Below are 1,153,433 nucleotides of genomic sequence, written 5' to 3'. Positions count from 1 at the left end.
GTAATGCAAGTTGAGAAATTATTTATGGAAATTAAATTTGCAGAACAATATTAAAAGTCATTTTTTTCCCACTGACCTGTTGACCACCCATTCACCGGTGTTGGTGTGGTACAGAGTGGTGACAGGAATGCATCCAAACTCAGTGACAGTGGTGAAGTATTTGGCTGCAGAAACAGAAGTGGATCACATGGGAGCTGAGGCTTAACAACCGGAAGAGCAGGTTTGTGTGCATTCAGTACAAGCGTAGACAAAGGGAATGTCATGTGTTACCATCTACCACATGACTGTGCAGTTTTTCTGTTTTACTTGCTCTTATTGTACCTGATCTGTTCTTCATCTGCAGCTCCCCATACCAGCTGTTTACCAGGATTCCCTGTCCAGGACCAGAGGAGCTGCCTAACACGACCTGGCCCAGCAGGGTGGCATTTCTTGGAACTGCCAGTGGGTGGAAGTCAGTGCTCAGACGCTTCTTGGTGCATGTCTGGTTCCTGCTGTTTATCTGATACATAACACCCTAGAGGACAGCGCGTCATTACAGTAATTTGTATTTTACATGACAGAATTTGAATGTAAACATTACTGCTGTGTTGCCATTACTTTTCTGTAGAGTAGAAGCACATCAAGCTGGTAGGTCTTATTGTCATAAAGTCCAAACTGTCTGAAGCGGATACGCTCTCCCAGTCCGTCATAAATGTACTTGGAGAATGCCAGCAGCTTCTGATTTGCAGTGGACTTCAAAACAGAATAAGATGTCTGTTACTGCAAATTATTGTAACACGTTGTTCCAGATTTCGGAATAAAAACAATCGCATAAATGATCAGTTGTGATTGCAACCCTGAAATGTAATAGTCAAAGGGAGATGAGTGAAGACTTACCACAGAAAGGCTTCCACTCATCAGTGGTGGGTATCCTGTCAAAATTAAAGAAGGAATGTGGCGCAATTACTCTAATGTCTCCCTACTTGGAGACATTTAAAGGGAGATTACTTTAAAATCTGTGTACTTACTGCAGTGTCGCGGTATCTGAGCGAGGCAGCCCACTGACAGGCACACAAGCAGGATGAGGACCCTCATGCTGTCTGATAGCAGGTCTGATGCTTTTCCTTTGCTACAGTGACAAATATGCTACTGCTTCACAGATCTCACTTCCTTAAAAAACAAACTGGTGAGACTCCCATTCTGCATCTGCTGCCAAGTTTTTTTATTTTTCATTTCTCGGTATACCAGAAATAAAGGTCAGAGAGAAGTAACAACATGAACTGGAGTGCATCCTGGTGACTGAGCTGGTATATATTTTATGTCTATTGAACTGATATTTGGAATTAGGGTGAAGCAGGTTAAGTCATAGTCTATTTTTTCTTATTTCAATTCAAGAAGACTTTATTGTCTTGAAATTTGCGTTATTATCATGAAAGGGAAAAGAGTAAAAGTTTGGATACAGATTGTGTGAATGAGGAAAGTGTTAGAGTGCTCATGTGGATTTGAAAAGTGCAATATAAGAAGTTAGCATTAAACAAGAAGCAAGTAAACAGCATGTATTCTTATATTTTTATTGATAATCACTGCATTGGGTCACACATCATTTGAGTGTTAGAAAATGGGACAAAAAACAAAAATGAGGCAATAACCTGTTACAGTCATGCCACTGAATGAAAACAAACAAACAAAAACAAAAACACTTGTTGGATGAGAGCTAAAAACTTCATCATTTCTGTGCCAGAAAGAAGGTGGAACTCATCCTGGTTGGGTAAGTACAAAAAAAAAAAAAAAAAAAAAATCAGCTTACCATGTGTATGTTTGGAAATACATGGTTTGAAACAGCTTTAAATGTGAGACACCATATTATATCTAAGGTTTGAATGCTTGCTCAACTCAATTACATGCAGTTCATTTTGATTTATTTATTCCTATAGTGTGGAACTGAAACAGGAGTGGCCTTCCAATCTCACTGTACATTTGCTATAATGACAAACAAAGGCATCCTGTTCTATTCTCTTCTTTTTCTATTTATGTAGTGCCAGTTCACAACACAAGTCATCTCAGTGTAAGGTAAAACTTGATGAAGCCCTCAGTGCAGGTTAAAGAACAAGCTGGCAAAATCTCCTGGCTGCTCTCCGCTCATCTCTGTTGGGCAGTAGTCGGGGGGGTTGAGTCGATTGGGGTCAGGAATCCCAATGACGTTGTTGAAGAAGCTAGTGAACAGAAAGAAAGTGACATAAGAATTATACATTCTACTTTTTACACTATAGAGATTAAAGGAAACTAACCTTGTCAGCATCCATCCAAAGTCTTTAGTCTGGTATGCGGTGCTGACTGGGATGCATCCAAATTCAGTGAAGGTGGTGATGTACTTTCCTGGAGGGATAGAGATTAAATAAATGTGGATAAACAGCCCAGGCAATAGTTCCGACCATTAGATGCGGTCTCACCTGTATTCCCAGGCAGATCTCCAGTCCAGGTGTTGACCAGGAGTCCTTCACCGGGTCTAGATGAGCTGCCTACAACAGCCTGGCCCAGCAGAGAAGCATTTTTTGGGATTTCCATAGGATGGAAGGCTGCCTTCAGAGGGCTTTTCTTGCATGTACGAGCTTTTTCATTGATCTCATACATGGCACCCTGATGCACAAGTTGCGGGGTGAGAATGAGAATTGCTTTAGTTGCAAATGCTGATGAGTTTCCACTGCATTCCATTAAAATATTAAAGAAAGAGAAAATGGAAAACAATTTAACCCTAAAATAAATACTGTTTGTGTGATTGCTTTGATCACCTCTCTGAAGAGCAGCAGGGCGTCATAGGTGAAGGATTTATTCTGATAGTTTCCCATCTCCATGAGCCGCACCCTTTGCCCCATTGCATCATACAGGAATTTGGCAAAAACCCACAGCTTTTCATTCTGTGTGGACTGGAGAAACAATTCAAGCTCGTTTAGATCTTTGTTGTTTACATAGATTTAATTTGGTATACGTTTGGCTCGCTTGCTTTGAGACAAAGAGGCCCCACACAGTCATGAAGCCCCCACACTCTCACTCTCCAGGACCATCAAGTGAGGTGTGCGCTTAAGATGGTGTATGCAAGAAAAGCTGCTGGGCCCATGGTGTCCTTGGTAAGCTGCTAAAATTCATAGAAGATTTTAACCAAGACTTTGAGTCTTTCCCTGACACAAGCTTCTATTCTCCCTCGTCTCAAGTCAACCACAGTAACTACCGTTCCAGAGAGACCAGCCATCAACACTCTAAATGACTACAGGCCAATAGCACTAAAATCAGCAGCCATGAAATGTTGTATTCCTCCTAACTTTGAAATGAAAAGATTGTATTCCTCCTAACTTTGACCAATATCAGTTTGCTTATAAAGCAAACATATCGAAAGATCTCCACCGCCCTCCACCCAGTCATTTGGAATACCCAGAGAACTATGTCAAAATGCTCTCTGTTTACACTTCTGCCTTCAACACAATTATCACAATTATCACTGCTTGACACGCTATCTGACGCTTTTATTCCTTTTGATTTTACATACTGTTTTATTCCAAACAGAACAGTTCTCGGTGTGTATTTCCAGTGTACAGTGACAATAAAGGCTTGTTATTATTATTATCATCATCATCATCATCATCATCATAAACTCACCACAGTGAGGTCTCCAGTCAGAAGAGGAGGGCTCGCTGTGTAAAATAACAGAAAATAATATATAACAAAATTATTTACTAATATTTTCAAGTCAGCAACGGAAAACGAGGACAGTGCAGCTATTCACGAGTTCTGAGAAACACATAACTATTAAATCAATTTCTGCAAGCACAACAGATCTATTTTCCTTATTTTACTCACTGCATGGGCGGGGCTTCTCTGCCATGCAGGCTGCCAGCAGGCACGCTAACACCACCGAGAGTCTCATCTTCTTGGATTCCACAAACTTGTTCACAGGTTGTCACGAACGCTCTGGTGCTCCACAGGAGCCTCACTACCTTATATATGCCGACAAATCACGAGACAGACCTGGATGCTTCCGGGTTTTTATTTTGAGTCAACATCCCAGAAGTGAAGTCCAGGTTCATTTGTTATCAGGCTGAGGCTGCCATGCAAGCCCATAAAAGCCACTATCTCTATGTATATATTACAAGCTGGTTAATGGTTTTCAAGGGGGAAGAGATTGTGTATATATTTGCTTAAAGTCGTACAAAGGATGCAACCAAAGTGAGAACATATTTATACAGAACACATCAGCGAGGACAAACCTCAAAAATACATCTTTTCTTAACCAATTATGTTCAGAGCGGAACTTGGAAAATAGAGCGGCTGTGATTACAGCGCACAGTGGGTCAAGGTTGAAGAAGGATGTGTTCACAGAAGGAGACGGTCAATAAACCGGATTTTGGCTGAACGGAGACGGGGTTCTTACGTGCTCACCAATGACATCACTGTCATATGACTGTAGAGGTGTGTGACCGCAGTCATTAGTTAAACACATGACAATACTGTCGATCGTCCTCTTTGCTAACTCAGAAATGCACCTTGTGAGATGTTTGATGTGTGAGTGTTTTCGGGGTTGCTGTACCTTAAGAGAGCAGGTCATCTACTAATCGGAAGGTTGGCGGTTCGATTCTTGGCTGCTCTCGGGTTGCATGCCAAAGTATCCTTTACAAGATACTGGACCCAAGCGAGCTTTGGAGTATGAGCTTAGTTTCAAATGGAAGTGCTTATATGAATGGGTGAATGCAAACGTGTTGTATGAATGCTCAATTAGAGTAGAAAAGCGCTAGTCCATTTATCATTTTGTGTAGTTTTATTTGGAAGTTGAACAAATATTAACATTCTCAAGGATGTCTGACCCATATCTGACTCACTACACTGATGTCAGTCAGGTCTTTCTCATTTACTGTATTCACCTTGAGCAAGTTACACTCTCTTTAATCAAGATAAAGGGACTATAGTTATATAATGCCCTTTACCCTTGGCAGCTTGCAAAGCACTTTGCAATGCCTTTCATATATTGACACACACACACACACACACACACACACACACACACACACACACACACACACACACACACACACACACACACACACACACACACACACACACACAATGTGGTGATTGCAAGCTAAGCTGCATACACAAGGTAGCTGCCATACAAGGTATGGTGTCAGTTTGGGTTCAGTGTCTGACCTGAGAACACTACAACTCTGTTTCCTGGGCCATAAAGAAGGCTGATAATCACCATCATCACGTAACCTGTTTACACAGATTTTACAGTTCACTTTACACTGTTAGCATATCATCAGTGTTAATTATTTTTTATACCTTGGAAGAAAAGAACAAACCCAGGGCAGTATGATGGCATAGTGGTTAGCAATGTTTGCCTCGCAGCTAGAAGGTCCTGGGTTCAGATCCACTGGGCGGGGGCCTTTCTTTGTGGAGTCTGCATGGGTTCTCTCTTAGTACTTTGGCTTCCTCCCACAGTCCAAAGGAATGCAGTTAGTGGGGTTAGGTTAACTGGTGATTCGCGATTGGCTGTGAGTGTAAATATCTGTCTCGGTGTGAGCCCTGTGTCAGGTTGGCAACTTGTCCAATCACAGCTGGAATTGGATAAGTGGAAGAAAATGGATAGAAAAAAAATCTAATTGAATTCATGTTTATTTGTATATAACACCAAATTACAAGAGTGAGTGAACAGTGATCTCAAGTGGCTTTATTTAGTGAGGCAAAGAGCCTACAAAAAAAGAGAGAATCCCAGTAATTAACCAACCTGCTACAAGCACTTGGTGGTAGTGGGAAGGAAGAACTCCCTTTAATCAGGAAGAGAACTCAGGTAAGGGCAGCCATATTCAATGACTAGTTGGGACATAAATGGAGAAAATAAAAAGACAGAAAAGAGTTACATAGAAAGACCACAAACAAACGAGACAAAGCACAGGAGCAGGAAGGCACAATATGAAATTGTGACATATAAATGCATCAGGGAGTCCCCCCAGCAGCCTGAGATTATAGCAGCACAACTAAGGGATGGTTCAGTCATCTCATCCAGCCCCAACTATATCATGAAGGAAAATTTGAAGCCTAATCTTAAAAGCAGATGAGGTGTGCATCTCCTCAGCCCAAACTGGGAGTTATAATTCTTTTTACGGTAACGTCTATCCATTTTCTTCTGCAGAGGCAGAGGCAGGATACACCCCGGACAGGTCACCAATCTGTCACAGGGCTCACACAGAAAGACAGACAACCATTCACACTCATAATTTCACCTACGATCAGTTTAGAATCACCAGTAAACCTAAAACCAAACAAGCATAAAAGCTAAAATGACTTGTATCAACAGGGCAATAAAAGGCCAGACTCAGCATCGCTAAAATGTTCTATAAAAACACTCGTAATGGCATCTAACAGGTGATTCACTGGAATCTCCCTTTCTAGTTAGGCAGCAATCCAGTCAGTGAAGGAAAACATATTATCAAAGAGACTTTTAAATAAGTATTTTATTATGTATTGCAGTCACATGCTTTATTGTGACTGCACAGCTGACTTACAGTTATTTTATAAAATTGAAGACAAATGATCCTGTCAAGTGTGTGAGACATTTGACCATCTGACAAAATTTGCACAGTAGTGTTTACATAAAATATGTCTATAAGCCCCTGGTGTCTGAACATTAGGATGGTAGGTACACAGAACTTTAATCAGTACAATTAAAAAAAAAAAAACAGTATGAAAAATACAGTACTTTGATTATCTGTTGTCATTTAATCTAAATTAGACCCATCAGTTCCAAAAACTTGCAAGGCCATATTGCTCATAAAATAAACTCCTTAATTAAGTTTTAATGCATTGTTTTTGTTTTTGTGACTGACAGGTTAAGTTTGAGGAGAAACTTTTGAGTTCATGGCCAGTGGAGGCCGTCTGAGCAGTTGGCAAATCCCATTGCACTCTGGTCCATGTTGCTCTTCCACAAAGTACCTGAGCCCCCTGTCAGCAAAGTTAGAGGGACCTTTAGGGGTCTTGATGGAATGAATCTGTGGATCAGTCAGGTAGGTCAGTCCTTTGCCGTTGGCTGTCACCCATCCTGTGGCAAAATAAATGGATCATTACCAATCTTTGTCATGTGACAACAGTAAGTTCATTGATAAGCAAGAGATAAGTGACATACCTTGTAAGTCTACGACGACTTCCTGACCACCAGAGAACAAGTAGGTGAAGTGTCCAAATGCAAGGCCATATTCTGTAGCCTGGAATCTCTCATCTTTCTTTCTAGTGTTGTTGGTCAATTTGACAAACTCTCCAAGCATGTAGGGCTCTACAGTTACACAGCCCACAATCTCATCTCCATTCAAAATCTAATCACCAGAAAACAAGAGAAATATTCTGTAACATTGGAAGCCTGTTTGGATTGGTGTGATGCTCATTAATATTGCAGAAAAATTCTGTGTATTTGGGTATCATTACCCAAATACACAGGGTTGTTTGGGTTTGTGAATACTTCTCAGCACACACATTGCTGCATTATTATATTGTGTTTATATCGATACTCTAAGCGGCAGTGTATAGTCTGGTTTGCATTCAGTGATTGATGATAAAGAGTCTCTGTTTTTGGTCCACATGAATAAATACTTTCCAAACCATAATTTATAACTTAAGGCGACTGTTTGTTGTGATTTGGCGCTATATAAATAAAATTGAATTGAATTGAACTTTTCATGTTTACAGATTACATTACAAAGCACTCTGGACTAATAGCCAACAAAATGATGGTTTGGCTACAGTCACAAAACACGTTTCTAGTTGTGAAAGAGTCTGTGAAAAACTAAGCACTTCGAATGCAATATTAGTTTTCCCTACTTCCTTTAAATAAATGTTGCACTTCCTCACCAACAGGGCTTGTGAGGGAATAAAGAAGATCTGAGCCAAAACATCTTTGTCGTAGAGACTCTTGTTGAACTCGGTCACATAGTACTGGGCTGTCATCTGTCTCTCCACATCTTTCAGGTGAAACTGGATCTCCTTTGGGTTCTTGTAATCTTTCCCCACATAACTAAGGACAAATACACAAATGCAATGAGACTTTAAGTCGCCATATTTAGGTTGTGCCAAGTTTGTGTAGCTACCGTACTGGCTTAGCCGCTCCTCCTGGTGTAAAAATTGCACCCATATTGTTGTCCTCTGCGCGCCCTCCATCCCCATCGGCTCTCCAATGTAAACGCATGTTTCCGTGGCTGTCCACAGTCCAGTGGCCTTGGAGAACTTTAAATGAAGAGCACCTAGCACGCAAAGCTATTCAATTAGATTTCAAGAATAAATCAAAAGAGGAGCTGGAAACGACAGCATGAAGTCACAGGGAATCATTAAAGCAATGAAAAGACATTACCCATTCATATGGGTAATGCTGACAGGTGGCTCAGGTACTTCATGGAAGAGCAACATGGACCATGGCTTTTGACTGGTACTGTATAACTAGTGCTGAACAAATATGAGCTAAATTCTATGTCAATCCATCCAATTAGTGTTGATTAGACATCTCACTCCAAACAACAAATATGAACCTCATGGTGTCACTACAGGGAAAGTGACAACAGAATTTATCCTTTCGGGTTGTGGAATGTAAATATTAAAAATTTCATGGATTATGATTTTTGTGACAATCTATAATAATACTTGATTATAAATGATATATTTTACATTCTAGATCTTTCTGTATCTAGACCGACAGAATGATGCTGACACCTTGGAGTGCTACTGTGGCTAAAAGAAAGTACTGATGATGACACAGTTCTGCAAAAACAGGAATGTAAACTTACTGTGGGCACTTCTGAGGTTCTTGAGTTTGAATTTGATTTTATCACTGTACAACCTCTTCAGCAGACATCCATGGCAAACTCCAGCCAGAAAGGCTTGGTAATCCTGCTGTGACAACAAAAACTGCTTCACTGGGACTGCATCAGCTACAGCGTTCTGGTCTTGGCAGCTGTAGCACATGGAGTTCTTCTTCTGAGGCACATTCTGCACTGTATTTTGTTGGTGCTCACATTGATTCACCTCCAGCATCTCAAATGAACTCGTTGTGGAAGTTTCAGTGACAGGACACTGTTCTGGGATAGCCTGTGATGGATTATTTGGGATTGCAAAAGTGTTGTCGGTTGCAGGCTGTACAGAGTCAACTTCAGTTACCATGTTTTGGTAAACATTAATGCTCTTGAAAGGTTGTGGACTGGACAAAGCACGTACATTTTGGTTTTTGGACATGTGACCAGAAGGAGAATCGCTGGTTTCAGAATCGAGTGTTTCCAAAATGAAAAAGCTCCCATCTGAATCTGGTGACTTGCTGTTTTAGCAAGTTCCTGCTTTGGAAATACTACTTGGCTGTTGTTTTCTATATGTGGAAGAGTTCAGATCAGCTGAAAGTTTCTCCCATGATGACTGGGAACCAAAACTGTTCCCAAGAGAGTTAGAGGATGTTATAAATAGCTCGGATAAGGACTGCACTGCTCCTTCAGCTAATGCTACCTTCTGTGCCTCACCAAGAACATCAGCCATCCAGTCCTCTTCAGTGGCCAGTGTCTCTATGCCAGCTTGTATCACCCCAAACTTTTCTGAATCACTACTTATGTTGGAGGAGGGAGAGAGAGGTACTGCAGACTTTGAATCTGTATGGGAACTGATACCAAAGTTACAACCTTGTAAGTTTTGCTTCTTGTTTTTCTCAGGAGATTGTAACGTGTGGTCTGACCTGTCATCATCAACTTCTGTGGTTGGACAGCTCTGATTTCTCACTCTCTCTTTATGTCCAGTAGCACTGCTTCTGGGCTCTTCTTCTTTGGGTACATCTTTTAACCCTTTGCAGGCCTCAGTGGTACAATCTGTGTTGAGTGTACCAATGGTTGTCCCCAGCGCTGTTATGCAGAGCCTTACTCCATCTATCTCATCGTTAGTTTGCCTACAGTGTGTGTTGGTGGTCTCGCACAGTGACACATGATACTTTTGAAATCTCTTCATTATCTTAGAGAAGCCTGTCAGAGTAAAATTTACAGAAGCATTGTTGACATTTCTGTAGCTATCAGGGATAAAAGACCCCTTGTCTGAATTCAGGAAAGGCTCCACTCGCAGCAGCAGCTTGACTTGGGCGACCAGATGCACGATCTCAGTGCAGAGGCTGTCTTTCTCTTGGGTATTAGCATGGCAGTAGCTGTAAAAATTAGCTAAACCATTTTGACAAGCTTGAACTGCCTGTGCCACAACCCCCAAAGGAGTTCCAAGCCACTTGTGAGTGACAGCGAGGGAATAGGCAGCTTTGATGAAGGTATGAAGATCCTGCTTGCTGGTTACCATATCACCCTCTGCTTTGGTGAGAAGGCCGATTGCAAATGCTTCTTGAGCCTGCTGGAGGAATGACTGCCTTTGAGAGGCTGGACACTCCATTGAGAAACTGTAGGATAACAAGCAGGCACCTTGTGTTGTCTAAAGAAAAACACAAACAGAGGAACACAAGTCCCAAACCGTCCCTCATTTCTTTATATTTGGTTTCAAAGGAGCCAGATTTTTTCTTTGGACATTGGCTGCTTTTTCACTCATTTTCAGTCCAGCCCTTGTACCTGACTGTTTTCAGAGGATTTTTTTGTGCCAAGCCACTTAACATTCACGTATGAATTATTCAGGCATAAAAAGTCACCTAACTTTAGGGATGAACCAGTGTTGTGGTTACAGCCAATTTTGTATCTTTAAGCACTTTGTTGCAACCTGCAGGCTGTTCCAAAAAAAGAAAAGAAAAGAAAAGAAAAGAAAAAAAAAACAGATGTTTTTTTCCTCATTTATTTAGATGAATCTGCAAAAAAGGCTAAAGATAGTATTTCTGAACCAGCAAGCTGATTCTCAAAAAGCTGAATCTCAGCATTGTGTGCAGTATGTCATGAAAAACAAAACTGAGGAAAGCTGACAATTGGAGGACATCAGAAGAAGTGGATTGGGCTCCCCAAAGCACAAACCTCAACATTATTGAAACAGTGTAGGTTCAGTGGAATAAAAGGCAGCCAGCATCCAAAGAAGAGCTCTGTCCAGAGCGGGGTTTATCAGAGAATACCTCCAGAATTTGCAAGTAGGGTTAGGGGATGGAGCTCCCTACAGTCCTGACCTCAACCCCACTGAACACTTGTGGGATCAGCTTGAGCGTGCTGTTTGTGCCAACACAACCACACTGGCTGACTTGCGACAAATGCTGGTTGAAGAATGGGATACTATCCCACCGCACTGTGTGACCAACTCTGTGACCAGCATGAGGAAGAGGTGCCAGGTTGTTGTGTCTGTGTGTGGCTCTTCCACATGCTACTTAGGCCCCTGTTTGTTAAATAAATAAATTGTTAAATTGTCTTGTTTCTTCAGACTTCAATTATCCAATCCAATAAATGAATCCCAACAAGAGTCAATAGCAGAATAAGCTGTTTGGCATTGGCAGAAAAGATTTGCAAAGTGACATTTGTAGCATATGTATGTATGTTTGGATGTTCTCTATCTCTCTGCTAGTATAAAGAAATGGGGGTGGCTTAAGACTTTTGCACTGTACTGTATATCCAAAAAAAGGTGGGACACTGTATGTAAATATAAACAAAACACAAATGCAACAATTTGCAAATCATTTAAACCCTCTATTTAAAAAAAAAAAATCACAAATACATCATAATGAAATTGTGACATTAAAAAAAAATTTCATTTTGAATTAAATACAGTATTATGGTTAAAATAAAATTAAGACAGGACAACAAAAAGAAGGAAAACAAATAATTAATCATTTGTAAACTCTGATCTTTGGACTCAGACACATTAAAAACGGGCAAAGTGTTGCAGCAGAGACCACTGTCTGGCTGAGGAACACGTGAAAAGCACCACCTCTCTGGGACTGAGGCAGAGGTGAAAACTTTCCTATGATCTGACTGACCAATCAAAATTTGTATTTCTTCCTGTAAAAATCACTGACTCTGCATCCTGTGGGCTAAAGAGAAGAGGAACCATCCTGCCTGTCATCTGCGCACTATTCAAAGCAATGATATGACTGCACATGTAGGTAACTTGCATATCTGTGAAGACCTCATTGATGCTGAACTCAAGATGCCAAGACACCAGATTTTTACTCAGTTATTATCATTGCTAAAAAACACAATTATGATATTATCAATATAGAGTATTACATAAGAATGAGTCAAATTTATTTTTAACTGTACATGATGTTTTTCCACTCTATTTGAGTACTTTATACAACATGCCTCATTCACCCATTCACACACATTCATACAAGCACTTTTTCCTGCACCTTAGTGCTTTCTAGCTAACATTTACACACATTCACACCCTGATAACACACTGGAAGGCAACTTGGGGCCCAAGGACGCACCACTTTGGCATGCAGACTGGAGCAGCCAAGGACTGAAATCTACCTCGTGAGCCACAGCCACCCCAAACTGTGTTTACTGAATGGTTTTTGTGGAAATAATTACAATGTGTAATTTATTTGTGTTGGAAAGTGGAGAATCTGTAACTATACAAAACCACACAAACTTATATTATCATAAGTGAATGATGATGCTAACATTTAGTCCTTTAAACATGATTATTATCAATAACAGAACACTGAAACATCCATATACTGAAAATTGTACTTGGTTTTGGTGCAACATTTGTTGCCATTCACATGATGTCTCTCTCAGGGAAGGCTTTGCTTATTTCAGAAGGAAAATGCCAAACCACATTCTGCACGTATTTCAGCAGCATAGTGAAAGACTGCGAATGCTTCACTGGCCTGCTGGCAGTCCTAATCTGTCACTAATGGAATCACCTGACACATTATCAAACAAAACAAATATGGCAAAGGTGGCTCCAGCTTGTTGAGCAACTGAAACGCTTTATTGAGCAACAAAAATATTTCTCTTTATCTTTTAACACTATTTGGTCAAGTTCACATTAACTGCTAAACATTGAGTGTCCAGCCAGAACTTCACAGATTTGAAACAGAAATTCCTCCACAAAGCGGTGTAGTTGCTGCAGGATGGTGGTTTAACTGCAAAATAACGTAGGTGCTCTGCAACCTTGCCTTTGTACAGGAATATAACCAGGATGCAAGCAGCTGGCAATGAGTTGAGTCGAGTCCCCTATTGCAAAGAGACGTGTCACAGATGAGGTACGCTCATCCGCGCACACTGACTCAGATTGTAAAGTTTTAGTGAGCTGTTTGTGTTTATAATATGGACAGCAATTACCTGCAAACCTTTGCCAAGGTGTCTAAGAGTGAGTGCAGTCAGTGTGAGTCTGACCACAACCGTTTGGAGACAGGTGGTCATCGCCTTATGATCGAAAGTGGTTGCCCAGAGGTTGAGGGTGCTGAGCACTCAACCTCTGGGCGACTGGATGGTCACCACAGTTAATTTGCAGTCGTCTCCAATACCAAAAAAATTACAAGAAGTTTGCCATTGTATTTTTACTCTAGTGTGACTGAACCATAGCAAGACACAAACTTGAATTATGTATAAGAATCATGATTTTGCTCATGAAACTGATCTTAAACTGTATTTGATGCACATTCTTTTTGTGAAGCTCTTTTTTTTGGGTTTGGTCAATGGTATCATTTTCAAAAACAGCAGCGTTCTGTGTAGGACTACTTGCTGTGACACAAAAACTTTTGTGCAGCATCAAGGAGCACAAATAAAACTTAGTTCAAATTAAGTATGCTTAATTAATTAAGTAGGTTCCAATACCCTATAAAAATAAACAGATTTGGTAAATCAGCGTGTAAACTGGACCAACTAACATTAAAACCTCATAACATGATACCTGTGTTGATAACATTTGTGTCTGAATTACCTTTTTGTCAGGTTGAGGAAGTGAATAGTATCCAACCAAAGAAGCCCAGATGAGCTCTGCAGCCTCCAACCACAGGCCTGAATCATTGCACAAAGACAGTTAAAAAAAAAAAAAAATCACAAAATAATGGTGATATTCTTCCACTTCGTGAAAATGATCTTACCCAGCTTTTGCAAAATCATTCCACGAACCTGAACACTAACAGCCTGGACAAGAGCACGGTCGCTTTTAGAGTGGTATATCCAACAACCTGCATATCAAATGATTAATGTACATTATTTGTCTACTTTGTGGATTCAGTTTAATCCATCAATAAATAACCTTAAAAAGGAAGAGACAGGAAACTACCTGTGGTCCCACTGTTGTTAATCAGGCTGCTCAGGATGTACTCTGCCTTCTGCAGTTTTCCTGTGGGGCAGATTATATTTACACAAAAAAACGACTAAATAATGAAAGCTGTTTACATGTAATTTCCAGGGTTTGAGTTTACATCAATCACTATAATTTCTCCAAACAATAATTAGGAGAAATAAGCACTGCTCATGTAACATGTATTAAAGCAGACTTAATATACTCATTTCCAACTCCAAATTCAAACTCTACAAGTTCAAAAAAAATTGTATCTATATTTTGTTTTAGTGCATGCACTGTCTCAAAGAAGCTTTTTTAGCCTCCCCACAAGCCAGACTGATTTTCTGCCCCCTGCAGACAAGTGGTTTGAACAGCAGGTGGGTGGAGTTTGTGTGCTCACAGCTGAGATTACCATATTAGGTATATCCCCTCTCACTAAGCTCACATAGCATAATAGAAAAAAAAAAGCAATCAATCTCTCCCCTTCATTTTACTATACCAGAGTTAAAATAGACCCTGGCCTGCCGTATGACCAGCTGGGGGGCTATGGGGGTGTCAGGGTAGCGTCTGTGGAGCAGCTTGGCAATCTTTAGAAGGCGGTTTGACTGATCAGTCCAGTAGAGGTAACGGTCCACTAAAAAGACAACTGCCAGTGCAGTGCGTGCCTCCTGAGCCCCGATGGAGGCCTTCAGGACAGCCTGGAAGACACAGTAAACACAACATTTGGGAATATGTTTTATTTATAATGACACCACAGGGGTCTGAGTTTGATATGCAGTTATTTAATTATTACCAGTAGTTGAGACAGGTGTTTGCTGATAAGGTCACTCAGGTTGGTTTTGTCAGTGGCACTGACAGACTGCTTATACTGCCACTTCTCAGGGACAAAAGGCCATTTCATGTCCACGGCTTCCTGAAGCAGGGAGGCTAATTCAGCACACAGCGAGTCTACAGGAAATAAAATCCAGTTAAACTGTGAGCAAAGATTAATGGACTTAAGATATATATATATATATATATATATATATATATATATATATATATATATATATATATATATATATATTTTGAAGTAAGGAACGTAAATATGCTGCACACGAGACATACCATAAATATAACAATTTAAATAGAAATATAGCTTCAAGTAGCATATTGCAGCATTAATCTTCACAACAAGGTGACAGAAATAAGGCTGCATAGTAGAGAAACAACAAAATCACATGCTGATGATTTACTGGAAAAGAATGTGTGTTTTGGTCTGATGTTTTGTGTCTACAGGACCCAGATGAGGCCGTTAACAGGCGACAGTGAAGGACACAGAAGAAGGAACTGATAAGCATGCTACATGTGCAAGGCAACATCTTGCATATTTCAATAACTGTGTAACTGTGTCTAACTCTGTGTATAAAAGTTGAACTAAAATAGAGAGCGGTGTCAGACTTGTGTGAAGCTGCACTGACTGACTGCATTAGGCAGCTCCAACAATTCTGAACCAGAGTACTCTGTAAAACTGTTCGAAATGGCTTTATTAAATTTAATAATTGGACTCCTTATTCCGTTGTTTGGTGTCAAACACGTAGAAACCTAAAGGCTTAAGCAACAACAGTAAAGCATGTATACCACAGAAAGTAAAAAAAAACAACAACAAAAAAACAAACAAAAAACATGAGAAGTTCACATTAAAGTAACACAAGTAACAACTGGACAATTTTATGTCTTTTTTGTACTAAAATCATGTTTCTTATTTCTCTTATTTGAGCATTAGCAGCAATAATTCATGACAAAATAAAGCAACACTGTGCACATTTCTGTGCCTTGTTTGGTAGAAACTTGTAACAGCATTTGTGTGATGACTACAAGACTGCGCAAGACTCAAATTCACGGAAAACCTGTGTTTTTTTTGTGACATAAGCCACATATGCAGCGCTGATGCCAGCATAAATCCACCCCAAATCTCACTCTGAGTTTCTCCCATGTTAAAAACATTAAATAGCACCATCTGGTGTCTGACCTCTGCAGCTGCAGTAGTTTAGCCTCTGTGCCTCAGTCGGCCGGGGGGACTGCTGAGCAGCTCTGAAGCACTCGTCCAGTAAACCTCCCACCTCCTGGCTGTCCATCCTGGTAAACAGACGCTGTAGCTGTTGTACGAAAGCAAAGAATTTCCTCCTTTTGTGGCCTCTTCACCTCTGTTCCTGTAAGGGAGTGATCCAAGAAGGGGAATCCCATGAAATAACTGTGCTGTTGAAATGCTGTTGAGAAAGAGCTGCTTCACATCCGATCCCTTTGTAAATTTCAGAAATTATAATAAAAATATAAAAAATAACAAAGAAAGTAATGAGAGAACTCTCATTAACTTGTTTAAATGACTTTTTTTTTTTAAAGAGACAAATATGGAGTCTGAGCTTTTCATAGTCTCACATAATGGGATTCGGTCTAGTCATTTTGTATAATTTGTCTATAACACAAAACAATGAATGTGTTCTGACCTCATTTTAGTTTAATTTAGTTATTAACATTTCAGATTACGTGATTACGTGACAGGTCAGCTGGAATGACCACAGAGCATACAATATTCTCTTAATTGCAATTATACATTTGTACTTTGTATATTTAAACCCATAATACCAAACACTGCAGTTCTGCCATCTGAATAAAACAAACCACAGAAAGTAACTTTGCAGCATCTGTGTATGCTGGTGAGAATACATTCATAACTGGACACCTCGGTTAAGTGTGGTTAACCTCAGTATTCTTCTCTTTTTGTTTTAATGTACAATTTATATATAAATTACAGGGGCGGTGTGCAAAATGAGGCATGGATCTGACTGACTTTTTTGATCAGGGTGATATACAGAATGTGTAAACCAAATTCCATAATTGTAGGAGTAACTAAAATTTCTGAGCTCCATGTAAATTTTTGTTTGATTATATAGGGGGCGCTATTGCGAGAATTGCCATTGTTTCTCCATTTATGGACACAGGGTGGGACTCTCCAGAAGTTATTAAAGTTTGGGACAAATCGGGCAAAACATGCACGAGTGATGACAGAAAAGGTGAGGGTGAAAAAGGCCAAAATGAAGGCCAAGTTCAGCGCCCCCTTGTGAAAAGACCATTTAATATTTTATAAAACTAAGAATAACTTTTGATGCCCTACTTGTGTAGATTATGCTGAGCGATTTTAGTGCCTGTAGGTATAACGCCCTAGGAGGAGATGTTTCCAATGTTGCAAACTCCTCAGCAAGGAAAGTAGCTATTGGCTTTCCTAAAAGTCGCTCTATGACGTCATCATCTAATTTGCATAATTGGTTATTTGCATGTAGTTGCAATTAAGGATGTAGGAGAGAGGATTAACATCTTTAGAGAGATCTCATTACTTGACATTTTAGATGCTATTAAACAGCTCAAGCTTAACAAATCTCCAGGGGTTGATGGCTTAAGCTCTGAGTTTTACAAATTATTTTCCAAACAGCTGGCTCCTTTTCTTCTACAAGTGTATTTGGAAAGCTTTAACAAAGGAACACTCCCTGCTACTCCTACTCAAGGCCTTACCACTCTAATTCCTAAGCCAAAAAAAGATGCTCTTCTTTTAGATAACTGGCACCCCATTTGCCTACTAAATAATGACTATAAAATACTTGCACTGGTGTTAGCCAAACGTTTGAAAAATGTATTAGATAATATTGATGAAACTCAGTCAGGATTTATGAAAGGACGTCATATTTCTAACAATATTAGGTTGGTTTTAGATATAATAGACTATTCTGACTTAATTGAAGATGGTAGTTTTATCTTATTTCTTGATTTTAAAAAAGCTTTTGATTCTATCAAACACAACTTCTTATATTTAGCCTTAGAAAAATTTGGTTTTGGTCCCTTCTTCATTAAGGCCATTCAAACTCTTTATGCTAATGGAAACAGTGCTATCAAATTAAAATCAGGAGCTTCCCCTAGATTTCAGTTACATCGTGGCATCAGACAAGGGTGTCCCATTTCTCCATATCTCTTCCTCTTAGCTGGCCAACATCTTTCCACCCATCTCAGGGAGAGCCCTATACAACGTATAAATATAGCAAACAGGAACATTCTAATAAGTCAACTAGCAGATGATACGACACTATTTTTACGTAACTCAGATCAAATCCCTCTAGCTCTTGATATCATCCAGACCTTTTCTAGAGCCTCTGGCTTATACTTAAATGTCAATAAATGTGAACTTTTTGCTATAAAGGATTGTACTTTATCATCTATAAATAACATACCTATTAAACAAAACGTTGTGTACTTAGGAATCACAATCACCAAAAATGATAAAAGAAGATACATCGAAAACCTTTCTCCTGCTATCAATAAAACCAGGAAAAAATTAAACCACTGGCTGCACAGAGATTTAACTCTGAGGGGCAGGACACTCCTCTCTAAAGCAGAAGGCCTCTCTAGGTTGATCTATTTGGCCTCTCCTCTGTTTGTAGACAACAGCACCTGTAAAAGTATCGACCAGATGTTATTCAATTTTCTTTGGAAGAACAAAATTCATTATATTAGAAAGTCTGTTGTCATGAATCCAAACGATAATGGGGGCTAAATTTTCTGGACTTTTCCACCATAAATAATACAATAAAAATCAAATGGATACAACACCACCTGTCCCGTCCCACTTCATTATGGTACTTCATTCCTAATTATGTATTTTCTCAGCTGGGTGGTCTTGATTTTCTCTTACTCTGTAACTTTAATCCTGAAAAAATCCCAGTCAAACTGTCTGCGTTCCACAAACAATGTTTGCTATCCTGGCTTTTGATCTATAAGCACAACTATTCTCCTCACAAATATATAATTTGGCATAATAGAGATATATTGTATAAGAACAAGTCCCTCTACAACTGGAAAAAAAAATATATTATATGTGAAACAGCTATTGAATATTCAAGGGTTGTTGTTTAGTTACACTGAATTTCTGTCCCATTTTAAATTTCCAGTGACTGCTAAAGAATTTGCAATTGTTTTTGATGCCATTCCCTCAGGCCTCATTATGATCATGAAAGGCCTCACTAGTCAAAAACCTGATCCCATCTCACACAACTTAATGGATACGTCTGTCGGATTTGTCTCTTGTCAACCTCCAAAAACAAGAATATCCGCTCTCTTTTTCAACAGCAAATAGTCTCTCAGCCCTGTGCCGTTGCTTATTGGAATAGGTATATGCATAGAATTAACTGGAAGAAGGTTTGGTCTCTACCTCACAAATTCTTTGTCACAAACAAAGTTAAAGAGGTGACTTATAAACTTATTCACAGATGCTGCCCTACCAAACAGTATATGTGTAGATTTAAAAAAGATATTGATACAATGTGCTCTTTCTGTGCCACACAGGCTGAAGAAGTGACTCACTTGTTTTGGAGCTGTGACTATACCAAAACACTCTGGAATGATATTTTGAGCCTTATATCTGTCATCTCCCCACAAACTCTTCTCAGTTATGAAATGGCTATCCTTGGCTTTAATGCTTATGAAAAAAAGAACTGTGACTCCTTTTTTGTTATAACCTCATTATACTTCTTGCTAAGTACTATATACATAAATGCAAGTTCAGTAACAACAGACCTTTATTTTCTATCTTTATGAAAGAACTGAAGTGGTACTATTGTCTTATTGCCTCATCCATCAATCCAAAAACTGTAAAAACTGTAAATTTGTTACACAGATTTAATATCCTGTAACTTGTTTAATTTCTCATCACTGTATGCATAAAATCTAGCGACAAAGTCTCTGGAGCTTGAAAAAAGGTGACTGGACTTCTTTTTGTTCCTTGAAGACGTTTCACCTCTCATCCGAAAGGCTTCTTCAGTTCTCAACCAAATGGTGGAGAGACCCAGGTATTTAAACCCCTGTGGGCGTAGTCTCCTGGAGGTGGTTATGACCCTCTATTGTTCATGTGCATAAACACATGTGCCGAGGTGTGAAGGGAGGCGTGGGTCATTTCAATCAGTGGTTTCAGTTGAAACCAATTTAGGACTTCGCTCTATTGTTTCATGTGGCCTATTGAGGTCACTGGAACAAAGGTGTGAATGGGGGTTGAGATGTCTGGGAAGGGAGCTCAGGACAGCACTGTAAGTGGGGGAAAGTTGGTGACGTAATCCACCTCCTCTGTTCAATGGTGGTTGTTCACAGTGGACATAGATGGCTTCTGTCACTCCTCTTTCAAACCATCTGTCTTCCCTGTCCAAAATGTGAACATTGGCATCCTCAAAGGAGTGCCCTTTCTCCTTCAGATGCAGATGTACAGCTGAGTCTTGTCCTGTCAAGGTGGCTCTTCTATGTTGTGCCATTCGTTTGTGAAGAGGCCCAGGGAGAGATAAGCCCCTCAAGGCTGAAGCCAATCGGAGGGAATTTAGGGGGATGCACCCCAAGCCAGTAAAAGTGCTGGATGGTCACGTGTGTGGACCATGCCGGTTGAATGTTTCGTCCCGACTGAAGTTCTACACACAGTGGGATTTAAGAGGAGGAAAGGTAGACTGCAGAGAGTGTACATGCCAGTGGGATGGTGAACGAGTACACCCATGTAGCAGCTGCAGGCTGCAGCAGGAGAGTTGCCGCCTGCTGCAGGTCGCCACCGCTGAGGGATGGCAGGTCAGAAAGTTCCTGGATCCCCTGCAGTCCTTCACAACAGGAGCATTGGAAGAAGAAGAACGAGGGGAGAGCAGGAGTGACCTGCTCAGTTCCCCTGACTCCGGCTCACCAAAAACCGAGGGCCCTTCTGCACAGCCCCTGCCGCCGGAGCTCTCATCAGCGAAAGGGCGGGCGAAAGGAGCAGTGAGGCATCCCGAGCAAGACCGGATGTGGAAGGAGGCGATCAGGAGAGGATGGCCTCATAGTCCGGCCTGGACAGAGGTCCACGATCCACCGCCATCCACGGAACAGGTAAACATGGTGTTTCGAGTTCAAAGGAACCCCGAGGACCCAGGATACTCCCCTATCTCGAAGGATCTGAGAGAAGATCAACGGGAGATGGCGGAGAACCAGGGCTGGATTGGACCATGGGAGCTTACTACCTGGGGTCGTCTCATAGAGGAGGTTTACTCTGATCCCTCCCTACTAGTCGAAGACCTAGAGCCAGTCCCAAGAGAGGCTGGGGCGAGGAGCACCAACCTGTTCTACAGTACCACAGGCCTGGACGCATGGGCCACCAGGTGGCGCGGGCCAAGGAAAAGAGTAAGGAGTATGTTGTGACGCCAGAGGCGTGGCGAAGAGATGGCGTGATCCAACAGCCTGGGACATGGGCAGGGCGTGCGGCCACGCCCACCTACTCTGAGCAGCTCACCAGGATATGGCTGGCAGTCCAGATGGTGATCATTCCCTTTCGAGGAGTCTACTCGGTCGGAGCAATGGTGACGTGCCTGGGAGAGCCACCCAAGCCTGAGGAGACAGCAGACAAGGGGAAAGGGAAGTGAAACCCTTTCCAACGATTTAAGTGGAAGAAATGGAGCCACAAGTCCCAGCAGTAGCTGGGACCAGGGCACAGGTTCAGGCACAGAAGTGGAGGAACGGGAAAAGTCATCATCACCTGTTATTGTTGGATGTGGAAGGGCTTCGACCCATACATCAAAGAAAACTCCAAGGTGCACAACTGCAATGTGACCATCCTTGGCCATTGAGGAGACCGCTTATGATAGCACGGGTGTGGCGGGACATGTTGGGACACCTGCATTCACCACGGCCTCAGGTAACCGTAGTTCCTGTGTCACCTGGAGACAAGGGGAGGAGCTATTGGCTGTGATTAAGAGATTGAGCACCGTGAGGCCTAGACCCATTCACCTTCTGAGGCCTGGAGGTGAGAAGTGTTGAGATGGCTGGTGAAACTCTATTCTGTCCTACGAAGTGGATTGTTTTTAAAATTAGTGTCGGCTGTCTGGGACTAGTTGCCATTTTAAGATTTTTGTATATTCATGGAAATGGACTTTGGGAAGATGAACATGTAAGAATCGCTTTTGTTTCAACTAGGAGGTATAACCAAACTTGTTGGAGCGTCACAAAGGAAGTAGTCACAATAAGGAATTTTTCCCTGTTTTGTGATGAAGATGAAGTGAACAACTGCACTGAGGCATTGTCCGCTTTCAATGTTTCAGTGCTATTGCAGTTTTTTGACTCCAAAAGAGGCAAGGAAGGGGGAGTGATTGAGGCAATCGACTTTCAGGGTGAGACACTGCTTTTGCATGGCATTCTCCCCCAGCAAAATGAGACTCGCATGGTGCAAGCTAATTGGATCCAGGTGGACGGACAGAACCCATACTGGTACTACACGCAGGCATGTGTCAAAGGAAGAATAATAACCTACTGGGCCGAGGAGGTGACATTACCAGCCCATGACCTTCGGCAGTGATGTCATGCAGCCATCCCCAAGCCAGAGGTGTTTTGGGGAGAGTTGAATTTAACTTGTGATGCGCAGAGCCAAGCCAAGGGGCATGGGGGTAACGGCACCAGGGGCCGCCATACAGCTCGTAGGCACAAACCCACAACGGCTGGCAACCCTACCCCGATGCCTGAAGTAAAGGGAAGGCTGCAACCGGCCAAGAAAGAACCTCCCCAAGTTCCAGGGTTCTACCCAGAAAGAATGAGAAGATACATGGAGGAGAAGGCCTTCAAACTTGATCCCTGCTACTGGAACATGGGACCTATAGTGTGCAAAAAAGCACCCTATTTGGTCTTGAGCCAGGCTGAGGAAAGAGCGTGGAGAGTCTGGGGCAATGACTGGTTCGGGAGAGGAGTGAGCAGAAGGGGAGATCCACCCGACTCTGGGGGGATCTGGATTGACAACTGGCTGAACCAAAGTTTGCCATGGGTTTGGAGGAGAGAAGTAACCCATCTGAGGGCAACCACTGTTGCTGTGGGGTAGCCGAGCCAAATTAGAGGCCCGGAGGGGTCAGAGATGTATGTCCAAAGAATCCCAACACCTGATGAATTATGGTCCGCGCCGTCAGGAGACTTTGATAAAATCACAAGTGTGTTCTCCAGAAAATGGCGCAGGACCTAGATGGTAAAGACTACTCGAAAGGTGAGGGGACCGTGTCCTATGGTTGGGCAACACCCAGATGTGATATTATACAAGTAGGAGCCTGGGACGAAGGATATTGGAGATACAACTGTTCCCGTGTGAGGAGCCATAACACCATGAAGGGGGTGCTGGAGCAGTGGCCACTGTTCTGGGACTGGCCGGATAAAACTCGAACATGGTGGGGCCTGCAGGAAGAAGAGACTAAAGCCTGGGTTTTGCCATGCCTGTCGCAGACAAAGAATTATTGGATTAAGTATCAGTACGTGGCTACAGTCTATTCCAAAGGGGAAGGACTCTACGAATGGTACAGATGGACTGGCATCCGACCAAGTGTGACCTTAACCCCAAGACCCTGGAAAATGAGGTGTAACCAAACGAATGACACCTGCACCATAGAGCTGGCGCTGAGACCTTGCAGTGAGTCACGGGGAAAATTATACCTGCAGTGAATAAAGCAGAACTGGAGGAAAACGCATTTCGCAAGAGCCTGTGTGAAGGAAAAGAAGTGGAGGGGTTCGAATGGATCGGACCCAACAAGATGTACAACAATGGAACTTGTGAAATGCCACAAGAACATTGGTTGCAGTGCAACGGGCACGATTGTACCGTGGCAGAATTGTACGGAAGAACCGTGTTCGAGGGTATTGAGGAAGTACCCAAGGAGATAGTGGAAAAGATTGAAGATGGAGCCCTAGCTCTGGGCTCAGAGCTTTGGGCGATTATTAAGTCGCTTCTGCCCTATGCCTTGGTCGGAATAGGAGTCGTGCTGTTGGTGCCACTTCTGGGAGGTCTGATCAAGTCGGGAGTCAAGGGACTCTGCAGAAGGGGGCGGAGAAAAGGGACTACGCCCAGGGATAAGGAGGAGTTGGAGCTCCTCCTATGCGAGAAAGGGCGACCTCGCAAGTAAAAGGTTCTTAATGTCAACCAGAACCCACAATGGGACCTGCCTGCATGACAAGGGAAGCCACAACTAACATCAAAGCCTTCGAAATGACCACAGAAATGGGAAATTGGACTGGATCAACCACAGCACCTCCCTGGCAGATTAAGGAGTTTAAAGAAGTAACAGAATTCGTCACCTTGGAAGTCATATGGTTTGTCTACTGCTGCACAGGACTATGGACCAGAAGTCAAGGATTCAGGGTCCTCTGCCTTGTTGAAGGGATGGTACAGGTACTGATAGTGAACTTGTGGAGAGGTGAGGTCACATACACCACGTCCTGGTTCGTTGCCTTCCTTTTAGGAAGACTCAAGATAGACACATCAAAGAGAGGAATTATGAGGATGATCATGTTGGTCATCTGGCTGGTGCTGGACTAGGCCTCAATGTGGTACCCAGTAGCATATTGGGCTAGGCTGGTACTAGAAGGACTGGTAGTTGTGGGCTTACTGAGCTACATGTACTCACAAGTCAGCAAGTTCAAGGGCAGCCATGCTTCAAGGTGGGCACTCAAGTTGCTTCGTCTATGCCTGTGGGGATTCGGCTGGGGAATTCTGAGTGTCATGAGCATACTGGAAGTCACCACCAACCTACCCCTGATCGTCTGGTTCGTGTTGTATGACATCTGTTCCCACAATCAGTTTGGAAGGAGCCAGTCAGTGGTTCACCCCAGGAAGAAAGAGCCAGACCAACCGATTCCCGACGATGGACAAGAGGAGTAGAGCACATGTATGCAGAAGTCCCACTCTGACAAGGCCCTGGAGGGTGCTAACCTTGTTTTGAAGGCAGGCCAAAGCATTTTGCAAGCTACAGCTAAGTTAATCATAATCATCCAATCAAGAATTATGTTACCATGTATGGATAATAAAGCAAGCAGGAAGTAAAGGGACCCGCCCATAAGAGGCGGGGCAGGCTGTGGATATAATCAACGAAGCATAGGAGGAAGTTGATCAGTTCGGGATTGAGCAACACGGACAGAAGAATGGCGAGCACCACCAGCGACGCAAGTACCATGCCTGCAGCAACTGCCTCAACCACTATGTTCATAGGAGTAAGTACAATTCCAACTTATCTCCAGAATTGCTCTGAATCCCAGAGGCCAGAGATCATTTTTACTGGAATTGATTTCTGGGTTTTTGAGTGCATACGGTTGGCATTCTGCTGCAGCGGAGATTGGTCTACAAAGCAACCCCTGAGGATTATAGCCCCGTTTATCGGCTTCTTCAAAGCATTAATGGAAATCGTCATTCTGGGAAGAATGAGGATCACCCTGTCCTGGTTTGTAATCTACCCGCTGGGATGCACCGACATTGAAACCAACCGTAGTGGGGTAATCAAAACGGTGGCGCTTCTGATTTGGTTGCTGCTCGACATCGCAGTGGACGTCATTGGAGGCGGCTGGAACATCGGATATCTGCTAGAGGGAGCATCGATGGCTGTCTTCTTGGCGTATTTGCTGATCAGATATGGGAGACCAGGATGGTGTCAGCTTGACCCGGTCATTATTGGAACCATATGGGCCCTGGGCTGGGTAGTCCTGGTGTCCGCCTGTTGTGCTGGGGCTGAGGCATCGGTCTCCATGGCAGGGTGGTTCATGCTGTATCCCATCTTCTACCCCCAAGCCCAGGCCAGAGTGGCAGGAAGAACCCCACCTTCACAACGGAGGAGTGGCTGGCTGGATCTGACGAACCACAGGGGCCATGGGGAAGGAACTCTGATTTGAGCCAAAGAAGAATGGATCAACGCTCCGCTTGCAAGAAAATTGAAATATAGTTAGAAAATGTTTAATTAATGATTAATTTCTTTGCTTTGATTATAGGAGGACGCTGGATGCAGCGGGTGCGGAGCTACACTGAAAGAAGCCGGCTGTTTGTGGAAACTTGGAATAAGAATGCAATGTTCCAGGTGCTACATGGAGGATCCTCACCCGCATGCAAGTCCATGGCGTCCTCCAAGGAACAATGACCACACAAGTGCCAGTATAAACGGCTATGGAACTTGAGGAGCAAGCCAGGATCATCTGGAGCTCGTTCTGGAACAGAGGAACAACCTGGATACCACGCGTTGTCGTGGGAGGATTCTACATACCAACCTACACCCGGATCTGGGAGTTCCGTGACAGATCTCGCATTTGCACTACCCATTCCTTGGATGGGCGAATCCTGATAGTATGAGCTCGGCAGCTGCCTACATCATACCAGGCAGAGCCCTGCACACCCCTGTCGCCAGTACCACAGTCGTCAGCGGAACCTGGGACGGAACATCGGGACATGGAGACGCAGACGACCCTCGCCGAAGCCGGAACGGAAGAAGGAGATGAGGGTGATGAGGCACACTTGGAAGAGATGGCTGAGGCTGTGGAACAACAGCTGAAAGAGCCTACTCCCTCATCAGAGCCATTGGATGTTCCAGTGGAATACACACCCACATTGGCAGCAATGCTGGAGCAGCTCGATGCGTCGGAGTGGCCGAGGGAGGCCTCTCTTGTGCAGCAATCGGAGAACCAGCTCGAGGGTATGGATACACCAAGGAGGGGGTGTCAAGTGAAGTTGAGATCTCGATTACCTGAAGAGCCTAAGCCTGGTACCAAGTGGATAATCATATTTTAAAATGTACAAGATTGTTAGAGAATGAATTAAATTATTTAGAATCAAATGATGAAGAGTGTGTGTAACACAGAAATGATTTACATACATTGTACTAAGGAAATTGTGAAATCACTGAGCTAATGGTAAACTGAGGAACTTGAAACAGTTGCTTAGAAACGAGCAAGGCAGAGTTAAAAACATGTCGAGGCATGCTGAGACATGTCCTAGAGTGGAAAAGTACCTAAAAACTCTTACGGTAGTAGGGATGAAGTAATGGTTAAAGTTAAGCACCCCAATTGGATGAAACCGGTGGAGTGATAATTTGTCATGATGATGTTTTAAAACTAGGATGTGTCTTAGATTTAAACTATAAAAGGTGATGCACAGAAGCATCAAACGAGAATTTCAGGAGCTTTCTCCCAGGACAAGAATCTGCTCTACGGAGAGGACAGCCCCAACCCCCTGTGGATACTAATTCGACTTTAAACAGTTCTGCTGGTATTCTCCCTGCTTCTTTCTTCTCTTTTCTTTTGTTGAAATATTTAATGCACTGCATCAGTTGGTCTTTCTAGTTCAACAAATGCACTTTTGCAAATACATCTAAAATGTTATAGAAGACTTTACTGTTGCAAAAAGTTGTTATTATTACATTTTTTTTAATTAAACGTGTGGTGAATAGATGCCTTGTTAAAAATATTCTGGTCAAGGTTTGGACCAAATGTTAAAATTTGCAATGCACTTGAATTATTTTGCTCATCAATAAATGATGCCGTTTAAAGCCTTTATTGTGAATTCCTTTATTTATTTTTATAACTTAGTTCAGGTGTTAGCATATTTAGAGTTAAATCTCAAGAAATAATATAAGTAGGGGTCTTCGGCCCAGTGGCATCTCAAAATTTTCAAATCTGGCCCAGAAGAAAAAGTAATTGAATAGGCCTGGTCTACACCAATGCAGAAGCTTTCTGGAGAAAGCTGTAACAGAAAGAATCAAGTTTATTCAGTCAGCAAGGTTGTGCTTTGGTTGTCTTAAATCAGGTCACTATTCAAAGAACTGTATCAACCGCAACATTTGTGAGATGTGCAGCAAAAGATATCCTACTTGTCTTCACAAAGATAGAGTCAAAATAAAAGAAGGAAATAAACATCAAGATAAGTCAAACACAAATACTGAACCAAGTCAGAAAAATGAAGCTCAAGAACAAGTTACAGCCTCAGCTACAACAAACAGAGTTGTAAACAAGGAAAACAATACACAAACAGCTGCTATCATTCCTGTGTGGCTGTCATCTTCAGCCAACCCCAAGGAAGTCCTTGTATATGCCTTACTGGACTTACAAAGTGACACTACCTTTGTGCTCAGTGAAGTTGCAGACTCACTTGATACAACCCAAGAACCTGTCAGACTAGAGCTGTCTACTATGTCCTCTCAGACCACACTTCTAGAGGTTTAACAGCAGAACAACTAAAGTCCTCTGATTGTTTCACAGGACCAGCTTTTCTCTGGGAAAGGAACCTACCCAATAGAGATGTCAAGGTGGGAGAGACTAAGGGAAATGACCTGGAACTTTGCAAAGCCTTTGTGTGTGTACAACCAATGCCAAGGAAGACCTAACTATTCTTGACAGATTCGGGAAGTTCTCAGAATGGTCCAGACTAATCAGAGCACTTGCAATCTTGAGGAAAAAAGGTCAAGGAATTTAAGGCTGATATACAAAAGAGTAAGGAAAGTACGAGTTTAGAAGAGAGAAGAGAAACAGAACTGTTTGTCATTAAACGTCTGAAGTCTAAGTCTGAAGTCAAAGGAAACTGTTTCCAAGACCAAGGAGCGTAAACTGTACAAGTTAAATCCATTCCTGGATGAGGAAGGCATACTCAGAGTCGGCGGACGTTTGAGTCAAGCAGTGTTACATCCACAGTGAAACATCCAGCAATACTGCCTAAGGACAGTCATATTTCAACTTTATTGATAAGACATTTTCACTCTAAGGTTCAGCATCAAGGTCGTGGAATGACTATGAATGAACTGCGAGCTAACGGTTGGTGGATCCTTGGAAACAGCCGTGCAGTTTCATCATACATCTTCAAATGTGTCCAGTGTCGCAAGTACAGACGAAAAACAGTCTCAAACCATGGGAGATTTACCAATAGACCAGAGAGAAACTACACCACCCTTTACCTATATAGGTATGGATTGTTTGATTGAAGATGGACGGAAGGAGCTTAAGAGGTATGGAATCATACTTACATGTCTATGTTCACGAGCCATACATATAGAAGTAGTAGACGACTTAAGCACAGACGCATTCCTCAATGCTTTGCGAGCGTTTATTGCAATCAGAGGTAATGTTCGGCAGCTAAGATGTGACAGAGGAACCAATTTTGTTGGTGCCCAGAGAGAGTTTGCTAATCTCTTAAAGGATATGGATCAGGAAAAGGTGAAAGCACTTGGATGTGAATTTCTCATGAATACTCCATCAGCAAGCCACATGGGCAGAGTGTGGGAGGGGTAGATAAGGACCATCCATAGTGTTCTTTCAGCTGTTTTTGACCATTCCATGAAAAGACTCGACAGTACATCTTTGAAAACTTTGTTGTATGAAGTCATGGCGATTATCAATAGTAGGGCACTCTTTGTGGAACATTTGAATGATCCAACTGGCCCTGAACTGTTGACACCAAATCACATTCTAACTATGAAGTCAACCATTGTTCAGCCTCTGCCAGGAGAGTTCACAAAGGAAGATTTGTATCTTCAAAAAAGATGGAGAAGAGTACAATATTTGGCCAATGAGTTTTGGATCCGTTGGTTAAAGAATATTTGCTCAACCTGCAACCAAGACAAAAGTGGAATGCGCACAGAAGAGATCTGCAGATGAATGATATTGTGCTTCTACAAGAAGATCTTGCACCACGAAATGAATGGAGGCTAGCTAAAGTCACAGCTGTTTATCCTGGAGCAGATAAGAAAGTGAGAAAAGTCAGGCTTTTACTCATGTGGATTTGAAAAGTGCAATATAAGAAGTTAGCATTAAACAAGAAGCAAGTAAACAGCATGTATTCTTATATTTTTATTGATAATCACTGCATTGGGTCACACATCATTTGAGTGTTAGAAAATGGGACAAAAAACAAAAATGAGGCAATAACCTGTTACAGTCATGCCACTGAATGAAAACAAACAAACAAACAAACAAAAACAAAAACACTTGTTGGATGAGAGCTAAAAACTTCATCATTTCTGTGCCAGAAAGAAGGTGGAACTCATCCTGGTTGGGGAAGTACAAAAAAAAAAAAAAAAAAAAAAATCAGCTTACCATGTGTATGTTTGGAAATACATGGTTTGAAACAGCTTTAAATGTGAGACACCATATTATATCTAAAGTTTGAATGCTTGCTCTACTCAATTACATGCAGTTCATTTTGATTTATTTATTCCTATAGTGTGGAACTGAAACAGTAGTGGCCTTCCAATCTCACTGTACATTTGCTATAATGACAAACAAAGGCATCCTATTCTATTCTCTTCTTTTTCTATTTATGTAGTGCCAGTTCACAACACAAGTCATCTCAGTGTAAGGTAAAACTTGATGAAGCCCTCAGTGCAGGTTAAAGAACAAGCTGGCGAAAACTCCTGGCTGCTCTTCACTCATCTCTGTTGGGCAGTAGTCGGGGGGGTTGAGCTGATTGGGGTCAGAAATCCCAATGACGTTGTTGAAGAAGCTAGTGAACAGAAAGAAAGTGACATAAGAATTATACATTCTACTTTTTACACTATAGAGATTAAAGGAAACTAACTTTGTCAGCATCCATCCAAAGTCTTTAGTCTGGTATGCGGTGCTGACTGGGATGCATTCAGATTTAGTGAAGGTGGTGATGTACTTTGCTGGAGGGATAGAGATGAAATGAGTGTGGATAAAAAGCCAAGATCACACTTCCGACCATTAGATGCGGTCTCACCTGTATTCCCAGGCAGATCTCCAATCCAGGTGTTGACCAGGAGTCCTTCACCGGGTATAGATGAGCTGCCTACAACAGCCTGGCCCAGCAGAGATGCATTTTTTGGGATTTCCATAGGATGGAAGGCTGCCGTCAGAGGGCTTTTCTTGCATGTACGAGCTTTTTCATTGATCTCATACACGGCACCCTGATGCATAAGTTGCGGGGTGAGAATGAGAATTGCTTTAGTTGCAAATGCTGATGAGTTTCCACTGCATTCCATTAAAATATTAAAGAAAGAAAGAAAATGGAAAACAATTTAACCCTAAAATAAATACTGTTTGTGTGATTGTTTTGATCACCTCTCTGAAGAGCAGCAGGGCGTCATAGGTGAAGGATTTATTCTGATAGTTTCCAGTCTCCGTGAGCCGCACCCTTTGCCCCATTTCATCATACAGGTATTTGACAAAAGCCCACAGCTTTTCATTCTGTGTGGACTGGAGAAACAATGCAAGCTTGTTTAGACCTTTGTTGTTTACATAGATTAAATTTGGTATACGTTTCGCTTGCTTGCTTTGAGACAAAGAGGCCCCTCACAGTCATGAAGCCCCCACTAATATCTAGCCCCCACACTCTCACTCTCCAGGACCACCAAGTGAGGTGTTTGTTTAAGATGGTGAATGCAAAAAAAGCTGCTGAGCCCATGGTGTACGTGGTAAGGGGCTAAAATTCACAGAGGATATTATCCAAGACTTTCAGTCTTTCCCTGACGCAAGCTTCTTGTAACTGTCACACTTCTGTTTCTACATTTGTGTATTTCTATGTTAATTTGGTGTAGCGCCACTAGGGGGTGCTGTGATGTTAGAAGTATAGAAAAGTAGAAGAAGAGATCCCGGAAGGGAAAAAGGGAAAGGCGATTTCAGAAAGCAGCAAGAAGAAGCAATTTCAGCAAGCAGAAAGAAAGGCCATAGACGCAGAAGTTTAAGGAAAGAAGAAGCAAACCAAGAAGAAAGCTTAATTCCTCATGTGGTACTCAGCCAACAAAGTATTTTGTTCGTTTTATGTTTTGGAAGTAGTTTATTTATGTAGTGTCAGTTCACAACATAAGTCATCTCAGTATAAGGTAAAAACTTGATGAAGCCCTCAGTGCAGGTTAAAGAACAAGCTGGCGAAAACTCCTGGCTGCTCTTCACTCATCTCTGTTGGGCAGTAGTCGGGGGGGTTGAGCTGATTGGGGTCAGAAATCCCAATGACGTTGTTGAATAAGCTAGTGAACAGAAAGAAAGTGACATAAGAATTATACATTCTACTTTTTACACTATAGAGATTAAAGGAAACTAACTTTGTCAGCATCCATCCAAAGTCTTTTGTCTGGAGTGTAGTGCTGACTGGGATGCATTCAGATCTAGTGAAGGTGGTGAAGTACTTTCCTGGAGGGATAGAGATGAAATGAGTGTGGATAAAAAGCCAAGATCACACTTCCGACCATTAGATGCGGTCTCACCTGTATTCCCAGGCAGATCTCCAGTCCAGGTGTTGACCAGGAGTCCTTCACCGGGTATAGATGAGCTGCCTACAACAGCCTGGCCCAGCAGAGATGCATTTTTTGGGATTTCCATAGGATGGAAGGCTGCCGTCAGAAGGCTTTTCTTGCATGTACGAGCTTTTTCATCGATCTCATACACGGCACCCTGATGCATAAGTTGCGGGGTGAGAATGAGAATTGCTTTAGTTGCAAAAGCTGATGAGTTTCCACTGCATTCCATTAAAATATTAAAGAAAGAAAGAAAATGGAAAACAATTTAACCCTAAAATAAATACTGTTTGTGTGATTGTTTTGATCACCTCTCTGAAGAGCAGCAGGGCGTCATAGGTGAAGGATTTATTCTGATAGTTTCCAGTCTCCGTGAGCCGCACCCTTTGCCCCATTTCATCATACAGGTATTTGACAAAAGCCCACAGCTTTTCATTCTGTGTGGACTGGAGAAACAATGCAAGCTTGTTTAGATCTTTGTTGTTTACATAGATTAAATTTGGTATACGTTTGGCTCGCTTGCTTTGAGACAAAGAGGCCCCACACAGTCATGAAGCCCCACTAATATCTAGCCCCCACACTCTCACTCTCCAGGACCACCAAGTGAGGTGTTTGTTTAAGATGGTGAATGCAAAAAAAGCTGCTGGGTCCATGGTGTACGTGGTAAGGGGCTAAAATTCACAGAGGATTTTATCCAAGACTTTCAGTCTTTCCCTGACGCAAGCTTCTTGTAACTGTCACACTTCTGTTTCTACATTTGTGTATTTCTATGTTAATTTGGTGTAGCGCCACTAGGGGGTGCTGTGATGTTAGAAGTATAGATAAGTAGAAGAAGAGATCCCGGAAGGGAAAAAGGGAAAGGCGATTTCAGAAAGCAGCAAGAAGAAGCAATTTCAAAAAGCAGAAAGAAAGGCCATAGACGCAGAAGTTTAAGGAAAGAAGAAGCAAACCAAGAAGAAAGCTTAATTCCTCATGTGGTACTCAGCCAACAAAGTATTTTGTTTGTTTTATGTTTTGGAAGTAGTTTATTCGCCAAATGTCTTTATTTTAACCAAGCTAATCGTTGTCTTGTCTGTGTTTTTAGTTTTCGCGGTGTGTTTATGAATCCTGATCAAACCGATTCATTGAACTGCATCAGTAGAGAGAGCCACTTGTGTCTGTCGGTACCTGGAGGAATTACACTTCTATTCCCCCTCGTCTCAAGTCAACCACAGTAACTACCGTTCCAGAGAGACCGGCCATCAACACGCTAAATGACTACAGGCCAATAGCACTAAAATCAGGTTGTCTCTCAAGACAACAAAGATTGTATTCCTCCTAACTTTGACCAATATCAGTTTGCTTATAGAGCAGATCGAAGGATCTCCACCGCCATCCACCAATCCATTCGCTTATCCTGTTCAGGGTCGCGGGGGGCTGGAGCCTATCTCAGCTGTCATAGGGCGAGAGGCAGGGTACACCCTGAACAGGTCGCCAGCCTGTCACAGGGCTAACACAGAGAGACGAACAACCTTTCACACTCACATTCATACCTATGGACAATTTAGATTAGCCAATTAACCTAACCCCAGTAAGTGCATGTCTTTGGAATGTGGGAGGTACCCGGAGGAAACCCACGCAAGCACGGGGAGAACATGCAAACTCCACACAGAGAGCCAAGGTGGAATTGAACCCAGGCCTTCCAGATGGTATTCTAACTGTAAGGTGGTGGTGCAGTGCTAACCACTGCACCACCGTGCTGCCCTCCACCCAGTCATTTAGAATAGCCAGAGACCTATGTCAAAATGCTCTCTGATTACACTTCTGCCTTGAGCACAGTTATCACAGATACACTGCTTGACATGCTATCTGATGCTTTTATTCTTTTTAATTTTACCTACTCTTTTGTACCAAACAGAACAGTTCTCACTGTGTATTTCCAGTGTACAATGACAATAAAGGCTTATTATTATTATCATTATTATGCACACAAAACATAAACTCACCACAGTGTACTCTCCAGTCAGAAGAGGAGGGCTTGCTGTGTAAAATAACAGAAAATAATATAGAACAAAATTATTTACTAATATTTTCAAGTCAGCAACTGAAAAAGAGGACAGTGCAGTTATTCATGAGTTCTGAGAAACACATAATGAACTATAAAATCAATCTTTGCAACCGCAACAGATCGTCTCTATTTTCCTTATTTTACTCACTGCATGGGCGGGGCTCCTGTGCCATGCAGGCTGCCAGCAGGCATGCTAACACCACCGAGAGTCTCATCTTCTTGGATTCCACAAACTTGTTCACAGGTTGTCATGAACGCTCTGGTGCTCCACAGGAGCCTCGCTACCTTATATATGCCAACAAATGCCGTCTGTCACGAGACAGACCTGGATGCTTCTGGGTTTTTTAAAATTTTGAACTGAGTCAACATCCCAGGAGTGAAGTCCAGGCTCATTTGTTATCAAGCTGAGGCTGTCTTGGTAAATAGAGCGGCTGAGATTACAGCGCACAGTGGGAATGTTGTGTTCACAGAAGGAAGCAGCCATTAAACCGGATTTTGGCTGAATGGAGACGGGGTTCATGTGCGCTCACGAATGACATCGCTGTCATATGACTGTAGAGATGAGTGACCCCAGTCATTAGTTAAATAATATTTTTGATGATCATCTTTGCTGACTCAGAAATGCATCTTGTGAGATGTTTGATGTGTGATTGCAGAACAATACTAATGTTATAATTTTGCTCACTAAACTGATGTCAGTCACGACTTTCTACTTTACTGTATTCACCTTTAGCAAGTTACACTCTCCTTAGTCAAGATAAATGGACTATAGTTATAAAACGCCCTTTTCCCTAGGCAGCTTGCGAGAGGGGGGGTTGGGCTACTGTGTGGCTGACTCAAACTCCCTCCTCAGCTAACAGTTCTGATAAGATGTAGAGTTCATCAGCGGCTAGGTCAGGGAGATCAGTCCAACACAGGTCAGAAGAAGACAGGACAGCGGGGGCGTAGAGCATCTATTTACAAAAACATCCCCATTTTCCCCATTTATTTAGTTGAATCTGCAAAAAAGGCTAAAGATAGTATTTCTGAACCAGCAAGCTGATTCTCAAAAAGCTGAATCTCAGCATTGTGTGCAGTATGTCATGAAAAACAAAACTGAGGAAAGCTGACAATTGGAGGACATCGGAAGAAGTGGATTGGGCTCCCCAAAGCACAAACCTCAACATTATTGAAACAGTGTAGGTTCAGTGGAATAAAAGGCAGCCAGCATCCAAAGAAGAGCTCTGTCACTGTCATATGACTGTAGAGGTGAGTGACCGCAGTCATTAGTTAACATGACAATATTTTTGTTCATCATCTTTGCTGACTCAGAAATGCACCTTGTGAGATGTTTGATGTGTGATTGCAGAACAATACTAATGTTATAATTTTGCTCACTAAACTGATGTCAGTCACGACTTTCTACTTTACTGTATTCACCTTGAGCAAGTTACACTCTCCTTAGTCAAGATAAATGGACTATAGTTATAAAATGCCCTTTCCCCTTGGCAGCTTGCAAAGCACTTTGCAAAGACTTTCATATATTGATCTGTTAATACACACACACACACACACACACACACACAATGTGGTGAATGCAAGATAAGCTGCGCACACAACTAACGGTGGAGCTGCCATACAAGGTTCAGGGTTCAGTGTCTGGCCTGAGAACACTACAACTCTGTTTCCTGGGCCATCAAGAAGGCTGATAATCACCATCTTCATGTAACCTGTTTACACAGATTTTACAGTTCACTTCACACTGTTGGCATATCATCAGTGTTAATTATTTTTATACCTGCTTGGAAGAAAAAACAAACAAAACATCGGCAACATTTCCAGGGTTGATCCCACCTCTTGTCCAATCACAGCTGGGATAGGGTCCAGCCTCCCTTCAACCCTGAATTGGTTAAGTGGGAGAAAATGGATAGCCCCAGCTATATCAAAAAGGAAAAGTTGAGGCCTAATCTTAAAAGCAGAGGAGGTGTGTGTAGCTGATGCTATGTGGTCTGTGTGGGTTGCCGTAGTGACAGGAAGTGGGAATATGCTATGAGATTTATTTGCTAATTTTGGTTTAATAATGGAACAATTATTTTATAACAATAAGTTACATGGCATTTCAGTAAATGTTTGTCTGTAAAATTACCGGTGCTTAAAAGAAAACTGTATTTGTATTAAGTCATGGAATTGCATGACCCGGAAGTGTACGTTGTCAGTAGCGGGAGAGAACGGACACAAGAGACGTCAGAGAATAACGAAATCGTCGATCAAAGACTCAAATCTGCTAACGATATTCTACTACTGGTCAACAGGAGCACACGTTTTCACGGTGTTCCATTGATGATCCATGCATCTTTTATCATCTGTAAAAGAAATAAATGTCTATGGACATCAGTACGATGTGTGAAGTCCTTTTGAGCAGACCAGAGTAGGTACAGTGTGTGTCTCCTGAATCCAAACTGGGAGTTATAATTCTTTTTACTGTAGCGTCTATCCATTTTCTTCCGCTTATCCAAGTTGCGATGGGGGTGAAGCCTATTCTAGTTGTCATAGGCGAGAGGCGGGGTACACCCTGGAGAGGTCACCAACATGTCACATCTACGGTCAATTTAGAATCACCAGTGAACATAATCCCATGCATGTCTATGGACTGTGGGAGAACGCCAGAGTACCCAGACAGAGTCCGTGCAGATGCAGGGAGAACACAGAACCCACACAGAAAGGCCCCAGAGCTGAATCAAACCCAGGACCTTCTTGCTGTGAGACGACAGTGTTAACCACTACACCATCAAGCGGCCCTATTACTGTAACAATTGAATGTAAAATGTTTGCAAACGAGTTTAAAAGCTAAAATGACTTGTATCAATAGGGCAGTAAAAGGCCAGACTCACCATCGCTAAAATGTTCTATAAAAACACTTGAAATGGCATCTAACAACATCAGGAGATTCACTGGAAACTCCCTTTCCAGTTAGGCAGCAATCCAGTCAGTGAAGGAAAAAATCTCATCAAAGAGACTTTCAAAAGAAGTATTTTATTATGTATTGCAGTCACATGTTTTATTGTGACTGCACAGCTGACTTTATGGGGTAACTTACAATTATTTTAGAAAATTAAGGCCTAATGATCCTGTCAAGTGTGTGAGACTTTTGACCATCTGACAAAAACAACAACAAAAAAAAAAAAACATGATGTTAACGGTTTAAATACAAAGTTAAGTGTTTAACATTATAGTAAAACTAATTAAATTACATAGATAATTTTGTTGCGCTGATTCTCTTATCCTATAACTATCATTCCAAACCTCTTTGTAAACTTGCTACACTTCTAGTATTCCAAGAAAAGGCAATAAACAATTAACCAGTTTGTGCTATTCGATTAAATAAAATTTTCAATTCAATTTTATTTATATAGCTGTCATGGCCGGTGAGGAAATGGACGAGGAATGGCTGACAGGAAGGACTCCAGAAGTCAGCGTAACTTAAAAGGGATTTATTTCAACGGAAAAAACAAATACAAAAACCTTGGATGACAGATAAGAGGAGACGAAGAGGAGACGAGGGGAAGCCACAGGGAGCACAGGAACATACGGGCACAAAAACATCAACGACGCGACAAAGAACACATGGAAACTGAGGGCTTAAATACACAATGGGTAATCAGGGGAAGAGGAAACAGCAGGGCACAGCAGGTGAGGCAAATAATACTAATAACACAGAGGAAGCAAAACTAAACACAAAGCACAGAGGAACCAGTCTGTCAAAATAAACAGGAAGTGACTAACCAAGGAACATGCAGACTTAACACGGGGAACAGACACACAGACTTAGGACAGAGACGCAGACTAGTCACAACACTAGGAGACACGAGGAACCAGAAATAGCTGAGGCCAAAAATACAAAAGACAACAAAACATGACTTGAGACACAGAAACAATACCAAGAAAACATAAAACACTGGGCCACCGGCCCAGGATATGACAATGGCGCCAAATCACAACAAACAGTCACCTCAAGGCGCTTTGTATTGTGGGTAAAGAGCCTACAATAATACAGAGAAAACCCAACAGTCAAAACCACCCCTTATGAGCAAGCACTTGGTGACAGTGGGAAGAAAAATCTCCCTTTTAACAGGAAGAAACCTCCAGCAGAACCAGGCTCAGGGAGGGGCAGTCATCTGCTGCAACCAGTTGGGCTGAGGGGAGAGAAAGACATGCTGTGGAAGAGAGCCAGAGATTAATAATAATTAATGATTAAATGCCGAGTGGAGTATAAACAAAGTAAATAAGGTGAATGAAAAGAAACAGCCTAGGCCTATAGCAGCATAACTAAGGGATGATTCAGGGTCAGCTGATCCAGCCCTAACTATAAGCTTGATCAAAAAGGAAAGTTTTAAGCCTAATCTTAAAAATAGAGAGGGTGTCTGTCTCCCGAATCCAAGCTGGAAGCTGGTTCCACAGAAGAGGCGCCTGAAAGCTGAAGGCTCTGCTTCCCATTCTACTCTTAAGTATCCTAGGAACCACAAGTAAGCCAGCAGTCTGAGAGCGAAGTGCTCTGTTGGGGTGATATGGGACTATAAGGTCTTTGAGATAAAATGGTGCCTGATTATTCAAGACCTTGTAGGTGAGGAGAAGAATTTTAAATTCTATTCTAGATTTAACAGGGAGCCAATGAAGAGAAGCCAATATGGGAGAAATCTGCTCTCTCTTTCTAGTCCCTGTCAGCACTCTAGCTGCAGCATTTTGGATCAGCTGAAGGCTTTTCAGGGAGCTTTTAGGACAGCCTGATATTAACGAATTACAATAGTCCACCCTAGAAGTAATAAATGCATGAATTAGCTTTTCAGCATCAGTCTGAGAAAGGATGTTTCTAATTTTAGAAATATTGCACAAATGCAAAAAAGCGGTCCTACATATTTGTTTAATATGTGCATTGAAGGACAAATCCTGGTCAAAAATGACTCCAAGATTTCTCACAGTGTTACTGGAGGCAAAAGTAATGCCATCCAGAGTAAGTATCTGGTTCGACACCACCAGAGATGAGTCCACTGTAAGAGGCTGTAAGATCATTTGTAACCTTCACTAATGCTGTTTCTGTACTGTGATGAATTCTGAAACCTGACTGAAACTCTTCAAATAAACCGTTCCTCTACAGATGATCAGTTAGCTGTTTTACAACTACTCTTTCAAGAATCTTTGAGAGAAATGGAAGGTTGGAGATTGGCCTATAATTAGCTAAGACAGCTGGGTCAGTGATGGCTTTTTAAGTAGCGGTTTAATTACAGCCACCTTGAAGGCCTGTGGTACATAGCCAACTAATAAAGACAGACTGATCATTTTTAGGATTGAAGCATCAATAATTGGAAAGACTTCTTTGAACAGTCTAGTAGGAATGGGATCTAACAAACATATTGCTGGTTTGGAGGAAGTAACTATTGAGGTTAACTCTGAAAGATCAACTGGAGCGAAAGAGACTTAACAAATACCAGCAGTGCTGAAAGCAGCTGAACATGAAGAAAAACTATTCACAGTTACCATCTTATTTCCAAGAATATTAAAACTACATTTGCACAGTAGTGTTTACATAAAACATGTCTACAAGCCGCTGGTGTCTGAACATTAGGATGGTAGGTACACAGAACTTTAATCAGTACAATTAAAAAGAAAAAAAAAAAAAAACAGTATGAAAAATACAGTACTTTGATTATCTGTTGTCATTTAATCTACATCAGACCCGTCAGTTCCAAAAACTTGCAAGGCCATATTGCTCATAATATAAACTCCTTAATTAAGTTTTAATGCATCGTTTTTGTTTTTGTGACTGACAGTAAAGTTTGAGGAGAAGCTTTTGAGTTCATGGCCAGTGGAGGCAGTCTGAGCAGTTGACAAATCCCATTGCACTCTGGTCCATGTTGCTCTTCCACAAAGTACCTGAGCCCCCTGTCAGCAAAGTTAGAGGGACCTTTAGGGGTCTTGATGGAGTGAATCTGTGGATCAGTCAGGTAGGTCAGTCCTTTGCCGTTGGCTGTCACCCATCCTGTGGCAAAATAAATGGATGATTACCAATCTTTGTCATGTGACAACAGTAAGTTCATTGATAAGCAAGAGATAAGTGACATACCTTGTAAGTCTACGACGACTTCCTGACCACCAGAGAACAAGTAGGTGAAGTGTCCAAATGCAAGGCCATATTCTGTAGCCTGGAATCTCTCATCTTTCTTTCTAGTGTTGTTGGTCAATTTGACAAACTCTCCAAGCATGTAGGGCTCTACAGTTACACAGCCCACAATCTCATCTCCATTCAAAATCTAATCACCAGAAAACAAGAGAAATATTCTGTAACATTGGAAGCCTGTTTGGATTGGTGTGATGCTCATTAATATTGCAGAAAAATTCTGTGTATTTGGGTATCATTACCCAAATACACAGGGTTGTATGGGTTTGTGAATACTTCTCAGCACACACATTGCTGCATTATTATATTGTGTTTATATCGATACTCTGAGCGGCAGTGTATAGTCTGGTTTGCATTCAGTGATTGATGATAAAGAGTCTCTGTTTTTGGTCCACATGAATAAATACTTTCCAAACCATAATTTATAACTTTTCATGTTTACAGATTACATTACAAAGCACTCTGGACTAATAGCCAACAAAATGATGGTTTGGCTACAGTCACAAAACACGTTGCTAGTTGTGAAAGAGTGTGTGAAAAACTAAGCACTTCGAATGCAATATTAGTTTTCCCTACTTCCTTTAAATAAATGTTGCACTTCCTCACCAACAGGGCTTGTGAGGGAATAAAGAAGATCTGAGCCAAAACATCTTTTTCGTAGAGACTCTTGTTGAACTCAGTTACATAGTACTGGGCTGTCATCTGTCTCTCCACATCTTTCAGGTGAAACTGGATCTCCTTTGGGTTCTTGTAATCTTTCCCCACATAACTAAGGACAAATACACAAATGCAATGAGACTTTAAGTCGCCATATTTAGGTTGTGCCAAGTTTGTGTAGCTACCGTACTGGCTTAGCCGCTCCTCCTGGTGTAAAAATTGCACCCATATTGTTGTCCTCTGCGCGCCCTCCATCCCCATCGGCTCTCCAATGTAAACGCATGTTTCCGTGGCTGTCCACAGTCCAGTGGCCTTGGAGAACTTTAAATGAAGAGCACCTAGCACGCAAAGCTATTCAATTAGATTTCAAGAATAAATCAAAAGAGGAGCTGGAAATGACAGCATGAAGTCACAGGGAATCATTAAAGCAATGAAAAGACATTACCCATTCATATGGGTAATGCTGACAGGTGGCTCAGGTACTTCGTGGAAGAGCAACATGGACCATGGCTTTTGACTGGTACTGTATAACTAGTGCTGAACAAATATGAGCTAAATTCTATGTCAATCCATCCAATTAGTGTTGATTAGACATCTCACTCCAAACAACAAATATGAACCTCATGGTGTCACTACAGGGAAAGTGACAACAGAATTTATCCTTTCGGGTTGTGGAATGTAAATATTAAAAATTTCATGGATTATGATTTTTGTGACAATCTATAATAATACTTGATTATAAATGATATATTTTACATTCTAGATCTTTCTGTATCTAGACCGACAGAATGATGCTGACACCTTGGAGCCATAGTGCTACTGTGGCTGAAAGAAAGTACTGATGATGACACAGTTCTGCAAAAACAGGAATGTAAACTTACTGTGGGCACTTCTGAGGTTCTTGAGTTTGAATTTGATTTTATCACTGTACAACCTCTTCAGCAGACATCCATGGCAAACTCCAGCCAGAAAGGCTTGGTAATCCTGCTGTGACAACAAAAACTGCTTCACTGGGACTGCATCAGCTACAGCGTTCTGGTCTTGGCAGCTGTAGCACATGGAGTTCTTCTTCTGAGGCACATTCTGCACTGTATTTTGTTGGTGCTCACATTGATTCACCTCCAGCATCTCAAATGAACTCGTTGTGGAAGTTTCAGTGACAGGACACTGTTCTGGGATAGCCTGTGATGGATTATTTGGGATTGCAAAAGTGTTGTCGGTTGCAGGTTGTACAGAGTCAACTTCAGTTACCATGTTTTGGTAAACATTAATGCTCTTGAAAGGTTGTGGACTGGACAAAGCACGTACATTTTGGTTTTTGGACATGTGACCAGAAGGAGAATCGCTGGTTTCAGAATCGAGTGTTTCCAAAATGAAAAAGCTCCCATCTGAATCTGGTGACTTGCTGTTTTGGCAAGTTCCTGCTTTGGAAATACTACTTGGCTGTTGTTTTCTATATGTAGAAGAATTCAGATCAGCTGAAAGTTTCTCCCATGATGACTGGGAACCAAAACTGTTCCCAAGAGAGTTAGAGGATGTTATAAATAGCTCGGATAAGGACTGCACTGCTCCTTCAGCTAATGCTACCTTCTGTGCCTCACCAAGAACATCAGCCATCCAGTCCTCTTCAGTGGCCAGTGTCTCTATTCCAGCTTGCATCACCTCAAACTTTTCTGAATCACTACTTATGTTGGAGGAGGGAGAGAGAGGTACTGCAGACTCTGAATCTGTATGGGAACTGATACCAAAGTTACAACCTTGTAAGTTTTGCTTCTTGTTTTTCTCAGGAGATTCTAACTTGTGGTCTGACCTGTCATCATCAACTTCTGTGGTTGGACAGTTCTGATTGCTCGCTCTCTCTTTATGTCCAGTAGCACTGCTTCTGGGCTCTTCTTCTTTGGGTACATCTTTTAACCCTTTGCAGGCGTCAGTGGTACAATCTGTGTTGAGTGTACCAATGGTTGTTCCCAGCGCTGTTATGCAGAGCCTTACTCCATCTATCTTATCGTTAGTTTCCCTACAGTGTGTGTTGGTGGTCTCGCACAGTGATGCATGATACTTTTGAAATTTCTTCATTATCTTAGAGAAGCCTGCCAGAGTAAAATTTACAGAAGCATCTTTGACATTTCTGTAGCTATCAGGGATAAAAGACCCCTTGTCTGAATTCAGGAAAGGCTCCACTCGCAGCAGCAGCTTGACTTGGGCGACCAAATGCATGATCTCAGTGCAGAGGCTGTCTTTCTCTTGGGTATTGGCATGGCAGTAGCTGTAAAAATTAGCTAAACCATTTTGACAAGCTTGAACTGCCTGTGCCACAACCCCCAAAGGAGTTCCAAGCCACTTGTGAGTGACAGCGAGGGAATAGGCAGCTTTGAGGAAGGTATGAAGCTCCTGCTTGCTGGTTACCATATCACCCTCTGCTTTGGTGAGAAGGCCGATTGCAAATGCTTCTTGAGCCTGCTGGAGGAATGACTGCCTTTGAGAGGCTGGACACTCCATTGAGAAACTGTAGGATAACAAGCAGGCACCTTGTGTTGTCTAAAGAAAAACACAAACAGAGGAACAATTAAAGCACCACAGCAGAGATTTTATTTACAATGCTGCATTTCTGTGCAAAAGTCTCAAACCGCCCCTCATTTCTTTATATTTGGCTTCGAAGCAGCCAGATTTTTTCTTTGGACATGGGTTGCTCTTTCACTCATTTACAGTCCAGTCCTTGTACCTGACTGTTTTCAGAGGATTTTTTTGTGCCAAGCCACTTTATGATGATGATGATACTTTATTGATCCCACAATGGGGAAATTACAGTTAACAGAACACCCATCAAGAAGACAAACAAACAAACATGGGGAGATAGGTGAACTGTGGCCATGCTGCCCCCCTTCTGGAGGTGCTGCCATTAAAAAGACAGAAACAATAGTGAAAACATACAGGGATGAGTGAGGGAAAAAATCATCTCATACTTTGTATACATTCACACATACACAGTATAAGGTTACAAAAACTCTGCGATAGAGCAGAAACATATAGCATGGGAGCACTAGGGTGGGGAGGGATGGACAGGGGAGCCAGTGGAGGCGAGGGGGGTTGGGCTACTGTGGGGCTGACTCAAACTCCCTCGTCAGCTAACAGTTCTGATAAGATGTAGAGTTCATCAGCGGCTAGGTCAGGGAGATCAGTCCAACACAGGTCAGAAAAAGACAGGACAGCGGGGGTGTAGAGCATCTATTTACAAAAACATCCCGGAGACAATTTGATAAGCGGCAGTCCAAGGCCTCCAGGGAGCCAAATTCCTGATTCTACGACTTGTTTTGGTACAGACTGTACTGATTAATTTGTTGACAGCCTTCAGTCTTTCTTAACACTCACGTATGAATTATTCAGGCATAAAAAGTCACCTAACTTTAGGGATGAACCAGTGTTGTATCTTTAAGCACTTTGTTGCAACCTGCAGGCTGTTCCAAAAAAAAAAATAAACGAAAAAAAAAAAACAGATGGTTTTTTCCTCATTTATTTAGATGAATCTGCAAAAAAGGCTAAAGATAGTATTTTTGAACCAGCAAGCTGATTCTTAAAAAGCTGAATCTCAGCATTGTGTGCAGTATGTCATGAAAAACAAAACTGAGGAAAGCTGACAATTGGAGGACATCAGAAGAAGTGGATTGGGCTCCCCAAAGCACAAACCTCAACATTATTGAAACAGTGTAGGTTCAGTGGAATAAAAGGCAGCCAGCATCCAAAGAAGAGCTCTGTCCAGAGCGGGCTTTATCAGAGAATACCTCCAGAATTTGCAAGTAGGGTTAGGGGATGGAGCTCCCTACAGTCCTGACCTCAACCCCACTGAACACTTGTGGGATCAGCTTGGGCGTGCTGTTTGTGCCAACACAACCACACTGGCTGACTTGCGACAAATGCTGGTTGAAGAATGGGATACTATCCCACCGCACTGTGTGACCAACTCTGTGACCAGCATGAGGAAGAGGTGCCAGGTTGTTGTGTCTGTGTGTGGCTCTTCCACATGCTACTTAGGCCCCTGTTTGTTAAATAAATAAATTGTTAAATTGTCTTGTTTCTTCAGACTTCAATTATCCAATCCAATAAATGAATCCCAACAAGAGTCAATAGCAGAATAAGCTGTTTGGCATTGGCAGAAAAGATTTGCAAAGTGACATTTGTAGCATATGTATGTATGTTTGGATGTTCTCTATCTCTCTGCTAGTATAAAGAAATGGGGGTGGCTTAAGACTTTTGCACTGTACTGTATATCCAAAAAAAGGTGGGACACTGTATGTAAATATAAACAAAACACAAATGCAACAATTTGCAAATCATTTAAACCCTCTATTTAAAAAAAAAAAATCACAAATACATCATAATGAAATTGTGACATTAAAAAAAAATTTCATTTTGAATTAAATACAGTATTATGGTTAAAATAAAATTAAGACAGGACAACAAAAAGAAGGAAAACAAATAATTAATCATTTGTAAACTCTGATCTTTGGACTCAGACACATTAAAAACGGGCAAAGTGTTGCAGCAGAGACCACTGTCTGGCTGAGGAACACGTGAAAAGCACCACCTCTCTGGGACTGAGGCAGAGGTGAAAACTTTCCTATGATCTGACTGACCAATCAAAATTTGTATTTCTTCCTGTAAAAATCACTGACTCTGCATCCTGTGGGCTAAAGAGAAGAGGAACCATCCTGCCTGTCATCTGCGCACTATTCAAAGCAATGATATGACTGCACATGTAGGTAACTTGCATATCTGTGAAGACCTCATTGATGCTGAACTCAAGATGCCAAGACACCAGATTTTTACTCAGTTATTATCATTGCTAAAAAACACAATTATGATATTATCAATATAGAGTATTACATAAGAATGAGTCAAAATCATTTTTAACTGTACATGATGTTTTTCCACTCTATTTGAGTACTTTATACAACATGCCTCATTCACCCATTCACACACATTCATACAAGCACTTTTTCCTGCACCTTAGTGCTTTCTAGCTAACATTTACACACATTCACACCCTGATAACACACTGGAAGGCAACTTGAGGCCCAAGGACGCACCACTTTGGCATGCAGACTGGAGCAGCCAAGGACTGAAATCTACCTCGTGAGCCACAGCCACCCCAAACTGTGTTTACTGAATGGTTTTTGTGGAAATAATTACAATGTGTAATTTATTTGTGTTGGAAAGTGGAGAATCTGTAACTATACAAAACCACACAAACTTATATTATCATAAGTGAATGATGATGCTAACATTTAGTCCTTTAAACATCATGATTATTATCAATAACAGAACACTGAAACATCCATATACTGAAAATTGTACTTGGTTTTGGTGCAACATTTGTTGCCATTCACATGATGTCTCTCTCAGGGAAGGCTTTGCTTATTTCAGAAGGAAAATGCCAAACCACATTCTGCACGTATTTCAGCAGCATAGTGAAAGACTGCGAATGCTTCACTGGCCTGCTGGCAGTCCTAATCTGTCACTAATGGAATCACCTGACACATTATCAAACAAAACAAATATGGCAAAGGTGGCTCCAGCTTGTTGAGCAACTGAAACGCTTTATTGAGCAACAAAAATATTTCTCTTTATCTTTTAACACTATTTGGTCAAGTTCACATTAACTGCTAAACATTGAGTGTCCAGCCAGAACTTCACAGATTTGAAACAGAAATTCCTCCACAAAGCGGTGTAGTTGCTGCAGGATGGTGGTTTAACTGCAAAATAATGTAGGTGCTCTGCAACCTTGCCTTTGTACAGGAATATAACCAGGATGCAAGCAGCTGGCAATGAGTTGAGTCGAGTCCCCTATTGCAAAGAGACGTGTCACAGATGAGTTTCGCTCACTGACTCAGATTGTAAAGTTTTGGCGAGCTGTTTGTGTTTATAATATGGACAGCAATTACCTGCAAACCTTTGCCAAGGTGTCTAAGAGTGAGTGCAGTCAGTGTGAGTCTGACCACAACCGTTTGGAGACAGGTGGTCATCGCCTTATGATCGAAAGTGGTTGCCCAGAGGTTGAGGGTGCTGAGCACTCAACCTCTGGGCGACTGGATGGTCACCACAGTTAATTTGCAGTCGTCTCCAATACCAAAAAAATTACAAGAAGTTTGCCATCGTATTTTTACTCTAGTGTGACTGAACCATAGCAAGACACAAACTTGAATTTTGTATAAGAATCATGATTTTGCTCATGAAACTAATCTTAAACTGTATTTGATGCACATTCTTTTTGTGAAGCTCTTTTTTTTGGGTTTGGTCAATGGTATCATTTTCAAAAACAGCAGCGTTCTGTGTAGGACTACTTGCTGTGACACAAAAACTTTTGTGCAGCATCAAGGAGCACAAATAAAACTTAGTTCAAATTAAGTATGCTGGGGAAGTTTCAGTTATTTGTGCCATTTACCTGCACTGAGAAACATTCTTAAGGTCAAGTGCAGGCAAGCAGACAGAGATAATTCAATAGTAGCAACTTACCACATTGGTCAAAACATACAGTGAAGTATACTGACTGTATACCACCGCCATCTTAGCTGCTTGGGCTGCTGAGAGAAGACGATGATTCCCATCCCCAAGCAAACTCTGAAATAATGGACAGAATAAACACTGCTGTGGAAGAGAAACTACAAGAATGAAATAATTAATGCAGAAATGTCAAGTGGGCTTACAAAATCAATATCTGGATTAGTCCTAAAAGCATGGAAGTCCTCATTATTCATAGAAACCAATATATTTGCCAGTATGCCAAGAGAGGTTCCAATACCCTATAAAAATAAACAGATTTGGTAAATCAGCGTGTAAACTGGACCGACTAACATTAAAACCTCATAACATGATACCTGTGTTGATAACATTTGTGTCTGAATTACCTTTTTGTCAGGTTGAGGAAGTGAATAGTATCCAACCAAAGAAGCCCAGATGAGCTCTGCAGCCTCCAACCACAGGCCTGAATCATTGCACAAAGACAGTTAAAAAAAAGAAAAATCACAAAATAATGGTGATATTCTTCCACTTCGTGAAAATGATCTTACCCAGCTTTTGCAAAATCATTCCACGAACCTGAACACTAACAGCCTGGACAAGAGCACGGTCGCTTTTAGAGTGGTATATCCAACAACCTGCATATCAAATGATTAATGTACATTATTTGTCTACTTTGTGGATTCAGTTTAATCCATCAATAAATAACCTTAAAAAGGAAGAGACAGGAAACTACCTGTGGTTCCACTGTTGTTAATCAGGCTGCTCAGGATGTACTCTGCCTTCTGCAGTTTTCCTGTGGGGCAGATTATGTTTACACAAAAAATAATGAAAGATGTTCACATGTAATTTCCAGGGTTTGAGTTTACATCAATCACTATAATTTCTCCAAACAATAATTAGGAGAAATAAGCACTGCTCATGTAACATGTATTAAAGCAGACTTAATATACTCATTTCCAACTCCAAATTCAAACTCTACAAGTTAAAAAAAAATTGTATCTATATTTTGTTTTAGTGCATGCACTGTCTCAAAGAAGCTTTTTTAGCCTCCCCACAAGCCAGACTGATTTTCTGCCCCCTGCAGACAAGTGGTTTGAACAGCAGGTGGGTGGAGTTTGTGTGCTCACAGCTGAGATTACCATATTAGGTATATCCCCTCTCACTAAGCTCACATAGCAGAATAGAAAAAAAAAAAGCAATCAATCTCTCCCCTTCATTTTACTATACCAGAGTTAAAATAGACCCTGGCCTGCCGTATGACCAGCTGGGGGGCTATGGGGGTGTCAGGGTAGCGTCTGTGGAGAAGCTTGGCAATCTTTAGAAGGCGGTTTGACTCATCAGTCCAGTAGAGGTAACGGTCCACTAAAAAGACAACTGCCAGTGCAGTGCGTGCCTCCTGAGCCCCGATGGAGGCCTTCAGGACAGCCTGGCAGACACAGTAAACACAACATTTGGGAATATGTTTTATTTATAATGACACCACAGGGGTCTGAGTTTGATATGCAGTTATTTAATTATTACCAGTAGTTGAGACAGGTGTTTGCTGATAAGGTCACTCAGGTTGGTTTTGTCAGTGGCACTGACAGACTGCTTATACTGCCACTTCTCAGGGACAAAAGGCCATTTCATGTCCACGGCTTCCTGAAGCAGGGAGGCTAATTCAGCACACAGCGAGTCTACAGGAAATAAAATCCAGTTAAACTGTGAGCAAAGATTAATGGACTTAAGATATATATATATATATATATATATATATATATATATATATATTCTTCTGCCCTCAGTTAACTGTTATGTAATTAACCTAGACAGCGAGCTAAACATTAATGGATTCAGCAATGATGAGACTCTGTGATGTTGTCTTCTGTTCTTTACTGAGACCCATCTTTTACTGTAAAACTGTAACAAAGGGAGAATCGAGGATGTTCACAAGTGGTTTGTCATAAAACAAATTCACATCCCTAAACATACTGTCACAAGTCATTACACAAATAAACTACAAAGTAAACATTCATATGCCCTTTAGCCAAAACTAGGGTAGACAGAACTGAAGGACAGTAGCATTAGCTTGTTCTTACTTAAACTGGGAAACTGATCTATAAGCAGAATGATAAAAGAAACTACAATCAAACAGACAAAATGCTACCTAACATACGATAAACTATTGTGCAGTTCTACACTTACAGATTATGAATTGCCAAGGCTCACAGATGATATGAGGACCCTTTTGTCCTTGAAAGCATGAGCATGACATGGCTGCTTCCCTGACCTCCTTGCTGCCTACGGCCATTAGCCATTAGATGGTACTATTAATGGAATCAAAAGTCGAAAAACACAACAAATGTAGCAAGGCTGACCTCTTGTGACATAAAAGAGAATATATATATATATATATATATATATGTGTGTGTGTGTGTGTGTGTGTGTGTGTTCATATTTTTTTTTTTAAGGAGGGAAGAATTTTACACATACATAAAATTCCAGCTAGATATGTTTATTCTTGGACTCTAATAGAGTAAATCTACATTCTGTATATATAAATAGTCTTATACAGGGCCAAACCTGTGTTCTTGACATGACAGTATTTTAGGGATATCTCCTCTCTTTGACATTAAACAGATTCAAGAGTAGAACAAAGTAATAAAGTAATCATTCGCCATCAGTATGTAAAGCATGTATACCACAGAAAGTAAAAAAAAACAAAACAAAAAAAACATCAAAAGTTCACATTAAAGCAACACAAGGAACAGCTGGATAGTTTTAGGTCTTTTTTGTACTAAAATCATGTCTCTTCTTTCTCTTATCTGAGCATTAGCAGCAATAATTCATGACAAAATAAAGCAACACTGAGCACATTTCTGTTCCTTGTTTGGTCGAAACTTGTAACAGCATGTGTGTGATGACTACAAGACTGCACCAGCCTGCATTAGTCAAAGACATAAGCTTAACATTAAAAAAAAAGTCAAATTCACGGAAAGAAAGCCCGTGTTTTTCATTGTGATATAAGCCACATGTGCAGCGATGACACCAGCATAAATCCACCCCATCTTTGATCCTGACCCAAATCTCACTCTGAGTTTCTCCCATGATAAAAACATTAAATAGCACCATCTTGTGTCTGACCTCTGCAGCTGCAGTAGTTTAGCCTCTGTGCCTCAGTCGGCCGGGTGGACTGCTGAGCAGCTCTGAAGCACTCGTCCAGTAAACCTCCCACCTCCTGGCTGTCCATCCTGGTAAACAGACGCTGTAGCTGTTGTACGAAAGCAAAGAATTTCCTCCTTTCGTGGCCTCTTCACCTCTGTTCCTGTAAGGGAGTGATCCAAGAAGGGGAATCCCATGAAATAACCGTGCTGGTGAAATGCTGTTGAGAAAGAGCTGCTTCACATCCGGTCCTTTTGTAAATTTCAGAAATTATAATAAAAATATAAAAAACTAACAAACAAAGTAATGAGAGAACTCTCATTAACTTGTATAAATGATTTTTTTGTTTTTGTTTTAAAGAGACAAATATGGAGTCTGAGCTTTTCAGAGTCTCACATAATGGGATTCGGTCTAGTCATTTTATGTAATTTGTCTATAACACAAAACAATGAATGTGTTCTGACCTCATTTTAGTTTAATTTAGTTATTAACATTTCAGATTACATGACAGGTCAGCTGGAATGACCACAGAGCATACAGTATTCTCTTAAGTGCAAATATACATTTGTACTTTGTATATTTAAACCCATAATAATACCAAACGCTGCAGTTTCATAAAACCCACCTATGAAGACTTCTGTTTCTCTGCGTCTTCCTGGTAGGGCAGGATCTTAGATGCTGCTTTCAAAGTTGTCGGAAATATCGCTTGTACACTCGGGAGCGTACAGTACGTGTGGCATTAAATACAGCCTGGTCTGTGTAGGTGCAAACCCCATCATGGCGACAAAAACAGGTCAGACTTAACATTAAAATCTCAGCAAAATCTTTGTGATGTCAGAAGCTTAGTGATGAATTTCTAAATCGTTTTGCTGGTCTGTCTATGTCATAGCATTGCAAATAAGGAAGTTCAGGACAGTAGCTACTTTGACTTCACCTGGTACGATTTATTCAACCTGGTGATTTATTTTTGTGCTTGTAAAAAAAAAAAAAAAAAAAAAAAAAAAAAAAAAATACCGCAACAGCAATGTTACATTCAAGCTACCATTATAGAGAAAAAAATAACCACGGCAAATGGGGAATGCATTAAAACAGCAATGTAGAAAAAAAAATTCAACAATCAAAGCTTTAAGTGTTAGTCACTTAAACTTAGCAATGCCGTGTGTGATTATTTGATTATAAACGAGACGGCGTTAAATCATCAGAAAGAAAAAGCAAATCAGATCAAATGAACTGTTTTGTGATCGCTGTGCTTAAATGACTTCAAAATACGCTGTATTTTTGGTGCTTCATGTCGTTGTTGTTGTTGTTGTTGTTGTTGTTTTTTCTCATTCATTTCTTCGTGACATGAAGGCAACACGTGACGTAACGAAGGGGCAGAACCATCTATAGCAACAGGTAGCTGGGCTGTAGGAATGCAGGATAGAAAAAAAAACCTCTCCGATGTAGGATCTTTTGGACGACTGACTTTTGACGCATAAACAGAAGTGCCGCATATATATATATTTTAATATAGTGAAACAAATATATTTATTAGGTATAACAATAATAATAATAATACTTATAATAACAACAAAAAATAATAATAATAAAGATGGAATTTCGCATTATATCACCTCAGCAGGTTTTTGCCTCTTATTTACGAAGAAAAACAAACAAACAAAAAAACACATGCACCATATATTGTCTGCCTAAAAGCCTCAAAATATTTACATTTTTGAACTTCTTGAGATTTATTTCAAGGTTGCCCACATCCACATGCTAATGTAGACAAGCGATAAATGATTCTGACTGACAGGAACCCACCGATCTCGCAGAAAAGCGAACGAATGGTAGAAAGGTTTTGCGGACAGGCTGTAGTGTTGCAGTAATACTACCAATAGGCGGGACTGTGGCTCTGCAGTGTGGTAGTGAGCCGCACAGCTGGAACACTATAAGGCTGGCAACGCGTTCCAGCTGCGACCAGATAACTGCGCTCAGCTGCACCAACAGTCATCACATCCATAACTTACTTCTGATTGCGCCAGGAGAGAACTTAGAAAGAGGCCCAGTTCAAACCAGACGGATCCGAGTTTTTATCATCTGATGAGTTCTTGCGGGTTCCCGTCATTGCCGACTCAAGCGCTTGGTCGCCGAACAGACTTTGTGAGTTCGACAGTGCTGGTGATGTAACGCTTCCCATCTCAGAGCTCACTCCACCACTGTTGTCATTCCAGCCTCTCCTGTCAGAGCATGGGACCCTTCAAGCTCTAAAGGTAAGAACTTGAGCATGTTTGGGCATTTTTTCTTTCTTTTTTTTTTTTTTTATGAAAGATGGATCTCATTTAGGGCACCTAGTTCCTGAAGAAATCTGCCACCGTGAAACGTTACACGCCTGTTTTTGGTTCCGTGTGAACCTTTCACAATCTTGATAGATTGGTGAGCCTGTGAGTAAATGTAAGTTGTGTTGCAAAAGTTCGCGCATGGACTTGCCTGATTGCACCATCATCCGCTGCAGTGTCTGCCTTATAATTTCACGTCGATTCATTAGGGAACCACAAGTGCTCTTTCTGTGCATCTGCTAAAAAAAAAAAAAAAAAAAAAAAAAGAACTTGCCGGGTGTTGGGCTCAGACTTGCAGCTTCCAGATAAATCGACCTGTTGAACAGTGTTCAGTCAGTGATGGTGCCATTTATAGGGCTCAGTGTGTGTGTGTGCATGCGTGCATACTCAGCTTGCAAACACAGTCTTGGTGGTTGTGTGAAGAATGAATGAAGAAATAAATTATCTTCATGACTATTAATAGACTCACAGTAACCACAACATAGTGCTCAGCTGCTCAGAGATGCAGCTACGCTGATGGTGGGCTCATGGTGATCTAAACGGGCAGGGGGAGCGCCACAGAGCAGGGTAGAGGAGGATAGAGGGACGTCTATTTCTAAAATCCGATTGAGGGATTGGTCTTGATCTTGCTTCTGCTGGCTTGAGAATGATGGTTAACAGAGGTCTGTTGGCATGCCAAGTTACAGCTCAAGATGCAAAAGCTCCATTTGATTCTTGTTCTTCAATCTTAATGCATCTTTCACAGCTGGGGACACAATGAGGCATCCTTTAAATTACACTCAGGCTGAGTCTCAGGACTACTGGCAGCTCTGCTACTAATCAGTGAACATAATAATAACTGCACTGAAAGGAATTCACTTTGACTGTAACACAACACTCTAGGCCACATCCTACTTTATTGTGATTCAGCCTTGGCTGGTGAGTTAAACTAGTGACAGGTAAGATGTACTTTGCTCACTCTCCAGTCAGCCCCTTCATTACTTATTTCCTTATTGAGACTGCAGCTGTCTTAACTGTAGTCATTCAAGGTGATTTTCTGCCAATTCCTGCAGAGCAGCAGGGATTAGGAGACATCTCTGAGTGTGGGGATGCTTACTTACATGACAGCGTCTCCGCCAAGTTCACCACAGCTTTACCCACCCATGTTTTGGTGTCAGAGCTGTGGGATTTCACTTGTAAGCCAGAACTGCTGCTGCTGTATATGAGAGGCAAAAAAGTCACATCAGTGTTTTCAGTGTGGCTCATTTGGCCCGGAGCTACATGTTGCTGATTAGCTCTCGCTGCTGTTTTGAATATTGGACAAGCTTGCTTTTGTGCACTTGCTCATCCAGATTAGGACCTGTTTCAGAGCATGCAAATGAGGCAGACATCAACATCAACCATCATGTGTGCAGCTCCCACTTACACACTTTTGTCAGTGAAGAACAAATCAATAAAAAAAAAAAAAAAATAGTCCAAAGTCCATTTTATCACATGCTGGCTCATTTGATCATCAGTCACCTCAAAGTCATCCATGGCCTCTGTGATCTCATGTACCCAACCACTGAAGTGGTGCTTGACTTGAAAGGCAGAGCGCTTTTAAAAGACAGGATTTCAAAGATTAAACTGCCTCCAAAATAGTGGAAAAACCGAGTGGAAGAGATTAAAAGAGAAAATCTCAGCATCTCTCTCTTTCTTCCTTTCTCTCCTCTGCTGCTGCAGTGCAATTACTTCTGGTCTCTGGAGCAGCCACCCTTGATATTTAGCATCACTTCCAGCTGCCTCCTCCACCTCAACCTGCAGCAGTGTTACACTTATCAGGAAAGCCAACTGTAATTGGTTGCGTTGTAAAAAGCGGCTGTGTTATGCCAGAGGACCCACAGCAACAAATTAGGGAGGAGGGATGAGCTGAGGAAGGACTAAACTAAGAGGGAGCAGAGGGAAATGGCAAGAATAAAGGAAACAAAAATCAGTCTACACAAGAGGAAAATCAAGCAGAGAAGAAAATAATTACAGAGAGAAGACAAAGAGCAGCAGCTCTGACACATACTCCACATATTTGTCATCATTGGGATGGATGGTCCCAGTGCTGTCCTCTACCTTGTCTGGATTGCTTTTTATTATCTAGCCCAATTTGTTCCTCCTTAATTACCAGCACTGAGGCCACCTGAATGTTGAAGTCTTTTTTTGAGCTATTTGTTTGGTGTTGTTGTAACTGATTTAAACACCAGAGAAGAGACTTTAAAGGCACGCAGCGTAGGCAGAGCTGGAATCAGACTTGGTGTGACTCCTACTCCTACTTGGCAGAACCACAGCAATCCTAAAATTGTGACAACCAGGGATCTAATTGTGAATAGATGTGACATCTCCATATGTGAACAGGTTTGCTTCTACTGACGTATCAGCCTTTAAAAACTGTTTTACAAATGGCTTGGAAACAGTTAAATGGTCATCTTGGATCTTTCGGTTCCTCCGCCCCTTCTTCAACTCACTATAAAGGCCACATACTCTGCAATGTCTCAGTTTGTCAAAGTGCTCTGCTTCTCACCTTTAAAGGTATGGCAGGAACACAGAAAGGAGAGGCAGCAGCAGAGGAGTGTGAGACATTGTGCAGGAGAGGGAGATAGCGAGGGAGGGAAAGTGTCAGACCTGGGGCTGATTGAATTCAAAGCCGAGGCTTTGAATTCAATCAGATATGGTGAAAGGGATTTGTGGGCATATCAAAAGCTTGTAATCACGAAACGAATTAGCAGTGATGGTGATAACAAGATCAGGAATATTTAAGGTTTGGGCTCACTGGCATCACTCTGTGCTGAACAGGTGTTAGGCGTGCCTCGGTTTCACAAAGGGAATCGAAAGTGCCTGTTATCCTGCATGTGCAATCAAATAGTCTCTGCCTTTGTTTTCCTGCTCATTCTGTTTACAGTCAGTAATCTGTCAAGCAGTTTATCTGCATAATAATTGGTGTGTTATGACTACAGGAAATTGAGGGGTTTGTGGTCTGCTCATGGATGTGAGCTGTTTTAGGGAGGAATACATAAACAGGAACTAGCCAGAGCTGTTAAAAAGCCTGCAGGGGTAAAGAAGAAGGGCGGCTGTTTGAATGCGAAACTCCCAGCATTCACAACTAGCTCAGAATGACTGTTGTAGAAAACCACTGTACAGCTCAGTGAGCACATCTCTGACAGGCAGGAGGAAATGAAGCAGATAAACACTGCGAACAGAACAAATTGGCCTCCAAATCTACGGTTTGTGCCTCATTCTGCAAACCACAAACATTTCTTCGAAAACCAGAGTTTGTGTTTGTGAGAATTAAAACATGCAGCATCACTTGGTATGTGGCCCTAACCAGAAGCAGGTTTTCCCTGCAGCTACACAGCTATGCCTGCTTGCTTCTGCACGAAGGGTAGAAAACAGTACCTTTGGGCAATCCAGGTAGCTGAAACTGAGAATTCAAAGGTGAAGCTGCTTAAAAATAAAAATTTGGATTTTCAGCTTTCTTTCTTTCAGTCGATTTATTTTTTATGACTTTTAACTTAAGAGAATTTGTTGCAGAAAGTTACATCAGTATCAGTTACTATTGACTGTTGGTCAAAGTTTGCATTCAAGGCTTTGTAGTAGACAGGGTTTATGAGGAAAAGCTAAGTGTGGGACAGCTTCGCTTCTTTTCAACAAGACTTCTGGTGTTGGAAAACCATCTTTGCCCTGTGACCACCAAAGTTTGATGGACTCAGTCACTACCTCCAAGTAATAATTCATAAAGTTCATGAACTACATTTTGCAAAGTATGCTTATTATTAAGGTCAGAAAGGGTGGTTATCCAAGGTGTGCTCACTGGCTATTGATGTTTTACAGTCAGTTCCACCCCTGGCTCGTCACACCCGGCTGGGTGACAGCAAAAACACTCAGGTCGAGGCTTTACAGGGGTTAGTCAAGAGCCAGTGGGTGATACCATGGTGTGAATACATCTATCTTTTATATACAGTCCATGAGTTGGGTGAAAATATACTCTTTTATAACAACTTTAACCACATCTAGACAAGGGTAGAAAGCCTTACAGACAAACATATTTTTCTGCTCCGTATGGTAAATACTGTATGAATCAGCTCACAGCTACATAGCTTTGAATAAAGACAGGCAGTCTTGGCAGACAAACAGTGGATAACATGGTTGTGTTTAACACAAAGGGAAAACACAACAACACAACTAATTGGCTTTAAAGGTTCTGGTTAGCTAAAGGATAGGTCTTTGGCTTTGTGTCAGTCTTTATGCTAAGCTAAGCTAAGTAGTTCTTGGGCTAGCTTCATAAACACGACAGTGATATTCTTCTCACATAATGTGTGACAAGAATGCAAATATGATAATTTCAGTCAACTTCTTTAATCATGAAAAAAAATGGCTAACTTTGGCTAGCTGCATTGAAGATCAGAAAATCTGCTAAGTTAAAGTATTATAAGCTGTCAGCAGTAATGTCTTGATATTTACTGTGCAGACTTCTTCTTGACAAATTTGTGAATGATGTATTTCCCTTTAAATTTGAAATTTGGCCACTCAAGGTGAAACAATGCAACAACAGGAAATAAGATTCCTGACTTCAGCAAAACTCGAGAACACGAACCCTGACCGAGGCGTGATCTGAAGTTAATAGACAGTTGGCAGGAATCTCCTGGGTGTTCCCTGTGAGAGACAAACCCTATTGCAACATTGCAAAGTGTGATGTATCACACTTGCTTTTTTACACAATACACCATGTGGCCTCATCTTTCACTCATCACACAGCAAGGGTTCGAGGAGGAAGTTGTGTAGTGTGTGACAGAGAGATAACTGACAGAGGGAGGAAAAAAAAATTGCTATAAAAAATATTAATTACACTCTCTCAGGCCCACTCTGTAAGAGAATGATTGTAATAAGGTTAAAAAAAGTGTGGACACACACACACACACACACAAGAAGTTGCCACATTTCACATGCACATAGCAGCACACCCTTCCGGTATTTGTTGTGAAGCAAACTTTCACATCTGGTAAAAGGACCAAAGTTTGAGCAGGAAGCTTCAGAACAAAGCAGTGAACAGAATCTGACACAATGATGCATTGTCGCATTTTTTTTGAAGGGGGGTGCAGGAGGCAGGAGGCATGTATTATAACAGCACATGGAATCAGGACCAATGCCCTCTGTCTCCTTCATTATACTTTTCATTTGAAGTCAGAAATTGGAGATATGAGATTGTGCCAGATGTGGAACAGGATGTGTGACTTTATACAATAAACATTACACTTTTGCAGCTGCCGCCCCCCCAGCAAAATGTTTGAAACATTTACATATTTTTCTCCTTTTCTCTCTGTTATTTCAGGATTAAGAGAAAGTGCTGCTTTCCTCAATCTTTTGCATATTCAGCATTAGTAGGACTGCTTCCATTTGCCTACAGAAGTATCCTAGTTGCATTTTAATTTGATCCATCTTATTGTGCTTTCTGTCAGTACTAACCCTCTATATTTAATCTCCTTCCTTCTTTAGCCAACAGTATCTTTTTGTGTTTTACTGAGCTGAAGCACACTCTTCCTGCCTCCCAGTCGCTCTCTTTATCTCCCATTCAAACATTCCTCCTGTCCCCCCTCCACTTCAACCCCTTCCCTCCCTAAGGAGCAACTGTAGCTGCTAATCTCAGTTTGCAGCCGGTGCCCCCCCACTGATGTGGCATTCTGCTTGTCCAAGTAAAGGGAAATGTTTCCCTTCCTGCTCTCGGTACCCTACAGTCTGTAAATAGAAGCCTGCCACAAGCCACTCTGTTGGCCACCCTGGAGAACTATATCTGTCCCATCATGCAACACACTTACTACAACTATTGGGTGTAGGGCATGAAATAAGGGTGGAGTGCGTGAATAAGGGGTTTTGTGTGCGTATTACAGTCTGTCAAAGACAGAAAAATTAGATCTCAACTTATGATTGCATTCAAAAAAAATTCATGCATTAATTTGTTTTTTTGAGCTAATATCACAGACAAAGGTTCACTGTCTGTGCCTGCTGCTACGCTACATTTTACATGTGCCTTCAGGTTGGGTTTGCTAGTGGAAATTTAAAGCTAAAGATCTTACATTTTCTAGCTATAGCATATGATGAACGGAAAGCTGTCTAAGCATCATTACCCACCAGCAAGTGATCCACAGAAAAATGGGAAATGGAGCAACAACAGTAAAAAGGAGACAGATAAGAGGAGAAGCCCTAAACCACATGACCAGAGCAGCGATGCTGTATTTTCATTTAGCCTTTTTTAAAATTATAAAGATGATAAAGAAACATCAGTATGAAGTTAATACACAGTATCACCAAATTCAGAGATCGTACAACTACAACTTCAGCATGCAAATATATAAATATTTGCATGCTGAAGTTTCAGTTGTACAATTTATAGAACTTATTTGACCACAGTACTCTGAGACTGAGGCTCGAAATGATTAGCATCAGCACAATAATGCGCTCCAAATGACAATGTGCCTACCCTGTTGAATATGTTTGTTTAATATGTCAACATGCTTATTTTTGAAAATTCTCACCAAACACAAAGTACAGCTGAGGTGTGCGTCTGCACCAAGAAACGTCTGATTAAAGTCATAAAGAAACTGTCTGGGAGCCCAAAATATAATTTTTTTTGTTAATCCATTCAAAAGAATTGGAAAACCTGGAGACTGTCCAGTTGAGACTGAACTCTGCATTCAGAACATTACCACCAGTGTAACTGAAAATACCGTTTTTTGAGATCATTCATCTAGATCTCCTTTTCTTATAATCATTATCCATGAAAACATCAGTTAAACTTATTTTTCCCAAATGCCAAGGAGAGAGGATAAAACTTAATTAGTGGCACTTTGGCAAGTGTGAATTAGCATGTAGTATTTATGAGCACGAAAGTGAGTCCATTACGAAAATATCAATAAGAGGATGGACATCATTATTGTGTGTTTGTCAGCACCTTATCAGCAGTCAGTGATCCAGGATCCAGATCCAAGTGATCCAAGATCCAGAAGTCAACAATGATTAAAACTCTTAGTTTCCTTCTAATATGTGTTTAATATGATCTGAGTTCATTTAGAAAGGGAAAAAAAAAACACCTAAACGGAGCCATAGTTTTATAGACATAAATCAACTGAAAACATTATTATCATGCAAGCAAGAAGCAAGAACCAAAGGATCTTTGAGCCTCTCAAATAAAAAACGACCTACTTTTCCCTCATTTTGATTTTTATACAGTTTTTATTGATGAATAAGACAACACAAACAAATTCAAGATGGTACATTTGGCTCCAGAGATTGTTAAAGAAATTGCCAATTATTTTTTTTAGTTTAGTTGACTAAATATTGAATAACAAAAAGTAATAGAACAAATTAAAAAATAAAGCACATTTCCAACTGCATATTTCATTCTCACATGCTAGAGCTACTAGAGCAGCTTTGCATTATTTACAATTCAAAGTCGTCCATATTTATCTTCTTTGAAACAAAGTTTAGCTCCCTTTAAGAGTTTAAGCCAGCTTTATTCTGATTGGCTGCCCATCATAAACAGCAGAACTGTGGCAGAAATGCCCGTATTTGGAATATCAGTTTTCACTGACATACAAAACCAATATTTAAACTTATGATGACCTCATTATTTTAGTGAGGTCATCATAAGTTCAAATATTGGTCCCTTTTAAATGTGTCCAACAGAAGAGTGATACGTTTACTTTTAATCACTGTTATGGGTGAAACATTGATTTCTACATTTTTAGGTTGAGAACTAGCTGAAGAGCTGCTTGACTGTTATTTTGTGACCATAATATTGGAAATAAGAGGGGCAGTAGTCTGAAGGGCGGCCTGAGGGGGGGGGGCGGGGGGTGTCTGACTGTGTCTAGCCAGAGGATGTGACCTTTTCCACTGCCCAGTAAACCAGCAGCACACTGCAGATTCTGCATGGCCAGGATTGACCAGGCACCCGTCAACTTCCCTTTATCCCCGCTGAGCCCCATCCACCCCATAATCTGCCTGATCGATGGCCCTAGGTCCTTGTCACCAGGCAACCAAGGATGACACTAAAGCTCTCACAGTGTGTGCTTCTTTACAATCAATCCACCGCTTTGCAGATATCGGGACTTTATTAGAAAGACACTGTTGGAAAAACACTTAAAGAATTGCTAGGAAAGAAAGAAGGAGGGAATCTGTTTAAGAGGAATCAGTTTTATTTCATGCAAAAACTCAGAGGAAATTGTCCTCTGGCTTGCGGCAAAGTGCTCCTGTCAGCAGGATGATGAATGATGTATTTGCGTTGAATGGGAGCATAATATCATCAAGATGGGTACAGGATGTGCAGCAGTGCCAGACTAGACACCGTTAAAGCATTGGTGGCACTTGAAAACACCTCCTGCTTCTTCTTCTTTTTTTTTTTTTTGTTTAGTGTCACACCCTCTGAGGGATGGGTACAATGGGCCCAACACAGGAGAAGAAGGTAGTTTTAGGTCCTCATTCAGTTTAGGGTAATGACAGTTTTGTAATGAACACAGAAAATGCAGAAATGTAACCAGTGCCCATTTTGTTACAGACAAGATCATTTCAGCTCACATTTAGCTGATCCTCATCCTTAATTAGTATAGTGTATGAATATTTGCATTCATGACATGTGAGCAATGGTAATTGTTCTGGCAGAGCCTGTATAGTATAGTCTTATTTTTCTGAGCAAGGTGTCCCAGTTGTTGTTGTTTGTTTTTTTTTTCGGCTGAGGTCTTAATGCTCACATACAACAGTGCTTTACTTCCTGTGGTGACCTTAGCAACCCAACTCGAAACTTTCATATCTATTTATAGCAACACAAAATCCTTTTTCAGTTGTTGTCCGTCATTTATCTTCCCATTATCTCACCATAACAATACATATCGAAAGTTTACCATTTTAATCTTGCCTGCTGATCAGCGCCGTGGCTGATCACAACAACAATGTGGCCATTAAAATGGTGGCTGAAGCCAGAGGATTATACTTCTATCTCCTTCTCGTTGTTTTCTTCCACCCGCCATCCCTGCAGAAGTGAACGCGGCTGAGACGGCTTGTGAAGCCTGTAATTGAGTGTGTCCACCCACCGCGTTGCAGCAGAGACAGTGCAGTGAAAGGCTTCATTGTGTCAGGCACAATGGATACATACACATACACATCACACCCTTCTCACAGGGCCACCACGTTGAAAAGCCATTAAAATAAATGCGATATGGCAGTGCAGTGTGTTGTAGGGGATTTTGTGACCTAACTTTGTTACTCATGATAACCCCAGTGTCACCTTCATACTTATCAGCAATGTATCAAAAGATTTTTTTTATTTCCAGTTTGACCAATTAATCAGGTCATAGCATAGAAGATGGGATATTTTACTGGTCAAGGCACAACTAAAGCATGTAGGATTACTACAAAAAAGTTTTTCTCTACTCTTCAACTGACTATATTTTGTGCATGTGTGTTGTATGCTGAAGTGTGTGTGCGTGTGTGTGTGTATGTTGTGAATGTGTGACTGAACATTAAGCTGTGGTTGCCATGGTTCCCTACTGCCAGGCCTTACCAAGCCCAGAAAAATACAAATACACATTTTGAACTTATTCTCTAATGAATGTGTGATAGAATGAAATGCTTGTCACAATATTTGCTAATGTGTCATAAAGACTCATCACGCTTTTTCATAACCTACTACAGACGGCACTGAAGTATGTCAAGAAAAGAAATGGTGGTTTCCTGCTGATTATGCTTGTGGCTTCATGTCTGTCTGTTAAACAAGCCGCACACATCAGTAAACAATGTTTATTATGCCTGACTCCAAAGGGCAGTCAAAAAGCATGGAATAGATGTTTAAATGTAAAAATAGATTTGAGTTTGAGGAAACAGGCTGCCAGCGTTATCGATCTGATTCTTTACTTATGGGAAATGAGTGTTACCACAATACGAAAACAATTTATTAGTTTGTGTAGCTGGTTGAGATGGAAGGTAAATATTTATATAAACTTCTGGGTACCAAAGTTTTGCAAGGGTCATATTTTAGCGATCACATGTAAAAATATACACTCTGCATAAATATCTAATAAGCCAACTTGGTCAAGTTGACCTGCTGTGCAAAAGATCATCTCTGAAGGCACAACCTTGAAGGAGATGGGCTACAGCAGCAGGAGCCACATTTGTCAGCTAAGAACAGAAAACTGAGGTTACAGTTCACACAGGCTCACCAGAATTGGAAAAAGATTGGAAGACTGGAAAAACGTTGCCTGGTTTGATGAGTCTTGATTTCTGCTGTGACGTTGAGATGGTAGGGTCAACATTTGGCGTAAGCAACATGAAAGCATGGATCCATCCTTACAGTATGTAAAACCTTAATCTGCAAAGTTGGTAAAAATGGAAATTTTCTTCCAAACTCTAAAGAACTCAGAGTGAAGTAGAAATTACCTCAAATCCTCAAAGTTTGAGTAATGTCAAGCATGTTTGTGTGGTATTACATTAAAACAGCTTTAAATGCCTTGTAAATATCTTCCTTAGTGGGTCCAAGCCACTATCGTTTCTGCATTGATATTTAGGCATAATTTTGGCACCAGTATATCAAAAATTGTTATATTTTCCACGAGGTTGTAGTCAGCCAAAGACAATCTTGGTCAGCTGCAGTCTCTGTGAGAGTTTTGACCCAAAACCCAAGGTTCAAAGGTAGTAGTGTGCTTTCCTCTGCAAAAAATAATGGATTCATCTGAAAAGCCATTTAATGACGGGAATTGTCTGGCCAATGAGAAGTTAATGACTAACCACTTGACCACTTGCAGCAATAAGTAATGAGTTGACATTTGAAATTTGATGTAATAGTCTGGGAAGTTATTCTATTTAGGTTCAAATGTGTGTTATAACTTCAGTGTCTGTGAATATGCAAGGGTCTGCTTGAGTCTGAGTTATGCAAATTTTTACCATCAGACAGGGAGCTCGGGGCAACATGTGGAAGTTTGTGTTCTTGCCAACTTCTTGCAACTGCACAGACTTGTTGATGAGAATCTACAGTACAATGTACCAGCTACACATGCACCCTTCATGAGGACTTCAAACGAAGTATACCAAGTATAATGACTACTCATCATGGTGTCTGCAGCTGAGGATAATCCCTGCCCTTCTTCCTTTTTGGCTTAATCTTTCATTGTTGCCACAAATCTGAATGTACAAATTAGCAACACACTTGCTGTCAGGCGACAATGGTAGTCATGTGGCCCTTCACATAAATGCACAGGGCTATGACCAGGATCATGTTCATTTGGTGCAGCTGGCATCTTTCTAAAGTCTGGTCCTAGCAAACACTAACTTAGCATTTAGAGTCAGGCTTGGTAAAGATTAACTGGTATAACTGGTAAAGAGATAAAGACTACTAAAGCTTTGTAGCATTTTAGAGCCTAACAAGATATGCAAATCTTCTCACTGAAAGCTGGGCCAATTAAAAGGTGCTTCTTCAAGTAGAGGGAGCTTCATTGCAGATTTTGCACTTTGACACCATGAATGAGTTTTGGCCATTCCTAATGATCATCTCAGATGATACTGACAGGTGCATATCCCAATTAAATTTACTGACAACACCATCATACTAGTCCTAAATATAGTGCATACAGTCAGTGATTATCTCATTCTGCAGCATTGAATAGGATAGAGAAGAATTGATCACACAATTATTTTGTGTGTAGCAGTAGCCACAGTAAGTTCAGTTCCACCTGTGTTTGCTTCATAATTACTCTTCTCTCTTTTCATCTCCTTTTGTGTTCAGCGAGAGCCAATAGAGTCCAACCACAGAGAGGTAAACGAGGGGGAAAACGAAGAGGAAGGAAACGATGGAGTCCATATTATCAGAACAGTCTGCCACTGTGGACGAGCTGGTGGAAGCATGCATCAAAGCCTTTGGTTGGTTATTTAAGTTTTATTTCTTTTATATGAATAATTAATCTGCTTGTAATGTGAGTAAGTAAGTTGGTGCCAAAAGCACAAATCGAAAACACTGTGATATCATCTTAATGATGAGTGACTCCTTTTGCTTTTTCTCATAGATAAGAAGGGCACTTTGAAGGATGTGTCCTTGGTCCGCATGTTCCTCATGATGCACCCTTGGTATATCCCTTCAACTGACTTGGCTAAGAAGCTTGTGCTCAAGTATCCTTCACCTCTGTGTCCTCCACTGCATCAGTGATGAATGTTATGGGTTTTTTTTTTTGTGTTTTTCTAAAAATATTGTCAGACTTTTTGTTGTTGTAGCTCTGAGAAGATAAGAATTTGCAGCTTGGTTGCACCTTAACTTCGGTATCAGATCTCAAGAGGAAGACTCCACTGCTGAGCGCCAAACACAAATATGCCACCTGGTCAAGTAATAAACTATAATTTCTGACTTCTAACTCCACCGGCTTTATAAACGATCTTTGATCTTTCCAAGTGTCATTTAGATTTCTCTTTTTTATCCTTGCAAGTTCTTCTCTTCTATGCTCTTTTTCATGTCTTTGAATTTTGCGCTTTGTTTCAGTTAGTATTGAAACTATAACTAATGTCATTTTATTGTCCTATTAAATTATGGAAAGATCTTACACTTAGTGTTGGCAACAGCCTATGTCATCATCATTGCTCTCTCTCTCTCCCTTTATTCCTTCTTCCAGGTACTGGATTTCTGAATTTCCCGCAGAGTTCACTCTGAACCCGGAGCTGGCAGACCAGATCAAAGACTATAAAGACCTCTTGACCACCGAGGGCAACGAGAGCCAGAGTCAGCTCATTGACTTGGACAGCGTGTGAGTGAATTGGCTGCTGAATGCTGCATGTGCTGTTGACAGTTTAAATAAGTGTCCACATCTGCTGATGTTTATGTCAGCATGGCCTTTTATTGCCTGTTGTTTGAAATTGCTGAGCTGTGCTATGCAGGGTCAGCAACCTGCCCTTTTCTAAGAAATGTCATTTCTACGTGGCTCAGCTTTCTTTTATTGCTCCAAGAAAATGAATTTGTGGAGCTGATTTGTGAATTTCTATGTCTGAATATTTTTGCATGAGGGAATAGTCTTCTAAAAATAAACTCTTCAGAAATAGCGGGGAAATAGTAGTTTTCTTATATAAATTCCTCAGGGCTTTTATTATTCTGTACAGAATGTAATGCCATTGGGTATTTTTTTCTTTTTTTATATCCAACAGCTCTTAAAGGGCAGCTCTAACTTTTGCAGCGGCTATAAAGCCGATCCTTATATAAGCTTTTATGGTGTTGTTCCAAAAGACCTAAGAAGAGAAAATTGTGCTTTCTCTTCTCTCTCAGGCCATCATATAAATGGAAGCGGCAGGTGACTCAGCGTGTCCCATCTGTGTCCAAAAAGAGGAAAATGTCCCTGCTGTTCGATCACCTCGATTCTTGTGAACTGGCTGAACACCTGACCTACCTGGAATATAAATCCTTCTGCAAGATCCTGGTCAGTGTGACCACGGCCGTGCCCTTACTATGATGTTTACGGCTCTTAAATGCTCAAGTAATTCTGTGTTTACACGATTCAAGGCTCACTGCAGTTGCTAAGCGATAGTTGTTAAAATCAACTTTTAACTGGGGAGTAATTACATTTGTTGACTGGAAATAGTGTACTCTTTGAGTGTTATTTCAGGAGGAAAAACAATGACTGTGTCTGTGCAGAATTAAATGCTAGAGGATTTTTTTTTTTTTTTTGTTTGATAATTTATTCCAGTGGGCTGGTGCACAATGGGAACAGTGGTAATGGCCTTTCTCTCTTTGTCTTTGTGTCTCTCCTCAAATAGAATTTAACCCAGAAGGAAACAGACCAATTATTGAGCATCTAACTATGGGTACAGTTCTAATTACACAATACTACCAAACCCCCGCGCTACGTGCAGGTCTTTGCTTTGGTGTTGGCTCAATTAACAATAACTGTGAAGAAAATCACTTGTTCTTATTGTGATTACATAAACAATATAGCAAATTTGTTAGATGTTATATTTTGAACACTATAAATATGTAAAATTAAGACTATATTAAAATAATAATTATAGATATGGAAGATTTAATACCCAATGGGTTTCTTCATACTCACCCAAGCTTCTTCTTCTCTTCCCGACGGTGTTGTCATCTTGACTTCAAGAGATTTAATAATGGTTTATTTTGATAACTTGATTGATAATCAGCACCTGCTCAGCTGCACCGGGAAGATAAAATCTGCGCTAAAATAAAAAACAAATGTCAAACGTGCACAAACTGAATGAACACTAAACCTCAACAAATGTGCGCGGGGTGAACGCAGCTGTAAAGTCACATTTCAGTACTCAGTCAAACTGTCAAATGTACAAATATATATGATTGTGGGATTTATATAAAATATTTGTATACGCCACATAGATTTTGGCACTCACACTGCCCGAGGCAGCGTTTATGCAAATTTTTTACAAGATTGGCCCACTCATCGAAGAGGAGACGGGGAGCATACATACGTGCATGCATACATATGCTACAATCATTATAGTGTGATTATTTGTCTGCATTTTCTTCATTACAGGCAGTTAACTGTATATAATATATGTATGCTTCAGACTGGACTAAACCAGGCTTACTGTTTCCCATAGACTGTATTAGATAGATGTAACGAACATGGACATATTGCTATATGAAACACTCGAAAGTAGCAAACAACCATAAACTAATCAGGAAAGTATCTACCGAGGTCATGAATCAGATGAGAAATGGAACAGTGTTCTCAAAGTCTGTACTTGATAATATTTTTTTTGAAACCAGATGAGTTGGCATCTTCTGGAAATTATGCATTTCGTAATTTCATATGTGTGGTTCAACAGTGTAGTGGTTTACACGTTCACTCTGCAAGTGAAATGTTGCTGGAGATGTAAAACCCTTTTGGGGTTGCATCTTGTGTAAAACTGCCAAATCCAACATGCAGTGTGACCTGATGTGGTGACCCTTTGCAGCAAGGAAGAATCTTAAAGTAGCTTTTTAAAATCACATCTTTAAAGGGGCCCCACTACTGAACTTCCATAAAGGGCATAATAAGACACATAAAAAAAAAAAAATACTCAAAATAGTTAATGGTTGTGTACATGAGGTTGTTGTAAGACATTTTCTAATATCTAGAATTATTGTGGGATGTGAGTATGTTTTACTGTAAAACTGTATAAATGAAAGTTTTCAATGTCCCACTTCTCCTTCTAGTTTCAGGACTACCACAGCTTTGTGATGCATGGCTGCACGGTGGATAACCCCATCCTGGAGCGCTTCATCACGCTCTTTAACAGCGTCTCACAGTGGATCCAGCTTATGGTGCTGAGCAAGCCCACCGCCCCACAGAGAGCCACCGTTATCTCCCATTTCATCCGAGTGGCACAGGTCTGTCTGCCGTGCCTGTTACAGTTGGGAAAGCTTGGTGGTTAGGGGAGTGATAGTGGGCGATTGCTTGGGGGCAGAGAGCTAAAGGAGGAGAAAAAGGTGAATCAGAAATAACTGTGAAAACCAAGCAAGAGAGGGACCGAGGATCTCTTATGACTTGCATACAAATGCTAAATATGCCATGATTTCCCATGAGGTGGCACAACTGTAAGAAAAAAAGAACATTAATTCCTTCAAAAATAAAGGGATTATTCTCTCTCTCCTCACCTCCATGAACATGTATTTTGAGCTTATTTAATTTGCCAAAAAACAACAACAGACACAAAAAAAAGCGTAGATGAATCTGACTGATAGCATTATTATTATCACAGCCCTAACTCACACATGCTATACATACATATTATTTAAACTTTGGCCATGTAGAATATGAGCATCAACCACTGCGACAGTGCACATGAGAAAAAAAATTAAAACATAATATGTTGGCTTTCAGAAAAAAAAAAAATTTCTTGGTGATGATGTATGTAAAACTTGCTGCAAATATATACAGAAAAAAAAAAAAAAACATAGTGTGACTCTTATTCTTCAGAGTAGAGCCAGAAAGAACTCAGTAAAAGCACAGGAATCACTGGGGACTTAGTGCAGGTAGCATGACTCACAGCTGCATAAGAAATATCAGGTACAGAGATGGATGAAAGACGTGAGGGGAAACACAAACTGTGGTGGATTTTGGGCAGCGTCAACAACATATTTCCACCCTATTTTCTCCTAAAAATGTTTGATTAAAATTCATAGTCTGTGAAAAAAAAAAGCAACCACATGTTTATTTCAGAAGAGAAAAAATTCAGAAGAACGGCTATTTTCTGAAGAATTTTCAGGAAGCTGCCATTAGATGTTTTCAACAGTAGCCAAAAACATGTTGAGTCATGCTGAAACTTCAGTGTTTTTCCAACTAAGGAAATATGACTGAAAGACCTTTTAGACTGGCTTGTATCCACCTCTTCATTCTATACTCTATACTATTTCTATACTTAATACACACAAATTCCTGGAAGAAACTACCAGCTAGCTGACGTATATGGTTTTCCGACCATATGTCTGGAGATTGCCATCCTTTCACTACAGACACATCCCTTTAAATGGCACCCTGGGCTTCACTGTAATTGATTTCAGTTCAGTCTGATGATATCACTTGGTTTGGTCTGCCAGATGGGCTGAGTTTTCCCACTATGTGACTACTCGCTCATCTAAACTGTTAAGCGGGAGCTTCAGTCAGGCATAGACAGCACGGAAGAATAATTTTCATCTTAATAGCCTGCAGTTCTCTGTGAATGCATCCTCATTACTTACTGCAAGTCTACTGTGGGATTGTTTTCATCTTCATGAGTCGCTTAGGTCTACTCTCATTCTCCATTTATTTCATCTTCAGCAGAACAGATGCCAGTCACACATAATGTGCTCTGTCAGGGTACGCCAGCAATCTAACACCCCTGCAGGGTTCTAGTCAGAGGAAGCCCAGCAGAGCTCACCCAAGTGTTTCAAACTGAACACTTAAGCTTGCCTGAGTGTTTCATGGAGTTAGATACTTTAGAGGTGAGGACAGATGCTGACAGGATGAACAACTAACGTTCAGTTCTATGGAAGGTAGATGAATTAGCTCTTTCCATTCTGATCTATTCAGGATCTCTGTTTTAGTCATCTTTCTTTCCAAAGATCACCATCAAACAGCAATATCTATTGGCCAGTCAACCTGCCATTGTGGACTTTCTCGCAAACCACTCTGCAGAACATTGGTGTCACTAAGACCTGTGCACCTGTAAAATCTGTTATATTTGTCAGTGGGTTAATTTCAATTGATGCTAATCAAAAAGGAAAAGTTTTTTTTTTCTTCTTTCTAATCCACAGTGTTAAACAGTGCAGTTTAGCTCAGATACTAGCTGAGGTGTAGACCCTTATGTGTAGATGCACAGTAGTGTGCTAGCTGGATGAATTGTGATGAGCTATGGTGACATTTTCTTTGGCGAAAACACAATGACCTTTGAGGTTCTGAGTGAAATAGCTTTTCATCTGTTAGATGGATATTCCTGTTCCCCTCAGGATATTCTGTAATAACTCTGGTGATTCCCAGACTGCTCATTCACTGCCATCAACTGAGAACCCTTTCTAATACTCATTTTAAAAGACTGGCTTCCCATTAGGTGTCACTTTATTTTTGTTTGTTGCTAATTAATTATGCTAAAGCAAGATAATACACATACTTATCATGCTCAGATATTACAGATATTAGCACTGTTATGATAAGCATGTGAACATTCTGGGTGTAGACTTTTTACAAAGCTAGATTAAGCAAAGTGATGCCACCCAGAGGTCAAGTTACGGGAGGTGAAACACAGCAGAAAGTGATACAGCCACCAGTGCTGGCACAATCGTTAAACAAAGTGGGCACCACCCCTAGCTGTCAGTGTTAACAAAATCCCACTGCTGATTTTTAATAAAAATTCACCTTCCAGTTTTTATGAAGGGGGAAATTATCCACAGAGGACTAAACAGTTCTCTTTACCACGTTGTAAACATGCCTTTTAATGCTGTAAAGTCAGGCATTTTAACATGGAAGTCTATGGGGATTGGATGACTTTTTAGAGCCAGCCTCAAGTGGCCATTATAGGAACTGCAGTTCTTCACACCTTCATTTTTTTTTTTTTTATCCTTGGTGATTTCTGCTTCATTTTGATTTACCTCCAAAGCATTGCTGTGCCTGAAAGCATCCTCACATACAAAGCTGGCTCAGTTTTAAACAGAGTACATAACCATGGTAACACGAGCTGCACAGCTAACCCTCTATGGTGAAGGTTAATTTGCGGTTCTATTCAGTAGAAAGAGTACACGAATACAAAACTCGATCTGTGCAGACATTTTAATGAAGCCAGTTCTCAGAGTAACTTCACACACATGAAGTACTTTTATCCAGTCTCTGGAGCCAGTCTGCAAACCTGTGTCCATTTGCACCGGCAAACTTTAACACAATCTAATCCGTCACCTGAATGTACAATGCTGTGATAAAGTATTTGCCTCCTTCCTGATTTTTGTTTTTTTAGTTTTTTACATATTTGTCACACTTAAATGTTTAGATCATCAAACAAATGTTAATATAACCCAAGTGTTTTTTAAATGATTTCGTTAAGAGAAAAAGCTTTACAAACCTACTCGGCCCTGTGTGAAAAAGTAATTGCCCTCCTTGTTAATTCATGAATTAACTGTGATTATCCACAGTTTTTGGAAAGTTGATTGAAAGGAATTTCACTTGCCACACCCAGGCCTAATTACTGCCAGACCTGTTGAATAAAAAAAATAAATCACTGACAAAGTAAAGTAGACTAAAAGATATCAAAAAGCAACACATCATGCCACGATCTAAAGAAACTCAAGAACGTATGAGAAACAAAGTCACTGACATCTACCAGTCAGGAAAGGGTTAAAAAGCTGTTTCTAAGGCTTTGGGATTGTAGTGAACCACAGTGAGAGGCAGGTGTGACTTGCCTACCAAAATTACTCCAAGACTCCATCAACAACTGATCCAGGAGGTCACAAAAGAAGCCAGAACATCTGAAGAACTGCAGGCCTCACTTGCCTCAGTTGAGGTGTTTATGAGTCTGAGTTTCAGGTGAAAACAACTGCTGACCAAAAAGAACACAAAGGCTTGCCCCCCCATAAAAAAAACAAACAAAACAAAGTCCTGATGATCCCCAGGACTGAAAGACTAAGTCCGACTGAGATGAGTCGGCATGACCTTAAATTAATGCTCTGAATCTTTCCAATATGGCTGAATTAAAACAATCAACAACAAAATTCCTCCACAGCGATGTGAAAGGCTCACTGCCAGTTATTGCAAACGCTTAATTACAGTTCTGCACAACCGCAACCGGTTATTACGTATTATTAGGACAATTACTTTTCCACATAGGTCTAAGTAGGTTTGGATAGCTTTTTACCCCTTAATAAATGAAATCATCATTTAAAAACTGCATACTGTATTTACTTGGTTATTTTTGTCTTATATTGAAATCCGAAACAGTTAAATGTGACAAATGTGCAAAAAATCAATCAAACAAACAAACAAAAACCTAAGAAATCAGGAAGTGGGCAAATACTTTTTTTTACAGCACTGTGACTCAAAATAAATTCTGGACTCACCTCAACCTTTTAATCTAAGACCTGATCAATTACTAAAAATTGTCCTGGAATATAAAAGAATATAAAAGCCCAAAGGACACAAATGCAAGATGTAATAAAAAATGATAAAAGAAATAAAAATATCATGGTTTACCTTTTCTGTATTTCAGTCAGTATCCTGTGTTTTTTTTTTTTTTTTTCCTCCACCTGCTGCTGCTGCTAAAGCGGATCAGAGGAGCTAATGTATTTAGTTATTGAAACTCAGCAATCACACTCCACCTGTTTATCCTGAATTCTTTCTATTAAGTTGTGTGTTTGGTCCCTAAAACTGCACACATTTTCCAGTTAAGCCCATTTGTTTTGTGTTTGCATTTCCAGCGTTTGCATGTATTCATTTTGGATTGTGCCATCTGTGCAGAGTGGTTGCACACGAAGGGTAGATACATCTGAGAAGATCAAACCCTGCTCAAAATGTCCTCGTTAATTCTTTTCCTGTTTAAAATGCCTCAGTCTTTAATATTCTCTGATGTTTCCCAGTGCAAACACATACATGAACAAAGATGATGCTCAAGTTGCTTTCAGATGTATTCAGAGGCAGCACAGGAGGTAGTCTTTATGTACTTGACATTTCCTTGCCTCAGTTTGCACTGGGTGTGTCTCATTTCGACATCCTACTGAGAGCCCATTACAAATGACTCATGTTGATTATTTTTTTTCTTAACTGTTGACTTGCATTATAATTTAAATTGCAAATGTGGCTGCCTTCAGTTTATTACGCAGTGTTCTTTGCAAATGTCTCCCCTGCGTTTGATAAGAATACCAAATCACCAATCCACTGTGTGGTAACTGTTAGGTGACATGGAAAGATTTAGCAGCGGCAGTTGACAGTGAAACTTTTCCCAGGCATCACTGACAACCACATGCATGTGTGGTGTAGCTACACTCTGCAGATGGTGGCCTGCTTTCCATACTGCTTTGCACATTGATTCCAAAGGTTGTTTGAGCTGAATCAAATGATCCCCTCTGACAGCCCTCCCACGCAGCTACGACCTCATTGATTTTCACTGAGATGCCAGCAGTCTGAAGGGCAGCGAGCAGCCCCCACAGAGTGCCATTCACAAAGAGTTAGCCTAACTATAACACAGACAGGTTAGAGCATTCACTAAACTGTTGGTATTCAGATTATGTGTGGATGTGTATTTGGGCATATTTAACCTGGAAGTCTCCTGTGTACCATTTATTTTCCATAGCTGCATCTTTCTGACTGCCTGTAAATACCACCCTGTCTTTCTCTTTCTCTCTAAAATGTCTTTGGCCAAATTGCTTCTGATATTGACTTGCACATTCATAAAATACATCTTCTTTCCCCTAATATTTCTTCCTCCTCCATTTACAGAAACTGCTGCAGCTGCAGAACTTCAATACACTGATGGCAGTAGTGGGCGGCCTCAGCAACAGCTCCATCTCTCGTCTCAAAGACACGCAGACCCACATCAGTGCAGAGACCAACAAGGTGCAGTACTCGCAACCATCAGTCACCTATTTCTGGAATTCACAACCAGACTCTACCAGACAAATTCAGTGTTCGCTGCATGTCAGTGCACTGAGCTTACAAGTGATAATAAATCCTGACTGAGTATTCAACATCTTCTCTGTGAGAGCTGCCAAGCTCCCTATCTGTGCCCATTACTCCTACACAGTGTCTTTTTAGAACTATGAATTTGAACCACATGACTAGAAAGTTGAGTGCAACAGTTGGATGAGTTACAGTTATGTAAGTCCATCTGGAGCAAAGTTTTAAAGAATGTTTGCGATGCTTTTAACTCAATCTTTCCCGAAACAGGAAAGCTTGTCCATGTCAGTCCTCAAACTTATATCCCCCCCCCTCTATCCATTCGCCCTACGGCAGGTTTTTAACAACTTAATTGAACTGGTGACATCATGTGGCAACTACAGTCAATACCGCAAGCGCTTTTCTGAGTGCTCCGGCTTCCGATTCCCCATTCTTGGTGTGCACCTGAAAGACCTGATAGCTGTGCATGTGGCGCTGCCCGACTGGGCCGACAAAGAGAAGACACGAGTCAACCTGGCAAAAACCCAGCAGCTCTACGCCATCCTTCAAGAGCTGGCGCTCATCCAGGCCACACCGCCTAACGTCGATGCCAACACCGACCTGCTCAACTTACTTACAGTAGGTATAAAGTTTGTTCACACCCCAAGAGAAATGTTTGGCTTGAATTACCTCCCTCTGCATGCACAGTTAAAATGATTATAGGAGAAAAATCAGGTCCTGAAACAAGTAAGTCATGATGGAATGGAACAGAAGTTGAAAGCATTCGTTGATCACCCAGACGGCTGTGAGGAGGTCGTAGGAGGAAACATTTTGAGAAGGACAAACATTTTGTTTCCAGCCAGTGAAGCAGGCAGCCTGTCTGATACTCACGGTCAGACAGACTGTTGTAGCCAGCTGGGACAAAATCTGTGTACAGACAAAAGCCAGAGAGCATGTGTAGCGATAAGCATTCAAAGCATGAACCTTCAGTCACAAAGCAAATGTGATTTACAGATGTGCTCCAGAGTAGTTTAACACATAACTGCTGGAATTAGTTACTGAGTGTCTGACTGAAACTGATTACGATGGAAATGAAAAGCAAGATAAAGTAGACGTGCAACATATTGAGTTACTTAAATTAATTTGAACAAGAAGCAGCATTATGTTATTAAGATATCCTGACTTTTTAACACCCACGCTGGTAAATAAATCTCCCTTCTGAGCCATACAGGAGGAAAATGTATGCTTCCATAAATGTGTCACAGACTGAGTAAACCCACAAAACAAAATGGTTAGAGTCCCCCTTTAAATAAAAGAGATATCATACATTAGCTTTAATGCTAACATTCAGATACAGAGTATTAAAGAGTGCATTTAAATCTGCATTTTTGTTTTCATCATTGTAATGCTGTTAGTCCAGGCCCACTGTTTAAAATGAATCAGTGTTCTTTATCCGGGACAGAGTTATGGCCCCTGCAGCATCGTCTTCACTGAACTTTAAATTGTTAACCTGCTCTGAAACCTCATGTCTACTCCTTTAGACTAAAAAGCTTTGCCTGTCAGGTTGCTTTAGCTTCGAAAGTACCCAAGGGGATCTCAGGAGTAGCAGCATCTTCTTTGAAATCCGAACATTATTGCATGAAAGCCTTTTACCTAAGAGATCACTATACTAATAGCTTAGCTGTACTTATTCCTTTACCAAGGCAAGGACTGAGGAGGACGTATGTGTTCAGCGCTGTTTGTCGTCATGTGTATTGTTATATTTGTCAGCAAGATTATGCAAAAACTAGCAAGCTAAATTAAATAAAACTTGGCGGAGAGATGAAGCATAACATACCACAATGGATCTCCAAGTACCCCTTTCATTTGCTCTTTGTCTTCAAACTTTTAAGTTCTGCTTCTGTTCCTTCAATTTTAATTTTTAAATTAAATTATAGTGTCAATATAAAGGAAATGTATTTTCATGGTTTTAGTGAGCATTTGAGCAAATATTTTAGTCCACCTCCAGTTTAGAATAAACTGGATAATCTGTAATATCCTGTAATAGTGAATGAGAATGACACCTTAATTGTTGTTGCCTGCTCTTTAGCCTGAAAGCTGAGGTGCTGTTTTAGCATGTTACAACTTCACAACCCAGAATGTGTGTGTGTGTTTGTGTGTTCATGTCAGTATTTTTGGCAGATGCAAATAAGAATTTCCTGAATTTAAGAGCTTTCTGAGTTTAAACAATCCTAAGAGATCAATTACTGGTAGCAGGTGTTGCTGTGAGATTGCAGAAAATAACTTGACAGCTTCTGGGGCTGAGAGGCAAGAGAAAAAGTTTGCTGGACAGAGTCGATATCCAATTATCTTAGGCCAGTGTTTATTGGAGTTGATCTAGCATGAGTCCTGCTTGGCTTGCAGGAGAGGAAAGAAAGATGGAAAGAAAGTCAATAAATCCTTCACAATAATGAAGAGGGGGAAAGCACGCCTTATTTTTGAGCGCTAAAATAAGGAAACCACACAGGTCACTTTTCTGTTTAGCTTTTCCGATAAACTACCTGCAACTTCATAAGCGTAAGCTCCTCGAAAATCAGATGGCTAACTGAAAAGAAAATCATTTTGTCCTTTTGGTTTCAGCTCACTGAAACACAGGAAACAGAAATGCAGTGAGCGAAGCACTGGGGGATTTTTTTGGGGGTGGCTCTATGAGGCTGAGAGTGCATGCAGTATATGATTATGTCACAGTGGGCTCAAATGTGTTAACCGTGGTCTGTATATACTGCATGCCTATGATGTTAACTAGTGCCAAAAATAGATACTTCTCTCTTGCCTGTTGCCAGATTGGCTGTGTCAGATATGACTCTGCTTCACAGGTTTTATAAGGAACATGTTTTTGTGTGAAAGGGTCTTTGTGTTAAATAGCAGACAAATGTGTTCAGAAAATATATTTGGATAAATCTGGATACAACACATTTGTTGTCATTAGATGCCTGGATTCAGATGACTAGATTGTTAAGAGTTTTAGATTCTTGCAATATACCCCCTTCGGCCACCACATACACAGCTGTGTATATCACTTTCTGTAGATCCATATTGTACTGTAGTATTCATTTTCTGACATGCATCTTTTGACAAGCTGAATTTTTTTCCATCTAAATTCCCGCATCATTACTGAAGTGGTTATATTAAGTGAGCTTTTGTATTTTTTTAAACTTACAAACTAACTGATGGATATAGACCCATGTTTACTATATTTACTTTCTTCCTCAGCTTTCAACTACTACTACTAGCTTTGACAGTAAGTCAGTTAATGGATCTGTTTCAGCTGACTTCATGTCACTTTACAGTTCACACATAAGTCAAGTGATGACAGAAACTGTAAGCCTGCCTCATTCAAGAATTCAATATGATATTATTGTACAAGAAACTGGACCATTAAATACAACTTTTGTCACGAACCAGGCCGAACAGCCATGACAAATGAGATGCACACAAATGCTAAATAAAGTTATTTATTTTAAATGAAGGAACAGAAGCAGAACTTCAATTAACCATGATGTGTGTAGTCAGTAGTGTCTGTTTCTTCGTGAGTGAAGAAATAGTATATGCCATGTTTTCAAGTGCAAGAAGCCAAACCAAAAGCCAAAGTAGTGTGTCAAGGAGGAGAGCCCGACATCAACTGATCTGTGAGAACTTATATAGAGCACTGGCACACATTGGGCCCAGGTGTTGCCAGTGCCACTGACTGGCAAACGAGCCATTCCAGCCCTCTAATGCTTGCAGGAGACCTGCTACACAAGCAGGTCAAAATGAGGGCAGGGCAGAGTGGATCGTCACACTTTGCACTGTGAACATGTGGGCCATAATTAGCCCAGATTTCCAGAGGTCAGTTAAAGACAAACATAGAAGAATGTAATAATAATGATGTGTGCTTAGACAAACAACTTGACATATTTTTCAGAACAAAAGCATGCAGTAGCTACAGTTCACTGTATATATACTATATATATTGTATACAGTGACGTGCGGTGAGGGTCGTGACTGGTGAGGCACTGACGTCATCACATCAGATTTACAAACATATAGCTTATTCACCATTTGATTGGCAACAGTTGTTTTGTTTAACATTAACATAGTCTGAAGCAAACCTTTTAGCTCCGGTGTTGGTCTTCCTTTAATTATTATCTTCTGCTTCGATTGAAAGTCCAGTTTAGAAAATTCTTTCAGTTGAGTTATGTAATCTTCCATGTTGAACATAAGGCCAAGCAACAGGAAAAACTAACTGGCCTTGCTAACTGTTTATGGTAGCTTGCCACCGAGGAGTCGTAGAGTCCCTGGGATCACCAGCGCCCCCTACCATGAGGCACAAGAACTGCGTGCCTCACCTAGTGTCTCTTCGCAGCAGTTTCATGATCGCTCAACACAAGAATGCATTACACACACATACAGTTGTTAATGAAAAAACAAAAAAAAAAAACTGTGCATTATATACACCAGCTAAAATATAGAAATTTAGTTCATATAGTAAAAGTGTTAGAACATTTTAATAGCCACATGCAAAGGGAAAGTAATCCGGTCTCACTGCATAGCATGCCAGCACAGTTAGTAGTCATTGGCAATGACTATACTGAGCCGCACCACGGATTGCGCAATCCGTGGTGCGGCTCGCCGGGCTGGTGCCTCACCGTTCGTCTCTTAGTATTTGACCGGCAAATGCGAAAATTCAACGATTTTGAAAAAAACTAATCTAAAAATGGTGTAGTTAAATGGAAAAGAACTTTAAAATACAAATCACTGAATGAATATAACCATTTAATTTATTTTTTAATTTTATATTTCCACGATGACAGGTGAGGCCGTGCCTCACCTGCCTCCCCTGACTGCACGTCACTGATTGTATATATACTGTATATATTGTTAAAGGCAGCATAACATGCTGGCTAGGCACCAGCACCCTGACTGCTATAAGGTATTGGGATGAAATCCATGGACTCATTGTCAGACCCTATGCTGGTGCAGTGGGTCCTGGGTTCCTTCTGTTGCAAGGCAATGAGAGAATGCAAGCAGTTCTTGGGAGATTTGATACCATTCACTGGCCCCCTGACCTAAATCCAGTAGATCCCCTCTGGGACATTATGTTTCCGTCAGGTCAACGCCGCTAGGTTGCACCTCAGCCTGTCCTGGAGTGCGGTGATAACCTGGTCCAGATATGGGAGGAGTACCTCAGGACACCTCATTACAAGCATGCCCCAACTTTGCCTTTAATTTTGTTGAGCAGTGTAATAGGTGTGTAAGAGCTCTGAATCTTTATGTTGCGTTAAGGTGCCCTCCTTGTCAGTTCTGTCAGATAGCAAGACATTGAAGAAAACATCTGGCTGCAGGCTGCTGAGTGGTGACAAGGACTGCTAACAGGCCAAAGAACCAAGAACTACATTTTTATAAGCTGCTAAATTGCTCCTGACACTCAGCTGTGTGAATTTGACACATATACTGAACTTTCAGTTTTAGGCTATGCTATTTCTGTAAGTGCTAAAGCCTTTTGAGTATTGTACTTTCATCACACTTAAATGCATGTAGTGCTTTAGCTAACTGCAGTAGTTTGCTAGCACAGATCACATTAGGTTTTTAACATTAACTAGACGTATAGGGTGCTCACATAATCCACTGACATCTCAAGGTATCATTTTTTCAGCAAGCAAACAGCATTTTAGCGTTCAGCTTAAGTTTTCTAGGACAGATTTGACAGGTACACCTTTACTTTTCAAGCCTAAAGTTCATAGAGTAGATATTTTACATTTAAAAATGAAAGTATTGTTATGTGAAAGAAACACTTGGGTTAATACATGATTTTATATTATGGTGATTCTGATGAATGGAACTGGCTTAAGTTCTTTTTATAGGCCTTACTTACATTGGCTGTTTGTGCAGGTGTCTCTGGACCAGTATCACACAGAAGAGGAGATCTATCAGATGTCTCTACAGAGGGAACCACGCAAGCCAGTGGTAAGCAGCATGGCGATGTACACATCCAGTGTGTTCCCAATCCTTGGCTTCCCATACAGATGTATTCCACTTTACTCTAGCCTTGATGTTATAGATATTGATATTGATGATAGATATAGGTGATTTTTTTTAAGTGTACCCTGTGAACCTTAGCCCCAAATTGGCTGCATTATTGACAGATATACTGTAGAGAACATTTATCTTAAGATGTTAAAATATCATATATTGTTAATCCTCCTTTTCACTCTGATCTACCGAGGTTATTCTTGACTTCTGCTTTGTGCAGCAGCAGCTTTCTTTGCATGAGTTCTCTGGTTTAATATTGATCTCACAGTCTTTGATTTCTCATCCACTGTAGCCGAACTCCAGCCCCGCCCCCGCACCTGAACCCAAGCCCACCATGATTGACGAGTGGGCCGTTTCAGTGAAGCCCAGCGCTGACCCAACGATCATCAAGAAACACATAGAGAAGATGGTGGAGGTGAGTTTCTCTGCTCCTTCATATCTGTATCTCTCAGGGCCTGAGGAGTATGGCAAGGATAAGGATAAAAATGAGCTATAGTTGTAGTTACCGCCATTAAAGACATGTTGCAGTTTTTGATCAATTTGGGTCACTTACTTTGAAAACTCAAAGTAAGTGACCAGCAAATACAGCAATCAGTTTGCCTGCAAAATCAAAACTGTTCTCCTAAGCCTGATTATTTGAGAACTTTCTTGTTTTCAGTCCGTCTTCAAAAACTTTGACACGGATGGTGATGGAAACATCTCCAGGGATGAATTTGAAGCAATCAGGAACAACTTTCCATACCTCAGCAAGTTCGGAGAACTGGACAAGAACCAGTGAGACTCTGCAGATTTATTCATAAGCAGTTTATAGACTGAGCCAAGGCGTAATCTGCTTTGTATGGAGTTCATGTTTTTCTGCTTCCTCTTATAGAGACGGGAAGATCAGCAGAGAAGAGATGATAGACTACTTTATGAAAGCCAGCTCTCTGCTGAACTGCAAGATGGGTTTCATCCACACGTTTACCGAGACCACCTATGTCAAGCCCACATTCTGTGAACACTGTGCTGGCTTTGTGAGTAAACATCTGCACCTAAAACATGAACAGTAGTCATCTTTTGAGCTTGTGTATGATTCTACTTTTGACCACAGCCGATGCTAAAAATTACATAAATCACAGTCCTTGAAATGCTTGATTTTAGGCACTGACTCAGCTGTATGATTTATGAACCCCCCCAAGTGTCACGCACTTCATTATTTGTCTTGGCTGTCACTGTCATCCTGTGGTAGTGCATCTCTTTATAAGGTTCCTCCTGTCAGGTCAGGGTACTGCCATCATTTTGAGCTGCAGCCACACACTGCTGAAGCTGCATTCTGGGTAATATGAGAGGAGGATAACTGGGCGAGATGATAACACTCGTCTGTGGCAGTGTTGTGGGTGTGTGAGTGTGCATCCTCTGGCCCTTAACGTTCCCTAAAGTCCCTCAAGGAGCTCTGTGTTATTGAGACACAGACAGTGACTCAGTTGTAATGAGAACAGGGATTTTATATTCAAGTGGAGATGCTGAGATGACATCATATTAATTTCTTTATGTTGCATATAAGCTGGACGATTCTCAAGAGAGAGGTAGGGCTCACCGTATATATGTTTTCATTAAAATGAAACACACTCATGTGCACAGAAGCATGCTAACAAGGGGAAACTTATTTTCAAATCATCATGGGGGAAATAGAGAGTACAGAGCAGGGAAAGATAAGCACTCTGGCAGTCTTCTTCCTTTGAATTTGTGTGTGTGTGTGTGTGTGTGTGTGTGTGTGTGTGTGTGTGTGTGTGTGTGTGTGTGTGTGTGTGTGTGTGTGGCAGAGGTAGAGACAGCAACCACTTCCTCATCTGCCTGCTTTCCTCTTGGCTCCTGTGCAAAAACAATGTTTTCCTGCAGCCCATTTTTCAGCACTCACCTCAAACATGCTGTACAATCCTGTAAACACCAGAGTCCACTCACCCGTGTTTCACAAGGACCTTCAGTCTTCTTTTGCCTTACCTTTTAATTAGTAGCTTTAGTGGCTGAATTTTATCAAAGCAGGGAGCCATCGCACTCTGTATGTGCTTCTCCATGTCAGGAGGATGCAGCGAGCTTTAAGAAAAAATTCAAAGCAGTTTTAGGAGAGATTGCACAGAGCGATGCATAGTGTGAGTCTTTTCGGCACATACTGGATCTCTTATTCGGTCTTGAGTTCCTTGAGTGTTCATACCTTGTGACAAAGATAAAAATATCTCATTACAGTCACTGATATTTTTCCCAGGCTGCGTGTCTCAGGCACTGTTTCCTTGATTTTTCAAGGTACAGACTGCGGAAGGCTCCTTTTGATGCTTCTCCTCTAGTCAAAATCACAGAACCACCAGAAACAAAACAAATAAAAAATGCTCAAAAATGTACGGTAGAGGGTTAGCAAAAAAAGTGTAAATTCCCGAGAATGATGAGTCTCTGTTGGTATATATTTGAAAATGGTTTCATAGCCTTGAACTTAAATGACAGGCGCTGAAACAGCTGTGTCCTCCACCTTTGATTAAAGTGGTGTTAACATTTTTTTTTTTTTTTTTAAATATACAAATTTACAATATAAATAATAGAAATTTCATATTGATTTTAAAATAGCGGAAAATCTGTTGGCCTATTTCAACCTGTGACATGTTATATTTATAACTTTGGTAGAAATCTCAGCATCACAGTACAGTTTGATCCTTTTGCTTGCATGTCAGCATGCACAAGCTGAAGGATCAAACTATCGCCTACACATTTTGATATGTAAGCTAAATATGTAAGCTCAAAAAAATATGTCTAAGTTTTCACTTCAAACAAAATGCGCTTATCACAAGCAGAGAAAATGTGTTTTTGTAAGATAGGCGTCCTGATTAAGTCGACTTCAAGGATTTATGGCTGAGTTTGCCGCGCTCATACGGCACCTTTTAACCTTAGCACTTCCATAAAGTGCATTACAGTGTTTCTCATGCTTAATGGACGACCTGCTCTTTCACTTCAGCTGCTGTTTAGATATGTGCACCAGATTTAAGTTAAAGCAGCTTTTTCAAATGGTGGTCATCTAAATTAAAGTCACTCGTGAATCATAATCAGCTTTTTGAAAGTTGCGTAAATTAAAATGCTGCGTCAAATCCAGCACGTCAAACTAAAGCAGGTTATTCTCAGCGATAACAAGTGAGAGTGAGAGAGCCCTCATGATCGCCAATGCAAATGAGACGGTGCTGTCTTTGGAATTATAAACACATTTATGTCGTAGACGGTTCCTTTACTGGTGTAAAGAGCCCCTCTGAGTGGAGATCTGTTAGAATATAAAATAGATTTATGTAATTTTGCCCAGGCAGTAGAAATTATTGATGGTAAAACTATTAGCTATTTGATTAGTTATTTGATTATTTTAGTTATTTGCAAATGCATGTTTTGATATTAACACAACATCAATAATACAGTTTGATTTAACTAATCATTAGAAATCTTTTAGCAGTTAATACTGGACACCAAGTGGCTGCAAAACAGTGCTTTAAAAAAAGATAAATACTAACAGGATAAAATCTTGATCTTACACAATCTGGTCTTGCGTTGCATATTTTTCTCACAAGTTCAAAAAGACTGTATGGTTTGATATATGACTAGCATTTTTTTGGTAAGATAAGGAGATTTTGCTATGAGCTAAAACTGAAAAGTTCTGCAAATTCTCTTAGTTCTGTTTTTTTTTTTTTTTTTTTTTTGCTTTGGTTGAATATGCAAATGTTACTGTTTGCAAAATTGTTACTGTTTAAATCTATCTCACTGTTAGTTGGAATATTTTATTAGGACAGAATTAAATATACATTTTTAAAGGAGATTACTCTTCTAATACGAGGCCTGTCTCAAACTTTTAGTTTTTATTTTTGCAGTGATAGGACTGTTCTCATTCTCCTTTTCCTTTGCTGTTTCCTCCTTTGATGTTCAAACCACTTGAAGCTGCAAACTGTATAAGACTTGATTAACTATCTGAAATCACTTCTGCAAGCTAAGCAGTTCATCAGGTTGATATTTTTCTATCATGCTTAGTCTCCATGCTGGATCTGTTCAGGACAGATTTAAAGTAGAGAGGAGACTTTACATTTCACCGGCTCATTGCTTTTGATTTTTATATGCAAAGCTACAACCAGGAGGTAGATACTCAGCATAAAAACGACTGCCTTTATCCCTACAGGTCACCAACTATGTATCTGCTACAAAAACTTGCAGTTGTACCAGGGGTTATGAACTATTTCATGGAAACACAGCTGATTCTCCAATGTGATGACAAGACTTTAACAAACTGTGTTTATTAGTGTGGTTCAGAAAGACTCTTAAGTCACTTTAATTGGCTAACATGACTCCTGTGTTTATGTTAAACCAAGCTATTTGGCTGCTGGCTGTAGTTTCATAGTTAATAGCTGGATAGATCAGTAAACTCTAGCATTTATGTATACATTTACTACATTTATAAGCTTAAAAGGAAGCATTTTTTGAAGATAACATATCATTAAATGGATATATGGCACGCAGAGCTACTGCAGTCAGGGCAAACATGACCTGAAGGAAAAGAAACTGGAACTTGAGTTGATTGCAAGTGATTCATGAACAGTAATTGAACAAAAGGGTGGTAATGGTTTCAGGGTTGTTAAGATTCAGGCTGGCAAAATGTATTCAAATCTGAAATAAGATTAAAAGTAGAAGATTAACAGACTCCTGATAAGAAAGAAACCGTGCCTTGTGTTAGTTCAGCTCTGCCACAAAATCAAGCTCAGCCGCAATCCAGGCAGATCAGCTGATCTTAGTGTCAGCCCACGCCGGCTGATTGCTCAGCTGATACCTTTTTCCAATAGATAAATCTCACAGAGGGCATGCAGCTAAATCCATTTTAGCCTGCGCACAATTGCTGCAATGCTGCAAGCTGCTTTGGAACCCATCTTCACCCCCCACCCCCCCACACTGTGTCTGACTTAAATAGTGTCATATCTATTGACAATCCTGCCTGTTGTCTTCTATGCTGGGTCATACAGCTGCTCTCCTTGTCTCTGTTTTTCCATGTTTGCACAATTCTGCCTAATTCACGTGTGCACATGGACGTCCCAGAACAAAGCAAACCCGCCACATATGAATGACTGCAGATGCAATTGTTTTGTGTTCTTAAAACCAACCTCATCTGAAATTACTTAAAAAAAAAAAAAAAAAAAAAAGGTAATAACAAAGAAAGGTTCATGTGATTTCTGTAAAATGACTAATGGAAGCTTTTCTCATTGTGCAAAAGCATAATTTTACCTTCTTTCATTTTTTTCTTATTGTATCGAGCAATTTAGCACAACCAGAATATAACATAATTTTTTTATTACCTTCTAGGAATAAAAGACAGAGCAGAGTTCAACACATTTTGTGCCTATAACAGCATATGAAAGCTTCACTTTATTTGAACTTGCCTACTCGATTAAAGATAACATACCTGAGAAATTAAATTAAATCTGCTTTCCATTTCAAGTGCAGTACCCTTTAACATGGCAGCCCATCATTCATTTACACGAGTGCTGATTCAAAAGCCAGCAAGGAGGCATTTGAAAGGAAGAGGAAATAGAAACATAAATGTCTCTGAGTCTTTTATCTCAAATGTGTAACTACTGGCAGTAAAAGCAGCAAAGCTTAAATTAAATCGTCAAGTCAGTGTGTTTCCATTTCCATCAGTGTGTTTGTAGTGTGTTGTGTTTTGCAGTCTACAGAGGCTTTAAAGGTCAGTCAGTGTAGGCAGGGCTGTGATGATTGTTGTGTTTGGATGTTCTGCTCAGAACTAACTTGTCTTTGTTTTAAAGCCTCTGGCTGTGTGTGTGTGTGTGTGTGTGTGTGTGTATGTGTGTGCGCGTGTTTGTGTGTGTGTGTGTGTGTGAGAGAGTGTGCGTGAGAGTGAGAGCGAGAGAGACTGACTTCCTTTGTGTCAATGTGCATCCACAGGTGTATGCGGATTTGCTGTCATGCATGTAGGTTTGTGTGTGCATCTGTATGTGTGTTTGTGAAGAGGTCAGGATATTTTGTGCCTTTAGATGTGCCAGTGCAGTGTGTGATCTCCAGCTCAGCTCTTTCATGTCATTGTTCCCCCACCGCCTGTCCGCTCCCCGCATCCCGCTTGATCTCGGTCCCCCTCCACCCCCTCTGTCCCACCAACCTCCCCTCTTTCTTTCCCTCTATCTCGTACTCCCACCTTACATGTCTCTTTGCTTCATTGTGCATCTTTCTTGGTTTGTGTTTGTCTGGCCTTCATTCAGTACCTCAGCATCAATGGGGGGGATAATGAGATGTGAACTGTAAAGGTGTTTGAATACGTTTTAGCCCGTTAACCAGCACAATTATGTGTACTTTTCTCTTTATAGCTAACCATTTTCCGGTGTGTAAGTTTTTAGAGTAATTCCCTACTTCACAGGAAGTTATTGGTTTTCATTCATTTCAGTCCACCTTTCCATACAGGTTAGAGACAGATAACATAAATAATATAACAGCATCAAAATGATTGGAGGGGAGGGGAGGGGGGGGGGGGCTGTAGCTCGGGCAGTAGAGCAGGTTATACTGAACCCAGAGTTTCTTCCGATGCGTTCATTGGAGTGTGATTGTGAGTGTGAATGTTCTATAGAAAGCAGTTAGACGTAGAAAGAGGGTGTATGAATGGGTGAATGAGTCATGCTATAGAAAGCACCTTGAGTTTAGAGTAGAAAACTGCTATACAAGAACCAGGCAGGCACTGCTGTACATATACTGGTCCCATTTAGTATTTTATAGCATGCTCAAAGGAGACATATGTTGTTTTTCTATATTTTTTGGTGATAATGGGGGATTCTTATAGACATAGCCAAGGTTGCAGATTGCTTTATAACTGTTACTATAATAGCTGTATCAACCTGAGGATCTGAAAGTGCTTCTTGTATTCAATAAAAAAAAAAAAAATCTGTCATAATTAACATCCAACCCCACTCCCACCCCCAGTTTCATTGTTTTTTTTTCTTTTTTCCAGATATGGGGCTTTTACAAGCAAGGCTACAAATGTAAAGGTAAGAGAGGAATTCATTTAGCTTTTGTTCCCCGTGTTCTACACAAATATACCTGTTCTACCCAGAGGGGTACAGGCTTCAAGGAATTAAGATTCTTTTTGAAGCCATTGGTTCCCATCTATTGCACATTCCACATACAGTATTTTGAGTGCTAGGTAAATGCCACACTATTTTATTCTATGCCCACATTCAAAGCCCTCTTCACAAACAGCTGGATAAGCGCCATCGACCGAGAATGCGCTACACACAATGGACAATTACTTGCCCTTTCAGGCCTCAAAGTGGACCTGTGTTTGAAGAAGCTGGTTCATTTCACAAATGTACACACACGGAGGCCAGCTACCTCCACCCTGTCACACTGCCTGTCATTAGCTTCATAAATACATTTGAAGCCCCCCCCCTGTGGACATACTGCTGGTGGTCTGTGCTGATGTCATAAAGCAGAGTGATGATCTGCAGATGTTAAATTCTCTAAATATCTTGCACTAAATATGCTGCCACTCAGATGTCAAGCAAAAGTCTGGAAGTGATGCCAGATCTAAAATGCATATGAACCGAGTTTCCATCTGCTTTAGCCTTTCAAAGAAGTGATTGAATCACACTTTACATCTGAATGGGAAAAGTTAGACAGATAGTTTACAGATGGCATTCCTCTGCTTTCACTGTCTTAAACAAAGTAAAGTTCATTTCACTTTTTTTTGGTAAACATTTCTCAGTCAGTGTAGCCTGTGCACTTATTAATATATAAGTAATTATATATTAGTTACTTATAACTATATTAATGTAGTTATGAATATGCAAACACAAGCACACGATTGCTACTTTTACAATAAGGGACCATTCCAGGGCAGCAGAAGCGGAGCCACACAAAGAGACTGATGTTTGATGATGCACACACGCACACATGCACCACTCACCCTCACACTGTCCCGTGTCCTCTCCACTCTACAGGAGTGCATTCTGCGAGTCTGGGACTGGGAGTTTTAGTTCTGGTTTGTTCCATTAATGAGACCAGGGGAAGTCAATGAGAGAGCCCCACAGCCATTCATCCCCATTACCATTGTTAGCCCAAACTCAGGGAGGTAGACAGACCGGCAGGCACATAATTGAAATGAATCACCCACTGCAGTGCAGTGCAGGAGTGCTCTTGATCTGTGTGTGGTGTCTGGTGTGTGTAATGGGGTAGTTGATGTCAGCTACTGAGGTTTCAGAGACCTCTCACTGTCTGAAATGGTATAGGACTGTGGTCATACTAACCTTCATATCAGTAAATATCACAGAAACATCTTTACCCCTTTCTATCAGTTTGTCATTTAAGGAAGTTGACTTTTTTTTGCATAGACGAAGACCTGTCTAATATCTGTCTGTTAAACATGAATTGTCATCTAACAGCTGCTTAGCTAAGCTTAAAGACTGGGGGAAAGGAGCAACAGTTATATCTTCATATTTATTGGATAGACCTGAGAGTGCTTTCAGTTTTAAAACTGATATGTGTGTCTCAATATTTGGGTACTGACAATATCTGTGATATTTAAGAGTGAAAGATTCATATAGTGTTAAAAATATGTATGGTAAACATGTGAGCATTGGCAAAATTAGAGTTAGAGAGCCACTTTCTAGTTTATTACTGCTCTCTTCTCTTTATACTACTGTATACTGCAGCCTCAGCTCATCTACACAGTTTATGATTAACTACGAGCGAGGACAGATTTCTGCTGATGTGAATTCAGGTGACTCACGTGTTTTCCTGCTGCCTTGCTGGGTGACCCATCACTCCTCTCCTTGTAGACTACCCCAAGTTGACAGAATTGTTGTCGGGCACAGTCGGCCTTACTGTGTGCATGTGCCAATGTTTGTGTGCCTGTACAGCATGTCGAAGCACTTTACTGTCACCGCTAGCTCTCCCATTTGCCCCACTGCATCAGTTTGCACCCGCCCTTTTGTCTGACCCTCCTTCTCCACTCCTTTCTCCATCTTCCCTTCACCCCTGGAATTCCCATCCTTTCTTCCTGTCTCGTCTTCTGTCTCGCCGATTGTCCCTCCCTCCCTTCCAATCCCCCCGTCCTCGCCTCCTCTCCCGAAACCTGTCCCTGCCTCCATCTTTCTCCCGTCACGTGAAAATTCCGACTGCAGCCTGCGGGGTGAATTGCCACAAGGCCTGCCGAAGCCGACTGGCTGTCGAGTGCCGGAAGAGGACCAAGAGCATCAGCCATGAAGCACCGCCAGCCCTCCAGGCTAGATCCTACAGCTTCCCTCCTCCTGCTAACACCCCGCCCAGCCTGCAGAATACTGGTGAGGCGCGTCAACCCACAGCTAGACTTCCTCCTTTTTCCAAGTTTTTAAAAAGTTCCAACAACTGCTGGAATAGTGGTGTAATGATTGCTGAAATGCATCCCTATGTCTACATATTTGTTGCATTAAAAATTATAAATGACTTGTGATTCCACCAATAACTGTCATTTACAACATTTCTGATCAGTTTAAACATGTTTGGATAGAGCCAGACCAGCTCTATCCCCCATTTCTAGTCCCTACAGTGCTTATGCAACTGCCCGCCGGCTGTGCTCTACAGACATGTGCAAAACACAAAATAAGTGTTTATGAGCATCAAGAAACTTTTTTTTTTTTTTTTTATATATACTATTTGTTTCCAGCAGGACTGAATGCAGTCTCAACTCTCCTGATATGTGTGCAGACCTTAAAGTTTGGCCCCTCATGCTGATAAAATAGAATCTTCTATTGCAAGCATCCTCAAATAAATATTGTAGCCTAGAGGAATTTTGACTTCATGTCATCACTGCAACACCTCCACTTTTTGAAGAGTGCTTTTGTCTTCCTCTGAGCATATGGAGAGCTGACATTTGGAGGATTTTCTCCAACAATAGAGTGTAATTTGCAATGGAAATGTAAATGGCCCACCGCAGTGAGGCTAGTGACTCATAAAGGCGGTGTTTTCATCAGACATTAGCAAAAGTGGCGCCCTGCCTGGCTCAATTTTGTATCAGTGCAAACCTGCTCCATCAGTGGGCAGGACAATACAGCCAGACAAATGAGAATTGAGAATGGTAAATAGACAAAGGCCACACATTTCTAGGCTTTAGGCAATGTTTTGCATTTCCAGTTGATTGACCAATCTGCTACTCATTTCTTTACCCTCCCCTTCTCTGTTCCCTCTAGTGATTGCTGAGGAGGATATAGAGACAGTGGAGGAAGGAGTATTTGATGTCCATCTATAACCAGGTGAGAGAGATGCACTTTGGTCACTTATTTGCTTTTTACTGGATGATTGTTATAGACATATGTTTTCATGTTCCTAATTGATTTTCACTTGAGTTCATAGTTTCCATATTTGGCCAGGAGAATTCTTGTTGTCAGTAAGGTCAGCAAGACCCGACACTTGACTCAGGCAAAGTTCACTGCCTCAAGTCGCATGAGGAAGTTGAAACTTTGAGTAGCTCCCAAAGGCTCACTAAAACATTTTTTCATGTGTAAAATCTACATAGCTCACATTTAATATCCATAATATGGGAGTTTGTAGCAAAAGGCTCTCATTTCTCTTTTTTAGAGTAGAACACTGATTCCACGTTCATGTCTGTCCATCAAACACAATGACAGGCCCCTCTAAAACTCACAATTTAAAATGATATCTGGTGTTAAAGTGTCAAACTAACAGTCAGTCTTATGAGACGTTATGTGACAGGCTGGCCACACTAACCCGTGGAAGCCTGGCTATCATGGAACCAGTAGCCTTTTCACGACTTAATATGGCCTGGCATTAATTATTTAGCTACAGTGGTGCTGGTTACTTTCAAACATACTTACATATTTCCCAGTTTGACAGAATTCTTTTCTTATCCAGTTAAAGACATGTATGTAGCCCATGTAAGTGCAGGGGAAACACCCTAATGCGCTGTCATTCTGCAACCTTTTGCCTGTTAGAAACCTCAAATGGCTGATCAGTCATAGTGCAAGTCTCTGTGGGAATACGTTTCTCAGCTTATTCCCACAGAAGTGAAACAAGTTCATGTTTTGCAAGAAAAAAGTGCACCAAACAGGAAAATATGAACCAAATATGGTACTGTGGAAGGATGTCTAACACTCTCTGAGATTTATCTGACACTTCAGTTGGACCACAGTTTTGCCAAGTAAACAACTAGATAACAGCAAAGGCATCACAACATGAACAGATCAACCTGCAAGTGGGCCGTGGGACAAACAGCAATTTGTTTGGAGTTGTTTGATTAAATAAACTGTGTGAATGATAGTAAGACTGAATAAGGGTGGTTTTAATTTAATATGTCTTTGATATTATACATATAGTGTAATAAAATGGTGCACATTTCCATGCAAATACAGTATATCACACCAACTGACATAGAGAACATCTTGATTTGCCTGATTTGTGATCGTCCCTCGCAAAGGGACGGTGCAGTTATTCACAGTTGTGACTGTTTCCCACAGCATTCACAGTAGCATCATCTGTCTGTCAGCGTATGGCAGTCTTTGCAGGAGTCTTGAACTGAAGAGTGACAGACCTCAGCTCTTTATTTCAGAATCCCTCCTACGGTCGGTGTTCAAGAAGCCAAATCAGCCACTTTCAAGAGCGAGACAGAGAATGTGCTACAGCGTGCCAGATTCCCAACTCTCTACACTGATGAGAAATTGCACTGAACACAATCCAGGATACCTACATGCTGCCACACAGTGGACACATTCTGCAACAGCACTCCTCTCCGCCTAACGCACATGAATGTGACGACCAGTGTGAATGGAATGTCTTTGTATGATTTCTATGAAAAAGATGTGCATTTTGATTCTGTGTCAGCCATGAGTGTTACTGTAAAATCTTATTATATATATATATATATATATATATATATATATATATATATATATATATATATATATATATATATATATATATATATATATATATATATATATATATATATATATATATATATATATATATATATATATATTTAAAAGAAAATCCACAAAAATTGTATTTTATTGTTGGAATGTCCAAGTCAGCGGAGTTTGTAAATTTGAGCACACTTTGCTGCAGATTTGAATTGTTGTCTGTTCTTTGAAACATAAAAGCGGTGCTGTTATTGCCAAGAATGTAAAGTTGCCACCCAGGCTAAGCTACAGTCTCCTTTATCTGAGAAGCTCATTGTTTATCATCTTGTCCTGAAATATATTTCAGTGGGCCAATAATAGGACCAATTTTTGATGTCAGATAAAATATTGCTGATTGGCAGCGCCCACCTGAAGTGTGGTGACAAAAGCAACCGTTTAGCCAACAAAAGAAACAGCTGGAGGAACTGTGTAAACAGCTGTAATTAGGATGGACTTTGAATGATGTTATATTCTGTGTCATGTTTACCTGAATATCAGTAACTATAGTTATTGCTGTTGGTGTTATTTTCGGTGTAGTGTACTGTCTCGTACCAGTGCAGTGACAGATGACCCATCCTCGTGCAGTACTGTGAATGTAGCAGAGACAGCGGAACGCCGCTGCCAGACGAAGAACCCATTTTTTCTCTCCCAGCAAATGCGTTGAGAGCAGAGACCGGGGAGACTCATCCCTCTGTTGGCTATTGTTTTTAAATGAAATAATCAAAGGAACGAGGCCTGAACTGGAGTAATTTTCACTTGACAGCAGCTCCAAAAAAACATTTGCCTGAGAAGTTTGAATGCCAGTTGTATTTTGTTGTTTATAATCTGCATGCTTCTTTTCTTCTTGGCCGTATTCCTCAGCCAGATATTTCTGTTGCTTGGATTTCGTAATTTTACATTTTTAAAAATTTTTTTATTTTAATGCACTTTTCATTTCATTTAGGAAACACAAAATCTTGAAATTCCAGTCAGAGGAAATGTTTCTGTCTCTTTGTGCCTGTGGAGAGATGACTTCAGACTTTGAGTGGCATATTGTTAATTGCCAGTTTGTCACTGAATGAGACTCCTCAGTTTGCTGGTATTTATTTTTCCTGTATACATAGCTTAAAAGAAGATGCCTGTCCTTCTGTGCCACCCCTTACCTAAGGATGGATGTTTGTTGTTATTTAGAATAATGTCGTGTTATTGCTTGTGGTCTATTTCTAAATGACTCCTCAGTATTAAATGCACCAGGTATCTTTCGAATGTGTTAAGAAATTCTGTGACTAATAAGAATAATAGTAAAATGTGTCTTGCTTTGACCCTTTTTTCACTTTGTATTTTGAATCAAAAGAGCTTTCACGTCGATATTTCTCTACTTTTACTTGAGCACAGAATACTTTAAATTTATGCTTTGATCTTAAAGATGGTCGGTTTTACTTAAATTGTATGCATTACCAAAAGTACTGATAATAGCAAGTGAAAGCTGGCAATTTTGGTAGAGAGAAAAAAAATCTTTTTAAAATGAACCTGCCCCCCCAAAAAATTCAGCTGCCAAGTAAAACATCAAAGATGTTTTGAAAATTCATTAAAAAGCGGAGTGATTGTTTGCCTGTCAGTGTCTATGCAAGATGAAGTGAAAATAAAGCAGCTCAGCTCACTAAGAAATTAGGCAACAAGGTGCAGATGTGACATACACCAGCTGCAAACACGCTTACTATCAGAACATTTTCCCACATTTAATACAAAGTCCAGTTTAATACAGCACATATGGCCCCTGCAGCACATTCAGATATTGATGCAACTTTTTTCTTCATTTCCAAATTGAACTTGTTTACAACACAGATTTTCACAGCAATTTAGAAAAAAGTAAGTGAGATATGAGGCCTATTATGTTCCTTGTTTTTTCATGTACTGCGTGTACTGTTAGGGTATGTACAAGCAATCCCTGTGACTCAAAAGCTCATGCTTCGGACTGCTTAACAAGCTCAATTTCAGATCTTTTTTTTTTACTGCTTTTGGCTCTGTATGATGTCAATGAAAGCAGATAACCTTAATATGGTAATTTTAGCCACACAGCTTTGACTGTGACTAAATCCCACTGACTTATTGTTCAAACATTTTGTTCTCAGTGGCCAGTCAATCAAAAGAAAGTTGGCTTAAGGGAAGTGTTGGGAGCTCCAGTCACTCATTTCATACTGATGGGCTGCACAAAGGCCCAGCATGAGGTAAATAAGGATTATTTTGAACCATTGGATAATTTGCTACCCTAGTAAAGTTTACAAATGAAAATATGGGCCTGAGAAAGAGCATGGTAAGTCCCTTTTAACAAAACACCCACCCCCAAAATAAGCTACCACTAAACACTTCATTCACCCTTCATGTGACAATGATCCAGTGCCCTCTGTCGCCTGTCTATTATAGATATTAATAAATGGCCCTGAATAAGTCTTGGAGTCAGTGCCACATCTAATTATTCTCTGATATGAATTTGGTTTTGGCCTCTGATTGCACAGTCCTCACTCTGTTTTCTGTAGACATTGACTATCATTGAGTTGGCTCATATCTCATTTCACTAAATGCTCTCATGTGGCTAACAATGAACTGAGAGGTGATATGTTCATAACATGGCCTATTGACCTTGGCCTATCACACATACATACAGGGCTGTGAAAAAGTATTTGCCCCTTTCGTGATTTCTTAGTTGTTTTTTTTTTTTGGTTTTTTTGGGGGGTATTTGTCACACTTAAATGTTTCAGATCATCAAACAAAATTTAATATTTGACAGAGATAACCTGAGTAAATACAAAATGCAGTTTTTAAATGATGTTTTAAGCTATCCAAACCCACCAAACCCTATGAATAAGTAATTGCCCCAAACCTAATAACTGGTTTTGGCACCCTTCGCAGTAAGAACTGCAATCATGCATGAATTGATTTCTGATAAAGAGCAGAATTTATGGTTCCATCAGTTATGACATCAAGTTGTCCAGATCCTGAAGCAGAAAAGCAGCCCCAGACCATGACACTACCACCAACATTTTTGACTATTAGTATGATGTTCTATTTTTAAAATGCTGTATTAGTTTCATGCCACATATAACAGGATGCAAACCTTCCAAAAAGCTCAGCTTTTGTCTCATCAGGCACAGAATATTTTCCCAAAAGTCTTGGGGATCATCAAGATGTTTTTGGCCAATGTGAGACGAGCCTTTGTGTTAATCTGTTAATTCATGATTTTAAACCTGCATTTTGCATTTACTCAGGTTACATTTGTCTAATATTAAAATTCATTTGATTATTCGAAACATGACAAATATGCAAAAAAACCCCTAAGAAATCAGGAACACATGCTTTTTCACAGCACTGTAGATGCAAAGTTAACCACATTCCCATAGTATAGTACTGTGGTACATTCAGCTTCTGGAGCTGCTTGTTCCACCAACAAGAAGCTCCATTAGTGATGTTCAGACAGAAGCAGTGTTTGCACCCATTTTCTGTGCCTTTGAGCCAAAGCAATGAATGAAATCCACAAAGCAAAGGAGGCGCAAAGCAAAATTCAACAGACTCCACACAAGCAAATAAATGACCTTGATAATGATGATAGTGAAAGCATTGTTCAAACCTGACATTAACACAATATCCTCTTTGAAATCACCCACTCCCCACGTCTCTCCAAGACCGTTCTTCCGAGGTGTCTACAATTGCTCATCAAAGCGTGTGTGGCCATCACCGACTACAGCTGCTGAACATCTCTTTTAGCTCAGTGACTGATACCTCCCATTCAGCTATTGAAAAGCTCTACCAGCAGCACAGCTATTTAGCCAGCAGCCTGAGGAATATCGATCTACAAAGTCTGAAACGAGGGGAAATTGAATAGCGCCACAGCTAATTGTATAGTAATAGTACTAGTACATTGTTCACACTCTCACACTGTGACCTTGATTGTAAAGAAAGAAAAGAGTTTGGGCCTCATAGCTGAAACAGATTCTAACTAAGATGCCCCCCCCCCCCCACCTCCCAACAGATGTTCAGTTAGATAAAGGTTCGATCCATAGCCCCTTGATAGGCTATAGAGAGATATTTGTTCCTAGTTATTGGCAGGTATTCATTTCACTTGCTAGAGATAAAAGGTTATCATGTATGGAGAGGAGGATTTGGCACAAAGAGTATCTACATGCAGTATTGATTTTTTTTTTGAGCAGCAGATCACTCTCAGATTTGCTCATGTAAGACTAATGAACAGATCATTGATTCCATGTCTGCTCATCAAAAACCGGGAATGCAGCCAAGCTTTGTGATTATTTGACACCTGCTCATCTTTTTGAACCCACAATGACACCTGCATCTGCAGTGCCGTCCCCTTGTGGTGCACTGACTGCAAGCATCTGGAGCTGTTAACCTTATGCCAACCTGGGATCATGGCTGTTATGCACCACTTGGTGGCAATGTCGAGCTGTTAAATAGGGTGTGCGCAGCGATGAAGGACTCCTAGCAGTGAGGTGGGAACCGTGCCAGTGATGTGGCAAAAACAGAGCCACTGTGAGGGGTTCATGGTGAATCACAATGCAGCATCACAATGCAGATAACAGCACTAGATTGCTCTGTCATTTATATGTTTCTTTCCATAAAAAGCAAAACACACACAAAAAAATAAAAATCCAACCTGTGTATGTTTACAAGAAGATACATACTGTGAATCAAATAAAATGTTACTTCAGGATACTTCTTCATAAGCTGACAGTTATCCTTTTGTTTCATATTCACCCACACACAAACAAACAGGGGAAAAAAAACAGTACCCCAGTTCCATTTCAGCTGAAATATACTAGCTATGTTTAATGTTTTCACTTTTATAGTATGCAGGTGTCTGTGCAGAAGAAAATAAATAATACATGCGTTTTATTTAAAGAAACCACACGTTTTAAAATTGCATCCACAGACAGCTCTTGTTCAAAGTAATCTTTAAAGTCAGACAGCGTAAATGAAGTTGATGGCAAGTAAAGCAAGTCAAATAGGTTCCAGTGAAAGTGCCTCGGGCGCCTGAGCGCTGCTTATCTGGCTTTGTCGACATTTAAAAAGCAGCTGGGCAAACAGTCTCTTGCAAAGTTGAAGCAGCTCAGTTAGGCTGCAGCCTTAATTGCATTAGGATCATTGCTGACTCTGGTGAAGCACTTGGCACTGTAGGGGGAATGGAATCCTCATTAGAGTAGAATCAGTTATGATGAATATTGCTTTAAGAAAATTCAACTTTCTCCAAAGAGATCCAGTGGGATGTGACCAGGACCTGGTGTAACTTTAAAAGAATTAGAGAAACACTTCTAATGTCAGGTTCAATTCCGCAGTCTCAATGCTCTTAAGGCTTTTTAATGGCTCGCTGAATTAAAGGGAACAAGACACAGTAACCAAGGTTATGCATGTACTTTTTCAAATGCCGTGTAAAATCAGCCTCAGATATCTTAAGGAAAAAACACAAAATGAGACAAACAGAATCTTTAACCAGCGGCCGGGTTATTGACAAATATTAAGCTACCTGTAAATAAGAAGTAATTCAGAATGAGAAACCTGGCAGTCCTTCACCTTCTTCTTCCATTCTCTCCGCTCTTGCTGGGAGAAGTCTCATTTAGCCATTACTGATACCAAATCAAGTTACTGCGGCTTGGAGAATTGACACAAAATCAATTGCATCTGCAGTGGGGACTCCTCACATATTTAATATTCCTGAAGCAGCAGGACAGTGGGAGGAAGAGAAACGAGGAGGCACGCCTCAGCAGCAAGCGTGTTTTTTGACTGATGGACCTGCAGATTGTATCTCCTGAACTTGGTATCACAGACAGCAGAGCACCTCAGACTTATCTGTGTATAACCTGCACAGCCAAGTCACCATTGTTGTTAAAGGGATCCCTAAAAAAAAGGAAAGACAACAAGCTTATCCCAGGATGTACTTTACAGTCCCCCTTGCCTTTCATTCACATTGTGTATTTGAAGATTAAAACCAGCACTTTGGTGCATCTAACATTCCTGCTTTGAGGTATTCATGAAAGCACAGATATGATAGGCTATAAAAGTATGCATGCATAAATGGCTGCAATAAAGAGCTCCCTCTAAATGCAGGCTATCATCGCTCTCTGAAAGGTGAGTTATATTTCATCAGTGAAAGCATGAAATAGTCTGCTTTCAGCCCAGAGCACCTCAGCAATCCTGTGATTTCTACCCTTTGTAGCTCTTTGTCCTTCTGTCATTTATTCATGTGTGTGGTGTTGCTTATCTGTGTGGCGGAGGCTACTCAGTTGATTTATACCTGGAGGACATGAATTTAGTATTTATTATCCTTTGTTATCTTTTGAATACAAGTGTTTGCTTTTTTAAAATTTACCCAAACCCTAAAAATAATGTCATGAAGATCTCAGAGTACCGGTAATATTTAAATTAAATATTTATTCATACATTATATCCAAAGACACACTGCAGAGTTTTGCTGTCCAAGTAGGACTCCATATATAAGATATGAGTAAAGACTTAAGCTCTGATTATCCTTTTCGTGCTCATTAAGCATAAATTTGTGGATTATGGATTATTAATATCCAGAATTAACTGATTCATTGTGGACCTTCACTACTCATGCTCCATAGTGTGAGATCTCAAATCTAATATTTTAGATATGTTCATTTTACTCTGGACAGTCAGCTCCAAAAACTATAAACCCAATGGAAAAAGAATCCTGTGTTATTTAATAGGAAAATTAGTTGCCAAATATATATTTTTTTACAGTAAATCTCAATCATAAGGTGTGAAATCCAAACAACATTCAGCTTTCTCTTGCTTTTAAAATCACCTGGAAAATGCCCACTTTAAGCATAGTTCTTACTGTGATGCTGCCTGGCTATAAACACTCAAAACTATAGCCAGAAGATCATTTTTCTAACAGGAGGAATATCCTCCAAAAACTGCTCTATGGACAAAACCATCAATCTGAAAAAGTTGTCAGTTTGGGCATGGCAATCCGAGGGAGATCCCCAGGTATCCTGAGGACAGATAGACTGCAGTGTATGTGGTCTTGAAAGGAAAAACTTGAGCCTTGGTAAAGTTTCTGGGTGTTATGGAGACAGACTGCTTTGTGCAACCCACCAGATGACTCAGGAAAAGGAGGTAGAGCCTTGCCAAGGCTGTTCTCAGCAGGAGACAAGAACTGCTGAACCCAGCTGAGGATATAGTCAGGCAGAGGGAAGAGAAAATTCTGTGGACTTCCTAACACAACTCCCACACACCGCTGAAGAGGCATCATTAGAGATCTTGGTGGATACGCTCTCCATCTCTTTTTCAGAGGCCACTGAGGCAGTGGCAGTAGCAGTAGGTCATGGCAAATTGATAGTTTCTAACAACAAGACTGTTTAATAAAGAGAACAAAATGATTTTTTGTAGCAGGGTATCTGGACTGGCCCTGAGGGATATCTCAGAATAGGACAGTCAGCAGTTGAGGAGGTTTGGGAAAATTATTGGCTTTCTCTTTAATACTTTCTTGCTGAAGTATGGTCAGACCCTTGAGCAGACCTAAAGCGCACTGGATGGATTACATATCTGGGGTAGCTTGGAAACCCCTTGGGATGCCCCATGAAGAGTTGGAGGATGTGGAGAAGGATTTCTTAGCTACCTTTCTCAGCCTTTTGTCGCTGAGACCACGAATCTAAATAGTCAGGAAATGGATAAAAGGATGAATGCCCCCCCCCCCCCCCCCCCCCCCCCCCCCACACACACACACACACACACACTACTTTTACTTCTAATAACTGTAATTGTCTTCACCATTATATGGAAACCTATTCCCCTTCTACATATTGTTCCTCTTTACTTTTTGTGGAAGCAAGACATCTTCTCCTTTATGGCTCTGAGGCAAACACATGCATTCTGCCCAAAATAGTTTCTTTGTCTCAGTCTGTTCAGTTGCATAACCCACCTTGACAGTGGGCACAGAATGGGAAAACAGTGGAACTAATATACGTATCATAATGCCTCAATTTTGAACAGGGAGCACTCATAAGTTATTCACAAAACCTTTCTTTCTCCTATTTTTCTTCTCTGATCAAATCAAGCTCATGACAAATATACTCCTAGACGTGCAGTAACAAAGAGGAAAAAACATGGAGGGGCAACAGGTCATTCTAGGACAGAGCATCATCCTAGGGCAATTATCCAAGGATTACGAAGCTCTTGAAGGTGTGGAAAGTCTTCTAAAGACATTATTGTCATTGTGGTCAGAGGAGGATGCTAAGGATTTACAAGCCCATAAGAGACAACGATTCACCAAAAACCTATCAGATTTTTTTTTTTTTTTATGAGAAAATGCCCAAGAGGCATGTAAAGCCTACCATTATTAAAGACCACTTAAGCTGCCTTTATGATGCCTAACAGCATTTGCTGATAGGTATGGGCTTAACCTTGCTTCATGGGGGTTTATGAGGTTTATGGTTCATGAGTAGAAATGCTTTGGATGCAGTGAGGAAACCATACCATTCTTGCATTTAACAGTGATGCTTTTAAACATGCTGAGTAGTTCATAGCTATTGGCCGCCTTTAGGCAAATTTGGCCAACATGGTGGCAGATTTTTATTTGTTTTTGTCAGACCAGTCATTTCTGTTCAGATTCTGTTGAGAGCTGGAGCATATCCCAGCATGTGGCTGTGGGCAGGTAAACACCCTGCAGGGGCTGCCAGTATATAATGCCAACATACAGTAGAAAACAGAATACATAATCCTTAAACCTCACATTTAGACATGGCAATTTAGCATTTCCCAACCACATGATAGAAAAATCTTTCCAAAGTCTGAAGGCTTTTTTGGCAGATAGTCAGACCATTAGGAAGACTTTCTTTCTTTCTTAGGTCTTTATTTCTGAAACTTCTTAAAATGACTCAGAAGGATAGAAGAAGAATCACCACATTCTCTTATTATGGTTGCATAATTCCCCAGAGAGGATTTTGTCTGTCCCCAGGCTCATTGGGGTTTTAAACCCTGACAAGGGATCCCTGACCTGGGGAGGTGATTCTGCTCAGGGCCCCTGCTCTTCCAGGCATGAAAGCTGAATCTACAGTATGTGACTGTGCAGTCAGCCAAGCCCAGTGGCCTTGTGGCTAGCCGGGCCTTTCTCACTTTCTTTCTCCTGCTCTATTCATTTTTCCTCTGCTCTCATTCCACTCTCATAGCTTCGGTTTTAATTGCTTTGAAGCTGAGTGCTCACCTCAGGGAGCTCAACAGGATGTTTTACAGAGCTTTGGGGAGACTGACTATTAATAAATAATACCTCCCCTCTGTCCTCTTTCTTCACCTCGGAGTCGACACTGCACATTGCACACTGCAGTGAGATGGAGAGGAGCATGGCAGAGGTGTAACAACAGGTTGTGGTAACCTGCAGTATTCTCTTGCTCAGATGCAGGGGCCTGAGCAAAACAGGTTAAAGGGAAAATGAAATAATTTCTTGTTATTGGTTCTTCATTCAGCCAAAAACCTTGGTATTCAATTCACAAAAATTTGTAGATTCATTTGATGCACCCTTATCGGGTGTCATATTTCAACTGACTGCACCGTGTGTAATGAATATCTTAAAGTGTTGTTTTTTAACCTTGTGCTGCCACTTAATAGATTCTGCACTGTAAGGGAGAAAGTCATAATCATGTCATCTTGATTGAGCCATAATCAAAACAGTATGCGCAATTATCATTCCAAATGAAACTGGCATCCTCGCTACAAAACACACACACGCACGCACGCACGCACGCACGCACGCACGCATCCAGTGTATTCAAGTCTCACTTACTTCTTACATACTGTAGCTGTCTTGCTACATTGAGCTTTGGGGTTTTGCTTTCTTGTGGCACTGACTGTACACCTTGGCTTTTTAACTGTGTTGTGCTTTGATAGCTGTATTGACCTTATAACTGAGATGAACAGCAAAGAAACAATGCCAATTCCCAAATGCCTTCACTAAATGCTTGCCCATCCAAGCTTTCATTCACTTCTACCCAAAGGGTAAGTCTTGAGCCTCCCCTTAAAGGAAACATCAAGAACTGTAATAATGTCATTGAAACCGCTTTTGTTCATAAGCCTGCACATTTTGACTGCCTTTTTTTTTTGCTACCAGTGAGATAAGATGATTTACTTTATTTTCAGAACAGAATAGTGTTGACATATTAGAAGCAAGTTCATTTTATACTGGAAACAGGTAAAATAATCTAATCTGAGTAATCAGAGTTTCACACTTAAGAGGTCAACTCAAACTGAAGATTGAATATTTTTCCAGCACAGAAACAGCTGACCTAAGCAACATACTATAGGTCAATAAAGTGCAGTGCATATGTCATATAAAAGCATTGATCTGTGGGACTAAGAGAAAGGAGGAGCAAAAGAGTAAACAATGTAATGTAATACACTGACTGTCACAAACTATCCACATACTGAGATGTTCCTTATCTTCCATTTACAAAGTGTGGGTATATGGGATTTGGTTTAATGAAGACTTATCTATACCACTGGAGCCCACCTTGAATGTACGGACCTGTTCCCCTGCTCCAGTTTCACTCCCTGGGCTGTGTGACTAATTAGATGCTCTAATGCATCATGATGGAAAGGAGCGATATTGGAGTTTAAAAAGGGAGGGGTGATGTGAGATTGATCTGGTCCTAAATGATAGAGGAATTGATCATGCCTGCACGTGGTGGAGGGAGCATAACATTCCCTAATGAGGAAGAATAGCCATTAGTGACAGAGTTAACAGATATGTGGGCAATCTCTCACGCTGATTAAAAAGGCTTATGAGCGCCTTGATGCGTTTGTCCTCCATATTCAGTGGGAACAAGGGGGGAAGGGAAAGACATGAAAAAGATGAGTGACTGATGAAGCCTGCAGTTAACTCCAGATTATTTTCTAACCTTTGGGATTTTAAAAGCACATATTACATATTAGTTCCCTGATTTAAAACAACAGCTAATGATGACTGTGTAAAAAAGCATATCGATGGCCTTGTTTGCTAATAATGAATACAAGGAGCCCAAGGATTCATTGGTCTGATATGTAACATAGGTAAACTGTTCAAATCAAAAGAGGGCCCACAACACTGAAACCACTGTCAAGTGAAATGAATAAGATTGATTGTCTCATCCCAATGCAGTGTTCTGCTTGGAAATTTTGGACTGTGGTATTCATTGGGATTGCACACCTAAACATTGTTGCAAATCAAATACACTCCCCCATGGCAATGGCAATTCCCAGTGGCAGCTGTGTCAAGGTGGGCTGTGTTGCAGGCAGAGTTTGGACACAAATGCAGGACTCAGAAGGCAGACATGAACTTAAAGCAGCTTTAATGCTGAGTTTATCTTCAAAATACAAAAAAACACTCAGAGAAGCTGAACAGGGGCTACACAACCCAAAACCCCAAAATCTCCAGGCAAACACAAAACAGATGAACACACAACCAGGGCTGAGGATGCAACAAAGGACAAGGGAAGACTGAGGCAATATAAACATTTCCAGGAAAGTCCAAAACACAAGATGGCAAAAGATGAAGCTGGGGAAACAGTCTGAGGAAGCTGAGGTGAAGCAGAGCAGGGTGGCAGTTCAGATGGCTGACCAGGGAACCAGCAGAGAAGGAAAAACAGTTCAAGAGTTTGACCAGAGAACCAGAAGTGGAGACCAGCAGGGAGGCCAGTGGCAGAGACAAAACATTTCCTGGGTCCAGCGGCAGTAAAGGTGATCCCTGAAGGCAGGGGTGGCAAACTCCAGGCCCCGAAGGCCGGTGTCCTGCAGGTTTTAGATGTGTCCTTGATCCAACACACCTGAATCAAATTGGTGAATTACCTACTCAGTATGCAGGCGAGTTCTCCAGAGTCATGCTAATGACTTCTATATTTGACTCAGGTGTGTTGGATCAGGGACACATCTAAAACCTGCAGGACACCAGCCCTCGAAGCCTGGAGTTTGCCACCCCTGCCCTAAGGTCAAATGAGGGAGATGGAACTCCCCTGCTGGACGGCGACAGAGATGACCCTCAGGAGGCCAGCAGAGGTGACGAAGGAGATGGGATTCCTTGGGAGGCCGACAATGATGGAGGTGATGGGACACATCTACATCTACATTTACATCTGCAGGCTTGGCTAGAGGTTGATGAAGGTGACAAGGAGCCTTGGGTGACATGGTTGGTGACCAATGTCAGCAAGGAAGATTTTCTAAGGGCCAGTGATGAAAAAGACCCTTAAGAAGCTGGCATTTGCAGAGGAGTAGATGGTGCTCATCTGGAGGCCAGAGAAGATGCCAGCAAAGGTGAAAACAGAGCACATCAGGAGGCTGGACAGGACAGGACACCAGAAGCAGTAAGACAGAGCCTATCAGGACGTTGAACTGGACACCAGTGGCTGTCTCGAAGGAGGAGACCCTCTGGATGCCAGACAGGGCACCGGAGGTGAAGAAAAGCCGCTCATGGCCTGGCAGGTGGCCAAAGGAGAGACAGGGCCCACAGGCTCTGGTAGTGCTGAGACTGCAGACTTGGGACCCTCACGCTCAGGTTCAGTAAGGCTTTCAGTCTCACAATCTCCAGCTAAGGTAGCTCCAGCTAAAGCTCAGGATTCTCAGGTTGCACAGGATGCTCGGGTTGCACAAGAAGCTCAGGTTGCACCAGATGCTTTGGTTGCATAGGATGCTCAGGTTGCACAGGATGCTCAGATTGCACAGGATGCTCAAATTGCACAGGATGCTCAAGTTGCACAGGGCTCACAGCCAACTCTGCTGGCACCTGAGGCTACACAGGGCTCACAGCAGATTCAGGAAGCTGAAGCTGAGGCTGGGGCTGCACGGAGCTCACCCTGGGAGCAGAAACAGGTGCAGGAACGGACTGGGCCCTGGCCAACACCACCCTGGAAGCAAGGATGGGTGCCCCGGGTGGAGCTACAGTTTCTGGCGGGACGGGCACCATATGCAGTCTCTGGGGGTGCAGGCTTCCAAACATAAACAGTCCCCACCGGAGGTGGCCCAAGGTGGAACACAAAAAATAGTTTCTGGCTGTTTTACATAACAGTCTCAAAATAAACAGTCTCTGGAGGTGCCCACTTAGCCACACAACTAGCAGTCTCTGATTTTTCAGGCTGGCTAATACAGAATACAGTCCTGGAAAGAGCTGGCCGAGTGGAAAAAAAACAGTTTCAGAGACGGTCGGCTCAGCAACACTATAAATAGTCTTTGAGTGAGCTGTGGAACGCAAAACTCAGCTTTGGGAAGCTGGGAAACACACAGTTCAGTTTTACTGAGGACTGGCACATGAACTGAAATCATTGTCTTTTTTACTGCCGGCTCAGAGAAACCAAACACAACTTTTCAATATTGGCTGGCTGGGAAACAAAATGACAATACAGCTTATTACTGATCATCACAGAACCACAAGACAGTTCTTTGTTTTTGGTTGTCCCAGAAACACCAAACACTGTTTCATTTACTGTCTGAGATACACAGAACTTTACCTTTTTATAAGTGACATGTTTAGAAACCCTAGGCTCAATCTTGTTATTGTCTTCCTCAGAAACAACTCTCGGTCCACAATGGGCCAACTCAGGAACAAAGTCCATAGTCTCAGAATTCAAGGAGCCAGGAACAAAAGTCATTTTTCTTATTTGTTCCTCGCCAGAGTGAACACTAAGGAAAAAGACAATTTCATTCACCATTGGGAGTTGATCTGGAGACCCAGCGTCAGTAGACGTAGGCTGATAGGTAGTCTCTGACAGTGGTGAGGAGCACTGACAACAGAATCTCTGCTTCTTCCCTGAAGTGGGAGTGGAGGCAGGCTTCTCTTCTTCAAAGGAGGCTGGAGAGAAGCTGACTGTTTGCAAAGGCTATGACGATGATCCAGTTTGCTGCTGCAGTGACGTGGAATAAGAACTCACGGGCCTGTATTTGCCTGTATTTCCTCAGATCAGTTAGGGTACTCTTCTTCTCACATACAAGGCCTTGAATAATTAGGCCGCATCTTATCTTAAAGACCTCATAGTACCATATCACTCCAATAGAGCACTTTGTTCTCAGACTGCTGGCTTACTTGTGGTTCCTAAGATATGCAGAAGTAGACTGGGAGGCAGAGTCTTCAGCTTTCAGGGCTCTCTTCTGTGGAACCAGCATATTGGCTGGATTTGGGAGACAAACATGTTTTCTAGTTTTAAGATTGGGCTTAAAACTTTCCTTTTTGATCAAGCTTCAAGGACTTTGATCAAGGGTTGGATCAGGTGACCCTGAACGCTCCCTTAGTTATGCTGCAATAGTCCTAGGGTACTGGGGGTTTCCATAATGCACTTTTTAACTTTTTCACTCACTTTTCACTCTCTGTGTTTATACACCACTCTGTGTTTAATCATTAATTATTAATCTGGCTTTCTTCATGCCTTTTGTCCAGTCTTCCACCCCTCACCCCCAACTGGTTTGCAGCAGATGATTACCCCTCCCTGAGTCTGGTTCTCTGGAGGTTTCTTCCTGTTAAAAGGGAGTTTTTCCTTCCCACTGTTGCCAAATGTTTGCTCATAGGAGGTCGTTTTGATTGTTGGTATTTTCTGTAATTATTGTAGGGTCTTTACTTTACAATATAAAGTGCTTTGAGGTGACTTTTTTTTTTAACAATTTGGCGCTATATAAATTAATAAAATTGAATTGAAATTGAACTGAATCCCAAGAACAGAAGTCTCAGAAAACTGAAGCAGCAGCTGACTCTTCTATATCAAAGCATCTGTAGCACTCAGCCAGACTGATACAGTCTTTAAGTCAATGGAACTGAAGATGTGGTCTAGGATCTTACACAGTCTACCCAGTTCCTCACTGTACTCCAGCAACATTTAATCCACTGGGTCCACAGTGGTCATGCCCTTCTGTCAAGACAAGCTGTGTGACAGGCAGAGTGTGGACTCAAATTCAGAACTCGGAAGGCAGACATAAATGTAAAGCAGCTTTAATGCTGAGTTTATCTTCAAAATGCTAAAAACACTCAGAGAAGCTGAACAGGGGAACATAATCCAAAAATAAAAATAAAAAAATCTCCAAGCACACACACAGAACAGATGAACACACAACCATGAGGGGAGGACGCAGCAAAGAACAAGGGAAGACAAAGGCAATATAAATACATGACAAGGGGAGATGGGAGCACAGCTGGAACAAATCACAGAGGGTGAGACAAGGGGTGTAGAGCTAAACACAGAGCACGAGAGACAAGAGACTGTCAAAACAAAACAGGAAATAACCAACACTGAGAAAAAGGCTCAGACATTAGAACTTGACATAGTGAGGCAAAAGATAGACACAGAGATAAGATTAACTTGACATAAAACACAAATGATAAATGCAGAGGAGGACTAAGCCAAACTGAAACCAAGAAGAGAAGTAGATAAGAACTAAAACCTGAGAATGTGAATAATATAGAATACAGAATATAAAAGCATAATCAAAAGATAAACCAAACTAGAAAAAAACCGAACATATCAGAAACTCAAAACACTGGGTTCAAGATTCAGGGACAATGACAAGCTGCCTCCAACAGCAGGATAATGTGCCCCAACACACTGCAAAATCAGAGCCTCAGGCACTGACGCAGCACTCAAACTGCCTGCATAAACAGAACATGCTGGAACAAGCCAGATACTCAGAGACCCTATATTGCACCCTATCTGACATACAAAGAACATGCTGCCAGCGTCTCGGTGCCAAACACCACCAGAAGTCCTTGGGCACTGTGTTCAGGGCTAAGTTTGGTTGACCATTCATTGGGCTTCAAAAAGACACCTCTTTATGTTTAAATTTGGTGACATAGTGAAAGGTAAAAAAATTTCCGGGCGAGTAAAACTTGAGTTTAAAATGCTTATCATAAGTATAAAATTCAATATAAAAAGGTGTTTGTGTCATTTGTATATCTACACGTAATGATATTTCTCACGGGATTACGTGCAACACACACAGTCCCATGAGAAATGCACTCAGCAGGTTCTGGGTTTGAATCTTTTTACTTTTCAGCCTAATTTAGATGTAAATGAATGTCTTTTAGGACATCTTTTCTAGAAATGTTTTCAATGACTTGAGAAGACTACTCCAGCAACCATATGGCTACAGTGTGGGACCCACATATGACCCATGTTACATTACCACTACCAATTGGTATGAAGGACTCAAATCCTATTAAACAAGTTAGTCTGACTTAGGAAATGAAATATGGTGTGATATCTTTCACTTCTTGAGTTCTTTTGCAGTATAACAATAAGATCCAGCTTAACTTCCATTTTACTGAGGTTTTGAATCAGTTGTCTTCTCTCAGCCTCACATTTCTGACAGTGTATTAAAACATGCTCTACTGTTTCATCTTCTGCACAACAGTCACATTTCTTTATTATGAATAATGTGCCAGCAAACATGGCTGTGTGGGGCCACAGTAAGTAGGTATGGGTGAGCTGTGGGGCTGTGTGAGTGGGGCAAACCCACACTTATCCCATACTGGCCCCAAGGTGGTGTGCCTACACAGGGGCAGCAGCAGTTTTGCCATTTGGGGTCCCTATGTGGGTTTTCTGTGGTCATACCCACTATGGACTGCTGACAGAAAACCCTCACAGGCACCCAAAAGGACAAAGCTGCTACAGGCAGCCTACATGGGGCTCACATAGGTTTTCCATGAAGAGCCGATGGTGGGCTACCCACAGAATTCCCTAAGAATTCTATGAGATCTATTAAAAATTTAATCCTCTGATTAAATTTTATTCCAACTGTGTTTTTAAAAATATGTTGGGAATCTTTTCCCACAAACTGAATGGTTATGACCTCTTATCTAACCTCCCTTTGTTGTGATATGTATCTTGCCTGACAACCCACCAGAGTCACATACTCTGGGCTCAGTAATGTGTGAAAGGGTTGTTGTCAGGACACTGTTTTCACATAACCCTCCACAATAGACACAAATGAATACTTGCACTGATCCCTGCGATCCCCGTGCCCTTTCTCTCTAATGTCAGCATACCATGGTTGCAACATTCAGTTTTTTTTTTAAACAAGCAGACACTTCTCAGCATTCCATGTTTTTTTTTTTTTTAGTATGAAGTTTTTGCAGAGATAAACTTACTTCCATCTTCAACATTCCCGTCCCCTCTCTTCTCTGTTTACTGCTTTTTAGCTTTACTGCTTTAACAGGTTTGAATAATTGGTGTGGCTGGTGTTCAGTAAATGCATTACATTTTACAGGAAGCAGTTGAAATTTACATCTAATATTGTCTCAAGCTGAGACCTCCACCCTAAGTCCCCCATGTAAACAAGATTGATGCTTTAGACACAACTGCAGACATACACACACATGCACGCCCAAGAAAATCAATGGAATGTTGTTAGCATTTATATGGCTTTTGCTTGAATATCACTAAGAGGGAGCCTGCAAGCAATAGAAACAAAATAAAAAAGGATTGTTTAGCAATGTTGTCCACTTAAACGCAGTCCATAAAACATCACTCCAGACTAAATGGTTTGTGTTTTAACACACAGATTCATGGCATTCATAAATGTTTAGTGTCACTTTTAACCTAGCACAAGCCAGGGGTAATTTTATCATTTATCCACAGTTTTATTTATAGGCAAATCCTCTCTGTCACAACTAAGATGTTGATTGGGAATATAATATAAAATGTTGAATCTGGATTTACTAGGCTAATATTTCATTTTCTAATATGAACCCTGCTTAAAGAGGCTGCTTGCATGAGAAACTGCCTATGGATTGTACCTGATATCAGTATTACGGGCCAAATTTAGATCACAGGTATCCATTCCTTTTCTCCTCCACCCCTCTGTGGAAAAGTTAGATATCCTGACTGAAATCTGCATGAGGAAGGAGAAGAAACAGAATAAAAAAGGAGAGAGGAAAGAGGAGGTGGAAACCTAATCTATAACTATTGGGGGTAATCTTTTGATTTCCCTCTGCAGCTAAATCAAAAGGTCTATTTGCATGTTTTAAACAGATGAGGTTTTAATTTCCACAGTTCTGTGGATTACCTCAATCAAAGCACCCTGTCAGAAATGGAAAGATCTCTATCTTCGCCCCCCCCCCCTTCTTCACTCTCCTCCCTTCCTCTCCTGTTGTTGTATGTACATGTGGATGAGAAAAGTCAGACAAAAACATATATATATATATATATATATATATATATATATATATATATATATATATATATATATATATATGCAAGAGGAAACTTTTAATCATAAAGGCATCAGTTTGATGTGATGCAGTAAAAACAAAAAACCTTATTCCCAGGAGTATTTTTCCTCTCTTTAACAACAGCTCTGGTTTTAGGGACAGTGTGAGTTCCAAACTGTTTGGTGCTGAGGGACAGGTGGAGGCAGGGGAGGGCGACGACGGCAGCCGAAAAGCAATTAACATTCACAAATAGCGTTAGGGAAGCTATCTGCAGAGGTTACACTGGTGCTGAATGTCACCTACTGCCTGGGCCCAATTCCTTCATTCAACCCTCTCATAGGGCAGACACTCTTAATACATATTTGCATACAATGCAGTGATTAACCCTCTAAGTGCATTAGCTCTGGCTGCTTCTCGGAGTCACAGTAGTAATATCTCACTCACTATTTGTCTATGTGTGCTTGAAACGAGGTGGAATAATGATCGTTTATTGACTTTGTTGAACTGACTTCCATTGGTCTCCTCTGGGTGTTTTGTTTCTGGATTTCTGAAATACATTATTCCCTTTCCTTGCCAATAAATCACAGCTTTAGTTTGCAGCGAGACATTATGACAGTGTGCTGTGTTTGATTTAGAAATGTATCTCCTTATTGTGTCCTATAAAGCAAAAAAGCACTGAAGCACAAAAGTTAAATGATCCCAGCTGGGGGAACTGTGTCATTACAAAGCAATACTAATAGGATACAGTATGTAAAGTATATATAAAGAGAGAATAAAGACATGCATTCATCAAGTCATTGTAGCATTATAATTGAAAAAAAAAGAAGAATAGCAGAAGAGCTTCCTTGAAACAAAGCGAGAGGGCAAAGCATTTCTTACTGCTTTGCAAGCTTTGTTCTTTTTGCAGCAGATGAACACTGACATACTGGGGAAAGCCACTAAATATGCCAAAGGGCTGCAATGTTCCTACACTGCTGCTGAGGTTAGTGTGTACCCTACACCCAGACAAGTCAGCCTGGGTGTAGCAAGGCAAAGAGCAAGAACAAACACAGAGGAAGAGGACAGAATGAAAGTAGTCAGTAGTGAGAGGCCTGATACTTTTATTTTATTTTATTTATTTAATTTCTTGAGTCATACAACTTTAAAAGATGCACTTCCTGACCTTATAGTCTCACCTTGAGGCTGCAAAAGAGAACTGCTGGAGTCAACAACAACAAGGAAAAGAGAAATATTGCAAAAGCCGGAGAAGTTAGCCACCATCTCGCTCTTCCATTCCTCCTCCACCTTCATTCCACACTAAGTAGCATACTGTGGCATTAAGATGGGGGGGGGGGAGTATTAAATAAGAAATATTTTTCATTTTTCACGTCTGCATCTGGCCTTGACTATCTCTTTCCTCCTCCCTCATCTGTCCATTGGCAGCACACACAGCCGTGAGCAGAGCTAATTAAAATGCTTCTAAGTGAGTCGCCCTCGCCTGCCATTCCAGCCTCAGCAAAAGGTCATCCTACTCACAGGCATGAGGCAGACATTTCTCATGACTGTTTTCCTTTGAGAAATTTAGCAGATTGTTAATTATCAGATTACAAGTTTGCCTTTTTAAAGGCCAGGACGCCGCCCCGAGTTGCATGACTGGAACAGAGAGAGAGAGAGAGATGAGAATAGAGAAGACCGGGTAAAAGCAGTGAAGATAGCTGAGGGGCTCTGGCTTTTCTCCTCTTTGCTCGAGTTAAGTCAGGGCTATGATTTGTGATCAGAAAGAGAGAATTTGAGATAAGCAGAGGAGAGAGGATCTCTGTTTGACAATAACCCCTGTGCTCTCTGTCTGCTCCCACCAGCCCCGTCTACCTCTCCTTCACTCCACCTAAATTCAAATAGAGACTGTAAAAGGAACCAAAGCTGAGAGAGAAACACAGGCTTGCCTTCTAGAGACGGTCAAAAATCGCTGTTTCACAGAAAAACACCAAGAACACTTGCTCACTTCTACTTCACCTTTCATCGCTCATCACAAACCCCCGCTCCCCCTGTGCTGAAAGAAACTCAAGGCGAGAGTGATGTCAGCTAGGCGACATTTTGCATTCTCCTAGTAAGGGCAAACCCTATGGGAGTTGTCGTTGTTGTCATTGTAATGATCAAGGTGGTGGGGGTTAAAGATGTTGTTGTTGGATACCCATGAATAACTGCTGGGAGGCTGTTAGTGTGTTTGATGCATTTTCTGCAATTGAAACATGCAAAAGTTTCTTCTGGTGACTTTCCTACACATAAACCACATACTAAACATCTATCTTTGTGGTGGAAATGTCTTCGGGATTGTTACCATCTGTTTCGCTATATAGTTGCAGCTGAGCCACGAGGGATCTTAAACCTCCATTTACAAGAAATGCTCCACTATCTTCTAAATTGCTCATGTTTAACAGTGATTCTTAAGCCGGATCCCTCAGCACCCCTGGGTTAATGCTTTTCCATGGCCATCAATCTATAAATTGATATGGTGAGTTTAATGAGCCAATAATCAGCTGTGGAAATGGGCAATAGGAAGTCATCGATGAAATATCTGTGCTTTATCCCTCTTAGCTGAAACAAAGGGTGCAACTCTGGCCTGTATGTGCAGGTTGTGAGCAGAAGAAGGGCAAACTTCGGTGTTCATAATTAAATAATAACAGTTAAAGATCTCAGTCATTTTACACGATGATCATTTTGGCTTATTGCTTATCTTATGGGGGTAACTTCTATCTAGTGGTTAAGAATAACCGCAGACGTTTCCTCAAGTTAAATAGCATTTTGAGCTTCTTTATTTACTCCACTCTGTTGCAATTCAAAAGGGAATATTGCACCTTTTATAACATATCTGACAGCTCCTACGGTTACTTTGTAGAATAATATTTTACCTAAAAACCATGTAATGAGCTTATAAAATATGTACTGTCACAGGGATTAAATTACTCAAAGGCATAAACTACTTAAGGACTGGTGCTTTGCTTACTCCTTAGAGCACAGAAACACTTCATGATAGCCATCGCTAAAGAACTGTGAACTGACAATTAATTAACTGGAGTAAATGCTACTTTAGCCGCTAACAACAACCAAATAATTAATTATAGTCATTAATTATAGTAATGTTATGATTTAAAGTGATATCATTAATGTGCATAATACAAATAGAATTGTATTGTACTGTATCATAGATGATAGATACATTTACATTCTGGAGAGGCTCATAGCTCATAACATTTTGTATACTATTTTTTTTTTTTTTGTTACTTACTGCCAATGTTGTTGTGTCTTTTAAATAAGGTTCCTTATTGATCAGCGAGCCTGTCCTCATATCCAGGGTTTCAAATGTTGCCACTCTCCGTTAAAGATGTCGAAGAGAAACACACAACGCGTCCTTTAGTGTGACACACGTGTTATGGTAACAGTAAGACTAGTTGTTGTATTTTATGCAAGTACTTGCAGGTACCTTTGGTGCCTAACCCTACCAGTGACAGTGAAAGCATGCAAAAAAACCGGAAATAAAAACCAAACAGCAGCAGCCTCCAGAGTCACAGTCATGCTACCCAACCTGCTCACCTGCTTTTTATCTTCTTTTAAACAAGTAATATAAGCATCCGTTGCAACATAGCATACAATTACATATATAAGAGCTGTATAATTACAAACCAATTATTAACAGTTAGTAAACATTATTAATATTCATTTAATTTTTGGTTAAAAGTAAAAAGCTATTAATTTGAGTTAAATAAATCAAACTCAGCATTTTGACACTCATTAATATACATCTTACCACATGCATCAGGGCAAATATCTAATAATCTAATATTACAGTGTGACGGTGGCTATTCCACCATCTAATGCAAACTCATTTATTTAAATCCCCTTTTAAATGTTTAAACTATGAATTTTCTTTTTCAGTTTATCAAACTATTTATTCATTTGTTTATTCATTATTAATAAGTTTCATGCAACATTGCTAGTTCACATGACTTCCATTCACTACAGGGTGCTGTGTTTTTTTGCACACACACACACACACACAACACCACACACAACACACACACAACACACAACACACACACACACACACACACACACACACACACACAAATCTCACACTGATGTGTGACACTGACAAAAAGTGACTGTGACAGATTTTCATAATGAAGTATAATGAATCTAAATCAATAGCTGGGGAACTGAGAAGGTCTAAAAGTCATGTGTCAAACGTTTGTGCAGATGGAGTAGAAATGCACGTTCTTCAGCAAATGCATTCCAGTTCCTCTCGTGCTTTTCTAGCCTCAACCTATTTCCCATTTTCTGACCTTCACCCCCAAAATGGTGATTTGTTAACTAATGTGCTAAGATGATATTTGTGTCCCTGCCCGGGGCGACCATGCTCTCTGTCCAAACAGCCCCTGCCTAGCCAACTAAGTAAATAAATGGGGACAAGAAGAACAAATGAATAAGGAGATGGATGTTCCCTTCTTGCAGACACTGAAGCCTAATTTGAGCTAATAAAGGACCACATCAAGCATGACCCCTTACCGAGAATGGAGGGTCGATGCAGTGTCTAAGAAGCCCAGGCAATTCCAAGTCAATTGCTCACAGGAGCAATTGACTTGAATCTCATCAGCTTCTTTTCACTTTACAGAAAAAAAATTTTGGAACAGGGAATGAGGAAGAGGGAAACGGAAAGGAGAAGAAAGGTAACTGACAGCTATGTTTTAAAAACAACACTGGTCGCCTTTTCAGTGCTCCTACATCATCAGCTCAGCGCTAATCTGAAAAGGAACCACTTAAGAAGAAGCTGTTGTTTCTGATACCCTCAATCGATGGATGGTAAAATGGCAGGGGAGCTGATGAGACGACAAAAACACAGTAACAAAATTAGTCTCTAACCCTTTCACTCCTGCCTATCTCCAAGTCTCTTTGGAGTTAGCCACTGATCTGTGGGGTGGGGGTTATGGGTAATCGCCAGAGCACTCCCAGCACCAACTGTGATCTGATTTGTGGCAGAGGGCAGCCAATTACAACCATCGTGTCACTTTGTGCAAGACTGTTACTGCCTGTAGCCTGTAGGGCTGGAGAGGGAGGGAACGAGAGCGGAAGAAGGAAAGGAGGGAAACAAATTGTGAGGAAGGAGAAGATGAATAAGGAACAGAAGAAGAAGGAGGAGCTGACAGAGTTTAGAGAAAGAAGGAAAGGGGTGCAGAAAGGAATGGTAATCAGCATAAAGAAATGGCAGGAACGAGGGAGAGAGAGAGAAATTAGATGTTATTATGTACAGGATAAATAATTCTATTTTTACAACTCGGGCTTTACTTTTGTAGCTTTCCTGTGTGTCTTGTTTATCTATAACTTTTCTTATGGAGATGCATGATTGAAAAAAATATCTGCAATAAATACCTACACAGAGTGGCACACAGGAGAGTCAAACCCATGCTGGCTGAAACATTATATTAAATATTATAAGGTCATTTAATACCCTAAGTATTTTAGTAGTGTACATGCATTTTCTTTCACTTCTTATGATAATGTTTTGGTCAGAAATCACTACAGTGGCTCTTGTTGATTCATAAATCTGATGTTTGGTCAGGCCCTGCTGCGCTGTGGAAACTGACATGACAATCTGCGCACATCTGTGCATAAATAAAATGAATACTTCATTTTCCTTATATTTGCTTAATAGTCTCTATGTAATTTTCAGCATCTTGAGTACTATTATTGTAGGATCTTTACCTTACAATATACTAAGTGCCTTGAGGTGACTGTTGCTGTGATTTGGTGCTATGTGAATAAAATTGAATAAAATTGAAATTGAATTAAATTGAACTGAGCCATTGTGAAGAGAGTTGCATGCATCTGATGGACTTTCAATTTTAGGCTATTTATATGTAATTTCTGTCATAACAGTAATGTGATTTCTTTGATTTTATTTATTCAAATAACTCTTAACAATGATCATATGGCAAAAACCTTCTTCATGACCACATCAAAAACCTGAGAGCACTGCAAAATGTGGCGTGCCAGACTCCTCTTTCCTATCATTAAGTTCATTTCTTTCCATAGTCCTTCATTAGCACCCATGTTAAGCTCTGCAGAATTGCTAATAAGTTAATTGAGGGCTTCTTAAGACTGTGTAGGTGACATTGAGAGGAGGTTGGCCTCACTCTGTGCGAGAATGAGCTTTGCATATATTTAAATGGCCACTTATTCTCCACGTAGAGAAGCTGTAGAGACTCCTGCGCTCGTATTGTCTTACATGCACACGCGCGCAACACAGGCGCACACACACACAATTACAGAAAAAAACATGCCCGCTTTCCTGCTAGGAGTGTGATGTCAGTATTAATTAAACACATTGTGTATGTGTGTGATGAGTAACCTTCTGTATGATGGGCTGAGATGAGGGTTTAAAGCATGAAATCGACTGCATTAGCGTTGTGATTGCTATTCCTCTATCACATACACAGTTCATCACTGCAGTGCAAAGGTAATAGTCTGTTTTCATCTTTTGGTGTATTTGTGCCGGTGTCTGTGTGTGCATGTGCACGTGTGTGTGAGTGTGTGTTTGTGGCCAGACAGGTTGACAGTGCATGCAGCGAGTCAGAGAGAAGGAGTCAGGCAGCAGGCAGCAGCTGTATTGGGACTATCCCTTTGGGGGCAAAGGTTTCCTGCCTCTCTCTCTCCGTCTCTTTGCTTCTCTCGTGTCTTCCCCCAGAGGCTTTGTGTAGACAGGAGATACTGCCATCCACACACTCACACTTCCTTCAGCGCAGACCAATTCTAACACCCACCAACAGGCCATAGATGGTTGTCTAAGTGTCAGAAGAAATATAGAGTAAAGTGAAATATTCAAAGGGAAGTCTAGTATGGTAATTCAGTCTCTTGAGTTTCTGTTTTGCTCCAGTTATGCGAGTGTGTGCTTGTGTGCATGCTTTTTGGATATCAGCACGACAGCTTGATTGGCTAGCTGTCCAATGTCAGAATCCCCACAACAGATCAACCTTGAACAACCTTTCTATCCACTGGATAAGGTCCACTTACCTCCGAAAGCTCTTATCTCATTCACTCATTCACTGCAGTCAAGAAAGTGGGGAGAGATACTGCAGAGTGGCTTCCTTTTGATAGCTTTGTACTTTGAAACCAGCACAGGATACTGTTGTATATTAGGAATTTTGCATTGTACTCCTATTCTACTACTACTAGCACTTAATGTAGTAGTTTGATTTCATTTAAAGTGACTAACTGAAGAACACCAGGTACCAGGAACCTGGTATCAAATGATTATCCCATGTTATAATACAGGGACTATAACTAAATGAATCTGTTGTTTGCTGTTTGAGGGGAGAGAGGGGGTGTGGCTCACCCAGATATTGTATTGCTAACAATTTACCATCAGTCAGTTTTACAATTTCATAACTTACAATCATGGAAGATTTTTATATAGCGATTCCCCACTCTTTCCAAGCACTCAAAGAGCTTATGCATTAAAAGCCATTCATACATACATTCATACAGCACTTTATTATATCCCTTTATGCACTTTTTATCTGTCACACAAAACATGCTCAATATCAGTAACTTGTTCAAGGGCACTTTGACAGAAGGTGCTAGAGACCGAAACATAAATGTTCAGCCTGTGGATGATCAGCTCTACCCTGTGAGCCACAGTTACCCCCAAGTCTTCCCAAGAGTTACCTTGGGTAATTTGCCCCTGGTAGGGCTTCCAAATGGGCAAACTGATCTTTGGTAAAGGCCAAAACAAAATATAATTCTAATGAGACCTATGATCAATATAAAAAGGAACCATGTTACCTGAGAATAAGCTTTCTCCAAGGGGCGGTCTTCTTACAAGATATGGTGAAGAGCTCACTCATTTGGAAGGAGCTCAAGCAGAATTTATGGTTCAGCAGGGGCAGGGTGTTTGCAGTCCACTGGTGGCCCGTCTACCTGCAGAGAGCTCTGTTGTTGATGTAGGCGGTGCACAGAGTATGTGGTGCAACTGGTCTGTGGGTCACTCTTGCTTGTGCTGATGTTGGCTCATCAGCCAGCCATGGGGCAGAGTGAAGTTATAACATACAACAAGCTGAACTAAAACTAAATATCAAAAACAATGAAAGTGTCCACTGCAGCTTGTGCTTTTCATACATGTATTTTTTCATCTTTGAAGTTTTTTCACGGTTTTCCCATTCCCATTGAACTCCGCTGTCACTCCCTTGCCTATTCCAGGCTACTTTTCAAGCATTCACTGGACACATGTCATCTGCGTCCAGTAATGTGCAGTTAGGATTTTGGAGAAGTGCACGGGCACGTCTGAGGTGGGTGAACCCCACCCCACCCCCACCCACCCCTCCGCTTGCTGTCTAGATGGATACATTTGCAGGACCATAAATTTCATTTCAGAATGGAGCCGCTAGATACCCCTCTTCACTGAAAGGAACTAGTCATGTGGTCTAGGCGCCTGATCAGGATGCCTCCTGGATTCCTTCCAGGTGTGGTGTTTCAGGCTCAGGAACACACTGAGGCAGGCTGAGGACATGCTGGAGAGGCTTTGTCTCATGGTTGGCTTGTGAGGAATATACTCCTGGCGAGCTGTGGAATGGCTGGGAAGAGGGAGGTGTGGGTATTTCTGCTTATACTGCTGGCCCCACAACCTGGACCCGATAGAAAATGGGCAGACGCATGGATAAATCAGCCACTTTTGCTTTTCTGTTACACTTCAAAGGCTATGTTATGATAAAAATACAAATTGTGTTTGATTCAAAACTGTGAAGTCCATCTTTCCAACAGACTGAGTAAGGTAGGTTAGCGTTTAAGCAGAATATTTGGACTACATGTCAGATACACAGATCTGTTGTTGGAGAGGAGGTATCGTGGGGATCATTGTCTGTCACTTTCCGAAATCTGACATTTGCACTCAATTGAATGGCTGCCTGGAGACTGCTGAAAAATGTGGACAGTTCTCCCACTCTCATAAGAGCTCATCTCTTCACTCCCTTCATCACGGTTGGCTGTTCACTCTGCCCTCCAGTAGAATGACTATAAACACATTTTAAGTACTAATTCAGAGACCATAAGCCAACCATTGCCCACCCCATTATTTTACTGGCAGTGATGTAGCCTGACAATGCTGTAGCTGATCTGTGCCTTCTGAGCAATGTAATTACACATCAGACTCTAGCAGCTGTGGATCTACCTGGTGAAGACAGCAAGAGCTGTAATTAGCTGGCTTGTGTTTTCCTCTGATGCTGGAGGAGACTAACTACTGGAGTTTTTCACATTCAAGTGAAATAGAAGTTGTTTAGTTTGACACTCTATATCACAATGCAAGTAAAAAAAATTAAAGCAACATAGGTAATATGTTACCTTTGATATGTAACTACATTTAGATCAGACTACCTCAAACTCTTCAGTGAACTAATATCTCAGAGTGTGGGGTCTCCATTTTTCATTTACAGAATTTGCAGTTTTATATATAAATATATAAAAGGAACACATAGTTTGTTTGTTTTTTACCAAGGTGAAATTCAAGGATATTTCTTAACATTTTTACCCTATGACATTACTTAAATGAAATATCCTGATACTTCCTACACAAATGGTCTGGCATATTAAAAACAATTCTATTATTGCTATCAGGCAGGCATCTCTGGCACAGAAATCAGAGCAGTAATTTGAAGCGATAACACCCAATTTGTATGAATTTGTTCAACTTGGAAATGAAGCTCATTACGCTTGAGGTCTTGTTAAACCCCAAGTGAGAGAAGGAACATGAATTTGAAATGCTTTTGAAATACAGATGGGCTGCTCCATGTTGCTAAATGAAAATGTGAAAGCCTTACAAATCAAATCATGACCAGTCTGGAGAAATCACTTCAGTGCTGTGTTGCATTCTTCTCTCCAGGAAATATCACCCGAGTGTAACGGTTCATTTTATCCTAAAGAGCCATATATTGCCAATAAGAGTACTGTACATGCACGTGAGTTGAGAGTCATGTGCAGGGAGCTCAATCAGTGAGCTCTGTAATGAAGAAAGAGCACACAATGCGGGATTACCAATTCCACGCACAGCTGGAGTGCCTGCTGTGAGTGATACCTGCTGCATGTATAGCGATTTTGTTAAGTGAATCTCTGCTTTCTCCTGCAACCCCAATCTCAGCTGTTCTGTCATGCTGGACAAGTAGTTATTGAGCAAAAGATTGAAAGTAAGAAAGAAGAGATTGGGTGAGAAGACTGGAGAAAGAGAGGGAGGACTGCAAGGGCAAGAGACATGGCTGGAAAAAAAAAAAGTGAAACCACGAGGGCATGGGATGAATGTGGGTAAAGTGAGAAGATGACAGAAAGCAGATGAGCGAGAGAACGAAGTGTTGGGATAATGGGCAGAAAAGAGAGTAAGGGAGGGATGGATTTGACTGAATAAATAAGAAACACATCCTGACAGAGACAGTATAGGCAAAGTGAAAGACTGCCCCGGGAAGCAGAAGATGTGGTGGAAGGAGAGGAGAGGACAGCTCGCTTCGCTGTTTGCTATTCCAGGTGTCTCTTTTCCAGGTCGCTGCCGATTAGTGCCTGAACATATCTCCTGGGGAGAAAATTAAATATTGATCTATTTTTCTCTCTTCATTCTAGCCCCCATCCTCTTTTTTTATTCTGCTTCTTTTTGTATAGAAAAGACCACAACCGATGGAATTTCAAATGTGACTGACTGCTCGGGGTGAGCTTTTCACAATTACAGAAGAAAAAAAAAAAAAAACAACAAAACAAACAAAAAAAAAACCCCAACCACCCTAAAAATAATCATAAAAACTCATCCCTAGTGCTTTAAATTTGCTCACCCAGTGGTTTGTTCTTTTTTGGCACTTGATCAGTACAGTGAAAGCTGCTGCCTATTACATACTTGCCAAAACTTGCGGCCATACTCCCACTTGCAAACTCCAACTCTTTGGCTCTCCACCTGATCTTAAGGGAAATTAGCCAATAAAAGTTCTACTATTTTCACCACCTAGCTGCTGCTATAGATGGATGAATGGGCACCGGAAATGCTTAATAAGGAAACAAGTGGAAGAGAGGGGGATCATGATGGAGTCAGGCACCAGTGTCATAAATCCCTGAGTGTTGTCTGTGGTTGGGCAATTGCCTTGCCATTGATTACTTCTGAAAGTACACAGAAGTACACAAGGACATGAGGATACCATATGACCAGAAGGTGAATCATATATAAAAGGCAAATAATAAACGATTAATATCCTTCACACCCAGTGCAGCCTCCTATCCTCTCAGGTGCTATCATAAATCCACCTGCTCCATCTGAGTCCTCTGGGTGGCATAAAAAGAACAGCCAAGCATTTAAATCCTCTCCTTTATTGACCCTTGTACCTCGTCCTCTCCCCGGTGTCCTGCTCTTCTCCGCGGAGCACTGGCTTTCATTGTGACGCCTCAGCCGTGAGGGCCCAGAGTGGTTGTGACAGGCCAGGATAGCAGCCGTTCCCTGCTGTCTGGCAGGATTAGGTCTACTTTTTCAGGATAACTCGGGGAAGCCTTCTGGCACCCTTACCTGGCTTCTATAGGGTTTCCTCCACATGATGGGGCAGACTAGGCCACTATAGATTTGTACATGAAGTGCAACTGAGATAATTATAAGTTAATTAAAATTATTGGTCTTGGATTCTATGTAAAAATCCATGTCATTAATTGCAATGAAATATTAACGTGCATTTTTGCTACTTTGCCCAAGGGCTTCTTGAGGTGCTGCAGCACACCTACTTGTTTTGAATGAAATAAAAACACAAATGTAATCACTGTACACAAACAAGACTTCCATATGGCCAGAAGGACGAGAAGCCTCCTCCACACTACAAAGTGTATTATGTTGTACATTATGGACTGTTTAATGAAGCACAACAGTAAGCGATCCCGCTTGTGTCGTCCCTGTAAATACCTTTAGGCTGAATGGATGCGACGCCACTGTCTGAATTAAAAATGAATGTTGTTAATTTTTGTTTTCTGTGCAAGGTTTATTTTTCTATGTGAAAAACAACAAGCAGAGATGGGGACAATTTAGCTTATTTTGCCAGACCCATTTCGAAACAGGTATGATAATGTGGTTTATTTGGGACAAAATCTGTCTGAAATTATATCTCTGCCCAAAACAGATGATACACATGCTCTCTTCCTGTCTATTATGTTGTAAATAGCAACCTATATCCTATCCATGAAAAACACTGTTTTATTTTTACTCCAGTCTGAGAAACAAAAGCTCTGATAGTGTCTGGAGGAAGTGCCTACAGGTTGAACATACATAAGAAGGCAACAGCTGGCTGAATGCCAAAGTAGGTGGATGATTGCTTCTGAAAGAGGTTCACAAAGACATGATACATGTAACCAAAAGGTGAACTGAAGTTGTTGGCTAGCATTTTTTGTTCTCTTTTTGGTCATAATCCAAACCAGCCCATTTCAGCAACAAGGATATCGCTGCTAGTATATCCAATCTATTGCTGGCTTCTAAGATAATATTGTAAACTGTGTTAAGGTGGCTGTTTTTTTTTTGAATGTAAATCAGCTGTTCGTGGCTATTGATAACTAGTATTGTGTTACTAAAATATTTACGTAAGATTAAGTTATCACTTTGGATTGTAATATTGGTGGTGTTTTTGAGGGGAAAATTATAACTGATGTGTTCCAGTACCCTTCCCCCGACCTGATGCCCAGCAGAATCTAACACACCACAGTCCTGCAATTACCTCTTAAGGCCCACATAGGCCCCCTACTGCCACTGAAAAAAAACTGTACATAGTTGCTTCAGTAGAATTTATATGAATTCTTATGTAACACATTTTGTGTCCTCAACTAATTAACTTTGAAGTTGTGTGTGTAATTATAGTGTGTGATAATATGTAAATGAAAAGCAAATATGTAATGGTTGGTTTTTTTATGCTCGTGGAAAAATGATTACATTTAGGAAAGCTCATTAAGCTGGAAGCTCAGGCTGTGAAAAATATCTGAATTTGAAAGTAAAAGTAAAAATGATTTTTTAAAACAAACATTCAGTTAGGTAAACAATCTGACTGTGATGAGAGTTTGCACATTTTTGAAACCCAGCTATCCACAGAAATACAGCCATCATTAAATAGTGGAAGTGGCATATTCTTTTGTCTGTTGTCAATAATTGTCCTCAAGAGATGCCAGGAAGTTGCCATTGGCCTCATTCACAGGCACAGGCAGAGCATCAGCTGGCCATGTCTGCTGTATGTAAAACAGTAGTGTGAAATTATGAAATTATCAAGTCATCATAGACTGTGGACCAATTGTTCACTGTGAAATGGATTAAATCGTGCCAGTTGCCTCAGTGTGGAGTCTAGTGTCTGCTATACAGCAAATGCATTCATAATGACAAAGGCAACTGTCACAGTCATTGTTAATTCAGGGCGCTGCAACACCTCTGCAGTCCTGTTGAAACCAAATGCAACCACCAGCTGATGTTCTAAAATGAGGAAGTTCCTCACTGGAACTTGCTGTGCACACATCCACAAAAACCACATATTTCAATGTGATTGAACCAGTTGATTTTTCTTCTTATTGAATGGATTTATGTTTGATGTCACGATACAAATGATTCAGCTTTTTGTTCTATAGCTAAGCTGTTTGGAAAAGTTTATTTGGCAGGCACGACTCATTTCTGCACATAGCACCTGAATGTTTGTCTGCTGTCTGATTTTGGTTTTCTCATCATCTGTCAAGGCCTTTTTTTAATAACAATGTTGACTGCAACATGCATTTGTTATGGTTATATTTGGAAAGAAAGAAAGAAAGAAAGAAAGAAAGAAAAAGAAAGAAAGAAAAGAGAAAGAAAGAAAGGAAAGAAAAGAAAAAGAAAAGAAAGAAGAAAGAAGAAAGAAAAGAAGAAAGAAAGAAAGAAAGAAAAGAAAGAAAGAAAGAAAAGAAAAGAAAGAAAGAAAAGAAAGAAAGAAGAAAAGAATGAAAAGAAAGAAAGAAAGAAAGAAAAGAAAAAAGAAAGAAAAGAAGAAAGAAAGAAAGAAGAAAACTGCTTGCCAAGCAGGGGTCGTTTAAGGGTGGCCAATCATCCCAATTATCTGGATAAAAACAGGGGTGGCACCTCATTGGGAAAGCTCATTTAAAATGGCGTTCAGTCTCAGTTCTTGGCTGCCTCTGGAAATGAAAGCACATTTTCCTGTTTGGCCTGTTCAGATTTTTTCAAATAAACTCAACCTCAGTACAGGAGAGCTTTCCCTGACATGAATTAATTGGATTTTGGATCTCAGGCAAGTCAAGATTTACTTTCGTGGAATCTACAGCGGACTGGTCATCACGATGGAGTCTGGTGCTAGGCCCTGGGCTTTTTTCAGCAGAGTGAAGCATCCCATCTGTTCTGGAGTCAGCCTTGTAACGCAAGAGCTATTTTGTTGTTTTTTTTTCCCCTCTCAGTCTATGATTTACACATATCTGCTTAATGGCTCTTTATGGTGCATGAAAGTTCAAACTGAATATGTGGCTCAAAGTAGCAGTGCCTACACACATGCATAACACAATACACACATATATTCTAAGGCCTTTTCTGCTCAGAGCTTCTGTGGGCTGCTGGCTTTTTCTCCTGTACCAGAGGTAGTAAGAAGAATCACACTCTGGCGTTTTTCTCTGTATCGCAAATGGTCCATAAAACAAAGGTCAGGCATTTTTCCATAGCGATTGTTCACCAATGTGGAACGAGAGGTCGATTGGGGAAAAAGTGAGAATTGGTTTGCAAGCGCCTGCTTTACAGTTACCATGTCAGGGACAATAAGTCTTAATGGCTATAAGGGGAAAAAAGCATATAGTGTTCATGCAGCTTCAAACATTTTAATGCTGGCTGTTCCGTCATTATTTGTTCTTCTTCTTATTGGTTTGTATTTAACAGTTCAATGTGACTCATTCATTAACTGTGATAATACCATATTATTTCCTTAAATACCCTTAAAAACCATCAATCACATGCTTCTCCGAGTGAGCACCTGAGCTTAGTAAACACCGGAAACATCAGCAGCACAACCTCGGTTTTCTTCATCTCATTAGTACCACCAAATATTAGTGTGTTACTTTTACAGGTATTATCTTTAAACTTGTGACACTTTTAATGTCAGTGATTCAGAGAAGATCTCATTATAAGTAATCTCATTATAGTACTCAAATGTGTTTAAAACAGCCTCAAAGGAACAGACACCATAACAACAATAAAGTAATTTGGAATTTGTACTGCAGTGAGGAACTCATCTTGAGGCCACAGCCTGTAAGGCTACAAACTATACCGGTCAGCCCTTATAAGCAGATGTAGTTTACTGTGAGTTTAAATCACCCTGACTTATACAAACTCCTATATGTGAAACAGTTTCAATCCCAGGTTATTTTTTTTTGTAGCTGCAATTTACAGCTGTCCCATAAACATGTCATATGCAGGTAATATAAAGTCAGTGTTCTGAAAAGAGGACAGCTCTGCGCTCACTGAATGCTTACACGTGTGCTGCTGTGCCTGTTCCACACCTTACTTTTCAAAACATTCAGATTATGGGTTGAAGCTTTTTAGCAAACCACTCATCCAAGCAATGGAAATGAATGTCAGAAGTAATTTGTCAAAGGAAGCCAAGGACAGTAAAGTAAAATTAAAAAAGCACACAAACATGTATCTTTTCCTTTTTTCCAGGCATCTTTGTGAGATCTTTGTAACTCGCTACTGTACTTGAGTAGCTCCGAAGGGTGCAATAAACAAGGACCACCACTTCTTCGTGACTAGAGACCTGACCTTTCTACAGTAGCTGCCCCTCAATTTGCCAACCCACACATCCATACAGGTAGATAATAGGCATTCTCAGGAGTCACTATTGCATCTATGTGTCTATATAGCGTGGCGTGGACACACAGAGAGTACCTTAGTGTGTGCATTCAAATGTCAGGCATATTTGTTGGTAAAAGGCCACTGACAGGGACGGTATCTGCTTGGTAGTGGAAGTTTGGAACAGGTGTTATTAAAAGTAAATTCGTAAAGGACAGAGGAGCAGGAGTTGTGGAGAGAGAAATGCAGTGATCGATAAAAGAATGAAAACATGTATTTTATATATTGTTATCTACATCAAAAAAAAAGGGTTCAGGGTAGGAGATGTTGATAAATTCGCCTCCGGCGCCGCAATCATCACTCAATTCTAAGATGGTGTTTACCACAAATTGCGACTGTACCCCTGCAGGTCTGCATAGTTCTCGAGAGCCTCACTGCAACTTTCATGCAGTTATTTTAGTTTTACAAAATTTTTTTTTTTTTTTACCAAAACACTAAAACAGTCAGCAGTACGTCCAACCTGTCTAACACCTACAGTAACAGAGGTAGAAGAAGTTAGCAACTTGCTGTTGAACACAGTCAAACATTAGTAATTTAATCATGGAGACCATAAACAGAAATAAAAGGCAGACTAAATATTAGATTACATTTGTGAATGGATGAGAATGATAATTATAAAACTCAATATACTTGAGGAATAAAGACGATCCTGACAAATGTAACTTTCTCACTATCCTTCAGCATAACATGGCCCCTCCCCTAAGCTCTGCTATGGTGAGTATCCTAGACATTATCCCAAGGCTCACATGAGACTAACCCATTTAAGGAATTCTTGAGTCTGCAACAGCTAGAAAGAGCTTTAAGTGTTTATTCAGAGATTTTCCTGAATCCCTGCTATCAGAGAAACAGGGAAATATTTGATATCGCCAAGATGAGGCAAAGGGACTCATAAGTTGGGAAATCATGTTTGTAGATTCTGTCTTAATTTATATTTTAGATAAGCAGCATGTATCAGCTCTGTTAGTCTACTCTGAAGGGTAACACAGCTGGAATAAAAAATCTGTTATGCTGTTTAGTAGCATTAATTGCAAAATTTCTCCTTAAAGGTGTGTTTATAACAATAAAAAATCAGAATTTGTCTGAACGTGGATGTTGAACTATAACCTTCCTCACTGTGCTGATAAGTCAGTCCATGTTCTTAACTGCTTATCCAGTTCAGGGTTGCGGGGGGATGTAGCTTATCTCAGCTGTCAAAGGGCAAGAGGGCTATCACAGATATGTTAAGCCTCAGTGCTAGTTACCGTTAAGAACGTCAAGCTAATGCACTCTACAACACCTTCCAAGCTGATGCCATAGGTGGCTGTGCCAAAGGGCATCTTTCTGACACAACCATAACTCTGGTAGCCGAGCCAGAAGTGAACAAGTGTTTTCTTTGAACCTCCTGGTCAGCTGGAGTTTGCACGTTCTCTTTGCCTCGGTCGGTTTCCTCCCACAGTGTAAAACACATGCATGCCCATCACTGAAAACTGTGTGTCTTCTTTAAGGTTAAATTAATTGAATCTGGACTACATATTAATAGACAGACTTGTTGTTTTCAATATTTCCACACTGTTGTTATGACAACATTTTATTGACCAGTTTAAAAAAAAAAGTCCTCCAAACTTCTCACTTCCTGTCTACTGAAGTGAGAATGGAGTCATCTGGAATCTAAGAAGCATGTCTGTGTGTGTGTGTGTGTGTGTGTGTGTGTGTGTGTGTGTGTGTGTGTGTGTGCGTGTGTGTCTTTACATACTCACAACTGTTCCAACCTGAGAGTTGGGTGGGTGTGTGTATGGGTGGTGCTGGTAGGGAGAGGGGTTGGGCAGACTTAGCTGAGTAATTGAGTGTTTAATCCCATCAAAGACTGCTTCATGCTGTCCGCTTCTTCCATAATCTGCCCATAATTATACACTCACAGCATCTCACACACACGTGCACAATACAAAGCTGTTCCTGCGCACATAGGCTCTGTTCAGCCTCAAAAACAGTTCATCTTAAGGCTACTGATTATCCTGATAGCGATGTTATACCGATGGTAAATTAAGCCATTAACATGTGTACACAGTTTCATAACACTAATGATCTTTATGTCTAAGGAGGGCGGGGCTCTCTGTCTGTCACATTTGCTGCATAAAGGTGGATGCTCACTTAACATGGTCAAAGTTTCAAATAACATTTCAAATCCGTGGGAGCCGAAAGCTCTAAATGCTGTTTCAAATAGTTTTTCTACTCTTGGCTCTGCATGATGTCACTGAGAGATGATTACCCTAATATGGGCACACGGCTCTGGCACTAAGCGCAGAAGCCCCACCCACTTTTTTTTTTTTTCAAAAGCGGTATCCAATCAGAAGAGAGCTGGTTTAAAGGAGCAAAAGCAGCTTATTTCAGACAGTGGATTAACCGAGGGGCTAAGCAAAGGCCACGTATAAGATAAAAAGGATTATTTTGAACTGTGAATCATGCAAAGCTGTTCCAGTAGAGTCTAGGTATGAAAATATACATAAAATGAGCATATTAGGTCCCATTTAATGCAGCCTTTTATGGGCATAGCTCATTCCTTAAGCTAAATACATGCTCTAATTAGAACTTGTCTTTCTGTCACCATGAGTAATGTTGTATAAGAAAATTGGTATTAGAAGTCTGAGCTCTGGAATTATAGTCTTGTGAATTAATGAAAAGCTGTGTTTTCCCATTATTATGCAACTTCTGTGCATAAAGGCATTTAAAAATGGCATCGCATTATCTCTTACATAAGAGCAACTGTGTGCAAGTTTCTATCTTTTTAAGGACACAGTGTCTACTGTTTTCATCCAGTAGTGTTTGCTGTACATTCTATATAAACCCCAGATTAATATCTTCCTCCATTCTTTATAATATCATTCCTGTCACTCACTTTATATAACTTTTTCCCGTCGCAGAGAAAAATCCATTAGTGTCCGTATTTGGTTTAAGGTTGTCCACAGAGATACAAAACCATTCATCTGTCACAGTATGATATATATGCTACACAGTGAATGAAACCCGCTCTTAACCTGTGGGTCAGTGCAGTGAATCGCTGCACTGACACATCTTTGATCAAGGTACTAAATGGCTGCAACAGGATAGTTGTCCCACATAAATCCTAAATGATCTAGGAAAGCCAAAGAAAAGGAAGAGAAGGAGGAGGTGTTTTTTTCTTAGCCTGGCATGGCCAAAGGGGGTAGCACTGATGGTAGTAAATAATATGGTAAATACTGACGCTTTTATTCCTGAACACTCCCATCTGTCTAGCCCAGGGAGAGAAAATAAATACTGGTGGAGTGGAAGAGGCAGAGGGAGTGCGATGAACCAGCAGGACCTGCAGCAGATTAGAAATGCAGACTTTTGACTAGAGGCGCCCTGAAACCCAAATCAGCCTGGAAAAAATTTGGTGTGGAAAAATGAGTGTGTAAAACCTTCGCTGCACCATCAACCATCATCAATGTGACCATGAGCAAAGCACTTCATCCCCGAGATTGCTTCTGTAGAGCTGCTGGTGGATAGCAGATGACTGCATTTATCTGCAAAATCTACATGTGAATGTTGTTTAGAATGTGAAGGAAGATGAGGCTATTAAATGCAATTAGAAAATACATAATTTAAAGCTTCTTAATACAAAATAATTAATGTAATAATTATGTCTTAATTAAAAAAAAAATTTACCAACAGAGTGAGTCACTGGATGGCAATGTTGGTGTGCCTGTCAGTCTTCTGATTTAGTGTAGCTTTAATGTTTTTTCAAGGAATTTCAAGAAAGGTAAAGGCTCAATGCTAATTAAAATAACCAACAAACAAAAAAACAGGTAAATTCCACTGGAATAGAAAGTCTTGCAATTTTGTTTAAATATTCATGACCTTTTTATGACTTGCACTTTGCCCCATCATCAGTTAAAAAAAAATGTTAATTTAGCCACATTTCCACCCCAAATACCCACAACTTCAGTCCCAGGGGATTAATTCTAGGAACTAAAAGCTTCCACAGACATGTGACTATTTACATTTGCATTGCAGTGTAAAGTCCAAAATGTTTAGGGAAATCAGACTTGTAACATAAGAAAAAGCAATGGCTGTTCCTGCAAATTGCTCCACTTGTTTTCTAGCAACTGGCTGTAGTGCAGAGGATTATATAACAGTAATAGCATATAGAGCAAGGGACAGGTCACACTGGAGCTACAGAAAGCACTGAAGGAGAGTGAAATTGCGCTGCTGTAGATGTGATTTATTGCTTTACAAATTGGGTCATTCAGTCAGTGGTAGAAAAGAGATGAGTGGTACTACCAGGCTGGATTAAAAAACATCTGAAGTTAAAGCAAATAACCAGGTTTTACAAGCTACTGTGGAGATCGACCTTGAATCACAGTAGATGTTTGTAAAAAGTCTGGGAGTTCTCAACCAACACTCAGAAATGTTCAGGGACGCACGCCCCCCCTTCAGAAAAGTACTCTCTGTACGTCTAAATGAGGTTTGTGCATATTAACAACATGACAATGGTCCGATAATTAAATACATTTGAGGAAACATTATACCTGATAAACAAAATTATCATAGTTACTGTGAGCTTGGCTGCACACAAAATATGAGCATCACTCTAAATGTTGAGAGAAGTGAATGAATCAGCCGGTGCCACTGCTGTGCAGTTTTATATTTTTTTAAAGCCGTTATTAAAGGCTAATTTAACTGCTCTAAATATTTGAATGGACTTATTTATGTCAACAAAGTTTTAAGAAAAGTATAAATGAGTCCATGGTGAAATTCGGTTAAAGTTCGACAACACAGATGTTTGCCTGGAGGTTTAACTAACTGGCTGCTGGTTGTATTCTGGTCCAGTGTTCAGTGCTCTTACATTCTAACAGTAAGAAGGTGAGATTCTGCCTGGTGGCTCAAGTCCTTTTTTGTGTAATTGCATGTCTCTGTGTGCCTGCGTGGGTTGCTCTCTGTGCCCTCCAAAGTCCAAAGGTATCTATATTTGATTCATTATTTATTCTAAACTGACCTCAGTGTGAAAGTTTCTATATGCGTCAGCCTTGTGCAGGACTGGTGACATGTTCTGGGTGTAGACTGCTTTCTGCAAATGTTAGCTGAGATAGGCCACTATATCTCCACACCTTCTTTTTATCATAAATTGTAATGCACTTTTACCTCCCCACTGGTGGGAAAGTAAAAATGGTGTAGAAATATAAAATATTCTAGTGTACAAATATATAACATTTTCAACAAAGGTGTGGTTTTCTCTCTTATCTGTCACAGTGTCAGGAGATTAAAAATTAATAATAAAGTCCCTGCTGTTGCACACAGCATTTCAGATATATTATTTCTGCTGATGAGGAATGATTAGATATGTTGTAGGGTGCGCCCCATCCTCCTCATCAATACAACATCATTACCAACATTTCTTGAAGTTGTAAGACACATAATTACAATGTGGATCATATTATGCGTAGTTAAGCAATTACATTAAATGTTATGTTTAGTAAAAATATATAAATCTACAAATATAAATATAAAAAGTATGAAGCAGAATAACCAAAAACACATTCTGTTTGTGCTTCTGCAAGTTAGACCCATAAAAAACTCTCTGCATTTATTATAAGAGGCAGTTTTCTCATGTTTTAATGCAAATGCAGCTTTGCACCAGTGTTTCCACCAAAATTCTAATGTGACAGCAAATCAGCATATCCACAGTGTCCTCTCACCTCAGTGCAAATGTGTTTGGTGCCAAGAAATTGCCAATGAGTGCAGGTGCAAGAAAACAGACTTCAACAGCAGCATAATAAATATGTTTAGTGCCGGACATTTCAACACCTTCCATATGCATTTATCAACCCTTTCTGCCAGAAAGTTTCTGATGTAGAATCTCATCATTGAAGGGGGTCCTACACAGAAAAAATATTAATGATAAAACACATGCAAGCAAAATAAGATTACACAACATGACAAGACTAAATGGAGGAACAATAACACAAAAAACAATCATATTGGTGTATCCATCACTGGGATTATTGCATACAAAGAGATGACAAAGGCCAAAACTATATACTTTATGCATATTTATAATGCTGTACTCAGGGGTTACAGTGGGCTGGCCCGAGTACAGATGGCCGTAAGTTGTGGCCGCCGTACTTCAGCATCTGGCTAGTGCTACAGAAGAGGAGTGAGCATAAGGGAGTAACGTGTTGTGGCAGGTAATTTCAAATGCATTGATTCTATCAGCTCAACAAATATCAGCAAACACACAAACTGTTTTGGGCAGTGGTCACACATTGTGTCTGCTAGTTAAAGGTCCAGCTGCTGTATTTTCCAGAATGAGAGAGAAGTTCACTCAGAGGTGGGGAAAGATGTAAGAAAGAGGACAGGAGAGGAAGAAGACAGGTTAGATTAAAGGGAAGGACTGCTCAGTGACATCTGATAAACTGGAAATTTAAAGCTTACATGCAATGTCCTCATTTTTAAATCAGATATTGGATCTGTATATTATATGAAGTTATGTTTTTCCATATTGTGAAACATCCGGCAAAACAAACTAAAGTATACTAACTTAGTGTTCTTCAAATGTTGCATGAAAATACCACAATTTAGTGCAGGATAAACAGGTTAGTTTGCTGTACTGTTGTGAATTTACAGTGAAGCTCTGTTTTGGAATGGTGCACAGAACTATGGTGTTTGTGGTCATAGTTAAGTTAACATCAAGTGTAGCAGAGATGAGTCTGAATTTGAACTGATAATGAACTGAACTGAATTTGAACTGATAATGCTTAGATTAATTCACCTAATTCCACCTTTAACCTGTATACTGTGGCATATATATAGATGTGTATGTATATATATGTATAAAGACAGTATAAACAGTAACAGTGTAAGGGTGGAAATCAGCTATGATAGCTCGTGAAATACTGGATTACATCTTGCTGAATTCAGTTCATCCACCAAGAGCAGTAAACTTCAGAGCAGCAGCAGCAGCAGCAGCACATGTCAGATGATCACAGCCTGGACACAAAGAAAATTTACTGGTGCTCACAATAGAAAGTTGGGATTCTTTCCCCCCACGCAGAGTGACTACAACCAATCTTAGAGTTCCCCCACCTGCTGAATCCCACTTAACTGCTGATTATACTAATTTTATATTTAAGTGTGGAGGCAGAGTCCCCCTCTACAATGTAAGCAACAGCAAATAGAGCTTTTTTTTTTTTTAATTCCCTCTCACTGCTTGTATCCTACATAACAGATTCAAGCTGAGTACATTCATTAAAATTAGAGATTAGGATAACATTTGTATTCTTATGTAACAATATTTTATTATTATGTGAATATAGCACAGGGTTCAGTTAACTTTGCACAAAAAAGTCCACCAAAGAGCTACTTTTACTTTCTTACTTAGAGTACGTTTCAGAACATGTACTTTTTCACTTTTGAGTAAAGAACTTGATTCAGTACTTCAAGTTTTACTAAAGTATTTTTTTAAATGAGTATCAGTACTTCTACTTAGATAAAGAATGTCTGTACTTTTGCCACCTCTGCCACTCACAGCTACAGTGTTTCCTTTCTGATTTTTTAGTTTCATCACACTTACATGTTTTCAACAAATGTTAATATTAGACAAATATAACAAAATGCTATTTTTAAATGATGATTTCATTTATTAAGGGAAAAAAAGGATATTTAAACCTGCCTGGCCCTGTATGAAAAAGTAATTGCCCCTAAACTAATGAACTTGCAATTAAGTGTTTGCAGTAACTGGCAATGAGTCTTTCACATCACTACTGTATGAAGGAGTTTTGGACCACTCTTCTTGCAGAATTGTTTTGTTTTAATGCCACACTGGAGGGTTTTTGAACATCAATGGCCTTGCCTAAGGTCATGCCAAACTATCTCAATCGGATTTAAGTCCAAACTTTGCCTAGACCATTCCCAAAATCTTCTTTTTTCCCCGAGCCATTCAGAGGCGGACTTGCATAACCCAGTGAGCTTGAGCTTCAGGGCACAAACTGACATATCCTTCAGGATTTTCTGGTAGAGAGCAGAATTCATGGTTCATCATTTACGGCAAGTCATCCAGGTTCTGAAGCAGCAAAGCAGCCCAAGACCATCACCACCACGTCTGACTGTTGGTATGGTGTTTTTTCATGAAATATTGTGTTCGTTTATGCCAGATGTAACAGGACACACCCCTTCCGAAAAATTCAACTTTTGTTTTGTCACTCCACAGAATATTTTCCCAAAGGTCTTGGGAATTATCAAGATGCTTTTTGGCAAATGTAAATTGAGCCTTTGTGTTCTTTTGGTCAGCAGTGGTTTTTTACCTTGGAGCTCTCCGATAGATGCAATTTTTGCCCAGTCTCCTTCTTATTGTTGAATCAAAACTCTGAGCTTAAACTGAGGCAAATGAGGCCTGCAGGTCTTTAGATTTTGTTTTTGGTTCTTTTGTGACCTCCTGGATGACTCGTCGATGCACTCTTGGAGTAATTTTGGTGGACAAGTCACTCTTGGGAAGGATTACCACTGTTCCAAGTTTTCCCCATTTGTGGATATTGGCTCATTTCATTCTATACCTTTAAAAAGAAACCTTTCTATTTCCCAGTTCCACCACATATGTTGCATATGTTTGACGGTGGCTGTATCTCAGGAGGTAGAGCAGGTCATCTGCTAATCGGAAGGTTGGTAGTTTGATCTCTGGCTGCTCCAATCTGCATGCAAATTATCCTTAGGCACAATACTGAACTCCTAGTTGCTCACTGGAGTGTGATTATACGAATGGGTGTGAATGGGTCAATGAAGACATACCTAAAGCACTTTGAGTGCTCTGGTAGAGTAGAAAAGCCCTTTTATCATTCAACATTCACCTCTGGCTAAAGATATGGCCCCTCTTATTCACAAATATTAACCCCCTACTCTTAAGGATCATTTGACCCATCCATTACAGATTGCATTTAAAAGATCCCCTAATCTTAGAAGCAAAAGCAAAACAGCAAAGCAAAGAATTATCAAAGGATCTGCTGGAGAAGATAGCTGAACCAACCAAAATGTCAACCACAACTGCCAGGAAAATTGTTTGCAAGAAAAACCCACAAATAACTTTAACTGTCAAATAGGACAAAAAAATTGGTGTGGCTGTTTCAAGATGCACAATGAGGTGGCACTTAAGAAAAATGGGCTACATGGTCGAGTCGCCAGGAAGAAAAAACCGTTACTGCGACAATGCCCACTTTACAATATGCCAAACAGCACAGAGAAAAGCATCAAAACTTCTGGAACAAAGTTATTTGGATTGATGAGACCAAAATTGAAGTTTTTGGCCACAACTATAATATTCCTCATTCCTCAAGGACTTCAGTATTTTGCCCACAGATACTTTGGCATGCCGACTGGAACAGCCTGGGATTGAACCACCAACCTGCTGATGTGACCTCCTCTAACTCCCGAGGTACAGCAACATTACACAGGGACATGAACGATGTGACATGTGAAGCCACTGATAGGAGCATTTTTTCAGAAATGCTCATATAGGTCGTTTTGGAAAAAATTACTGATATTGTTATTCAGAGTAGAGGACATGTTGAGCTACATGGGCAAAGGGAACTGGTCAAAATTGATCGATGAATGCAGCATCAGGGCTCTAGCCAGCTGTTGATCGCCCGGTGCTGCGCCATGCTGAGGTCGTCTTGCGCTGGGCTGAGAATTTCACTGGTTAGCTCTCAGAACTCTGCAATTAGCAAGTGGGCATGTACCCTCCACGCTCTGCCCCACTGCAGATACCAGTCAGATTCTCTGACTAGCTGGCTGTACTATGGAATTACCCCCCCCCCCCCCACAAAAAAAATAAAAATAAAATTACAAATACAAAAAAATAAAATAAATAATTCACAAATTCTGCCCAAGTATGTAAATTTGTAACTGAGCACAGCTGTGTATTGAAAAACTTCTAGATCTCTTAAAAATGGAATTTCTGGACATAGAAGTGCTATCAGAAATCATGACCAGGAAGGCCCTGTTGCCAATCACTTTAAGCATATGAATCACAACGTGTCTTGTCTGAGCTATGCTGGCACTGAGCATATGCAATTCTGAAAAGAGGGGGAGACATTAACACTCAACTCTCGCAGCATGACCCTTTTTTTAGATTTACACGCTTGACACTTGGGTCCTAAAGGTCACAGTGAAGAAATGGACATTTGTCCAATGGACAGTGTGGTTTATTAGGTGACTAAGTTTGATATCTCCCTGACTCATTGCATTAAGTATTTATTGTTACACATTGCGTGAGACATTATGGATATTTTCCCTTCTATTTGCTGTTTAGTATTTAAAATTATACATTTTTTTGTTTACTTCCTTGTTTTGTAAGTTTCTATTTTTGTCTTTGTAGGCACTAACTTTTCAGACACATTCCAGAGACAAATGTATTACTCATAGATAATTTATTTACTAACTGTTTGACTTAAGTAAGATGTGGTTCTGATTGGATAGTATTGCCATAGATTGTGGTCATGTGGCCAATCACAGACGATTTAAGATGGTGCGGGCATGTGTTTCATTGTCTGATGGAGCGTCCCACACTGCTAAAGGTGCAATAAATAAGGAAAACTGGATTTCTGTGGTGCTGGAGATGTTAATCAATTTTTGTGATTATATATAAGCCCAGCAACCACCCCACATTGTGGTGAGGCTGTGTATGGATTTCTTCCTGGATAATGGCTCTTATCATGGTTCACTAGAGTCCCAAAGCCTCAAAATGGTTTTGTAACCTTTCCAGATGGATAGATGTCCATGACTTTGTTTCGCCTCTGTTGTTGAGTTTCTTTAGACCTTGGCATGATGTATTGCTTTTTGAGATCTTTAGCCTACTTCAGTTTGTCAGACAGGTTCTGTTTTAACTGATTTCTTGATTCAACAGGTCTGGCGGTAATCAAGCCTGGATGTTGCTAGTGAAATTAAACTCAGCTGTCCACAAAATGTGGTTAATCACAGTTAATTCATGATTTAACAAGAGGAGACAATTAATTTTTCACAGTTAGGTTTGCATAGGTCTTTCCCCTTAATAAACAAATCATAATTTAAAAACTGCATTTTGTATTTACTCGGGTTATCTTTGTCAAATATTAAAATGTATTTGATGATCTGAAACGTTTAGTTTAATTACAAAGACCCAATAATACATCAACAGCACCAGCTTAGAGAGCAGTGAAAGCATTTGTCTTCCTTTTTTATTTTCAGACTGAAAAAAACAAACAGGTTGTTTTAAGATGGAAATGATGCAAAGCAACGAAAAATCTCAGAAAAGCAGGGACTTTATTCCATTCAAAATTAGTTTATATTGGAATAAACTGTATTATAATACTTGCAAAGAAATGGGGACATTGTGTCTTGTATATCTGCATGGTTAGAAAAACTTGCAGAACCAAACAGTGTTTCATAAAAGAAGGACAAATTAAGATAATCAAATTTCAAAATGAACCTAATCCAGTGTCTTCTCAATATGGGCTGCAACTATTTCAGATTTCATCTCTTTGGCATCCCAAATTGTTTGCATGGACCCCTCAGTCATATCCATAGTGAGATGGAGACAGTTATTGCACAACAATTGATATTCCACTGAAATTGCTGTAGTCTGCCTACAGTTTCTGCACATTTGTAAGACACTTTGCAAACCACCTTCAGCTCCTCTTTAATGCTGTATCTGACTTAATCAGTGTCCATCTGTTGTCACAGATCCTGCCCTTTTCTCTACAGCAGTTGTGTTGTTGCACTCCCCGGCTTTCCGTGTATGCACATTAAAGGCATATAAAGTCCAAATTTAAACTGTGTCTGAAAACAAAACTAACAAAACTTACCTCCTGTAAATGAACGGGACAGAAGCAGCAGGAAGGGTCAAAATTTCAGCGCCAAAATTAAAGAGGACAGAAAGAAAAAGAGACATGCCAAATATGTACACTCTTTTATTACATCAAACACTCACACACACACATTTACTCATGCGCCGTGAAAAGGTGGAAGTGGACAAACATGCTTGGTGGCCAGGCTGACCCCTTGTCTTGCTCCAGTGTCTATCAGCTTAGACAGAGAGGGAGCAGGGGAGGTGGTGAGGGGGGACGGAAGGGGAGGAGAACCATGATAGGACGAAATGAAGGAGGCAACAGACTGCCAGATCACTGTGTGGCAGAGTAGTGTGGCCTCTGGCACTATCACAACTGCTGCCACTGCTACTTCTGTGGCTGCTGCTGTCAGATGACGACAGGACAGAGAAAAACAGAGAAAAACAAGTGAGGGTCAGGTTAGGGAGGACAGTGCTGCTGATTGGAAAGACTGCCGGAATATCTTACTTAAGTAGAAGTGCTGTCACCTTGTTTTTCTTAATTAGATGTGAACTTAAAAACTTCAAATGCTGCAGGGCATACTTCTTGACTTTCTTATAGCATTTGGTCTCATAAATCCCTCATAAATCCCATATTAGCTTCTCAGCTCAGTGCTAAACTGAACAGTTCAATAAAGATTTGATGACTGAAGTATTTTAGATTTTATAGTGTCCTGTGATCTTGACAGTATATCAGTTTTTCCATCGAAGTCTAGCCCTGGCTTGTCTGTAAACTGACTTTTCCGGTCCAAGTAATTATATATCTAAGCACACCTGCAATCACAGTAAATATACAAGCCCCTGCAATTCTAATTTGGATATATTTTGGAGTATAATATGCTGGGGTGCTTCTTACTCCTCTAATCTTTAATTCAAAACATAGGCTGACTCTGTCTCTCACTGCCTTCAAGGTTTCAGGTGTAATACAAACTTGCAAACACAGAAAAGGTGTATGAAACAGATACTGTACAGCGCACACCGTTTTTACAATAACATCTGAGTAATAAAATGTTGACTAATTTAGTGAACAGATTTAGCTCATGTTAAAAAAAAACATATGAAACGACTGTATAGTGTAGGTATGACATCCCTCTGGAGGAACATATGCAGCTGAAGTAGTAATTCTGTTGATTGCTCTTGATGTCAAGCCTGTTGCTAATGTAATCACAGCTAGAAAATCATTTCACTTGAGAGCAGTTCCCCTGCTCTGGGAAAAAAAATGTAAAGAGGACTTTATAGATTTGGTGCATCACTAATTAGATTGGAAAACTGATTTTTTCCAGTAAGAAAGAAGAAAGATGCAATAAACTGTCAGTGTTCATTAAGTAGTTACTAAGGAATGAGTGAGGAAATAATCAATCAGGCACTGCATTAACACATTAGGTCATGATTTGTCTTAAATAACTATAAATTGATATACTGTAAATTTTCTTCATTAGTATATCCTGATTAATGAGATCAGCCACTCAGCACAGAAGTAGTAAGGACCTTTTAATTAATCATTAACTAACTTAGTTACACTGTGTGTGCACTCTCTTGAAGGAGTTATGGACCTCTTAGGAACTATTAATGCGCCACTTAACTTGAAAATTTTAAAAAATAGTATGTAATATTAAGTAACCATTAAATAATGACTAAAATTCAGTAAAATGTTTTATTGTCCTTGAAGTTTAAAACCTTAATAACATAGTACATATGTTACATGCACTTCAAATAAAGTAGCTAGATAAATACTATAGTTCTGCACTGAAATACTGTAGAACAGGACATAAGGAAGGGAATTAATATTTTCTTTCACTGTATGTTGTGTGTAAAACTTTCTTTTGCAGTAAAAGTAAAATTCTATAACTGTTGAAAATATAAATGTATGAAATAATGCAGAAATAATTCTATTTATGGCTCAGTCAGACTAGTGTAATGATAGGTTGACAACTAGGAAAAATTGATGGTTGTCTGGTGATTGAAATGAATTTTCTTTTTTTTTTTTTTTTGCTGTTGGAGAGCAATTGCAAGTAGTTTCAACAACCAACTGATTGCCCAGAGTTTCAGCACACAACACCCTCAACCTCTGGGTGATCACTTTTCAATCGCACCGCGATCGCACATGTCTCCTGGTGGGAGGTAACCTGTCTCCAAACCATTGCGGTCTCACTCAGATTCACTGCAATCATTCTCAGACAGATTGGCAAAGGTTTGCAAATGATTGCCATCTAATTTGTAAAAACTGACAGATTGCCAACAGGTTGCAGTCAGTCTGAGTCAGTATGCGGCAATGACCACAACTCGTCTACAACACATTCCTTTGCAATAGGAACCTTAACTTTTTATCTCTCTAAAGTGTCCTTGGGTGTTTTGAAAAGTGCTTATGTATTATCAGCTCACCTGCTTGTCAGCTGGTTGTATTCCAGTTATTCCAGTTGTATTCAAATATAAAGGCAAGGTTGCAGAGCACCTATGCCATTTTGCAGTCAGACTCCTTTGCAGTCAAATCCTGTAGCGACCGCATCACTATTTGTGGAGGGATTTCTGAATTTCTGTTCAGATTTGCACTGGACTGCAACAGACTTGCAGATTTCACCAATTTATCACAGTTAAATGCTATATTATCACAAACAAATTGAATGTAGTAGCCAACTTGGCTTTGTTTAACTGATAGCAGACTGACTTTGTACTGTTGATGTTTCAGTTGCTGTCTTTAAAGAGACTGTCAACAATGTTGCTTTAAAAATGGCAACTTACTAGAATTGTTTGCAGATCTGGTTACCTTCTAGCAACCATTTGAAAGGGAATGAGATCACAAATACATGCACATGTCACAATAATTTGCTGTGGTCTCTAACCACCGTTTTCCCTAGTGTGACTCTAGCATATAGTATTTTGCACCATTATAATTAATTGTTGCTACATAAATGGTTACATTGAACTAAATGTGGCAGTGTGGTCAGGGAAAATGTGGAATAATTTTGTTGTGACAGTGCCACTGGGGGAATTCCACCCCCAGGAAATCTAAGAGTTGAACACTGAGAGTTATAGTAAGTAAGAGTGATAGTAATAAAAGAAAGGCTTCACAGGTATAAAAACACACCCTGGCAAGATCAAATATAAGTATAACTTTATTAAAAATTCTCAATATTAAAATAATGCGGAAAAGAAAACTGTTTAACTTAAGCCTGGAACAAATTAGATCACAGCGGCACAAATTTTATAAGTCTAAATGCTGCCCTGAAAAAAATAGCAATACAAAGACTATAAAGGAACTACGATGGGACTTACTAGTAATGGAGGGACTGCAGAAAGAGGGGAATAAGTACACACACATACACACACCCTGCACACCAAATTTAACATCCAAGGTGCTGTACAATAAATGGTAAATGGACTGAATCTTATATAGTGCTTTTCTACTCTACTTGAGCACTCAAAGGGATTTATACATGTCTCATTCACCCATTCACACAAGCACTTTCTACAACTAAGTGCTTTCTAGCTAACTCTCCCACACACAATCACACTCTGATGACCATATCAGGAGCAACTCAGCGTTCAGTAACTTGCCCAAGGATACTTTGGCATGCAGACTGGAGCAGCCAGGGATCAAACCACCAATCTTCCAATTAGCAGATGACCTGCTCCACCTCCTGAGCCACAGCCACCCGAGGGATTGTGAAGGGAGATTGTGAAGGAGAACCACCACTGAGGAGGTTACACGGCTATTGGTTTGCCACCCTCTGTCCTATCCAGCGACAGGGAAAAGACACAATTAGGAATCACCAATATGCTGGATTCAGAGGATATAATGGCAGCTTGGCCTACGATTCTAGGTGCTTAACAGTAAAGGTTGCACATTACGGATAATACAGTCATAATAAATAAACAAATAACCTTCAGAACACTGTGGTAAGGAAAGGAGGGTACATATACGCACAGTATGTAAAAATAAAAGAGAACCTCACAGACTAAACAATGATAGCATAAAATGTTAGAATTTGGGCTGCTACCTAATCCAAAGCTAAAGATGACGCCAGCTAAAACACTTACATATTAGAACAAACTAACCAACCTGAGGAATGGCTGAACAGTGCTATCAGTGGATAGGTGAAACAATAAGCCAGCTCACACGCAAAACACTACAAGGTCAGACAGTACCAGGCAAGACAGCATCAGGTAAGACAATAACAAGTAAGACAGCAGCTCTTTCGGGACGAAAGGCCACAAATGTAATGGGCACTGTTAAGTGCAACCACAAGGCAGAAGGCACAGAAACACTGGCCACCAACTGAGGTGTAGCCGTGACAGCAAACAGAGACCTAGAAATGAAATTTAGGTGTTAGCTCAAATTGTAGCAGGCTGTACAACATACATAGGCAAAGTGCCTCCAAAATCAGCTTATCTCAGAATGAAGGGACACATGCACTGAAGGGACACTGCAACCAGGAGTGTGGGTAAGTGACTACAATACTACTGTCAGTCTTTAAAGGTAAGATATGAGGAGGACAGGATGTAATGTACCTTGTAGTTGCTTCAAAACCTGATTAAAACCAGCTTAGATTGCACTGAAATTTGCAGACAGCCAATATGCCAAGCCCTGGGGTACACAAGGAGTCATTGAGCGATAGAGAAACCTGTCTGACTACTGTATATCCTGGGGAAACGCCACCCAGTAATTAACTTACAGGTGCACACCCGACTCCAGCGCAACACAGACAGGAAGAGACTGAGCAAACACGATGGCCTGACTGGCTACATAAAGATGCATCTACAATTTTTGATGTGCATGTGTGTTATTCTATTTATTTTATTGTGGCAAAGAGAGATAAAGATCCTTTGTAGTACAATGGTATAACAATGTATTACAACTCACTGTAAATGCAAAATAGAGGAGGTAAACATTATATGCTATCATGATTGGTTTTTTAAACAATGGTTTACAGTAGGAATTTAATGGGAATGAAATCACATTTTTATTGTGCTTTTCTAGCCTTACTGACCACTGAAGCTATATTCACAAACACACAGATTTATTTTATAAATACAGCACTTGAACTATCATATACACATGCATATCAGTGTATTCATCAGGGGCAATTTGATGTTCAGTACCTTGCCGTAGGATGACATGTTGACACGTTGATGTTGGAACTGGGGATCAAATCACTGGCCTTCCCTTTAGTGGATGGCCACCCCTTGTAAACAGAGTGAACTGGAAACGGTGACCTTCAAAAGTCTACCTATTATGTGTTTTGTGTTTTGATAAGTGTTACAGTGTGTTTATTACAAGTGATTATTTGTTGTTATTTTATTATATAATAAAAAAGGAAAAGTTTGTAGTCAAAGCTGAGACGGATTGCTAAAGCTCTGTTCACACAGATCCATGACTAGTTGGAGGTTGGAGCTGTAGGTTGCTGGCAATTGCTAGTGTAAACTGGTCACAAAGGGAGTATAAAGAGCACTGAAAACGTCCTTGTGATTGCTTTGGTAGCTAGCAGGTTGCTGCAGTCAATAGTAGTTTGCATGTGTTGCACTTTTCACAGTTTCAGTACCGCTTGGTGAAGTTTGCAAGCATCCTCCATACAGACTATACATGACCATGGCAACCTACTAAAAGCAGCCATCAGGTTTTTGGTGCACAACCTTCTTTGTGACCAGCTTTACTTGGCAAGAGCCAGCAACCTTCAGCAAGCCCTTGCCAGCTGGTTAGGGAATATACATTTTTACCGAGCAACCTGAGGTTGCCAGAGGGCTGCTGACCAGTTTGTAGGTCTGTTTGACTGAGGCCTTAATGAAAAATGATATTGAATTTACACAGTAAAGTTTATAGATAGCTAGTTTATAGATGTAGATTTTGCATCTGTACACAGAAATCTTATTTCTCTTTTATTTTTTAATAGAAATGACAACAGATCTACAAAGATTTACAATGCCAATGCCCAGTAATATCAATATTAACTCAATGTGTACAAAATACCCCAATGAAAAAAAATGTGGAATTTTCTGACACACGTAAACTCAAATAGTAAAGAAATCATATATATATATATATATATATATATATATATATATAAACATAGTATACAGCTCACCATGCTCGGATACGGTGTGCAAAGCAGGTGCCTCTTCCTCCAGCAGAGTTCGGGGAAGCGGGTCTGGGGCCGGGAGAGTGAGCAGGCCACTTCCCTGGGTCCCATTTCCCAGTAGAAATGCCCTCATTGTGGCTCTGGAGGAGCACTGGGCTCCAGGGCAGGCTGCTGAAAATTACAGCTGAACAGGGCTCACCACCCTTCGGATACGATGGCTGTTCTTCAGGGAGGGTCCCCGAAGAACGGGACACTCATCTGTACTCCGCAGTGGGGTTAGCTGACTGGTAGTGAGTAGATGACCACTAGGATACTAGGGGCACGAAGGCAGCTTAGCATACCAGGGGCACAAAACTTCATTGGGATACCAGGGGCACAAAGCTTGTGTTGCTGTGGATTTGCTAAGTCAGTGGTGAGGGTTTAAGTGTGGATTCCCCGGGCCTACTGGAGGTCAAGGTTCTAGGGTGGGATATATATATATATATATATATATATATATATATATATATATATATATATATATATATATATATATATATATATATATAAAATTGTTTTTTATTTGACAGGACCATCATCTATATGCTCCATGCAGAGCTACTTTGTGTAATATTAAGTCTTTGCAAAATCTGACTGTACATGTGATGTTGACTGAAAATAATAAGGGACATACAGTACAAGGTTCTGGCTAAAATAAACACATCACACCTTTGCTGACAGTCAAAACAAGAAATCCAACATTAAATCCTCCACTCATGCCTACCAAACCCATAAATGCACAAATACACCCACGCATATGTGGTGGGGACGTTTACATCACTGCTATTCTAATTAGCTATATTCACACTTGGCTAGTTAGCAGTGTAAGCCTGTAAAAAGGTCCATCTGTTTATGTATCACAGCTATGTGTTTCTCATACCAGCTTTCACAGGTCATTTAGTTTGCCAGAAGGGAGTCAGGCTTTTACAAATTCCACAAACAACTATGCTGTCATTGTATTATTGTTAAAAAAAAAAATCTTTGACAGAGGTTATGTGGTTATAAAGGTGGATGATGCAGCTGTTCTAAGTGATGGCACTGACATTTACCATGGTGGCTTCTGTGTGAGTTGTAGCTGCTGTAGAAGATGTGAATTTTTCCATGGCTTGACATGAGGTGACTATTTTTAGCTTGGGGACATTTGATGATTTGATGAGGATTTCAGTGTCAACAGAGTTTTTCTTTTCCGAGAGTGATGACATGGAGCTAATCCTGCAGTAAGACAGACAGACATTCAGAGAGATTCAAGTCTTGGTCTTAGAGGAATGGCATGATCCAATACTCTTCACACATCACCACAAACACAAATGTAGAAACACACACTAATGATCATCACAGAAGTGCAAATCATCAAGCTTAATTAAATGCTATAATCACAATTAGACTGACAGATAAAGACAATCCTACACACTCATGAATACTCGCATGACAGTACATACACACACATTTCATCCCACCTGCATGTAACATACTGACAAATTATTTTGTAACATAGGTATTAAAAATATTATTTCACAAACTGATTGGACAGTCAGATTTAGCAGCTATGGTGAGATTACAGCTGGGAATGTAAACACTGACTCTTTAAATGTCTATCTTACAGCAATTTTTTAGCAATCTGGGTTGTTATACACAGGAATGTGTCAAGAAAGCTAGTTATTGATCAAGCAATTATGGTGTTAAATTTTTTTTCCCCTTTCATTTTTAGTTGTTAGAATGTTGCTATTTTATTATTCAAATATATTTTACAATGAAAGTTTGCTGAAGTAAATATATAAAAAAAAGAGTATGTTTTATACAAAAGTCCTTGAAGCTTTATGTTTAGCATTGGTAATACACAATTTTTATAGAGAACATAGGCCACATTGGATGTTTGTACGTATAATGACATAAAACAATTTATATCAAACTTTTGCTGTTTCTTCACATTTTTATTAGTTACTGATAACAGCAATGTTTGAAAGTACACATCATAAGATCACAACTTAATGGAAAGAATAATGTAATCAATACAATGCAAGGCTTTTTAGAAGCTCCCGGCTCATTGTTTGGTCCATCATTTTTACTGTTTTAGTTAACTCCATCCCTTTCCTAGCTTTGTTTTGGCCACAGCAAGTGTAAAAGCCCTAAAACCCCACTACCCACTACGTGATCAGCAAAATTAGCTACTTGCAGGTAAACATGGTTAAGTATTTAAAGAGCCAGATGTTTCGCTCAGAAGACAGAGGCCAAACCAGATCAGCTACAAGCCATAAAAAGATGAGTGATGGGCTTACATCTATCAGGTGGCCAGAAATATGACTCCAAATGAATACCAGTGTGACCCCCTATCTGCTCTATGTCTGCGCTGTGTTTACAGCGTATGGACAAAAAAAATCACTAATTAAAAGCTTCACTACAGGACCATTATAGGGAGTTTTATTCCCTGATCATTGTAAAAGTCAAATTTAGCACTGTTTCAGCCAGTAGCTGTATGTTTGCAGGCAGCACTCTCACAAGCCCTAATCATAACCCCAAACATAACAGTCAGTGGTGTGTGCATCTGTGTACGCAGCTGACTGGAAAGGCTGAGACAGGTTTGGGGGTGAGCCTGCAGCTATAACTGAAGTACTGTTGCAGTCATTGGAAATGTAAAACATTTACGTGTGCCAGAGGAACGTTTCCTAGAGCTACTGTAAATGCTTTTATGAACTAGTTTGAATCACTATCATGTTCCACACAGAAAGAGTAAGAATGAGAAAATGGCCAATTATTTGAAAAAGCTGCAGATCAGACTATTACTTTAAGAATGCAAAAAGATAGAGGAGCTGCATGTTAGCAGCTGGGCTTCAGGCAGTGGAGTGTGTGGGTTAGACACTTCATTACTTGGACTGATCAAACGTTTTTTTAATTACCACATCCACGGGTATGCTGGGACTCTTCAATCAGCCATTTTGTTACAGCAGACTGTGACACTGAGCTTTGATGGTGTTGACCACTGTGCTCATGTCATTTTGCATCCATCTTTTCTTTGATTGCACACAGTGATATCATATCTGTCCATTTGTGAATGTTTTTTATGAGGTCTAGTTGAGCCATCAGTGCAGATTTTGTCAGTGTTACATGGGGCTATAAAGGTTCTGAAACCGATGGTCCATATTTATGATTCTCTCTTCCCATTTTGCATCACCTCCCAGCTGACCTGGCCATTACTACTAAGCTCTCATTACATTACTAATAGAGGCACGATAGGATTTTGAGCAGAAGAGACACTGTAAAAGTGTAGCAGCTTAGTGTATGAAGGAGGATTAGGTGACAGTCATGGTGAGGAAACGGAAGCATTTCTCTGTAAGCTACCTACTGGTATACACTCACCAGTCACTTTTTTAGGTACACCATGCTAGTACTGGGTTAGACTATTTTTGCCTTCAGAACTACCTTAATTCTTTATGGCATAGATTCAACAAGGTGGTGGTAACATTTCCAGCACTATATTACTCTATATTGACATAATAGCATAGATTCCATGATGTGTATATCCTGTTCCAACACATCACTTTATTGGACTGAGATCTGGTGACTGTGGAAATGATTTGAGTACAGTGAACTTGATTTTATATTCATAAAAAAAACAGTTTGAGATGAGTAGAGCTTTGTCATATGGCATGTTATCCTGCTGAATCAGCCATCAGTAGATGGGTAAACTGCTACAGTCATAGTAGTGCCATACTGTAATTGCTGCTATGACCTGAGCAGTAATTGTGCTCAGGTGATAGTTACTGACCTGAGCATAGTTATGGTAGGCTGTGGCATTTAAACAATGCCCAATTTGTACTAAGAGGCTCAAATTGGGCTAAGAAAATATCCTCCACACTAGTACACCACCACTACTAGCTTGAACCACTGATACAAGGCAGTATGGGTACATGTTTATACAAAATTCTGACCCTACCATCTGAATGTCAGAGCAGATATTGGAGTTCAATGGATCAAGCAAGGTTTTTCGTTCTGTTGTCCAATTTTACAGAGCCCATGCAAATTATGCTCTCAGTATCCTGCTCTTAGGTGACAGCAGTGGCACCCAACACGGTCTTCTGCTGCTTGGTTTCAGTGTGTTGTGCATTAAGAGATGCTCTTCTGCATACCCTTTTTGTAACAAGTGGTTATTAGAGTAAACTGTTGCCTTCCTACCAGCTTGAAGCAGCCATTCGCATCTGACCTCTGGCATTTTCATCCAGAGAAGTACTGCAAATTGAGTGTTGTCTCTTTAAAGATAGTTGTGTGGGAAAATGCCATGAGATAAACAGTATCTGATATACTCAGACCAGCCTATCGGGCACCAACAACCATGCCACTTTCAAAGCCACTTAAACCAGCTTTCATCCCAATTGTGATGCTTGCTTTGATGTTCAAGAGGTCATCTCGGCAGTGTCTACATACCTAAATGCCTTGAGTTCCTGCCATGTAATTGACTGACTAGATATTTGGGTCAACAAGTAGTTGAACAGGTGTACCTAATAAAGTGTCTGGTGAGTGCACCTTTAGTGTGTACATAAAATCATACCATTTAATTCAAATCAACTCAGTTTTGTTTATACAGTGCAAAATCAAATCATCAGTTGCCTTAAGTCGCTTTATATTAGACCCTACAATAATACACTTGAAACCCCAAAAATCTGAAGACCCCTGATAAGCAAGTACTGGGCAACAGCGAGAAGGAAGAAGTCAGTTTTAACAGGAAGAAACCTTCAGCCGAACCAGGGTCAGGGCGGGGCATCTGCACTGACTGGTTGGGGGTGAGGGGAGGGAGAGAGGACAAACGGTGGAAGAGAGCCAGAGATTAATAATTAATGACTAAATGCAGAGTTGTGTATAAACAAAGAGAGTGAAATGAGGTGAGTGAAGAAGAAACAGCCCCCAGCAGCCTAGGCCTTTTGCAGCATAACTAAAGGAGGGTTCAGGGTCACCTAATCCAGCCCCAACTGTAAGCTATATCAAAAAGGAAAGTTTTAAGCCTAATCCTAAAAGTAGAGAGAGTTTCTGTCTCCCGAATCCAACCTGGTAGCTGGTTCCATAGAAGAAGGGCGTGAAGGCTGAAGGCTCTGCCTTCTCTTCTACTTTTAAATATCTTAGGAACCACAAGTAAGCCAGCAGTCTGAGCGCAAAGTGCTCTGTTGGGGTGATATGGTACTATGAGATAAGATAAGATGGGGCCTGATTATTGAAGACCTTGTAAATGAGAGGAAGGATTTTAAATTCAATTTTGCATTTAACATGGAGCCAATGAAGAGAAGCCAATATGGGAGAAATATGCTCTCTCTTTCAAGTTCCTATCAGTACTCTTGTTGAAACATTTTCAACCAACTGAAGGCTTTTCAGGGAGTTTTTAGAACAACCTGATAGTAATGAATTACAGTAGTCCAGCCTAGAAATAATAAATATATGAACTAGTTTTTGAGCATCACTCTGACTGATGTTTCTAATTTTAGTGAATTTTAGTGAATTTTCTTACATATCAGGTTAATATCTGCAGTGAAGGACATATCCTGGTCAAATATTGAAGGTAATGCCATCCAGAGTAAGTATCTGGTTTGTAGATCTGAGTACAATAACCTTCGTTTTATCTGAATTCAGAAGCATGCAGTTAGAAGTCATCTAGGTCTTTGTGTCTTTAAGACATTCCTGCAGTTTAACTAATTGGTGTGTGTCACCTGGCATCATGGATAGATAAAGCTGGGCATCATCTGCATAGCAATGAAATGTATATGTTATGCCTTCTAATACTGCCCAAAGGGAAGCATTTGTAATGTAAATAGAATTGGTTCTAGCACAGAACCCTGTTAAACATAATAGTTAACCTTAGTGAAGAAGACTCCCCATTTACACAAACAAACTGGAGTCCATTAGATTAATGTGATTCAAACCACTGCAGCACGGTACCTTTAATCCTTAATTTACCATGGGCCCACCAGGTCAGCCTGTCTACAGTGTTGAAAAGAAACCTGAGGATGGTCTTGTTTTCTTCAATCAGTGATGAATAGTAAGATGTCCTAGGTTTATGGATGGCTTTGTTAGAGAGCAACAAACTCTTTTTCCATTCTAAATGAGGATCTTCTACATTAGTGAGATGCCACAAAATCTGCATTTCCCACTTCCAACAGAACTTCGGCATTATTCCTATGGAGGCTAGAGACATTGAGTCCAAAGGGACCATGTTCCACACCGCCATTGTTGAGGTGGTTGCACTGAGTTGCAGCTGCAAGGCGGTTGGTACCTGTCATGGTGGTAATCCCTAACTCAGATGGTGGACACCAAAGGTTAAGAGAACCATCAAGCTGAAGAAGGAGTCCTATCTGGCTTGGTTAGCCTGTGGGACTCCGAAGGTAGCTGACAGGTACCGGCAATGGGTGAAGCAAAAACTTGGGTATGGGAGAAGTTCAGTGAGGCCACAGAATACAAGACTTTTGGTCTGCCTCAAATTTAACTCAGGAGGAGAGTGGGATTGGGGTGCTGCTGACTTCAACTGAGGATACTGTATAGTGGTGGAAGGAATACTTCAAGGATCTCCTCAATCCCACTGACACATCTTCCATAGAGGATGCAGAGTCTGGGGACAGGAGGATGACTCACCCATCACTATGGGTGAGGTCATTGAGGTAGTGAAACAACTCCATGCTGGCAGGGCTCCTGAGGTGGATGAGAGTTGCCCCGAGTTCATTAAGGCCCTGGTTGTTGTGGGGTTGGCTTTGTCTTTGTTGACATACCTCTGCAACATTGCTTGGAGATCTGGGGCGGTGCCTCTGAATTAGCAGACTGTTGTGGTGGTTCCTATCATTAAGAAGGGGGAACTGAGGGTGTGCTCTAACTGTAGGGAAATCACACTACTCAGCCTCCAGTGTACAGAAGATGAGAGTCTGTCCATTAGTTCAACTTTGAATTATGGAGGGTGGGAGGTACTTTGGGAGTATGGGTCTCTGGTCCATTGCTGTGAGCCGCCTGGTTCCTGTACTCCCAGTGGGTGTTGAACTTCATGAGTGCTGCCCTTTGTCACCATTTCTATTCATAATTTTTATGGACAGATTTTCTAGGCACAGCCAGGTGGTGGAAGGCTTCCATTAGGGGTCTGGTGGCTTCATCGGGTGGTGACCTCCAGTTCTCACTGGAGTGGTTCCCAGAACAATATCAGAATAATGTTCCCAAATGAACTGTGAAGACTTTGAATTTCTCATCATCTACATCTATCATCAAAAGGTTCTGACAAACTGGAGAAATCTTTTTGCACTCAGGATAAGGCTGAAAATCAGTATTGAATGCCTGTGATTGCAGGCCTAAGGCCGCACTGCATTAAAACAGGCATGATTCTGTCATGAAAATCACTAACACTTCCAGAAATCATTGTCTGTGAACACAGTTCGCAAAGTGTAAATGCAGATTAAAGCGCTATCATGCAAAAAAAAAAAATATGTAAACATGATCCAGAAATGCTGCCATCTTCTTCGGGCCAAAGCTTATTTAAAATGGACTGAGGCAAAGTGTAAAACCCTTCTGTGGTCATATGAATTGAAATATGAAATTCTTTTTGGAAAAAATGGACAACATGTCCCCTGGACTAAAGAGGAGAGGGATGAGATGACTTGTTATCAGTGCTCAGTTCAAATGCCTGCAATTCTGGTGGTATGGGGGTGCATTAATGCCTATGGAATTGGCAGCTTTCACATCTGGAAATGCACCATCAACATTAAAATATATAGCATATACTGGGTTTAGAGCAAGATATGCTCCCATCCAGACAACATTTCTTTCAGGGAAGGCCTTGTATATTGCAGCAAGACAATGATGAAGTGCATACTACATTGACAGCAATAGCATGGCTTTGTAGTAGAAGAGTCCAAGGGCTGTAGTCCAGACCTTTCACTAATTGAAAACATTTGGCACATCTTGAAATGAAAAATACAACAAGGAGGATCCAGGATTGCAGCTAGAATCCTCTATCAGACAAGGATGGGATAACATCCCTCTCCCTCAAGTCCAGTAACTGCTCTCCTTAGTCCCCAGATGTTTATGGACTACTGTTAAAAAAGAGGGGATAGTATACAGCAGTAAACATGGGTCTGTCCCAACCTTTTGCAGACATGTTGCTAACATCAAATTCAAAATGAGGTTTTCTTTTCTTTAAATGGTACATTTTCTCAGTTTAAATGTTTGATAGGATTTTATGTTCTACTGTGAATAAAATATGAGTTTATGTGATGTGTAAAGCATTGCATTCTGTTTGTATTTACATTTTACCCAGTGTCCTCACTTTTTTGTAACTGGGGTTGTAAATCTGCCAGCAAAAATAAAATAAAACAGTGGATAATGAAAATGGCTATATTTGTTGTGTCAGAATGACATTTTTTGGTTTTCACTCATGTGGAAGATCAGCTATTTAAGGTAATATTAGGACACTATTTAGCAATTATATTTTAAAATATGTACTGCATTTGCCAAAGCAGCAAAAAAATTTTGTTTTCTTTTTTATAAACTGATCTTCTACAACAAAGGGAGCTAATTACTTAGAGAGGTCATGATAACTGTACTAGATTTCAGCAAACCTTAGCTTCTGTCATTGGCTCTGACATCATTTTCTATTCATTAGAGAAATTAACTGAGGAAGCTAAATCACAAATTGCCTTTCTCCCAATAATCTTAAGCTGTAGTTCCAGTGACTGTACACTTATATCCTGACTGTTAGCTTGAGTCAAAGCTGCATTTGAAAAAAAAAAAAAGAAAAAGAAAAGAAACACCAGACACGATTCCAGTGGATGTATTTGTGTCCTGTCTGCCCTGGCTGCGCACATGCCACACAGTGTTTGCACACATGCATGTGTTTGTCCACCTGTCTGTCCCTGTGTACAGCGTGTTAGCAGGGCTACCTCCGCTACACTGTGACTGTTCATCAAAGCCCTGCTCCCAGGCAACCTTGTCGCTTGGCAACACGAGTGAGGTTCACCAAGGGGAGACTTAAACCAGGCGCGAAGGGAGAGAAAACAGAAGGAAAAAAGAAAGGGCAAGACACTCTAGTTCCACCTCAAGCTCTTTACCTTTCGGTTTCTTCTCTGTGTGGCTCTACATTTAGTCCCGGAAAATTTGTCAAGTCCATTTAAAATCTGCAGTTTGGCAGCATCCTGAAAAACAGCTTGTTATAATACAAGCCGAGCAGGTTTAGTGAGTCAAAGTGTCATTTTGTTTGTGGCTTGCAGCTCGGTATCACTGTGCAAATTATGTCACCCAACTCCATATAGATATAGGACCACGCTCACACTCTAAGCCTCTATCGCCTATCAGCAAGTGTACATGCATCGATACTGGAGGCAAAGTGATTGAATGTGAAATGTGTCTTCATTTTAGAACTGTTACACCGTAGAGCTGCAATTACCCACTGATGCCTGCTTACCGCCAGGCAATCAACACTCCATTAGCCCCTCCACACTCAGCCCTAAGACACACATATGCACTGTCAACCCACAGGCACACACTTGGGCAGCCAGACGCAAGTACGCACAAATGCACACTACCCTCCCAGCAACTGTGATTCTGAAGGGGACACAAATCATTGCTGACTGCTAAGGCTGTTTTTTTTTTTTTTTTTTTTCTTTTTTGGGTTGATCTGTCTCTTCTAGCATTTTTTTTTATCCTTAAAATTGTGCTGCTTCCTTAGCTTCTGCTTCCTTAAAGAACACAGAATATTTCGATTTTTAGCATATCCTAGTGGAGGAAACGGATCATGTAATTCTTCGCCTTAGGTACAGTTGATAGTAAATGTGTTATTCACGGCCAAAGGCATTTCTATCATGTTAAGTGGAAAATCAGCCACAGAGAGGTGACTGGGATTCAGGTGGTTCTGAAATAGACACAAGTGCACACTTTCTGTCTCTCTCACTTGCACACACACACACACACACACACACACACACACTGAAGCATGCTTATGAATCACAGATGAATACAGTACAAACAGACACAGTCAAAAATAGGAAAGTAAATGCTTAAATCTTCTTTCCTGGTTAAAATAGTAGCTAAGCTTCCACACGGAGTTGTGCATTCAGGTTTGCAGCTTTAGACTGATATGTATTCCTGTTTGCTTGTGTTTTCGTTCTCTTAACTTTCTTTTCCCAATGAGCATACAGGCACCCTCCAAGTGCATTTTCCACCCACAGCACATATTACTTTTCTGATCAGACTTGCACTCTCAGCATGTATGCATTGTCGCTGCTGCCCTTCAAACACTCAAGGCGAGAAGCAGGCTGTCCTTCATGTCGCCTTCTTTAGATTGCAGCTCTTTTGGGGATCTGTGAACAAACATTCAGCCCAAAGTATCATTATTCATACTGATGACTCACAGACAAGGAGATGTTTTCCTGTTGGAACACTGACTGAGAGAAAATAGTCAACACCCCATATGGTGGTATACCAGTGTGGTAAATCATACCATGCATAAAACACACATACATGAACAGTCAAGTGTAACACAGCATTATAATCACAGCACAAATAACTTTTCTTTTGTTGTACACTGGTTGTAAGGGCAGAGATGTAAGGCAAAGATTTTATGTAAGGAAAACCTCTGAATCAATGTGTCATTGAAACATTAGGGAAGCACAATGCTTGAACGTGTCACACGTTTGGGTTTTTGTCATTGATTTATTGTGTTTTCATGATCTGCGCTCTCACCCCTTCAGACCGGCCGCTTTTCCGCATGCTGCATCACCTGATCCAATCTCCCATCCACTTACCTGTTTCCACTCGCCTAATTAGCCCATCAGTGTATACACTCCCAGATTTCCACTACTCAGTTGCCAGATGTCTCTTTTTTCCCTTGTGCCTCAACTTTTCAGGGTACAGTTTCAGTTTACAATAGTCTTTGCTTGCTTTGTCTTTGGATTTTTGCCTCAGTGGGCTCCCTGTTCTTTGATTGCTTGCCTGTTTGGCTGTAACCTTGAACCTGCGTTTTACTAAAGTGTGAGTAAAGCTGGCTTCTTTGTTGCTTTGAACTATGATTCCGATAGCCATTACTGTGTGCATCAAAAGAATTAGGTAATTACGAGTGCAGCGCTGTCAGGTTTGTAAGCATCAGAAAAGGTATGGCATAGTCATACTCTGTGGTTAAACTCTGACGCCTTTGATCTGTGAATACTGACTGTTCAATATTTGCTTAGAGGTTTATTTATAAACCATTTTATCTGAATGGTGACATAATTATGAGACTACAAAGGAATGTTACATCATCTGTGAAGCCATAAATCGAGCATAAGAACCTACAGTAAACTTACTTTGTGAAAACTTTTTTTTCTCCAATATTAACTGAAATCCTTCTATACCAGAATAACCTTTGTGGTACAGTAAAGTAAAACGGTTCACACGTTTGCTTTTGAAAATAACCTGCTGAAACTGAACTATGGCATCCAGTTTGAACTTGCACATTTAAGTCTCTTTTCAGCAATACAAAGTGAAACCAGGCAAGCAGAAAAATAACCTCTGAAATGGAACATTTATGAAAAGTCTCTTTAAAGCCCCATTGATTGTTCAGACCTGTCAGCCTTACAGTAGGAGACTGCTTAAAATGGGCTTGGAAATGCAACTGCAATTTAATGATTTCTATATAGTGACAGAATACAAATACATTTATTTCATGGGGTAGACACACATTTATGCATTTCAATGATTTATTTAGATATTCAGTAAACACTCACAGCAGTGGTGGACAGAAAATCCCTGTGATGTCTCCACAGTCAATGAATGCAAATATCTGAAATGTGGCCTTCAGCCTGCAGTGCAGTAATTCAGTTAGGCTAGACTGTGGATGGAGTAGGTAGTTCATGAAGAAAAGTACACAGGTTAATATGGATTAATGCTGGAACGGTGCTCCGTGATAAATGCAGGTCAAAAGGATTCAGCCAGAGAGCAAACAGATTAACGGTGGTATTTAGAGCTGGTGTTATGCATGTTACCATGTATAACACAAACTCACACATCAAACACATTAGTGATACTTTCACAAAAAAAACCAAAAAAAAAAATCACTTCTTAGACTCCACACAGGTGCTTTATCTTTTGCTTGAAGAAAGTCAATTTCAGCACCTCAGACAGAGTCAGAGCAAATCAAAGCTGGGAGGGGTAACATTTTATTCTCTTCCTCTTTGATTGCATCATGGGACCCTCATTTATCCTGGATATTTTGCCCCTTTTAGTGAAAAACGGGACATTTCATTTGCAATCTATGCATATCCCTTAGGACAAAAAAGACTATCTTATGAAGCATTCACTTGGATGACAACTACAGGCACATGGTTGCTGGTTGCTGTGATATACAATTTAATTCCCACTAAACAGTGTACTGGGCATAAACACTTTTATGCCTCTATACTGGGGCCATACTTGCTGTGACTCAGTGTATGGGGATTACAAATAGCTGCCTTTTATTCTGGTCTTTTACTTGGGATTGCACAGAGAGATAATGCTGTGGCAGTATTGCTCTCCTTGCAATGTTTATTTTCTTGAAATAAAATGACATTCAGAAGAAGTGCAGTCCTTGTGCGCAGTACACAATTCAGAGTAAGGCCCACTGTAAACACAACTAAAGCAACTGGAGAATTTTGCTTTTCACCAGGAGAGCAACAAAAATGTTATTTCTCATTTTTAGTTTTAAATATGATGCTATCTTGGGCTTTTTATTCTGTTTAAAGTACCAAGCTCTTCAGCAACTGAAGTTGGAGGGTTTTAGTTCCACTATATGCTTTGTATAATCTTAGGCTTTTTTCCATTGGAGAAACTAGGGGATAGTTTTACAATGGCAAATTTGTGCAGGTTTTGACTACTGTGCATGGTCCAACAGGGGAGAAAAAAGCACTTATTGTTCTCCAGCTTTTTTCTGCATTGAGCTGAGTTGCAGTCACTCTTTAAAAGTTTCTTTATTGAGGCAGGTATTGTCAGGCGTGCATCAGTTTGCCTGTCTGTTGTGCTATGCACTGAATTTATGGTTGCAACTGTGTACAATACTGTTATGCCTTTACTTCGATGAATGTGGCTCATTTAAGGAGTAGGTGTCCCTGTGATGGTCCTAGGGAATGGTTATGCATTCTCATTGCTATGCAGATGATACCCAGCTTTATCTATCCAGATAACACACAACCAATTAGTTAAATTGCAGGAATATCTTCAAGACCTGGCCTGGATGACCTCTAATTTCCTGCTTCTAAATTCTGATAAAACTGAAGTTATTGTACAAATCTTAGAAACATGGTGTCTAACCAGATACTTACACTGGATGGCATTACCCTGGCCTCCAATAACACCGTGAGGAATCTTGGAGTCATTTTTGATCAGGATATGTCCTTCAATGTGCATATTAGACATATATGTACAAGTGCTTTCTTGCACTGTAAACCCAGATAAGTTGAATCTACTTAGAAAAACCAAGGTAACTCGTTGCCTTAAATTTTTTAAGTAATGAAACAGTTCATTTAACTCAGCCTATTAAGTAAGCACTACTCCATATCCAATTGAACTAAATTGTATGTTCTAATTGACCAAACTTATCTTTTATAGTTCATGAAAAAATAAAATGTCTTTTGATCAATCAATTCCCCCTATCCTTTTCATGGTTGTGTGGGGGTGTTGGGGGCTGGAGCCTATCCCAGCTGACAAGGCAGTAAGATGCAGGGTACACCCCATACAGGTCACCAGCCTGTTGCAGGGCTGACACAGACAACCATTCACACCTGTGGGCAATTTAGAGAGCCCAATTAACCTAACCCCAGTAACTGCATGTCTTCAGATTGTGGGAGGAAACCCACACAGACACAGTGAGAACTCCACACAGTTCCAGGCTAAGGTGGAATTGAACCCAGTCTATCAGATAACTATTCTAGCTGTGAGGCAGCAGTGCTAACCGCCATGCCACCATGCTGCCCAGTAACACAGATATTTTTTACAGTGTTGAACTGTGTCTGTTTAAATTTGGTAACTAAACATGATAAAACTCAGCCCTGCTGAATGCTGGTACATTAACATTTACAAATAACATTTGTTCATGGAACAATAAAAAACTATACGAGAGAGCGCTGTGAACAAAAACACCAAATGTCTACTATTCCAAACAGCAAGAGGCCTGGGCCAAGCCGGAATTGAACCTAGACCTTCCAGATGGCATTCTACCTGTGAGGCAGCACTGCTGACCATTGTGCCACCACGCAGCTGCACATTAATGCCCTCTGTTAAAACTGGTATAAACTAGATTTTTAGCAGGTGCAAAAGTTGATGATATTAAGTTGTTTGAACTCAAACACATGATTACAATAAGATAGACCATCAAAAAGTACAGTCTACTCAGCATTAACAAGTAATGTTCACATTCTAGGTAATTTTAAGTAATATGAACTCAGTATTTTTAAGTGGAATCAAAATCTGGGTTTACAGTGTGCATTTGTGCAATATCTCTCAAATTAGAAGCATCCGGTGTCAGAGTAATGCTGAAAAACTATTTCAAGCATTGAATTAATTGCTATCAGTCTGTCCTAAAACCTCCCAGAAAAGGCTTCAGTTGATCCAAAATGCTGCAGCAAGAGTACTGACAGGGACTAGAAAGAGAGAGCATATTTCTCCCATATTGGCCACTCTTCATTGGCTCCCTTTAAAATTCTTTAAAAGAATCAAATTTAAAATCCTTCTCTTTGCATACAAGGTCTTCAATAATCAGACCACATCTTCTCTTAAATACCTTATAGTACCATATCACCCCAGTAGAGCACTTTGCACTTGGACTGCAGGCTTACTTGTGGTTCCTAGGGTATTTAAAAGTAGAAAGGCAGAACCTTCAGTTCTCTATGTCTTGGTTCTCTGTTTGTTCCTTTGTCCACCTACTCCCTTGTTTCTGACATTTTCTTTAGTGTTCATGTCTGCTAATTTTCATGGCATAGTTAGCTTACCCATGCCTTTACCCAGCCACAGAGCTCATAGTAGTCAAACAAATGGGATTTTGTGGATCAAACACGTGACCCCCTCCCTCCTAAATCCCCCCTCTTCTGTCCCATTTTCAGTGACACCACCAATGTTTGTAATTACCCATATAACTGAGAAAGGAAAACAAAAACAGGCAAAAAAAAGAGGGGAAAAAATCTCAAATACAAACATCTTATAAACCACCACCCTGTCAAAAATGAGCCACATTCCAGATTGCAGTTTTCGATCTGTATGTCAGTGTATTGCTGAAAGTAGTAATTAGGTTGTCAAGGAGAGAGCATGCAAGAGAAACATAATAACCACCACACACATGCACGCACACATGCACAGAGAGACACACAGAGAGTCTCTGTGGAAGGGACAGCTGGGGGACAGAAGAACCATTATAAGTAAGGTGATGGCACTGACAATGATGTGCTGTATGCCTTTACTTTACTGCTTTACTTCCAAAAACATATTGACTATATATTGATGTACTTCATCTTGTAAATCCAAACATACACATTTGTGACAAGTGATTTAGATCTAAATATACATCCATTGTAGTAGCACTGTTTTCTGAAAGACTTGCCACACTGACGTATACAAACAATCAAAGAGGAACTTTGTCATTTCACCCAACTCCTTGACTTTATTGCAATGCATTATATGACTCAAACACGGCATATTATAGTGAGGAGGAGTACTTAGACCAGTGGTTCTCCAACTTTTTCTGTAATGCCCCACTTTGTCGGATGAAATTTTTTCACGCACCACGTGAAGCGGTCCTCGGTGTTGAAGCGCGGTCCAGGTGGGGCAAGCAGCAGCACAATGGCTCTATGTACACAGCAGACTGTGACGGTCGCTAGTTGCTGTGCTAACACACCTGCTAACATTTCCTTGTATCCGCTGTGAGAATTAATCTGATGTTCAACCTTTGTTCTGCATGAGTTTTCTCCCAGGTTGTTTGTGCACCACCTGTCATGACCCTGCGGTCCCACCTGTGGGGAGTGTCCCACAGTTTGAGAAACAATAACCTAGACTAAAATTTACTCCCAAAAAATTAAGAGTATTAAAGTTTTGCTAGCCCTACATATGCATTTAAGTAGACTTTGTAAGAAACACTTGGGTTACCCAAATGACTGGGCGACCTGAGGTCAAGCTTGTGTTTATGGAGCTTTATCGAGGTTGAAACTCCATAAATGAATGACTCAGATGGAACAGGGCTAAATGGGAAAAGATAAAAATCATGACTTTGGAGGAGGAAAAGGATCAAGGATCGGGGAATGACTTAAAGAAATACAGAAAAGATAAAGAACAGATCCAGACCCTAATAAGCAAAGAAATGCAGAGACAACCTGTCATCCTACCAGCAGTTAGTGGAGGTACCTGAAAGCAGGAACACAAGAAAAAGAATCTGAATCTCCATCTTATCCATCTTGATCACCTGCGGCTCTTGTTAGGGCCTGGCCATCAGCCACATGCAGAGTGGGTAACTAGCATCCCACTGTTCCACTGCCAATATGAGAGTGCCCTTAAGAGCAGCTCCATGGTGTGACAGGGAGTAACAAGTCTCACATGCAAGAAAAATGCAGGCAGGAGCATTCTGATAACTGTTGTTGACCTGTGTTGCATGTCCTACAACCTCCATTTTCCCTTGTTTGCTTCTTAACTATCCAATTTTTAATAAAGATAAATGATAAAAAGAACCGGAATTTAAAAGGGTTCACACACAAACCAGTAACTGTGTGGCCTGATGTGCCAGTAACCCAGTTTATGCAATGAGATCTATCCACCAAAACTAAATCTTATCTGTTGTATTTCTAGCAACTGAATCCCTGGAATCATGTTAGAGAAACAGTTCTCTCGTAACAATAAAACAATCATGATTCAATATGAACACACATAACCTATTTTAGTGCCTTGCTCTTCAATCACAGCCATGACTCAAATACTGTATATCATGTAGTCCTGTAGAACTTTTTATTGCCTTTATTCTTTCATTCATCAGCTGCTGCCTCTCAACAGGTTGTAGAGATCCGAGTACAGATAGCGTGGCTGTAAGTTAAAATACATTTCTAAGTCCCAAAGCAATTTTCTCAAGCCAAGCCATGTATGGCTACAAATTGTACCCATGTACCCCACTGTGCACAATACTTATTCTTTACATTCTTTATGTCACCAAACTCAGCTGCTCCTAATGTAAGTTGTATCAGTGTGGAGTTTTCAAAGGTGTTTTGATTATATATTTTATAAGTCCAGCAATTGCAGCAAGAACCCACAGACATGTCTGACTGTACAGGGCAGTTAGAAAAAAATTAACTGATCATTATTTGAAATGTTTCACTCAAGCGATTCCCTCGGTCGGTTACATTTGATGATATTTGGTGACCATTATGTAAAAAGGGAGGAAGCAGGGAAAACTCGAAACATAGATAGATAGCAAGAAAAATGGTACAATCTACAATAAATAAACAACAAAGTGAGAGTGGAAATGCCACAGGCACAGTGCAACACTATACATATACAACAGTGATGAAATACAAAATGCAGGTAAAGAAGAGTAATAGTAAGACTGACATTGTGCAAGAGAGTAGAAACATGAGTTTAGCGTGAGTTATATTTGATTAAAATATCTAATCTACACTCACAGGAGGTGGCATCTTTTGTAAAGTATTGAAACCAATATTCTGACACTGGCATCCGCTTCACATTGTGTTTTGGCTGGGTGTGCAAATGTGGACGATTTAAAGTGGTTTGGACTTCTCTCTTCAGCTCTTTTTCCATTCTTAACACACTACGAATGTCTTTGAGGAGAGGCTGTCTGAAAGAGTGCACATATTTTGGTAATTATCACATCCTTTGGCTTTTCACCCCAGCAAGTTGACAAAAGATTAAAAGTTTCTTTTTTGTTTTTTTGTCCACTTCAGACGGATTTACACTACTGAAAATTAGGATCTGCTTAAAAAGAATGCAAAAGAGGCACCACATAAGACACCCACTCACGAGTGGTGGATCCACCAGAATATTACCTGCTCTATTTCCACATAAGTGCAAGCCAGCATCACACAGACTTGGTATTAGCAAGCTGGCTGGTTAAAGACGAGGTAATGCCAAATCCAAAGGATATTTCAGTTCTCATACGCACTTTTTTTTTCTTTTTTTTAAGAAAGTTTCAGGGTTGCATGAGTAAAAACAGCACAAGATGTATAGAGTTGTCTTTGTTGCAGGACTCAGGTTTGATAACACACGCTTTGAGATATTTGTATATTTTCAGTCTGACCTCTTCCTTTTCATTTCCTTTTCCCATTGGAAAATGCCCAGCCACCACAAGCTGAAGCTCCATCCTCAGCCTCTCTCTCTTGATTAGGATCACAGCAGAAAGAGGTGGGAGGAAAAGCGGCGAACGAGAAACGAGGAGGAGGTGGAGGAAGGAGAGCTCTCGAGGAACACACACCAGTTGACTCTGCTGCAACCCTTCACAGTGGAAGCTGTCAATCCAATTATGCCGACAGTCTGGCCCATGGACACACACAAATACACGAGTATTTCCACTCTCCACCGCTGCACCCCACTGCCATACACCACCCACAGGAGCTGCTCACGCACACATGCTAATGTGTAACCCCTCTAACACTGCAGACGTTTATGTGCACATCTACACACTCTCTAACAACACACACACTTATGAAGACAGCTCCAGCTGAGTCTCTGACTATCACCACATCCCCTGCTTGGTGAGGGTATCACAGCAACAACATGTGCAGCAGGGGGTGTGAAACTCTCTCCAGCTAATCAAGGCATGTAAGCACCGGCATCTCCACACATAGCCAGACACTTCAAAGCCCTGCTGCTGTGTGTTGTTTGCCTGCCTGTTGTAAATTCTCCTTTCAAATGCAAGAACAAACCCTTTGAACACCCTTCCTGCCCCTTCTTCCTCTTCCTCTCTCTATCTCTCCATCTCTTCTGTCTTTCATTACAGCTTGTTTACTGTGGACTTAACCACTTTTCTTCTAGATGTGAACACTGGCTTTCCTTTGTCTGCATGTTGCATTCTATTGCATCGCTGTAATCGTTTCCTACAGAAAATATCGCGTTATCTATTTTGTCGAAACCAACACAAAACATGGCGAATTGCCCTGCTTTCTGTGCCACAAACAAGTGGAATAAATACAAGTAATCTTGTTCCAAAAAATTTTAATCAAAATGTGGCATACAGAACTGAGAATGAATGTAGTGTTGAGAATTAATTTTTTGACATTAATGAGTAGTTGCAGCAAAAGCCAAAGCCTGACAGAAGCAGCAGTGTTCTATTTCTGATGTTAAAGAACATTTACACTAATTATTTGGTATGTTCTCTGCAGCTTACAGTTATAAAGTAATGTTTTCCTTCACATGTGCACTGGTCGGTAGTTAACAGCAGCATCTTGTAATTTAACCATTTTCAAATGTAAACATCGGAGTATTTCAGGAGAATAACATTGGGATGTTTTCCACAGGAATACCACCTACACTGTTCACACACCGGTGCAATTCTGGAGACTGTACTAAAGACTTGGCAGGTGAAAGACTGAATAATGTCCAATCCAGGTATTTGCATTCAAGCGTGAGGATTCGATTGATTTCATTAAAAGTTCAGGGTTGCAGTGCCATGGTGTAACATGTAAGCACAGATTTTAAGCATGGAAGTCCAGCTGACAGAAATAGATATTTTTGATGTAAAGGTGAACTCTTCGATTAGGAATTGCTACGGATGTGTGTGGATAAATGAGTGTTATCTATAAATGGATACATTTGGCAATTTAGGTAGAGAGCAGGATTCATCCAGAGGAGGGCTGCAGTATTACAAACTGTTCCAAAGTATTAACCTGAATTCTGTGTGTAATGGCTGATGAGGAGGAGTCAGATAATAACTGCAGGATCGAGCCAGCGCTTTGGCGCCACAGTCACAGTTCTGAGTCGTCCATTCATGCTAGTTATAAGCTCCTTCTGATAACATCTGCACATGGTATTCAAAACCAATTAATAATCCTAGCGGTAACTACAACAGCGGCAAAATAAGGGCTACTTTTTTTTCAACATTAAATTTAGTGCAATTTGCACTAAATTTGCACTTGTTTTATATTTTTAGAGCCATGTGGTTTGGGACAAACAGTACACACGTATCAGCCAGGTTTTTGACACTGTTATATTTTTAAAAAGTAGGACAGATCCACAAAAACCTGAGTCTAATGATAGAAAATCCCCAACATGAGAAAAAAGGGTGGTACTAGTGTAAGAAAGAAATGTAACATATGCTGACTGATTTTGTGCCTTATTTGACTGTTTTTTTTTTTTTTTTTTTTTTTAATTTAAAGCGTGGATTCAGTAATCCATGAAAAAAGTTTTTTTTTGTGACACTAAGTAGAAGAACATGGATGGATCGCTTCTTTAGCTCTATTTGTTGTTCTCATCCACCACTAAGCCTTTCGTTTTAACTTTGTTTCTCTCCCATGAGGTCTGTGCAGCTGTGGACGACAGCTGTCTAAAAGCTTACACATGGTGGTGGTGGTGGTGGTGATAAAGGATCAGTGATGTAGATTATATGCACATTACGTAGCATTTTATATAAGAATTAATTTTTAGTCCTCTGCAGCTGTTAAATAAGTTTCCCATGTCATTTAATTCAAATTTTGCTTCGACCTGGACAAAGCACATGACAGCCCTTGTCATGTTGTGTAATGTGTGTGTGCAGTATCCACATGTTAACAACTTAATAACATCAGCTGGTTAACTAATGACTGCATTTCATTCCAGCAAAATCATCATTATGTACAGTCATTTGTAAAAGAAAGTACACCTTCTTTTAATTCTGAGGTTTAAAAGACCACAAAGTTTTGGTCCTTTGGACAAATGAAACAAAAGTGGAGATGTTTGGCCATGATGTGCCATGCCAAACACGGCATATCAGAACATAGACTTCATTTCAATTGTCAAGCACAGTGGTGGAGGCACCTCACAGTCATTGAGTTGACCACAAATTCCTCTGTATACCAAAGTATTCTAGAGCCAAATGTGAGGTCATCTGTCTGACAAATAAAGCTTGGCCCAAATTGGATCAGGACAATGATTCCAAGCACAATACCTGAAGAAATTTAAAAAAATATGAGTTGCTGCTTGAGCCTTTTAGGTTTCTGCGTGTTCGTTTATCAAACAGGAATGACACCACATATGGAATAAGGAGTCCAATTATTAAATTTAATAAAGCCATTTCACACAGTTTTACAGATTAATCTGGGTCAGCACTGCATCTCATTCCCGTGTGGGATGGCATGAAGTCCCAACCACTTCTAGTTCAACTTACAGTTTCATATAGTGACAGCTTATCAATCTTGGTTACATCATATACAAAACAAATGTGGAAAACAGAGAATTCCAACAGCAGGGTGACCTCGAAGTCTCCATTTCTGTCATTGTGTAGTCTCCATCAGTGTGGTCCATTGCCCAGTGAGAACACAAAGTTCCTGATGACACTAAACTATTATAAGCTTCTGTATTTTTAATCACTTATGTTTACAAATTTCTCAGCCAAGTAAATGTACATAAAAATTCCTCCATAATCATGTGAAAGACTAATAAAGTCCTAAAAAAAAATGAATACTGGTGTTTCAAGTTATGCTAAAGCGTGAGCTATTGAATTATGGGATATACTTATAATATTGACATGGTGTTATTATTCATCTGAGGTTGTATTTAAATAATTTTAGGACCTGACGATTTTTTCATTTGGTCTTTAAACATAAAACCTTAGAAGCAAAAGAGGATGTGCTTTGTTTTTGACATAACTGTACATAATGATGTCACTGTTTGCACTGTAAATTATTTTTGCAGTTTCATCTTTGCTTTTTCTCTCTAAAAGTTCTCTCTGGATGATATTTGCCACACCTACAGTTGGGGTTTCAAGCTCTTTGCTCCAAGTTTTAAATTTAGCAGTGCATTTACCAGCACTCCTGGACTAATGAAGGGGCCAGCCACACATACTCTGACTTGCACTCTGAATTGTCACTTCCTTTTGAATGATGTTGTTGTATAGAAAGCAAAGATACAACTCAACTTAGAATATTGGTTGAGGAGGAAAAGGAAGGGAATGTTTGAGAAAGTAGTTACTCTGCAGTATTAAATCAGGTGCAGTACTATATATATATATATATATATATATATATATATATATATATAAAAACATAAAAAATTGTCTTAAATTGTTAGTGTTGATTTCAGCGTTGCGCCCATTTGTTGTTAAAGTCTTAATGCTGCCATTTTTTTGGCTACAGTAAATAAAGTGGAAAAATGACATAGAGAGCAGAGGGAGGTGGAACCTAAGTGGCAGCTGGATTCTTCTTCCACTACTACACAGAAATATAAAGTGGAGGTGATGGGATGATGTGAGATTAGAGAGAAAAGTGAGAAAAGGTGGGCAAGTGCAAAGCATTTAGCTGAAAATGGTGGCATAAAAGTGGGGAATTGAGTGAAGGGAGAGGGGAAAGATATAGAGTTTATGGTACAAAAGATAAATATGATGTCTTTTTTGAGGGTGAAGCTAATGGAATACTCTTGTTCCGCACTGATCCTCTCTGAAACACATTCCCGTCCACCACAGCTTATTGTGAAAGCTCCTGACCCTCGTCACAGCTCGCTGCCTTAAAGTAAGGGCGGTTTGCTTTTAATATGAAATGTCTGTTGATATAAGTGCTTTTGTTGTTAGGATTTCCCATTTCTCTATAATTTCAATTGGCTCTGACATGACATAAGGGCTTGCAGTTCGCAAGCAGTGGTCTGCATTCTCTGACATTTGAAACGCTGTGTGTTTGCGATCCTGCTGTGATATTTTTCATTAGATTAAAACTGAGCACTCCATGGCTGATGTGACATATGATAATGGTATTTATGTGCACCAGTCCCATGCATGACATACATCTCTGTCAGATAATGATAAATGCAGGACCTCTCTTAGATAGATAGATTTTTCTTTTTTTTTCAATTCAGCAATTTTTCAGTTGGAAAAAATTGCTGTAAATATCTGTTGTTGTGCAGCCACTTTACTAGAAGGTACATGCCCTTGTCAGCAATTAAATGTTTTGTGAATAAACATGGCATTGACTAGGAAGCACCACTTGTCCACCAACAATGTAGCAGTTCATTTTTAACCATTAACATTTAAATGCCTGCCACGATTGATTGGCCAAGTTTGAATGGCAATTTTAACACACAAGTGATTCCTCTCATCCCCTATCAGCGGTGATGTTGTCACAACATCGCATCACGGGTTCTTTAGCAATTATCCTTTCACTGTGCACAGAACTACTGCCAGACTTTCAAATAGCTCCATTTGTAATAGCCTTAACTACAGTGTGGCACATGGGGAAGCAGAGTGATGGCTTCTTAAAAACGTAGCTGTTGGTGCATATATGTTAAAATAAATTCAGTCAAGACCCGAGTGTTTGATCGAGAATCACGAGACGAGTCATTCACCAGTGTTCAGACCTCACAGATCGCACTTCTCTCTGATTTTACCAACATTTCCAGCCAACAGAATGTCACACGGTTCTAAAAAGCAGTCAATAAATTATGTGTATAAAACAGTGTTTTCTATGCTGAGGATCATTTAGAAATGGGATTGTGTTTAATGCACCATATATAATATGACTGCCTCCCTCAGCAGTTGGGTTGCATTGAGGTTCTGTGTGTTCAGCTTACAGAATGATCCATCCATCCAGTCATCCATCATTACTGTACATCTATTTTTCAAATTGTAATCTAATGAAATTTCAAATTGTGTCACATCTGGTCAGCATTGGAGGTGAGAAGTTCATCATCTTAGCTCCAAACAAAGAGCAGTTATATATATTTCAACAAACTACACCACAGCCTGAAGTACAACCTAAGTATAACTTCTAATACAGCCAAAGTATAATATTTATGTGTATTGACTGGAACTAACAATCACTATGACTTAATGTCTTTGAATTGCTTCGGGTAATCCTCAAATGTCAGTTGTGATCTAAGTCTGACTGACTGACCAACTAGTCCAATATGCCAGTAAATGCTGAGTTGTGCAGACATCATTTCTCAATGACAGTTTTAGAAAACTGCAGTAGTCTTGCTTAGTGCAAGCTGTAGTAAAGACAACATTTACTTATCGTATGAGGCAGGTAAGCAGTCAAAAGTGTCATGTTAAAGATGGAAAAAGCCAGATATTTGGACAAGGGGCCAGCAACAATGCATGCTGTGCTGTGGGTTATGTTCATGATAGCCAAATTAATCTAAAGGATCAAAATGTTTCCTGCTTTATATTGGTCAGGCACTATTGACAGTATTGGACTTCATAGGAACGTAAATCCCAGGGAATACAGAAATATTCATCCAGAAAGGGCAGATGAATAGCAGTATAGCAGGCATGGTCTTCATATACTCATTGTATGTCTTGTATGCAGAGGTGGGAAGTAACGAAGTACAAATACTTCGTTACTGTACTTAAGTAGATTTTTCAGGTATCTGTACTTTACTTAAGTATCTATTTTTCTGACTACTTTTTACTTTTACTCCCTACATTTTTACACAAGTATCTGTACTTTCTACTTCTTACATTTTCAAACAGACTTGTTACTTTTTAACACGTCAGAGAGAAGTTTGCATTTCCGGTCAGTGCGCCGTCAAACATCAAACGATCTGAGCCTAAACGGAGGAATAATAACACACAAGAGACAATCGTACTGGTGTATCCTTCATCATCGGGGCTGATCTCGTACAAAGGGATTAAATACGCAAACCCATATAATTAATGTATCATTTATAGCGCTATAATCGGGCCGGACCGAGTCCGTAAGTTGCGCTGCGGCACATAAACAGCTTAGCTAGCGCTACTGAAGAGGAGCGAGCATGAAGGGAGTAACGTGTGGCAGGTAAATGCAACGTTTCTAAATGCTCAACAAATATCAGCAAACACACAAAGTGTGTGCAGTTTGTTACACAGCTAGCTAAAAGAAGAGCTGCTGTATTTCAGGGAGAGCAAAGAGAGAGAAGTTCACTCAGAGATGGAGAAAGAGGACAGGAGAGGAAGAAGAGAGGTTAGAATTAAAGGAAAGGACTGGAAAATAAACTGAAGTATGCTGACTTTGTGTAATTCAAAGATTCTATGAAAATACTGCAGTTTAGTGTGTAATAAATAGGTTAGCTTGTTGTACTGTATTTACAGTAAAGCTCTGTGTTGGACTTTAGCACAGTGTTTGTGTTCATGGTCAGAGTTACAGGTTACATCAGTGCAGCAGAGATGAGTTTGAATCAAAGCTGCTGATGCTGAGATTCATTCACTGAATCCAACATTTCTACAGCCTGTATGCTGTCAGTGTAGGGGATGGAGATCAGCTCAGATAGCTGTGAAATACTGGGTTACATCTTTGTGACTTCAGTTCATCCACACAGAGCAGTAAACCTCAGAGCAGCAGCAGCAGGTCAGCTGATCACAGCCTGCACACCAACATCATTCACTGGAGCTCACAATAGAAAGTTGTGATTCTTCTCCCCATGCAGAGCCACTACAGCTGATCTTAGGGTTCCTCCACCTTCTGAATCCCACTGTAACCCCTGAGTATCCTCATGTTTGTGTTTAGGTGGAGGCACAGTCACCCTCTACTATGGAGGACACAGAGAACAGAGCTGTGTTTAAATTCCCTTTAACAGTTTGTGTCCTACATAACAGTTTCAAGCTGAGTGCACTCATTAGGATTAAAATTTAGATTGGAATAACATTTGTATTCTCATGTAATATTATTTTATGTTATTACAATAATATATAATGAGGTTCGGTTTGTTTTACACAAAAATAGCTTGTAGAAACATCCTCCAAAGAACTACTTTTACTTTCTTACTTTGAGTACATTTCAGAGCCTGTACGTTTTTACTTTTACTTAAGTAGAGAAGTTGAACCAGTACTTCGACTTTTACTAAAGTATTTTTTAACATAAGTACTTGTACTTCTACTTAAGTACAGAATGTCAGTACTTTTGCCACCTCTGCTTCTATGTCTACTCCCGAGATGTCTGCTCTCGAGATGCAGAATCACATCTGGCATGTCTCAGCACTATTAGCAAGCAACTAGGCAGCCCTTGTGGTCCAGTGTAGCGCCAGCCAAACATAAGGCAGGTTATTGTGATCCAAAGGATTGCATTGACTTTATCAGGCCTCCCCAAAATAGTGAAACCTCTATCATATATAGGGCTTACGCCATATCATTCATAGCGTATGCGAGTGTGTCACAAAAATTCAAACCGCTCTGCCATGAAATATTATAAACAATGCATGAATTAATTTTGGCAGACTATAGACCACATAACTGATACTTCATGTCTGCCAGCATTTCTATTTTTTCATCGTGTGGAAAGATTTTGAGACTTAAAAGTTGCCTGGTTAAGTTAGTTCCAATAACCAACTATGAAAGAATTCAGTGTGTGAATTTCAAGTGTGAAGTTATTTCTGATTCATTTGTGCCTGCTCCACTGAGCAAAGCATTTCGGCACCAGCTGCTTAAATCAGCTTGCTCAGAGTTTTAAAGAAAGAGAATAAGGCTGCGCTATGCCGGTTTGTTGCACATGTGGAGGATAGTTTAGAGCACAGTGAGTATGTGGTAGTAAAACAGCAAAGTTTAAAATGCATCAGCTCTATAAAATAATTTCCTCATAGTTACACAAAGAATGATTGTTTCCATTCCAGATATTTGTTTTTGCAGTTTAAACATGAACCTATTGCATGAATACATCTAGCTTATGATAACAGAAAAAATGGAAGGAAAAATAAAATAAACATAAGAGCTGATTTTGATATCTTCCTGAGATCTTACAGGTATATCCTCTGTAGTGACACACCCCCCCCCCCCACCCCCCCCCCCCCCCCCCCCCCCCACGGTTCCCATGAGGATATCATGACATTTGTTTGCAACTCTTGAGGCTGCCTTGGATTCCACAAAAATTGCTAAGCAGTGAAGCTTTTAGACTGAATAATACAGTAGGGAGATTTTTACAAGATACTGGGAAGAGGAAAATGAGCTGAATGAGTGAAAATGGACCAGATGCGGCTTTCTTTTCTATCTCTGCTGAAAGAGATACAGTCATGCTTTTGAAGATGCCCAGCATTCCAGCAATGAAGAAACCCTGATAGAGGTACATCAAATGAATCACTCCCTAGTGTTTGCCTGAGGGGTTCATCAGTGACAAATGGCCTCCAACCAACTCATGTGAGACATAGGTGAGGAAAGAATATATCTGCACTCTTATGTTTCCTGCAATAGTGCTTATATCTGTGTATTTTGTAGGAAGTAGATGTAAAGAGACTCATAAAAGGCATGTGCTGTTGGATCTCTGTGGCTGATATGTTTGTCTACTTGCCCAGTTCCTGAGTGCTGGTGTTGCTGTGGTAGCACTCAGACATGAAGGTACATTAAATCGATTGATGTTGCGCATATGCAGAGGTATACGGTGCTATGGGAAAGAGGCTGTTGGGACTGTACTGTATGTTTTGTATATGTGCACAATTGTTGACATTTTGCATACATGCAAAATGTCAGATTGTATTTCCATTGCCTTCCTTTAAAATAACATCTGTTGGAGAACTGCGCTCAGTTTTCCCACATGTACACAAATCCACAATTTCTCAGTTGTCTCAAAGTTTAAAACGCCACCTATCAGTAACCTGATAATGTTTGCTTTCTTCTTCTTTAGGAGGGGTTTTGGTTTTAAAAACTAGTCACTTTTTTGTAGTTAACATAGGGATTGTAAGTTTTTTAGTGAATTTTAAGTGTACTACTCAAGTTAAATTAACCAAATAAAAACTACAGTATATGGAATACTTAATATTTTAGGTCAGACTTACTCTTGTCTTAGTAAAGACTTCTCAGAGTTACTATTTTAAACAACTAATGTGACAGTTGCTGCAACATGTGATTTCTTAGCTGTATTTACTTGAACTGGAGTCTCATTTACTTAAAATCATGCCAACCAGTTGCCTTAAAGTGTTTCTTGTGTTATTCACAGAACAGCTTTAGTCTACACAAGCTGGTGTTGTTTCCATATAAAGCATCAAAAAACATAATTTCATTTCACCTGTGATGGTTTAAAACCACTTCAGGAGACTGTGCGCCGACATTTATTTGGTTCACATTCAAACTCAAAAAACTAAAACTTTGCGGTTTTGCTCGAATTCTCTCCTTTTCTGTCTCAAGTCAAGCATCAGTCTTTGAATAAATGAGAATGTGTTTCACAGCTTTAGGCTAGTCCAAGTTTAAAGCATTAACAGCCCAAACACGAGGCAAAGTACTTGAGGTAGGGCCTTGAGAACATCCATTAAAATACCTTCCACACAAGTAGACTCTAAATCAGGGAGACGATTTGGAGATATGGACACAGCTTCTTTTAGGACAGTCAGCACCCCCCCTGCCCCAACAGACCCCAGGCTTCCTCACTCTCAGACACCTGTTAAAAAGCAAAGAAAGGGGGCGCTAATGAGCAGGCAATGGAGTAAGTCGTGTGTAAAGAGAGCTCTGTTGACAATCTGATTTAACCTTTTCTTTTCTGCACCCTGCATCATCACTGACATACAAAATAGCTAAGCTAAGGACTATTGATATTTTTAGTCCCTATCGCTCATCCTAAATGGCAAGCAACCTCCGAAAATACAAGTATACCGGTAAGACTTCTGCTAGCAAGATGGAGGCTGCGCTACCCAGCACTAGCAACATGTCCGACCAGCATGAAGAAGCCACCATAATGGACATGAAAGCAGAGTTACTGTCCTCACTCAAAATGGAAATAATCGGTCTTCTACGGACAGAGGTAAAGAACGCATTGGCCGAGGAATTTGGTGAGATTAAATCGGAACTACAAGGCGTCAAGATGGAAATGGCCAACAACACCGCAGTGCTATGTTCTGACTTGGACAAAATTAAAGCATCGGTGTCCGATATGGAACGGGGCCTCTCGGCATGCTCGGACGATATAACAGCTCTTCAAAGCACCGTACAAAAGCTGGAAAAAAACATGGAGAGCCTGCAGGAGAAGTGTTTGGACCTGGAGGGGAGAATGAGGAGGTCAAACATTCGTATTTTGAACGTAGCAGAAGAATCTGGATCAAGCTCGCCAGAATTCATCTCAAAGATAATCAAAGAGACACTGAAAATGGACAAGGATGTCCCGATCGATCGATCCCACCGGACCTTACAACCCAAGAGAGCGGATGGTAAACCCCGGGCCATTATCGCAAAGCTACACTACCATCAGGACTGTGTAGAAGTACTCCGCCGAGCCAGAGAGGCAGGCTCGCTGCAGTTCAGAGGCTCCACCATTCTCATCTTCCCGGACTACCCACCGAGTGTTGCACGTGCAAGATCGGCGTTTAACGACGTCAGAAAGCTGCTGAGAGGACGGGACGGAGTCTGTTACGGGATTCTCCACTCTGCCCGTTTTCGTATCACATACAACGGAACTGAGAGACAGTTTCAGGATGCGACTGAGGCTATGGCATATGTGAAGGCAAACATCATGTAAGACGAGGACCCCACCTCGTCCCAAAGTGGACTTAAAGGCTCCTGTAAGCATTTTGCGGGTCCTGACCCCTGCTCGTCTTCCCTTTTTTTTCCTTCCACTTCTGTAATCACTATTTGGTGAGTAACTGAAAATGGTTATATTAACACAGTTACTGTTAACGGTGGTATAGCAGAAGGTATTTCTATTCGCAGGGGTTAAAGCATTTATATTTAATGGCAGAAGTCCTACATTCTCTTTTGATAAAGCTATACAACTGCCAAATATATGTACCCACTTGATAGTAACATTATGTGGAAGCTATGAGTCCTAATTTGCTGTACAAAGGGTGCACCGTTTTTCGTTTCGTTTTGTTTTTGAATATATTTTAATTATTACAATTTTTAAATGATTTTTTTGAGTTAAAAAGGTTAAAATTAAGACAATTAGTTGAATCCTAAGAATAGAGCGGTCTCTGAGTTTGGTATGTCCCCCTATAAGCACATATTGTGTGGATGTTTTTGCAAAGGGGTTTTTTGTCACCGTGTTTTGGTTGGTGACTGGGGGTGGGGAATTATTACACCAAGCTGTAATCTTGTGCTTATTCTTTCTGTTTTTTTTACTGTTCTGTTTTATCTACCTGGGAAGGTTCCTCTTCTGACCCGGGCTGAACCCACTGGGGGGTGCTTTGTCTCTACGATCTTTAATACGGACCATGGCAAGGCAACATCTAAGTACAAATAGCAAAATAGGTGGTTGCCAGATCACGTTTGTGAGCTGGAATGTCAAATCCCTGAACCATGTGGTGAAGTGTAAAAAGGTACTCTCGCATCTGAACCAACTCCATGCAGACATTGCTTTTCTCCAAGAGACCCACTTAAATACATTTGGGCATTCTAAACTTCAGGGGAGATGGCCGGGGCAGTGTTATCACTCAAACTTTCATTCTAAATCTAGGGGAGTTGCAATTCTCATCAAGAAGCACATTCCATTTATAATGACAAGGGTAGAGGCAGATCTAGCTGGTCGATACATCATAGTAGTGGATAGGTTGAACAACACCCCTGTTATTCTGGCAAATGCATATGCACCGAATTGGGATGACAGTACATTTTTCACGAATCTCTTTACTCATATACCTAATGTAGATACACACCATCTTATATTAGCAGGAGATATGAATTTTGTACTCTCACCAACTATGGACCGCAGTTCATGCCAAAAAATGACACTATCAAAAGCAGCAAAGACATTTAAAACGCTCCTCGAAACTTATGGGATGACCGATACCTGGCGTTTTCGAAATCCTAGCAGCAGAAACTATTTATTCTACTCCCCAGTTCACAAAACATACTCACGTATAGATTACTTTTTCCTAGACAGTGAGATGCTGCCACTGGTCACAGAGTGTGATTATGGAGCCATAGTCATCTCCGATCATGCCCCATTAGTGACCACTTTGTGTTTACCAACTACACAAGCCAGCTACCGCCCTTGGCGTTTTAATACACTGCTACTCTCAGATATAAAATTTGTAAAGTTTTTGTCATCTGAAATAACTGAGTACTTAGCACGTAATCAAACTGCGGGGATGTCCTCCTCCATAGTCTGGGAGTCTATGAAAGCATACCTAAGGGGTCAGATTATATCATATAATGCACAGATTAAAAAAACCCAAAATGAATGCCTCAAAAAATTGACCCAAGATATTTTACAGCTTGATAAAATGCTAGCTCATGCATCATCACCTGATCTACTTAAGCGACGTCTACTCCTTCAAACCGAATTTAATCTCCTGGCCACTAAACATGTTGAAAACCTTCTCAATAAATCAAGACATAAGATATATGAGTATGGCGAGAAGACAGGGAAAATCCTGGCTCACCAGTTGCGCCAAAGGATTGCAGACCAGTCTATTTCAGGAATAATAAATGAGAAGGGAATAAAGGTAACTGATCCCTTGGAGATCAATCAATGTTTTCAAGCATATTACTCCGTTATATACCTCTGAATCCAGTCACACAGTGAAGTGAATATCTAATTAGCTCTTTTTTAAATAATCTTAACATTCCCGCTGTAGATCAGGATATCGCTGCAGAGTTAGAAAAACCATTCTCCAAAGAGGAATTTATTAATGCAACCAGATCCATGCAAAATGGGAAGTCACCCGGTCCAGATGGGTTTCCAAGTGAATTTTTTAAAACTTTTGCTTCTGAACTTGCCCCTATTTTACTTTCAGTGTACGAGGCATCTTTGGTGTCTGGATCACTACCTGAAACCATGAGACAAGCAGTCCTCTCACTGATCCCTAAAAAGGATAAAAACCCCTTAGAGTGCAGCTCATACCGTCCCATCTCTTTATTAAATGTTGACTATAAATTGCTTGCAAAAATGTTAGCTTGTCGCTTGGAAGTGGTCCTGCCTTCTATAGTTTTGGATAATCAGACGGGTTTTATTAAAAATCGGCACACCTTTTTTAATATACGTAGATTAATGAACATCCTTTATGATCCCACCCCACTCGACACTCCCGAAATTATTTTATCATTAGATGCTGAGAAAGCATTTGATCAGGTGGAGTGGGATTATCTTTTCCTTACCCTGAAAAGATTTGGATTTGGTGCAAAGTTTATATCACAAATTCGTATTCTTTACTCTTCTCCCCTAGCAGCAATCCGTACAAATAACAGCCTGTCAGCCTTTTTTCTGCTTGGTCGAGGGACAAGGCAGGGCTGCCCTCTATCCCCCCTCTTGTTTGCCCTGGCAATTGAACCACTGGCAATTGCTCTGCGCACAGATACTTTAGTTAAAGGTGTCTTAAGAAAAAACGTAGAGCATAAAGTATCTCTCTATGCGGACGATATGCTTTTATATCTGTCCGAACCATTAAGCAGCCTGCCACAAGTACTAAGATTATTAAATAAATTCGGTAAAATATCAGGTTATAAAATTAATGCACAAAAAAGTGAACTCATGCCTATCAATCCAGCAGCTAATCAGATCACATTGAATCTATTCCCCTTTAAAGTCATAAAGGATAAATTTAAATATCTGGGAGTGCTGATCACACATGACATTAAACACCAAGCTAATTTCCCCCCATTAATAGGGTCTGTGAAACAAGACTTTGAGCGCTGGAGCGTGCTACCCTTGTCTTTAGGAGGTAGGATCAATACGATTAAAATGAATATATTACCTAAATTTTTATATTTATTCCAGTGTATACCTATTTTTTTGACAAAATCATTTTTCAAAAATATTGACAAATTAATAGCCTCATTCATTTGGAACAAAAAGAATCCACGAGTCAGTAAGAATATATTACAGAGACATCGTAAACATGGAGGTCTATCACTACCAAATTTCCAATACTATTACTGGGCAGCCAACATACGGACTATGTTATACTGGGTAATGAAGCCAAATGATAATATTCCAAAATGGTTGCAATTAGAAATGTCATCGTGTGAACCTGTTTCATTGCATGCCCTACTTAGCTCTGTATTTCCACCACCTGAACCTTTAACCAAACAAATTACAAACCCTGTGGTTAAACATGCCCTCAAAGTGTGGTCACAATACAGAAGAACCTTTTCATTAAACGATCTATCATTGACTGCCCCCATAGCAAAAAATAACAGGTTTAAGCCCTCCCTTGTAGATGCCTCTTTTAACTCCTGGGCCAAGACTGGGTTAATCTTGATAAACATCTGTATATCAATGAAAAATTTGCATCTTTTGAACAGTTGAGATTAAAATACAAAATCCCTAATTCACACTTTTTTAAGTATCTGCAACTTCGTAGTTTTGTTTTGTCTCATTCAGCTCACTTCCCGTCCTTACCACCTAGCTCGCACCTGGACACTGTTTTAGAGCTTAACCCCCTTTGTAAAGGATCAGTTGGCAAACTCTATACTTTGCTTATTTCCTATAATGACAAACCCCTGCTGCAGTTAAAAAAACAATGGGAAGAGGACTTAAATATAAAACTTCCTGAGAACATATGGGACTCCGCAATAGAAAAAATACACTCTTCTTCAATTTGTTTAAAACACAAAGTTATACAATTTAAGATTACCCACAGGTTACACTGGTCCAAAGCAAGATTGGCTAAATTTGCACCAAATATAAACCCCAACTGTGATCGTTGTGGATCATCACCAGCAACTCTATCTCATATGTTTTGGCTTTGTCCAAGACTAAGAAACTTCTGGCTATCAATCTTCAATTTCTTTTCAGATGCATTAGGAATAACTATAGAACCTCTTGCTGTTATTGGAATATTTGGAGTGGTACCATTAGAACTTAATCTTAGTTTGCACAGAAAAAAAAAATGATAGCATTTGCCACCTTATTAGCAAGGAGACTCTACTATTTAAATGGAAAGATAAATTTCCTCCAACTTTTGCCTCATGGGTTAGAGATCTTATGCATCATTTAACTCTGGAAAAAATTCGCTATACTGTAAGAGGTTGTGCACACAACTTTTACATCACCTGGCAACCAATTTTGAACCGAGTCAAAGAAATGGCACCTCTAGACATCTCCGATTCATAGAACCCTTCCCCCCTTTTTTTTTTTTACCTCTCTCTCTCTCTCCCTTTTTTTTCTTTTTTTTTTTCCTTTCTCCCTTTTTTTAACCTCATGTATTTGTTTTTCATAAATAACATATGCAAATGCATCATTTTTCTGTTGTTGTTGCTTTGTTTCTCTTTAAAGGAAAGCTTGTGCACATAATGTAATCTTCTCTCTCTGATTGAGTATTGTATGTTTATTATAATCTTGGTGTAAGAGGGCAGGGCTATGTTTGGGGTGGGATTTGGGAAAGTTACACTTTGTATCTCAAAGTAATTTCATGTGCGTTTAAAAAAACAAAAACAAACAAAGAAACTTTGAACAAAAAAAAACAAGCAAAGGAAAGCAACATTAGAACAGTTGATCAATTATTAGCCAACTGGTCACAGTAACCTTGTTTATACATACAGTATAAAAACATCTTGAAAAAAGTTTCAAAAAAATAAGCGCACCAGATAAATGTTATGATGTTATACTGCATTACCTCTTCGGTTGTTATCCATCTACTTGAGTCCAGGAACTGAGGCAGGCATCATGGTTGTGTATAAATGAAGCCAACTGTAATCTGGCAATTCCTCTTTGGTGAAAATCCTCCGCGATGTCTCTCCTGGTGGAAACCCTAAAGAGCTTTATAAAAAAATAAATGAATAAAAAAATAAAAGGGGTGTAAAAGGAGCTTTCGCTACAGCTCTGTGTGCTCTTTTAAGATACAGCTGCAAAACCTCACCAGTGCTGTTGATGTTATGAAGGTCATCACCACATAGAACAGGGAGGCTTTGCAGTACAACGATGCATATTGCCATCATATCTAGTTTGTAGAGTGGAACAGTGAACAAATAGAGTGCAAGATTATGAAACACTCAAAAGCTATAGCACAAATAAACTTGCAAAGACAATAAAAACACCACCATGTTTTACAGCACAGCTAACAGCTACTGGCTGGAGAAGGGAAAATCCACAGCTTTATTGTCATGAACCACACTGCATCGCCTGATAAAATACTGTAAATTCCCATCACTTTAAAATAGAAATTTAAGTTTTACAGATGTTATATGTGTCACAGTGCATGGGAGCAGACCATGTGGCGTGTGTGGAGGTGAGAGAGCATCCAAATGCAGCACGCATAGGCACAAAAGAGAGCCTTTATTGTGATTGAAACAAGCCAAGCAAACAAGGCAGGTTACAACACTAAGGAAAACTAAACTGGGAAAACTAACTAGGAGCACTGGAATGCAGGAACAAGACACAGCCACGACGACAACAAGACACTGACGAGAGACGAAGGGAAGACAGAGACAATATATACTGTACACAGAGGGATAATCAGGGAACAGACAGCAGGTGAGGAGCACAGGTGAACGTAATCACGGCAGACGAGACAGGGAAGTAAAACTAAACACGAGAGACAAAGAGAGACAAAGAGACAAAGACTGATCAAGTAAAACAGGAAACTTCTGAACATAGAGCCAGAAATGCAGACTTGACACAGGAAGGCAGACGGACAACATAAAGAACCAAGACACACAGAGGGAGAAACTAAACTAAGAACCAGAAACCGAAAACACAATTGAGTATACTTAAATGGAAATGGGACAAAAACCAAAACCAGGGATCACAAATGAAAACAGTTACTTTTCAAAAGTCCATTAAACTCAAGACACTAAACTTCAGACCTATGACCATGACAATATGCTGCTCAAAAATAAATAAATAAATAAATGAAACACTTTGAAAACACATCAGATCTCAATGGGAAAAAAACAAAAAAAAACTCATGCTGGATATTTATAACGATATGGACTGGATAATGTGTTAGGAACAAAAGATTGCCACATCATTTAATGGAAAGGCAAAAGGCAATGGAAAGGCAACCTACAGAGGGCTGAATTCAAAGACACCCCAAAAATCAAATTGAAAAAATGATGCAAAACCCTGGTCCATTTAGCTGAAAATTAACTGCAACTCAAAATGTTACTCAGTAGTTTGTATGGCCCCTACAGGCTTGTATGCATGCCTGACAATGTCGGGGCATTCTCCCAACGAGACGACAGATGGTGTCCTATGGGATCTCATCCCTGATCTGGACCAGGGCATCACTGAGCTCTCGAGCAGTCTAATGTGCAACCTGGCTTGGATGGAGCGAAACATAATGTTCCAGAGGTGTTGATTTGGATTTAGGTCAGGTGAGCGTGGGGGGTCAGTCAATGGTATCAATTCCTTCATCCTCCAGGAACCACCAGTGTAGGGTCCATGGATCCAAGGATTTCATCCTGATACCAAAGGCAGCATATTGTTTTCCATGGCTTCTCCAGACTCTTTCACACCTGTTACATGTGCTCAGGGTGAACCTGCTCTCATCTGTGAACAGCACAGGGCACCTGCCAATTCTGGTAATCGATGGCAAATACTAGTCAGGCTCCACAGTGTCAAACAGTGAACACAGCACCCACTAGAGGATATCAGGCCCTAAGGCCACCCTCATAAAATCTGTTTTTGACTGGTTGGTCAAAGACATTTGCACCAGTGGCCTACTGGAGGTCATTTTGTAGGGCTCTGGCAGTGCTCATCCTGAGCAGATACCAGTCCTGCTGGTGGGTTAAGGACCTTCTACAGCTCTCCTAGAGTAACTGCGTGTCTCCTGGAATCTCCTTCATACTCTTATGACTGTTGTGGGAGACACAGTAAACCTTGTGGCAATGGCATATATTGATGTGCTATCCTGGAGGAGTTGGACTACAGGTGCAACCTGTGTAGAGTCCAGGTATGACCTCATGCTACCAGCAATAACATTGAACCTATTTAAATGTAAAACTAGTGAAAAAATAGTCAGAAAAGATGAGGAAGGGAAAAATGTCAGTGTCCTCCACCTGCAAACCCATTCCTGTTTTGGAGGCTGTGTCACTGTCGCCCCTCTAGTGCACCTACATTAAAGCAGCTGAAACTGATTAACAACCCCCTCTGCTACTTAACTCACCAGATCAATATCCCAGCCATTTAATGACTTGACGCTATACTGTGATTAAAAAAAAAAACGTTCCTTTAATTTTTTTTCGAGCAGTATAGTTTCCATTAAATGATAAAGAAGTAGGTCCATCACAAAGAAAATGGTAGGAGCAATTACAAGGGTTTGGTATTATGGAAAACAATTGGAACATTTCCCTGTCATATCACTAGAAAGATGGTGTTTTCATGTTCTGTTCATTTCAAAAATGTCCTTATCTCTTCTTCTATTCCCTCAAGCTAGAAGAATGCAGTGAGGTAGGATCAAAATTAACCTGTGTTGTCTGTCAGCTCTGAGTGCACAGATTGAGCATTATCGCAACCGGTTTTTAGTGACTCACACCACATGCTGCTGCCTTCAATAGGACAAAGGCAGTATGACTGAAATAGCAGTCATTTATGTATTCCCACTTTTGGCTCTCCTTTTAATTGGGTTTTTTCCACATTCAAATGCTCACACTCTATGCTTTCAGATGAACATACACAGACAGCGCGCAGTTTCACTGACATGGCCAATGAGGAATGAACAGAGTAAGTCCTTTCCCATTGATTTCTGCTTTTCATTATGCTGGTGCAGGCATTGGGGGGTATTTCACAAAGCACTCTTTATCGCCCGTGTTCTTTTATGAAATGGAAATTATAACCGTGGGAGAAAAAAACCTTCCATCTGTCATTGTCGAAGCCAATCCAACTATATCTTGGGATACATTCACTGCATTAGCATCAGCTGGAAAGCACATCAGCATTCATGGACAGCTGCCTATCTGAGGTTATTCACCTGTAAACAGTTTCCAAACAATACGTGGAGTGCTTGACTTCCATCCTAAAGACTTACTTAGTTAAAGACACCTAATCAAAATGTTTCTCTGCATGGCCTAACTTTGTAGCTCTCACTTGCCTCCCTTTATATTGCTCTGAGTGACGACTCATGATAGCAATGACTAAAAGCTTTTAGTTTTAAAAATAATAAAAGAAAAAGGGTGTGAAATTCTCTCACTCCTCTGAGTGCACTGGTGCATTTCTCAACATCACTTTACTTCCACCTGTTGCTCATGTTAGTGCTTTTTTTCTTACCGTCACTGGATCTAGAAAACAAACTCAAAGCCTTTCTCCTTCCTCATCACAGACCCACTCCCCCCACCACCCCCATGTATTTTCCTGACAGTATTGTATTGTATTGCTCCTCCACATCTTTATACCAGTTGCTTCATCTCTGCTTCATACACACCATCCCCAGATTCATACTCCAGAGGAAAGTATTTTGACCAACAAAAAAAGACAACTCACCATTCCATATGTCATTTTTACACTCCACTGTGCCCCAACTTATTCTTGTAATTGGATCATTTCTCTTGCAGCAAACCTAACATCTGTTGTTTCAAGGATTTCGCCACTTGGCAGAAACTCTTCACGTCTTCTTGATTTTTTATTTGCTGTTTACAGAAATAATTATTCTGATCTTAAACTATACCTATGTCTCTGGCAAGTTCAAAGGATCTTGGCTTTTTTTTAATTGTATTTATTTATTTGTGGACAGTAATTTTGGTTGGCAATTTTAGTTTCAGATCTCATTTTTCTTAGCCACTACAGTAGAGATAAAAACAAGTTCAGTTGTTCACTATAAATGACTGATAGAGGACAGCTGTAGCCCACTTGATGCTGCCTACAGTCCGACAGATATAGGATTTATTTATTCTTTTAGATCAATACAATACCAATATTTGCTGATTTAAAACTCTGTTCTCATATATTGGCCAGTATTTTATTTTATTTTTTGCTTTTATTATGTGTAGTTATTTATTTACCCATTTATGCTTTGCCTGACTCTGATATGATCAGCTGGTTGTTTTGTTTGTGGTGTTCAAAAGTGTGCTGCCAACAGGGATGTTTCAGAGTGCCCTCTGGTGGCTAAATCATGCCACTGGCAGGCAATCAAAGCATAGTTGAAGGGTGTTTCTCCTGTCTCTTCTTTAATTTTTTTTTTATTTGCCGATAGCAACTCAGCAGATACCTTGGCAGACACCAGATCAGCAAATAACATCTATCAACTGATAATATCAGCCCGCCAATAAATTGGTTGGCCTCTAATATTGCCCACTAGTGGATACGTGTTTAGTATTCCAGCTGTTGCCATTTTTTTGAATAACAAAAATATATTTTTGGTCATGTTCTATTTCTATACATTAAGTCTTTGACACTAAGTAGCCCAAATATAAACTGTGTGAAATGTCTGCTGCTGTATTTGTTGTACAACGTCAGGCAGTTCAATTATACCTTGTTTGAAAGCACAAAGCTACATGATTTAAATGTTGTAAACCATTTCAAGATATCAATTCTGCAAGCAGCAGCAGCTGACATTAGCTCCTTGTGTTGTGATAGGAGAGGGCACACTTTCCTTTCTCCATAGGAACTCATACTAGAATATCTATGCACTACAGAAAGTTTTCACTGAAAGAGTCAAACAACCAAAATGATTCCAAGCTGTTAATAACAAGTGTGCATTTCCTTCCTCAAACATCAATTTGGTGAGTATTCTAGTAGTACCTGAATATAAAGACACAAAAAAATTGAAACAGTTTTGTTATTAAAACAGTAATTTAAGAAGCTTAAATGGATTTTGTGCCTCTTTTAGCCAGCCTCCCCTATTTAACAGATATATTGTTTGGTACTTTGCCATACTGATCAAAAAGACAGTCAGATCCTAGTCTATAATAGGAGGGTGGTTGGGTTAAAAATAAATCCTATATCTTTGAAAAACACAGTGATCTGAACATCAAACGGTTACCATATAAGGAATATAAAGAAGAGTTTTGAGCTCAATTCATTACATAGCAAATAAAATCCAAATATAGGAGCTGTTTGGTGTGCCAAAAATCTTTTTTTTAATTTTCAAATATTCATGTAATTGCCTTGAATATTTCAGGTAAGTCACCAGCATTCTTGGTATATCCAATATGCTGACTTGTCTAAGATGTTTATAATGATGGCTGACTTAAAAAGGTAGCTAATGAAAGCACAGTATGTGGTTTGTGAGTGCCTGTGCAGCTTAGGTAAGGTGGCGCTGTGGCCCGAAGGGATACATAATTTGCCTCTTCTTGTCTTCATGTCTGTGGGTGGAGACACATAATTTGCATGTATGTGATTTTCTGTATGAGCACATGAATATGTGTGTGGTCTAAATGTATGCTCACGTCTGACGCAAATGAAAACTGTGTTTTTTGTTGGTCTGTCCCCACAGGCTGTTATGTTTTCTCTTTCTCTTACTGTTTCGCACACACACTCATACTCACACACATACACTTTAGAGCAGTCTCCCTGTCCATCCTTCCCCCTCCATCACACTTCTCTCCACGGAGCTGCCAGAAAAATGGCTGTCTTTTAAATGGCCCACTCAGCACGGCAAGATGACTCGCTTATCATCAAGGTCTGCTCTCTGCATAGACATCACACTTGCGCACAAAAACACAAGAACACAGCTGTGGATATATGCAAGACTATAAATTTACATACTCTCATACACACATACACATTCAGAAACTTTTGGCCCTGCATGCATTATTTTTTTTTTTTTTTGCACACAGACAAATGCATGTACACTCTGCACACCTGCCTGTTCTGAGACTCATTCCTCATGTTCATTTCTAGCTTCTTCAGCAACCACTACATCCTTCCCTTCTCTCGCACCCTCCCCGTTTTAGCTTGTCTGCCCCATAGGGGAGATTTCACACAGAGTGAAATACAACGTTGCCAACATATGTCTCTAGCAATCAATTTATGCCATGGGGCTACCCCCACTTGGCTCCCTGTGCTCAATACACTGCCATAGATGGCTGCATGCAGACTGGCTTGGCTCTGCTCACATCATGTAGGCAGGCATGCAGGCAGGCAGAGGTAGTGTAAAAATAAGTATTTCATTACATTGTGTGAGTTTGAGTTTGTTTTTTCTACGGGTGTACTTGCAAATGACAATAAGCAAGGAGGTTCAACAGTTGTCACTTATATGGTGAGGAGTTATTGAAGCAGATGTTTGTGTATTGTGAGGAAAAGTAAAGACTTTGTTTTTCACATATGAAAATGGCAGTGACAGACAGACAGACAAAAAGTAATAAAGGATCAATCCAGTGTAATATTGTTATAGTTCTCACTGTAAAACTATATTTCCCTGCAGCATACCTGTAACTCCAGTGTTTCAGGACCAATGGAGTGAACAGTTCCTTGTGAGGCTTTCCTCTCCTTTGCCTTTTTTTCTGCAGCAGTGCTTTGAGAACACATGATCAAGGGAGAGAAGGACAACAGATAAGATTTTAGTGAAAAAGTGAGTAGACAGTCTAAAGCAGGTGGCTTTTTTCTGTCTTTTTTCCAGTTTTTAGGAGGAAATACGTCTCAGCTCTTATCTGAGTGGTGATGTGGGATCATTAATTTGCTTGCTTCTTCTGTTCCTGCTCCTCCTGAAGCCTGTCGTTTCAGTCGATTGCTCGTGGCCATTAAGACAAGAGGCAAGATGGAGGGAGGGAAAGCGGCAAGGAGGAGAGATGAAACGCAGATTTATGTAGACAGGCATGAATACATACAAAGCGGAACATACAAGAGGTTGCGGGCACACACAAATACAACTACACACCAACACAATAACAAAGAAATTGATCCCTTCCATTCGCTCATGTGTATATACTTTACATGCACCCATAGGAGCCTTATCGCAGCTACTGTGGGAAATGGAGAGCTTAAAAAGCTGAATGGACTGATGGACTGTCTTCATTACATTCCAGTTCTTCCTTTAAAACCACTGGGAGGAGACATGTAGGTAGGAGAGGTCTAAATCATCATAATCATTTCCCAGTGTCGTTTCACTCCTGCTTTTTAAGCTCACCCTGTTTTTATTTTTATCTCTTCCTATTTGTCCATGTCAAACTACCCATATGAGGAAAATAGGTGCCCTTCATCATGTAATAACACCAAGCATTATTTAAAAAAAAAGAAAAGAAAATGGATGAAGTGGGGTGTGCGGTGGAGATCTATGGTCCTGCAGGGCTTCCAAACTCCGAATCAGAATATTCTACTTCATACATTCATTTATAATTGGCATGGACCCCCAGTGATAGCTCCCCTCCATCAGATTACATTCTCAGCTTTCAACGCTCCTATCAATTAGTGGCGGCCTAAACATTGCTTAGGGCAGCAGAACTCCACCTTAGCGATCCAACCTGTCATATTTTATAGATGTTGGTGGGTCTAAGGCACATCTGCCCTCAGGGAGCAGCGTGCTGAGTGGTCAGCTGTGGAATCCATTTTCCAGAAGTGTTCCAATAAAATAGGGGAATAATGAGCAATGGAGTATGAAAATATGAGGCTTGGCTAAATAACAAGGTCAGTATTATTGCACGTGCTTCGTTTATATTGATTATGAAACTGCTTTTTCTGAGTACGCAAACACACTGTGGAGTTTTTACCAGGACCAGTTACACAAACTGACATTGATTCTATTTTGCTCAGAATTGAAAAGCAGCCAGTGCAGCATTTAATGAGCCTCGGTGCTATTAAAACCTGAACTTTTCATTATAACTCTGGTATTAAAACACTCCAAATTAGCCCAGCCTTTTCAGTGGAGCAAAAGCTTTGTGTTAACTGTGGATTCTACAGTTCTGCTCACTAATTACAGGTGGAATAATCACAAAGAAACTGTAATTTAAAGAATTGTGAGATCAGCTAAAGGAGGAACAGGAAAATTGTACCTCTGATAATTATTGATTTTCCAAATGAGAACAAATAAATAGGACTAAATGAAGAACAATTATTCACAACATAGTTGAAACAAAAAGTCATGGGGCTCAAAGCAGAGAACAGAGCTTTTGTCCCATTTCAGTGCAGACTGGCAGCGCAAATGACATTCAAGAGGTGTGATCTTGAGGAAAATAATGATGAATAAAATGAATAGGATAAAACTGGTCATGATTCCAACCTGGGAGGTTTATCAACAGGGCATTTATCTGACCAACCCACTGGGTATTGTTCTTCATGCCCAGCTTGACATCTCCACAGAAGCCATTGTCATGAAGGTCATTTCAGAGAAAAGAAATGAAAAGGGTTTCACTGGAGAAAGTTCAGGGTGATCACCTCTACTTCATTCAGCCACTGCTGCATTATGCTCCCATGGATGACTTACACTATTCACTTAGTACAATACAGTGTGGCCTCTTCAGCCCCTACCTAGACAGCATGAATGAGGAGACCTGGAGCCAGGCCATCGGCACTTTGTCAAAAGTTGGATGACAGTCTCCTGGGAGGATATATACTTAGAGGAAGGTCAGTTTCAAGCGTGGATGAGGTATGAGATGTGTGCATGCAGTGGTGTTACTGAATCTTTTTTCCAAAATAACAGGAAACTGTTTATGTCACCTGCACTAAATTATTTGTAGCACTCAAAACGCTTACTTGCGTTCTGAAACAAGTGCTTTTGTCCCTCTGCATTCAGCCAAGCCCCAATGACAAGCAGAATAAAAATATATACCATATAAACCATTTACACCATTATATGATTGTTCTATATCTATATCTGCTTTACTGCATAACTGTATGCACTTTAGCTGTAGTAACAAGCTTATGGCTTACAATCATTATCAGCAATTTTCAAGTTCCACACATACTCATGGGATGCTAATGAGGACACTTCTTCATCCCTCGAACTGTGTGATGCAGAGTAATAACTGTGTGAAAGAGTGTATATGTGTTTGTGCATTGCAGAAATCCTTGCTCGCGTATCATAAAAGTTGTGCAATGGTCAAGGGATTCAACTCTGACTTCCTGCTTTCAATTAAGCTGGTAATGAGCTGACATTAAGGTCAAGCATGGACAGTGGTGCAGGAGAGCTATGCACATTAATCAAAAGAAACTTCTCCAAGTGGCCAATGAAAATAATTAAATACCGTATTAAGGTTTCTCTCTGTCTTGTATCTGTCAGTACAGCCCTGTCATAAGATCCCTCCTCACAAGCTTTTGGATGTGTGTGCCCGTACACCAGATCAGCTGAGGTCAGCCCAAATATTTCATATGTGTGTCAGTTAAACTAAAATAATATAAATAGCATCTTTCTGTATACAAAGGTCTTCACAATAAATAATAAGCTAGTGGATAAAAGGCTAGATTATAGAGAATAAGTCTTCCATTCAACTAAGAATTAGTTAAATTATGAATAATTTGTAAGCAGAAAATGCAACAAAAATACTCATTTAAATTACTAATGTGGAGCAGTAGTGGCATTCACCTTCTTCTATGCAATTAATATTTACTAGCATTCTTGTCTCTCTTTGCTATTAAGACTTCAGACACTGAACTCCAACTTTAATTACCATTCTTCTGAAGCAGTAAAGTAAGCACATTTTATTATATGTGACACAGTGTTACCCAATGCAAGTGTGTTAAACATACAAGTTTATCATGTTAAAAGGCTATTTGATCATTAGAAGAATTTTGCTAGATGATTATTTGGAAGATCAACCATTGCACATTCTGTTGTATAGAAAATGGAAGTTGCCAACACCCCCCCCCCCCCCCCCCTTTTTTTTTTTAAATAATAATACAACAGTGCATACTATTCCCCTCACAGAACAGTGCAATCTGGCTCTAACCAGACAAAAAAGATAAGTGGGAGGCCCTTGTACACAGCTGAGTGAGAGGATAAGTACATCAGAGTCTCTAGTTTGAGAAACAGATGCCTCACAGGTCCTTAAATGGCAGCTTCATGAAATAATACTCACAAATAAACAGCCTCAACATCAACATTCAGGGTGGAACTTCAGGATGCTGGCCATGTAGACAGAGTTGCAAAAAAGACTGACCTGTAAAAAGAAGACTAAGATGAAAAAACACAAACAAGACTGATGCAATGTAACAGCCAGCAAATTATGATTTCAATCTGACTGCATTATTGTGGAAACAGGTTGACCATATGGTACATAGGAAGTGCCCATCAAATCAAAAATTTCAAATCCATCCATTGATTCTTTTCCGCTTATCCTGTGGAGCCTATCCCAGCTGTCATAGGGCAAGAGGCAGGGTGCACCCTGTACAGGTCACCAGCCTGTTGCAGGGCTAACACAGAGAAACAGACAACCATTCACATATATGGGCAAATTAGAATCACCAATTAACCCCACTAACTGTATGTCTTTGGACTGTGGGAAGAGTACCAGGAGAGAACCACACAGACACAGGGAGAACATGCGAACTCCACAGGCCTGGGCCAAGGTGGATTAGAACCCAGACCTTCCAGCTGTGAGGCAACAGTGCTAGCTACTACGCCACCGTGCCGACCTCAGGGAATATGAGGTGAAATGTTTCTTACCTAACAGATAAAATAGCAAAGCTCAAGGCTGTGTGTGTTACAAAAAAAATTATTTCATGTTCATATACTTCTGGTGCTCAAGTTGTACCTCTCAGAACTCAGTGCAGAGCATCTCAATCATCTGAGAGGAACCAGTTCACAGAATCTGCATACAGTAAATGCACTATAAACTAATACGTCATCCCAATTATCATTTGCTACTGCTAAGTAGCTTAGCTCAAAAAAAGAGAATTTTCTTCACTAAATTCAAATGTGTCTTTTGGCTGACATAAAGAATCAGAGGATTTTTGGCTTATTTCAGTACTCTACCACACACGCATCTCTCTACCCATAGTCACTCATACACGTATGGCGTAGATCAACCATAACTGTTCTGTCATGCATTGTACCAGCAGTGGGGTAAAGAGAAGGCTGTGGAGGAGTAGTTGGCAGTAGTGCCAGCCACCCAGGCACACTGACAAGATTACCTCTACACCCAATTCAATTAGAAGCCCACTTTAGTCACCGTTTACCCCTTCAGGGTCTCCATAATCATAACAGATGGCTCTCTGTGAGACACCCACCATCTTTCACCTCCAAGAGGCCTGAAGAGGTGTAGAGCTAGAGAACCCATCATGGCACAGCAGAGAATCATGCTGACTCTTTTTCAGTGTATGTCAGGGTAATACTTCTTTTGTAGCTGATGTGTTGTGCATAGAAATACTATTTTAATACGAGTAAAGGTATTGTCAGTATTATGGAAATAGCCAAAATGGGAGTAATTTTAAATTAATCTGAGCAAGGTTCCGTCATACAGCTGCCTTGACTGAATGGCACTCCATAAAATTTTCCATTTTGTAGCAACTGGTTTGCATTCAGACTGTTGAAAGATAACTTCTATTCTTTTAGCTGTCAAAATAATAACACAGAGCTATCTGTTTGTGAAACAGCTGAGAACAGATGAGTTTCAATACCTTAAGTCCATTGAGTCTTAGTAGTATCAGGGTTTTGCCTTGAGGGAACAAGTGTACTTTCCCTGCCTCCTCAAAATTCATAGCAAGTCCTTCGACGTTGTTGTAAATTATAGCCTGTGCTAAATGCACATTGCATCAGAGTTTATTTTATATGTAATTTTATTTTCTTAATTTTATGTATTAATTACATTTTTTTATTTTACTAGGTATTTTTTTTTCCAAATACCAATACAGAATGGGGCTTTCTTTATGGTTGTTTTTGTTTAGGGTTTTGTGTTGCTTTGGGGTTCTGAATTTTTTGGTAAAATATTCAAAGTTGGGTTTCTGTGTTCTTGTTTTTGGTGGTTCCAGTATTGGACATTTTAATTTTACAATCAGCTTTAGGGATGACGTCTTTTTTAAATTTAGGTGGGGTAATTTGAGTGGGGTTCAGTTCCTAATTTGAGTTTATTTTTTAGGTGTTTAGTTCCCTCACTGTTTCCCTATCTGTGCATCCCTCTGTCTCATTTTTCTGTTAATGTCTTTGCCCTCATATACTTCCTTTTATCTGGCATATTTAGTGTTAGTCCATGTGTTTTTTTATTTCCTGTCTTGTCAATAATCATTGTGACATAATTATGACATGATATTTTTGTCTGTTTATACCCCACTCTGCATTTAATCATTAGTTATTATTAATCTGGCTCTCTTCCATAGCATGACATTTGTCCTGTGTCTCTCCCCTCAGCCCCAACCGGTCACGACAGATGACTGCCCCTCCCTGAGCCTGGTTCTACTGGAGGTTTTCTTCCTTTTAAAGGGGATATTTTCCTTCCCACTGTCACTAAGTGCTTGCTCATAGGGGGTCATGTTGACTGTTGGGCTTCCTCTGTAATTATTGTAGGGTTGTTACCTTACAATATAATGTGCCTTGATGTGACTGTTTGTTGTGATTTGGCGCTATATAAATAAAATTGAATTGAATTGAATTAAAGTGCTAATGCAAATATGTGACCTACTTACCACTGGGACACAAACTTCAATACAAGAGCAGTAAATTAATGTCAGAGTAATGAACAATAACTAACCACCTCCTATTACCAGTATTTATATAAATATGTGACTCTATATACTTGTGAGGAATTTCAAACTCAATTTCTATTACTGCAACCCACCTTCGCGGTCCACCAAGGGGCCCAGGCCCACACTTTGGGAATCACCGCTCTAAATCTGATCTAATTCTTGCTGCATACAGTCTGTGTTCTTTTCTTTTCTTTTCTTTCTTTTCTTTTCTTTTCTTTTCTTTTCTTTTCTTTTCTTTTCTTTTCTTTTCTTTTCTTTTCTTTTCTTTTCTTTTCTTTTCTTCTCTTTTCTTTTCTTTTCTTTTCTTTTCTTTTCTTCATGGCAGATGGCTGCCTTTCCCTGGGCCTTGTTCTGCCAGAGGTTTCTTCCTGTTAAAAGGGAGTTTTTCCTTCCCACTGTTGCTTGATTGCTGGGGTTTTCTCCAGAATATTGTTGGGTCTTTATCCTATAGAATAAAGCAAATTGAGGCCACTGTTGTGATTTGGTGCTATATAAATAAACCTGGACTGAATTGAAATTGAGCCTCTGTGGTGCCTCAGGCCAAGGCACATACCATGTCCTTATGTCATTATGAGTTTGAGTTGATTTCTGAACCCCTGTCTAATCCCATCACTTATTTCTTTCTCATCTTCTCTCTTTATTTCTTCTGGATAACATGACAAGCACCAGAAATGACTTGTAACTTTATAAGAAAAGACTCTTCTGCTCATTGGGTGTGTAACTTATGAACACATGTTGTGACTTTTCCTGCATAAGATAGGAGTCGAGTTTCCCCCACTGTGAGGGAACCTGGCACCAAAGTGCTTTTCAGTGTACACAAAACAGTGGATCAAAGACAAAAACAATTGTTTTTGTTTTGGAAGGATGAGAATGTTCAGAGAATAGAAAGCAAACATCTAAACAAAAAGCAATACAGTGGTGTCGCTTTAGCTTTTGTTCTTCTTTAGTATCTCGCTTCTTTATTTTGCTTGAAAGTGGATATGCTATTGTTCCCACGTCAGAGCTGTTAAATTGCAATCCAAAATAACACATAAATCACAAATGTTTCTCAACATGGGTTTCTTAACTTGTTTTCAAGACATGGCATGAACATTCAACTGAACAACTGTTGAGAGTTTTTTCCCTCAACAGTTTATATGTGCGTGGATCAGTGTGTGTGTGTGCGTGGATCAGTGTTCATGTGTACGATCAAAGCAGCTGTACCTCACCATGTGCTGATCTAGCCTGGGCCTGTTATAGCTATTTAGTCCCCATAATGTCCTGGGTTCCCTTCTCATTGCTGCCTTTGAATCCTGTCACAGATAACACTGCAGATTATATGCTTCTCCTGAGTCACTTTCAAGTTGACTGTACTCCAAAATCGCAAATCTCTCAATCTGACTGCTTACACATTTTCAGTAGAGAGTGATGCTATCAAGTCTCCCATCTGACTTTGTTGTTTCTGTTGGTGAACAGCTGAAGGGAGCCTTTGTACATAATGTTGTTAAGGATAGACAGACAGCATACAACACCATCACACTAGTCCAGGTTTCTCAAATTCAGGTTACACTGACCTGAAGTACTCAGGCAAGAATTTCTTATCTGACAAAAAGTGCAAGACATAAAAATGTGCTTTACTTTACTTTAACTTAGCAAAGGTGCTGCAACAGTGATTTTTGTCTTTTTCTTTTTTTTTTTTTTTTGAGAGGCCTCATTGACATAAGGAGGATGGTGTATGAAATCAATTTTGAACAGCCCTTATCTGACACCCAAACTTTTAAGCAGTATTTTTAGGGTACCTTTTTTGTTTGTTTGTTTTTCCCTGAACCCTTCAGAATTTATAGTATTTACTATGTTACCAAACTTTTGTGGTGAGAGTTTTCCTGCTCAAAAAGTAATTAGAGATATAACTACACAAGTTTGATGATATTTGCCAAAAGCAATTCTGTAAACTGTACTCAAATAGTGTAGCGCTCCCTCTCCTCAAATGTTTTGTTCTATTGTATTCAATCCAATACGTTAGAGCTGAATCTCATGAGTCAGCGCTGCTGTGATAATACTGAGTCTCCTAATGTGTATGTCTCTAGGGCTTGCCAGAAATCTATATTTTCTTTAAAACATGCTGGTGCTCTAAATTGATTTCCATACCAATTCGACTTAACAGAATCTATCTACAGAATCTTAACAGTTTCTATGACTACTCAGAAGAAAAAACTCATTGGGTGAAAGCAAATTAGAGAGCTAATTAAACAAATGGACACATTATCTATGTAAAGATTCATTTTTTGGGCAATTCTGCTATTAATAGATAGTGGCAGTTGAAGAGATGACAGGAAGGCAGACAGAGAGTGAGGGGGTATCAAACCCAGTCAAAGTGATACATTATTAAAACTGAATGATAGTGAGACTATGCTCAGACATGCTAACACCACAATGTAGCAGTTAAGTACATCATTTGTGTGCCTTACCTGAATATGAATAACTTAATAACTTAAGTGTGTCTAATGGCAACACCTGAATAAAGATTGTGCCCTTAGCTATTTACTGTTAATACATCTGACCATGAAATCAAGTTTAATGATTTAATGGGCGTGACTTTGTTGTTGGTATGGCCCAGAACTGCATCAGTGCCGTTTCTTTGTTCAGGACAGTGAGACAACCAGCTACATAGTCCCTGATCTGTTACTAAACATGCTTCATAATACCAGCGGAGGTGCAAAGCAAAATACCAACATAACTGTTTTTCTTTCGCTACAGTTTTCTAAAGTTGTCATTGCTTTATTTGTTTTCACGGTCATAGGCACCTTATTAGTTTTTCAGTTCCAGTTGTTATTTGTTTTGCAGTGCTAACTCATGCTACTAGAGATGAATTTAAAATGTAAAAAAATCTGGGGTGTCTCAGAAACTTTAGAAGGTGTACTGGGTATTTGTGTATTAGGTATTCTTATTCCATATGCTATTAGTAAGCAAATTACACCCTTGACAATACACATCACAAAGATAAGGATATAACTATATGTCAGGTCACCACCCCTTGCCAAACTAAAATCACCCTCTTCTCACTATAGCTCATCTGTCTAATGGAGACGAGTAGCACTCAATGCAATGTTTCCCTATGCTAATGGTCTTGCTGTCTGGCCTGGGAGGGACCAAGGATAAACTCTGTCAAGTTTAATCTTTTAATATGGTTTAACACTAAAGACAGACCCACTGCTTCCACTGCTCCACCCTTTACCAGTTTCTCATCTGGTCCTGGCTGATGCTCCTTCATGCACATATGCTGCGGCAGAGCACTTAGCTTTACCCAAGACATGTCAGCCCTCAGTGGATGTGACGACTGAGAGGAAAGGAAGATGAGGAGGAGGGGACTGGAGGTTGGGGTGGGGTGTGTGTGTGGTGGTGGTGGTGGTTGTGGGTGTACACAGGCCTTGTTAATGGGTACACAATGTGCCGAGAGACAAGAAGCAGCACACTCCAGCAGACAGCACTGTCATCACAGAGGGGCTGAGACAAAGTGGGAGGGTGAGAGAGAGAGGAAGAGAGAGAGGAAGGGTCATTATTCTCCCACTTTGTTTATCCTTTATCCTCAGCAAGCACATAGACACACAATGACAAAACCATTAAACACACACAGGTACTGACTGACACACATGGAAGAACACACTCAGTGGTATGCAAGCAGACAAAGATGCATGTAGAAAGAAGAAAGTGAGCAAGACACAGACTCACACACGCAGCATGGTTAAGTGAATCTCCTGAATCACAAGCCAGTATTCAATTCATTAGGGAGTGCTAAGCAGCTGTTCTTGTCTAACCACATCAGGCCGAAGATTTAACACATGAATCTAACACTTAGATAAGTCTGCTTTTCTAAGAGATGGTGGGAGTTTCTAAATAATAGTCTGCCCTGAAATTGGTTTTAAACCTTAAGTCATAAGTACCATTAAGCCAGCATTATACTACAAATGAAATGAAAATCAGTGTATTCTCATAGGCAATAAAATGAATATGCATCCCCAAATATGGCTTGCGTTTGGCTCCAATTGTTGCAGTGTCCACAAGCTGCTAATACACAGCAAAAGCCTAATTTTCTAAGTTAGACAATGTTAACCAAATATAATATGACATTTATTTTAATTTCTTAATTTTCAGCATAAGTCTGCTTATATCCAAGCTCTCCAAGTGCATCACATAAAGTCCTCAACTTAATATTTACATATCTGTCATGTCTGTGTCCTCTTGGAATCATAACTATTTCCAGATTATTTTTGTCTCTATCATCTAGTTGCTGTTGACATATTTCACTAGACAAGTAAAGTTTTTGGCCAGCTGGTGGCACTAGGCAGTAAGTCAGGGGACTGCCACAGTCATTTGGACTCATGTAAGACATGAATATCTATTCCAAATTTCATGGCAAATTAACATATAGTTGTAACTCAAACCCTCTTAAATCGCTTGAAAGTGCCAGGGGAATAGGCATCTAAGCTATAAATAGAAGGATTATATAGGGATCATAAATATCTGTAAGACATTTCACATTCAAAATTGGATATTTTTAGATTGATAAATATAGATATTTCAGCTTGAACAGTGCAAGTAGTTAGTTGACTGACTTAAAGTTCAAAGCTGGGAAAAATCAAAGCTCTGTAGAGGTAATTCTTGCGTGAAGTCTTGTTATCTACTGGAAAGCATAGCTTGCTTAAGTGAAAAACAGTGGAAATACTGAATTTAGAAAAACTATCTGGAAATTCTCAAGCTAAAACATGGGATACAGTCTTTAGTTTGAAAGATACACATGCTCAATTCCATTCAGTTTTATTTATACCAAGAAAACACCAGCAATCAGACAACCTTGGTGACAGTGGGAATGAAAAACTCCCTTTTAACAGGAAGAAACCTCCAGCAGAACCAGGCTCAGGGAGAGGCAGCCATCTGCCGTGACCAGTTGGGGGTCAGGGGAGAGAGACAGGACAAAAGACACATTGTGGAAGAAAGCCAGAGATTAATAGTAACTAATGATTAAATGCGGAGTTGTCTATAAACACAGACTGTGAAAAGAGACGAGTGAAGAAGAAACACTCAGTGCATCATGCGAAGCCCCCAGCAGCCCAAGCTTTATTGAAAAAAAAAAAGTCTTTGTCAAAAAGAAAAAAAAAACAAAACATAAAAAACGCCTAATCTTAAAAGTAGGGAGGGTGTCTGTCTCTCAAATCCAAACTGGGTATCACACTCCTCAGCCGCCATGTTAGTGGCTGATGATGTGGTCCTGTTGGCTTCATTGGGTGGTGGCCTCTGGCTTGCACTGGATTGGCTCACAGCGTGGTAGGCATGAGAATTAACACCTCTAAGACTGAGGCCATGCTCCTCAGCTGGAAAAGGGTGGAGTGTCCAGGCAGGGACAAGCTGCTGCCCCAAGTAGAGGAGTTTAAGTACCTCAGGGGCTTGTTCACGAGCGATGGGAGATGGAAGCAGGTGCGGCTGCTGCATTGTTCAGCTGTGGTAAGGAGGGAGCTGAGCATAAAAGCACAACTTTCAATTTACTGGTTGATCTACGTCCTTCACCTATGGTCACAAGCTTTGGCTAGTGAATGTAAGAATGAGATTGCAGGTACAAGTGGTGGATATGAGCTTCCTCTGAAGGGTGTCTGGAACCAATTACATGGCATCTCTTGATCGCTGTGAAAAAATTAATGATGCTATTGATAAAGGTGAATGTAGCATAGAATACATGGCAGAGGAATCTTCCTCGATCTATTGAAAGCATTTGATACTATTGGTTTTAAAATATTTCAGGCAAGTTACATAATTATGGTGTTAAGGCCACAGCAGCTGGTTTAGAAGTTATATGTATGAAAGGGAGCAATAGGTATATATAAATGCTACAAAATCTCAAAGTAAAATTATTAAATGTGGGGTCCCACAAGGATTAATATTAGGACCACTTTTCTGCCTTTTATATGTCAGTGATTTTGCTGATTCCTCTAGTATTTTTTATAAAGTCATGTTTGCAGCATATTTTGTGTATATCATCTGATGTTTGGACCCCCATTTTTAAGCTCTGGATAGCTTTTCACAAATAACTATATATGTCGTTATGTTTGAATATGTATTTTAATTGATTTGCGAACAAACTGAAACTAAACTTGGGGAAAAGTGACATTACCAATTAACTTCCACTGTGAAGCCACAAGCTGAGCAGTTTTACTGTCACCACATTAGTTTTGTGAAATCATCTATCCATACATATCCAGGCACAATGCGTGGCCATCAAACTGAATCTATGCTACCCACAATGAACACACAACATGGTAGTTTTGACCGTTTATTAACACAATTTTTAAACAAACGAAATGACATTCAATATTTGGTGTGACCAGCTTTTACTTTGATGGTTGCATGTAGCCATCTTGGTATCCCCTCCACAACTCTGGTGATCAAGTCACTCGGTATTGTCCTCCAGGTGTCTTGGAGTGTGGCCCACAATGCCTCTCGCGATGTCGGCCTCCTCTTCTCCTTCTTGCATTTCATGTTGTCCCAGATCGATTCAATGATGTTCAGGACCGGGCTCTGGGGGGGCCATGGCATCAGCTTCAGGGTGCCATCTTCTTCTATCCTCTGGAGAAACCTTTGGACCGTGGTTGCTGTGTGCTTTGGGTCATTGTCCTGCTGCAGAACGAATACGTCTCCGGATGGCATTGCATGGTGAATCAGGATCTGGTGGTACTTCTTGGCATTCAAAACCATGTCAATCCTCACAAGGTCCCCAGGGCCATGTGCGGAGATGCACCCCCAGACCAGAATAGAACCACTCCCACGCTTAACAGTTGGGTGCAGGCACTGGTCACAGTAACGCTCGCCGACCCTCCTGCACACAAATTGTCGTCTCCGTGTGCCGAAAATCTCAAACTGGGACTCATCCGTATGCACAACCCGTTGCCACTGTTCTGGGCTCCATTTGCTGTGCCTTTCCGAGAACTGACACCTCTTGGTCTGGTTCAGGGGCCTGAGGAACGGCTTTTGGGCAGCCACTCGCCCATGAAGCTTGTTTCTGGCCAGGGACCTCCGCTCAGTGGACGGGTGTGCCTGCAGGTCGTGGGTTTGGTGCAGAATCCCTGCAATGGCGCTGCTGGTTAGCTTTCTGTCCTGGAGGGACATTATCTTGATGTGTTCGCCGTTGGAAGCATTTAGCTTCCATGCCCGGTGTGGTCGCGGTCCTCCACGGAGCCCCTCTCCTGGTGCTTCTTTATCAGAGCCTGGATTGCACGCCCCGGTCTGATGAGAAATGTGCCTTTGGGACAGGCCGAGTTGATGGAGAACAATTATCTCGTGTCGAAGCGTGCTGAGTCACGCCATGATGTACAGTGAGGCTGTATTGTCCCTGTGTCCCTGTACTTAGCTTAAATAGGCTCCACCCAGCACATGGAGCAATTAATCCCTAATTGGTTTTATTGGCAGGAGAGGAAACAGCCTAGTTTTTTTGCACAGTACTGTGTGTGTGTGTATACATATATATATATATATATATATATACTCAGAAAGTGCTCACAAATTGTGAGATTCTAGACCAAAACTCATGTTTTAATGAGCAGTTTGGCTAGAGTTGTCATGCTGCAGAGTGAATTTGGGACAAACTAATACTTTTACACTGCATTGTACAATGTATTTAATTTCTCTGCAGCAGCTTAATCATTTTGTTTTGTTGATTTATTTCAAGTGACAGGTTGCTTTTATACATAATTTTTTTAGTGAATTCTGGGGAACATTTAAATAAGCTGCATATGTTTATCTCATACCCTTTTTATCTAATGCTTGAAAACACTGATCCCTCAATTCCACATCCTTGTTTGATTCAGGGAACAAACACACATTTATTTTACTGTTTTATTATTATTATTAAAAACTGTAAGGGCAGTTTAGCAACAGTGGATTTTTCCTGCCTAACAAAAGACCTTCATTTCTTTTTGACACTTTTATTCCACTGGTATCGCCTCCTGAGAGACAAGCTCAAATTATCCAAACACCAGTTTGAAATCATTTTCAGGTGGGTGTATTATTTATATGGCTGTAACTTTTAGCACAGCCAGAGCATTTGGTGTCATTTTTTGCTTCTCTATTGGGGTTTATTTACTGAATCATCAAACTCCACCCTCCATAGGAAACACACAGACCTGAAATATCCAACAGCTGTTAAGAGACCTTGCTAATTAAATGCATTAAAGTGAGTAAGTGGCATAACTCAGGTGAGGTATATTTTTGCAATTCTTTATCATAACCACAGAAAGGAATCCTATCAAGAATCAAGGAATCCTAATAGTATATACTAACTATATCTATAATTCCAAGTGGCTAATGAAAAGGGACACATACTAAGGTGTACTCCCCATAACCAAGACTAGAAAAGCAGGAACTCGGATTCATGTCACGCAGAGGACTCTATTTCAAAATAAAGACTTTCAACTGCAGTCCTTGCACAGTATGCACTGAATTACTTAAGCAAAGCTTCTGTGTTTATACTTGCTGTCAGAAACAATAAGCTCATGGACAACATGGTGGGCAGTCATGGTGGCAGTGACGATGGTGTAGAGGTCACAGAGACATAAACAGAGTAAGGCAGGCAGGGGAAGGAAATGCAATGGAGGATACGGGAGGGATAACCAAAGAATAGAAAAAAAAATTATCTGTGGCTTTTGTGGGTGTGTATGAGAGTGCATGATTGTGCATGAGCAAACCAGTGAGTAAGCAAATCTGTATGTTAGTGTGAGAGACAGAGTGAGAGACATGTCTCTACCAGTGCTGAGGGCAGCAGGTTTTTGGCAGAAGCAGCGCTTTCGTGGGCGGAGGTAATGAGGAGGGGAACGAAGAGTAGGAGGAGAAAGAGAGAATTTGGCTGTGGTACCGATGCCCACCCGTGTGGTGGTGGAAGGGTCACGTCAAGCCTGATTGGCTTTAGTTTTCTGATGGAGGTTGACCTTGAGATGTGGCTGCCTTTGACTGACTCTGACTGCTCGGTGAGCACCAGGCGGACACATTCCCGTACCCTGTCCCTAAGGCCACAGTTAGTAGGAGACAACTATACATGAGAATGCACACATGTGAACTTTACATTCTAACACATACTTCTTAATCTGTTTTCTCATTTACCTCTTGTATTTTCTAACTGGAGTCCTCTTAAATTGTTTGTACATGCAATTTAAGAGCAAACAAGTTGTGATAAGTGGATTTTGCAGCCTAATATTCTTTCTTGCTACTTTAGATAATCAGGAAACCACGTTTCAGTTTAATCAAAACATTGTACCTGACCTGTATTTGAATGCTATCTATGATGTTAAATTACACTGTTTTAAGACAAAGGTGTATGAGGATTTTCCATGTTGCATTTATTCTGTGCTGAATACTGCAATAGTACACAGACACATATGTCATCCTCCCTAGCAGTGAATGAATCTGAAAGGTTAGCCGGCACCCAAGGCACCTATGGTGGTGAAGGTCACACGTCTGAGTGGTTCGTGAAGGACATGGGAAAGTGATCCTGCCTTTAAAAACCCTGATGACAACACATTAGCTGGCATCCAGGGAGCAGCAGTTAAGACACACATATATACACACACATGCACACACGGCTCCACACGGAGGCACACAGGGGATCCTGTTTCACCATTAAACATGCAATGTGATTTGTGGGAAATCCTATCAAATTGCATACATGATCCGTGTACCCCCTCTGGGGAATAAATATAGAATCAACACTTTCAGCAGGTAAAGCTTGCACTCAGAAGATCAAGAATCTTTTGGATCTTTTTAACACTTTGAGGTCTTAGTCATCATTGGTGATGACCCTAATCCTTGCTTAACTTGTAAATAGTTTTATGCATATCAGAATGACTTTCCTTTGATTGCCAAGACTTGGGAGAAAAAATAATAACACAAATGACATATTCTGTCAGCATAGGGTCATGGTCATCACTGATGATGGCTCGGGGGGTTAAGACATTTACATCATAGGGGTACTATGTTATATATCAATAACATATTCTTGTACAATTTGATCAAAATTCAAATTGTACTTCCTTCATCTCCTTCTTTCAGAACTTGGTTCTTCTAGAAAATAAGACAACAAAATGTGTCTTTGATAGATTGTAAAAGTCAATTATTCAAATGAATGTGGGTGTGTATCACAAACAACATTGCCAATGCATTTTCCTATTCAGCTTTATAAAAGCCAGACTGTTTGATGACTGCTGCTTGTTTTTAAAGCCCACACTTTGAGATAAGTGCTGAGCAATTTTGTGAATGGCTTGCATGGTTCCTGTATTCAAAGATAACGGAAGACTATGGAGACACACATACACAGTTAGACTCTTCCTTGCCAGAGGGTCTTATCTCTGACAAGGAAAAAAATAGTTATAACGGCGAATGATTTGACTGGACTAGTTGATCAGCTTGGTAGGGGCCATTGTCGCAAGGCTACATTTGTATTACAGAAAATGCTATTCTGAAAGGGCAATGGTGTAAGTTTGCACATATTATCATATAGGTTAGAATAGGATAAATACATCAGAATGCTCCTGTGCACTGTCCAACGCAGTTGTTAAGGTTAATTTTAACATAGTTTTCGCATAACAGTTTAACATAGCCTTTATTGGAATTTAAAACTGCTATCGAATGCCACTAAGCAGTTACTACTTGTTCTATGTGTAATAATTCAACACAAAAATTCTTACGCTTTTTATGAGAATTTACGTAAGGAACACTTTTAAAAATATTTGCCTACCGTCACAGTTTTTGTGAGTACCTTTATATAGCACATTTCAATCAATTTGAACTTTCAGTTAATTCACTTAGCAGCATAGTCCAACATATGTTCAGTTTAAGCAGTTCTTGAAAGTTAAAGACTGTTCTACTTTTAAAAACATTTAACATATCAGCTTATGATCTCCAAATATATGGAAATAAGTGAGTCCCCATTATTAAAAATGTTGTTTAAATCACACTAACAAGGCATCCTAGAAACTCACTGAAATGTAAATCTGTAGATTGTACCCCCAGCCTTTCTATAAGGATACCCAAATAACACATGCTTTTAAACTTGAAATGCATTGTTGAGTCTATAGAAAATAGAAAATTGATGCTACATAAAGTTTTGTTTGAGTAACTTTTTTTCTTTTTTTTTGCGGTACTCAGTGCACCAAACTGAGAAAATAAAACCCAATGGTGAACAGAGGGATGCCTTACTCTTCTCAAATTTTCCTCGGTAAGAAATATTATGTGAATTCTCCAGTAAACCTGGGTGTAAACCACCAAGCTCATTGGTTCTGCTTTTATTCTCCCATTCTCCCACTGTGGCTACCAGTCTCAATACTGAAAAATGTACTTGTTACAACCAGCAAAAACAGAGTATTCAATAAAGGACAGACTTTATAATATATAAAGATTAAAAATATACAAAAGTGATCACACATTTTGAATGTGGCGCATGTGTATAATCTTAATTGGGTGCACAAATGACCACTTTTTCTATGAGAACTGCCCAAATTTGGACTCTGCAGCACTTTTCAACAGCTCAGCATGCTGCCCAGTTGTTTTTTCATTAAGACCAAACCAACAAGATCCATCACCGATGGGTATATCCTCCTGCCATTAATGAAAACATAAAATAAATTTAGAAGTCTGGATAAAATTACAACCCCAGCAGACATCCTATTACCTTCTGCAAAACTATTTTGGAGGCCTTGCCCTAAACTTTTATCTAAATACTTTTAGTAACCCCTGGGTCAGTATAGATATAATACAGATTCCAGCAAAAATATGTTTTCAATATTAACAATTCTCATTCTCAAAAACACATCAAAAAAACATTTTTAAGCATGCTGTAAGAGATTGATATTCTATTATTATCTTTAACATTTCTACAAATAATTTTTGGAATCCGCATCCTAGAGCAGACAAAAAATGTCCATGGTACACAAATTAGAGAAAGCATATACTGCACTCTTATACAAGGGTGTATACTACATAATGTCTTTCTCTTTATATAATCTGTAACAGTAAGCCAGATATAATGTATACTTGCTAGGTATTCACACACATATTATACTTATGTGTATATAGGAATATTACTACATACAATATTACTACATGGGAATCCCCACGTTCTCCATTGCAGTCAATAATGGTCAAGTAGGTATAGCCAGTCACACAGCAAAGTATGATCACGTGATTAGGCTAAGCCAATCAGGCATGAGAGCGAAGGACTGCATTTCATTAGCATATACTATCATAGTATAAGCAGCCTGAAATTGTCCATGCTGTTTACACTGCACTTCAGATAAATATTGCTAAAGTGGATAAATGGTACTAAACATCCAGGAATATGAATATAGTGTTTCACATCTTTGAAGAGTAAAGAGCACACATGCCAAATTTCATGGCTCAACTCCTTGTAGTTTTGGAGTCTACAGACTGGAAAGGTAAAACCTCCCACAGACACCCGGATGGACTGATTGGCAGATGGATGGTATGACAGTTTCCTCCCACTTTATATCAGACAGGAGGATAGTAATAAAAACATATTAAATGTGCACAATGAATTTCAAAGAGGAAGGCATTCCACTGGATTCTCTGAAACTAAAACTGTTGCCTGGTCAGTTAAGTTATGCTCTTGTACTCTTGGTTAAAACACACATACACCATGAATGATCAAAATGTCCCTCATCTTATCTCTTTCATTCTTTATAGTGGCATAACTTACACCTTTATAATTATTTTCATATTGAGTTTAGTGATCCTGAGGTGCTCCCAGGATGCAGTTGCTTTCAACTAACTGCTGCTGTGTGTGCAGGGCTTTGAGTGTCTCCCACATCTACTAGATAATACAAATATAATGTATGTAGAGAAAATACCATAAAACACTATTCTGGTTTTGTTTCCATAGGTTGTGTGCTGTAAAAATAATCTCCACTTACTCCTTTCACAACAGAAAAATACAACAACACTTGATGTTGATAGACAGACTTTACCATGAACTGTATGGCTTGAAAGTTTGTGCAGGTTTCAAGCTCTCATGCACTATTCATGCTATGTATTTTTTTCGTCACATAATCTCTGTTGGATCAGACAGCAGCTTGGATGTTCACAGTATGTGCTACACTACGTGCACATAGCAAAAATGGCTTGCAATTTGCAGACAAAGCCCTTAAAGGGCCCCTATGGTAACAGGAAGGATTGAAGTGGGAAAAAAAAGACATAAAAATGTTTCTCTTGCTGTGTATATTCAGCCAAGCTGAGAGTTCCCTGTTATTTCAACTATATTTCTAGCAAACAAGTTTCCAACTGCAAATCTTTTCCTGTTCATCTCCTGGGTCTAAATATAGGGATAGAGGAAAAGAGTAAGTGAGAAAGAGAAACATCTCACACTGGCATTTTGTCAGATCATCCTTTTTGTGCTGATTTTTCCAATTATGGCTGAGTGACATGTAGTGTAGCAAATGGTGAGGTTGTTGGCACCCGTTTTCACTGCAGACAGCAGTTAATGAGCTTTTTATCATCTATTTATGTGAGTTCTGTGAGAGAGCAGATGAAAGTGAAGATATCTCTGAGAAAGTGCTTCCCAGACACCTCTAATTGTGATGAAATAAAATACAATTTTTCAAAGAACTGCTCAGCTTTTATCACATTGTCTTTCTACTTTTTGGTAATTTTTAGAAACACTAAATGTCTGCATTCTGTCACTTTAAAATCTCCCTTGTTAAATCTGATAGTTTGTGCTGCCATAATTGTATAAATGATATGCTGCATCTACTACTTTCAATTGAATCAAAACAGTAGTGACCCATTAATCACATTTCTAACAAGAAATTCTAAACCATTCTGTGACCTGAGTACACATACTTAAGATCCATACTAATTAAAGAAATAAGCAGCGCTGACCCGCTCATATTGGTTTTATGGAGATTACATATCAACGGTCCTTTAATGACATTTTCATTATTCTTTAACATCATATTTGATCCCTACAGGTTCTATACTGCATATTTAAATGTCATTGAATTAAAGTCATAGTCATACTGACATCTAGGGGGATTATTGATTATGTTTGTATTGATCTACCTGATGGTCATTTTACCTGATAATATTCCCACTGAAAAAATGCTGATTAAAAAAAAAACAAAAAAAAAAACTACACCACATAATTTTTTTTTTTTTTAGTGGATTATGGAAATGAACTTAAAGCAAATTATTCACTTCCAAACTTGGGCAGCTAATTGCCTTGTAGCACCTGTTTTTAAGTGCAAGCACAGACATCAGCCAATTAAATCACCTTATGAAGAAATCCTGAGAGAGTGATGTAGTTGCTTATGCAGTCTGGCATCCAATTGAAGAAAAAGTTTATCAGTGCAGGAATAATCCCCCTAAATGATAGTTAAGTGCTCGAAGCTCATTAGCCAGCCTTGTGAGTAATTGGTTATTGTCGTTATGACAATTGTACCAGCGAAGATGCACCCCGAAATGTTAGGCACGCCCACCTTCAAGCACTGAAGCAACATCTACTTGTGAATCCTGTCTTAATGCATGTGCTTTGTTTCTGTCTTTACCTGTTTGAATGCAACTTTTCATTAAGGCCAAAACTTTTAAAAGAACAGAGAAATCCTTCTAGAAGCAAGTCTGGAAACCTGCCAGCCTGTTTGAAACATCTCTAGATACTCATTTAGGCAGTAATCTCAAAGTGAACTTAACTTCAATTTCATTGGTCACCAGGATATAAAAACTTATATACAATGATGAGTCATTTTTACCCCTCTGGAAGTTAAGTTATAGTTCCAAAACCATGTTTGCTGTTTTTGAATTGTCCCGTAGATTTCAGTTCAGGATTTTTTTGAGTACCATGTCTCTCCTTTATAATATCCATGACAAAACTGACAATACTTTCTTTTTAAAGGCTGGAATCGCATTGTCTTTGGTGTCAAAATGGCGTTTCAATTCAAGGTAATCGTGTTTACACATGTGGAATCTGGTTAAACAATTATTTGAGCATATTTTAGGATCAGTATGTATCAAAATGATTTTTTGCTTTATCTGAGGAAGCAATATGCTATTCATAAATCCTTAATCCCAACACTTCCTGTTGTTAGGCAGCGTCACCCACTGCATTAGTGTACCCCACAAAGCTGTTATAGGTATCATTCCTCAGAAGGATAGTCTGGTGTGTCCTCTACCCTCCGTCCACCTCCGTTTTCCATCCTCATCCCCTGAGGATGTGGAGGAAGTGCTGTAGGGGTTGAAGTGGGAGGGGTGAGACAGACACATCAGGCCTCAATGATTAAGAGTCCGGGTCCAATGACCATGAGTGTCCTCTTCTACTACACAAACACCTTACAGCGGCTCTGGTCTGGTAGAGTGTGAACCCTCCCCACCTGGCTTGGTCAGAGGCAGGGATGGTGTGTATGTGTGTGTGCGTGTATGCGAGTTTGGGGGGGGGGCATACAGCCCGTCATCCACTACTGATGGATGGGGGACATTACGGCTCTTGGGGACAGGTGCCACTGACGATTAAAGGCCCCAGCCAGTGGCTTGGAAAGAATGGAAGTGGAAAGAGGAGAGAGGAAGGAAAGGGAAACTGTTGCTGCAGAACGAGTAAACACAAACACTGCAGGGAAAGCAGATGTGAAACGAGTAGCTAGGTGGAGGGGAAGGAGGGGGCACTGCAGGTATAGAAGAAACAGATGGCAAGGGCAGTTTTTTCCCTCAGTCTTTGGATTTTAAGTGTGATACAATATGACTGCCTGTGTATCAAAACAGTGATCACATGAGCTAACATACCTGCAAACAGGTGCACAAACACTTTGCTCTGTCTCTTTAACCACCCCTTTTATTGACACAGCTTGCCAGTGTCCAACAGCTGTCTGACTGCTCTGTGCCATAATGATATTTGTTTCCTAACCCAGTCAGTGAGCTGTGGGGACAAGTATTACCCACCCCCAGGTTCAGGAATAATTCACCCATCTGTAGCTGGTAATAGGCCTCCACCCTGTCTTGTCACATCATGTTGTTATACCTCATAATTGGTCTTCCAAACTCACCTCCACTGCCTCAACTCTACATCCAAAAGAATTTGCAAGCTGATAGAGTCCACGTAAATGTTTAATTTCGATCTCCCTCATCAGTGCAAATGCTAGAACCTGTGTTTTATCTGATATGAAGCAAGTGAGTGTCAAATTAAGCAGTCGTTGTCATGTTGCGTCGCCCATAGGACCTTCCATTCCTAGATAATGATCGCAGCTCTAAAATTGAACCCCCTGTGGAGGTAAAATGTGACAAAAATAATCAGTGTGCTGCAGCTCATTTCCATTATCGCGTCTGATCGTGGAGAGAAGGAAAGAGGCTCTGTTGAGAGGAAAGCCATGAATGAAAGACAGAAGATAGGTAGGAGAAAGCAGCAGTCCACTGGGATTGGGCCGCTCTTTGTTGATGCCAAGTTCAGGAGACTGATGGTGGAATTGAATCTCTACAAAACCGAGGCACGGAATAATAGGCCCCAGCTGAGAGAATGGAGCTATACTTTGAGTTTCAACTGGAGAGTGAAATGTACTGCCATCAGCAGAAAAAAAAAAAAAAGGACAGGAGTGGAGACCAGTGTCTATCTCTGCAATACCAGTGATTATCTGGAAATTGCCTTGACATTCAGCTATAATTTGCTTTGTAATGACTGGAAATAGCTGGGGATGAGTCCTACCAGATTGCTGTGGTATCAAAAATTGTAGCTGTGAAAAACAATGTTTTCACATTTGCAAACAGCAAGGGGAACCACTTTATCAAACCAATCTCCTCCTTTTTTTCCCCAAGTTTCAGATGAAGCTCCTATTTTGTTCCCTTAGTTATTCTTCTTCTTATTATTATTTTTAAACTCCACCTTTTTTTTCCATGAACAAGCAAAACCTCACTGTTTACTGTTATAATGTTTAATGTTTGCTCTGTTTAATGTTTGCTCATCTACTTACCCATAATCCCTCAACACACATTCCCTCTCCTCCTTGGCCTCTATATTAGGGCTTTGCCATCATTGATGGATTAATTCCTCTGAACTTCTCAGGGATGATGCAGAGCTAAAACATACTGTGAGCTATGCCTCACTGTCGTATCCACTATAATGTCTCTCTGGAGTGTTTGTGTGTTTTTCTGTGTGTCTGTGTTTTTGTGCATGCATGCTTTCAAACGTAGATGAAGTAGAAGCTTTGAGTGGGAATTTAAAACACATTTAAGTAACAACAGCAACAAAAGCGCATTGCTTCAGATTGACTTTTTGACCTATTCAACCCAGTACGTCAGTGTGTTGAGCTAAAACGTATGTTCTCCTTCACGTGCTGTGACAACCAAAACTAATTAGAAGTTTGAGTCCACCAACTGTTTATGGTCTTTTAAAGTACTTCTAAACAAATAGTGCATAAACCAAAACTTTTTTAGTGCTGCTCTCTTAAAATCTATGCATTCCAACTAATTATAATGAAAGTAGTGTTCCTTCTCAGTTAGTCCATGTCTGATAGGTTGTCATGTGGGTTTCTGCTTCCTCTTGAAAGTGTCCCTTTATCAGTGAATCCACACAGATACTGTTCTGAGCCTCTTGCCAGCTTATCTCTGTTAGACTGTTAATTAGTAGCAAGTGCAGCAATTACACTGAAATATCCTGAGCAACAAAGACACAAAAGATGCCCCCCACCCCATCCCACCCCCACCTACTTCCACCCCCGCCTTAGTGTGGCCTTAAAACTAGACCATCTCCCACAAATGACAGAAAGGAGAAAGGGGTGAAGAGAAGGAAATGAGGCAGGGAGATTTTTGAGCAACACAAAGACAAAAATCGGATAAGACTCTGCTGTCGTTTTTAATTGGTTTGTCTCTCCTGAGAGGAGCCCCAAATCTGGAAGGTTTTAGATGTTGAGCCTTTTTCAGTATATGCCTGTAAGTTTCCAAGTCTGCACATATACATGAAGGCAATTTTGCACATACAGTATATAACACCACAGTGGGCACATATAATGCTCGTTTCCAGCTCAGTGTTTTTATGCTTGGACCCTTAAATAATCCTTATTTATCTTATACCTAGTTTTGGTGCAGCCCCACAGTCTCAAACAAAGTGTTTAAGTTGACTTCCTTCTGTTTAAGACAACTTTCTTCTGATTGGCTGCCTCTTGATTGTGATGACCATATTAGGGACATCCACTCTACTTGATATCATAGAGTTGAAAAAAACATTTAAACCAGTCTGTAAACCTGAGCTTTGGCTCACAGGGATTACTTTGGCATACGCCTCATATTTAGACATGTGTAAGATGAGCATCAAGCTATACATATACACCAAATATACACCACACAGGAATTTAAAATAAATATTCGAGATATGACTGCAATACAACCTTTCAGTCTCTGAAAACGGGGGGTGTTATGATATAAGGACTCTACTGTTTCGCAAGTAGAGTCCTTTTATCCCTAGTGCCCCTTTTTCAGAGGCTCAGAGGTGACTGCACATTCACTGACAAGCAGTTTCATGGCCAGTTGATGCCGGTTCCCTCATCCTAAATGTCTATATATAGCCACACTAATCACTTTTTTAGGTATAGTTTGCGATTAGTTATCAACACAAATATCTATTCAGCCAGTCACATGGCAGCAAATCAATGTATTTAGCCAAGTAGGCACAGTCAAGTGTTTAAGCCTAACATCAGAAAGATGATGTAAGTGACTTTAAACATGGAATGGTTGATCATGCTAAATCGGGCTGGTCTGAGTATTTCAGGGATTTTCCCACACAGCCATCTGAGAGAATGGGAGAGTGAGAGAGATTGGTCTGAAAAACAGAAAATATCTAGTAAATGGAAGTTCTCTGGGTGAAAATGCTTGCTTGGGTAATTTCTTGCCACACTTTAGACCCCTTAGTACCAACTGAGCATTGTCTTAATGATTGGTGTCATGGATGTGGACCCAACAAAATCTGCAGCAACTTTGTGATGCCATCGTGTCAATATGGACCAATCTATGCCACAAACAAGGCAGTTATCAAGGCAAAAGGAGGTCCAATCCAATACTTAGAACATGTACCTAATAAAGTCTCTAGTGAGTGCATATATGCACATCCCAGAAAATTAGAAAAAGCACAATAGGTTCCCTTCAAAGATTCCTCAGCATACCAAGAACTCACAAAGTTCTCTTTTGCTGCAGGACCTTGTTTATATATAAAAACAAAGGACCAACATAACACAATTTAACTCAGATCTATTAGTTTGCAGTGTCCACTTGCTGCAGAAAGCTGGTCTAATGCCTTTAATTACTTGCACTGCTTCTAAATATGAACTGGAGATGCTTTACTTGCAGAGGAGGTTGCACCATTATCATAAGACTGGAAAAAAAATATTCAGCTCATATTAGAATAACATTTTAAGAAGCTAAATAAAAATATGAGGATAACTTGGTATCGCTATGATGATTAAAGGGCCCCCAACTCGGGGATTCAGGCAACCAATTTCCAAAATACACTAAGACATCCTCAGTTGCTCTAGTGTATTTATTTATTTCAGGAGATAATAGTTAGGCATATCAAACAAAGAGTCATTGATGACATGCACTTGTATGGACTGTGCTCAACTGGATGTGTCAGTATTTGAAAGGCCTCAGGTATTAGCTCATTCTCCAAACAGGTGTGATTGGCTGCTCTGTGAAAAGCTGACTAGACAGCAACCAGGAAAATGGCAACCATCTGGCAACACTGGGGATCCAGGTATCTCCCTATAGCATTCATTATGGGCAGTGGAACTCCAAGGAAAAGTTGAAGCACAAATTAGGATATAGCACATAATCTTAAAGGTTTGAGAATGTTCTGAGAATTAGGTTTAATTCTAGAGGGAGTCGGTGAGCTACTTCAGATCGCATCTGGAACAGCAGGGTGTGTGGTATATCAGCTACTGAGACATTAAACAGACAACCATGAACTCATAACTTCATATCATAAGTGCTGTACTATGTGTAAACATCTGGCGCCTCATCGCAGCACTCAAAATCTCAGAATTTTAAGAGTGCTATAGTGTCCTTTGCAATTAAATGTATACGATTTGCCTGTGGGAATTTGTTGTCATTTTATCACTGCTGCTCTGGCTAACATCACTAGTGAAGCCATCACTGTCAGTGTTTTGTTTTCCCAGCATGGACTCTCCCCCACACTTCTCTCTCTCACACACACACACACACACACACACACACACACACACACACACACACACACACACACACACACACACACATTGCGGTATGATGGCAACTATTAAAGAGCCTTGAGTTGAACAGGGCTGTGGTAAACTTATAAAGGTAATTCAAGGTCACTGCTATCTGATGGCAATGATGTGGTAATGCTTACTGTGGGTGACTGAAGGCTCACAGTCACATTTCATCAGTTTTTTGATTGAGAAGATTTACTGAAGAATTCCTTGAAATAACCTAGACAAGACTCATCTTCACCATTATTAATATTTTGTATATTTTATTTGTTTATGCCACAATGTTTTTACAAAGAAGCACCTGGCTGTCTCACAAGATTTCTACATCACCACTGACAAATGTTAAATACGCTGCTGCCATTCAGTAATTCAACAACAGTAATTGTTGCCTTTCCACCAATGTATGGATGGTTTAAAAATGTTTTCAAAACTAAAAGCATATACTCTCAGTAATAATATTAAAGATTACGTCATTCTTTGGTCATTCTGTAATTTTATTGCCACAGATTACATAATTAATCTTGTTTCGCAAGGCCAAATTCCAGGGAGCACGGTGGAGATTGCATGTTCTCTTTGTGCTGTGGGTTCTCCCGAAGACATGCATGTCAGGTTAATTGGTTATTCTAGGTGTGATTGTCAGCATCAGTGGTTCTCTTTCTCAATGTGTTACCCCTGTGATGGACTGGCGACCTGGCCAAGGTGTACCTTCCTTCTTGACCTATATGCCAGCTGAGATAAGCTCCATTCCCCATGCCACCATGAACTGGATAAACGGTTAAGTAAATAGTTAGATGGATAAGTCATTGCTCCCCACTATACCTAAAACCCCAACCAAGGAGCCAAAACAATGTTTTGTTTGTCTGTCTCCCAGCAAAAATTACCGGCCAAGGTTTGATGATACTTAGTGTAAATGTAGATCATGGGCAAAGAAAGAATCAGGTGAATTTTCCAAAAACAGCCTTGCTGGAGGATGTGCTCTCCTATTACCAGCTTCAGGTTTTCCCTGTTTGATTTCTGCAGGGTGTCATGTGCTACACTTCTGTGCCAAGTGCAGAGATATGATTATATTGTTTATATGGTTAGATAAGGAAATAAGAAAATCCATATTTGGGATGAGTAAACCACAGGACTTCTCTTTGGGAGTTTGTGACTGTCATTTTTGACTTTTTGTTTTTAGTGGCTGTTTGGTCAGATTTAGGAATCAAAACTGCTCTCTTAGGTTTTGAAAATAATCGTGGTTTTGGTTAAAATGCACCCGGGCCCAGTGTTAATCATTCTTCCTATCCAGGCTTCTGCTTGATTTGCTTCATTTTAAAGGGTGAGTTCTAGAGAACCTTTGGTTGTGGTCTTGTGGCCTGTTTTCCAGAGACGGATTACTGTTAAAGTCTCTTTGACTACCTTGCACGTGGAAAAATGGGCGCTAAGTCCTTACCAAACATCATTATCTGACCAATTATGAAACCTTTAATACCAGAGCTACACTTACAATGTTACAACATCTTCATGCATCTTCCTCTCTAAAAGGAAACAGGAAACCTTCCCTATACTAACACCATAATCACTGCTGTCAACCCAACAACACCCCCCAATAAATAAACAAAAAAACAGATAATGTGATATAACAATACAAAAACCAGCATTAACAACAGCAGTGTGACCTGTTTATTTCCTCTTAGAAACATATTTGACAGCAGTAAGCCAGTAAATCTATTTCTTCTTTGTTTTCTTAATGACTGTAATCACGACCTTCTTTTGGATTCTGCAGCTCTGCTTCTTTCCACAAAGTTCTCTCTCCCATCCTCATTTCTACATATTAATTTGCTCTTATGAGAATCAAACCTTATTATACCTGAAGGTCACACCATTATCCCACGAATACAGATTCCAAATTTTCAGCACTGTAATAGCCAGGGAGAGAGTGATGTCATCTTTGCTGATGATAAAACCACAAATGCTGGGAACCCGGCAGATACCCAGGACAAAGGTAAAACCTCAAATCTCTAAAATGCTCTAGGTTAAAGATTGAAAATAGATGTTCACAGCAGTGGCTGTGAGAAATACCCACTGTATTTCAGAGAAAGCTGTGGCTAGGAATGCATGCAAGCAAAGAGAGAGGGCTGTAAGAAAAGGAACAAGAGTGTCACATCTATTTGTAACTCCTGCTGTGATGTCAGGATGCTGGCGGGGGCTCGCCAACTGTGAACGGTGACATTGATGGATGCAGGTGAGCACACCGACTTTCTCTCAAAATACTCATCTGTGAAGACATGTTGTTGTTTCTTTATAAACCCATAGCTGAAGTTGGAGACAGCATAAGATGGGAAATCAGGAGAGCAGGGTGAGTGAGGATGATGAAAAGAAGAATTAAGGTGAGAGTGGAGTGAGGAATAAAAGTCTCGCAGACAAATGGTAAAAGGAGAGGAGATGGAGTAGCGTGACATGTCCTGAGAAAGTCAGACAGATAAAGAGTGTGCATTAAAAAGTTTGTGTTTCCTTCTGCCTGGACTTGAACTTTTTCCCTCAATTCTGTTTAAAAATTAAAGGGTTGTAATTAAAAGGTGACGAGTGGGATGCCACAGGGCTTCTAGTTTTATTGACTAAGCAGTGGCAAGCATCAGTTGCTACGACTTGCTTCCTGCATCAAATGGGGGCTGGGGAGGGATATGGGATCTTGAGGCAAGCGCATCTGGATGTCTAGATGTTTTCATCTGTTTACGTTCCAGTCGCCTCCCGGGGAGCACTGACAAATTTGAGCCCACCGTGACAGATATGTGTTCCTGAGCATTTATGTATTGCTTAATGTGTTTCTGTCCTCTGCATGGAATTGAACTCTTACTGAGAGATGACTGGCAGACAAGAAGGAAGCAGGAAAAAAAAAGGCAGTTTTCAGCACTTTACATGTAGTGCAGTGGCAATCCCCCTGCTAGCAGAGACACTTCTGCTTTGGATACATGCAGGGAAATCAATCACTGTATTTGGTGCTCTGGATGTTGTCTGAATGCTGAAGCTGTTTATTGTTAACTCTCAGGCGTGTCAGCATTGAATGTACAGGTGAAAAAGAGCATGTGATTGTAGTTGCAGCCAAATGCGCAACACATCTCCCTTGTTGACAGCCACAGAGCCAGGTGGAAGTGTATCATGGGTCTGCATATTTACCCACCTGAAAACAAGAAGCATAATTATTGATACAGTAATAACGTTCTGGTATTGAAAGTTCCAGTGACACCGCCGAACAAAGGCAGTAACTGTACCTTGAAATGCTTTTGGGAAAAAGAGAGAAGTGTCGGTTCGCCCTTACACATTTCTCCCTACCATAACAAAGTTGTGAAACAGACTCCAATATTGTATTGAATCCTTACCTTCATTAATCATACATGCCTTTGAGTAAATTCACAGCTCAACAGATTTAATAAGAGATGTGCTGGTATGCCCAGGCAGTCTTTGTGCTTCATATATACCAGTGTAAGAGAGATCATTATGGAAATTCTCAGAGGGAGGTGAACTTTAATAACTGCTCAAAATAAATCAAGAGGCGATATGAAAATTGACAGGCGTTTCTTCCCCTGCAGACTTCAGGTAGAGTGAGGAATTGAAACAACACTAAGCGTCAGAACCTCTCAAGTAATATTGCTTCTTGGGAGAGATTCTGATTATGCAGGTTAGAATATTATATGCCACTGCTTTGGGTAATCATGTAGTGGTGCAGTCGTGCTACTACTGCAATAAATCACAGTTTATGATAATGGCTCAGGAAGAAATCATTGACACCTAGGCATCCGGAACACGATGTGTGATCTTCATGCATATTCAGCACAAACACCTTAGTGTGTTCTACATTTTTGCTTGTAAGAAAATTCCAGTGCGACATATGTGATAATATGAGAAGATGTAAATCGGAGGCAAACGACAAAGCACAGATGACCTTTCCCAAGAAATGTGAGATGACCTTAGTGCATGAATGCAAATGTGAACAGTGACTGATAGTTTCAAAGGGCACTTTTAGCTGCAGATAGAGTATGTTAGCTCAACAAGCTTTCATTGATGCATGTTCCTGTGCATTTCTAGGGTCTATTAGCATATATTAAGAAGGGAATGACTCTTGAATGAAATGGGCAAAATACTATTATATTTTTTACACCACATAGACTACACTAATGATACCAAAAGAAGCAGCTCGTTAAATATTAAATACTGTGATGAATACACATCTGCTTTCAACAGCAGCAGCTGAATTCAAATACAAGCAAAAATGTTTCTTTCTTTCCTCATTCTGAGTGGGTGCCCCCAAGCGGCAACCCCCAGGACCCAAAATTTAGCCACTGCCATTACCAAAAAGTAGTTCTCCTCCTCGAGTGGCTACTTGAGGCTGACTCCAAAAGTGAGCCGCCATGTGAAATGTCCAGTTTTATTGCAGAAAAAAAGCATGTCCTGTGTCTCTGTAGATAACTTGCCACTGCATAACTATATCAAGGCTTAAAATTATGGGTGTGAGTTGTAAGCATTATCTGATAATTTAGCATATGCAACATAGCAGCAGCTAGGAAAACTGGCACTTCACAAACTAATGTCTGTTTAAACAAACCTGTAATACGTACAACATACATTTACTGAACAGGTATGTATCACTAACACATACATAACAAAAATACTGCAAAAAAATAAAGAGCTATATTATTCACCTAATTTAGCTGAACCTGAAAGTTTCTTGTGTTTTGCTGTTATTTATAGTTGTGGTAAATCATGTGCATCTCTTCAAACATGGAGTGAAGCAGACAAGACACAGGTAAAGTGACAATAACGCTAATCAAGTAAAAAAAAAAAAAACTCATTATTTTGCTGTAAGTGCAATCACAGCATCCCAGCAAGTGGTTAACCTAAATAAATCTAATAACAAAATGACTGACAGAGAGAGCGAGAGAGAGAGAGCAAAAAATGTTCTTAGCAGAGTATATCAGCTATCATCAACTGAGTTGACCAATACAGTACTTAACACTTAACAAGTCACAGACAGGCCTGGAAAAATCTGCTATAAATCTATGTTGCATAACTTAAAAAACCTGTAACTGTAAATAAACGCAATCTTAGAATTTTTTCACATAAAAAGATTGTAAAAGCACAGTGAAAAATTTAATGTAATTTCACAAATATACAATGTTTATTTAAAAGATAACTGTTAAGTCCCATTTTGTAAACATATTTCTAAAATTTGATGCATTGAATGAAAACGGCACAAAAATAACAGTAAAAGTACAGTTTCTGTAATTTTGTCATTTCTAATTTTTGTTTGTTGATTAACTGATATGTTGTGTAATTATGGAACTTTTCACCACAAAAATCATGAAAAAAAAATTGTATAAATATTTCTATGGGTATATAACATCTGCGAGTAAAGTAAAGTAGTACAAAGGTGTTAAAAGGTATATTTATGGTAAATATACAGATGGTGTATTTTATATTAAATCTCCATCCCTCCCTGTAGGATTTTCCATGCTACAGGGAGGGGATGCTTCCAAAAGGAAAATGCTACAGGTCACTCATGTCGAAAACAAGCACTCAATGAAAGCTTCTATCCACAGGCTGTCAAAGGTGTCTTCCCTTTACCTTCTGAGTGAAGAACTGATGATCAATTTCCCCACTTTTAACTGCATTACCACTGACATCATTTTTTAATATACATTGTTATTGTTTTATATACTTTGTATTTATGCTGCCAAATGATGAAGAGCAGCTAAACAATCTTTTCAGCTTCCGTGGGACTCACATTCACACCAACAGGCAATTTAGAATCACATATATTAACCTGACCACCACTAACTGCATGTCTTTGGACTGTGGGGGGAAGCTGAAGTACCAAGTGAGAACCCACACAGACAAGAAGAGTACATGTAAAATCTGCACAGAATGCCTTCAGCCAGATGGTGGATTTGAACCCAGAACCTTTGCTGCTGTGAGGCAGCGGTGCTAACCAACAAACCACCCTTTAGTATTTTTTGTAATGCAAAAAAGGGTTAAATCAGGAACCATTCTGCAACCAACCAGATTTCACATTTTGATTTTGAAAAGAAACAAGGGCAGTGTAACCTCAACAGCAGTTAACTTCTATCCTTCCATCCATCCATCTTCTGTGGGGCATCTTTCAAGTGTTTTGTCAGCTTTCATCTTTTGTGTCACAGTGTGAGACTTTGCGGCGACCCTTTATAGAGCCAAAGGGAAAGTGCAAAGTTAATGGAGTTGTGATTATAGAGTTTAAGTTGAGTGTTCCCTCTTTGTGATCTTTTAGTCTTATTCATTCTGTAAAATTCTTCGTCTCTACATCTCCGTTTCAAATGATTGTTTCTGACTTCCTGTTTTATTTTGGTAGTCATTTGTCACCTGTGTCTTGGAATTAGGTTTGCTTCTTTTGTGTCATTGTATAGTTTCAGCTGTGCGTTGTTCCCTAGTTATGTACACTTCCCCTAATTCCCCTTTGTGTGTATTTGTAGCACATATCCTTTGTTCTTTTTCAGATTGTTTGTTACCCTCCAATCATGTGCTCCCTTTTCTTGGATATCACCATTTATTTTTCCCCTCTGTGGACTTCTGCATAAAGGTTTTCCGTTTAACCCCCTGGTTTCAGAATACTTTGCATTCCTCTCATTCCACACTTCACAACAGATCGCAAATGCATAAGCAAAAGTTGTTACACAATAAAATGCACAATCAATACATAAATTGTTAATTTTTAATTCTTAAAAATATAATAGTTTAGAGTTACTACTCAACCTAACCTCTTTGGACATACACACTATTCTGGTGCAGGAATAACATGTAGACTCCCACCACAAGCATGCTTGTGGCAAATTCTTATGCCTTTAATGGGTATATATGATATACTAATTGTTTGTTTTTTTTAATTCATCAGATGCCTCTTCAAGATAAATCCCAGCTAAAGCACACTATATCCAGCAAAGGACTGGTGGACAGTCTTCTCCTGGTAACAAAAATTGTGTGAACCTGCTCTTATCTGTGAAGAGAACGGGGTGCCAGCGGCAGACTAGCCAATTGTGGTATTCTCTGTGGAATGCCAATCGATCTGCATGGTGCTCAGCAGTAAGCACAAGTCCTGCTAAATGACTGGCAGTCTTTATTCTGGACAAAGAAGCAGACACTGTGGCTTCTACAGCCCTGTCCTGCTCTCCTCTTCTAAGCAGGCAATGTCCTGGTATTTCTACTACACATTTGAGACTGTGCATGGAGACACAGCAAACCTTCTTGATGTGTCTCCAAGCACATCAAGGATGTGCTGTCCTGGTTGAATTGGACAGCCTGTGCAACCATGCAAATCTGAAGGAGCTGGTCTCATTAAATGCTTTTAAGACCATTTTAAATGACTTTGAGGTACAAATGTCTGGTTGCCAGTGTCATAACTGATAGGTATGACATTTCTGGTGAATTACAGATGCGTTTTAATTTTCAAATTTAACAATTTTAATTTACTTCTATGTTAGCTGTTGTTGTATACGTCTGTTTTTATCTTTTTGTTTTATGCAACTCTGTATATTGCCCCCAGTCTTTGCCAGGACTTCTTTGTTGGCACAGGTGTGGTCTTCTGCCCACCTGCTTCAAGATTTAACATGTTGTGAGTGCATACCTCGTTTGTAAGTGTTTATATTTAAGCTACTGTTGACTTCCTATCATCTTATAACAAGCTGGCCAGTCTCCTTTGACCTCTGGCATCAGCGAGGCATTTTTGCCCAGAGAACTGCTGCTCACTGGATATTTTCTCTTTGTCAGACCATTCTCTGTAAACCAAGAGATGATTGTGTGGGAAAATCCTAATAGATCAACAGTTTCTGAAATCCTCAGACAGCCCATCTGCCACTAACAACCATACCACTTTCAAGGTCACTTAAATCATCTCTCCCCATTCTGATTGTATGGTCTTTACCCACAATACAAAGCGCCTTGAGGCGACAGTTTGTTGTGATTTGGCGCTATATAAATAAAATTGAATTGAATTGAATTGAATTGAATTGATGCTTGGTTTAAAGTTCAGCAGATTGTGTTGACCAGCGTTGAGGTCATTACCCCCAAAAAGTTCTGTATTAGACATTACCTGTTTTTCTCATAAAATTAATGCAGTATGTTACTTAATTACTAGCTGGAAAAAGTAACTTGTTACACTACCTATTGTATTACTCCATAAGGACAGTTTTGACCTGAAAGGCATTAATTATTACCAGTTAATAATATAAGCCTTAGGCTGCAGTTCAGCACAGAAACACAAATCCTTATCCTAATGACAACACACATATTTTATTTTTTTTAGTTTTTACATATGAACATAAAACCAACAACACAAAGCAAAGATGAAAACCAGCCTAAAGAGACTTTAAAGCCACAGTGATTCTACTGTAGAAACATGTACAGGTGGAGGCTACAATGCTGCAAGCCTCCCTTTGTTATCGGTTGAAGTTCAGGGTCTGGCTGCTGGGCTCAGCTTGGCATGCTCTGGGGTTGGCGTGCTCTCAGTTTTAACATCATCCTGGGTTCTTGGCTAGCTTTGTGTTCGCATGCTGTCTGTGCAGATGCTTGCCCAGAGCTGAAGTTGGGTTAGCGGTATTACGCAGTTGTTTCTGTCCTGGACACAGTTTGCATTTCACCATCACACTCTTGTCTTTTTGTGCATTAAAAGTAAGAATAATGTCCATATCTCCCTCCATTCCTCAAAGCTGTGGATCACCATTTTCCTCCTCCCAGCGCACAAACTGAAATCAGATAGTAGTGCAAGCATGCAGGTTTGTTTGATCTTTAGTTCTTTCTATTCACAGTGGATAAAATCCAGATAACCAAAGAACCCTTGTAATGCAAGTATATAATTGTAACTATAACATAATTACATTCCCGCATTGTGAGTACATGTTAAATGGACTGGTTCTTTTATAATGCTTTTCTACTCTACACGAGCACTCAGAGCACTTTATACAGCACACACATTTATACACGCACTTTCTACATCAACCTTTGACTGGTACTGTATATCACACGTCTTGTGGCATATTTTAAAATTTGTGCTGACACATGTGCCAGCGGGATATTTGTCATTAATTTACACCGGCTTACCACCTGTGGAGGCTGAAAAACACTCGAGGAATTGAGGAAACAGCTTCAGTGAGATTGGTAAATCAAGCTGCATAAACAAACCATTCAAATGAAGGCCAGATTAATTTTTTTCCACTGAACTGCATTTCATCCTTAATCATGGATAGAATGTAATGCAGGTAATAGGGCCCCTGTGACTGTGTTTGTTTTCTTTTTTTTTCTGTCCACTACCCTAACCTTTCTTACACCATTAGAAACTTGCAAAATGGGCGGCAAGGAGAAAATATTATAAGGGTCACAGTGAAAACTTAAAACAGCTCAGTCTATATCTGTCACCTTTACTTTTATCATACACTCGTTACAAACTATTGATACTTTTCTGGCATGGCACACACAGAAAAAAAATGTTTGTTTTAATTCCATCAATCACAAAGTGTCATTGGATCATCACTTCTAAAATAAATCTATATTCCTCCCTCTTCAACAAGAAAGTACAGTTGATAAAAAAGCGTCCTGACCTGTCATGCTCTCTTATCATCACAGACTTACAATAGGGTTTAAAAAGGAAAAGAAATATAGTTTTAGTTTTGTGACTGTGGAGCCCTCTGGGGATTTGATGGAAGAGCTGACAAGCAGTGACAAACGTCCTGAACTGTCCCTGTAGGTGCTAGGGTGAGTATTAAGCAGGCAGAGTGATGGCCCCTATTTTAGTCTCTAGGAGCTGATAAGGCTGAGGGTCTGAATCACACATTTACACACAGTTATTAAAAAGCAGAGTCACTTGACTCAGACAAGCTCCTCAGATTAAGATTGGGAGCTTAAGAAAAGAAATGAATTAACAATGGTCACCTTTGTCTCTGCCGGACTGGAATTTCAAGGACTTTTACAGCTAAACCTATTTGAGAAATGCATTCTCAATAAAATCTGTCATGCAGTTTTGAACTTACAATGCTTATTTAACATCTGAAGGAGTCTGAATGTCTTTATTTACGGTAGCAATTCTGCTCATTTTTTTTCTTTCAGCTCTGTAAAATATGCTTGTTGTAAAGTAACAGTTTTCAATATAATTTCCACAAGGATAGGAAGCTTGCGCTGGTACATAACTGCAAAAGTCAAACAGCAATGTAAAAGAAAAATGGTTGGTGTGCTGTCCTTCTCTGTTTTATTTTTTAATGCCTAATTTGGAAGAATTACATATTCTGATCCCAAAACACTCGAGTCCATTTGTTTCTGTTTCCTCCAACTCTTGACATTCTAAATAATAACTGAGCTCATTTTAACAAGAAATGTTCCACACTAATTAATGCTTTTTTCTCTCTCTACAAAGACCACTTAGAGTCTCTGCATCTAAATTATTCTGATGCAGGAAATCTGGACTTTTGTGCACCCCAGCATGATATGGTAATAATTTCTGACTGGAAACAGAAATTAAATTTATTTAAATCAATAGGTCATTGTCTCATATGATATTTTGTGGCTTTATCGTTTCTCAGAAAAAGCCTGCGAGAAAGAGCTCAGAGAGTTGACTTAATCTCCTGTGGATTGCACTGGCTCATTCACTCCAAGCACAGACTGTTTATAAGATGGACACAGCTTCCAGCTCTGTAAGTAGAATGGGAAGTTGCCTTAAACCTGCATTCTTTCTGTGGCTCAGAAGGTGATGACTCCTCTGGTCCAAGAACAGCCAGTTCATTATGCACACCTGTGCAACTGCATGCATGCCAGGAATCTAAGGCATTTGGCATGTAGACATGATCAAAACGATCTGCTGAACTTGAAACCGAGCCTCAGAAAAAAGAAGTGATTTAAGCGTCTTTGAACGTGGCCAGAAAGGCTGGTCTAAGTATTTCAGAAACTGATAGTCTATTGGGCTTTTCCCACACAATCATCTCTAGGATTTACAGAGAATGGTCTGAAAAAGAGAAAATATCCAGTGTGCGGCAGTTCTCTGGGCAAAATGCCTCGAGGTCAGAGGAGAGTGGCCAGATTGCAAATCAAATAAACACTCGTTGAACACAAGGTGCAGAAGAGCATTTCTGAACTCACAGCGTGTTGAACCTTGATTCAGATGGACAACAGCAGCAGAAGATGTCACTGAGTGCCACTCCTGACAGCGACAAACAGGAACCTGAGGTTTCAATTTGCACAGGCTCACCAAAACTGGACAATAGAAGATTGGAAAAGAAGAAAAGCAGATTGCTAGGTCTGTTGAACCTCAATTTTTGCTCCAACATTCAGTAGGGACAAAATTATGTGTAAACAACATGAAAGTACAGATCCATCCTGCAGATCAGGGTCCTGGCGATGGTGTTCTGGTTTGGGGGATTTTCTTGGCACACTTTAGACCACTTAGTTCCAACTGAGCATTGTTTAAAAGCCACAGCCTACCTGAGTATGTCTGTTGATCATGCCCATCCCTTAGTGACCACAGTGTACCCACTGATGGCTGCACTGTGATGGCTACTTGCCACATGACACAAAGCTCATATCATCAAAGTGGTTTCTTGAACAAAACAATGAGTTCGCTGTACCCAAACGGTCTCCACATTAACCAGATCTCAATCCAATAGAACACCTTTGGGATGTGGTGGAACAGGGGATTTAGAATAAAAAAAATTATAAAGAATTTTGGCAAAGGTAAAAAAGGGGTCCAGCAAGTGTACTACCAAGGCGTAACTAATGAAGTGGCCAGTGTGTGTCCCATTTTATTGATACAATTACTCACAGCTTACTTGATCTATGACATCAGCGCTTAGATGATGAGTTCAGGGTCTCAGTCACTAGTTTAAAGTTTTCTCTAATTATTGGCGCAGAGTTCTTCAGCTTTGAATGCCTTCTGGTGAACAAGGAAATGACGTACCTTCACAGAGCTCCCTGTTTGGCAGATCTAACTCGAAATTGTGACATTTTAACTCAAAATTTTGAGATATCTAACTCGAAATTTCAAGTTATGGATATCAGGAAACAAGCTTCCATAGGTATCAGCCCCTCTGTTGTAACTGACAAGTTTTGACTACATGAGCCAGCCTTTGCTCATCATGTTAGGACCAAAACTAGGACCAAATGTTCAGCACAGTGTATGGCGATGGGGCTAACATCTCAGCATTAACACAGGTGCAGTTGCACATTTTTGGGTCAGAGGGCCATACTTAAATTGTGGCAATAGCAAAGAAAGTGAAAACAAGCAAAAAGTATGTTTGTGGAGAAATTTTTTTATTTTTTTTTTCTGTCCTCTGACTGTCAAAACTTTGGAGAACATTTCTGTTTTGTTTGTTTGTAGAAGAAAAAACAGTAAAGTATAATAATAAATAATAATAAATAATAAATAATGACACAGACCTCAGAGGGTTAAAATATATATTCATATCTGATTGTCAGTGTAGAAGCAAACCCACTGAATTACGTATTTCTACAGTAGTTCAACCTGTTAGTATCTTGCTAGTTTATTCCATGTATCTGTGCCTCTGCTAGGACCGCTTGAGTATTCATTCATTCAATTATTTAATATTTTAAAGTTTTAAAATGAAACTTTTATTTATTTTTCTTTAGGTCATGTTGATGCTGTATACTGTTAGACCACGCCAAGAAGTAATAATAAATTGTCCTGTGGTCATATGTGGCTGTTAATATTATTCTTAAGGTGTGAAGCCATCTATGTAGAGCTGAATAGTGGCTACCACATCTTTCACAGGCCCAGAGAGAACATAATCATTTTCTCCATTTGAGCCATGAACTCAACCAACTAGCTACAAGATGAATCACAAGTTTATGAGATTCAAGAAAAAACATACAAGGAAAAACCAATATGTGTTTTACTGATGTTACTGCCTACAATTTAATACAGTACAACTTACTCATCACATACAGCAGTGTGCCATTGTCAGTTCTCTTTGGCTAATTAAAGATTTAATATAAACCTTTAAATTTAAAATCCCATTCTCTACTTTATTTCGAGGAGTCAAACCATGATCATGATCCCCCCCCCCCCCCCCCCCCCCCCCCCCCCCTTTCTTTTATATAGGGAATCAATGTTGGTGGTGGCACCAAACCTGACTGCCATTCCTCATTCGCCTGAATCAAATAGTTCCCCTTACACTCTATATTTATTTGTGCCAAGGTCAAAGAAGGTATCTTTTTGCTGATGCAAGAAATCCCCCTTCTGATAATAGCAAATACCAAAGCTGGAGAGGCCACAAGCATTAACCACAACTACAGAGAGAGAGAAACCTTAGTGAACTTTCCCCACACTGAACCAGCCAGTGATTGATTTTCTACACAGATCTCTAAATGGGTGTTACTCTCCTATCTGTAACAGTAATGAATTTCATTATAAGGCCCGGGAACACCAAGAGGGAGATGGAGATTCTGCGCAATGTCAGGGGAGAGAGAGAGAGAGAGAGAGAGGAGGGAGAAGAGAAAGACACAGAGAGAGGAAGGCAGAGCTGTCACTCAGGGTCTGCCTGTCAATACTGACAATGCATCTCCCTGTTGGCCAGATACTGAAATAACAGCCAACCACAGAGCAATTATAAATGCTGCCAACTGCTTTTAGGCACCCTACATAACCTACATATTTCTTACTATGTCTGAGAGTCAAGGTTTTCTGGATGTTTTTATCGTAAAAATACATGTAAATATAGACATATGAGTTTCCACCCTACTTCCTCCTCCAGCATGTAGTAACCCGTGTGCCCTGTAACCACGGTGACCAAAGATGTCCTGAGGCTTGGGTTGTATCCAGGCCACACTGAGTCAGGATGCATGATTGGATGACTCATTGCCTTCTTGGGGCTAAAAGAGCCCTCTCATCATTATCTTCCACTCTCTCTAATTCTCTGTCTTTCTCCTCACCCACCCTCTCCTTCTCATTTTGCACTTATCTGCACTTCGGCATTTCCAAGGTAAATAAAAGCCAGTTGGTTTCCTCCCAGACCCTGGGGGAAAGTGTTGTCGTCTGACACCACAGAGAGGTGTTGGGGCATTTTGTTGACTTGCCAGTTGCCTTATTTTCATATCTACTCTACCCTTCTGTTTGGTTGCTAAGAAAGTGAATTGCTGCACTATTATTTTGTGGTCATTAGTATTCATGGAGGGCCAGGTCAGGTAACCCAGGAGTGATTGGTGCTTATGAATAAGTTAAATGCCACAAGAGACTTGGCATAAAAATTGTCACTCCATTTTTTTATTCTTAAGATTTCAATCTCAAGTGAACCTTCCCTGTGGCGTATGGCTTGTAATACTCAGAAGTTATTTAAAAGGTTACACAGATTATTTATTGATTCTATATTGTTTTATATAATCAATTGGCAGATTTTCACTGCAGGACCAAACATTACTAGTGAGAGCTTTGTCATTATTTATACACATTCATTTCCTCCCGACCAAAATTGATTTGACTCCATTTTCATCATGTTGCCCCCCAGAAATAATTTCCCAGTTGGAGCATAATGTCATCCAAAAATATTAGATTAACACTTAACATACACCAAAAGATTTCTATTTTGAAATGCTTGCTTGATAAATTGGCTCGCAAATATTGTCCTGGTAGATGAGAGCTGGACAAAAGGAGGGAATCATTTTTTATGATTTGGTCTTTATGACTGCTTCATCATGCTGTCACGAGGCAAGTTTTCTTATATAAATAAGATAATAAAGCAAGTCAGTGTGAATAGTTTTCACTTGCATTTTTATGCATGCAGTGAAGAAATTCCAGAATGTATTTTGTCTAATATCTTTTCTGTCTAATATCTACACTTCCCTCTAAAAGTATTAGAACAGTGAGACAAAGCCCTTTATTTTTGCTGTTGACTGAAAACGTTTGGGTTTGAAATTAAAAAAAAAAAAAATCAATATGAGACAAACGTCAACATCTCAGCAGTTATTTCCAGCTATTTACACCTGGATCTGATACACAGTTTACAAGATAGCATTTTTTGTCTGAACCCACTCAAAATAATTTTTTTCAGTCAACAGCAAAAATAAAGGGACTGGCCTCGGTATTCCAATACTTTTGGAGGGGAGAGTGTTTTTTCATTATTCATTATTCTGGATATATAAGAAAAAAAGAAAAGAAAAAAGAAACATAAAACACAAACAGCCAATTGGTCTTGACCTCAACATCCTGAAGTCAGTCTAGGATCCATCTGTCCATCCATCCATCCATCCATCCATCCATTCATCTATCCATCCATTTTCCTATTGGTTATCTGCCTCTAAAAAGAGTTCCTCTGGGGGAAAATTGAAGCATTCCTAAGCCATCTGAGAGGCAGAAACTCTGCAGCCTGTCCTACAGCAGGTCTCACCAAGAGTTTCCTATTGGCTGAACTTTCTCTACAGCCGGAATCACTTCAGCTGGTTTTGTTTACATGGAGGAGCAATAGCTCTCCTCTGGTGCTTTCCAAATGGCGCTTCTTACCCTGTCTCTAAGGGTTGGCCCAGGCACTCTTCACTGGAAGCTTATTTCAACAATATACCTCAGTGAAATGTCAATAAGATATGAAAGTGTGGAAAAATGTCTCCTCAGCAATCACTGTATTTGAAAACTGCCTGTATGTTGGAAATAAGTATAGAATTACAGTAGATCATATTTTATTAGAACCCACAACTGGGTAGCTATAGTAAGCTATAGTAATAGCTAAATAAACTGATGACCCAGGAAACAGCAGTGATAGTAAAACACAGGAAGAACATGTGTCTGTTATCTATCATGTGTGAATGGTAATATTTACAGGCTTGGTAAGCAAGCTACTTCAAATTCTGCTGCTGGTCACTTGTTCATGTTTGTTCTTCAAGCATAACAAATCCCATCCCTTTGTCCTCTCTTTTTTTTTTTTTTTTTTTAATCCAACTACCTCACCGACATCCCTATCTCCTATACTCACTTAGTCTCAAATCCCTTCACCCTGCCTGTTCCTTTAGCTGTACACTAGTTGTACACTCCATTTTTCTCTCTTTTTATTCAGTTCTTGGTGTTTAGTCTTTTGACCTCATGTGTACTGTATTTCTTTCTTTCTATTACTTCTTTCTTACCCTCATTCTTTCTTTCAGTTGTGCTTTTTAAAAATGCAATTTGTTTAATCTCCTTATCACTCTTTTACCTTGTTAAATTATGTATTACTCCTACACTGCTGCCACGTACAACCAGACACTTTTCCTCCCTTTATCCAACACCTCTTTAGCTTGTTTCACTCCAGGATTTTACTCTTATCATCCTTTATATGCATACTGTGTATACTGTGCATACTGTACATAGCACTTCTTCTCATCTTTGCCCTAACGTTTAATCTCACCCTGACCTGTTTTTTTGTTTGTTTGTTTTTAAAATCCTGACACCACAAACACTAACTCATCCTCTCCAATGTAGCAATACAAACAAACGCCCACACACTCCATCAAACTTTATTTCTCTCTCTCTTTCATGCTTCAACCATGCACATGTTGACGGCTTGTCGCCTCTGTGACATGACTGCACAGAGGTGACACTGCGTCTGTCACTCTGACAGCTGGCATTTCACAAGGATCCACTACCTAGGGTACGCAGAGTACAGACAGGAGATAGATAGAAAGTGAAAGGGGCACACAGAGAGGAGCGCTTATATAAAGCAAAGATCAGCAAAACAATACAATAAAACATGATGACAGATGGACAGTTTTGCTTAATCTTTCTGCCCTTATCTTACCCTTGTCTATGGAGATAAAGGTAAATCTAAGGCTGGTGCTTCAAACGTATTACTCACATGCAATTTTGGAGGGCACACTGAAGGATGAGTTTTAAAGCAAGTGCTAATTGGCCAGCTTTGTTGTTAAAACCATATGGCCAGTTCCAAGTCCTATCTGTAATTTCAACTGAATTGTAATAGAACAGTCATATGTTTAATGTACGTCATATGTTTAAAGGGTAGACTCTGTGACAATAAAAATGAGATACTTGCGAGACAAAAATGAAGCTCCTGTGAAAATGACGTTCCCATGAATGTGATAGTTGTGAACATTCTGTTGACAACCAGCCAATGTACAGTATTTGACAGAAAGACACTTCAGACCTGGTGGAGGAAACCTTGTGGATTGTTATTGCTTTGAGGAAACCCGTGTGAGAGAGGCTTGCTGTAAAAGGATGTTACAGAACTAAAGAGCTGTCTGTGAAGTATTAGCTATTTGTATATTGTGACATAGATCTGTTTTTGTTGTTGTTGTTGTTGCTGTTGTGGTCGGGGCTTCCTCTTTCACTATTTGTACCAGGAGGCTGGCAGGCTGGTTCTTTTTCCCTGCAGGGCGGAGTCACTGTGGGCCTGCACACCTGCTGCTTGTTTCGCGGCAATCACTCCTGCATTCAAGGACTTACTCAAGTCAGCTAACCTTTGCGGTAACGACCACCAGCCTGCTCGGGTTCTGTAAAACCAGACCTTATTACTGACTTGTGTTTAGAGTCCTGTTTGGGAGACCAATCTTCTGTCCACTTACCTGCACCTCTGGAACTAGCAATTGTTTCTCTCACCACGGACATCCATATTCCTCCCCAACCTGCCTGCCCTCCTGGGAAGCTTCAGAGCCACTGCAATGAGGTCACCTGAAGAAAGATGTTAGTGGGGGTTGAGGCCCCTGGGAAGGGAGCTCAGGCCTGCATTGCAGATTGGAGAGTCAACTCCTCTTTCAAACCATCTGCCTTCCCAATTAGAACATTGGCATCCTAATAAGACTGCCCTTTATCCTTTAAGTACAGCTGAGTCTCACTGTGTCGAGGTGGCTCTTCTATGTTGTGCCATGCGTTTGTGAAGTGGCTGTTTGGTTTCTCCAAAGTAGAGGTCCAAGCACTCCTCACTGCACTGCACAGCATACACTATGTTGCTCAGCTTTTGTTCGGGAGTTTTGTCCTAAGGATGAACCAGTTTTTGTCTTAGAGTGTGACTAGGTCTGAAATATACTGGGACGTCATGCTTGGAGAAAATTCTCCTGAGTTTGTCTGACAAGGCTGTGACATGAAGTTTTAGAACTGAAGAAGCCTTCTGGATGAGAGGTGAACCATCGTCAAGAAATTTAAAGAAGTCCAGAGATGCACAAAAAATGAGGAATGAGGAATACAGCTTAGTAACATAGCACTGGTATAGTACTGGTACTGGTACTCAGTATCAGAGAGCACTCAAAGCTGAAATGACAGCTGCCGTTCCAAAGAAATTTAGAATGGTGCATTCCTCATAAATCTTTGCAGTAACAGTCCCATCACACTTGACTTTGTGTGTAGTGACAAAAAACCAAACAACATAAACAAAACAAATGCTAGCATGCTGTACACTAGCTTAAGATGGTGGACAAGTTTCGGTAAAAATGCTCAACATAGTTTGCCTTCAGATTTGCTGGGGTGGCTGTGGCTTAGGAGGTAGAGCAGATCACCTACTAATCGGAAGGTTGGTGGTTCAATTCCAGGCTGTATGCCAAAGTATCCTTGGGCGAGATACTGAACCCCAAGTTGCTCTCCAAGGCAAGCGTTGGAGTATGAATGTGTGTGAATATTAGACAGTAAAAGCACTTAGCTTAGTTTCACATGGAAGTGCTTGTATGAATGGGTGAATGCAGACAATAAGTGCTATATAAGAACTAGTCCATTTACCATTGCTACTTATTCCTCTTCCGCCTTTGAGAAAAAGTTGTGAATACTTAAGAGAGAGAAAAACAAACTATTGTAAAGAAAGGGGTTGTAGTCTATTAAGAAAGTGAGCAATCTGAGATGGGGGAGGTCTAGTCATAACAGACACAGAGAGAGCCCTTGTGCACTAGAGAATGAAATTCAAAAAGTAATAGAAAATATCATCAGAAGATGAGAAAATGCTCTATATGCTCTGAAAATCCCTGAAGGAGATGAGAAAGAGAGTGAGCTGTGAAAGAGCCCAGCAAGGATCCTGCTAAATTTGTCAAAAAATTTGTGTTTATTTAAGAACAACTTTGGAGAATATAAAAATCACTTCATGAAACAGTCCCACTTAAGTCATTAAAAGTCTGGGCATTTTTGGATGGTTCAATACATAAAAAGGATTTCAGCATACCAAGATGTAACAAAAGGTGCAAATGCAGTAAATGTTTTACGTACATTAATGTCTGCTTATGGTGTTTATGAAATTTGTGAAGTTCATGAAAAATGTAGAAAGTATTTGGCAACTGCTAATCTATTGAGTCAGCTATGTTATACCATTGTAGGTGTAAGTGCCCAAAATGTGAAGTGAAAAATCATTTTAACTGGAAAACACATCTTCTTGACACATCAAAACAAAACTACATTTTTAGGGTATTTGGCTTATCCAGTTAAAATACCACGCTGTGAAATAGACCTGGAAACCATGCGGTTCAGCACCTTACAGTCTTTTGAGAGTAGATTTTTTATTTCATTTATGTACCAAATGCCACCAAAAACATGTTAAAGCCAGTTGTCAAGAGAAAATGTGCAAAATTTAATGTGCCTCACAACAGTGGATTGGTACTTACCAAAGCATGACAGTGCCTGACAATTGCTATCTTGGCAGGGTGCACAGTCTCCCATGTAGCATTCACAATGACAATGGAGGTAATCATTATGGCATCAAAGTGGTTTGTTGATAGGGAAAGGCAGCTAAAGCAGTTTTTTTTCTACACTGGCTTTATTAAAATGTACTGGAGAGACCAATTATAAAGTGACAAAAGTGTGATAGATAATTAAACTAACTTGTGATTTAATTTTAACATCACTGATTGTTTGGCATTGTGTTCATTGTCACAGGTTCCTTTTAAGAGGGCTGGACTTTGCCCTGATACTGTACATCACCAGGGCACTTTAGAGGATGTTCATACTGGTTGTATCACAATATTTCCAAACATTGAAATTCATGAACCTACTCACAGAGCATCTACTCAGCTGTTTTTATTTTATTTTATTTTATTTTAAACCACGTTAACAACTGTCATTGTGGATTAGATTCAAGTTTATCTATACCTGTCAGAATGCTTGCTGCTTGCTGGGAATGCAGTGTTCAAGCAGGAAACTAAAGCTATCCTAAAGGATGACAAGAAAGACATCCTTAGGGCTTTAATAAAATGTCAGCTCCAAGAGTCTTGCAGAGCAGCAACAGGGGTTTATGACTTATGCTATCATTAAAACTGCTACACATGTAAGAAAGCCCTAAATGTAAAATAAATAAAAATTATGTAGCCAAAAGTATTCACGCAGCCATCCAAATCATTGAATTCAGGTGTTCCAATCACTTCCATGGCCACAGGTGTATAAAATCAAGCACCTAGGCATGCAGACTGCTGCTACAAACATTTGCGAAAAAATGGGTTGCTCTCAGGAGTTCGGTGAATTCCAGCGTGGTACCGTGATAGGATGCCACCTGTGCAAGACGTCCAGTAGTGAAAATTCTCACAACTAAATTTTCCACAGTCAACTGTTATTCTAAACTGGTATTATAAAAAAAGGTGCTAAGCCACGTAATATCAGAGTGTGGTGGGCAGATGCTGAGGTGTATAGTGTGCAGAGGTCACCAGCTTCCTGCAGGGTCAATTATCACAGACCTATAAACTTCATGTGGCCTTCAGATTAGCTCAAGAACAGTGTGTAGAGAGCTTCATGAAATTGGTTTCCATGGCCGAGCAGCTGCATCCAGACCTTCCATTACCAAGCGCAAGGAAAAGTGTTGGATGTGTGCGCTGACACTGGATTCTTGGGTGTTTTCTTGGGTGACGAATCACATTTCTCTGTCTGACAATCGAATGGACAACTCTGGGTTTGGAGGTTGCCAGAGTACTTATCTGACTGCATTGTGCCAAGTGTAAAGTTTTATGGAAGGGGGAATACAGTATGGTGTGGTGTTGTTTTTCAGGAGTTGGGCTTGACCTGTTAGGTCCATTGAAAGGAAATCTTAAAGTGGACATGAAACACTATGTATAAAGCCTAATTTACACCATGGAGCCCCGCTCCAAAAAAAGTCAGATTTAACACTGTTGAAGCATGTGCAGCGCCATCTTGTGCCAGTACAGAACGTGATGTCACTTGATTGGTTGATTGCCGCTAGTAGTTTATGTTAGCTAACTCATCAGAAAACTGATAATTCTGCAGAAAGCAAAGAAACTAAAACTAAAAAGCAGTCCAAGAGGGTCACTTTTGTACTGCCTTTCCAGAAGAGCTGAAGCTGTTATAGCTGCAAAGGGAGGGCTGATATCATACTAAACCCTGTGGATCAAGAATGGGATGTTTTTTGGCAATGTGTGTGTATGTGTGTGTATGTGTGTGAGTGTGTCGAAGTTTTCCCCACCCAAGACAAGCTACTACTAAGCCACTTGTGTAATTGACAAAAAACAGAAAGTTAGCATTTGCAGCACCTGTTCTGTAAGCAGTGGGCAGCTTGAGGACTGAATAAATCAGCTAACCTGCTATACAGTTGAGGCTCACTGCACAACTATTTTTACATTGTTTTCTTCTAGCTTGTCCCACTTCCTCATTGGGTCGCTGTGGTAGCCACAACTCTATCATGGACTTAATTTTCGTAGCTTCAGCTGCTTCCAGGTCTGCTTTCACACAGTCTGTTCATCTAAGTTTAGGTCTTCCTGGCAGGGCCATCTCTAAGGTTCTTCTTCCAACTTAACTCTCTTCTCTCCTCTTAACATGGCCATACCACCTTAGTTTTGCTTGTCAGCCTCTATTAGTGGTGTTCTCTACCTCCACTCTCTCTCTAATGACTTTGTTTCTTCTAGTGTGTGTCCACATGCACATCTAGACATCTTCATTATTGTGACTTCCAATCTCTTTGTATTCTGGTTTGACAGTGGTGGGGTTTCCATTGCGTATAATGTGGCATTTTGCACAACCGTGTTGTGGATTTTCAGTGTACAGCTGGTGGTATTTTCCTGTCACAGAGTACTCCGGATAGCTTTCTCCAGTTGCTCCACCTGCACTGAATCCTTCTGTTCACTTCTCCGTCATTACCCTACGTCCGCAGGGGGGGGAACGAGGCATTGTTTGTTGTATATTTCTGTTTGTTTTTTTGCTAAAAATAGTACAGCAAAACTATCAGTCTGATTTATATCAAATTTGCACGAAAGATGGCCAGTGACCCCTACATCACATGATTAAAGTTTTTCCATAATTGGGCCATGGTCAAGGTAAAAAAAAATAAAAAATCTATCTTATAATTAGTACACAGTTGTTGAGGGCAAATAACCAGAGCCAAACTGAACGGCATCTGGATCTGATCGAGATTGTGGATCTGCAGGTTACTTGAATTTAACAGTTGGAAACTCCATTTAACACATATTTTTGGCCATATCTCAGCTGGAAAAAAGAATCATCCTCATCTGTTGCAGTAAGAAGCATATCAATATTGTCCATGGACATGTAACTTTTGACCAGGATGTGACTTGAATACAACTTTTGACTCCTTATCAATCTGCTCACTCAATTCCCGTATTAATGCCTAGTCGTCAAATCGTGTATTTTCCCACTATGAGAGATAAAGCTTTTACAAAAAAAAATTGAAAATGACTTGCCTGTCATGCTCCCAGCATTCATTGCGCCAAGTCTAAGGGTCTTTGCCTCCCTCTTCTCTCTCCTCTTCCTTCTCTGAGCTGGTTTCTTTAGCCGTATTTGCTTGTGATGCATTAGCCGTTCATTTTTTTTTTTACAAGTGTACGGTGATGTACTCGTGTGTCCCCCGAGGAGTACGCCCTAGCCATGCTGGGATGTGTGTCAACTATGCTCACATTTTATGCCGGATGCCCTTCCTGTCACAACCCTCCCCATTTGTCCAGGCTTGGGACCAGCTCCAGGTGCTACATCATGGAGGCTGGCTTCCTGCACAACTAATGGCGTTAAAATAATTAGCTCTAAAAGAGGTTCAAAGATGTCATCCAATTTCCTTTGGAGAATTCACTGCACAATAATGCTGAAATCTGATGGATAAAAGAAATAAAAGGAACTGAGGATGCAAATGCCACACAGCTGCTATTCTTGCATAGGCTACAGTTTATATTATTTGTGTTAATTTAGTACAATATGTCAATAAGGACATGGTTACTTGGGGTATATAAACCATGAAAGATAATTAAAAAGATCATTTTCGTTTTAAAACTTAGATTGGCAATAACACACTGAAAAGATTTAACAGTGAGACTCAATCTTAATAGATCCTCTTTTTGTGACTGTGAAGTGAAGTTTTCTTTGTTAAGCCACAGCAGCTTTATATGGGCTTAAAGAAATAGCTGCTGCTACCAAAGACACAGTTTTTTTCACTTAGCGTGCAGCAGAGTATTCCTATGTGGGAAAAGGAGTACGATCTTTCTGTTAAATAAAAGTTCTGACTTGCTCTCGTGACAAATCAAGAATCTTTGCGGTTGCTCATATGTTCTTCAGACATCTGTTAGACATTGTGGATGTTTGATAAAAGACGTCTGAAACATCATGTTAAACAGGAATATAAGAGAGAAGCTGTATTATCATTTGTTTCCATTAGCAACAGGTTGGATAAACTTTATGCCTAACACGCAAGAAGCTTTTTTTTTTTTTCTCTGCAAAAAACAGACATAAATAATCTCCAGACTTTTAACAAGTAAGATAACATGCAAGTAGGCGAGGCAAGCTGAGGCAAATTGATTGCAGATGGACAGGCTCACCTGATGTGTAGAGGAACATGAGACGATATTGTTATCTGTGCTGATGCTCTATGCAGCTAGAGAACGCCAACAGGCAACAGGCCTGTGCTGTGTTGTGAGAGATGGCAGCCTTATCAGAACTTCAAGAGATGACTGATGTTTTTTGTAATTTATTTTCACCAGATTGCCAGATCAAGACTGGCATTTCCATCAGGGAGTGCTGGTAGGAGCATGCATGTACTGTGTGTGTGTGTGTGTGTGTGTGTGTGTGTGTGTAAATGCTCATTTTATGGTAATCTAGGTGAATGTGAAGGTGTCAGTTTGGGTGTTGTAATGTTATTTTTTTAAATGCCATTTGACTCCTCATTAATAATTTTACACAGCGTGCTGGCATTTGCTTTGCAGAAGAACATCTGTCTGGGACTCAACCCTGGAGATGCGTGTGTGTGTGTGTGTGTGTGTGTGTGTGTGGGTGGGTGGGTGGGTGCATTTGTCTCTTTTTAAAATGCCTCAGTCTTTCTACTTTTCTAATGTTCCCCCTTCTCTCCTCCTTACCTAATTACCTCTTCTTTACCATCACTTCCATGTTTAGCATATGAGTTGGGCCCACAGAATCCGAGTGTAGTTCACTTATTATGTTTGTATGTGTATGGATGAAAGATTATAGCTCCTGTAATAAAATACATTATATTTAGAATCAGAATCAGAATCAGAATCAGAAGGTTTTTATTGCCATATGGGTGAACAGGTTCACAGCATTAGGAAATTGCTGCGGTACTTCGTGCTTACAGAAAGAAACAAATAAGTATAAAAACTATAAGACAATATACAAGTATACAAATTGCAAATATACAGAGATATTAGAGCTATAACTATAGCACAATATTACAAAATTACAAAATATACAGTGCAGAGACTAATTAAAAGATAGAAGAATGTAGACTATATTCCACTAATATGTACATCAGTGCAGTCAGACAGGTGCATAGACATAGGGTCATCAGCGTTTGTGGAGGGTGGTGGTAACAGTCTTAGGGTAATTGTTCATGAGTCCAACAGCAGAGGGGAAGAAACTGTTCTTATGGCGGGAGGTTCTGGTCCGTATGGACCGTAGCCTCCTGCCTGAGGGGAGAGGGTCAAAAAGTCTGTGCCCAGGGTGAGAGTGGTCGGCTGTGATCCGACCTGCAAACCCCAGTGTCCTGGAGGTGTACAGGTCCTGGAGAGATGGGAGGTTACAGCCAATCACCTTCTCAGCAGAGTGCACAACGCGCTGTAGTCTCTGTTTGTCCCTAGTGGTGGCTCCAGCGTACCACACAGTGATTAATTACAGCTGTGACTGTTACACGTGTCCAGAGTTGGTAAATATGTCTTTTGTTGTTGCAATATATACAGCATGACCTTAAATCATAATTAGATAACACACAAATATGTTTGCTGAAATCAAATGTAGCTGGAATACTGCAGCCTCTTTATGTCTGCATTTCCCGTCTTCATTCCCTCTTCACGGTTGATGACCTTTAAGCAAAAATGGAGGGAAAAACTGTTTGTTCATTTTCTTTTGAATTATATATTAATCTTGCACACCACCGGCTCATAAAAAATGACAATCATAACTGGAACAAGTTTATGGAAACCGGTTCTTCCCAAGTGAAATTACTAGAAGTCTTAGACTATCACCGAATCCGTGTGAAAAGATGGACGTGAATAACAATAATTTAGATAGATCGTGCCAGGATGACAGCTCTAAAATGTGATAAATAACAACTAAGCGCATTCTTAGAATATTGCTCAAAGGAGCTAAAGAAATATGCTGCTTCAGGGAGGCAGGCTTCAACACAACTCAGACTAATGATTTGATATGTTGGAGCTGGTGGCTGTTTCACATTGCTTTTAAAAGTCACAAATTAAAAGAAAATCAGACTGACAGGCTAACTGGCATTTGACCAATCAGCAGTATGAAGCTCCTTTACCTCATTTTTATCAAGTCTTTGTATTACATAGTTCGCCCACTGTAGGATGCAGCTGTTTAGGGAAATTGAATAGGCCTCTGCTGTTAAATTACAAAAATGTTAAAGGATATCTAAATGACTCCCTTTTAGGGGTGTTGTGCATCTGTGTTGTGACAGAAACCTCCATCATCCCAGATGAAAAGAATATTGTACATGCTTGAAGTAATCTAATGGATTTATATGACACAGGTTTATGTGGACTGACAGGATCAAGCCGGAGAGAGGGAGAGGGAGGCTTTGGAGCTCAGATACCACGCTGTATACTCGCTCAGATTACTCTCTTCTCACATAGCATTTCTCACTCATTTCCTAATGAGCTTAATGGACTGCGAGCAGAGTCTCACCTCTTTAAACCTGATGAGGTCGGGCAGAAAATTGATCTGCCTGGAGGGCTGATATGTGCTCATGCAAAATTAGATAGCTGCTTTGAACATGTTTTTTTTTTTTTTTTTTTTAACCCCACATCGTTTTATTGGGTTACTGTGTTGTTGACACTGTGAAAGGAATTTTGTGTTCAACACATTCATATACAACATGATAGAGAAAAATCACATTCATTTGCCAAGATGTATAACACAGAGATTCTTTAATCTACAAAATAAAATCCTGCTTCATCGCATATAAATCCGCACTTATAAATAGTCTCATGCTGCAGATTAAGTGAGGGAATAAGTGTCCTTTCAATGACGAATGAAGATGCATGCCTCTGCCAGTGCCTTCATCATCTTATAGCTCCACTGATGATCAATATTGTTTCTCCAAAAGGTAGCCTCATATGACAAGAGCTTAGATTTTTCTGATTACACTCACTCATCTTGAGGCTTTCCCAGCTTTTGGGTTGCCACACAATAATGTCTGCGCTGATCCATTAGTTTAAGGACTACTTGGATATTATGTTTGATATAACAAGATGTTTGAATGTGAAAGAAACAGTGGCTATCAATCAATAACATAAGCAGTGAGTGACACGGGTGTGATCATCGGCGAACTACATGCAGCAATAAATGGCCTAAATCTGAATACTTAACGCGAGCTTTTTGAGGTGCTCTCAAATTGAGCATCTTTTTTTTTTTTTTTTTTTTTTTTTTATCATTAACAGTATCTTTGAATATCATAGGTATAAACACATCATCTCACTACAGGGGATCACAGCAATTACACACACAGAAAAAGAGTGAAGTAGATCAGAGATGTGAAGCACACTGCTCAGACACGCTGGGGTTCCAGGATGATCACAGCTTCCACCAGGTCTCTGAGGGTCTGACTAAAAGGAGATATCAGAGAGAGTCCATATCAGACTAAAATGTAGGCTTAACTCCAAACTTCAAGTGGATAGACACCATCAATCAACAAACACTGCAACTGCCACTTCCTTTTGATATATATTTTTAAAGCTTTGACAACGTTCACTCAGCAAACCAGGCTCGTAGTACCTCAGTACCCAAGATGAAAAAGAATGTACAGACAGAAAAGGGTGCCAAATATACATCTCTCATTAAATATACATCTCTCATTAAATGTTGCATGTCAGGGAACTGCACAGAAACCTGCTTTCTCCTGCCCCCTTGTTGCATCCTTTAGACTGTGACACCTTTCAGACTGTCAGTGAGAGAGGTGAGCAGTGTGTTCACGTGACACAATCTGTCCATCACATTTTTCCACACTTGGATGTTATCGAGATGGCAGCCATCTTGCAGGCATCCGTGTAATTCAGCCCTGGGAGGCAAGCCTACGCCGCGGACATAAACAAGCATGCTTGTTTGCTCAATAACTATTTCAAGCTCTTTCCAAATCCGCCCCGTTCCAACATATTGGAGGAGCACTGATTAAAGCTTTTGGCTCTGCAAGGAATGATCCATAAGGGTTTGTACATGAGCTATCAAAACCCTCAAAGCCGGTGCTTACTCGCTGCTTTGTCTTCCAATGCCAAGCAAGGCAGCACATCAAATGGCTGACAAAACCTGGATAAAAAAAGGAATACGTTATTCACGCTGTAGCTGTCACCAGAAGGTAAGGGTGAGATATTAAGGACAGGAGGAACCTTGCGTAATTTAGATTCTGAACCCTGAACTCAGCGTCTTTTCCATCCAAACATTAGAAAAACCTGATCAGCAAAGAGGCGACATCTGATGCCTGCCAGGACAGAAACCAAGGCATGCTGAAAGAGATCTCGGCTCATCCTCTTTCTCTTTAACTTAACATTAACCCTTTTAGATCTACACATTCTAATCATGTTTCTGGATTTGACTGTTTTACAACACTCTAAACCTGTAAACCTTAAATTGCTTGAATTGCTTTTGTTCTGCACTTTATTATTGTCGTGAAGCCTTTTTTTTCATAAAGCATTTGTGAGCCTGCTTAATTTACTACTGATCTGAATCTTTTACAAAAGTGTTTTAAGGTTACTGAGAGCTGTTTATGAAATGCAAAGAATTTAGCAACGCGTTATTTCTGGCAGGCCACAAAGTCATGCAGCGATCAGGGAGATAAGGTGATCTCATTTCCAGCCTACATTAGCTGATACCCTCCTGTGCATCATAGGCTGAATACAGTTGATACTGCCTCTCAAACCCACCTCCACCACGGTCCCTCCATTTCATTCCTTTTATGCTATTTCTGACTTAGTTGATGTCACGTCATGCATTGCCATGCCTTCCATTGTCTTTATTCTGCTGCTAGCCCTGCCTTTTCGTGTTCCAGGTATTTGACTCAATTCATTGCAATTCAGTTTAATTTAAATAGAGCCAATTCACATCAACAGCTGCCCCAGGTGCTTGTCAAGGTATGCCCATGGAAGGGCAGTGATGTGTGCTCTCTCTACCTTTGGCTTTTCACATTCGTGCGTAGAGAGCAAGGACGTCATAGGCAAACTGACAAGAAGAAATTGTTACAGTTGAAATAACAAACCTATCTTTAATAAAGTGTCTAAGGCAGAAACTATATTACATTCCCTTCTAGTTTTCTAGAAAATTATAATTGTTAAGTTTAAGTTGTTATATTAAATTTAATAAGATCTGTTTTCTCTTGTTCAGACTCCATTCTCTTTAGTTATATGGGCTGTTCTTGCTATTCTTTTTTCTTTGTCACTTCCATTTACCATTCTTAATTCAAATTTTTCACATCACCTCTCTTGTCCAGTGATCTAACACCCTCCACTACCTGTTTTTTTTTTTTTTTAATTTACTGTGATCTGTCACAGATTTTGAAGCTGTCTATCATGCATCACTCCTCCTCCTCCTTCCCATTCCAATCTTATCCAGGTTATCCTGGCAGTCTCATCCAAAATCTATATCAGCCATCTACCAACCACCACCGGGGTCAAGACTCTGGGTGTGCCAGTCACTTTCTCCTACCTTTACTTGGGATTCTACTCTCCAATGTTACTTCTCATCAGCATTTAACTGCCAAAACTGCTTACATGTTGCATGTTATATCAAATGTTGCTCTTTGCTCCTTATTAACCTGTCTCACCTGTATTAGCAGGGTTTGTACTAACCTATATAAACTATCCCTAACTACTTCAGTCAGTCAGCTAGGTTTTGCTTAATCTCTGCAGAGTGTTTTATACAACTCACTGCATATAAAGGGAGAATGAAGTGTACAGATACTGCTGACTACTACGAGTTTAACTCTCAACCCCACTTAAACTGAATTCACACTGTTCACACTGTGTAACAAACTGTTCGACACTCACATTGTGGCAAACAATAGTGATTGACTCTCAGTTCGCTACAATATATCATTAATGAGCTTCTGCGGCTTGAATAAAGAAAATATATGCATGAAAACAAACCATTCAACTTAGTGCTCATGCTGTGGCAACATCAGAACATGCCCCAATCGTTAGTGGAGCCAAGTACGTAAAAACATTTATGGCTTAAACATGAGCAGCCTGAGATCAGTTTTGCTTTATTTCCACAATTACAGACTCTGGCTCACACAAGTGCAACTTTAGTGATCCAGACAGAAATCTCTACATTGACATCAGAAACCATTGAGCCTTTACAGGAAGCAATAATCATTTAAATTCAAGTCTGCCTCCCTTTAGGATCAAACCTGTTACTTCAGCTGTGCCAGTATTAGGTTTGCTTCTGCTTTTACATATCTTCTTCCTGCCCTTCTTCTCCTCCTGCTTCATGCTATTGCTACTCTTCCTGTTAGACAGTGCTGCTGCGAAAAAGGGAAAACATTTGGGCAGCAAGCTGCCGGGAGATGAAAGGTACTTTTAACGGTCATTAGCTGAAGAGCAGGCACAGCTTCAATCAAGCAGCACTCACAACCGAGCCATGTATTATTTCAAAAGAAGAACATCCAGATGTGGGATTGACTGCATGCAGGCATGCCTAAAATATTTGTGTCCAATGGCCTGACTCTGTGATCGCTAATGTGATGTCTGGATTTCAAAGCCAGCCGTAAACATGGGAGATGAGTACATACATGTCTGAGCGTGTGCACGCACGCACGCGTGTGTGTGTGTGTGTGTGTGTGTGTGTGTGTGTGTGTGTGTGTGTGTGTGTGTGTGTGTCTGTCCATTTTTAGGTCTGTCCAAGGCATCAAGTATCTACAGTCTCATCTCAGTTCTGTTCATTTTAAGAGCTGTGATTGACAGTCAGGTGGGGAAACAAAGAGACAAGGGGTTGTTGGTGAGCCAAAGGTGATTTTTGCTTGTGTGTGTGTGTGTGTGTGTGTGTGTGTGTGTGTGTGTGAGATTAAGTGCACACATGTGTAAGAGGGAGTTATGAGTCAGGGACAAATGCGAGCACGCCACACTGACAGTCTCCATCACAGAAGCCTGATGTGAGGGGACAGGCCGTGTCAGAACACAGGAGAAGCAGTTTCATCATATAAAGGCCAAATGGGAGTGAAAAGTCCACAAAGACACACAGTCACACTCAGGCTGCCACTGTTTCACACCAACTGGTAAATGAATGGACACTGCTAATGTTGCGCTTTATGAGACACAGAAAATTGAACAGATGAGTTCAGATTTACAAATAGTACTGTGTAAAAGTCTTGAGCCACCTGTCATTTCTTTACTGTATATTTTGCTAGGAAACTGGGAAATAGGTTTGGCGATTGAGTGAAATGTGCGAACATACATGGACATGCAGTATATAAGGCAGAAACAGTTTGCAGAATTTTAATGAGCTTGAAAGTCAATATTTGGTTTAAAATCCTTTATTCTTCAAAATAGCCTGAACTCTCTCAAGCAAGCTTTCTTGTAATTTTTTTAAAAGTAGTCTTCAGGAATAGTTCTCCAGGCTTCCAGGACATTCAAAGCTCTTCATTGAATGTTGGCTACTTTTTTCTTCAAATGTTGTCTACTTTTCCGTTCTCTGCCAAGATGATCCCACATTGTTTCAATAAAGCTGAGTTTCGGGGTCTTGGAAGACCAGTCCACGACTGATAGTGTTCTACTGTGTATTTTTCTATTCAGGTATGCTTTTACTGCATTGGCGGTGTGATTGAGTCCATGCTTTTCTGTGTTTATAATTCCACCACTGGCTGAAATCTACAAACTGGATTCCAAAAAAGCTGAACAAATTGTGAATAAAAACTGAATGGAGGTGCCAACACCTAATATTTTATTCAGAATAGAACACAAATCACAGATCAAAAGTTTAAACTGAGAGAATGTATCATTTTAAGGGAAAAATATGTTGTTTCAAAATTACATGGCATCAACAAATCCCCAAAAAGTTGGGACAAGGCCATTTTTACCACTGTGTGGCATCCCCTCTTCTTCTTACAACACTCAACAGACGTCTGGGGACAGACGAGACCAGTTTCTCAAGTTTAGAAATAGGAATGCTCTCCCATTCATGTCTAATACAGGCCTCTAACTGTTCAGTCGTCTTGGGCCTTCTTTGTCGCACCTTCCTCTTTATGATGCGCCAAATGTTCTCTATAGGTGAAAGATCTGGACTGCAGGCTGGCCATTTCAGTACCCGGATCATTGCATTCAGTTTTTATTCACAATTTGTTTAGTGTCCCAACTGTTTTGGAATCCGGTTTGTAGTCCTAAACCATGACACTCACTGTTGTACCTCTCTCCTGACCTCCTCCGTACGTATTAACAATGATTTGAACCAAAACCAACCAAAACAAGCGAGTCTGGCTCCTTGTAAATAAAATTTAAAGAAATGAAGGGTGGCTCAAGACTTTTGCACAGCACTGTAAGCCAGTCAAAGGCAGCATTCTTAAGAGAAGTCACCGGCAGAAAAGGCAGCCTTACAGCAATGTCACTCCTGTCATCACAACAAGAGGATTTCTCCCTCCTCCACAGACAAACACATCCACATGATGCACTTGGCTGAGCAGAGCGGTTTAGTTTCCTGGTGCATATTTTCAATAAATGCCATCAGGCCAGTGGCTGACAGTGTCATCATAATAAATGCAAGGCATCTTTGTTTTCTCAGAATATGGTGTTAAAAGATCAGTTACCAGTAACTAGAGGTATTGAAAGAAACATATTTGTAATAATCCTAATGTGGGAAATTTGCCTTTAAAGATACACTTCATATGTAGGTGCAAGTCTCAGATGAAGAGATTCATCACAGAGTTTAAACTTCTCCTCCAATTTTAAATTTTATATTTGAATTTGAGCCCACAAAGCACGGAACAAACCAAGTTTCAGGTAAGTAGAACATCCATCATACTTGTTACCTGCCCAAATATCTGATCTAACAACTTCCTGACCTATTTTCTGTCCCTCAAGCTTGTTGATCCTGAGTATCTGAATTTTTAATGCCAATTCTCAGTTGAGTAAGAGGAAAAAAAAAATAGCAAAAGAAGAAAGGCAGGGTAGAATTTACTGGCGTGATTTGTGGTAGTGCATGCCAATTAATTTGCCATAAAAAAAAAAAAAAACCTTATAAATTAATTTTTTTTTAAATGTGTGATTCAATATTTACGGAAATACAGGCCAGCAGGAATTTGGAGACAATTAAAATTCATGCAATTTAAATTACCCACATTTTGTATTACAAAATAAAAGTACTTCTGTATCTGAGATTTGGAAAGCAATGCTAACCATTTGGTTATTAAAATCTCCTCGCTGTTCTTGCTTTCTTCTTGTTAGCAGTGGCAGCTCTATAAGGCCAGCTTATTAATCACACTACCAGAAATAATTCACATTGCAAATGAGCCTGTCTAGGTCTCTGTCTCAGGAAAATAGTTCCCACTGAGATCTGAAATATATGTGGGGCCTCTTTCATGAGGAGTGATAGTAATAAACATGCTGATAGTAATAAACATGCAGTAATGTTTTACCTATTGTTTTGTAGGACACCGGTAATTGATTGCTAAGACTATGAAGGGAAACTTGTTCATGCCACTGTGTGAAGTGCTGTACAGTTAATTGAGTCGTTAAAGTTGATATGCCAGGAAAATCTGACATTCTCACAGGGTCTTTTTCTCTTCTTTGTTAAACTTGAAAGGACAACAAAAGCACTTAGTTTTATTGCACAGTAGGGGCAGCTCACTAAGTACGCAGCCAATGTAATTCTATTGGGTGACAGAGACCAAACTCCCCCCTTTCTTCAGAGAGTAGTGGTTAGTGGTAAAATACATTGTACAGGACAAATGTTTTAAGGCAACCTATTTACCCTGCGGCTCCCAATGCAATCAGCACATTCAGTGTAAGAGGAAAAGGACTGTGATCTGCTAATTATGATTTGCTCATGTCTAATCACATAAATGGTTGCTTATGTGTGATAGGATCGGTTATTGGACAGTGGGTGAGCCAATGAATCAATACTGTCCTGCTTATAAAAAAAGTGTTTTCAGAGCAAGGAGTTCCCGTGGGGATTCCCTGAGGCTAATAACCACTGAGGTATAGGGTGGCAAACCAGCTCCACCCTTAGAAATATTAATATGATGTATTTGCCTGCCTACATTGTACTTCCTTCATAGATATATTGTTTTTTCCAGTTGTCTGTATTTTGTTTCAGTTTTTAAAAACAAAATACTATTCACACTGTTAATGGTGTGCTTGTTTTTTATGGCTGTGTGGGACCAGTTAACATGGAGATTACCTCTCCTAAAGTAAGCTAAAAAACAAAAAACAAAATAGGGCTTTAAGAACTTTGATAGTTCACAGATCCTGGAATGTGAATACACAAAGAGGGGCTGCATTCAATTATTAGAAATGGGGTGTGGAGCTTGGAGGGGCTCAGAGTAGAACCGAGTCAGTGGAGGTAGTTTGGATATCTTACTAGGATCCTTGTCAAAGTTTTTTTTGGATATGTCCTACCAGGAGGAGGCCCAGGTAGACCCAAGATGAGCTTACATCTCTCAGCTTGTTTGGGAGTGTTTTGGTGTCCCCAGAGGTGCTGCTTGCCACCAGGCAAGGAGGGCTTGGGGCCCTAGGCCAGTAGTAGCAATGGCAATATAGTAACAGTTGGAGCGACCTATCTCCCAGGGGTGGCTTCACCTGACTCTACTCATTCACACTGCAAGTGGTGTTTATAATTCTGTTTAAACAAACCTAATGACTCATGCCAATGAAAAATGAAGAGAAATCAGCCTTCTGGGAGTGAAACAAGAAAGAAGAAAACAGGGTAGATAGCAGAGAAAAATAGTAAGAAAATGGTGAATGGAGCAGATAATAATGATTAAATATAATGTTTTACTTGTAATGGAGTGATTTGGAGGGTGAAATCTGCTATCTTGGACAAAGTCTTTTTTAAAAAAATATTTTTAACTGATGAAAGCTGTGTCTGACAGTTTACTGTCAAGTTGTGAATACCAAGTTCTGAAATTTAGATGCAATGAACTTTGGACAAGCATACTCTAAGTTACTAAGCTAATGTGTATTGGTGTAAACTATTGTGCTATGTCTGCAGAGTGTTGTGCGTGTATTTCGTTGTATTTACCATATCTGCCAGTGCATGATCCTGCACATCAGTTTAATTCTCTGCACTGGAACTATTACATTGCCTCTATCAAATGAAAAGCAAATAGTAAACACTATAAAGTGGACACTCTGCTCAAGAAGAACATTCAGAAGTTCAATTTAAGGATTTCTATAATGTGAAAACCTTTTCATTTAAAGTTGTTAATATGTTACTGTTATAAGTATCTTATACTATATCCCTTTATTATCTTTTCTCAGAATCATTACTTAAGTTTCTGGCACCAGCAGCAAAGAGAATAAGACGCCCCCTCCAAATGCTGATAATGCTAATCATAAGTTCAGAATTCCACGTTTAATTGATTATACCGTACATGCTTTGCACTCTTGTTATATGATATGCTGTGTTCCTTTTTTGTCATTTCAGTTCAGCCAACAGAAAAAAATTCAATTCAATTGAATTACTTATTTTATTATTTCTAACATGATGGTGATTAACTCTGGTTGGAGGGAAGGAGGTCTGGGCACCCAGGATGCATGGGCAACAGAAACCGAATGGATGGATGGATGGATGGATGGACATTAATAATTATGAAACATTTCCTCTGGTCTGAAAGTGCCTAATGTTGTAGTAAGAACCAACTCTAAAAAGTATGACTGGCAACAGATACTTGTGTGTAATGCTAATCAGTAATATTGAGTATTCTATTAACATCAAGCAACATATTCATTACAATTATATTGTCTAGCTAAAAGAAGGTAGGGAGGCCACTAGTTATCCCTCTATTCTAGATTTAATGTCAAAATAATACATTCATTCCCATTTTATGTCTCCTCTAAACTGAACTACTTTTATTTTGAAACTGGCATTACTGCATGCTTTGTCTGTGAGGTGCTGAGAGTGAACTTCTATGTAAATACACTGAATTGTTTTTCTTAGAATCAGTCCAACTTCATCTACTGGGGCTTTTGCTATATAGTAAAGTGCCTACTTCCTCTCTTTGTATCAGTGAGACGAGAGCATTCCTACCCTTTGCCACCATCATTTCTAATTTCCATCAGCTTCTTCCCCAAACTGTAAACACTCCCTCACCTCCTGTCTGCATCTGTGATCTCTAACCCTGTTGGCCTATGGGAGCTACAGTTCTACTGATCTGTCCATGCCCTCGTCACCTCCCTTGTGCTTTCTGGCTGAGTGGAGGCAGTCTCAGATGGCTTCCTTGGGTGACTGAGCCTGACCAGGCCTAGGTCATTTGCTTGGGGATGGCTCATTCACCAACACTCTGGTGGGAAATCTGAGCTGAGTGTGGCAGTTGAAGCGGCATTTATTCATCACATTTATCAGCTGATTGTGGGAAGTGGGCAGCTTATTGTCAAGAAATGCTATTGATCAAGAATAAGTCTAACTTCAAGCATGAGCCAACTATGTCACAGTGTCAAACAAATATAATGTATATACATGCTTGATTTAAAAAAAAAAAAAAATGACAAACCTTTTTATATTCCAAATGGAAGACTTCAGACTAGTGCTGTTGTCTTGAGCTAGTTATGTAGCCTGAAGCTGATCTCAGCTATGAATAACACCCACATTATGAGACAGTAAACAATGACCCTTTCCAGAAACTATAGTTTGGAAAAAGTGACTTGAAATTCAGATGCTGTTCCCAAGGGGGAAATGATGTGTTTTAAAAAATAATGCATTGGATGTTTTTTCTGTTGCTTCTGTTCTGTTTCTGTTGTTTTCCTTTATTTTCAAAATACCATCATTTTAATTCTCAGAAGAAATAAAAGTTGACGATTTAGTTATTTATGGCTGTCGATTCTGACCTGCACTGAGATTACGTGAAATTCAGCTGAAAATTTCATAAGTACTGACAGGACCATTTTAAATCATAAAAAATAAAGGGCTTGTTTGCAAGTATGTTTTTTTTCTTTTCTTTCTTTCTTTCTCTTTCTTTTTTTTTTTTTAAAGAAGATTCAAGGCTTTGTTTTAATTTATTTTAAATCTCATCCTGCTGTCAAGTAAACAATACCTCTGTGTGCTTTTCTTTAGCTTTAGTTCCTGGCAGATTTCACCCTATTTCACTCACTGCATCAGTGCAATTACACTGCAGCCACAGGCTGAGGTTAGAGAGAGTTCAGTACTCTCTAGCTTGGCCTCTGGGTCCCTAAAGGACATTGATTCCCCTAACCTATGTGTGGCTGCCCTTCCTCTGACCAAGGTTCATGAGGCTACTTGCGGCATGCTTCAATGAGCAGCTAATTTCCCAAGGCTCGCTACAAAGGGTTATTAGCGCTAAGGCTAAAAACTAGATGCCACAAGCTTCTGCATTGGTGAACTGAGCTGGTGGGAGACCATTAGAGGTCTGATATGCTGAAAGTGGCATTTCCAGTGGCAGTGACTGCATGTTTTTTTTTTTTAGAAACTTGTGTTTTCATCTAAAGGGACAATTTCATGTGCAAGCTGTAGCCACCAGCAAAAGAAAAGAAAAGAAAACTCAAACCCAACTTTTCTAGCTCAATTCAAGTGGTTTTAGTGCCTAAAATTATATTTCCAGTGAAAGTAGCAGTATAAGAAATTAAAGCATAAGAGCTAAAAATGGTCCAACACAAAGTTGAAACTCCAAAGTTCGAAAAAAAAAAAAAACACGACTCGGAACCTTAATTGATGAATCAATCAAATGAACCTAATTAATCTAATTTCTGCATATGGCTGCTTCTCTTAATAATAATACATTTCACTGTGCATTGTACTGTGTATAACTGTGCATGTGACAAATAAACACTATCTTAATCTTAATCTTAATAAACACTAAAACACAATGATTACATTCTGGCTTAGGACTACTTTCAATTCAATTCAATACAATTCAATCCATTTTTATTTATATAGTACCAAATCACAACAAACAGCCCCTGATTTTATATTGTAAGGTAAAGATGCTAAAATTGCACAAACTCCAGCAGTTATGATTTGAAATACTGAACCTCTGAAGTCTGTCATTATTATTGAACAGTTTCACTTTCTAGACGACTGATTGCTCAGTAGTGACTCATCCGAGGAATCACAGATGTTTTTGTGCAAAGCCATAAAGAAATCAGCAGCATCCTGCTGCATATCTTGATGTGAAGCTGTCTCCAGATGTAATGCATAGTCAAGCTGGGTTTACCTCCAGCCCATCTGCTGAGTGCTGGGAGTTGTTCACATGAGAATTTTGTTAGAAATTTTCTATAATTGGAGACTGAAAGTACTACACCAAAAAATGATCTCATTCAAAAGGTTTTCTTCTGAAAACAAAATTAGACATTTTCCACTACATGTAAAGTTTTTGAGCTGCATCAGTGAAATGGGTGGTGTTTTGTGCATTTGGAATTATTCTATTAAACTGGCAATAAATGAATCAATCAAACTTAATTAATTATATTCAACTATTCTGAGACACATTTATTTAGTTATTTTTTGCTTGTTTTGTTTTGATGGAAGCTTATTTATGGCAAATACATTTTAATAATTGGATACTAGACATCAGTTACACATACTCTAATGCTAACTTAGTATAGACAAAATGTGTGTTAACAACTATTACAGTGTTTACTCTGAGTTAACCGTATGCTCTGTTGCACCTCTCAATGATCGAGCAGGCATGAGACACTTAAGCCCCCCCCCATTCTGACAAAATCACCCAAATATGTCACACATGCTACATGTAGTTAACACAAGTTATGCTAATGCCATCATAATTAAGCTCATTATTGCTTTATTTAGCATAATACTTGTGTTCACAGTATGATTCAGGTAATTGTTCCCCCACACAAGCGGTAGCTACAGTTATTTTTTTTTTCCAACAGTAATCCCTCCGTTTTGACTTTTCAAAAAAGGTAAGCAAAATGGGACAGCAAAAATGGGTATATGGGATATGATTTAATACAATCTGCTGTTTACATGCACTGAGACATTTAATCAGAAAAATATGACACGTGTAAAAGAGATTAATAAGTGATGCAGAACTGCTATCTTGTTCGATCGGCAACCTGAGCACAGATATTTATCTGCACAGCATTGACATTACTGTCTTGCTCTTAATTCTTTAAGAATTTGTTTTAATACAAGCTCTACACCTTGGACCAGTTCAGCTTGGAAGCTTTATCTCCCTGTGATTGAGTTTATATGGAGAATTTTTATTTTGTTTGAGTTTTTAAACCAATTATACATGGATTAGTAGACTCCATGCAAAATGTGGCAGTGTTCCTCTCTGCATATTATCTTACATGTCAAGCCCACTGCATTTGTTCCAGCTACCCAATTCAGTCTCCTCCGTATGTATAGACTACATCCAGCTCTTACCTTTAATTTAACAGTGTGCACGTATGTGTTGCTTTGTGATATGCCAGCATGTTATTTCTCTGCTTGAGCCTGAGTTTTCTGAAACTGTGCCTGCATGTTTCTCGGCCATGCCAGTGTCCTCACTATTGGTATCATACAGACATGCACAGACCGGTTTTATCTTTCACAAACCTCTTACTTTTCAAAGGAAGATACACAATACTTTGATTGACTTTGTTTTGATCCCTTTCATATTTACTTCCTCCTACTTTTACTCACCTGTTAGGCTTGAGCACCAGAATTGTATTTATTTATATTATTTGATTAGGTTTTTGGTGGGGGTGGGGTGGGGGGTGGGGGGGTGGGGGGGTTGAGTTAAAATATGTCACTTACATGTATCAACCAGTGATGCTTCCTTTACCTGGTGATGTGATGCCATTGGTTATAGTGGTTATAGATGACTGACAGGTGCACTCTAGCCTCCAACAACCCTCCAGAAGCTGAGCTGTAGCCTGAAAAATAAATATCTTGCGTGAGCTATCTACTCCTAAAAAAAAAAAGTTCAAATAAATACTATGAAAATAAAAGCTTCTTTTGGCTGCTCTCTTATTTGCAGTTGGCAGTGGATCCATATATTTGATTTCACACAGATTTTTACACCGGATGCCCTTCCTGAGGCGGCCCTCCCAGGAATTTGTGTCTCCTCCTGGTCTTGAAGCGAGGATTTTTCACATGTTAAGCTACTCAGGAGACCCAGAGCTTGTGTTTCATGAGTAAACCTGAGAGAGAAAAGTCCTGGTGAGAGATCAGGTGGAGGATCAACCCTTATTGAAACTGTTAATGACTGTTTGTCTGGAATCTGTGGACTAGTCTACATTGGAGCATCCCTAACTACACTGCAAAATCCTACAGAGAATACTTGTTCTGTTTATCACTGTAAATAAACACACTAAACTTCATTCTGTGAGTCCGTACTTTGAGTCCAACTTGACAATCAGTTAGGACAGTGAATATGGTGCCTTAAGTGCCTTAAACCTCTATATCTTCTTTTGTCCAGCAAAGTGTTACTCCTCTGGTTGTAAAATGTCGTTGTATGGTAAAATGACTTCCTAATCACTTATCTGTTACCACAGTAAAAACTGACAACATTGTGATCTCAATTGCTAGTTTAAAGTCTTTATTAAATAACATTTCATTTTGTAAATTATTGTCCCCATTGGATTTCACAAGAGGCCAATAAATCAGGGTATTCTTTAGGGTGGGCCCAGCTTGTCAATCACAAGCTACTTTTTGAGAGTGCAGTATTCCTCTCAACCTCTCAGTCAGATCACCGATTAGCTGATTAAGTCTGGTTTAAGAATGCCAAGAACTGTCAAAATGCTTAGCTCGAGGCTTTCAGATGAGACTTTACATGGGGAAAAGAGTTCAGCAAACAAATGAAAGTGTTTTAATCAAATCACAACTAAAGTAAAAAAAAAAAAGGAGCTACTGTTCACAGCATTATCATATCCTTATGGATAACCAGTGCATTTAAATGCACTATGGCCATGGGGAGTGTTTCCATACCCCACTACTGCCATAAACTGATATGTCCCTCCACTCATGCCAAAGGACACCTTAGGCATATATTGTAGATACCAGTGCATTTGACAAAACTGTCATTATTGACGCAGTGTGAATGACTGGACTTTTTCTCTTTTCTTTTCTTTTGTTCTTTTTGTTATTACACCAGACTTCTCTTTTTAACTGTCTGAAAAACTATAGATCATTAGAACAACTACCTATACCGTATATTGTGATTATTCTTATTTGTAACTTTCTTGTGAGCCTCTGAGAGTAAGGCATATTTAGGTTTCCAGAGATGGATCAGTGCTAGACACCTCCAAGATGAAATAAACAAACAAACAAGCAAACAAGAGGTAATTAAATGTGGTGCAGGGATGTGAAACATTCAGCGCTTCAACTGTATTCAATGGTAAATTCTGTTTTTTTCAAGTTTAACTTTAAATAGCAGCCCCAGAGCCATAGCTTCATACCTTTTTCAAAAAATACACCATTATGTACAGTTAAGTGTGAAAAAAATGAAGGAACACTTTGAAAACACATCAGATCTCAAAGGGGAAAAAATAATCATACTGGATATCTAAACTGACATGGACTGGGTAATGTGTTAGAAACAAAAGGATGCCATATGGTTTGATGAAAATGAAAATTATCCACCTACAGAGCCCTGAACTCAAAGACACCATTAAAATCAAAGTGAAAAAAATGATGTGGAAAGCCAATCCATTTTGCCAAAAAAACCCTCGTCCTGAAGATGGAAACCACCACACCACACATCATCCCCAGACTCTGTTTCCACTACAGAAGGTGTGCCAGTGGGAGATCCTCAAAGTATTCCTTCCACCACCTGACTATAGCCTCAGTTGAAGTCACCAGTAACCTCACCCCCAGTGATGGGCTAGTCATCTCCAGACACTTCTTCCTCTACAGAAGGCACGTTGGTGGGATTGAGGAAATCCTTGAAGTATTTCGTCCACCGCCCAAGTACATCTTCATTTGAAGTCAGCATTGCCCCACTAGCACTATACCCCATGTAAATAGAGCATCGCTTTCCCCTTCTGAGTCACCTGAAGGTTTGCTACAATGACTGTTGAAGTTCTGTTGGAGGTGGAAGTTGAAGAGCCCACTGACTGCTGCTTCTGCTATGCATTCCCAGTGATCCTGCACTATGTATTTAGGTATATCCAGTCTGTCCAGCACCCCCACACACCCCCACACCCCCTATCCAACTTACCACCAGGTGGTAATTAGTTGACAGCTCAGCTCCTCTCTTCAACTGAGTGTTCAGAACATACACCAGCAGATCTGATAATACGATTACAAATTCAATCGTTGAACTGTGTCCTAGGATGTCCTGGTGCCATATGCACTTGTGGACATCCTTACATTGGCACATGGTTTTTGTTATGGACAAAGTGTGGTTTGCACAGAAGTCCAATAAAAGAACACCACTGGGTTGAGATCAGGCAGGCCGTCCCTCCCTATCATGCCTCTCCTGGTCTCACTGTTGCTGCCCACCTGGGTGTCTCCCAATAGGATGGATAGTCACTGGATAGAGCACCCACGAGAATCCCATGCAGCAACTCTAAGAAGGCTGGGTACTCTGAACTATCCTTTGGTGCAAACAACAGTCAGGACATGTTTCCTGGCCTGAAAGTGCAGGGAAGCAACCCTCTCATCCAGGGGTGGTAACTCCAATGTACAAGCAATAAGCTGAGTGGATACAAGGATAACCACCCCAGCCTGCCACCTCCTACCAAGGGCAACTCCAGGTTGGAATAGAGTCCAGCCCCTCTTCAGGACACTGGTTCCAGAACCAGGTTGTGCGTTTAGATGAGCCCGACTATATCTAGCTCAGGGGTCAGCAACCTTTAATACGGAAAGAGCCATTTGAACCCAGTTTCCACGGAAAAGAAAACACTGAAAGCCGCAAATACTAGCAGAAGCCGCTAGCCGCTACCATGAGTCACGCATATATTGAGAAACAAAAATAAATAAATAAATAAAATGATTTTATTTTAATATTTTAAGATCACAATAATGTTCCAATTTAAAACTACAGCAAAAACCGAACTGACAAAAATAAAATGCACTTCAATTGGATGCTTATAATTTACTTCCGCAAGCTTAAGCCTGAAAAAGCCGCATGCGTTTCCGGAGCCGCGGGTTGCCGACCCCTGATCTAGCTGGTGTCTCTCAACCTTACGCACTAGATCAGGCTCCTTACTCACCAGAGAGAGAGATGAGGTTCTATATCCCAATAGTCAGCACCTATAGCTGGGGAACAATCCCCTGAGGCTCTTGGCCAGCGTATGACACACATTGTAAATGACCCCTACAATACCTCCTGCAGGTGGTGGGCCTACAGGAGGGTGGACCCATGTCTCCTCTTTGAGTTGGGCCGGACCACATGGGCTAAGGCCCAGCCAGTAGGCACTCGCCCTCAAGCACCCTACCCAGGCCTGGCTCCAGGGGGGGGCACTGGTAACCCTATCCTAGACAGGGTAAACTGTACCCTTGCGCCTTCTCTCATAGGGGTTGTTGCAATTGCTCTTTGTCTGGCCCCTCACCCATGACCAATTTGCCTTGGGAATCCCTACCAGGGGGCAAAAGCCCCCAGACAACAAAGCCCTTGGGATCAGTGGGACACACAAGGTGTAGTACAATAGTTAAATTAAAGAATTGGTGTAAAAGCTGGTTAATGGTCATAGTAGTGACACTGTCATCAGAAGTCAGATATTTTCATATTTCAAACATAAATAACTTGTTTTTTTTTGCCACCATTTTGTCAAATGGCTCAAGCCCCAACAATCTCAACATGAGAACAATAACTAAAGTGTGCTTTGTGACACAACAGCTATTTATCTAATCAAAGTATCACAATACAAAAAGGTTATCTCTATCAAATTACCTTTTAGTGGATTTTGTCTGTAACTGAATCCTCTGTGATATTCATCAAGCCCATGAAGGTCTGCAGCTACTGTCTTTCCCTCAGTAATGTGACACAGAAAGGACTAGCACTGGTTTCACAAAATAACCTACATACAAATAACCCTAGAAACACTGACCATGACCAGACGCCCACTTCAAGTTGGGATGGGTGTCTGGTTAGGGTGTGACTGTATGATGAGTAGCAACTTCAGCTCTAGTCTGGCTTCTGTGCCTCTCCCAGCCCATACAGTTATGAGGCCAGAGGCCAACATACAGTAAATCTCATATACAGCAGCAGCTAACAGTTAGTCCATAGGGGTGGCTTGTGCTCAGTTAGGGTAGAAGTGGTCGGGACTGCGACCTTATTTTGCCGTTGCTCTCTGCCACATCGTGTGGCAGAATAATCACGGCAATAATACTCACTGGCTCTTTTTCAGCACAGGAGCTCAGAGGAAGAAAATTAAAGAAACAAAAAGGAATGAGGCTCCGGATCTCAGATCTTTTTTTTTTTAAACCCCACATGCTGCTGAGAGAGGACATCCAAGGCAATAAGGCTCCCAGCTTGCTGAGGGAATTGTTTTGCCAAAAATATTTGTTGTTTTCAATAATGTGGTTGTTTGTATTGCACATAGGACAGAGCAGCGGAGAGGAGGAGGGGAGAGATTGTGGTTCACATATAATCCCTTTGTAGTGACCTAAATTCACCAAAGACGTCTTATTCTCTTACCCAGGGGAAATAATGAGGAAAGAGTATGATTAGCATGATTAGTCTGCCTGTGTAATCCTGCTATTTGCATGTTAGCATGCAGTATGCATGTCCTTTTTCTCTCTGTCCTGCTTCTGTGGCTGATACTAGAGTCTCTGCCTGTATTTAATCCTTGGCATGTTGGCTGAGAGCACTGCAGTCTTGGGGTTACCACTGGACCCACTTAAGGGAAGCAGATCCCATGTGACTTAATTGTCTCCACAGGCTCTCCTTCATTCTGGTTCTGACAAGCTAACTTGCACCTTTGCTAATCCCCTGGAAAGGTGCCTGGCCCTGGGAACAGCAGCCAAAAGCACAGTCCCTGTCCCTGGTGCTTTGAACAGGTGCCCTGAGGGTCTTTACTGGCCTCAGCAACACAACCTCCAATCCTCAATCATCCTCAGGATGAGCCAGGAAAATGCCATTCCAAAGAGAGCTTCCATCCTGGTGAGCCAATGGTATCTATTCATGAAGACAACAGCTGAGCATCAGCAGTTTCACAAAGACAGAGAAGGGAACTGGACTAACACCACTGGTCAAAATAAAATGATCACATATACAGAGGCACGCATAAAACTGCCTCCCTTCTATTGCTCTAACTTTCACTTATTTAAGGCCAGCATTTGGCATGGGGATATTGCGTTTTGCTGCAAGTGGTGTTTCTTGGAGACTGAAGTGTGTGCCTGTATGTGTACCTTATTGTGAGAGAGTGAAGAATCCCTTTCATCTCGCCTCTGCAACCAATCTTGGAGTCCCACCACCACCATCACCCACCCACTCTGTAGTCTCCTCTCTTCCACTTACAGTGGCTGCCTTGAAAGCCCCATCAGTCTTCAGGTGATTTTTCATTCTAATGTGAAGATGGAGCAAGTGGCATGGTCATGCTTCTTTATTTGGAGGCACCACAATGAGGGTGAGTGGCAGAGTGTAGCTATACACAGTAAACAGAGCAGTAGGAAAGTGGCAATTACAAGCAACAAAGTACAAGCTGACAATTAATAATACAATAATGTCAGATTTCATTGTTTTGTTTTTCTTTTTCTTTGACATTTTCTTTTCATGCAGCAAGGTTACATGGAAGAAAACTGTGTAGAAAGTTAATTCTTCTTAATAAAAGCATACATAAACATTAAATCTTGGTTAAGCCAATAGCACCATGTGCAGTGTAGGAAGTGGGGGTGTTAGAAGGTGCAGCGATGGCACAAATGTTGTAGTGAGCGTAACAGATGCGTAACAAGTTATAACAGCTATACACCTGAATGAACATGGATAAATGCAACTAGCATTTCAGGAGTGAATAAGTCAGTCATTGTAAGCATACTGCAAAGAGTTGGTTTCAATCAGTCAGTAAGACTTTGGTAACAGTATAGTTCAAAACTGTTTTTGACTAGTATTTATTGTTGATACAGGAGATAAACAAGCCAAATAGGGCCATAAATACCACTTTTCTTGACCTTGAGATAACAGTTTTTTTTTTCTCCTTTCTACAGGACTTATGACTTCTTCATTCTTTAAAATAGAATCTTGCACTGAAGTCACTGCAGGAGGCTATTCTGAGGTACCAAGTTTATTTATTTATTTTTTAAGCCTGTCTTGTCTGGCATTTTTCGCAATCAGAATGATGATCCGAATGCACTGATGAACCAAACATATTTGCTTTTACAAGAACAGCTCTATAAGTTTTCTATCGGCTATTCTTGTTAACATTTGTATTTTTATTTATTTATCTTTTTCTTTAGTTATTTATGCCAGGTCTGACAGGCAACAAGGAAGGGGCAAGAACAAGGGGGTGGGGGGATAAATTTAAAAAAAACATCAAATAAAAGTAGATATACACACACACTCACACATCCACACACACACACATGCACATACATATGCACACATACACACAATTCTATTGTTTGCAGTAATGTGTCTGTATGCACCTCTGTCATGCAATGTACTCAATAATGAAGAAACTGCAACCATGCCCCCCCGCAATCCAGAGGCAAATAGGGAAGGACCCAGGGGACCTAGGCCATCCACAGCCTATGAGCTCAGAAGACCTGAGGCCACACATCCTGATGGCAACCGTGCGCACACCCCAGAGGAGGAAGGAGGGAGACCACAGACAGAGCCCCCACGGCCAAAGGGCAAGAGTCCAGAGAGCCAGAGGCGATGAGCAGCGACGCACCCCAGGACCCATGGGCACCCACACCCCAGGGGATGTGGTACCAAGTTAAAGCAAATGATTCCTCATCTAACACCGTGTCCAACCAGGAAACGTTGCACGAGCAGCACCAGCAGCTGCTTCAGTACTCCACGTGCCTCTACGAATTACAAGCGCCTCTTTTCTTTGTGAGCTGGATACAGATGCAAAGTGTAGCATTTTCTGTAAAAGTGACAAACAAATGGACCATGGGGGTGGTTTTGGATAACACATACAGCATAATATGATGGAGGAAAGTGTACTTTACTGCATCATTATCATTTCTAATTAGCATAATAAGTAGTTATGCAAAGCTGTTATGGGAAACCTGCTGAAGAAAGGTTAGTTCTTTCACTACTGAGAGGGAGTCAGACATCAGGAGAAGATACACGCAAACATACACACATGCATGTACTTCATTGGCTCAAGTACGGTGGTTAGCTCAGTCAACAATCAACTCATACAGCACACTCACTGTCACAACTCTAATAGTACATAATTAAGGTAAGGCTCAGGAGGCTTTTACTCATATTTGTGACATCTCTTGGACTGTGTTACATGTGTAGTAGATTTTATATAAGTTGTTTTCACAAATGCCTGCAACTCTGAACTTTTCTAGGGAAATCTAAGATTGCAAACATCACAGTCAGCTCATACACTGGCTGTTATTAGTAAAATGTTTGTGTGATGTTGGATTGATGTAATGAATACCGCTGCTAATAATGTGATGCATTCAACACTAGTGAATGCGTGCCATGTGAGATCCCTCTCCTAAAACACATAGAGTATTTGCAGTAGTGTGAAAGTATTTGAAACAACCGATTTCCTGCCAGTTGAAAAGGGACAGCTGTGGGAAAAAAAAATACTAACTTCATTCTCCCCAAATTGTCCAGCATTAAAATGTGAAAACTATAGCTGATATTGCTGTTATCACTATGACAGATCCCTGCAAACAAATGCTTAAATGTCAATTAGTGATTGACATTTAAAGTGCAATAGCAGCAACATATCTTCCACCAAAGTGCATTTTGGCAGCTGTGGCTCAGGTGGTAGAGAGAGTTGTCTACCAATCAGAAGGTTGGTGGATCAATCCCCGGCCCCTCCAGTCCATGTGTCAAAGCATCTTTGGACAAGATACTGAACCCTGAGTTGCTCCCAGCGCATCCGTCGGAGTGTGACTGTGTGTGAATGTTAGATTAAAAAGTGCTTATCTCTATATGGATGTGATTGGGTGAATGAGTAGAAAGCACTTTAAGTGCTCAAATTGAGTAGAAAGATGCTATATAAATACCAGTCCATTTACTTTTTAGAAATCAGGCATGAATCTATATAATCCCCTGTGGAGGGTAGGACTTTCTACTGCTGCTGATCTAATTTATAACTTTGCCTGATAAGACAGCTATATTTTTCCATAAGCTTTGACTAATGCATCTTGAAAACATCATGTCCAGAATTTAAAGTATTGCTCACAATTATATCTCCATTATCACACATCCTCACACTGCCTCTAGAAATATAAACAGAAACTCAGACCTCCCAGCTGACTGTGGGATTGTCTTATGGCAGGGTCAAAGTTACAGCCACACAAGGAGAAAGCAATGCACAAATTCACTCCACTAACCTGTTTATTCCTGTTCATTCCACAGCCACAGAGCATGAAATGCACCCTGTTCCCTCATGCCTCTACAGTGAAACCACTGTCTTCATGGGACTTATTAAAAAGCCTCCAAACTGTTTTAAAGCAGGAGGGAGAAAAGGGAAAGAAGGAGCGCAGGGGAAGCAATGTTGTGATCCAAGTCAAAAGGCATTTTGATCTTTGTTTCAACACCAGGAGAGAGGGGAAATAGTTATTGAACACAAGCTTTGGAGAAATGAAAAAGGCTACATAAAAGTCTTACAACTCTTAGGGTTAAGGCAGGTTTATATTTTTCAGTTTTCATATTATTTCCCTACATCGACTAATACTGAACCACTACATGCTGGTATTAATGTATACCACTACATGATTATCACATTTTTTTTAATGCAAAATGTCTTTTTTTTTTTTTATGTTTTTACATGGTGCTCAAACTACAAAGGTTAAATAGTAACCCGGGACCCCCCACCCACCCCACAATAAATAAATAAATAAGCCTTAAAAATGGCAAGTTACCTAGTGGATTCTTTTGCCAGACCAAGAAGTCTTGTTGATAAGTGGAAAATGAAAAAGAAAAACTTTTAGGGCAGCATGGTCATGTGGTAGTCAGCACTACTGCCTCACAGCTAGAATGACATCAAGAAGGCCTGGGTTTGAGTCCACCTTGGCCCGGGCCTCTCTGTGTGGAGTTTGCATGTTCTCCCCATGTCTGCGTGTGTTTACTGTGGTTTCCTTCCGCAGTCCAAAGACATGCAGTTACTCAGGTTAGGATAAATGGTCACTCTAAATTGCCCATAGGTGTGAATGGTTGTCTCTCTGTGTTGACCCTGCGAAAGGCTGGCGACCTGTGCAGGATAAGAGCATGGATGGATGGATGGATGGATGAAAAACTTTTATGAATGCTCAGTTCAAGAATGTTGTCCAGGATGTAGGCTTGCATGTTTCCCTGTCAACAATCAAGGGAAGACGTCATGATCAGAACTTCACAAAGTTGTAAATTGTTCCCTCAAATACAGAAACACCAGGTTAAAGGTCACACGACAAAAACACACACAAGAAGTAAAGTTGCAGAACAAAGCGATGAAACAAAAATGAGCCACTATCAAAATGTTGTAAAGAGGAAAAGTGTGGAGGACAAACACAGCTCATGAGCCAACGCAACACCTTATCTGTCAAACATGGCAGTGCTTCTGTTACAGCTTGGGTATGTGTGGCTGCCAATGGAACTGGCACACTGCCATTTATTGATGATTTCACTGCTGACAGAAGAAACAGGATGAATGCAGAGGTGTCCCAGAACGGTCTGTGTGCTCACATTCAGATGAATGCATCAATAGTCATTGGATGACAAAACCTAAAAAAAAAATGGTCATAACAGCCAAAGAGCTTTTTTGGGGGCAGGCTGGCGCAAGTCAATCACCTAATCTCAGGAGAAGTGAGTGCTTGCTGAAAACCAGACTTTTCTTAATGGGTGCCAGGGAGAGAAGATGAAAAGCATCTGCTTACATCCATTGGTCCAAGAATTTACTGAAGATTTAGACTCATAATCTTATTGAAGATAATGCATATGTTAGATTCTTTGTGTACTGATGTATATGCACTTAAATAAAAGGTAAGAGTGATGTGTCCATTACTGAGGAAACATGCATTAAATAAGCAATTATTGTTTTTATCCTCTGTATGAAATTGAAAACTCAGCAGGGCTACTAATATAAACCGAAGGGGTACGGCTTGTTGAACTCTGCTAATATGAGTGCAAATTAGATCTTGGATTTTCTGTAAAAGGGGGGAAAAAGCTGTCTGAAAATATGTACAGTCTACATTGTACTTAAGACTGTGGTCTACTTCCTTTGAGAGGCTTTTTCTCTGCCTGCCAATCATCATTTGTTCTTTAATATTCTCAGTGTTGGATGCATTGGACATCACAGGTTTGAAAGTTCTGGTTGAAAAGACATTTCAAACTGGATGAAAGTTAGTCATTTTTCCAACAGAAGCTCAGATAAAGGAAGAGAGCTGAACCTCCCTCAAGGTCACATAAACTCAAATAGGCTATGAGTGTGAAGAGGTTTTGCCTCTAGAAGCAAGAATGCTCTGAGGTACAGACACTGACCTTGTGACTTGTTGGCTAAGCAAACCCAATATAACTACAGAAACAGAGAACAGCTCTGACTGTTCTCCTATATGCACCGGCTCTACATATATTTTTCTGTCTACTTCTACTTAAAAGAAGAGGGCCATTACACTTAATAGGGCTCATCTACCACCTGCTGTTCGCCACAGCTCTTTTCTTTTCTTTTCTTTTCTTGAGGACTGGCACGGAAAAGAAGAGTGTGTATTTGCATTGGCTAAAGGTTGTTTTCAAGCTTGTAGTTTTCCTCACCTTGCGCAAAATGAAACATTATACTTCCAAAAGTAGACAAATGCTTATTGGGAGTCTTGCTGTTAGGTTTTTCAGATTTGTTTAAAAAAAAATATTGAGGTGTACACTGAATCTTCCTTAAAATGCACAAATACAGACCTGTGGCACTACCTCGGCTGCTCTATGAATCATTATTTATGTTCTGCACAACAAAAATGGCTGGATAAAAAGAGAAGAAACGGAATTAAACACAATTGTAGGGAGAGACTAATAGTAAGCTTGGGAAAGTGGATGTAGAAGTTTCCCAGGATTTTGTGTGAGCAGTTTTTGACTGAGTATGTGAGTGTCAGACATTCTGTACCTGTAAGCACATTGACTGCTCTCTAACTTTCTGAATTCCATTTCCTGACACAATGACAGATGAAAACTTAACAACATCGCCTCCCCATATCTCCCTCCTCTGGCGCCGTCTCTCCATTTCTTGCTTCGCCTCAAACCAGCTGCAATAAAACTCAAAAACCCACTTGGCTCAGTTCCCTTACCTCCATCTACGCCTTTCCGAAATGCTCACTAGTACTTAACAGACAATTACAGCACATTTAACAGGTGTATGGGAAAGGCAACTGCCAGAAACTGTCTCATGGGACGTGTGAGGCTGAAATTTCACTCACAAGGTAACACATAAGAAGCCTTAAACAGATGTGCAGGTCATTGGTACAGTTTGCAGGTACTTAGTTCAAAGAAGTAAACAGCAAGTGGATTTAAGATGCATGTGTGTTTGTGTATTTGTATTAAAAAAAACAAGCTTTAGAACTGCTGTCTGCAGGTCTTTAAGATAGCTCGGTGTAGGTTCAGTGCAGCTGTAGTTGATGTGCTATTCACGCATGGACATCTTTTATTAACACGATTGCAGACAGCCGTCGAATGTATAAGAAATTTCATTTTAATTTTACTGGACAAATGAACTGACATTGGGAAATACAGAAGCACTGCATGGTTTATTACATCAACCATTTCATTGTTGCAGTAATTGGAGCACTGTACACAGAGGTTTTATGATTTCCTGCAAAAGAAAAACGGGGAGAAAAACAGTGAAAACTTTGCATTATTTTTCTAATCTGATTATAAGATTATTTTATATCTAATTTTCAGAAAATGTCAAGATGCTAACAGTCAAGAGCTGCACTGAATTCCGGTTCAAGAGGCCACTATTCCCGGAGAAATGTAGCATATTCTGAGCTGTGTCTACATTGTGGTTGTTAAATGTCACTATGAAATTGTGCTTTTACAAAAAAAAAAAAAGAAAGCTTTTGCTATTTGGCACCAGAACCTACCATTAAGTTGAAGTTTTGAACAAAAGCTGTTATCAGACTCTGTCACATCAGCCCAGGAGATATCTCAGCCTCATATTCAAATCATCTGCATCTCTCTGGTTATCTAAGGGAATAAGAAAAAAATATGCAACTGAGCTCAAAAAGGCCTGGAAATATATTACATAAATGTTTTCTAATATTTCAAGGTGAATTTTCATTTTGTGATTAGACCATGTGTAATTAAGTCATAGCCTATTTGGGGATGAAATGAGCCCGGATTATTAAGATCCTATCTTTGCTTAATTTCTGCTTTTCAATATTAAAAGGTATATTAAGTACAGACAGCTGGAGATGAAATGACTCTAATTAGATCCTCTCTTTAATTTCGTGATCACAAGGTATGTTAGCATAAAAGTAAATATTTTTGATATTCATGAAATCCTTAAGAAAGGATTAAGAAACATTCTTATTATTACTAAAGATTTTTTTCCCCCCATCAGAATCTTAAATCTATATACAACAAGGTGTTGGTCTCTTCTTTCATAATCAGTTGTTTTAGGATATGAAGAAATGTGCAATCCAAATTGCAGCTTATTTAGCATTCTTTTTAAAATACCTTTAATCCATTTTAATCAAACTGTGAGAAAATCATATTATCAAAATAATGTGTATACGCTTATGTCAGAGTAAGTGCAGTATTACCTAGATGTAATAGATCACACATACATGCACACTACACAGGAGGGCTAGATATGAATGGCATGCTCAGTGTCAGGTCTACAAGAAGAGCCACAGAGGTGGGTAAAAGAAATAAGATGATGTCATCATCATTCACTTCATATTTCATATTTCAGTAAATGAGACCATTATGCAATTCATTATTACTCATGATGATATGATAATAAACAAACATATCAATAACTAACACTGATATGTTTCTACATCTGAATTTTTTTTTGTGTAAATCATGGAAGAAAGACTTTAGAGTATTGGAGGGTCAATGAATGTTATGATGAGTATGAATAAAATGTGAATCACATGCTGTGGCCTCTGTATTCATCACACCCTGTTAATGTTATTTAGCACCTGGGGAAGGTTTTGAATCAGGGTGTTACAACACTCTCCTCTAAAAAAAACAAAATTTCTCCTCACCTGTACATCCTCCACTAGCAAATGATGGTGTCAGGAAGTTGTATTTAATCCTGCTTGACGATATTTAGCAGGAAATGATGGCTACAACCAGATGCTGTAACCATAACTTAGGTGATGCATATGAAATATTTGGTTGTATTAACTCTCAAAAAGTGCATCCATGCATCCCTTTTTCCTGAGTCAAAATGGAGTTACACTTAATCCATCAGTTGCAGTCATGCATGTAGTATATCCACACTCTCACACTCATCCTCCATCATGAATGGGTTTTCATAGGATACAACTGCACAAATTAGAAGTTACTTCATCACTTTGATTTAGGCCAGCCCTGCTGCAGATAGAGGAGTCATTTGGAGGAAAAAGACACTCATTTCTGTCCTAGAAAGTCACACGGAGCATTGAGCCTTCCCTTATTTAATGGTTCAATAGCGATACCTACTCCCTCCTGTTTGAGAGCATTGTTTCCCTATGGTTATTGCACCATCATTTACCCCTGCAGATGCCTGGCTGACATAAATGCATACTTCCCATGCCAGCCAAGCAAATTAAACTAAATTGAAGGTGGAGAGAGAAAGAATGGGAGATTAAGTGAGAGATGGCCTGGAGAAAAAAAAGAAAGAAACTGAGACGGGGAGAAAAAGATTGACCGAGAGATTGAAAGAATGACTTGCAATCAGGCACAAAGGAGGCCATCTCAGTTTCTCTTTAAAACCAGACTTAGGCATGCAAGTCTGCCTTACTATACTTTAAAGGCCCATTTGCCATTTATCTTCTATATATAGTTGCCACTTGCCATTTATCTCTTATATATAAAGCCCTAATTTCACTGCGTGAGTACTCACTCTAATCCATACCTAATAGCAGTCAACATAAATCATGGCATCGCTAAGTCAGGGGCAAATAATTGCTTGCTGCATTTTGACTGCGCTTTGCTTGATCATACGCACTAACATCTCCTACTGATTATAGTGGGAAGTTGGTGTGACATTATGCTAGACCTGTATCGATGCACAGACACCAAAGAGTTTAACTAACCCGTGGCAAAAATCTTGAGAAATGAGCAAATTTGCCAGACGCGTTGCAGTAATTATTTAAGAAGTTGTAATCTTAACAGAACATATTCTAAAATGAACCCTTCAGGATATTGTAAACATTAAAGTAAATTGTTACATAGGCTTGCAGTTGACATAGATGTAGAAACTGCAGCCCCATCAGTCTCATTAGACAGTATGGTAACAAACAGAACTGGTGAATTGGCTTGTTCAGTTTTACCACAAAGTTTGGGGCTTGTGTTTGGATATCCAATGTTGGCATGTTTCCAGCTCCACACTTTTGTTTTTGGATTGTACATGAGTACCTTTGCATGACTTAGAATTCAAAATAAATAAATCATCCTTATATTGGGCCTTGGTGGAGCCCCTTAATTCAACCTCTGTCTAAACAAAGTTATTTTAGCTCCACTCTGTTTGTTTGCTGAGCAGGTGGGTGGGTGGGGCTTCTGTGCTTACAGTTGGAGCTGTGTGTCCTTATCAAATATTTACTTCTTTTATTTAATACAACACTTCTCTCTGTTCTTTCAGATAATTACAGTAAGCTGTAGCTAAAGCTGGATTGACAACCTATAAGGAAAGTTTATGGTACCTTGAAACCAACTGTATTGCTGTTGATGATGTTTTTTTATTGCTATGTTGTTCTTAAATTTGTTTCCTGTTCTAAAACCCACATACACACCAAGTGTAAATATGCTCAACCTTCTGGTAGAATGTCAGAAATCAGGCAGGTGTATTCTACTGAATAAACCAAAGTGATTACAAACTCCATAAGCAGTGACATTTTGCAGAAGGTCTGAAACCTCACCACCCTCAGAAGTAACAATATGGCATAACCTTGAAGATATAAGGCTCTAAAGTTAATAGAGTTAGACAAATACAGCTTGCAAGCATACAAATACCAACACAGGTACATCTGCTGCCTGACAGGAGGAACGGTGGGGAAGCTCAGCACTGATTTTCTCAGTCTTGATAGTCCAGCACAAAAGCAACATTGTTCAGCAGTGGCCAGCAGTCTCCATCTCAGGGGGAAAAAAAAAAGAGAGAGGGAATAATTGCCAACCAACACGCTATGTGTAAAGTGCATCCCCTGTCAGCAGCCAGGCATGATGATAGCAATAGAGGTGCTCCCCCCACCCTACCTTTCTCAAACACAAATCACCGCTGTCCATGCTCAGTGCAGCAACAGCAATCACTGGATGGGCCCCTTGGAAAATAGCACCCCCTGATGTAGATCTGCGCACAAGCTGTGGTAAGAAGCTTACTCAGAGACTGGAGAGGCTCATAAATACGCCACACAGAGATACATACATAGGTCTCAGTCCTGATTGTAATCTTTACAGCAATAAGTTTTTCTTTTCCTACACTGTTATAAAAACAAAACAAAACAAAACAAAAAAAAAACAAAGTAAAAATACTGGCACACATTTCACGTGCAAAGAGACCGTTTAGCAGCAGCATGTTTCAGCTGTATATCTTTGTTCCGTTCTCTTCTGTAAAAGCTGTTATCTGCAATATGCTGATGTTGCCACTCTTGCATTACACACACATGCACACATGCATACCATATCCAAGGGGCTCTGTAGGGTAAATATATTTAGAGCCATCACGCCTGATCATCTAATCATAACTAGACCTTTGGGGAGAAAGCATGCTTTGCTTTTTGCCTCATCATACATGCTGATCACGCAGTTCTCCCACAACGCCCTTCAACACTACAGATTTATATCTGAGGGGTGGTTTGCTACAGTGGCCAGACGAATGAAGTGCTGCTTTGACATTTTTTTTTTTTGAAGATAATTGATGTGTCTCGACTTTTTTCCATCACAGGTATTATCTCTTGCTTCTATTTCAGACACATCTAACAACTCCATTAATGTTTGCTTACATGTACAATTGCAGTAACTTAGTGCTTTTTTCAAAGTCTGAAAACAAATTTCCATGAATACCTTGATGAGAGAAAGGCCTGTGTGTTTACTGCTACTCCACTTTAAGTAATGAGAGTGATAAAGAGCCACAAAGTTCTTGGTCAGGAGAATTACAGTGCATGTGCCAAAACCAGTCTTGCTTAAGTACAATCTTCAGTCTTCTTTCCTTGAGGCTAATGTGTTCTTGTCTTTGTGCTCTTGTCTTTCATAAACCAACATTTAAAGTAATACATTCGCATTACTGATTACATAAAAATTCCTCCTTTATACAGTACCAGTGTGTCCAAGCTTTTGACTGTTACTGTATCTCCTCCCTCCATCTATCTGTTTTCTTCAGCTTATCGAATAGCATCTAATTGTATCACGACCATTTCCTTGTCTCACATTGAGATTACTGTGATTAAATTTGCTTAGGTTAGAGAAACAATCATGGGCATAATGCCACTAAATTCAGAGATTTATGAACCTAAAAGAGAGTGTACAGCCAATATCTGACATTTTGTTGACCAGACAACTATGTGTGTGGACTTATGGCTCTATAATGGCATCAAAGACTATTTTCTCATTTGCTCAAGAGGCTTTTTACTGAGACAACAAATACTGCACTATTTTTCAGGAAATCCTTCTCCAAATGTATCTCAAAGGGCAGCAACTCAGATTTGTTGCAGTAATATTAAACTCTCAATGATTTCAGCATGCCAACCTCTTCCCTGCTGTTTCTCTGTCATTTGCTGACCATTAATCAACATCCTTCCTATACAGTGGAGACATATTAATTTTTTGGACCAGTGCTGTGTCTCTGCACTGGCCTTTACTTGTTAGTTAATGATCTGGAAGGAAACTTTAGGTTACTCACCACAACTGCAGCACTTTCAATTTACAGTAAGTACACATTGATCTGTAAACATTCCTTTAATGAGTCCTGCCCTGTTTACCATTTCTGTATCCTGTAGGAGCTCATTTATTGAAGTAATAATCTAAAGTTCTAACCTGCTGACACAACACATATACAGCAGGTCAAACTTCTTAGTGTTTGTTTTGTTTTTTTTGTTTTTTTTTTAGAGCACAGGCAAATCTAAAGAAACCAAATTTACTTGTGTTCAAACAACAACCTCCTCTGCGCTCTACGCCAAGTTATTATTTGTGAATTTGATGGAAATGTGATAATGTGCTAACAACAAACAAGGGAGATAACTTCTTTGGCGTGTTGACTTTTTTTTCATGTCTGATTACACGGCACACTTGATTTGTCTCATTTCAGGGATGAGCAGGACTGAGATGGTAGCACTGCAATTCAGGGGCTTGGTACCATCAATTCAATTCAATTAGTTTTAATTAGCGCAATGGAGAGAAAGAGGAAAAAACAACAACCTCACTGGGTCCTCCAATGAAATTAATTACTCATGAGTGAAAGCTTATCAAATCAGCCAGCTTTATATGTAGAGAATATTAAATCAAGGCGCTGGAAGACATATGACTGGAATGAGTTATACTGATATTTAAAAGGCATGAAATCTCTATTGGATTCAAATCAGATCATGATAACAAGCTGGTGGTTATTTGATGCTATTTGGTGTGTTATACACTCAGTTGACATCTGTCTGCTGTGAGATATTTTCATTTATTTTTAGATGTTGCTTGTGATAGAAAACTCTCGTTGCACTAAACAACACTGACTCACATTTGATTGATGGTTACATCTAACAATGACCGCAGAGACCAGCAGTTTGTGAAAGACAGGACTGTGACAAATGTCATATACTGTTCATAAAAACACTCTCTGATGATAGCTTAGATTTTTATGTATCAGAAGACATTGTGGATTTGCGAGAAAGGGCATTTTTTGCAAACCAACAATTCAGTATATAAAGGAATTTTTACCTTTTTTACTGTAACCCCTTTTGCCAGGTCTATTTGTGACCTCAAATCACAGTTCAAATAAATGTTGGTGAACAGATTTACCAAAACACTATTTCCCCATTTTACCTTAGATTCTTCATTTGAGGAAGGTATGGTGATTAGCACTGTCCTCTCACAGCAAGAAGGTGTGGGTTTGAAAATGCTGGGGCCTTTCTGTGTGGCGTTTGCATGTCCTCTCTGTGCCTGTACTCCAGCTTACTCACACAGTTCAAACACAAGCATACAAAGACATGCAAAGAAGTGTGAGGTTAATCACTGATTATAAATATGCTTCATGTGTGAAGGTGAGTGTAAATGACTGTCTGTCTCTCTGTGTTAGCCCTGTGTTAGACTGGCAATATTTCCAGGGTGTAGCCCATCTCTTGCAAAGTGTCTGATGCAGACCTCAGCCCCATGACCCAGTACTGGATGATCAGTTAGTAATAATTGGCAGAGACATAGCATTTGCTTTTCTGATAAAGAACCAAGAGGTATTCAGTTTTACAGCAATCATCATACAGATTAATCAAAAAGTCCCACCAACAGCTGGACAAAACTGGACTGAAAGACAGTACAGAGCCACTAATCATGGCAGCACAAGAACAAGCACTAAACACAAGATTGATAGAGGCTGGGGTCTACCACACCAGGCAAGAGCCCAAGTGCAGGCTGTGCAGAGATGCCTTTGAGACAATCCAGTGCATAACAGCAGGGTGCAACATGCTAGCGGGCAGGACATACCATGGAACACCATAACCAAGTGGCTGGCATATTACACAGGAACATCTGTACCGAGTATGGCCTGGAAGTTCCAAGGTCAAGATGGGATACACCCCCACTGCTGGTTGAGAATGACCAAGATCCTGTGGGACTTCCAGATACAGATAGATGACCTGGTGATGGCTAATCAACCAGACATAGTAGTGGTGGACGAGCACAGTAAGAAGGCCATAGTGATAGATGTAGCAGTACCAAGCGATAGTAAAATCATGAAGAAGGAACACAAGAAGCTCGAGAAATACCAAGGGCTGAGAGAAGCACCGGCTACTGGAAGATAGAGCAGTCACTTGAGACTGTAAGACCAAACTGACCAACCTGTGCACCGTCTGGATTGATTAAGAGAAAGCTCATGACTGGAATGCCTAGAACTGTACAAGATCAACAGGATCCTAAGTGCCTTCATCAGGAACTCAAAGAGGACGTGGAGAACAACACTAGAGGCCAACTTCAAGCCAATTGCACAAGTCACCATCAAGCACAGGATTTACCAAGGAGATGTTCTGTCCCCACTGCTGTTCTTTATAGGCTTGGACCCCCTCAACCAGATCATTAACATAACTGGCTATGGATACAGACTAGGGAATGGAGCAAACATCAGCCACCAACTCTCCATGGGTGTCATCAAACTGTATGGCAGGAGTGAATGAGACATCGATGCACTGATCTACACCACTAGGATCTACAGCAATGACTTTGGAATGTCATTTGGACTGGAGGAGTATAGTATAGTTGGTAACAAAGAGAGGGAAGTGTAGTTAGACTGAGCAGATTGTACCACCAGAAGGCAAACTTGTAGGCATTGAGGACAGTTTCAAGTACCTTGGAATCCCACAGGCAAATGAGAATAGTAAAGAGGACAGCTAAGTGGAAGGAATGAGGAGGAGGAAACACTATCCTAGATGAAACAACAAAGATCCATGAGTACATCAGGAAGATGGCCACAACTGATTGTGTGCCTACTGAATACCTCAGGCTGCAGAAACCCTGAAAAAAGAGGAGCAAGAACAGGAACCATCATGGAAGGAAAGACCCCTGCATAGCATATACCATAGATAAAAGAAGTGGCTGAGAATAACCAAGCTAAGATCCTGTGGGACTTCCAGATACAAACAAACAAACTGGTGATGGCTAACCAACCGGACATAGGTGTGGTGGACAAGCAGACTAAGAAGGCCATAGAGCAATACCAAGTGATAGTAACATGAGGAAGAACACAACAAGCTTGAGAAATACCAAGGGCTTAGAAAAGAGATGGAGAGGATGTGGAAGGTGAAGGCAACAGTTGTCCCCCATAGTAATCATAACACTTGCGTCAGTGCCCCCCCAAACTGGGAGAATGGCTCCAGCAGATTCCAGGAACAAGATCTGAGATTTCTGTCCAGAAGAGTGCAGTCCTAGGAACAGCTAAGATACTGCGCAGAACCCTCAAGCTCCCAGGCCTGTGGTAGAAGACCTGAGCTTGGAGGACAAAGACCACCCACAGGGCGAGTGGAGAATTTATACATTATTCATGTGTGTGTGCTATTTGTAATTTTGTTTGTGACTAATGAAGGATAGGTTATGCTGAAGTGTCAGATTGCGACAAATAATTAATGTGACATAAGCATTTCTGTCTGTCTTCTATACACATGCTGGTGTAATGTTAAAAAAACTTTAAATGATAATAAGACAACTCTGTAATGTCTCTTCAAGTAACACTGTTTTAAATCTGACATTTTGACCAGAGAAATCAATTCTGAGAGGTGCCGGTACTCTTTTGAAAGGCTTCTTACACACCATGCTGTTCAATAAGCTGGTGATTGATGCCCCACACCCAACCCCCACCCCCTTCCAGGTTCATTGACTAGGGCTGTGATTTCTCTCTGTCGACACTCTGCTTTTCCCTATTGTTGACAGACCTTCAAGGCAGAACATACTGATAGGTAGATTGATCGGACAGACTGTAAAAGCCCCCCCCGCCCCAAAAAAACAAAAAAAACCATACCATTGACTTATGTGTCAATTGTGTACGTGTGTTCCTAATGGTAGGACATAAACTAGAGACTGAGCCATTCCACACATAAATGATATATATATATTTAAATAGGGTACTATAATAAGTAGTTCATATACTGATATGTTTTACAATAAAAGCCCAGTGTTCTGGCCAAGGAAAAACTATGTCCTGTGAAAGAGTAACACAGGTTGAAATGAAAACGTTTTTTTTCCTGCAACAATTTGCTCACAAGATGTAGGACATGACAAGCATAGCCAGTTGTTCTTCCATTGAGGCAAGACAGTCAATGGACCACATGAAAGCCATGGAGGCTACTAATGAGGAACTTTGTCAGCCCAGAGTCTGACATGATTAACAGAGGAAATGAAAAGAAAGTAAGAGCAGAGAGAAATGCAGTTCATTCACCCTCAAATGGTCTTCCTGATTCGAATGACCCTCGTCTGTGCTCAGATCAAATGCACCCACTTGTGCAGGTGACACTTAGGTTTTTGTCAGGAACAATGGCAGTGGGCCAGTCTTTAAGCTAATACATGATGGCGCATCAGAAAAAGAGTGGCTTGGCTATCTAAAGCTCATTTTGCATGTTGTCTAAAAAAAAGACATAAAAAAAGCAACAACAGTGGGTTTTAAGTCCAGCATGGCTCAGAGCCCTACTGGTTTTAATTTAAGCTGTTGATTGGGGGCTGATTTGCACTTACGATGTAAACTAAATGCAATTAAACTAACTGGTAGGATTAAAAATAATCGGTGCTCTGTTGACAAGATAAAATACAAAGATCTGAATCCTGGTGCTGCACAAAAGGAACTTGTAAAGCTGTGGATATTCACAATATCTCAGCAAATTATTCAAGTTCCAATTAAGCAAACAACTCTGCCTCTAAACACTACAATACCTTTGAATGCAGCTGATATTTGACCAGCTGGAGTTTACTATAAATTTGAAAATGATATATTTATCACAGTAAAGCTATAATAACTGAACAATTACTCTTTAGTAGACTCAAACACTATGAAATATCTTTACTATTAACACAATCTTTAATAGCAGAGACACTTATTGTCTGCCCTGATTTGACATCGGTAAATGCATGCTTGACTGTAGCAAAAAAATAAATGTATTCAGCATTAATAGAATGGATTCACAATACTAAAGACAGAATTCACACAAAATCGACCAAAGATTTAGACAAAAACATAATAATTAAGGAGGCCTAACTCTGAGGAATAGATTATTTAATTCAGATTGACTTTACATATTGATTATATATGTCTGCATGTACACCCAAAATTTAATTTGATTGTGAAAAAAAACAACTTTTCATTTTGTTAATTTGCTACAATTTTTTAATTCAGCTCCTTTTGTACCATAAACAAAAAGGTTTGTGTCCATACACCCACATGTAAGATTTCAATATTCTCTTTATTTATTTTTATACATATGTATAATATTTTTTACTTATCTCTTTGGGATAACATAAATTGTTATGGGGTATTTTTCTGTTTGCATCCAAATAAATAAACTATCTGTGGAAGAAAAGAAAGCAATCTCTTTTTATGTTGTTTTTCCCTTTAATAATGAAGTTCAAAAGGAGCTTGTGGACCCACTCTTTTGTTTACATAATTGCCTGCAGAAATGTTTCAGTTTGAGAGCAGTCATTAGAAAAATAATAGCAGCAGTGCTCTCCATTGTTGTATCTTAAATAAGTCTGGGACTCATTATTGCTCCATTTTGACTCAGACAATGTAATATATACAATTACATTCATAAAGAGCTTATGATAGACTAAGCTCTCCTCTTTGCATTATTAGATGAATTTGCGAACATGTTTTACCTACATAATTTGTGGTCTATTTTGGGGGTAGGTTTTGTTGTTTGATAACTCTTATCTATAAATTTCAAAAAACCTTCACTTCCTATGCGGGGCGACTTCCCAGGGGGAGAAGTATCTTGAACGCTATATTCTGCACGATATATCTGCCTCCTTCGCCCAGGGTGAAGTAGCCTTGTCCAGCCGGCGTGGGGCGTGTCTCCGTAGGCGGCCTCTTCAGTGCGGTGCCACTGCCACTGCTGCTGATGCCGCTGTCTTCTATTCCAGTAGATGCAGGTGGAGGTACGTCAAATGGCCCGTAAGCATCCACACGAAACAGGGTGTCAGAACCTTCACAATAAAAGTCAGAGCAGAGCATGCCCGAATATATGCTTTAATTTGAAAAGAAGAATCTAGAGTGGAATTTCCTGCCTTCTGGCTGGCTTGACAGCAGGGATGCAGGTGGAGCGACTCGGCCAGGACCGTTCACATCTGTCTTGAAGGAGAGAGGGGGGGAAGAAAACCTGCGTTCTGATCTTCTCAACGCTCTGGATAAAAATAAAAGACAAGCATAGAAGCCCAAACTACATACAGGCTATACCCAGGGATATTTACAAACCTCCCCAAGTCTGGAGAATAATATCGAAGGGATTGTAGCAAAATACAAGTAAGGACTTTTTTTCTTCTTTGCTTTGGCGACTGTATGCTTCTCTGTGCGTGTGTGTCACTCTGTGTCCGCGTGTGCGTTCTTTTTTTTTTTCTTTTCTTTTGGCTGTAAGGATTTGTCCCTGTGTGGAAAGGCTCTCCAGTTGGTGACAGGTGATGTCAGGAAAAAAATAAAAGCTACACTAAAACACTCCTCGCTTTGTGCTGTTGAGCAGCAAATGATGCGTAATGGGTCAATATTTGGAGGAGATTTGGGAAGCGAGTGGATTTAAGGTCTGCTGTTTGTTTTCTGCGGGTCTTGGACAGACAGACTGAATTTGGCGTGCGGGGTTAATGATGGACATATATGTTTTGAAGCCACGCGTGAGATCAATGTCAGAGTGTGGGAATTCAGTAAAAAAAAAAAAAAAAAAAAAATCTCCGTGTGCTCGGTGAAGAAAGTCAGTTTTTGTGCTTAAGCGAGCTGTGGCTGTATTTACGCAATGTGCAGACGACTTGAGAGGTTATTCGTACAGGTTCCGACCTTCGTTAAATGCGAGGTCTCCTTTCAATTCAGCTTCAGAATGGAGTATTTGGCTGATTTATAGCGGGTGAGAAAGGCTGTGTAATCATTTGATAATACTTCTTGCCTATTTCGTTACACACACACACACAGCCTGCTTAATTGTAGCCACTTCTTCAGTCCAAAAACCTGAAATTTGCTGAAATTCCACTCACTGAGTGGCCGGTTTCTTATTTTGGCTTTATGCACTGGGATTAGCCAACAATATTTACTTCAAATTTAATTTTTAGAAATGCCGCGATAAAAGGAAAACATGACCCGGAAAATTGTGCCACCGGAGGGTATACTCTCTTGAACGAACAGATGCGTTATTTTTTTTATCTGCTAAACGACAGGAACCCTATAATCGGAAACTCTCCTGCCTAAAGCAACCTCAAAAGTGTTTTCCCAAGTAAATCTGATCCTCACAACGAGTTGGAAATGCACGCTCGCAAGTACGTAGGTATTTTGGACTCTATATTGCGCCGAGTAGTGTACTGCGACTGTACGTATGAGACTCCTGCGCCACCGTGTCGCCAGACGCCCACTGGGGTGCTTAACGGTGTCTCTGCACAAAATCCCCGCACCAAATGGTAATTAATAAGTACTATAAAACGGTAAATAAATAAATAAATAAATAAATCCCTGGTTATCAGATATGAGGCTTGGTTGTGGTTCGTTGTACTGGCAGTATTTGAAATGAGCTCACGCTGAGTAGTTCAGAGGCAGACGCGGATGAGAAGGACCAGAGAGAGGAAAGCAGACGACACACGATGAACGTCTGCGTGAAGGCCAGTGGGAAGCTGACCTGATCGGTGCTTCTAAAATGAAGCAGAATGAACTTTTAATACATATGAAACCACTCGTTTGCCATTATTTGTATCGCGTGCATGCTCATTAGTAATAAAAAAAAAAATCACTTTTTTTTTTTTTTTTTTTTTGGTGGGACAAATTATATTACATTTTTATAACCTTGCAAAATAACAGTGTCAAAGAAGATGTTCGCATTTTGCTCACTGTTATCAAAGTTGGATGAACACAGACTGACCTGGATTCATTAGTTGAAGAAGTAAATGAAACCCTGTAAGGGTGACCGCACAGGAAGTGGTATTTCTTATTGAGCCACCCATGTTCTTAATGCAAATGAAGCCCTGCAGGAGAGATTTACTAAGGTGATATGACTCACTTCCTGGTTACTTTGTCAAGCTAGAAATGTGCAGGCTCATAAATCTGGGACACAAGGCCACGCTAAAGAAGTACACCAGCACTTAACTCACAGTCCAGATCTTTTCTGCTCCATCATTTTTGTTATTATTTAACCATAATTGACAGCACATGTATATCTTTTCCCCAGAAAACAATTTGGCAGTTTCTTGTTAAACCCTACTTGATAAAAAGAAACACCATCAACACAGTCTAATGACTCTAGCTTTGACAGTGGCTTTAGAAATACTTAAATAGCTTCTCCATTTTATAACAATACACACTGATCAGACACCTTCGACAGAAAATGGGCCTGTATACAGTTCCACTTTTGTTCTCAGAGCTTTCAGTGCACTTCATGAAGGGTGCTTAACATTGCCTTTGTGGGTTGAGATGACTTATAATAATTGCAAATTCCTCTGCAATTTGAATAATTTTTCCAGACCTTTTCACTGTTTGTTATTCAGTGAGTGCAAAAAGTGGATTTGAGGTCCTGTGCTTCTCTTTGTTTTCGCTCATCCCTCTGTCATGAGGTTTCCACCAACTTTCCTGAATACAAATCTCCAGCTTTTCAACTCAAATGCCATCATTCTGGGTCAACACGCAGTCATCATGCAGTTTTTATGCTGAAAAATAACCTTTGCAAATGTACAATGTGACTTATTGAGAAGAGTCCACTGTGTGTATTTATGTAGGGGAAATCGGTAGATAAAGATTGCTAGAGCCATTATTAGGATATAGATTTAATAAAGGAGCTGGACAATGTGACTAATGAGAGAGTCAGTCTTATGCTGGGTATATTTAGCCCAAAATGCAGCCCTCGAAGCAACTGGCAGAGGCATCAGTCAGAAATTCTATAGACTCATAGGTCAGTTTTTGAGCAGCTGAAATTTTTCCCCTGACAAAGACAGACAGAGTCAAGGCACTGTCTTCTGTTTCACCTCCATCAAAACATCAGTACTCCTGCACTCCCCTTGCCCCTCTCTGCCCTTCCAGTTTATTGCCAAAGAGACTGAGAGAGTAAAATTGAGAGCAAAGAGAATCAGAATGGGTAATCTGTCTGTAATCCCAAAAAAGAGAGCAATCTGCCTCATTAACTTACTATTCTGCAGTTTGCTGCATGGCCCTCATCCATCTTTCTGTCCATTTGCCCACTATCCGCTCCCAGTGCAGAAGAGATGCTAGAGGTGCATAGGGGAGTTCGAAAGAAGGTACTTCTGTTAGAACAGAGGGAGAAAATGTGACAGAAATATGAACAAAACAAATCCTTCTCTTTCTCATGCCCTCCATTTTAGCTGTGGGGACCATGATAAGGATGCTTGCTATGTGTTCTGCCCATAATCTTAGCTCCTTTGATAAAGCTTGTAGAAGAAGAGGCTATGTGGCAAAGATGGAGTGAAGCACCTTTTTATTGTCTCGTAGTGATTGCATGAATGGATTTGTGAGTGAAAGAGATGGAGCAGTACGCAGAGAGAAGAGTGAAGAGAGGATACAGTATGGCCTATCGATCCTATCAATTTACGCCCTTTCCTCCTGTGTGGCCTTGCCGGTAGGATATCCGTGCCTAGATTGAGACTAATCTTAGTCAGTCTGGCAGGACATTTATTATTGAGCATATCAAAGCTAATACATCTCTTATCGTACTGTCAGATGCAGAGAAAAAGGACCAAAGTTGTCATGTGATGGAGCCATTTGAGTTCAAAGCTCTGTGTGGTTTTTAACAAGTTGCTTTTGGTCTTTCTAAATGAGAATGTGTTTTATGTTGAAAAAATGCTGGAACTGTGCCACATACCCTCCTGCAGTCCACAAAGATTGGGTCATGAATTCACTGAGCAGTGCTTGCAAGTGCATCTGAATCTTAGATGAGGGTTTTCTGCCCCTCCCCTCCCCCCGAATTGTTGAAAGTAATGTAATCCCAGCACCCTTTTTTTTTTCATATCTGAGTAACCCCAGAAAAGCAGGCTCTTCCAGTGAATTAATGAAGATGTTCTCTGTAGCCTCCAGTGAGAGCTTGATGTGAAATATTTGCATTATCATATTGCTCGTCTTTTAACGGGCTCAAGCAGGATCCTTGATGCTACAGTTTAGCTGGAATTCATTAAAGAGAATAAATGAGCTTTCTGTAATAGACAAATAAAACGTCTTGTCTCATCTTTTCTTTGGGCTCATCTGTCCCAGGCTACCCAGTCTAGACTTGAAAGAACTTGGCCTGAGAGTTTGTGTTTCAGGTGTGGGACACGTCTCTTTAGCACCTGCAGGCGAGCTATTTAACCTAAATGACTCCAGCACAAAGGTAGCTGCTGTTTCTCAGGTTTAAAAATATCACACCAGCTTCCTCATTTGGAAGGGCATGTTTTGTGAAAAACATGCTGATGTAACCTCACTGATGATGATGATGACGTATCAACAGCGTAAAGACAGTCCTTCCTCTCTGAGTCAGTGATCAACGACTGATGGTCTTTGACACTGCTGAACCTATAAGATCAAAACCAGTGCTGAGCCTTGTTTGGCATGAATTATTATATTTAAACAGCACGGCTGTTTTCATCTCTCAACCATACCCATCTATTCCAGGGTATGCTAACATGTAGTTAGCTGTGGAAGGATCCTATTTCAAAGTGGAGCAGGTTGCATAACAGGGATATGGGACACAAAAAAACCCCACATAAGAGTTTTATGCTCATAATTGAAGAGTGGGTGTAAGTAACTAATCCTTATGCTGTGGGATATCAGTCATCCACACTATTGCTAGTTCTGCATAATCGTGCAATTTGTTTGCATAACGCTTGCATCTCTAACCACACAATAGCATTTACTTTCAAAGACAAGTGCTGGTCATTAGTCATTTACTCACAATTTAGACATCAAAGCATTCTGACACTCCCTGCTGACAATACTATGAGACTGTTTTACTTGAACATCAATGTATAACCATTTTTTAAAATGCAGGCAGTGTACAGAGCTCAGTCATCACTTATCAATACAAACGTGTCTGCACCCAAACACAGATCTATATTTCCATTCATTCATGAGTCGTCCACTGACTTACAGTGAGACAAGTTCCCTCAGACCATTTTTTTTAACAGAGCTTGTAGTGTCTCTGTGTATGTCTTTTTTTTTTAACACTTCCTCCCACCTTCTTTTGTGAATCTCAGCAGAGCAACTTGAAAAACTATAAGTACTGCTCTCAGTCAAGCGCCCTTAAGAGAACTGTTGTTCTCCCCCACAGTTTATTCCTCTCCTAGAAATCCATAAAGCTTTTTGTCCATTCTGTCATAAATGAACATATTTTCATTGGAGCCATCCCCGCAGCCAAATCAATACGAGATATTCAAAACTGAGTTATTCATGCAGAAAGCTCCTTAGCTTACAAGTCCAGCTCTAGCCTCATTCTGAAATGTAACTATTTTCCAGTCCCAGAATTCAGCTGTTCCTTATGTTTTATTCACCATCTGAAATTAGGTTTGGATTGTTCCTACGTGCAGAATGAATGAACTGAGCAACAGGGGGCACTCAGGGGCTGATGGGTGTCATGATATTGAGATACTGTCTACTGCTGCAACCATGACCACACTCAACCCCAGCACGACGGCATTTTTCCCACCAGGCAATGGAGAGGAGTGACTATTCTGCAAGCCACAATGGCCACTTCACTACAGAGAGGGAAAGGCTTTGGCAGGGCACAATGGGTCTTTTTAGAGAGGTGGTTCTGCTGTTGCTGGGGCTTGCTTTGGGTTTGTGCAGCCAGCGTACCTTCATCAGGCTTCTCTTGTCACTGATACGATGGCACTCTTTTTGCAGGCGGCCACAGGGCAGAATGTGGGAATAGCCACCATTTATCCCATAGAACTCTCATGTCGAGCGCTCTCAGGAGCCAAGGACACAGGTTGAGCAGGCAGGGTCAAACAATTACCCAGCACTATTCTCTCAGTTGTAATAAGCCAGGAATAGAGAAGCACCATTAAGCAATGACTGCTGACACAATTTTGAGATTCAAAGCAAAAACACAGACATAAAATGGGCATTAAGTTCAGTCACATTTAGCTTTATTGTATTTTTATAGTTGTAATCTATCAGACTTTCGAGCACTAACTGTGTTTTTTTAACATTCTGGATTTTTGTGGTAAAAATTTGAATATCAGATAGCTGAGGTGTTAATTTTTCTTTCCACAATATGTGCTCTTTCAAATTTAAGTTTTAGTGGCTTTTAGATGCAGATTGTTCTCCCCAATTTCCTATTTGTCAAAAGCAAGCGAGACCTGTGTCACATTTGTGCCAATCTGCCACTTTGGCTGTCGCTTTCCTAGGCTGAAGGAGAAAAGCAAAGATGTAAAGGCTAAATGTGTCAGAATGATGGTAAGAGGAAAAGAGGCAGAAAAGGGAGAATGAGCAGGGAGTGTAGAGAGGGAGAGCAAAGTCACCGGCCATCTATCCTTCCCTCCATCTTAGTCCAGCTGTTTTAAGTCCAGCCATCCATCCAAATAGCTTTAGTGAGACTTGCTGACTAACTGCTGAGATGCAGTGCGCACTGTTATTTAGTTTTTTTGGACTGTATACTTCTCCAAGAAAATGTACAATGTACCAAGAAAATGTACAGTATACTGTACATTTTTTCTCCTATGCTTCTATTTAGTTGTGAATCAGACAGTCAAAATATACAGTCCTCATTCCCTACTAGGTAGATTTGAATATGCCTTAAATATGGCATTTTCCCACTTTATAAACTCAATTTACAGAAATAATACAGCAACAATGCAGCTTGTTTTTGATATTTTTGCAGAGTCCCAGGAAAAATCTTCTGCTGCATAAATAATAATAATAATAATAATAATAATAATAATAATAATAATAATAATAATAATAATAATAATAATAAGATGATTGTACATTTCCAGCTGGTATTTTTTATTTTTTTTTAACTAGAGTAACAACTGATTTTGGGTGAGATGAGATGAGAGTTGGATCTCTCAGAAAACCTGAAACCTCATCAATAGTGTATACTTTTATGACAAGTGTACAACCTAATATATCACTATTCCAAACATTATTTTCACTGTTGATTGAATTTTAAAACACGCTTCCTTTGGTTTCAGCAGCCCAGATAGAAAGTAAAGATGTCCAAAGCTGCAACCTCTCATATCATGACCTGGATAATAAATAAGCCCAGACTTGTCTGTTTTGGGATCACAGCCACTCTTCCTAGCAATGGTGCTAATTGTGGGGGTTTAGCACTTACCAGGTTTCCAAGTCTGTCTCTGTCTCTCTACCATTCCAAATGGAGCAGTCCAGGATTCATCAGTGTTTTCCCTATCTTCCAAGCTGGTGTGACACACCATTTGGCCTGGGTGTTCTGGGACTGGCATATATGGTGACATGTGCCTCCCACTCCCCAGCGAGTCCTTGGAATAACTATGTGATTTGACATGGCCCCTGGTGTACAACAAGCTGTAGAGTGTGGGAGACAGGAAGTGTGCATGTGTGTCACAGATGGTATTAGCAGCAGAAATGCTTGGACTTGTTCTGACAAAGCAGATCCCTGGGAACGTATTGGGGACTTCCACTTCTCTTGTGGCACATGGGTCTGTCACCTTTTTCAATTTTTTGAAATGAAGGATATAATGGATGGTTTCTTGGCAATTCTTGAGCAAACTTAGCAGTTACCAAAACCCGGATTTCCACAATAGGATATCACTTTATAAAATTCACTGGTATTTATTAGCTGACATATTTTAATTGTAAGCATTCCAATGTTTGTTGTATGGACTGAAAGACATACAACAAACATTGGCTTATAGAAATAAACACTAGCTTATTTGATATAACCCTTACAATATTACACTAGAGATACAGTTGAGTAATAACACCTACGTTACAGTAAGAAGAAAAGGCCATATCATCACAGGGAATCGCTTCCAGGCTGAAAGAGTCAGATAGTAACAGAGAAAAAAAAATGCCAAAAATGGAGAACAGAGGCAAACAGGCAGATCATAGGAACCCAGCGGACCTCTTAGGTTTTCCAAAACACAGATGCTGTGTTGAAAAGTCAGCCATTCCAAAGACCTATCAAACTTCTTCAGAGCATTATCGATTGAAAGCTAACTCTCTTGCCAAGCCATTTTCTCCAAGGATGCCGCTATCTGCAAGCCGTGCACTTTGCTCTAGTTACCCACTATTCACGGGCTAACCCTGCTCAACTCTCAATCTCTAAGACTTAGTCACACCTGTGTGGCCTGGAGCAAGTCATTGAAGAGAGTGAGAGAGTGTGTTTTTCTCTCCAACAACATTAACATCTCCAGCTTCTTCCTGCTTTATTCTTTTTAGGTTTTTAGGGGGAAAAGAAGCAGGGATACTCACAGTACTGTCAGGTCCTGACAGTTTCTAGGCACTTTCAGAGATGCACAAAGTGATCACACCAACACTTTGTAATCAAGATTATAAATGACAGAAGATGATGTTCTTTTTTTTTTTTGGCGATGCCTGAATACAGAATGTGAGATTCGAAAGTCCTGTTGGGATGTATTATCTTCATCCCAACAGGATGAAAATAATACATATGTCACTAGTTAGGCTACATAAATAAATTTTCTTAAGAAACTCTGGTGGCATTAGTGGCTGGTAGAAAGCTGACACTGAGATGCATTGCTTAATGGACGGATGGGAAGGTTTAACTTGCACTGCTTTTAAAGCTGGAAGCTGTACCATAATATTTTATGTATATGAGAGAGCTGAACAGCTTTGCTTTATAATTGGCATGGCACCAAAATGCATTTCTGGCTTCATTTTGTAATTCTGGACCAACTGAATGCAAGCATTGGAATACTAAAAATGCAACCAATAAAAGATGCTCAGACAAATGTGTTATAGTGTATACACTTTATTTAACAGAGATTGAGATGTGAGGTGGTACTCCATAATAGTCCCTCGCCTGGTTCTCACACTATTCTCATGATTACACAGTTAAAGGATGTAAATATCTGTTGCAGACACTGTCTCTGTACTTTAAATTTAGTCAGAAATAAAGTTTGTGAGCAGTGGAAAATAGAGGGGAAAAAAAGCATTTCATAACAGCTGTTATATTTCTGCCAGTAGAAATTTTGGAAACTAAAACCAGTTGTAGTCCAGTATGTGGTGTTCATCCAGTCAGCAAAAGAAATTATTTTCACAGATCTTCATGTGAGCAAACAAGCAAAAAAAACCCTGCAAATCCGGAAAATAACCAGCACAAGTCTCAATCCTTACCATCTCCTAACAGTTAAAGTGGAAGCAAAATGGAGATTCTTAATTTGCTGCATCTATAAGTACAACCCTAACACTTTACCAAAAATTGTCTAGAATAATTTTGGTTTTACTTTATATTATTTTTTTAGCCATATAGTTTAGTCAGTTCAGATATTCTCCAACCACTGCCTACAGTCAAATGTGAGGTGTTAGCTCTGAGTATTTCAGTGACCTTGCTTGATGTCATTAAGTGTTTGTGGCACATTCCACAGTGCATTGCCACCTTCTGCCTCTCCACTTTAGCAGTGCAGCTGAACCAGAAACAATGGGTGCAAGATGCACCGTGGAATAGGTCACAAGGACTCCATGACTATCAAGGAAGGACATGCTTTGTGCACACGGTCCATTGGCACACTTCAGCACCACATATTTCACAGACAGCTCTTAGTGCTGCCACTGTAGTGGAAGCTGCTGTCGATTCAGCACCATGGACAGATCTCTCCCCGCATGCTTTGTTTCCTCTCTCCCACACTGCTGCCTGTCTCACAGTGCTAGACTATTATGTTAGTCAGCTAACCTTGGGTTTAACACTGACTTTCTTGTTGCATAGAGATGCCTTAATTTTAACTGCAGCTTATCACCCTGTAACCTGTGCTGAACATTATTGCTCACATGCTCTATAAATGGTTCAGTTCAGGATTAAAACATAATTTCTGCTGAAAGACCAAGTCAATGCATCTCACAGTTTCTAGCTGTAAAATGTAGTGTCTAATATAGTAGGAGGCTGATGTTGGTAGAGCATAAATATCAATAATGAAATAAAATTAGACTATTAATTGGACTACAAAGCGCCCAACATCGATTGGTCCAGTGCAAACTGTTGCACTCATATTTCATCATTGCAGCTCTGGAGAACATGAGACCAACTTTTTAAATAGAAATCTTTTAACAGAATCAATACAGAGCACAGTAATAATGGAAGGCAAACTCTGTCTGCAGTGTTCTAGTAATGCTTTTGCTTCTAACATTTTTTTTTAATTTTTGCTCATTCACCATTCACATATCTCTTCCAGCAATACTTAGCTTATATGGAATAGACAAATTTTTTTTCTAATCTATTTGTGTCAATACAGATATTCTGTGTTAACAACCAAAGCAGTATGCACCATTTGTGTTCTTAGAACTCGTACTTAAATTTCTGTTGTTATTGATTCTATTTAATGTACTTAGAATATCATTCCAGTAGCTCATTAGGTGGCCCATTTTCTCCATGAACATGAGTGCTCAGTCAACAGCTATATAGCTTCTACAGCTGCACAGGTGGCTGTAGCTCAGGAGGTAGAGGTTGTCACCTACTATTCGGAAGGCTGGTGGTTCGATCCCTGGCTGTTGAAGTTGGGCAAGATATCGAACCCCAAGTTGCTCTCCAAAGCAACCATCAGAGTTTGAATGGGTGTGAATGTTAGATAGAAGGCACTTAAACTTAGAAAAAAGTGCTTGCATGAATGTGTGTGAAAGGGTGAATGAGGCATGTTGTGTAAAGCACTTTGAGTGTAACATAGAGTAGAAGAGCGCTATATAAGAACCTGTCGATTTACTATGAAAACTCAGTTGGATAGTATCAAAGGTATAAGGAAACCGTCTGATAGAGGCTTACTCTATACATGGAAACATATCCGGTGCAGAAAGGAAAGCTATGCTGTCTATTCTGTACCTTGGACAGCTCCTCTCTTCAGCCCACTCTGCCTTCACTCTCTTCAAAACCAGCCAATTGTGTCTGAGGGAGTAAGAGGGTTTCAACACCTTGGACAGCTCCAGCTTTGGGACTGCCGCTCACTGTCCCTCTGCCATTTTTTTCTAACACAGAGGAGCTGTTTATTCAGCACCTCGTTCCCCCAAATTTTCAGCACAATTCTCGCTGTCTGTGTGAATGAATGCAAGTGCGTGTGTAGCAGAGATTGTGTGTACTCTGAGTTTGCTATTGGTAGAGTTCCCTGTACAATTCTATACATAAGCAGTGCTGCTCAGGATTTTATATGATGGGTTAGGTGTGCATATGTGTGTATGTTAAACTGCACACATTTTAACTACAATCCAGGCTTTTTTTTTTTTAATGCCAACTTTCTATCTTTTTCTCTCTCAGATTCTGTCTGCCTGGGTCTGGGTTGCTTTGTTGTTATTTACCTTCCTGACGGTGCTAATCCTTTAACTCACCACTGTTGCAGAAATGAAAGAAAGGTCTTGGGAAGTAAACAACCATGAAACAACCTAGTCAAGATGATTTATAAATACAATACAAAGATTGTTTGTGTGTTTGTGTGATTGTATGTGTAGGGCTTGTTGTTCTTAAATTAATTATTGACTTATGCGACATCAATGGGAAGGACTTGCAGCTCTTGTGGGATAAAATTACTATGATTATGTGTGATTTACAGTCCTCAGACCTCTTAGTGTTGACTGTGTAAGGAACTACCCCCCCGCCACCCACCCACCCACACACACACACACACACACACACACGCACACACACACACCCTCAAATTCTTTGCACCAATTTATTTTCTTCCTTACCCCAGTCTTGTATTGCATCTGGCATTGCTTTTTATTTATTTATTTATTTAGTTTTTATATCAAGCTAGACTTGAGCCAGGCATAATCGAGGCTCAGGGCAAGAACTGCTGACTGGAGCCCTTTGATGTTTGGGCTGCTCGTTTTTCGGCAGGTCATGGTGTAAATGTAGTGATGAGGTCATGGAATGTTAAGCCCAAGCCTCTTAGCGCACTTAAGGTAGCTGCAGAATATCTATGTAAGCTCTTTTGAAGTGCATAAATTTTGTCTGATGGCATGTGCAACGTCAGAACTTTTTCACTGAAGGAAATACTGTAGAGATTTATGGAATATCATAGCTAAGCATTTGTGCTCAGTGTGCAATAAGAGTCCAGTAACGTAGTATGTGCTTGTGTAAGTCTGTTAGAATGCATCTCTGTGAACACAGCAAATAAGAAAATTCTGTATAAAGTTTTCATTATGTAGTCTTAAATATATATTTGCACAAAACACAACATGTAATCCCCATTTCAAACAAGAATAAGAAGATAAAATTATAGAATGCTCAGATGTGTTTTTAGATAAGGTTTCACATGCATATTTATTTTCATATTCAAACTCTGTTTATGTCCCTGGGCACCACCTGTGACCTCGGGTTAAGTAAAGTCAGCTGATTCTGATGTGGCTGTGCCTTTCTCATCCCTACAGATGGTCCTGATAGGCCATGGCATGGCCCAGGAACAGCTGCTGAGTGTCACAGCAACAGAGAGAGATAGTGGTGAGAGGGTGTGAGAGAGGCAAAGGCAAGGGACCGTTTAAGGTGGCTATGTTGGTGGAGTGTGCAGTCTGATTTTTTTCCTGCTGTTTCTTCTCTTTATCTTACCACTTCACACACGTTAGCAATCTGTGAACATTAACATCCCAAATAGAAAAAGTCCAGCTAAACTGATCGTTACACTTTACACCTTTTGAATTATGGAAAGTAAACTCTGTTATAAGGCACCAGTTTTTCTGTTCCACTGACACTGCAAAATATCTTCTTCTTTAAGAGTGATTATCCCTTCCAAGATTTTCTGTTCACTTTCAGTGTTCACTATATAGTCTGCTGCATTGACCTTATCTCTGTGTGTTGTGTAAAGTTTGGATATACCACCACTGTACACATAATACAAGGGGCAAAGTTCAGTCAGACAGGTGCTCAGGCTCTCAGCCAATGTTAGCTTGAGCTTGGATGTAAAGTCAGATGGGATGAGAGAGGAAACTGAGAGAGTGTAGGAAGTACTGTAGGTAAAGGTGAAAGAGAAATGGTACCAATAAAAAATGAATGAGGGGGGGAATTGGATAAGGTAACAGAAATGACTTTTGGAGAAGGATGATAAAGAGAAATTATTTGTTAAGAAAGAGGGTGAAATAGTTGAGGAGGAAGGGGAGAAAAATAATGTTGCCTTTTTTTAATCTAACCCAATAAGAGAAAGAGATGGGCAGAGACAGAGAGGAGATGAGGTTTGGTGCTGAGTGCAACCTGTGGTTTGACATTGGCTAACCTTGGCTGTCTGACAGTTGGAAGGAAGGGTTATCTGTCTCCCCTTGGTCCACTCCCTGCTGTTTTAATGAATTTACTGAGGCATTGGGAATGGCTAATGCACTTGTTTATGTAGGTTAAAAAAAAAAAGGTGGCTGCAAAATTCCCCACAGCTGTTGTTGCCTAGTGGGAACCAAATAGTCCTGCAGGCCAGGGTTCATGTTCAATTTGGTTACCATTTTGTAGGTTTGAATTCAAATTGTGACCTTTGCTATGTCTCCCAGAGTTTTATTTTAGGGCTCCTGGCCCGTATAGTGTCTTAATCAGAAAATAAGGGATCCACCTGCATTTTTCCCCAATTTTCTTTGAGATTTTGGAAATCAAATCCAGGATTGAAAACCAAAAGTTCCCAAAATAATACTAATTCTCTTCCTGTTCTGCTTGCTTGTGTCCTTGGTTGGACTATCACAACCAAATCATCACATTGACTGTGTTTTATCAAACAGACAACAAGTGGACTTAGGGATCACTATCTATAGTGAGATGGAATTGCCATCTCCAGGTGCAGAAGCAGTGGAACTGTTGTGGAAAGCAATGTGAAGGAGGAAAGAAAATGTACCCATTCCTATTAAGAAAGAAATAAGGGGTCAGAGGACTGCTAGTGAGAGACACAGAGCGAGACAATAAGTCACTATGAGGGGGACAGAAAATGGCATCCTAGGAAGGAACATATCAGTCATAGTGACACTGCCTCACATACAAAGATGAGAAGCAGTGAAAACAAGAACAGAATGAGAAAGAAAGAAAAGATGGGCTAAATTGTGAGACACAGATCTTTGCCTCTTGTGCAGTGTTAAATGCTAAACATGTTACTGCTTACTGCAGAGCATGGTTTTCTCAACCCTTTGGGTGTATTCCTTGCCTCTGACTCCTGAGATGCTGAGAGTGAGGAGGCAGAGCACTGGGTTCAAAGCAAGCTGCTTGCCTGCCTGACATTGCTAGGGGATGCATCTCCCTTGCTGTCTTTTCCAGGTTAACATAGCTCAGTTGCCATGTAACCACTTTCGGATTTCATCTTTTTACTTCCAGATTTTTTTTTTTAATAAATCATGTAATAAACATTGGTTCCAGGTGTGGAAATCAACAGAGTGCATAATTATTGACAGATTTCACTCAGCGTTGGATTACTGGATTATAATATAAATTGTGTTGCTTTCTTGCTCCTGCGGCCAAGAATGTCCACTGTGGCTTTTCCTCATATAATGGTGCAACTGTAATGGTACACCTGACATCCTGACATAGTAGTTACCTTGGTTTAATTTGACAGAGACGTATCAATAGATAAACTTCAGAATAAACTTCAGAACTTCCCAGATTGCTCATTTAATTGTCTTGAAGCTAGCAACATGTGAAAACAGAGCTCAAGAATATAAACAAAACTGCAACATTAACTTCTTTTATTCACTAATTTTACACATACAGTATGTTGATTAAAATATATATATTTTTAATAAATGTAAAGTAAAGATAAATGTTAAGTACTAGCTTGACTCATATCCATGTTTCCGTGTCATAACTCACAATCTGATGCGTTCCCTGTGACACCACCAGTCAGCTCAAGGAGACTTGAGGTTACCTGCATACATCTTGTTCACTCTGTTAGCTGTTGAACACCTGCTGCTGATTAAGGAAACATGTTAATATGGGCAGTAAACTGCTGCCCATGTTAACTGGTGATTGTCAGTTTAACATGGGCAGCTGCCTGCTCAACGCAACATCAAGGCATTACTTTGTATAAAGTAAGCAAAAGTGCCTTAGCTTTCATCAGCTCAGACAGTCAGGCTGTCGGAGGCTTGTGTTTACCCTAAGAGTAACTTATTTGATTTTAATTTGATACATTTTTAAAGGAGGGAGAAGCATATCAGTCAAGACAGAAACAGGCTGATAATTTATTAAGGAACTAGGTTGGTATAATTTATTTCTGGCATGCTGTAAGTAAGTGCTGTTTATTTCAGGAAATAATCCACACTATGCTGAGACAGATCAGCTTATGATCTGTCTCAACATTAAATGTGTGTAATTGTAAGAAAACTTGGAGGTAATCACTGTCTTAAAATGGAGCCTACCAGTGTGTCTCAAATTTGATGCGATTACAGACTTCTTCTGAATACAGCAAAAGGAATTCCTGTCATAATCACCATTTCATTCTAAATGCATGTCCATATCAGTATAATCTACAGAAAAATAAACATATCTAATGAAGCGTGCACAGTTGGCCAAACTCCAGGTGTGCGCCTTCCTTACACCACCGAGCCACTTCATCAGTTCAGCTCAGCTGCTGGATTTGTTCAGCTTACATAGATCCTGACAGTAACTTGTTTGATTTAAAATTGATAGATGTGATTTAAAGGAAGACGCAGAGGATATTGTTTTGATAGCGTATCAGTATGCGAATGCAAACACGTCAAAAGATTACCCAGGAGCCAGAATGGTGTCATCATTTCCCAACAAGCTGTAAGAAGTGCTTTTTATTCCAGGAAACAACATGATGATCGAATCAACAGATGATCTGCCTCACTTTGTCAGATTTGTCAGCATATAAGCACATATGCAGTAGGAAGTTTACAGCACTTGCAGTTGATCGGTGTCTTAAAATGACGCTGCAGTACAAGTGTAGTGGACCTTATGGGAAAAAATGAATCATAATTGGAATTTTGGTGCAGACTAGCCACCATAAACACGATTGCTTGCCTATCAAAAGTAATGCTAGCCTTCCTTTGGTTACGGTTTGGTTTGTGTCATTGATTCTGTCAATCATAGTCTGCTGTGTGTCTCTGCAAAGAGCTCCTAACAAACAGCACATGCAGTTTTCTCAACCTGTTTTCTTTCCTCTTAGTTATCAGCTTTCTTTTAACTGCTCTTTATTGTCCTGTATGTGCTCAGCATTTGAAGAAAGACTCCGCAACTAGTCTGCTTAAATTTATTCAGTGACTGTCTGTAGTAAATGACAATGAATACCTTTTTGAGTTGTGCTTGTGGCTCACCATGTGCGGGAGGTTGCAGGCTAAGATGGTAGCTATTTTGACCAACAGTTCAAATCCTGTTTTGGTGCCTTAGGTTTAAAAAAAAAGTTGGAAAAAAAAAAATCTTCCTGATGATTTATATAAAGTTAATGAAACTCACAACTAAGCCCACGTTTTGCTAGACTTCATTTTTTTGATTCTAAGATATTCTTAAATGTGACGAATCTTTGTCCTGAAACATCTGCAGGTTCTTAGAAGGTGTTGAAGTTTTGACAGACATCACCGCACAACATGACAACCAGCTAATCTGGAACACGACTGTTATCAGCTTAAAAGCTTAGGAGGCAGTTAGGCAAAGTAACATGCAGAACCAGTGATAATGATTTCAGTTGTAGTTTCAGTCTCTTTTAAGACATGCTGACTTGCATAAGCAGCATTTTATAAGTGGTAAAAAAAAAAAAAAACCTTCAGCTTCATGCACCATGAAATATGGTCAATTAGTTTACCTTCTGGCAGGTTTAAGCACACAGTTGTTTTCACTTTGGGCTAATTGGTGTTTTACTAGCTGAAGGAAGATGAGATGGACATATTGCTAATTGCATGACTTATAAATTAGGCCGACATTTCAGTTAACAGTAGTTGCCTACAAGGGCTTCACTTTTATGCCGGCAGCAGTAATCTTGTGCCAGTGTCTGTCTGGATATCTCATTTATAATGAACGCTCTATGGTTTTCTTGCAGCATTACAATAACTTCAGCAGTATCACTGTAGGTTTTGGGGGTTGTAAATGCCCATCAGCACTGAAATGTAAATGCTTCTGGTAATTTACCACCCAGTGTGATTTTTATGATAAATCAGTTGATTTTTTTTTTTCTCATTTACACATTTACTCATTTTACTGATTTACCTTTCCATGAAAAATCATCAGCACCTCTCACCTGACCATCTCAGATTTGTCTCAACAAATTCAATGAAAAAAAAACTCTACCAAATTTGTACATAGTCACGCTTTAATATCTGTGAATTATTCCCCTGATTTGGACAGTTTCAAACAATATTATGGGCCTTGCTTATGAGACCCTGTAAATAAAATATGAGTCCCCAATGCCCACAAAACTGTAGTTTCTACAGGCCTCCAAGTCTGCAGTCAGAGATCAGACATGCACATAATTTTGGGACTTCTAACATCCATCATTCCATGAACTTGAGCTACACTCCTGAGAGTCCATATTCATAGAGCCATATTAGCAGACATTTAACCTAAAAAAACATCTAAGAAAACTACCTTCATCCTTTAAAGTAATTAAGGACCTGAAATTCTGCATAATTGCTTTTAAGAATTGTATCTTTCTAGAGTTTTTTTTTTTTCCATTTTTTTCCTTTTTGACAAAATGACCTATTTGCACAAGCTTGCACAAGACTTCTTTAAAAGGTCATATTAGAATAAAAGCATAACTGAGCTTTCATCAGCTGACCAAAATAAGTTGTGGTTGGATCATGGCCAAACAATATCCTGCTTTTGGTTTTGATATCTAAAGAGTATCTGAAATGTCCTTTTCACAAGCTCTTGGTCTTGGGATTTTGCCATGAATACTCATTAAGCTTGATGAATGCTCATTAAAATGATCATAAAAAAACAGCATCCTGTTTGTAGGGGGTTATGGAAAGTCCTGAGAAAAAACAAAACAACACAATCAATTAATTTTTAATGTGAGTTGAGAATGTCTTTGAAATGAACTTAAAAGATGCAGCAACATTTTCAGCACCTTGAACCCCATGACTTAGCTGTGGTGGCTCAGCAATAATGTCATGACTAGACAAGCAGTACCTTGAATAAAACATGCCCGACGGTGCCAAATTAAAAGGTCAATCATCCCCTTTCTGAACTCAGAAACGTCTTACTCAGGTGTGTGTTTGTGTTGCTGTATGCCTGTGCCTTAGTCTGAATGACTTTAAGGTTCCCGGGAGATTCTGTGTGTCACTGTGTCCATTAGCAGATATGCTCATATTATTGTCTGTGTGTGAGTAAAGGTGTAGCATTCCTAGACCCTAACCAGTTAGTAGGACACAATATTGTTTAGAGTGAGAGGATGTCTTAGCGTGGAGGTATCTTTTGCAGAACTGCTACCTATTGGCGTGTGAAGGCTTTTTGTAATTACATTAGAGCTCAAGAAGAACCGCATGCCAAAGTGCATGGAGTTTTTTTTTTTAAGATAGAAAGACATGAGAGGTTTGTGTTGTTGTGGAAAAATGTCTAGAATTTCTTTGGTCCACTTTCTTAATCACCAGCAAGGCTCACCCTGCCTTTCCACCACATCCATTATGGGTGTGAATGTTATGACCGGCGTGTCCTACTGGGAGGAAGCCCCGGGGCAGACCCAGGACATGCTGGAGAGACTATATCTCTCCGCCTTGGGGTCCCCACAGATGAGCTGGTTGAAGTGGCTGGGGAGAGGGAGGTTTGGGCTTCACTGCTTAGGTTGCTGCCCCCACGACCCGGCCCCAAATGAGCAGAAGAAAATGAATGGATGAATGGATGGATGGATGGATAGGTATTATGACTGGCTACTGGATTTACTCCAGTGCTCTGTGATGCTTGTTTAATAATCAGGTCCTGTATAAATCTGTAAATGTGTAATGGCTGATGGTCATCTCCATCAGTCAGAACAGCTGGGGGACTCTACATGTCTGAAACCTGGTGTGAGAGATGACCCCAGACATAATCTTTGTATTTTAACAATGTGCTCTGCAGAGCTGAAGAAAAAAGTATTTTCTTAATATGAAACTGCACTATGCAGTTATTTGAACTGTGAACTGGCCTTCTTGAAAGGTGGGCCTGGCTACACTTCACCTGGACTCCAACATGGTATGCATGCAGTGTGACCACTAATCGCACCCAAGCATGGAACTCCAATGCTCCCTCACCTATCACTTTTTTAAAGAATTAACAAATATGTCTGAGGACAGTGTGTCACCACTTCCCCAGTCAAACTTCAAAATGTCTCTCTTTTCACGTATCCATGTGCATGAAAGAGAGAGAGCGAGAGATTGGCTCTGTTGGGTGCAGAACGAACACAAACCCTGGAGCAGTGGTGATGGGGAACAATGGTCATGGTCCGGCATAGTACGAGGTAGCCATGCCTAGTGTGAGTACACCCTTGAGTATGTTTATATCTGTTGTTGAATATGAAGGCATCATAAAGAATGTGGTAAAAGAGATGTGGTTGTATATGCATACATTACCAGTCAAAAGTTTGGACACACTTTTGACGGGTACTGTACGTTTATATGGATGGTAGATTTGGAGATTTGATCTCAATAGGAATTCCTGGTAAAATAAATAAGGACCCTAACTTCAGACCACCTCCAATCTTAACCATTAAACAAAGTCTTTACCCTGAAACAGTCTAATGTGTTAAAACATGCTTAACTGTCCTCACAAGGAATCAAGCAAGACTATTTAACTAGACATTTAAACATTGCTGCTCTTGTTAGTTTGCACCAAAAATACTTGCCAGGTAATCAAATTATTTATATTTTTTTAACAATGCATAACTACAGTTACCTGTTGGTTCAAAGAAGTTACAATGGTACCCGCCACTAACTGGAGCTGGAGCCCTGACAGACGGCTGTGCCCCTCTCTCTTTCTGTGAGAGGAAGTTGTAAATGAGTGAGGTGGAAAGTAAATGGCTGTATGAACCAGCGTGCTTCCGTAGACGTAAAAAATGAACAGTTAAATGTGGGCTGTGTTGGAGTAAACTGACATATAATAATTACTAAAGCATTTTGTTACCTTATTCTACACATGTATGTGGCTGCCAGAAGGAAAGAAACGAGGGCTACTGCTGCTAATTGCGTGTGTTTGTGATATTATACACCACACAATGTACACACTTCAGCAACATTTAAAACATGCTTTGATTATTGAACAGTGTGATTCTAGTCTGACTTTTTTTTCTTCTCTTGTTTAAGTGACTAGTGAATTACCTGCTGGGAATATCTCTAGCTCCCTCTCTTTCTAAATGCTCTCACTTTCAAGGTCTAACAGTCAAGCTGGTCCACATAGGCCCATACACAAACACACAGAGCACAGCGATTGCCCACAGGTGCTGGCTACAGCTGAAAATACTGGGGCACAATCATTTATTTCAATCGGCCTTCTGTCAGTTTAGCATATTTTAGCATAGCCACCTGAGGATTGAAGAAAAATGTATGCAGATTTGCCATTTTTCAGAGATATCAGCTAAACAGCATTTTGCCTCCCTTGATCAACTGTGTCTTCTGCATTACATCATTCTGAGATAATGTACCACAGCTCATCCATCTAATTCCCTCATGTTTCTTTTCAGCATTTTTAGTTCTTATAGACATCGCTGCTTTGCTGCTGGATCTGTCAGTAAATCGGTGCATTTGCATGTCTCTGTTTTCGCCGGATGTCTTTTTTTGCATAACAACATAGCGTCAGATCACACCAAATATGCTTAAGATATATTTCTCCTTCACACAATGTGGCCGCTGTAATACGTTCACTTGTAATGGCCTACAATCGGTTTGGTAGACTGTGGTTTGAAAAGGCGTTACTGTGGAGGATGTCAGCATGTATAATGAGGATTAAATCATAGATGGGTCGGGAGCCTTTCTTAGTACAGTGTCGAGGCACTGCTGTGGTTTGGATTTTAGTGCACACACTTGCACAATGAGGAGGCCAAGCATTTCAGGCCCCACGGCACAGCAGATAATGCATGTGTAAGATGTCATTGTGCATAATTTAGCATGAGCAAATCATTTTGTTGGTCATGTGCTTAGCTGTGTGGATTGGATGGATGGGATTGTTATCAAGTGAGGGTTCACTCATTTAGAATGGATCTGCATGAGTGGGCTAATCAAACCTGTACTTAAGATAAAAAAATACTTTCCATATCTGAGAATTAATTTTTTACAGCAGTTAAAAAACATATTATTATTATTATTATTATTATTATTATTATTATTATTATTATTATTATTATATATGGCACACTTTATTTCCAAATGGTAAAATGAAATCATTTAAAACAGGTATGACTAAATAAAAAAGTTCAGGAATTTTACAGTAGATTCAGTAACATCTGTACAAGCTGCTGAGGAGGTAAAACAATTTCTTAACTGACTGATTAATTGATGGAACAATCAATAGAATACTCAATTACTAAAATAACTGACAGCTGCACCCCGAGTATGCAGCTATCTCATTCATATGAATGGGTAAGCGTGTCCAAACTTTTGACTGGTGTTATACATGATAGGGAAGAATGAGTCGCAAGAAATTTATGCCTTTTTTTTCTTTTTTGTTTAAAGCTGTTATTCCACATAGGCTATGAGCTCTCTACAACATTAGTAATGACAAAAAGATTTATCTAGCTCTGCAAAAAGACAACAAATTTAGTCCTTTAGCTGGTCCAGGCAGAAGGAAGAAGCAAAAGAGGGCAGAAAGTGGACAGGTAGGTAGAAAAACTGGTGTGACAGGAGATTGGAACTTACTGTCAGAGGTGCCATCTAATGTAAAGCCTAAATTTACTGTGGTGAGTGTGATTTCCACAAATGTAGTCTGTGTTCACAAGTCCTGCTAGAGAGACGGGCATAGAAAATTGCTATCATTTGACATTCAAATAATATTCAAATAAAAAAAAAAAAGCTTGTGCTTTCCAGTCCCTCTGGCGTTTTCTCAGATACTGGCCTCTCTATTTTTCCTGTCCCCTTCGTCTGGTTTTTCTGACTGCTGTGTCTATCCTCTCCCACTGAGCAAGACTTTAACGCTGCCTTATGTGAGGGCTGATGAGCTAAAGCGGTACTTTGAGTCTTTGGGACAATGGTTGTGTTTTGCAGTGATGAATTCAGCAGTATCCACTACTGGATACACAGCAGTGTCTTTGTAGTCAGTTATTTTCATCTTTTGTGTTCAGTTCGATTCAGGTCACTCTGTATAACTCCCAAGAATGTTGGATGATCATTGCCAATCCATCTAAATACAAATGAAAAATAAACTACTCATAACAATAAACGTCTGTTTCATTTGTATTGGAGTGTTAATGAAGAACCTCAACTGTGGTGTAGTCCATTTACAGTGACTCTGTATATTGTGTGTGCCTTAGTTTTTTTTCTTTTCAACATGAAATAAAATTCACAGCAGTATGTATATACTGCTGTGAATTTTATATATATATATATATATATATATATATATATATATATATATATATATATATATTTTTTATTTATTATTTTTTTTTTTTGGTTTGGTTTTTTTTTATGGGCAAAAATAAACCATGGAAGCAGTGAGTCTAGGCTGTCACCCATCATTTGGTACTGTTTGGTTTGGCTACTGACTGATCTGTTTATATGATCTGCAGCAAGTCATTATGGCTGCCTGCCACTTGGGCAACATGTTCCTTCCTGTGTGACATTGCTGAAGACCTTCATCAAATCACTAATGGCTAAAAACAGGGGCCAGTCCCCACTCTCCTCAAGAGTTGTTGTTTTGGCAAATGCATTTCTGCCTCCAGATGGAAGGAAGATGGAAGGCGCATTAGAATCCAATAAGTCCTATTTATGTCCTTGGCATGCACCCTTCACCAGCTAATTTGGATGTGACTTGAGCGTTTTAACAGTCACAATAATGGATTGTTGACGGTGATTGAAGAAAAAAAAACTTTCCACCACCATCAGTGGTACTGGAGGAGGAATCTGAAGTTTTAGGAAACTTAAGTCCTGATTCTCCAAGTCAAGACACTTGTCAGATCAGTGCCAAGGAAGCTGATCTGGAATTACATGGTGACCCAACAACTAAAACACTGCGCCACTGGCGCTCTGTTCTTTCCACAGATGAGAGCAGGTTCACATTAAGCACATGTGACAGATGCCATGGGTTCTCTAGACTCTTTCACTTCTGTCGCAGTGGCAGAGCTGCCAGTTCTGGTGTTCTCTGGCAAATGCTAACTAGGCTGCACGGTGCTGGTCTGTGAGCACAGGTCCCACTAAAGGACATGAGGTCCTCATGCCACCCTCACTGAAACGGTTTCTGACAGTTTGGTCAGAAACATGCACACGAATAGCCCACTGAAGGTCATTTTATAGGGATTTTGCAGTGTGCCTCCTGTTCCTTCTCACAGAAACGTAATGGCCCATCTCCTGGTGTCTTCTTCAGACTCTGCTAGGAGACAGTAATGTAATGGCATATATGGATGTGCCATCCTGGAGGAACTGGACTACCCATGCAACCTGAATCAGCTGCAGGTACAGTCTCATGCTACCCGCAGTGACAAATACACTTTCAAAAAAGGAAAAATAGAGAAAAATCAGTCAGAAGGGATAAGGAGAGAGAGCAATGGGCTGTGGCCACCACCTGCAAAACGATTCAATTTTGGAGGGTTGTCTTGTTGTTGCCTCTCCAGTGCACCTGTTGTCACTTTCATTTGCACCAAAATAGGTAAAAAGGATTCACAATGGTGTGTTTCAAAACCGGATGGATTGATCTCCCTGAAATTGAGCTGACTTTGTGTTCACTTGAGTGTTCACTTAATCTTTTTGAGCAGTGCAATTACAGAGGTTTTTTTACAACAAGCTGAAAAGGCCATATTAGACTTTGTCAGAAAACATCTCGAAGAGACTGCAGTTCAGGGGGGAATAAAAAAAAAAGTCTGGGAATGATGAAATCAAATATCAGAATATTGAGAAAGTATGTAGAAGGAAAGGAACAGGTCATGATTCAAAGCATACCACACAATATGTCATGGTGAAGGCAATGTTGTGGCATGGGCATGAATGTCTGCCAGTGGAAGTGGATCACTAGAGTTTTTGACGTTGATAGAAATATCTTGATGAATTCTGAAGCGTAGAGAGCTAGTAAACTGCTGAAGAACTGATTTACGGTGCTTCACAGTGCAACTTGATAATGAATCAAAGCACTGCAAAATTTTTCAAGACAAAGAAATTAGATATTCTTCAATAGCCACGTCAGTCACCGGATTTCAAACCAGTAGAGCATGCTTTTCAGTTAAAGAAGACAAAAGTGAAGGCAGAGAAACCCACAAGCCAGCAACTGAAGGCAACCACTGTGATGGTGCACACAGGCTTATTGATTTAACTGTAGTAGAACATTGCATAGCTTCACTGTTGCCACCGCACTGATTGGGGATCAGAACCTTGTGAAGCCCCACTTCAAAATACCTGAACTATCCCTAAATGAGTTAAACAGTAATTACTTTGAACATCAGAATAAAGCATGTAAAATGCTTTTAGACAATTTTCTGAAAATTGCAATGGTTCCTGATTGAAAAAGTAACTACTTTTAAATACTATTTACAGTACCAGTCAAAGCACACAGCACTACTCTCTTACCATCCTCATACATGTCCTGCACCAGCTGCACATACTGTACTCCTGACCTCCTCATACAGTACCACAATTCCTTGCTTTGCACTCTATCATATGCTTTCTCTTGATCCACAAAGACACAACTCCTTCTGACCTTCTCTATAATTCTCCATCGACACTCTCAAAGCTAAGGTTTCATCTGTAGTGCTCTTTCTCAGCATGAAGCCATATTGCTGCTCACTGATTGTCACCTTTCTTCTTAACCTAGCTTCAGCAACTCATTCCCATAGCTTCCCATAGCTTGTATGTATATAAATTCTGCACTCACCATGAGGGCAGTCTTTGCTTGTCCTTTAATCTCAGGTCCTCTACCAGAGGCCTGGGAAGTTGAGGGTCCTGCGGAGTATCTTCGCTGTTCCCAGTACTGCGGTCTTCTGGACAGAGATCTCGGATGTTGTTCCTGCAATCTGCTGGGGCTGCTCTCCCAGTTTGGGGGTCACTGCGACGAGTGTTCCGATTACCTCGGGGACCACTATTGTCTTCACTTTCCACATTTTCTCTAGTTCTTCTCTGAGCCCTCTGGATCTCTCAATCTTTTCATGTTCCCTTTTCCTGATGTTGCTATCACTCAGTATTGCTACATCTATCATGATGGCCTTCTTACTCTGCTTGTCCAGCACTACTGTGTCTGGTTGGTTAGCCATCACCAGTTTGTCTGGTTGTATCTGGAAGGCCCACAGGATCTTAGCTCAGTCATTCTCAACCACCCTTCGGGGTGTATCCCATTTTGACCCTGGGACTTCCAGGCCATATGCTGCACAGATGTTCCTGTATACTGTGCCAGCCACTTGGTTATGGTGTTCCATGAATGCCCTGCCTGCTAGCATCTTGCACCCTGCTGTTATGTGCTGAATTGCCTCAGAGGCTTCTCTGCACAGTCTGCACCTGGGGTCTTGCCTGGTGTGGTAGACCTCAGCCTCCATCGAGCTTGTGCTCAGTTTGCTCCTGTGCTGCCATGATTAGTGCCTCTGTGCTGTCTTTCAGTCCAGCTTTATATATATGCAGTACCAGTCAAAAGTTTGGACACATGGGTGAGAGTGTGGTGAAACTTCTGGCTGGTACTATATATATATATATATATATATATATATATATATATATATATATATATATATATATATATATGAATTAAGCATTTAATTTTTTATTTGGAATTTATTTATTTGGAAATTCATTGATGATAGTACTGAATGGCATATTTCTATCTTGTGTCATCCTTTGCTGGACAACAGATGCCAGCATGTATATAGTGTACAAAGTGTTCAGGATTCACCATATACTTCTGAATGAAACTGCAGTACTATCTCTTAAATCAGTTATTTGTTTGTTCACTCACCCTTTTCTTGGAAGATACAAGTAGAGGAGCGTTTTACAAACTGCAGTCATGGTAAAGGGAGTAACAAAATGGCTGAGATCACCAGATCTGCACAATGCTTGACACCAAGCCTGAATTTGAGTGGCAGTTCAGTTTTAATCACCCCTCATCAGCATGATCATCTAGGTAAACAGTGCACAGGGAGTGGATAATTAATCATCACTCCCTCATTCTCAATTAGCCAACTATTGGAGAAGTGGTAGGGAATATTCCAATCACCAAGCTGCTATAAAACAGGCATGTTGATGACACATCATAGTTAAAGACTTCCACCATCCTAGGATCTAATAGGCAACATCTTGTTAGCAGTCCCTCTGTGAATAGTTTAGATTGGCTGTGAGCTAAAATGCAAGCAAAGAGAAGAGAAAGACAAGAAGAGGTACTAGGAGAGATAGAATACTTGTCTCGTATCAATTAATGTTTTTCTCTGCATAAATGAAACTGGTCTTTTTGAAAATAGATTGTGTGAGTGGATGTGCATTCAGTTTTCTTTTCATTTAAAGGCACAGAAGGATAAATCAACACAGTTTGAAGTCAGTGAGTTAGAGGGTGAAGTGCATCAGCATTTTCAGAGTGGGAACAGTGGCACCACTCATGAAAATCAATTAGTCAATGGATCAATCGGTCAGTCGTGCTGTACCCAAGCCATTTCCCTTAGGTAACCTTTCAATCAGTTTAATGAAGTGTTTGTGTCACTGCAGCGACTGAGTTTATGTATGGCTAGTCAGAATGGTTCATGGTGATGTCATTTGATTTACCAGTTTGGCATGCTCAGAAAGTTTGGTCCAATCAGTCGAGGTCGAACATAAAGTCACAAGAAAAGCTGGACTTGAATGAGAAACAATATTTCAATGTAAACATAAAGACTCAGAGAGAGCATTAAAAAGAAAGAGGCTTCTGAGGTAGGCTGGCATACATCAGCTGTCAGATTAGTGGAGGAAGAGTGATAGTGAGCCAAGATGAGAAGGCTGAACTTTTCACTGCCTATCCTCTAGTTCCCTTTGGTGGCACCACGGCCACTTTTTCAAAAGGCACTAGCTGTCACTCTGCTTGAACTTGGACATCACCGCTCTCCCACTGTCTGCTCTCAGTGCCATTCCCCTGTGATGCTGGTTAGCAGTTAGCTGGCAACAGCACAACAAAAGATGACGGCAAGGTCTCCACAACTCAATTACCTCAGAAACCTTTCTGCTGCATGTTTGATCTTCCTATGGGATTCCTCAAGTAACAGTGTAGCAGCCAATGGAGGAAGCATTCTTTCTATAGAGGCAATGTATCATCATATCCTTGCAGCACCACAACTGGTATTAGTTAGTCTTACTTTACATTCTTTGATTTGCATTTGCTTTATTTTAATTTAGGTGCAAACAGCAATGTAAAAGATTATTATATCCCTGTGTATTTAAAGCTCGTAAGAACCAAAAAATTTTAAAAAATCATTTAAAACAATAATTAATCCTGTTGGCAACATCCGTTTCAGATGCAAAAAACACACCAACCAGCTGACCTGAGCAGAGTCAGAGTATAAATGAGCAATGCACGACTTGTTGTCGCAATAAAACAGGATTATTTTTTAACTGCATTGTCATATTATCTTAATGAGTATTTATAAATAGGTACACATAACAAATGTCAGGTAAATGTGTTTATGTTTTGTGTGTCTGTAAGAAAAAAAAAAAAATCAGCCAATGTGTCAGATTTTTAAATCACAAAATATCTGTATCACTCTTAAAAATCCTAAATGGTTGTCCACTTATGAAAAACATTCTTTCAGTCCACCTGTGTTCACTGTCAGTTTCAATTCTTCCTCTTTGCTTTGTTGAGAAAAACAGAGGCTGCTTAGGCTGAATCTCAAAATGCTTATTTTGCACGCATCTCCTAAATACATGTCACTGTCCATTTGCATCTATTTTTAGCCGCAAATGCTAATGAGACACTCACAGGCTAGCCCTGCACCACAAGTGTTGCCTTCTTACAGCATTTTAAATTCCACAAAGAATAGCCTTTTTCTTTCTGTAACCACATGTCCTTCATATAATAAGAGAATACTGGATGCAAGAAAGGAAAAAAAAAAAGCATTTAATAGTGTGGGTTTGGCTCAGCCCATTTATAGCACAGATAAACTCATAATTTTGATTGTTGGAAACACTGTCATGAGCCGAAACAAGCCAGCAGCTGACTAATCAAACCTGCCTGACATGTTTTTCTTTTTTTTACTTTTTTCCCTTAACGAAGTATATTTTACTGTATTTTAGTAGTAATTGTAGTATAAATCCAATTCCAAGAAAAGTTAGAACACTGTAAAATGTGACTAAAAGCAGAATGCAATGATTTGCATAAACCCATATTTTATTCCCTATAGAACACAGAAAACATACCAACTGTTTAAACTGAGACGTTTTACTGTTTTATGATGGAGACAACAAAAAGCTGGGACAGCAAGTGGGACTAAAAAGAAACAGCTGGAGGAACATTTTCCAACTAATTAGAATCGCTGACAACAGGTCATATGATTGGGTATAAAAAGAGTGTTTTAGAGAGCCAGAGTTCCTCAGAAGTAAAGATGGGCAGAGGTTCACCAATCTGCAAAAGCTACATCTACAGATTTGGAACAATTTCAGACTAATGTTCCTCAATGTAAATCTGTGTAAAATACTATGTACTGTAGATTTCATGATCTACAGTTCATACTATCATTATAAGATTCCCAGAAACTGTAGAAATCTCTGTGTGCAGGGGACAAGGCCAAGAATCAGTCAGGCAGCAGTTGGACAGCAATTGGTAATTAATTGATGGATGTATGTTACAAGGGACAAAAGTTGCTATGTTATCAAAATTGTCAGCCAAGTTGAAAATGCAAAAATCCTATCTTTTTTTCTGATTTTCTGGTTGACGACTTTAACTTGTTGTGTAAGATCCGTAGTTATCAGAGATTTTTTTTTTCTTAAAATTGTACATAAAAAATATGATTTTGCATTACACCTACAACTTGGGAAGCTCAGTGGATGCATTACTGCATTTCCTTTAGAATGCAGCGAATGAATATAGGTGGGATAAGAACTCTCAAGATCTGATTAATAATTTGTCATTTTTGGTCTAAGGGCTAAAAATGTATTGTTCAGCCACAAGGCATTTATCATGGCCTTCATTAATTTGAGTACTATAAGAGGATAACCCCCCAAGCAAAAAAAGTAGCAAAATCCAATGCTGAACACAGTATTAAACGGTACTGTCAAACAGTCATTTATTTATTATACAGCTGGTCTATGGCGGTTTTAAAATGTTTCAGCTACAATGGAAACGGTTCATTTGCTTGAAGAAGCAAAAGGGTTACAGAGAGGAACTGATTCATAAGCCCCCTATTTAATGATTGTGATCTACAAAATGATGATTGCATTCTGATTTTGATGGATTTAAGCCTAACTGTAGGCATGTTAAAAACAAAATTGATGGATGAAAAGAAAATCATTTTCTTTTATTAATTGCTTGAATGATGATTTAAAAGATTGTGATTTTACCTACCTCAGATAGAGCCACCAACCCTTTAGTAACCTATCTTTTGCATGTACATGCCATTATCTGTAATCTGGCAACTCATTCACAACTTTTACAAACTTGAATGACTGGAAGAGGGATAAAAACTGAAATGAAATGAAAAGAGCCTTATCTCCCAATACCTTGCACATCATCACTGCATTGATGCCAGTGATGAGTGATTGTATTTCATATGCCTATGGAATCCTTGAAAAGACATTTTAGATTAATCATTCATGCTTTGAAAATGTGTGTGCGTGGATGTGTGTATATTCAAGGTAATTGGTATTTTGGTAAATTTGTAACAGACTTACAATCCAAAATATTATGCATGTCTTTTGTGAAAAGAGGCCACCAGTTGCTTTTCAGTGTTTCAGCAGTTGACACCATACTGAAAGCACAGATTAGTCTTCTGGAGAGCAACCGCTGTAGTTGATATTAAACCCTCAAAAGACTGTAGTGTATTTATATGAGCTGCCTGCCTTTTCACCTCCCAGCTAATAGTAATAACATTCATTCAAACAGAATCATCCTATTTTTTTTTTTTGCCCTCTTCCTTTTAACCTTGAAGCTTTGTGTTAGGGCTTTTTGTCTGTTTGGAAGGCTGACAGCCTGAGCTGTTGTTGTCAGAGACTTTGCTCTCAAATACCAGTCTAAGGTTTCATTCAATCAGTCATTCTCCTTGTGTCTCAGCATGCTCTGTATCGATGTTGGTTTGGAGCCCTTCTCCTACAGTGAGCTGTTGAAGTTGATGTAACCTAAGGGCAGAATAAGCAGTTGTCCTGCTGTGGATTGATGGCAGAGAAAGACACACATGCACATAACACACAAACACACAAACAATCTGCAGGCCTGCTATTGATCCTATCATCTTATTGCTGTCAATGTAGTACAAAAAGGTTGTGGAACAACTCTTGGCTAGATGGGTCAATCAAACTGCCCACCTTGGTTAAGGAACACTGTTCAAAACTGCTTGCGTAATACTCCAGGTATACTTTGTTGGTAAGACAATATTCACATCACCAGCATCATGTCCACCTTTCCTTTGTTGGAAGGTTGAGTCATTTTCCCTTTTACACCAACTTTTTTGTAGCTTTAAGGGTTTTTGTTTTTCATTTCTTTTGTGCTTAGTTTGTGAGGTAAGCGACCTTGAGATTTGTTTAAATTACACGGTGCCCTAAATAAATAGACCAACATGTCTTCCTAGTCACAGTGTGTCACAAGTTTCAAGTAATCGGCTTTGTGGTACTCAGAATTTTCAGTCACAACATTTCTTCTCCAATAGAAAGGCTTGATATCACAAGGCAGCGGCAAAAAAAAAAAAAAAAGTTTTTTTTTATTACATGCTACACCTTGAAGGATACACTGTGTGAAAATATAAATTATTCTGTTTCTTTTGTTAAGGTAAAGCTTTCAATTCAGCAACAACAAACAACGTTCCCTCTGCATATGGAAAGAACACTTGGTGAGACACACAGATAGGGAAGCAAGCACCGCTGTGGGAAGTCATAAAAGGGCCAGTGGTTCATTACCAGGCTAATGGACAAAGAGGAAAACCCTTTAACCTAGTTAGAGAAGGACTTTGTCTTATGAGCTTTGCTCTCTCCACTAACCAATCCTCCTCTAGACATGTGGGCAGCACTATGAAAATTTCTCTGGCCAGTTTCTACCAGCACACTTTTTTTCTTAGTTTATTGCTACTGTGGCTTTCGCTTGGATGTGTCCATGTAAAGTGTTTCCACTTGTAGATGTGTTTTTACCTCCAACATAAGCATTATTCTAATAAACAGAAAAAGTCTATTAGAAAGTGCTGGTCAAACACAATTCTGCAGTGCAGAATAAAAACAATTCATAATTGGTTTTTAAATAATGACTTCTGTCTAAACTGGCTATAATTCTTCCTGTAGCAAAAAAAAAAAAAACAACAACTCTCAAATACAATAATAAGACAAATATTGCTACACCTCTAGCACTCACTGCACGAACATAGTTGAGCTTAGGCTTGCATAAACTTAATTTGGCATCAGTGACTGTGCGTGTAATGGATCCTTCTCAGGTTCCCCCAAGTGTACACATGTACATGAGCAGGGACAGTGCTGAGGGCAGAAGGGGTATGAGACAGAAAGCGAGAGTGAAAGCTACAGATGGAGAGAAAGATAAGAACTTGTAAGTACACCTCTTTCTGTTATCCAGCTAAAGGAGTCATTGTTGTCACTTTTTCACATGCTCAATTGGGCCGAGCCAGTGTTATATTTCAACCTGCAGTGTGTGTGTGTGTGTGTGTGTGTGTGTGTGTGTGTGTGTGTGTGTGTGCGTGTGTGTGTGTGTGTGTGTGTCTGTTTGTGCTGGGATTTTAAATGTACATAATTATTTGGGAGGCCCAGTGGCATTTTTGTTGTATCACTTTGATGATGTACCCACAGCAGGGAGGTGATTAGAATAGCATTGTGTTTCTTCTGAGGCAGAAGAGGCTGTAATAACTTTGATCATTAGATCTGGATGTTTATTTTAGGAGGGATGTTTCAGTAATCAGTATAAGAATGGCTTAATTTGGCTTTCCTCTTATAGACAACAGTACTGAAACTGAACTACTTTACTTGCTGTCCTTTTCAGTATTCTTCCCCCCAACCTCTTAATTCCTCTCCGCTCTTTTGTCATTTGATTTTCATCCAGAGACTGCTAGTAGGGATCATCTCAGGACATTACCTATGCAGACAGAGTAATAGGACTCCTGGATTGATCCCTGCTTCCCTCCACTAGGGGATCTTTGGCCAGAAGCTCACATTACAAAACTGACATCATCTTTAGTTCCCCCCCACCTCATACAGTTATGCTCCATCCACCCATTAATTCTTCTCCTCCAGCAAAGAGAGATTTGACTGAACATGTGAGAAGCTTTAGAAGCAGCCTGACTGGATTTTTTAAGGTGAATGTCAAAAAATACAATAAAAGTAAATTTGTTGCATTGCAGATGAATTTGCTTGCAATTTATACAAATTCTTCATATTGTATGCATGACGTTAGCCAGTAAATTATTGAAACATGTACTCAGATGTCTTTTTAACTTGTTTACAGTTTAAATAATGGAGAGTGGAGTGTAAATTGGGAAAATATTGTCAACAAGGTTAGCAAATATAATTGTTCCATCAGGAATGGATATGTACTGTAGAGTAAACCAGTTTTCTTTGTTATAATTTGGAATCATCATTTAATGAGACTACAGATGTAATCAAACATCAGCAGTTTATTAACAGTCAAGGTTTGTCAATAGGGACTTTAAAGAAACCTATTTAAAATCTTTATCTATTTTTTAAATTTTGTTCATATTGAGACGTGTGTAATGAGTTTGGATGAGAACAGATGTGAACAGTAAAGCAAACTTTACTGTATCACAAACTGCTACATGTCTATGTTGGTAATGAGAAGAATTTAGAGTGCAGTGCTGGAAATGATCACTCGGTGACTTAATATATATCGCCTTGTTGCAAGCATTCATTCATTCACATGTGCTTGATAACTGACTATTCTGCTGACTTTCAGCTTCTCCCATTTTCTCTGTTGCTCAGAGACCATGGCATGACCAAAATTATTTTAACTGTGTACAATGAACTTGCCATCTCTTTGCCTTTGGCACGATTGCTTTGAAGACAGGAAGCAGGTCTGTGAGCACTCGCAGTCAGTTGCTGTCTTCAAAGTGACTTTGTTGCATCCAGTCAGCGGTAATATGGCAGTAAGACAGAGTTGGTCTGCTATCAGTTTGTGATTGAATGGGGTCAAGTTGGCAATTACATACAACATGTTTGTGATAATATGGTGATTAGCTGTGATAAACTACCAGAAATCACATATCTATTGCCATCTACATACATGGAAATTCACATTAACTACTTACATTAAGAGTCCAGCCAGAGCTTCATAGATTTAAAACAGAATTTCATAAATTCCTCTACAGATAGTATTGTAGCTGCTGCAAGATGGTGATTTAACTGCAAAATGATGTTGGTGCTCAGCAGCCTTGCTTTTATATGGGAATAGAACCAAAATACAACTATTTGGCAACCTACTGTGAAGAGATGCACTAAAGATGAGTTGCTCTCATCAGCGCAGACTGACTTAGCATGACTGGAATGTGTTTAACTGTGTTCATAAATTAAACTGCAATAATTTGCAGTCCTTCAGCAGTCTGTCTGAGAGCGATTGCAGGCAGTCCGAGTCAAACCGTGATTGGAAGCAGGCTGCCTTCCAGCAGGTGGCCGGTGCAGTCACAGAGCAGTCAAACATTCAGCAGAAATGGTTTCCTTTTTTGATGCATGATTAAGATACTGACACCTAAAATTCAAGGTTTATATTAATTTTCTCAATTTAAATATATTAAAAAAAAATATTAGTTGCATGTTAAATGTAAGTACACTCATATTTTCACAAAAATTTCAGACTGCTAAAATTAAAATCAGTGGTCTAGGTATAGATATGTACCAATGAAAAGCATCCTTTAAGACCTAAGTGACATGTTGTACTTGTCTCATTAAAAACTTTGTCATCTAGGGTCATGATGATGTCATGATCAAGAGATGAAAATTTTCTAGAACAAATAATTCCACTGCAAAGAAAACTGACAAGTGATGTACGTTCCTAATGACTGACACTCACTCCAAGAGCAAACTGAGCAAAAAGAAATCTCCACCACCTAAACGAATGCTTGCATATGTCTGTGTCAAAGTGCATGCACACTCAAAAAGAGATGGCACAAATTTGACCTGGATGGGAGGAATGCCAGGATGCAAACCTGCTGATGGAGGATGTAGTAAACATAAAATAGCATAGTTTTTTATTTAATAGATTATCCCTAAGAGACTGGCCTGTTGTCACAGATACTCAATCCAGATATTTCAATTACTGGCTCAGGTGCACCTCTAGATTAGACATTGTTGTGTTATTAAATTAATGTGATGCCTCTGTATAACTGTCATTTTCAGTTATCAGTTATGAGAAAAGGCAATGAGTTGTGGTTTTTATATCGAGCTTTTCTACTCTACCTCAAAGCACTTTATACAGCATGTCTCATTAACACACTTTCACACAAGGACTTTTTTCTGTGGCTATGCGCTTTCTATCTAACATTCACACTTCGATGGATGCATTTGGAGCAACTTGGGGTTCAGTATCTTGCCCAAGGATGCAGGCCAGAGCAAGCGGGGATCGAGCCATCGACCTTCCGATCTAGCACCTGAGCCACAGCCACCCTGAGGTTATAACAGTACAGGAATTAAAGACAGCTATGAATTCAGTAAGAACGTATGCTCACAGATTACAAAAAAGAAAAAAACTTGAATTATTTATAGTTCTTCAGCAGCATCATATTTTACCTTCCCACTATCATATTCAGTGGAGTGTGACAAAATGATTTAGGTTTTCTGTGTAGTTGATGCTGGTCTCATTGTGCTTTTGTTTTTTTGTTTTTTTGTTTTTTTTGCATATTTACTGAGTTGAAAGATCTTTTACACAGGGAGGAACAGATTATGGTAATGCATTTGTTTTATATTGTCTCCAGGAAGCTTTAAAGTCAAAAATGCAGCTTAAACTGCAACTGACATTAACAGTGACAGGGTCAGGGCTCTGTTCACGTTAACAAAAAAAACCTATTACGTGACAGTCATATACTCTCACTGAGGTCCTTCTTTTGTTTTACAGAAAAGTAAAATTGTACATCAAAGAGCAATAGTATGCCTGCACTACAGTGTTGTGTGAAGTGAATGTAAGAAGGGCTGTGTATGGTTTTGTGTGCTGTTGATACTGAGCGTGTGTCTCTCTCCGAAAGACCCTTATGACCTTGTCTCCATAGTAACACTGTGTAGATGATCTGAAGTGAGCACTGGATTGCAACAGACTGTGGCCATCCATGCTGTCATACCTCATACTTACAGTTCGATCCCTCTTTTTTACACTGGGACATTTTTTGCTATTTTAGGCATTTACCGAAACAGATTGATGCTACAGTTAGTTTAGGAATATTCTGGTTCTGATGGATCATATGCTGAGATCAGATGACTGACTCAGCCAGTCTCCTGGATTAGTTTCATTGTGTTTTGGGTGACTTTTCAGTGAAATGCTGTCCAGTCAACATTGCTGTCTGAATGATCAGAAAGTATGAACTTGAAATTGAAATTATCTGACTGTTTCTGTTTCCTGTCACAGCATCAATAAATAGTACCAATAGCATTATCTACCATGAAACGATACCCGTGTGTGTGTGCGTGTGTTTTCAACATTACTTTATAAATTTCACACAGATGCATATAACTTATGGTCTTACACCTTTACACGTAAAGGCCAAAAAAGATATTACTCTTACACACAATCAGTAGCCCTTACTGCAATGTGAAAGAGATGAAGGGATGAGAGAGATAAGAAGAAAGGAAATTGTCAAGACCCTTAAATAACTGATTTTCATCTGCCAAAATAAAAGGTCTTCATTCCACTTGAAATAATACATGAAACGTCTCTAAGAAAGACACCTGTGTCAATTTTTAATGGCTGCCCCCTTTTCCAGCGACTGTACCAAATCAATCAACGTCTCAAAGTCAAAAGTTCACTTTTATTTTTATTACTGTTGTCTGTTTTAACCAGTTGAAATGATCCAGATGCCAGGCTTAGATGGGATGTTTGAAATGGTTTTCAAGAACTGCTTTAAAGGGGTGTACAGGGACAAATCCTTTACAGCAGGATGGGGTTCCTTACCTCAAAGATGACCAGAGGTGGCAAAATACATTCTTTACTTAAGGAGAAGTACCAATATTTTTTTTTTTTTAAATACTCTGTAAAAGTTAAAGTACTGATTCAACTCTGAAATGTACTCAAAGTAAAGTAAATAGTAGCTCTTTGAAGGACACCTTTACCAGCTATTTTTATGCAAAGCTAACTGAACCTTGTGCTATATTAAATGAATAATGAAATTGTAGTACATAGTAATACAAACTTTTTTTGGCTTGTGAGCTCCAGTAGATTTTCTTTGTATCCAGGCTGTGATCAGCTGACCTGAGCTGCTGCTGCTGCTCTGAGGGTTACTGCTTTGTGGTTTTACACAACTGAATTTAACAAAATGTAAGCAGATGTTTCACGTGCTTCACAGGCTGATTTCCATTACCTACACTAACAATATACTGTTTATACTGTCTTTATACTAGACAGCATACAGTTAGAATAGAATAGAATAGAATAGAATGTCTTTATTTGTGATTATGCAGAATGTACAGTGAGATTGGAGGTTGGCATAAAGGTGGAATTCAGTGAATGAATCTAAGCATCATCAGCTTAAATTCAGATTCCTCTCTGCTGCACTTGATGTAACCTGACACTGACTATGAATATCACAGCCACTGTGCACCAGGCCAACACTGTTCTTTACTGTAAATTCACCACAGTACAGTGAGCTAACCTGTTTGCCCTGCACTAAACTGCAGTTTTTTCATGCAACCTTTGAACAACACAAAGTTAGTATACCTCTGTTTGTTTTGCAGGATATTTCACAATATGAAAAGAAAAGAAAAACATCACTTCGTATGTACAGTAGTTTCACGATCTGATTTGAAAAATGAAGACAGTACGTGTAAGCTTTAAATTTCTGGTTTATCAAATGTCACATGAGCACTCCTTACCTTTTAAACACAACCTCTCTTCTTCCTCTCCTGTCCTGTCTCTCTTACATGTTTCTCCATCTCTGAGTGAAGTTATCTCTCATACTTTTCTCTGCCTTGGAACTACAGCAGGTGCACCTTTACCTAGCAGACATATTGTGTGACAGCGGCACACAATTTGTGTTTCCCGATATTTGATGAGCTGACAAAAATGTTGCATTTGAAATGACCTGCCACTTAAAAAAATGTTACTCCATTTATGCTCGCTCCTCTTCTGCAGCACTAGCTAGACCCTGAAGTACGGCGACCACCACTTATGGCACCAAAAAAATCTGTTCCGGATCATTTTGGATCACTCCAGCCCACTTTGACCCCTGTGTAGAGAACCATAAATGATGCATTAAAAGGATATAAAAAGACGTCTATTTGCGATAAGGATTCTATTTTACATTTTACTGTTCCCTCTGGTGACGTGAAGTAAAAGCTTCCCTCAGATGCGCTAAACCTGAACTAACGAGCCTGTTTTGAAAATGTAAGGAGTAGAATCTGCTCACATCTCTTCATACTATTGCACAATACACACATAAGCACACTCAGTGTGTACTGTACAACTGGCGTGACAAAGATGGATTTATTTATTTTTTGTCAGTATAGAATGCTTTCACTGCTAGAGCTCAGGTTAGCTCAATAGATTCAAAATGCTGTGGTGACCAATCCCCCCCCCCCCCCCCCCCCCCCCTCCAATCTCAATGTGACAAAGAAACATTTATTATGAAGTGGGAGCCTCCCACTCTTTCATTGTTGGCATTTGTTTTCATTGGTTCAGGTCATTAGCAAGTGTGCGTGTGTTTAAATTACATTACAAATACAGAATCATCAATACCAGATCCCATCATCATATTGTAAGACCATAGTATATAGATACTACCCAAAGATGTAGCTGGATATTTGTGAGAGTTGCAAGATGTGGCCAGGATTTAAGTTTGATTTGTTAGTTTGGGTCTCAGTTGTTCCAGCTGAGTGAAGAATTAGATTGACTCCTTTTTGGAGATGGGGATGGGGGGTAGCCCACAGCGTTTTGTTCAGAAGAACATTGGATGGTGTGTTCTCTGTCTTTGAAATGAAGTGAGAGTTGAAGCCTGTTCTGTGCTTTTTGGGTGGTTCAGTTGGAGGGCTTCTAGTACCATATCCAGGACTTGTTTCCCTGCCATCAGACTGACAGGCTTTGAGGGCTTTTCTTTTACATTAATTACAACGTGTTAGAAATATAATTTGCTGCATAGATCACTGCCAAATATAGTAAAGATTCTCACCCTGTGCTGAAATGAAACAAGGTCACAAATTAGCTAAGTTATGTAAACAAAATTATTTAAAATGTTCATTTTTTTCACTCATCTAATAAACCTAGACTGACACTGTGTGGGAGAGAGTTTACTGACTGTTGCATAACTTCTTGTTCTTGTTCTCACTGAAGATAGTTCTTTATGACTTTGCTTCTATGCTTAAAATTATTTCATGCTTCAGAGGAAATTTGGGGCTGTTTTGACGCTTCTAAATTGGCTGATGGATAAAAAACCGAAGTGCCTAAAACGACTGCATAGTAATGTACATCTTTAAATTCCTATAGGTCAGAATAATGAGCCCCTGTCGACACAAAGCTGTGTAAAAAAACAAAAAACAAAATCAAAACTACCGTGCAGCAATTAATCAGTCTTTCTGAGCACGTTTTAGGACTAGTTTCCACGCTATAGCTGTAGCCTGATTTTTATTATTTTAGTCATTCTTATGGTGAAATGAGAAAATAGAAGTGTGAATTTGACCCTTACAGGGCACTGCAATAATTAAAATTGAAACTCCTTTAGGTTTTAAAAAGCATAGACTTTGCTGCTCAACATAGGCATCGGTTTCAGATAAGAAGTCTGGAAGCGACCGCCTGTGTGTGAGGTCTTCGACTTACATATTTGGGGTTCTAAAGACGTTACTACTTAAACCTCAATACCTCAGGCCAACCTGATTAGGCCACCTCTGGCTTGTTTCCTTCGACTTCCTCTTATTAGCTAATAGGCTTAGCTCTCTCAGGGGGCCTCAGACATATTAGATCAGCACACCAACCTGTGCTCTGTCTATCTTGGCCTCATTTTCTATCCTCACCCTTTTCTTTCTCTCTTTCTTTCACTGTCTGGTGTGCATTGTTACGCCCCAGCCTAGGGGAAACCAGAGCGCAACACAAATGTGATTCCCATACTCCCAAGGAAGGACCAGTGCTAATGTGAGATTTTGAAGCCCAAACAGATTTGTTTATTTGTCTTTTAAAGTAGAACATCAGGGTTGGCGAAGCCAAAACAACAAACAAAATGTTCTAGAAAAATAAACACAAAAACAAAACAGTTAACTTACCTACCATCATGAAAACCCCAAACCTGCCTCCCTAACCTAAACAGGAGAAAAGGTATTAAAAGAAAAAGATGTCCCACCCCTACAGCTATGAGGACTGCTTCTTATAATTACAGTATTTTCAATATATACAAAATTACTAATCATTCCTAGACAGAAAACACTTAGTCACACAACACTACACTAGTGATGTTACATCCGATACTAAAGCCCTGAGGCCTGTGTTGAGCAAAGGGGGCATTTCCAAATGAATCCTGTGTAAAACCTCGTATCATTTTTCAGATTGTCACGTGATAAAAGCCAAACAACGCCCCGCTTTCTGAAATCATGTGGCTGCCTCTTTATGTGATTTGAGTTGCTGAAAAAGCTGTGGGAAATGGAGGAAGTGTTCTGTGTGATCTGAGGGGAGTCTGATATACTATAATATTGGTATAATCAGAAACATCTGCATCCTCACCTGTACAAATTAGCACTTCAGGTTCTGCTTCTTCGGTCCTCTGTGAAAGAGTGTTTTCTAAGGCTAGGGAAGTTATACCAAAAAGAAGGAATCGCCTGATTCCCAATACTGTCAAAAAAAAAATCCTGAATAACAAATAATAAAGCACCCCCACCCCCACCCAAGCACTTCCTGTAACGCTTTATTGATGTACCACAACTGATCTATTGATACTTAGATATACCACGATCAGGTTACATTTATTTCATCTCAAATGGAGACAAATTTGGCAAACCCTACTCTATCCACACAGTCACCCTGCTGGACTAAACTCCTGTGTAGTTTTACGAATAGCAAACAACAACAAAGGCAGACCCTCATCTTACTCTTTATTAGACTCTATACAATATTTTCTCAGCTTAAATTTCAAAGTCTGGTGGAATCTCCTCAGGGCCCCCTCACTCTCTGGCTGATAGGCACTGGACACCCTGTGCTTATTTGCCAGTTCGGACATGACCTGCTCAAAAATGTTGGGCATGAAAGTAGATTCTTGTCAGATTGAACTTACGGAGAAAAACTTGTGGAGAAAAACTTAACCAACACTTTCACCACTGTTTTTGCCTTTCATGAGTGCAGCGAGATGGCCTCAGGAAAACCTGTGGCAGTCCACATTATGGTTAGTAGATACTGATGACCAGCTTTGGTTTTCAGCAGGGGGCAATCACAGTCTAAGATGACATGTTCAAAGATCTCACCTATTACACGGATGGGATGTAAAGGAGCCAGTGGAATGACCTGGTTTGGTTTACCAGCCATCGGACAGATATGACACGACTGGCAGAATTTGGCAACATAAGATTTCAGCTCTGACAAAAAAAATATAAGTCTTCCTAATTCTGAAATGGCAAGACAAATTGTGATCATAGACCAAACTTAATACCTGGAGATAGTACTCTTTTGGCACAATATGAATAACCATATTGCACCCCATTCCAGAAACTGGGGGCAGTTTACACAGTGAAACACTGTCTTCAAACAGATAAGACACAGGCAGTGTTACATGTGTATGTGTGTGAGCAGAGCATAAACAAGCAGTCAAAGTGATGTCAGAATGCTGAGCTTTTATGAACTCTTCTGTCCCTATAGCCAAATGCAAATCATCATCTGGTAGTACTTTATATGACACAAAATCATGCTTTAGTTCAGAGGAGGGGCTGACATGAGACTTAGACTCATTCAAGAAGATGTCTGGAATGTCTACCAAATCACCAAGCTTACAAGCTTAAACATGCGTAACAATGCGTGCTGGAAGAACTGAAAAAATATCAAGCTCAGAGGGGGCATGAACACACGCATCAGGATTTTCGGTTACTTCTGGAATAGCAGGAAACACTTTTCCTCCAGCCAAATCATTACTGAGAATCAAATCAACGCCAGTAACAGGCAGTTGATCCCGCACACCTACTCACACTGTGCCAGTCACCAAGGGCAAAAAGTGTAACTGTGTAAGGCAACACTAGCAAAACATTAATTTTTATTCCCCACACCAACCAATCTTTTTGTGGGGGGAATATATATACTGTGCATATATAGTGCTCTTGCTGGCACTCTAACTGAAATATTGTATGACTCCTGTATGACCAATTGTATGACCAACCCAGAGTAGGTGACATATAAGGATCATTGAAACTGCTGGCTAAGGTTAAATGTAGATTTGGTAAAATAATTGAAGTTGGAAGTAATGATGTCCGGTTGCATCAATTGGAGGTCACTAAAGTTAATACTGAATTAGTGTCTAAATTTGCCAAAACAATTTCGGACTTTATACTTTTCTCTGGTTCCCTGCCCCAGTCAGACCAAGAGTGTCATGTTTAGCCGCATGTTCTCCTTAAATTGCTGGCTGTCTTAGTGGTGTCCAAAAAACCAATGTGGGCTGTGTAGATAATGGAGAAACCTTCTGGAGATAACCGTGGGAAAACCAGCATCCATCCTACTTTGAATGGAGCAGCTTTCAGAAATCTATCCTCATTTTTTAAACCCCCAAAAGGTGACTATCCAGGGTTGAGCCCAAGAAGTGCAGTCTTACATGTCTCACTGCAGCTTCTCTCCTCCTGTCATCCTCCTAAAACCCCAGTTTCATAGACCGTGTCTACTCCCAGACCACCAAAAGCACAAACCAAGAATCAGCAATAAATGATTTTGGCATAAATATTCACAAAGAAAAACTATAGCATCCTCAACTGCACGAAAGAGTAGAACAGCTACATGTGAACTATTAAACATTTGGTCTCCCTCTTCCTGTGAGTAAACGATTCAGTAATTGATCAATGTATTGATATAGTCTGCCTTACGGAACCTAGTAACAGCGGGATAAATATTAAATGAATCACCACCCCTTAGTCATACTAGCTATCAGAATCCTCATGGCACAGGGTGAGGAGGAGGAGTAGCAGCAATTTTCCACTCCACCTTACTAATCAACCAAAGACCCAGACAGTTTTAATTCATTTGAAAAAATGACTCTTTGCCTTGTCCACCTTAACTGGAAAACACACACAAAAAAACAGTTTTGTTGTTACTGATCATCCACCTGGCTCTTACTCAAAGTTTTTATCTGATTTCTCAACTGGCTCATCTGGCTTCTCTCAAAATGTAAATGAGCAACTTTTTTGAGCTACTTAAAAAAACAAAAACAAAAAAAAGTTGTAGCTCCTTTAAAAAAGAAAGTGAAAAGAAACCTGAAAAATGAGAAGCTTGAACACACCATCAATCTCTGCTTTTGACCATTCTTCAGATGATGGCTCATGCAGTGCCACAGTAGATTGACACTGAACTGGCCCTACATCAGAAGGATTTATATTCCACCACCCCGCTCCAGATAAGTGGAAGAAAATGGATGCAAGGATGGGCCTTTCTTTCTTTTTCAACACAGAGCAAACTGCAAAGATGTGACCAGGATCATGACAATAAAAATAATTGCGACACGCTGCATTGGGATTGAATTTTGATGACTGTGTTATAGTTCTGTTGAGAGATACTGCTGGTTCACGATGCACAGGGGATGAAAAACACTCTTATGAGTAAGGGCAAACTCATTAGCCAGGACAGCAGCTTTAGAGAGAGACTCAACATTCTGTTCATTGAAATACACCACAAAGTGCTCTGGCAAACACTTGATGAAATCTTCCAGAAGCAGCAGTTCGCTTAGCCGCACAAAGTCTCTGACTTTACGGGTATGACTATTCAAAAAGCCCTTTCTCATGCGCAAATTTGACATATGTCTGGTTGACCTTCTTTTCACAATTTATGATTTTTTTTTCTATAAGCTTCAGGGATCAATTCATAGGAATGCAACACTGTAGCCTTAACCACATTATAATCCAAGTTCTGTTCCACTGGGAGGCTGAGACACACATCCTGAGCTTTTCCAACAAGTTTACATTGCAGCAACGAAGTACAAATTTCCTTTGGCCAGTTCAAAGCCTTTGCAATGTTTGTGTGTGCATCAAGCCTCGAGAACTGAACCTTTTTTTTTTTTAACCAATTGGATGGAAAGCTTCAAGGCTTCACAAGGCTTCATCTGGCCATCACTACCTACTGCACTTACTCAAACAAACATGAAGAAGACTGGCAGGGGCAAGCCCCCAATTATGTTGCGCCTTGACTTAGGGGAAACCAACACAAATGTGACTCCCCTGCTCCCTGCTTCCAAGGAAGAACAAGGGCTGCTATGAGCTTTTGCCATCCAAACAGATTAGTTTATTTATCTTTTGAGGTAGAACAACATCAGGGTGGACACAGCCAAAACAACAAACAAACCATCCTAGGAAAAAACAAAAAAGGAGCACAACTCACCTACCACTATAAAACCCCAAAATGAAGTACAGACCATTTACCTACCTCCCTAATCTAAACTGGAGAAATGGTATTAGAAGAAAAAGGCTGCCCAACCCTACAGTGAGAAGGACTCCTTTTTTAAATAAGATATTTACAATATATGTAAATTCACTAATCTAGCTATTTCTAGCTAATTCTAGACACAAACCACTTTTTGTGTCTAAAAAACACTACATCCTCTGGTACATACACACATACAAAGCACAGTCTGGTTAGAATCAGAGGCAGAGTCAAGTCAAGCCAGTTTTCTCATTTCCCAATTTAAAGTCGATGCCTCCAGTTGCTGCCAACCAATAGCCATCTACTACCTAGAGCTTACATAATTGAAAACACAGAAGAAAATGAACAGCAACACCCTCAGGCAGGGAAGAGATAACAGTACACAAAATTATGACCTGAGTCATAACACACCACAACTCAAGAGCAAGCGTTTCTTACCCCCAAGAGAAGCAACCACACATGCACAGTTTTTAAGAGAACCCACAGTAATAGCTAATATCCTTATGACCTGGGTCATAAAAGCGTGTGTGTGTGTGTGTGTGTGTGTGTGTGTGTGTGTGTGTGTGTGTGTGTGTGAGATAAATAAAAAAAAAACAAAAAACTTTAGTTTAAGAATATGACCATTTTCAGGGAAATACAGCTTTTAAATTATTTGCAAATCATTGCATTCTCCTTTTGTTCACAGTTTACAAAACGTCCCAAATTTTTTGGAAATTGTGTTATATTCAAAGAACTTGTAGCAGATTAATTATTCATGTTGTTTCTTTACTCCGTTTATGGACTTAGTTTGTGTGTTTTCCCGTGGGGTAGCAATGCACATGCACACTTAAAATGAAGGGTAAATTTTACTACTGCTTTGCTGATGCTTGTTGTGGACTCATAAAAACAGACATCATCCTTGGCTTATCACTTGCAGTATAAACATATTTTCTACCGGGACTGTCATCTGTAAAATGAAGCATATCATTTTAATTTTCACGTGTGGCAAGTCTTAGGCTGACAAATCAAATTGTGAGGACTACTTGGACAATGTCAGAGTGCATCTACTGTATGTTGAAGTTAAAAAAAAATTAAGGGGATAAAAATAGCACATTCTGAACCCTGAACCTCTTGGTAGAGATACATAGTGGAAAATTCTATCTAGTTGAAAAATCTCACACAACCCTAATTCCCATCCCTTATTACTTAAACAATAAAAAAAAAACGAATATGGACAGGTTAATATTCAGGTCCAGCTCTTCCTGTTTGGTTTTATTCATGTCAGACTGTCGAGTCAGTTATTATTTAAAAAGTGGACAAAGGAGAAAGGTACTTAGAAATTCTCATTATGTCTATGTTCAGATAAAGATCTCAGGACCAAATGTTGATAGACACTATGATAGTCTGTGATAAAATAAATCAATTTACAAAACTAAATAAAAATTGATTGAATTTGGATTGGAAAACACAACGTGGTGATAATACAAGCTGTCTCTTTTTACCATTTTTCTTGAGACACTGAGTACTCTCTCTTTGATTCACCTCACATCAGCCTTCTTTTGTGTGAGTTTTGTTAAATTTTGTTTGTTTTTTATCAATATTACACCAAAACTACCAGTCTGATTCATACCAAATTTGCAAGGAAGACAGCCAGTGATTCCTAGATCACCTGATAAAATTTTTGCCATAATTGGGTCATGGTCAAGATAAAAAATTAAAAAAAGAAAATACAGAAAAATTGAAAAAATAGGGCAAAATTAAAAAAAAAACAAAAAAACATTATCACACCATGTGGATCTGATCCAGGTTCTGGATTTGCAGTCTGCTTGAATTTAACAATTTGGATATTGTCCATTAAATTTTAATTATGTTTATGTAGAAAATTATATATTTAAATCTGTCTCTTATTTTTTAAGACCTTGCACTCAATTTTATGTTTGCCACACTGTGTATGCCACCCTGAAGAGCCCATTGAACAGTTGGCAGGATATTACTACAAAACATTTAATATTTTATTAATTAAATACAAAAAAGAATCAATTATTTCAAAAAGTTAAGTGTAAGCTAAAAAAGGTCAGTATCATTTTTTTTTTAATTGGGAACCACACACATTGTAATTGCTCTCGTTACACATACAGGCTCCTTTATGCTGCTGAAACAGAGAAATATAAGAGAACAACTAAGTTTTAATAAAGCTCAGATTAACAGTGCCATGTAGTCTTGTGGTCACAATTAAACCTCGACACACTGAGATGCTGGGGTATCTTGTGGTATTACATGTGCATTTGCAAAATTGAACAGAGCACCATAGAGGGGTTTGAAGAAGTGAGATAGATTTTTTTTTAACTTTTTGAGTTTAAGAAGCTTTTTAAAATTTTACATATACATATTTTATATATATATATATATAAACTTTTGACTGGTACTGTATACATACTTTTTTTTTTTTTTTTGCACTGGATGAATGTTGTAAAATGGCAGCATATGATTGCACACTCAGCCGTAAGCTGTTTGTTATTGTTTGGCAACATTTTTATTTCAGCAGCACACTCCATCAAGTTTGCAGCTGGGGCTGGGGTTGGGGTCATGACTGACCCCCCCCTGGCTATGAGCTAACATGTAAATGAAGAAAAATTAAACAAAGGGTGATAGGCTGCTAGTATGCTATCATCCTCATACCATCAGGCAGAAATACTGGCCAACTATGCAGCTACTGTATGCCTACACCCCATTTTCAGCCAACTGAAGTGTTTCAACACTTCCTCCCCTAGGGGTTATGTGTGTGTGTGCTGTTTTCTCCACAGAGTCAGACCTGCATTTGCACCAAGCTTTTTTATCAGTAGGCTTTTTGTGATGATGATATATAGAATGTATTCTGTGTGTATTTCAGGGAACTTACATAAACAGTACCAATTTAAAGTTTGGACACACTTAACTTTTGACTGGTATTGTACATGTTGTAGACATTATGTTCATGTATTCATCAGTAGGTTTGTAGTAGCTACATCCTTTTGTTTATTTGAAGCTTTTATTTATTTATTTTTAATGAGGCCCTCTTCTCTGCCACATAAATAGTAGCCAGTGCTTACAGTTGAAATCCACATTGACAATGAGTAAATCAAATAGGTTAAACTTATGTAAAAACAAAACAAAACAAAACAAAAGAAAAAACAGCTGCAATCTCTCTATTTCAGTGCACACACAAAGCAAACGTCAGCAAAGGATAAAAATCAGACCGTGCCTTACTAAATATTACATGGGTTTCAATAGGGAACTTTATTAGACAGTCATACATTTATCATAGTTGTAGATTCTGAATAATGACAGATACTCATCCACTGAAATCTTTTCCAGCTTTCTAGCAGATGATAAAAATATACTGGCACTCCAAGTCAATGTATAGCTTCAGATATAACTATTGCATCTTGACTCAAAATATTCTTGAGATAAAGTCTGTCCCGGTGAATACTTTTTTTGACAATGAATAAAGAATATGTTGAGGACATGAGTATAAGAGATGTCAATGGAGAACCGAGTGTGCGTGAAAAAGAGGACAACTGCAAATAGTGATATAGACCTATGAGTGTTGAGGACCAATGAAATAAGCCTTTTTCTTGTCAGGTTAGAAAAGTACCTTAATAAATGTAAGAGTATTGTTTAACATTAGCAAGAGGCAGTGTTAGACTGTCACTAGTATTGAGCATGGCATCCACATAGACCCAAAATTAAGCACTCAGAAACACACTTCTAAACTAATGTGCATAGCACAGAGCTAGAGTTAATTAAAAGGGAGCAGAGATCGCTTAGTGTGTCTATGCTGCACTCTAGTATTTTGTTGCATCAGGGTTCTACACACAGATATATAGAGTTCAGAGTTCAGATAAAGAGTGATATGGATTGATAGAAAGAGATGAGACTAGGAGAGAAAGGGCTCATTGGGAGAAAATGTCAAGAGAGCTCTGGCTTCCCTCCTTCTGAGAGACGTTGATCATAGAGTGTGTGGCTGTTGTGGGATCAAAGGCTTTGTCAGTCAAAGCCCCTTGACTCTGTCTCTGCAGAGCCGACTACAGGTACTCAGTGAGACGTAGACATGGAATAATTCATGACCGGAGAAGCTAACTCTCAGATGCTCTCCCTGCCCGGAATGAGAGAGCGCGTTCGGGGTCACGGGTCTCAGAGCCTCCCGTTATCAGCCCCTAGGCATTCAGTTGAGAACAGCTGCTATGTTTGGCTTCTGTTCCTCTTCTGTATTGTCAGTTATAACACACATAACAGTGCAGTTTGGCACAGACACAGTTGTGCTGTGAAGAGTTTGTGTGGCTCAAATAGCATGTTTTGCATGCATATGGGTGGGCAGGTGGGTGGATACTTGGCATGAGATGTTTGTTTTTCCCAGTGTGTGTTTAAAAACATAATTTTTGTTTTCTTCCCCATGGCTGAAGTAATTCTTTAGTCAAAAAAAAAAAAAAAAAAAAAAAGTTAACACCTGCACGTTTTGTAACACAAGGCTGACACTGAATCAGCTACATTTTTGGCTAAATATATTCAATAGATTCAGATTTTTAATTAATCAGTGTTATATTTTCACATAAATGTAACCTGCTCTTCAAACACCCTTGTATGTAAGTTTAGCTGATGTGTTTAGACACAGGATGGAGTCATAGGTGATACGTATTTTGGCATTTCTCACAAATTTCACGCAAATTTTGTCGTTACGCAGACAAAAACTAATGAAAAAACAGACTGGTCACATTTACTTGCCTAAGTGAAACATGAGTTGTTTCACTGCCTCTGTATAAAGCACTATTGATTAAAATAGAGGGGTGTCCATTCTGTTACGCTTATGAGAAGGATGACTGAGAAATGCATCTAAAGGAAATCTAATATGTAGTTATTATCAGTGGCAAGACCTGCTGCAGCGTGAACGGTGCCAAAATCAGATCAAATCATTCATTTCTGTGGGGTCTCAGATGAGACAAAAATTGAGCTTTTTGGGCATTATGTCAGGTATATTGAGGGGTTAAAGTTGGATTTGACAAACTGGGGAACCCTAAGTTCTGTTGGAACAGGGCAGCGGGGGGAAATGACTCACTTACAAATAAGTCATGTAATAATTTCTGTACTTAGCTCCAGCAGATTTTCTTTCTGGTTCACTGCTTTTTTTTTGCAGTTATCCACCTATATTCTACAATATATTTGCAGATCTTACGTGAATTTTTCCAAACCCAAACCACTATAAATCTAGTAGATAAATGAACATTACTAAAATCAAGGTGTTTGTGATCCTCAAATATTCTGTCTATAAAGGGCGCCTATGTGTCAAAAAGAGACATAAGTTTGATGGTCGTGTGGCCATGTTGTAGTGCAAATCTGAATTTTGTCCATCTATATCTATATCTATATATATATATATATATATATATATATATAGTGTTAAATTTCCAGTCTATCAAATGTCCTTTGCTGAACACTCCTTACCTTTGCAGTCTCATCTTTCTGTCCTCTGTGCAGCTTTCTGTCGATCGTTCTCTCCTGTCCTCTCCTTTTCCTTCATCTCAGAGTGAAGTTATCACACATTGAAAAATTTCTTTTTCTCACTGGAAAACACAGCTTCTGTGCCTTTAGCCAGTGGAGACTCTATCAAACTGCACAGAGAAAGTTTGCATTTGGTGGTATTTGGGGAGCTGTTAGAAACACTGCAAAAACAACAAAAAAAAGAAAAACAAAACAAAAACAAACTTACTCCACTTATGCTTGCTAGCCTTGTGCGAGCTGAAGTACCACAATTCCAACTGATATTTGCATGCATGAACACAAGACAGACAAAAAAACAAAGATGTGGTGGGCAAGCAGGAACACATGGTGAATTAACTGTGTAATTGGCGTCAGCTGAAAGCACTACCAATTCAGTGCAGCACATGAAAAATTCAATCACTTGATATTATGTTGTGTTATTGTTGGATCTTTACCTTACAATATAAACATGCCTTTAGGTGACTGTTGCTGTGAATTAAGGCTAAATAAATAAAATGAAATTTAATTGTACTGTATATCAAATTGAATTACTCATGCACTGAATGCGCCGGAACTCTGTTCCAATTGGTTGCAGCCTATTTTAAATGCTGAGTTGCACCAAAAATTTAAATTGGGTAATAATGACATTAAACTGGTTGGAGCAAATTGCAGTTTGGGAATTAAATACCAGAATTCCCTAATGGTGATGGGCATATGGTTTTAGAACATTGCAAGAACATAAAATGACAACCTGATTTTATTTGGTAGCCCAAAGAAAGAAAATAATGACTTTGTGAATGGGAAGGCCTCCCTTTCGCCAAACCTCGTCAGCTTCTGGTGAGGGATTATAGGATTATGGAGTGATTTGTATCACACCATGGGGACACTTACCACCTTTTTGTATTTTCTTTCATCTTAGTCTTGACAGGGAAGTTCCATGTTAACCCATTGCAATATTTCTTTATCACTATACTATTGTTTTATGTAATAAATTGGAGAGTATGGGGATTCGAAGTGGGTCAGGGTAAATGTCTAATGTAGACAACAGGTGAGGAAAACAGAGCAAGGTGAAAGACTAGGAACGATAGGGGGAACTATAGCAATAATTAAGTGGTCTCAAGGGTACATTTGAATCAGCACTTTACATTTTGATGCAGTGTGAGACAATGTGGAAGCCACTATATTAATGAGTTTAGTTATGTGTGGATGGACGCCATTTGCCCTGACTCTGCGACACGCTTGGCTGGAATTCCCCTCATACTTGCAAATTGATAGCAGGGCAAGCAAAGGTGAACCAGGGTCGCATCTACTCAGTGTACTACACGCTGTGGAGACCAGCAACGTAATGATCAACTTATTTACATAATGTGTCCTCAATGAACATAATCATATGGATTAATATGGGTTCATTAAACAGTTCAGTTTTTGAAGCCGATACTAAAATTTAGGGGAATTTGACCTACTGAGATACCGGACTTGTTGATGTCATATTTAAATACTGTTTCACATGCTTGGTGAGTTTTTGAACAACTATACTCATTAACTGAATATCAGGAGGAGAAATTGTTAGTGCAATGTCCATCTTGAAATGTTGCATTAGGATGAATTTGGGTGAAAGGCTCGCTTTAGGCAATCAGTGTCATATTCAGCTTGAATTGTAGCTTTTGCTGCACATACGTACTTTAAAAGTGTGTTGGACAGCAATGATACCAGCTCTGTCTTTAAAAAGGTGGTTCATTGTCATAATTGTGCCCTCCAAAAGCTATTGAAAAACTCATTTAATGAAAACTGAGGTCCCGGGTTTATAAGGATGCTACTCTACTTTCTCCTTATTCTTTTAAGCTCATGCATTTGGATGCCTTGCAATAAAAGCTGTGTGTGAGGCATCCCTGGTCTCCCCAGAGAACAGAATTTGTGGAGACGTTTATGAGGACGCCAGTCATAAAGATTTAAGGTGGAGCTTTTAAGGCTTTTTGCAACATAAGCACATGTATTGAATTGAATGGGGGGGATTATTGAGTGCTGTATCAATATGGGTTGTACTTGATGGCCTTCCTCACTTCCTGTCTAGCTTGCTCTCTTGCCTTTTGTCTTCCTGTCTAGCATGCCACATTGATAATCTCTGTTTTTTCATTCACTCAACAGGATGGTCATGAGTTACTGCCTGGCAGGGCTTGCTAGGAATAGCTGGTGCTATAGTTTTGCTCTCATTCTAATACACACAAATACACATTAGCCCATCTGTCCTTGTGAATGATGTGAAAATTTTATGACTAACACCGTGAGAGAATACTCACAAGAGATTTAGCATTTGATTGGCCTGCAGCTCAGTCGAGGTAACAAAATGAATATTCCTGAGCTTTTCTGACAGTGATCACAATTTGCCAACTTGTTGAATGTTGGTTGAATGTCTGAGGTCATTATTTCTGAATTGGGTTCTATGGCATGACTTCAAAGACAAAGACATGCTAAAACATTGTTCTCCCGAGAGTTCACTTTGGAGATCTGTTACTGTGTGCTAAGTGTTTGATGTTCTTCCAGGTTGTCAATATCATGCCTTGCAGGACTGAAGAGTCTAGTCTTCCGATCAGGGGAGAGAACATGAATTAGCAGGTTGGTGCTCAGTTATTTGCAATCTGGCTTTATCCATAGATTTGATCCCCATCTGGCTTGGGGACTCAGATTTAAGCTTGTGTTCCAGGAGCTTGAGGTGTTGGTAAGCTCCCGCTCCTGCACCCACTATCGTTGAAACAGCCTTACTACACGTTCTCATAAAACCACAGCATGACTAATTCTTAGAGCTTTTATTCTGTCCTTCACAACATTCCCAAGTGATGCTTATCGCAGAGGGGGTTGTTAATCAGTGTTGCTTGCTTTGGTGTTAATGAAATTAACAACAGGTGCATTAGAGAGTCAACAACAAGACAACCGCATAAACAGGAATGGTTGTGCAGGTGGAGGCCACTGACATTTTTTCCCACTGATTTTGTACTTGGTTATAGTCAGTGTCACTACTGGTAGCGTGAGGCAATACCTGGACCCTACAGAGGTTGCACAGGTAGTCCAATTCCTCCAGGATGGCACATCAATACATGCCATTACCAGAAGTTTTGCTGTGTCTCCCAACAGAGTCTCAAGAGCATGGAGAAGATTCCAGGAGACAAACAGTTACTGTAGGAGAGCTGGACACGGCTGGCACAGTGGTACCAGAGTTTAAGGAGACCTTGACATTGTCACAAGAACTCTCTGTGTTCCCACTACATTGACTCAGGTTCCTGGATAGATGGGCACCTTCTGGTCTTTAAACAGTAACTGAGGAATGTTGGAACAAAGAAGTAGAAAAACAGCGTAGGAGTGATCAGCTATGGTGCCCATAAAGAGCACAGGTTATATAGGGGTCAGAAGGTGTTTTGAGACGTGAACTCTGAAATAGGATGGCATGGTGGTGGAGTGGTTAGCACTGTTTTCTGACAGCAAGAGGAGTCCTTGGTCACATCTTCGCTGGGGCCTTTCTGTGCACAGTTTGCATGCTCTCTCTATGCCTATGTGGGTTTAGTCTGGGCATTCTGATTTGCTCTCACAGTCCAAAGACATGCACGCTGGTTCATTTGTATCTCTAAATTGGCTGTGGATGCGAGATAGATAAAACTTCTTGAAGTGTATCAAATAAAGAATGTATTGTTAAAATGTGTCTTGTAGTTAAAAGTGCTTTCAGTGATTAATAAGACTAGAAAAGTGCAATATAAATGTACTTTTTGTTTGCACAGGCAATGTAATAATTTCATCTAAAAGAACAACTTGGAATCCATTTATTCTGAACTAAATGAGATTAAACTCAGTAATAAACGACATTAAAAAAGAGATGCAAAGAGGCAGTCTCCCCTGTCTCTTTAACATTCATTAATGGATTGATCAGCCAATTCTTAATGTCAGATGGGCTATTTACACATTCTAAATTTGTGCATTACAAAATTTGGTATAAACATTTATTACAAGGCAGTTATTTAGCCTGGGTCAAAACTGGCCTGAACCATACTGTGAAGATATGAAATATAAACAGTATGTCGGGGTTCAAATACCTAAAATTTTAGAACTAAACAGTCGTTGGCATGGAACAGGATTTTTTTTTTCTTATTTTCCCAGATAATATCATAGCAGTTAAAGGCTTTGTAGCATATCTTTTTTTTCTTTGTCGTGTTTTAACAACTACTTTATTTTGAAATGCAGCCTGGAATGTGTATCTTCTACTGTGAATCTGTGTGCTAATTGGCTATAATGATGATGTGACTGTTGATGCATTTATTTTAAAGGTGAATTACCTCATTGGTCTTTCAAGATCCTGTGCTAAAGAGATAATATTTTTAGGGTTGGTTATAAAGAAAGGGCTTCCATTATACTCAATAACTTATCATCAGCTTAACTTGCAGCATAACCGAGTTGTTTTTAACATGAGTTTAGATCTTGTATATACATCGTTCGAAGCAACCCTATTTTCATCACTTCTGTCCAAAGTAGTGATTATATTTACTTCATGTTTGTCCACCAGAAAGATAACATTTACCTTTATTGGTCAGTTGCTTCACTGCCTCTTTGGTCAATTTAATTAATACTGTAAGTGTGCAAACTGATCATTTTCTCATCAAATCTAATCTTTCTTTCAACCTGCTCTCTGTCCCCAGCATTTGCATTGTCATGGTGATTAGCTTTTTAAAAGGAGTATTGTAAGATAGAGGACTGGTCAAGGGGATAAAATAATATTTAAGACACACTTAGGTCTGAACAAATAGGTGTGTCTTTGTGTGAATTGGTGTTGCATGTTTATATAAAGGTGAACGCTAGAAACTTTTATTGTAGTTGTAATAACTTTTGGAAGAAGGCCCCCTTTTTGTGAGTCTTTCTGTGGGAACATCAAAGTAGCCTGTTTTTAGCACGTATATCGAGATACAAACACTTAAGAGGTGCCTTTAAGTGTACAGTGACTGGTCTAGATACAAGTGCTCTTTTTATTGGTGCAGCATTAACTGAACCAAATCCCAGCCTTTGCTGTAACCATTAGTAGAAGAGAATTACACCATTCTCCACAAATCTTTTGTGCAGTCAGATATTATGCCAGTCTGCTGCAATTAAGCATTGAAAACGAGGTGAAAAAGACTTTATTATGATCCTTACACAACCCAGCATTATTAAAACCAAACACATTGTTGTTGGTCAATTTCAAGGTTTTGTCACCATTTTCTGGAATTTCCATTCATATGTTTTTAGATATGACCAGAAAACAGAAAGTTTAGATGGGAACAAGACTTGCTGAAGTAAGGGAGAGCAGCTCAGTGAAAATGGTTAGGCCGAGCAATAGAGAATGTGTTTATTGATTATTGCAGAATTGTTGGTCAAGGACATCCGAGTGTATTGTGTGCATAATCCAGTTGTGCAAAGAGGGTACATACAGAGTCTCACCAACTGTAGTTGATGACAGTCCTGTGGATTAAGGCTGCACTTAATTCTGACTATTGCCCACTAACCACTCCTTATGAAACAGTCTTGTAAGGCAGTGCTTAAACTGCTTATTAATGCTCTACCCTTTGGCCATGAATCCAAATGTAAAATATTAAAGTCATGACATCCAATGTAAAACAATTACATATACAGATGTATATTGGTGATTATACGGTAGCCTGTTGCTGACATACGTATTGTTCTTAAAATAGATTTAAGATTAGAAATGTCCTTGGCTAGTGAAACTGAATTATAACTGTCAGGCACTGATATCAAAGGTTAATGAAACATTTGCACATGCACTGACCCTGATGTCTATGGGTGCTGTTCTATGAACTCAAAAATGCATATTGTTAGTTTTCATACGCATCATTTTTCTGAGCAGACAAGCTATACATATCTTTATGGCGCTTTATAGCCTCTAGTCAAGGCACTTTACCTTGTTAAAAGATCCTCTTTAATAATTGATCAAGTCCTTCAGCTTCAAAGGCAGCAATCAGTCGACTGAGCAACTCCCTCACCCCAATTCCTGAGGAAGTTGCAGCTTCCATGAAATCGTGTTTCCCTCCTTCCCTAATGATTTCTTCTCACTGCTTCTTAACAAACATTTCAAGACTAAGAAGTCAAATGGTAATTATGGTGAAATGGGATGTCTCCCCCTCGTATTATCCTTGATCATCTGATTTCAAAGGAATGATGGTTACATTTTTTTTTTTTTTTTTTTAATGAAAGCTGATTTGCACACAGCCTTCAAAGACAAATTGAGGTAAGTTAGTGATGACTGTCTGCTATTCTTGAAAAGCTCATCTGTGAGTTACTTGCAGTAAGGAGAAGGAAAATAATAGTGATGGTGGTTAAGGAGGAGGTGTTGAAGGATTGTTGTTTAGCGTCAGCTCTTGCTCTTGCCCTGGGGTCAACATCAGCTACCTATATCTCTGCCTCTGGGTCTCCTTGACAATGCAAACTGGACAGTGCCCATATTTTTTCATCCAGTTGGAGCTGGCATCGTTAATCATCCACATCATCTTTTCTTGCCCTAGTTCCTCTTGATGCCCTAGGCTTTTCTTTTCCCTTTTTATTCTCTCGCAGTCTCTTCCCTTGCCTGCCCTTCATGTCTTCATCTTCTAAGTATAGACTGACTTTTATTTTACAGTACTCAGAATATGTCACAGTGAAAGGTGTAGTCAGCGTGAACTAAGCAGGCCAAATGAAGGACTGAAATACTAAAAGCTTAATTTGGCCTGCTGACTAGTCTTTTTTTTTTTTTTTTTTTTTTTAGAAGACATATGGGTAAAATAATGAGCAGTCACCACTACGGCTCAACTCTTCCACTTTGGGATTAACCCATCCAATCACTCAACTTGAGCAAACTTGTGAGATTATTATTTTTTTTCTCTAGTTAGTTCATTATTTTACTGGCCCACAAAAATAAGTGGTAAAGATGGCAAATAAGCCAAACAAGCAGTTTGCATACAGGTAGCTTTAGTTTTATCTTGTCCTTAATTCAGCTGTTCTGTGCAAAGTAAACTGACAAACACAGTAGTTGAGAGCAGGTTAAAAGATTGCTTATCTACGTGCTTAAACATAGATTATTCATCGGTATTTTGATGTGAAATACTGACTGTAAAAAAATCAAATTAATCAAATTTGATAGCGATTTATTTAAGGCACAGTCACTGGCTCAAATAGGCCAACTGGTCAGTGAACTTGCCTAGCACATTTATTTATTTATTTAACTGGCTTGGATCATCAGGCTCCACTGAACCCTGGTATTACATTTCTAAAGCTGACATTGCCATTCTGATAAGTCACTCTTCCTATAGAAACTGTTTGTGGTTGCATGGTGGAGTTACTTGACTTATAGCTTCTTATTGTATAAAGTTTATTAGGTAGGCCAACAGCATATAATTTGGTAAAGATTAAGGCAGGGACCATTTAGCATTTTCACTGAATTATGCATAAAGGATGAAAACGTGGAGTTACATCTAAGTGACTGAAAAGCACAAGGGGCTTTATTCCTGGATAAAATTTATGTAATTTTGATGCATTTAGTGTCATACTAGGAACTTTAATGAGTAAAGCTCATTGTGTCATTTAGCTTTCTCTAGGCACTTGCCTTAAGACTGCCCAAGAAGGATTTGTGACAAGCTTTTACTTCTGTTTATCCATGAAATTTTAAACTTGTGTTCATGAAAGGAATTTTCTGTGCAGTGGCCAAAGTAGTTCCCCTCATGGATTTGAAGAGAAGCAAATATTTTCCTTGCCATCAGCTTTGGAAAGTTTTTAAAATGACTTTCCCTAAATCACTGAACTTCATATGATCATCTTGTTTCAGATGTATTAGCATTACTGTTAGAATTCTCTTTCTTGTAAAACTCAGCATTACAAACTTCCACTACTCAATAAGCAGCAGATATAGCTTTCATAAATATTTTTTATTAAACCCACAGTAAGTCAAAAAGATTTAACAGTGTAATTTGCATTTTGTGGAGAATATAAAGTTTTCCACAATGAATCCTGTATGCATAACATGAGTCAAAATACAGAAAAGTAATGACTTTGTCAAAAGAAATAGCATTGCATGCTGATATTTTATAATTTATCAAAGATTATTTCTCTGTAGATAATACTGTATTTTAATTTGCACAATGAGTCAACAATGAATTAATTAATAAGAATATAATAAAGCAGTCTGAAACTGTAAATCTTAAAACCTAAATGTATTCATTGTAAGGAGGGACAATGAACTATTTATTTGTTTCTATAGTCATGTTTTTATTTTATGGCACTTCTTTATGTGAAATTTCTGCACTTTAACACTCCCAAGGCTGAGAACCCTCGTTGAGCAATAGGGATAATAAATATCAGTACATCCGCTCAGAATGTGAGAAGTTATTACGTGTAACACAAAGGAACAATAATGAAAAAGCCCAGAGTTTGAGAATTCTAAGCTTCTCAAAGGCAGAACTCTTCTTCAGCCGTGTCTAGACTAGCATAGTCTGCAAAGGCAACCTTTGCAGTACAGTGCAAGTTATCAGCTTTGGTCTTCCCCCTGCATATGTCTATATTTCCGTAGTAGGGCATCCCTAGCCTAAAACAAAAAATTTGATGACCAGAGACTGCAAACACATGCTTTGGCCAGTTATCATATAGGATTACTGTCCCCAAAGAAATGAGCTAGAATAACAGCCAATGTGTTTGACCTGCTAGCCTGCTAGAAAGACCAACCTGCAGAGACCTTCAGTAGTGTGAGTGTGGGCCTCTGACTCACTGGTTTATTGTGGGAGTTGTGGCTTGTTTCCAGCTCCTAAAATGTATGCCTTTAGGGTGGTTTGAAGTACTACTAAAACACCTTTTCTGAGTTTGACCTTATTTGGTTATCAAAGCGGCATCACATTTCTATCATATTTGTTTGCAATATTCAGCCTTCTTTTGGCCCAAAGCCCACTGTAAAATAATTCAGACAAGACGTAATGTGCTCTTGCACTTCCATGGACAGCTCAGATACTGAATATCAATACTTATTTTTACTTATTTTTTGACAGTTAACCTTTTTACCCATACTGTAGATTAGATCTCAACAGGGTTATGTTTATGCCATGTTTGCTTGCTGCTCAGTAGGATATTTTTATGTAAGGTTTCTAATTAACTTCACTGCCTGTAAATGAAAGAAAATATCTTAATGTTTGCCTTATAGACTATATTGCCAAAAGTATTCACTCACCCATCCAAATCAATTAATTCAGGTGTTCGAATCACATCCATGGCCACAGGTGAATAAAACCAAGCACCTACGCATGCAGACTGCTTCTACAAACATTTGTGAAAGAATGGGTCGCTCTCAGGTGCTCAGTGAATTCCAGTGTGTACTGTGATAGGATGCCACCTGTGCAGCAAATCCAGTCCAGCAATTTCCTTGCAACTAAATATTCCACAGTCAACTGTTAGTGTTATTATAACAAAGTACAGTAGAAGCAACTGGGAAAAACAGCAAGTCAGCCACAAAGTGGTCTGCCACGTAAAAATCCCAGTGTGGGGTCAGCAGATGTTGAGCTGCGTAGTGCACAGAGGTCGCCAACTTTCTGCAGAGTCAGACGCTACAGACCTCCAAACTTCATGTGGCCTTCAGATTAGCTCAAGAACAGTGCATAGAGAGCTTCATGGAATGGTTTTCCATGACCAAAGCAGCTGCATCAAAGCCTTCCATCGCCAAGCTCAATGCAAAGCATCGGATGCAGTGGTGTAGAGACATGATCTCTGGAGTGAAAAATCATGATTGTCTGTCTGGCAACGAACAAGTCTGGGTTTGGCGAGTACCAGGAGAATGATACTTGTCTGATTGCATTGTGCCAAGTGTAAAGCTTGGTGGTGTTGTTTTTAGGAGTTAGCTTAGCTCCAGTGATAGGAACTCTTAACGTTTCAGCAAGACATTTTGAAAAATTTTATGCTTTGTGAGAACAGTACGGAGATGGCCCCTTCCTGTTCCAACATGACTGCACACCAGTGCAGAAAGCAGGTCCATAAAGACATGAATGAGCGTGGTGTCGAAGAACTTTACTCGTGGCCTGCACAGAGTCCTGAGCTCAACCCGATAGAACACCTTTGGGATGAATTAGAGTCGAGACTATGAGCCAGGCCTTCTCATCCAACTCACAAATGTGCTTCTGGAAGAATGGTCAAAAAGTCCCATCAGCACTCCTAAACTTTGTGGAAAGCCTTCCCACAAGAGTTGAACTGTTATATGTTCATATGAAGCTGATGGCAGATGAGTGAATACTTTTAGCAATATAATGTACTTTTAATTAATATACAACTGATGATATGGAGACACAGACCTATATAAAATTGATGGTTTTATGAGATGGAAAACCATCTGCACTATATTTGTCTGTGCATTGTTAGATTATTTAAGGTTTTCTTTCACAAAGCATTTTAACTTGAAGGTTTCAGATGGTGAAGCTGGAGGCTATCACTTATTAAAAGAACATAGATTTGAGTCTAGAATATAGATTTTTTGAGGGCAAATTGACTCACAGGAAACTTTTACTCAGCACTGACACATATTGTGAGTGCTTGTCAGCATCCCAAATTGTCATGTGTGAGCGGTGTGGCGAGCAGGGTGGACCCAAATGCAGAACTCCAAAACAGCACTGAATGTACAGAAATGATAAACTTAACAAAATTGAAGTAATGGTCAGACAGCAGAACTGGAACAAAACCACACCTTCATGAGGGAGGACGCAACAAGGAACAGAGGGAAATGCAGACAATAAATACACTGGGAAAGACGAGGGAAAACAGGAAACAGCTGGGGAGAACAGGTGGACAACATAAATTTTTATGTTCACAGCTATAGTATTGACTGGTGATTGCTGAAAATAGTCTAAGCATGAACCTAAACAGATCACTTTGTAATAGGGCTTCTTGAATATACTGAAAATCTTAGTCAAGAAAGACTTGGGTCCAATCACTAGGGGATTCTTTTGACTAGAAAGCCCCAGGTGGCAGCAGACTTGGGTGACCTGAATGGCAGCCACAGAAGAAAGTGATGAGAGGCAACAATGATGCTGACACTACTGTCAAACACCAGCAAAAGTGGGCTGGGTGGGAGACACGTGACAATCCTAAAACAGGTACCCCTGCTTGCAGCAATACATAATCTTTCCATGGGTCACCTATGTCTTCTAGGTGCACTGCTATAAAGACAAGACAAAATAAGAGTGTTGTGGACAACACTCTTATTTTGTCTTGTCTTTATAGCAGTGCACCTAGAAGACATAGGTAAAATAAGAGTGTTGTGGACAAAGTGGCTGCAAAAAGAGTACCAATATTATCCTGATTTAGCTTGTTTTCATAACTCCCAGAAGCCCATATTATCAGAGCATGCAGACTCGTGTGGAGTGTGAAGTTATTGGAACCAGGCCATGAAGAAAGTAACATGAAACGAGGAGCAGCAAGAGCAACACTAGGAAACACAAACACAGAAGGGCAATAAGGGGAAGTGGATACAGCTGAAGGAAAACAGGACACTGCTGAAAAAGCTCAGATGATGTGACAAGGGGAAGTAAAACCAAAAGCAGGACACGAGGGACAAATAACTATCAAAATAAAGCAGGAAGTGCAATGTGATAACTAAATGTGGACACACTTCAACTTAATATTGGAGAATTCACAGAGGATGGAACAAGAAACAGTGAGAAAAGAACTAAAACTCTGATAAAACCGGGAGCTAAGAACTTAAGACTAAATGCATTAAACAAAAAAAAAATACATACAGGAAATATAAACAAAACTATAACCAGGAACTCTGGAATAAATACACTAAGGGAAAAAAAACATGAAACCATTAAAAACATAGCAAACTAAGAATACAACCTAAAATATTTAAAGTCCATACATTCAGAAACACTAACCGTATTTTTGGTATTTTACCTTGAAGCATACCTAAATATATTTTAAAATCAAAATATATAGTAAAAATTGTTGTCTTCAATTGTAAGAATTGATATTCTTGAGAAATGGAAGACATTTAATAGTCCGCTGTGTTTGAAACCTCAAATATATCCTACAAATGCTAAGTGGAGAGTGTTATACACTATTAATCACTGTATTTTCATAAATATTTTACTAAGTCTGCTGTAATTATTTTATGATTCTTTGTTGATTTATTGATAATGGTTTGGTATACTTTAATATAATATAATTTGCTTTGCTTTAAAATGCAGAGGCCTGCAGGGATTCCTCCACCCATACCTACTTGTGTTTGACTGTTGAAGGGGTCCCTTTGATTGACATGTTGCCTGTCTGTCACAGGGCATTATGAGTTTAGTGAATCTACCTGACAAACAGTTATGATCACTTATGATCAATTTTACTTATCCTGGAATATATATTTTTCAATTAATCTGGGGTCTAATTATCTCGGGGTCTTGTTCACGAGTAATGGGAGAAGGGAGCGGGAGATCACCAGATGGATCGGGGCTGCTTCTGCAGTGATGCGGACGCTGTCGTGGTGAAGAGGGAGCTTAGTGTAAAAGCGAAGCTCTCAATTTACCGGTTGATCTACGTTCCTACCCTCACCTATGGTCACAAGCTTTGGGTAGTGACCGAAAGAATAAGATCGCGAATACAAGCAGCAGAAATGAGTTTCCTTCGAAGGGTGGCCGGCCTCTCCCTTAGAGATAAGGTGAGGAGTGCGGCCATCCGGGAGGCGCTCAGAGTAGAGCCACTGCTCCTCCACATCGAAAGGAGCCAGTTGAGGTGGCTCGGGCATCTGATTAGGATGCCTCCTGGCTGCCTCTTGGGTGAGGTACTCCAGGCAAGTCCCACCAGAAGGAGGCCCCGTGGTAGACCCTGGACACGCTGGGGAGATTATATCTCTTGGCTGGCCTGGGAACCCCTTGGGGTCCCTCCGGATGAGCTGGAGGAGGTGGCTGGGGGAGAGGGAAGCCTGGGCTTCTCTGCTTAGGCTCCTGCCCTCGTGACCTTGCCCCGAATAAGCAGAAGAGAATGGATGGATGGATGGCTTCTATTTTTTCTATTTTGGATTGCCTGTGTATGTCTTATACAATCTGCACTTCATCCCATTATTATTGCACTGTCCAGAGTTCTGAAATTGCAGCAGCAGTTTGAGGACAGCAGAGTGCAGTACTTTTTGCATTTAATGCAGAGTTGTTCTACGTTTCTTCCTTTATGTTAGGTTATGTTAGTTTAGGTGCTCATGTTAGAATAGCGAAGCTATAACATCATGAGCAAAGTGGGCAGCTGTTTTATTAGATTTTCACTGCAGTAGCAGTGGTAGATTTTCTTACTGTTTGGAGTAAGTAATCACTCCAAATATGCTACACAAGGCAAATAGTGAATAATGACTATATTTAAATATCAATCTTAGCAATATTTAATTGAAGAAGTTTTACTTCTTTTTTTTATAACCCACGCCTCCCAACGTTATATAGTTACAGCTATTCACTACTTTTGTTTTTTAAAAAATAAACAAGACTATGAAAACTTATCACACCATCATTTCAGCTTTCAAAACAAACAAACTTATATATCTGCACATACTCGCCTTCCTGTGATGAGTTTGTCAGTACACCTCAGGATATTTACAGCCATGGCATCAGTTCTCAGACTGTTGGGATTAAGGAACTCTTGGATGTGCTCAGCTGTAGTTCATCTGCAATCTATAACCCCTCTCCCTCCGTATGTTTTTTAAAATCTCTTTTGTGAATTTTTTTTTTCCACAAGAGAGGGCCTGACAAGAGTGTTGTGACCTGTTATCCTGTATTCATCTTTGCTTTGGTTTTAACTGTGATATGCTGATTTTGCTGTCACTATTTGAACATTGTAGAAGGCAGAATTTGCTCTGCTGATCATCATTTTCTTCCTCGGTTCAAAGTGTTTAGCCAAGTTATTGTTGGAGCACAAATGATAATTTGCAAGGTCCATGTTCCTTAGTGTTTCTTTTCATGGTCCGTGTGTCACATCTCGAAGGCCTGGCTTTATACTTTGTGCAATCTCCACATAATAAAGTCTCATGTTAATCCCTCTCAACCCTTTTCACATCCAACTGTGAATCTTAGTTCATTTCCAGTTCTGCTCTTTCTTTTTTCCTCTCTTTTGTTGCTCTGTGCTGTGAACTGCTAGTACAGACTCATGTCGTTCTCTCCCTCCGCCAATGTGTCCCATGAGTTCCCAGAGGTGACAGGCAACAAATGAAGGTACTCATTCTTACGTCAGTAAGAGTAAAGCCATGAATTTTTAATATGCTCTGACACTATTCTGTCTCTCTTTGTCTGTCTCTACTGTCTGTCTCTCTGTTTTTTGTTTTCATCAACATCCTGTCCACTGGCCACAGTTTGACTTACACCCAGCCGAGAGGCATTACACCTGGGACCGTAAACCTCAAGAGTTCTCCCTGCCCTCAGTGTTTGCGTGTTGACGTGTGTTTTTGTGCGTGTGAACGCCAGACACCTCGGCAATGTAGTCGTGCTTCAGGGGCTCACAGCTTTTGGGGTGGGGTGGGGTTGGAAAGATGAGACGGCGTCAGGATCCACTGACCTTCAGCTGCCCTTGTTTGCTCTCACAGGCATCTTGTCCACGGCAGGTAGATGTCAATTCATGAAACTAATAGTGTTATTACTGAAGTCCTCTGGTTGTCAGCTGGCAACAGTCTCTTGTGTGAACACATTGATCTCAATGTATTCATTGATAATTCACTTGGCAGATATTTAGCATTGCTGTCTGAGAAAATGAGAATCATTATGATGTCACAAAACATGGCTGCTGCAGACATCTTAACATAGTGACACGTTTTAGATAATTTTATGATTGCTACTGAATTGCCAGTTTATTAGTTACATGTAGACTAATACATTGTGAAACCTAACAAAGGTCCTGCAATACATTTTGTCTCCATTGATGATGCTGAAATTGGTTTAGTAAGAGTTTTACTTCAGTAAGGATAGACTAAATATTAACCTAAAAGCTTTTATTTTAACATTTTAAGTCTGTGAGATTCCGTTTTTTTTTTTAATTAAATAGAATAAATGAATAATGGTTATGTAACCTTAGTGCACAAAGTAAGTACAAAATATGTGTTTGCGCAATTATTTCTTTGTTGTAATAATGCTTCTCCTTCTTCTTCGTCGTCGGGAAACCTGTTTATTTCCCTTCAAATGGTGCTGCATTTGTAAGGAAAGTGCATGTGTGGGTTGAGCAGCAGAGTAGTTGAGTTTTGTGTGTTGAGTATGTGGGTTGTGCCCATGAAAAACTTGCCAAATCTTCTCTGCCAATGCAGAGACGATTGATGTCGTTTAACGGATTGAATAATGGAAATCTGAAGAAATGAGACAAATTGACAACTGAACAATTTATTCATTTAACCAAGGGGGGCCTCTGTGGCATGTGGAAGAACACAGCCACAACAGCCCTGGCACCTCATGCTGGTCACCAGCGTGGTGACCAGCATGCCATTCCATTCTTCAACCAGCATTTGTCACAAGTCAGCCAGTGTTTTGCCAAGAAGCATTGTTACAACAAAGACGTAACTGACACAACTTTTTGTGTGTATATACATGTCAAACAACAACAGTTTCAATGATATTCTCCAAAGTTACTGCAGCAGTGCTTCAACACATGAACATGAACAACAATCTTGTTTGTGTTTATCATTACACGATCCCACTATCCTATTTTTAGCCCTGTCCATGCCATGGGCAGCTAATCATTTATTTATAATGTTCATCGCTTAATGTGTAACCAGATTTATAAATGCAATAACATGCCCCTGGTTCGCACATGTGTGGGGACACATAATGGAAGTCATTACTCTCCTGCTCAGTGCTACATTCTAATAGGGCATTAGTATGCTCTTAGTGGCACTTTTGGTAGTGAACACACTCTCCTTCAGAGCAGAATAACTACTGCCGGGTCTGTTCTTGATTCCGTCCCTTTTCTCCCCTCGTTATGTCACATCACCTCTTTGCCTTACTGATCTCTTTGTTGCTCCCTCTCTCCTTCCGTACCTTATGTTTTCACTTCTTGTGCTTGAAGATGGTGAATTAGCTCCAGCCTTCAACAGGGATCCTCTTGTAATGAAGCCTTTGTGTTTGTACTCTGAGCCGGCACCGTTTCAAAATTGAATTGGATGTTCTCTCCCCGCTCTGTTCCTCTTACCTTCCTGCTCCCAACACGGTTGGGGCTTTCTTCATTATCTCCTGCATTCCTTGTCACATTGCTCCGCATTGTGTGCCTCAATATACAGGCATGTTTTTTTGGGGTTTTTTTGAACGCATGCTAACGCTCCTAGGCTCACGTTCAAGTCCCCTCACCTGGCTGCATAATGTACTGCACACCCAAGCACACATACACATGCATACAGCAGGAGCATTCCACTTTGTTACTGTATGAATTGTAGGAGATGTATATCCAGTCAGACATGCACATAATTTTTACTGTGTTCTTCTGGCAAAAGGGGGAGCTTGTTTAAGTTCACTAATGTCCCAGTGGACTCACTGCTTTTTACCACTATTGTTGGTTTAGCTGGAACTTACACACAGTAGAAGGCCTGGCAGGAATGTGAGGGTGGGGTGGGGTGCTCAGAGAACATCATTTTTGAAATATTATGTTAATTAATGAGATAAAGGTACCTCATGTGTTACAAACATTTAAAAGATTAGGAGCTTGGATCTTAAATTGAGTGAGTAAACTAAGTTTATTCTGTACTCATGGGGTCTGACCGCACCCATCTTTTAACTCGAGCCTTGATCTTAACTACACACCTGTGGTACACCCTGTTGCAGTAAACATCTCCAAGAGTGCATTTTGCCATGAAAGATATAAACACACGCATGCTCACAATGCAAGAACAAAATCATCTACACTCTAGCAGTTGGGAAATGAGGGATATTCTTTATTAGTATTCTCATTAGACCCCCCCCTGGGGTAAAACAAGGCAGGAGGTCCTTCACACACCAGGAAGAAAACAAAGAAAAGAAATAAACAGATATAAATACTAGATATAAATAAACAGATGCCCAATTTCTTTACAAAACGTTAAAAAGTATTTTAAAGGAATGTGAGCAACTCAGGTCACTGGTTGCGGCTGTCAAAAGCAAGTAAAGCTTCTTATGCAAACTGTTTACATGGACCATAGGCGGACAGTTGCAGCCACCTTAGATTCAAAGTTTACAAAACTCTTTACAAAAATCCACTAGCCTAGCCTAGCCTGTACTAAATACCTCCCTAAACTCTCTTTGACAGCAAGACTCTATATAAGGATTATAGAAGAAAGCTGCAAATATGACATTTTGTGCTCTCTGTTTGACTGTTTGTCTTAGCAGAAATATGATGTGTAACCGAAATAGTCCTGCTGCAAAAGATGCACAGACAGCACTGGGAGATGAGTTCCCAGTAGATGGGTGGCAGAAGAGGCCAGGAAATCCATCAAGTCTGTTTTTATAGCCTAAAAAAAAAAAAACAGATTGTACTTTAGAGATTGGAATCAGGAATTGGAGCAGATATTTTATTCATGCCTCATTTTTATTTGCCTTTTTTTGAATTATGCTTTGTTTTTGTTTTGTTTTTTGTTTGTTTTGTTTTATTTTAAGTCTGTATTCACCAGTAAAAAAAAAAATAATAAAAAGCCCAGTAAAGTATACATAGTGCCACTAATAACTCTTCTGGTTGAATCTAAGTTCTTGGTATTGGTACCAGCCTTATTTCATACACACTATTATTCCTATAGGTGTAAAACCCCATTTTGGCTGAACTGTAGTTGGGTTTTCATACTGGTGGACGGGCACAGTGTCAGCCACTGTTTTTTTAATGCCTAAAATAAGCCTTAACTTACATTAGAAGATTTTTTTCACTGGCTGCATTTATTGAAAAAAGTGTAGTTTGTAAACCTCGCCGAAGGGCAGATGTTTATAAAGGCGATCATCAGAATTTTAAAAACAGGGGAAAATGCAGAGTTTCTTATTCCTTACTTTAAATAATCATTAACTGTGTTTTGGATAAAATTTCAATTAGCTACAATGGAAACTTAACAGCTAAAATACAAAACACAACCAGCGCAGATACTGTATTTGTTCTAAGCATGGACAAACCCTGCAAACCCTGTCAGCTTCATGACATACAGTATGCCATCATTGCTTTATGTAACCAACAAAGAGTAGAGCAATAATCTCTCACTAAATTGTGTTTCATGTTTGGCACATCAGAAGATTTCTGAGACATCGACTGATTGCTGTCTGTAGTCGATGCACTGATAGATTGGTTAATGTGAGGAAAAGCTTAATGTAAAATGAATGCAGGCAAGCAAACGCACAAGTGTGTATAACCAATGCACCGCACATAACAAACACTGATATGCCAACAATCAATAGGTTTGTATATTAAGTTCATCTTGAAATAAGCATCATCATCACCATTTGAAGTCATTAAATAAACTCACCTGAGACAACAATCACACCTTCTCCTAGGTGGACAGATTTTCCAAGGTCACAGTCAGTGCATATGGGTAGTCAGTTTTGTATTGATCATTGTCCTTTAGCTTTTCCACTTGGTTTCGGCAATAAATTGTGAGGCACTGAGAGGTTTCAATAGGCCTCAGAGGCAACCGGTGTAATATTATTTTATAGCACGGGTCATAAATTATCCTGTCTGTAATATCCCCACTGAGGCTTTTGGTAGGATGATGCAGTTTGTCTTGCAAGTTCAGGTTGGATGCTCAGAAATTTCACTCTCTACTGTGTGGGGTTTTGTTCAGAGAGGAAGTAAGCATTGGCTTACATAATAACCCCCCCGTCCCCTACCACAAAAAATACATAAATAAATCATTAAAAAAAAGCCTTCTCCCTAACGTGGAAATACGTGCATATTCCGTACCCCTTTTCTCACAGCTTCCCATGCATCTCTATGTATGTTCACACACACAAAGCTGTGTGTCACTTTATATCTTTTCAAACCAAATTTTTGCCGCTTCTTTTTTTTCTTTTTTTGTCCTGAGTCACAAAGCGACATGGCATGCCTGTGCATGTTCCCGTGCCTTCAGATTTAGAGCTGAACTAAAGGAGAACTGAATCAATGTTTTCAGAGCAGTGTCGTTTCCATTTTTCATCATTTTTTTCTTGGTGATTTCCTTCATAGCTCCTCAAAAGAGAGAGAGAGAGAAAAAAAGAACTGGGTAGGGGCAGAACTGATACTGAGCTAGCTGACTCGAACTAGACTATGTACTACTTGGTGAGAAGTCTTTTGTAACACACAGCTTTTAACCATATTATCCAGATCAATATGCCACCATAGGAAGCGTAGTGAGCGTATTGAGAGGCCAGTAATGAGCTCAGCGAGCCTACAAGGTCTGTGAAATTAAACACATTGCTCACCTGCTGCAGATATTGGTGAGCCTTGACTTTCAGTTATCATATTGGCCCACTGACACCAGTGGAACTCTTTTAGCAGGAATGTCCTGACTCCGGTTTACTACTTCTTCCTGTCCCCCGGACTCTAGCGTGTGTGTATGTAGTTCTTTCTTCGGATATGTTTGCAGACAGTACAACCCTCCATTGGTTGTATTTGGGATATTTAATTTAGTCAATTTCATTTACAAACCTGCAGCTGTGGTGATGCCCTTGTTAGAGTTTTAGAGTTTGTCTTAAGAAGGTCTGAAATTCAGTAACAAAGAAGGTGATAGCAACTGCAGGCTTTATGTAAATAAGTGAATTTTATATTATTTTTATAATAGCCATAGACAGTGATTATACTTTACAGCTTTATTGTACCTTCACCTTTGTCTGCATGAATGACACAGTGATTATTTTAAAAAACATATCATAGAACCTATTTAATCTGTTTTAATTGTGGTTAAGTAACAGCTCTATTCATCTCCCTTTCATTTAAAAAAAAAATGTCCTCAGCTAGACAGCTGGCTTATGGGTACATGGAAACTGAGGGAGGTCGGGAGGTTGGCTTCTTAAAATATAGGGCAGACTTCCTAATAAGGTGCAAATATCAGGCCTGTGGCATGAGAGAAGCAAATTGCTTTTTGACAGTATATTTAAGATGGTAATTGACTGTCATTTAACACAGTTCTCTCTGAACTGCTACGTGTGCCTGAGAGTTCCTCCCTCTCTGTTTCTATCTCACTCTTCCTATCAGCTGTCCCTCTGATTTTTTTTTCCTGTCCTATGCATCCATAATTAATTGTTGAGTGCTGATCTCACCCCACCCTGCCCCTCCTTAATAAATGAAATTCAGGATTATATTCCTAAATCCAGCGCTTGCTGTGGGATTTTACTCATTTTGATTCTTATTGCTGATTGACTTGTGGAAAGATGACAAGATGTGCCCATTCATTTTAAGGTGCTCACTGCACTCTTTCCAGCTCCTGCTGTTATGCTGCTTGTCATTGGCTACTCAAGAACCCGAAATGGCCTCTAATTGTGCCAGTCATTGCCCCGATTATCATGCAGGAAAGATGAGATTGCACTCATACACAGTTGCTAATGCTTCCCTTCATTGTGGGTGCAATTTTCTAGAGGCAATGTTAGTAACATAATGATGTTGTTGAAATGCAATCACACTTTGAGTTTTATGTATGCAAGCAAGATTCCAAATGGTTTTAGGAATTTTTATTAATCTTTTTTTTAAATTTTTTTTCCATTTGGAAATACGGAACAGGTGTGTATATTCATGGCCCACATTTAACTGTTAACTCTCTCTCTCTCTCTCTCTGACACACACACACACACACACACACACACACACACACACACACACACACACACACACACACACACACACACACACACACACACACACACACAGTTTCTAATTAAAGTTTTGCAATTTAAGATTAGATTTAACAAGTTAATCTCCACTACAGCTGTACTGCTTACATAAAAGTAACTTTTAGCTGTCCGTTGATTTGCATAATAAAGCACCCCGCTGCTATTTTTCTAGCTTTCATGGGATGACAATAAAACGTATGCACGACATCCACAAGACATGAAATTTGACTGTTTGTGCTCACTTGCCATTTTAATGTCCATTTTCTAACCCTTTCAGTTCAGTTTCCATCCTTTCTGCACCAACTCGCTGGATCTTTGTTCCTTTCCAAAATGGTTACCCCTCATCTGACGAGAAGAAGATGAAGGAAGGCGAAAGTGGAAGTGTGTGTGTGTGTGTGTGTGTGTGTGTGTGTGTGTGTGTGTGTGTGTGTGTGTGTCTGCATAAAGAGGTCAGAGTTGAATAATGATAAGGAAGCAGGCATCTGCAGAAACACTGCCTAGTTGCATGACTGTGGAGTGAGTTTTCACTTCATTCTGTTTCTCCCCCTTTTGCCCTCTCAAGCCTTTCTTTGATTTCCCTTCCAACCTTCTCTGTCTCGCCTGTGTCTTGTCTCATGCTACCACCATCCCCATCCATCTCTCTCCCTCTCTCTCTCTCGCTCTCTGTCTCCAGATAAGGCCAGTAGAGCTGCAGGCTGCTGGGCTGGTTAATTGGAACAGTAGAGTCTTGAGGCCTGGCCAGTGAGCCTTGTGCTTCCCACCAAAACATCTCCAGGCACCAAGACAACCACACACATGCTACTGGATACACACACACACACACACACACAACCACACACACATACACACACACACACACACACACACACACACACACACACACACACACACACACACACACACACACACACACACACAAAGTTATTTGCTCAGATTCTCATGCGCCCCCAGCGAACATTTTACAATGCAAAGCAGCTTAGATCTCGTGAACAGGTAGCATTCAGTATTTGATTCACACAAACTAAGAGAAGTGAAGTGTACTCACAAATATGACAACCTCTCTAATGCAAAATGGTGTAAATGACGTGAGCTGCCTTTGGTTGTGAGAACATGTTCATTACATTTAGCAGCGATTGGTGGTCTAAAATTCACTATTGTGCCAATATGAACAGATGCTGTAATTTACCCTGCAAGAAATGTAAAAAAAAAAAAAATTTTTACCCTCCCGATTTGAATGCCACACACTTTACCCACAACACAAGTGATAACATGACAGTTTGTTACCTGGGGCAGAAACAAACTACCAATACTGCTTTAAAATGCACTTAAGTCAGATTCATTTGGATTTACACTGACAGCGCTGCCCACATCTTTAGTCTGCACGGTGAAATGTTAGAAATAGGTGGAATCAAAGTGTAATGGTGATGAATGACTGGGAAAATCAAGGAAGGTGGGGGGGGGGGGGGTGTCAGGCATGATGGAAAATGAAAGGCATTATGAGGAGGTTAGTGTCAAACCAGGGAAGGAAAAAGGGGATGGATGAAAAAGCAAAACGTTTTATTAGAGGGTAGATGAGCACTCAACCATGTGAGAATTTTATAGGACATGTGCAAACTCTGTATGATAGTGTTCCTCTCTCCCACATTTGTACATTAAATTGTCACATAAAGAATTAAGCAGAAGGCATTCAGATCTAATAGCACCAGTGTGCGGGGGAGAACGTGAGATTGGATGTTGGTAATTAGAGAATTGAGACCTTTTTCCTAATTCCTTTCTTCAGTTCCTTTAATCGGTGCTTGTTTATTTTTTTTAAATAGTTTTGCATCGTCGTTGGAGGATTTTCACAAGTCATAAGCAAATGTTCTTTTTTCTACTTACTTCTTTTACGTTGCCATTCAGGTGCTGTTTCTTTCTTTCTTTTCCCAGAAAGGAAATTCATGTCTTTAACTGATATCTAACTTGTAAGACTAGTTGAAATAACCTCCCCTACACAGTATTCCTTTTAAAAAGCTTTCATCATTAACATTGCTGATTACTGAGTGACCTACCAATGAAGAAATTTCGGTGGCCTATTACTGCTGAATTGAGAAGAAATACCCTTTAATCGTAATATGAGGATTTATGTTGCATAATTTTTCGCTCACCATGTATATGTATGAATCAGTCTTAGAAATCTTATACTGGTCTGGCGTTTATCTTTCTAGATCCCTTTTGAACTGATCTTCTATAACTGCCCTCTGTTTCCCTCCTTAAAACATTTCAGTTTGCAGAGCAAATTAATTTAGTCTCCACGATTCACCCTGTCAAAGTGTCACAGTAAAAGTAGCAACAAGGAGTCCCACTAAAGTCATTATGAATCTGGCTGTTACAGAGCTAACAGCAAGGCTAAAGCCCTTGATCTCTTTCATTAGCATCTTCTCATCAAGGCTAAATGCAGTTAGTACTAACAACCAGAGCAAGTCACTAGTGGCTTAAAGCTGGCGAGGCTGATCAAAGTCAGTAATCTGATGCTGAATAAAGGACTGCACACCTCTGTTAGCCCACACGGTCCACTTGATTAAAGGGCTGTTTGAGCATGTGCTGTACGGATTCCTGTACCCCCCCCCCCCCCCCCCCCCCATCTTTGAGGCAGTCTCTCTTCAATTTTCTTCTGTGAACTGGAGTGACATGTAGGTTTGTGCACTTCTATGTTAGGATTAGCTTTTGTAATTCCATCCATCCATTCTCTTCTGCTTATCCTGCTCAGGGTCACGGGGGGGGGGGGCTTCCCAGCTGACATAGGGCGAGGGGCAGGGTACACCCTGTACAGACTGCCAGCCTGTCGCAGGACCTTTTTGTAATTCCTTCTCTCCTTAATCAGTTTGCCAATTTGTGTTTTAATCTCAGTACCACATTCCAGTTTTAGACAGGAATTTAGTCCAACAAATAATATTATAACAAAATATTTTGTAAACATTTCTGAAAATGATCCCATTTTATAGGTCAGGTATACATCTATCCAATTATCATTAATGATATTCAGCATTTTTTCTGTTTCCTGTGTATGTGCTTTTAGATGTTATGGTAGGTGAGAATAAAAGTTAAAGGGTCAGGTTATGCTAGCAATTAAGTTAGCAAGCAGCTACAGAGTATCACAAAACAGAAAATGGAAATCATTACAAAGACATTTAAGATATGGTCTTTAATGATCAGTTATTGCTGTTTTAAATTTTGTCATCGAGGGAGTTTTATATCAGAACACAGAGTATATGTGATAAGCTAATTTTTAGTTTGATATGTGTGGCTAGCTCAAGTTACAGCTTCCTTAGAAATATCGCACTACCAAAACATAACCTTCCCTTTTCTCCATCCTCCTTCCTTCTCCTTTAATGTTTGAAATGACTCGGCACCAGCCATCTCTTCCCATGTTTCTCTTTGCTGTTCCTTTTTATATTAAATCCTTGTGTTCCCACTTGACCAGGAATATTAAAAGTGGCTCAGCATGCCTCTCTGGTTAATTAGAGCACAGCAGTGGCAGCAACAGCTTCATGCTGACGGATGGTACACTGCTGAGCTTCTCACAGGCCAGGATTAATGGCTCTTGCCTGACAAGGATATGCTGTGTGTACCTGCTTACATGTGGAAGCTGTGTGTATATATTGCATAAGCATAGATGTATTACCACACAGGAATAGAATTTGCTTAAATAATATATTTTATTATTTATAATTTTCAATAAGCTTTAACTGTATGGTGCTTTAAAAATATTTTGTTATAGTGACAATTCAAAAATAGAAAATCCACAACACTGAACTGTGTGTAGGACTGCTGATGGCGTGCTGAATTTCTGCAGGAGGAGGAAGTTGAAAGCCTGGCGCAGCGCCACACAACAGGTGTAATCTGGTCAGCAGGGAATCTGCAGACATGGGGCCAAGGCATAGCTCAGTAAGAGATGGATTAAAAAAGAAAACCCACCTTTATACCAAGGCATAGTGCACATGTGCACACACTGGCTCTTATTTTTCCACGACAAAAACAAAAGAACAATGGTCCCCAAACTCACCTTAACCACACACATAAGTGTGTACATTTATTTACATAAATACATATTCAAAGCTCTATTCATGCATCATGCTCAGTTTTAGATACTGTAGGATTGAAACCATATAAAGTAGGACTGCAGTTCAAGATGGCTAAAAAAAGAAAGGCTACCTGAGGAGAAAATGGATATAGTTTTTACTGTTCTAATTATATATTTATTTTTATATATTTGAGTTGGTCTTATCTTTCTGACTGTATGTGGCATTTGAGTGCCTTGTCTAGGGATGCATGATATCTACTAAACTGGCATCTGATAATCTCGACAGTGAGACATTTTGATAGAAGATCAAATTAAAATGTGCTTTCACTGGACGTGAGTGCAGTTAAATGAATTCTTCCATTGGTACGCTGTGTGCAAGGTGCTATTATTATAATTAGAACAAACACATCCTTCATTTTTGAGCGGACACTTAAAATACATTTTCATCAGTCTTTCAATTTTTGCCTGCCTGTTTTTTTTTATTATAAATTAAAAATTCAGCCATAAATTTTCCGCTGCATTGTAGCAAATCCAAACTCGGAAGAGAAAGCAGTGGTGAAAAGCAAGCAGGTTAAGAAGCCAAACTACGCGGCTTGTTCTATTGATCTCTCTCTGCTCTGTCTCAGTGCTGTGGTACCAGTATCACAGCATGGCACCTACACAGGAACATTGTGAGTTGAGTGATTGCCCCCCCCCCCCCCCCCCCCCCCCCCCACACACACACACACACGCACGCACGCACACACTCAGGTCTTTTTGTGCTGGGCTAATTTTATTGTGGATAAGATGCTGTAGGTATGAAAATGATGACATCTCCCTGACTTGGATTTCTGCGGTTGTCATAAATGGGCATATATCCAACCTTTGTCTCAAGTGAATAAAAATAATAAAATGGGACAATTTCCACCGTAGTGTGATTGCAACCAGACACCCTTGGTACTGTTGGAGTACGTATCTTTTCAAGATAGTGTGAACATTCCCATGGGTTAATGTGTGAGGAAATGGGTCAGTGATGGCTCACATGACCATGTAGCCATTCAGCAGTCCAATCAGGATGCACGTATAAGACCTGGTACAGACTGTGCTTTAACTTAAGTTTAGTTTGGATTTTTTTAGGCAGATGGATATCAAGCTAGGAGTTCTATAAAAAAAAAATAGTAAACATTATTTTTAGATTGCAATTGACTAATGCTGATTTTGTCTTAAAACAATGCATTTAAATGCTATGGGGGGCACTCAGACTTCTTTGAAAAGAACCAGATGCAGGCCCAAAACACAGTTCAGGTTAACACTACACAGTCACATAGTGACAGCTGATTTGCTGAGTCCAAATAGTTGCACATGCAACCTGAATCAATCACAGCCACACGTGGTGCAGTCCTCCGAGCTCTAGTTATCTCTTGAGGCTTGTTATGTTTCCTCAGTGTCCTTGGAATTTAATAGCACCATCAGGCAAGCCAACTAAGATCATATAATAAGCAGGAACAGAAAGCATGGAGGATACACTAAAATCCAGCATGGTAACCTTCATAAATGCAGCAGTAAGAAATGCAAGAAATGTTTGTTTGTCTTTGGTGGTAGAAACTCTCCAACAAGACAGAAATTTCTCAGAGTATTCAACTTGGCTAGGAATGTTTTGGTGCTATTTATCCACTAAGTTGCACAAGGGCAAACTATCAAATTTTCAGTATATTTAATGTACCTTTATACCTGCCATTGTAAATGCATAGATCAATTACTATGCATTCTTGAACATGATATTTTTCTACTTATTAAATTGCATTCTATCAATTGTGTGACGGTGTGCATATGTCTTTGTGTATTGAACAGTAAATGTGGTATGTTCTTGTGAAAATACAGCATGTGGCTGGCATTTTTGTTTTTCAAACAAGTGAACATACTTATGCATATATTGTAGCAAAAGAGAAACGAATGTGTTGAAATACTGCATACTGAGCTCTGTCTCTGAGACCAAAATAAACCGGCCTGGTTTTATCACTCCTAGAGGGATGGTGTGTCTGCCACATATTTGTAGACATTTTGTCTTACTGTGCTTCACATTTACCAACAGCTAGATTTACAGTTTGCCATGTGTTTGGTGTCTTATGTGTTCATGTAAGATTTGTGAAAAGCTGCAATCATAAAACGCTGCCTATAGGTCTTTAACACTCCTTTTGATGTCAGAAACTTATTGAGAAGCTTATTGGTGTCTGTACTCAACACAGACACCAGATCTTGGGCAGACATTTAGGAAGGTAGATAATGGGAAAAATGTGAATCAATGTCCCACCCTTCTGACACTTAAATGCCAAATATGATACTGGGTGCGAATCCCTCACAACATCCATCTAAAGGCAGCATTAATTTGTTGAATTATCAATGTGTCATCTTCCATAGAAAAATGATCCCATCTTTGTTTGTTTTCCTCCCTCTTCTGTATCTCAACTCTGTTTGTCCCCTCTGTTCTCCCTAATCTTTTTCCATTGACGTTAAGCTTTGGCCCTCTGAGATCATGATTGTGTAGCTCCGCTCTCTTTCTCTGTATTTCTCTCACTCTCCTTCCTTCCGCTTCTTGTATGCCAACATAATCTCTGTTGTCACTTTGAAGCGAGGCAGGATGGCACAAGGGAGTGTGAGCAGGGGTGAGCCTAGCTTTAATTGTAGACCATCTGAGATGGAAATTAAATCTCACTGAAGAATTAATGGCTAGGGATTAGGTCGAGCCCTAAGGTCAAGACCAGCTATTCAAATAGCTATTGACTCTCCAGCACTCCACTCTGAATTGCATTTGATTTAATGATGTGTGTGTTTGCATATGCATATCCATAATGTGTGTGTGTGTGTGTGTGTGTGTGTGTGTGTGTGTGTGTGTGTGTGTGTGTGTGTGTGTGTGTGCCATTGTGGAGGGCTGTAATTTATCAAATATACACTCATTCTGACAAAAACTGTGTGTGTGGAGGGCAACTTTCTTTACTGGAAATAAAACAAGCAAGCAGATAAAATAAGACATTTTTTCAGGGTCTTTTGATATGTATGGAGCTACACAACACTGAAAAACATATTTACTGGATGGATGTACACAAACTTTTTTTCAACTGAAAAAAGTGTAAGAATTATAAAATATAGAGCATGGTGTGGAACCTGTAGGCCAGGGATACTCAACTTGATCTAGCCGAGGGCCACATTTGGAAAATGAGAAGTGGCCGAGGGCCAGCCATTAAACTACATTCATATAAAATGAGCAAACTTTAAAAAAGACTGATAGCTTGTGCTCATATTTTGATGCATTTTATTAGCTCCACTGCAATTCAGCAAGATATATTTTGAACCATCTTGAACAGCATAGCTGGAACGTTTCCTATTATGCAGGCAAATATTGGACAAATTCAAAAATGAAAATGATTATTAACAGTTCTTAGGCATAGAATGAACATATTTCAGCTCTTTTGGTGTAAAAGCTGTTTATAAAATATATTAAACACATAACTGCACAGTGCAAGCCACCAAATGTAGGAAAAGTTCAGAAATACAATTTTTAAAAAAAAGCTGCTTTACTATATTTCAGTTATTTTAAAGTTTGGAACAGACAGCACAGGTATGTAATCAGATGTTTATGTTTTAACCTCTTCATGCATCACATACTATTAGTTATTGACTACATGCTTAATGTGAGGTAACATCTCATTTCCTTTGAGAGCTTACTGAAGTTTGGTTTCTGAGAGGTCAAGGCAATATGGTTGACATGTGAGTCGGTGAGTCTATTGCGCTTTTTGTCCTTAATTAGATTCATCACTGAAAACCCCGACTCGCATATGTAAGTGGATCCGAACATTGTCAAAATGTATATAGCGAGTCTTTTAGAGTTCGGATACTGATGAACAGAGTGTGTCCAAAATTCACACAGTCTCTCCTCTCTGAACTTGGCTTTTAGGACATCATTAGCCTGCATCTGGACCAGTTCCAGCTGGAAAGCGCCCTCACTGATAGCAGGCACAGCGTTTTTTGCCTCTGCTGGGCAGCTCCCGGTGACAGCAACGGCGAACGGGTTGCGCACAAACAGTAGCAGTTGCTGTGGGATTTTGAAGTTGTGAAGCCGCGATCTGAAGTTCTCTGACAGATTTTTTAACAGTGCTACCATTCGTGACAGCACAATCCCATTTGTAGGAACATCACGCAGGGTAGGGAAGTGAAGTTTTTTCCCCTCTATGTCCGTCACGAATACGCCCAAGGTTGTCTGAAAAGCGCTCACTTTTTCAAAGAGCTCTCCCACATTCGAATCCCCACCTTGGAGCTGCAGGTTAAGATGGTTCAAGTGATTAGTGATATCACACAGAAATGCAACCAGAGCCACAGATTCCTGATCTTGCATAAACTGAGAGAACTCATCTGCTTTCTTTGTTTTTTGACCGGAAAGAAATTCTGTGATTTCTTTGCGCAGTGCAAAGAAGCGCTGTAGGACTCGCCCCTTGCTCAGCCATCTGACATCATTGTGCTGTAGTAGGTCTGAATATTGAGCTTCTTGCTCCTGTAGTAGCATTTTGAAAAGCCGGTGCTGTAAACTTGAAGTTGAGCGAATGTGATTTACAATTTTGATCACTGTGTCCATCACTCCTTTCATTTCACCAGACAGTTTGGCACACAACACCGTCTGGTGAATGATGCAGTGTAGTGAACTAACTGTGGGGTGGTCCGCTATGAGACGTGATGCTTAGCCCCTCTCTCGTCCTATCATAGATGGCCCACCGTCAGTTACAAGGAGGTTGATTTTATCCAGCTCCAGAGAATTCTTATCAAAGAAACTTTTCATAGAATTGTACATGGCCTCACCTGTTGCATTGCTCTTGATGGGAAAAAGGCACAGCAGCTCCTCTTTGAAAAGCTCCCCGTTAAAATATCTCACAAACACGGACAGCTGTGCAGTGTCTGTTGCATCTGTAGACTCGTCCATAGCTATTGACATGTAATCCACACACTTCAGTTCAGCAAGTAAAGTAGAAAAACTGTCCTCATACAAAGTTTCTAGTCTCTGTGCCACCGTTGAATCCGAAAGCTGAACCTGCTTCACGCGGTTAACGATGTCCTCTTTGTGTTTGTCACCGGCAAACAACTCCTCCACGATTCCCAATGTGCACACTTTCAAAAGCTCAGCGTCCACAAATGGCTTGCCCTTTTTAGCCAGCTCCCAGGTTACACGCAGTGAAGCAGCGGTGGCTTTTTCAGCAGCAGTAGTGGAAGTCGTCAAGATTGTTGATGTGGTAGCATAAGACAACTTTAAGGCCTCAGTCTTGTCTTTTCGTGCAATGCTACCAACCGGGAAAGCTGCACTGAAGCTAGCATGTTTTGACTCGTAATGCCGCTTAATGTTAGCAACTTTGCATACAGCAACTGTCTTTTGGCAAATTAAACACAACGGTTTTGCGTTGGCATGAGGTGGCAAAATGAATGCAAAATCATCTGTCCATTTGTTATTAAACTGTCTGTTTTCGACGTCAACCTTTCTCCGCTTACTAACCTCACTCATTTTTTGCCAAGATATTCATTTAAGGACACGTCTTTTCCTCGCAGATCAGCAGTGATTCTTGACCTGCGCAAACTGTTCACTACCTTAAAGGCCCAAATCATTAGGACCTAAAGGGCCGTGTACAAACTAATGATTCAGAGGACTCGTCTTACAGACAGTTCCCTTTGTGAACAAAAGGGGGAATTATTCAGCATTTGTTACACAATAAAAGGGAAAACGTGTAAATTATTTTAATTTTGAGCAATTACAAGAAATGGCCACGGGCCGGTCACCAGCCAAGCCCGGGCCGGATTTGGCCCGCGGGCCGTGAGATGAGTATGACTGCTGTAGGCAAAGCAGATGAAAGACTAAAACAAAAATACATGCAATATAAAACAAAGGCTATCAGAGTAATTGCTTGATAACTATTTTGGAATGTGAAGTGTTTGCATGTAATTTACAGTTCTGTTTTTTTGCTCTTCTCATTTCTTCCAGATTGCCACCTGCCCTCACACTCATGGAGCCCATACCTGCGTAAATCTTTGTGTTTTCCAAGTTTAAGGAGAAGAATGGCGTTATACTGAAATGATGAATGCATCAAATGCTCCAGCAGACGCCATCAGGCTCTGATACCCGTCTACTACATAGCTCCCTTCCTCTTTTGCTCATTTTCATCTACTTGCTCTCCTCTTGAAGAAAGATCACAATCTTCCCCCCAAGCTTTTGGCAGCAGCTCAAATTTCCTCGAAATTGCTCTGAGATCTGGATTTGAGAGAAGAACATTCTATTTTTGGTCCAGGATAGACAAAGAGGCTTTTTTGAAGAAACGACTGTGTTGAAATTATCATATTCCCCCTCTTTTATTCTCCTATTCCTCAGTCCCAGAGGCACCAACTGATGGAGAGACGAAGGAGAGAATCAGGATAAGGAGAAGATTTAGAACACTAGAGAGGATAAAAAAGTGTTTATTGGTCAGGCAACTTGTAGTAGGATACCTGTGAGGATTACTTACCCGTTGAGCTTTATATCCTCAGTCAGTAACATATGATCGTTCTTGCTTATATTCTTTATATTACAATCTGTTCTCCTCAGTGAACACAGAGCTTTTTGCTTATTAAACCTCTACAGCATCAAGCAGAAAGGGGAGCGCTCCAAAACTTTGAGCATGACAAGAAGGTTACGATTCCTGCCCTTGTGGCCTCTGGCCCTCTTTAGCGTGCTCACTACAGTGAATATGTTGGAATTCGGTGGGGCACCTGGCCAGTGGGCACGTTATGGGCGCTGGGAAGCTGGATCAGTGGGTGAGCTGAGCTTCAGTCTCAAGACCAATATCAGCAAAGCCTTGGTACTCTACCTGGATGATGGCGGCAACTGTGACTTTTTGGAGCTGTTGATTGCTGGTGGGCGCCTCCAGTTGCGCTTTGCCATCCACTGTGCTGAGCCAGCCACCTTGCACATGGAGACACGGGTGAATGATGACCGCTGGCACATGGTCTTGCTTACCCGCAACTTCCGTGAGACCATGCTAATGGTAGATGGGGAAACAAAAGTGGCTGAGGTCAAGTCAAAGAGGAAGGAAATGGCAGTGGTCAGTGACCTGTTTGTAGGTGGCATCCCACCGGACGTGCGGCTGTCTGCACTGACGTCCAGCACAGTGAAGTATGAGCCACCCTTCCAGGGCTTGATCTCCAATCTGAAGGTGGGAGAGATGCCTCCTACTTTGCTCAATAGCCAGGGTATTCAGAGCGACCTGGAGTACCTCTGCACCAAACAGAACCCATGCTTCAATGGAGGGTTTTGTTCTATTCAGTATGGAGAAGTTCACTGTGACTGCACCCACACACGCTTCAAGGGAAAGTACTGCAAGGAAGGTAAGGAACCATCATCCTTTAACTGTTCTATTTAAAGTTGTTTTGTCATTACTGTGTAGTGCTTGTTGTTAGCGCAAGTTAAAGGCTTGCAGAGAGGTCACGGAACCTCATTTCGCTATTCAGGCTGTTGGAAGCCTCTTCTGGTAGTGTTTAATGAAGTAAGTGCTGATCCAGTGAAGGCTTAAAAGGAGGAGGGTATGGAACTTTGTGAATAGAGTACTTGGGGTAAGCATTCTCGTTCAGTATTCTATCATCCAGTGTTTTTAAGAAGGTTCTTTAAAGATTGAATTGTTGAATAAGATTACTCTTTTAAGGGATTATGTGACTCATACAGGAGTTGTAGACATGGCACAGGTGCTACTTTGAATTCAACTGGGACTTATCCAGAAACAATATTTAACATCAAAGCTGCTGAATATTTCACATTTAAGATCACACATTGAAGGTCTGCTTTTTCAGCGGGCTTTCTTCTGTTCTGTTTTTCAGTGAATTTACTTCTCATTCTTTCTTTCTTCCCAAGCCTATTGTCTCTGGCATACATCCTGCTCTTGCTTTCATTTGCTCTTGGGATACGCTCATATGCTGTCAACTCATGTCAAATTCAGTTCTGTTTTAAACCTCTGGCTCCCTCCTTCACTGACACATCCCATTTCCATATCTATGGTTTTTCCTTCTCCCTCTCCTTCACATTTTCCATGTCTTTTTCTATTCGTCCCGGAGCATTTTTTCGCTCACCTCCTACCATCTCTTCTCAAGCCTATCTGGACTTTCCACCTCTCTTCACGCCCCCCCCTTCCACGTCTCTCACGAATTTACTCCCTTACTCCACTTATCTCTCTTTCACCTTTACCCGCTGTCAGCACTTCCTACTCCTGCCATTCCTCCTCGTGCACTTATCTCTGTCCTCTTTCTTTCATCCTGTCTGCATCTCTACACTTTACTTGGGAATTCTCTTACTCCCTATGCAGCCATCAGAACTTACTTAGTGTCTTGATCATTTGTAATGCAAGATGAGGGGCGTTCATCCCATCTATCACTATGGTCCGCTGTTACGTTGTAGCTTTCAAAATAATCAATTGCCTTAGTAGCTTCTGCCTTGTTCTCTTTGATGAAATAACTTGTAATTATAGAAAGCTGAAAAGGTAAATAACTATTTTGCCAAAAGTTATGTGCCAGTTGTTTGAAGCCTTAGATTTTTGTGGCACTCACAGATAAGCTTTGACAGTGCTGAAAAGGAAATCAACTCAAACAAAATATTTTTTTTTTTCAAATTTTTATTGGAGTCCAGCTTTTGATAGATCTGAAGTAATAAGAATAAAATTAGCATGCGGCCACAATTTAGATAAAAGCTTTTGAGTTCTTTTGATGTAGGAAGTTTAGAGCTGTCTTAAACAGCTCGACAAGCTGTATTGTTTTTGCCTTTGCTCTCTGAAAAAAATCCAAACAAAAGTCCTTTATTAAATGTGGACAAGTTCTTGCCGTTTAGCGGCCCTATAGCACAGCAAATGATGTCACTGCTGAACGGCCATAAAAGTCTGTCTGTCTCATCCTTCCAGTCTCCCTCTCATATTTCACAGTTTCTTCAATTCTTCAAGACTTTTCTCCCTTTCTGTCTCTGTGCTCTGTGTCAGATTGTTGTTTGGTTGCTGCAAGCAGATACTGCTGCCTGGCTCTTAGCTAAATTGAAAGCAGAATACCAATGCAGTGCTACAGTGACTGCAGGAAGCATTTGTCCTTTTGAAATGGAGAGAGTGAGATAGAGGGAGAGAATGGAGATTGAGGTAAGGAGAGAATCGCAACAAGGAATTTGTGGAGAGCAATTGCAATGGTGAGAAATGGAGAAGCGATGGAGAATGAGGAGGGCAACATGAAGATTTTCATTTGCTCAGGCTTAATTTATTTCCAGAGATGTTCTTTGGTTTGAAGACCGTAAATTGGGTCATTATGGCTGACTGCCAGTGCAGCGGTGTATTTACTCCTTTTATCTAACACGTGGGTGGGAATGTAAAGGTCTTTCGCTCTCACTTTCAGTCACTTTTAAGGCCCTTTAGATGTCTGCACTAACAAATCCATGTCTCCCTGTTTTAGCTCTGTGGCAAAGGGGCCGTGTCAAAGGAAAGTTTTTTTTTTTCTTCTGTCTTTTAAGGAGCTGCTGTGCGCTGTCTTTAGAGGACACGAACACATCATTTTTGGGGAAAAATTTTTAATGATAAGATGTGACAGTTGCAATAAATGTATTGGTCTAGTTGAGCAATGTTGTGCTTTTTGATCATTCAGGTATTTTCCTGCTACTTTTTAAGGCAATAAATTACTTTCTATTTTGTCTTGGCTAAACAGAGATAAAAAAAAAAAGATAGCATTACTGGGTAGGTTTTCCCTTGTGATATTTAATCATATGACTAAGAATATATTTGACTGTTGTTTGTTTCAAGTACAAGACTTTTACAGAAGTTTTGTTTTCAGTTTCTGATTAGGTTATTCTTCAATAACTCTTTGGTTAAGCTTAGGCAACAAATGTTCTTGGTTAGGTCATGTATACCCATCTAAAGTAATGCCTCAAAGCACATGGTATCTCTCAGTCTTATTGTAGAGCTACAATGTTCAGTGTTGCTGTAGCCCAACATAACTGTTACGCATTTTGCTGTAAGACTTGCTTCAGATCTATAGATACAGCTGTATTCCCTTTTCATGTTTTTTTTGTTTAGGTTCTTTTTTTTTTTCGTGGCATCCATTGTTTATCTATTGTTAATGGCTGGGGAATATATTGGTTATTAGATGTTTTTTATATGAGACATCATGATGTAATATACACTATCATCTTTTTTGCCCAGCTTTGCTAACACATTTGCAGCAGGAAGTGCTGGCAGTGAAGGAAGAAGTGTAGTCTTATTACTTCAGTCAAGTAGAAATGTTTTAGTTCTGCAAAGTGTGGTGTTTGACAGGCCACCAAGTCGTGAAAAAGTTACACATAGAGGAATGAGGTGAATGTGTGTCTTTTTTGAGATTCAGATGCATCCAATATTACCAAGGGGCAGATCATCCATAAGACATAGTAGAGGTTATGTTATGGCATTGGCATTTATGCCTGCCAATCGAATGGGGCTGCTAGTGTTTTCTGATAATGTGAATGCTGATAGAAGTAGCAAGATACTGAGATTAAATCAAATTCTGGGTCCATTTTAGTCAAAAGCACTTATGTATGTACAGTGCTGTGAAAAAGTATCGGCCCCCTTCCTGATTTCTTAGTTTGTGCATATTTGTCACACTTGTTTCAGATCATCAAACACATTCCATTAAACAACGATAACCCAAGTAAACACAAAACAAAGTTTTTTTTTTTGTTGTTGTTTTTAAAAAAGTTTTTAAATGATATTAACCAAACCTACCTGGCCCTATGTGAAAAATTAATTTCCCACCCATTGTTAAATCATGAATTAACGGTGACTAATTGATTGATTAATTGTGACCACATGTTTTGGAAAGCTGAGTTGAAGTTCAATAACCAGTCATAGGACTGATTACTGCCACTCCTGTTGAGTCAAGAAATCACTTAAAGAGATTCTGTCTCACAAAGTGATGCAGACTAAAGCATCTCAAAAAGCAACACATCATGCCATGATCTAAAGAAACTCAAGAACAGCTGAGAAGCAAAGTCACTGACATCTATCAGACTGGAAAGGGTTGCAAAGCCATTTCTAAAGATTTGGGACTCCAGCAAACCACAGTGAGAGCCATTATCCACAAATGGAGAAAACTTGGAACAGTGGTGAACCTTCCCAGGAGTGGCTGACCTACCAAAATTACTCCAAGAGCACATCAACGACTCCTCCAGGAGCTCACAAAAGAACCCAGAACAACATCTAAAGAACTGCAGGCTTCACTTGGCTCAGTTAAGCTCAGAGTTCATGATTCAACACGAAGAAAGAAACTAGGCAAAAATGGCATCAAGGGGATAGTTCCAAGGTGAAAACCACTGCTGACCAAAAAAAACAGAAAGGATTGTCTCACATTTGACAAAATACACTTTGATGATCTCCAAGACTTTGGGGGAAAATATTCTGGCATAAAACAACATAAAAAAAAAATAAAGTCATGCCAACAAATCAGAAGTGGTGGTTATGTTTGTCTGGGGTTACTTTGCTGCCTCAGGACAAGGAGAACTTACCATAATTGATGGAACCATCATTTCTGCTCTCTACCAGAAAATCCTGAAGGAGAATGTCCAGCTATATGCCCTGAAGCTCAAGCGCACTTGGGTTATGCAGCAGGGACAAGACCCAAAACACACCAGCAAGTCCACCACTGAATGTCTCAACAATAATTTTAAAAAACCCAAATGATGGTTTTAGGAGTGGCCGAGTCAAAATCTGGACTTAAATCTGATTGAGATGATTTGGCATGACCATAAACAGGCTGTTCATGCTCAAAAACCCTCCAGTGTGGCTGAATTACAACAATTCTGCAAAGAGTGGGCCAAAATTCCTCCACAGTGATGTGAAAGATTCATTGCCAGTTATCGCAAAGGCTTGATTGCAGTTCTTGCTGCCAACATTGGCACAACCAGTTATTAGGTTTAGGGTACAATCACTTTTTCACATAGGGCCAGGTAGGTTTGGACAGCTTGTTTTCCCTTAATAAATTAAATAATGCATTTTCATATTTATTTGAGTTATCTTTGTCGAATATTAAAATTTGTTTGATCTGAACCATTTAGACAAATGTGCAAAAAATGAAAACCTTTTCACATCGCTGCATGTGAATGCATATATAATAATGATATTAATCAACACCTTTTTTTTTTGCAATATTTGTCTGAAATTGAGCAATTCAAATAAACAATCACACTATGTTTGGTTGCCTCTCAGAGCAGCATGTTAATAATACAGAAAGTGTTTATGTAGAAAAAAGCCAAAACAACCTGTTTGGATGGAGGTGGGGAAACAGCACTGGGATGTTAATCACAGAAAAGAAAAAAAAAAAAGACAATTACAGAAAAAACAAAGCAAGAAACAAACAAACAAAAATGCACTCTTTGGAAACTTGAACATGGAAAGACACCTTTTAAAGAGAGCCACATAAGGTCAGTGTTGTTGTTGATGATGGTGTTGATGACATTCTGTGTAATTATCTTGCTAAACCCTAAAGTAAGCCCTTAAACACAACATTTAAAGTGGAAAATACTGTTGGAAAAAAATAGGTGTGTTGATCAGTCGTGGTTAAAAACAAACAAGCTTTGATATTATTTTTGAGATGTGGGCAACAGTTGAGTACCACATTAACTTTGTTAAGCTGACCGGGCAAACACAGTGAAGTGATCCAAAAAAAATTACGTTTTCCCAACTGTGTACTTTTCTTCTAGCTGTTGCATTGAGATATGGCCGCTAACCACGTGAAGTTAACTTTTCTGAGATTTTGGATGTGTGACAATCATGGTGACATCCAGTGGCTAAAGCCCCAGTCACACAGGCCTAGAGACCAGTTTGCAACCATCTGGCAACCACCAGTTGCAAGTGGGCTTGTCAACAAACACTAGCCAGGTACTCTCCGAGCTGTAGTGAAGCTGTGAATCGTGCCTTCGCAGTAAAAATTGCACTTTTTGAAACATGTTGGCTACAGCACTGAGGCGCAAATTTTACCTTGAAGACTAACCTTCTCCATTTCTGGCTCACATCACGCTTTTTTAAATTGCGTGATGTGATTCACCATAAACGTGAAAAAGTACAGCACAGGCAACCTTGCAATCTTCTAGTAACCAAAGCAATCACCAGGAGGTTTTTGGTGCAGCACCTTCTTTCCAACCAATTTCACCTAGCAAGACACAGCAACCTCCGAGAACCACTGTCAACCAGGTGGGGAATACACATTTTTCTCTAACAACTGGTGGATGCATCACGTCCAGTATGTTGGACAACTCTCAAGCAATGTGCACATGTGAGTCATGTGAGAAACCTCAATACTCAGCACCCTAAGTAGAGAGAGTAGAGAAGTTGAAGGACTTTTTATTTTAGCCTTTGTTTGGCCTGTAGTAAATTAGTTTTTTTTTTAATTGTCCTCTTTTTTATGTGAGTGTGATCAAATAAATATCACAATCATTGATTCTGGTTTTGTGACCAGAGTGGGAACTCAATTGATGCCCTTATACACTGACACAGACAAGTTCTTTTCAAATCTGTTTTATGGAGAAATGAAGAAAAAAAAAACATGCTTTCAGCAAGTGATTTTAACTACAGTGCCATATCTTGTCAAATCTTCTTCATCGATAGATATTTGGATATTTAGTGTCAACAGTTTTGACACCCTGTAGTGCAGTCTAGACAAATGAGTAAAAACATTTATTCGTCAGGTCTAATTCACTGCAAAAATGTCCAGACTTAAATCCTTTGTTAAAGATAAATGTCAGTTGAAAGTTGAGTCTGTAAAATCTGAAAATAGAACATGACAGCTGAGGTTTTGCAATCCAGGGAGTTTGTACCATTTCAATTCCCTTAAGCACAGTTTGTTTTATTTTATTCCCCTGCTTTGCAGAGTCTGTATCTCCTGTTGCATTGATTTGAATACCAGTGATCTAACTCAGCTCTTAGCAGCCCTCATCTATGTCTGGCATTTAAGTATTTTCACTGATTTACTTCAGAACTGTTAAAGCTAAATGAGAGTCTGATCAAATAGGATGAAGGTTGAAGGTGGACATCACAAAGACAGCCAATTTTTTTTTTTTTTTTCTTAAATTGGCTTGATATCAAAGATAACATTGAGTAGCAAGCTTACATACTGCCTGAAACATTTCTATGGGTTATGTGCCGTGCATAAAGCACAAAAATGTATATACTGCACTTGTTATAATTGTAGTTTATAATAGTTATAGGCATGTCCTTTGCCATTGGGGTTATAATTAAACTTGGTTGAACATCGGTTTAATAATCTGTGCTGACCTTGGCTTTGTTCATGTATTGACCTCCAAATGGCAGTGCAGGGCGAGAAAGCTGAGCTCTCGAGCCAGAGTAATTACAGGTTGAAATGACTGTTGTTATATTAAAACGTTAATTTATTCAGCAAACTCAGGAGTCTTTGAGGTTGCCTTGAGACTGGATTTGCACTTAACTTGAAAGATGTTTGTTGTGAACTGAAAATTGCTACTGTAGCTAACTTGGCAGATTTAAGCTGTTAGAAGTTATAAATGCACCATAGGAGTAACCAAATTAGAATTAATTGGGGAAAAAAACAAAAAGAATCTAATAATAATAAACAGTATAGAACTGTATAGAAATATGGAAATAATTGATGCTTGTAGCAATTCCAGTATTGTATATGAGCCACTTAGGGGTTCTTTAGTTGCCTCACTACACTGAAACAGATACAGCAGGCTGCGTAATGTGACATGGAATTTCACTTTTGCTTCCTGAAGCAGTCTTGAAATTCAAGTCTACACCTGTTACTAAAATGTATGTGACCTACCTACAGTACAGAGCCTGAATGACAGTAGAAGAAACTAAAGAAGGACTAAGTTATTTCTCTGCTAATGTGTTGCTTTTGTCAGGCAGCCTATGTAAACTGGTTCTTAATCCCCAGAAGTTGGGAAAATGTTGGCAAAAGTTTGCTTCCTTCACTGGATAATGTCTAGATTTTGATGTGTAAATCCCAACTACTTTTTGGGAGATAATCATGTCATCTATCATTTGCATTTTCCCAGAATTGATTGTTTTTATGGCAGATAATTAACCTCTATTGTTTTTAGCTTGTGACAAGAAATGATATCCAGGAGCATCGCAGAAAACTGGATGTTTTTTGGCAGTTGGAATGCGCACAGCATGTGCATATTCCGCTCTATGTCAACATGTCTCTATTTGGCACTGCCAAATAGAGACATGTTGGAAAACAGCTGCTTAGCTCATTACTGCTCTCTACACTCTAATTCACTTCCATCATCACTTTTTATTATATGTGTTGGAAAAAAGCAGAAACCTGGGTCCCTGAGAAGCACAACGGTTAACTCGCCTGGACCCTGCATGCCCCCATCTTAAAACAAGAAGCTGTGACCTCAGGCAAGCCTCTAGCTGCGGGGTGAGGAGCGGGAGAAAGCTGTGGTTAGGGAATCAGAGTCAAACACGCACTGTCCTTTTTATAGTGTAACACTAGATGTGGTTTTCCCCCAACAAGCCTGAATAATCTGCTTTATCAGCTACTGTAATGAACGATAAGGGCTCGGCAACCCTCTAAACACTATAACACCCATGAACTTGACATTTTATCTACCATTTAAACATTATTTTTTGTCTTAAATTGCATTCTAAGAGAACAGTGAAAGCCCCTTCACATTTTGTACACTGTAAAAATCCACTGTTTGAGCCATTCAAGTACATTTTCAGTGGTCGAGTGAAACATCAGTGTTGTACAAATTAATAATGCCACTAATGTCTTTTTCAAAGGCAAAGAGGGCATACAGTACATACTGAAAGCATCTGTGCACATCCACTCAACACTGACCAGCAATCAGTTTGGTTGGGCACTACTGCATGCACATACAAGCAAAGAGATGCACATGCATGATGCCATTATTTCTGTTTATTTTCTTCTGTAATAGTCTCCAGTGTGACTCAGAAATCCTTGTCATATTCCAACAGATTTATCAGAAAATATGATCACAGAAAAACCAAATGCGTGAATGTTCTAAATGGTAGTATTGTTAATGCCTCAATTGTTTTTAATTGCTTTCATATCAGTTATGGCAGTTCATTGTTTATGTTGGTTACACTTTTGTCTTTTAACTCATGTACAGCTGTATATATCCATTTTACTGTGTGCTATACTTGTATAATGGATTATGTTACAAATAAATAAACTTAGACTTGAAATAGTTTAAATATCACAAATGAGAGTTGAGTGTGTTTAGACATTGAATTCTAATATAAAAGTTGTGGTTGGATGGTGACAGAATGAGCTTGGAGCAAAGAGTAGAGGACACCAAAGAGAGTCATACATCATGGAGATAATTGTGCTTCCCACTGGCACCCACAGAGGGATGAGGGGTAGTGAGTGTGGTCGGAATGGTGGGGGCTTACTGTCTGATAATTGATATCCCAATTATCCTGTCCTGTATACATAAATAAGTATAGTGCTAATGAGGGGGCTGTACCCTGTAAGGTTGCCTGAAGAGGTACCATAGATAACCTTATCAGCAATATGTCTAGCTGTAACAACAGCATCTGACTAAACCTAGGCCTACACTAACCAACTAGACTGATAAAGTGAAATGAAGCATTACATGCTTCAAGTCTCCGTTGGATTAGATCACGGAGATTCTTGTTGGTGTTTATCTAAGCTGTTCTGTTGCCTCTTTGCTGTTGCTGCTGGTGCTGATGTGTGCTGTTGGGACAAGATGTTTGCAAAGCATCGGTCATCATGTCGCGATCATTCTTTCCTTCCCCTCCATTTTATAATTTTACTTTGTCTTGCGAGTGCCACAGCACCGGCTGGTTTCTGTAAATATACATTTGATGTACTTTGTATTGTGTTGTATTGCTATTGGATTCAGTAACGCAAATTTTCTCAATTACATTGTAAATTCCCCAAAATGCCCACAATGTCTCCCAAGTTCAGAATGTAAAAACAAAATTTTCAGAAGACTGCACATCTCAAAACTATCAAACTGATTGGAAAATTGTAGTTAATGGGGACTTCTTTTAAAGCCTGGCAAAGTGACACAGCTTCCCTCGGTCCCAAGATTTGTTTGTCTTTGTTTGTGATCTGTTCAAACTGATGCTAAAGTGCATCTTCTGGCTGGTTAGAGGCCAAAATGACAAGCAAACAAACTTATCTAGGGAAACATAACAAAGATAACCAAATTGTGATCAGCAAATCAAATTCCAAAACCTTACCACCATAAACAGGAGAAAGTAAGGTCAAAATTCCTAAAAAAATAAAAAATAAAAAAGGTGCTAACTGCATAGTAAAAGTACGCAAAGGATTCAGAGGGAGGTGGCTGGTTGAGATGATTTTTTTTTTCAAGCCTGCAGAGTCCACCAATTTGTGCACAAATCCATACACGTTCTTTAAAACTCAATGAAATATACTGCATCAAACTACAAAAGACTGATGGTACAGTAAATGCAGTTGTTACCATGCTGACATGCAGTAATTTGCAATGTCATAATTAAGCATTCAACTAATTCTCATGAAGCAGTTGTCATGGGCTGTGTGCACATATGTCAAAAGTGAGCTTAATGTTCACTGGGCACTTCAGTTTGTAATTAAATTGCATGTGGTGTCTGATGCTCCTTGCCATCTTCCAAAAAAATAAATATGTTGTCATGCACAGAGCGCAGCTTCTTGGTGTGCCTTGCAATGGTTTTGCATTGCACAATGATTTCATACAAGAGATATTGTATTGGATGATTCAATAAGGACTATAATATGGCCAATTAACTATAAGATAGAGTACTGTATATACTATACATTCCAAACATACCCACAATCTGATTATGCAATAAAATTTAACTGCAGGTAGAAATGGGTTTTTTTGTTTGTTTTAAACCTTTTTTTTGGCCTTTTTTAGATAGTGCACAGTGAAGAGAGAGCTATAGGGGAAGGTATGCAGGATAGGCCCACAGGTCAGAAATGAACCTGGGTCGTCCGCATTACAGATGGCACAGCTGCCTGGTCATCCACTGAGCTACCCTGGCGCCCCTGCAGGTAGAAATGTGAAATGTCACATTACTGGTACTAACCAAATTAGGTATTCGGGTGGGACAGTTTTAGCCAGTGTCTAGAAAAATACAAGAAAACCATTATTTTGTCTTTCATTTTTTCCCCCATGCCATAAATGCTATATGAACAGCAATCTTGTCATTTTGCTTTCTTAACTACCACACCCGCCCAGGTTTAACATATCTTATTTTTTGTTCAGTCTCTGCTAGTCATCCATTTTTTTTTTTCAACCCTCGACTGTGTAAAACCATTTTTCTGCCTGAGCAATCGCAGGTTCAAAGGACACATGCTCCTGGGCCGCTATTCTTTGGCTGATAGAATCCCAGCTCCCTTGAATGGACAGCAAAGCAGAATTTCACTATTTAGGCATGGTTCCTAATATAGCTCACTTCCTTTTACTTTGAAGGATGTTGCTTATCTCAGTCTCTCTTGCCATGCTCTCTTCTTACATTTTTTTTTTACTTTTTGAGGAGAGGATAACCATATATCAATCTACAGTCCAATAACTGATTCTGATCCAGTCTTTAATTTGCCTTTGGTGATTAAAAAGAAAAAAAGGGAAAAAGAAAATAGAGTAACAATTGCTCCAGATGAGAGATTTCCTTAAATCCCTAATCCCCTAATTCCTCCTATTTTGTGCACCGTTTGAATTGCCTTATGCAGATTGCCTCTCTTTGCAGCAGCAAAAAAGCAAGCATTACTGGATTAAAGTGTAAGGTTAGGTTGCTTGACTCAAAGGAACCAGTGAGGGTTGCACACTCTCAGCTCATGTTTGTTTTGACTTATGTGATGCAGTGGGGTGGTAGATGTATATGGGATGGGTGCAATCAGGCACGCGGCTTTCAGGGAGGATGCCACTCTGATGTTTCCGACCCACTTTCTTCCTTGCCCTTTTCCCGGTGATCCTCTACTAGTTTGAAGGTCCCTGCCAGCGTGATTGTCCATCGCATGCAATTAAAGCTTGCTCTTTACCCTTGCTGTCACTCTATAAGCACAGGATTGAGTGGGAAGTTGGGCTCACACACCCTTGTCACCTGTCACTTGCTATCCATCCCCATTATCACAGAACTGTGGGATCCAAACAAAACAAAAGAAAAAAAATGCCTCTTTAAAGGTAACCTTTGCTTTTGTATTACTTTTTCCACATGTAATACAGACAGGATATACAGCATTTACAGAAAAAAAATAGCCATTAATAATTTGCACAACTTTATTGGATTGTAAATGATTTTTATATTGGTAAAATTGAACATCATTCTCTGTGCAATGCAGTCATTGGAACACACTGCTGGTAGAGTACATTAGACAGCTTTTCTAATACAACAACAAAGCAAATCAATAGCTTGTTTTATTGTGTTGATTATCCAGTATTGTTATCCTAATGTACTCACATCAATTGCTTTAAATTTCATAAGCATAGATTTTTGAGTACTTGGGGCAAAGCTTTATGCAATTAGACTTGACTTTCTCTTTCTCCCGCTTTAAGGTCTCCTGTCTTTGTGTACACTGTTAATTAACAGCTTCCTAGAGGCTGCAGTCTTTTGAAAAGAAAGCATTAGCATCCACACAGTCAGATATGTTCTACCTCTGCGTCTTGCTGTTTGTGAACTGAAAGACACTTTTCTTCAATAAAATCATTTGATAATTTTTTTTCTTAAACAGTAGGAATGAATGGGTATGTTAGACCCATTATGGTACAAGTTCTGTATAATACTTTCACTGATGATGCAATCATTACAGTAATTAATGATTTCCGATTGTCTTTCTAAAGTATAAGCCAGGCTTCTTAGGATGTTAGCACAGCTATATCTAGCAGTGTATTTGTTTGGAGCTTCGGCAGTTCAAACTGAGCAAATATAGGAGTAAAATATAAAGATATAATCAATTTATAGCTGTGTATAGTTTTGAACTGAAAAGGGAACAAGGATCCAAAGCCACATACTAGAGATTTTACGCTATGATACTTTATTCATATTTAGTATTGATTTTTAACTCAAAAATGTTGTTCATTACATCTTTATTTGAATGCCTTTTGGTCATATCCGATTTTACAGTTGATATTTTTGGCTTTGTATCATTACTTTCTATCAGTACATTACACTGTATGAGTTATTACATTTTGTTCAATTATTATTTATTACTGTCCAGTACTTCTTCAGCACAGTTTTATATTCTAGTGCAGTAGTTGCTTACACTCTTTGTACATATCAGCAAGTGCAACATCAGCTTAAAGTTTTAACCTTGAATTTATCTGTTGCATTTAAATCAGTTCATGCTCTGGCTTTTATCTGCTGATGCTGTGACTGTTTGCTACGTTTACTATTTAAAAAAAAATGAATTCACCTATAGCTGGACTTTATCGGCTCCATTCATAGCAAGTCGGCAACAATTTTTGTGTCAGTACTTTTTAAGGGTCACCAATGAAACCAAATGAGTTTAGACATTTGGCCGGCCCCATTCATGTGATTTAGTATTAATCACCCCATCGGATTCCCTACCAACAAAGATAAAAAAAATTGTCCTTGGATGTTACATTATCACAGTTACCTACACATCATCAGCATTATAGTTCCATTTATGTTTAATTCATTCATTTATTTGTCATTCATTTCTTAAATGACTTATAACTGAGCACTCCATTGTGTTCATTGCAGTCCAGCAGGTTGATGCATTGTCAGGCTGTGCTTTTTGAGGTCCACTGTGCTGAAAATCTTGAGGAACCAAAACCTAAGCTTGGTTCATTGTACTCATGTATCCAGTGATCCAGAGAGAGACTAAAAATAGCTCATAAAGCTGAATACTCATAGTCTCAGTCAGCCACCTTGTTTTGTAACCTTAGGCTGCTGGTGAAAATAATTTCGGACCGTGTTGTCTCTGATAAGAGATCCTTGCAACTACATGTATCAGATGACCCCCTGTGGCACTGTCCTGGACATCTTGTTTGTGCATTCAGTCAGAAACAAGGTAAGGCAGGGAAGGCTTTGGGAAAATGGTCAGGGTAAAAAAGGTGTGAAAGCATGGACGAGCATTAAACCGAAGCAAGGCTCAAGCAAACTATGAAATCACACTTGCTGTTCCTCATCGCTTCCCCACCATCCCTCACCACCTTTGGAACTCCAGTTCAATCAAACACCTGCCAGCTGGGCTTCAAATAAGCCCCGTTATCTTCCTTCTTAACGAGCCAAAGACCCTTGTTACTAGAATATGGCAGCATAGATGTAAGTGTGACAGAAGGTTCTGATATTATCCTATAGCCCCAACTGAGCATGTGCGCATAAACACAGGTGCAAAATACCCCGCACGGCACTACACATGTAAGGCAGAGGCCTTGATCGCAACATGAGGGACTTAAATTGGCCTAAATGAACTAAGATGCCATAACTTCCGATTTCTGCACAAACAGGGTGGCATTCATGATTACGTTAAAGATCTCTTGTGATCTGGACCAGTTCTATGACATTTATTTATTCATTTAGCTTTCCAAACAGACGGGACCGCCTACGGAGTTAATACAGCTCTGGCAACACCAAATTACTCGGAAATGAGGTCTGATTGCTGATGTGCCTGCTGCTGTAACGCCGTCACTCAAGTTGCAAGCTGTTGTTACCTGTGGCTCATCAGCACTGAAACAGACTTCACAACAAAGAAAATAAAACTTGACTTTATTCATTTTATTTTGAGCTGCTTTCACTCTGAAATGAGTAGTGTTTAATGAAATAGCTGTTTAGAAGAAGTGTGATAATCCAAGAAAAGCTTTCTGGTTCTAGAAGAACACGTGAATTATAAACCTGGAGATTTTTTTTGCACAAAGTTGAATTTAGCATTTTTGTCTTTGTGGTGAATCTGCTTTATTTCCTCAACAGCCAAGGCAACAGGGCAGTGCTTAGCTGTCATAGTAATAAAAACACAAAGAAGATGTACTGTACACACTTGAGCATACAGTGCTGGCAACACAAACGTAGTCATAGTTGAAGGCTTATTAATTATAAAACAGAATGGGATGCAAGGGTTACGATAGAATTGAGACAATAAGTACATAATAATGACTTTCTGCAGTAATCAGAAATACATGTTGTGTACTTTGGCTATTTGGTGGACAGAACAATGCTGCATGACAATATGTTAGTGACAGAATCATCTTAACACCTTAAGAATGGGCTTATGTCTCTGATGAACTGCCCGAGGTGATATTTGTCAGGGAAAATGGAACAGCTTGAGGCCCACATTGTGGGTGCCGTGGGGTGGCACATTGTCTTGCCAGCCTGTGTGTCTATGGGGATGCATAGAAAGTGCAAATCAGAGGATATATGTGGAAAGTGTGGGTCTCAGTTTGAAGCCTTTGGTGTCGCTTCTGTGTCGAGGCAGGCTGACAGATGGCATGGAAATAATAACAACAAAAAAAAAAATGACAACAAAGAAAGGTGCGATAGGAGTGTCTCTGTGTGGTGTTTTACCCCCCACCCCCGCCCCATGCAGTGCTGTATGTAGCTGATTCTTAATCTCGTATCATACAAGTTTGGACCATGATGACAATTTTCAGTTTCATCTGCAACAACAGATAATCCGATGCGAGGAAACCGACTCAGTTTTTACAGGGTTTCACATTATTTTTATAATTGTTCGGTCTTTCCGTTCTGAAGCAGTCATCACAACAGAGTACCACATTTCTTCACAGCCATCTTTTTTTTTTTTTTTTTTTTCCAGCAAAAGGACTTAATCACACATTTCCATAAACACACAAACACATTGACACACGCTGCTCACAAGCCAAGCAGGGAAGGTAAATATTGACTCACAGGCTTCTCGTTAAAGGACTTTTGACTATCAAAGCCTGAAAAAAAAAAAAAAAAAGCATGTAGTTCTAATTACAAATGATTGAACACGGGGGCAATGTATGCTTGTGATAATGGTCATCCTTTATCTTTTCCCCTCTCCTGTGAATAGGCCTATTGCCAAGGGATAACTTAGACCAGTGTTTTGAATCAGATTAGAGGTCATCCCGGATTACACAGTTTCACTGTAAATGCAGAGAACATAGTTGATGTGGAAATAGGGTTAATCTTGTTATTGCTAGGGATTCATGCCAAGTTTATACAATAGGCACAGCTTCTAGTCCAATTTTCCCTGCCAGCTGTTGTCTCTGTATTCCACTAAGCCACAAGTTTTTTTGTTTTTTTGTTGTTTTTTTTTTAATTGTCATTACAGCTCAGATTTGCAGTAAACATAATGCCTTCCCCTAATGCTTGTTGCTTAGCCTTGGTTTAATTTAGGTCCACCATAGCAACAAAGTCACACAAAGTCACCAATTCCAATTGTGTAATACTGTAAAAACAAGACATTATAGTCAAGGTTTAAACTCGTGAATATAAAAGCAAGATCAAGAGAGTGTAAGGAGGAGAAGGGATGAAAAATCCTTATGGTCCCAAAGAGAATATATTGGTTCAGAAGTGTATTGTGCAGCTGTTCACATGTCTGATCAAGCTTAAAAATGCTATTACCTTATTGTCACTGGAGCTGTTCTTCCTTGTTTAACTCTAGAAGATGCACTGACCTTTTCAGCACTTTACTACATCAGGTCTATCACGCACCAACAGTTCACTTCTCCCTTTTCCTTACAAGATGATAATACCAGTTCCCCCCTTTTTATTGTGATGAAAAAGAAGAGCTGGCTTCAGTGTGATTTCAGCCCTCCCTACTCAGGGTGCTTTCAGAGGCAGACGACCTAACAGTCACGTTGGCTGAAAGCAACCACTGGGAATGACACTTTGTGTATGATTGAATGTCAGTAAATCTGGACCTTATTATTTTTCATTCAGATGGAAGAAATCCCAGCCTGTAAAGACAAACGAGCAGATTATCTCCCCAGGTCGATCTTTGGTTTTGATTCCATGATCCAGCAGCGCCATGCAAAGCTTCCATTAAATATGTCATAGAAGGGACTGATTGTACTTGATACTGTACACTATATAATACTTTTAATATTTACATTACCTCAACCCTTACTGTATAACTAAGGGGTTCTTTGGTTTCTTGCTGCCACTTGAGGTGATTAAAGTACTAGGATCACAGGGACTCAGAAATGTATGTGAAGTCTCCCATCTCTCCTTTTTTTCATGTAACACATATTATTCTCTTTTTCTTTTTCAGTGCTACTGCTAAGTGAGCTTGTCTTGTCTTCTCACACACACACACACACACACACCATCTGTAGTATTTTGTCCCGGTAGGTTGCAAGACTACCCCATAATGTGAAATCTTAAAATCCTTTCCCAGGTGATTTTGTAAAGTGAGGGCAGATGGGGTAAGGGATTATTTCTATTCTTTATTTATGCTACTAATGACAAAGAGATTGTTTTGGCCCTTTTAAAATGAAGAGCAATTTTAAAATGAACAGGCAAGATTTGGATGTGAAATCAGTGTTTTCCCATGATACTTCCGTGGTACAATAGTCCCACCCACATTGCTGGTAATGAATGATCAACTTGGTATTATCCTTTTATCCTCTCCTACTGGGATGTTAATGTTGAGCTACGACTGTGGTGAATTCTTAATGTGACACATTTACCATATAATTCAAATAGACACCTATATTTCATTCACACACATCCAACATCTATCTATCCAGACAGACACAGATTCCACATGAACTGATGAGCAAGAGATGGATATGTTTTCTCTGTCTGTCTTCAGCCAGGTAACTACTGTGATATGGCCTGGTTTTGACGTGATATGTGTGTGGGCCTGTGTGTGTTGTCACACTGCACAGGTGGCAGGCAGCAGGGATGGGAGCAGGCCAGTGAGCAGGTAGAATACCACTGGGGTGGAAATAACAGTCTGGACTCCTCTGCTGCTCAGAGAGGCCTGACATAAAATGCTGCAGGTGGTGCTGACCGCTTGCTGTTGCTCCCCCTGTGTTGGGCAAAATCTGGTACAGAAGTATCCATGTGGATTTGTATATCTGGACAAGATATGCAGGTATTCACTGACATGGTGCACAGACATGCAATAAAAAAAAAAAAAAAAGATCCATATAACTTACATTTGTTACTGGTACACTGATCGACAATAACAATTTTCATTTAAATATAGCAGTGCTCAGTTAATCTTTGAATTGTGTGTTGCTTTATGCTGTGCAATTATACCATATGCTCCAAAAAAAAATCATGTAGTTCAAGTTTCAAAATCCAGGATGGGCAATGCGTCCTGAATTCTCCCATCATCTTGTTTCACTGTGGGTTTGATACAATACATTCTCAATAGTGTTCTGTGAAGCGAGAGATACGGGAAGGCATGCTCAAGGGGCCACTGGTCAGACGCAAATCCTCCATCACAGCCATGTGGCGTACATGGTTGCCCACTCACCCACTGAGCAACCCTGCCTCTTCCCCCCACACCCACCCCCCACCCGCAGCTGGACTTTGTTTTGACAAAAGACTAATTGGCAATAGTTTCTATGTTACCATGTTGAATCACTTCATATACTGAGCTAAGGAGATCCAGTAAATGTTTGATTGCTAGTAACGATTGCTAGTAAATGTTGAACTGTTGCTTTTAGTGAAGTTATGCATTGTAGAAAAGAGAAGAAGTCAGGGCAGATTGATCTATAGACTGACAGAGCTGTGAAGATGAGGAAACCACATCTACACTGGCAGATAAGTGGCTTCTGTATTGCTATTACTATATGAAGAGGAAAGAAACAAATAAAAGCCTATTACATATTAGTTTTTATTCACAAAAGCATTATAAATGACCAATCCCAGCTGCGGTCCTAATGTCAATAACGCAAAGTAGCATGTATCAAGCTGTGGTGTAGTCTAATTCGACTACTTGCCAGCCCAACATAGAGTCCTAGTTCAGGCATTATATAATTCTTGCAGAAGCTAAAAGCAAATTCATTAAACAATTATAAAATATAATAAAATTTTGAAGCTGAAAAGCCACTCACCGGTCATGGCCAGCTGAATACCAACTGATTTAGGTCCCCTGCTGCTCCATTATCTTGCTTCAGAATTGTGTGCAACATTATGATCACCACACTGACACAAGTCAGCTACATCTCCTGCTGTATGTCCATGGACTTAAATGGACATGCTGGAGGTCTATGGAGCAATTAAAAAAATAAATAAATAAATAAAAAAACAGAATTTTAAGTGTGGTTTAGTTTGTACAAATCCCAGACATGAAGCTAATACTTAGTTAAATTAAAGACAAAGGTTTAAACCAAAATAATTATTTATAGATGGTAACATAAATTTCCTGGTTTTGGTACAAAATTGACTTCTTCTTTTACCACACTGGTTAAAATTACCTTCTTGCCATAATGCAAGGTGCAATTATGTTATTTACTGAATTATAATGAAATTTAAACACGTAACTCCTAATGTTACATTATTAAGTTATTGAATCATTAAGTTCCTGGCAGGCTTCTTAGCATTCTGGTATCTTACACGTTCACAGCAAAGTATTAGAGATCTGCTTCTCTGGGAAAGCTAAATCCAATGAGGCATGTGTTAGCTTTAGTTTAGTTAATGTGTGTTTCTGTCTCACTGCTGTAAACGACCTAACCTGCATGCTGCCTGTGAGTCACTTTAAATACCAGCTAGTTCATATAAAACGGCAGAGAAAAGAAAAACAGACATTTGATCCTTTTATTTTTTTTTAATTAATGCAAGTTTGCTAAAATATTCATAGAAAATGAATGAAAAAATTGTTATGAAAATGTTTAATAATTTTATCACTTACCAAAGAAAACAAAGACAGCGTGCTTATCTGAGCTTGACTTGAACAACCTGGCGCACCCCTCAAAAACAGTTCATCAGTTCTTTAGTAGTAATAAAAATTATCTCCTTTTATATATACACATAATTTTTTATAATAACATGATTTTTTTGTTATGAGTCTAATCTTAGATGCAGGCAATATAATCATACACAAGAAATGTTGACAAATAATCACCGTGGAACCATTTATTGAGTCGTGTGAAGTCGGGGTGTTTTTCTGTTTGTTGCGTTTATTTAAGAGTTTATTGAACTGTTGGATACAGTATTGTTTCTTGCTTTCACATTTTGCTACTGGCCAAAGTCTGTGACCAGGTGCCATTTCCAGGATATCATGAATTCATTATTTAAAATAATGCAATAATATTTAGCCATCTCAAACAATGATTGCACCACAAACTGGCAGCAGACAGATGAAGTAAGGCAACATATGAGTGAGAAAAGCAGCAAAAGTCATATTATTTGGTAATGATATTAAATTCTAACATCCAGTGCATAAGCTTGGATCTGTCTGAACAATATACATGAGTGATCAAGGTTTGGAAAGTTGTGAAAGTTGCTACAAGGAGGAGGCAAATGAGAGACTCCCTTTTGTTCTTTCTCCTCGAAAGCCCTTCTTTTGTTCTTGGGTTTTGGCAGCCAGCCTCAAGTCCAGTCAACTTTCACTGCAGTGATTTGTCTGTGACACATCAGCAGCTCACAGAGCTGCTCAACACTCTCATCTCAGAGAGTTTAGAGGGGTGAAGTGAGGGGTGAGCATAAGCGCTGGGTATCCTGTAGGCCTGCCTTCAGTTCAGGCTGTCACATCAGAGGTAATGCTTCTCTGCAAATAAGTCAGTTTTTCTTAGCAGGCAGTTGCTCAGTTTATGTTCACTACTTCTTATACTTGGACATTTGGGACCGTTTGCATGTGTTAAAATATCACACACACATAGTTGGTGTGCATTGGTTTCCAGATCTATGCAACCACACTGATAAAATAGGATTTAGAAACCTTAAATAAGAGCGTTATTGAAAAGTAATTTGCACTATTTCTAGTTTAACAATCAAGCTGACGCAAGACACGTAAAGCACATATAAGATCTTCTGTTCACCTGGTTAATAAGCTGGCTAAATGTTTGAGGATAGAACTAAAAAGCTGAAAGACTGTAAACATTTTGGTTATTTTTATTCTAGCCCAAATGTGGAAGCAATAATTACAAAAGCAAAATAAGTATAGATCTCAATGAAAACAAAATGTATATTGCTATCAGCGTTATTGGCAATTTAATCATTGTTATCAGCCCAGAACTAAGAGGAAGGTTTTTTTTTTTTTTATTCCTCTTTGCAAAATGTCATAGTAGGGAAATGTTATCATTGCAGAATTCCAGTCTGGGGGGGGGGGGGTCTGAATCACAAGGAGCTCTTTTGAATATTATCAGACTGTGCAGGGATAACGTGGGTTGTCAGGGTTTGCTGAGTCCACGGAGTCATTAAAGCAGAATGAGAGAATACCACAAGAGATGAGAAAAATTTAAGAGCATTTTGTAGTGATTCAACTGTTTACTCATATTTATCAATTTTTCATTATTTTTTTTTTTACATTAAGCTTAACCTTTCTGTCATTTTCTAATTGTATTTAGTAAAAATGCTGTCACTGCATCTTTAACATTACAATTATAATCACACTGGCCTATTCCTGATGCATATTCCCACAGGTCCTTCCTATTTGGTGACTCACTGAGCGCCTTGCTCACATAGAAACCTGCACATGGTCTCTTTACATAACGCCTGCAGCCAATATCACTTCCACTTTGGTGAACAAGACTAAAACAGTGGCTTGGCATGCATACATCACCCCCTTCACCCCACGCCTCTCTTCAATCCTAACCCCATCTCCCCATGGTTCAATTAATACTGTTCCCCATATCCTCAGAAAGGAATGAAGAATGTTTTATTTCAATGTGGGACAATGAAGGGCTGCAGATGAGGTAAGGAGCTGGCACGGGAGAATAATACATAAATCTCAAGCAAGAGCAGACATCCAAAATCACTAGCAAGAGTTGGAGCTCCACTGTGGGTACGGCACTGCCACAGGCCAAAAGTCTTTTTATTAAACACATTAAAAAAAAAAAAAAAATCAAAAAAATCATTCAGTCCTTTCTACAGTGTGGTGTCTTCAGGTAAAGCCTCAGGTTAGCTTGATGTAGTATGCTGCCACAATTTTCTATTATATAGGAGAGTTTTTCACATAGTAGTGCAGCTGGATTCATGATTGTTAGCTTTAAGTAGTTGACTCGGTTATGGTTGAAAAACCAAACAAAAGAAAACAGTTTGCACTTTGTCTGGTCTGTTTCTGTGGTCAAGCTGTGCTATGACTTGGATGCAAATCACTGTATAAACCCTGTCTTAGGCCACGTCCACACAAAGCACTTCGACAATTGTCTGAAGCATTTATTCCATTAGTATGCTTCACTGATGGAGGTCAAAGCACCACCACATGCTCTTTTCTTCTATAGTCCAACATTAAATGCCACTTAGTTGGGTGAAACTGTACAGCAAGTCCTGTCACAGAAGAAAAAAGCAGAGAAGCAGAAGCTATTCTGAAGCAAGTAAAAGGATGCGAGAGCACAAGGGTGGATGGGCACCAACTGACTGGTGATGACATGTGATACCTCTGATTTACTTATTGTTGGAAAGCTGAGCAAATCAAATTGTAAGGCAAACCACAGTCTAGACATTATATATATATATATATATATATATATATATATATATATATATATATATATATATATATATATATATATGTATATATATATATATGTATATATATTTGTTGTTTTTTTTTTTTTAATCTTTCCCTTGTTTCAAGTGCTCCTCACTAATCTAAAGGCCATGGACAAGTCCATGTTTACTGCCAGCACAAAGCAGTAAAAGGCATAATGTTATTCCCACTGCTACTGTAAGATGTCTATGCATCTGTGCTTTGTCTTGATTATGAAAACATGAATATGTTTTAGAGGAGTGTTGTGCACATAAAGTTATCATTACTTGATTCCCTTTGCAACAAAAATGAGTTATGGAACGCAAAATGGTGCTTGAAGCTGCTTGAGGTAATTTACATCAGCATTGAAAAACAATAGACTTTGTAATGGCTTTCGAGTTAAGATCTGTCTTTTCTCCTCAACATTTATCTTCCATGCAATATTGGATTTTCAGCTCATTCAGAGTTGAAAACAGTAGCCTAAAGCAGCAGCCATTGCCCACCTTATCCCCTTATTTTTCTGACATTAAAGGTAGTAAGATAATAGACCTCTTGCAAGGAAAGAGATGGCTAATAGGCCTTAGGGCCATTTACCAGGCCACATAATCATTTTGATGGCTGTAATTTAGTGTATGAACAGTCCACAATATGAAGAAAAAAAAATAGAAGGATTTGATAGTGAGTTGTGTTTTTCATGATTTGGGTCCTTTTTGTGTGTGTTTTTTGCTTTTTTGTTTTCTCTTTTTGTTTTTTTTTGTTTTTTTTTAATCTCATCTCTTCTGCAAAAAAAAAAAAAAAAAAAAAGATTTCCATGTAATTATTAATACAATTTTGTCATTTTGTGATTGTGCCTTGTCCAGTTTCATGTACCAAAGGTACAAATGCCACACTACTCGGCTATTCAGTGTGGCGTGAATGAACCGGTACGGCACACCAACTATAATTTTCTCACCATCCAAATCAGGCTGGAGAAACATTGTGCTGGGTATCTTGTTCATTCAGCCTATAATGGCAGTGGACACGATGAACTGAACAGTACCTTTGCGATGTTATTTGGATATTGAATCATTTATTGTTGAATTAATGTAATATAGCACAGAGATTGTACAGTACGGAGACTGAAATCACCACGATGTGCATTAAAGTCTGAGGCAAAAGTAGTTTGGAACAAAATATTGGATTAATTTTTTTTAGTCTTGTGCACATTTTACAAGGTTTTTAGGCCATACTTGTAAATAATATTTACATTTTGCCCTCTCGGTCAGGACTTTGCTACTTCAGTTGGACACATGAAGCCAAAATCCATCAGCCCTGCCTGGCAGACTGTAATGTACACATTCATTCTGACATTCATCATTTCCTGACTGTAGGGAACTGAACCACTGTGGGCTCACTACCATCAACAGCTCTTGCCTCAGAGTGGTGGCATTTTTGGAGATCTATGAGGGTGTTTATGAGCAGCTTGAAAAGGGCATTTTGCAGATTTATGGATGACAAGGCTAAATGATCTATGGAAAACAGGGAGGAGAGGAAAGAGTCATTGATGTTGATTAGAAAAAAGTGGTTTTTGTGGATATTTGACACACACCCCCACCCCAACCCACCCCCAAACTGCCACCCCTCCATACGCACACGCATGCAAACTATTCTTTCTGGCAGGGACAAAAGGAGGAGGGGGCTGGAGTTTTAAATGAATAAATAAAAAGGTCATGTCAAGCCATTTTCATAAAAGCTCATTAACTTTTATTTGCTCAAAAAGATGTCTGTGTAATTAGAATAACAGAGATTGAGGTAATAAAATTACAATAAACAGTGGTGGTGTGGAACCAAAAAATAATAAGGCAGAGCTCACACATGTCACAGACTTAATTGCACATTATTGACAGGTGACCTTTGGAGGAGATTGAGGTAGACCCTGAAAAGTGCTTTGCATGGTTAAGACTTAGGTGGTCTAAATGCATGTATGCATATGTATGTAACAGTTGTGTTTAGGTTTCAGTATACAGTTTTTCTTGTGTAATTGAGTGAGTGCAATACAGGTACTTTTATCACCATTTATTATTACAAATTATTATTATTATTATTATTATTGCCCACTGGTGAAGAAGTGGAAAGATATATTCCATTTTGTGTCATGATTAATGTGATCCATGACATGTTTAACATTGGAAAAGTTTCAATTCTCAGACATGAGCATATGGTTTTCATCTTACAACAGTTAGCAAGAAAACTAAAAGTTATATAGGCAAAGTCATATGGATTTACTCCAAAGTCGTATCAACACCGCCCGTGTGCAGTTCCAATACCTCACCTTTCTGTCTTACATAAAACCTGGCTCGATTCCACAGATATGAGAAAGATTTGTCAGCCTCACTGTTTGTTCACTGCATGTGCTGATAGCCTGGGAGCTTGTTTGTTTGTTTATTCCCCCTCTAGGTCAAAGCTGATGCCCTTTCTTTTCTTCTCTGCCTTTCCACCCTCTCAGCAAGCCCCTGAGTTTGAGTGTTTGAATTTTAGTCCCTGAACACATACATGTTAATGTCGCACAACTCAATTCTCAGATAGGGTGCACAAAGAGTAAAAAGTTTGGGTGGTCAGTGATTGTTGGTGATTGTAGGTGATGGATCACATCACCTACTGCATGAGCGCATATGTTTTGCAAACAGCAATAGCTTGCAGAATTACATATTTAGATATTTTTGCATATGGTAGGAAGGTTGGCTTATTTACAAGTTAATAAATATGGGACTTTTCTAATAGGTTCAGTATTAAAGTAAGTGCCCATTAAAATATTTGTTTTTGTTTTTATTTCTCAGTTTACTCATACCATGTCTTTAATGTATGCAGTGAAAAAAAAAGAAGAAAAAAAAGATGTGCAATAGTACAAAATATAATTGTTATTTTTTTGTTTATTATTTACATTAAAAAAGCCATTTATATTTTATTGTCAGTAATGCACTAATTGTGGTAATTCAGTTCAGTTTGCTCATTGAGTACTTGATCATCCATAAATCCAAAAATGCATTTAGTTTGACTTCACATATGCAGTGCTGTGAAAAAATATTTGGCTCCTTCCTTCTTATTTTTTTGCATATTTTTCACACTGAATATTTCAAATCATCAAACAAAATTTAATATTAGACAAAGAAACCCAAATAAATGAAAAAAAATTGATTTTACTTATTAAAGGAAAAAAGCAGTCCAAGTTTACCTGGCTCTAAATTATGAATGAACTGTGATTAACCATATTTTTTAGAAATCTGAGTTCAAATTCGCTAGCCACACCAAGTCTTACTGACACCTGATGGCTGCCAGAGATGTTGAATCCAGAAATTACTTAAACAGGACTTGTCTAACAAAGTGAAGTAGACTAAAAGATCTCAAAAACGACACATCATGCCACGATCTAAAGAAACTTAAGAACAGATGAGAAACAAAGTTATCGACATTTGTCAGTCTGGAAATGGTTATAAAGCCAAGGCTTTGGGATTCCAGTGACCCACAGTGAGAGCCATTATCCACAAATGGAGAAAACTTGGAACAGTGGTGAACCCGAGACTTTTGGGAAAATATTTTGTGGGCTGATGAAACAAAAGCTAAACTTTTTGGAGGGTTTCCGTCATGTTACATCTGGCATAAAACTAACACAGTATTTCATAAAAAGAACATCACACCAACAGTTAAACATGGTTATTGTGATCCTGAAAATCCTGAAGTAGAGTGTCCGGCCTGCATCACGCATCAGAACATTGATGGGTCGGCCAAAATTCCTCCACATTGATGTGAGAATCATTACCAGTTATTGCAAATGCTTGATTGCGGCTCTTGCTACCATGAGCGGCACGAGCAATTATGAGGGTTTGAGGGCCATTACTTTTTCACATAGGGCCAGGCACATTTGGATAGCTCCTTTCCCTCAATGGACAAAAATCATCATTTAAGAACTGCACTTTGTAATTAGGTTATCTTTGCCTAATATTAAAATGTGTTTGATGATCTGGAACATGGGCATGTGACAAACATGTAAGTGTGGAAAATAAACCCCAAAAAAGTGACAAACTGTTTCACATCACTGTACTTCCATGAAGAGAACTTTCCAGTTTTGCAGAGAAAATAAAATGTCCCAATACACATTTTATAAAGTCTAGTTCATAATTGTTTTTTTACTTTGTTGAATTAAAATTGGTTTGCCACTTAGCTAATTACTGTATCCATGTATTTCAGGTAATTTTAGGGCATATCTGAGGTTTTTAGCCAGGCGCTATGCATAATTAAAATGCTGTTTTTTGATATTCCCCATTTCATTATTTGTTTGCTGCTGTGGATGACAATGTGCTCTCCCAAGCCAGAGGAAAATGATAGGTGTGTTCTCTACAGCACGGAGAAACAAATCCATACTCATCTGTAGATCGAGAAAACAAAAACTAAAATATGAATTGCAGCTCACATGTTTTCGTAGCTTTTTGCTTTTTCTTTACTATTTGCAAACAAATAAATACACTGACCCCCAGCTTTGCATTTATTTAATTCTTGCACTGTGTATTGTTCTGTTTTTAAATCCCTTTGTCCTTGCAAGGAATGTGCTCCTCAGCAACTTGGGGCCACACTAGGCAGTTACAGACAAAGTCACATTAGCTTCTCTTGACCTCACAACTGTAATCGGCTCTGGGGAGAGGCAGGTGGTTGGTGTTTTGCAACAGTCCCATGTCTGACGATAATAGTTGTGCAAGCACAAGGCCAAGATGGAGAGCAAGGATGCAAGCATTACAACAGCTTACCCGGAGACTGCAGCATCAGCAGTTGACTAACAACCCCAAAGGATTTGACTGACATTAGCCTACATTGACTTTTTTTTACATTTGGGGTATATTAAAGATTTGGAGTGAACTGACTCCAGAATTATCATGATTGCTAGGATTTAGCTTTAGCTCTCCATCTAAATACACTTTTCAGGAGGGAGACACTTTCACCTCTTTTGTAAAGAGGCTGTCAGTTGGAATCAGACATTATGTGACATTTTACTTTTGTTATTTCCTTTCTGTTTTGTTATGACAGCAGTAGTTTTTTTTTTTTTTTTGTATCTGCAGACACATGGCAGAATCCTGCTCTGAGCATGCCTGCCCCTGTATATTCTGTGATAGCGTGTCCACAGTGAGGTATTTTCCTTCATACTGTACATTTTGTAAAGGTCTCTTACAGAGATGGATGAAACGTAATGGGAATTGTCAGCATTATTTGTCTTTTGGAAATGTACAACAATACGAGCATGTTGCTGTAAGACTAGGGAGGCTGGCTAGCTCAATCCTAACTCAATCGAGGATCATCAACAATTGTCACTAAATCAGCCCCTTTAGTCTTTAGCTTCTCTTTAAATTCATTACAAGTGAATGGGTTTTTATTGGCGTGACCATTTTAACAGGGACTTGGGGAGTGTGTGAGAGCTTGTAAGGCTGGATCGACACAGGCAATTTACGAGGGGATCGACAGTCAACTTGAGGCCAGAACCAGCACAAAACAAATAGAGCCAGAGAGAGTGAGAGATTAAGAGATTTGTCACCCCCCCATCCCCACCACCACCCCCTTCACTCCCCTGTTCCTCCTTTTTATTGTCCTTCCATGTTTTTTTTTTTTTTTTTGTACTTTTTGTTCTCAGCTTGTTCACCTCGCTGTGCTCATCTGCCTTCAGTCTTGAATTCTGTTGGTCTTCCTGGCTGCTTTAAACATTTCTTTCTTCAAATTATTGGCAGTCTGTCCAACAAATTATGATATCTTTTTGGCTGAGATGAATAATTAAACTGTATTATCTGATCTGCTCTTTCATGTTTTTTTTCCCCACAAACTATTCTGATGGTCAAAATGCAATCAAAATAGAAAGCAGCACTAGAAGAGACATGTGCAGAGTTCAGTTCCCCTTTGTTATAAAAGATGAAATTCTGCAAAAGAGGCTGTGTTTTTTAAAATTAAAAAATGTATTTATGTATTTATTTATTTTTTTGCGTGTTTATATCTGCAAGCTGGACTGGAAGTATGTTACATACTGCGGGAAATCCCCAGCATCTTACCAAAAAGGACAAATTAAATGCTTTCCAACTCTTGTCTAAACTAAAGCCCTTACAGCCTATCAACATAACACATGCTGAGTATCTTTTATCGACTTCCTTGTTAACTTTCAAGGCATCCTTGACTTCTTAAAGTGGGTTTCGAGTGAATTTATTCCATGGTCCAGAATGAAGTGGCACAGGCAGAAAATAAGTCTAAAAAATACTGACTAACGTGCAGTGCTGTATCGCAATCATGTATTAAAAAAAAAAGAAGAAGAAGAAGGAGAAACCATAAATAGAGATGATGTTTATTTGACTTAAGTAAACAGACAAAAGAGACTTATTTAATTCCTTTATGATTTTTAGATGTACTTGCAAACAAAAATGACTCTATTGGTAGTGAGATCAAAAATGTTTCCACTTATAATTATTATTGTTACTGTTATTATTATTATTAATCTCATCCTCCTTCTAATTTCATATATGTAATAAGATGTCAAGCCTTTTTGCGTGCCACATCTCTCTCCGTGTACTCACTCCCTCCCCTGCTCTCCCACCCCCCTGTTTTACCATTATCTCTACTCACTCCCCTCTCCTCTGTCTTCCGAGCTTCGCAAAGATAAGGTTTGCCCTCCCTTGTGAGTTCTTGGTGTCGATACTAAAGTGCTGCTTTTATCGATAAACTGTCAGACCCCCCCCCCCTCCTCCCATTCTGCACCATTCCTCTCCTGACCTTCCTGCAGCAATCATACAAAATAATTTCATGTACCACGCAAAGTCCCACCCACTACTGTCATGCTTTTACCCTTTCATTCACTTATTGCGTAAGAAAAAGAGTTTTTCACCTAATAGAGTTGCTATTCGAAGCTATATTTACTTACAAAAATTGCACTGAAATGTACATAAGCTGAGGCGAAGGTATGTGATCATTGCTGTCTGTCAGCAACATTACATAAGAAGTACCAAACTAATTTTCAAGGAAGAAGATATCTGTTAATGTTTCTTGAAGATCATCACTTTATGCCAGCCCCAGTGCAATTTAGAACACTGGGGTTAGAACCAGAGGATGTGCTCTCAGAGTTCTGCTTTGGGTTTTCTTTGGATTACTAGCTTGTTTGGATGGTCCCTTGCTATTTTCCCTTGCTAGTTTCTTTGCATTTATTTGTTGTTTCACACCTAGACTAGTGTAGTCTGTTAGCATGCTTTGAAAGAGTTGGCAGTGACTTGCTAAATGTGTGTCTAACAATTTTAAACTGTGAAGATCCAGTTAGGACACTTTATTATAGATTTCAAAAATGACAAGTTCTGATACAACCTGGTTGGATAACTGTGTTTTTAAAATAGAGTATCTGATCATGTGTAACAGAAAAGAAAGAGTTTTATTTGTCACATGCATGCAGGGAAATTCAGTCTCTGCATTTAACCCATCATACATGGAGTATGTAGCAAGCACACACAGTACAACGTGGAGCAGGGGGCAGCCAGAGGGCGCCCGAGGAGCAACCTGGGGGGGGTGAGGGCCTTGCTCAGGGAGCCACAGTGATGCCAGCCCAAGGATTTGAACCAGGGTCCTCTCAGTGATGAATCCTCTTCTTCTCCCTTAGGCCACCACTCCCTAATGATAGCTTGAGAAGGCGGTTGAGACAGTTTCTGTGTAGACATGCTCTTGGCATGACAGACCAGCAGCCTCTTCAGGGCAAACAAATGCTAAGGATATATTTAGATCTCTAAATTTCACAGTACCTCATAATATATCGTACTTTCCCTGCTCTGCTGCTTTGTTTTTGCCAGGGGGTTTTATTTAGATTGTTTGTAATCATCATCATAGCCATTGTATTTTAAATGTCAGCAAACAATATTTTTAAATTGGCTGCTCTATAGATTATTATGGCTGACAACTTGGCCCAGAAATGATTGTTGCTGAAATGCAGTGTAATTTTCTGATGTCCTTAATTACCATAACTGTTCTGATTGTGGTCAATTTAGGTTGAGACACAAGAAAATTCTCCACCGTAGACCAGCAACTCATTCAGAGCATTCACAAGATGATTCATTCCCATGTTTGCTTTTTATTATAATACTGCCCGGGTTTGGTTGGAAACGAGATTGCTGGATGACATTAATACTGAAATATTCTTAAGCAAACATCTAGAAGATGATTTTGAATTGAGTGCTGTCATTAATCCAGGAAGTGACTCATTCCTTCTGACAGCAACATGAAAGATATCCAAATTAAAGTAACATTTAACTTAGACCCACATCACCTGATGCTGCATTTTTATAAATGTCAGGTCCTGCCTGCATGTTCCCACTTTATCGCACCTTCTGTTGCGTCTTCTTCTCTAGTTCTCAGTGTTATTTGTGGGCGACTTAAGTTTTTTTTTCTTTTATCTTTTAGTTTAGTCATTTGTTTGTTTTTCAGTGAGGAGCAAGTGAAGGCAGAGCCCAGGACTAAATGGCGGAAGCTGAAGATGGACGAATGTTGTGCAGAGTTCAGGGATGAGTTGAGACAGGCTCTGGGTGGTAGGGAAGAGCTACTAGCTGACTGGAAAAGTACAGCTGAAGTGCTGAGGGAAACTGCCAAAGAAGGTATTTTCTGGAAAGAGGAAGGAGGCTTGGTGGTGGAATGAAGAAGTGCAGGAAAAGCCAAAGGAAGTGGCTTATAGAGAGTGGGATGTGAGGGTGGACACTACAGAAGTAGAAAAGGGCTTGCATAAATTTTTTAGCCAGCGAAATGGAACTGGAAAGGATGTGCTGCAGGTTAGGGTGATTAAGGATAGAGATGGAAATGTACTAATGAGTGAAGAGTGTGTGTTGAGAAGATGGAAGGAGTACTTTGAGGAGTTCATGAATGAAGAATGAAAGAAAGAGAAAGACTAATGAAGGAAATTTAGTGAATCGGGAAGAAAATTAGTAAGGAGGAAGTGAAGGTAGCCATGAAGAGGATGAAGCATGGAAAGGTGGTTGGTCCAAATGACATACCCGTGGAGGTATGGAAATGTCCAGGAGAGAGGGCAGTGGAGTTTTTGACCAGACTGTTTAATACAGTCTTGAAGAGTGAGAGAATACCTGAGGGATGGAGAAAACATTTACTGGTATCAATTTTCAAGAACAAGGGTGATGTGCAGATCTGTAGCAGTAGAGGGACACAGCTGATGAGCTATACAAGGAACTGTGGTACTGTATGAGAATGTCAGGAGTGGCAGAGACGTGTGTGAGGGTGGTGCAGGATATGTATTGTTCAAGGTGTGAGTGTGTGTGTGTGTGGGGGGGGGTTACATCAGGTATCATCTCTGAGCCCCTTCTTGTTTGAGGTGGTGATGGACAGATTTACAAAAGAGGTCAGGCGGGAGTGGAATATGATGTTTGCAGATGACATTCTGATCTGTAGTGAGAAAAGGAGTAGGTGGAAGAGAGCCTGAGGAGGTGGAGGTATGCACTGGAGAGAAGAGGAATGAAAGTCAGTAGAAGCAAGACAGAATACATGAGAGGTGTAGAACAGAGTGCAGGCAGGGTGGAGTGGGTGGAGATGAGTGTCAGAGGTGATTTATGACAGAAGGGTGGCAAGTGTGAAAGGGAAGGTTCACAAGATGGTAGTGAGACCTACTATGATGTATGGTTTGGAGACAGAGGCGCTAACAAAAAGACAGGAGGTAGAGCTGGAGGTGGCAGAGTTGAAGTGCTAAGGTTTTTGTTGGGAGTTATCAGGATGGACAAGAATAGAAATGAGTATGTCAGAGGGACAGCTCAGGTTGAGCGCTTTGGAGACAAAGTTAGAAAGGTAAGGTTGACATGGTTTGGACATGCACAGAGGAAGGAATAGTGGATACATTGGACAAAGGATGTTGAATATGGACCTGCCAGGCAAAAGGAAAAGAGAAAGACCACAGGGAAGATTTATGGATGTAATGAAGGAGGACATGCAGAGGGCTGATGTGACAAAAGAGGATGTTAGAGATGGAGTGAGATAGAAGTAGATGATCCACTGTGGCAACCCCTAAAGGGAGCAGGCACAATTATTTAATGTAGGTGCTTATTACTAACATGCCACTAACTTCCAAACAGCATGTTCTGGGTGGAAGATAAGACACTTTTAGCAAACATGACCTGAGCCCTGTACAAAGGGAGTTCACCATGGATCCAGATAATAGACAGAGTTCTGCACTTTGGCTCTACTTACCCTAACACTGGCAATGAGAATAAGTGGTTACACAAAGCTGGTTATCAGCTCAATAAGTTAACCCAGGGCTTCCTCAAAATGTTCCCATTAAAGGGGTGATTACTGCCAGTGTAGTGGAAGTAACACAGCTGATTTTACAAAGGAAGATAAAGCTGTCCTAGGTGAAAATATGAAGATATAAAACACCTAAAACAGGCTGAAAGCATCACAGCTGCTGCAGACAAATTAGAGGTGTGAGTGTATGAGAGAGGGATAGCATTATACTATACTATTCGGTACTAAAAGTGATACATGAATACATGAATGCTTTAAGCCCTTTGGTCAGTAAGACTGGAAAAAATCTTTCCATATTAATAAAGTCTAGCCTCTCGGAAGTCAGGAAGGAAAGCTGGCAAAAATGCTGACTGTGTAAGTTAACAGACTTATCTATATCACAACTCATGTCATTAATCTGTTGAATTGTAATTGAGTGTTTCATTAAATTAATGTTTGAAAGACAGTTTTAGTTTTTATTCTTTCAGCTGCAGCCCTGGTGGTATTTAACGGTCCTAGAGCAAGAAAATAAATAATGAATAAATAAATGAATAAACCAGTCTGCAAAAAAAGCTGCATCTAGAAATTGTGGAGCAATTTCAGAAAAATGTTCCTCAACATAAAATTGTGAAAACTGAATATCTTATTATCTAGAGTAGACAATAGGATTCTAAGAATCTGGAGAAATCTGTGCGCAAGGTATTGGATGCCCGTGAGCTTTCAACTGCACTGCATTAAAAACAGACATGATTCTGTCACAGAAATCACTGCATCATCTCAGGAACACTTCCAGAAACCACTGTCTGTGAACACAGTTTGCCATGCCATCCACAAATACAGCTTAAAGCTCTGTCATACAAAGAAGAAGCCATATATGAACCTGATCCGGAAACGCTGTTGTCTTCTATGGGCCAAAGCTCATTTAAAATGGACTGAGGCAAAAAGGAAAACTGTTCAGTGGCCAAACAAATTGAAATTTGAAATTCCTTTTGTAAAACAAGGACACTGTATCCTCTGGACTAAAGAGGAGAGGGAGCATCCAGGTTGTTATTAGCATTTAATTCAAAACCCTGTATAGCATGGGGATACATTAGTGGCAGATTGTACATCTTGCAGTTCCCAGGTTTTTGTAGATTGCTGTTAAAAGAAGAGAGGGTGCTACATAGTGGTAAACATGGACCCATTCCTTCAACTTTGCTCAGATGTGTTGCTGCCATCATTTTTTTTTTCCCTTAAAATGGTACATTTTCTCAGTTTATCTGTTATATTGCAAAACAATATGGGTTCATAAGATCTGCAAATGATTTCATTCTGTTTTTATTAACGTTTTTACAACATGTTCCAACTTTTGGTGTTATAGTACAGGCGAACTACAGTACAGTTCTAGTTAGTTCAGATTTTTTTCCCTCTATTTAATTGTTCCATAATTCCTGATTTTTGTTATTAATCAAATGCAATATGTAAAACTGAGTAAAATGTTAGAAACAAATCATTAGATCGCAAAAAAAAACAAAAACAAATGATGGAAGCAACATTAGGGCATCAGCTCACTCAGTCAGGGGTATGGTAGAGAAATGGAGCATTAAACATATCACTTAATGTGTGTCGATGCAGCTTTGCTCACAGTTGCTTGGAACGGGGGGGGAGTTGAGTGGCTGCCAGCGAACAGTATGTGACATCAATGAAGTGGATCTCCAACTGCTGGTTGAACATAACTGAAAGTCTCATCCTGCTGAACTGTCTTATCACCTTGTAGCCTTATACGTGTGGATATCTTTAGCCTTGGGAATCCTGGCGAGAACCAAATCTTGAGCAGTGATACCATTATGCATGATCTTAGAGCTACAAAAAACATTTTGTCAACTGTTTGTCAATTTTATAAGTTCTGGCTTTATTTTGCACGTTTTATAGTAACTATGTAACTATAAGAAACTATAAGTAACTATAAGGAAATAGCTCATATTTAACTGGGGCATACTTCTGTTGCAGTAGTAAATTCACTGCGTAATTTACTACCCCAAAAGTTCCTTGCACCCAACATCCTCTCCAGTCTGAACGTGTATCAGTTGCTGAGCACTCCTACACGTGGCTTTCTGTGTCATGTCACCACGTAATGTGGCTGTAGCTCAGGAAGTAGCGCAGGTCACCAACTGATTGGGAGGTCAGTGGTTCAATCCCTGGATGCTCTAATCTGCATGCCAAAGTATCCTTGGGCAAAATACTGAAGTGCTTCTACAAATGGGTGTGAATGAGGCACGTTGTGTAAGGTACTTTGAATGAAGTACAGTAGAAAAGCGTTAAATAAGAATCAGTCTATTTATTTGATGCTTAAGCTTTTCCTGTGGCATCTAATGCCATTTAGTCCCCATAGACTTTTCAGAAATCCATATTTACATATTTCTTCGGAATCTGCCAAAGAATAACTGAACATGTTATTCACTGGCCCTCTCATGTACGACCACTTAGAGGTCACTTCATTTTATTTTAAAACATAGGTATATGTCGTAAATTGTGCCTGTAAAAATAACCTATGAGGACAGGTTCTTTGCATCAGCTGTCAACGTGTCACGAACTTGGACAGCGTTAGTTCAACAAGTTTCTTTTGATTGATATTTCTGCACACACAGTTTATGATGAGTGGACGTAGATAATTGATTCAGCATAGAAACATAATTGCACTGAGGAGAACATTGAAGAGTTATAAAGTCCTGTACTAGTAGATCAAAGGCTGATGAAAACTGCTCTTCAGCAATTGGAACACAACCGTGTATGTTTTTATATTTATATAATCATCTAACCCATGTTGTAGTGATTTGGAAGACGTAATCTGACAGAGGATTTAGTGAGGCACAAAGAAACATGATCTCTCTGTGTTATTAGATGACATTGTGATCATGGAGATTTGAGGACCAATGGGAGCAAATCTCTTTTGGGTCACCTAGAAAAAGAATTAGAGTACAAGAACTCATTAGTTTAAATTTTATATAAAAATCCAGTCATACAGTTCTAGAGAAAATAGTCATAGTCATGTGTTCATACATAAAATCTTTGGTTTAATTCATCTATGTGCATATCTAGATCATATTATACTATATTTTTAAAATAAATATAAAAACATGTCAAGAGGCCAAAAATAATCTGCTAGCTGAAACACCAGCAGCGAATGTCAGGTTTTAGATTTAGCCCCTTCTAAAAAAAACAAAAAAACAGTGTAATAGCTTACTAGTGCTGACCGGAGGTGCCATTTTACATCGCTGGTGAGCAATCATTCAGGGAAAAACTCGCTGCAGTGTAGAAGAAGCAGAAATATCCCATTGACAGGAGCCTGATCAGATCAAAATGCCAAGCAGCCACAGGATATGCTTTGTTTGGATGGGGTGGTGCCACGCTCCCTTTTACTTCACTGTACAAAACTTTATATGCTCAAAGGTTATTGTTTCCATCTACACAGCTTACGACCTTCTCCACAGTTTGGGGGTTGTAAAAAAAAGGAATTCTGAGAAATGTAGATAATCACTGAATGATGTAACAATAGGAGTAACACAATGTTGAAATTCCAGTTTATGCTACAGACATCAGTGAATACTGTGACAATGGCTGCTTCTCTGCCATGGTAAATCTTAAATAGAAATTAAATGGAAACTTGATAATATCCTTTCCTTCCTTTTAAAGGAAGCTTTTAGTTTTAATAGCACGAATCAGTATTTAAAAATTTGATTGCTTTTTGGTTTAAAGTCAAGGTTAAGTTTAGTGAGAAATATCACTCAAATGTCACCAGGTCCCTTTTTTTTTTTTTGAAAGATAGACTTTCCTGGCTTCATTTCACTCACTCTTTCTGTCTATAAATATCTGAATTATGATGTACCTGCTTTTTTTCACATCAGAAAAAGTTACATTGTATGGCAGTTTTTGCTTGTTAATAGTCAGTGTTTTTTTCTTCATAGCTAGATGAAGTTGATTCAGAAAATATTCATACATCTTCACTTTTGCACGCTTTGCAATGCAGATTTAAATTTACATTGACTTGAAAAATGCAATTTTGCCTTTCAGACTAAATGTGTTATGACAAAGTGAAAATATTTTTTCTTTGTAATTATTGAAAAGATTTTTTAATGAACTCTTCCATTTGAAAAATATTAAACTCTTAATTCAGTGCTTTGTAAAAACCACTTTAGGGAGGAATTACAGCTTTGTGTCTTCTTGGGTAAGTCTTTAAAAGTTTTGCACACTTGGTTCTGGGCAGTTTATCCCATTTTTCTTGGCAGTTTCTCTTGAGCTTCATCAGATAAAATGGGAAACATTTGTGTAATGCCATCTTCAGGGCTCTGCACATGTTCATTAGGGTTCAATCTGGGCTTTGGCTGAGCCACTCAAGGACAGCCATGGAGTCAAAGCCATTCCAGCATCGTCTTGGCGAATTATTTCGCTGAATCTATCCTTCCCTGAATGAAGTCCACCCTTACCCTACCTGTGGATGAGAAACACCTCATAGCATTATTCTGAGCATTATTCTGATGCCTCCTTGCTTCACTGTAGGATAGATATTAACTTGTGATAATGATGAATTTTGTCTGCAGATATACGTAATACCACAAGTTCTGAGTTCAATTTTTTCCCTTAACAGACGGTCTTTTTTCCCAATAAAATTACTGCATCTCATTTGAGGTACTGGAAATCAGGTCTGTCTTGCTTTGCAAGTTAAAACAACTAATTATTATCCTTAAAAGTAGAATTAAATGGTAAAATGAGATTGACAGATGGATTGGGGCACACTGCAGATGCTTTACAGATTTGTTATGATGAGGAGAGAGCTGAGCATAAAAGCAGTATATGTTCCTCCTATGGTAACGAACTTTAGGTAGTGATCGAAAGAAGGAGGTTGCAGATACAAGTGGTGGAAATGAGTTTAGTTCAAAGGGTAGCTGGGCTTTCCCTTAGCGATAAGGTGAGGAGCTCGGCCATTTGAGAGGGTCGCAGAATAGAGCTGCTGCTCTTCCACTTTGAAAGGAGCCAGCTGAGGCAGTTTGGGCAGCTGATGCCTCCTGGACACCACCTGGGTGAAGCGCTTCAGGCATGTCCCACCAGGAGGAGGCCCCGGGATAGACCCAGGACTCCCAGAAGAGATTATATCTCTTGGTTGGCTTGGGAATGATTCTGTCCTTGCACAAGGAGAGTTTGGCATGCAGACTGGAGCAGCCATTGATTGAACCACCAACCTTCCAGTTTGTAGACAATCTGCTCTACCTCCTGAGCCATAGCTACCCCATAATCACGCTGTGAAGACAACTCAGCTTTAAAGAAAGATGATAATTTAGGTGTATGTTGCCCACTGCAAGGAAAGGAACTGTTTATTTGCATTTTTAGTCTACATTTTATCTTTGTGTTTCTGCTTGTCTGTATTTAGCTCTGTATTCTTCTCTGACTGTGTCCTTGTTAAACATTATTTAATGTCCCTGATATTTGTCAACCACTGTGTTTTCGTCGTCCTCTGACTTTAACTCTCAGCACTGTAATGACATTGGCAGAAGAGGTAGTGCACCCCTCCTTATTTCAAGTTATTACCTTTCCCTGACCTCCCTCTCAAACCTGCGTTTGCTTTATGAGCCAGCACTGTATCAGGTTACACTTTATTTTAGGTCTGAAACTACTACAGAGGACCTGTGGGTGGGAATGATTATTTCTGTAAAAATTTGCCCAGAAGATGTTAAGATCGTATACATTTATACAAGCTGAACAATTTTCTAAATGTTTTCTAAAAGATTTTTTGGGACTTAGATTTTTACTCTTGAATCAGAATACACAGAGAATAAACAGTTCACAGTGTAATAATGTGAAAATGTGTGTAAATGTCCTAAACTACTTGAACAACTTTATTTCCTTAACCTGGATTATTTTAAGAGAATTAAAGAGAATAAAACTGTAAAGGTTTGTGATGTTTTGCCACCATTGATATTAATATAAATAATACAATAGTCTTTATATTACACATTTATATTATATATAGAAACATAAGAAAACATACATTTAGTAGTTTATATTCTTTTATCTTGGTTTACATTCTTTTATCTTTTAATTATTCTCTGCACTGTATATTTTGTAATATTGTGTTATAGTTATAGTTCTAATATCTCTGTATATTTGTAATTTGTATATTTGTAACATTGTCTTATAGTTTTTATACTTATTTGTTTTTTATGTAAGCACGAAGTACCGCAGCAATTTCCTAATGCTGTGAACCTGTTCACCCATATGAAAATAAAACCTTCTGATTCTGATTCTGATTCTGATTTATGAGTTAGACCCATCTGATAAAGCTGGTTGATGTGGTTCGCTACAATGACAGCTGATAAATACGCAGGTTTTTGACTCACCACGGGTCATGCTAACATCGACTCTTCTCACACACACACACACACACACACTGTGTTAAATAGGGAGTGCTGTGTAGGTTGTGTTGTTGCTGGATAAATCTGTGAGTTTCTGTATTTTAATTTTCTTGTTTTAATCTGGATAAGGAAGCCTCACTTATACAATATTTGCACATTTATCAGGTGACTGTTTTGTGTGTTTGCTGTCGGATTTAGTATGAAATCTGCCAAGGCTGTGTCTTGCGGATTACCTTGTCACTTGGATAGAAAGTTTCTGACAATGTGGGAAAGTTCAGTGGAACGCTTTCCTCTCATAAAGGAACACACATCTGCCTATCATCCCCACATGCTCTTGTTTCTGTTTTTCACTAATGCTGTCATTTTCTTTCCTCTGTCTCTCTAAAGTCACATCAGATAGCCTTGAATGAAAAGGACCTTTGCTTTTCTCTTTTGTCTTTTGAGATTTCACTTCCCTGTGTGGTACACTGCTGGCCACAATAATGGACTTTTATTAGATAGTCCTGAAAGTATAACCAATTACTCATAATACTCACTATGTAAAATAGTGACTTGTACTTTTAACATTAGAAGAAAAGTCTGACACCAAAACATTTAAAGTCAACTAACCCTATTTTATTATGTAGAATTCAATACAAGGTATACCAAATGATGCGGCAGAGCTGGTGTTCAAAGCATCGTAAGAGCTCTTAAGAGTATTATCTTAAAAGCAAAGCACCCGACTGTAACTCGAATCTAACATTGTTATGCATTGTACAGCACAGCACTACTCCGCTCTCCACTCTGGTTACTTATTTGGTTTATGACACACTTTATACAGAGTGAGTAATACGCAACTGAAAAAAAAAAATGAATACATTAGCTAATCAAATCCCTTTGTGGACAGGCCATTTGCAATTGTTTATGCGTAGCAGCCAGATTTAATTTGACATTTTTGATACATCCAGTGGAAATACAGCCTATTTTGACATTATAAATAAGCATTATATTACTGCAAAGATAAATGTCTTTTTCTGTCTTCACAAGAATTCAGTCAAAACAGTGCACCTGTAGCTGATGCATTACTTTATAGGCGTTATTATTTCCTTCCAACATCAAGATGTCAGTGCTCTGTAGTCATTTATAACTTTCTTCTATGCGTCTTAGTTGTTTTAAATTATTGCAGTGACACACTGTTTTGTAATTTAGGTTAAAAGAAAATAGAAACAGTACTGGCAAAAATAAAATCTAGCTGTATGCTGAATCTTTTAGGATGGCACAGTGGTGAGCAGTATGGTGAGCAGTGGTGAGGCTAATTGGTGGTTCTATGCTATACTATAGATACCAGTATTCTTTCTATGTATTTAGCCTTTAACAATTTTTAGCCTTGGTAATTTTAATCTTACAGTCCCCCAAAACATTTTGGGGGGATTTTAAATTTATTTAGTTAATGTTTAGCTTTATATTGTTTTGGCATGAACATTAAGAATAACTTGTTAAGTGCTGTTCTGCGAACAAATACAGAAAGCCTACTCACTATGAATACTGTGCAATACAGTTTACGCAGTTTGTGTTGCACACGTGTCAAGCTTGTGTGAGCGCATGCGTCACTTAGTGTCTTCATGATTTTTAATGAGACTTGCTGCATTGCAAGTGTGACAAATATTTACAAGCTTAACATCTTGTTGCCATAGATGTTAAGCTTGAACTCCCTCTGTGATAACTTCTCGATGTACCTCAGACTCATTTGAGAATGAGAATTTTGCTCTGGAAATTTTGTTAATTAGTTTTGAACTAAAGTCAACAGTCACAATTTTTTTTTTTTTTTTTTTTCAGGATGCACACAGTTTGATTTCCAAGGTCATATTTGATAACTCACTGAGTGTTTGCTCTCGGAATAACTTCGAAAGGAAATCACAAATCATGCAACATTATCATCATATTTGTTTTTACAAAAAAACAATGTATAGTTTAGTTTGGAAAGATTTAACATGGAGATGAAGCTTAATATTTTAATTTCTTATTTATGAAGTAATTATGTTACTGTTGTGAATGAATACCCTTTATGTTGTACCTCCCAATATTACTTACCCCATCTGCGTGTATCAAAAAAACAGTTATGTAGATTCCTTCATGTGTAGAGAAAAAGGAAGATAGTGACAGAGTAGGCTGTTTTTCAATACAGGCATGTTTTTCATCCCTTGGTAAATTCTTTAGTTAGCTTGGTGAGGATTAGGTCTGAAAAGTCTCTCATTTGCCTCCAAAGCCCTCAGGGATTCATTGGTGAAGACATTCAGCTTCTCTTCTGCTTCCCTCTGAATTTTACCCTGCCATTTATTTATTTTTATTGCAACCCACGTCTGATTTGTACTCTCTTTTGGATTCTGTGACTGTCTTTATGATTAATTTAAACTTTTGTTCCAGGTCTTTGTTGCTGGAGGTACTGTACACTAATTTAGAGATATTGGACTGACAATTTGAATGCAAGTTTACATTTCAGTGTTTGATATTTCTTTTAGTTTGTATTGGGTTTAAAGAGACTTAGCATAAAGAATTTGGATTTCTCTTTTTATCCTAGGCAGGATTCTAAGACTTAGCAGCGGGCCTCAGCTGTGCACATGGACAAAATATGCATAGCAAAGATTTTATCTGAAAATTGTTCACATTTCCATGTGAATTACAAGCACTTTTGAAAGACTTGGATCCCAGTGGAGTTGAAAGCCTGAGGCTATGTGGGATACGCCCTGATGGAAAACAGCTTGGGGATAAAGGTAATGGTTGGTAAAGACTACAGGAAATTATAAATGGGATACAAGACAAATGCTCAGAAAGATGAGGTATATTCAAGTTTCTGACTGAAAGCATATTTCTTTCCTAAGGCTAGATTTTGAAAATATTCAGTGTCAAACAAAATAAATGCCAGCCACATTAGAATGAATGACAATTAGCGGTCATCACCATTTTTTTTAGGCATTACCTCATGAGGGATCCTTCTTTATTTTGACAAGAGATAAGAAAGGTGTGACGTGTGACCAAACAATGTCAAAAGCAGTATCAGAGTTTGTATGATTTATACAAGCACTTGCCAATACTAGAGTTAGGACCTAATAAACGTATTAAAACCTAAAATTTCAACCTGGCTTGTAAAAGCTTGAATACAACAACTTAACCTTGAAACAACTGAGATTTTATATATGCATTTAGCTAGAGTCAGTTCCTCTACTGGTAGCATGCGGCAATACCTGGACCCTACAGCGGTTGCATGTAGGGGCATCAGTACTATTTGCCATTGCCAAAAGGTTTGCTCTCTCTCCCAGCTCAGTTTCAAGAGGATGGAGAAGATTCCAGGAAGCAGGCAGATACTCTAGGAGAGCTGAACAGGGGTGTAGAGAGTCCTTAACCCATCACCAAGACTAGTATCTGCTCCTTTGGTCAAGGAGGAACATGACGATCACTGCCAGAGCCTTAAAATGACTTCCAGCAGGCCCCTGGTGTGAATGTCGCATAAACAATCAGAAACAGATTTCAATAGGGTGGCCTGAGAGCACAGCATCTTCTAGTGGATCCTCCCACTGTTCACTTCCCAGCACCGTGGACCCTGATTGGCATTTTCCATAGAATACCAGAATTGGCAGGTCCACTGGGGAGGCATGTCCATGAAGGGATGCACAGACCTCTACGGGCTCTGCAACAGCACCCTGACTGCCATAACGTATCTGAAATCCTCTGACCCAGTATCAGACTCTACGCTGGTGCAGTGGGTCATGGGTTCCTCCTGGTGCATGACAATGTCCGGCCACATGTGGTGAGACTATGCAGACAGTTCCTGGAAGATAAAGGAATTGATACTATTCACTTGCCTCTAGGCTCGCCTGACCTAAAAACTAATAGAACACCTATGGGGCATTATGTTTTCGTCCATCCGATGCTGCCAGATTGCACCTCAGACTGTCCAGGAGCTCAGTGATGCCCTGGTCCAGATCTGGGAGGAGATCCCCAGGACACCATCCGTTGTCTCATTAGGAGCATGCTCTGATGTTGTCAGGCATGCATACAAGCATGTGGGGGCCATGCAAACTTCTGAGTACTATTTTGAGTCTCTCTAATTTTCACTTTTTTTTTTTAAAAATTAAGCCCCCTGTAGGTTGATAATTTTAATTTCCAGCAAACCATGTGGCATCCTTTCATTCATAACACATTACCCAGACTATATCCGTATAGATATCCAGCATGATTTTTTTCCCCATTGAGATCTGATGTGTTTTCAAAGTGTTTTTTTATTTATTTATTGGCAAGACCAACAGACAAGTTGGTCTTGCCATTAATAGTCTAAAATTAGTTGAGAGGTCAGTAGAGAGCCATTCCAGGTGTATTCCGTTCCAATATTGAAAAAAAAAAAAAAAAAATACACAAGATTCTTGTCATGTGCCTGAACAATGGAAAAAAAATACACTTCCTCCTTTCCTCCCTTCTTCCACTATGACAGTGAAATTGAGCTAAAACTTTATGTAGCCAAACTGCAGCTGTAGCTTTTTGACAGAGAAACAGGGATAACATAGAAAACAGATTGAGGGACTATGTTCAGAGACGAGTGGAGGGCAAAGGCAGAGTCATGGTGGGAGATGGTATAAATGACCCCAGCTGTACATCAGACATCCTTTTACTTCAGCTCAGAAGATAAACAGGAACATGTGAGGATACACAATGAAAGAAAGGATGATGGGCTATGATCAGAGATGAGAGAGAGGAAAAGCAGGGCCATGGCCAGTGATTATATAAACATCTGCTACCCTTCTTCAGACAAATGCTGTCCCAATGCTTAAGCTTGGCAGATGCTCTGCCATTCAAGAAGACCTTCCATTTGCTGCGTTGGTATCCTTTTAGCTGCAATACTGCATATCAAAATATCTCCACATAAAAGGAGGTTTATTCTTCGCAGTTGGTTTTATGGTAAGCGGCAGTGCTTGTAACAGTTCCCTCAATCCACTGAACTAATTTCAGGGATGCATAGGGAGTCCATCCCAGTGCCTTGCAATGCAGAGGAGAGTTGGTGTTAAACAGTTGGTATCTCAACCTGGTATTGTCAGCATATTTTCACAATGTCTTTGGTTTCTATAAATTGTGTGCTGCTGTGATACAAATGCCTGTGAGGATACTGCATGCTGCTTCTGCCACTGTTTTACATTGCTTCCGCCTCTCTGAATAAAATACTGCAATGAAAACACATTGAACCATTACAGTCTGGAGTCACATTAAAATATTATCAACCAAGCTACAAGTTAATGTAGTAATGTCACATAAAGGCCCAGCAGCCACAACAGCTGCTCAAAATGCCAAGCTCTCCACAGGGCCGTCCCTGCCAAGCTAGATGCTTTTTTACATTTGGGGTCACTCTCCATCTTTGAATATGAGATTTTTCGTGCTGTACAGACGTTTATTCTCTTGCTTTACAGACTGACCTCTGCTGCTGCTGAATAGTGACTTAGCAGAAGTGTGTGAGAAGTCACTGGGTGCCTTTCATTATGCTAATGTGTCTTCTTGTTTCCCTTATTCACATAAGTGAAAGAGAAAGACAAGAACAGATGAGCTGAAGCTGCCAAATAAGAAGTCCTTGGTTAATCTTAAGTCTGTCAGCTAACATGTGGACGTGTTAGCTGATAAGACCTACCTTTAAGGTACACTTGTGTTTCCTCACTCTAAGCTCCAAGAGCAGCCTCCTCTGTCCTCAAGGTGCATTTAAGGCATTAGAAGATCTTCCATGATGGTGGAAAGGGTGCAATTTCTAGATCACAGGAAGAAAAAGAACATGAGGAAGCATAAATTAGCATAATGAAAAGCAGCCACTGTTTTTCACTCGGGGGTCATTTTTTTACTGAAGGTTCCCGTTCAGTATGAGAAGAACTGTAGTCACGGTATCCTGGTTGAGAGTTCTCAATATTACTTTTGGACATTTCCCAAAGAAATGTGTAGTTATGGAATTATTGGGGGCATCCACAGACTTCTAAGAAAGTCTGCAGATTAAAGACTTAACTTTATATTTTCTGAGAAGGAGACTAATACATTGTGCTATCATTTAATGGTAGATTGGTTGTATTTTGTGTTTTATCCATGTCTGATGAAATCATAGGAAGAAATTTGCTTGAAAATAAAACATATCTCTGATTTTTTCTGTTCTCTCTCCCTTTTCCATGCAACCCCTGTGCACCCTGAAGCTGAAGAATATGCTGTTGAAGGTAAGACTGATTTTCTCCTCAGGCCCTCTGATGACTTCTCTTGATGTTCTCATGGATGCTGATTCAGGTTGCTCCTAAATGCTTTATGCCCTCCCTCTGTGGAGGGGCATTGTCAGTTTGGACTGCGGTTATAAGTGACTTCCGGGGGCCCTAATTAACTTTTTTCTGTATAAAATAAAAGCGATGGACTGTAACTTTTCCAGTTTTTTTATTTTTTAATGTGTTTATTTTTTTTATCTTGTCCTTCTTCATTTTGTTTTGTTTTTATTGTAATTTATCTCTAGAGAATATGAATATGTTTGTATACTTCACTAGAAAATGGAAAATTGTCACAGCAGCTGTTACAGTCTTGAGTTTACCCATTGACAAGGTTGTTAAAGTTCAGGTGCCATGACAAGGTGATGACAAGAGGCTGTCTTCGTCTCTTTTCCTGTCCCCTGCAAAGATGCACAAAGCCCGCTGGTTTAGTCCTCAAAGGCACCTCATTATCCATAGGGGCATGAAGGTGCAGAGACACTGCTGAATGTAGAAGACATTATGGATATGAATATGTTTGTGTATCTTGCTAGAAAAGAGGATAGATCAGTCTCTGCTGGTTTTCTGCAGACTGTGCCTTTCCTCCACTGTGCAGTGGAAGAGGTTCACCCACTGGATGACTGGATCTGTTTTTCAGTTAAATCAGACGCTCAAAGTGACAAAAACAGGCTTTTTTGAATATGCACCCGAACATGAATTGATATCTAGGTGTGTGTGTGTGTGTGTGTGTGTGTGTGTGTGTGTGTGTGTGTGTGTGTGTGTGTGTGTGTGTGTGTGTGTGTGTGTGTGTTTGTATTTGCATGTTTTGTTGTTGCATTTCCTCTTTACTGAGTTTGAGGTGATGGATTACCTATCACAGAGCCTCATCCAGCAGGGGAAATCACTATGACAAACACCCTCTAGCTTCAGGTTTTCTTTAAGCCGGAGAAAGTTCTGCTGCAGTTATTTCTCAATCTTTATTCTGAACCTGAGATGTTTGTCTTGTGGCATATTTGGAAATATAGAAACTCATATTGCCACTTTGGTGTTATTAGCTAACACAGTGGGCTCTATTTGAAGTCTGGGTCTGCATGATCTGTACTTGATGGGTGCGCTTGCGAACAGCATGACGCTGACATTTTCTGTTTGGATCTGTGTGTGTGTGTATGTGTGCGCACATGTCTACGTAGAAGTGAGTGAGTGCTCTTGTAACCAGGTCTTGTTTCAATACAAGTGAAGCTGTTGATGAGTAAATGTCAGGCGGAAGGTTCCAAACAGCAGTAAATGATGGTAATCGTAAAATTTCTTAGGAGAGACTGTCTGCTAGAGTAGTACCTACAGGTTGATCTAGGGTGTGGTGAGGGACACAGAAGGTCTGATTGAATGTCTTTCATGTAATTGGAGAATGTTTTGAATGAGGGGAAAAAAAGAGTTTTGCCTTGAGGTTATGAATGAGTGAAATGTAATTGGTAACTTTGATGGGAGACAGCGTGAGTATGCTGACCTATTTAAGTATATAGTAGACAGATTACAGGACACTAGTTTCTCAGCATGCGCTGTACAAGTCAGGTCAATACCCAGTCAAATGAATTTCAGGTTAACAATTACAGAAACGTCAAGTCAACCATTTCAGCACGGTTGGTTTGGGTTTGTGCAACCTGGCATTTATGTATACATTTATATGAATAAGCAGACTTCATATCCAGAAAAATCATGTTGATGTGAACACACCGTGCGATTGAGCGAGAGAATTGAGGGAAGATGGGAATGAGAAAAAGAAGAGGGTGACAAGGTGGGGGTGGGGGGTTTAAAAGAAGGTTGATTTTATCCTGTATCTGGCTCAAGGGAGGATTGACTCCCTTCAAGGGACTGCGGGAACTTCTGTTAACTAAGTTAAAGTTCTACCTAGTTCACAAAATCCAATACTCTGGAATATTGCAGTCTTGTCACATAAAGTCACGTTACTCTAATAAGCATCTGTAGTTTCACTATTGATGCTTTCAAGTATGCTTTCTGGTATTTCTTTGGACAGCTGGGTAATCATCCTTGTTAATTATGTTGGATCCTAATAATTTGAGAGGGAAACATCCTTGTGTAGAGGTCTAAATATTTTTTTTTTTGTAGTACTATGACCCTAATATGAAAGGTCCTTTCAGTTTTGAAGAATTTAAAAAGCCCTGGAGTTTAATTTTCACTTGTAAATATACTCAAGGGTCAGGATATGCAGTTTTATTCAGATCCTTTTTAAAATGAGAAGTTTTAAATTGGAAATGCTAAGACCTCAATTAATTTGTGCTTGTCAGGCAGTTTAATTTTTAAAAAAAATGGAGTTTCCAGCACCCAGTGTATTGTGTATCAACATAGATAGATTCATTTAATACTGCATTGACTGTGTGTGCATCTGAATTCCTTTCTCTGCTATTTTTAGGGTTTTCCTGTGACTTCATTTAATTAGTGTTGGTGACCATGGGTTAAAAGGTTGGTTGAGATTGATGATACAGAAAGCCCCGGGGAGCCCAGTGCCCCTGGAAAGGTGGTTGGTGGCCCTCGCCCTTAAACTGTAGGTCCTCGACTGATGATGTGCCAGCAAACACTGACCTGTTTTACCGGTAAATCAGCCATGTTAGGCCATCAGTGAACTCCTATCCTAGCATCTCCTCCCACAGAGGACTGCATGTATGATATATTGTTTCATTATGTAAGGGCAATTTGAGCTCATTAGCTCAACTTGATAAAGAAATGGAAATAAAGTTGAAGGCTGTGGTGGTCTGTGATGCCAAGACACAACTTATATCTGTGCAAAATTTCCTCCATGTTGTCAATTATCCTTTTGATTGTGTTGTCACTTTTGACAGACAATTTGTGGCATTTGGTCTGAGCATAACAAAAATCTTATGGGCACACATGGACCTGTCTCAGGGCATTAAACACAGGGAACAAGATTGGAGCATTATCCTGTCACTTTTGGCCTGAATGTTTGAATGTGAAAGAAAATTTTAGAAAAGTGTAGAAATAATAGACCATATCCATGACCATAAACAGAAAAATAGCTCATGTTCCCATGGACAGAAACAAATCTACATCTGACCTCACAGACTGAGTGAGCTGCTTTCCTTTCTCTGAGTTGCCCATGCTGATGTTAAACAACCTGATCAGGATGAATGATCATTTATCTCCGGGTCACGCAGCCCTACAACTTAAGCTCACCCCTGGGGAAGGAGAATAACTACTTTTCCCCAGCATAATGAATGGTTCGATGTTGGCTAGAGATACAGGATTATAGATTTAAGTTGGTCCTGTAGTTATAGGAGATTACTTTGGATCATCCAAACCAGATTATGGATTTTGTTCTTGTTTGCTCAAGAGAAATAAAACAAAAATAATAGAAGAAAAACTTTTATAAAAGTGTGTGTGTGTGTGTGTGTGTGTGTGTGTGTGTGTGTGTGTGTGTGTGTGTGTGTGTGTGTGTGTGTGTGTGTGTGTGTGTGAGACCAATAGGAGAAAACACAGAGTAAAGCAAATATCACATGTACTGATGTCATTGTGGTATTAACCTAGATTTATTTTATTCTCCAGAACAAATAATGCTGGTAGATAATCTATATTCAAATTTCAGTTACTGATGTTATACTGAATATGACAGGCTAACTGCACGACCACTTTTGCATATTCATGTATTATTGTTGGGTCTACTATATCAATAGGGAGACAGTGCAAGAGAAGTGCAGTATATGCAGATGCATAATAATATCTTAATATTTACCTTCATTCAGTGTTCAAACGAGGTTGGAAGAATACTGGCTAGCTTATTCTTCATAATCAGTCCAATAGAATAGACAGCAAATAAACAAACACAGACCCACAAAGTCACAGTGGAAGTTGACCAGTGACAGTGAGGATAAAATGCAACTAAATGTCGACTGTTGAGAAATTGCTTAGAAGCCTGAAGACAGTAGGATGCCTTGATGTTCCCTCTGCCTGCCCAGCCTCTGCCAGATGTTGCAGTAAGATTAAGCCTTCTCAGGTCCTGGAGGAGACAGAGTCCAGCCATGCCTGTTCTCCAGACACATTAATTTTACCACCCACACAGCTGCCCCCCCCCCCCCCCCCCCCCCCCCTTTCTTTCTATTTTGTGCTTTGTGATAACAGAGTCTAAAGTGGTGGAGTGGGCATCCCCTTGTGAACAACTCCAGATGCTTCAGTGTCAGCATGCATGGCCTTAGGCAGTACTGTGTGCCAAGATAGAGAGAAATGGATTGGACAATGCATGGCCTGCTGCGCTGGCGTTGCACTGTGTGTGTGTGTGTGTGTGTGTGTGTGTGTGTGTGTGTGTGTGTGTGTGTGTGTGTGTGTGTGTGTGTGTGTGTTAGTGAGGAAAAGAATTTTACAAGTTCCAGATTTTTCTCCTCTGCTTGAGGTTATTTTGTTTTCCAGATTAGTACAGAAATGTGAAACATTTATGCAAAGGGTTAATGGACAATTTGGCTGTGACATCATGATGTTCTGTAACTCAAAACTTGGGAACAGAATGGGAGTTTGTGACCATATTTTATATTTGGTCAGGTACTGAATTAGTGATGGTAATCTTTGTTTGCTAGCTATTGAAGTCTTTCCTACATCTGTGGGTAGAAAAGTATTGTGAATTACATATTGGCTGGCTGACAGAGGCATACAACATTAATGTGGTCCATTACACAACTTTATATACTCTAATTATGAAGCTTTTTCAATGTTAACTTCTTTTGAACCAGCTGTTTTCTCACAATGGGAAATGCAGCTCAATAATTTACCATTGGTGTCAGATCAGCACTTGATATCCAAAAGCCAAGGCATCTATATCTGTGTTAGGACCAGAAGAAAGTTGGATAGTTGTTTCTGTAGTTATCCCAGATAGCATTACTGCAGCACTTCTACTTTGTTAAAGTGACACTCTAGCACTGACTTTTAAGAATTTCCTTCTTTTGTGTGCTAAAATAAAAACTCGTTTTGCACCTCTTTATATTTTTTGGTTTAGGATTAGGGTTAATTTACTGGGTTATTGACTAAATAACCCAGTAAAGTGGACTAAAGAGGAGAACTTAAACAGGTGCTTATTTCAAGCCAATGCCCCAAATGTGATAGCATCACATAGCATCTATGTTCTTTTCAAAGCTCTTAATGATTGTAATCATCATAATAGAAATTAAAAGTTAAGTCAAATAATTAACCAGAACTACAGTGCTTGGAATGTGCAGATTAAGCACTCTGGGGAAGCTATTAACAGATGAAGGTGGGTAATATAATTAAACATAAGCGTCCAAGTCATTTCTGTATGTAGATTTCAAAGCATGCATTTACACTGTGTGTGTGTTTTTGTATGTAGACTGGCATACTGGACTATATGCAGAAGCTGACACATTCTTATTTTCCACCTGACACTGTTGTCAATTTCATAACCAGATTGTTCCACAGCTAAAGTCAAAAGTCACCACCTCATATATAATATATATATATATATATATATATATATATATATATATATATATATATATATATATATATATATATTTATTTATTTTTTAATTCTCTCTACACAAAACTTATTATTTCCAGGGTGTTAGAACATTCCTGTTGTACCTGTATCCTTTTCTGAATTCAATTAGGCCATGAAATGCCACAGACTGCAAGGCTATGAGTCTGTGCTGAGCAGGTGACACAGTGAGAGATTGCATTTTAGCAGAGCCCGGTGAAAAGTCCATCTCCCACCCATCCCCCAGCTGACAGAGAGCGCTATGAAAATAAAAGCACTTTAACTTCCATCTGTCTACTAAACCGAAATGTTGAGAAAACTGCAACATTTTTTTTCTCCTTTCTCACAGGGGCATGCGAGCCCTTTTTTTTTTCTTTATTTGAAAATGTATTTTCTCCAGCACAGACTCAGCAGTACTTTTGCATGTGTGTGAGATGATATACTTGTATAGTGGCATGGGTACTTTCCAACACCAGGACACGTCTTAGGGCCTTGGACAAGCTTGTGTCCCAGCCTATTGCAAGAAACAAAGCAAGCAGGTTCTTAACACTAATGCAGTTCAGATGTATTGTTTGGGGCATCCACTTTTTATTTGTTGTTTAACATTAATCTAATGGGTCCTACAATAAATGGGGGCACAGCAGAGGAAAAATGTCTTGTGAATTCGAGATCAATAGGCTGGTGAAATGAATGAGAGTGACCAATAAATGAAGGGAAATGCCGAATAGAGACATTTTCTCCTTGTCTCACTCTCACTTTTATAATGGGAAAATTGTAATGCTTGAGTGGGCTTTGCTCCTGAAAACCTCCTTCTACTTGAATATGAAGTAATTTTCCTTTGGGATTAGGGTGATTTTTATTTTTTTGTTTGTTTGTTTTGGGGGTTTTTTGCTTGCCTTATCCTCTGCTGTGTTTATCCCTTTATCATCTTTTGATTGTCTTTTCTTACAGTCTCCCTTTGTAGGTGCTACAGTATTGTGCAAAAGTCTTGAGCCACCCTTTGCTTCTTTATATTTTGCTGTTTGTTTGTTAAGCCACTTAACACTCAAGTATAAAAAGAAAAGGCACCTAACTCAAAGAGTGACCCAGTGTTGTGTTTAACAGACAACTCAGCAAAGAAACATTTTAAATTGTATCTTTAGGGAATTTGTTACTAGCAGTCCACTGCAAAAAGACATATTTTTGTCCTATTTCTTTAGTTGAATCTACAAAAGATACCAAAGACTTTTGCACCAACAAAGTGATTCCCAAAGAGCTATTATCTGAAATCTTGGCATATCTCAGCATAGTGTGCGGTGTGTCCTTAAAGAATTTGAGAAAATTGGAAAGTGGAGGATGAAAGATGAAGTATCTGAATAGTATCTGAGAGTCCTGTCCTTAAGAAAAAGGAAAAAGTCCAACAAAGACCTGACACGGGAGCTGAGAGATGCATCTGGCACTTCACTCAATCCATCTATTTTTCACTGAACCTTCATCATAAATTGGTCTCAGTGGAAGGTCAGTTACACAAGAACTGGACTGAAAATCAGTCGCAAGTCCTACGAAGTGATGAATCCAAATTTGCTTCAGTATTATTGAAGAAGTGTAGGATCCTCCTGACAGAGAATGGAACAAAAGGCAACCAACATCCAAAGAAGAGCCTTGGAATGTCCTTCGAGGAGCCTGGAGACCTATTCCTGAAGGCTACTTAAAATAAAATTAAATTAAAGAAAGCTTGCCGAAAGTTCAGGCTATGTTGAAGAATAAAAGTGATTATATGAAATACTGACTTTCAAGTTTATTAGAGTTGTGCAAACTCTGTTTTTGTCTAATATAGCATAATGTTTGCACACATTTCAGTAAACTGCTGCACCTGTTTCTAATTTTCCTAGCAAAATATTAAGAAATGAGGGGTGGCTCAAGACTTTTGCACATTACTGTATTTTACTTTTTCCCCTTGACTCTTGGTTTTGATGTTTTAGCTCAGCCAGGGCTTGGACATCATCATGGTATTGCGTTATAACACTAACAGAATATTTTAGCAAGGTGCTTTTATTGCAGAATGGTAGTTGTTACTCATGCAAACAAGCAAACAACCACTAGTAGTACAGGCAGTCCTGTCGCCAGATCTCAGTCTTAAGGGGGGGCTTATGAAATCCAGCGGGGGGGCACCACTATTATTAGCTTGATTAGTGATATGGCTTGGGTGGGCGGGCCAGGGCGGGCCCAAGCGTATCAATGGGTGGGCACGGCCCCCTAGGGCCCGCCCATAGCGACGGGTCTGAGTACAGGACCACCCATAGCAGTAAACATGTGTCTTGTTTCTAGCTTTATGATCATATGCTAGCCTGTCAATCCAAAAATGTCTAACAGCTCAGTTTAAACTCTAGGAGCTTTGGAAGGACTGTGCAAGATATTATTGTGCCAAGCAGCAAAGAATTAAGACCGTCATGATGAGTTAAGTAAGACAGGCTGGAAAACAGTGTCAGATTAGATATCGACTGCTGTAAAAGCCTGACTGGAGAGTGCATGTTAGCATTTGACTGACAAGACACAAACGTGTGGGCTTTTTTCTATATTGCTGTATTTTATGTTTCACTTATTGAAGGAAAAGGGTTCACTGCTTCAGTAGTATGTCAGGGAAAAATTTTCAACAGAATGCGTGTATAACTGTCAAACCTTCAAAAACTCCTCTTATTTTTTTGCCCATTGCAGTTCCTCGTCTTCAGAGTGGAGAAAACCTGGTTTATTAAGTCTGCTACACATCGCACTAAATCACAGGCAGGTCGATGACTTTTTGGCTGGTTTGTACTTTTAGGTTAAGAACTGAGGTGGGATGAATTGTTTTTTTTTTTTTTTTTAAATCGTATAGTTCTGATTTTCAACATTGTTCTCACATTGACATCTTATGTCATCATTTAAACAACACATAAGGAAAAAGGCCAAAACTGGCTGTTGATGTTCTGTACAGTGAATCTATAGTGTGTTATGTGGGAGCGGTGTGGCAGGCAGGGTGGACCCAAATGCAGACTGAACTCAAAGGTGGCTTTATTATTGAAAACTTGAAACACAGAGGAACAGCACTGTAACACAACTGAAACTGACAGGGAACCAGGAACGGACCCACACCTCCATGAGGGAGGACGCGACACAGAACAGAACAAACACAGGGGCTTAAATACACACTGGAAGTAATAATGGGAGAAAGGAAACAGCTCGGGAACACAGGCCACAGGTGAACAGAATCTAACTAATTAAACAAGGGAAGCAAAACTAAACACGACACATAGGGAATACCGGACTGTCAAACTCAAACAGGAAGTAACCAAACAGAAAAGCAAGACAACACAGAAGACTGGACAAAGAGGGAACTAAACAGGGACCAAGACACGGGGAAACAGATAAAGAGAAACACAGACACAGGACAGAGATGCAGATTAGTCACAACACTGGGAATAAAACTCCATACAAAAACACAGGAGGCCAGGGACATGACAAAAGGACAAAACAGACACAAGAACAGAGACGCAGGGGAGATAGGGACCAAGGGAACTAGGAAATCAAAATGTAACAATAACGAATAACAAGTCAGGAATGGAGATGAAAACAAACTGGGAACATGACTCAGTGAAAACAAAACCTAAACACAAAACAGTGGGTATACGGCCCAGGACCATGACATAGCGTAGAGGTCACCTAACCAGCCAAAAAGCCTGGTCTAATCCCAGGAGGAGACACAAATCCATGCATCAAAAAGAAAGAAAGAAAGAATGAAAAACAGTGTGCCAAATCAAACATGTGGGTGACCCCTTGTGAATAGGAAAGAGCTGAGGAAGCTGAATTATAGGACATTCCTGCTACTCTTGGCCCGTCATGATTACATCTGAAAAAAATTGGCCATCCTGGATTAAAAGCCAAGATGACAAAATAAAGTTAGCACTTTATTTAACTAAACACAGTTTATTTTTATTTATCACATTCTGGCTCCTGCCATGTTCAGCATGCTACTTCCTGAATTCAGTTGTTTTCAAGTTTATTTTGGGGGAAACGTCTTTGACATTTTCAAAAAATATGTTCATTGTGATATTTGCATCAAACATCAAAACTGACTTTTTTTTCTGACACCGTAAGCCAGAAAGATGTCAAGTATGTGTTTTAAAAGTACAGAACATAAAAAAAATAAAACATCTGTAACCTTTCACTGTATTGGGTTAGCTCAATTCAGACTACTTATATAAAAACTTATATAAAATCCTGCTTCTTGTGGCCTCCTTTGCACAGACTAATTTATGATAAACTAAACGGACATCTCAGAGATAAATAAATTGTCGGACTGTCCCTTTTATAATATCCCTGCAGACAGGACTCCCTTTTTTCCTCTCAACTGTCAGTGTGGCCTAACCAGTATGATGAGTTGTTATCAGAAACGCCATAAATTTGCTCAGCAGCTGCCACAAAGCCTCACTCCCTACAGCTCTTATTTATTTATCTGTCGCCTCTCCAGTTCTCTGAGGGCCATAGAGGAGGAATTTTAATGCCACAGACCATCAGTGCTAAGGCTTGGTCTGCTTGATCTCTCATGTGATCACTTGGAGGAAGGGAAGTAGAAATGAAGGGTGTAAAGGGAGGACAGGGGTTATAGGGGGTGAGGGGCAAGGAGCAAAGAGAAAGAAACATATAGAGTGGGATGAGAAAAAATGGACATGACTGAGGAAGAAGAAGGGTTGAAGGGGAAGAGCGGAGGTGTCAAAGCAGCAGGCTGTTTTAGTGGAAAGAGACATGGCCTAGATACTTCACTAGGATTTACTGTTAATGACTGTTCACTGAGGCCATGGTTTCAATTTGTCTACTTAGACACTGTCATACACAAAATGTTGTAATATATTATGTGGCCGTGTTAGCTCGCTGTTTGCACAATTGGCCTCAAGGAGGGGAGGGCCTATGCATATTTCTCATCATGTTTTATTCAGATCAAATTGTTAAGGATTTGATGTTATCCTGAATTCCCTGATTAGTCTAAACAGTTGTGGAATTGGTTGTCACAGCAACATATCCATAGGGTCAAACAAACTTGGGAGCAGGTTTAGTTCGTGCTGCTCTGTTGATGTGGGGGGAACTGGTAGTGACCATACAATGATACTGACAGCTGGCAGGGAATAACTCATGTATAGTTTTTTGGCAGCCCTTATATTGCATTTCCTGTCAATATTCTGAATTAAATAAATAAATTGTACCACAAGGCCATCAAACTGACATAATAGCTTTAGTGTGATGATCATGTTAAAGTGATGATGTAGAAGTCTCAAAAGCTGACAAAACTCATGCATCAAATATGATAAACTTGGCGTTAAAGGGTTACTTCCCAAATATCTACGACTGTTAATCTGTATATTTTTTTCTCTTTAAATTCCGACCGTGCTTCCCTGTGCCAACAAGTCCAGCAGTTTTATTTTCAGGATTGGTTGAGTCATCAGTCCTGCAAAATGAAAAGTAGAAAACAAGTTATGCCAATCCTGTTATCACAGATGGTCAATAAGCTCGGGCTCCAGATTGGGCCTTCGGCAGTTTGATTGCTGCAGGAAAGTTTTAGCAGGAAACTGAAAGACAAACAAGTGTTTGTTTTCATGGCTTGACAGTTGCATCTAAGTGGATCCAGTCCAGTCCCCAGAACCTCTTCCTTTTGGTGACTTGAGACAGACACACACACATTGCTTAAACAGAATGAGAACTATAGCCACATTACTGTGTAATAGATTGTTAGTTTGCGTTTGTGTATGTGTCAGTGAGTGTGTGAGTGAAAGACAGTGTTTGTGCAAGTACAGGCCCCCAGATTAAGCTGTCACACAGGCTGCGAGTGGCCCCAGACAGGCTGATCAATGTGAGGCCAGCTTGCAGATAATAAAGTGGTTAGGTCTCCCCTGATGCCTTTAATTGAACAAGTGTCGCTGGCCTGGCCCATCTGGACAGAAAGCATCCTGGGAATTGGGTGTGTTTTTGTGTGCGCTGTGCTTTGAATGGCTGGTAAAGAAAAGTAACTTTGGAGCTGTGCGATCTTGTGAGTAACTCAGGAGGCAGTAAAGTTATAGTATATATTTGGCCAGCATTAACCTTTAAACATCTTGTGCGCTCCTTCTTAACATAACTATTAAATGTACTAAATGTTATGTTAAATTTTGCTTAATTAATCAGGGAGGCTTCATTTCACCACTTCATTCTGTGCTTAGTAATCTCACTTAGGCATAGAGAGGGAGTCTCATTTTATGTTTTTTCACCTAAGTTTTATCCAGTGTTAGCCTCTGATGGTGTGTGTGTGTGTGTGTGTGTGTGTGTGTGTCCATGCCATATCTCTGACTCTCAGGACCAGTGTAGGTGGATTGTACTGCTGGCTGTTTAAATTGAGTCCAGCTGCCGCCTCTTCAATTGGAAGTGCTCTTCTGTAAGAGACTCAACTTTGAGCGTAAGGAAGTCTCTAAATGTGCTGTGGCCTTAGTTCCTTAAGATATAAAAATAGAGCACTAGAGAAAATGTTTAAAAGAACATTTATTTCCATCCTGGAGGACCAAAGACATAAACCTCCCGAGGGTGTTGCTTCTGCATGCAGGGAGATTACACTACAATCATGAAATTAGTGTGTGTTTGTGCGTGCGTGTGTGTGTGTGTTTTTGTGTGTTTTACCATTTAATTCTTTACCTCTGTCAAAGGTCCTGGACTACAATTTGGAGGCACTGGAGGATGCAAGCTGAAAATTCAGTGCCTTGAGCGAGTGGCCTAGTTGAATAAGATAAGGTCAGAACTCCACTCCTGATCTAGAGGATACAGAGCAGTTCCCATTTGGACACTGACAACAGTAGCCTCCCTCTTCTTTCTAAGCTAAGTCAATGAAGAGACCTTCTACCTGTCTTGTTCACTGTTTCTCCTTTCCATCAGCCAGAGCCCCCTATACACTATTCATAAACTTGGGCAGAGGGTTGTCTGACCTTTTTGCTGAAATGTTAGGGCAAATTAGTTGTCAGAGCAATGGACGTGGCGGCCATGCTAAGCCCCAGCTCTAGTCCCATGCATCTCCACCTTTTCTGCCTTTTCTCAGGATACTTTGTACTCCACCACTGGCCTCTTCATGGAAAGGATTTTGTTTCTCTTACCAGGTTTCTGATTGCAGAATAACATTATGCTAACAGTTCAGGACCAAAATAGAAGCAGTGCGTGTTTCAGGCAAATATAAGCGATACACACACACACACTTGCATTTCCCCCCACTCTGACAGAAATGTCCTTTCAAAGCTTATCAAATGCAATCCAAAAAAATGCAGCTAAATGGTCCACTTCTGCTGAAAGCGTCCTCCCAGGTAAACTGCAGGTCAGTCCTTTCAATCAAAACTGAATTTGAAAAAAATTCTCTGCAGCCTTTTGTAAATCACTGCTCTAATTCAGTCTATACATCACAAATCCTTGAATTACTACCCCCCGCATATAGATCACCTTATAATGAGCCCAAAATGCAAGCAGCACCCTTTTTAAGCAGAGTAAACACCAAGCTTGCTGAGCCGCTGGCCCCTGAGTCTACGCATATTCATTACCTTACGTAATGGCTTTTTAAAATAAACACCACTGCATTCAACAAGCATTAGTTATTTCTGCATACTAATTAGCTACCCAAGATGGGTTCTAGCATCTTACCGCTACTACACTTTTTCACAAAAGTAAACATGAGTGCAGCGTGTTTTACTCACCAACAAGTGCATTTATACTTAAACTATGAGTTTAAAAATTTGTACAGGATCATACTGTTTTATCTTTTTATACTTCTGGATATAATTTCCTTGATAACACTCTATCATAGGCATTAGTAATGTGGCAGGAGCCTAGATGCAGGGGAGTTTTCCTTTCATGATCAGCCTTGATCAAAAGTACTCCTCATTTCCTGTGTTCACTTTTGCTTGCCAATTTGCCCTCTGTCTGAACTTGATCTTATCTTGTGGTTTAGTGCTAAAACTGATCCTCTTTCCCAGTAGGCCGTTTGCCTTTACTTTCTGACCTTAGCCTGACACTGATCCCGCCTTTTGAAGACAAGCGAACATCAAGTGCAAATCAAGGTTAGTCGCTCCAGTGATCCAGTTTTTGGGGGTTTTTTTTTGTTTTTTTTTGTTTTTTTTTAGTGTCCCTGTCTGTGGTTTGTTTGTCTGTGCTCTATGGGTTGATGGGGCCTGCATGCTAAAACTATGAAGTAATTGGCGCGTGCCTGTTTGTAGCCAGCTCCAGCTCAACGTTGAGAGGAAATCTATGGTTGGGTGATAAACATATTGCTAAGTAAGGGGACTGTAGACCCGTGAGTGTCATTACAGCCAGCGCTGTGTACACAGGATGACAGTGATGTATGCAAACAAATGCATGGAGAGATGTCATGTGAGGGCAGCTTATTTCACTGGCATGGTAACAGCATTATCATGTGTGTAAAAACATGCTTTCTTCGCTTGTTATTTTTACATTCAGCATTTGCCAGTTATGCCAAGAACCATCTTTACACACGCCAAACACTTTCACGACCAGTGCATTACAGTCCAGGGTGTCCACGTCTACCTTAGAGTTGCTAAGCTGGAACATAATCATCACTTCTCACCTTCACATAGCCGGCAAGAAACGCAGTGAGTGCTCACATATCAACCGAGCAGTTACAGTCACCACATCACATCCCGCCTGCCCTTGCTGTTTACCGAAGGCCATGATTAAGTGCCGTGATGGAAAGCATCAACATCCATTTCATCCATATTTGATGAGTGAATGTCTCTCTCCCATTACACACAACAGGGGGAAGCTGTAATCAATGTTCACACACACTGTGAATAATTATTTACCCAGATAATGGCTATGTTTATGTAAGCACAGAAAAGGGTTGATTTTTTATTTCCGCCCAGTTTTTTTTTTCTTTGCATGATAAACAGAACTCTGATTAGGTAATGGCATGACTGATTTCCTGTCATTTTTATTATTTGCTTTGTTCAGTCAGTCTTTGGATCTGTCAGCTAATGTTATTACCCCCCTTTCACAGAAAAAAACTTTGTCATCTCCAGGACAACAGAACCACAATAAACTATAAATGAAGAACCCTGTATGCTGTCATTTTACCATAATAATAATAATAATATGGGATTCTAACTCAATGTCTATTATTCACTCTGCTCGCATATAGACTCAGCAGATGGGTACATTATGGCTGCATTGAGCAGTGTTATGTTCAGTTTCAGAGTCACCCTGTAAACCTTAGATTTTTATGAGCTAGACCCCATTCCTGCAGGGTAACACCGCATTAAAGGTAATGCGAATCCACAAATGAGGTCCCCAGAAAGGGCTGTTTTATTAAGGGCAGAAGAATCATACTGGCTGACTGCTGCCTATTACTAATAGCATGTAAAGATTAGCATACAGATACCGAGATCCATATTTAAATATTATATCAGGACAGGGTCATGGTAACAGTGTAACATATACCCTTTTGCAAGGTTATTAGGTACACCCAGCTAAAATATGTGCAGCCCACAGTTTTGGTAGTAAATCTTGTCATACTGAAGATTATAATGTTCAGCTTTTGTTAAAAATATTCTAGAAAGTTCCTGATTATAGATTATAGTATAGTTGCATTATCCAGAGAGATGTTTGTTAAAATGTTTTTTTTATTTTTTCCTTTTATTTATTTATTTATTTTATCCTTTAATATTGAGTTTGTGCCAGTCAAGATCACACCTTTTGCAAAGGGGGGGGGGGGGGGGGGGGGGGGGGGGGGGGGGGGGGGGGGGGGGGGGGGGGGGGGGGGGGGGGGGGGGGGGGGGGGGGGGGGGGGGGGGGGGGGGGGGGGGGGGGGGCAGCCACTCTAGAGTGGATGCTGTGACTGATGGAAGTTCCTACTAACCTGTGACAAGCAGACATATTCCCACTTGCTCTTTGGCTCACTACTCGCCAGCCGGTTTCAATTCAGCAACAAAGTTGTTGGATAAAAAATATTTCACCTTGCCCACCAAACAATAGGTTCCAAGTGCTTAACAGTCTCCAATACATGCCAGAATTCAACATGGGGGGGGGGGGGGTTAAAAAACGACAAACAGTACAATGCTCAGAGATTTAATGCTCAGGCTCTCGTGCTTATTTCTAAACATGTTTTTTTCCCCTCTTGGTTGTGTTTCATCTTTTCATGGCGTCATGGCCTCTTAAGTAATCGTGTGGAAGAAATACCTACAAGGCCCGTTTTTTTCCTGGACTGCAGCTTTAAGTCACCAAATTCATAGTGATATCCCAGTTTTTAAAAGAACAGGAAGTACTCTTTGTACTCTGATTAAAAGTGCTGTGCCATTTTGGTGTCCTTGCTGTCTTTCCATTTCTTTTGACTGAGGGTAATCTCTGAAATGCATAATGAAAGCACTGTAGTGACAATATTTCAATGCTCATTGCTCCTCTTGATACTCCTCTTGGCAGCGTTTTCTCTCAGCTTTATATTCATAATCGCATTTACTGTTTTAAGGTAAAGACACCTGTTGACGACTCGCAGAGCCAGAAATAAGCTACTGTCAGTATTAGCAGAAATTAATTGAGTTTTTTGCAGAAGTGTATCAGGAGAAAAAAAGCAGACTGTCATTGCCATTAGTTTGGAGGCAGTTCCAAAAAAAGATCTAATTTATTTAATATTTACAGGGAGAACAATATTTAATGGGATACTGGGGACAACTAGATGGTAATGTCTTGTTATTTATGTTTCTCTGTAATTATTGTCATTATTTGACACCCCCACAGGCTTCAAGAATGTCTTGTTTGCAGAGGTGGGAAGTAATGACCTATAAATACTTCGTTACTGTACTTAAGTAGATTTTTCAGGTATCTGTACTTTACTTGAGTATTTATTTTTCTGACTACTTTTTACTTTTGCTCCCTACATTTTTACACAAATACTTGTACTTTCTACTTCTTACATTTTTCAAAAGAGGTTTGTTTCTTTAGGTTTAACACGTCTAAGAGAAGTTTGCATTTCCGGTCACTGCAAACGATGTGGGCCTAAATGAAGGAACCATAACATATAAGAGACAATCTTACTGGCGTGTCCTCCAGTCCCGGGGCTTTTTGCATACAAAGAGAATAAAGAAGCAAAACCTATAGCAAGGGGCCGTTTTAGCATAAAATCCGTTTCATCTGACTATCTGTAATTACATTTTAGACATCTAAAAATGCATTTTGACTAGACAAAACCACATTTGACTATCCTGAATGGTAATTTAAGATATCTGCATTTACATTCTGACTAGTAGTCCATCCATCCACTCGCTTCCGCTTATCCTGTTCAGGGTCGCGGGGGGCTTTAGCCTATCCCAGCTGTCATAGGGCGAGAGGCAGGGTACACCCTGAACAGCCTGTCACAGGGCCAACACAGAGAGACGAACAACCTCACACTCACACTCTCATTCACACCTATGGGCAATTTAGAATAGCCAATTAACCTAACCCCAGTAAGTGCTGGACTGTCTGTGTTGGACTGGTGCACAGAGGCTGTGTTCATGGTCAGTGTTACAGGTTACATGAAGTGTAGCAGAGATGAGTTTGAATCAAAGCTGCTGATGCTGAGATTCAGTCACTGAATTCAACATACAACATGCTCTTACTTTCTTTACTTTGATTACATTTCAGAGCCTGTACTTTTTACTTTTACTTAAGTAAAGAAGTTGAACCAGTACTTTCAACTTTTACCTAAGTATTTTTTAGCACAAGTACTTGTACTTCTACTTAAGTACAGAATGGCTGTACTTTTGCCACCTCTACCTGTTTGTGTATCCTGGGCATAGATTAACAAATAGATAATCTATCCAAAGTAACAGGCACATTGCTTAGTAAGTATGTCTAATAGATGTGACATTTCTCAGATGAAAAAGGATGACTTGTGTTGCAGCTCGTAATAGCTCAGTTCTAAAACTGATGCTCTTCACAGAAAACACAATATACCGATCAGCAGTTTTCACTGACTCAGTTCTACATTGCAGCATCGCTTATAAATTTATGCATGTGAGCGAAGCACTTTGCTCCTACTCGTTCTCTTGTTGTGTTCTATAATGGGTGAAACAATGAGGTAAATAAGGAGCATCATATTGTATTTGTTCACTGGACCCTGATCAGCTTGTGTGCAGCTGCTGTTGACAAAATGCAGAGTGAGTAGATTTGCTTCAGTGCAGCTTCACACTGTGTTCTGACAGACCAAAGCGCTCTGAGCTGCCCCATTAAATCCGAAGCTGCTTTCAGATGACCTCAGCTGCTAGAGCCTCAGAAGGAAAGTCCTTCTTTTGAATTGAATGAAACATCCAGGTGTGTAGGGGGAGGAGAGATAGTATTGTATTTTTTTGCAAGACCTTGTCTCATTCTTACCTGGGTAATTTTCATTATGGTGTAAATTCTCTAATATGCTGTCATAGCCAAATAAACAGGCATGGACATGTATTTCAGGATTAGTTTGCTGTTCCATTGTTAGCCAAAAATAAAATGTATTGACCATTTTTTTGCAGCTGTTGTAAAAGGCTGGGCTGGGCTCACTGATGTAAGCATCTAAGTGATAATTATTTTTAATTGATAATCTGTTTTCCAGATACCCCAGTTTCTCATGAGTAATCATTCCAGAAAAAATAAACGACTATTCTTTTATGCGCAAACCCTGTTATTTTCCCATTTTAAGGTGAGAAACATGTGCTAACCCACATTGTGACATCAAAACTGTTTGCAGGGAAATATAACTGCTGCTAGCTTTAGTTTAAAAATTTTAATGTCGGGCCGGTCAAAAACGGAAGATTCAGTCCCATTGAAATGGTTTGGCTTTTTTTCATAATTTAATACATACATACATATAAAAAAATAAAATAAATCACACTGAAAAAATAAACACTCCCTTACATTAAAATTGGGGTCACAGCCAGGGGTCTCAAACTCCCAGCCTGCTTCCGGCCTGGCCCCCTACTTCTAGCCCTCGATTTGATGTCAAAATATAATACAGTTTGGCCCTTTAAGTTACACAAAAAAGTCACTTAAAGGCTAAATTTTATTATATTTTTGACAAATCGCAGGCCGAACGACAGGGGCGGGGCCGGAAGCGGCCCGTGGGGCTGGAAGATTGAGACCCCTTTCTGCAGTTGAACAGTGTGATGTCATCATACCAAGATTATTCAAGAAAGAGGTACGACAAGGGATATAATATCTAGTTTAATGGTATAACCTAATTTTTCACATGGGAATATGTTTGGCCATAGTTTAAGCCTAAGAGGCAGATTACACTATTCATATCATATTGCTTACAACCATTTTTGTAACCATTTCAGGATTTGGTGTCAAAAAAAAAATTCTAAAAAATTCTTAAGCTATTATTAAGTCACACCTTAGAGTGGATATATGTTTAAATACCTTTAGGACATTGATCAGAACAGAACAAACAGAACCAGCTAAATAAACCCCTCCATTATCAAGAAAATGTCCTTTTCAAATGATGATGGTAAATCTTAGATATTCCCTTGTCATCATGAACACTGCATACACAGGGAACATACACAAGATCTTTCCTTTTAATAAGTAATTCTGAGTAATATACATATGTATACGGACTGAGGTTAGCCTTTTGTGGGACAGGATCCTGTGATTTTTTTATTTGACATTAAAGTAGGTGTTCACCCCGCCAACATGGAAGCCTCGACCCCTGAGTGCATTAACCAGTGTAGGAAGTTGACATCAGAGAGAGGGGGAAGCCATAGGAAAGATGAGAGGTGTATGAAAATGGAGAGTTATGTGGCAGAGCAAAAAACATCGCGACGTTCCCTCTCCTTGCTTATTCATCCTGACCTCCGCATGGGAATCCCACTGGTGTTTTTAGTAAAAAGAGGCATCGCACAATCACTCACAAGCAGGGATTGACATCTCTACCTCCTTTCTTTCTTTTTTGTTTGTTTGTTCTTTACTTCCATCATTCCTTTTGTCTTCCTGCATCCACACCTTCTCTTTCTGTTGGAAATGACATCAGAACACGAATAAATATTTCATGATTCTACCATAACTCTGTGCAAATAATAGATGCAGGAAAAAATCATAAGTATGTCCTCCATCCAGGAGCACTGTGCACTCTCCCACCATCTTATGTTCCATTTCTTTTAACATGCTCTTGCTTGAGAGCCCCGAGCTTGCCAAATAAGAAATAAATAGGGGTGTATTTGGAGGATGCATAATACATTAAAATAAATACCACATAATAAATACACTGATGAGAGGTTTTTAATGGCTACGCTGTTCCGTAGCAGAGGTTCCAAAATTTCATCTCCTGGAGGTTTTTATTTTTTCTGTTATATTGCTTAATATGTCATGGTCTGACCCTAATAAAGGACTTAAAACATACTGAGTCCATATATACGACTCCACAAACCCCAGCTAAATTTCAAATAGCATATTTATTGATTAGTATACCTTGCAGCAAACTGCATACAGTATGCATTTGGTTGCACTATACTTATTTTTCAATTTGTTGCATTTCCGTGGCTGTAAGGCATTTTTTGTTATTCATATTTTTACACTAAATCATGGAAGCGTAGCCGGTCTGACTTGTATCTGGAAGGGAAGGAAATCATCTTGATTAATGCCTTTTATGTTTAGGTATTTGGCATAGTAGTTCTGATCATCAAATATCCAGGAAATTAGGCTTGGATGTGAGTCATTAGAAAATAAAACATCTGGGGGTTTAAGTTCCCAAATTAGCTTGGCCTTTATTCAAGGGTGATGCGGGCCAGCTTGAAAATTTCCTTTTTTTTCCCTCAAACTCACAGAAAGCAACACTGAGATACTGATAATTAAATACATGTGACTTAGCAAGATTCTTACTAAGCATGCTTTTATCTTTCATCCCTTGATCTTTACTGTGAAAGCATCTCACTGTGAGCGAGCTATTGTTGTTTTATTGTTTCAGGGCATTACAGTGAACTTTTATTTGTTCCAAGGGACAAAGCATTTCTCAAGATTTCCACAGCTGTCAAAACTCAGAGGCTATTACAGGCATTTAAACTGTGCTGACACTCCAGTGTCACTGGATTCATGATTGTCATAAGTCTCTTGTAAGGACTAAGTACATGGCAGTTGGTGTGTAGTTCAGCTGACATTTATATTGTCTCAAATATCCTTGTTACCAGGAGAAAATATTTGAATATGCATTTACATTATACATGCTTCCCGTAAGCAGTATTATTAGAAAGCATTGCATCAATTTTTATTGTTATGCAGATGATACTCAGCTTTATCTATTGATGAAGCCAGATGACACACATCAATTAGTTAAACTGCAGGAATGTCTTAAAGACATAAAGGCCTGGATGACCTCTAATTTCTTGCTTCTAAATTCAAATAAAACTGAAGTTCTTGTACTCTTAGAAACATGAGTGATGCTGAAAAGCTAATTCATGCATTTATTACTTCTAGGCTGGGACTATTGTAATTCATTATTATCAGGCTGTCCTAAAAGCTCCCTGAAAAGCCTTCAGCTGATCCAAAATGCTGCAGCTAGAGTGCTGACAGGGACTAGAAAGAGAGAGCATATTTCTCCCATATTGGCTTCTCTTCATTGGCTCCCTGTTAAATCTAGAATTTAATTTAAAATTCTTCTCCTCACATACAAGGTCTTGAATAATCAGGCACCATCTTATCTCAAAGTACTCACCCTATCACCCTAATAGAGCACTTCGCTCTCAGACTGCTGCTTACTTATGGTTCCTAGGATACTTAAGAGTAGAATGGGAGGCAGAGCCTTCAGCTTTCAGGCCCCTCTTCTGTGGAACCAGCTTCCAGCTTGGATTTGGGAGACAGACACCCTCTCTATTTTTAAGATTAGGCTTTGCACTTTCCTTTATGGTAAGCTTATAGTTAGGGCTGGATCAAGTGACCCTGAACCATCCCTTAGTTATGCTGCTATAGGCCTAGGCTGCTGGGGAGTTCCCATGATGCACTGTTTCTTTTCATTCACCTTATTTACTCTGTTTATACCCCACTCTGCATTTAGTTATTATTAATCTTTGGCTCTCTTCCACAGCATGTCTTTTGTCCTGTCTCTCTCCCCTCAGCCCCAACCGGTCGTAGCAGATGACTGCCCCTCCCTGAGCCTGGTTCTGCTGGAGTTTTCTTCCTGTTAAAAGGGAGTTTTTCCTTCTCACTGTAACCAAGTGCTGCTCATAGGGGGTCATTTTGACTGTTGGGTTTTCTCTGTATTATTGTAGGGTCTTTACCCACAATACAAAGCACCTTGAGGCGACTGTTGTTGTGATTTGGCGCTATGTAAATAAAATTGAATTGAACTGAATTGAATTAGTACTCGCTTACAGTAATCTCATATACATGTAGTGGATCAGTGTTCAGAGTTGGGGGCAATGACCTATTTATTATTTCTTTCTTATTTTGAAATATTTGTAATTGATGCCATCTTTACTCTAAGCATGCAGCGTTTTTGTGAAGGAAGCGCTCAAAATGAAGTCCATAAACCCTTTAGAATTTTATAGTAACAGGAAAAGACCTCATATGCTCTCATGTAAAATGACCAGTATCAGATAGTTATTGCAAGTGCTGACATTGTCATTCACCAATTTCAGATTTGCAGATAACAGTAAGAGAAAAACTATAGTTTTTCCTCAAAAACATTAAATATTTGAACTGAACACTCTGGTTTGATCTGAGTAATGAAAACCATTCTTTTTATACTGCTAGAGGTCACTTGTTTGTTTGATCAGTTTGACTCAGACTTCAGATGTAAGGTTTGCAATACACTGATGGAAACCCTGGACCATTATGGGAGAATGACTATATTTGCATTGATATGGATCAGTGTTCAGAGGATCATAACGTGAAAGAGACAAAGATATCTGCAGTTTTAATGCATTGCTAAATGGACTGCTATTTAAATACATTTTTTCTACTCTTACTGAGCACTCAAAGCACTTTTTACACTACAGATGCCACAATGACCCATTCATTCACACAGTGTATTATTCTATGCACTTTAAGAGCTTTCTACCTATCTTGCACACAGTCACACATGCATGCATCAAAGGGCAATTTCAGGTTCAGTGTCTTGCCTAAAGGACAGTTTGATGTTTGGACTGGAGGAAGAAACCACTCCTGAAAGACCTGGCAGGGGCCATATGGAACGCCTGCTGTATTGAAAAAAAAAAGAAAAAAAGAGAGCGAGAGAGAAAAAAGAGGTTGTTCCAACAAACAAACTTTTTCGGATAACAGGAATATGAGGATTATTTTTGTAAGTGTCTCTCTGTTTCCTCTTTTCACAGTAGCTAATCACAGTTAATGCACACTAACACAATGAGCAAACCAAATCTGAAGCACAAGAGGTGCCCAATCAGCCATGGTTTTTAAAATCAAATTCACTTCAGTCCTTCCATGGCTTGATTATGGCAGTTTCTGCCCAGTGCTCCCTCACTTTAACCCATGTCCCACAACACACGTCAAAAGCCTCTTACTCTCATAACACGTGTCTGGTAAGCCATATATGCACAAACCTATAGGTCAGAATTGAATTAGAGAGAAGAAAATCTCCTGAAAACTCAAAATATTCTGTTGATTTAAGTGATGTGAATATTTATTATGCAGCTGTGATCAGCCCACACTTAGTCTTCAACCCGTTAGGAAATGAATTCATGTATTCTCTTTTGTGTCTTTAAAGCATTTATTGTTGAAGTGGCTTCCTCTAATGTTTCCATGTCTGTAAGAGTAAGGGACACCCACAGTGTCTGCACCACTTCTGATTCCAATTTTCAGAACTGACATATGCAGTGCTGTATCCTTTTGATTGCAGCTCATCCGTATTCGTATAGTTATTCAAAGGCTTTTCTGAGTGAATGCAACTACATTTTTCAGATCTATTAATGACATGCCGATTGCAGTGAGGACAGACATTTTCCTCGGTGTACCCACACATTGCAGCCTTGACGTGTAACCCAGTTTTCTGTTTTATCTGGTCAGGACTCTTAAAGCACTGAAATAAAGAATAGAGCAGGACTGGCAGAACACTGGAGAGGTTTTTGCCGTAGACACACAGGTAAGGACTCCCCTTAACCAATTGCTATGAAAGTGATGGTGACAGAAGAGGATAAGCCTTGATGAGAGAGGCTGTATTTGGTTTGTGGGGTGAGCTCCTACCCACAGCAGGCTAATAACACTCCCACACCCTGACAAAGATCAGACCATCTTGGCAGTCTGACACACAGGGCCACACTGAGGTCCTTACTATGGGATTTATTCTGCCTTTGCTGTATAAACAGTTTCTTATCTTATCGCTTCCCTGTCTGCTTCAAGCCTGCCCTGACAACATGTAGCTTGAGAGGAGCCATCATTAGGGAAAACTATGCTGTGTTCACACAGCGGCTAAAAGTGTCTGACCACTGGTTTTGTTTTCCTTAGGCGTGTATCACCGATGGGATATCTGGGGGATCAGAAAGAGCTGGAACATGAGGAATGGAGTATTTGCTACCAAATAAATTTTAAAAAGCCATTCTGTGCCATTGGCACATCTGTACTGTATGACAATAAGATTAAGATTTTACTGGGATATATAATGGCATTTACTAAAAATAAATAAATTAATAAAAGTCCCACATGTGTGGCACTGTTGTAGCTCAGTGTGGTCTCACACCAAGTACTTGGACAAAACTTGCTGGGGTTAAATGCTTTTGACCTGTATTAAATTGTAGCACTATGAATGCAAAATTAAGTGCCAGTGCAAAATGACCAAAATGCCAATCATTTCTACCTCTACATAATTTTCTGTTGGCCAGATTCCCTGATGTAATTGATTTAATTTTCGGGGGGGGCGCCATCAACAATCGGGGCTTCTGGATACGAAAGACTTGGTATTCCATTCACCAATCACTGTTTAGGAATGCAAATATATTAAAAGACCCTGCTACAGGAGGCAGGTTCAGCAAACTCTCACCTTAAACTCTAAGTTGATGAATGGTGAGATGGGAAACTCTGAGTTTTCAGATTCAGAAAGGGAGATCAGAGTTAGTGCAGTCAACCTTTATCGATGCACCTATGCTATCAGGAGAAACCGGGATTATGGGTAAATAAAGATCGGAGCTCCCATTTTAATCAAATGGACCATGGGATATCAGTGTGAGTCATTGTGGACGTTAATATTTCAAAAATGGGAGTGGAAATAAAAAGACATTTTATTCAGAGTCATCCAGTCATCATTTACCAAACTTTGATTTTCAATAATAGATGAAGGTTGAATTTGATCTTTAAATCTAATCTAATCTAATCTCAGCCCTAACCTGACAGTGACAAAATGCAGATGACAGAAACTGAAAATATGCATCAAACAGATATAACATACAGACCTATTCCATAAAATTAGAGTATCATGGAAAAGTTGATTAATTTCCATAATTCCATTCAAAAAGTTAAACTTTCATAGATTATAGATTCAGGGCCCACAATTTAAACGATTTCAAGTATTTATTTGTTTATTTCTACATAATTTCATTCATAAAACCCACAAAAACAGGATTTCAAAAAATTAGAATACTGTGGAGAAATCAGCCCAAACTACTTCTCAGTTTTTGCAGAAAAAAAAAAGAAATTAGGATCACATCAAATTAATCAAAATGTGGTACTTTCAAAACGATATGTCAATCTTCAATACTTGGTTGGGAATCCCTTTGCTTTAATCACTGCCTCGATGTGGCATTGAGGCAATCAGCCTGTGGCATTGCCTGGGAGTTATGGAAGCCCAGATTTCCTTGATGCTTGCTGTCAGCTCTTCTTTGTTGTTGGGTCTGGTGGTCCTCATTTTCCTCTTGAGAATACCCCATAGATTCTCAATGGGGTTTAGGTCCGGCGAGTTGGCTGGAGAGTCAAGCACTGTGATGGCATGGGCAACAAACCAGTTTTTGGTGCTTCTGGCGGCACGGGCAGGGGCCAGGTCCTGCTGGAAGATGAAATCTGCATCTCCATACAGATCCTCAGCAGAAGGAATCATGAAGTCCTCTAAAACATTCTGGTAGACTGTTGCAGTGACCTTGGATTTAAGAAAGCAGAGTTTACCAACACCACCTGCACCAGACATTGCACCGCGAATCATGACTGACTGTGGATATTTCACACTGGACCTCAAGCAGTTTAGGCTCTGTTCCTCACCCGTCTTCCTCCAAACCCTTGGACCTTGATTCCCGAATGAAAGGCACACTTTACTTTCATCGGAAAAGAGGACCTTGGACCACTGGCCAACGGTCCAGCCCTTCTTCTCCTTGGCCCAGTTGAGACACTTCCTACGTTGGCTCAGGTTCAGAAGTGGCTTGACCCGAGGGACCCGACAGTTGTAGCCCAACTCCCGGATGAGTCTGAATGTGGTGGTTTTTGAAGCTGTGACTCTTGCCTCATTTCACTCTTTCTGGATCTCTGCCAGATTCTTGAATCTTCTCTTTTTGATAATCTGCTGAAGCCCATGGACATCTCTTTTGCTGGTGCATCTTCTTCTGCCACATTTTGTCCTTCCACTAGACTTTCCATTTATATGCTTGGACACAGCACTCTGTGAACAGCCAGCCTCCTTAGCTATGAAGTTTTGTGGCTTACCCATCCTATGGAGGGTATCAATGATGGTCTTCTGGCCTGTTGTTAAGTCTGCAGTCTTCCCCATATTGAACCGAACTGAGACATTTGAACCAAACTGAAGCAATTTAATGACACCTGGGGAAACCTGTGCAGGTGCTTTGAGTTTAGTAGATGATTAGTGTGTCACACCCAGTTTAAAACATTCATGCCCTGCAAAATTTGGGCTGATTTCTCCACAGTATTCTAATTTTTTTAAATCCTGTTTTTATGGGTTTTATGAGCTGGAAGCCCAAATTATGTAAAAGTGAACAAATAAATACTTGAAATCATTTAAAGTGTGTGCTCTGAATTTATAATCTATGAAAGTTTAACTTTTTGAATGGAATTATGGAAATTAATCAACTTTTCTATGATATTCTTATTTTTTGGAATGGGTCTGTAATTTACTTATGGAACCTATGATATTAATCAGACCCATTAGGCTCAGTTAGGTGGTTTTCAGTCTTGACCGTGTTAAGGTTCAAACTATGTTTGTAGACTCTATTGTACGTTTAAAAAAAATTAAATGTTACGTGACATCATTTAATGACTGATTCAACATGTGAACAGCACATGAACAGCATGAAATGCTGTCAGAATAGATTCAGACTGTCTGCAGCCTGAATTTAAAGCTCACTTTATAATACATTTAGTCTAGTTTTAGAATCTTAGTCATTTCAGCCTCATATTCACTCAAATATTCACATCATCTCCAACATGATGCCAACTGTGACAGACATTTTTAGCTCATTCAGCTGAAGGGCAGATGAGCTTATGCCATGGAGAGGCATGCGTCCATCTGTCTATCCACAATTCACAAGAATTGTTTCTCCTCTTACAATAGTGATCACGCTTTAATCACTTGAATTGTGCTCAAGGTCAAGGTCAGGGTCACACTTGCCATTTTACAGGCAATCACCTGTGAATTGTGATGGATTGTGAGCCAAATGTGGAGCTACACTGACTGAGCTTCACTTACGTTCTGGTTCCATCAACTGCTGCGCTGCAAATGATCATTAATCACTGACCAGTGTGCTATGATTGAAAGATTTACAAAGATTCATTTTAGTGAATGCTACAGTAATGTAATCTAAATGTGTCAGTGCAGGAGAGCTGACTATTGACAGTAAAGCAGCTTACAGAATTAGAAGGATGTCACCTATAGGTTTTATTCTAAGCTGATAATAAATATGAGAAGTAATCACTGTCTCTGTCCTTGCATTAATGACTGAATATAAAAGTGATCTTAACCCTTACATGCTGTTCAGGTCAAATTTGACAACAACAAAACTACGCTAGATTTTACTCTTTTAGAATTTGATGATTTTTGCTAAAGTGACCTAAAGTATACACAAAAAAAAAAGTCTAAAATTGTATTCTGCTATAAAGATGCTACATTTTTTTGTACACTGAGGCTGGTTCTGGATCAGATTTGACCTGCATCTGATCAGATTAATTTTCTATCAACCAGTGTGGGTGAAATCATGGGAAACGGTGGTTTTAGGGACTCTTGAAACTGTACCTGTCATGTCTGTTTGAATTTTTTTGGGACACTGGTGACAAGTCAGGCCTTGACATTGTCTTGAGAACTGCTTATGTGCCCACCACATTTGCCCAGGTTTCAGGAAGCCACTGGGTACTTCAGACTTGAGCTTCTTCCTTCAGTTCAAAGACTGGTTATTCTAAACTGGACACACATGTGAGTTGCATAAAGTGCTTGCAGCGCATAGAATAAATTGACTGGTTCTTATATGGTGCTTTTCTACTCCACTACTTGAGCACTCAATGTGCTTTATACAGCATGCCTCATTCACCCATTCATACAAGCACTTTTTTCTACTGTTAAATTCTAAATTCATGTACTGCAGTACTGCATTGTGCCAAGTGTTAAGTTTGGTGGAGGGGGGATTATGGCGTGGGGTTGTTTTTCAGGAGTTGGGCTTGGCCACTTAGTTCCAGTGAAAGGAACGCTTAATGCTTCAGCATTCCTAAACACGTTGGACAATTTCATGTTCCCAACTTTGCAGGGACAGTTTGGGGATAGCTCCTTCCTGTTCCAACATGCACAAAGCAAGGTCCATAAAGACATGGACATGGAGCGAGCTTGGTTTGAAAAACCTGACAGGCCAGCAGAGAGTTCTGATCTTAACACCTTTGGAATAAATTTGAGTGGAGACTGTGAGTCAGGTCTTCTCATCCAACATCAGTGTCTGACATCACAGATGCGCTTCTGGAAGAATGGTCAATAATGCCGTAAAAACACACTAAATCTTGTGGAAAGCCGTCGCAGAAGAGTTGAAGCTGTTATAGCTGCAAAGGGTGGGCCGACATCATATTAAACCCTATGGATTAAAAAATGGGATGTCACTCAAGTTCATATGTGTGTGAAAGCTGATGAGTGAATACTTTTGGCAATATAGTGTATACCTCACACACACACACACCAAGGAATTTCTTTTCTCTACTTTGTGCAGGGGAAAAGTTGGCCAGAACAGCATCACAAACCAGAGTGTTGCTCACATATGGCGATGAATGATTTAGCCTAGTGTAATTAGTGAACATAAGTGGATGAATAGAAGCTGAACAACCAAAGACACACACAATCTGGTTAAAAAAAAGTTGAGAGGAGTTAAACTAGCTTTCTCTAAACGCTTAATACATTTTAAAAAATCATAGCAATAGACAGAAATATCCCCCTTCTATTTTGTCTTGTTTTTAGATGATGACGAATCAGTGTAGCTGCTTCCCACTTGCATAATATTAATTCAATGGGTTAATGGGATTACAAGCTAAAAAATGTACCTTGGTTGGTAAGCTGTTGCTAGCCAATCACCAGTCCCCAAGATGACTTGATTTAAGGTTTCTGGTGTTACTGGGGCAGCAGCTGTTTCTAAATCTGATGGTGCTGATTTTAAGATTCTGAACCACCCATCTGAGGGTAAGAGTGAAAATAATCAATTGAGAGGATGAGAGGCCTTTTGGGATGTTTTGTCTCCTTTTCAGTCAGTGCTTGTTGTATCATGTATTGCTGGAAATCTTGATGCGCAATGGATCATGCACTGAAGGACTTCGCATTCTCTACAGCTGCCATACAACACAGAAATGCATTATGTACAGATGCACTCTATAGCACTCATGTAGAACATCATGCTAATGAAGCCTCTTTTTCACTTGGACATAAGAGGTAGAGCATGTTAAAATTTCTAAATACTATTACTCATGAAAACGGTGATATCTCCCAAGCCTATCATATGGATTAAAACCATTATCTTGGTGCTTTTTCTGCACTTTGTATTGTGCCAAGAAAAGTTAAGTTGTTCATTTAATTTTAAATCAAAGGCATTCCTCAATTAAATCAAACCCCCCAAATACAATTAGAAAAATACAAGCAATAATTGCTGCAGTTTGTGGAATTTTAATCTGCATGAAAGCACTGCACATGTGAGATAAAGAACCCAGTGTTGGAAACTGAAATGCTTACTACACTGTGTCCTATAAGAATGTGCTTGCAGCGGTTAGTTTGTGATTGCACGTACATGCTCACAAGTAGAACTGTGTTTGAGGCAACTAGGTAGATAAGGACAATCAGCTGAAGTGTGTTGTTGTTGCTTAGTAAATAATGCCTAGTGACAGTGATGATGGTTATCTTGAAATCCCACTGTGCAATATCTGCCATGATGTGCATTTTGCAGGAAAGTGGTACCATGAAACTGAGTTTTATTCACAAAACTAAATTATGTGAATAAAACTCCTTATTAGCAACTGCTTGTGTAAACAGATGGTAGGTTACTCTCACACATGCACAGACATACATCGGGGATTATGAGGAATTCTAATGGAACTGTCCGTCAAGTGAAATCAGTGACAAACATGGGATGTTTCAATCTATTCCAGCAGCTGAAGGGAGACAAGGGGCTTTCAAGGAGGCATGATAACAGTAATGAAATGTGTTCGAAATATAAATTCACAAATAATGGATGATACAAGCATTTCAGTCTTTTTAGTGCTTCCAAAACCAACCAAAGCAATTATTTTACTCTAGCCCTTCCAGCCCTACTTAAAATAGTCTGAAGAGAGTTGCTGCAAAACACACGTGTGAATTTTTGGAAGATCTTTTTGTTTAAAATGTTACTGAGTATTTCCTAACCAAAATATGTGATGAAATGACAGCTGTGTGATGTACTAAAAAGATAAAACCTTTTAAAACAACATGTAATATGACTTAAAGGCTTAAGCAGATGTGTAAAAACCTTTTTTGCCTGTTTGGCTTTCAATATTTGTGTATTATTAATGTGTTCTGTACTATAGAAATGTGTGTGTGCGTGCGTGCTCGTGTCTTTCTGCGTGTGTGTGTGTGTTTGGGTTTCTATTGGTCTTTGCCCATATACCTGCACATGGAATGTAAAAGGGTTATAAATCACTGCCAATGTGTGCGAGCATATGTTTGTGTTCTCTGTGCCTTCCTCGGCCTGTTATGAGAGACTGCTTGTCCTGACAGTTAGAATGGATGGCACTCATTATTTATGATGCTGTCCACACATCATTGTGTGTTGTCACAAAACGAGCTGTCAGCTGCCACAAGATGGTAATCACACAAATACCATTTGGCTTGAATCTTGTAGATAAATACATGGTAAATAACAATATGGTATGCTATACTACTTATGTATTTGTCTCACAGAAAGACAAAGAGGCAAGACGGGCATGTGGAACGAGTCACATATACGTGATTCCAGTTTAAATCCGAGTAGGCTGAGTAAGCATCAGCCTGTAGGGTGATGCTCAGCAGATAGATGCTCTGATAGTCTTTTTTTTTTTTTTAATGAAATTATTGTTTTTAAAAAAAGCAGGACTCTTAGGGCAGTTTGTAGACTCTACATCGATGTGTACTGTGGTTAACTTTGCAGACACCTGCTTTTACATTGCAGTGAACTGTTAAATGTGTCAGCATTATCCATCTGTGATGTAAACTAGTAGGAATGTGCAATACTTGTTCAGTTCAGTTGTAGGGCAAGAGACAGTTCCACAGCTAGTACAGAGAGACAGGTAACCATTCACGTTCACACCTACTGTACAGCCAATTTCGAATAATCAAATGACATAACAAGCATGTTTTGGACTGTGGGAGGAAGCTGGAGTACCTGGAAGGTATCCACACAGGCACAGAAAGAGCATGTAAACTCTACACAGAACAGGTAGTGGATTTGAACCCAGGATCTTCTTGCTGTGAGGCAGCAGTTCTAATCACTGCACCACAATGCCACTAACAGCAGAGAGTAGTTCAGACACTGATGCACAAGATGTTTCTAAACCTGGTGATTTAGAAATTTCTCTAGATCTGAGAAACTGGTTTTGAGATCTCCATTCTGAGGACAACAATAAAAATAGCTCTTTGGAGGAATTAGAGGCATCTTTTTTGGATTTTAAGTCACCCTTTCAATCTGCAGTTGTCATAAATGTCATCTATTGCTAGAAGCTTAATGGTGCGCTGAGTAGTCTTGACCACCCACTGGAATCCACATCACAAATTCAGTATGCAAGGATACTGAATTTGTGCAAGGAGTGGAAAGAGTGGCAAGGATACTCTCTATGACACTCTGGTAGTTTACGATTCAGCATCTTGAGAAAGCAGAATCTATGGGTTGCAAAGCAACTGGAGCCTATCTTCTTCCCACACTAAGATTAATTATGGAGTTCCACAGGATTCTGTTCTAGGAAAAATTCTAATTACATTATACATTCTTCCCTTAGCTAATACTATTAGAAGACATATCATACATTTTCATTGCTATGCAGATGATACCCAGCTTTATCTTTCCATGAAGCCAAATGATATACACCAATTAGTTAGACTGCAGGAATGGCTTAAAGACATAAAGATCTGGATGAACTCTAATTTTAATTGCTAAATTCAGATACTGAGGTACATCCTCTGAATGGCATTACTTTGGCCTCCAGCAACACTGCAAAGAATCGTGGAATTATTTTTTGAACAGGATATATCCTTGAATGTGGACATTAAACAAATATGTAGGACTGCTTTCTTGCATTTGTGCATTATCTCTAAAATTAGAAACATTACTTCTAGGCTTGACTATTTGATAAAGTTTGTAGTTTGGTAGCCCTCCCTTAGTTATGCTGCAATAGGCCTAGGCTGCTAGGGGTTTCCCATAATCCTGTGAGTATTTCTTCTTCACTAACCTCTTTTCACTCTCTATGTGTTTATACAATCATTATTATTAATCTCTGTTCCACACTGTGTCTTTTGTCTCGTCTCCATCCCCTCACCCCCAACCAGTTACGGCAGGTGGTTGTCCCTCCCTGAGTCGGGTTCTGCGTTAGGTTTCTTCCTGGTAAAGGGGAGTTTTTTTCTTCCCCACTGTTGGCCAAGTGCTTGCTCGCTGGGGATCATCTCATTGCTGTGTTTTCTCTGTATTGTTGTAGGGTCTTTACCTTACAATATAAAGCACCTTGAGATGACCGTTGTTGTGATTTGGTTTTATATAAATAAAACTGAATTGAATTGAATTGAATACCTTCGTTGGAATTAGTGGTTATTTTTTGAATTGTTGCCTTCCTATTAGCACAAAGTAATCTGGCCATTCTCAGCTAACTTCTGACATCAAAAAACATTTTTACCCAAAAAACGCCCACTCAGTGGATTTTTTTTTTCTCTATTTCAAGCCATTATTTTAAGCCATTATTACAAACCCTAGTGATGGGTGTGGAGGAACATCCCAGTTGATCAGCAGTTCTTGAAATACTCAGGCTAGCCCGGCTGGCACCAATAACCATGCCATGTTCAAAGTTACTTAAATCACCCTTCTTCCCCATTCTGATGCTCAGTTTGAACTTCAGCAGATCATCTTGACCATGTCTCTGTGCCTAAATTTATTGAGTTGCTGCCAATTTGATTGCCTGATTACATATCTGTGTTAACAAGCAGTTGAACAGGTGTACCTAATAAAGTGACCAGTGAGTGTATATACACTGCTCAAAAAAATAAAGGGAACACTTAAACAACACAATATAACTCTAAGTAAATCAAACTTCTGTGAAATCAAACTGTCCACTTAGGAAGCAACACTGATTGACAATCAATTCCACATGCTGTTGTGCAAATGGAATAGACAACAGGTGGAAATTATTGGCAATTAGCAAGACACACTTAATAAAGGAGTGGTTCTGTGGCAAGAAGGTTTGCTGTGTGGGGGCCACAGACCACTTCACAGTACCTATGCTTTCTGGCTGATGTTTTGGTCACTTTTGAATGTTGCTGGTGCTTTCACACTCGTGGTAGCATGAGACGGACTCTACAACCCACACAAGTGGCTCAGGTAGTGCAGCTCTTCCAGGATGGCACATCAATGTGAGCTGTGGCAAGAAGGTTTGCTGTGTCTGTCAGCATAGTGTCCAGAGGCTGGAGGCACTACCAGGAGACAGGCCAGTACACCAGGCGATGTGGAGGAGGCCATAGGAAGGCAACAACCCAGCAGCAGGCTGCTACCTCTGCCTTTGTGCAAGGAGGAACGGGAGGAGCACTGCCAGAGCCCTGTAAAATGACCTCCAGCAGGCCACAAATGTGCATGTGTCTGCACAAATGGTTAGAAAACGACTCCATAAGGATGGTATGAGGGCCTGACGTCCACAGATGGGGTTGTGCTCACAGCCCAACACCATGCAGGATGCTTGGCATCTGCCAGAGAACACCAGGATTGGCAAATTCGCCACTGGTGCCCTGTGCTCTTCACAGACGTGACAGAGTCTGGAGACGCTGTGGGAAGCAATCTGCTGCCTGCAACATCCTTCAGCATGACCGGTTGGCAGTAGGTCAGTAATGGTGTGGGGTGGCATTTCTTTGGAGGGCCGCACAGTCCTCCATGTGCTCGCCAGAGGTAGCATGACTGCCATTAGGTACCGAGATGAGATCCTCAGACCCCTTGTGAGACCATATGCTGGTGCGGTTGGCCCTGGGTTCCTTCTAAGGCAGGACATGTGGCTGAAGTGTGTCAGCAGTTCCTGCAAGATGAAGGCATTGAAGCTATGGACTGGCCCGCCCGTTCCCCAGACCTGAATCCGTTTGAGCACAACTGGGACATCATGTCTCGCTCCATCCACCAACGTCACGTTGCACCACAGACTGTCCAGGAGTTGGCGGATGCTTTAGTCCAGGTCTGGGAGGAGATCCCTCAGGAGACCATCCGCCACCTCATCAGGAGTATGTCCAGGCATTGTAGGGAGGTCATACAGGCACGTGGAGGCCACACACAATACTGAGCCTCATTTTGACTTGTTTTAAGGACAAAGTTATATCAGCCTGTAGTGTGTTTTTCCACTTTAATTTTGTGTGTGACTCCAAATCCAGGCCTCCATTGGTTAATAAATTTAATTTCCACTGATGACTTTTCTGTGATTTTGTTGTCAGCACATTCAACTTTGTACAGAACAAAGTATTCAATGAGAATATTTCATTCATTCAGATCTAGGATGTGTTATTTGAGTGTTCCCTTTATTTTTTTGAGTAGTGTATAACTGTTTCCGAAAAACAAACAAACAAAAAAAAACACAACTCTCAGTCATCATAAAGTTAACTCCCTCACACTTTAAAAAAATTACAGAAAGATCAGAAAGCATCTATTCTCTTAACTGTAAGAAGCTGATCAATAATTAATCAATTAGAGATTAAAAGCAGCAGACCTTGGGTTAGAGGATGCTTCTGTATTTTGAAGGTTGTTTTCATGATTGAAAAATATATATTTGCTTTAGAACTGAGCTAGTTATTTCTTTCTTTTTTAACATTTAGGCTATTTAGGATTTAAAGTGAATTTCTTAATGCCGTAAATGAACCTTACACTTTAAGACATAACTAGTATGTGTGCATTTGATTGTTGTCAAATATTCTGCGACCTTCATTCTATCGTACTAGGCAGTTTGCTTTTCATGCATTCTAGATATGTCCACAAAGTTTCTGAGCGAGTTTCATTCCAATGTCCCGCTTTTTATTTTCATAATTACAAACTGGGAGACTTTCTGTCGTTGCTGCTTCGTTTAACCAAATATTTTAAATGAGAACCTTAGATTAAATTTTCTGTTACCCTTGATTGTTACAACGCTGTATTTAGAAAGCCTGTTCATGTGGTGCTGTTTCACATGCCAGATCACCCTAAATCACTGCATATGTGTATGCAGGTGGTACTGCAGTTATGATGAGGTATAACAGAAAAGATAATGGAACCCCACCAAGGTAGCATGGCTGTTTGTTGGGCTTCAAACCCTCGCCACTTGCTGCTTTCTCTGTGTGTATTTCTCTCGCTTTGTCTCTCACCTTCCCCTTATGGTGACATTTTTCCAGGCTGCGTGTCGCCATGAATGACAACTAGGGGCTCTTTGGAGTGCATGTCGGCAGAGTGGCCTGGTAGAAAGAGATAAGAAGAGGAAGCCACACACATGCACACATTCCCAAACACGCATGCATATTGTCCGTTTCTTATTAAAAAAAAAAAAAAAAAAAAAGGACACAGAGACCTCCATGGCCAGAATCTGAAGTGAGTCTTGGTATCATTCTGTAAATGTATTTGTAATTTGTGCAATACATACTGTATATAGAAATGCACACCTTGTAGGCCAGTGAGCAAGCTTTCTGAAATTGTTGTCAGTGCTTATAGAATTAGCAAAGTTTAAATTATGTTGCATCCGATGTTTTTTCATGTTGAGACACTAAAGCCTTAACTCCATTGCTCGACACCCACTTTGTTGTTGACTGTTGGTTGTTAGAGGACATTTCCGGTGTTGTTTGTCAATCAACAGGATCTTTCACTCTTCTGGGTAGTCGCTTCAGTTGTTTGCCTCGAAGTTGAAATGAGTTTCTCTCCATTATTTTGTGTATCATTGCCAAAGCTTATTAAGGTTGGCTGGTCTCTGGTTGCCACAGTGATGGTAAATGGACTAGCTCTTATATAGCGCTTTTCTACTCAGTCAGAGCACTCAAAGCGCTTATACAACACATTTACCCATGATTCATACAAGCACTTCCATATTAACTAAGCTAAGTGCTTTAATTATCTAACATTCACACTTCATATTTTCAGCTCTGGTCAGATAAAGATATGTGAGGGTTGCATCGGAGAGCAACTTGGGGTTAAGTACCTTGCCCAAGGATACATTGGCATGCAGCCTGGAGTAGCCAGGAATCGAACCCCTGACCTTCTGATCAGTAGGTGACCTGCTCTACCTACTGAGCTACAGCCACCCCTAGTCTCTTCTGTGTAAATGCCCAAGTATAAGTAGATCTGTTTAAAAAAAAGGTATGCATTTAGTACTAGTTTCAGTGTCGGTTTAATGCTGGTACCAACTTTAACACACATGCACAATACTGTCATTGTAAGAGCTGCATGGAGCTCTTTGTTTCTTCTTCATGGCATGAGTTTATTATCATGTTAAATCACAGTAGTGCATGTGCTGAAGGTGCAATGCAAATATACATACACACATACACAAACCTGCTGCAATGCACTGCTCCAGTACTGTGTGAAAACATAAAAGCATTTTAAATGCGTGCTTCTCGCAAGCCACAGATGCTCATTAACATGTAAAACCATACCTAGTAACTCAAGCTGATATGCTCACAAACATGTAGTCATATTCCACAGCAGCAACATTGAACTGCAGCTTGCCGCCCTGCCCCGGGGATGGTAGCGGCAGATGGCGCCTTTTCTGAAGTGCCGAGTACCCAGATTTGTTGGTTGGAGCCCCAAGAGGCACCGTTGATCATAGCAATGAAGTGAAGATGACACTGATCACTCTTCACCTCTTCCCTGAGGTTCTGTGCTTTCAGTAAACGCAGAGGTCCTGAGAGATACTTGAGGTGCAAAAAAGGGAACGGACACAGTATGGGAGATGAATGCAGACAAGCCACAGTCTTTGCATGGATGCTGTATCTAGGGCAATTTGAATGCACAGAAGGAACCACTACCACCTTGTTAACTAGAAACAACAGAGAAAAGGGTTGAATTGTCAGTCATAAGCACGAGCAAAAAAAAAAAAAAAAAAAAAACACCCCTTGATTGATTTTGGTATTTCTGAGGCAGCTCTAATTATATGCTTTTGTTACTCACACTGATGAAATACTCAAACAGTTATTGATTTGGCTGCCTGACTCTTTTCCCAAAGCAGATCCATTCCACTACAGCTGGTATCAATCTTTATCCCCGTTTCAGGTGCCTTCTTTAACTGTGCAATTAGTTTTAATTATAAGGGCTTATATGAAAATTGATTAATCTCAATGACTGTAATATGGGTTATTTCTAAGACACTTTTTCCTTTGTGGTCTATATTAAAATTCATATTGTACATCAATATATAACACACATTTTATATATATATATATATATATATATATATATATATATATATATATATATATATATATATATATATATATATATATATATACAATTACTATTATTATTTTCTTTTTTTTCAGTCTAATGAGAAAATTCTGCAGATACCACTTACTTGTACATAGGCTTTTCTACAGAGGCTCAGCAGAGAGAACTTCATGGCAAAAAGAGTATTTCATTGAGGGAACTTCTTGCTTTTTCAGTCTTCCTTTCAGCTCTGGGCAGATAAAGGTAATTGGATTTAGCAGTTTTGTGACTTTGTCGCCAGTTTGTCGTACTTGACAGTGGATAGTCTGAGAACAAGTGTTCTGCATTTTGTGAGCGTTCATATTGTGATTATCAGCGCGTGTGTTTTAAGCTTTTGAGAGACGAGATGAACAAGCAAGTCATGCCAGGCTGACCTCTGATGAACAGATGTCAGGTACTCGTCAGTGGCCTTTAGCCTGTCTTACCACAGCACTGCCCTGATTATTTAACAAATGCTAATGTTATTACTTGTGGCGCTCCTACATCACTTTTTCATACTGCCACAAAGAGTTCTAATAAGTAAAAGGAAGCAGTGGTAGCCCGCAGGGAATTCTAGTTCTTTGTGCCTCAAGCTGGCACATTAGCATTCACAGAGAATGCTTGGATTAGAAGTAATCCTCGGGAAGCTTGTTTTTTCTGATTTTCACAATATCTTTAGTGCTAACCAGACCAGCTTTGGTGTTTTTACACTGCACTGCAGCTCCATGTCTAAGACTAGACCTTGTATTGTGATGTCTCTATGTATGGCATTCCTTTTTTAATCTACATACAGTATACAGTTAATCTTTTAGATTGCAAGATTGACTCACAGTTGCTGCACTGTTCAAATAAAGCGCTTAACTACCAAACATTAGGAGAAAGCAAATTAACTGTAATTGTTGTTTTTAGGAATTGCTCAGATCATTTATTTTTAAACCAGACCAACCCAAATGTTACTTACCGTATTTTTCAGACTATACGTCGCTCCGGAGTATAGGTCGCACCAGCCAAAAAATGCATAATAAAGAAGAAAAAAACATATATAGGTCGCACTGGCTTATACTTTTTTTTTTTTGGTGGGGGGGGGGGGGGTTTGATAGAATCCGAGACCCAGAGCAGAAATTCCATCTTGAACGGCAATTTAAAATAATAATGGATTAAAGAACAGGACGAACACGGTTACGCCTACGTTATGCTAACGTAGCACATTCAGCTACATGACGCACAACGAACACGTGTTCGGTATGTTAACGTAACATTAAGTTATTCAGATAACCATAGCATAAAGAACATACTAACAAGTTAACCAAACCATCAATCCATTGAATTCTTCATCCTCGGTGTCACTTCTAAACACTTCCGTACACTCCGTAGACGAAGCGCCGCTTCCTCTTCTGTGTCGCGTTAGTCAGACTCGTCGTCGGCTGCAGTTCCAATTATTCCAGCCTTTCTGAATCCCAACAGGATGGTTTGTCACTGAAGCCCATGTTTTCTTGATCCATCCAATGACTTCCAGGAAAGTTGGGTGGCGCATTCTCCCAGTTGCCGTTAAGCTGTGCTCTCCGTCCATCATCCACTGCGCCCACAGGTTACGCAAGACTGCCTTAAAGCTGCAGTTCACGGAGATGTCAAGTGGCTGGAGTATTTTGGTTCATGTGTTATAAATGTCACCAGAGGTGGGAAGTAACGAAGTACAAATACTTCGTTACTGTACTTAAGTAGATTTTTCAGGTATCTGTACTTTACTTAAGTATTTATTTTTCTGACTACTTTTTACTTTTACTCCCTACATTTTTACGCAAGTATCTGTACTTTCTACTTCTTACATTTTCAAACAGACTCGTTACTTTTTAACGTCAGAGAGAAGTTTGCATTTCCGGTCAGTGCGCCTTAAAACATAAAACGATCTGAGCCTAAATGGAGGAATAATAACATAAGAGACAATCGTACTGCGTATCCTCCATCATCGGGGCTTATCTCGTACAAAGGGATTAAATACGCAAACCCATATAATTAATGTATCATTTATAGCGCTATAATCAGGCCGGACTGAGTCCGTAAGTTGCGCTGCGGCACATAAACAGCTTAGCTAGCGCTACTGAAGAGGAGCGAGCATGAAGGGAGTAACGTGTGGCAGGTAAATGCAACGTTTCTTAATGCTCAACAAATATCAGCAAACACACAAAGTGTGTGCAGTTTGTTACACAGCTAGCTAAAAGAAGAGCTGCTGCATTTTTGCTCAGGGAGAGCAAAGAGAGAGAAGTTCACTCAGAGATGGAGAAAGAGGACAGGAGAGGAAGAAGAGAGGTTAGAATTAAAGGTAAGGACTGGAAAACAAACTGAAGTATGCTGACTGTGTTATTCAAAGATTGTATGAAAATACTGCAGTTTAGTGTGTAATAAATAGGTTAGCTTGTTGTACTGTATTTACAGTAAAGCTCTGTGTTGGACTGGAGCACAGTGTTTGTGTTCATGGTCAGAGTTACAGGTTACATCAGTGCAGCAGAGATGAGTTTGAATCAAAGCTGCTGATGCTGAGATTCATTCACTGAATCCAACATTTCTACAGCCTGTATGCTGTCAGTGTAGGGGATGGAGATCAGCTCAGAGAGCTGTGAAATACTGGGTTACATCTTTGAGAGTTCAGTTCATCCACACAGAGCAGTAAACCTCAGAGCAGCAGCAGCAGGTCAGCTGATCACAGCCTGCACACCAACATCATTTACTGCAGCTCACAATAGAAAGCTGTGATTCTTCTCCCCATGCAGAGCCACTACAGCTGATCTTAGGGTTCCTCCACCTTCTGAATCCCGCTGTAACCCCTGAGTATCCTCATGTTTGTGTTTAGGTGGAGGCACAGTCACCCTCTACTATGGAGGACACAGAGAACAGAGCTGTGTTTAAATTCCCTTTAACAGTTTGTGATTCAAGCTGAGTGCATTCATTAGAATTAAAATTTAGATTGGAATAACATTTGTATTCTCATGTTTTATTTTATATTATTACAATAATATATAACGAGGTTCGGTTTGTTTTACACAAAAATAGCAGGTAGAAACATCCTCCAAAGAACTACTTTTACTTTCTTACTTTGAGTACATTTCAGAGCCTGTACTTTTTTACTTTTACTTAAGTAGAGAAGTTGAACCAGTACTTTGACTTTTACTAAAGTATTTTTTAACATAAGTACTTGTACTTCTACTTAAGTACAGAATGTCAGTACTTTTGCCACCTCTGAATGTCACATATACGTCGCTCCGGAGTATAGGTCGCACCCCCAGCCAAACTATGAAAAAAAGTGCGACTTATACTCCGGAAAATACGGTATTCATTTTTTTATTGTAGTAACACAAGACATGTCATTGTTCAATAAAATAGAAGGTTTGACCTTTGACCTGGGAGTGTAGCTGTCCTTTAAAGAATCAAATCTGCGTTGGATACAGTACCAGTTACTGTTAACACTAATATCAAATTAAACATGCTTAAATTGAAATCACTGTATTAAAAATATTTGCAATAATATGTAAGAAAGTATATTAGGTTGTTTAAAGATTTATTTTGATTCAATTTATTTACTATAATAAAATTTTTTTGGTTTGTTGCCTCAGACAACATTATGCAGTTAGACCATTTTGTTTATGGCCATAAAATAGTGTTTTTAAACTCTGCCTCTGGTTGGTTTAGGTTTTTAGGTCCTTCACTGCTGCATATCTTCTTCATAGGCAACCGCACCAATTAATACCCAGTTGATCCTTTGAATCAGGTGTGTTGGAGCAGGGACTGGGGTCATGGGGAGAACCTCTGTGTTAACATTATGAGAGCACTGAGAGATGGGATATATAAGTTAAAAAGTCCATTGGGAACAGCTTCCTCCTGTATTGTCATATCTGCCTTCTTCAACTTGTAAACCAGTGACCCCTATGCCACTAGATACAGGAAGGGACAATGGCACCAAATTTAGGTTCTATTTTCTCTCTCACATTCTCTCTCATTTGCTTTCTGAGCCACTAATCCAGTTTCTTTTGGCCCACTGGGGATGAGTGGATCAAGCATAGACTTGTATTGAGCCACTGACACACTGTTAGGAGCAGTTGGCATCACGAGGATAAGGACTCATGAGTGCCAAATAAATGGTGACTCAGGCAACACCAAACCCGACTGATCTATTGCCAGATCCATCTGTGGAGGTGGAGGTAGCGGATGTAGGACAGAGGAGGGTGGGATCGCAAATCAGGGAGGTCAGGCTGCCCACTTTCCAAATATAAGTGAAAATATTTGTTTGTGTTATGAAACCTTTTCTCAACGCTTCCCTTTCCACATTCTGCTTAAAAAATGTAAAGGATGCAAAAATAGCTCAGAGAACAGATTGAGTGGTTTTCTTAAAGAGCTGTTGTGGGGCTTGAAACAGCACAGTGGATCCAAGGATGAAGTCGTGACAGATGGGATCAGTGGAGCCTAGCATAACAGCCCTATCTGATTAAGCAATCCTACACTTTCTGAGTGCCAGCCAAAATGATGGTGGTCGTGGTGGTGGTTTTGGCAGGAGCAGTGATGACAATATTTACTCAGATTCCTAAGGGCATTGGCAAAAGGACGTTTTACACAAATACGTCTCGGATCTCTTGCACCTGAGGTCTCAAAAAAGCTAGTTGGGGCTAGTTGCTGCTTCAATCTATTTCACTTGTAATTTACATGATTTATTATTTAATATTCCTTTTTTATTTTATATATCTAGGTGCCTGTGAAACTGATATAAATGGGCTTGATTCATATTTGATAAATCCGCATAAATTATCCAACTTGTTGGTGACACGACTCTCTCACTTGCTCGCTGGTTTACTTTCACTGAGTTTGTTTGGTCAGAGGCATATAAAGTAGACGATAGAAGGATGTCGGTTTGGTGTTGTTGGAAAGTTTTTATTATGCATATGGTAACATAACATGTTGTTGCACCACAGTTAAAAATTATTTCACTCCAGCTGTCTCTTATCAACCGCAAATGAAATGTGTCTGTGTGTGTGTGAGGAGAAAAAATAAGAAACTACCACAACTGTAAATGATAACAGTTTGAAGCAGCCTAATGATTCTCACTTGGAGCTGAAATGAGACAAGAGCAAAACATTTGATGAATGAAGGAGCACATTTTTTAAAAATGATTTCATTGTGGCTGTCCTGAGCTTGTTGTCATTTATTATTTCACTAATAAAAACCAACAGTTCAGTAAATTTATATTCTGAGATGCATGAAAAAGTATTGGCCCTTTGTCTGATTTATTAATTTTGTTTTTTTTTGCATATTTCTCACACTTAAATGTTTTAGATCATTAAACAAATTCTAATATTAGACAACAATAACCCAGGTAAATGCAGTTTTTAAATTATGATTTCATTTATTAAGGAAAAAAGCTATCCAAACCTACATGGCCCTATGCGAAAAAATAAATGAACACAGCATTTCATAAAAAGCACATCATACCAGCAGTCAGATATGGTGGTGGTATTGTGATGATCTAGAGCTGATTTGCTGCTTCAGGATCTGGATGACTTGCCATAACTGATGGAACTATGATTCATTACCAGTTATCACAAACACTTGGTTGCAGTTCTTGCTGCTCAGGTTTAAGAGTTAATAATGTTTTTCCCCCCACAGGGCCAGCTAATGTTGGATAGCTTTTTTCCCTTAGTAAATGAAATCATCATTTAAAAACTGCATTTTGGTTATCTTTGTCTAATATTAAAATGTATTTGATGATCTGGAACATTTAAGTGTGACAAATATGCAAAAAAAAACTAAGAAATCAGAAAGTGGCTAAATACTTTTTCACGTCAGTGTCAGCTATTTGGATGACTTGGACCATAGCATAAATAGCATCCATCAAATGCTTAGCATATGTAGAAACCCCTTTATGACTGTGGGAAAATTGTGCTCGGTGAAAACTTGTTGAGACAGTGATAAAACTGTCACAAAACCTCAGCAAAATTTAAGATTCTAAAATTTTAAAACTACTTTTAGTTTCTTTTTACATTCTTGCTTCAAGAATGTGCAGATGTGTTTAGTACTGTTTTTTTTAAATATGTAAAATAATTTTTAAAAAATGAATGGCTTAGTCTATAATTCTTGACTTTGACTGTTAACATAATCTGCAGTTCGTTTGTTACTTTCTTTTGTTCCTTCGAGGGCCTAAACATGCTCAAAAACCCATGAAAGTTGCAAAAGATGAGCCCCACCCTTCTGTTTCACATACAGTACATTTATGAATTTTGGTACACATATGTAACATGCCAAGACACAGAAAAAATCCTCTCAGAGTGATGCCATACACCCAACAGGAAGTCCACCATTTTAAATTTATTAGTCAATTTAGCGCGCAAACTTTTTTGATCTCCTCCGGGATCATATTTGGTCAGTCTAAACTGCAGACCTGGTGAAGGCTGTGGCACTGTGGGAAATTTAGATAATTCAGCATGAAATTTTAATTGGTCCTCATTCACATATACATTATGTGGCCCAAACTTCTCCAATGGGATAAGGGTCTGCCCCTGAAGGCAATGGTATGGCAATATTTAAGGATAGTCACAGTGGCATCTAGTGGGAACAGGAAATGTCATGTTGTACAGCTGGTTGAGCAGCACCATCTAAAATTTGGTCAAGAACGCCTTAAGGAGTTGGTGTTATATTGTTTTGAAAACTGTGAGCTTTCTTGAAAGGTCATGACCCTGGCACCATAAAGCATGAAATTGATGTAACGCAAAGACACATTGTCCAATCTGCACCAAACTTCACAGGTTTGATAAGAGTCCAACCCTAAACACATTGATAGTTATATAGGTTGACTGCTTAAAAGTAGTGTGCATAAACTTCAGACCTTGATGATGCTCCAGTGTGAAATTTGTGAGTTTTCATTTAACTGCGCACCCTGGTGCCCTAGCGATTCGCAGTGAAACAGTAAGTGCTCATTGAGGTGCTTGGCAAGCTTAAAAAGTCATGAAATCTGGCACACACCTCCATTCTAATGAACAGTTTCATGCTTTATTGATTTGATTACTGAAAATGGCAAAATGGTGCCGCATAGCTTCGTAAGAAAATAAAAAAAAAATCAGCCCCAGGGCTATGTTTCATCTGTGTATCTGAAAATTTGCAGCCTCATGGAACACTCTGAGATATTCAAAAAAGTATTTTAAAACCCAACAGGAAGTTAGCCATTTTGAATTTAAGGTGTAATGGGGCATTTTCGTTTTTTCTTTATTTTTTTTTGCCATTTTCAGTCTTTGTACTTTAATGAATTTCTCTTAGAGATTTTATCAGATCAACATGATCTTTGTTAAGTGCAATCTAAAGACCTTGGTGATGTTAAATTGTAAAGCATTTATGTTTTTGTTGAAGGGCGTGTCTGTAGCAGCACGCCAAAATCGTTCGCCACTGGATACAAAATTGTTACATCTCAAATACTGTATACATTGTCCAGTCTGTCTCAAACTTTGCATGCTTGATGAGAGTCTGAGTTTGAAGATATCTGTGTGCCAATTATAGGTCACACTCATAGTGCCACGTAGTGGCAACAGGAAATCAGCAGTGGGTTGATAATCATCATCCCATGAGCATGAAATTTTCATTGGTGGGCCCACACATTATATACAGCAGTGTGATATGTAATTAGTGGACATGACAACATGGCAACATGAGCACGCACAAACCGTAGAGGGACTCAACCACTACACACATTGACCATGGCATGCCTCAGTGCGCGCCCAGGTGCAAGGGCCCTTTCATTGGTGCTTGTAGCTTTAATTATTATTATGCACACAAATGCATTTACAGGCATAATACAGTCCTTGCAATATGATATGGAATTCTTCACTATGCAAATATGATTTGACTACCAGAGTGCTGCAGTTCAGTATATTGCTTATACCCCCAGTGCCTGAGAGCTACTTAGATAGATGCATATATATTATATGTATAGCACTGTAGATTTGACTGCATCCTTAATATAATTATATAATATTTTGTTAGAAAGGAAGCAGATTTGTGTGAAGCAGAATGTGAAAACACTAGTGTGACCATCATCATGCCAAGATGCTAATCTGTTGCTATGACAGCAAGGGTCAGCTTGCTATGGTACCTCATGCATTTGTCCACACAAGGCCTAAAAAGTGAAGAATGACTTTCAAGAGAACCAAACTTGGGAAGAAAAAAAACTATCTGTGTTGTTGAGGGTGAAGCAATTGATTGGTGTCTTTTTTTTTTTCTTTCCCCTCAACATTCTGGGCAAGACTACAGTACCAGAATATATACAGTAGCTGACAGCTCAAGGTGGAACATATCAGTAAAGGACAAATTATTAATAAAGGCAATACTGGACTTTCTATGATGAGTGGAAATATGGATTCTGCTTAACTTCTTAGTAGAAAATCTCATCCTGCTCCACTGGTCACATTTATGTGAAACCTTTTCTATTAAAACCCTTTGTATTAACATACAAATTTACTGATCAGAGACCCATGTGAGGCTTTTTGTTTCCTTTTAGTGTTTATTTATTTATTTTTATTCATTCATTCATTTATTTATTTATTAAGTTTTGTGTCCATCACACGTGAAACCCCATTTCAAACAGAGCAAGGCTATTTCACACCACAGCGGCACCAGACATTTCCTACATTGTGTTTAACATTGTTGAAATATTTGTTTACAAGGTTCAATGCCGTTTAATTTTCTCGTGATCAGCTCACTCTCTTCGCTCTCCCTCCCTTCAGCTCCTTCTGGTTGCTCAAACTCAGGAGCCCTTTTGTTTGAATATGCAGAGGACTTCTGTCTTACTGCTATTTGTTCAGTTTGCCTAATTAGACTTTGGCAACATGAAAGCAAGCAGCAGGGCTTTTTGCTCAGCTGCTGAAACTAAACATGATAGTGTTGTATCTCAATGAAAAAGCAACTTGGGATTTGTTGTTACCTTCATTTAGGCATAACATTACATTCACAATATGGAAAGACAAAGACTGAACAGTGTTCTGTGCTTTTTTTAAAAAAAAATTTAACTTCTTTTATATAAAGACTACAAATCTTATGACATTTTTCAGATATTTTCTTTCTTGTATTTGACATCTCCCTTAAGTACAAGGGTCAAGGTTTCTCTTGAGGATGTAAAAGGCCTGTAAAAGGGTATTTTTTTTAAATCATTAAAGAAAATCACTTGGAAACTATTATATTGCTTTAAGAAAAATTCAGAGATTCAGTCTGATTATTAGAATAAACTATTTAACACTCTTTTTATAATTCAGCACTCTGAAAAATAACTGTTTAAGTAAATTTTTATTCACCATTGTGCTACAAAGAAACACATCATTATCCTGTAGTGAGCAGGGAGCATACACCATTTGGGACTTTCCAATCTCAGTTAAATCGAGCTGCTGATCGTTTCTCACAAACAGGATTCCAGTCTTACAAAATAGACACATGAATAATGAATACATTTGTTACAGAAATTTCCATGAATTTTGCTATAATTACTCAGCGCTCGCAAATGACTGAACTTCTTGGAGAACTACAGATTTGATGGTCTAATGGTGTTTACCCGACCCAGTCAGTGAAGTTAGTGTGCTGTCTCAGTTGGAAGACATTAATTTTCCATTATGGGTTGTTGTTGTAGTTACCTGCTGAGACCCACCCCCTGACACAAGACAGGAAGTCGCTCTGACAGAAACTCACGGGCAGCTCCGTATTCAGGAAAAATCATTATAATTGTTTTTTTTTCGTTCCCTAACACAAATCTACAGAACACAGTGTGGGGCTGTTAGTGGAGAGAAACAGGATTGAGCTTCTAAACGGAGCCTGAAGGGAGAAGATTGTCAAAATGAAACATTAAACATCAACAAAGGCTCAAGGCAAGGTGTTATTTTGCACTAATGTCCCTGTAGATCACTTTGCCTCTGACTTGAGCGTTTATAGCTCAAAGGTCCAGGAGATTTTCTTGTTGTTTTTACTGTGTGTCACTAATGTGGGATTGCTTTGCAATGGAAGTGGGACTGATATCAAAAACCTTTGTGGAAAATAGTTTCCTAAACCATCCATCCTAATTTGATATAGTGTACTGAACATATCTATTACTGACAGATTGTTTGTCTGTTTATATCCTTGTTCGAGGATGATGTCTATTACTGTAGAGGATTCTAATTTATTTTTTCACCTGTTTGAGTTTAAGGTGCTTCTCCTTATGCTTATGAGTGGCTAATACACTGGAGGTTATTATTTTAACTTTTTCTAAGTTTAAATGAAACAAGGCTGGATTTGAGTATATCACCAAGGAAAAACAAAAGCAAAAAGAGGAATGAGGGTCTGAAATTATGCTAGCAGCTTTGAGTAATGTGCATGTTGGTGTTAGGGTGGGGTTTTGTGCTTAATAAATGTGCTGTGGTTCTATGTGGAAATCTTCCACTTAAGGGCTGGCTTCCTTCCTTCCTTTCAATGCTGCCTGGCTGCTTATTTCTCCATCATATCTGACGTTGTAATTATAGCTTCAAAAAAAAAAATGTTCAGGGCAGCATGCATTTTGTGGTCCACACCCCACTTTCAGCTTCTGTAAAATGTAGAGCCTATAAGTGGCAATCAGAGGCATTCATTCTATGACGTTGGCTGTTGAAAGAGGACGGATGGACTAGGGAAGTGGCGTAAGGTACATCTGCAGTTCTGGCAGTTGGGGGATTAGGAAGAAGAGATGAAGGATATATAGTTGCTTTGAGACAACACTTGATGTCCATGGTGATGAGTTTTGACCTCCTAAATAAAAATAAAACAGAGGATAAACTGAGAATATATTGATTTTCACAAGAGCAGGACTCCTCCAGGCCAGCACCCCAAATATTTGGTAATTGGGAAAAAATACAAATAAAAGAGGGACAAACAGAAAAGTGCACCATTTTATTTGTAGTAGAAACTCTCCAGGACATGATGCTCCACCACAATTTCTTTGGCCTTTGGCAGCTTTAGTTGATAGGTTACAGTCAAGAGAGATGAGGGAAGACACCCAGTAAATGGCCACAGCTCGGGACACGAACCTGGGCTTCATGCACCGCCACGTGCCGTACATAGCCGCCCGCCTATCCGCTGAGCTACCCCGACACCTGTGGAGGTTCTCCTTTGAAGTGAATGCATTGGGGGTTTCATCTAAGAGCTGGTAAAACACTGAAGCTCCCCTGAGCTACATTAGCTTGTCTTGTATAAATTGGCATTAGTGAAGAAATCGCCAACTTCCCTTCTGTGTGTTAGTTTTGATGGCTAGAACATGAAATTAGTTCTCCGGTTTGACATATGGAGGTCCAGTTTATTTATGAACTGTTTAATTAAGACAGATCAGTGACTGTAAGATCTCTACTCACGGGCAATCTCCAAGATGCTCTGATATATTTTATGACGTAGTTGTGTTTTAATGAACGAGAAGTGGGAGCCAGAATGATTTACTGAGTGTTGTGGAGCTGATTAGGAGATCTTGGGGAGCACAATATCTTGATGTGAAATATTTTCCATTGCGATCCTTCATTAGCTTCCCACATTCAGAGTAAAGTGTTATTAATACAATAAACAACACTCAATACATTTGTATTATGGGTAGATCCATGCTGAATAAAAATACACATGCTGCACTGACAGGTTTTTAGTTATGAAATGCTGATGCTTTTTAACTATAACTATAATTGTGTGTCTGCAAACCTTGGCATGTACAGTCTTAATTACCTGTTGTGGCACTGTCTCATTGTAACTATGAATAGTCACTCGACAGACTTCCAAATGACTTTGTGCATCGCTGCTGATAGCAGTTGCTGCTGTGTAAAATGTAAAGTGACCATAAAGATTTATTGCTTCACTGGCTTAGTTAAGTGCCTTGCCTGGGGTCAACAGTTCCCTGTGGTATTTCTACAATAATCAGATGTATGCATACACACACAGAAAATAACTATAAAATGTGCATATTGCGTGTGTAGATTTTTTGTTAAGATACAATGAAAGTCTAGGGATGTTTGTGAGAAGTCTACACATCAAATGAAGGAACAAACATTCCTATACATACAAGATTTTTGTATATTTACTACACTAATCCTTAATGGTTTAATGCATGAATGTTCAAATATTGCATAAAAACACAAGCTGGCCTGTGCATTAGGCTGAAGTCTGTATATGTGGGTAGCTCATTGCAAGCTTGGGTTGATCTTCGTCAGTATAACTTAGTATCACGGCAAAGCGTGTAATAGATCTCCTGGTCCCCTGTGTGGATGTCACACTTTGCCTGTCCTAGGCGTGAAATGGATACGAATGCTTAAGTTGCATGTTTAAGTTGCAGTACCAGCAGGGGGCGATAATTGAATTAAAGCCAACAAGCTTGATGGCTGTTATGTTTTCTCATTTGGTCTCCCTACATCTTGTCTTTTCTTTTTCTTAAGTAATCTTTGTAATGTAGCATCATCGAAATGGCTACAAATCAAGACAAAGATGCGTTGACTGGGCTGGCTTTAAATAAATCATCGCCCCCTGCTGGTACTGCAACTTAAGCATGCATGCTCATTTCACGCCGAGGTCAGTCAGAGTGCAACATCCATACGGTGGACCAGCAGGTCTATTACACACTTTGCCATGATAAACACACGTTGAGAGGAAAAACAGATATTGTGCAAAAAAATTGTTAATAATAAAGAATAGTAAAACTTCTACTATTCTTTAGTATTGACAGCTCACCTCCTGCACATAGACCCACTGTAAAATACCTTTTGTTCTTAATTTTTTTCTTAATTTACAGCTGTGAATCTGCTTCATATTTAGGCATTGCACTTGTTATTCACTTTTATATTTGAAAATATGCATAAGTGTAATCATAGGGCTTTTGTCTTCATTCAAAGTGCTAGTACTCTTGCATTGTAAATGCATAAAAATTGACTCTTAAATGCAATATCTACGGGATCCTATAATCCTTAAATGAGTCCCAGCCTCAAAAGTAGAAGTGGAGGAAAGATAGGAGTGTGTTCAGATTTTTCAATCTAAACATCTTTTTCCAGTTAATATTCAACAGTATAAACAAGTAGTTTTGTCCTTAATAGAGGAAGAAAAAGTTGTGGCCTCCCTGGATTCAGTGTCAAAAGTGGTGCTGAGCTGTGAAGTCTACAGTACAAGTATGTAATAAATTACCTTAACAAATCCCAAAGCCAAGTCATTGCCCTTTTTTCTACTTTCGGGTTCTTTCGCATGTTTTGTTTTGAATGTTAGTAATTGTATCATAAGGGCTTACCAAAGGAAATGATTGGATTTTGTTTGCTTGACTGCTTTGACAGCTGATCAAACTCGTGGATGTAAAATGTTCCACGCTGATAATTTCTATCCAGGATTCTCAACAGTTCTTAAATTCATACTTTTGCTCCCATTAGACTTAAGCAGCATCATATGCTACTTGCAGATAAACTCTTGAAAACATCTGCTTTGAATCTTTTGGGTGATGTCAGGCATCTGCGATTTTCTAGTTTGTGCAAAAGAGAAGACACTACAAATACTACTGTTTACCCAGTTTACACAGTACTGTACAGAAAGGCATACTTTTGAAGGTACACTAACAAAAGCTTAACTTGTTGACCAAATTTGAATGGATCAAAGCTTTTCAGGTGTTTGCATAGCTATTTGATTGAGGTGTCGTTGCAAACATTAGGTAAATCACAAAGTCCCTTTTTGCCTTCTCATCCTCACAATGAGCTAAATTTGTTGAGTCTACTGTGATCTGCTGTGGAATAAATGAAACATTTCCTTTAATGTTAAATTGCAGACCTTTACTGCACATCTCTTCCTTTTTGAAATAGGGCACTGAAAGAAATTGAAGCAGGATTGCAGAGGTGTTCTTAGCCCCTTAGCTCCTACTATCTCCATCTTTCTCTCACAGAATAGATATCCACAATTAATTATTAAAGCACTTTAAATCAGCCACAGTTTAATATTACTTTAGCTGCTCAAAGATACTACATTATAGATCAGACTACTGGGATGAATATTGTTCACGTTCAATCAGAACCATTTTCCAACATCTTTCAGCAGATGTTTTTACAAATTGCCCTAGTTTGTTTCTCAGTACTCCAGAGCCGTGCCTGCACTTTTCAGAAATGAGAGACATAAAGTAATAATCATACTGTGAAACTTTATCTTAGCCCAGGTCTAGTAAAAACCATTGATTTGTGGATGTGTCAGATGTTTTGGATAGTGTGCACTTTTATATCATGTGCCAAGGGTGCACTAAGCAATGAGCTGCATATAAAAGGATTTATTGTTCTTATTTTATATTTCGGGACTTTTATACACTTTGGCTGTTTGGTTTTCGGTGATGATTACTGAAGTCACTAAAGTTATCAGAGGCAGTGTCCTTGAACATATACAGTATGTTTAACTGCTGTTGACTACTATCTTGGGATCAGCAGGTACAAAAAAGGGTTTGTGTCAGTTTGGCATTTGCTCTCAGGAAGCATATAAACTGAGTGAGACTCCTCAGAGGATGACGCTGTTTAACATGCTATTCCAACACCACAGGGGGGCCTGCAAAGTGAACACTTTCATCTGAAGTGAATATGGATGTTCTTCCAAAGAACAAGTGATAGAGGGAGGGAACAAAAAATAAGTCCATAATGGGTAGAAAAAGACAATAATAGCGACTCCAATTTTTCTTTCTTCCCTCCAAATGTGTGTTAATGTTTCTGCCCTGAGACCTAGAACATTTTTTTTGTGTGTGTGTCTGTGTGTGTGTGTGTCTGTGTGTGTAGGACAGTGCTCATAATCTGTAAATATCTCTGAATGTTGTAAAGGATTATCAGACAAAGTTATTCTTGTACATGCACTTCCCAGTTCACTTCAATTCAATTCAGTTTTATTTGTTTAGCATCAAATCACAACAAACAGTCCCCTCAATGTGTTTTATATTGTAAGGTAAAGACCCTACAATAATTACAGAGAAAACCCAACAGTCAAAACAACCTCCTATGAACAGGACTTGGCGACAGTGGGAAGGAAAAACTCCCTTTTAACAGGAAGAAACCTCCAGCAGAACCAGGCTCAGGGAGGGGCAGTCATCTGCCTGTGAGTCAGGACACACTGAGGAAGAAAGCCAGAGATTAATAATAACTCATGATTAAATGCAGAGTGGGGTATAAACAGAGTGAAAAGAGGCAAATGAAAAAGAAATAGTGCATCACGGGAATCTAATTATAAGCTAACTATAAGCTCAATGAAAAAGGAAAGTTTTAAGCCTAATCTTAAAAATAGAGAGGGTGTCTGTCTCCCGAGTACAAACTAGGAGCTGGTTCCACAGAAGAGGGGCCTGAAAGCTGAAGGCTCTGCCTCCCATTCTACTCTTAAGTATCCTAGGAACCACAAGTAAGCAGCAGTCTGAGAGCGAAGTGCTCTATTAGGGTGATATGGGACTATAAGATCTTTAACATAAGGTGGAGCCTGATTATTCAAGACCTTGTATGCAAGAAGACTTTTTAAAATTTGATACTAGATTTAACAGGGAGCCAATGAAGAGAAGCCAATATGGGAGAAATCTGCTCTCTCTTTCTAGTCCCTGTCAGTACTCTAGCTGCAGCATTTTGGATCAGCTGAAGGCTTTTCAGGGAGCTTTTAGGACAGCCTGATAATAATGAATTACAATAGTCCAGCCTAGAAGTAGGAAGTGCATGAACTAGTTTTTTAGCATCACAGGGAGACAGGATGTTTCTAATTTTAGAAATATTGCACAAGTGCAAGAAAGCAGTCCTACATATTTGTTTAATATGCGCATTGAAGGACATATCCTGGTCAAAAAATAATTCCAAGATTCCTCATAGCGTTACTGGAGGCCAAGGTAATGCCATCCAGAGTAAGTGGATAGATAAAGCTGGTTATCATCTGCATGAAAATATAGATGCAAGTCCACTGTCAGAGGCTGTAAGATCATTTGTAACCTTCACTAATGCTGTTTCTGTACTGTGATGAATTCTGAAACCTGACTGAAACTCTTCAGGTAAACCGTTCCTCTGCAGATGATCAATTAGCTGTTTTACAACTACTCTTTCAAGAATTCATGAGATAAAAGGAAAGCTGGAGATTGGCTTATAATTAGCTAAGTGATGGCTTTTTAAGCAATGGTTTAACTACTGCCCCCTTAAAGGCCCGTGGTACGTAGCCAGTTAATAAAGAGAGATTGATCACATTTAAGATTGAAGCATTAACTAATGGTAGGACATCTTTGAGCAGTCTTGTAGGAATGGGGTCTAATAGACACGTTGATGGCTTGGAAGAAGTAACTACTGAAGTTAACTCAGAAAGATCGGTCAGAGAGAAAGAGTCTAAATAAATAGCAATACTGAAAGTAGCTGTACACAAAGATATGTCTGTGACATGGATATTAAAATTTAATTTATTGTGAGAAGAAATTCATTTCCACACACACACACACACACACACACACACACACACACACACACACACACACACACACACACACACACACACACACACACACACCCTGACAAACACTTTTGCCTTGCTACTGCAAACCTGTCTAGGCCTCTGTTCTGCATCTGGGTTATTTCAGTTTGACAAGAGCAAAAGAAAGCCAGATGAGAAAGAAGAGAGGAGGAGGTGACAGCAGCTGGCTAATGGAAGACTGGGTGTGAAGATGGGAAACAAGAAGAGGTCAAAATATGGGGGTGAAAAACAAAGGGGAACAGGAGCATGCCAGATAAGACGCAAGCTTGTCTCCTCCTAATGACAGAATTATTACCCTACTCCATCTGCCACTCAATCATGACCATCCAATCCCAGCCATTCTATAAACAGTGCCGGTTCCGTTAGGCACTCCCATCTGTACTCACCAAAATCAAGGATGTAATCAAACGCTCAGATGTCAACGAGATGGGAAAACTTAAAAGTTTGGACTCAGATTTTGTCACGTTCACAAATGTTCAGTATGTGTCGAGCAACGCCGCTTTTGGCTGTGGTAAATTTGTTTCGTGCTCCAATGCTTCTCTTTCAACAACTTGCTAGTGAAAGTCATTACTCCCTGATCAGGATCTGGCATGCTGGGAGTCTGACATCATGATATGTGCGACTGGTTGCGTGTGTTTGTGTGTATGTGGCTTTTGTGTCTTGCAATTTTGGAAGAAATCTTTTACATTTTTCTATTTTACATTTTAATACAATACCTTGGAATCAGTGTCTCCTTTTGATTATTTTTTGGCTATCTTTGTTATCGGCACACCTGTCTGTGAATCTTTGGTTTACACAGGCTGCGAGGATGCCAAGTGACAGCTTGTTTCTTTCTCTCTTTTTTTGTCATTTTTCCCGTCTGTTTCATTTCTTCTTTGCCTTTTTTTTTTTTTTCCATAAAATTGTACCACTGCCTTTTGCCTGGCTGAGCTGGATGAGGTCGGGGTGGGAGGTGGGGGTGTATTTGAATGATTTGGTATGCAGCAACAGCACCATTCTGTTTCATTGCAGGAGCCTTCGTCTTATCTCCTTAATGGATTATGAGCAAGGGAACAAAAACAGAAGGAGGCAGAGTGAGAATGATTGAACTCCCTGCAAAGGGCCGGCAGGAAACGGACTGAAGCCAGATAAATAAAACACTCTGCCTGTATATTTCTCCTTTCCCCGAATCACAGATGTTATTAAGAAAGAGGACAATAGGAACAGCTTGTAGTGAAGAGTCATTTGAGCTTCCGTAGGCTTTGCATTCTGATTTGCCTGCCTGCTGGTTGGTAGTGTAGATGTGTTTGTGTATAGACTAACAGCTAGCCACTTCTGACTATACACATTTTTTCTTTTTTTCCATTGCTCCTTCAAGAAACAGTAGATACCAAATGTCTAGAAAACTTTAGAAGTTGAGCAACTCAGTTGGCCACTTTTTGTGCTTAAAGTTGTTACACAGACATCACAGAGACAAACCCTGCAACATTTGTGGGCACGCAGGCTGTTTTGACATCGTTGCACCTCTTTAGCACTGCTAGAATTCTGAATCTGTATTTTAGCACATTTGTTATTCAGGAGGAGAAGTGAAAACCTGCACATATATGCCAGATATCTTCTACTTTGAAGCACTTTGTTAGCTAATTATCCACAAGAATGTGCAGAATACCAGAATGTCATAAAATACGCAGATCTGATTACTGCATTCATGACTGCAGCCTTTAGACTCTTAAATGCTAACAGGTATTTCCTTTGTGACATGCATGACTCTTGTTTGTGTTGGTGAATGCTGATATTCAAATCAGAAACGCAGTTCAGCAGTTTAGGACCGTTGCTCTGTGCTGCCTTAATGTTAAATGGTTATTCAGATTGAGCTGTCTTTCTGATTTCAGCAAAAGTCTTATGTTTGAAGTGGTATTGATCAAGAAAAGACAGGTTGAGTTGAAAAGATTTGACCTTTTAGGTCTTCTAATTCAGCAGACATAGTGTTGTTTGTATTCCGTGCAGCCTGGGGTTAAATCCAATTTGCTGTAGCTGTTTAGTTTATTTGGGAATAAACTCTGCTTCAGGCCATAGCGCTTCCGTCTTTTTTAGTTTGATTTATCTATATTACATGGTTTACTTCCAGGAATTCTATCCACAAGATACGCTACTGTATGTGTGTAGTTTTGGACCGCTGTCAGCTGATTGAACTATTTCAGCAGCTACTTTCCCATTCTGCCAGGTGTTTTCCTTGTAATCACCAGTACGATAGCTTTCCCAAAGAAGAGGTATATACTGTAGAAGCTGAAAAATGTTACATCTGTCACTGTAGGCACGATAACAGACATAATTTTGCAGTGAGGTTGGGATGTTAAAATGTTATTATCGATATATGTGCATTATATATATGCACATACTTGTATGTGCACACATGTGTGTGCACGGTTTATGTTTCTCTTGTGGTGATAAGTCATCAGGAAAAATAAACTCTTGTTTTTTTTTTCTTTCTTTTTGTTATTGTAACTTCCTTTAGTTTGAGGAACAACCTTTGACAGGTGGGCACTGCTCAGATTGTTGCTCATCTCAAAGACAGTTGAAAGCATGTTGTTTGTGTTTCTCTGTGGGGGGAGGGGGGGGGGTGCTCTTTGTGTGCTTGTGTGTGTGTGTGTGTGTGTGTGTGTGTGTGTGTGTGTGTGTGTGTGTGTCGGTGTGTGTTTGTGTGAGAATTATGAATAACAGTGCATTGAATTGTTTTCTATGACTGTGGCTATTCAGAAGTTGCTTAATGTGCCTTGCATACTTGCATCAGCAGGAGCTTATTGTGGACAGCTCTGTTTAATCTATTGATCTGCGCTGGCTAGATGTTTGCTTGGTAGCCTACTATTTCCAATGGGTGTTGTGATGATGTCTACCTACATTAGGGTGGGGAGAAAGTTTTATCCTGTAGCATTTTCCAGAATTTTCTTTTACCTCCTCTGTGTGAAACCCTACAGAGCTCAGATTCTTTCGGATTCTCTTTTTTTCTGTGGTTTGAGTACAGTTGGATATGAGATACCCAGTTCAAGCCTTTTCTGCCAAACAGTTCTCTGTGTGTTCCATAAGTACTCCAGAGGAAAAAAAAGCATTTGTGAGAGCAATAGCCTTCGGGGGTTGCGCCAAATAAAAATGCTTTTTTTTCTAACCCCTCACCCCCCACACACCTCACTCAAGAAGTGTTTGCTTGTTTTCTGTTACTATTCGCTCTTTCTCTCTATCTTCCTCTCTCTTTCTTGTTTTTTACCTTTGATTTGAACTCTGACATCCAAGTCTGCCCCAGGATGTCTGTCACAAACTGCAGTCCAACGTTGTGACAATGCTTTTTTTCTTCCCGTGCCTTTTATGACCTTCTTTTCTTCCTCTTTCTGTTCTTTTTTTCTGTTTTTTCCCTTTCAAGGTCTGGCGCACCTGACGTTAAACGACCAAGGTATGGGTTCATTCCTTTTTTATTTTGGTTCTGTTTTTTAGAGGAGCTGACTCAGCCTCTTTGCCCCAAGTCCCTCAAAACTACTGCTTTCTCTCACAGTTTCCTCCTCTGCATTTACCTTCCCTCTGTGCCATAATCCTCCATTTTTCCCAAAAATCCTCCTTTGCTTTTCAATCCTTTGCATCATTCTCCCCTGTTGCTGCCCCTCCTTTGTCACTTTCCCCATCTTTTTTTTAAAAATTACTTTTGGTTATGCCTCCTGCTTCTCCTTCCTCTCCCTGCTGCCACATCTTTGTGCTGTTTTGTGACCTCCACCAATACGTGTCCCACCCTTTGTCCTGTCCTATGGCTCACGTCCTGGACCTTCACCTCTGACCACCTTTGACCCCGACGACCTGACCCCGGGGCTGAAGGTAACACTTTTCTGCTATCCCTTTTCCTTGGGTTTAAACAAGAATAATTAAAAAGAAAAGAAAAAAAAAAGATGCTGATTCTGTTGGAAATGTGTTTGCTGGTCAAAGTTACAAAAGCAAAATGTGTCTACACTCTCATTCACTAACACTTCAAGGTGAAAGTGTTGTCGAATGTGCAGAGTTTCTCATCACCACTCTGCTGACATTCCCATTGTTTGGCATTCAGATATTTTAAAGGGCAACAGTTCAAGTTCTGATGATTCTTGTATTCTCAGTGTCATTCTGTTTCGAGACAATGTGTTTGCAATTGTTTTTACAATGCTGTGAACACTGGATGCTACTGATATAATTGATTGTAATGTATATGTCAACAGCACCTGCATATATCACACACCAGCGGTTTAATCCCTGCCACACCCCACTTTTTCTCTCTCTCAGATTTGATCCTTTTCAGCCTCCTTGTGTATTTGACATATTTTTCAGAAAGGGGTTTAATTCATGAGCAAAAGCTTAAATGTGAGTTTTATTGCAATTTTATTTCAATCTGTGCAGTCAAAATGCATTTTAAACTGCATGTCTATTACCTTTCCCTCAGTTATATTGTTCATTTTTCTGACCTTTCTCTGTTTCTGGCCTCCCAGTGAGAACTTTTCGTAGAAAAAAGAAAAGTGTTAAAGCAACGTCCACAAGAAAGAAAGAAAAAGAACAAGTGCAGTGCCTGTTCTGACCTTTACTGGGGTGGAGACATTGCTTTCTTCTATCATGGCAGTCAGTGATTCAAGCAGGCTTGAGCCACAGCTCCTTCCCCTTGATTCCCTTTGACTCAGATCTTCAGTTTGCTTCACTTTGTTTTTACTCTATCATGTTACTGTCTAAAAAAAATGCTTGTGTACTGAACAAATAGTAGACGAGATCAAATTCAATAAAAAAATTTAATATTAAATTGGGCTTTAAATATCTATCGCTATAAATGTCACCTTAGCTAATATAAAATATTTTGAGGATTTGTACCAGTCATCTCATTCGTCTTTTTTGGTTTTCCACGTCACAAAGCTGAGATTAGACCTTATATAATAATGATGTGAAGAAATTACATAACTGTACCGCTTGTATCAAAGATTGATGTGGAAAATCAAGACACACTTTAAACACACATTTAGTTTGCATTAGATGTGTGCTGATTGATTCACTGTAGATGGCAAAAGGCATAAATGCTTTTTTTTTTTTGATCACTGCTCATTATTAATCAGAAGAAGTGACTCCACTTCTTAATCAGCCCATATGAGCTTTCTTTTTCCATTTGCCAATTCTGACAATTGTGCTGTGATGAAACATCCAAAAACCTCCATTCTAATGCCTTCTGTTTCTTTTCAGTGTATCACTGTGTGTCTGTGCAGGTGTAGCTGTTCTTTTCTTTTTTTTTTTTCTACGCTACCACCTTTACAGTACATGCTGAGTCTATTTCTGCAGAGCTTGCAGATCAAGCAGACCGCTCTCTCCAGACCCAGATCAAGTCCTTTCATCCCACAAGAAAACCTGCACAGCACAGTGGTGCTTTACTTTGCAAGGTTTGATCAAACTTGTTATCCCAGAGAAGGCCACTTGCTAACATACCGTGCCTGATTTTGTAACAAGGCTACCAAAATTATGCAGCTTGACTTAGGAAGATACATTGCTGTATATTGGACCTATTCAAAGGAGCACTTTATACTGATTTAGACAGGGTCAAAGTTCTAGCCAGCAGTTTATGGCCCAGCACTGTGCCAGGCTGAAGTATCGTTGCGCAGGGCTGAGAATTTCAGTGGTTTGCTATGGGAACAGATCAGTATCACTACAATTAGTAATTTGTCACGGCTATTACCATTAGCAAGCAACAGTCCGATACCAATTATTGAATTCTGTGTTAAGAATTAAAGAATTAATTAAGAATACAATTCCTTCACTTGAATGCAATATTTCCTACAATTGATAACAAAGAACCAGAAAAACATTTTGTGCTGAATGTCAAATCAAACACTGGCGTTATGATTTTTTTACATTAAACATTTGGAAGTGGGACTTTGTTCCACTTTAAATAACATTATATGTAACTATTTGGGCTGAATGATGGTCTAACTCTTTAAATCATATGTTACTTAAAACAATCATGACAATGTACAATTGTCTTTACAGAAAAAAATAAATGGTAAATGGACTAGTTCTTATATAGTGCTTTTCTACTCAGTATGAGCACTCAAAGCACTTATACAACACATTTACCCATGCACACCCATTCATACAAGCACTTCCATGTTTACTAAGCTAAGTGCTTTTTTAAACAGTCATACTCCAACAGTTGCATCAGAGAGCAACTTGGGGTTAAGTATCTTGCCCAAGGATACATTGGCATGTAGCCTGGAGCAGCCAAGAATCAAACCGCTGACCTTCCAATCAGTAGGTGACCTGCTCTACCTACTGAGCTACAGCCACCCTAAAAATAACCAGGACATAGTCACATGTGAAATGTAGCTTTAACTCTGTGAATTTAGAACTTGCATATAATTTAATTTTTGCAAAACACACATTAAAAATGGACTTTCTTCTAGTTTACAAAAATATTTCAACCACAGAACGCTAACAGCCTGTTAAGATAGAAAGACGCGTTGTATATTTGGTCTAAAAGAGCAATTTTTACTAGTTTACAAATGCTCACTTAAAAAACAGAAAGGTCACACAAGCATTCACAATAAAGTGCTAATAAGATCAGAAATATTAATGTTCACTCTGCTGGAAGAAGCCTTTTTACAGTGTGTGTCATCCATTCTTCCTTCAGACAAAGTCTTTTCCTGCTACTGGTCATGCCCTTTAAAAATTAAAAGCGTCGGACTTAACAAAAAAACTAACAGGGTAAGCATTAATACGTACAAAAACAACAGCTGACTAATTTGTTGTAACAATATTAAGCTTTGTCATAAATTTTCTCTGTTTTTAAGCAAGTGTTTGAAATTCCGTGCTTTCTACTGTAACATACAAATGAAAGCTGCTGGTCCAGCTAGACTGAAACACTTCTAAACTGCTGCTGCTTTACTGATACCTTCCTCCGTGCTATGTCAGCTTTCCCACTAGAAACCAGTGTACTCCTGCCAATATGTGGTATAGTGAAAGATAAGTGAACTGAATGGCTCTGCTGTAGTCCAGCCTGATCCACCTTTTTGAGTCTGTATCAGTCACAATTGGCAATACTGACAAGGTGTGCAAAGTGAAGCAATTTTGTTCCTTTATTTTTATTGTAAATTTTTTTTCTTGTAAATTCACTACTTAAATCTCTGAATTTGTTTTGTTGTACAGTCATGAGTTCCTTCTTGGAGAGATTTTTATCAGACTCTTATTTCATTCCCATTTCCTTTTAACATAATTCCATTAATACAAACTTAGAAATTTTGATTATATATCCTATATTGCCTAAAGTATTCACTCATCTGGCTTCACATGCATATAACCTTGAGTGAGAGCCTATTCCTAATTCATATGAAGTTGGTCCACAACAGCTTCAACTCTTCTGGGAGTGTCTGTCTCACAGTTTCCACTCAAATTTATCTCAAAGGTGTTCTGTTAGATTAAGGTCAGGACTCTGTGCAGGCCAGTTAAGTTCTTCTACACCAAACTCACTCATCCATGTCTTCATGGACCTTGCATTGTGCACTGTGCACAGTCATGTTGGAACAGGAAGTTGCCATCCCCAAACTGTTCCTGGAAAGTTGAGAGCATCAAATTGTCCAAAATGTCTTGAAGCATTAAGAGTTCCTTTCACGGGAACTAATGCAACGAGCCCCAACTCCTGAAAAACAGCCCCACACCATAATCCCCCCCTCCACCAAACTTTACACTTGGCACAATGCGGTCAGACAAGTACAGTTCTAATGGCAATCACCAAGCCCAAATTTGTCAGACTTGCAAGACAGAGAAGCGTGATTTGTCACTCCAGAAAACACACCTCCACTTCTAAAGAGTCCATTGACGGCATGCTTTACACCACTGCATCCAATGTAAGGCTTGGATGCAGCTGCTCGGCCATGGAAACCCATTCCATGAAGCTCTCTACACACTGTTCTTGAGCTAATCTTAAGGCCACCTGAAGTTTGGAGGTCTGTAGCAATCAACTTTGCAGAAAGTTGGTGACCTATGTGCGCACTATGTGCCTCAGCATCCACTGACCCTGTTCTATGAGTTGCTGTCATTCCCAATCACTTCCACTTTGTTATAATACCCCTAACAGCTGACAGTGGAATATTTAGTAACGAGGAAATTTCACAACTGGACTTGTTGCACAGGTGGCATCCTATCATGGAATTCACTGAGCTCCTGAGAGCGACAGGACCTTCTTTCAAATGTTTGTAGAAGCAGTCTGCATGCCTAGGTGCTTAGTTTTATACACCTGTGGCCACGGAAGTCGTTGGGCCATCTGAATTCAATGATTTGGATGGGTGAGTGAATACTTTTGTCAATATAGCAATATAGTATTTCTGCATATGTCAATGCAAATGCAGAATGTATTTCTATGATCAGTTCACATAATCCATTGTTTGGAGTGAGAATAGCACACATAGATAATGAAGCATGTTGGAGGAATTGGGAATTTGAAATTAGCTCATGTATCCATCACTATCACAGCCCCCAAACTCAAGACTGAACACTGAGTCTCCGATCCAGCATGCCGAGGACAACCTGGGAGCACTCAAAGGCGTAGGATCTGAAATATTAATTTATTTATTTACTCATTTATTTATTCATTGATTTAGAAAAGCAGGGGGCTGTTATTGTTGAATTTCTAGATTGAAATAAAAAGATCAATTTAAATAACCTGGAGAACAAATGCAAGATTATCAGAGTACAAAGTGGATGATTATGCTTGTTTCATCAAGCAAAATATGGCTAACCACTTTAAATGAGTCATTTTTTACAGTAGACAAAATAAACAAAATATTTGCTTCTATTAGACAGGCCAAACACATCTTACATATCTGTAAACCCTTTAGTATAGGCAAGATATTGTGTTCATAAATTAGATGTGTTTTGTTTGGGTTTTTTTTTTTTGACTGGTGGTTTTAGGCACACCTCAGCTTTCTTAAATATGTTCATGAGAGACAGAGACAGAGATGACAGTGCATGTGGTCATATGTGTGCATATTCACATCAGAATTTTTTTTCCTTTTTTTCTTTTAAGATAGATTTTGGTCAGTGTCTAAGATCAGAGTGCCACGGCCATCACATAACCAGGCCAAGAAAATCAATGTCCATCTTCTCTCAAACCCAAGGCTGTCCTTCACAGCTGCTGGAAGGACGAACCTGAGCTTTTACTCACTGCTGATCTTTATCTGCCTGCCTATAAGACTGCTGTCAGCTCTACACATTGGGCTGCATATTTGGAAACCAAATTATTACTTTTAACAATAAACTGCTGTTATTTTTTTTAGGAAGAACCTAAATGCTGTGTCATTTTTGATCATTGTTGAAATTAAATCTCTGGCATAAATTAATTCATAGCACTTAAAATTGAGTGCAGTCTCTGCTCTCCCATTGGATGAACTGCCACTCTACTGGCACATGAACCAGCTTTCCAGCTGCTCCAGGATCTGGTTAGTGACCCTAAAGGTCCCAGAGCGATAGAAAAGCTGATGTCAAAAACTGATAACAACAGCAACCTTACCAATGAGCCAGCTGGTAGGGAAACACAAGATTGGAAGCCCCAAGGCTAATTGCGACTAAACTTTCAAAGCAACAGGGAGGATTGTCTACTAGTAAATTAATCACATATGACTTTGTTCTCTCAAAACAAACAACACAACACAAATGCTGAAAGAAGACACTACATGTGCTCAGGTGCTTGTTATTGTACCTGGGTGCCTATCAAAGAAAGCAACAAGCTTCTCTTCCATTGCTTTGGTTCTCAGAGTGATGAGTACCACCCCAGGCAATGACACGACCTTCAGAGGCTTAAAGGTACAGTAAAAAATTTTTAGAGTTTTTTTAATAGAAAAAAAATGTTGTACCCATAAATATAAATTGATTAGTGTGTAAATACATCTTCTGACAAATTGATGCTTTCTCATAGACTTAGAATTAATCCATTAAAAATACATACAAGCAGGTGTCGGTCCGTCGAGGCCGCCATGCTGCCTCTACATCTTGAATACAATGGCCAAGGTTGACATCACCGTTCAACCTACAGACCAGTCACATACCTAGTATGCCTAGTTATTTTCAATTTAAAGATCCCAAACTACATACAGCACAGTGGTGTGGTGGTTAGCACTACTGCCTCACAGTTAGAATGACGTCCAGAAGGTGTGGGTTCGATTCCACCTTGACCCAGGCCTCTCTCTATGTGGAGTTTGCATGTTCTCCCTGTGTCTGCGTGGGTTTCCTCAGGATGCTCTGGTTTCCTCCCACAGTCCAAAGACATGCAGTTACTGGGGTTAGGTTAATTGGTCACTCTAAATTGCCCATAGGTGTGAATGGTTGTCTGTCTCTCTGTGATAGGCTGGTGACCTGTACAGGATGTACCCTGCCTCTCACCCTATGTCAGCTTGGATAGGCTCCAGCCCCCCTGCGACCCTTAACAGGATAAGTGGAAGAGAATGGATGGATAGACAAACTATATATATGACCAGTTAACATTTGAACATGTATGCAATTTTTTCATCATCCCTTTAACATTATGCCCTTCCTTCCCTCATTTCCACCTCATCCTCTTCCTCCTCACCGCAAGCCTCATCTCCTGAATTAAAGTCAGGGCTCTTACACATGCATAAACATGCTTATTTAGTCCCGATATTATTGCAAGCACTTTTGGTCAGAAGATTAGACATCCAACCCTCCCGTCTCAGGACAGCTGACAACGAGCTGGCTAAACAACAGCTGGTTATAAGCTAACATTATGCCAGCTAAAATTAGACTCGAGTGTCCAAAAAAAATCAGTTTTCCTCTGACAAACATTAAATTTTCACATCGTAGGAGATTTTATTCGCCAAGTGTCCGAGTCTAATGATCCACTTCGAAGACAGTTTCACCAATGCCAGCTAACAGCAGCAAAAACAGAAATGTTCATGATTTCCTCAACAACTCACCTTAACTGCCATTGGACAGAAGTGAGTTTCACTGACTCATCAACTAGGATCGGACTACTTTTATAACAGTTTTACAGTTTTTTACATGCATGATCTCAAGTGATGACCTAACTAAATATTGATACTCATAATCACTTTAAATGACCACTGTTTTCTTGTATAGCTGGGCTCCCCAAATTCCCTTAACAAGTTTCACATATAGATTTTTTGCCTAAATCTAACTGAATGCTGACTAATAAAAGTGGTCCTACATGAGACATAAACCGCAGCCTGTTCAAAATCTGAATCTGCCCGTTCAAAAGAAGTCAGTCTCTGCTTCTTTACATAAATGAGGTGAATTTTTTTTGGTTTGTAACCCACTTTTCAGTGTCTTTATGCCACCGCTTAAATTAAACACATAATGTGTATGTGGTGATGACACGTTATGTGTGTAATCAAGTATAAATTTTAAATTGCTGTTTTTTGGAACTGGCCAAAATTAGATTATGGAGCAAACTGTTTGCAGTGAGTTGATCACTGAGCGCTGTTCCTGTCACATAAAAATCACTTGTGAAAATGAATGATAAAAAAAAAAAAGAAAATCTTATCATTTAATGAGATTGAGTTGCATGTTATTGTTCATCCTGATATACAGATTCACAATTAAATGCTGACTTTTAAAATTAGGGAGTTACTATCCCACCCATTAAACTAACTATGGAAACTGAAGTACTTTACTTCAAGTGAATTATAGTCCAACTTCATCCAGATGTTTACATTAAGATCTTCTTTCGCTAAAAATGCAGAAATATAAATTAATTTAGAGTGATAATCAAAACAACAAAAACCATGCAAACTACAAACTCTACTACGAACTATGTACTATAAAATGCTGAGACTATTGAAAATTCTAATATATTTTATAGTTAGCCTTTTTAATACAAATGATAAGCTTCCCAGTCAAAGCGGCAAGCTGAATTTTTGAAAAATGTACATGAACTTCTGAATATTACCCCTTTTTTTTATTGACTGTCACTGCATTAAAACTATCAGTATAATATAGTGTAGGTCCATTTTGCACTGCCAAAAAGAGCTCTGACCCTTCAGAGCTGTGGTATTTGGCATCAGGATATTCACAGCTGATCCTTTGGGTCCTGTGGATTGTGGGGTGGGGTTTCCATGGATCAGTTTTGTTCCAGGGCGTCCCACCAATGCTTGATTGGATTGAGATCTGGGGAATTTGGAGGCCGAGTCAGTGCCATAAGCTGGATAAATATTAAACACTTTCTTTTTATTTGACCTCATACATTCAACTCTAGCAAGAACATGAACTTATTCTATGGTTATATTCCCACTTTTGAAACTACGGACAACTTAATAATTTACCACAAATGGTAAAGAGCAATGATTCGGTATATACAAATGTATCACTCTTGTGAAAGCAAATTTTTAGCAAACTAAACAGCGTTTTTTATTATGCAGTTTATACTATCTAGTATTTATTTAAATATAGATGTACCCAGTTTCCTTGGCCCAGAAGTCTCCAAGGTGTTCACATATCACTCTGAAGCTGTTTAAGCTTTAGCAAACTAATTAAAAGGCCCTAAATAAGCTGCTGTTTTCAATAATAGAAACATATATGTAAATTAATAGCTTGAAATTGGCAACATTTCCAGCCCTTTGGGTTTGGGAATTGCAGTTGCTTTTGCCCACGGACCATTTGATTTCAGTGTGAATGAAGTCCCCTGCTGCCGCCACCATCGCGCCTTTTGGAGAGGCCAGCATGATGCATACTGGGAATCGAATTAACCAGGTCTCCTGGCAGGTTTAATGCAGATCTCTGTGGAGATATTGAACAAAATAATGAAGGGAATATACTGCATGATCTGTATCTAACCTCAAATGTAATTGACTAAGTCCCAGCCAAGATAGCCATCTGAGCTCTCTATGCAATCTGCACTTCTTAAGCTATGTAAAACTAATGCAAAGTGCAGTGAAGCTCACAACAATTGTGAAACCAGGAGGAGCTAATTGTTCATACAGTACGCTTTATGCTTTACAAACAGTTGATATTATTTTATTATATATACGTATTCCTGTATAAAATATAACAGGATCATAAATGTATGATGAATGCACAAATGAGCCCACTCAATCAGAATTTCCTTATATCATCAGTGGGCAGTAGCACTTACTGAATCTACCTCTGTTAGATTCAGTAAGTAAAGTAAGTAAAAAACGTATAAAATTATACAAACTAAAGATCTTTGAACATAAAGAGACAATACCACTGTTCAGCAAAATATAAAGAAATGGGGCTCATAACAGATACTTTTGAATGGAGTTAATGGATAGAATTTAAATTAAATAAACAAATATTGCATTACTTTTTAACATAAAAATACATGTTTATATACTGTTTGAGAAATATTTTTATAATTCACATCCAGATTTTACTAAATAAGTTAAGTGCTTTGGCAGACAGGCAGTGAATACAGTGAGACAGAGAATAAAGAGTGGAAAAAGTCATCAAGCAGAAGTATTGTAGAGATTGTACATTGTACTGTGAATCACTCATGACAACATTTAACCCAATTCTCATGTTCTTCTGCTTAACAGACATTATATTCTACTGCCCACTCATGATATTTTTAAGCCATTATCACACAACTTTGCCCTCCAAACATTTTAAAATTGGCATATTTTGAAACAGCAAAAATGAAATTTTGTCATAGGTTCATGAACCATACACCACTAACAAGCTCAGTTGCTGAACCTCAATATTTCTAAAGCCCTACACAAGGCCATCTCTTGGAATCTTATCTCAAATCCTTCTTCTCTGCAACACTGTGTCAAGGTGCTTAGTTAGTTACCTTAGCAAGTAGGGACTTTCTTTCAGACAATTGAGTAGTTACTGCATCATTCACCGGGATACACTGATTTTCCATATGAGCAACAGAAGAGGGGCAAGTGTACTGTGGTGACTACCATCAGAGGCTTGCTTTGATTTAAAATGCAGTTACAGCTGGGTTAATCTTGCTGCAAGTTTAATTAAACTTAGTCCCGTTTTTTTTTTTGTTTGTTTGTTTGTTTGGTGGTGGTGGTGGTGGTGGTGGTGGGGGGGGGGGGGGGGGGGGGGGGGGGGTTCACATCTCGAATTGCTTAAAACTGCATAAATAGGAAATAAATATAAAATAAAATAACACAAATGTACTAAGTAACTGATGTTTTATGTTGGTTTTTATCTGAAGAGACAATATGTTAGTTTACTCAAAAGATGGCTTTGGTCAGTTCTACATTTTGTCATTAAAAATTCATTGCACGAATAATGCACAAGTTGTAAAGGTTGCTAGGAGTGGAAAGTGTCTCTGTCCATATAATGTCTGTTATTCAAAGCTTATCCAACTTAGAGTTGCAGGGGCAGTCTCTCCCAGCTGATTTTGGGTAAGACTCAGGGTACACCTTGGACAGACAATGAGACTATCATTAAAAGAGAGACGGTCAATTTAGAATCATCAATAAATCTAATGTGCATGTCTTTCGGAGGAAACTGAAGCACCTGGAGGAAACTCATGCAGGTATATTGAGAAGATAAATCTCTTAGGAGGTTTGAACCTGGAACTTCTTGCTGTGAGGCAGTGCTAACCGCAGCAAACCATTCCACGCTCTATGCAAAACTTAAACCTGACTTTAAGGTGTGCATTTCTTCACTATGTCATTTTGTCGAGTAGTTTTAAAAACCAATTTGATCCAGTAACCACCTTGCATAAGACCGATGCAACCTCTTTAAGCAATCATTTTAAACAATAATGAAGATGAATACAGCCTGAATTAACAATTTGGGGAGGCAGAAACAAAATGAATATTAGAAGAAGGTTTAAAAATAACATTCTTTGATCTTGGGTGGTTTAAGGTGATACAACATTTACACAGCATGACTTCTTCCACTTACAGTTTTTATCCTCATTGTACATCCCAAGGGATCATTTAAAATTTAGCAGTGACCTCTTTCACCCTCTTCCGCAGCCTGGGCATGGGGGGCTATCTGGCTTGAAGCCTGCAGGGCTACTGCAGAGACATTAGGCCAGGATGACAGAAGTCCTCACACAGGCAGAAATTTCTCCTGACACAGCAGCAGGCAAAAATGGATGGAGCTCTACAGCAGCTGGAATCTGCTTCATCCAGTCCCCATCGTTAAGCCTGGGATGAGTAGATCTGTGGCTACAGCACCTTTCTGGCTGCAACATGTTGATGTAGTTGTATTATATGCTATCATAATAAGTGTTATTTTTTTATCTTCAAAGAAAAAGTTTTATGTAGACACAATAATAAATAAAAGTTGTACATTATTAACTTTAATGCAAAAGAGGATCTGCTCAAGCCAAAATGTGTTAACACATTTCCTCGTGATAGCTGCAACAAATTGCAATCTAATCAAAACTATTCATTAAAATATTAGAATTCATAGTTAATCTGTGTTCTCTCAGTCATGAGGCATAATCACAGTCATGATGCTAATGCTAATTGACAGGGCTGGACTGAAGCTACCCTGCATGACCTTCATTGTGTCCCTTGGGTAAAGCGAATGGCAGAGTGTGAGGTGTGTGACAGTCCCAGTCCCTGTGTCCCCCATCTGAGATTGATTGGAGGACTGCATTGAGTTTCCCAGGCTAATCATGCCTCATTATTGGCAGCTTCACTTAGAGAAACTGACAGGACACATCATATGCCCAGACAATTCTAACTGTGCTATGCCGTGGAAACACACTTGTTCACACAAATGGCGTACATGACAAGTTCTATTATTAAATTATAGGTTTTTCCCTTTTTGACTCTGGAATTTGTGACAGATTGTGTTTTGGCCAATAGCAAAATTCAAGGTTTCTCAGTTAAAAATTCACAGAATAATTGGTTTGCCTTTCTTTTTTGCATCACCCTTTCAACAAAAAAATAAAACATTGTAAGCCTATAACTACAGAGCTCTGAAAGGGACATTAGAAAAAAAAAAAGATGTACTTTTGCGAGATCCCTCAAAGGATTTGCAAGATCCTGAGTTATTTCTGTGAGATTCTGCAAAGGTTTTGAAGGTTTTCTCCGAATATCTGGATTTTTTTTTTTTTTCTCCAATGTCCCCTGTGGGGCTCCGTATGTAAGTATGATATGATTTTATATTACTTTAAAGAGAATGCAAAACTAAAAAGTAGTATCAAAAAAATAGAAAATTGTATCAAAAGAAGTAAAAGAGAAAATAGAATATTATGAAATAAACTCGACATTACAGCTTAACAAAGCAGTGCAAATCAGAGAGAATACCATCTGTTAAATGTGTTTTAACAATGCGAATGTAGGCGTTAAACATGTTTATGCAGCTAAAAACCCTGAAAGTAAAATATAGTAATTTAAATTATGTCTCCTCTGTTGTCTTTTCTTTTTCTCTTCCAAGCTGAACAATTGACCTTGACTTAAATATGTCAGTCTGAAGGCGGTATTCACAAGCAGGACGTTAACAGTGTGGGTTGGCTCTGGAATTCCCTCCTGTGAATTTGTAATGAAAACACAGATCAGTGCCGTATGGCGGTGCACAGTATGACAGGATGTGTGCCATATCTTTGTAGAAGGCAAAATGCAACACAATAATAGTACATAGTTGAAGCAACTTCTATAGTGTAAAACTTTTCAGGCATTTTAAATAGACATATATTTAAAAAGTCTTTATCAGACAGGTTTAGACAGTTCTATGTAAATGTTAAATCCCTAATTTGATGGTAACTTTTTTTAACCAATATTTTTGCTGAGTAGGCCACAGTATAAAACTTGGTTCCTTCATAGTCTTTCCTTCATTATGCTTCATAGTATTTTTTTTTTAATCTAAAAGATAAACAATATATGAACAGCTCAATCATTTCAGATTTCTTTGGGTCTAATTTAATGTCAAAGCTTAAATTCACTAACAGGATATACAAAAGCCCATCTGAAGTGATTTAACTGAAAGTGTACAACTGAGAACTGTTGTAAATTAATTTTAAATTGGTGGATTTCATGAAGTCCATCTATCCATCCATCTATTTTCTTACGCTTTATCCGGGGCCGGGTTCACAGCGGCAGCAGCCTAAGCAGAGAAGCCCAGACCTCCCCAGGCACCTCCTCCAGCTTATCCGGGGGGACACTGAGGCATTACCAGGCCAGCTGAGAGATATAATCTCTCCAGCGTGTCCTGGGTCTGCCCTGGGTCCTCCTCCTGGTATGATATGCCCAGCACGCCTCACCCAAGAGGCGCCCAAGAGGCATCCTAAGCAGATGCCTGAACCACCTCAACTGGCTCCTTTCAATGTGGAGGAGCAATGGCTCTACCCTGAGCCCCTCTCTAATTACTGCACTCCTCACCCTATCCCTGAGAGGCCAGCCCCCAATCAGTAGGAAGCTCATCTGCTTGTATCCACGATCAAAGCTGGTGACCATAGGTCGGGGTTGGGTAGAGGGTAGGGTAGAGATTGACCGCTAAATCAGAAGCTTTACTTTCATGCTCAGCTCCCTCTTCACCGGTGCAGTGTCACTACAGACAAAGCCCCAATCTGTCTGTTGATCTCCCACTCTCTTCTCCCGTCACTTGTGAACAAGACCCCAAGATACTTAAACTCCTCCACCTGGAGCAGCAACCTGTCCCTGAGTGGGCACCCTACCCTTTTCTGGCTGGAGACCATGGCCTCAAACTAAGAGGTGCTGATTCTCAGCCAGCCGCTTAACTCTTGGTTGTGAACTGTTCCACTGTGAGCTGGAGGCCACCACCTGATGAAGCCAGCAGGACCGTATCATCCATAAAGAGCAGAGATGATGCCACATTCCGCTTGGCCTACCGGCAGCTGCCTTCGGAGTCCCACAGGTTAACCAAATCTGATAGGACTCCTTCATCTTGATGGCTCCCTTCACCTCTGGTGTCCACCATCTGGTTTAGGGATTACCACCACAACAACTGCAGTTCTGAGCAGCAGCCTAAACAATCAAGGTGCAGAACATGATCCATTCGGACTCAATGTCCTCAGCCTTCCTTGGAATGCTGTCAAAGTTTTGCCAGAGGGGGGAGTTGACGATCTTGCGGACAGGGGCCACTGCCAGGCGTTCCCAGCGCACCCTCACTGTATGTTTAGGTGCGCCAGGTCTGTCCAGCATCCTCCCCCACCGCCTGAACCAACTCACCACCAGAACATATGGCTGCAGATCTGATGATATGATCACAACAACAACGATGAATGCATGAAGTATTACAGAGAATGAGGTTCAAAAACACTTTTTAGACCTGATTTAAAAACTATATGTATACATATCTGAGAATTACACTGAGGAATACATGGAAGAAAATGGATGGATGACAAAAAATCATGGCCAAAGAAACCCTAATAATTTTAGAATAAATAAAATAAATTTCTGCTTACAAACATGACTTTCAGAAATAAATATATAAATATATATCATTCATTTAATATATAAACAGTAAGAACTGTAGTGCATCTGCACCCCCACACACCCTGCAAAATAAAATCTTGTGTATATTCATCTCTGTATTGTACCAAAAGAGTACCATAAATGCTGCCCAGTCGGTGCAGCCATGTTGTCAATTGCTGTACACAGACATGCTCCTTGACGCAACTGAATTGAACTGAATTATTTTAAATATGCACAGACAGTAGCAACTTTTTTTTTATTCTAGTGTGACAAAATGGTTATTTTATTGTCAGACAAAATCAACTTGCGGTACTATTGTGTCACCTGTTATTATCAGCAGTCATAAAAGTCTCAGGGCTACAGCCTGCTATTACTTCAATAAAAACCCTCTTCCAAAAGTCTCTTTAGAAAAGAACTTCTGCAGAAAAATTACAAGGCCCAGATCATAATCAGACAGCAAGGTAGCACACAAGGTAAAGCATCCATGAAAAGCTTGTAATTGGTACAGTGGTACAGTTCAAAAGGGGGAAGCAGTCATTCAAATCCCTTATTTCAGTATCTCTGTTGACTTATTTGAATAACAGGGACAGATACAGTATGCAGCATTTGCACTGTGCATAATACAGTGACAACTCAAAGCAAAAATAGATGCGGTACATCACCAAGCACTGTGCAATATTTTACCTGTTTGAGTTCAGCTCTTTTGTATTCTTTACACTCGTATGAACTTTCCTTCAAAGAAGTATTCGTAGGGCGTCTGGGTGGCTTAGTGGTGAAGCTGGCGACCACATATATATGCCGTGTTGTGGTGCGGGCGGCACGGGTTCAAGGCCCGGCCCGTCACCAACTTGCCCGCGTGTCTTCCCCTGTATCTTTCCCCCATTTCCCAGTTAAATGGTGTGTACAGATAATTATAATTTAAAAATCATTTTTTATGAAGATCATTTAAAACAATTTGTTAATTATAGTAAACACCTTAACAAACAGTGAAGCAAAAAACAGCACAGACACTACAACGATGTCAAGCAGATTTTTAAAAATGGCAGCCTAGTCTATATATTTTAATTTCATCTCTGTATGGAATGACCACAGATCTTAGATGTAACTTGAATTTTAAATGGAATTGCATCTAACAATTTAGCTGAGTCCGAAATTTTCTATTAACATGCCAGAGACATCTGTGACAGCAGCTCTGGTGAGGGTTTGAGGGCACCAATAGTAGCTGAGCTGTTTATAAGAATTTCACTTAAATAGTACATGAGATTTGTTAGTATATCCAGAACCTTAGTATGCTCTCAAATACCAGGGAATGAAAGCATTTGCAAACACTTGAGATTAAATGTATAACCATATTCCACAATACAAAGACGATGCCTGTGAGGGTTCCTTTTACATGGCTTCTTCTACAGTCCAAAGACATGCTCACGGGTTAATTAATGACACTACATTGGCCATTGGTGTGGATAGGAAAGTGTTTGCCTATGACAGACTGCCAGCATTTCCAAGGAGTATGCTGCCTCTCACCCAGCATCAGTTAGGCTAGGCTCACACTGCTGCTTAGGTTAGATAGAATGTTAAGAAAAAAAGATGACCAGAGAAGCTTTGCACTTCCACCAGCTTTAAGTTGGTGTGTGGATCTGAAAATCAATGAATGCGTTTAATTAAATTTGTTCTTTTTAAATCAGCGAAAGCTTCTGTTGGTAGCACCGTTGTACTACTGTTGCTGCCCATTCAAATTACAGAAAACAAATGTGGCCTGACAGATGATTCAGCAGTAACCGCTCAACTGTCTGATCCCAACTTCTGAACATAACTAACAAGGTACCATAAAATTATCGCCCAACAATGGTGATAGTTGATGGTGAAGCAAAGTGTTGTAGATGAGGAGAAAGGGGCATTAGAGTTGTTCTGTCTCTCTGTGTTAGCCCTGTGATACACCTGTCCAGGGTTCACCTTATTATTTGGCCCAGGGATTGCCCACCGCCCCATAACCCAAGGTTGGATAAGCAGTTAAAAAGTAAGATGCATTCATAGATGGTATAAAACACAGAATAAGATATCCGACAGCCCCTCGGATATATCAGTTGACCCATGATGGATCGAGGACATTAATGCCCTGTGCAGTATGCTGCTATTGCCCCCCCCCCCCTTTTTTTAACTTTACTTGCATGACTCTTTGCCCCTATTGTTTTTTTTTTTTTTTGTTTTTTTGTTTTTTTTATTTCCTGAATGGTGTGAACCTGTTGTTCCACCACCCTCTGCTGTTTGGGACTATGTTTGTTGTCCTTATTTAGAAGGGAATTTAATTGAATTTGGACCACTGGGTATTAATCTTGGGTCAGTGTGGTCAGGGGCTGGAAATTGGATGCAGGTCAGGATTTTACATGTTGTAATTAAGGTCACAAGGGGCAAGAGAAAGAGGGAGTAAATGGGATAGGAGGGAGGGAGGGAGGCACCTGCTAAGTGAGTAGCAGATGTAAGGAGTACTGAGGGGGGGTATGTGAATAAGGGCATTAGAGCTGTGGTGAAGAAAACTAATTTTACTTTTCTCTTTTTTTCATTAAAGTCCTCCCCTACTAAGTGTGATAAGCTAATTTATTTATTTACAATCAAGGCAATTGTTCTGTACAGTATGTACCAGCCGTAGTCTGTAAAATACCCTAAAAGGCAATAGCAAAATGGTTATGCAGTTCAATCATTTCTGGCCATAACAAAACAAAACAAAAACAAAGAAGAGGCACTCAGAGACCGCAAACCTCCACTAAGGCAGCTCACACTCTGGGCAGTATTTACTTTTAATGGAATAGTATTGTATTTTAAGGTACTTTGTATGTTTGTTGTATAGAATCCCCATACCTGTATATCATTCCCTGTAGGCCTATACTGTATGTTGTCAGTACAAACAACGGCAGTAAGAAGCATAACTCTATGCATTATTATCACTTTGACTTTCAAATCAAACTACTTACCTTGGAGGGTCAAATGTGACATGATATTTAAAATCTTTGTATGGTACATTTTATATGTTGACAATACACACCACATTTGTAAGAATCATAATTTATGTTATAAGGCTTCTTGTCAATTTTTGATGCATAAGTTAAGTTGACCTTGAAGACCTTGCTGGATGTAAGCCAAATTTGAATGGCTTGGTAATATGATCACTGTACAGCCAAATAAAGTTTTACAAAATTAAGTAACAACTTTTAAAGCTATTGTGTTTACAGACAGAATGAAACACACGTAAATGCTACCAAAAACATAACATCCTTGGTGGAAGTAACAAAAACCAAAAAAACAAAATACATGCACTATGATTGACCAACAGGTGAGTCAGTCATTGGCACAAGAAAAGTAAAGTGGCAAGGCGAGAGGTCGGCATCATTGATTTGGAAGTGGTTTAGATTTAAAATCAACAGCAAAGCACTGCAGGATATCCAGGTGACCACAAAGACAGGAAACAAACTTGTTCACCATTTGCAAAAATGTCATCTTACCACCGGGGTGGCTGTGGCTCAGAGGTCAGCTACCAATCTCAAGGTTGGTGGTTCAACCCCTGGCTGCTCCAGTCTGTATGCCAAAATATCCTTGGAGAAGATACTGAACCCCAAGTTGCTCTCTGATGCATCCGTTGGTGTGAATGTTAGATAGAAAACACTTAGGCGTAGAAAGAAGTGCTTCTTTGAGTGGGTGAATGAGGCTTGTTGTATGAGTGCTCAAAGTAGTGTCGAAAAGTGCTGTATAAGAACCAGCCCGTTTACCAAGTACAGAGACAGCCAAAGGCTTCACCCCTGCTAGCAAGCAGCCTACCTTAGAAACACTCCTGTGTTAAGTAGCATATTAAGTAGTATAAGTTTAAACCTTTGCAACAGTCTTCCTTGCTGGATTTCATTAGTTACCTAGGCAGTGATAAGATCACACTTGTCAATATAAGGTGTTTAAAAGTAAATCCTTTTTCTTTTTTTTTTTACATTTTTAATGTCAGCATTGCCACATAGCCTATTATTGTATTACCAAGAATTTCACATTTGAAATACCTCTGCTCCTCCTTTCTCTGCACTCATCTACACTCCATAATCAGTCAGTGAGGGAGCTGATAATGACAAGGCTATGAGGGAGGCAGGACGTGGGGTTTTATGGGGAAGGAAGGGGCGATAAGACAATCAGGCGACGAGTGTAACAGAAATAAAATGAAAATGACAAGGGAGCCCTTGCTTTCCACTGCTCTTTGTTACTACAGTTGTTGTGCATAGTGTCATAGGGAAAAATCTGCAGAGCATGCATGTATTGCAACACCTCATCTAGTCCCTGCCTACACATGGCCTCTGTACTCTCCTCAGTTCAACAATGCAGAGGCAACTATGAAACCCTTAAGGGACCAGGAATTACCACGCAGAATATCAAAGGGATCCCACACTCTTAGAATTAATCATTTCCTTCTGTGACACACACACATACGCACTTATTGAGATGAAACAGTCTTGCTTCATATCTTATTTCTAGACTCTTGCCATTGTTCAGTTGCGTAAAGCTCATGAATAAGCACTCTGTGATGGAAGAACTGAAGCTGATGAGCTCAGAGAGCAAAGAGTTAAAACCACAGTCCCTCTAATGTTATTGAAGCATTTAAATGTAAACTGCAGCGCATATTTAATAGTCTTCTCAGCAAAAAGAAAAAGAAAAAAACAAAAGGAAAGGCTCCGACTGGCTGACCAAAATGAAATGTAGTGAACAAAAATAATAATTTCTTCTTACCCAGTTATTACTCTGTCCTGGGGAAAATGATATTTCAGCATTTAGTAAATAAAAGAAAAAAAAAAAGGGGGGGGGGGGGGGGGGGACTAATCTCTTTGGTGGGAGAGGAGGACTGACTAATGAAACATGTTGACACATGTATTAGAAGCTGCCATAATTGAATAAGGGGATTTGGAAAAGAGAGAACATTATTAAGATACATGGGGATTTAAAAGGCTAGAGAACCGAGGCAAGGCCAGCTGAGTCAAACCAGTGCCTAGAAGCATCTCCATCAAGCTGTCTTAAATGAAATATGCTTGATTTTGCTCTTGCCTTTGCGTCTTGATATGTTACAGTTATTCTTAATTGAACCAATATAATATATGTTGTCTTCATTGTAGATAGGTGACTCTGCCTCCATATCTAAACAGGAAAATGAGTATAGTTGGGGGTTAAAGTGGGATTTGGCAGGTGTGGGAGCCCTAAGATCAGCTATGGTGGGGCAGTGTGGGGAGAATAATCCCTTACAAATAAGTCACAGTAATTGACCGCAGCTTATGAACCAAAAACACCACCTCTGGGTCATTCAGGCCCACTTTAACCTCCGAGTAAAATGGTATAAATGTTATGAATTATTTTTTGGCTCTTTAATCTCTCTGTGTATGATAAGCATTGAACATAGGACTGTCTTTTATGTGACATTGTTCCATTTAGGTTCAGATCAGTTTGATGTTTGAAGGTGCGCAGTGACAGCAAAATGACTTAAATCTAAAGTAATGAGTCTGTTTTGAAAATCTAAGGCTTTAGAAAGCAGAAATATTTGTGTTAAAATGAAGGGAGTAAAAGTAAAATGGTGTCAGAACAATAGATACTACAATTAGTACAGATACCTGAAAGTTTTACTTAAGTAAAGTAGAGTTTTTGCACTTTGCTGCCTAGGCTTGTTCATTATGTTGATAAATGGGGCTTATGTAACAAAATACCAATTCAAACTAATAAACAAAAAAGTTTAATATGCATTTTGGATCCACAGAACGTGTACCCTAGCAAAAAATGAATGTGAATAACACCAGGAAAATGGTGATAGCATTTCTTGGGATTGTGATGTGGTGGAAGAGTACAAGTACCTGGGTGTCCTCATTAACAACAGGCTCAATTGGAAGAGCTAAACACAGGCTGTACACAGAAAGGCAATGAGCAAGCTCTGTTTCCTCAGGAAGCTGAGATCCTTCAGTGTGTGCAGCAGAATGGTCAGTTAGTTGTGGCATGCTGTGGACTGCTGGGGGAGCAGCGTTGGCACTCGTGATACCAACAGACTGAATAAACTGATTAGGAAGGTTGGCTCTGTGATTGGCCACAAACTCGACACATTTGAAACTGTCGCTGAGAGGAGGTCACTGAACAAACTGTTATCCATCATGGATAATGCTGCCTCATTTCACAGCCACAAGGACGGATATAAGTAGTCTTTCATACGATATGCTATCACCCTCTATATTGCCATAAGTTTTCACTCACTCATTCAAATCCTTGAATTCAGGTGTTCCAGTCACTTCCATGGCCACAGACGTTTAAAAGCAAGCACCTAGGCATGCAGACTGCTTCTACAAACATTCGCTCTCAGGAGCTCAGTGAATTCCATGATAGGATGCCACCTGTGCAACATGTCCAGTTGTGAAATTTCCTCACTACTAAATATTCCACTGTTAGCTGTTAGTGGTATTATAACAAAGTGGAAGCAATTGGGAATGTCAGCAACTCATCCACAAAGTGGTAGACCATGTAAAATCATAGAACAGGCTCAGTGGATGCTGAGGCACATAGTGTGCAGAGGTCGCCACCTTTTTGCAGTCGATCGCTACAGACCTCCAAACTTCCGGTGGCCCTCAGAGTAGCTCAAGAACAGCGTGTAGAGAGCTTCATGGAATGGGTTTCCATGGCCGAGCAGCTGCATCCCAACATTGCACCACTAAGCAAAATGCAAAGCATCAGTTGCAGTGATGTAAAGCAGACCTCCACTGGACTCTGGAGCAGTGGAGACGTGTTCTCCGGAGTGACGAATCACGCTTCTCCATCTGGCAATCTGATGGACGAGTCTGGGATTGGTAGATGCCAGGAGAACTGCTCTAGTCTGACTGCATTGTGCCAAGTGTAACGTTTGGTGAAGGGGGGGTGGGGGGGTATGGTGTGGAGTTGTTTTTCCTGAGTTCATTCCAGTGAAAGGAACTCCTAATGCTTCAGCATACCACGACATTTTGTACAATTTAATGCTCCCAACTTTGTTGGAATAGTTTGGGGATGGCCCCTTCCTGTTCCAACATGACTGACTGTGCACCAGTGCACAAAGAAATGGATGAGCGAGTTTGGTGTGGAAGAACTTGACTGGCCCGCACAGAGTCCTGACCTCAACCCGATAGAACACCTTTGGGATCAATTAGAGCAGAGACTGCGAGCCAGGCCTTCTCATCCAACATCAGTGTCTGACCTTGCAAATGTGATTCTGGAAGAATGGTCAAAAATTCCCATAAACACACTCCTAAACCTTATGGAAAGCCTTCTCGGAAAAACCGAAGCTGTTACAGCTGCAAAGAGTGGGCTGACCCTAGGAGAAATGGGATGTCACGTCAGTTCATATGTGTGAGAAGGCAGGTGAGTGAATACTTTTGGCAATATAGTGTATCCGTCGAGCAGAGAGGCATCTGCCAGAAATTATTTGTTGTCATTATCATTGTTGTCATTTCAACTTTTGTAACAAAAGAATTTCCCAAAAAGCTGATAAATATATTATTTCTCATCTTCATTAAATGAAGAGGTCACATTTTCTCACAGTCTGAATCATTTTTATAAGGGATTTTGAGTTGTTTCCATTTTTTTTTCAGCCTGTCTTGTTTAACTACAATTTCAAAACACTGTACAAAAAGAAAACATTGTACTCAGTACAACAAGTAATGACTAATATTCTCTCTCAGTCTGCTGTGTTTTCAACCTCTGCTGTAGGAAGACAAGTAAAATGAGTGCTTTAAAGTACAGCTGAATATTGAAGGCCCAACTTTTACCTTGAGACACAATAAAAATCTTGCAAAAGATCAGCAGGAAAATCTATGACCTATGTCTTATGACCAAATGAAATATAAAGTCAGCCAGTTGGCTAAGGATAATGAAATAGAAAGCTTCTTTTTCAAAGAAGGTGAAAAGCCTAATTTAAAAATTAAAAAAAAAGTGTTTATTCGTTCTACTTTTTTCTTGTTCTCTGTTGAGCTGCAGCTACAGAATCCTGATCCTAGCAATGTTAGATATTTGTTTCCTATATTATTTGCTTGGCATATATTAAAAATCTGTAGACCTTTTTTTTTTATGCAGGTACAGTAATTCATTTCACTTTACAGAAGAGTTGCATAATTAGCTCTCACATTCGCCAGTTCACACATTGCTTTATAAAGACTGTACCCAGGTATGGTCCATGATGTGGTATCATGCAGGTGTAATAACACTTAGTGACAAAAGATGAAAGCGCACACTTCTGGATACAGACATATTCCTCCCACACATGAGGTGAGATCACAGAATATTTTACTGAAGTCTTCAGCTTTGAAACGAAGCCCCACCTGGCCTAACATGTACAACACTCTGACTGCGCTCTCCTTCCCCCTAAGACTATTTCAGTCATGGATAATCAGCAGATATTCACACGCTTTTCAAAACTTTTCTTCCCACTCACCTCCTGTTAACCCCGCATGACATGCCATTTTAATAGTAAAATATAGCAAAGGTGGGATGATTCATCTTCATGAATTACAGTGTTCACTTTATGATTGTTCACTTAATGGCTAATGAATTCCCATTCCTGACCGTAGGTAGTGAACTGATGGACACTATCAACAGACTTGGCTTAAAGTGCAACTTGCAGCATTTTTCTTGGAAAAGCTAATGCATCTCTGAAAGCAATCCAGATGAAAAGGTGTGCATTTTAAGCACTGCTAAATGTTTTTTTTCTTTCTTTTTTCCAACACACAAGGTAACATGAGGGAGTGTTTTCTGTCCTCTGCCTTAACACTCAGTGCAGAAGTAGTTGGTAGTGAGTCTGAGCTTGTTTCATCATTGTGAATTATTTTGTGTGCGGGCTGCACAAACATGAGCCTTATGCGATCTCAGGTCCGCAGCTTTCCTGATGGGAAGCAGAACGAAGCTTGTTTTCATGCCTGGGTGCATTTCGTGCAGGTGAAGCAGTGGGACTTCACTGCTGCGTCTGTTGTGGAAAAAAAAAAAATGCGTGCAGTGCCCATTTTAGACAGAAGGATTACATTCCTGGAGATATGATGGAGTTCAGGATGGGATTTTGAAGCCAAGAACGTGTGATATTGATAGCGGTTTCTTGTGTGCAAGCAGCCACTTCTCTTTCACTTCATTACGGTGCGAGTAGCAGCAATGGTCTTCAATTGATGAGAGATTCAGTTGAAAGAAAATGTGAAATACTTTTTTTAAGGGGTAACTGTTTGAAATGCCCTTTTAAATAATGAGAAGTAATCTTAATGTTAACATGCATTAGCATACAGTTTCAGAGAAATTAGTACTTCATAAAGCATAACAGGTACCTTCATTTTGCTAATATTTGAACTCTGAAATCAAGAAATGTTGCTTGATGACTTGTTTGCAGCATTTCCCACACCAGCACCTATCAAACAAAGTGCATTAGGAAACTCTCTCACTCTCCTTGCCTATAAACCTGGTAAAGATTTGCTGATGTGTTGTCAGATTCAGTTCAATTTTATTTATATAGCGCCAAATCACAACAAACAGTCACCTCAAGGCGCTTTGTATTGTGGGTAAAGACCCTACAGTAATACAGAGAAAACCCAACAGTCAAAACGACCCCCTATGAGCAGCACTTGGCGACAGTGGGAAGGAAAAACTCCCTTTTAACAGGAAGAAACCTCCAGCAGAACCAGGCTCAGGGAGGGGCAGTCATCTGCTGTGACCGGTTGGGGCTGAGGGGAGAGAAAAGACATGCTGTTGAAGAGAGCCAGAGATTAATATCAATTAATGATTAAATGCAGAGTGGAGTATAAACAAAGTAAATAAGGTGAATGAAAAGAAACAGTGCATCATGGGAACCCCCCAGCAGCCTAGGCCTAATAGCAGCATAACTATGGGATGGTTCAGGGTCACCTGATCCAGCCCTAACTATAAGCTTGATCAAAAAGGAAAGTTTTAAGCCTAATCTTAAAAATAGAGAGGGTGTCTGTCTCCTGAATCCAAGCTGGAAGCTGGTTCCACAGAAGAGGGACCTGAAAGCTGAAGGCTCTGCCTCCCATTCTACTCTTAAGTATCCTAGGAACCACAAGTAAGCAGCAGTCTGAGAGCGAAGTGCTCTGTTGGGGTGATATGGGCCTTAAAGTTGATAGCAGCTGATCCTCACATGAATTTATAGTTGTAGGTTTCTGTCATACATAAATATCAATACTGTAGTACTAACTGGATGACTTTGTTAAATCCAAATATGTGAGGATTATTAAGTGTTGTTCACTTACCAAGATGCTTCCCCACTGGTTCTCCTCACACCACAAATTCCTTTCTGATTGCTGGTTGTTGTTCCTCTTGATGCTCGGCCTCATCAATATAAGGCTGTGGTCCACCATAGGCATACGGGTTTACATTTTCAACATCTTCAGAGGCCAAACTACTGGTTGTCTCCATTTTTCTCATAGCTGATACTGATTTAGCTCAGCTGCACTCCTTCATATTACATTGCAGCCAAGTATATATTAGTTGAGGATTGGCAGACTCCATTACAAAAATTCCTTTTAATATTTTTTTTCCTGAACATATACACTTTTTTGGGGGGGAAAATCTACTTATTGTTTATATTTATTTTATGTGCTAATTTGTATAAAAATATAACCATCAATTATTGTTTGAACATAAAGGCACATGATCAGGATCAGTAGAAAGAGAGAATCTACAGTTTGTTTCTGTCATTATCTTTCCTAGCTGAGGCTGCATAGTTTTAAATTTCTCTTCAAGCATTTGAGAAATTACTCGCGATGACCTTGTCCTCTGAATAACCTCTTTGCATGGTAATGATCAAAGCTACCTATCTCATCACCAAATTGGCCTAATTGGGCAGATGATTTGTGTAGTGAAAGGTTTTTAGCATATTACTGATGCTTGGTGAACCAAAATAATTCTCTTTAGTTAAGAGTGCCAATGGTCTGGAGTGCATTTGATGCATTTGCTCTTTACTCTCTGCAACAAAGTGAGCACAAGGTGTTAAGTTGTTAGGTTAATTACACACAGTCTGATATTAGCCATAATCACATAATGCATGTTCAATAAGTAACATGATTTATTTGCTGAACCAAAAAAGGGAACTTTTGTGGTTTCAACTTTTATCCTACCACCTACCCCACCCAACCCCAACAGAATACAGAGACAGAGACAGAAACCCAGTGAAAGGTGGTCAGAGCCTTTCTAAATTAAACATTTTACACTGGGCAACGCACTCCACCTCAGATTTGCCCCTTGCTAATTTTCAGAACTCGCAGGGCAGTGGGTGGTTTTGTGCTCGCAGGAGCATACAAGCAGAGGCAATGAGGCAAGTGGAATAACATTAGAGCCCCTTATTTGAAACTGCAATGCACGGAGCAGGTAGGTGGGGTGAGGAGTGGGGTGAGTGGGAATCTGAGTTTCTGTCGATGGCTCTAATCAACAGCATAACTAATGACTGCAGCTCTAAAAGTCATCAGGGATATAGGGCTACTTTGGCAAACACCTTCTCAGCTGAGCTCGCACAAGAAATATCAAATTACAGATCAAAACAGCAATGGCACTTCTACAAGCACCAGAGGACAGAGATAATATAAGGAGAAAGGAGCAGTGGGACTTAGAAGTGGATTTGGGTGAGGATTGGGTTTCAATAAAACATCAAATGAAGCTGTTTGGCAGAGGACAGGGCCTTCATATTGTATGTGTGCTTTTATGTCAGTGGAGAATTAAAGAGGTGCTGTGTAAGTTATATTCGCGCTCAAACGTTTCCATGAATAAGATATTATAGCTATTTCTCTGTGTGCATAATTTGCATTCTCAATTCCCAGTGCCAGTTTGCAATCCCCTTTCATTGCATTGATTAATCAGCTGCATTTGATTTTGGAGAAAAAAAATAACCACTTAAAAATTACAGCGCATATTAGTATGCCTGTGACATTATGTGCAAACGGAATAGGCTACGAGCTCTGAGAGCTTCCCTTTCAGTTCTGATGGGGCTGTCAAAACTGATATGCACTTTAAATTACATTTTATTCTCATTTCTTTCTCACAAAAAAAAATAAATAAATAAATAAACAATTTATCCTGATGGCAAACGCATGCAGCATGCCTGCTGCAACTTCCACAGGTAGTTATGTTTGTTTCACCTGCACCACTGTGCCTCTTTGTGAGGGTCTAGATTTTTACAACAATGCCCTCCTGAGGAAATTTAGAGTAAAACTGCATGAACCCTCAGTGTTCATGCAAATTCTGTATGTATATAGACATAAATTATTCTTTCTTAGTTTCTTTATTGCATCATTCTGGCTTTGCTTCCACATAGCTTGATCAATATTCTTGATCGTATTTCAGTATTAACACGCACAGTTACAAGTGTTTAATGGAGAAAGCATCAGTGACTGGGCTTGCTGTGAGATAGCCTTCTAGTTGCCCTTAAGACCTGTTATGTTGCTGCTTCAATTTAGGGCTTATATGCATAATATATAAATAGAGTCCAGCTTGATTCTCAAGTGGCATCAGTCTGGGTCATCAGTGATTTCCATTCTTTTTCTTATCTGGTAAAACAGGCATTGAAATGTCTGATGACGCTCAGAAGCAGTATAAGGCTGTAAATCACCGGTCAGTGACCTTTTTTACCCTTCCCTAAAAAAAAAAAGTAATAAATGGAGAAAAAAATTTAAATTACCAACATGACATTTATTCTGGGCATGTCTTAACTTTACTTTGAAATTAGAAAATCATTCCTTGCCCTACTCTTACTTGTCCTTTATAATTAATAATTTCCCTAAAGTAAGCCAGTTCAGATGGTAAAAAAGATGGGTTGACTATACCAAGCGCAAAGCATTCCTACAAGAATGTAATCATCACATTTTCTAATCATCAGTAAAAGAAGACTCCAAGTTATTATGACTTCTAAAAGGCACTCGAAAAAAAAAAAAAAAAAAAAATGAAAAAAATGGGACCTCTGTCACTGGTGTCTCCGGACATATCCTGAATCATTACATTCCTGTATGCACCCTCCAACACTACAAAAACACCACCTTACCTTGGTAAGTGAACTCTGATGGGCCTCATCCTCATAGAGAATCTTAATGGTCCAGGCTAAGTTAAAATCACAGGTTTCTACATTTAGCAGTTTAAAACATACCATCTCAGTCGTACCAAAGGGATTGCAAAAAACAATATTTTTCTGATAGAATAAGTGAACTGTTACGGCAATGCCCCCCTTTTATTTTTGCATTTTTACTTTTTCATTTCATTCAACTTGGTGTGAATGTCAAGCTTCGCTGTGTGGCAGGCAGGGTTTGCACCCAAATGAACCAGCCCGGACTCAAAGTGTAGCTTTATTGCTGAAAAAGCGCAGAAGCACACAACAAAAGTGAGATGACACGACAAAGGGCAAAGGGAGACTCAGAAAATAAATACACTGGGTAATGAAGCACGGGGACAACAGGTGGGAAACACGGCAGGAACAAATCAGGTATAACGAGACAAGGGGAGCTAAAATCAAAACACGGCACATGAGACAAGAGACTATCAGAATAAAACAGGAAGTAGTTGATAAGGGACATCTCACACAGATGGAGACTTAACAGGAAACACAGGTAGGGATGACTGAAAGGAGGAATAATAGCAAGTGGAACAACACAACTAAGAATCAACGTGAAGACAACTAATCAGCAGAACTTAGAAGTTCAAAACTCAGAATGACAGTGACATTTTGGCTTCACACCAACTTTCATTGAAGCTCAAAATGAGTCAAAAAATTATTTTACAAAACATCGCTACAACAAAAATAAAGATTAAATAAAGGCCTGTCTGAAAATATCTGCATTACATTCGTATTGCATTTATTCTTGAAGTAACTGAGCAGGTTAACAATTAAGGATGCAAACTAAAATATGAACTCTTGATGTGTATACTAAGTAGATATTACCAAATGAAAACAATGTACAACCACACTTGTGTAAAATTTAAATAAAAACACAATGCAATGATTTGCAGATCTCATAAACTCATATTTTGTTTGCAGTAGAACGTGGAAAATGCAGGGGTTGGACAATGAAACTGAAACACCTGTCATTTTAGTGTGGGAGGTTTCATGGCTAAATTGGACCAGCCTGGTGGCCAATCTTCATTAATTGCACATTGCACCAGTAAGAGCAGAGTGTGAAGGTCCAATTAACAGGGTAAGAGCACAGTTTTGCTCAAAATATTGCAATGGACACAATATTATGGGTGACATACCAGAGTTCAAAAGAGGACAAATTGTTGGTGCACGTCGTGCTGGCGCATCTGTGACCAAGACAGTAAGTCTTTGCGATGTATCAAGAGCCCCGGTATCCAGGGTAATGTCAGCATACCACCAAGAAGGATGAACCACATCCAACAGGATTAATTGTGGACGCAAGAAGGAGCTGTCTGAAAGGGCTGTTCGGTTGCTAACCCAGATTGTATCCAAAAAGCATAAAACCACGGCTGCCCAAATCACAGCAGAATTAAATGTGCATCTCAACTCTCCTGTTTCCACCAAAACTGTCCGTCGGGAGCTCCACAGGGTCAATATACACGGCCGGGCTGCTATAGCCAAACCTTTGGTCACTCGTGCCAATGCCAAACGTCGGTTTCAATGGTGCAAGAGTGCAAATCTTGGGCTGTGGACAATGTGAAACATGTATTGTTCTCTGATGAGTCCACCTTTACTGTTTTCCCCACATCTGGGAGAGTTACAGTGTGGAGAAGCCCCAAAGAAACGTACCACCCAGACTGTTGCATGCCCAGAGTGAAGCATGGGGGTGGATCAGTGATGGTTTGGGCTGCCATATCATGGCATTCCCTTGGCCCAATACTTGTGCTAGATGGGCGCGTCGCTGCCAAAGACTACCAAACCTTTCTGGAGGACCATGTGCATCCAATGGTTCAAACATTGTATCCTGAAGGCGGTGCCATGTATCAGGATGACAATGCACCAATACACACAGCAAGACTGGTGAAAGATTGGTTTGATGAACATGAAAGTGAAGTTGAACATCTCCCATGGCCTGCACAGTCACCAGATCTAAATATTATTGAGCCACTTTGGAGTGTTTTGGAGGAGCGAGTCAGGAAACGTTTTCCTCCACCAGCATCACGTCGTGACCTGGCCACTATCCTGCAAGAAGAATGGCTTAAAATCCCTCTGACATATACAGGACTTGTATATGTCATTACCAAGACAAATTGATGCTGTATTGGCCGCAAAAGGAGGCCCTACACCATACTAATAAATTATTGTGGTCTAAAACCAGGTGTTTCAGTTTCATTGTCCAACCCCTGTATGTCAAATGTTTAAACTCAGACATTTTACTACTTCATGAAAAATATTAGCTCATTTTGAATTTGATGGCAGCAACAGTTTAAAAAAACATTTTGCAACTAATTAGGTGAACTGGCAACAGGTCACTAAGATGATTGGGCCTAAAAAGAGCATTTTAGAGATGCAGAGTTTCTCAGAAGTAAGGATGGGCAGAGATTCACCAGTCTGCTAAAACCTGCTTCTATAAATTGTGGAACAATTTCAGAATAATGTTCCTAAATGTAAAACTATGAAAACTTTGAATATCTCATCATCTGCAGTACATACGTACATATCTTTGGACTATGGGAGGAAGCTGGAGTACCTGGGCAGAACCCACAAAGGCACAGAGACAACATGTGGACTCCACACAGAAACATCCCAGCAGCCCAGTGGATTCAAACTTGGGACCTTCATGCAGTGAGGCTAACTACCAGACCAAGACATCTGGCACATCTTGAAGTGAAAAAATATGACAAAGAAAACCCAGGACTGTTGAGCAGCTAAAATCCTATATCAGCCAAGAATGATACAGCATTCCTCTCCCAAAAGTCCAGGAACTGATCTCCTCAGTTCTTAGACAATTGCAGACTGTTCTTAAAAGGAGAGTGGGTTTTCCACAGTGGTGAACGTGGACCTATTCCAACTTTTTTTTCAGACATATTGCTTAGAATTACCTTATTGTTTTTCTTGGAATGGCACATCTTCTCAATTTAAACATTTGATATATTTTTCTGGGTTCCATTGTGAATAAAATAAAGGTTTAGGAGATTTGCAGGTCATCACATTGTTTTTACTTACACTTTACACAGTCGGAAATTTTTGGGACTTGGAGTTGTATTTGAATATTGCTGATACACATTAGTCAAACTTGAAGCTGCAGTGTAGAAAATTTATCTACCCTTTTTGGCAGTAAGGGTAATTACACAAACACTACAGAACATAACCCAGAAAACTACAACAAAACCTGCAAATATAAATATAAAGAAACCAACCTGGAATCTCAAAACTCAAAGCTGCAAAACTACAATAAACCAAGAATTAAACAGTGACTTCACATAATAGAAATCGAAGCCCAAAACTTTATACAAAACGTTTTCTACAAATGACTAATTTAATATAATAGCAATGTTAGAAAATGTTTTCACAATGGTGGAAAGATGGGCATGTGTAGTTAAAACATGGAGTGGTAACCAGTGACTGCCTCAGTCACTGGTTATCACTGGAAGCCAATTGGCAAATAATGGCAAGAAATTCAGTGTATTTAAAGGTCACAGTTTTGGATTCAAATCAGCTGTAAAAGTGTCACATTTTCACTCGTCTTTCACTCCAAAATACAGAATAAATGAAAGGAAACACCTGAACCTTTGACCGTCACTGATCAAATAAATCTGTCCTGATGGCAGATGCCTCTTCCACGATGACAATAGTCTACAGTTCCTATAGACCCCATCTATAGGTCACAACAAGTCACAGAATGGTTTGATGAGACTGGATCCACAGTAATGGGGACTGTCTATGGAAGCCGCTTCTGATTCCATCATTTTATTCTAATGTATTATTTGTAGGCACATCTATGGAAGCACACTGAGAGTTCAACATCAAGTCCTCACTGAGTGAATAGCATATATTGCCACCATCAGTTGGCATTAGTAAATCAGCTGTTGCAAAAAGTCTCAGCTACAATCACTTTGACCCTGCCAATTAATTGGTAGATTAATCATATAATACTAATATTAAGTGAATAATTTAATCAAGCAGCAGGGCTTGGCAACAGTAACCACAGACCATTAACTTGGGTAGAACATTACAGTATTAGTCTAATCACATCTAACAGAACAAGCACACTAATCATAAAGGAACAGACAGGAGGCCTTGATAGCGGGCCACTCCAGCATTTACAAAGTGCTCTTCTTAACCCTTCACAAAGCAACACAGCGCACTGACATGTTGCTGCTTTGTTGGACTCAGGAGAGCCTTCAAAGTGTCCTTCATATTGTTATTTTACCCTTATGCACAGACATGTCTGAATGTGCCAAATCCTTTACTTTCCCCTTTTAAATACGTCCTCTTTATACCATTCCATTCCCCCTTTATCTGTGTTCTCACTCCCAGACTTTCATGGCCTTTGTCGAATTGGCTGGACATTTTAATAAGTCTGCAGCAGGCTTCCTTAAAAAATGACTTTCATCGCTCCTATCAGGTGTCTTCCCTAACAATTTTTAAATGAGCAGAAAGACTATGGGATATATCCAGCAGAGCAACTAATTCAATGTGTTAATCATATGCATATTACACATCTAACAAAAAAAAAAGAGAAAAAAATAGGCACACATGACAGTGAACAGGGGTAGTCTAAAAAAAGTGTTACACAGTAATGTAGATGTATTTTAAGCTCTGCACATTGCCTCCAATAATTGTACTAGTTATATCTGCTTACTTTTTTTTTTTATCCTAAATATGAAACTTAAAAATTCCCAGTTTAAATATTATTTTCCTTATTTTGTCCACTCAGATAAAAACAATCTAGACACTGTAACACAGAAGTCTGTAAGATGTTTGAATTTCTCTTGGTTCGCTTATTTTATCATCTATCAGTGTATATAATCTCAATTTCCTGAGAAAGGAAAACATTTCAATTCCTATCTAGCATTTAGTGTCGATGTTTCGCTCTTGAGTGACGCCATTTGACAGTTTCAGTGGCAGACCAAAATTACACATTGTTCTTGTGGGAGTTCTCTAATGGCAAATCAAGGAGCACTCTGGTATTTTGCGAGGGGGGGAAAAAAAACAAAAAAACAAAGCATCTAATGAAATCAGCGATCAAATGTGGATGTCTTTCAGTGACAGCTTTGAGAATGGAGATATAAAAAGGAACTTATTACAGAAAAAGAGGCAGAAAGCAGACCTAAGCCATACTAGCTGAAAATGCTGATACTTCATTAACTGAAAACCTTGGAGAAATAAATGATCCTTTACTGCAAGCCAGGAAAATGGTGTTCACCCTGACAGCTGATAAAATAAAATCTGAACGTTGAGGCATTTTGCATCAGTTTGATTTGCATGCATGTGTGGATGCGTCTATTTGTATTATAAGCACGTGTCTGTCTGCATGTGTGTGTACTGTCAAGGAGCACTTGACATCATAGGAGAGGTATGGGTTGAAGGTAGCAGAAGGGGATTTGGTCAATTACCAGCCTGCAGCCTCAGCATCGAGTCCAGGGGATTAGAGCGAGGACTGGGGTCCAGGAAAGAGATGTGCAGGCACACCAAGAGAAGCGGATCAGTGTATGTGCGTGTGTGTGTGTGTGTGTGTGTGTGTGTGTGTGTGTGTGTGTGTGTGTGTGTGTGTGTGTGTGTGTGTGTATGAAGCACTGGTCAAACAGCATTACCCAGAGATGAAGAGGTATCTTGTCATATCACAGGGGAACACACTCAAGGTCACTGAATTTCACAGAACATGTGATGGGATGGCACTTTAGCAGGGATGTAGAGTGACACATGCACTTTTAAAGAAAACATTAGCTAATAATGGATATGTGTCACTTCACTAGACCAGATGAAATACTTAAAGTGAATAAAGGACACATGGTGAGGATACTGGTTGATATTTGTCCTTTTGTCTGACTTATTTTGCCTCCTGTCCTTATTTAGGATAAATACTATCTCATTCCATATGTAATGCAGCAAAATGTCCATAGGTAGTTATGTATATTTTTCTGTGTTACATATGGAACTTGAAACTCTTTTATTACATGGTGTTCTGCTGAAACCCAGTTTATTATTTTCTACTTGTAATCACTAGAATTGCTTTTTCCCTTTGCACTGAAATATGACTATGATGACATCTGTGGCTGTTAATCATATTTTCTGCTGGGAAAGCCTTTCAAACCGACTGGCCTCTGAGGGTCCAGAAGAATGGTGCTTCCTCAGAAAACAACTCTTGTTATCAATCCAGTCGCTCAACTGTAGCACTGTTACCCAGCAACAGGGCTTTCTTCTGTCTCCTGTGGAGGTAACAAGACAAAAGAAAATAAAGAAGAAAAATATTATAATATCAATATTACAATTACCTTTTATTATACTAATTCATATTCATAAATATTATTTATCTTGGACTGGTTCTTGTATAGCACTTTTCTACTCTACTTGAGCACTCTATACAACATGCCTCATTCACCCATTCATACAAGCATTTGTTTTCTACACCTAAGAGCTTTCTATCTAACACTGACAGACATTCACACTCCGATGAACTTGGGATTCAGCATCTTGCCCCAAGATACTTTGGCATGCAGACTGGAGCAGCCAGGGGTTGAACCGCCAACCTTTCGATTAATAGGTGCCATGCTCTACTTCCTGAGCTAAAGCCACCCCAAATCCTGGTGAACTTGAAATATTGTGTAAGAATATAAGAATGTATGTTTAAAAAATGTGAAAGAGGTAGGTTTCTTGGGTTGCTGATTTATCATTAGGGATTCGTATTCTTGCTATACATCGAAACAAATACATACTAAGATGAAACATTATCCTAATGCGCTCACTGTTTTTGGTTGGTGCTTGCTAGTTTTGCTGCTGTTGTTTGTCAAGGTTAATTTCTGTGATAGGTTTTTAGAACCCTGCAACTTTTAAGTGAAACTTAGGCAGTTCAAATCCAGTTAAGGACTTTTTAGTCATTCCAGTATTGGTGTCAAAATGGCAAGGAAAAGGGCTGCCAATTCAGGAAGACATACGGCTTTGTCAAGTCATCATTCCACAGCAAGATGACAACACAATTTAACCAGGCAAAATTAACCAATAAGATTTAAAAGATGAATACCTTTACAGTCTCCTACTCTAATCCAGCTGGACAGAAGGATGAAAACCTTTATTATATCTGTATTATTTGCTTATTCTTTAATTTCAGAGTGTATTAGAAGCTGATGGCTAAAGCAACAACAGTTGAGTAGATTGAGGCTAGGCATTTATACAGTTGTACTTTACCAACTTAGGCGTTTAGAGCCTTCTTATCTCAGTTTTGAAATACATTCCATCTGGGCACAGTATCATCAATTTCCAAGTAGTCCCAGTTTTGTATACATAGTCTGTCCAGAGGTGCGTGCAGTTCAGGTGTTTGTGAGGTGTTTGCAGTTTTTTGTGGAGTCACCCTTAGCAAACAGAACAAAGCCTAAAACCAACAATATTATCCCGGACATGTCATGTCCATGGCATTCTAAGCTGCTGTTGACACTGGTTGTGGTATTAGTAGGACCTTTGTTCAAAGCCCCATCTCCAGCGAGTCAAGTATTTTGTCTCCTTGGTCCAGCAGCAGACTTGATGCGTAGAGGAGGTCTGAAACCAGGGAAGTAAGGACTCCAGCCTAATCACATTGTAGAGATTTGCTGCTACTTCCCATGACAGACTTTTTTTTTACTGGTTTTGCTTAAAAGGTGACAGTACGTTGTTCTCCCCTTTTCACTTTGAAGAACAATAATCCACCTCTGAGGCTGTATATCATAGCCCACACACAGCCTGAGGGTTTGTTTTGTGCCTTTTCTCCCTTCAGTGTTATTTCTTTTTGTGCTGCAGTCCAGAATCTACTTCAACCTAGATGCCATGCCATTGATAAATAATATAATTATAGTAAATAGTTGTTGTTTTTTTTTATTTTAGTAGTAGTAGTAGTGTTAGTGGTTGTGAGCTTAGTTTATGAGGATGCTTGTTAGACATTTTTAGTCTTGATATAAATTTGTTATTAAGCCACTTACAATTTGTTAGTTGTGCATACTGAGTAAGCTGTATGCATGGCCTGCCAAGCTTTTAAAAACCCCAACCGTCATGTGAGTGTTTTTGCTAAATACAGTTAAAAAAAATGTCCATCCATCCATCCATCCATCCATCCATCCATCCACGCACTTATCTAGGTCACAGGGGCAGCAACCTAAGCAGAGAAGCCCAGAACTTCCTTTCCACAGCAGACTCCTCCTGCTCATCTGGGGGACCACTGAGGTGTTCCTAGATCAGCTGAGAGACATAATCTCTCCAGCATGTCCTGAGCCTACCCCGGGGCCTCCTCCTGCTAGGACATGCCTGGAACACCTTGCATCCTAATCAGATGCCCAAACCACCACAGCTGGCTCCTTTTGATGTGGAGAAATAACCACTCTACTCTGAGTTCCCCTGAATTACTGAACTTCTCACACTCTCTCAAAGGGAGAGGCCAGCGACCCTTGGGGGAAAACTAATTTCTGCCACTTGTGCTAATTCTCATTCCAGCTGCTTCACACTTGGTTGCTAAATGCTCCCAGTGCCAGCTGGAGGCCACCGCCTGATGAAACCAACAGAACCACATCATCCACAAAACGCAGAGGCGAGATCCGGAGGCCACCAAAGTGGAAGCTTTCTACCATTTTCAGTTTAATTCAATTCAATTCAATCTTATTTTATTTATATGGTGCCAAATGACAGCATCAGTTGCCTCAAGGTGCTTTATATTGTAAGGTAAAGACCCAAAAACATTATAGAGAAAACCCCTACAATTAGACAACCCCCTATGAGCAAGCACTTGGCAGGAGTGGAATGGAAAAACTCCCTGTTAAAAGAAAGAAATCTCCGTCAGAGCCAGGCTCAGGGAAGGACAGCCATGTACTGTGACCAGTTGGGGGTGAACAGAGTGGTGAGAACTTGGCTCCACCTAGAAACTCTGTCTATAAAATTCATGACAAATGTCCATAAAAAGTCCATCACCAATTGGGAATGACTGACTTTTTGCCAGCAATGTGGACCGATCTCTCACTGTGGTTGGACAGAAACCAAATGGCTAAACCGCAACAGGCCAGACACCCCGTGACAGTCAGCACTGCCATGTGCATTTCCACATGCAGAACTCATGTTCCCAAATTAAAATTGTGTGCTAAGAAGCCTCAGTTTGCCTCTGTGAACGACACCTGTCACACCTCTCAGAAGTCACTGTAGTGACGCAAATGGAATTTAGTGTGACTTTAATGTTTATTTTTTGCCTCCAAGCATAGAAATAAATATAGATTCTGACAAGTTTAACTCACATACTTGTGCACAGTCTCATATGTACCCACATTCAAATACAGACAAGTCAGAAAGTTAAAGAACGGATGCAAACAGTAAATTATTTCTTGTCAGTGACATACTTTTCTCCGTGAATGAATAAAAGTACCATTTCAGCTGATTTACCTGAGGCAAATCATGTTCTTAGCACTGAGCTGTATGAACATTTTACCTCATGTCAAAACCTGTAAAGCTTAAGTCACTGTAGCTTGTTAATAATTTATATTTTGCTTCTCTGAATAGAAACTGGGGATGTCACCTTGTTCACCTGATATGTGGTACTAGATAATGAAGAACCTAGAGAAGCAATAATGAAAAAAAAAATGCAGAAAACATTAAATTTCTTGAATTTTAATTTTGTATTCAATTTTGTTGTGAATGTTTTGTCTTTAAAACATTTGAAAATAATTACTATGCTGTTAAAATGATCTGTAAAAAAATAGAGCACATTTTCTTTTCTTTGTGAAACATGAGAAGTAATGATGCATGTACAGTAGTCAATGTAAAACTTGCCTTTAATCCTGTTATTTGAAACAGATATTTAATCTTTGAGCATGTCTTTTTTTTTCCCTCTTACAGTTACCTTTTCAATAATTTCAGTAAAGTAACCATGCCCAGGTCGAGTAAAATTTAATTGGATAGCACTATTCAGACACCGAGTAATTCCGAACGCTTTACAGAGGGATAGAAAGAGGAATACAAAGAGGAATACAAAGAGTTGCGATCGCAACTAGAGATTGACAGGTGCAACACAAATGCTACAGAAAGGGGAAGATATCATCATCCCCACACTCTGAGATTGTGTACCAAGCCCCAATAACAACTGGTATGGTGAAACCTGGACCCCCCAAGGCTGATTACCAAGACTACGTGAAGTACCGTCTGAAAGTCAACTAGAAGATGTAAATGCAGCACTACAGACAATCCCTATTTCCCTATTTCCTAGCAGCAGTGATCTTTGAGATGCTTTACAAAGAGCCACAAGTAGCAGTAACCTCCATCAAAAAGAAGACTAGAGGGATCAAGGCAGCACAGAGGGAAGTTAGCCAGCGACCAGAGGTGCAGAATGGTGTGATGAAGAAAGGGGTACCTGAGGCCTTAGAAACTGTCAAGGAAAGACTCACAGCCTTGGCTAACCACTTGAAGAGGTATACCAGAGCCAAAGAAGCCAGGAGAATAAACCAAATGTTCTCCACTGAATCAACCAAGATCCAGTGGCTGGGGAACAATATAAGAACAGCCCTGCACCAAAGCTGGAGACGGAGCAATAGTGGACGATCATATAGGAGAACGATGCAAAACACAACAATCTTCAGTGGCTATTGTACCTAAGAGCAGACTACAGCAACCTCCCTGAACAGGCTCCAAAACCAGCTGCTAGTGGAAAAGACACTCCCAGAATAACTTACTGAAGGCCAGACAGCCCTGATCCCCAAGGATCCCCGGAAGGGACCAGTCCCATCCAACTACTGGCGACTAAGATGAACAGGCACATGACTCAATACATGAGCAGGGCCCAGAAAGGAATTTGCATTAACACCTGAGGAGCAAAACACCAGCTATTGGTAGACAGAGCAGTCACTCAAGACTGTAGACCAGAATGACCAAACGCATTGTCAAAACCAATTTAGTGGATAGCTGTTTTACACTGTCCTGTAATGACTAATTTTAGACCATATGTGAATATGAGGAACCACCCAATAGAAGATAAAACAAATAAAAGTTTAAGAAGAGGATGCAGACATAATTTATTGATAAGAAACTTCAAATAATAAAGATTTAAGCCCTGATTTAAATGTTTTAGCTGATCTCATATGTTCAGGAAGTTAGATGTTCAGTAAATCTGCTTCACTCTGTTTTTGTGGGGTTTTTTTCTTATTCTGGGAACTCATAGAAGGTCTGTTTCTGGTGACCTGAGAGTTCTGGGTGTTTTTTAAGGTAAAAGTAGATTTGAAATGTAACTAGGTCCAAGAACATTTAGTGGTTTGTAAATTATTAGAAATATTTTAGAATCCTAAAATAAAAATAGGGATGTCAATGCAGAGATCTGAGAGAAGTAATGTGCTCAACCTTTTTAGGGTTTATTAAAATTTCAGTTGCAGGATTCTGAATGGGCTGTAGCTGTCTGGTTGATCTTTTACTAATACCCATAAAGACACAGCATTCTAATCTGCTAAAAATAAATGTATAAACCCATTTTCCTGTATCTGCTTTAGAGAGAGAGCCTTTCATTTTTACTATATTTTTAAGATGGTAATAGGCTGGTTTTATAATTGCCTTTATGTGGCTGTTGAAATTTAGGTCAGACTCCAAAATTACTCTTAGATATCTTGCCTGGTTTAAGAATTTAATACTTTCTACACAGGTGAAGATTTTTAATCTTTCTTTCTTTAGGGCTGAAAAGAAAAATTTCAGTTGTAGGATGTTTTAGCACATCCACTAATTTCTTCAATGCAGTTTCTGAGTGAGTGTAGGGGACGATAATCCTGAAGTGACACTGATATGTACAGTTGTGTGTCATCTGCATAACAATGATAGGAAATATTATAACGGTGTTTACTGTCTGTGGTGAACCTCCTGAGTGGGTGTTTTTATTCCTTGCGAGTAGAATGCATGCTTTTTCCTTCTATACTTACTATTGAGGTAAACATTAAATAATTCCAACAGTTGCGTTGTCACCTCTGTATGAGTGTGAATATAGACTTTTGCCTACAGTCTCCTGGGGGCTCACTAAATGCAAAAGCATTTGTCCTATTTTTCATACACTGTATCCACCAATGGCAAAGACTATTATTGTGTGGATAACACTGTCATTATATTGTCATCTTTTTTTTTTCTTCTTTTTTTTTTGCATATCCACATTGCGGGAGACCTCACTAAGAAGCATTTAGTTGGTGTTGTCAGTAGACAAAAGAGTGCTGGTGTGATGGAATATTTGCTGTGAAACAGCTGAACTGGGAGTCATGCTGAGTTAGTTTTTCACTGAAATAATTTATTTCTGATGTGTTGTTTTTAATTGTTGTCCTACACATACCATCTCTGTCTTTTACCTTTCATGCTGTTTCAGAAGTAGCAACTCCGAAAACATAAATGATCTTTGTGGGTGTAAGTTAGCGGAGGCAGAGTGCAGTATAACAGTAGCTGGTGCTTTAAATAACTTCAGTCTTGTTTCAAACTTTGAAAGATATACTTTTTAAACTTATGTTGTTGATGTTTGTTTTTTCTGTAACCAGCCATGAAGACTTGTTCCATTGAGTTGCTCATTTAGAATAGAATAGAATGTCTTTATTGTCATTAGACAGAATGTACAATGAGATTGGAGGGCCACTCCTGTTCAGTGCCACTCCAATCTATTTTATATTTTAGGAAGTCACACTTCCTAAAATATAAAATAGAACATCTAAAAATATACAGAAAATAAAGCAGAATGTATAAAAGTATATACATTGTAAAAAATAAAAAAGTGCATACATATAATAATGAAGATGGTGAGTTTTGCACTAGGTGAATGAATATTGCACTAGTGAATGAATATTGGATATTGCACATTATAGGGGTGATAGATATTGTTCAGTATGAATAATATAATATTGCACAGAGATGTGGGTATTGCAGAGTTAGAGTGGGTGAGTGTGAGTTCAGGGTGGTGATTGCTCTGGAGAAGAAACTGTTCTTGAGTCTGTTTGTTCTGGCTTTGATGCACCTGTAGCGCCTGCCAGAGGGCAGCTGGTCAAACAGCCAGGGTGGGAGCTGTCCTTGATGATTGTTTTGGCTCTGCTGATGCAGCGGGAGGTGTAGATGTCTGTCAGGGAGGGGAGAGGGCAGCCAATGATTCTTTGCGCTGTCTTGACTACCCTCTGAAGCCTCACCGTGTCTGCCTCAGTGCAGCTGCCGTACCATACTGTGATACAGTACATCAGCAGGCTCTCAGCGGATGAGCGGTAGAAGGTCAGCAGCAGGTTTGAGTCCAGGTTGTTCTTCCTGATGACCCTCAGGAAGTGAAGTCGGGTCTGAGCCTACTTGATAACAGCTGTGATGTTATCTGACCAAGAGAGATCAGCAGAGCTGAGGACACCAAGAAATCTGAAGGTGTGGACCCTCTCCACATGCTCGCCATTGATGTAGAGGGGAGCTGGGTCAGTCCTGTGCTTCCTGAAGTCGATGATGATTTCTTTGGTTTTCATGGTGTTCAGTGCAGGTTGTTCTCTGAACACCAGGCTGTCAACTTCAGGACCATCTCTCTGTAGGCTGCCTCATCTCCCCTGGAGATGAGTCCGACAGTTGACAGTCCAAATTTGTCGTTAGCAAATTTGACGATGAGGTTGTTGTTGTTGGCTGGACTGCAGTCATGGGTGTAGAGGCAGTACAGGAGGGGGCTCAGCACATAGCCCTGTGGGGAGCCAGTGCTCAGTTTGTGGGTGGAGGAGAGATGGGGGGCCAAGTCTCACAGTCTGGGGCCAGTTGGTTAACAAGTCCTTTATCCAGGGACATGGGGGAGAGGGGAGGCCCAGGGTGTGCAGTTTGGTAGTGAGGATATCTGGGATGATTGTGTTGAACGCTGAGCTGTAATCCACAAAGAGCACGTGAGCATAGTGGCTCAACACAGAGTGGAGAGCTACAGCGATGGCGTCCTCTGTGGATCTGTCTGCACGATATGCAAACTGATGGGTGCCAAAAGTGTGTGTGTGTATGTGTGTGTGTGGGGATGGGGGGGCTTGATGTGCTGGAGAACCAGCCTCTCAAAGCACTTCATGATTACTGGTGTGACGGCCACAGGGCAGTAATCGTTTAGGCTGGTGATGCATGACCTTTTCGGCACGGAGATGACTGTGGCTGTTTTTAGGCAGGGGGGTATGACTGCTTGGGCCAGGGAGTGGTTGAAAATCTCCCTGGCCCAGGGCCGGAGCAGATGGGTGGTCCTGAGGCGTCTTAAAGCGAGCAACAAATCAGTTAGGTTCCTCTGCTAGTGACACACTCAGGTCTCCTGCTGTCACATCACAGCCACTGAACACCCTGCCACACCTCCAGTGTATTATTGCTGGACAGGTGGGACTCTATTCTCCTCTCCGCCTTGCCCTTTTTAATTCCCCTTTTCAGGTCAGTTCAAGCAGCACTATACAGAGCTCTGCTGCCTGACTTGAAGGCAGCATCGCGGGTTTTGAGGAGTGAACAGACCTGGCTGTTCATCCAGGGTTTCTGGTTAGGGAAAACCTAGACTTTTTTTGCTAACAATCACATTTCCGATACAGAACTTAATGTAGTCTAGTACCATCCCTGTGAATGTTTCCAGTTCCTCATGTTCAAATAAGTCCCAATATGTGTGTGTGAAGCAGTCCTGTAGGTCGGAGAGTGCGTTTTCAGGCCAGGTTGTAATGGTTTTTACAGTAGGCCTGGCTTGCTGTCTCAGGGGGGTTGTATGCTGGGGTGAGCAACAGGGAAAGATGATAGGACTGGCTGAGGTCGGGGAAGGATTTGGCTCTGCTGGTAGCCAGTGTCCACAAGATCCTGGCGTGTGTAGCAGTTGTTCACAAAGACAAATGCACAAAAACTGACAAATAAAAAACACAAAAAGTACAAAAAAGAGCACCGAAAAGAAGAGCCATGAGCCACTGCGTCTGTGTGAGCTGCCATCTAATAAAATTATAGCTAAGAGTGGATGAATTGCATATATATTTGTGATTTGTATCATTGAGTGCTCTGACTTGGCAGAGCAAAGGTGCAGCTAACTACATTTGACCTATTAATTGTTCAACTGCATTTGAGCTTCTAATGGTGTAGTGGTTAACACATTTGCTTGGCAAGCAAAAGTTCACTGATGCGGCATGCAAAAAATCTACTGTGAAAAATGCCTACATGGTCTGTACAAGGCTCAGTAGAATACTAGTATTTTTTTTTTTACTTTATTTGTAATACCTGTTATTCCCTGACCAGGGTTATAGTAGTTTTGGATTTTACATTATCGTTTAGTTTTAGTTAGTTTTTACTTTTTTTTCTTTAATTCAGTTAGTTTTAATTAGTTTTCAGAGTGGTTTTGCTCGTTTTTATTAGTTTTTATTTTTGGTTTATTGCTTAGTTTTAGTTTAGTTTCGTTAGTTTCAGTATTAGTTTTAGTTTTTCATACTTTGTCAGGTGCAAGATTCAAGGCACAAGAGTGACTATAGTGTAATAAAAATTCAACAAAAGATCCCGTTTAAAGAAATATATTCAACAACCAACTGTTCACAAGACAGCAGCACTACAGGCTAAATGTGTGTAATATTAAGGACACATATGAACATAAACAGGGACAAACAAAGAAAAACATGAACTTCCAAACTCAATAAATTCTACAATAAACTCCCAATAAAGTTTGGCGTCAGTGCAGCAGATTAACAACAGCTTCTGTTTTGGAGCTAGCTTGGTTAGATGCTTGATATTTCTGCTTGTGTAGCTGGATTGTGTGTGTTCATTACCTTACAGTCGTGTGCTGGTGTTTTATATGCGGTGCCGGCTGGGACTTCTTTTGGTCCTCGCTCTTTGTGCTCAGTTTTTTTTGGCTGCAAACATATTTATCTCTGTTTTTTCACTTTCTTCATTTCCTCACGTCCATTCCGACAGTTTTAGCAGCTCCCTCCAGGAATTTGCTGACATTTGTGAGTCCTTATATTGATTGTTCCCGATTGTTATTCTCTCACTGATAAAGTGGCCGGAAACGCACAAGGACTGAACAGGTTCATCACAATGTTGCGGCTGCGTGGCAGCAACGAGTAGTCACATTTCTCCAGAGGTGAACACCAGATTACGTGGGTTCAGAGTGGTTTCCGTAGCTGCCTTGTGTGCGCTACTCAGGTGGACTTTGATGTTGGTGTTTTTTCCTCACTGAGACGTGTTCCATGCATTTTTCATCATTCACAACAAGATACTTTTCTATCTGTATTTTCGGACTCAAAGAAACTCCATATGGGCCGCTTTCTCGGCAGACGGCTGCCATTACTTTTCGGACCAGCTCGGTGAGCGCAGCACGGGCGCACACAGCTGCCGGATGGCGCCCCCAGCTTAAACTCGGAGAGCGGAAAAATGATCAATCAACAAGGCTTTTAAATAAAATGACAAACAAGAAAAGGAAGGTCATTTTATCTATAATTTTAGTTAGTATTTTAAACTCACAATACAGTTTTAGTTAGTTATTGTTTTTTCCTTTTAATTTTGGTTTTTATTTATTTCAGTTAACGACAATGTTTTTTTCATTTTCAGTTTTCATTATTTCGTTCGTTTTCATTAACTATAATAACCCTGTCCCTGACCAGCATAGGTGTAGTACTGTCTGAGCACACTGTTACTGTAAAACATTTGGAAAAACATGTTTGGTTTTTTTATGTAAAGAAATAGAGTACACAAGATTGTTTTTGGCAATGACAGTCTCCTTGTGGTTACAATTCCTTATTTTATTCTATCACATATCAGGGAATAAGTGGCAAAACCAGGAAGAGCAGTAGCATGAGAAGGGCACATAGTGCCTGGGTTGGTCAGAGGGTAAAATATAGAGACAGAGGGCATTATGAACTATCCATCAATTACATTTGATCCTGCGGTCAGTTATTGTTGACAAAATTATCTAAATCTGCCATCATCGCAACAGGGCTTCATAAATTTAAAAACAAACCACAATGCATACCTGTCTACCAAAGCACTGTACTGTATCTCTGCTTCTGTGACTCATGAAAAATAATCTTTCTTGTAGGTTAGTTAGACCTTTATACCTCTCTCTTATGTTCAAAACCTATCAGAAGAAGACATCAGCTGAAATGTCAGTGCTTTGTTGAGTTCAAGTGTGATGTTATGAGGGCTCAAAAGTGCTGGTAAAAGAAAAAAAAACTAAATTTTTATTACTCTATAGACACTCTGGGAGCCTGTAACAATTAAAAAATATTCATAGTTCTAGTTTTGCATCACTTCATTAGTTACACTAGAAAAAATATCCATCTTGTTCAAAGGGGTTAAGGTGAGAGGCCACAAATGCTAGTTCATGAAATGTTCCAGTTTTATTTCTCTTTAGTTTTTTTTTTTTGTTTGTTTTTGTGTGTGTGTGTGTGTGTGTGTGTGTGTGTGTGTGTGTGTGTGTGTGTGTGTGTGTGTGTGTGTGTGTGTGTGTGTGTTGTTTTTTTTCTTGACTAACCTGGTTACTTTTTCCAGTAATAGTGTTTTATAGTGTATTTTAATGTTGACTGTAAGTAATGTCTGCACTTTTATGAATTGGTAGAGGGCCTATCATAGATGGCATATGGGTGATGGAGCAATATTACCACTTCACTATGGATGTGAAAAAAATCATCCTTATTACAGAAAGAAAGATCAATCCGAAACTCGCAATAATTATGAATTACTTTATTGAAAGCAGAGCCTAACAGGGGAGGGGTTTGTCCATAAGATTCACGCTTTTAAGAGGAAAATACGAAATTATATCACAAGATGAGGAAGGTTCCATTTGAATTTCATGATGTTGAAAAATCTATAAAGAACATAAACAAACTATACCAGTAAAATTCAACACTGGTGTATAAAGAAAGAGAGATGAATGCTGCAACAAATTGTAAATCTGGTGATTTAGCACACAGAGTGGAAAAATAAACATTTTCATTCCAGTTTATTTTATCTCTGAGTGCGCTCTCCGTGCTGCTCTTCATTTCTGAGGCGATGGCTGAGCATTAGAGCTCTGAAACTTTAAACTGGATCCACTTAAACATTAAAGGTTACTGTCCCACAGGCTAATAAAGGAGACATGGAAGCTGCTTCAGCTTGTCACAGATCAAAGTGAAATTAATTTTATTGATTGGTTGTGTGTTCTAGTAGCTGTGATTCCAGCAGAGTACAAGCGACTCCGCAGCAGATTAGAATCAAGTATAACAATATTTTATACATTTTGTAAATCACCAAATCAATTGACAGATATTCCCCTGACAATGAAACACACAGTTTATGCTTCATTCGGTGATTTTAGTAAGGTACAGCTTAACAAGCTGCACATACAGTACAAGTTTGGACACACTCATAAATTAAAGACTCACTGGTACTGTATAAAATGTATCCCCACCGCAGAGAATCTGTATCATATGACAAAAAGAAATGTCAATAAAAGAATCAGTGAAAAAAATGGCACTTTCAGTCTGTTTTAAACTGACATAATCTGCTCCTGAGATTTTTTTTTAAAATTCTCTCAGCTGCACACTCTGTGGTGTTTTATTGGCTGAGAGTAAATATTAAAAGCAGAATTCAAACATAGGCTTAGTCTAATCACACGTTTGTTATGAGGTCAGCAAGTACAGTGAAGGTGTCCTGTTTTAGGATCAGATATTAATGCTTATAGAACAATAAAATTGTTGTAAAATTGTTTGCTGCCAACAAAAAAAATAAAATAAATAAAATTGAGTCTATTAATTTATATTTATTACTGATGCATTTTAGAGGCAACTGAAAACTTAGGCCCTACCATACTGTACCATACTGTTGCTGGCTTCCAGCTGGGATTATTTACTGTACTACAGTGGTCACTTCAGACTTTATGGCTCTGCCCCTGGGTCCTATCACCTCTCCAGAAAGATATATCTTCACTAAAACATGATTACCCCAGCTCAGTGTCTCACACTGTTAAGATGGCTGCCATAACTTTATATTTGTACACAGCTGCCATAACATGATATTACATGGGAGCATGTATGCCACTTTGTACATCTTTATTTTTCTCGCTTTATTTTTCTCACTTGTGTGCTCACTTTGGCCCGGGAGAAGTGAAAAGGCATGATAGATGAGACCGGCTGTCTCATTTGCTCCGTTCCACTGTCTTTGTCTCCTTGTCTCAAACACACACACACACACACACACACACACACACACACACACACACACACACACACACACATCCACTTCCTACTTGTTCTTGTCATTGGCTACACTGCTTGTTTGAAAGCACGTTTGTCGATTTCAGAGTGAGCAGGGCAGCTGATAACACTCGGGGGCAGTTGATACCCTTGTCAGAATCCAGGATATTAACAAACAAGCCTTGGGAGACTGAGGCGTATTGATTGTGTTTATTCCTCTGGACCTTTTTTGCCCATTGCCTTCATCCACTGCTGTGGACATTTAAGCTCTGTTCCAGATCTCTTGCCGGGACCTAAGATAAAGAACGAGGCCGTGCAAGGGCCTCACGGTCCAACTGTTCTGGCTGGGATTCCTGCTCTGCTCCACGTGTTGGGACTGAGAAAGCTTCTTTTCACCACACATATCTAATGACAGCCATCGTGCCAATATGGATGAGATCCTATTCTGGGTCACTTTGTTTGTAGTTGGCACTAATATGAGAGAACTCTGACAAAAAGGCTTATTGAACTGAGGTTTAAATTGTCCTGTCTTGACCTTTTGCATTTGAATGGGCTCTCAAAATTTAGCGTGGCAGGACTTTAAATAAGCATTTCTAATAAAGAGAGCACAGAACAAATTTGGGTTCCATTATTGGAGAGAGGAACAAACACATAAAAAAAAAAAAAAAAATCTTCACATTCTCATAAAACATTTTCAAATGCTTTATGTCAGAGTCGCTAACAGTCGCTGTTTGCCTTTTCATTTAAATTTGCCATGTGAAATTTTTCTGCTTGTCTCTCTCTACCCACTTGGTAAACTTTGTCTTTAATGATGCAACATAACTAATGTTTATTATTAATTATTTTAAGTGTTTGAGCTGGGAAGGGGTGGGGAGCTGGTGTCACAAATTGATTAGAGGTATGCTCCATCCTGAATTGATTTTAACACCTTATGTATACTTGCATTAATACTTACTGCCTACAAGCCAGTGCAGCTGGTCTTTAATTGGAAACTTGACCCTACAGCACAGATCAATATTTCAGATGAAAATTATGCTTGATTTTTTTTTCTCTCTCATTTTGAGTCAACTATTGAGCATTGGATGGAATCCAAAACAGTGATTGGGTAGATCTTTTTTTTTTTTTTTGAATTATTAATTTTTTTCAGTCTGATGTTGTCTGTTACTGCGTCTGACATTAACTCTGCATGATTGGTAGTATAATTAACAGCACAGGCTGGGATGTCATGTCATTCTTTTAGCAGGTCACAAACACACAACAGCAACACAGTGGTGATGTTGCTCCTAATAGCTATTTATTCAAAATAAATTTTACATTGAATTTTTATTTTGACATAGCTGGCTGTCTTTTTTGTGCCCATTGTTTTTTCTCCCCTTTTGACAAGATATTTCCTGTTTATTAAAAGGACTTAATTGGATAATTTTATGTTTTGAGAGTCATAAATGCAATGATAACTGCAGCCATTGAGATTTTTCTTTTTTTTTTTTTAAGTATCCTATTGAGGATGAGTTATTTGCACAGGAAAGAGGAAAGTGAATGTCGAGAAGTCAGCGGTTGCCTAGAAGAGTCTCTTTCGACCTTTAAGACTTATTTTATAACACAATACGAATGCTGACTTTTATACAGCCTTGATAGTTGTTTTCTTCCATCTCAATTAGCAGCTCCGTGTTATGTGTGAAACGCTGCTCTTGTAGACCTCAAATGCTAATTGCATTCTGACTTTTCTTTTCCTCTGCATGATATTATACCTCATTTTGTCGTGACTATGTTTCCTGTGAGCAGGAGTGCGCTCTAAGTGACATTTGGCTTTGCTCTTTGAACTGATCCATCTTTTCTTTTTCCTTTTTTCCTTTTCTTGTTCTTCCCTTGCAGGTGACTCATCTCAAGTTGGTAAGTCAGTGTCTTCCTTTGTTTCTGCCACATATGCATATCCTTTCTAATGCACTCACCCCGATGCCATGACAGTTGACAGTTTAGAGCCCACCTTTTTTTGTACAGTGTAGTCAGCTGTGTGTGAACATTTGCATGCACACAAACCAACCACCAGTTATCCTTTTTAATTCTGGACTGTTAGAGTACAATGAACATTGAAACTTTTCATTTAAAAACTGTTGAATAGAAGTTGCTGCCAAACTCATTCTTTTCCTCTCCCTGCCTTTGAACCACTCATTTTTATTCTTCACACATTGCACTTATTTGATTTTGCGTACTATATTACCTTCTATAGTTGTTTGCACTGTATATTGAATGGGGATTTCTAACAGTTTACTGTGAAAAGATCACACTCTAAATTCCTGCTTTGGGAGTCTCATAAATTGCATTGCCTTGTAATGTAAATGCAAATTTTAAAGCTTTCATTGAATGACTAGCCAGTTTGGGAACCCAGACATAATGCTGTTTGAATAATGGATGTTACTGCACTGACTTTCTTATCATGATATAAAATTCAAGGAGTTGTTCTTCTTTTTTCATTTTCAACCTCATGAAGTGGTTCAGATTCTGATGTATGGATTTCAGTAAAAGGCTTCTGTTACTTGGTCATGAGGTTCCATTAATCTATTATTGTTCATGTGCCTCTGGTAGTTGAATGCTTTCCTTTTTATAATGGGCCATTAATGGCTACCTTTCACTTCGCTACTTGTTACCCAAAATTTTTAAATGAGGTTCCCATTCATACAAGCTTTGAGAGGAAATTCAGAGTCATGGTCAAATTCTGTTTGTTGTCTTGTGCTATTCTTGGCCCGACGTGCTCCGAGGGCTGTACTGTGAAGCGGGATCAATGGGTTAGCGAGATATGCTGATTTGCTGCCACGTGTAGCTTAAACTGATTGCTGGGAGCAAAAAGAACACAGATTAGAAAATTGGCTACTTTGTATTGGTTTTCTTTCATTATAACACAGTGTCTTGCCTAAATACACTTCTTCTTCTGCTGTATTGCACTTAAATAAGAAAGCTGAATCCCCTTTTCCTCTGATGACGGTTTTACATTCTGTCCAGCAAATACCAAGAAAACGTGCCTATATTGAACTTGTTTATTTCTGCTGCCCTGTGGAATATCAAAAAATTGATTTTAACATAAATGGAGGCGTTGTCTATAAATATGCTAACATGTCACGGTACACTAGCTTTCTGTAAGCGCATAATTTTGAATCAGTGTATGAGGCTGTTGAAGAGATGAGGGAGGGATAGGGGTACAACAGCAGCCACGGACAGACTAATGGGATGTATCAACACCTCACTCAAACAGTTTGAAAATGAGACGTGTGAAGTTCAAAACTCTAGCTCGCAGCACTTTGTGGCAGTAAACTATTGCTTTAGTGATGTGTCAGTGTTATCACTTGCCTCCAAATAATTAGCTTTGTCTCGCTGCAGTACCCACTACGCATTATGAACCTGCAATCGTAATCTACAGCACAGCAAAATGTGTAGCATGTAATGAGAAAAATAATGTGCAGTTATTCTCACATGGCGGTGTTTTTTTATTTTTTTTAACCTATTCTCTAGTGTATATTTTTCCCTGTAATTTCGGTGCTCTGATAATTGAGGCATGTCTCCCGATCCTCATACATAAATAGTTATTGTCTGTGTGTGCGCTTGTCAAGGTTTGTCCAGTGAGTGTTTGGCCCAGAGATCTGATGTTGTCTGAATGCTAATGTGGAATTTTGTCTCACTGCGGCAGCTTAGAAACTGGGTGGGGACTGGAGGTTTAGTTATGGATATGTTCATCCCAAGGGTACTGTGCAGAGTAGGGAAAAATACTCAAGTACCACATCAGTTCCTTACTACCCACCAAAAATCAAGATTCAGAGAGGGGGAGGAATAAAAGCTAATTGATCTGGAAGGCCAGTGCAATTTCAGTTTCATCTTCATTTAAATCTCTGGGCAAAGAACAAGGCAAAAATTCAGTTTTGATTTGCAATATAAGCTGTCTCTGCAACAGTCTGTAAATCCAACATGGCTTTGGTTCTGCAGACATCTGAGGAGCCACCACAGGTAGCTTATCATCAGCCCAGAATACATTTTTTGTTCTGCATACTCTGTTACATAGAATTAATTGGCACAATGATTCCACTGTAATCCACAAGTAAAAAAGCAAACCAGTCAGGCTTTCTTTAAACAGAAACTGTTCATAAAATAATACTATTATTGCTTCACTGTTTACTCGCTAGAAAAAGTCACACTGGGCTAAAAGACAGCCAGTAACACCTTTGGATTGTTTTCTTGAAGTTTGTTTAAAACTTGAGCTGTCAAAATACTAGTGCAGTGTACATATTTGCACACATGCTGTCATCTCTCCCATGAAATTTTGTCAGAATTCATTAAGTGCTGTTAAACCCATATGCAAACAAATGCCACAGCTATCTCCATGGCATTTTTGAGATATGTACTATTTGCCAGTAGTTAATGTTGTATTTTTCTAGACAGTCCAGTTTATTTATTTATTTTTTGTGGTTGTTTTTTTCTCTTCACTGTCAGGCTTATGAGGCAGGTTGTGGCAGAGATAATTGTTGTCCTTTAGATGTAGAGGCAGGGAGGCTGACTATCCAGCGATCCTTATCCTATTGCTGTATTTCATTCCGACTCAAAAAAAAAAAAATGGCATTGGCAGAAGCACAGACATCTTTCTGTGTACCTCTCTCTGTCTCTGTCTCTCTCAAGCCTTGTTCACCAGAGATCAGATGATTAGCATCTCTTCCCCCTTTTTCTCTCTCCTTCCTTTGAATGCCAACCTCAGACGAGTCAAAGCCAGCAAAAGCCTCTTCATGCTGATGCTGCAATGGGATTGGCCTACTCACCACCCATGGTACAAAGAATGCTCAGTTAACCACACATCCACAGTTTGGAAAGGAAAATGAATGATTCAAGCTGGTGATGGTGCCACTTAGAAAAGCATTTCTTTTGTTCTTTTTTTTTTCCTAAGTGCCCAGTGACTATCATCATGTGCCAACAATCAAACATATTCAGATGTAGCACCTTAAAACTGAAAGTTATTTTGTGGAGTAAATTGTATGACAGCATAAAACTGCATTTTTTTGGCAATAACTAATATGCTGATGGACATTTGGATGAAGATATTGGAAAGAAGCATTAATGCCATTTTAATAATGAAACATAATTGGCATCACAGTAATGTTAGATACTGAACAAATGTACAAATGTACCACCTGACCTGTGTAGGATCAATGCTCATGGTAACAGTAGCCACATTAGCTGCATAATGTGCTAAGAACAAGAATCCCGCATGGTTTTGATCTACTGGATCTTTAGTTTCCCACATATCAGGAGCACATGGGATTTATGTTTTTGATTTTGCAGCCAACAACAGAAAATTGTGCATACCCTTTGCTTAGTTGAGACCTTTAAGCGGACACGTTCTGCCTTGGTTTCTGATCTTTATAGAGAGATGTACGTTTTTGCACAATTTGTTCAGTTAAAAGGGGAAAATTTGTCCAAAAACACATCTTGAAAAACACGAAAAACAAAAAAGTGAAAATTCCATTATACCTGGAAATGTAACCAATACTTAAGGTATTCCTTGTCTCTTGATATAAAACACAAGAAGAGAACAACAAAATGGACAATCCACAATCAAAACCCAAGCCTTTCGCCAAATTTACATACTAGAGGCGGATGGTAATGAGATAGCTACCTGAGATAATTACTGCTCAAGGCGTCCAGCTCTTATGCTTTACCACAGGGAACCAGTTTAGCTCACTACAATTAAATGGCCACTCATTTGCGCCGTTTCAGGCACCATTTATGCCATTTTATGCACCACTGAGTCTTAACAGACTGATGACTTAAATAGCACAATTTTGAGCCAACAAGGATTTAAGGATGCAAGGATATACACTCATCTGCCTTCACATGCATATGATCTTTAGTGACATACCATTAATCCATAATCAATTAATTAATCAATTAATCCCATGGGGTTTTGTATGATGTCGGCCCACCCTTTGCAACTATAACAGCTTCAACTTATCTGAGAAGGCTTTCCACAAGGTTTAGGAGCGTGCTTATTGGGAATTGTCTTCAAGAAGAGCATCTGTGAGGTCAGACACTGATGTTGGATGAGAAGGCCTAGCTCACAGTCTCTGCTCTAATTCATCCTCAAGGTGTTCTATCAGGATGAGGTCAGGACTCAAGTTCTTTCACACCAAACTCGCTCATCCATGCCTTTATGGACCTTGCTTTGTGCACTGGTGCGCAGTTATGTTGGAATAGAACCATCTGCAAAGTGTTCCCAGAAAGTTGGGAGCATGAAATTGTCCAAAATGTCCTGGTATGCTAAAGCTTTAAGAGTTCCCTTCATTGGAACTAAGGGGTCGAGCCCAACTCCAGAAAGGCAGCCCACACCGTAATTCCCCCTCCACCAAACTTTACACTTACACAGTACAGTCACACAAGTATAGTTTTCCTGGCAACCACCAAACCCAGACTCGTCCATCTGATTGGTAGATGGAAAAGCATGATTCATTACTCCAGAGAACATGTCACCACTGCTCTACAGTCCAGTGGCGGTGTGCTTTACACCACTGCATCTGAAACTTGGAAGCAGCTGCTCAGCCAGAGAAACCCATCCATGAAGCTCTGTTCTTGAGCTAATCTGAAGGCCACATGAAGTTTGGAGGTCTGTAGCGATTGGCGACTTCTGCGCACTATGCGCCTCATCATCCGCTAACATTTTACGTGAGTTGCTGTCATTCCAAATCGCTTCCATTTTGTTACGATGCCACTAACAGTTAACTGTGGAATATTTAGGAGCAAGGAAATTTCACAACTTGTGATTTGTTGCCCAGGTAGCATCCTATCACAGTACCTCACTTGAATTCCCTGAGCTCCTGAAAGAGACCCATTTTTTTTCACAAATGTTTGTAGAAGCAGTCTGCATGCCTAGGTGCTTGGTTTTATACATCTGTGTCCATGGAAGTGACTGGAACACCTGGATTCAATTATTTGGATGGGTGAGTGAATACTTTGGCAATTTAGTGTATTGGATAGGTGGATGTGTTCTGTTTATAGTAATTAGAAAAAAAATATTCAAACTACTTTCTACTTGATTTAAACACAGTCACTTTCCAGTGGCATTTTTATGGATGCCATATTTGAAGTAGGTCTGCATCTAATTCAGCTGAATAACATTTACAGCTGATTGTAAAATGGCTGTTTTCTATATCAAAATGTTGCTCTTCGCATATGTCTTCAATTAAACTCTCATTGAATACCTTTTTTTTTGTGATCCTTACCAACAACTATCCTACAAGGCTGCTTCTGAGAAGGATGTTATTTTATTAATTTGCCTAAACTAACATTTATTTGTCACGTGTCTCTTGCTGTTGCATAATATCTAGAGTGGGGTCTGGCAGGGACTGGATTACAGAACTTCAGTTCTTTGACATCCAGATATTTGGACCTTTATCAATAAGTAATTAGGACAAATATTAATACAGGTTGAAACAAAAACTATGCATGAATATTCAGTTTGACTGTGGTGTGGCTTAGAAATGCCAATATTACCATTAATGACTTCTAAAATGCTCCTTTTGCTGATGGAGACTGCAACTGCTCTGCTGACGTTCTTCCATTTTTGGAGGCTGGAGAAAGCTCTGACATGGCAATCAGTCAAACTTACTGCCATTATATTTCATCTCTGTCCTGCCTGAAACAAATAAATTAAACTGTAATATCTTGACTGCTGAGAAATTGCCTTGGATTGTTATAAATGATGGTGAGCTGATAGTGTGTGATCATTGAACTTAGTGTATTCTGCTTTGCAGTGTGAGACTACATACTAGAAAAAAGAGATGTAGAGCTCTGCTAGATGCACATTGATGCCAGCATGTGAAGATTAACGATGTCCACTTCCATTAGCCTCAGAGTAATTGTTAAGACAGCAATGAACAGTTCGCAGCTCTAATCCTCAAATCAAAGAGAAGTTGCACAGACCACCAGCCTTCAGATGTGATTTCCTTCACTCAAAAAAGGTTTTTCATTTTTTCCATCTTATTGGAAGATCTCAGTACAGAGGCTGCTTGCTCCATGTGTTTTCTAATGAGCTAGAATTTGATCAGTCTTCTTACTTTTCCCATCAATAGAAACTTTACTGAAGCAAAGACAATGAATTTATGTTTTTATTTTTTTATGTGAGGCTGAAGATTTGTTAAATTTCAGTGAGGTCTAGCATGCAGCAGATAGCATTTTTCTTTTTGTGTTTTTGTTTTGTTTTGGTTTGTGTTGTGTTGTTTTTTTTCTTTCAGTGTCTCCTGGGGGAAAAGTGAGTTGAGGAGTGTGCATATAAAGGGAGGTGGAGAGGTAAAGGAGAACTCTGGAAAAACAAACAAACAAACAAAAAACCCCAAAACAAACAGTATACAGAGATGAAATATCCAAAGAAAAAAATGCATGTTAAGGAGCAGAGCTTAGTCTGTAAGACTTGTATGCAGTGTGCTAACATATTCTTGTAAGACATTGCAAGGCAACAGAAACACAGAGGTAAAAGCTATACCTCCATCTTGACCTACCATTGTAACTAATATTCTCTTTATTTAACCCGCAGAGAAATCTAATATTTTCTTCTTGGCATCAGTTCGCAAGTCCTTGCCATTTGTGTGAAGTCCAAAGCTAAACTTCATCAGAATCCTCTTCAGGTTCATCACACATCTATTATGTTGATTTAACGCCATGTGTGGTTAGGAAAGAGCTAGCATTTGAGAAAAGAAGTAATTTGATTACATTATGGGAGCAGCAGGGGTGTTTGCTAAGCGCTGGATCAGACCATTGCTGCTGATGAGCCTCTGTGCCCTGTAGCTCCACAGCTTAGAGGGTGTGTTCATTAACAGCCGCAGCTTATTACCAACAGCTGGTGCTGGTTACTGCCCCGAGGCCAATCACATACATTATCACACACCATCACACACTCACATCCATGCACCTTTACGCTTATGACCTTAATTTGGCTACACTGGTGGCCTACCTTGACAAAATTTATTCCATTCCATATATTGCATGGCACTACGAGGGTGCTCAGTCAATGGTATGTTGCTGCTGATTTTCTCTTGATCATGAGATTTATTTAGTTTTTTAATAGTGAAAGCTATTCATTTGAAAGGGTATTTTAAAGCAAGGATCATAACATCTGTTGCTAAGATTATTGGAGACGTAAATTCTGAGTAGGTTTGAAGTGGAGTAACACATTTTAAGATATTCATTCCCATAATAAAAAGGGAGAACAAAATGACCTTTTGAACTTTGCTTTTTCTGATACTTGGACACGAGCTTAATCCCATCTGTAACTTTACCATGAAGTACTCTATTGGAGTTAAGAGGTTGAGTTCTTTCAGCATATTTCCCCCAGTCTCACCCTCTAAATGTCAGTCCCGTTTTATTTTTCAGGCACACACATACACGCACACACGCACAAACACACAGACTTGCCTGTGTTTCCTCAAGGTCATGACAGTGCAACTGTGGGTCTGAGGAAGCGATGACAGACCAAGTCGGTGGCTAACAGTCAACTCCTGCGTACACTAATCGAATGTGTGCGTGCGCCTCTCATCTCTACACAGCAGATCACGTGAGCCTGAGAGTGAGGAGGGGAAAACATGAACCCAAATTTAACAAAACCAAGAGACAATTAACACACAACAGCAATGCTGACTTTTAACAAACTTTTAAATTTGATCAGCATATCTGATGCTAATGAAAATGCATAGTGTTTTTAATATGTCCTATTTTAATTTAAGTAACATCGGATCCCATGTGATCTCACTCTTACTCCTCATCGCTGCATGTTTTCCAATTGCTTAGTGCATAACTGTGCTTAAATCCAGACATAACACATCCCATTCTCACCCACTTCCTATGTGGCATCTTCAGAGGCCCCACAGAGTCTGTGTGCCCCAGCCACTGTATATCTGTTAGTGATAACTGGTCTGAGGTTCCCAGGCCAGACAGCAGCAGCCCACAAGCGACCTGATCGATAGGGAACCCAATAGGAGGAATGAGCCTCATGAATCAACCTGTCTGTGAACCAGTATCTATGAACCAATACACATGCACACTTATAGCACGATACATACATCAGGCTCTGACCTAAAGCACCATATATATATATATATATATATGTATATATATATATATATATATATATATATATATATATATATATATATATAATTTTCTTTTTTTTAGGTTAGTGCTGTGTGGCTGCGCTTGCATTGATTAGCCAATGCATTTATTTTTGGATAATTTGTTTTTATTTTGTTTTGTTTTGTTTTTGTTTTCATGGTTTTTTGCTCGTTTTTCTTTGTCCCATGTCCTTTGCTCTAAACTTTGAGACGATAACATCCATTCATTTTTCCCATTTGGCAGTTTTTATTCTGTTCATGATTAGCATCCTGAGGCCACTAAATAAAGCACCTCACTTTCTCTGCTTCTTCAATTAACACCTGAATTTTACCTGCAGTGAAATCACTTTATTGTTGTCATGGCTGTGTCTAAAAGTTTCTGGTGCAAACAATGCTCTTACATACAAATGATTAAGGGAATGTCTGCATGAGTTCATGTTTAATGGTTAGAGTGTAATTTAGGATCATTCATATTTGTGAACATATACGTGTGTTTTTTGTGCATATGCAGTTTTAATTGTGAATCTAAGTATGACTAAAGCTGCTGCTGGCCACTTTTTGTTGCTGCTGCAGCTTCGGCTTCATAGAATCTCATTATATGTAGTATATTTTCTCTGTGTGATAGACCTTATTTAGCATAAACAAACACATACAAGCAAACCATTCATAAGTATCAAATGAATACAACTTTTCCATTTTGTGTGTTTGATGACTGGTACAACCGGTAGAGTCCGTGCAGTCTTTCTTGGCGTAGTTGTGTGTGCATTTTGGTAATGCTGTTTTTAAGCTAACTTTAGTACAATGGTGACTGTGTGGCTGGTGGCCTGTTAAAACTGGGTCCACTAAGGCCCCATTTACATGAGAACATTTTCAGATGAAAACTATAAAGTCTTCATGTGTTTTGGCCTCCCGTTTACACACGAAAAACATGAAAATGGGTTTGAAACACTCCAGTCTCAGTTTCTGTGTAAATGGGTAAAAATGCTACTTTTTGAAAACGGGGGCACTGTCGCGCAATGGTTGCGACTCCAGTATCCACACTGCCAACTTGTGGCCTGCCAAAGGGAACTACAGTGTTTTCAACGTCTTGCGTTTCTGCGTAAATGAAGATCGTTTTTGAAACGTTACCGTCTGAATGTGTTACTTTTTGAAAACAAAAATGGTAAAATGAATGAAAACGTTCTCGTGTAAATGGGGCCTAAGCTTCCACAGGAAGCATAAAGTAAATACAGAGTTTAGAATGTCTTAACAGAGATGCCAAAGATTTTGATTTTGGGGTATTTGGGATGTTGCTTTTCTACTAAAACTGATCCTATTTTCACAATGTAGGTTGATGTAGTGTTAGATATAAATAAAGAAAACTTTTAATCACTTTCAAGCCAAAGAAGTTCAGCTCACTTTGAACTTGTAGTTGTACTTTTTTATGTACTGCACAGCTCATCTCTATTACCCTGTATGATAAGACACAGAAGGTTTTAAATATCTATATTACACCATCCCAGCAGCCAGGTTTGTTATATTCCACCTCATAAACCTACAGAAAAGAACTCCACAGCCACCAGTATAAGAGCCAGGAGCCTAGTTGGTAGTGTGACTGAGGCTGCTGCAGTGCTGCTCTGCAGTTTTATGATGGACTAGCTAGCATTGATAGTACCCTGGTTCCCATACTTGTGGTTTCACACAGAGTGTGAATGTTTGCTGTGCGGATGTCTGGATGTGAGTTGATGGCTCAGGATTTCATCACATCTGCTGCCTTCTCTGTATATACCTATTTATATCTCTCTCTTGATGCTCGACAACAGGAAGTTGTCCAGTAAAATCATCTAAGGTCATAAACCTATGAAGGGGACAGCAACACAACAAAGACAAATTCTCTTGTTTCCTCAGTTGTTGCACGTTACTGCTTCCATTCTTCATCCATGAGACAATTCTTGGTTTGATTCTTTTCCTTTTTTTAAATTAGAAGCTGAATAAAGTAACTGTAAAAAGCAAGCTGTTTCTGTGATCGTATAATAACTGGGAAGTGATGGTAGCTACTGGGATGAGCTAAACCTTGAAAAGCTATATAGACAAATAGAATCTGTGGAGTCAGCTTGTTTTTGCTTGAATATTTTCCAACAAGATTACTTGTAAGCTTACCTTAGATTGTTACCACTGCAAAATCTCACATACACATGTACACAAACCCGGTCTTATACCAAATATAACATTGATTACTGAATGAATTTTAGCCCTGATTTTGAACTTAAACTGAACTCTTCAAACCTCAGAGGATGGAGAAATTAATGAAAGACAGTTAAATTAATGTTGTTACTTCATTACTGCAAGGCTAATTTAAAAATATATATTTGAAAGAATTTCTCAGTGTAGAGTGATTCTGTGTAGTAAAGTGTGAACTGGTACTTGCAGGTGATAAATGGGGAGGCCAGGAGACTCAAAGTGTTATCAGTGCTATTAAAGCCTGCAACCTAAGAAGAACACAGGAGTTTCTGAGGGGTAGGACAAAGCCAGGCCACGAGGCTAAGGTTGATCTATCGCTGCCAACTCAGATTCATGCTGTAAGGGTCTCAGTGAACATTGCTAGGGCACGAGGGCCAGTAGCTGCAAGAGTGCATGTTTATGAAGACAGGGAGGGACTGTGATTTATGTCTCCATATATGTGAACTAAGTGTCCTCATGCAGTTTAATATGAATCACTCAAATAAAAATTGCTTGCCGTTCATTGAGTGTACTACTGTATGTAAGTAAATGCTGCTCTGGAGCTGAGATGATTGAGGTTTTACTAGAACTGTGTGTGTGTGTGTGTGTGTGTGTGTGCGTGTGTGTGTGTGGGCGTGTGTGTGCGTGTGTGTGTGTGTGTGTGTGTGAGTGATAGATGTGCCTGTTAAGGAAAAAAAAGACATGTGGCTTTGAACGACTAACCAATTAAATCCAATCTGCTCCAGAGGACAGATGACATCATAAACATGCGTCATCCTGCCAGCACCTACATAACGCGCCCACACGCTATATAGCCAAAAATATTCACTCACCCATCCAAATCATTGAATTCAGGTGTTCTAATCACTTTCAGATTAATCAGATATATTGATATAACTGCCCTGAAAGCAGAAACGTCAGCTTAAATTTTTTATTTTGCTGTTAGCAGGATTTCTTTCTTGCTTCAGTACAGTTTGCACTCTACCATCATGTTCTTGTTGTTTCTTGCCATAATAATAATAATAATACCAGGAAGTTGGTTCTGTTCTTCTTGATGCAGTGTTTTCAGTGGGAGAAATGTTTCATCGCTCATCAAAGTAATTTCCTCAGTCTCGGTCTCAGCTCAGTTTCCCCAACAGGACATTTGAATAATGTTTGAAACTAGGACCATTGCCTAACAATGGGCCGTGAGGTCAATTTCATGATCATTAAAATGTAAATTGTCATGACCAGTGATCAATGGCCACAAGTATTCACAGAGAGTTTGGGAATGGCTGGAATCACAGCACTGTAAGATGCTGATCGTTGTTCCCTTTTCACATAATTGGCCTCTTTTGACTCTTTGCTTAAACAAGCCTCCCTGTCCAGGTTGTGCACATCCTTTTCATTGATCCTCATCACTGATCATTGGTCTTAAAGGTACAGCCTGTTTATGTGTCTTATGTAAACCATACAGAATAGGTGTAGCTTCCCCTGGGTATAGTCTGTGGTATTATGTCCGGTTGACGTCCTCCCCGAATTGCTTCAGACAGTCTATCACCCTCTTCCTGTAACCACTACCTGGATCTTGTTCCAGTATTATTGTCGCTAAAGTGACAAAATTTTCTCATGATAGCGGGTCTGGTTTAGCAAAACTGTGCACCTCCCCTTGTCTGCCAGCAGGATGATGATGATGGCCCAGTGTTAGTCAGTGGTGCTAGTTTCAGACATTATGTAAATGCATTGTTTATTGGGGAAACCTGCAGTCAGCTGACACTTGGATGAATGACAAAACACTTCTCCCACTGAAAACACTACATCCATAAGCTTATATATAACATGTTTAATAGCAGCATTTTTATACTTTATAGATAAACCATTTCTAAATAACGTATTACATCAAGTGCAAACAAGTTATTTAGGAGTGGTTAATGGCTCACTGAGAAAGTCTAAGTAAATGATTGACAAAGTATTTAAATGCACATTTATACATATCCAGATTATGAAATAAACTAGCTATTTGTGAGTGTGTTAAAAGAGGTTTTATAAATACTTATTTTATATTGTAATTCATGGTTAATTCAGACAGTTATTAATTCAGTATTTTGTATGACCTCATCTGAAGTGAGGCCATTTCTTGCAAAGCATTTACAAATAAAACTGGAAGGTCAGCAGGACCTCAAGAGTCAAAAAAGTGATACTGAACATACAAGCATAAGTCAGTGTTTACTGAAATGTAAGTAGGACCAGAGTTTGTAGGAAGATTTAAAAGAGAAAGAGACACATTGAGTGGCTGCAGCCACTTTAACTTCAGTATATTGAAGCTTCATCATTTAAAATAAAACATGAATGAGGTTATCACAAAGCAATGGGGAGTATTTCATAACTTAATAAACAAATGTAAACACCATAAATAAAGTATCCATCATATTAAACTGTGTCATGAAAATGTCTCTGAGATGTTTCAGATTTCTTTATTTTATTCCTCAGGTTCAACTTTACACTGGTTTGAATTCATTTAGCTAGCTTTAGTCAGACAAGACTGTGTTCAGGGGTGGCTCGCCACCTCCTTTCTCATAGAGAATCCCAAAGCAGATGGCATTTCCATGGATTCTCAAATCCCCAGCCTTTATAAAACAAGTGTTACTGCATAAATAAATAAATACCAGTATTCAGTGGCAACAAAGAACATAAAATTAAAACTCAAAATAGTATTCTAACTTAATTTTCTTCCACCTATCCTGTTCAGGGTCATGGGGGGCTGAAGCCTATCCCAGCTGTCCTAGGGCGACAGGCAGGGTACACCCTGTACAGGTCGCCAGCTTATCGCAGGGTCAACACAGAGAGACAGACAACCATTGACACTCACATTCACACCTATGGGCAATTTAGAGTGACCAATTAACCTAACCCCAGTAAGTGCATGTCTTTGGACTGTGGGAGGAAACCCACGCAGACACGGGGAGAACATGCAAACTCCACACAGCGAGAGGTCCGGGCCAAAGTGGAATCGAACCCAGACCTTCTAGATGTCATTATAGCTGTTAGGCAGCAGTGCTAACCACAGCCCCACCATGCTGCCTATTCTAACACTGTAGAAAATAAATGAATTAATATAACACTATATTTCATGCAGCAATTTCCACATGGAGTATTCCACCTTTTATATCAATCTTGACTTGTTTTAAGCTTTTATTTAATCAAGTATGATCATAGACAATACATATTGTTAACTGACTAATAGCACATCATCACACATTAATTCACTTTGTACATCTAGGGCTGTAATTTTAAATACACGTGTGCAGTAGTCAAATTAAACATACTACAGATTATTATTAGCACTGATGGTGCTGTACATGGTTTCCTGTACACCCAGGATAAACATAACCTAGCATTAAAAGCAAAAAGAGTTATAATTCATAATTAAAATTGAAAATGTTAAGGGACAAATATGCTAAAATATGCAACTATTAACTAGTAACTGTCTGAATTAACCATGTCTTACAATATGAAATGTTGTTTATGAAACACCTATTAACACAGCAAGTAGTTCATTTTATAATCTGTGTATTTATAAATGACGGCATGAACACTCTTAAATAATATGTTTGTATTTGATGAAATACTTCATAAATGATAAGCATTTCCAAATAAAGTGTCAAAATGCTGTCATTTAACATTATATATATATATATATATATATATATATATATATATATATATATATATATATATATATATATATATATACAATTGCACAAGACATTAATATTCATGTTAATATTCATGTTTATAAATTACATACTAATAACATAACTAATACCTTACTAATGTTTAATAGTGTAATGTTAATATCATTATCTATTGTGCTATTTTGCAGATGGTTCTGCTATTTTTATCCTCCTTGCATGCAAACTGCAAGTGTCATTTTTGAGTTTTTGTACATCGCTGTATTTCAGAAAAATATAATGTAATTACAGTAACGCATTACGTAGTAGCATGTTACACCCCACAGGATGCCAAGTGAATAGTTAACACAGGCAGACCATCCATATAAGGAAGTTTTTTTTTCTTATAATAGCAAGGGTTTTTCAGTATTGCATTTTTGTCAGGATTGTGCGCGCTTAGGAAGAAAGGGTTAAGCAATCATCATTAATCACCTGGCTGCCTTATTCCCCATTTCTTCTTTCTCATTTTTCGTCTGTGTTTGTCAGTAAAATACGTGCAAAAATTACATGACTGGCAATCAGGGTTCCACGGTGTGTGTCCTGTTTGGGAGCTAAGTCTTTGCACAAAATTACTTGGTTTGGTTTAGAAAGTAAAGATCATTGTTAGGGTAAAAGATGCCATGTCACAACGTTAACCCTGCATGTAGGAAAAAAGAAAAAAGTATAAAGAGTTTGCAATTGGTCCAAATTTAGGAGTCCTGATCAAACATGTATATACATATAATGTGTTCTGATAAAACATGTGAAACCTTGCAGCAAGAAGACTTTATCATGTTTTTCTTCTTTTTCTCCCAAGCTGTAATGTCACTGCTGATAAATTGGTCTGTCTTTGAAAAAGAGATTTCACATCACTTTAAAAAAACAAAACAAAACAAAACAAACAAAAAAAAAAAACAGGTTTATTTCTCTTTATGTGCAGGTACCTTTCCACACTGCACTGCAAGTTTCAGACATAGAAGAGATTATTTAAAATCTGATATTTCCCAGCCATTCCAGCTTTATTCCATAAACTGATCTCTTTCCTGCACCAGATCAAAGTCACAGCAAAGATGTAGAGTCTGGCTTGGTTCCCCTTACTTTTTTTTCCACACTCCTCCACCACAGTCTGTGTGGTCAGGGATAATTGTATTCTCTAAATGACAGAAAATGACAGAAGGTGAAGGAGAAATATAATTAGTGTGCAAAAACCTCTCTACCCTCTAATAAATACAGTGAGAGCATTGCCCATCTTAAATTAGACATGCACACACACACACACACACTCTATATTTAGCCAATTACTTCCTACTTCCCACCAGTTATTTTTTCTTTCACATGCATCCTCCTTAGCACTATATCTTGGAGAGTGAGACAAACAGGTGGGAAACACATTTGGCACCTCCAAAATGGGGGTGACAAAGTTAGAAACAGGGGAAACTGGCATGTCAACGAAAACCGTCCCTCTAGCCAAGCCATTCCTTAAAATGAAGAAGACACCCTTAATTGGTAATTGGGGCCACACTGCTACCTTAACACATCTTGTCACTAAGGGTGAATGCAGTTGCACCCAACTCATCTTAATGCCCCCACACTAGCATGTCAGAATTACAGCTAGTCTTATCTGACAGTGGCGGGACAGAGTCCAACATAAGTGAATGGTAAACACCTGCATCTCTAAGAACGGTGGCTGGCACCTTATCTTTTTCTGTACCAGTCCAAGAAACGCAACCTTTAGAAATGAATGGCTGAAATGGAGGGTCTACGTCAATATCAAGGTTCTGGTCAGGGTCAGTGAGCATTTCAAATGGAAAGTCAATTTTAATAACACCTGCATTTACTTGAGTTTTAGAGCTTTTATGTTGTTCTTAAGTGTCCTGGCGATAAAAACTGTCACTGTCCCTTCTGACCTCACGCCCTTCTTTCCAATCCAGTTTTGGCACTTTTATTTTCCTGAACTACTTTTGTACGATCGGAGCAGCTGAGAAGATGATTTTTATGAGTTAAAGTAAACTCAGGACTGCTGCTTTGGTGAGGGGTGTCACCTTTTGCTCATTTCGGTAGTTAACTGGCAAATATTTTTTAGACTCCGCAAGCAAAATAAGCTTCCTACGTTCCTCAAAGTTTTTGACTTTACTATCCTGACACCATTGTTCAAAAAAAAAAAAGTTTTTTCTCACAGGCAAACTCTCCAAGTTCATAACCTTGTAGCAAACTTTTCTGCACAATTTTAAAGTTAAGACTTTCTTCAGTTGACAAGCTTGTACCTACAAGTTTACATTGTAGCAAAAGTGACCAAAGCTCCTTGGGCCAACTTAGTGCAGCTGCTGTGCACTCAAAAGTATTGAAATAAGAATCAACTTTAGTTTCATGAAATAGTGGGAGGAGTTTTATGTGCTTAAGATTTTAAAGCCTGTAGAAGCAGTGGCGTGTGCACTTGAATAAAAACCATATTTGATGTTGGAACCACTTCAACTGGCTATTTTCGATGTGGAGGTGTAGCGGCTGTACTCTTGAATGACTACACTCGTCACCCTGTCTCTAAGGGAGAGGCCAGCCACTCTCTGGAAGAAGCTCAGTTCCACTACTTGTATCTCATTCTTTCTGTCACTACCCAAAGCTCGTGACAATAGGTGAGGGTAGGCTCACAGATTGACCAGGAAATCAACAGCTTTGCTTTTATGCTCATCTCTCTTCTCACCATGGATTGGTACAGTGTCTGCATCACTGCAGCTGCAGACCCAGTCTGTCTGTCAATCTCCCATTCCCCTCATTCATGAACAAGAGCCCAAGATACTTAAGCTTCTCCACTTGAGACTCAACTCAACCCTTTGTAACTCGTCCCTGACCTGGAGTGAGCACTCTACCTTCTTCGAGCTGAGGACCACAACCTCAGATTTGGAGGTGCTAATTCTCTTACTCGCTGCTTCACACTTGGTGGTGAACTGTGAGCTGAAGGCCACCACCTGATGAAGCCAACAGGACTGCACCATCTGCAAGAAGCATAAATGAGATTCTTCTGCCACTTGGCTATGCCTAGAAATTCTATCCATAAAAATTGTGAACAGAATCAGTGAAAAAAGCTTGTGGGGTGCACGCAGGAGTCCAAAGGTGCAGGGAATGACCCTTCCCCACCAAAGAGGCCAGAACGTTGACATTCCATGTCCCAATAGCCAGCCTTAATAGCCGGAGATCGGTCCACCAGGGCCTCCGCCCTAGGCCAGTGCCAACACACGTTACACACAACCCTTACGAAACCTCCTGCAGGTGGTGGGCCTACAGGAGGGCAGGCCCATCTCTCCTCTTAGCCCCCGGCAAGGAGACGCTCTCCCTCGTGCACCCTCCCTAGTTCTGGTCCAGGTTGGGGTCCCACTAACCCTATCCTTGACAGGGTAAACTGTACCCTTGATCTTTCTGACATAAGAGATGTTGGATTTGGTCTTTATCTGGTCCCTCACCCAGGATCAATTGGCCTTCGGAAATCCTAGCAGGGGGAAAAAGCCCCCGGATAACATAGCCCCTGGAATCAGTGGGACACAGAAACTTCACCACAATAAGATGATGTTTTGCATACACACATAAAACATACATATCAAAAGCTTTACTTACCATTTGTCACATTGGAAACAAGCCCATATTGATAACTGTGGATGTTTTAAAACACCAGGCATGACAGACATTATAAATTAAAATGTCCTTGTGGCTTTTAACAGACAGCAAAACACCAGCAACAGCTCATGTCACTGGCTGTGACAGTTTCTTATATTCTTGTTTAAATCTTAAATACAATATTTCACAGCTCAAAAAAAAGGATACAACCTTATTTTGTGTGTTAAGGATGGAGATCTACCTTTAAGACATCTATATTTTCAAGGAACAGTTCTATTTATTAGCACCAAGGTATACTATGAATCAGCACAGGTGGTGTGTTTGTGTGTGACTCAAGTGTGTGAGAGCTGAATGGTACCGGAGCCTTGGCCTTGAATACATATAACACCCAATGAAACCCCAGTGCAGCACTGAGGAGGTTGAATTAAAGTGGATTTAAGGGAGGCGGGGGATGGAAGAGAGTAAGGGTTTATAAGTCTGATTGCCTTGCCCACAACTCATAATGAGACGCATTACAGAGCTGATGTTGTAAGATTAGGGTGACTTAAGAGACATGAGCAGCCTTACAGATTAGAATAGCACTAGAGAGAAAATGAGGCAAAAAAGGGAGCACGGAAGGAGAAAAGGAGTGAGTGGCCAGTGATGTAAGGAAGAGGCTGAGACAGACGTGAAGAATGGAAGGATGGAGGGAAGAAAGATGTAGATGTTGGCATGGGGGGAAAGAAAAGGAAAGGCACCGACAGTGGACGATAAAACAAAGAAAATATCTGAGTTCTTGTCAGAATATGAAAACTGCAGTGAAGCTCTTGGTTATTAAAACACTGACAGCCTGTGACAGCTATATAGCTCCATTTTCCTCTCGCCCCATCACCACCTTGACTGGAATTCAAAATAGGCCAGGATGTCATGTAGAACACAGGCAGGTGTTTGTGTCCTATTACTGTACAAAACTGCCAGTATAAGAAGAAAAGAAAGAAACCGTCAGTCTATTCTGTCCATCCTGCACCTGGATGTCCACTATTATAGTAGCACAACCCCAGATTGCGATGTTGGGTAAAATGGAATGTAACGTGTTTAAAAAAAGTTGGGACAAGGCCAACAAAATGCGGGAAAGTAAGTGATACTAAAAAGAAACTAATGAAATTTATTGGCAACCTGTCAGTAACATGACTGGTTATAAAAAGACCATCTTAGACGGCCAAAGTTCCTCAGAAGTAAAACTGGGCAGAGTTTCACCAGTCTCCAACTTGTCTGCAAATTGTGGAACAACGTCAGAATAATGTTTCTCAATGTGAAGACTTTCAATATCTCATTGTCTATAGTACATAATATCATCAAATCATTCAGAGAATCTAAAAAAAATCTCTGTGTGCAAAGCTGAAAATTAGTATGGGATCGCCATGATCTGTGGGAAAACAGATTCTGTGTCCTCCAGGCTAAAGAGGAGAGGGGAACCATCCAGCTTATCAGAGTTCAGTTCAAAAGCCTGCATCTTTGATGGTATGCGGGTGCATTAGTGGCAATTTTATTTACATAGCACATTTCGTTATACATAAACTTAATGTGTTTAACACAGAACGTAAAAACATAAAAACCTGTGTAGGTTTTACAGTGCCTGAAGGTAGTGAAGACAGCAAAATTAAACTTTAATAAAACACACAGCTATTGAGTGCAGGCCCGTATGAACAAGAAGGTTTTGAGTCTGTTTTTGGCTGTCGGCACGGGTGTGATTGATCTTGTGTCAGTAGGCAGTTTGTTCCTGAAAGCAGGACCACAGTAACTACAGACAGTTACTGTTCATAGTTAATGTAACTAGTGCCTATGGAATTCACAGCTTGCACATCTCGAATGACACCATCAATGATGAAAGGTATACACAGATTTTAGAGCAGCATATGTTCCCATCCAGAGCACGTTTTTTTTCAGGGAAGGCCTTGGATATTTCAGTAAGACAATGCAAAACTTCATGCTTCATCTACGTATTATAACAGTATGGCTTTGTAGTAGAAGAGTGTGGGTGCTGAACTGGTCTGCTTGCAGCTGACACCTTTCACCAACTGAAATCATTTGGTGCACGAAACAAATCCAGCAACTGGTCTTCTATGATCCCAGTTAATGTTTTCAGTTGGAATTTGAAGACAGTTAGTGAGGAAGGTGACCGAATCTGAGGTAGAAGATGATGCCAGAGTTTCAGAGCTGTGACTGAGAATGCCCAGCCGGCTGGACAAGCCAATTGGGAATTACTAGAAGCTGCTGATCAATGGACCTACAGTAAGTGAGCGGAATGGGACAAGATCTGATAGATAACCTGGAGTAAGACCATTAACCACTTATATGCGAGCAACAATATCTTGAAGTTGATCCCATATTTCACTGTAAGTCAGTGCATTGGTTTAAGAATATAATGAAATATCATCATGTTGAACCAGCTGCAATCGTCATATCAGTGTTTTGCTCAGTACAACATAACAAGTTGCAGTAATTAGGTATATATGTAATGAAAGCATGAATGACATTCTCTCAGTCTATAAAAGAAATCAATTGTTTAACCTTAGTTAAAAGCCTTGATTGAAGAAAGCTGGCTTTAACATGATTTGATCTGAGTCAAATTTAAGAAAGCAATCAAAGATAACACCAAGATTTAGTTTGTTTGTTTTGTTTACCTGAGGTTTAAGATCTGAAGGGGCAGTGGGACGTGTCACTGGTAAAGGTAAAGAATGTCTTTTCGTAGAACATGAACAAGAAAAATTGATGCACAAAAAGATGCATCATTTTTTTTTTTCCTTAAATGAACCTATTCACCATTCCTTCCAAGAAACATTTTTAAAAAGAGTGTTTAAAAACTGCAAGGCTCTCCAAATGCCATTTCTATGCCATTTCCAATTTCTATGTGAATTATGCTGCAGCTTTTTTTTTTTTTTTTAACCATGAATAAATCAAAATCTACTTGTGCAAGAAATTGTTTATAATTTCTCATGTCTCCAACTATATATTGCATGGATATTATTACAGCTGACCTCTATTGTGCATTTCAGCCTTAAGAATGAATTCTCTCCCAAGGACAATGTGCCATCAATGAGCAACCTTTGATAAATGGGCCATGGACTGCTCTGATTCACAGGGGGCTCTGTGAAAAACAGCCTTTACTGTGTAACACGGTTTAATATCCATAAGAGTGGCCGACCTTCTGTATGACACACACGGCATCTTCATCATTGAAACACTGTGTTTGTTGGGTGTTGTATGGTTATGAATCCTAGTGCTGTTGATGTGTTTTTGTGGGTTTATAAACATACCTAGAACTCATTTGCACACCCCTCTGTGTTTGTACACTTGCTTTCAGTGCATTTGCAAGTTCTTGTTGTTTTAGTTTACTGATGTGCACAAATACACATAATATCTATATATTTGTTTTGCACTTTAAATTTAATTTCAATAATATACTAAAGGTAAAAAGTAGTGTAATATTCCCTCTGAAAGTTATTGTAAGTGAAGCAAGAATGTGACCTAATATTTTGAATGACACATTTATAGGACAGTGCATCCCAATTCTGCACCATGAGGTCATCGGGCTATGTGTACAAAAATATTGCACCATTTCCGAGCATATTAAGCCAAGTGACAAATTACAGGAGCGTTTGCAGGTGACAGCAGCTACTCTCCTCAGAAGAGAGGTTGCAACACCGCCCGAAGCAGAATTTATGGAAATGCAGTGTGACAGAAGTCTGTTGCCAAATATAAAGATGAAAATAACTGAAGTATTAGGCTTTTCGTTATGATATCGCAGGGAGTATGTTAGATGATCCTTATAGTTTTTGTGATTAAAGTTTTATATCTTGCTTCATCTAATTTGTTTTTTCAGCCAAATGCTAGCGCACCATAGCCACCATTAGTGTCAGATGGTATCAGTGCTGAAGCTAATCAGGCTACACTGAGCAATATTTGACAGTTAGCTGTTCCCTGTAGTGGCAGGCACCATTTTCATTATTCACTAGGACAACATGCTCCTGCAGAGTGGGTGGCATTGCTGTTTTTTTATACTGCTGCTGGCTTGCTGTCTATCTTTCTCACTGACAGCACACGGTATTTCAACTACGTAGCTGAAACACTGTGTGTGCAAAGCATCCAATACAAACAATGAGGAAATGTGAGTCTTAAATATATTTTTTTAATAATAAAGAATTATGTTCTCCTGGATTGTTTGCTTCACAAGTTATCGGTCCATGCCTCAAGTAATTGGTTGCATACTTTCCGTGAAGTGACATAATGCAACACTTCCTCACTATCTTTCTTGCATGAAGCACGGAGAAGGGTTGGACATATACCCCAAAACACTAAAGCCACACTGAATATTGTTACTAGCAAATTATATATTCATATCAGCATTAAATTAATATGCAATCATGCTAAAGATTTTTTGAGGAAGACCAGATGCTTTTGCATCCTCTGACATGGTAAGTGCTTTTTAAGTGCTCTCTATTTCCTTTTTCAGTCAGCAGCAGTCTGTTTCTTATTTTAAATATTAATATTTAGTATGCTTGGATATATTTATGGTGCTCAAAAAGCCATTTTGGCACACCATTTCTAAAACTCTGTACTGTTACATTAAGACCACCAAAGACAGTTTTTTTTTGTTTTTTTTTTTTGGCAGCACCACTGCTTTAATGTTGAGAATATTGTCGATTTTAATTCTAAGTCAGTCTGTTTGCTCGTCTCTGAGCAGGCAGTCTCATGGGTGGGATTCCTTTGTGTCCCTTTTTGTCAGTCAGCTCCTGGGGAATTTCATTTTAGTATATTTTCTTTTTGTTAGGTATCTGGAATAACACAAACATACACGTGTGTGCACTACGTTTATCTCTGTTTACTTGGTTTTTTTTTTGACCCATGTCAAGTGGCACCATAACGAACAGATGTGACAGAATCAGCGGTTTTATACCTAAACACCTTTTATTTAGGTTATAAATAAGTTATCAACCAACTCGAGGCTTACAGCACTCTGTTATAGAACACAGAATGATCAAAACAGTGAAGTTATAAGAAAGCAATTCAAATTAAGAACACATAAGTCTATATTACATACTGTATTCATGTGTAAAATTAATAGAATTAATTTTCACAGTGGCTCCAACATGTAGGGTTTACACATTCGCCAAGTCAAAGTTCCCCAGTTTGATTCTGGGAGGAGACACAGATTTCTTTGGGGTTGTGTCAAAGGAGGGCAAATCAAGCACACCACCTGCTGTGGTTGTGAAGCAGGTGTGAATAAGGGAGCAGCCGGAAGTACCTAAGGTGCCGTTTACACGAGACCGTTTTCACTGGAAACGGTGTCGTTTTGATGCGTTTCAGCCTTTCGTTTACACGATGGCATTTCAGAAACGATCCGTGTTTACACGAGGACATGTGAAACGATGGAAACGATGAAAACGATGTAGTTCCAATGCCAGGCCACAAGTTGGCGTTGGTTTTCTGTTTGCAAAGGTTGTTTATGCAAGACGCGCATGCGTGGAGTGACACAGTAGGTAGTGCGGCAAATTGTTCATTACTTACAAAACGGCCAATGTGAGAGGTTTTGTGTGGACTGACGATGAGGTTGGATCGCTGCTGCACACAACGCTGAATTACAAAACGGTAAAAACACAAGAAAAGCACAAGAAGCACTCGTGAATCCACGAGTACTGTTTATCAATTTGCGCGTGCGCGAAAAACTGTGGCCGTCGCAACCATAGTGCGCATGTGCGAGTCGAGCGTTTTCAAATCACCCCGGTTTCAAGTGTTTACAGGAGAACGCAAGCCGGTGCGTTTCTGAAACGCTCCACTCTGGACCCCGTTTCCGAAACACATCGTTTTCACTCTGTTGTCGTGTAAACAGAAGGCCGAAACGCATCAAAACGACGCCGTTTCAAAATGAAAACGGTCTCGTGTAAACGGCACCTTATTCTTTCACAGCAACTTCAGAAACCAAATTTAGAAGACTTTAAATTACTCTACAAAGCTTCTGGAATAAACCTGCTGAATGTCAACATATAGCCTACTCCTAATTATGAGTCACAGCCAAACACACGCAGAACATTTACTAGCTTTGTTTGAGAGTTCACAGTCCCTTCCCTCGGAGCTGTTTACAGCAAGGCCACCTCACATGGTGTCTGTCATTGAGGTACACACAAAACTCCTCTGTGTTTGAAGCAGCATTACAAGGGCCCACAGCTCACTGTCCAAAGGCTTTTAATTGTGTTAGGAAACCATAGGCCTTTTTTGTACAACAGGGCTTCTGACAATACAGCTCTGATTGTGATTTTGGACAAACAATGGTGCTGTGATTTGAGCCACTTGGCCTGTGATTGCTGCCACAGCAGACTTTCTTACTTCTGGCAGCAGGCGGGTGTCAACATCCTCCTTATGTACCACTCCATGCTGTGTTTATCTTTAGGTGGGTGGCTGTTTACTCTTTTCTTTGCTTCTTCCTTCTTTCCACAAAATGCATTTGTTGCCCCTTTGTATTTTCGGGCTCTGTGTGGATTAGAAATTGAAGTTCACAAGCTCTATTTGCTTCTTTATTTGTCTTTGTTGGCATTTATTTTCAGGGACCACTTTTGGCCAACTTTTGCCTTCAGAACTCCCTTAATTTGTTGTGGCGCAGATTCAAGAAGGTGCTGGAAACATTGTACATTACTCACATTGACATGATAGTGTCACAAATCCCAAAGGTGCTCCACTAGATTGAGATCTGTTGGCTTTGGAGGCCATTTAAGTACAAGAAACTCGTTGTAATGTTCAAGAAACCAGTTTAAGATGATTTGAGCTTTGTGATATGATGTGTTATCCTGCTAGAAGCAGCCATCAGAAGATGGATACACTGTGATCATAAAGGGATGAACATGTGATCAGCAGCAATATTCAGATAGGCTGTGGCATTTGACTAACTACGGGACCCAAAGTGTGCCAAGAATATACAATATTTCCCACACCATTGCAGCCTTGGACCACCAGCCTGGACTGCTGATACAAGGTAATATGGATCAATGCTTACATGTTGTTACACCAAATTCTCACCCTACTATCCAAAAGTCACAGGAGACAGTCATCATCTATGATCCAGTTTCCTGGTTTTAACTGGCACCTGGTGTAGTCTCCTGCTGCTGTAGCTCGTCTGCTTCAAGGTTCGACATGTTGTGTATTCAGAAATGCTCCTCTGCATACTTTGGTTGTAATGATTGGTGATTTGTTGCCTTCCTATCAGCTCAAAGCAGTCTGGCCTTCTCTTCTGACCTCTGGCATCAACAAGGCATTTTTGCTCAGAGAACTGCTGCTCACTGGATCACTGGATATTTTCTCTTCAGATCATTCTCTACAAATGCTAGAGATGGTTGTGAGGTACGAGCCGATCAGATCAGCAGTTTCTAAAAGAGTCCGAGCAGCCTGTCTGTCCCAAAAACAATAATGCCACATTCAAATTCACCTAATTCATTCAGCAGGTTGTCTTGCCATTGTTTACATACTTAAATGCATTGAGTTGATGTGATTAGTGGATTGGATATTTGTGTTAATAAGTAGTTGAACGTGGTTACCTGACAAAGTGGCCAGTGAGTGTATGTGATTTTTTATTGGTGATGGTAATAACTGCAACTGCAGTGTATTGATGGATCACACAAGGTACTTTGGGAAGAATGCGCGACATTTGATTAAAGACAATGCACAGATTAAAAAGCATGTTTTAAAAGAAAACATACTCAGCAGTTGCCGCAGTAAGTACTGAGTCACTGGAATTTGATCAACAACCATATTAACCTCCCGCCGATGCTATTAAACTCATTTTGCATTCCGAAGCTCTGAAATCATATTTGTAACTTTTTAGGAAATTCAACTTTCAGACCACGGCTTTAAACACAATAGTGTGAAAGAAATGTACTCTGCTGAAGTCACAGTAAACAGTGGTTCATGTAATTGGTGTGGAAGTTTTGGGTCAGAAGCCGACAGATGAGACACCGCCAGGAATGAGAGATTGCTATGTGGTCATCACTGGCCTCTCTGCGCTGACTCTACCTGAAGCAGGTGGTGTGACCTGAACACTTGATACACACTCAGCCAGACAGATTGAAAGATGACTGTTGGCCCTCTTTGTCATTATGAGAACAGGCCAGTATGAACACACACACACAATGGCATTCTATCGGGGACATGATGTCCTGTCTCACATCTAACAACTGCCCCTTTGTCTCAGTGTCTCTCTCCCTGTCCAGCACCCCTTTATCAATTTGTAATCTGTTAATTATTGTGAGTGGAGGTTGGAGTCCACAGATCAAGCTGTTGAGTCCATAACAGAAGCCTCTTTTTTTAAATTTAACCCATATGATCTTAGCAGCAGTTAGCTAAAATATGTTTGCAAGTGTCTGCCTGATTGTGCCACAAATAGAAATTTGGCCAGTTTATGCTTGTGAGCAAATTCAGTCTGAGTCTGGGCTACAAAAATAAAGTTTTTTTAAATTTAAGTTAATTTAACTTGTTTATTTTTTCACAATCATACAATGTAATGGCTCTTCTTGTGTTAACGTTTTTAGAGTAATGGGACCTCCTTCTAATCAAAATGTTGTAAGACATGCATTTGACATTTGTGTTCATCAAGCCAACAGGCACCCCGGCATACACACAGACAATGAGTATTCACCACAGTTGTGTTTTACTCTAACCCCCCTTTTTACACCTCCATCTTTAGTCTGTATAAATTATTTTATTTTTATTGTATTTTTTAAAATTTCAGGTATTCTGCTTTCAGAAAGAGAAATTAAAAGAAGAAGAGGAAGGTGCCTCTTTGTACAGCAGAAGTGATTAACAAAGACAGTTTAATTAAAGTTGGACATTTTAAGCAATGAAGAAAAGAGATTTATCATCAGTCAATTAGCTGGCAGTGGGAGCTCAGGCATACAACAGACCGGGGATGTGGATTCTTCATCTCATTTGTTTTACAGAACTTTCTGCACTCAGCAATCTGCCAAAATGAATTTCAGTTGATGGGTTTTATTTTTAACATATTTTTGTTTAGGTTTTTGTGTGTTCAGTGATCCTATAGAAACATATATATGTATACATGGTTCTACTCTGTGAATTTAAGCATGTAGAGTAGACATGATCAAGATGAGCTGCTGAGGTTCAAACTGAGCATCAGAATAAATGTGGCGTGGTTGTTGGTGACAGATGGGCTGGATCTGTATTTCAGAAACTGCTGACCTACTAGGATTTCCAGTGAGTGGCAGTTCTCTGGGCAAAAATACCTTATTGATGTCGGAGGTCAAAGAAAACTGGCCAGATTGCCACTTGTTACAAGCAAAGTATATGGAAAACCACCTCTAAATACACAACACATCAAACCTAGAAGCAGATGGGCTACAGCAGCAGAAGACCGCACTGGGTGACACTCAATTGACAGTCACAAATTGGACGATAGAAGATTGGAAATATATTGTGTGGTCTGATCAGTCTCTGCTGCAACATTTGGATGATAGAGTCAGAGTTTGGTGTAAACAGGATGAAAGCATGGATGCACCCTGCCTTGCATCAGTGGTTGAGACTCCTGGTAGTGGTAAAATGGTGTGTGAGAGATTTTCTCGGCACACTTTGGGGCCTGATTATTGTCGCTGACCATGTTCATCCTTTCTATGACCACCATGTACCCATCTTCTTCTAGGAGGATAATGCACCATGTCAAACTGGTTTCTTGAACAGAACAATGAGCTCATTGTATCCAAACAGCTGCCATAGTCACGGGATCTGATTCTAATAGAGCACCTTTTGGATGTGTTGGAACACAAGATTTGTATCATGGATGTGCAACTAGCAAATCTGCAGCAACTGTGTGATGCTATCATGGACCAAATTTTGTGAGGATCTTGTTGAATCTGTGCCAAGAAGACTTAAGGTTGTCCTGATGGGAAAATTCCCTAATAAAATGCCTGGTAATTGTATACAATGTAATATATTAATGTAAAATAATAATAATAATACCTTCATTTGTAACAATGCACTCTATTGAAATAATATTCATTCCTCCTGAATGTGCAGCTTTTATGCTGTCCTCTAGTCAGGGCAGTGTTTTGGTGACATCTCTCTAAATATAGCTTTTTCATTTTTTATGTGCTGCAGATATTTGATGGAAAAACTGAAAACCCAAGAATTAGGAATTCATCAAGCAAAATTATAATATGAACATGTATTATGCATGGGGTTAAGTGAATGATAAAACTGCATGTAGGAAGCTTGTGTGGGTTGCCAGATGGATAAGGACAGAGAAGTGGTGAAGAGAGAGGGGAGTGGAGGTAGCAACATTGCACTGGAGGAGGAGGTGATGGCAGGAAGGTGAAGTGGCCTTCTTCTCTTGGCAAGGTTGAAGAGGGGAGTAAAAGAGCAGAAAAGAGCTAGATGTGGGCAGGTGAGCATACTCACTACCTGATTCAATTAACACCACATGCGATAAACAAAGACACTGCTGACTGATTCGGGAACATATCACTTTTGGCATTGCTTTTTTACAGTTTAAATTCTTACAAGACATTGTGGTGATGCAGGAGGGACGAATCTGACCAGGCATTTTATTCTCATTGGCATTTTTTTCCCAAATTTTTTAAAGCAAACAGATTCATATTGAACAGTTAAATATTCGTATGCTAAAAGACTGTGAAATAATACAATTTATTACTGTAAGCTTTAACAGTTGCACTGCAGCATACTGTTTACAAGAAATGTTGAAGTATGCTAAGGTTTTATGCAAACAAACCATAAAGTCTTGCAGTTTATATGCAAAGAATTGTAGGCGGTTATTTCTGCAAATTAAAGCCAGTAAAATGAACGTCATACACATTTTCATTTTACTCTCACACAAACTTATTACTTGAAACAGTCAAACATGCGCAAACAAAAAAAAAAAAACTGTTTTATTAACCACCTTTATTTGCTGCATCATTGCCCAAATATTGTGTTAGTCCTTGATTACCCCACATCAGTCAAATAGCGTGCAGGAAATGTGGGAATAAATTTTTTATACAGGAATGTACCTCAATAAGTTGGTGTTACCCTACACTAAAATTTTGGTTGTCAATGGAAAATGCAATACTCTCCACCATAATTTATTACTTAATAGCTAAATTTGCTGTGAAGCGCTTCTTGGTACAACAGTAAATTTCAGAGCTCTGAATATACCAATAATGTATCTGTGATGTGCCAAATAAAACACTGTGGATAAATACAGTACATGCTGTAAAGATTTATATGAATGCGGTCATCATTCCCCAGCCTGAAACAGAAAACAGATCATGAAGATTTTGTTTTCCTTTTCGTTAGAAGCATAATGAAATCCAAAATAAGGCTGCCTCACGTGAAAAGGGACCCAGTGCTGCCTAATGCAGGATGTATAATGGACCTCACCATGACTCTTACTGTGTATCTACGTGGTGAGGTCTGTATTACTTTGGTGACATAGAAAAATATAGCTTTAGTATGTAACATAGACTAGGGGACAGGATTTGATGGGAGTAGTGAGAATGCAATGTTGAAACTAACTACATCTTCAGATGTTTGTATTGCCTCAGGCTGGGCTCATTCAGCCTGACAGAGCTCAGGAAAACAAAAGAGAGGCAGAATGTTTAGAGTCTTTCTTTCTTGATTTGATTAGGGTGCTCTTGATGGTTAAATGTATCCTTAGTGATTTGGACAGCTCTCGTGGATAACTGTGTTGATTGCATTGATTATGTTTTTTTTGATTATTTTTAATTCATAAACATTTGCCCCATGACAACTGCTATTACTTTCCTGAGAAGGGAGAGGGGGGACAGCGCTGATCATTCTGTAGAATTCTATGGAATTCTATAAAAACAGATAAAGCCTGCAGTAATTTGAGAGGATTCATTCACTCTTGGTGGTTATATTTCTTTTTTTATGTCTTCTATATGGAGAGTAAAACATTAAATATTTCCTGTTCTCATGCTGATAGAATTTTCTGATATTTTCCATACCAGCTTTGGAAGTATATTCAAAAAGTTTCATTGTAACATTTAATTGCTGTGTTGAAAAAATAAGACACTGTGATTCTTGAGTAAGTTATTGAATCTGGTTAATTTATGTGTGACTTTCCTATAGTGGTGCTGTGTTTTCTTCTTTTTCAACTATTTTATATTTTATATTTTTTTATTCATATTCACATAAAAATAAACTGTATTCCACACTCTGTACTTATATTCATATGTAGGTTGTTGGGGGGTGTTGGAGCAAGGCATATTGGAATCAAAATCCAACCACTGCTTTAATATATGCTCCTGTCCTCAAAAACAATCAGGCAATTAGGCAAGGGAAACTTGCAATGATTGTTTGGTTAGTTAACTCTGATTATACTAGGATGGAATATTCAGTGGATTCACTGGTATCAACAAAAACCTTTGTTGGTGCAGGTGAGTATGGTAACTGGGATAGACTCCAGCACCCCTGCAATCCGGAAAAGGATATGCGGAAGAAGATGGATGAATGGATGGATGGATTTAAGAAATGAAAGGAACAATAAATTAAACAACAATAAAGGAAATGTTTGCATAGAAAGCACTGGCTGCTTTGTTAGATAACCTGTTTGACTACATGGAAATTCTTTCTAACGTGTTTTATACATGCCATCAACTTCCAAGGGACTACAGATCAAGACAGACTACAGAGCATAATGCTAAACCTCCATGCTTGACAGTGTTCTTAGGTTTGAAAGCCTCATCCATTCATCCATTTAGATTTAATACATACCCTATGAGACTGATCGGTTCCTATACAATATTTGACCAGCTCAACACAGATTATTTACTTAGACTTAGTGCCTCCCATGGTATGTAGTATATCAGGCAGCAAGCGATCTTCAGCAATTAAGATTCTCCGCATTGTCCCATAAAGTGTTCACGACTTTCAAGCCTTGTATGAACGTTCTTTGCCAGGTGTTCCTGGGGCATCTGCATCGTCTTTTGGCATCAGGAGGCATCACTGTCTTTGGGATTTGTGTGTTATTCATATGGTGGATGTGGCTGGCCAGAAGGAGTCTTTGGTGTGTGACGATGTTGTGAAGTTAGCCTCGCCATTGCTGGTCCTAAACACAGTTGAGAAGGGAGGAGAGTTGAGTGTTGGGCCAGAAACCCATCCCTGTGAAAACCCACCTGCTAAAGAAAAAGCTCATCACAGATGACCCACCAAATTCCCCTGTGACTCTGTGGTTTCTGCGGTCTCTGCATTCCACCTGACACACACACACACACACACACACACAGGTCCCGAAGGCCCTAAAGCAGGCGAATCCCCATAAGGCAATGGGCCCAGACGGAGTATGATCAAGGACTATAAAGGCCTGTGCTGAACAGCTAGCAGGTGTGTAAATAGTCTCTAACAGATTCAGAAGTTCCACATATATTCAAAGCATCCATCATCATTCCGGTTCCAACAAAAACAGACTCATCCACCCTGGATGACTTCAGTCCAGTGGTCATGAAGTGCTTTGAAAAGCTGGTCCTGACACATATGAACTTTGTGGTCTCAGACACCCTTGACCACCTAAAGTTTGCCTACTATGCCAACAGATCAGTAGATGATGCAGCGGCCATGACCCTCCACCACAACCTACAACACCTAGACAGCAGCAGAGCCTATGCCAGGATGCTTTTCCTGGATTATAGTTCTGCCTTTAATACCATCAGACCAAGAAAGCCGACTGTGAAGCTGGCTGATCTCGGGGTCCTGACTCCCATCTGCAATTGGATTTTGGACTTCCTAATGGACAGAACACAGGTAGAGAGGATGGGAGGCAGGGTCACAATCAGCATAGGATCAACACAGGGCTGCTGTCTCAGCCCTAACTTCTTCACCGTCTACACCCATGACTGTATTGCCACCCAGCACAACACTGTCATCATCAAGCATGCAGGTGAAACGACCATCTTGGGCCTCAAAAAGGGTGGTGACGGGTTCACATATAAGGACCTGGTTAAAAATATCACTATTTATATACACTATATATAAAGACAATGTGAACAACAACAATATGTGAACAATAAGTGAGCAACAACAACATGTGAAATAATCATAGACTTTAGGAAATGTGCCCCACATCTGCAGCCTCTCTACATCAATGGGACTGAGGTGAAGAGAGGTGGCAGCTACAAGTTCCTTGGCCGTCATGTAACATCGACCCTGAGTTGGACTGTAAATACCACAGCCACAGTGAAGAAAGGCCCAGCAGCGGCTTTACTTCATCAGGCTGCCCAGGAAGGCAGTCACCCCCTCACTCAAGCCTACAGAGGACTGGTGGAGAGCATCTTCACTAGTGGTATCACTATCTGGTATCACTATTTGGTATGGAAACACCACCCAGGCAGAGAGAGGGGCTCTCCAGAGAGTGATAAAAAAAAAAAAAAAAACAGCACAGAGGATTATAAGGACTGATATTCCATCAGTGGACTTAATATACACACAACACTACAAGAAAAGAGCACACATATCATTAGAGACTGTCAGCATCCAGCTCACACCCTTCTCAGGCCAAAACAATCTGTCTACAGTCTGAGTCACACCGGAATGTATAGTGTATAGTCTGATCTCACACACACAATACACAAAATACACACAAAATCTAATTTATCCAGAAGTGCCTTATCTATTTCTATAACGTCCATCCATCCATTCTCTTCCACTTATCCTGTTCAGAATCTTATTACTGTAACATCTATCCATTTTCTTCCGCTTATCCAACTGCATGTGTTTGGACTGTGGGAGGAAACCGAAGTACTCGGAGAAAACCCACGCAAACATGTGGAGAACATGCAAACTCAACACACAAAGACCCTGGCGCAGCTGGAAAACTAGGATCGAGGACCTTCTTGCTGTGGGGCAGGAGTGATCTATCTATCTATCTATCTATCTATCTATCTATCTATCTATCTATCTATCTATCTATCTATCTATCTATCTATCTATCTATCTATCTATCTATCTATCTATCTATCTATCTATCTATCTATCTATCTATCTATCTATCTATCTATCTATCTATCTATCTATCTATCTATCTAACTAACTTTGATGCTAAGCTCTGCACAAAATTCCCTATGTACTCAGACCCAGTGTATATGTATCTTATCTTATCTTATCTTATCTTATCTTATCTTATCTTATCTTATCTTATCTAACTTACAGATGTTTATTTTGGAGTAAGGGCAAGTCAGCAACCTCTCAGTTCATGGTGATGTAAATCTCGCTTCACTGTGGGCAGTGACGCTGGTGTTCCAGCAGTTTCCAGATCATGGAAGATGCTCAAGTCTTGGCAGTTCTGGGTTGTTCCTGAACATCCTAACCAGTTTCCTCTCATCTGAGGGTTATAGTTTTGGTCTTCTTCCAGACCTTGGTAAAGTGGTGAGGTATTTATGTACAGTTGTTTGAATTGATGATCTTTGAATCTACGTTTTTTTAGAAATGGCTCCAACAGACCTTCCCAACTTGTGTACATCTACAGTCCTCTCTTCCTTGGACTTTCCAATTGTTCTGAGTATTGGTCAGTTCAGTGAGTGCTTTCAAAGAAATCCTTTTTGTGCTGGCAAAAAGAAACTGCCAGTTGTAGTCAGTCATAATCACAAGTTAAAAGAAATTGTAGAACCTTCAGCACCACTGAATGTGCGTATCTATTTGAGCCTGTATGTTTAATCTTGACCCTATGTGGATTAGGAAAAATCAAAACTAAATTCAAACTTGTACACCAAATTCTTGTTTTTAAAGTTAATAGAGATAGATGTTGTACAATCATTCCACCCTGAAAAAGAGAACAGTTAAAAAAAAATCATTAAAACCCCCAAATTACCATGACATTAATTTCATGATGAGTGTATGCAAACTTCTGACAACAACTGCACTTAAAACTTTTTAAAAAAGAGGTCTGGGAGAGACTGGATATTACTGTGGAATACTACAGGTGTTTTGACACAGTAATATCCAATCTCAGTTCACAAACAATCCAGTCTGAAACTGCTAAAAACTTGGCTTCAATCACATTATATTAATCTTGCACAATAAAGGCCAAAGTCTGAAGCTCCTCATATTGTGTAACTTGCTTTTTCCAGGAATTTGTGTGCATGCACGCATGATTGAGCATGCGATGAATAACATCCACTGAATTAGGAAAACTGTAGAGCAGTTGGTTGTTGGACAAAGTATGTTTTTTCAACATGTTGCAGAGGTTCATTAAAGTAAGGATTTGAAATGGATGCTATTTGTCGTTTGAGGATAAACAATGTGAAAAGAGGATGAATCTGGTATTTGAGTTTGTGCCTGCATGTGCACATGTGTTCATTTGTCATTTTGAGTTCATTTGTATGCAGTCTTGCTTCTTGTACATGCAGCTACCTTTGCAAACCTCCTCATTGCCCTCCATGTCAGCCCATTCAGCTCATTAGGGCTAAGGGCACATCTTGACTCTGCCATCGTCATGGCAACACGAGAATTAAACTACTCAGGGCGTATTTGGCTATTTCAGTGCCTTCGCCTCGCAGGTACTTATAAAATCATGTGGAATATGCATGTTTCCTGTGGATATTTGTGCCCGTTGCTGCTAAGCTGAAAAAAGATTTGCATGTGTGTCTGTGCAAGTTTATATATGCGTAGCCATATGCACCTGCACAAAAAAAAAAGCACATCTGGAAAGAAGTTCTCTAAAGTTTTTGTTTTTGCCTTGAAACCCTAATAAAAGTCTGTCTGCAGCAGTAGCTAAGCTACTTTTCACATGATGGGATGAGAGCAAAGTGGAGCACTAATTTGTATGCACAGACACACTCTAGCTGTCACAGGGTGGGCTTACCCAGGAGATTAAGAACCCGTAGAGACTTTAGTGTCAGGAAGAGATCATGTTTTGGTCTCAGTGATGAGCACTAGCTGCCACATGACAGTGTGATAAACAGGAGACTCAGATGGCACACTGTGGTTGATTTAAATGCCCCCACACACTCAACTCACTATTAACAGGTCTGTAGCTACTTTAAAAGATGCACTTTCAATGCATGATGAAATATCTCAGTTAGGAAAGGCGGAGGGAGGGAGATTAGCAATAAACAGCAATTTATAAAGGAGAGAGGCCCGATTTAGTATACTGAGTTGTGACAAAGTAATGTACATAAAAAAAAAGCAAAGACTGCTAAAGATATGCTGAGCACACCTGTGTGTGTACATATATATGAGAGTAAAAAGAAAAACTCTCTCTCACCCACTGGGGGTTGGTATGTGTGTTTCTCATGATCAGGTTCTCTAACAGAGGCCTTGGAGTTAATGCGTTTTGCACAGTCTCTTAGCTGTTCCTAGGTCTGCACTCTTCTGGACAGAAACCTGGAATCTGCTGGAGCCACTCTTCCAGTTTCAGGGTTCCAGCTCCTAATGCTCCTATTACCACTTTGACCACTTTAGACTATCTTCCACATCTGCCCCAGTTGTTCTTTCGGCCCTTGGTATTCTTCCTGATGTTGCTGTCTGTGAGGATTGTCACATCTATCACAACTGTGGTCTTCTGCTCCTTGTTGACCACCAATGTCTGGCTGGTTGGCCAGCAGACTCATGTCTGTCTGGAGCTCAAAGTCCCACAGGACCTAAGCCCTGTTGTTCTCAACCATCTTTGATTGTGTTGCCCATCGGGACTTGGGGACTTGTAGTCCATATGTGGCACAGACGTTCCTGTACACTATCTCAGCCTTGTGATTGTACCTCTCAGTGTATGTGGTCCCAAACTACATGTTGGATAGTCTCCAGGGCATATTTGCACAGTCTGCAACTTGGGTCCTGTCAGCTGTGGTAGACTCCTGCCTCAATGGAGCTGGTGCTTAGAGCCTGTTCTAGAGAGCGAAAGAGAGAGAGAGTAATTTTTATTATCCTAACATTGTTTTTACTGACTCATATGTGCTCAAAAGAATGAAACCCACCTAAAATTTTTCCCAATGTTGCTTAGCAGCAGCTCTATATGTGTAAAATGTGATTGTGTGCCCTACTTATGCCTTTTAGTATTTAGTTTACCTCTGTGATTTGTCTGCTTGTCAGTACGCTGGCCCTGTTTTTTTTTTGTTTTGTTTTTTTAGAAAATAAAAAAAAAACAATATTCTCAGTGTATATGCTTTCAGCCAAGTTGCCTTTTTCTGCATTATTGGTGGTATTATTCAACCTGATTTGCCAACCTTCCTCTAGGCTTCTCATGGGGAGCGATGATATTGGTTTGAAAACAGTGTCTTTGTTTTTACAGCCAGAGGGCAATGCACACAATAATTCTAATCTGCTTTTTGAACAGAATAAAAATCATTAGCTTAAGAATAGATTTGCCTTCAAATGAAGACACTCTTCTGTGTTCACAAGTGGTGGATTTTCTTTGTGTTGACTCTTTGGGATACAGTAGTAGGTCTTATCCATGTAGCATAACTCCCCATAGGGTCTACTTTGTTATCACAAATAGGATTCATTTTCCTCTAGACAATGTTAATATTTATAGTATATGGATAGTTTCTCATATTAACGTTGCCAGAGTTATTTTCTCTCCAGTTCTGGGGAAAAAAATACCAATAAAAATAAAAAAAACAGCCAGAAAATTAAAACTTAAAGGTTATTATAACTACTGTATCTGGCATCTTGGCTTTTGCTAACTGCTTTGCCTTTTAGCACCTTATGCTAACAGGTACACATACTGTAAGATTCCTGGCACATGACTTCACAGCTATTTAAGATGTAGATGAATAAAATGAGACAGAGGCATATCAACTATGTGATGAATAAAGAAAAGTGGAGGGGCATCTCAGTTGGGGGAACATAATGGATCTGAACTTAATCAACAATCAGCATTAATGTTAACGCTGCTCTGTTTATTCAAATTAATCATCAAGGACAGGGCACCCCCCTCCATGCCAGAAGAGTGAAGAATTTGTCTGTGCAGCACCGTGCCAAGGAAATTGATGATGAATTACTTTGTTTATCAAGTCACCCCCATTAACAAGCCTGCTGACGGCCCTGTCTCCATCCCAGAGATATTTTCTTTGGCTTCAGTGGATGGTAATTTGGATCCTGAAGATTTTTTTTTTTTTCTTCCCAGTTTGTTGTCTGACTGAAAAGTGAAACTGCAACAAGCATCAGTAGTAATCTCTCGGTGTGATGCTGAAACCTAATGCATTTCACTTAACATCTCACTAGTTAGATAAGTGGATGAGTAGCAGTGGAAGGAGCAGTTATGTTGAAGTGAGGAAGGAAGAGCGTGCATAAATCCCAGGGTATCTTCCCTAGCAGCTCAGGATAAACACAGATTAATGTTGTTCGACCGATACATCAGAGAGGATGTGTGCTAAGATAAACAAGATGTACTGAGGATATCGAAGCTCTTTGCAGCTGGATTCTTGTCAACGGTTCTCTCCTGTAATTTGGAATCAGTGCAGTTTTTTTTTACTGATGAAAAATGATGATCATAATAATAATAATAATAATAATGATCCTAATAGAAAAGACATATCTCTCCAAAAACAAAAAGCTTGAGCAAAGAAAGCTCTGAAGAACCAATAAATACAATTTAAAAGCTCAGCGAAACCAGCAAGACCGAGTGTTGCTTTAAACTACCTTTAATTTAACTGGAGCAAAGGTAAAGTAATTTGGCTTAGTTCAGCAAAGATAGGTCTAACTTTTCAGGCTATAGATTGAAGCTAAATGAAAAACACTGGAGATTCATTAACCACCACCCTTCCATGAGAGATGGATGGGTGAGAATGGCAAAAAAGGTAAAGAAAATAAAAGAAGCAATCAGATGAAAGGGTGAAGCAAAGCTTGTGGCAGAGGGAAAAATAGCTAGACATCGAAGAGCACATTTCTTGTGTCGGCCATTCATCATATGCAACTGGAATAGGAGGGGGAGGATGAATGGCGGTGTGAAGGGGAGAGGCAAGAGAGAGGTAGGGGCTGGGAACTGATGAACAGTTGGCCTATCCCATCAAGGATGCCTTCTAACCTGTGCTACAAAAAGGGGCATCCATCACACAGGCAGGCGGTAGTGCTTTACACAAGTGCACGGGCATAGAAACACACTGCTCGCATGCTGGGCTCACACTTGCAAAGGGCACAGTGTTCACAGCCAGAGGCTACTGCGCATTGCCCAGCAAACTCTATTACACTGTAAAGTGTGGAGATGTGAAGATGTTCCATTGTAGCATTTTAAGGTGCAGTAAGGGAACAGGATTGTGTTACTTTTCACCATCATTTTGTTTTAAAAAATATTTTCCTAAAAGGGTCTCAGATGTGTTCTTTTTTCACTACAACATGAAATAGAAGTACTGATTCTCAGGGTGTTGCTACTTGTTTTCTAAAGTAACATAACATTTTTATAAAGTTTTGAGTCATGATCAAAATGTGGTTCTTCCATAATGATACCAGAAGTGGCATAGCAAACATTTGCATCACTGCAATGTAGGTGATGCTTAAATCCTGGTGACACAGTGATTACTACTGCTCAATGTGAAGTTCAGTTACAGTTGCTGCCACTGTTTTTGGTCAGCAGTGGTTAAGACTTAGTGTGGCCTAGACCTCACTTATACTGAACACAATAATATGGTTTGTTTGCATTGATGAGTTCATCCTTGACTGGAGTGATTGCATCAAAACACATTGTTTTACCTTTTTATAAATGATGAGGGTTAATATGGTTGTGAGAACAAATACCACATGTTGTGTTTGTGTGTTTATTTTGGTATATTTGCACAAGATTACAGTGTGGAAGAAGTGGTTTGAAGGCAGTACACTAACAAACCATCACACTCTTTATATGTATGTTAGTCAGTGTGTCCACATGCACACACACGCGCGCACACACACACACACACACACACACACACACACACACACACACACACACACACACACACACACACACACACACACACAAGTGTGTTTTGCTATGTTTGTGGGGAATTTCCATTGACTTCCATTCATTTCTACAGCCTAAACCTTACCTTTACCCTTTTCCTAACCCTAACCATCACATACCTAACCCTAACCCTAACCTAAACTCAATTCATACCTTAGCCCTAACTCTGACCCCTGACCCAAAAACAGGGTTTTTCCCTTGTGGGGACAAGGTTCCAGTCCCCACAAGGAGCAATTGGTCCCCACAACGTAGTATATGTCAGGAAAATTGTCCCCACAAGGTATTATAAACATACGCACACACACACACACACACACACACACACACACACACACACACACACACACACACACTGCTTCCTGTGTCTGCATATTCTGTTTCAGGACAATCATTTATCTGTGCAACTATGTGTCAAATGAGTCTTATGTGTATTTCACACTTGTATCTGTGTGTGGTGTCTGTGTGTGTGTGTGTGTGTGTGTGTGTGTGTGTGTGTGTGTGTGTGTGCAGGTCGTTTCCTTTGTGATCAGCCTATTTACGATATGAGGGCACACGTGTCACTCGCAACCACCAGATGTTGGCGCTCATGCCACATGACTGTTCACTCTTAATCATGGGGGTCTCAGGTCACATACCCTGCTGCTGCAGTTATGGATTAGTCTCTTTCAGCCATTGACTGCTGGTGAAGCTGGTGGCTGGGGAGAGGCTGATAAAAGACACCTGAGTATGTGTGCTATAGGGGGATTTTGGCTGTGGTTTGTGTTGACTACCTGGCCTAATCAACAGTCAGAGCTGAAGGGAGAGCTTGTTAGCAGCCATGTACTGCTTAGATGTCTGCATGATGTAAGATTCTAGGTTGAGGATGAATGGGTGGTGGGTGTGTTTTTGTAAATGTCAATGTGAGTCAAAGAACATAAAAGCAAGGGCGGGGGGGTGGGGGGGACAAGTATAAATGCAGGAATGCGAACATGTAGTCACATTCATGCACACATATACACGCATGCACACACACAAATGTATTCCTCACAACTGCAGTCTATAGAGTAGAGGTATAAAATCCCAAACAGTGCCACTTTCACATTTTCTGGTCTATTCATCTCCATTTAAAAGCTTATCATATTAGAAAGTCTGACCACTTGGCTTTTATTGTACAGGCAGAATAACAGTGAATGCATGGCTGTAGTTTTTGTTGGTAAATGGACTAGCTTTTATATAGTGCTTTTCTACTTTACTTGAGCACTCAGTGCGCTTTATACAACATGTTTGCATTCAGCCATTCACACACACTTTCATACAAGCGCTTCTTTCTACATTTAAGTGCTTTCTAGCTAGCATTCACACATTCGGCATGCAGACTGGAGCAGCTACAGTAGTTGTCCTGCTCTACCTGCTGAGCCACAGCCACCCCAACCTTTGCCAGCATATTGGGACTTTGGACTTGGGTAGACTATTGGAACCATTTTTTGCTCGGCAAAAATACAAAGATGTGGAAAGGTAAAATGAAAGTTGGAACTTAAAAATAATGAAAGAATAATGAGATGAGTCATGTTCAGCATTTTTAAATTTGTTGTTACACGATACTGTCCTTCCACAGGGACTCTGCACCAAGGAAGGTTCTTTTTTTTTTTTTTCCTTCCTCCCCAGTGGAATTTCCAAACTGTTCAAATCAAACTATAACCCTAAGTGCTGTTGACACACTTCACAGGTCTGGACTTTATTTGTCCAGACAAAGGAAAGAGAATCGAGAAAAAATACAAGTTTTGTGTGTAGACAGAAAGCGACAAGCATTATTAAAAATGGATGAAAGCATTACTTGCTTTTTTTCAGTATCTGATTTAAAGTTAATGAGGAAAATTAGAGTGAGGGGTGGGGGTGGGGGGGGGGGGGTACTGATTGTACAAGGGAATGGGGAGGAAACTTGGCTGTGGTGCTTGGAGACTTTGTTGCCATGGAGATCAGTGGGGAGGCAATTAGAAATGTGCAGATCGCGTTTGAATAGTGTATGCATAATTGATTAAAATCATACAGTGCGGTTATGGTGGTGTTGGAGATGATGATGGTGATGAAAAATCAATAGCTCATTTTGCGGTGAATACTGAAGTTAATGTGAGCCGGATGTTTCCACACTGACCCAGAGTTCATGTACGTTTGTTTTGACGTGTCTGTGACATATTGGTTTGTATTAACCTGATAATAAAATAATCATAATAATTGCTATTATAGGAATGCATTCAAAAATGAAATGCAGTACTTAAAGAGATGCACACATGTGAGGCCAAGGGGAGGAAAAGATATATAGCACAATACCAAGTATGTTTATTATTGCCTATCTCTTAGTCAGGTGCTGGTCTCCATGGTGATGGGGTGTCCATGCCACTGTCTGGCATCAGCACTCCAGAGATTTGCTATTTGCTGGGCTTCTTGCCAAGATTGTGTCTGTGCAGGTGCCAATGTGTTGTACTGCAAAAAGTGTTAAATCCATGACTGACACACAGTCGTGTTTGAAACTTTGTAGCAAACATGACACCTGACTTTAGGATGTAGTTTATAAAAAACTTGAAGACAGTTTGAACCCAGCTGTTACAATTCATATTTTAGGCGTGTATTTTTTTATTTTACCTGTTATGAATGTGACAGTATGATATTTTGTTAGTTTGCAGTAGTGTAAATTTCTCACATCACTGGTTAAGCTACACAGGACACCATTCAGTGAATTACCTCTCTGCTGTTCCTGTTCAATCACAAACACTTTAATTGCCAAAAGCTTTTTGCTTCTCTGCTTTAACATGCGTATGAACTGGAGTGGCATCCTATTCTTAATCCATGAGGTTTAATATGATGTCAGCCCACCCTTTGCTGCTATAACAGCTTCAGCTCTTCTAGGAAGGCTTTCCACAAGGTTTAGGAGTGTGTTTATGGGAATATTTGACCATTCTTCCAATTGTGCGGTTTGACATGATGTTGGACGAGAAGGCCTGGCTTGCAGTCTTCTCCACTCTGATTCATCCCAAAGGTGTTCTATCGGGTTGAGGTCAGGCCATTCAAGTTCTTCCACACCAAACGTACTCATCCATGTCCTTATGGACCTTGCTTGGAACAGGAAGGAGCCATCGCCAAACTGTTCCCACAAAGTTAGGAGCATAAGATTGTCCAAAATGTCTTGGTATGCTGAAGCATTAAGAGTTCCTTTCACTGAAACTAAGTGGCCAAGCCCATCTCCTGAAAAACAACCCCACACCACAATCCCCCCTCCACCAAACTTTACACTTGTCACAGTGTAGTCAGAAAAGTACCGTTCTCCTGGCAACCACCAAACCCAGACTTGTCTATCAGACTGCCAGAAGCATGATTCGTCACTCCAGAGAACACATCTCCACTGCTCTAGAGTCCAGTGGTGGTGTGCTTTACAACACTGCATCTGACATTTTGCATTGCGCTTGGTGATGTAAGGCTTGGATGCAGCTGCTCGGCCATGGAAACCCATTCCATGAAGCTCTCTACGCACTGTTCTTGAGCTAATCTGAAGGCCACATTAAGTTTGGAGATCTGCAGTAACTGACTCTGCAGAGAGTTTGCAACCTCTGTGCACTATCCACCTCATCAATTGTTGACCCCGCTCTGTGATTTTTGTTGCATACCACCCTGTGGCTGAGTTGTTGTCATCCAGTCGCTTCCACTTTGTGATAACACCACTAACAGTTGACTGTGGAATACTTTGTAGTGAGGAAACTTAATGACTGGACTTGCGGCACAGGTGGCATCCTATCACGTTACCATTCTGGAATTCACTGAGCTCCTGAGAGCGATCCATTCATTCACAAATGTGTGCAGAAGCAGTCTGCATTCCTATGTGCTTGGTTTTATATGCCTGTGGCCATGGAAGTGATTGGAACACCTGAATTCAGTGATTCAGATGGGTGAGCGAATACTTTAGGCAATATAGTGTAGATATACTCAGGCAAAAAATAAGAACACCATCATGGTGTTCTTTTAAACACCATGTTTAAAAGAACAAAATTAGGAGTAAACATGCAGTTTTCTGGGTCTAGATGTTGTTTATGTCCAGACATACTTGCAGCCACTGGGCGTCACTCAGTGGCATGCAGTAAATCTTACAAGACACATAGCAGTCATTGAGATCAAGCCTGTATGTTTTTAATAAGACAGTCCATTTTGCAAACTGTCAATAGCACACAGTGTATATGCCATATGTAATAAAGAAGTTGTGACAAGTTCAATTTATTACACCAAACCTGTGAAATCCTTAGCCACACAATAGCTTTCTTCCACATTCTTGAATGCATTCAGCATATTTTTATGTGTATAGTGTTTTCTGTTCTATTTTATTTCATTTGTTTTATTCATCCCTTCATTCTTCTCTGTACCGAGCTGCTGTAATGCACAATTTCCCCTTCGTGGGATCATTAAAGTTCATCTTATCTTATCTTATCTTATAGCGTACTGCCGTTTAGCTTTCAGTTGATAAAGTTGCCTTGGACTTCTCTTCTACATTTGCATAACTTCTTATCCGTTTATCGAATGTATCGTATATCTTTGTTTTCTGGTTACCAAACAATATGAAGTATATACTGAATATGGATAGCTGCACTCCACTCACATATGAGAATGTGTGGGAGGCTACTTTGTGTAGTTTGCTTTGTAACAAGGGGGGAGATGTGCTTTGCCTTGTAGCAAAGTAACTCTGTAATAAGGTTATGGCACAAAGCTATATAAACTTAATGACTAAATGCATGAAAATGTTTGCATGAGCAGAATACACCAGAGCATTGCGTTTAGTTTTGGCAATTCTTATATAATTTGTAACTGAGTGAATGTAGAAGGCGACTTTTCATGAATTGATGTTGGATATAATTACATTATCATGTCCTCCTAAGCTAGTATTCTAGTTATTCATTTTCATTTAGTTAATAAATTAAAATGTTTTTGTCCTCACTGGAGCCGTAGCAGAGATTGTGATCAACAGTTTGAAACGCCTGCAGCCAATAAAGCTACGACCATATTTCATCAAACATGGAGAGCACTTGTATTTTAATGAAGGCAGTGTGAAGTCTAAGCCTTGTGTTTGGCCTTTCTCTGCTGAATGCTTTCTTAATAAGGAAATAACGACATCTTAACACGTTGGCTGCAATGACACAGATTTCCACCACACTGTAGATAAAAGGGTGCGCTTGATATTGACTCTGTGACAGTCCTATACACATCCTCATTAACAAACAAAGAATCTCTGTCTCTGTTGAAACAAATGTGTCTTCGTTTCTCTGTCTCTGACAGAAAGTGAGGCCCTTTGAATTGTTCTGCAATTTATTTTTCTGCCCATCAGTCCATGTTCAGGGTCTACTCTGTCTCATTTTTATTCTCTTTCCAAACAGACACATTTGCGGATGATATATCATTTGCATCACTTCCCGTAGGTTAGACAGGGAGATAAAAGAATAGACAGAATTCCTCTCATTATAATCATGGTTTCACTTCTGACATGACTGAAGATGACCTTAGTCTCTGTTCCATCTGTTCCTTGTCTTCCTAGCTTCCTTTCTCCCTCAATCCCTCATTTTCTTTGTTCTTGTTTCCCTCCATTTAAATTCTTGCTCTGTCTTTGACTACTGCCACGCTCTGGTTGTACACATACTTTATTCTTTTTGATTTCTAAGCTGAATGTTTAGGGCTATGCTGATGTAATTCAGATGTTCTGGAAATTTTTTTTTGCTTGTTGGCTTCTAAGACATTTTATGACCATGGGATAAATGAAGAGATAGTTATTGATATAAAATTAAAAAAATGCTTCTTAATGCAGCTTGCACTTTACTGCAAGCAGCATTACCTTGCACTCTCTGCATGTGTGTACACAGTATGGTGTTGCTCCATGGTATATTAACTAATCATTTTATATTTACAGACAAACTACAGATGACTAAATGGCCCTCTATAGCTTGCTGGGTCCAAGTTTTCCATTCTTTCTTGATAATGAACTCAGTTTTATAAATAACTTAATAACACAATCTACATCTTCTCTGTACCCACTGTCCCCTCAGCCCCTCAAAACAGAGGTGCCAGAGGTGGATGCTGAGAGCAGTTTCTTTTAGGTGTTGTGACAGTATGTTGAAGGGTGTGGGATGATACTTTTGGCATGAAAATCCTGTAATTTCATATTAAAAGGTTGGATTGGATGCAATGGCTGAATGCACTTTTAGTCACAAAATAACAGTTTAAAGAGCTGAAATGCTCAGCTCTCACCAAAAACAGCTCCATCATATGTGATTCTCATTCCTGTTTATGCAGTCAGATCAGGACCCAAACCTAAATGTACCTGTAGGTCTATATATATATATATATATATATATATATATATATATACACACAGACACACATAGGGCACAACAATGGAGTAAGAGTGTAGAATAGTCTGATTGCAGCTTGAGAGATGGATTGAAATAATTTGTTATTCATAATTATTCGTGTGTAAGCAAACAAGTTTGACATTGGTCTGTGGGCACATTAAAGTGTTGCAATGCAACATAAACAAAACATAGTGTGTACATGCCCAGCTGTTTCTGAGAGTATTTGACTGCTTGCTTCTTATCAGCAGATGTTGAGATGTGGATTTGTAGGGATGGGAGTTTACTTCATACCCATTCCAGATAACATCTGTGACTTTGTAGCATGTCTGTAATTATGCACACCTACCTACACATGGCATTCCTGCATGCCGGAAACATCAGCTGTCGGTCACCTTAAAATTGTCTGCGCATTGACAGCTCCAACTGCGATTTGTTCTTTCTCCTGTCCCATCTTGCATCATGTCAGTGTGAAATAAGCGAGCCATTATGCACATTTCAAACTGTGACAAGCTCAGACTGTTAATGGTAAAAGATAGAAAAGATAGTTTGTGTGGAGGGCGGTGGATTGTGGGTAGAAAGTGATCGCGGTGTTTGGGGTGGGGGTGGGGGTGGGGGGTCCTCCTCTGTAAATCAAGTGTGTCAAATTACAAGATTGTGTTACATGATTAGCATCTACATAATGAGAGGAATTCATTAGCCTCCTTTATTAGCCGTGATTGGGTGTTCCGGACGCCATGTCGGAAAAGCTTACAGACTTTGGGTGCATATATGTTTATTAAGATGACGGTTTTGACATCTGCATCTCAAGGGTGCAGAAGTGTGTATGTCTGTTTTGTGATTCCTGATATTTATTCAGTGAGTCATTTAAAGTTTAATCAATAGAAATAAGGCACACATGCACAAATGCTTAAAGAGCCGTGTACAGACACAAATACTTACTGAAATGTGGCCGTGCATATATGTAGTTAGTGTCATGTTGTTCAGAACCATAAACCCCTTGGCAACAAGAACTTCATAAAAGCGCAACCTGGCAATGCGTCTGTGGAGGAATCTTGGTCCACTCGTCTTGTTGAATTGTTTTAATTCAGCCACGCTGAGGCGGGCACAAACTCATGGCCGGACATTCTCCTTCAGGATTTTCTGGTAGAAAGGAGAATTAATGGTTCCAACAATTACAGCAAGTCACCCAGGTCCTGAAGCAGCAAAGCAGCCCCAGACTATCACTCTACCACCACCATGTTTGTTCTTCTCCTTTTGATGAGATGCTGTGTTAGTTTTATGCCAAATGCAATGGGATGCAGACCTTCCAAAAAGTTTGACTTTTGTTTCATCTGTTTGCAGAATATTTGGAGATCATCAAGATAAGCCTTTGTGGTTTTTGTGGTCAGCATTGGTTTTTGCCTTGGAACTCTGTAATGCCGTTTTTGCGTAGCCACTTTCTCATTGTTGAGGCATGAACGCTGACCTTATCTGAGGCAAGTGAGGCCTGCAGTTCTTTAGATGTTGTTCTGGGTTCTTTTGTAACCTCCTGAACTCTTGGAGTAACTTTGGTAGGTTGGCCACTCCGGGGAATTCTGACGTTTCTCCAGTTGTGAATAATGACAGTCTCCATGGCTTGCTGGAGTCCCAAAGCCTTTGAAATGGCTTTCTAACCCTTTCCAAACCGAGAGATGTCACTGACTTTGTTCTCCATATGTTTTTCATCTCATCTTCTCATCTGTTCTCTGGTTTCTTTAGATCATAACATGATCTGTTGCTTTTTAAGGTCTTTTAGCCTACTTCACTTTCTCATACATGTTCTATTTAAGTGACTTCTGGATTCAACACGTCTCTAGTGTCCTGCGTGTGGCTAGTTAAATTGAACTCAGCTGTCCAAAAAGTGTAGTTAATCACAGTAAATTCACAATTTAACAAGCTGTTTCCCCCTTAATGAATCAAATCATCATTTAAAAACTGTGTTTTGTATTTTGTCAGGTTATCTTTGTCTAATATACACATTTGTTTGATGATTTGAAACATATAAGTGTGATAAATATGCAAAAAAAAAACATGAAATGTGGAAGGGGGCAAATACTTTTTCACAGCATTGTACATATCACATGTTCCAACCTTCAGCACACACACATACCTCCACCTGTGAAGCATCTGCTCAGTTAGGAATGTATACTCACCTGCCCAGCATGCCAGCCTAATCCACTGTTTCTAAATCTATTTAGCCCATATGGCTTCACCACATCTCTTCTTCAGTGCGTGCTGTGCTCGTGTGTAAATGTATATTCTGTATGGGTGTGTGTCTGGATTTCCTTGTACCTGACATGGTTTTCAAATCCTTCTCAGAGGGTCAGCCTCTTTAAAGTCTCTCTTGAGATATATTCTTTCAGATGTGCCTAATTGCTGATGTACTGCGCGTTAATTAAATAGCTACACTTTTATCAGAATGATTTTGAAATGTTCAAATAGCTTTTTTTTCAGATATTTTGTTGCATATTGTGCATTTGCCTCCTGAGTCTGGTCATTACCTCCTGTGTTGAAAAAACAATGAAAGCATGTGATGTGTAGTATCTCTAATTGGTAATTTTGTGTATTGGTTTGATGCTGCTTTTTTAATTTTTTTAATTTTTTTTTTAATTGTGCAACAGGGAGTATACACACTGACACAATGAATCTAACCAGTTAGTATAATTTACAGTCGTGCTTCAGGTAATGTTCACGTCACAGCCATCATTGTTTTCTATGAGAACACGCTGAGGTATTGTGGCTTACAAAAACACAGAAAGCAAAGCATAACTTAGATATTACCCTTATCTAAGTTTCATAGTATGCACATCTCAATGTTGTATCATAACTCACAACCATAGCAGCATGTTCACGAGATATTTCAAACATGGTTTTTTTTTGTGTGTGTGTGTGTGTGTGTGTTAAAATCCACAGGTACATACACACCTACAGTAGACATATTCTCTGACTGCTCTTTGGACCTTTTTGTTTTTTTGTCTCTCTCTTGGCCTGTCAACATACCCTAAGGATGAAATGAGGATGTGAAGTCGCAGGTGGCAAGACATGACCCTTCCTTCTCCTTGCGCGCTCTTGCACACAAGCACACAAATCCGAGTCTTGTGTCTCCTTGTATCTTGCCCGTCCTGTCCCAGTGGTATTGAGGTGCTATCTCTCTCTAACCTGTCAAGGTTGTCAGGTGCTGATAGATGGCAAACAGATAGAGTGGAGGGAGAGACAGGACGTAAACAATGCTTCCTTCTGGATCCTGCCCTTGCTCTGTCTCAGCCTCCTCACACAGCTGCTGGTGAAAGTGCGTGGCTCACCAGTAGCTTGTCTTTAAGGCTGGGTCAGCCTCTCTGTCCTTTTCAGACATTTAGAGCACCTCGCTTTTGTTGTCCTTGCGCTGCCAATATGCAACATTTTGTGTCTATATTTATGTGCACAATATGAAATCTGTTTACCGTTTTCCTCTTAATTATAGCTAAAGTGAAGCACATATAGTTGACAAAGGATGCACGATGCATTGATGATTAATAGCAGCCATAAATTGCCACTGAGACCTTTAGACACCTTGGGAAAAAATGATTTTCTTTACTTACTTAATTAAAAGACAAACATGATCAAAACTGAGGTTAATGAAATCACTGATGGTGATATTAGACTACAGCTATGCATTTATTTCTCTTGGGCATAAATCATAAACCCCAGCTGATGCCTCTTCTGTGCATAGTTCTCTATTTCACAGGTGACTTGACAAGAAGATGACCACCCCTGGTCAATTCAATTCATTTCGGTTCAATTCAGTTTTATTTATACAGCACCAATTCACAACAGCAGCGCCTCAAGGTGCTTTATATTATAAAGACCCTAGAATATTAGAAAGAAAACCACATGGTCCCCTATGAGCAAGCACTTGGCAACAGCGGGAAGGATAAACTCCCTTTTTACCGCCATTTTTTTTCAACAGAGCTTAGACTCTGTCAGTCTGCCTACAGTGCTGAAACGAAACCTGGGGTTGTCCTTGCTTTCCCCAATCAGTGATGAAGAGTAAGATGTCCTAGCTTTGCGGAGGGCTTTTTATAGAGTAACAAACTCTTTTTCCAGGCCAAACAAAACTCTTCTAAATGACATTTCCCCTCTAGCTTACATGTTATCTGCTTTAAGGCACACGCTTCAGAGTTATATTAGGGAGTCAAGCATGTCTGATTTGTTTCCTTGTTTTTCAGAGGAGCTGCAGTATCCAGGGTCACACATGGTGAGGATGTAGCACTATTATGGAGGGAATCGACCTCTGTGGGAGTAGAGTTTAGGTAGCTTCTCTGCGTTGTGTTGGCAAATGGCATTGAAGAAGATAACAGTGGAGGTATCTCGCCATTAAACTCATGTTACAAGTTACAGTTAAATGTCATCAAAAAATGGTCAGACAGAACAGGAAATACTGTTAAATGTCTATTTCTATGCCATATGTCAGGACAAGATCCAGTGTGAAATTAAAACAGTGACTGGAAGCAGCAGTTGAATATGTTATAATGATCCTTTTCTTTGTGAATTTTTATACGCAATTCCTTTTTTGGTTATTTTTGGTTTGTTTTTGATGGTCTGGGAGCAGATAGTCTCTATGGGGATGAGGTTTTGGGAGCATGACAGAAGGAGTGAAGCTGCAGAGAGGCGTGTAAGACTGCAACTCTGCTTCCTGGCTTCCATGTTTTGAGGTGTTTAATAAATGTGTCCATATTTCTAGAAATGAGAGCTGCTCTGTCCATAGTGGGATGGATGCCATCACTCCTAACAAGACCAAGTTCTCCCCACATAGTTTCCCAATTTATCTATGAAGCCCACATAGTTTTTTGGACACCGCTCAGACTGCAAGTGGTTTAAAGACAACATGCAGCTAAACATGACCAGAGGAAACTACAGAGTAAAACATTGTTTTAGCATAATTACACATCAACTTAATATTTATTTTAGTGACTTCTGATTGAGTCTACTAGGTGTCATAGGTGAATTACAATCTTATGAAAACTACATTATCCTTAGCCAGCAGTCAACTGTGGTTACTGCAGTCTCACATAAAGATTATTATCATTAAGGAAAATAAATGAAATAAAAAAAAAACTGAAACTGAAATTGAAAAAACATTTTCATTAAGCTAAATAAATAAAAACGATAATTAAAAGGAAAAAAAAAAGATAACTAACTGAAACTGTATTGTGGCTTTACAAAAATAACTAAAACAAACTGAAATTATGACCTCGTTTTCATCATTTTATTTAAAAGCCTTGTGGATTGATATGAAATCAATCCCGCTCTAGCAGTTTTAGCTGGGAGCGCCATCCAGCAACTGTGGGTGTGCGTGCGTGTGCGTGTGCCTGCGTGCGTGCGCTCACCGAGCTGGTCCGCAAAGTAATGGCAGCGATCTCTGCCGAAAAAGCGGCAGAGTCCCATATGCGGGTGCGAAGCGAGTGTCCTGTTGTGGATGCTGGAAAAATGTTCGGAACACCTCTCAAGCAGAAAAACCACCAACCTCAAAGCGCGCACAAGGCGGCTAAGGAAACCCCTCTGAAACTTCGCAGTAACCTATGATGTGCACCTCTGGAGAAATGTAACCACAGGTCGGGTCCACGCAGCCCGCAAGGATTGTAATGAACCTGTTCAGCCCTGCCGAGTCTTTTATCAGTGAGAGAATCATCAGGAATAGTAATTAAAGCATCAACTTAAGGACTCACAAATGTCAGCAAATTCCTGGAGGGAGACTACTAAAACTATCGGAATGGACGTGAGGGAATGAACAAAGTAATTAACACACAATGCAGCTACACTAGCATTAATGTGGCAATGACGCATTAATGCTACTTGCGTAGGTTGTGTACAGAGAGCCCGCAAAGACCTGAAGTCTAATTAGTGGGCATCTAATCAAGCTAGCTCTGAGCAGCTCTGACATCGTGTGGTGTAATTTAGCACGCAGTGCTGCTATCTTTTGAACAGTTGGTTGTTGAATATAATTTTTTAAATGGTATCTGAGTTTTTATTATACAATAGTCACTCTTGCACCTTGAATCCTGCACCTGCCAAAGTAAGAAAAGAAAAATACTAAAACTAACGAAAACTAAGCATTAGACAAAAAAAAAATACAAATAAATAAAAACAAGCTAAACCACTTTGAAAACTAATTAAAACTAATTCAATTGGTAATTATTTCCTCTGCAGTTGTGTCACCAGGTTGGTGGTGTACCGCAGGCTTGTGTTTAGGGCTTAGCTTCCTTCTCGTAGTCACCCTGTCTGCTCGGGAGTCCCTGCTATGGGACAGCTACGGTATCTGGGGTTATGCTATTTTACCCCACAGCGATTACCAGGACTAGTTGTAGGATTATTTTCAATGGTGCAGAGCCGGGTCTCCAATTCACTGAGTCTGGCTTTGAATGTTACAAACAGGCTTCATTTATTACAAGTAGCATTAGCGCTAAAATTTGGCACACTGAGCAGGAAAGTGCCAGTGAGACAATAGGAGAACTGAAAGCCATACTGCTAGCGGTACAATAAATACATACTGAGACTATTATTTTACAGGTGATTTGAGAGAAAGCGTGCGTAGGATACGTGTGAATTTATGTAAAAGTCTTAATTTTATTGAGCTACACAGATTAAGCTACACAAAGCACTGCTGTGTAACGGGAACAGGAAGTTATGCAGTACTGCAGTGAGAGCACCACCCCAAAGTGGTATGATAAAAATAGAGAACGCAAAAACATAAAATAAATAAAGATGCGTGATGTTGTATTCTTATATGTTCATATATGTATAAGGACATATAATGATAGTACTTCATACTCTTCATAGTTCGAACTCAAGGTATGTACCTTATACTTTAGTATATCTGCTTGTATGTGCACACGATATCATAAAGCTCTCATTATTTATGGCAGCTCGGTCCTCTCCGAGGTCAACGCACACTGCATCTTTGAAATGCAATTATGTAGCGATTGGTGAAGTATGGATGCCAGTGTAACAATTTATGGCTGACTTAGTACTAATGGTTGGCAACCTATCCATTCCGCAACGCACACACACACACACACACACACACACACACACACATATATATACACATGCACATACAATTTCCAAGGTCCGGGTACAGGCTCGAATAAACGAATCATGGTGACATGGAGGTTGAGGTGTTGGGTGCATGGCCCAGTGCAAGGAGAGGGCAGTGGAGGGTTTCTAGGCTGACTGATCTCCTAGCTGATACTACTACCTATCAGATTCAGGGTTAATGCCTTGGATGCTAATGGAAGCTTCACAGGTTTCTGTCAAAAGGTAAGCCACTTGACTAACAACATTGCAGCTACTATTCTGCACTGTTCTACACATTAAAGCCAGTTTTGGAACAGTGAATAAGAAGTTATCTGTTTGTTTGTTTTTTTGGCTTACACTTTGCAAATTCATTAAACCTGAAAACAGCCTACAAATTATCCATCCTACAGCTTAGAACAGTATGTAGCTTGAGAACTTGAAGGTCACTTGCTGCTATCATGTGAGGACCAATTCAGCATTCTAAAAGGGTGCCAGCCTAGCTTGGATTGTTTTCCTGTGGTCATAATTAACTGCGAATAGAGATTAGGATTATTTCATTTACGTAATCTGGCCCAGGAGCCTCAGCCTGTAGTGGTCGGGGAAGATAGAGGGGGATAAATTGGTAATGTCTTATAATGAGCAGCTACATCAGGCATGCTTTGGCCTCAACCAAATAAATAAGCATGCAGTCACCCAATTGGCTTCTCCCTCCTTTGTGACAGGGCCTGGGATGGGAAATCATTTTTCCATTTATTTTTTAATCATTTCCTCAATTTTCCCCCTCCCTACTGTCCATGCCGAAAGTAATTTAATCTGTGGGCCACTTCAAAAGACATATTTTTGTGCACATGCTCACACTTGGCCAAGTAACACACATTGCATGTCTGTAAACCTAGGTGCATGTACAGACCCATTCTCTCCTTTAGGGAGATGTGTCCTTAAACTTCCCTGCCATTCTGCTACTTAGTAAATGTTATTACTGTATATAGGTGTTATGCTTAAAAGGTTATCTGTGTTAAAGCTGCTTATGTAATGAGAAAATTCAAACAGAAAATTAGAATTGTAGTCAAAACAAGGCTGTTTTGGTTGCATATTGTATCTGGGAATCATCATCTCTGAATATGTTCCACCTGGACTTTGGCATATTTGTTTGTTCCCAGGTAGCCCTTTGAGACCTATAATAGAACAAGTCCGCCAGACCATATTGTTACAGTTATACATGCTGTAGTACCATTGTGTGGAATATTTCAACTCACTATACAGCAGTGGTTCTCAAATCCAGGCCTCGTGGCCCACTGTCCTGCAGGTTTTAGATGTGTCTCTGCTTCAATACACCTGAGTCAAATATAGAAGTCATTAGCAGGACTCTGGAGAACTTGATTGCATACTGAGGAGGTAATTCAGCCATTTGATTCAGGTGTATTGGATCAGGGACCTGCAAGACACTGGGCCACGAGGCCTGGATTTGAGAACCACTGCTATACAGCAATAGAACCTTCAGAACCCTAATTATAATAACATGTATGAAGGAAATCCATAATAACTACATAAGGTAGCTAAAGAGTGTGCTAACCGGCAAAGAAATTGGAAAAAATTTTCTGTATTTAGATATTATGCTAGATACAGAAACGCCATAGCTGTACATGCTAATGCACACGATAAAGCACATGGAGTACATGTTGCTGTTGGCTCTTTCTATGCGATTTTTGTGAACCTGTTAGAGGAAGGATACAGCACTCTGGGACACAGTGAATGCATGATATGTAAGTGTAAATCCTCTGGTTTTACATGCAAAAAGACTTATTGCTCTAACATATGTGGTTGCAATTTTACCTGCATTTAAAAGCAGTTGGTGGTCGGGAGCGCCGGCGCTCTGGCAGGTAACAAGGTTAAAAATAGTTAGAATAAAATTAAAGCTTGGTTAAAAAAAAAAAAAAAAAACCATTGAACTGCATCAAACTTCAGGACTTTGCTTTATTATGGCCTTGACACCACCTGTCAGTGTGCACAGGCTTAACAGTTTGCCAGCATTCAATGCACAGCCACAAATCCCAACCAAAAGTATATGTTTTCTCACAGCAATCACAGTTGAGAGGTGTCTGTCTGTCTACCCCGAAACACCGGTTTTCCTTCTCTTATATAGACTGTGAAGATGTTTGTTTACCCTATTTAGACTGGTGGTAGCAGTATAAAGAGTGCAATAACCAATGCTGAGCGGTGGCCCTGTAATTTTCTGAATGCATGTATCTATGTAGCAGTCTTCCAGAGGCTAAATCATTTCCGCTGACAAATAATAAAGGAGATGTGGGGGGATTGTAGGCACTGGTCCATAAATATTTAAGGACTGGAGGATTATTATAGGGTTGGGTTTTATGGGAAGCTTCAACTCTAATTGTAGTAGCCTGGAGGGATTCTGAATGTGTGCCTGTGCATGCATTTTTTAGCTGCCCTTGGTGCCATGCTTCATACATTTTGCCAACATATTTGTGTTGATACATTTGTTTCTTTGTGTGTTTATATGATCTCTTCAGATATTAAATAACAGTGCATCAGAACTTCAGTTGCGTTTGTCAGTGTAAAGTGTTTTTGTGAACCTTTTTGTTGTTGTGATGAATTCCCTTTTAAGTCTCTTTAACCTCAAAAGTATTAGAGACAAGTTAGTATAAGTCGATTGTATAAATATGTGTGTTTTATTTAATATTTAGATATTTTTCAGTCTGCTGTAAGCTCTTAAGTGTAAGCACTGATGCACTCTTTAAATGTTCTTGTATGTGAGAGCAGGATATGATCATTACCACTAGCTCACAGTATAACATTGAGGCAATGAACACACAGTAGAACACTGTTGTACTGTGTGTTTAGGTTAGCTACCAATTGCTTTAGGTAATATTAAATGGAAGTAATGCCAGAGTGAGGAAGAAAGAGTTATCACGAAGCCTGTGCGAGCAGGTTTTTGAGGAATCTCAGTATGGCCTCTGCGGCCTCACTCCTCTTTCAGCCCACTGACCCTCAGCAGTGCAGACCACCTCTTGCCTTCCTCTGTTTGTTGGTGGATGAGGAAAAATGACTGTGACATTAGCTATCGATTCCACATTAACTCATCTGGCTCCATCGGTGCCCCAGACACATTGATTTCTATTACGGTTGTCACTGGAGAACACAAAAAAGGTGAGCCTTGCTAAGCTTTGAAAAATGAATGGGGTGTCCTTTTTTAAATAGCTGCCAGCTCTCAACTAGGTGTTTTCCCAGAGCCACTGACATCCCACATGGCTGAGCTTTATATGAGCATGCATGTGGCGAGTACAAGGATTTCTTTTTTTTTCTCTCCCTTTCAGCTTCAGGTCTAATTCTTCCTTGGCATGCTCAGTTCCCCAGAGGAAATATTAGTGCAGGGTATTTTTAATTCAGACATGTGTGGTATAGCTGTTTTTCTTTGTTATCCAACATTTCTTTATTTGTTTAAAATTCACAAAAACACAGCCCATTATTAGTGATAATACACACTAGGAACAGCAATACCCAAGAATTTCAGCCAAATTTTTAATAGCGCTGCATAATATGCCAGCTTTCAGCTGCGAAAGGACCTTTTGCATGTGTTGACATGATTAGCCAATGCTATACAAATGAGTTATGTAGCTGCTGAGCTAGTATCATGGTCTTTGTTCAGCATCTGGCTGGTAATGCATAGGAATGCCTGCACACGAGATAGTGGCAGGTGGCATCTAAAAGCCTTTTTCTGTTCAAGTTGGCAGAAAACTGTTCATACCAGGGTGGGCATGGAAGAATGCACTAATTAGCAGTTGCCAGTTCTACCAGTCGCTCACTTGTCTTGGTGTGCTGGTAATCTGGCAAGGTGCAAACAGTGGTGCACATATCTAATTACATTTATCGCTGAACTGGGTTGAATTTAGGGATTTTACTTCAGTGTTTAAAGGCTTAAGTTGTCTCATTTACTGCAATTGAAATCATGTTAAAGCACACAGATATTGTTTGTTTTATCACAACATTATTTAATTTCAAATGTCAGCTACTTTACAAGATGTGTCTTTTGTGATTGATTTAAGATTGTGGCTTGATCATTAAAAAAAATACACTGTTAATAACATACCCTAACCACTCACCCTAATGGCATTCAGAAAGACACTGAATGAAGTTTGTCTGTATTTGAAATCCTCAAAAGGATTATAAAATTGTTTAGCATTTGCTTTATTTTTAACTATTTGACACTGAGAGTTGCTGACGTGTTTTCACCCCAGATAAAGCACCATGGTCAAGCAGGATTTTTTTTCTTTTCATGAATATTTATAAAGGCAGTCATAACACTTGGCTGGAAACCACGTCATTCTACCAAAGTGGCAGAAGTACAGGTATTTCAATTGATCACTTCTTGCATCTGATTTTTTTCTCCAAGCAGCACTAAATAAAAATGGTAATAAAGCAGATGCTGCTCAAAAATATTTAAACATTTCACTGTTTATATAAGCCAGTGCAATTTAGTCACATTAAATTGCCTAACACCCCTATGGTGTATGCAACTAAACAGAGTATAGTGCAATATTACTACAATATTTTGTTTTTTTTTTGTTAGTTTGTTTTTGTTTTGTTTGTTTTTTTCCAGTAATGTGGAGAGGTGTATAAGGTTGTAGTCCACTGAGAATATAGGTGTTAAAGCAGTGCTTCATTGATGCATTTTGCCATAATTCTGGTAAACTGCACCCTTATCAGAGAAAAATGGCAGAACATCTCGGAAAAGATTGGTGCAATACTCATATCATCCTTGTCCACGATGATCCAGACAGAAAAGAATGGAATTTCACTAATAGGGGTTGTAAGCACTTTTGTTGCACTCTAGGGCATAGATTTTCCGAGTAGTCTCGCCTGCTATTAATTAAGCATAAGATTAAATGCCCTGGTCTTCAACTTTGGAATACAGTTGCTGCATTTAACATTTTAGTGATATTGCAGGGGGCTACAATTCTTAAACTCCAAGACCAAGGTGACATTGTATTTGTCCACATGGGAGTTTACATGTGCATATGTGTGTGTAGTTATAAAGCAGAGACAGTGCAGAGATTGATGACTAAAACAGTGAGTGATTACTCACAAAACCTCCCTCAGTCATCCCACATTCCTGAAGCCGCCCTTCGAGTCAACCACGTCAAGTCTGCTGAGTGTCAAAAGTTTGTTGAATGACATCTACAGTATATTATTCTGATACTGGAGGAAAGACAGTAAACTGGCCATTTAACAAGATCTAAAATATGCATTGATAAACATTTGGTCAAGGAAAATTACTTTGAAAACATGTAAAAAAAAAAAAAAACACACATTTCCTTAAAGATGCTGTGGAGACAAACTCCAGTCTTAACTTGTAAAAATTTAACAAACGTGCTGTCAAAAAATGGAACTTGTTGCACTTGTATGGTATGTCAGAGGTTTTCCTCAATGAAACTAGCTTCTGTGCTGTTGCAGACTAAATAATGGGATGATGTAGTAAAAGCTAAGAAACAATTACGCCCATTAAAACACAGTAATAAAATATAGGAAAAATTGAAGTCCCTTCCACTAATTTGACAAAACATTTTTTCTTATTCTTTCTTCCTGTGTGCACACCTTCTACTCTTTCCCACAGTTGGTGCCTCCAGTGCAGTTCTTGAATGCTTCTTTGTTCTCTGGCAAGAAATTTCAGTTCATGCTTCTAATTAAAAAAAAAAAAATTGCACGTCTGAATTTAGTTTTCATGTCAAAAAAGAAATACAGTTCCTCCCGCTACCTTATAGTCATTGTCAAGCTGTTCCAAGAGCTTCTACACTGACAGTTGGCTTCATATCTGAAAGACCAGCTTTTTTTTTTTTTAAACTCAGAGCTCATGGGTTGTTGCTTTTGATCTGGCTGATGAAACAGGTTTGTTTTTACAGCAGATTTTTTTTTTCATGCTATTCTTTTGAAACTTCTGCTTCCCTACAGGGACAACAGAGTAAATGCAGGACAACACATGACAGAGCCTCACAAACAGAACGAGAAAAGCATATTTTATCAGATTAGGCAAAGTAATTCACATTTCCAAGTATGTATATCTATGACGGCATCTAAGTGTTTTACATAAGACAATGCAGTAAGTAATTTATAACTTTATTTTTTTTTACGTGTCTCTGGAGTTGGCAGCGTTACTAGGGTAGTGTATGCTGCAGCTGGTATCAAAGAAACAAACAAATGTCAACATTGTAGAGTGTTCACTAAAAAAATAAAATAAAAATTAGCCAGTGTTTGTACCTCTAAATATTAAAGTGTGTTTACGGTCCCCTCTTTAAATAGCTGTTCCCCCCTCTCTCCCCAGCAGATTCCCACCACAACTTTCATCCCCTTTGCTCATTTCTTCATCCACTGTGTCTATTCTTTGATTTCCTTTGCAATTACCCCAGCTCAGAATTCATTTGTATACACAGGGCTACGTGATCAGGTGCTGAATTCATTTACTCATTCACCTCATATCTGGGGAATGCATGAAGTTGGCCCTTTTTAAAGTCAACTGATGACAAAATGTGAGTTTTTTTAGCGAAGGAGGTGGGAACATATGGAAGGAGCAAAGAAATAAGAAGAGGGAGGAGGGGACAAAGAGAAACAAATACAAGATTGTCAGGGAAATGGAATGAATAAACTTTGTTTGTTGGCTTAGAGAAAGGGAGATGTGGGAAGAGACAAGCTGTCATGGGGAAAAGGCATGTCATGGGAGATATTCAAGAAGAGGGGTAGACATGAGGGAGGGAATACAGAAAGAGATGTATACCAAGAAGGATGATGATTATGATGATGATGATGATGATGCATCTCCAGCACAGTTATAATAAAGAGAGAGACATGAGGGGAAGAACGAAGAGAGGAAATGTCCATGCAATTACTGCTGCTGCCAGAAAGGGGCTAATCGAATGGCACTTGGCACAGCAGGCCTCTGTTCCACGCAGCTGGTGGAAGAGGGAGAGAATGGGCTCTGACAGAGGGGGGAAAAGATGGAACAGAGGGAGTGAAGGTTGCAGAGATGTAGGAGATATAAAAGGAACTGGCTATGAGGGATTTAAAACACAAGGAATTATGTGCACCATGTAGAAAGGGGGGAAAGAACACAAAATCAGAGGTTTCAAAACCTTGTGAATACACACAGAAGGAATTCATGGGGTCTAAAGTACTGCATTAACTGTTTAGGAATTATGTGCATTTTTATACATCGTCCCCCATTTTCAAAGGATCCAAAGTAGTTTTGACAAAGTCATTTTAATGATTTTAAATATAAGGATGGCCTTTAATACTTGAATGAAAATCCATTGCAGTCAATGACTGCCTGAAGTTCAACACCTGTTGACATCAACAGAATCTCCCTTGAGATCCTCTGGGCCTCTACTGCAGCCACATTCAAGTGCTACTTGTGGGTCCCGCTCTGCCTTCAGTTTTGTCATCACTAACTAAAAATTAAGCTCTTTTGGGCTAAGATCAGGTGACTGACTTGGTCAATGAAGAAAATCCTGTTTCTTTGAATTGAGAAAGTCTTCGGTGGTTTTCAGGGGATGCTTTAGATCATTATCTGTTTTCACTGAAACACCGTTTGATCAGTTTTGCAGCATTTTTGGCTGAATCTGAACAGACAGCAGCCAGTCATAAGATTGCCTCCCCAGTGTTTGATGGATGTGGTATGCATTGGATCATGAGCTTTTCCATACATGTCTCTTCCCATCATTCTGGTACAAGATCATCTTGGTTTCATCTGTCCAAAGACTTTTTCCAGAACTGTGTTTCTTCATTAAAGGAATTTGATTTAGAGGGGTATGGGGTAGAAATATATACATACACCCTCACTAATATTTGCTTAAATGTACCTTAGCAAGTTGCATCTCAACCACGTTTTTCTTTTTTTTTTTTTTTAGTGACTATGGCTTAGGAGTTAGAGCAGGTCATCTACTAATTGGTAGGTTGGTTGTTTGATCCCTGGCTGGACCAGTTTGTATGCCAAAGCATCCTTGGGCAAGATACTAAACCTCCAGTTGTTCCTGGTGGATCCATTGGAGTGTGAATGTTAGTTGTAGAAAAAGGGGCTTGTGTGAAAGCATAAATGAGGCATGTTGTATAGAGTGTTTTGAACACTCGAGTACAAAAGCGCTGTACTAGAATCAGTCCATTTACCATTTTGGTAGCTGTCAACAAGCTTCTGGCATAAAATCTGGCTGGATATTTGGCCACTTGTCTTGGCAGAACTGATAGAGTTCAATTTAATTGGTTGGTTTCCTGGCATGGAGCCAGTTTTTAAGAATGGTCCACACATTTTTTTAATAGGGTTGAGGTCCAGGCTTTGTGAAGGCTATTCCAAAAGCTTAATGTTATCCTGCTTTACCAATTCCAAAATCAATTTTGAAGTGTGCTTGAGATCATTGTGCTGCTGGAACACTCAGTTGAGTTGAAGTTGAAGAATTTGGAGGTAACCCTCCGTCTTCATTATTCCATCCACTTTCTACAATGTACATTATATCGCCAAAAGTATCCAAATCATTGAATTCAGGGGTTCCAATCACTTCCGTGGCCACAGGTGTATAAAATCAAGCACCTAGGCATGTAAACTACTTGTATAAATATTTGTGAAAGAAAGGGTCACTCTCAGGAGGTCAGTAAATTCCAGCAATTCCAGCATAGTACTGTGATAGGATGCCACCTATGCAACAAGGTGAAATTTCCTTACTACTAATATTTCACAGTCAACTGTTATTGATATTATAACATAGTGGAAGCAGTTGGGGATGATAGCAACTCAGCCCACGTGGTAGCCCACGTAAAATGAGTGGGGTCAGCCGATGCTGAGTTGCATAGTAAACCGAGGTCGCCAACGTTCTGCAGTCAATCACTACAGACCTCCAAACTGCTTATGGCCTTCAAAATAACTCAAGAACAGTGCTTAGAGACCTTAATGAAATTGGTTTCGATGGCCAAGCAGCTGCAGCTAGGCCTTCCAACACCAAGTGCAATGCAAAGCGTCAGTTGCAGTGGTGTCAAGTTCAGTGCCACTGGGTTCTAGAGTGGTGGAGACATGCTCTCTATCTGGCAATCTGATGGATGATTCTGGGTTTGGAGGTTGGCAGGAGGACAATACTTGTCTACCCTATTAAAAACCCTTTCAAGATGGCACTGGTGCGCATGTCTTGCCATCAGCTGTTACCTGTTTTGCTTATGATTGCTCTGTTCACATTGGTTTTCTTCAATAATGTCATTACTCTTTTGGTTTATGACCACCAATTCCTTCTAAATATCAGAGCCATTATTAAAGAGCTGTCCCAGCTGGTCCCGGGATGTCAGGAATTTTATATTCCACCTGTGCTGGAGACCATACCACTGTGCCTTCACCGCGGCGCACCTTGCCTTCCTACCAACAGGAAATGCCACAGAAAATGGGGGAAATGAGGTGGTGTGTCAGCAAAGTTGATCCCTGCCTTCTTCTGAGCGGACTTACCCCGGGTCCCTAATGGAGCATCTCCTGGCAGTCACTGGAACCCGCTTATCGGTGGATCGTGCCTGTGGCTCAGCGACTGACTGTCAAGTTTCCATGGCATCCTTTGCCCCACCTCTGCAGAGGTTCACTAGAATCTTCTTCCGCCAGGTCGTGCATCTCAGCTGGCTAGTGCCAGGCTGACCCGTGTTAATTCTAGGTCACTAGGTAATAAGACTTTTATTCTGGATGACTTCTTCACCTTCAAAGCTTGGATTTTCTCCTGGTGACGGAAAATTGGCTAAACATGGGTGAGTTGAACCCATCTTCTGAACTTGTCCCTCCATGCTGTCACTACCTCAGTTTGCCTGGTGGTGTGGAGGTTTAGCCACTGTTTGTAAAAACAGCTTCAATTGTCGGCAGCTAACAGCTTATATTTATTCCAGCTTTGAACTGCAGTTATTTGAAATCTAGCTGTACAGTACGGTGCTGTGTGCACTGGTTTACCAACCACCAAAATACAATAAGGATTTTATCCAAGAATTCTTGGCAGGAATTATGCTGAGATATGACAGTCATAGGGGATTTTAATACTCATGTCTGCTGCTTAAAAACGCTGCTGACTAATGACTTTTTAAATCTTTTGGATTTTTAAAATCTTGTTCAGTCAAAGGCCCAACACATGAATGTGGACATACTTTGGATCTTGTGCTGTCTCATGGCCTGCCTCTCTGTGACATTGAAATCTGTGAAGTTAATTTTTTCCGATCACATGCCTGTAATATTTAGAGATTTCGCTTTCATTAGTCTCGTATCTCGTATTGTTACCTCTGGGACTGCTGATCGTTTTGCTTGTTCTTATCAAAACAGTAATCCTGCTTTACTTCTTGATAGATCCAGCCATTTGAACACTGACCTTTTACCTTCTCTGTTTAATCCAACAAGCACAGAAATCCCTGACTCCATGTCTCCCTTATGCAACTAGGAGTCCAAAACCTAAAACTGAGCCTTGGTTGAAATAGTGCCACCAAAGAACTCAGACAGGTGTGTAGAAAAGCTGAACGAATATGGAAAAAAATATCAACTTTGGGTGTCTTTTGATGTACTTTCTCTGAGATTGTGTCTAACAACTGTCACAGACCCCATATTTTATTAAGTGTTATTAACTCTGTTCTTAATCCTCCTGGTCCTCCTCCTCTTGTAGCGTCTAAAGCAGTGTGTGAGAACTTAATGAAATTATTTGTTGATAGGATTGCCAATATCAGGTCCCATATTATCCCTCCTGTCACTGACCCATCTGCTCACACACCAGCCTCTGTTGCTTTTGATCACTTTGAGCCTGCGTCTTTTCCTTTGCTGAATCAAGTAGTCAATCACTCGAAACTCATAAAATGTCATCTGGATATTTTTCCATCTCTCCTACTGAAGGATGTTTTTTGGCACTGTGGGAATTTGTAGTAATCCCTGGTTGGTTTCTTTATTTATTTCCTTGGGCATTCTTAGTATAGTTTTGAGTTCTGTTTTTGATTATATTTTACTTGTACTCAATCCCTGTTTTCCTTATGTTCTCCATGTCAGCTCCGTGTTTCTGTTTTCCTGTGTCTATTTTGTCCCTCTGTGTCCTTGTGTTTAGTGTTTGGTTTTACTTCCCTGCGCTCCTCAGTATGACTGCCTCCCCATCTTGTTATGTTTGTGTTTCCATGTTTACTCACTTCCTGTTTTACTTTGCCAGCACTTTGTTTTCAGTTTTGCTTCCCTTGTCTCGTCAGGTCACCTGATCTCCCCTTCTGTCTCCACTGTTCCTTATTACCTTGCGTGTTTATATATTGTCTGTGTCTTCCTGAGTTCTTTGTCCTGTCCTCGTCTTTGGCTTCTTTCAAGCTGTGTGTTCCCTAGCTCCATGTCTTCCCATGTTGTCTCCTAGTTTCCTGGTTAATGTGTTTCTGCCTCCAGTCCAACGCTGTGTATATTTCGTATTTTTTCCTGTTAATAAAAGCTAAGTTTAAGTCTACTCCTCATCCTCCTCGTCCTTCATTTGGGTCCTACTCTGCCTGCCACACAGCCATTCCATAACATGATGAGCGTATATAAGCTTAGCTATATAAGTTATTTAAAAAAAAAAAAAAAACACACACCAGTAATTGTATTTAGACAGGGATTATGTCAAAAAGGCATTAGTGATTCCCTTCTCCTAACCTTTAATTGTAAAGGTGCACCATGAAATGTGTGTGCTTCAATCACAGTGCAGTGAGTTTAATAGAATGAAGTGAAAGCTTAGGCGATCAAAGCCAAAAGAGAATCTTCGCTGGCACTCAGTAGCAACAAGGTGGCCAGTCAATGCTAATTTCACTAACTCTTTAATTATTGGTGTCACAGCTCCTTTGGATCATTTTCTGCTGTGTGCAAGCAGGGTAGAGAAGAGACAGTGAGGGAGAGCTTCTCAGTACTAAAATACTAATGAAATATGAATGACTGGAGATGCAGGCAAGGTGCTGGAGATGAGACAAAGGGAGTGAGAAACCAGTGATAAAGACATCACTTATGTAATATTGATGCTGAGAGTTTGGTTGTAAGTGGAAATTTGTATGGGAGTGAGGAAAGGGAGATGGAAGGTTAAAAATCTTTCTCGCTTAAGCATGAACTTCTCTCTGTGTGTATTCCAGCACAACTCCCGTATATTTCCCTGTTAACATTTTTTATCTTTCTGAGATTATAGTGGGGGAAATAATTATTTGATCCCCTGCTGAATTTGAAACTTCTCTAATCTAATCTAATTCTCTAATTGTTATGGTGGTTTCATTTTAATGGAGAGAGACAAAATATTAACCAAAAATCCAGTAAAAACACATTTATTCAATTTGAACATAAAAGTATAAAACTGTTATTGAGCAGGGGGACATTGTGGGCACTGCAAGATTTCAGTTCAACAGTACTTGTCTGACTGCATTGTGCCAAATGTAAAGTTTGGTGGAAGGGGGATTATGGTGTGGGGTTGTTTTTCAGGGTTTGGGCTTGCCCCCTTAGTTCCAGTGAAAGGAATTCTTAATGCTTCAGCATGAATTTTGGACAATTTCATGCTCCTGACTTTGTGGGAACAGTTTGGGGATGGCACCTTCCTCATCCATTATGACTGTGCACCAGTGCACAAAGCACAGTCCATAAAGACATAGATAAGCGAATCTGGTGTGGAGGAACTTGACTGAAGAATGGTCAAAAATTCCCATAAACATACTCCTAAACCTTATGGAAAGCCTTCCCAGAAGAGTTGAAGCTGTTATAGCTGCCACTCAGGTTCATATGCGTGTGAAGGCAGATGAGTAAATACTTTTGGCAGTATAGTGTAGATCACTGAGGCTGCAGAGCAGAATAAAAATATAATTCCCAGTGAAAGACCGTGGAGAGCTAGTTCATTCATAAATGAAAAACCTATTGAAGAGGCAGTGCTATTGCTATTATTTATTGTCACAAAATCTGACAATAAATAATAGAGCTAATGTAATCGTATGATTTATTTATTCATTTAAGAACGCGCTGTAGTGCTTTCTTTCACGGTCATGCCCACACATCCTTGAATTTGTCATGACTCACTACTACCACAAGTACAGTGTCTTGCTGTGGGAAGTACAGAAGTAAAGAGATTTTATTTTTATTTTTATTTTTTTTGCATTATGTGGGTGGTTAAGTTCTGTAAGTTGGTGGTACAATTAACATATAACAGAGTGTACAATAGAGGTTTTAAGTATAAAAATACTCTAAATGGCCAACTGTAAAAGACATGGACAGTATTTCAAATTGTACTCTTTAATTGAAGGTTCCTAAAACCTTCTTTTAACAAGATAATTATAATTTGTTATTATTTGTCTGGGTTTGGCTATATGTGCTTCATTTTTGTAAGCTGTGTCAGAGAATAATGCCTGTATAATATGTGCAAAAAAACACCAGCCAATTTGTACTGTATACAGGCATAGTTAGACAAGGAACTCTATATGTTTCTGTTTAGTTCAATAGTCAATGACTTACTTAAAAAATCTACACTGTTATGGAGTGTAACTGTAGCAAATGTGTCCAGATAGTTTACTTCTTTTATATTAATCTCTGCAGCTTGAAAAAGGATGACTGGACTTCTTTTTGTTTCTTGAAGATGTTTCATCTTTCATCGAAAAGGCTTCTTCAGTTCTCAAACCAGAAGGTGGAGAGACCCAGGTATTTAAACCCCAGCGGGCGTAGTCCCCTGGAGGTGGTTGTGACCCACTATTGTTCAATTGTGCATGATCACATGCGCCAAGGTGTGAAAGGAGGTGTGGGTCATTACAATCAGTGGTTTCAGGTGAAACCAATTTGGGACTTTGCTCCATTGTTTCATGTGACCTATTGAGGTCACCGGGACAAAGGTGTGAATGGGGGTTGAGATGCCTGGGGAGGAAGCCCAGGACAGCATTGTAAGCAAATGTCCTAATGGCACAAAAATATATGCATAATTCAAAATGAAAAACATAAACTGAAACTATGGCGGTAAAACCTTCTATGTGGATCTTCGGGATCCTTCACTCAAAAGGTGGTTCTGTGGTCTCCATAGGATTTGTTCAGCTCTGTGTCCTTTTACTGTGGACCCAAGGCACAAACTCTTGGGAACCGGTCTGCATTGTCTGCATCTTGAGTTGAAACAAAGGTGGTTCCTGTAGTCCGCTAACTTCCTTGATTCCCTTTCATACTCCCACACCAATTGAAGGGTGCAAGGCAATATATCTGTAGGTTCTCAGTCATCCAGGTCATAGTAGTGTCTGGAGCTTGAAAAACAGCAAATGGACTTCTTTTTGTTTCTTGATATTAACTTTTGCATATTCCACAGCAATGGTCTTTCACTGACTCTGACCTGTGAACAATAGTTGCAGAGGTGACAATAAACCCTGTGGTGTCAAACATACATTATCTTATTAATTCTCTATTCAGGGTTACCCAACTGAGCATCAGAGAACACTTCAGATGGATCCAGCATTAAGGGTTGTGACACTGGCACAGGAGTCATAGTGGAGTCCAGAGGTGGGAAGTAACGAAGTACAAATACTTCGTTACTGTACTTAAGTAGATTTTTCAGGTATCTGTACTTTACTTAAGTATTTATTTTTCTGACTACTTTTTACTTTTACTCCCTACATTTTTACACAAGTATCTGTACTTTCTACTTCTTACATTTTCAAACAGACTCGTTACTTTTTAACACGTCAGAGAGAAGTTTGCATTTCCGGTCAGTGCGCCGTCAAACATCAAACGATCTGAGCCTAAACGGAGGAATAATAACACATAAGAGACAATCGTACTGGCGTATCCTCCATCATCGGGGCTTATCTCGTACAAAGGGATTAAATACGCAAACCCATATAATTAATGTATCATTTATAGTCAAGTTAAGTCAAGTCAAGTTTATTTATAAAGCACATGTAAAACAACGACGTTGACCAAAGTGCTGTACAAGATCTGTAACCCCAAGGACTATACTAAATAAAAATAAAAATATATAAATAAATAAATAAAATAATAAAATAAAAATAAATAAATAAAAACATTGAGAACAATAAATAACATAAGAAAATTAAAAATTAAAACGTTTAAAACAAGTACCATAAAATACCATAAAACAATCATCTAAAAGGAGGTAGCACTGCAGCCAAATGCCAAGGAAAAGAAATGTGTTTTTAATAGAGATTTAAATGTGTGTATCGTCTGAGCTGTGCGGATATGGAGAGGTAGATCGTACCATAGCTTTGGTGCTGCTGCTGCAAAAGCTCGATCACCTCTCTGTTTTAGTCTAGTTTTAGGCCTCTGTAAGAGCAGCTGGTTCGATGACCTCAGAGCTCTTACAGGGGTGTGACAGTGAAGCAGCTCAGACAGATACAAAGGTGCCAGTCCGTTTAAGGCTTTAAAAGTAAGCAATAAAATCTTAAAATCGATTCTAAAACGGACAGGGAGCCAGTGAAGGGATGACAGGACTGGGGTAATGTGTTCATGCTTTTTTTAAACCGGTTAAAAGACGAGCTGCCGCATTCTGGACTACCTGCAGGCGGCGCACAGATGATTGATCTATGCCAAAGTACAGAGAATTACAGTAGTCCAGGCGGGAAGTAATAAAAGCATGAATAACTTTTTCCAGGTCCTGCTGCGGGAGATAAGGTTTATAGCGCTATAAGCAGGGGTTACAGCGGGCCGGACCGAGTCCGTAAGTTGCGCTGCGGCACATAAACAGCTTAGCTAGCGCTACTGAAGAGGAGCGAGCATGAAGGGAGTAACGTGTGGCAGGTAAATGCAACGTTTCTAAATGCTCAACAAATATCAGCAAACACACAAAGTGTGTGCAGTTTGTTACACAGCTAGCTAAAAGAAGAGCTGCTGTATTTTAGGGAGAGCAAAGAGAGAGAAGTTCACTCAGAGATGGAGAAAGAGGACAGGAGAGGAAGAAGAGAGGTTAGAATTAAAGGTAAGGACTGGAAAATAAACTGAAGTATGCTGACGTGTAATTCAAAGATTCTATGAAAATACTGCAGTTTAGGTTAGCTTGTTGTACTGTATTTACAGTAAAGCTCTGTGTTGGTGCACAGAGACTGTGTTCATGGTCAGAGTTACAGGTTACATCAGTGCAGCAGAGATGAGTTTGAATCAAAGCTGCTGATGCTGAGATTCATTCACTGAATCCAACATTTCTACAGCCTGTATGCTGTCAGTGTAGGGGATGGAGATCAGCTCAGAGAGCTGTGAAATACTGGGTTACATCTTTGTGAGTTCAGTTCATCCACACAGAGCAGTAAACCTCAGAGCAGCAGCAGCAGGTCAGCTGATCACAGCCTGCACACCAACATCATTTACTGCAGCTCACAATAGAAAGTTGTGATTCTTCTCCCCATGCAGAGCCACTACAGCTGATCTTAGGGTTCCTCCAGCTTCTGAATCCCACTGTAACCCCTGAGTATCCTCATGTTGGTGTTTAGGTGGAGGCACAGTCACCCTCTACTATGGAGGACACAGAGAACAGAGCTGTGTTTAAATTCCCTTTAACAGTTTGTGTCCTACATAACAGATTCAAGCTGAGTGCATTCATTAGGATTAAAATTTAGATTGGAATAACGTTTGTATTCTCATGTAATATTATTTTATATTATTACAATAATATATAATGAGGTTCGGTTAGTTTTACACAAAAATAGCTTGTAGAAACATCCTCCAAAGAACTACTTTTACTTTCTTACTTTGAGTACATTTCAGAGCCTGTACTTTTTTACTTTTACTTAAGTAGAGAAGTTGAACTAGTACTTCGACTTTTACTAAAGTATTTTTTAACATAAGTACTTGTACTTCTACTTAAGTACAGAATGTCAGTACTTTTGCCACCTCTGGTGGAGTCGTGTCTCATACATTTGACAAGGTTGTGATGAGGCTGAAATCACATTACAATTATTATTAAAAACAGAACGTGCAGCATAGCTGTCAGTGCAGAACAAACTTGGACAAAAAAAAAGGCTTCTATTCGCAGACTGTAAGCTACGAAAGAAACTCAGCAGCGTCTCTAAGTATCCACAGGCCTGTGGAAATACATACACAGCACACAACACACATCATAAAAGACCTACACACTTTCGCTCAGTGACTGCACACATCACTGTGCCAAGGAAGTGTTTGTGTGGCTTCACTGAAGCAGCAATACTCTTCTGAGCATATAGATAGTCGGGGAGAGACAGGGGAGGAGTGGGACAGATATGGCCTGATGTCTAATTAACTCTCTGCCTTCAGAGAAATTGTGTGTCCTTACATCCAAGGCAAATGATGACCACTGAGGAGAAGAAAGGGAGGGGGAGAGACATCCAGACACAGTGGTGCAGTTATGCAGAGAGAGATAGTGTTCTGGCATACAGTAGAAAGTGCGACTGTAGTTTGTATGACAGATAGTAGGCACAACATTAAATTCTGTATCAAACAATGGTGTAACTGTAGTTTGTCCATCATCTAAACTCCAGTGATAGATTTTGCATCGTCCTGTAAGGGGAGGACAATGCAACAGGGGGAGAACATGCAGGAACTGGTGGGATCTGAGCTAATATTCCCTGTGATGTCACACATTTTTCTTTTTTTTTTTGGTTTTGAAAATTAAAGGCAAACATCGACTGCTTGTATGACTGAAAGAGATTAAAAAACAAACACACCGAGACAGAGAAGACAGACAGGAGGCAATGCAGAAACAGGGGCAGAGGGAGGCAGTGAATTAGAGTCTTTAATTAGACCAGACATAGAGTGCTGTCTGTGTGCGTGTGACACAAGCTAGGCCTAAAGGGAGAAGTATAAAGGGAAAGTCACTTTCAAGCTCCACTAATATAATGGGGCCCTCTTGGGACTGAGCAGGGGGTAGATTTTTTTTTTTTTTTTCGGCTCATTTCTGTGTTTGCAAGTGTGTGTTCATCTTAAAGTCGCTCTATGTTCAACCTGTTTCAAGGTTGGTTCAAACAGCTGAAGTCATCAGTGTAGACCGTGAGGTTAATGTGTGACTTTTTTTTTTTTCCATTATCATCCTGAGCAGCAGTACAGACACACACAAATGGAGCCTATTGCTTAGTCTAGTGTCATATCAGTCTTGTGCGGCTAAACAGGCTGTTCAGTGAGTTGTGAAATTGAAATGCAGCCTTGGTTATTAGACAAACAGCCTATCACCCATACTGCTAGTTCACTGTCAATATCCACTGTAGCGTCAACTAACAACACAACTCATTTGTTGATTAAGAAGAGCTGTGCATGTTGTGTATGCCTATATGTGCATGAGCACTGATGCAAGTTTATGGGTTTGAGTGTAGGTTTACATTTGGGTATGTATGACTGCATTTAGGTGCCTTCCGTCTATACATCATTGCGACTGCTTTAGTGACACATATTAATCCTCAGTAGCACTAAAAATGAAAACATGACTTCTGGTTAAATATTCAATTGAAATCCATTAACCCAGTGGTGGAGATATACAAACATGTACATGTTTGTATACTGTATGTGTACATTTAGATCTATAGATTGTTATGTATTTCAGACCAATTCTAGCTCTATTGCAAAAACCTTTGGTGAATCATCACTCTACTTAATTTAAAACCTTTTCATTTCTTTGTTTAAGCTTAGCCTGATGGACTGTACACAGGCACTGCAGGACAAACTGAGGTTTTTCTGCCTTGCGGTAAAGATGACAAGTAGAAAGAAGAAAAAAAAAATCAAAGGAACAAAGAATTTACCAGCTTATAACGTCTGAATTTGATCATGTTTGTTTTTATAGAAAGCCATTCAGCCAGTGGGGCAGGATGAGTTCGTCTACCTGAAATGAAGTGGGGGAGCAACCAAGGGCAGAATGATAATCATGAGGATTGGGAGAAATCCCATTGGGCTGGTAACATTTCAGAGTGATTACTCTGGTCTAACAATCTGGAGCCTTGCTGCAGGCTAGGCTGAAAGAGTTCTATGCTTGCAGAGGCAGTATTCATATACAAACAAACACACTCAGTTAGAGCCCAAACCAAATTAACAGTGACTGTGTTTGTAGTCTCTTAATTAATGAGGTTAAGGTTGACCTTCTCCAGTTTACTGATTTCTTAACTGGCATCTAAATGAGAAACCTTGTCTCAGTAGCTTTGTTAGGGTATCAGAGAAACCCACATAGTCCTCCATTCTGTCTCTCCAGCTGCCTGTTTTTATCTAAATACACAAGTTTAGCTCATGGTCATTATTAAAACAGAATAAGAATGATAAAACAGTCATATTCTTACACTTATAGTTATGAAGCGCTGTTTTTTTTTCTTTTCTTTGTATTGTGTGTTTTTGCTCCTCCCTAAAATGTCGAACTCACTTGCTGGTTTTTTTTGTTTAATTTGAACCAAAATGACTAAAAGAGGGAGCCTTACGTCAACAAGATCTAGAGGAAGAAAAACTGGTAAGGTTTCTGTAGGTGAATCTCTGGAAGGATTACTAACTGCTGCCTGCAGCTACCATTACCTTTGGATTGCTAAGGGTCTCTCATCCACTCTGCTTTATTTGACGCATGACAGATGCCTGTTGGCTTCAGCTCTCTATCACTTACCCTGTGGCTACTATGCAGGTCTCCTGAGGCACATGAGTCTGCTGCCGCCTAGGACTCTGTCACTCCCACCCCAATATCTACACATGCTTAAGCATTAGTAAAGTATTAGTTAATACTTAATTCATCATTTATAACACATTAATCCTCTTTCATATGTCATTTATAAACATGATATAACTGTTTAGTATTGCTTAATAGGCACGTAACTATTTGATCTAAATGATTACATCCAACACGAAAACGTTTTAGGAGCTGCTGATGTTCATGGTATCATTTAGAAAGTCTAGGTAAATGATTAACAAAGTATTTAGATGCACATTTATACACTAGTTGATTGTGAGTGTGTTAATAGAGGTTTTATAAATGACAATTCAGTTGTTAGTTCAGTATTTTGTGTGACCTCATCTAAAGTGAGGCCCATCCTTACAAAGCACAAATGAACTTGGGAGGCCAGCAGGACCTCGAGACTCAAGCAAGTCTCAGCTGTCTGTGATACTGAACATACAAACATTCCTTGGATGATGCAAACATAATTCACTTAATGTTTGCAGAATATGAAATATAAGTAGGATTACTGTAAGTGTGGCATTTCCATTGAATCTCAACATCCCAGCCTGTATAAAACAGGGATATTATTGCATTAAATAAACACTTGTATCAATGACCATAATAAATATAAAATCAAAACTCTCAAAATAATACTCTAATAGGAAATAAATGAATTAATATACCACAGATGACTGCCCCTCCCTGAGCCTGGTTCTGCTGGAGGTTTCTTCCTGTTAAAAGGGAGTTTTTCCTTCCCACTGTCACCAAGTGCTGCTCATAGGGGGTCGTTTTGATTGTTGAGTTTTCTTATTGTAGGGTCTATACCTTACAATTTAAAGCGCCTTGAGGCAACTGTTTGTTGTGATTTGGCGCTATATAAATAAAATTCAACTGATTTGAATTTAATTGAATAGATTTTTAGGACAATAACACATTTTTTTTTTTTGCAAAAAATCTATTTAACCTGCATCATAGCATGGCAGAAAACAACAATGGACAGGATGGGTAATAACATGTGAAAAGGCTTTGTTAGATGTTGGCAACATTTGTTTGGAATTGTTTAGCAGTTTGTCAGGTACACATTGTCAAGTCCTACTTTCCTTGTCTTATAGCAAAGTCTGTGTTTGTCTGCAAAAAGTGGCGTCTCCCAGCTCCTCTGGGCAGTTACAGCATCTTTGCGATACAGGGATCAAGAGGTCAAGCGCCTTTAGCAACAAGTTTCGCTCATTAAAACTGTTTCTCAGTTGACTGAATGCATTATGCTTCAACATGCTGACATTACTTATTGCTTCTCTCAACACTGGCATTTACTGTAATTTGACCCTAAACTAAGGTTGGTTTTTTTTGTGTGTCTTTTCTCCCCTAAGCTGTCATTCTTACCCTTTACCAGTCCTTTCTCCTAATTTATATTTTCTAGCATGAACATAGGTTCAAAGCGAACCGTCTTCCTCCCTTATATATACAGTAGACATAAAAAAACAACAACTGTACTCCAGTCAAAGTACTGTTACTTTACAAAAACAAAAATACTACAATACAAAGCTGTGTACTGAAAAAATGTAGAGTAATTTTGCAAAGGAAAACTACCAGCCAGCATGCTTTCACTTTAATATAATGGTGGGCACACACATCCTAAACTGTTTCACTCTCTCTGCTGCTGGTGATGGTATTAACATATTAAGTAAAGCAATTAACAATGAATAATTTTTCAGGCAATTTGCCAAGGATTCTCCTACAATTAAAAGAACCCACATAAAACAACACCAGGCACCATTCCAAATGAACACCACATTGTTTTTCATTTACTCTCTCCTTTATCGACAGTAATTTGTGAGATAATATGCCACAGTGCAGTTCATTAAAGTTGATGTATGTTTGTCTTTAGGCAGTCAGCTTATATATTAATAAAACTAAAGTATTTTTCCCCAAGAGTAACTTGAAATATGTAATACTTGTTGACCTGTCTTTTAATGTACAGTCAAGTACCTGAGTTTAACCAGTGCTCAGTGGAGCTGTTGGAAGAAGAAAAAGAAAGAAAAAAAAAAGAAAGGGGGATGCCTATGAATCTCATTTGGCTGGGCAAAAGTATGTGGACAGCCCATTGTCAGCCTGATGGCAGCTGTACGGTGCACTGAGGTGCAAAACAAACCCACATGTCAGAAAACAAAAGCACAGCAATATTTTGGAAAACACAGCAAAACCAAAAGCATTTCATTTTACAGAAAAAGTAGGGGCAATTTTTTTGTTTTGTTTTGTTTTTGAATGCACAGACACCAAGCCACTGGTGACAAATGAGCATATATTTCACAAACTGTGCAGTTAGTGGAACATGACAATAAGGGGGCTGAGGCTGCTCAAGTTGAGTGTATTTTCTGGCTCCAGTTAATAGGGCTTATTATACACTTAGCCAGTCTTGCAGGCCCCTTAGCCCATCTCCCTGTTGGCTAAGAGCCCTGCCATTCAGGACCACACAGGCCTGTTGTTAGTGTCAGTTTACATGACATTTTCTTTCTGTCCATTTTGAGTCCCGAGCCTGAACAGCTCTCCGCTGTGATAATGGTCACCTGCCACATATCCACAGTGGCAAAATGAATATGCAACAAGAAGAAAAGGTGCAAATCAGAGAGGGAGAGAAAGACATGGAGTTGTGTCTTGAGCTTGCTGCCACAGTGGCTAATATTTTAGTTACAAAACTGTTTGTTTCCAAGGTGACAGACAGTTAAAGGCAACCATTGTATCTCCATTATTTTCTCTATCTCCAATTAGCATCAAGAACAAGAGGGTGAGAAATAAAGGGCAGGTAAAACTGTCTCATGAAAGGTTCAATAAAAACTTGGAGCAGTGACAGTGAGTGAGGCAGGCAAAAAGATTGAAGCCATCTTACTGCTTAACAGACAGTTCTGACCCAACTTACAGTACCAGTCCAGTAATGAAGGTGAGCGTTAGTATGCAAATAATCCTTTATTGTATTAGAACAGTCCTCCAGTGCCCTTCAAAATGCTGTCAAAGTAATGACATAAAGGAATTAAATTACAGTGAACCTTGCTTTCTTAAATTGTGACCTGAAGCTTCATTCACAGGGAAAAAAAAAAAAGAAATAAATAAATCAGTGCCGTGTTTTTAATGCCAAAGGCTATGACAATGTGTACTGACCACTATGTTCTCCTGCGTGTAAAATCATGGGCTGAACAAATGAATTAATTCTTTGAACATCTTATGGACATAAAAGCAAAAAGAAAAAAAAAAAAACGGGGCACATTATGCAAGTAAATTTGAAAATACAAAACATAACAAATATCCACAATGTGAATAATTACATTTTTGGGGGGTGTCTTTCATTTAGCCAGTTTTATTTTGAGATATATTGTCTATAACTTTTCTGAAGGCATTCTCACCACAGCCTCTGATATAAGCCTAAATAAATACAGTACATACTATCTCTAAGTTCTACCTCTATGTTATCTCCACCAATTTTGAGGCACTACCATTGACAGCTGGATAAATATTTTGTGTTTGTAAAGCTCAAGAGGTAAACACAAAAGCTAAGAATAACTTAAATGCTTTTTTGTTTTCTTTTTATTACCTTCGCGCACACAGTTCAATAATGACACTCGTGCTCTTTTAGCAGCATCCATCTGAGCAAAAGGAACACTGCGAATGACATAATAGCACATTCACTATGGCTCAATGAGCATCTTGTGGGAAGGGAAGAACCAAACAAAGAACTTTGGCCTGCAGCCAATAGGCTGCAAAGACAGCAAATTATAGCCCCTTCATTACAGGATTGCAATCAGTTCATGGATCGATACATACACTATCTGTGCAGAGAAAGTAGAGAAAGGATTGGTGGAGGGAACAATGTCCCAGTATTTCAGCCTCAGCAAGAGACTAGAGAGATCTATAACTGCATCCACAAATTGCCAATATGCCTTAGTAACCACAGACCATAACACGACTACATATGAGAGACAGGCTTCTGGCATAGGGGTCAGTCTTTAAAGCCTACATTTGCTGCCCTCTTAAAATAATGGCCTTTTTTCAGGTTTTTTCAGAAAAGACAAAAAACTGAACCAAACATTGAAAATATGATGATTTAGGCAAAAAACAAAAAACAAAAAACTTTGATTAAAAATAATGGCTTAAGTCGTTATTTTAAGAGTGTGACAATATGTGAAATTTTTTGTTTTCACAGCTGATTTTTTTTTTTTTTTTGGCAGAACATCAATAAAATCCTCAATACCACATTCTGGAAAAAAAAAAGAGAGAATATGCAAATATAGAGCCATAATTAACCAGAAATGCATGCCTTTCCGCTGACTGTTTTTGTTGTCCTATGATGGACATGGTATAGAGCTGGTTCTAGAAAAGTGGTCTTAGACAAGGACAATTATTCATTACCTTTTGTCTGAGCTTAGAACACGACTAATTTTATGTAAGTACAGCTGACAGTTAAAGTGAAAGTGTGAGGAAGACAAAGGAGCTAAAAATCCATAAAGACTGAAGCCTAAAGCATGTAGGGGGTCACAGAGATTAACACAATCAATCAAACCTGCGTTAGCAGTTTCACTGCACCTGACCTTCTGACCCTGGAACTTTTCAAAATCTGCATTGTCTTGGCTTCTGCCTGTCATTGCATTCTTTACTATCTCGCTATCTTTGTTTTAGTCCTCTAAAAGTGTCACTTTTACTTTGTGCAGTGCTTCACAAACAGCTATGGGTATAAGAGGCATATTGTGTATGCACTAGTTCTTTATCGCCGCCTTGGGAGTTGGTGTGCTCATATGTCTGTTTGTTTATGAGGTGCGGATTTCACAAGCATTTGAGCATAAGCAAGTTATTTAAATCTGGCCAAATGTTTAATAACCAAACAAACGTTTTCTTCAGCACTTCACAGGCCTTGTCTGCCTCGCAGCTAGCACAGGAGACTAGCCGCTGTCTGTGGACCCAGCAGGCCTATTGGATTCATGAAGCAGCATCAAAGCTTTCATATGCCCCTTACATTTCCCACTGCTCTCTCTCATCTCGCTGCTGAATCGTTTCTCCAAAGCTGTCGGATGCTCTCTCTGCGGGGTGGATGGCACTCATCGAAAACTAATAGAGGGTGACTTTATATGCACGTGGTGTGTATGTCTGTGCGAGAACAGTGAGGCAATGTGATGTGACGAGCAGATTTGCCAGCGTGCGGTCATCGAGATTTTGTATGGTTTCGCATGCGCATGTACGCAAACACTTTGTCTCGTCTTATTCCATTCTCTCTTGCTAATTCCCCTAAAACTACCCAATCGCTTCCGATATGTAATCCAATCGGCCAAAAAAGGAGTATGTTAAGGTTCATTATGCGTTGACTAATGCACCACAAGTTTGGCTGGAGCTAGTCATGCAGCTCATCACCTGCTCTCTCCCAGTCTGAGCTGAATCCAATTTAAAAACACATGCTGCTCTGTGCTTTTATTGCTGTAATACCCAGCAATGATTAGCCTAAAATGGTGCTTTTGGGGCAGCATTGACAAACACAGATCGTATTTGTATTTGTGGATGACATTTTATCACAGTTTAGGATGCTCTGTTTTTCAGCATAGAAAAAAATTATGAAACACATTGGTAAGGCAGGCAGTCTTGGTAGCACATGCATTTACTCATACCCTGATGCTCATAGTTTCTTGCACTCAAGTGACATAGTAGCTGCATTGTCAAGACTGAATGTGGGCGTGTGGGTTAAAGTGTGTGACGTCCAAGTCAATGCCATTGACTCTTCTCTGGCTGGAATTCCATCGTCTTCCTCCGTTCCTCTTCGCTGTTTAGCTCAGAGAGGTAAAGCACGCCCTCAGCAATGCTGAAGGCAACATATCGCCGAGGACAAACTTCTTGCCACAATGTCTGCAGCAAAGTCCTTAGCTGTTGCTGGTGGTTTGATTGTAACAGAGGTGGCAGTGGAGGCTGAGGTTAGCTTACCCATTTCCTGTGAGGTGTAAAGTTATAAGGGGAAAAAAGTTAATTTATTAGTGTTGTAAGTTGGATCAGGAGGGCTTGGAAAAACTAGGTGGCGTGATACTGAGAAGCTAGAGAGCAGCACTTTAACAACTGGAAGGGTTCTGCACTTATAAACAAAGTATTTGTAGCAAGTTTGAGTTTGAATTGACTTTAAACATCTTCTATATTAGCATCATTTAATGTCTGAAACCACCAAGCTTCAAGAGGTACTTCTTTCCATTGGACAGCCACTGGACAAAAGCACCGTGAAGTCCAAACAATATAAAAGAGCACTGAAGTTGCGTTTGTGCATAAGGACAGATAATACACACCAGCTTGCCTCATTGCATCTGCTTATTCATGGAGCAATTGTATGATAAAATGCTCTGCGTAGATAGAAAAAGTGTATCATGTTGGCCCCTACAAAAAAAAAACAGCACCAAAGGTATATTTAACACATGTTATTAAATCAAATATCACAGGAACTCGAAGTTTAATTGATAATAAAGCTGTTATTACAGGTGGCTAAATTTCAAACGAGTCATTTTCTGTAATGTAGTCTGGGCTTCTGTGAGGTTAATTGAGACCTTGACAGCACTTTAGTCTCTTCTGCATGCTTGTGTGTCTCTCCTCTTTCCTCTGGCTACAGTCTGCTCTTGGGGTTTACTGGAAAAGATTTGATCTGAGTGAAGAGCGCATACTTCAAGTGTGTATGTGCACAAGAGTGCTGCCATGGGAACAGGAGGATGAGATAGAGATGTAGATGTAAAATGAAAAACAGATGTATAGGAACAAGCTCATATTCACAGGAGCTGGAGTGGTCTCAGAGAAGAGTCGTTCTTTATATTAGATTTTGTGCCTAGGTTGAAGCAATCTTGTCACTCCTGGGAACTGGGAGGAGAGCTTTTGCAGTGCTCTGCAGTGTGTAGGAAGATCACCTAGAGTACACAAAGGATACAGGAAATGACTTAAGCTTACTTACTAACATGAGAAGGATCAGTGTATTCCTGATAGCACTGCAGTGTGTTACTGACTTGCTAATGATGTTGTTGTTTTCCTTTTTTTTCTTTTTCTACTTCTGGCTCTAAAGTCATATACGAAAATCATATGACTGTGTTAACCTTTATATAATTTGTTGAAGGGCATTGTTGGCATCATGACCAAAACTGTCTGGTGTTACAATGAAAATCCACCCACCCATTTGTCCTCTCCTGTCACTCTCCAGCCTTATCTCCTCCTCTCAGCCTTCTGTTCATTAAACAGACATAAACAAAAGAAAGTTTTTTTTGCTTGCTGCTTGTGTCTCTGCATTGCATGTGGCTCAGTCTCACTGAGCTCATGGAAGCACTCGCAAAGCTGTTTGTTGCTTACCGTTAACAGCCCATACTATGGGAGGTGGTCCAACTTAGTACATAATTGAAAATGGTTGCCGTGGTCCATTTGCTACGCTTTTGTTCCTCCTACATCAGCAACACAGGCACCGCTAGGATGCTGCTCTTGGGGGATTTTCTTTTGTATGTCATTTGTCCCCTCCATCTCTTCCTCTCCTCCTTGATTCTTTTTTTTTTTTTTTTATGACAATTCACACTTCAGTTGAGATTGCTCTAAATTTCGATTTCAGCCAAAATGCTCTTTTAAGTAGCTGTCTCTGTCTGGATGTTATTTGTCCCTCACTTCCTCTTTTTTTTTTTTTTTTTTGTCACCCCTGAAATGTTTTCTTTTATGTGAGTGCATCCACCCATATTACAGTATGTGGCTATGTTTGTCTCAAAGCGAGCGCTATCATCTTCTTTAGTGTTCCAGAAGTATAGCTGTTAGTATGTCACTTAATACGACACTCTTTCAACCTCTCCAGAGATTTCTTTCCTTTACTTGTATCAGCCATGCATCACTTATTCCTGATGAAATGATGTAATACGCTTTTTCTTATGTACGCAACCTGACACTGGTGATACTGCACACTTGAGCATCAAATGGACACGCTATTATTCCCCCGCCCGCCCCACCACACACTTTTCCTCTCTCACCTGCTCGTGTGGCAAACTCATTTGCTCGTAAGATTTGCCTTTCAATCTGTCTGCCAATAGACTACCCCTTCTGGCCAGCCCGAGCCCTCTCCTCAGGGAAATGCACCAAGGTCTTGAAGTGATTTTTTTTTTTTTTTTTGCCTGTAATGGAACTTCAGGATAAACTAGATTTGATGATCCACCCATACAGGGTCCTCTTGGCAGTTTGAGTTTGCCCTCTCTCTCTCTACCTAAACCTCATTACTTGAGGCTGATTCTTCAGACTGGCCTCCCCAGGGAAACAGAAGTCTGGAAGGGCAAATGAACACAGGAAGTAGAGTGTCACTTCAGATCAGAGTTCATGTCAGAAAACCAGTTGATTTGTGTAAGTGAGGAAGTGAGGAGGAGTTATTTTAAACTTGAGATCTCGCTGTTATTGGTGAAGCTGTATGTTTCTAGCTTTTTTTTTCAGTAAGCAACTGAATTTTTTTGTTATTGTCTAAATTAAAATGACTGTTGATCCAGCCATGAAATTAGGGCATCACTCTATAGAGGAGAAATTTGGGGTGACAGAAAGTGTTTCAGTAAAATGTATAAGGAGTAAGTAAGACTGTGCATCAGAAGAAACAGTACAGAGAACCAGATGTTACTTTATCTCCTGCTCGGTGGCTTCAGTGTCCACATTATGACTCATGTGACTAAGGTGTCACTGTTCACAGTGTTCTTGCTGCATTTTTCCTGTTGTGACAGCTGCAGGTGTTTGTTCATTTCTTGACAGATGCACACAGTGTCCTCCCTGGCTGCTGTTAGGCTGCTGTTTGACATATGTCCATTGTACAAACTGTCTGTTTTGACTGGTAGTGTGTGAATAAAGCTCAGCGTAGTGGAAGGAGGCCATGTGCTACAGACAGACTGGCAGGCGTTAGCAAAATTGTCAACACCTTTTTATTTTTTTTTTCTCCTTCCTCTCTCCTTGGCTTTTTTTTTTAAAGATGCTCTTCACTTTCACTTTGTCTAGTCTCTGCTTTCATGTTTCTCTGTTTTGCGGTAATTCAAAAGCATCTTTGTATCTAATTCTAACCCAGCTGTTTGTCTTTGCTCTGATGAAAGGAGTTCTATTTTACACAAGATGCTGTCATAGCGCTGTATTGTAGTGCGGACGCATCGCTCTGCACTGAAGTTATTTGTTTTTGTAATTCAGTTTATAAGCAGAACAAATATTGTTTTTGATCCGCAAAGTTTCCGTGTTTAAAACATTTGTTGAGGGTATAAGAGTGACAACAGCTGTCGCTGTTTTACCAAATTCAGTAACCTCATCTAATCAGTTACATCTCAAAATAAACAATAATTTCCATTTATTTACAGACCTGCATCCCTTTTCCTCCTTCATTTTCTTCCAGGCAAGGAAGAATCAGTAGCCACCTTCAAGGGCAACGAGTTCTTCTGCTACGACCTGTCTATGACACCCATCCAGAGCAGCACCGACGAGATCACACTTTCCTTCCGAACGCTGCAACGCAACGGGCTCATGCTGCACACCGGCAAGTCGGCTGACTACGTGAATCTTTCCTTGAAGAGCGGCGCTGTTTGGCTGGTCATCAACCTGGGCTCAGGGGCCTTCGAGGCTCTGGTGGAGCCTGTCAACGGCAAGTTCAATGACAACGCCTGGCATGACGTGCGCGTCACCCGCAACCTGCGCCAGGTAAACATTGTCTGCATCATCCAGGGCCGCAGCAGTAAGGATTGTGCATCTTTTTGCCACACACACTACCTTTGACTGAATCATTGTTTTTCTCTCAGCATACGGAGAATACAGTGAGTGTTTCGCTCACTTTTCTCCTTTCTTCTTTGTTTTCCTTCCTCTCTGTCATAACAGAAGTTTCTTTTTTTTCAGGCTCAAGTTGAACAGGAGGACCCCCCCCCCCCCTTTCTTGGTTTCACAGTTGAACCAAATTAAGATCCATCTCACCTTCATGTCATGCAAAGGCAAAAGATATCAAAAATATGAGACAGTAGTTGACATTATAGTTAGCATATATCATAACCAAATCAAAGAAAAGCATGCGAAGATTATGCTAGGACATTGTTCTTATTAATGAACCAGTAGAGGAAGTGCTCTGCCTAGTATGTATGCACATAATTTACTCAGCTACGCAAATGGAATGCACCCTAATTTATCAAAGGTGACAATGCTCTTAAGACCTCTCTGAACAAATTACCTAACACATCTTTACAAACCTTTAATGGTAGCTAATGGAAAACAAAAGAGCACAGATTTCTGTGGAATCTGTGTGAAATATTGTGCGCCTGTGTATGCTAGCTTCTTCCATGCCATTCAAAACACTAGGGACATGCATCTACTGTACAGTGGACTCTCTGAATACTGGACCCTCTGGATCCACCAAGTCATCAATTGGCAGGTGCAGATACCACCACACAATCAATTTCACTTACACCTGCCGTGCTTACTTCTTCACATTTTTGGGAGGAATTGTAATTGGAATAAATGGCTTGTCAGAACTAATAATGGGCATTGTAAGCAGCCTGGAATGCAAAAAAGCCTAGTCTGAATACATTAACACGAAGATGGTGCATCAGCTCCTTTATGTTTGTCTGCAAAAACATCTGTAGAAAGTTGAGAAAAGCAGCCAATAGTATCAAACCCCCCTGTACTTTTGGACAGTGGAGAACTTCTTGGTACACAAAACGCATCACAGCAAAGTGGTTCTTAATGTGGACTAAGTGCTGTTAAATTATAGGGAGAAAATTTATGCTAACCACACTCTGCATTTTTTGTCATATTGCAGTGATATTCTCACACATTTCAATGCAGTAAATTAGATGCTGATATAGTCTGAGATTTTTAGAGCTGCTCTTTTATAATGTATGTTTATACTATACTGTATCATATACTGTACTTGCCTTAAGATAAGGGCAAAGGATCACACACTCAGAAGCACTTACACACAATCTCAGAAACACACACATACACAGTTGGTGTCAAATATGTGAAGCTGCAGAACTATGTGTAATCGGCAGAGTGAGACTAGTGGAATAATTTTGGGAAGCCAACACGAGTTTAAAAATTTACACCATGACCCAATCCACCTACCACTAACTGCACCATAGTGATCATTAGGTAAATATATAACACATGACATGACATCAAACTGTGATAGTATTATTGTCTGTCTGTATCTCTATGTGTCTAGTTATAAACGGTTGTGGTCAGAAGCTTACACACACTCATCATAGGCATGAAAGTCTTGGTAATTTGGGGCTTTTAATGAATTGAACTATCGCTTTTCCAAGGTGGAATGCATCTTTAATCACTTTAATAATAAGGTACAGTATTGGGTGCACAAGTTTGAAATTATTTTGGATTTTCTCTAATCCACACAGGGTCAAAAGTATACATACAGGCTCAATTATATACATACATTGACTTAAATCTTTTAATAAGTGGTGCTGAAGGTTCTACAATGAATTTTAGCAGCTGTAATAGTTTCTTCAAATCCTTTCTCAGGATTTGTTTGATTTCACTTATTGGATTGACCAAGTCCAAAGGGATTTAGTGACTATATAAGGGTAATTGCAGAGTTACACAAGTTGGGAAGGTCTCTTGGAGATCTGCAGATTCCAAGATCATCATTTCTATCATCATTTCTATCAAACCTATGAAAACTCTACCACCTGTGTGTGGTGGTACTTTAGCATCATGCCCTGGGGCTGCCAGTGGTACTGGTATGTTGCACAAAGAATAACAAAGAAGGAGGACAACCCAGAAATTCTTCAAATTTATCTCAAGTCAACAGGTAGAAAGTTGAAACTTGGACACAGTTCGGTGTTCCAACAGCACAGTGATCCCAAGCACATGTCAAAACTGGTTTTGTACTGCATAAAGCAGACTAACATTACGCTTCTGGAATAGCCTTCCCAAAGCCCCAACCTCAAGCCTATTGAAAATTTGTGTAAAAGTCAGGTCTGTGCCAGGAAACCAACCAAGATAAATGACCTTGCTAAGGGACATTTAACCAAATATTAGTGGGGTTGTATGTATATATTTGAGCCTGTGTGGATTAGCGATTAATTCCAAAATAGATTCAAATATGTGCACCCAATTCCTGTTTTTTAATGTCATTAGAGATGTATGCTGTACAATCATTCATTAGATCATTAAAAGACCAAGATTACCATGACATTCACTCCCATGATGAGTGTATGTAAACCTCTGACCACAACTCTATACATTATGTCTAGAATACTCTTTTATGTTGATAGAAAAAAAAAGATTCAGTCTTAGGCAATCAGGATACCCTCATAAAATATATTTAATATAGCTGTCTTTATTGAGTATGGAGGCTTAAATGGAACTTAAACTGAGAAACTTTTGGGGCAACTTTATCTAAAGTTATATCACTTTAATCCAAACTGACATATTACAATTACAACGTTGCTTAAAACTATGAGGCATGTCTAGTGTAGTGGATACATGTAGGAGAAAACTGTAAACCTTTTGTTTCTATAACTCATTGGAGAAATCTTGTTCCATATTTAGATTTGTCTTAAAAATATTCAGTAATGAATCATATTAAGAGTTTTCTTCTGCTATGCCAAGCCAGCCTCATCTAAAAAAAAACATTAATGTATAAAAGCTAACCACCCACATCATGTTGTCCAGGCAGTATCCATTAGCTGACAGTCCAGACTGAATCCCCAGTGGGTCTTTGTAATTGACTTAACAAGCACTCTTAATGTTGAAGAGCTCTAGATTTACATTGGACTATTCCCATGGAGAGAGAGATCAGTGACACTGATGACCTGTGACCCTCTGTTTACTGCTGAGGTGTTATCCAGCAGATCAATGATTGCATTCATGTTTTCTTATCTTGTAGATACTGTGGAGCATTAGATGGTCTTGTATTCCTATTCAGTACATTACAGTATGAACTTCAGTCAGAAATTATTGGATCAAATGTACCCTACTAGGAAAAAACAGGGTCATTTTGAATTTGATGGCAGCAGCATGTCTCAAAAACAGTCCTGGGTCTTCTTTTTTCTGTATTTCATTCCATGATGCTCCAAATGTTTTAAATTGGTGAAAGGTCTGGACTGTAAGCAGCAGTGACGTGCGGTGAGGGTCGTGACTGGTGAGGCACTGACGTCATCACATCAGATTTACAAACATATAGCTTATTCACCATTTGATTGGCAACAGTTGTTTTGTTTAACATTAACATAGTCTGAAGCAAACCTTTTAGCTCCGGTGTTGGTCTTCCTTTAATTATTATCTTCTGCTTCGATTGAAAGTCCAGTTTAGAAAATTCTTTCAGTTGAGTTATGTAATCTTCCATGTTGAACATAAGGCCAAGCAACAGGAAAAACTAACTGGCCTTGCTAACTGTTTATGGTAGCTTGCCGCCGAGGAGTCGTAGAGTCCCTGGGATCACCAGCGCCCCCTACCATGAGGCACGAGAACTGCGTGCCTCACCTAGTGTCTCTTCGCAGCAGTTTCATGATCGCTCAACACAAGAATGCATTACACACACATACAGTTGTTAATGAAAAAAACAAAAAATAAACTGTGCATTATATACACCAGCTAAAATATGGAAATTTAGTTCATATAGTAAAAGTGCAGTGAGACCGGAAAGTAATCCGGTCTCACTGCATAGCATGCCAGCACAGTTAGTAGTCATTGGCAATGACTATACTGAGCCGCACCACGGATTGCGCAATCCGTGGTGCGGCTCGCCGGGCTGGTGCCTCACCGTTCGTCTCTTAGTATTTGACCGGCAAATGCGAAAATTCAGCGATTTTGAAAAAACTAATCTAAAAATGGTGTAGTTAAATGGAAAAGAACTTTAAAATACAAATCACTGAATGAATATAACCATTTAATTTATTTTTTAATTTTATATTTCCACGATGACAGGTGAGGCCGTGCCTCACCTGCCTCCCCTGACTGCACGTCACTGGTAAGCAGGTACCCGGACTCTAATGCTATAAAGCCAAGCTATTGTACTAGATGCAGTATGCGGTTTAACAAAGCCTTCCCTGTAAAAGACATGGGAGCATATGTTGGTCTGAAACCTGTATATGCATTTAAACATTGATTCCAGCAAGCTGCCAGTTCTGTAGGCACTGATGCACCCCCAAGAAATACACTTCTTATGCACTGATAACAAGCTGGATTGTCCCTCTCCTCTTTATTCCAGAGGATGTAGCATCCATTTTTTTTTTTTTCCAAAAATAATTTTAAACTTCGATTCATCTGACTGCAGAGCAGTTTTCCACTTTGCCTCAGTCCATTTTAAATGAGCTGTGGCCAAGCGTAGAAGGCTGTGTTTCTGGATCGTGTTGACATATGGCTTCTTCTTTGCATGCTAGAGATTTAATCTGCATTTCTGGATGGCACGGCGGACTGTGCTCACAGACAGCGATTTTGGGAAATGTTCATGAACCCATGCAGTGATTTCCTGTGTCATGCCTGTTTTTAATGCAGTGCAGCTCGAGGGGCTGAAGATCATAGTCATCCAGTATTGATTTTCAGCCTTGTCCCTTGCGCAGAGATTTCTCTGAATCTTTTGCTGCTATTATGCACTGTAGACAATGAGATTTTCAAAGTCTTCACAGTTTACATGGAAGAATGTTTTCCTCAAATTGTTCCACAATATGTTGATGCAGTTTTTTGCAAATTAGTGAAATTCTTTACTTCTGAGAACCTGTGTCTCTCTAAGATGCTCTTTTTTAAACCAGTCATGTTACTGACCTGTTGCCAGTCAACCTAATTAATTGCAAAATGTTCCTCTAGCTATTTTCTTTTTAGTACCAATTACTTTTCAGACTTTTTTGCCTCTGCGCCAACTTTTATGAGACATGCTGTTGCCATGAAATTCAAAATGAACTAATATTTTCATGAAATTATAAAATGAATCAGTTTAAACATTTGACATGTTTTGTGTGTTCTATGGTGAGTAAAATATGAGCTGATGGAAACTGCGAATCATTTCTGGTTTTATTAACATTTTACATATCCTTTTCTAGTTGGGGTGGTATGTTGTAATGTACAGTATTGCAATTTTGCAGGTTTTCTCTATAGGGTAGAAAAGGCAAAGAAATATACACATTATGTATATATATTGTGCCCACAGGGCGAGTATGTATATAATTCCCCATTTGCCTTGCAGTGAATGGACTAGTCCTTAATTAACACTTTTCTACTCTAACTGAGCACTCAAAGCGCTTATACAACACATTTGCATTTACCCATTCATACAAGCACTTCCTTGTGTAGCTAAGCTACGTGCCTACTGTCGAACATTCACACACATTCATACTCCAACGCTTGCGTCAGAGAGCAACTTGGGGTTCAGTATCTCACCCAAGGATACTTTTGTCATGGTCCTGGGCCGGTGGCCCAGTGTTTTGGTTTCTAATTGTGAAGTTCTGTTCTATTTCTAGTTTTGGTTATAGTTTAGTATTTGAATCTTAGTTTCTTTGTTTTCTGTTTTGGTTTCTCATGTTCTGTTTTTCCCTATACTCCCGTGTGTGTGTGTAAGTCATGACCCTCTTGTATTTAGGTTCCCTTTGGTTTAGTTCTGTGTTAGTGTCTCTCCTTTGTCCCAGGTCTGGTTTAGTTGGTCATGTTCTCACTCCTTTTTTCAGTCTGTTAAGTCAGCATGTTTTTGGTTAGGTCAGTTTTTATTTTGACAGTCTTGTGTTCCTTGTGCTTTGTGTTTAGTTTTGCTTCCCCTTGTCATTAGGTTCATTTGGTTCACCTGTCGTCCCCTGCTGTTTCCACTTGCCCTAATCCCCTTCTGTATATTTAAGCCCTTTGTTTTCCCTCTGTTCCTTGTTCGGGTCCTCGTCAGTTTTGGCCTGTGTGTTTTGTCTTCGAGTTCCTAGTGTCTGCTTTTGAGTTTTCTGTTTTGTAATTGTTTGAGTTATCCAATAAACCTCCCTCCGAACCTGCTCTCGCCGTGTCCTGCACTGGGGTCCTCCCTGCCTTGCCCGCACACAGCCGTGACAACTTTGGCATGGAGCAGCCAGGAATCGAACCATCAACCTTCCAACTAGTTGCTCTACTTCCTGAGCTACAGCCACTAGCACCTGTGTAAACACTAAGGCAGTCTTTATTTGTCCTCCAAGCTTGGGAGGCCTGGGAGCTTGAGGGGTCCTGCGCAGTATCTTAGCTGTTCCCAGGACTGCGCTCCTCTGGAATCTGCCGGAGCCATTCTCCCAGTTTGGGGGTCACTGCCCCGAGCATTCAGATTACCACTGGGACCACTGTTACCTACACCTTCCACATCCTCTCTAGCTCTTCTCTGAGCCCTTGATATTTCTCGAGCTTCTCGTGTTCTTTCTTCTTGATGTTGCCATCGCTTGTCTTTCATTACAGCTTTCTTCCTCTGTTTGTATTTGAAAAATTGTGTTTCAGAATTTGAATTTCAAAAATTGAGCGAATGCCAAGAGTGTGCAAAGCTGTAATCAAAGCAAAAGGTGCCTACTTTGAAGAATCTAAAATCTAAAACACATTTTGTTTCGTTTAACACTTTCAAGTTGACTACATGATTCCTTCATAGTCTGGGATGACTTCAGTAGTAATTTAAAATGTAGGTGAAAAAAAACAGCATCCACATACATTTCCTGTGCCATAACATCATGTGTGTGACAACTGATAAATAAGAATTGCACACACTGGTTCATGAACATGTTTGGCAACATTTGGTGACCTGTGGATAATTTTGGTACTTCAGATTACATCATATGTTCTTTAAATGCAGCTGAAAATGTAAAGAGCCCAGTCACATGATTGAAACCACTGTTTTCTGCTGCCTATTGAAGCTAACATATTTTTAAATATAGCCACCGCTCGATCAAATTCTAGCTAAGGTTATCATGCTGAACCAGTGGCGTTGAAAATCACATCCATTATGCGTCTGCTGTTCTTAATGTCTCTTGCAACGTCATGCATATCTACGTCTGCATCAATAAGCTCCAAAATAAGTAAAGCCTGTGAGCTCTTACAAGCCAGGCTGTCTCTCTGATTCTCCCTCTCCCTCTGCATGTGTATATTTGCTGTCTTTCTCCACAAAACCTATGAATTTGTCAGCTTTGTGCAGGATAAAATGAAGCAGACAGAATTAGGTGAGGTGATAGGGACTTGCCGCCAAGAGAGAGGAGAGAAAGGGGAGGTGTGGGGAGAAATGGCTATACTATATGCCTAACAAGTGATCACAGCTTCAGAGCTCCCCTTAGTGGCAACCGGCAGTACTGCTAGTATGCGTCTGTGTGTGTGTATGTGTTTGAAGGGTTAGGCTAATCCTATTGGTGTATATTTGACAGACAGGTAAGCGCACTTATCTTGACCTTTCATCAGTGCAAATCTCTAAACTCAATACACAAACATGCTCACTCATACTATACTAGTCACTCTGCACTTTGCTTTGCATAACCAGCAAGACATCCCTCCCCCTCCCTCTGCTCTCCTGACATGATTATTTACCATCATGGACATCTTGTGGACTTCAGGTGACAATTCCCTCCTGTGGTATTCCAAGCACACTGCAGAAAAAAAAAGGGAAAGACAAGGATGGAAACACTCCTGTCGAGATGTCCTAGAAAATTATAAATATATCACATACGCAGCACCAAGAAAGAAGACATTGTCAAAATAGGTCAGATATTAAGTTCTCAATGCCACAATAGTCAGCAGTTTAGATCCCCTCTCTTAATGCGTTCAATTTAAATAAAACTGCTCATTTTCACTGTCCCATATGTTCGGTTGTATCGATTTTCTGATCTTTTCAAATCCTACTATGAGTTTCCTAGAAGCCCTGCAGACATAATGGGTACATGCCATTTACACTTAAATGATTGTTCCTTTCTCCTCAATCCTTACATTACCCAGAAAGTGGTACAAACTGCCATCATGAAAGCCATTCCAGTGTGCTCATTTCTGCTCAGAGGAGTCTGGAGGCGTCCCTGAGGAAGCTTCGGTGACAATACACATCATTCTTCTTTTACCGGACAGATACACCCCTTTATTGGAAATCTGTCAGTGACCGGTCACTGCAGTTGACCTGATCCGAGGAACAGAACTAGACTATGAGCATTAACATTAACATTATGATGTCATTCATATACACAGTCTAAGAAAAAGTATTGAATTTGTAGTTAGAATTGGCAAAAGACTCATTAAACACTTTCTTCATCATTAAATTTCATTTTTTTTTTCTTCATGATTAATATGTCCCCTTTATGTGTCATGAATAATAAAATAGTCATGGAGAGAAATGATGGCCTAACAGTTTTACAGAGACAAACACATTTTGTTGTCATCACTTTCATGTGTTCACTGCGAGGCTGGAAATCACACCTCTTCTTGCATATTTATTGGACTGAAATGCACACATATGCAATTGATTAAAATGTGGATGCAATTAAGGCCGCTGGCCACATATATTTGTGGCTTAATGAAATTTCTACTGCGTTCCTTTTAAGAAGCACTACTGGCGCCCCTGTTATGTTTATGCCCATTACAGTTACTACACTAAAAATCAATGAGTGTATGTGTTTTACAGAGCAACAGGCTTATGATCGGCAGTGTCTTCGCTTAATTGTCATTTTGATAACACTGAATAAAAGGACCATCAGCAGTAAGCTGTTTACTTGCATCAGCACGGATTTAAAACTGAAACCAACAAAAAGAGCAGTGTTGAGCATCAGCAGTAATTGTCTGATGTCTTTTTTTTTTTGGTTCAGGCACAATAAATGAAGGAGCGAATTAAAATTGAGCGAGCTCAGTGTGTACTGTAAGCGTGTATGAATTTGTATGAACACACCCCTGGCACTTGTTGGTAAGTGCATTGTTCTATCATCTGCCACACATATAAAGCCTTTCCATGATTTGTTAAGAAAATTGTGATGCAATTCCAGGAAATATGCTGGATTGGCATATTTTAATATACCTATTTTTATTGTTGGACGGCAAGCTTCCCATGTTGATGATTACTTGAATAATCATAATGGCCAATATACTGTATGCTTAACAGGCATATCTGGGTCCCACAGGAAACCAGAGGAAATGTGAGACGCACACTGACAGAGGGAAGCAAATAAACACTTGTATTTCTGTGTTTTTTTGCTTGTGGTAGAGTGAAAGAATGGTTCTGTACACAACAGAGAGTGGGAAATGAAGTGCAGTGTTACTATGAGACTAAAAGAGTATCTGAGCAGTGGGAGGAAAGGGGAGAGCGCAGGGGGAGAGACAATGGTTTGTTCTGTAGTACAAACACAAGAACAGAGGCGAGCATTCTTTTAATTCCCCAATGTGACTTTACAATCAAAAGATTCAACATCCATTGTGTCCCAGAACTGGGTCAGTAGCTTATCCAGCTTCTAGAGCGAGAAAGACCTTTGAACTCAATATCGCACTTTTTTTTTTTTTAGCTATCCCATTTTCCTTCTTGTATCACTGTCACCCTTTCCTCCCTTTTTCTCTCTCACCTACGACATCATCTATCCTATTCTCTCTTAGCCAGAGAGAATAGGACTCTCCCTTTCTGTCTGCCTTGATGTTCAAGTTTCCCACCCCTGCACCCGTCGTCTCCATATAACTGCGCCAAAGCACCTATAGGAATAATGAAAGGATCAAACTATTTTTTATGTCCTTTTAGCGCTGAGTGTATAGCCCCGATGTTCAACTGCTGACCCAGAGTTCATCTCAAGCTGAAGGGCTTTGATCTGTACCAGCGTTGAGCTAAGCAAAGGTCATGTTGAATTCATATCTTTTACACATACAATACAGCACGCAGCAACTGCTTCACATTGCTTCAGAAATTTAGCTATTTTGACTATGCAGATTTCTTTCCTTCTTTAAAACAAAAAAAAAAAAAAAGTGTTAGGGGAAGTGCTGTCTTTGAATTAAAATAGTTAGCTTAGAAACAATGGAATCAAATTATAAAAAGAGACAAAATGCAATTATTTTGCGAGGGGATTTAGTTACAAAATGTACCCTCAAAGCCGCTACGCCGCTACACAGCAGAAAACCTCTGGGTTCTTACCAGAAACAAAGAAACAATTAAGTAAACTAAACTAAGGCACAAATCAAAGAAGAAAAGAAAACTAAACACTGTTTTTCCAGCAGAAAGGGAACGCACGCTCACATAAGCATGGATGAGATGAACTGGCTCACTGCTAAATGCACCCTTTCCGAGCCTTCTTACTGCCATCCTGATACTAAAGTGGGGATCGTCCCGCTCCACGGGGGAAAGCGCTGTACCTGCAGTAGATGCAGACGGATCGAAACACAGCACTCTCTAGTGCCACACAAACACACAGGTGCGCAGACAAACCCCCATGGAAACCCTGAACTTCTTTAATTTTCTGTGCATGTTCGCCCTAACATATAGCGTGGTGCTAGCTGGCCGTGTGTATTCACATTCAGCACACAGCATGCATTATGTTCGCATATTTCCTTTCACTCCACCTAGAAAAGGTTTTAATTTAAAAAAAAGAAATAGTCACAGCTGAATTGCTGAAAATTACTGAAAATCCCAAAGCTTGTCATTTTTTTGTGTGTTGGAAAAATCCTTTAAAAGCATTACTTCTTTTGGAAATGTGGCATTGCCAAATGTACTATTGCATACCAAACCGTGCACTTACCATGCACTCATTTAAATGTAATCCCTGTTACTATGGCATTACCATATTTAAGGCCGACATGGGTGGTATATAGGATCATAGAGAGAGAGGTCAACAAAAAAAAAAAAGAAAACATTGCTATCCCTCCCCCTTTAATCAATTCTAAATGTCGGTACACTCCCCTCCTATTACCTGTCCTTTGTATAGCTGTCTCCGGCTTGTTAAGAGTATTTTTTAGGTTTTTCTGTAAGGCATGATCAGCTGCAATAACACTCCCTCTTCTTCATCCTCCATCCGTCCAGCCCTCATTCATCCTCCCCTCTCATCCAGCCTTCCTCCAAGAGGCAGCCAGAATTCCTAAGAGAGGGCCAATCAATTCCTCTCCTGCTCATCTTCCCCACCCTCTTTCTCTCATTTTCACTCTATCTCTCGCTTCCATTCTTTCCAGCAATTTGTCACTTAGCAACGCTGTCTGCCATGCTGTTGGGTAGTGAATCATCCCTGGCTGCGGTCCTGCATTAACCCTTTTTATTCAGCTTAGTCCTCCTATTAAATCCTGTGATATTACTGATAATAGAATGGTTGAAAAGGTTCGACTTAACAGCGAGCAGAATCTTGAAAACCTAATGCCTTTATGTGGCTGTGTTTGTAAGTGCAATGAGAAATAGAAAGAAAGAAAACAGTTCAACTATAGCATGAAAGTGGCAAATTCACTGAATGATTGACAGGTTGCTTATTAGTTTCTTACGCAACTGAAACCCTGGGCTTACATGTTATGGCCAGCTATCTCAATAATGTCAACATATTTTAGCAAAATGAATCACTGAAGCTCTTCTAGCTAAATCAAAAATGCTATTTAGAGTGCTCATCTGTGCCAACACACAGCACGCACTTTTATGGTGATGATAGGAATTGCTTTTCAAGACAAGCACGGATAGTGGATTTGTTTGATGTACAAAATGGCACATAACACCCCTGTAATCCATCCTCTGTTTCCTGCCAATGATATTTAAAGTATCCCTAATGTGTTCCAGCCATGCTGAGAAGATCTGGGGGTACTGTCATCATGTGTATGTAGGAGGATGTGCGTTTTCTCCTTTTCTCTTTATCGTTGTTGCTTTTTTTCCCCCCTCTGTGTCACTTTCCCTATGCTGGGTGACACGTCAAGCGCAGGTTCTGCCTGTGCATTTCCTAAATTACAAATGCTTCGTGTTAAAACAGCAGCCCAGCTGTTTGATACCAATACGGTGAGTTTTAGGGTATTTCAGAAAAAAAGGAAAAAAAAATTTGCATCACATCCCCACTGCATTAGCATATGAGCCTGCATTTCCACACACTCTCAGTCATCAGCCTCATTTGTCACTAGCTGCTCCAGCACTTTAATGTTTATTCATCCCGCTGCCTCAGAGACCTATAATCAGATAACAAATCTATGCGTCATTAGCACATTCAAACAGGTGGAAACAGGTAATAAAATGTTGGGGAGACAGAAACAGGTAAGAGGTTGAAGCAGAGATTATAATGGAGCACAGTGCAAGTCACGAACAAAGGAAGTAAATTAGGAGATGGGGCCTTGTGGAAACAATACAAGATTGCCAGTGAACATATTTTAATGAAATGGATCCAGAGGGTAAAAATGAGACACCGGTGGTGAGCGTTCCAGGTGCTGCTCGCATCCAAAGCAGGGAAATACATTGATTTAATTTGATTTTTTTTCTTTTCTGGATTTAGCTTGCGATAATATATAATTGAGAGTAAAGGCAAGTATAGCCAACTTCTGTCACAGTCTGAGGTACAATTGCTGGTTAAGGAAATTGTCTTTATTGCTGTTCACGTGGTGGCTGTCAACATTATACTACACTTTTATAATTCTGTATTTGTGCAAAATCCTCCCTCTAAAATGACACCCTTTCCACTTTAATCCTGAGGGGCAAACAACAGAGCTTCACACCTTTATAGCTGTCTTCTCTTGTAATTTACTTTCTCCCATTTAGTTTCATTCTAGAAAGTCCCTTTGCTCGTTTCATTATGCGTGTGTGTGTGCCGCTCGCTTCTCTTCAGCCTAGCTGCGGCATTTTATTCTCATGAAGGGTGCTCAGAAGTGCATACAAAATATAAACAATTACGAGCAGCTTGCGCTACTCTCTCTCAAACATGCATATTCATGTTCAGCTGCTGTAGCAGCGCGCTCGCAAACTGGATCAAAACGCATTTTAAGAGTTGGAGGGAGAAATAAATGTAAACTATTCATTTCATCTTTTATTATAAATTCCTAAATTGCAATACTTTGTTTGGTTAGTTGAGCCATCTGTCTATAGCAAAGAATGAGAACGTTTTCTTAGAGTGAAGAACGCTGGCATTCGACAACAAGCCTGGCAAAGAGCACGGCACAAACTTGGAGATAAAAGCATCCGGAAAATAGTCCAATGAAACATCAAATGTTGTTTTGTTATGCAATGAATGTTCAAAGAAAGATTGCAAAAAAAAATAAAAAAGCAGTTGATCAATATTTGAATAATGCAATTATTTTCGATTCTCAGCTGTCACAGTTGTGGATTGACCTTGAACTTTGCCCCTTTAAATGTGAATGTGATCTAAAGAGAAGGAAGCAAGTCAGAGATGGAAAAATAGAGGTGAGCGATAGGAGACAGAAAAAAGAGAGAATTATGACCATTTACACTATGTCCGTGTTGTTCTGCTGCAATTTTCACGCACTTATCCTTTCCTACACCCACATGGCTATGCAGAAGTACACACCCTCCTGCTGTTTGTTTGCAGACTTCTCTCTGCTGTAATTGCAGTGACATTTATATTTGCACCTGAAGCCTGTCTGCCAGTTTCCATTACTTGGAGCCAGACTTGGAGAGAGGCAGACTTGACTGAATGCCAGATGATTGGAATGAATGCAGAACCAAACATACCTGAAAGAGCTATTTTGTATCGAAGCCCAGCTGCACGCCATCTGACAGGGTCACCTACAGTCTGTGTTAATGGCGACAGCCCGACAGACCACACATGCACAAACACCCAGCAAAGGTATATATATAATATGTATGCTCACAGTCATATTCCCACAAAAATTGTCACGTGTCACTAGTCATTATTGAAGGCTGTAAAATTTTCACCCGATGACAAACAACACCCATTCCACCCACAATATCACAGTATCATTGTTATTTTGTGTTGTGAAAGGCTTGAATTGGAAATTTGTGGGAGAATGGTCATCAGTCTTCGAACTTTCTCAGTTACAATGATAAATCTATCTGGCCTGGGAATCTTGGCTCCGCTGCGCTATCCATTGATCATTTGCAGAGCTTTGTCATTAAATATTTATTCAGCTTATTCGCTGGTGGCCACAGTTCAGTAATGGCCGGCATGATGAGTGTGTAAAAGATCGGCAACTCAACAAAGCATCATTTTACATCTTGGCTAACTCTGACTGGCACCCTGTTGGTTTTCTGCACATAGTGAGCAAGAGGCATCAACTGTTTCACCTGTTAAATGCACAGCTAAAAAAAAAACACAGATAGTAGTTACCATATTTTATATTAACACAAGCTCATTTTCAGACCTTTCCTGCTTCTGTATTATATTTAATACAAGATTTGTCGGTTCAGGGGGCCCTCTGAGACAGATGCAACGCAAAGTTGTTTGTCTGGGCCTGTTGTTGTTTACACAAGTGGAAGATTTATGCTCCATCAGCACATATCAGCATTCACAGTCTTTGTTTTCCCAGATGGGTCAATTACAGAGAGGGCAATGGGCTGTCATAGCAGGAGCTCCAGGCATGCTAGGATTGAGAGTGTAATAAGATGCATAGATGAGGAAATGCTCTGTAAGAGAGTCAAATTTGCATTATATCCTCTTGCATTATACTTTTCCAAAATTCCTTGCCCACTTTAATATTTGGCACTCCACCGTCACCATCACCACTGCCACACGCACACTTCTGAGATCTGTTCTGACAGGAATAACGAAGGATTCATATGTCAAAGACATCCTGGATTTTTCTCTCCTACAGTAGTGCTGCAAACACCTCAGCACACAATAAAGTGGGGGAATCATGACAGAAATCCTTAAAACCAACTGGTTGCCGTACCGTTCTGTCTGCCATATGAGAGCAAAAGTAGAACAAAAGTTTAATTTTCTGCACGATTGATCTCGACGGCAGAACGCTAGTTTAGCAGTACTTACAGTTCTCAAGCCTGCTGTAAAAAAGTCTTTACAATAGCTCTGCCTCCTCACATCGACTTTCACGCCTCACTTCTAGTCTGCTGGTGTATTCATTTTGCACTTTCCATTTAATTTTGTTTTTGGAAATCATACCACCACTACAAGTACCAGTGTAGAGCTTCTTTCGCTGAATGCTTGGGTAAACAAAAACAAAAGTTGTAGCATGTTAGCAACCTGCTAAGCTTCAGAACACCTCAGTATAATCCACGACTCACCAGTCTTGATCCTGTTAATCTGAAGAGGGCATTTTATAATCCATTTATGACAAGTTAATGGAATTTCTATATGTTCACAATGTACATTTAAATGTTCAGGTCAGCAAATACCCATTGTTTTAGTTCTGTGGCTGCGACTTTGAGGCATTGAGTATTAAATCCGAGTGAGCTGCTACTGTGAGTGACAGGGAGGAGTCCGCATATTGATTAGTGAAAGAAAATAAACTGATGTGACTAAAAACTGTTGTTTCTAATTTTTAAAAATAGTTTACATGGAAATATTTTTCCTTGTTCATAATTTATATGTATGGGGAGCTTCTCAGGGGATACTGCAGTTATAAAATCAAGATTTTAGCAGTGCAGGTAGTCAGTGGAGGCTGACTAACAATAAAGTGTTAAGGGGTCGCTTTTGTTTCCCTATTTCATATTTGTTCTGATATCTGATGGCAGATTCGAAAAATATGTAAATGAGAATGGTGTTACTGAGAAATAAAACACAGTGCATGGCAGCAAAGAGAGCGGAGGGAAGAAAATAGGGCACTAGCTGAATGTTGGGTGCTCTGAGGCAAAGGTCAGTGTGTACGCACTGTAACTGACACCCAGTCAACTTTTACTGTTTTAAAGTTAGTACTAAAGTTTGCAGAATTCATATTCCCAGCATTAAGGTTTTCACATAGCTGCTGGCATGTGATCAGAGCTAATCCAGATGTGTCATGCTGCATGCTGCCACCAAAGATTTTTATACTGGTATGAGGACCGGTCTTCATCTATACAGATGCTGGGAACACGTGAAGTTTCTTTTGTTTGCTCTAGTAGACAATGACAAATAAGACTGAGACAATGAAGAGTTAGTTAGCAGAAGCTGCTCTAATGAGGAATTTATAATAGGCTATCTGCTGCCCATTTAAAATGCTACTCACACAAAATCTGTTCACCAGTCAGAGTTGTGCACATATAGTTTTGACTTTACTGCTGCCTTCAAACCTTAACACAGTTCATGATCTGCAGAGAGGAAAAAAGGAGGAGATCCCAGCTAGCTCTGGCAGTGACCTATGTATGACTCTTTGGTGGTTTGCAGTAGAGTGCAGAGTGGTGGGGATGAGAATTTAAATCTGAAGCCATTGTTGTCATGGTTTTGTTCATGGTCGCGGAAGAGTAGAGTGTAAGATTAGCAGATGGTGTTGCAGCACTTGCAGTAGTTTGAATGTTGTAATGGTCTGTTGTGGTGAAGAGAGAGCCGAGTGAAAACAGATCTACTGATTTACTTTCACACTGTCATGAAAAAGTATTTGCCCCCTTCCTTATCTCTTATTTTTTGCATGTTTGTCACTCTTCCATGTCTCAGACCATCAAGCAAATCAAACAAAGATAATCCAAGTAAAGACAAAATGCAGTTTTATGATGATGGTTATCTTTATCTAATATCAAAATTTGGTTGATGATCTGAAACATGGAATTGTGACAAATATGCAAAAAAAAAAAAGAAGAAGAAGAAACCAGGGAGGGTACACATGCTTTTTCACATCACTGTAGATTTGCATTCCTCCCCTCACACAAGTCCAAATTAAATTTTGCGAAAGAGTGTGTTGACTTAGCCATAAAAACAATGAGGAGTTCAGTCATTTGTGAGGCACTCAGAGTAGAACCACTGCCCTCATACTGAAGGACCCAGCTAAGGTGGGCTGAGTGTCTACCTAGGATGCTTCCTGGATGCCTCCTAGGTGAGGTTTTCTGCCCTACTAGGAGGAAACCTCAGGGCAGACCAGGACATGCTGGACAGATTATGTTTCTCAGCTGGCTTACAAATACCTCTGCATCCTACTGGAAGAGCTGGATATGGTTGCTGGAGAGAGAGAAGTCTGGGCATCTCCCTTTAGGCTGTTACTCTGGTGACTTGGACCCTTAAACCGTTTACAGAGACCTGTCCAAGGAAACTGCCCTTCATAAAGCACTATCTACATACTGCTTACACACTGTGTAGAATGACACAAAAAATATGTTGAATCACTGTAGACAATAATCCAGGTACTCACTACAAGCTCTTTGTTTAATTTCCGCCACTTACCTTTTCCCTTTTTATTGTGTTAGAGATCAGCAGCAGCTTGTGAATGATAGATATTTCACACCCAATCCAGGGGCTGCTCTGTCAAAGAACCAACAGACAAGTTCAGAATTCAAACATGACAATGCCTGCAAGGGATTTAAAGCTTACATATTCAATGTTGCATCTAATAATTTCTAATTCCGTTTCTCTTGTTGTATCGCAGATCATCTTTTGAAAAACTTGACAGTCATTGTCACCTTTGCAAGTGTACATCTAGGTTAATAAACCTGTCATGTTGCAGAAGTGAGGCAGGCAGGCAGGGTTTGGACCCAAATGCAGGACTCCAGAGATGCAACAAGCTCAAAGGTAGATTTATTAAGGAACTTCTATATCAAAATATACAAACACAGGCATCAGTCAAACTGGAACTAATAATGTAATTGAGAGTAACAAGAAACATGGAACAGGGTGCTACACTACCATGAGGAAATGAGCGAGAGCACGACACCAAAAAGAGACGGAGACTTGACAAGACACAGGAAATATAGGGAAGGCAGAGCAAGCTGAAACAAGGAATACAGTAGACACCATATTAAAAACACTAAATACTCAAAACTGAAACACTAAGAAAATATGCAAAAGTGCAATAAACTAATAATCAACAGAGTCCAGGACACAAAACGTTGGGTCATAGAGCCACATTGACAAAACCTCTGTCAGGTTCCCAGTTTTTCAAGCCGCCTGTCATACCCATTCTGTTTTTGTACGCTCAATGTGGTGCTTATATGCAAATTCACACCCACGACGGAATCTTCTTTTTCCTAATTAATGGATTAAGAGAAGTCATTAGACACAGTGGGTGACTGGCGACAGCACTTTATTATGACCCCAGATCAAAGAGTGGGTGTGCTTGAAGCTTCAATTTGGCCAGTTAGCCTCATGGGAGCGACTCTCCTCATGGTCACCACTTAGATTCACCTCCTACATAGATGGTATGAGCACACAGCAATCTATCCCACACACAAACACACAGACAGTTCTGTTGTGCATAATACAAGTGCAGACTTACAGACTCAGTCGTGTACTGTACATGGACTAAGATAAAGCTCATACACAGGGTGGTTACATACACATTACTTGGAGCTTTTTTATATATATTTTAGGAAAGAAGCTCATTTTGTTGATGGGCGAGATTAAAAACAAAGCTCCAAATAATGCAAATCTTTATCCATTCTCTTCCGCTTATCCTGTTCAGGGTCGCGGGTGGGGCGGGGGGGGCTGGAGCCTATCCCAGCCGTCATAGGGCAAGAGGCAGTCCTGTACAGGTCGCCAGCCTGTCGCAAGGCTGACACAGAGAGACAGACAACCACTCACACCTATGGGCAATTTAGAATCACCAGTTAACCTAACCCCACTAACTGCATGTCTTTAGACTGTGGGAGGAAACCAGAGAAAACCCACGCAAACACAGGGAGCACACGCCCAGGCTAAGGTGGAATCGAACCCAAACCTTCCAGCTGTGAGGCAACAGTGCTAACCACCACGCCTCCGTGCTGCCCGTTTTCCATCCCATGCTCACTATTTCATTTTTCCAGGGACCGTGAGCATTCGCATTCCTCTTTACTGTGAAAATAATTTAAATGACTAAATGATCGTCTCTGTCTCTTTCAGGTCGTTGCAGACGCCAGAACCATCAATGAACTTTTCTGTCTTTCTCTCTGTTCCTCTTTACCCTTCAGCCTTCCTCACTCTTTCAAGTGTACCCTAAATGAATTCAGTTTCCCTGAATGCTTGCACTATATTTTCTCACATAACTGAAGATTTTTACAATGCACTGATTTCTTTTTTGTCTTCCCTTGCATACGTCACAGTAGCCCCAAACGACTATTTGTGGAAATTTTGCTCATAATAGATAATTGCACCTCCTCGAGTCATCAAAAACGGCACGCTACCGACAGCAAGCCCACCATCCAGATTAGCCTGTCAGAGTGAATACTAATACTGATGTACTTTTCCCTCATTCCCCTCCCTCTTCCAAAGTAAACCTCCCCATCAAAACTGCCCAAATCCCCTCTGTGGAAGTTGATTTGCTAACTCTTGTCTCTCTTACTAACATGATTCAGAATTCTTCCAATTTGATTACGTTCATGGGTGAATTTTTCTTTTCCCTTACCTTTTATGATTTCAACAACTAACACTGTGTCATTCACGGAATGTAAACCATCTGTTGTTTTATCTACTTAACTTGCGACTTACATACTAACAAATGTACTGTTATCCTTTTATTCTTTTTATGATTTTTTTTTTTAATTTCAAAAATGACCCTTAAAAACTAAATAGTTGCTTACAGTTGCTTTCTTTATTTCTTTATTTGGATGTTCTACTATAACTATATGAAAAATATTATTTTTTTATTTATATTTCACTATTAAATTCTTTATGGAATCAAATCGCCTATTAAAAGGAGACGCTGATTTCACAAAAAAGGCGATTAGACTTTTTCTGTCCCGCTTTTTTGGGGGTTTAGGTATATTTTGAGTTTTTTTTAAGGTTTGTCATTTTTTTTCTTTCTCCTCCCCCTGTTTTCTCCTGAAGCACGCAGGCATTGGACACGCTATGGTAAACAAACTGCATTATATGGTAGATATCATTCTAATTGTCTTACACTTTGGTTTGCCCTGGGTTTTCCGTTTCCTCTTTCTATTCTGTTTGCTTTACTGAAAGTACAATCCTCCATCAATTCCAAGGTAGCTGGAAAAACTCCACCTTTCTGTTTTGATTTTAGCCCTCTCTCTGTATTTATATATGTTACTGCTTTTTATTGCCATCCAGTTTCCCCTCTCCTGTTAAAACTTAATGTTTTCATCCAATGAGGTCTGCTCAAAAAGATATAGGAATTAGATCAGTTTTGATTTATTTTTTTTATTTTTGTTGTTTCTTTTCTTTCTCCTTTTATTTTTTTCTTCTGCTTCAAACACTATCCGTATGAAGAAATAAAGAATCTTTAGATATTTTCTCAATTTAGTATTCTAAATGTTTTAAGAGAAATATTTACATTTAGTTAATCCCCTGTTCCCTTGTGATTATTTTTATTATTTATTTTATTTTATTTTATTTTAAGAAGAATCCTATGAAGTGAACGTACACAGCAGACTTCTCAAGCAGCCTACTGCGGCCATTCCAGTGAAAGGGAGTAAAGAAAAAAAAAACAAAAAGCAATGTTTGTAATCTTTTAAAAATTTTGATTATTACTCTCCCAATTTACTGTGGTATTTCAATTGGATCGGTTTGGCCTGTTATTGAGTGCCCTGTAATCTCGGTTTGCCATCCTATGTTTTATAGAGTCGTGAAGATTATTTACAACTCTTGATTTATCGGTCAAAGCCATCGCTGTAAAGAAGGCTTCAAATGAGGGCTTGATCCCGTTTAGTGGCCTTAGGCTGATTTATGATCAAGCTGGGGCTGTTCTCAGGCTTGCGCCTGAACAGACTTCCTCTCTTACACACAGATGTGCGTGCGTATTAAAATGCTTTTCATGTAGGATTCGTTTCCTGAGCAGTAACCTGCAAAGTGGGGAAAGACTGCCAAAATAACTGGCAGACGACCTGACAAAAACCTTGCTGGGATCTTATTTTACAAATTCTTATTAGGCCTAGTGCATAATAGCGACACTGCCATCGGTGTGTAGCTGGAGTCGGTCTTACTTGCTTTCACTGGACTTGTCCAATCAATGAAGGAAACTGTCTGCCCATTGATGCAGACATAAAGGGAAGTGACTGGGAAAAATCTGTGTACGATCGACCCCTCATTAACACTAACACTAACTTATATTTCTTATACTTTACTGCCCTCACCCTTTGCATGAAGAGACTCCTACCCCCTCCAATCTTCTTTTTGTTGTTGTTGTTTTTTGATACAAAGATTGCATTGAGTATATATGTATATGTATATATCGTGGCTAACATATATACATACATATATCAGTTGTCCTACTATAATCAATATGGCCATAAGACACGTTAGCCACATCCTCTTTATGGTTTTAATTTCTTTAATTTGACTTTATTATACTTTGTTTTGTTTCTTATATAAGTTTAACTTCAAAATTAACTTACTAAAATGAATAATGACCTCACACCTTATCTTGCTGAAACAAAAAAAAAAAAAAGGGAAAAAGTAACGAGGGGAGACAGATTTTCATTTTCTGGTGAATAAAGAATTGATGCCCCAAGGAATAAATCTGGCCAATCCATCATATCCCATGAGTTGGAAAAGAAAAGTGTTATGTGCAGAAAGCCACTGTATCTGGTAGTGACTCACTGAGTCTTGGCTCAAATTTGACAAAAAGTGATAAAGCAATTTTCAACTCGCATCAGAAATGCTGTTGTAAAATTCTAGCAGAGGCATAATGAGAACTGCAATCATGACTGAGTATGGATATTTTTTTTTTCTGTGTGTCCGGCTTCCTGAAGGACAAGGACAGTGGTTATAAGATATTTCCTACTACTGGAACACTTTCTCTACTACACTATTCACCAAAATAAGAGCGTCTTGTCTCCCCTTTTTTCCTATTCTTTAAAAAACCCTCTCATGTATCTTGATTCCATCTGTGATTGTTGATACTGGTCCCATTTTGTCCAACTTCCACCTCCAAACTGAGTATCCAGTGGCTGTATACCTGCACCATGTTTGCATGATTCTGTTGGCTAGAAGTGTTCACATCAGCATTCTTATAGAGTGTAAATGCTGCTGGAGCCCAGCACGTGTCAGTTTGTTGTACACGTGTGTAGATGGATTTTTTTTTTTTTTTTTTTTTTTTTTTATGTTGCCTTCTTGTCCAAAACCCTGAACACTAAAAGCTCTCTTCCTTTTTCTTTTTCCCATTTGTCTGGTGTTGTGGTGCCCTGCAATTAAATTCACCCATTTTGCTGCATTTTGCCAGCTGGTTTATGTTATATATTTATTTTAATAGTTTATTTGTAATATTTGTGTTGTGTCTAAAGGAATTCTCCCTCCGCCCCATCCTTCCTGTCATTTTTTATTTTATTTTAATTCAGGTGCATGGCTTGTGTGTGTGTCACCCTGTTAGCTTGGATGGATTCATTTTGTTTCTTCTTAACCAAACAAACCCTTGTCACTTGAAATAACACATTCAGTCCAAATCTGGATCTGGTTTGAGCAATCAAATTGCAGAGGACTTTTAAAGAATCCTCACATACTCTTACCACTTTTGACTAAATTGTTACTAATCTACTGTTTGGATAAAATCTTTGTTGTAACTGTACTAACAACCATTTTTGTGTCTGACTTTCCCTTACTTACAAAAGTACTAACCGATTTTGTTCACCCTCCAACCCTTTTAACTCTTCTTGGCACATAGTTAAAAATCTTCCCCGTCTCTCTTGCCTCAATGGCGCTTGCCCCAAAGTTTCCTAGCCCTACCCCCCCATAACTTTACTAACCCAGGAGTGTAGCTCAGCTCAAGGCTTCAGGGTTTGCATTTCAAAACCAAATTATTTAAGTGTAAATTGTTTAAAAGTAGGGCTGTTCCAACCTAATTTACAACTGGTTTTGACAAGCTGCCAGACACCTATCGAAGCCCATCACAGGGTGGGAACGTCTTCCTTTCTTTGTCACGTATTGTTTTAACTCCAAAAGATAACGCACTGTTTCTTCCTTTAAAAGATCTGTGACAGTAATCAGATGTTGTTCCACCAAGGTAAGTGATACATTTTTATGCAAGCTTGTCCCCCTGCATGGATTAGTGTGTAAAAGGGTGATAGTACTGAAAGGACAGAAATTCTGACTGATCGAAAATATGAAGTCAAAATAACGACTGAACTGTTGTAGAACATGGTGGGTACCCCTGAAGAGAAGATGCATGAAAGGTAATTGTCAGTGATAATGACCAGTATCATCAGGGAACGTTCTAATGCTCTTCTCCACCAGCTGTATACTTGTATTTTTTCTTCTTTGTGCAGTTACTGCATCATTGTTTCTTACACTGATCAGCACATAAGTTGTGCTTGTGAAGATCAATAGGCAGTAGACTAGCTGTGACAATCCTGATATATAGGAGATTGTGTGCAAGTGTGTCAAATGTGATGTAGATGCATCTCCAACGACTTACTAAGTGAAACATATTTTAATCCTGGATATAATGTGATGTCATTTTAAGTATGTTAATGAGAATAATCAAAGTATTTTCAGTGTAATCAACAGCACTCTTTGAATGACACTGTTCCTTGTTTACTTCATGAGAAGCAAATCTTAGTTGTGTCTCAGTCACACTAGGAGAAAATAGAGCAGCAACCTTCTTGTCACTAAGAAAAATTAATGGTTGCCCAGTGAGTGATTTGAATTGTTTTGCATTCAGCAACTGATTGCAAGTAGTTATGACACCTACCTGGTCACTCAGAGTCATCTTACACTTTCACTTGTGAGTCAGTTTGCACTGATGAGTGCAGCTCATCTGCAAAGCATCTCAAAACTGCAATAGGGGACTCAACGCAACTGGTTGCCAATTGGTTGTATCTTCAACATATCCCATAAAAAAGCAAGGCTGCAAGGCTGTCGAGCCTATTGTATGTCATCATGCAGGGAAATTGCTGTCCTGCAGCAACTACGTCACCATTTGTGGAGGAATTTCTGTTTCAGATCTGTGAAGTTCTCACTGGACTTCGAATGCAAGGAGTTAATGTGAATTTCTGTTTAATTTGAATTTCTGTGTATAAAGATGGCAACAGATTGTTGACAACCCCATCAGACTGAGTCCATCTTACTGCTGTTCTAACTGCCATCTTGACAAACCAAGAGGGCAGTTAACACAGCAGCTAACTGCAGGTGGTTGCAGACCTGATTGCCAACTTCGAAGCAACTATTTCAAAGGCAACAAGGTTGGAAGTTCATTGGATAAAGTGAGTAATCCTGAGTAATCCTGCAGTCTCCAACAACTGTTTTCCCTAGTGTGACTGTAGCATTAGTACAAATTATTGGCCAATTAGTTGGCCATAACTGACATGCTCAAATGCCCACAGAAAGCAGTTCTAGTTTGCCATACGCTACATATGAAGCCTTGTGAGAAAAAACTTTTAATCTGTTGGTAGTTGTGGATTTATCAGGAATAAGCAAACAAGAGAGAGTGGCTGAAAACAGCGTAAAAGGTTAACAGCGTAAAAGAATCCAGTTCAGCAGCATGTGAATGGCTGAAATAGATGGCTTCTTATGATTTGAACTTGGAGCGCTGTGCCAATCTATTCATAAGTGTATTCAGCTGCAAACATCTTCAGTGTGTTTTTTATACCTGGGGCAAGGTGTACATAGTTTCTGTGTGTACTGGGCTAAAGAGGTATTTGGAGAGCAGCTGGGTAAAAACCAAGAATCCAATAAAGGCTGCAGCTGGGGCTTGAGTTAAGTCTGTGTCTTACTTGTGTTTTCCTGTTTAAACAGTCCTGCTTTTTTGTGCTGGTGTGTATACAGCTTGTTTGAAACACAGTAAAATGAAGTTCCCACTTAAAAAAGACAAAGAAGAATCCTAGAAATGTGTTAATTATATTTTTTTTATATATTTATCATGTTTCCTTCCTAGAATTCCACATTAGGCTTTGTTTCAAGAAAGAAAGTGTGATCATACAATTATACCAAATCATTTTCAGGCCATATGCTGTGTGTACCCAGGTTGCTCATTTTTGTTGATATACAGTAAAAACAGTGCAATTTTAAAATTGATGACAAAGCTATATATATATATATAAACACCTGTTAATTGTGCAATCGTTTGTCAGTTACTTTAAATGCACAAGCAATGGAGGAAGTGCAAAGATTTAATCAAGTGCTCTGAAATTGGATTTAACTAACACCCTTCAATTTAACTTTTTTATCTGAATAATGAATTCAAAAACAAGAGAGGGAAAAGCAGCCAGAAACTCTCTGAATAAGCTGAATAAACTCCAACAAGTAAAATATTCACATTCCATCAAAGAACATTCTGCATGCATTTTACAACACATGACTGCGATGGGAATACATGCAGCGTATTTCAACTAGCAACCTCTCATACCGTCAGCCCTTCCTTCCTGTGTGTGTCCAGTGATGCAAGTGCTTGTAATTTTGTCAAAGGGATGAGTGGTTATTCTTGTCGAAACACAAACTCTTGTGAGTTATTACAAAGTTACCTCAAAGGAAACACTGAGATTTTTCTCTCTCTTTTTTTTTTGCATTTTGACACATTCTCTGTGTGGGGCTTTTACTTCTGTTTAGGTCCAACCTCTGATCTCACAATAAATCACTGTAATATGATCACCTCGGGCTGCTTAAGTAAACCGCATGTGTTTAAAGCTTTGAACTTATTAAGGAGTACAATCTGGGATTAGAGACGAGAAGAGAAAGAAAGAACATGTACATTCCTGGGAACTCTATAGGTGTCTGGCAGCTGGTCATTGCTAGTTTCCCATGAGAAATACTATCAACAGTTCTCCATAAAATATTATCCTTAAACGCCCATGAGCCTGGCTCAGCCATGACCAATGTTGGTGTTTTTCAGCACTTCAGTCAACACTTTAATTTCAAAAGCTGTACAGGATATTTCCAGACCCTTTGACATCTCCAATCAGCTTATTTTAAGAGAGAGTAATACCATGGGTAGATAGCTCAAACACAGTAGTAGGAACATGTTTGACACTGCCTATAGTAATAATCCCCCTCCCGTCCGTTTCTCCTCTATAGCCAGTAAGGTCTCTCTTGTCACTTTGGGACAAATGAAGCGTTCCTGTTGAAATCCCTATCCGAGATCTCCAAAGATGACCCCAACATACCAGCACTGTGAACTGCAGATTCATCATGCCAGATAGATCTGGCCAATGTGATTCATCTTTCTCAACCAAGTAGCAACAGCAGACATAAAAATGAGTTGCCCTCTTATGAAGGGAAGTACGGCAAAAAAAAAAAAAAAAAAAAAAAAAAAGGAAAATAGAAGATAAGAACTCAGCTGGGGAGATTAATCTGTGGAGTGCAGTTGCTAAGGTTTCTTTTCAGTTATATTGTGGACCTGTGTCTTATAATAAATGAAAGCATATTAATGGTTTTTCATAGAGGATAACTGATGTTTTTGCAAACTGAATTCACTGTTTTTGTACTATTACTAAAAATGAAAATATCCCTGTACTCATAGCACGTTAGCTTGTCAAGCGTGCTAAAGGAAAGTGCTGTTTCTGTGTGTAATGCAAAGTTGGACCTTGATGAAATCATGGAGTTTAGTGCTTGCGACACTTTTCAGCATGCAAAGGTAATGAAAGCCAGATGGTTGTGTGTGTGGCTCCCAGCAGTGCTGTATTTGTATGTTTATGCAGAATAACAGATGTTGAATCAGAGACTGGAGTGCTTCGCTTTCGCCCTGGCCAGCTCTTTTAGGATAATTAGACCATAAATTGGTCACTAACTGCAAAAGTCTCTCCCGAATCAAACAGCATGATTTGGCAGGATATTTGTGTATGATCATAGCTGTTGTACCAATACTAAATACAGCTATGATGTAATATAATTAGCTAAATTATACATATTAGCATTTTTCATAAACAACTGCAATTTGCTGCATTGTTATGAGTTTAATGTAAAAAGACAAAGTTTTTATTTGTGGTGACTCCGGGAAAATCTGATTTCATACCAGTATAGTTGATGCCTTATTTTAATTCACTCTTCAGGTATTCTTTGTACTGATGAGGTAAGGTCAGGTGTGACTAGTGTTACCTTATAGGAGTGGTCTCCACAGATGCTGTTGTAGTTCTTTTAATGAGGCGGTATTAATGCAAGCGTACAGGGAATTAATAAAAACTGAAAAAAAAAGTCTCATGAAAAATCTGGTAGAGCCCCACAGATGTACAGAAAAAAAAGGGGGGGTGGGGGGGGGGGGTGTTTTAAGCCTTATTTCTGTACGTCAGTTCACACACTCTCCCACCATCAGTTTGCAGCTGCGTGTTTGATTCTGGTTTCCACCCGGTGCTTTCTCTCCTGTCTCCAATCAAACATTCAACCCAGAATATATAACCTCGCACAAAATATTAAACTTGAGGCAATTAAATATTAAAAAAGGAGTCATTTTTACTGATAGCTCTGTGAATGAAGACTGTTTCTGCAAAGGACTGTTATGCCAGTCACAGGGAGAGCCCGGTTAACATTTTGAATGTGGTTCTTGTTTAAAGGTCAAGTTCTAGTCATAGTGTGTGGTTTGGATATCTGTTTTAGTGCTCATGACTGAAATGTTAACATTATAAGAGCTGCTTATTACTCGTACTGAATTCTAGAGGCCGCTAAACCTGGTTTGTTCTTCTACCACTGGTAGTGATTAGATATTCGGCACACTGTTGTTCCATTGGTTTGCCCTTAGCAACTGCACTCTAGAGTGAAAGCCCTCAGTCTGAGGGGCCCCAAAAACAACCAACTAAGCAAAAACAATTCAGGGCACAGCCCAACCTGTCACCTGTGTTTAATCCAATTTCTCCTTTGTTTTTCCTCCCATTTTTTCTTAATTTCTCTCCTTTCTTATTATTTTCTTTTTTCTGTCTATTCCTGCGCTATACTTCTGTCTCTTTCTATCTGTTCCTTTCTGTCTCTTTTGGGCCATGCCTGTGCCAGGTGACCATCTCAGTTGATGGTATTTTGACCACCACTGGTTACACCCAGGAAGATTACACCATGCTGGGCTCCGATGACTTCTTCTACATTGGAGGGAGTCCAAACACTGCAGACCTGCCTGGATCACCAGTCAGCAACAACTTCATGGGCTGCCTAAAAGATGTGAGTGTTTCTGCAAACCCGCAGATTATGAGTGAAACACTTACTGTTTAAGCTCTAACAGACAAATCATCCGAAGCGTGTATGTTTGCATTTACTTAGCTGTGTTGACCTATGACAAGGTGGGTGCATTTTTAAATCTACTCGCTGGCATAATCACCTTTATTCTTCAACACTGAACTCTCTGAGGCAGCTTTGTTATTTCTTTAAGTAGTCTTCAGGAGTAGGTCGCCGGGCTTCTTGAAGGACGTTTAAAGCTCTTCTTTCTCTATCTGTAAAGATGCCTGATAGCGTTCCATTGTGCGTTTTTCTACCTCAAATATGCTTTTGCTGTATTGGGGGTGTGTTTGACTTCATTGTCATATTGAAAAACGAAGCTGTTTTAAATCAGATGCTTTCCAGACAGTATCGCATGGTGGATCAAAAGTCTAACAGTACTTTTCTGTGTTCATAAGTCCATAAATTTTGACAAGATCCCCAACACGACTGGCTGGGGATCGATGACAGAGCCTCCATCATGATTTACAGACGGCTGTAGACACTCACTGTTGTACATCTCTCCTGACCTCCTCCATACATTTTGAAGATGATTTAAACCAAAAATTGAAAATGTCAAATTTGGATTCATCACTCCATAGCTTTGCTAAAAAAAAAAAAAAAACTTTTATTTTCACCAAGGCTGTAATTCATGGCTGAACAAGCTGTCAAGAGAACCAATCACAGCTTAAAGTACTGTGCCCTTGTAAATGTAATGACTTGTATAGAGGCAACGCAACATGGTGCCATCGCATTTCCTCATAAAACCATGCTGATTGAATAAGTAATTACTTTTGCCATCACTTTTAATGGATCGCACAGTAATCACCCTATCTCTAACTTAATTATGCCTGTAGAATTACACTTTCATTATTTGGGTTGCTATCAGAAGAATCCCTAGCGGGTCTTAAACTTCCCAAGGCATTTAACAGTCCTCTGTCTCATCAAGACAAGGCTGGATTTACAGTCACTGTACAGAGAGAGCACAAGAAAGGCAAAGGGTCTAAATGGTAAAATAAATAAATAAAGAGCAACAAAAAAAAAGTTGAAAGCGAGGAAGCAATGCGACGAAAGTTTTAGAAATGAAAGTTCCGAGCAGATGTTTTAAGACTTGATAATTTAGTTGTATAGATTGAGCAGTCTCCCATTTGTAGTTAAGGGAGAGAAGGTTTGAGCTGAAGAAAAAAATCAGAAGTGGAACAGTAAATAGAAAAAACAAGCTCAACACACACTGCCGCTAAAAAGAGGAATAATACTTTGTGGTTTTTCAGGGTTGCACGTTGAAAACAGTGGAAAGAGGGAGAAAAGGGTTATTGAATGAAAACAAAGTTTTGGAGCACAGATGAGATATAGTGCAAAGGAAAGGGAGCAAATTCCTGACAGGTGTTCCCGACGTGGTGTTACTCTAATCCTTAGATATTGGTATTCATGTTTACCGTCTACCAAGAGCAGAATCTTTTAATGTAGCAGCTTGTGTTTGGTTCTGCACCACAAAACATGTCTCAAAACTTTCTGTCTTTTGAGAACTGTGGTGCTTTTTTTTTTTTTGTTTGTTTTGTTTTGTTTTGTTTTTTTGGATATTTGGATATCCAACTCCATATATTTCTGTGTGGCGTTCTACCTCTTCCTGTGTTTACATCTGGGCGCTTGAGTGTCTGTGTTTGTCTGCATCTTCTGCCTCCAGTGCAAAACTGGAGGTATAATAAAACTCATAAAGAATGTCTCCTATGAGGAGCAACACAGGTGTATGATTTGAGTATAGTTCACTCTATTCACAGAGTTTTGACTCAGTAATACATTTAAGCCTGAATAGCAGAGCATGTGTCTGGTGACAGGTCAGAGAGACATTTGGGGTAGATGTGAACTTCCTAGAAGCTTGAGCTTAGGCTGTTTTGCTCGTATTTGAGTTTCATGGTTTGTAATTTCCAGCTGACATAAAGCTCTAAAGACTGAACTTAGTAAAAAAAAAAAAGTAACCACACCCACAAAGCTATTGACGAAAACTGCAATGAGAGTAACTGAGAGCGCCAGGTAGAGCTGTAGCAGCTAAAGGAAAGAAGAAAGTGAGTAGTTGGGGGTTAGGCAGTGGTGAGTTTCATTCAGTACTTGTTCTGTGGCACAGCTCGGATTATCAGTTGTGTTATGGTCTGGGGCAAGGCTTTCATGCTGCCACCGTGGTCAAATGCCTTTGATACGCTCGGCCAGCACCCTCCAGGCAGCAGGAATCCAAAGGAAGAGCACAGCAGAAGAAGAGTAAAAAGGCATCAAAAGAGACACTGAAACCCTATGAAGTTTTTTTTTATTTGCTTTATGTTCGTGTGACTCCATGTGTGTTCAAAGTCACCCACACGCTATGATCATGCAGCGGGCGATGTTTGTTTTATGTCTCCCAGTCAGTGAGGTGGGGTGTGAAATCAGGTCTTACTGTTTCTCAGCCCCCCAGTCTTGTTTCCACAGATTCCTCTCTTCTTCTCTATGCCACCATCTGTCTCTCCACTCTAACCTCTCTCGCAGACAGCGACCTTGCTATCGCCCATTTCACACAACCCCCTCTAACGCAGTCTCTCTCCTCATGCTCATCTTTGTCACTCTTCCTGCCTCTCTCCATCTCATCTTCTCTTCCTCAGGGGTGGCTTTGTACAATTAAGTGCACGGTAGCTCCGTTGGTGTAGCAGCTTTGCAATACTGATGGTCAAATTAAAAATTGATTTCTTTGACTGATTCCATGTGCTGGAGTGGCCTCGCTCTCTTTTGCCATCTTTCTCTTCTTGTCCTCCAAACTTCATATTGATGTGTCATGTCTTCATCTGTACCTTCCTCCTAGCCTCACCTTTGATCCACAGCAAAATCTTTTAAAGTCGCCCGTCACCCTAATTCATGTCCTGCCTGCCACAAGTCAACATTTACTGGCCCTTTTCAGTTGAAAGGGTGCTGCTGACTTTTCTTCATTAATTTTTCATTTAATCGATAGTTATTAGTACAACATTTGGTATGTGGAGACTGTTTCACAAACTAACAAACAGTGAATGACGCCAAAGTTGATAAATACATAAAATCTTTAAGGTACCATTTAATTTAGATCAATATATAACTGATTAGTGGACGGTCTGTCAGCCAACTGCAGCACATAATCCGGTTCAAACCATGTGCTATGTAGCCTCATCAAACATTCACAACACTGACTATCTGAGGAAACTAACACATTTTTGTACTCCAGACCTTCAGGGTTTTGGATTTGCAGACTTTCTCAATGACAAAACAAATCAATGGAGGGACCCCTGTGGGAGGCTTTGGCCCTGCATTAGCTGGACTGTTAGAATAAGAGAGAACAAATCATTGCTACACAAGTCAGTGAATTCTAAGGTCAGCAGCGATGATCAAATCAAAAGAAGGGACACAACTTTATTTTAACTTCTTTCTGAACAGCTGTGTTTTTTTTTTGTAAACTTTGATAAGTGGTCTTTTCATTACTGGACATAAGCAGTGAGGTTCTTTCAGTAAGCTGTGACAGAAAGGCATATGGTAGGTCTAAAGTTGCAAAGATGCCTGACCATGACTGTCTGCAGACTAAGGCATTAGCTTACTTGTGACTGTATGCTTTACACACTTTAGTGCTCCCTTGTAGCCCTCTGTCCTTCTGTCAGCCTCTCATTTGCCTTTCTCCGCCATCTATGGTACTCCTGTTTTCTTTAACTACGCTCTCTGGCAGTCTTCAGCCTTCTTTAGCATTTTACAACTTTTTGTTGCCTCTAGGCACTCTTCCGTTTTACATCTGTACTCTTTCACCAAAGACAGAGTGGTAGACTTAAGTGACTGTGAAAAGATGGCTATTCACTCACTTAATTACTGACTACTGGAACACTTTCATGGTTGGCCCTTGTAGAATCGAGCACAGTGCACAACAGATAAGATTCAGGCAAATTCACTAAAAGAAACATGGGCAGTTTACAAAAAAATAAATAAATTATTGACTTTTACCTTAGGTGAAGAGTTTACAGAGCATCGGTAACTTACCCAGTCATACCAAACATGTTTGCCATGTAGCACCTGCCACCTGAACTGGCAGTTCCAATTCTGCTCTTGCTGGAGATCACATACTGTTAGTAGGAGCTGAGACACTGAGCAAATGGTGACGCATAATCCTTCTGACTACATAGAAGTCTTGACGTCAGTTACACATTGAAAGCATACAATAATATGTGGTTATGCTTGTAATGTCCCACCTCTGCCTAGTCAGTTGGTTGGAGCACATCTGGGTCCTAACAAGTGGATAAGTTTGCACACTTTTTAAAGGCACAAGAATAATATCCTCTTGATATTTGTCATATGGTTTTGATGCTAAGGACAAGTCAAGAAATCATACTCTGAAACTGGACTAATACTCCAGAAAATAAGAAAACAGCACACAGAATAGAAATCTGCCCACAACTAGTGTTGCTGTTGACACCAGAAACAAATGACCTGCGTCACCCTCTCAGGGACACATTCAATTTTATGTCGGCTTGAGCACTGCTAACATAATAGTTGGTCTGGATCACGTAATTATGAACTTAAATGGCAAATGGATTGGTTCTTATGTAGCACTTTCCTATTCAAGTACTCTTTATACAACATGTCTCATTCGCCCATTCACACACAGACCCACAAAAACACTTTTTTTTTCTATGTTTAATGTGCAGTTTATGTGCTCTCCGGCTAACATTCACACACTGATGAATGCACTGGGAACAACTCAGGGTTCAGTATGTTGCCCAAGAATACTTTGGCCTGCAGATAGGGGAAATAATAATGGCTTTGATTATATTAACTGAATAGATTAACTGGGAAAAAGCTACACCATTTAACCCTCTCAGTGTGCTTATCATTATAGTAGCCAGACAACATGATGCAGACCTGCCTGTTATCAATATAAATCATTGGAGGCATATTTTAGAGACAAAGTAGCCAAAAGTCCTCAGGCAAGATATTTGTAGTAATATGTTTAACGCTGCACTCAATGGCAGGAAACAGGAGGGTAGATTTACATACACTGAAGCAGAGGGCAAAGGGAAACTGGGGCTATATATAAACACACAGAGACACGCTGGGGGCTTATCAGGGAATTAGATACATGTGGGGCATGAGGCACAAGGAAGTACAAACAGGAAATAACTCAACATGAAGACATGACAGAGGAAGACACGGAGGGAAAACCTAAGGAACCTAGTAGTCTAGTACCATCACTGCAACCAAGAATACTAAAGAAATTCACAAAGATGATGTTATAAAAATACTAAGAATCAAACAGAAAGCCAAGCGGAAATTTTAAACAGAATTTTAAAGTAAAAAAAAACTCAAAACCCTGGATCTCACACCCGTGACCCATTTTTTTTTTTTTTTGGATACAGAGCAGAATGTAAAAGCAAAAGAATACCTGAAAATAAATAGAATAAAAATAATGCTTGTACTGCGTTCTTTTGCGCCTATCCCTCTATTTTTCTAACACCTTGAGCAAGAGGACTTTACGCCTTATTTACTCCAAGTTTTAGCACTATCATAGCTAATTACCAGGACTAATCTGTGCTAATGATGACATTATGAGGTGTACGGTACCTTGGCAGCATGGTTAATGTTGAAGATAACCAAATGAGACTCAAGTTTAAGAATAACTCAGCATCTCTATGCCCTTGTTGAGCCTCCTGCGCCTGTGTGTAGGTGTAGTATTTGACAGCGAGGAGGAGTGAGGGGATGAGATAGTGTGCCCATGTGCAAAAGAAAAAAAAAGATATGTAAGAGGGCATTTGAAAGAGATACTGTGAAAGACAATGAGGAATGACTGCAGCAGTCAGGACAAATTGGGGAGTCCAAAAAGAAACAATATGGCAAACCACATCACAGAAGGCAAATTTTATATAGCGACTGCAAAAACAGGCCAGTGCAGATCAAAACCAAAATGTGCCTTAACACAAACATAATAATTTAGCATTCATCGTTCCTCTTTATACTTTGGAAGCAGTAAGTTACAGACTCATCTAAAGATTCTTTGAAAAGCAAGATAATGGAAATATAGCATTCTGTGCATCATGATATTTAGGTTAGGCTGCAGTTTCATTTAATCTAGTTCGGGGAAAAATAAGTTGCCCTCTCTATTCTTAGCCCCTCCCACCATATGCACTAAAAATTGCATTAAAAGTAACTTTAAGTCAAATCCATTCTTAATCATGTTATGCAGCCCCTAGAGAGCATCTTAACCCACTAATGTTAACGAACTAAGCATTGTTCACTTAGTTACCTGTTTAACTGGGCTCAGTTAGGCAGCCCAGTAATTCTGCTGGTTAAATTAAGTACCCTTAAGCAAAGGCTTCCATGTTGTTAATGGGAACAAATTAATGATCCACTTCGCTCAAAGATCTTGGTTCTCTGCATGCCCAAGGAACCAGTGTGAAGTCTTCTCGCTCTGACAGGAGGTACTGTTGCAGCAGCTAAAAGCTGTGCAGCTAAAAAAGTCTCCCCAATTTCCTAGCTATTGTTGTCAGTAACACTACATAGACGGTTATTAAAACTGAAAATTGTGCACTTTTGAGAACAGCTGGCAGTCAATAATTCACATATTTTGTGAAGATACCATGAGGGTAATTCCTGTTTGTTTTCGGTGTTGTTGTGTTGAGCTCATGAAAGATACATTGAAACATTAAAAACCTTGCATAAACAGATTGTCTCAAATTAGCTGAAATTTGCACTACCTGATTTATATTGCCAGCACAAATGAAGGTTTAATCAGGAGTAGTCTGAGAGATTGAAGCTGGGCACAACTTGTCATTCAGTGGAGTAAATAGTGGATAAAAAAAAAAAGAAGTGAAATACACACTTTCACAGTGTTTCACTGTTGCAGTTAATGAGCTGGGGGCTTTAGGACATATCTGCACACATTTGCTTCCCAAACTATAACACACCTCCAAAAGTAGTGAGAGTATTTTGTAGGTCTTCTTAAAGAGAAGATCTTTCTCACTTCAGAGCAAGAGCTCGCAGATAGCTTGTTACACACGGCTTTCTGTTTGAGTCACACTGTTCAGATCAGGATGAGCAGGTAGCTTTTCTGTCTTTATACTCAGCGATTATTCAAGAGAGTACACCCGCTGCCGGAATCAAACCTGAAACAGAACAATCTCCTTAACCTTGTAGCTTAGACAGCAGCAGAAATCAAGGGTTGAAATGTAGACACGCTTATTTTTTTTTCTCTCTTTTAATTGTCACCAGTGAGGTTATGAAAGAGAGAGTGAACAGTGCTGCATGGAAAGAAAGAACAAATGGAGAGAGCTCTGCTGATTCACAGTATTACCTTGAGGAAGGCCTCTCACAAAGCTGTGTACAGAGTGTTCAACAAATAAAAAGAAAACTAAAACTATGAAAGACAAGAATAATTTACTTTGCCTTTAGCAATTAATCCATTATGAATGCACACACCGAGGCATAGTCGCTTACGCTGAGCTCAAACAATAGAGCTGTATTTCATCAAAGACCATTGGAGGCATTTGCATTGGCGCTGTAGGCGACATTCGCTTTTTTTTTTCTGTTTCTGGATATCCCCTGAAGCCTTTTCATTTTTTCAATTTATTACGCATATTTACTTCATTTGTGAGCAGTGGTTTTGTACAAGAACAAATAATTTGTATGGGTTATGGAATGAAACAAGAGTTAGGAGTTTAAACACCGGTGATGAGAGACCAGTACTTGCAGACATCAGTAGAATCAATTAATGCAGGGTGTGGGTAACCCATTGGCCCCAAGCGGTGACTATTCATATTTCAAGTTTTTTTTTTAGCAAAACTTTCAGCATCAGCACACTGAGCATTCATAAGATTGTTGTTGTGGGGTCATGTGCAGGAGATACTAAAGCAGCTTCTTTTCAGGTCAGGAAAAAGTCATGTACTTTATTCAAGCATTTGATTCATTTCCCCATGCTGTTGAGATTCCCCAACAGTCGCTATAACTTATACTTGAACCTAACTGGCGCCATCAACACGCATCTGCTGGCTGTCAGCGTTATGAAGAACATGCACTCGACTGTTGAAGCCTCATTTTGTTTTTAGTCCCCTGTTTTTAAATCATAATTCAGCTCTGAATGCCTCATTAGAATCCACAATTAAAACATCACCTCTGTTTTATGCACGGTAATAACCTCTCACCAATTTGCTTTCCTTTTAGGTGGTGTACAAAAACAATGACTTTAAGCTGGAGCTGTCACGGCTGGCCATCGAGCGTGACCCTAAAATCACCCTGAATGGGGATCTGGTGTTTCGCTGCGAGGATGTAGCTGCCCTGGATCCTGTAACATTTGAGACCCCCGAGTCCTACATCTCTCTGCCAAAGTGGAACACCAAGAAGACAGGCTCTATCTCATTTGACTTCCGCACCACAGAGCCCAGCGGCCTTCTGTTATTCAGCCACGGACGGCCTCAGGGGCCTAAAGAGCAGAAGCCCGGTAGGGAGCTGAAGACTGATTACTTTGCCATGGAACTTCTGGATGGGTATTTGTACCTGCTGATTGATATGGGCTCTGGAAAAACAAAGCTCAAGGCCAGCAACAAGAAGGTCAATGATGGGGAATGGTGCCATGTGGATTTCCAAAGAGAAGGAAGGAAAGGTGAGGAGTGCTTAAAAACTGGGTTATTCCCAGTCATTTTTTAAAAAATGTTTTATGCTGTAGCAAGTTTAAGCACATGTGAACGGCTCAGCAGATGAGGAGGACTCAGAACTCAGAAAAATGGGACAGAATTGATTTTGTCATAATCAGATACTGTTTTGTTCTTCATGCCAATTCAATCATATTCAAGTGGAGCTATGGATACATATACTAATAGCTGTGCAGCTGGTGGTGTTTGTTATTGTATATTTATTTTTAAAAAGTGTGTGACATCTTTAAATTCCTCTCCCTTCTCGTGGATACAAACAGGAGCATCTGCATGCTTGAGTGTGCATTGTCTGATGAATGATCTGTAGGTAGGCAAGCACCTTGGACATTATATCTCCCCCAATTGTTGCCTTATAATGAGGAACCGTGTGAATGAGTGTGTGCACGTGTGTGTATGTGTATGTGTGTGTATGCACGCATGGGATCTCACTGCTGCTCCTCCTGTAATTGGCTTTTAATAGAAAATTAAGATGGAGTCGTTAATCACAGAAAGAGAGGGGGCCTTTTGTTTCACCCACTCCCTGCTGCATTCTGCTTCCCTTCTCCTTCATTTAGCCTATTATAGACACATTAGACACACACACATATGCACGCACACTCTACTGTCATCCAGTCTTCCTGTGTCTTGTATGTCCTTCTATCTCTGTCTGTCCCTGTTCTGTTTCCCTAAATTAGTCACTCAGTAGACTGCTCACTCACAGATCTATTTATCCAGATCATACACATCTTCAGTCATTTTACTGACCATTTGAATCACTTTAGTCACACACTAAATACAAGATGCATGCCCAGTCATACATACATAGATAAGCTGGACCCATATGTAGTTGTATAACTGTGGTTAGAGTAATGTATCTAATTGCCAGTATTTCAGATTAAATAGTTAACACTGTCTTGCTTCTTGTTTTTGTTTTTGTATTTTAGGATCTATCTCTGTCAACAGCCGCAGCATGCCCTTCAGCTCCCCAGAGGGCAGCGAAATCCTGGACCTGGACAGTGATATGTACTTAGGCGGGCTGCCCGAGACTAAGTCAGATCTCATCCTGCCACCAGAGGTTTGGACAGCACTCCTTAACTACGGCTACGTAGGCTGCGTCCGTGACCTCTTCATCGACGGCAAGAGCCGGGATGTCCGTCGGCTGGCTGAGATCCAGAGTGCCCTGGGTGTCAGCAGTTTCTGCACCCGTGAGCTGCAGAAACGGTGCAGCAGTGCCCCCTGTGGCAATGGAGGGCTGTGCAAAGAGGGCTGGAACCGCTACATTTGTGATTGCACTGGCACTGGATACCTGGGTACCAACTGTGAGATAGGTAAGAAGGGTCAAGCTTTAAACTTCTTTCACCACTCATGGGTTAATTATAGGTTCTGAAAAGCTCTGTGTGCATCTGCTGTGTATTAATATATAATTGCTTTGGCTACACTCCAGAAATTAAAATAAATCCTTTTGTATTGCATTAAAAATTGGACAAATTTATACACTGAAGCAAAAATGTGTTTTTATATAAGGCACCATACACTGCAGTAAGAATGAAAAGGAAACCACAACGTGAGTCGCAAAATGAAACAATGAAAAGTGGCTGTAAATGATGTAAAACAGAGCACCTGGCACATTAGACAACATTCTTCCTCGTATTTGACACAAGTAGGAGCCCAATAAGGAGCTGTGTATGGACCAAATCCCACCTGAGACTTGCTAGCATTCAGCCTGCTGGCTGAAGCGCTGAGATTCTGGCAGCAGTGCAGTAAAGCAGCCAGGCCTCCTGCTGCCGTCTGTGTCAGTCATACAAACATGAGTGGCCTGTACACCACAGTGAAGCAGGGCGAGTTAGTCAAACAGCACCACGTCCTTCTGATTCATCCCAATTAGCTGCAGACACCTCAGCCCATGGTTTTTCTTTGCATGTCTGAGGGGGTGAGCGAGCCATGACAGAATGGAATTTTGAGGGACAAGGAGGGTAATGAGGGAAGAAGAGATTGGATTCAAGTCAGCACAGTCAGGGGATAGCGTGAAATAGCTTTATTCTGAAGGGTGATGATTTTAACAGTTTAGTATTTGGTTGGCCAGAAGACAAGTATGGTTTGTGTAATGTTCTGCTGCCATCTTGTGGAGTGTTGTATTATTGCAAGCATGTAGCACAGAATGCTTTTGTAATAATAACCAGCTTCTTTGTGTCTATAAGCTGAGTCATAATTAGCAGACTGACAGGAGAATCAGTGATGCTGATTAGACGAGGACAACCCCCCTGCAAACTGTGGTGCTAGTGTTTTGAGCACATGATTTTTAATGAATGATCTTTTTGAGGTTTTGATTGTTTTAGTTGACTGATTGATAGAAGAATGCAGTGGCATCACCATTTTTAATAACTGGGACTTTTGCCAAAGTATTCATGAATCTGTTGTATTCATTTGAAATAGCAGTCCTTTTAAGCGATTGTTCACCTGTAGCAGGGTTTTTTTTTCTGTATCTTTTAACACTGTGTTTTTGTACACTCTGAAACCTAAATGCTTGAAGCAGCCTGTAAAAATGACTCATGTTAGCCTGTGGTATCGACCCACGCTGCAAAATAAGAGCACTCCTCTGGAACTGTCAATCTCCACAGCACTCTATTTATGGCAGGGCCGATTTTAGAGAAAGCAAAAACAGTTGTATGTAATGTGAATAAGAACGTGTTCTAAGCTTGGCAAGCATCTGATATTAATTTTGTTTATTCATTTTTATGGTTTCCTCTTGTTTGTCCTTATAATATTTCACTACACTTTACAATTGCCATCATTTTTCTTGAAATGTGGGCTGTTGTAAACGAATGTAAATATAATTATGACATAATTATATATATTTAACGAAATTTTATGCCAAATAAGGTTAAAGTGTGCTAACAAATATATAGAGAACAAGATGTTCAGAAGATGCGCGATCGGATTGGTTTTGTCAAACTGTCAATCAAATTTGAATGGCTGAGAGGTGCAACGAGATTCATTATCCGCTTTTGTTTGGTGTGACGTTTTCAGACATGCTTGGCTTTGATCATGATTCATGCAGAAGTTTCCCCTTGATCTATGCTGTTAATACGACATCCAAATGCACTTCTAGCCCAGATTTAGTTTGAACTTTATCTGTTGTTTTTGGGAGAACGAAGGACATATGTAACTGACAGATTGTTCAAATGTAATGAATCTTACATAGAATATGAATATTTATGGCTATTTTAAACTTAGCTGTGATGCTGGCCTTTTAAAACCAGTGAATCTTTGGACCCTTGTTCTGGATTCATCATTCATCCTGCGTTTTGTGCTGCGTACCTTATCCTCTCCTTCGCCCCTGTGCAGAGGCAACAGTGCTGAGTTATGACGGCAGCATGTACCTGAAGATCATCATGCCGGTCACCATGCACACGGAGGCCGAAGACGTGGCGCTGCGCTTCATGTCTCAGCGAGCGTACGGCCTGCTCATGGCCACCACCTCCAAAGAGTCAGCGGACACCCTGCGACTGGAGCTGGACGGAGGCCGTGTCAAGCTCACCGTCAACCTCGGTAGGCCACCGTGAATCGTTGTAGATGTCCCGGCTAACCTTTCCCTTGCCTCTTTCCCTGTCTCCTCATACTCACTCTGTATTTCAGCATTGTATGCCTGTGTACTTAGAATAATGATTTGGCATTTTGAGTTTCACAGCATGATTTTTTTTTTTTGCCATTGTCAGGTAGTTGGGTGGGAAAAAGTTTCTGAATGTGTCCCTCTGTTACATCATTAGTTATTGGCTGTCATCTAATGGTTTAAAATGGGGAATGCCAACAATGCTCAAGAGCTATTTATGTAAGAAAACTGAGGTACAAAGAGAAACTTATCCTTCATCAACTGCTTACTGCAGGAAAATAAGATAGATTCAAAATGTAAAGCTATATCCGGAACACAGCCATTCCAAACCTCTGTAGGGAGACACCCTGCAGTAATTTATCTTCAGTATTCTTTGACCTTACTTTCATCCCCTTCTTTTTGTACTCTGTGAAGCCCCACAGCTCCTCATCCTGGTAAAAAAAGCTCCATCTCTAACAATGTCTCTGGCTTGACCCTGAGCTTTAACTCTTTAAAGTATCTCTAGAAGCTTCAAGACGGCCTTGCCTCTGTCTCGCTCTTCCTAATGGTTCTGCTTCTACCAGAGCTTCCCTAGTGCTGCAATAAGGCAAGAATCTTTATCATAGGCCTATTACCGATGCCACGAATGAAGGGGAGGATGTGAAGCAGCCCGAGTGTTCATAGGAGAAGGTCAGTGATATTGTAAGATGGATGGAATCATAGGAAGCAGATATGCATTCCCGCTAATAACTGGCTGCTGGAATGCAGTCCTATTAACTTATAAAAATTTCATTGCAATGAATATTACTGCTCTGGGGAAGATGGGTATGACCTTCCAGCTCTGGATACTTTAAGTCTGTCCTGACCCTTTGAAGGACCCCACTCTCTGCAGTGAACCCGGAGGAGTGTGACAGAGGCGCACGCTGAAATATTAGCATTTAAGCCACCTTAAATACATGAATGGTGGCAGTGGGATAAATGAAGGAGGCCATTCTTCTCTCTTTCCTCTTTTTCTCTCTCTTTCTATCTTCTTTTTCCTTCACCTTCTTACTTTTTCCACCCGTCATAAAACCCCGCCTGGCCAGGACACAAAAGATGGAACTTTTCATCCCTTCAATGGCCTGTATGTCTGCGGCCCTCGGATCAAACAGTCAGAGAGACCAGCTCACAGCTGTAGCTGTCGGGGCATACACTGTTGTACTCGCTGTACCTAGGGCCACATCTTAACCTCGCAGCAATACTTAAAGCTAATCCTCAAAATAATTTATATACCAGTCCCATTTCCTTCTTTTTTCACTGGCTTTTAAATGAAACCCAGCTTAGCTATGCTAATGATTTTCATAGCTCTTTTGCAAGAAAATTAATTAAGGACTAAAGTGAAACAAGTTCCAAACTCAGATGGGAATCCGTCTGATCTGTTAAGGCCTTAATCCTTGTTAAGATAATTAAAATCCTGGTAATTAATCACTAGGAATTGCTTTAATTGGGCAGATGTAGCCCTAATGATGTCTTTAATGATTGACAGTGATGGTAACATGTTCACTGTGCAATGTGTAGGTTGAAACCAAGTCAGCCGTGCAAAGCTGCCAAATGACAGCTGGCAGTGCTGACGGCTACATCATGCCATCAGTATTGTATTTATTGATTATCGAAAGAGAGCTTCACAATTAGACCTCCAAATCCTTTACACATTAATCCATACACTGTTTATTATCACAAACTTTTGTCCTGAATTAAATTTATCCCATTACAAAAACATTGTAATGGGACTGTGTTTGTCTGACCTCCAAATCTCTACAGAGTGATACTGGTTCCTGGCTGTTTGTGTCCACTATTCTGTAGCGGTTGACAGCTCGAGACCACAACCCAACCACTCTGCCACATGCACATGTAGTTCATAGCATAACCACATCAGTGAATTCATCTTAGAATATGGGGTTCTTGAGGGATTACTAATTCTATATTTTAATAATTCCTGTAAAGGAAACCCCTAGCCCCATTTAGAGTAAAGTCAAAGGTCAGTTTATGCTGAAGAGTCACATTAAGTTTCTTGCTTTAACCAGAGCGGGCATTTACTGATGCTTTGCTTTAACCAAGCGTTCCCATTCATTAAGCTAGAGGATACTACTTTTAAACCAACACTTGACTTTTCTGAGCTTTTAAAATGAAAACAGTGTTTACGACCTTTTTGTAAGACACTTGCAGCAAATAGAACTTAAACCTTTTTCAGTTTTTGTGCACAGGGCACGAGGTGGCTGGGATGTGCAGATCACCTTTTCTTGACAGTTACTGTCAGGTGTGTCAAACCCAAAGTGCTGTAGAAGGCAAGTGACGCTCAAATTACCAGGAAAGGCAGCTGAAGTTACAGCTGCGAGATGCTGCACCTGCCGTACTGATGGTATCACAGATCTGGGGGTAAAAGGGTATACGTTCACAGTGTGAGGGTAATGGATCAGTTCCGCTGAATTGAAATCCTCACTGTGACCATTTTTCAAGCCACGTGATTATGAACAAAACGTTTTGTGCAGTTGAAACTGTTTGACCCTTTCTAACTGGCTTATGATGGTAACTTCAAAGGAATATTTTTTATGATTGCAAGGGGAAAAAAGATTAAGCATTTAAAGAGATGAAAAACAGATAACGATTGTGCCTAATAGTACCAAATGACTCAAAGTACAGAATTTACTTTTTAAGGTTTTCCCTATAATCACAAGTTATTCTTATTAGGTATACTGTGCCAGCAGTATTGCCACTTTTGCTTTAACCAAGCTTTTCCATTCATTAACCAGAGGATAATGTTTTATTATTTCTGTACTCTTAATACATAAATCCTACTATGTTAGTCTGCCTTCTACTGTGCTTTGGGGGATTGGGTGGAGCGAAGGACAGATGATGGGATTGATGAAGGGAAAGGGTGATCCTGACTCAGAGCCTGTCCCCGGATGGTGGCCCCAGAGCAAAGTTTGGTTGTCTGCAGAATGTACCTTGAAGGATGTAAAATGTATTTTTTTTCTCTTTTATCCTCTCTTCTATCTTTCTTTTTTTCTCCTTTTCTTTTTATTTGATCTCACCATCTTGCTCTCTCTCCCGCCAGATTGTATCAGGATAGACTGTAGCCTCAGTAAGTGGTTCTATCCATTTTTCTGACTAAAATGTATCTGTCTTTCTCATCCTGACTCTGTGCAGTGGCGCTCTCTGCGCTCTCCTGTCCCCATGATTTGTGTCACTTCTCTCATTACCCATGTCTTTGAGCCCTTATGTTCTTAGTTTTGAAATTGCAACTCTTCATTTTTTCCATTATTCATCTTTTTCTCCTGCCTCAATTGTATGTCTGTCCTCTCTTTTTTTGTTAATTACCTGATCTGTGTTTTTCTTATTTTCTTATTTCCTTTTGTCACTTTAATTTCCCCTTTTCTGTCACAGATTTAATTAATGTTTCACTTGCATAATTATCAGAATTTTCCATTCCACAACCTTCCTCATTTGTCTACCACTCTCCGCTATGAAATTATTTCGTTGCCTTCCCCCCTGCTTATTCCCCATTCTAGTCATTTTCCTGTCAACCTTTTCCACAAACGCATTCAGAAAAGGGCAACTTGACACTCCCCTGTTGGATGTTCCTATTTTCTATTATGCGGCGCTGAGTTTCGGCTCCACATGGCTGCACACACAGGTGTTGCTTGTTTTCTATGTGGGAAAAACTGTAGTTTTGCCCCCCTGAAAGCTAATTGCTTATCCACTGAGAGATGGCACCACCTGGTGTGTGCTTGTTTTCGGAGCAAGCTAATGTTTTTCTGCCTCACGCTGACACAATGATAGCAAACTGTTATTTCTATCATGGTCACTGACAATTGAACAACTAGCCCACAGGTAAGTGCTGCCAGCCATGGTGACAAAATAGAGAAAACCTCATGTTTGCCAAAATATTTGCGTGTCTGTGGGTGTGTTCCTTAGTTTTGATTAAGTATTCGTGGCGAGGGAAAGGTCGGGACATGACTTTGATTTGTGTCTAACAAAAACACCTGAGAAGGTAGCAATTAATAAATCATTATTGTTTGTTTTTCTGCCTTCGAGTATATTTAGCTAATTAGGCATTTATTATTTTCCCCTTATTATTTAGTACTTAATGTTTCCAGACAGATGTACCGCATTTGAAAAGGGTTCAGGATTATTGCATTGTAGTGATGCTTAATATTAAAATGCAAAGTCAGTGTAATCAGTAGAAGATGGCTCTGTAGAGTTGTTTATTTATTGTCTTTATAGTATGTGAGTCACATCACTTCACCTAAAAGCTAGTAATATTAGACTGCAACCCAAAACTTTCACAAACCTCCGTCAGGCGTTGAAGTGGTCCAGATGTATGTCAGATTACATCCCTTAATCCAGTATGTGCAAAAGACACCAGCATGGCAACGTTTGAAATGTTGCTTAGAAGATCTCAATACCTTGGATTAACCACTAGATGTCAGGCGAACACTAGGAATACTGTGTGATTGCTGTTGTGTAGGGAGGGAAGATTTTTTTTTTCCTTGTTTGTTTTCTTTTTTTCATCCATTTTGTTCCAACATGGGGCTAAAACCTTTCTCTGTAAACCTATTTAAAACTGGACAACTGCAGGATTGAAAGTGTGGTTAAATGTCTTATGAGATTTGACATCAAAGATTCTACGTTCAAGAGGTTACAAAACAAGGAGCACGTTAGCTGCTGAGTTTAAATATCCATCTTCTTATTCACTTTTTCCACTTAACCAAAAACTTCTTACAGACTTGGAATTCACTGTTTTTTCAGGGAATATTTTGTTTAATATTCTTTGTTTTTTTTCTTAGTTTCTTCACATGACTGACCTTGGTACAGTAATTTCCTGTTTCATGGGCAGGGCTTCACTCAGTCACACAACAGTGCGTAAACGTTTCCAGAATATAAGTGTAAATGAATGAAAGGGAGAGGGTGTGTTTGTATCTGTCTTTGTGTGTGTGTGTGTGTGTTTGTATCAGTGTGTGTGTGAGAGAGAGAGCAGAAAAAAGCAGTGAATGAACAAACCAGGCAGTACCGTGACATCTCCTGGTCAATATCTCCTCCAGAGTCTTATGGTAACTTAAGCCTTGAATTTTAGTAAGAAAATCAACATACCAAAGTGTTCATGACAAAGGTAGCTAACAGAACAAAGATTTTGTAGGGTAAGCATCCCTGTCAAATTGTAACTATTAATGAAGAGTCGTTAATCCTCGTCTTCTTATCCAATTTATTGTCACAGGGGCCACCTGTCACGGGGCGAACAGAGTAAGTACATACATTTTATTTATATAGTGCCTTTTAAGATAAAATCACAAATAAAAACAGCAACGAAGGCAATAAGACAAAATAAAATAAAACTCTACCCAAATGCCAGTTTAAAAAAATAAGTCTTCAACTGCGTTTTGAATGAGTCCACTGAGCACACAGATCGTAGACTGGGGGACAGAGAGTTCCAAAGAGAAAGGGTCACAATCGCCCCTGTAGATTTGGGGATAGAAAAGAAACCCTGATCCGAAGACCTGAGAGTCCTACTGGTGACATATGGCCTCATAGGTTCACTGATGTAGAGGAGGTGCTTTGCTATGCAAAGCTATAAAGATGAAAACCAGAACTTTGGATTTAATTTTAAATTTAATTTGGGGCCAGTGCACATGAGAACATTTGGGGGATCTAGTAGGGATCATAGCAGCAGCATTCTGGACAAGCTGTAGACTATCTAAGGAGGTTTTACTGAGGCAGGTAAAGAGTGAATTACAATAGTCCAGGTGAGATGCGATAAAAGCTTAAATAACAAGCTGCTTCTCAGATTTAGAAAAAAATAGGGTGACATTTGCTAATATTTCTCAGCTGATGAAAACAAGAATGAAACAGGTCCTTAACATGCAAAAAAAAAAAAAAAAAAACATAAAACATGCAAATCCAATGACAGGCCCCCATCAAAAGTCACTCCCAGGTCTCAAACAGATGGGTTTCATTACAGGATTTCTAATGACCTGGAGAGCAGGCTGGCAGGGGGACAAATAAGGATCTCTCTTTTATTCACATGCAACTGGAGAAAATTATCTGACATCCAGGATTTTATGCAATTCAAGCAGTGCTTTGCAGTTAAAACTTTAGAAATACATTGAGCTTTAAAAGTGATATAAAGCTGAATATCATCAGCATAATGATGATTAAAAAAAAATCTTAGTAAAGACATTAAAAGCTGATTTAAAGGAAGTAATACAATGAAAATAATATAGGGCCAAGAACATGACCCTGCGGAAAACCAAATGATGATGATTTGTATGTACAGTGGATGTGGCAACAAAGACAATTCTGTGAGTGAGGTATTTGAGGTAAACCATTCAAATGCTGTACCAAATATGCCCATTCAGCGTTTCAGCCTCTGGATCAATACTTGGTGTTCAATAGTATCAAAGGCTGAGCTTAAATCCAGGATCAGGAGAACACTAGAACTCTCCTGAATCCCTGCAAAACAGCAAGTCTTTGAGACTCTGAGTAGAAAAGCCTCAGTAGAGTGGCCTCTATGGACACCAGTCTGAAACTTATCCAACAGCTGCTGTGCAGCTTCTCTAAGACTTTTGCAATAAAAGGGAGTTTTGAAGTGGGCCTATAGCTGCTTAACGCTGATGGATCTAGATTGTGTTTTTTCAACAGAAGGTAAATAACAGCATTTTTAAAATGATCTGGGACCTGCCCTGAAATCAGTGAGCAGGTTATTATTCATTGCACAGATGGCCCAACAAAGCTTCTGAGAATTGTATGTTGAGCCTGGTGCAGAATGGATGCAGAACCTAATGGTAAAATGCTATTTTGCACATCTGCAACTTTTTAAATAAAAAAACGGGAGAAAATTTTCACAATCATCATCAGAATTGGAACAACCAGTTGAACAGGTGAGATGATCTTGCTGACAGTATCAAATAGTCATTTGGGACTGCACCTATTGTTAGAAGCCAGCTTTGCAAAATAGACAGCTCTGGCCTCTTTGACAATGTTGTTAAGAATAATTAAGAGGTCGTTTAAATGAAGAAGGTGGACGCACAGCCCAGTTGATTTCAACAGTCGCTCTGTTTTTTGACAAATACGTTTAAAAGAGCAAATCAGGTCATTTATCCACAGGGCAGGATTGGACTGGGTAGCCAACTTTGTTTTGATAGGTAAAACTTCATCTACTACTTCCACACAGTGTTCATAAAAAGCGTTAACTAAAAAGTTAACATTTATCGTCCATTGTTAACGCTAACTCAAAAGCAGCTGATAAATTTTCTGATAGAGACAGCCAGCCATAGCTGTGGCCAATTTAGAATCACCAGCTAACCTAACCCCATGTGTGTCTTTGGACTTCAGCAAGAAGCTGGAGTACGTGCAGCGAACCTACATAGACATAGGGAAAACGTGCAAACTCCACAGGTTTCAACCTGGATTCAAACCCAGGGCCTTCTTACAGTGAAGCGTTAACCACCATGCTACCAAGCAGTTAATGATGGTGGTTAGCTATAATTAGAAATATTTGGTTTATAATAATATTAATGCATTTGACTGACTGCTACTGCTGAAACTAAGTATGTCTACTATGGACCTTCCTGACTGTTTTTGTGTCTGGATGTTGCAGTGTATAGGTAGTGAAAGATTCGCTCTGTGTTTTATTGCAGCATATTGTGACCCAGCTCACTCAACTTAATGTGTCTAGATATGATACAGGGCACAGCTGTAGCCCTCAGCGTTGTCCAGGTCAGGATGTCAGGCTGATGATATCAGTTTGGAGGGTGGCCTTTCAGCCTCCAGCACCACCTTCTCTTAGTGCAAGATGAGGTGAGATTTGGCATGACATATGGCCAGCATGTGGGGTGTGAGCACTCCGTCTGCTAATGCTATACCCTTTGCCCTATCCATCTGGAAGTGCTGACTTCAGCATAGGCTCAGTGTATCTGTGTGTATGGGAGACATTACAGATAGATGTTAATTATGTAAGCTTCCCCATGAATTAAGGCTAAAAAAAATGTGTGTATAAATCATCAGAATACTAAATATACCTTTTAGGCATGGTAACAATGGGCTTGATTCACAAGCTATGCCTACAAGTAAATTGTGCATCCAAATGTTTAACACACAAATTTTATTTTGGTCGTTATTAAGAGTTTTCCAAAAGAACTTCACAAAAAGACAAAAAAAGTAATATTGCTAACTAATTTCACTGCTAACTACCAGTTTCCAGTGAAATTAGATGGTCAAAATGCAAAGTATTGATTGAAAAGCTGTACTATGAATTTTTACCTTAATATGTCTAACTTCTCTAACATAACATTTAGGGAAGTACTTCACTAAGTCACTGCTAGGTTTCATCAATGCAAATACCAAAAAATACAGTACACAAAAAAATTTCCAAATATTTCATACACAGTAGTGCTGAAATGTTTAGCATATTAAAAGTGCATTCATTAACCCTTTTACTCCGAATGCATCGGCCGTGGCACAAAGTACTTCGAAAGTGTCGCCTTTTACAGACTTCCAGCAGCAAATACCGTAATACCCCTACTGTACATGGCTGTGAAGTGCAATTTCTGGCCTTTCAGGAACTGTTTGAATTTTTTCCGATAGGACAAACAGTCACGGAGTTACGGTAAAAAGCCAGCTCCGCACTGATACGCTACGTCTTAATCAGCTGTTCGCCACTATTAAGGACAAGTAATGGGCGCTTCAGCGGCGATTGCCTGGCATTAAAGGGTTAAGAAAGGTTTACATCCTTGCTGCCACATGTCATTTCTTTATGCTCATTTCTTGGCAATATTCCACATATGGACTTTTTTCAAAAAACTGTATAAAATCTCTCATCTTGAGCTGACAGATCCAGTGGTCCTTCTCCTCCATCTCCACATTTTTTTCTCATATAGATATACTGTTACAGTGATGAATGCTCATATAGAACACAGCACCTCCACCAGCTTATCTGAGGGAAAACTGAACTGTTCCCAGGCCAACCAAGAGATATAATCTCACCAGCATGTCCTGAGTCTACCCCAGGGTCACCTTTCAGTAGGACATGCCAGAACACTTCACCTGCGAGATGCCTAGGAAGCATTGTAATCAGATGCCCAAACCACCTCAACTGTCTCCTTTCAGTGTCGAAGAGTAGCAGTTCTACTCTGAGCCCGTCTCTCCCTTTGTAGAAGCTCATTTTCACCACTTGCATCAATGATCTTGTTGTTTTGGTCACTACCCAAAGCTTGTGACCATCGGTGAAAGTAGAGACATTGATCGTCTGCCAAATTGACAGCTTCGCTCTTGCACTCAGCTCTCTCTTCACCACAGTGGCCCAGTGCAGCCTCTGCATCACAGCAGCCACGGCCCACACTCTCGCCCCCCTCTTCCCTCACTCGTGAACAAGACCCTGAGATACTTAAACTCCTCCACTCTGGGTAGCACCTTGTTCCTGACCCGGAGTGAGTACTGGGAGGTGCCAATTTTCATACCCGCCGCTTCACACTTGGCTATGAACCACTCCACTGAGAGCTGGAGGCCACCCCCTAATGAAGAAAACAGGACAACATCATCTGCAAAAAGCAGAGATGAGGTTCTGAGTTCACCAAGGTGGAAGCCTTCTGCCACTTGGCTGCACCTAGAAAATCTGAATTATGAACAGAATTGGTAACAAAGGGCAGCTGTGGTGGAGTTCAAAACCCACCAACAATGAATCATACTGATTGCTGGCAATGAAGACCAAGCTCTCGCTGCATTTGTACAGGCACTGAATGGCTCATAACAACATGCCAGACACCCCATACTCCCACAGGGTCCCCCACAGGATACCCCGAGGGATGCTGTCAAATGCCTTCTCCAGGTCCACAAAGTCCACATGTAGAATGGATGGGCAAACTCCCATGCACATTCACATATCCTTGAGCGCATAAAGAGCTGGTCCAGCTTTCCACACCCAAGACGAAAAATTGCATTGTTCCTCCTAAATCTAAGGTTTGATTAACAGACAAACTCTCCTTTCCAGTACCCTGATATAGACCTTCCAGGCGAGACTGAGGAGTGTGATCCCCCTTTAGTTGGAGCACACCCTCTGGTCCTCCTTCTTGATGGTGGGAACCACCACCTCAGTCTGCCAAACCAGAGGCACCACCCCAGATTTCCACACGACATTGCAGAGGTGTGTCAACCAATACAGCCCTACAACATCCAGAGCCTTCTGGAATTCAGGGTGAATCTCATCCACCCTAGGGGCCCTACCACCAAGTCGCTGTTTAACTACCTCACTGACCCCGAGTGATGGGTGAGCTGTCTCCCTTGTCCCCAGACTCTGCTTCCTCTACAGAATATGTGTTAGTGGCAGTAGGAATAACAAGGTCCTCAAAATATTACGTTCACCACTTGACTATATCCTCAGTTGAATTCAGCAGCACCCCATCCACACTATACACTGTTTGAGTAGAGCGCTGTGTTCCCCTCCTGAGTCAACTGATGGTTTGCTATAATCGCTTTGAAGCAGTCCAAGTCTTTTTCCATGACCTCCTTAACACTGTCATGTCAGCAAACAACTCTCCACTGTATTTCATTGTGAACACAACATCCTAAACCAGCTGTCCAAATCGTATATCTGCAACTGGCAGCCAATCAGGAGACAGCTGATTTAAAGGGCCTTAAAGGGTGAGGAACTATTATGGCTAGTGAATGGACTGAGGGGAGAATGATCTTTTTTGACAGTAGCATGCAAATCCACTGTAATATAATCCAAGAATTTAAAAAAATGGTGCTGGAAATAAGCTTAATAGGCCCACTCTAATGTCAAACCTTTTCCTTTATCACTTGACCCTCAGTTTGTGTCTCAGGGGACACTTGCCATCTGTTATTGCAGCCCAAGCCTTACTTTTTTATTTCTTTAACCAAAAAAGTATTTTTCTCAAGGTAATACTTAAGGAAAATGTGCCTTTCCTGACTTTGGCCTTGGGCAAAGCCAGAAAAGTTTCTTATGTTATGAAATTATTTTTCATTCTATCCCAACAGCTTAAGACATTCTTTCATGACACACCTCTAAGTAATGTTTTCCTTATACATAGAAATATAGACCCATGCCACATGTGCCTATGATGAATCCAATGGTAATATTGTGGGCACACCCATTTTGTGTAAAAGGTAGGAACATTTGTACATACATATACAGTACGTGAACAAGGCCCTACATCACCATTGTGTTCTGGTAGTGTGATCCACAGCATATGCCGTACCCTGCAGTGACGTGCAGTCAGGGGAGGCAGGTGAGGCACGGCCTCACCTGTCATCGTGGAAATATAAAATTAAAAAATAAATTAAATGGTTATATTCATTCAGTGATTTGTATTTTAAAGTTCTTTTCCATTTAACTACACCATTTTTAGATTAGTTTTTTCAAAATCGCTGAATTTTCGCATTTGCCGGTCAAATACTGAGACGAACGGTGAGGCACCAGCCCAGCGAGCCGCACCACGGATTGCGCAATCCGTGGTGCGGCTCAGTATAGTCATTGCCAATGACTACTAACTGTGCTGGCATGCTATGCAGTGAGACCGGATTACTTTCCCTTTGCATGTGGCTATTAAAATGTTCTAACACTTTTACTATATGAACTAAATTTCTATATTTTAGCTGGTGTATATAATGCACATTTTTTTTTTGTTTTTTTTCATTAACAACTGTATGTGTGTGTAATGCATTCTTGTGTTGAGCGATCATGAAACTGCTGCGAAGAGACACTAGGTGAGGCACGCAGTTCTCGTGCCTCATGGTAGGGGGCGCTGGTGATCCCAGGGACTCTACGACTCCTCGGCGGCAAGCTACCATAAACAGTTAGCAAGGCCAGTTAGTTTTTCCTGTTGCTTGGCCTTATGTTCAACATGGAAGATTACATAACTCAACTGAAAGAATTTTCTAAACTGGACTTTCAATCGAAGCAGAAGATAATAATTAAAGGAAGACCAACACCGGAGCTAAAAGGTTTGCTTCAGACTATGTTAATGTTAAACAAAACAACTGTTGCCAATCAAATGGTGAATAAGCTATATGTTTGTAAATCTGATGTGATGACGTCAGTGCCTCACCAGTCACGACCCTCACCGCACGTCACTGGTACCCTGGTTACACTTCCTGTGTAACCTGGTTTCTCTGAGTGTCCTGGTTTCTTACCTGTGTGTAATCATGTTCACGTTGGTTTTATTTGTTTGAACTGCTTACTGAGTAAGGAGCAGAACAGACTGACATGATATGGAATATGAAATAATGCAGAGGGAGTGCTAATTTTATCAGCACTGTAAGTTACAATTTACACATACCAGATAGTATTTCTACCACTACCATGCAGTGCATTGGCTACCACACTGTCAGTCTTTTGTATTTATTGCCCACACTCTTCTTATACTGTCCACACAACTAAATTGTTGTAATGAACCATTAAATAGAGGTTGTATAATTAAATATTGTAATAAAGTACCTGATTGCACAATGTCATAAATAAACAAACAAAAAAAAGATGTTTCAGAGAGGTAAAGCACAATAGAAAAATTAATAATTCACAGTATTTTTCTAGTGATTTCCTCCTTATACTATAACTTAATGCTGTCCCAGGTGAGGGAATTTAACTTAAAAGTTTTAGACTTTCATTTGATGGTACTGCAGACCAATTACCATTACCAGAACCATATACGCTGGTGCGTAGATGACAACATTGTTGCCCAGTTCCGTCAGTATGTACATTTTCAAAAACAAATGCAAATGCACAAATGCGTGCATCCTGTTAAATATACTGTGGACTGATCAATATGGGATAATCCCTGAACAGCTTGAACCCATGTGTTACAGTACCTGCAGCCGCAACTACTCAATTAAGTAGTAAAGTTCAAGAGCCCTGTATTTATTTTCACTGCAGATACAATACAAGTGTTGAGATGGCAGGTACCATGGCCATTAGGAATCTGAATAGATGATTTGTTCAGTGTTATTTGTATTGAATTTGGGTTCTTATCTACCTCCCAGGCTCAGTCTCATTTGCCTCCAAGCAGATGGCTTTCTGTTATTTTCTCAGTGAATCACAAATATTGAATTTGAATGAGTTTCCAATCACTCACTTAAATCATGAGTCATCATGTCTTGTCTGAGCCAAGTAGATGTCAATGATGGAGTTGCAGTAGGCACTAAAAGTTGCTGTCAGCATGTACAACATCCTACAGTTTGGAAAGTTGGAGCACGTGCCAGAGATGGACTGTACAACTTTTATTTTGGAGATGCTTAGATTGGGATTTGATTTTTTTTAAGGCAATTTAATGCTCCAGTGGAGGATGTCTCTTTTTTACTTAATGTTCATTGTATCCTCCAAAACTCCAGGCCAAGCATGATGCAATGAGCCAATAAGAGAAGTATTATTAACATAATGCCTCTGGTGCACCCTCAGAGATTGGTGCATAATTTAATATAAACAGACTTATGTTAAAATCGGTCATCTTGCTCAATAAAGTACAACTGAAATTAATCTAGCATTTTTTCCAGTAGTTAACACATTTGAATAAAATTAACAGTCATCAGTGTGGTATTGGTGAAAATGCTGAACACCAACAAAAAAAAAAAAGAAAAAAAAAAGCATTAAGTATATGCAGCCTTTGTGTACGGAAAAAAGTGTGCTGTCACACACAAATAGTCTGTTAAAGACTACACATAAATATCTCTGTGCAACTCTGCTTAATTTTAAAATATTTTATCACGTTTAGCTCTTTGCATGTTTTAATGGAAACAAACCAAATGCCTCTTAAAATGTTAAACAGGCATGACTTAATAACGAAGGTCTTTGAAGCCTTTATAAACTTCAAAGGAATATGCAATCAGAACATTTTCCTAACTAGAGCTCGAATGGAATGTATTAATGTGTTTGTGTGGAAACATGGCGGCATGATAAATTGTATATGTACACAGCTGTCTGCTAATTTACATCAGGGTGTATGGTAACCTCTGTCATTATACATCGTGCTAATGTGACAGTTAAGGCTAGTTGCTGTGAAACCTTGCTAATCCCAGTGATACATAGCAAAATAACATATTAGTAATATATACTATATGATCTTGACAATAAATCACAATACTTACTTGACAAAACTAAAATCTGGACTCACAAAAGTCACTAATTTTCATTTCTAGCACAACATAGCACAAGTAATGCTGCTGCAAACAGCACTAATAGACAACACTGAAGTTCATATTTGGAAGGTGATGAACCAGAGTTGCTGCAGTGCACACTGAGTGAATGTAGAAGATCTAAAGAGAATGATGCTGTACCTTTTTTTTTTTAATTTTTTATAATTGACCTCCTTTGCCCTTCTCTACCTGCTTTCTGCAAATTTAAGACATCTGGGGCAAAGTCCTCATTGGTCAGTGTATACTGTACTTGTAGTCTGGTCAAAATTTCAGATTTTCAACTTGAGACAGATTCAGTGTCTGTGTTTCCATGTTGAAGCCAGTGTTTTCAGGAATACCGTATTTGCCCTCCTGACCCACTGAAGAGCTTGTGGAGTTGGTTGGACAGGAATGCAGGAAGCTTTACTTGCTCAGTGACATCTGAAACCTCAGCAGTGTGTACGTTGGACCCTTTCCATTTCAGGGGATTCAACTTTGGCAGCCAAGTGGTTAAGCCATCTTTAGCAGTAACAAGTTGTTATTCACACTTATCCCACTGCTCTCTGTCACTGTTGTCTCACTGCTGTGGCCAGTTGGTTTTGGAGTCTTTTCATTTTTGTGTATTGTATTCACAGTTTTGTTGATTTTAGTCTAGCAAAGTAAGACAGGTATTTTTGTATGTTTTGGTGTTTTGGTTGTATTTCTGTTGTTTTATAGACAAACAAAACAAAAGTAGCAGACGTTTTAGAAAAAAGTTAACATTTTTTGCTAGAATGCAATACTGCTGTTCTCATTAATCTTATAGCTTTACAATATCTGGGCATCTTTGTGTTGTAATTAGTGATAAGTTCTGAAATATAAAAGATTTTCCGGTCCGCATGGGGTGTTTGTTTCCATCAGAAATTATAGTAACAGAAAAAAAAACACATTTGTCACAACTGATGGAATCCAAACAAATGAATTGTTGCTGTCAAAATTAGCCAAAATATCATTTTATATTATTTAAAAAAAAAAAAAATCACACATTAACAATCCATTTGAATATGCATTGCCGAAGCACTGATTTCTGAAAGCAAGTAGAGCTGCATGTAGGTTTACGGCAAACACACAGTATGTGATGTTGAATAGTGCTCCATAAACACCCACGCCTCCCCCTCTTTGTCTTGAGCTGAGTTGCGCCTCCTTCAGTGTCATCACATTAGTCCAGGTGGTCATTGTGCCCCTTTTCAGCTCTATGAGGCTCTAGTGACAGGCTACACGTTGACTCAATGCGGAGATTCTAATGAGAGAACTGGCACCATCCTGGAGCTGTCGAGACCCATGCTGTCTTACAGGACTGATGGCTGTCCCATGGGATCAACCCCTCTTACTACAGCATGTTGGGAAATGCGGGTCAAATCATAAATCAGTATCCCCTGCGGGACCTGTGGGGAAGGGAGATGTAAGGAGAGGGAGTTAAAAAAAAATGAAGGATGACAGACACTGATAAGAAGCATGCAAAGGAGGGTGAGGATGAAAAGGGAACGCAAAGAGGGAGGGCACAGATGGCAGCACGAAAGGGAAGCTGGGAGTTGCCTGTCTTTGAAGCTCCTGCAGGAGCTCTAAAATTCTGGAGAGGATGGAGAAAATGTATGATTCATTTCCTGCTTCTTGAAATCAATCAGGTGTCCTCTCAACATCTTCCTCACTCAAATATGTCTTCCTGACCATCTGCAATTCTAGAAGCCATCAAGAGAAGCTATCTTGTCATTCTAAAGCACCGCAGCTCCCACTCCCCTCCCCTCCCCACCCCACCCCTGCAATGGGACAAGAACAGTGGGAAAGAAAAAGTGTGTGGTCCCTGACAGCAACCAGTGAATACAAATGCCCTATGTACGAGCAAGCATCCCATATTTTGCTTCAGTAAAAGGAAAGTAGGCACACTCCTGTAAATGCACACACGTGGGCAAGGCTTCCTTATCTCGGTAATTGGCACAGGGGGTCAGAGCGGCAGGCGTAGATAATCGTGGCTGGGGGACATAATCTGTTTGCTGCTCCCCTCCCTGCTTCTTATTTCTCTTCTGTCATGGACCGCTCCCATCATCAACATACACACTCATACACAGTTTTGTACTCTACACACAGACTAAGCCACCTCTTGTCTTTTTTTGTAATGCTGTGCCATGCAGGAGATATTTTGGATGTGGCCGTAGGAGGGCTGTTTTGCTGTTGTGTCAGCATGAAACTGTGTACTCAACTGACTACCAGACCCCCCACCTACCACTCCCCAATCACTTCCATGTTCCGACAAAACACAGCCCCTCCCTACACCACCATCCCCCACAAAGAAATATCTCTGTTCTCTCAGGTACCGCACCCAGGGTAGAGCAAGGCAAGTGACTTTATGGAGTTGGGAAATGTAGTTTAGAATGGAGGGGGAAGGTGCATAGAAATATAGCCAGGAGCGGTAATATAAAAAAAAAAAAAGGGGGGGGGGGGGGGGCACGATATAGATGTCTCCTTGTATTTTTATCCCCGTTATCGGCTTATATCTTTCATTTCCATCATGCCATCATTGCTGTTAGCAGACGGCTGCCATTTAGATGGCATGCATGCAGACACAGACACACACATATGCGCACACACACACACACACACACACACATGCGCAGAAACACACCCAGCTTTTCATTAGATCTGCAGCGATAGGCCTGCGCTCCTTTGAGTCAGAAAATATGATATCTTAAGATAGGAGCCAAATGGCATTATCGTCAGAAGAGGCCTTATCCTGACAACTCTGAAGAACAAAATAAACCCCGTCTCTTGCCATAGAAACTATATTATCTTACAGGGTCTTATGTAACAATTTCTGCTACGAGCCTTTGCTTTTACAGAAAAAATGTCATGTCCAAATGGGTCACTTGCCTCCATTGAAGAACTCTCAGCCCTCCTATAAACCACATTACACCACAGTAGAAAAGTAGTTTCTGCTTCCATTCACACATTTGCTATATGTGCATAATAACCATTTAGTAAATGATGCTTCACCATTGCCTGCAGAGCAACTGAGGCAAAAAAAAGTAGAAAGATATAAAGAACTCTATCCAAAATCACATGTATAATCTATAAAATATTGTGGCTCAGCCCAAATACCCTCTCCATTTTAGCCATTGCATAGCTCATTTTTAAACAAGACACTTCTGTATCTGAAAGTCAATGAAGGTAGTTAACACAGTTACTAGTCATGAATCATAAAATGGCACCCCTGGGTCTCTGACTAAGGCATCATTTGCATAGTCTTACCTCTGTAAATTCAATTTTCACCACATATATGAGAGATTTGTGGATAGTGGGAAGCAGATTTTGGTTACTGGTTCAAATCTAGTACTACTGCTTTCTATTGCAAAGAAAAAAAAAGAGTGTAATATCACTGAAAATATTTTAAAACCAGTGAACAATAATTCAGTTGTTTATGGCCTCATCATACGCTGAGTGGCAAAATGAAATTTCAATTATCTTTTTGTGTGGATTTGCATAATTATTTTCCTTTTTTTTTCCTGTGCTTTACTCCTGTTTTTTAAGGTTGCAGGCTATTGTAAATACAAAACAGTGAGCTTATCAAAATGAGTCTTTCTTCCAAATTAAAAAACATGTCTGCGGTATGCAGTCTTTCAGTTTACACGATTACTTATGTATTGTATATATTTTAATCAAATCCACAGATATCTGAAACAGGACCTAATTTAAATCATGTGCCTGTGGCTATAATTAATAGAACATAGAGTGGTGTGTTCATACTGCAGGATAAACAAGCTATGCATAAAAAAAATAGCAGATCATGTACTATGTACTCAAAACTTTGCTCTTCAAGGTCAATTCCAAGTGTTTTATTTGACTCCATGCCTATATTGACTGTCATTATTTACATAAATGTATGATTACTTAAATTATACATTTGAATATGTGCTCATTATGATTCTGCCACTGTGGTAGTACTTCTCCTCTATAAACATGGTGTGCAAATGTACTCTAATCATCTTATACTTACACTCAGCGGTGTGAAATGTGTTTCCCACAGGCCCGCGCTTCATTTCAATTAAACAAGCACACCTGTTCAACTTCAGAAGTCAGCGCGTCAAATTCTTCCACAAACTGGAGAAATTTTTCAGATCAAGAAAGCTACAGGACTGTGTATCATGGTCAGTATGCTTAATCATAATCAGTGTATCTGTAAAATAGTAACTATTAAATTTTAACCCCCCCCCATCACATTTTATTGGAACACTTTGGGCCAAGCAGCCCTACAACAATAGATGCTCTCTAAGTAAAGACTAAAAGATCTGTTTGCATTGACAGAGTGGTTTATTACCACCAAGTTAACCGTATTAAAGAACAGATATTTTGTGCAGTTTTTCAAGTTGTGGCATCTGTTCTATAAGCTGCAGCACTACGGTGGGTGTGTTATAGTAATTCCACAAATTATCCATAGAGCACATTTCCTCACTTTCAAATGGAAATCAGATGGTCGTCATATGCAGTGCAGAGCCCACACTGAATTATTTAGACTGTAATAAATACAAATGTGACCTGCATACTACAGAATGCTTTTTTGGAGATCTGTGCTGCTCCTCCACCTGTCAAGATGTACTTTTATTTATTTATTTTTGTAAGACACTGATAAATCATTTCCAATGCTCTGTTTTGAAACCACACGAGGATCCTTTTCCAGCATTTTGCACATGGTGTCCTCAAACTACATTAACATTTCTAATGAACGGGGCATACTTATGAGAGCGGTGGCAGGAAGGGCTGTGGTGTCCTGGAGATGTCCCCTGCAATCCAGACAGCAGTCGACTTGAGTAATCAAGTGTGAAGGTTGTGGGGAGCAAACAACCATTAACCTCCCAAACACAGGCCATCATCACAGTCTGCAGAGGACAGAGGGGAGGGTGGGTGGTGTGTGCCTCTATTGGTGTGTAAATGGGAGCAACTGCCAGGGCTAGTGAGTGTAGTATAGAACTGTGTGTGTGTGTGTTTTATTGCCATTTGATGAATGGTGTGGATTGTGTGTGTATGTGAGTGTGTCTGTTGGCAAAGTTGTGAGTGCACAGCGCGTGTCTGCAGCTAGGACTGTCATTAGTAGGGTAGAGAGGATTTTGCATGTGTGTACAGATGAATGTCTGCAATGGTGACCAGAGCATGTAAGTTTGAAGCCTTGACCTCAGGCTGGTAAACGATTTGCGTGTACTTTGAGGGTTAGACATATATACTTAAGTATCTGGATTTGTTTTGATTTGCAGGCAGATCAGGCCATGTATCCCACTCTGTCAGTCTGTCCAGTGTGATCTCAGTGCACATTATTCCCATATGGCAGTAGAGTATGACTGTGCTTGGCATGCCCAGGCCTGTGACCGCCTGTTTGACATGCCACTGTGTCGGCTGGTGATGCCATGCTGAACCAACCCATCTGCTCCAGGCCAAGCTGGCACAAGGGAGGGCTCATTAGAGGCAAACAAGAGGAGAAGGGCATTGAACCTGGGGTTCGGAAAGGCATGGCGTCCAAGAATCTCCTGAACTGCTGCCCTCAGAATGCTTCTCAGCAAAACAAGGGAATGATGGAGAATGAGAGTGTGTGGAGAGTGAGCGTAGATGAGTAAACACAGTGGATAAGCCAGCTACAGAATAATTCAACTACAGTTTAAGTCCAGGTGATTACATCCTAATGTCAATTCATTATGCATGCCATGCTTATAAAAATACTTTAAGAAGCTAGAACTAGGTTATGTTTATAGGTCAGTCTTTAAAAACATCTATTTAAAATAGGATCTGTTAAAGACATATTTAAATATACATCTTTTCCAAAATCGGATTTATGGCATTATTCATGGGGGGTTCTAAGTACCCCTTCGGATAAAACCTTTAGTAACACTGTCAAATACAATCATGGGAAAATATTTTTAAAGAACTGTATGTTAACCTTGCAAAGTTCCATCTGAACAAGCCATGAGACTTCTGGAGCAAGGACAGGTAAGGTAAGACCAAAGTGGAGACATTTGGTCATAATACACAGCACCATGTCTGGTGAAAAACAAACACAGCACAAACATCTCATGCTAACTGTCAGAGGTGATGGTGGAGTGGTTCTGATTTGGGGTTGAACCAAACCAAGAACCAGAGCCTTGCAATAAGCTCAGTCAAATCCAGACCCCAAAGCAATTGAAATGCTGTGGTGGGACTTTAAGAGAGTTTAGCATAAATGGATGCCCACAAACCTCCATTGTAAAGAATAGTGGACTAAAATTCCTCTGATAAATTCATGCAGAAAATGGTTGCTTCAAGTTATTACCAAAACTATTGAACCATGAGTTATACTTAGTTTTTCACAGGACTCTAAATGCTAATTGTAGCTTTTCTGGGATGAAACAACTTTGACATTTACATCGACTTGTGGCCAGGTATATAGCACTTCAGATTAATGTGTGGTTAATGTGTGATTACATATGCTTGTGTGCAAGTATATGCAGCTTTGGGTTAGGATGGACTATCAGTGTGGGGTTTAGAACACAGATGTGCAGTATTTATAGGATTTGTTCATTTGGATGGGAAGTAAGCTTTCAACCGTTTGAACTTAAGAGGCGCCATGCTGAGAAGCTTTGTTTAAAGAAGAATCAATAGCAAGTCAAGCGGATTCACAGGAGCTGCAGTACAGGAGGGTGATTCAAAAGCAGAGGTACCTTGGACAGATGAGTAGTTTTAGGATTTATGAGCGTATGAGAATATGTGGGCAGTAGTTTGAAGAGTCATTTTGGGGGGTAAGGAGAACACAATAAAAGGAAAGGATTGTTAGAGCGCCAGACAAATAGGAGAGAGAGAGGCAGAGAGAGAGAGGGGAGTGGGGATTGGGGGTGGTTCCTCTTCATTACCGACACTAAGGAGCCATGCCAGGAGCACAGATGGCAAAGGAGAGAGGGGACATAGTGTTGGCACTAAACTGCAACACACTCTAACGCACCGCACACATTGGCGCACTCAAACCATCGTAAAAAAAAATATGTAGATCTAACAAATAAGTCCTCAAAGCTCAATATGTTTTCCTGATAATTGTGATATAAAGTACAGGTGGATAGACGTGAACATTCGCATACATATTGCCTCCTCCTCACTTAGATCACGTGCCGTCAAGTTACCCGCGGTGTTCCAGTGGCACTTTCTTGGCCAGAAAAAGAGCTGTGCTGACACTGCATCTCTGTCATCATCGTCTGTCCACCTCAAACACACACATGCTCTCCCGACCCTGTGCTTTCATTCCCCTCACCATTACCAATGCTATAACCTAAGGCCTAAATTAAAATTTTAGGAGTACCTCTTTGAAAATGGCTCCCTCTTACTTTCTTTCATTCTCTTTAATGGTTTTTCCACGCAATCATACACACAAAGACCTCAATCTTGCAGTTAGGAGATCTGGTCTGTTTTGCACAGTAAGAAAACAGGGCAACGTGTTTGCGTGTGTGTGGGAGATGTATCTATTGTGCACAGCGTGTACTGCTCTCCCCTGCAAGGTTGAACGGAAGAGTAAGCTCTCACATAATTTCGCTCACTCCCTCTCTCCCATTCACATATGCTCATACACGCACCTCCCACAAATGTAGGAAGGAAGACCATGTAGTCTCAGTTCACTGCCTACAGCACACCTAAGAAACACCCACCAGCTTCTCATTGTTACAGCTGAAGCCACTTTACTGCATGAAAATCAGTCTTTTAACACTAGCTATAAACCTGTATACATTATTTATCATGGCTAATTGGGAGGATACAGATAACGGGATATCACAAGGTGAAACTGATCAAGTATATTGAGTGATTTCTAATTTCTTCACTGGCTGAGCCAAATATTTATAAAACATTGTCAGTATGTAGAGTGCTGTGAAAAATGATTTGCCCCCTTTCTTATTTCTAAGTTGTTTTTTTTCCATATTTGTCAAACATTTTGGATCATCAAACAAATTTTAATATTAGCAATTTAAGGTTTTGGAGTGGCCTAGTTTAGACTTAAATCTGACTGAGGTGAGCAAGACTCATTGCTAGCTATTGCAAACCCTTGATTGAAAAGTATTGGAACAGCGAGGCCAATGCCTTTATTTTTGCTGTAGACTGAAAACTTTTGTGTTTGACATTAAAAGATGAATACGAGACTAAAGATAAACATCTCAGCTTTTATGTCTATGTATAAACATCTGGATCTGATCCACAGTTTCGAAGATAGCACCCTTTTGCCTGAACCCACCCTTTTTTTTTTTTTTACATGTGACTGCCAGGTGTGTTTTGTTGCCCAGGTGTGTCCTGTTATTGATTACTCAAAGAATAAATAGCACTGAATGTCTACGCTCAGTTTCGGGTTTCGCCGGTGCGAGTGTGTATTTATAGGTAGAGGAGTGACCAACATGAAAACCACAGAGCTGTCTGTGGGTGAAAATCAATCAATTGTGAAGCTGAGAGAAGATGGGAAATCAATCAAAGTCATGGCACAAACATTGGCCATAGCCAGTACAATCATTTGGAGTGCCCTGAAGAAGAAAGTTGGTATACTGGTATACCAAGTAACAGATGTTGAACAGGTAGACCAAAGAAAACAGCAGCAGTTTGTAACATTTGGGTTGTGTTCGGTGGTGAAGAGGAGGCGGCAAACGTACTTAGCAGACAGTCAAAAACGCACAACCACACTGGTACTGGGAATTCCACAGTGTTGTCCTTTAATAAACATACTCTTCACCAACTTTATAAAGCCCGGTTGAACGGCTGCTGCATTATCATACATGAAGTATGCAGAGTTCATACAACCCGTAACATTACTAAGAGTTGGGGAGATGGAAAAATAGAGGTCCGCCTCGATCCATGCGTCCATCTGCCAAAACGTTTCTCCCACGCTCTCTACAAAGGAGCGGTGGCGCACACTTGCGACATCACTAACAAAAGTTTGGACTGTCGTAAAGAGGACACCACACAATTACGACTGTTACATATTGATGACAGAAACTTTGTAAGCGCTGTAAAGAAAGACCCTAAAATGACTGTTAGTGACATCGGATGAAGGTACATTATCACAATCCTCTGTTCACAGAGGACTCCCTGCACAAAAACACAGAGGCTTCAACAGAAGATGCAGACCACTAATTAGCAAGAAGAATAGGAAGGCCAGGCAGGAATTTGCTAAGAAGTACTGAGACAAGCATCAGAAATTCAGGGACAAAGTTTTTTTGGACTGATGAGACAAAGATAAACCTTTACCAATGTGATGGGAAAGCTAAAGTTTGGAGAAAGAAAGGATCTGCTCATGATCCCAAACATATGAACTCATCTGTGAAACTGTGAGATTATGTCATGGCTTGGGCTTGCATGACTTCTTCTGGGACAGGCTCAATAATCTCCATTGATGATGTCACACATGATGGCAACATTGTAATAAATTCAGAAGTCTACAGAAACATTTTGTCTGTCAATTTAAAGAAAGATGAAAGCAAACTGATTAGGAGAGCCTTCATCATGCTGCAAGAAAAAAATGAACCAAAACACACTGACAAAACTATAATCTGAGGCAAGAAGTGGAAGGTTTTAGGCTGGCCTAGTCAGTCTCCAGACTTAAACCCTATAGAGCATTTTACCTAAGAGGAGATTTAAGGGAATAACCTCCAAAACAAACAACAACTGAAAGAGGCTGTGATCAACGCCTGGAAAGGCATCAAAAAAGAATGCAAAAATGTGGTGATTTCAGTGGGTCGCAGGCTTGATGTCATTATTATGTTATTATATTATGTTGTTATAAAGGAGCAACTACAGTGGACAGCACTGTTGCCTCACAGCAAGAAGGTCATGGGTTTGAATCCACCATCTGGCCATAACCTTTCTTTTTTTTTTTGGGGGGGGGGGTGCATGTTCTGTGAATGTGAGTGTTAATGGTTGTCTGTCTTTCTGCATTGGCCCTGCAACGAGCTTGCAATCTGTCCAGGGTGAACCCTGTCTCTCACCCTGTGGTAACTGGAATACGCTCTAGGCCCCCCGCGACCCTATAAAGGATAAGCAGAAGAAGCTGGATGGATGGATGGATTAGCAGCTAAATATTAAGTCTTCTTTATTGTAATCTATTTCATGTTTATCTGTTCCAATACATTTGCTCATAAGAAAAATGGGTGGGTTCAGATTAGGGCTGCAACGATTCATCGATTAACTCGATTCTAAAAATTTATCGACACAAATTTACTGTGTGGATGCTTCGTTTAAACTCTGCAGCGCTCAGCTGTCTCGGTGTAAGCGGTGCTCCTCACTAGCATTAGCAGCATTAGTGCTGACGTTTTTTTGTGGGTTTATTGGGGGCTGGCAAACCAACATAGAACTGCATTACTGCCACCTACTGGACTGTAGTGTGAATCACTCACATATACACAAGCACACATTCTAAAAAGCTCTCCGTCGCTGCGATGGATTTCATTTAACACAGAGTGGATCATCACTAGAGTTGCCACCTGTCTCGTAAAATACAGAACCCCGTATGTTACGGGACTCCGTGGAATACGGCTCCATAACATGCCGTGTTCCGTACTTTACGGGACGGGTGGCAACTGTCGCTGACATGCATTTCCACGCCTCCACTGCTCTCTGTGTGTCTGTGTGTGTTGTGTTCGCTGAGAATTTCATCTGCTATTTTTGTCTTTACTTCACCTGTAGCTACCAGAACTGGTTTGCTAGCGAGCGCGGGCCATTAGCACTAGCGATGGTTCGGTACCGGAAGGCCCGCCCCCCAGGACCGAGGGGCTCCTTCAAAATATTTTTTATACTTTAATCCCTTATTAGTGACTAAATATAGACCTGCAGTAGAAACGTATTTTCGAGAATGCTTGTGAATACAAAGCATTACACCATTACTCACACATGCGCCACGGCTCCCGCAGCCACTAGTTTTTCAAAACACTCATAGCAGGCAGCGGTTTTAACTGCGCAAGCGCAAAGAGGCGAAGCTGTGACGGTGAGCTCAAGTAGTGAAAAAGGAAACGTTTTTCCAGCGTCCAAAACAGCAGCTTTTTCTTTTAGTAACCACCATTAAATCTGTGAAACAGCTGGAGGTCCTTCATCAAGCACCTGATCAGCAAGTGTTAAGGTGAAGAAAAGAGAACTTTGTAGCTGCTCCATTCACCGCTGTTTGTTCACACGGCGAAAAACTGCAGTACGGAAGTTAAAATATGCAGATAAACTGTTAATAAAAAAAAGTATTTCTTATCCGATTACTCGATTAATCGCTGGAATAATCGATAGAATACTCGATTACTAAAATAATCGTTTTATGCAGCCCTAGTTCAGATAACAGGTGTTATCCTCTGAACAGTACATTAGATTATAGATATTAGATATAAATACCTGGAAATAAGCAGAGGTGGGAAGTAACGAAGTACAAATACTTCGTTACTGTACTTAAGTACATTTTTCAGGTATCTGTACTTTACTTGAGTATTTATTTTTCTGAGTACTTTTTACTTTTACTCCCTACATTTTTACACAAGTATCTGTACTTTCTACTTCTTACATTTTCAAACAGACTCGTTACTTTAGGTTTAACACGTCTGAGAAAAGTCTGCATTTCCGTCAAACATCAAACGATCTAAATGGAGGAATAATAACATAAAAGAGACAATCGTACTGGCGTATCCTCCATCACCGGACTTATCACGTACACAGGGATTAAATACACAAACCCATGTAATTAATGTCTCATTTATAGCGCTATAATCAGGGGTTACAGCGGGCCGGACCGAGTCCGTAAGTTGCGCTCGCGGGACATGAACAGCTTAGCTAGCGCTACTGAAGAGGAGCGAGCATAAAGGGAGTAACATGTGGCAGGTAAATGCAACGTTTCTAAATGCTCAACAAATATCTGCAAAGACACAAAGTGTGTGCAGTTTGTCACACAGTGTGTCTGCGAGCTAAAAGAAGAGCTGCTGTATTTCAGGGAGAGAAAAGAGAGAGAAGTTCAGTCAGAGATGGAGAAAGAGGACAGGAGAGGAAGAAGAGAGGTTAGATTTAAAGGTAAGGACTGCAAAACAAGTATGCTGACTTTGTGTTATTAAACGATTGTATGAAAATACTGCAGTTTAGTACCTAATACCTTTTATATTATTACAATAATATACAATATAATGAGGTTCAGTTAGCTTACAGAAAAATAGCAGGTAGAAACGTCCTCCAATAAGCTACTTTTACTTTCTTACTTTGAGTACATTTCAGAGCCTGTACTTTTTTACTTTTACTTAAGTAAAGAAATTGAACCAGTACTTCAACTTTTACCAAAGTATTTTTTAACACAAGTACTTGTACTTCTACTTAAGTATAGAATGTCAGTACTTTTGCCACCTCTGGAAATAAGAGCTGAGATTTTTCTTCATTTTGTCTCATATTGATTGATTTATTTACTTATTTATAATGTTGAACCCAAAACAAGGTAAAGCAAAAACAAGGGATTCCAATACTTTTTTTCTTTTTTTTGGGGGGGGGGGGGGTACTTTTTAAATAACAGCACTGTGTTGGACTTTGATAATGTCTGTTCAGTTTTTTTTTTTTTTTCATCATTCTTAACAACTTGGAAAGCAAGCAAGGGGACATTAACAATCAATAGGTGGTAATTACAAGAGGGCATCATCTGGCTTTAAGGTTTTGTTTACTTAATCATGCTGTCAGAATTGTACAGAGCAGGAAATTGCTTTTCAGTCATACAATTTTTGCATTCGTACTTCTGTTTTGGTCCTTTTTTTTTCAACAGCCGTGAGCTGTTCATGTGTTTGTCTAAGCATGTACACAGACATTTTACACCTTTTATAAGGAATACTGTAATATTAGATGAAACCTTCTTGTCTCACACATTCATTGAAGAATCACATGAAAAAATAACAGCCTGAAATAAATTGCCCTTTGTAAAGTTCTGTTATATGCCCGCATAACTTAGATTATACCTCCATATAACTATAATCTGCAAAACTGAAAGTAAATATGACATAAAATATAACATCAAGCATTCCATGTAGACAAATAAGGATACAGAAAAAACAATCTCTTAGTATTATTAATGTCCTGGTTTTTCGGTTTCATTCCTCTTCTCTCCAGTGCATGCCTCCACCTCTCCAGGTTCTTTTCCACCTGCTTGCTACTCTCACCACAGATCACAGTGTCATCTGCAAACTGCAGAGTCCATGGAGACTCCTGCCTGACCTCATTTGTCAACCTGCAAATCTCCATTGCAAACCAGGGGCTCAGAGCTGATCCCTTATGTAATCTCACCCCCACCTTAAACCCATTTGTCACTCCTACCACACACCTCACCACTGTCTTATTGTTCTCATACATATCCTGCACTTGTCTGGTTCCTGACTTTCTTGTGCAGTACCGCAGTTCCTCTTTACCAGTGGCCCTCACATTCACCGGCAAAGTGTCAAATGGAGTTGTGGTAATAAATATGGATTTCAAACATTTGTGGATGTCCCTCCAGAGTGACTTGAGGTTTGGGCATTAAAATAAATGGCAATGATTGGCTACAGATGATCCACATAACATTCAACAATTTGTTCCTACACCTTCCCTGGAAACATGCCCCCTTGGGCCCTGTGCACTGTGACTAGACCAGTATGGCCCACAGTGGGCAGCCCACTCTGGGCCGTGTACTGTACTGGCATCAAATGTAGGGCACATCTACATGGACCTCAGTGAGGCAGCCCGTATTGTGAGCTGCCCACATTAAGCAGAGAGTAGGCAGCATGCTAACAGTGTGGGGCCTACATGTGCCACCACCAATTGGTTTAAAAAAAAAAAAGAAGTTATTTTTGGTTACTTTTTAAACCAGATATCCTTCCAGGCACACTGTGGAGCCACTTGCCTTCAAACACATACAAAAAAATGAAACTCAAATCCTATTAAACGAGTTATCCTGTCTTAGAAAATGGCATAGAGCCTGAAATCTTTCACTTCATGAGTTCTTTTGCAGCATATCAATAAGATCTAGTTTAACTTCCATTTCACTTAGATTTTGAATCACTTGTCTTCTCTCAGCCTCATGTTTCTGTTAGTGTAATAAAAATGTTCCATGGTTTCATTTTCATTTCCTCCAATAGTGACATTTCCTTGTCATAAATAATGTGCCATCAAACATGTTCGTGTAAAACTGTGGGGTCTGCGTGGGCTAACTCATAAGGGGGCCAGTGAACCCCATCTGGGTTTTCTAAGGGCAGCTCACAGTGGGTTACCCACAGCATTCCCTCTTATTGGCCCAAAAGGGCAAAACTGATATGCGTCCCACATGGGTTAGCCTGCATGAGCCCTACATAGGTTTTCTATGGGCAACCCATAGTAGGCCTACCCACAGAAAATTCACATGGAAACCCCAAAGTGCAAACTTACTATGGCTTCTGTGTGGAGACAGCCACTTGGGACCCACATGAGATAAGTGTGGGACCACTCAGTCCCACAGTTCACCCACACCAACCCACTGTGTTCCCACATAGATATGTTTGCTGGGTTAGTGTTTTTAGTAAGCAGGAGTAATGAAAAATGTAATGACATTTATTTTCACCCATATTCCCTACAGGTGTATATAAGGGTAGCTTTCTGATGCAATTTACATTTTTTTATCTATTCATTTACCTGTTCTGTCTCTCTCCCATTTATTTTTAATAAGTTGGGTATTTGCTTTGGAGGACTCTTGGAAGCCCCTGTAAATTTTATATTGAATATTATATTTATATTTTTGTATGTTTACTTTCCTGCTTGTGTATTACCCCTCCTGAATAATTTCATTTACCTCGTGCTTCATTTATACATATCTTTTAAAAAATAATGTAATTTACTTTTAAAGATTCAAACCTCTGTAAAGCTCCCCTGTGTATAAAACAGCAATAGGCTGTCAGACCTTAACAAGTCCTCATTTGAAATCTGGTGTGTGTCCTGTTGGGGTGTAATCTGAGTTATATGCACACTGTCTTAGTATTTTCATCACCCCCTTCCAAGTCATATGCTCCTTATTACTTCCTGAAAAATGTTAAAGTCATATTTGTTCAGGGCTTGTTTTTATTTGTCGAATTATCAAATAATTTACTGCCTGTTATCATGACTTGCCCTCACTATTTTGATGGTTTTGTATTTAAAATTTAGAGAAATTTTCATGTAAATATGAGAGGGATTTTTTTTTCTTTTTTGTCTGATTTCAGTAGGGTAGCACCACATGGGGAGCTACACCTGCTTTGATACAACTTTCTCCATTCTTTGCATAGGTGTGTGTGTGTGTGTGTGTGTGTGTGTGTGTGTGTGTGTGTGTGTGTGTGTGTGTGTGTGTGTGAACTGTAGAGTGTGTTGAGTGCACAATGTGCTTTCCTGGATGGATGCACAAAAGGAGGTCCATCACCTGGTAGTGAAATGCTAATCAGGAATATAAACAAGTCTTACACTCACACTATACACATTCCGATTTTCATTACAGCACCTGCCTGTCTTGCTAAGCAGATTTTATGGAGACGCGTTCTTCGATTCCCCCTCTTTACCATATGAATTCGCAGAGAAGCCGAGCGTTACAATTCCCCCTGGTCAGCACTGGTTTCTCTGGCACTGTTTTCTATGTCGCTTTGCATGAAAAATCCATTTCACTCATTTGGTATCCACCAGCTTCTCATTTTTTTTTATTTGCTCCCAACTGCACATGCCCCTCTGGGTCTTCCTTCTTCTCACTTCCTCAGTTCAGTGACACTTAGTATCAGCATCTTCTTGTTTTCCTCCCTCAGAGTGGGGCTGCTGAGCCAAGAATGAAACACTCAAGAACGAGGTCTTTTTTTTTTTAGCTTGTTTCAGTTAGGCTGTAGTCCGCTCTTAGAGTTACCTTTTCCCCATGGGTTCTTGCAAGCGTGTGTATGTAGAGGCATACATTTGTGTGGCTTTGCAGAAGCTCATGACGTCGAAAGACCAGAGCGCTACCTACTCAGGACTGTGCTTTCTTCCAGGGAATGCAGATCACAGGGAATGCAGATCACAGCACTTGGGCTGGTATTCACTGCTGTATCCCTGCTATAGTTAAAGATGGCACATCCTGCCAAGCACCATAAAATGATATGATTCAGTTTTAAATGGTGATTTACTGTTTTGGAGCTCAACAAAGATAGTAGCTCAGGTTGCACTGGTTGGTTGGTTTAGAGTTGAGATTAAAAAAAAAAAAGTTGCATAATCAGTCCACAGCATTGTCCTGTAATACATGCATCACATTTACATTTGTTTTGTTACGTGATAGCTGCTTGGAGACTTTTCAATCTTGCACTGATACTGGATTATATACGTTTTGTTACATTTGATATAAATCCTTTGGCATTTTAACTTTTTTTTTTTTTTTTAATGTGTGCATCACTATAACTGAGTAGATCGGGGTATAAACTGTCTTGTTTGTTCAGACACATCATCACAGTCAATCCCCTCTAGACAAATTTGACCCTTTAACTCACAGACACACCCTGCAGTTACCCCTGACCCATGTAATCTCAACACTCTAACTGCATATGCTCGAGCAACCCTGACAAACAGCCTCAGTGGCTTGCTTCACTGTATGACTGCATGACTCATATCTGCGTCTGTTGTCGTCCACTGTTACACCAACAGCAAACTTACTAGAGGCTGCCTGTGGCCCGAAGATGCTGAAGCATTGTTATTTTGGCCACTACAGTTGCCCATCAAATCCTTGGCTGGCTTTGGTCCCTCTGGCCAGATCTTGGTGCACTGGTTGATGTAATAACCATGCCAGGAAAGCTTTACAAAGCTCCAATGTCATGAAAAATACAAAAGAATCTGAATGAAACATACCATGTTTAATGTTGGGGCCCGGTGTTTGTGACAAACACCAAGACGGGGTGTTTGTCATGTTAGACATAACAAGATTTGTCAGATTCTTCTTCTAGCCGCACATATTTTCAGTGGTCTAAGAGATATCTGGATCTGGATTGCAAAGTAAGAGAAAACAAACATTTTTCATGTTTCATTTCTTGATTGTCATCATGAAAATGTTGTCATCATTGCTCACTGACTGATAAAAAAGCTATGCTCTCACAAGTTGTTTTGATTAGGGTTTAGACAAAATAATTACACTACTGTGCTCAAGTACTTATTGCTGCCACAGCAGCCACACGGCCTGTATAGAGACTGATGGCAACAGCCTGCAGCCATCGGCTTGAGGACCTGTGTTTCATTGATCCGATTGCATTAATCAAGGTTGTTTACAGAGAGAAAACGGCAACCAATGATGGATGACTGCTGGTAATTATGCAACAGCCCACAAACATCACACCCCTCACTTATGTTGTGCTGACACAGTCGATGAAAATAGTCCACAATCTTAGCTATTTTTACACGGGTAAAGAAATCTCTGGCATCTTTTCAGTGCCTGTTTGATGCATTTAGAAGATGTATAGAAACGTGCCAGGATGGCAGGGTTTGGGAACAAAAAGAATGGGAGAGACTGAGGCGGAGGGAGCTTCTGTTTATGCTGATCACGGCAAAGTGAGAAGGCACAAGTAGCAGAATGAGAATTAAGTTCATTTTAATAATTGTCAGCTTTTTTATTAATGTGCTCTATTCCCCTCCTTTTTCTTCAGCAAAGAGTACTTCTATCTGAGAGTAGCTATATTAGCAGCTTAGTGGCTCATTTAACCCCATACCGCAAGTTCTTAGCTTTCTTGTTTGCCTTGTTACCTGGGCAGTGAAGTAAGGCTTCACTTAGTTTAACTGCCAGCGATATTACCACCAACCTCATCAAATGTGTTTGAGGCAGTCAGTGCCTAAAGCCAATGATCACCGATGGCTTTAGGATCAGGAGCAGTTTCAGTGACAAAGATTTTGAATGAAATAAATGTCTGTTAAGTCACTGTCACTCAGTAAGCTAACACAATTATGATAGGGCACATAAGAATGCTGCAATATCTATATTTACAATAATATGACCCGAATGGTGGCAATATTTACGGGTGGGGTTACATAAAGTATGGCCAATTCAATCTGAGCATTCCCTAGTACTGCAGTTTTACACTAAAACCATCAATACTTTAAGAAGTAAGTGAGAAAACACAAGTTGACTTATTTAAAAAGTAGTCAGGGAAAATGTCATTAAACTTGACACTTAGTCGTGTTGTTTATTAAAAACATGTTTTTAACATTGGGTAAGTTTAAAATATTGCAGAGAGCAATGGAACAAAGAGGGGCAGCAACAGTGAGCCTTTCGAGCTGCAGGCAACAAGCTGCACATCTCCAGTATCTCAAGCAAGGTTACCAACTCTGTTCACTGTGCTCTGCATTTTGGCAACTCATGCTGTGTGCAGCATAAAAAATCAGATAATCACTGGTTACAACTTATTGAAAAAACTTATTGAAAAAGATCATTACTGTTCTCTTACTGCCCACATACAGTAGACATTAAATTACATTTGCTATTACCACCAGTAACTAAAGGGGTTGCCAAATCAACAAGTACTGAATCTTGCCACTTTAACTGAGAGCATTTAAATTTTCAAATCATACTTGTGAACAGCAAACTTAGCAAAACTAGTGTTTAACCTTTGACTGTGGACTTGCATCCCAACCCTATCTGTGCTTTCCCTCCAATGCTGTCACTACTGTGCTTCCAACTTTGACCATACAACCTAACGGGTCCCTGGCTGCACTTTTACCACCTTCTGCCCGGAGCATGGCTAGCCCGGCCAGAGGAGCATACATTTCTTTTGTCCCCCATTGTTAGAGGTATTATAGCCAAATGGCTCTTGCTGTGTGGGTAGCAGTAGATCTGCGTCTCCTGTGGCCTGTAGAAGCCAGGCAAAATAAATATTACATGGACTCCATTCTAAATGGTAGCTGTTACCATTCATTTGGGTTGTACTTTTCTAACTTTTACACTCTTACATCAGCCAGCTGGCTCTACTGCAGCTCTATTTCACTTTTTTTCTGAAGTTTTTGTAGGGTTCTTCTTTTTCTTTCTTCACGGTCATCTGTTTTCATATTTTCTCCCAGTCTTTCTGTATATCCTTGTTTCAGCTTTAATTTCTCTGCTGGCAGCTTTCCACCGCACTTCAATATAGCAGCATCTTCCTTTCACATACATGGGATCAAAAGTGTTTCTGTCAAATTTTATGTGGCCAAAGGAAAAAAAAAACATGAAAAAAGAGCAATATAATGAAAAAGGGACGGGGTAAATGGGAAAACAGTTCTCCAGTGAACAATTTGTATGTTCTTGCCAAGTAGGACCGTCAATTGATGGGACATTTTTTTTTTTTTTTTCCTCTGGGACTAAATAATTTCACACACCCTGGGAAGGGGACAATCATATTTCACCAGGCTGTATTACATCATCTGCTCGAGCAGCCACCTCCAGCCAGCTAACTAGTCAGAAAAGAGGCAGTGACCCTGGAATTGGAGTGGGACCACAAATATTAGACTCAAAACAAACAAATCATCAGTGCTAATGGTGCAAGAAAGCCAGAATCTTTTGATGTCATTGTGTCTCTATTTACCAGCCACAATGGCCCTCACTCCACTTCAGAGCTGCCTAAAAGCATGGATAGCACTGAGGGTGGCTTAATGGAAGTGACTGGTGTCCTTTGGCTTCATACCATTTCAGTATGACCTGCTGCCAATGAGGTGGAAGATTCCCATCATTATATTGTTGTTCGCAAAAATTTTCTTCCTTCTCTGTGATCACTGATTACATTCATCACCCCAAAGTCCCACTACAGCTTGAGTCTGAAGCCATGTGATATAAGGATTTTCCTTTTTTTTGGTCACAACCTATACTCTGATTCATCTGTTTTCAATCCACAAAATTTGACACAGCTATTCCTCAGAACCTGCCACTACTTTGACTTTAGCAAAGAATAAAATCAGCAGATCACTGCTGGATCCGTGACTGCTATCTGGATCAAAACCTACACCGTTTTCCCCACTGTCAGTACTTCATGCCAGCAGTTTGTTCTTATCTTAAGGAAATAATGCTCTGTCACTGATATCCTATAAATAGCCTGCTCCCCAGTTTGTAAAGATTCTTATATAAATATTTCTCAGCACCATATGCCAGTCCATAAAACCTGCTCCTTTAGTGGCAGAGTTGAAACAACAGTAGAGGAGAGCTGACGAGATGAGAATTGGGAGTAGAGAAATGGAAAGAGAGAATTAGGGAGGAGAGTGGTGCAGAGTGGTTTGGGGGATGAGCAGTTAAACCACCTGGTCTCCACTTATGTAGTATGTCAGGAGTGTCTTATGTGTGGACTGAACTGAGACATGAAAGGCCTTCATACAATGGCCGCAACTCGGCATGTGTGAGGGTAGATATTCAGTTCCCTTCATTCCTAGCATAGTGAAAAAATCAATAGTATGAATGTGTTTTGCAAACATGCAGGTTTTCTCCACCAACCCTGTCACCTACAGTGTGTGGCCTCTGTGCGTGTGTGCGGTGTGAGGGTGGAGGGGGGGGGGTTGGGGGAGGCTAGGAGGTGGAAGGAGGTTGTTGGGATGGGGTTTGGTAACCGCACACATCATTTCTGTTGTGCTGTTTGTGATTTTAATTCCCCCTACAACAGGCAAAGGACCTGAGACACTGTTCGCGGGGCAGAAGCTGAACGATAACGAGTGGCACACGGTGAAGGTGGTGCGAAGAGGCAAGAGCCTACAGCTGTCTGTGGATAATGTCACAGTGGAAGGTTGGTTGTGTTTATGACACAGAGGATTGATTTGGTATGAGAGGCTGTGAATGAACACGGCGTTGCACTCACAAACCCACATGTATTCTTCTACCAGTAATACATCCACCCACAGGCTCTGCTCTTTTGTTTTGTCGTCACTGAAACATCTTATTTGAGATACAAAGGTGATAAATTAGAATGAAAATGAATGAGCCATTTTTATTCTAAAACTCTTATTTAGAGACAATAACAGTAGGGCTTACAAGTATTTATTGGCAAATAATGCTCCATTGCACATCAGAGATTAAATCTTAATACCCAACTTCCATAACAGCCTTCCAAGCATTCCACAGTGACTTACACTATATCTAATCTTTAAAAGCCTGCAAATTCCAAATGCCCCAGTTGCAAGCCTGGCAAAGCCATAAAAATGTATAAAGAGCCAAAAGATACATACAGATTTGAGAGTGAACACAAGCAGAGCTTTTTTGGGGGGATCTTACTTTACTTACTGTGAGTGAGCAGCAATGAACAAAAGGAATTGGTTCTGCCAGCATCCAAGAGAAGGATGAAAGGTCAGAGACAAGGTGGCGTCAGAGGCACTCATAGTATTGTGGCCTCAGGCAAAAAGATGGGAGGGCAAAGGCTGAGAGGAAAAAGTGAGCTGAAGGTGTGCAGTAGATGAAGAAAAAAAAAAAAGGAGCGGGCATGTTGAGACCAGAAGCGAAAAGTGACCCAATGAAGATTGAAATTATTCGCAAACTGGTGCATGAGAAAGAAAAAGGACAAAATGCGAAGAGAGTCCTCGCAGGCTCAGCGGGTTTTAGCAGTGAAAGGATTTTAATTGGCAGCTTACAAGATTGTTACTCCACATCTGTCATCAAACACAATTGTATTGTTCATAGCAGGTTACAAAATAAGGTCAGCAATATAACTGTATGATGCTTGCTTGCTTGTTAACCTACAAAGTAGGTGACATAATAATAATAATAAGAAGAAGAAGAATGTATTATGACAGGATATTCACACAAATTATAAACTTGGCTAGAATAGAATCCTTACACAGTGTTGTTACATGATAATGTATAACTAACATAGAAACATGAACGTAATAATCCATGTAATGTATTTGTTAATGTTTTTTTTTTTTTTTTTGTCTTTATTATCCTCCATTTTCAGGCCAGATGACTGGTGCCCACACACGTCTTGAGTTCCACAACATTGAGACGGGCATCATGACTGAGCGCCGCTTCATATCCGTGGTGCCCTCAAACTTCATTGGCCATCTCCAGGGCCTGACCTTCAATAGCGTGCCATATCTAGACCAGTGTAAAAACGGGGACATCTCTTTCTGCGAGCTGAATGCCCGCTTTGGCATGCGCCACATCATTGCAGATCCGGTGACATTTCGAACAAAAGGCAGCTACTTAGCATTAGCAACATTACAAGCTTACGCCTCCATGCACCTATTCTTTCAGTTTAAAACCACCACGCCTGACGGCCTGATGCTCTTCAACTCTGGAGACGGGAGCGACTTTATAGTTGTGGAACTGGTAAAGGGGTGAGTTTTTGTGGTTTTTGCTGAGTGTTTGAATCTTTTTATGAATTCGGTTTTTAAGAGCCATTGTATGCCATCAGTAAAAAGATAATGTTGCTTTTCTCTTGCTCTCTTCATATTTTTGTTTCCCAGCCCTTATTTTTACTTAGAGCAAGAGCAACAGTACAAACATCAGACTAAGCACATTTATTCTTCCCACAGATCAGTGAGTCATTTAATGCTGCTTTGAATCAGAGTGGGCTCAATGTAACTTAGTTCAGTGCATGCTGGTGAATAATCATAATCAGTCATCTTAAAAGTGCAGCCGAAAGCTTCACATACTCTAACTTGTTAGCGGTCGGTGAACAGAAAGTTAGACTGAACACTCAGTGCATAATTGCATTTTTTCTCTGTCCAGGAAAATGTTTGTTCAATTTTCTATAAAGACTTGAAAAAGCTATCACAACCACAAAATAAAGTGGTTGGACATATCAGCCTAAAAGCTGCTTATAATTAGGGTCTCCAAAAGAGGCTTTTGGTTGTGTATCTCTCTTCCCTTGTGCTCTATATTCAGCATCCTTATAACACAAAAGGCCTGAGCTGCTTCTGCCCCGAAAAGACAAGAGGCTACATAAAGGAATTGGAATCAAGGTGGAGAGAGAGGAAAAAAAAACAAAAAACGCATACCTTGAATGAAACAACCACAATAGCCTTAACCCAGAACACAAAAGACAGCCATATTTGTGTGAAGGAGGGAACTGTGCCACCTCATCTGCCTGTGGGCAAACAGTTTTAGACAAAGTAGTTATCTATATTTACATGTTTAACGAGCCAGAAAACAAAAAAAAAAAAACAAATCCTGGTCCCCAAGTACAGTTACATAAATTTTTAATATTATTTTCCTTAAAAATTGTTCTTACAACAACAGAGAAAATGGAGGGGAAAAGTGTGCATCCTTAAAAGAAGCTATGGTATAATGAAAGAAACACGATTGTCCCCATTTTCTTGGAATAAAAAGTGCCTGAAACAAATGCTTTTGTTTAATTCATGTACCACCGTTGGATAAGAGTTAGAAACACAATCCCAATCCTGATGTCTTTCTTCAAAGGTACATCCATTATGTCTTTGATCTCGGCAACGGCCCGTCACTGATGAAGGGCAACTCGGATAAACCGCTCAATGACAACCAGTGGCACAATGTGGTGGTGTCCCGGGATGCCAACAATGTACACACGCTCAAGATTGACTCACGCACCGTTACTCAGCACTCCAATGGAGCCCGCAACCTGGACCTCAAAGGTAACAGCAGTCCATCCAGCACTGTGAAATCTTCCAGAAACCATTGCCACATGCATGAAATAATTATTCTAGTGTCATCCTTGGCCTGTCCCTTTAGTATTGTTGGAGCGTGGCCATAAACACACACCAGCTCAAATCCATCTAAATTACAGCCACTTTCAGTATCCCGGTGGCTTTTAGAATAGGTCTGCTGCATATTCATTGGTATTCTGGAGGATCACTTTGTTTTTGTGGGCATATAGCACAGTTCTGGGTCAGTATCCTTATTAACTGTGCGTTGTGCTTCACTCGTATCTCTCAGAAATGGCTCCATTTGTGAAACAAAAGTTAACAAAAGCCTGGCAGCACCCTCTTTCAGCAAATGTTGCTTTTACAGAGGGAGGACGAATCACTATACCTATATGATCTAAATCCAGAATCACAGACCAACAAAAAAAAAAAAAAAAATCAATCAATCACTGCTTATTACTTCATTTACCTATCTGTGTTTTTTTGTTTTCAGCCACCTGTTTCTGCTGAGCTGACTCACATGACATTTACCCACAATTTGATTCATTAATGTGATGAAGGCACCTTTTACTACTTTGACTTTTAAATGCCCAGCTCTTGTGAATCAGTTTACAGTGTGTGAATAGGTGTGCTGGAAAAACTGGGTCTGGAAGATCAGGCAATTGGAGGCTTAAGATAAGTTTTTCAGATGTTATATTTGTGTGCTTGAGAGATGCTTTTCTGCAGCAAGAGTAGCAACAATGTCAGCAATCAAAAAGTAACAGATACTTTTTAGATACAGAATATTAACAATGGACAATAGAGGATAGACTGTTGTGTGGCCGGTGCTAGATTCTCTTAAATACCACCATGAACACATATTAAGATTAGCTCTGGAGAAATCGCTTTGATTTTATTTCTGTGTCATGTCCCAGAGCTTGGAATGCTCTAGAGGTTACAGCGGATTTTTGTATAAGACACATCAGAAGTCAGGGTGAGTCCCTAGGCCCACCAATGGCTGTGAGGAGTCAAAAGATCAAAAAGCCGGATTTATTCACGGACTTACCCTTTTTACCAGTTTTCTCCATTGCAGTATGCATAGTCCACCAAGAGGAAAAAAAAAAAAAAAAAAACAACCCTAAGGCAATGTGTAGAGTGATGTGTAGAGGAATGGTACAATACCAATATCCGTACCTTCCCTGGGTTACAAAGTTAATAACACAGTGAAATGTTTCATAAGCCCGAGACAGGGAATGAAGAGTGAAAAATTGACTTGGTTTAAGCAGTGACAAGTAACTAGCACGCTGATCTCAAAGTATTTCACATTTGCCACATACACTTTAAAGAGGAAAATTTGTCACCTGCTTTATGTTTAATTATATTTTGTGCTCATTTCATGAGGCTAAGTTGTCAATAGTGGGTTGAGAAACTACTAGATTTAATGAATGTTTGCTTTGAGTATATCATATAACACAGTATACTTGTGTATTCATTGTGCATTGTATGATTAGTAAATAATGGATGAGGTCAGCTCAGTGTATGGCTGAGCAATATATATCTCAGTAAGATAGTACTGTTCATATAGTTTACAAATGATTTACATAGCATGTTTCTTTCATAAAGCCCTGTTAGTATTTGCATCCCTCCTCTCCATGCATGTGAACTCTGAGTGATCATTATATGTGTAAATATAGCTGAAACCAAAGCACGGCTGTGATCTTGAATTTGTGTATATGGCAGTTTTGTTTAAAAAATTTGTATTTTTAACAGTGCAGAACTGGAACTTAGGAATAGCGTCTGGTTAACAAAGTAGGCTTAATTAGCTGTGTTTAAGTCACTTTTTCATACTCATTCTGTTGTATGATAAACAGAAATACATGGAATTCAGAACAGTTATGTTGGGATTTTGTATTAAATATACAGTATATATGAGTGCAGAGTGTAGGAGAGATGTAACATGATGACCCCTACAGTGTACTTGTCAGAATGCAAACATTGTGTGATGATATCACAGATAGAATGTACAACAGCAGTGAATGTACACATACAAATACATGCATGCATAAACTGGGTTCTGTACAAATCTCAGTGTGCAATACTCAATACCTCCTGCTGTTAACATCAAACCGCTGCATTATGAAACATTATTGCACTTGTCAGCTGTGTTATTGTGTCATTTATACACACACACACACACACACACACACACACACACACACACACACACACACACATATATGTAAGTTCCAGCTCGCCCTGCGGGCGGTCTTTGTCCTTTGGCCCTTGCCCTTGCCATTGCCTACAGCTTGATGTCATCCACATACAGAAGATGGCTGATGGTTGCTTCATTTCCTTAGCCAGTCTTGTCAGTGATCTGGCTGAGGGGATTCAGGCCCATGCAGAACAGCAGTGGGGACAGAGCATCTCCTTGGTAAATCCTGCATTTGATGATGACTTGTGCAATGGGCTTGAAGTTGGTCTTTAGTGTTGTTCTCCACATTCCCATTGAGTTCTTGATGAAGGCTCTGAGGGTCTTATTGATCTTGTGTAGTTCTAGGCTTTCCAGGATCTGTCTGTGCGGCATATATATATTTATATTCTTTTCTTAATAGTGTGAATTATTATATTTTTATTTATATTTATAATAACTGCGGCTGCTGTTACACCCAAATTTCCCCTCTGTGGGACAATAAAGGCTGTTTCTTCTTTCTTCTTCTTCTAGTCAATCCAGGTGGTGCACAGTCAGTCTGGTCTTACAGTCTCAAATGACTGCAATATCTACCAGTAGCTGATGTTTTGCTCCCGTGGTATTTCTGCCAATTCCTTTCTGGGGCCTGCTCTTGTATTGTGCCACACGCTTGCTCATCTTAGCTGCTATGATGCCTGACAGGAGTTTCCATGTTGTACTGAGGCAGGTTATTGGCTGGTAGTTGGATGGGACTGGTCCCTTCTGGGGGTCCTTGGGGATCAGGACCGTCCGGCCTTCAGCCATTCCAGGTGTGTCTTAGCCTCTATCATATATATATATATATATATATATATATATATATATATATATATATATATATATATATATATATATATATATATATATATATATATATATATATATTAAGATTAAGATAGATTAAGATAGTGTTTATTCGTCACATGCACAGTTATACACAGTACAATGCACAGTGAAATGTATTTTGTACCTGCAACCAAATATACACACACATATAAATAAGAAGAATAAAAATAAAAAAGTAATTCACACTATACACTATACTCTATATACTATACACACTTTTACGTGTGTATATATATATATATATATATATATATATATATATATATATATATATATATATATATATATATATATATACAGAAAAAAATCCCCACTCGCCCCACGGATGGTCTTTTTTGTCCTCCAAGTTCAGGTATTCTGCCAGGGGCCTGGGAACTTGAGGGTACCGCATAGCATCTTAGCTTTTCCTAGGACTGCACCTTTCTTGGATGTTGTTCCCTCGTTTTGGGGGTCACTGCCCTGCGTGTTTTGATTACCATGGGGACCAATGTTACTTTCACCTTCCACATCCTCTCTAGCCCTTCCCTGAGCCCTTGGTATTTCTCGAGCTTCTCATGTTCCTTCTTCTTTATGTTGCCATCCCTTGTTATTGCTACGTCTATCACTACAGCTTTCTTCCTCTTTTTGTCCACCACTACTATGTCCAGTTGGTTAGCGATTACCAGTTTGGCTGTATCTAGTATCCCACAGGATCTTAGCTCAGTCATTCTCTACCAGCTGTGGGGGCGCATCCCATTTTGACCTTGTGACTTCAAGGTCATACCAGGCACAGATGTTCCTCTGTATTATGCCAGCTACTTGGTTATGATGTTCCATTTATGCCCTGCCTGCTAGCATCTTGCACCCTGCTGTTATGTGCTGGATTGTCACTCAAGGGCATCTCTGCGTAGCCTGCACGTTGGGTCTTGCCTGGTGTGGTAGACCCCAGCCTCTACTGATCTGCTTAGAGCTTGTTCCTGTGCTGCCATGATTAGTATTCACTAAGCATGTGATAATTTGTGGCCATCTTCCTGATGTACCCATTGACCTTTTTTGTTTCATCTAGTATAGTGGTTCTGACACTCACTAGTCCTCGGCCTCCTTCTTTCCGCTTGGTGTACAGTCTCAGGGTGCTGGATTTGGGGTGAAACCCTCCATGCATGTAAGGAGCTTTCTTGTCTTGATGGCAATGGCTTCTTTCTCTTCCTTTGGCCAGCTTATTATCCCAGCAGGGTATCTGACAACTGGCAGGGCGTAGGCGTTGACTGCCCAGATCTTGTTCTTTTCATTCAGCTGACTCTTCAGGACTTGCCTTACTTTCTGCAGGTACTTGGAGGTTGCAGTTTTCCTAGCAGCCTTTTCCCATTTGCCTTTGGGATTCTAAGGTACTTGTAGCTGTCCTCAATATCTGCAATGTTTCCTTCACTCTCTTTGTTACCATGCGACTACACTTCTCAAGTCTGAATGACATTGTGTGAAGTAGTTGGCTGATATTTCCTCCATTCCGTAGTCCGTATCCGTAGCCAGTCTTGTTAATAATCTTGCTGAGGGGGTTCATACAGGAACAGCAGTGGGGACAGAACATGGTAAATCCCACAATTGATGGTGAATTGTCTCGAGTGACTGCTCTATCTACCAGTAGCTGGTGTTTTGCTCCCCTGGTATTTGAATCCCTGACCTATTGTAATGTCTTTGGAACAACAGATAAATATATACGTTATATATTTACATATTTCTCCTACCTGGAGAAATGGAGCTACCTTGGGATGGCTGTAGCTCAGGAGTTAGAGGAGGTCACCTACTAATCGAAAGATTGACGGTTCGATCCCTGGCTCCTCCCGTCTGCATGCCAAAGTATCCTTGGGCGAGATACTGAACCCCAAGTTTCTCTCCGATGTGAGTAGGAATGTGTGTGAATGTTGGATAGAAAGCACTTAAGCTTAGAAAGAAGTGCTTGTATGAATGTGTGTGAATGGGTGAATGAGGCATGTTAGTTAAATCGCTTTGAGTGTTCAAGTAGAAAAGCACTATATATATATATATATATATATACATATATACATACATATATACATACACACACATATATATATATATATATATATATATATATATATATATATATATATAGTATAAAACCAGTCCATTTACCTTGTACTGTATAGTGTACACTTTTCTTGTTTTTTCTTTTTTTTCTTTTTTTTGTATACCATAATTGTTCTTGGGTTGTGCTCTATTTATGGGAATTTCCCAACTGTGGAACCAATTAAGGATAGCTTATCATATATACAAATCAGCAAATTAACTCATTTGAGCAGGCTTTCCATTGGAAATTTGCAACATCTCTACAATATGGAAGGAAATTATTTTTCAAATTGGGGAAGGAAAACAGCAGCATAAACATTCAGCTATAAAATACTAAGTTATCTTTTTTGGTCCATATTCACACAGCCCTGTGTTGAAATGCTATGTAACCAATCCTCAAACTGAAGGTATGAACTCTAATGCAAGTAATGGAACTAATGTTTGCTCACTTACGTCATACAAAACTGTACTTGATTCTAATAATATGCTTCAAACTAAGCATACAAACCCAGAAGCCCAAGACAGAGCAGCAAGTGTTCCATCTGCATATTCAAAATTTGACAGTTGAATTATATGTTTTTCCTTAAATGAAACGGAAAGCAGCTTTTCATTGCCCAATCAACACATACCGAATGGGGAATAGCCCTCCATTAATGTACATGCTGCTTTGTTCAAAATGCATGTATTTTCAGGGTTCCTTTTCTTTATTTGAACAATTCTTGCCTGCAGGGGGTAGATATTGAAGCAGCTTGGTGCTATTGGGAAGAATGATAGTTGTAAATATTGTTTTAGAAGAGGAAAGGGAAGTCTCTATCCTCAATTCACTTACCTAATTGGTTATTCAAACACAGTAGAACCACAGAGAGCGACTGCAGTTCTACTGTGACAGTCCCCCCCAACAAATATTGTCCACAACTCAAATACTGTAAACAGTAGAACAAAGCACCAGGGCTAGACATGTGTAGATGGAGAATGGCTCTTGGTGTGTGTGTGTGTGTGTGTGTGTGTGTGTGTGTGTGTGTGTGTGTGTGTGTGTGTGTGTGTGTGTGTGTGTGTGTGTGTGTGTTTATCTGTATATGTGTGCTTTTGGAAAAAACAAAACAAAACAAAAAAAATGGCAACAAGACATTTCGCTCAATCTCTTTGCTTTGCTTTAACACCATTTCCGCCTGCATTTCAAAGGAAAAAAAAATCCAATTCTCCAAGCTTTATCTGTGTAATTGCACAGAGAAAATGGGGAAAATGGGTTTTGTGCTCCCTGTCTTCCATTCCTTTGTTTTTGGACAGGCAAAAAATCTTCAAGGCATTCCTCTTTGTCAGCTAAAGTACGATGATGGAACAACACACACACAGTCTCCCAAGGATAGCACTGAACAGTTTTGTAGCGTGAATGCAGGTCTTAGAGCAAGACCCTTTGTGATGCATGTTGAACATCCATCACAAAAGGAATATGGCTCAGCAAATTCTGTCAACATACTCCAGAGCACGGTGAAAGCAAGTTATTACCATATTGTAGTACTGAAATGGCTCTGTTTATTCTACAATAATTTTAAAATGATCTTTATCAAATATGCAAGAGAAGTCTGCAATATGATGGTACAACACCATCAGGATGAGGAGGCAAAATTCTTTAGTTCAGGTAAAAGATAGCACCAATCATGATAAGCTCAGTATGATATCATGACGAGTGCATATTTGAGAAACGTGGAATTGGTGCTTGTTAATGTGCTACAGTGGATCTGTTTGCAGCCATGGCAGCCAAGACTAAACCTGTTCATGTTAGCTTGCGCTGTGGCATACCTTTCACATTTTCTTAAATGGTACATTACTGGTTAAACCTTTATAATATATAATGGATAAGTAATTACATTTAAAACAATGAAATTATTAAATTACTTAGTCATTGCTTTGTAAACAATTATCTTTGTAAAGAAAATCATTTAGCAGCTGTAACATAATGCATAAAACAATAGGCAGTATAATTTTTTTATACATACAAATATACCAAATATAATTTTCTTACTAAATCAGTAAATATAGTCAAATGTCATTTACAATTTAAATGTGATGATTATACTGTAAGTATTACCACCAGTTTACAAACTTTACAATTTACAAAAGCTTTCCCTCGTTCTTTGTGTAAATTTCGATTGATTACTAACACCCATACAGAGCCACTACTTTAATCCAGAAAATTAATTATTAATTATCATTAAAAAATTAATTACCACAGAATAAATTAAAATGTAAAAAATTTGATGGGGTGTTGGTTCATCCCCCTTCTTCCTTTTTATGGTGTAAAATGTTTTGTCTCTTAACTTACAGCATAATGCAGTTATTCAACATCGACATATTTTTAATGTCAGTAGGTCTATCTGATATAATTTTAACATCGCTAATTAACATGTTCATTTTCAGGCTTCACTATAATTATATGAACAAGACCATCACCAAGATGGCAGCCTCCTCCTGGAAAGATAACAAGAACAATTAGCTTATTGTTTCTTTGTGACAGGAAGTATCAGGGTATACATGAGGACGATGTTTTAATTTCGTTTCTCACTCGTAACAGTAAGACCACTTGGGGTGGACAAAGGCTAATAGACCCCATTTGTTTATGCTAATTATGTCAGTTATCACAATTAATTTAACAATTATATATTTATCATTAATTCATTAGTGTTATACAAGCACCTTAAACCAGGGATCCTTACAGTTAATTAGTGAATGTTCTTCACAAAACCCATTGAGAATATGTGCTACATCCTGTACACCTAATTTACCAATTGTCATTACCATTGTAGGAGTGTCACTGTTAGTCGTGGTTCCATTCTTAGAGTAGAAGTGCAAAAATGTACTTTACAAAGCTCATGGTAATTATTGCATATTACAATCTTTTTAAGAAAATTATTTTATTTGGGAAAGTTACAGTATCTGTCCTTAACCTAGAGATTTCATAAAACTTAAGGAATTCAATCTTAAAGTTAGTAAAGTAGATGGTAAATGGACTGTATTTATATAGTGTTTTTCTACTCAGTTGGAACAGTCAAAGCGCTTTCTCATTCACCCAATCACACACACACACACACACCTAAGCATTCAAACACACACGCACACACACACCTAAGCATTCAAACACAAACGCACACACATTGATGGATGCATCCGGGACAACTCAGGGTTTAGTATCTCCCCTAAGGATACTTTGAACCTGGTGGTAGATGACCCGCTCAACCACCCAAGCCACAGCCACCCCAAACTGAAGCAAACAACTTACCCTTTATTAAAGCTGAAATTAAAGTTAAAAGTGCAGGGCCTGTGGAAAAGGAGGTAAACCTAAACATTGATTTCCCTCAGGGAATAATTTGTTTTTCTGTGCAAGACACACAAGAATGTCAAAGATATTAATTGCCTTTATTAAAGACAGTGATAGGAAGTGAGGAACATTAACAACAGTAGAATTAATCTATTCAGGTTGAGGAGAATAATAGAGGAGCAACTTAGCATAGCATATTCAGACAGTACCTGTCCCTCGTCTTTTGACGGTGTTTGCTAATGAGGCGTATTTGTGTGGAATTGTAAAGAGATGACATTGAATATGTTCCATTTTCGAACAAAAGCAGAACAAATTGAAACACAATATGGAGGAGAGGTTTGGCGCGCAAGAGAGGGGAGGAGGGAAAGACAAACAGGTATACACATTTTAATGAGCTCCGCTGTTGCTGGCAGTAAAATAGAGATTAGCCATTTGATTGCCCCAAAGCTTTGCTTTTCTTCTTTTCTTTTTTTTTTTTTTTTTGTGTGTGTGTGTGTGGTTAATGACAGCATCTGACCTACAAACTAAAGCCAGTCACTGATTCTGCGACACACCCTAAACCTTTTCATACTTTATGAAGTCCGTAAGATGAATTCTTCCTAGATTTCAGTTTCTTTTTCTTTTATGTTTTTTAGAGGCACGTATGCAAGAGGTAAGGTCACGGTCACTGGTGTACAAAAAGAAGTCCTGTCAGTAAATACATCATCAGGCAGGCTTAGTGTTGGTGGAGTTTCAAGCTTTCTAGAAGGTCTCGGTTCGATTCCACCTTGGCCCGGGCGTCTCTCTGTGTGGAGTTTGCATGTTCTCCCCGTGTCTGCGTGGGTTTCCTCCGGGTACTCCAGTTTCCCCCCACTGTCCAAAGACATGCACTTAGTGGGGTTAGGTTAATTGGTCACTCTAAATTGCCCATAGGTATGAATGTGAGTGTCAGTGGTTGTCTGTCTCTGTGTGTTGGCCCTGTGACAGGCTGGAGACCTGTACAGGGTGTACCCTGCCTCTCACCCTATGACCACTGGGATAGGCTCCAGCCCCTTCATGACCCTGTACAGTATAAGCAGAAGAGATGGATGGATGGATGGATGGATGGATGGATGGATGGATGGATGGATGGATGTAAAGTGTTTGTTCTATTTCCAAGTTAGGAAAAATAAATCACTAACTTGCACTCTCCTGCAAAACACTAGCACTCTGCTGTGGAAGTTTTTCGATTTAAAAGAAAGAATGTACCTTCAAAAACTGATAGATTAAAAAAAAAACTACTAGCAACTATTTTTGTGTTTTTGCTGTACCTCTCTTGGCATATCTTCTATCTACCAGACTATGTGCAACATAAGCAAAAACCAGAAACCTGAGTTTAACAGTTCAATCTTTCTTATATGCGTTTAATGAATAATGTTACACTTCATAGCAAATTTTTGCTCACTGTCCCTCCCTACAGGCGAGATTTTTCTTGTGCTTCCCTTCTCTGTAAGAGGATCACGATGAACAGCAGTACAGCAGCCCTGGAGCTGCTAGGAATTCATTGTCTCACTCAAGGACACAGTGGCTCGGGCTGCGTTTGGTAAACAGTGTGATTGTCCCCAAATTCCTAGATAAAATGAACATAACTTTAACTATTTCTGACCTTGACACAGCTATGGTATGTGTTTTATAAACACAAGCGTCAGGCCTCAATGGGTATACTGTAAGGGCAACAATGGCTTGCGTCAGGCACTGGTCATGAGCAGAACATCATCAGTACTACTGTGGGGGGCCATCCCGTGGCCTCCTGAGAGCACTGTCACCAGTGGATTAGCATTTCCACTTATTCAAAGGAATCCTTTGTCAAGATAGACATAAAACATCAAAATCTAGTCATCCTTTGATGATATACATACACTATTACATGCTCAGGGTTTTCCTGTCCTCCGATTATATTGTATGTCATTACCATAATGCTAGGGCCTGCTCTATTATGTGAAAGGAATACATTTCTCTCCTGCATCTTTTTCTTCTTTTTATCACCCTCTTTCAGAGTGTCGCGTCCACGTGAATAACCTTTAAAAACTGTTTCTTAGTGCCAGCAGTTACAAAAGAACTGTTAAATAAAGCAAAATACAGTGCAGCACGAAAAAAAAAAATAAAGACCAGTGTCCAACAGTTGAAATTGAAATCACATTTGTCTGTGTACAGTATATGTAAATACTGCGACTCGTGTGCTGCACTGCAGGAATTTCATGTCATTCTTGAGAAATCTTCTTGACACACAATGTTAGCTTTGATTGCTTCTAATCTAAATGGTCTAAGGGCCAACCAAAGCAATCTGAAATGTCAAGGCTAAGCCACCATGAGGTGTCATAAACTACAGCCTCTCTAATAGCCACTAGTTGCTGGCTTAATAAAAAAAAAAACTTGTCAAAATCCTTTAAACATAAAGAGCTTTCACCATGTTAAAAGGCTTTCATGTCAAAGGTTTTCTGGGAGCATGCTCCTTTACCTGAGTTAGGAGTGGCTAAATACTACTTGTTCATGTCAGATACTGATACCACATATCTGCAGATACCAATACCAATCCAGTAGTTTTTTATTCTCTTAGAAATGTAAGCTATTAATTAAAGCTGTTGATAAAATATTGTCAGTTACAAAATTTTACCATGGCAAAGTGTGTCTCTCTTTAAAGCATATTGTTCAAAATGAAGCATTTTTTCACTAGTTTCGGGTAATGAATCAGATTGGATTGATTTGAATTGCAAATTCTCATCCAGTGATTGTGGGCGGTGTGAGGCTGATTACAACACTGACTATCAAATCAAAAATCATCACTCTAATTCCTTGTGTGAGTTGTATACAAGTCAGTTTGTTGAAACTAATTGCCCAAATCAGTCGTGTCATGAAAAGGACAACTTTTTCATTCCCATTTTCGTGGAAAATACCTGTGTACCAGATGTATTACAAAAAGTGCACTGTATTCAATTTCCTCTAACACTGCTTCACTTTGCACCAGGTGTAGGATCATGAATGACAGAGCGGGAGGAGGCAATGTAATGAAGATCTGCCAAAGCAGTGCCTCAAAGCATTTGCATAATAATAACTAACAAATCATATGCTACAAAACTGGATTAGCACCTCGAATCAGACAGTATAACTGTCTCAAGCTGTTTCTTCACATGAATGGCAAATATGCCTGCAAAGCTTCAGGAAGGTGAGGACAGTGTTAGCAGCCTGGGAGAGATGATTTCAGATGCAGTGCATCAATTGTTTGTCATAATCGACATCACCAGCGGCGCCACTGATGTTGCTGCGATCACTGTTCTTATCTTCCTCATTAACGTTTACAATCAGCGCCCAGAATATTCTTAACTACTGTTTAATCAGTCAATAATTAAACAGTAGTTCCAAAACAGACAGAAGCACTGATAGGAATTATTTAGCTCATGTCTGTCTCCGCGTATAAAAAAAAAAAAATTTATAAGGCACTAAGACAATATGGCAACATCAAATATCATTTGCACTCAGCATCCTCAATATACTGTAGGTTCTTCACATACTCCTCCAAAGTCTCACTTCTCTTCTAGATTCTTTTTGTTTTCTTTTGATTCATTTCCCTCCCATGTCCTTTTCTACCCCCTCTATTTTCTGCTCAGTGTCAGGGCTCTCTCAATAAATGACAGCCTAGGGAGCATGACTGCTGCAATAGAGCAGTGTATTTTAACTTTTTTCTCTCACTGACCTGTCTCCCAATACAATTTACTATGACATTCCTCAGAGCTTTGGACATTTTTTTCCAACCCCACCTTCTTCTTCCTCCATTTCATCAAAAGCTGGCTTCCTCACTGGACGTGGAGCTGAGATAAAGACGGCACTTCTTCTGAGTGCGTGTGCCTGTTTCTGCACCCTAATGCTGGTGTTTACACTTTATCTTCTGTGCTCTGTGTTACAGCCTCTCTGCCGACTCAATATGACAAATAATTAATACGAAGGACGATTTAAAAAAAAAAAGTTTTATTATAGTTCACGTTATTATAAGTTGTCAATGAGTTAATCAGCATGAAACAGCACACTAAGCTGAGCTCACACACATAAATCTTTGAAATTTTTCAAGGGGAAGGCCAGAAAGGAGGCTGGCACTCTGTTTTTCCACTGATGTATGTATAACATCTCTCCTGGCAGATGAGCCAGTGAAAAGTAACTCCCAGGTGAAATGTTAAAGGACCGAGGTTGCAACAGGAGGACACACACAGTGAAGAGGGCCATTTCTAAAAGTAAGTAAGCAATTAGTGCAGACAGCAAAAAGTTCTGTTAATGTGGAAAAGATGTTCTACTCTAGCCATTATGAAAAAGGTAATGGGCGACAGGGAAAAAAAACAGTTATGCAAGAATTGTAGCAAAATTACTTGAATTACCTAACAGCAGAAAACCTATAACTGGTCTTGATCCCCTGCTGTTTCAGTTATAGAACATTTCAAATTGTCCTTCCACTTTTCAATTTAGACCAACAAATTACAGCTCTAAATCAACCACATTCAGTGTTAGGACTAGTTAGCAGAGAATGGAACTGTTTTTGTCCTAAACCATCAGAACTCCCTAGAGCCCCATTGGCTGGGTGGTACTCACCTGGCAGGTGTCTGGCTAGTAATAATGCCCCTGATGAATGCAATATTGTCATGGGTGCATGTGTGTTTCCCCCCCCTTCTCCATCATGTTAGAAATACTGGCAAAGACAGGCTGAAAGAGAACAGACTATGCCACTGTTACAGCACATCCGAAATTACAACAATGATGTTGCAATCTGGGCATTAATGCAAGTAAAAACTTTTATTATTATTTTTTTTTTAAAAGAACACAAAATTGTTGAAATTATTTTTAAAGTACTTTGCAGGGTGCTGTTGTATTTGTCAGATGTTTACTGTCATCCACCCTCCTCTTTGTTCCATATAGTCTCAGTAGGGTTGAGATCAGGAAGTGATCATGGTCAAACTCATTAAACCCATTGCAACCAAGACGATGTTTTGTGCAACTTGGCAAGGTGCATCACCCGACATGAAAATCATTTTATTTGGGTCATGATTCTTCTTTATTAATTGCAGGAAATGGTCAGGGTGGTACCCTATTATAACAGGGTGGCCATTTATGGCTCAGTCACCCTTGAGTTAAAATAGGACGGCAGCTTGCTTGCAACTAGAAAAACTTGGTGATTGCTCAGTGATTGCATTGAGATTCTGGTGTCGGAGACCTATTGCAAGTAGCTGCAGCGACCAGCTAGTCACCCAGAGGCTGAGCGTGCAAATGAAGCACTCATGGCTGAGTACCTGTGGTATGGTGGAGTTAAATTGCCATCCTGGAGGAACGACATCACTATTTGTGGAGGAATTTCTGAATTTCTGTTTCAGATCTATTCAGCCAGTTCTGGCTGGACTCTGAATGGAAATAGTTGATGTGATTTTTAACGTGAATTTCTGTGTGTGTAAGATTTGTGATTTTTTTTTTTTTTTTTTGATGATTTATCACAATCACTATATTATTATAAACAGATTCCAAATAATTGCCATCTTAACCCCATTTAATCACAAACTAATAATAAATAAAATTGGTATTTTATTGGCATCTTGGTGCACCGAAGTCCCTTTGAAGACGACACCTTCCCTAGTGTGACTGTAGTATTAGCAACCAACCACAGCTCCACCCTTCTGGACCACAGTATGTAATTTATCAGTAATTGAAACTGTCTGGAATGTTGTGCATATTAGTTTCCAAGCTCTCTCTTTTTTAACAAGCCTTTATCAAACCAAATTTATGTGCACTCTTACTGTCTTACAGATCTTCTAACAATGACTTCCTATTGGTTCTAAGTGTTCTTCAGGGATTTTGCAAGTGCATTGCTCTGTTCCATGTTCAATTTAATTCTCCATTAACATGTTGCATGACAACTATGTCTTGCCTACAGAAAAAATAACCTTGTTGATACCTTTTTTAAGCGGCACAAGATAAAACAAGTGGAAACACTGACTTAAAGTCTAAACACTGTGTTCATTTTGCAGAAGTTAAACAACAATGGCACATACAATATAATATAAAGACCTCTCTAAATAACTAAAAATAACAGAACAAAATAAATCTTTCTAACAGAAAAAATCACCTAACCTAACAGCAAAAGTCTTATATATAAAGATATCATCAGTTCAAAAGTGCATGCTGTTCATGTTCAGCTTTTGCTAGGTTTGATAGCTGCAATGCAAACTAGACAAGTAAAATACTCACATAGACAGTCAGAACAACTGACCTGTGCTGGCATTTGCACCACACATCAGGTAGAACTGAGTAAAGCAAAGAGACAGGGATTGGAAAAAGGAGATAAAAACAGACAAGGCAAAAAATATTGTGAGTGTAAAAAAGTGAGGATGGGAAATAAGAGGGCAGAGAAATGAAGACAAATATGAGCAAAGGGGAGAGTAAAAAAAGGGTGACCAAGCAAAGTCGGAAAAACTGAAGTGCAATAGCGCTAAAGCAAAGTGAAGGGACACTGAATATGGAGTGACATTTCATAGAAGGAAAATGGAAGCATGAAAGTGTGTAATAATGCCTGTCTGTGTCACTATAGGATCTTTCAGAAAGTGTCACCAGCAAGCACTGGCACACATTCTACTGAAGCTCCTTGGAGGACTCACACAACAACTGACCGAGTTTGCGTCAGTGAAACGTTGCAGTTGCATGATTTAGTTCCCTTTTTGTCGTAGAAATAATGAGTTCAGTATTGCTTTCTTCTCTCTTTCTAATGTAGATCCATACCCAGTTGGGAAATTACAGGTTGGTTATAGCTTGTATAATTTTAATACCACAGGCTACGCCATAAATGATTATAGTGCATCAAGGGATTTAGTAACTGAGTGTGCACCAGCTCCAACATAACACAGACCTTATGGATATTAACACCACAAATAATACCATTCTTGATTAGCAGATGAGTAAACTCATTGCAATATATTACATTATACTAAGCAGTACATTCCTAATGTGTACATACAGGTCACCAGGATACTAATGCCATTTGAAAGATTTGGTTATCGGACACACAGGAGCTCTCATCACCTGCAAAAGAACATTTCAGGTTTTTCTCCACTGGATTGCTAACGTTACATGTTATTTTGTGTTGCTTTAAAGCTGAACTTTCTTGGTTTGCTAAAGCCACAGCTAATCTATCGTGAATCAGGCCTGAAATGTTTAACACATGCATAAACACATAATCACCGCTTTCTCTCCTATTAGCTTATTTAATTCAGTCAACGCATTTTTTTTTTTTTTGTTGCTCAACAAACAATAATGAGCAAATTGCTAATCAAGAACATTTCTTCTCCTCCATCTTGATCTCTGTTGCTCATATTATCTGTGATCAACAACTTGTAATCACTCATTTAATTAATCACATATTATGCAATAACTGTAACTGACAAACATGATGAAATGTCACCAACCTGGATGTTGTTCTGGGGGGTCATTTTCAGCCAAATGTTTACTTATCATGGCTCAAAAATCCGACATGAATACTAATGAGTATTGATTGTTTTGCTGGAGACTTCATGCTAAATATATTTAGGCAATAAGTATTTCAATAAGTATTTTCAGTTAGCGCTGTCTGTGGTCTGTTTATAGACGGGGAGGGGCTTTAAAAATGAATTTCACCACCTGTTGCTTCAGTAAAATTTAGCAGGAGTAAGTGCAAGAGCAGGAATGCACCTGCTGTCACAATTGTATCATATAATTACAGCTTTATTTGCCTTGAGCCCCCCACTCCCCCCTCAGGCAGCATTCAAAACATCTCAAAAGCACACATCCAAAACAGACATAACATACAACATAATTACACATCTTGTAATTTAGCATCAGCAATTAACACACAAGCTGCGTCAACATTTATTCTCTACACCAGTCATCTTGTTGTGCCGTCCTTACAGATTGGTGAGCATCTGTAATTAGCAATCACAGGTTCCCCGCGCCTTCCTGCTGGCTGCCATTGTCCCAGTGTGGCACAGCTACGCCTCTCTACAGTAACAGCAATTTACTGGCACAGCTAACACCTATATGGATGCATGTGCTTGCGTGTGTTTCTCTTCAATATTCATTCAGTCTTAGCCAGTTATAGCCAGCATGATATTGAAGCAAAAGAAGCAACAGAGAGAGTGAAGACCTGAGTGGGAGGCAGAAATTCTCGAGCAGTTAATGAAAGTTAATGGTCAGCTTTGTGTTCACCAGGGAATCAACAAGAGTCTGAATATTGTTTAGCGACCGGACCAGGCACTGCGCATTCATTGCCTGTTGTCATTATCAGACTTCTCCTAATATTACACACACACACACACACACACATACACACACATGTTTTGCAAGATATGGGCAAAGACTACCATCACTTCACTTGGGATCCAATTACAGGCACAGATGAAGTACAGGTCTTGTCTTGAGCTGACAGGCCATACTGACCTAATAAAATGAAGAGCTTAACATAAGCCACTGGATTTAAACCACTTTTCATACAATTATTTAAGATATTAAACACCTATTATAAGTATACGTATACTTTTGTATTGGCATTGTGCCATAAGAATACCCATGAAATTCATTCAGCATGCAGATAAGTCAAAGATAATGAAAGCAATGAAATTGGAGCTTTGGGGCTTTTGCATACACACGGTGGTTATTTTTCAGAATAAAGTAAATACATACAAAGATATGGCCAAAATTATTGGTACCCCCATCCCCCTCATTGAAACAATGTTCTTTCTTCCAAAAACGTCTGAAAGGAAAGGCTCCTTGGTCTCGCATGCCTGCGAGACAAGCTGTGAAAAGAGCTGGATTCTTTCTTATTCTGGGGAGATCTAAAATTGCCTGGACAAAATTATTGCCATCCCAACGATAAGAGGATTGTTGTGATATTTAAAGCAGACTCTGGCTTTCAATTAGAATCGCTGGTGCCTTTTTGATCTCATCGTCAGTCATTCAGCATATTTAAATGAGAAAGGGTACCCACTGTGTTGTTTAGTGTCATTCCGTGCGCCACCATGAACACAGACGAGAGAGACAACTTTAGGAAATTCTGTGTCTGTGATTAAATTGTTTCCAATTCTCTGCTTGTCGGCCTGATATTGCTTTGGATCCAACTTCTCAATTTATGCAAAGCATTTTCCAATGTCATGTACTACCCCTTTGTCTAGCCTTCTCTCTAACCTTCAGATTTGAAGCTGAGAAAGCTGCCTTTTTGCTCAGAAAAACAATTTAACTTCTGACAATTTCACTTAGATCTGACGCCATGTTTCCCACTGTCACTATGCTATTATAGAATTTTCTGCCTGAAACTTTAGACACAGCCGTATTTATAACAGCTGAACAATGACTGCATGTCAGTTTACTCGAGTAAAATCTCTGCGTACCCTTTAAACTTGCTTGTGCTTTACTGGAATGGATACAACTCAAGAAAATCTGACTTTTTGTACAAATGAGTTAATTTATTCACTGGCAAATGTTTGCTCAAATGTGTGATATCTGCTATAGAAATATTGCTGAAATATTTGACATAATTTCTTGGGTTTAAACTTTTCCTCTAAAAAGTATCAAATTCCAGTGCACTAGATGAAAAATTTACCGAGCTATAAATTTTAAAGTTTTGTCAGTGATGACAGATAGGAAATTTTTTAAATGTTTAGATTTTTTTTTGGTGACCTTGACCTTTGAGTTTGAAAATTGTGGTTCAAAACTATTTGAGTTTATAACAAACAAACACAATGACCTCCCTCCAGCTGACGGTGGTCGAGGTAAGAAACAAACAAACAAACAAAAAAAAATGTTAAAGAGCGTTTCTGGTTCCTAGTGTGATCCATCCATCTCTCCAATGAATCACAATGTTTCTATATAAGGTTTCACGCCATTAAAGACCAATGAAAACATCATTATGGAGATCTGTATTTCACTTTAAAACCCTCTGAAATCTCTTTGTCCACAGTAGATGTTAGTCACTGTGCTCTTGCACGTGGTGCTGTCAGACGCTCTCCAGGGCTCTGTATCCAAGCATCCCAATTCCTCGCATCAGCCCCTGAGAGGTCATTACAGTAACCGTAGAGATGTGGAGGTGGTGTTCTCTAGTGATGTCTGGGAGGCTGTAATTGGTCCCGTCTTGTGGATGTCTTTGAGCTCTTCAGCAGAACAGGCATGCGTTACTACTGGGACAGCAGAGCCCAGACCATGACACAGTCTGTGGCTGGGAGGAAAACGGTTACTCATCATTCTAAACTTTTGTTCTAAAACAGTCCTAAAGCTGTAAGCCTTTGGTTATGAAAGATCAAGCTATATAGGTAACACTGTGCTATTTATCATATTCAAATATTGATCTCACCCAAATCACCGGTAACTTTATCACGACATATCAAGCCACAAGGATTAAGTATTACCATTCAAGAAATGATTTTGTTGTTAAGCTCTTAAACTGACCATCAGAAGTATTGTGTGATAAACTACAGCTCGCAGCAAATTATAGATGTGATTGAAAGTAAAGTGAGCACTTTACATCATCTTGTGTTTTAAGAGATATTTTTCAAATTAATGTGAAAACAGTTCAGCTTTAATTGAGAGCATCTGTCAAATAATGTAAAAATGGTAAAAGATGTTCATTGAGTGCTCATTATGACTGTGTGAAATTGAAGCACTCTCATGTATAAACAGAAAATTATTGGACAAGAAAGTTGCGTTGGGTCACACAGCTATGTGAATTTGTGTAGCGCCACTGGGATCAGGCCTGGGTGAGCCATCGTGATTATCTCTGATGCTCCCAGCAGTTTTCAGATGTTATATACTGGAACCTTCACAGTAAGAATCCCTAATAATGCTGAAGCCATGATGCATTAAAAAAAAATGCTAAAAATTAAAGGTAGATGAGCTGTAATATATGCTGTGGAACAACATGTTCATGGGCCAGATGAACAACGGAGTTAAAACTTAACCCAAAGAAATCTGTAATTCAGATGAAAATATTCAACTCCAAACTGAGCACAATGAGAGCCCAGCTCAGTGTGTGTGTGTGTGTGTGTGTGTGTGTGTGTGCGTGTGCTGCAAACTTATTCTTCTGTTGTAGTCTCTACTCTACTGAAAGAAAGCAAAACTTGCATGACTAATTTTTACAGTACATCTGGCACAGCCCTCCCTCTTCTCCTGTCTACTCTAGTTATGCGCTCAGTTAGTGCAGTCTCAAACATGCTGTTGACTTCTGTGGAAATGCGTTGTTTGCTCTTTTGAGATTAATTCCATACTGATAATTTCATATTTGCTAAATGGTTCTTACAGCCCTGATTTCAGGACATCATTCAGTTGGACAGCTAATGCGTTCCTTGTATTGATTATAATGCCCGGGAGCCCTGGCTGGAAAATATGAAGTGTCAAGTACTCATTAATTCTAGACACGACTTGGCAAACATCATTGACTCATTCCATTACACAAAGTCCACATATAATTGACCTTGTGGCTCATTGCTTCCCAGTTGAAAGTTCTGGTTTTTAGCTGTGAAAAAATAATTATTTTAGTTTGTCTCAGTAGGAAGGTTTTCAGATGGTCTTATCTTTGTAGGAGGATCTTGCCCCTGTGTGAAAGGTTTTGCTGGATGTTCATTTTATGCCTTCTTAAAGATAAAGTGTAAAGTAGGAGTTTTGATGATATGAAAAGCCTGAAGCATTTCAAACCATGTTTATTCATATGCACTTACATCAAAGGCCTTTTTGTGTTTATCATAATTTCACTTGGCATTTTCTGCAAAACTTTCCAGAACAGAGGGCTGAAATAGAAAAAGAAAGAGGGAAAATAATTGGAAGAGGGGAAAAAGTGGATGGTTATTTCCTTTTATGTTGTAATATAAAGAGACCTTCATTGTAGTTGAGCACCGAGATTTCCCAAAACTCAGCTTTATCATCTTGCTTAGGATTCTCAAATTCTGCCTCCTTCAAGAGCCGTGTATTTTCTGCTTTTCTTCTGTGAGCGTATAGTATATGGACAGGTTCATGGAATAAATCTGTCAGGTTTCAGATGTCTCTGCCAATATTCCTGGCTTGCTACTGTGCAATTTACACATCAACTTTAAGCTGTTTCTTTGAATCAAGCATGTTTCTTTGAATTCAAACATGTTCTCACTGCTGCAGTGACAAGGTTTTTGTCAGGAGGGAAGGGGGGGGGGGGTCTCTCAGGAGAAAACCTCCCAACAACGGTGGTACAAATCTTCACAGGGCGTAAGCACAATCTGTGATTCATGGGAGCCTCATGTACCTACAAATGGCCTAATGATTTCCTCATTTTGCCAGTAGCCACTAGCAAAACAGTTTATGCTGGAAAAACTGCACACACAGTTGTTTGTGTTTTATACAGTGAATATTAATTATATCTGCCCTCTTCACTTATTGATTGGCTAACTCTTCGTTTAGCACACACTAATTTCATGGCATTTATGAGACGTGAAGTGCAGCCAACATGTGAAGTTTCACAAAATGACTTTTTATTACAGTCAATCTCAAAAATTGTTTTTAGTTTCATAAGAGAGCAAATGAAATGCAATTTACTCAAAATAAAAATTAAAGGAACACTTCTGTGATAGCAATCTGCTCAGTTAAGCAGCAGAGGGGGTGGCTAATCAGTTTCAGCTGCTTTAGTGTTAATGAAATTAACAACAGGTGCACTAAAGGCGCAACAATGAGACAACCCCCAAAACAGGAATGATTTTACAGATGGGGGCCACTAACATTTTTTCCCTCTTCATCTTTCCTGATTGTTTTTTCACTAGTTTTGCATTTGGCTAGGGTCAGTGTCACCACAGGTAGCATGAGGCGATACCTGCACCCTACAGAGGGTGCACAGGTAGTCCAACTCATCTAGGATGGCACATCAATACATGCCATTGCCAGAAGGTTTGCTGTGTCTCCCAGCACAGTCTCAAGAGTATGGAGGAGATTCCAGGAGACAAGCAGTTACTCGAGGAGAGCTGGGCAAGGCTGCAGAAGGTCCTTAATCCATCCATCAGCAAATCTGCTCATTTGTGCAAAGAGGAACAGGACGAGCACTGCCAGAGCCCTACAAAATGACCTCCTGGTGTGAATGTCTTTGACCAAACAATCAGAAACAGACTTCATGAAAGTGGCCTGAGGGCACAACATCCTCTAGTGGATGTTCTCCATACCCAGCACCGTGGAGCTTAATTGACATCTGCCTTAGAATACCAATTTAATTTCAATTCCATTTTAGTTACATAGTGCCAAATCACAACAAACAGTTGCCTCAAGGCACTTTATACTGTAAGGAAAAGATGATAAAATAATTACAGAGAAAACCCAAGGATCAAAACGACCCCTATGGGCAAGCACTTTTAACAGGAAGAAACCTCCGGCAGAACCAGACTCAGGGAGGGGCAGTCATCTGCCCGCTGAAGGTGAGTGGAGGCAGACAGGATAAAAGACCAACTGTGGAAGAGAGCCAGAGATTAATAATAACTACTGTAATGATTAAATGCAGAATGGTGCATAAACACGGAGTGAAAAGAGGTGAGTGAAAATGAAACACTCCGTGCATCATGGGAACCCCCCAGCAGCCTAGGCCTATTGTAGCATAAGTAAGGAAGGGTTCAGGGTCACCTGAACCAGCCCAAACTGTAAGCTTGATCAAAAAGGAAAGTTTTAAGCTTAACCTTAAAAGTAGAGAGGGTGTCTGTGTCAGGATTGGCAGGTCAACCACTGACACCCTGTGCTTTTCACAGATTAGAGCAGGTTCATCCCGAGCACATGTGACAGAGGTGAAGTGATCTGGAGAAGCTGCGGAGACTGTTATGCTTCTGTAACATCATGGAGCATGACTGGTTTGGTGGTGGGTCAGTTATGGTCTGGGGAGGCATGGAGGGACGCACAGACCTCTACAGGTTAGGTAACGGCACCCCGACTGCTGTTTGGTATTGGGTTGAAGTCCTTGGATTGTCAGACCCTACACTGGGGCAGTGGGTCCTGGGTTCCTCCTGGTGCATGACAGTGCCTGGCCTCATATGGCGAGAGTGTGCAGATGAAGGATGAAGGAATTGATAGCAATGACTGGCCCACACTCTCGCCTGACTTAAATCCAATAGAACACCTCTGACATTAAGTTTTGGTCCCTCCGACACCACCAGGTTGCACCACAGACTTTTGTTTTTTTGATAAAATGGGGCAATAGATTTAAAGTATTTCTACTGATCATTTTTATATTGGTTATTAAACTGTCCTTTCAGTGCTCATACCAGTAGTCAGTTAATTACCTGTAATGACTTGTGGGTACTATGTGTGTGTTTTGCAGGGGAGCTGTACATCGGTGGCGTGACAAAGAACATGTACAGCAGTCTGCCCAAACTGATTGCATCTCGGGACGGGTACCAGGGCTGTCTGGCCTCTGTGGACCTGAATGGGAGACTCCCTGACCTGATCGCAGATGCCCTCCACAGGGTGGGCCAGGTGGAACGAGGCTGCGATGGTAAGAAGAAGAAGCAGCTCTCATATACAGACTTTAATATAAAATTATGGTTAGTCAAGTGTCAGTTTAAAGATAAGGATAAATAATTACCTTACCTGTGAGTCACTAGGGGAAATCAAATGGCACTGATTACCATCTAGTGTATAACAGAGTGGTCATTTCACTCAGAGGATGCTAGCTTTTCAGAAATTTCTCACCAGTGTTACCAGAACTTAGATATTGAGTGGAATTATGAGGAAACGATCCAGGAGTTGAGTTTCTTGTTTTGAGACACAGGTAAAAATGTCAGTTTTTAATGGTGACTCTAAATTCCACCCATACATTGGAGCGTTTTCATTATGACCTGATTTAATCTAAATCTGCCACTTGAACTAGTAGCCACACCCACTTCTTTGAGCTCTAGACGGTCTTTACAGTCTGTCCTCTGTATATCCTCTTTATTGCACTATAAAACTTGCATGAGGGAAGCATCTCTCTCCTCTAATGTTATTGTCAGTGTGGCTAATCTCAGCAGTACCCCACCCTTGCTGGCTTTTGCTTCATCAATCTTGCATTTGTCATGTTTTTTACCTCTGCTGTGTGGGGTCGGCCACCATGTCTCAGGCTGCATGCTGTGGTGTGGGGTAGTTAATCCTGAGTATAACAGTAGATTTTGGCTATAGCATTTCCCCTTCCCCGCAACCCACCCTTGACTCCCCTCCACCACGTCTCAATGGCATACAGAGCGTTGGAGAGCACAGACTTGATTTCCCTGAGGGCTGCATTGGCCGACTAGATGCAGCAGTGATCCAGCTTCTTTTTTTTCTTTCCCTCTCTCTTGCTCCCTAACGCTGCTACGCTGCTACTTCTGCCAGCCAGCCTTATTACCTGCCTACAGTTATACACCACAATTACTTCGCTCCAAACAGAGTTTAAAACTGCATTAAGCTATCATATTGACTCCCGCAGGCACCAGAAATGGATGCTAATATTAGTTAATGATTTGATGTGCCAGGGATTTGAGCAGTAGTAATTGACCAGTTTTGGAACAGTGGACCCTTTTGACAAATATTAGTATACCTAGTCCTGAGGCTGTTGCAAAACCCTGTTTTCCCTTGTTGATATTGCAGAAATATATCAAAAAACAATTCTGACTGGTTATCTCATTTTACTATAATCAGTTTCAGAATATTTTCCCCTACCATATGCCAGAGAAAACAATACAGTTTACATCATTTCAGTGAAATGGTAACTTTTATGTTTTTTTTCTAGTGTTAATTGATCTTTTGGTAGGTAAGATCTTTGAATTGCTGGTTTCCCTAAAGAAATAGGAAGGCCAGTGAAGGTGACTTTACCAGATGTATTGTTTTCCTGGATATGGCTCACTGCCAGAATCCACACCAACCTGGTTCTTAGGTCATTGTTAGCTTGTGGAGTGGGGATACGGAGTGGTCAGAGGTGGCTGCTGGTCTAGTCTCTCCAGAGATAAGGCCGGACAAAGGCTAGAACATTGAGCTTTCTCTTGTAACTGCCTACTGACTCAGTGGATCACAGCAACAGAAAACATTATTGGGGGGGGGGGGGGGGGGGGGGGGGGGGGGGTGAGACCAAGAGGGTTGAAGTCAAAAGCACTGTTGCTGACTCACTGTAGCTCAAGAGGGGAGGAATAAGAAAATAAAATGATCAGAGTTTATGTCCAAGGTTAATAAAAAAATTTTCATTTGACATTTTCTTGTAATGCAAAAAAATAAATAAATTAAAGAGTTAAAAGAAATAAGTGACCTAAATAATAATGTTTACAAGGTTTGGTGAAGATATTTGTGTTAGAAGCTCTAACCAATCTCCAATTACAATTACACTATTTGTACATAGGCAGAATTCCAGTTCCAATTGTAACCAAGCTGCTCGCTGAGCACCCAGTTGACAGCAGCAAGGTAACTGAAATGTGTGCTCACTTGGATTTCACCATTTTCTTGAACATTTGGAGCGAGCACAACAGATGGAATTTTATGCTCCAGCATACCTAAGGCACCTAATAACAAGTTCTATGAGTTCTTAGCCATACAAAGGTAATGTCAATCTAGTCAGTAATGTAAAGGAAGAATGAGCAAATGATTCCAAGACATGGTTATTGATTATGACAGTATGTTTTATTTGCTCCTTGAAGGAGACTTGTATTAGCGAGTGAATAATGAGGCAGAACAGTTAAGATAGAAAGTGGAAAGTTCAATTCCATTCAGGTTTATTTATATAGCATCAAATTACAAGGCGCTGTATATTGTAAGGTAAACACCCTACAATAATAGAGAAAACACCCCAACAATCAGATGACATCCTATGAGCAAGCACTTGGCGACTGTGGGAACGAAAATCTCCCTTTTAACAGAACTCTCTGGCAGGACCACGCACAGGGAGGGGGCAGCTGGGGGTAAGTGAAGGCAGACAGGATAAAAAGACACTCTCTAAGAGAGCCGGAGCTTAATATTATATAATGATTAAATCCAAAGTGGTGTGTAAACAACACAAAATAATAACTCTTTTTTTTTGTTTGTTTGTTTGTTTTACAATTTTTTTTTGGGGGGGGGGGGGGTGAGGGGGTCTTTCTTAATTGGACCACTTGTAAATGGCAGAGTGAGATTTCTGTTTATCTGCGTGAAAACAAATTAGTCTGGCACTGAACCATGGTTCTTTGAAAATGTCTGTGTTTAATTGAGATTTTAATGAGAAACCCCACGAACAAAACAGCCACCACACGCTTTTATTTTTAGAACCATTGTTTTGGCTGACATGTGATTTATATGCTAGTCTTATAACTATCGTTCATGATTTTTTTAACATTTACCATGATCATTTTACCTTTATTTATTTTGAGCGTGAGTACTAAAAAGCAGGTTTTCTTGGAATGTCCTGTCTTCTTCCATTTCAACAGAGGTGGCAAAAATACAGACATTCTGTATTTAAGTAGGAGTACAGATATTTGGGTTAACAAATACTCTGGTAAAAGTTGAAGTACTGATTCAACTTCTTTAAAAAACTCAACTTCTTTAAAGGTGAAAAAAGTCCCTGAAATGTACTCAAAGTAAGAAAGCAAAAGTAGCTCTTTGGAGGATGTTTCTACCAGCTATTTTTGCGTAAATTTAACTGAAACTTGTACTATATTAATGCAATAGTATAACAATATTATTACACGAGAATAAAAACTTAGTTTCAATCCAAATTCTGATACTAATGAATGTACTCAGCTTGAACACTGTTATGTAAAACACTCTACAATGCTGTTATCGACATTATATATATAGGGGGACTCTGCCTCATCACCTAAACAAAAAAATGAGTACAGTCGGGTTGCAGTGTGTATTCAGCTGCTGCTGCCCTGAGGTTTACTGCTCTTTGTGGATTTACACAAATGAATTCAAGAAGATGTAACCCAGTATTTCATGGGGTGATTACCATCCCCTACGCCAAGACTACGAAGTCTGCTGTGCACCAGTGCAACTCAGAGCTTTACTGTAAATTCAACCACAGTATGGCAAGCTCACCTTTTTATACTGCAATGTTTGAATAACACTAAGTCAATATACCTAAGTTTGTTTGGCACCCTGTTTCACAATATGAAAATACATAATTCACATCATAATACAGATCAATATCTGATTTAAAATGAAGATATTACATGTTAGCTTTAAATGTTCAGTTTATTAAATGTCACTGAGCAGTTCTTACCTTTAAATCTAACCTGTTCTTCCTCTCCTGTCCTCTTTCTAACAACGTTCTCCAGCTCTGAGTGAACCTTTCTCTCATTCTGAGAAATACAGCAGCTGGGCCTTTAGCTACTAGACACACTGTGTGAAAAACTACACACAAATAGTTTGTGTGTTTGCTGATATTTGTTGAGCTGATAGAAATGTTGCATTTGAAATTACCTGCCACAACACATTACTCCCTTTATTTTCGCTCCTCTTCTATAGTGCTAGCTAGATGCTGAAGTACCACGACCACAACTTACAGCCATCTGCACTCGGTCCAGCCCAATGTAACCCCTGAGCACAGCACTATAAATGATGCATAACTTATATGGTTTTTGCCTCTTTCATGTCTTTGTATGCAATAAGCCCCGGAGATGGATATGCCGATATGATTGTACCTTATATGTTATAATTCCTCCTTTTAGGCTCAGATAGGTTTGATGTTTGAAGGTGCAGTGAGTGGAAATAAAATCTTCCCTCAGACATGTTAAAACTAAAGTAACGAGTCATGTAAGGAAGTGTAAGGAGTAGAAAGTACAGATACTTGTATAAAATTGTAGAGTGCAAAAGTAAAAGGTTGTACAGTAACAAAGTATTTGTACTTCATTACTTCCCACTTCTGATTTCAATTAGTCAACAAAGGCAAAAAATCTGTGGATTTTGTCAGCTGATGTGACAGTACCAATAGTGGGTCAATAGTGAGTATAATCCGCAGTAGAAAATCATGCGTTGCTAAATGAAGCTTTAAACTGGATCCTTTGTTCTCATTGGACTGCCCAATAGTTTGTAGATAATACATAATGATCCCAATTAATAAATATACATTTCAATGATTTAATTTACATTTTATTGAATTAAAAATATTATGTTGTGTTTGGTTACATCTTCAGGACCCAGTACCACCTGTACGGAGGAGTCCTGCTACCATCAGGGGGTGTGTCTCCAGCAGTGGGAGGGCTTCACCTGCGATTGCAGCATGACGTCCTACGGAGGCTCATTTTGCAATGACCGTAAGTGAAAGAAAGGCTCTTTTTTTTTAACTCTTAAATGGTTTGAATGTGTATGACTGCTGTGAGTCGTGCAGTGGAAATATCTTGATCAGTGGATAGCTGCTGCATAGTGGTCTAAAGTTAGCGCTCCACAGGCAACTTTGCAAGTCTGCGATCAAAGTGGCAATGACAGAGATTTGTATTGTAGTAGTGAAATGATTGGTGAGTCCAGCTTTCTCCAACTGATTTATAGTTTTTTTGGGAGCTCATTTGCGTGAATCTTCAACATGTCATGTAGTGGATGCTCAATTTTTGCCGTAAATGCTCATGACAGCATTGCATTTCTGCATACATACATATATTTCTATTGTGTGTGCTTTTAATAGCATTATCCTCACACATCTGGTGTTTCATTTTGTAACTAGCAGTTTTTTTTTTTTAATTATTTGTAGAGCTTGTTAACATTTGACTGCTAACAATTGAAATATCGAAACATTAGCTAATAATAATAACTTTAATTGGACAGTTATTATAATTAGCTAATGTTTAGATGTTTTAACTGTTATCAGGCAAATGTTAACAAGCTCTATAGCTCGCATAAACATTAGTTAACAAGTTTAGTTCAGTAGGGCCACACGGATTGCACTGCACTCATCGATTCCTCTTCAGATGTCGAGTTCAAAGTAAAACCTTGTTCAACTCACACTTCACCGTGAGATTCAGCATGAGCGCCAACACATGCTGTGAGGAGAAACAGTGATCTGAGTCCCGTGTCCCTGCCATGTGGTCACCTGCTGGGTGGCTGGAAGTCAGGGAGTGAAAGAAAAAAGCTATGGAAGAGGGAGAAACATTTACATGGTTTTGATGCTTAATGCTTGTCATTCTCTTTTTTCCTCTTGCGTGTTGACACAACTGCAATCTGATTGTGGCCGGTGCTTTTGCTGAGGGTGCAGTAGCTACATTTAGGGGTGAACTAGCGTCACTGAAGTGTGGAAATGACTTCATAAATAGTTTCCATTTTTCATTGTTTATTGCAATTGTTGGCTTTATTTTAGCAGTATGCCTTGTCTCGTTATGTCTTAAAGTATTTCAGGTGAAATTGTGAAGCTAAATGTAATAGAATACTGCTTTTTAAATGAATAAATATTGCAGTGTTTAGGAATTGTGTCTATACCAGTGTGCTGCTTGGTAACATGGAGCTTATGTGCAATTAGCATTCAGCAGTCTGCACAGGCAGGGGCAGAAGCAGGGTGGCGGGCTAATAGACTTGTTTGCATAAGTCTTTGTTTGCTCATGAAGTGGTGGGTTAAGCTGAACCAGACTCAGCTTCTTTTCTGATTTTTACATCAATTCAATTTTTTTTTTTTTTGGTGACAGTTCATCTTTGCTGTGTGATGTTTCCCTTGTTATGTTGGTTGCCATGTTAGCTGTACAGAATATGATGGGCCATGATAGTAAGGAGCTGATTAGCAAGGTGTTCTTTTGGTTCTTGGAACTCTCAAGCAGGGAGAAGGTGATAACTTTTTTTGTCGGCATGACAGCTATGCCAAGATAAGCAGAGATCCCTCGCTGCTTGAGAAGGGAGAGCAAATGATAGAAAGGGGAAAAGGAAAGGGCTGCTTATTCCCGTGCTCGAGTTGTTGCCTGTGGGGCGCGTTAGCAGCTTTACTGTGCTGGTTTCGAAGATGACAGGTAGAAATGTGAGCATCCGGGGAGTATACCAACATGTGTTCTGGGGAAGAATCTAGAAGAAAGAGTGTGTGTGTGTTTTGTGAGAATGTGTAGAATGGAGGAAAGGACTTCACCAGCAGCCTGATCAAATGTATTGTGTAACTGCAGACAAAAAAAAAAAAAAAGAGCCTCCATGTAGAAAAGCTTTGAGTCTGCAGTGCAGAAGAGTCTTATTAAGGATTCATCTCCAACATATAAGACTGTGAACACTGACACAACACTTTTTTTTGTTTATAAAAATACAATTGTAGTTCTACAGATCAGTAGGCTGCTGGCTAAAGTTCACTCACAACTTGCTGCAAATTATACAGCGTGTTTGTTTTTGAGGGGCTGACATACTAGTGTAAGATATTCACACCAGCTTAAAAAAAACAATTTGTTGATGACACAATGATAGATGTCTATGCAACCAATTAAAATTAAAGTGTAAGACAACAGGATAATTATTAAACAACCTAAAAAAAATACCTGCACAGAATAACTAATGTGATGTTGTTTAACGTGAGGTATATATATGTATCCAAGTGTTCAACACAGCAGTATGTCAGCCTCTTTCAGGTTTGCACGCATTGTTGTCGCTTGTTTCTCTTGCAGCCTGTCCTTTTGCTGCTGACAACAGCTGCACATCTTCCGACCTGCCCGTCTGCTCTCATTTCTGTCGCTTTGGAACTTTGAAAGTAAAATTTCGTCTCTCGACTTTGAGAGGTTACCCTAACTCGAGCTTTTGGCTTCTTTGGGGATCGTATCACGCTTCTCTTCACGCTTACTTTTTACCACATAAACAGCTTGGTCTTCTTGAAACGCTTCATTGTGTCAGCAAATTTCCCAACATGCCAAACTTCAGGGATTTTTTTTTTTCTCCAAGCTGCTGTGAAAAACCAAGGTAGGACTTACGACACTGGGTAGCATTTTTAAACTGCATTTGGAATGGCTGCTCCAGATTTGAAGCTTTACCTTGGACACAGAGGACTTGCAGTTTTACTGAAGTTTTACCAGAAGTAAAATGATATATTAATTATTAACATATAAAATTATATATAAAACTAATATTTTGCCCGTTCTCTACTGCGTATCCCTGATTTGTCTTGTGCACAATTGAAATTTTTGACTTCAAAAGAGTTTAAATCCTTTGAAAAAAAATTAATGAGCCACAACACCCATGCAGATCCTGTCTGTCTGCGTCAACAATGAAAATAAGACTGGGATAAACAACTGTTTGAGTTGTCTCGCCTTTTGACTATAGAAAAGGTTTAAATGCATGTAATCAAAAGATGAAATGGGGCCAGCGAAATAAATTACAAAGACCCACCCTCTGTTGTGTTTACCCTCTTTATCTCACTGTGGGAAAAATAGCTATAGCGTGCACACAATTACATTTCAGTGTTGCTGGCCACACAAAAAGGCTTCATAAAAAGATGTGGCAAATTATTTTCATTTTGCTTTCATAAAAAAAAAGAATGAAGAACTTAAAGTGGTTGCCAGTGCTTCTCATTCTATGTGGGGAATTAAAAAAAAATAGCATAATTATTTTAGTAATTATTGCTCGCACTGTTGTTTGTTAAAGATCTATCTTGGTGGCCATAATAGACAAAGCATAGAGGGGCCTTGGGTGAGTAATCACTCTCTGTGTGCATGCTCTACTCCTCCATTAGAACGACAATTTGCTGAACTACATGAACGTGTGAAACGAACTGCTGCAACCAGACACAGTCACACACCTAGAGCTTAATTCACTCCCACAATAACACAGTAAGAAATGTGTTTCACGCCGTAAACATCTTTCAATCGAGAAAGCTTAAGAGTCGTTTCCTCAGTCCAATCCCAGAGTCATTGCTTTCACTCTGGGTGGAAAGGTTATCAAAATTATTGAAACTGCAGTTATTATTTATGAATGCAGATTCACAGTTCACTGGTGAAGATATTACACACAGACAGAAAGGATTCCATTTCCCAGAATCTTTTAACACTGATGTGTACTACCAGATAAACTGAAGCTATTTATCTCTATTGGATATTATTACCTGTTGGGCATCAGCCAATCATACGTTATCTACTACCTGGGGTGTGAGAAAGAGATTCTCCTTGACTGTAGCTAGAGAAAACATATTTAAATGTATATATAAATTTTTGCATGTTTAATGAAATTATTAATTTTCAGTGTATTTCAATCAGTGTATTTGTATATAGAACATGTTTCTACTGCTTTAAAATGTAGAGCTGCTAAATTGAACTGAAGAATCTTTAACTTGGAACTCGAGATTATTGAGTTTTTATGGAGTTTTTGGTGGCTATTGGTGATTGTCTAAATGCTATTAGAGAGAGGTTATTAAGTAATCACACTCTAATAATGCATGAATCTTAGCTTCTTTTTATAAGAAGTGTTTCCAGGCTTAAGTCATACAATTTAGTGCCTGAACAGCAGTGGACAAAATAAAGGGTGACACTCTGAGACGCTGTGTTCTTGTGCCAGGAATTAAAAAAGGATTATCCGGGGCTTATCTGGATCTGTTGAATGTGTTGATGAGGCTGATGTCTTTGTCAGTGCTGTAGTGATGCCGCTGTTTTTAGAAGTTTTTTTGTATTGTTTTATTCATTTTTAAATAGTTTTGCCTTGAAAGTTTCCACTAGCAGTTTAGGACAGGGTGGAGTTTGCATGTTCTCCCTGTGTCTGCATGGGTTCTCTCTGGGTACTCCAGCTTCCTCGCACAGTTCAAAGACGTGCACAAGGTTGGGTTAATTGGTTATTCTAAATTGGCCCTAGGTGTGAACGTGAGTGTGAGGCTCTGCTTACACGAGAACATTTTCAGTTGAAAACGGTAACGTTTTGATACATTTCAGACTCTCGTCAGACACGAGAATGGTGTAAAAACTATACTTTTTGAAAACGGAGGCACTGACACATGCACACTGTGGTTGCGTCTCCTATATCCACACTGCCAACTTGTGACCTGGCAATGGGAACTGCAGCGTTTTCAATGACTTGTGCTTCCGTGTAAACATAGATTGTTTTTGAAGCGTTTCTGTCTGAACATGATACTTTTCAAAAACAGTAAAACGACACTGTTTCCACTGAAAATGAGCGGTTGGTTGTCTCTTTGTGTTAGCCCTAAGGTAGCTTGGCAACCCTGCCTCTCACCCTATGGCAGGTAGGATTGGCTGCAGCCCCCACATGACCCTGAATTGGAAACGAGGAAGAAAATGGATGTATGGTTTTGAACAATTGCCTGCTTGCTGAAGGTGTTTCTGTAAATATCACTGAAGCAGCTTCATTTTGACTCAACAGCTAACACTGAGACTGATGTATAGAAAAGAAATGTGACGCTGTAGAGTTAATCTCTTTCTGACAGAAAGTTGATATTGGATGTGGTCAATATAGTCCATGTTAACAATGTTTCCTTTAACCCCTACCCCACCATCCCAGATAAAGGGATGTTCTGTGTCACTCACTCATGCTGGATACTTTTTTTTTTCTAGCTTGTGTGAAGCAGGTCTTCTAATCTAAAGATTTAATCATTGTAGAGCAGCTCCCAGTCAGCTGAATGGTATTGTTTTTGCTTTTTCACTGACCTTCAATGGTCAGTTTACTCTGACAGGCTTACAGTACAGCACTTTGGAAAGGCAGTTAAGGGGGATGTTAATAAATAAAATATGACTGAAGGGAAGGATGAACTGCAAATGAAATTGGTCCCTGGCATTCCTCTACAGACCTTACTTTGGAAGCAGCACTGAAACACGAGCACTCTCCAACAGTACTTTGTATCTCTTTTTCTCTTTTTCTGTTCTCATTAACAGTAGAAACAGACTGCGTCTGCTGTAATGCTGAAAAAAAATTTTACATTCATCTGGATCTGGAGATGGTTTCCTATACTATAACACTATGTTTGCGCAAATGCATTTGTGGAGCAGCAAATTATAAAAAAAAGCTTATACAGTACCCCTTCTTACACACACGCACACACACACCAGAGACCATTTGTTATTCAACTGCAGCCTGCAGTGATTGACTGGTCTATTTGTCTCTGCATAGCGTATAAGTGGGCCACTTGGTATTCTGCCTTATTCATCTGGAACCAACTCAGACAGAGATGCTGTGTAAGAGCGTGTGGAACGAGGACTTTGTTTCTCTCTTGCTCTTTCATTTTCTGTTTATGTGAGTGAGAGAACAACAGAGAGAAAACAAGACAGAGAGGAATGGAGAAGGAGATCCAGGGAGGAGATGCTCTGTTTGGGCAATTCTTTGTTTTAACTGTATGCACTGGCCGGGCATTAGCACCAAACATGCATGTGTACAATGAGTCCAGCTGCCGGTCCATAGTGCTGTCAGGCATACTAATTGAGCACAGAGTGCCAGTGTGTTTGCAGTACTGCTGGTTTCAATCTGCCTCCTCTCCCTATATCTCATCTCTGTTTGTTTTTCTCCATTAGCATTCCCACACTCAGCACGAAAAAAGAAAACTCATCAGAATGCGTCTATTGTGGTACAAAAGCTTGTCACTGAAGCAGTACTCTCCATATCTAGAGTCTTCATGAACCCTGGCCACAGTCTGCCTTTTATTTCTTTTTTTTTTTTTTTGCTTTGATTGTTTATAATTTGTAAAATACATATCAACATGTAATTTCTAACAAACGACTAGCATCAAGTGGTCATCATCGTTTCATGGCATGGGAAAATGCAACTGTTCATACCTTACAAGTACGTAATTGACTTTAGCCAATCTAAAGGGACTAAATGCAGCTCACCAAGTGTTGAATTCCTTGCTTTAGCTAGCCTACTGTTAATGTTTGATGAGCTTGATAAGTTTAAACAAGCACTGGTCACGGCGAGCTCCTCTTGCCGTCTCTCTTTACCAAACTTTAATGAAACCTGATCACTGAAATGCATTCGCTCTCATCCACTCCAGCAGCTCTACAGGTGATCATTGGCTTGTTACTTGAGCTGAAAGGCAAACCAACGACGAAAACAAAAAGATGGCTGCTGCACTCTAGAGGAAACTAGAATCCCGCCTCACTGTGTGTAATGCACTCGGTTTTATCAAGATACAGAATGTCATGCCGCTTGTTGTGATGAAGGTCACACTCACTTCAGCATGGATAGCATGCGCTCAAAGCAGCATGGATAAGGACGGACTTAAGGGGAGGCTTTAGCCCTCTCACATTCTCATCACCAGCTAATAGCACTCAGTCCGAGCTCGGGAGGAATGAGTAAGCAGAGCGGCAAAAGCGAGAAAAAAAAGTCTCCCACAAACCTCCTGATCCAACAAGGGAAATAAGTGTTTTTTATCCAAAAAGCCATCTCAAAGAAAGACAAGTATGGTCTTACATAAAAGCCAACTGCCTTTTACGTGGGACCGTGTCTCACTTTTTTTTGGTCGTGCTCTGTGGCATTGCATTATCATTTTATGCTTGGATTTGATTCCTCCCTCCCCTTCTGTGGCCACCATCTTCTCTCTCTGCTGTTTGCCAGCCGGCCCCAAAGTGCTGCTGTTTGGACCTAGCGATTAACCGCCACCTCATTAAGCCAGAAACACAGTGTGAATCCTGAATAATTACTTTTTTTCCCTTTCATGCCCATAAACAAACACACACACACACAGATATACAACCAGCTCCCTCTCCACTTTTCAGTAGTGGCCTGCTTTAAAAAAAAAAAACTAGATGGAGAGAGACCAGAGAGGTTGCCACTATCTTCCCATTTGAAGACACAGGGGGTGAAAGTATGGGCAGAGAAATGAAAGTATGGATGGAATGCAGTGGAAAATAGTGTGCATGAGTAATGAAATAGTGTTTGGGCATGCAAAGGCTTTTTTGGCTTCTGCAAAAGAGGGCAGTGTTAAGCCCATTGGACTTTAGAAGTCACTATTTCAAGAGCTGGAAGGGGGTTGACTGAGGGTGGATGCCCACACTATGTGGCCTTGTGGTGCAGAGGGTAGTCACTTGGCACAACATATGACTTAGGTGGAAATAAAGCTTTTTGCTCAGTAAGTGGAATGTTGATACAATATTAACTGAAAATTTCAAAGGGGTTGTAAATTTTCAAGAACTCAGCACACATGCAATACATGGTAAAAACAAGTGGCTCACACAGAAGCTGCATATTCACTGTTACAATAGTAGAAGTTCTCCTTTAATTTATCAGTTTAGCTGTGAGCGCAGTTTTAAAACACCCTTGTAGGTTTTCAGAACCCTTTGTGCTGAGATCATTAACTTCAAGTTTCAGCAAACATTCTGTTCCTCATCTTTTCCCCAGAGTGTCTATTTGTCTGTGAGCCCGGCAGCTTTGGCAGGTAGGCCAGACTTCTGCCTGTATCGTTGGGTAAAAAATATCAGAAATGTACTTCTGCTCTTGATAAGTTTTCTGTTTGCTTTGAAACAGCGTATATTTTTCACTGCATGGTTGGCTTTAGTTAAAGATTGCATGGGATTTTAGAGTGCAGTGTTTATTGAAGGACAATAAATGAGAATGTCTTACTGCCTTTTTGTACATAAAGACTGAGTGTTGGCACGGCAAACCTTTGGCCCTGCAGAAGAGGCTCATCTTTGGAAGTAGATATTGTCTTCCCTGGCATGAATGACGGCTGCAATACAAACAGATGCGCAAGTTTCATCAGTCATTGGTAATGCTGACTACCTGAAATAATAGCTAGTGCTTTAGGAGTGGCTCAGCTTCCAGAATATGTGAAATATTGGATCATACTGTCTACATATTGAATTTGGTATTAGGAAATGCAGCTATGGTAGGCAGTCAGATTTCTTCATTGTCTCTTTCTGCACACGCACACACATGAAAACGCATAAGAAACTCAGCTGAGAATGTCATTGTTTCCTTAGGGCTTCCGCACAGAGGGAGACCTTTACTCAAGCCGACATAGCAGATCATCAGGACTGACATGTACACACACGGATGCACACACATGCATACAAACGCACACCTTCCTTGTATTTATCCCTGTGGGGGTTGAGCTGTCGATAAGTTGAGCTGACAGTCTCCCCTTCACCTTGTCTTTCCTCCTCCTCTTCCTCATTTCTCCTGTCCTCTTCCTCCACTTCTCTACCTCCCTGCCCTTTATACCCCGTACAACCCCAATTACACTCTCTTCCACTGGTTTTCCCTGTAGGGTGGGGAAAGTGTTGCTGGCAATAGGGATTACACTTTTAAAGCAGTCAAAAAGAAAGTTAAACATTAATACTGGGATGTTAGAGTAATTGTAGTATTTCAAGTTTATTCAACCATGAAGAATTTGTTCAGGGTAAAAACAAGTCTGAATCAAGCAGGCTTTTGTTTAACATTATTCATTATGTACATTGTCCCATACATTTTTAGATATTAAGATTATTGTAAATAAAGTTCCAGTGTGTACATTTTTAACCGCTAGTTGCCAGAAGATTGCAAATTGTAGTCCACTGAGTTCTGCTTTCGTACCTGTCCCATTTCAAGTACATAATCCTAGCTACAGTGGCTGCTACAGGACAAACGTGTTTTAGCCAGCCAAGAGAGATCGAACACATTAAATTTAGACTGTACTCGATAATGGCAGCGGCCGGCCGGCATGTTTCTACTGCAGTTTGTTTAAAAAAATACATTTTTGTACAGACTAAACTTTAATATTTTTGAAAATCAGGAAATATAAAATGTTTTTACCCCCAAATAATCTCAAAAACTCTGGCCACCCTTCATCTGTGGTGAATGTACCCGGATAGCAAAGTGACTCCGGATTCTCCCCATTGTGTAGGCTGTCACTCCACTGGTTACCTCAGCTGTCAGTACTGAGTGAGATGCATCCACCTTTATTTACTCAGGAAGAGGCTGTAAAACTTTGTGAAAGGAGTCCAGTATGGGTCAATGAGTCAGTAATGCTCATGTGTCCAATGGCAGCCATACTTAAGTGAGCTGTTGAGCATATCCTGAACTTTTCTGTCAGTAAGCGCCGCTGTTAGCTACTGTTAGTCAGCATTAATGAAACTGTGGATTTAACACTGTTGGACTCTGAGGTTAACTGAATAAACTCATGTGATGTCCAAATATAATCAAACTGTTTAACAGAGGGAATGTGTGAATGTTTTTTTTGACACCTCAAGCCTAACATTAGCTGCCGTGATGTTAGCTTGTAATCAGCTGTTGTTCTGTAGCTGGCTCATCAGCTGTCCAGAGAGTCTTGCGTCTAATCTGCTGACGATAAATAATATCAAAAATATGGGAAATAAAAGGATGTTTGTGCATGTTTTTGTGTGTTAGAACACTGGCTTCAGTTCGGGAGATGAGGCTTGAGGTGAGGAGGAAGAGAATGACATTTTATTGCCAGTGCCATTGTCTCTTTCCTTCATGTTTTTGCTTCTTTTGTGGAACTCCTTCTCAGCTGATCATATCTTGAGTCTGAAGGTGCAGGCATGAATTTAAATGACCCTCCATAGCCCACAACTGCCTATGACTTCTCTTCCGCTTTTGGCATACTACACATGTGGCTGGTCTCTAGAAAAATACATAAAACGAAATTTAGCCCGAAGGAAGATGCTCTTCCCAGATGCATCAGTTTGTTGGAAGACAAAATTACACACTAATCTAAAAAAAAAAACAAAAAACTTACTTTCTTACTGACTGACCTTTTATACATTTAGAATTAAATTAAAACAAAAAAAAATTGCTTTTTGGATAAATCTTGCAGTCAGAGAAATCAAAGAAGTTAAATAATTTTTTGAAAAAAATAACATAGATTGAGGTTGGAAGATGAAATCATTAGGCAGTGCATGTCATTGAACTCTTTTGGCGTCCTTCAACAAGAATCCTTTATTTTCACACTCTCCAGAAATAACAACTGATTATGTGTTAGCAAGAGGCTTAAACTGGGTTTTCAAAACATGTGCTTCATTTGAAGGCAAGCTCTAACTCCTCAGACATTCCCTCCGCAGCAAAAAGGGGTAATGAGACATCAGTTGCATGCATAATAGCAATAAAGGAGCAGGAAAAACATGTTCCATGAGCTCCAGTATCTGTTTAGCAGTTTCATGTAGTTTTAACTGAAATGATCACAGAAAATTATATAAAAGGATTGGAAACAGATTTTGTTTTTAATCACATATTCTGATACATTCAGCATATTTACACACTCAAATGAGCTGTTCATGTACTCTGTGTATATATCCATGAGTAAATGGTTCCCCAGTGTCAAATGTATAATAAGTGACCAAGTGACTTTGGGCCATATTGTTTCAGTATCTTATTAACAGTGGGCTCTCATTGATGTGAGATGAGAGGTGTAAGCTTCAGAATGTGTACATATTGAAGGTTCTCTTACAGTACATTCAAAGAAACTGGGAGAATCAGTGTGTCATAAACTCACTCCTACCTGAACATTGGGTTATATATTTTGTACTCACATCTTCTCTGTTCCTTAAACCAGTAATAAAGCCTGAGCAGCACTGCCGAGTGGCCATTTTAAAACAGGCCCTTAATCTGTTGCCTAGTGAGGTGATAAATGATAGTGACCAAGGAGGATGATAAATCAGGAATATGCCTCACACCCCTTCCATTAAAAAAAAAAAAAAAAAACTTTCACATACGCTCAACAGATTCAAACAGTCGTTTTTTTTCCTCCCTTGACCCCCGTGTTGCACAATATTCTTAAAACCGTGTGTGAAATTTTGCATGACCTTGTTGTTGTTATGTGTGAGCAGAAAGATTTAAAGAGATTTCACTTTAATTTTTTGCCGTTAGATCTCAGTGGAGATATTTGGGCATGGTGTATGTGCTCGTATGTCCCTGTATGTTTTTAATGTTACTATATTGAGATGGGCTGTGTTGAGTCTCTCCATATTATTATACAGCTTTCCTTTCAGTGTCTTTGATTCCTGTACTCTGACGGGTGACATGGGGATGGGCCAAGTACAGATGAGAGCGACCAAAGATGGAGAGTATAAGAAGATGTAGACAGAGACACAAGCAGAGAGGGGGAGAGATGGTAGTCTTTTCAAAGCCTCCCTTCCTTAGCTGTCAAGGGAAAGTTTGACTTTCGCTTTTGGAATGTATAATCAAGTCAGTCTTCTCTTTTCTTTCTAAAAGAAGTCCCCTAACAATCTGACACAAGAGAAAGTTTGTATTTTTAAATTTCATTTCTATATTTCATGTTCAGTACTTAACAGGCATTGATGCTGACTTTGTAAGGCACTATTAATATTTTTTTTTTCTGATTTTATGTTTTTTTTAGCAAATCCAGCTCAGAAAAGTATTTGTGCCCATGCAGAGCCCCATACCTCCATCATACCAAACAGCTTAATGCATTAATTTACCCCTTACTCTATTTATCTTTGAATATTTATTATTCAGTGTAAAGTTGGAGTTGTATTTCCCACTACAGGGATTTATTGTATAAATTTCTAATGCGTGCACTTCTGTGTTACATTAAGGTACAGTCACATCTAATTAGTGTTACAAGTCTGCTAATCCCACACCTTTTTCAGGACTTTTGTCATCTTATGGCTATGGTCCACACTTCTTTTTTTAAATTTATAATCATTTTATTTTTTTAGAATAGAATAGGATAGAATGGCTTTTCAGTACACCAGAATTTTGCATCCTCTGTATCCTTTCCTTTTGCTTACAAGCACATCAGCGCAGAGCAGGGCCAAGGATTGATTGAAGCCAGGCATATGAGCATAACAAAGTAGACGAGTGTCCTTGAGCAAGTCAGAAACCACATTAATAACCCCCAATGACGACAGGCCACTGCTCTCTGAATGCAGCCATTCTAACCGTAGCTGAACATGTATTGCTGTGAAATCGATAATAAATGCATTTCAACAAATTTGTTACACAAATTGTAAGAGAAGAATTTCATTCCCATTTTTAACGCTGTTGGAGGATTTGACCTATCTCCATAAATCACCTTGTAGCTGAATATCCACCATTGCATTCTCTCTCTGGCTAGAGATGTATTTGTCTTGTGATTTCAGATTTTTTTTTTTTTTGTTTTGTTTTTTTGCTTACTGGCTAAAAGTAAGCCAGAACCTCTTCTCTATTCTCTTGTCTCCATCCCTGCGCTTGGCACTTCGTGTATTATTCATGGCAAGTCTGTTCTTTGTAAACAGAGTAGCTCAGGCTGCCCAGTCAGCTGGCGTGTATTGTAGGGACCACAGGCAGGCCTGACAAAACATTTCTACTGTAAGAGCTTTTAAAAGCAAAGGTGGGAGGGAAATGGGCAGAATAATGACAGTGAAACAAAACGCTATATCAACATTAAGACTGCACCCCCACCACAGAAACACACACACACAACTTGGAGCCTTAGTGAGTGCTGGCTAAACAAACAAGACCTGAAAGCTAATTTTTGCCTCTACTTCTCCAAAAAGTTGAAAATGTGCTTACAGCAGCAGTGCTCTTGAATAATGTATTTGCATTGTGCTTGTCAATTTGTATAGTGCTTTGTCATTCCTAATTCATTCCATTCACTCAGGAAGAGAGCCTTAGATGTATTTTCAAATTCAGGTAAATTGGGGACCAGGATAAAGTTGAGTGTTTTTGAGGTCTAAACACATTATGGAATCATTATATGTAATTTATCACAGTTATAGGCTTACTTTTCTCTTGTACCTACATGCCATATTAAATATTTCTCATGCTCTTTCTTTCCAAAACAAAATGTTTTCACCATCTGTCAGTTCAGTTAGTTCATATGAAAAGAAACAAGTGGCATATAAAAACAGATTAGCAAGTGGTGCGATCATTTAATCCAACAAAATTTCGATTAAATTTTATTTATATAGCTCCAAATCACAAAAACAGACCCTACAACTGTACTGAGAAAACCCCAACAATCAGACGACCCCCTGTGAGCAGGCACTTGGCAAAGGTGGGAAGGAAAAACTGTCTTTTAACAGGAAGTAACCTCTGGCAGAATCGGGCTCAGGGAGTGGCAGCCATCAGCTGTGACCAGGTGGGAGTAAGGGGAGGGAGATGGGACAAAAGACACACTGTGAAAGAGAGCCAGAGATTAACAGTGATTAAACTGAGAGACGTGTGTAAACATATAGAGATTAAAAAGAGGTCAATGAAGAAGAAACAGTGCATCATGGCAAGCCCCCAAGGCGCATAAGCCTATGACAGCATAACTAAGGGAGAGGTCATGGTCACCTGTTCCTGTTCCCTAACTATAAGCTTTATGAAAAAGGAAAGTTTAAAGCCTAATCTTGAAAGTATAGAGGGGGTCTGCGTCATGGTCCTGGGCCTGTTGCCCAGTGTTTTGGACTCCAAAACACTCAGTTGTTTTGTTTATTCTTGGTTTCCCTTGTGGATATACTGTTTGGATATTTTCCCTTTGAATATAATAAATTACATTGTATCTTGTCTTCCATGTTATCTTCATTCATGTGTCTGTTTTCTGAATTTAACAGAGAGCCAGTGAAGAGAAATGTGCTCTCTCTTCCTAGTCCCTGTCAGTACTCTCACTGCAGCATTTTCAATCAACTAAAGGCTTTTTAGCAAGTTTTTAGGACAACCTGATACTAATGAATTACTAGCCTAGAAATAATACATGCCTGGGCTAGTTTTCCAGCATCATTCGGAGACAGGATGTTTCTAATTTTAGAGATATTGTGCAAATTCTAGAAAGCAATCCTGCATACTAGTTTAATATTTGCATTGAAGGACATATCCTGGTCAAAAAAATGACTCCAGGATTCCTCACAGTGTTTCTGGAGCTCAAGGTAATACCATCCAGAGTAAGTATCTGGATAGACATTTCTAAAATTTGAAAGGCAGAGTACAATAACGTCAGTTTTATCTGAATTTAGAAGCATGAAATTAGTGTAGTGTAATCAGTGTATGCTATGCCTTCTACTAATACTGCCTAAGGGAAGCATGTATAATGTAAATAGAAATGGTCTTAGCATGGAACCCTGTGGAACTCCATAAGGTACACTATATTGCCACTCACTCAGCATAGTATTCACTCGCTCATCAAAATCATTGAATTCATGTGTTCCAGTCACGTCCATGACCACAGGTGTAAAAACCAAGGCATGCAGACTGCTTCTACAACAACTGTGAAAGAATGGGTCACTCTCAGGAGCTCAGTAAATTCCAGCAAGGTACAGTGATAAGTGGTACCATGATGGCACCTGTGCAACAATCCAGTTGTGAAATTTCCTCACTGTTAGTGATATTATAAGAAAGAGAAGTGACTGGGAATGACAGTAACTCAGAAACAAAGTGGTAGGCCACATAAAGTCCCAGAGCGGGGTCAGTGGTGCATAGTGCACTGATGTCATCAAGTTTCTGTAGTCAATTGCTACAGATTTCCAAACATCATTTGGCCTTCAGAGAAGCTCAAAAACAGGGTGGAGAGAGCTTCATGGAATGGGTTTCCATGGCCGAGCAGTTGCATCAAAGCCTTACATCACCAAGCACAATGTAAAATGTCAGATGCAGTGGTGTAAAGCATGCCGCCACTGGACTCTAGAGCAGTGGAGACGTGTTCTCAGGAATGACAAATCAAACTTCTCCGTCTGGCAATCCGATGCATGAGTCTGGGTTTGTCAGTTGCCAGGAGAATGGTACTGTACTTGTCTGACTGTAGCGTGCCGAGTCTCAAATTTTGTGGAGGTTGTGTGGGGTTGTTTATCAGGAGTTGGGAGCAGCCCCTTAGTTCCAGTGAAAGGGACTCTTAATGCTTTAGCATACCAAGACATTTTAGACAATTTCATGCTCCCAACTTTGTGGGAACAGTTGCCCCTTCCTGTTTCAACATGACTGTACACCAGTGCATAATACAAGGTCTATAAAGACATGGACAGGGGAGTTTGGTGTGGAAGAATTTGACTGGCCTGCACAGAGTCCCAATAGAACCCAATAGAACACCTTTGGGATGAATTAGAGCAGATTCTGAGAACCAGGCCTTCTTGTCCAACATCAGTGTCTGGCCACACAAATGTTCTTTTGGAAGAAGAATCAAAAAGTCCCATAAACACACTCCTAAACCTTGTGGAAAACCTTCCCAGAAGAGTTGAAGCTGTTATAGCTGCAAAGCTGCCACTCAAGTTCATATGAAGGCAGCAAATATTTTTGGCAATATAATGTAGGTCCATAATTGACCCTAATGTGATTGCATGTAAAGCCACATAAACCCAAACACATGTTCAACCAAAAAATGTTCAACTGATCTGTGTGAGAGAAGAGTGTAGAAACGTGTCAGTGCTGTTGCAACTGCAATGACACTGTCATGGGTGAAATAAGGCAGCCCTAGTGCATAATTAACCTTTGAGGATGTGTAGGTGAAAAGCATAAACTATAAATACATTTATTGTGGAAATAACTGATATGAAGGAGAAGAGCGATGAACTTGTGTCATAGCGACTATAATGATCCAGTTCTAAATTTTATTTGGACTGAGACTTTTCTTTAAACCAGCCTCCATATGTGTTACCTGCTGTGCTATCAGATAGCAGACTATACTTGACGGCGTTTGTAGTGGCAATACAGAAGATTTAGATCATCCTAGTACACTGCACCTATAAGGCTTCCCCCAAATTGTTAGAACCCACCAAAGAAATTCTGGAAGTCAGTTCTGGAAGCCAGGGATCATGAGGAATATACACCTGTCAGCCATGCTGCAGTTCAGTGACTGGAACTACATAATTGAAGCTCTGGTCAATGATTTGGTGAAAGTATCTTTTGAACAAATCTTTTTAATGACCTGTTTCTAGTGAAGCAAGACCTTAGAAAGAACTGCTTTGCACATCACTACTCAGTTCTCAGATTATCCCTAAGGCTGTTTAAATCTCACTGAAATGCTGTGAAAGACAAGTGAGGAGTTGGAATAATTTCTGTCTCTCTCACTCCGCAAAACCCCTCACCCAGTCCATACGCACAGCCACCACCACCACGGTCCCTACATTTAAGTTAAGCTGTCCTAATTCCTGTTGTCATCTCTCCACTCTAGCTTTATTTTTCTCCCACCTCAACAAATCTTTTTATTTCAGATTTTTTTTTCTTTTTATCCCAGTGATATGAATGCTATAATGTTATTCAAAGTGTAGTCAGAGCAGTGTGGGTTATTCCAAATCACTGTTCATTAATTAAGGACCTAAGCTGCCAGGTTGACCTAAATTATTAACCTTGGATTATCAGCCTCTCTGGCGTTTTAATGGAACAGAACTTGTATATTAAAATCTTAGGGAAATACACATTAAATAGCTTCTGGGTGTTTAAATTAGATCAAGAAATTCATCTTATCTTCTGTATCACATCGTTGGGAAATAAGGGTTGGCTTTTCCAAACTTCTGCTCTTGCAGTTACTTATGCAGCATAAAAGTTTTATTTTTCTGTGGTCTTTTTTGGAAAATCATAAAGTAGTACTCAATAAGACATATATTTCTGCTTTCCTTCAATGATTCTCTGTTTTAATGTGAGCTTGACTTTCCAATAGAAGGCTTACAGACCACTAAATTGGCCTATTTTCCCTACTTGCCACCGATGGAGCATGCATGAGTTGTCTGCGTGCAGACATTAAGACTATTTCGATCTAAAAGCCCATCAGTGTGACATTCCCCCTTGTGCAAATGTCCACGCATGCTCACACCCACACCCTCCCTTATGGGCACATACACATAGTCAGGGACACACAGCCTAATAAATATTGCCTCCCTATTTTGTGTCATTCCACTCCCAGGAGAGAGGCCTCTATCGACAAGCAGCACAGCTTTACCTGATCAATAGTCTCTTTGCTCTACCTCTCTCTTTTCTGTCTCCCCTTCTCCCTGCACGTCTCGCATATATTTCAACTCCCTGTTCTCCTTCTGATCTTGCAGCTGAATTACTTCAGATCTTGAGCATATATCCACAAAAACACAAAAGCTCTGATCAGACTCACTTGGTTTTATTTTTAATCAATTACTTTATAGCAAGCAGCTGGCAGAAGAAGCGAGCAAAAGGGGTGTGGGGGAGCTGATTGCATAGCGCAGATTTTTTTTTCAATAGCAAAGTGCACGCTGTTTCATCCCAGATGTGCACGGCCAGCCACCATCAGCAGCTTTAGAATGTGTTGCCTGGAAAAGGCCAAAGGGTCACATGAAACCTTTTAAGTCAAATAAGACTGAGTAAGGTTTTCGTGCTCTGCCTCTCACTCTCTCTCTCTTATGAATAGTCTATAAACCCTTGAAGCCCCTTGCTTACATACACACACTTACATACTGGAAATTTAGATGGCTCAGCTGGCTACACACATACGACAAACACATTGTTTTTGCATATCTTGTGATTCATATTGCCCCCAGTATTGAAATGCTCCATGATTTCTTGGAATCCATAATAGCAGCTGCACTCATATTTTTAGTGAATAATAATAATGATATAATTAGTAGTAATACAGATGTTACTTCCTAATAATGAAAACAACAACAAGAAGAACTGACAATGTATTTTCTGTCAATCAAATTATCAGTGACGTTAAACAGCTTTGAAATTCTTCAGCTATAAAAAGTTCCCTCTAATTGCTGCTCAGTTCTTACCAGGAAATATAGTTGACATTTATATGAGAAAATGAGAAGTGTTTTTCTTTGAGAGTCCCAAAATTTATCGGCTCTCTGAGTGTTAAGGGCTTTTCATTGACAGCCAGTGTAGCGCTAATCAATTCTACAATAAATACACAATGAAACAAGGATGCAGTCATCTAAGGTAGAGAGGCAAGTAACCAGCCAATACAGGACTTTAATTAAAGGCCAGCACCTACATAACGATTTCATTGTCAAAATTTGAATATAGAACATGAAAAAGAAGCGATAAGAATTAGGTGGAGAAACGCGGATGCAAAGGGAAGAAGTGAGAGTCTGCAAGTCCCCCTGAGGGCCCAGCCAGCATCGTTTTAAAATACAAAACAGTGCAGAGCACAGTGTCACACCAATAAGCAAGAAATATGGTAATTTCAAGAGCTATAGCAGAAGAAATGTTTTCTCTTTTTTTTTTAATCTCTTGATACCAGTGCACATCGGGAACCAGTGAAAAATTCTTCTGCATTTTGCAAGTTAGATTCCAGTTGAATTAGCCTAGAAATAGAGAAATACAGACCTGAGAGAGAGAGAGAGATTTTATTGTTGAGATTTTCTTAATAGTGTTGTGAATTAAAGAAATTGATGTAAAAGGTAAACCGAAAGAGCGAGAAAACTGTGTCTGCATATAGTTTTAGTATCTCATGCTACACCCACACTCATCAGTGGTGGCATTTGTGGCTGTCAAGGACTGAAAAGGGGAGGAAAAATCCTTACTTTTGATGCTGGGCCTAGCTGCAGTGATAAAATATTGAAGCAGCTTTCAGCTCACAGTGCGGTCCCCGCTCTCCATATATTCTGCTTCAAGAAAAAAGGATGACAGCCCCCCCCCCCCCCCCAACTGCTGTACTGCTCAACTATGCCTCACCTCTACCCTTCCCATCAATTAATCTCCCTTTGTCCTGTTCTCTCTGTATCTTCCTCACGTTGTTCCCTAGCTGTTCTTGTTGAGACTCGCGTGTTTTTCTGTGTACGTGTGAGTGTTTTAAAAGAGAGTGAGCACGAGAGACAATATGTGATTTTGTGAATGATAACATAATTAGTAATGACAGTGCTGTTCAGTATCAAAGAGATGTTTTGCCTCACGTAAACTTGTAATTTCACATGTGTTCTTGCCACTGTTTACATGAACCACTTAACTGCACCTTTGCTGCGGTGGTTAGCTCTTAGTGAAAGTGCAGTTCCACTATAAACACTTCCAACATGCAAGACCACAATAAGAGGGGATATGAAAGTGGATACTGTATGAATGATAGTGTTGTAACCTAAGAAAAGTGCCCCACCAGTGAACTGTGTTTATTTTGAGGAAAAGTTGCATGAACTTAATATCATATACCAAGTCTCAAAAGTTTGGACACACGTCATTCATATGAATGAGTGAGTGCATAATGGTAACTAAGATGAGCAGCCACGTAGCTCAATACATGAGAAAGGAGAAATTGGCAGAGATACCAGGGGAGCAAAACACCAGCTACTGGTAGATAGAGCAGTCCCTCGAGACCGTAAGACCAGACTGACCAACCTGTGCTCTGCCTGGATTGATTACAAGAAAGCCTATGACTCGATGCCTCATACATGGATCCTGGAATGCCTAGAATTAAACAAGATCAACAGAACCCTAAGAGCCTTCATCAAGAACTCAATGAGGATGTGGAGAACCACACTAGAGGCCAACCTCAAGCCAACTGTCAAGTCACCATCAAGTGGGGGATTTACCAAGGAGATGCTCTTTCCCCACTGCTGTTCTGCATGGGCCTGAACCCACTCAGCAAGATCATCTACAAGACTGGCTACGGATACTGACTATGGAATGGCGCAAACATCAGCCACCTCCTGTACATGGATGACATCAATCTATATGCCAGAAGTGAACGAGATATCAGTTCACTGCTCCGCACCACTAGGATCTATAGCAGTGACATTGGAATATCATTCTGGAGAAGTGTTACTGAATGGTAACAAAGAGAGGGAAGGCAACGTTGCAGATATTGAGGAAACCTACAAGTATCTTGGAATCCCACAGGCAAATGGAAACCACGAAGAAGCCGCTAGGAAAGCTACAACCTCCATGTACCTGCAGAGAATAAGGCAAGTCCTGAAGAGTCAGCTGAACTGGAAGAGCAAGATTGGTTCAAATAACACCAGTTGTCAGATACCCTGCTAGGATAATAAGCTGGCCAAACCAGGAGATAGAAGTCACTGACATCAAGACAAGAAAGCTTCTTACCATGCATGGAGGGTTTCACCTCAAATCCAGCACCCTGAGACTGTATGTTCAGTGGAACGAAGGAGGCCGAGGACTAGTGAGTGTCAGAACTACTGTCCTAGATGAAACAACAAAAATGGAGATATCAAGACAGGCAGTTTATAATGTCAAGAAAAAGCTGGAGCTCACCGGTGGTGCTGACAGAAAAGCTGGCTCTAGTAGGAAGAAGTCCACAAGGGTCACATCTATTATAAACAATGTCAAACAGAGGATATGGACCAACCCCATGAGATCATTAAGAAGGATGGTTGCTGACCTCATAATCAGTAACACATCCTTGAGAAGGATACTTAAAAAGGACCTCCAAATGAAGAGTCAAAGTCCCACTACTAACCCAGCAGCAAAAAGAGACACAGGTTAAAAGAGCAAAAGCCATCTTAAACGCCTGACCCCCACAGAGTCCAGAGCTCAACCCAATAGATTATAGTGTGTGGACAGTTGAGAAGGATACCTCAAAGTGGGAGAATGACTCCCGAAGATTCCAGGAACAACATCTGACATCTCTGTCCAGAAGAGTGCAGTCCTAGGAACGGCTAAGATACTGCACAGGACCCTCAAGCTCCCAGGAGTGTGGTAGAGGACCCGAGCTTGGAGGACAAGGAAAAAAAAAAGACCCCCTATAGGTTGAGTGGGTGTGTGTGTGTGTGTGTGTGTGTGTGTGTGTGTGTGTGTGTGTGTGTGTGTGTGTGTGTGTGTGTGTGTGTATATATATATATATATATATATATATATATATATATATATATATAATAAAAAAAATCCCAGTGGTCTATTTTGCCTTGAGGGTCCTGCGCAGTATCTTAGCTGTTCCCAGTATTGCGCTCTTCTGGAGATCTCGGATGTTGTTCCAGGAATCTGCTGGAGTCATTCCCCCAGTTTGAGGGTCACTGCCCCGAGTGTTCCGATTACCACGGGGACCACTGTTACCTTCATCTTCCACAACCTTTCCAGCTGCTCTCTGAGCTCTTGGTATTTGTCGAGCTTCTCGTGTTCCTTCTTCTTGATGTTCCCGTCACTTGGTATTACAACATCTATCACCACGACTGTCTTTCTTTGTTTGTCCACTACTACGATGTCCAGTTGGTTAGCCACCACAAGTTTGTCTGTCTGTATCTGGAGGTCCCACAGGATCTTACAGTGTAGCTCTGTTGTTCTCAACCACCCTTGGGGGCGTGTCCCATTTTGACCACGGGACTTCCAGGTCATACTCGGCACAGATGTTCCTATATACTATGCCGGCCACTTGGCTATGGCGTTCCATGTATGCCCTGCCTGCTAGCATCTTGCACCCTGCTGTTATGTGCTGGATTGTCTCAGAAGCATCTCTGCACAGCCTGCACCTGGGGTCCTGCCTGGTGTGGCACACCCCAGCTTCTATTGATCTTGTACTTAGAGCTTGGTCTTGTGCTTCCATGATTAGTGCCTCTGTGCTGTCTGTCAGTCCAGCCTTGTCCAGCCATTGGTAGGATTTCTCTATGTCAGCCATTTCTTCTATCTGCCGGTGGTACATGCCGTGCAGAGGCCTGTCCTTCCATGATGGTTCCTGTTCTTCGTCCTCTTCTTTCTCAGGTTTCTGCTGCCTGAGGTACTCAATAAGCACATGATCCTTTGTGGCCATCTTCCTGATGTATTCATTGATCTTCATTGTTTCATCTAGGACGGTGGTTCTGACACTCACTAGTCCTCGGCCAGCTTTCTTGTCTTAACATCAGTGGCTTCCATCTCCTCCTTTTGCCAGCTTACTATCCCAGCAGGGTATTGATAGCCCGGATCTTGTTCTTCCCGTTCAGCTGACTCTTCAGGACTTGCCTTACCCTCTGCAGGTACTTGGAGGTTGCAGCTTTCCTAGCGGCCTCTTCATGGTTCCTATTTGCCTGTGGGATTCCAAGGTACTTGTAGCTGTCCTCAATGTCTGCAACGTTGCCTTCTGGTAGTGTAATCCCCTCAGTTCTGACTACTTTTCCCCTCTTAGTTACCATCCGACTACACTTCTCCAGTCCGAATGACATGCCGATATCATTGCTGTAGATCCTGGAATCAGTGAATCGATATCTCGTTCACTTTTAAGCACTTTGAGGGCTCATACTGAGTAGAAAAGCGCTATATAAGAACTAGTCCATTTACCATTTTAGCATACAGCTTGATGTCATCATGTACAGGAGGTCGCTGATGTTTGCTCCATTCCGTAGTCGGTATCCATAGCCAGTCTTGTTGATGATATGGTAAATGCAGTGACGTGCGGTGAGGGTCGTGACTGGTGAGGCACTGACGTCATCACATCAGATTTACAAACATATAGCTTATTCACCATTTGATTGGCAACAGTTGTTTTGTTTAACATTAACATAGTCTGAAGCAAACCTTTTAGCTCCGGTGTTGGTCTTCCTTTAATTATTATCTTCTGCTTCGATTGAAAGTCCAGTTTAGAAAATTCTTTCAGTTGAGTTATGTAATCTTCCATGTTGAACATAAGGCCAAGCAACAGGAAAAACTAACTGGCCTTGCTAACTGTTTATGGTAGCTTGCCACCGAGGAGTCGTAGAGTCCCTGGGATCACCAGCGCCCCCTACCATGAGGCACGAGAACTGCGTGCCTCACCTAGTGTCTCTTCGCAGCAGTTTCATGATCGCTCAACACAAGAATGCATTACACACACATACAGTTGTTAATGAAAAAACAAAAAAAAAAACTGTGCATTATATACACCAGCTAAAATATAGAAATTTAGTTCATATAGTAAAAGTGTTAGAACATTTTAATAGCCACATGCAAAGGGAAAGTAATCCGGTCTCACTGCATAGCATGCCAGCACAGTTAGTAGTCATTGGCAATGACTATACTGAGCCGCACCACGGATTGCGCAATCCGTGGTGCGGCTCGCCGGGCTGGTGCCTCACCGTTCGTCTCTTAGTATTTGACCGGCAAATGCGAAAATTCAACGATTTTGAAAAAAACTAATCTAAAAATGGTGTAGTTAAATGGAAAAGAACTTTAAAATACAAATCACTGAATGAATATAACCATTTAATTTATTTTTTAATTTTATATTTCCACGATGACAGGTGAGGCCGTGCCTCACCTGCCTCCCCTGACTGCACGTCACTGGGTAAATGGTAAATGGACTAGCTCTTATATAGCGCTTTTCTACTCAATCAGAGCACTCAAAGCGCTTACACAACATGTTTTACATTTACCCATGCACTCACATTCATACAAGCACTTCCATGTTTCTACTAAGCTAAGTGCTTTTAATTAACTAACATTCACACACATTCATACTCCGACAGGACGGTCGGAGAGATTCAAGAAGTTTATTGTCATGTACACCGCAAAACACTGTGGTTATGCTGAGCAATGAAATTCTTACTAGCGACTGCTTTACAAACAATTGAAATAAGCAACTAAGTTAAAATAAAATTTAAGAACTAGTATATTAGGAAAGTAAAAGTAGAAAATAAAAATAAATAAATAATAAAGCAAGTGCAATATATACAGATATATACAGATGAAAGAAAGGCAGGTAATCACAGTTTGGTAATCAGTCAGTGGTTCAGTAGCCTGATGGCCTGTGGATAGAAACTGTTTTTTAGTCTGGTTGTTCTTGCTTTTACACTCCTGTAACGTCTGCCAGACAGCAGGAGTGTGAACAGTGTGTGCTGTGGGTGGGTACGGTCCTTGATGATGTTGTGTGCCCTCTTTATTACCCGGGTATTATAAGTGTCCTGTAGTGATGGGAAGGCAGCTCCACAGATGAATTGTGCTGTTTTGATGACACGCTGGAGAGCCTTCCTGTCCTGACTGGGGTTAACTTGGGGTTAAGTATCTTGCCCAAGGATACATTGGCATGTAGCCTGGAGTAGCCAGTATATATATATATATATACACACACACACACACACACACATGCTCGACCTACATTTTTTTTCTCTTGTTTCTCAGCTCAGATCTCACTTTACATCATATGTTTCCATGTACTGCATGGTTACAAGAACAGGGACTTTATTAACAGGTGAACAAGAACCCTGAACAAGATTCAGAAACACTGAGAAGTACATCCCACATCCAAATCAATCACTGGGTCTGGTAAATGAATACGAGACCGTGTGTGTTTAAAAAAAAAATCCCCCAAATCATTTTTTATTCATTACAAGATGCAATGTTTCATACACAGCAGCTACAGTGTCTCCCGGATAGAACCTGAGCTAAATCCAATCAAAAGTGGTCATTCAAGACCCATCGCACGCTGGTGCAACGAGCTGAATGTATAATCACGTGTAGGCAAGGAAACCACATGCACACCTTATCCAGCTTATAAACTGTCATTTATTGTGTTTGAGGGTGTGCATACTTCAGATCATGCCTACACACAGTTTTTCAAGAGATAATCAGGTTTGATATGATGCAGAAGAGATGAAAAATAAGGTGCAACATTATAAACATACATAAACAACCAATTTCACATATAGTAGAATGCATTTCTGCATCGTGCACAAGTCTCATTTTTTGTAATTATGTGGTATAAATGTCTACACCCGTGACTACCACGCTGCTTTCTTTGTGTGGACTCTTTGCCTCTTGTTTGCATTCTATTTATTCTTTTTCACCTCTACCAGCGTCTTATCATTTTTTAACTTGAGAATTAATGGCCTCCGTTTGTCATTCCAGAACTGAAATGACCAAATGAAACATATGTATGTGCATAGTTTCATGACTGGAAAGAGAACCATATGTACACTTTGACTTTATAAATCTGACAAAAATGTTGCATATGGAAATCTCTTCGTAAATACAGTTTTAGTCATGAAAGTCATTTGATGTCAATTGTAATCAGGAGTATGTGGCCACTGTTTGGATGCTCTTGGGCTTCAGATATTACAGGTGTGAACAGCACTGTAAGGTACAGTCTTAACAATTGAGCAAGGAAATGAAAGACACTCTTTGGTTTCTGATTTTGTAGCGTGCTTCAGTCTATTAAAATTATTCTACATCTTTTTCAAAAATACAAAAACATTCTTGAAAATATATCAATCAGTTCACATTTTAAATCACTGGAACCAAACATTTCAACCAGCCTTTATTTCCTCTACTTGAATATTATTCTGTCTGTCGGTCCCTCGGCCACCAACCTCCTCCTCCCATGTAGCAGTGATTCATCACAGCAATAAAACTGTGAGCACAGGGAGACAAGTCATTGGGCAGTGTGTGGTAACTACATGAGGCATCTGGTTTAAAAAAAAGAGGTAGATAGAAAAGGTAGGAAGGGAATGGTGGGAGACAGGGTCATTTAATTTTCTAGTAAGTTACATGTGACCTGTCAAGTCAGATGGCAGAGAACCTTTCTGCCGCTGTTGATCACGCAGAGCCAGACACAGAATGAATTTTCAAGGTCTGTAAAGCATAGAAATAAAAGCAGTCAAAACAGCAAAATATGAAAGTAAGTCAATAAAGCGGTAGAAGCAAATACAAAGTTACATCTGTTCATGCCAGAGGATATCCTAAAATGAAGTTCTTATTATTTGGAGTAGTTGTAATTCCCTTTTTTTCCTGCTTTGCCTTTGTGTATTTTCATTTTGATGTGAAAGTCTCCCCTAGACTGAGAGTTTGGGGGGGGGGCAACCTCTCAGCTGCAGAAAATTTAAATTCCACATCAATTTCCAGCAGTTAATGAACATTTTCTGTTCTGCCTCCAAATCCCTGTAAACAGCTGTCAAAGCTGAACTTACGCAGCAATGATGAAAATCTCACTTTTCATGCAACGAGTGAGACATCTCGCAGTGGAAAAAGCAAAGTGAATTCCCGTACTACATCTTTGTTATCAGTGGGCATATGCACCAATAAATCCTCAGTGAACAGATACCTCGACGTTTAAACTCCACAGGCTCGGCTCAGATCTTTGATTAAAAAAGAAAGAAAAATGTTTCATATCATATTTTTGAGTTAAATTGTACATCCTAATTAAAAAATGCATTATTTCTGGGTTCGGTGCAAACTCCAAGTGTCTGCTGTTCTCATGGAACTATCGTTTTTCCATTTTGAAGACACGCAGCCACGGTCTCCCTTCCCCCACATCAGATATTCAAAGGCAATGAAATGTGACGACTTGGCTAACGGCTGCCATTTGAAGCAGCGTAGCAGCACGGCACTGTGACTTCATGTAATGTGCAGCAGCCACGTGTCCTTTTTTTTAATCTAAAAAATAAAAGATAAAAACTAAATAAATAAATGATGACCTGCAGTACTAAATAATTAGAACATATAACATTGAAAAAAATGTTTATGAATAATTAAATCATTGTTTAAAACATTTTTAAAAGTATATTAATTCGATAATGTTTTCGAAACAATATGAGGGTCCTTCTTTTATCAGATCACATCAGTGGAAGTGTGACAGGGTAGACTGGCAGGGAGACAAATCGGGCAGGAATGATGAAGAAGTGAGAGGTAGATGAGATCTATACTGTAGGAGGAGAAGATTGCTTCCTTTCCTCCTGCAGTCTCCGGAGAATGAGCCAGCAGTGGAGCAGGAGAAAGGAGCACAAAACAGCAGAGCTCACGCACACACTCGCACATCCACACATTCAGAGTGGTGTTAGATAACAAGCGGAGCTTTAAAATCTTCACCAACCTTTTTTTTCTGATTCATCCCCTCTGCTCCCGTTTCCCATCTTTCATTTCTCTGTACCCTCTTTTTTTTATCCTTACTTTTTTAGATTCTCACTCCTTCCTTCGTCTCTCCTGTGGCCTCTCTTCTTCCTTTCCTCCCCTGCTAAGACTCATTTCCACCTTCTAACTCTTTCTTCCTACATTCCCCGTTTTTATCAGTTCTGCCGCCCCTTAAATCCTCTATCCGTTCTCTTTTTTTTTAAATATTAACTTTGGGCCTTTTGCCTTTATTAGGTAGTGGACAGGAAAGGAGGAAAGAGTGCAGAAAGACTCAAACCCGAGCCGCTGCATTTCAGCCTTGCGGCACGTGGTTGCTTGCTTACCTTGTGAACTAAACTGGCACCGATCATCTATGATTTCTCATGTAGCTGCTTTTGTTCACTCTTTCATTATCATTTTCTTCTTCTACAGTCTCCCATTTTTTTACTTCCTTTTACCTACTTCTTCTTTTTCTCTTTCCTGTCTTCCTTCCTTTAATCGCCACCTTCCTCTGCTACATCATTTTCTCAGTAATGTCCCCACATTTATACCATTTCTGCTCCAGCCAATTTACAAAACCTCCCTCACAAGTGCTTTCTAATTTAACTGCTCAACACAGTGTGGGCCTCTGGAGGCCAAAATGCCCTGCCCTGTTGTCTGGATGAAAAGAGGAAAAAAAGTAGAGCTGGGGTGTCCTTGAGGGAGCAATGACTAAGAGGGACACAGAGGCAGAAAAGAGGGTGATAAAAAGGAAATTTGTGCATCTTTTGATTGGGTGCTGCTGATGGGATTATGCAGTTGTATCTTTGTGCACTGGGGTAAGTTAAAAGACAGTGTGGGAAAAGATAAGAAAAGAGATCAGGTGATTTGAGTTTAAGATTCAGTCAGTGTCTTCTGCTCCCAGAAATCATTCAGGCTTTGAACCCTGTCTTTACCTTAGTTTCATGCATAAAGTAACTGTGTGTGTGTGTGTGTGTGTGTGTGTGTGTGTGTGTGTGTGTGTGTGTGTGTGTGTGTGTGTGTGTGTGTGTGTACTTGCCACAGAGAATTTCAGATAGAACTAGGAAAAAATAAGTGAGGGGAGGGGACCACGCTATTTGGCTGAGCTGTAAAATGAATTCTCTGCTGTTTGCATCTGCATTTTCATATTAGTTCTGATAGCTGTAAAGCATATATTTACTTGAATTTATTAAAAACACAGTTTGACTGGGCATACAATAGTACGTTTGCACAGGCAAGTTGATTCCCAAAGAGCTATTAGTCATAAACTGGGCACATCTTGGCATGGTGTGTTGTGTTTCCTAAAAAAAATTGAGGAACCTGGCCATTTGGGATATGCCAGATTACACAAAAAAAGGACTGGAAATCAATGAAAACAAGTCTTTCTCTTTGGGCAGGAGAGAGGTATGACAGTGAGCGTCTACAGCCATCTGTAAAACGTGCTGCAGCCTCTGTCATGGTTTGGGGCGGCATTCCAGCCAGTAGTGTTGGAGAACTTGTCAAAATATGAATGCAGAAAAGTTTGATTTTGAGCCACCGTGCAGTATAATCTGGAATGTTTCTGATTGGCAACAGCTTCATTTTTAAGCATCACAATGACACACAGCAAATGCAGTAAAGGCGTGCCTGCATAAGAAATCACACAATGGAACGCTCTCAGACAAGGATGGGCCTCCCCGGAGCCCAGAGATCTCAACATTATTAAAACAGTGTGGGATCATCGATACAGAAAATGGAACAAAAGGCAGGCAACATTCCAAGAAGAGCTTTGAATGTCCTTCAAGAAGCCTGGAGGGCTATTCCTGAAATTACAAGAAAGCTTGCCTCACAAAGTTCAGGCTATGTTGAAGAATGAAGTCATTCATAGCAGATATTGGCTTTCAAATGTGTTCGAATTGTACAAACTCTGCTTTTGACTTATATATTTCCACTCATTTTTGCACATCTTTCAATAAATCACTGCACCTATTTCCCATTTTCCTAGCAAAATAGAAAGAAATTATAGCTCGCTCAAGACTTTCACAGTGCAGAATCCATGTAGTTACCTTCTTTGTGGAGAGTGATAACCTCCATGTGCTGTCCATGTATTCTTTTCAGGGAGTAATGCAAAGCCTTGCTTCCAATTTGACACCTCGTCAGTTTAAGAAAACTGTGATTGATTTTGAAAAGGTTTATATTGGAATAGGTTCAAGCATTTAGTTATTTAGGTATTATTTGCTCACAGGAGAGCAGAACAGTAAATCCTTTTCTGCTTTGACTGAATTAGCTCCAAATATTCTGGGTTATTGGGTTTCTCTCCTGACCTAATGTTCTTATTTATTCCACTTCCACTTTTATTACACCTCCTGACTGCATTTTTAATAAAAAAGGTTTCTTGAGGAGTAGAAGTTAATGTAGCAACTGCTTTAATTAGACATCTAATAAGAAATAAAATGTTCCCAAAACAACCTTTGAGAAAATAGCTCTTTCAAGTGGGCAAGCTGATGTTATTCAAAACAAATGACACTGATGCAATTTGAATGGAACCAGTTGAAATGATCTACTCATGGTCTACTCATTAATCTGGACAGGATGTCTCTTGTTCCTCTTCTCGACTTAGTTATACTTAATGAAGTTCACCTTTTCACCTTCCTGCTATCCATCTGACACCTGCTGTTCCTCCCACAGGAAAATCAGTTAGTTGTGGTGGTTACTGATTTGGTTGTCTCTTTTTAGCATATTTTACTTGTAGTCCTTCAATCAGACTGGACCTTTGTAGGCTGTATTTGTGCATGACAATCAGCCCTAGGGGCGATTAAGTGGCAGCAGGATGTCTAGCAAACAGTAGTAAATTATTTATAATAGGCCTAAATGAGACTGCAGAACTATGCATGTGTTTGTATGTGCACTGCCTTGCTTTTATGCGTTTAGTCACTGTGGAGATAATTATTTAAACGCATAAAGATTGGAGAAACAGAGAAAATTGCTACAAAAATAGAGAGGGATAACAGTGTCGGGAAGGAAATTGGGATGTAGACAGCGTGTGGAGAGGATGAATTGCATAATTAAAAAGTAGCCAGTGCATATTGATTGCCCAGATCCTGAGATAGGGTTGTGGAGGAATGTCCTGGGAGTCCAGTTGTCCCTAGGCCAGAGTGACAGATAGCGAGGGCAAGGGGCAGTGATAATGAGCTCCCACAAATGGAAGCCACTTCTCGTTTAACACACACATATCTGTTTCATTTTAATGGAAACGTGCAGCGGCATAAAGTTGCACATATCTATGCATTAATCCACAGAAAATGTTGGTATTGACATGTTGCCACAGAAAATTCTGAAGATACATATGCATGCACAGACACACACTCTCTCTCTCTCTCTCTCTCACTCTCACTCTCGCTCTGTCTCTCTCTCTGTATATATATATATAAATATATATATATATATATATATATATATATTTATATATATATATATATATATATATATATATATATATATATATATATATATATATATATATATATATATAGATAGATAGATAGATAGATAGATAGATAGATAGATAGATAGATCTATGGATATATATATTTTTAGCACACACAACCAGGATTCAAATTTTGAAGACACAGGAACCCCACGTGCACATGACCACAGACATTTAATTTGCAGTTTCTGGTTAGTGTGAAAAATGTTGGCATGATCTCCCTTTATTTTCTGTCACTTCCATTTTTGGCACCACAGGCTGTGGATGAGGGCTAAAATAACTGTGTATTCGCCTGGGATGGAAAGTGGAAGTAGATAGAGGGCAAAAGAGATTGCAACCTCCTGTTCACCTGAGTCAATTTGGTTGCTGGTCCCCTTTCAGTGTGTTTGAAGTGTGTTTGTTGACCCTTAGACCTACGGCACTAACATCCACGCATGTGTTTAGATTTGCCATGTTGGCAACTGCAAGTAAGTGGATAGAGAACAAAAGAAATGGAGATGTTGAGAGAGGTAGAAAAGGGCAGAGAAAAAAAAATTATTTAAAAACACAAATGTTGCTGTTTAAATTGCAGCTGAAATTTTTGCATAAGATGCTACGAAGGGCATAAGTGGGAGGAATTAGCTTGAGGTTCCACTCCGCTTTTGTGCACCAATGGGAGTGGAAGGTTTTGTGTGTTCTCTACTAACAGTGTGCTAATTTATATACAAAGACACATCCAGTTCATTTCAAGAATGAGCAACCAATCTGCAAGAGCAGCGCAGATTATCAGGTTTTATGCACGTGTTTCTTTCTGGAAACACAATCAATGTTCAGATCAATGGGAGGCAGCTGAAGGAGAATCAATATGTTTTTGAAATAAGGGTGTAATAGTGAACTCTTCCTTTAGGAATTATTGAAGACATTTTGAGGATAAATGCATGTGATCTCTGGATAAATCTGATAGATCAGTGCAGGATTCATCCAGAGGAGGGCTGCATTATTAAAAACTATTCCACCGAGCACAGCTGAGATCTGTATAGAATAGCTGGCTGCAGGATGTGTAGAAGAAGACGTTATTTACCATACACTACTGACCCAAACACATATTAGTAAAGTTATTTTTACTGTACATTTGTAACATTACACATCTCTCTTCTTATTTTTCTGCATGCCATGTGAGGCTGCAATTATTTCTTAAAGTCAGTCATCTTTGTGTAGAAATTTGACTAAAAGTGTGAAACTGCAAACCCATTGCTCCCCTTTAAAAAAGTAATATGTCTTGTGCTGAGACCCCCCACCCCACCCATTCCCCAGACATTCCACATTAAGTTCAGTTCAGTCAGGTTCTGCTCTGGTTGATCAAAATCCCAGAGTCACTGAGGAACAAAAACATGCAGGGCTCTGCTGTAAACATTCATAGCGAGGGCAAAGTTTGAGCACGGCGCTCACAGCTTTGAGCTTTCCTGCTGTGGCAATACGTGCTCATTCGTCTTCCCCTGGCCTTCCAAAGAAATCAGCACACCTAGTGTACTGTGGGCCAGGAGAGCCACATCATGCACAAAATAAGACATCTTTTTTTGTCTGTTAAATTGTTTTAACCAGAGGAAATTAGGAAGTACTGTATCAAAGTGTCAGTAGAATGTATTTATTAATATTGTAAAGTTATCAGTTACATTAGAATATACTGTAAACCTCTGCTCTATATAAACCATTGTAATACTATATCTATCGATCTATCTATAGATACAGGGGTTGGACAATGAAACTGAAACACCTGGTTTTAGACCACAATAATTTATTAGTATGGTGTAGGGCCTCCTTTTGCGACCAATACAGCGTCAGTTCGTCTTGGGAATGACATATACAAGTCCTGCACAGTGGTCAGAGGGATTTTAAGCCATTCTTCTTGCAGGATAGTGGCCAGGTCACGACGTAATGCTGGTGTAGGAAAAGGTTTCCTGACTCACTCCTCCAAAACACCCCAAAGTGGCTCAATAATATTTAGATCTGGTGACTGTGCAGGCCATGGGAGATGTTCAACGTCACTTTCATGTTCATCAAACCAATCTTTCACCAGTCTTGCTGTGTGTATTGGTGCATTGTCATCCTGATACACGGCACCACCTTCAGGATACAATGTTTGAACCATTGGATGCACATGGTCCTCCAGAATGGTTCAGTAGTCCTCGGCAGTGACGTGCCCATCTAGCACAAGTATTGGGCCAAGGGAATGCCATGATATGGCAGCCCAAACCATCACTGATCCACCCCCATGCTTCACTCTGGGCATGCAACAGTCTGGGTGGTATGCTTCTTTGGGGCTTCTCCACACTGTAACTCTCCCAGATGTGGGGAAAACAGTAAAGGTGGACTCATCAGAGAACAATACATGTTTCACATTGTCCACAGCCCAAGATTTGTGCTCCTTGCACCATTGAAACCGACGTTTGGCATTGGCACGAGTGACCAAAGGTTTGGCTATAGCAGCCCGGCCGTGTATATTGACCCTGTGGAGCTCCCGACGGACAGTTTTGGTGGAAACAGGAGAGTTGGGGTGCACATTTAATTCTGCTGTGATTTGGGCAGCCGTGGTTTTATGTTTTTTTGGATTCAATCCGGGTTAGCACCCGAACATCCCTTTCAGACAGCTTCCTCTTGCGTCCACAATTAATCCTGTTGGATGTGGTTTGTCCTTCTTGGTGGTATGCTGACATTACCCTGTATACCGTGGCTCTTGATACATCACAAAGACTTGCTGTCTTGGTCACAGATGCGCCAGCAAGACGTGCACCAAGAATTTGTCCTCTTTTGAACTCTGGTATGTCACCCATAATGTTGTGTGCATTGCAATATTTTGAGCAAAACTGTGCTCTTACCCTGTTAATTGAACCTTCACACTCTGCTCTTACTGGTGCAATGTGCAATTAATGAAGATTGGCCACCTTAATCTTAATCGGCTTAATTGGCTGGTCCAATTTAGCCATGAAACCTCCCACACTAAAATGACAGGTGTTTCAGTTTCATTGTCCAACCCCTGTAGATCGATAGATATTTTTTATTATTTTCAAATCAGTCAACTCTGTTTTCTTAATCTCCCTCTGCCTGTAGGAGATTATATAGGGTGACAACACTGAGTATTTCAAAGGACAGTACCCAGAACAAAGTGGTTAGAATGGATGAACACACCCTTAGACATGCATGTGTAGACACTTGTTCACTGACTGTCTCATACAAACACTCTGTCAAACACACTTGCACACTCATTTGCTTCTGTGTCCTCTGACTCAGTCCTTCAGCTTGCCTTTGTTGAATTTATCAGCATAATCCTTCTGTCTTTGCTTGTTCAATAGAGAAATGGAAAAACTAAGCCGGGGGGTGGGGGTGGGGGGTGGCAAGGGGGGGCCAGCAGTGAAAGAGGAACACAACCGCAAAGTAGCGGGAAAGAGACAGGACATTAAAATGCATGGGTGCCCTTGCCAGTTCCGATAAAGCTCACAATACACCGGCATCAAATCTCATCTAATAGTCATCAGACCATATATTGCATGAAGAGTTTCTTAGCACCAAATCCAAATGTCCTGCCCATGTTGCTACATGTATACATATAAGGGAAAAAAAAGTGTCTGTGTGTGTTGTTGTGTGTGGGCCTGACCTTCCTACAGGGTGCTCCATGTCCTTGTGTTCAGTGCTGTCACCTTTTGGCCAGCACTAATTGTGTAAAGCTCTGGCCACACACCTGGTCTGTTCACACTAATGCTCAGTCCTCCAAGGTCAGTCCCACACAACCGCACCTCCTCTTTCCCTTTGTGTCTTTTGGTTCATATTCTTCCTGTATTCCCTGTCTCATTCCCTGTTGTGTACTTTACCTGTTGGGAATTTTAGAGGGTTTTTTTTTTTCTCTTGAACAAAAACACATACAACACAGAATAATACATTTAGCTATCGACTGCGGACACCCTCCTCTGTGCTTGATTACCCAGTCCAGAGGGATATACAGGATGTGTATAGAAGAGATGTGATGGGTAAAAAGGAAACAGACTGTCAATAAATGCCCTGGGCTCCGAAAATGTCAGAGACAGACATGGCAAATGGATAGAGAGACACTGGGTGCTTTCTTTATGATATAATACGATTAAGATATGATCGATCGAGAATACCCGTCGGTCAAAACAACTTCAAAGTCAAAGTCCTGCATTTTAAAAATGAACCCTGCTGTGGGAACCAACCTTTGCAGTGTAGGTCTTATTGTGCATACTGAGTGTTTTCTTTACAGAAAAGGAGTTCATGTCTACAAAGGCAAATGTGAGCTACCCCATTCTGCAGATGTCAAAACTTGCCTGAGGTGGCAACAGTCGATCTTTGACATCAAGATTAATTTAATATTCCAATGTCTAAACATGTGATTCATTTGATCTGCAAGAAGTGAAAAGAATTCAATGGGAAATTCAAAATGATAGTCCCAGCAATGGTGTATATCCAGAGCTGAGCTGAGCTGTATACAAGACATCTATGAAAACTCATTGGTTCTTTAAAGTTGGTAAGACAGGTGTTCATTGCTCTACCTGAACTGTATATCTTAGGATATGTGTACATAATAAAAAAAGGACCTAATCTAAGTGGGTATAACTCTGTGGTAAGTTGCAGCATTTATTTATTGAATTTTCATGTTTAATTAAAACAAGTACAAAACAGACTAACAGCCTTAACAGTGTGACAGGGAAATGATTTATATAACAAATAAATACAAAAATAAACTTTAAAAATACAAGAATAAACTATAGACTGTATATGAAAGATGGAGATAGCCTTATAACCCACTGTTCAAACTTCAACCAAAAACATCCTCGGCCTATAGTAAGGACCGCTATCCCAGGTACCTCATGGCATCTTGGGGAAACATAAGCCTCGATCCAGCCAGCACCTCAAGACACCTGCTCCTGACAGTTCCAGCAAACCTGTCAATCAGTGGTGCCTGGCCATTCATTTTAAGCCTTAACACTATCCAAATCAATTAGTTGCTTTAAAAATATCACCACAGAGTTGTTATGTAGGGGGAATTCAGCTATATAAACTAAAAATGTTTGAACCAAGCAAAACTTGTTATTTTCAAGGCTGAAGTTGGGCATTTCATCATGGGAGTCTAGGGGGGATTGACTAGATTTTTGAGCCAGCCTCAAGTTCCCATTTTCAGCCCAGGGGATTGCTGCGTGGAATAAACCATCAGAATAAACAATAAAAAGAGGGGTTTACACTAACCACAACCCATATCTCAAAACATTACCAGCCAGACTAAGGGACCAGATCTTACTTAGAATTATCCTCAGACCTGTATGTCAAATATTCCTGGTAGTACCAGGAATATCCTGGGTGAGTGTGTCCAAACTTTTGACTGGTACTGTATATCAAAACTATCCTTGTGCCAATAAAATATTGCTGGAAGTTTACACTCTGTGCACTTTTTTCTTCTTGGACAGAAAGTAAGGATGTAGAGACTTCTTTTAGAATGTGTGCTTCTAAATTTTACATCTGACACCACAAAGTTTAGACATATAAGATCCTTGTTTAATTTGATATTAATAATTAAATGTAATCTATTTACTAAAAAACTTCAGTGTTCATCAATGAAAATCAAACACTGAGAAAAACTGCCATCCTCATTATAAGCATACACCCATCACATTTATTGTGATTTAACTAAAATTTCAAGATACTGACATTTTAACTTTGTAAATAAGACTAATAATTGGCTGAGTATCTGCAACAAGTTTTTGCCCTTTCACGGTCGCACTCAAGCAGCCGTAAAGCTGGGGCCAAGTTCATCTGAACACAAATACCAGAGCAAGGCAGGGGAAATGAGCGGGTTGAAATGTCTCTACACGCTGTGGCGTTTTTCCTCTTCGATGATTGATGGTGGACATTGTTCGGTGGCTTTTAGTCACAGGCTCGTAATTGCTTTTTGATATTGTTACAAATGAGAAATTACTCTGTCCCATTACCAGCACAGGAGATAAACAAGAGGCAGGCTTCAGAAGAAGAGGACGATAAGCAATGTTTACAAAGGGAAAGCACTAACATTCATATTCCATTTAATTGAAGTGAGTTACACTATATACAGAGAATAAGGGACAAATGAATGCCTTGAGAGAGTTAGATACCTTTGGTTACAAATTACCAAGAAATGTCTGTGCGCTATCATTTTATAAAATTACACTTGCATACAGGAACATTTAGCAATACTGTTGTCACCGGCCCAGTGTTGAATTTATCACAATTTTTTAAATGACGTGTCCTTGTGAGGCAAAAAAAAATATCTTATTTATGTATTTTTACTACTTTTATCTACTATACTTTCTGTGTATAACTCATAACTCTGCACATTATGTTTAGGGGAAGTCCTGGACATGTTAAACATCTTCACAGTGAGCAGGTAGCTAACGTTATGTCTGTACTGTGATAGCCAAATTCTTGGTAAGTTAAATCCGGTTTAGTATTAAATCCTTACTTTTGTATGGGATTTAGCATTGACCCTTTCCAAAAAAACATTAACTTGGCCTGACTTTAATGTGAAAATGCAAAAGGCCCTGTGTTTGGTGTACTACGTATGTGGTTGGTCTCTCGCCAGAAGAATGTAAGGATGTAATTACACACTACTAAATGTATATTTTTAAGTACAAAAGTCTTTTTTTCTATTAAACAAACTAAAAACAAACAAACAAAAGTGACTGACTAATAAATCTGGTGTTAATAGAGCCACCTAAATCCAACCCCCGTGGTCTTTGCTTTGATTTTGATCCACATCTCAAGTTCACAGATATGTCACATAAGGAGAATGCACAAAGAGATTATTCACATTTCTCATCATACTCAGAGAAAGACCTATGATGCATTTTAATGTCATTCCTAGCCGCTCTTCTTCCCATCTATTCTTCTTCTTTTGGCAAGCCTGTTTTATAATTTGTCTCTCTTGCCACAATAGCAGTCTGTTTTTACTACTGAATGTAGAGCTGTATGTTTGAATTTTGTAGCTAAAGACCAGTCAGAGGACACTGCTGACGTCTTCAGACAGGTCTTCATGGTTTGATGACAGCTACTTGATTGTGACAGATTTAAGTTACCCAAAGACCCCTAAGTGGGGGAATGCAATAGTTTTAGGAAGTCAGTAACTTTTTGTTAGATATGTTTTTGATGTGGCAGCACGGTGGCGCGGTGGTTAGCACTGCTGCCTCACAGTTAGTATACCATCTAGAAGGCCTGGGTTTGATTCCACCCTGGCCCAGGCCTCTCTCTCACTGTGTGGAGTTTGCATGTTCTCCCCGTGTCTGCGTGGGTTTCCTCCAGATACTCCGGTTTCCTCCCACAGTCCAGAGACATGCACTTACTAGGGTTAGGTTAATTGGCTACTCTAAATTGTCCATAGGTGTGAATGAGAGCATGAATGTGAGTGTGGATGTTGTCTGTCTCTCTCTGTTGGCCCTGCGACAGGCTGGCGACCTGTACAGGGTGTACCCTGCCTCTCGCCCTATGACAGCTGGGATAGGCTCCAGCCCCCCCGCGACCCTGAACAGGATAAGCGGAAGTGAATGGATGGATGGATGTTTTTGATGTATCTTTATGAATACTTCTGGATGTCAGGTGAGGGCAGTCACAACAAGTTTGTATGCTAATTGTTATGAATCAATGTTAAGAGTCTTGTTTTCTGTGTTGTGTGCATCAATGAAAGCAGGCTTAAAAATCAAACAAGACTATGGCTCATAAATACTCTTAAATTCATATTGCCCTGTTTATTCTTTAAATTTTTCAGTGTAGGTTCTGATATTAAATATGCAGTGATTTTTTTTTTAATTAATTTATTTTATTTGGTTATTGTTTGAAGACGGCACCACTACATTCCCAGTATTTGTTTTGCTAGAAGTTATTTTGTAGCTCCCTATAATCACAGCCCTAGTGTTTTATACTGTCCTTTGATTCCCGCAGCTGCAAGATGCTGCAAAACTTGTTTGTCAGTTGTAAAAAAAAAAAAACAAAAAAAAACACACTGCTCTCAAGGGTAGCAAGGATCCCTGCTGAATATGTCCTAGCCTTAGTGACGGAGACAAGCTGGCATAGAGTGAACTATATTCTACATTCAAAACATGATCCCTCTGTGTTGTAAGCTTCCCATATGATTCCTACCCTTGCCCTTGGACATGGAAAACAACTTCCCTAATTAATAGGAACATGTGATGCAGGCTGATGACTCAGTGTTTGGTATCTCAAGGGTGGTCTTTTTCCACAGTTCTGTGTTTTAAGGTAAGCCACTGACTGCATGTGAATTAGCTTGTCAGAGTATTATGTCTGTACAGGTTCGCAGTCACCCTGGTCGTGGTAGCCTCAAGAGCTTGAAAAGAAAGGCGACTGGACTTCTTGTGAAATGGTGTGAAAAAAAGGCGTGGGTCATTACCACCAGGGGTGAGACCACTGTAAGACCTTGCCCCCTCCTATCATGTGACTTATTGAGGTCACATGAAGTAAGGTGTGAGTGGGAGTTAAGGTGCCTGGGAAGGGATCTCAAGACTGCATTATACTGTAGGTGGCTGACAGCATCTCTGTTCAATGATGGTCATTCACAATGGACATAAATGGCTTCTTCTACTCCTCTTTCAAACTGTCCGTCTTCCAGGTTCAAAATGTGAACAATGGCATCCTCAAAAGAGTTAAGTTTTTTTCAGGCTCTTGAGATTGTCAGAGAATAAACAACAAGTCCACTACTAATGTGTATGTGATGGCTGGGAGAGGTAGGGGACAATAGTTAGAGGAAGTCTTTTGCATTCTCCAGTCATCTAAAGCTTTCCAGATTTTTTCTCTTTCACATAGAATACTAATAAATCCCACATACTCCATAGCCAAAGAACCTGAAGATGAAATATGAAAGTAAAGTTGTTTATTTTGGGGCCCTCAAAGCCAAGGTTATTTGTTGCGTCTTGGACAGGGCTGCTCAGGCTTAACCGATTCTGTCTACTATGGGCTCACGATCCATTAAGGGTAAAAATAGCAATTGCCACCTGTGAATACAAAGAACATTTATCTAACACTGTCATCACGTCAGCGATCAGCTAATATAGGCCTAAACAATACAGCCTGTAGTCAATCTGTTTTCATCAATAATTTATCCTATCAAATAAAAAAATTCACCTACATGAAAATATTCCTCTTGAAATAAGCATCATTATATATACATTTTACAATCCAAATGTCTCACTGAAATGATTTTATTAATACTAAAGTGAATTCTGCCACAACCAGTCACTTCACAAATTACTTTTATAGCGAATCAAAGAATTATTATGAATTTTGACAAATTTTGATCATTTTTTGCCCGTAATGTTGTAACCCCTTTACAGATTTTAAAAATTCAAAAAGCATCAGATTTGTTTTGAAATGCTCTATTTTTGGTAGCAAAAATAAAGAGAATTTAACATATTTAAAAAAAAAACTGAGTCACCCTTCTTTGCAAAAACATCACCAACAACATGATATAGCCATAAGTTAAGGACTGTTCCATGTTGTTGTGAATATCGGATGCGCATGTGTTCGCCGTGTGCGTGCGTCATATTCAATTTAAGAAAATGCAATAGTGTCTTCACGCTTGTTTTTTTTTTTAAACATTTAATTGCACAATGGCTTAACACCTCTTAATTTGGTCTCATCTTGTGACAGAAGAGAGGTGATAATGAAACAGGAATGAAATGGAGTCGCCCCGGTAGACCTTGGATGCACTCTGGAAAATCACTGAAATGCTTTCATTTCAATGTGAAATGTGCAGAGATGTTGGTGTTCACACACACACACACACACACACACACACACAGTCTGTAACCCACACATCAATCTTGTGTGTAGTATTCTTTGTGATCTACTCTCTAGTGAATGCCATCTCTGAAGTGTTTAATCACTGATTATTCTGTCACTCAAGAGCAGCTGGCTCAGTGAGTTTGGCCTTTTTGTCAGAGAGAGGGTTGGAGAGAGAGAAGCATGCAGGAGAGGATTTGGTGGGATTGGCAGAAAACTTAAAATTAGTTGCTGAAAAATAGGGACACAGGGCAAACTTATATTTAATGAACCTAATATGTAGCTTGACCATAATATAAATCCTTCACTTTATACTATATATTCAGACAGAGTGCAGTTAATTTAATGTTAGAGCCTCATGTCCCACATATTACTTTTATTAAGAATTTATTTTCTACCGCTATAGAGCCCTAAGGCCACAAATTCAAATCAATACAATCCTGCTAACATTTGATCTAAATACATATTGTATATTGATATAACATAGCTATATGAAGATCATGCAGCTTAAATTGGTTAAAAATGCATAAACTGTTTTAGCATTTATTGCTCCATTGGCCAGAATTATTCATTTTTAATATTTTGTTTTCAGCATTTGCGATTACTGGTTCACATTTGATGTGGGTGGGGCTTAAAGTGGAAGATATCATGTAAATCAGCGGCATACCGACATACCAAAAGGCAAACAGCTGTATTTAAAAAGAAAGCATACATCATTTTAAAGTAGTCATAGAGTAATCAAGAGACTTTGAGCATGATGGACGAAAGATGTACAGCCATGAATTTTTAAGGGGAAAAAAATGCCATCTTAAGTTTGCTGTATGCTGGTGTGAACAAATTAATATATATGAACAGAAAAAACAGGCATAGTTATGGATAGAATTACTAGTTATTATTGGATGAATTTACTGTCTCTTAACTGGTCTGCAGATTGAACCCATGGTCAAACTATTTTTCTGTTCTCTCTAATTCTAAACACCTTTGCAGTCTTATCAACTCTACTTGTTAACCTTAATTCAAAATTTGGTGAAAAGAACTTTAAGCTAAAATCTCTTCACCTACACGCACGACTCGGTCTGAGTTGTGTAACTGACTATGCAAAATAAGAAGCAACCTGTATTATTATTATAATTCCCCCCAAAAACATTTTGAAATGCACTCATGGGGTATTGCACACCTGCTGTTATAACCTGCACTCCTGTTTTAGTTTCCTCTCCTATAACTGAGTAACTGAGACATGCTGAACCTCTCTTTAGTTTTGAAGTTGAAGTGTATTGGGAGAAGCTGTCCCTGGTGATGTATTTGGTTCCAAAGCTAAGAGCTTTTGTTGGTTTCAAAAAAAGACAAAAGTTAAGATGATATTTGGAAGAAGATGTAAGGAGGATGAATGGCAGTATTGCATAATTCAGAGAGGGAAGGCAGCAGGAGAATTGTTTTGTGAAAATATCTCAGGAAAAAAAAAAAAAAATTGAAGGATGAGGAAGCTGAGGGCAGGAGGGAGGGGAGAACATGAGAGGCAACTACTGAAAGTGTGTATTCGTCAGGAAAGTGTGTGTTTGTAGTAACAGTTGAGCCAGCGAGTATGTGACCTCTGCCACAGTGAAGACAGTGCCAAGGGAATAGAGCAGATGGATGACTAGCTGGTGTCTCAGCATTGCTCTAGTCCACTGCTGGCACACTCTGTCCATTTGTCAGCATTAGTAGGAGGAGGAGGAAGGCCATGGGGGAGGTGCAGAGGAAGCTCAGCTATGTGTTGCTAACCCTCTTACTTCTCTCAGTCTCTTGATATATATTTTATATCAGATGAATAGATCAACTGATTAGTAAGCATAATGCATATGTTTCTGGTGTGTGTGGTTTTTTTTTTGTTTTTTTTTGCTTGTGGGATTTCAACAAAATTTAAAACATTATGAGGATGTTTATGTTGCTCCTAAAACTTTGTCATGCAGAGGTTTTAAAATGCAAGGATCTCACCTCGAAAGGGAGTGGATGAATCCAGGCATACAGCTCGGCATAGCAGAGACAAGATGGCAGAAAGTTGACTGAAAGTGGGATTACATAAAAAAATAAAAAATCAAACCAGGGAAAAGTACTTTAACACGACCGAGGGAAATGTGCCTGCATTCTGGTGAAAAATGAGTAGAACTGCATCGTGTCCATTTATAGTTCAGACCCATTTAGTTTCCCTTTGCGCCACAGACAGATAAAGTACCTGGCTTAATATTGTAGCTCTAAAGCATCAAACATTGCAAGTCATTTTATTTATATTCTATATCTCAGACTGGAGTCCTAAGCAACTGGCTGGCTGTTCCGTTTCTGTGCAACAAACTGGCAGATTGAAACAGAGACCAAATGTGATAGCTGTAGACTTCTTGCTGTATTGTTGTTTTTCAAACTTTTCGGCAGTACCTCTGAATTTGGAACGTACGTAGTCATACAAAACCATAAACTGACTCCATCCTCATGACAGAAAACTGCTTTTTCTTTTGCTCTTTCATGATCTTTTGAGATATCAGGAAGCACATCAAACACCAGGCTAGTCGTAATCGTCTGACCTAATGTGTATTCAGTTTCTTGCAGTAATTAACTGACAGCAAAACAATATTAAGTGGTTTCATACATCTGTGTTGCTGACCAAACTTCCACAGCCTTTTTTTTTTTTTCTGAACAGCCTGCTACAGAGCAGTCACAAGAGGCCGAATAACTGCATATCCAGAGGATCTCGTAGGTTAACCTATCTCAGCAAGTCAGAGGTATTCATGAGGTTCAGTCCGCCTTAGGCTGTGCTGTGATCTCAGTGTTCCCCTATTTGGCTGTGTGTGTGTATTGCTGTTGTATGTCAGGGATCTGTGTGCTGTTGTGTATTCCCTGGTCAAAAATGTATGCCAGGAGGCATTTTATTTCAGTGTCTTGAAGTTATATGCAGACACTGTAATGATTGTGCTACGATAGTTATTCATCTGAAAGAAGAACAGTTGTACATCAAAACAATGATAGATACAGACAGGCGAGGTAGCACCGTCATGCCTTTAGGGTAATCAGCAACACGATGGCACAGCAGAGAAAAGCTCAAAAACCTCTTATAAACAGCCTCTAGCAGCAGGGGCAAAGCATTTTGTTTTGTTTTACACATTTTCCTTTGCAACACAATAACACTGTTGGCTTTGTTGGCTCTGTGAACATCTTGATCTGGTGGTCGTTAGTAGTTTCATATGGAGTGTTTCAAAAAAAAAAAATTTAAACTGTTTCAAGTCTTTGGAGGAGCAAAATGTTTTCTTCTTCACAGATCAGCCTGCAGGTGCCTTTATGAAAGTGCCTTTTGTTTTCTACCCCCCAAAAAAAAGAAGTTCAAATTTACACAGGAAAATACAGAGGCATGTAAAATATCAGTGTTATTCTCAGGCGCACCACTGGGGACAGTAAAAGTGTAATGAAAAACAGAGCGGGTTACATGACAACAGATTTTTGGAGTTTCTAATTAGATGGGCATGTGTGTGTCTGGTGTGTGTTGTACAGTGAAACTGCAGCTATCTGGGGATGCAGATTAGTTTGTTTGTATACTAAATGTGTCACTGTCTATGTAATGGGAATTCTTCAGGGAAATACGTGGGTATATCGGCTCCGTTTGTCACGGCTTTTGGTCTCACATACTGTCACATCTTTCAAATGGAGACTCATTTCTTGCCCCCTCCCCATTGTTGCCTCTGTGTTGTTGCAGCATTTATAACAATGATATCACTTTTCGTGAGTTAGCCGCAGAGTCATGAAAGACTTTCCACGCATTGGGTTTCGTACGCTGTTACAGGAAGATGGTAAATAAGCTGCTATGATGCATGAGATGAACTCACCACTCAGTGCTGGTTAAAGAAAAAAAGAAAGAAAAACTGAATGTATGTGGGAGGATTGTATAAGTGATTTTATCTATTAATGGTACATTAGTTTATATCCAAAAACTTTTTTCTCTCTGGCTTAAATTGTGAAGTAGTTTTTTTTTTTTGTTTGTTTGTTTTTTAACTCTAAGATATTTATTCCTTCATTTCACTCAGTTTTAACTGCACACAGTTGGTATCTCACCTACATAAATTACAGGTTGAGTCAGAGAATTAAAGGGCAGGTAGGTTAGCATTTATTTAGCAGACAAAACAAAGAAAAAGAGCGCTACAGTTTTCTCATAATTTTGAGGCCGGGTGACTTTAGTTTCACTTTAATTCAAGAGTCACCACAGGTCATATCATTACTAATGATGCAATGAAAACTCCACAAATGAGGGGTAGAGGTGGGCTAGAGAGAGAATATTTTCTTTTGTGTGCATGTATTTTTAATTACAGTCTGGCTTGTGTCTCTAAAGTGAGAAAAAAAATAGTTCTTTGAAACATATGCACAGATTTCTTTAGCTGACATTGGGACAGTGAGCAATCATAGTGCCATCTGTTGTGGGCTAATACACCTGTTAAGAGGCCTTGATCTCTAAAAAGCTGCTCTGCTATTTTGATAGTATTATTACTTTTACAAGACCTGTGAATGAATAACATGTACGGGGGCCAGTGGTGGCCCAGGGGCCACACTTTGAGAACCCAAGTTAAGCTGTGTTGAGGATCTCTCCAGCAAGAGACCGGTCAACTTCTGCTCCTTAAGTAAAAATGTGTATTCCCCAGTAAGTTTGTGAGTGTTTGTTGGAGGTTGGTGGTTTTTGCTGGGTGAAAGTGGTGCCAAAGAGGGTGTTGCACCAAAAGCCTTCTTGTGACTTTGGTCATCAGCAGGGTTGTTGCCCGTAGTTTACAGGGACGACTCCAGCTTGTCTGCATACACATGCCAACCAACCAGTAAACTGCAGCAGAAGTTGAAAAAGTGCAACACACACCAAAAAAGCAGAGTGTTCACCTTCAAAGTAAAAGTTGTGCCTTACCTCTGCAACCGACGTATTTAAAAAGGTGCAGCTTTTACTATGAAGGCGAACAATCTCAGTTCCCAGTTTGTGTTGCGTTCCTCACATTATCGTAATACTCTCAGCGAGTAGTTTGTGGGTCTTGGCTGACAAGTCAGCATCTTCGGTACAAACTGCGGGTGACAGCGACAATCTGCTAGCAACCATAGCAGTCACGAGAAGGTGCGGCGCCGTGCGTGCTTCTTTGCGACCAATTTGACCTCATCAACCAGTCTCTAGGCCTTGTGTGTCTGATGCCTACAATGACTTTGACTTTGTCTTGTTAAAACTGGTTAGGGATGTCTAATTGCCATATCTAATCCAGAATGATTATCATTAACAGCTTATTGATGCTTTTGTTATTCCTAATTGACTACGAAATAAACATATCAATAGGATCTCTGTGTTATAGGTGCTGCTCATTTCCACCCTGGCCAAGACTCTACCTTACTTTTTGTCCTGTCTCTACCATTTTTTTATGCATGTGTCTGTGTCTCTCCTTCTCTCTTTGTTTCTGAGTCTTTCTCTCGTTTCCTCCCCTCTGCTTGGGATCAATAGCTTTCACCATCCAAACCCTTCGTATTGGCATTTGTGTGCTCTCACAGTAACAGAACACTGCTCAGAAAAGTCATTCTGCGAACTTGGCTTGGCTTATAAATAGAGCTGTCAGTCTGAGACATCACGCAGCTATTACAGTTACAGTGTCATGTTTCAGTCTTGCATTATTATGATCAGTAAATTGCCTGTCATAGTTACTTGAGTTCTTCCAGCTTATTTAAAGATAAGCACTTTTTAAGTTCTCCAGGGTGATTCAGACTTACGTATATTTGTGCATATATTTGAGTGTATATTTGAGCCTCAGCCCTTTATGGTAAAAAGGGTGGAGCCACTAGTTGTGGTGATTTTAAAAACTGAAAACCTTTAGAGTGGTGGGATAAAGTCAAGCTTTCTGTTTATTCACATTTTTCATCATATGAGACTTTCTTCAACTTTCTACATTCTAATTGTTACTCGGCATCTCCTTAATATATCCCCCTCACATTGGATTAGCATAAAGTTTGTCTTCCTGCCACTTAATTTCCATTACCACTTTCGCTTGTGAGTGCACACACAGACACACAAACATGGCGTAAAGATACCGATCATAATGGCTTCTTTTGTTGCCTGGAAGCCTGGAAAGTTGGGAATGTGATGACAGGTAGAGGAGAGTAACAGACATGCTGCAATAGTGTCAATAAACACATGGGGCAAGGTGACACTGACAGCATGATTGTCAACCACACACGTAAAACTGAGAACAGAACTTCACCTACAACATCCAGTGACATAGTGAAGGAGCTCAGGAATAGAGGTAAGGAGGAGAGCAGCATGGGAAAAAAAAAAACTGCAAAGTCAGCCCAGTTAAATGGCCGTGCAGGCATTATGCTTTTGTTAAACTCTTTTTTTTTTTTTTTGGCCTTTCTTCCTTGAATTTGTCTGGCATCAGCACTGCTGTACTGTAGATGGAATATTTTACTAGTTGAACACTATAAAACATCAGAGTCATAAACCTTACTGAAAATTTGATAGTTTCTGCATGTGTATGATGTGAAGTTTGTTGGTGGTTTTGGTGTTAAAATTCACACCATCACACTCTTGTAGTGTCTTTGTGTTATGTTCAGGATTTAATCACCATTTTTTTTTTCTTTCTCTTAGTTAAAAATAAAATACACTTCTTTGCTTGTGTCTACTCTGAAAGTGATTTTTATGACACAGTAATGGCTCCCAGTTGATTTGAATTTTGCCCTCTTCTTCTTGCTCTGTTTGACTCCTCTCTGCCTCCCTGATTGTGACCTGCATCGCTGAGACGAAGCTGTTTATTTCCGTTTGTGAAAGAATCACAGCATGCTAAAGTGTAACTGGCCAGGTCGCGTTTACTAGCATCCATTTACCTCTTTTAAAAGCCTGTAAAATCAGACGCAGAACTTAAGTTGCTGTCTTTAAGTTAACCTTCAGTAAATATTTTATATCAGTAATAAAAGTCATCTTCACAATTTCAAGTACAAGTTTAATACCGTGCGCCATGAATGTTGTGATAAAAATATTTTCCTTGTTACACTGAAGATTACTCTTAGCAATATTTTGATAATTATGTTTAATTTGTGATGGGGAGATGCAGCATCTCACCTTCACAAATGTGAACTTTTTTTTCGTTGTGTCACAATAGAAAAGCTCTTCTTTGTTCCCTCTACACTGCTTTATATTGAAAATATATATTCTAGCAGAGTATTCTTATTTACATTTTGCTTATGATAAAGCTCTTTCAGGTAGCCAAAGTAAAGCGTTGCCTGGGAACTCTGTTTAGCTTTCGGTGGCCTGTCACAGTGGAACAGGCTTAAGGGTTTCAACCTTACCCTTGTTCCTTTGTCACTGATATGCATGTATACAAATTACAAGGCCTGTGCTACACTCACAGGGGCCCACCTCAATCTCCTTTCTCACAGCTTTATTTAATGACTTCATCGCTCATCTGAAAGTTTTTTCTTTCCCTCTTTCTGTCGTTAGACAGGCTCTGGTCAGCGGTGTGCCTGGGTCTGGTTTGATTTGCCTGGGAATTTCTGTGAATCACATAAAGGGTCTGAGGAGCCTTGGAGATCCAAAGCGCCGTGATTATCCTTTTCACTCAGGCTGGATGTAGGCTGAGCTGGCTGGAGTAAAAGCCCAGATCAGAGCCTCAACAGCTGGGAACCTAAACCTCAGAGCTGCTCACCCTTTTTTTATGCAAGCTGATTTACCGGCAGAACTTAATATGTGGAGAGTGTAGACTCGTGAGGTCAGCTGAACTTCATCGCTTATTCTCAGCCTCACCCCATTTTTTTTTTTTGAACATCCATGAATGTCTTTAAAAAAAAAAAAAAAAAAATTTTCTTTTACAGAGGGTGTACAACCGGGAAGAATGAACACCTTGTAAATGCCGTAAGAGACGTATATCAGCCGGACTTTAAACGTATTAAAATGTATTTATTTGAAAAGATTCAAACACATCATTGGAGGCAGTCAGCTTGTGGCACTGCTGAGGTGTTACCGAAGCCCAGGTTGCTTTGATAGCAGCATTCCTCTCATCTCATCTGTATTTTGGGGTCGGGTGTTTCTTATCTTCCTCTTGACAGTTCCCCAAAGATTCGCTAAGCGGTTCAGGTGAGGTGAGTTGTGTGGCCATTCGAGCACGGTAATATCATGGTCAGCAAACCGTAGTTTTGGCACTGTGGGCAGGTTCTCCGTAAACATTGTCAGTAGATGGAAGCATGAAGTTCCCCTGGTAGACAGCTGGGCTGATTTTGGATAAAACACAGTTGACCAACATCAGCAGATGAAATAGTACCCCAAATCATCACTTTGTGCTAGAAAACGCTCAACTCTAAATGCTAGGACTGATGCAAAATTTACAAATAACTAAATAAAATTATCTGGTCCTTACCAGGTTCGAAAATTATTTAAACACAACCTCAGGTGGACAATATCACTCTATGTCTTTATTTATTTAAGAAAAAATAAGCCAAAATGCAGAATCAGTGTGCGAAAAACTTCTCAGTTTGTTGACATGTGTTGCTACTGAATATCTGAGAGTAGAGTAAATGGCAGTCATTCACCTCCGTTAACCCCAGTGAAGACTTGGGGATATAAAAAAAAAAAAAGTGGGGGAGAAATTCCAATATGTTTATTGAGAGTTAAGCCATGCTAAATCCCTCTCCTTCAGTCGGAGAGTTTCCCCTTGAGAGACTCGTCTAAAGTTAACAAGGACACTTGTGATATAACTTCTATGTGGCAGTGAGGGGATAAAGGGAATTGCTACTGTACATACTACCTCCCTGTGGACTCAAACTAGCAGAGTCTACCATTTTTTTCCTGACAGCACCTCAATACCATGAATCTTGGATGAGAGCCTAGACAAGGCTACTGAGTCTCCTGTGCCAGAAAGGCATTTTCTTTTTTAAAGCCATAGCTTTTTACTTGGTCCACTGGGTTACACTCATCACATTCAACTAAAAAGCTGATTAAGAACTCATCTCTTTGGACTTTGGGCACCTTATCTTGGATCATATTTCTCCTCTTTCCCCTCTCATTTTCAGCATTTCCTGTATATGCTAGTGAAAGAGTCTGTCTTTGCTGCAATCTTACTTTGGTTGAAATAGTTCAGAGGTGGGGAATTTGTGTCTGTCAGGAGCACACCTAAGGTGAAGCTGTTAAGACTACAGGCTAGATTTACAGTTATAGGGGTGTTTTTGGTCTGTTGGAGCCACCGACTCCTTGGAATGAGAAAGACGGTTTTAGAGTGTTTTGTAATTGTACATTTCCCCCAGTAAGGTGTGTTACTGAATCATGGGGATAGCATGCAAGTTAATACATTGTTTGTGTCGCTTAAGTATCCAGACACACGTACGTGTTAATGAACTCCCCCAACCACGTATTGGTGTAAGCTCTGTATTCTCAGCACCATTTCATTGCTCTGCCTATCCTGTAATATGCACCAGTGTTTGCTGTCCAGTGATTTCTGTTCCCTGTTCTATCAGTATTCTGTAAACCTTGAAGATAACTGTAAAGCCATTATGTGGACTCACTGTCATTATTCAGGCTGCCATGGCTAACATCACCATGAGTGTTGACAAACCATTGACTTATCGACACTGAAATAAAATACTAACTCACTAAAACTAATGTTTTAGCTCTACAGGTTGTTGCTTTGATGTTACTATAATTAATAGGAATTGCACCCACACACTGATGTACTTGTACAGTCCCAGCCATAGATGGTCTGAGATGACAAAATACCAGTTTATTGCTTGACTAGATCATTTTTAGAGCAGGAATGTGATGAATTTGATGTCTTAATCTATATCTTGACCAAGTGAACTCTTGCAGTGTGTCAACTCACATGGACATATCATCAGACTCATCAAAGTAACAAAACCTTAAACCTCACCTCATCATTATGGATGTTGATATTAACGTCCCCATATCATGAAAATGTGATTTCACAGAGCTTTAAAAAGTTCGAGGTGTAAAAGATCAGCTGTGAAAATAAGAAATCGCTTACCAGGATCAATTATCAGTAAGAATAAGAAGACAGTAATTTTAGCATGCAGAAAACACAAGCGGTTAGATTTTTATCAAGTTTTAGCTTGAATAAGAATTAACATATTCATATATGAAAGTCACAAACAAACAGAATTGTGCACCAACCCCGTCTTCTCCCAAGTAAAATTATTATTATTATCATCTCATTTTTCTTCTGGAGTCTGGTGGCTTCAATGACAAGAACATTACGGCCCTGGTAAAATATCAAAAAGGGTTATGTGACAGCAAGTAAAACCACGGAAATGCTTTAAATGTAGCCTCCAAATAACCAAACTGACAGTTTCATGTTCACACGTCACCTGAAGGATGGAAAACTCATCGAGTCTTTCCCCAGGACTAAAACATCCTGTTGTTTCCCAGCACCGCTCATGCGCCTAACATAATTGTTAGGTTTATTTGGATTTACACAGGTCAGAGCCCGAGGGCAAATGTAATGCTCAGAGAGAGAGCCGAATTTACAATAAATCAGTTATCTGTATATATTTTCTGCCCCTGTTGTCAGACAACATGTTAACAAAATATGGTTTATATGGCACTCTTAACTACAGGGAGAAAACTTTAACACTCTCCAGCCATTTTTTCCAAGCCACTATTCTGCACTGCTATAAATCTAAATCTCTCCATTGATACATGTTACAAACGATGACTCTGCTGAGCGTTCGACTGTGTTTAAAAGTAACTCTGACACTCTCTCATTCAGGTCTGAATCAGTAGCTGTGTAATCTACTGAATAAGCGGTGCTTCTTCCATTGGCTGCGTCTTTGGATGTCAATCACAGACCTCTTCCTGAAAGGGGTGGATGCAGCAGCTGTTACAGTTTGTTGCAGTTTAAAGCGGCAGACACAGAGAAAGCACATTAGTAACGAAACTCCAAACCAGGACAAAAAAAAATGAATAAAATTATCTGAAATGTGAATATGAAACATGCATTATGGGGATATGTGAGGCATTCGTGTGTTATGAGATCTTTTAGAACTGGTGGAGGCTCTGATTTAGTTCTCCTTAGTGACTCTAACACAAGACCTGTGTGATTAGAGGTGCAGTGGATGGTTTGTAGTGAATGCTTCTGCTTTCTGTGCAGATAACCATGGGAGGAAAGAAGCTGATTCTAAAGCTGGAGCAGCGGACTATACATTTCCTGAACTGCTTTCAGATTACTTAAATGGTCAGTACTGACACTTTGAATGGACGTGTTGCTCTCTTTTGCAGTGTGAGATAAATAGGAGTGAAGCAACTGACTGTTCAGTAAAAGCTGGATTTAGTTCAAAGAAGCACCTCTTTTGAACAAAATGTATCTGTCTTTTCATTGCCCTCCAATTTGTTTTACTCATTTCTTAATTTCAAAATCTCCCACTTCAATTTCATCTTTTCCCTGACCTGCACACTTTAATCTGCTTCTTCTTCTTATCATTATTATCATTACAGACACAGAAGTCGGAGAATTAAAAGCAGTTAGTTCGTTTTTTGTTTTTTTTCCCACTGGCTGTGTTTCCATATTATTGTGAATTAACTGACTTAAAATAGCACAAAACAACCCACCGGATGGACCTAACTGCAGAAGTCATCATGTTTTCATTTGAATGTTTTTTATTTGTTTTTTACAGTTTAATTCTATTTTCTAAATAACATTTGTGGTTTTGGCTGTTGTTTCATGGGATGGCAATACCCATGAAGTACAAAATGAAAAAAGGCAAATATTTACTGTAAAGTCTAGTCAGCTTGTTCCAGTCATACCCTGGACATTTAAAAACTAGGTAGTTCATTACTTCTCACAGAGGGCTTTCATGGTTTCACTTTTCATAGATGAACTCCAGAAATGGACCTTCCAAGAGTGATAGAAATACAATCAAAAGAGGGGGCAGTCTTGATACAGATATAATGGGAAAATGTGTAATAGAAAGCGCATTATGCCCTTATTTATATTTTATTTGCCCTTATTTTCAATAAGTAACTATAATAACACATCCCTGCCAAGCCAATTAAGCGTTCGCTTTGCTCCGAACCAAGCGCGTTCTGTTTTTCCACCTTCACACTAATAGTCCTTCACTCTGCTTGCTTTAAGCCTATAGCTGGAGGGTTTTGTTTTTTTTTTCACCAAACTCTCAGCAGCGTACAATTTCAGTGATGATTCAGTGATGAACAGATGAACTGCTGATCAATATAATGCACTCGATTTGCACAGCAATAAAATACCCAACAAAGACTTTTGGTTGAAGAATTGATAATGCCGCCTTAACCATATGAAGGTTATTTTTTCTGAATGCTTTCCTCTGGCTCGCTCTTCAAACAGGTAAATCATAGACCTGTTGAGTTTGATGGCGCAATCAAAACCCTATTGAAACTCATTTCACTCAACTGATTGCTCCAAATTACCAAAAACATTATCTCTGTGTGGGTCTCTGTGTTTGTTCTTTGGTAACCAGCAGAGCCCACGAAGGTTCCAGATGAAACAGAAGATGTCTATAACACAACAGGACAGACACTTAGTCACTTACCAGATATATCTGGTACGTTTAGCATAAGATTGATACATTGTCTCCAGTTAATTTTCAGCGGAGCAGCAGAGTGCAAGTTTTCAGCATTGGTTCAAATTGTTATATAATAATCAGTTTGGTCATCATGGTCATCATTTTACTGCATTTGCAAACACAGAACCTATTCAGAGAACAATGTACAACATCAATGCAACATGCAAGTATCTTCTTCCCCTAAACATTCATGACCAGAAATGACTGTAAGAAGAAAAGATGGACCTATACTGAGACACTCCAAATTGGGGAAATTTAGTGAGAGGCATTCAAAGCTGTCACTTCTCAGAAGCACACTTCATCAGGGCAAAAATCCCCATTAGACCGCAGTCTGTTTCCTTGCCTCAGCTTCACTTCTTGGTGGAGAAAAGTTAGGAGACATTATGATGACATGTTCACTTACTTCACTAATTAGCTCAGTGAAATACTGTTTTGTGGCTGTACACTGAGTATAGTTCATTTTGATCTGTCAGCATTTGCAACTCCCGTCACAAACAAGACATCCAAACAAATAACCTGGAGATGGGTTTTCAATTTCTTCGTGTATACATCACTTTACTTAATTTAAATAATAGGCAGAAAAAGTTACGGCATATTGCATTTTTATTTGCAAAATGGTTTTCCCTGCCATTTGAATCTAACTGAAGAGCATGTTTTTGGATCAACATATTCCCCATATTCCCCATATTCCCCGTCTCCACCGGCTTCTGTTGTTTCACTGCACCCGTTTTGTTTGATCTAAATAATTTGCAGTAGCTCTTTTTCTTGTTCCAGTTTGTCGCTTGGCATCATAAGGACTGGCCGTCTTTTGTTTTGGTGATTTACAGACATATGAAATCAGATCTGTTATGCAAATGAACAAAATAAATTGATGGATTGTTCTCACCCACAGCTTACATTCATTTTACTTCCTGCAGTGCTCTCTGGATGCGATTGCCATTAAGCGAGCGGGCTCGTTCCTGAGATAAAAATGTAGCCACAACAGCTTTTATAGATTGCATTATATATCATTTAACATTCCTTTTATTTTATTTTATTTACTTTTTATCTCTCCCTTTATATTCCCAGACTCTTCTTGGCCCATAATATCCTTCCATCATTCACATGCTCTTGTTTGTCTCACTTTCTGGTGCGTGGCTGTCAAGATGATTTCACAGGTGCACTGTAATCTGCTCCAAAGAATAAATTATGACAAAAACAAACACAGAACAGGAGCTGAATACAAAAAAGCTATCACTGGAAAATGAGGAGGATGACGGTGTATTTATCCTGGTTTTGTGAAGCTGACTGACACCCACTTGTGCGATGAAGCATGTCTTGATCTGTCCTTGCTCTGTACAACACCGACAGGGCGAGGCATAGCTTTTCATACTCTATGTGTGTATTGGTAATATAATATAAGCGTACACTGTAGTGGCCCCCTTAATCAATGCCAGTGCTCTTGCTGTTGATGGAGAATGACACTGCAATCACTGTCACAGCTACCATTTTCACTGAAGAGTGATTGCATTAGATTAGAAGCAATGAGAAGTAGAGCATTTTTGGGCTGCTTCTTCTCCGGTCACTGTTTTCTCTCGGTAGTCCAGCATTTTCTAATCATCACATTAGTGTAGCAAATTATATGAAAATGGCCGTGAAAGAATGTGACCTATGGTTACCCATACAGTAACACGCTTTCTCAATGTGGGCCTACTGAGGTGTTTGAGTACATCTTTAAAGAGTCATAATTCCAGCATCAGACATCATAATCATTTTGTAAGTGAAGAATGCAGTATTTTTAAAGTGAGCTATAATTTAGTGTGTCGGTAGATGGTAAGAAATTATGTCATCATTCTGAAACATGAATTTAAAGAATCTGATATAATCTAATATAATCTGATATCTGATATAATCCCTTGCTTTCTGATTGTCACCTTATATCCGGTCTATTCAAATCTGCCTGCTAAGCTTTGTTTATTACTATTTTTTTTTTTTGTTTCTTATTCACAGTCTCGTAGACTCATGGTGGTGTTAATCAAATGGAAGTGATGTGAAGAACTTGCAGCCAAACACCTGGAAAGCAGACAGATGAATGATTGCAGAGCTTCCTTATTGAACCTAAGTTTCATTTTTAAAAAAATTCAGTTGCGACCTCTGAGAGGGCAATGAACTATGAAAACACCACCTTAAACAATATAAATTTGTAATGGTGCTTTCATTTAAAATGATCCCAATAATCTGAATCCTGCATCTAAATCATGGAAGTGAATTTCATTGGCAGAGCAGCTAGTGGGTCTTGTAGGGCCAAAAGACTCCATCTGCAGTTTTTGCCCATAGAGATAATTTGATATGTGATAGTCTTAGCCATGGTGACTGTTGCTTTTCAGCGCTAGTGTAATCACACCGCCCTGCTGTCTCTCTGCCTTCTTTGGCCTAATGCCCGGTCTGTACCAGCCTCACCCCAAACTCCCCTATGTCTCCTATCTACTTCCCCTTCCCTACCTCTTTCTATCCCTCAACTTTTTCCTGAGAGAGTCAGGAAGCTAATGGCTCTGTGCTGAGTCATCACCATTAATCACTCTCCCATTAGCCAAGCCCATACAAAACTTTGGACTAATTGATACACAGAAACTAGCAATGAGGACTGTGCATAAGAGACATCACATGGGAAAGGACAAAGTGAAGAAGGGAAAAGGTGAGGTGACGGAGTCATAAGTTAATTTGTCCATTCCCTCTCTGTAATTTCGGATGTGAGTTTTATCGGTTTCCTACATTTCTAGGATTTCAGTAATAACATTACTCAATGACTTTAAAATAGAAGCCACTCTCAGTCTAGAGCAGGAATACATTACATTACACTGAGTATACTTAGCCACACAAGATACAGTGTAGATGATTTATTTAGTTTTTGATTCTGTAGGCACCCTTTTACATCAAGGTTATTTAGCTAAAAAGTTTTGTCTTTCACTTTTTATTATATTTTTGTAAATTTTAAAGAAAAAAAAGGAAAAGAAGAGAGCACAGTGGTGTGGTGGTTAGCACTGCTGCCTCACAGCTAGAATGACATCTACAGTACAAGGTATAAGAACTTGTTATTATTTCTTAGTTATTTTTTTAACTAATTATTTTACTAATGTTACAAGTAATTTTGAACTCTTCACCTCAGCAGAAATCTGTCTGGTCAGCCAAAATACCCTGTGCTAACTATGTAGCAATAATCTGTTCACTAACAGTAGCCTGTGCTATTTTGCCTCTGTGTTTCCTCAGCATCATTTGAGCCCTCACAGATCTTTTGATTAGCTTTGGTGCTCTGTGCTACTGTTCATATTTCTGTGTATATGCCTCCTGTGAAGCCAGGCATACCTATGTGACACAGACACACATTTGCACAAGCACACAGCCTTTTCCTCATTATGACTTGGAGTGATCTGCTGAGTTGGGAGAATCTAGACAGCAATTATCTAAGCCAGAGAGTCAGCAAGCAGAACTACAGTGGAGAAATGGCTGTTAGACAGAGACAGCACCTTGCTCTCAGAGTTGGATTGTCCTCATCAGACTTCCCTGTCTTTGGTCACAATGAAAGAGAAGAGAGAAAACACTAACAGGGCCAGTTTAATAGATTGCAAAACAAGGGTATCAGTGTGTGGGTGGAAAAGAGAAGAAGGTATCCAAAGACACTGTGATGTATCATTCTGCCAACAATAATGGCAAGTTGGAAGCTGAAATGATGGTGCACAGCTACATCTTCAGAAGCCTTAGAGGCTGCCTTTTTCATTCCTAATGGAATGAAAAAAAAAAATCACCATTGCTTCTTTTTTTTTTTTTCCAGCCAGCACATGCTATATTCTAGGAACTGGTGACATGTATCTTCTAATGAGAGCAGATAGGAGAAAAAAGCTCACACACCTTTCAGTCTTGGGTTACTGTGTGATGCTATCACAGCACACACAGGAGCTTGTATATTTTAAATGCATGCACTAACATTTATCAAAGTGAGCACGGTGACTGGCAGTGATCTACAGTAACTTGACTTTTCAAGCAAGGTAAGAGGGCATCTTTGCCTGCACCCAAAAGCAGATGTTTCCCATCGCTGCAGGTTTTCCACAGTGGCAGCTTTTTTTTTTTTACTTCTTGCATGACAGAGTTTCTGCCAAGGCATGAAATATATATGAGGGGGGTGTGGGACAGCACGCCTTTTCAGGACCTCCCATTATGACTGTGAATCAGACCTTCTCCTCACATCTGAATAATTCATGCATTGAAAGTATCTGCTTAGTCAGACTTTTTTTTTTCCCCTACCTGATGTAGGTAATGGATAAAAGCAGTCAGCAGTTGTCTTAGAGTAGCCAATGAACAGAATAGCCACAAAGATCTCAGATCAAGGGACTTACATATGAAGACAAAACAAATGTTTGAGCTTTGCAGATAGTATATGTAGATCTCGGAAGACCGAGATTGCACCTAGGGGGAAAAAAAAAAAAACCTATTTACCAGGAAGTCTCGGGATTTAAGAAGTGTTTTGATCGCTTTGCAGCATGCAGCATTTGAATTGTAATGAGAAGGGAAAGGAGCACATGAGGATGGAGCAGGATGCGTTGGGATGGGAAGGGCTGTTCCGGTTGCCCCCTTTATTTATTCCAGACACTCTCAGTGTCCCATTACTCACACAGCAGCCTGAGAGCTCTTACTCATTGAAACCCAGTTAAAGCCCTGCGTCAGCAACAGAGACAGAGGAAAGGGAAAACAGAGAGAGAGAGCGAGTGCGAGAGGGCAACTGGCAAAACAGAGGTGAGACAAAACACTCGTTCTGCTCTCAGCCCCATTTTTTTCCTGAGTGTGTCTGCTGGTGGTTGCTATCCAAACCTCCATTAGCCTCCATGAATAATGAAAATGAACAATGAGTGTGTTAGCACCGAGCTATTCCCCCCCCATTCACTGCTGGGACCTACACCCCTTTTGAGCAAGTGGGTGGGTATGCAGGCAGACAAGGTTGAGAAATTAGAAAAAGGAGAAAATTAGAATTTTTCTGTAAATACGCACTCAGTCCATCATGCAGCAGGATGGCCTCGTGTCGGGGGAGCCGCTGTTTATGGATCTCTTATCTGTTTAAGGTGAAATGACTTGAGGCAGAAAACTTTGTTTTGATTGCTGGTGAAACTTTGAAATTGAGTTTGCTTTCGCTGCACTTTCAACTGACCGGAGAGCCTTTGAGACCGATCTACAGCAAGACACCAGCTAACAATTATGGCTTCATGCATTTTAATACAGAATCTTCAAAAACTTGTCTCAGTATCTGAATGTAGTCTTATGCATTCTTAAAAAGGACTTGTTCTACTTTAACTACATACAGTACCAATCAAAGTGCATCCAAACCCTTCTGTTAAATGAACATCGGTTTGTATTCGAGCCTGATTTTTTTCTTCGCCTTCTTTTTTTTTTTTTTTTTTTTAAACACTGGTGATATAATCTTAACCTCCATCATATCCTCACCCACTGCTGTGTGATCCGCATTCTTCAGCTGTTAGTGTTCACAAACTCTGCCAAGACCATCACTATCTCTCCTCGTTGTTGTGAGAACACTTGAAACAGCTCAAATAAGACAGCAACAGCTGGCCTCAGACCTCTGCTTTGGAAAAAAAAAAAAAAAATGTCAGGTCAGACTGAGAGCAAACGAGAAGGGAGGCAGAAGTGATGTTACAAAGAGAAAGAAGGAAGCAAATGTAGTGGAGACTTGGAGAAGGTAAAGCCTGGCAGTGATGAAACAGAGATGTGAAGGAGACCAAAAAGACAGCATTAGAGAGCGAAGCTGTGAAAACAGACATGAAAATACAACATATTTATCACGTGTCCTCGCTTTCACTTCACCTCCTTCCTTTCAGCAACTGCGGGACGAGCCGTGAGGAGGCGATGCGGATTTGTCAGGCGTAACCTTTGTGTTCTGCCACATCACTTCAACTGCTTATGATGTTATAGAGCTGCATTACCCGTCATGAGGTGGATTGTTTTGCATTTTGACATCGTTTCTATATTCACGCTGCTGTCACTCATTTTCTAAATATAGCAAATGTAAAAGTGGGATGTGAAATTATATATTTTCTTTAAGAATTAAAATATTAATCGACGAGCTTTTAAATGCATACACCATGCCTTTTAGTAGAGACTGTGCAAATAAAGACATAAGACACTAAAAGATTCATAAAACATTCCATTAGCTTGACTCTTTGTTTTTTAAATAGGCCTATATTGTCATTTAAATGCATTAAGCTTCTTAATATTCCACTTTTGTTTCATTTGTTTCTCATGCTGCAGCTTAAGATGCTGGTTAGGTCATGATGTCAGAGAAGTAGTCAGTCTGTTCTCATGCAATTTCTGCTTCATTGCCTTGGTGTTAAATTAATTGAAAGCACGATTTTTTTTTTTTTTTTTTTGGACAGTTTGGAAAATAATTGAGATTTTTTTCTTCTGTAATTTGCTGCAAAAATTGTTTTCCTTGTCATAATTTACATCTTATTATCCATTTAACTGTAAATTAAGTATAATTGATATTTTAATTATACAAAATAAATCAAATCCAAACGCGGAATATGACTTTTCCTGGGGAATCTACAGTAATTTATAACTCATCTGCAGCCCCCCCCCTTCCTCTCCACTCTATAGAGCTCACTGTTGAGTTTCATATCACTGTCTGGCTGTCTGGCCTCCAGTGTTATTGTTTTGCTTCACTCTCACATATAGCAATGGTTTTGGCAACAGCAGGAATGTGTGTTCTATATATCAATATATGAAAATGCTCCCTGGCAACGCCTACATGTGTAAATATGCAGGTAATCCAAAGAAAGAAAGAAGGTGCATTTACACTTTAATTCAAATAGAATTCTACTACTTAAAAAATCTGCACAAATCCATAATCCAAATGAATATTTACTGGAATTTAGATTGTCAGATTTTATTTATGCCTGTCAAAAATGAGTTGGTAAATGGACTGCTCTTATGTAGCACTTTCATCAAAAACAATGGGTAGTTTTATTCTCAACCACTGCACGCACACATGCCTGACAGCAAGCATACAACAAGCAAATATGACAGTTGCAAGCACTTAGAGTTCACGTCTTGCTAAACAACACTGACATGTGGACAAGAGAGGACAGGTTTTGCTTTCATGCTTTTTGTGTATACACACACACACATCCAAATGGTGACTTTAGCATTAGACCCATAATGCATCAGTTGAACCTCAGTTGCAGCCTTGGTCTTCACTTTGCCCTTCTTTATGTGTGCTGCAGCCATAGTGATTTGATGGTTAGGATCTGTGGTTGGATGTCAAGAACTCCGCTCAATTGCTCGGCTACCGAGTGCAGGGCTGCTCACATTTCATGCTTGGCCATGTGTGTTCTCTCTCAGTCCATCCTCCATTCTTCTCTCTCTCACTTATTCATTTGGTCATTAGGGAGAGGACAGGATGAAAATGCAGGTTGTGGATTTTGACAGTGAGTGCTGTTTTTTTGTGTGTTTTTTTCCCAACTTAGCATTTTCTTTCCTACGCCTTCCGCAGCCTTTGTACATCTGCTTTCCCACTCAGATGTCACTGCGTTAGTTCTCTTACTTTATCTTCTTTTTCCTCTCATGCTCTCTATCCTCTTTTTTTTCAGACTTCTTCTTTCAGTGCTACCATGTCACACATGTTATATAAAGCGCTTTGATGGTGTGCTTGTGTATACATCCAATTCCAATTCATGCTTAATATTTTACCTTTTAGGCTTCACAGGTATTTGGATGCTGACAGTGTGACAAAAACTCTGGCACATAGGTTGGCTTTCACACAGCCAGCACTCATATATATGTTTGGATTAAAATATCCCCGAGCTACTTTTCCTTTTTTTTTGTTTTTCTTTTTTTCCCAGTTCCACTCCACTCTTGGGAAAACTGTGATGGCTGTCAGCCCTTTTGGAGTTCAGCTAAAATTGTGAAGTTTGGCTTCTTGATCATACTGTGTTTTCTTGCCAAGAAAAAGGCAAGAGATTCTATACCACCCGTCAATATAAGTAGGAACATTTCCATAAAACGACACATCGGCAAAAGTATGTCTTTTCATGTTTTACCTGCAATATCTACAGTATATGTGGCAACAATATTTGGAAACATCACAGCTTTGAGACAACTTCTTTAGGAATGTTGGCAGGATTTTCCATGTTTGAGCACCCTAAACCCAATATCATATGAGATACATGCTATCCAGGGAAGTAGCCTGCTTAAGATGCCTGTTTGGTAAAGGGATGTCAGACTTTATTTAGTCCAAGAACAGAATGTAAAAATGCCCCCCCCTTCCCACCACCACCCGTATCCACCAATTCCTGGCTTTGCACTCCTGTGTGTTCAGAGAGAGAGCTGGGCTAGAAAGGACCCCTTCTGTTTGATTGCAGAGGGGTCAGTGATGATTGCTGCAGGTTTCAGTTCCTCCAAGAAACTGACAACGAAAAAGGCACAGCGTGCGCCTGTTTCCATATGTGTCTGTCATTTAGGGGTTCTACAGAGTGCGTGTGCTTGTGTGCCTAGATGTTGCGTGTGTGAATCAGCTGAGAGAAATGGTGAGGTCTGCCCTGAAACTTCCTCCTGTCTTACTATTTGCTGGAATGTTGTGCCTGAGTGCTGTGGCTGGTTATTACTACCTGCAGTCTCTTACCTGCAGCCAATTTTACCAAGTCTTTTCAAAGAATAACCCAGATGCACAGAGATGGCAAATGCAACAGAGAAAGGACGCTGACCTGTAACAAATGAGCAGCTCTCTGCTGTAGCTTTGAATCCAATATAAAGGAGCTGAAGTTTAATTAAAATAAAAGCATCAATAGAATAAACAGAAGTATTAAGATATTAAGACAGAATGCTTTTTTCTTTAAGGTGATAAGGCAAAGCGAAAAAAAAAAAAAAAGAGGATATGGTGCTGTGTTTGATTCCCAGAGGTCAACAAGGGGCAAGTCAGTAGCTAAAATGTGGTGATGGAAGCAAATGATGCATTTGCAAACATTATTTGATTCTTTTTAGTCTTTATTTAGTCTTTATTCTTTTTATGTGACTGACACCCCCTAAACCCCCCCCCCCCCCCCCCCCCCCCCCCCGCCTTCCCACACACACACACACACACACACACCAAAATGACCCTCGTCTCAAAATTAAAGGAATCAAACTCATTTAGCAAATGCAGTTCATGGCTGCCATTTTAGAAATTTTCCATGCTGCCTTTTCAACTCGCCAGTCTAATTTACAGCAATAAGGATTGAGCAAATTAAGGGAGGGAGCTGACCAAGGAGAAGGTTGGAGGGAGTTGGGGGTAGGCGACAAAGAGGGAGCTAGATGTGATTAAAGGTGTAATGAGTAGGTGAAGGAGCCAGGCAATGGGGCGTTCTTGGTTCTTGGTACACTGTGAGGTGGTGAAATATTAATCCCAAAAAGCAAAGTGACAGAGAAAAATGTCTCTCTCCCTTTTATGTTTTCCTCACTTATCACCATGAATCAGCCCCGTGTCGTCAAAAAATCCTGCTGGTGCATGCCACACCTTGTGAACACTGCTAAAAGGCCTGACAGGCAGACGGGGCAAAGTAAAAACACAGTGATTACTTCTTCCTAGCAATGTTTAATCAGGCTCTCACTATGCTTTAGATAACTTCTGACCCAGGCACGATAGGAAATTAAAAGATTTTTCCGGTAATGGAGAATTCAAGGAGTACTTTCCTGAAGGACGTTCGTGTCCTTAATTACATTCTGGGCATTTCTCCAATACAGGGTCAGCACAGATGCCTTGTTCAGTCAAAAACCAGGAAGTGAATTACTAGCAGTCATCTTGTTATTGGTTTCTCTGGTGCCCTGTGACATTAGCAACCTTTCCAGGGACCTGGTGTGCCCATTAAAGCTGAGCCATGTATTAATGGGGCTAGCTCAAAATAAGTTGTCAACTCGATGACACTTGTAAAGTGTGACTTTGCACAGGTGTGTTCAAAACTAACATTTAGCCCCTTATGTAAAATGGGCCAGTAACCTTATCAACAAATTTCTGAATATCAAATTTTTTTTTGCCATCATTTCTAGAGACTAATTCTGCATCGCTCTTCAAAATATGAAATGCTAGTCAAATGCAAGATACGACACCCTCGACATACAGTATACAGTCTCGTTTTTTGGGGTGGGGGTCTGTGCAGCATCTGAGAACAGCTTGGGGGTTTTACACACTGTGACTGCAAAAACGGTATCTTCATACATTTGCCTCTCGTTAGCATTCGGTCTTTGCTCTCGCTTTGTTGAGTCCAGTGTCTAGACAGTAATTTCATGAATAAATACAATAGATATCATCTCTATTCAGCCCTGATTGATCTGTAAGCCCTGTACTGATATGATGAATACCATGGAAAGAAATGCTGCGGTGTGTATATCTGACTTGACTAGGAAACTAGGAAACAGTGCAGTGTGTGTGATGGGGCCTCAGTGTCTGTCAGCATTATGCAGCGCAGATGCATACAGAACCGTACCTTTGTATGCGCTGTTATACACTTGCACCTACGTCAATGTACTGCTACATTACCACATGGATGCTCATAAGAGATGAATGAGTGTTATGTATACAGAGACACACAATCATGAGTGGGGACATCAATAGAAGTGGGTCAAGATGAATGAGATTGAGGTATTGAATTGATCGACCTTCGAGACTAACTACTCTATACATATTGATATGACAGGTTTTGGTACATGATAACTCAATGCAGCATTTCATTTAATTCCATTGATACTTAAATATTTTCTGTGATATAGTAATTGATGGTTTCTCCCACACAGAGGGGTAATGTTGTGGTTTATTTATGAGTATGACAGGAAAGGTGTTCTTGTGCCTGTGATGCAGCAGATGGAGAAGAGAAGGACAGGGAGAGACAAAGGGTGTCATTGGTTTCAGCTCTCAGGCACACAGGACCGCACCTTTTCTCTTTTCACTAAAAGTTCACCTTGTGTTACTGTATGACATCTTTCTAAATATGAATGTTCAGGCCAGCATGAAACATAACTCACATGTAAAGGTGGTACTTGTGTAAACATACATAACACTTCTTTGTTAAAAAGTCACATCAAAATGATAAAAATTGATTAGATATTAGTCCATTTTCTAACTGCTCTGAGATTTCAGTCAGAAGCCAGTTGGTTCCTTTTGAAGACATAAACTGTTTGAATATTTATGCAGCCACATGTAGTCATCTTATTATTTTCAGTCACACTATCTGGACTGATTCATAAGTTCTGGAGTCAGTCAGTATCTCTCGGTATGTTGTTTGATTTGTGCCAATGTGAAAACTTTTATTTTCATTATAATGCAGAAAAAGATGACTTGGGAAATCAAAAAAATAAAAAAATAAAATGCCATGCACATTTTTTTTTCCCAGCAAAGCTGCTCTCATTCTGTTGTTTGCAATACATCTAGCACTCTCTGCAGCACAACACAGCATCACAGCTCACCAGACAGTGGTGCAAAGTCCCTTCACATTAAGTGGCTAGCTAGTTTGTACAAACAGATTTCCCTTTTTCTCCATATGCAAAGGTCCCTCTAACATACTTTATAGTTACTGTATATATATATATATATATATATATATATATATATATATATATATATATATATATATATATATATATATATATATATATATATATATATATATATATATATATATATATATATATATGATTTTTTTTAACCTCCCTAAATCTTTTCAACAGCCCTCCATAAATACTGAATTGGTCAGCCTAAATTAAAATAAGCAGACTTCTTTCCAACACTTTAACTGAGTGTGCTTATAACAAGCCTTAGTAGTAGAAGATGGCTCAGTCTCTTAATTTTTAGTGTATCAGGCTACAATGGTAAATTTCAGTCTAGGGTGCGTGCCCTGTGCTTACATACAGTATGTGATTTTCTTTGAAGAATGCTTACCTTATTGGTGCATTAAATGGCTAGGTGGGCATATCGCATGCCTCAGTAAATCCCGTCATCCCTAGAGTAATGGTTCTCCACTGCTGAGATTAGTGTGATTGATACCATGTGATGATGAGAACGCACATGCCCCGATTGATATAATTAATAAATACTACGCATTTACCAATTGAAATGTGGCTGGCTGGTCTAAAATGACTTGTCATTAGTGTGATGCAGTGACGGCCTGTCTCAGCTAAATGCATTTTGAGATTGAAAAATTAAAGGAATTAAGTGCTAGTAGAAACAACAAAACAATGAGGACAAACTGCTTTAGCCTGCTAATGAAACGATGCAAATCATGTGATGAAAGCCATTCACTTTCTCCTTATCCAGCTCCTCTGCCTCATTTGCTTATTTTTGATATTATTTTCCAGATATCTGTATTAGGATGTAAAAAAAATCTGTAGTTTCAGTCTGCTTGCCTCAACAAATCTTCTCCATGCAGTGGATTACCTGCTGTGACAGATCACATGGAGAATGAAGGGTGGAGGAAATATCATCTATATGCACTGAGGGATGAGAGTAGCACGGTGAGGAAATGGGCTGGAAAATTCAGAATAGTGTCGTACTATGGTGATGCCCATTTCCTGTAAAACAAGATAGAGTGTACAGCAGCCTTCAAATAATGGAGAGGGGACTTGTCTTCAGACTGATGGGGGAGCTGCACAAATGGTCACAGAGCCAGAGCAGAAGAACAAAGGTCACTAGTGAACCAGCATGAACACTGTTGCACAGTGGGAGAAGGATCTTTCATATGATTGTCTTTTCTTTAGGCTTGAAAGAGAGTGAGCAATAAGGGAGAGATGTGCATGGCTTGGCGCTTTGATTGAAAACAAATGATGCCAACCTGGTCATTACAGTCATACTGAACTAGCAGCTCGGGGGGGGGACTCTATACCCAGGAAGGTTTCAGTTGCCCTCTTTGTTTTTGTTACATCACCTCCTTTGTGAACCTGGCAAACGTGTGTGACATCACCCGCACTGGTTCCTCAAGACTTTGCACTATGCATGCATATATGGATTTTGTATAATTTTAAAACTACCACAATCTTCAGTAACTGTAACTAATTTCCCCCATGGAAGGATGGTTTGTTTTTTTTTTAAAGTGATTGACCCAAAACAATATAAAGCATCACTGTGTACATCAACTAAGTGAGCACTCCCTGGTGACAAATGCAGAATTAGATTGAAATCTGGAAAGCTATTATCTACTAAAATAGTTATCCCGAGCAAGGAAGCAGTGCAGGCTAATGTGATGAGTTGCTGATGTAGTTACAGCTGACCATCTGGCCTGTGGCCCAGTCTCTCTCTCTCTAATCAAGATCAAATGTCCATGTCTCTTTAGTTAGTCTAATGGCAATAGTGAGTGACAAGTTCTGAGCACCCATAGGTGCATGGATGTACTTTTTAAGACCAAACTGTGTTATCGGTAAGGCATGAAAGCTATGCAGTGTTCACTACAGCAGAATAAGTAAAAGAGCTACATTCTGTTCACTCTTCTTGATCGTGTATTCAACACAGATAACTGCTTGGGCCTCAGGTCATTTCCAGATTATAGGACCTGATACTAAAATCAAATTAAACAAAATTAAAATGAGCCTTTTATAGGCCTAATGAATGGAAAAATGCAATGGCTGGCTTTTGCTGCAGGGTGCCAAAAAGTCATCAAGTAATGGAAAGGCCTTTATATTACAAAATCACAGATTATATTGGAGAGCAGTCCAATCATAAAGGGCATTTTGGGGAACATTAGCGAATGACCGCTGAAGCGTGTTTTTGTCACGGATAGGCATTTACAGATTTCCCTTCAAAGAAAATGCCCAGGAGCATTTGTCCTGAGGGCCAGATGGGAAACTGGACAAGAGCTGTAGCATGTGGTTCTGCTTTCTCAAAGAAAGCATGTTTTATATAAATACAGTATATACTCAGAGTAGCATGTGTGTGTGTGAGAATGAGTGTATGCATGAAATGCCTGGCTCATCCCAACGCGTCTTAATCTGTGCCAATAGCTCGAGCGAAGCCCCACAGCTATGGTGGGCCGGTGGCTGGTTGTCTGGGAAGGAGCAAACACGCTAACATACAAACACAGACACTAACACAACTGTGAATGCCATCTGGCTTTTACAGGCCCCTATGGAGGGGCCAAGCCCTCAGAGAGTTCCGCTAAGGAGTGGGTGGTTGTTCGGAAAAGGACAAGGAAGAATGTTGGGAGAAAAGGATGAAAAGAAAGAAAAAAAAAAAAAAAGGAAGGACACATTTGAGCGTGTAAGATTTATGACTGATAGGCCTCCACCTGCCCACTACTTATTGCTAATTGGCTGTCAGGCTGTTGATGTTGTGCCAACACAATAGCAGGGTGCAAGAGCACAATCTGACTGCCGCATTTTCTCTCTCTCTCTGCCTCTCCGCGTCTCTGTTTACTCACATGTACTTTGCTGTCCTCCCTTATCCTATCACTGCTTTTGAGTCCACATTCTATGGAGACCACATATAATGGAAGTGTAATGTGATATGAAAGGCTAAATCCTAGAGGGAGAAATAAATGCCATACAAGATAGCTTATGGTCTCCGTTTTCTTCAGAGTGATGGTCCTATGAGGCTACAATGACTCTAAACGCCCTCACCACAGGCATGAGAAATGCTCAAGTAGTACATCACTTTTGCTTTGAATTAGCACCCTGCGTCCTTGCACTAGGTTACGAGCGCTTTTCCGTGTAAAAAAAAAAAAACTGAATTGTTTTCTTTGCATGCTAATGAGATCTGTGAGTGCATAACACACAGGCATGCATTCCTATCACCAGACAGCTGCTGAGTCTTCCTTCTTGGAATTACATTTGAACATTTTGATGTTTCAACTTTAATTGGAAAGTTGGTAAGCTCTATCTCACTTTTTCTCAAAGCCTTCATTAGTTCAGCATTTTTGTTATTCTGCTGTGTGTGTGTGTCTGTCGTTCCCAGTGCGTGAAATACTGACGCTGTGTGAGATGCTGCTATATATATTGTAAACCTAGAAATAGTCTTCCTCTTTTAAAAAGTTACAAAGTCCAGATTAGGAGGCAATGGAGTAGGCCAGGTTTTCAACCAGGAAACACAGTGTACGCCCTCTTTTTTTCCCCAAAACAATGTATTAAATATTTAGCTAAAATTAGGAAATGATCATGTTTTGAGTTAAAAAAAAAAAAGACTCCCTCAGAGTTTCAACCCCTGCCCGCTGTGAGATGCCAGCTGAAGGGAAGCAGAACAGGCTATCATCACTGCAACCCTTCTTCCAGGTTTAGATCTGGAATCTTTTTCAGTACTTTAGAGGAAGTAATTAATTACTGGCAAAAAAAAAGAATAAAGGTGGTGCTGGTTTCTTTTATTCTGCACAAAGTTAGGTAGAAATGATGAGAACAGTTGTGTATTCTGGATTTCACAGAGGTCTTGTATGGCTGAGTAAAAGTGACATTGATTGGCCACTTAATTGGCAGGTGGGTTTACGTAATTGATAGCACTTCACAGTAGAACTAGGGGAGGAGAGGCTAGTATTAAGTTACCATCGACTAATATAAGCGAGGAGAATGCCAAAAGACTATCACCGAGTCAAGTTTTCTGGTTTAAAAAAAAAAAAGGTGCCTTTTTCTAAAAGAAAGAGACAACGGAGAAAATTTGCCCACAGGGAATTAAAGCATCAGTGAAAAGTAGGCAGAAGAGGAAGGATATGATTATGTAGCTGGGCATTGCAAATTGAATTATTTAAATGTGCGCACTATAATCATGGCCAAGGGAGTGAAAATAAAATGATGAGAGAACCAAAGAACAACGAATGAATCTGAGCGAGGGAGACAGAGGAAAAAAAAAAAAAGGGTGTGTGTGGTGAGATCTTCATGCACACTGTTGCGTCCATGCATATACCAAAGCTCTCTGCCCCAGACAAACTCAGTACATTATTTCAAAAGTTGTTTGAAATTCAGCATTCCCCTGGCCACCGAAGTAGAAAGGTTGTAGGACCACGAGCCCTGACTGGATTTGATCATGTGGGCCACACTTTTTAGCTTAAAAGTCAGACTGTTAGGGCTACAGCAGCCACGAGGAAAAGTGCAGGGCTCGAAGAGGTTTGATTCTAAATATTACATCCACTGATTCATTTATGTAACCTACAGTTGATGCTCACTCGCAAACTAGTCCCACAGAGCCAGGGATCCATTTCTGCCCCTGATTGAATTTCAACTCAGTCGTTTTGTGTGCCATTAATCCTATGTGCTTTTTTTTTTTAATATTACCATCCCCTCTGCACTTCCAATCATCCTAGATTAGCAGTCCTCCATTACATGTTCCTTTCTCATTTTCATAAGCATTCATCCTCTTCTGTTACATGCTTGCAGCGGTGCCTATCTCTTGGCCAACAAAAGGACATCCCTGCCCATTTTCTATTATTAGCGTGGAAGCCTAATGACTTTATCAGACCCTGTCACAGAGTGATTCCTGTAAACCCCTGCAGTGCATAAGTGGGACCAGACATGGAGCCGAGCTGAATAAAGAGTGTAAGGGTCTTTAATTAAATCTGTCATCTTGGCATTTGATAAGCACAGCAGGGCATTATGACTGCCAGCTATAGAGCCTGATGGTGGAAAGTACACTGAAAGCCAACTGTCCCTGGTTATCTTCACTTCTATGGATGCACACATTTATATCTTCTCAGCTTTGCTCACTGACTTGTGCAGTAAATAACTGAAATAGTATTCATATTAGTGAGCCAAGTATGTCTACATCACATTTATTATGCATGGGAAGAAGTCATGACTTTATGGCAATAATTGAGTGTTAACGCCTACACTGCCCGAGCAATTATGTAAGTGAAAATGTTAAGGCTAAATATAAAGAAGAAATAGAACAACTCATAGAAATAACCATTAATCGTTTGTGTTAATGTATGTGTTGTTTTTAAAAACTGGGAATTCATAAAAAGGTGTAGAGCAGATCTCCTTGGAGTAACAGAATACATGAGAGAATTCTGCACCACATAGTTTATGTCTGATTTCAATAGGACAGGAAGTGCTGCCCTCTGAATAAAGCAGATGTGAAGGTTATTTATTGGAAGAGTTTTGTTTTTAAATGTTTTTTTCGAGTTCTTTTACAACCATAATCTTTATTATTATAGTTTCCGTTTCGATTTATCTGCAAAATTAAGCATAAAAAAAGTTTTAAATTCTTCATGAAGTCAGGTGTTTGGATCCCTTTTGTCTGTTACCTCATTTTCTTTAAATCCAAATAGTGCTATGTGGTAGGGAGCACACTTGTACTTTGTGCAGCTGTGCTACGGTAGCTGTAGAACAGAAATCATCAGAAAACAACTGACTGTCTAATAACAGTCTTCAAAAATGGATTGCACCTGGAAGGTGCTCATACAGCCCACTTTCTGTTCTAAATTATTGAGTGCATGCATGAGTTGTGTTTACTTGACCTGTGCTGACATAAATATGCAATGCTGAAACATGCAAAATGGCATGTTATATGAGACAGAAGTATTTTGGTGGTATATTTCAGATATATCCAAACAACTTTCCTCACCATTGTGTAAATTGGTTAATATAAATCTCATGTGCCATTTTTGGATCTTTATATCTTATGTTCATTGGATTCATTATTTAAAACAAATCAAATCAGAGATAAGCCTGCACTGAACATCTGTAACCTTGTTTGATGATCTTAAAAACGTGACATATGCGCTAAATATATTTTCACTGCACTGTCTGTGGAATATACAGTGTGGAATATAAAGTTTGGAAACACTCACCCACTCATATGAATGGCTGAGTGTGTCCAAACTTTTGACTGGTACTGTATGTTTCTGTAACTTATGTAGTCTATTTGTCTTTTCCATGCTCATGGTCATAAAAAGACAAGTATTCGCATCATAGTCAACATGGAATATCATTTGCCATTCAGCATCATCAGTCACAATATTAAAACTACCTCCCCTGATAACAGTTCTACCTTAGGGGGTAAACTGGTGGTAGGTAGGTTATCATTGGCGAGCATTGCTCTCCTGCCCGTGTTTCTCCACAATTGCCCTCTCTCTAAGGCTTCTTCATGCAGTGGCATTTTCGGAACAAAAGGAGACCAAGGTGAGTTTTAAGGCCGACAGCAATAACCAAAAAAAAAAAAAAAAAACACACACACACACACACAAGCAATACAAAAGCCAAGCTTGAAATGCTGCAACCAGTGCAGTGATCTGGCAGTGACTGAGAAGATGCTCCAGCCTGTTGTAGCCAAAAGGAAATCAGTCCAACAGCATGCAGGTGCATGATTTGGTATGAGCCACATGTGTGTAATCAGCAGGGCGGAGACCTCAAGCACGCTCCGCCTCTGAAACACAAAACACACACACACACACCAATGGGATAGGGTGAGCGACAGAAGAAGAGGAGAGAGAAAGAGCGAATTGGTCCAGGAGGAGCGAGAACCATGACAGAACAGCAGATAAATGAATAGATTAATTTTCAAGGTCAGGGTTCTGTTTTTCCAGAGGATCTCACAGACGCAGATTGAGATCTGAAGGCCAATTCAACACTTTGAGCTCTTTGTCAAACCACTCATGAAAATTATCCTGCTCAGAGAGGCCACGTCTATCAGAGAATACCATTGATATGAGTTGTGAAACAGTAGCTCTCCTGGGCAACTGGACCACATGGGGCAGTTATTCCTCTCACGTGCAATAATGAGCCTTGGGAGCACACGAACCTGTGCCCACTCCACCACTTGTCTTTCCTTTGTTAACTTTTAATAGCTACCCAAGACTAAATATTGGGAGCATCCAACAAGTTGCTGATAATTTGTTTCTACTAGCTGGCTTGAGATCTGTGGCGATGACTAATGCTCTCTGGTGTGATTATTCAGCGATTGATCCTTTTCTTGGACAGCTCCTACCATGTAATTTCCCACCACATGATACTCCAACCCAGCAGACTAAATGTCAAACTGCTCCATTTGATGCTGAAAGTGCTTGTCAACATTTTTTTCTCTCCCTCTCTCACGTTTTTCTCTTTCTCTCTGTGGTTAATGTTGCTTCCCCAACAAAATAAGTGAACTCTGTCTCAAAATCAGGAAGACACCATAGTGTAAAACATTTTGTCACAATCTATCACAAAGTACTAAAGAGCAAGTGTTTTAAAGGTTTTCATAGTTGTGACCTTTACTGTAGCTGTAAATCCTGAATACCGATGTCCTATATGCTTTGCTTTGAGCTGTATTACAGTGTAGCTACTGTAGGCAGTGCTCGGTACTATCAGTATCTCACCGGCTGAAGGCAACAATTCACCAGTGTAACATACAATCAATGGTTGGTGTTTGCATTGCACTAAGCGTCATGACTTAATGACTGTTACTGTGGGCACTCACATGGCTTTGCTCTGTTTTCTAGTTTTTCTAGGATAAACTTCTTTTCCCTTAATTTTGTTCTCTTTCTTCATGATGGCTTGAAATGACTTTAGTCTAGTGATACCATCACTCAGCGTCTCCTCCTACCTTTTGGTTTTTGCTCATATCTGTGCATGAAGATGAGAGAAAGAGAAAACATGTAAATATAACTTACTTACAACCTAATAAAAACACTCAACCATTATTTGGCTAGTTCAGAATTCTGAATGACAGTCAGAGTCGGTACAATGATGGGAAATCATTTTCTCATTTAAAACAGACTTGTGCATCTGCATATTGATAACCTCGATATGTTAACCTCTCAGCCCTGCGCTGCTGCATCTCAGCCGATGAAACGTGTCTCCATTAGCTTCATCCCTGTTGAGTTCTCATGTAGCCATGTGATAGGAGGTCTGCACTTTGGTGGTTAATTTGCTCTGTTGAGTTGCAGTTGTTGTCAATGAGGAAGATAACAAGAGAGAATGGAGCGATGAGAGGGAGAGAGGAGTAGAAACAGCAAGGGTATCTCTGGATGCCTCTCTGTACATCACCGAAATGTTGATCGCTTTTTCTTCAGGCCGCACTCTTCGGTTCTCAAGCCAGAACCTCCTGAGGGTCCCTAAGACCTGGTTTAAAACCTGGGGTGACCGGTCCTTTCAGGTAGTAGCCCCCAGGCTGTGGAATGCCCTGCCGTGGTCTCTCCGCTGAATCTGTTGATTCTTTTAAAAAGCAGGTTAAGACAAGCTTTTAGTTATATGTTTTACTTTGTCTTATCAGCTATTGTTATTTACTGTACTTGCACATTGTAAAGCACTTTGTGATTTTATCTGTGAAAGGTGCTATATAAATAAAGTTTTACTTTACTTTACTTTAAGTGTTCATATTTTTCCCCTTCTCTCCTATTCTCTTTCTTCTCTCTCTGTCACACACTGGAGTTATTGAAAAACTGCAAAAGTTGTGCTGTGGCCTGATCCTTGTTGCCTACTGTGTATCCTACAGTTACTTCACACAAGAAACAAAAATTAAGTGCTGCAATTAATGCAATCATTATTCACTAATATTGCATTGCATCTAGAATTTCCCTTGAAACATTTTTTTTTTTTAATATAGAGCAGAGCATCATTCTGCACTGTCCCATATGTGCAATAATGGTCAATAAGTCACCTACAAACTTCAGAATGCCTTTTTATTTTAGGATTGAAAATAAAATAAAAACTTAATGTGTAGAATGTGCTTGTTTATTAATTGATAATTAAAATAAGGAGAAAAAGGCAATTATGCATATCAGATATAATGCCTGAAAATCTTTCAATACAAGAAAGAGCAACCTCTGCTTTGTATATTGCTTTTTAAAATTGTATTCCGTTGCTGTGTTGCGCTGTTGCGGACAGTAGCAGTGGTGGCTTCTGTGTGCAGAGCGTGTAACGAAGGCTGACACATTGAGGAGGCAGCCGTCACCCTGTCCATTAACTCTGAAATCCTGATTCCAGTCAGCTATATAGCAGCAAAGGCTCTGCACTTTGACTGCACTCACTGCACAAGTACACACACACACACTCACATTCACAATCTGTCTCAACGTATGCAAAATTCACCCAAGACATGCCCTAAAAAGGGTATTTTCTGCTTCTTCTTTTTTTTTCTTTTTTCTTTTTTTTTTTAATGTTCTTTCACAGTAATAAGTGAAACTGCACACAAAGAACTGGGAAGAAATATTTTCCACTGAGGTGGAAATCAGTGGAAAGTGTTTATTTCAAGGGTTTCTCCGTTAGATAAGGATTGACACAAAAAGGAGCAAACATCTGAAGTGGGATTATGACCAAACTGCCTCCCAGAGGGGGAAAAATGATAAAAAAAAAAAAAAAAAAGCAAGACTGGGGGGGAAAAATCCAAGATGTGAGCTGGTGTTGGAGGAGAGACCTTAAATCACATGTCTAAAGATCAGTAAATATCAGTTATGTCTCTGGTACTCAGAATCAACAAGAGTTAGGCAAAGAAGCTTTAAAATCCTAAAATCACCCAAAAATTATATGTTTACATTGTAACAGTGTAACATTATATCACAGTTTGTTACCAAAGAAGTGAAACTCCAAATGATCAGATTTTATCCTAGTTGAGTTAACGCTTTCCAAAACCTCAGACTGAAATCGTGTCATGGTGCAACATTAACTGAGTCTCTCCTATATTTGATAGTTTCCTGTCTTGGTTACTCAGACCCTGTGTGTGTAACTACAGAAATCTTAGGCTATACATCAAAAGCTAGCATAGTGTAGACCAGGGGTGGGCAAACTACGGCACGGGGGCCACACCCGGCCCGTTGGTCTTTTTAATCCGGCCTGCCGAAGATTGGTACAGAATTGCCCAAACCATTATGATTGTTGATGACTGTTGTCAAGGATTCTGTGAATTGCTACAGCAAAACTAACACCAGACTTCGATGCACTGGTAAAAAACAGCACGCTTCCCACAAAACATAAATCTAGGTATTAATGCTGTAATGCCTTTTTTTGTGTTTATGTATGATATCTATGCATCTGGTGCTGTCCCAGCCTGTCTGTCAAATTTCAAAAAGTCAGTGTGGCCCCAGAGCCAAATTATTTGTCCACCCCTGGTGTAGATCATCACCCAACTGAGTTTAAGTTCTTCTATCCAAACAGAGCATTATCAGGCAGCTTTTGTGCTTAGGTTTGTTTCACATATAATTTGCTACAGATGTGCTGTCTGTTATGTGTCCTTATACAGTAAGTATTGTGTTGCAGTTAATTGTAAAAATGTATTCTTGATTGATTGAATTGAATGGCAAATGGTAAATGGACTAGTTCTTATATAGCGCTTTTCTACTCAGTATGAGCACTCAAAGCGCTTATGAACAGTTTTATGAGTCATTGATTTAACGTGGTTATGGTGATGTGCTAGTTGGTGGTAGGCACCGTCACGTTTAACTTTACTTTGGTGAGTTTAGTCAGATATTTGAACCAGATTGCAATATTAAAGGAAGGATGCTTTCTTCGAGAGACTCAAACTTTGAGGCTAATGTCACATACTACTTTTCTTTAATATGCAGCCCCTATGTTTTTCAGGGCAGTATTCTTAGCTGAGCAAATCCATGTAGAAAATGTTATGAAGCTCAATTACATGTGCGCTTACAGGTCTTGTGGAATCCTGAGCTCCATGTGTGCACCTCTGGTAATATTTAGTAGACACAGTACAGGATGCCTGGCGGCTTTTATTAGTATATTTGCACATCAGCATCAATTGGTGTGTTGCAAACTATGTAGGATGCTATCAGCCATAGTTGAAATTGCAGCTTGAGCCATGTATCTCTTACATGCAGGATAAGGCCAAGGGAATTCTCTCCCCAATCTGTTCCCTGCAGATTTCTCATTGTTGTTCTGTGTTAATCTTAGTGATAGCAGCAAGGACTCTGCGCTCTCTATCTCGAGTTTAAATCGATAGGCACTTCCATTTATCGAACATAGACACTAACAGAGCATAAAGAACGGCTTATGTCTTAAATAAGCTGCTGTACAGTGCACCCTGTCTGTCTTTCTCTTGGCCTCTTTATTTCACCCTCTTTCATGTGCACACGCTCACTTTAACTGCTTTTCCTCTTCATGTAGGCTTTAGATAAATTAGATGTGATTCAGCAGGCATTTTAAACACTGGGGTGTCTCCTACCCTAGAGCTCTGCAATCTGGCTCCCCAGTATGATCTTTCTTTCTCTTTCTCATTCAAAGTCTCTTTCTCCCCTCTCCTCTCCTGACTTTCTATTTTGCACCATGCTCGGTTTCCCTCTTTCCCCAGTGCTATTGTTGGACCTTCATTGCATATAGAAATTGTATTTAAAATCCTTAAATCCTTGTCAAAATTTCTCCCAGTGTGCAAGAGATTACTGCAAGCCAGTATTATTCTGAAATGGCTTTACTAGGCACTCTCCCTTCCCACCAACCTTTCAGCATGTACTGTACCCTGATTATTACCTTTACAATGGCATGCAGAAAAGCATCTTTTTTAGGTCCCCCAAAAAACTGTAAATTACCCACTGAAGTTGTTACAAGGCAAAGAGTAATCACTAAAAAAAATTGAATGTTTTGCTGCTAGTGATAATAGTAATAGAGAGCCATTGCACCTTGGAGCTTTGTCACAATGACTGAGCCACACCAACACCTTGTTTGTCTGCTAGAATGCACTGGAAGCCTCTCTTTTATATATAATTTTGGCTCAGTGAGTGTAATACACTCCAGGGCCAGTTGTCCGTAGCTTCAGGTTAGGAGGCTCCTCATAGACATCATGGATGAGGGAGGATGAGATGGAGATGAGCCCATCTGGCCCAGACAGCTGGGTCCACAGCTGGAGGGACAGACAGTGACAGCTGACTCAACACACAGTGTTAGGCAGCAGAGATGGATGGATGACTGGAGGGAGAAGAAGAAAGCAGTGGAGAAAATATACATGGAGGTGCGAGAGAAATGGGAAAAGCTTGCCAGGCTACCAGCAACATTCTTAGTATTCATTTCTCTGACAGTGGAATTGAGGTGGAAGAGGAGAATGTAATTTAGTTCATTGCTGAAGAGAGATTGTCAGCTTGGCAAGTGTCAGGGTGAGTGTGCTTAACTTGTAGTTATAGTAGTTGCTCTTCATTTAATAATTTTTATACTCCAACAAGCATTTCCAAATTTGAATTAATTTATGTTATAAGCCCTTCAAGACTAACAATTTCAGATTCACAGAGGATGCATACAAACTTGATGTACAGTTTTGGCCAGAAGTTTACATACACTCATTGTGGGCATGAATGTCATGGCAGTTTGGGGCCTTTAATGGTTTCTTTGAACTGCTCTTTCTCTAGGGTGGAATTATTGTATAGCATACATCTTTAATGAGTTTAAAAAATGATTTAAATGGGTGCACATGTTTGAATTTATTTGAGATTTTCTCTAAACACAGGATCAAATGTAGTTGAATCTGTATATAACTGGGGGTGAAGGCTCTACAATGCCTTTTGACTTGACAAGGCCGAGGCCTATTAACCTCCTGTTAGTGATTATGATTGACTACAAATGGTAGTTTGCCAGCATAATAAGGATTTGTTTGACAGCACTCACTGGATCGACCAATACTCAGAAAAATGGGAAAATCAAAGGGCACTCAATGAATCTAAGAAGTAGAGTTGTAGATTTACACAAGTTGAGAAGATCTCTTGGGGCCTTTACTAAACCACTGCAGTCAGCACTTTGCCAAGGTCTGGAAGGAGATCCAAAGTGTCACCCTCAGATGAGTGGAAATTTGTTTAAGAACAACTCAGCAACCACTAAGGCTTAAGCCTGCCATGAACTGGAAACTGCTGGAACACCATCATCACTGTCCACAGTAAACCTGTGGACTATTATATTGCCATGGACTGAGAGGGTGCCAACCATAAAGGAAGTCCCTGCTTCAAAATAAGTACCATCAAGCTCGACTGAAATTTGCAGCTGCCCACATGGACGAGCCAAATGCCTTATGGAGAAAATTTTTTTTGTCACATGAGACAAATATTGAGCTATTTGGTCACAGTGACAAGAGGTATGTTTGGAGGAGTAAAAGTGAGGCTTTCCAAACTAAGAACACAGTACCAACTGTCAAACACGGTGGTTTAGCTGAGTCTGTTTTGCTGCCAGTGGTACTGGTACATTGCACAAAGTAGATAATAATGAAGAAGGAGGACTACCTCCAAATTCTTCGACTTCACCTCAAATCAATAGCTAGAGAGTTGAAACTTGGACACAACTGGGTTGTCTAGCAAACAGGCACAAAAACTGGTTTTGGAGTGGATAAAGCAAGTGGATAAGCATCTGGAATGGCCTTCCCAATGTGCCAACCTCAACCCAAATTCAAATTTGTGGACTATGTTTAAAAGCCGGGTCTGTGCCAGGAAACCAAGATTAAAAATGGAAATATAACCACATTTGTATGAGATCAAAACCCCAGCATTTGCTATACCAAGATAAAACTTTACTTACCGAACTTAATGGGGGCGGGGGGCATGGCATAACCCCTGTTGAGGGCTGTGTACAGATCTATGCATTGGTTAAAAATTAAAGAAGGAGTTTGTTTGGAACATCAACCATTGCCTACCCCAGGGTGAATCAAGCCTCATCTACCCCTGTGTTGTCACCATAGTGAATGATTTTTGACTGTGGGTGGAAATAAAGCTAATTCAGCTGATGAGACAGTGTTACAGCACCCGGAGGGGCAAGCCATACGTGCACTGTTAAATATTCAACATCCCAACCAACTGATAGATATCAAATCTTTGTAATTGCCAAACACCCAATTAACCAGGACAGGGAGCGCTAACATAGGATTGACAGGCAATATCATTAAGTGTATCATTGATGAAATCCTAGAATTTTTTTATTTTTTTCATGGTGATGTGGAAAGGAAGAGGGGTGGGGTGAGTAAGTGATTTATATTTTCCCTCATCTCCTTGCTGTCTCCCTATGACTCCTCTTGAGGATATATTTCACATGATTAAGATGTGTGCAACCTGCTCCTCCATCCAAGCGAAACAGGAGACACCCCTCTTGGTTAGTTATCTTTCCTCTCGTCTTTCTAGCTGTAGCTTCTCCTGCCCACAACACACATTTTACTTTAATATCTACCCTCTAATTCCCAAACAGTTCCTGCTTTTTTTTTCCCTTTCTCTTTCAGCCTGGCTCATTCTTTTCATTTAACCCTTCTCTGTACCATTTTGTATTGATGTCAATGGATATTTTATTATCCATCCTAGTTCCTGTTACCTTAATATCTTATAACACAGAGCAGCATTTAAGTAGATATTCTTAGTTTTCAAAGCTAGTGAAGCCACAATGCCATTAGTGGATTCCTTTGCTCATAACTGTGCTCTAATGTATCCATCAACTGTATAGATGGCTTAATATTTTCCTCACATTCTCCATTACACTGATTTTTATGTGGCTTACTTTGAAAGCATTGTTGGGTAAATGCATGCATCTGATTACCGACAGGATAATTGATGCTGGGTTGGTGGGAAACCAATAGATTTTAATTACAAAACCTTCCTGAGAGCAGCATATTAAAGTAAGTAAATAAACAATATGAATCACATTACAAGCCACAAATTGGCTGCTGGCCCATGTTACTGTCTTTTCCTGCCCTAAATGCTTCAGTTCTGTGGCCATGTTTGTAACTGTTATAGGTGATGGGTCGTCCGGGTCAAGTGACATTACTGGTAGCAGGATAAAAGTGTGACATAGTCAGAGGAGTACCCTTTTTCTGCCAAAGGCAAAAGTAGCCTAATATTAACACTGTACCTCATAATCTTTTTGAAACTGGAAAATTTGTGTTGTATGTGTGGAAATCATGCGATATCAATTTTGAGCTATGCGAAAGTATACTTTATATTATCTAATAAGTACAAATTGATTAGCCAGTGTTTCCACAAAAGTAATTTGTAACATGACAGCTTACACCCCGAAGCGCTAACAACAAAAAACTGCTTTATAAGTGTGCCCATTTGGAGCCCAGTCAGATATGTTTATTTCCCAGTTTATAATATCCAGCAGTGTACTTATATAAGCGGCCAACATTGTGGCTCAGTCTGAAGGAAGTTTCCCAGCAGTGCACTTACATAAGCGGCTAACATGGGGCCTCAGTACGGGAGAAAGCTACTGAATAGCACAAACAGGAGACTGGAGTTAAAAATTGATGACTTGCTTTTTGTGTTTTGCTCCCCCACCCCACCCCAGCCTCACCCAACTCTAGCAAAGAGATTGAACTTGTTCTAGTTTCTTGACCTCACCTAATGGAAAAATGCAAGCCTTTCTATCTGCTTCCTCTTCACTGTTTGTATCCTTTCCATCTATCCATTCATTAACATTGTACATATATGTATAGAAACTATGAATCTTTGTGATTTGTTATTTGCTTCTTAACATCAGGTAGTGTTTGAGGTCTAATTAAGCAGGTGCATAATGGCAAGAATGTTTCCTCAGGACTAGATGGTAATACAGAGACTTTGATCCCATTTCTGTCTGTAAGCTAAGCCCACCTCCTTCTATGACCTCACTTCTGCTTGGGGATTTTGGAGTTTGTTGTTTCATGTGCTGATTGTTTAGCACCACACATGTCTTTTAGCCACTGAGATGTAGGAGTTTCTATGCATAATAATAGCACCGACATGATACCAGTGTGTGTGTGTGTGCGTGCGTGTAATGCAATTAGTATGCATGCATGTGTGTCTGGAGTGATTGTTCACCTGTGTGTAGTTTTGTGTTCTGTATTCCTTGTTTTTTTCTGTGCCGGAGGGGAGTGCAGCAGCAGGTGTTGGCAGTCCTCTGTGTTTTTCATCATAATGAGTTCCCAGTCCACACGCTGTCCTCTGAAGGAAACATCTATAGTTTCAGTGACAGTCTCATAATAAACCACCCCACTTTTTCCATACATTTGAATTTGTTTTTTTTAATAAGGTTCATGATGAAGTAGAAATTGTCAAATTGGGATATTATAGATGTGATTTTCCTGTTTAATTTGTGCTTCTCATTACCTTCATCACATTTTCCCTTTGTTTCCTGACGTTCCATCCACGGCAAACCTGAATGCTCATAGTAATTAAACAGAATAAATTGTGTAAACTTAATATTTTAAAAATCTACTTTAATCATTTTTATTTAATGTGATATTTTCTTTCTCCATGGGTTGATGAGCTTTATTGCGGAGAAGTAAAACACAACTTAAATTTTTAATTTATATCATTTTAACATATGCATTTGTCTCACTTTGCCAAATATTGCACTAAGTGCCCTTAAGAAGGATAGGAGAAAGGGGAGTAAAATTGGACATCCACAACAACACCTGTTTGTCTGCTTTATCCTGTACTGTTCAACGTGACCATGTCTGCAAAGGTTCAGGTTTCCAGCAGCAAAGACATTAGCTAATGTATCATACTGATGTGTTATATTTTTGCTCCTTCGATGCATAGATTGTGTTTGAATAAAGTTTATTTTAGATTAGGAAAACTGTGATCACATAAATGAAATGAGTTAGTGGCAGTTTGTGGTGTTGTTACTTTTAGATTAGTTGTATTACATGATAAAAGCCTTTAAAAAGCAGGCTTTTTATCATGTAATACAATGTTATATTGCCAGTTATAACTCAGCAGAATAGTTTTTCACTATTAACAATTAACACCTCTATTCATTTTCTTTCCAGAATGCATATAGCTCATTCTTCATCTATCTTTGAATTCTTTAACTGATGTTGAGCTTCTCTACTTAGCTTGCAGATGCATAGACTGCAACATGGTGACATCTAATGAGTTTATTTTAATACATTATCTTCTACACTGGTCGCTAGCTTTATGTCTTTACACAGCTAAAATTATTGCAACTGTGTGCAATGAACTTGAAATTTCATTGCCTTTGAAATGGTTGCCCAGTCTGCAACCACTCGCAGTCAGCTGTCATCTTCAAAATCACTGTGATGTATCAATATAGTGATAAAATGGCAATAAGATATTATTGGTCTGCTATCTTTGCAGCTTACAGACACTCATCACCCAGCAATAGTTTTGCATTTTGCTCCTTGTCTTTTTCCACAAACATTCTAAATATCGCAAATACTTCCACACACTGAATATAATATAATATCATTTTGGTGAGGGCAACATGGTGGAGTGGTGGTTAGCACTACTGCCTCACAGCTGGAATGACATCTAGAAGGTCTGGGTTCGATTCCACCTTGGCCCAGGTCTCTCTTTGTGTGCAGTTTGCATGTTCTCCCCATGTCTGCGTGGGTTTCCTCCCAAAGACATGCAGTTACTGGGGTTAGGTTAATTGGTCACTCTAAATTGCCCATAGGTGTGAGTGTGAACGATTGTCTCTCTGTGTTGGCCCTGTGACAGGGTGTACCATGCCTCTCACCCTATGTCAGCTGGGATAGACTCCAGCCCCCCTGCAGCCCTGAACAGGATAAGCAGAAGTGGATGGATGGATGGATGGATGGATAATTTTGGTGAACAATGAAATCAAATAACCTGCCAGCCATGACAGGGTTTTCAAGTGCCATCTGCACATCAGCCTTGCTCTGTTGTTTAGAAAGATATTGATGGTAGACAATGAAGTGGTTAAGCACACTGAAAGTTTAATACACTGGGTGTAGAAACAGCAGCAGAATAGGCAGTGCACCTGCATTGTTTTTAGTTGAACAGACTGAATAAAGTAAGGGACATTTATTAAATAATGAAGCTGAAGGCCACCAGCTTCATTATTTAATACATTTGTGACATTTCAAAGAGACAACCTTCACTTTATGGTTTTGTTCAGACAACCATTAACTTGTCTGGCCAAAAAGGTTTTCACTCAATGTCTTCTTTAGTGTTTACAGTGAGGGGGAGCTTATGAGGTATAATTTTAGCTTGCGTTTGTCCCCTTTGTCACCTTTTTATCCTCCAGCCTAATATAAAAGGGGAGGATAGTGTCATCATACCGTCCATCTGTTTCTCTGAGGTTTTACCTTTCTGCTCTATAGACTCCAAAACCACAGGGAAGGTGAACCTTGAAAATTGGCATATCCTTTACTCTTCAAAGATGTGGAACACAATATTCTTATTCCTGGATATTTAGTACCCTCTGCACACTTTGTCAGTATTTATCTGAAATGGAGGGCAAACAGTATGGAGGATTTTATGCTGATGCTATGATAATATATGCTAATGATATGCGTCCTATTTCTTATGCCTGATTGGCTTAGCCTAATCATGTGATCATATTGTGTTTTGTAATTGGCTATACCTACAGTACCTGACCATTAATGACTGAAATGGAAAAAGTCAGGATTCCCCATATCTAGCAGCTGACTTAGGTCACTGAATAGCTGGCAGTAGCTAGATAGTGAGAAACTGGGGAATCCCAGATTTCTAGGTAAAGAGACAGTAACATCAGTTCTAGGCTGCAACCTTACTGATTAGCCTGTGATGCCAACCTCTGATTGGCTGAGCATTGTTAATCATGCTGGTTGGGGATGACTCATGACCATAATTAGTATAGGCTATGACTCATCATTGAGCAATATTAAAGCCATACCTACTGCTCAGCAATATTGCTCAAATCTACACATGGTTACATTATGTTTTTTACATGGCTGCCTTATGATTATACTGATTGCGTTGATATCAGCAGATTATGTAGTAAGGGTGCATTATGTATATATGAATATGATATGATGTGAGACTTTATGTAGTATACACCCTTGTACAAAAGTGCAGTACTTTCTCTAATTTGTTTACCATGGAATTTTAGGATGTGTTTACCAAAAAGTCTTTGTAAACATGTTAAAGATAATCTCTTACAGCATGATTAAAATTGTTTTGATTTAAAAGTTTAAGGCAAGGCCTCCAAATTAGAGCAAGCTAGTTTTGCAGAAGGTAATTAGATGTCTGCTGAAAAGTTTTCTGTTATGAATTTGGGCTGTAATGTTATCATGACTTCTACATTTTTATATTTTCATTAATGGTGAGAGGATATCCCTATCGGTGATGGGTCTTGTTCAGAAAGTTTTTCAGAAAGCTATATGATATTTTTAAGCCATAATTTCAACAAGAAAAAAACTACTGGCTGCGGTACAGTACAGTAATTACATAAGAGCTTTCAGTCCTCTATCACTATATCTTGCGGTCCTGTTTTATCTCTGTCCAGCTGCAGAGCAGGATTGGCTAAACACCTGTATATCCAAAGAAAAAGAGGAAAATTGGAAGTTTGTGAAGAAGCTTATGAATTTGGACACAGAGTGGTTTCTTCCTCTAAGTTCAGCAGTTCATTCTTGGTGCAAGATCAGGACATGTTGCTTGGTCACCCTCGGTGTCACATGTCCCTCATGCTGACGGAAGCAAGCGCAGCATCTTACAGCTCTCCTGGGATGCTCCCACCTGGCAGAGGTGTGTGTGTGTGTGTGTGTGTGTGTGGGGGGGGGGGGGGGGGGGGGGGGGGGGGGGGGGGGGGGGGCTGGGGAGGAAAGGAGGAAATTAGTTCTTTCTATCACTGCAAAAGACCTGCACTGCCTTTTTCCCATTTCGGCTATTTTTTTTCCCTCTTGTCTCTGGCACTGAGCTTGTGTCCTAACTGCAGTCTCTATCGGCCATGATTTATCTGATACACAATGTCCCGAGATTTCTCTCTTCTTGCTGTTTCCCTCTGTCTCTGTTTTATTCATAGTGCCTCTCCTCTTGCAGTCCATTATAAACAATCCTTCCTATACTGCTCCCATCTTTTTTGTCCTCATTACATTGAATCCTAAGTTCCACCCACTCCGCTTACTATCGTGTTTTCTGATCATCTCCACCTGTCACTCTTTTTCCCCACGCTATACCTACCCTGCCCTCTTCTTGACATGAATAGCTAAAAATGAGTACATGGTGTGCAGGGAGAAAATAACATGAAGAGGGATAGTCTGAAGTCCAATCTTGAAGCGAGTGTTGAGTTCAGGGAGGTTTATCTGCATAGGTAAAGTTGTATCAGTATCTAATGTCACTTGTGGATTTATACACCTTCTTATATACATACTTTAGACAATGTGCTTGCTAGTATTGGTTTTGAAATCAGTGGTGCCTGTATGTGTACGCAAACAACATGCATGTGTTCCTCCCATCGTTCCTGCGTGTGTGCTCTCCTCCTTCAATTCTCTCAAGTCATTCCCCTCCCACTGCCTCTCTCTCTCTCTCTCTCTCTCTCTCTCTCTCTCTCTCTCTCTCTCTCTCTCTCCATTTCTCTCTCTCTCTTGCTCTCTCTGCTTCAACCAGACGCACAAACACTCTCTCACTGTGTCTGCTCTGCTCCGTATCATAGTCACCGTCTGTGCATTCAAAGGATTCGACTGTGTCCACCTTTCCCTCCCTTTCAGCATTATTTCTGCCCCTGACTCTTGATTTTTTGCCCTGCCCAGCACGGAGCTGTGCGTGCATGCCGCTTGGGGGGGGGGGGGATTGGCTGACTCGATAGGAGGAAAAGAAGACGGGAGAACTGTGCGGGCAGGAAGGATGCGCTCGTTGCTGCAGCTTCTGATTCAATTAGCATGAATTTCACAGCAGAGGCAGTAGCGGCAGCATCATCACCAGACTCTCTCAGCAAGCCAGCAGCTGCACCTTGTGTCGGAGCTCTATTGAGAGGACCAGTGTCTGCTTCTAATCTGCTTCCCACCCTGGAAAGCACTGTTTAAAGGGGCAGAGAAACGGAATTTTATCCTCCAAGGTTGAAGAGCAGTCAGAAGTGGGACGGAGCATGGTTACAAGTCCAAGGATTAGGAGAATGTTATGTTGAACTGAAACATCAACCACTCTGATGCTTTGGTTATGGTTTAATCCTGTTAAGGTGTCTTCTTGGTCCTGCTCTGCATTGCATGACCCATATTGATTTGTTTGTCAGAAAAGAGGAGAAAAATTCAGCAACGTCGCACTTGGAAATAGCCAATCGTTTTGCCCTCCTTGTCGACATCCTTTTTTTTTACTATCCAGTCCTTTATTCTCTTTATTCATTCCTTGTTTTCCTGCTTTCAGCTGCAGACTGAAAGGATTCAGAGCTCTTTCAGGGATTCGAAGCCCCGAAACAGGATTTGGCTGCTCCTTGTTTATGCTCATATTTCTTTGCCTCTCCAGTTTGCTCTCTGATTTTACTTCTATGTATTTTTTCATTCTTCTGCTCCCACTTTACATTGTCTCCTAAAAGCTCAGATGGGATGGAATGAGTCTTTTTCTTTGTGATGGAGGCTTGGATTATGGGTGGAGAAACCCTCTGAAACTCTCCCCAAGGCAAAGGAAACCCTATCAAACAATTAACTCAAAGAGCGATACACAAGATATTTTTCAAGGAGCTAAGATGGAGTCTTTTGTTTGCTAAATCAGTGCTGCTAAGCTTTGGTTAATATTATAGGCTACCAAGGATTTAGGTTGTACTTTAAACAAAATAGGTTAAGTTTGTTATTAAAAGGTTTAAGTGTTCTGGGAGAGGAGTCGGAGTTGTTGTGGTTCTCAAGGATCAAGTCAGATGCTTTTGGATATCAGCACTGGACTGTTGGAGAATTCTTTGGGTTCTTTCATTTCAGGAAGGATTTTGTCTTTTTTTTCCCACAGATTTTTATGTTTTTAATTCCAATTGCTTTTGGGATTTTCAAACCAGGATCTTTTTTCCTTTCTTGGCTTATATTTTTATTCTGTATTTTCCTTTCTTCCCCGGGCTGGAAGGCTGGGGATCATGGGCCTAGGATTCATTTAAAATGTTCACTTCCTGTGTGTGTCGTATCAGGGGGAGGGGCCTTACGATCCTTTCAGGTCCCGCCCCCATGGAGCAGGAGGTGGAAGTGGAGGTGGATGGAGGGTTGCTAATGGTATCCAGGCCAAGTGCAGCATCACCTGTGGTATGGGCTAGTCCAGCATTCCTGTTTAGGCTAGTGCTCTCTCTGGCACTGCTAGTTTTCCCTTGCCCAGCCGTGGCTGCACGAGTTTCTTCTTCCCTCAGTACCACCCACCATGTCCACCACTTCCACAACAAGCATGGTACTGTGCCCATCGCCATCAACCGGATGCCCTTTCTTACACGTGGGGGCCATGGTAAGATAAATCCCTTTATTGTTGTCTTCCTAGACTCTCCTAAAACTGTATTAAATCAGCAATTGTTAACAGTTCAGTGGGGTTGACTTATGTTTGTAATGAGCTCTAAGTCGGAAACACAAACCCAGCCTATTGTTTTATCCAGCTATCGATCTCTGTCATCTCAGGAAATATGAGAGGAACCAGGTCTGGGCTACCAGTTTCATTGCTTCAGCTCCCAAAAGGCCAGTGCCTTGATTCATACCCCAGAATTGGTGGATGATGTGTCTCTCCCTTCTGGATTTTTTTGCAGCACATCCCAAGCCAACTGTGTTCTGCTACTTGCCTTTCAAATTCAGCAGCCGTCCTGGGTCTACTGATTTATTGAACTGTGGCCAATTTATGTAATCACAACTCGTAGTCTGGTAGTGTGATGGCAGCCACTAAAGGAGAGAGGCCTTAAGTGGTTGTGGAGATGCTAAGTTTCATATGCCATTTGTCATGGTACATTGTATACTCAAGAAAATCCACAGATAATTGTTTGAGCAGTCCTTATTTTGTCCTACTTTCCACAGTATCTTTGGCTCAGTGCTCTATGGTGCATCAGTTGCGGTGCCGTTCTTAGCCTAAGCTGTCACAAGGCAGAGTTTCACACTGATGATTCCTTTGATGTTTGTCAGCCCCAGCCTTTTCCACTGCCATGTTTCTTCTCCCCTTTTCCTTGAATATATTTTCCTTGTTGCTTATCAAAATGTTGCACATGCGTTACTTTGAGAGGAGATGCTTATTGATTCATCATCATGTTCATGCTCGTGTCTTTCAGTTTGCATCCAGTCTTCTGGTTGATTCTCCAACAAGCCCCAGATCTTTCTTTATGCTGGTTTATGTAACTAATCACTGCCCTTTTTTCTCTTGCTCAGTATAGCTGCAAAGCATACTGACCCATAAGAGCCCACACCCATTTCTCCTTGAAGGAAAATGTATTCAGAATTTCAAAAATTGTTTTAATTATACGTTTATTCAAGAAAATTTCCAGAACATGTGAAACTGTGGCGCTGGTGTCACAGTCTGGTGTCATATGAGGATGAAATAAAGGCCAAAACATGCTTCATTTAAAGCCCAAAGTCATCAGACTTTACAAATAAGGTATTGCATTAAGGGAATTGTCTGAACTGATAAGATTAATTTCAGATGCGTTGTACTGAATAAAAAGAAGAGGGATAAAAACTGTTGAGCAGCTGAGCTGAGTTTGGGTTTGACTGCACTTGAGAACATGGCCTGCTTTGGGTTTATATTCAGTTTTATTGTGATGTAATTGGTGTCACATGTCACATGCAACATTTGTGATTTAGACAGTTTTCATTGTTGTTGTTGTTTCCACGGCAGTGATCTAAGGAAAGTAGGAAGCTCTTTGCATTTTTTTTTCTTCTTGAAACTACTTTTTCAGTGTTGTGGGAGCAATCATCATCCCAATCTGTGTTTTCAGTATTCCAAACTGCACCTGAATCTTTTTTTTTTCATGATAACATTGCTAAATTATAGTTTTTCATCACAGTGCACAGTACTTTTTTTTTTTTTGCTGCTACTGAGAAACAGGAAGTTTTTCTTCTAAAATAGTAGTTCTAACTTGTGTCTTCTTTTTATTTTCCTTCCTTCTCTTCCATCTAGCTTGGATAATTGGATTGCCCCTTTAAAGTCTTGAGTTTCTAAGCTATTTAAATTGACATAATTACCATAAAAGTGTTCTCTGACTCTCTTTCTGTGGACGGTCTGTTTGCCCTGTGAAAACGAAAGGTTATATTTCTATAGCAAACTTAGAGCTCGGGCTGGGAGCTCAGCTCACACTTTAGAGGTCTTTGGGTCTTCTGTGTTTCTTCTCATGTGCTGCCAGATTTACTGTCATGCATTTTTTTTTTTAAAAGTACATGTTGAGCAGAGTAGCTGCTAAAGCAAGATGGGGACATTATTTGGTTGACTGGATGGTTGTATTTGTTGTTCTTTTTCTCCTAAGCAGTATGCTGTAGCAGTTACTAATGCACGCCTACACAGCAAACAGTGCTGCTTCTCATTTGGTTTGTGTTGTTTTTAGCAGCACACTTTCAGCATTTTCATTATCTATTACAAGGCAGCACACACGCGCACACACACACACACACACACATTAGAACACTCCTCTCGTGTGGGGAGTCAAATACAGTCGCCATTATAAATACTTCCACTGCAGACTGGCATATCAAGTCCTTGTCTGAAATGCCAGCTCTCCACATATTGTCAACTAAGTGGCACAGCTTATTACTACTTCTAATACCCCACTCAGTGATAAGAGCCCACTTGCTTCAGAACACTTTCAGCAGGCAGTTTCTCAACTGGGTGTCATTGTCGTAACACTGCAGAGGACCCTTTGCTGTCACTCGCAGATCCACACATTGCTACCGCTGTGATCAGATCTTAGGGTGGCTCCAAATCCCAAGAGCCTCCTATCTCCCTGGATTGGTGTATGCCAAACAACTGCCAGGTTGCTTCCATCTAGTAGGAAAGTAGGCACCTACAATTCATTAAACTGTCACTGTGGCCCTGAGCCCAGCCCTGGGTTTTAGCATATCAGGTCCATGAGACTCAAGGCTCAGGCCTTATCTGCTGTTCTCTTCCTGCATTGTCATTATTATTCTACATCTATCGGGTGAGCTCCTGCAGGGCTGCGGTGCACTCACTTGCTTGCAAACACCTATTTATCTATGAATACACAGAACACCAGTCTTACACTACACGTGTTTGACAACAAGACAGATAGCATGGGAAGATTTGTTGACGTAATTTGATGGAATATTGGAATTTTTACTGCATCTCAAAAAAAAAGGCAACTTTGTGAACTTTTTTTTGTCAGAATTTAATTCAAAGAGGTAAACGTTAACATTTTTTATATCCATTGCATGTAAAATGAAGTATTTCAAGTCATTTTATAAATTTTATTTTAATGTGGATGATTTTTGCTTATAGCTCATGAAAATCAAAAAATCTAGTATCTGAAATTATTGGAATAATTCACCTCGACTTTGAGTAAATTAATGTTCAAACATTATAAATATGGCATACTGTATCTCCATCTTGTTCAGTGCACACAACCACAATTATGGGGAAGACTGACTGACTTGATAGTTGTCCAGATGATGATCATCGACCCCTTCCACAAGGAGGGTCATTGCTGAAAATGCTGGCTGTTCACATAGTGCTCTATAGAAGCATTTAAATGGAAAGCAGACTGGAAGGAAACATTGTGGTAGAAAAAGGTGCGCAAGCAACAGAGATGACTGCAGCCTCTCTGTCAGTAAAAGTCGACTCAAGAATTTGGGAGATCTTTACCAGGTATGGACTGAGGCTGGTGAGCCACCTTGCACAATGTCTTCAGGAAATGTTGCATTACTAATACCAAGTCACTTCTGAACCAGTCAGAAATGTATTTACTTGAGCTAAGGAGAAAAAGAACTGGTCCAAAGCCCTCTTTATCAGGTGAAAGAAGATTTTGCATTTAATTTTAAAATCAAGGTTCCTTTTCCAGTAGGACTTAGCACTTGACCATAACCCCAAAACTACTACCAAATGGATTGCTGACCATTATATTACTTTGTTTGATTGGCCAGCCAACTCACCTGTCCTGACCCCACATAGAATCTATGAGGTGCTATCACGAGGAGGATGAGAAACACACTGAAGGCCCTTATCAAGTCAAACTGGGCTTCAATAACACCTCAGCAGTGCCACGAGCTAATTGCCTCTAGTCCAAAAAGATCCTTATTCATATTACGCTAGGCTTTAGTGCAGTTCATCCATTCATCCATCAGGCTGCTCCATGTTAAGCCACCCTCCTTTTAAGCCAACTTTTTTCTGATTGACTATCCTACACCGGTGGGTTTAAATATCAGGTAGGAGGGGCTGCTGTGGTCACAATCAGAGCTGTGTTCCTAATATGACCATATTACGGATATCTGCTGTCACTGATATAATAGAGAGCCAATAGCAGAAAAAGCACTCTTAATCAGTGTTTAGAGTAGTCTGAAGCTTCAGCTTTTGAAACACAGGGATTACCTGTATGTATAATGACCTCATTAATCAAGGCTTTTTTTTTAATATGAGCATCCACTATTGTTAAATTATAAATTTCAGGTATATTTGTATAAGCATGAGGTCTACTTTTTGCGTCATCTCACTGGGCTGTCTGCCTGGTAATAAATGACCCCTACACACATACATTGCTTACGTTTTAGTATCTCACGCTGGCTTCTGTGTTAGATCAATGAGGAAGTTATGACTTATAAGTACAAAAAGCTATGTGAGGCTCATTTAATATTTTTCATTTAAAGTGCTTTTTGAGGATATGTGTAAATATACTAGGACTGCAATTAGGGAATGATTGCACTGAGGTGTTGATGGCCTACATCATTGCAAATAAAAGCCAATAACCCTTGCCCAGAGCCTATTTACATGTGTGATCATCACTGATTCGCACCAGTGGCATGACCGTGGTTTTGTTGTCAGGTCTGCCGGCACATCTGTGCTTGCCAACAGTCACACCCTTATGCGCACTTTGTATGACTTTGGATTGGTGACAGAGGAAATGTTTGCCATGTGGGGTAATCTACACCTGAAACACTTCAATGCATAGGACTAAACGGATTAAAAAACTCATTTTGATTCCAGCTGTCTTTGATGTCTTTGGGGAGCTTCCAAGACATTTTACTGGTGTGTAGATCAGTGGACAGAATATATTCACCGAGGGGCTTTAGAAACGTGCCAGTTGGTTATGAATTACCCTTTTTCTGAAAAATTGGGATGCATCAAGATGATTTACAAGTCATATAATGCTTATATTCAATTGTCCATAGTACAAAGACAAATGAGAAGATAAAAAATTGCTTTTTTTTTTTATTTATTTTTTTTTTTTTTTTTTTTGAAAAATACAGCATAGAAACTGAAGTGAGTAGGCAAGTGTAAAATGTACACAGTTCTATGGTGGAAATTGTGATGTGGAAAGTGAAAACAGGTTGTTGATGCATTCAGAAATTTATTTTAAAACTCTACAATCCAACATAAAAAATACTAAATTTAACAAATTTTCTGGTCTAAAGAGGAGAAAGCCAATCCACCAGCTTGTTTTCAACGCACAGTGTTGCCAGCATATAACAAATGACGATATGTAAAATAGTCTGCGGTTAAATGAGTATTTGCAGAACTTAAGCTGTAGCACCTGGCTGATCGAAAGGAAGCGTGGCCACTACAATAGAACTACTAGTTAACATGCTGAAAAGGATGGCTGTAGCTCAGTAGGTAGAGCAGGTCACCTACTTATTGGAAGGTCAGTGGTTCAATTCCTGGCTACTGCAGGCTGCGTGCCAATGTATCCTTGGGCAAGATACTTAACCCCAAGTTGCTCTCCGACCGTTCCGTCGGAGTATGAATGTGAGTGAATGTTAGACGATTAAAGCACTTAGCTTAATTAATTAATCATGGAAGTTCTTGTATGAATGCGTGTGCATGGGGTAAATGTGAACGTGTTGTATAAGCGCTTTGAGTGCTCATATCTGAGTAGAAAAGCGCTATATAAGAACTAGTCCATTTACCATTCCCGAGCCAACCAAGAGATGCAGTCTCTTCAGCATGTCCTGGATCTGCCCTGGGTCCTCCTCTCAGTAGGACATGCCCAAAACACCTTTCCTAGGATGCACTCAGGAGGAGTTGTAGTCAGATGTCTGAACCACATGAACTGGCTCCTTTCAGTGTGAAGGAGTGGTGGCTTACTCTGAATCCCTCCCAAATGGCCAAGCTCCTCACTCTATTTCTAAGGGAGATCTCAGACACACTCTTTGGAGGAAGCTCATTTCTGTGGCTTGTATTTGTACTTTTTTTGGTCCCTACTCCGAGCTTGTGACCACAGGTGAGGGTAGGAACATCGATCTTCTGGTGAATCGACAGCTTTGCTTTCATGCCCGGCTCTCTCTTCACCGGCACACCACAACAAATGAGTACAAACAGGAGTTTGTGAGGAAACTATAAGAAATGGGATTTACATACAGATAAGCCAAAGGAAAACCAGCACATAAACAGGAGAACACAAAGTAAAAGACGGAGAAGCAGCCATGGACCGTGGATGATTAGATAAATGTCATAAATCACAAATCTGCACTGGCTAAGGTGATAATGCTGGATCTTTGGTCTGGTGCCATTCCAAGGAAACATATAAAGATGTCTTCCTGAAGAAAATCAGCCAATTTCCCCAGTCATTTATGGTATGGGGTTGCATGAAAGGCAAAAGGGAATGCGAGACATCAGTTTGGTTAGCAGATAGTCCAGATCTCAACCCACTTGAAAATTTATATTGGAAACTGAAAAAGATTAACCATGACAAGGCTCCATCCTGCAAATCCTCATCTGTCAACAGTGTCTTGAGAAAGTTGGAATGTGATGAAGAATATTGTTTTTCATTAGCGCATATGTGCACTAACGTATCTGTGCATGTACTCTCACAAGTTTGTATATTACAAAACAGCTCTCAGTGCGTAATAACTAAATTTCAGTCATCACCAGTATAATTTATTTCTTTGTCTGCCCTTCATAACGGTCATCTTGGAAATGAGGTCAGACTGAACCTCAGGTGTATTTGTATGAACATAAAAGGACTGTAGGCAGGAAATGAAAACTTAACCTCAATCACCTCAAGCCATCTAATAATTTGTGATTTAGACAGGACCATAATTACAACTGCTCCACATCACCTGGGCCTTTCAGCCTTGCTTGTGGTTATAGTGTGTGTGTGTGTGTGTGTGTGTGTGTGTGTGTGTGTGTGTGTGTGTGTGTGTGTGTGTGTGTGTGTGTGTGTGTGTGTGTGTGTTTGTGAAAAACATATGACCAATATTTTTTTCCTTTATTGTCAAATAAGCAACCTCTCCATCAAAAAAAAAAATCACATTTATTGTTATCTCCAGGAAGCTTTGTTCACAGCATAAAGATGCATGAAGGTCAGCCACAGCCAAATACCTCCTGAAGGTAAGACAGGTGTTGAGAAGCCAGCTGAATGGTAGGAATAAGATCCAAGCCACTAATACATATGCCCTACCGGTCATAAGATACCCAGCTGGAATAATAAGCTGGCCACAGGAGGAGGCAGATGCCACTGATATCAGGATGCCAAATCTTTTATGTGCTGATAATACGCTCCATCAACTCCAGAAATTTTCAGCAAAATCCGTTCATAATTTTCCAAGTTATCCTGCTAACAGACAGTCGGTAAGACAGACCAATGTGACCAAAAACATAACCTCCCTCCCCCTATCTGAGTGAGGTAATCATCATTTCAAAGCTGCATTTTGTATGTGCTCAGATTACTTTGCCTAATATTATAATTTGTTTAATGATCTGAAACATTTAAGTGGGACAAATGTGCAAAAACATAAGTCAGGAAGAGGGCAAATACTTTTCATCAAAATTACAATGAAATGCTGTGATTTTGACTTTGCTGCAGTAAAGGTCTAGAGGAACATCTCAAGGGAGGAGATATATCATTTGGTGATGTCAGTGGGTTCTCGACTTCAGGCGGATATTGGCTACAAAGTTTCTTAATCCAAGTATAAACAGGTCATGAAAATTTCTGTAATGATTGAAGCTCCAACTCTGTTATACTATATAAACTGCCTAGGGTACCAGGATTGTCAACATCTGTATAGCTTTGGGGAATCATTTTTATAACACTTTAATCCTTACAAATTATATGTAGTATGTGTAGCAGCTGACCTCAAAATGAACTGTGACACTATGTGTATGTTCCCACGTGTCTGTGAATTGTCTTCACGTTTAACGTCCTTTGCACATTACCCATATGTTTTTATAACTAATAAACTTTTGTAATTCATTGATAAAAGGAAGATAAAAATGTGATAAATTAACATACATGACATATATGACATACGTGTGTCTGTGTATGTGTGTAGGTCTCTATAAATCTGACTGCAAAAATGTTTAGCATGATATGCAATATAAAGTTCAAATAAAACACAAATATAAATGAAAGAAAAAGTGCTTATCAGCTTGAGAAAACCTGCAGCCACATGTTCTGTACTTGATGTGCTGATGTTGAATTGCATTGTTGCTGTGATTTTAGTGACCAGTCTTTTCCCTCTAACCTGTGGTAATCATGGCTACCCACCTTGCAGTGCCCTTGAAGTAACTGAAAATATATTAATTAGCCCTGTTAAAGACTGCCAACCTGTCCAGGGGAGCCTGTCCTCCTTGAAAAAAAATGACCTTATTGGTAGTTTCTGCAAGCACGTTTTACGACCAATATCTATGTTTTAAAATGAAATTAATCGACCTCTAGCGGTCGTAAATGGAAGCGCTTGTGAGTAATGTGTTCAGTTTTGTCTGGCAAATCCTGAAAAAATACATAAATATGGATTTCCTCAGATTTCTGAAAGGTCTATGCAGACTAAATGGCACTTGATGCAACTGGAAAAGTAAAAAAAAATAAATAAATAAACTCTTCTTTACTTTTTTATATAACGCTTTTCTTGAAAACTTGAGTGCTCAAAGCAGCATTCCTTATTCTTACAAGCACTTCAGTATTTTGCCCTCGGATACTTTGGCATGCTGACTGGAACAGCCTGGGATTGAATCATCAACCTTCTGATTTATAGATTACTGTTCTACCTCCTGAGTTACGGCAACATTATCCACAGCCATGACCACATGACATGTGAAGCTATGCAAAGCCACGGAAGGGAGCGCTCGTTTTGGGGAGGGTGTAATCTGCCTCTCGCTCTGTGGCAGCTGAGATACGCTCCAGCCTGCCACAACCCTGAATTGGATAAGCGGAAGAGGATGGATGGATGGATGGATGGATGGATGGATGGATGGATGGATGGATGGATGGATGGATGGATGGATGGATCATTTTTTTAATCTTAGTTGTATTTGTTTCTGTCTGTCTAGTCGCTGCACCTTCTCTCTATATTACCTTTATCTGTTAGACTTATCATCCTCCAAGATTTTGTAATTCTATTTACTTTTGTGTTCTTTTTTTTTTAAGAGCCCTAATTTCTGCATGACTCAGTCCACTTTCTTTAAAAGAACAGTCACTGTTTGTAGTCCTCTATTTGGTGTGATTTGTTTGGCTTGACCATACATGCATACCAATGAAGTCAGCTGTTGGATACACCCATTCATCTGCCCTATCTGGCACAAGCAGGTTCACTAGCCCTCTGATTCCAGAGGTCCAAGCACCATCTTTGCTGAAAACCACCCAGTGTGTGGCCCTCTTGACTCAAGCTCTGTCCTTGTCTTTCACCAGTGGCCTATATCACTGGTTACTGTGCTAATGACAAGCTGCTATGTTTGATAATCACCACTTTATCTCTGGGCTGCAGGGGGAGGTCAGTTGCGATGTGTGTGTGTGTGTGTGTGTGTGTGTGTGTGTGTGTGTGTGTGTGTGTGTGTGTGTGTGTGTGTGTGTGTGTGTGTGTGTGTGTGTTCATCTGTTCGCTCGTTTGAGCGCACTCCTTTGAGAGTCAAGTCACAACCCTTCTCTTTCAGAGAACACCATTAGTATTCATGATTCTCCCTCCACAAGAAGTCCGAGGCACACAACCACATGCACGGACATGCACATCGTGATGAGGAACAGAAAGGACGCCTCAGGTGTTCTGGCCAGTTAAGATAAGCTAGCTGGTTTGACATTTTTCTGTCCTACCCCCACACCCAGTCTCCCACCCCTTTTAACACCTGAGCATTTGTGCTACACTGAAAGGAAACACGTATAAGCCAAAAGTGCGAGACGACACCCTTCCGAAAAAAATTTGCTAAGACCAAATAAACAGCACGCATGCCATCAACTTTGGAGGTTTTTTAGTGTTGAGACCACCATTTCTGCAGTTAATGTAACAGGTTTCTTTTCAATATTTTTTTCTCCATATTCCTTGATATTTTAAGCTGGTGTATTTTTTACATTTTATGTAGTGTCATTCAGGAATGTGGATTTTTCAGTTTAGGCTCCTACTTTTCTATGTTGCCATGTGCTGGCTGCTGTATATAAGTTTCTCCTTGCTTGGCTGACTTGATTACTTATTTGAAGTGAAGTGTGTCCTTGGGAATTTTTACCCTGTTGTTTTAGCTATAGTTACCAGAGTGGCGCCCTCTGTTGTTTTAAATAGTAAGGTCAGAGTGCTAACAAGCACTGACAGGTGATCATTCAGAGATTATGAGAGCAAGGCTTAACTGCCTTTTCTTGACAGCTGTGACAAGTTTTTATGTAAAATTTGATTAAACATCCATTTTTTGCTAAACCTAAATGGAGTTATGTAATTCATGTCCATATAAAAAAGTTAACTAAGTAACATGGCATTTAACAGTTAACGGAAAGTCAAATAATCAAAGAAAAATAGTCTACTGTACTACTGCTACTACCAACAGATTCATGAAGAAATGCAGTTATTTTTTATACCTTTTGTAACATATACAAAAATGCTGAAATTTCTTTAACAAAATTATTCCCATTTAGTTAATGGTGATTGGTTTTCTACCACATGGCAATATGTCCATCCCATTGTTCCTGGTGCCTAATTGGTGGATATGTATGTTAAGCATACATGTCCAATACACATATTTTTTTTTAACTTGGTACATATGAGGTTTGGATTGTTGTCTGCAATGTGTTTTGCGATGATGAAGGCCAAAGGCCAAAACGCATCGAGTAAGAAAGTTGTTTTTCATTCTACAAATGTTGCTGGAGCTTTAATCTCTTCAGAAAATGAAATACAGATGCAGCCACCGAAAATGGCCGGCCGATCCGTGACGCGACCTTGGCCGGTCCTTGGCCGATTCGTGGCCGAACCTTGGCCTAAACGCGATCCCCCGCTAATGACGTAGGAATTCCGGCCACTGGTGGGAACGCCCCTAAGCAGCATTTGGGGAAAATGGTGGTAATGTCTTGTTGATCCACCAGGAGGAGCAGTAATAGTGGAAGCGCATTCATTTACAGCCCGCTGTATACTGTACCAAGGATCCTCACATCATTGAACTGTAATTGTAAGCGGAACTGTCCATTAAAAACAATAGAAAGATGAGAGTAAAGCGGTCATTATAGTGGAGCAGTGAGTATTGTCTGGAGGGACGGGCTGGGCTTGAAGTTCAGCCCGGGACCTCGTACAGGCTCTGAGCGCTGCACCGCCAGCGAAACTGGGTAAAAAAATAATTAAAATAATTCTGATCACCAGCCGGTTTGGCCTGGGAATGACCTGGGAAGCCTAATCCTCTCATCAGTGTCACATTGTTCTTCCAAGTCTTCACAATGTTAAGCTTTTTGTTTGTTTATATTTTCCCTTTTATTTTATAATCAAAACTGCGACCAAAATGACTCCTTCCCAAACTAATAATACCGGCAGTCGTTATTGTATGCTGAGCTAGGGTTAGGGTTAGTAATTGCATAATAAGTGGATTAATATTTACTTCTTTGACTCTCCTCCACCTGCTTCATCAAACCTCGGCAGCAAACATATATGAAGGCAGCAGCCACAGGCATGACAGACACAGGCATGAAATAGGGTTTCATATATAGCCACAGGGATCAGATTAATATGTTTCACATAACACCACTATTCATTGTTTTTTCTAGTAAAACAACAAATCAAGAGCAGTGAAGAAAGATGCCACTTTTCACAGGGAACTTTCTCCAACTTGGATTTGTTTTCCCAAGTTATAACACTAAATAGTTCCCACCTTGGGATTCAGTGCTCTGAAAATGTGTTTCTACCATACCTAGGGGAGGTGACAAGGTTATATGTCATGAATTTGCTCATGAAAGCACTGCAGACACATCAGTGGGAGTGCATCATGGCATGGGCAACGCCTTAGTTTTATAGACAGCAAGGATATGGGGACCAGACCTTTAGAGGGTGCACTGATGTGAGCCCAGTTTAATTATTTAGCTGTCAGATATTAAAGCAGTCAACTTGGGGTTCACGCCAAGTATTTCAGTCTCCACTGAGAGTGCTCGACATTAATAAACAAAGTGGCATATATTATGCATGAAAGATGCTTTGAAAACCCTCACCTCTGCTACTCTGCCCCACCCGAACAAGTTCTAGGAGGCAGATGACGAGACTTTCATGAACTTTGCAGCTATATGAAGGTGGCTCATTGTCTCATTTCATCCCACATGCGTAAAGCTGTATGGGTCATTTAACATTTATCTACAGAGCTAGCTGTGCTCGGTGGGTCTCCTGCTTGGCTTCATCCAACATTTTATTGTATTTAAAAATCTTTCCATTGTTATATTGCCTTCAAATATTTTAATCCAGTTTCTTTAACTGAGAGCACTCACAGCAAGCAGGATGTCAACAAGGGTTTTGTTGTCAGCTTTCATTTGTTCCATCTTATTAAGTGAAGACATAACCCATGGGACTGGGCAGTGTACTGGTTACACTTATTTCATACGAATGACTTATTTTCCTGCAGTTCTTCAGGACCACTAATTTTGGGGCCTTTATTTGCTTATTTATTTTGAAAGCTGCATTGCATTGTCAAAGAGGTTCAGCTGTGCAAAGCAAAATGTGATATGATGCTTAACCAGAAGGAAGCATGCATTTCCCCTGCAATAATATGTCAGGATGGGAAAATAAAGATTTACTGAAGATATTTGTCACAGAGAAACCTCCCGCTGCATGTGTGCATACACAGTATCACAAATATCCACCTGTACATATATGCGCACACCCACACATGTTCTGCCTGCAGAAAGTAACTTTGCAGAGTTCGAGTGAACTTCAAAGATCTCAGCATCTCCACCTGACATATCTGTGTCAGGCTGTGATGACTGACAGACGTAACATCAATCACCATCATTCCCTCCTGCCACTACCACTAATGTGCCCAGAAGTCATCCCTGCATGCAGCTTCCATATCGGAGAAGGAGGGAGGGGAAGATAAGGTATCTGGTAGAAAATGAGAAAGAATGGTGAAGAGTGGAGATTAATAGAGTATGGAAAAGAAGGAGAGCTTGCACAGCAGGGAAAGCAAAGGAAGGTTTGAAAGGGAAGGTGAGAGAGAACTACAGACAGCGATGGAGTCTTGGTACTGTGTGTTTGAAACCCTAACTCATCTTCTTGCACACAGAGCCTTGACACACTTAAATCTCCTCCCCAGGGTCTTTGGGGAGCTGTAGAGATGAACCAAGACACTGCTGGAGCAGAACCAGAGATAGGCAAACCCCTGCTACTTTGCACTCTGCTTCACTCTGTGCTGCTGCCACCTTATCCCACCTCATCAGTCATTTCAGTGTGGAAATAGGTTATTCAGAAGTGCGCCCAGGTGACTATCCCATTTGGGGCTAACCAAAGTTAAACTCAGCTTCTAGCCGACAGGGCCTTGGACCTTTCAGTCCACTTGACACATTTGAAATCTGGATTGATATGTGTTCCTTTCATCTATGATCACACTATTAAAAATATAAAAAAAAAAAAAAAAAAAAAAAAAAAAAGAAAGAAAGAAAAAGAAGAAAAAGAAACACTGTAGAACTACAATAGTATCAATTTTCTCCATTTGGCAAATAGTCTGAGATTATTCCATTTGTGTGTTTTATCATTTCTCACATGAGGTTGACTAAACATGATCAAAACAACATGGAAGATTATTTAGTGTAGCATATGGTGCATTTCCAATTATCTGATTGTATGATGGGCAGATTAGGTGAGCGCTTGCTCCCTCGTGGGATGAAGGAAAAGTCCAGGTCAATACTCAGAGAGATTCAAGTGAAAGCAATAACTCGAATTGGCTATAAACTTGATTGATTGCCGTGGAGAACAGTGCAAGTGGAGCATTCATAATGGTAGTGGCGCAGCGAAGGCCTATTCACCGTCATCCTGTACTTACAGAGAGAGTGGAGTCTATAATCTGTCTGCGGTGATAACTGTAATGTGGGGGCCTTTATCTGCCAAGGGGGAAACCAAGAGGCTTATCTCATGGCCTGTATGTAAGGCAAATCACTCAGTCGCCCATCCTCTACAAGCTTCACCCTATCCACCTCCTCCTTTTCGTCTTTCACATGACAGCTAATGTTTCCTCATTGGGCAGATTATTGACCGCCAATGGCAGGGAATGTGGGTGGGCTAAGAGGCTCAGTCTGGCAGGGAATTTAAAAATGGATTGTTTCCACACAATCTCCAATTTTAAACTCTACACAGGGGTAGAATGTCTTGGTGAAAAATATAACAGGGAGAAACATGACATTTCATCTGCTTATTTGTTTATGCTGGAGGACTAAATGGCCCCTTAGCCAAATAAATTGAAACTGGCATCGAGCACTTCTCCTAAATACTGAGTATTCACACTTAATTTGCCTCTCCAAAGTAATTTAGGCTCCTTGAAATGTTTTCAATTAAACTTGTGTATCTTGTGTCCTGAAACCTTGGAACTCTCCTCAGTTAGCGCAGAGCTATCTGCATATTCATCTCTCGGGATAATGGCTGTCCACTGCACAAGCTGTCCTGCCCCTTTCAGCTTTTATAGAGAGCTAAGTTTACCCACAAAGCAGGTTAGATTACAACTAACTGTCACCATGAAACAAAATCCTACAGAGGCAAAGTACTATTGTACTGTTAGAGGCTTTGCATAGTTGGTTTGTATTTTTAGCCCTGATGGCTCTTGTAATGATCAGATTACAGGCCTGCTTGATTTATAGTCACCAAAACAAACACCTCGCCGTGATGTCAACGACAAATTACATCATGACTGATTCGGGCAAGCGGCAAAAGTCATTTGGCATTTGAGGAATTGTATTCACTATACTGTGGCACTGCCAAACAAACAGCTTCCACATGTACACCATTTCTCAGATGCAGATGAATGTGCTTGACCTTCGCCTGTCCACTTGTCTCCACGTCTGTGTCTGTCTGCATTTTAAGCATTCCCTGCACAGCAGCCAATGATTGAGTGCTGTTTTTGTGCTTTGGTATTTTAATTTAAATCTTGTTACCTTTCTATTATTGAGAGCCAGATAAAGAGTGCGCATTTGCAATGATTGGCATCATGTGCATGGCTTTATGCAGAGGTGTTATTACCTACACTACACTTGAGTTGAATTGTTTCCCCTGTTGAATCTACCTGTCAGTCATCTGTCTTGCTTTGTCAGGTTCCTCCCTGCTTTCATAGCCCCCAGCTTCCTGTCTGGACTTCCTCTGTGATCTCTCATACAGTGCATAGAAACATAAATCTGTCCAGGTATTGATTGCAATTCACTCACAGGTAGAGGCTTTTGTCCATAAGCCGTACTTTGGTGATCAAAAGGTCAGTGCTACTGAAGAGTAATAAACAAGATTGATGCTGGATTGTGGCAGAAGCCCTTAAGTGGTATAATGGATACACTATAGTTACATTATCAATAGGAATATTTGCAACTTTTTGTTCTTATGGTTGTACTTACTAAAACTTTAATTTATCCTCCTTTGTAGCCTTTTGATTTTGGCCTAGTATTACTTTAGAGATAATTTCAATCCTTTTACAGATACGGAAGAGGTGGGAATCCATCACTATTTTTATTCTGAGATGTCAATGAGTCAGACAAGCTTAAAGTATGCAGATGATTCACAAGTTATGATGTAGAGACTAAATGTATTGTATCCTCCCAGTCCATCATGACTCACTGCATCTGCATGAATGTAACTGTTGTCATAACTGTAACTGTTGCTCCAACACACACACATACACACCAATAGAATTCTTGGTAATCAAGTCCACTTGCACAAATAATTTTGGAAATGGCTTTTAATGGGACTGACTTTCTATTGAAATGTTTAACAAAACGTCTATTCACTGTTCTAAAAATGACATACCTGTTTAATAAGGCTCTCATCTCGCTACTTATTCAGCAAACAAATTAATTACATACTGTAATTTTAACTTGCAAAACATTTGTACTGTGCTATTGAAGCTCAGGAGCAATTACACCACCAGCAAGGAAGGGTGACTATTCGCATGTTCAGGGAGCTTTATGACTCACATTTGTTTTCTTCCGGTAATTGCGGAGCAGACCTGGGCCCACGGGCCACATCCATTGTTGTCCCTATACAGCCATGTGAGGTGAGTGGGAAGTTAGGATTCAAGCATACTGTGAGTAAGAATATATCATGCAGTTTGTCCCATTTCAGCCTCTAAACATTCTCTGATAAACTTCCAATGAAAAACTCGCTTGTTTTTTGGGGTTTTTATTTTTTGTGATTTTGTGGGAAATTATAATACAGCTTTGTTGGTTTTATTTTGAAGGCAACTATTACATTCAGGTATGTATGTTTATGGATGCAAATGTGTTGGAACCAATGTTTATGGCATAAGACTGATGCAGAATGTAGAGTTTTTAACAAGAACTTCTAAGTATTTATTTACTGAAGTCAGAGGTGTGCTTAGTGTGTGTGGAGCAGATTGTTGTGTTTAAGGATTACAGTTTGAAATGCCATTGTGAGACTAAACATTCAGAGAAATACAGGAACTTGACTGATGTAGAGCTGGAAAAAATAGTGGAAATTTTGCTAGCAAAGTTGCAAAAGCAACAAGGACTTGCTTTTGCAAGGACAAAGTTTTACACATTCAGGGATGGAGCAGTCAAGACTTTTTTTTTAATTTCCCACAAAATTGCAAAAACAGTAAGCCATTCTCTGATTGGAAGTCTATTAAAGAGTGGTTGGTGGACTATGCCATGCTGATATGCCCAGAAAAAAAAATAAGAATGAGTTCCTCTCCAGGCAAAACATGACAAGTTGGATCTAGAACATTCTTGGAAATTTAGAGCTTCCGTTTTGAAACAAAAATGGACAATTTTGACTTTTTCTCCTTGGCTCTATAGGAGAGCTGTGTGAGAGCTGCGACACAGCCCAGTTATTCATCTTTGGACATGGGATAAGGAACCAGTTTGAGATTATGGAGGCACTCGCAGCAATGCGCTGAATGAAAGGGAATACAGCAGGGAGTGATTTGTTCATGGAGATAAGTGCATGCTTGGATAGGCTTGGATTGAAATGGGACAAACTGGCCGGTGTTACAACCAATGGCTTTCCAAATCTGACAAAGGAAAATGTCAGACTTTTGAAGCGGATGCAAGATAAAGTGACTGAAATGAATCCAGAACTGAAATTTGTGTTTTTGCATTATATTACACACTAGGAGGTGTTTTGTAAGTCACTGCTAAAACTTTACCATGTTGGTGATGTTGTAACTTAACTCCATCAATGAAAGAGCACTGAATCACAGACAGGTTGCTGCACATTTTTGATTCACTGCTGGCAGAGCACTTCGAGTCAATAACACTACTGGAGTTTTAGTCTTTTCTCAAAGAGTGGAATGTTCCACATATAAGCAGACATACTCAGAAGATGTTGGTTGTCTTTGGAGCTAACTTTATATGTAAACAAACATGACTTTAATGCACTTGTTCAAGCCCAAAAGAGACTAGATTTTTCTCACTGAACAAGAAAAAAGAACTGAAAACTGTAGATGAAGTAATTCGACTACAAGCAAGATAGCACTAGCACTTTGGATAAAGTTAAAAGTATTTGAAGTCTTGCATAAATATGTACATTTTGTTCACAGTTGTTTTCTGGGAATGTTCATTAGTGATAAATTGCTGGTGTTTTTAGAATGCTTAATTCACGTTTTCATTACCTAATTGTAACCACTAATCTACACTTACTAGTATCAGTTTATGAAGAGACAAAATTAATATTGAGCAGAACTGAGTTCACCTTATTGATGCGGCCCTCCACAAAAGATGCAGTTTCTCACGTGGCCCCTTGGGAAAATTAATTGCACACCCTGTTGGGGAGAATGATGTTGGTCAGTCAATGTCGCCATTGGAGTCAGTTTGAGAAGATAACAAAGATAACAGTATGTGTTGCAGGTACACTGCTCCTGTGTGTATCACACAAGGCCAGATAGATGGAAGGATAGGAGCAGAGAGTGAATTGATGAATGTGTGCACAGTGGGTGAGCAGGTGAGAGATGGAGAGCGCTATATTTTTTTTTCTCCCTTTCTCTTTTCTCTCAGTGCCGGGAGGTGACCTCTAGCTCCATGATATGAAGAGAATGTCACGCAACATTACTCCTCCTTTCGCCCTAGACGCAGATGAAGTTTTATTTTTGTGCTGTGCTGTGGAGAGAAAACAATTCTTTTCCTCCTTGATTAATGTCTGGTATGTGGGCATTCAGCACAGAAGGAGGCAGTAAAAAGATTCACATCCCTTTATACATCCTTTCTCTCTGATCTGCCACATGTATTAATCAGACTGTTGACATGCTCAGAAAGGGACCAGAGTATGCAGGACCCTCAGGATGTCGACTGCAGTCCTTGCTCACTGGTTAGCTGAACTTATGCCAGGAGGTTCTGTGATTTCACACAAAAACAGCCTAAGCTTCCCACTGGAAAATGGTGTCTCTGTGGAAAATCTTTATGGCAGTTCTAGGTTTTATGAGAAACAGGTGAAAAGGCAGCAGCCACATTCTGAATAACTTTCAGAATTCATTGTGCCCTTGATCAATGAATTTTAGAGCCAAAAAATTGATAGTCAATAGTTTTATTATATGGAACCAGGGAGTGAGAGCAAAGTAGACTCTGAAGCTATATGTATTTCTAGAAATCTGGCCAAACTTATTAACCGTTAACACAGTTAAATGTGGATTATTAAGCATTACCTCCTCTCCTCTAAGTCCCTGTTAGTAAATTATTTATAATTGATCGACATATTGATTTATTCTGCCTCACAGAAACCTGGTTACAGCAGGATGAATATGTTAGTTTAAGTGAATCAACACCCCTGAGTTATACTGTCGGGATCCTCAAAGTATGGGTTGAGGAGGAGGGGTAGCAGCAATCTTCCACTCCAACTTATTAAGCAACCAAAGACCCAGACAGAGTTTAAATTTATTTTGAAAGTCTGACTCTTAGCCTTTTACATCCAAACTGGAAAACAAAAAACAGTTTTATTTGTTATCTATCATCCTCCTGGCCCTTACTCAGAGTTTCTATCTGATTTGTCAAACTTGTTATCTGATTTAGTTCTCAGTTCAGGTAAAATAATTATAGTGGGTGATTTTAACATCCATGGAGATGCTGAAAACAATAGCCTTCTCTCAAAATGTAAATGAGCCCACCCACCACTTTAATCACAATCTGGATCTTGTTCTGACATATGGCATAGAAACTAAACATTTAACAGTATTCCTCTTTTGTCTGATCATTTCTTAATAACATTTAAATGTAGAATAATGGATTACACAGCAGTGGGGAATACATTTCATTACAATAGGTATCTTTCTGAAAGTCCTGTAAATAAGTTTAAGGACATACAGTAATTCCTCCACTGTCATATTCAATGCCATGTGCCACCACAGTGCAGAGCAGCTACGTAAACTCTACTCCCACAGAGTTCAATTATCTTGTTAATAGTTTTACATCCTCACTGCGTACACCTCTGGATACTGTCTCCTCTGAAAAAGAAAGCCTCAAATTGGAAGTGCTTGACTCCCTGGGTTTCTTTATAGCACTGTAGCCAGGCTGACAAAGAGTCTGATCTCTACTGATCTGAGTATTTGTTTAACCCTAACTAATAATGACTTCATGAATAGCTTTTCAAATAAAATTTTAACTATTAACCATCTCACAGACATATCATTACGTACAGTTACTTTCAATTCTATCCTGAACTATGCTCTCGGTAAACGCAGTTGTTTTTGCCACTGTTAGCCAGTGTTAGTGAAACTTTCTTTCAAGTGACTTTAACATTGTTGGACTCAGACACTTAGTAAATAAACTCTCATACAATGTGAGAATATAAACGAACTGTTTAATTACATGTATCAGAGAGATATGTCATAAAGAAAGTGTGATTTTTCAGGACACTTGAGCCTAATATTAGCTGGCATAATATTAGCTCATAGCCAGCTGTTGTTTAGCTGGCTTGTTGTCAGCTGTCCCGAGACGGGAGGGTCGCATGTCTAATCTGCTGACAATAAGTAATTGCAACAATATAAGAAATAACTTAGCATGTTTATGCATGTTTTCGTGTGTTAGAGCCCTGATGTCTGTTCAGGAGATGATGCTTGAGGTGACGAGGAAGAGGATGGATGAAAATAAGAGAGGAGAGCGTGGTGATGGAGAAGAAAGATATAATGAGAAAGAGATGATGAAAATATGGATGTACAAATGTTAAATGGTCATATATTTTGAAAGAGCTATTTGGGATCTTTAAATTAAAAGTAACTTATAAGGTACAGTATAGCACATATGTGGCTGATCTCTAGCCAAGTGCATAAAATGTGATTAGGTGGAGCGAAGATATCCATCTCTGCAATTGGATTCAAGATGGTGGGGTAACCTGTCAGCTTCCACAAACTCGCTCTTATGTATTTTTAATGGATTAATGATAATGCATCAATTTGTTGTCGGAAAGAAGCTAAACAATGACGCAAAGGAGTGTTGGTGGGAGGGGTTGAGCTAGATGAACACAAAGAATTGTCACTTTTTCTTATATATAAATCACCTCAAGTTGGCGTTTTTGTGTGTAGGACTCAAGCCAGGCACTCTCAGCCACTGAGCCATGGCTCTGTGATACAGATGCATGCAGATACATGCTGTAATTCTACCTTGACATTGAATCTTAAAGTAATTTAGACTCAAAGTAGTTTTATGCATGGCAGAATATTGCATAACACCACTCTTATGTTCTCGTACAGCAGCAGGTGCAAGAGCTTGTAGTCTCTTTGTTCTTCGTTGATACTGGTCAGAGGCAGCCACAATGACTTCTGTGTGTCCACGGTGTAATGATGAGAGGATCACACTGTTGAATTTCAGAAGCTGGTCTGCCGCAATCAAAAGCTTAAAGATTTTGTTTGCGTTACTTATGCTGCATCAGCCCTGCAGCTTGTAACCACACAGCAGTTAGATGTGTGCCTGAAGTGCAACTATAGTATCCAGTCAGGATCACACTGTCGCTTTTTAAAAATGACAAAAGCATAAAGACTAGCTATGCTGCCATGTAGCAACAGCCAAGATAACTGCCATCAAAAGTATGTAACATAGTAACAGACCTACATTGTTAAATGTGTTATAATTATAACTTAGCAGAATGACAATGTGATGATCACACAAACTTATTTTCTGAAATACTGTTTAAGGTTATGTTTTTCCAACTGTTACCCACGCCATGCATGGTTGGCTCCACAACCTCGCTTATCTGTTGTTTCTTCCAAGCTGGAAAATGCTAAAGTCACTCCATTCTCGTCATTCATTTTCTCGTCATTTTACAACACAGCAGGTCACCGTTCTGCTGAGCTTCTAATGTACACAACTTAATTTTCAAACCCAAAAGCAGTATCTATCTCTGTATGTTATCAACTTGGACTCACGTGAACAACAGTTCCATAATGCATTGCGTTGGTGACATCTCGATCTCACACTCTATTAAAAACGTTCCGTGGCCACAACATGGAGGAAGTGATCCCTTTCCTCTAAATCACACATCCAAGCTTTATAAGAAGCTAGAAGACATGGTTTGTGTCTCGTGTTAGTCGATGTTAGATTTGAGACAAGGTACCTTCAGAGATAAGCTCTTTAAAGCGTCTCAAATATGGGAAATGAAAGGCGAGGTGATGCGAGGTTGTGGGTCTGACAGCTAGTGGTGGGGTTATCTTAAGCTGGTTGCATAAAGGACAGTGTTTATCAGTGACCTTGTGGGCAACTGCAAACAACAGTACAAAGCAAAATGTTGAGCATTTTACATAAAATTGCTTATTGTAAATTATAATTGCATTGCAGAAGAAACCAAGATGAAGAAGGGGTGGGTGAGACATGGCGCATGGGTTGGTGCGTGTTTTGTTACAGTTTGTAAAATGAAATGTGTTGGCACACTTATTGCAGAGTCATGCAACACAAATTGTTCATGTTTAGAAATGCTTTACCTTTTGATATACTTTTTAATGAATGAACAGAAAGTTTCTCATATTAAACAGAGTAGGAGGTATGTGTGCGGATATGTATGCATGTTTGCTTGTATTTGTGTGCAGCATGCGTGCATTTTAAGGGGGGGGGTGAGACATAGCAGAAGACCTGGCATTTAAGCATCTGGAAAGGTGACTTTGACCCTAAACGAACAGTTGAAGCTGAGGGCTGATTGGCAGTAGAATATCTAGTCCACTGTGTTTGCCTCTCATTACTGTTTGATTGTGAATTAAGCCCTCCATGCTTAAAGTAAGCAGATACTATGTCACAGGTAGGGCAAGAGATATATGATAATCTTTTCTGGATATTTACTCAGGACTCAGGATATCTTATACTCTAAAGAAGCAATAAGACAAAGGATTACTCTACTAGAGAATTATAATGTTTTTCTTTCATCCCAAGACACTATTACATAAAACTCCATTGAACTGTAACTCAGCTCTACATTTACATACTGCAAGACACCAATATCCAGTGCTTTTTTGACACATTGGGCAGTAGCTTTGCCTTCTATCTGTATCTTTAAAAAAAAAAAAAAAGTTGGCTAAGATGGTAATTCAACAAGGTATGAGAAAGAATTTCTGAGAACAATATTCTAATTGCTTTTGTGTCTTTAATGCTATTTTATGCTAAATCCAAACAGTGGGCAGAGATTGGGACATTGCCCTGTATCAGGACATGGTTGGTGAGATTCCAGTTTTATATCTAGCGGGGGTGTGCTGGCATGGCACACTGTTCCTGTGACATGACACAAGCCCACAGGTGACTGGATCTGAAGTCTGTGTCACCTAGGCTGAACATGGCTGCCAGATTTCCAGAAAACAGCCAAATAGATTTGGGGTTGTGGGGGGTGGTGGACACTTTTGGACCTCTCAAGTCACACCCTTTAATCAAATAAGACAAAATAAAACCCACAGATGCTTTATGTTGACTAGGGAGGGGGAAAAAAAGGCAGAAAACATATAAAAGATTTATTTGCTCTATGGGAACATAGCGATTGCTATTATCCACTGATACAGAGATATAGTATGCTCCTTTGAAGAGCTCCAAGGTTGTTTAAGGTAAACACCTGAAGAAGAGAGGGCAGGGATTTGATTAACTTGCTACAATATGTAAATGGGAACGTAGTGCATCTTGGACTGCATAATCAGCACCCCACCAACACTCCTGCTGGTGAGCTGCATCATAAGTATTATCTCAGAGGCCCCAATTAAATCCTTAGCCTTATTCACTAACATTGTTTAACATATATCAGAACAGCTTACTTTTTACTTTTAGTTTCTTCACCTCAGTAACCGCCTCCTAATTTTGACTAGAAGATTATCTATTATGAACCACTGAAATATAAGAAAACAATAGTTTAGAGTAGTGTTTCCCAAGCTGTGGGGCCCAGGGTCATGACGGGTGGGGTGCGAATGACCTGGGAGAAATGTCATGCGGAACAAATGTTGAACATTGGGATTAATTCTCATGGCGGAAAAAGGAAATTATGTTAGCATACATTACCATCACCGTGTTTTGTGTACATAGTGTACACCTCTGCTAAGCCACCAAACCCCATTGCCAATATTCACAAACAATATCCAGCCAACCTTTTCCATAGACTCGCATTATAATACTGTGTCCTCTTAGCAGAGCAGTATCTAAAGCTCAAATTCTTTAAAACATCTACCAGACTTTTCCAGAATAATCAGTATAGTTATTAGTATATTAGGATTTATGATGGATACCTGTAAAATATCCATCCATGTATTAGATGGGTCAAGTTTTATGTAACAGTCATATACTGTATCTCTGTCCTCAACTCCATGTAACATGTCACTGAGAGCACACAACCACACTGGCCTCCACTTCCCACAAACAGTTCCTCTTCAGTGATGTCTTGATGCTTTTAGGTCCACCGTTATATTCATTGATCTTTTTCCCCTTCTGACTCTCTGTTAAATCTCCACCCCTCCCGGGCAATTGTACAGTATTTTCCCATTGGTGATGTGGAGCTGGGAGGCTTTCCGGGCTGAGGCTGGAGCAGCTGTCACCAGCGCAGCGGACACTCTTAATTGGCTCTCTTGGGACAGTTCCCTTGGTGGAGCAGAGCAGGGCCATATCTGTGGAGGCACGCTGAAGAGGAGAAAAAAAAAAGGCCAATGCAGGCTAGTTTAAAAGTGACACGACAAGCCTCAGGATTGCATTGCTTCAGTTCACATATTTAAAGCAATAAATAATATCTTTGCAACTCAGAATTCTTAATTTATTATTTTTAGCTGGTTTGAAGTTTCTTTCATGTGACACTGAAAAACAGTTGTGTATTTACACAGCAGTGGGAGCAGCCATGCTGCTGTAACTGTAACACAGCAGTCTAAAGGCTTTCTGTACTTTCCATTATCAGAAGCACACACAAGCTACTCTAATAGGGAGCTCCAACAACTCACAATTCCCATTGTTATTGCAGGGATCTCACTGTATGATGAGCTGCGTGCATTCATTCACTGATACTTTGTTTTTCTTCCATTTCTTCCATTTTCCTCCACCTGCCATGTATGGTGCTGTAAAAAAGCATTTCCTCCCATCCTGATTTCTTCCTCTTTTTTTTGCATATTTGCCACACTAACATGTTTCAGATCAAACTAATTTCAATATTAGACAAAGGTAGTTTTTTAAATGATGATTTCAGTTATTAAAGGAAATAAAAGCTACCTGGCCCTATGTGAAAAATTAATTGCCCCTTAAGCCTAATAACTGGTTGTGCCACCCTCTGCAGCAAGAACTGCAATCAAGCCTTTGTAATAACAGGCATTGAGTCTTTCACATCACTTTGGAGGAATTTTGGCCCACTCTTCTTTGCAGAATTGTTTTAATTCAGCCACATTGGAGAGTTTTTCAAGCATGAACTGTTAAAGGTCATGCCAAAGCATCTCAATCAGATTTGAGTCCAAACTTTGATTCGACCACTCCATTCAGAGGTAGATTTACTTTTTCTGGTCATTGTCCTGCTATAGAAACTAAGTGTGCTTGAGCTTCAGGGTGCAAACTGATGGTCGGACATTCTCCTTCAGGCACTGTGTTAGTTTATGCCAGGTGTAACGGGACATAAACCTTCCAAAAATTTCAGCTTTTGTCCTGTCAATCTACAGAATATTTTCCCAAAAGTTTTGGGGATCATCAAGATGTTTTTTGGCAAATATGAGGTGAGCCTTTGTGTTCTTTTTGGGCAGCAGTGGTTTTCTCCTTGGAACTCTCTTATGGATGCCATTTTTGCCCAGTCTCTTTCTTAGTGTTGAATTATGAACTCTGTCCTTAACTGAGACAAGTGAGGCCTGCAGTTCTTGAAATGTTGTTCTGGGTTCTTTTGCGACCACCTGGATGAGTTGTCGCTGAGCTCTTGTCCGGCCTCTCCTGGGATGGTTCGCCACTGTTTCTTCATTTGTGGATATTCGCTAAATAAGTCCTAAATAAGTCCTAAAGCTCTTAAAAATAACTTTTCTAACCAGACTGACTGATATTACTGGCTTTATTTCTCAGCTGTTTCTTTAGATCATGGCATGATGTGTTGCTTTTTGAGATCTGTTAGCCTACTTCACTTTGTCAGACAGGTTCTATTTAAGTGATTTCTTGATTCAACAGGTCTGGCAGTGATCAGGCCTGGGTGTGGCTGGCAAAACTGAGCTCAGCTTTCCGAAAATGTGGATAATCACAGTTAATTCAAGATTTAACAAGGGGGGCAGTTACTTTTTCACATAGGGCCAGGTCGGTTTTGGAGAGCTTTTTTCCCTTAATAAATAAAATGATCATTTCAAAACTGCATTTTGCATTCACTCGGGTTGTCTTTGTCTGAGATTAGAATGTGTTTGATGATCTGGAACATGTAAATGTGACAAATATGGAAAAAAAGAAATCAGGAAGAGGACAAATACTCCCAGCACTGTAGCTATAGCTACCCATTATTTTTTTCTTTTATTCTTTTTTTCCTTCCTTTTATTCTGTCTTGCTGGTTTTATGCCGCTCATTGCCAGGGCAGAGGTATGAGTCAGTAAATCAGACATCTGCTTTCCCCTCTCCCACTCCCTCATTTTTTATTCTTCAGCTCTACCATCTTTCCTGCACCGCTTCATGCCACGTGGTCCTGATGCCCTCTTTCTGCAGCCTCTGCTCCTCACCATCTTTTTTACTCTCTCATTTTTCATTATCCTTCTAGTTTCCTTTTTGCTGCCATCTTTCTCCATACTATCCATTTATCCTTCCTCGTTCTGTTTCTCTCTGTGTGCCACTGCAGCGAAGATGCTTTATCTTTATTTTCTGGTTTCCTCATTACAGCTAATGCAGTTCCAGCACTTGTTTTTTCCCTCTGCCTCTCATCTACTTTAGTCCACCCCAGACAGATTTGGTGGATTTGTTATGAGACTCCAAACAAATAAGTGCGATTCTGCTTCTTCTGCTATTAATTGAGATTCAAGTTGACAGAGAAATTGATAAATGGCGGGATAGAAGAACAACAACTGCATTCAGAGAGGACTGAAGGGGATAAGTTGAGCATCAGGAGTGAATCTCACTAATGGCTATGTTTCGGATAACTGACATTGCACTTCTGACAGGGGCAGTGCTTTTTTTTTTTTTTTTTTTCTCCCCCAAAGCAAACATGGACATTATTTCTTTGTTGTAGGGCTCTGTGCAGTATCTAAAAACTCACCCAAAAAAACAGTTCCATTTTGACCTTACTTGTTTATTTAATTGGTCTGACTTGACACTTTATTACTGTAAAACTGTGCACACCAGAGCTGATTTCAGTCACACGAACGGCCTATTAACAGCAGCAGGGCATAAGAGGCATGTCAACAAGACCAAAGCCATGGTATATTAGCTAATGATTAACATTCATTCACTGGTCTATTAAGTGGTGCCCAATTAGCGCTGAATAGCAAGGTAGAACCAACTTTACGGTGTGATATTTTCATAGCCTCTGGTTCTCTGGCATTTTCAACTGATTTGTTAATTAAAGTTGGTGGGGAGTGAGAGGGTGATTGACCTTTTAGCTCAATTTGTTTCCTTGCTGACGCTGGATCGGGGGTGTATTTCCGTTTCTTTTCTGGTGAGTAACCAAGCAAGGAGAGAAGGCTCTACCCTCGGGTATCCTGCAGTCTGAATTATACAGTCGCTGAGCCTGGATGTTTGTACATAAGCTTTGTAAATGCACAAACATTCATAGCACAGCAACAGAATTATGCATCCATGTCTGTCCTTGTTAGCAAACAGTGCACGCACAGCAGATGCACACCTGCTCTGACGCACCTGCATTCAAAGACACAATAACATGTAGCTGTTATGGCAGTAATACAAACACAGAACAATGTTCCCCATACACTTCAGTGAATCTAATATATGACAAGTGAGAGCTGGTCCAGCACTGGAAAACGGTGTTTGTTTTCCAGTGTTGGTATGTTTATGTTTGTTTTTTAAACATTATTTTGGGGGGAAAATGGGTACATATGCATCAACGGGCCCTGGGTCAGGCTCAAACCCAGGCTGCTGCACTGGGTATTACATTCATAAAGTCAGGTGAGCTAAACTGGCACCCAACCAAACTGTAGTTCAGTTAACATATACAGTGTTGATTGACAGCTTGTCTGTGGGGTGCTCAATACAAGAGGCCAACAGAAAGTTTGGGGCTTTCTGAGATTGTGCTTATGTTATTGTTGTCCTACCCGGGTTAAAAAAAAAAATGCACAAGGCACTGAATATAGCTTGCATAAGTTCCATACAAACTGTTCCAACAACAGTTTTTTTTTTAAGCCGGTTCCCCTCTTATCCAAGTAGCTTCTTCAGGCTTCACCAAAAGGTGGAGAATCCCAGGTATTTAAACCCTAGTGGGAGTTGTCCCCTATTAAGGTGTGTCATTGACCCATTATTATCCATGTGCTGTTACACATAAGCTCAGGCATTTAAAAAAAAAAAAAAAAAGGTGCGGGTCATTACCACCAGGGTTTTCAGGTGGAGCCACTGTGTGAACACAAATGTCGTTCTCTTAGTTGGTGTCTGACTTGCTTTCCTGTGCATCTTCACTGATTTGATGAAGGCCCAGTTGGGATAACAACGTGTCTTTTGAGGATGCCGCTGTTCATATTTTGGACCAAGAACAAAGATGGTTTGAAAGAGGAGCAAAAGAGGCCATCTATGTCCACTGTGAATGGCCATCATTGAATAGAGGTGGCGGCTTATGACACCAGCTGTCAACTTCCTACAATACAGTCTAGAGATCTCTTCCAGGTGCCTCAAACCCCACTCACACCCTACTTCAGGTGACCTACAGTACTGAGGTGGTTTCACAGGAAACCCTTTGTGGTAATGGTCCACATGTTTTTGTTTTTTTTTTCCACACCTTGGCTCATGTGATGATCCACACTCCACACTGTAAACCCGGATAAGTTGAATCTACTTAAAAAAAACCAAGGTAACTCGTTGCCTTAAATTTTTTAAGTAATGAAACAGTTCATTTAACTCAGCCTATTAAGTAAGCACTACTCCATAACCAATTGAACTAAATTGTATGTTCTAATTGACCAAACTTGTCTTTTATAGTTCATGAAAAAATAAAATGTCTTTTGATCAATCAAATCCCCCTATCCTTTTCATGGTTGTGTGGGGGGGCTGGAGCCTATCCCAGCTGACAAGGCAGTAAGATGCAGTGTACACCCCATACAGGTCACCAGCCTGTTGCAGAGCTGACACAGACAACCATTCACACCTGTGGGCAATTTAGAGAGACCAATTAACCTAACCCCAGTAACTGCATGTCTTCAGATTGTGGGGAGAAACCCATACAGACACAGGGAGAACATACGAACTCCACACAGCAAGAGTCCTGGGTTAAGGTGGAATTGAACCCAAACTATCAGATAACTATTCTAGCTGTGAGGCAGCGGTAAACATCATGCCACCCTGTAGCTGTGCATTAAGCCAGTCTGTTAAAACTGGTATAAACTAGATTTTTAGCAGGTGCAAAACTTGATGATATTAAGTTATTTGAACTCAAACACATGATTACAATAAGATAGACCATCAAAAAGTACAGTCTACTCAGCATTAATAAGTAATGTTCACATTCTAGGCAATTTTAAGTAATATGAACACAATATTTTTAAGTGGAATCAAAATCTGGGTTTACAGTGCAAAGGGGACAAGCCCCATTAGGGTTTAAATACCTGGGACTCTCCACCTTTTGGTTTTCGAGCTATCGAAGCCTCTTGGATAAGAGGTGAAATGTGTTCAAACAAATTTAAAGTCCAGTCACCTTTTTTTCAAGTTCTTGAGAATACCAGGAACGACACTTTGCTCATCAACAGTGGGCAGTAAGTGGCAGCTATCAGGGATCAGAAAGCATCTGATCTCACCAAATTACGCTGTACTGTATATGCATATGGTCAATATGACTGCTATGACCATGACCATTTTTAGTTGATTGGTATCATTACAGATCCATGTATTCTTTGATTTTTTTCTTGATTACAAGTTATATTTATACATATCATATTTATTTATTATAAATTTATGTAAATAATGTATTGTGGTCAGAATGACCGCCTATAGGAGTTCCAAGTAAAAACACTCATAACTCTCTTGTGTGTTGTAATTCTAATAAAATGACAATGTTAGAATACAATATACACACATTTAGGGAAAGTCAGGGTCCTACAGTAACATGGGGTTTATAGCAACAAAGTTATTACACTGCAAAATTTAAAAAGGCCAAAATCGAATGTGAACTACATTAAGAATGGTTTTCACAGTCAACACACATTTAACTCATATTTTCTTTTGTGAACAACAGCCAAAATAATCCAGTTTTAACTGAAGTGTGAAAATGTACCTCATTGCTACATGAGGAAAAATACAAAATGTGGTTTCTAATGCTACTTATCCAGAGACTTTCTACACTTTAATCACACATATCTCATTTGTTTATAATACAAATAATGAAATATAAGACAAAGTAATGCAGCAACTTAAAGAAAGCACACACGTTTTACATTACACTCTGGTAATGGTTAGGTTGCTGCCCTAACTCAGTTAGTCAGTTCACAGATAATCCAAAAAGCAGTGCATCAGCATCAAAGCAAAGTGTCCTTCCTTCCCAACAAGTAATTGAGCAAAACTTGACTTTGTGTCTTCAACCATAAACTTTGATTCGGTGCTGTAGAAAAAAACCCCAGTGAGTTGCTCCAAGGAGCGAGCATAGGCACTCTCTGTCCATGCCATGCTCAAGTTCACAAATGCGATGGTGTGTTATAGTGCCATTTACTGACCTAAATGTTAACTTGCTAATTAACTAATTGCATTAATATTAGCAGTTACTTTGCCATGCCCCCACTGAAGTCCAGGAAGGTGCCCGAACAAGCGCTTATACCCTGTGCTTGTACTTTGCACCAAAACACCTCAGAAAAGTACTTTAGAGGTTATATCAGGCACAGTGACCACTGAAACTGATGAAACAGATGAGGATGTGAAGGGAAATGACACATCAGATGGAATGGTGGACAAAAAGGTCAAAGTTTGGGGCACAGCATGAAAGGAAATTTGAACTCTGTCTGCTGTGATCACAGGAATGAAAGCTACTTTGAAGTGATGCCTTATGGCAGGAAAGCTTTTCAACTGTGAAGTCAACATGGAGCTTGGTAGGTGTCTAAAGAACTGAAGAACTAGAATGATAAACCCTAAGACAACATGCTGTTCATTTGTCTTAGGAGTATTTCTGATCTTTCAGAAGAAAACATATTCCACAGCTATAGGATGTGCCAGTAAGCAACAGTTATATATTCATATTTGATATATAGTAACACCCATTGATATACCCAGGAAGTTGAGCTGGATTTCACCAGTACTGATAAACTGCTTCAGATAATAACACATACAGTGGCTTTACAGTATGGTTATGTGTATTTTAGACATTTTTATGAGCATCTTTATGACTTTTTGTTTTTATCTCTGATGCCTCTGCACATTGCGCTTACTGCCTCATAAGTCTTTTTAAATTGGACTTTTACTGTCAGAATTGATAAGGTTCATGTCAGTAAAAGCACTTATGTGTTCTTGTTTTCTTTAAAAATCAGTTTAAGCTGAAATTGAGATATAACCAAGGAAGTAAAACAAACTAAATGGTTTTTTTTTTATATTTATGATAAAAGAATAATAAATTGAACTGTATGTATACATGCCGTGTCATCCATTCCATTCTGTGTGGCCTATTGCACTGCATTCAGATCCAGATCACAAATGTAAAACTGTGGAGACTACATGACTTCAAGTCTTTCTCCACATGTGGCCATATAAATAAACAACATCCCCATTAAAAATATATGAGGAAGAGAGAAATGGAGTGTGTTGCCCTTCTGCCCCAGGGCCCTTCCCCAGAGACCATGCCTTTATTTCGCAGGAGAGCATACATTAGACTGAGTGCTGAAATGACAAACAGCACAAGAGAGGAGAATTATGTGAGCCAAACAGAGGCAAATCTGGCAACTGTGACAAAGACGGAGAAAATAACCAACTGGATGAATAAGAGTCAACAGTAGAAATAAGTTTATACAGTGAGTAACTTCGAGGTCAGAGAAGCTTGGTTGTGACAGAGACGGAAGAATACCAATGTTATCTCAAGAGAGAGGCAGCCGAGGCGTATAACCAACTGTTGCAGTGTGCCAGTGCTATGACCAGCATTAGCAGTTTCTAATCTTTCTGGGCAGCTCCCAGTAGAACTGTATGAATGTCAGAGTGTAGCTGTAAAAGAGCATGCATGCTTGGTTGACTGTCTTGCATAAATAAATGTTTAACAATACTAAAGGTCTGCAGTTCTGCTAGTAGCCCCCCAGAGGCTGTGTGCTTAATTCTACCCAATAATATGCAAAAGTTCTGCCTGATTTGAACATATTTGTGGCCTCACCATTAAGAAGTTTAGAGTTGTTTTCTTTTCTTCCTGATAACAATATGATATTAAATTTAACGTCTTTCTTTTTTGATCATTTTTGTTCATTTAATTTTAGGACTCCATCAACAATGCTGTCCTGATGCTCTTATTGGAGGAAGTTAGGAGATCACAATAACACTGTGATTTATGCAATGTGATATCAAGGATTGCATATAAACAGCATGCCACTTCAGGCATAATTCATGCATCATGTCTTTGCATTCTGACTTTTTCATGTGTCAGTTCACATTGTTAAATGACACCTGAAAAGGTAAAAGGTTATGTTTGAGGTCGAGGTTAGGGTATTGTGTGTAGGCTTAAAAGCAAGAAGTGCAGAATGATGGCAGGCGAAATGAAGAAGTATCATCTACTGTAAGAACATTGATATCAATATTACATTAAATTATATTTATCGCATTAAATGGCAATACAGTCAGTAGTGACCTGGATTTCAGCGCCAGAGTGTCTCTTTGCAGAATAAATACATTAGAGAGAAAAGCTCCCAACCCTCCATGCCATATTAATGAAACTCGTGTTCCTGACTCTCATCAGAACACGTGCTCATGTTATGATGACGCGTAACAGCACAAAAGCTGTTGCACGTCGACCCAAGAGAGCAAGATGGATCATCTCAGTCAAGACCTTAGACATTTCTATTCATGCCACCTCTCTCTATAGAAGCTAATGGGTTTTCCCTCCAGCACATCTTTATTGTCTAATGCACAATAATGTCTCGGATGTTTTATGAGCTCAACCTAGGAAGCAGACAGAGAAGAAAGTAACGCCAAGGCTGATCGATGGCTAGGTACTTGATGGATATAACCATATGGAACAGGAAGGTTGATGGGGAAATGGGGAAAACACAGAGCTGTGGTGCAGAAAGCTACATTAGATGCTTAATGCTGTTCTGCAGAGAGACATCTGGTCATCATGCATTGTACAAGGAAACTGGTATCTTATCTGTGGAGAATTTAAAAAATGGATATGTGGAAATGGCTTGCATACTTGGATAGATTAGGACAGAAATGGGCCTTGGGCTTGTAGTAAAATCAGCTGTTTTATTTGTAGGCATTTCTTTTCTGCTTCATATTATATTTGTTCTTTTTAAATGCCTGTTGTGTTTTCTCCCATCTGATGGGATTCTTTTGGAAGTGTTCACATCTCAAAATCTTCTCTTCCATAGATGTTAGCCAGTTTCAATGTTACACAATATGATAACCGCCATTTTAAACATAAATGTTTAAAATCCTGTTGCAGTAGACCTGTGCTCGTCTCCTTTATGCCGGCGATGCTTGGCTGCACTAAGCACCCATCTGCAGGAGCACATGGGGCCACCTCTGATGAGAGAATTGGTAGCAGTTCAGTGTCACAGAGAGCACAACCTGCACATGGAGGGAGGGATGTTGGGTACAAGGTAACAGGCAAACACCCACATTTAACATATCATTATGCAAACAAGCACACAAAAAGTTGTGTTGTGGCAGCCGGATGGCACACTGATTAACATGCTGAGTCTCGCATTGATACGTGGGAACAGAATTTAAACGATACATCTTTCTAGTTCTAGTCACTGCACAGCTCCCATGTCTCCCTTTTTTTTTTTCCAGAGCTTTTTCCCTCTTTCTTCCTTTTGAATTCCACACTGGAACAAGTCACAAAGGAACAAGATGTCTTGCAGGAAATGTCATTTTGAAAGTTATTATCTGTTGTCTTTAAATGTAGAGTGCCACCTTATGCTAATGGTGGTATTCACTGGAAAATGATACTACCCCCAGAAATGGTATCAGAGCTAAGTGTGAATCGCTTCCCTTGATTGTTCTTTTATTGTCAGAAGACAGACAAAGTCTGTCCAAAAGCCCGTCTGCAGCCAAGTCTTAAAAGATGAACATAGTGAGCGTATAACCTTCCCCTCTGAATGGATCAAGGCAAATGCCTTGCCTACAGATAAAGTTTCACTCAGCATGCTAGCCAGCTGTTCTGCCACCGTGCTGGATAGTAGCCTTTATACTATAGTACGATTATTAACCTCAGTTCAGGTTCTCTCTTAGCTTTCCAGCTCCACTGACTTGGCCCTCTCTTTCTGCCTAAAGTCCTCATCAGGGTGTTTGCAGCCTTCAAAGTCACTGGTCTTTACCCAGCCAATCCTCTTAGCACTAGGAAGAGGATCTCCCTCTGACAAAATGCTGACGTTCACAGCATGAGACCTGCCAGATGTGTGTGAGGTGGAAGTGTGTGCGGCTCTAGGAAGTTAGCTTTCATTTATGCATAAAAGGCTATATAGTGTGGTACATGGCTTTCAAAGGCAAGGTGATTTCTAAGTCAGACAGCCATTAGGTCCTCAGTTTAATTAATAATACAGTATTCTGTATTTGCATTCATAACGGATAAAGTATGCCTGTGTGTGCGTGCATGTGCATATGAGGGTTTACCAGCCTTGTAAGTAAGTACACACAAATAACACCTTCAACCACTCCTATCTGAGCAAAAAGCCGTTTAGTACTTACTGGTTATGTTTGTGCTTTGGCAGGCTCGGTGACCACAACGGCTTCTTCAGTAGACTCAATAATCTCACTGTCACTTTTTGACAGCATTTTTGTGACATTATTAACTCTTGATAATGACCACGAGTGAGAAGGGCTTTTATTTATGCCCTCGATAGCTGACAATTACTCTCTTGACATTCGATTTCAAAAATGTTATTTTATATTTTGGACGAATCTGAAATCCAAGGATGCTTTCATGGGTGCATCTTTGTCTAAGTGCATCTAATGGATTAAAGTGCCAGTTTGTATGATTTAATATCAGCAATTATGATGTGGCAGGGGGGAGGGCGGGGTAGACAGTTTATCAGCCTGCGGGTGGAGAACAGAGCTGTCTGTGTTTGTGTTATCTCCGTGCCACATGTAGACAGATTTGTTGGACTGCGGGTTGTTCGGATTGGTAGATGAACTACTGTGTGTGTGTGTGTGTGTGTGTGTGTGTGTGTGTGTGTGTGTGTGTGTGTGTGTGTGTGTGTGTGTGTGTGTGTGTGTGTGTGAGAGAGAGAGAGAGAGAGATCCCGTCTTTCCTTGTTGCTTATTTGGGCTCATTTGTCTCAATGTATTGGTTCTTAGGCTTCCTTTAAAGCAGTGCTTCTCAATTATTTTGTTACGCCCCCCCTAACAAGAAGAAAACTATTCGCGCCCCCCACTCCCCACTGTGACTATCCATCTCTGCATAACATTTTATCCTTATTAACATTAAAGAAAAAAAGAAAGACATATGGTCAAACTTACAAAGAATAACTTTATTAAATCGTGTTTTAAGTCTGCAACAGAAAAGATTTTAAGTGCATCATTGCCTGAAATTAAAAATAAATAAATCCTTGTTTAAACTGTAAACATGTTTGACCAACTAGACACAGCAAACACACCGGTCTTTCCTCTTCTCCAACTGTAGTGACAGTGAAGCCAAGCGCTAAATACGCTTCGTCGTATTTCCTCGTCTTAGCTTTCGGGTGACTTTCTTTTGTCTCATTATCTTTGTCTCTCTCCGCTTTTCTTTTCATCCCTGTTAAAAACTTTTTCATGTTGGGGGTTGTTATGTTGAATAACGGAGGCTATAGGCAGAACGCAGTCGGAGCTTTCTGTTGACTCAACACTGCTAACCAAGGCAAACCTGTTGTCTTGTAAGTCGTAAAATGTTGCACTGTCGCAAACGTGACAGAAGTAACAATGACAGCACCACTGCCGCCTACTGTAGTGGATGCGCAATTACACTTTATACTAGTACGGCCCCCCCAAAAAAAGCCTGTTCCCCAGGGTCACACGCGCCCCCCCAGGTATCGCAAGGGGGCCCGCCCCACTATTTGAGAACCACTGCTTTAAAGAGACAGAGATGGGTGGAAGAAAAACATGGAGAAAAAAGATGCTGGAAGAAAGAGAGACAAAAAGACAGATATAGAGGTTGCAGAATACAAAATAATCTGTGTCCAAACTTTTGAATGGTACTGTAAATGTAGCATCTTTGGTCTAATATTCTCTTGTGTTTAAGTGAAAGAACCATAGTCTCAGTCTTGATCAATAAATTAAGAGATTCTGGATTATTATAGCGTGGAGGAATAGGGGAATGGTTAAGAGTTGCATTCTAATGACTCTCCTTTCAGTGGGATTTATGTTGCCATCATTCATAATGTCAGAAACATTTGACAATTGTAGGTTAGAAACAATATGTCCATTAAAGAAGTTCATCAAGTTCTTTACTTACTGAGGATAACATTGTTTAACGTGACCTTTTCCAGTCTGACACCCACATGTTTAAGGTATGGTTAAGTTCATGCAAAGTGGAGTATAGTTTTAATGCCCATCTACCCTCTTCATCCTCCTTGCTATATGCAAAGTCCTTCTAGAAGCATGTCTTACCACTATTCAGCTATTTTAATAACATCTCTGGGGAGTTATTAGTTATTTTAAGCCATTATCTAAATAAGGTAAGAGACCCATATATTTTACTTCAATGGGCACTGGGACATTAAAACTGTATGCATATAATCACCGTTCAAATCAGTAATAATAAGGTAAATGAGTTTTTTTTTTTTTCTATGTAAGTTATTATCTGTATTAGTCCAGAGTTTTGCCACAATCATTGCCTCTGGCCTCTCTCACCAGAACAAGTTTGTTATTTGTTTTTAATTATTTTTACTCTTATCACAAATAGTTGTCTGATGGAGAGTCTTTGGTGTTATATCACACCTTAAACTTGAAGCAGTCACCCAAAAACTGTGTCTTTGGTGCCAATCAATCCAGCTTTTGCATAATATGGGACAATCTAGTTGGTACCATTCTGACAAAGGCGGTGATTTTTTTGTTACCGTCTCAGTCACTCTTTAGTGAATTTCCTGTCATCTTGGGAATATGTTTACACCTTGTTCAGAACTCAGTTTTTAGTATAATTTTTTTCCCCCCGTCTTCCTAGATTGTGTGAAAGTGACATGTCTGGATTGCTTTGTAGTAGCAGTGTTCATTGATGCTTGCACATGTTCACACCTTTTTTTTTTGTTTGTTTATTTTTCCCATCCATCCTCCCATTTTCATCTGCTTGTCTTCTTTTTTTTTTTTTTTTTTTAGGCTATCCACCTAGGGCATTCTTTCTCATGTGTATGCGGGGTAATGCAGTAAACAAAGTAATTTTTAGCACCATGGCCTCTCCACTCTGGATTTATTTTTCAACTACTTCTGTATATTTTAGAAGCACAGCATAAAAAAAATACAATACAGTATTTTTACTGTACGCAGCTGCTGTTGCAAATGTAAAATGTTAAGGATCCAGTCTTGATCAGTGTTACAGAAAGAGGTCTTATATGAAAGATTTAGATCTCACCTTTTTCGAAATGGCAGATGTCTTATTTCGGAACTCACTTTAATATCTGCCTGGCTAAAACATGTGTACATTCACATGAACATCCATTTCCGTCTTATACTCACACCACTTTTATGTTTCCCCACAGTCTCAGCAAAAGGGGGGGGTGCATGTGGCGTTGCTGGGGCCACCACATTGCTCGTTAATTTCCAAGCTGTGCTTAACACACTTGGCCCTCTGTGGGGAAGATGACATGTATATGTATGAGTTTTTCAGTGTGCAGGAAAGAAGCAAGCGAGCGGGGGAGGTAGATAGGTGGGAGAGAGCAATAGAGAAGAGGAGAAGGAGGAGGTGATTATGCAAGAAAAGAATGAAGTTGAAGCATCGCTATAGGTCTGGTGGGAAAATGGAAAAATAATAATGGGTCATTGTGGCAATCTAGAGGTATGCTTGAGAAAAGCCGAATAAAACACGAATACCAGGTGAGGTGTTTTGTCAAGGCAAAATGACTGTGAATCCTATACAGCATAATTTGTTGTGTGTATGGCAGATGTGCTTAGGCTTTTCCAGGCTGTGGGTGTCAAAGATGTTTGCTTCAGTTATTGGGAAACTATTAAAGTTGCATTATAGGGTTTCAGTTTTCTCAATAGTGAAGTCTTTTGACACCAATGAATGGAATTTCTCTGTTCAGAGTCTTTGCTTTTTAATATGGATGTTGGAGTGAATGACCCTTCTTCACATCCAAATTCAATATGAAACCAACTGTACATTATCCACCGAGCAAAAGTCTGCAGCTTTCTGCTCCATAAAGGCAAAACCCATTTCTCTGGGGTTTATTGTAGCGCACTCAAGCACAAATAGAGACCCAAGGACAGTCGGTTTAAAGACCACTAATGTAGCTGTAGCTAGAATTATCAGTTATAAAGCTGCAAACAAATATAACTTCATGATCTCCAAAGTGTCATTCCTCACCCTCTGTCCCCACTAATAACCAGCTGTATTTACCATTACAGGATTCAAATTAATACTTCATGTTGATGTGTCTAATCAGCACAAAATAAAATTGTAGGGGCCTCATTGTTTTATTTCCTATTTATTTTTCATAGGTGCAATAACAAAAATAGGAAGAATAAATTAATAGAATCTCCCTGATGACCCCATTGTGTGTATTTCTTTTAAATTTATTTCTTTCAATTTTTTTTTCCATTTTAACAAATTGTAAGTGCGTCAGCCTTGAGCTGGGCTTCACTTCTGAGGTCCTTCTTTGAAGCAGGCTCTTTGCTAAATATTTAGGCCACAGGGCTGATGATATAAATAGAGATGTTTTCTCTCCAGTAAAGCCTGCCAGGCCGTGCTTCACTCTGTTCTGTTATATGGTTTGGGAGTTGGGATTTTGATTCAAAAGGCTGAGAGTTTCTTATTAACATAAATTCAACCAAACACATTCTTGATTTTGGTCATAATAGCAACTGCACGTACTAATTCCTAATGTTGCGGGGCAGTTTGCATGGAGTCTGACAAAGATGCAGCACAAACAAAGGTAAATCATTGCCAAGGACATTTGTGTCTGTTGCCAAGTGCATTACTTAAAAATATATGCTACAGCAATAATTCAGCTTTTGTGCTAAGTTCGTACTTTGGCTATGGCTCTTATAGCCTTTATGTTGGGTGATCAAAGCAAAATCACAATTAATTGATCATAATTGATCATAATTAATTGTCAGACTCCCCCTGGTTTGTACTGTAAATCAACTGTTATGTGCTCCAAGATTGGTAGTGTTATGTTTGGTGGCTGAAACTAATTTTTGTGCTGTTTTCTTATTTTTTGTTTGATGTCTTCTTTACGAAAGCCAAAAATTTGTCCAAACACTGAACACGACATTTTTATTTGGTGCAAACTGCTCGAGTTGCGCAGTCAGCTTGGTGTTTGACTTTACCTCCGTGATGTTTCTGTGTTTGCAGGAATTTATTAAACTACTGATCAAAAGAAAATGTACTAACAATTGTGTAGTCACTTCTTGAAAATGTTTAGTTTCAGCTCATTCACTCGTACTTTTTATTGTTGCAAATGTTTCAAATTCTTGGATATGTAATGCACATTTTTACTATTGTATACTGAGAATAAACCACATTCACTGAAAAGTCAGTTCCAAAAACAATAATACTTAAAGTGACAGTGTGAGTAATATTTAGTTGCAGCTACTAATTTTTCTTTCCCTCTTTTTAATGCTCAGTCAATGAAAAGACGACCAACATTGAGAATCATGCTGTGGCTTGAAAACTTAGGATCTGCACATTGAGAGGTTCAGAGCTGGTCATTCCAACAGCCTTATGACCAAAGATGGTGGATCCATCCATTTTTTAACCACTTATCCAGCTCGGGGGACTGCCCTATCCCCTCAAGAATTTGGGGGATGGGTGTGAGACTGCATGCATCTACTGCCATACAAACTGTATGCAGCATTCAGTGATGAGCTGATCAGTGCATCACCACCACTCAAAACAAACAAACAAAAAAAAAGTGTTCATACGAACAAGTCTTATACTGAATCTGCTACCTTGACTGTACTGAGAAGGACATGGCGTGGAAAGAAATCAGCTGTGTTTATGCTGATGAATCGGGAGATATTGTCACTGTACAATCACTGCATCAAACTTGATTTCCTACCCAAGTTTATTGGGTGCACATTGCACAGTGTGGCTTGCAGCAAACTTATAAGATAGAAGAGGAAGTTGTCATCAACTCCTTTCACTGTTTTATTTTCCCCTAAACCTTTATCAGAATCCTCAGTGGATAGTAAATGAGGGAGAAATGGGTGTATCCGAGGACATCTGAGCTATTCTCTTTGTCATGTATCCCAGTTTGCTGCTGCTTTACCTCAATTTTCATATCTTCTTTTTCTTGTTTCTGCCTTATTTTTAAAAATTTTCTCTCAATAATCTTTCCCTCCTCTGATGATTATAGTCAGATCTCCAAATAACCTAAACCCAGGCTGCAGGGAGGGGTCATTCCCTGCCTTACTGCCAGTCGTATACTGATGCCACCCTCTCCCAGTTTGGTTGCAGGCCCTCCTACGCCTGCTGTTCCAGCCCCTGGCACAGGATTGCCTGCATATCAAGTTCAGGCTTCAGAGAGCCAAAGTTTTCCAGCCCTGATCCAAATTAATTGTGACAAGAATCTAATGCATGACTGAGAAATTCTTCTTTGTTTTTGTCAGGCAGCTCCGGATCGCCCCTGTTTGACTGTTTTATTTGTTTAGTTTCACGTAGATTTTATTTTTATTCCATGCTCAAATTGGCTGTCAATATGCATAAGCACAGTGTAATTTAGGGCAAGCTACAAAACTCCTCTTGAGAATATTAAAAATATTGATTTTTATTTGTGCATGCTTCATGTGCATCTTACCAGCATTATTTCAACATTGCACTACAGACCTTGAAGGGAGTCTTGAAATTGAATCCATATCAGCGTGCATTTCAGCCAGAAAAACTGAGCTTTGTCCTTTTTATACCGTTTTAAATGTTTACATGACCTTATACAATATTACACACAAAAAAAATGGTGGTTTCAGATACCTGAGATTCCCACTGCAACCCTAGAGTAACTGATATGAAGGGGAGAGTTTTAAGTGTTCAAATCACTGTCATATTACAGCAGTTAGCGCAAAGGGAAAACGAGCGGCTTATTTATTTTCCATTTTTTTTATTTTAATTTGCAGTTTGCTTTAGTTGCACATAAAAAATGCAAAATATGATTTGACAGCAGTTGGAAATTAATCACATTTGGGTGGACAGAGGACAGAGTTGGCAGTTGAGACTGCAGAGTGGAGCACAGTGTGTCCAGGTTATTATATCTATACTTACATTTTGTTGGGTTCTTATTAGCCCCCCTGCTATTTCCCTAACCATCCATCCATCCATCCATCCATCCATCCATCCATCCATCCATCCATCCATCCATCCATCCATCCATCAGTCAGCTTAACTCAGATGAAATTCATGTGAGCTCATCCTGCTCTTGCTACTATGTCATCTCCACTCTCCTCTTGCTTCCAAATGGCTGCTTGTTTTCCAGCTGCACAGCCTGCCTGTTCAGCCATGTCAGGAGGCACTTGCTAAGACTGGAAATGATGAAGGGGAAAAGAAACGTAATAGTGGAAGCGCTGACAAGGGTGTGGCGCACCTGGTCAGGAAAGGTTTAGTATAGATGGGACAAAGAGTCCCATAGATGTTGTTACCAGTCAGATTGCTTTTGGCAGCCTAGTCTGCAGGAATCAGCCGGACATCTGGACAGTTATATAGTCATGGAGGGTATTTTCAAAGGTATTTGAATGTACATGTGATTATATGTGGATGTTGAAAGTATATGGATTGTTGTCTGTAGTTAGGTATGTATGATGTTACTGTCATGCACGGTTTCATCAGTCCTGTTTCTGATATATGGAGATATTCGTAAGTTTTTTAGTTTTATATTTTCCCAAGAGTTTGGTTTGATTCCAGTTTATTAAGAGCTTAAAGCCCACATAGCAATAGCATTAGTAGATTTTGCTTTGGGCATAATTTAACAGCAGCTTAATGTAATATACGCTTCATTTTTTTTCTCTGTTTGTAAATAACTCAAATAATGTCTGCAAAGCTATTTTAAAAACTGTCCCTTTGGGAAACACATTTAAATTATCAATCACACCTATTGGTCTAATCTCCCCCAAAAGTGAAATAAACAAACAAGGAGGCAAACATTAATAAATAAACACATAAACATATAAATAGATCATCTTTTCAATCTTTTCAATTAACCCAGGGTGAAGAAAGGTGATGAACTTTCCTTCCCCCTCTTGCTTTTCCAACACACACTATCCCCCTTCTTTGTATTCCTTAACCACCCTCTGCGTTCTTTCCTATTCCTTACTCCTTTGGATGTGCTTTTACTCAGCTCCACACTGATAGTGCTTGATTATAATGAAGGTCAGCGAAAAGAGCAGAAGAATGAAAAATCTTAATGGGGAACGGTCTGACGTACACACACACACACACACACACACACAACATACCTGTAAGTGTGGAATCACTCACAGACAGCCACAGCAGGTGCTATCACGGAAACTGATGGGGTGGTGCAAGGGCGCCACAAGCCCTTTTCATGTGTCCAATTAGTGCCTGCCACAGATGTCTCTGCTACAAAAGCAAGACTATTATAGCTGGGGGGCAGTTTGAGGGTTTGAGAAGAGATGAGTGGATATTGCTTGTGCTGGGCAAGATTGTCTTTCAAGAGGCATCTCTGCTTGATAGGCATCAAACAGTATATTGCATGCACTCAAATTAAAAGTTTTTAGTATACAGGAATATGCAAGGACATTGCATTAATGTATGGAAGGTAGGAATAGGATTGTATACTTCCCAGAGTATGAGATTGGGATTGAAACCTCCATCTTTTTGATTAGCTATAGATTTTCATGGAAATGTTGTGGAACACACTGTACCCACTCATAAAACACCTTGTTAAAAATCAATGAAGACCTTCCTGTTAAGCATGCCCTATAGTTTATTTTTAACCATGTGGAAGAATCTGTTCTGTAGCTGATACAGTAGATGCTTCTGTTGCTCCCACCAGTACAAAATGTAAAGAAAGTTTTTGCTCTCATGGAATAGCCACAAATCGAACACCGCACTGGTCATACGTTGCTGTACACTTAGGGAAAAACAGTTGATAGTGTAATAAAGTTCCAATTCGGGAAGCAGAGTTGTGGTAAGCTGCCTTGGGAATTCACCAGCAGTGGCTGTTATGCTTTGTTAACTAAATATTGGCTGAAAAGAATACTACAAACACCCACTCTCCCCAGCAGTTACAACTGATTACACTGTGTGTCTGACATTGGAGGAGCATCGTAGTTTCAGAAAAAAAGTAAATGTTAATGCTTCTCTCACTTATTATGTATAAAGAAGAAGGTGAATATTTTAAATATATTTATCTTCTGAAGCATGCTGTGTACATTATGTATACATGTCGTATACACTAAGAGCCAAATGTGCCTTTGAGTTGCAGCTGCATTTACAGTCAGGATTGGCAGTTTTACATTTCTAACTTTGATGCACCAAACACCGTGTCTCCAGGTTACACGTGGAGAAGGTCCATTCGCTACATTACAAATCCTGATCTTTGTTCCATGGTAGTACCCACACATATTGTACACACACACACACACACACACACAGAGAAAGAGAGAGAGTTGGAGGAGAGGTTAGGTCATAATTTGTAGGCAGCTTGGCTGGCTGAGCTCCTGTCCACAGTGCAATGAAACACCATGTCTCTTCAGGCCCTCAGCTCATTCATTCTCTTCTCCAGCTTGTTTACAGTTCCATCTTCTTTTACCTTTCTCTCTGCTGGCTGTTTGTCTTCCCATTGGCTAAAAAGAAGATTTAAAATTTTGGTTTTGTTAACATTTACAAGGTCATAGTTGGAGACAAAAATTAGACTTTAAGAAAAATGCCTCGGTAAAAATCAGTTCACTGATGATTCCAAAACTAATCTGGAAAAGAAGAAAAAAAACCCTGCTTTGCTGACTAGTGCTCTACAAGCGAAATATTTGCATGAAATACAGCAACCCAGCACTGACAGATCAAGTGAGCAGCAGTAAAAATGAACTGAGATGCTGAAGAACCGTGTTAGCACAATAAGCAAAATGTTTTTCTAACTAGTTCTACTAAAATATGGACTTGCAAAATCATTTCATTACGCCAGATGGTGAATGCATTTGCTGTACAAAGTCTACCAACCAGCAGCCCAGCTGGGATCACTCAGTAAACCCTTATAAGGAATCACCACTGGATTGATGTGGTTTTAGCTTGTGATTTTCTTGGAGAAAGTGCGTATTTACACACATTTTTATTCCAGTGCCATCACTAACGTACCTTGCAAATCTTTCATTACATTTCCTATTCAACATCTGCCTCAAAAATGTGAAAATGAAGCTAGGCTTCTGCTATTAAATTAAAGGATCTCCTTTTCTTCCCGTTGTAAAGCTATTGTGCAGTTAACCTTAATGTCCTTGACTGTGAAGACTTGTCGTGCTGCTCCATCCACACTCCAGCAGTTAAACCCTGTGCGCCACATCTCTTCTCTCAGTTAAATCAACTACAGAACAGGACCCAGCTAAGACTTAACCTTGAATATTCCCAATGTACACACTTACCACGGGAGAGAGCTGTTTCAGCGTACTGTGCACTTTTTCAGTGGAATGAACTTCAAACTGCCTTGAAGAACTTTATTATCTGTATCTCATATTTATTATATGTTTTAAATAATGATTCATATTTGCTCTAATAATTACAGTAATAATTGTAAATATATTGAAATTATGTCACTGGGACCTCTTTTCTGCAGTAGTGATTATATTACCACTAAAAATGATCATATTAGTACTAAAAATGATCATATTAGTACTAAAAATGAACATATTACTACGAAGAAACACAAGAGGACAATATAGGCTTTTATTAACATACATTAAGAGATGAAACAAGCTTTTTTTTTCCTCTTTCGTCGCCCATTTAATGTAAGGCAAACTTTTACATTATGCAAAACAAAAAAACAGCATGCAAAGTAAGACTCTACTCACTCATTCCTAAGATGGAGCAGCTTGTCACATACAGGCTGTATTACTTGAATATTGGATTTGCCAGAATGCACGGTAGACTAATAGCATACATTATAATGGAGTATTCCCATGATATTGCTGTTCATTTGTTTGTGATATAGTCAGGTTGGAACCCTCCGTGCAGAACCTCTTCTCCCACACGTAAGTTATTACTCTAAGCGGATGCAGCCAATTTAGTCTCTGTTGTTCTCATCTCTGCACATTTCCAGATGCACACACTCACCCAGGTATAGTAATAAATGCCGGCTAAAGTTAAAGGTGCTATTAATTTAGGAAATTGCGATATAAATGGATTTTTTTTTTTTGTCTTTATACCACCCATATTTTACTGTTTATTTTAAAGCCAGAGGCACAAATATATACAAGTACACTGACACAGTGTACTGCATTGGAACCTTTGATTTAAATTAGAATTTATTGGCAGTTTTGATCTGTAGGAGGTATAATAGCATTAGCCCTATTCCCCAGCCTACCAGTACTTGCTGTGGTGCTGCTAGATAATGGTTGTTAAAAATGGCCCTTTTAACCAGGCAGAGGTGTTATGTGTTTTGATAAAGGCAGCTGAGGAAAATGGAGAATGTAGTTACGTGTGTGAAATGGATTCGCCCTTTGAGCTTTGCATTAAAGGGGCCTAGAACATTTGGAAAGGCAAATATTTTCTCCGTGCCAAGGTTTTATCCTTCATTTGCTGTAATTCACATTAGCAGCACCATCTAAGTAAGTTATTTCTTGGTGACAAATGCCCTTTGGCAAACGTGTTCTCATGTGTGTTTGTACATTTGTCCTCATCCAGGTCCAATTTTAAATGTGTTCTGGGGCTTCTGCCAGGAGCCAGCCAGCGCAGGTTCATCTCGGATCAGCAGTTTTCTGTTGTCAAATATTTTTCTGTTTTGCTCCAGCCACCAACAGTTAAATTGAGGGGAAAAAGTAAACCTGAAACACAAAAGCAGGGGAAAAGATCCAGCTTTGCTGTGGCTATGTTTGGCACCAGTATAGCTGTTATTTCTTTTTGTCATTCTCATCTGTTATGCCTTCTTTTCTGTCTCTCCCACCAGTGCTTTGACGGTTTTAAACCCCAGGATAAAACATGATTATTATTCTTGTCAAAAAAAAAAAAAGAATCTCTAGAAGATGTTTTGGCCGATGCCAGTCAAATTACCAAACCATCCAGTGCCTAATAGTGCTGCTCTATTGGTTCCCTGAGAATGTACTAAATGCATGGGGCTATTAGGGCTCTTGATCAGTTCTACTTGGACTTCAAATTCACCAAGCACGTGTAAGCTGTTAAGTAGTTTCTTGCTAAAAGATACTAAAACAGGCCAAAGATTGGTCAATAAATAACTTTAAGACTGGTCTATCGCTAGACATCATGCAGAAAAATATATATGCTGTAAATTTGTAAATATGAAGTACATACAACACACGGTGCTCAAATAGGAGACGTCTAAACTAAAATGTGGTCAAAAATAAATAAATGCACAGTGGTATGCAGTGTTTCTGTTACCTACTGTACCAGGTCATATTGCATAAGTAGATATTTGTGGCGGCCTTTCTATAAAGTGGGAATGCCACATTTAATGTCAGGGAACCAAGAAACTATTTCCTCCCATGAATCTTCTGCTAATATACTCACACAGCTACTCTGCCTTTGAATGTTTCTTCTAGTCCACCACTTTGCCTGAGGGTCCTCAGGCCCTTGTGGTCCTCACGTAATTGATAAGAAGAGTGGGGACTTTGGATCGTTTCCTCACCTGCCCCATTCCTCCTTCACTTCAAAGGCAACTCTTTCACAAATACACCCACATACAGTGGAGACCTGCCCATGCTGCACCCCTCTTTCACCGTGTGTCTCTCTGACATATTGCACCCCACCCCCACCCCCACCCCCGTTCACACACTTACCCTTTAACGTTAAACTTTGCTGTCAAATCTCTGCAGACCGCCAGAGCGCAAAGACAAATGTTTCCCATCGAAATGAGAATTGATTTTCCCAACGGCCTCTGCAATCAGCAGTTTGTACATTTTCATTTTGATAAAAAGTGGTGAGGGGCATCGTTGCAGTAATGACTGTCCCTGCAGGGAACTGAAGGGCACTTGGGGAGAAGAGGGCTGAAGTGCTAGGAAGGGGATTGGTAGTGACCAGAACATTGTGTGGTTGTTAGAAAGGTTATGGTCAAGCAGGACTCTCAATTCCTTGTTTGTGCATTTCTGACAATCTGAAGTCCACTTCATCAGAGGTGGGTAGTATGAAAGCTTTATATTTTCAAGCTTTCAAATCTCTATAGAGAAGAATTGCTTTGCAGAAAACAGCCAAGTAGCTCTTGACTATTTATACATTTATCTACCTACAAGACATCCAGGGACTGCCACTAATATGTAGATCAACACAAATTAAAGTAGAATCATCTGAGAACTTTCATGACCACATGAACAGAGAAATCTGATAATGATACAAACAATGATATTAAAAAAAAAATCACATCAGTGACAGTTTGTTCATTAGTGACTGGGAGGAGATACAGGAAAGTGGATGCAGAAGGCAGGAACGGGAGACAAACTTAACAGGCTATGCAGTGACAAGTAGCAAAATGAAGTCAGGCTGTAAATCTAAGTGCTGATGTGCAGGCCAAAGGTTGGTCACTTTCCAGCTGACGTCCTCATTCTCCTGGCTTTTATTTCTCTCGTGCTGCCTCCTGTCTCATTGTCCCTGTCGTGACTCAAACGTCTGCTTTCTGATGCCAAAAATCACAGTTTAACTTTAGTGCACCACAGACAGCACAGACCATAAGGATTTATGAACAAATAGATTTTTATTTTGAAATACAAACCTAAAAATAATAGTGAAAACATGGGCAACTTTTTTTAAGTAACCTGGAACAAACCCTGTCTGATTTCAATCAGTTGTGACAGTCTGTAATATCGCCCCCTGTCAGATGCTCATATATTTACTGTCTCGCTCCATTAAGGGAAACAAAACAAAAACATCTTTTAAAGTTTATGCATACCATATTATTACACGAATGTAATAAATCCAAAACATTGGACAGCTTTATTGGCCCACGATGCAGCTAATTTAATTTAAAGTGCCATCTATATGCTAGTGGCAAACCTGCGCCTCCTACACATTGACGTCAGTTTAATCTGGGGAGAGGTGCATTCATGATGCTAGACTGAGTGGCATCCAGTACTACACCCTTTTGGGAATCTGTTTCATTTTGAGGATATTATTTGCCCTGAGTTCAGTGTTGGTAATTATGCTATACTCCAGCCTTCACCATTTCCAACTACCCCGTTGGCTTGGAGCAAAGTAGAGAGTTTTTCCTTCTATCATCCTTTTACTATTATGAAGGTATTTTATGGATTAAATAGTGGAAATCAACATTTTCCCCTGAGTTGGATAGATTTACGTGCATGTTAATTTTACCAAAACTAAAAATATATAGCCTTGCGATATCTCTCATTAAGTGCATGCACATAAAAAAAATCGAGGGAAAAATATATATAAAGCAACATTCCAGTTTTGCTTATGATGTTTTGAGCAGATGCAAAGACCAGCAAAATCACTAGCATCTTGCAAATACGATCATGTATATGCATAACGTAGAAAATAGGTGCAGCTCTTTCCATTTGGGTCATTATCGTCACAGTCATCATGCGTCACATGCATCAAACCCTAGGCAATGTGCAAAGGCACATTGACAAAGCCAAAGTCATTTGCATTAAGACGCATGGTGCACGTCATCATCATTTTTTCCTGGGCTATGTCAGTGTTGAAGCGTTCACACTTTTCTCTAGGTCACTGATTCCCATGAACTAGTCTGCAATTACTTGAGGTCAGAAAAAAGAAATTTATATTTCAAGGCAAGGATCGTTGAGATCGGAACAGAGTACGTGTGCTGCAAGTGTGTATGTGTGTGTGTCTCACTGAAAAGTGAGAGTTGGGGATATGCTACCTCTTAGCCTTTTTATCCCTTGACATTTCCTTCACACCGGCCCAGTTTGCTTTTTCTCTTCAATATGATCATGAAAAGAGACACTGACAGAAAGGTTCAACATTCTCCTTTTCCTGCTGTATTATCCAGCTTAATTCCCCCACTCTCACTACAAAATGAGCTCCTTTATGGCCTTTGTAATTCTAAGCTTTACCCAGATCTATCACACTTAGAAAAATGGGGAGGACTCACCCCTGTGGCTTAATGTGGTGTATATCTTTTAGTAGGCTGGACTGCTTAGACTAATTGAAGCTCAGCATGGTGTTTGATAAACATGTTTTTTCCCCCACTGCATGCAACTAATAGAATCTTCTCAGTGGAATTAATAATGGCTCAATAATTTAGTCCGTGTGTGTCACGTTGGAATTCATTTTGGAGGGGGGATTCAAGTTGTATCTGTTTTCATTGTGGATGTGTCATTACTGATACTGTGAAAGCATTAGCCTATTATTACACTTCAAAATTACAGATATCTGTTTGTTCCATGTACAAAGCATGATGAAATGATGCCACACAATCTAAACACAGCGCTTTTATTTAGCTGCGTGGTTCCCCTTTAAGAACCGCTGTTTTCAGTCATAGTGTAGCTTTAAGTGGCTACTGTCAAGTAGCTAGTTGGTTACAGACTGCCAAGTGCCACTTCACAGATTATTCAGTGTCTGCAGTAGAGTTGCCCTGTAGCAAAGTGCAGGATAAGAGTAAAACACAATAAAAACCTGTGGCAAATGATACATCTTTTCTCAGGCTTGCAGTGAGCAGGTCTGCTGGGTTATTGTTCATGTGCTGTCAGCGAAAGACCGAAGGCTGTCATTCACATTTGATTGAAGCTGACATTTTGTTGGCATTCACCCTGTCGCCCTCTCTTGATACATGGAATCAATCCTGATTTGCTTGTTGGACGGTTTCTGTTAGTTGGGCGGATTACAGTGCTGATAGTCTGTCAGCCTCTTACACTCTAATGCCAGCCTTCAAAGGTTTCTCCTCTTTCTCTTTCTATATCATTTACCCACTGATTAAAAGCCTTGATTGACAAGCAGTCGTGTAAAAGTAGTCATCTGGAGCCTCAAGTATACGACTGCCTAGTTCTCTTTATAGCACATGATTGTATGTATTATAAACCTCTCCTGCTAAGTTGTTGCACAGTTTCATGTGATCACGATGACTGACATATGCACACTGTTTCAAGCCAAACTGATTAACAGCTATTTTACTAAATGGATGTCTTTAGAAAGGCAGTGCGGTGATGTGGTGGTTAGCACCGTCGCCTCACAGCAAGAAGGTCCTGGTTCCTCAGGCTTCCTCCCGCAGCCCAAAGTCATGCATGGGGTTAGTTTAATTGGTGATTCTAAATTAAATTAGAGATAATTCATTTTAAATAGTACAGAATGAAACAATTATCAGTTTCTGTATGCGGCAGTATTACTTCAACACTGTAATATAATAGAATGTAAAATATAAATGGCAGATTTCCGTTACGCCTGTAAAACATACAGTGTTGGCAGATAGGCATTACATTTATACCAGTAACCCGTTCGGTAACGCTAAACAAGATATGTGATGTCTATCACAGTTGGCATGTGGGCCCAGCAGTGTTTCAACAGTATTTTTGAAAATCCAATATGTTTCATCCATCAGACCTCGCTGAGATTCTGACTGCTGTATCTGTAGCATTGAGTGCCAACTAGATCAAAGTTTACTGCTTTCGCTATGAAGCAAAATAGCAACAGATGCTTGAGAAATTCAGCTTTCTTCTGATTCCGGGACAGAAAGTATTCCTCTCACTCGTTTTATCTCTCTTTCAGGAACTATATTTACAATTAGACACAATGAAAGATTAAATACCTCAGAGAGTTATTTATAGCAGCTCATAATGATGCTGAGTGTGAAGAAGAGCAAGGAACAAATGCACAGCAATGACCCAATTTGTTTGAGGATGGAAATTAATTCAGTCTTAAGCAATTCTGGTTGAGTGACAGGCCTGCCAAGAGGCCTTGATTTCCCTACAGTGCTGTCACTCCATTTTAAAGCTAACCTCATACATAAAAAGACCACCAGTTAGGAGTTATTCAGGGCTGCCCACCGTCCTGGATTATGGTTCCATAATTGAGTGTACTGGAGGTCACTCCACTTACTCATCTCTGCAGGGGGGATTTTATTTGGAAACGGCCTTGCCAACAGAAGGTGATGGCTTGCTAATAGCTGCCAGCTACAGGCAAAATTGCCTGTCAATGAAGGTAATTGGGCACATAAGCCATTTTTTTTTGCACTGTCACTTTGTCCACATTTGTACAAAATGTAAAAACACTGGAAAAAAGAGCAGTCAGTTATATGATCGCTGTTGAAGTTCACCTGACATGAGGGGTGATGGAATAGCTCCCAGCCAGAAACAAATTTAAGCTGTTATTTGTGTCATTTCACCATTTTCCACTGAATGTGTCCCCTGTGCTAGTGGCTAATAACTCTTTAATTGTTAATTGCACAGTTTTCATGCAATGTAATTTAGTAATCGCTGATGCTTTTCAGTGCATGGATTGGTGCAACGCACAGCAATGTATTCAACTCTTGCAGTTTCTTCAACACACCGGTATTTTCTCAGTTTAACTATATATTTGTTTTCCTTTCTTACTCAAATTAGAATGGTTAGCTGGCTTCTTTGCTCTCATCTTTCTGTTTCACTTGCAAATCTCTTTCTGCGTTCAGTTTCTGCTTATGAACTTGCATGTCTGTTACCTAGTGGTGACACCAATCACGTCAGGTCTGGCAATCACAGAGTGAGGCTACTGAGGGGAAGCTGAGAATAGCACCACGATCAATAGGCAAGCACTGAAATTCAAGAGGAGGAAGGAGATGCATAGCAAATGCAACTTAGCCTTGGAGTGCCATGAGGCACCGAGGCAGAATAGCAGCAGCATATGAGCTCTTCCATACATTATTAGGCAGGTGTAGCTCTTTTATGATAAAGGCTATACTGTAGACAAAAAACAGCATATAGATATGGATTTATGTGTTTTTGCCAAAGGTAGGAACAAGTGTAGGCTTTAACACTGACTGGAAGTGAATACGTTTTCATAAGAGAATTTCTAAATGAGAAGCGAGAGAGACTGCTCGTTTAGACCCGAAGGGGTTCTGATCTGTGCCAAAGAAAGAGGAAAGAGCAGGACTCTTCCCCTAAGCCATACTTTACCTTCATTGCTCCCATAAACCAGGAAATGTGCCCATATAAAAAAAAAAGGAAATTGATTTACAAATGGGGAAAACTGTAAAACCAGAGATGAAACACTTTGGTAGCTCTTTGGTGTGTACAGAAAATGCAGTGGGTGCCTGGCCACAGAGTTTGAAGACACATAAAAGCATATCGTTGAGCTGAGCTGCTGAGAGTCCAGTCACCCTCCCTCACTGTCCTCCCATCCTGACCTGTGTTCTACTTCTCTGTCTCACCTCTTGTGTCTCCCTTTTCACTGTTCTCTCACTTTCATCTTACATCTATTTTTTTTTTTTTCTACTATGCATCTTTGTTGCATGGGCCTGACCCAGGAATGTGTCAGCTGCTGATTGAAGCCATCAATTATTTAACCAAATGCAACACGGTTCTGGCCAAAGTCTTCCTTCAACAACTGCCACTGACTCAACTCTGACGCTGCCTGGTGAATTATTCACAAGTGACCTCTCACTTCCCCTTGGCTACAGACCTGCAGAGCTACTTTTCTTCTAAACTTCATTAGTTTATGGTTTAACATGGCAAATAAACCTGTAGTTAATGCACTCACCATTGCACATCCATTCAGTTTTAGCTCTCATTGGGGATTTATGTTGCTTTCATTAACCCAGCCTAGCAAATACATAGTATCACGACTTTAAAATAATTCACGTGGCTGCTAGGATGGAGCTTTGAATGTGGTTACCAGGGAGTAACACATTAGCCAGTACAGCAATGCCATGAGGCTGATTATTCAAAGGGGAGACAAAGCGAAACATAAATGATCTGAGAACAGCTCCAAGGGTGTAGGAGGTGATGGAAAAAAAAAAGCATGAAAAGGATATTTCAAATAGAACTTTATAAAAGCACTACCTGGAGATTAGAAATAAAGGCAAAGTTCTCTGTAACCTCTGCGGGGGAAGGCTACCATGGGAGGTTTTGTCTGTAATGTCTGCTTATTATTTAAAACCAAATCAGTCCTTGTATAGAGACGATATCAGCAGCACTTTTGAGCAGCAATACGTAGGTGACACAGTGGTCAGCGTTCAGAGAGGGCTGATATAGGGGTGTGTATGTTGGTGGAGTGTCTGGATTTACCATTAAAGTCAATAGCCAGCATGACACACTGCACAGTGCAGCCTTTGTGTTGTAAACCAAAGAGGCAGGCTTTTCACTTTCCCCAGGACTCGACCGCTGTGCCTGTGGTGCTGAAGATACACAAATACACAAACACTCGCACAGTCAGACTGTATGACTGCATCCACCCAGCACGTAATATGCTCAGTTTTTCTTTCTCTGAAGCACATACAACAGGCCCACACATTTCTGCTATAGCTTACTGTAACAGCAGCATCGGATTGGTTTCATTCCTGTTCATTTTTAGTTTACTTTTAAGATGGAGACAGAAACACAGTACAGCTTACATCCATTTTATTTAATGAAATAATACGGTCACAGTGCGTCACAGTCACAGCTGAAGTTGTGTAATAAGTTTTGAATTGTCTTCAGTAAATTTCCTGGTTTTGCAAATTACTATGTAGACAAACAAGCTTTAAATGTTTGGATTAACAGCTAAGGTCTGTTATAGGTGCCACTGGAGCCACACAGTCAAACAGGTACTTTTCTTTAAATCGAGCACTAATTAAGATAAAAAAAAAAAAATTGAGTTCAAGTTAGGATTTAGCCCCTGACATGCGCTAAGCATCTGTCCTCAAGAGAAAAAGAAAACCCAAATGAGATGAAAGATGAGCATCCTGTTTATCTCAGCATTTGGCAACAAGAAAATTATGACCACAGGTGTCTTCCTTATTAGAAAACGATGCCTACCCACAGGCCCATCTAGTATTGATGTACATGTGTGTGTTTATGAATAAACTCCATAAGATTGTGCAGGATGTGTTTTGTATGCTAATCCAGAAGTGTAATTTATGGGCTGAGTGCAGCCATTGACCCACTCAGAAGGTGCAGTCACACAGGAAACTGCACCAAAGCAAAAACCTCATCCAACCGGTTTCAAATCTTCCTCCACTAACTCTACCTGAACATGCACGCTGTGGTTAGCGAGCCGTTCATTTTGCACCTCCTATTTTTCTCAGTAGACACCAATCAAAACACTTGGCTAGCACTGATTTTCTGGCCACCACAGCTGTCCACAGCTGGCTGCACTCATCACTAGTATTGACTGGGTTATTAGCTCCCTCTGACTGATGCCATCACAGGTGTAACTGATTATTGGATTGCTGTAGAGACAAATGATGCAATGTAACCACGGCCGCCTGCATAGGTTCTATTGACATCCTAACATTGAAAAGCAAGGTAAAAGGTGAAAAAGTGCATCTAGTAGTAGTTAATCAATGTCTAAATGTATGTTTTCATGGCCCTAGAAGTGCGCAAAATGCAGCAAATCATAATTAAATATGAGGTTGTATATTAATACATTTGTGGCATGTCCGGCAATAAAAAAGAAGATACTTGCGTTTTTATTTCTCTTCTAAAACCTTCTCTCCTCTGCTCATAAGGACATTGTGGTTCCCCAAGGCGAAGACTTCCGTGTCTGTCAGTGCGTTAAATGGAAGGGGAGACGGAGCGGGAGCACTCAGTAATTTGGCTGAGGTCATCCTGTTGTCTGTGGTGTAGGTACACGGCAGATGGGCCCAGCCTCTCGATGAAATTAGCAAAGCAGTTGTCCTTGGTGACGTCGTCTGTCTTTCATTTACTCTGGCTTTTTTTTTTTTCCTTCCCTTTTTTCGCCAAACACGTTGTAGTGCAGTAGCAAATTATTATTAAATGAGCTCAGAGTTATCACTGTTTTACTGTTCAAGTGTTTTTTTGGAGTAGAGTGTTGTACATTAAGTGTGTTGGTCTAGCTGTGTGTTTATAATAGTTGTGTGAGTGTGCACTGCAAACTTGACTTCATGAACACGAGCTTGAGAGGGCAGAGGGTTTTTGACAGTTGCGTCAGTGTTTTAGTCTGAAGGTTCCTTGAGGACTCAATTTGGCTGTGATATTTACTATATTTAAAATAATCACTCGTGAAGTTGCAGGAGCTCAAAAAGCAGAGTCTACAGCAGAAGGATATAAGCAAAAAAGTGAACCTTTATTAGGATTGATGGCAAAATCCAAACCCTCAGAATCCATTTAAAGAAACTGCCAACTAAATCTGTGAATTGACAGAGCGCTCACAAGGAAGACAACACACAACACAACAAAGGAAGAATGAAAGACAGCTTTTTATACTAAGAGGAAACAGGTGAGGAATGAGGAACAGCAGAAACTAATTAAGGGTAACAAGACAGGGGAAGTACCGTGAAACTAGGAACAAGACAAAGAAGGCAAACAGTTACCAAAATAAAACAGGAAGTCACAGCCTAAACATAGAGACAAGTCCATAACACACTAAAACATGACACAGAAGAAAATGGGGGGAAAATGCTAGGGAAAAATAACATAAGCAACTATACTAAATAAACCCTAACCAGATTTCAAATGGAAATAAACAGAAACTAAAAACTCTAGATGTGTGAAAATCAAACTTAACAACAACCTGAGAGCCAAATAAAACATCAAATAATGAAAAACCCCAAACTGTTGGTTCAAGACCCATTATCATGACGGAAAATTGAAATTTATCTTTCAAATTATTTCAAATTGATCTGTTTAGATTTGAATGCAACAATTGTCACTGCATTTTCAAACAGGCTGCCATGAAACATGTTCAGAGTGTAATAATTGTCTGATGCCACAGACACAATAAGCCTTTGGGCTTGGGTGGTGGGGTGATGCAGTGGTTAGCACTGTCTGTGCCCAGCAAGAAGGGTCTTGGTTAAAAACAATCTGATTGGTTGGTGCATTTTTTGTGCAGATTCCCAAAGAGAAACCTTTTTGTACAGTAGCTGTAGCCTTTAAAAGACAGTGAAGATAATACAAGAAAACTGGGAGAGAGCAGGGGGAAGACACAAAACAGCCTCAGGCTGGACACAAACCCAGGCCTCTGCAACAGCCACACAACATATGGGTGACCCGCTCAACCTGGTGAGCCACATGGGCATCATGTCGGTGCAAACGGAAGTGCATAGAGTAGAGTGCTGTATGAATATGTATTAAAAACGTAAATGTGGTTTTTAATGTAGAGTACTTTCACTGGTCAGTAAGACAGAAAAAGCATTATATTAATGCCTTCCCGTTACATTTGTTTGGCTTTTTTCATCCCTATCAACGTTCTCTTCACTGTGGACTCCTCTTTGGGGGCTCTTGACTGTAAATATTGAGTGTACAGCATTTTACAGATTAATTAGTTATTGTAAGTGGAACTGATCCTTAGATCACTAATTAATTAGAAATCTCCTTACAGGGCTATCTGTTCAAAAGGGTACAATAACACATGTATGTGCTCTTGATGACCACGGAATTTATAGTTTGTTTTTTGTTGTAAACAATGTGTTGCTTTGTATGCCGAACCATCAACTCCAGTCTCCACTTTAAGTGGTTTCGTGGCGCCCTGACAGTGCGTCAGTGCTTATACCTTTGCTTCTCAGAGAAGGCAGCCGTTATTCACTTCGTACTCAGGAAAACATCTGAACAACAAATGTTGTTTTTGATAAAGGAAATGTTTATAGCAAAAATGAAAAATAAAGAAATACTATTGAAATACTATTTAACAATTCATTCTGTTGTGTCCTTTTGTATTAAATAACCCCTGTAAAAGCCTAGTGTAGTTTCTCCTAGTGATCACGCTCTCCATCCTGCAGCCTCCCTCCTTGGTTTCCTTATGCGCTCTGCCCACTTCATATCCTCTACCATGTCCTTCAGGGAAGGTGGGGCACTGAAAGCAGAAATAGCCATTCATGCATCACTACAGTCAAACAGCCTTGTTGGTGCCTCGTCTCTCACTCCATCACCCTTTTGTCTTTTAAACAAAGGGGCAGTGTTAACCCTTGGGAGAGTACTGCACTGACCCACCACCTTGCAGGTCCTACATCATGTTCTGCTTTCCCATTAATTTCTAGCTCTTTTATTATGAAATGTGGCAATAGCAATAAGAGCTTGTAAGTTCATAGTAGCTGAATGAGAGACTCAAGGTCTGACTGTGGAAAAACTTAGTTTGAATTATTCAAGGATCTTGTCGTTGCAGTTTTCTCTTTCAGTTCCTCTTTCTGCTTTTTTAGGTATGGTAACATGTTCTCCAGGGTCACATGAAAAAAAAAGAAAAAAAGAGCGGCATGAAATGAAAGGATACAGAATTGAGAAGAAAAGCGACACCTACACATAGACATGATTAAAGTTTTCATTGTCTGATAATCTTCAGGCTGAATCGGTTTAAGGCCCTTAAAAAAAGCCCAAATTCATGCTGGTGCCAGTTTTTGCATTTTGCATGTTTTTGCATGTAATTAGGGTTTGACCTACGACTGCAGCTAATTACATTATCAGCAACGTGAACTTTTTTTTTCCCCAGTTAATGCTGTTGCCACATTAGATTAGCAACTCAGTGAGCGTCCAGCTCCAGTTGAAGTTTAATGACCCCACAGCCACGACTCTCTGGCTGCCCTTTATTTGGTGTTATAAAATTGTTACATTATGTTGATTTATTGCTGGTGGGGTATTTCTTTCACAAGAGCTTTACTTCCTTTCACCAATTCACTGCCGTTCCCCTACGTACTTTTGTGGTAGAATGCATAATTCGAATTACACATCCCCACTACAACCTGTCTATATATATATTTGCAAAATGGACTCCTGTAGATTGGGTGAATCAATCACAAAGTGCACTAAAGTATAAGATAATATCTTTTCTTGTTTTTCTTGTTTTCATTTGCCCTTTAGAAGCACATAAGCAAGGTGCACACAGCATTCCTCTCTGCCTGGTAGATGAATAACATGTTACAACTGGTTACAGTAGCCAGCATGCAGCACTTTGCTGATGTTTTCTATTAAGGTAAATTATGTTTTGCAGTCTTAATAGCTTCAGTTTGGGGCTTGCAGCACTGAACATTACTGATTTCTCTCGAATTGTTATACAACAGGCATTTTTTTAAAAAAAACCTGCAACCACAAATATGTTATTCTGTGTTTTTGGCTGTTGACTATAATCAGGATTGAGTAACCAATATGAAAGGGGACTAATTCGGTTAATCTTTCATAAGCTTTAGCCCTGCTGAAATCTAACTCACAATGTACTGGAGGAGGTTTCACTGCAAGAAATGATTGTGAAATTCTGTGGACGTTAAAGCTCCTGAAGTTTTTGGAAGAAAGATACTTGTTAAATACACATTACATTTGGCTACTGTATGCACACGCACGCACACACACACACACACACACCCCACAATAAGTCCCTGTTAGTGGATAAAAACTGAACTTACCTGAAACCTCTTTGAGGTGAAGCGTTTTTGAACGTAGCTTCTGCCTCTGTCCTGTCAGCCCGTGTAGCTGCTGACGTGAGAGCAGAGAGGCAAGTTCTGCGCACTGAGATTGATAAGGTGCTACATGAGAGTGGACAGACTACTGATTGCAGACAGCAGTGATCACACGTGTCAGACACTCAGCACAAATACCCACTTACACACACTGTAGTACACATTCACCTTGTAGGAAATATATACACAAAAAAAACCCCCAAAAACAATGTGTTGCTCACTGACTAAGGCCTACTTAGACAAAGCAATAATAACTGTATAAGAACCCAATGCCTGAATTCCCTCTGAAAGGACGGATGAGAACTGCGTGTGAGATTTTAGCGGCTCGTGGCAAAAATATTGTGATATTTAGTGAGGGACATCTTTTCTTTGTTTCCTTGAGAACAATGCTTTGGCCAGCTCGGCGCTCAGTGTGCTTGAGTAAATATTCTAAATAAATTAGTCCTACAAGGCTGAGATAGAGTGCTGAAACATGCCACAATTAAATGTTTCAGATCATCAAATACATTTTAGTATCAGAAAAAGATGTTTTGTTAGTTTTATGCCAAATGGGAAGCAAATCTTTCAAAAAAAAAAAAATTCAGCTTTTGTCTCCTCATTGTACAGAATGTTTTCCCAAAAGTCTTGAGGATGATCAGGATATTTTTGGCAAATGTGAGATGTTCTTGTTGTTGTTCTGGGTTCTTTTGTGACCTTCTGAATGAGTTGTTGGACTAATTTTGGTAGTGCAGCCTCTGCTGGGAAAGTTTTTCCCATTTGTGGGTAATTGTGGTTCACTGCAATCCCACAGCCTCAGAAATGGCTGTTAGATATCATAGACTTTGTTTCTCATCATTTTTAGATGGTGGCATGATGTGTTGCTTTTTTAGCTCTTTGAGCCTACTTAACTTTGTCAGACAGGTTCTATTTAAGTGATGTTTTGATTAAGCAGGTCTAGCAGTAATCAGTCCTGGGCATGGTCACAGTTCATTTGTGATTTAACTAGGGGGTCAATTACTTTTTTTTTTCCCTTAATAAATGAAATCATCATTTAAAAACTACATTTTACATTTCCTTGAATCAGGAAAAGAGCAAATAGAGGTGAAGACATAACAGCAAATCAGTGAGATGTTTGTTTGTTTTTTCTATGAGAAACAATAAGCTCCTCATTCAGTCTTTAACTTCTGTGGCATCATTGGATTCTGGTGTTGAGATAAAGTCATGTCTCTGCTATGGTGGCGTTCTTCTTGTGCATGTTAAAAGATGAGGAGGGTGAACCTGTCTTTTATACCTTAACAGGTTCAGGGTCCTTGTTTCACGTTATTTGTCCACCATTCTGCATGACTGCAGTAGAAGTATCTAAATATATCTTTATGCCAAGCTAATTAGCCAGTAGAGTCACAAAAGTGTCTAGAAACAATAACACTTGTTTGTTGCCACTCTGGCTGCCGTGACAATTAAAATAGTGGCAAATGGTTGAAAAAATCATGATCAATTGTATGTTTACCGATAGCATATGTACAGAAGGTAACAGCAAACTGTTAATTTGCACTGCAGTATCTGTCTAAAATGTTCTGACATTTACAACAGCTGTTTGTTACAACAAAATACCTGGGTGCATTAAACTGAACTTGTGTATTGCACTTTTAATTTGAAAGGAAAGTAAGTTGTATCAGCTCACCTTTAATACCTCCTCTCTGACTAGACATTCACAGCAGACATAATAATCACTCAAACCACACAAGAATACAGTATTTATAGATAATATGATGCAGATGTATTCTCAAGAAGGACTTTCCAGACATGAACGCCTCCACAATATTTCCATCACCCTTTTAGTAAGGTTGTGACTTCTGCATTATGTGCACATGCTCGCCGTCTTCAGCCTCAAATGCAACCACAATAACAGCCCAGGCCTAATAATGATTCCTAATAGGGAGCAGTAATTGGAAATGGCAACTTCATTAGTGAGTGACAGCAGCAGGTGATAAGACAGGGGAATACTGTGTAGTCAGTGATGCTAGAAACTCATTATCTGCAATGCATGCCCCACTCCTTAATTATTTGAGAGGATCTTCACACTCTTCACAGTCCCTCTCTCTTTGACTGCATATTTTTAAGTAGTTCCTTTAAGGAGAGATATTTGGGGTGCCTCTGTTATCTGTATTTGGGAGGTGGATGGCCTTGGGATGAAAGTGATGAAACGGAAGAGGAGCTGTAATGAGAATCTCCGCGCTTCGGCCTTTGATGCAAAGCAGATGCAGCTATCTTTTTTTTTTTTTTTTTTTAAACGGGTTAGCCTCACTGCAGACTGCCGCAGTTGTTTGATTTTTAATATGGCCGACATTACTCGCCAACATTTTTCATTAGCAGCTTATCATTGCTGCCCAAACACAATATGTCACCAACAATGCAGAAGTTTAGCTCCAGTACCAGCCAAAAGTACTCCTCATATTCCCCCTGACAGCATGGTTCATTAAAATAAACAGTCTTGCAGGAACACAGCGTTTCCACGATGTTTATCTGTGGTATACTGAAACAGCACGAAAGAAAAAGGAGTGGGAAAAAAAAAAAATCAGGTGGCCCTCTTTATTACATGCTTGATTTCTGGGTGGACCCAAACCCCTGGATGAGTGCTTAATTGCCTTGTCACTGGAATACCTGCCATTTTATGTTGTCCACACATTTAACATAATCACAATATGGAGGAAGACCATTTTGTGAATTTCTGTGTGTGCTGCTATAGGATTTGATTTCCTTACAATAGTTTTATCGCATCTATCACATGATTGGCCACCAGCGTAAAGCCGGTGGAGAACTGAAGGAGACAGCGGAGATGGAGGAAGAGGCAAAGAGTGAGAAATGGAAAGAGCACTTGAACTCTTGAGTGGCATTGTCAATGCTAATGCACTGCTTAGGCACAGAGCGAGGGAGAGGGGGAGAAAAAGAAAATTGAAATAGTAAAAGTGATTGTAGGAAACATGGAATTCTGGCAGGCTAATGACACTGAATAGACGAGATCATGGTGATTGAGAGAAGAGATAAGATTAGCTCTTATTATCGGCACTTGCATTAAGATCAGAGGGAGGAAAGAAACTGAGAACAAGTAAGCTCGTGCTCATTCCTCACAGAACTGCCAGTTCTAGTGGTGCTAGAAAAAAGCGCTTGATAAATGTAATGACCACGTGATCACATGCATTGTGTAACTTATCATACCTTCTACAAACAACAAAATAACATCTTCCAGGACATACACACACTGCTTCCGCTCCTCCCTGCAGCAGTTAAGTTTAATTGGGAATGATTAGCTCTTTGTCTGTGTTGTCCTCTGTCTCATCCTCATGCCAGATCTACATGCCTGCAGGGGACTCAGCTGCTATTGTGTGGAGTGGTATTGGGATGCTAGAAAGAGCCTATGACCAATTGCTATATAACGTGACAGAGTAACTGCCGTCATACAGTTGCTATAGCTACAGTGCCGTGGAAAAGTATTTGCCCTCTCCTGATTTATTTTTTGTTTATTTGTTTTTGGTTTGTAATTTCAAAAAGCAACACATCATGCCACGATCTAAAAAAACAACTCAAGAACAGATGAGCAACAAAGTCATTGACGTCTCTCAGTCTGGAAGGGTTACAAGGTCATTTCTAAGGCTTTGGGATTCTAGTGAACCACAGTCAGAGCCATTATCCACATATAGAGAAATTTTGGAGCAGTGGTGAGCCTTCCCAGGAGTGGCCGGCCTACCAAAATGACTCCAAGAGCGCATCAACAACTTATCCAGGAGGTCACAAAAGATCCCAGAACAACAACTAAAGAACTGGGCAAAAATGGCATCGATGAGAGAGCTCCAAAGCAGAAACCACTGCTGATTTAAAAGAGCACAAAGGCTTGTATCAAAAACATCTTGATGATCCCCAAGACTTGGGAAAATATTCTGTGGCTTGACAAGAGAAAAGCAGAACTTTTTGTGAAGGATTGTTACGTTGTTACATCCTGTTACATCTGGTGTAAAACGAGTACAGCATTTCATGAAAAGAACATCATACCATGAGTCAAACATGGTGGTGGTGGTGGTGGTGTGATGGTCTGGGGCTGCTTCATGACCTGGATGACTTGCTCTAATTAATGGAACCATGAATTCTGCTCTCTACCAGAAAATCTTGAAGGAGAATGTCTGGCTATCAGTTCATGCCCTGAAGCTTAAGGGCATTTGGGTTATGCAACAGGACAATGATCTTAAACACAGCAGCAAGTTTGGATTTAAATCTGGCTGAAATGCTTTGGCATGACCTTAAATGGCTATTCACGCTTGAAAACTCTTCAGTGTGGCTGAGCTAAAACAATTCAACAAAGTAGAGTGGGCCAAAGTTCCACTCCACAGTGATTTCAAAGAGTCATTGCCAGTTATTGCAAACTCTTGATTGCAGTTTTTGCTGCCAAGGGTGGCATAGCCAGTTATTAGTTTTAGGAAGCAATTATTTTTTCACATAGGGCGAGGTAGGCTTAGATAGCTTTTTTTTTTTTTTCCTTCAATAAATGAAATCATCGTTTAAAAACTGCATTTTGTATTTACTCAGGTTATCTTTGTCTAATAATACAGTTTGATGATCTAAAACATTTAAGTATGACAAATATGCAAAAAAAAAAAATCAGGAAGGGGACAAATACTTTTCACAGCACTGTATGTTATTCAGGCTTCCAAACACCGAAACCATTTTAAGCTGAATTGATCTGTTGAACCAAAAGCACATATTTCAACCTGGAGCAGAATAGCACAGTATGACAAGCAGACACAATAATCAGTGGCTGTTTTAGAGGGAGATTCCAGCATCTTGTGGCCATCTGTGGTCGTGAAAAGACTAACAATGCTGTGTTTACTGCCAAGACCAAAACAGCGGCAGTCCACCAGCCAAAGAACTGTCACATCCATCCTGATTGGAATTCAAATGGATCACTCTCGCTGGGATCAATACTGCATGATAATGATGTTGTGACATTTGGAGAGGAGATGTGTGTGTGGATGTGTGTTTCCAACCCTCATAGGCCATCAAAGCGGGGAGTTGTCCGTGTAATAGAAGTCCTTAAATGTCTCTGAATTTGTAGCCACGTGACCCCCACACCCCTTTATTCTCCAAATGTTTTTGGTCGTTTGTATAAGAAGCATCATTATTTCTCTCATTCATTTATTATTCATCATTAGTCTAATTTTGCATTTGAATTACATCATAGACTCACAGTAAATTTCGGCCACCTGGGAAACCAGAGTACTTTGATGTAGAACATTTTTCAATTTCTTTTAACTGGATAAAGTGAAAAAAAAACATGGCGACAGAATGTCGACCCAGAGCAAGATGGTTCCACCTTTTCTCATCTGGCATTATGGGTGAACTCAGAAGAAATCAAATCAGGGTTTGGCAGTGTGTTATACGAGGAGGAAGTCAGTAGATGTTTCTGGAAAATGCAGTAATAGTACAATAATGTGTCTCTGTATCAGGTTTCTGAATGCTATAACATTTGTGAAACTTTAAAACCAAATTAAAAGCTGTTATATCATATGGAAGCTTTCAGATCTCTTGAGAATAACATTCTAATTTCCATCTTTTTTCTAAATTGAATTATGTTTGCTCCCCATAGCTTTTAGCTTCCTCGTTGTTGGCCACCCAACCATCAAATTCCACTGGTCTTTCCATGCTGAATGACTTTTAGCCAGAAACCAGTTTTATGAGCAGCATCACCAATCGATCAAAGAGCTTGAGTGCCGCTGATCTCTCCACCCTGAAGAATGTGCATATATAACCCCTATATGTCACTGGAGGATGCTTCATCATGAGATGGATGAAACACAGAGGCAAACTCAGACTGAATTAGAGATACTAAATATTTGTGAGGGTGCTTGCCCTGCTGATTAATGGCTTCATAAAATGTCCAGAGCTATTTTTCATCTTTTGGCAGCATTTTCAGCCACAGATTACTGGCCAACAGACCTGCTTGGAGCTCTGTGAAACAATGAAACTTGAATCTGATTTGTGCTTGTTTGTTTTTGCATTGATACATTTATATCTACATCCTCTACATCATGTGATTAGTGTCAAGAGGGGCCGTCTGGTAGACTATTTCTGTTCATCTTCCTGCTCTGTCTGTCAATATCTTTTTTTGCTCATCCCTGCCTCCTAATCTCTGCTCTCTCCACATGCTTCCTTGTTTTTCAGCTCGTCCTTTCTGTCCAGCTCCTAAAAGAGTTGGCTGCATTGTAGTGAAACTATTAATTACCTTGTCATCCCTCAACTGTTGGCAGTGACAGGTTTTAGACCAGCTCTCTGAGGAGGTGGGCGGACACCGGCGCTAAATTAAAAAGCTGGGAGAGCTTGTCATATCCTGTCACTGGTATATTTAATGAAAAGCTGAACGTCAGTGTGTGTGTGTGTGTGTGTGTGTGTGTGTGTGTGTGTGTGTGTGTGTGTGTGTGTGTGTGTGTGTGTGTGTGTGTGTGTGTCTGTGTGTGTGTGTGTGTGTGTGTGTGTGTGTGTTTAGTCTGGTGAAAGAAAGGGAGACAGACGTGCACAGTTACAAGCAGATGGGCTGAAGAAGAGAGTCAGACACACCGACGAAGCAAGAGACGGAGAAAAAGCTGGTGGTAATATGGACAGAGGTCTGGAGACAATGAAAAACAAGGCCAAAACATACAATGTAATCATCAACTAAAGTGCTTAAGAACAGCAGCTCCTAAAATGCATAACATGTTATGGTGATACCTCAAGCATCTACAAGCTATAACTTTGAACGGTGTATCATACATACAAACTGACTTTCTCAGCCAGAAGTGACATATTTGGGCCAGAAGCTGAAGTGCTAAATTATCACCACTGTTATCAATCTTTGTTAGCAGGCTTGGTTTGCAAACTGCATCCATAAACTAGAAACGTGCAACTTACTGATACAAATACTAATTAAAAGACTATTAGAATTTAATTCACCAAACCTGGAACACAAACCTCAGGCTGCACTCAGGCTGCCCAAGAATTAGCCGCCTCCATGAATTGCGACTCGTGTTGCCAGATCGGGTCAAATATTATGCTCCAAAAGGCACAAACACCACAAACATGGTTGAGAGGTCCAGTTCAGTGGTTAGAAACAAAATCCAAATGGGTGAGTTCTAAACAAAATCCATCCTATCTACAGTTGTTTTGAAAGAGGGAATTAGCGAAAGAGACCAAAATTTTTTTTTTTTTCATTTTAACATGGGAGTTTGTAGGGACTGACTCACCAGCTTTAAGTGGCCATTGAAGGAACTGTAGTTTTGGCTCTTCTTTCTTGTTTCACTTTTCAGGCCATGAGGTGGCAGAGAGGGGACTGTCACATGTCACATGTTACAGGCTTACATGTTTTAAATGATCAGCCATGTAGGCCAAATTCCCTCATAGCCTGCCACCATGTCACATATGTGAGCCTCATTGCCTTCTTTGTGTTTTGCCTTAAAGAGAGATGGAGATTTCTTTTTATATATATATATATATATATTTGTCACCTTACTATTTCATCTAATGGAAAAGCCATGTCATTTGTCCCCGGGTCTCGTGCATACTGCAACACCACATAGCAGACATGCTAGGTATCTCTCTGTACCAGGCCGCTGTGCAGAAACACTGAGACATGGCGAATCCTCTGTGGTGTTGTTCATCCATGTTCAGCCCTGTGCTTGGCGTAGTGAGTGTGAACAAACAGCAGGAGCAACAGCCCAGCAGAGCTGTCCATGGTGCTGAAACCAAGGATCTCTCTTTCACTCCTGGGACTGCTGCTACACTAGACGATTATAGAATAATTTTACCCTTGCATTTAGAAATCTGAAACTTAATTTTTTAAAAACATTTTTCTGCATTTTCTGTCCTTCTTTTGAAGCTAGGTACTTCAGTCCTATTTTCATATTTAATGAGATTTTCATGTCTTTTCATTTTTGAAGTATGAATAGTTTCACCGCTTTTATTACATGAACCAATCACAGCAATTTCCTTGAAGTTTGCTTCATTTGACATTTCAAGATTAATGAGCAGAAGATTGTGAGGGCTTTGTAAAAGGTCACCATTTTTATATAAAGACTTATGCTAAAACTAAGAATTACTTGGTTTTTCTTAAATCCTGCTTAGTAAAGAAAAGATTTTAGCTGTAGAAATGTGACATATGAAATATTGCGCTGAAGGTTTCCTTCAAAGCTCACGTTAGTCTTCACTGGTCAAAAACTGATTATAGAGTCATAATGTCTGGGAGCATGTGTGCTCACCTGAAGGTAAGTAGATGTGTTCACTTAGCTTGTGGTTGCTGATTTTGATCTAACAGTATGTCTTTGTCTGACACTATTAAATGTAGCTTTAGTCTTAAACGTGTGAAAGGGAGTCCACTGGGAAGGATCTGTTATTTTTAATCTACTGCAGAAGAAGGTATGATGTTGGCGTGGTATTATATTTTGGGGAAAAAATGCTTAGGAGGGTGAAAGAACCCCCCCCCCCCCCCCCCAAAAAAAAAAAAAAAGATGAAGAGTAAAAAGAGCCCTGGGAAATCTCCCACCCGATCTCACAGGCACCTCAGTTTCCCTTTTGCTTTCACTCACCTCACTGACTTTTAATCGCTGGAGCCAATTTGCTGGGAGAGAAATGCCACACTGGCAAGAAATGAAACCACCTCAACTCCTTGACACACACCTACCCCACAGCACCATCCTTCTCCTCCTTTCCATCCCCTCATCTATTCTTCTCCTCTTCAGTCTCTCAGCCCATCAAAGGCCTGGAAGAGAAACATGGAGACTCGCTTGGTCGCCTCTTTGCCTTCCCACTCCTCATTTTGTACTGCGCTCTCACTTCTCCCTCCTCTCAATCCTGGGGTTCTCGCTTGTGCCAACTATGAGACTGTGGGGGGTGGGGGTGGAAAAGTATAAGCTATCATAGTAGTAGAGGAAGTAACAGAGGTCTGACTTGAAACCTCCACTGTAGGGACATTTCAGGTGAAGTCTTCCCACGGCTCTACTGTAAGAACATTGAATAACATGTAGATTTAATCACAGTTAACATCATTCAAAGCAGACATGGCAGGATACAGTTACCACACATTACTCAAATGTAATGCAAATATTATCATTCCATCTAAATTAGCCAGATTGCTGTTATTTTGAAGTATTTTACTAGCTTTTTCTAATATTAGATGTCTGTGATATATTGAAGCATCCGGAGTTCATAGAAATTAATGCTGTTCAGTGGACAGTTGTGTGGTAGCCCCTTAACTGGCAAGGGCCCGGTGACGGGCCGTTTGTAGTCCCTTTTATATGGCAGGCTAGACCCTCCCATTTTTATTGACACGTCATTCGGCCAATCATGTAACTGGCTGCACCAAATCACCTGACAAAGCTACGTGACGCCCTCTGAGTATTATTGGCTCTGGGAAACCCATTTCTTAACATTATTGGCCGAATGAGGTGTCAGTCAAAATGGGCGGGTCTAGCCTGCCATATAAATGCACTTCATTCGGCCCGCGGACCAGACGCAGCCGATTAATAGGCTATGAAATGGGTTTTTCAGAGCCAATAATAACCAGAAGGCGTTATGTAGTTTTTGTCAGGTGATTTTTTTGCTGCCAGTTAAGGGGTTAAGACAGCACAGAGTGGACAGATGAGATGAGGCTTAATCAGCTGGGACCCAGCAGTCTACTGTTTGTCTTCACTTTTACAACTTGAAGACCGTTTCATAGTTTCACAGAACTTGAGAAAGAAGACAGAAAAAGTTTTTCTACTGCATTTCATTGTGGATTGAGAGTTATACAAAGATAAAACCTAGTTAAGTAAATCAATAACAACCACATGTTGTTATTACACACACCGGCTGTATGTAGATAATAAGAGTTGAGTTATTCCTTCAAATTCTGGTGTTCAAAATTCTTCTTCAGTAAAAGTATCGAAGTGCTAGCACCAAAACCTCATTATGCAAATGGGCCAGTTCAGAATCACATGTTATGTGTTAATTATGATCATTGGATCATAATTATTGATTAATTAATATGTATACCATTTTAAAATTGCAGCTATTGACTTTATACAGTGCTGTCTTGTGCCATGCTTTATTTCATATAAAATTGTAAAATAATTAGTAACTTTGTTTTTAAAATACAGAGTAAAAAAGGACAATTTTTGTCCTCAAAATATAGTGAAGTACAAAGAGAACGCAACATACATAAAAAAATTAAATATACTTTTTTATATTTTTGTGCTTGAGTAAATAGACCTAGCTACATCCCACCAGTGGCTTTTCATATTAAATTCTCCTGATCACAGATTGTGACGCACAGCAAATAAAAGGAGAGCTGTTGAATAGGAGAAGAATAGAGGCTTCAGGCAATGAGCAGTGAATCAATGAACTGTGTATATTTTTTATAAATAAATGAAAATTGCTATTATGACAGTCAATCACTGGACTTCATTCACAGAATAAATCAATAAAACTAGTTTAAAATGGTTGAAGGCTGCTGTGTTGACGAAATGACTGAATCTTATTTTTGCATCGCTGTATTCACTCAGCCAATCACTTCACATTGCTTTTTTAAATATGAAAAAGATACAGTAAATTACTCAATTACACGAAGAAGCAATACACATTTGCCTTTTCTGGTGTTTGTTTTTTTTTTAGCCTTTGTTGAGACAGCACAGTAGAGAAAAGGCAGCAAAGCAGGGAGAGAGCAGGGAGAAGACATGCAGTAAATGGAGTCGAGGCAGATTCAAACCCAGGCCTCTGCAATAGACTTGCAGCATATGGGTCACCTGCTCAACCTGTCAAGCTAGACCAGTGCCCAAACACACTTACCTTGACAGAGTGAGGTATCACCTTGTGCTTTTTATCTTAGTGGCATTTCATGTCCTTAAAATGGAGCTGCACCAGAAGTGTCCCCACAGTGGAGGTTTACAGCCAGACTCGTTGGAGGACCAAAAATAAATAAATAAATAAAAGAATTGATCTATCTGACATATTCATCTACCACATTGATGAAACTCTGGGTGGTCCCTTCATAGAATCTGCAGTTCTTTGTCATGTATTTTTGGACTGGTCCTCTCTCTCACTGTCTCTCTGTTTCCAGCAAATCAGCAACAAAGAAGAAGAAACATGAGAACTCGGAAATGTATGTGATGTGTGGTTCTCTTTATGTGGTTATTTGTTACCATTTGCAAAAAAAAAGAAGAGAGAAACACTCAAATGGCAGAACATTAAGATCATTCTATTAATTAATCATTAATCAATATACATTATACACTCGTGTGAGAGAATAATGAGAGCGATAAGGAAGCAGCACACAAAGGCAGAAACTAATAAATAAATAAATAAAAGAAGGCAAGAGAAGGAGGTTGTTTGCTCAGTGTTCTCCAAAGACACTAAGTAAGTACAGTGGTGGCAGTGTCAGGGGTTTGGGTAAATAATTCAGCAACTTATAGAACACACATATGCACAAACACACACTCATATATGCACAACCACTCTTCCTGAGACCTACCCTTTGTCCCTTTGCTCATACATTTGCAGACCTGTGCATGCATCTTGTGCATGTGGATGTATTTTAGTGTAATCTCTTTGAGGAGGGTCATCCACGTTACTGTTTCATTCAGTATATTTGTGTATTTTCTTTGTGGCCATACAAGGGAGGAGAGAGGCAAGATTGTGGCTAAAATTAACTGCCACCCATATATCCTTTAAGTACTGTACCATGCAGAGGAGAAGATTCGGTTCCCATGACACTTTCCCTACATTTTCTCTCTCCTTTATCCTCGAGTGAACTGGCAGTTTGCAAAGGTCCAGATGCATATTCAAACACACTCACTACAAGCTGATCCCCAAAAGCTACCACTGAGCAAACCTGAGCAATGATACCTGATTACCTCTATGTTTGTTATTATCATCCCAGCATTTAATTGCATTTTTAAAAGCCCAATGGGAGGAGGTTGCACCATTTTACTGCTGTACTGTAATGGCTATATAGTTATTCTGTCTTTGGCATAAAAACACCATTACCTCCCTGAAGGCGTCTCCTGACATTTAATGTGGAAGTGTTCGCTGGGAGGTGGGGTTGGAGGAGCGGGTGAAAATAAAGATGTTGAAGGAAGGCACTGATGCGGGGGGTGCGGGTGGGGGTGCTAATGGCTGCTGCAGAATGTGGATATTCATGGAAAGCCACACTAAATGTCACATGTGAACAGCATAGCAGTCTGAGATGTGAATGTCAAGGGGCGACAGACAGCTGCTGGGCAATTTCCTCGTCATTAGCAAGGTACCAGTGATCTGGGGAGGTGCTGGTGACCTCGTCTGGCACACTGTGAGTGTACTGTAAACTGACCTGTTAGTATCTACAGATACTGTGTGTTTGTGTAGCATGCAGACACTTGGATACCATCTGGAAAGTAACTAGGTTGCTGATTAGAAATATTTTTATACTATGAAAAGTGTGCGCAGGTCTTTGATTCTGCACACCCATACAGTGCATGTTCTCATGCAACATGCTGTACATACACGCAGCGTAGCAGGGACGAACCACAGTTATCATCAAGATTTTATTGGCCTCTTGTGCCAGCCAAGTGCACACCTGCATTATTGCTGACCCACAAGGAAGGCATATATTATGTGTGCACTTGGGGTAGCAGTTTTTCCTCTTAGTCAGTTCTGTAATATGCAGGCTTTCCCCACAACAACTCAGCACCCATAAAACTAACCCTGCTCTAGTAGGTTATAGGAAGCCCTTGCAAAAGTAGTTAAAGCTGTATAGACCAGCAGCCTGTTTGGCTGACCCTGCTGTGGCTCCTCTGTCACCATAATGACAGTAATAGACAATATTAGAAATTGCTGGCAGGGTTGATGCCATCATTATGTTTTACCACATGTAATAGCTTAGAGTCATGTTACTTGCACATTTGGAGTGCACACTACATATAAAAAATGTTTCCCAGAACAGAACTGCATGCCTCTGCATCTTCAGTGTACTACGCCAACAGGCTCCCACACCCCCTGAATTATAAAATAGGGCACCAGTGTATGTAATTTATACAATTACCTGTCCTTCAAAGCATATTTGCTAAAGCAAATTATTCATTTATAAATATCTGTAGACTTAATCTTTAGGGAAATGTGTTGAATAAATGACAGTGTTTCTCTATTTGCTTCTGAAAATCTTATATATATATATTTATTTATTTTCTAAATCACCAAGCAAATCAGTTGCCAACACAGCAGGGCAACACTTAGCATGATTTTCACTGTGAACACTAAACAGTATTCTGATTTGCATGCTAATGGTGTTTTATGGACTCACACGCCACCCATCCCCTCCTGTCGCCTTCCATCTAAAATGCCAGTAATAGTAGGGGGCTCTGCAACAATCTCAGCATCCCTTATGGTCTCAAGTTCCCTCCTGGCATGACACAGATGGAAAAGGCTGTGCCCCACTGGTGCCATTTTGTATGGTGGGGTTTCACTGTGATTCTGAAGCCTGTGGGTGCTGGCAGGGCCACAGAGGCCTCTCCTGGCATGGAGTTGTATCATCTCTGCGGGATTATAAGTTAACAAGGTGGATGGTTAGTTGGGAGGGCAAAAGGCACATGTGATGTTACAATGTTTAATGCCTTGTTGCTGGCATATAAAGCAGAATCCAGATGATAATGTAATTTTTAAGTTTTATTTTGTTTTGATAATGTTTTTTGATATCAGACTGCCACTTTAGCCTATTTCTTGGTAGGGCCAGCCACCACTTATATTCCCTGCTTCTCTCCCCCTTGGCAGCATGTCACCACAGCAGCAAACACTTATCTGCTGCCTTTGCATCCTGAAGGATACACTCCATCCCATCCTCCCTTGATTTTACCTCCCTCTCTTCCCATTGCCACTGCCCCAGCTTTACGCCAGTGTGTTACTGAGCAGGGTGCACAGAGCCAGACAGTTTGTTTGCAATCCGATAAGAAGGATGGACCAGAGGGAGAGCAATCAGAGGGGGGGAAAGAGGGGCATTCTGGAAATATCAGCAAATTGGATTTAGCAAAGAGAAAATGGCAGGTATCTGATAGCACACAGACTTGATTCTATTAATGCAGGCGGAGAAAGTAAAGCAGGTGGTGTGTGAATGTGTTTGTGCATGGTTGCATGCGCAATGGCGGTTTTAATTAAGGGGTTCCAACATGGAATAGCTTTGCCCTCCACGCTCTCCGTGACAGAAGATGTGTTTGAAAGCTGGCATTCCCTCTGCCTCTCAACATGGCTGCCCCCACACTTCCCTCTTCCCCCACACCCTCTACCTCCCCAGGCTCTCATCTTTTTCACACACACATCCGCACAACTCAACACCAAACCGCAACCACCCAGCTCCTCCAGTTTTGTCCACACCCCCCAACAGGCTCTCCTCTCCCTTGAAAGGAGGCCAAAATGCTCAACAAAGCAGTTGCCGCTCATTGTGTTTGATATGGAAATTTTTAAGATAGCTGCTAATAAACAATGAAGTATAACTTCCACCGGCCGCCAGATTTCCACTTGGAGAGCTGCCCCCCCCCCCCCCCCCCCCCCCCCCCCCCCCCCCATTACCTTGCCCCATCTGCGTACCGTTTCACCCAATCAGCGAGAAAATGAGAAGCGATCAACAGCCTCAAAGATCGCTTCACACCACCACTTCCTAGCCTTTTCTGTCTCTTTCCCTCCCGCCTTCTTTTCAGCATCTTCCTCGGTTGACCTAGATAGGAAAAAGCGAGAAGATAGAAAAAACATGACTTCAGCAGAATCAAAATGCCTTTTAACGGTCTTGCAGACTAGCCTTTTGTTATGTAGTTCGATAGGCACTTGCATATTCTTCTACTTCCAGATGGCAGTATTTATAGCAGGCCTTGCTGTTGCTTCCAAACACTCCTAGTTCTTTTTTTCCTTTTTTCCCCCCCGTCTTCTAAATAAAGGAATGCCTCACTTCCGAATTCATGGTTTTGTGTATGTTTGCACAAAAACTAGGACAGAGTCATACCTCACTTGTAACTTTACGTCGAAAGACGTTGTGTCTCACATTCGCTGTGATTGCACCCAGAAAGCATCAGTTTTTCTCTGACATACCCATCACAGTGAGGTAATGTTTATGCATCACCACATGCTGGCTGTAAGTTTTGATCCGATATGAAATGTGGAGAAACGCTACAAGAAATAGGACTGTGCCCTGCTTGTACGTACATTGTCTCACCGTTGCCAAAATAGGTCAGAGCCTGGATATCAAATATATGCATAGGCTGTGCTGCATGACTCAGGGGTGTATGTCATGAAAACATGGTAAATGAGTGCCATTTGACCAAGACATAGTGTTAAGAGTATGCAAGTTGAAAAATTCCTTGTATATCTACATTAGTAATAACATCTCGCTGTTCATTTTGGATGTGGGAATTTTTACCTTACGTCTTGTGCCTCTGGTTTCTATTTTCTGCTCTTGATCTTTGCCTTGGATTTCTCTTGTGTCCCGGATGAATGACTTTGTCTAAAGGACGACATTTATTACGTCCTCTGTAGAAAAGCCGTGGCTAAGTATGATAAATGAGTGATGAATTTATCAGTGCGTGATTAATGTACAATCGTGTCGAGGTGCATTTGAACTAACCAGCTCCTCTCTTTCTCTTTCTCTCATGCTCTCCTCCTGCCCCCATTGATGCCTTGAAAACAACCAAATAGGTAAGTGACAGAATCACTCTTTGAATACTAAAATGCCAAATTGAGTTATTTGGTTCATTTTCCTTGCTATAGAGAAGGCTGGGTCTATGAGATGCCAAGCTTAGGCAGCAGGTGAAGAATAGATGCAGAATGGGCTTTAAGGATTCTTCAGTAGTGACGCATTGCCACTGCCTGATGACTTTTAATGGAATTTTGCCCCTTTTGAATGAGGAAACGGCATGCACATTATATCTGTGCACCTGTGTGAAAAGTGTTGGTCAAATAGATCTATCATAAAAAAAAAAAAAAAGTATTATAATTACATCAGCTGTCTTCACTGGCCAGTTTCTCCCATAGTTGCCACATTTTCCATCACTCTGGCAGTGATTTAGGCACAGCCTGCTGCATGCTTTTAATTACATATTTAGCTCTAACGGGGGAAGCCTTTACTGTAAGTTTTTTTTTTTTCTTTCCACGAGCTCTCCCTTGTGGCTTAGAATTTATCATTAAATTTTAAAAGACAGTGGATTGCAGTGGATCCTACTTCTTTCTGCCACAAATTCGTTTTCCACACATTCCTGTATTTTAGTAGTCAGAGGACATTGAAATATTTATACGTATGGTGATTTTAAAGGAGGCAAGTGTCGCATTTTTAGAGGCAAATTACTTCCTACAGTATATGTGTAAGTTTGGGGAGCTCACACCACCACCACCGCCGCCACCACCACCTCTGTGCTGTTGATGGGCTAATTTGTATCAAACCAGATGGAGGAAATGCGGAATGTTCTTTCACTTTTTTCACTCTGTGCTGGTTCCTTTTAACAAAGTATCATTGGGGTGCTCATTAGCACTCGGAGCAGACTGCATTAGAGGTGGCACGTGGGACTTTACTCCTCACTCACTTCATTTTCTCTCGTGTTCTCCCTACATTTCCATGTGCATTTTGAAACCACCCGACTTTTTTCTCTTTCTTTTTTTTCACCAGCACAAAGGTAAATTGCTTGTATGTCTTTTTTAGCTTCATTCCACCCCTCTGTCTTTTCATTATGCTTTTTCATTCTCCATCTCCTCTTGTCCTTTTTATAATAATGAAAACCATCTTTTCTGTCTTTTTTTTTTTGATGTTCCCTGTGGCTGCTCTATATAGAATGCCAGACTTGTCCTGCTCTGTTATTCAGCCCACACCTTATAAGGCAGGAAAAGAGAGAGAGATGGTGCATGCATTGCCTAGCGAGAGCTCATGTGTTCCAATTTAATTTTCTCATCTGATGTTGTCAAACAGCTGTATTTGGAATACATGAGCCTCTTTAAATTCATGAGGTCAGATGGAGCACTCACTGTAATTTGAATCATTTACGCGCTTTCTTGAGAATGCCCTCCTAGCTCATTGGTGACAACAGCATGACCAGTGAGTGTGGGTTGCACACACACTCGACGCCACAAGAAAATTAGAAGTAAGGTCTGTATAGGTGATCACATAGGCGCACCTGCAGATAAGCACCTAAATGTTTTTTTGTAAGCCCAAAGTATCATTAGACTTTATGAAGCCTGTATTTTGCTGCTTAGTTATAAGAACTGACTCCAGCCATATCTGTTACTTTTTCTGAAAAAAAATCTACTCCAAAATTAAGAATCCAAATTCAAACAAACTAGGGAAGGTACAGCTGAACGATCAAACATGTTCTACCTACATCAACCTGATAATCAGTGTATACAGTTGGTACATCATAAAGTTTAAGATATGTTAAGTAAAATGTGCATAAGATTTGATCCTAAAAGCCACATTTTTTAGCATTTACTAAATGTATTGTAATTTCTGTCCCTATTAAATGTCACTCATTTTAAAAACTAAAGCTGTAATTGTTTTTGCTGTAACTTTAAAATGACCAACCTAACCACCCACCATATCATTCCTCACTTAGCTTTTGTGAAAATACGAAACCATCATATGGTGAGAAAGACAGGCAACAAGAGGGGTGGTGTTGTGCCAAAAGAAGACATCTGCGATATAGAAACAAAAAGTGATTTTTTTTTTTTTTTTAAGGAGAAGTAGACCTAAGATGAAACTTTTTTTTTTTTAAGTGTAGAGATATTTGAACCAAAAAAAATCCACATAACCCACAGAGATACGCTTCTTTCAGCATCAACTGAGAGAGCACAATCAAGGCATGCAGTCATGATTACTCTTCGGCATTTAGCTAGAAGGCTTTCACCAGTGCCAGGAGAAAGGGAAGAGAGGAGCGATCATTATAGTATCCAGAGAAAAATGTTATTATTATGTTATTTTGTCTCTTAAAACCATTGAGTCCAAGGTGTTGCACTGCTGCTCTTTCCAAATAATGGTACCTGTGTATTTATGTGTGTGTGTGTGTGTATGTGTGTGATGTATATGTTCAAGTCAAACAAGCCTCATTCCAGAAAATTGAATATGATCATTGATTGGCGTTACTATGTTTCAACAGTGTTTTGTTTGGCTGTGGTTGAGTTGTGTTTTTGTTTGTTTGTTTTATTGTAAAGCCACCTAAAGAAGACAAGCATTTATCCCACTCAACTGCAGCATGCCATGGTTAAAAAGAACAAAAAAATTCTGGTCTCATTTGTGAGATCATCTTCATATAAACGTTTGAACGCCGTCAGGGGAATTGTATGAATATGTTAATTTATTAATTGTTCACGTTGTGTGTAGCCGAGAATCCTTGAGAATTTATGTTTATATAGGAAAATCTTGTGATTAATGTTGCGCACCAATGCCAAACCAGGAGGTGTGTTTGTTATGTAGTCACATGACTTTCATACAGTAGCTTATTTGAAATCAGGACAGTCTTTATGAAATGAAAAGGGATTTACCAAGTATAATTCAGGGAATTATTCATCATTACTGTTCTGTCTGGTGGCAGTGTTAGCTAACATTAAAGTACAAAGGGACAAGTCAAGTTATTTTTCCTCCTACTACCTGAGGGCCTTTTGAGTGCAGCTGAAAATGAGAGCAGCATGTTGTTTTTGAATGACCAGGAATAAAAGAGAATATTGAAAATTCATATTAAACAAAGTGTGCATACAGTGCTGTGAAAAAAAACACCTGAGTTACTACAAAATGCAACATAATAACTTGTTAGGCCCCCCTTGGCAGCAAGAACTGCAATCAAACATTTGCATTAACTAGCAATGAATCTTTTGCTTCGCTGCAGAATTGTTTTAATTCAGCCACACTGGAGGATTTTCAAGCATGAACCACATGTTTAAGGTCATGCCAAAGTATCTCAATTAGATTTAAGTCCAGACTTTGACTGGACCAAAAACATCATTTTGTTTTTTGGGGGGCAGGGGGATTTGAGCCATTCAAAGGTGGACTTGCTGGTGTGTTTCATAAACCAAATGTGTTTGAGCTTCAGGGCACGTTTTCTGATAGTCAGTCAGTCAGTCGGTTACAGGAGTCATCCAGGTCTTAATAAATCTATTTAAATTATTTAAAAACTGCATTTTGTACTTACACATGTTATCTCTGACTAATCTTAAAATGTGTTTGATGATCTGAAACATTAAAATGTGACAATTATACAAAAATTTTTTATTTATGTAGCCCCAAATAGAGCCACAATAAACAGTCGCCTCAAGGCACTTTGTATTGTAAGTTAAAACCCTAAAATAATTATACAGAAAACCCAACAGTCAAAAGGACCCCCTATGAGCGAGTACTTGTGACAGTGGGAAGGAAAAACTCCCTTTAACAGGAAGGAAACCTCCAGCAGAACCAGGCTCAGGGAGGGGCAGTCATCTGCTGTGGCTGGTTGGGCTGAGTGGAGGGAGACAGGACAAAAAAGTGGAAAAGCTGTGGAAGAGAGCCAGAAATTAATAATAATAACTAGTGATTAAATACAGAGTGGAGTATAAACAGAGTAAAAAGAGGTGAATGAAAAGAAACACTTGGTGCATCATGGAAAACCCCCCAGCAGCCTAGGCTTATTGCAGCATAACTAAGGGATGGTTCAGGGTCACCTGATCCAGCCCTAACTATAAGCTTTATCATAAAGGAAAGTTTTAAGCCTAATCTTAAAAATAGAGAGAACAAACAGGAAATCAGGGATGGGGCAAATACTTTTTCATAGCATTGTAATTTTTAAAAAGCTCCAATGCGGCATGATTTGGTAGGAAAGGTATTTCTGTATTTTAAAAACTAATAACACCTCTTTTCTCATAAAGTTGCAATCATGTTTTGTTTATGCTGCAGAAATATTACACGAGTATATCTGAAAACCATCTTTTTCTGAAATTCTGGGATGTGAGCTGTGAAGATTTCTTCTCCAAGACAAAGCCATCAGTCATTAGCAGTGCCTCGTTGTTGCATTATGAAGATATCTGTCATTTGAAGTAGCTCCATTCAGAATATCGGCTCCTTAATGATTAGCCATGCATAGACTATTACAGACATTGTAGGTGACAATGAAATCCAAGTGCTTTATTTTGATCCTCTGCCAGACTGGATTTGTCAGTATGACTGACGGTCAAAAGGAGCCTTCAGGAGAATACCTACTTTGTTCAGCCATGAAAATATCTCATACAGTAAATATGTAAGAATTGCAGCATCTTCAGCACTTTGTTTCCCCTGTGGAGCAAAATGGCCTTCTAGACGATCCGTATTCTCTGAAAGCATGCTCTTTAACCCCATTACAGTAGCTCCCATCATTTTGGTCTGTAGACTTATCAAGATGTTGCTAGTATGACTAAAGGAAGTAAGTGAATGCAGTAGTAAATGAATGCAGAAAAGAACAAAGAGGCAGGTGGAAGTAGAGGAAGTCACAGGGACCAGATGAGTTAACATTGTGCAGAGACAATGTGTGAACAGAGGTTTGGTGCTGCAGGGAGTGGAGCTGCTGGTTTCAGTGATGCTTTAAATGACCCTGCTATCTCTCTTGCATTAAACACACTGCCCTGCAATCTGCACTAAGCCTCGAGCCTCACCCTATGCAATCCGCTTACCCTGAATAGCTCTAAATTAACAGTTGGCTTTTTCACTTTATGCCTCTAAAGGGCCAGAAGTGAGGCAAGAAGTTTTGACTTTTTTTATCCAGAGGAAAAGATTTAATACAGCCTGCAGAAAAATGTGGTTTTAATTAACTCACCTTAAGGGTGGTCCTGATCCTTGAACTTTTGATTAATTAGATAGGATGGTTTCACATGATGCAGCCTGTGGGCAGCCCCTGGTGCTTTGCTCTTTCTTTAAGGACTTTAGTGTGACATCAATAAACTGTGCCCTCCTCAGACCAAAATCTTGATGGTGAAGGAGCTGGTGAGGAGGTTCATTTGGAGACAGTGCTAATGTGACTCTTTCTTTCACTTCATAAGTCTGGCCCAGACAGAATATTGACTCTTGAATCTTCAATTTTTGTCAGCATTGTCACCTTATAGGCCAAAACATTTCCATATTCTTGTTTTGAATATTTCTCTGTATTTCTCATGGGCAAACTATGAAACACACACACACACACACACACACACACACAAAATGGGACTGATGGCTTCAAACGAATGTCTTTAGTTTGATGTGTCTTGTGGCAATGCTACATTAAGCATCCCATCTGGTGGGATTACAATTACAGGTATTTAATTTGGCGGTGCATCATTAGGACTTTGTTATGCTGTCTGACACAGTCGAGCCTCCTCCACCAATGACAATGACCTGCATTAGCAGAGATTAGATGAGAGAACTGATTGGGAAGATGACATAGCAGAAAGGTAATTGAGTTTCATGGGCATAAAATCTCAAAAAAAAGGGGGGGAAAGAGAAAGAAACATAAAATTCAAAGGAGAACATGAAAAGGGCAAAAAGCTGCACAAGACAGTTTTTAAAGTACAAATAAGTCATCCTATCAACTTAAATTACCCCTCTTGAGACACCACAGCTTTCCTTTAATTACCCGCTAAAATTCAGAAAAATTTCTTCATGCCAATAAGGGATTAATAAAAAGAAAAAACCTCAGAAACAGCACTAAATGAGTCCTCTATCCGAAGACACACCATTAGATCTTTTACTTCTTTTGTCCCATTGGTGTACTTTAAAGTATAAAAGCATTGCAGTTCTGCTTCTTTAATAATGTAATTCACTTTATTATTCAAGTTCAGGCTGTTTAAAGCAGGTTACCTCCTGCCCATTGCACCTTTAAATTTTAATGCAGACCCAAATCTGAACCATCAGCACTGTCCAAAACCTTCTGATACATATGGATTTTGACCTTTGTTACTGCCACCACTGCACCCAAACTGTCTTAAAATAATGATCCATGTCATATTTTTCAGTGGAAAAAAAAATGTTTTTAGGTAGGCTCCATTATGCAAAAAGCTTTTTTTTTTTTTTTTTCCAATAAATTTTTATTAAGTTATATTTCCCCTTCCAATCATAGCTCCATGTGCCCATTAAAACTCAGAGTAATACTGGGGGCACTGGTAGATTATTGTAGATGCAGTTAAAGAATATTTTGACATTTTGGGAAGTGGAAATAGATCACTCTTGTGTCTGCATGATGAGAGATAATAGTTTCTTTAAACCAGTCATCTTGGGCTGCAACAGTCCTGGAATGCACTGCAAAACTGTGTCAGAGGGAAACTTGTTTGGGAGAAAATGATGGGCAAAGACGTAAGAACATCCCTATTAGACACTAAATGTCTTTGTAGACCGCGAGAGCAGGGAGGAAGTAAAACTGAATGCAAGACACGTGAAACAAATATCTACCAAAATAAAACAGGAAGTGAGCATCAATAAATAAAGCAGTGGATGCAGAGATATGAACTTTCCAGTAAAAGTATAAGTAGCTGGAAGATAACATGGAGGAGACACTGAGTGAACAAATAGAGTCTAATAGTGCCTGTACAGATTTAGAACCCATTCCCGTCACAGGTACATCAGCATCTGCTGTTTACTGCCTGGCAAGACCAAGACATGAGCAAACACGTGTAGACAGAGGGGGACTGCTTTAACAACAAAAGCAGGCAACTGTGGTTTAAAAGCGCTGGCAAAAGCTGCGCCATATAATGCTCTGTTTAGCCCCGTTTTGTTAGCACGTGTTGCTTTTCAGATGTTGAGTGTTTGTACATCCCGAGTGACAGGAATTGAAAAGAAGAACCGTATGTTTGACACACAGTGGTTTGCCATTTTCAAGAAGGGATGCTGCCTTCATTGTAGGCAACGTGGCTTTAGTTTAAGTTCAGCATCTGTGACATTTCAAGTGAAAAGAGCAGCGTTTTCACCTCCAACACATGCCGCTCAGTTCTATATGCACAACCTGTTTTGCCAGATTAAAAATTGAACACCCCCTTAAAAAAATATAGGGACCCCTTGGGCACCATTGATTTCCTCACACAGCAGCCAACAGCTTGCCTCTTGTCAGAGCAAGCTTTTTAATCAGATGCATGCAGGAGTCTGTCTTTGTCAAATGAAAAGAGAATGAGGGGGCTGACTGGCGGTGTGTGTGTGTGTGTGTGTGTGTGTGCGTGTGTGTGTGTGTGTCGGGGGATGGGGGGGGGGGGGGGGGGGGGGGGGGGGGGGGGCAGCGAACAATTGGCATGAAATGAACTGTCGTCAAAGCCACTGCTTCACTGAGCATAAAACAATCAGAAGCGGATGATTTATTGGAAGAACAAGGGCTCTGCTCTGTGTGCATATATTGTATGTGTTCTAATGGAGTTGTGGAATTTATCAAGAAGTATTTCTAAACTGTGAAGTCATGATAATGCCAAAAAAAAAAGTGGTTGAAGCTCACAAATTTAAACTTTCACTGCATTTTGTTTTTTTGTTTTTTGCCTCTATGTCCTTTGTTACCATTAATTCTGTCTCAGTTATCACCATCCCCTCGTGCATGTCGCTCCATGATTCACATTCTGTTTATTTGTCTCTGCCGGCCATCGCTCTCCTTCCCTGTCAGGATGCTTCACAGTCTCTCGCTTCCTTCTTCCTTCCTCCCTCACTTATTTCCCTGTCTCCCTGCTGCATCACTTCTTACATTCACTAAGCCCCTCTCTTCCTTGAAATCGAACCAAGACAGCTCCCCTTTCCCTTTTCCAGATGCAGGAGGAGGGGGGAATGATGTGGGGTGGGGGGGTCTGTGTAGTCAAATTGACTTGTGCCGTGTTCACCAAATGGATAAGCTGGGCAGGTCTCTGCCCGGGCTCAACAGTATGCATGACATACTCATTTGTCATGCATTGGCCTGTACATCTACTCCTGCCAAAATGCTGTCCTGGCTCCCATCCCAACTCTCTCCTTACTCTCTCAGCACTTAGGCTTAGGGGAAAAACACAGGCACAAAATGGCCGCCACTGTCACTGCACTGTTCTCTCAGTGAATAAAGAAGGTAGAGCGCGGGTTGTTTTAGGAAGAAAAAGATAATGGAAGTTTAAGAGTGCTTTTTATGTGTAAAATATAAAGATAATGGATTTTGATGTCATCCTGAACCTCTTAATGGCAATCAGGGACTCAGAGAGAATCACCAATCATGCCCCCTTTTTGTTTTTTAACTCTTTTAAGCTTCTTTGATATTCATTCCCATTCTAAGTGTTCTTGCTTTCTCAGTGAATCCATTAAAAGTATAAATTGGCACATTGTGACTCTCCAGTACCAAAGTTCCCCCAAAGGTGACAGTTTAGTGACCTACATTAGTAGGACATGATTTATTGCTTTGGCCTTAATAATATTAATTCAGACATTAGTCACTGTGTCACTTTGTCCCCAGAAATTGAGCACTATAAATTTGTTTGGAAGTTCTGGCGACAGCTTACACGCAGACTTTCGTCTAGATTAGAAGCTTCGTTGCGTCAGCCACCATTTTCTCACTGGCAAGCATCCTCATTTTGTAAAGGTCAGTGGTATTTTTTGTGCGCTCATCAGCGCAGGGTAGTCCCCCTTCCATTGTTTTTCCACCATTTTCTCTCTTATCCTCTCTCTTACTCTGATTATTGTATTGCATGGGTGCAGTAAATGCTGCGTGCTCGTTATTAAGGCCAATTTTCATCATTCTTTCCCCCCATCCTGTCACCAGTGCGTCTTCACTAGGAAAAGAATGGATTTTAATAGGCGGTGGTTGATTAGTGCAGTGCTAATGGCGAGTCAAGTAGTGTGGATGGCTGTGGAGAGTTAGGTGGACTTAAAGAGGCAGGGCACAGCGAGGGTGGGTGGGGGAGGAGAGGAAAGAGAGAAGGAATGACTGATCGTTTCTAGCCACATATCCATAAAAATAAAGTTTGTATGTAAAAATTTGTAACAGCTATTTATAATTATATGCATCAAACATACAATTCTTGCAAATGAGCATTTGTGGTTTTCCTCTCTGTCATTAACAGTCGCTCATTCTGTCACCGTCCCATTGTGCGTGTCACTCTCTGGTTTCTTTCCTGTTAGTCGCTGAGCAGGAAGCAGCCCACTCCTCTTTCTTGATTTCTGCTCATGTGTCAGTCACCGAGTGATTAAAAACAACTTGGTTTTTTTTTTGCTCTTCACTTACATTTTCAACCAGAATTGCTTGTAAACTGCAGTTATCAGGTGGGTACTTTGAAGCATTGTGAAGTAGCTCATCTCATTTAAAAAAAAAAAAAAAATTACTATTTACCAGGCCGCAGCAGGCTTAGTTAACAGAGGCTGTATCTCCATTAACCTGAGTGCATCTTAACAACCTCATTCCATCTACTACAAAACGAGAGCAAGTGAAACTTGTTATTAGGTAAGAAAATGATAAAATGGCATGTTTAAATTTGGCAACACTGATGCATTTTTATGCCAGATATATAAACTATGTCTTGTTGTAGTATTCACTTTAATACTGTTAATAATATTAAACTATTACATGTGAATGTTGATGGAAAAAGACTGCAGTTTGTTGTATTGCACGGGAAAAACAAGGGTTGGCTTAATGTTTTTTTAATGCTATGGGCCGTTTTTTTTTTTTTTTTTTTTTTTTATTTCAATGAAAAAGCCTCAGTGGTCTAGTAATGAATCTTTTTCAGCCATTTGATATTTTTAGGAGTTCTATTTTGGCTTTCAACCCACTCCGATCAAATTAGCTTTCCATCTCGCCATTTTTCCCACCTACGGAACGATACATGACAGGAGTCTTGTCAGCAGCGAAAAGTCTTCTGGCTGTTGCTACAAATCGTATGGAAATGAAAGTGTGAGCTGTGATGCATTTATTTAAGATTGCTCACCCCCCCTCCCTGCCAAATCAAAAGTAGGTCACTGCAAAACTGCGGGCCACTGTAAATCACTCCTTCCCAATGCTGTGACTCCTGTTTTCCCAGTTTAATCGCTCATTTCTCCACATAAACCTCATTTTGAAATGGAGCTAATGTTATCTGAAACATGTCAGCTTACATCTGCAGTTGCATTAAGGAGAAGAATATGTTGCGAGAAACTGCAATATCAGTGACTGTGACACCTAATAAGACCAAAATCCATTTTCTTTGAGTCTGCTGGGCAGTCATGAATGTTTCTTCCTTGAAGATGAAGCTTCCTGCAGCCCTGCTCCTCCTCTGGTTGCTTTGTGCAAGAATGCTTTATTCTTTATTTTTTTGCCTTCAGGCCCAGTGTTAAAGGGATGACTACTGTATAAGCTAGCCACCCTGGCATGTTAAAGCAAGGGAAAATAACTTTTTGAAGTCACCCCATGAGTCTGTGACAGAGCAAATAAAGTATGCTTTCAGTCACCCCATTTATCTGCCAGCCACTACACCAGTTTACTCAGCGATCTTACTGCGCAGCACAGCAGTTGTCCGCAGCTCCACAAGGAAGACATGATGGGGATTCAGTCAGAGAGAGGGCAACCAGTGTCTTAAAAACTGAAGTTTGAATAAATTTAAGTTGGTATGTTCTATGTGTGTGCTAACTGGATTGCAGCAAACACACAACAGTGCACTATTACTGTTCTGCTAGCCTCTGGCAGTGTTGTACAGTTAGTGCTGCTCGGGTTGCTCATTTCTCACATCATTTTGGTGGCACACCAGTAGGCGAGTCTCCTGATTTGCTGTTGTAGTTATAGTCTACCTCCCCAGTGGTCACTCCTAGACTGTAAATTCAAAGAGTTAACTTTGGGACAATGTCAGAGTCCACCACTCAATTAAGAAGACATCTTGTAATGCATGTGGAAGAAGTGGTTTGCTGTAAAGCGGTAAGAGTGACTGTAAATACAACCGTCGGCTCTCCTGATTACATACATGACTTCCTTCATTTCTCTCATTAATGTTGAATCTGTTTCCCCCACAGCTTCTTTGTTTCATTTTCGCTTGTGTGAGCAATTCACAAAAGCCGTCCCATTCAATAACACCTACTCACATCAAGTGTATTATCAAGTGGATTATATAATTAAACTTATTTTTTTCTCGTAAGCAATTTGAAAATAATCACATAACTTCATGAATTATATTAAACAGGATTTTTTTTAAAAAACCATGGCCCCGTTATATACATCTAAAAATTTTTTATTTAACATCTTAACACAGATTAGCTTGTTCAGGTGGGTTTTTAGCCACAATGCTACAATTTATACACAAAGGGAAATCAAATCTGCTATTTCAATATTTGTCCTCTCCATCGCCTTTCCATGAGCAGGAACACCAGTCGGAAAATCACAGATAACCGCAGTAATGGCATCTCTTCACTTGTCTCCCTGTTGGAGGATTAGTTTTGAGATTTCATTGATCAATTTTTCAAGCGCAATTAGGTCTTGCCCTCAAGTTATTTCATGTACTTCTGAACCCACTCTGAGCCCGTATGCAGCCTCAGATCTTTAACAGAAGAGAGAACTCCAATTTGGGTCTAGATTACGTGCCTGAGGACTTCATTGTATTTTTTTATTGTCTATGTGTAAGCTTAGTATTTCAGACTTGCGCATAGATGCTGCGACCACTCAACCTTTCCCTGTCAGAATAAAACGCTGGACTTGTCTTGACTTGGCTGAGGTTAGAAGTCCTGTTCCCCTCTGCCACTTTGCCTCTCCCTCCGTCCTGCTTTTCTTTTTCTATCTCATGCCTCGTCTATCCTGTCCCTTCCTTCTAATTCTCCCTCACATCTCATCCTTCCCCTTCTTACACTAACTTTTTCCTGCCCACCATTCTGTGCTAGTGTTGTGGGAGGCAAAATACAGAGTGGATTTTTTTAAGTCTCACTGAGGGTGTCTCATTAGAAACAGCAAGGCCTTTTCCACATACATACCTGCCAGATGAGTCTGCTGGCAGTGTGTGATCTGTGTCGACTTCTGCTGAAAGATGGAAAGAAAAATGAGGCCAGAGATTCAGGGAGGCGAGGAAGGAGACAACAAAGACAGGATAGAAGCAGCATTTGAAGGTCAGGGGATAGAAGTAAGAGGCAGGGGTAAAGGTGCACGTTAACAGTTGTCCATCCCATTCTCATCATCTCAACTTCCTTTTCACACTGTTTTTTACCATCTTTCTCTCTAACAATGTCAACCTCTATCCCTTCCTTCTGCTTTTGCCTGCTGCTAGCAACAGCTGTGAGAGGAAATGGAGAGCAAAATGTCATGTTATTGCTCCATCTGCACCCACAGTACATCCCTAAGTCAGGGCTGACACCAGCTATCTTCTCTATGACTTGGGTGAGAGTTGGTGCTCTTACTTTATCTCTGCTGTTGGGTCACCTAGACCTTACAATATACATTACTCACTGCACTGTAAAAAAAAAAACACATCTGTGTGATTTAACAGAATTTATTCTATAAAATTCTTTTGCAGAATTTTACAGAAAAGTATCATCATTTCACAAATATGTCATGTTTATTTTAAAGATAAAAGTGTTAAATTTTAGTTTATTGTGCAAATACATTTCTGAAATCTGATGCATCGAGTGCATAATGACACAAAAAAAAGTCTGTAATTTTAAATGGATTTGATCATTAAATATGTTATGTTGTGTCATCATGGAAGTTTGGGGAAAAATGTGTTATTCTCTTCCATGGCTTTGTGCTGGGGCAGCAGCCTAAACATAGAAGCCCGGTCCTCTCTCCCCAGCTACCTCCTCCAGCGCATCTGGGGAATACCGAGGCATTCCCAGGCCAGCCGAGAGATATATTCTTTCCAGCGTGCCCTGGGTCTGCCCCGGGGCCTCCTCCCGGTAGCACCTCACTCAGGAGGCATCCTGGTCAGAGTCCCAAACCACCTCAGCTGGCTCCTTTCGAGGAGCAGCGGTTCTACTTTGAACCCCTGTGACCCGAACTGAACTCCTCACCCTGTCTCTAATGGAGAGGCCAGCCAGCCATCCATAGGAGGAAGCTCAGTTCCGCCACTTGTATCTGTGATCTTGTTCTTTCACTGTACCGACTTTTCTGTAAGAAAACTCATTGTCTCAATAGTCGCTAAAGGGGTCAAAGCGAGGTCCGGAGGTGGCAGTCCCACTCAGCGCTGAATTGAGCTCCAGGCAATGCCAAAACGCACAAAGGGATGCAGTACGAGCGTTGCATGTACACAAAACATGGTTTTCAGGTTTCCAGGCTATCTCCAGAAGTCTTCAAAAGTCACCGGAAAAACTGCAAAATTTGTTGCTAGTCGTTTTTTGGGGGAAAAAGACACGAAGGGGGTCTGAAAAGTCGGTAAATCTAGTCCTGAGCTGCAGGCGCTGCACCAGTCCATCACAGCGGACTACATTTCGACCCTCAACTATGGTCACAAGCTTTGGGTAGTGACCGAAAGAACAAGATCACGCCTCCTAGGCACCTCTTGGTTGAGGTGTCCCACCAGGAGGAGGCCCTGCAACCTGGCCCAAGATAAGCAGATGGATGGATGGAGTATCTACGAGGCCCAGTAAACTGTCAAGACAGCTTAAAGCATGATCTTTTCTAGGCTCAGAAGCTAAGCAGGGTCGGGCATGCATCGTACAAGATGGGAGACCAAAAGGGGATAACAGGTACAGTTTGGCCTGACTGGATCTCAAGGGGTAGATCACATCACCTGCTGGTCCGAAAGTTGGTAGCTTGAGCCCTGCCAGCACGAGTTGGCAGTAGTTAATTTAGTTTTTTATTTTATTTAACTTTTTTCTTTTTCCTTTTCCTAATTGGAATTTTCCGGTGCCGGAATATTTCCATGATTTCATGACACAGGAAATGTCAGCTTTTTTCAAGGTTTTTTTTTTTTTTTTGTGCCTCAGCATCCGGAATAATTTGTGATATGATAAGATTTTTTTTTTTTCAAACCCTTCATTAAATTCCAAATGAAATGCTAGACATCAAAGCATACCCTCAATGGAGAAAAAAAGGGGTTATACTTCTAATTTCCAATTCAGTTCAATTCAGTTTTATTTATATATTGCCAAATCACAACAAACAGTCACCTCAAGGCTGGTTCCAGCTATGGCTAATATCATGAACCTGTGAACACCGCAGCTTTCATGTTTTTTTTTCTAGGTAAGCAATCTTTCAGTGACTGCAAGGACAGTGTGAAGGCTTTGCAAGAGTTCAACCACACAAGAAGAAAGTGCAAGATTTAACATTTTCATAGATCTAGAAAAGAAGCTTGGCAATAGAGCCTTTAGTTCAGTGAAACCAAAATAAATTTTTTTGGATCAGATGGTCTCCAGCATGTTTGAAGCGGACCTGGCCAGGACTACCACAGTGACTACATATTGTGATCGTGAAATCTGGAGGTGTGGGTGTAATATTATGGGGCTGCTTTTATGTATAGAATTGTGACTCAGGTTTGGGTTTTTTTCTGTTTCTTTGTCCAGTGCAGCAATCAATTGAGAGTTTTTAAAAGAAGAAAAACATGGCCAAATATGCCCTCTGCCTTGAAATCAATAAAACACCTTTAGAATGTTTTAAAGTAGAAGATAGAGGAATAAAATCCCTGGAGCAAAGAGTAGTTTTAAAAAAAGCATAGTGAGATCACTATCATCTGTACTCAGGATGAATCTATCTTAAAAACGTAGGAGTAATTCATGTGAATATGGGCTTTTTATGCTGTTGGTTCTGAAAACCAAAGTATAGGCCCTGTTTTTTGTAACTTGCTGATCTTGTAGAAATAATGTCTACTTAATGATGTTGAACCCTCTCAAGAATTCCTTCAACTAGAGTGTGTTTAAAAGTTCGCGCAGGGTTAGAGGGGTGAATGAGACCATTGATGTTCACTCTTGTTACTTTGGATTTCTATCATGCTCTCGCTTCACCCTCTTTGCGTAATCTCTGACAATGGGATTCATTTCTTTTCTGTTTCCTCGGGAAATTCATCAAGAGGTTTTGAAGAATACAAAAGCGCTATCGTTAGTGCTTTTGTTTTGGTTCTGTTATCGTGGCTTCATTTTCTTGGGGTATTTTGTACCTGGTGGGAGAAAGAATTGTATAGTGAGACGCTGAGAATTTAATTATTCAATAGCTATGGCAGTGCTTGGTCAACACTTATTTCATTGTGATCAGTAGATCCACAAAAACAAGCATTCCTTTTGTGACATGTTTTTGAGCCTAATTGTCCTCATTCTTCTTATGCTTTAGCTAAAAACTAATGAAATTGAATTTAACTGCCTGCTTGTGTACTTAGGTTTCCTGAACATTTTAACAGTAAATACACTGTCAGAGTTTTGTAAAAGCAGGACACAATGTTACAACAAATCTTGTATATGCTGTACACTTTCGTGATATGAAAGCCAGTGGGGTGCCAGTTAGCTGCATGCACTGAACCTTGTCAGTGTTTCAGTGCGGAAAGAGATGATGATCTCTGCCCCTGTATGCTCATAATGCTGTACAACAAGAAAGCCCATTTGTAAAAACTATTTTAATCTGCTCACTTAGAGTGATGGGTAGGAATGCGGGGAGGTACCACAGGAGTTTCCTGTATACAAACTTAGCTTCAGTTATGTTTTTTTTTTCCAATTATCGTGAAGGCATAGAGCCATAATGTCTGCTCGTTTTTTTTTTAACAGACATTATTTATTGCAAGTCTGGAACACCGATCCCATGTAACAACCTCTGTTACAGTCAGCGCATTGTGCAGTGATGTGTTACTCTGATGAGTCTAAGGACAAGTAGCACTAATTTACAGCTAAGCTATGGATTCATTATCTTGTCACATTCATTTTTTTGCACATCCATTTACCTAGACAAGTGGGTGTCATGTATTTTGGGGTGTTTCCATTTGCGCTCAGACAGTCAAAGCTTATTATATCACTTTGGCCCACTGAGACAGTAAGATGCCACAGCGGGATGCAGAAGTTTTCCTGCATACATCTTGAAGACTCAGGAAGATTGCTGTGATCACTGTAATCACCCGATCTCGTCCACGCTTTAGCAGGGAAGCTCTGCTAATTACAGAGAACATGTTTGCAGTTTGTTTACCAGCGAGACCTGGCTGAAACAATATGTTTCCTTGCCACTGTGATGCCTCTCCAGACTAGTTGATGTGTTGACTCAAATCCAGAGTGAATTGCATTCGTTATTTGTCTAATTTTCTTCATTAGCCACAGTGTACACACTAAATATGAACTCGGGGAAATGAGTTTGGGTTGTTTGAGTTACTGGAGTTATTGTGGTGGCGGAGATGCCATTGGAGTGTGTGGACACTGGAATGGCTGCCTCATTGAATCAAATCACATTTCAGTTAGTGTTTGGGGGCAACTCTGCTGTTATCTGCTTGCACTTGTTAATAAGACGAGATGAAATAAGATTCCCGCTTTATTTGCCTCCAAGCATTCCTTTCAGCCATCTTGGCTTCAATTCATTTCTATAACCTGCCTCCTTTCACTTACAGAGACAGCACGAACACTCCTTTGTTACTTTAAGGCACTTGAACGAGCACGCAATGAGAACAAATGTCTTTATCAGCGTTGAAAAATAATAATTCCTCTTTTATACAATTACACCATTGTGACATTTAAGAAATTTAAGTGGCTTCATAACAGCCCGCCTCACCAGTGCTGCTGTCCTCTGTCCAAAAATTCTCAACACACTCCAAAATAGCCTGGAGCTAAACACTTGTGTCGCGTCCGCACCCCCACCCCATCCCCGCCGTTTCCGTCCCCTCGTGAAAATGCAGTGTCTTTGTGTGCATTGACATTGTTTAGGTTCAAGCAGCCCTCCGGGCTTCAAGCAGAGGAAGTTGCATGAGAGTAAAGCAGTTTGAAGGTTAGACTGCCCTAAGCATAATAGGAAAAGTCAACAAAATCAGGGAGAGTACATAGGGAGGTGAATTTGTGTAATTCGGCTAAAGTAATAAGTGACAAGTAATAAGTGATAAGTGACTGCCAACTTTTTTGGTTTGTACCTCTTAATTTTTTGATTTTTGCTCAAAAGTCGATCTGATCATTAACAAGTGAAACATTACTGTCACTTCCACGGTTCTGCTGGTTTAAAGTACAAAATCACACTTACATAGGTTTGGGGGATGATCATGATCATAGTAAAGGGATCCCAGAAGAAAAGGGAACATAAACGTCAGTGTTAATTGTTGAAGGCTATCCTGAGCGCCTGCACCCTCTCCTCTGTGCACTTTGTGGGACCAGCCTGTCGCACTGTTTCCCTTTTTCTCACAACAAGCAGCAGTCATTCTAAGTGGCTTCTAGACAACCTTCTATGAGTGTTGCTGAAATGATTGATGATCCTCTCTGCTTGATAAAAGAAGCAATATTTGTTTTTTTCTGTCTTCTCCTTTTTCTGCTATTCCTTGTATATTTTATTTCCTTTTGTGGAATTTTTTTTTTATTATCAAATCAAGGTTGTTTGGGTAAACAAGGATAAAGCACTCTGAGAGGAACTTTTACAAAAAATGTTAGGTATATAAATAAACTTGCCTTGATATTATGATATGCAGGAAAACCCTGTTTACTTTTGCCTTGCTTAATGTTCATGTTTATGCATAATTTTCTGTCCAGGAAAATGAATACACATATTTGTAACCACCTTTAATTGCGTTTAGAAACAACCCAGATTAAACCACACAGGGATAAGTGTCAGTGACTTAAGCAGATCATTATTAAAAGCAACAGATTGTCCAGTTGGCTCCTCAGCTAACATGAGACACAGGCGAAGATAAGCATGACTCCTCCACCAGTAACCCCACTGTTTGTTCTCCATCGTGTTACAGTCTGTTTGTTTGTGCATATCAGTGTCTGTAAATTCTCATTTCCCCCTCATTCAGGGCCTCATTTGCTGCTTGCACATCGGCTGCTAAAGAGTCTCTCAGTACCAGCCAGCAAATGTTATGTAACAACCACAGCCTGCTGTGTTTGCCTGCCAATCTGCAGAGAAAAAACAGGCATGGGAGACAAAGGGAGGGTTAAAGATGAAGAAAGGGAATACGAAGACAAGAGGCAGACAGCGAGAGAAGGTGTTAGTGAGGAACCTCTGGCTAAATGTTGTGGTTCCAGACACGGTGGACCAAATCTCCTTTGCTGTCGCCCTTTCTCTCCTGTGTTTGTTTTCTTCTCATCACATTATTAGCGTAGCTTGATTTGTCTTCCACTGAAGGACTCTCGGCATACAACAGTCATTCATTTAGCATCTCCCATTCCTCGCCTTGCTCATCCATCTTTTTGGTCCCCACCCTACCCCATATTCATATGTGAAATATGTGACAGGCACACTCAGGCAGCCGTCCCTGTCCAAGCGTCCCCCCAGGCCTGAGAAATGAGGGAGAGATGAAAAGAATACAATCAACGCTCTTTGCTTTATACAGGCACTTTAACACGGCATCAGAGAATAAAAAACCCAGTGACATTTCAGTAACTGGTATGTGGATATTTTTTTTTTTTTGCAGTCACATCTGCAGGGTATAACCCATTGTTTGCATTTAGCTTTTGGCTCTTCAGTTCAATAACCACCCAAACAGTATGTTGCAGTCTCACGAGTCTCATGAGATCACAGGAAAGCTAGACCTCCTTCAGTCTTTAAAGGTACAGGCTTATGTTTGTTCAATTTCCCTGTTGGAGCTAATCTTTATGAATGTAAGCTCATGATAGATTAGTGACTAGATAATGGCCATTCTATTTAGAAAATGGACATGCAACATTGGATCCCACCCAGGTGGCTTTCATGTGTCAACAACACTCAAAGCTTCACAAGATCCCAAAATCTTATGTGGACTGACCTGTTCCAGCTCATCGCATGTGCCCACATTCAACACGTATGCATGCAATATCTATTGCATGCACCTCACACATCGGGTAGACGGTGTTTTTCTTTCATCTCCTCTCTTCATCCGCCTCCTCCTTTGATGTGAGATACCCCGGAGCCTGAGGAATACAGTCTTGGGGAATAAAACAGAGTGGATCTGTGCTTTCGCAATAGGAAGAGGCTTCCCATTGTTCCCTTTTCATCTTTTGCGCTTTCTCAGCCTCCTTTCGTTGCTTTCAGTCACTCACTCCATCACGTCGTCCGCTCTCCACCATCTACCTTTCCGAGATGAAGGTCATTATCCCATTAGATGTGCATATTTCAAACACTCCTCCACTTCTAGCACCACAATAACAAGTTATCCAAACCCTGCAATGCTCTCAGCTCATTTCATTAAAGAACCATTTGGAATGGTTCTCCCACCTTTGGTCAAGTGTTCTGCAGGGTCCATTTCATGGTGGGCTGTGAGCTGCTAAAGCGGAGGATGATGTTGGCTTGGCCAAACTGATGGTGCAAGGTGCTGACACGCTCACTCTGATTCTGATAAGTGGTATTTCTGAGAGGCCATTATGCCCATGTAACAAGCTGGAGAGGTGAAGTCAGTGAAGGCTACTTTTACCCAGTGGTCAGCAGTAGCAGAATAGAGATGCTCTGCTAGTGTAATAGTATTTTTTGCAAGTTTTCCATTTAATTGGTCGTTGTGCAGTGGAATACAGTGTGGAATCGTGGTCATTGTAAAGCAAAAAGTAAGATGCAACATTTTGCATTTCACTATTTCATGTCCCTAATTTATGGTATTCTATAGACTTATCAATATAGACTTATCAATTCAGTCCTGCATAAGGATTAGCCAAAAAACTGATAGTTAGTTGTTTTCATTAGTTTATTAGTAGAGTCTCTTATCTGACCGGTTTCTGTGGGAAAAAAAAGTATTTTCCTTTGTTTCGTTTTTCCCCAAACCACTTTTGTATCCATTTCATTTGTCCCCCTTCGCCCTGTGAGCACAGTTCATGCATAAACTTTTCCACTTGTGTAATTTTACAATTTGAGCCACCATTTCATAAGGTCACCACTTCAGGGATGAAATGGCTAACACCAGCTTTAGCCTGTGTTTGTTTATGTACTGTGAAGGCCACTCCAGCGTAATTAGGATGATGTTAACACTAATTGGGCCCGTGGCTATTAAACATTATCAAGAAGTGCACACACTTGCTTGCACATTTGTACCCCCTTGACACACACACACATGCAAATAAAGCCACGTAAATAAACACGCACACACACACACACACACACACACACACACACACACACACACACACACACCTTTATTCCCATATACCTAGCAGCAAAAGAACAGGATGACCTTTTCAGAACATTATTGCTTAATGACTGTATGGGAGATGAAGATCGTTCTGTTCAGGTCTGTTCTGTTTTTTCCAGCAACACATGTCAGTGTTCAGCGGTGCAGAGTATGTCTATCTCTTCAGAGCTTCCTGTTATATTCCATTTCTCTCATCATTTTCACCAAGCACTAGCCATAGCTTTTTCTTTTTTTTCCTTCTTCCACCTTCTGTTAACTGTTATATTTCAGCATAGATACAAGCCAAACTCTCGCTACCATGATTTTTCATCTGTTTCCACCATATTTTCCCAAGTTGGCATTTGGTGGTGGCGGTGGACTGGGGGTGGGGTCAGCATGATGAATAATTAAACAACGGAGTCCCAGGGCAGAACCTCATGCTAAAATATTCACACATTCCTGTCTGCTGCTGCAGTTTGATTGGCATGATTGTTATTAGAAGAGTTAATGTGAAAAGCCGGTGCTGTTACAGCTGCTCTGAATGTGTTTGTGTGCTCTTGTACGTCCGCACGCATGCTTATGCACCTTGACTCTCTGAGTCTGGGTGTGGGAGCATGCAGATATGTTATAGCATGCAGCATGCAGTCGGTTTACAATAAATTTTCCTGTTTGCTAGTAAACCTCGCCACCGATTAGTCTAAACAAAACGTATGATTCAAGTTCCATTTAACTGTAATTTAGTCTTTAACTTGGAGTGCATGTCTGTTAGATGTGTTAGGTCTTAAAAATGAATGCTACATCTTTTTGACTTAACTGGAGCCTCATAAACTCTTCCTCAGATGTGCTGGCACATTTCAACTGCGCTGTCATAGGTCCGGTTTCAAGTGAGCAACAGAAACAAAGCTTAAACTTAGTCAGTATTGCGATGCTGACTCGGAGCAGACAAAACAACAGGAATGCTGTTTTTTGGATATTTTTACTTTCCTCCTCTGCACATCTTCTTAGCCACATTGATTCAAACACCCCACTCACATAATATCACAGTAATTTACACTAATGACTCAGTGGTCTTGTCTTGTCATGAGCAAAATATACTTCTCAAGTTATTATTTTTTTCAAATCCTCTTCACAGTTCTTCAGATGTGTCAGAATTTTTTTTTTTAAAAATCTAGATGATTTATTTCTTTCTTCCTGTGCTAAGTTCCTATCTATACTTAGTAAAAAGGATGGAATAGAAAAATCGCTCAGCTTTTCCATCGCTATATGAAAATGATTTACAAACCATGGGTGCATTTAACAAAAATAAAAAATAGCTGCTGTCTCTTTTAGCAGCTCTTTTGGTCATCACTGTCTCAGCATCACCAGACTATTGAGCAAGCTATCAGACAGAGGAGGGTATTTTAGGATGATCAATAAGCTTTCTAGATGGCACATATTCAGGGTAGATGTACTGTCCTGCCGAGCAACCTTTCTAAAGACTACTCTGTTCTTATCAGTGTAAAACAGCATAAACTTTAAAAGCTCCCATTTCATGTTCTGCTAATACCTAACCCCCCACAGCCTTTCCTACTACTCCCACTGGAGCCCTTCATTTAAAGATTGTGGAAAAACACAAGGGTAGTGACTTAGTAGCTGTGGAGTGATATTTGTACAAAAATCGCTCTCTGATAGTAGCATCCCCTCCGGGGACATAACAAGCACTTTTGAAATGTTTCAGAAAAGCTTTGCAAGCACATCATTGGTGTCAAAAGCATAATAGAAGAAACATTTGAATCCTCCCGAATTGTGAAACGTTACAGCTGCATATCGGGCCCCCACTGGCAGAATTAGGGAGGGGAATAATCATCAGAAATCTCAAGATGACAGAAGAGAATTCTGAACAGTTTGTGGGAGGATTCATAGAGATATGAAATATTGACATAGCACACAAATGAAATCACAATTTAAAGAAAATACTCCAGTGTCCGTGGCATTTGTACTTCTGCGATTTTAAATCAAACTGAGTGAACTGAAACACAGAAGCTGCTCATTTTCAATTATCTGCCCCCTATGCTTTGATCTCGAAGCTAAACAGGATAAAATTGTGATTTTTTTTTTTTTTTTTTTTACAAAGTACTTTGAAGCAGGTAACAATCTGAGACTGAAATTAGTTCCATTTTGTCACTAGCCTATAATTTAGAAAGACAGAGCAACACTGTTATTCACTTGTCAGAGCTATCATCTGAGGAAAGAGCACCCATCCACAAGTTCACACCCTGACATTAAGATCTGGACAGAGCTGAAAAGTTGTAGGTAAATTAAGAAAGATACAAACAGTGCATTGCACATGCCAGTATTTCATATAGACAGCTGAAAGGACAAAATATAGGGTTGAGGTTTTGGAGCAGAAGTTTATTAAATAATGGAAGATCAGTAGGAGAGGGGCCAAACACTGACCCAACACTCTGTTTACTCATGTTCAATGTGTCATTGTGGTACTTAGAGCTTAATCATGAATGTAATCAGGTGCATTCAGTGTGGGAAGGTGAGACTGTTCTTATTCCCAAAGCAACAATACGATAATGCACTCCGTTTTTTATGGCAACAGTAAGATTGGTTTTACTTCTGGATCACCCCATTTTTTTGGTGCTTAACCCTAAACAAATGTCAAACACAAAGTTCCCAAACAGAGCATGAACCACCAGCTCCTGGCTGTCAAACTCGTGATTTATGACAAGGCAGCTGCATTATGGCAGTATTTGCAATTACACCACATTGTGAAAATGATGGCAGACTGTGATGTTCTTATGGCTGCTGTAGTGACTCCTGCTGGTAGAAGCTTCTACTTGCCTTCTTGCCTAGATTTTTTTTTTTTTTCTCCTGTATCTGGAATGCCCGTCATTGCATCATTGACACCGAATAGCCCATTAAAACAAATCTTGTTGATTAAATTAAGGCATTTGAATCACTGACACGGTCACTTCATCTTTTTTACAGATGTTTCAAAATATCTGTGGTCAGTCTAGTTATTTTCCAGGTGTAAGGTCATTCCAGTTCTCCAGACCCAGCTGCAGAGGAAACAGTTTCCAGGCAGTAAAGGCAGATGGCAGTAAAAAATTAAAACATATAATTCTGAAAAAACTTGATTTGTATCAGCTGTGACAGAAGCTTGTCATTTATCTAATTTGTTACATTAAGTGAATTTGAAATAGTATGAGACACACAGCAGATACTTTTGCAATACAATAATTGCATAGTCTAATTAGTATTAGTATTTTGGGGTCATTTCTTATTAACAGAATAAATTTCATAAATTTCTATATCTGGAGAAAAAAAAATAAAAGCTTAGTTCATCGTATTTTTCCTTGGCTGGACGTTGGAAGTTTTGTCTTTCATAACCAAGAATCATCTCATGTAACTGGAAGGTCTCTCTCATCCCATTAAAGCAATCCTAAAGAAAACAGAGAGAGAAGAGTAATATTATCCAACTGCAGCACTGGGATGAGTTACCATTTCCATTCTGGAAGCAGACAATCTTTAGGATGCCATTTATACATTTTCCAATACTGTATACTGCCATAGTGAAATAGCCTCAGGCCAATGTTGACAAGACTGTTAGACTAAAAAAGGGGAGTGTTTGCAACCAAGGGTACTGATGCATGTGTCTGCACAAGTGATTTAACCTTTTGTAGAGCAAGTGACTATTTTTGGTAATTTCCACACACTTTATATATGACACCCATCGAGCACCTCAGTGAGGTTAAAAAGCATGAAGAGATGACCTAATGTGACATAAAGTCATAATGTGTATGTTGTGATGTTCTAAAAAGTGATGTTGTAATGAAAATACATCTTCTTTTCACCATCTGTGTTTTACTTGTACAGACAAATGCGGTAACTTCACTGACCCTGATTTTCTACACAAAAATGAGACATTTTGAAAAACGTCACAATAGTCCAATAACACTCTAAAGTTGAAATTTTGACTTTCAAAGTATTTCAGTGAGTGCTCTATTAAGGGTTAAAGAGATGGAACGATCCTAAGATGTCAGCTCTTTGGCAAGTTCTTGTGAGGCTGCGTGCGAATGTAACTCTGCAACTTCAAAGATCAACAGCTGTGTGAAAACTTTTGGAGAATGTCTCATCTCAGCCCCCTTTTCTCTTTCCCGCTCTGCGCAGCTCTTTGTACATGAATGTCTCAGAAATATATGTTGTGTCTAAAAACAAAAAAAAAAAAAAATACTGAAGCAAAGGTTTCAGTCTCCTCATTTAAAAGGAATCAATAGCGATGTTTCTCTCCTTAACTGCTTCAAAGAAGTTGATGCAACAGTGTATGAAGGTTGGAGGAAGCAACTCTGTTGCCGAGTTTTTGTTGGAGAGCCTGACTGGGAGGTTAAAATAAGGACTGAGTATAACTTTCCATGAGTATGCAGGACTGGTGTGCCTTTTTGCTTATTGCCTCTCAAGAACTGACTTCACCACCTCCATTAGTCCTTTTATCTTTGTGGATTTTTCATTTTATCACCGTCTGTCTCACTGTTTTCACACTGTGAGCTCCGTGAGCCTTTGCAACTGGCACTGGGCACGGCAACATTGACCACAGGCTGTCTGATTTCTCCAGTATGACCTGTTTATCCCCACGTTAGACGGCAGTGGCATGGAATCCACTACTCCAAATCAATTGCACCTCTCACAGAGAGAGAGAGAGAGAGAAAGAGAAAGTATCCAAAATGATAAACTCAGTCCTAAATACATTCTCCCCTCGCCTCAATTTAGAAAAGAAAAGCAAGAAAAAACAGAGGGGGACAAAAAAAAAAAATCTAAATCAATAGGTTTTTCATTACAGCTTTGATTCATGACTCTTTTCTGATTATTTTTCGACTGGATGCGTGGACAAAGGAAAATTGTATTTTGGTGAATCATTCTTAAAACTGAATTACCAGCCAGCCCACATGAATGGAAATAATAATCAACGGGTATCCCGTGATGATCTGATTTATTTTCTGCTGGTAGAGCCGTAGGTAGGATTGATTGGCTAGATTGATGGCACAGAGCTAAGTAGACAAAAGTAATAAATATTTAGCCTCTTTTTTCAGTGTTTGTATGTGTGGCAAAGAAGGTGCAGGTGAGAGGATTACCAGACTAGATCGTGGCGAACTAAAAGGTCAGAAGAGTCCATACCCAGCCACGCCTTTGTTTGCTGACAACTTTTGAGGTAGTCCTAGTTTATCTTCAACAGTCCATCCAGCCAGTATAAAGTGGGTGGTACTGAGCTCTTAAAAGAATATAACAAAAACAAGTCATATGGGTATTTCCTGAAACACACAAGCGCCCAACATTTTCCTTAAAATGCCCTGAAATGCTATAGCATCATTCTGTTTCTGTCTTTGCTTCTAAGAGAGCTTATCTTTAACACGCTTTAAAGATACTCTACTCTTGCATATAGCTTCTAATTAAAAGGCAATTTTAGGGATTCTTTTTTTATGTTGCAACACAATAACTAGAAATTCTCAATTCTTTACTGCTGCATTACATTTCATACATTACTACTGGCTATTTTGCAAAGGAGGCGTAAACTTTAGATAAATTCCAATCAAAAGTGTGATGTGTTCACACACACTGGAAAAGGTCCAGTCGGTGAGTCATTTGTTTTCCTTTTTATATATCTGTGGCAAAGATCATCTGTGCATAGAGAATCTAAAGGTGTATAGTTGTTCCCTTGTTATAAGGAGATATTTTAAAGAATAGCAGGGAACAACGCCCCCCTCTAGACCCCTTTTCGTAATTAATAAACACCTTTTCTCTCCCTTTTTTTTGCTCACCTTAGTGTGTGTGTTGCACTGCAGTATTCAGTGGGTTTTACCTCTTCCACAGCAGCAGGTGTTTGCTGGTAGAAACAGTGACACATGGATGCGCCCTGTCAGACTACTCATTAGAGACTCTGCACCTCCTTTGTCTCCTCATTTAGAGGGGAGAAAAGTGCACATACACACAAACACATGCACCAATGTATACAAGTCCACAAAGGAGCAGGTGGCTACCATCAGCTGGACAAATCAAAGCAGGCAAAGTCAACACCAGCTCATTAGATGAATTTAAGAACAAGAAAGAAGTGGAAAGCATTTCCAAGCACGACTTGAGCATAGACGTTCTAATTTGCTTTGTTTTATATTTGTTTACTTATTTTTATCTCTGAAACTTAGCACTTTGTGGCTTGTTTCGTGACATTCATGCCAGCAAAGTGAATGTGTTATTGATAAAAGGCAAAGTAAAGTCGGACAATTTTAAGTGCGACAGTGCTCTCCCGGGAAGACAAAGCATGTGGTAGATGTTATGCGTCAGAGGGGTGTTAATTGATGAGAGTTAAAAGATATGCAGCGATGATGCATGCTGCAAGTTTAATTCATGATACAAGCCAGGGAAGACTAAAACAGGTCGAGAATTGATGCCACACCAGTTCTGAATTTGGCCACATGCACCCTAAAACTAAGAATACACCAATCATACAATTACACAAGGGCTTGCTTCTGGCTGTTTGATACTTGATCAACTTGTCTAAATGATATCATGTCACTGTGTACACAGCAACACATCTCAAAAAAGCTGTGACAGGGGCAACAAAAAGCCTGGAAAAATAAGTGGTACTTAAAAAGAAACAGCTACAGGAACATTTTGCAACTAATTAGGTTAATTGGCAACATGATCAGGTATAAAAAAAAAAAAAGAAAAACTTTACATAGTTTTTCAGAAGTAAAGATGGGCAAACTGTGTCTGCATATTGTGGAATGGTTTCTGAATAATGTTCCCAACATAAAATATGAAGACTTTGAATGACTTATTGGTCAGTGACACTCTTGTAGCAGTCTCTTATTATATTAATTTAAAAAAAAGGTGCTGTCTGAATGGAAGCATATGTCGCTCCAGGACCCACCAGTATTGTTCAGGGACCGCAGATGTGCACGTTAACAATGCCATGCGCACTAATACAACCTTATACCATCAGAGAAGCTTGTTTTTGAACTGAGTGCCAGTAACGAGGCAGATGGTTCCTGTCTCTGTTTTAGACCTAAGGCTGCTGCATCCAAGATATCCAGAAAAAACTTAAAATACTAGTTTGTCAGACTTGAAGGCAGCAGTCCATCTTAAATGAACCTGGGCCTGGAGAGAGCTTTTTTTTTTTTTTTTTGCTGTGCGGTAACTTGCATTTGCAGCAATGAACTGTGTTTACTTCGTCCTTATGTCTGAAAGACTCAGACTGTCTGAGATGCTCCTTTTACACCCAATTATTTTACTTAATTAATTTTCAAGCACAAGTTTTCCACTCTTTTGTTCGCCCACCCCAAATGTTTTTTAAACATTTTATTTGTACTATATTTAAAATGAGTAATGTAATTTTCAAAAACTCTTAGTTTCAGCATCTGATTATTTTGTATTTGCAAAGGTTTATATTTCAGACAGCGTCCCAAACTTTTGGCAGACAGTGTTGTGAAGGCTCACATATGTTTTCACAGGCTGAGCAGCAATTTCTCAGACTGGAAAATTAAATATGACATACAAAATTAGTGGAGGGGGTGATGAACTCTTTCTCGCCCATAAGCCCAATCGCCTGCATTAATGTACAACAACTTCCATTACCAGCAACCATTTTCCTCTTTTTCCCCCGCACATGGCTTCAGTCTCATCTATCACAACATGGCTCTCCTCCCTTTCTGTTTGTCGGCCATTTTAGAAATCTTTTCTCCTCTTTCTCCACAGCTGCCTCTTGCCCAGTTTCCGAGAAACTACGGTGCTGCACAAATAAACACAGGAGATAAATAAAAATTAAACTGCCAACTTCTTCTCTTCACCATCCACAATTTGCACTTTTCCCATCTTCTGTGTTCCATGCCTCCATACCCTGTCTTTCTTCATCCTCTTTTTTTTTTTCCTCCTCCTCCTGCGGCACAAAACTTCTTTATAGCCCTCCTTGCCGTGCTGCGATAATTAGTCAGCGCTAAAATAATACAGCCTCAAGAAAACAACAAGAGCTGAGCAGAGGGCTTAGCTCTGCTGGGAAGGATGGAGGGAGGGAGGGATGATTAGAGCCAGAAAGGGAGAGAAAGCGAGAGCACAGGAGGAGAGTTGTGTGTGTCAGCCGATTTCAAATGGCTACCAGTAGATTGTTAGATAATGAAAGTGTCAGGTAGACGAGTGAATGTGTGTGTATGTGTGTACATTAAAGAAGACTGCGTACTTTATCAGGGTTTTTCCTTGTGCACAGCCAGTTGTTGGCGCTGCGGTCATCATAGCCTCGCCTCATTTATGTATGTCAGTGCGTGCAGGTAGCGTGCACTTCTGTGACCATGTGTGATTGTGCATATGTGACTCTACAGTCCTACAGTGAATAGATTAGCTGTGTTGTAGATTAGTTATGTGACTATCAAAATCATAGAAATTCACTGATTTGTGGTGGTATCACAAGTCAACAGGATGGTTGGTGCGTAATGATGTGCATTAATCGCTTGTTTGATTGTGTAATTTTGTTGCTACAACTAAATGCTTCGCATAGCAACATATGCATGCATTAGTATGTAGACAGATCTCATGTGCGTATGTATATTTATGATCCAAGGAGGACAGACAGCCCACGGGGTTGAGAGCAGTTCACTGTGGTTTCATTACTCTATGCTAATCACAGCCAGCGCCCGTCATTTCTCATTTACCACCAGGCTTACTGGATCCAATCCAAGTCCTAACCACTCTGTTACAGTTCAAACATGAAATCGCTCCATGTATGGGCTGGGTACCTTTTTTTTTTTTTTTTTTTAGGCTTAGCTTAAAATACTGTTGAGGCAAAGTTCGTTTGACAGGGAGATCTGAGGAATTTCTTTTGTTGATGCTGAGAGATGGTAGTTATACTGACAGCATAGCAAGCACAAAGTTTGTCAGTTCGCCCTAGTTTGAATGAAATGCAACTGTGGGCAACTGAGTACAAATGAAGCTGGCCAAATTACCATTTCAAAGGAGCGTGACGTCCTGCACATACTAGTGTTCACGCTAAAACCGACTTCACAGCCAAGATGTATACTGACAGTAACATATTTTTGCTGCGCTTTCTCTCACAGGCATACTTATTCTACTGACTTTCAAACCTCTTTCTGCTCAAATGTTATTCAGTTTAAAAGTTTTTGCTTGTATGTCATTAAAAAAAGAATATTCAAGTTTAACCTGCAGGAAGCAATAAAAGAATATGCAACACACGCGAATACAATAATTCTAGCTGAAATGTTATTGCACCATATAATAACAAATAACAGAAGAAAACATAATTTTGTTGTCAGGAAGTTGGCCTTCTTTTTCTGGTTTTCGAAATCAAATCTTTCCCCAGTTTTATTTTATGCGGTGGAAAATATTCTGCCTTTGTGTTTGAGAGTTCACCTGGCATTCGGATTTCTTTCTTATCCCGATGTTAAAGCTCTATGCCATAATTCCCTTTTCTCCCTGTTTTTTTTTTTTTTTTTTTTGCAGCTGGGACAACATACATCTTCGGGCGAGGCGGAGCCCTCATCACATATACCTGGCCACCCAATGACCGGCCGAGCACACGGGCAGACCGGCTGGCAGTGGGCTTCAGCACGCAGCTGAAGGAGGCTGTTCTGGTCAGGGTGGAGAGTGCCAGGGGACTGGGAGATTACCTGGAGCTGCACATAGTAAGATACTGTACTTGGGTATTTGATGGGGGATTAAATTGTTATGGGAATTGGAAAGTACGTGTAGGTACCGACAGCCAGATGAATCAAAAGTCCAAAAGGAATTGGGAATTACCCAGGCAGGGAAGGTGAAACGACAAAAACAGAGGGTACAGGGGCAGGTAAATTTTTAGGTCAGTTCCCAGGTCTCATTATCATGCCTCGAGCAGTAGTAATGGTCCAACCTTTAAAAAAGAGAGTAATCTTTTAAGGTTGAATGTCTGCTTGTAAAACTCGACAATGGACTGCTCCCACTGTTGCAGAATTTCCTTTAAATGGCATTTAGATTTACACTATGAACTAACATTTCTTTTTATCCCCAGTCAAACTAGTTATTACCCTCATGTCTGCTTTTATTGCTTTCATATGTTAGTCTTAAAGGTCATTTAAACCCACCTCCATTGATAACCTGAAATTAAGGGACAGCAGCCATTTAAAAAAAAATGCTTTTACACAGGCTCTAATTGTCTCATTGACCCCTGTGCTTCCTCTGCCCAACATCACATTCAAGGCTCATAGTCAATTTGATGGTGGAGTTTCCGTTAATTACCAAGGAGAGCCACAGCTGATAACGCTGATCCACTCATCACGTTGCTGAAGTCATGCGGTTAAAAGAGCGGAGTGTAGTTAAGGCCACAGCGCCAGTGTTTTATGGTACCAGTACTAGTGATATTGCAGTGTCCTACAGTTTCTTTACACTCACTTAAAATACGCAGTGATAAGACACTATCACTGTTATCTACACTTAGCCATCTACAAAAGTGTGTGTGTGTGTGTGTGTGTGTGTGTGTGTGTGTGTGTGTGTGTGTGTGTGTGTGTGTGTGTGTGTGTGTGTGTGTGGGTGTGTGTGTGTGTGTGTGTGTGTGTGTGATCAAACCATGCCAACATTTCAGTGACCCCAATTTGTTGTGCCTGAAAGCGACAGGAACATAGTTGACCCCGGGTCACTTCTCATCCAGTGCTCCGTAAACTGAGAGTGACAGAGGGAGGGATGACTGGGAAAGAGAGGGAGTGATAGGTGAAAGAGTGGAGTGGCAAAGCTGGTGGATGAGCTAAGTAAGTCTGGGCCAATTTAAATGCTCTTAAAATCAGTGATAAATATAGATAATAGCTGTAATGATGAAAGATGGCAGTTGCAAATGCAATGTACCCAACAAATAATGCTCAGGTTGAAGTGGGAATGTGGCAGAGTTTAACTGCAGCAACTCCAGCATTTAAAGGGATGGTTCCTACATATTGCAGTAAAAATTTCTGCTGCGTTTAAAAAAAGCTATTTAACAAAAGGATATTTGGAGATAGTTGCACATGACTACCTGCAATAATAATAACAGTAGAACACCATATAACAGCGAGAGCTGATAGCTGGATGAAAAGGGCCACCTTCCAAACACAAATGCATTTTCTCTTTCACTTCTGGAGTATTTTGTCATACAAAATACACCACATTCCTACCCAGGTTTGGGGGATTTCTGCAAAAATATTGAAAGCATATTGTGTTTTCTTGTATTGCTTGCAGCATTTAAAATTTCACACCAAAATAACATCAATATCCCTTTCTAGAAACACTTCTTTTCACTCATTTCACATATTTCACAGACTATGAAGTCTTTTTCCTGGAAGTGCTTCATACGGACCAAAAAAAGTGTGGTCTCTGGATTATTGTGCTGAATTTTTAAATTAAATTTCCAAAGATGAGAGCAGGAAAATTCCATTGCCTCCATTTTATTGGGTATTGCAAGAAATCTCTGAAAATAACTCAACGTCTAGGGAAATGAAGTCATCTGCATGGCTATGAACATCTAGAGTTTGGCAGGTTGACGGGATAATCTTTTTTTCTTTTCTTTCTTTTCTTTGTGTAAATTTGTTGAACTGATCCTTTCATTTGGATTTGCCATTCTGTAGAGTTTTCAGTGAACTATGGTGCATTTGTTGTTATTCTAACCTAAAGGAATAGCACCTCACTTTCTGTCTCAGCCCATCCTCCATGATCCCTCATCAGTCATTCTTTTGCTTGCTCTTCCCTCAAGTGCATATTCCCTATCTAACTTCTGTGTCTTTCATTTACTCCTTCATTCCCTCATGTCTGGCCCGTTTCATTCGCTCGTTCTCTCCCTTTCTCACACACACACACACACACACACACACTAGTGCCTCCAACACGCCAGCCCAGCTCCTCTGCTCCCATTGCAATTACATTTCATTTGCTGCCGTTCCTCCCGAGTCACTCCCATAAATGACTCTGCTCAGCCCTTGGTGGGTGTTTTGGTCCTGTTAATTATGCCTGCCTCTCTTTGAGGGGAGAAGTACAGGTAAATTAGACCTGAGAACCCATGAGCCGTGGCCCCATATCATCCCACCTGATGGGGGGGCCTCTTGGACCCAATCAAGCTACAAAATAGCTCCACGTCAAACAGTGATCGTGGGTTTGAGGTCTAATACCTGGGGCCTTATTTGTTAGCTTTAGCTTTTGGTTCACAAAAGAGCTCTTCACTTTTCACTCCGGGGTGGCTTGTTCCCTAGCCTCTGATGGGATTTCTAAGGGTCCTAATTCTGACATATTTTGAAAGCTGGCATGCACAGCCTTGTTTGGTTGTTGACATTTTCTGGATTTCTGAATTATGAGAGCTTAAATCCACCATTATTCACAAAACTGTTCATTTTAATGTTAACTGAATGATTTCCTAAAACTTGTGTTATTACATCAGCGCCCCACATAATGGAATCGCTACCATTCCCTGTCCTTAGAGGATATGACACAGCCCTGATTGATGCTGTCTTTTGCCAGCTGACTAGAACTACTAACAGTAGTGTCAGGATGTGATAGAGCATTATTCCTTATCTTGCACAGACCACCCGTCTCTTTATATACCTTGCCTTTCTTACTAGGCCACCTTCTCTTTCATGCCACTGCCTTCTTCCATGTCTGTCTGTTTATGTGACAGAAGGCGGGACATCACTCACTGCTTTCTGACACGCTGCCATCGAGCCTCAGGCTAGGAGATGTAAAGTTGAGGGTGTGAGATAAGTTGCTTAAGCAGAATGTGCTGACCACAGTTATTTTAAAAAGGACATGCCATATCCTCATACGACCTTGTGTCTTGCACCTCCCTAATTATTTACTGTAGGTGTGTCTGAAAGTGCTGAAAACTTTCTAGCTGACATTTTGAAAGTTCTAGATGAAAAAGCTTTGAAATAGATTACCTGGAAAATGCCATAGGAGTGAATCATCGCTGAGCACGCCAAACATGACTGGGCTTATTGCTGTTGCAGTGCAGTATTGCTTATATGTCTGTGAAGATTCTCTGTCACCTAGGTCAGAGAATATTAAGTAGTGGTAAACAAAAGCATCTGGATTTGCTTAGTCCTGGAGAAAATTTACCGCTCATCTGTCAGACTTCATCAGTTCTACTGACTGGTGAGAAGTTCCTCTCTGTTTAATCACCCAGAGAAGTTAAATATCACCCCCCCAAGAGACAGTAAAACTAATTAAGCCTCTTGGATGAATGGTGAAACATTTTCAAGAATACTGAGTAATTCCAGTCGCCTTTCACTCACTGCGCTCAGATGTCTCTGACAGCTGTATCAGCAACTGTTTCTGTGATATGAAATCGCTGCTGTGGGTATGATATGTCACATCGGTGTAGGCATCTTCCCTGTTGCATGTTGTCTTCTTTTCATTCCAAACAAAATGCTTTTGAGCAAAACGCTTTCCTGACTTTTCAGAATTATAATAGCAAAGTGCACTTACTTTGCTATTTTTGTAAACTTTCAAACCTTCAGGCCTCTTAGCATATGGACGGTGCTCAAAGGGTCATCATATGACCCAAGAAGCGAGGGTACAGCATTCTCAAGGGGCATTTCTGATAAAGCCAGTTCAAAATGTGAAGCTGTCAAATAGCTGATGCGCGCTATCAAGTGGTAAAGAAGTATTTAAGAGGCTTTACATAAGTAAAAGAACAGTTAAAAATATAACATTAAAAGTAAAAGCCTTGTACTGAGTGTGAGATAAATAAATATAAAGGTATATTTTGGAAACTACTACCCAACTATTTTATTACTTTGTTGTTACTATCCAGTTTCTTCCACTTATCATACGGTCTTTGGGGGGCTGGAGTCTATCCCAGCTGCCATAGGGCAAGAGGTGGGGTGCGCCCGAAACAGGTTGTCATTTGGTTGCAGGGTGAATGCAGAGAGACAGACAATCATTCACACTCACATTCACACCTGCAACCAATTTTGAATCAGCAGTTAACCTAACATGCATGTCTCTGGACTGTGGGAGGAAACTGGAATACCTGGAACCCCCCCCCCCCCCCCCCCCCCCCCCACCCTCACAGAAAGCCCCCAGAAATCAGGGCCTTCTTGAAGCGATGGTGCTGACCATCCCATTATTATTGCTAATGCAATAATAAGCAACATCACCTTTACAACTTTTAGTCAAGATTGTCTTTTTTTTACAGGACTTACAAAAGCACAAAACAGACATAAAACAATGCAATATAATACAGTAGCACAAGTAGTGACACAGATGGGATGGAATAAACATGAAATGAAAGAGAAATGTGACATTCTGACTTTTTACTTCATAAAAAATAAACAGACTGATCAGCAGTCTGCCAGTAGAATAGAAGAGGGAAATTAAGATGTATTAGCAGTATAAGAGTGATTAAACTTTTCTTAAACAATGCTTTCTGCTGTCTCTCCATTTGAAGTAGATTAAAAAACACAGCAGTTAATGTATCTTCATCCATCTGTCATGCAGTATTCGGCTCACCAATTGTGTAACTGCACACTTAGGTTGTGTTAGTCACGGTCCAGCCAAGTAAGAGGCCCCTGAGGTGGCTGCACCCTCTGCCCTGATGGTTGCTCTGCTTTACTGTATGAGTTACACACACAGATCGTTTTTTTTGCTCCACCACTGAGTCCTGGCTCGCTACTTTAACTTCTTAGTCAAAGTAGATGGAGTTCTTTGAACACCACCATCGCCACCAAATTGCTTTGGTGAGGTAACGGCACCTGAGAAAGTTCCCCAAGCTGAAGTCAGTAAATATTTAGAATATTCAACAACGAGGTAAAGAAATTCTCCACGCTGAGGCAAATGAAAATGTTGAAGCAAAATAAATAGAATAGGAAAGAGGAGGTATTTGGTTTTTCAAAATATTGAAAATCCTTCTTAGTTTCATCAGCCACAACACGAACTAAATGAGATCAGAGACCACTTTCATTTCTTAAGTGAGAATTTTTCGATTTAGTAGACAGATTGTCTCCGTGATGTCTTTCACAGGATGTCAGCGCTACAGAAGTAAAAAATGGTCATTTAAGAGTGCAGGACATCATTTTTACCAATCTTTATGACATTTCTACCATCAGGGCCTGGGGTGTTAGATTTGGGGAATGAAGGGTGCTGACAGATACAGAAGCGTGCTGATAGCTAAATCTCCCATCTGCGGCTGCTGGAAAAGGTAGATGTCCTTCCAAGACCTTGGAAAACCAGTCACAAAAAAAAAAAACAGGTTTAAAGCCTAAGTGTTTCTTTTTGAGACCTTTCAGACAATCACCAGTTCACAATAAGGACGTCACCTCCATCTCTGTATATATTCATATGGTCTTGTGCAGATGATCTTTTAGAATTGCTTGCTTACGTTAATCTCATTTAATTGACTTTATTTGTGTGGATGGTTCAGTGCAGCTTAAAATATCTCCCAGTGGTTTTCATTTTAACAGTTGCAATAAAATGTAAGTACTTCCAGAGCAGGTTTTCAACCAGGTGATACTGTTTTTCGGTCTGCACTCCACTCAGTTTGACTGTTGCAAGGATACACGCCCCTCCTGTCATAGCTTTGCCAGACTTAGCAGAGTGTGAAAGCTGCAGCTGTGTGCCAGTGTGTGCCATATCTCGGCGCAAACAAAAGCAAAATGTTCTATTGTTTTGTTCTGATTTGATAGTTTCACTCTGAGGTTGTCCACTTTTTTCTGCAGACAAACAAACACTGAAACTTTTTAGCTAGCCGAGACTGCCTTTTCTTTTCCTACCTTCATGCTCCATTGTCCCTGCTACCTGGCTCAGGTGATAGCACAGCGGGCAGCTTTCCAAATCTTTGTGGTAAACACACACACACACACACAAAGGGTAAACTAAGATTAAGAGGCTGTATGTTTTGCTTTGCGGGCTATAATATGGAGGAAAGTGGGAGTGCAAAGGGGCTCAAAACTTAACTATCTTCAGCTTTGTGACTCATCAGAAAGTAATAAGAATTAGTATGCATGTTCAGAAGTTATAGTCCTTGCTTAAGACTTGTGGAGTCTTTTATGTTTTCACTCAAAGCAATAAAGGAACAAAAACCAGAGCAGCAAATTGGGAGTTATTTGTTATGCACAGAGAGATGAGTCATTAATGCAGAAAGGAGCAAATATCTGAGCCATTCTTTTCACGAGCTGCTCATAAACTTTCTAAATGGCTTGACAGATGGCTGAGTAAAGTTATAGCAGTTTAGGTGCACCTTTCAAACTAGGACTTGCACAGTCTTTTTTTAGTTTTCTTTTTTTTTTTTTTAGAGGTGTCTGTTTGTATTTATTGCTGTTCTCACGTCGGTGTCATTACATTTACAGCTGGCAAGTTGTTGCACTAACTGCTCTGTGGGAAGTGTCTCATCTGCAGTTATGGGCCGGTGCACACCACACAGTGGGCCTCTCCAACTACCTCCATCACTGGCTGTCCAATGCCAGCTCAGAACATTAAATAAGAGCTGCCTCTGATTACCTGTTAGGGAGCCATCCTTCACCACAACTGTCTACTATGAGCAGGGGCAGAGAGGGAGGTATGGGGGGGGGGGGGACAGCAAGAGGAACATGGCTATATTTTCTCCTCTTGACCCCACCCTTACACCTCTCCCAGCATGTGACAAATGCTGATGAGAAAGGAATGGAGCAAGATGGCACACCCCAGTGTTCACGCTTCTGCACACAAGCATCCCTGTGGTCGAAATGTGAAGTGCAGCATCTGACTTTATTAGCTACCTTGTGATCTCTTTTTTCTCCTCTCACTTCTGGCAAAATGGTATTTGGGATATACCACCAGCCGGACTTTTTTTCACTTTTATTTTGACGGGCACAGGTTATCTGTCAAGAGTTTAAGCCAGCAACTGTTTAATTATAGGTTGAAAAAAACCTGATCTGACAGCAGCCTGGGAAAAGATGAGTGGTGAGGAGAACGGGGTGGATGGAGAGCTTTCAGAGTGCAGTGGGGAGCTGAGAGATGCTGGCGTCAGATAAAGGCAGATGGTGATGCAGATAAAACTGTCAGGGAGAGGCAGAAGCTTTTATCCTCTACTCCCCGCCCCCAGTAACACACACAGGGATGCGCATGCACACATATAGCCACACACAGTATGCCTTTTTTTCCTAACTAGCTGTCAGTAGCTCACAGATTCACTCACTGCTCTCAGGTTCAAGCTAGAGTTTTCCACAGATACATTTGCAAGGACACCTTCAGATTCACTTACAACTATGATTAGCCCTAGTGCACAGTTTAATACATGCAGAGTTACAATCTACAAGGGCAGCTCCACACATTTTCCCCCACACATTGAGCTTTTGTTATTTCCTTATTTATAACTCTTACCCCTCCCCCATCCTTCCTTTCTTAAATGGGTGTCACTTCTGCAACCTACTCTCCTTCATCTTGTCAGGGGGAAAAAAGCCAAACATGCAGGGAGGGATGGAGGGATGAAGCGTGGAGAGCAGTTGAGGAAGAAAGGGAGGCATTGCTTGATGAATGCAGCTGCCTTGCAAAGGGGCGCGTGGGCCGCCATCAGTAATGAGATCGGGCCCTGGTGGGTTTGGCAGGGTCTCTCTCCTCAGCCGGCAGGAGTCTGACAGCATATCGATTAATCCTTCCTTTCGCATCACTAATTGATTGTCCTTGCGAGTGGAGGAGAAGCAGGACAGGAGCTCAAGGGGGTCATCAGCAGATTCTAACTTAGATTTCATAATGGGCAGCTAACATTAAATGGGCAAGTGGATTAGTAGCTTCCTAAAATGCCCACTGCCATCCCTTGGGTTGATAGAATTCTTTCAAGTGGAACCATTCATAACTGAAATCCATGCATTTTGACGTTAATACTGGTAGAGGACAGGAAACATGGCTTTAATCACTGCCAAAGAGGCCTGATTAGGAACACATAGTCTTTAGCACTTCGGATAAACCACTTCAAAGCAACACTTTTGCTTGATCGTATTCTGTGGATACAAGAAGGAACTCACTAATGGTGAAGCATACGTAAGCCTTACTTGTGGCTGTCTTTGTAAAATTGTCAGATCTAAATGTAATTAAATCATACGATCCCCATGCACTTGGCAGTGGTGGGGAGGAAGACCCCCTTTCAACAGGAAAAGACCTCTGGCAAAACCAGGCTCAGGGAAGAGCACGCATCTGCGGTGGACCGTTGAGAGTGAGGGGAAAGACATGACACAAAAGGAGCATATAGAGACCATTAACCCTAGAACACTAACTTTGGGTGATTTTCACCCACGCCAAAGTGAGAATGAGTGTTACAAAGCTCACATTAGTGTTCTAGGGTTAACAACAAAGAGAACAATGGAATGGCTGCCTATAGCAGCACAGTTAAGGCATGGTTCAAGGTCACCAGATGCAGCCCTAACTATAAGCTTTATCGAAAAAGAAAGTTTAAAGCCTAATTTTCAAAGTAGAGAGGGTATCTGTCTCCTGAGCCCAAACTTGGGAGCTGGTTCTACAGCAGAAGAACCTGATAGCTGAAGGCTGTAACCACTATTTGGGGTGGCTGTCGCTCAGGAGGTAGAACAGGTCATCTACTAATCAGAAGTTTGATGAGCTGACCCCTGGCTGCTCCAGTCTGCATCCTTGGGCAAGCTACTGAACCTCCAGTTGCTCTCCAATGTGTTTATTAGAGTAAGAATTTGTGTGAATGTTAGATAGAAAGCACTTAGTTGTAGAAAAAGTGCTTGTATGAATGGGTGAATGAGGCATGTTGTATAAAGCGCTTTGAGTGCTCAATAGAGTAGAAAAGCGCTAAATAAGAACCAGTCCATTTACTATTGTACTCTTGGAAACACTAGGAAACCTGCAATCTGAGATTGAAGTGCTCTTTTGACATAATTGTGTCTTTAAGATATAACAGCACCAGATCATTCAACACTTTGTATGCAAGAAGAAGGATTTTGAACTGAATCCGCGATTTAACAGGGATGCAGAGAGTAGAGCGCTTGTGAGGAACAATAATATGTAAATGACTTCATATTAATATTGTGCAATTCTGCAACAGCTGAAAGAATGAACATCTACATCAGCACTGTGAGAAAGCCGTGCTAAGACTGAAACATTTAAATGTCTGATTACAGTTGTAATATGATGACAGACTCACACAGAGATGAGCTCCTGCTACATTAGACTTTGCATTATGTTTAACATCTGCTGTTAAATGTAGAAGCTGCTTGCTGCAAATGAAACAATGTCACTGTGGTTTGCTACACATTGGCCTTAGTGAGGCCACAAAAAGAGCAATTCATTACAACAGAGTAAACTGGCAGATGCTTTCCTCTAAAGTGACGTGTTAATTTGAAGCATTTTAGAGTTACAGGACACTTTGACATGTCAACAAAGGCCCGAATTGAAACCAGCCAGGATTACCTGCATCAGTTATGATTAGTTTGATTAGAATTTACTAGTTGCACAAAAGCAGGAAATTTTATCAATCAATTGTACAGTTACAAGTATGCATTAGCCCTTTATGTTTTTTTTTTTGCTTTGCTTTTACTTTATCACATAAAAGACTCCATACTTAAACCTTTAACTCCATTAAAACATAATAACTGTGTTAACAAGGTGCCCTCAATTACCCTAAGTGCCTGTAGGTCACTGTACCTGTAGCTCACATTAGCTACATATCCTGTGAGATCAAAGTAGTGGATGGGTTTTTTTTCGGATCAATAAGCTATTAGAGTCCAAGACCAGGCCTGTCTGCACAGTTTCAGTCCAGTCTTTAATGATCACCTGGGAAGGCAAAACTACATTGTTTCTATTCTGTCTCGTCTGTCTGCCAACTTCTTTCTTCCACTTACCTGCATTCTCTCTGTATACTTGCAGTGTATACACAATAAGATTATCATTTTAGTCCAAATGAGTATTGCATAATTACACAGCATGATACATGTCCATGTTCAATCCAATATGATGTATATGATTTACTTTTGTAATTTTCCTGCCCAAATTAAGTTAGCACCATTGTGATGCATTGCACTGCTACTCTTCTGTCTATTGCTTGTGTCATTTTATCTAAGATTTAAATTGCAACGTGTGGGTCTTTAATCTTGGAGATTAGAATTTAGCTCATTAGGCCTGAAATGGAATGTTTTACAATACAACTATATGAATCAGACTGAAAGAACGTTTATGTTTACCTGTGTCACATTGGCCCAGTACTTTGCAAAACAAAGACAGAGTAGAACCAGGAGGAGGGAAAAAAAAGAAAGAGGAAGCGAGAGCAGGAAGGAAAGTAAGAGCATGTACGAAGATAGAGAAGAAAAAAAGAAGAGTACATTTATCTGATCTACTTTGTCTTTAGTGTGGTGCCCCAAGGACCACTGTGAAGTCCTCTCCAAATGTCAACACTGCACATCCAGCACTCCACTCTCTCTGAATGCACTTTAGCCAGGCCTCCCCTCACTCACTGCAATAACCATTGGGCCAGACAGGACAGCCTGTTTACTTAACACAACTCTGAATTCATCCAGCACAATGCTGGCCATGATTGCTCATAAAAATACATGCCTTTGTTTGTATTCTGATTTATCTACACCCGCCATAGCTGTTGTTGCTGCGGCAGCTATTAGCAACTCTCTGTGACTAATACACTCGTTTTCTGTTTGAATGCACAGGTGTCTTTACTATTCTGGATAGTCTCATTAAAACTTTTCACTTCTATGATTAGCTCGTAATGCTGACAGATGCATTAGTTTGAGCGCGGATGCGATATGTTTCAAAACCAACAACACTTTCCTACATTGTTTGTCTGCAAACGCTCAGTTTTTATAATTAACACCTTCCTTCGGCTTCTGGTTGTATCACTGAAAGCTGATTAATCTCATACTTTTTGGCCTTTTGCTAACCCTTCTCTATTCTTCCCTCGTTAATTCGTCAGTATATCCCTAATCTATCCTTGCCCTTTCCATGAAAGTTTGTCTATTGACTTTCTGTGCTGTTTTAGTAAACTTTATATCTTCTATTAATTGTAAGACCACTATCATTCCATGCTCCCCTTTTAATATCTTAATCGACCACCAAATGAGTGCCCTACATTACTCTTGGCCCACTTTCCTGGAGAAAAAAAAAGATTAAAAAAAACATCCATATCTCATTGCCCAAAAATTATGACTGTTTATTGCTGTGAGGAGAATGAGTATAGACCGACTTTACAGTGTTCACTCCAACAGCTTTGAACTTTTTCCATCTCTATCTTAAAATGTTGGTCAGCTTAAGGCCTAAACAGTGTTACTGAATCTTTTCTCGCATTTATCACAGCATATTTACTGTCTACCTTAGGGAGGATGTTTCTACCATGAACAAAGGAGAAACTGAAAGCAGTGGGGGGGCAGAGCGATAGGTAGAAATGGACTTAAAGACTAAGGGGGGGGGGGGGGGGGGCAATGAGGGCAGAGAGAGAAAGATGTACTACCGGAGAATATCTCAGAGGCTGAGAGTCAAAAAACATGTTTGCATCTGCTCATTCATGCAGAGCTCAAATGTCTGTTTCCAAGCCCTTGGTGATGTACTCAAGGCAGAAATGATGAATGCATCTTTCCTCAGTCACCACTCTTAACTTTTCCTGGTCTGCTGTTGACAGACTAGAAGAAAACACTTCATTATTCAGGGCTTTTGTTGTTCCAAAAACGAACGCCTATTAAGAATGAATGTGTAGAGCCGTCGGCATAAATTTGGTCAGAACTGAGGGTGAAGTTCTTAAAAAGAGACCGGTGTAGAGAAAAGATAAGCACACGTTTTTAAACTGTAATTTCTTTTGAGGAGTGAAAGCGTTCTTAATAAATACCACAGTCAGTGTTCTGCAGTGAGTTAATATCCCTCTGGTGGAAGAAAAAAGAGACACGTGGTTGGTCCAGGAATATGATGATGCTTCTCCAGTTTACTGAATTTGCTGCACCTTTACATCACGGCTCTTAAAATATGTGTACATCTAGCAAATGCTGTTACATGCACTATTAACTGAGCAGTTGGCCTGGTGCCAATTCATTTTTGCCACCTGACAAGGGATGATTAAAGAGAAGACAGGGAACGGATAGAGGGAGATATAAAGGTGTGCTGCAGTGTATTGCAAAGTATTTCACTACAAAAATATATAATGATTATTATTTATCTGGGATAAATAAAGTATATTTTATTAGAATCAGTGTCATATTGTTATAACTGGGGCCATCATTTCTATCTGTTATGATAAAACCAACTATCCCCTAAGATTTTCATGATCATATACAGAGCACTAAAACAGTAATTAAAGCTCAAAGTTGAGCTAATAGTATGAACCTTAAGCTATGAGGGGTAGCTGCAATACATAGGTTGTAATTTTACTATTTCTGTCTGTCTACTCTCGTATTAAGGAGTGTGTTCAACCTGTGAGTCTGTTTCATCTACCCAGTCCCAAATCTCATTTCCCACATTGGATTTTTTTTTCATGGTTGTTTTGTAAACATCACAACATAATTCCCTGAAGGGAAAAGATGACAATGTCCTGTTCTTTACATTTAGCCCATCACCCTCTTCTCGCCTTTCAATTTCTCCTGTATTATGGGTCGAGGAGTAGTTCACCAGTAATCCATCCTTAGTGATATGGATGACTGACGTCTTACCTCGCTGAGCAGCGAGAAAACTCCACTGTCCCTTCTTCCTTTCTCTTTCTTCAAGTGATGAGATCCCGTTGTCCTGGGCCCCTGTACAGAAACCATCTTACAGTTGTTCACTTCTGAATCTTTCCCACGCTGGCCAAAAAGGTGCAAATAGGATTCACTCACTGCAGCTGCTGCATTGCTTTGGTAAGTCTGCTGTAAAGACCGTTTTTGGTTGGATTTCTGCAAAAGGCAGTGGTCAAGTTGGAGACAGGTGTGGACGGAGAAAGAGGAAAACTAAAAGCGTAAATGATTCGAACTGCAAACATATGAGTTGTGCTTTAGTTGTAAGTGCATGATGACACTATAATATCCAGAGCAAAAATACTGCAGTAGTTTAATTCTTTCTGTTCTCCCTCAAGCCCCCTTTTCCCCCTCTTATCAGCAGCTTTTTTTTCTGTCCATTTGCTAGACAATATATATTATTTTAAGATATCTTCTTTTGTGTCTGTTTTGTGTGGAAATTGACTGAATTTGATCAGAACTGGAAGATTAAGAAAAAAAAATAGTATAACTCACTTATTTCAGCTGCCGTTCAGTCTCAGTCTTTTCTCGTGGGAGGGGGGTCAGCTGGAGGGAAATAGCAGCTAAGGCTGCGAAGGGCTTCAACAAACACACCAAGGAAAGGCTTTTGTTTCTTTAAGCTCACATTCACAAGAGCCCTGTGAATCGAGACCCGGAGAAAGGAAAGATCATTTCTTTTGTGGCACATTTATGACAAGTGAAGAAGAAAAAAAAAACGGCAAAAAAAAGAAAAAAACCTCACAAACAAAACACAAAACTGTGCCAGATTGCGAATATTCACAGAAGTCAGGGATCAAGACAATTCTTAGGCTCTTTTATTCTTACTATGCTGCACTATCTCAAATGTTCCTTCTTTATATTTATGGGAAGTAAAGCCACAAGGGAGGAACCTCTATTAAGTGATTGAAGGATTGGTGCCATCGTATTGTTACGGCACAATTTAGAAGGTGAAGGAAGCTCATCATTCATTTATTGTCTGCTGCTGTTGGGAATTGGGTGTGTCATTGTTTCTTAGGCTCATCCGTCTGCGTTTCAGACAATCAGATGAAAGAATCAGCAGGCTTCAGTCACTGAATTAACAGAGCACCTCACTCTGTAGGTTTTGCCTTTTCCATCCTTCCTATAAAAACTCGAGTATGAATGTAAAGCTGCTCTGGCTGGAAAGAAGCAAAGACAAAGCAGAAAGGCAAAAGTAATCTTCCACAAGTAAACCGTGAGCTTATATTTCATCAGCCAGCCTGAAGTCTACAAACACAGACATTAATCAATTTGTGTGCATCTTCTTATTAAAACTTTCATTTGGCAAATATTTGAAAGCTGCAGTTATGGGGTTGAGGTTATTCATATTTGTTCCCTGAATTTCTCGCTCAGCCACTTAATTCTTTTATTATATCTCCGTTTTTTTTTTTTTCTCCTCCACTCCCTCATTGCTGACTCAGTGCTTGTACTTACACTAAGCCAGGTTTTTGAATGATCTGCTGAATGAGTACCCTGATATCTAGCTGATAGAGCAAAAGGCGGAGAGAGGGAGAGTTGGTGCAAGTGAGGGAAGGAAAAGTCACAAGTCTGACTATAATGATGCTAGTAAACAATGTTTTTATAGAAACTCTACAGCCTATATCTGGAGAGCAGTCATTTAGGGACAGATGAGCAAATATATACACACTAACAATGAAACTGGCATTTTTCAGCAGATATATAAAGTTAAGGAGAATACTACGTAGCAGCATAGGCTCATTGTGCAAGAAGCTGATTCCGTGACAAAAGTGTACAAAATGTGACTATTATCCAGCCCCTCTTGTTCACATGGATCCTTCCCATTCAGCTAAGACTGGGGCAGTAGCTGTCAAGCTGTTTATCTCTGGGCCAACTTGAGAAAAAAAAAAAAAGCTTCCTAGTTGGATGTCTTCCCAGAGCAATTAGCTGAAGCCACATGCCCGTTTGATTAATACACAGATGAAAATTAGCTTCTCCCTGCCACTTTGCATAGCCTAAGTCTTTTCTATAGTGACCAGGTTGGATGTCAACCTGCATAGTTCGCTATAGTTACAGTAATTCATCTCCAGGTCAAACATAGGGTTTAGCATTCAAAAAAGGCACCCTGGATCTGAATGATCCACATTGCTGCTGGTGGTGCATGATAAATGGACGCAGAGGCAGACCACAGTCATCTGTGTTGACAAATGAAGCATTTTCCCCATGTTGCTTACTTCCACCTGCTTACTGGTTTACACAGCGATGCAATCTTTGCTCAGTCAACTGGGGTGCAATCCATACATACCTGACAAATAGGGCACAGTTATCAAAGCTGGCAGTTTCAATAATTAGAAAAAGCCAATAGTCAAGGCTGGGGAGACCATTTCCCTGATGGATTAACAGCAGTTGTTTACAGCGGAGCCCAGTAGCTGTTTACAGTGGCAGTCATAAGGCAGATGTATTGAGCATCCATAATTCCTCAGTCTGCATCCACTTGATCAAAAGCAATTGGCTAGCTAATCAACAGATGTAATGGCATACAGTGATCTGTTTCCAAAAGCAGCAGATGTATTATCATTAGTGTAAACAACAGCCACTTCCTGGCCATCCAGATTCTGTCTCTGGCTTCTTTACACACACTTACACCTGCAGACACACATTGAATCCACCTGGGAGCGATGGTCCGAGCACTGACTGTGATGGCAGTAACACAGAGAAAAGGACAACACCCAAGACCTTATTTTTATGGCTGGGTTGAAACCTCAATACTATCAGGCCTCCTGCACATCTATCTAAAATGGAAACAGCTCGGCGCTAACATTGCCACATGCTAGACTTAGATCACAGCTGACAGAGGCATCCCAGGGGTTGGAAGGTTTAGAGGAGAAGCAGGAAGGAAAGTTTTAACATACAGAACATCACATACGCACATAAACATGCACACAAGACCCATGCTTCATAAATCTCTCCATGCTGGAGGCTGTCATGGCAGGATGTTGAGATGATAGGCTTGCCATGACAATTAGTTGCACATCTGGCCTGATGATTGAGAGAGTCAACCAGACAGCTGGAACAGCACTACCAGGGTTTAATGTGTAAATCTGAAAGGTCCTGTAACACAGAGAGCAGATACAGTAAGAGACAGGGGTTTTCTAATGGGGCTGCAAGTTAGGCAATGTGTCTGATGTTAAATGAAGGGTTGTTGAAGGGTTGTTGGTTCATATAGTCATGCCTCTAAGAGGATACAGGTGTTTGTGCTGGTATTCAGGGCACAAAAATGCTTGAGTTATTAATATTTAATGGACATAATTTAGAATTATGATCAATTTGGGTACCTCAAAATCATTAAATTCATTTTATGACTAACAGGTTACAAATAAAGCTTTAAATGTAGTTTGCCAAAAAAGTAAAAAGAGATTTGTTGAATTCAACAGCAACTAGTGAGTCCGTATTATAGAGCAAACAAAGTGATCGAGGGCAACAGCAAAGCAGTCAGACATTACATTATTGAATTGCTTTGCTCTTGTGGCTGATCATTTTTTCTAAATCAGATATTGGCATGATGCCCAACTCAGTGCTGGATATCCTTCTTCCATCTAGATTGCAGAATTTTAAAATATAGAAGATGTATACGGCGTCTCAAAGACATGACAGGAAAGGGCACGATCTTGGCCTGAATGGCGATTAAAAGAGCTACTTGTGAAACTGAGGGGAGGAGAGCACCTTCTACCACAAGCCCCGGATTCTTAATTATCCCCTAGAATGATGAAAATGAAAAAGAAATGGTAAAGATGGAGCCATAGCCATGACGGTTAGTGGATCATTTAGTTGAGCATTTATAAAATGAGATCCCCTGCTCGGTCTGGAGCCATATTAGAAATTCTAATGCCTGTCTGGAGAGCTGACGGGAGGTAAGGTCGCCCTAATCTGCCAGTTATCCAGAGCGGCATATCATGGCAGGCAGAGAGGGGAGGGTGTGGTCACACAGATCACCCCACTTAGGCAGTGCACTCATGCTCACACATTTCAAACTATCTATCTATCTGTCTGTCTGTCTGTCTGTCTGTCTATCTATCTATCTATCTATCTATCTATCTATCTATCTATCGCCCTAATTTTGTGCAAAACCTGATAACACCTCATCCCACGGTGATCTGTAAATGTTCTAAAGAGCTGCATGTGATGTCAGGAAGTTTGGCCTTGTCATCCTTCCCTGTTGTTGAGATTTGGACTCATCATCCTGCTGCAGCATGAATCTTTCTTCAGTATGGTGCAAACTACAGGGTGAAGTATTACTTCAATTTGGTCAGGGTTTGCTCTATTTAGTGAAATTCTCCAACTCCAGAGGAGGCAAATCACCCCCCAGACCTAGACATTCCCACCGTAAAGTCCTACAGTATTATTATCTTTTCTCTATGTTCTGTTATATGCATCCTTCTGTTACTGCCAGAATTTTCAGCATAGGATTCACCAGTAAGAAGAACAAAAAAAACCATCTACAGTCCAAAGACAGTTCAGAGAAGCTCCTTGTTCTCAGAACCATTATTAGATGGCCATATTTTAACTGCTCTTTTTCCTACTAAGGAAAAAGCAATTCCATCATTGTGCATTGCTTTATAGCTGGCAGGTGGTTGCTAGTGGAAAATCCAGGTTCTGGTTTCATAGGTGGCCTTCTAATGTGTTTTCCATCCCTCATACTCAAGTCCATGAGCAACTTTAAGTGTTTACGTCAGAGACTTTGAGTTCATAGAAGTCTGACTCAGGAGCCACCCATATCGTGCTGGTTATTTTGTCATTGCTATAAGTTCCTGAATTTCACTGACATTTTATTATCTTTGACTGCTGCATTTCAAAGAGCCAATATGACTAGCCACGTCCAGCCATGATGTCACTCTAGGAAAGCCCCAATTTTTACTCAGTTTAGATGTCGTCGAACACAATCACAGTCCTACTTACACAGTAGGCCAAGTCGATTTACTAACAGTAAGTAAGCTTGAATGGAAGGGCTACTCCTCTTGTACATTACATTTACATTTAAATTGTGCTGTCAGACAACAGACCAACAATAAGGACGCATGAAATGTAATAATGTCAGGAGAGTTTAATTATGAGGTTTATTGAGGGTTGAAGGATCTTTTCCCATTTTAAAATCAACCGCGCTCAGTGAATACTTCCTTAAACAGCACCAGCTGCTCAATCTAAATACTTCATTATGGTATCCTCAAGATACACTCCCATACACTTCAACCAAGAAATGTATGCAGCTATGATGCTTGTTACAGCTGTTTTCATTCTACAAGGATATTAACAGCATATGCCAGTCTCCTCACTGTCATATTTAGAGAGGCAGCGTGCATTTTCCACTCCCCATTGGGTAGTAAAGAGGAGAAAGCACCAATTCCCTTATCAAACAAAAAAGTTTAAACAAGCTTTAATTAAACTTTAATCCTATTCCATGTGTTTAAAAGCATATTTACTGTGTTGCTTTGTCACTATTAGCTATCATATAAGACGTGTTTGGTTCATCGGGATGGGTTCCATAATTTTTTGGACTCAGACATTTGTTCACAGCAGCCATTTTCCAACCGAAGTGAGAGAGAGAGAGAGAAATGTCAAGAGAGTAGACTCTGAAAGTGATGGTAATCATGTAATGTCACCATGGCTGTGTTCAGTAGCATCTGATAAAGCAGAAGCTCCTGAATGTATTCTCCAGTGTGAGTTTGGCTGCCTTCTGCTGTCCCTTCTCACTTATTTGATTCAACATGTGCTCAAAGAGAGCCATCCAAATAGATTCTTGGTTCATCCATTACTCCCCAGCTTTGCATCCCACTCTGACTCAGCCAGCCTGTCAAAGCAAGGACATTACCTGTGTTTGAATGGGGCTTGATTTGAACAGTCTCTGAGCGGTGAAATATGGTGCATGTTATAGACACACAGAGACAGACAGAAAGCCTCACACAGCCCACATGAGCATCCCCTTGTCAAGCGACTGTCGCTGACCTTCATGTCACTAGGATATGTAACACATCTTGACCCAGAGTGTCCTCCAGCGTGCCCTCATCCTCAGCCTTTCTTACCCTGTTGGTGTCACTCCACATGGGTGTCACCTGAGGTCAGGGTGTCATGTAACAATTCGCTTTTTATCAAAGTCAAGATGGATACAATCTGCCTCAAGTTACTTACACCAACACAGTGTCTCACCAAATCTCAGTCTTTCCCTTTTTTGGCTTTTTGGCTCCAAATGTTTTTTTGTTTTTTTTTCCTCTCCGATCACTTTTAATCTCTTCCTCCTTTCACCTTACTTCTTAGTTTTTACCAGCTCAATTTAACTAGTACTGTATGTTAACCATTAATCTGGCTGATATTTCCATTTCATAAAATATTGAAAATACTCAAATACTTTACATTTCATACAAAATCTAGCATTAATACTACATCACTACTTCCCTGGCACAGACACGCAGTTGTACATAGCCTACAAGCTAAGCACAGGCAGGAGTTTTGATAGCAGTTGGATATAGCCACCACACCAGTTACAGTTTAAATGTATATCAGTATACCATTTCCACTTTAAAAGGCCTAAAAGACTTGACCAGTGTAATGCATTTTGCTGACCTGACTACTTACATTATCCCAAATATCCCCAGCAATATTTAAAGTAAGTAAGAAATAAGTAATTTTATTGGGTGCAACAATGCATAACATTGGGTTCTATTTTGATAGAATAAAATCTCCTTTATCCTTCTAATACATAATTACATAATGGCTGAATTTTTTACATGGCTTTATCGACACTAGCTGCACGGTTAATTGACTCCTCCAAGTGTAAGCAAGGACCTAGCAAAATTGAGCAAAATGATTTTTTTTTTTTTTAGTCATTCCGATGATTCCGTCATCCTACTTTACAGTGTCATCAACCTGCAGCTTTTGTTACTGACCTCCAGCAGCACAAATGTGAGGTGTGGGTTTAAAGTGAATGATGATGTTTTTAATAACCTGCTCAAAATATTACAGTGGGATAAGCTGTCATTCTAACTGTCATGGAGCTGAGATCTGGCCTTTGTCCTTTCACCAGCTGATGTTTATTGGTCTGCTTAACTCACCGACTTATTGTATCTTCAGCTGATGATGGGGGGGGGGGGGGGGGGGGGGGGGTATGCAGACCTGGTGGGGTTAAAAAAAAAAGGCTTGTGATTTAAAGTCAGCTGTGTAGAAGACCATGTTGTGACAGGGTGAATTGATGATATTTCTTTTTCATGGAAATACAGTTTAAAATGAAATGATCTTAGTCAATATATTCAAACAGGGTTTCTCACTATGAAGAAGAGAGATGACAGCATTCATGCTGGTCAAAACACCACCAGCACCAAAATATACATGCATACAACACCGGGTCCTCATTTTCTCTGAGTATCTGAGGTTTCCAAATCAGGAGAGGATATTTGTATAGTGTATGATAACAAAGAAATAATTGTAAATAAGTTGGACTTCAAACATGGCAACTGGTTTAAAAACTTGTCTTTGTGTTGCTATTAAAAAACATTTATTGATCCATCCTGCCTTCCATCTCTGTTGACTTCATGCTGTGCCTCAGTCCTTCCTTCAGTCCAGCCTCCTCATTTACTCTTTTTCCCTTTTTTTATTATTATTCAAGCTCCCCAGAAGATAGTCAACTTAATTCATGTTCAGAAAGCCTCAGCCTTGCCATGTATTTGTTCCAGTTAGACAGGGTTTAGCCAACTCTGTAATTGGCCTGCAGTTAATCCCTGCCTTTCTTTTTAGCCACTTTCAATAGAGGGTAAATGACTTTGTCTGCCTGTGGCACAAATTGGTTTACAGAGTGTGTGCTTGTGTGTGTTGTGCATGGGCTGAAAGACTCTATCCAACAGTTCTGACATGAGAGTAAGTTGCAGGTTTACTTATTGAACATGAACAACTTATAAAACTGAAATTGGAGTAGTGATGCTGCTGTGTATTTTTTAAAAAGAAAAAGAAAGCACAGCTGCGTGCTGTGCTGAGACAGTGCGTCAGATCCAACATGCATGTCATTTTAACACCTTGGAGAACTTAGGCGTGAATGTAAAACTCCTGCACAATTAAGCTCCTCGGGGTAAGAGGCTGTAAATCTGTTGTGCGTCTGACTGTGTAAGGGAACCAGTCTAGAGACCCACGTAGTATGGATCCCTGTGCATATACCTGCAGAAAGCCAGATTAATAGTGATGGGAAGATGAGATGCCACAAAGAATTCATTATTCCCCCTCTTAAATAAATGAGCCCTGGGCTGCGACTTCACCGCTGCCATCTCAGATATAGCACACACTTTAATAAGAGCTGTCGGGAGGAGTGCGCCTTGAGCATGTGTGCGCTCGTCCTCAAATGTGTATGCATGTGCAGGCCTATCAGGTTTTGTTTGTGTCTGACATCTCCATGTAAAGGAATAAGGAAGGATGGGCGTTTGAATTAAATCTTGACTTTAAGAGACCTGGGTGCTTGAGACGACGGACAGTCCTCCATTACTTCCAAGAACGCTTACAGTGCACAGCTCACTGCCGGCCTGCCTGGAAATGCTGGTTATAGATATCTCATTGAGTTTCCCAAATGTTCACTTTATGGATTAAGCAATCATGGTCTGATGTAGTGTACTATCTGCACAAATTTACAATGCCTTTTTTGTTTTTTCCCAACCTTGCAAGGATACCCTTCTAAAGTGCACTGCGCTGGAAATGGCAGCTTTACAGTCTAGTAGAGCACTGGATATAATTTGCCTTGTTATGTTCTTGGCTTTCACTCATGCTCACAGATTTCATTTCAGTTCAATTCAGCCTTATTTATATTGCTCCAATTCACAACAACAGTCTCCTCAAGGTGCCATAGATAGATTTTTTTTTTTAAGTACTTGTAATAAAGATAAAGAATCCACAGTTCCAAGACCTCCAATATATTTAGAGGGACACAACTTTGCGCTGCATATGGTTGGAGCTGCATGTGCGTGTGCCAAAACTAAGGCCTGATGACAGAGCCCTGCAGCACTGGCCTCACACGCGTACACGCAAAAAAGATGAACGTGGAAAAACACATAAGTACAAGCTTATAAGTAATATTGTATAAAAGATTTCTTTGATACAAAATGACATAATGCATAGTATGGCATTATGTGTTTTATTGTAAATGGATTGTTTAACCTAGCTACACAAGTTCTATTATATGCTAGTCAGCTCTGTTCTGTGCTATTCCACTGTCGCCCAACCTTTATCTGTGTGCTCTAAATCCGTCAAGTCCATTGTAGTGATTGTGTGGTCTGTCACCGACGCTGCATCATCTGCTCAACTGTTTCAACATGGACTCGTGCGCCCACCCCCCCCACCCACCCCCCCCCTCTTTCTGGCTCTTATTTTCTCATGCTGCTTGGCGCCGTCTGCCATCCTTTTGTCCTGTCCTTACTTCGAGCCAAAATGGAAGCATCTGGCTCCAGCCTATTCAGCACAGGCTGTGGGATGGTTATATTTACCAGTCCGGTAATTGGGGTTGCAAAACCTTGTTGTGTGTGCAGCAGGTGTATGTGTAGAGCAGTGTTGTGCAATCTTACACTTCACAGGAGCTAGTTTAAAAAAAAAAAGTTCAGCTCACACAGGATTAAAATTAACTAGTTCAAATTTCCCAGCCCTGAAAGTTTGTTACAATTTTCTTTTTTTAGCTCCGAGCTATTCTTTTTCAGTAGACACCCCCCCCCCTTCCCAACCCACCCCTGAAAAAGATTTTTTTAAAAAAGATATATAAAGATAAAGAGAGCGATTATATATAGACTGTGTAAATTGTGATGGGACAAGTCAAACCAGATCAGCTCAATGGGATCTCTTTTGACAGCATATTCCTAGCCAAACCCTTTGATAAACATTTCTGGCTATCATCAGTCACTCACAGATATTTCACAAGACTGGCATCCCGAGATGCTTCAGCTCCATGTGGTTTTTTCATACATGGATGCTAGTGTAGTTGATGTTCTGAATTGATTTTTCAGACCCAGCAGGCACAATTTGTGTAAAAATTTGAGATTTTTTTAGTCATAAACCGTACTAATTTGTTCATAAAATCCCTTCAGATGTTCATGTGGTCTGACTTCGGCAGTTACACTGAAAGCTGCATCATCTAAACCCCCCCGCTATGTAGCAATAGTCATGATGAAAAGCTGCACTGCTTTTTAAAGCACTGTCGTTCACCCTTTTTTCCCTGTATGAACCTGATTTTGCACATTTCTGTTAGGAGATTTCTGACAAAGTCTTGTATAATCAGTCATATAATGACATGTATATTTTATGCTCTAGACTGAAATCGACAGTGTATTGTATCTTTTAATTTTGAAATTATAGCATATCTGGAATCTGAAATCCTGCACTTATTCTAAATTTTTGATTATTGAAAATTAATCATTGTTTAGGAAGTCTGTCCCAGCACATTTACTAGTTTACTTTCTCTTTTCTTGTAACGTTCAGGTCAGTATCTTGCTGTAGGTTGAACCACTGACCAGCCTTTTGTACTCACTATTTTGGCAGAAATATAGCGTACCTGCTTGCCACAGTACAGTGTTGCCCTAACACACTTTGTTTAAACACTGCTTTTGATCAAACTGATGGTTTATAACTGATCGGCGTAAATTCGGACACTTGTTTAATACCAAATATTTGTAATACTGTAACTTTCAAGTTTGACTTTACTTCTGTTGCCGCAGAAAAGTTGCACGTTAACCATTTTTGGCAAGTTGTGGATGGCATGTAGGCGCAAAGTGCACAAAAATGTATTCTTAGACAACACTAGTATGTAAAAATAAATCATTCATACACATATTCCATCAGCTTGTAAAATCAAATGGTCCAAGTCTTCATTTTGGATCACGTTACACAGAATAGGCACACAGACGACTGACTCACTGCATTACATTCATTGTGTGTGGGTAGAATGAGTAACTTTGGCAACTTTTATTTTAATGTGTCTTGTTTAATGAGTAAGAGCAATTTGCAAACCACGGTATTCCCAATCGGTTAGTGGGAGGTTGAGAGTTTAGATGTATTTTGAAGATCAAGGCTGTAGTAATGGTCACATTAGGTGATTATTTAAGAAGGAGCGTTTGACAAATAGCAGCGGAAAGAGTATTTTGTGTTTTTATGCCCCGCTAGTTGACGAGGCCTTAAGGCAATCACTCATGATTGCAGACTCAACCACTTCAGAATCATCTTGGCAAAGCATGTAGAGCAAAATAGCTCAGTAGGCCCGGGGCCATTCTGTCTGGGTCTCCTTGCACCAAAAAAAATAAAACTGGAAATGATTTAAGTTTTATGCAAAGCTCAAATTCGCCGGGATAAAGCAACGTGCATTGCGTGAGACTAGCCCAGCATTTAAATCACAGGATAAAATAAAATGCATTTTTAAGGAAGTAATGTGGTGAAAACATTTGGAACTTCTGCTTAGTTATTTTCTTCATATGCCAGAGCATTTTCACTACTAATGTCTGGTGTTTTTGTCTGAAAACATTATCGTACCATGACTGATGATCGGGTTTTTGTTTTGTCATTATTATCACCTATCCATAGTGGCTGCATTTTCACAATGAGCAACTAGATCACAGTTCCCTCCATCGACTGGTCTAATTTATGTGATGACTGAGGCAGGTCAGGTGACCTGAGTGCCTATCACTCTGACTCTGTGTAAGGACATGTGAGTGATTTAGTGTTTAACGTCTCACTCTGCCCCAGGCAATTCGTTCTTGGCCATCTTTTTTCTGACTGTTTTCTCACTTAATTCCCCCGCCCTCTCTTTTTACCTTTTCTGCTTTATTTCTTCTATTTCAGCAGACTGTTCTTTCCATCTTCTGTGTGGGAGACATGAATATTTGTATCAGACTGAGTATGTCAGACTCACATTTTGCCTGTCTTATCATTGAGGCCCACCCTGCTTCTGGGTGCCGCTGTCTAATGCCAGGTCCTTAAAATTTCCCTGAATTTATGTTACTGACATCAGACAACCTGACATCAGCCTGTGTTTCTGAGCGCCTCTGTCAGTTCAATACTGCCCCGCTTCCCTTTAAAAGCTATAATTCAACCCATGAGTTGACAATAATCAAGAGCGAGTGCATTTGCACGCTATCATTCTCCTCAGTTTAAGTTAGCGCAACAAAAAAAAGCCTCCAGGACCTTTCAATTAATGATCACAGTTCTTTTAAACGCTCATCTCCTGCTCACTCCCCAGCAAACATCTGGTCTTCCATTATTTCACAGCTCCTGCCTGAAATGTGGGCCTCATTAATAAGCTTTATTACAGCACATTGGCATTTCAGTGATGTCTTTTTAATTACTTTGATTGATAGTTTTAGATTGAGATGAATCAGAGATGGGGGGTCAGGAGGGAATTAGGGAGGGGTGGGGCTATGACCATTCATTCAGCTGTGAATTGGTAACCTTTCCAACTCGGAGCTTAAATGTAAATGGTGCCCCATGGGCAATTATCATAATGTATATCAATGCCATTTAGATTCACTCAGAAAACAAATGAGCCCCCACTAAGTGAATATTTCAGTTCTTCCCCATCTGGAAGTGAATATTACTTGGATTTCTGGTCAGGGAAGATAAATATGACATGATTATGGCAACATCTTGTTGGGATGCCACTCAGAATATCAACATGGCCTAAAGCTAAGCCTGTCAATTCCAGCTCCAAAACAACATGGCGGGACAATACAGTCCTTTCTTTTTTACATCAAAGATTGATCTTCTGAAAGAACTTCTACATCATTTCTTGTGCTTCAGACATTTTTTTTTTAAAACATAAAACACTCAAATGGCACAAGGAGCAGAGGACTCCTCTACTTTTACTTCCACTGTTTACCTGCAAGGCAATGCAGCGCATTTCAACAGCAAAACAAACCTAAATCTACTACAGTGAATCAAAGCAAGTATACTATCGGTTCAGGATTGCTTCTGCTACATTTAAAGATTCAGTCTTAATCAGGGTAGTCAGAGGGAGTGTAGTGTGGCTGCACCATCACAGGTACAAATTTCTGCAGCCAGTGAGTGGAAGTCACTCTGAATGAGAGCTAAATGCCTGAAATGTAAATTAAGTCATTTATGATTCTGCTGTGTCAGTGTGCTGCTAGTTGCTTACAGTGCTGACCACAGCACACATAGAATACAGGAGTGAGCGGAGTGCTTCTCTGCCGTGCTTACTCTGAATTGCTTATCAAACAAGGCACCACACGTTTTGATGACTATCATGGTGTTCAGATACAGGTAGGGACAGAGGGTGTTTGGTCTCATTTCCTGCCATAAGGTGCTGGATGAAGGGGAATTAATCTCAGATCAACCCATTATGCATTCATAACTATTACACCAATATTTGTATACTCCTAAATGATGTCTTTGAAGCCTAAAATTGACATGTCAAGAGCTCCACTGTTTAACAATAACTCATGTCCTAGAATAGCTTGTTATTTTATTTATTTATATATTTATTTCCTTTAATCGCTGAAGGACACTTTACATTTTTTGAGCTTAAAATAGCTATTAGAAATTGTAAATGGGGTGCACATCACATGCAGTTATCTTTTATGATGGGTTTATTTCAAAGTGTAATAAACAAATGTTCGCTTCTGTGCTTTTAATAACCTCATTAGTTATTTTTTTTTTTCCAGAGTGCTCACACTGCTCTCTGTTATGAATAGCCAAGCCAAATCTGTGCTGAAAATGAGAACATAACAAATGGCCTAAAATAAATAAAATAGGCATACTGGCTATATACAGAGCAATTATAAACCAAAATGATTTTTTTTTTCTTTAGTTTTGTGACAATCCACGCCTTAAAGTCCAAACTCAGGGTGATATATTTTTCACACTGTATGTATTTGATGTATTTGTATGTATTTCTTTCTTCACCATCTTCATACTGTTTGTATATTGCTGCTCGTGGCTGGTGCCATGTTTTGTTTTGGTTTTTTTTCCATTTGTAAAACATTTTCTGTCCAAAGAGAATTGACTCTCCTCTCCTTATGTGCCCATCACACCAAACCCAGATAGCCAGACAGATAAGCGTGATTCATCCCTCCAGAGAACATGTCTCCACTGCTCTGGAATCCACTGGTGGCGTGCTTTACACCACTGCATCCGATGCTTTGCACTGTGCTTGGTTATGTAAGGCTTGGATGTAGCTGCTCATCCATGGAAACCCGTTCCATGAAGCTCTCACTGTTCTTGAGTTAAGCTGAAGATCACGTGAAGTTCGGAGGTCTGTAGCGATTGACTCTGCAGAAAGTTGCCGACCTCTGCACACTATGCGCCTCAGCAACTGCTGACCTCGCTCCTTAATTTTACGTGGCCTAACACTTCGTGGCTGAGTTGCTGTCATTTACAATCACTTCCAGTTTATTATAATACCACAAACAGTTGCCTGTGGAATATTTAGCCACTGAACTCCTGAGTTACCCATTTGTTCACCTGAATCCAATGATTTGGATGGCTGAGTGAATAATGTAATATACTTTGAAATTAGCCTTCATTCGGTAAATTCTGTTTATTTCCCTCTTGTTCACCATTTCTCTTTTCCATGTGCACCACACGGCTGTGAATAATGGTTTCATTTTGACCAGCCAGTAGTGACAGCTGTGCTGACTAATTCCAACATCATGAGCTGAGCTCTATATCATATCACCTCAACACAGCAGCTGTACTTTGCCAGTTTCATAGCATAATTCATTCACTATTCATAGCAGTGATGGAAACAATATTACTGGGATTTCAAAATATTGATTTGGAAATATTGGTAAGCTTTTACGCTCACTACACTCTGGTGTAAACCAGTATCACAGGCTTCTGATTGAACCGCAGCAGGCCGACCAATGGAAGCTACAAAGATGAGACAATCACTGACTTAACGTACCTTTATAGTGCCCTATTTGTTTGATTTTGTTTTGGATTTGGTTGCTGAAATATGTGTTTTAAGAGCACCAATAAACAATTTTGAAATCCAGTATATTTTTATTGTATAAATCTATATAAAAATACTTCTCACACGATAGAAAAGCTTTTGGAAAAAACATTTATGGGACAGTAAAACCCTTCACTGCAACCCATTTAAATAAAAACCCTTAAGGCAGCATTTTAATACAAGCAATATATTCCATGGTACTCTCCAAAATATCAGCTATACTCAACATTACATTAAGAACCATTTCAACCTTCCTCTTAGTGCGTGTTTACCTACATTTTATTTCTCTGCCCCTCTCCTTTAAATTCTCTGAGCATACTTTCCAGGAGTCTATTGTTGCCATTCACTGTTAATGTCTTTTAATCATTTTTATTTTACAATTCCTGTGCTTCTCTCTGCTCTCTGCTGTCATCACTTGATGTCAGACAATGTGAACTTCTTCAATGAAGAGGAGTTTACTTGATTGGAGCGATAATCAAAATCTCAAGTGGCTTTGCACCTTGGTGAGAATGTGCTTCACGCGCAATTTCGTACCAAGCTTGTCCCCCTTTTATCCTTGAGGGTAGGTGTCCTTGTGGGTAGTTGAGATTCTTAAAAAGTTTCCATAATTAATCGTGAAGTGGGAGACCTTTCAGTCCAAGCACAAAGCTCTTGAAACCCTTTGATACATTAAAAGCTCAAATTCTTCGAATTTCTGAACAGTGTGCCACAATTTCAAATCAGTGGGACTGAAAACTGTTTTCCTGAAACATAACATGGCGTGCACCTCCCAGTGAAAACTCTAACTCCTTTGCAGCAAAGCTACCCATTACTCAATGGGTAGTTTTGGCAAAATTCTTGCCTGAAACTCTTCCAACCCTAGCTCAGTGTACGCCTTGATGAAAACGCTCCACTGTTTAATTTTTCGATTTACTAGATAGTGAATATTTTGTTAAATTGGATATTGTACCAATCGCTGCTTAAATACTGAATATAAAACAATGAAACTGTCTCCTTTCTCCCATCTGTGTTGCTCACTGAGGCATTAGTCCGTGCAGTTCTTTTCTGATTTCCAGCATTTAATTTAGCTTTAATTAATACAGCAAAGCTTCAGAGTCGCTCAGAGGACAGTTCAGTTCTGTCATTCTGTGACTCCTTAGCTGGAAAAAGTTGTACAAAAGTATTTTTAAGTTTAGGACTTTGCTTAAGAGAAAAGGCATTAGCTTTGCAAAACTTTGACTCCTCGTGAGACTCCTGGTCTCTCTCTCTCTCTCTCTCAAAGATTCTGCATTAACTTGTCATAAGAGCAATGAGCTCTCAGGAACACTTTGAACACTGACAGACTTCGGTCCCACGAACACATGCAAATAACAGCGTCAGAGCCACTCTGCAGTCGATGAGATAGTACATTCATTGTTGGAGCAAGGCCCTGAAAATGCTATTAGCGGTGAGATAAAGTGAAAGAGATGGAGTTGAGGACAGATATCCATCTTTTATGTACATTTCCTATTTCTTCCACTCGTTCTTTAGTGGCTGAGTGCCTCCAACTGTCTAACCTATTCGCTAATCCCATTTAGCAAAAATTTAATCAGAAAAAGCCCATAGGAGTTTCAGAAGCCTGGCTCTCTTCCTGTGTGGGCTCAGCAGCAGACACTCACATCATCAGGATCCTCACTCGTCTTCCCCGGCGTCAGTTGCACTCACCTCTTCTTGTTGTCCCATTACTGCTCTGAGAAAAGCCACCTATGGGTTGTCTTGTTCTTTCTCTTTACAGACAATTACTTGTCTATCTGTCGCTCTGTAGATTTGGCTCCATATTCATTTGTTATTGTTTCATATGCAGGGAAGGACGGCCAAGCTTTTTGTTCTTTTGAGCAACACTCTGCAGTGCATTCACACAGAGACAGAACAGTACTTCCGGATTATTATTGAACGGCTTGGGTCTTATTATTGTAATTTGTCCATTCTTCCTATTTTCCTGTTTTCTTGTGCAAGTGGGGATTTTTACTGATCTGATTAGACCTCCAGATATGGTTTAGATAATCTTTATAAACTGTTGCCTGGCGGAAAACCTGTTTGAACCATCAGAGCTCCGTAGAATCCAAACGGTATCTAATTATATTTTTGTGGTTTTACAGTGCATCAATACAGAACTCAGTAAAAAAAAAAATAACATTGCTTGCTTTTAATAAGGTCATACTTGCATGATATGATTCCATCCAAAGATGGGCATGTTCTTATTTTAACAGCATCTACTTTGAATTTCTCCTTTTTTATGGATGTGATTCTCAAACTGTGCTATAAATTGTGCTAAATAGACAGATTATTATTAATATCGGGAATGTTACCATGTTCTGCAGTGAAAGTGTTTTTCTAGTTTCTAAATCCCTCTCTCTGCTTGTTAGTCTGTCCATCTGCCTGTCTGTCTACACAAGTAACCAGCCTGCGGACTGACTCTCCCTCTCCCACTACACCACCAACCAACATTTTTTTATGGCATCATAGTGGTTTGAGGACAGCCAAGCAAGAAAGAAAACATCCTAATCTAGGGCACAAGCTGCATTCCATTAGCTAGGCCTGCCAACCCTTATCCATTGATCTGCCCGGATTTGGGAGACTTTCTAACTTTATATTTTGAGGAGTTGTGTGGAGTGGGACTAGCGCCTCACTGATCTGACAGATAAAAACAAAGATGAAAGAGCTGCATTTAGGCACAGGCCTGGGACAATAAGCAGTGACGAGCGAAGGGGGATTGAGCTGGAGATAAAGGGATGAAGTGGAGGATGTAAAGGAATGTGTGAAATGCAGAATTTTGCCCTCCAACACTGGTGAAGGTCATGAGGTTTAGTGTTAAAAAACCTCACTGGTGCATTTTACAGTGAGCACTGATAAATAGCAGTAGGCTATAAGGCAGCGCCTCAGTTAGTTAATTAAAAATAACAGTTTCTGTGAATCCACTGAATGCTATATTCTATCGATTTTAATCCTAATAAAAATAAAATATCAGTCTGTCAAAAGACCCTCCACGGCCAGTTGTGCCACTTTCTCTTTCATTTTGGTTTTGATAGCTTGCGCTGCTGTTCAGCTTCCTGTGGCAAACTTTCACACACTGTGACAACATGAAAAAGAAAAAGACATATGCCTGACAGTTGACGAGGAGAAGGAAAAAGCAGGGTTCAGGGAGTTAATAGAGTATGTAAAATGGCAGTATTTTCCAGATACATTTGAAAGCATATAGACTAAGTAAACGGATTAAAAAGATCATGCATTTATATGTAAAAATAGATGTTTTAAAGGAAATAGGTTTCTTTCTTCTCCTTCTCCTGTCTCCAGTCCTCCCTCCACCGTTCATTCTCTGCATCTAATTCCAGTGGAGTATAAGTTGACCTGGAAATGCATATTTACCCAAACACTGTCTTAATTAAAAACTGTCGCTCCTTTCCTCTCGGCTCGGTGGCCCGTCCCAGCCCCCCTAGGCCATTACTGACAGCCATACAGAGCAGAAAATCTGTGGACTGCATCGCCCTGCTAGCGGGCTAATCTCTCCCTCTCACACCCTGTTTCTGAATTAACTGTCCTCATTATCACATCCTCCCAGAAACTCTCCCTCACTTCTCTTTTTCTATCATCCCTCTCCCCTCTCTCTCTCTCCCTCCTTTCCTCTCCTTCTCCTCTTCCTCTCCAACCTCCTTCTTTCTCGTATAGCTCTTCCTCTCTTCCTTTCCGGCTCACCCACAAAAAGTAGGACAACAGGAGAGAGAGAAATAAAGAGTTTTTTTTTTTTTCTCCTTGTTTGCCTAAAGTTGAAAAATTCTAAATAGCGTCGTGAGGGGCCACAGGCGAGAAAATACATTTTGGTGTCAGCCAAATGATAATTGCATTTCAGCTGTGGTGGTGTTGGAGGGGGGCGCTCATTACATAACCAAAACATGAGAGCTCACCACATTTGAGGCTAAAGCTGCCACAGAGGTGTTCTGAGATGTAGCCAAGGGAACATGGCTGCATGGACAGAGCCCAACCACAAAATATTTAGTCAGGCCTTATTTAAATGTCCCCATTAGCAGTGCATCAGGATGTGGTCAACCGGAAAACTGTTATTATACAGAGTTCCTTATAACCAGTAGCTAGCTTTAATTTCCCAGAGGAACACCTGATTGGTTTTAATATCACCTGAGAAAAATATCTGGCTTTTTAGATGCTCCACTAATTACCAGTTAGTCACTAAGTTTGTAAAATTGAAAATAAAAGTTGCCAAGCTTTAAGCTTTCCCAATCATATCTGGCAATTCACAGGCATCCTAGCAATTACACAACAAAGTAGTCTGTTATGCAGAAATTAGACTTAATGCTTTAATTGTCCAATCAGTGATGACAACTGAATAAAGCCATTAAATAAATGAATGCATCAACTCCCCAATCAAAGCTAAAGTTAATCAGTAAATTGGCTTTCATAACCACAAGATAGCTCAAAACTGGTGAAATAGCATTTGTATTTTTTGATGCCTTAAATGGTGTGAGTGACCAAGCAGCTCTTATTGTTGACATAAATGGAAGCTCTTTGTAGTGTAGACAGGTGCAGCATTTATAATGGAGACTAAATGGGATTTTGCTTGCCAGGTGATCTGTCTTTGCCAGTTCTATCCTGTCTTCTTCAGTGTGTGTGTGTGTGTGTGTGTGTGTGTGTGTGTGTGTGTGGGGGGGGGGCATAAATACATGATTCTGATCCCCAACAGTAAATAGCAGTGTGGAGAAGTAGAGGACAATCAGGAAAAAGTCACACAAATGCTTTTATTCAAGAGGTTGGCTGTTGGTGGTAGGTCAACAAAGGCAGATATATGTATAAGAACAAATTGATCTTCAAACCATAAACCTTCTATATGTAGATTTTATTAGCTGTGTTACATTAGGGGTGGCTGTGGCTCTAGAGATGGAGCGGGTCATCTACTAGTCAGAAGGTTGGTGGTCTAATCCCAGCTGGTCTTCATGCCAAAGCATCCTTGCCAAGATACTGAACCCTGAGTTGCTCCTGATGTATTCGTCAGAGCATTAATGTGTGTGAGTGTTAGACAGAAAGAACTTAGGTGCAGGAAGTGGTTCTATGAATGTGTGTGTGAATGGGTGAATAAAACAGGGGTAAAGCACTTTGAGTGCTTATGTAGAGTAGAAAAGCACTCTAAAAGAATCAGTCCATTTACCATTTACCATTACAATTGGCATTCCATTGGCCTCCAGTAACACTGTGAGGAATCTTGGAGTCATTTCTTGCATTTCCAGAATGTCTCTAAAATTAAAATTAGAAACATCCTGTCTCAGAGTGATGATTAAAAGAGTTCATGCATTTATTACTTCTAGTCTGGACTATTGTAATTCATTGTTATCAGGCTCCCTGAAAAGCCTTCAGCTGATCAAAAATGCTGCAGCGAGAGTACTGACAGGGACTAGAAAGAGAGCACATCTCTCCTATATTGACTTCTCTTCATTGTCTCCCTGTTATATCAAAAAGAGAATTCAAAATCCTTCTAATCACATACAAGATCTTGAATAATCAGGCCCCATCTTATTTTAAAGACCTCATAGTACCGTATCACCCAGTAGAGCATTTTGCTCTTAGACTGCTGGCTTACTTGTGGTTCCTAGGATATTTAAAAGTAGAATGCGAGACAGACACCCACTCTGTTTTTAAGATTAGGCTTAAAACTTCCTTTTTATCAAGCTTATAGTTAGGGCTGGAAACCCTAACTATAAGTCCCATAATGCACTGTGTTTCTTCTCTTTTCACTCTCTGTGTGTTTATACACCACATTGCATTTAATCATTAGTTATTATTAATCTCTGCTTCTCTTACACAGTGTATCTTTTGTCCTGTCTCCCTCCTCTCACCCCCAACCAGTTGTGGCAGATGGCTGCCCCTCCCTGAGCCTGGTTCTGTTGGAGGTTTCTTCCTGTTAAAGGGACGTTTTTACTTCCTACTGTCAAGTGCTTGCTCATAGGAGGTCGTTTGATCATGGGGATTTTCTTTGTATTATTGTAGGGTCTTTAATTTACAATATAAAGCGCATTGAGGTGACTGTTGTTGTGATTGGGTTCTATATAAATAAAATGGAATTGAACTGAATCTGGCTGAAAGATTAGGTCAAGGAAGAAGGAATTCCTGGAGTGGCCTCAACTGGCCATTCCAGGAATCCCCACAGAGCACCATGTTAAATTCCCAACTTTACAACATGAAAAGCCCATTTACAGCCTGCTACCAAAAGCTAATGTTACTTCCTCCATTAAAAAATTGCAAGGTCCCTCTCTTGCTCTCTCTCTCTCTCATAGATAGATAGATAGATAGATAGATAGATAGATAGATAGATAGATAGATAGATAGATAGATTTTCTCATAAATAATCCCTCATTGTGTCATATGGTGAGTGAATCTCTATAACTGTATAATCTGTTAGTTAGTGCTGCTCAGCAGGAATGCGTCTCTGATGCACTCAAACAGTTTGTGGATACAGTTTATCATTCCCAGCTCTCATTAAAATATGGTTACTTCAGTCTCCAAAAAAACAGCATGGTAACCTACAGTCCTTATAACAAAGCATACATGGCATCTCTCCCTTTTTGACAACTACACACAATCAAATGAAAAAAAGACATAATGAAAATATATTAATAACATATTAACATATTAAATATGTATAAAATATTGCAATTATTGCATATAAAAATCCATTTTTTTGTACCTCAAATAGTAGTGCAGAGCAGAGCAAGCTCTGGCACTGATTCCACAGTACATCACTTCTCTACCACACAGCAGCAATGTTCTTGATAGCCAACACTTTAGCAAGATAGACCAGTCCATTGCCAAGGATACAGCTAAGAGTCCATGAGACTGATAGACAGACACAGGATGTCAGGCTACAGTGAGCCAAATGGACGTAGATTAAACTAAAAGAAAAAAAAAAACAAGGCTGGGAAGAGGAAGGGAGAGAGGTCTCAAATGAAGACCTCAAATGCTTTCATTATTGGCTGTCAGATGCCAGCATGAGATAGAGACCGGTCTCAAGACGTTGGGTCAGGACTCCAATCTCCAGCCACAGCAGATAGAGAGGGGCTGTGGAGGAAAAACAATTCACCACTGCTGACATGTGGGTGATAGAAAGAATCTCGGCTGCACTAAGGCTCGTAAACAAAGACTTCAACAGGCTGAATTGCGATGCACAGTGCACCGGAATATTTGTGTGTTTCTGATTGGACAAGCATCACTATGTATACTCCTGCAATCAAGCAGGAGCAGACGGGGAACTTACTCAGAACACTGACAAGAAAAGAAAAGAAAAGCAATGACTCTCGGCAATCCTCCTCAAACACATCAGTTGGTAAGTCACACATGTACATAGCAAGCACAGGACTGTCACTAAAAATACATCTGTAGTCTTTTATTTCCTATGAGCATCATTCTAAGTGGCACATCATTGCAGTCCTCTCAGGGCGCTATGGCCTCTCTTTCATCTCTGAGCTAATGATGTTCCCCTGCACCATTCACTGAGGCCTTTTTAATGAGACATGTGGGGTACGACAAGAGGGAGGAGAGCCACGTTGACCTGCCTTTTATTGAGAACAATTGGAGCCAAAATGGCTCCCATCAGCTTGAATATTTCCCAGGCGGCCGTTCATTTATCATCGGACCTGCACTTCCCAAGAGAATCATAATACAGACGGAAAAACACATTCAACTCTCCATTAATGGCCACTCAGGCTAAACTGAAATATCTGTGCAGGAAGAGTGGCATCAAAGACATCCTTTTATATTTCCAGGCAGAATGTATTGTGCCTTTGTTTTATTTTAGTTAAACATTTGACTGCTGAAATATAACTCTAAAATATGCGTATTGAAACATTATTGGGAGTTTGAGAAGAATCAGCTCATTATTTACACTTTTACAGCAGATTAAAAACCGTAACATTTGAGTTCAGATTTACCTAATTAAATTTTATTCAAATATAATCCGCAGACTTTTGTCAGTCCTTTTTAGCGTGCAGTCCCGTAATACACTTTTTGTTTGTTTGTTTTGGGGGTTTAACAGTGGTACAAAGTGCATCGCACACTCTGAGTGTTGTACTTGTCCTGTATAATGATTCCAAAAAATAACACAAAAAGAAGCCGCTTTGGGTGCAGCTAACCAACATTGTACAGCTATGCTAAAATATTCACTGGACAGGATTGCACCCCAGACAGGAGTGGGTTTATCTGCTTTGTCAGTCTCCACTTACAGCCAAGACAGCTTTACAAAACATCTTTTACCCCAGGGATTTAAATCCAGTGTTTAAAGCTCACTTCCCTCTTTCCCTCATTTCCTATTCCCTTTTTAGGACAGTTTTTCAATACAGGGCATTACTGTGCTCATTGTGTTTTGAAGCACCAACTGGCGAGGAAAGGGTCAGGCTGCAGGTGTGCGCAGTGGCAAAAGGCTATCTGAACCCAAATCAGTGTCTCTGCCTTGAGTACTAAATGCCCTGGATCTGACTGGAAGGCAGTATTAGGTTAAGGAAGAACCCTCGGCATCACAGTCATGTCGAGATCACTTTGGTCCCAGTAGGAGGTGATAGGGATCACAACTTAGCCTCTCCTGAATACAAGTTATTTCATCCCTCAAGCTTCTTTCTGTCGCTGAATAACAACTCAATAGTACGCTATTGCTTTTAAATGCTGTGCAGGCTACAGAGAAGTCTGCAAAAGACTGTAATGTAAAACTTTCACTGTGAAATCCCAAATATTTTCTCAATATGTAACCCACTCTGCCTAAGAATTGCAGGGGCTAATTCTTAGGCAAATGACAAATGAATCAGCACTGTATCCAGGTTCATGGGATGTTGTAAACAACAAGGGAGAGATCTACTACTAGTGATGTCATCATTAACATTACTTTGCATATCAGATATGCATATTTAGCAGTACCACAGTATGCATTTCAGCCATCATTGCAGGCTGACCATCTAACCAGTCCACAAAGTATGCAATGCTGCTTATTGAACAGTTGTTATCTGGCCAGTTCCATTTGTAACCAGCTGCAATCAGTGCCCTATATCCATTCATTGCATTACACTGCAGCCAGATATTGCTGCCCAATATGAGAAATTATCATGAGCTACACGTGAGGAATATTTGTTTTCCCGCTTTTTTCACAAGGGGGCTGAATAATCCCATTTTAGTGGCATCAAATCACAGCGCTATCTATGTCCCATTACCTTTGCTAGATGGCTGTCTCTTGGATATGAGAGGCTCTTTAATAGAGAGCTCAGTGCTGGCGTCCAGCCGTTGTTGATAGCGTTTGATATGAGGAATCAGAGCCCTCAGGCTTAGCTTATGCACTCTAATCCTCATAGAGAGATAAGGGGAGAAGGCCTTTAATGCGACACACACACTCACACAGAGAAGCATATGCACACATCACAGCACGTACAGTAAACACACGTACACACACTCAAGGACACAAACACTACACTGATGCATGTACATACACACAACCCTCTGATGCGGTGTCATCTCTGTATTTGACGTTATCTCTGACACGAACAAAGAAGCTCACACACGCACACACACACACACACACACACACACACACACACACATACAGACACTGTCATAACACCTACTGTATGGTGCCAGATCTGAGACATCTGGGTTATCTTGGAAATAGGAGTTTTTATCTCGTGTTAGCACCTGACAAAATCTGTGTGTGTGTGTGTGTGTGTGTGTGTGTGTGTGTGTGTGTGTGTGTGTGTGTGTGTGTGTGTGTGTGTGTGTGTGTGTGTGCGTGCGTGCGTGTGTGTGTGGTTATCACTCAATATTTTAAATACTGCTAATTGTGTCAGTGTATTTATACCTTCAAATCTGTTTTATAAACAGAAATATTATTTTATTAATCATTAGTTACAAGTGGCTCTATTGTGGCTCTATTTAAGGTTGAATATTTTAAGCTTAGTTTAGTAGTTATCATCAAAGTTAAAGTCTCCAGGAACTGGTTCCAGCAGCTTGTCTCTGCTAAGGCTGGTCCTTTGGTTAAGACCAGCCTTTATGTCAGTTCCCCTGCAGAATTTGAATCTAACTCTAAGCCGGGTCTTAACAGTTTGTTTTGGCATTTTATTCTGAATGCCCCCAATTATGGCTGTCGCCTTACAATGTGTGTTGTCAGGATGTATTATTAATTGTTTTTCTGTGTTTTGTTTGTCTTTTTTTAATTGCAGCAACTATGATTGGGTGCGGGGGGGGTCAAAGAAAAAGAAAAGGGCATTTCACTGACATTGGAACAAGAGTATATTAGAGTACAAGATCACACTGAGTGCCAAGGAGCCCTACTTGATAACAAAAAGGAGAAACAATCGACAAGCCAAAATAAATAAATCATCACTCTGACTCAAGCAGCTTTCACAAGATCTCTGGAGCAGCAGAAAAAAAAAATATTTTTTTGATAAAAATCCATTAAATGTGCAGGTGTCAGAATACACCAATATGATTCGCCGGCTTTTAACCTCTTAATTTGCTCCAGCAGCTTTCTTCTTTTCCTAATAACTCTAAGCCATCTACTGTAAAATCATGCTCACTGTAAGGTTTCGTGTATAACCTCTAATTTTACAAGTTGTGTTGTTCAAGTCTTTCTCATTGAAAAATCTAAGACTTGGACTTTATGGCTGTTCCAGATTAGACTAAGATTTAGGCATAGATGAAGGCTTGTGTCCGCATTGGTGCAACTGGTGTCATTATTAGGGTGAACTTAGAAAGCTTAAGACCTGATGTGTATATGTGTGTGTGTGTGTGTGTGTGTGTGTGTGTGTGTGTGTGTGTGTGTGTGTGTGTGTGTGTGTGTGTGTGTGTGTGTGTGTGTGTGTGTGTGTGTGTTTGTCTTGCTTATTTGTATTCACTGCTCGCTTCATTTCCTATTCAGACAGACTCGATGCAAAAGTGGCAATCAGTACAATACAGGGCAGAACAGCCAGCTATTAAACATGTACACAGACCTGAGAGTCGCAAGCCTCTGACATGTAAACAGCTCTCAATAAAGCATTTTCAACCACGCCTTGACAGGCACACACTAACATATCAGATCAGCTGCCTTGATCAGTGCCGCAGTAATCAATCTCCATTATGTATTATCTCCGTGATCAGGGAGCACACAGGCTTACAGACTCGTATACACACTCATCATCGTCAATTGAGCTCTGTGTTCATTAGACCAAATGAATTGTATGATGCATATTGACGCAGCAAATCTATAATCACAGAAAAGAACGTCTGTTCAGTCTGTTGATGCCAAATAAAAGCCAGACGTGCTGAAAAGACAAAAAAAGTTGAACTCAGATACGCTTATGGCAGGTATATTCGAATTTTGTAACCTGAGAAATAACATTTGCTGTGCGGGAGTGTTATTTTTAAACCCAAATGAGCAGTGCTTGAGTTATTATTTAATGTTTATATTGTAGAAAGATAAAGAGAAGCAAAGGAGGTGGCTGAAACCGACCTTGTGAAGAAAGATAAATGGAAGGGGACAGAGTTCAATACTGATGCAAACAAAAGCGAGAACAATAGCAGGGAGAGAACTACCAGCTGCATAGTATTTATGCAAATTCTGATTTAGCTATTATGAAAATGAATATGGAGACAAGAAACAGAGAAATGTAGCACAATGAGACAAAAAAGAGAAAATGTTGGCTCAATTGGGTAGAAAGGTGTTTAGATGAATAACCGGACTGATGAAGAAAACCATATGCATGAGCATGTGTGTGTAATGGGCATCAAATGGAGCCCAAATAAATGTCATAAATGTCACTAACAGTAGGTATGATTCTAGGTTTGGTCGTATGTAATTTGGCCTTGAGTCAAAATGAAATGTGGCCAAGCCTCATCCAAGACCTCTCTTCCTAGAGATGAAATAAATATGTTTATTCATCAACCAATCTGATAAAAATACACATAATTAGCATTTCAGTTTGCCTGGAATTTGTTTGGCACTTGCATGAAACACGCACAGGTGCAGCGAGAAAACAGAGACGGGGGAGAGAAAGTGAGACGACGGGAAGCTGGAGAAAGGAAGGGAGGAGGCTCATTAGGAGAATTCCAGGCTGGAGCAGTTCTGCATTTTACGTCTGCTCTGTAATTAAGAAACGGATTAATGAGAAAGAGACACGCGTAGTCCAGCGCTACCGCAATTAACAAGCTGAGGAAAAGTTTGCTGTTCCGTGGCTGCTCGAGAGAGAACAGAGTCCGGTCATGATGTGATGCTCCTTGGCTTCTTATCTCTTCTTTTTATATACATTTGGCTCTGTTTATGGCACCAGCTCTCTCTCTCAAAAAAATCCTTCACCTTCTCCTGAATATGTAGGCTATTTTCAAGTGGGACAGCTTGTGAAATTTATACTCATATTCTTTTATAAAGCCAAGGCTACTCACAGCAGTATAGAAAAACATGACTATATGAACACAAAAGCATTTATAAATGTCAGTTCTGCAGAGAGAAACAGGACTGCCTATAAACACCATTGGTCTTAATTATAGCATCTTTTTCCATTTGCCATTTAAGTGTGTGTGTGTGTGTGTGTGTGTGTGTGTGTGTGTGTGTGTGTGTGTGTGTGTGTGTGTGTGTGTGTGTGCCAAATGGTGTCACTGTGCTTAAACCTTTAAATCTGTGTTTTATAAACAGAAATATTATTTTATTAATAATTAGTTACAAGAAGCTCCATTGTGCAGCTTTCTTTATTCTTTTCAAGTAACTGAACGGGAACCACTTCACCTACTCCAGAAATGATTAACTTGAAGCCCTTTCAGTGTCACAGAGCTCATAATTCCTCTCTGTTCTATCAGGTTTTTTTCTATGAAACATCCAGGTAAAAAATTCCTATGTGCAATCAAAGTAAACATTTAGTTTACTTTGATTAATTGTGTTTTTATCTAAACTTTGTCTGAGCTTTTTTCAGGGTGCACAAATGCTACGTGATTTTCCTGTAAGTTTCTAACCAGCACTTGGCTCAGAACAGGTGTTTTTTACAATGTGAAAGCAATCGGCGGAAGGCCCTCACACACCTGACAAATCTAACTGCTTTTTTTGTAGACATCAGTGTGTGTGTGTGTGTGTGTGTGTGTGTGTGTGTGTGTGTGTGTGTGTGTGTGTGTGTGTGTGTGTGAGCAGGTAGCAGGTGGTGTGTGCCACGGGTAGCTGGTGCGTTGGGCGGGGAGGTGTCAAATGCGCGAGGCCAGAGTGGGAGCTGAGGTGTTGTGAGGTCTGCATGTAAGATAGGCGATGATGCGTGCTTGTGGAGTTGTCGGCTCAGGTCTATTCCTGCTTCTTCTTTTTTTTTTTTTTTCTGTCTTTATCTCTGCAGCACACACTCACACACAGACAAACACACACACTATATTCAGGTATACGCTGTAGATAGCTGTTCAGGTGGACAAGTTTCTCTGACACAAGGACGTCAGCTGACCCGATAGCCTTCAGTTGTCACAGAATAAGTAAATAAAAGCAGAAGATGTATGATGGTATCTTCTTGTTTGCATCCTATTTTTATTAAACTCTTGAAATCTGTGCAAAATGTTCTTCCAATTGATAAAATATAACCTCAGGCCTTACCTTTTTTTTTTTTGGCTTCACATGTACTTCAGCAGATTGTTCTCAGGGAATCACCGGAGCTGTTATTGTTCTTGCCGTCATTTAAAAACCTCTTCTTCTTCTTTTTAAACCCTGTCACTCGTCATTGAAGCTCAGCACAGTACAGTAATGCTTTATAGCTTACAGTGATCTGATTCAGTGTGCATATCCTTTTGTTTATTTTTTTTACCGTCTACCAAGCTGCCACCACATTACTGCCTAAGTACAGTGTTTGTATTTCTCATCTATAATAGAAGCTGCTATATTATAGAAAATTAGGTATTCATGGATATCTAATTGAATTACTTCTGGATGTCAGGAGAGCACATGCACAGTGTCTGAGCTCTGAGCCGGAGCATGACATACAGTGTTTCCATGTTTGGCTTTCCATGCTGTGGAAATGCAAAGCCCACATTAGCCCACAATCGGCTATGCGTCAGTCTCACTGTCATCACAGCTGTGTTTATGTGTATGATGGTGTGGAGTTCAAATGTCATACAGATCCGGTGCGTGGATCATCACATGTATTACACGATGGAGCCAGTGACATGAAGTATATCCCAGGCTAAAGGTTTTGCTCTATCTTTCAGTATAATACAGCACTTTAATATAATACAGAATAATACAGAGCAAATATTAGGAAAATGATTCTGCATGGAATAGGTTTTTTTTACATTCAGGAGAAGTGACAAAGTTTTAATTTTGTTTGACAGTACTAATCCTAAATTAAAACACAACTTCTCATTCTCTGAGATTTTTCTTTTATTTAGCAGCAGAATATTCTTGATTTATTTTGATACTCTGTAAGCAACATTTGAATAGCAGTTAACTAATAAACTAGAACTAAGGTAAAGAAGTACATAAGTTAAATAAGCGTGAAGGTAGTTTTGCTGATCCCGGGTGGTATCTGGTTGTTTCGATAGATTCCATTTGGGATAGGTCTATCTTCTGTGAAAGTAAAGGATGTGAATGGGATGTAGATTGTGGTACTGCTTTGAAAAATGACTTAACTTAGAAAGAAAAACTTAAGATGTAAAATATCTCCTGACACTTTGCCAGTACACAACAGCAGACCAGACTGGAAGTTTCTCAACTGCCACAAAATTAAATTCCATGTGAATTCCCAAAAGTTAGTGCAAGTTTTCTGTGATGGCTCTTAAATCCTGCGAACAATGTACAACCTGAACTTCCGCAGCAAGTCACAAAGCTGCTGACTGACTAAAATCCCATACCTCATGCAGCACATTTGAACTACTTTCTACTTCTAAGAATTGATCCCTATGAAACCCCTCCTCACAATCACAATTTTAACCCCTGGCTGTCAGAAACACTGACCCCTCCTCCCTGTTCCCTCAAAATGCTTCCATTATCTTTGGCTGTGCTATTTGAATCTTGTCAGCAGATTTTGTGAAGAACGGGAAGAGCCATAATATGAGAAAAGTGGTACAGTAACAGAATATAAATACACTGAATGGCTATTGTTGAAAATGTATCACCTGTTAAAGAAAATTGAGATTTCAGTATCAAAGTTAAATAACAGTCACGGGCAACTACACCTAATTTAAGATCCAGGCGTCTGAGCTTTGTGTTGCATTCGAAACACCTCCTGTGTTTCCATAACTTTAAAATCCCTTTCATTTTCTGTAGGACGCTGGCCTGTGAAGGTTCAGAGAAAATTTAATATTTCTCAACTTTTTTGTTAAGTGGACTGAAGGAAATTTTAAGAAAATATAATCATAATATAAAATATAATAATGCAGCTCTGCTCTCAGCTTCCCCTCCTTGTCTGATTTGTTCATTTTACCGTCGCTCTCTTCAGCCACTTTCCTGTGTCGTCCTTCTGCCGCTGCTGCTGGAGACATTTATTTTTGGTGGGGTGATGATGAGGTGTTCTGCTTGATTGGCTGATAAGATGTCTGGTTGGGGTTTTTTTTTGGAGGGAGAGGCTGCGAGGGTGAGAGAGTGGGAACCGCCTGACTATCAAGGGAGGCTCTTGTATGCACTCCCACGCTCCTTAGAATGGTAATGAGTAAAGTGGAAGCCATTGGGGTGCCCTGCGATTGATATTTGGTGTGTGATTTCTATTTTCATTCACTTTCTTCAGCTAGCAGAGTGGAACGGTGTTTATATTTTATGCCTCAGAAATCTGTGGTGAAGCTGGCGACACACACGAGGAGTGAGAGTAAATAGGGGCTCATGTTAAATCATCCTGGATTTATAGGGAGGTGGGTTTTGTTGCTGGAGGCGGGATAGGTGCAACACATGCATACACACACACACACACACACACACATACACACACACACACACACACATACTTTGACAGTACAGTAAGTGGTTCTGCCCCAGTAGTGCTAAACAAGGCCAACAGTCCTCAGTTATGGACAGTAAATAGAGCAGAGCAGTACCTGTAAATAACCAACAATACTGCCTCATAAATCCTCTGTGTGTGTGTGTGTGTGTGTGTGTGTGTGTGTGTGTGTGTGTGTGTGTGTGTGTGTGTGTGTGTGTGTGTGTGTGTGTGTCCTTCTCATACTCACACAAACTAACACAATCCATATGTCCACAAAGGCAGCTGTCCGTGAAGGTGTGTGTGGATTAATTGTAGTCAGTCCAACACCCCCCCCCCCCCCCCCCCCCCCCCACACACACACACACACACACATAAGTGCTCATTTGTGTGGACACACATGAACACAGGCCTGCATAGCTACCAGAGGGATGTGACCTCTCTACGACCTTTATGCTTCCACCCCCTGGCCATCCAGTCATCCACGCCGCTCCATGCCATCACAGGTCAGATGGGGCATATGTGCGCACAGTTAATACTGGCATCCTTCCCAGTGACCTGTTCAAGGTGGGCTGGCCCATTGACACAGAAATCTGAAGCTGGCCACAAGCAGGGTGCACAGGCCTGCAATAATGTTGCCTATTGACACAGGCTATTTGCTGATGAGGACGTCTCATGTGGAGACAATTACACAAGTGTTCTGTGTTTGGCTTAAAAACACTAAGGAGCATTTACAGCTCGCCAGGTCATCAGAGGGCAAAGATGCTGTACTTGCAAAAACAGGTGACCCACCCCTTTCAACAAAAAAAAGGTTTCTAATGTTTCTTACATTTTGTAAGATGCTATAATACATGTCCAGAGAAAAAGAAGCCCTTAACACTTTTAATGAAAGCTGCAGTGTGCCAGTGACACTGTCTTAAAAACACAAAATTGATGCAGTAAATCGAGGGGATGAATCCTGTCAATTTATTAAGTTAGGGTTAATTCATGAGCAAGGTTTATCTAACATCAGCAACAAATTATAAGCTGTTTGATAGTTAAGCTGACTCCTCGTGCTCTCTTTGTGAACCCAACTCACTATGAGTCTCTACTGCTATATTGCTTCTACCTACTGCTCACTATTTTGACGCGTGTGTCAGTCTCACTGATTTGCTGAATGGGTGTCAGACACCAACCGGCACTGGGGGAGACAGGTGGCAGTCACTCGTTACATTACTGTAAAAGCTTATCAACAAGTGTTAAGGTCAATTTAAAAACTTAGTTTGTGATGACAGTTTTGATTAGTTTTGTTCATTTTGAACAGCTAGCACTGTGTTCCAGGTTTCCTGGTTTGTAAATTGAGCCCTGGGTTTTTTTTTTGCTCTTTGGTAACATAAGGGTTGGCGCTGTGTCTCCTTCCATGTAGTAAGAGAACTTGTGAGTGGGCGGGGCTTGCAGATGCAGAGGGAGAGTGGGTGTGGGCTGCAGGCGAGAGATGATGCTTGGATCAATTTATGTATACATAAATTTGTAAGTACTACAGTAGGTAAACGAGGCAAAGATGAGGTTACAGCTAAGTCATTCTGAGGCATGAAGGGATTATTTTGATGGGAAAACTTCTAAATATGCAATTCTGTTAAACAGAGATTAATGTGTCCAGCTAATGTTAACATTCGAGCTGCAAATGAGTATTGAAAACACAAAAGAAGGCCTCAAGGTGTTTGATATTATAAGTTCCTAATGTGACTGATAATTATTCTCCAGCTGGTATACGGTTGTGGTCAGAAGTTTACATGCATTCATCATGGGCATGAATGTCATGGTAATTTGGGCTTTTAATGATTTCTTTGAACCATTCTTTTTCCAGGGTGGAATGATTGTATTTTAATGACTTTAAACAACAAGAATTTGGTGTACAAGTTTGAATTGATTTTGGATTTTCTCTAATCCACACAGGCTCAAAATTATGAATAGAGGCTCAAATATTCATAAACCTCCACTAATATTTGGTTACATGTCCGTTAGCGAGTTGCACCTTGACTAGATGCTTTTGGTAGCCATCAACGAGCTTCTGGCATAATTCTGGCTGGATATTTGAGCAGTCTTCTTGGCAAAATTGGTGGAGTTCATTTACATTAATTGGTTTCCTGGCACAGACCTGGCTTTTATGTCCACACTTTTGTAATGGATAAAGCCTGCTTTATCCATTACAAAACCAGCTTTGATGGTGTGTTTCGCCAAATCACAACAAACAGTGACCTCAAGGCACTTTATATTGTAAGGTAAAGACCCCAAGAAAACCCAACAGTCAAAACAACCCCCTATGAGCAAGCAGTTGGCGACAGTGGGAAGGAAAAACTCCCTTTTAACAGGAAGAAACCTCCAGCAGAACCAGGCTCAGGGAGGGGGGGTCATCTGCTGCGACTGGTTGAGGGGAGGGAGACAGGACTAAAGACGTGCTGTGGAAGAGAGACAGAGATTAATAATAACTTATAATTAAATGCAGAGTGGTGTATAAACAGAGTAAAAACAGGTGAATGGAAAAAGCAAAACATAACTAAGGGACAGATCAGGGTCACCTGATCCAACCCTAACTAAGACTGTGGTGTTTGTAACCCAGTGTTAAAAACACATGCGAGAATGAATGAATATTGATTTAATAGCTTATTCTACAATGAGATTAAAAAGTTATAAGTTAATATTTAAAACCAAGTTCTTAAATAAGTTTATAAATATATGTAAAAAGTGTTAAAAATCTTTACAAATTGTGCCATACACCTTTAATAGTGGTTTTAGTGATGGCTTGACCAACCAATAGCTGGCATGGTCTGATATCACATCAGCCAATAAGGTTGGTTGTCCCGCCCTCCCGCTGCGCGGTGCAGGGAGTCTGCTCGGATTGCGTCAGACACAGACACAGCTCCATGCTACTGTTGCTTCTGCGGTTAGCCTGAAGAAAAAACTTGGAAAATAGCGAATAAACTTGGAAACTGGTTAGAGAGAGACATCCTAAATAATCGCTTTGCCAATGAGGAGATTCCGAATGGTAATGTCATGTTTGCCAAACTTTGGAGACTTCTGATGCGACCGGGTTGGAAGCTGGAAATCTCCGTGTAGCCTCGTGTAGCATCGGTGAGTGATTGCACGTGTGTAGTTAGCATTTTAGCACAGGCAATGCACTGAAAAGTGGCTAACATCCTTAGTCACTAAACTCAGTTAAAGATAGGTTGATGCTTTGTGGTGTTGTATAACTATTGTTGTGTATGTTGTATTTTTCATAATGTATTTGCCGTATTTTATTATTAGCACCTGTCTAGCATTTTCACTGATGCTAATTCCGTTCATGGTGCTACTGCCTATGTGAAGTGCCTTTTATTAGCACTTGCTAGTATTTTAATGCACTTTGCTACTGTTCTCATTGAGATAAAGCTAATGTGTTTTTACAATCCACCTTCTGATGGGAAATCATTACACTACCATGGATGTATTTCATTAGCTCTTTAAAAGATTTGAATAGTATTTTTGTATTACCACATATAAGCTAATATAATTAGTTTTATTGAAGTGTTGGTAATATTTGACAGTGATAACTTGAACTATATTGTTGTACAACAGAAAAAACTTGAAAAGTGACTGAAAAACCCTTTAAATTGTAGCTTTAAGCTAATGGATATTAGTTTACAAGGTTTTAAGCTACTTTATTCTGGCCTTGTTCTAGGTCAGGTTTTTTGTTGGTGCACTATTTGATCCATAGTGCTACTGTGAAGACTGGATTGCATTTCCAGAACTGGATGGCGAGCCCCAGCCCAAGGATCGGACAAACCGGTAGATAGTGACCCGACTGGTCACTATAACTGAGACATTGCATGAACAATTGATGGACACTGTGACAAAAGACTAAAAAGTAAAGAAGACTACAGACTGGATTATTTATTTCTAATTGTTTATTTTCCTTGTGTTGTTTTGCTTTGGGTTTCAAAAGGGAAAAGCGCGCAGTTTGTTAATTGTATATATATATATATGTGTTGGTTTAATGACATTTCATTCAGTAAATTCTACTCTTTCTATAAACTGTGCATCTTCCTCTGTTGTTGCTCACACCTAGGCTCCCCCACGAATCCAGAGTCTTCTGATTAGGCCAACATCCCTTTATGTGTGTGGTATTGGTATTAGTTATTGAAGTAATTTACTCTACCATATTTCACAACTGTCAAGGGTACTTGAAGGTAACCTCTTGTGGGTTACACACGTGTTATACACGTGTTACATGTTGGTCTGTCCAGCTTTCAGCCGTCTAGCTGCTGATTTGAAGTGAAGTTAAAGAATTTGGAGGTAGTCCTCCTCCTTCATTATTCAATTCACTTTGTGCAATTTTTTTAGCATGATGCTACTACTGCCATGCTTGACAGTTGATACTGTGTTCTTAGGTTTGAAAGCCTCACCTTCATTCCTGCAAACACGCATCATCTGACCATAAATCTTTTTCACCAGGAGGCATTTAGGTTGTCTATGGAGCTGCAAATTTCAGTCGAGCTTGAAGGTGTCGTTGCTGGAGAGGGGGTTTCTTTCTTGGTCAGCACCCTCTCAGTCCAAGGCAAAGTAAAACTCGCGTCACTGTAGACAGCGAGGCTGCTGTTCCAGCAGTTTCCAGTTCATGGCAGGCTTGAGCCTTGGAATTACCCTGGGAATGACTTTTTCTAAAGTCAGTAAAGATATATGCTGTACAATAATTCCACCCTGGAAAAAGTTTTAAGTTCAAAGAAAACAGTAAAAGCCCAAAATTATAATTGTATGTAAATGTCTATCCACATACAGAATATGTGCGTATGTGCAGTTAGTAGAGTAAAAAAAATAACATTTCAAAAAAAAAAAAAAAGAGGGGAAACAAATTGAAGGCCAAGTTGTGAGCGTTCAATATCACTGTCCTATCATTTTCTCGGCCCGTGATTCATCACGGTTGACGACCACCGCCAGCAGCGCTCTGAACTGGCACAGCAGGGTTGCTATGGTGACACAGCGAGAGAGAGATTGTAGAGCACCTGCAGTTGGCAAGACAGCAGCGTTTATCACCTGCTGGGGAAGCAGGGTCGCACCTGGCACGCTGACCACCCACACATGTACACATGTACACACATGCGTTTATTCAGACGGAAATATCTTACAAAGTAAGTACGAATCAAAGTTTAAGGAAGTCGTCACACCGCCTCCTGCATGCGCTCTGTAACCTTTTCGAAATGGAATTCTTTAGTTAAATATTTAACACCAAAGCGCTTATTTTAGCTGAAAGGTTTTTTTAGTCAGGAATTTTAGATGAAGTCATAAAGTTGAAAAGAAAAAAAGAACAAACAAACAAATAGAATATCTTTAGAGATTTCCAGAAATTCTGAGTTGTGTTTTCTGAAAAGTGAGGGGAAAAATATCTGGTGATATTGTTAGTAAATCCAAAGACAATTAGTGAGCTTTCCTTGATTTTAATGACCCACTTTTAAAGTTTTGCATTTTTAATAGGAAACACTGGGCGCAGGGTTGCGAGTCACAATGCCAGAGACAACCAAAAAAAAAAAATAAAAAATTTAAATATCAAAACACCAAAAGAAATGCTTAATGAACTGAAAGGTGAAAGCGGGTCTGTGTGTGGGTGTGCTGTCTCGCCCTCTCATGCTGTCACTTTGGATCTTGTGTAGTCTCGGTGAGAAAGCAGATGTTCATCCTGATATGCCCTACGATTATTCTCAGGAAGAGGCAGAGCGCAAAACTTTTTTTTTTTCTCCCCCCTCTTTTCTTTTCATTTAGTTCAAACTGAGGTCTTTGAAGACTGCGGTGTCACCTTGTAAACAAAAATCGCACACAGCAGTCACCGCTGAAGACAGCCTCGTGCTTTGTGAGCAGCTTTGTAACTGCCACTTGTAAAGAAATACATTTTTTTTTCAAACACATGCATGTAGTCAAAAACAACTTTGTTCCAGTGATGCCTTTAAAAAAACACACACACACACACACACACAAAGCAAGAATTACAAATATGGTATTAATGAATTGAGAAGTATCACTGCACCACATTCGTGTACTAATTATGTGTCATGTGCCATCTAGAGTGCCCTACAATATTAATGTAGTGTATGTGCTTCTTCTCGGGGTAATTGCATCAATCTGGTGTTAATTTTTCATCCGCATTATGTATGATTGTGGCGGTATTCACCCCGATGAGACACAGGCTAAAGGTCAGAAGAAAGCAATTTATACATTTCATTATTCATAATCTGCTGCAATTTGCTACATGATAATATGCCAGTTGTTTCATTTTTTTAAAGTGTGCACTGCTCAGCTCTGAACCTTTAAGAGATCATTAGCAGCTCTTTAATATACAATGCAATCTTTGTTCACTGCAAACCTGCAGCTAATCACTAATGTTTCTCTCCAGGCATTTATCGGGAATTAATGAAGTGTGCGTGGTCACTTAACTTTGCTTTTGTTTTTTTATATCACAAAATCTCGCCAAAGCTGTAATTGCGCAACTGCTATCATTGAGGTAACTTTAAACTATTCTAATTTGCGGTTTATCTTGTTACTCAGATGGATAATGGACTGTAGCACTCGCCAGCTCTGTCTCACTATTCTAATGGCTCATTACATTTATCATGTGCCTCTGTAGATTTTAACAAGCAATTTATTTTGATCTAGAAGCTAGAATTTAAATGGTGTCATCGCAAGCTACGGCAGTGATTAATAATCATCATTTCATTTTGCATAATGTTCAGTAAAACGGTATCTCTTTAATGTTGTCGTCAAATTACCTTTTCCCTCTGAGCAACATTTTGAGAAGTAAATGATTTTATAAAGCAGTTGAGTTGTTACATTGTTTCTTTCCACTTCTATTTGCAAACTTAATATTCCATGTCAGATCAGAAATATAATATAATGATAATGTTCTCTCTTTTCTTTAAACTATATCTGCTCTTTCTGCGTGTATTTACAGTGCTCGGTTTAACCTCGTGGCTTTATTGATCTGTGCAGCAGAGTATACTGTGTAAGATCCACTGGGAAATGCACACAAACACAATTACCAGAAGCATTATGCAGTCATAAATCCATTCACTAACCATGGGTAACGCTGCATTGTTAATTATAAATCATTCATGTTTGTCATGACTTGCGTGTCTTTCAGAAGAAGCAGTGAAGAGAGGAAAGTTCAGTGCCACCTCTTGTAAATTCCAGTGTGTGGGAACCTCAAAACCTTTGAAATGTATGGTCTTCCTGTTTTATAGGCTTTTAAAACGGTGTGAACAAATAAAAAAGTTAATCTGTTACACTGGAGCAGTACCAAATGGAATAAAAAAAGTAACTAGAGTATTTGGCATTAACAGAAATAAACAGCACCCCCTTTATATTCAGCTTGTGAATGTTGGTTATATGTCCAGAGGGTGTGTAGCCCAGTGTAAAGTTACCCCTGAGTGTGTTGGTTCTGCCTCACTGTATAACAAGGTCATACTGAGAGCGTCTCATCCACCACATAACCAGTAAAAAAGCTTGTTAATTTTCCTCAGAGAAAGCATCATCCTTCTCAACAGACCTCACCACCAGTCTTACAGAGGTTTACTTACCTTAACAGGTGCTTCTTAAAAAAGTGAACTAGCAACTGACAGACATTTATCCTCACCCCGGCACAAAATAATTGGAAAATTTAAAGGCCACTCTCTCTGTCATCATGCAAGACACAACCGTAGAATTGGAAATGTTCCACCGGTGCTCAGCCGCGTGCCAAAGCACCAGACCGAGACTGAAACACTGCAGTTGCATGAGTGATTTTCCTTCATTTTTTTTTTTTTCCTCTTTCACAACCAAATAAACAGAGAAATGCAGTAACATGTAAAGCAGCAACTACAGTGGCCCCGAGAGGTCAAATGATCTGCAACTAAAGAAAACACCTCAAACGGAAAAAATGCTGCAAGACACAAGTTGAATAAAACACAAAGAAAGTAGAAAAAAAATGAAATCTCACAAAGCACAACGGAAGAGTCTTTGGGGAGACATTAATGTGCACTGAGACATGCTTAAAGGAAGCAGAGGATCCACTGGTGTTGTGAGGGAGAAAATTATTCTAATAATACTGTAGATATATGTTAGCTGGTCACTTCTGCCACTGTTCCATCATGTTATTGTCCCCCAAAAAAACAGTTCCATTGTGTAAGAGCACTTTCGCAGTATTTTTCTTTTTTGCTAGTGTTTTCTTAAGTTGCCGTGCATTTGACTTCTCAGGGTGCCACCCTGAGTAACAGGCTGTGTATGTGAAGGAGTACCTAAATAACTGATTGATTGTTTGTCAGTCATTAGGGGAAATTAACTTGGCCTGCACCTGTAATGTGTTGATGGACTAGTAAGGACAAGACATTTGGCTATTTCTCCTCAAACCAATTGAACAGAGGGAAATTCAACAATATGTTGTGTTGTGAGATTCCTGGTATAACTTTTTTTTTACCCACCTTAAAACTCCAGGTAAAAAAATAACAAAAAAGGCAATTTTAGTTGTTACTGCTGAAAATATATAAAATACCTTTAAATGTTCGGTAGCAACACTCAAAACTACAGCACCAAAATTGAATTAAAGTGTGACACTGCAGCTATGCTTTCATTGAGATCCTCTGTGGAGTTCTTGACATGAGAGGAAATTAAAATCTGAATCTCTCCATCATGTGAATATGGCATACTTAATAAAGCACCTGAATGTATTACTTCAATATACACTATATTACCAAAAGTATTCACTCATCTGCCTTCACACGCATATGAAATTGAGTGACATCCCATTCTTAATCCATAGGGTTTGATGTGATGAAGGCTTTCTACAAGGTTTAGGCGTATGTTTATGGGAATTTTTGACCACAAGGAAGTGTTCATGGGAAGTTTTGATCATTTTACCAGAAGTACATTTGTGAGGTCAGACACTGATGTTGGACAAAAAAGCCTGGCGCACAGTCTCTACACTAATTCATCCCAAATTTGTTCTGTTGAGTTGAGGTCAGGACTCTGTGCAGGCCAGTCAAGTTCTTCCACACCAAACTCACTCATCCATGTCTTTATGGACCTGCTTTGTGCACCGGTGCGCAGTCGTGTTGGAACAGGAAGGTGCCATCCCCAAAATGTTCCCACAAATTTGGGAGCGTGAAATTACCCAAAATGTCTTTGTATGCTGAAGCATTAAGAGTTCCTTTCACTGGAACTAAGGGCTGAGCCCAACTCCTGAAAAACAATCTCCACACCATAACCCCCTCTCCACCAAACTTTACACTTGGCACAATGAAGTCATACAAGTACCATTCTCCTGGCACCCTCTAAACCCATCTATCAGATTGCCAGACGGAAAAGCATGATTCATCACTCCAGAAAACACGTCTCCACTGTTTCAGAATCCAGTGACGGCGTGCTTTACACCACTGCATCTGACACTTTGCATTGTGCTTGGTGATGGAAGGCTTGGATGCAGCTGCTTGACCATTAATTGTGTGGGTTATCCAAAGGGTGATCATTTTTTGGTCTGTGGTTATCTCAGCTATCTTTGGGGTCTGCTCATGTCTAGTGCCACTACTTTTTTACTTTTTTTGTCTTTGAGGAGACAACAGTAAAATACTATTGAAGTTCCAGAACAGAGCATTGTTTAATTATAGTAATGAGTCAGCCAATCGAAATACTTTACAGTTAGAAAAGGATAGTAGATAGTAGATACAATAGTTTTTATGCTAATGTTAATGTCAGAGGAGGTGTGGATCTCTGCAGCTGTTGGGTCATTGCCTACTTTTACCCACAGTACTTGGTGACCCCACTCTGTAACTTTAGATGGCCTGTCATTTTGTGGCTGATTTGCTGTGGTTCCCAAGTGCTTCCAGTTTGCAATAATACCATCTACAGTTGATTGTGGTGGTCAGTGAGCTCTTTAGAAATGACCCACAAATGTTTCTTTCATAAATGTTTATTAAGGCAAACTGCATGGCTAGGTGATTGATTTTTATACACCTGTGACAATGGGACGGAAAACACCTGAATTCAGAGATAAATAGGTGTGGGCCCAATAGTTTAATCCATACCTAAGCTACAGGCATACTGTTTCCTACATTGTCACAGAATGTTGGTAATAGACTTTATGCCAGATCTTTGATTATGAACATGTACAAACTTTTGTCACCCAGAATGGAACATTGTAAGCTTCACGAATGCCGGGTTTGTTGCAGGCCTGTTGGATTGGAAGCCACTGGATTGCACAGGTGTACCTAATAAGCCCACACTGATGTAGAAAGACACACACCAGAAAGGGATTATCAGATTTATCCCCTCACCCAGTGATTTGCTTGAGAACAACATGTGCACAGTGTGTTCAATGATTAATCAGCAGTCGGCTCTACAGCAGCAGTGGAAAGACAGGAAGGGAATGAAAGGACAACAAGGCAGACAGCCAGGGACAGAGAAGGCGATTGTGTTCACTTTATCCATGTTTGCTCAGTTTAGCACAGGGCAAATATTGGACCATGTACTCAGCAGCCATTCTTTTCTGCTGGGCTTCAACCTCACACTCTGCCCACAGAGACTAAAAGGCAAAAGGGTAACACTTTATAATAACTACACACTAGTAAGAATTAGTAAGCTATTAGTTAATACTTAGTATGTCATTTATAAACATGGATATAACTAGTTTAATCTTGCTTAATAAACTCATATGTATTCTTTATGAATGATGGATTAACCATTTCTAGTTCTAGCTACACCAAGCACAAACAAGTTATTTTGTAGCTGTTAATGAATCAGGTAGTATTTAGATATTTAGATGCAAATTTATACATATACAGATTATGAAATGAGTTAGTTGTTTGTGAGTGTGCTAACAGAGGTTTTATAAATGCGTATTTAATTCAGGCAGTTACTAGTTGTTAGATTAATGTTTTGTGTGACCTCATCTAAAATGAGGACCATCTATATTTATTTAGAATGAAGCTGGAAGGTCAGCAGATTAAGCAAACAAGTTCAGTTGTTCGCTGCTGTGCTTTCACGCAGGTGAACTCAGCTGAATAATGAAAGGAGTAGTGGGTGGTCTCCTTTTCTGGCACAGCAAAAGCTCAGGGCAGCTCCTCGGGGTGAGGAGGTGATCAGGTTCAGGGGTGGTTCACCTTCTCCTTCATCATGCAGATCCCAAAGCAAATGGCATTTCCATGGAATCTCAAACAGGCGTGGTACTGCCGTAAAATCAATTAATACCAGTAGTCAATTGGCCATAATGATTATAAAATCAAAACTCTCAGAATAATATTCTTGCAGATGCAACACTGTATTTGGTGCAGCAGTTCTCGCACAGTATTCTAACTTTTTATAACAACCATGACTTATTTTAAGCTTTTATTTAACAATCAATTATGATTATGAAACATCAGCAATATATATTTTATGTTAAATGAAGAAGTTTCAATATATGTAAGTTAAAGTACACTGTTTCTCCAGCTGCTCAGTGCATCTCTTTCACTCTTAAACCCTCATACAAATTCAGACTCTGGTCCTACTTATATTTCATATTCTGCAAACCTCAGGTGGGTTACCTAGTTCTGTTGTGAAGACAGCTGAGGCTTGTTCAAGTCTTGAGGTCCTGCTGACCTTCACTGGTAAATGCTTTGCAAGGTTTCATAGTTAGTTTCATAATCTGCATATAAATGTGCATCTAAATACATTGTTAATCAATTACTTAGACTTTCTAAATGATACCATGAACATTAACAGCTCCTAAATAACCTGTTTGTATTTAATGTAATACTTTATCTAGAATGAAGTATTAACTAACACCTTACTAATTCTTATTACTGTGTAGTTATTATAAAGTGTTGGCTGGCAAAATGGACTGGTACCTCTATAGTGCCTTTCTACTCAATTTGAGCACTCAAAATAGGAGACCAGGTAGAGAGGAGAAGGTAGAGGATGAATGGGAGACGAACAGTTGTGGAGTTATCATGGTAACAGATGGAGAGAAGGGTAAGGCAAGTACAAGAAATTGAATAGAGACCAAATCATGGCAGAGAGTAATGAGAAGAAGCTAAGCAGAGGGCAGTCTGAGCATACATCCAGCAGTCTGTGGCTCATACCAAAAGAAAAACCGTTTTTGCTGTCAGGAATAAGTCAGGACATATTTTATAGTTTTTCAAACTGCTACATGTCTGCTGCAGGTTTTTCACTGAAAGCACAGCGTGGCACTTATATTTCAACTCCTATACTGTCTGCGTTTCTTTATCACACCAGCAAAAGTGCACTGTTTAAGTCTATTCAAACCACAAACTGTACAATATGCACTACTGCTGTTTTCAATTGAAGGAAGTTTGGAACCACAAGAGAGGGAAAACCAGTGAAAGAAAATGGACTGATGCTCAATTTTTTTCTCTCTCTCTCTCTCTTTGCTTTGTTGTGCTGCGCGAAGGAAAGAAAGCAATGGAGTGAAAATGAGGCTTGCTAGGACAGAAAGAAGAAAAAAAGTGAAAACAATGAAGACAGAAAACACTTTGCTCTTGATTTTGTCCGAAGGTCACAGTCATTCCCTTCAATTTCAGCCAGCTGCCTGCCTCGCTTTTCCTCAGTGGAGAGGAACACACACAGACGTGCACACAAAAACCCAAAATGAGCATTAATGCACGTCTCGCCCATAGCTACGCACAACTCGCACAGTCAAAGTGTGAAAACATCAAAAAGAGAGAGACAAAAAGAAGTAATCTCCCATTTCAGCTTTTTTCTTGCAGTGTATACTCAGGCATGACAAATTGTATGTGCAAACTGTAGATGAAAGGAGACAGCGGTGGAGTTGTTGTCTCCTCTGCTGTCTGTGTCTCAGCTCTGTTGTTTCATTCAAACTCCAGCTATTTGCTCAAATGTTTTCACTCCTTTCAGGTTTTTACATAGTTCCACAGTCAGGTCTCATTATAGTGCTGCAATTTATGAATATAATGTAACATACAATCCAGCCACAGATTCTGAGGTTGAGGGTCGAGTCTGTCCTGGTCCGCTTTACCCAGTGGTGTCCCTGATCCAACACACCTGAATCAAATGGCTGAATTACCTCCTCAGTATGCAGTCAAGTTCTCCAAAGTCCTGCTAATGACTTCTATATTTGACTCAGGTGTGTTGAAGCAGAGACACATCTAAAAAGTTCAGGACACCGGCCCTCGAGGCCTGGAGTTTGAGGATCCCTGTTCTGCGTGGATCCAATCTGACTTCCACCTCAGATCTGATTAGATGCTATGTCGCACACATCAAAGAAGAAAAATATGCTTTTTGTTTGAAATGTCTAGGAGGTGTATTCGTTTCAAACACAGCATCCCATATTGGTGTTCTTCCTCTGGTCTGAACAGAGGTTTAGGTCTAAACTCGAGGGCAGAAAAATTGAGCCAATGCAATACTGTCAGTTCCTCTAATGTGCGCTGGAGGCTGGCTCCAGAAGTCTCAGTCTCCACAGATTCCCATGTTAAAATGCCCAAATTTAAAGCAGAAATTATTCTGTTCAGAACAATTGAACAAAAAGTTTGAAGGGTTAAAATTATGCATAAGGAAAGGTGTGGCCCCCAGAAGTGAGAGGTGGGTGGCAGCTGCTCAGCTGTACTAAAAGGCACTCTGAGGAATCTGTTGTTCAGTTTTTTCAGTATTTACATTTTGTTGTAAGCCTGTAATTTGCCCTCCAAAATAAACGTCCTGTGAAATGTGATGAGTTACAGATGCAGCTTGCTAACTAAGCTACAGTAGGTAGACAATGTTTCAATGCATGCTCAGTCATCCAGGCAAGGAAATCCCAGAAAGCTGAATCTGTTCGTGTGGATAGCATTTTCAGTGGGAGAAACGTTTCATCGCTCACCCGAGCGACTTCTTCAGCCTCAGCTGAATGCAGGTTTCCCCGGCCTTCTAAACGGTGCGGTTGCATAACAACCAAAACTAGCACCACTGTCTAGCAATGGGGCTCTGAGCTCAGTTTCATGATTGTTAAAATGCAAACTGTCATGACCGTCGATCAGTGACCATGAGTGTCGTTCACAGAGAGTTGGGGAATGGCTGCAATAACAGCATTGTGAAAGATGCACTCTGAGGCCATTTACATGAAAAGGGAACAACCATCTGTGATCTAAGGAATCGCTGAACCATCTTTCTTTTACTTAGAGTATATTCATCTTACATCCTGCTCTGAAACCAGCTTCTTTTGCTTTCATGATTTCAGGCAGGTTTTGTAGAGCTCAGTTTGACACATTTTACTGTGCAAATGCATTCATTTGATTTATGTTTTGGGCTATACTGTATGACGTATTTTGAGGTTGAGTACTAGTCAACATGTAAGGATTTTGAAAGTAGTGCTTTTGATGGAATAAGTTTACTGATTTGTTCCATCTACAACCCCAAAAATGTACTTTTATTAATCCAGATTCATGATTCAGTTTGGATAAACAGCACAATTATAATGATTAACTCTTACCTTCATAAATTTTTGACCTTGTTAGAGCATCAAGTAAAACATACAATTAATACCACTAAATTTACCCAGACAATGTCAGAAAGGATTATTATAGTACAAAGCTACTAAACAAAAGACAGATTATGCACACTATTCAAGGACTCAGCTATCTCATTTCACAGTTTGCTGACTAGGTTTAGGCTCCCAGACAGGAATGAGCTACAAACCCATTTTGTTTGGAGTTGATGCACCTTTTTGTGTCAGACACAGAGTACTCTCAGTGTCAGTTCTTTCTCTGAGATCATTCACGAGAGCGCGTGGATCAATTGGATTCTACCAAGCCTATGTTAGTAGCTCCAGTCAACTCAGTAATGAGCCTCTGAGGAGTAAAAGAGCTTTTGATGAGGGCAGACAGATTAGAAAATTGAGAAAAAGGAAAGGACGGTTACAAGGCAAAGTGAGAGAAATGATAATTGGAGATACCTGAAGGTGAGGCAACACGCATTCATTGTTGCACAAAGGTCTATATATAAAATAAGGTTTTATTGGGCTAATGACTGAATTGCCATTTTAGTTTTATTTCACTATTTCACATTTTTATTGCCAGGTTTGGAACCAGGATTGCAAAGATAAAATCAATAGAAATGTTATCATTATTTAATATAGAATTCAGAAACTCCTGCTTCTTTAGTTTGCCAAGTTTCTAATATCTTTACAAAGCCAGAAAAAAAAAGCAATTTCAGTTATTGCTTTGGTTTTTCCCACAAAAAGTATTCAGTAGAATGAGGTTTTGTGGTGGGGATTACTGGTATATCTTCAAGTTAAATGAACTGATGAATAATTACGGGGAGCTGGTGAAAGCAAATTGAATGCAAAGAAAGAGACAAGAATGGAGAAATCAATGTGAATTGGAAACTTTATTGGTCTTGTCTAGGTGGGGGTGTAGGGACAGAGGGGTGATGGGAGGAGGAGGGGGGGGGGGTTCTATTTTTAATGTATGCAGCACTTTGAGTTGTGTCTTTATTGTATGAAAAGTGCTCTATAAATAAAGTTTTATAGCTTCCTTGTTCCAAACTAAGTCACCAAAATTGAAAAATATCCATGTCTGGGCCTACCACTGCTTGTGGTGAAAGCGATGAATCATGGGGGTGTGTGGACATTGATTTCTACTATCAGAGTAACAGAGATTCTTTTCTGGCTTTGCCTCAAGGGATCCCCATCACCACCCCCACCACCACATCACCCTTAGCTTCACTCACCGCTGCTACTCCAAACACTTTATCCTTTTCCCCAGTTCCCACTTTTATTTCTTTACATTCCCTTTTTGTTACAACGATAAGACAAAAAAAAAAAGAAAAGGTATCACCGCTTCATGCTGCCCTTCTCTATTTTCTCTTACTCCTGTGCTTTGTCATCCTCCACCTTCTTCCTCTGTCTGCTTTATCTCCTCCGTCCTCCATCCATCTCTGGTTAGTGACTGGAAAAGGCCCTTGACATTGCTCTTTGAAATGTTCGGGTTTCACTTTGGCATCTTGATAAATTTAATCTACCTTTACACATTTCTTTGGCGGCTAGTGAGACTGAGTGGTAAATGATGATTCTATTTTAGCACTAAGGTAGCATATTACCTTCATACCGCCTCTGTGATTTATTCATTTTTCGTATGATTAAGTAGTGAAAGACAGAAGGGTCACTCTTGATGGATCCTTTAAGATTATCATTTTATTTACATGTGACGCTCTTCTCAGCTGGGAAAAACATGAACAGAAAGGGTAATGTCTGGAAGACTGGTTAGAGATGCTTTAGTGTAACAAAAAAGTTCGGATGAGTTTGATACCCTTAGGTAAGCGTCTTTGTGGGGGAGGCTGATCTTGGTGCAGTCTGTAAATTACAAATAGCATCTGACATACTGTAACTGCTAGAATCAATATTTTATATGGCAATTGGATCTAATCTAACAGGACTTTGCAGATCTCTTTATCGCTACATGCAGTAGCTACATAGAGCCTTAGTAACGTGTTGGGCTACTGTGTTCTGCCAAAACAGCTTTGGAGTGCTTAGCTTAAGCTGCGTCAACACATGAAGCAATTTGCAGTGATGTGTCAACCAGAGACCACAGAAAACTCAATAGAAACTCAATGACAAGTGGCTATTACCAAAACAAACACTGGCAACATGGAGTTAAAAATTTGAACTTTGAGGTGAGTGATTGAAGTGACTACCAATAAGAATGCAGGATATTGCTGACTGACATATGACCTTAGAGGGTTACCTAAGCAACCAGAGTCTGCTAGTGACTAACCATCAGCAACAAGGCGATCAGTGATGAACAAATTGCTTCCCATGTGGACGCAGCTTTTAGCACAATCCTACAAGTCTGTGGAATTTCGCTGTCACCATTGAAGTCCATCTGAAAGATATTCCAAAATCTCCCTAAGGTGTTCCAGTGGGTTGAGATCTGGTCATTGTGAAGGTGAAAGCATATGATTCACATCATTTTCATCCTCTTAAAAACAATCAGTGACCCCTTCATGCCATATAGATGAGGAGATTGTGATCCAAGAAAAGACCACTCCCATCAAGACAGATATTTTCCTCACAGCCAAACAGAGCCATTACATATCAGTTCTGTAGGGGTCAATAGTTCAGTTTGTCACCCGCCTGTACCTTAATACATGTAAGCTGTGATTTAAAACATTTGGGAAGCAGTACAATAAAATAAGAAAATATACCTGATTTAAATTTGGTCACATCCCCCTTCGAGATCATCGTCTCATGCAAATCTGCACAGCTTTGAAATTAGTTTTTTGGTCACACATTTTGGATTACCACCTGGCCCAGTCACCAGATTTGCCTCCCTATGAGTTTTTCGTCTTCCCCAAAATGAAATTCAAGTTGAAGGGTCACGGTTTGGAAGCAATCCAGCCTGCATCACAGAGGAACAAGTATAAGGAAATAGAATTAAACTCCCACTGAGTGATCTGAAAATACCCTGCAAAGCTGGAATTAGTCCAGTCATTCCTGAGAAAACAACCGTGATGGCCAAATTTGCATTTTGTTTTTATGGGCCAGTTCTCAGAACCTTTTGATTACAGCTCATGTTTGCGTCAGTAATTCAATGTGCCAGCCCTGTACATGTTATAGCACTTACAGATTCTTACAAATGGCTGAAAAATCCCTTGATACTTGGTTTAATCCTAATTTGTGACCAAAGTCAATTAATATCAGTGGATTCTCTCAAAACCTGTGTTATTGGGTGTAGCTGTGCCACATGATCTAATAACAAACAGTTATTTGTCTACATGGAGTTTGTGGACTTACGTGTTCCACAAGGGTATGATTTGTTTTTCTATAAGTTTTTGAATAGCAGGAAAAGTAAAAACTCAAATGCCAGCTGTGGCAGAACGTGAATACAGCCGCTCATCAGATGCTTTGTTCCATCATTTGGATTCTGATCACAAGGATAATGCAAACAGAAGTTCCTGTGACAGTGTGCATATCCATGGGCTCTTGGCAGCTCTGTAAACAAGGCCATGGTGTGTTAGGGTGCCAGCCTCACTCAAGGACATTCCCACGTTTGCAGACAATTGTGTGTGTGTGTGTGTTTTGGTAGCCAAAGTGAGCGGGTCAGGTGTGATTCGGACCTACAGGCCTGATGGTTATTGTGCTGAAGGACACCGTCCATCAGCAGTCTCAGTGATACATCATTATCTCAGTACGTACTATATGTGAGTATGGGTTGTTTTTGTTGAGAGTGGCAACATAATCAGGGTTATAGAGGATGGTGTTTTGGCTGATTTATTTTTTCCTCTCTCCTTCTTAGTATGTTCAGTGTTGCTTCCCTCTGCAGTATTTTGGCTCGCTGCCAGTGTGTGTGTGTGTGTGTGTGTGTGTGTGTGTGTGTGTGTGTGTGTGTGTGTGTGTGTGTGTGTGTGTACTCCGGGACAAATAGGCAAGCCCAGCATGAGTCATGCTCTGACAGGAGATTTAGACACATCTATACAAACACACACACACACAGAGACACACACCCACATCACATCTGTCTAAGTCATCGATTTTTCAATGAGATTCACAGTTAGAGTAGCCACTCATCATTTGCAGTGCAAATGTGCCTGATAGCCGTGACCATTGTTGGAAATAAGAAGGCAAAGAAAAGGAGGAGGTGGAGATGGAAGAGGATATGAAGTGCTGTTAAGATGAGGTGCTCAAGGTGACTGCCAGAGATCACAGCAAGCACATACAAATATGTTAGCCGAGCAGAAACAGAGAGAAGGTGTGGTAACGGAAACCAACCACATCTCTGCAAAGTGACTATTCTGTCGCTGCCTTCCTCTTTTCACAACATGAACCAAATCAAAATGACACACGTAGCTCCGTCTGCGACAGCACTGTGCCATTTGAGGTGAGCGCTAAGGGAAGACATGAAATCTGTGCACTGCATAACAGTTTACTGATTCAAAATGGCTGCTGGCCCTCAGCATTTTCCTCTTTCTGTCGCAGATACTTTGAAGACATTCGGTAAACGGACAGTGGATGATTTAGCCGGCAAGAAGTCTACATGTTATGCAACCACATATTTCTCCTTACATAACGCTGCAGTTTCTGAGTGGAAGATTAGCCCCGCTATACTGTTCTCCTTGTAGCAGATGCCACAGCCGATCTCCATTCGCAGGCGTTAAGCATACATGTTGACAAGCTGATTAGCCATACAGCGCAGGAATTCAACTCAAAAGGAAGATGCAGAGATATCGCATGATGGGGTATCAGTTGCAGAAGCCTGTGGGATATTTTAGAAAAAAAAATACTCACCAATATTAGTTCATAATTGCAAATCGCATGGGAAATTTCGCATTAATGCACAGAGTTGGCATATAAGTTAAAATGCTTAGCTCAGGCTCTATGAAATATTAGACTACCCTACACTACATGGATGTGTCAGATATATGTGTACATAAATATATGAGAACTGATTGCTTTTTCTTTGGGCATCCAGTTAAAATCACTTTATCATTCTTTTTTTTTTTTTCTTTTTTTTTGTCCATGCTGCTCTACTGGCTGATTCATAATACATACTGCAGCTCTGCACACTTAGAGTGGCATGTCAAGTTAAGCTCAAACAGATACAGCCTGTGATAGATCCTTATTGGGGTAGTGAGAGAGAGAAGCTGATGAATTTCCAACAGCCAGAGGAGTATTAATATGAAATCAATCAAACCAGCAAATTCCTGAACTGGTCAGCTGTGTTTCCGGACCATTTCTCCAGGCGAGTTGATGCAGCAAAATGCAAAATATCTCGACTGATTTAAACAACTGCAACTGTCTCTGCCACAGTTTTGCTGAATCCAATTTCCAGCAGTTGCATCTCTGTTGTTTTTCTCTTTCTAACTTGCCTGTTTAGCATTTATGTATCAGATCTAAGCGAGAGATTCAGAAAGACTTTGAGGAAATGCAAATACATCAAGTAGCAGATGTGTGTAAAGATGAAGCTGTAGGGTGTGTTAGAAAACAGGATGACTGAGCAGGCAAGGAAGAAATGAAAGAAAGAAACAAATCTCTTCAAAAATGCTTTGGCATCCCCTCCCTTTGTCTATTTTTCCTTTTCTTAATTGACTGCCAGCATGTGCACAGGAGAAAGAACAAGATCTCGACACCTTCAAAAGGAGCTTTGATCTCAAAGCACCTTGAAGCCCTGGAGGATCATCAAGGTTCCCACTGTCCTTTTATCGCTCAGTGTTTCTCTCTGCCCCTTGCTCCTCCTCCTCCTCCTCCTCTCGCTCTTCCTTTTCTGCTCGGCGTGATCGGCGAGAGCTTGCTGAGGCTGCCTGATAACCCTGATACACACATACACGCCAGCTGCAGCCTCTGCCTCATTCTCATTCCACTCCCGACAGCAGCGTTTACCTCGACGCGCTCGCGCACGCCGCAAGGTCATGTTGAAATATTTCAGACGGAAATGCACTCCGCACTGCTCTTTCTCTGCCGCGGCTGCTGTGCAGAATTCCAAAGTCAATTTTCTTTGTCTTTGAGAAAAAAAAGGAAGGAGAGACTCTAACGAGAAGATTACAGAAACTTTTTTTTATTGGTGGCTAAACTCTATCAGCTTACTTGTTGTGTGGGAAGCTGATCAGCAGTTTATGCGGTGAAAAACATCTTCTTGTTGTTCTAAGATCTCAGCTATTTGGCAAGAACAGCAAGTTTGTGCTTAAAGTAATATAATATTCAAGAGGAAATCTTTGATTTTTTTTTTTTTTTTTTAACATAACTCTCTGGTCCCTAGATAAAACCTTTCTCTGTGAAACTCAACGCCTCAGCACCAAAACTCATTTTGGTTAAAGTTGAAACTTATTCTGTTTTAGGTACTTCATACAACCACCCCGCCTCCCCACCATTGTAGATCTTTGAATATTTAATTAAATCTCAGTAACTCTGATCCAGTCCTCTTCAGGCACTTGAAGCTTAAATCAGGTGTAATTGAAAATATACCATGAATTAGAGCTCCTTCCTTCCAGTCTGCTTTAGACCCCCTCCCTACGCCATTGATTTACCCACAGAAAGAAAAGTAACATGAGCTAACCTCCAGATAAAAGAGGAAAATGTAACATTCTTGCTGCTGACATTAGCTGACAGTTGCAGCAGATTAAGGACTGCTAAGCGGTAGTTGAGAAGCTGTGGTGTTTAAAGAGCAGCCAGGGTTTATTGTAAGTTACCTACTAGTCCTTTCATTTCAATGTTGCAGGCTTGACTGCTCCCAGTCATTCAAAGAGTTTTTCTTTCCCTTCTGTTTCCAGAGATATGTTCGCTTAAGGGAAATGGCCATTAAAATGTCATTACTGCTACACTAAAATCATTTTTAAAAAAGCACTGGTTCCCAGCGGCTTCCCACCGTAATGGGCTCGATACATTCCCTCAGCACCGGGAAGAACTCTAATGTTGCGGAACACAAATGCTAATCTCTCTGTAAATATCACTCAAATTCACTCCCTTCTGCTTTTCACTTGTAATAGCATGGATTCATTCTGCTTCGCCCTGGCAAATTGAATTAATTCTCCAAGCAAAGGTGTTATGATTATTCTAAGCTTCCCAGTGCGTGGGCTGTAATGGAGATGATCCCGGCATTTCCGCTCGATCCAAAAGCATTTCACTCACACCCCCCCCCCCCCCCCCCCCCCCCCCCCCCCCTCCTCCTCCATTTTGTTTTTCTTGCTGCAATGTCTAAAGGGCATCAGTAGTCAAAGCTTTGATTAAATCTTCATTCATGTGCACTTCACTAATTGCTCTATGACAGTATTCATATTCATGTCTTAGGATCTTCAGAATATTGGATATTGGCATTCACAAGGAGAGTGGGCAGGAAGACAGTGAGGGTCAGTCAATAACATGAATCAATTGATTAAGTGCCTGAGAAGCACTTTGCCATTTGAGATATCCGAGCTTCCCTGCAGAATGAGTTCATCTAAAGAGTAGTCCATCAATTTCGTGCAGGTCCAGCTTCATTAGGAGCTTCATGTGGGACAGCTGAGCTCTGCTTCCTGTTGACTTCCACACTGATTCCTCTTATTTACGCTGGCTGTTCAACTGTGTCTTATATTCTGTTGATCCCTGTAAAGCATTAATCACACCCAACATTTTGCACCACCATTTGAGAGCATGCTCAATTAATACCCTAATCGCGGCTGACATCAGTGCAGGGCTATAACGTGGCCTTGGCTGAAAACTATAACAACTTTACGCAGCAGCAAAGAGCAGTTAAGATGCACATAAATTTGGCTGATTATACTGATCATTAACTTACTGTACAACCTTTGCACTTATTTACTCAATTAACTTGCTATTTTAAGATCTGTTAACATTAGGGGTGTCTTATTTTCTTTTTTTAAAATACGTAATCAGCCATGAATAATGGAAAAATGCTGCAAGCAAAAGCCACAGGTTCACCTCTGAATATCTTGGCATATGGAAAGTGGCAAAATAAATGCACATAACTAATGAGGTAAAGGAATCAATGAAGTTGTAGCTGCAGTGAGCAGATAGCAGTGTGCAAATGTGACCCCACCTGCAAATGTGCTTGACTTGTTGTGACAATCAGGAAGTGCTGCCGTCTGTGGGGTGGGCAACAGTTACCAGAGCTGGGTCTTACAGCTGTGCAAAACCGCAACAGAGGTTTTACTGTCAGACAGTAAAACTTGCATGCAGTAGTGCTGTCTGATGTGTCCTCTGTTTCTCTCTTTCTCTCTTACCCTTGTTCTATGGCTCTCTGGCAGACTGTAACTCTGTAAATGACTTTGACCTTTCCTGGGACTGAGGACAGGAATCACAGAGGGAGAGGAGAGAGATGGCGGGAGAAGAGAGTAGAGTAGGCGGTTGACTGTAATAAACTCGAAGCAGTGGGCGGCTGTCAACACTAATAGATGGGAGAGGGGAGGGGGGGGGGGGGGGTCACCCGGTTGATGAATACTAAAGGTGCCTGAGTCCTCGGCAAGTACTCTGTTCCCCTTACCAGGCTGGTGTGTGTGGGATCTGATGCTCAGAGTGCCATCAGACTACAGGCAGCCAGGGCCTTTTGTGTTGACTGAAGAAAAATATCTTTTGATTTTTGCCAAAGGACAACAAAAGAACAAGCATATTAGTCTATTAGCATGGGTTGTTACATGACTGGATAACTGCAGTTTAACTATATTTCAGGGTGACTGCTGTTTAGTTGACAGTTCAATTGCTTCCGTCAGTGGAATGCATTCACAAACAGAAAAGACTTTATTTATTAACATCTTCATTATGCAGTCCCAGCTGGAGACTAGCTATGCTCAATGGGGTACCTGTAGGTTCATTATATTAAAAAAAAACAATGCAAGTAAAGATAACAGTGAATAGTTGTTAGGATCGTGTTTGAGTCTGAATGTTTAAAACATTTACATCCTTTAATTGGAGATCTTAATTGACCAAACCCATGAATGCATGAACCATCTGGTTGAACCTTCTTATACTTATTTCTGTATACTGGCACATTTGTCTGACAATATATCAACCGCTGTTTTCTAGGAACGGGGAAAGGTCGGAGTGATCTTCAACGTGGGAACAGACGACATAACCATCGAGGAGAGCGCGGTGATGGTGAGCGACGGCAAATACCACGTGGTGCGATTTACACGCAGTGGTGGCAATGCCACACTACAGGTGGACAACCAGCCAGTCATTGAACGTTTCCCCTCAGGTAGGAACAGAGGGTTTGATCTAGGGACTGAGGGAGGGAGGGAACTGTCAGTCTTGGATTAGATCCTTCACAGGTCTGAATTTTCTGATAAGCTGGGTAACAAAGTGGAGAGAGAAAGAAGGAGCTTTGGAAATGAAATATTCATTACATCAGCCCCCACATGTGAAACTAAAAGTGATTTTTTTTTTTTTTCCTAAAGAAACACATTCTGTTTTATTCATCATGACATTCATATTTAGAGTCTGCCTGCATTATTCCTGGTGATTAAGTCCAGTACTAAAAGACAGGAAGAGCCAAACAGCCTTCCTGAGGCAAGCAGTCCTCATCTAAGAGCAACCAGCTCTCTGTGGTTACTCTGCCATTTTAGCTCCTGGCACCATGAAGCCAGCAGTGAACGGAGGCCAGCCCAACGTGAGTATGCCAGCCACGTATGGTTATTGAGCAAGGCTTTTAGACAGGATAAACAGGGAGGAAACCTCAAGCTGGGAAAGTGTGGAGGTGTTTTTTTTAGCTCATGCCTCTGCTTCAAGATAAACACGGGTGTAACATCATTAAACATGCAGACTTTAAACGAGGGCAAACACCCGATGAGTCACTGCTGGGAGTGCGTTCATTCCCCCACTCTTTGTTTAACCATAATCATAGTATTCTATTTCAGCATGAAATATGAAGCTATTTTTGATTATGCTGAAGCGCTCACTTAATTTCTCTCTCCAGTGTGTTTCCCTTTTGTTCGTGGTTGTTCAAAGGAAGACATTTTGTGTTCCCATTATGACTATGCAGCACCGAGCAGGACCAGTGTTTTTATTCCACACTGATGCCGTCCGATCGATGCGTTCCGTTTCTGTTGTCTAAAAGCAGCGTCTATGTATCATCATTGTTTCAAACTGCAGGGAGAGAGTTGCTAATGTGGTCATGATATTTACTCTTGTTGACATATAGAGCAGTGGGACTGTGACATTCTCTGTCACAGCAGTGATCCCATATTTTGAAGCTTTGTTTTGGCATTGCGAGAAGCATATTCTCTTGCTCATCCATCAACACAGCGAGGCCAGACTGAGGGGAATACATCACAGCCAGAAAAGGAAGTGCCGTGTGACAGTTCACTCTTTTCAGTTGTTATTATGATGGAAATGCAGCCCTTTTCACAACAGCGCACACTCCAAAAAAAGGAGCCTTCAACTAACAATAGCACAAACTGCTCAGAAAATAACGGCTGAGCCGCCTGCGAGTGTCATCATCCAAATCTATGTTTTGTTTCATCAAGAAACATTAATGCACATCCCATATCGTATTCTTTTTTATTCCGCTTGCTTTCCGCCGTGCTCGTTGTCCTCATCAAACATTTCTTTCCTTTTCCTGTGCTAATCAAGAATTGAAGAGTGTTATTTTGTTTTTGTTTGTTAGTTTATTTGATGAGTTTTGTGCTTGTCTGCCGGGGGCTGGAACTTTTAGGAGGTTATAAAGACTCGGGGAAGGAAACGGATGAGATGAGAGGCGGGGGGGGGGCTAACTGGTTGTAGAATAGCGTGGTTTCATTTATGTGAGCTAATTACACTCTAACTTTTTTGGGCACCAGCTTTGATGGTGGTGGTGCGGGGGGGGGGGGGGGGGGGGGCAAAGACATGTTACACATTAGGAAACCAAAACTTCGAATGAGGATTAGGCACAAAAGGGCGGAGGAGTGTGCAGAGGGAGAGAGTGAGTGACGGATGTGTTGGGATTGCAACCTCCTAACTGACACATGAGGTGCATAAAGGGAGAGAGAAAGTGATGTTATATTTGGTAGAGAAAGAAAAAGGAGGTCCCCTGTTGAAACAAGTTCCCATGACCCAGATTGGAGATTTAGACATCTTCTGATTCTCTAAATAGGACAAAATACTTTATGCTCACAGTTTGGGAATGCATTCAAACCTGCTTCATTTTCTTGACGCTTACATTATGCAGTGTCATTGCTGTGTTGTCCCAGCAGAAAACTTATGTCATCTTATGCTGTCGCTGTAGACCAGATTTCAAGAAAAATAGAACAAGTCGTGAAAAAGTGCCTGCAATGATGTATCCGGTGGATGAAACAGGTACCATATTTGTCTGGTCCCGCTAACAAAACAAGGAAGTGCACTTTTCTGTGAAATCCTCTTCCCCAGAGGGAAGTTTTGTGACCCACATCAGGCAGTCTCCTCAGGATACGTTTGCAGTTCTGAACCCTGTCTGACTTTGTGTGCATATAGAGAGTAGCATGTGGGATTTCAGGGCCTCTAAACCATGGCCTGGTAAAAGCTCCCAGAGGATGAGGCCACAAGGACGGTGAAGGTAAACTAGAGAATGTAGATCCGTCATTTCTCATGAGAAAGACAGTGACAGGTTACCTTTCTGTATCTTATTCTGACAAAAACATGTTTTTTGCGCACTATAAGTGGCCCCAGTCCAAAATGTCTGGAGATGACTGATGGTTTTGCATTGCTTTCCTCACAAAGGGCTTGCCAGCAGCAAGCTTTTAAACAGAAGGCCATTTCGAGGTGATGATTTGGAGAGACAAGATGTTGACAGCGAATGTGGTCGTCACGGGTCAGGCACATTCGACGGCTAAGCAACACGTCTCCTGACGTCCCACGAAGTGATGTTTGTAGTCCTCAGGGAGTCTGTGTGTCTGTGGGTGTTGTGGTCCATGTCTGATTCTACGTGTGACAGTGCATGCGTCTGTCTGTGCACATCACATAGTACAGTGTGTGTGTGTGTGTGTGTGTGTATTTGATGGACAGAGAGCAGACAAAAAGTGTCAGAGGAGCACTCGGCCAACTAATCCAGCATGTCAGGTGTCCCCAGTGGCTCCTGCAGCAACAGTTATTGGCCCACCCCACCTCCCATATTCCCAAAATGGCATACTGGCTCAATAAAAACCTCCCTGTGTCACACTGAGCACCTCAGCCTTGCCACAGAAAAACAGGCAGATGTTAGCGACCATTTCACACCGTTGTCCTTTTATTTACTGGTCATCTGGTGTGAGAAACGAAGCGGTCTCGTGTGGTTAATTATTTTTTATCTTGAAAGGTTTGTTTACCATTTTATGTCATTGCCCTTTAGGAATATTTATTTCTGAGTGACCAAAGTATAAAGTCAGATAATCGCACTTGTAGGTGTTTATCTGCAGCCTCGTCGATATTTTCAGTCAGTGAGTTTGTTATTGTATTCTGGTTCGAGGACAAACAGGAAGCCCGTTTGAGAAGAATAACAGTTAAAAACTTAAGCGCAGAAGAAAAGCAACCTTTGCACTGCTTCAGGGTTTGTTGGCTTCTGTATCATCCAATATTTTTACAGAACTTCAGTCAACATCAATTAAAGCAAAACTGCATATTTTGAAGGAAGAAACACATATTCCTCTGACAAATGCAAAGTCACATCTATATATAGGCTTACTTGGTGTGATAATTAGGCATAGTAATGTTAGCAAACTTATAATTTGCAACACGACAAATGCTAAGGAGTCATGTTGCTCATTCCTCCATAGCTCTTCTTTATTTTTGCTACTGGTAGGCTGCATTTATCTTGTAAGTATATGTAACTTTGTGAAATGCTGAAACTTACTTGAACAAAAATCACAAGTATTCACTGAGGCTAGGAACTGAATAATATCCATTATGTTCATACAGGAAAATTGATTGAACTGAACACTTGTGCCTTTTGCTTTCTTAAGTTTTGATTTGTAAGAGGAAGAATGAGTCATCTCATTTTTCTGGTCTTACTGAAACAATCTGAAAGCAATTTATGCTGCATAATAATGGCATAAAATGCTTTTTTTTGTCATCTGCTGTTATTAGTTTTTATTGCTGTAGTGATTTTTTTTTTCAGAATGAACTTGTTAATTATGTAGTGGAGACAGCACTGCCACACCAGTTACATAAAGTCTTAGTGAATATCATCCATCTGTCAACTTTCTTCATCTTATCCAATTCAGGGTCACAGTTTTGGCTGGAGCCTATCACGGCTGTTATAGGACAAAAGGTGGGGTAGACCCTGGACAGGTCACCAAACCATTGTAGGGATAACGTAAACTATATTCATAACTACTGTACGGCCAATTTAGAATCTCAGCTTAACCTAACGCGTGGACTCTGAGAGGAAGCCGGAGTACCAGGAGAGAACCAACGCAGACATGGGGAGAATAATCCCTATTGAAAAAGCCCAGTCTGTAACCAAGTTCAAACTGGATGTCTTTCCAGTGAATGTGTGGCAGTGTTGCAACTGGAAGGTCATCTGCAATAAGGTGGATGTCACACTCCTCCTGGATTCACCCAGACACAAGGATTCGCCCGCTTTACTCTCTTCTCTGCTGAGCTTTTTTCTTGTCGCACACATTTCTCTTCTTTACTCATCTCCACACTGTTAAGGGTGTTCACAATATGGCCCCCATGTAAGACCTCACCCAGGTTCTGCCCCCTGTACATGATGAGTTCTGGCCTGCAGAAAGGCAGGGGGTTGTAATTATAAGGAACCTGGGCACAGGAGCTGGTCAGCTTCACTGCCTTAATATCTACAGTATCGCCCTCTGGAAATTCCAGGGACCAACTCCAGGAACATACAACTTGACCACAGGCAGCAGGAACAACAAGTCCCACCACATCTCCATAGACATGACCGCCATGTTGAATGTGCCATGAGTCTATGTCATGTCTATAAAAAGCAGCTTTAATTCTAAAAAATAGTTTTTATTTTAAAACCCCCGTCATGGGTCATATTCTGCATGTGTGTCCTTTTCTCCCCCTATTTTCCAAGCTATCCTCCCCCTCTTCTTTACTCGTTTGCCGATCAAGCTGCTGAAACACTCCAAGGGGAGGTCAGATTTTTTTGGGGGGGGGGCAGCTCTTGCAAGGAGCCAGTTGGCCTTTCAGCAACTGCTGAATCATAAGGAAACAGATATAACTAAGGTGGAGAAACAGTGAATTGTGAAATTACAGTAAGAATCCAGCTTCTGGAAAAATCCATCCATTTTTGTGTGGGTTTATACCACACTTGGCATTTGGGATTCACTAAGGTGTCCCCTGAGCTTTGAATAATCATTGTGCATTTTACAACCATAGTTATATCAACACCATCACAGCATATTGGCTGTGATTACCATATTTTGCTGCCTCATAACTGTGCCATTATGACCAATGAGAGCTCACAGTGTGCCATCCTACTGTTTCTTAGTCACTGAGAGCTGTATTTACAAACAGTAGATTTACTGTACTATTGAGCTGTCACTTTGCTTTGACAGTGGATGCATGGATGGAGGGTCTGATGGCAGGAGAGGTAGAAAAGAGGGAAAGGAAAGTGCAGCAAAGTGCTGGGGATGTATTGCTGAAAAATGTGTAATGGAGAAGAAGAATGAAGAGAGGGGGAGAAAGAGAAGGAGAGGTTTGATGGAGGGGGGGTGCAGAGAGAAAGGCAAAATCCAGTATGCATGCTGGAAGCAAGCTGCTGTTATTGCTGAGATGGATAAGGCTGGTTACTGATGGATAAGCAATGGTACTGACTAATAAGAGCTTCACAAATTGGATTGCATCACAGCGGGGAAGATTAAGATAAGATAAGATATACTCTATTTGTCCCAGAGTTGGGAAATTCTTTACATAAAGCCTAACAATATGATAGAGCCATATTCATATACACAGCATTCACATGAAATGCAGAATTGTAAATGAGTCAAGAATAAGTTCATAACGCATAAATTACTCTCTACTTGAAACACACCCAGACAGTGTTCATGTTGAGCAGATTAGCCCGGCTCTTAATACAGATCATAAAACAAGGACAGAGGAAAGATAGACGAAGTACAAAGACAGGGCTATTGTTATTGCCTGTTTTCACTCTGTAAGGCACTTAGAGGATCTGTCCAGCGTGAAGGCTGGCATTTATAGTGGGGGGTGGGAGGGTTGAGGAGGAGACATGGATTCACAGAAGAAGAGAGACTCTTTGTACCAGCGAGGTCAGCTTCAGCTCTTCCAACTGAGCTGTTAAGATGTTCTTACTCCTCAGATAAATGGTCTGAGGAAAGGGGTCAACAAAGCTCTTGGCTATGCTCTCTCCTTCCTCCTTCCCCTTTTTATCTTTACCTTTATGTTGCCGCTGTGCATCGGTAACTGTCTTTGTCTCTGCTACCTCTGCAGTCAAAGAGACAAAAAGAAAAAAAATACAGCTGGAAGAAAAAGAGACAATGTGAGGAGGGGGGGACTGTGGCAGCCCAGAAAATCTGCTTCCCTTTTCCCTTTAGCAAAAGCTATGTGAGAGCACTCTAAAAATAGGGGAGAGCAACTTGATTAGGAAAGAAGGGTGCACTCTATACAGAGTGAGACAAATGGCTGTAGGCATAGAGACTTTAGCTGAACATGGACTAGATTTCACTTCAATACCTTAGGCCTCCAAACCAGCAGCACTGAAGTAGACCTGTGTGGCTTTAATGGTCCTCCGAGCGCAAGATGACAGATGACCGTGTGGGGTAGGCACATGCCATCTGTACCTCTAAAATCATATTGTATGGCAACAGCACTTCTATGTAATGGAAACTAGGCTTGTTCATTCAGTTTAATTAGCTCGCAGCACATCCATAGCAAGGTAATTACAGTCTGCATTGTGGTAGCAGCCCCTGCATGACAGTAAGGTAAAAGTGCAACTTGTGCAGCGCTATCATCATCACAGTGGGAAGCAGTGGGAAATTAACTATGTACTGTCACTGAGCCTAAAATTTTTTCCATTTCCAGTAGTTCAAATTTCTTTAAAAGGAAAACTGCTTGACTTTTCCTACATCTTCCTGCTTTTAGTCAACTTTCCTTCTGTGAGGATAGGCTAGTCATTGGTTATTCTGTATGATATGTATCTGTATATGATCAATCATTTATAGACTCTGAATGGAGGAAGGAAGCTTTAATGCTCTGTCCTTTATAAGGCAGGAAATTACTGCTTCAACACTGGCTATCACTGATGGTAAACAGACTAGTTCTTATATAGCGCTTTTCTACTCTGAGCACTCAAAGTGCTTATGCTTACTGTCTAACAGTCACACACATTCACACGCCGACACTTGCAGTTCAGCAATGTGGGGTTCAGTATCTTGCTCAAGGATACTTTGGCATGCAGCCCAGAGCAGCCAGGAATCGAACCGCCAACCTTATGATTAGCAGGATTACCTCCTGAGCCACAGCCACCCATGGTGCCACGAAGAAGATGACAAAAATTCAAAATGTTGTTCTTTAATTTTAAAACTTGGTCTTCAGCCTGAAGCCAAACTCTGAAACCAAAAAATAAATAAATAAATAGTGCTCTTAAGGCATTAATGTGATATGATGCATGACAGACGTTTGTCACATTTTGGGGTTTTACATCATTATATTCAGGGAAGTACAGCAGAAAAGTCAGTAAGAGTTAATTGAAGTCAGCCAGCTTAGTCACTTGTCTCTAATGACAGTTCCCCCTCATTCTGCTGGTTCTTATTGGGCCTCTGGTGCTCTGCGACTGCTTGTGATTGGATCTTGCACAGTTGGAAGGTATCTCCAATTATTGGCCTGTGGCTATGGATGATGGAGAGAGAGAGAGAGTGAACAGTAAAAGAGTCAAGAAAGTAATGATGAGTAGAGAAAGAGGAGAGACATGGCTAAGTAGTGCAGATCAGGAAAGGGAAAAGATTGGTTTGGGTAATTAGAGAAGTGACAACTTTGATTTCCACACGAGTTGGGGTTGAGGGGGGGCTTTCCTTGGCTCACTCTGGCAGCCACCCTCGCACAAATCCACCGTGGCCAAGATGAAAGGTGGTGAGGATCCTGTTGAAGCAAGACGAAAGAGGGGAAGAAATGAAAACGAGCTGCTGCATTGATAACTGCTGCAAAGATGAAAGACAGATGAGCTAGCTGTTAAAACAGTGAGTTATCTGTTTGAGATGCACGCAGACGCGAGTGGTGGCTGATGTATTTACATTGAACAAAAGAGCATGGTGGGTAGGTAAATCGCTTTCTTTTCCCTCGTGCTTCACATGAAGAAACAAAACTCATTTTTTTGGTTTGAAAAAAAAATGATGGAGGAGGGGGAGAAAAATACTCCAAAAATTGCCGTCTTATCATGTCAATTTTGTCAGTTTTTGACTCTTTAAAATCATCTCCCTGAAAAAAAAACAAAAAAAACAATGAAATTTGACTCTGCAGCAACAATGGATCCACATCACTTGCCATCTTTCCCAAACACCTGTTGAAAACAATATGAAATCACAGTTTGAACACATAAAAAAAGAATAGAACAAAACATGAAAACAGGACCAAACACATAAGAACAGCTCTCTTTGCAGAGATACGTTTAGTAGCATGAATTTACAGTGCATAAGGCAGTGGTTTCCCATGCCCATCTGCTCTCAAGAACACCCAGTGGATATGAGAGCAATCCATCTAAAGTTACCAAATGAAAAGCAGAATGAGGCTAGGTTGACGGAGAGAGGTTTCTGTGAGAGGGAGGAAGAGCCGGATGGCTGCATGCCAACTGTCTCCAATGTAATCTCCATTCTTGTGGATGGATTTCCAATGTGGGTGTCCTGTACAAGGGCATCTGGCTGCCTGCAGAGCTACATGATATGCAGTTGGCTCCTTGGAGAGTCTCTACAAACACAATCACATGTAATCACACAGGCATAGACATTTGTACTGATACAGAAAGAGACAGTGTGTAATTCATATGCTGGATTATCCAAACATTCAAATCCAACTCTCTCAGATACACTAGGAAACAGGCATTCTGCACTCCTTGCACGCTGCACAGGCCCCCTGCCTTTCCTACCTTGCTTTGTGTCTCCCCAGGGTGCCAGGCAATCAGTGTGCCCTTGCCTTGCCCCTAGCAACACAGCTGTGATACCTACCCAAAATCAGCCTGATCATGGCTGTTAATCCATCCAGTGCTCCAGGTGGCTAAGACGTGGTGCAAGAGGAGGACTAACGGGTGTCTGGCTTCGAGAGTGGAAACAGCACCAGGATAGTCTGAGACTTGAGCCTTGGCTGGGCAAACATACATCCATAAGCACTGTGGTCCAGCCTCTAATGCTGACTTGTGCACGGTCTGCTAGGCTGTTCCTTTCACACAGGGTTACATATTACATTCTTGTCATATGCATTGTCATAATTAAAAATAATGGTTCAAATCGGGTAAACAGAGGCTGCCCCTGGTATGGAGAAAGCTCCAGAAACCTAAGATCCTACATGTCCCACAGTGCACTTAATAGAATTTTTCATCAGACCATTTTGACTGGAAAACATCCGAGGCTTTCGTGACACATCAGGGTAAAATTGTATTCTGAGCATAAACCTGTGCAGCTTTTAAAGGAAATATTAGCTTAAATCTGAAACACTGTTTTCCATTGGTGAATGTTGGCTATAAAACAAAAGGCATATCCCTCAAAGTATTAGAACCACTGACTGATTTACTAGTTTATCATTCTGTCTCTCTCATAGATCAGATTTTACTTGAGCACCGGGTCCGATAGCATTGTTCCTCCATCTTTCATATCAGGCAAAGAGAACAGTCCTGGGAATGGTGAGTGTGATAATGGTGGAGAGGGAGAAGAGATGGGCCCAGCTGTTTAAACCCACCACCAATTCTTATGCAGAGCAGGCTTCAGCTGGTGAGGAGAAGAGGGAGAAGGGAGAAGTTTCATTGTTTCACACAGAATGACTTATTCCTCTAAGGATCCAAATACAAACAGATGTAAACACACAAGCAGAACACAGAGGAATTTGGATTTTAGAAATCACAGTGTAGAGGACATAAAAACCTGTTCAACAGGACTTTGTGGCACTTTTTCCCTTGTCAGTCTACATATGTTTTGCTCAAATTTAATTTATAGTAAGTTTTTGTTTTCTTCCTCTTGTCCTTTTTTTTTTTTTGAGTAGTTAGATAAAAAAAAAAAAAATTGATTTCTCTGCTGTCTTTGGTTATTGATGAGGATGTTGTCACTCACTCCTGTTCACCAGGGAAAGAATGCACACATTTACATACAGTACACACTCTACACTCTAAGCATTTATTACTTTGCCTGCCACACACTTAGACTGCATGGAAGTGCCTGTGTTACTCTCTACTACATCTAATATCCTAGTAATAAACGTGCTGTGTTGTGGGGAAATGAAGAAGAATACAGAGGGAAAATTGAGTCAAGGAAAACAAAACAAAACAAAGGGGGAGAATTAAGGGGCCAAGTGAGAGATGTGTGAGAAAAAGGTAGAAGTAACAATGAGCTTGCATGGAGAAGGACTGGGCTGAGAAAGGAGTAAAAGCAGTGTATTTTGAATGGATAAAGAAAGCGAACAGAAGAACAATAGCTGAAGAAGAATTTATGGAGAATGACAGAAATGGGAGATGAGAAGGAGGGATATAGGTGCAAGGAGAGAATAGGGCATGGGAGGTATTAGGGGAAAAAAATCAAAATGAGTTTTGGCAGGGCGGGTGAGAAAAAGGACAGAGTGGAGTGTGGCTGAAGGATTGTTTGAGAACAAGGGAAGGACAAGCAAAGAACAAGAGCAGTTAGATGGAAAGGAGCGAGCAAGAAGAAATGGATAAGTGAGTAAGACAAGGTAATGGGATTAAGGAAAGAATGACGGAAACTAGAAAGGAAAGGAACATTTTCATGGAGCGGGCACAGAGGATTAAGATCGTAAACCCATTTTTGAAGTAGGCTGATGGGTGTGGTGTCAAGCACCTGCCACTAGGGGGAGAAGTACCTGATGATCATTAGCCACAAATGATTTGGCTGATAAAATAGATCTGGTGTTGGATTTTGTTACTGGAAGTGGCTGCCTCAGTCCGATTCGGAAGAGAAAGTTAGAGGAGGGAGGAGGTTTAGTAAGGATTTGTGGACGAGATGGCAGATGCAGCAGTAGGAGGAGAACATACATGCATACAATTGATTCATCTCACTAAGGACTACTGCCTCCCACTGTTTTCCTTTGGCTCTGTTATTAGTTTGATCGCCTTTTCTCTACAACCCCCACCATACCCACCACACCCCCCTCATTTGTCCCATCTTCCCCTCATCCCTCTCTGTTGCCAACGGCATCTGTCTCTCCTTCTCTAATTCAGTGATTGCAGCAGAGTGCCCATGTCATTTCTAAAACTGGGGTTGTATGTGCACTCTAATTGCTGTACTGGCTTTCCAGAAGTCAGAGCTGTGCCTAGCTAATCTTAAGTGCACTGTGAACACATGCATGTAATTGCTGCAATAGCGTTTCCCTTCAATTTAGGACAATTTTTGTTTCAGAAGTAAAACACAGATGGTCCAAATGTTAACCTGCTTAAAGAGAGCAGGTTCAAACTTGAGGGTTTCAAGTCACTAAAAAGTGCTGGAAAACTGAGCGTACTCTTTTAGATCTATTTTAAGCCAAAAAAAAAGGCTTGTGGCATTATTCCAGGTAAAAGAAGTCATTATCACTGAATGATTACAATTACAGAAAAAAAAATTTTTCTTTAGGCCTTTGCTTAAATGAACACACAATTACAAATGCAGTGGCTGTGAGTCAAATGGCGCATGGGACGCTCATGTGTTGTCTACATTCTTCTCCATCAGTGTGCCGGCGATCATTTATCCCAGGCTCTCTCTCCTTTTCACTGCTTTCCTCTGTTCAGATTTCATTATCTTTTGGCCCTCTGCTGCTCACACAAACAACTGTTTGCCTTCATATACAGTATGCACACGTGCAAACGCATCTCCTCTGCCTGTGTGAGGCATCTCTACACAGGCAGGCGTGGGTAGAGAGACCCCTGGGGAGTAGATGTAGGTACTGCAGAACTGAGAGGTGGTCTATTTTAAATCACTGCGGCACTACGGGTGGAGGGCGGGAGGGGAGTTGGGGCAAAATCAGAGTATACTTGTGAGGATGCTGGATGTGCTTCCAAGCTCCAGTGTTTACCATTTAGACACTGATCCCAAACCTTCCCTAACACCCTGACTCATCTCTCTGCAGATAATTTCATCAGCATTTCTCCAACAACTACTGTCCACTTTATATATATATATATATATATATATATATATATATATATATATATATATATATATATATATATATATACACACACACACACACACCCCACCCAGAACTTCATCCCTCCGCAAGGACATCCAGGAATTCCCTGACCCCTTTTAGCTAGCATAGCTCTCAGATTTGTTTTTTTTTTTGCAAAGACTGCTGTTTGACATAGACAAAACTTCTAATTAATCCTCTGACTTTACCACCACATTAGACTTTATTAAAACTCAAGTCTGGTCACATCAGCCCTCATCTTCCTTAATTCCAGCTCTGTCTCTGTTGACAGTGCTGTAGAGGTACAGAGCATGACCCCAAGGTTGATTGAAGTGAAGTGAGGGATAATAAGTTTGCACAGCGGCAATGAAACTTCTCTGACACGTTGATGAAGTGATGCTAATTGCCAAGTGCCACTGAGAAGTGCTCCATTAATGCATAAGGGGGGAAGGAAAAAAACCTGAGAAAAACTCGGTGCTGACAGTTTTCACTAAATCCTTTTCTCTTTAGTTTAGAGTGGAGGAATGGGATATAAAATGAAGTCATGCTCCACAGGCAGAATGCTATTCTGTTGTTGGGCTGGGAGGTGGAGGTTTGCTAATCAGCTACGCTTTGTGTGCAGCGGGAACTTAAATATGTCTTCCTTGAAACAACCATGAAATGTGTTTTAGTTCTCTATGATTGTCATGCTCATGTGAAATAACAATGGGTTATTGCTGACACTGAGAAGTCTTTTTTTTCTGCTTTATTCTTTCATAGTGTAATAATTGTGCTGTTCATTGACTGCTGATTCTGTGACTCTGTGACTCTAGCTTCACTTATGTCATTACTGCTAATGCTTTTCTAGTTAATTCACTGTGCGGACAGCTATCATAAGTTAGCACATCCACAAATGTAATCACACTATATCTAAATAATTCATAAATCTGTTTAACTTGTTAGTGCATTTGTTTAAAAAAAAATCATTAAACTCAAGGTAACTAGAATGCTGTTAACTTGTCTAACCAAACAAACCAGCCCGAAAACACATCCACAAGTTCTTCCTGTCCTAACTAAAGCTGATTTTAAAGTACGTAACTTGCTAAACATTTGCCATGTTGCCCTTCTAACCTCTAACCTTTCAACTTCCAGATTTGTGTAACCTTTTCTTAATTTGTCTTCTCCAAATTTCTTAAAGGGAACTTTGATAATGAGCGCCTGGCTATTGCTAGACAAAGAATCCCATACCGACTTGGTCGGGTAGTTGACGAGTGGCTACTCGACAAAGGTAATAAAATCCCTTTAACTCCACTAATGATCTAACTGCCTAACCTACCGTTAACCACCACTCTGGAAGAGGTGCAGTGCCAAGCAGCAAGGGTGAATTTGATTGGGCTTTTTCACAGAACTGTGGGTCCATTATTATAACCCAGTGCAGATTTAAAAGGTCTGGAAAAATGACTGACTGATATATAATTAACTATTTCTTTTTAAGCTATTCTTTATCTCCAGTGATGGGAAGCCAAGCTGCAAATGAGCTTTTGTCAGCAGATATTTTGTTTTCGATCAGTTTTACGTCTAGTCGTCAGTTAAAGCTGTTCAAGTCATTCCAAAAAAAAAAAATTGCCTGAAGTTTTCATCACTCTCAAGTATTGATTTTGAGATATCGAGGGGACCTTATCTAAAGCACCTTAAACTGGGGCTGCATCTCTTCAGAGAATTAACCCCCAAATAACCCAACATAACCCCGTAATAACCTGACCACATGCAAACAACCTAATGAATCCGTTTGCTTCTTTCATGTGTCTTTTGTTGACTGAATGTGAACTTGTACTGACTCTAATCACTCATGAAAACAGAACAGAAAAAAGTATCACTGGGAAAAGAATCCCCATGAAAGTCACTAAAAGTTAAAGGGACTGTTGAAGTGTTTGTTCGGTAATAAATCTGCATTCATTGCAGCGTGTGGGCTCCATTTCCCACCCAACATTATGCATAACTTGAGCCATAAGTTTTCAATGTGATGCCATGAAAGTGTTAATTCTTTAACCCTTTGAGTGCTAAATGTCCCAACCTCTTTGTCTTTGTCTTGTGCCGTGTGTTTGTGCTGCTGAAGGTGGTTGATTCTTATTTAAAAAATAAAATAAAAGGAGAGGAAGTGAATTAGACGAATCAAGCTTCTACTCTAGAAACTAATTTTGCATGCATGAAGTTGGTGACGAGTGCACACGCAGTACTTTAGCACAGTCTGGCAGAACAAAATACAGTATAAGGATAAGAAGCTAAGACTTTACAGTAATATTTGCAATAGCGTCACTGTTTGCATACGAGATGTATTGCAATTATCACGAATTAAGATTTTGAGGCCAGATACTTTTAGGGTTTCCTGAAACAGAATCGTGAACAATAAAACATGCACGGACTAATTCAGAAGATAAAATTTGTCGGCAAGAGCTAAATGAAGTATTCATGTGACATACAAACAAGACAAATGAAGCGCTTGCATGTTTATTTCATAGAAACAAAACAATCCTTGCATTCATTTCCGGCTGCCGTAGACTGACTTCTCTGCTCTCCTCTGGTGCGTTGGGGAATGCACTTTTGCTGAGGTTAGTTAGGACACAAATCAGAATTAAAAAGGCTTGGGAGATGAAAGTTGAATGAAAAAGTGGATCAATAAAAAATGACTTACCCACTTATGAAATGATTTGCGCATGCTATGAAACTCTAAAGAGAGTGAGCATTAAACTGAATCTATTATTCTCTTTCTTCTATAGTTTGATATGAGCCTGTATCCAATCATTTAGATGAGAGCGTTTGTGCAGAAAGTAGGCAGGAGAAATAAACAAATATGCCCCATTAAACCTCAAGTGCAGGCTTTGAGCGGGGTGCATTTTTTGGGGGGAAAAAACTGCAAGGTTACTTATTTGTTAATATGATTGGATTAAATGTCTTACACACGTCATGGACTGAAGAGGCAAAGCAGTTCTGGAAGATGCTGTTTGCATAAAGAACAGTTTAGATAATGAACGGGGATTAGCGGACATTTCCAAGCTCAAAGGGTTAAAGCTGTTTGTTGCTTTGATAAGGACACGGATAGAGATTTAAGCTAAGAAACTTCTAAGCAGAATCTAACCACCTAACAGCAAATCAAACTCCACCCACACTAACCGCTGAGGGCTTCTCATGACTACATCTTCCGCGGTCGTGAATTGAAATGATTTGGCCGATTTTCCAGCTTTGCCCTGCTGGTGACAAATTCAGAGAGCCCTCAGTTATAACCTTGTTATAAACAATGCTTAATATTTGAATATAATTTGACCTGGATGCTGGTATTTGGAAGAACTTGGACAGGTTGCGGCAATCGTTCGGGACAAAAACTAAATAAAAAGCTAACAATATTCTAATTCCTGCTAAAAGAAACAAATCTGCAAGTGACAACATGTTCCTGTTGTCCTCATCCTGCTGTACAGCAAAACTCAGAGGGTTAAAACAAAGCAAATGACCGAATGCCAAATTCAAGAGTGACGCGCCTGCTTTGGGTCATTTCAACAAAAGGTGTTTAAACAAATAAATGAAGGTCCCTTTAACATTTATTGTTTTCACCCCTAAAGAAATTGATGTATTTTATCCTTCTGTATGTGATTTTTCTATGCAGGGTGAAGGATTATGCATATGTGTGTGTGTGTGTGTGTGTGTGTGTGTGTGTGTGTGTGTGTGTGTGTGTGTGTGTGTGTGTGTGTGTGTGTGTGTGTGTGTGTGTGTGTGTCAAGCAGTCTGGATCATTCATCCTGAAACGGATGGCCTGTAATGGTCCAGCCTGTGTTGCCAATATGGGGTTTATGGTCTCTGGTCTCCAGTGATTTTCTTACATCAGCACCTCAGAGGGTCTTAACATGCTTCAGGGTTCTTGACCAGAGTGAAGAAAACAATCGGCCCCGTGGGTGTCCTCTTCAAGTGCCTTTAGTGTTTCATCAATTCTGTAAAATTCAGCAAGCATGGAAAACCTCTATATCTTTCAGATCTTCTAAGTACTAATCTCAGTGCACTATTTCTTTCATATGTGGACCGAAGTAAAAAATAAGAGAGCTAATCGCCCACATTCACTATCACAAATCAGTATTTTAGTCACACCAGGATATAATGGAAGTCACTGGAGCCAGAAGTGTCCTAAAGGAGAGCTGTGCTGTGGCGCTGCACTGTCTCACTGCATCTCATTCTGAAGCCTTTATCCCATCTCCCCAACTGTGTGTGAGGCAGATCAGAGTTAGCATCTCTGGCCAACTCTGTGCTTGCTGACTAAATCCAAAACGGCAGCCATTACAGAGACCCAATGGAGGGGAAAAATCCCAAGTCCCAAAAGTTTTCAACAGCTCTATCTGAGACAAAACTTCCTCAGATGCGTCCCTTTATCCTTCTTCTTGTGATGGATCTGTCATCCCAAGTTTTCTCCTCTCGATCTGCCTTTCCTAACCCTCACTCTCCTTTTATCAGAGGAAGTGATGGTCAGATGAAAAAAAGGAGAACCGCTTTTTTTTTTTTTCTCTGACCATCAATGCTAGCCTTCACCAGAAAACTTGGCGAGCATTCGCTTAATGCAGTCTGGCCTTTTTTTTTTTTTTTTTTTTTTTAGAAACAATAAATATCTGTTGCAGCTTCCTCTTCTCATCAGGGAGCTCCACTACAAAATAAACAGCACAAATAACCGGCAAGAATCAATTTCCCATAGGTGTTCACTTTAACAGATGCGAAAGGAAGGAAGCAAAGCAAAAAAAAAGCTCCCGGAAGAATTGGAACATCTTCTTCTGGCAAGGAGTCTATCCCTCTAGAGGTCTCCAGCAGCCTGACAGTCAAGCCTGGAGTCGAGCTACGTGAGTGCAGGGAGTAGGAGAAGGGAGGAAAACTAGGATGCCAGGTCTCTGTGGCCTAAAAAGCTAAAGAACCACGATTAATGTTCAGTGTTTAATGGTTTTTGGTGTGAGCACCCGGAGTCCCTAAGTGAAAGCAATCATGCACCCCCCTCTTGGTGTGGTGCCAGAGCCAAAATCAAATCTCCAGGCCAGGCAGTGGTCCAGAGCTGCGATTCATAATCCCAGCTTCATTTCAGAGATTCTCTCGCATCTGGCTGAAGTCAACTGAGAGCAAATCCATGTGAGGCTGTCTTTCAGTAACTCCATCATAAGCTTTGCATCCCGCAGAGTTACTATCTTGTTTTCTTGTTTGATCTCCCTGCACTATTACAGCCATATCTGAGAGAAGTAGGGGGAAAACTGAATGAATTTTAACGTGCTTGCTCATAAGAAGAGAAGTGGCAGCAAGAAAGCGTCTCTTTAGTCTGAAATAAGGGACTCTTTACTCTTATTTCATGGTCCCCTACCATGAAATGGGCTAAAAACAGCACAGTCACAGCTGGAGAGAATAAAAGGAAAGAAGATTGTTCCCAGCTAACCACCGTGCTATCGCTCTTTGTCTCTCCCTCGACACTATCACTTGTTTAAGATCCACATACAGATGTAGGATCAGATATAGAGCCACATCTGATTACATCCAATCTACTGTCTCCAGAATATTGCAGATCCACTGTCATAATCTCGCTGCCCTTAGCTCCCTTCAAGGACCTCAGGGCTCCACTCTGCCTCCCAAGACTTTCTGTCTATCTTCATGCTGCATTTGTCCCCTCATCTCCATTGTCAAACACAATTAATTCATAGTGTTCTACCCGAACCAGCCCAACTTCTGGGGAGTAAAAAAGCAAAACGTTCTTAATTACCAAAGAGAGCCGTGTGCCGAGGAGATAACTTGGGAACGCTTCATAATCGACTTTGTCAGCATCCCACCCCGCCCCCATTGTGCTCCAGTCTTCTTCAACTTTATCCTTCCTTATTCTTTTCTCTTTGGAGAAGAAAATGGAAATAGGGGGAGTTCTTGATACGGACACTATAAATTCTGCAGGCGCACAGAGGATTTGTGAACACAAACCCATACAGACTGTGCATGCAAACAGTCCAACTTTGCGTTCTGCACGTCACAAAGGAGTGTATTGACAGAGGTGAATTCTGGGCCATCCCTCCCACCCTGCAACTCAGCTAAGAGAAAACATTTCAGATAGAAGCTTCTTGCAACCATATGGCATTCCTCCTCTCTGTGAGATAACAGGAACAGAAGGAGGATGAGAGAGGCGTAATGATGACAGTGGTGGGAGAAAGATACTGCTCTCTCCAGCTGCAGTGCTTTTCATATCCCCTCATATACACTTAGATCATCCTTTACCACCATCCACTCCTTTCACTCTGCTGCTGCCTCCCTCCTGCTTCAGGTGCACAGGCAGGGGAGGGGCTAAGGCTGGCGAGAGCACAACACCAAGCCGCCATCCCCTCCCCTCCTCTCCTCTGAGTGTTGTAACAGACATACAACCATCATTTCACTGCCTCCAACAAGCAATCTGTGCGTTAGCAAGCCAAGCGTAGCCTAAAACCAGCCCACTCCCCAATTTGGCTCAGTATAGATAGTAATTACTGACCACCGCTCATCTGTGACAAGCCATTTCTCTCTGTTTAGGGAGAAAAAACTGTTTAGGAGGATGGTGAGTCAGTGCGACTGAAGTTAGAAATGTGCTGTTACAGATTTAGAACAGTTTACTTTTGCTCAATGAAGTAATCTAAACAGAATTCCAGAAATCAGACAGTGGTGAGCCTGATGTCCAACTGATCTAAGCTTTTACATGTACATTCAGGAACTGCATTACATCCTCAGGCAAGCAGAAGTGATGGATTTTATATTTTCCATGTGGCCTTAGACTAAGAAAGGTACATATTAATCCCTGTTACAACCAAGTTAACTATGTTATTAGGCATTATTAGGTGGCTGTACTCGAAAATGAAGGTGGGAAGCTAGAGGTGACTCACGAGTGCTTCCCATGACCATTTAATTGTCCACGGGAAGCACTTTGATGCACTTTCCTCTTCTTTTTTCCTCCATTTCTTTTGTCTTTCATCCCATTACATGACTTACTCTCCCTCCTGATTCTTTCTTACTGTCTTACTCTTGTGTATTACTGTATGTCTTTCTCTTCTTCAGCCACTCTCTTTAACCGCATCATTCTTCTTGTTCTTTTTATCAACCCTGTCATGCACTCCCTCCACCCCACCCTCCATGCCCTCACTCTGTCTCTTTGACATTCTATCCTCATGCACACTTGCTCTTTCTCTGTCCTGCTCGTCTGTCATCCTCCCTCGCTCCTGTCATCTCTTATGTCCCCATTCTCTAAGTCTCTGTCTAACCTTTCTTTATCATCTACCTTTCTCCAGACTTGGATAAGTTACTGAGGAGTTGCCCTGCGGCTAGCATTAAAAGAAAATAAATTACAAGTTGTATGGATTCTTATAATGATAGTTTACTTCAAGCCTTTTTTTTTTTATTAAGTGTATATGCTTTATTTGCCTCAGACACTGCTGAGGAAAAGCCCTGTGATAAAACTGCAGGCCAGTGTGAGATGTACTGTAGGAGGGAGGCCACATCTCCTGTCATATTGATTACCTGTCAGTTAGGAAAGGATCACCCCCTTCAGTTGGATCACCCCCCCCCCCCCCAGGTGATCCAACTGATTGTGGTTGTGATTGTGGATGGTAATGCCTTTAGAAATACTTGTTCCCGCCTTCTCTTATTACCCTGATCACCTGTTTAGAGAGCAAAACGTATACTGGCATACTGGCTTCATGCCAACAACTATTTTGCTGTTGTGCAACTGTTTACAGTACCAGTCAAAAGTTTGGACACACATACACAGAGTGTCTGGTATTGTATATTCTATATTCCTCTATGGATTCAATAAGAACATAGCCTATGGATTTACAGTAAATGTAAAAGGGACTGATGCACTAAATATAGGTATGTAGTGAAGGAAAGAACTGCCTCTCAGTTTTTTCAGATGGAGGGATCATCCTGTAAACTCTAAAGTTACATAATATACTGCAGTTTTCAGGATTCTCATGACTCCAGTTTCTTGTTGGCTCTGCCTCTTTCACAGTGACATGTCTAGAGTACACTAAAAACAGACCCACACTGGTCTGAGCTCTCAGTTTGTGTTTCTTAATAAGGCATCATCGCTGTTTAGAATAGATTAAGCCTTTTTTTTAACACTGTACATAAATCCAGGTAGCCAAGACTACCTAGCAGCTATCAGCACATATCAGGCTGAACATAGCAGAAGGAGATGAACTGCTGTGCAGATTTTTCTGCTCTATTGGTGTTAAAACTGATTATTAAACTCAATTTCCATGTTGAATTGGTACTGAAAGACTAGCTTTAATAGTAGCCTGTACTTGTAGCCCTGCTAGTAGTGTGGCTCATTAGATGGCAGTGTTTGTTGGTCCATCATTTTCGCTTCAGATCACAACCATTAGATCAACAGCCTTGAAACATTTGTGTGTTCACTGGAAATAATTATAAGAATTCTGATTCCCAGTTTAGCCAGTGAAGTTTAGCATCCTGGTGAGGTATGAAATAATGTGGTTTTCAACAACCCCCCCCCCCACCTTTAGCTATGTCTTGTGTCATGCTATTTAGCATTAGCTAGCATGCTAATACCAGAGACTGCATATATGAATTCTACATTTAAACATTAACATTTTTTTTTGTTTGTTTTGTTTTGGTTTTGGGGGTTTTTTTCATAAAAAGGTGAAGCACAGGAATATGCAGTTGTTTATTAGTGTTACATAATACTAGAACTGAAGAACAAACCACTTTGAATATAATTTCAATAGAAAAAATGCTTCAAAAGGCACCAACACTACAAACATGGTTGAACGATCCAGCTAAGTAACTTATTAGTTGAGTTGACCCCTTTGAACACTTGGCTGTCTGCTACAGTCACACTTTTCCCGCGCTGTAAAACCTAAAAATATCAGTTTCAGACACATAGATGGATAAACAGATAGAGGGATAGACGTATGAAGTCCGCTCAGCATCTGCAGTGGCTGACCATTCTGGTCCCTGCACTGCAGTTAATTAAGCCTTTGTGTATGGCTGCGGTTGCCTGTTATAATGAAAGGCTGGCTGTCGGGCCCCCACCGCCACACCCAGCCACCACCACCACCACCCCCATCCAACTGCTTCTGTCACCAAGCCTCTGCCTATTAAATGCCTATCACCTTCAAATTCCTGTGGAGAGAGGCAAAACACATCCATTCACACTGAATTGGTGAAACAGAGCCTCATCAATGTGTAAACCCTGTGTGGTGCACTGCTGCCTAATACACACGCGCGCACACACACACTCACACACACACACACACATACAGACACGCACACAGAGGGAGAGGTGTACGTGAATAAATGTTGGAGAAACAGACACTACTTGAAAAGGCCAGCTATCACACACATAAAGGTCATTTCGCTGACACATTTCATAAGTTATTATATACATGCACACACACCCTCTTCTCGGCAGCAGTGCCACATCCAGCTCTGTCATATTAAGTGCTGTGATTGCTTGTCATTGCAGAAGCCTCTTTTTCTATCCTTCCACCCCTCCACCCCGCCCCACTCACGCCCGCCGCCAAAATTGGTTCTAAAACCGCATGTCACTTTTGATTTGACCCGGCAGACCCTGAAACAATAACTTCATCAGGCCCTGTTAGAGTCTCATCCTTAGCAGACAGCTACAAAAACAAACACTGATTTCCCTTCATCTAGTCTAGAGGGCACCTTCCTTCTTGGCTGTCTTTCTCTCGGATGGGATGAGCACATAAATGGCTGCCACAGAACTCTTGTGTGCTCAAGGCTCCTCTTTCTCCACTTTCTTTCTTTTTTTTTTTTACAAAAGAGAAGGCATTAAATAGGTCACCCAATGGATGCTCGGACACTTTAAGAAATATGTCATGATACATGAATGCATGTGCACTGACTCTAGGAGGTATTACTAATCCTCCCTACTCTGCATCATAATCATAAGCCGCTTGTCAATATGACTTACTTATGACTGTGTCACTGGCTCAGAGTGTAACACTGCCACCATTACACTTAACTCCTCCGCAGTAAATTTTCCTGTCTGAAAAGATCATCTTCTGACTTGGAGTTGCAGATCACACAGTGGGAAAAGTGCGTGTCCTCAACTTCTCCACACTCTATGACCCTTTCAGCGATGAGTCCAACCCAAATGAAGCTTTATAAAATGGAGACCTACTGGGCTGATCTGTGGATGAGTGTGGGGTGGGGTTAATGAGGTGGACTCAGAGTATTTTTGTGCAGTCTCAAGTGTGTGTGTGTGTGTGTGTGTATGTATTCTCAGTCTTGATGTTTAAAGTAAACCTCTATGTATACACAAGCATGTTTTTTCTCCTGTATTTTCCTGGCTGATGTTCACAGTTTGACAGTCTATTCATCCTTTCCTGGTCTATTTATTGCAGCATCACTCCTACACCAAACATGCTAAGTGATGATATAATAAAGTAAGAGTCAGTTATTATGTCAACAGCGCATATGCCAGACATTAAGTCTCATTATTATAGAGTTAGGGGACGGGAGCCTAGTCCCTTGTGGGTCCCTGATGGATCTAATGATCTGATAATAGGATGACATGTGTAATGGCCCTCATCAGGAGAACAGATTTATCTCTTCAGCACATTTGTAGAAAATCTACATTTACACATAGATGTGATTTTACACTCATGCGCCAACACACACACACACACACACACCCCCATGTGTATTAACTGACATTATTCATCAATATTCCTGCTCACCTGAGTCTTGCGCACATGTCAGAATAAGCGCACCCATATAGTGAATTATAATTATAGTGATGAAGAACCCTCTCAGCTCTCTTAATTGAAAGCAAATGGGACCTGGGTCTGTCCCCGGTGTCTGCTGAGAAGAAAGTTGTCACCAGCACAGTCTGATTGAAACAGCAGCGTTCAGAAGTTATTCAGAGAATGAATTTGTTATTTAACTGAATCACATACAGGGAAGTCACTGTGAGCAGATTACATGAGCAAGACGTACCAACAGAAGCACTGAGGAGTAATCTCCCATACCTGTAGAAGCCATAATAAATATGCATACGTGCACACACGCATACACACACACAACCACATTCATAAACACACTCCCTTCAGGCTGGAGATTCGTAGCCCACCATGTCTACTGAGTCAATATTTCACTCCCAAATGCACACATTAGTGCAGTATCCTTTTCACGAACAAACACACTCTCTCTTTCCTTGCAGGGATTGATTAATCCATAAAAAAGCTCTTTAGCTTCTCCCATCCTTCTCCTCTGAGTAATTACCTCATAAGGACTCTTTTTAACCCACGTCCTTCCAACGGTTTTCCTCTACCACGCATATTCCCTGATGTCCATGTGAATCTCAGTAGGGGTCAGAGATTGTGTCAGTCCAAGTGATGGGGATAAGGAGCTAAGGGTGCATATCTGAGGGGGGAAATGAATCAAATAAAACCTAAACTCATATCAGTTCAAGTAAAATACAGGGAGAAAAACGATACCTGTCAGACCATCTCAACTCTACCCCTGACCACTAAACCTGGTGACACATTAGTATTGGACCCTGGTTAAATGGTCAACTTTGTCCTCCCTTCATCCATCTATCCATCCAGATGAATGGTAATGACCACAGAGAGGAGCAGCCCCTGCTGAATTAAACATTTCCTTCCAATGAGAATCTCATTTTCCTCCTTTGTATGGCAAAGCAGGGTGATGTTTTTTTGCTCTGGCAGAGATACTTCATCATTGTGCAGCTCATGTGCATTGGAGGTCAATGACACTGGCCCAGCATTGTTCTAATATATTCCATCTCAGGGCAAATGAGATGCATTTTGCTGTGAACCTTCAGTCTCAGGGTCAATCCGCAACTGCTCCTGCAATTTATTTGACTGCCAGATTCAGGCTGCTTTTCTGGGAATGTGCCACATGACTAGTTCCATAATGGCTGTAACTGCAGCAAACCAGGGTCCAATCTCCCTAAAGTGTTATCCAGGACATCCCTTGTGATTAAAACACTCCCTCTATCTCCTCTGATTTTCTGTGTTTCATGTTGAAGCTCACCCAAAGACCATGAGCTGATTTGTATTCTTTGCCCTTTTTTGGTTTCTTCCCCACTTTTCATGACCTTTCTTCTTTCCACTTCTCTCTACTCCTTCATTGCTCTGTCTTCTCATCTATCGCATATCAGGTCGGCAGCTGACCATCTTCAACAGCCAAGCGTTCATCAAAATCGGTGGTGGAGAGAAGGGGCGCCACTTCCAGGGCCAGATCTCAGGCCTGTATTACAATGGCCTGCAGGTTCTCAAACTAGCAGCCGAGGGCGACCCCAACGTCCAGACCCAGGGCAACCTGAGGCTGGTGGGTGATGTGCCCTCGGTGCTGACTACTGACACCACCTCCACCACCCCGCTGGCTGATATGTCCACCACAATTATGGAGACAACCACCACCATGGCCACAACCACCACCCGCAAACAGCGCTCACCGACCATGAGGGACAGTGTGACACAGGTGAGCAATGATGAGCTAGTGATGCCAGCTTGTTTGCATGATTTATACAGAGAAGCAAAGAGAACAAATGATAGTTAAACAAAAGGCTGTTGTTTGAGTCACTGAGGCATGGTGCTGTGCGTTGTGATGGACCATTGCCAGTTACTTTTAATTGGCTTTTTAAAGTTCCTCCAAAAACTCAAAGTGCTGAAAACGATATTTGAAAGATTAAACAGCATGGCCAAGTAACCAGATGGCTCTCCTTACATGAGGAGATTTCAAAAGAAATCAGATGTCAGCTGCAAGGTCAAACAGTCACATCCTCAGCTCTGTGCAGTGTGTGTGTTTCCCCTTGTTAGTCATCAGACACATTCAGATGGTCAAACAGCCCTCAGCCTGAGAGAGTCACAGAACAGCATTGTGTGGCATGTCCTATTAGACCAATCAACACTGCAATTTTGATTTCCTTTAAGAAGACGTGGCTCATTGGGATGTTAGAAATTACTACTCATCCAGACAGAAATGCAAAGACTGGAGGAGGGAAGGACCATCGTGAAAAGGAAATCCTGCTGCACAAACAGCACAACAACTCGGGATGCAATAAACTTATATTTACGAGTTTGCTTCGTGTGCATGTGATAGGCTGTGATATATGCTCTGCTGATTATCCACATGGGCTAAAGGCACATATTACCATCATGGAAAGTAACAATTAGCAAACAGTAGGGAACCTATTTTTGCACACAAGAGGTTGGAAAAGGCAGGTCATCATAAAAAGGCTTAATAACATGATCCAGGAGGGGAATATGCTCCAGCTCACATCCAGCATAGTTAGCTATAAGCTGTCTGCTGTCTACTGTGAAACAAGTGTGATCCAGGCTATCAGAGGAAGCATTGAAAGCTTCTCTTCCAAGTTCATGGATGTACTGTATGTCAGCTACTTTTGGTACTGTAAATATTTTGTACCTTGATTAGTTTAGCTTTAAAAGCTGTCAATTCCATACTTTTAATTTCAACTCTTCTGCAAACTTTTATGATGTTGCAGAAAACACAAAAGCATGGTGCCAATTACTAGTGCACTCCTCTTATTCATTTGTGTTCATTAGCACTCTTCATGTCCACAGAGGCTTATCTGAGATCAGTCAGCGAGCCACTCACGCTCATCCCTGAAAACCATGATCAGCAGATCCCGAATATATTTAGGTCTTAGTCTTTGTACTTTTATTATCATCTCAAACCTTCCCTATCTGTCTCATTTTGGGTAAATGTGGCAGTGCCAATTAGAGCAAAGTTAAGGTGAAGCTGTTGACACCACTGCACAATTGATGCAAAGTTGCACTGTGAGCACCCAGTTCAAAGAAAACCTTTAGTTTTGCACTTTTTTTTTTTTCTTTTTTTGCACATTGATAAAAGTCACTCTTAATGAGGCCTCCATAGGCTCATCAAACTAATGCTCAGATGGCAGTTGACAAAACATGAAGGTAGCCGTGTTCACAAAAAAAAAGGTAATCCAAGCACTTGCTTCAGACATGGTTGATGGTGCCATGGAATTACAAACAAAAAGTTTTGGAACCTAAAACCTGTCAGAGCTCATTTACAGACAGCAGCATTTTGATTGTGTCCAGTTGGCACAATCACTTGGTCTGTGATTTAGTGTTTTTCCCGTCTTCTCTTTAAATGTGAGATCAATGGAACACGAACTTAAGCTGTCCCACGTAGTATCCACTTGGTCCAATATCTCAGGCCTCTAGACCCCTTGGCAAAAACCGCTTTCCAAGTTCAACACACAGCAAGCTTTAAAAGCATCTGTTTGTGATGTGAAATTGGCAGTCGCAGACAGCCCTGCTTGATAAATAATCTGGAGCCATTTTAGGATAGCAGAGGACTCTTGAGTGTTGTCTGCCTTTTGGTTGTTACAAGCCTTAAAGTGTATTCCATTTGCTGACTTATGTTTATGTTCGGTCATAAAAAAGCACGGTTCCACCTTTAGAGTGCTTTTTATTGCTAAGATTCTATTTTTTAGATAGCGTGCACACATTTAATGGTTCCATCTTTATGATTATTATGCACCTACCTCAACCAAGTGTATTGCCACAATAGACAAAAATAGCATTAAGGATATGCACTGGAGAATCAAAAGATATTACCTGTGATTCACTGTGCATGTACTTTAATGATCAAACAGGCAATATTTTTCTGTGGGCAGAAAAACCTAAAAACATTACTGCTGAAGGCCTTGCAAGCTCCTCTGTCCCCCCCACTACAAAAAAAAAAACACAACAAAAAAGAATAACTGTGAACACAGTTGCAGCCCCACCAAAAATTAGGCAAAAGAGTCTTGAAGGGTCGAGGATTACATTGATTTTACAACAGCTGAGAGGCACCAGACTGTATGAAATCATTTATATTTGCTCTTTTAAACACTGAGCCTGTGGTGAACTGGAAGTGCTGTTCTTTGTTTTTATATTTGTGGCAGTATCAGCAGTTGTAGGGGGGAAAAAAAATGGATGAAAACAGTGTATTTAGTATGAGCAGTGGGGTGTATCAAAGCTGAACAGACAAGACGGAGCAAAACCCATACACAACTCAAACTCAATCAGAATCACAGACTATCACTGTGCCGAGCCAAAATTTGGGAAACACGAGTCACAATCATACAGTGTGTATGAACACAGGCGTAGCCATTGTGACATTACCAATTGGTTTGTGAAGTCCCATTTTTAAGGGACAATCTGACTTAGAAACCATGCTTGTCAATCCCAAAGTAGGCCCACCCAAAAATCATACCCTGCTTTATCGTCCTTCCTCACACTGATGTGACCAGAATTTATAAAATAAACAAGATGTTTTTTTTTTTACCAATCATTTTGAATTTGCTGGTGCTGTAAAGCATCATCTAGGCGTGTCCCTTAAATCTGTCTCAGGTATCATTTTGGGGGGTGGTGGTGGTGGTAGCTTGGATTACTTTAGTGAGTTGCTTGTTTTACTCAAAATAAAATGTTTTCCAATGCAGAAAGAGGAGCCGCTCAATGAACTGCATGGCACCTTAACCCCTGCCTGTTCAATGGCAAAGTCTGACCCATATATTTGAAACACAAGAAGCACCAGTGCATGGCAATTATTTGGACTTTGCACCATCTTTTAAAGCCAAAATGTCAACTGCTGACAAAAAAGACCCTGTAGACCCCTCATCAAATATATAGTATTTGTTATAGTCATGTGGTCAGTTTCCTGTTCTTCAGATAGACACAAAACAAACATGGCAATGGTACAGTATTTTGATGCAGGAATGGGGAAAAAAATGACTATATACTATGGTATTCTAATGAATATACACCAGTACCCTCCATGACACAGTGGAGATAGGAGACAGGCCAGGGTGGCGAAAAGCAAGCGAGCGGAAACCTAAATTTCAATTTCTCCAAAAGCTCTGAGCTACCCGCCGTGCTGTAGCTTTGATCATAGTGGAATAATGTGCTTTGATGCTTAGAATAAAAGATCTACCTTTTGATGTGCATGTGGGGGTCTGATTTATTCTTCTTTTCACCCCTTGATACTGTGAGTTTCCATGAAACAGTTGGAAGCCATCACTTGTCTCGATGTGACCCAAATTTGGTGTCAGGATGTTATAAAACTAAGATCACAAGCCTCGCCCTTGCTGCTCTCTTAAGCCGAGAGCACTCCCAGGTGTTTGCCGTCTTCCTCTGATTTGTCTGGACGGACGCAAGATGGTTCACAATCGTTGAGGAATCTGCTTGGAGACAGTCAGTGGTGCTACTGTGGGCTGCTTTGAATGTTCAAGGGGGGTCAGGTAGTGAATTGGGGTTTAAAAGTGTGTCACAGATGTTGCACTAAATTACAGCCGTGATAACTCCAGGAGGCTGAAACAGTCTTTTCACATTTAATCGGTAAAACATTGTGTTATATAAACTCTTTTTGCTTTTATGGCCACAAACACACCCTGATGTGCGCATTTATTGATGTCCTGGTTGTTTAATTCAAAGGAGCGCACATTTTAAAGGATTCATTATGTGTTGTTTATATTGAGTTAGAAAAAGTGAAAGCAGCTGCACGGATGGAATAGAAATGTAAGTGCATGTTTGATGGAGATGTTGCTGGGAAACTGAAACAGGATCATTAGGCCCATTTGACAGAGCCAGGTGATGTGCACACACACTCAAACTGACACAATGTAATTAATAAATGATTATGCCCGTGCCATGGATTAATAACATAGAGAAAACTCTGTGAAGCAGTGTGGCGCTTGAATCAATTATGCTGATAAAAGCCCTCCATTTTCTATCGGATGACCCCATCTTGAATAACAACTGGAGGATGAGAGGAGGCGAGGGCAGGAGGTTTGGGTGTCTAGACATTCAGCTGTGTGAGTCATGCAGTAGTGAGGACAAACCTGGGCTAATAAATTGGAACCACCTTGTCAGATTTAATCTGTTTTCATTTCAAGACCCCCGCTGTTGTACCCGCTGTACTTCTAAACCCAGCACAGCGCCCAGCATGTTTATTGTTTTCTTTGTCACATTCTTCAAATGTCTACGAGCGCCAGGTCAAAAATAATACTCTTAGAAATGGAGATAATCTACTGTATATGCTGAAAAGTAAAAACAGTTGTGCAAGAGAGCCTCTAATGTCTGACACTTTTGCCCACACAATGGAGCGTACGTACTGTTTAGACAAGCTGCACCTCTTTGATTGGTAGTGTTGGGTCAGAAGGAGACTGTTTCACTTTGGTTTCCCTTGAGCTCTCCATCTTTTCTTACATAAGTACACATGGGTGCTACTCACAAAGCAGCGCCACCTCCATATTTTCTGCACTTTTGCCACAACTGTCAGACTGCTCGACAATAAATCTTCATGTCGTAACAAAGTTACAGATAAGAGTCTTCACCTAAAGTTTACTTCTCATACTACAGCTGCATTAGCTTCTGTGAGACTAAGCATCGGCGGAGCCGAAGACCTTCACTGTGACTTCCAGAGACTCTTAATCGGCTTAGATATTCTGTGTATCCTCCACACAAATAAAATTTGTCCTGACTGTATCTCCTCTCCTCCCTCTCTGTTCTTCCAGAATACAGACGACATCCTGGTAGCATCAGCTGAATGTCCTAGCGATGACGAAGATTTGGAGGAGTGTGAGCCTGGAAATGGTGAGTCAGCTCAGGGAGTTCTGCCTTCATTGTATTTTATCTGGAAACAAAGTCATCCTGAAACCAAGAAAGCAGACTTACCTAGACTAATGCAATGTCCCTTTCTCCACTTCTAAATGATATCTTGTGACTGCACCCCCCCCCCCCCCCCCCCCCCCCCCCTGTATGCAGCTCTGATTGGCCAGATGTGTACTCTCCGAGCCTTTTTCTTGTTGGTTTTTAAAGCAGCAGGCAGTCAGCAGCATTGTGGTCTGTCAATTGCTCAGCCAAGTGGTAATACCTGGCATTTTCCCAGCTGTTGCACCAATCTCCTGCCCCGACTTTAACAAGGCAGGACAGTTCCAACGTGGAAACACAGCTTGTTCTGCATGGCGCACAGCTGTAGCTTGGCAGACCTGGTGGCTGAGGCGCTGTTAGTGTGAACAGCGGGTCAAGCAATGTTCTGACACAGTGTCAGGAGGTGGAAGTTAAAGGCCATGTGTTTTACTCCTTGCCACTGTGGTTTCTAGCACTAATAAGCTGGTCGTATTTGAAAACTGCCAAGAACCATGTTTGTTTCGTGAGAAAGTGTGATTCAGATTACTCCTACAGCTACAAGTCAGGGCTCCTAAAAATCTAAGAGTCAAAAAATATGCAAATCCACATTCAGTCATATTTTATCCGGAAAGATCCTGAGTGACAAGATTTTGATTGTTAAATGGGTTCAGAGATTTGACAGTGGGTTGGATGAAGCCTTTAATCAAAACAGAGCCAGTATACATTTCACTATGATGCTAATGTCAAAGAATTGAAGTAATAGAAAACGCTAATGACACCTGGAGCATAAAATAAGGCTATGCATGCCCTGCTAGCAGCTACAAGCCACGAGCTAAGTGTGGTTTTATGTGGAAGGTGAGTTTAATGCATGACAATTAATCTCATTCAGTTGGACCAATGAATTATGCATGAATATTCAAATTTTCCCCAAACCTACCTTAATGTTCTGAGGGTAGCAAACCTATTATGAAGCTGTAGCAGAACATCCTCTGAAGATAAAGGAAAAGAAAAAAAAGGGAGGGGGGGGTCACCACAATGTACAGCGCTTAACACATTTGTTAGACCACCCATCACAAAATTATTTTCAACAAATATTTTAGGAAAAAAAAAAGAAAAAAAGTTGTTTAAAAGTAAAACTTATATTGTTATTTATTAGGCAAATAACAAACTGAATTTGTGATTATTATACCCAAGTTTGGACTTCAGTCAGAATTAATCAAGCATAGCATTAAACCACTAAAACAAAATTTCTGTTCAGGAATGCAAGTAAATAACTGTAATATGGCATCTTATCAAATAATAATAATAATAATGTACTTTACCATTTTTTCTTCTTTTTTGTTGCAAAACAGTAAATTCATGGATAACAGCAATAGTTCTATTTTAGCATTAAAAATATCATTTTGATTAAAGAGTTTGTGCATAGTGGTGGATTAATCATTACAGAAACTTAAAAAAAATGATTTTGGTAAGTACCAGTACTGTTAATTTAGGGTAGCTGTGGCATAAACCTTATATTGGGTGGGTCTGATAAATTTGTTAAGCACTATATGTCTGTGAAAAGTGTTTTGGTTTCCTCAAATAACTGTCTAAAAGTTTGTCTTGGGATTGTGGATTAGTGGTTTGACTGCTGAACTGTAAATGGCAGAAAATTACAACATATATCAGTATGGTTGTGGTAGGAGAAACTGACCTGAACCCGCGCTGAGAAACTTGAGCATAGCATTTTCCTGCGGTTTTCTCTGTAGGTGGTTGGGACTGAAATAGAGACTCAATCCCCCTCTTATCAAAAGGAGAAATGGGAGGTTTTATTGGTGGATGCTATGTCCAGGCGTAATCTCCCATGAGGAAATGCAACTCACTCTCTCTTTCTCTCATATGCCCACACAAACGCACATACGGTGTCTGACATGCTCACCTTTCCAGATAGGCACTTGTCTCTCTCACTCTGTGGGTGCAAAGTTTTCTCTCTGCTGCTGACTCTCCTGAGCAGCACTAAACACGCTTGTGCGCACACACGCACGTGCTCCGTATCACACCTTCCAGATGCCATGAGAGTTCCAGTGAAGCAAGCCAGTGGGGCTGGATAAGCCTCTGTGAAAACTGTGGACAAGGAGAGAAGAATCAACATTGTCTGCAAAGCATGTTCCCCCTCCATCACTGCTGCACAAACACAGGCCCTTAGTCATTGTGCGATAGGACCAATTCCCAGTGTTTTCAATTACATGTGAGTTTCCATTCACTGTTATTGAGCTGCCTTGAGGAAGGAGAAAAAATGTTAAGCACAGCTGTGGATTTTCTATTAAGCAAAGCCAGATATGATGGTTACGAATTCATGGGGATCAATACAGCTCACTCCTACAGTATATACAACCAGCTGAGCTCCATCTGCTTTACAGATGTGCTTACCTGCAGCTGTTGCACTACAACATACAATTCAAGGGATTCAGTTCAGTACAATTTTATTTATATAGCACTGAATCACAACAGTCACCTCAAGGCACATTATATTGTACCCTACAATAATACAGAGAAAACCCAACTCTAAAACAGACCCCCTATGAGCAGCACTTGGCGACAGTGGGAAGGAAAAACTCCCTTTTAAGAGGAAGAAACCTCCAGCAGAACCAGGCTCAGGGAGGGGCAGTCATGTGCTGTGACCGGTTGGGGCTGAGGGGGAGAAACAGGAGAAAAGACATGCTGTGTAAGAGAGCCAGATATAATAATAACTAATGCTTAAATGCAGAGTGGAGTTAAACAGAGTAAAAAGAGGTTAATGAAAACAAATAATCAGCGCATCATGGAAACCCCCCCCAGCAGACTAGGCCTATAGCAGCATAACTAAGGGCTGGTTCAGGGTCACCTGATCCAGCCCTAACTATAAACTTAATCAAAAAGGAAAGTTTTAAGCCTAATCTTTAAAATAGAGAGGGTGTCTATCTCCCAGACCCAAACTGGGTAAGTATCCTAGGAACCACAAGTGAACCAGCAGTCTGAGAGTGAAGTGCTCTGTTGGGGTGATATGGTACTATGAGGTCTTTGACATAAGATGAGGCCTGATTATTCAAGACCTTGTATGTGAGAAGAAGGGTTTTTAAATTCAATTCTGGATTTAACAGGGAGCCAGTGAAGAGAAGTCAGTATGGGAGAAATCTGCTCTCTTTCTTGTCCCCATCAGTACTTTAGCTGCAGCATTTTGAATCAGCTGAAAGCTTTTAGGGCAGTCTGATAATAATGAATTACAATAGTCCAGCCTAGAAGTAATAAATGCATGAATTAGCTTTTCAGCATCACTCTGAGAAAGGATGTTTCTAATTTTAGAAATATACAATGTACAAATGCAAAAAATGCTAAAAAGCAGTCCTAATATTAATTGGATATGCGCGTTGAAGGACATATCCTGGTTAAAAATTACTCCAAGATTTCTCACAGTGTTACTGGAGGTCAATGTAATGCCATCCAGAGTAAGTATCTGGTGAGACACCATGTTTCTAAGGTTTGTGGAGTGAGTACAATAACTTCAGTTCTATCTGAATTTAGAAGCAGGAAATCAGAGGTCATCCAAGGCCTTTATGTCTTTAAGCTTGTTTGCAGTTTGTTTTTGTTTTTTTCTTTTTTTTTTCCACAATTGCACTTGGTCGAGGAGTGTTCGACTGTGTCATGCTAAATGAGAGCCCTCAACATGAAACGTTCAGACAGTGATTGAGGGGTAGCTGTTGTCGCACATTTGCTGACAAGCTCGGAGTGGATGCAAAATAGACAAAGCACAGGGTGCAGAGAAGAAGAAGAAGACCTGAGGAAGAGATGAGCGGGAAAGAGTGAGAAAGACTGACCTTCATTGGGATGTGCATCACGTTCCTTTGCGCTCAAAGCAGAACAGAGAAATGGGGAGAGGAGAGAAGCGGAGGTACAGAGGGAGCCTGCGAGAGAGAAGGAAGAGGAAGTGAAGGAGAGAGTGTGCAGAGTGAAATTCCCATGAACAATTCCTGGCTTTCCCACCAGGCTAATTAAACTTTGACTGCTAGAGAGCCTTAATTACATCACCCAATTAGAGCTACGGTTTCGATCCTTCAGTGTTTGTAATGAGTCTCTGTCAGAAGGGTGACAAGTCCTAGGAAATGTGGACCTGGATTATAAAGCTCAATATACAAAGGAGAAAATGAACACACAAGAAACACTCTCCAAAGATATTTATATATGAACACTCATTTACTACACATACAGTAACTATAATGCACAATAAAACACAATTTTGAGATTATATCCATCCAACACACCCTGCTCTTTAAAGCATGTTGTGTTGGACGGATATAATCTTGTTTCATTTTGTCTCTATATATCACTTTCTGTCTTTTCTCTACCTCAGCATGACCTCACTTTGCTTTTTTTTTCTCACTTACCTCCTAGCTACTTATCAGTCCCAGGATGTTGTAGGCTCTATATCGGTTTTGCCCTGACAAGATCAGAGCTTTGAGGAGCTCCTCAATAATTCATCAGACAGCATGCTATGGAGACAACCCGCAAATTGTTCTTCTTAGGTCGAGGAGTGAAAATAAGAGATTAGGTGATAGATGAGGGATGACCTGGAGCCACTCCCCCCTACCCCCCCGCCCCATTCAGTATGGCTCAAAGGCAAGTCAGTGGGTTTGGGTGTTAGTTATTTGTCAGGCTGATGCTTTATTGATCTCTCTTAGCTAGCAACAGGCCCAGGTTTATCATACGGGTTCCACAGGTTGGATGCTGGGCAGTGTGGAGGCTTAACCTGCATGACTGGATGATTTCTAAGCAATACATCATCCTTTCAGGGTTCAGAGAAGCGTTACTGCCCGAGCCTCCGCCACCGCTCTGTCTGATTGGTCAGATTTAGAAGGATTTTTCTGATTTAATCGTTTTCTGTGGAAATAATTATGCAGTTGACTGAAGATTACACCAACAGCAAATTGCATTCTTGAGTCTGTGCCATAATGGCACGATAACAAGTCCTCAGTGGGACAGAAAGGTGATTCAATTCAATTCAGTTTTATTTCTATAATGTCAATTCACAACAACAACTGCCTCAAGGTGCTTTATATTGTAAGGTAAAGACCCTACAATATTAGAATACAATATTACCTCACAATATTAGGCACCTTGAGGCACTTTATATTTTATATTGTGAAGTAAAAAACAGACTGCTTAACAATTTGTGTGAGTTGTTTCTTATATAGCACCATTCAGCATTCAGCAAGTGCTTTATATGATGCAACAGAAATATAAACCAATATAAGGAGACACAACAAGATTAGAACAGAATGTTTAATAAAAAAAGAGACAAAAGTTTATTTAATTGCTGGTCAATGATGCATTTTGTCGTTTACCAAAATAAAAAAAAAAAGAAAAGTCTGCAAACTAAACAAATTGTTTTTAAAATTAGAATTAGAACAAAATGTTAACTGGTGATGCGATGGTTAGCGCTGTTGCCTCACAGCAAGAATGTCCTGGGTTCAAATCCGCCATCTGGCTGGGACCTTCCTGTGTGGAGTTGTTCTCCCCATGTCTGCATGCTTTTCTCCAGGTACTCCGGCTTCCTCCCACAGTCCACAGATATGCACTTAGTGGGGTTAGCTGAACTGGTGATTCTAAATTGCCCATAGGTGTGAATATGAGTGTGAATGGCTGTCTGTCTCTCAGTATTGGTCCTGTGACAGACTGGCGACCTGTCCAAAGTGAGATTTCTACCACAGTGAGGCTGAAACACCAGACAATCTAGAAAATTAAATCCAGGTAGCTTCATGGAGATAATCCAGGCACTAAAGCACTGTAGGGAAGAGACTTTGACAGCTGCCAATATGTGACCCTCAGTAAGACACAATATGAGCAGGGCATCAAATCCTTTTTTTGTTCAAATAAGTCACTTTATCCCAGAGCAGCAGCAGCAGAAAATGCAGTGTTTGTGAACAGCTTATGGAACGTCACATATGAAGAAGCAGGTTTGCTCCATCCACTGATTTATTGGCCCATAATTGTACCTATTGTATAGCAGGATTCAGAAGCAAGCAAGGGATAACATATTATGCTCGGACACGCTGTTAGACTTTCCATCTGCAGCCTAATCGAAGCTGAATTACAGAATGCTCAAACTCCAAACAACCTTTTTTGCTCTAAATATTTCAAATGGATGTGAGCGGGGCGACGTGATCGGCAGAACAACGATGTTTGTCAGGAGACCGACGTGGATGCATCAGTATCCATCTGCCCTGTGCTTATTTTGAGTAAATAGGAGTGGTGAGGGTGACTCACACTGGCAAAGCAGTGGCGAGGCATGTGGGTAAAGATAAAGAAATTTCATCATGTGGACCGAACGTCTGCCTCAGCTGTTCGAATCAACAGAGTCAAACTCAATCAATCAGGCTGAATACCTGAGTCTCTCTCACTTTAACGCTTAAATGACAGAGTCAGAATGATAAAGAAAGAGACGCCCACACGTGGGAATTATGCCTGTTTTTTTTGGGTTTTTTTGCATCAGAACTGGTCTCAGTAAATCCTGGTTCAGGTTTGATGGCTTTGATGTAAAATAACGATGATAGCGCTGCCTGCGTCGTGTTAAATATACCTAAATATTTTATGCTCGCTTTCCTGGGTTTCCTCTGGTTTACATCAGTCTGTGGTTCTTGGCAGCTTTCAGCAGGAGAACACATGTAGGGACATTTGTGACATGTACCCCCCCCCCCCCCCCCCCCCCCCCCCACTCTCCCACCCACCCACCTGGCTGTTAACAGAAGCACCAGAGCTGCATACAGGGACAACAGAGTGCCAGTTGAAGTTGCTGATTGGTTTCAAATATTGGTGCAGCAGGCTTAGGTGACACAACAGGAAATGAAAAGATGTTTCACTTGATAACTGCCTGGAGGTCTGACATGTGGCTCACTCTGTGTATGAGGGCTGAGGTTCATTAGTTTGCTAGTAGCCACTGCCTGCCAGTCATATGGGATGATGCCATGAGGCCTTCAGGCTTTGGCTCCTTATAACTAAGAGTACAGCAGAGCGGTGTGGGTCACTCGAATGAACGATCCATTCCATGTGCACTTGCGTGTAATATCTCATTGCCTCCAATAAATATTTAATAATCCTTTTAAGCATTGTTCTGTGGGGCTCCTATAAGCAGAGAAGCCCGGTGTTCAGAGGTTTACATTAAATGTTTATCGTAACAAGGACATCAATTTGCAATGTCAGCTGCATTTACAGTAAGTAGGGCACACTGTGAGTGGAGGTACCTCCTCAGTAATAGGCAGGCTGCACACCGAGCAGAAAGTATAAAGCCTAAAAAAAATCGCACTTGCAGCATTTGTGCCCCACAGACAGACGGCAGAGTGAAGACAGAGAGATCTAACATCTCGCCACCTTCAGTCCCGCGTGCGTCCTGTATCTCGAAGAAATTATCTTCTCTGTGTGCCCAAATTGCTGGCTTTTTCCCTCCTTCTGGAGTGACTTTGACAAGTTATTTTACAAAACCAAAGATTTTATTTTTTTTTCTTTTAACACACTTGGGAAATCCTACTCGAAGTGCCTCTTCTTTGTTCCTCAAATATGCCACCACACTCTGCTGTCCTCTCGCCTTCAAGGTGAAACTCATCCCTCAAACACAGAAAGAAAATATATATCGCAGAGAAATAACTTGAGCATTGCCATGGAAACTAGCCTTTCCAGTATTGGTGGTGGTGAAATAATAAGTTAGAAAGGTTGAAGAATTACTAAGTTTTTTTTCTTCTTTACAGCTCTCACATTTTGCTTTATTTCAAGGCGTGTTTCTCTCAAGTGTGTTGTTATATGCTGATATGTCGCAGTGGCTTTGTTAACCCAATGCATTACCTTTTTTAACAAAGCCTTTGCCATTCTTTGAGTGAAAATGTGGGGTTGTGTAACTGACAAGGGGTTTGGGGGTGTTTGAGCGCTGCTGAGCCGAATAAAGGCCACAGAGGAATTCTTACAATCCCAGAACCTCCCATTAACCCCCTTCCCATTCATCCCTGAGCTGCCTTATCCAGCCTCCCTCTCCCACTGAGTCACCCTGGTTTACCTCATCAATCGAACAAAGAGCCAGAGTCATGATTTTATGCTGGTGATGTTGGCATTTCTTTGCTTCTGTTTTGCTGTTACCTTCCTTTTTGTCCCTCTCCAAGATGTGCTGTAATCTAATTCCCTCTGCAATATTTCTCAACTGTTTCCTTTACTGATCCTTTTGCCACACTGAACAGAAAATTGAGTGTGTAAATTTACTGCTACTAATAATCTATGTCCTGTTAACACACTCCCAATATGTGTAACCATTTCACTCTATGATAAAGGGAATCCTCGTAAATGCACTTTTTTCACCCCCCAATAATCTGAATTGAATTTTTGGGGGTTTATTTCACATTGGGCTAAAAATCTGATTACATAAGTGGAGCTCGAACAAAAATCCTGGCTCATTAAGACCTTTTTTTTTAAGTGTTATTTGTGTCGATGGCTGTTTGAAACAAAGAACATCTTTCTCCCCCATGTTTACGTGTGGTTTTTGGGAGGGGAGCGGGCATGAGGGAGTCATGAAAAACACTGAGCAGCATTATTTGATACTCTGTTACTCAATGTGCTATAGTGAGCACTGAGAGTTTGGGTTAAGAATTAGAGGCATCAGTTTTCTGCAGCCGCTCCTGAGGGTTTGCATACAGATTAACCTAATTAGAAATGAGCCATAGAAGCCACCATGCCCAAAAGGGGAAAATAGGATTGAGACAATTCTTCATGAGAATTTTGGGGAATTGGGGAGGAGGGTGGGGGACAGTGACTAATGCAACAATACATTTTTTTTTTCATATTCTGATTATTTTTCAACCAATAAAAAAACAAAAGAGGAGAGGAGGTAAATAAGGGTGGGGGGGGGGGGGGGGGGTGGGTTGTTTATCACTATCTGAGAACAATCTTACACAGCTTTCTTTTTGTAATTTTTTTTTTCATGCAAAAATCATGCGGCCAATTTGTTGATGTAAGTGACCTGAACCTCGTGGTTTGCTATCTTATTTAACCAATCACAGCAGAAACATCTGAGCGCTAGTGTAGTCAGTGTAGGTAGGACTAGAAAGTTAGCAGTGAAGGATAGGCTGTGTAGTACAATAGATGTTACGTTGTTCAGTATAATTTGTAGTCTATTTTTACCTTGTGTTAGTGATATGACATGTAGGTCTATGCAGTATAGGGAACTAGGTCAGAACAGTCAGGAACAGGTGCAGGATAGAGTATATTCTTACATCTTGTATTATAGTGCAGTTCAAAGTAAGTCAGCATATTAACTTTTTAAATAGAACAGACTAAACTTGTATAACTAACCTCATGTTAAGCTGTAGTGCTGTTCTAATACTGGTGTTTCTGTATCATTTGAACTGTCTTTCTTTTGTTGATCTGGAAGTGGTCTCTCTCTCAGGTGGTCTCTAACACTATTTTCCTTCATTGTCTCTTTCTTGTCCTAGGAGGTGAATTAGTGTTGCCCATTATTACAGTGGACTCCCTAGACCCCCCATCTATCGCCACCCGCTACCCAGTAATCCCCCCGCCCCCCACCACTTACCGCCCTTTCCTCACCCTGCTTGATACCACCAAAGAATCCCTCCCCTTGCCAAACGGCCGGCCCCCTTGCCCCTTGGACCAGGAGGACTGCGAGGAGACCATCGAGGTGTCGGCGTACGGTTCGGGGGAGATGACCGAGTCCGATGACGAGGACTATTACAAAAATTCCCCCCTGGTCACCGACAGGACTGTCCTCCCTCCTCCCCCGGCCGTTGAGGGCGGCGTCCAAAACCCCCGAGACAGCCATTTCTCTCGCTTCCCCAACTCCCACCGCCCCCCGCTCTCCTCCCCCCCCACAGCCAACCCCGACCAGCTGAACCCACGAATCAAGTCAGCCGGTGGTGGCAGCAGTAGTAGTAGCAACAATATTCCTGCCGGGAAAATGAACACCCGGGACCAAGTGCTGCTGCCGCCAGCCCAGCCCTCTTTGGATCCAGGTCACCGTAGAGTCCCAGGTATAACCTATCCCCCAAATTTCCCTCATGTTCCCACTCCAGACCCCACATCTCCTGAGAGAGGACTCCCGGGCGCCGTGGAGGTACAGCAGTCAAGTAGTACCACTGGAATGGTGGTGGGCATTGTGGCAGCTGCTGCCCTCTGCATCCTCATCTTGCTCTACGCTATGTATAAGTACCGCAACCGTGACGAGGGCTCCTATCAGGTGGACCAGAGCCGCAACTACATCAGCAACTCAGCCACGCAGAGCAATGGAGCCCTGGTGAAGGAGAAACAGCCCAGCACTGCCAAGACAGTCACCAAGAACAAGAAGAACAAAGACAAAGAGTACTACGTCTGAGGGAGTGCCGCCGTGACACACAGAGGCCGACACCAGAAGCACTTAGAAAAGGAAAGAGACGGCAGGGAGAAAGAGAGAGAAGGAGGGAGAGAAGGGAGTATATGGAAAACCGCAATCACATCACAGTGGCTAACTCATTTAAAACTTCAAGTATTGTCAGGTGCTCATATGTGTTACCAGTTCAACTCTAATCAGAGGGAGGCAGCAAAATAAGACGGCACAGTGACACCGTGGTTCACGTCACACCTTTCTGCATTGCTTAGATTGATTAGACTAAACTTAAATTTGATTAAATGTTTAACCACAGTGTGGGCTCAAGGAAAGGCTATTACATCTTAACGCATACCGTGCCAACAACCGTATAGCAAATGCTGATAAAACAGTGATTTATGGGTTAGCATTTGACAGGTTACTTAATATCTTGAGTACTGTAGGAAAGCACCACCATCAGTATTTGTGTCAAGGTCTGTGCTTCTTTCTGAGGAGAGCCTGCGTCACCTTAGACAGTATCAACATACTTTATTCCAACAAGGCTCGAATTAGCAGATCAGTATACTGCCAGCTTACAGAAACACTGTGTCAAATCCAGCTTCTCCACCTCTGTAAGTGTTCGACGTCTCTGATCTCTCACCTCCCGTCAGATCTCTCTCTCTCCTTCTCGTTCACCCAAGAGCTCTGTTTCTCTCCTTGTCTACGGTGCCCAGCAGCCGATGCAACGTAAACTCTGCCGTGTTTCAAGCATGTAGTATTCATTTACGAAAAAGAGATAAACTGTTTTTCCTTTCTGTGGAGTTTAAAAAACAAAAAATATGATGCTGATGACTGATGATCATAACAACGTTAAAAGTAGCAACTATGTGAGATGCCACTGCTCCAACCTAACGGATGCTAAATTGTACGTTTAGCCGCCAAAAACTCGTCAAGGCCAAAAACAAACCCCTTTGGTCGTCCTTTGTTCCAGCAGATCTGTGTCATGTGTATCTGGGGCTCTGAGGTTCCCCCCCCCCCCCTAGTGGGCTAACAGAGAAACTGTCACGTCCTTACAGTTACTAATCACCGAAAAACAGAAAAAACCTCCAGCAAACAAGATGAACTCTGTTCTATATAATTATAAATATATGTATAGACGTTGCAGAAACATATGGACCTATGTGAGCGAATCGGAAAGTGAGTTTGCTGAGAAAAGCACAGCAAAGATAGGATTCTTGACGTCAGAACAGCTTCACCGTCCAACTCCCCACCCCCACCCCCACCCCCGAGTCCCACAGACCCCCGTCCCGCTCATGGACAGTATGGCTGATGGAATGCCTTTGCTGCAAGACTCAGTCCCATTGGTTTGCGCTTTTCTTTTTTTTTTTTTAATTTCTTTCCTCTGGAGAAACGAGAGACATTTTAGGAAGATTCTGAATTCATTCTTGTTGGGGTTCCGCTGCGGAAAGAGATACCTTGCAGCAGCTGAAAAAAAGCAACTGTGTCGTTCCCCCCTCTCTAGCCTGACCGGACTGACGGCAGCCCACGGGCAAAGCGAACTTTGTGGGAAGAGCGCACAAATAAAAGGTGAACTGTAGTTCCCTGAAAGATGTACAACAGAACTCTAGTATTCCAATTTTCTCAAGTCTATTAAAAAAAGAAAACTGTACCATGAAAAGAAAAATTCTGAAAAAAGTTTGTGAAATGTCTAAATATTTGACTCTCATCCCCATTACTAAGAGAAATGTGTTTTCCCTACTATCATTCCTGTTTGGAGAAAAAAATAACTATGATTCTGGGAAACTGAAATTTCGATGTATTTTCTTTTGGTAATTGAGCAAGTATGATTTGGGTTATGAACATGAAACCATGCATTCTCCTTTTCTAGAGGAGAAAAGTTCCTCTTTTATTCCATCCTCCATCTGTCATCCTTAACCTATTTCTTTGTTCTCTGTAGAGATCGTATGTCCTCATACCCTGCGAGGAAAGCAGGTTCTTCCCATCTTCCGGTTTTTTATTTGTTTTATATCTATTTCTGTCTATATGGCGAGAGACTGGATGGCAGCCATTTCACTTGATGGGCTCCATCGGTACATCCCTTCTGCCATGTTTGTCTGGTTTCTCTCTTTCTCCATTCCAAGCATACTCTCCCAGTATCTTCCTGTTCTTTCTAAATGTTATTGTAAAGTGTTCCAGTGAGATGACTCTAAATATGTGTACATTAACAGAGGGAATACACTTGGTTATATACTTCTTACTTCCTGTGTTGCGTGGTCTGTTCATTGTCTCCTTATTTTCAGACTTGATTTACCACCAGGAGGTACTCGGAGGATTGTAACAGCTCGATGTCAGAGCATCTGATGTACAAACTTGCTGGTAAAAGCTACAACAGTTAGAATCAGACCGCTTCTGACTCTGACACTCCAATTAAGATAAATGGTCTGCACGATAACTGTAACTGGACCAGCTTTTAAAGGGATAGTCTCATTTTTCTGCATAAAGAAAAGTTATGACATCAAATAATTTGAAAGATGCTATGATCACATAAAATTCTCCACATCTTGGCTTTAAACGCCAACATATTTCATAAAAGCATTAATGTGTTCGGAGAATAAGAACATTTCACACCGCCGTGTGAGGATGGATGGTTGCATTAGTAACCGCAAGCTGTTTTAGTTTAAATATATCTTAATATCGTCAGAAATCGACAGAAATACAGAGAGCAATTATTCACCCAATGCAGTTTTTATTACAGAGGAAAACTTCAGTTCCTTGTCTGCACGTTGATATGAGCGCACTTTTCTGATTTGGGGTCTATTTGGATCTCCCTTTTTCACAATTGCAAGACTTGATTTAAGTGCGTCAAGACTGCATTTGTTTTATGTCAGTTTCATTTTCATTTTGGAGCTGAGGTTTTCAAAATATGAGGCTCGGCACCCCGGGAGGGCACAAGGGGAGAGACACGAAGCTGAGATTGTGCCTGAGATCAAACAGACAGGTGTGTATGCAGGTGGTCTGAAGCAGTTGGGAAAGTTTAGACCAGAAATTTCTCTCAAAAATGGCACTCACTCGCAAACGCACAAAAACGTGGCACATGTATTTTTAGGTATTCAGTGTGACTTCCAAAGGACATCAATAATACATCCATTAAAACGATGGGGGGGGGGGACCACCCCAAATAACTCCAGAATGTGCCTAAGAATCAAATGACTCCAGTCATGGCTGTTTATATCCATGGGTACACTGCATGTAAGAACTGCTATTGGCTTATTCTGTGTACTTTGATTGGTGTCAGTTTGCCAAAGGTAAATATAAATAGGCTCAAATAAAAAAAGGCTCAACTCACAAAGTCCCTGCTGACATTCAACTTCCTGTATTACTTACCCCAACAGGCCTGGATGAGCTGCAGCGTAGCACCTCTGGAGCTAGTGCCGTAGGGGTTCATTGTTGTGCTGAAAAATCGCTTTAGCAGCGATGAGGAGCTGCTGTCATTGTGAACGAAAAACAAAGGAAAACATCCTGCAGTCTTTTGTTTGTTCCCTAAGCTTTAATTGGTCCTTCAGTGGCACAGCGTTTCCTTTATAAATACATACATTCATTTTATGACCTGCCAAAATGATTATGTGTCTCTATAGGTGTTGCTGTGATACTGCAGGAAAATATGAAATACATCAATGCATCTACTTTTCATTCTAATGCCTGAACAAATTTCAAACCTCTGCAATGCATTTCCTGTACAACTGTTGTGCTATTTAAACTCACACATGTATCCCACACAAATTACTTTCAGTTTAATTATTGATTATTATTCTATGATATATGTTATATATACTCTCTTCTATGTAATAGAATATAGAGAGAAATGCAGAAAATCATTTGCACCCACAGCCATCAGGCTTTTCAGTTCTCGTACAAAAAGCAGATGAACTATGTCCGAAATATAAATTTCCCTCTGGGATCACTTCTTATGCTTATGAAACCACTTTTAATGAGTCTTCATCCTGAGCCTTCTTCACCACTCTAAAAAATACTTTGCTCAGAGTGATGTAGTAGCCAGTCAGCTTGGTGAAAGTATTTCAAAAACCACAGTCAAAGTACACAAATGGCCTAAATTTTAAAGAGCAATCGCACAATTCAAGCACAGTCCTCACCTCTTAAATCAAACATGAAGAGAACCAGATTTTTATTTCAGTTCAATAAAGATGGCAGCAATAAACCATAAAAACTGATTCTACTCAAAGGTGCTACGATACTTTTCTCAGTTATTATAAATCAAAATAAATTAAAATATGATCATTTTCATACAAACAGAATTTTTAGTCTGTATCTCTTTGCTGACACAGACCAGAATCTGAGAATCACAGACATCTGATAAGCCACAGTGTACTAACAGTCCACTGGAGCATTAGGAGGAATGAAAGACAAGGCACAGATAGGAATCCTGGTGAGATACACTGGCCGATTTAAAAAAAAAAAAAATAGCATCATGAGAAGTGCCGAACCTGTAATGTTTCCTCCAAACTACATTTATGGGAGTGGAGGAGGCAGTCAAAGACACAGCAGCATGGCGGCATCACATGAGCTTGGATCACAGACAGAGAGAGGTTGTTTAGCCAACTATGTTTATGATTAATTCCGTCTTATATCATATATGGTAGCTGCACACACTATCTACACTCAGTACAGCTTGTCTGCATTCAGTTTGATTACCAAAGTCATTTCTCAGGTTTCATGCATTGCCTCTAATATCTTCCTTCCATGTGGTTGACCTGAATCTGCTTCACTGCTGGCCCACAGCCATGCAAGATGCTATGCGAGGCTGTGCTTTCTGTAACAGAGCTAAATGCTAACATGTAAATTAATAGGAACTTGTGTCTTAGCTGACCTCTCAACAGGGAGACAAGCTGTCTGGCTGCACTGTGTTTGCCTAATCTCCACGTGTCATAATTTTACAGGTTAACTCTTTAGTTACGATGCATGGAGATGCATGTTCATCTAATACTAATCTTCCATTAGACTGGAATGTTATTTTCTAGGCTCACCGCTCCAGCACTAACAGGTTACTAAGCAGAGTTCTCTGTAGGCCTCTGCCAGCTTTCAGCATCTGTACCAACAGACAAAGAAACGTTGGAGCTTTTCTCTCCCGAGGAACGGAGGTGAAGTGACAGTCCCTCGGCGGGAGGCACCGAGGGGTTTCTGTTACAGCATTTTGTGCATTTATATATCTTTAAAGTTCAGCAAAGGATGGTTTGGATTCATTTTGCAGAGTAAAAAGTCAGCTTTGAGTTTTATAATTATTTTTGCTTTCTATTCAGGTGCACTCAACTGCAAAATAACCGTAATTATTCTTTTCGAATAGAGCAATTCAGTTCATCTGCTGAAAAGCCTGTATTTTTGTCATATTATAGAAAAACTAAATTTTGCTAAGTCAGCTTTTGTTTCTTTTTATATTGTTGTGAGTGTAAAAATATTGTTGTTAAACAACACAGTACAGAGTACTTAAGATCTTACAAGGAGCGCATGTTGTTCTCTGGACCTGTGCAGTCTCTGATACCAATAAACTGGCCTTAGTCCAAGTGAAACCAACCACTAAATACCTCTCCAGTGGCAGCATATAGTTTCATATGAAGAGCCAAGTTAAACCAAAACTTCCTAGGGTGAAGTATCGATATGGTTTTTACATGCCACACACAGACAGGCCAGCTTATACTACATGTATATTATACTATACGTATACTTACATTGCTCAAAAATATTTGGAACATATTTTCATTTTTAGCTTGGCTGTTTTCAAGTAAAAGTCAAGGTATTGTCACAGCCTAAAAGTTAACATTTAACATTGGCCATAACTCAAGAACAGTCCCACCTGGTGTGTTCAAATTAATGCTAAACCCATCAAACTTCAAACACACAACAGACCAACAGCAGTGTTCTTGATTTATCTGTCCAACACATTAATAAGGACAGTCCCCTTGCTTTTATTTTCATTTTATTTTGAACATTCAGTCACTGCAAACCAGCTTGCTCCAGTCCTTCCTTCTAATGTTTCCATTCGGGCTGGTGGCTCATGCAGCCATCCTCAACAGCAGTTATTATAATTCAGTTCAATTACATTTTATTTGTATAGCGCCAAATCACAACAAACAAGGCGCCTCAAGGCGCTTTATATTGTAATAGAATAGAATAGAATAGAATGAATAGAATGCCTTTTATTGTCATTATACATGATGTACAATGAGATAGGAGGGCCACTCCTGTTCAGTGCCATGCAATAGAAAATCAAATTCTCTAAAATAAAAAATAAAAATATTATAGTCTAGTATAATCAAGAAATATACAGAAAATAAACAATGTATAAAATATACAAAAATAGAATGTATAAAAATATATACATACATTGGTGCATCTGTACATTGTAAGAAAAGTAAATAAGTGCATACATATAAAAATGAAGATGATGAATATTGCACTAGTGAATGAATACTGGATATTACCAATATAGGAATGTTAGATATTGTTCAGTATGAATAATCTAATATTGCACAGAGATGTGGGTGTTGCACAGTGACGGTGGGTGAGTGTGTGAGTTCAGGGTGGTGATTGCTCTGGCGAAGAAACTGTTCTTGAGTCTGTTTGTTCTGGCTTTGATGCACCTGTAGCGCCTGCCAGAGGGCAGCAGGTCAAACAGGTCAAAGCCAGGGTGTGAGCTGTCCTTGATGATGTTCCTGGCTCTGCTGATGCAGCGGGAGGTGTAGATGTCCATCAGGGAGGGGAGAGGGCAGCCAACGATTCTTTGTGCTGTCTTGACTACCCTCTGAAGCCTGACCCTGTCTGCCTCAGTGCAGCTGCCGTACCATACTGTGATACAGTAGGTCAGCAGGCTCTCAATGGATGAGCGGTAGAAGGTCAGCAGCAGGTTTGAGTCCAAGTTGTTCTTCCTGAGGACCCTCAGGAAGTGAAGTCGCTGCTGAGCCTTCTTGATAACAGCTGTGATGTTATCTGACCAAGAAAGATCAGCAGAGATGAGGACACCAAGAAACCTGAAGGTGTGGACCCTCTCCACACGCTCGCCGTTGATGTAGAGGGGAGCTGGGTCAGTCCTGTGCTTCCTGAAGTCGATGATGATCTCTTTGGTTTTCATGGTGTTCAGTACCAGGTTGTTCTCTGAACACCAGGCTGTCAACTTCAGGACCTCCTCTCTGTAAGCTGCCTCATCTCCCTTTGAGATGAGTCCGACCACTGTGGTGTCGTCAGCAAATTTGACGATGAGGTTGTTATTGTGGGCCGGACTGCAGTCATGGGTGTAGAGACAGTACAGGAGGGGGCTCAGCACACAACCCTGTGGGGAGCCAGTGCTCAGTGTGCGGGTGGAGGAGAGATGGGGGCCAAGTCTCACAGTCTGGGGCTGGTTGGTTAAGAAGTCCTTGATCCAGAAACATGTGAGAGGGGGGAGGCCCAGGGTGTGCAGTTTGGTGGTGAGAATGTCCAGGATGATTGTGTTGAACGCTGAGCTGTAATCCACAAAGAGCATGCGAGCGTAGCTCTGCTGCTGCTCCAAGTGGCATAACACAGAGTGGAGAGCTACAGCGATGGTGTCCTCTGTGGATCTGTTTGCACGATATGCAAACTGATGGGTGTCGAAAGTGGGGGGCAGGTGGTCTTTGATGTGCTGGAGAACCAGCCTCTCAAAGCACTTCATGATTACCGGTGTGAGGGCCACAGGGCAGTAATCATTTAGGCTGGTGACAGATGACCTTTTGGGCACGGGGATGATTGTGGCTGTTTTTAGGCAGGGGTGGATGACTGCTTGGGCCAGGGAGAGGTTGAAAATCCTGGTGAGAATCAGGGTGAGCTGGTGGGCACACGCTCTGATCACCTTGCCAGGTACTCCGTCTGGTCCGGCAGCCTTCCTGGGGTTCACTGCCAGGAGCACGCGCCGTACCTCATGCTCCTGGACAGTGAGTGGGGTGCAGCCTAGTGGGGGGGGGGGGGGGGGGGGGGGGCAGGACTGGCGCAGATGGGTGGTCCTGAGGTGTCTCAAAGCGGGCAAAGAAACAGTTAAGTTCCTCTGCTAGTGACACACTCAGGTCTCCTGCAGTCACATCACAGCCTCTGAAGTTTGTGATGTTCTGAATGCCCTGCCACACCTCCCGTGTGTTATTGCTGGACAGATGGGACTCTATTTTCCTCCTGTAGTCCGTCTTGGCTTTTTTAATTCCTCTTTTCAGGTCAGCTCGAGCAGCACTGTACAGAGCTCTGTCGCCTGACCTGAAGGCAGCATCACGGGTTTTGAGGAGTGAACGGACCTGGCTGTTCATCCAGGGTTTCTGGTTAGGGAAAACCCGGATGTTTTTGCTAACAGTCACATTTCCGATACAGAACGTAATGTAGTCCAGTACCGTCCCTGTGAATGTTTCTAGGTCCTCGTGTTCGAATAAGTCCCAGTCTGTGTATGCAAAGCAGTCCTGTAGGTTGGAGAGTGCGTTTTCAGGCCAGGTTGTAATGGTTTTTACAGTAGGCCTGGCTCTCCGTCTGAGGGGGGTGTATGCTGGGGTGAGCAGCAGGGAAAGATGGTCGGACTGGCCGAGGTGGGGGAGGGGTTTGGCTCTGTAAGCGTGCTTAATGTTGGAGTAAACATGGTCAAGAGTGTTCTCCCCTCTTGTGGAACATTTGACATGTTGGTGGAATTTCGGGAGTACAGTCTTTAAGTTGGCCTTGTTAAAGTCTCCCGCGATAATAAGAACACCGTCGGGGTGGACCCGCTGCTGTTCGTTAATGGCGTTCAGCAGGAGAGAGAGCGCCATGCTAACGTTAGCATCGGGAGCTATATACACAGCTGTGACGATCACTACTGTTAGCTCTCTGGGTAGAAAAAAGGGCCGATATCTTACAGACATGTACTCGAGGTCTGGGGAACAATGTTTGTCTATGATTGTTCCGTTGTTACACCAGTCCTCATGCACGTAAATACAGAGACCCCCTCCCCTGCTCTTACCGGAGTCCTTGGTCCGATCTCCGCGTAGCAGAGTGCGGCCTGCTAGCTGCACGCTAGCATCGGGAATGTGGGGGTTTAACCAGGTCTCGGTGATAATCATTACACAGCAGTCATGAACATAGCGATTAAGGTAAAGATAAGGTAAGGGTAATTACAGAGAAAACCCAACAGTCAAAATGACCCCCTATGAGCAAACATTTGGTGACAGTGGGAAGGAAAAACTCCCTTTTAACAGGCAGAAACCTCTGGAAATCCAGGCTCAGGGAAGAGCAGTCATCTGCCACTACTGGTTGGGGCTCAGGGGAGAGAGACAGGACAAAAGACACACTGTGGAAAAGAGCCAGAGATTATACTGCTCTGGAGAACCATTGTGAGCTGGAGAGCTACTATGACCCACACCAACTGGAGAAGCAGAGCTAAGCGAGATCAGAAGAGGGTCTGCCGTCGCCAGCTGCAGTCCAAGACGGTGGTGTGCAAGTCCACAGACTGAAGAACTTACTCAGAGGCAGCTGATTATTGCTCTGTTATATGTTGTTATAACAATATTTATGGTTCTATTTATTAATTTGTTTTGAAAACCATAGGGGCACCTCAAGGTGAAGAAGACAAATGGGAGTAGTCATTTACAGGCATGTCAGAATCTTTCCTCTCAATATGTGAAGATATTATTACTCAATTATTATTATTAAGAGCAACTCTTTCCATCACTACAAGGGCATTAATAATACAACAAATGCTCATCTGTCTAAAAGGTTTATTTGTGATGAAATTTTCTTTATGTATGCTGTGGATTTGCTGTGGATTCCTTGGCTTCTTTTTCATTTGTCTGACAGGAAACAGCATCCTCTTTGTATTCAGGAACTCTCTTTGCATTCGTTTACCAATGAACAACGTTCCTCTTCCATTTGCAGAAAACACACATTTTCATCATGTGGACCAATATATAGAAAGAGAGTGGGGGTATCCATCTAGCCATATACATACACACATAAGTATTTGGACAATTTCACATTGTTTTGTAAGTATGCCTCTGTACACCAGTAGATTTTAAATCAAATGATCAATATGTGATTGAAGTGCAGACTTTCAGCTTTGATTCAAGGGGTTTAATAAAAGTATTGCATTCACTGTTTGGGAATTGGACATTTTAAAGATATATATAGGCCCCAGTTTTCAGCAGCTCAAAAAAAATTGAACAAACAAAATTTTAAATTTAAGCTATCTCTCTGATAGGTTTATTTTCACCCTAATGATGACCTTCACTTGCATCAACATCACAGTGGACCTCATATTGAGAGTGACAACAGAGCACTTTACTCTCAGACTGCTGGCTTACTTGTGGTTCCTAGGATACTTAAGAGTAGAATGGGAGGCAGAGCCTTCAGCTTTCAGGCGCCTCTTCTGTGGAACCAGCTTCCAGCTTGGATTCGGGAGACAGACACCCTCTCTATTTTTAAGATTAGGCTTAAAACTTTCCTTTATGATAAAGCTTATAGTTAGGGCTGGATCAGGTGACCCTGAACCATCCCTTAGTTATGCTGCTATAGGCCTAGTCTGCTGGGGGGTTCACATAATGCACTGTTTCTTCTCATTCACCTTATTTACTTTGTTTATACTCCACTCTGCATTTAATCATTAATTGATATTAATCTCTGGCTCTCTTCCACAGCATGTCTTTCTCTCCCCTCAGCCCCAAACAGTCGCAGCAGATGACTGCCCCTCCCTGAGCCTGGTTCTGCTGGAGGTTTCTTCCTGTTAAAAGGGAGTTTTTCCTTCCCACTGTCGCCAAGTGCTGCTCATAGGGGGTCATTTTGACTGTTGGGTTTTCTCTGTATTATTGTAGGGTCTTTACCCACAATACAAAGCGCCTTGAGGCGAGGTTTATTGTGATTTGGTGCTATATAAATAAAACTGAAGTGAATTGAACTGCTACCAAATGCAAGTTTATCTTCATTATATGTCATGTAATAACATGGGAGCAGGCCTCACCTCGCTATGATGCTACCTGTAAGACAAATTACTTCTGAGTCCATATATGGGACTCCTGAAACAATGAGACTGCATTACCAGCTTGTTTTTTTTTACCATTAATAAAAACATTTATTACTCTTGAAAAACGCCAACCACATTAAAACGTGTTACAATCATGGTGGCTTTTAAAATATACGATTAAAATTAGAAATGCTTTAGTGCATGGCTTCCTTGTGATTGACAGGTCTCTCCTGTATTGGTGTGCATAGTGTCATCAGGGTGCTCTGTCAGATCCACCCTTCATCCGATGCATCTGGTTTCAGAAAAGGGAAAATGGCAAACTCAGGGCTTTTACATCAGTAGAATCCCATGGGTGTCACGCTGGCTGTCTCTAACTTTTATATACAGTCTGCATTCAACCGATACAAGGGGCACTAATCCAAAACTGTCCATCATTCGCCCTCTGCCAGAAGAAAATCTGCTTTCACCCTAAATCAAGCTATACACACAGCATTAATATTTAAAGATCAAGTTAGTGAGAGTGATTTTGTGCTTTGCTGGCACAGAGAAAAAGACTCATCAGGTCCAAGATAAATCTTACCTTAAAGTTGAACAAGGATTAATGGAGAAACCATGCTAGTGTTATTATTTATAAATGAGGCTCGAGTATTCATGTGAATCTAAATGTATGACCACAGGTTGGCTTTCACAGCTGCAAATATCAACGTCGGGGTGGAAATTTCCTCGGAATTAAAAGTCAAAAGTTCTCTTCTAGCCAAAGTTTCCCAACAGACAATTAGAGAAAATAACAGACGCTGTCTAAAACCAGTTTGCTCTATGAGATCTTGCTGTGATAAATGCGAGTACTCTGTCACTTTTGTGTGTTTTGTATGCCCCCCCACCCCCACCCCCATCCTCCAAGCATATAAGAGGCTTTCACAATAATCAAGTTAAAAACAGTGAGTCAAAAGTCTATGTGGCACTGCCTCCACAGGGATTGAATCAGCTCGTGCAGAGAGACACAGTTTCAAATCAAAGGCTCTATTTGTGAATCTGGAGCAGAGGTTAGTAAAAGTAAGGAAGGAAGGAAGAACAAGACTTCTCTGCTCCATTTTGTGTGGTGTTTCCTCCCTATGTCATCATCCAATCTTCAATCCAACTGTGAGTTGTACCTTCTTGGCCGCTTTTCCCGTTTATTCACCAATCTATAAAATATGATGTGCACACATGCATGGATCGCACAGCGATAAGACAGCTCAAATATTCCCTTGCTAAATCTGACGGCTTCTGTGCTCCTCCTACAGAGAGAGCTCTACTTCTTTTCCCGTGCTGCTCGACATTCACCCAATCCACAAAAACACACACAAAAAAAAAAGAACCAAAAGGTCCAAATAAAGCTGTGGCTTCATTTTCCCACAGGCAGAAAGCTCAACTGTAAATATACTGGAAAACAGCTTTCATTATAAATATGACATCACTGGGTAACCTGATAATCAGCGATAGTACCATCTCAGCAGCCTCCTTCACTGCCAGGCAGGTTTTCAGCATTGTGCTTGGGTCTGTATCACGCACATGTGGGTGAATCAGAGGAGGCACTGCAGCCTCAGACTCAATGTGTTTATTCTCTCTCAAGTAAAAGTTCAAATGAGCTGTGAGATTCCTGCGTGTTTATTTGTGTGTGTTGTTCAGTGCTTAATCGGGTGTGTGATCATGCAGCCCAGGGCGGTATTTATGACAGAGCGGGGCTCCTGCAGGAGCAGATGTTGTCTGAGGTCCCCAAAGACAAGCATGCAGGTAAGGTAATCCTCCAGTTCTGTCACCTGGTTTAGTGTACAGGAAGCAAGTCCGCACACACCTACAGCTTTGGTTCAAAGACTACAGCACTAAAAGAGCTTATCTATCCAGTGTTTGGGGTCACTGTCATGCTGACAAGCTTTTTCCAATCAGATGCTTTTCAGATGGTACTGCATGAGGGAGCAACACCACTGGCTGAAATGCAGCCCAAAAACCAAGACAAAGCCTCCACTATGCTTCACAGAAAGCTGTAGACACTCAGTGTCATGCCTCTCTGCTCATCACCTCCATATTTGTACCTAGAATTTCAAATTGGGATTCATCACTCCACAAGATCTGTTGCCCCTGATTTCCCCTCGAGTTCTTGTATAATTTGGCATATCTAAGCCTTTTCTCCTTGTTTCCATTACTTAAGAACAGCTTCTTGACAGCCACCCTTTAACTGAGAGCATTTCCGATGAGGTTTCTTCTTTTGCCCTCTACTTGTACGGTTTCTTCAAATTTCTTTAAGGACACACCTCACACCGGTTATGCCTGTCAAACTGTGGCACTTATTGGGCATTTATGAGGCATTTATTATAGCATCAATTAATGAAATGTGAACAAATTATGTGTTTTGTGACAATTTACAGTCAGTTCTTGCTAAGTTGCTTGTTACTGTATTTAAAATGACAAGAAAGTCCTTGGAAGCAAAATATATAGAAATGAGGGGTGGTTCAAGAATTTTGCACAGTACTGTATATCTAAGATTGGCCAAAACCTGCCAATAATATCACTGATCCAGTAAATCAGTCAGAAAGAAAGCTGTGTGTTGTTTCAAAGAATTTTGTTCTGTGCTGACAGGAGTAACTGGTTAAACCATAGTTTTGTGTTTGGTTTGGTTTTGTTTTGTTTTGTTTTGTTTTGTTTTGTTTTGTTTTGTTTTGTTTTGTTTTGTTTTGTTTTGTTTTGTTTTGTTTTGTTTTGTTTTGTTTTGTTTTGTTTTGTTTTGTTTTGTTTTGTTTTGTTTTGTTTTGTTTTGTTTTGTTTCATAAAAGCAGTGCCTCTGGGAAGGCCACTATCATTTTCCCTGGAGGCATTGTTACATTGCAGGATGATGCAGTACTCATGACAATTATCTAATCTGTCACAGGTTTAACAAAATTACTACTCACAGTGGCTTCTTCTCATGGCATGCACAAAAGGCTGCAATAGTTGGTTTTAAATTGAATATTGTTAGCAGTTATACCCATGAAAATATTCATTTTTTTAACAAAGCAAAGCTCCGAAGAGCTTTAATCAGCAACAAGTCAGTAAGAACAGGAGTGCAGAACCTTTGAATAGGGCTTACTGCTTTTAATAGTGCTAAAGGTTTAGACTCATCTAACACAGCGCATCAACACATCTCTCCCCAGAGCAGTGTTAAATGTCTGCAATACCATCATTAGTTTACGTCACAAAAAAAAAACAAACAAATAAAAAAAACTAAACTGTGTCGAGCAATGACCTTGGCCTCTTGTAGTATTAGCTCCAGCTCAGCCTAAGCTGCAAGCTGCACACTAGTTATATTTTTGTTACTATTGGAAGGAAAGTGAGCTGTAAATGATAAAGTACATTATAATGAAATATTCAAACTACTCTGTACAGGGAAACAACAATTTAAAGTACCTACAACGCCACCACAAATCACAGAGTGGACGCAAAAGGAAGTATCTGTCACTCAGCTATTACTGTAATGGCTGCTGCTTGCCACAGACACCTTTCACAGCAGATGATCTGAAATGTCACAGCAGTAGTACAGTTCGTACTTACAGTTAGCACCATTATTGAGTGTGTCAGTGTTATGGCCTTGGTACTGTGCATGCTTGCTCTTTTTCACTGCTTTCGGGGACGTGATTGGAACAGAGCCATCACTAATGCTGTTAGTTAGACCTGTGCTTTTCCAGGTGCCCCGTGTCTCTTTATTCGTTTTCTGTTAGTTCTTTCCTCTGAACTATCTATTTTTAAGGTTAAGGCTGCTGCTGTGAAAAAGGTCTTTTTGGGACACTTGTACCTTTGACTACAAGCTCCAACACCTTGCTATTAAGTATTTATGGCTCATACTTCTATCTGAGTCAGCCAGATGTCTTACGGTTGAATAGCTGGCATAGAACATGAAGGTGACTGATCAATAATGTCAGAGCTGGCAATGAGGAACAGCTTTATCTAATATTAGTGCCATATTTTTAGCTTGATTAGTTTGCGTACATAGTGAAACGGAAGTTTAATGTGTACTTGTTTCATTTAAGCTCAGTGAGAGTGTCTCTTTTGCTGTTTTTCTACTCTTCATCTCATAGTTTGTGTGTATCTCCTCTGCGCCCCATCCTGTGTATCAAGGTGAAAAAGGTACACACAGAGCAGCTCAGACACATGTGGTGAAGAGAGACTGGTGACGGTAATGTTGCTTGACTTGATGACAACTTGTTGCGTTACTGCATTAAAGTTTCCCCACATGTAGTAATTTGTCTATCTTTCTGTTTAGTGTTTACAACTAATACTAAGCCATTGCGCTCGAGGCATTGTGGGGTTTTTTTTTTATGTCATCTGTAACTTTTTCTCCCTCTTAAATAACCCACCATAGCAGCACCCTCTCAGTGTTTCGGAACCTCCTGATTTATAGATTAGCCAAAATATGGCTAATCTATAAAGTTTTTGCCATCTCTCTGACAGGATTATTTTGGTTTTTCAGCCTAATGATGGACTCCTTCATTTGCATTGATATCCCTGTGGACCCAATATTGAGTGTTCAGGTGGACAAAATGAAATTTGAAGACTATGTATAAAACTGTCTGTGGATGTAATACTTTTGTTAAAAACCCTTGAAAACAAAGCTGAAAGAATGTACTTCAGTTTGGTTTGATTAACTGTGGTCCAAAAACATATGGTCCTGACTCTACAATCCAAAAACATGGATGTAACCTCTGCAGAGGCATAAAGCATAATTTAAAGTACTGCACTGAATTCCTGCTATAGTGGATGGCATTATTGTTTGTGCTGCTGCGTCTGGGTTTTTCTGTCATCACAAGTGAAATTAAGCTGTTAGTGTTGGACTTGGAGCTCAGAAATCTTTTGCACAACAGTTACTTTTACTGTAATTCAGGGAGGAGAAAGATTTCAGAACTGACTCCCTCTACACTCATATTGTGAGGGATGTGGAAATAAGAAAAAACTATCACAGTTCAGCTCTGTGTTACTGCAAAGTGCAGCTACATTTCTGGGAAGGCGCTCATCACACCAGGTGTAGGATGCAAAATACGGTATGTGTGTGCTTGGGAGGGTGGGTCACAGCCACTTCCAGGGGACTACACCCACCTGGGTCTCTCCACCTTTTTGGTTTGGGAACTAGAGAAGCCTTTCGGATGAGAGGTGAAATGTCTTCAAGAAACAAAAAGAAGTAATTGTTTACATCCTCGTGTGTGTACATTATGCCGAGTAGGTCTGTCTAACACGTGTTAGAATATCAGTACGCACAGCTTCTCCAGCATGAATCCCAACACTCCCTACATTCAGCAGCTCTTTGTGGGTGATTGTCCTATCAGTGCTCATCATCAAGACACTCAGTAGGTTGGAGGGGGACTTTGGTCTGATGACATTCGTGCTGATCTGGGATCTGCTCTCACACAGGGGGGGACTCTCTATGCTTGCAACACTAAGCAAAATTCTCCTACTTTCCACCTTCTTTTCCTCCTAAATTTACTTATTTTTTCACTTTTCTCTGGTCCTCCTCTTACCATCACTCTCCTCCTCCCTTCATCTCTCGCTCTCTCTCTCTTCTCTCCTCACAAGAAGCGTCACGGTGTTTAGACTAATTGACAGCACCTCTTGGGCATGACACAAATAGAGCTTCAATTTACAAGTCAAATATGTATAAGGAGTGGTGTGTGAATGGAAGGGAGCCAGGCAGAGCTGTGAATCCAGCAGGAAGGGGGTAAAGAGGGTGAAGGGTGCTGAGGAATGGAGAGGGGTGGTGGAGTTGGAATAAAGTAAGTGGATACAATATGTGCAAAAAACAGGGCATGAGAGAGCTTGGAAAAGGAAAGCCTAACGCAAATGTGCGTGTGTGTGTGTGTGTGTGTGTGTGTGTGTGTGTGTGTGTGTGTGTGTGTGTGTGTGTGTGTGTGTGTGTGTGTGTGTGTGTGTGAGACTGTCTTTTGAAGTGTGCTTCTGTATGTATGAATGTGAGCGTGCTTGTGTCAGCGTGAACACATGGTTGTTGATGCATGCATGTGAAAGTAAGTGTGTGCAGCCACAAGAGTTTTTATACAGTGAACAGTAAGTGTGCATGTGCATGTGTGTAACATATAGGGACAAAAGCATTTGTGTGCGTGTGTGCATGTGTGTGCGTGCGTGCCTGAGTGTAAGTAAGTGTGTGTGAGAGAGAGTGCTTGTCACAGCAGAGGAGAAAAATCCAGTCTGCAGGGCAGAGAGGAGGATGATGGATGAACAGGTAGCTGCATCCAAACCTCTGCTGCTGGAATGAAGCCATACAAACACACCACACTTAGCTATCAATCTGGCTGTCAGTGGATTACACTGTCTGACACACATACTGCACACACTAGCACAAGGTGTGTGTGTGTGTGGGGGGGGGGGGGGGGGGGGGGGGGAGCAGAACAAGTAAAAGGGGAAGAGGTGAGGAAAAAACAACGGAGGGATGTCAGGAGGGGAGGAGACAAACGTGCTGAGAGATTGCAAAAATCACTCCGCTTCTGAGGGTTTGCGTGTTGATGAGTGTGTGCACCCTCAGTCGTCCCTCCTCTACTATTTTTTGCCCAGTTGCCATGGTAACCATCATCCTTAAGCTCGTGTGCGTGTGTTTGGGGAATGTAAAGTCCATGCCATGGCTGGCAGAAACTGCATTGTCCACACCTCAAAGCTGAACCCCACCAGCGAGCTCTCAGCTCTACGGTGACTGAACAAAGCTAAAAAAGCACTCCCAAAAACACATTTCACCCATAATACCCTCCTCACCTCCACACCCAACCCCCACTGGCCCCAGATAATCGTTCACAGTTTGAGATTATTCATGGCCTCAGTTATGTGGAACAAATTAAGGACACATAGAATGACTAGGTGCTCATTAAGGCCTATTCCAGATAGGGCTCCATTATAGAATGCTCTAATTAAACTGCTGTGGCACTGAAGCAGCAGTCGGCTGACCTCACTGACTCTGAAGACACTTGAGCTCCATCACACAACTAGGATCCACTCATTACTACATGGCACTCTATCATGGCTAATGAGTGTGTGCGTGTAACGAGTGAGCTTTTAGGAAAATGGTTTAGCTTTGTACTGCTGACCTGTTTGGCTAAGAAAGAAGATGTTTATGCACACTATGACATCAGCTGCTCCATTTGTGAGTGTAAGCTCCAGTAATTGGTATTCATGAGTACTGAGCAAAATTGGAACAAAATGCGGCAATTTTGTAAGGGGTCAGAATGTATGCTTTTTTGTGGCTATAAATTAGTGCTGGGTGATATGAGAGGGGTGTTTTTCCCATGGACTGTATATAAAAGATGGACATAACCTTTGGTATTGCCAGTACTGACCTATCAGGGGAATGTCTTGCTCTCCCACCGCAGACGCACTTCTCCGTGTCTCTCCTATGTTCAGATGTGCAGATATACTGTGTTGTGTTTGTGGTTTGTTACCCAGGCAGAGGCTGTGTACTGTCTGAGAGGTAATTTGCTGGTTCATGCTTTCAGAATTTTCCTTTAACCTTTTTTTTTTTTTTTAAAAGTGCAGTTCCTCCAAAATCTTTACAGTTTGAAACAACAGTTACAACAGGCTGACACAGTCAGTATAAGCCAGGCAAAATGCCCCTGGATACAATTGGTTTGAAAGAAAAACAGACAACAGAACTCAGTCAGTCATAATATCAACCTGCCCCTAAGAGAAAAAGGACATTACCTGACCAGTACAAGCAAGGCAGGATGATCATCTCCAAACTAGAAGGTGGTCCCAACGCATTCTGTCAGATAAATAAAACAGACAACACCAAGCCTGAAAAATAAGAGGGTGCAAATAAACAAACAGCCAAATCTATTAATATTTTTATGTTTAGAGTCTCTCAATCAGCAGGTAAAATCCCCCCATGTGATAAAAGTGAGAGTGTTATTCTTTCATTGATCAGTTAATATGTTTTCATATGTATGTCAGTGTTACATTGCAGCAGTGCTAAAATCAGTACCACCAAATCCTAAACATCTTGGGGTATTTTTGTTTGTTTGTTTTTGTTTTCTGTATCTCCATCAGCTTTTTGCGTTTAAAGTTGTTGCATTCGGATTTGATGCTGGCACAGGAAGCCCTCATCCCTGCCATAAGTATTTGATTGGTAAATGTGACAGACTGGGCATTTATTGCAATGGAACTTTTTTCCTGTATATCAAAGTTACATATTTCTGAGTGTTGTGTATTATTACTAAGAGTATGTGTATTTATACAAAGTATTGCTTTGGTCATGAAGGCCACAGTGCATCCTTGCACCTGTCACAGTCAGTGTGTGTGCATACATGAGGACAAGCCCGTATCTGTATCACACTGTTCTGCAGAAAAAGATGTAACCGCCTCAGCTAACATTTCAATAATCTCTAAGCTGTTCTCAATAAACAACTCAGTGAATAAGATGGAAATATATCCATCACATGAGCAGAAGGGAATGATGTAATTTACAAGCTGAATGGGATTGGATAAGGATAATTCTGGCGTGCAATATTGAATTACACCTAAAAAATGAGAAATCTCACTCCTGTGTTGCTCAGTATGGGATTGTTTATTACAGCATTTTGCATAGCTCACTTCTACGTTAGCATTTAATTTGAAACCTAACAAACTTCCTTTCCCGCTTCATCATTCAGCTTAAAGTGTCACTGAAATGTTACTGAGATTGTTCTTTTTTGTTGTTGTTGTTTGTATTTTGAACCTATTGGAATACACGAAAGTAAATCTTATAACAGAATAAGCATAAAGCCAAAATGCAAGTAAGAGGCTTGATTTGAAAGGTAACATCTTCTAATTGGTATGGATGGATGGATGGATGGATGGATGTATAGATGGATGGATGGATGGTTGGTTGTATGGATGGATGGAAGGCAGGTAATTTATGAAACTGGGCTATGGTTAAAATGCCATGTCATCTGTCCCACTTTCTTTGCAAACCATTCTGGTTTACAAACATCCAGCCATCAGCAGTCTATCAGGGCTGCAGTATTGAGTGGTTGTTCTGTACTGTATAATGGTGAACTATTACTAGAAAATTTAACAAAGTAGTATTTGGGGTGCCAACTTCTATGAGTAGTAACACTAAATCATTTATCTAGCACATCCCTTGCTACAATTATTCCTATCCTCAGCAATGTGGCTTTGATCTGTTCTGTTTTTTTAAATAATATAAATGCATCATCGAGTTGATACCCCAGTGAAATGTCAGTGTAAGAATGGAGAGTAACAAATCACCCAAGCCTAATAGTGCAGTCACTGCTGAAAAACAGCACCAGATTCACAGTGATCTGCCCTTCTGCTCCTGGGCCAGAAAAGCATTTTGGCACAAAAGATACATAAAAACAGCTCGTCATCACTTCTTCCAATCTGACATATGTGCAAAATTCTTGAGTTTTGTGAAGCCAGGGTGGCTTTGACCTTTGAACAAGACAAAGTAAAAGGTGTAACAGTGCTTGGAAATCAATGTTATTGACAACTAGGGGGGGGCTGAGAGGGCAATTCTCCACTAGTCCAAATGGTTCATTTTTCTATGATATGAAAGTAAATGTAAAGTCAATATAAATATCTGCTCAAAAAACTTTACAGACCATTGCTCTCTCCTTATCCCTTCAGACTGATTTTTCTCCAGTTTTGCTTTTTGTTAGTATCTTTATCACTACAGGTAGCATGGAATGGCACCTGTAATCCATTCAGGTTACACAGGAAGTCCAGCTCCTGCAGGATGGTAGATCCATGCGTGGCACCACAGGAAGGTTTGCTGTGTCTCTCAGCACCATCTCAAAAGAGATACCAAGAGGCATGGAGCGAGCTGGACAGGGCTGCAGAAAAGCATCAGCCCAGCAGTAGGACCTGTGTGGAGGAACGGGTGAGCACTGCCAGAGCCCTACATAAATTACTTCAGTTGGGCTATTCATGTCCATGTCTCTGACCATGTTGGAAACAGACTCCATGAGGGTCTTATCTGTGACAAGAACAGGATGCAAAATGGCATACATGCCTGTTTCGGTGTTCCAATCCAATCAAATACCAGTTGAGCTGCACAGTGTTTGGGTCCTCATACCATCTTCATGGAGTCTGTTTCTAACACTTTGGTCAGAAGCATGCACACAAGTAGTCCACTGGAAGTCATGTTATAGCACTCTGGCAGGGATCGTCCTATTCCTCCTTACACAAAGGAGCAGATACAGGTCTTGCTGCTGGGTTGATGCCCCTCTGTGTCCCTGACCAGGTGTCCTCATGTAACAACCTGTGTTCAATGCTGGAAGACACAGGAATCATGTTTGTAATGCTGCATGCAATAATGTACCATCCTGTAGGAGGTGGACTTCCTGTGTGACAGGTTGATAATCAAGAGTTCCCTTCGTTTTTGGAGCAGTATTTTTCTAGAATAATATAAAAAAATATGCATTTTTAGTGCACTGCCTCCAATGAACAAATGTTACAAGATAGATTGTGTTTTCTCAAAATCCAGACCTGGGAAAACTAATGCTCTTAAACTGGCTTGATCCAAGAAATTCAGTGGTACATAAGATTTGGGAAAATCTGGCACATACCCCAGAAGCACTTTGAACTTCAGCCCATTCGTGGCACTACATTAGTCAAGGTGCAGAATCTAAAATTTAACTGGATCATCATTAGTCCATGCTCCATTTCTCCACTAACTAAAAGAAAAGAAAAAATCAGCCTGTTAGTTTTTGTATGCACCTGTTAACAGTCAAACATGACCTCCTTTACAAAGGCAATAACTGAAGTGTACCATTCTGATTAATGCCACAATTGCTACATCAATTTTACAGATTTTTCAGTACTTACAGTAATGACAACCAGTTATGGTATTAAATGTCAGTTACTTAATAATAGCAAAATGATTATTTCAGGTCTGCAAAAGGCTGGCAACAGCTGGGATAGCCTCCAGGCCCCCTACGACCCTGAAAAAGGATAAGAAGTAGAAATTGGATGGATGGATTTTCCATCCATCCAATTTCTATCCAGTTATCCAACAGTTGGATAACCACTTATTCTTTTCCATGCAAACACTGGGAGAACATGCAAACTCCACACTGAAAGGCACCAGCCAGGGTGGATTCAAACCTACGACCTTCTTGCTGCGAGGCAACAGTGCTAACCACCACGGCACATTGGTGTATTCACAGTCTGGGTGTGTAGAGGTTTGCTAAAATGGAAAATATGACATTATTATGTTTTGTTTGATTTTTGCATCAAATAATGTTTAGGCTTTTTATCAGAATCTAAAAGACAGGGTCCAGCTCTAATCATAATATTTTTGAGTACAAAGAAATATAAAGATCATGGAAGAACTCGTAATTATTTTTTCTGATTGCTTTCAAAATGACTCAGAAAATAATGAAAAATCCCTGTTTGAAAGTTTGAAATATTTCTCTTCTGATCAAAACCCAGAGATTACCATTATTTTAGCATTATCCATGACACCAGCAAGGCACACTTTAAAGAGTGTTTAGGCAAAAATAAAGAAAAATAAATACGCCCACCACCACCCCACAAAAAAAAACCTAATAATTTATTGTTGATACAAAATTCATTGTCACAGCTCTAATCAGTATTATTTAAAAATACTGCTTTGTTTGAAGAATGGTATTAGTGATATGTGTGTCTACCATAACCATTTAATTAACAAAATAAAATGACAACAATCACGCAAAAAAACTGTCCCACTAGAACCAAGAAATAATGAACTCAACCTATCAACCATAGCTAACCCATCTCAGCTTGATTATCTGAAATTTCATATCCTTTCAGACAGTTTTTTTTTTCCCAAAAAAGGGAGAACAACTAGTATGTATCAATTCTTTATATGAACCACTCAGCAAACTCTGGGTAGGAGAAAATCAAACAGAAGCATCAAAGATTGCGTTCCAAAAATGAGCCAGTGTCCTTGTTATAGTACCAAAAAAAAGGTTTTAACCTTTTTCTTTCCTTCAGGAAAACTGCATGAATTAAAATGTTTTGAGGACTTGATCACTTTCAGTGATAAATCCGTCACTTTGTCTTATCTTGTTTATTTGATTGCACTACAAGAAGCTTACAAGTCAGCCTTTCAGCAGTTTGCTTTAATTAGAGCCCGACTGATTTATTGGTGGGCCAATGTTATCAGCTGATATTAGCCATTTGCTGATCTATCAGTATTGGGATTTATAACAGCTAATAACAAAATTTAAAAAGCAAAGAAGAGATGGGTGAAATATGTTTCAACCATGTTAGGGTTGAATAGTTTTTACACCAGAGGGGCACTCTGCAGCCTCACTGTTGGCCACACATGCAACCACAAACACAACCAGCTGATCCAAGCAGTCAGACAGGGTGTAAATGAGTAAATAAATATCTATAATATCTATCTATAAATGTCAGGGAACTCTGTTTATGTTTTGTGTGTCTGAAAAAATCAAATATAATATTGGCCGACAGATTGGGATGCCCAATTTTTAAATCAGCAAGTATCAATATCGGTATCTGTCTTCAAAATTATGGGCTCTAGTTTTAATCTCATTATTCAGTAACCAAATTAACATACTATTAATTATCACAGTAAACTGTGGATGAACATTGCTTACCAGCACTCTCCTCCAAATATGGTCATGTAGTTTCAAAAACTGCAGTGGCACCACTGCCTTAACTCAGGCTGGCCTCACCTGGGCTAACTCTGTCTGTATACAGTCTGCAAGACAAACATTACTGCATTTTTTTTTTTTTGTAAGTAGCTAGAGAGAGAAGTTTGCCTTTAGTTTGGTTGGGTTTAAGCAACATAATTTCTTGGTGAGGATAGATCAAGGTTAGGGCTAAAAATACATTTCAGCAATGTTTACCAAGTCTTAGCAAGTGGGCAGAAAGCACTGAAGACAAACCTCCCCCATGTGGCATGAGACTTTTCACTGTGTCAGAGCCATTCTGTCACTTCTAATTTGAAAATATAGCTGAAGTCACACCACAGCCTTCATGTTTATGGTGATTTTTATTTCTTTTACAACCAGCGGTGCAGCTATAAAGTCATAATTAAAACTGAAGACATTCATTCTTAATAATTTGTGGACATTTATCTTTGCCTGTGCAGTGACTGGTGAACCCTTTGTCTTTCATTTTGTACCTGTCTGCTATGTATGGGAATAAGCATAAAGATAACATGACGCAGGAGCCTCCTGGGATCTCATTTGCTCGAACACTGATCATCATCTCCCGACGTTAACATGCAAGATTCACATGCTACAAAACATTAAAGAGTGAAAGCTGCTTCATTAAAAATCCACAGTGCCAGAATTTCATCCGTCTCACTTTAATTGTGAGTTAGCACAGAATGAATATTTGTCAACCTCCTCCACCTTCTGCAAAGCCATCACCAACATGATGGATGCTCGGTTCGGAGAGATATTAACAGCAGAAAGATAATTAAAGTCACTGGAAATAAAATGACTTTTTGGATGCTCATAATATCTTTGCTACAGTGACATAAGTACCACAGACCTGATTGTTTAACGAGAGCAGTCTGCTGCCATCAGTTACCATCTCAGAGAGGAGCATGATGTAGAACATGATGAAAATGTAGCAATAATTCTTGTCTTGTGTAGTCATTTGAGGCATGTCACGGTCTTCTTATTGCTCACACAGATCTAACAATTTTGTTTCCCAACAGTTTAAATCTATTCAGTGGCATTTTGGCCATTTTTCTTTCACTGATACACTTTTTTCCCACCAGACACAAAAGCATTTTTTTTTCTGGATATTTCAGCTTCTTTACATTGTTTTTGTTTTTGTTTTGTTTTTTTGTTTTCTCAAAACCCATACCCGTAGGCAAGAACCTCAGCAAGTTCTAAGTATATTATTTAGTGTTTAATTTTCTTTCTTTCTTTTTTTTTTTTTAAAGTTCACGAAACAAGTGCTTATAATTCTTCACAGCTGCTTTTGTTCACAGTTTCATCAGGCTAATCCCAGCATAGATGTTGGGTGTGGTCAAAGATGTATCATCCAACTAACAAAAGCTAGAGATATGGTATTTTTTTCTTCAAACCAAAACCTGCTGTTGAGTTTATCTGAATTAAGGATAAGAAGCTAATAAGCTATTTGTCCTTATTTATGTACAGAGAGCATTAAACATCAGTGTCAAGGATAGAAAAAGACTAATATCCACAGGATAAAGAGGACTTTCCATACAGTACTTCTGGTAACACATAACAGTCGAGACTCTCAGTCACCAGAGGGACCATCACTGTCAATGCACTGGGATCTGCATCTGCATTACAAGCATTCATTGCAGCTGAGAATGACATCTACATCTACCAGTAATGGTAATGTTTCAAGATATGATTTAAATGACCTCTCAGCTTCAGGAGGATAGTACTCAGTGTTGTTCCTAAAAAAAACAAAAAAAAAACCTTTGAATCAAAGAAAAACTGCAAAACAAAAAGGAGAGAATTTCATATTTCAATCAGCGTATCTTTATCTTAAATAACTATGATCTCAGCATCAAGCAGAGTCATTGTGATCATGATTTGCCATCACTGAGTAGTCCTAAATTGTACTTAGCTTTCATAGCACATACAAAGGGTTCAGTTACATTCCATTAGCTAAAAGCATTGCTCATTTTCTCATCACCCCAAAGCTCTGAGGAAGAGGTACATAAGACTGTTTATTGGCGGAGTGCAGCAGAAGTAGCACTAGTTTGATCGAGTACAGAAGGATTACAGATTCTCCGGAGAATCTAGGTCGCTTTTTTTTTTTTTTTTTCCTGTAACATTTCTAGCTGGAGTTGACTGTGAAGGATGCTGCTGCAAGTCACTGTTTCAGGTCAGCTGTGTCTCTGTGCAGTTTATCATGTAGGTTTTTTAACCAGTGTCTTTTTAAACAGAAATACTGATCCAGGTGCTGTGTTTAAATACAGCCTCACATTAGCCGTGCTGAGACTAGCCAGCTTGCCAAATGCAAGCTGGGATGACATCCAGCTGCCTCAAACAGTCAGCAGGGTAAGCAAGTATAGCAAATGGATGAATGATACTTGTAGAAGCAAAACTAACACTCCTCGAAATACAACTGGTATAAATTAGACACAGGAGTACTGTTTTAGGTTGTATGCACACATTGATTTAAGTCACTGATAGAAATGCATGCAGACATTCAGCTGAATAGCTTTAATGTGCTGCTTGGAAATAGATGAATCTGAAAAAAAAATGGGGTTCATAGAGAGGAGGAGGTGGTAGTGAGGAATAAGGTAAAGGATACCAGCACAGTAAGCAAAGAGGTGGAGGTGTATACAAGCCACCTCCTCAATTTATTATCTCCTAACCGGTATGAATGGACTTCCTGGATTTCATTTGGATAAGGAATGAGGCACAGCAACGAAAACCCATCTGTCAACATTTTTGTGTGCTGTAGCGATGAATGGCTCTTAAGAGCATTGTTTATTAAACCTTGTGCTCTACTGTATACCCCCGCTTCCTCTTAAAATGCTCAACTGCACCGCTGCTGGTCATGAATCAAGATATGGACTCTCAAACCCCCTGGGACAAAGTCTCCAGGAGAAAAATTTACTGCACCACCGGCCTTCTGCAGCAGCGCTAATGATATCATCATATTCTCCATGTTTAGCTTTCCTCTCATTCACTTTTGTGCATGGAGGAATCCTTGACTTGATACCAGCTGTCTGTATAATAATGATAAATGATAAATGTTTTTATTCAACTCACACTGCAATTTAAGGGTTGGAGCCTATCCCAGCTGCCATAAGGCAAAAGGCAGGGTAGACCGTGTCTCAGGGTGTGAAGTAAACACTGTAGCTTTTTATTCCCTGGGTATTCTTCTTCACCACAGTTGATCATCTGCCTCCATCTCACACGATCCACACCGAATGCCCTCATTTGTACAGGCTTGAATCCTGCACTAGGAGCACACTGGCTTATTTGTTTGTTTATTACAATTTCCAATAAAAATATCTAATTTTTAAAAATGTGCTGATCTGACTCTTATACTTCTGCCTCTTTCTCTTTGGATGGCATTACCTTGCCTTCCAGTAACACTGTAAGAAATCTTGAAGTCATTTTTGACCATGATTCAATGCACATATTAAACAAATATGCAGGACCGCTTTTTTGCATTTGCGCAATATTTCTAAAATTAGAAACATCCTTTCTCAGAGTGATGCTGAAAAGCTAATGCATGCATTTATTACTTCTAGGCTGGACTATTGTAATTCATTATTATCAGGCTGTCCTAAAAGCTCCCTGAAAAGCCTTCAGCTGATCCAAAATGCTGCAGCTAGAGTACTGACAGGGACTAGAAAGAGAGAGCAGATTTCTCCCATATTGGCTTCTCTTCATTGGCTCCCTGTTAAATCTAGAATAGAATTTAAAATACTTTCTCCTTACATACAAGGTCTTGAATAATCAGGCACCATCTTATCTCAAAGACCTTATAATCCCATATCACCCCAATAGAGCACTTCACTCTCAGACTGCTGGCTTACTTGTGGTTCCTAGGATACTTAAGAGTAGAATGGGAGGCAGAGCCTTCAGCTTTCAGGCGCCTCTTCTGTGGAACCAGCTCCCAGTTTGAATTCGGGAGACAGACACCCTCTCTATTTTTAAGATTATGCTTAAAACTTTCCTTTATGATTAAGCTTATAGTTAGGGCTGGATCAGGTGACCCTGAACCATCCCATAGTTATGCTGCTATAGGCCTAGGCTGCTGGGGGGGTTCCTATGATGCACTGATTATTTGTTTTCATTAACCTCTTTTTACTCTGTTTATACCACACTCTGCATTTAATTATTAGTTATTATTAATCTCTGGCTCTCTTCCACAGCATGTCTTCTTCTTTCCCCTCAGCCCAACCGGTCACGGCAGACGGCTGCCCCTCCCTGAGCCTGGTTCTGCTGGAGGTTTCTTCCTGTTTAAAGGGAGTTTTCCTTCCCCCTGTCGCCAAGTGCTGCTCATAGGGGGTCGTTTTGATTGTTGGGTTTTTTCTGTAATTATTGTAGGGTTTTTACCCATAATACAAAGCGCCTTGAGGCGACTGTTGGTTGTGATTTGGAGCTATATAAATAAAATTGAATTGAATTTGCAACCACCAAGCTAGAGCATTGTTCTACCTACAGAATTATCTGATTTGGTACACGTAGTGAAAACCCATAAACGCTGAACGCAGAACAGCACATTCACAGTCTGAAGCAGCTCGCTGAGCTAGCAGAGCTGTTCAAAGTAGGGATGTCCCCGGCAGCTAATTTACTAGTAATTCAAACAGGATGCATACCAGTAATAAGAAAAACACTCAGAAAACTCAAAATTTATTTACAAGTTTTGATGACTTTTTTTTTTTCTGTGGACAGATTATCAGTCTGCTTGATTACTCATAGTGTATTGACCCTGAAAATGCCATCCTGGTTGATCCATCATGTAAATGTTTAACTTTTTGGGATCAATATTTCTGTCAAGCTGTGTTGAGATTCCTCACTAATTTATAAACCCTGGTTACAGCCTTCATAAGAGTGAATGAAATAATAATAATCTGTGGTATCCAAGTTTGCATTTTAAAGCACAGTAAATTACCAGTAAAAACAACATAAATTTCAAATATTTTTCCCATCAGTGTTGCATGTTTTTTTTTTAAAAAAATCAATATTGGTATCACCCTCAAAAATCCAGTATTGATCACACTTTTACTAATATGTCACACTTGATCACAGTTCATCTGCTGATTTCACACTGGAGTTGGGCTGATGATTGACCCACCTGATTAACATCAGCTGTGGATATTGTGCACCTGCTGATTGCTCTGGGCTCACATCCATGATTAGGAAGAGTCTGTAATTTAGTCCCTGCCCTAATGGATCTTTTATCATTAAAAAAAATGAAAGCAAGAAGAATAATTTCTTAGAAAAACAAAAAGTTGGGTGAGATGTAATGACAGTTTGATTTATAGACAGCGCCACATCATCATCAGTTACAGCAGAGATAACTTATGAGTCATTAGAATACTTTGTCTTGCTAATTGTTCTGCTGCAGTTGTGAACTGGCTGACGGCAACTTAGAAACACAAACTCATATCCTGTAGTAAATCACTCAAAAGTGCAGCAATTAGACCAAAGCCAGTGTCCAGTGTCTGTCAGCCATTCTGATCTGTTATCCTGTGGCGTCACATGGAAGCGACTGTGCCACTGAAAGCCAGCAGCCTCCAGGAAAAAAGTGTAGCTGCTGACATACAGTATCCGATGAGATTTCTACCCCCACTGTTGGGGACTTCTCAAGCTAAATTAGCGGCAAATAGCTCCTGTCTCGGCCCGTTTTTGTCACAACAATGAAGCATGTAATTGTTCTGTACACATGCACGAAGGCCAACCGCAATATTTACCCTGCAAACATTTCTCTCGAACAAGTCTTTCATGCATGCAGGCACATTTATTCAGGGCTCTCTTATCGGGTGCCACAAAACAGGCAGGTTTTGTGGGCACCGTTGTTCTGTGTAATTGTTTGTGCACGGCTGGCGTGCACTTCACAGTTCTAACTCGGACATGCTACTGTTGAAGCAGGTTAGTTGTGAAATCAAGTGAGAGGGTGGTTGATTTGATTTTTTTTTTTTTTTAATGTAACAATGTAGGCCTGTCAAAAACAACCAAGAACACTGGCCAATTTGGCACGGAGACAGGTGCAGCATGCTGAGACGAATTGCAAAATGAATCACTGATCAGCAAGAGGCCACTGCAGCAAACATCATCACCTCGAGGATGTCTGAAGTGAGCCTTTCTAATATGTGTTTGCCTTCACAAAGCAAATAGGATGACATTTTTTCATGCTGTCTTTTTTTTTTTTCTATCCTTGATAATCACTTATGATAAAGGACTCAAGACTGAGTGATATTTTAACTCTGCATACTGCATACATTTCCATAAAGACCTTTTGTCTGTAATTTCCATGATCTCAATCTGTCAATCAGCTCTCCTCAGTTGCATGTGCAGTTCTGTGCAGTGGGAGGGCCCACTTTCCCTAAAAACATCATTAGTCAGACCCAACTGTGGAGAGTTATTTCAGAAAGCAGCTCATCAAAGGCGCTCCTGATGAGAGAGGAAAAACGGAAACACATGCTCAGGCTCTGACCTGACGCACTGTTGATATAAAATTCCCCGGCAGTGTTAAGATGGGGAAACCGTGGTGGCAAAATGGCAGACAGTGAGAACACAGAATAGATTAGAAGTCTCATGCCATCGTGTGCTGGGGTAGCTGCACTTACACATTGCCCTCTGGTGGCTACATCTGCACAAACATGATGGAGTGGATCCTCGGCCTGATAAATGCATTAGGGAGGGATTTGGGCTTTTACAGTCAGGGCTCAGCACAGTGCGTTTGGTTTAAGTGATATGACATTTGCATTAGCATTACCAGAGATCTATACAGTATAATAGGCAGCCACATTAATCTATTAGCTAATAGGGGCTACATTTGGTCGGTGCTGTCCTCATCTTGATGTGTCTTGGTTTTCCATTACTGCAGCATTGTTCCAGTGTGGCTCTGAGCCAATCTTATTAGACCACTGTTTTTTTTTTTTTGTTCTCTTCTGGCTTACCCTCTACTCTCAAAAGAACTTTGCATGAGTTGGCTCTTTGAGCACATGTTACACATCAAATTGTCACAGAGCATATCTGATCTTTTCTAACATAAAGGCTGGAGAAAGAATAGACAGAAAAGGTACAGCTCTCCTACACACTGCTGCTGCTCCTTTTCAAAATAATGCTCAAGCACAAGGCCAGTTTGAGTTTTAAAATTTCACTTCAGATTATGTCTCTATCCTACAGATTTTATGGGCTACACATCTGCGATAAAAAGGTAATAGCACGTAAGATATTGCTGATGGCTCAAAAATACAAATACGCATACTTTGGTTAACTGACTGCCTAGCCGTAGGTCACTGTTCATGCTCCTGCTCAAATGGCTCATTCAGCACCATTTTTCTATCAGTTTTCCTACCCAAGGAAACTCCTCAGTCGGAGCCAAAATGATGACGCAAATGTTAATTTTGCCATTTTCAATTCAGGAAAAAGCAGCTCAGCCTCAGCAGCTATGAAAAATAATTGTGAACTTGATTAGAACCTTTTCAGATGTTTTTGTATTTAACACGAGCAGGCTGATTGGATTAATACCACCTACATTAATGAGTTTGTGACCTTGTGAAAATTACCTGCATTCCTGCTGGAAGTGCTTTACTGAAGAAACTGTATGAGTGCAGGTTCAAAAGTAAAAGGTGACGCTTCAAATATCAGGCCCAAGCACGAAAGGACAGTTTCTGTTCACTGACACTTCAGGGATGTTTTGCATTCAAGGCTCATTTTAGGTCATGACACAGCAGTGGGGGCTCTGGGAATAGGAAGCCAAGCAGTTCAGTTGAGTGGGCACCCAGAGAGTTTCTACCCTTTATCATCTTTATTCATCCTCTTCTTCCTCCTCCTGCTATTTGAGTTTACAGCAGCCCCTAGGACCAGATAGTAAAAAGTTGTGAAATTTGGCACACTAGCTGGGGACAGTCTCCTGAATTCTCTGCACCAACTTTAATGTCTGCATCTAAAGTTCACTTTAAATAAATAGTCCTTTGCTGCCATTCTGTCTGTTTAAAGTAGACCTATTGTGCTTTTCCTTGTTTTATGCCCTTTCAAGACTGTTACAACAGTCTTGAAAAGTTAAAAAATAATGATGACAGTGTTTACAAGTATTTCCTCTGAGTAGGAGTAGGGATCTTCTCAGAAGTCCAATAATCCTATCATGTGTCCAATACCATGGCCGTTGTATTGGTATTGGGAAAAGGTTAACTTACACTCATTAAAGCAGCACCAACCCCCCCTACTGTGTGTCCCAAACACAAAAAAACAAAATCTTGTGAAAGGACAGTTTCTGTTCATTGACAATTCAGGAATGTTTTGCATTCAAGGCTTATTTGAGGTCATCTCACCACAGTGGAGGTTCTGGGATCTGGAGAGTCAAGCAGCATGAATGCATAAGCATCTACAGAGACATAGTTAATTTCCCATATCCACCATGAAGAGAAATAAAAGAAAAAAACCTAGGTTATACTAGTGGGAGAGACTCATACATAAAATGAATTAGCCTACTGTAAATGAGCAACAGCCAGCTCTCCCTTAGAACTATTAACTCATTTGATCTGCCTTTTATGTGTGAAATGTCTCACCCCTCTCTCCATGATTCAGTGTGCCTTCCCCACCCACAAAGTCTCTCACAGACAAACACACACACTCCAAGTGAAAAAAGGTTGAGGACATAAACAAGTATCTCTAAAATTTTATTAAATGTAGCTACATATTAAGCTCCAATTAAAACAAAACAAATAGAGAGAAAGAAAGAAAGAAAGAAAGAAAGAAAGAAAGAAAGAAAGAAAGAAAGAAAGAAAGAAAGAAATAAAGAAAGAAAGAAAGAAAGAAAGAAAGAAAGAAAGAAAGAAAGAAAGAAAGAAAGAAAGAAAGAAAGAAAGAAAGAAAGAAAGATTTCCTTCCTCTGATGGATTGGTGTATCTTCTCTTCACAGGCATATTCATTTCAGAGGGCAGAGGTGCAAGCATGAACTTGTGCATGTGGTTAATAAAATTAAAGTGAGGCAGATTAAAGACTCCTCACACTGGGGCTGTGCAGGGAGCAGGGAGCACAGGACCCTCTGTATACTCTGGCAGCACGAGCATAGGCTCAGGATGCACAGGGTACTTGGAAGACTCATGATACTCAGGATGCACAGGAAACTGCGCATGCAAGGGCAAAATCTCAGGCTCAGGACCTCCAACAGAAGTGGGTCCTGCTACCGAGGCTGGAAGGCTGGAAGGCTAGGCAGCAGTGGCAATGCTGGAAAGCTGGGCAGCGAAACCAGATCAAACTCTGGTTCTGGTATTGCCAGGGCTAGGTCCAGCAGTGTCAGCTGATTGAGGTTACTGGCTGATGACCTCAATTTAGCTGGGGGAGTGGCTGGTGCTGGTGAGTAGGTGGAAGGCCAAAAGCTGAGCCATCCCACCCTCATCACTTTAGCCTCAGGCAGAGGAGAAGCAGATGGCAAGTAGATCTGTTGTAGCAACACTGAAGCGGAGTTGACGTGCTGCAGCAACGGTAGAGATCTGGCTGGCTACAGTGGCAGCAAAGAGAGGCCCAGCTGCAGCAGCGGGCCACCTGAAGCAAGGTCAAAGTCTTCCAAAAAGTCAGACAGATAATCCACATGACTTGGGTTAGCAGAAACTACCCTGTTAACCTGAAGAGATCTGAAGAGATTGCTTCCTCTCAGTGGAGAAAGCAGATACACATTGTCCACAAAGCCCAATAATCTGGGATAAAAGCTCCTCATAATTACTGAACACTGTCTGCTGGGTCCATCGTTCTGCCATGTTGGAGTGTGATGAAGATATGGCCCAAATGCCAAGATGGAGTGAGACAGAGTACAAAAGGCAAGGCATTTATTTAGGCTGGCATAAGTCCATAGGTTAAAAAAAACTGAATTTAACAAAAGGATAACTAGAATACTAGGAATACCAGGAACACACAAGGAAGGAACTGGGAACAGAGAGCAAACTGAGGCTTTAAATACACCCACACAAAAAATCCTCAAACCCATGATATGTTCTTAGCTGTTAGGAGTAGCACCCAGTGTGGTCTTCTGCTGCTGTAGCCCATCTGCTTCATGATTCAACGTATTGTGCATTCAGAGATGCTTTTCTGCACACCTTGGTTGTAATGAGTGGTTATTTGAACTTCAGCAGATCAACTTGACCATGTTTGCAAGCCTAAATGCATTGAGTAGGTGCCTCACTCCTTGAAGATGGGAACCACCGCCCCAGACTGCCAATCCAGTGGTACCACCCCAGGTCTCCACACGACGTTGCAGAAGTGCGTCAACAAAAATTCAGCCCTACAACATTCAGAGCCTTCAGGAACTCTGGGGGTGAAACTCATCCACCCCAGGGGCCCTGCCACCAAAGAGTTGTTTAACTACCTCAGTGACCTCACCCCCAGTGATAGGCAAGTTGTCCCCCTGTCCCCATCTGTCTTGAGTCGCCGGGCAGTTTGCCAGAACAGTTTGCTTTGAGGCAGTTGGAAAGTCTTGTTCCATGGCCTCACCGAACTCCTCCCACACCCAAATTTTTGCTTTACCCACCCCCCAAAACCGCTTTACGCTTGGCCTGCCGGTACCCATCAGCTGCCTCCAAATTCCCACAGGCTAACCAATCCTGATAGGACTCCTTCTTGAGCTTGATGGCTCCCTTCATCTCAGATGAACCATCTGGTTCGGGGATTACCACCATGATGGGCACCAATCACCTTGCAGCCAGAAGACTGGAACAGAGCCCCCTCTCCTGGAGACTGGTTCCAGAGCCCAGGCCATGCTTTGAGATGAGCCCGACTATGTCTAACTGGTGTCCTCAGCCTCACACACTAGCTCAGGTTCCTTCCCCACCAGAGAGGTGATGTTCCTAGTTTCATGAGGTACCACTGCTTTAACTGCTAAAAGGTCTGGACTGCAGGCAAACCAGTTCAGCACCCGGACTCTTGCCATGCTGTTTTTACAAATACTTGTAATAGAAGATTAACTTGAAAACTTTAAGCTGTAGCAGTAGTAAAAGTAGCATAAAAATGTATGCCCCCATTTTAAGGACATAGCATGTTATGGCAGTATACTGGCTGATTTTATATTCATATGCTGTTCAGAAAAATAAGTATCTAATTGGAAAAATGTACATGAGTGCCCTTTCAGGTTGGGAAAACAAATTCTGAAAACCTTTGGTGCATGAGCTGTTTACATCATGCTCAAAAAGCATCATACTCATTGCCATCTTAGTTTATTTGGACCTATCACCTAACACTAGAATGCTTGGTTAGTAGGCTTCATCCTAAATTGTGTAGCTGCAGTGCAAAAACACACAGTGCTAATTAACAGACTAATAAAATAACAGAAACAAAAACTGAAACACAAATTTCTTTGATAGTCTCTAACACAAAGAGACTTTTATGTGCCATTTATAGCCCACGATGCTATGGACTATAGTTCCACTAAAAAATATCCAGATGATGGATAATTAAAAAAAAAAATCACCACCATATTGTTGTTATGAAGTGGGAAAATATCCATAGACATCAGGCTGTAAAGCATGACTTTTAGTGCTATAAAGATAGACATTTTATGGGGATGACTCACGTTCAGAGCCTCATTTTTCAGCCCTGTAGATTCCCTTCACAAATTATAAAACGTATATATTAACAGTAAACCTGATAAGTCAGACGAAGTAATATGAAGACATCTATTAAATATTGCTGAAACACTCTGAGCCATAAAACACATCATCTTTCCCACATCCATGTTGTTTTTATTATTAAAAGCACAAACACAACAGAGTCAGTGGAACAACTTCCCAAATCAGGAAATACAACCATCCAAGGAGCACACAAATGCAGGGTGGGTCACTGGACGAGTTGTATAGTGGCTCATGGAGGCATTCTGTTATCTTCTATCTCCATTTCAGTGTATTTATTTCTTTACTCTGCCCAGGCTACGTGTGTGTAAATAGTAAAAGGCCTCTGTCATTTCATGCAATGCTCTATGTTAGAGGTGGCTTTTGGTGTCCTAGGGCAGTTTCCATGGCTCTTCTCCCCTCACAACAACTCACTTTTTTTCTTATCTTATTATATTCAGTATTTCCTGCTTTATGTTGGACATTGGTTACTCAGTTCCAAAACAGCTCCAGACCTTCGCACTCCCCCCACCTCACAGTTCTCTGCCTGGATGAGGTTGGACAGAAATGCAGTTTTTTTTTCTTACTCTGATAACAATGTCATTTTTGTTTGCCAAAAGTTCAGCTTTGGCTCATGGCAGTGTTCACTGGGATAAATCCAGGAACACTTTTGTTCAATGGCTGTCTCTCTGCGGCCTCTGTGACAGCAGATGTGCATACGTGCAGAATACTGTGAGGCTGCAGTTTTGTCACACTGGAATCTGAATCGTGAACAACACGGACTAAGAATTTCCTGTTTGTGCGTAATATGATTTCATTGAAGCCTGTGCAGAATTCTCAGAAATCTCTTTTCTGTTAAGGACACATTCACACAGTTGGTTAACTGTACTAAATAAGATGGCCTTAAGCCCATTTCTAAATGCTATTACTATATAATAACTGGATTACTTGTCTTCAAGTATCTGCTTTCATAAAAAGAAAAAGGTCGTATAGCTATAGCTTTAGTCTTTAATAGAAAAAAGCTATGCTGGTTGCCAGTTCTTTACACAGCTTGGTGAAGATGAAGGTCAGAAGATATTTATTTAGAAATCCAAGTATTAAATATATCATCAGCATTCTTATAGCTACATAAATGTACTGACATTAATAAAAGTTTTTTTTTTTCATTTGCCATGAGCAGGGTGATTTAGCACAGCTGCAGGCTAAATATAACCATTTCTCTTTTGTTTGCCGTGTGTTTAATCGATTTGCGACAGAGAAATGAATAGCTATCGAGCTGACAGTGCCCTGATTGAGAGAGATAAAAGTGCCCAAAATAATTATCATTTCTACAGATTAATGGAGTAATGAACATCTGAAACATTTATTTCCACTCCCTCAAGAAACAGAATCATGTTCAGTCGGCTCTTGTGGAAACATCAGGGTTTGTTTCTTTTTATTGTATTTTGCTTCACTGCCAGACTGGATTGTTTCACTTCAAAGACAGCTGAGCGGAGAGAGTCGGAGAGAGACAGAAAGACGTTCATTCCCACTGTTCATTAACGCTGATAAGACATTTTCTTTGGGGGGAATAGGAGACCCTGACTGGTGGGAGACTGATTTGATTACAGAATTGAAAAATTAGAACATCTGACACCCAGCTGGGGCTGGCATCTGGATGATGCTGAAAAGGATGCTTGGAGCTGTAAAACAAAAATCCGAAAGTCAACAGTTTTATACTCGACATAAAGGGGAGCTGACACAGATATGTGATTATTTTATTTATAATTCATATTAAAATTGGAAAAATTAAGCCCATTCTAAGTAAAAAAAATATCAAGAGCTCACATTCAAGGATTAAGAGGAAGTGGGGAAAAAGATAAAGCTGCATTTTATTGAATTTTTGGCCACATGGGGACATCAAAACAAGATATTTACAGTGATGTGACAAAGAAAGTTTTCTCAGGACTCTCTGCGGTCCCGTTAAAAACGAAGTACACCTCATGATTCAGTGGCTTGTGGAACTGCTTTTAGCACCAGTAACTTGGAGTAGTTGTTTTCTGTGACTTCATCACTCTCATTGTGGAGGAATTTTGGCCCACTCTACTTTACAACATTGCTTCAGTTCATTGAGGTACGCGGGCATTTGTTTATGCAGGTCCCACCACAGCCTTTCAGTCACACTGAGGTCTGGACTTTGACTGGGCCGCTGCAACACCTTGGTTCTTTTCTTTTTCTGCCATTCTGATTCAAATACTTTGGTATACAGCGGACTCACCTGTGGCTCCAAAATAAGTCCAAATCATCACCCCCTCCACCACCATGCTTGACAGTTAGTATGAGGTGTTTACACTGATATGCTGTGTTTGGTTCTCACCAAACATGGTGCTGTACATTATAGCCAATCGCCTCCACTTTGCTCTCATCTGTCCAAAGGACACTGCTCTGGTTCAAATCTACTGGCTGACATGCACGGGTTAGGTTCATTAGGTTCATTCTAAACAGGCCATAAGCGTGAATGTCTGTCTCTATGTGTCAGCCCTGTGAGAGACTGGTGACCCCTATGATGGCTGAGATAGGTTCTAGCCCCACACTGACCTCAACTGGGTAAGCAGAAGAAAATGGACAATTAATATTCATTGGTCAATAATTATAGATAATATTTAGCTGATTTTTAGCAGATTTTTCCCTTGGGAGCTAGTGGAGACCAGAAACCAGAATGGGGTTAAAAGTTAAATGAATATTGGACATATTAATCAAAAATAAACTGAATATATTCCATCTAGATGATTTTGCTGCTTTGTGCATAAATAACTCTCTGCTTCACCAAGTGGCCAGAGAAAAACAAAAAAAATAATCAATTACTGCAGCTTTAATTCACATGCTGGGATAACATTTTTTTTTAAACTAAATGTTCCATTATATATACACACACACATGCAAAAAGGAAAAGGAAAGAAGAAAACGAGTGTGAAGGCACTGCAGAGCCACACCAATGTGCTTTACAGACTCTCATTCCCAGTGTCCATGGCAACAAGAGCCTTGGAGACTTGTACTGGGGTAGAGGAGGGTCAGCCATTGCAGGGTTTCTCTGTCACGTCCTCGCTGATGCTGATTCTTCATTCTCTGTGTTTTTCACCTGACTGACAGTCTTGATGAGGAGCGAGAGGATCGTCATAAAGTGCGGCCCATCTCAGCATGTCCGTCCACCCAACCTGTCAACCACCCAACGCTGTTCCTTCAACTCTCTTCAAACAGATTCATATTGGAGATGATGACCTCTCCCTGGAGACATCTGATATTTGAAAGTGGCTGTGTGCACTTGCTGCTATGTTGGATTGGTTGTAAATCTCCTTGCAGTCCTTTTCAGTTTCTCTGACATTCCAACACAAACAAGGAACATCATATGTCTGATATAGACTTGCTACACTGTGTGCATATGAACGCTACAGCTACGCTAACTCTACAGCTTTGCAAATATTGTAGAGTCCCATAGTCCATGAGCATCCCTGACAAAATGAAAAATGGCTTCACTGGGCTCCTATTAGGCTTGACCTTCATCATCATAACCAATAAAAAAAGATTAGAAGGGAGGTCTTAGGGGTCTTAGAATAGTCTATGTTGGGGTCAAAAACATCAGAAACACTCTCATTATGTATTCACTTGACATGGCAAGTCACGCTATAACAGAGAGAACACTAACACTCTGACAAAAAAGTGCATAATTAGCCCCAAATTTGTGTTGTTTAGGAAAACACACACACACACACACCAGAGCTGTCCTCACACCATCATCACCTGCCATGTAGCTGTGAAGCACCAGGTCTCACCACTGACACAACAGCATCACCCACACATCCAGAAATCGAGGATACACACATACATAGAGTCATTATTTCTACTGAACCATGCTAGTCTTCATTCCATTTTATGGCCCGTGACTGATGTGAAAAGATATCGTAATATGGTAATAACAGAATATTTCCTTCTGCTTCTGGGGGCAGGATTGGCATCATTTTACATTTCAATTTTAAATAGAGCTGTCAGCTGGGCTCCATAGAGGTGAACACAAAAACCCAGAATGGACGCTCTCGAGCCACAAAGATTTTGGCAGGTTGGTCCACCACTTTAGTCCCAAGTGAAATATGTCAGCAGCTGCATGAAATAAAAGTTCATGCAGAGATTCACTGTCCACAGGGGATGAAACTATTTGATATTAGTGATCCTCTGATCCTGTTTTAGAATGAAATGACTCCACAGCTATGTGAAAAGGTAATTTGGCACTAGGTATGTGGCAGTATACAGGTATGGTGACAGCTGTAATATTTTTTTAAAATGAAAATCTGATGCAGATACAGAAGTTAAAATATCCAAATTTACAGCATTAAAGAGCATGTTTACATCCTGATACAATAAACAGCTTTGGTATCCTTATCAGTGTGGATGCTGGTAAAGCTTAAGGCAGGGGATGGGTGTCTGCTTTGGCACGGATCCCAATGCAGACAGCTGTAGCCTCAACTCCACTAATTCAAGGCACAAAATTTGACCTCCGTTGTGTTTGTGCTGTTGGTGCATTTTACTAAATTGTCTTTGCTGTGTGGTTCACTGTATCCAAGCAGTGTTTTTCAGTTTTGGTAACTGAAATAGTAATTTTTTACTAGACTGTTGCTTAACGCTAATATTAGTGGCCAACTCAATGCCACTTTGTTGGGTACGCCTGTTCAGCTGTTCATCAATGCTAATATCTGATTAGCCAATCACATGCCAGAGAGGCTGGTCTTTCAGAAAGTGCTGATCTGTTGGGATTTTTCATCTCTGGGGTTTACAGAGAATGGTCTAAAAAAAGAGAAAATATCCAGTGACTGGAGGTTCTCTCTCTTTTAGGCCCATCATTTCTTCTTTTGCCCTCAACTTGTCCAGTTTCCTCAGATTTTTTTTTAAAGAATATCCTGCGCATCCTGGCTAATAGCTCTTTGGGAAACACTTTGCTGGTGTAAAAATGCTATATTTATGCCTGTTATACTGCTATCTTTGGCACGGTAGAGTCAACAACAAAAAGGGAACAAATTGCGTTTACAGATTTTTACTGATCATGTAAGATTATTAATGTTATTTGTGCATTGGTGTCATTAAAATTTTCAGCTGTTGTTCTGCTTTGCTCTCAAAGGAAAGGGAGCTTTATGTGAAAAAGTGGAAGGCTTCATACACCCCAAACTGGCATGTAGGCAGTGAAGTGTGTGAAAATGACAAACACCAAATATAACGGCACAAATAAAAATCAATCAAGTCAAAACAACATCAACAATTTCACCACAGTTTTACGGATGCCTGAACACCAATCATGTGTCGCTTCTCTTTGTGTCAACCAATTCTGTTGTTCTGCACATTTTCCTTTTCTTTGACATGAACAATAGCACAACAAAAAAAAAAAAATTCAGGAGTGTTACATTTTATTTGGTCTTAATCTCTTTTTAAGCTTTTTTCCTTTTTTTTTTTTTCTCCACAGGTTAAAACCCATTTTAATAGTCAAGAGAAATAAAAACATTTTCACATACTGTATACAGAAATAATCCTCTTGTGCACAATAAAAACAGTTGATTAGGCCCAGCCCAGTGCGAGATTTCACAAAAATGCAACGAGAATGAATTTTCAAAGCCCAACGACTGCAAAACCTCTAACTCACAGGAGCAGAGACACTTTTGAGAGAGATGTAAAAATGGCTGCCAGGGCAATGCAACAGTTGTGTTATCACATCACCTAGGTTATAAAACACACAATAGACACGGAAATGAATCGGGAACAATTACAAAAATAGCAAATAGATACAAAGGCAGAGAGGTGGTTCAGCTTGTCTGCTACCTTAAGGTACTTACAAACACCTCCTCTCCATCTAGCAGTTTATGCACATCATAAAGATTCAGTATGGGTGCCCCAAGGGGACATTCGGTTGCAATTGAAGCGTAGGATTTTGCTGCAGTGTACACAAGGAAATGGAGATCAAGCTCTAACAGGCACATTTCTCAGGCTTTTCAGCAACAGAGACAAAATACTAGGGCTAGCAGAGAAATCAGTTTGATGCAGATTTGGTTGACTACGAGAACTGGAATGTAACGTTGATCTGTCTCACGTGAAGCACCCATACATCTTAAATACTCCAGTGAAAACCTATAAAATGCTTTGTTCATATGAAGCACTCACTCCATCATCCTAATGTGGACTGTCTCCATGGCCATCTTGAGAGAGAAATAGTTTTAATCCAGTGTGTAAAAAAGATGGCCATATATAAATATCCACATTTCCCCCATATATAAATTTCGTGAACGTCCTTAGCTGGCTGGCAGGAAGCTGTCAGAATGTCTTTTCACAGTACTGTGATGCTGTGAGTGGGAGAGATTTGACCACTGAGTCACGGGGATTTGTACCATCTAAACTGTTTCAAATTGCCTTCAGTCATTTAAGCCCAACCGTGAGCACCTGAAAGAGACCACCTACTGTTAAATACCCTCGAGCCTCAGGATAATAATTTCTGTCTCAGAAGACGTTAACCAGGTTAAACCTCAACAGTTTAGTCACTTATGTAAAATGTTAACATCGATTGGTTCCAAAATGAAGACACCTTTGACAGCACTAAAGGTGTCACTTCTCTTTTAAACTTAAATGTCACCGTTTGATCTACAATGCTGGAAGTTTCTTTTTTTTTTTAAGCATTCTTTCTACGTTGTTTTAGCCACTGCCAAAAGCTAAAGTCCAAACTAGCCCCCCCCCCCCCCCCCCCCCCCCCCCCCCTCCCCATTTCACGTGTCCTCAGATGTCTACAGAGGTCAGCAGAAGTCACAATTTTCCAAAACAGAACTTTGCAAATTCATGCCACTTGTTATTTTAGAAAGACTTGTGCTTAGCTGTCCTTTGAAACAATGGCTAATGGATAAAAAGCTGGGGCTGCAGCTAACACAACAGTTGACTTTATTCAAATTTGTTTGGTTTTTTCATCTCTGAAAAAAGTCTGAATAAAATTACATCTATTTTTGTAGTCTAAAGAAATGGTTATTGTCATATAATGCTTATAGTTTTGTGTTTTTATCATTTTGGTATAAAAGAAAGAAAGAAAAGAAATAGAACAGACAGACAACGTGCTCGGGCCACCAGACAGCCAGCCACTTGTTTAGGGTCAATGTCATAACATTAACCCCTTTCTATTAGTAAAAGTACAATCTTATAGTTTCCACCCAGATTAGATTAAGTCTTTACATGTAGTTACCCTATGCATCCTGATATTTAGTAAGCCATCATACGACTATGACGAAGATGCCAAAACTATCAGCCATTCCTTTAATCATAAAATGCTACCAAGTATAAATAAAAAAAATTCAAACTCTCACTTTTTATATTTAAGACACACGGGCGCTCTACTCGACCAACTAATTTGCAGCACACATTTGGCGCTGTAGAAACATAATTTACAGGCTGCACAGCTTTTATTTGAGGAAGATCACGAGGTAATTGTGTGTCAATAGCAAGACGGAACAATAATCACAACCACAGGGCTGCTTTATGCCGCTGAGTGGAGGGAAGGCGTGAGTATGTGGGCCTTGGACTTAATAACCTCATAAATAAAATTCTGGTTTACTTTCTATACAGAGGCATGAACTGGTCTTTCTTTCATTTCTCCTATTCACAGGGTTTTTCTTTTTACTGAAAAAGGACAGCAGTTGGTGGCCTTGAGAGCACAGACTGAAAAGAATTAGGAATAATATTCAGTTTCAGAGGCTGAGCGTTAGCTCGCACACCTGGCGGCGCCTGTCACAGACAGACACATCAGTATTGGGATGTGCTATACCTGTACAGTTGATGAAAGGTCATTTTTGATCATTTTGCCTCGCCCGATTAAGGCCAAACAAAGGCCTGGGCAGGTGTTTCAGTTTAATATGAGCCAGAGCGAGCAATAATGTGTGTCTGGCACTGACAGCTAGCTGGGAGACAACTGAGCAAGGGTGAAAACCGGGTACATTTGTAACATCCACTTAATTGAGCACAAACAAGCAAAAGCAGCAAAGATAAATGGAGTGAAAGCCACTGAAATGCCAGGCCATCTATTTTATCGTTTCAGAATGTGCTCCACTGACCTGCCAAGGTAAAATTTCATCAATAAAGCAAATACAACACATGTTCAGCCCGAGTTTTTCCATCCAGCCTTATTGAACCATTCTCCAATTTGCTTGGTAACCATGAAGGAGAGAAAACATGCTTTAACTGGAGCTGCAGCAATTTAAGAAACAGTCAATTCTTTACTGGACCTCTTGACTTTCTTCAAGTCAAACTCCAAAAGGGTATGCTTGAACACTGCTCTGCCACTGTAAAGTAATCACTTCAATTCATGCACTCAGACTAATTGAGTTTTTCAATCCCATATAGCTTTCTAACTTTACCTAGAACAAAGCGCAGTAATAATATTCAGCCTTTCCCCACCATAGGGTAACTCTACATGTAAAGACTTAATTCATAAGTGCCTGGCACTACTATTTATAAAGCTATTACTGATGTCTCACTGTCCCTAAATAGTATTAGTCCCATGGAAGTCTTTACATAGTTACTGCTACAGCTGAATCAGTGGTTTAATCAACGTAAAACAGGTAATAAGTATGCATGTAAACACATCTGCTGCTCACAAAGCCAAATTAAGCTTGTGAGTGTAAGTGTAAGCCAAATGAATGGTCACATTACACAGCACATTCCACTGTTCCTCCTTCAATAAGGGTTATTTTTTTCCCATCTGCACAATGGCTTTGATTTTTCACCTTTAAAATTCTAAAACAATACCACCACTCACAAGTGGCCTGTTGGCTTGATGAGGGTCAGGGCCTTAGGGATTCTCCATTGTGCCATCTCATTAGATTTTATTCATGTAATAACCAGTTGCCATTCAATGATTAGGGGTAATGGTCTGAGCTTGAACTTTGAAAATCATCAAATCAAGTCTGCTCCCTGAAACTGAGGGGCTCCAAGTAGATTACTGGTGGCCAGATATAGGTCTTGCCTGTAGAGATTTTAATTCCTTTCTCCCTGTCAGTCTGTACTCAGGGCAGTGATTTCCAATGACTGATGGGAAGATGCCTGAAAGAGCAGAGCATCACAATCAACTCATCAAGACTTTCTTATTGGAGTGCTGGCTGTCAGCGCTGGCAGATAAATGGCAGCTATGGTTTCTAAATCTGACAGCCAAAACCTAGAATCAGATGTGTCCCGACCACAAAAGGCTTCCTAAAACATGTCCCTTTTATTGCCCTCAGTGGGCAAACTATACATCTATCAAATTCAGATTACGCATTAACAACTGAAGGAGGAGATTTTGTCTATGTACAAGTATTCCACGTGCAGCCTAAATAATTTATTACCTGAAAGATTTCTAACCACCTTAAGAATTTATTACCAGGAGGAAAAACATTGTGTCCCACTGTGACTACAGGTAACAATGTAGTCATTGTTGTAAAGCACAGTGACTGCAGTTATTGCAAATAATATTTTACGTCACTGTACACACGCTTGATGGTGAAGGCCAAATTGTGTTTTTCATTATCGGGACAGAGAAAATTAAAGTCTAGCTCCAAGAGAACATGCAGACGTGACATGAGTGGCAGGCTGAAGTGAGTGCTTGGCACACGGACAATCTGTGACAGAAATAACCTGCCAGACGTTTCAATCATCTCGATTTCCTTCGTCTATATTTTTTTTTCTTTTTTTGGGGGGGGGTGGGGGCTCACAGAGCATCTGCTGAAAATAACAGCCACCCAAGTGTAATGACTCAGAAGATAGCTGTTGTGACTTTGTGGTGTGTTGACATGAACAGATGAGGCAATAACTCGCCACTTGTCATGTCTTTAAAATGTCAGTGGGGAGGACAAGAGAGCAGAGAAAGGTGGAGAACACTGCTGAAGGATAAACAATTTTCTATACTCATAGATTTGTTCGGCATGAAGAAGATTCGTGTCCAGGTGATGGCAGGTGAGTTGCTCGGTTGGACGACAGGTCAACGTCAAGCTTTAGACAAGCAAGCTGTCTAACACTGCTCGGGTAAGCCTGTCAGATTTGGAACGGTGACCTATATGTAATTGCTTTTACCTGTGAATTCAGAACAGTGGAACTCTGCAGCCCTCCAGGGACTACACGGACATTTACATGAAAAACTGCAGCTTGGTTAAACTCAGCCTGTGTCAGATTGTCTAACAGCATCTGTATCCTCTTTTACTAACTCACAATCCAAGGGGTTCGTACAACAACTTTTTTTTTTTTTTTTCTCTTTCCCAACCAGGCAAACTGACATTCACACCCACTTTCCGCAGCAGTTGCCAGGTGTGCGGAGGCGAGACAGTAGGCAATGTTCTGAACTAGGTCCTATTTTTTTTTTCCTGACAACTACCTCCATCCAATTTCAAATCACAACTCACGGAAATGCTTTCAAGAAGAGTTAAAAAGTGGATTTATACAATTTGCCACATCTCACCCCTCTCTGTAACAACAGGCTATTCACCCAATCTAAAACTTCTGCCATCAGATGGAGTCGGGACAAGACACCCACACATGTAGCAGCTCGTTCATTTGAAGAATAAAAAATTAGACCTTTACAAGTCGACTACAATTTGGATGCCCAGTAGAGGACAGACACACTTATGTGCCAAAGAAGTACACAATACAGCTTTCAATTTCAAACTGAAACGCCTTGGTAAAATGAGCACTCCTCTGTAAATGGACTCTGTCCTAGAACAAATGCCATCTCTTCTACCCACATAGAAACCTGGTGTGACTGAACTGAATGCTCTGCACTGTCAGGACAAAACAGGCCGCAAGAAAAACTTTCCAGATCTGAAGGGAGTGAAGGAAGAACAAAATGAAAGGAGCAGAACTATCTCCCAAATCACCCAAGGGGTGAAGATGCAAAAAAAGAAAAAAAAAAAAAAAGAAGTGCGCTTTGACAGTGAAGATGAAGTCCGGTCAGCAGCTGTAGCCACTGGCAACAGAGAAACAAAGAAATGGGAGCGAGAGAAGGCGGCTCGACCTCTCTTTGAAACTTTATGCATGTGAAAGAGCACAGCTCAAATCTAGATGTAAGCCGGAGCGGGGCGCGACCAGATATGCAGGGCATTTTTGTAACATCGGGGCAAATTAATTAACCAAATATCTGAGCGCTTTGTTATGCTCCCTGCTCTTATCATGAGGCTAATTATCACTATCAGCTTCCTCTGTACGTCAGTGGGATTATTAGGCTAATCACAAAGCTTTCCCCCTTTGGAGACAAGGTTTTCACTCTTCGACGGAACAAAGCCGTTATTGTCCTCCAATGACACGGTGACAGTGATGAAGCAAATCAGCATTTGTAGTTTGTAACGTTAGAGTAAAGCCATCGTTGACAGGCTGAGAGTTTGTGCTCTAAGTAGGTGGGTCTCCCAGTTGCTTACATGTTTCACTTACACTGGTTGAGTCAGACCGCATGCTTGAGCTGACTGCCATTAAAAAAAAAAAAAACAACCAAAAAATAAAAAAAACCTACAGACACACACATCCCCACACCCTTGGAAGTTGTTACGCATCAGCAGTCTGTTTTTATGACAATGCAAGAGTTATTTTGACTCACTCCACTACATTCCTCAGGATGATTTTAGAGAAAAAAAAAAACATCCCTGAGAAAGTGTGAACATATTACGTTTAGCATGTAACACATATCTACCACAACATTAAAACCACATAATACTGTCTGGGGCTTCTGTTTGCTTTCAGAATTACATGAAGAAGAATGCAATTCTGCATGCACTGGGAAGTTAGCAGTAGATCCTTTGGATCTGGTGGATCGCAGGCGTGTTCAAGTGCATCCTGCTAATGCCGAACCAGGTTTGGATCTAGGGAGTTTGGGGGGGGGGCCAAATCCAGCGCGCCTTGGGCTTTTTGAGGAGGGGGGTTCTTGGTCTGAAGCAATATTTAGGTGGGTGACACGTGTCAAAGTAACATCCAAATGAATGCCAGGATCCAAAGTTTCCCAGCAGAAAATGACATGTATCCATATGAAAATTATTCACTTTCCCTCTCCAAGGCTTTAATGTTGTGGTTGATTGGTGTAGAATGATCAATACGGGTAATGACTGCGAACCAAGAGGAAGCTTTTGAGTTATTGCTGTAGTGCATTCTGGTGTGCTGAGGCTAAAAACCTGATATTGCCACATCTGTACAGTGAACGTCTCCCCGTATTGCTGCATCTGTTTTTGTAGTATCTAAAAATGGCATCACAGTTATTCTGCAGGAAATCACCAGATCTTTTTAGCAAAACTAAAATCGATAAAGTGGAGGGACTGTGCTGGTCTCACAAAGCCTAAAACACCTGCTGAGCCAGGGTATTATTATATACTGTAATGGACATTACCTATCAAGAGCTTAAGGAAACATTCTGGAGAAAGACTTGTTATCTTATGAATTCAATAAGAATATCAGTACCATTCTCATAACAGTACAGAAAACATGAAGGCAGCTAAGAAAAAAAAAAAACAAAACAAAAAAACAAGATAAGGTAACATCTGTTTCCCGCTACTTTTAAGTCTTAATAAGCACAAAGCTTTACTGGAAAAGCACCGAGTTGCGATTTTTATAGGGGCTTTTATGGGCCATGAGCAGTGATTTCTGAGATCATCAGCTGGTGGTTTAGCAGACTCGATGAGTGACTGGAAGTCAATACGAGTCACAGATCTCTGGAATGTTTTCCCTGAACTAGCTTTTACCGGTTCTTCCATATTAAGCTATGCTAACCATTCTGTAGCTATCGGCTTTACGAATACAGTGGGAAAGGTTTATGAGAATGGTTCCAATCTTCACATCTTACTCTATGGGGAAATTAAAAAAAATAAAAAATCAGGCATTATTTTCTGGCTCATATTTTTTCAATGACAGAAACTCAAAATTCTGGGTTGGCTTTGTGAGACTTTGGAGATTCTTATAAATTAAGCTGTTTTTTTTTGTTTGTTTTTAAGTATTTTAAAATTCTTTTAAAGTACTTTGTTAAACCTCCTATAGCATCAAGTGTTGATTAGACACTATGGATATCAAATAACCATATGTTCAAATACTCTCTGTGATTGTGTCAGCTTTCTCTGTGCTGTTCTGGCTCTGTAAGGAGGTAAAAACAACGTATTTGCAAACAGCCTTCGTCCCGGGCCTTACATGGTCACAGTGGCATTCTTTGGCATATGAAGGGAATGCAGAGGGCACCCCTGTCTTGTTTCCTGTGCTGTGTCGCCTGCCAGCCTGAACGAATCTGTCCAATCCCTGGCATTTCCCGGAGAATGTGACTGGAATGTTATCTGCTTCCAAATGGAATGCCTGGGTCATGGTTTCATCCTGGATTCCTTGAGCAACCTAGAATATCCACTGAGTGCTTTCTCCCATAATGCAACAGGCAGACGCAGTTAAAAGAAAAAGAAAAAAAGAAACAGCACGCTTTCTTTGAACAATGAGTCTAGACATACATACAGATGATATTTTTCTTGCACTGCAATGCTAAGCTGATTTGCAAATTTAAGCCAGATTCATAGCATCTTCCCTACGCACCAGATTAATCATTCAAAGAGCCTTGAAAAGATATATATATTAAAAACACTTCATGAAATAAGGCACTCCAATTCTCCATTGTCCTGAAGGCTTTCAGTCTGCAGAGAGGTAGAGGCAGATGAAGCTGTGCAAGTCGCCTTATCCACCTCTGCATTGTCACAATGCTTCAAAGGTAAGGGGAGATGAAAGCAGGTGATATGAGCAGTAGCAGTGATAGAATCTGAAGATAGGACTAGTGATCTGTATTCTGATCCTTCAAAGGGATGGAGAAACAGGGAAAAAAAAAAAAAAAAGAGCAAGAACGAAATGGGCACCAGCTATTTGTTCACAGGCAGCTATCCCACAATTCATTGTACCACCTTTCACTGGCTTTCTGGTTTCCAAAGCAGCAGGCTGGTGTATAAATAAGACCTGTGATGATTGGCGCTCCCATAGGAGAAATCCTCCCTTGGTAGGTTGAGTGATGAGTGTGTTTTTTTTTTATTTTATTTATTTTTTTTACATTTTTTATAAAATTCCAAATCCTTGTAGGACATAGTAGTGGAAAGGGTCCCGGACTGTGCTCCTGTGATAAAAGTCACAGCTCATAACATCTATAAATGAGAATAAGCCACTATTCAGGGGTAAGGCTGGATTTAGAACCTGTCGTCTCTGAGTTGCGTCGGGGACTTGAAGGGCTTGAGCCCCAGTATCCTGCGGGGGTGAGCCCTCTCTTTGGTGCCATCCAGAGGCTTGCTGCAGGCCCCACAGCCAAAGTCAATAAGGGCTGAGTCAGCTGAGTTGATGGGTGCTATACGGAATGAGGGCAGCGTGGGAGAGCCGTTGGCAGAACACGGGGCAGAACGGGATGTGGGAAAGGGAGCTGAGAAGGGGTCAAAGGGTGAGGCTGAGTCCGAGCCGCTTGAAGGATCAGCCTTGAGGGCAAAGGGGTCACAGTCAGGAGAAGGGAAAGGGTCACAGTTGGTGAAGGGGTTGGTGGGTGATGGCTGATAGCTCAGTAAGCTGCTTTCCGAGCGGTGTGGGCTGCGCCCACCACCTGAGTTTCCGCCGCCTGCTGAGATAAAGCTCCAAGGGTCGATGCGAGGGCGGATGGGCGACGGGCGGGGCCGAGGAATTACGCTGACCTCCAGGCGGCGCGTTTTGGGGCTCCAGAGCGCAGGGTTGGTGTGGAGAAAAGGCTTATCATCAAAGTCCTGTGTGTCTTGGCACAACGGCAGGTCCAAAACTAAAAAGAACATAAAGGAAATAAAAACATTAATGGGAAACTAAAATACACAATGCATATAATCAAACTATGTGTTTGATAGCTGGAAAACAGTGGAGCCATTTTAGTACACTTTTTTTTTTTAAGTATAAACCTTAAGTGTAAGGTGGTGCGTCCACCAAAGCATTTTACTCTAAGGGGGTGCACATTTTATTTGCTTGCAACTCAAGTACATTTTGGCAAGCAGCTAAAAATGCCAGGTGTATGACAAGATGCGGGGCGTCTTTTCATTGCTGAGGACCTACCATTTCTTCAAGTCATTCAAAGTCAGACAAACAGAGCCAGTCAAATGTGGGTACAACACTGTGCTCATTTTTCTTTTTACCCAGCAGTCCAATCACAGTGGACCCCAACAGGCACTTCCCTAGCTGTCTGTACAAGTGCTGAACAACAAGTGAGGAGAAGGTAATGCGAACACACCCACAGTGAACATTTTATTCACTGTGGGTCTACCAGTTAAGAAACAATCAGTTTGCAAGGCCTGCTTCAAAATGGACTCTGTTATTGCTTTTGTGGATATTCCATATCAAAGTGTTGCATTCCAAATCACTCTGAAGCATTCCCAATTTTCAGAAGATGTGGCAAAAATATCCATTGTTGGACACCACCCCTAATTTAAGACACCCCCCCTGATGACAACATTGCTACTGATTATTACTGATTTGAGGTAAGTGGAAAAATCCGTGAAGTGCCCCTTTTCAGAATATGAGAAAAAGGCTGAATATTCAACATATTAAACACCTTCATCATCTTAACTTTCTTGCTTGAAGAGTTTAATTGTTAATCTGCAAATGACTCTCAAAATACCGTAGAATTGGCCCAGTGCGCTTACGCACTCCTCTCCAACTAAATTCTGCCAAACACTGTGATGAAACTGATCCAAACAGTAATATGAAATCGGTACATTATTGTTCCAAAAAGAAATGTAACAATTACCAGCACAGAATGCTGATGCAATTAGTTTAAATTAAGTATAACATAGCTTGTTGTCAGAGCTGCAACAGTGGCAAGCAGACAGTGTAAATTAGCACCGACAGGAACATTAAACTCAGTATAAATCAGCCCGAATGAACATTTGCTAGTTCCAAATGTGACGTGTCTGCCAAATGGCATTATTTACATCAACAGCAACTCTCCGAGGCTGCTAAGCTATTCAGCTGACAAGAAAGCGCAATCAGGAGTCACATGAGAGCAGAAAAAACAAAAAACAAAAAAGGAGAGGAAGGAATCCTCTGAATTCATCTCTTTCAAATGCACATTATCCGCCAGTAACCTTGTGGCGGTACGTCTATGCATCTGAGTCTGAGTCATTACAGTCAATAAACATAATAAGATGTTTAGCTAAAACACTCGCTGTTTAATTATGTGTGGCTTTTTGCCTCTGTGCGACTGATGTAACAGGCGCGCACGGTTTGTGAGATCACGGTTGTTAGCAGCGGAACAGGCGAGGGCTCGTCTGCTCAGTACCTGCGGGTAGAGCTGGGAAAGAAAAACCGCTCTGTGGAGAATTTAAAGCTTTGTGACTCAACAGGACCATATATAGAGTGTGAAATGTTACCCAGGGGCACTCTTAAAGCCATCCTGAAGCCCACTCGCTCTTAGAACAACCAATACTCATGCCTCCTTCATTACAGCTCTGAAGTGTGCCAGCGTTTCTAAGAAATTCATATTAGCCTTCGGAGGGAAAAAAAAAAAAAAAAAAAAGGTGACTGTACTGTAAATGAATGTGCTGCTGAAACACAATGAATTTAAACACAAAACATGACACATTTCGTGATTTTTGAGGGTGATACTAATGCTAAAGAGACTGGCATCCCAACCCTGAGAAGCAGCACTTCAGCCACATTCCAAATCTTCCTGAGGCAGTGAGGTCAAGAATAGATTTGTAGCAATTTTGAATCTGCTGTGACCTCAGCTGGGCTGCCTCATGGTTTGCATTCATCTTTAACTTTGGAATAAAAGAAAACTGTCTCGGAAAGGGGTGGGCAACAAGAGAAGACTGGGCGCTAGCTTTGCTTAGCAGATATTTACCAGTGAAGTATGAAGGGCCAGCTGTTACCTGAGATATGCAAATAGCAGAAGAAAACCCTAACCCTTTGATGTAAATGAAAAAGCTCATACAGCATTGAAGGCCATCCTGTGCCAGGAAGATCCTGCTTAAAAAAAAATTAAAAATAAAATAATGCTGAAAGAAGTGAGAGGGAAAAATTGTAATGCTCAGGAGGTACATTATTCAAGGCAAAGGATCCGGATCTGAATTTTAGGGCATGCTACACACACACTCGGTGCTCTGGAGGGAATGCAGAGGAATTGAACAGCTAAACTTAAAAATAATAATAATTTCATCTGTCTGGAGAAAAGCCCAGGGTTCTAGCCAGTGGCTGATCAGGTACTGTCGCACCGGGATGAGAATTTCATTACATCAGTTTGCTATCTAAACTGTTCAATATTACCACGATTAGCAAGTGGTCAAGGCTATTAAACTAGCAAGTGATCGTCCGTGGATTAAGTGAGATAAATATCAATAATATAGATAAGGTTAATAATATATAAATTCTCATGAGGATTGTTTTGATCTGTAAATCATACAACTCTATTAAAGTCAAGAAAGGACATAACAGGTCTCCTTTAAGGGAATTTTTGCTTGTCAATTCTAGACATTTTTTTAAACTCCACACTATGTTCTTTACAAATCTTTAGATCCTCACAGTAAGTAGTTACTAGTAACTGGCTTTGATTTTTTTGGTGGGGGTGCTTCTTTAAAACAAATTCAGACTGACCTAGCTGAGAAGTGTGTAGGCCTTGGCTGGACCTCCTCCTCCTGTCAGATCTGTGTTCCCAGGCCTCACTGCTCAGCTCCCCGTTAGTGGAACTGTAAGTGTGGGTCCACTCCCCTGGGCTGGCCCTGTCGTGCTGCATGGGGGCACTGCTGGGACTCTGTGGACTGTGCGGCGTCCGGTGGCTGCTCCTCTCGCGAGGGTTTGGTGGAGGCGGCGTCAGGGGTAAGGGCTTTAGTTCTTGGTAGTGCAGTGCTAAATCCAAGAGGGGTCTGGGGAGAGGCTCAGAGATGGAGAAGGTGATGAGATCATCCACTACTGGGGGGTCTGAAATGAGGGGCTTAGGATGAGAGATCTCAAGTTCAGAGAGGGTGCGACCCTCTAAGCTAGGTGGGTTAGTTCGAGGTGGCACTCTTGGGGGAATATCAAGGCAGCGACCTAGTCCTATGGAGGCGAGGAGGGAGCCGCTGCTCAACAGGGCTCGGTGGGTGCTGTTAATCAGGCCACCGAGAGGCCCCCTGTCAGGCCCCGGGGAGCCAGCTGGGGAAGAACCCCCTTCCTCGCTGCCCGAGTCTCCCTGAGATAGAGGAAGCCACGGGCTATCCTTCACTGACGAGCCTGCAGAAAGAGAAAGTTTTTAAAAGACAGAAGGAGAGCCCAATGTAGGAGAACACTGAACATATCTATAATTCAACAGTTTCAATTCATAATTCACAATCATGCCAGTGTGAATTAGAAAGGTGGCTAGTGGAAGACAAGGTAGTTAGGCTGATGGTGGAGGGCAGTGGATACCGTTCTGAGCAGGGGTAGGGGTTGGTGTGGAAGGTCGGTACTCCTCAAAGTCAGCCTTGGAGTCTCCATTCTCATTACTGTCTGCCTCCAGGAGCTTAGCTCTCATCGACAGGCTGAAAACAAGAGAACTTTCAATTAAAGCATGGCGATAAACTAAGCACATTGTAATCAAATCCATACACACAGAAAGAAAGAGCAACCCTGCTGTACCTGCTTTCCTGGGGACTAAGGCGCAGGACTTTAGGACTTTTGGGACTTTTTGGGCTCTGTGGCCTCCAATGGGGGCTCAACCTTAGGTCTCCATTGACTTGCTTATGAGAAGAGGTATCTAGGGATGGCCGGACCGAGCTGAGACCAAATGTCCTGCTGTTGTCACTGGGAGTAACTGCAGAAAAGGGGCGAGAGAATGAAATCAGTATAAGCTTGCATATTATCAGTATGCACTGTGCTTAGGTGTGTTCTAATGGGGTGAGTAATTTAAAAGTCAGATTTCAATAACAAATCAACACAGCCATACAATCATCTCTAACACAGTGACCTTAACTGAGTCTTCTTCCAGCTAGAACTCAAGAAACTCGAATGTGCTTTTTCAACTCATATTTCTCCAAAGTTTAAGCCCCAGTGGACTTTAAAATAGATCATCTGGCTACAGCTTATACTGCAATAACAGCCGTAAGTGTCACAAGGCATGAAGTGTGAGAAAAGGAGCCAAAGTTACCTGGGGGTTGGGGGGAGTGGGGGGATGAAGTGAAACGCAGAGGTCTAATAAAAGCTGAATTGCACCTGCCAGATTTTAGCGGCACACCAACGGGCTTGTGCTGCTAAAACAATGTGTGTAAACAGCATGTGAACTTTCAGTGAGCCCGGGCTCTACTGTCACAACACCTCGCAACACATGGAATCCATCACACTCTTCCTAAAGCCTCAAGCATCCTTCTCAGCATCTCAACACCCAACATGCCAAAAGAGCTATAATTGGAATGGGCGCCACAGTTACATACTGCACACACCACAAGAAAACTTTAAAGTGTTCACTTTATTCCTTTGAATTAAGGTTCTGCACCCCCCAAATGATTTCCACTTTCATTTCATTTCAGCTTCAGAAATGGGAAAAGGTAAATATGCTCTCTGATTGGACATGCTGTATTATGTCCTTTGGCCTGCACAGCAGTGGAGGCCTGGCTGATGCACTTCACCGCCCATCACTCTCCAGCGCTATGTTTTCAAAGCAAGCACAGAAGGCTGATGGCGTTGCAGTTTCATAAAGATCACACTGTGCTTTTTCCTCTGAACTCTTTTCCTTTTTCAGTGTGTCTCTGTTAATATTATCGTGCTTTCACAGAATACGTTTTCTAATCGTTGTGTAAAGCTCCTCTGCCCCACGCTGATCAAATCTTTACATTAACAGAGAAAGAAAAATGCTTAAAAAAAAATTATGTCTGTAACACACGAGCATATCTGTGTGCCAGTGTAAGCAGGGTTGGATTTTATATTTAAATGAGGAAATCCCTTCAGATTAAAATATTTTTATGCATATAAGCTCTATACAGCCAGGCTTCCTTTTACAACCACAGGAGGTGCCCCCCTGCTGGGCGTGAGAAAGAATGCAGGTTCAAGGCACTTGCGCACTGACGCTATGGCCATCTATTGTAAATTCTATGAAAAACAAGGTCTGCAGTGCTTCCAAAGGTCTAAAGGTCCTAGATGTAGAAGATAGTTTGTTTTTTTCCTTAAACAAAAACAGCATTGTGTGGATATACTCTGTCTACAGCCATGCCAGAAGTTCCATGAGGATGTTTTTTTTTTTTATATATATATATATATAAATTAAAGCATTAGACAAAGTATTTCCAAAGTTAGTTTATCTTCTTCTGTATTAAATTTCACATTGATTTTGTTTATCTAAATACCACATATCAAAGAATGCAGGGTAAGACTAAAGGTAAAAGTCAAGGGTTTGCCTTAGCCAGTATGGTTTTTCCTCTGTGGATGATGAATTTTAGTGACAAAATTCAGAATATGAATGAAAACTTGATTTCTTTTTTTTTTTTTTTTACCAAAGTGATGAGCTGACCGACTTATGAGCAGCTCTGTTTTAGATCTACAGAGCTCGGGATCATGATGTCACAACACAAAGCATTAGGGGACCGTTGTTCACGTGAGTGTGAGTTGATAGTGGAACATACAGAGATAGATACTGCTTTTGGGTTTGAAAGTTAAATTGTGGGCATTAGAGCCTCACATCAGAATGCTGAGCTGGTGTGTTATAAAATGGCACAACTGTGCAGATGGAATGACAAAAAAACAGCTTGTGGAGCAAACCACGTATGCTTTGGGTAGCAATTGGAAGAAGGAAAAATGTGACCTTAAACAGCATTTCAGATATGTGATCATGACATTGTCATACTTGAAAGTTATAATTATAACTTACAAGTGTCGTACGGTTGTTGCTATGTTACACACCTTTGATGCAGCAGTTATCTTGGCTGTAGCTACATGGCAGCATAGCTAATCTTTATGCTTTTGTATTTTAAAAAGCTTCTGAAATCCAACAGTGTGATCCTGACTGGATGCTATCGTTACACTTCAGGCAGACATCAAACTGTTGCATGGTTACGGGCTGTAAGGCTGCCGCAACATAAGTAAAGCTAACAAAATCTTTATGCTTTTAAGACTGAGGCAGACCGGCTTATGAAATGCAACAATGTGATCCTGACCGGGTCCCATCGTTACACCTCGAACACACAGAAGCAAAAAATGCAAAAACGGCTGCATGTATGACAGAGCCATGGCTCAGTGGCTGAGAGAGCCTGACTGAGGCCCACATGCATGAATGCAAACTTGAAGCAATTTAGAATTCTTCATTTGTTTGATGTGTAAGTGCTCACCACAAATGTTTTTAGAGAAAATGCCAAAGAACATGTGCAACCCCTCCCGCCAACACTCCTTTGCCTTGTTGTTCAGCTGCTCTCTGTATCATATCATGCTACTAATCTTGTCACGGGTCTTTTTCCTAGCATTCATTAGTGTGTTTTCTTCCTTACTACCTGTTGATGTCTATCTTTGCTTTGATTTTGCATGAACAACAACATGGCAGGGAATACTCAGAATGCATTGCAATTCCCGAGCTCTACAGCATTTAGATCATCAAATAAACATACGAATTTAGACTGCTGTACCTCAGGTACTGGAACTGGAAGAAGGAAAAGGGCTAATAGAACCAAATCTAATCCTGCCCCCGCAGATAGAAAAATTAAATAAATAAATGATGGAAGCAGTATCCATAAGCTGCCAACACAAATGACACAGCCAGCCTACTGAGATGCTAAAAACGCAAACTATTACAACCGCAGAGTTCAAAAACTCTCTAAAAATAAGAGGCAGTTTAATATTCTTCATATCTAATTCAGTAAAAAACATGGCACAGTGGAAACTAGCTCTGTGGACTAATGCAAATCAATTTGGCAGTTCTCTAGACAAATCAGTTTGGGAGGCCCTAGCAATAAATCAGTGCTTGCTACTGAGAGGGCAAGCATAAATATCCACTAAACACATTTTAATGACAGGCACACTCATGGCTTAGTGACTGCCATTAAGGAGAGTCATTAGGAAGTAAAGAAATCCAGCCCACTACTTAATGAATAAATGACGCTGGCAGATGTTTTAGACTGACTAACCACTTTTACACATAAATGTTTCACTGCAATTTGTGCTTTTATGTTAACCCGCGGTGGTAATTGTTTTGTGAAGTCCCTTTTATTGCCTGTTGCTACACCACAAATTTCCTTTTGGGTTCTGTTAAAATGCCCTGTGACCTACTGGCTACAATTTCCCCTCCAAAGGGAAAGATCTCAGTGCGTTTGTCTAAGAAGGCGGCAGCAGACATGCATTGTACATCTCTGCTGCAGCTGCAGCAACCCTTCTCAACCCCTTTCTCCTGGAGCAATGAATTCCTCCCTGCTTATTTTTAATTCAGTAAACCGCACTGTAGCCACTACATGCATATAAAACTGTGGATGCTGACTGCCCTGGAAAACATAGCTGAATAGCTCCCCCCACTGCAGCATTGATGTAACTGCAGTCAGCAGGGGTGCAGAGCAAGGCAACAGTGGAAAAAACAAAAAACAAAAAAAAAAAAAAAATAAAAGCTGCTGAGAAGTGCTGAGCTGCTGAGAGGAAGTCAGATAATATTTGGACTGGAACACACTATTGAAAAGGGAAAAGGGTGTGTGAGAGAGAGACAGAGCAGAGAGAGGGAGAGCGAAAGAGAGCTGGGGCCCACGGGGAAACGGGAAGACAAAAAGATGAGTGGGTGTTTGAGAGCACATAAAAGGAGAAAATTTGGAAATGGAGACAAGTAATGTTGCAACAGAGTGTGTGTGCATGCAAGATGACGAGAAACGCTATTCTTTTGCTTTTTTCAGCGTCTTGGGAAGCACCCAGACATACAATATGTACACATAAAAAAAATGAATGCACTCACGCTGGATTGCACGGAAACGTGGCCCAAAGGACGGCGAGGAGCCTGAACCCAAATCGGGAGAGTTCCGCCTCTTCTCCAGGCCCGGGGATGCCTGCACCGTAATTTTGTGGATGAAATCTGAAACGCACACATATGACAGGATGTTTGACATTCATACATCCAAGAAATGGCGGTTGTTTTCAAGGTTGCAACACTTTTTTTTTTAAACTTCCTTATTTCTCTAAAATAGCCTAGAGTTCTGCTGTTGTAAAAAAAAAAGAAAAATCACAGTGTTTCTTTACATGTCTATATTGGGTATATGTGAAAGACAACACTATGTGTTCAACAGTAAAACTTATCAGCATATATAAATAAATATATTTTGCAGTTTGTGCTGTGTGTAAATTTGATCCCAGTCACTGGTAGGGTACAGTCCTGACTGCAATCACCGCTTTCACAGTTTCTGAAGTTTCATGCTCACTAAGCAACCTAATATTTGTGGGTTTAAACATTTCCATGGTTACAGTAATCTCCACCAATCAGAGATTATTTTGATTTAGGATTGTGCGTAGAGTAGTTCTTTCGAGAACACTGAAGCGAAAACAAGGTTGGCATCATACAGATCTGTGGTTTCTGCGCCCGTATCATCATTTCGCAAGGTTATAGCTCATAGTGAGTGCGCTTTGGATGGTTACAACATTATGGCTCGTAATCAAAAATCCCTATGGAGAATATAAACGGGATTGTTAATTCCGGAATATCACTATTGAACTCTATATAGGCAGATGGATAATTGGAGGATTTACCGAAGGCCTTACTCCGTATATGTGTCGAGCATTTAGCACGCTACTAGCAGCAATGGGTGAATAGAAGTTTATAGCTTGCTGCAGATAAATAGCAGCACTGCAAATTCTGAGCTACACAACCCATGTTGTGTTTTAACAATTTACACTGAAAACATCCATTTCCTATTCTCACTTCCTTATTTTATGCCTTGACTTTTTTAATTCCTTCCCTTCAATTTTTGGCATGTACCCTTAAATGATTAAATGTGTTCTCAAATTACTTACATTTAAAAAGTGGCGATTAACGTTAATGTTCAACTACAAACCCTGAAGTGATTTTACTTGGAAAGGTTTACAGATAATACAATATTAACATTGTTCTATGCTTTAGCATAAATTGTAAACTCCACAAAGGACACATCAGGTTTCAGCAACGACTTGCTGCTGTTGGCTAAAGTTTGCTGTTACATGTTGCTATGCTAGTAGTTTAGCACATGAGGTAGCTAACTTTAGCTAGTTAGCAAAAATAGTGAATAACTGTCACACATAGTATATAGAACTGGAAAATAGAGCCATTTATTAGTAGCATAGCATTAATAGCATTTTTTTGTTTTTGAAATGTTCTTTAAAAAAAAAATAAAAATTTGCACCGTTATAAAAAACCACCCAAAAAACAAACACACACACACACAATATATGTGTTACTTCAGGGTATAAATTGCAGGAATACTACAGGATGAAAAGAAGGCAATAATAATATTGGTGGAAAGCGGAAAAAAGAAAGAAAAAGAAAGGGATCGAGGCACATATAGTAAGGAGAATAAAAACACTGACCAGGGAGCTAGAGAGGAAAGGGAGCGAGACAAAATGGGTGAGGAAGGTATGCTCAAAAAGAAAGAGGGAGCGAGAGGCACAGAGTGAGAGCAAGAAAGTGAGAGAGGCCAGCCAGCAGTGTATCCATGGACAGGAAGTGTCGAGGCGTGGTTGGCTCACTCTCCCCTCTCATCAACCCCCCACCACTACCACCACATCACCGCCCTGCTGCTGCTGGGAAAGGCCTAACCACAGCGCGCACGCACAACACACACACACACACACACACACACACACACACACACACACACACACACACACACACACACACACACACACACACACACAGCGCATTTATGCATGCTTGCTCAGCCCAAAATACATGCTTTGAAACACTTGATGTGAACTGCTGCAGACTGTGTGACTTTGTGATAGCCCAGGACAAGAAACGGCAGTCAGGTGAGTAAGAGAAGGAAAACAGGAGGACAAAGGGAATGCTGGTCAGTGTAGAAATCGGCAAGTAAGACCTCTGATCCACCTCTGAAGGAATTTTTTTTTTTTTTTAGATGGGAAGGGGGTTGCTGAAAACACAAGTTAAAAATTACAGAGACTTTGTATAACAGCAGAAAACTGCACCTCTCTGCAGCCTCATTTTCAATATGTCAATCTTTACATGAGTTCAGCCCTGATAGCAATTTTCCAAAGAGCCATGCTACAAAAATACCAGTCGTGCCACAAAAACTCTCTCCCTCACTTCCTTCTCACTGCTCTCTTGCGTTTTTCTTTTTTGGACTGTTGTTATTATTTTTGCTCCTTGAGACTGAGACGCTGATTAAGAAATCAAATGTGGCTGAGTATTAATTGACTTCTGACAGGACAAATCAACGGCAGATAAAACACCCTTATATATATATTACACACACACACACACACACACCTTGGGGCATGCTGATCTTCTCGCCGTTCTTGGACTTGAGTTTGTGCTTCTTGAAGGTGCCCTTCCTTTTCTTGACATTGGGTTTCTCCTGGTTCTGGTTCAAGTGGAGGATGAGGAGGCTGAGCTCACGCTCAAACACATCCTGCTCCCACTGGGCCAGCTGCTGTTCACGCGGCCGTAGGAACTCTTCATGGGATTTCTGCTCCAGAGCCGCTCGCTTTAGCTCCTCTTCACGGCATCGCAGCTCCTGATGGAGGGTGCAAAGGCAAGTGGATCAAAGTATTTAGAAGTGGCTTCATATCAGTAGGTCTCTGTCGTGCGTGACTGAGGTTATGCAAATTTGCAGTCTAATAAAACAAAAATTTTGAGAAGATTGGTGGCAGTGATGACTCATAGCTGCTGTTTGACATTTTATTCAACAGGGTTTCTCCCCCAGGGATGCCAGACCAAATACTGTGTTAAATACTGCATCGCTAAGAATACCGTTAGCGGTGCTCAGTGATCCCCAGGGCCACAGAAAAATGGAAAACCACAGACAATAGCAAAGCACTTCAGCCGCTGAGGGCTCATTGAGTTAGGGTACTTTTCCAGAATCCCCTGAAGCAAACATTATGGTTGAGGACTACGCTGGTCCCAAGCTGTAGGCTCTAGCCCCACTGATGCACAAAACTGGCGCTCTCAGAGCCAAAGCAATGTAAAAGAGACACCGTCCTGCATCTGCAACCACCGCAGAGCTCGTGATGGTCTGAGAGGGAAGAATGCAGCCTGGTGGTGATTCTACAGTCCACAGGCAAGTCTGAATCACTGTGCCAAAAGTGAAAACCACTAAGCAGAGGTGCTGAAGAGCCCACCTCTGATGAGGCTGTGCTAACAGTTGTCTTTTTTGGTGGGTTAGGGTTAGCAAAGCAAAAATCACAATATAATCCTGTTGTTGTCATTTACAAACAACATAAAAGCAAGCTTTAGGATAATTTTAAAACAGCTGAGTTTTTTTTTTTTTTAATCTTCTCTACATAGGACAATTTTCTACTCCAGAGAGGTTGTAACCAGCCCCAGAGGACCCCCACCCGACCTAAAATGTTGTTTACAAACATTTTTTTTAACCAATTTACTTATAGTTTTCATTTACTCAAACGTAATACACTTTTTAATCAAATGATCAGTAATAACAGGAAAAATGCACAGATTATCCCTAGCATCCTTTTCTGTCACACTAACTTCTCCACATTTCCTCCTTCACTTCATCCACGAATCTCTCCTGAGGTCTTTCTCTTTTCTTTCTGCCTGGCAACATCCTTTGTCTAATATATCCACTATTCCACCTCTGCATATCTTTAATGAATATAAGCCTTGCTTCTCTAACTTTGTCTCCAAACTGATCAACCTGAGCTGTCCCTCTGACATACTCATTTCTAATCCTGTCCATCCTGCTCACTCCCAATGCACTCGCTTCTTCACCTCACTTATCCACTGTCCATTATTTTTTATGGTTGACCACATAGATATAGAAACGTAGACGCTGTATAAACGGGTGGGCTCGTTGCTGTGATACGTCAGTGAGTCCGCCATATTGGACGTGGCAGATCTGCGCTGTAAACTAATACAAGTGAATGGACTGAACTTCATGAAGTGCCTTTCTACAGTTCTTTAAATTAATGCGTCTCATTCACACAGTCACACATGCACTAATATACACTGGGAAACCGATAGGCACCAAAAAGAACCTAACTTCCTCTGCTAATTATAAATGTTAAATACTCCACGTATGTTTGGGATGCAGGCATCAAACCAGCGTACGCATTTCTAATGTTTTAGTTAGTGTTTACAGCTACCAATGTTTGTAACACTGTTACTGTGATGATAAATGTCTACAATAACCAGATCCTGACATGTAGATATGACATCTGCAGGTTTCTGAATTAAAAACATTTTTATATTCAGTGATTTTTATCAATTTAAGTATTATTAATGGCAATCTTTAAGACAAAAAAATGAACAAATTTACAAATTAAAATAAGACACTGCAACAGACACTGATCTACTTCATTTTACTTTTAGCAATGAAACTGTATACTAAAATCGAACCATAATAAATCTATGAAACACAGATAAAAACAAAAAAATGAAAGAAAACTGGAAAGGAATTTCAATATGAACATTAACCCTGATCATGTGGTTAATAAAACATATTTAGCTAAATGTCAAGAGTGGACTAAGCTTTGTGCATTGCTTCATTTTAATATCAGTATCATCAACAAAGAAACTTGGACTTTCCATTATCATCTAAAACGACATTTTCTGAATCAGAAGCTCGTCTTGGCAATGCACGACTTAGTAATTAAAAGCTGAGGGCCTCTTACCTTCTCTTTAGCCCGGAGTTCATCAAACATGTCCTGGATTTCCAGTTTCCAGTCCTCCTGCAAGGAGTGAAACGAATCCTGCGGCATCTCTTCCTTCACCTGCTGCTCCAAGGCCATCAGCTGGGCCAGGATGGAACTGAAATTGGGTCTGCGGTGGGGGTCCTGGTCCCAACACTCTGTCACACATACAAGAGACACAGTGAGACACAAGCATGTGCTACACCAAAGTGATGCCCCAAGACTCCAAGTATGAGTACATGGCTGTCCAGAAGTAGTGGATCAACCCAGAAAAACAAAGCTATTAGAAGTGTTACTGTTGGGGAAAAAAAGATCAGAGGATACTTTTCCTTGCAATAAGAGGATAGATTCACTTCTTTTGAGCATGTTCTTGAATCAAGGGACTCATTAACTTTAATCCTCAGACAAACTGATGTGCATTGGGGGGGGGGCAGAATTTCATCATCCTATTAAATGCTGTCACCTCAGACTTGAAGACTTACAATTAGGTCAAATAACTACCTGAGATGGATCATTTTTGCACTCATTGCATGTAATATTGAACGAATAACCTGCAAAGTGTCTAATTTTTATTTACACATGTTTCAGGCACTTGTGTGAGCACAATTTAGAGTCAAGCTGATCACTTATTCAAAGTGTCACGCTTAATTAACTTGCTGTGGGGAGTTTTGCATAATTTGCTTCTAAACTTTGGGCATTACAAGCAGATCAAAAACCAATCTGATAATTAATTAATCCTCTGAGGTGGCTACTGGTTGTTTTGTGCACTGATCCTGACTTTAAAATTAAAAAAAAAAAAAAAAAGACAACTAAAAAAAGACAAACTGACATCAAGGGGAATGTAAAGTGTCTTTTTTTGGACCAGCTGGTAGCTTGACAGCAAGTACCCATGTGGCCTTTTCCTCTTAACTTAAAACTGAAAATAGAAGATAAATGGACACAGATGTATTGCATAAGATGACTTCTGCATAAAATGCTTCCTCTCAATAGCCCTGTTTATAAACAGCATGCAGGAATTTGGGGAAATGGGAGAGAATGCGTGACTGGGACAGCAGTCTGATCACGCAAATGTCCTGTCACATCATTGAACTGAAAGCCACAATTTTAACTGAGCTATGAGTGCATTCGGTTACACTTCCAAAACACGTGTCCCACCTGACATGAGCTGCGCAAAAGGTTCAGGGCACGTGGAAGGGATGGGCAGCGTGAGCTTGTTGACAGCGACTCCATAGGCGACGGCAAGTCCATCAATCCCTCTGTAGGGTGCCTCTCCTGTTAGCAGCTCCCACAGCAGAACACCATAGCTGGAGGGGGAAAAAAGCCAAACAACAGTGCATTACACAGCAAGCTCAAGCCAAAATTAGACACAGGATGTCACACAGTTCATTATGTTTACCCTGCATATACCACTTATATTTACACAATGCCATTTGAAAATGTTCTATCTGAAATCTGTTAATGCAAAGTACGTTTAATTTATTTGGCAGAGACAGCGCACACTGATCAATATGAAAAATGAACAAAAAACAAGAAATAATGACAAGGCTGTAAATGGACCAACCCCAATTCCCAAAAAAAGTTGGGATGCTATGTGAGATGGAAATACAAAATAGAATGCAGTGATTTGCAAATCTCATAAATCCATATTTCATTCACAACAGAGCACAGAAAACATCAAATGTTTAAACTAAGAAAATGTACAATCTTAAGAAAAAATAGTCATTTTGAATTTGATGGCAGTCTCAAGCTGGGACAGGTCTTCTTTCTTCTAAATGTCTGTGGAGACCAGTTGTTGGACTTTTGGGAGAGGAATGCTTTCCCATTCTTGTCTGATAGAGGATTTTAGTTTGCTCAACAGTCTGAGATCTTCTTTTTCATACTTTTCACTTCGTCATGTGCCAGATGTTTTCAGTTGCTTGAAGTCTGGCCTGTTGGCAGCCCAGGACAGCATTCAGAATCTTTTACTATGAAGCCCTGCTGTTGTAATAGCTGTGGCACGCAAGCGCTGTCTTGCTCAAATAAGCAAGGTCTTCCCTGAAAACGATGTTGTCTGGATGGGAGCATATGTTGCTCTAAAACCTTTCATCACTGATGGTTCATTTCCAGATGTACAAGCGGCCAATTCCATAAGCACTAATGCCCACCACATACCATCTGAGATGCAGGGTTTTGAGCTGAGCACTGACAACAAGGTACATAGACCCCCTCCTCTTTAGTCTGGAGGATGTGGCACCCATGTTTGCCAAAATGAATTCCAAATTTCGAGTTGTCTGACCACAGAACAGTTTTTCAATTTGATTTTGATGACAGAATCATGTCTGTTTTTAATGCAGTGCTGCGTGATGGTCCATATATATATATATTATATATATATATATTATATATATATATAATATATAATATTATATATATATAATATATATAATATTATATAGGACTTGGATCTCCCACACTGTCAATTAGCCCTCGCCCGGACCTGACTGAATGCACTTTGGAGGCTCACTAAATGGAGAGCACAGGCCGCAGCCTTTTTTTATTTAGTTCTTTAATTACAACTTCCACACACTGTGACTGCGCAGAAACGCTGCTCGCCGGCTCGCCCTGAAGCGGTTGTCGTCTCTGCGTGGTGGCTTTGGAGACGAGCGGCCACGGTCAGATGAGAAAGAATAAAAAAAAAAAAAAGAAAAAAAAAAGAAAATACAAAGATTAGCCTTCATTTTCAGAGCAGGGCTGCCTGCCTGGCCGCCCGCTGTTTGCTCGTCTCGCTGTTTTCCAGATTCTGCAGTGATTGCTGTGAAATTTCACTTGTGTGGGTGTGCTGTTGACAGACAAAGGATACAGAAACTAAGAGGATGTGCACGTGTGACCCAAAAAAAAAAAAAAAAACTTAATAAAATATTTGAAGGTTCTCTAAAGTACCACAACATCGTGTCATTATCTTGTATCATAGAAAAATCCTTTTTTGATCCTCTCAAGGATGCAGAAAAGGGCTTTCTGTGTAACTGCATGCTTAGCTGGTTTCACATAGGCTCTGTAATGTATGGGTCCAAATCCACAGGATTACAATTAAACCAAAGCACATGAGAGTTACCACATGTTGTTTCAGTTTTCTTTTATAGATGTATCTGTTGCTCTGTAAAAACATCCATAATACCTGATTTCAGTTCATACACGGCACACTTCCATCACAAATCCCCTCTCAACAAATCACACAGTTGTTGAAGTCATTATTATAAAACCACAAACCATAATCAAGGGACTCTTCTCTTTCTGTGTAGATGTGGCCAGACACACACACACACACACACACACACACACACACACACACACACACACACACACACAGCTATTCCCAGATAAAGGGCTGTGGTTAGGTTGGGTGTGTGTGGCCTCCTTCTCCATCTATACTGGACACAATGGGACAGTGTGCAGTACACATGTCCCACAACAAAGCACAGAGCAGCTTTTTGAAGAGACGCCATCACATGGTTGTGGCGGCCTTGCTGCAATCCATCACTCTGTCCCTCCATCTCTTCATCACTGAGTCTCCCACTATCACTTCTCTGTTCTTTCACCCTCTAATTCTACAATCCTGTTCTCCTTTGGAAGACCTGCAGATATTTAGATGTTAGATCTGCTTCAGAAGACTGATTTCAAATTCTTCAACAATACCACCATTTAGACATAACAATAATTAATAATGATTTAACATCTATTATAACTGTATTACATTTAGAGATTTGCTAGGTTATGGCCAAAAGTGTCTGAGCTAATGTTTGTGACAAATTTGTAGAGATTCCCTGAAGGCGTCCCTGAGATACTGTGTGGATGTGAATGTGGCAGACTTACAAATGAGACAGGCCTGCCTCCAGCCATGGTGGTCACTGGAGGCATAACTAAAAGCTAGAAAATGTGTAGAATATAATGTTGAAAATGTATAGAAATCCATATAAATGTGTATAATTTTGGTTCCACCTTATGTACACACAGTACCTGTAAAATCTTAACAATATGAACTACTTTGCTCTTATTCTATACATGTTAGCTCCTTCACTAAAGTCACCTTGTCTGTGATTAAAGACTCCTCATACCGCTTTCTGTTCACCTGTTAATTTCTTGCTGAAGCTTGCTTAAAGCTTCATTAGCTAAGCTTGGCATAAAGGCTGTAAAAATGGGGAAGCAGCTAGCGTGGAACAATGTTCCCTATCCTGTTCTCCTTTATTACTAAGGTAAGCTAATAGCCTCGAGGCCTTCCTTCATATTTAGCATACAGATATGTATGAGAGTGATGCCCGTCTCAGTGATTCCCCAAGATTGAGTGCTTTGGGTGGCTGGGTGCTGCTGCTCAACTTTGGTTTTAGACAAATCAGCACTTGCTGAGAAGCTTTTATTGTACTTAAAGTTGGCCAACAAGTTGTGGGAGTCATCAACTCCAGGAACACCATCCTCTCCTCTGCTACCCCCTTTCCCGCTCCTCCCTCCCCTCTCTCACACACAGGGAATCTAGAGAAACTCGAGAAACAAGCCCGACCATAAATGATTGCAAAATACATGAGACTGTGACTGTATATTTCTGCTTTTCTTTTAATTCATCAGAAGTGGGCCAGATCCATAAGGCAGTGGCAGCAGACATTTTTTTTTTTTTTTTAAATCTGTCAGCAAAAAAGCAGATAATCATGTTTGCCTTAACGCAAAGCTATTCTTTTAAGGTGCTGTGAAATATATCATCTTTTCTCTGGGGCCACAACAGTCTTTTAATAACAAATAGCTGGTAAGGACACACTTTCACAGACACAAGCACTTACCTCCAGACATCACTGCCCTTGGAAAAGGTGGAGGACTTGATGACTTCTGGAGCCATCCAGGCATAGGTGCCAGCAGTGCTCATCTTTGTCGTCTTGTGCCATTCTCTTGCCAGGCCGAAGTCAGTAATCTTCAACGTCAAACCCTCCATACATTCATTTTCTATGGGCTCAGCCAGAAGAACTAAAGGAAACATGGTAGATGGTAGGGGGAAGACAAATTACATTTTTAGACTGTAAGCACAGAAATGTGTTTGGCTTAAAATTCAACAAAATGCATCACTGCAAAGACACATATTGTACTTATCTCGCTTGTTGCAGGAAAAAACAAACAAACAAACAAACAAACCACAAAACGTCACATTAGACTGAGCAACATCCTCAGTACGCACATTCACACATTCTCAGTTTCTTTTTCACTTCCTCTTCCTCTTATTTTAGGCCTCTACAATGCAAGTTGACAAATGCAATTTGATTCAATTTGACTAATGAGTGGAAATACATAAACTCCTGCATAGTTAAACTCGGCGGTAGGTGACTGGCTGCATACGTAGCATGTTTTAGCTAGCACATCAAGCTGATCACGTGCATGACTGGGAGCAGGGCCAAAATGTGAAGTCTCCACCCTCAGCTGAACTGAGCCGTGATGTCAGTAAACTGGCTCGACATGTTGGTCACAAGAAGAAATGTAAAAAAAGGAAACAATTTCTAAAACAAATGTGTTCAGTAGCTCCTATAGGGCCACAGAAGCACTTCTTTTGGTAGCCATTATGATATCCAAATTAAAAGTGTCCTAGCTTTTCCCCCCTATCACACTTTTATTTCATCTCAAACCAGCCTGTAAGCATACCCCCCACGCTCTGTGACAGCTGGGTCAGCTGAATGGTACTGTACACGTCAATCAATATTAAACCTTTTTAAATTTTATTTTTGGCCTTTTTTGCCTTGATTCGATAGCAGCAGTGACGAGCAGGAAGGAAGGGGAGAGCAGGGCAAAGGGCTGCAGGTCAGACTCAACCCCAGGGCGCTGCATTTTAGTCAAAGGGTACACGGGCGCCAGCTCACCCGCTGACCTAAACTGTTAATCCTCAGGCAACTACTGCCTGGGTTATCACACAGTCAGAGACTACAAAATACTGAGTTACTCTGAATAACCAGCAAATGTTAGTTGCTACCTATCTTGTCAGACGGACCTGTAAGACTTACTGGGTTAGTTTTGTGTACTGTAGTTTCTGGCTTTGTCTGAAATCACTCACTACCTTCTAATATAGAGGGTCTGTGTAGTGATTTCATCATTTTGTTGTGCTGTCTGAATGCATAGTGAGCGCTGCTAAACCCACTGCTGAAAAGAATAATTTATGAACGTGCCGAGCTTTAATATTCGTAAAAAATAGTGTATTTTCCATTCAACTGATTCAAATGCAGCCATTACTTTTAGGATACTTTTGCCCATCTGCAGCTTTTTTACAAGGAAATTTCTGTTGTTTGCTTCATGTGGCTCAGTTTTAAAAAGATGCAAAGAGGAATGATTAGAAAAAAAGATCTGCTTCAGTTTATCAGATGAAGGGCAGCATTCAGAAATACTACTGTGTGTTATTCATTCACAGGCTCAACTTCACCTTTAAGGAGACAAGAAACTGCTTTCATCTCACTGCCCCTCCGTATGGAAAATTACACTCGCTCGCATCACAAGCTCTCATAAATCAGCTCACAGTGTGCACCCATGTCTCAACTGTATTAAAAAAAATTACTGCAACCAACAACCTTATCCTCATATTATATTCTAATTAGAGACAGTCGTCTTTCCTGTATCTTATTTCGTGCCTGCAGACCGTCATCTGACTGCTGAGCTACAAGCATGTTCAAAATAAGCAGAAGCCACAGCTTCAAAGTTTCATCAGCAGCTCTTCAAATGCTTTCCCTTACAATCTACATACAACATTACAATGTTCATATTAAAGAAAGCCAAAGTAGAGAATTTAGCAAATGAATAGAATATGGTGAAGCAATTTACTGGACATTTTAGGCTTTAAATAATAGAGAACAACTGATATAAAACCATATATTCTGAAATATTGGCTGATTTTTTTTTTCCAGGCACACAAAACATACAGTTTACTTCTCACAAATGTCCAAGCATAGACTACAAAGTGCATTCTAAGGCTGGATTACTTTCTCTTATTGTATTTAACATAATTCTGTTTATATTGCTTCTATATAAATATTGGCTGATATCACAATACCAGATTTTTAAAATATGATATCAGTATCAGTATGGAACTTAAAACTCCCATATCAAAAGGGTTCTATTATTTTAAGCCTAAAATGCCCAGCAAACTGGTTCAACACTATTTTATTTGCTAGATGAATTATCTGAAAATTTGGCTTTATTTAATATGAACATAACAGTCTAGAGCAGGGGTGCCCAAACTTGCGGCCTGCGGGCCACTTCCAGCCCCGCCCCCTTCTGGTCCACGAATTGATGTCAAAAATAACATACAAATTGGCCCCTTAAGTTACTTTTTTGACATTTTGCTTAACCCTCTTAGTTGGAGGGGAAGGTGAAATGTCAAAAAAGTAACTTAAAGGGCCAAATTGTATGTTATTTTTGACATCAATTCGCGGACTGGAAGTAGGGGGCGGGGGCCGGAAGGGGCCCGCGGGCTGAGTTTGGGCACCCCTGGTTTAGAGGTCTTTTAGTCTTCTATAAGTTTGACACAAGTTCTTGTTTACTTTAGATTTGTGCACATCTGACAACATCAGTAGAAAATTGTTTTCTTATGTGAATCTGCGCACACATAATGACTCGCGTATTAGCACATGTGTGTCTGTGGTACGGCAAGCATGAGAACATCATCAGTTCTACATGCATGAATCTGAAGCATCTTTTGGCTTTGTGCAGGGAGGAAGGTGCTCAAACATGACCAAGCATTTTCCTAGAGTACCTGACATATTTACAATTGTGCATTCAGTGAAACCTAAATTCATATGCAGTCATTTTTTTTTTACTTTTTAAATACAGTTTAGCTTAGTTTTGCACACCTTTTGACCTACACGTCACCACGACTGTGCACACTGGGGCGTAATGAAACCCTAAATCTAACAAAGACGATGGGTTCTACTATCAAAATATTCTGGCACTGACTGTGTCAAAGTAGAAGCACACAGTGTGAAACATAATAACCTGCAAGCTATACAATATGGTAACCAGCCAGCATTAGGAAATGATGTGGCACTGGAAGGCTAGCTGGGCAAGTTTCTATGAAAATAAGGTTGAGGATGTCTGCCGCCGCGATGTGACTCTGTATCACATGTCTCAGTGAGATCGGCAGCCATGCCTCTCTTCCTCTTTGCTGGCAGAGTGGGCATCGCTCAGGGCAAGGCTGGCCGTCACACTCAGGGAGGAGAAGCAGCAAAGAATTTCACTTATTATAGGGAAGTAAGACTCCAACTATTTGCAGCCACTTTCCGACTCTCTGGGCTCGGCGCTTTTTCCCTTTTTTTCCTCAACTTCACTGAAAAATCTATTTTCTCCCGCCTGTTTTCTTTCTCCACAAATATATGAATTTTTATCATTTTCCAGACATATAAGTGACTCTCTCCCTCCCTCTCTCTGTCTCTTTTGTTCAGACATCCTGTGCTGTGCCTCGTAGCCCAGAGGCAGCAAGTTTGACGTCACAAAGGAATGCATCACAAGAGGTTGTGTTGTCTGCTCTGTGTGTGAGAACATTCAAGGGAATAGGAGATGTGGTTCTTTCATAATGTACTTGCACGACAAATTCCGCTTCTACCATCCGTGCTGATGCATTTTGTCCATTCTGTCTGTAAGATGACGAGAGGTGCGAAGTGAGACAATAAGTGGAGGCTTTTACTTCATATTCTCAACAATCTGCCTTTTATTCTTTTAGCCAGAAAGCTTTTTAAATGGAGGGGGATTAAACTGCATTAAAGCACGTCGATCACCAACTTTCTGCTTCGCTATTGACTTCTGCCTCGCAAAGAAGACCCAAACAATAAAAGAAACCAAAAGCAGTCAACAGCCAAAACAACAACAGAAAAAAAGCTTTGACCGCTGAACATTTAACCTTTGTGCAGAAAATCAATTTCTGTCCAATCTATGCCTGAGTCACTGTTTCTGTCAATTCCACAGGCTCCTAAGGGAGGGGGGTGGGCTGGTATTTACTGCAACAGGCCCTGATCCCTTGCTCTACTTCTTTTGTCCTCCTGCCGGTCAGTGTCTAGTGAAAACAAGCCCTGGTCAGTCACCCCTATTTCCACCAGGATGCTCAATCTCTGTGCCCTGACCCTACTTCCAGGAAGTGACGTTGATATCGGCCAATTAGCCACTAACAAGGATCTGCCTTTTTAAAAAGAAGAAAATAGTTCCCAGTGAGTGCTGCTCATTGCTCTCGGCTATTTTAGTAAACAGGGGTTAAGAGGGGTCACATGGCTGCAGACACAGAGACAGAGCAGTAGGAAGTGTTGGCGCTGCGAGGGAGCAAACAGAGGTGTCGGAGACCGAGAGAGAGTTGCTGAATGCTGATTGTTATCATATGATAGAGGGGGACAGGGCACGGCTAAAAGTGGCTGCCTGGGCCTAGAAAGCAGAGATATAGATAACTGTGTACACACACACAATCAGACAAAGCACTAATTCTACATGAGCAAAATAATGGGCACACATGCACTTAACACACTTACATTCCACGACTGTTTTGTTTTTTTTTTTTTTAAGCAATATTCCCTCATCCTGACATGCACGCGCACACACAGCTCCATGCAGCTGAAGGGCACACATGAATACACACCAGTGAAGTAGTTCACACAAACAAACAGAGGTGTAGACCAAATCCCAGGGGTGCATGGGTGTGCTGTGACAGGTGGACTCATCAGCCACTTGACTCGACACAAGTGTGCTGTGTGCTGGGATGTGGCTCAGCGTGGGCCCCGGCTTTTAAGATCACAGCAATGAAGTCATTTATCCAAAGAAAACGAAGGGGAAATGACAACTAAGTGGCAGGTCACTTATATTAATAACTTTTGATGACAAGCACAAAATCTTTCAAGAATATTCCATCCATCCATATTTCATGAAACTGCTGTCTCACTCTGTGTCATTTGACAGAGTCTGTGAAATGACAGGGAGCAATCATCTGTGGATTAGCAGCACGGTTACTACGACTTACATGAAGTAGCTGGATATATCAAACTATGAATTGAATTTCGGTCTAAAAATCGAATAGCAATGTCACGATTTATTAAACATTTTGTATGCAGGTGGGACAGAAGAAGGCTAGAGAAGTAGAGCAGGCTGAGGCAAATAGCCTGGCTCAAATTTCCAAAGTCTGTGTGCACAATGTAAGTACAACTTAGCCAACATCAATCAACTGCACTGACAGTAAACTTCCAGATAAACTTATTTATCAAGCATTTATCAGAGGGGGAAAAGACTAAGTAGGCATGAACCCATCACACACCTGCAGAGACAGATTTACTGCAAACGCCAACAGGGACATAACTATATTATATATATATATACATATACATACAGACCCAAGTAGAGGTGACAGGGAGAGTTAATAGATGCATGTATAATAAATATACAAAACCCATGCACATAAATATGTCTGCATTTATGGGCTGGATATATCCTACCTACATTCATACTCACGCTTGCACACAGGTTTCAACACACTCGCACATACACACGTAACCAAGCAGAGAAACAAACATACGGAAGTATTTTAGAAGTCTCAGCACATGTACACATCACATTCTTCTTCCACTTCCTGAACTGAGGTAGAGTGCATCCACAGTTCAGCCCCCATTCGAGCCGTCCTCCTCTGAGCATCACCGTCACACTGATGACAACCGACGTGCTAGTCAGCTGCTTATTGAACACCATGCGGCTGAACTGTGTCCAAATCAGCCAACGACCCACATAATATTAATTCTGCTGCTGACATCTTCAAAACTATACTGAAATGTCCAGGAGGACCTGAAGGAAAAAAACACTAAGATGTCAGGTTTAAAAATAATAATTTTGTATTGTATTGAGCTAACATATAGAAAACTTGGGAGTACTTTTATCTGCTTCCCCTGTTATCTCCCATATTAATCTCATTTTGAGGTGGTGTGCGAACCAAAGTGGTAAACAAGAGTTGAAAATCCATCTCTTCTTCAAAGGATAACTGCAAGTATCATGACTAGATCAGTCTTGCCCAGACAGAGTGTCTTCCTGATTGAGAGGCTCGAAACCAACAATGTCACCACAAAAACACCATGACTGCTCTCCAAGGCAACGGGACTCTGTTTAGCATTGTTTGTTGTTCAGAAACAAGAGTGTGTCAGTTGCAGACATGACTCCTACCAGCGGTGGCCTAGATATGACAGTGACTGTGGGACTGAGTCAGCTCTGCAACAGTTAGTGAGAATCCCGGAGTCATGGATTTTTGCAGGGGTCATACCAGCGCTGATTAAACATGAACTTACCTGACTGATAAAGACAGCAATACCTCATGGACAAATATGGGCTGTTTTACATTCCCCACATTCTCCACATGGCATTTAAGCAGTTAAGCTTTATGTTCTACTCAAACTTAGTGACATTATCCCCAGATATACTGACAAATACAGATGGGAAAGAATTTGTTAATATGCTGTCACAGATCAACTATTAAGCCTATTGAAAGCATAGACTGTACATAAAAGATGAACATAGCCACTGCAACATCACCCAGTGGGTCTTTTTTTTTTTTTTAGCTAATTGTTAGCATTGTGGTGTTGCTTTTTGGAGCCAGACGTGGTTAGCAAGCTAAATTCATAAACTGCATGGATGCTATACAGAGAAGCAGAGACATGCTAATTAGTGCTAAGTAACAGACTAATAAAAATACTAGAATTTCACTCACTGATACTAAAATACAAACTTCTTGAACAACATAGTAAGCTAGAGATGCAAACAACACTTTATGAAGGCTGGTGAACCATAGTTAAATAGACATCGTGAGCCTAAATAAACTTGTCAATTATAGCCTGATGAAGCAGGTTGTGTTGTGTTTTCAAAAATCTCATTTTTATTTTATTTCAGTTTACTAACATTTTTTTTCATTTTCAGACCAAGTTATAATGTTTTGTGTAGTTTTAGTTAGCTATGATAACGTTGGTTTACATTCCTCCTTTTGCCAAACAAACACATTTGGGTATTATTAGTTATTCTGAATGTGACTTTATGGATCAATGGTTTAAAAAAATGAATTTAGCACATTAAAGCTACCACAGATATGAATGTAAACTGCATTAAGTGTAGTTTGAGAACAGAGAAATTTAGAAGGCACTGAAACATAAGGAGGACCTGGAAAACAGCTGCTTGCATGTACAATGCCTGACACACAAAGAGCAAAATCTGGCATAGGCTCGTGCCCTCCTCAAGGACATCTGAGATAAAGATTTGTGCCTGGTGCTGAACATACAGGGCATGCCGTGACAGAGGCTGTAACCTTTCACATCCAAAAGTCAGCTCTCTGCCTCTTCACTCTGCACCTCACTTAATTATCTTCTTTCCTATAATTCCAAACTGGAGCTACTTCTCCATCTCTCACCGCTTGTTTCGATGTATGGTATGATTCCCCGCCCCTTCAAGTTTCTGCTAGGGTCTGATTTAATCGCCCAAAGATATTGAGCTTAGGCTGAAAGCTCAAACCATAGTTGGTATGCATTTTTTTAAACCAGAAAATTATTTGGAGAAAAAATAATCTGGACAAAACATTCAAAAAGTACCTCAAATCCTTTCCAGTGGAAAAGGTTAAATATAAGAGTACACAGTATCAGTCCACGGCCAAAATTATCTGTGCTGGTCTTTAAATGCCCACACTGGGTCAACCTCTGTGCTCTCGCTACCCTTCCTCCCTCTCCCTCCTCCCTGCCCTGCAACCCGTAGGCGAGTGGAGAATTCCGGCAGGGTGGGGGCTTTCCCAAGGAAGAACGGGAGCTTTGTCCCCTGAGGGACGAGGCCATAGGCTGACAGGCAGTTTGGCAAGCTCTGACCCGGCAGCGAGCAAAGGAGGGAGGGGGAGAGAGAGAGAGAGAGATAGGGCATAATCATAGTGCAGAAGATGTCAACTCCCGGTGAAACTGGCGCTCGCTCTGCTGGAGTTTCGCCTTAGCTCAGGGGCACGCTCAAAGTCGTTCACTGAGTGCAGGAGCTAAGCAAAGTCAGTGAGTTTACAAATCAGGCCACAACTGACTGATGTCTGTGATTCAAAGATTCTGCTGTCAGTCTGATGTGGCACATCTTCCTCATTTTAAATGCGTAAAGATAAAGCTATGATTGATGTGCATTTTTGGTTCACCCCCAGAATGCACGCGCTGCATTGCAGGTTGTAAAATGCAAACCCTGCTCAGCTGCTGATAAATATTGTACAGTCCTGATTAGTTTGACGATCTCAATGCTGTAAACAACAGTTTGGGGGGAAAAAAATCAACCCTGACTTTCTCTTCCTAACAAGTTGGAAGACAATGCTGGTGAACCCGTTGACTTGCTTGCTGCCTTGCAAGTTTTCCCTGTCAGACTTGTTTTATAGTGAGAATCTTATTGTACAGTTGTCTCTCACTATATAAATAATAATAAAATAAATATAACACCACTTCACCTATCGCGGGGCTCTCTGGAATGTAACCCCCATGATAAGTGAGGAATCACTGTATAAAACTGGCATCATGCAACTTATGACAGAGGCAGTAGGTTTTTGTTTTTGTTTTTTTACTACAGATCAGGAGCAGTCAGCTAGTTAGCTTAAGAAAAAAGCTAGCCTCCATGAAAACTGGGTAATGAGTATATTGTCTATTATGGAGAGAAACAATGGCAAAAACTATGACTGAACCTGAAGATAATTATATAAAGACAATTCAAACAAACTGTCAAGTCCACAAAAGTTGATGAAGTAATGACAAAAACACTAATGACGTCTGACATCTTGTGAGTCCAAAACCCAAGGATATTCACTTTACAACGACATAAAGTGCAAGGATGGCAACTTGTCACATCAGAGAAACTAACTGTAGCTGCTTTTGGGGCAGGTCATCTTTGTAAATGACTCAAAGGATTAGTTAGGTATTAAAAGAGAGTCACTTAATTTTCAGTAAGTTATCTAACAGTGGGGTTTTTCCTGCCTCAGAATGGGCTATTTGGGGGGGGGGGGGGGGGGGGGGGGGGGGGATGACTAATTATTTGTCCACGCACAGCAGAAGCAGAGAGTCAGGGTTACCTTTTTTACCACAAATCTGTGCATTGTGCTCGCAAATCCACCATCTTTCTGTTCTAGACCTGGTTCTGCAGTCCAGCCTCTGTGAGCTACACATGAAATAGTCTTCCACCTGCTGCAGCTCCTGGTATAAATAGACCTTGAAGCTTGCAAAAGATGGGCTACCAACACAGTGGAGTTCGAGTACACCCAACCACAGGAAGAGATCTTCTCTGGGGAGACAGCTGAGTTTTTATTGAGGCTGGCTATGACAGCAAATAGGCCAGCAAGCTAGCCAGTAAGAAAAATAAAAGACGCAAAGGTCTGGAGCTAGCTAGTTAGCAGCAACTGAGCTTTCTAAATAAAAGCGAGTATTGTCCTCTAGTAAATCGATTGTGGGTGGTGTTCTTCTCCCAAACAAATAATGAAAATGCAAAAATCCTAATTAATAACCCTAATTAATAAGATTTTGCTGGTGATTTTCCACTGGCTCTGGCTAAACCTGTTTGAGGGCACCAAAAGTTCCTCAATGCAGAAAAGAAGAAAACAAACAAACTGAAAAATGGGCCAAACCAGCCCAAATGAGACAAACTGCAATTAATTATTAAAATGATCGCAGCACTGAAGTTAAACAGCAACAAAAAGATAACTGGTTATGCATTACAGTGTAACCCAAAGACTAGAAGAAATCTGCTTCTATCATGAATATTTTGGGCACATAAGCTAGAAGCTAATCATCATGAGAGCTTCAGTATACACACACCCTCCAAAACACAAACAAGGGAGTTTTCTGTTTCTGGGCATCCACATTAACACTGATGGAGGGGAATGGGGGGGTGTTATAAATGATTCCCTGTGCAAAGCGTCCTGTGCCAGGTAACAGACTGTGAGCACCTGAAAGCAGTCACTTATTAACAAGCATCCAGAGCTCCAGGGTGTTGAAATTTAACCTACATTAGAGCCATTTCCTCAGAAGCTCAAATAGCGGGTCATTACTAGGTGGACCCCAGAAGTTTTCGGGTTAAGGCAGTTAGTGGTGGAGGATAGGGATGACGCTCATTGTAAATATGATTAATGATACACACACACACACACACACACACACACACACACACACACACACACACACACACACACACACACACACACACACACACATATCTCCTGTTTGCAATTACACTACATGACAATCAATGACAGTAAACTCATCTATCTCTAAAGCATTTTGCAAGCCACAAATTCAGACCCAAGAACTCCACTTAAACCACCCCAATTCAATCATTTGATTTCAGGGAACTAAAAGTTCCCTTACACCCAGTGAAGATTAAGCAAATTAGTTGACATGAAAAGCGACTATGAAACGATGAGTCATATAAAGCAACACCAGCAGAGGTGACACCGCAACAGGATTCAGAGCCGGAAGTCTGTACTGAGCCACTCTAAAGATTCCTGAAGTGCAAGAAATATCTATAGACTAATGGTGAAACTACAAGTTGGTTTCTGGGTTCTTGGAAATGTTACTGCAGTGGGAAAAAAAAAAAAAAAAAAGTCATTTAGAATGCATGTGTGCACACTTTAATACCTGAAATCATATCATAAACCTTTCTTTTAAAGGCAAAAAAACAAAAATATTGGTTCCGTTTATTTAACTTTCCAGTTCTTTAGTTCCTTTTATCTAATACAGATGATTTTAGCAACTGATGTTAGTAAAACATATTGTGTTTTAACCCATGTAATTATTTTCCCTTCTACAAGCAGACATATTCTGCGGTCTGTGAGGTGAGAAAGAGGACAAACTGAAACTGTACTTCAGACTGAAGAAGGGGGAAAAAACAACAACAGATTTCACTCTGGCTGAGTTCTGGAAACCTCTCTACTTCCTGTGTGTTCTGACCTTCCAGTATCTGCTTTTATTTTCTTTCTGCTTTTCCTCCTCCTCCTCCTCCTCCACAGCTCTGTTGTTCGGGCCCCCCTCACTCATCCTGCTTGGACTCCACACAGAGACATAATTCTGCAGCTTTCATGACTAAGCGTGGGCGTGCAATCATTGTGTGGTTCTGTCTCATTTTGCACCTATAGTGCGCCGTGCATGTGAACACACAGGTTATATGGTGCAGATATATATAGTAACAACTAAATACCAAATGCTGAAATAATGAGTTGACCAGTATTCCACCTGAGACAGCTAAAACTATCTGGGTACAGATTTTTTATTTATTTATTTTTTTAATTTATCTATCCTTTTCCCATTCTCTGTCTATCTTTCTCTTCTTTCCCCTCCCTAGCTGCCTGTCAGACCTGGCCAGAATAAATAAAATAAAAATAAAAATAAAATACAAACATTAAGAAGAATTGCCTTTAGAACAAAAAATAGAGCTCTTCTTGTAAAAGCAAATATGTTTGGTACAACAGTGCATTCAGATCATCATTCTGATTGCAAAAATTGTCAGACATGACAGGCTTAAAAAAAAAAAATTAAAAAAAAGAATTAGCTGCACTTCTTTACCTTAGACAGAAAAAGGCAGTGGCCATCTTTGAGAACTTTTCTACAGATTTCTACAGTGCCGTGTGTCGTCCTTATATAATGTCTCTGGTGTGTGCGAGAAATGCAAAAAAAGGAAAAAGAAAAAGAGAAGGAGAAGAGCAGCAGGCAAGTGGTGGTTTTAAATGGTAAAGAAAACAGAAAATGTATAAGTGGCAGTGTGTTGTTTTTGTGTCGGGCCACACAAATGGTAAACAGTGGCCTGGTCGCCAAATATATTTAGGAACCCGTTAATATACCTGGGCGGCCTGCCCAAGTAAAGTCTGAGCGTGGGAAACACTGCGACTCAACATGGCATGAATTTATTTTGAAACTCATCTTGAGGAAAAGAAAATGGCCAAAATTGAACAGAGAAATGATCAGTTTCTGGAAGCTTTGATCTAAAAATATTGATATCAGCTCCAGCCTTACAGCTGGATTCTGTCCACGTGTGTGTGTGTGTGTGTGTGTGTATATATATCTCTTAAGTTTCCCAATCTAACGTGGTCTTCATTATTAGCCTCACTGGATTCAGCCTGGCTGTTGTTTCCAACGACAGCATAGGAAAACAAAGTAGCCAGGTGGCTCCCTAAGCTGTGCAGAGCTAGCCCGGCAAACTCCCCTCTGCCTTATCGCCCGCTGACAAACTCGCCGAGCCAGCTGCAACACAGCTGAGCTCTGCCCCAGGTGTCCCCCGCTCCATTCCCTGTCAAGACACCACAGGCATCCCTCAGATATGCCAGTCAGCGAGTTGGCACCGAAAAGGCGGCCAATAGCAGTAAGCAGAAAATGCCATGATGAGGCACTTTCTGTTTACTTCTGAGGTTACAATGTCAGCTGAATCAAAAACTATTAGGATGTGCATGTAGTTTCTGCAGATCGGATAGTTGAGAGCTATACTCAGTAATTCAGTGAAACTTTGTATATTTTACTGTGTAGTACAGAAAGATTTTGAGACTAAATTGATTTTTTTTGGACACGCTTAGCCATAATGCACCACATTTGATAAAAACCAAACACAGCATATCAGCACCTCATACGAACTGTCAAACACAGTGATGAAGGGGTGATGATTTGAGTTTGTTTTTCAAACACAGGACCTGGGCACCTTTCAGTCATTGAGTTGACCATGAACTCCTCTGTATACCAAAGTATTCTAGAGTCAAATGTGAGGCCGTCTGTCCGACAGTCAGAGCTTGGGCTAAATTGAGCCATGCAACAGGGCAATAATCCCAAGCACTCCAGGAAATCGACAACAAGATGGCTGAAAAAGAAAAGAATGAAGCTATTACAGTGGCCCACAATTCCCCTACAATTATGTGTTATAAGTCACAATATCAATAAAATTACTAGTTCTATCAAGCTTAAATAAAGATTCCTTTTTATTCCTAAGTGAAATGTGAAGATATAAGGTTAGTTTAAATATTACTATTATTATATGAACATGATAATTACACTGAAGAACATTATACAACTATACTTTAAATAACATACAATAAACTAAAATCTTAATTCTGACCAGTCAAAAGCTTTAAGTATTAAAAACGAAGATACAATGGAAAACTGATCCAAATAAAGTAGATATTAACACAAAATAAAATTTCAACAAAATTATGTCTGTACTATACGACTTCTTTTGTAGTTTCAGACTGTTTTAAATTGTTAGGAAACCACCCCACGATAAAAGACAACAAAACATATTCTGTATATATCCTCAGTACAAATGAAAGAAACTTTCAAATGTAAACAAAGGAGACCATAAACCAAACTGAAATATTTACTGAATTGTGATCCGCTTTTGCTCCAAATGGGGGAATAAAAGGCAAAAGAAGTGCAGTACTGGCTCAGTGAAGTGGGCAGTGAGGCTCATTTACGGTGGCTCATACAGCTCCTAATGTACTAGTGTCCATGGCTGCAGTAACCCAAACATTAATAAATTTGCTACTTCCGTCTGCTGTATAGATGGTAGCTTTCGGTTAGGCCTCGCCTATGCCAAGGCACAGAACTAAACTTCTTGACTGTCTCTAAAGCATTTCTTAATGGGATTACCTGATAAACTGTACAGCCTGTCTGAGATGTTTGTGCTTCAGTATTGCTGAGAGAAGTTGTAAATATTAGCTGATAACCTCTTGTGCAAACATGGTCAGATCTGGCTCTTAAAAAAAACAAAAAAAAACCAATGTGGTATGAACCAAAAGTCTACTGTTGAGGCTTTAAAATGACAAGTCCAGGCAAAATTGGACAAATGATAAACTGGCTTCATTCAGCTTTATTACAGTCTTTTGGTTCTGCTAACCTGTCATAGTCGGTGTTTCCTCCTAGAGGCCAAGGAAAGCTAGTCCTGTGGTTTTCTCAGACTTAAGTTGTCAAATTATTTCACTAATTCTTCTCTACTGTTGCCACTATTTCTGTCTCACTGAGGACTAGGCTGTGAAATACACTGAGTGAAACAAAGCTCCTCTAAATATCATGTGGTAAATATGTGGTGAAACATGTAATGCACTTTCTCATGTCCAAGCCTAGTTTGCTTTCCTTGATGTAAAAAAAAAAAAATGACTGATTAAATCAATCAGACTTTGATTATGACTGTGATTAGCTAAAAGTGTACCAAGAGAAGACAGCCACCCTTTTCTTTCACACCTATCAAATCATAGCATGCTATCAACATCACTGAGTAACTATTAGCTATTTCATATAACTTTAGCAGTGCACGGTGGAGAGTTGTAATGCAAGTAATTTTACTAAAATGTCTCTCACCCTACAGCAGCTGGGATAGACTGCAGCTGCCCTGTGGATGGATGGATGGATGGATGGATGGATGGATGGATGGATGGATGGATGGATGGACAGCGCTAGCACAGTAGCTAGTTGGTAATGCTAAACTTCAACAGGTTTTTCACTATCTGACTATTTTTTGGACAAGAATTCACACTCACTGAGCCACTACAGGATTTAACACACTTGAAGGGGAAAAAAACTTGTGTGAGGAATACTTGTGGACATGATAGACTTTTCAACCTAAGTGTGAAATTCTACAACATGGTTATTGTAAACTTTGTCACCTTTAAAGAGAGAATGACCTTCTTCAAACAGGGTGAGTGAAAGGCACACTCCTCTCAGTTTCCGTTTCTGTACACAAAATGAGCACGGCAAGCAACAGTTGTAGACAGATTATAGAGGCTTGGTACTGTTGTTAGTCTGAACATTTGATCTAGCTTTAAATAAGGAAGTATGAACACTAAAAAGCACTAACAGGTAGCTAAAGGGTAGTGTAAAACAGGTACATTAACTATCTGTTTTACACTTCAGGTACTTAATGTACTTAATGTGAAAGTGAACCTTTAAACAAGCCCTGATTGTGTTTTATTCATTATGAGAAAGCGTGCTGTGTCTGTAAAACCAAGCATCAGTTAGATAGCAGCTAACTTTGTGTGAAATGTAAGCCAACATTTGAAGTTGAATTGTCTCACTTGGCTTCCTAACAATAAATAAATACATTTTTACCCCACCCCACATCACTGGTAGAAGATGGTACATGTGTAATTTCTGGGCATGTAGTCATTTTTTTGAGCATGACTGTAAAACATGCAAATGTATCTGCACTTTGTGAGTGACTTGCGAAAAACAGGATGCTGGTGACTGCAAGTAGCGCGCATCAATTGCTTTTGTGAAACGGGCAACAACTCAAGAACAGGTTCTTAGGAGCTGCAGCATCTTTCTGAGAGGATTGCCAACCATGAAAACAGCAGGAATCACCTAGAAAAAGCAGATTTAGGCTCCCTTGGCAGAGAACTTGTAGCCACCCCAACAGATTCCCCACCATTACAAACAGGGAACTAAGCAGCATAAGGCAGCAAGACAAGGTGAGCAGGTAGGTGCTCAATGGGATTATCAGCTTAAATTAAAACTGTGTGAAACTGATGTCGTGTCGGAAACACTTGCTGTCCGGCTGCTTTCTCCAGTGAACATGTATCCAGTGGAAGCACTCCTCCCTTCACACACGCTTTACATCATGTGTGGCTCAGCTAAGCTGCGTGGATTAGAAGTGATGCAGAGAGTGAGATGAAAAGGGAATTTGTGACATTTTAACTCAAGTATCCTGGTTTTCAGGTGAGTATGACAGCTCAATACTTTAAGTGAAGCTGCTACTAGCTATCATTTTGAATACCAAATAATGTTCTGATTATTCATTTAACAGTAATGGACTGGCAATATTGCATTCTACTCTTACTGACCACTCAAAACCCTGTATACTACAAGCCACTCAACCCACAAAAGTGTTTTTTTCCATTTTCAGCCGACACCAAATAACCTGACATACATGTCTTTGCACCCACAGGAAACCCACAGAGGCACAGAGAGGACCTGCTAATGTCGCACAAAAGGCTGCACCTCAAGATCCTGTGTGTTTTTACCTAGAGTCTAATATGCAAATCATATTCACATATCTGTTGTACAGGGGTGGGCAGGGCACCCGCATAGCTCAACCAAGGGAACCCTTACAAAAGAGATTGATGGTGATTTGTAGTCAATAGATATGAGTCGCATTTAAGCAAAATTATGTCCAGGTCCAGTAGCTAACTCCTTTAACTACATCCCATGAGATGCGCCCAGCTGTGACCGCCTTTTATAACAAGACCAAAGATCTCTGTCCATGTAAATGCATGTGAAGACAGTTAAGGGCCAGTTTATAGTCTGTCAGAGCTAGACTGTGAAAAATGTACGGTATTTAACAAGTTTAGATTACATTTCAACAGTACTACAATCAACATCAAGAAGGGTCTTTCCCATTGAAATTAGGCAGTGGAAATAAATACAATGCTGATTAACGGTTTCTTCTGCCATGACTTTGTTATTGTGAGCACTGCGCATACTGCAGCTGCCTCCATTTTTTTCAGCCATAAACAATGTTACTAAAGCCTCGCACACAGACTGCGCTGAGTGTGTGCAGGCTCGTTCCCGTATTTGCCTCTACACTAATTTAATCTGAATAAGCAAAAGCCTTGATGTGTAAAAGTGTCACTTGGAAAAATGCTGCCTTTTTCCTCAAGACCACATTTTCTCTCCTTCTACAGTTTGCCTTGGCAGCAAGTCCTAAAATTGGTCCATTAAGAGACTATTAAGCTTTATCGGGGGATAGGTTTCAAGCTCTGTTTGCTCTGACTGACAGGTTTGCTAGAAGTAGCTTGCTTGTTCCACCTATTACTCCACTCTGCTGCTGTCCTTGACCCAAATTAGGACTGTCTGGCACCAGCTACAGCCAAGAGGGCACTAACAGCATCTGTAAAATCACTACAGTCTCAACAGCTGAAGTCAACAAGAAAAGAAATCTAGCATCCGTTCTGCGCTGGCTCTGCTAACATGTAAAATGAATGCGATTAGATAATAAAATATTTCATTGGCAAACTTAGCAAAAAGTCAAGCCTGACAATCTTCACTGCTGATTTACATCCCCAGGTAGCAAATTACACACATAATACAGCATTTAAAGAAAAAAAAAAATGGAGGTGCACATTTGAACTTTACCGTGTTCCCTCATTTCCATCTCTAAAAATATCTTCACAATCAGGAAACGGACTAAAAAGTCTAAATGGCCCTCATAATCTCTGCAGCCACACAGAGGAACTTTGATGTGTAAGTGCAATGCAACAGGAGAGCAGTTCACCACACACACACACACACACACACACACACACACACACAAAGAGAGAGAGGATGTTTTGAGTGTGTCGCAGTGTGGGCACCAGGCGCCCTGAATGAAAACATGCTGGTAGAAGACATGTATCAGATGTTTGTCCACTCATGAAAAAAATAAAGGCATGTTGATCCAAGATCTAACTGTGGCTTCTTCCTGAAAACAGGGCCTGTGAGTTCCAGCACAGCAATATGCTTAGCTTGGCACCAGCTCTAACTAAAGCCTCTGCACAGTTTTATGCGTGTGGTGATGCCTATAGCTGTTTTGGGGTGTATGAAGGCTTTTTGTGCAGATGACCGTCAGTATAAGGATGACACGTGGACTGAGATTTTTTTTTTTTTTTTTCGAAGGCCATCAGAGAGTTTTAAAGCTGGACTGATCAATATTTTTATAGAAACAATGGAGAAAAGTACTATGTGCAACATAAAGGATGTCAGTTGTAATGATGAGCTCTACAGAGCATTTTAGCATCTTTTAGCTCCTCATTTAGATTAAGGGGACCAGAAGCACAAAGAAATATATGTATGGAATCACCAGTCAAATTAAACAGAAACCAGTCCAAAGGTTTGTTGACTTTGCCCCACGATAAGATTAAAAAAAAAAAACTTTTAGAAGTTAAACTTCTACCACCATTTTCACTGTTGTGGAACTATCCTATATCTCCAATACTTTGTATTACGCAAAGGTGTCACTCCATCAACTGTGTCTAGAGCCAATATAGGATTTTTAAGGTATCAATATTTGGTGCCTCTTTGTTTTGCTTTCAGAAACGTGAAACAAATAGTTTCCCCTAAGATTTGTTATGTGTTGTGTTTGTGGTGTTTCAAACACGTTACCAACAAAAGAAGCTCCAGAGTACCCTCTGCCAAACAAACATGTTAACACTCCTAACATGGCTGAAGGGTGTTTCCTCCTGGCTCTTCTTTACCTTTTAAACTTTCATTCATTGGCAGTTATAAATGCGATATCAATAAATAGCTAACATTGGCTGATAAATTGGTCGGGCTCTAATTGCATCTGCTGGGGAAAGGAAAAAAAAAAAAAAAAAAAAAAGCAAAAAAATGCTAAAAGCTGCAGTGACATGGACAACAAAACAAACCCTGAACTAAATCTTTTCCAAACGGATACACTGAGCCTTAAATGGAGCCAGATAGTTTTCTGGACACCAACATGAGAGTGAACGGCGGCCTTAAATTACCAGTATTCTGTGTTCATGTGTGCAGGCTGAACGCTGAGCAGTTGGGGACACAGGGACACGTACATAAACTTGTGCTTCTAACCGGAGTTTATGAGGCAGGATTAGCACGGAACTCGGGAATAAGAACCCCACCGTTTAACAGCTAAAACGACAAATCCTTGCATTAACTAAATCATTAAGCTGCTTAATGCGCAACTAAGTGTCCAATCTGAGCTGCAAACTGTTTCTGGTAGCATATGAAGACAGTCAAGGTGTGAGGCAGGGACATGTGCTTGTTTGTAGATAAGCAGCGTGGATTAGCTGGAAAGCAGTGTCTGAGGCTTTGAACCCCTGCTAAAGGGGTTGGTGTTTTCATATAGAACTGAATATAAAGTTCTAAAACCTAATTTAGATAACCCACAAGATGATAAAACACCAAAGTGCAGAAGGTGTGAAAACTCCTCAGACATGCACCAGACACCAGAGCGAGAGATAGAAGACGCTCCTCCGCTATCTGGTCTCCACTTGCGTTGAGTGGAATTCCAGCTATGGCCTCTGGCTTTGACCCAAGCACCCCACCGTGCACCTTCTCTGATGCTCCTGTTAAATCAGCACCTTCCGCTGGTCATTATCCACAACAGCAGTTCTCGGTTGTTGTTACTGAGTGCTGCAGGGAAAGCGACTATTCACATTAACAATCCATCACTGTAACAAATGGCCCAGATTATCAAAAGTAATCTTACTTTTAATGTAGTTATGCCCTGGTAGCAATTTCCTTTACCATGATATACATGTCTTCATCATATCATCATACAAGGAGTTACCCTTTCCTCAGCCCAGCGCTACTTTACTTCTTTCCTGCTTTTGGTCACTTACAGCAGCATTTTGGAAACGGGCTTCTGTGCCTCCTCTCTGACAGATTCCTCCCTGTTTGACTGCAGAGCTGGCGCAAAATGGCAGCTATAGAAAGAAGAACTTACGCTGCTTTTCTGAGGAACTGACACTGCAATCTGAGGGCTACTTAGGATAGTTTAGTACATGTTGTGCCTTCAAAGTAAATACCCAATTATCATTTGTTTTGTTTTTTTTTAGCAGTGTATTATTTTGCCTTTCAAAGATGCTCTTATGTCGGGATGTATTTGCACCTGTCTGTTAAACCAATCAGTGCTTCGCTTCCAGCCCGGCACATTACTGTCAAACTGAAAGAATGTCTGTTTCAAATGACCCCACCTCCCCCTCTCCCCACAACAGGATATTGCTCAGTGGCACGACAGGGTTATGGTCGTAAGGAGACATGTAGGGGCAGGCCAGGGACAAAGATTCAGTGAAGAATTAAAAAACAAGAGGCAGGAGGAGGCAGGAGAGAGATACGATCTCCCGGCACACAGAGGGCTTGTGTTCGCTTCGGCGTGCCTCATATACAAACACTACACTAACATAACTCCTCTTTCTTTTCTGTGTTACACGAGATGCATTTCCAGCTGGGAAATAACCTGACGGGGCAGATGATAAGCAACGGGTGAGGGTGAGGCCATTCTATGGGGAAGCATTGTCAGCAATCATCAAGTGAGACTGACTGAAACAAAAGACAAGATCGAACTGTTGAGCAAGCTCAGAGAAATACATTCTTAGGATGTGCTGAATCCTCTGCCATCAACAAACCTTGAATCAAGGGAATAGACCTTTGGGTGCTCCCATCTAAGGCTATATTCTCAGGAACAGGCTGGGGTAATGTTTTGAGGAGAGCTTTTTCTTCAGGTGTAGTTTGATGATCGGTATCTCTAGCAACATAAAGGATAAGCATAGGAAGGTTTTTTTTTTTTGGGGGGGGGGGGGGGGGGGGGGGGGGGGGGCAGCAGATAGAGCTGCAGAGTTGATGGGGATTATACGCTGCGTCACAGGAATGATAATAACAGAGCAGGCTGCTGTACAATCCAGCTGGCTCTCTGTTTGGGTTAAAGCTGCCGTTACAGCTGAGAAAGGAGTTTCTTCTTTTACAGAAAAAAGGGGAGACAAAGTTTTATCAGCGATACAGCTCTCTGCATTGTTGCTTTAATGACAAGGTCCAATGCCTACGTGTCTGCCACGAGGCCCCGAAAACACTGACGCAAGACCTTTTTAACGCTGTCCTCACATGGCATCAAAGTCCAAAGTGTGAGCTATAATGGTGCTAAGAAGGAAAACTCCTTCTTCCATTACTTACCTTTACTGGCACAGTTTGGTATTCTTGTCCAATGCCATAAACAGTATACACAGATGCACACATACAAATACATACACACACACACACACACATACACACACACACACACACATACAATTAAGTTGACCCATACAGTGAAGGGATCTGGAGTTATGCCATGTGGGAATTTCACTGGCATGGTTTTGGATGCACATGCCTCCCAAATCAATACAAAGCTGTAATGAGAGCGGCCCACCAAACTAAATATAGGAGTATGTTTTGGAAGAATGATGAGTTCCATCCATTCAGTAGAGCTCCAGACTTGGAAAATCACCCTGAAGTTTGGAACACAGTGTCCCTACACCTTCTTAAGACACATTATGTTAGTTTTTCCTGGTGTGTGTCGCCCATCTGTAGGCCTGGCCTGGGAGTCACACGATGCTCAAGTCTAGATAAATGCAGTCTTTATCAATAATGGCACAGAATCTGAATTGGAGACAGACTAATCTGGCAAACTGAATGATAGCTTAAAAGGCCCTTTTTGTTCTAGATACACCAAGAATCTTTTAGCCCCTTTATATTATGTCCATGTCCACTAGTGCCACGAGGCATTTCAACACTGGGGTTACACTGATCTGCACTGTAGGCTTGAAGGACTTACTGTTGTTGGACTTGAGATCCCGGTGGATGACGGGGACGATGGCTTCACTGTGCAGATACAACATCCCTCTGGCTATCTGCACGGCCCAGTTGACCAGGACGTGTGGTGGGATGCGACGGCCTGCCAGAGCACGGCTCAGTGGCCCACCTGAGGCGTACTCCATGATGAGGCACAGGTTGGGCTCCTGCAGGCAGACACCCGTCAGAGCGATGATGTTGGGGTGGGTGAGCATAGCGAACAGACGGGCCTCTTGCCTCACGTTCTGCGCCGTTACGCTGATGTCTTCGTCCGGGTCTTGGCGAGCGGCCTTCACTGCCACCAGCTCTCCTCTCCATGTACCACGATACACTTTCCCAAAGCCCCCAACCCCGATGACCTCCTCCAGGTTCAACTCCCGGAAATCCACCTCCTCAGGTTCAAACTCGCCCACAACGGCTGGAGCCAATTCCCCCACCACGCCACTGCCCGGAAGTTTTCCATATCCGCTCGGCTTGAAGGAGCCATAGTTGGATGGGAAGATACCCACCTTGTTGTTGACCTTTCCCGCCCACCAGCCCTCATCCCCTGATATCTCTGAGTCCAGAGAGAGGACTTCCACCAGGTCACCTTTACGCAAAGTGAGCTCATCTTTACAGGACGCCTCATAGTCAAATAAGGCTGTCCACACAGGGTTGGTGAAGTTCCCTTTTTGTGATTGTTCCAAATTTTTCCAGTTGGACAACGAGCCACGACTGAATATATTCTTCAGCGGCTCCATGGAGCCTCAAGCAGATGTTTTGTCTGGATATGATTTAGCACCCCAAGGGTTTGAAAATAAAGTACAAAGGAGTACTTTATTGCGCCTCGCTCCCTTTCCTGTCTTTCTTGTTGGCTCATCAGGGACCAATGAAATGTGTTCAAAAGTTGGACCAACAAGTGGGCTATAGGAGAGGAATCAAAGACAACAGAAGTGCAAATGTCTTTCATTCATCATCACATTAAACTGAGCCCTTCATTTGCTGAATCACTAGAGATTGGTTTTGCCTGATTAAGGCTAAGCGTTTCAAAGCTCAGAAAGACAGCACCGTTTCCATTGAATTTCTCTCTGTTCAAGTGATGTGGTGTGTGGTTTCCCAACACATGGTTTGAGCACAATATCATTTCACCGGCCTGTATTTAAGAGCCTCTCGAATCACCTCATTATGGCTAATTTAGCTCTTCTTTTCCCTCATTCAAAACTGCCACCTGTTGACTTCTGACTTCTATTCTTTTAGAGGGAAAAAAGTGTAAGAAGACAAATAAAAACTATCCAAAGCTTACTGTAAAAGGCTCCCAAGTGCTGTTATTGCAACTGGAAATAAAGGTTCCCACCACATTTAACTGTCCATTTTGAGTTTTTATGTATTTTTAGCCATTAAGCGCAGTGGCCACCCCAAGCAGGAAGCGCTGAGCAGCGGAGAAGAATAGCAGGAAAGGAGCATTCAGTCCAGCCAACCAGTGTTTTACGACAAGTTTGAGCGCTGACCAATTCGCATTATTGAGCCCAAAACTCCAATAACGGCGTCTCACCGCAACTTTGCGGCACTTCCGCAGGAAATCCCGCATCCCATTGCGCCACAGTATCCATGCTCACGGTCTTATGAGAAGCACACAACTAGCCAACCTTTATCATAACATTAAAAAAAAAAAGAACTCGGGGACCGCCGACTTTGTAACAGGAAGAGCTCTCCAAACCTGCTCGGCTTTACTTTCCACAGAGAAACACAGTAAAAAAACAAATCCCGTTAGTTCCTGGTGGGAGTTCAGCGTGTGGCCTAGTCCGGCTAGATTCCCCTGTTCTTACAGTCGATATCCAAACAGCGGAGCAACTCCATCATAACTTCATATCTCACTCTTCTTCCCCGCTCAGAGCTCACTCGCCAGGTTCTCGAACCACTTCTACGTCTGTGCTTACGGTCAGTGGAGAGGGTGGGGTTTCAAAACTTTTTAATCTCCCAACAGGAAAAGAGTCAGATGACAGACCATCGTCAAGTTAAGGCACAACGGCTGGTTACGCGTTCGGCTCAAACTTTCAAAATAAAACGTTACAACTGCGTTAAGAGTTGGAAGTGTTTAGCTGCCCAACTCTGCAGCACAACAAAATACAATGTGGTTATGTGTACATTCATTATTATTAGGGCCCGAGCACGAAACGTGCGAAGGCCCTATTGTAATTATTATTATTAGTAGTAATAGTAGTAGTAGTAGTAGTAGTTAATAATAATAATATATTGATCTTGAGTCCCGTTGTAATGCCTGAATGCGCTTCTGTTATGCAGCAGTAAGCTGAGGTAAGCAATACAGTTATTATGACATGCAAGTAAAAGTAAAAGAATAATGTTAAAAGTGGTGTGTGGTCTAATTCTATACCTATGCATAGTTTGCAATTCTGATACTTTTATTTTAAGTGACGTGTTTTCCGGTGTTTCGTGGCTACTTCTTATCTAACTTCACCAAATCTCGCTGCTACCTACAAAACAACAACAAAGAGGAAGTTTTTGCCCTATGCCATATGAAAAAAAAAATGTAACCGCAATATCATACCGATTAACATTAAGTTATGAATGCGATGAATTGGAAATTAGGGTAATTTAATAATGTAATGCTGAGATAATGAGTAGAAGAGCCGCCTCTTTTTTACTGCAGATCTTACAGGATATTTTAATCTAACTTTTATTTTGAAGTTCACATGAAAAGTTCTGTTTTTCCGTCGGGCTCTCCCGATCCTGATGGCAGCAGGCAGTCAAGGAACCTGAGAAAAACTCATTAATGCTGCAGTGTAATTATAACTGTGTGTATTTTAGTATTCCCTGTCATGAGTCAATAACTTATGTTTATTAGAAGATAAAAAATCATGTGTATTATGTCCACTTTCCTTCACTATAGTCTTCCAGAACTGTCGGCGTCATGCCAGCGATGGATATTTGGCTTGTGTTATTTTCTACACTGTTATATATGATATATGTTATACATATTTAATGTGCTCTGAGATTGTTTAAATATATGCCGTGTGCTCCACTGACAACTGTTTGTTTGCTCCAATCTAAATCCACTGAGATTAAGACTCCAGTAACTTTTGGTCCAGATAATTAAGGACAGTAGTTTAATCACGTCAGTGGATGCTGTCAATAAAAATGCACAAACTATTGCTTCGACATTGAGAAGACAGTCTGATGCAATATTTACAGTATGACGGGTCTTTTGTGTTATACATGTTTACTATAGCTGTTTCTATGGAAGACCATTTTGCCAAGATTATAAATATTATATGATAAAATTGAAAATGCATGACGATAAGTTTAAATTGTCAAACTACTCGACTTGCTTGATACAGCAACTCATAATTGGGTTTAAGTACATCAACATTTACTTTTTTCTATTTTAATAATTAAATTTGGTATTATAAGCAATACAATATAATCTAATACTGGACTAAATTTCTATGTAAAAATGGCTGTGATTCCACAGCAGTTAACACAATACTTTTGTTAAACCCCTTTAATTAAAGATGAAAGTCTGCACGTTAGTCACATTGATTGTTTGATTTAAAATCCACTCTTGTGGAGTACAGAGACAAAACTACAAAAATTGCCAAAATACTTGGACCTAACTGTATGTCACCTTGGATTCAGGAGCTGGCCCTGGTCACCCAGCACTGGATCAGCTCCGTATTCAGTGGTGCGTGGGAGTTTGCATAACCAGTCTACATGTGTTTTGTGGATTTAGAAAAGCCATTCGACTACATTCCTCAGAGAGTCCTATTGAGGGGGTAGGGGTTGGGGGGGGTATAAGGTCTGTTGTTGCGGGCTATCCTGTCCCTGTACAACTACAGCAAGGGTTTGGTTTGCATTGCTGGCAATAAGTTGGACCCATTCCTGGTGGGTGTGGGACTCTGCCAGGCTGCCCTTTGTCACTATTCGTCATTCCTATGGATAGAATTCCAAGGATACATAAGAAACTGCAAAAGGAGGGGACGGTGTGAGGTTCAATGTCTCAGTGGTCTCATTTCTGCTTTTAGTAGATCATGTGGCTCTGTTGGCCTCATCCAGCTTGCACTGAGGCAGTTTGCAGCTGAGCGTGAAGCAGCTCCCCCCAAGTCTGAGATCATGGCTATCAGTCAGTAAAGGGTGATCTATGTTCCTACCCTCACCTATGGCCGCAAGCTCTGGGAAGGAACCGCAAGAATCACATCACAGATAAAAGTGGTGGAAATTAGCCTCCTCTGAAGGGTGTTAGAGCTCTTTCTTAGAGATAGGCTGAGCACCTCAGTCATTTGGGAAGGGCTCAGAGTAGAGCTGCAACATTAAAAGAAAAAGGAGCCAATTGAGGTCATTTGGGCATCTGAATAGGATCTTGGGTACCTCCTAGGTTAGGTGTTTTGGGCATGTCCTACCAGGAGGAGACCCTGTGCAAGACACACGAGAGATTACATCTTTTGGCTGGCTTGGGAATGCCTTGGTGCCCCCCTGGATGAGCAGGAGGATGTTGCCACAGAGAGGAAGGTTTTGGAAGGACCTAGACCCAGACCAGCAACAGAAAATGGATGGATGGATGTCAGTGCTATTTAAGAATCTCTAATGGCAATTTTTACAGCATTTCAGTAGTTATGTGCTTTATTCCCATGTTTTCCCCCTTTGTGTGAAATAAAATGTGCATTTTTTTAACACGATAAAATACCCCACAGGCCACCCACCATGGCAGAGCAGCCATACAAGACTCAAAAGGTATTTAAAAATAGCCTAATAAGTAAGGATTTGAATATATATTGAGTGGCTGCCACTGTGCCCTCTGATCAAGGGGCTGCAATACAAGGTGCATTTTAATCATGTGCTTTTCAGCTAACCACACAGTGAAAGGCTTATTCTTGAAAAAGGTCAGGGAATTCCTCTTTGCCATATTTTCCCATGTTTGTAAATCGGAGGCTTCAGAGGAGGCGATAGGAATCAGAGGGCCAGCTTTGGCCCAGCCAGATGCTGTATGGAAACAGTGTGCTTCCTTCTGGTAGCCCTTTGATGGCTCCCCTTCCCCTCCCTCCTTCCTTGCCCCACGGCTGCCGTTTGTTTGAACACCGACCTCCTAAAGTCAACCACCTACACCCCATCCCACCTTCCTCCCTCTTTACCACACATACACACACACACACACACACATACAGCAAAACCCCACCCTCCTCACAGTCCGCTGAGTCAACGCTTGTGCAGGAAGGATGGAGTTGTTTTTGCGGCCCTGGCTCTGCGCTGTTGGTCGGCTGCGTTGAGAGGGGCAGAAGAGGCGGCTGTGTTTACACGGCAAAATGAATTGTTACAAAAACTAAAAGGCAAGAGGAAGAGGAAAGGGACTGGACGCATACTCCGGGGCCAAGTGTGCCGGCTACTCTAAATGCAACGCGAGACCACGATGATAACAATCACCTCTCCGCAAACACTTTTTCCATAAACCTGTACTGTCTTGCACTTTTATCTGATTCAAATACCAGGAGGAGACTGCAAAGCTGCGGATAAATACCAGCCACGTCTTTCAGGCTGCGTGAGTCACTAGCCGGCAGATTTACAGCATCCATGGGAAACTGCAAAATACAGAATGCAAAGGAATCCAAAGTGCAAGGAGTCAGAGCTACAAAGGATATGTTCCACACCCATGAAAGTGAAAAATTACAGAGGAAGCCCTTTGAAATATTAGTAAAAGACACTTGGGTTTTGCCTTCCAGCCGCTACACAAAGAAACCTGTCGAAATGAATGCTGCTGCTTGATGTGGAAGGAATTTCAGCTCCTATACAGAAAACAAACCCATACAAAGACTGCTTTAATAAATTGAAATATGAACTTTATTTTACATACAAAATAAAAAGAATGTTAAAAGTTTACAATACAGTGCCAACTGTCTGTTTGAGGCCATTTCATACTGAGACTGACACATAAATGGGCGCCCCAACGCTGCTTTCAGTCAATACATTTAAAAGAATCTAAAAAGGGGAGGAAAAAGGGCAAGATAAAGGAGCAAGTGACTCAAAATTGGAGGAGAGGCCAGAACAGAAAACAGAGAGGACAACAGAAAGAGAGAGAGGGGGGGGGGGGGACAAAAAAAAAAACAGCTTTTAAAAACAAACATATGGTCCAAGAGTCACAGTATACTTCTGATGGGAAATTTAGGGCTATTTGGCAGTTGGAGCTAATAATAATTAGCTCCAACTGCCAAAGCAACTGACCTCTGGCAGAGCCATAAACAACAAACAATGTAAGCCTGCTGATATGATTGACTTCAGGGCTGTGGAGGTTTACCGTTCTCTTGATAAAAACGTGACTTAAAAATGGAAACTAATTGGAAAAAAAGAAGAAGCTGTAGCTAGCTAACCTATAGTAAAACATACACCTGCTTCCTTGTTTATGTTACATTACAGCTTAACAATTGGGCTGCAAGTTGTGACAAAGCCGGGAAGTAGGGGTTGCAGCTTAACAGCTGTATATCACAACCAATCTATAACATAGTCATAACACTTAAGCAGTGAGACACCAACCTCCCTGATGATCACCTTCCGAATACCCTGCTGTTGCCTTGAATCAAAGGCTTTAATTACTATGTATGGTTTCTTTTAGCCAACCTGAGGGTCTGAGCGACGATGACTGATATGTTCGGGTCTCTAACAGAAAACTGAGGAAAAAAGAAAAGTTTCTAAAAGAGAAAAAAAAAAGAAAAGAAAAAGCTGCGAGGCGACAGCCCAAACCTATTGTGTCTGTAAGGGGCTCGTGGCAAAAAACAGTGACACCTGTCATTTTTCCTAGTCAAAAATCAAGCGGCTGACTTGTTAAAAAACATCCTTGTTGGACTCTCCTCTACAATAAAATAAAAGATCCTCTTAAAAAATGAAAATTAAAACGCATAATATACAGGTATTGTGTCTCGCGCGGTGGTGGCTCTTACAGCTTGCCGTCAAGGGCTTTTTTGGTCAGCAGGCTGCAATGAAGAGTCTCTCGCTCCTATGCTTACAGCAGCCGCTAGAAAATAAACTTAAGAATTCAAAAAAATAACGTCAAAAGACTGTGTGTGTGTGTGTGTTTGTGTAAGAGAGTGAGTGGAGCGGTGAGAACGAGCTAAGAGTCATAGTCTTCGTCGTCGTCATCCCCGTTCTTGTGTGGTGCGGGTGCCGTGGGAGCTGGTCCTAAGCCCATCATGGAGGTGTGTGGGGTAAGCACCATGTCCAGGGGTTGCGTCACAACCAAGTTGCCCATGTGCATGTACTGAGTGGGGGTGTTAACGCTGTAGGGGACAGGAACAGGAGTTAAGCTGAGAGATGTCAAAATAAGTGCATTCTAACAAATATGCTACCTTTTAAATTTGAACATTAATAATAATAATAATAATAATAAACAATACAGTAAAAATAATGGACTATTTTTTTTTTTTTTTGCAGTTAGGTTGCCCAAATTTTTCTTTTCAGGAAATCACACAATACTCTAACTTGAGTTACCACTGTGTCACACCTGCAACGACCCACAGCAAATTTGAGGCCAGCACAGGTTTCGTCATTGATTCTAGCAGAAAAACAGCACCCTCTTCCTGTTTTTGGCATCACACCAGCCACCAGACTTCTCTGAACACGGAGCAGCCTTTCAATCAATAGCCCTGTAATGACTTATCAGTCATGCATGTATGTGCCTTTACATATGCTGTTAATGTAAGATTATATAACCTTTGAAAAAAAAAAAAAAAAGTTTATTCTTTTGGGCACTTCCCTGCAATAGAAAAGTCTAAATGAAACATTCCTCAAATGAGATCATTCAGATTGATTTTAATTATTGGCTCTGTTCAAACATGGTCAGCATGGTCATATATATATAAAAAAAGAGAAAGCGAGAGCAGTAGCGGAAAGATTATGCAAAGTAAACTGAGTGTTTATTTCTCAAGGGCACCAACAGCTTTGAACTCATTTTGCCGCTGATGTAATTACTGACCAATTAGTGCTTCTTCAGACAAGTGTTAAAATGTCATCACATTCAAGGGAAGATCACGGCATGGTTGTTGGTGCCAGACAAGCTGCTCTGAGTAGTTCAGAAAACTGCTGATCTGCTGGGCTTTTCCTCCTCAACTATCTCAAGGGTTTTCAGAGAATGGTCCAGAAAGTGCAGCAGTTACTCTGGACAAAAAAAGCGTTGTTGATGCCAGAGGGCAGGGTTTAGGGTGGCCAGACTGCTTTGAGCTGATAGGACGACTACAGTAGCTCAAATAACCGCTCGTTATAATGCAGAGGAGCATCTCTGACCAACAACACGTTGAACCTTGAAGCAGATGGGCTACCGCAGCAGAAGATCACACCAGGTGCTGTCAACTAGAAAGAGGAAACTGAGGCTACAATTCACACAGGCTCACCAAAATTGGGACCACTGAAAAATGTGGCCTGGTCTGAGGAGACTTGATTTCTGTTGTGACATTCAGATGGTATGGTCAGAATTTAGCATAAACAACATGAAAGCATGGATCCATCCTGCCTTGTATCACGTGGGGATGTTTTCTTGGCACACTTTGTGCTGCTTAGTACCAAAAGGGCATCGTTTAAATAGCACAGCCTACCAGAGTTTTGTTGCTGACCATGTGTCTGCCTTTATGACCACAGTGTACCCATCTTCTGATGGCTGCTTCCAGCAGGACAAAGCAGCATGTCACAAAGCTCCAACCACCTCAAACTGGTTTCTTGAACATGACAATGAGTTCTTCTTTGTTTAGTTTTTATTAGTTTCACTGTTAAGTTTTTTTTGTCTTTTTAATATAATAATATTGCAATACAGGAATACTGTAGACATCCCAATCTCCACCAAAGCCTCATAGTTCTAGTTGTGTTGACAGATTTGACACAATTAAAGATGGGACTGAAACACATTTCCTGGATTTTTATTTTGCTTCTAAATACACAATATTGTTAGTTTTTTTTTTTTTTTTATTTAACTAAAAGGTTTAGTTTAGTTCACAACCCAAGTTAGCACCACAAAGAGTGATTTACTCTCCAAGCTCTGTAATGATCAGCAGACTGCAGAACAGTGAAACCCTAACTGCACTGACTGAATAGTTAAACATTAGCTCTCATGAATTGGCTGCTGGGAAAGACCTCGTACGTTCCAGGTCCCTGATGATTATTTCCCATTTCATGCTGATGGAAAGACAGCCTGAAATGTTCCATGTTTCATTTTAGGTACTTCTGTAATGTTTTTATCAGTTATCAGTTAATAATTTTATTAGTTATTTTAAGCATCAACTTAAAGTGCTAACTGCTCGCTGTGTTGTCTCACAGCAGGAAGGTTGCTGGGTGAAACCTTTCTGTGTGGAGTTTGCATCTTCTCCCTGTGTCTGCATGGGCTTCTTCCATGTAGTCCAGCTTCTTCCCACACTCAAAGAGACATGCATGCATTAAAGTACTAAAAGTGTACTAGTACCAAATAATACATGCGATTGTGGCCTGTAGTCTGAAGAGCTTTGAGTGCTCAGTAAGACGAGACGTGTCCTATTCAGTTCCACGGTGTTCCACAGCAGAGCTCGCTCAGGATACCAAACTTAACGTCTGTTTATTCTGTAATGTGTAGGTATATAGACATGTTGGTACATACATAACTAGTTATACAGTTTGTTGTATTGGTTTGCCCTCTTGTGGACGTTGTGTAATGTTTGAATAGTTCAAATGTGTGTGGGTTGTTTTGAATGAATAATCACATGTGTCTTATTTCAGTAATTTTGACAGCCCTGCACACTACTGATTAATTGTGTGCTATTTTCTGGGCTTCTATGGCCTATGTCATACACTGTAAATAACTTTAAATCCTGGTATCAGGAAGAGCTGTCTATTTTGCAGAGGGAAGAGCAGCATAAGAGCATCAAATGCCAAAAACCCTCCCTCTCTCTGACTCTGCAGCCTGGGAGGATAATTCCAAATACACTGTGCTACCAGCTGTGCAGTGGAATCAACTTCCTGTGGATCTGGACACAAACCTGTGGAACGTGGATGGAGCTTGCAGATTTGTGCTCGACTGAGAGCCGTCCTCCTCGTCCCCGTCTGTGTCGCTGAATTCAGATTCATCCTATTTCCATCACAAAGAAGACAACAGTGAGTCCTCTCCCCTCAAACAGACAGACAAAAAAAATCACACTGCAGATAGCTTCAGGCCTCGACAAGCAAATCATCTCACACCTCTTGTTCTGACTCTGTTCCAGATAACTTCTTGTCCTTGCCTTTGGCGCCAGCACCTCCATTCTTGCGACCGGACCCTGGTTTTCGACCTCTGAGGACAAATAACTGCGTTAGGAAATGTGATAGTAGGTTCTATTTGAAGGTTTTATTTAAGAACGTTTTCGAAACAACACATGAAACAGAACTTATTCTTGGGCTACTTTGGACAAGGGAAACAGCAATCATTTGCTTAGGTTTTTTAAATGGGAAAAAAAAACCAAAAAACAAAAAAACACATAGCTAATGACTTCCAAACAGCTTACAGACAAATGTAACTTTTTCTAAATCAGAAATCTTCCCCTTGCAACTTTAAGATAACTCCAGAGGAGAAAAGTGTGACAGATACTGTTGGTGGAAATGACTCTGAGGCACTTGCTACCATCAAATGTCTAAACATTAGGAGCTTTACAACCACTTTGAATTGAATCTGAATCAAATCAGCGGCACTCTTTAGAGAAAAGAAGCCTTCTCTTACTCATTTATCTGTAATTCCCCACTAAGCTCTCTACTACAAATTAGCTGTGGTGCCAGTGTTTGATCTGACAGTTAATACTCCTTTTTCTTGTCTAGAATTCTTCAATAATTAATTCTCGCTCTGAGGAGCGAATGGGCCTACTTTTTCAATTTCTTCTCTTTTTTTTGGAGATAATCCAGAATCACAAAATTAAATGAACACAGGAATAAGGTTACACTGCAAGGATTACAGACATATTGCCACTGTCAGTTTCAATTTACAGTAGAGCCCAAAACCACCGACGTCATGTCCATGTAAAGAGATTGGTTGTGTTTGTAGAGTGACTCATTTCTAGTTTAAATCAATGTGGCTCTGTGTACTTATCAGAGATGACTGAATTACAAATTGTCTGATGAAGTGACTCAAAATTAGCTGCAGCTGAACGAGCCCACCTCGTATCACCCTGCGGTGTTTTGACTGTGCATGTTAAATACCCCTTTTCCTGCTAAGCTTCCTGAAGTCAACACGTCACGACTCTTTCCCTAAATGTGTTTGTGTGCCTGTGTGAAGGTGTGTTACCTGCGCGAGACTTTCTCTCCTCCCCCCTCGGTGTGGTTCTCTTCTCCCTCACCCTGCATATCTGGCACCGTGGCCACCAGGTCTTTTAAGAAATCAAACTGTTGCTCCAGCTCAATGCACTGCTTTCTGCGAACAAACATGAACAGCTTTCACCTCAGCCTTACTTGTTAAAGTAAAAATGTAACCGCATATCAAATAGACAGCAAGATTATTGGTGGTACATATTCATTTTAGTAACACATACAATCTGACTCACACAGTAAGATTCTTTTGGCGGGATTCGTCTTACTCATGGCCAGAAATACTTTCAGATACAAAGGATTTTTCAATGTGCTACAAATGTGCGCAGCAGCTCTATTAGGCTCCCACCACACAGAATAGGAGGCCATAAAGTCTTTTTTTTTTTTTTTTTAAAGAGGGCTTGTTATGATTTTCCTTGTTTTCTCTCATTTGTAGGGTCAGTCCTTGTCAAATCCTCAAATGCTTCCTACATGACCATGTCAGATTTGCCTGAGAAGAAAAAAAAAAAAAAAAATTCCAGTGGGAAGATACACTTCTTAATAGGAATTATGGAAAAATTTGGGTTCTTGCTGTTAGTAATTTTCTCAAAAATAAAGATAAGGATATTTTTAGACATTTTCCAACATCATTTTTGAGGGGACATTTTAAAACGACATTATCTTGAAAACTAAATGAGCCCAGCACTTCAATTTTTTTTTAAGATAATGAATTTTTGACTATTTGAAAAATTCATATTTGGAAAACGAGAGAGAAAACTATCATCTTTTTTTTTATTAAAAAAAGCAAAACAAACAAAAAAAATTGGATTTGGTACATGGTGTCCTGTCAAAAACTGATGCTAGAAAATTATCTAAAAACACACTTTTATCCCTTTATCAAAGACTTTCTTTGAGAAAACTAATGAGCACAGAGACCTGAAAATTTTGTGAAATTTGATGAATTGAGATGTAATGACCTTGTAGTGTTATAATAGCTAATGCTCACTGTAAATATGGGCAGTTTCAAATAATTGGGTCAGGAGCTTCAGACTACTCTAAATGCTCAGTTTCAGACAGTTTTTTTCTACCCTCTGTCCCACCTAAAGTCAGTGAGAGTGGAAATTCTCAATACAGTCATGTGCAGTTCAAATCTTCTGTTTACAAGGGGCAGCTAATCAGAAAGAAACTGGCTTAAATGGAGGTGAAAGCTAAAAAAAAAAAAAAATGCTTGTTTCAGACAGTGGATAAACTGAGGTTCTGCACCACCACCCAGTATATTATAAATAATCATTATTTTTTTAATCGTGAATCATGCAAAGCTACTCTAGTAGTGTCCAAGAATAAAATTATGGAGTTGGAAATTCACATTATAAGTCAATGTAAAGGAAATAAGTTAACTTTTCAACTGCATTCATCCAAAACAATTAAAAATTTATAGATACAATATGCCGCTTTACTTCAGTTGCCTTTCTTTCTCTGGTACATCAGTCACAGTGACCTGAAGATTGCTTTACCTCCCTAAGAAGGCCAACTCCAACACAGTGCAACACAGACAGGGGTCTCCGTGAAGACACACAGACACTTACAGATGCGACGTTGTCATTGTCTTTGCGTTCCTAGATTGGGTGACTTGACAGGCCTTTGTGAGCAACGATTCCAAAAAAAGCTCCAGGGCTCTTGCTGAAATCTTGGATAAGGGAAACAAAACATAGTGGAGCAGCTGCGTGTCCATGTTTTAAATGAAATACATAGTTTTAAGACATCAAATTACCAAACGGGCAATAATCGACAGCTTGGCTGGGTTCAACGCAACAGGCTGATCGTGACCCAATGATCAAAATGAGTACTAATAAACAAGTTGGGCAAGCATGTTTTCTCATTATTAATCAATCATTTAAGAGTTTATCATTCAAACCAACGTGCACAGTGACGACTGCTGGCAGGAAGGATACAAATAATAACAGGTACTGCTGCAGCCACTTTGCCTATTTCTTCATCTGTCTGCATAATCTTCTTAATCCTTGCCTGAAATGAGAAAAGGTCAACTTTTATGCATGTGTCTACAGTGACGCTTCAAAGTTTTCTCATTTTCACTCAGAGGACACTAAACCAACAACAGTTTACTATTACAGTACAGCGCATCGTTGAATGTTGAGAATCGTCACAAAGTAATTGCAACCATTCCTGTTACACTAATTACGTTATGTAGTGTGAGGACTGTAGATACATTATGCAGCTCCTTATAACAAAGAACAGATTTGTTCACATTTATTTACGTTCAGTTTAGCTTAGCTTGGAATGCTAAAAACAACGACAATTAGTAGACAACTTAAATTCCACGCCTGCTATCTATGCAGTCTAGCAAATAATGGCATATAGGGGGTATTGGCTTGCCAATTTTATGAAACCAACTCCTTTTCACTAAGACACATACACTCTTTAGTAAATGGTTTGCGTGTGTTAGATGGCTTGTCAGCTCTCTAGGCAACAAAAGAGGCCAAATTCACCTTAAGCTAGTTAGAGAAGTTAGCTTCCCATCTTACACTTTGCTAACGTTAGCTAGCTTTGACACCGGCTCAGTGTAAGTTTAAGCTTACCGGAGGGAATCTGGCGTTGTATTTCTTCTTTTTGCTGGGCATAATTAAATTACCCGGGTGGCTAAACTAAACTAAAATGCAATATATGCTGTTTTTGTATCCTATTTTATACAGAAATTCGCCCCCACCGCGAACACACCAGATAGTGGTAGCTACCCGGCTAACTAGTTAGCACGTCGTCGTCACTCGCTCCTCGGTGCGGTCGGTTTGTTTCAACAGGGTCTCTGTGCCGTCGGTTTGGAACGCAGGTCGTTCCGCAAATGCGAAGCAACAAAATACCTTAATTTAAACCCAGTCATGTAACACTACCTCTGTTTTAAAATTACTCAAAATAAAATGCTTAGGAACATAGGAAGTCGAGCTTATATATTTGAATATATTATATATTATGTACACATCCCAAAGAAAGAACATGCAAGTTTCCTTTAAAAGAATACAGCATAACTTGTGCTTAATAATGTTATGGTAAAACGTGTATATATATATATATATATATATTTATATCGACACGGGTTTACTACATTATTTGTATGCGGACTCTGGAAGAGGCAAGCAATTTAATTGCTATGTAAACGATTATTAGTTAAACTGCCAGCCATTTGAATGGACTTTGTCATATCGCTTTCTTTTGGATAAAGGGGGCTGCTGCGCTTGTGCGGAAGATCAACGCTGAACAACAAACTTCGACATCTACGGCCAGAGTAAGTCTTTACGTTCAAAGTTTAACATCGGTGTGCGATTATTTACGGTTTAAACAAGCACATTAGGCATGTTAAAGTGTCAGTTGTGTTCATCAGCGAGCTAGAAATGGCTAATGTTTCTGTAAGACGACGATTATGTACGTTTATAAAAACGACTAGCTTGTCGGCTAGCCACGATAAGGCTAAAGCTGTGTGGAATCTGTTATGCGTGTTTGTTAGCATGTGAACGGCACACTGAGCACCTCGATAGCAGCTTATGTGTGGAAAAGAATCAGTGGTAGAGAAACCCTATAGCTAAGTTTTGCTATTGTAGCAGGCTTGCTAGTATTCGTAAGCAATTCATCAGTCCAGTTATGCCAGCACTGTAAGCTATTACAGAGGCTGAGCCAGTGGTTTCTATACAAAAAAAAAAAAAAATAACTCCATACTTCAACTCAACAGGCAAACTCCAGGAGTTGTTTACTCGTGTAACTGTGACAGCATTATGGAGGAAGAAGAGGGCCCTGTTGATGGCGAGGTGGGGACCCCCTTTGCTGCAGAGACCTATGCTGCTGAGGCCATGGCTGCAGACATGGACCCCTGGATTGTTTTTGACTCAAGAAGAACTCCCAGATCTGAGTTTGATGGCTGGCTAGAGAGTAACAGACCCTCCCAAGTGTCCAGATTTGGAGATGAGGAGGGTGGCGTCAGCCCTGTGGGGTGGATTGCTGTGCTGGGGCCGAACCACTGCCCCAGCGGTGGGGATGTCACAGGACTCCAGGAGAGTTGGGAGAAACTTTTGGCAAGTTGTCGGCCCGTCACCTTCCAGACAGTGAAGGAGCTGGCCCTGAACCATGGGGTGCTTACAGGCAAGTGGCTCATGCACTTGGATTCTGGTTTCAAGTTGGACCACGCATGGGAGTGTGTGGCCAGAGCAGCCCTAGATGGCAAGATTTCTCTAGTTAAAGTCAGTCCATTTGACCCTAAGGCAGAGGGCAAGCAGGTCATTTGTGCCTACAACCAGAACTTCACAGATGAGAGTGAGGTCATGAGGCTGGATTCAGTCATTCGTGCCACAGGAGTCAAATGCCCTCTGTCCTACAAGCCAGACGTGTACACATACCTGGGAATCTACCGGAACAACCGCTGGAAGCTTTGCCCCACTATATATGAGAGTAAATTTGACCTCGAATGCGTACCCAGGCGTTCCCACATTATCAACAAAGTTACCAATCTTGAAGTGACATAAACCAGTCAGACCAAGATGGGAGTTTTGCTGAACCAGTATGTGACAAAGTTCATGGTGATCCCAAAAGAGGTTGCATTCAGAGGACTGTACTTCATAACCCATTTAGAACATCACTGGCTGTATTCTGATTTCAAGTTCACTATTGAAAAACAATAAAACTTAATCTGCCTTTTATTCTTTTGTTGTAAAATAATTATAAATCACCTGAAATACTGTCAGATATCTTGTATTGAATATATCGTAGTCTGTAGCTCAGTAGGTAGAGCAGGTCACCTACTGATTGGAAGGTCAGGGGTTCGATTCCTGGCTACTCCAGGCTACATGCCAATGTATCCTTGGGCAAGATACTTAACCCCAAGTTGCTCTCCGACCGTTCCGTCGGAGTGTGAATGTGTGTGGATGTTATATAATTAAAAAGCACTTAGCTTAGTAAACATGGAAGTGCTTGTATGAATGGGTGTGCATGGGTAAATGTAAAAAACGTGTTGTATAAGCGCTTTGAGTGCTCTGACTGAGTAGAAAAGCGCTATATAAGAACTAGTCCATAAACAAGAACAATAGTGCTTACAGGGTTCTGTTTTTAAACACACTTGGCAGGAAGAAGACCGAGTCCACTATTTGTATGCACATTTTCAGGAGATACAGTGAAGCACTTCTTTTTGACATTTTACATTTGTCTCTTTCTGTTTGGTTTTATTATTTTTTTCCTTTGCACTGTATAACAGTTACAGAGTTGCAAACTAAAATATTCTTTTGAAAATCATCTTTATATGTTGTGGTATTTTTTTTTTTTTTTTTTCTTTTGCCAAGAAAGTGTTTTGGATGTTGACAGTCTTTCATTCCAACAAACAAACAAAAAAACCTGCACAATCCACTTCCATAATATGTGTAAAAACAGAAGAATTAATGCAAAGCATCTTACTGCAGAGTATAGCAAATCTGAAACAACTGAGTTAAAATGCAGCCATTACTGATAGAATAAGTGTAGAAAAAGGATTAGAGAGCAGTGGTAAATGTTACCAGACAAAAAAGCACAGTCTCTAGTATGAGCATGTAAATAGTAATGTTGCTTGTTTGATAAATGTACACCTTCATTTGGTTCTTGGCACATTCAGATAGTTTGTGACAACCTTCAGAAATCCAAAGGGACGTTCAAACAATGGACATAATTTGTATAGACTTACCTCTAGATCTGATTACATATATGAAACCTTTTGTATAAAAAAAAAAAAGGCAGACAAAATTTGAACATTTCTATGACCACAGCTACCAAAATTGTTCAAATGACAGTACAAAAACATGCTTAACGTGTTCCACCAAAAGCAACCACAGTAGACAACTTTATCAAAGTATCTAAGCTGTCTTTTTAAAACATTCACTGGTGAAGCTGCTTCCACCATCATTGTCTTGACAATGATTTTAAACAGTGGCAGTGGTTTTCACAAGGGGGATGAAATCTGATCATGTTTGTCGTGGGTTCTATAATTTGTCAGACAAACTATATGACTGGGCAAAACCCTCAGACTGAATACCATAAAGTCATTGCTGGTATTTAAGTGTGTCCACATTGAGCAGTGCTGCTACATTCGGTCTCCTCTACCTCTTCCTTTTTTGACTTAATAAAGAAGTTTTAGTCCTGGTGTCTACAGGGGAAGATACAAGTGGTCTTTATGAAAATGAAATCAAATCTAAGTTGGGTGTCCTGACACAAACCCAGCTTGGGTTCCACTATTAAAAATGGAAATAAGACGATCTTCGTCTCCAGACATCAAAACATCGTACTCGTCGAGCATTGGAGGCTGGTTATTGGTTCTGATGTCCATCATGCTTTCGTTCTGGAGCAGAGTGACAATGCTGTTGGGGTAATTCATCCAAGTGCTTCCTGGGTTGCTGGCAGGATCAGAAGTGTTCTGGGATGCTGCACTGATCTGGGCAGCAGCTGAGGAGATGGAAGGGCCAGCTGACTGGCACGAAGGTTGACCCATCATCGAAATTCCACCATCAGAGCGGGGGTTCAGAATGTCCTCCAAGTCATCCATGTTTAGGCTTCCCAGGTTGACTGTGCCTGCGACATCGGAGAAGCTAGGGAAGTCTGGGATATCTTCATCTACAAGTGGTGGCTCCGCCCGGAACTGCGAGCTCTGGAGGTTGAAGGAGTTGCTCGTCTGTGAGGAGGCCAAGTTTACTTGAGAAGAAGCTGCTGCATCCGGCTGGGTGATAGTCGAGGAAATGTTGGGGAAGAATTCATGAAGATCGGACAAGTTGACTGTTGAGTAGTCCTGATTAGAAGTGGAAGCAATGGTAGAGGAGGTGGTGGTTGGTGCTGGGTTCATTGAAAAGGCAGACATTGGGTTTGCTTTGGGTTGGGAGCCCAGGTTTGTGATCTTCCATGACTGGCTGGTAGCTGCTGCTGAGATGGGGGGTTTGCTGAGATTTGCTTCTACCTTTGTCTGGTCTGAGAATAGCTGGCCGGGCTGGAATGAGAATGGGGGCTGGGATTTTGCCCCAATGGGACCAGGGGGCACCATAGCTGCTGCAAACACAAACAAGTGATTTGAGTTTCACTACAGAAAATCTTTATAACATCATCTACATACATAAAGTCCACTGTTAATAACAGTAATAATCAGTGTTTTTTGTTGTAATGCAGACTCAACTGCTTTAAGACCGTAAGAAGAGGACATTAACGCCAATCTCAATGATTGTTTTATTTTTTAGGGGATTATTCATTATAAATCAACATTAACTATCACCAAAATACAGTTGGCAAGCATGAGAAGTAGAGGAAATAGTCCAGTAAATGCTCCCAGGATGACTTCAAATGAACTTCTTTGAGGAACAGTATCAATTTTACAAAATATTCAGTTCAGAATAATAAGCCAATCTCTGCAGTGATTTCAAAGAATGATATGAACATCTGAAACAGACTCACCAGCTTGTGGGTTCACTGATGGAGGCCTGGCTGTCCCTTTTCTCCTCTGCAGGTTTATGTGCTGTCTGTCTTGTGGAGTGGTCACTGAAATTGCAGCAGATGTGTTTGTGATACAATACAGCTACAACAATGTAACCATTATCCAGTTATACTATGGTCAGCTGATAGAAAAAGAACCATATCCACACACCACTAGATAGCAAGGGCCCCAGCTTCAGGTTCTGGAACATTTCTCCTGTCCGCTTTCTCTTCTCACTCAGCCTGTATTCATCTGCAGGGGTAGAATTGATTGAAAGGTCTAAATCTGGTATTTTGAGAAATATTACATACACAGTATATTTTCTCCAGAGAAGTCCTCTCACCTGGATCTGCTGGCAGGTACTGGAAGTCCATTGGCTCACTGACCTCCCGGTCAGAGGGCCGCCGGAGCTGCATCTTGACTTTAACTGGTTCAGTGAGGTTAGTGTCACGGTAAGGTGGTGTGCGAAACACGATAGCCACCTGCCTGTGGACATCAGCCTGGGAAAAAGTGCCCTTCCCCTCCCAGGAGTCCTGGAAGAAGCGCACCTCGATGTCCTCTTCAAGGAAACAGAAAATGGGGAATGTAAAAACACACTACAGTTGGTGATGAACTCAACTTAAAAAGAATAATCAACATCAGGCATCGACTCTCCGGCTTCAGTGCAAAAGCAGCTCAGGGGTGTTGCATCACATTTGCTGCTACGCAACACCAAGTTTGACAACAACTTGGAAGGCTCGCAGCCGGTTTCAGATGTTAAACTTCGACTAAAAGAGTTCCAAGTAAAAATGTGACAGCTCTGCTTGCTGTGAAAATAGCTGTGTGACAGTCTCCTAGAGACAACAAGACCAAGACTATAATGAACTAGTCCGAAATTCAGTCTTCTGAGGATCTTTTTTTTTGCAATGAAGTAATGTGGATGCAGCTGAACCAAATGGTACTCAAGGGAGCATCCCACAGCTGCTATGTTCAAAATACAAAGCATATATGCATGTCATGATCAAACAGCGCCAGATTACTGAGGGAAAAAGAGGCTTTCATAATGAACATGAAGTGATCACCCACACAATAAACTGTGCTGATGTACAGAAACTTGAGAAAAAAAAATCCAAGGCTGTATTCCTCATTAAGTTCTTGGAAAACAGGACAAAAGAGAAGTTAACTTGTAAAAAGAAAGAGAAAGGTTTTACTTCATGACAAAAATCACAGAGAGATTAGGTGACTGCTTTGCATTGCATTACATACATCAGCTACTGTGACATAAAATGAAACCTCACATGTGGAACAATGGCACGTTATTCGAACCTTGAGGTTTCCAAAATGCATGTTTGATACTGCAACCAGCAGTTTTTGTCGTTTCCATTATCACCTCCAACAGTTTCCTATTATTCACATATCCAGCAGTTAACATTAGCACTTCTCTGGAGTCATGTCACTTTTCTCGCTCTACCATTTAGTGCCGGACCAGTAGCATATGGCTGCTTTATCTGAGCTTAATCACTGAGAACTGCTGCCCATTGTGACTGGAAACAACCTCGATATGTGCAAATTTGGCAGACAGGAAAACCAGCACATACTCTCTTTGATCATTCTTGGAGGCCTCATTCTGACAAGTTACACCTTTCACAATAAAGTCAGTTGTTTGATGGATTATTTAAGTACAAATCTTGAATAATGCCACTTTAAAGTCTATTAATGAGGAACATTGATGGGCGAAAAGGATAATTTAATGTCAGAGAACTCAAAATAAATGTGGGATTCCACGTTATAATGTGGGGAAAAAATCAACACGACAAGGGCTGCAGTCAGTCTCTGGGTCAAATGATAGACTGTTTTAACAGGTAACAAATTTCGCACTGGACAGTCGCTTGTATTACTTTCATAATAAGAAAAGTGCTGCATCAACAGACTTTCAATTAAAAGTTAGCGTGAGCCTGGTCAAAATGCAGTTTTCCACACAGTTTGCTGATATTAGCCACTGCAAACTAGTCAGTATGCATGCAACATAACCTTACATAACCTTTACATTTACTATGTCACTTAGAAAAGTTGTAGGTGTTGCTGCATTTTGTTACCACACATGGTCAAAGAGTCAGGTAAAAACTTTGCAAGATACATGATATATAATCTAAAAACTTATGTGTTAGACTGGTCAAACAAGTTTTGTGTTTAATGCTTGAGGCTATGAGCGTGAGCGTATGAGTATTGGCATTGGTCTAATTATCCTTTTACAGCAAAGTGCAACCAGTGGCAACTCCAGGGTCTGCTCGTAGCCTACTCTGTATCTGAACAAGAACAAAAATGATACCACAGTGTGAATTCATTACTCTGGACTCAAACACGTTAGCGTTATTCCTCAATTGTTGCCGTGCTGGGGGGAAGAAATAAGAGAGACGTGGCACATGAATTGGAATCTGAGGGATAATTCCACAGCAGCAAAGTGGTAGAAGTAAAATGTCCAGAGGAAAAAAGCTTTTTGTAAACCTTGTATTGGGGACAAAGATAGCAAATTTATTAAAATAGTTTTCTGGTTCTGTTCTTGAAGTTTTTATGGTTTAAAATAACTTCCCAAATAAGTGTATGACAACATTTCAAGCTGGCAACTTGCAAGACTTGCTGCTAGAAGGATTTTGGCTGGAATCATAAGTTGACACAGTTCTGTTTTTTTTGTTTTGTTTTGTTTTGTTTTGTTTTTTTTTTTTAACCTTTTTATTAAACCTATCTAAGTACCATCTTTTATTTATCTACATTTATTTTAGGCTAATCAGGCTGCACATAGAGTGAACCTTTTTTTCCACTGTGGGCACTGAATGGATTTTTTCCCTGTGACCAGTCACGTGGTTAAGAAATTTTAGTCAAAGAAAATATCTTTAGGTTGACTAAGAAGACACTGTCTCTACATGAGGTCTGCTAACCACTGTATGTCCAGTAAAATACTGGTCTTACTGTAACTTAAAGGGGAACTAGGCTTTGAAAGCATCAGTATGTCTTTCTAATATGTGTAGCATGAGTTGCAATTTACCTTACTATAAGACTCATGTTTCTATTTTGAGCCCACTTCTTCGTCTTCTACAAGTGTGAAGGGTTTACACCTTTTACGGCCTATATTTATCACAAGCTGTACATCTGCTTAGTCAGTCCTGAGTTCTATTTATGGATTGTTCAATATGAAAGTGTAGGTTTAGCTGTGGCGTGTGCCATCGCATCCTTTCAGTATCAGTACAGTAACACGGTACCTTTCTGCACTTTGTCACACAGAAGAAAGATTTCATCCCCTCCTTTGCAGCTTCCAGAGTTGCGGTTGACTCTGCAGATCTTTAGCTCTGCTGTGTTTGGAGCCCCTGCAAGATAGAAAAAGCCTTCATGAAACCGATGAACTGCTGTGAGGTGGCTGTGGCTGACACTTCAGTACTTGGGTGGCTAATGTCTGAATTTTATTCTGAAGTATTTCGTGATCACTTGTACTCTTCTGATTTACTATAAATTCTCTTTTTCTTTTTTTTTTGAAAGACAGACTATTTTAACTCAAGTAATGGATATCATATTTTGAAAGTGAAACGTTTAAATTATTCAGATGTTTGGAGAAACAGAGAGATGCATGTATTTGATCCTCAAGTTATTCTGAGCTGCTGACAAATGGGACAGCTTTAGTGATGTAAGGGGGGGTGATGGCTGTTTCTTGTAAATACCTTCAAACTGACAGGAAACAATAATTTGCAAAGAGGAACAGAGAGCGTCTGGGGGCATGGAAGGCTGCAGTACAGTACCTTATAAGTTATATACTTTATACTTAGCATAAACAGCTCCTACCTAATATTATTAATATAACATAAATATGTGCATCAGCTGATGTCTAATTTAGGGCATATGCATTTCTGTGTACATGTGTTCAACTCACTGTTGTCATAGATGGGCTGTGATACCACAGGCTCCAGAGGAAAAAGCTCCCCTGCAGGCAGAGTGATGGAGGCCTGGAAGCAAAGCCGGACTGAATTCAGGTCAAACTCTTCTTCCCACACCTTAGCCTCAGGAACTGTATCCAAGACAGAGAAGGAAAAGGGCGTGGTGCACAAAAGGCAACAAAGCACTCGGGCAAAGTACCACATCCTGTCATGCTACTGTTCAGTATGCAGCCACCACCCTCAGTAACAAACATGAAGTAGAATCTGGGCAGCGTTGATAAGAAATGACCACACCGGAGCTTTGTAAAAGCAGGATTTAAAGTAGCGTTTTTGCATTAGAAGAGGCCAGTAATCGATTGTTAAGCACTGTTAAGTCCTTTGAAGGACAGAAGTAGTTAATGTGCACACATGCCAAATACAATCGTTTTGTTAATTCAAGCTAACAAAATTGTAGCAGGCGGTAACTGATAGTAATGGGAAATTTGATGACTTAGAAAAAAGAACCCTTTAAAGTTGTTATTTTTAACCCATCTCCCTACTGTTATCGGTCAGACATTCATTCTACTACAGTAAGACATCAGCTAAATAACAGCCTGTGATTTCAAGCAAAACTCTCTTTGCAGCACAAGAACTCTTCAAAATAATAACAGAAATATCAGAGAAAGACAGAAAGAGTTTTGTGGTGTACACTCATCTCTTAACTGCCGGCCACTTACTGCTGAAGGGGTTATTGTTTGTCTGCAGTCTACAGGTGATGGCCTCATTCACATCCTTCTTCTTTACACACTGTATACCCAGGTTCTGAAAACTGAAAACAAAGAAAAAACAAAACAAACAAACAAAAACTTAAATATTGATGTACTGTCAAGTAATAAATAGAGGTTTTGCTGGGAAATGAGAAATACTGTTTTGCTCCACTAACAACATCTTTAATCTGCTTTGCACTTCCACTTTTGATACTTCTGCTCCCATGAAAAGTCACATTTAAAAATACTGAAGCATCATCATCATCATCAGTGTGGGTCGCTGACCACATCTGCAGGATGAGAAGACGGTTTAGGAGAGCTGAGGGTACGTAGATAAACACTTCCCTTTTTGTGCACTAAAAACACATATTACAATAGTTTAGAAATGCCCTCATCTTTTAACCCACTTTACATTTCTGTCGACAAACCAGTAGACACTACAACTTCCTGAACTATTTGCTGATTTGAAATCTGCCCCATATCCTCTTACTCTAGTAAATCCCTCTCTTTATGCTGTCTGTGTTCCACACAGTGTGTGTTTGAACTGACTGTGTACAGTGCCTGCGTAAAAAAAATCCAACTCGATCCTTGTATATAGTAAAATGAAGTAATGACCGCTTACTAGATGAAGTCACCATTATTGTTAATATTATTATAATATCATTACTATAATTAAGCCTCTTTATTATGACCATAACAACTTTTTAAGCCAAAGTCAAATATAGTTTAACGATTTAAAATAGCTGTTCCTGGTACACAGATGTGTTTTGTTTGTTTTATGTAAAATATGTATAATGCTATATTAAAAACATGACATAGTAGTTATTAATTATATTTCCTCTCGCTTAAAAGACAATATCCCCATTCTACATCTTATTTGGTTATATTTAACATGACAGCTTAAGGATTTAGACTCTAGTGAGTCTGTAACTGGAGATAAACAACTGTGTAATTTAGCTGTAACCCTTTCATAACTTGTGTGGTGATCTAGACCAATGATCAAGATATGAACTGTTCAATGTGGAAAACAGCCTAACATAAACGAGTGCACTTACTCATGTTAAGTTACAATGCTATCAACTGTCTGCAGTACAAGCTGCTTTTGTTTGAGATTTTGTCACTGCTGCGATAAAGATTAAACAACGTCATCTCTTCTTGGCTCAGTAAATTTAAACTTATCTTATCAGTCAGTATCGGCACTCAGTTCAGATCTGAATCAGGAAGGATCTATTTACTTTTTGAACTTGTGGAAATTTTATTTTGATTTTAATACAAAACCTGCAGAGTAAAAGTCAACTCTTTGTTAGGCATTCTGTTAATATTTTACTCATCGCCACACCCAACATGAAGCTGGGGGATAGTTTTACCATGTGACAGTACACATCACTTTCCAGAACTGATCAAGGACTTATCTAGGCCAGTCGCTGATAAACTCAACTTTGTGTTGGCCTGAAACTGTGGTTTTCTTCGAGTGTCTGACGTCTCCTTCACATGCAAACCAGTCGTACCTGTGTATCCGTCTCTCCTGCAGGTCGGCCTCGTAGTAGCCATGTTTGCAATCTTTCCCAACCAGCTCGTGAGGATGAGGCTTGTAGGGTGCGTTCTTCGTTACCAATGAGATGCGAACACGCAGGGGGCCGTTGTAGTTGTGCACCTGTCCATAGAAAACTGAGTTTTACTGATAAGAAGGTGCAGCCTTAAGGGCACTCAAGGTGGGAGGAGGACTGATCTGTCCCACAGCACTGTCCACTGCTTAAACCAACTTACTAAACTTAACTATTTCATTCATTAATTTCTTTAAAACATAATACCACCACTATCACATTCATTTTATGAGGAGTTATGTACCTGGCCACTTCTTAGTCAGGAAAAGTAATTTCCTCCAGTCTTCCATCTTGCTCGCACCCACTCCCAGCATATTTTTACACTTTGATGATTTTACTCTGAAGGTGCTGGCAGATTTTTCTACTTGTAGAAAGCTGTTTTCTCTTCTTTGATTTCTTACGCTCATCTAAGCTTTCTGGCAGCTGGCTCTGGTTGCATATTTAGCATACCAACATGAGACAGACATCAGTCAACAAGTTTAACTATCAGCAAGAAAGCTCACAAACCAGGTAATTGTTATATATGCTATAGAAAGGCTAGGTGTTTTTGAAGAGTGCCTTTAGCCAAAGTTAAGAGTGGTTACTAAACATAACAACAGTTCTAGATGTACATGGGTTGCCCTGTAACAGCCCTTGCTGCAACCAGAGTCAATGGCTACTAGACAGCCTTTTACTACTAAAACTGCATTAACTGCAACTATTTGATAGCCAAACTAGCATAGTTGCTTTGTAACTAGTTGCTAGTTTTGACTGAAATCATTTTTTAGTTTCCACAGCTTAAGTCCTCCATTAAATTCATATTAACCTTACTCTCATGCATTATTAGCGGTGCTGTTGCTTTGAGGGACAAGTAGGCGCCGACGAGGCTGCTAGCTGTCTGCTAGGCTTCACCCCACTAATTCAAGTTCACGAACTGGACATTTCAAACATGTTTATGGTATTGATGCCTTCTTGGGCATTTTTATGTAAATAATATGACTTAATGCTAAGCTATTTGGACTAACTGCCCATCCAAGAGGTCCGTGCGCCAGTTTTGGTGAATGAAATTCTAGTATTTTATTAGATTGTTACTTAGTACTAAGTAGTCAATATTTGTGTTTGTGCATTGCATCCATACATATATACCTTGTGATCCAAGCTTGTTAGCGGTAACGAATAACTTCACTCCATTCTTTCATCCAAATATGGTCAAAACAAGAGGTCAGTGCCCACAATGAGAAAAAAACAAATCCAGCCAGTGGGCTGGGCAAAGAACTTTAAATACTCAAGAACTCCCACTTTCTGTACTTCTTTCAGGGAGGCACTCATCACATAGTGCAGAATTAAATTTTAGCCCCAAAATGTGCATCTTGTGGGAAAAAAAACGTTTTCTTCTGGAAATTGTGTTTTCAATTGAAATAATCGACACAACAGTAACAGTTCCATTTTTTGATTTGGGGGGATTTCAATTGGAGTGAATGCCACTTTACAACATGTGCCATTGTTTTTACCACATGACATGAGCAACAGCCAAGAATTTCTGGCAACAACCACCTGCAAGCAACCACAATCAAGCACCAAAACCAGCTGCTTCTTATGCGCACATTAGATTAGATTATATTAGATTAGATTAGATTGAACTTTATTGTCATTGTACACAAGTATACAATGAACATGTACATTTCTGCTGTGATATAACTAAACTTCTAATGCCTGGTTATCTTTTGTAAACAGCTGCCATTGGAGGAGGATGTCCTCTCGTGAATCCTTACCTGACCAGTCGTTAGAAAAATTAGAGTTAATTATAAGCAATTTTTGATTTAGTGTAGGAAGAGAGATAACTGTTTTACTTCTCTTCAAAGTATTTATTTTTTTAAATCTAGCAGCTGGTTAAATAATTATTTTTGCTACCCCCCGTTATACAGTTTGTTACTGAAAGTAAACACGAAACAAAGATGTTTCAGTTGCAACAAGAAATTATTCGGCACTGACCTTCTCCATCCTGCATGTACAGTTGACGTACATGAGTCACTATGGAAATAGTGAGTGTGGTAGTACAATATGAGTCTATGCACCTAGTTTACCCAAACTTTAATGTAAAATATATTTAATGGATCATACTTAGAAAATGCAACAAGTTGTGACAACTGACCTTGATTGCTGGGTGGGTCTTAGTGGTGTCATTACTTTTCTCTCCGGGAATGCTGCCAGCAGACCGTCCCTCACATTTGTACCTAAACCTCATCCCCCTCTGCTTTGGCTGCTCGATAATCTCTATGAAGGGGGCTGTTTAGGAAAACAAAAGCATCGTGTCCTCATTGTGAAACACTGCTTTGCTCAATTATCAATGTGTCAACACAGACACAGCCTGGTTATCGATTTTCATTACAGCAGAGGGTAGAAATGTTTACTCGTGAAATCTCTGAAGACAACATCAGTAATTATTTTAAAAAAGCAAAGTGCTCTTACCCTGGTTGAGAGGGGTAAGGCCCCATCCATATGTAGCTGTGGTGAACAGAAACAAGAAAGGAAATTAAATGATCTTACTTTGATAGAGTACGGGTTTGTCATCTACGTCTTCAATGAGGGAGTGCACAGTGGTGGTGCAGATGACAAAAATAATAAACGACAGATTCCGTGCATATTTGTGGTTTAGTCAGAGTTTGTCATTTGTGGTGAGGTCGGGGTGGAAATCTACAGGAGAGTGCGGCGTCCAACAAGGTCGAAGGCCGCTGAGATACAAGGGCCTCCCAGCTAAATATAATCTCTGGTGGTCATAAACCACTTGCGTATAAAGCTCCAGAGAAGTTAAGAAAAAGGCAAACAATGTCAGGCAGGGCTTTTAATATTGGTGTCAGATTACCTGCTTTGTTGCTGGAAGCCTTCAGTGCACGGAGCACTCCAGTTTCAGGCAATAAGCAAGGTGTGACACACAGGGTGAATTGGTCAAAGCTCCACCCATCAACAGGCAGGACTGGTTCAGCTTAAAAGCTTGAGTACTCTGCTTTCCAAGCTGTGACATGTCTGCTTTCTAGCCTCAGACCAAATACATTATTCTTGATTTTTAGGCTCTGAGAGGACAGTGACGAATCTAGAGGCTATATAAAGTCCTACAGTCATGGCTTAGGAAAGAAAGAAAGAAAGAGTATTATATCAATAAAAGCCCAAATCTGTAATGAATACACTTTGACCACTTATGTGAAAGACACTCTTTTCTACTTACTGAGTCTGGGTGTTGTGAAAGTGAAAGCAAATAACCACAATCACTACAAGCTCATTAATGATGAAATGTAGTAACATTAAACCATCACAGCCGAGACTTTTGATATTATTGTTTGCTTCACTTTCACTTGAACTGACCAAACAAAGAGTCATAATTTTTTCCTTTTTTAATGACTTTTAGTCAGATGTTGGCTATTTGTCATGTCTATTAATATCCACGTTCAAGACAGAGATAAGACACGCTTATCAACAAACAGAATCATGTGTTATAACGTGCGGTAAGTGTGGCTGCACATTAAACATAGGAAGTCAACAGAACTCCATTATAAAATCTCGCTGTTTTATGGTTTAGCCTAAAGGCAAAGGTATAATTAGAATAAAACAGAAACGGAGGCGGGTTCTAAAACTTCACAAAATACTCATTGCATCTGCACACACGTGTCCCGCTAAACAGAGCGCTTATTACCACAATTTCTTATCTGAATCGCTTTCGTCCATTAAAGCCGGGGTGGGCGGTTGCTAGCAGCATGACCAAATTAAATAACAGATTTAAAAAAATTTTTATTGAAACGAATGCTATGTGGTGGTTTTAACCATGCCGGATTTGATATGTATTATTAAGACTGACTGACACGCTGTCGAGAGTGTGATTCATAAAGAATATATTCTCAAACAAACAGAAAAACATTAAATGGCGAGACTTCCGAACGCAGTTTCAGTCGCTAGAGGGAAATCTCCCGAGCAGACTGACCCCACAGGCCTCTCTGCAGCGCCGGGCTGTTCGAGTCAGCTGAGCTGTACACACGCGGACGGATTCATTTAGTTTCATATCAGGTTTCCCTCGGATATCTCACATGTATGCGATAAACCAAAGTTAAGTCAAACTTCTGTCTGTACGCTAGCTTACTATCCGGGAGCAGACTCCTCCTGTTGGCGCAAAACCCAATGATAGCGGGGCTTTCCCCTGTGCGCAAAAACAACTCCTTGTACAGTTTCACCTCCCGTGCTTGACATGAGTAAATAAAAGCAGCTCCACTTACGGTCCATGGCTGTGTCCAAGTCCGACTCACGTTCCTCAATATCCCCCGCTATTTCTCAATAGTTTTTTTTTTCTTCTTTTTTTCTTTTTTTTTAGCTAAATGAAGCAGCAAACACGGCACTACAGACTCCACGAAGTTCTTGACAGAGCTGCTCTGTCGCCTCCTTCACTCCACCCACGTCTGTGTACGACTGTACAGTTAGTAAAGCTGCGCGTTCATGCTCACGAGTTTTCCGGTAAGGACAGCGCAGAAATAACGAGACCTACTTGAGGAACAATGTGCTGCAACTTTGTGTTTGCTTTTTTGTGCAATACAGAGTCAACATGGTGACTTCACCTGTTGCAGCAACTGCGCTGTACATGAAAGTGCTACTTTACGAGACGTCTGTCTCACATAGAGTCGGCATTTGTCTAATTTGTCTTTGTCTTAACTATTTGCCGATAATACCTAGTACTTATACCTAATAGATTTAGACCCCAAATATCAAATAAATAGTGTATTGAATTGAAAGATCAAGAAATGGCAAAATATATTTTTTGATCATTTCCAAAACAACGGAAATAGATCTGAACTGAACAAACAAACAAAAAGACAACAACATATACCAGGGAGCCTTTAATAAGTCTCCGAGTTAACAATAGTTTGTTTTCATGCATTTTTTTTTTTTGGTCAATGTTAAAGAATAATATGGATTAATTTCGGTTTAGTCTTCATGCTGTTGTCGTGCTATTATAATTATAGCATCATCACATTACTACATGTGAATTGTGATAATAATAATAACAATAATATTATTTTTTAATTGTCTAACATTGGTAATATGAGAAGTTTCTATAATTCGTACGTAACTTATTTCAGGGCTTTCGTCTGTGATGGACAAGCAGTTGGCCATGAGACCTTGTATGCTCTTGTTTTGAAGAGAATATTTGTGCCGTTTCCGGCATTGTGGCTATCTTTACGCAGATGCAACCCTCTGCCTTCTCTCTGCAGTGCAACTTGCCACCACCCACTCAAAACAGTTGCGGAAATACCCCGTGACGCACTTGAAAGAACCAGAAAAATAAGTGGGTGGGAGAGGCAATAACATAACTTTTGGTTTTAGTCATAACCTGGAAGAGTCTAAGATTAAGATCTAACTCACTTTTTTCTGTCTGTCGGTTCTCTGGATTTTCCTCTGTAAACAGACACAAGATCCAGCTCTCAAGTGTACCAGCTACAGTGTTTTTGAGAACAGTCCTACACGCACTGTCCTACATTACAAGTTTCTGCTTTGGTGGTTGCACCAAAAATCAGTGCCTATTTAAAGCTGTGTGATAAACACGATAGGGCTCCAAACTCTTTTTTAATCAACTATTATTTCAACAATGTTGTTGTAGTTCATTTGAAGGTAAAGGAATCCTGTTTTGTTTGCTCTCTTAATCGATAAGTAACAACTATGACGCTCAACCTTCTGACATGTTGTAACCAGCAGGGGGCGCCAGAGTTGAATAAATCAGCTGCTGCTGTACATCTGTTCTTTGACAGAAAATGGTGAAAACGAAAACTTTTCCATATTTACTCACTGTAAATGTGGTTTTATTCCAGTAAAATGACCAACAAACACAATAGCATCTAAAGAAACATTGTTATTGTTGTGATTGTTCTTTAAATTACAGTAACTTGCTCTAAAATATCCCGGAGATGCCGATTCCTTCAATGTGATGGAAAATCACAGGTAAAAAGCAAGAAAATGCATTGAATAAGTCAGTGACCATCTGTTTCTACAAGGGTTCTCTGAGCGCCCACATTTTCTAAACACTAATATTAAGCTGTCTCCGACAAATAACAAGAATTCACAAATTCATTTCGGAAATAAATGGAAAGCACCATTTCAATAACTCTTTAGCCGTTCCACTTAGTTACAACAAAATAACTGTACTTTCTTTACTAGACTCTGGAATATCCGAGAGGCATTTAAAAGCAGCGTAATGGTCCTAAACGGGAGGCCTGGATGGTAGGAGGCGCGATTCTGTGCGCTGAGGCGGTGCCTGCCCTGCCTGCTTCAGACTGCGGCGGGCAGAGCTGTTTGTTACAGAAATGGCGGAGGGGGAGTTGGACGTGGACTCGCTGATTTCCAGGCTTTTAGAGGGTGAGTTCCCGACCGTGTTCTATATATGTAGTCTTGTTTTGTGCAGTGTTAGCCCCTAATACTCCATTATGTTTTATTTTGATGCGGGGTGACAAGAAAGGCCCGCTTTACGTGCTAGCGTTGCCCGGTTCTGGACTGGTCGTTAACACTAGGCACACCTTTTTATTCAGCCGCCGTTTTTCTTAGCTTAAGTTGTCATTAATTAGAATATAAAGAGTCTCGAGCTTTTGTATACATTGAATTTTGAGTGTTTCGAGGATTAAGTGGTAAGAAAGTTGTAGCTAGTGGGCTGTTGCTGTGCCCCGACGGCTCCAGTATGGAAGACTGTCAGCCCTGTCTTAGACTAAGTAGCTGTAGTAATTAAGTGCTGTCTTACTAATGCCGCAACATTGGCGTTGCCACTTTGGAATGCAGCACAGTTAAGTTGCTTCTACTGTCGTATAACCTATTATAATCCCTGCTCCTTTTTCAAAAGCTCTGTACAGTACACACAGTGGAAGGCAATAGCCCCAGGCTCAAATGCTCAACAAAAGTTGACATTTCTTTAAAAATAAAGTTTAGTTTGGCGATTGAAGACAGCCGAAAATGTCAAAGCAGTTGCCTGATCCAAAAGGAGAAGTAAAATCTTCTTTTTGTTTTGTGTAAATATGGTTCGGCTCTAATTCTAAGAGAAGCTATACACTTTTAAATGAGATTTGGGGTAAGGATTTCTGAGCTAAAGGCTAAGGAATCTTGATAGGAGAGAGATGATCAGCTGTTAACAGCTAAGCAATTTATGCTAATGAATGAGCCCAGTGTGGATGTGCATGTCAGTATACCATAAACATGTGGATTTGCAGGAGTGGTGACATAAAGGGTGTTGTTTTCTCTTTGTGTATGAGTAACAGTACTGCGCCTGCAAGATTAGACTGTAGTTAGTTGGCTTCATGTTCAGCATTTTTTTCTTTTTTTTTTTTTTTTGCAGTGCATAGGAAATTTTATTGCAGGAATTGGAGGGATCTGGCCCTAAAAGCTTCCAGATGTGAGCCCCCAATATGTCCAACTATCCATTTACTTTCATTCACTTTCCCTTTCCATCTACAGCCATTTGAACATGTCTGGCTTTTTTGTTGGTGTGAGAATACTAACAGAGGCATTAGTGTCAACACTAATGCTTTACTGAAGGGTTTTACCTCTTGACTCAACCAAAACTGATGGGTCACAAATACGCAATGATGAGTAGTAGAAGGGCACGTTTGAATTTTCTCCTAGTATCGCCCCAATATCCAGATTTTGTTGAGCATACTGATCTCAGTTTGGTTGACCTGAGACTGTTTTTTGGAAGACGACTCTCAAAAAGGACTTCAAAACATAAGCTGTGTGAAAAAAGTAGATTATCCAGCATTGTTTCTGTTCGCTGTTTTGCAAGATTAAAATCTTATTAAAGTAGGGCTGCTAGTAAATCCAGCGTTCATGCATTTAAATTACTTGTTTAATTCAAAATGGTGTTTCCCAGAAATGATGCTACTTGGATGGGTTGCTTGTGTAAAAAGTATATTTTGAGACTCCTTTTTAGCATTTTTTTTTTTTTCTTTTTCATCCATGGCCAGTCCAGTTGCTGTTATGTTTACACTGCAGTTGCCGCTCAGCAGTTTCCTCACCAGCAGGCAGACCTGGTCATTGTGGCAGCCAACAGTGTCATTGAGCTGCTCCCCAGAGAGTCTCTCGTCCTGTGGTCATACTCAACTCCACCATTGTGGAGTGCAGCTAGCAACGGCAGCCCTCTTCTACTCTGGAATTCTTATGTGAATTTTTCCAGAATCTGAGGCAGCTGGAGAACCGGTTTAAATGCTGGTACGGTGAACTTGCCACAGCTGCAGAGCAGAATAAGGACTGCTGCCTCTTCCTGCCATTTGAGATGGTGGAGATGGCACTTCCGCTGTATGAGGTCCTGACTGGAAAGACAGTTGAATAAAAAAAATCAATTATTTATTTTCAAAAAGTTTGTATTCTTATTTAGAAATTTAATAAAAGTAGGCCCACCTCCTTTTGTATCCACACATAGTCTCATCCATCCCTCCGCTGCACCACAAATCCAGTGGAACACTAGACTACAATCCATAATAGAAGGATATTCTATTATGGATTGTAAAGAAAACCTGTGGATACTCAGTAGAGCACTATTAATAAGTTAATTTTAGGCAATTTGGTGTCAAAAAAATGACAAAAGCATTTGGTTGAGTAATGGTTAAGCACCACCAAAGAAGAAAATGTGTATTCAGTATTTATGCGAGTATTCACTTCCCTGTCCTTGGTGTCAGTGTCAGTCATCCTTTGTTCTGTACCACAAGCACATGTACAAGTTTTGGTTAGTGGACCACAGAAGACACAATTACAGAGCTGTGACAAGTTTTTATACTTGTTAGTATACGTTATCATTTTATACTAACGTATAAAATGATGTTTTTATACATCATTTTATACTAACGTTCTTAAAATGTGATATTAATCTGTTTCCTACAAAAACACGTGGTATTTATAATTTCTTCTGACAAAAGATGTGATCAGTGTTCTGTACCCATGTTTTTAGTATGGAAAGTGCTCACTAGTATTTTCTATTTAGGGGGGAAAAAAATCGCCAAAAAAGCACAGTAGTTTGATTCAAACACTAAGACAGATTTAGGCCAAGCCTGAGCAGCAATACAAACCCAAGCACTCAGATTGTCCCTTGTCTTCAAAGGGGTCACATTTTATTTTAAACTGCGACCTTTTAAAAAGCAAAAAAAAAAAAGCCTTTTCTTTGCTGTTGATATTCATCGTCTTGGTCTATTTAACCGTATTACATCTACAGGCAGCTTTCAACATTTACCAAATGACCGGTCCCTGACATTCACATAAAGAAGTGTTATTACACCGCCACGCCAGGGAATCGCCTCTTCTTCTTCTTCTTCTTCTTCCCTGCATGAATAAATGTGGATGTTTTTCTGAAAATAGGAGGGGATTTCCTTAAACACTTCAAAAGTGTGATGGTTCTCTCTGATTGGCACCAGCCCTCATAGAAAGAGAGCCACATACTCATGCGCACAGGCACACATGGAGAGTTCGCTGATCTCCTATTAAATGTCAACAGGCACAGCTGTCCCTGGTAGAAATTAACCTACCCTCTGGGTGACACAAACACACAGGGGAGAGGGTAAAACAGCAATACAGTAGAGTTGTTGTTCTAACTCTTGAAAAGTCTTCTAATTTGCCCTTGAACTTAAGAAATGTCTATAATACCTCTTATTTTCCCCTTTTATGTATTTGCTATATCAAAGAAATTTATTTTTTGTGCATAAAATCCGTTCCTTAAAGCTGCAGTCACAAATGGATTTCTTTCCACGGCTAGCTGTTGTAATGTCAAAGGGTGCCGGTCATTGTGGAAAGACCTGCCCCTAACTGTGATTAGGCGGTGTTGTTCACTTTCACAGGCAACTCATTTTGAAACAAGCAGACCCAGTAAGGGGGTAAGTAATCAGTAACACAGCTGCAGTTTGATCGCAGTAATCTGAGAGAAATGATAGGTGATAAGCATATTTGAGTGGTCAGTAAGGGCAGAAAAGCACTATGTGTATGCCTGTCCAGTCCATTACGAGGGTGTGTATCACACATGTTTTTCTTAGGAAACAACATGGCAGTTCAGCCCAAGCAGAGGCAGTGGCAGGAGAAACGCTGTGTTTGCACCCAAGGGTGAAATCTTTGGTCACTGGCGGGGGGACTGGGTGGGGACTTAAGGGGCGTCCATAGAGCAGATGGCTGACCTGCCAGATGTGTAGAAGAACGTTGTTGTTGGGCGTCAGATCCTGACCGATGTGTTTGTAAATGAAATTACTGCAGCATGCAACTTGAGCTAATGCTCACTCAATCCGAAGAACCTTTTATTGTGTCTACCTAACGTGTGCAGGTGGACAGCCAGGAGGTCTGCTTTACTGCGTTATGTTGACTGACACCTGAATGACGTCACAAGATTCATCCATTATTGTTACTTTTCAGATCTGACCAAATCCCATTTCTAGCTGCATGATGATGCATTTTAATATAGTATGGAATAAATACAATCCATGGCAAATACATTTTATTTTAAAATACTGGACAGCTCTGTCTGCACACTTTTGCTAACTAAACATGAAAGTGGCAGCTTTAGAGCACTCTTATGGAGCAGTCTCTGCACACAAATATAAGAAAAACTGGAAACTGCTCTGTTCAGCGCGATTAAACCAACTGCTGACTTTAATTCATCTCTAGTTGATAATACTGTCATAACAATTGCTTAAAATTCTTAAACTGCTATTGAATTCAACTTTAGTAAATGGTTTTACTTTTAGCAAACACTGAAGTCATAACGTATTCTAGTAATAGTAATATTCTAGTAATATTTTTATGTCATGGGTTTTTGCAATAAAAATAAAAGTTTCAAACTGATCAGTGAGCTCCTCACCACAGCCAGGCTTCACATGCTGCCCCTTAAGCAGGCACTGCTGTGTTACAAATTTCTGCACATCTTTTTGTTTAGCCATTTAATATTGGTCTCATCAAAATTTAAGCTTTAGGTCAATTAAATGAAGAAATAACCCAATTTTCAAATTAGTTGGTGTCCATAAAGAGACACAGTGAAGCTGTGCTCTGGAAGTTGTTTGGTGGATGGACTGACAGGCGTCGTCTAGCCAACAGGCTAAACCTGATCAACTGACAGCACAGTTTACATCACTGAAGCCTCCTCAGTGGCTTAAGCATGCAGGTTTCCAGCCTCTCAGGTTTCATTTGTCAGCGTGAATAACAATGACTTGTGATTTACTGACCTGTGACCAGTCTTGTGAGTCAAAGTAGAAAAGAAAGCAGCACAGTGGTGTATGGTTTACTTACTAAAACCATTTGTCTGTATTAGAGTGCCATTTGGAGGTGTGTGTGTGTGTGTGTGTGTGTGTGTGTGTGTGTGTGTGTGTGTGTGTGTGTGTGTGTGTGTGTGTGTGTGTGTGTGTGTGTGTGTGTGTGTGTGTCTGCCGGTGGTAATATTATACAGTCGGTTTGAAATCTTCCTCCCTGCACACACGTGAGTCCTTCTTGTCACTGTTGCACATTAGGTGTAGAAATGCTATCCCAGTTCAAACATTTCTGTTATGCCACAGTAATATGATAGCCATGCAGGATCAAGCTTGTTGTTGTGTTGCATCAGAGTCTGCATACATATCTGAAAAATGTGTATATTTTTTAAAACTGCACTACTGACTGCAAAGGTACCCACAGCTGTCTCATGTCTGGCTGAGATAAAAATAAAATAAAATAAAGTACATCATATATTAATCAGTTATGTTTCTAATCAAAGTGGAGTTATGTATTATTACTGTGAGGGGAAAGGATCAATACCATCACAGCCACATTACACAGCATTGCATGACATTGTGGTCTGTTTGAAATCAATCAGTCACAGTAGCTTGTGTCATATTTCACAGTGAAATCACTGTGGCTCGTTAGAGCACCACTGACCTGGCATTGTGTAGAAAATTAATATAAATCTTTTATTTGCATTTATACAGCAGTAAGCATTATTGTGCTTCACCTTTGCTTCCCTACATGCCTGTTACACAGCCTTGTATGTTTGTTTTTGTTTGTTGAGTTCTCTCCACCTGCCCCTCCTCTTCTCTCCTCCTCATTAGTTTTTTACCATTGCTGTACTGTGTATGTGTGCTGCAATCCAGCAAAGCAGCGATTACAGGCTGCAGCTTTTCCAGCATGCCCATGTTAAGCCCACACTGGCCTGGGCTTTAGTGACAACAAGCACTCTGTCTGGGCTGCCAGCACAGGTGGTGCGTAGGCTTTATGTGGGCACAATCAATGCCACAGCCCCGTGCATCAGCCAGTAAGGGCAGGGGGAGGTAGGATAGATTTTTTTTTTTTTTTTTTTTTTTCTCCTTTTTGGTCATCTTGGTTTATGGGCAAAAACAGCAGCCAAGTTGTAACCCAATTTGGGAACAAAATTTCTTAAAAGGCATGTTTGTTTTTTTTTAGATGTCCATGTTTCCTGAAATGGACTTATTCCTTCACTTTGCAGTTTTAGGATGAGTGACGACCAGGGAGCCACCATTTAGTCTGTACAGTTTTCAAAGTTGATGACAGCAGTACAATGACAGTTACATTAATGATGGGGCAGTAAGACAAGTGTAATGTATCTGTAGTTATATTTTGTTCAGCCAACTTCTAACTTAAGCAGCTACTGACATTGCTACCCTCCTCTAAAAATTATAACTTGTGTTTGTTTTTCCATAGTTTGCTACAAAACATATCTTTTCCAGCTGTTTACAGTAAACTCCCTCTCTGATGTCTTTGAACCTCTGAGCTCCTCCATTGAAATATCATGGAAATGCATGTAGCGGCTGGCCCTGCATGTGCCAGGTTACAGCAAGAGCAACGCTGAGCAGGTGTCAACGATCGGCTGTTTTGTTTTGGTGAAGGGGGAGGGGGTGTCAAAGTGCTGTTACAGTAAAGTCAGTGAACAAGTGTGTGGAGTTTGATTGGTCTAGCTTAAACGTTGTGTGTCTGTGGTGTGAATTTTAACATCCTAGGTCACATCGTTCTCGAGTTATGGCCAACATTACAGTTTTTGTGGAACTCTGACCTTTACCTTAAGGTCAAGGTCCCTGGGATTCAAACTCATCCGAGATTTTTAGTAGATTTATCTACGGTGTGAATTTGAATATTCTAGGTCGCATTGTTCTTGAGTTCTGGCCAATGTTAAAGCTTTTGTCGCTAAGGCTGTGACAATAGTGTGACCTTTTCTCCAAAACAGCCGAGCTAAAAGTGGACAAGCTGAAATTACTTAGCACACACTGCTTTTCACAAGGGCAATAACAGAGAGCATAAACTGCCCTTTACCTTTGTTATTGTCACTTTTCAGAGGAAAATGATAGCTTTAATCAGAGGGGTTTACTATGAAGCAAGATTAATGGGTAAGCCAGCTATGTTGAGCTTCAAGTCAGTGATTTAGCTAGGTAAAAATAGAACCGTTTTTGCGACACAAAATTGTCAATAAATGATGAATGCAAAAGAACATAAAAAAATTCACCAGCAAAATGCAATACTGATCTAAAAAGGACAAGAGATTAATGCTGCAGCAAACTGTTAATTTGGTGACTAAAAAATGTTTTTTCTCAAACTTGAATTGGATCCATTTAAACATTAAACATTACTGTCCCACAGCCTAATAAATGAGACATTGAAATCTTTTCAGTTTTTTTGGCCAATCAAAGCTCAGATCTGTGGAACCTAACCTGCTCTGGAGCAGCGTAAGTTACCATGGTGGTATACCCCGGTAAGAAGTGAACCACCTTTGCTGCTGTTAACCCTGTTTAAATACCTGTCCTTTTGTATAGGTGTTATAGAGTAAATAAAACTAATTACACTTTGATCTGCTGACAAACTAAAGTGTTCAAATTAGTCTATGGAACAGTAATAATGTTAAGATGCACCCAGTTTAGCTAGTGCTAATTAGTTTGCTAATGCTAATTAGCCTCCTAATACCACGTCCGCTTGCTAATTGAGTGATGGTGAACATTAGCCTGAATTAGAGTTCTGTGCCGGTCCTATGTACTTAACCTGAAATCACCTCTGGAGCCTACACGGTAATTACAGTCCTACCTGAAATGTAGCTATATTTCTCGATAGGTGCACGTCAGATTATGTTGTACGGTACAATGTAGGTTTCAGAGGGGATTTCCAGTTACATACGTAACCTTATTAGGCCTTATTAGATAGAGCAATAAATTTTTTTGCATATAAACCATAAGAATTACTCTTGCATATCATACATTCAGCATGTCTTAGAGTGCCGTTTCCTTCCACTAATGGGTTTACAGAAATCACATAAGCATACACAACAAAAACATTATAATCCAGATGTTTTATCGATCTGATCAGCTGCTAACAGCACTTCCTACATTGTCAGCATGACAAGGCCTCTCACATCTCCTGGGATTTTATGTTTAATAGGAAGCCCAAAATTGTCCTCTGTGCTCACTTTTTCATCTTCTTCCCTCTCACGTTCACGCTGGTCGACATTTTGCTTTCTGTAGCCCCGCAAAATCAAGCGTGAACAGGACGGTCGTGAGACCGCGTGTGCACGTTGTAAACAAAATTGGCCGTGCCTGGTGGTAGATTGCAAATTGCTGTGAAATAATACTATAGTGCAGTGATCTAACCAGAGAAAACAAATCAGTCTGGTATTGGTGACAGGGCGGAGTGCACGGCCACTTGCTAATTGCAGTGATAGGGAAGAGTTCAGATGACTAACCGGTGAAATTCTCAGCCTGGAGCAAGATGAGCTCAGCATGGCACAGCGATCAACCGCTGGCTAGAACCCTGTGATATCCACTGTTATGATACCTGTTATCTTTAACTGGGTTTTGACAGCTAACACAAAGAAAGCATGGCTGTGTTGAGCTTTGTTCATTATATAACCCTCATTAGGAAACTGGTAGGCAGTGTTAGTTAAAGAATTTTTTAGTACTCAGTTGTCATGTTTTGTCATGTTGTCATGTCATGTTTCACATGGAGGTGAGTTGAATGCTTAATGTGAAGAACCTGCCTTATGGTGCCATTTTCATGCACTGCAATATACTTCTTTCTATGACTGTATTGAAGATCATACAACCAGGATTTCTAAATTTACTAGTAATCTGTGATACCGCCCAGGGATCCAGCCAGAAAAAATTCACAGCCCGGCTTTCGGGGACCCCCCTGGGTATCAGACAAACACTTGCTAGTGCTAATAGCTGCGCCTGTTTGCTAATTGCAATTAATTGGTAATGGCGAACATTTCCAATAATGAACCGGTGATATTCTCAGCCTGGTGCGACAGTACCTCAGCCCAGCGCAGTGCAGGGCGATCAACTGCTGGCTGGACCCCTGCCACTGAAGCCTACCAATCTGAAGTAATGTATTCCAGAGGTGTCATCATTTTAATTATTGTTGTATATGTGTGAGGAAAGCGTGTCTCTATCTTAACACTATTTAGCCCACTTCAAGGCACTTCTCTGCTCAGCTCCAAGTAAGATGTTTGAGGTGAAACTGAAGGACCTTAACAGCCATTTAAAGTAACTTTGTTCTGGATTAAATTTTTATTGTGCAGCTGTTCATAATGCACCTTTTGTTTTCCCACTGTCACCCTGCTTGTTTTTGTCGGATGTAGAGCGCTGCTGCTGTGTTGCGTGGTGTTCAGGCTGCTGGCGTGGCACTCTGTTATGGAAACAACAATGGTGGAGCCTGTGCGGCGGGGAGCATTCACCCCCTGGCACCAAACGTGGCACAGAGAGCTCACCCAGGCTTTTCAGCTGCCTAGCTATAAACCCTCCCTTCTATTCACTCCCCTCTCAAGCTTCAGTGTCAGCCTATATTTTCTCCCATTTTTCTACTCCTCTCTATCTCTCCCACTTTCTGTGTCTATAGCTGTGCCTCTTTTTCGATCTCCCCCAGTTTCTCCTCTCAATTTCATCCTTTCTTTTGCTTCACAAAGACTGCCATTCACCGTGGCACTCAGAGACGAACAAAACGTCCTCTGAAAATCTAAAGCTTGCTCAGAAATGCCATCGCAGTCTGGATTTCTGAGTTAAGAGTGGCTCCCGCTCTTCTTGCCAGAGTTACTTTGTGTTTCTTGTTCACTAAGGGGTCACTGTTTTCCATCACTCCCGTGTGGGAGAGGGTGAGATGGAGGAGCAGTGGGGAGCTGCTGGCCTCATGCCCAGTTGGAGAGAATGGAAGAGGAAGGCTAAAAAAGGTCTGACAGGGCATCTTTTTTTGGTGCTGTGAGGTGCAGCACTGACTAAAAACATGCACAGTCATACTTGCTTTAAATTCATGGGGTCTGCTTCAACCCACAGAACTTCTTTTGAATGCCTTTCTTGGAAAGAAGGGGAAAAAAAACTCTGTTCATATTAAAGTTGACAGGAAGAGGCACTAATCAGTTTATATATTTTTAATCAATAGAAGGAAAATTGGTGAACTGACAGTGTGAGTTGTGACAGGTGGGCATACTTACAAAACAGACTTTGCAGTCACCTTCAGCTTTACAGAGCTTTGCACCACTTTTCTAACTCCATAATGCTCATGTGTCATGCATAATTATTATTTCTTTTAAATTAATGCCTTTATTTGACAGCTGATACCTCGTAGAGCACTAGGGAAGCTGAAATTGAACAAAGGTGAAACTGAATGTGGGACACTACTGTTGGCCTGTTAAGTCAAAAAAAAAAAAAAACCTGTTTACATTTTTCAAGTTAGATTGGTATTGAGATGCACGTTCACAGCATGCTTCCTATGTAAGAGGAAAAGCTGTGTGGTGTGCCACCTCCATGCACAAGGTCAGTCGAGTTTTTTGAGCAGTATGCGAAACTGCCAATTGAACAGAGCCAGGCTTTTATTATTATTATCGCAATATGCAACTGCATAAAGTTTTGATTGAATTCTTAATTTACTGTACTGTATCAGTATACACTCATTTTCCTTAAGATAATTCCCAAAGAAGCCCTGGTTAATATCAAGAATGGAGAACACTGATCAATTTAAGTGGAGAAAACCAAAACTAACCACCGGTGTAGATGACCTAGAACCTAAACAAGTGAGAGCAAAAAAACATCTGGACAGTGAAACCCACCTATTTTATGGCTTCTGCTGAACTGGGGGTGTCAGCAGCCGTCAGCCCATAACAGTGCATCATCTGTTGGGAGAAGCTGGCTCACACTGCAAGCTTAAGAGGTCCTCAGAAACCAGATACCCCATCAGAGAGAAACTTGGCCAGCTTCAAAAGAGCACCTTTTGTTGGACTGGGTGAAAGTGTCTAATAAGGAGCAGGAGTCAAATTCTATGCCAGTTGGTGGCAACACTAGTGACACCTGCTAAGGTCCCAGTTCTGCAAATATGCTGTCAAAAGTTCCTTAATGCCATGTAGAAGTGGGCAATATTGGCTCAAAATTATGTCACGATATTCTAAGAAAACCTGCGATATTTCTATTTATTGTTGATTTGCAGCTTGCAAGCAGCAGCAATTATAAGTGTAAGTAAATGACGGGGAATTTTCCATCCTTCTTTTCCAGTGAGCTGCTGTCATTAATGACGTGTTTCTTAATTTGGATTGTGAATCTAAAGCCAGGTTGCAGCAGCAGCGTTATAGTACAATAGTATTGACACATTTACATTCAGTGACACAGCATAAGTCTTATGTAAGCACAAAAGTAGCCTAGGTAGTTTTTACGTTTTTAAGTAAAAGTATAAAACAACTGCTTAACAAGTAACTTAAACTTCTAACTCATTAGAAGCCTGTACAATATTGTCACACAATAAAAGTAAAATGTATTTGCTTCTTGGGATGTTGTATCTTGGGTTGAACTTTTTCACCAGCTGTTTATGGTCCTGCTTTTCCATCATGTAACCACATCAGTAATTTCCATCCACCTTTTGCTCTTCCTGTTATATTAAGTACAACTAGCAAGTCCTCTGATACTCGGTAGAGTCATTTGTTTACATTTGGGTCACACATCACCAGCTTGCAAAGTCGTGGTTTGTTAGACGTTGTTGAAATCGCTCCCTTTGTAGGTAATTCATCATCGGAGGCTGACGCGGGGCTTTTGCAGTCAAATGTGCATACTAGGAAATGTAAACACGTGGCTTTGCTGTGAAATTTTTATATCACAAACTTTTATATTAGTATTATTGCGGCCAGTATGCTATAGCACAGCCCTAACTGGGTTTGTAAGGTACTGTATGAATCAAGTTCAGAATTGTCACAACTTGTACATTTAGTGCACCTTTTTGGTAAACTGAGGGTCAGTTCAGTGATGATGTTTGTGCTAGTTGTTTACCAGGAAACTCTTTCAGTTGGCAGGGAGTATTCAAAAACTAGCTTTTGTGAAACTAAAATGGTTGATTGCTCAGCTAATATGTGATTCATCACCTGAGCATGAAAACATTTCAGACCAGGAAATGCAAAATCAGCAGTCAGTCCTCCTCCCCGCTTACATCAGACTGCGACAAAGTCATGCATAATACTGAGTGATTGTTTTGTTTTTTGGCATATGTCTTTATTTATGGATTTTGCTTCCTTTCCCCCCATCTGGTTTTCCATCTCTTATTGTTATTTATTGTAATTATCTCTGACACTTGTGGTCACTGCGTCATGTTGAATTTCTGCTCTAATTTGTGCACTTTTGAACACGGATATGGAGATTTCTGTGACACAAGCATGTTGTTTTTATTTGATGTGGACAAGTCTTTATGAAATGCATAGATGCCCCCCAGGAGTCCTTTGTGGACAGGAAGAAGCACTGGAATGTAGAAAAATAGAATAGTAAAGTAACAGGTATAACAACACTTGGCTATGTTTAGACATTCTCAACAAGCCATGCATTAAGAATTACAAATGTAGATCTCATGAAAAACAAGTAGAATTAGTTGAATAGTTGCCACATTTATGGTTTGTGCTGACATCAGTGTGCGTTTCTTGCTGATGTATGTTATGCAGCTGACAGCCATTAGATTGTTGTGGACCTGAGTGCGAGCTCTGGTCTGTGCTTCATTAGTCTGTTTCTATTCCCATCACATACAGCAGAGCCTTCAAGCACTCCCTCTCTGTCCTGACTGACTACTTCCTTCATACAGCAGTACCCATATATGGCAATGCCTTCCAGAAGGAGAATCGGTCTGTATCTGACTTATCTTTTGCTCACTCTCTGTGGCTCTTTTGTTCAAGCGAACCCTGTTTTAAACAAGTGGAAACATAGTTGACCTCTTTGACACTTGGCAAGTCGTTTACATCCAGCGAAGCAGAGGAAATCACTGGCAACCAAACCCCTTCCTTTAGATAACTACCCCTTGTGCCTTTTAGATGTTTTTCTCTTAAAAGTTTTTATTTTCCTAGTAGATAAGTGGATGGATCTTGTCAGTGGTTAATGTTGGACTACTGTCGGTTTTGGGCAGCACAGTCCACAAACAATTACAATTGTTGACTCTGCAGAAAGCTCTAGCCTTGATGTGTTGGCAAAACTGATCAGACAGGCCCGTCCTTACTATGTCATGGTTTCTCATTTATCTCTATCAGAGTGTGTGTACTTGCACACGCTGTCCTTTTGTTGCTGTATGTTGCAACACCTGTCTGTTGTAGTTCATTATGCAGCACAATAGAAGGATGGGCTTTACTTAAGATCCTCCCAAATATTTAGTGAATCACAAAGTGCTGGGCAGCAAGAGTTCTTTCAAAGTAAGAAAGAACAAATGTTAATGGTGTTTCAGCTGACTGCTCTCCAGTTATGTTTACTAAAGGTTGGATAAACTATTTATCGCTGAATGTTAACAAGGTTAACTGAGAATCTCTGCTCTAGTGCTTATATAACCAAAGTCCTTCTTATAATGAAGGCTTTGTAATTGGAGTATGGGTTTAAGTCAAACCTGATCCAAGAAAACTGCTTAACACTGTACTCTCATTGTAAAAAAATGCAGAGGTGGTGATGATGGGAGTGTTCACTGGATATTCTCACAGTGATTTGACTAAAACCATTAGACCCATCCAAACTGAATTTAACACAATTTAATAGTTTTTAAGGCCTATTTATTAGTAAATGTACATTTCAGGCCTGCTGAAAAAAGGTGGAGTGCCCACTTCGGGTCAGGGACGAGTTGCTGCCCCAAGTTTAAGTATCTCAGGGTCTTGTTTTACAAGTGAGGGGAGAAAGGAGCGGGAGATTTACAGACGGATCGGTGCTGCGATGCAGTGATGTGGACACTACACTGGTCCGTTGTGGAAAAGAGGGAATTGAGCATAAAATCGAATCTGTCCGTTTACCAGTTGATCTGCGTCCCTATGAGATCACAGATGCAAGCAGCGGAAATGAGCTTCCTCTGAAGGGTGGCTGGCCTCTCCCTTAGAGATGGGGTGAAGATTGTAGCCCCCATCTGGGAGGGGCTCAGAGTAAAGCCTCTGCTTCTCCTCATTGAAAGGAGCCAGTTGAAGTGTTTCGGGCATCTGACTAGGATGCCTCCTGGGCACCTTTTGGGTGAGGTATTCTGGTCTTGTCCTAACGGGAGGAGGCCCCAGGGCAGACCCGGGACACACTGGTAAAACTGTATTTTTTGGTTGGCCTGGGAACGTCTCACTGTTCCTGTGTACAGGCTCTGCTGCAGAAGAAACCCAGAAGAAAATATTTCAGGCATTTTAAGCCACCTGGTAGAAAGGGCACTTGGGGAGGGCCTTATGCCAAGGCCAATATTATATTTTGCAATTAAGTAAAGTGAGCCAGATCTAATAGGTTCTTCTTCTGGCCCTGTTTCACCTCTGCACCACATTGCAGGAGTTGTGGTTGTGTAGCTTCTGAACAATGTTGCTGATGGCTTGACATTTTTGGACTGAACAAAACCTCTGAATATGACAAATTGGACAAATTCAGGGACATCAGACATTATTTGTTTCCTTATTTTTTTAGAAACCAAATTATTGCTATCCAAATTTAGCCTAAAATGTCTAAGCTAATCTTTATATTTTTGTTCAGTTTCAAGTCTTACAGTTTTGTTTTCCAGGGAGCTATCTTGGTACACATAGTCTCATAGACAGTTTCATCCAAAAGGGTGTCTCCTCTCTTGGTACTAGAAAAGTTTATTTTAACTATCTTTGGGTTTGGATGGAACTTGCAGATACCCTGACTATATGTTTCTCAGGCTGCAGTAGAGACCTGAGCAGACTGAGATGTTAAGATTTGAAAGGCCTGGGAGCTGTCTGGTATGCACTCAGGGAGGGGTATGGGGCAAAGCTATCCTCTGACGTCAACACAGTTCACTGGTCAGGCAGAGGAGGGGGATGACCCAGAGATTCAGCCACAGCCAGGAATGCAACTTAAATAATAATGATAATAAAGATGAAGGAGAAGTGGAGACAGACAGAGAGAGCAGTTGATCACATTGCAGTGAATGCCCTTGGCACACAGTTTTCAGTGTAAATAGTGTGACCAGACCCCAATGTATTAGCTCAGGCACATGGACCTGAGCTGACCAAATTAGGAAAAAATGAACTAGAGGTTCCTTGAACATGACTTTTACTACTCTTTTTACTAGAGAACAGTTAGTGGAACATCAGTCTCAGATGAAGGGATTGTGTGAGTGAAACCAAACAGCTGTTTTAGCCAGGGAGCGAAAGTAGTCACACTCTGACACTGTGCATTTAATTGGAGCTTATGTCATTGTGAAAATGCAAGAAAGAAAGAGAGACAGAAAGAAAGAAAGGGCCTTGGCTAGTTGGTTAGCACCAACTGAATTTTTATAATTTGTCAACTACTAAATCGGCCGTGGATGGCATCATTCTTCTCTGACGAAAAAAATAAAAATTAAGAAAATGGTAAAGTAAGGTGGTCAGCAGGGTAGCGTGGGGGTAGCACTGCTGCCTCACAGCAAGAAGGTCCTAGGTTTGAATCCACCTCCAGGGCCTGGAGGTGCATGTTCTCCCGTGTCTGCGTGGGTTTTCTCCGGGTACTTCGGTTTCCTCCCACAGTCCAAAGATATGCACTAAGTGAGGTTAGGTCAGTTGGTGATTCTAAAGGTGTGAATGGTTGCATGGTCTTTCCTAATGGTTTTTCTACAAAACTTTTTTTTTTTCTTCTTAAAACATTAGACATTTTAGCAGGCTGTGTAAAGCCCCTGAGGATATCTAAATTGATCTTGGATGGTAGAGTCAAGTCAAATGTGCGTCGTTTGTGGAGCCAGACCTTCAGAAGACAAACTCAGAACCAGGACAGTTAAAAACCACTCTGGTTATCTTGTGTGAAAGGAACACTGACAAAGGATGGTAGATTCTCACATGGTTTATGCCTCATATTCTCCATGAACACCGATCCAACAGAAAAGCGCAAGCCGCTACCTGTTGCTGCCACTCCTGTTACACGTGCCACATAGACACGCATCAGTATGCATCACTAGTATTTGCTTATTTTTAAGCTTGAATGTGATCTGAACCTTTAGGATACATTGTGACTTTTAACACACTTCTAAATGCTTTACACCTCTTCTGTGTGTCTAAACCTCATCAGTAATCTGGAGCATTTGTGTTGAGCTGTGTAGAGCTGTGTGGATACAGGCAGGCCTGTTGTTGGGTCTCCATCACGGCTGTCGGATGCAGCAGTGTTAGTATGCAGGGCGTGGGCTGGTGGAGGTGACACTTAATCTGCAAATCGGCTCCGTTTCCCTCTGAGATACAGCTGCTGTTCCACTCCCCATCACCTCTCTGGCTGGAAATTGGTCTTGCTGGGTTGCCATGGTAATCAGATATGGGTCCCATCTCCCGCCCTCTCTCTCTCTCTCTTTCTTGACTGGTGAAGCTGCAGTGCAGTAGTGATGGACCAAAGGATGCTGGGATACCTCCCCACAAGCTTGTAATGGTACAATCTAAAGTCAAGGTCACTGGATTGCACTGTGTGTTTCTGTGTTTGTTGGAGATACAAATCCAAGTGTGCATATGTGTACACATGCGCTTCCTGGTCTGCCTCAACTTAACCCTATAATGAAAGGGTATCCTCGAAGGCAGGTGCTGCTGGTTTATTTTGCGTGTGTGTGTGTGCATATGTGTGTGTCCTATATCAGGCCTCCCTCACTGTTAGCTGAGCCAGCACAGCCATACAAACAGCGTCAGCACAAAGCTGGAAGGGAGGTGTGTGAAATCACTCCACACTAGACACACAGGCACACCTTGCTTATGTGCTGAAGGATCAATGGCAGCTGATTTGGTAGTATTAAAACCATATAAAGCCTTCACGTGATTGATTTTTATTTATTTTTGTTTACCAGGAAAACCCCCACCCTTTGGACAGTCTTAAAAATAACCCTTGAGATGGGGCATGTGTGATCAGTGTGTTTGGCTGTGAAGGCGGTGCAGGAGTGTTTATCGTCATATGTTCATTTTTCACTGTGGACCTATCTCATGAACTCTCAGGGCTTCATTTCACTTGACCACTGTGACTCCCCCCTTCCCGCTTCTCTCTTCCGTTTTGTTACACAACAGGAAGTGTGTCCACAAACACTGACATCGACAGCGGGCTATTTCTGTCCTCCTCCGTTGACTAAACACCCGTCCTCCCCTATTTAGTTTGAAGTTAATTTAAAGACTCACCCTGACAGAAATGATGTGATGATCAACAGTCATAACCCTGAGAAAAAATTTGGGGGGTAAAAAAACTCCACTGTCACCGAAGCAGCTTATGCCTGAAAGTTGTGTTTGTTAATGCTGCTCCACAACATCAGAAAACAGCTTGGTGTTTAAGTTTACATCAGTTAGCCTTTAACCTCGCAACCTCTGCTCTCCCTTCACCAGTGCGAGGATGTCGTCCAGGGAAGATTGTCCAGATGACAGAGGCTGAGGTGCGTGGCCTCTGCATCAAGTCCCGGGAGATCTTCCTCAGTCAGCCAATCCTTCTGGAGCTGGAGGCTCCCCTCAAAATCTGTGGTTAGTATTAGCAAGCACAGGAAACACACAAATGTATAGTGTCCACTGCAAATAAACACAGAACTCCACTTAAAAAATCAGCTAAAAAGATGCTCCTTATAGCTGGAGAACATTCCTTTGTTTTCAGTATCAAAGTGCATCTCCGTTTCCCTCCTGTTCCTCACCCTAGGTGACATCCACGGACAGTACACAGACCTGCTGAGGCTCTTTGAATATGGCGGCTTTCCTCCAGAGGCCAATTACCTGTTCCTAGGAGACTATGTGGATAGAGGGAAGCAGTCTCTGGAGACCATCTGCCTGCTGCTGGCATACAAGATCAAATACCCCGAGAACTTCTTCCTGCTCAGGGGCAACCATGAGTGTGCCTCCATCAACCGCATCTATGGCTTCTATGACGAGTGTGAGCATCCTGCTGTTAGAGTTTTAGTTCCTAGTAATCACACATAATGAAGTTGCACCCACCACAAACACTTGTGCGACTGGAACTGCAGAGAAGCAGTCAGGGGGTACTTGCATTTTGTTAATTAGATATTAGCTCATTAGTATTGCAGCTGCAGTCACAGAAGTATCAAGTTACATTGTGCTGTTATAGCCTGTCAAGGTGGAGCTAGCCTTAATTACTTTCTGTACAATTACGCAGTTTAGTTCAGTGGCTCCCATTGGATAGTGACGGATAGGGTCCAGAATCATCGCTGAGGGAACATGAGATTAATTTCTAAAATATTTGAGTTCTTTGACTCTCAAACATCAATTAAAATTAAATGATGAGAGAAGGTAGCTCTTTAGTAGAGCTGCTAACAGTTCCCCTTTAGCACCTGTGAGAGGGGACCCCAAATTACTGGGTTTTTTTTTTTTTTGGTTTTTTTTCCAACTGGATTTGCATGCCTTCTTGATTGAACAAATAACTCAGTTTATAAGGGGTTTTCATGCAAATGCCTTAGTACTTTGTGACAAATTACACTTTTAATAGAATCAGATGTCTCTCCAGTGAGTTTCTTGTTCTGCGGATGGACCCCCCCCCATGGTCACAGTGCTGGAAGGCCGCTAGAGATGGTAGCCCTTGTTGTTCTCTGCAGCAAAGTGGCAGACGAACCAGTTCACTCAGTCACTTGGTGGAGCGAGCAGTGGGTTTTAAGGAGCTTTAAAAAAATGGGCTTCAGTTTTTTTCTACTAATCAGTAAGTAACAAAAGCCTGTCTACATAATGGCCCCAGGCAAGCAGGTATTGTCAGTCAGAAGACGATCCACTTTGGTCAACAACAGCGTTACTATTTAAGTTTAAGTGTTGAATGATGAAGTGATGAATGATCTAGTACTAGGAAGTAGTTTTGTAAAAAATTTACTTTGGTGTATCACAGAAATACTCTTGTAAAGTGTATATGTGTACCTCGTACTTAAAAATAATTGTTCACATACTCAAATACATTCATCATATTGCCAAAAGTATTCACTCCTCTCCCTTCACACTTTTAATCTTAATGACATTCTTAATCCATACAGCACCAAAGCTGACCCTTTGGCACTGTGACAGTTTAAACTCTTCTGAGAAGGCTTTCCTCAAGGTTTAGGAGTGTTTATGGGAATATTTGACCATTCTTCCAAAAGCGCATTTGTGAGGTCAGACACTGATGTTGGATGAGAAGGCCTGGCTCGCACTCTCTGCTCTAATTCATCCCAAAGGTGTTCTATCAGGCTGAGGTGAGGACTCTGTGCAGGCCAGTTAAGTTCTTCCACACCAAACTCACTCATCCATGTCTTTATGGAGCTGCTTTGTGCACTGTGTGCAGTCATGTTGGAACAGGAAGGGGCCATCCCTAAACTGTTCCCATAACGTTGGGAGCATCAAATTGTCCAAAATGTCTCAATATGTTGAAGCATTAAAAGTTCCTTTCACTGGAACTAAGGGGCCGAGGCCAACTCCTGAAAAGCAACCCCACTCTATAAGCCCCCCCCTCCACCAAACTATACTATACTCTTGGCACAATGCAGTCAGACTAGAACAGTTCTCCTGGCAACTGCCAATCCCAGACTCATCCATCGGATTGCCAGAAGGAGAAACAAATGTGATTTGTCACTCCAGAGAACAAATCTCTGCTGCTGTAGAGTCAAAAAGCAGTGATGATGCTGTTATAGTTTAACATGGAGTCTGTTTACACACAATCAGGACAAACAGGTGGATCTATTACCAAGACAGTGAGCTCAGGTAGAGGTTTCTTTAAAAAGGTTTTTTTTTTTTTTTTTTTTTTCCCCAGCATCCAGCAGCACTTGTTACTATAATCGCGATTAAAACATTTACTGGGAAAATGCTCGAGGGAGTCTTAAACCACCTGATCAACAAGCTCCAACGTGAAGAAAAGAGAAACTTTGTAGCTGCTCCCGTTCAGCGCTGTTTGTTTTACACAGGAAACTTCTACAACAGAACAGAAGAAAAAATGTGCAGATGAACTGTTAACTGACACGATGACTGTAGCTGTCTGAAGGGGGGCATGGGGTGTACTAGATCATAGTTATTTCAAGCCTTTACTTAGATTGTTTAGCAGATTTATATTAAAATCTATTAATATTTTGAATTTTATTTTGTAAATATATATAATCCCCTGCCCTCCAGGCCATTAAAAATATACATGGGCCAGTAAAACTGAGCCACTGACCCTGTGGTGTTAGGCTGGACACTAAATTATTAACATTTAGTTTAAACATAAATTTCAGTTTTCTGAAGCAGGAAACGTTGCATCAAACCACAGAGGAAACCTCAGTTCTGAGAATGCTGATACGCTCACTTTTCTTCATTGCAGTTACCACATGCTCCTTTAAAGGCTTACAGCCACACACACTCATTCACTAGCACACTTAAACACACGTGCACACACACACCAAATCTACCTCATCTAGGAGATGGAGTACTCTCAGAATTGTACTAGATATTGTATGCAGTTAAACTGTTAAAACACTGGTTTCCATTTTAGAAATTTAAACGAGCAGTTTATTTTAAAAGACGTGTATTTCTTCTCCAATAGCTGCAGCTCTAAACACCTGAATTCAATGATTTGGATAGGTGTGTAAATACGTTTGGCAGTATAGTGAATGAGAACAGGCTACCTGTCTGTGGTGGCTTTTCAGCATGGAGATGGAAAAATGTTTTTGCTGCATGCACCGCTGTTGGTTGACGGTCACTTGTAAACTAGTAATATTCCCGTCTCTGCCAGCGTAAAGAAGACTGTCTTAAATCCCTAAAACTGGAGGCGAAGCATGCAAAGCATTTGAAGCAGCCTTATAAGGCCTGCTGACACTGTCTTGTTGATGTTGCAGGTAAACGCAGATTCAACATCAAGCTGTGGAAAACTTTCACCGACTGTTTCAACTGCCTGCCCATCGCTGCCATCGTGGATGAGAAGATCTTCTGCTGTCACGGAGGTATTCATATTGAAACGCTGCCGATGGCCGTCTTATTTTCTTTGGAGCCAGCACAACTCCATAACTACTCTCCAGCGACTACTACAGTACAGAAACTGCTTTACTTGGATTTAAAACTGTTCTTACTTTGCTAGACCGGACTTAGAATGAGACTCGCTTCAGTGCCATTCCACCTAGGCCAACCTGATTTCTGTTTATCAAAGAGTATTGAGTCACTGTGGACAGTCTTACCTCATCAACTGCCCTCATGGTATGCTGGGTCCCACAGAGCCGAGTCCTTGGACCACAGTAATTTGTTTAGTTTATATCTGTTGCCGCTTGGCCAGTTTTATGTCTCGTTCAGTCCAAAAAAAAAAAAAAGCATAAAAAAATAAGATTCCCTGCACCAACCTGATCATATTTCTAATAGTGTCACTGCCCACTTTGGACAAGTTAAACCCAACCCAAAGCAGTGTGCCATAAACCTGGGCAGTACTTGAAATAAACATCTCAATTTCAGCCAGCATTTCAAAAGCCTTGTGCAGTCCATACTGCAAAAGTCAGACCAATACTTTTGAATAACATAACTGAGCACCTTATCTACACCCTTATTTCCTCCTGATTATCGCTGCTTGTTGTGTACATGCCTACATGATGCTGCAGTTTCCCATCTGCAGTTGGTACAAAACGTGGCAGCAGGGCTCCTCACAAATGCTTGACATTCAGAACAGAATGCTATCATGCATATTTCTTTTCAAATATGCATGATAGCACTTCACTTTATACCTCAGGACTCCTAGCACCTTATCCTGTACTGTTACTGTTTTTACAGTACAGCTTCAAAAACAAAACATGGAAGGACCAAAAAGGGGCCGTGCTTTCACTCTTTCATCCCCAGTGCTGTGGAACAAACTTCCTCTTATTGTCACAATCTGTTCCTCATTTCACATTTCCTGAATTTCATGTATTCTGGAATGTTTCAATGCTGCATTTTTTTTTTTTTAAGGTAAATTTTATGTGTTTTTTAGTGTGTCACTCCTTTCTGGTCCTTGTTGCTTTTCACAGAGCTGTGGGTCAATACTTATCGCTGCGCTCTCCTCACATCACTCACACAAGAATGACAGATAAAGTTGATGACTCCAGTATTTCTGGTTTGCTAATCTGATGTGAAGTAAATGGGTCAAAGCATGTTTATGGCTTTGCTGATATGAGTTAATACCTACACGGTTGCAGGAGGGATTGAAGAGATTTACCCAGTGGTTTTTGTGTCGCCCGCAGGTCTCTCTCCTGACCTGCAGTCTATGGAGCAGATCAGACGCATCATGAGACCCACAGATGTGCCTGACACAGGTAGATCAGCGCACACACACAGCAGGCCACATGCTTTTTTCTTCCCCCGTCTGTTAGGGGAACTAATCATCCTCGGGACAGAATGATTACTCTTACCCTGTGTGTTGCTACCTCCCTAACCAGTTTAAAGGTGGTGGTATAGCTGAGATGTCCGTGTGCATAATTCCTGTTTGAACATGAACAAAAGTGTTACTGAAAATGCAAATCAGCTAAGATGTATGACATGAACATGTAGATTACTTAAAATGGCAAAGGACACAAAAGCAGCCTGGTATCAGACAGAATATTCAGCTCTTTGCATGTTTGGACCCAGTCCAACAAAACGCTGCGTTGGTCCAGGAGATAAAATGATTGAGACCAGGTAGTATTTTCCAGTAATGCTGAGCTGTCAGCTGGTGCCTGTTTTTGTGTTTTCCTTTACTTAAATAAAAGCATTTTTATTATGATGATACAGAAAAGTATCAAGCTGGTGCACAGAAATTCCCCCAAATGCAGGAAATGAATAATCTGATGCTCAGAATTCCCTTGGGAAGGACCCACAGGTCCTCCACTTTATGTATCCCCCTGCCCAGCATCTACACTGGTCTTCAGTGTAGATGCTGGGCAACCAGCAAAATTTGTTCCTTATTGTAAAAGTACAGACTTGTGACCTGTGACATGACCCTTTTTAAAATGTCAGTTTTCATTGTCCTATGATTTGACCTAGTTGCCTTTTTATTTTCAGATTTGTAGCTACTAGAAAATGGCAACGTAGTTTTTTGTTTTTTTTTTTGTTTTTTGTTTTTTGTGCCCTACTCAAAGTGCAGTGTCACCCTGTTGGAGGAGCGGTCCTCCTGAAGAGCATACCTTCATGATGCTTCATAAATAACTCCCAGGATGATTTTAAGCCCTCCCTTTTCTGTCACTGCAGTTCCCAGAAGGGATTCTGGCACTGCTGATAAACACTGATTCAAGTCGCTATAATTCAGCTAATTTCTGTGAATATTCTCTGGTCTCAATGTCAGCTCTGATCACTTCTGCTGCTAGTGATTCATAATCACCACCTTGTACTCTCTGTATTGCAGCTTTCTTCTCAGTAAGAAAGCTGGATTTAGGTATTAAGGTGGTGGTGAGCCAGAGCAAGTGAAGCTTCTTTCTGCATCTTTGCCCCCTCCTCATTAAACCTGCCGCCTCTTGTCCTTATAAGGCACCCAGTGTTCAGGCCCTGCCAGCGGCTGTCTCTCAGATCCTCTTATGGTCTTTCAGGGTGACCGTGTCTGGATGTGGAGGATTTTTGCATTCAGACCTTAAATGTGACTAAAAGGTGACCACCTGTGGTCTGAGAGACGCTGGATTCATAGATTACTGTCCGATTGCAGATCAGATTGGAGATGAACCTGTGGCTGCTGAGATGTTTAATATTCTGAAATCCCACCCACCCCACAGGCCTGCTGTGTGACCTGCTCTGGTCTGACCCAGACAAGGACGTCCAGGGCTGGGGAGAGAACGACCGTGGCGTCTCTTTCACCTTTGGCGCCGATGTGGTCAGTAAGTTCCTCAATCGCCACGACCTGGACCTCATCTGTAGAGCACACCAGGTAATGTGGACATCAGCTTAATGTATAATTATTAGAATACACAGAAAACAGATGTTTCCTAGAAACATGTATCCATTAGCAACTTGTGCCTCAACTTTCCATATTTGCATAAAGTGCTACAGTACTTTATTTGATGATGAGTGTATGAGAGCCGGTATCTGTGTGTCTGGCACCCCCAGGTGGTAGAAGATGGTTATGAGTTCTTTGCCAAGCGGCAGCTGGTGACTCTGTTCTCAGCTCCCAACTACTGTGGAGAGTTCGACAACGCTGGCGGCATGATGAGTGTGGATGAAACCCTGATGTGCTCTTTTCAGGTATAATCATGAGATATAAAGCTGAATCCCAAACATGGATATAATCTTGGGTTATTTCTATTAAATATATCCAATCATGTCAGAAGCTCTGCTATGAACCACAGTAAAAAAAAAAAAAAGAAAAAAAAGAAAAATTTTATTAGCAGTGACAAGTAAGCATATTACTTTGTCGTATGACTGAATAAATGACATTATCTGCACAATAAAACATGTCCACATAATTCGAACTATGTCAAAATAACTCCAGCAACCTACTGAGAAACTGCTTAGAAAATAATAGCAATATACAGGATTGTGCATAACACTGATCTATGAATTATTCAAGCATGCACAAGGCAAATAATTCAAGGGATGATCTAGTGTTGCATCTGCACACAACAGCCAACAGTTGCTCCCATTTCTTTAGTTGAATCTAAAATGTTTTAAATAATAGTCATTAAATAGTATTTTTGCACCAACAAGGTGATTCCTAAAGAACTATTACATCTCGGCATGGTGTGCAGTGTGTCCTTTAAAAAAAATAAATAAAAAAATTGAGGAAACTGGACAAGTGGGGGACAAAAGCAGCAGCAGGCCTAAAAACTGTTTATAGAAGATGAACCTTTTTAGAAAGCCACGATGTAGTGGCTTCATTTTTCAGTATGACAATGATCCCAAACACGCTGCCAATGCAGTAAAATTGTACCTGATCTGATTGTTGGGATTTACCTTATACCATAAAGCCTTCTGAGATGGCCGTTATAAACAAGTGCTCTATAATTTTTGAACCGATGTGCAGGTGTCATGTTAAGTTCTCAAATAAATATAACTTATAAATTTCCATGATTAACTGCCTCTCTCCTCTCTCGTTATATTTGCAGCAGTCAGAGGAAGATTAAGTTAAACAGTTGATTTTGTGCAGAAGAAAAGTCAAACGAAGCTAATGCTGCTCTGTGCATGTCATAGATCCTGAAGCCATCTGAGAAGAAGGCCAAGTACCAGTATGGAGGGATGAACTCCGGCCGACCCGTCACTCCTCCCCGCACAGCCCAACCCCCAAAGAAACGATGAAGAACAGACACGGAGACGTCGGCCGTCGTCTTGTGTGCGTTTGACCACAGAATAAGTAAAGGAAACACTTGGCAGAGGAGTAAAACAGATCAGCGCACCTCTTTTAAAAGAGACACACCCAAATCAGCCTTTCATTAGCATCTTCTCATCTCCTGAACTGCTGTCACTCTCCTCCTTCCTCTCCCATGCCCCCCCCCCCCCCCCCCGCATCTGTGTAACATTTTTAAAACCAAGTGTTAAAAGAAATGAGAAAACGATACAAGGGCGTCATTCTGTAGCATATCTGAGGGGTTTTTTTTGTCTGTCTTTTTGTCCTCTTGTTTTTCTTTTTTGTTTTTCTTAACAGAATGACCGCTAGTTTGGTTTACCACACCCCCCCCCCTGCTCCCTTCCCTGTACAGACACAACAGGTATTAATGGTAACTGCTGGGTTTTCAATAAATAATACAGGGAAGAAATGTGTGGAGGCTCTGTGTGGTTTTTTTTTTTTTCCTCCAGAGTTTGTTAAACAAAGTGACACACCTACCCCAACAAAAAAGGACAACGGGATCAAACAGAACTTTACACGTTTAAATTTAATGTACAGTTTTAATTCTGACAAAGTTGAGATGCTGTCCAAAGTGGAAAATAAAGAGAGAACACAATGATTTGCAAGTCTCACAAACCCATATTTTACAACAGAAGATAGAAACATTTGATTTGCTAAAATATCAGCTGTTTAAACTGAGAAAATGTAGCATTTTAAGTTGGGACAGAGCTTACCATTGTGTAGCATCCCTCTGTAAACTGAGACCAGTTGCTGGGCTTTTGGGAGAGGAATTTTGTCCCATTCTTACTTATCGAAATTGTCTTGCTGAAAAAGGCCTTCTCTGAAAGGCACATCTGGATGGGAGCATATCCTGTATATACATTTCAGCACTGATGGTGCCTTTGCAGATGTGCAAGCTTCCAATTCCATAGTCACTAATGCACCCCCACTGTATCATTAGACTTTTGAACTGTGTGCTGATTCCTCTTGAAGGCCATGGTGTCCATGCTTTCCAAAAGTAGTTTTAAATTTGCCTTCATCTGACCTCAGAACTGTTTTCTACTCTCTCTGTCCATTTTAAATGAACTTTGGTAGCATTTCTGGATCGTGTCCACATGAATACTATGTTGCATGTTAGAGCTTTAACCTGCAAAGCAAACTGTGTTCACAGATGCTGATTTCTGGAAGTGTTACTGAGCTAAAGCAGTGATTTCCATGAGAAAATCATGTCTGCAGAGAGATTTCTCCAGAATCAAGTACCGTATATATGCTGATGTTTAGTCTTCACAATTTTACAGGGGAATATTATTCTGAAATTATTCCACATAGACACTCTTCTGCAGATTGGTGAACCTCCTGTTTTTACTTCTGAGGAACTTTGCCTTTCTACGATGCTCATGTTACTGATTTGTTGCCAAAGAATTTTATTAGTTGCAAAATTTTAATACATGTGCTTTTCCAGCCTTTTGTTGCCTCCATACAAATGTTTGGAGACGTGCTGGTGCAGTCAAATTCAAAATGAGCTCAGTTTGCTTAAAATTATATTTTCTTAGTTTAAAATGTTGCCTTGCAGTGGAGGTGCGCTGGGCTGTTTAATCTAGCTGACTAAACAGATCAACATAAAAATGGGGCGTCAGTTTCATTATTGTGGACACTTAGCACCTGGCTAAATTTTGCCGATCATCAAAAGGAGTAGCTAGCATGGATGTAGAGAGGACTGATCAAGTCCTGCTGGCATTCTACTCTATATGATATTTAATACCAAATTCATAATCACACTGATAATGAAACAAGTTTACCACGAATACTTTGAATGAGTTCAAGTGAGGATTCTACCTCCTCAGTATTGGTTCTTGTGTGCTGAATCTGTTGCTCAGGTTTCACATTTTCATGCTGGAAGTGGAAAAACCAAAGAAATCCAGCCAATCAGTTACCTGTTATTTTTGATACAGACCACACTGAACATACAAACATGCAGCCTGTCAAATGAATTCATTTATTAAACACATGAACAAATACAAGGTGAATGTGCACAAGTATTAAGTCCCTTTACAGCATCCTAATTTAGTAAAAATATTTCTACTGAGCACATCAAGTACTAATGTAGAGCTGTGTCAGAAGGATGACATGTTGGAGTCAACACTGAACCAGAACTACTGCACGGCAGACGACAACAGTTTAAACTGGGTTGTGTTAAGGCTGATGATGTACCTGGAAATACATACATACATACATACATACATACATACATACATACATACATACATACATACTGTTCACTGCCTGGGAACTAGGGGTGTAACGGTACAAATTCCACATTTCAGTTCATATTACGGTACAGAAGCCACAGTTTGGTTCATTTGCATACATGAAATAGTTATTTCTGGATCAAATGATGATGATTTATGTGTCTAAAACAAATTACTCAGAATTTTATTCCTTGCAAATAGTAACAAAAAATTACTTTAAATGAACATGACACATTTTAAGCCACTAGAAAAAAATAAATCAGTCTACACTACATATCACCTGACACATGTTCCTGTTTCACTAATAAAACTCACTGCATTCCTCAGAAAATAAACAAAATGATCTTCTTAATGAGACTCCTGAAAGCAAAACCAGTATTTTTAATATCACCTTATTACCTCGTGCACATTTATTCCCAACATTGCAATCATTGATTTTCTGCAGATCAAACCTGCGACCCGCCCGTTTACATTCAGCTGACAGGAGCCCCAATCAACAGCTGCTTACAAGCTAACATTATGCCAGCTAATGTTAGACTTGAATTTCACAGAGATCACACTGCACAGAGTTTATTCGCCAAGTCGTACACAATAGATCCACCTGGATCTCGAGAATCAGCAGCAGTTACCCGCAGAGAAGTACCCTCAACGATTCCTGGCTGCATGCCAAAGTATCCTTGGGCAAGATACTGAACCCCAACTTGCTCTCCAACTATGAATGTGTGTGAATGTTAGACAGTAAGCACTTAAGATTAGTTACTCATGGAAGTGTTTGTATGAATGGGTGTGAATGGGTAAATGTAAACGTGTTGTGTAAGCGCTTTGAGTGCTCAGAGTAGAAAAGCGCTATATAAGAACTAGTCCATTTACCATCTCACAGGAGTGAGCTTCGGACTCTTCAAAGTTTTACGGCCTCCTCCAGAGACAAGGACGCTTCATGAGGTAAACGGTGATCTTACAGTCTGTACTCACTAGATAAACACCAGCCACAGCATAAAATATTTATTAACACATATCCGTTTACCTTTCCTGATTTATTCCAGTATTTTAAAATTAAAATGTCAAAAACGCTTATATACAACAGTAGAAACACGCAGGCCGGACACAGCCATTATGGGGAAACAAAGCAGCTACTATGGAGTAGAGAGCATTAAAACAGAATTCCAATTTATTTAATCCATTTCTTTTTTTCGGCACAATTATTGGGTGAACCGAGCCGAGGCTTCTATACCGTGGTGAACCGTTACACCTCTAATGAGAGCTACCCATAACTTCAAGTCACTTCTTGTTCTTGAATGACACCATTTGGTTTCCGGTGTGAACCCACTGCAACACAACCTGAGTTCACACACTTGCTGGATTGACATAATGTTGGAAAAGTCTCATTTTAGCCTCCTATTGAAACCTGAAACTTGAAATATGAAATGCCAGATTCTCTACATATGCTATATTGCCAAAGTATTCACTCATTTGCCTTCTCACACACACACGCGAACATTTTTAAGCCACTTTATTATAACACTAACATTTGACTGTGGAATATTTAGCGAGGAAATTTCATGACTGAACTTGTTGTACAGGTGGCATCCTATCACAGTACCACGCTAGAATTCACTGAGCTCCTGAGAGCGACCCCTTCTTTCTTAAGGTTGTAGAAGCAGTCTGCATGCGTAGGTGCTTGGTTCTATACACCTGTGGCCATGGAAGTGATTGGAATGCCAGAATCCACTGATTTGGATGGTTGCGTGAATATTTTAGCAATATATGTACCACAGTTGTCATGATAACATGTCCTGTGCTGGTCCGTTTCCCACAGGATGTAAATGCAGCATCAACAAAAGTACCCTCAAGTTCACTGAATCAACATGTAAGCAAAGAGCAGTATCATGAAAACAGTGATGGAAATGGCACATTGGTACATACAAACAGTTAAAATTGTAGAAAATACAATATAATGACTTAGGATTCACAAAAGCTATCATAATCCTAACAAACACATCCAATTCTGTTGTAGGTCTGTAACAGCAGCTGCTACACAGAGGTGAAGATTCTTAATGAAGTAAATCTGCCTCTTGTGTTACATTTCAGATTGCCAAAGAATGTGGTCCTACTCAAAAAAACCTGTTTACCTGAACCAGTCGTACCATACACTGTATTCTGATTGCAACACAACTTGAGTCTCTTGTTTAGCAGCTTTGAGGATTTTAAGCAGGAAAACTTTTGACCAGCAGAGGGCAGCAGCAGCTCTAATGGTGGAGCTGCTGCTGCCCTCTGCTGGTCAAAAGTTTTCCTGGTGGAGCTGCTGGTCTGAAGAGGAACAGAAAATACCCAATGATGATGATGAAAACAAAAACATTATGAGTAGTTAATGTAAAATCAGTCAAAGTTCATCACCCAAGTTATCAATAAAATGGAGAATATCAAAAACTCAGCTATGGTTAAAAAATAAAAATCACCTACATTATACCATACAAAATTCTTCCAAGACAAGCCAGTCTGTCTCCCTTTATCTACATATTATTGACTTTGAAAAACTTCAAACATAAAAAAAAAAAAAAAAAACAAAAAAGTTATTTAAAGGACTGCACATGGAGCAAATGTTTCTAACTTCTTTTGTCAGGTTATCAGCTGGTAACATCATGAGCAGCAGTCCTTTTCAGTAACACGTAGTATTTCCCTTTCCAAATCTAAGAATTCCCGAGCCATACCAGCTCCTCATCCATGACCGTTACGCTCTCACTGTGCTCACGTTACTTACATGGAGTGAAAAGATGAAATGAAAGCCAGGAAGCTCATGCAGAAGGGGGCATCTGATTTTCCCTTCAGATGTGTTTGTGTATAACTAGACCAGAGTTCGGAGGGGGAAGGACAGAGCGGCTCCTATGGACAGTCCAAGAGCCAAGAAGAAGGTCATCAGGGCTCCTGCGGTCTCTGCATCTTTAGGCTCCACCAACCTGATGGCAGACGTCGTGTATTTAATCATCAGGAACCACATAAACCTTTAAAAAGCGCACACTGATTTCAGGCCTACTTTAGTACATGACCTTAAAGGGGATTAAAGTGTGCATAGCACTGTGCACATAACCCATAGTACAGCTCTTACATTACTTTTTGGCATAAAAAGTGCACTGTTTATTTGAGTAATAGTAACAGTTTGCCTTATTACACAGCCTCGATGTTTAGCATTTACTCCCCATTTAAATCACCACTGATACCAAATCCCTATTGCTGTGATGTCACATAACACTGTACGTATAACCGGCTTTTATTTTGAAGTAGCCACAGGAAACGTTTATTCCACTATTTGGATAGTAACTTCTGTTTTCACGTTAAAAAAAATCCTCCATGTAAGACCCGGGACATGTCTCTCTGTCAGCAGTGATCATCACACTTTAAGTTTACCTAGTTATTGGAAATTAGTAGGCGCGCACATAATAAATCTAATAATAAATCTTTCAGTCAATACAGAGTTTTTCTTCTTCTTGCCATTTTTTTGTTACTATTTCTGCTCCTGCTACACAAATAAGTCTTCATTACACTAAAAAAAAAACAAAAAAAAAACCCTACACTATGTCACCATCTGAACTTTAAGGGAGCACCAAAAGTTATGTGAGACAATAGATAAATATAATTTTCTGGATTGGTAATTTGCAGATAAACAGTTATTGGTCAATGAGGCCAACACATCAGTGCATCATGCATACACTATGGTTATATAGCCAAATTTCAGAAGTTTAAAGGCAATACCACTAAGCTGCTGGAGATCTTAGGGTCCAAAATGTCAATAATATTTCCACATTATAACTGAATTACAGCACAGCTGCTGCTGCAGAGTTATCACATGACCTCTGAACAAGTGTGAACTCATTGGTACTCACTGTGGGGCGTATGACATGGACAGGCAGACAAAGTAGCCGCTGGACAGCGAGAAGAAAGTCATGATGGCTGCAAAAGCTGCATCGTGGTAGAAGAAGACGGGAAGGTAGGAGCGACTCTGGACATTACAGAGCATCAGCAGAGGGACGAATACCACTCTGGAGATAACGAGCATCGGGAAGAGACGAGACTCTTTAGCGGGCTGCAGAAACGAGGATGAAACGGGAGAATTCATTAAACTTGGTAGAAATACTCAGAACACATGAAACATCTGATAGGGATCATACACAATCCTCATCCATTTGTCTTTTCTTCTCCAATAACACCTCACACAGACCTAACTATTCCACTTATAGGAAATGATGTAGTTATACATTCTGTCAACCCACAACGCAATGCCTGTGGACGTGGGCCTGATCAGGAAGTTTGGTGTGTAGGCATGGGAATAAATTGAGACCAGTAACAACTACAAGGAAACAAGTCAAAGCCCACAATTACTGCATTGCCTGCATTTACTGTTAACTGCTACAGTGGAGGCAGATTGAGCTGCTTTCCAGTTTCATATTCCCACACTCAGCTGTTTCTAAATACTGCTGTGGGAGACTCCGTAAACATAACAGTCATTCTGATCTGGTTGTGTCTGATTTCCAGAAAACACATGTATAAATAAATATTACTTCTATAAATGAGCAAAATTAATGAATATCGGTTGGTTAACGTGTAGCTATTTCCATCGTTGCTGCGACAAACAGCCGGTTTGATTCTTGTGAAGGAGTTTATTTCATGGGTAATCTAGTGACGTCCCTCCCTGACCAATCAGTGGCATGCAATCTATTGACGTCACATTTTCAGATTGACTCAGCTCACTTAGACTCCTGGCTGAGTAGGTACTTAAAAACAAACAAAAACAGGCAGTACCACCTAATGGAAAACCCTGAAAACTGAGGCGAGTTGAATCGAGCTGAGCGGGTACAAGTGGAAAAAGAGGCTTGTGAGAGTTGTGGTCACTGTGCTTTGTGCTCTTGGGGGATTTGTGCTAAAGCTATGAGCCCTATTGGAATGAAACTAAGACTAGCTGAAAGAGCATAAATGCCTGTGTATGAACTGTGAATGCAGGTGTCAGTCACCCCCTTCAAAAACAAACAAAAAGACAGCAAACATCCACAAGACCAAGCACAGAACAAATAGATGACATGAATATACCAGTTTTTGTCTAATTAAATATTTTAGTGGCATCAAACTGGAGAGCTAACTTTTCTGAGTGGAAAAGCAAAACTGACAAATGGAAACCTACCCAACGTATTTTTGTGGTGACGGTCCGACCGAGCCAATCGCCAATGTTGAAAATGAAGAAGCAGCACACCGAAATAAAGAAGCGCTCTGAAGAAAGAATGAATACAAAGAGAAGGCCGGTTAAGATCCCATTAGGATCTTAACACTATAAAACAGATGCACTGTACTTGCTGCCATCCTCTAAATGGATATTGAACGCAGCACAGATCCTCTAATCACTGAGCTTAACTGAGTGTGTGGTCTTACCCCATTTTGGGAATGCAGTTTTTACATCTACTGTGACGGCAGGGAACACAGAGAGAGTGACCGTGAACACGAACGTCACGCAGAATGCCATCACCCAGATCTTTAAGAAAAGGAGAGAACACAGACGACTACTTTAAAAACTAGATGCATTCAATGAATCCAAATTGCTTTAAGTCAAATTAAATCAATGACCAACAAAATGAGTTCACAGAAAAGTTTTCCATTTTAGTAACTTTGACTGAAATGTCATTAAACCAGTGGATTTACCTTTTTAAAGACCTCTTTAACTGAGGCCTTAGCTTGTGGCCTCTCAACTTGCTCCAGGGGAAGGAAGGCCTGCTTGGTCCCGTCTGACCTGGGCTCCACCTCAGCCTCCGCCTCACTGCTGCCCTTGGCTGAGTGGCCGATTACTGATCCGTTAGCTTGTCCAGTTAGCTTGCCATTTTCCACCATGCTACTCTCTGCAATTGAATACAGCATCACTTCTACTGTTTCACTTTTACACAAAAAAAAAAATTATTGATCAAAGGAAATGTTTCAAATATGGGCTCTGATTGAGTGAATTATAACTAACTGGACCTCTTTGGACTTTTTAGCATTCATAAAAGGGCAGGAGGCTGTGAGAGTCTAACAGACCCCATCTTTGTCTGGCACAGTCTAATTGGATAAACAGAGGGTAAACTGACTTAATGAGATAATGTCCCACTGAATGGATCTGATTCATCCAGACTGTGAGGGAAAGAATTGTGAACTGAGTCGAAAAGGAAACAATGTTCACTCACTGTCACAGTGATGTCTGACAGATTTTAAGGCTGCTGCTGTTAAACAGCTCGCTCTACAACATCAGAACTCATGCTGAAAGGATCAATTGTCCCTGTTTGAGGAACTCTGGGAAAAAAATGACTGTGAGGAGGAGATTGTGAAGCCAGTGTCAAACCTGTCAGCAGCTCGTCTGTGGTGTCTGCCTCATATTTGCAACTTTTGCTCAGATAATGCTGAGCAAACTCCTGCATGAAAACATGAAAAACCCAAAAAACAAATGAAGTCAGTGAGCTGAAATGTTGTTGGGATCAAAGATCTTTGTAATCAAGTTTATACAATAATGGATTTGATTCAGTTAAGGGATGAGTAATTGAAATTCTAGTTCATTTTCAGTCTGGTACTTTGCATTAATTAGCTTTTACTTAATAAAAGCAGCTTGGTAAGGAAGCTTGCCGCCATAAGCATTCAAACATGGTGATAAATCATCCACAGTGCCACTATCTGAAAGCATAAAAGCCTGGCAGAAGAGTTTGTATTTACTGAAATCAGTTTCAGATTGCTCTGGCAGTCGAATGTGCAAACTAAGAGTAGTTGATATAAGATGGATTGTCATGCAAAGAAGACAGCTGACTGACCAGGCGTGGCAGCAGCAGGTAGCTGATGAGCGTGACCAACGTTCCCACGCATGGTGTGATGAAGTAACCCAAAGCTGCTGTCTCAGAGTCTGTATCACCTGAGTGACAAAACGCACACAAAGCCGAGTTAGTACTGAAGGATTCTGGGACAGAAATGAGAAAAAAAACAAACTCTTCTACAGAACCAAGTCTGCACTGTGTCCTTTGAAAGCAATGTGCTGTCATGCTGATCTGACTAGCTCCACAGTGATTTTCAATGCCTTTGGTTACCAAGCAACTAAGGATTAGGCGCCCACTGGTGGGTTGTGTAGATGTGGGTGACTCACTGGCTATAGCTAGCAGCATGGCGATGGCAGCAAAGGTCCCAGCAAGGCCCTGGCCGCTCATGAAAATGCTGCTGTACTTCTGAGGCAGTATCCCCACAAGGCCGAACAGACTGCCCTGCAGCACGGCACCAAACGCTGCAGTGGGAGGAAGAGAAGGAAGAGGGGGCTTTTATTGTAGCATCCTATCATTCAAACATCTGTCTCACACCCACACAGAGAAGCACGCTGGCTTACAGTTGATGAACCAGATAGTAGCCATGGTGACTGAGAAGAAGCGATCTTCCTTCATGGGCACTTTGACCAGCACCGCTGTGAGGATGAAGAGCAGCAGGATAAAAACGAGGCTACCCGCGATACGCATCATCTCCGATATCCTGAAACATGACCAGTCACAACACCCACAGTAAGAATTCAACCAAGAAAACACGAGATTTAACAGAAAAGAGGGTGAGAAACACACCGCAGTAGATACAGGGTTCACAATAAACACGAGTCCAACAACAAGAACCATTACTTTTCTATGTCCATTAACAAGACTGCATGCAGTCCAAACATGTATCATGTTAAAAGAGGGGAAAAATGTTATCAGGTCTTATGAGATTGCCATTGATATTACTTAAGGAAACATTACGAGGTCGCTCATTCAGATATAAAGCGGACAAGCTCAAGTGCAGTCAGATTAATAGAAAGCAATGCATGTTTGAAACACAGTCGCTGACCTCTGGTAGAGGAAGGAGTTGAGCAGGGTAAACAGCAGCAGGGGCAGCTGGGACAGCAGGGTCATCCAGTTGTTGAAGTAGTATTCTTTGCCGATGATCACTGTACCGTTGCTCCATCCTGTTGTGTTTAGTCGACCTTGGAAGTACTACAGACCACAATCACAAGAGTTAAAGTATAGTAAAGAAGAAACTGTATTGTCTGAGTATTTTACTTCCACACACTTAAACAGCTAAATACCGACAGCCAAACGTGCAACAGCCAGACATTTTGATGCTGATATCGCTTTTAAAATCACATTTAAATGCTGTGAAGACTCGTTATTCTTATTGATTTGAATGGAGTAGCAGTTCACTTCCGTCGCCCAAATGCGCACGCATCCTTTGATGACGTAGGCTGTAAAAGGGTCTATGGTTCCCCTCGGGTCATAACACCCTAAACCCAGGCTGCATAACATGAATGACTTCAGCAAATTACTTCAACTCTATGCAACAAACTATTCCAAAGCAGCCTTTTCGAGGCTTCTTAATCCTAAAACATTACAATAAAGCTCCATCTGATGTAGAAAATGAAAAGATGTTATTGTAATCCCAATGTATGCTTCATGTTGTGTTAGATTTAGTGTCACTGAAGGAGTAACTATGTTTTATTTATGTTCACTCATGTTTTTGTTTGTTTAGTTTACCAATGAAGCAGTCATGAAAAAATTCCATGGCAGCAGCGTTCCCAGACCCAGAATGAAGAAAATGATCCCCACGAAGTAGTATCTGGGAAAAGGAATAGAAGGAAGTACACAAATATTATTCAAATTGTCTCTCTCTTTCTGCAACAAAACCCTTTTAGAAATTGCACAGGATGTGGCTGAAAGCAAAAGGTCTTTGGGATTAGTGCTTGAGAGCAAACAGTTGGAGGTGAAAGTTGTTGCCATTTGTGTCACGTTCAAACTCACCGGTCCTGAGGCACGTCCCTTTGTTGCTTCATCCTGATGTTGGAGTTTCTGTTGAGACTCTAAAGGCCAGCAGGAGAGAAGAACAGTCAGCCACATCTCCAAAGACTGAAAAGCAGGCTCTTTGTTTGCTCGACACTCTTCTGCCAAGGTTTCGCTAATTATAGTTATGCAGGAACGTGTTTAAATACTGGCGACAGGCTGAGAGAGGCAGGCCAAATACAACTGGCTCCAAAGACGCTGCACAGTAGTGACTGTATGTGACTGGATATAAAGTAAGGTCTCTTTACTTTGACTTGTCTGTGTCATGTGATATAAGAATGAACCCAATTATTTAGCAGTTTGCAGTTTAAGCAGCTGTCAATGACAGGAGTGCACACCTCCAATTAAACAATTTGACTAAGTGGAGTTTTAAAGATTTCCAATAAAGCTTTTGGCAGTGGAAGCAGCAACTGAGGCTGGAACAAATTCAGTCCCTCCCTTAATGTGTGCATTAGTTTGGTATACACAAATACTGCAGTACAACCTCGGGGAGGACTGATAGTGACAGTTCCCACTGGAAAAGCTATTTCCACTCATTCACAGGAGGACATGTGAAGGCTGCTCGACCGATTGTTTTACTAAACTAAACATTTGGTGCTGATATCTAAAAGTAATAAAGAAGTTACCTTATCTTTCAGGTAGATGATTTACTATCATTCACCAGTGCACAATGAGCCTTCTGGAATTTGTCCAGTTTTCACCAAATCCAATCTGTCCTCAACTACAATCCCAGTAATCCTACAATGCTGGGATTTTCTCACCCTCCTCCCCCTTTCTTACTCCTTTTGTTCATAAATAAGAATCACATTAATTAAGTTTACTGTTTGTTCACAATCAAAACATCATCAAGTGGTTAAAAAGCCTTTCCCAATATTTTTTAGATTTAACCCTGAAATATGCAGCAAAACTGTGGCCTTAAAATCAAGGTGTGAACTGAACTATGGTTAAGGAGAAGTTTTATACTCCTATGTCCTAGTATGAAAACTGCCAGATTCAAAGTAAAGCTAAACCCATTTCTTTTTGAAAAGGCATCCAAAAATTGGGAAACCCCAGGTGTTAAGACCACTACAGTTGGAATATACAGCTGACATTTGAAGATGCAGACGCTGGACTTCACCTTCTAATCAAACTGCAGCCACATTCAGGGTTTCAGCCAGAAAAAATACAATTTAACAGGACAGCAACAGCTTGCTAGTGTAAATGGACCACCTGTTTGCAAACTGTGGTGGTAGCGATCTATTCCCAGCACAGCACTGGGAAATCAACTGCTAACTAACCAGTGGTTAGTTTTTGTCCTTTGAATATTCCCTCTTTGGTATAATATTTACTTCTAATTCCAATTTCTTTGGCCTCAGTTTTCTTGTTTTTACATCCAAGTGGTTATTCACGTGCAGCAAAATTGTGGATCTGGTCCAAATCTGGTTTCACTTCAAATTTTTTCTTCTTACTTAATGTTCGAAAAAAAAAAAAAAGGGGGGGGGGGGGGGGGGGGGGGTCGTCATCATGCTTCTTTTAACATTTGGATTAATTAAAAAAGGCCCCATAATGTCAGCTGCTATCATATTCATGATTTTCAAGCAGGTGGTTGTGACTGGCTGCATGGGAGACTTTTTGTAGGAGTGTAATCAGAACGCAGTATTACTGCTTAATGAAGGAGGCTGATGGCTACACTGCTTGCTGCCTGCTTGTTTATCTGGACCACAGAGAACATAAGCAAAGCAATATGGGACACGCAGTGCCATATTAAATTCCTATTATTGGAACAAACTTGTGGTTTGCTCTTTGACATGACATGATCCGTGTCCATGTTTCTCTGGTTAACCATATAATTACAGCGCTAAGTTATACAGCACAATAGTATTTCTTTCTAACTGGGTACATCAAAAACCTCCACTCTTTTCCAGAGTTTCTTGTAATTTGATCCCTCCTGCTTCCAACAAAGGAAGTGTGACACATGTGGGTAACAGGACAAAGACAGCTGCTTTAGCCCCAAAGAAAACCAAAACCACAAACCAGCTGTAAAGTCATACAGTTCAGCTGAGTCGACATGTCTCACCATCAAAAGCATCCTTGATTTTCCATGAACAGCAGGGTTTATACACCAGTCTAGCTAAGCTAAAAATCAATGACTGTCCCTGGTGAGACAGTTGGTTGAACAGCCTCAACCTGCCTCCCTCAATGACAAAGCTTTCAAAAGCTATCCTGCACTAAATGAGCCTGCTCACAATCTTTACAGTCTAACCAAACAGGATTTTTTTAAGCAGCTGAGCAGAACTAATTAGATTGTTCTAGTAAATCATGGACAAGGCTAAAGACAGACGGCCATAAAAAGCTGATGTTTTATATTATCGAAAATATTACAAAAGACCCAAGGGTGTGGATGAGGCTCAGACAGTCACGATACTTGGCTTCAGTTCAATAATGACTGGCTGGCGGCAGCTTCAATGTGGGAGAAACAGCTGGAGGTACACCACTATGGAATGAGATCACACTGTTCTCTGTACACTGTGGTGGGTTTGCTGTATGTCCTATCAAGGACAGAGAGATGTCAACACGCCAAACATGTCCAGGGGTCGTTTAAGGTCAAGGCCCAAAGCAGACATAATAGGGTCACAACTTTTCCTAGTTTTCCTTGTTGCAACAGAAATATCAGGTGGGTTCACTGATAGGCTACTTATCAGCTACTGAAAAGATATTTATACCCACTGTTGCGAAACACATGAAGTGCATTTACTCTGTGTTGACTTGATCTGTTTCTGAGGGCAAGTGGTTCTCCAGAAAAAAAATAATCTGTACAAT

At 40.2% G+C, this 1,153,433-nt stretch overlaps 14 protein-coding genes across 18 annotated transcripts in view; 4 read left to right on the top strand and 10 right to left on the bottom strand.

Moving 5' to 3' along the window:
* Positions 1 to 1,143, bottom strand: part of LOC115775078 (ependymin-like) — a 1,698-nt gene extending 555 nt beyond the window's left edge. The window contains exons 1-5 of the mRNA XM_030722536.1: positions 1,008 to 1,143; positions 877 to 911; positions 598 to 732; positions 322 to 514; positions 77 to 164 (exon numbers count right to left, since the gene is read on the bottom strand). Coding sequence (XP_030578396.1) covers positions 77 to 164; positions 322 to 514; positions 598 to 732; positions 877 to 911; positions 1,008 to 1,074 — 518 coding nt within the window. The 5' untranslated portion in view covers positions 1,075 to 1,143. The remainder of the gene's footprint in view (positions 1 to 76; positions 165 to 321; positions 515 to 597; positions 733 to 876; positions 912 to 1,007) is intronic.
* Positions 1,144 to 1,998: 855 nt separating this feature from the next.
* On the bottom strand, positions 1,999 to 3,976 carry LOC115775080 (ependymin-like). Its single transcript, XM_030722538.1, has 6 exons — positions 3,832 to 3,976; positions 3,631 to 3,665; positions 2,769 to 2,903; positions 2,430 to 2,616; positions 2,268 to 2,355; positions 1,999 to 2,192 (listed from the first exon to the last, which is right to left on the bottom strand). The coding sequence occupies exons 1-6, from the start codon at positions 3,896 to 3,898 to the stop codon at positions 2,069 to 2,071; spliced, it is 636 nt and encodes a 211-aa protein (XP_030578398.1). The 5' UTR covers positions 3,899 to 3,976; the 3' UTR covers positions 1,999 to 2,068.
* A 2,361-nt stretch (positions 3,977 to 6,337) lies between these two features.
* LOC115775024 (alpha-protein kinase 1-like) lies at positions 6,338 to 16,375 on the bottom strand. The gene is given in 12 exon segments (XM_030722472.1): positions 6,338 to 7,063; positions 7,148 to 7,334; positions 7,867 to 8,029; positions 8,108 to 8,255; positions 8,793 to 10,449; positions 12,939 to 13,127; positions 13,837 to 13,913; positions 14,000 to 14,086; positions 14,185 to 14,244; positions 14,687 to 14,885; positions 14,981 to 15,135; positions 16,199 to 16,375. Coding segments are annotated over 12 exon segments (3,237 nt in total). The 5' UTR covers positions 16,305 to 16,375; the 3' UTR covers positions 6,338 to 6,854.
* Positions 16,376 to 29,849: 13,474 nt separating this feature from the next.
* LOC115775081 (ependymin-like) lies at positions 29,850 to 31,559 on the bottom strand. The gene is made up of 4 exons (XM_030722539.1): positions 31,063 to 31,559; positions 30,722 to 30,908; positions 30,560 to 30,647; positions 29,850 to 30,484 (listed from the first exon to the last, which is right to left on the bottom strand). The coding sequence occupies exons 1-4, from the start codon at positions 31,144 to 31,146 to the stop codon at positions 30,361 to 30,363; spliced, it is 483 nt and encodes a 160-aa protein (XP_030578399.1). The 5' UTR covers positions 31,147 to 31,559; the 3' UTR covers positions 29,850 to 30,360.
* A 198-nt stretch (positions 31,560 to 31,757) lies between these two features.
* On the bottom strand, positions 31,758 to 34,592 carry LOC115775079 (ependymin-like). Its single transcript, XM_030722537.1, has 6 exons — positions 34,430 to 34,592; positions 34,220 to 34,254; positions 32,546 to 32,680; positions 32,205 to 32,391; positions 32,043 to 32,130; positions 31,758 to 31,967 (listed from the first exon to the last, which is right to left on the bottom strand). Exons 1-6 carry the CDS (start codon positions 34,494 to 34,496, stop codon positions 31,844 to 31,846), a joined length of 636 nt encoding a protein of 211 aa, XP_030578397.1. The 5' UTR covers positions 34,497 to 34,592; the 3' UTR covers positions 31,758 to 31,843.
* Positions 34,593 to 39,658: 5,066 nt separating this feature from the next.
* On the bottom strand, positions 39,659 to 52,977 carry alpk1 (alpha-kinase 1). Of its 2 annotated transcripts, none has more exons than XM_030722591.1 (14): positions 52,756 to 52,977; positions 50,729 to 50,909; positions 49,127 to 49,281; positions 48,833 to 49,031; positions 48,339 to 48,398; positions 48,154 to 48,240; positions 47,992 to 48,068; positions 47,791 to 47,886; positions 47,600 to 47,704; positions 41,971 to 43,627; positions 41,280 to 41,427; positions 41,039 to 41,201; positions 40,379 to 40,565; positions 39,659 to 40,294 (listed from the first exon to the last, which is right to left on the bottom strand). In XM_030722591.1, the coding sequence occupies exons 2-14, from the start codon at positions 50,832 to 50,834 to the stop codon at positions 40,053 to 40,055; spliced, it is 3,282 nt and encodes a 1,093-aa protein (XP_030578451.1). In that variant the 5' UTR covers positions 50,835 to 50,909; positions 52,756 to 52,977; the 3' UTR covers positions 39,659 to 40,052. The 2 variants fall into 2 exon arrangements, with proteins under 2 accessions (XP_030578451.1, XP_030578450.1); XM_030722590.1 differs by lacking the exon at positions 52,756 to 52,977 and adding an exon at positions 51,372 to 51,408.
* Positions 52,678 to 92,069, top strand: LOC115775099 (RAS guanyl-releasing protein 2). Of its 2 annotated transcripts, none has more exons than XM_030722593.1 (17): positions 52,678 to 52,998; positions 64,832 to 64,965; positions 65,109 to 65,211; positions 65,366 to 65,422; positions 65,706 to 65,837; positions 66,350 to 66,500; positions 68,255 to 68,428; positions 73,995 to 74,111; positions 74,508 to 74,789; positions 80,061 to 80,135; positions 80,494 to 80,616; positions 80,860 to 80,975; positions 81,073 to 81,214; positions 87,199 to 87,235; positions 89,369 to 89,527; positions 90,413 to 90,475; positions 91,697 to 92,069. In XM_030722593.1, exons 2-16 carry the CDS (start codon positions 64,896 to 64,898, stop codon positions 90,469 to 90,471), a joined length of 1,797 nt encoding a protein of 598 aa, XP_030578453.1. In that variant the 5' UTR covers positions 52,678 to 52,998; positions 64,832 to 64,895; the 3' UTR covers positions 90,472 to 90,475; positions 91,697 to 92,069. The 2 variants fall into 2 exon arrangements, with proteins under 2 accessions (XP_030578453.1, XP_030578452.1); XM_030722592.1 differs by having other exon boundaries at positions 52,680 to 52,998; positions 91,789 to 92,069.
* Positions 92,070 to 355,432: 263,363 nt separating this feature from the next.
* Positions 355,433 to 994,975, top strand: nrxn2b (neurexin 2b). 2 transcript variants are annotated; one of them, XM_030722576.1, is made up of 22 exons: positions 355,433 to 356,138; positions 401,194 to 401,214; positions 458,642 to 458,671; positions 507,729 to 507,746; positions 588,811 to 589,112; positions 609,146 to 609,169; positions 617,180 to 617,341; positions 625,559 to 625,997; positions 626,970 to 627,353; positions 629,371 to 629,574; positions 632,709 to 632,735; positions 664,372 to 664,491; positions 665,653 to 666,034; positions 667,119 to 667,309; positions 690,068 to 690,241; positions 694,857 to 694,976; positions 886,021 to 886,202; positions 953,509 to 953,680; positions 966,884 to 966,973; positions 977,873 to 978,195; positions 983,261 to 983,339; positions 992,858 to 994,975. In XM_030722576.1, the coding sequence occupies exons 1-22, from the start codon at positions 355,433 to 355,435 to the stop codon at positions 993,748 to 993,750; spliced, it is 5,043 nt and encodes a 1,680-aa protein (XP_030578436.1). In that variant the 3' UTR covers positions 993,751 to 994,975. The 2 variants fall into 2 exon arrangements, with proteins under 2 accessions (XP_030578436.1, XP_030578437.1); XM_030722577.1 differs by lacking the exons at positions 355,433 to 356,138; positions 401,194 to 401,214; positions 458,642 to 458,671; ... (11 more) ...; positions 690,068 to 690,241; positions 694,857 to 694,976 and adding an exon at positions 780,388 to 781,950 and having other exon boundaries at positions 992,858 to 993,750.
* Positions 994,976 to 1,040,408: 45,433 nt separating this feature from the next.
* On the bottom strand, positions 1,040,409 to 1,085,015 carry LOC115775131 (mitogen-activated protein kinase kinase kinase 11). The gene is made up of 10 exons (XM_030722641.1): positions 1,082,994 to 1,085,015; positions 1,061,519 to 1,061,699; positions 1,057,869 to 1,058,017; positions 1,056,696 to 1,056,871; positions 1,054,336 to 1,054,582; positions 1,051,822 to 1,051,938; positions 1,047,549 to 1,047,723; positions 1,047,339 to 1,047,451; positions 1,046,550 to 1,047,164; positions 1,040,409 to 1,043,730 (listed from the first exon to the last, which is right to left on the bottom strand). Exons 1-10 carry the CDS (start codon positions 1,083,748 to 1,083,750, stop codon positions 1,043,141 to 1,043,143), a joined length of 3,120 nt encoding a protein of 1,039 aa, XP_030578501.1. The 5' UTR covers positions 1,083,751 to 1,085,015; the 3' UTR covers positions 1,040,409 to 1,043,140.
* Positions 1,085,016 to 1,088,818: 3,803 nt separating this feature from the next.
* On the bottom strand, positions 1,088,819 to 1,097,075 carry drap1 (DR1-associated protein 1 (negative cofactor 2 alpha)). Its single transcript, XM_030722685.1, has 7 exons — positions 1,096,852 to 1,097,075; positions 1,096,207 to 1,096,279; positions 1,095,841 to 1,095,934; positions 1,094,256 to 1,094,381; positions 1,093,184 to 1,093,274; positions 1,092,985 to 1,093,073; positions 1,088,819 to 1,090,266 (listed from the first exon to the last, which is right to left on the bottom strand). Exons 1-7 carry the CDS (start codon positions 1,096,891 to 1,096,893, stop codon positions 1,090,101 to 1,090,103), a joined length of 681 nt encoding a protein of 226 aa, XP_030578545.1. The 5' UTR covers positions 1,096,894 to 1,097,075; the 3' UTR covers positions 1,088,819 to 1,090,100.
* A 346-nt stretch (positions 1,097,076 to 1,097,421) lies between these two features.
* c18h11orf68 (chromosome 18 C11orf68 homolog) lies at positions 1,097,422 to 1,099,146 on the top strand. Its single transcript, XM_030722684.1, has 2 exons — positions 1,097,422 to 1,097,552; positions 1,097,994 to 1,099,146. Exon 2 carries the CDS (start codon positions 1,098,037 to 1,098,039, stop codon positions 1,098,778 to 1,098,780), a length of 744 nt encoding a protein of 247 aa, XP_030578544.1. The 5' UTR covers positions 1,097,422 to 1,097,552; positions 1,097,994 to 1,098,036; the 3' UTR covers positions 1,098,781 to 1,099,146.
* Positions 1,099,147 to 1,099,561: 415 nt separating this feature from the next.
* rela (v-rel avian reticuloendotheliosis viral oncogene homolog A) lies at positions 1,099,562 to 1,112,386 on the bottom strand. Of its 2 annotated transcripts, none has more exons than XM_030722599.1 (11): positions 1,112,225 to 1,112,386; positions 1,110,432 to 1,110,467; positions 1,110,115 to 1,110,248; positions 1,107,888 to 1,108,033; positions 1,106,350 to 1,106,441; positions 1,105,630 to 1,105,764; positions 1,104,968 to 1,105,072; positions 1,102,075 to 1,102,290; positions 1,101,903 to 1,101,983; positions 1,101,713 to 1,101,796; positions 1,099,562 to 1,101,313 (listed from the first exon to the last, which is right to left on the bottom strand). In XM_030722599.1, the coding sequence occupies exons 1-11, from the start codon at positions 1,112,229 to 1,112,231 to the stop codon at positions 1,100,469 to 1,100,471; spliced, it is 1,881 nt and encodes a 626-aa protein (XP_030578459.1). In that variant the 5' UTR covers positions 1,112,232 to 1,112,386; the 3' UTR covers positions 1,099,562 to 1,100,468. The 2 variants fall into 2 exon arrangements, with proteins under 2 accessions (XP_030578459.1, XP_030578461.1); XM_030722601.1 differs by having other exon boundaries at positions 1,099,562 to 1,101,310.
* Positions 1,112,387 to 1,114,215: 1,829 nt separating this feature from the next.
* Positions 1,114,216 to 1,139,974, top strand: LOC115775107 (serine/threonine-protein phosphatase PP1-beta catalytic subunit). The gene is made up of 8 exons (XM_030722603.1): positions 1,114,216 to 1,114,352; positions 1,131,700 to 1,131,831; positions 1,132,001 to 1,132,231; positions 1,135,140 to 1,135,244; positions 1,136,502 to 1,136,573; positions 1,137,999 to 1,138,150; positions 1,138,330 to 1,138,464; positions 1,139,410 to 1,139,974. Exons 1-8 carry the CDS (start codon positions 1,114,301 to 1,114,303, stop codon positions 1,139,512 to 1,139,514), a joined length of 984 nt encoding a protein of 327 aa, XP_030578463.1. The 5' UTR covers positions 1,114,216 to 1,114,300; the 3' UTR covers positions 1,139,515 to 1,139,974.
* A 4,112-nt stretch (positions 1,139,975 to 1,144,086) lies between these two features.
* The window catches only part of LOC115775106 (equilibrative nucleoside transporter 2-like), a 13,624-nt gene continuing 4,277 nt past the window's right edge, over positions 1,144,087 to 1,153,433 (bottom strand). The window contains exons 2-13 of the mRNA XM_030722602.1: positions 1,150,596 to 1,150,654; positions 1,150,332 to 1,150,413; positions 1,149,649 to 1,149,794; positions 1,149,164 to 1,149,303; positions 1,148,930 to 1,149,064; positions 1,148,604 to 1,148,701; positions 1,148,144 to 1,148,213; positions 1,147,474 to 1,147,667; positions 1,147,207 to 1,147,306; positions 1,146,962 to 1,147,047; positions 1,145,670 to 1,145,869; positions 1,144,087 to 1,144,745 (exon numbers count right to left, since the gene is read on the bottom strand). Of these exons, the coding sequence (XP_030578462.1) occupies positions 1,144,634 to 1,144,745; positions 1,145,670 to 1,145,869; positions 1,146,962 to 1,147,047; positions 1,147,207 to 1,147,306; positions 1,147,474 to 1,147,667; positions 1,148,144 to 1,148,213; positions 1,148,604 to 1,148,701; positions 1,148,930 to 1,149,064; positions 1,149,164 to 1,149,303; positions 1,149,649 to 1,149,794; positions 1,150,332 to 1,150,413; positions 1,150,596 to 1,150,627 (1,395 nt within the window). The 5' untranslated portion in view covers positions 1,150,628 to 1,150,654 and the 3' untranslated portion in view covers positions 1,144,087 to 1,144,633. The remainder of the gene's footprint in view (positions 1,144,746 to 1,145,669; positions 1,145,870 to 1,146,961; positions 1,147,048 to 1,147,206; positions 1,147,307 to 1,147,473; positions 1,147,668 to 1,148,143; positions 1,148,214 to 1,148,603; positions 1,148,702 to 1,148,929; positions 1,149,065 to 1,149,163; positions 1,149,304 to 1,149,648; positions 1,149,795 to 1,150,331; positions 1,150,414 to 1,150,595; positions 1,150,655 to 1,153,433) is intronic.

The sequence above is a fragment of the Archocentrus centrarchus genome (assembly GCF_007364275.1).
Source record: "Archocentrus centrarchus isolate MPI-CPG fArcCen1 chromosome 18 unlocalized genomic scaffold, fArcCen1 scaffold_23_ctg1, whole genome shotgun sequence".
In the NCBI taxonomy this organism is placed as follows: Eukaryota; Metazoa; Chordata; class Actinopteri; order Cichliformes; family Cichlidae; genus Archocentrus; species Archocentrus centrarchus.
Note: the sequence above shows the minus strand (reverse complement) of the source record. Positions and strands in the feature narration are given on the sequence as shown.

Coding starts and splice junctions, on each gene's coding strand:
- LOC115775080 (XM_030722538.1), bottom strand. CDS start 3,898: ATGAGACTCTCGGTGGTGTTAGCGTGCCTGCTGGCAGCCTGCATGGCA. Junction 2,904..3,630: donor TGACTGGAGACCTCACTGTG/GTGAGTTTATGA, acceptor TTGTTTCTCCAG/TCCACACAGAATGAAAAGCT. Junction 2,193..2,267: donor TTTGGATGGATGCTGACAAG/GTTAGTTTCCTT, acceptor TCTGTTCACTAG/CTTCTTCAACAACGTCATTG.
- LOC115775081 (XM_030722539.1), bottom strand. CDS start 31,146: ATGGGGCAAAGGGTGCGGCTCACGGAGACTGGAAACTATCAGAATAAA. Junction 30,909..31,062: donor CCCTGCTGCTCTTCAGAGAG/GTGATCAAAACA, acceptor CTTATGCATCAG/GGTGCCGTGTATGAGATCAA. Junction 30,485..30,559: donor TTTGGATGGATGCTGACAAA/GTTAGTTTCCTT, acceptor TCTGTTCACTAG/CTTCTTCAACAACGTCATTG.
- LOC115775079 (XM_030722537.1), bottom strand. CDS start 34,496: ATGAGACTCTCGGTGGTGTTAGCATGCCTGCTGGCAGCCTGCATGGCA. Junction 32,681..34,219: donor TGACTGGAGAGTACACTGTG/GTGAGTTTATGT, acceptor TTGTTTCTCCAG/TCCACACAGAATGAAAAGCT. Junction 32,131..32,204: donor AGATCTGCCTGGGAATACAG/GTGAGACCGCAT, acceptor CTATCCCTCCAG/GAAAGTACTTCACCACCTTC.
- alpk1 (XM_030722591.1), bottom strand. CDS start 50,834: ATGGACAGCCAGGAGGTGGGAGGTTTACTGGACGAGTGCTTCAGAGCT. Junction 49,282..50,728: donor AAACTACTGCAGCTGCAGAG/GTCAGACACAAG, acceptor TATTTCCTGTAG/ACTCGCTGTGTGCTGAATTA. Junction 43,628..47,599: donor TGTATGTTTTGACCAATGTG/GTAAGTTGCTAC, acceptor GTTTTTCTTTAG/ACAACACAAGGTGCCTGCTT.
- LOC115775099 (XM_030722593.1), top strand. CDS start 64,896: ATGGAGTCCATATTATCAGAACAGTCTGCCACTGTGGACGAGCTGGTG. Junction 65,212..65,365: donor GCTAAGAAGCTTGTGCTCAA/GTATCCTTCACC, acceptor CTTCGGTATCAG/ATCTCAAGAGGAAGACTCCA. Junction 68,429..73,994: donor ATTTCATCCGAGTGGCACAG/GTCTGTCTGCCG, acceptor CTCCATTTACAG/AAACTGCTGCAGCTGCAGAA.
- nrxn2b (XM_030722576.1), top strand. CDS start 355,433: ATGACAAGAAGGTTACGATTCCTGCCCTTGTGGCCTCTGGCCCTCTTT. Junction 617,342..625,558: donor TCATGGGCTGCCTAAAAGAT/GTGAGTGTTTCT, acceptor CTTTCCTTTTAG/GTGGTGTACAAAAACAATGA. Junction 983,340..992,857: donor GGAGTGTGAGCCTGGAAATG/GTGAGTCAGCTC, acceptor TTCTTGTCCTAG/GAGGTGAATTAGTGTTGCCC.
- LOC115775131 (XM_030722641.1), bottom strand. CDS start 1,083,750: ATGGAGCCGCTGAAGAATATATTCAGTCGTGGCTCGTTGTCCAACTGG. Junction 1,056,872..1,057,868: donor TTTTGCGCAGCTCATGTCAG/GTGGGACACGTG, acceptor TATGTGTGACAG/AGTGTTGGGACCAGGACCCC. Junction 1,054,583..1,056,695: donor AACTCCGGGCTAAAGAGAAG/GTAAGAGGCCCT, acceptor ACCCTCCATCAG/GAGCTGCGATGCCGTGAAGA.
- drap1 (XM_030722685.1), bottom strand. CDS start 1,096,893: ATGCCCAGCAAAAAGAAGAAATACAACGCCAGATTCCCTCCG. Junction 1,095,935..1,096,206: donor AGCAGTACCTGTTATTATTT/GTATCCTTCCTG, acceptor CCAAGATTTCAG/CAAGAGCCCTGGAGCTTTTT. Junction 1,094,382..1,095,840: donor ACAATGACAACGTCGCATCT/GTAAGTGTCTGT, acceptor GTTTGTTCGCAG/AAAGCAGTGCATTGAGCTGG.
- c18h11orf68 (XM_030722684.1), top strand. CDS start 1,098,037: ATGGAGGAAGAAGAGGGCCCTGTTGATGGCGAGGTGGGGACCCCCTTT.
- rela (XM_030722599.1), bottom strand. Junction 1,110,249..1,110,431: donor CCTTACCCCTCTCAACCAGG/GTAAGAGCACTT, acceptor TTTCCTAAACAG/CCCCCTTCATAGAGATTATC. Junction 1,101,797..1,101,902: donor GGGGCCCTTGCTATCTAGTG/GTGTGTGGATAT, acceptor CTGCAATTTCAG/TGACCACTCCACAAGACAGA.
- LOC115775107 (XM_030722603.1), top strand. CDS start 1,114,301: ATGGCGGAGGGGGAGTTGGACGTGGACTCGCTGATTTCCAGGCTTTTA. Junction 1,131,832..1,132,000: donor GGCTCCCCTCAAAATCTGTG/GTTAGTATTAGC, acceptor TCCTCACCCTAG/GTGACATCCACGGACAGTAC. Junction 1,135,245..1,136,501: donor GATCTTCTGCTGTCACGGAG/GTATTCATATTG, acceptor TGTCGCCCGCAG/GTCTCTCTCCTGACCTGCAG.